The following is a 1,066,901-nucleotide window of genomic DNA, read 5'->3' as shown; positions in this document are numbered from 1 at the left end:
CCCTCTGGCTCCATAGACATCTATTTGCAAGGAGACTGCCTCCTGGAAAATGAAGCCTGGGTCCTGTGGAATCCTGTGCTGTGGGAGCAGGCAAAGATGTTGGAGCAGGGGTGGGGGGGGATCACCCATAAACTGGTGGAAGCCCTCGGACATGAGTCCCAAAGCTGTGCCTTGGAGACCTGAGGAGGTGATTGTGCTGGAGCAGATCTCTTGACCTGACAGCCCTTTACAGGGGTGGAGACCTTCTGGAGTAGAGGCCCACCAACCCAGGTGGCAGGATTGGGAGGGTTTGGGTAGAGTTACAGACATCTAACAGGTTGGTCCCCGGGCATGGGTTCAGCTCGGAGACAGCATCTTGTGGAGTACCATAGCTGGTCGGAAGTCAGAAGAGGTCAGTCTCTGAGTGTCAGTCTGATTCCAGTTTTTAAATGGCCATTTCCTCCTATAGGCAATATGGTGGATGGAATGACTGGAGACGTCATGATCCCATGTTTGCCATGTCATGATGGTGATATGGGATTGGTTGATGGGGATGGTGATATGGGATCAGAAGCTATTTTATTAAAGGAATTTTTAAGTGAGATGTCATTAGCGATGACGTTATACCAGAGTCACTAAAAGGTGGGAACAGGGTCAATGTAATTTATCTGCCTACTGCTGGCCAGTCAGTGTACCTTGATTGGGACATGCCCATAGGGGACTAAGATGGGAGGTAGGGGCAGGTTATCTGAGAAGCTGGGTAGACATTGCCAAGGAGCAGACATTGCCAAGTCTTAGATCCAACATTAAGTAAAGGCAGATTTTTGACCCATGTGTGTTTGCTTTGTTTCCAATAGGTTCACGGACCAGTGGCTGTTTAAAGGTGGCCACTTTTTTTCTTTTAATCACTTTTCTTGAGCAGTCTTTCTCAAGTACTTGAGGGGTTGAGACCTAATAGGAGATTTATAAATTTTGTGTTTTCACTTTGATGATAACTCTTAAAATATATTTTTGGCCAGCGATAAATTTGAAAAAAAAAATCACCTATATATATTTACAACTTTCCCCACTTCCCTACTTTTTATGGAAGATGGTGGTTTTGTGTACTTTACCCTGGGCCTTCTTATGGAGCTAATCAAATCAGAGGTGCTGGGTGAAGGGGAGGATTGGAGGCAGCCCAGAGAGGCTCACTTCGGGGACAGAGAAGGACCAGGCAGCTGCCCTTGGAAGAAGAGGGGAGATCAGAAAGGGTGAGGGGTAGTAGAGGTGGGTGAGGAGATGAAGTTCTTGCGGAGTTGAGGACTCTCAGAAGTAATTGTTGTGACCACATATGCACTTTGTGCTGATTACAGAACTCTGGCTCAGATATAACTCCACTGGATCTTGGTTTTCAGAAGAAAATGAGGTTTAGAGAGGTTTTGTGATTTGCTCGAGGTCACATGGGTAGAGTGGCAGGGCTGGGAACCAAATTTGTGTCTGGCTCTGTCTGACCCCAAAGCCCAAGGTCTTAACCAGCTACTGTCTCCCGAATGAGACAAAGAACTATGGGGGCCTTGGCATGCTAGATCTGATAGATAAGTCCGCAGAAGAAAATCCCAGACAGAAAGTATGTCTCCTAAGTCATCATCAATATGGAAACAGAACTTGAATCCCCATGTGGAATCAAAGCGCAGGGTATATATTCTAAGCAGAAAAATCTATAAACAGTTAAAGATTAATGCACCTTAGTGAGGCTCTGGCCAGATTTAAAAAGAACAAATCTTGCTGGACCAATGTTTTTGTGTTCCTGGGGCAGAATTATACAATGAGGGATGGAAGGGAGGCAGCTGGTCAAACACACATTGATTTCCAGGAAGCATGTGACCGAGCCCTCTGAGGACTGCCCTGAGAGGGAGTACAGAGCAGGTCTGTGCTGACCTATAGCGAGGGGGAGGTGGCCTCAGAGGGGAGGCCAGTTGAGGAGGGGAGAGGGAGGGGGTGTAGGGTGAACCAGGATCCCTGATCAGTTCCCGGCAGGCCTCAAAGCCTTAGCCTGGGTCCTGTCTCCCTAGAAACACTGGAGGGTGAACACGATTTTTAGGCGGCTGGTGGAAGGTTTGTGCTTCCAAAAAGGGAAGAAATAGGCGAGAAGCACATTGATTTAGGGACAGAAAACATATTCCAAATTGCATTATAATAGTCTTTGTGAAGACCCTTCTCATCTGTGAGCTTCCTTCATGCTCCACCACTGCCCACTGGAATGACAGAATCCAGTGGAATAGCACACCTGGATTTTAATCCTAGGCCCACCATTTCCTAGCTGTGTGATCTTGGGCAAGTCCCTTGATGTCTCTGAACTCTCACCTCATAGCTTAGTTTTGAGGATTCTGGAACACATATCCTCAAGAAATCCTAGTTTCCTTCTCTTCCTTGTTATCCGAGGCCCTTGACCATGTGGCCTCAATGTTTTTTCTCTGTCCTGTCTGTACCTCTTTCCCCTGCAGTCCAGTTGTCCCATGTAATACGTCATGTCCCCCTTCCTTCCTCCGTGCACCGCCCCCCCCCACTGGTGGCTTAGTGTCCCAAGCTCTCAGCCCAGCCTTATTCCCCTGGATCCTTTGGCCTAAATATGCTTCCCCTTCCCTTCTCCTGGATCCTAAGAGCCCTAGGCTCTCCTGGTCATGTTGTTTCTTCCACACTGCCTCAGGAGGACCGAGCTCTTTCTCTGTGCATACACGCAGCATGCCTGGGGATGCTCTGTGGCCAGAGACTGCATCTTAAATTCCTTCCATATTCTTTGCAGCACCTTGTCACGAGCTGGACACACAGGAACATGAGCCCAGTGGATACTCACCGGAAGAACGGGGAGGGGACAGGTGTCAAAGCTATGCGTTTATGGGTCCTTTTAGCAAATGCTTACTGAGCACCTTGTGGGTTCCTGGAACTGGGCGAGGTGCTGGGGATGCAGCCCTGAGTGAGACGCTGCCCTAAGGAATGTAGGTCTGGTGGGAGACAGTAGAGTGCAACGCGCAGAGGCTTGTACAGAGTGCTTCCAGGACGTGCAGGCACTTGAGCATGGGGACAAAGTTTAGAAGGATGAGTGGGGACTTGCCTGACAGAGGGGTGGGGAGGACACTCCCAAGAGGGGATGGCACATGCAAAAGCAGGGAGGTGTAGCAGGGCCTGGCATCTTCAGGGAAGGTGGGGTAATCAAGTGTGGTGACTGCATGGCTGCGGCGGAGCCTTGGGGGCGGGAGGCATGGCCTGGTCTGACCCAGGCCAAGAGAATGTGGAGAAACAAGCAGGGCCAGGCCACAGAGAACCTTCTCTGTTGGAACAAGCTATGTGGACTCTGCCCTGTAGGAAATGGAGAGTCACTGAGAGGTGTAAGTACGGGAGTGTCACTGCCAAGGAAAGGAGTAAAGGAGAGACCTGCAGTCCTGGTAACAGGCCCGGGAGGGAGCCTTTGTGCGAGCGGCCAGCCAGTCCACCACCCTCCCCCAGAGGAACACAGCATGCCGGGCGGGTGCAGTGGGCAGGACAGCCACTCGTTCTGCCTGCCAGGAGACTGTAAGAGCTGCAGCATGGCAAACACAGTTGTCCCGTTGTGGTGCCACCATGCTCCTGGGCTCCAGGTAGGAGAGTGGGATGTGAAAGCCATCTGACCACCCATCCATACATCCACCATCCGGCCAAACTACCTGCTTTCTTCCACCCGTCCAACATACCAGGAACGATGTTTGCCTGCAAACTACTACGTCTCTCTATGCTCTGGTGAAGGAGTTCCTGAAATTCATTAGCACAAGTCATCTATAAAGAGATGGATATTATTTTGGTTTGTATAAAAGATAACGAAGGTGACTCCCTGCAAAATAAGAAAATGAGAATTTCAGCAGCTCTGTGAGTCTCCTGTAAAAAAAAATCAATTTATTCAGGGTCACCTGGGTGGCTCAGTTGGTTAAGTGACCGACTTTGGCTCAGGTCATGATCTCAAAGTTTGTGAGTTCTAGCCGTGCGTTGGGCCCTGTGCTGGCAGCTTTGGATTCTGTGTCTCCCTCCCTCCCTGTCCCTCCCCTGCTTGCACTTTCTCTCTCTTTCAAAAATAAACATTAAAAAAATTTTTTTTAATTAAAAAAATCAATTTATTAAAAAAAAATCTAGCATAGGGGTGCCTGGGTGGCTCACTTGGTTAAATATCTGACTCTTGATTTTGGCTCGGGTCCTGATCTCACCTTTTGTGAGTTCGAGCCCTGCATCAGGCTCTGGAGCCAGTTTGGGATTTTCCCTCTCCCTCTTCCCTCACATGCATGTGCTCTCTCTCTCTCAAAATGAACATTAAAAAAAAGAGAAAATCTTGAAAATAAATCTAGTGTCTACAATCATCAATTAGAATAGAAAGTACACATAGCATTTGACCCATCAACACCTGGGACTCTATCCCACAAAAGCACAGGTTTGTAAGGCCTTATGTATAAGGTTATTTATTGCAGCATTGTTTGTAACAGAAAAAACTGGGAAAAAACTTTAGATAAGAACCTCCTAAAGTCCTTTGAGTACTGTGTTCCACATATTACTAAGTCCACACATATGTATAAGACGGATCGTATGTGTAAACAGGCTTCAAAAACACTGGTTCATACAAAGTTAAACAGGTGTGCATGTCATCGGCTTCTCAGAGCTATTAAGATGCTTATTAGGTAACATTTTCTGAAATATTCACTGAGCCAGGAGTTGTGCTAGGGACAAAGAGCAATGATCAAGACAAATTCTTGCTTTCAGAGAACTTCGAATCCGTCACTTCCGGAGTGATGAAATTCTCTTACAAGAGGAAGGTAGGGAGTGGGGGGTACAGGTAGAGTGGACAAGTGAAACTTCCTGGAAGAGGGCAAGGTGAGGCAGAGAACAGAAGACAAAATGGGAAGCAGCCCAAAGAAGGGACGCAGAGAGATAGCATGCATGGCGGGGCGGGTGCGTCGTGGGGACCACACAGGGAAAGCGCTGATGGAAAGAGAGGTGTGGGTGTGGGACACAGAGTAAAGCCAGGCTGCAGCAGTGGGCTGTTGGGCATGTGGGCTTGGGGGGGTGGGGCAGCCACCCCAGGAGGAGTCAGGTCTTCACTCCAAGGGTGACAAAGGAAGCTTAGATGTTTAAGAGACACCTTTACTGAGATATAATTTAAATACCACAACATTTACCCATTTGATATGCATCGTTTGATGAGTTTTAGTAAATTTATAGAGTTGTGCGACCATCACCACAATCTGGTTTTGGAACATTCCAATCTCTCCCTTGTCCCCTCTCCATCCCCACCCCCTGTGCCCACCTGCATTCAGTCTTCGCTCTCCCCTTCGTGCAGCCACCGGTCTGCTTTGTGCCTCTGTCTACAGTTTTGCCTTTTCTAGAAATTTCATATAAATAGAATCATACAATATGTTGTCTTATTGCCTGGCTTCTTTCACTCAGCATGTTTCTGAGAGTTTTCTGTTTATTGCAGGTATCTATCACTGGTTCTTTCTTAGTTGCTGGATAATTGTCTGTTGCATGGATACATTTGTTTATTATCCATTTACCAGTTGAAGAACATCTCAATTCTCCCAGTTTTGGGTCACAATGCTGCTATAAATATTCACATACAAGTGAGTGGACACATGTTTGCATCTCTTTGGACAGATTCTTTGAAAAACATTTTTTTAATGTTTATTTTTGAGAAAGAGAGAGAGAGAGAGAGACAGATCTGAAACAGGCTTCAGGCTCTGAGCTGTCAGCGCAGAGCCTGATGCAGGGCTTGAACCCACAAACTGAGAGATCATGACCTGAGCTGAAGTTAGATGCTTAATAGACTGAGCCACCCAGGCGCCCCCAGACAGATTCGTAAGCATGGGATGTTGCTGACTGATTTCAACCATTCATGGGGTGCAAAGTGCTCACTCACTGTGGGTCTTTCAAGACTAACAGTGCTGAGCATCTTTCGTGTGCTACTTGTCATTCATATATCTTCTTTGGTAAAGTGTTTTGTTTCTGGGATTCCCCATCTGGTGGCTCTCTTGAAGGACTCTCAGGACTCCAGGGCCATATCTTCATGGCAGTGGGTCATTACAGTGAAAGGACACACAGCAGGGTCTAGCCGGGGGAAAAGACACATCAGGTGGAGTCTGGAGGAGTCCATGTGAAAGCTTCCAAAATTCTCCTGCACAGGTGAGGACCACACAGAACACACTTCTTCCACCAGGGAAATGCAGCAACAAACAGTCTGCAGTGTTTCTGCCAAGGGACGTCTGTTTGAGACTCTGAATCCAGGGGTTTTGTTGTGGGCTAGTGATGTAGGCACTTTGCCTACCAGACCAGCCATGATTTCTGAAATTCCAAGCTCATAGGAGAGCAGGTGTTCACTATAAGTCGCATTGTTTGTACCAGTGTGGGCAGGCTGGGACAGCAGGGTTCAGTGCCCCAGGTAGACAAAACAGCCTTATCAGTTAGAATAGTAGGCAGCAATCCAAAAGCCAGTTTCTCAGATACTGGCCGAGGGCCAGCCTCATCAACAGGCTCTTTCTAAATGGCCTTGTTAGGCTTATTATGTTAACTAACCTTCTCCAACACACGTCTAGTCCAATCTTTCAATCATTTTTAATTGGATTTTTAGTCTTCTTTTTTTTTAGGTTTATTTATTTATGTTGAAAGAGAAAGATAGGGAGAGAAATAGAGAGAGAGAGGGAGGGAGGGAGGCGTAGCAGAGAGAGAGAGAGGGCGAGAGAGAATCCCAAGCAGGGTCCATGTTGTCAGTACAGAGCCCAACTTGGAGCTCAATCCCATGAACCATGAGATCATGACCTGAACCGAAATCAAGAGTCAGATGCTTAGGAGGTGCCTGGGTGGCTCAGTCAGAAAAGCATCTGACTTGATTTTGGCTCAGATCATGATCTCATGGTTCGTGAGTTTGAGCCCTTCATCAGGCTCTGTGCTGACAGTATGGAAACTGCTTGGGATTTCTCTCTCTCTCTCTCTCTCCCTCTCTCTCTCTCTCTCTCTCTCCCTCTCTCTCTCTCTCAAAATAAATAAATAAAATACATTAAAAATAAAAGAGGCACTTATCTGACTGAGCCACCGGAGCACCCCAAGTCTTCTTATTTTTGAATTGTTGGAGATGTTTACATATCCTGGACATAATCATTTATTAGATTTACATTTCCGTAAATGCGTTCTCCAAGTCTGTGACTTGTCTTCCATTTTCTTAATGGTGTCTGTGGAAGAGTTTGGGCAGGGAGGCATTATGACCAGATTTGTGTGCCATCACAAAACTGCTCTGGTTCATACTGTGAGGAAGGGATTGCAGGGGCCAAGAATGGGTTGGGGAGACCCATTACAGTAGTTGGGCTAAGAGATGATGGTGGTCTGGGCTGGGGGGGTGCCAGGAGGGATGGAGAGAAGAGGCTGCGTGTGAGGAATGCATGGAAAGTAAGACCAGCAGGGCATGTAGATGCTCAATATGGATTTTACCAGAAGGAAAGCTGGGCTCTCCTAACTGGTCCACAGGACACCATATTATTATTATAATTATTGTTCTTAATAATGAACACCCCACTAATTTGTGGGATTTTAGCATTCTGATAATTTGAGAAAGGTGGGACCAGATGAACACTAGGGTTCCTTCTGGTTTTCACAGTCTATGGTGCCATGAACAAGACATTCCGGGGTTATTTTAGCAATTCTAAACTATTCTGACGTGTGTGCCTATGTGCCTTATTATAGATTGTTTGTTAGTCACACAGGTGTATCTATAATGTGAGCTCTGGTCCAAGAAAATAAGGTCATGACTTAAATTGAACACAGTCGGTGCATGGAGACCCTTGCAAAAAGTGAAGGCAGAAAATACTGTTAGCACAGGGAGTGCAAGGCCAGGGATGAGGAAATTCATGTTCATGTATTAACCCAATTATCAAACGGACCTTGCTAATCTGGAGCACGATTGGTTTAAAACGGGATTTCACATCATTCTGTCCCAAGGGACACAGCCAGTATCATAAATGGAAAGTTCTTTCCTCGGGCTGGGATGCAGAGCTCCTCTCGTTTGGACAGCATCTGCTATCACAGGAGAACCTTTATTTAAGGCTGGAAATTCTATTTACCCAGGAGGCCAACACACTGTGCTTCTGTTCTTGCAAAATAAACAAAACACCTTGGCAAACTAGATACAAAGAAGGCCAGAGGGAATGGAAAGGAATGTGAAATCAGGTATGCGGGTCAGTGTCAATGCAATAAATCAGAGCACAGCAGTGATACATATTTTCTCTTCTGATACTAAAAAAAGGGAGGCTACATGAATCAATGAGACAAAGTAAGAGTCTAGAAATTGAGAGAGATACACATGCGTGTATGTGTGTGTGTGTGTGTGTGTGTGTGTATTTATATCTACTTTATTATAAAGTAGATTTTGTTGTGTTGTTTTTTTTAGAAGGAGACAATGTAAAGGCTCAGAAGTGGTGGGAGCCACATGATACAGCCATGAATCAGAGAGACGAGGGCATCTCGTCCAAGCCTCGTTGGGCCCAGTGCCCTGAGCCTATGGCAAGGTGGGGCAGGGCAGTGGTGGCATGCCAGGATGCCTGCTGTCAGGTGCACGCTGCAATAGTAAACCCCTTCCTTCATGACTTGATGATGAATCTAGCTCATCATGCTGCTCATTTTGACCTCTCCTGCCTCAGGGCCTTTGCATATGTTGTTCATTCTGCCTGAAAGCGCAGCGGCCTCCACCCATCCCCAAGTCCTCTGAATTCATCTTTCAGGTCTCAAATCCATCCTCTCTTCCCTGCTGTCTATACTCTGTCATCAGGAGGAATTGCTGATGTTTTATGGAGTCTAAACTTTGTACAAATTTGAAGGTCACTTTTCAGAAAAAGAATAAAAATCACGAATGTGAAATTAGATCCCCATATGATGAAGGCCCCTCCAGGGTGTTGGAAAGGGCCTAGGCAAATGAGGGACTAGCTTTAGCTTCCTTAACTTTGTGGTGAAGCTGGGCCCTCTGGCTGCAGGGTATGCTGTGTATGGGCCTTCATGACCTGCATTCTAGTTTTAATCCGATGCTGAGTCATGTGAATATAATATAATATAATATATAATATATAATAAATATATAATATATAATATATAATATATAATATATAATATATAATAATGGCTCAAGTTGAGAAATCCTGCCTCAAACCCACAGGATCCCTCTTACCCCTTTTTGCTGGACACTACAGATGTTTGCTTTCTTTCTTTTTTTAAAGTTTATTTATTAGTTTTGAGAGAGAGAGCGAGCAGGGAAGGGGCAGAGAGAGAGGGAGAGAGAGAATCCCACGTAGGCTCTGCACATCATCAGTGCAGAGCCCGATGTGGGGTTCGATCCCATGAACTGCAAGATCACAACTTGAGCCGAAATCCTAAGTCAGACGCTTAACCCACTGAGCTACTCAGGCACCCCAGTTGTTTGCTTTCAATACTCCATACAGAAAACTGGGGAAATGCTGCTCAGAGGATAAGAAGGGAGATATTCACCAGAGTAAACATCATGCAATTTCAATCGGATATTCAGTTTATTAAAAAACAAAACTAATGTGTATTGTAATAGGCTAGTATGTTTATTGGCTTGGGAATCTTATTAAAATGCAGATTCTGAGTTAGTAGGTCTGGGGTGGGGCCTGAGAGTCTGCATTTCTATCCAGCTCCCAGGGGATGCAAACACTGTGTCCTGTGACCGTGTTTGGAGCAGCAAATTTCTTGGCACATAGGATACACCAGTAAACAAAAATAAAGACCCTCTGCCCTTGGAGAGCTCCCAGTGTAGCTAGAAGTGGACCGGACCCAAAGAACGGTGGGCAGGCTGAAGTAGGACACTCAGTGCCTCAGAAAACCAGAGCTAGAGGAGAATTTAAGGACTATTCGAACTGCCCCATTTTAGAGTTTGGGAAACTGAGGCTCACAGTGTGGAAGGGAGCTGGTCAAAGTCACACAGCTGACTGTGGACAAGGCTGTTTGATTCCTATTCCCCTGCATTATCAGCGTTCTTAGAGACCCCGTGGGGTGCAGAGCTCAGTCAGGGTGGGGAATGGCCAACAGCTTTAGAGCTTGCAGGGGGTGGAGGCGTAGGGGAGCCCCCTCCCCCCCAGGAGGGCCCCACTACTCTAGACCCTGGAACCCTGATGGCCTACTTTACTCCTCTTTATCATGACACACACACACGAACACTGGGATATGTTTGGGAAGATGCTAAGATTCTTCCTGACTGGCCCTTTGTTTTTCTGCATGACTAAATCTGTAGCAAGGATGAATGAGGGTGAAAGTATGGAGAAATTTTGAATACATTCAGTCATTTGGTCAGCAAATGTAAAGCACAAACTCAAACAGAATTAGACCAGTTAAAACCTCTTCTTAATCAGGAGTGGGATGAAAATCCTGAACACATGTGAGGTTCCTTTTCTCATCCTTCAGAGCCCACCTGAACAGAGCCATCGACCCGGAGCTTCAGATTACAGCCCCTTTGCAAGGTGTTGAAAAGCAATTGCTTCTCCATTGCTGGTACCTGGGAATATAAACTTTTATGAATTCATATCAGTTCCACTGGAACGGCAGCAAATTTCATCGAGTAGCTAAAAAGAAAGCAACAGCTGGTACATCAGGCATTAATAATATAACAAAGGAAGAAAAAAGAGAAAATTTTCATTAGTATTTTTTGATGTCAATTTATTATTTATCCCTTTGCCAATATTCAAACAGGCAGGTAGTCATAAAACATTCAAAAAGATCCTTTAAAATAGTCAAGGCATCTGTTTTACCTCCATTCCTTTAAAAAAATTTTTTTTAACGTTTATTTATTTTTGAGACAGAGAGAGACAGAGCATGAACGGGGGAGGGTCAGAGAGAGGGAGACACAGAATCCGAAGCAGGCTCCAGGCTCTGAGCCGTCAGCCCAGAGCCCGACGCGGGGCTCGAACTCACAGACCACAAGATCGTGACCTGAGTTGAAGACGGACGCTTAACCTACTGAGCCACCCAGGTGCCCCACCTCCATTCCTTTTTAGAAACTCGGAAATCAGGAGCCCTGGCATTGATTTAAAAAGTCGTGTTAAAAATATCCACTGTATCAAAAATATTGTTTGAGGGTTACTACTTAGAAAGATTTTAGTTTAAATTTTATCTACAGCCTAGGCAGGCAGCCGGTGGCTCTTAAGGGAAGATTCAAAGTGAATCAGCAAAGTGCTGCTTCCAAAAGTTTGACTCCTCAATTAGTATTGTTTTGTTGCAACAAGGCGTCGACAAAGCCCACTGTTTGGTAATTAGCATCCTGTCAAGTCTCTCCAATCAAGACCAGCATGCTGCACCTGGTCCTAGTTAAAAAACGCGTGTGGGCAATTCTGATCCGACCCTCAGGGGCCCGTGCCTCGTGCAGAACTGCCTTCATCCGTGTGCACGGCAGAGTCACCACTTAACCAAATAAGAAGGCCTCCGCAGTGAGAGGTTTTGAGAGCTTTTGTCTAGTTTTCCTGACCTGCCTCACCCTTTTAACTTCTTTGACAAACGTCCGTTCTTGTGTAGACGCCTGTTCCTCTTCCTGGGACAGAAGACTCCTCGGAAAGAAAATCGTTGTCTACATAAAACAAAGGAAAATGGAAAAGCAAAACAACCACCACAACGAAAACAGCCGAGGACCTTGACTGCCCTCTCCTCGGGAGGAGCTTCGTGGAGGCGTGGTTGGCCCTCCCCAGCTTGTCCTTCATTCCTCTGGGTGCTGTCTTTCTAGGAACTGTCCCCGGTGTAGAGGTTGTGCTCCTTGATGTAGGTGATGACAGTGTCTGGGAGCAGGTACTTGACGCTCTGCCCTTGGCTCAAGGCCCGCCTGATGTACGTGGAGCTGAGCTCGTTCTGCACGGGCTCCCTGACCAGGTGAATGTTGTGCTGGTACCTCTGCAGGATGGCTGAACCTGAGATGTATTCCTTTGGGTTGTGACCTGTCCGGCTCACACACACCATGCCAAACTTCTCCACTATTTCCTGGATGTGTGCCTCTTTCCAGAGGTTGGGGGTCTGGAAGGTCTTCAGGATATCTGCCCCGCAGAGGAGTTTCAGCTCAGGCACAGCTGGAAAAACAAGGGGGGAGCCTGACAAGGTTACAGAAAGGTCACGGCCAGTAAAGATAACATACCCCGTTTGAAAAGTTCACAAAATGCTTTTTCTTGGAGTGTATTGGGAAGTCAACGTCTACACTGTGTTCACGCCTGAAAAAGTGTGTAAGGGGATCTGAAGCTACTTCGGGGACGTACAATTGTAATAATACAATCTTTTGTTTAATAGTGGCAAAGTGCCAAGAAATCAGAACAACTTTTTTTTCCCCCCAGTATTCTACCAAAAGTCTGTCGGCGGTTGCTGGACCCCATGGCAGTAGTCCAAAGGCGGCTGTGAACCCCATCTTCTGATAGAAGGTAAGATTGTAAAATCTCTAGTCCTAACAAGCTGTGGGCTTCAGGCAAGTCACTGCCTTTCTCAAAATCTATTTCAGCCCTAACGCCTGATACCTTTGTAAGTAAAATCTCATCATAAAGGTTAATTATAAAGGTTATTTGGATAACCAAAAGCTAGTGACCTTTTCATCTGTTTTCAATACAACAAAGCTCTAGAACAACTAATCAATGTGGATCATCCTCTGGCATTTGTTCTAACGATGGTTTTAATGATAAAAGAAAACCTAACATTGGTGCTCATATGAGCACTATCACTAAGCCCTTGATGTACTTAACCTCATTTGATTCTCTGAACAATTTCATGAGTAGGCATTATTATTGTGCCCATTCTGCGGGAGGGAAACAGGCATAGAGAGGCGACCGACTTGCCTGAGGTCACTCATTTAGGCGGCAGAGTCAGGATTCAAACCCCACAGCAGGCCTCCAGGTGGGGCATTTATAACTGCTGGGCTCTGCCGCCTCCTGCTGGCGAAAATTGTACATGCATCAGAACCAAGAAGCCCTTCCTTGATTTTTCCAGGCACTGTTGAAATTCGTGTCCCTTTCCAAAGGGCTAATTTGGAAAGGGAGAAAAATCAAGTCCACGCTTGAAGCAACCAGTAGGTTCTCTGGTCCTTTCGGAAGCTGATTCTAGCTTCAGTAAATGGCAAAAGATGTGTTCTAGAGTGTTGGCATCTCTCGGTCACCATGAAACGTCAGTTGGGAGGGGTTCAGGGATCCCACCTGCTGGGGAAACACCTGATGTAAATGTTGGTTGAGGCTCCTCTACTGTGGAACTTTGGAAGGAATCTGGATGTAGGATCAGAGAGAGGAGTTTACAAAGGAGCACTAGACCAGCTGTGGAACGGAAAGTGAGAAACTGGAAGTGTCACGGAGAGGTCTGATTTCTAGCTTTAGTTGGGCTGGATGGATCCTTTTTTGGGCCTCACTTTCCCCATCCATGAAATAGTGGGCACTGAACTTATTCACTCCTTTGGAAGTAGTAGATATAATTACAGAAGCAGTTTTCAAACACTTTAGCACCATAATATTGGTATAATGAAATGATATTCAAACATTTATTGATGCATACATTGATAAATTCTCCATGGTTAAGAACTAGGACTCTAAAACCAGGCACCTTAGATTCAAGTCTAGGCTCTGCCATTCAACAGCTGTGTGACCTCAACTTTAAAATGGAGATATTAACAGTACTTTTCTCCTAGGGTTATTTTAGAATTGAATGAGTTTATGAATATAAAGTGCTGTAACCGAGTACGTGTGATGGCTGTTAACTGCCATTCATCCATCCAGCCACCTGCTTATCCGCTAATCCATTGATTGACACATCCATTCAACACTTAGGGAGTATTTTTAAAGTCAATAAAACTGTGTTTAGAAATTACTCAATAACCCACACTTTTGACTAATCTGAGCTGGCCCCATTGCTCACAACGTATGTGGACTTAGACTATTCTGCATCTGGGAGGTTCTACTCCAGTTTATTTATTCAGCCGTTGTAATATAACAAGAGAGCAGCCCTGACCTTTTAAACACCCGGGTGATTTTTGTATGTGCTCTTCCTCCGGGGGAGGTGGAATGATGGGCATTTAGTTGTAGGGTCTCCTGAGGCCTGGAGAACACTTTCCCCCCATTCCACAGGCCAAAGAACAAGAAGACACCCCCTCTCTCCGCAGTGGATTTTTTTTTTTAATGTTTATTCATTTTTGAAAGAGAGAGACACAGCACAACCAGGGGTAGGGCAGAGAGAGAGGGAGACACAGAATCTGAAGCAGACTCCAGGCTATGAGCTGTCAGCACGGAGCCCGATGTGGGGCGAGATCATGACCTGAGCCAAACTGGATTCTCAACCGACTGAGCCACCCTGATGCCCGCCCCCCCCCCCCCCAAACAGTGGATTTTTGTGGCGGTAATTTCTACCTACTGGCTTAGATATTAGATACCGTCTGACTTATGAACAATGACAGGAGTACAATTCACTGTGTGCTCCTGCCGACAGGGGACACATGCCCACACCTCCCTTTCCCCCAAATCAAAGGCATGTCTGTGGGGTGATCGCTTCTTCTGGCAACACGTGCCTTGGACTCCAACTCTGGGCAGTCCTCAAAGAGACCATCACATCTCTTTCAAATCCACTTACATCACTGCTATGAGCTCTTCAGATCTAATGACTGGCTGTCCAAGTCCAAGGTTCGTAAGTCTGAGGTGTTGAAAAAAGGCTGCCGGTTTGATTCGTCTCAAGCACGAATCAGTGACCTAAATCGGATGTCCGTGGGCATTTTGGGGCATTGTGCTCTTTGGAATAGCCACCGGTTTCGAGAAGCAGATAAAGGTTTACATGAAAAGTGAGGGAAGTGCCACCGGGACCATTTTCTTTGAATGTCCAGCTGCCTTAATTCTTAACGTCAAGAACAGCAGCCCTGAGGTCAGTCAGCCCTGGTTTCCGGTTTCAGATCTGCCGGAACCCTGGGAGAATTACAGCAGATGGGCCTGTTTCCTCAGCTGTAAAATGGGGCTGACCTCCTGCGGAGGTTCTGGAAATTGAGGGGTGGAGTGAGTGCAGCCACACTCAGGAGTGTGGGACTTCTGGGGACACAGGACACCAGAGCTGAAGCCAGGTATTAAAGGGCAGCACCCCAATTAACCAGACAAGGCCACCGTGGAACAATCAGTGCAGAATGGAGTCAGATGAGGGGCCTGCCGTGGTTGCGTGGAAAGGGAATCCTCTCTGAAGGTTGCTGAGCTGTGCTCAGCCCCATCAGCCGAGCGCAGGGACCACCTTCACAAGAGACTGACACTGTTGGGCTGTTAGAGGACCGAGGCATCATCTGTCCCAAAGTGTCACAGCCAAGCTGTCCGGAACTCGGCACGGCAGGGTCAGTCCACGGAGGGCTGCAAATCACACGAGCAGGGCTCTGGCAGCCAGAGAATGCTGAGCTCAGCCCACAGTCTGCAGTCCCAGAGGAGAACACACAATAAAATACACAGCACACAGAATGGTCCTTTAGAGCTCTGCCACTAGTAATCTACAAGCCACCTCATCAGAAGCCCAATGTATGCTGAGGAAGAACTCCACCTCCTTCCTTTTTGTAACTGCTCTAGTTCCCTGCCCTGCCCCCACCTCTGATCACAAATGTGAAATCTGTGTCAATTATAAAATGTATGAAAAACACATATTCAAGGTAGAAAACAATTCTGTTTCTCCAAAGCCGTCAATATTTGAGTGTAGTTTTTCAGTTTTTCTATTGATTTAGACATGCAAATAGATGTGTAAGTATATTTACATGTTTTTATATACTTGAGATTATATATACAGTATTGTATCCTGATTTTTTTCCGCTTACCTCATAAGCCTTTCTCCAGAAACATTTTGTGTCAATTATTCATCCTATGGATACAGAATAATTTACTTAAATGTTCCCTTATATTTAAACGGGGAGGTTGCTTTTATTTTCTGCCATTATAAAAATGGCTGTGATAAACATCCTTCTACATAAATCTTTGTCCCAATTTTTAATTATTTCCACAGTCTGATTCCTAGAAGGGGAATATATCAAGTAAAGGACATGAACGTTTTTAAAGCCCCTGATACATTTTGGTAAATTACAAAGCCCACTTCTCATTCAACATAAACTTTCTTTTTAACAGTTACTTTAGAAGAGAGCAAGATGAACGGGAGTTAGGGTTTGAAGAGCAAGAAAGGGGATAAAGAACAAACTCCCATTATTCCAGGGCCAAGCAGAGTAGCCCCTAGAAAAATAAATCTGAAAAGAATGTGGGTGAGCTTTGGTGGAGGGAGGGAGAGAGTGAGCTCATCTCTGTGAAAGCCGCTGGGACTTGTTTCACAGGGAAGACGGGTCCAACCTGGGCCTAACAGGACAGATAGGTTTTTAGAAGGGGGAGCCAAGAAGGGGACTGGGAGGAGGGGCAGTCCAGGCAAAGAGCTGAGACAGGGATTCCGGAAGCCTGTGCAGGGAGATGAAGGGTGAGAGGCTGGAAGCCTCAGTGTGGCATCTCTCCCACATCACTGGAGGCTCCCTGCCTGTCACTGGACTCTCAGGCATTCTCTAAGAGCAAGGGCTGCCCAGCACCCATGCTGTTTCCTTCCTTTGTGCCCTGCTCCGCTGCCTCTCTGCCGGAAATGCCCCAACCCCAGATAACCTGCTGATCCCATGAGTCTTGGTGCAAGTGTCTCCTCCTCCAGGCAGCCTTCCTAATCCACATCTGGACTACCATTCACAGCCTGTCTCTAGCTTAGGTCAAAGGTTGGGGTGGAGGGCTATCTTTGTTCTCCTCCTGAGTCTGGAGCCTGGTCTGGGGAGGTGCTCAGACAGTGTTCTTGAACCCTGGTGAGAGTAGCTGCTGAGCCAGAGATGATTCAGAAAGAAGGCTGAGAATGAACACGCCTGTGCTCATGACTGGGGGACAGGGGGAAGCGAGGCAGACAGACCAGAAGAATACAATGAATATTGCAAAGATGCTGTAACTCCTCCTTAGATTCCTACTGTAGTGGTCCCCAAATAGGCTGTAAAGCAAATTCCAGAGTGCCTGTTAGACATCCAGATTCCCGGGCCCCATTTCCACTCAGGAGGTCTGGGGTGTGGCCTGGGAAGCATGATAAGCTTCACAGGTGATTCTGCTGTGAGTGGTCTTTTGACCAGTGTTTGGGGCCTGCTGCATGATATTTTTAGGGCCCCCTGGCATTTTTGAGTCCTTTTAAAAGAGTGTTTCCTAATCTGTGTTCGGGGGCGGGGGGCACTAGTTCTGAGAAATTATCAGTATGTGTTAGAAAGGGTCCCATGATTAGTGATGATGGCGGCAAGCTAGTTCCCTTTCTGGTAGAGTCACAATGCACAGGGTCATGGTAAAGACTGAAAAATCCTGCAGCAAAGAAACCATTTTAGGTTGGTTGGACTATGACGCTCCCAAGCCCTTCTGATCTGGAACTAGCATCCCACCTCCCACAGCTGGGAGACCCTTGTTAGGAAACCCCTCAGATGGGCCTGCTGGGGTTTCAGCCCAGTGTGACCAGTGTCACATCCTGCCCTTCCATCACTGGGTGCTCCCGTTTATTCGCGTGAGGGGTGAATAAACTTGACCCAGGGTACCAGGACTGCCATTAGAGAGGGAAGGTCCTTTGGAATCACAGCTGACAAGGTTCCATCAAACACCAGGAGTTGACAACACAGTAGAAACCCAGGGTTACAAACTGAAAGGACAATCCACGTGGACTTTTGACAGCACTTGATGCCGGGAGGAGGCACGTGGGAGACCTGCGGGCTGTCTGATGGTACAGTTCTATTCCTGCTCAGTGACGTGGTCTTCTCTTGCCTGTCTTTTGGCTTTATTTTCAAACTACTCTAGATGTTAGATATTACTGCCTTCCTGGTGTCCTGGTCAGTCAGTGTGGCTGGAATCCACAGGGACCCATTAGAGGAAGCTGGAATGTGCTGAGGTTGTGGCAGGTGGTGTTTCCACACCATTGGCCACCAAGCGTGGCTATGAGGCTCCTGGCTGGTGCGGGGGGAGGGCCCTTGCAGGACCGTTCTCGAATATTCTAAGTGCAGGTAGGCCATTCAGGTGAGCTGGTGCCTGAGGAGTGCCCGTTGGTGCAGCTGGCAGTCTGGGGAGACATGTGGTCTCCTGGCCCCTGGCCCCTGAGGCCACCAGCAAGTGGGGTGGGCCCTGGCAGGCTGTCACCGGAGGGGGCCAGCAACACACAGGCAGAGCTTGGGGGCCTGCCTAGCCTTCTCTGGCTCTCAGCATATCCCACCAGAGGGACAGGGTGAGGGTATGTAAGGAGAGACTGACCTCATTCCTTTCTCACTACGCTGATCCGTGAGCCCACATGACACAGGACCACCCTGTTTGTTTTGGTTACGTTGGTTGCGAATCTTCGTCTGGAACTGGCGACAGCTGCATATTTACCGTCCTTACAAGCACGGTTGGCACTATCTCTGCTGTAGGTGTGGGCAGCGGTGTACCTCTGTTGTGGGTACACATGTACACACACGTGTTGCGCAGCAGGTGTGACCGCGGCTGTCCGGCAACACGCGAAAAGTACGATGAAAGTGGGCTCCAAAAAAAAAAATCCCCTTAGAAACAGGTTTCCTCTTTTGAGGAAGCCAGTGAGGAACGTGGCTACAAGCATAAGGGTTATAATAGCACAGTCTGTACTCAGGCTAAGGCTTTTAAAAGAACCCAGCATCACTCACTAGTTTATCCCTGTGTAGCCCTGACTGTAATCCATGTCATGAGCACGAGTCACGAGGGTAAGTAAACTCCTTTGAGGCAGAAAATCTTAAATTAGTGTAACGATTTACAAGGGGTGGTGGCCGATTGTTTAATTTGACCCTTCAATCTGGGGAAGTGTCACCCCCAACCAGGGAAGCCTCAAAATCCTTAGCTGTGCCTAGGAATTGGCTCTCGCACGGATCCCTGACGTCTCTCCCTCCGACGGACAAGGTGCACCCACCTGTCGGGGCCAAGGAGTGAGCCCTGCCATGGTCCGGGCCTTCCGTCTGGGGCAGAGATCTGAGCAGTTCACTGTGATGATGCCTGCATTGCAAACACACGGGCTCAGGATGTATCCATCCCGCAAAGCCACCCAGGGGTCTCAGTTTTTAAGTCTCAACCTGCTTTTGTCCATTTTAGGCAGGTAGCTCGTTCCCCAGGTGTTGGTGGAGGGCCTACCATGTGCCAGGCCTGTGCCAGGTGCTGGGACACAAAGCATGTGTGATTGGGACCTCTTGACCATGGATTGCCTTCTTGTGAGCCCTGGTGAAAGGGGCAGGGTGTGGGGATGAGCATATTTCTACTTTTTTAACATTGTCTTCAATACCTCACTTAGAAAAAAAAAAAAAAAAACAGCTGAGAAGGGATGAAGGATATGGGCTCTTAGAAGCAGACAGACCTGAGTTCAAAATAAAAAATTTCATTAGTATTTCAGAACTCCACGGGGGTGAGGACTAAGAGTCTGGCTTAGAGCCAGACTGCCTGGGCCCCAGCTCAGCTCCCCCAGAGGCCAGCTGGGCGACCCTGGGCATGTGTCTCTACGTCTCTGTGTGGATGGTTCAGCACCTGTGTAATGAGGGATAACCTGTGATAATCATGTGTGCCTCTCCTGGGTGGTCACAAAGATGAAAGGAGTGCAAAGTGCTCTGAACAGTGAGCAGGACAGAGCAACTCTCATTACATGTTAGCATTTCAGATCTGATTAGACGTACACCATTTTGGCATGCCTGGTTCTTTTAGCAAATCAATGTGCAAATCAAGAGATACCTGATCAAACACAGGTTGTCACCACGTCTTGTATCAATGCCATCTTCCACCTTCTACCTACTGTAGTATACATTTAGGAGGGCTGCGTTTGGGAGAGAGCAGTGCCTGGTGGAAAAAACAGGTGCTGTGCAGCCCGGGTGGGTTCGAGTTTCGGTTTTCTCGCCTGTGTGACCTTGAGTGAGTCACTGACACTCTCAGAGCCTCACTGACCTCATCTGTGTATTAGTCATGATGGAAGTTAATGCCGACCTCTTTTCTGCCAAGTACCACAGGACCATGAGAGAGAAAGTGCCTCTACCCTGCCAAATGCTGGGCAGGTGGCTCACTGCTGAGTATCGCTGGGGGAAGGCATAGTATAAAGGTTAAACTTTAGAATTAGACTGCTTGGTTGGAATTCTGCTTCCAACTAGTGGCTGTGAATCTTGGTGGGATCCTTAAGCAATCTGCCTCCGGTTTTGTCATCTGTAGAATGGGGGACGATGACCACACCCACCCCTGTGGGCCATGCTGAGGATTAAGGGAGGAGCAAGCACTGGCCCATCCACAGAAAGTGTCCAATCAACATTAGCTGTTCTTATCATCATTACTGTCAGTGTGTGAATAGTGAGCTCATTTAAGTCACCTTAATATTCTTAGTTCAGTAACTGCTTACCTAAAGTCAGCTGAATTCAGGAACGGATGGAAGGAGTGGACGAATAAATACATTTGATTCTGGCCCAAAGTCCTTCCTGATATCTCAGACACTCAGTCGAGTCTTCTTAGGGCCTAGCTGCACTCTGTGTTTCCATCATTGTCTGCTTTGGTTTTGGTAAGCTTCATGTCTGAGGATTCGCTCCTGAGTAAGTCTGGAATCTTGGAGCAGACTGAAGTAGGTGTGAGTCGCACCTCTACTTTCTAACTGTAGGGCCCTGCCTATGTTACTGACCCTTTCAAAGCCTCCATTTCCTCATCTGTAAAATGGGACCACACCCACCTACTCCTCAGAGTTGCTGAGGGGACTAGATAGGACATACCTGAAAAAGCCTGGAGCGCAGTAAGTGATCAGTAAAGGTGGTGATGGTCATTTTATTTTACTTACCTTGAAGCTCCTAGTTCAAGTTGACCCGACTTTGAATATTAGCTGGGTCTCTGAACTCTGATGCGTCAATCATTATTTTCAGTGTCAAATGTCGCTACCTCACAGACCTCCACTCTGCCTTTGTAGGGCGGTGGCCATCGCTTCCTCTGGTTGTCTGCCTGAGTGGTGTCCCGGTGTGCCCAGCCCTGAGCCTGCGGGCTGACCCTGGGAGCAGGTTCTTTGTGTCCTCCGCGGCCCCACAGGTTTCCAGGGATGTCTGGTCAGAAGGTCATTGGGTCATGGTGGCAGGAACAAAGTTCGCCACACCGTGCCCTGACCTGTAGGTCACTGGTTTGAAGATAACCGTAAGCATGGCTTCAGAGTCAGACTAGGCTCCACTACTCGCTTATTTGTTTTGCAATGTTGATTAACCTAGCCTCTCTGAACCTCAGTTTATCTGTAAAATGAGGACAACATAAGATTACGCTTGCAAAGGGGTACATGAGATGACAGTAGTGATGACTGATGATGGACCACATCAAATGGCATTGTGACTAAGGACCTTTGACATGGGGAGATGGTGAGCGAACTAAGTTATCAAATGCCCTAAAAGCATAAAAACTGGCCTAGATTAAACAAAAAATTAGGGGGCGCCTGGGTGGCGCAGTCGGTTAAGCGTCCGACTTCAGCCAGGTCACGATCTCGCGGTCCGGGAGTTCGAGCCCCGCGTCGGGCTCTGGGCTGATGGCTCAGAGCCTGGAGCCTGTTTCCGATTCTGTGTCTCCCTCTCTCTCTGCCCCTCCCCCATTCATGCTCTGTCTCTCTCTGTCCCAAAAATAAATAAAAAAACATTGAAAAAAAATTAAAAAAAAAACAAAAAATTAGAATGAAAACAAGCAACCTGATAAGGGAGAAAAAGAATCCTCAACGAACTCTACCGTGAATTTACTTCATAGTGACATTTGTCATAGTGACACTGTTTGTCACTATGTTGTAAATTCACTGTTGATTCCATCAGAAAGATACTGAGCAAAGGGTGGGGTGGGTTTCTACCATGCTTTTGAAATCACCTCAGTTTACAAACACCAGATTTTCAATCTTAAAAAAAACGCGTTTGGTAATTTTAGGAAAGCATTAGCAATAACGTCTTCTAATGAAGCTCACTCCAAAAATTGAAAAAAAAAATGTAATCAGCTCTCTGATAAAACTATTGTCTCTTTATATCAACAGATTTTTAATCTTGGCTGCACAAAATAAATCATTTGGGGACCTTTTACAAAATACCCATGCCAAGACCCTATGCACAAGTCATAATCTCTGAGGTGGGGTAGGGGGTGGGGAATGAACATTTTAAAAAGCTTCCCAGGCGATTCCTGCAGCCAGGGTCCACTGGTTTGGATGGATCTTGGTCCTAATCATAAACCTGATTCACGTACTTTGTGACTGAGGGCGGTGGCCTCAATCCTGGCCACACACTAGAATCACCAGGGAGCTCTTAAAATTCTGATGCCCTACCCCAGACCAGTGACATCCCAGTCTCTGGGATAAGACTCAGGCTTCAGTGCTTTTGAAAGCTCCCTCGATGATTCAGTGTGCAGCCAGGGCCGAGAAGCACTGAACTAAAGGATAGAGTAAAAAAAGAAAAAGAATGTGTTCAGTAACATCTCAGCACACGCCTGCATTTTGCAGCAGAAGCAGTGAAAATATTATGTAGTTCTGTGGTCCGTTCCTATTTACCCAGGAATGGCTTATCTGTTTGGATGATAAATTATGAGCCCGTGTTAGGGATGCAGGGAAGGTAGCTAGCATTCTTCAGCACCTACCATAAACCAGGTATTTTGCCCACATCATCCCATTTAATTCACATAGTACCCCAGAGAAGTGGGTGGTATCATCCCCGTTTTATTAGGTGAGGAACTGAGGTTCAGAGAGGCTAACTCACTTACATCAAGTCACTGAGCTAGTAAATTGGGCTCCAAAATCTGGGCCCTAGGCCACACTGCCTCTCCCAGGGTGCAGGAGGAAAGGGTCTTTGTTTCCGACAACATGTTAAAGCTAAATGGCGTGCTGGATTATGAACTGTTTGCATTCTCCTCTGCTATCCTAGATATATGAGGGCTGGCTAGATTGCTTGTTCTGAAGGGATGATTCAGGTGTAAATTTGCTTTTTTTTTTTTTTAATGTTAAAAAAAGAGCAGGTATCCTAACAGTTATTTCACATTTGCTCTTCTTTTAATTTGCCAGCAGGTTCTGAAGTAGCTCTGAATTGCTGAATGCTTCTAGCTGGTTCTTTCCCAAGTGAAAGGCAAACGATCAGAACCGGTATGTGTAACTAAATGAACAAAATGTTTACCTTTGCTAAAAAAGGAAAGGGTAAACAGTTTTCAACCAAGTAACTTTGAAGATGAGTAAGAAATGAAAAGCTGAACAGATTTAGGATGAAAAGACCCACCAGTTATTTGACCTTCTCCCTTGTGCTTCCTATTCCCTGACAAATCCTAGTGTTTGCAAATAGATAAAAGACACAGCCCACACAGTCTGCAATCCCTTCCAGCCAGGCTGGCTGTCATTAGTGACAGGCAGGGCCCCCCTCACCATCCCCTCTGACAGCCAGGCCGGGTGGGTCTTCTGGTTCCTCTACCAAACTCCCAGGAATGCTTCCCAGACACAAGTCAGTGACCCACTGTCCGAACACACAAGACTCTCCGGGCCTTTAAATAGCAAATTACTTAGGCTAAGTGCTAAAAGCAGTTCCAAAAGGAAAAAAAAAAAAAATCCTGAGCAACTCCTTCTAGATTTATAGCTTCTTTTTTTCAATTTTACATAAAAGTCTGGATTTATAGAACCTGGATTTGTACAATTAGAAGAGAGGGCTTATTGCGTAGATGTAATTTTCAACCTAGTCAATGGTGACAATGATAAAGGGTCCCACTTACTGAATATTCTTACGGGGTTCTGTGTCAGAAGTTCTTACATTTAAAACATCCTCTTAGGTTTTTATGGTCCCCATTTTGCAAGCGAGAGATGTGTCTCAGAGAACTTAAGTGCCTCGTCACACATCTATTCGGTGGCGGCCCTGGAGCCCGAGGATACAGCCGTCTGAAACAAGATTGGGCGTTCCCAGAAAGTATGTCCAGAAGGGTGGTGGGTTGTGATTTTCCCACTCGGGACCTCTTTGAGTGTGTCTGTTTGTCTCTCTCCCTCTACAAAGAAGCACTGCTGGGATTTTGGCTGAGAAAGCCTGGCTGAAGCCCCACTTGAGCCTTGGTCCCTGCCTTTCGGCCACTGGGCTCTGCAGATAGGTCCCGTGGCCTCTGGTCATCACACAAAAGCATGCTCACTCTTACCTCAGTACCTTCACCGTCTCCATCCACTGTGCCTGCTCACTCTCCCAGGGGTCCACCCGGATCCAGTCGGACGTCTGCAGGGCCAGCCGGGCCATGGCCACCCGGTGGTGGGCAGCCACGAGGTCTTTCTTTCTGTAGTTGTCGTTGACAGGAGAGATGATGCCCCCGATCACCTTGTACATTCCTAGGCAAGGGAGAACAGTGATGTTGTGTGTGCCAACACTGACTACCCAGTGGCTTGAAATCAGGCGGGTACAAAAGTACCCTGCCCCTGAGTGGGAGCAGACTCTGGCATTCTCCCCTGTGGGGCAGCCCCCTCAGGCAAGGATAAAGGCTGCCTCAGGGGCCATGTGCTTCTCTAGAGTCGTCTACAGCCAGAGTAATATTTCTCCTGAGAGCAAGGCTGTGAGGGTGTGGCCAGACAAGGCTTCCAGATGGCAGTGTGGACAGTTAGGGTCAGAATATGTTGAAGGAACATCACGACTTCCTCCTATGGAGGACTCAACAGAGGTGCTAATATCCTCTAATCATGTATGGGGCAATAGTTATGTGTAGTTGTTTAGCCACCATTGGGAGTCTCGTGAATCAAAGATGATAGGATGGAGTCGGGCACTGACAGGTAGGGGGGAGGTGGGAAGTAGATGGGAAATGGTGGGTCTACTTTGGGAAAGACGTGGGTTGTGGGACTGGAGAAAGGAACACTTTAAGTTTGCAGCCACAGGGAGACTGTGGAGGCTGCAGAGATCCAGCATGGAAAGAGTATGGACAGGACTCAAAGAGCCTGGGGTGGGGGCTCTGGCGTCCATCACTTAGTAGTGCACCCTAGGCAATTACCAGCCTATGGAAAAATAAAATACTTAGTCATTTGAACTTCAGTTTTCCTGGATGTAAAATGGGACCACACCTGTTTGGCAGGGTCTTGTGGTAAGGCTAGACATTAGGTAATGCTTCTGCAGTGGGATGGTATTTTGTCTTAGTATGTGATATATTTTTAAAAACTGTATTATGAAACATAACATGCATATAAAAGAACATGAAACACATATGGCTTGACAGAGAGTTATAAAGTATATCCTGCTTTCATCATCACCTAGGTGAAGATACAGCACTTCTGGCATTCCACATGTTCCCTACTGCAAGTGACAGAATTTAATCACTCTTCCTACTGTTACACTATTAATTTTCTTTCCTTTATAGCTTTACCATGTAGTTATGCAGCCTTAAAAAAACATAGCTTCATTTAGCTTCTGAAACTTTTATAAAGGGAATCACATGAATATATCCTTTGGTTAAGCCTTTTACGCTTTATGTAAATAACATTCCTGTAATCCAACCAGGTTTACTGCCACATAACCTTCCATTACAAGATTATATACTAAATAATTGATCTCTTTTACTTTGATGGACTTGGTGTGAGTCTGGCTTTGGATGATTACAAACCACACTGCCTCAGGACATTCTTCCACAAGGCTCCCTCCGCACACGGGCACACGTTCTTAGGACACACACCTAACAGCAGACCCGCTGAGTCATACGGTGGGTGTAAGCATATCTGCGGTGTTGCTAGATAATGTCGAAAGGTTTTCCAAAGCAGCTGTAGCTACTGACCCTCCACCAGCCGTGCAAGAGTTCCATGCAATACCACATGAGGTCATTGTCAGGATTTTCCCAATCTGATGGCTGTGGTCATATCTCTGTCCTTTCAATGTTCATTTTCCTGCTTACCAATGAGGCCGAGCATTTATTCATATATATTATTAAACATTCAAGCTTAAATTTTTGTGAAGTGTCTGTTCAAATCTTTTGGCCATATTTTGGGTTGTCTTCTGATTTTATCATTGATTTGTGGAGTTCTTTATATATTCCAAATACTAGCCTTTTGGGGTTAGTTATAGGAGTCATAAATACCCTCTTGTTTTATGGCTTGTCTTACTATTCTTTTTTGTGGAATCCTTTCGAAATAGAAAAAAAAAGAAAAAGTTCTTAATTTTAACGTAGTTGGGTTATTAGCTTTCTCCTTTATGGCTAGTGAATTTTGTGTTATGAAGACATTTTCCTGTATTATCTCATAAAAGGTTTACAGTTTTGTTTTTTCACATTTGGGTCTTGGTGCATGATGTGAATCCTATTCAGTTATTTTTCGTTTGGGTAGTCAATTATTCTAGCAATGTTTACCAAGAAGACCCTGTCCACGCTGCTGCTATGTGTCACCACCCACATCGAATGCCAAGTGTCCACCTGTGCAAGGGTGTGCTTCTCTTCTCTGTTCTATTGCTCAATTTCCTGTCTCCGTACAACATCACACTGCTTTGCTGAATATAGCTTTATTATACATCTTGATACCTGGTTCTTCTTCCCACCCGTTCTTCAAGAATGTCTTGGCAATTCATGACTTTCTGTATTTTCCATATTAATTTTATTTTATTTAAAAAATTTTAATGTTTATTTTTAAGAGAGAGAGAGAGAGAGCGAGCGAGCAGGGGAGGGGCAGAGACAGAGGGAGACACAGAATCTGAAGCAGGATGCAGGCTCCGAGCTGTCAGCACAGAGCCTGACGCGGAGATCAAACTCATGAACTGTGAGATCATGACCTGAGCCGAAGTCAGACGCTCAACTGACTGAGCCACCCAGGCGCTCCTATATTTTCCATATAAATTTTAGAATGAGCTTGTCAAGTTCCACAGATGAAACACGTTCTCTTGTCCCTGCCCCACCCCAAAAAACCCTGCTGAAATTTTGATAGGAACTGAACTGAATTTATAATTCAATTTTGGGAGAATTCATGTCTTTACAATTTTTTAGCCTGCTGATCCACAAGCATTATATATCTTTCCTTTTATTTGGATCCCCTTAAATATACCTAAATAAATTTTTACGGTTTTTCTTGTAGAGCACTTAAACATCTTTTATAAGGTTTATTCCTAGACACTTGATTTTTTGGATGCCACTATAAATGGCATTTAGAAAATACTTTTTATTCCATTTGTTGCCAATTTATAGAAATAGAATTGATTTAGGCATCTTGGATGCATATCCAGTAACCTTGCTAAACTTTATTAATTCTAATAATTTTTCTGTATAGTCTTTTGAATCTTCTATGTCCAAAATATACCATCTGAAAATATGAACAAATTTGCTGTATTTCCAATCCCTCCACCTTTTATTTGTTTTTCTCACACCGTTGAAGACTGCTAGCATGATGGATGCCAAATACAGGTGGTATTAGCAGGCCCCCTTGCCTTTTTGCCGTTATCAGAGGCAAACTTTTGACTTTCAGTATTACATATGATGTCTGTTGCAAGTTTTCTATAGATATCCTTTTTAGGTTGTAGCAGAGATAATGCCACGTGTTCATTAAAACTCTTCCCCGCCACCCCCTCCCCCTTTCTGGGCACATAGGAAGCTAATATATCTGTTCTTGAAATTAGGCCGGGTTTATGTGATCTCACTGAGTTATAGTCAGTGGGGTGTGGGTGGAAGTGATGTACGCCCCATCTAGACTTGGCCACAAAAACTCTTGTAGACTCTCCAACTCTCTCATAGTGGATCTGAAAGCCATAACAAAGGAGGCAAAGCCATGGGTGGGGCCTACTGGGACCCCTGAGACACAGCTGGGCAGGGAACCGCTCTGTAGCTCTTCAGGATCTACATGGGATTTATGAGAGGGAAACGTTATCTAATGTGGTAAATTCTTGAAATGACCCTGGCCTATCCTGACAAATAACGTGTATGTTACTTTAACAGACATTCCCAGATATTCCTAGTTTAAGAGTTTTTGTCAGGGGCATCTGGGTGGCTTAGTCGAGCAGGTTAAGTGTCCAACTTCAGCTTAGGTCATGACCTTGTGGTTTGTGAGTTCGAGCCCCGTGTCCGGCTCTATGCTGACAGCTCAGAGCCTGGAGCCTGCTTCGGATTCTGTGTCTCCCTCTCTCTCTGCACCTCCCTGCTCGTACTCTGACTCTCTTTCTCTCTCAAAAATAAACATGAAAAAAAATTAAAACGAGCTTTGGTCATAAATGAATTTTATCAAATGTTTTTTCTGCAACTCTTGAAATGATGGTGTGAATTTTGGATGCTGTTTTTGACTGCTTGCCGGTCAATGCCCTGGACTAATCATTTGTCAGGGGTGTCTCCCAGGCATAAGATAGATTATGCTCTCTTCCAGACAGGCTTCATGTTTGTGTTTCCCAGGTCGCTAGAGTTATTAAAAGTCATGGATGACCTTAAATGAAGTTGTCGACTGAAGCTTCTTTGACTATTTCAGGCAAAGGGCTGCAAATATGATCAAAGATTGATGTGTGGCAATTTCTTCCTAGTGATATTTTATCCTTGCCTTTTTCTTCTTCTGCTTGCCTTAGTATCAGGGTTTCTCTGAAGTCCTCTAGGATTAGGGGAAGAAGGTGGGTTAAGATCTAGTTCACCTTGGCCTTGAAGGTGTAGCTCCTTGGGGGTCCAGCTTAATGTGGAAGAAGTTAGTATAAGGCTCCTCAGCTTGGGAGGAATCCAGCCTTTGAATTCTTTCCTTCTCGGCTTATATACGGCCACTGATTCAAAGCTTAAGTGAGCAGTATTAACAAGTGCCCACAGGGCACGAGTGGCTCTGATGTTCTAATAGCCTGCTTACCTCCCTGGCTACAGGTGTTCTCTCAGCTGCTCTGAGACATCCCTGCTTTTTGGCTTTAACAATGAAGTTTGAAAAATGCTCTACCCACCGTTTATTTTTGTTTTGCTGGGAGAATTGATCCAAAGAGGACAGCCTGACCACCCCCTGGAAGTTGAGAGTTCTTGGATGCAATTTTCCAGCTCTGTTAAACCTGGTTGCCCCGGGCCCCTCCTTCCTGGAGGCTGAGGCATCCGTTGTTTCCCGGGGAATGGCAAACCCAGCTGAGAGTAAGGAGAGGATGTTCATCTTTTGACTTCTGGAACGGGATCCTAAGACTCATTTCAGAGGAACACTTGCGTGAAGGTTAAAGCTTTCATTTTGTAAGAATCGGTCTTTGTTGAGAAAGATTTATATACATTTTAAAAGTTACTCTAAAAAAAAAAAAAACACCAGAGTCTGGGCAGTCAGAGCACACAGTTTTACTAAAATCTGTAGAGTGGTAAGAAGAGAATATGAAAATGGAAAGGAAAAGTCCCTTCCGGGCTGAGGGTGGGGTCGGTGGTGGAATAAGCAGCAGGCATAGGGAAGAACCTGGTAGAAAAGGTGTGTGGTGACCAAGAGTTTAGACCGAAGTCGAGGTCTGCTCCCTGCACCCTCTTACCCCTCAGAGACAGAGCCTTCTGTGTGTTGGGTGGGGGAGGGCAGAGTTAAGAAGCCTAGTTAGTTTGGGAGACTGTAAAGCAGGCGGGCGGGCGTTTTGCTTCCCACTTGGACTTGTAGGGGGAAACCATCGTGCTCTGTGCCAGTATAGTGGCATGGCCTCTGTACAGTGGAACTGCCAGTCTTCAGGAAATATCCCCTCCTCTGCTTTCCACGTCCCCCTCAGCTTCTGCAGGGCATGGCAGAGATCCATAAAAGTTCCCCAGGCTCTTTGAGAGGAGAAGTGAAAGGGGCTGAGAATGAGAAGTCAGCGGGGATACTTCTGGGGGGTGGGTAGGGCATACATGGCGTGCAGCCCAAGGCCAAGGACCATGGCGTTGTTAGTAACAGGGAGGGCCCAGGCACGGGCCCAGACAGCAGTGGTAGTGCCTTAGCCAAGAGAAGCTGAGGAGACTTCATAAGTGGAGGCAGAGAGGATAGAGGTCAAGGGCACCCCTCTAGGCTGGAGGGCATTCAGGGCCAGATGCCCCTTTTCAGATGCCAGGATGATAAAGCTACCTACGATGCTTAATTCACTCTTGGGAAAGTAGGCAGCAAAAGACTAACTTGATTAAAAATTGACCTGTAACAGAATAAATTTAAGATTAGAAGACATTTAACTTGACGTGGCAAATGTTTTCACCCTTCATGGAAGTGGTGACTTAAGGGCAAGGTGAGTGTTCTAGAAAGCAAAGGAACTTCTATTCCTGCATATCTGAGTTCCATGTGCTACACAGAGCATGTTAATTCTTTTTCTTTCCTACTTTAAACAAAGTGGGGGCTGGTTTAAAAAAAGTGGAAGCTAACTTCTGTTGAGTGCCAGCTCACTTGGGAAATTTGCATACATTTAACCTTCACATTAGTCTGTTTTACTGGAGGAAACAGTGTGGGGCACCAGGCGGCCCTCCGAGCAACTCTGCTAGGATCTTGGGTACTCTGGTGTCACCTTTGATGGTTTAGCTCAACTTGATGGGGCAGGTGGTACAGTGGGAAAGCAATGCTGTGTTATAGCACCCAGGAGAGGAGAGTCAATAAAAATAACAATGTAGGCTAAAACTCCTTCTTGCCCTCCAAATGGTTATGAGCTCAGGCCTCTTCCCTTTCCCACAATCCCATAATCCCAGTGTTGCCCCTCACGTGACCCTCTTTCCCCCTAGGGAAGATACAGTCGCTTCTCTGGCAACCCCACTGCTGCCCAGACACACCTCCATTACAGCCTTTGTAGAGTAAGACCTATTTGTCTTTTCCACGAGACTGATCGTTCTCTAAGGATGTGAACCTGACTTTTAATTCTGGGTAACAGGACTAGCACATCTCTTAGTAGGAAGCTATACTGTCCTTTCCTTGGGTTTACCACAGCAAGACATGGCTGTGAACTTAACATGGTGGACAGCATCCTTTATCTCCACTTCTGTTCTAACAAAGTGGCAATGAAGGAATAGAACACGTATGACGTCACGAGGGCCAACAGAGTGGGAAAGGAGACAACAGTGCAAGGGAAAGGTCGACAGAAGTGTAGAAGCTGGAGGGCTGATGTACAATGGTAACAGAGCAAGCAGAGTCTGCAGGAGGCTAAGGAGGTAGGAGGCAAGGTGCCCCGCGTGGCAGAAGCTCGGAGGGGCTCAGGAACTGGAGAAGGGGGTGCCAGAGTGCCTGAACACAGGAGGACCAGTTCAGAGTTTGCCTAAGGAGCCCTTAGATCCAATCACCTGCCTATTCTCCCATCCCGGCAGAAGGCCGAATGTCTGCCTTCTGCTGAGGTTGGGCCAGAGAGACCCTGGCCTCCCAGACACAGGCACAGGAGAGAGGAGGAAGTACCATCCTTAAGACAGGAGGCTATAGTTTGGCTCCCAGAACACCAGACAGGAGATGTCTCTCTGGGGAACAGTCCCACCTAGGAGGGTGTCTGAAGACTCCTACAGGTCCTCACACCTAGGGGTCTTGTACCCAGGGCCTGATCGTACGGCCACGGGGCCTGCCAGCTGCACCCATATCCTCAGAGCTTCCAGCCAGCATTTAGGGCCTGATCTGCAAATATGAGTGGATAGCCTAAGGAGAGACAGGTTTTAGAAAGGTGCTGACCGTGCAAGACGGAGACCAAAACAACCACCGGGAGAAAAGGAACTTGGGGACACAAAGGCAACTGATGCACAGAGCAAAAGGAAATTTCAAAAATCTCCAAATAATACTGTCAGGAGGAGAAGAGATGATGGCCCGTCCACGAAACAAGAGTGGGATGCTTTACAAGGGGCAATCAGAAAACAGGAGGAAACTTTTAGAATTGAACAGTATTCACCAACTGCCCGTTCCATGCTAGGTACTGTGCTAGGTGCCGGGGAAATACAATGGTGACGGAGCAGATCAATTCCTGTCCTCGTGGAACTTACATTCTGGTGGATGACAGCAGCAGTAAAGTCAGTGAGTGGAAGAATCAGAAGATCAGTGTGAGGAAATTATATGCCAACAAGGCAAAATTAGAGGGCTGCCCCAGGAGGCCCAACATCTAAGTGACAGAAATTCCTGAGAGCGGATGGAGGGAGGCTAACACCAAAGAAATAATACAAATATTTTCCCAGACTAGAAGGACATAGTTCTCAGAACTGAAGACCCTCTGAGCCCTCAGCACTCTGAAGGAAAGGAAGTGCACACGCTGACATGCTGACAAGCCATTGTAAAACTTCAGACCATCAGGTTTAAGGAGAAGATTCCAAACGTTTCCAAAGAGAAAACCAGAGGTTGAACACACAGGACTGGGACCCAGGATAGAACTGGATTTCTCAACAGTGATTCTGGGATCCAGAAGACAGGGGAGCAAAGCCTTCATCACAGGAAAGGAAAATTACTTCCAACCTGGAATTCTATATTCAGCCAAAGAACCAAACAATTAGAACAGGGGTCAGCAAACCTTTCCTGTTCAGGGACAGATAGCAAATAGTTTAGATTTGGTCAGCCACACACAATCTTTGTTGCAAAGTCCTTTGTTGTTGTTGTTAAACAACCCTTTAAAAATGTAAGAAAACAACAACAACAACAAAAACAAACCATTCTAGCTGACAGAAAGAAGGAAAACAGACTGGGCCCAGAGTTGGCCCATGGGCTGTTTACTGGCCTGTGAACTGGAGTATAGAATAAAGTCGTGTTCATATATATGCAAGGTCTCAGAAAATTGATCTCCTGTAGATCCTTTCTCAGAAAGATGCTGGAGGATGCACTCCACCCCAACAAGAGTAAACCAAAAGAAACAGAAGGCACAGGATCCAAGAAACAAGGGTTCCAAACCAGGAGACAGGCAAAGGGAATCGCTGGGGAAACAGTGAAGGGAAATGCCGGATGACGGCACAGAGAGCCAGCCGTCCACGCGGGAGCTGAAGGCCTCTAGGAAGGGTATGAGTCTATTTATATACTAAGCTGAGTTTTGAAGATCTTTTGGAAAATTTGGGACTGAATTAGTGATAGGCATAAGGAACGTAAGGAAACACATAAATAATTATTAACTCTAGGAAGAGCCAAGGTTTATACGACAGGCAATGCAATCCTAGTTGTACTGCATGGCTTAGTTGATGACATTTACAGACGTCAATGTTTAACGTCTTTAACCCAGAGTTGTGAGCTCATCAATTTGGGAGCATGTGGTAGAGGTGAAGTGTGAGTGTGAGGGCAGAGGTGTGAAAGAGCTAAATCTTCATGGAAGCCAATAGATAATGTCTAAATCTGAAAAATCAAGAAACACAGTATAAGCTTATTATGTAGATATAGGGAGACAAACAATAGGGAATAGCTAAAAAAGTTAAATGTGACTGCCCCGGGGAACCAGGAATGAGGGGAAGGAAGGGATGGAACAAAGTTACCATAAGCCTTATAGCAACTTAACTTTAAGCCTATATGTTTAAAAATCTAGAAAATAAGTTTAACATGAATGTACTCTGTAGATGTATTTCAGTACATTGAAAAGTGTAAAGAATCAGTAATCAACCAAATGTATCCAAGAGGTTAATATTGTTTATATTTTGGTTGTCTTTTTCTTCTGTTTTTCTTCATATAATATAAATGTTTGTGTCTTCTTTACTTAGATTATATCATAAGCATTTTCCTTGGCCATTAGCACTCTTAAAAACACCACTTTTAATGGCTGTATAATAATAGGATTAATCTATGTATCTATTTGTACCTGAATCAATATATTGTGACCATCTTTGTAGATCTTGGTTGCAACTTTTAGATATATTAGAAAATTTTTTTTTAAATGTTTATTTTTGAGAGAGAGAGACAGAGTGTGAGTGGGGGAGGGGCTAAGAGAGAGGGAGACACAGAATCCGAAGCAGGCTCCAAGCTCTGAGCTGTCAGCACAGAGCCCGATGTGGGGCTCGAACCCATGGACTGAGAGATCATGACCTGAGCTGAAGTCAGACGCTCAACTGACTGAGCCACCCAGGTGCCCCACAGATACATTTTTAAGATAAATTATTAGAAAGGAAAAATAGTGGCTTGAAGACTTTGGGGGCTTTCGCTACCTCTTGCTAAACTGCTTTTCTGAAATCCTGAACAAGAGGAGACAGCCACCAGCATGGTATGAGAGAACCCATCTCACCCCATACTGGCTAGTGCTGGGATCACTCATTTAAAAACATCTTTGCCAATCTGCAGGAACTTTTTGTGGTTTACCATTTGCTTTTAAGATTATTTCTTGCGTGATTTTTATTCCTCATTAGACATGTGTGTCTCTCCTGTTGTGGACCACCTGTTCATACTCATTGCTCCTTTGTCTTTTTGTGTATGAAGTCTTTTTAACAAGTGTATGAAATGTTTCCCTGTTGGGTCCGCCGGCACCTCATAGAGAGGATTCTCCTCCACGTCCTGTACCTCTCGTCCAACTCCAGTGTGGCTGCTGGGAATTTGGTGTGGATCTTCAACCAGCTCCGACCCCCCACCACGTCCACATGAACTAAAGCCTCAACTCAACTCAGGGACGCTTCTGTCCTTCCTCTGGCACTGTGCCTCTGCTCTACTTGCTGGCATTAATTCTTTACTATCTCTTGGAATTTTCACATCCTTATCTTTTTCTTGAGTTCTGGAAGAATTCCTCCGACTGTTCTGGTTCTCTGTTTCATCTCCAGAGATCACCTCCCTGCTGCCTCGTCTACACTGAGCTCTAATTTGGCACCCCAAACGCCATTCACTGTCCTCAGACTGCTCCTTTTCCCTACAGGTTGATTTTCTGCTGTGATCACATTTTTCTCTTGAATCTCCTGGAGAACCAGAGATTCAATGATTTTATCTTCTTAAGTGGAGGGCCCCTTGGCCAGAATCCACAGGCTGGGACCATCTTAAGAAACACAGTTCCTTTTCATAGATCTGTTACTTTTCTCTGACTGGTTTCCTGCCTCCAGAAAGGTCTGTCTGTCCAGCATAGGCTGCTGGGTGGACCTGTCATAGACTGGCTAGGTCCCTGTTTAATTTTTTAATTTACAGCAGAAGGATAAAGGCAGCATTTAGGTTTACTCTGATTTTTATTTGCAGCTCAAAAATCCACTTGCTTGTGTAGTGCAAGGAGGGAGCTGTAGGTCACAGGAAATATCCATCGATGGGGAATTCTCCTCTCCTGAGGTTTATTTTTAGCTTTTTAAGAATGCTAAATATATACGGTAGGAACTCAAATTGACTTTTTTCTTTAAATACTTAAGGGACTGTCCCATGTCCTTTTTTAAATACTCTGTCTCTGCCACCACTCATTTTGTATTTGACTCACAAGACATTATCGATCTTCTTACGTAGACTTTGTGTTCCATAGGGCTGTCCAGAGTCAGTATCCTGATCATTTAATCACTTTTTAGAAATTACATTTTAACGCCTGATAGAGCTTTCTGAGCACTTGGTTAGTCTTCCAGGTGAACCTGGGGATACTTCTCTCAAGTTAAGAAAAATAGCCACGAATGCTTTCCCTGGAAAGCCAATCAATAAATGACCATTCCCTTGAGGACCTGGTCATATTTGCATAAAGTGAAGTCTCTTAGGAGAGAGGCGGGGCTGCTCCCGCCCATGCCCTTCACATTTCTAGTTCAGGTTGGCCCTGGGGACGTGTGTCCTTGGTGGTTTATCCAGTGAATGATTTTTTTTCCTGATATTTCCTATAACATATAGGTTATAGATGTTTTTATATATGTTATATATTACATGTTTTGTATAGTTATAAACATTTCATGACCTAGTATTGCCACTGATAGGTAGGAAACTCTGTATTTTGGTTTGTTTATTTTTAATCTGGACTACCTTACTGAACGTATTAGTTCTGATGGGTTTTCAAATGGTTCTCCTGGATTTTCTAGGGATACAGTAATATCACCTGCAAATAATGAAAACCAAGTCTCCTGTCTATATTTCTTATTTTTGACTGATGCCATTAGAAAATAATGGTGGTGAGGAGGCATTCTTTCCTATTTCCTTGCTTCTGTGGGAATGCTTCTGAAGTGTTATGCCATTACATGTCATGCTAGAAAAGTATCCTTATAGTTCTAATTTACTAAGAGCTTAAAAAAAAATCCCTAAGTAGGTGTTGGATTTTATTGAATGACTTTTAAGTGTGTATTGAGATGATGATTTAGGTTCCATAAAAATATATTGTCTTAGTAATGCGATGTATTAATAGATATCTTTATGGTATATTGTCCTTGAATACCTGGGATAAATGCTACCTAGTCATGTTGAATTATTCTTTTATTAGCAATTTGATAACCTACTACTTTATATGGGTATTTTGCATCCCAGATTATATTGTTAAACACTAGCTGTAATGCCACAATATCCTTATCCAATTTTCTTCATTCTAGAAAATGGGTATGGTAGATTGAATTATTGGTCCTAATTCCTCACTCTGTCATTATAGTATTATACACACCCCGCCATAGCCTCACAAAGGCAGAATGTACTTCCCCACCCCTTGACTTTGGGCTTGGTCATGAGACTCCTTTCGGCTAACAGGATATTAGTAGATGTGAGATGAACAAAAACTCTAAACTTGCTTGCTTGGTGGGACTTGCGATCCCGTGCCTGTGCCATCTCCATGAGAATATGTGACATAATCACAATCCCTTCTATTTTCCTAAATCCAGAGTTATTTAAATAAACGAATGAGAATTTGATAACATGAATAGTTCGTGGCACTTAGCTGGTACTCAGCGATTGTCACTCCCTCCATCCTCTTGTCTGGTGCAGAAGCAGAGGAGGGAATGGTGGCAGGTTGTCTTTTTGGAAGATGATCACAATATTATCTCCCAGTGCACGCGTGCCCTTCTGGAACCCAATCGCTCCTCCATTGAAAGTCTGTGCCCCTCCCCCTTGGACCTGGGTGCACACCTGTGCATGTTTTACCCAGGGGTAGAAGTGATACTATGTGACTTCTGAGGCTAGGTCATAGAAATGCCATGCATGTCTACCTTATGATCTGAGGATACTTCATTTTGGAACCCAACTGCCAGGCTGTGAAGCCCAAACTAGCCTACGCAGAGAGACTCCACGATGAAGTGATAAAGCCACGTGTAAATGTTATGGTCAGCATCCCTGCCAATACCCAGCACTAACTGCCAGATGTGTGAGTGAAGAAGTCTCCAGATGACTCCTGATCCCAGCTCTCTAGTCGGTCCCAGTCTTTGAGGTCTTCCCGGAGGAGTCCCCAAATATCATGGGGCAAAGACAAATCATCCCCATTGTGCTGTGTCCAAATTCCTGACCCACCAAATTTGTGAGTGTAATAAAATGGTCAATTTATATCATTGAGTCTGGGGTGCTTTGGTACCTAGGCATAACAACTGGAATAGGAATGGAGATCCGGAAAAGTCCTATCACTTTGCTATGGTTACACTACCAGGAAATGGCAGGATTGGGATCTGGAGCAGGGCTGCCTGTACTTTTTTCTGTGGCACTGTATGGGTGACTGACAGTGAGGTTCGGGGAGCCCTAAGCCGGCCAGAACTAGGGAGAGTACCACTCGGTAGCTCCACCTCTGTGAATGCGACCCCAAACCAGGTCACTCTGGGGGATGACAGAGATTCACCCCCTCTAGAGCTGACCGTGTCCCCCAGCAGGACCGGGCTTCTATAAAATGTTAATGCTATCTAAAATGCTAGCAGCCTCACAAACCATGAAGTAAGACTTAATGGCATTCCAAAGTGTAAAGACTTCATTATTACCGCAGAGAATGCTTTGCACATTTATCAGCATTTTATTAAGAATTACCATACACATTTAAAACAAAACTACACCTGTCCAAACAACTGGGAGAAGCATTAGGTAATGCTCAGGCTTGGCCGGCTTCTTCTACTGTCTCGTCCCCCCGGCACCCCCCACTGCTGCTCAGGGAAGTACAGTATCCCTGCATACATGGGCACAGTCCAACCCTTCCCCGCTTCATGGACCCTTCTGTCCGTTTTCTTCTTTCTTTGGTTGTGCTGCAAAGAACCTTGGGAAACAAGGCTTTGAAAAGCAAAAATCTTTTAAGAAACATCAGGAGCAAGTGTTGCAAATGCTGTGAGGAATCAAGTAAACAAGGAAAGGAAGCCAGAGGGGTGATAAGCCGGTTGAAAACAAAAAACAAAAAACAGGATCTCAATCAAATGGACCTGCACGCTTTTACAAAGAGCTTATTGTGATTGAACTTGGCCTCCAAGCTCAGTCTGGAAGACATGATTTGGAAAACATGAAGCTGTTGAGGTTTTGAGGCCACCCTGGCACGCTTTTCCTTATTTTCTCCATCAAGTTCTGTCTTTTGGTTTGTTTCCTAAGCCAGATTGCTCTTAGCTCTCCTGGTCCCAGTGAACTTGAGACTGCCTTTTTATTGCTCTGCTCTGTGTGTTGCTGGCCAGAAGCACCCATCAATTTCAAAGGCCACTAAATGCCTGGATCAAGGAAGCCTGGAGCAGGGAGAACAGATCCCGGAATTCTGGTTATCCCGAGTAGAGTGGCAGACTTCAGGGAGCACAGTGGTGGCCGCGTGGTATATGAGGCTCTTCTGTCTGCCCTCCATTTCCCTCCCTTTTTTTCTGTGCAGAGGCTTTCTTTCCACCCACACACTCTTCCTGCACACTACAAAGCCCCCTCTGGTCTCCAGAATCCTTCAATGTCGCGGCTTGTCAGGGTGAGGTTTCTCTTTCTTGCGTTTCCAAACGTCCTTTCTTTGTGTGCAACTTCTTAAAAGCCTAGCAAGGTAAACAACAAAGCAGCGATATTTCATAGGGTTTAAACGTCCCTCCTGGTCCTGGATAGCAAGGCCTTTTTTATTTCCTCTCTCCTGTCCCATCCTCTACAATGGTTTCCCTGAGGCTCAGGTGCTTGGTGCTGCTCAGCTGGCTGTGTCCCCCATTTCTCGGAGTGCCGACAAAGTCTCTGACGGGGTGGCTGGCTCCTTGACACCCTATGTGCGTTCAGGGTATTTTGCACGTCCTTCTTTTGCGTGCCTCTGTTTTCCAACATTTAACTCCCGGCTGCGTTCCCTCTGCCTGCTGAACAGAATGAGTGTCCTTTCAGAGTAGGGAGGTTTTAAAAAGAACTCACCGGAACTTCCAAATGCTAGGGTGTCATGGTTCCTCAGCAACATATTATGTTCTCTTTGGGGGCCTTAGATCTAGCAGGAACTTCACACAGGAAAATAGGCGGTGGGGGGCAAGCTGTAATTGGGCAGTTCTGGCTTGGTGTGGAGTCTGCTGAAGGAGTCATGCGAAGAAGCACCAAATGCTGCTGTGGGCAGCCTCTGTGTGTGGAGTCTCTGCCAAGCAGCCTCGTTTCCCATTGATGAGTAACTAGTCCTGGGCCATACGCCACAAGTGTCCTCTTAAGATGGGCTTTGTGGTGGCAGGAACTTGAGGGCGAGCAGGCAGAGGCATATCTGAGTGATGAGACTCAGCTCTGCTGCTTATGAGCTGTGTGACCTGGGGCAAATTACTTAAGCTCCCTGTTTCCCAGTCTCCTGACCTGAATCCAATGAGCTGAGGTAGGAGACGAAGACCAGTTCAGGGCGGATACATGGTTGGAGAGCACACTAGAGATATCCCTTGAATCTGAATTTCCCCTTCTTATCCCTTGTTTTCATTACAGACACCATTTCTCCTCTTCTTAAGGCAAGAGGGTGGCACATGCCTTTGAGCTGGCAGCCCAGCATGCACTTTAAGTCAGGTAGTGTACCAGCACTGTAAGTTCTGAAATAAATGCTGTGGGAGCCCTGTCCTCATGGGGAGTTCAGTCCTCGGGGATACAGACAGTCACCACAAGGTGGTCAATGGAGGGCAGAGGTACACGAGGAAGAGAGCCCAGAAGAGGCTCTGTACAGGTGGAACACACTTTTTGGAAAGGGGCCCCTACACTGAGTTACGTATAATGCAGGAGGCAGACGGTGACCTACGAAAAAGTAAAGTCTTATTAATCAAATCCGTTCTTTCCATTCAAACTGTATGGAAAAGATACTTTTTTTTTAAGTCTTCAGAACAACTGAAGCTTGATGACTCCTTGATTCTGCACTAATATCCTTGCCCATTTCTTGATACGTTTTCAATTTACCTTCATGGTAATTTACGCTCAAGGAAACTATCCAAGATCTGCTAAGGGATTCAATAAAATAGGTCACGGAGTTAAACGCTGTGGTGAAACATAGGGCTTAATTTTATGGATAAAATTTAAATTGCTTGGCTGCCTTTTCGCATTATTCGTGTTAAGACTAACGATCACTCAGTGAATGGGAAGGGATCACTGTAGAAATGAGAAAGCCATTTTCCTAATTCTTTAAGCATACCTGGTGGGGTTGTGGACTTTGCCCTGGAGGTTAACAGCGGCTGCCTGAGGGAAGAGACCTGAGTGGAGATAGCCCACCTCCACGGCAGGGCCGCTCCCTCAGCCGCTGTAGGAACAAGGAGCCTGAAACTGGAATTTTTCCTAGGGTTGACATTGTGGGGGCACAGGAGGAGGACAGCATGTTTAACACTAGCACTTTTCCTGATATTTCTCAAAGTGAGTCCACACTGAATGATGTCCTTGTTAAAAATGCATATCCCGGGTGTCGCCTGGGCCTACTCTCTGGCAGTGAGGTATAGGAACTTAGACCCTTCTCAAATATCCTGGGTGCCCGTGAGGCACCCCTAAAGATCTGTGGGGGCAGTACTGACCACAGAGGAACCACCCCCTTTCGGTTACACAGGTTCTTTCCTTAACCCAGACCTGGGCTCTAAAGTAAACAAGGACTGCTTTGCTGTAATGACCAGATCACCAATGTTATGCATATGGAATAGAAAGATAGAGTCAATTGTATCTCAATAAAAAGCATTTAGTGACAAAAAGAAGGATATGGGTTTCTTAGGTGGCAAATGTTTTATGGAGTTTAATGCAATTTCATTTTTGAGGTTCGTTTCTTAAAATACCCTTAGTTAACTTGTTTAATGTATTCGTCGGTCAATTCTGATTATGTAAATTGTAGGTGATCTTCTCCATTTGCCATATAAGACATAATTTAGAGTTGCAAAGCTAACCAAAGTTACCATTCTCAACAAGCAGTAAAAAATTAGACCCTCTGGGGGAACGTTTCTCCTGAGAGTTTTATTTATTTAATTAATTCATTCCAATGTTGTTTAGATCAGCGTATCTCTAGCTGTTCTGTGTAATGATTTATTTTATTATATTGTATTTTTAATTTTTTAATGTTTATTTTTGAGGGGGGGAGTGGCGAGAGAAAGGGGGACAAATAATCCGAAGCAGGCTCCAGGCTCTGAGAGCTGTCAGCACAGAGACTGATGTAGGGCTCGAACTCACGAACTGTGAGATCATGACTTGAGCCAGAGTTGGACACTTAACCAACTGAGCCACCCAGGCGCCCCTGTGTAAAGATTTATAGGCACCTACCAGCAATGCCCCCCCCCCCCCCAGCCAAAAGGGTTCAGTGGTCAAATAAACTTTGGAAATACCAGGATAGACAAAGTGAAACAGGTCTTCTTGCCAAATGCAGATCCTTTGCAAGCCCCTAATGTGTGGACGTGCATAGTAACTCTCCAAGAAGGGCACAGAAGGATCAGGGCTTAGTTTCATGGAACATTCTGCTGATAAAGCGTTCAGAGGACCACAGCTCGTAAGATAGGTAGTTAACTCCATTGGCAAATTATGTCGGGGGATGGGGCTGCATTTATTTAGACAAACTGCCTGTAAGACCCAGGCCTAGCAAGTGTTTTACAACTGGCCGTGTATATACAAGATCACTTGCGGGGAGCTTCCTCGAACAAAGACCTCCCACCATGACATCCAGGTTTAGGCGCTGATGTAAATTGTGGAATCATAATCTTGATCGTCACCACCACTCCCACCATCATCAAATCATGATCGGCATTTCTGACTATCGCCACACCCCTACTGCCCCCACGTTGGTAGTGCCACCCACCATCATGCCAGGACCGACAAGATCACTGCCCTCACCAACACCGTCATCCATCCCATCACCACCGTCACCACCACACTGCGGACGATGAACACCACTGCCATTAGCACGCCATGATCTACACTGCCACCACTGCCACCTGTGTGTGCGGCCGTCACCACCACCGCAGCCCCTAGAACTGCTTCGGAGCAACCACGACCACCACACCCAGGGTGGTCACCATCCTTCCTATGTTTAGACTGCAGAGGAGATGAACAACGGTGTTATTACTTCAGGTGGCGCTCAAAGGTTGGAAGCCTCGATAGAATTGCACGTAGTTATCCCGAGTTACTACGGCAGCCCAGTAGCCAAGTGGAACCAGACACGGTGCCACGGCATAATTCTGGGGTCTACAGTCTAGAGTCTAAACGGGATCTCCATCCCAAGGTGGGCATCCCTCAATTCCCTCTGTGACCGGAGTAAAACATGTCACACAGGTCTGCCATGTCAGCTTATCGGATGGGAAGATTCAGCCCCAATGTGATTTTAAAAATGTGGAAGCTGGACTTCAGCTAGTTTAGGAGCAGTCCCTGGTGCTCGCCATGGGGCGGCCACGGAGGGGCTTTAAAACCAGCACAAAATGAGGAAATGAGGCTTGCTACTGCTTGAGGGTCCAGTCTAGGTGGGGGAGTCACGGAAGAAAAAAGCTTAACTATATGTTACAGTTTATGTATTCAAATGAAATACTCTGAAGTTGTATTTTCTGTATGCACCATTGTATATATTGTACATGCATAAATGTATACAATAATCATGATGATGATGGATGGCATGCACTGAGTAATTAAAGTGTTGGGGACTATGCTGAAGACTTTACATAGATCATCTCCTTAATTCTGATGGCTCCTATATGAAAGAAGTACGACTGTCAGTCCCATTTTCCTAATGAACAAACTGTGAAGAAGTTAAATAACCGGTCCAAGGTCATAAAGCAGATTAACTGTAGTACTGTGGTGTGAACCCAGGTAGTCTGGTTCCAGGGACCACGATCGTAACCAAAGCTGTTAAGACAGATTGGGGATGATTGTGAGGCTAGTGCAGAGGGTGCCTGGCAGGGGACTGTCCCTCCTTCCTCCTGACCCTAGTTCATTCCTTAGACATACTGATATTAGAAATGATGGCTCTGCGAATGTACCTGTTGTTAACTCTTAAAAATATATAAATATATGCAAACCTCTGTGTATATTCTATACACATACAGACATGCACAGATTTTTTTTTTCAAAAGGCAGTTGCCATCACTCCCCTGAGGTTGCTTTCCTGGCTTGGCCAACGTTGCTGGAAATGACAGTGCTGGGATGTGAAAGCAGGTTTATTTGTCTGGTTCTGAAGTTTTTGCTTGTTTATGTGCTCTGTGCTTGTTTTAACTATACCAAGTACCTCTTACATCACGATTCTTCATCTCTAAAATATGGAGGGGAGGGGGGCTGAGTGGAAATAATGCTATCCCATGGGCTTGTTTGGAGGCTTAAATAACAGAACGCATGTAGAAACATTTTGTTAAATGTATGGAGCCATTCAAATGTAACATTACTACTATTATTTTGGTTTTCCTGTGATAAAATTAAACATAACAATTTTGTTTAGCCATTTGGATAATGATTTCAATATAACTCACTTCCCTTGTAACTTTACGTATTTTAAGTTTTTATTTTGAAATAATTTTAGACTCCACAAACTGCAAAGTACTTAGCAAAGACAGTCCAAGGAGTTCCCATATCCTTCCCTCAGCTTCTGCTAATGTTAACATCTCTTTTTTTTTAATTTTTTTTTTAACATTTCTTTATTTTTGAGACAGAGAGAGACACAGCATGAATGGGGGAGGGGCAGAGAGAGAGGGAGATACAGAATCGGAAGCAGGCTCCAGGCTCTGAGCCATCAGCCCACAGCCCCACGCGAGGCTCGAACTTGCAGACCATGAGATCATGACCTGAGCTGAAGTCGGACACTCAACCGACTGAGCCACCCAGGCGCCCCTAATGTTAACATCTCATGGCACAACGATCCAAACCAGGAAGTTAGCATTAACGCTACTCACCAATCTAGAGACCTTACTCATATTTTCCCTGTAGCACCTTTTTTCTGGTCAGGAGTCCAATCCAGGATCTCGCACTGCATGTAACTGTCCTGTATCCTTATTGTCCTCTACCTAGGGACAGCCCCTGAGTCTTTTATGACCTGGACATTTTAGAAAAGCACTGGCCAGTGTTTTTGTGGAACACCCCTCACTCAGTTCGGTTTGTCTGATGGTTTTCTCTCCATTAGATTGCGTTTCTGCACCTCAGCAAGAACACCTTAGAAATGATGTTGTGCCCCTTCTCAATGTGTCATTTTCAGGGTGCCAGACATTGATTTCTCTTGATTCCGGTGATACTAACTTTGATACTTGGTTGAGATGGTGTCTGTCAGACTTCTCTACTGTTAAGTTACTATTTTCTCCTGTGTGCCTGTAAATAATAAGCATCTTATGGGAAAGTACTTAGAGATTATGCAAATACCCTGTTTCCTGTCATACTTTTGCCCACTAATTTTAGCGTACATTGATTCTGGTGTGCAACAACCACTGGTGTGATGTTTGCTAAATGGTGATTTAAAAAAATTTTTTTTAATGTTTGTTTACTTTTGAGAGAGAGAGAGAGAGAGAGAGAGGGGAGAGAGAATCCAAAGCAGGCTCCAGGCTGTCAGCACAGAGCCCGATGTGGGGCTCGAACTCATGAACTGCAAAATCATGACCTGAGCCGAAATCAGATGCTTAACCGACTGAGCCACCCTGGTGCCCTGTGGTTTTTCTTTATTTCCAACATTCCTTCTACAGCATTAATTAGAATTCTACTGTAAGGAGGAACTGTCCTTTCTCATGTATGTATGTATGTATGTATTTATTTATTCATCCATCCTATCATTTATGTATATCAATGTGGACTCATGGATATTTATTTTATTCGGTGGGGTGTAATCCATTATCATTATTTATTTTGTTCCTCAAATTATCCCATATTTGCCCGGTAGAAGCACCTTAAAATTGGCTCCAGTATCTTTCTGACATGCTCCTATCACCTATTAAGAACTTCCTTGCTTTCTGGCACCACAAAATACTCAATCTAGGCTCATTTTGTTCTCTTTCTGCCCCACCTCTGGAATCCAACATTTCTCCAGAAAGCCCTGGCTTTTGAAATTGAAGGATGGCATTTAGAAACCAAGGGCGATGGTTGTGCTCACTGCTACCGAGGTTTTGTGGTTTCTAGGCATCTCTTCGAAGACAGAACTAGGAAATTATATGTTAGACATTATAATTATAGATCACATAATTATAGAACACGCACACACATGTACACGCACCTCCCTGTATTTCCTTCTATCACCACCCATGGATACATTAAAAACCCCGAGTTCATACTGAAACCTCCAGTTCTAATCCGACACCACGGGGTTCATTCCAGCTTTGCCTCCTTTCCTTACTGTAACTTCTTTCTTCAACAGTGAGAAACCTGGCTGTACCATCCACAAGAATGTACGCATTTGCTTGCTCCTAGCGTTCGTGTAAAATAGCTTCAAAACTGCTCACCTGTACCCCTGTGGAAAATTAATGTTATAACTGGAGAACAGTAGTTATGAATGCTTCTTTTTGGCGTTAGCCTCCCAGTATCCAGTTATCCTGCTGCTTTCCAAGTTCCTGAGGTTGCTTCTTTGTTTTCTCCCTGCCTCCAGTGTGGTTGTATATTCATTTGTAATCAGGTAAAGCTGTTTGTTACTATTTGTATTTCATCCTGGGTTCCCCTCTCATCCAGGTTGACTTTTGCTATACATTTAGTTTTTTTTGGTATGGGATTCCAAGGTTCTGAGTCAGACTATAAAAAAAGGTATACTCAGAGAAGGGTCTCTCTTCCTTCGTCCTGGCTTCTGCCCTGTTCCCAGCCCCCTTATCTTTCCACGCTGTTCCCATCCACCAGCTGGAAGGAACCGATCTCATTAGTTTACAAAATCTATTCTTAAGTGATTTTGTCTTCCTAAGATTTATTTCCCCTATAATTATCAGTAACTCATAAATCTCCCCAAGGTCTAACTCCTTCTCGACAGCCTTGTCTTCAAAAATATTTATACAGACACATCTTTTCAATTTGTTTTAATTAATGCCCTTTGTACTGTTGGGAGTGTTACTTAACTGTTTTATTGGATTTGGGCCTGGGTTTTCCGAATGCTCTTTGCATGAGTTCTCTTTATGATCTGCTTAGCAAAGAAGGCAAATGCTTGTGTCTGACTCTGAATAATCTTTGCTTCCTGTTTGAAAGACAAAGATGGTTGCCGGTCCTGGCATATGGGGGTGGGGGGCTGTCACCTCAGGGGCTAAAGGTTAGGCCTGACGGTTGGTGTGGCAGCAGCAGTAGGCAGAGACAATAAGGGTCTGCTGAAAAGATGGGGGAGATGGTAAGAGCACTGGTTTTGCATTCTGAGAGACTGGGGCTTTGTCCTTTACTTGCTGGGGAGGTCTCATGCAAAACGTGTTACTTCTCCAGGCCTCAGGTTTCCCTATCTTGTAAATGGGAATATTAATAGTCACAGGAATGTCTTGAGGATGATGTGACTCTATTTGAACCCCTATTCTCCACATGGAAGAAGTCCACTGATGGATAGTGTCCCTTCCTCACTTAGCCCTCCTGTCCTTCTATGACTATTAATACATATCTTGTTTCAATTCTTGTTTTGAGTTTTTAATTAAACTTATCTTGAGATCCTTGTAGATTTACATGCAGTTTAAGAAATGATACAGAGCAATCCTATATGTCTTTCGTCCAGTCTCCCCCCATGGTAACTTCTTGCTGCCTTACAGTAGCCTATCACGAACAGGATGTGGGGATCGCTAGAATCCACCCATCTTTTTCACATCTTACCAGTTGTACGTGCACTCATTTGATTTGTGTGTATTTAGTTCCACGAAATTCCATCACATCCTTAGGCTTCATTTACCCACCACCACCATGGTGGAGCCACATAATAGTTCCCCTAGCACAGACAGCCCTCAGTTGTCCATTTGGAACCACACCCACTTCCCTCCTCTCAAGCCCCATCCCTAAGCCCTGGCAACCACGAATGTATTCTCATTCATAGAAGTTAGCCATCTCAAGAATGCTATATAAATGGAATCACAGAGTATGTAACCTTTTAGGACTGGCTTTCTTCACTCGGCATTACTCCCTGGAGATTCATCAAAGGTGTGGTGTGGACGGTTTCTTTTTATTACTGAATAATAATCTCTGGTACGGATGTGTCACAGTGTAGCTATTCACCCCTTGAAGGACACCTGGAGGTTTTCCCGGTGTTTAGCCATATAAAGGAAGCTGTAATGAACATCTGTGTATGGGTTTTGTGTGAAAAATAAGTTTTCCCTTCCCTGGATACATGCTTACGAGTGCATCTGCTGGGTATATGGTAGTTGCATGTTTACAAAAATGCATGTTACAGTTTTACAAAAATCGCCAACCTGTTTTCTAGAGTGGTGGTGCCATTTTACTTTTCCACCAGCAATTATGAGTGGTCCTGTTTCTTTGCATCCTTTCTAGCATTCAGTGTCATTTTTTTTTTTTTAATTTAAGCCTTTGTAATAGGCATGTGGCAATACCTCGTTGTGGTTTTAAAGTTGCATTCTCCTATGGCTAATGTTTTAAATATTTTTTCATGCGCTTATTATCTGCCATCTGTATATCCTCTTTAGTTAAGTGTCTCTTGGGTGTCTTTTGCCCATTTCCTAACTGGACTGTTTGGGTTTTTGTTGTTAAATTTTGAGAATTCTTTATGTAGTCTAGATAGTAGTCCTCTATCGGATATGTGACCTGTAACCTCAACTCTTTGAGGAATGAGACAGAGTAAACACTAAATAAGCAAACAATGAAGCAAAAACCATTACTTCGTTTTCATTTTGTATTTGGTTGTGGGGAAAGGAGATGGGGATGGAAAAACGGGGGAAGAAGCATCTTCTAGAAGTGTCTTCTAGTTTACAAAGGCACGGGTAATGGTTCCCATTTTTCACAGCATTCTGTGTATGCGCAGTAGTAAGGTGGAATGGGAAGGAGAAAAATGCCTGTGGGCCTTGATATAAAGCACATTCACTGCTATTCACCCCTAACTTGGCATGGCCGAGTCTGGTGCGAGGGTATCTGCCAGGGAAACTGCCCCCTCAGAGACCCTCGCGGGATTGGTTTCTTTTAAGCCACGTCTCCGGGTAGACACATAAAGATAAAGAAATGCTGATTTGTTACTAAATCAGAAAAGTAACCTCCTTTTGAAAGAGTTTGGAATGTAACACTTGTGTGGCCCTCAAGCCCTTGAGGCCTCAGATGAGAAAGAAAAAAATTATCTTGGTTCAAAACAATTGCTGGAATAATTCAACATTCTTAAATCTATCTCCTCTAGAAAAATCTTGTAAATTAGAAATGTGAAAATAAACAGTTTTTCAGGCCAGGCTGGAGAACTGCCCATGAATATATATTAAAATCACTCTATTTGATTAATAAACGTCTGTGTGAGCCCAAGATTAAAGCAACATGCTGAGCTTATATAATATTTACTCCTGCTCTCACAGTATCTCCTAAAGCCCAGAAGACCCCAGACTGGGGCTGTCACTGCCTTAAATAAAATTATTAGAGCTTAATTCCCCCCTTACCTCAGACTGTAGTGTGCCACCTTATCATCGTGATGCATTTAATTCTCTCTATATTCACTGTGTAATAGAGAATCAAAACCACAGTGACAAGGGTAGTGAAAGTGATGGGCATCACACTGGATGCCGATCAGATATTTTTATTTAACACAGAAAACTGCTGGTGTAAATGATATTGCAGTAAATAGGCTCCAATTTAAAATGCAAGTCGCTGGGAGGAAAACCTGGGAGCCATAAAAAATACTCTTCCCCTCCTCAAGGTTGTCCAAAGGGAAAAAAAGGACAAGGCTTTCAACTGGGTTGTTATCTTTACGATGCAATTTAATCTGGGATGCCACAAACATGTGGGGCAGGATCGTTAGGAAATAACATCATAAAGTATCAAGGAAGGGCTAAAGAAAACAGGAGCAACTGTTTTGTGGTTTTCTCACCCCTATGCATAGATATGAGAATATTATGTTAACCTGTCTGGTCGTGGCCACGGGAACAGGAACTGCTTGAAGCCAGAGCTGGGTTGAGGCCTGCTCAGGATGCAGGTGGGGAGACCAGACGTGTAATGGACCGGTCGCGTGCACCAGGCTCCCAACGTACACCATCTCACTTAAGCCTTATGACAAATAACCTTGCAAAGTTAGGAGATGTTATTCCCCTGTTGCAGCGGAGGACACACAGGTTGGAGGGGTGAAATAAATTGCTCAAGGTCATGCACTAGTGAGTGGGTGTGCTACCAAGGCCGACTTCAAAGCCAGTGCTCTTTCTGTGACCCCATGGTCACAGGGAAGGGAGCAATGTCCCCTCTACGGCTCACTACTCTGCAGTGCTTGCTCTTGTGGGTTGTGGCATCCAAGGGAAAGCAGCAATAGGGATGAGAATCCCGGAACCCGGAAACAAGTCGGGGCTGAGTGTGGCTGGGTAGCAGGCAGGGCGGGGAGGAGTCTGTGTCCTGCCTGGCAGCCTGCCAGGCACAGGCAGGCCTCCTGGATCCCACCTAGGCTGGGGCAGAGATTTGGCTGAGAGCAGGTCTGCGCCCACTTCTGCCCCCTGTGTCTAGAAAACTAGTGTTCTTCCTTCTGGAGGCATCTGTTTAGTCAGTCATAGGAGAAGCACAGAGGATGAACTCTGGACTGTAGTTGGGAACCGTGAATCCAAATCTGAGCAGAATCGGGTAACAGAGCCTACCATTTGCAGTTTCTGAGCGCTCAGAAAAACAGACGAGTGCTCAGGGCTAGCAAGAGTTCACTCAGAAGAAGTCATTTCCCTATATGGTAGTTTCCAGATGAGCAGGCAAGTAACAGCCAGGAGGGAGGAATCTTATCCAGGCACGTGACAAGGTCTCACAAAGAGGTGGGAAACGCATCCTGGGCCACCTTGCTGCCAGGAGTTGTGCAGGGCCGTGCACTTGCCCCCAAGGTCGTGCTGGCCTTGGTGAAGAGGGCCCGAAGTCTCAGTCAGCAGTCCTGGTGCGGGATAACAGTCTGAGCTACCCAGGTGCAGGCAGCCGAGAGTATTCTAGCAGCTGCTTTACCTGGGAAGCCCTGTGCCAAGCTTCCTTCCATGGCCGAGGCTTCACCTACTAGACATCTGCTGGCCACCTGGTTAAGACTTTGAATGAGTCCCCTTCGCCTTAAAGTCCACATTCCAGACTCCAAGGTCAAGCCTGGACCCCTTCCCACTTCCAGCTAGGCCAGCCACACTTTCTGCTCTCACCAGATCTGGGTTTGAGACCTGCTATTGCTGAGGCCTCGCAAAAGCCTGCCGCTACATGTCTGTAGTACGGGGAGGGGAGAACACCCGCCCTGGGGGCTGAGGCCTGGGTGCAGGCTCCAGCTCCTCACGTATTAGCTGTGGCATCGACAACCTCACCAAGCCTCAGTTTCCCTGTCTGTAGAGGGAAGGATGACACTACCCTCTGACCCCTGACCAATGTCTGTGTTCCAGCCCTTGCATGTACACCGTCACCATGGCATGCGACACCCTCTGTTACTCTTGGGCTTAAAGCACCCCTTCTCACCTCCCCCTCTCCCGGCCCCATCTCAGCCACAGGCTCTCAGGAGTAGGACAGGAAGTAACTTCATCTTCATAAAATCCTTCTGTGCTCAGAGGTCTGCACATTATAAGGCTCTTCTCTTCTACCTCGTGGTCATTTTCACAAGGTTCTTTATTTTCACGCCCTGACTCAGCTGCTCACTCTGCCCGGACTCTTCCATTCTGCCCTCTGTAATGGCACGTTCCCTGGCATCTCCTTCTTCACTGAGGGTTCATGGTCCCCCTGCCCCTTTAGCTTCTATCTACCAATCTGTAAAACCATGGTCATACTTCGGCCTTTGCACTTGGCACAATGTGATCCTCTCCATCTACAATCTGGCCACTACTGCGGTGCAATTTCCAAGTCCACACGGACAACCTCACACACTGGCTCTCTGCCCCCTCATTAGCAAAGTGTTCTCCTCTGTACCCTGAAGCCACTCTGGGTTCCTTTATGCACTGGGCCCTGTAACCCCCCAAGATGGCTACAGTCACTAATCTGTTCCTTCTGCTCTCCTTGGCAGCCGTGGATTCTACCATATCTGATAAGACTGCACATCCACCTTGCTGGCATCTCCAGTCGCTCTTGACCCTGCCCTGCCCCCTCCTCTCTCCCCTCTCTTTCTGCATTTCAGTTCTGATCACTCGCGATCCCAGGTCAGTCCTTTCAAGGATGCTCATGGCAACACCTGAAGCCCCACGCCTCTGCATTCCACCATCACATCCAGGTAGCCAACTCCTTCCCCGGCTGAACCCAGCTACCTTCTTTCTCTGTGGTTGCCACAGAGCAACCAAAAGCGGCTGGGAAAAGCCACCCCTGGGGCCTCTTGCATTGCTGACTAGCCACACGCCTGGCACGAAGGTGAGGTTCTGGCCCAGGTGGTCTCCTACCGCACACCCACCATCTTCCCTCCTCAAGCCTCTGAGTTCCTGGCAACCCTCACTCTCAGCTGGGGACCATACCCCTTATCTTGGAAGATGAGGGAAGCCACAAGGGGCATCTCTACCTTTGCCCTGTCTGTCCACCCCCGTTACAACAGAGCAGCAGCCTAGGGCCAGTCTGTCCACCTGGGCCTGGACTTGTAGTCCCTATCCCACAGAACACCACCAAACGGGCTGAAAATCAGTCAACTGCAGCCTGAATCTGCAGCCCATGGCAGGCATGTCTTGCTTGGTCCACACAGTGTAATTATTATTTTTTTTTAATGAGTCAATATTTAATATTTTAGAGTTTTTTTTAAAAAAGACCTTTTAATTCTGATGTAATTTCAGGCTTAAGGAAAAATACCAAGAATATTACAAACAATTTTGATATATACTTCACCCAGATTCCCCGATAGTCATATTTATCACATTTGCTTTACCTCTCACCCTCTCTCTCCCTTCCTCCCTCCCTCTCTCCCTCCCTCCCTTCCTCCTTTCCTCCCTCCCTCTCTCCATATACACACGTATATTTTTTCTGAACCAGATGAGTAAATTGCAGACATGGTGTCCCTGTGTCCCTAAAGACTTAGCTATTTCCTTTAATTTTTTTAAATGTTTATTTATTTTTAAGAGAAAGCGCAAGTGCGAGCAGGGGAGGGGCAGAGAGAGAGGGAGACACAGAATCCGAAGCAGGCTCCAGGCTCTGAGCGGTCAGCAAAGAGCCCAATGTGGGGCTCAAACCCACAGACAGCAAGATCATGACCTGAGCCAAAGTCGGACGCTCAGGCACCCCAGCATGTTTCCTTGAAACAAAAGCATCCTTTCACATAACTACAATAAAATCATACAAATCGAGAAGTTAACATCAACACAATACTGTTAGCTAACTTACAGATCCAATTCATGTGTCACGAAATTTCCACTGGTGTCTATTGTAGCAATAATCAGTCAACCCATGATCTGTAGACTGCATTCAGTTATCCTGTCTCTTTAGCTCCTCCTCCATCTAGAATAGCTCTTCAGTCTGCCCGTGGTGACACCGACATTTTATACAGGCTGGTTATTTTGTAGCCTGCTTCTTGCTTTTAGCTTTGTGCCACGTTTCCTCTAGAGGAGACTAAGGCTGCGCACTTGTGGCGGGAACAACACAGCAATGGCGACGGTTTGCCCTCAGTACATCAGGTCAGGAAACACCCCGTCATTACATCCTGTCCTGCTGATGTCAGCTCTGATCATTGGGTGAAGATGGTGTCTGCTGGATTTCTCTGCTGTAAAGTTATGATTTTTTTCCTTTCTGATTAACGAGTCTATTGTTATGAGTTACTCTGTGGGTATGTAAATATCTTATTTCAACCCACTAGTTTTAGAACCCATTAACGATTCTTGCTTCCATCGCTTATTATGTGGTTGCCAAATGGTGATTTTCTGGCTCTATCATTCCTTCTCTGTTTATTAGTTGGCATTCAACTGTAAGAAAAAGCTTTCTTGTCTCTCCCTTTATCTGTTTGTTCATTTAACTAACTTAGTAAGTTGATTTATACCAGTTTAGATTAATGGACTGTATTCAATGAGTTATAATCCTTTACTTCCTTATTTATTTTTATGCTCAAATTGTCCTAGATTTTATCAGTGGGAACTCCTTCAAGCTGGCTCCTGTGTGCTTTTGCTATGTCCCCATTATTTGAGCACGTTCTTATTTTTTGGTTCTGCAAGATATTCCAGGTTCATCTTCGACTTTCCCTGCACCAGCCCCAGAACCAACCATTTTTCCAAAGAGCCCTTTTGATACAGAATGGTATTTAGAAACCAAGATTAGTGGGGCGCCTGGGTGGCTCAGTTGGTTGAGAGTCTGACTTTGGCTCAGGTCATGAGCTCATGGTTGATGAGTTCGAGCCCCGTGTCAGGCTCTGTGCTCACAGCTCAGAGCCTGGAGTCGGCTTCAGATTCTGCTTCTCTCTCTCTCTCTGCCCCTCCCCCGTTCATGCTCTGTCTCTGTCTCAAAAATAAACATAAAAAAAAATGGGGCGCCTGGGTGGCGCAGTCGGTTAAGCGTCCGACTTCAGCCAGGTCATGATCTCGCGGTCCGTGAGTTCGAGCCCCGCGTCGGGCTCTGGGCTGATGGCTCAGAGCCTGGAGCCTGTTTCCGATTCTGTGTCTCCCTCTCTCTCTGCCCCTCCCCCGTTCATGCTCTGTCTCTCTCTGTCCCAAAAATAAATAAACGTTGAAAAAAAAATTAAAAAAAAAATAAACATAAAAAAAAAAAGAAACTGAGATTAGAATGCTAGGTTGTACTATTGCTACTGGGGTATAATTGTCTGTAGACCCTCTCAGCAGATAGGAATAAGATATAGATGTATGTGTGTCTGCATACATAGTGACAGACATGTCTGTCTTTCTACCTATCTTATTGGTAGAAAGTCACAGTAATACCTTCCATTCCAATGTCACATCACTAGGGTATTTCTATGTTCCTTCTGTCTATATTTGTAACTCCGTTGTGTTTGTTACAGAAACCTGGTTTCGATTATCCACAAGATATTTATTTAACACTAATTCTAGGATACAAAGAAAGTAGTTTTGGAATTGCTACTCTGAGACTTTGGGGAAAAGGAACCTATTTATTAGAGTTGAATATCTGTTTACACTTGAATGTTTAGTTTCCCATATGTTGCAATCACAAGCATTGCAACAATCAATAATCTTTGACACATGAATATTCATATTTGCAGCTTCCCTCACGAAATCAGAAGGTATGGCAACCCCACCTTGGACAGGCCACACATGCTCCCTTCAGGGTGGCTAGTCCGCTTACTCTCTCAGACTTTAACTACAAATAATCCTTCCTTGCTCCTGCACAAACCCCACTTCACCCGGACCTGGCCATTCCTGCAAGGGTCCCCGGTTCTCCTCTCTCATTCTCTCCAACCTGGTTGTCAATGGTACCATGTCAGTAAAAGCGTCCTCACAGACAATTATTTGCATGCTGCTAAAGCCCACAGATGTGGGTTTTTGGTCTTCATCTAACTTGACTTCCTAGTAGTATTAGGTGCTGAGCATTCTCTTTGTTTTGTGACCAAAACTGCTCTGGTTCCTTCCTGCTCCTCAGCCTTCTGGGCTCCCTTGCAAGCTCATCCTCCTTTGTGGGGCTGCAAAACGCTACAGCCCCTCGGGGCTTACCTCCCTCTGTAATCCTCCTGCTCTTTGATCTCATTCACCCCTGTGGACATCTGCCTGTTTTAGCTACAAGGGACTTGCCAATGTCCGCATCCAGGCCGGTCTTCTCTGGCTCTAATCACCACCTTCCCACAGACGTTCACAGGTCTCTCCACCCAGCATGTCTGAAGCTGAACTTGCCTTGCCCGTCTGGTCCATATCTAGGACTCTTTCTTTCTTGGTGAGTGGCACACTCTCCCCATCAGATCCAATCCAGTATCAGGCCAACTTTACCTTCTGGTAACCTTCCACATCTGTCACCTTCTCTTCAGGGTCTCTTATCAAAAGTACTATTTCAGGGGCACCTGGATGGCTCAGTTGGTTGAGCATCCGACTTCGGTTCAGGTCGTGATCTTGCAGTTCATGAGTGAAATCATGACCTGAGCCGAAATCAAGACTCAGATGCTCAACCGACTGAGCCACCCAGGTGCCCTGCACATCCACCTTCTATGCCAAGAATACCCTACATCCTCTGACCCCAGCCAACCTCACTTTTAACTTAAAAAGTGCCTCATTATTCTTCTTTAACTCAGTCCTTACATACCCACACACTTTCCTTGATTTCTTACTACGTTGAACTGCCTCACTATTCATACTGAGAACATCAGAGCTTCCTGTCAGTCATCTGAGTAATTTTCTGACTGTGGGATTTGATTAATGTCTGCCTCCCTGTTATGGACTGAATGCTTGTGACACCCCCTCCCAGTTCTTAGTTGAGACTGTACTCCTGATGTGATGGCATTAGGAGGTGGGGGGGCCTCTGGGAGGTAACTGGGGTTAGATGAGGTCATGGGTCTAAAGCTCCCATGAATGGAATTAGCACTCTGATAAGAGTCACAAGAGAGCTTGCTTCCTCTCTCTGCCATCCACCCTGTGCAAGTACAATGAGAAGTCAGCTGTCTGCAATCTGGAAGGGCTCTCACCAGAACCGGACCCTGCAGGCACCCTGAGAGCAGACTTCTGGCCTTTAGAACTATAGAAATAAATGTATTTGGGGCACCTAGGCGGCTTGTCGGTTAAGCGGCCAACTCTTGGTTTGGGATCAGATCATGATCTCAGGGTACGTTTTGTGGGATTGGGCCCTGCATCAGGCTCTTTGCTCACAGTGCAGAGCCTGCTTGGGATTCTCTCTCTGTCCCTCCCCTACGTGAACACGTGCACTGTCTCTAAAAATAAGCTAAAAATAATGTATTTGGTTTGCTTGCAAACCACCCCATCTATGATATTTTTGTTTCTAGCAGCCTGAATGACTAAGGCACTCCCCCAGGAGCACAGGGACCACTTCTGTGCCCATGTTGTCTCTTCATCTAGCAAGTTCCCAGCATAGGCAGGTACTCAAGAAACACGTGGAATGACTGAGGCAACATGATGTGGTTATGGGCACACACTGTGGGGCAGACTGGTTGTTTTGCTTCCTGGCTGTGTGACCCTGGGCAGGTGACTCAATCTCTCTGAGCATCAACTTGCTCATCTGTAAAACAGGGAGAGTAACGGTACCCACCTTGGCGGGCAGTAATGAAGGTTAAATGAGTCCATGTAATGCACTAACTCCCTGGCAAATAGTAAGGGAGATGTACATCTGTTAAAACAAACAGGTGAACAGTCGCTAAATGAGTAAGTTTAATTAAACTGAAAGAAACTTTGATTTGAAAGAAGACATACAAGTGGCTGTTACTGAAGTATAGGAAATGTAGGCCAACGGCCAAATCCTATTGCCTAGAAATAAACCCTCTAAGTAACAGAAAACAGAATTTAAATTTAATTCAACCTCCATTAGTAAGTTTGTGACTACATGTTGGGAAAACAACAACTTACATCTGGGAATACATCCAACATCTCAAAAGAAATGCAGGCTCGGGTTCTTAATATATTCAATGAATGCTGTAGGTGTGTCTGATGGCGTTGACTAGTCATATGTCGGGCTGCATAATTTCTGTCAAAAATCAGCAAACTAAGAATAAAAATCCCAAATGAACTTTTTAAAACCAGTCACCCCCACTACTCAAATTCATCCATCAAGCCTCCGAGAATCTTCTCTGCGAGAGCCCCACACGACATGCGGTACAAAAGCAGGAAGTGCCTAAGGTTAAAGGACCGCACTATAAATAACATCCACTGGCCTCACACATTCATACTAGCCTATCTCTTGTTCCCAAACATTCTCTCAAGTAAAGGACTGTGAAATAAGAGCTGGTTCAACATTTTCTCCTCTGGGCTCATATGACTGTCAGTGTATTAACAATGAAAATCCACAGAGCTGAGTTTCATCTAATGGATACTTTTTTCATTGTGAAGAAGGGGTTATCCTGTGTTATCACAGGACTAGAGATAGAAGTTTTGCTGTATTGCCTCTGTTGGTTTGTAAGGTTTTGTTGTTTGGGGAGAAGCAGGATGAAGGAAACAAAGGAAGGACAAATGCAGCTTGGAGAAGGGACGCTTATGAAAGGGGAAAGAGCTCCAAGCAGAAAGCCGTTAGAGACGCTGTTCATTTCTCCTTAAAGGTACTAAACAAATGCTTTAGCTAGTTTAATCCAATTTATATGCATGCAATATCAAATTACAGTTGTGAGCTGTCTTAGTGAAAATATACCAACAGAAGGGACATTCACTTTTCTTTGTGAAAAAAGAAAGTCAGCTGTAGGGCCAGATTTTCATCCAGCTTTAATCGTGAGCTGATTCTGATTGAGGGGAAAGGCACTGTTTGAATATATGTCCCTGGAGAGATGACGCGGGTCGGGTTATGGCTTGGCACATAGATCTGCTGGCTTTTGGCGCCTGCTGCCAGTGACTGAGGGTGTGGGTAGGAGATGAGGCCTGACTGAGCACAGAAAGGAAATCCACACCACACACCCCTCAAGGTGGCAGGAAAGTTCCTTTCTCCAAGACCTGGGTCCTCCCTGCTTTGTCAGCCTCCTCTCGCTCCCATATGCTGGAATGTGATTCTCTTCTACTGCTGTGTTTACCCATACTCCTTTCTCTGTCCATAATGCCCCCTAAACTGTCTCTTACATTCCCCAAGCCTTGGGTGTCATCTCCCCCAAGAGGCCTCCCCCACATGCCAGGTGGGAAAGGCCCCTCCTTTTTACCAAGTGCCACAGTCGCCTGCTACCATGCATCTCACTGTCTAAGGGAAGCAGACAGTCCTATCCCACAGAGGTAAAATTCCTCAGGTGACCTAGGCTACTCATGCATTCCTGTTGGGCAGGGCATGCAATTTAATCAACTCTATCTCCAGCAACAGTGCCCGGTCTGGAGAAGACGCTGTAAATATCTGTGGGATGTTGAAAGGTGTCAACCGAATGTATAACATTCAATGACACAAGCAGGGGACTCCATTCTGGACTTTCAAAAGTGACCAAGTTCTTTACATAGAAGAATGACTGAGAATAAAGAAAAGAAAGTGCTTGAGGTCATTCATAACCAAGGCCCCTCCACCCACAAATACCCCGATTGATAGAAATCACATATAATACACATAATATATCCATGATAGATTATCCATGCATTCTGTGGTTACCATGATCTTGGGAGATCAGGAACACTCTCTGACACCTCGCTGGGCCATGCCAGAGCCTTCCTTCCCATGCAGCAAAAAGAGAGTCTGCAACTACATCAAGGGATGCTTATGTCCCCCAAATAGTACAGATGAAGATACCTGTCTGTGAAGTGACACATTCTACAATGCAGACCGCATACTCTACCCTGATGAGCCTCACAGCAAAGACAACACCCATGAAGCCAGGGGGCATTTCTGATGAGTCAAGGTTGGCAGGAAAAGGCACTTAGTGGCTAAGAGTCAAACAGATGTTTATATCAAGTCAAGCAGAGGGTATATATCCCGAAAAGAACATTACTCCACGCACTGTTTAGAGATTTATAGGGAAATAAATTTCTTCTTACTTCCAAATAGAAATGTTCTTTTTCCCCCCACACACTTGCTTTAGGATAAATTTTGTGAAGTGGAATTGCTAGACCAAGAGTATATACTTTCTTTCTGAGAGATAAGGACACTTTTCATTTTAACACAAAAACAATTATTGACCTTACAAATTAATTCTTTAATACATCGGGGTGCCTGGGTGGCTCAGTCGGTTGAGTGTCCGACTTCGGCTCAGGTCATGATCTCACAGTTAGTGGGTTCGAGCCCCACATCGGGCTCTGTGCTGAATGCTTGCTCAGAGCCTGGAGCCTGCTTCAGATTCTGTGTCTCCTTCTCTCTCTCTCTGCCCTTCCTCCGCTCGTGCTCTGTCTCATTGTGTCTCTCAAAAATAAATAAATGTAAATTAAAAAAAATTCTTTAATACATCTACCAACCAGTTGGTCGGTCTTCAGATTTTCCCAACTCTTGCATGAATATCATTTTATAGTTGACGTGAATCAGGATTCAAATAAGGTCCATACATGATATTGTTTCATATGTGTCTTAAATGTCTTGAATTATACAGTTTCCAATTCTTCCTTCTTACTACTTATTTGTTAAAGAAATCGGGTCATATGTCCTACAGAATTTATCACATTTTACATATAACTAAAGCAGCCTTGTGGAATCTTTTTTTTTTTTTAAGTTTGGTATTTTTTATTGAGGTATAATTGACATACAATAAACCAAATATATTTAAAAGGTATAATTTAGTACATTTTAGAATGTATATACCCAAGAAAACAAAACCACAATCAAGATAATGAACACAGTATCACTTCCCAATGTTTTCCTTGTGCCATTTTGTAATCCTTCCCTCCTGCCCCATGCTACACCCTGACCCCCAACTACTAATCTGTTTGCTGTCACTGTAGATTAGTTTGTAACTTCTAGAATTTTTTTACATATGGAATACATAAAATATGTACTCTTTTTTTGCTCTGGCTTCTTTCAGCATAATTATTTTGAGATTCATCTATGTTTTGGGTTCATTCTTTTTTGTTGCTGAGTACTATTCCACTGTGTGGATAAGCCACCACCTGTTTATTCACGTGTTGATGGAAGCTTGGATTATTTCCAGTTTGGGGCCGTTGTAATTAAGCTGCTCTGAACATTTGTGCATGAGTCTTCACGTGAGTGGAAGCTTTAATTTCTCTTGGGTAAATACCTAGAAATGGAACAGCTGAATCATATGGCAGGTAACATTTAGCTTGAAAGAAACTGTCAAGCTGTTTTCCATAGCCATTGCATATTCATGTTCCTACCAGCGGTGACTGAAACTTGCCATTGTTCCATGTCTTTGACCATAGTTCTAGGTTAGCCTTTTCAATTTTAGCCATTCTGGTATGGGAGCAGTGGTATCTCTTATTTGTGGTCTTATCCTACATTTCCCTTATTTAATTGAACATCTCTCCATGTGCTTATTTGCCATACCTCTATCTTTTTTTGGTGAAGACTCTGTTCCAATATTTTCCCCATTTTTTAATTGCTTTTTTTTTAAAATTACTGAATTAAGAGGTCCTTATATATTGTAGGTGCAATCTTTTATCAGGTATAGGCTTTGCAAATCTTTTCTCCCAGTCTATGGCTTGTCTTCATTCTCATACTCATTTTTGAAGAACGGAAGCTTTTAATTTTAATAAGGTCTAATTTATACTTTTTTTTTCCTATTTGGAGTATGCTTTTTGTGGGGTCTCATCTGAGAAGTCTTAACCTAAGGTCACAAAGATTTTCTCCTATGTTTTCTTCTAGAAATTTTATAGTTTTAGGCTTCATAGTAGCACTTTCAACAATAGCCAAATTATGGAAAGAGCCTAAATGTCCATCAACTGACAAATGGATAAAGAAATTGTGGTTTATATATACAATGGAATACTACTTGGCAATGAGAAAGAATGAAATCTGGGCATTTGCAGCAATGTGGATAGAACTGGGGGGCATTATGCTAAGTGAAATAAGTCAGGCAGAGAAAGGCAGATACCATAGGTTTTCACTCATATGTGGATCCTGAGAAACTTAACAGAAGACCGGGGGGGAGGGGAAGGGGAGGAAATAGTTACAGAGAGGGAGGGAGGAGGCAAACGATAAGAGATTCTTAAATACTGAGAACAAACTGAAGGTTGATGGAGGGTGGGGGAGAGGGGAAAGTGGGTGATGGGCACTGAGGAGGGCACCTGTTGGGATGAGCACTGGGCGTTGTATGGAAACCAATTTGACAATAAATTATATATATATATAAATAAAGTTTATGATACATTTTGAGTTAGTTTTTGCACATGGTGTGAGCTATGAATTGAAGTGCCTTTTTTTCTTTTTTGCATATTATGTATATCCAATTGTTTCAGCACCATTTTTTAAAAAGACTATCCTTTCTCTTCTGCGTTGTCTTTAGGTTTTATTTCTTTTTCCTGCCTTACTGTTTTGGCCAGTACCTCCAGTACAATGTTGAATAGAAGGGGCAAGCATGGAGATCCTTATCCTGTTCCTGTTCTTAAGGGTAAAACATTTAGCCTTTCACCATTAAGATGTTAACTGTAGGTTTTTCACAGATAGTTTTTTTTTACTGCATTGAAGAAATTCCTTTCCATTCCTAATATGCTATTTTGTATTTTCTTTCTTTCTTTTTTTTAATATTAGGGGTGGATGTTGGCTTTTGACAACTGTCTTTACTGAGATAATCACATATTTCTTTTTCTTTTTAGTTTATTAATGTAATGAATTACATTAACTGATTTTTGGGTGTTAAACTAAGCATTCATTCATCTGTGAGACAATCAAGAGAGGAGATTGGTACTGATCTATTATCCTGTATATATACTGTTAGATTTTTTAGAAATATTTTGTTTAGGATTTTGATCTATGTTCATGAGGGATACTAGCATATAGCTTTCTTTTCTTGTGATGTCTTTGCTTGGTTTTGATATCAGGGTAATGCTGGAGTCACAGATGGAGTTGTGAAGTAGTCTCTCCTCTTTGATTTTCTGGAAGAGACTGTATACAACCAGTATTATTTCTTCCTTAAATGTTTGGCAGAATTCACCAGTGAAATTATTAATTTATGCATGTATGGTGGGGGACAGTTTTTTTTATTGTGGTAAAATATACATAACAAAATTTGCCACCTTAAGCCTTTTTTAACAGTTTAGTGGTATTAAATACATTCGTAATGTTGTACAGTCATCACCACCGTCCATCTCCATAGCTCTTTTCAGGTTGTAAAACTGAAACTCTTACACCCATTAAATAATACTTACCCATTTCCCCCTCCTCCAGCCCCTGGCAACCACCATACTACTTTCTATCTCAATGCATTCTCATATAAATGTTTCTCATATAAATGTTTCTCATATAAATTTACTCTAAGTTTCTCATATAAACGTATTCATACAGTATTTGTCTTTTTCTGATTGGCTTATTTCATTTAGCATATATGTCCTCAGGATTCATTCATGCTACAGCATATTGCAGAATTTCCTTTCTTTTGAGGGTGAATAATAGTCCATTGTATGCATATACCACATTTTGATTATTTATTCATCCATCAATAGACACGTGGGTTGCTTCCACATTTCAGCTCCTGTGAATAATACTGCTATGAACAAGGGTATACAAATGTCTCTTTGAGACCCTGCTTTCAATTATTTTTGGTACATACCAGAAGTGGAATTGCTGGATCATATGGAAATTCTATTTCAACTTTTTTGAGGAACTGCCATACTGTTTTCCACAATGGCTATACCATTTTACATTCCTATCAACAGTGCACAAGGGTTCCAATTTCTCCACATCCTCGCCAACAATTGTGTTCTTTTTTTTTTTTTTTTTTTTTTTTTTTGATAGCAGCCATCCTACTTGGGTGTGAGGTAGAATCTTATTGTGGTTTTAATTTGTAATTCCCTAGTGATTAGTGATGTTGAGCATCTTATCATGTGTTTCTTTGCCATTTGTATATTTTCTTTAGAGAAATGTCTATTCAATTCCTTTGTCCATTTTTTAATTGGTTCATTTGTTTTAAGTTTTACGAGTTCTCTATTTTTCTGGGTATTAATTTCTTATTAGATACATAATTTGCAAATATTTTCTCCCATTCTCTGGGTTGTCTTTTTACTCTTGTTAGTGTCTTTTGATACACAAAATTTTAAGATTTTCACAAAGTCCAACTGGTCTATTTTTCCTTTGGTTACCTATGCCTTTGGTGTCATATCCAAGAGATCACTGCCAAATCATTGTTAAAATTTTATCTTATGTTTTCTTTTAAGAGCTTTATTCTTTTTCTTATATTTAGGTCCTAGATCCATTTTGACTTAATTTTTGTATATGGTGTTAGGTAAGGGTCCAACTTCATTCTCTGGCATGTGGATGTCCAGTTTTCCCAGTACCATTTGGTGAAATGACTAACCTTTCACAATTGAATGATCTTGGCACCCTTATCAAAAATCATTTGACCCTAAATGCGATGGTTCGTTTCTGGGCTCTTTATTCTATTCCCTTGGTCTGTATACTATCTTTATGCCAGGACCACATTGTTTTGATTATTGCAGCACTGCAGTTAAGTTTGAAATCAGGAAGTGTGAGTTCTCCAGTTTTGTTCTTAAAGGCTGTTGTGCTATTTGGGGTTTCTCGAGATTTCCTAAGAATTTTAGGATGGGTTTTTCTATTTCTGCAAAACATGTCATTAGGATTTTGGTAGAGAATGCATGGAACTGTAGATTTCTTTGGATAGTACTGAATTTTTAATAGGAGGTTAAAAATTTTAACCTAAGTTATTTTTAACAATAACTTTTCTCAACCCATGAGCATGGGGTGTTTCCATTTATTTATAACTTCTTTCAGCAACTGTGTTGAGTTTTCATTGTACAAGTCTTTGTCTCCTTGGTTAAGATAATTCCAAAGTATCTTAATCTTTTTGATGCTATTATAAATGGAATGGTTTTCATAATTTACTTTTCACATTGTTCATTGTTAGTGTATAGATATAACTGAATTTTGCATGTTGACTTTGCATCCTGCTATGTTGCTGAATTCATTTATTCTAAAGATTGTGTGTGTGTGTGTGTGTGTGTGTGTCAATTTTAGGGGTTTCTACATATAAGATCATATCATTTGCAAACATAGATAATTTTACTTTTTCCTTTTCAATTTGGATGTGTTTTGTTTCTTTTTCTTGCCTAATTGCTCTGGCTATAACTTCTAGTACTTTGCTGTAGGAGACATATGTAGAAAAATGTTACTACACCCAGTGTCAGGGAAATTACTACCTCTGCTCTCTTCAAGGGGTTTTATGGTTTTAGTCTCTCACACTTAGGTCTTTAGTCCATTTTGATTTTATTTTTGTTTATGGTGTAATAAAGTGGTCTGGTTTCATTCTTTTGTATGTAGCTCTCCAGTTTTCCCAACACCATTTGTTGAAGAGACTGTCTTTTTCTCCTTGTAAATGCCTGCCTCCTCTGTTGAAGATTAATTAACCATTTAATTTTTGGTTTATTTCTGGGCTCTCTATTCTGTTCCATTGACCTATGTGTCTATTGTTTGTGCCAGTAACATACTATTTTGATAACTAGAGCTTTGTTCTATGTCTTGAAATCTGGAATTGTGATACCTCCAGTTTTTTTTTTTTTTTTTAAGATTGCTATGGCAGTTTGCGGTCTTTTGTGGTTTCATACAAATTTTAGGATTGTTTGTTCTAGTTCTGTGAAAAACTTGATAGGGATTGCATTAAATGTTCAGACTGCTTTGGTAATACAGACATTTTAACAATATTTGTTCTCCCCACCCATGAGCATGGAATATCTTTCCATTTATTTATGTTTTCTTCAGTTTCTTTTATCAATGTTTTATAGCTCTCAGAGTACATGTCTTCACCTCCTTGGTTAAGTTTATTCCTAGGCATTTCATTATTTTGGGTGCAATTATAAATAGCATTGTTTTCCTAATATCTCTTTCTTCTGCTTCATTATTGGCATATAGAAATGTAACAGATTTCTGTATATTGATTTAGTATTCTGCAAACTTACTGAATTCACTTATCAGTTGTAGGTTTTCTTGGCATCTTTAGGATTTTCTAGATATAATATTATGTTATCTGCAAATAGTGAAAATTTTACTTATTCCTTACCAATTTGGATGCCTTTTATTTTTTTTGTTGTTGTCTGATTGCTGTGGCTAGGACTTAGAGTACTATGCTGAATAAAAGTGGTGACAGTGGACATTCTTGTCTTTTTCTTGATCTTAGGGAAAAAGTTCTTAGTTTTTCACCATTGAGTATGATGTCAGCTGTGGGTGTTTCACATAGGGCCATTATTATATAGAGGTATGTTCCCTCAAAACCCCCTTTATTGGGGTTTTTATTATCATGAATGGATATTGTACTTTGTCAGGTGGTTTTTCTCCTTCCACTGAAATGATAGGGTTTTTATCCTTTCTCTTGATGATGTGATGTATCACATTGATTGATTTGTGAATATTGACGCAGCATTGCATCCCAGGAATAAATTCCATTTGACTGTTGTCAATGTGTGTTTTTTAAGAATTTTTTTTAACATTTATTTATTATTGAGGGACAGACACTGAGCATGAGCAGGAAACGGGCAGAGAGAGGAGGAGACACAGAATCCGAAGCCGGGTCCAGGCTCTGAGCTGTCAGCACAGAGCCGGATGCAGGGCTCGAACTCACAAACTGTGAGATCATGATGACCTGAGCTGAAGTCAGACACTTAACCGACTGAGCCACCCAGGAGCCCCTGAATGTTTTTTTAATGTATTGTTGAATTCAGTTTGCCAATATTTTGTGGAGGACTTTTGCATCTATGCTCATCAGAGATATTGGCCTGTAATTTTCTCTTTTGGTGGTATCTTTATCTGGTTTTTGTATCAGGGTAATGCTGGCCTCACAGAATGAATTTGGAAGATTTCCTCCTTCTTTTATTTTTTGGAATAGTTTGAGATGAATAGTTATTAACTCTTATTCAAATGTTTGGTGGAATTCTCCTGTGAAGCTGTCTGGTCCTGAACCTTTGTTGGAGTTTTTTTGTTTTTAAATAAGTTCAAATTTTAAATCTGTTCAAATTCTCTACTTCTCGGGGCGCCTGGGTGGCGCAGTCGGTTAAGCGTCCGACTTCAGCCAGGTCACGATCTCGCGGTCCGTGAGTTCGAGCCCCGCGTCGGGCTCTGGGCTGATGGCTCAGAGCCTGGAGCCTGTTTCCGATTCTGTGTCTCCCTCTCTCTCTGCCCCTCCCCCGTTCATGCTCTGTCTCTCTCTGTCCCAAAAATAAATAAACATTGAAAAAAAAAATTCTCTACTTCTTCCTGGTTCAGTTTTGGGAGGTTATGTTTCTAGGAATTTATCCATTTCTTCTAGGTTGTTGAATTTGTTGGCATACAATTTTTCATAATAATCCCTTATAAGAGACAAATAACTTTGTATTTCTGTGGTGTTATTTCTCCTTCCTTCCTCCTGCCCTCCCTCCCTTCTTTCCTGTTTTTTTTTTGAGTCTCCTAGAGGTTTATCAATTTTGTTGATTTGTTGAAAGAACCAGCTCCCAGTTTCCTTGATCTGTTCTACTGTTTTATTTTTTTTAGTTTCTATCTTACCCATTTCTCTGTAATCTATATTATTTCCTTCCTTCTACTGATTGTGGCCTTTTTTTTGTTCCCTTTCTAGCTGCTTTAGGTCTAAGGTTAGGTTGTTTATTTAGTATTTTTCTTGTTTCTTGAGGTAGACCTGTGTTGCTATAATCTTCTCTGTTAGCTTTTGTTGCACCCTAAGATTTTGGACTATAATGTTTTCATTTTCATTTGTCCATGTATTTTTTTATTGCTTCTTTGATTTCTTGGCTGACCCATTCATTGTTTAGTAGCAGGTTATTCAACCTCCATGCCTTTGTTTTCTTTCCAGACTTTTTCTTGTGGTTGATTTCTAGTTTCACAGTGTTGTGGTCAGAACAGATGCATGGTGTGCCTTCATTGTTTTTGAATTTGTTGAAACTTGTTTTGTGGCCTAATGAGTGATCTACTCTGGAGAATGTTACATGTGCACTGGAAAAGAATGTGTATTCCACGGTTTTAGGATGGAATATTCTAAATATATCTGTTAGATCCATCTGGTCTAATATGTCATTCACAGCCACTGTTTCATTGCTGATTTTCTGTTGGATGACTTATCCATTGATATAAGTGGGATGTTAAAGTCCCTTACTATTATTGTATAATTACCAATTTCTTCCTTTATGTTTGTTAATAGCTGCTTTATGTATTTGGGTGCATAAATATTTATAATTGTTTTTTCTTGTTGGATTGTCCTCTTTATAATTCTACAGTGTCCTTCTTTGTCTCTTGTAACTCTTTTTGTTTTAAAGTCTATATTGTCTGAAAATAGTACAAGCACTCCTGCTATATTTGATTATTTTCATGAAGTATCTTCTTCCAACCTTTCATTTTCAATCTATTTTTGTCTTTGGATATAAAGTATCTCTTGTATATAGTATATAGTTGGATCATGGATTTTTTTCCTTCTGCCAATCTCTGTCTTTTGATTGGAGAGTTTAAAAGATTTACAGTTAAAGTAATTCCTGATAAGGACGAACTTCTGTCATAGTGCTATTTGTTTCCTAAACGCTTTATGGTTTTTTCCCCCTTTTTCCTTCATTACTGTCTTCTTTTGTGTTTAGTTGATTTTTTTGTAGTGGAATGTTTAAATTGCTTCTCATTTCCTTTTGGGTATATTCTATAACTATTTTCTTTGTCGTTACCATGGGGATTACACTTGACATCCAAAAGTTACAACACTTTAATTTACATTTATACCAGTATAACTTCAATGGCATACAAAATCTCTGCTCCTTTAAACCTCCGTCCCCACCCTTTTTGGTTGTTGATGTCACCAGTTAACATCTTCATACAGTGTGTGCCCCAAAACATAAACTTATAATTCTTTTAAATGCATTTGTCTCTTAAATTATATAGAAAACATGATTTGGAATTACAAGCCAAAGTTACAGTAATACTAGCTTTTAGAAAAATGAATTTTTTTCTTCAAATGTATCAATCTCTTAAATTCTGTAGGAAACAAAATGTGCAATTACAAACCACTGTTGCAATAACACTAGATTTTATAATTTACCATGTGTTTACCTTTATTGAGATCTATTTCTCCATTCAGATTTGAGTTACTGTCTAGTTTCCTTTCACTTCACCTTACAGAACTCCCTATTTCTTGCAGGGTAGATCTAATGGTAACAAACTCCCTCAGCTTTTGTTAATCTAGGTATGTCTTAATTTATCCCTCACTTTTCCCCCCTGGACTATGATGAAAATTTAATGATTTATAAAGCATTTGGCAAAGAGCAAAGTGCTCCGCTAGTGTGCTGACAATGTTTATCACAATGTATCAAAAAAATAAAAAAATCATGTTGAGGTTACTAAGTAGAGAAAATTTTCAGTATTTTACTAACCATTCATCTCAACATTCACATTCTATGTATCTTCTCATGGTCAAGAAACTTATTCAAATGATTTAGGTTTATTCCACTATTTAAAGTGGAAATTCTCGACAATAATTTGAAACCATGGAGTTCTCTTCATTTCACCACTGGCTACCTTGTCCAAAAGTTCTTTTAACTATTCCTTTGACACATAATAATAGCTCTTAATCTCCCTGGGATCTGGATTCAAAGTTACGTTCTTGCTCACAAAATGTAATCAATTTCATGTCCCTTCCCCCCCTGCCAGATACCATCTGATTGGAACTTGTAGTGAATTCCTGTTAGATAATTAACTTCGTCTGGGGGAACCTCTTTCATGGGAATTCCTAGTTCAGCCTTTAAATATTTCTGTGTTGCTCATTTTACTCCAACTGCATCATTTTCTTCTAGCTCTCCTGGATTACTTACTGGATGACTATAACAAGTATTGGTAAAACAACCTGGAAAGGTAATTTCTGCATTTGATCTCTGTTGTAGCAGGAGCTTATTTTCAGTGTTGAATAAGAAAACCCTACAAGCTCAATGCAGTAATCCTTTCTCTATGTTTTCATTCAGGTGACAATCCTTTTTGGTCTTGGCCCCAATTTTATTGTCATTTTCATCAGTAAGGATACACATGTCTGCCAGGAGTTGAACCTGCTTACAGAGGTTGTCAGTATCTATCTCAGGCAGTGTTAGGACACATCAGATCTGTCCCACAAAACACGGGTCCCAACCCTCTCTCCCACTTTTGAAGGACAGTTTTGCCAGATACAGGGTTCTTGGTTGACACCTATTTTCTTTTAGCACTCGGAATGTATCAGCCCACTGTGTCTGGTCTCCACAGTGTCTGATGAGAAATCTGCGGAAAATCGTATTGAGGATCCTTGTATGTGATGATTTGCTCATTGCCCTCAAGATTCTCTGTGTCTCCCTTTTGCAAATTTGGTTATAATGTCTCTCATTTGATTATAATGTGTCTCAGTGTGCATCTCTTTGCTTTCTCCTTACTTGGTGCTCATTGAGCTTCTTGGATATTTTTATTTATGTCTTTCATCAAATTTGAAAATTTTTCAGTCATTATTTCTTCAAATATTCTCTCTCCTCCTTTATTCCTCTTCTCCTTCTTAGATTCCCACCATGCCTATGTTGGTCTACTTGATGGTGGTCCAATGGTCTCTTATACTCCATTTGGTTTTTAATCTTTTTTTCCTTTCCTCAGACTTGATGGTTTCCATGTCCTATCTTTCAGTTTGCTGATTCTTTGTTCTGCCTGCTCAAATCTGTCTTTGAATCTTTCTAGTGAATTTTTAATTTCAGTAACTGTAATTTTCAGCTCCAGATTATCTTTTTAGCTCCTTGTAGGTTTTCTGTCTCTTTGCTGATACTTCCATTTTGTTCATTCATGGTTTCTTGACTATCTCCACATCTTCCTTCAGTTCTTTGAGCATCTTTAAGACAGTTGCTTTAAAGTCATTGTCTAGTATATCCACCCTCAGGTCTTTTACAAGGACAGTTTCTGTTGATTAATCTTTTTCCTTTGAGTGGGCCATACTTTCCTGCTTCTTTGTAGGTCTTGTGACGTTTTTGTAGAAAACTGGACATTTGAATCTAATGATGTGGTAACTCTGGAAATCAGATTCTCTTCCTTCCCCAGGGTTTGTTTTTGTTATTATTATTTTGCTTTTTAGTCGTTTTAAGCTGTCTCTATCCTGAGGATCAGTCTGAGGTGTAAACTTAAGGTCTTTTCTCAGTCTTTCTCTGGGCACGTGTGATCAGTTTTTAATTTCTGCCACCCCCCCCCCCTTACATGCAGTTATTTTTAATGTCTGGATTCCACAACAGAAAAAGAAAAATAAGGGGGGAGGGAAAAGGCACTGGCCCTTTAAATCCCCTGGAAATCCCTTCAACCAGAGGGGGAGAGGCTTGCAACAAATACTGGGACTTGGGGGAGGTGCAAAAGGGGATCAGAACACAGATCCCTGATATCTGGGGGACAGTGTCCTTTTTGCCATCCTTGGCTATCACAGGCTGTGTGCAGGCTGCTCCAGGAACGTGTATGCAGCTGCCTGCCACGTGGGGGCAACTGTTAGTGTGCTAAGCACTGAAACTGATTGCAGTTAGCTGCAATTTACCTGCCCCAGTCTTCCCCTAGAAGTTGCAAGCCTTCAACAGACTTGAGTTCCAAAATAGTTACATCAGACCGATTCTGCCAGTGCAACTGCTGTTTAGGTGCAGAGACAGATTGCTGGTGCTCCCTAGTCTGCCGTTTTCCCCAAATCCTCTGTAGGATGGTTTTTAAACCACACATGAAATTTCATTGATACAGAGCTATTCAGGTTACCTAGTCTTTAAAAAAAAAAAATCTATTCTTGAATGAGCTTTGATAGTGTGTCTTTCAAGGAATTTGTCTATTCCAATTAAGTTGTCAAATTTATAAGCATAAAGTTTTTTATAATATTCCTTTATCTTTTTCATATCAGTAGAATCTGTAGTTATGTCAACTTATTCCTGATAATGGTAATTTGTGTCTTTCCTCTTTTTTCCCCCTTGATAGTCTATCTAGAGGTTTATCAATTTATTGATATTCTCAAAGAAACAGTTATTGGTTTATTAATTTCCTGTAATATGTTTCTGTTTTCTATTTCATTAATGTCTGCTCTGATCTTGTTTATTTTCTTATGCTTGCTTTGTGTTTACTCCTCTATTCCTAATTTCTTAAAGTAGGAGACAAAATCATTGATTTGAGACCTTTCTTTTATTTTCCTAATATGGTGTTTAGCACTATAAAATTTCCCCCAAGTACTGCTTTAGTGACATCCCCCAATTTTTGATATATTGTTTTCATCTCTAGTTCAAAATATTTTCTAATTTCCATCTGGATTTCTTTTGTGACCACTGGGTTTTTAGAAGTGTGTTATTTCATTTTCATGTTTGGGGATATTCCAGAGATCTGTTAGTGATTTCTCAGTGACTTCTATTGTGGTTGCAGAATGAACTTTGTGTGATTTCATTCCTTTTACGTTTATTGAGACTTCTTTTATGGCCCCAAATATGTCTATCTTGGTAAATTTTCTCTGTGTCTTAGAAAGGAACATGTATTCTGCTGAGTGTTCTATAAATGTCAACTAGGTTGAATTCATTAATAATGTTCAAGTCTCCTATATCCTTATTTTTTGTGTACTTTATCAATTAGTGAGAATAGAAATATCTGACTGTAATTGCAAATTTATCCATTTTTTCTTGCAGTTCTATGTTATTGAGTAAAAAAAAAAAAATAGGATAATTATTTCCCCTTAAAGAACCGGTCTCTATAATTATGGGATCATTTTCTTTATGCCTGGTAATATTCTTTCCTCTGAAATCTTTTTTCTCTGATATTACTATAGCCGTTTCGGCTTTCTTTTAATTAGTGTTAGCATGGAGTAGTTTTCCACTCTTTTACTTTGAACCTATCTGTGTCCTTATATTTACTGTGTTTCACGTAGGCATGATATAGCTGTAGTTGGGTGTTGCTTATTTTATCCAATCTGACAGCACCTGCTCTTTAGTAGGAGTTGTTAGACTACACTGGATGCTTAGGGGTGCCAGTTGAAAATCCACATACAACTTTTGACTCTCCCACACCCCAGACTTAACTACTAATAACCTACTGTTGACCAGAAGCCTTACTGATAACAGAAACATGTATGTGTTGAATACCATATTTTTACAACAAAGTGAGCTAGAGGAAAGAAAATCTTAAAATCATAAGGAAGAGAAAATACATTTTCGGAACTGTAGTGTATTCATTGAAAAACATCTGCATATAAGTTGACCTGCATAATTCAAATCTGTGTTGTTCAAGGGTCAACTTATATTTTATGTGACTATTGGTACAGTTAGATTTAAGTCTGTCATTTTGTTATATGCTCTCTTTTTCTCCCCTCTATTCTTTGAACCCTTTCCTCTTTACCTTTCTTCTTTTAAATTAACTGAGTATATTCTGATTCTGTTTTATCTCCTTTGTATGCTTATTAGCTAAACCTTTGTCTTTTTTAGTGCTTGTATTAGTGTTTATAATAACTACCTAGCTATCTTTAACTTGTCATAATGTACTTTTAGGTAATATTATACCACTTCATGTACATGAACCTTACAATAGTCTTCTTCCATTTTTCCCCTCCCCCTCTTTATGATATTGTCATATATTTTATGTAACATATATTTGTCACATATTTTACTTCTACATATGTTATAAACCCCACAATATGTTCCTATTATTTTTGTTTAAACAGTAAATTATCTTTTAAAGAAATTTAAATAATAATAGAAAAACTTACATAATTGCCCATGTGGTTATCAGTGCCATGTATTCCTTTGTGTAGACCCACATTTCAATTTGGCACCATTTTCCTTCTGCCTAAAGGATTTGAGCATTTATTGTAGTGAAAGTTTGACTTTGTAGTGAAAGTCAGACTGAAATCTTTCAGCTTTTGTATATCTGAAAATGTCTTTATTTTGCCTTTGTTTCTGAAAGATATGTTGTTGCTGGATATAGCATCCTAGGTTGACAGTTTTTTTCTTTCGGTACTTTAAAGATGTTATTCCACTAAAATCCCTTTTGCTGAATTCACTAGTGGGAAATCTGCTGTCCTCTTTATTTTTGTTCTTCTGTGACTGCCTGTAAGATTTTTTGTTTATTAATGGTTTTGAGAAATTTTACTGTCATACACCTTGGTGTTGTTTTCTTCATGTTTCTTGTGTTTGGAATTTGTTGAGCTACCTCTAAAATCTGTTCTCATCAAATTTGGAAAATTTTCAGTTGTTTATTCAAATAATCTTTCCTGTTCTTCCTCTTTTTTTCCTTCTGGGATTACAAGTATTTCAAAATTCCTTTAAGTTACCCCACATCTCACTTATATTCTTTTCTTTCTTTTTAGAATTCCTTTTTTCCCCCTCTGTGTTTCATTTGAGATCATTTCTACTGTTCTGTCATTAAGTTCACTAACATTTTCTTCTGCAATATCTAGTCTATTCATCCTTTCCAGTGTATTTTTCACCTCACATACTGTTTTCATCTCTTAATGTTTGAGTTGAGCCCTTTTTATATTTTCCAGGTCTCTACTTCTGAACATATGGCACATAATTATAGTAACTGTTTTAATGTTATCTGCTAATTCTAACATCTGTGTGAGTTCTGTTTCAGTTTCAATTGATTGATTTTTGTCCTCATCATGGGTATGAGTATAGACTTTAAATTTTTTTGTCACAGAACAGGAAATTGCCCTCCATGAATGTTTTATCATTAATCCTATCACTACCAATAGATGAGAGTGTCTGTTTCCCTTCCTGTCCCGCCAGCACTGAATTCTGTAAGTCTTTAATCTTTGCCAATCTCACAGGCTAAAGCTATTTATTGAGCACCAACTCTAAGCCTAGTGATGGATGGAGGCAACTCTGTGGTGCTCAAGCAGCCACAGTAGCTGCCCTCATGGTGCTTATACCCCAGTGGGGTTTGTTTACCATGTTTTTCTTTGTATTTTCACTGATAATTAGCAACGTTGAGCATCTTTTCCTAAGTTTATGTCACTTATATTTCTTCTTTGGTATACTGCTAACATACACTGGATTGTTTGGATTTTTTTTATTCCTTTGTAAGAGCTCTAATATTTACTAAGGGTAGATACCCACTTTCAGCTTTTGAATTAAAAATATTTGTTTTATAAACAAAGACATTTCCTTTAAAACAAGTGAACAGTACATAACTTCTTTGAAGAAATTATTTGCATGTTACTCAAATACTTTTTCTTCTACATTAAAAATAAGTAGGCATTGATTCTGGTTTAAAGACACTGCCCTTAAAGGAAAATAGTTTTGAACAAAAAAATATACATATATGAATATATAAAGTATACATAAATGTATAAATGCTTTCATATACATCTGACATCAACATATAAATGACTTACATTCTTTAGAAATAATTATGCAGATTCTGAATGCCATTTTACTCTCTTAATAATGGAATGGAAAGTCAAAGAGATGAAACATTTCTAGATTAAATATTCCCAGCTGATTAAATATTTCTGGCAGAGCCTTGCCATCTATATTGGAAATGCCCTACATGCAAGACTGTTAATTTGTAATTGTCTAAGATCTATTCAGAGGAGAAAATGTCAAAATTCCCATTATAGTGTGTTTACTTACCCGCTCAAGAGTAGCAAAAGCTCTCATGCACAAGAGCAGTAAGGCACATGCTACCTGTTCATCTGGCTGTGCAGGTAAATGCTTCCTGGCACCGCCAGGGAGAATGCCTGGGACACAGTTTCTGTAAAGTGCCCAGTGTCTTCTTAGCCTTCATGGGCAACATGAGGTGGCAGGGGGTGGTGGGCCCTGAGAAGCATTCAAGTTTATGGTCAGGGATATAATGGTACACGTGTCACAGGGCTGAGGGGTGTTAGCTCGCCGAATATGATGGAGGAAATGTATGCCACCAGTTATGCTGTGAATTCACAAATTGAGCAGTTTTACTAATGGTGATGATGACAACCACCAGCAAAGCCCCATGAGGCCCAATCCACCGGCTCTTCCATTGGCCTTGCCCCCCCCCCCCCCCCCCCCGACTGACCTGTTTGGTGTAGGTGGTCTCTGGCCACCTCAAACAAGCGCAGGTGCATGTTGGTGATGGGATTGAAGGAGCCACAGGCCAGGAGCACCACTGGGATTCGACTCTTCATCTTGTCAGGCACCTCCACACCCACGGCAGTGGCCACCCTGCCTTCATGGGGATAATAACTCATGTTAGAGAGCTGGCACCAGACAGCTGTCTAGATCAGTGTCCCTAAAGTATACATAAGTCATTACATCTCATTTATAAAGGTGACTGGAGGGCAGTAATAACAATAACAACATTTGTGGAGGATTTACTGTGGGCCGGGACCTGGGCTAAACACATGTCAAGGTATCTCCCTTGTCTCACCAAAGCCTTGAGTGAGTGGTCACCTCTCCAGCTCCGGGACCTTAGCAGCTGCAGGACTGGAACCCAGGCAGCCTGACTGCAGAGACCTTGTTCTTCCTGTAACCTCTATACCCTCCTGGGCTCTGATGAGTCACCTTGGAATCTACAGGAGGTATGTAAGACACTCATAATGTCATCCCTGGTAGTCCAAGTGAAACTTACGTCCCAGAGTAGACTGGTAGTTTAAAAAAAACTTTTTAAAAAATACTTTCAGATAATGCAAGCAGAATTGTAACACTTGAACAAGGACTTCCTGTATATCCTTTACCTAGTTTCCTTAAATGTTAATATCTTACCACATTTGCTTTATCACTCATTCTCTCTTTCTACACACACACACACATGTGCGTGCACGCACGTATACTTATATTTTTTTCTAGAATGTTTAGGGGTAAGTTGTAGACACAATACCTCTTTACCTCTAAATACTTCAGTATGTGTTTTCAAAGAACAAAGGCATTTTCTTATGTAATTGCAGAGTAATGATTAAAATCAGGAAATTAATATTGTTACAGGACTATTTAATCTGCAGATCTTTTCTGACTTTACCTCTTGTCCTTTATCTAGGGCCAAAGCAGTATGAGGGTCCTGCCCACCCTTGTCTCTACACTCTTGGGCTTTCAGGGCCAGGGTGAGGTTAAAGGAAAGCAGACAACAGAAGCCGAACTTCAGTGGCTTAAACAAACAGAGGTTATTTGTTTCTCACATGACAAGAAGTAAAAGAGGGCAGCTACCATTAGGCCCCGGGCTCAACAATGACCAGCAATTCTCTCAGATCTTCCCTCATGTTAGAAGACTGCTGCTGTAGCTACAGCCATCATGAATAGGATCAAGGCAAGAAGGAGCAAAGAGATACAGTAGCCTGAGTGTTCCTCTTAGTCAAAAACAAAAGAGCTTTCTCAGAACCACCCTGTAGATTTTTGCTTCTCATTGGCCAGAACTAGATCACATGGCCTTTCTAGCTACCAGAGAGGCTGGAAAAGTATTTAGCTTCACAGCCTCTCTAGTGGGAAGCAGAAAGGAAAAGGGAATTAGAAATGGGATTAGCTAGTTCACAGCACAGAGGGATACAACTGCCTTGGAGCTGACTGTGTAGAAGGCTGCCATGTTGGCTTTTCTGACAGCTACCTTGGGTCAGCAGATCCATGGCCTACCTTCAGTAGATCATATACCACATTCTATAGGGAAAACCTGCTCTTGTGTTTTTCCTCCCCGCCAGACAATAGGCCCATTTAAGAGGACAAGTGGTGTTTTCTTCATCTCTGGATCCCAGCCTCAAGCCCAGTACCTGGCCCAGAGTAGGGCTCAGTGAAGACGGGAAACGGCTGGCTGCAGGGTGGTCCTGCGTCCTGGTGGGAGGAAGGCCTAATGCACAGAAGTTGTTCTGGAAGTATTCTGAGTTATAGCAAGCAGATAAAAAAAAAAAAAAAAAAAAAAAACAAACCCAACCAACTCGCAACTTAGGCAGGCTATGGTTTCTTGAAGCTTCCTTTAAGGCAGCAGGAACACCCCCTACTGCGGGAAAAGAAAGCGGTCTGCAAGCTACTGCTGCTTGCTTCCTCCCAGGGAGGTTGGATGGTTTAATGAGATATTATTTGCAGAATGTGCCGAGCTATTCACAAGAGCGGCCCCGTGATGAGTGTATCTGGGAGTCTGGCTGTTGTTCACAACTATTATGAAGCCTTTCAAAGTTCTATTTCATTTTGACAAAATCTAACTTTTTAGAGCTGTTAAAACATGTAACTGCAACATCTCAGGTAACCTGGGGTTTTGATCCATTTTTTCAAAAGTTCCTAGAAACGATAAATTAGATCATTTGTTTGAATGGTGGCATCAACAGCAATGAAGTGTGATGTTGGGGAAGAAAAATCAATGACATTTAATGTCTTTCTTTCCTTGCCAGCAGCCCACTGAGCCACACTACTCCAAAGCGACTTAGTGTATCCAAGCCGCCACTGAGATGGGAGAGGCAGGGAGTGCACGTTCCCAGGCTCAGGAGTGAGGTCAGTGCTCCTGCGTCACTTGTATACTCTAACTTGCCTCGACTACACACCCTGCCAAGCCCGAACCCAGAGAAATACAATGATAGCGTTGACATGGCCTCACTCCAGGGGCCACCAGGAGAATAAACCAGGCTCCAATTTGAGTGCAGGTCTCATCGGACGTGAGGCCATATGCGTGCCATGACAGTGACTCATCTGCCCTGTCATTTGGTAACATCTAGTGAGACAAAGCAAGTGTGGGAGACGTTTGCTATCCGGAAAGGCTTCTCATTAATATGCATTTAATGGGGGGGCCACAGAGTGAGCAGTAATTGCTGCTGAACGATTTAACAAGTTGAGAAGGAGGCATACACGGCCTTCTTGGAGTTTATCATTACATTGGAGAGACAAGGCAACCAGATTCCACCTCTGGCCCCCGTCCCCTCTCCAGATTACCATCTGGAGTCACCCAGATAGCATCTCACCCTGCTCTTCAAATGCAGCACACTGCCTCCCTTCTCCTCAATTCTGCAAATGCTGTTCCAACCACCTGAAACACCCCTGCCTTCAAGGTTTTCTCCTGGGAGTGTTTATCCAGTTGTCCCTCCTGGCCCCCACACCGTGCTATATGTACCCCCCATTATACATTTTATCACTTTCTTCTTCCAGCCACCACAGAACTGCCATTGCTTCGTTTCCACGTTGCTCTCCCCCAAGCAGGTGAACTCCTACAGGGTGGTTTCTTACTTGTCTTGGTCCCCCCTCAACTCCTGCACTGTGCTTGGTGCACAGGCACTCAGAAAGTGTGTAGAATGAATGAGAGAATGAGTGTCTCCAACCAAGGGTCATCCTTTTCAGACAGCTACCTCATCTCTTTGGTTCTGTCCAAAGTGGTCAATGGGCTGGGGCTTTCACAGATAGAAACTGACTTTTCTGGCTTTCAAGAGGCACTTTAGACCCCTTGTCAAGGCCCCAGTCCACTTCAGCCCGAAATCAAACAAGACATGCCTGCCTGCTGGACCATGTTCAATGTCAGGATTCCATCAACAGGGGTACACCGACTTCCTGCACGCTGACACCAAGGTCATCCCCCTGCTCTGGAGAAGCAGAGGTCACCAGCTGCTGCTTGGATAGGCAAAGGACTTTGCAGATGTGATTAAGTTAATGGTCATGAAATGGGGAAGGTAGCCTGGATTATCCAGGTGGGCCCAATTTTATCATGAGGGTCCTAATAAGGAGGAGGAGGGGGGTCAGGTACACAAAGATGGAAGGGCCAAAGTGACAATCAGGAGGGAAGAGGCTATTCTGGTTTGAAAGAGGAAGGGGCCGGGAACCAAGCAGCGTAAGGGGCCTCTAGAAGCTGAAATTGGCAAGAAAACAGATTCTCCCCAAGAGCCTTCAGAAGGAATTCAGTCCTACTGACACCGTGCTTTCAGACTTCTGACTTCCAGAACCATAAGAAAATAACATGTGTCGCTTTAAACTAGTAATCCATGGCAATTTGTTACAGCAGCCATCGATATGAACAAACTCACCTATGTGGGGGCAGATTCTCTACAGTGACCTTCCAGCTGGGGCAAGAAAGGTAAAGGAATTGAGCCAGTGACAAGGATATTGAAGGGCGTGTTGGGCAGAGGGACCAGCATTGCCAAGCCCCGAAATCACCATCTGGGGGGGTGGTGAACTGAAAGCACATCCAGGCGGCTCTGTGTGGGTGACTCAAGACTGAGGCCACAGTTGGTGTAGGGATCCTGCAGGCCCCTAGGGGGTCTTGGAGACTTGATTTTATTCCATGGGCAATGAGGAGCTTCTGAAGGATTTTCAGCAGGGGTGCGACTTACTCGTACATTTCTAGTTCAGAGAGAGCCCAGGTGCTCTCAGGATAGTGCGACAGTAAGCCCCAGGGTGGCAACTTCCAGGCCCTCTCCACCTAGGGAAGGGCAGGCATTTCTCCAGCTTCCCCAGGATGGCCTTTCCTGCTGCCTGCATTTCACTTCAATCACCCGGTAATGGGATGCTGGCCGATGCCCCGCATGCACCAAATTCTAAGTGTGTACCCTTCGGCCCATTTGTCACAGGCCGTCGCAGAGACACAGAAAGGAAAGGCGAGCCAGGAAGGTTAAGTGCCGTCACTGCAGATGTAATGTGCTAATGCTCATCGCTTGGGAGGCAGTCAATTTACCTTTCCCTGCGGTGAGCGCCTCTAACAGGACCTGGCCCAGGAAAGTGGCTGAAAACATCCCTGTTTATTATAGACATAAAGCAGATGGCTTCGGGCAGAATGGAAATGGATTCTACAAACATCTTTCATTACACAGACCTCTTGACCAGACTCCTCATCTTAAAGAAAACAAGAGACGCGGTTTGTATTTCTGGGGGTGACGAGCACATTTTTTTTCGGACCGAGGGAAATCATTTCCATCTGCACGAGGATGTCAACTTCTCCAGGGCAATCAACCTTCACGCGAACTCCGGGCACTTTTTCTTTTCAACTTTGTTGGATTCACCCGCTGTTGCTATGGGCACACGGTGCTGCTGGGAACAAAAGCAAAGCGAGCCTTCCTTGCCAGTGTGAGGATCCTCCAGTAGCCACCTCTTGGCGCAAACACACACGCCAATTAAGCACTTGTCCTAATTATGAGACTCCCAGGAAAGCAGGCAGCCTGGCTCTTAAGTTTGGAGAACTTTCAAAAGATGTGAAGGAGCATGAGGAATGGAACGAGGTCTCTTGCAACCCCACACTCAGGAGTTGGGAAGAATTTCGATTGCTGCAGGAAGGTGGCATGGAGTCACAGCTCCTGGGTTTCCTGAGTGAAAGCCTAGGCATTGTTCTAGAACCTTCCACACACCAGTGCTGATTCTTTCAGCATGCTTGGAAGGAGAGGGTTTGTGCTTGCATCCTGCTCAACTTCTCCAAGCCTCAGTGGGCCCCATGGCAGATGGAGATAAATCACATAACCCCTACGGCCATCATGGGGGTTACCGGGTTAACTCACCTAGCACAGGACCTGGCCCGCAGGGGGTTCTCCAGAAACATTAGCTCCTCTTTCCTTTCTTTACGTTCAGAGCAGAATGTACCACCCCCACATCTGCTTCAACCTACTTGTTCACCATTTTTGCAGTCACCAGTGACCAAAACCTGGCGGTCCTTAGGACCACTTTAGCACCCGCCGCCCTGTTAGACATCTCTTGCAGACCACCCAGGCCTGGGAGATGTTCCCACAGAAGAGCGCTCCCAAGGAAGGCCGTCCCCACACACCACTGCCAGAATCTTCCACCTAGCTCCAACTGCAACAGCTCAGCTCTGAGCATCACTTGTCCCTGGAGTTAAGACTTGCTAGTGAGAAACAGTTTAATGTCCTGCTGATGGAAAGAACATCTGGTGATGAAGAAAAAATGTGCCCCGGATCACAGCTGACTTGCCGCCCTGGAACAGAGAAGCAGACAAGGGGGTAGAGCTTGAGAAGTGCCTGGCGTCTCCCATGAGGAGTGCGAAGTAGCAGATCATGAAAATCACAACCGACCAGCGACCATGCTAGTGCCTTAGAGGTACAGGGATAAACAAAACCTGGCCCCTGTCCTCAAGGTTACAGTTTGGCAGGAAGAACAAACCACTAGGGCCCCAGGTAGGACAGAGTCTTCCGATAACCTCCCAATATCCATTTCTGCCTTCCTCTTTAGTAACAGAATCTCTAGTAACCTGCCAGCTAAATACACATTCCCCAGTCTCTGCAGCAGGGTACGGCCATGTGCCTAAGGTCTGGCCAAAGATCTATGAACAGAAGTGTTGCATGATACTTCCGGAACCCTCCTGAAATGGGGATAGCCTGCCCTTCTCCTCTTCTATACTCCTGCTGTCTAGAATTTGATGGCTAGAGTATGGTAACTACACTGGACCAACGCCCAGTTTGACGGAGAATAAGCCAAGAGAAAGCCAGGACCTTAATGACCCTGAAGCTGCCATACCAGCCCCAGGCTGCCTGCCTTCAGGTTTCTTTTACCAGGGGGAGAAATAATCTTCTGAGTCACCATTATTTTCTCTTTTTCTATTATACATAGTGAAACCTGTGTTCTAATTCTAACTGATATATTCTAATCAATTTGCAGATGCAAATTCTAATCAATTCTAACTGATATACTGATACCTAATGAATGTTTCTTAAACTAGTGTCTAAAGAAATGAAAACTGTGTAAACTTTTAGAAGTTTCTACCAACCCAGTTAAGCCTATTTTACCTGCGGAAACTCAAACGGATATTGTTTGAAAGGGAAAATACACCTAAGGAAAAAAAATCTACCATAACTTAATTTTTTATATGAATTTTTCATAGGAGGAAAAATCCTTACTCAGGGCTCTAGAAGGCTGAAATGTGCAGCAGTGAATCTGCTTTTCTGTAGATCACAAAAACCAGACTGTGTCCTATCTCCTTTCCCCCAAACCAGATTCATTATGGCGTGTTGTTACACTCTGCTTTGAGTGGGCATTTGCCATATGGCTTGGCAGTTTAATGGCTTTCTGATACTTGACAAAAATGAAGCACAATCATTTTGCAAGGAGCTTGCGTTCCTAGATGGGTCTTTTCCAAATAACAGCTGTGCCTCAAAATGGAGTTACTCAAATTGCAATTTGTGGACACAATACTCAAACATTTACAAGTGAGCAAAACCTCAAATCACTTGGGCTATTTCCAGGCTTCAGAGTTTATGAAGTTTTTAGCAATGTTATGAGAGTGCAGCTGTCAACAAACTCACGCCAAAGTCTCTGAACCAACAGAACCCGGCAGGCAGCAGAGATGTCCTACTTAGCAGCAGGACATGTGCAGCCGACCACAAACCCTCGAGAGAACAAATACGAGGGAAGTAGGCTTTACCCTAAAGCCCACAGACCAAATCTCTGTGCCTTTCTCTCTACTCCCTACCACACGGTACAGATGACACCAGGTCTACAGCTCTAGCCCTGACCTTGCTGATGGGCCCCTACTGGTCCACGGATGTCCACCTGGCACTGGCTTATCAACAAGACAGACAAGCACGGATGCAAAGCTGACTAGCAAGCACTTCCTAAGTGACCTTGAGCATATGAGTCAGGGGAGTCCAGATGAGGTATGTAAACAATTCCCAAATCTCAGGAGCTTAAACCAATAAAGGTCTGTTTCACGTTCCTATTAACATGTGCATTCTATGCTGGTTGGGCTCTGTTCTGGATCCTCTTTTCCTCTCAATCCAGGACTCAAGCCAATGGAGCAGTCAGACTGAATATGGTCAGTCTGTAGCAGAGGAAAATAAAGGACTCCAGAAGGTCCCTCACCAGCAATTGTATTGTATGCTTGGCCTCAAACTAGCAATATCCCTTCCAACAACCCCACCCAACTTCAGTGAGTTAGAAAATACAATCTGACTCTAGCTCTCCAACTTCAGGACCCAGATATACTTGGTGAATAGCCTGGTGCCTTCTACAGTGAGTTAATCCACTGCGCTTAGCCTCAGTGACCCATATGGAAAATGGGGATAATTACACACACCTCCACAGATTGTCATAAAGGTTAATCAGAGTTGACTCACGTAGAGCACTTAGAATAGTTCCTGGCCCATAGGAGGTTCTCCAGAAATACCAGCTCCTTTCCTTGCATTCGAAACAGAATTCTCAGTCTCCCACACCTGCTTCCGGCTGCCCACACCCCATGTCTGAAAAAGATTCCACCGTTTTTCTAGTCACTTTCATTAAAAACCTGCCCGTTATCTATGATCTCTGTTCATCCTTCATCATGTTCCCCCAGTACAATGACCTCCAAGTTTGGCCAATATGCCCCATGTGAGGTCTTCACTTTCCATCACTACTGAGACCCATCCTACTATAGGATTTTATTATCTTCTTGTATCAGGATTTTAAAAAATTGCTAACAACAAAAACAAGCTCTGGTCATCCTAGTTCCCCTCTCCACAAAAGGCAAAGCAGTAAAGGAGCACGGGATTATCCGAAGGCCACCAGACGGTCACACAGAATAATGGAAGGGCTGAACATGAGGTCTCAGGATAGACGAGGAACAGGGCAGTGCCATGGTCTCAATCTGGACTGAGCCCCATGGTATAGACAGGGTCAGTGAGGCTCACACCAGCGCACGCTGTTCTCAGAGGCCATTGATGCGGACCAGACAGACCCCACCCCCAGCAATAGCTTCCATACTTGGTGTCAGAAACTATGCAATCAGCTCCCCCCACCCCAATGTGGCCCCAGTCCAATCTTTTCTCAATATGCCAACCAGATCAACTAGTCCTAAAGTTTGGGTTAAGTCACTTAAACTACTGTGATGAACAATCAGGTGTCTACCATGCACTAAACACTGTATAAAACCTGGACCTTTGTGCCAAGCTAGCGATAAAACCTTCAGAAATTTGTTCTCCGTTGGCATTTAGTTGTTCAGCCGTGTCCTTCAGCTGGCATTAGAACTTTGGGGATTTTAGCCCCACTCCACCTCTCCAGATGGTATCCTGACCACCCTCTCTATTCCCTACATGGGCTCCATGTCCTTCCCACGCTGAGACCAACTGCTGTTCTCTGATGTGTCTTCTGAGTGTTCCTGCTGCTTGGGCTTCTGTTGATGCCACTTTCTAGAGCTAGGTGGTCTCTTTCATGCCAGCTCTCCCACAGAGCTTCCCCTGAGAGCCCACCTAGAAGTCACTGTTCCATCCTCTGACCTCTTAAAGGTGACACTGTCTGTATTACTGAGTCCCACTCTCTAATTGCCAAAAGACTGTAAAACCCCGAGGGCAGGGATCCCACAGGGTCTAACATAGAGTGGAATGCAAATAAGGAATATTCACCTTACTCACTGGAGGACAAGGTAAAAGTGAAAAATAGATCAGAATGAGAGCCAGAGAGCCCCGGTCACCTCCTGGCATGACCTAGGCTGAAGTGCTTCCATTCTCGTTTCCAATACTCAGCATTTCCTGGCTTGCTTTACTCCATGGAACTTTCTGTCTCACTATCAGAGGCGTCACCTCCCTTGTGGACTTGAATTTTGGTCTTACCCCATAAATTGTGTCTGCCACCTTGGCTGGGCTCCACCCGGGTCCTGATTTGTACCTCAGAGGCACCATTTGACTCCTCTGTCCATTCCCTGCCTCTGCCCCTGCTGAATCCTGGGTATATGTCCAGGGCTCTGCTCCATTCCAGCAGTGGGCAATGAGCCACAGTTAGTACTGAGAGAAGCAGTCGCACACCCTCTACAGCCCTGGGAGAGTCCCTGTTTGGCAGGAAATGCAGAGCTGTCCATAATGATGGCAGAAGATGGCACCACGGTCCTTCTCGTGCTCAAAGCACAAAATTGGCAGCCATCTGGCTCTTCTCTCTCCCTTGCTTTGACAGCCTGTCAGTTCCACCTTTGCAATATCTTTATTATCCATCAGTCTCTCAAACTCCACAGTTCTTTCCTTCGATTGGGGCTCATTATTTCTCACTTGAACCTGAGTGAACTCTTAACCTGTCCCAGTGTCCCCTCTTCTGCCCATCTCTGCTCAACTGCCCAAGGGATCTTTTAGAATGCTTCCCCTGCCACCCAATCGCATCGTAGATAATGAAACTCCTTAGCAGCCACCCATGGCCCTTTACAATCTGGTCATGACCTATTTCGTCAGCCTCATCACTTACCTTCCAACACCCTCCCCATGTCTGCTCCATCTAACTGCTTTCCATTCCATCCTAAGTCCCCTTGGGTGGAATTTTCGGACCAGCCCTAAAATCAAACCCAAAAATTCCAAAAATGAAGGCAACTCCATTTAGCTTGCTTGTTCGTTCACTAAAAATGAAAACAAGCTGCCACTGCCATCAAGTTCCTCAGGGCAACAGGAGGTGACAGGAAGATCCCAAAATGCCTGGAAAGGTGGAGAGCTGGCCAGCCTCTCCATGAGGGCAGAACAGACCAGCTGAGGCCTAGTGAGCCACAGCAGGGGAGATAATAGGCAAGAATCCTGCTGCTCAAGGACAGGCGTTCATTTGGGAATGTCACTGGGCACAACACAACCTAGTCCACAGCAATCCTTTCCCGTTTCATGTAATAGAATTTCCTCCAAAAATTATAAGCCAAGAAGCTCATCTTTCCTTCTTTATTGAGCTATAAGCAGACTGCCATAGTCATGAGCAGATAACTGCAAATCTGGGCAGTGATCTATGAAATCAGAACAGACCTGAGTTTGGAGATGTGATTAATTAAAATTTTTAACCAAGTTCATCCCACATATATTTAATGTTATGCATAAGTGCTTTTGTGCTGGCTGGAAATTAGGCCCAAAGAGTGGGCAGTTCACAGAAACGCTGCAGACCCTGTGATTCTTAAACAGACAAACCTGATTGTGTTTCTTCCCTCAGTTACTGCTTCAGAATCCACTAGGATGACTGGCAGATCATTCCCTGCCCATGTCTGCACCAAAGCCCATGCATTTCTTGTGCACACAGAATTATGTGCACTCTAACAGTGAAGGGCATCAGGTGCTTCTTCTGGCCTTGAACTGAGGTTGCCTATGCTTGTACTTGGGGGACCTCTGGAATGGAAAAGGCTTGGTTGGCATTTACAAGCACTGAAACCTTGAACAAGCCCTTCAGTCTTCTAAAAAATGAGGATAGCCCAAGCTCATCCATGGAGGCTGTGAAGATGAACTAAAGAGACACATTAGGACTATACCGCCTACACTGCTTTCAGAGGAGGAGGAAACTTTTCCATCACAGAACAGGGAACAGGATTCATATGTGCCAACCTTGTGTAAAGACACCACATTGTGTAGAATCCCTGACAGATTCTACCTGTTCCTGCAAGAACAGTCCAAATGAAGCCACTATTGGTCTGTGTTCATCCACCCCTGTATAGTACAGAATCAGGGATTTCTGGCCAACTCAGCCAGGGCTGGGGCAGTTGAAGAAGCCCACCAGGTCATATACAACACTCCAGCTGATCTGCACCAGGCTCCCTCCCACAGAGTCAGGACTTGTTGACTTACTTTACTAAGTATGAATTAAAACACCAACAAAGAGGTTAATTTGCTTTTATGACTTCTGAAAAAGTAATATATTTATCTGGTACATGCTTTGGCTCAGATCGCTTTCTATAGGCCCTTGTAATACGTGGTGATCCTTGAGTGTGCATGCCACAAGCATGGGGCTGGAGCACAGAGGCTGCCCAGAGGCTCAAACAAGGAGGGTCCTGGCCCCAGGGGCACAGGCAGATTCCTAGGGTCTCAAGGCCAATGGGCAGAGCTAGAATCCAGTCAGGGCAGAAGAAGTAAAGAGCACTTCATGCCCAGAAGTGGGGAGTAAAGCCAGATGCAGACATCTGGAGGTATCCACTCTAAAATTGAGACAGCAAAACTTCATCTCCCAGGCTTCTAGCTTATGTGAATTCTCTTACATGTGCTGGCCTCACTAAATCAATAAAATAATAATTTAAGTGTAAAATAAAGTATAGCCAAAGTGAAATGATTTAAGCTCACTGTCTTCTGGGAGCAGATGTTCCAGAGGGAGTGCGATGTGGCAGAGAATTTGCCGGTGCTTCCCGCAGCACAGCGACTCCCTTTTCTCCTTACCAAGAAACTTGATTTTGTTCACCTTCGGGGACAAGGGGCAGAGATCCAGGTAGGAACCGCAGCACCACACCCACCATGGCAGGCCACTCCCTTTGCCCATGACTGGTCCAGTCACGAACATGTGACCCAGCCCTGGCCAATGAGATATAAAAGGAAGTGCCTGGAGGCCTATGGGAAAAATTTTCAAAGTCCAAATACAAGCAGGTCGTTTTTTCACCGCTTCCTGCCCTGGATGCTGTGGTGTCGGGATGTGACGCTTGGGGCTGCCACAGCCCTCCGGTGACCATGAAGGCCTAGACAGCTGCAGAGGTGAAGGGCAACCCAGAGACTTGGTCTCATTAAGTTGCTGCAATAACCTAGTATAGCCTCTGTCTAGACTTTATTATGTGAGCTGCTAAAATATCTTTCCTGCCACAGCTACTGCTGGTCATGTATTCAATTGCTTGTGTCCTCAAGCATCCAAAGAGATCCATCTCAGGAGGCTTCAGTTCTTGCCTTCTCCTCACAGTGTGTGCACTTCCGTGGACCAAGTGCGATTCCAGTGTGTAAAGACAGGTACTTGCTACATAACATGGTGTCTAAAGTCAAGGCAGCTGCTTCACCTGGGTTGCAGCTGGAGAGAGACTGAATCTGAGTTGGAAGACCTCCCACTCTGTGGGTCCTGGGAAGGATGGTATGTTGAACTCCAGTGTGGGGCTCTCCTGGGAATCTTCCAGGAACTGTTCTGAACAAACATGATTTTTGGTTGACACTGTGACCTCAGAACCTAACCTCAGGGGCAGCTGCCTCATGAGCCTCTTAACAGACGTCCCCTCAGCTGCATTCGCTGTCCCCACAGGCACCGACTGCAGGGACCTTTGTGAGGGTAGCTTTGTATCTCAGGGGACTTTCACACCCTCAGTGGCTCCTTGCTCCTCTCCATAGATGGGGACTGCTGTGCCTTGCCTGCTTCAGTGCTGGCTGCTTGCCTACCTGTGCCTGTGGTCCAGCACAGCCTGGTGACGTGAAGAAGCCTGAACACACCCATGCTGCCATCTCTAAGTTTTGTTCCTGCTGGTCTCTACCTAGAGTGCCCCCTCTACCCATTCCTACCTATTAAACTTTGTTTCCCCAGCACTCAGCACACATTAGGCCAACCAAAGAAGGTCTCCTTAACTCAGTAATGACGAAAACAAGTAACTCCATTAAAAAACAGGCAAAGGACTTGAATAGACATTTGTCCAAAGAAGATATACAAACGACCAATAAGCACATGAAAAGATGCTCAACATCACTAATCACTAGGGAAATGCAAATTAAAACTACCATGAGATACTACCTCACATACATTATGATGACCATTATCCAAAAAAAAAAAAAAAATGGTAAGTGTTGGCAAGGATGTGGAGAATTTGGAACCTTTGTGCACTCTTGGTGGGAATGTAAAATGGTAAAGCCACTGTGAAAAACAGTATGGAGGTTCCTCCAAAGATTAAAAATAGAACTACCATATGATCTAGCAATTCTACTTCTGAGTATATACCCAAAAGAACTGAAAGCCACAGGAACAGTTACTTGTACATCAATGATCATAGCAACATTTTTCACAGTAGCCAAAAGGTGTAAGCAACCCAAGTGTCCACAGATGACAGATGAATGGATAAACAAAATGGTTATATGTGTGTGTGTGTGTGTGTGTGTGTATACATAATATGTGACATTTATTTTTTATGTATATATATATATGCATGTAGATATATATGCAAATATATACAATACACATACAATGGGATATTATTCAGTCTTCAAAAAGAAAAAATCTGACATATGTTACAAGACGAGGATATTATGCTCAGTGAGGTAAGTCAATCACAAAAAGATAACTACTGTATGAGTCCATATATATTTGACTACCACCTAGAGTAGTCAAATTCATAGAGACAGAAAGTATAATGGTGGTTTCCAGGGGCTGGAGGGAGGAGGGAATAAGGAGTTGTTGGTAGTGGGTATAGTTTCAGTTTTGCAACATGAAAGAGTTTTGGAGATGGTTGCATAAGGGTATGAATATACTTTACTGAAGTATATACTTAAAAATTGTTTCGATGGTATATTTTATATGTAATTTACCACAATTACAATTTTAAAATAAAAGGTATTCTTTGCTAAGCCTTCTCCGATACCAGACTCTGCGCCGCATTGCTCATCAATCTGCCTTGACTCCTTGTTTTCTGTTCTTTCAGGATTGTTTTTAGACATACCCAGTTGCCTAGAGCAAAATAATTACAGAGAAATAGAGCCAGAGTCCTGACTGAACTGCTTCTAAAGTATAAACTTTCTAGGGCATTTCAATTACATGAACCAGTAAATCTCCTTTTTAACATTAAGCTAGTTTGAGTTGGTGTCCTGTTACTTGCAACCATACTCAACCTAATTGAGTCTATACTTGACTTGAAATATCAGAACACTAAGAAGAAAAGACACTAAAGATTTCTAGGGAACGAACAAAAGAAAGTTCATAGACAAAAGGCTGAAAATAATATGGCATCTAACCCCTCATTTGCAACATTAGATGCAAAAATGAGCAATGTGTACATACTTCTGAGAAAAGAGGACTTTGAATCTGGAATTCTCTATCTGGCTAGATAATTAAGTATGGAAATAGAAGAAATACATTTTTATATATGAATGGAATTCATATATTAAAGTTTACCTCTTGGGTACTCTTTAAGTAGCTCTTTGGGGGAGTGTTCCAGCAAAACAAGGAAGGAAAACCAATAAAAGTAGGAGACAAGGATCCCACCTAGGGGGATGGTTAAGCTAGGACAGATGAGAGTTGTATGGCTGGAGAGAACTGGACAGGATAGAAAAGTGTGGGCCTTTTAATGAAAAAAGAGAGGAGAGGCCAGAGACGCTGGGTCAAATGGGGTTATGGTGAGAGCATTTCTCTCTCAACTACGACCACCCTCCCCCACTCAAAATCCAAAAACACAGAGATATATGATGTGGTCCAAAAATCATGTAAATAAATGTGACACAATTTTAAACTCTTTATGGAATATGAGAAAAGAAAATACATTTGACCCTGGTAGTAGGAATTTCCCTATGAGTGGTCCAGGGCTACTTGACCCTGGAGTGAATATTTATGTGGTCATAATGATTTCAGTCCTATTTAATGGTGCTCAGCTTTTAGAGTCAATCTAGTGAAAAGGCACAGAAAGCTTAACTTTGATTACAGAATAGAAAGGTAATGTTAACCTCTTGGCAATGTAAGAATACAGCTACCAAAGGGAAGTGGTTGAGGAAAGAATGATGAAAAGAAACGGGAGAAGCACCAGGGTTTTCCTCTTACCTTATGGAGAGTGTAGGCACTGATTAGTTTACCAAAAACAACAATAAAAAAACAGATTTGGTTGTATCAGATATGGGGAAAATGATACTTTAAACAAGCCAGGGCATAAACTTCTCTCCTATAAAATCTTGGGAAGGTAGGCAGGTCAGGGATAGTACAGTCGCTCTGATGTCATCAACATCCCAGAATCATTTTAGATTTCTCTGTCATTCTTAGAACATGCCTTCCATCTACCCTCAAGATTGTCTCATGATCACATGATGGCTGCTGCAGCTCCAGTCATCATATCTGTTTTCCAAATAAGAAGAAAGAAGAAGAGAGAAGGGCAAAAGAGGCCTACCTGCTGAGTCAGCCCCCTTATAAAGAACTTTCCAGAAGCACGACCCAACAACTTCTGCTTATATTTTACTGTCCAGAACCCAGTGACATGGCCACTCCTATCCAAAGAATAAAACTGACTAAATTCCAAACTGAAAAGTATAGTTTTTTTGGATGGCACATTGCTGCTCTCAACAAAACTGGGCTTGTTTGTAAAAAAGAAGGGAGGAATGGATATTAGGTAAGTAAGTCACCATCTGTGACTCAAGAAATATAAGTATATTTTTTAAAGTAAAAAGATAACCAACAAAAGAATAAAAAAATAACAGAGCCATCAAAAATGAGAGGAAGGAGGAAGGGTGAAGAGTATACATGAGTTAAATCAATCTTTCATAATGGGACTCAATGGCTATCTTTTCTGGATACAATTTAGAGTTGTGCATTTAACCCACAAAAGAATTTAAAGAGACCAAAGAGGCTTTGGGAGGTAGGCAGGGAGGTGGGGATGAAGCTATAACTTTATATTAAAAGCGTGTCTGAATTAATTGAATTTTTAAAAAGCCATGTGCATGTATTATTTTGATGGCAAAAGTAACAGTGTTTAGTCTAATCTTTTGGGAAACAGAGCTTCACTGTATTTCCTTTCCCCTTGGCAGCCTGGGTCAGTGGTGGGCACTTTGGTATGTTTTTAACCCTCCTCACTGACTTAGAAAGTGACAAAAATCAGGGCTCTCTCGATCTCACTTCTTTCAGTGGATTTGTTATTTTTTAAACTCTAGCCATTAACATCCAAGATTCTTTACGAGAAGATGGACTGGACTGGCACACACATCACTTCTTCCGTTTCTGGTGGGGAAGGTCCTCCTACGCACCACCCTCTGTTTGAACCCAGGCAGCCAACACCTCCCCACGCTCATTCTCCCGGGCCACTCCTGTGCGCTCGCAGACCTCTGCGCAGGGAACTGCGTGCTCTACCTGCCTGGTCTACACTCTCAAATCGCTGTCCTAATGTCTCTATAATATATTAACAGGCAGTGGCCAAAGGGAGTTCTGCTGAAATAGGCAGTAGTTTGGGCCATTTTGGACAAAATCCTAGAATGCACACGATAATGCTGAGCGATGCAGTTTAATTTATGAGCATGCAGGTCTGCTGTGAAATTGGGAAATGGAAGTATAAGACATTAGCATTCACATGGCAAGGGTAGGGCCAAGTCCAAAACCGTAATATGCCTTTCACAGGGAGGACTGGAGAGTCTGAAAGAGCAGCCATGCTCTGTCAGTTAAATGTGTGCTCACGAACCTCATCCTTGTATTTTAATGCCACCAACCACCTGTGCTTCTCCAGGCCTTATGCCCTTCATATTGCCCCACACCCTCCATTGTTTTTAACAACAGTAGAACACTCATCCGCACCTCTTCTGGACAGCTTTAAAAGATGAATTTCATGGTTTGGATATGCTTTGATCTGCAGGCAGGAAGGTAGAACAGACGCTTCCCAACTTCATTGTAGCCAGGGCATACAAACTATTATACAGTGAAATATTTCCAAATTAAAAAGGGACGACAGGCACGTTTGTAACTTAACTCACAGCAGTTGTACATGTGGCTCAAGCCATGTATTCTCCAGTGAAAGGAGCTCATGAGTTAGAGATTTTGTCTGACCCTGACTTTCTCGCCCATTTCTCAGTGTACAGAACAAAATAACATCTATTCCTTCCTTCTTAGGAATGAAAATGCACCCTTCTAAAGAGTCCACAGGAAACATCAAGCGTGCTCCAGCAGTTAAAGTATGTTGGAAAACAGGTTGGACATCCCATTGCAACAGGCTGAATAATGTCCTTCAAAGAAATCAGTTCCTCATCCCTGGAATCCGCAGATGTTGCCGTATTTGGGAAAGGGTCTTTGCAGACGTGATTAAGGATCTTGGGGAGATTATCCTGGATCATCTAGAGGGCCCTGAGTGCAATCACATGGAACGTTCTGAGGGAGGGAAAGGGAGGTCTGAACACACACAGACAAGGCCCTGCGAAGAAGGAGCAGAGAGAAACCTGGAGATGCTGGCCTTGAAGACTGGACTGATGTAGCCACAGGCCAAGGAAAGACGGCAGCCACCAGAAGAGGCAAAGAACAGATCCCCCCGGAAATGGATTCTCTCTGAAGGGAATGTGGCCTTGCTGACGCCTGGATTTGGGGCTGGGAAACTTCTGATTTTGGCCTCTGGACCTGTGAGAGAATACATTTCTGCTGTTTTAAACCACCAAGTCTGTGGATTTGGCACAGCAGCCCTAGAAAATTAACACAACCACAGAGGGGCCAGAGGGGAGGCTTTCAGTGTTTACAAAAACAAAACAAAACAAAACAAAAAAACCCCCAAAAAATCCATCCCAAATACTCTATGGTTCTTTTAATGGTATTTAGCAGAATTCAACTTCCTGCCTCCAGCTAGCGGGGCATGAGAGTGTTGGAACTGAGGGCAGTCAGGTCCATGAAGCACAGGCTAAGAAAAGCCTAGGTCCCTGGGGACAGCTCCAGGCAATGTCCCTTCCTGAAGCAGGGTGCTAAGTACATGAAGAAAACATGTCTAGTTCTTAGAGCAAAAATGTGAATAGGTAAGTGTGAAGAGGGTACCGAGGATTTAAGAGATTTCCGATAAATTAACCTCATAGCTCAGACAGGGCTGCGTGGATATGTGTACGTGTCAGGGGAGTGCATCTTTAAACAAATGCAATGTAATTATTAATAAACATGGCCAGATGCCTGCAAGCATATGTTACAAGGCTACTCTCTGAGGGTTTCTGTAATAGTGAAAAATTAGAGACCCAAATGTCTACCAACGGGGAAATGGTTAAGTCTCATACGATACTATGCCACTATTAAAAAGCAACATAATTCTACATACACTGACATTAGCGGTTATGAATGAGTAAATGTTGGGTAAAAAAAGGCAAGTTGAAGATAGTATTTCGGTATTATCTCATTTTGGTTAAACAAAGCTATCTATGTTATTGTAATATAGAGAAATACTATAGAATAGAAACACTTCTGTATCCACCTGATGGGTACACTGCAAACAAGTCATCACCTCTGAGGAAAGGGGAGGGTTGTTGGGGAGACAAAGTGGAATGGGCATCTTCATACGAATGAGCTTCTTCCTTCAGCGTGTTCTCCTTTCGTGGTCTTAAGAAAGAAATGATGGACATGTAGTAGCGATACCCTATGAGAACCTTGTCTAGTATAGTGTCAGGTAAACAGTGGGGGCCCTCGGGAACTGAGTGTCTGAAGAGGACTGTGCAGCAGGTGGTCTTTGGAGAATAGCTGGGGCTTCTGGAAGCTGCTGGTAAGCCAGCTAATGTTGCAGGGCTCGAGGCAAAATCCTTGGCTTTTCTACGAAGCTCCCTAGTGGTGCTGCCATGTTTTTATTTAAAGGAAGAAAGAAAGGCACAGGCAGTAGACCAAAGTCCCAGGTAAGTGTGTCTTTTGTCTCTTCCACAGGAGTGGGGCCAAGCCACTGCTCACCAACTCAGGGGTTTACATCAAAGCCAAGGGAAATGTGTTTTTTGAACACTTTCTTGGAGAAAATCTGCACAAGGCTGTTTCTAAAGGTTTTCTTACCCCCTGGAAGGGTAGTTTTCTCACCAGGTGTGCATGCAGTCCCTGTGCTTGCTATGGAGCACGGCCCTCAATAGGGTGTGCTGGTGAGCTGTCCGTCAAGATAGGAAGCCCTGTGCCTTGGAAAAGGACCCTTGTAGCCTCCCTCCTCAGAAGACACCCCAAAGAACACCCCAGTCACCCTTCATCACATATGAAGGCAGAGCTCTTAGATCCAGAGTCTCCCAGTTAGTCGTCTGTTGGAAATGCTGCTTTGGATTAATGTACAGTCAGGCTGACCAATTATGCACCAAAAAGGTGTTAATACAGCTAGGGGAAATATGCACTGATCTCACACTATTCAAGTCGGGGTACTGAAGACATGAACGGGAGTGCGTCTCAGGACCCCAGAGCAAAGAGGAACATTCCAGACAAGAAATGACAAGCACAATTCTCTTTTGGATAAAAGCAGGGGTGTGCCACCTCTATCTCAAACACATGCTACAGGAGCACAGTGCTTTGAAGGTGACAGTCCCTACAAATACTTTTTAAGTGATGGCTCTTAGTGAAATTACTGCTTTTGGTGGAATGAAAGGACCCAATCCTCCTTCTCCTCCACATAGCATGAAGTAGTTATTTTTCAAGGTATGTTTCTCCAAGATTTGCCACAATATCTTTAAAAGTCATGACATTTTTATGATTCCTTATTACAAATTTCAAGAAAGACTTTCGTCTCCTGTATTTTAAAGAAATTGTCACCAAAACAAAGATTGGAAGCTGGATTTTTTCCTTAAGCAGAGGGAATGCTGTATCTAGACGGCCTGTGCTTCATCAAAATATTGAACCCTGTTTGTTTTGTGCTTCCATTTGCAGAATGTTGACATCTGGCCAACCCCCCATTTTTATAACTGAGGAAAGTGAGGACTGGAGAGGTGAATTTGCTTATTCAATGTCACACGGGAAGGTAGTAACAGAGCTAGAATCAGAGCTTGGGCTGAGACTTATATCACCATGTGACAGTGCCTTATAAATCAAGCTGTTTGGTTATGGATATTTTTAAGTTTTATCCAAGGAATGGATCATGACACACAAGTTCCATCGCTAGGCCTAATGAGACAGGCACCACGGGACAAGCGCGGGGGAAGAAGAAGATAATAAGTTCAGAGAAATAAAGCTGGAAAGGACCTGGAGCGATTCTTTTACTCCCATTTCCCTTCCTTGAGGCAGAAGTCGCTGACATCATTCCAGGGGAGAAGTATCTTATTTCTAAAAGCCTTCAGGGAAGATTTCATAAGTTCAGCTAACAAAAAGGAATATCTGATTTCCTCTCAACAGCAGGATCCAAGAAGTAATCATAGAAAACCAAGGCACAATCTTTTACATAAAAAACAAACAAACAAAAAAAAAACAAACATAAAATGCTGGGGGCACCTGCGTGGCTCAGTCAGATGAGCATCTGACTTGATTTTGGCTCAGGTCATGATCCCAGGGTTATGAGATCAAGACCCACGTCGAGCTCTGTTCTGAGCGTGAAGCCTGCTTGGGATTCTCTCTCTCTATCCCTCTGCCCCTCTCCTCCATATGCACCCATTTTCCCTCTAAAAACAAATTAAAAATAAAAAAACAAAACAAACAAAAACACAAAACGCTCCTCACCCCAATACCCCAGAAGTGATTATTTAAAATCACCTTCCAATTTAGTCCTACTTGAACATTTCTATTGTGAAAGCAAAAAATTTTGGAAAATACGAGCATGGAGATGTCGTGAAACCTTGACAATCATTTTTGTAGGAATTTGTAAGAACGTAGGAGACTCACTCGGGCCTGGTTGTATGAAGAACTTTGACAGAAATGATAATATATAGAGGCCTGCAGAACACAGAACATTTATCACATAAAGCTTCTGAGTTAGAGACCATATAATGGCTCCTACTGTATGACTGTCACCTCTAAGGTTTGTAAAAATTCCATTTTTTGCAAAGCAGTTCTTATAGCAAGTCTTAGATCAAGAAAGTACGTTTCTAAGTAACGGGAAGGGGGGAAAAATAAAAACAAAATAGATTAAAAACTCCACCAATGATTCCACATATATTCCTGCCAAATGATCCAAAAGCTGGAGGTTATCCTGAGAGGAGGAAGTCTGCCTAACATCTGTGACATTAAGAGAGGGAAAGCTAATAACGTGTGGCACCTTACCTGAAGACGATACTGCTGACCTACTGACAACAGCTTTGAACTGCTTTCTGATCAGTGATTATAGGATTCCGGACTCTTAAGAATCAAGGCATGCACCTCAAAGGCAGCTGCTGGAGATAAGGTGGCCCATGTGTGCGGGCTGTCTGTGTGGGGAGCTGGCAGGTCTGAGGGCAGCGACCACCAAAATCCTGGGCTCAGGGGCTCAGGCTCTGGGCAAGGATGCAAAACGGCCGTCCTTAATTTCGCTCCCGACCCAACCATCCCCCGAATGGCCTGTCAAGCTTCTCCCAGCCATGCCTCAGTGCTCCTGTTCCAGGCCTTTCTCCTCTGCTGTTCCAAAGCAAGTGTGTCTCTGAATGCCCCCAGCCCATCCCTCCCCGGGTGTTCAGGAATCACCCATCGGCCTGGGGGCCCATATCCTCCATTCTTCACAGGAGAATGTATCTGGGGCCCACTCCTGCATCTATGTCCAGCCCTCGCCTTCCACCCAGCGCCAGGCCAGAGAGGGAAAGGTCTAGACGGTCCTCATCTAGAGCTCTGAAAGCCGGGGCTGGAGGAAATGCTAGGAGGAACCGTGAAGACTGGCACCATGGGCTCTACCCCAGCCAGCCAGTGCCCAGACCAGGCGTGGGGCCACAGAGAGATCCAGCACAGAGAAATCCACAGAGAGATTCAGCCCACGGCTGCTGGAAGAGCCACATGAGTCAACAGCCGTAACGCCCACAGAATGCAGGGGGACCCAGAAGTGAGGCTAAAAGGCTCTGAGTGCAGGAGCCAAGGAAAGCACCTGAGCGGGACAATTATCATTACTAACCATTTATGGGAGCACAGTTTCACGTTGCTTTACACATGTTATTTCAATTAGATGCTGCTATTCCCCCGTTACAGATGAGGAGACTGGGGCTGGAAAAGTGAACTAATGTGTTCAAGGTTACCCAGCAAGGAGGAGCAAGCTGCAGTTTGTCCCCATGCCACAGGCTCTCAAGCTGTCTCACCTGGGTGTGCACAAGGTGTCAACAGCACTTCTCGTTTCTGCAAGGGACTGTGAGCACAAGCTTGGGGGGTGGCACAGCTGGGATTCCCAGGTCCCCAACAGCATAATGTTAAAGTGGGACTGCAAAACTCTGAAAACCAAATTAAATTCACTCTAATTTTGAAAGCAAAAGCGAACCAATGCCCAGGAGCCTCTTTTCCTAGGAAAGGGGATCGAGGTCCAATAAATCTCTAGCCCTTCCCACCCTAGAGAGAGGCAGGGAATCACTGTGGAACAAAATGCAGCTTTGCTTCTCCAAGAGCAAACAGCCTTGGCTGTAACTCTGGAAGTCCACAACCAAGCGCAATGAAAGAAAAACCTGAGCTTGAGGTGCCTAACCAGTGGCATGCAAATTCACTCAAGAGAGGATTAAAAAGAATTCAAAGTACAAAATGAGTTTCATGATAAGCAGTTTTCCCCTGTTTTACTGAAACAATAGAGGTGTTAAAGGAACAGATGTTTCCAGGGGGGAAGAAATGCCAGACCTGCCAGTTTAAGGAATCACTGCTTCATACATGTCACCATATTGGTGTTATTCTGTCTGTTCCATTTTATAAAAATACCTATGCTTGGATTAAAAAGTTCCTAAGAGATGGTCCCATAAAGAAAATGAGACTTAGGGATAAGTTTAAAAACTGTCGTTGCAAAAAATCTCACACTTTCCAATGAGTCCTGGAATAATGCGAAAAGTAAGTGATAGTGTTAAAAATCTCATAATAATACTAAAGAAACCTGTTTAATTCAAAAATAATAGAAAACCATAAAATGCTCAGAAACTATAAGACGCTCATTGCAATTGAAGCCATTATTTTCGGAGCAATCAAACAGATCATTTACCAGTGGTTCCTTGGTTACCATTTTCCTGTATCAGAATCCTGTGTGCATTTAAGGAAAGGTTGCATTTCAGAGCCAGAAACCCTTTCTCCTTCTGTGTCCACTCCCATGCCAGAGTGACCTTTTCAGCCTGCCCTCTCCCTCTGCTCCCTTCCTCGCCTCCGCTCCCTGAGGTGAGTTTCTGGCCTCTGTCTGGGGCCTGGCACACGGGTACCCCCGTTTACCACCTCCTTATGGTTTCTCCACAAGAGTGGCTCCTCACCCCCTATCATCAACTGTGTCGATGGCACCATGGGGTGGAACCTCCAGGGCCTGGCTGCCGTCCCAGCACCCAAGCACCTCCCTGGTTGGCTTTTCCTCCTCGATGCCTGAGACCAACACGCTTGTTCTAAGCATGTACACAGAAGGCGCTTAATAAAGGGTTGCTGAATAAATGATGCAGGCATCTGGCCAGGAGCCACTTGCTTCCTTCCCTTCCTTGGAGCTCTTCTCTCCACCTGAAATGCCCCCATCCCCCTCAGTTTATCCATATCACCTTCTCCCATTTTCCATAAATGAACAGCACCATCATCCAGTCAGTTGTGTGATAGTGATTCTGGCCCCCTTTAAAGAAAGGGAGCCCTAAAATTCATGTATCACTGAATCCTATACACTCTACTTGCTCCTTCTCTCACCTCTCTTCTCCTCCATTCCCTCTGTAATGCCTCACTCTGGCCTTCCTCCCATCGAAACTCCTCACAGAGGTGTCCTGATCCCCACTCCCTGGTTTAGTCTCTCCTGAATGCACACCTGAGCTCATCCCTCCTCTGCTCCCCTCTGTCCTCAGGCTAGAGCCCAAGCTGTTGACAAGGCAGAGATGTGGCCCCAGAAGGCTCAGCTCTCAGCCATCAGTCCCTAACCCCTCTTCACCCCCCCCCCCCAGCAGCCACCTGGCACCCAGTTGCCACAGAAGACCTCTTACCCACCCCTGGCTGGCTGGTGGAGCAGAAAGCAAAGATCAAAGCAGGGAGTCCATCAAAAAATGTCTAAGTGAGCTTTAGCTTTAAATTAAACCTATACAAGTAAGTGATTTGATGCAGGGCTGGGGCTTTGTTTTGGGGACCGGGATTGGAGCTTTCAAAAACCCCATCCATCGGTGACAATTTCCCATTCCAGGTTCTTTTAGATGGCGAGGGCACCTGAAGACACACAGGAAGAACATGGGGATGGAATTGGTCTTGACTTTCAGATTCCCCTGCCCTCGAGACCACCACTCCTATAGTCCAGTTCTTTCTCCAACACCCCAAGGGGGTGGGGGTGGGGGAGGAGCCACTTTTACCTTTTTAAATCTCTTCAAAGCATTCATTCCTCAAAAACAAAAAAACCCAAAAGATCCTATTCTTTCCTTTTATATGCACAATCCATCAGTTTATGTAATATTCAATGATTACTAAAGTTATGTATACTTCTTAAGTACAACAGGCACAAACACATTTGGGAGGAAACACAGCTGACCAGTCCGTGCAGCACGTGCACCTGGTCTGTGTGGTCAGGTGCGGATGTGGCCAGGTGAGCGCATGCCCGAGCATGCCCGCCGCCCCCACTGGATTACCAACTCCAGGCCTGGAGAGCCCGGCTCAGCTCGATTCGTCTATGACCTCTGTGCCTGGCACAGGACTGGAGAATAATCTGGCCTTGGGAAACGCTGAATGGAGAAATGAGCCTCCTCACCAACCAGCCTTTCCCCAGCTCCAGAAACTCCTCTAGCAAATCCAGGCTCCCAGATACCTCCCCTCCTTCCTTGGACTCACTGCCTGCCCATCACACAGTCGCCAACATGTCCTAACTCAGATCCAGACGCAGAGGACCAGGGGCACTCTCCAGTCCAGTCCAGCCTCACGGTTCTCAGGTCAGGGAGATGGAGACAAGCTAAGAGATCTGGTCAAGGGCAGGTGTGACCAGCACTTTTCCAACCTCCCAGTTCGGACTCCTGTCCTCTTTTGTCCCTGAGTCCCAGGAGCTGGCAGAGTACATGGCACACACAGAGTCCTGTGATGGTACAGCCAGAGGCCAAGGATGGCTCTGGAACATCCCCACTCTAAGTGCGTGTCTTAAGGTGAGACGCTTAGGCTAGGAATCATACCTACTCCCTACCTCCCCAGGTCTTGGGGCATGAGAGGTACCTGATTAGCTTAAAAGCAAGCCTTCGGCAAGTTAACCTGCAGATAAAAATAAAGTCTTCCTCCAATCAGGGGGCTAATTTAAATGTAAACCTTTCACTCCTACTGACCCATGTGTCTGGAACGGACTCAGAATAAGCGTGGTGATGAGAAACCCAGCGGCTGGCAGATGCGCCCGCTCACGAGGCCGAGAGAGCTGGACTCCGGGTTACAGAGTGAGGGCGTAAATGGAAATAAACTTGCTTCCTGGGCTCACAGACATTTCATTAAAAAGACTGACCTCCTTTTCGTGCTGAAAGCATTTGTGTGGCCTTCGGTACTTCCAATTTCATCACAGAAATAAGATGCAAAGCAGTGAACACACTGCTGTCCTGACTGCGGCACAGAGGCACGCGGGATGTAAGGCAGAAGCAAAACCACGACGTCTCTCGGGCCAGTTTTACTGTTGACTTGAAAACTGAACGGGCCTACCTCATGATCCACCCCTTCATTCATCACAAAAATAAACATGCACAGAGAGGATCCAAATATTCCAGGTGTCTGGAGAATGTATTATAGGATTTATTTTATCAACGACTATGTGATAACTGTGCCTTTTTTAAAAAATTTTTTAACGCTTATTCATTTTTGAGAGACAGAGAGACAGAGTGCAAGTGGAGGAGGGGCAGAGAGAGAGGGAGACACAGAATCCGAAGCAGGATCCAGGCTCTGAGCTGTCAGCACAGAGCCCAATGTGGGGCTCGAACCCACGAACCGCAAGACCATGACCTGAGCTGAAGTCGAATGCTTAACCAACTGAGCCATCCAGGTGCCCCAACTGTGCTTTTTAAAGACAAACTATGAAACTGTTCCAAAGTCCACTGCCATTAATAATCCCTTCATGCAGCAAACATCAGTCAGCACCTACTATGTGTCAGATACTATGCCAGGAACCAGGGAAACAGCAGGATAAGCTACCTTCTACTTAGAGGGTTCACCTGTCTTTGTCGGGGACTGACAGGCTCACCAGTGTTCACAACCCAGCGTGGTAAGAACTGGCATAGATAAAAACAGAGGGAGCCTGTGTGCACAGAGGAGCCCTCCAGCCCAGCCAGGTTGAGGGAAGCAGGCAATAGGAGTATAGAAAGTTTTCAGGAGGAAGTAACAGGTGTTTAGGGTTTTAAAGGATGAATAGGGGCTAGGCAAGTAAATGAGTTGGGGAGAGTTAACAGCATCCGCAAAGCCTGAGAATATGGGAGGCCATGGGGCATGGTGGGGCTGCAAGAGGGTCAACAGAGTAGCCAAGGTTGGGGGGCGTGACAAGGTTCTCCACCATCAGGTTGCCAAGGGGCTTGTATTCTGTGCTGACAAGATCAAACTTGATCCTGATGGTGGTGGCCCCTACGTGATTTTACAAAGTGATCAAATCCACAAGTGGTTACCTGAGGGTCCCCTCAACAGCACTCAGGGACGTCTTCCTTTCTGTGCTGCTCTTGAGGCAACAGAGCTTAAAAGCCTCATTAGCAGGCAGGTCTCCAACGAACAACTAAGCCTCTTCCTCTTCCATAATGCCCTCTTTGAGGCCACAGCTCCTTTCAACTGCGTTCTAATTTCAAAGAAGTGATAAACATATGCTCATGTTTCCATTTACAAGTTTTTGATTATCAGCCTGCCATTGTAGCTGCAAATTACCCATTTTCTATTATAATTATTTTTACTTCTCTAGATGAAGAAGGAAACGAAGCACTTTTCAATTACTAAAGTGCCTGAGCCACAGAGGGAGGGAAGACTTAAGCACAACGCTGCATCTTTTGCCAACGGCAATACAACAGCAAGAGTCTGAAAAATGAAACGCAAGCCCGCGGGCTGTGTCAGACCAAGCCTTCCAGATAGGTACATTTGCTCACCATGGTCAGTTTACCTAAAGCTGTGGCAAACCAGCGAAGAGCTCAGCGGAACAGCTGCCGCCAGGGTTCTCTGGCACAACTCCTTGAGGACAGGATGCTTTAGGGGACAGACATGTCCCCCGCACTCTTGGGTGCTAACACTTGCTTTTTCTGCTTCAAGGAGGAAGTTTTCGAAGATGGGCTGTCCCTAGTCAGATGCACCCAAGTAACTATGGTCATACTATGGTTGGAATTCTACAGGGATCCAGCCACACTCACTGGCCTCGCAGACCCCTCTCCTAAACCAGATAGAGCGCAGGGCCATGTCTGGCTGTCTTTCTGTCCTGCCCAGGGCTGGCTAGGGGGTGAGGAAGAGTCTTGGGAATGTACTGGAGGCAGTGAATTCAGGTCACTAACTGACACGAAGAGGATGCTAGCATGCAGAGTTGCATGCCTACTGGCAGCTTAATGTCCCATTTAATTGGCATGTAACATTCACTGACAGAGTAGCATGTAAATGAGAATGCCACTGTGGCTTTGTAGCTTTGAAGGTGCTGTTGGTGACTTTTAAAAGCACAGCTTGCATGAGCTAAAGAGCTTTAATATTGGGGTGATTTGCTCACCAAGAAACCGTGCCAGGGGTGCCTGGGTGGCTCAGTCGGTTGGGCATCCGACTTCGGCTCAGGTCATGATCTCATGGTTCGTGAGTTCAAGCCCTGCGTTGGGCTCTGTGCTGACAGCTCAGAGCCTGGAGCCTGCTTTGGATTCCGTGCCTCCCTCTCTCCCTGCCCCCTGCTCCCCCAAGCTCATGCTCTGTCTCTCTCTGTCTCTCAAACATTAAAAAAAGAAAGAAACTAGGCCAATCATCCAAATTCCTAACATCTTCCACGTGCAACTGAGCTCAGTCCTGGGGACAAGCTTATGGAGGACACAGTCCCTGTTCTCAAGGCACTCCCTCTAGGTTGGGAGGGGGGAGGGGCGGTCAGGCATGGAAAAAAAAAAAACCAAGCAGCTACTTAAATGTTCAAAATGCCATTTGTGGTCAAAGCAAAAACTCTTATTGCAGCTGGGGAAGTTCTCAATATTGCTCTCTGTTCACATTTTAAACCCTCATGGATGACAATAATAAATCACTATCACAGTAAATCAATAGTAACAGTGAAAATAGCTAAAAGTTACTGTATCAGGCACTTTTTAAATTTTTAAAAAATGTTTTTATTTATTTTTGCGACAGAGAGAGACACAGCATAAGCAGGGGAGGGGCAGAGAGAGAGGGAGATACAGAATCTGAAGCAGGCTCCGGGCTCTGAGCTGTCAGCACAGAGCCCGACGTGGGGCTCAAACTCACAAACTGTGAGATCATGACCTGAGCTGAAGTCAGAGGCTTAACCGACTGAGCCACCCAGGCGCCCCTATCAGGCACTTTTTATGCACTAGGCACTTTTTAGGTCTACTAACTTCTATTTTGTCAGCACATATACTGTGCCTGTTACTACAATGTCTTTTGTGTTATCTTTAATCTTTGCCAACACTGCGCAGAGAAGTATTATCCTTTTGTTTCTGATGGGGACAGTGTAGCCTGGGGCTCTGAAGCTCAGCGCTTGGCCAACAATGATGCGATCATGCGGTACTAGGAAAAAAGGAACCAGAACAAGCTCCTGTCTGATCACAAAGGCCGGGTCATTTCACATCCCACTACCTTTAAGGCGCAGAAACCCAGAGGGGCTTCCAGGCTAGCCCCAGACTCTTTGGTATTCAAGATGAGCTCATTCACTTTTGCAGGAAACAACAGATGTAATCAGCATATTAACCATCCTTTACACATCAATCATAAATTCTTCCCTCAAGAGTAAATTGCTCTCCTCCTCTCCGTGTACCTTAAGATCCTTGCATGAGTAAGGACAGATAAGGGCAGATTAAAGTGCAGGTACCTGTCCCTCAATAGCAAAGGCAAGGGGACTTCCACTCAAAGTTGAGCAGGCGTGCATCACGGGGGTGTGTGTGTGCGCAGTGGGGAGTGTGCCGTGGCTGTTGCGGGTGTTGCCTGGGTGTCACACAGGAGCATGTGCTATAGATGGTGTTTTGGGGGCTTGTGGCGGGGAGGCTGCCGTGGGGGTAGGTCTGCGGCATGTCTCAGGGGGAGGTGTGCTGTGGATGTGGCGGGGGGAGTCAAGTGTAGGTGACAGAGGGGCTGTGCTGCATAGTGTGTGGTGGGAATCCTGTCGTGGGGGATGTTTCCAGGGCATTATGCAGCGGGGGTATATTATAGGATGGGCCATGAGGGTATACTGTGGGGGTTTGCTGTGAGGGTGCGACCTGGGGGTGGTGTTAGAGTTGTGCTGTGGGATATACGGTGGCTGGGGGAAGTTGTGGAACTGTGTCATGGGTGTGTTGGGGGTGGGGAGGATCCAGCAGGTCCCTGGTCAGTGCTGTGGGGCACCCTACAGAGCCCGCTGCCGGGCCTGAGAAGGCTGCCCTCGCCACTGCACCTGCCTGATCCCCCTGATGGCGAGCTCATGCCCCAGCACTCCACCTTTCCCCCCTCCCCGCCACAACTGGGTCAGGATATCCAGTGAGATATTGGAGCAACGTGTTCTGGAGCTCTGCTGGTTGCAGAAGGCACTCTTCCTCACTCACTCATACCGCCCTTTCTGTGGCAGGGACCACATCTAACACGGCCTCTGCACAGCCCCTCCCAGGGCTCACTGCCAAGACAATGCTCCTAGGGACCCTCCAAGCCACAGCATGGGTGAAGGAAGGAAAGGCCCTTGGCTTTCTCCTCTTGCAGCAGGCCCAGCACAGGGGAGCCACAGTCCTCTACCAGCGCAGCAGCCTCTCTGAAGAACCCCGTCCTTCCCTCCTGGTTCGCCCCTCTGATCCTCCAGCCCATCTGTCTTTGGCAGGAGCCTCCTTGGCAAGACTCACCAGAGTGGCAAATGCTGGAGAGCTCTGGCATGTGGGTGGAACACCTGTTTGTTGTTCTGAATGTATATGCCAATTCCCCCCCCCCATCTTTAAAACTTTGTTTTTTTTAATGTTTATTTATTTTTGAGACAGAAAGAGACAGAGCATGAGCAGGGGAGGGGCAGAGAGAGAGGGAGACACAGAATCTGAAATAGGCTCCAGGCTCCAAGCTGTCAGCACAGAGCCCGACGCGGGGCTCAACCTCACGGACCGTGAGATCATGATCCGAGCCGAAGTTGGACGCTTAAATGACTGAGCCACCCAGGCGCGCCCCCATCTTTAATACAAAAGATTTTGAAACATACTGCAAAGGTCAGAGAATTTTAAATGAACACAGATACCGTCCACCTCGATTCTACCATTAATACTTTATTATGCTTGCTTTGTTATGTATCTACCCCTCTATCCATTCATCAATCCGCCTTATTTTTTTGATGCCTTTCAAAGAGGCGGACAGCAGTGCACTTCTTCCTAAACACTTCGGCATGTGTATCATTCACTGGAGTTCATTATTTGTTTGGTGTTCTCTTTCCTTTTTGGACAAACAATAAAATACACACATCTTGAGGTGGACCATTCAGTGCATTTTGACAAACGCATGCACCCGTGTAACAGCAAGCCTTACGAAGATACAGAACATCCTATCACTCTAGAAAGCCCTCCTCTCCTGTCCCTTCCCACTCAGTCTCCTGGCCCCACATCCCCCAAGCAACCACAATTCTGAATTTTTCCACCATAGATCAGTTCTGCTTATTTTAGAACTCTACGTACAAATGGCATCATACAGTGTCTAGTCTCATCCACGTTGAGCTTTTGCTCAACATAATGTCTGAGAGATTCACACAGGTGGTCGTGTGCAATAGTAGCTTGTTCCTTTTCATTGCTGAATAGTATTCCATTCTTGGGCTATGCCATAGTTTATCTATTCTCCTATGGGGTGATTCTTTTCTTAGAGGTAAAGATGATCACCTAATGGAGATTACTCGGCTATGAAGTCACTCACACTTCCATTCTGACTTGGTTCTCTTACGGGCAGAGAAGCAGATTGCTCAGAGGTAGCACAACCCTGCCCGGCCCGTGAGAGAGGATGAAGGACAGAAATAATATAGTCCATCACCTTTGTGAAAAACGTAAAAGGTACAGTTCTAGAATAGAGACTCCCAAAATGTGATGGGATGTAAGAGGAGTGAAATGTTCTTACAGATGTGTCCTGTATCTGGCCTGTGAGACTAGTTTTCCTATACGAAGGGGATATATATGGTTTGATTTTTAAATGAATTTTTTTCATGAAAAAAACTTCATTTAAAGACATTAAATACACAAGGAGGAAAGAGATGGAAAAAATCATGAGACTTGTAGATGACGGAGGTAACAGTCCCTAGAGCTGTGTAGTCAGTCCTGGAAGCATATTAAAATCACCTGGGAGTTTTGAAACCACCCATGCCTGGGTTCCACCGCCAGAGTCTCTGATATGATTGGCCAAGGTGTATCCAGGCATTGGTAGGTTTAAAAAGCTCCCCAGACAATGCTATTGCACAGCTGGGATGAAAAGAACGGTCTGGAAATCAGCAGTTCTCCCAGTGCGGTCCCTGGGCTGGCAGTATCAATGTCACTTGGGCGCTTATTAGATATGCAAATTCTTAGGCAACACTTCAGAACTACTGGATCAGAAACTGGGCCTGGGGCCCAACAATCTGGATCTTCACGAGCCCTCCAGGTAGAAGTGATGCAGCTCAAGTTCGTAAACCACAGTTCAAGGGGCAGGTGTGACAGGCCCTAGAAACAGCCCTCAACTAGCTCCCAAGACTGACATCTGTGTCGTAATGGTACCAATGCAGCCAGGGATAGTCAGCTCTGCCTGATCTAGCCCCCAGGAAGCCCTTTTCCTCCCTGAGACATGGTGGTGGAGGGGGTGGGGGGGGTGGGGGGGTGGTGTGGTGGTAGTGATGGCCAGGTGGTAAGCAGCTGTTGACCAATTACCAAGGTGATGACATCCTGGGGTCCGCTGTGTCTTAACCTCAATTAATCCATAAGCCAGTTAATCAGCCCCCAGAAAATCCAGTGTTGACTGTAATTTTATTTTCATGATTTTTGATTATCACTGACCTCCTTCCACTCCATTACCCTTGTTAATTGAGAATTGACTATGCAGTTAAAATGAATGTTTCCTCCACTAACAGAGCTGTACCAGATTCATCTTAAAGTCCCTTGCAGCTCAAAAAATGTGATGAGTCTACGGATATATTGATCTGATACAATTCATTTCACCAAGAATTTATGAAATTACCACGCAGAGGTCACCTGTTATGCATTCATACGTCTAAAGGTTTACAGGAAAGAAACCAAGTTTTAGTTGAAGAATAACACTGTATATGGAGAGCCTAACCAGTACTTGGCCGAGACCGGCTTAATGGTTAGCAGTGATGTCTGTATTAAAAGATGCTCAACACGGTGCTACGGATTTGGCAAAGTCCTTGGAAATGCTGAGAAGATAAGGTAAGAGCAAGCACTCTGGGGGCTGTTCGTCTTCACTGGCTGGCTATTTTGATAAGGAAAAATGCAAAGGAAGCAGAGGCTAACAGGAGATCAGGGAACCTGATTATCTATTCCAATGCTGAGTTTGAAAAATGAACCTTCGTGTAAAACCCAAAAGATTACAGAATTTGCCAAAGGAAATGTGCTGGGGAATCTGCAGCAACAATGGAATTCCTAATAAGTAGTATGTACCACGAGGAGATGTTTGACAAAACACCACGGTCCTTTTCTTGTATAATAACACAGCAAAGGAGTAATGCCACCATGAAGGAAAAGTCAGCCTGCCTGTGCAAGGACAGTCACCCACTGCAGGGAGCCCTTCAGTGACCAGGCATTAAAGAAGACTCGGCCAGCTGTCTCTTACTTTACTCAGGACTGCGTAGAAACACCTCGACAAAAGCAACCGCACAACTAGGAGGGCCAGAACCAGGTCCCATGATATGACTTCCTCTCCAGGCCGGCTCCTCCTCTGAGGACTGTCCCCACCGGGCCCTGTCATGCCCCTCTACCTCAGCTCCCAAGTTCGTCCCTGCCACTGTGGTCATTTATCTGTGGGCCTCCAGAGTGTAGAGCTGTGTCTCATTTAGCTTAAGACCGAGTACATCCTAAAGGGTTCTGTGAATGATTTTTATTAAAAAAAGAAAAAAGCCACTTTTTTTTTTTTATACAAAATTACCACATACAGAGATGTAGGGGAAATAGCATAATGAACTGCCACATAGAGGTCTCCAAACGGTCATTAACACATTTCCACATTTATTTCATCTTTTCTTCCCCCTGGAAGTCTGTTAAAGTCCATTACAAAAACCATGACATTTCACCTCTAAATATTTCAAAAATAAAGGACACTTTCTAAGAATACGAGAGTTTCTTATTTATCCACATCATGCTCAGTCCTGATAAAATTAACAATTAACAAAAATTGCTCAATATCCTGTAACACCAGTCCGAATGTCAGCATATGCCTTCCGAGGAAAGAAAAGATGGATGTAGTTGCGGTGACCCTGAGAGAGCAGATGTGAGGGCCCTCACAGGGCCCAGAAAGCCAATGTGCGTCACTCTTGTCCCACCTGGGGGCCCCACCATTCCCAGGGCTGCAGGAGGGCATGGAAGGCATTCCCTGGAGTGGGGCCTCCTTCTTGAGACTGGGGGGACCTTGCCCCCACAGGCCACCGCATCCAAACACTCCCATGCTCTGTCCAGTCAGCCTGTAAGCGGGCCATCTCTCTTCTCCCACTCAGTGACCAATTTTGCCCAGGACCTGGTGGGGTCAAACGAACCTAGCCTGTAGTCCCAGCACTGTCACTGACAAGCTATTTGACCTTGAGCAAGTGGCCTAACTTCCTGGAGCCTCTGTTTGCTCTTCTGTAATATGGGAAATAAGGCCTGCCTCTGAGGGCCGTCATAAATGAGACCACAGCACAGGCTCTGTCAGAGAGCGCCTAGCAAACTGCCTGGGCCACAGCAAGCTCACTCAAGTTCAGCTGCCGACACTGTGGCGGTACTAACCTTGGAGGCCACGGGGCAGCCAGAGGCATTAGGGTGTGAGGGGCAGGCCGAGGGAGGCCCTATCCTACCAGATCTCTGAGGCAGGGCTTCCCCTGATGGAAGAGGTCACAGGGTCAGTCCTTTCCTAGCTCCCGCTCCCTCAATGCAGGATGGCGTTGCCAGATGAAGGGCTGCAGAACTGGAGGAGGGAGGCCTGTGGACGATCAGAGTAGAAGTTCCTGTGAGGGGGCCTTTGACCACCTACCTGGGTCATCTGGTATCTCCTACTGATCTAATAGCCCTGAACCTTATCTCAGAGGCACCAACCTTGGTTCCTCAAAGACACCTGCCATCAACTATTCCCCCTTCATTCTGAAATAATGGTCACCACTGCCCAGCACTACCACTGCCTGCCATCAACATTACTATTCATCAAGCACCTACTACATTCCAGGAGATTTGCTGGGTAATTTTCAAACTTTATCTCTCCAACTCCATGCTGCAGTTTTTTGAGACAGGTATGACTATCCCCCTTTGGAGATGTAGTAGTTTCCTGTTGCTGCTGTAACAAATTACCCAAAACTTAGTGGCTAAACACAACATGCATTTTATTATTTTACAGTTCTGGAGCTCAAAAGTCCAAAGGGGTCTCACCAGCTAAAATTAAGGTGTCAGCAGGGCTGAACTCCTTTCGGGAGCTCGAGGGAAGAATCCACTTCTTACCTTTTCCAGCTTTCAGATTCTTCTTACCTTTTTCAGCTGTCACATTCCTTAGTTCATGCCCCCCTTCCATCTTCAAAGCTATTCATGGCTGGCCTAGTCCTTTTCACAGTGCATCAGTCTAACTCTCCTGCCCTCCGCTTTCACTTACAAGAACATTTATGACTACACCAATCCCATCTGGATAATCCAAGATAAGGTCAGCTCATTAGCAACCTTAATTCCCCCATGCCATGTAATCGAACTTATTCATGGGTTCCAGAGATTAGGACATGGACTTTTTGGAAGGCCATTATTCTGTCCATCATCACAAGTAAGGAGACTGAAGCACAGGGAGGTAATGGGGTTTACTCAAGGTCACACAGCTATTAAATGGCACTAGACTGAGGAGTGAGATTATGGGAACTCCAACTAAGCTCTGCTCTTGCTGCTTTGCTGTGTGACCTTGGGCAAGCCACTTAACTTCTCTGTCCTGTTTCCTCACCTATGAAAAGAAAAGGCTATCTACACACGAAGATGTCTTCTAGCAGCCAGTCTATGACCACCTGAGGATCTGGGCCTTCCCCTAACAATGAACATGGATCACAAGGTTAAGGACCTCATGAACCTTCACCTGGTCTGTCCACACTGACCAAGACTCAAGTACTGACCATGAAAGGGAGAGATGCTGACTTGGTCATGGCATGGACATCCCTCTCTCTTCTGGATGGAATTTTCTAAGGCTTTTGTCCTAGGAACCATGGACACATGGATGTAAGGGCACTTTACTGACTTACACCAAACCCCCCTCCCAGCACACCACACAATAGTTGGCCTACTATTGTGTTTCCCCTCCAATTCCCAGCTTAGAGGGAAATAAAGATTAAAGTTTCTTTGTACAATAAAAAGAAAAACAGGGTGTCAGAAAATCAGATAATAAACATATATGGATGTATAGTATTGTTTGTTGGGAATTCCTAAACCAGGGTAGAAAAAAAGTTTTTTTTTTTTTTAAATAAATGTTTATTTATTTCAAGAGGGGGGGGGTGCGTGTGTGTGTGAGCAGAGGGAGGGGCAGAGAGAAGGGAGAGAGAGAATCCCAAGCAGGCTCCATGCTGTCAGTGAGGAGCCTGATGCAGGGTTCGATCTCACAAATCCTGAGATCATGACCTGAGCCGAAATCAAGAATCAGACACTTAACCAACTGAACCACTTAGGTGCCCCTCTCCTCTTGTTTTTTAATGCAATTTTTATACAGAAATTTTCAAACATATACAAAAGTAGAGAGATTAGGACAATGAACCTTTTCTTGACTCCTAGACCTATGACCTCCAATTCAGATATTCTTCTTTTCTTTTTTTTTAATGCTTATTTATTTTTTTGAGACAGGAGAGACAAGGCATGAGTAGGGGAGGGGAAGAGAGAGAGGAAAACACAGAATCCAAAGCAGGCTCCAGGCTCCGAGCTGTCAGCACAGAGCTCGACGTGGGGCTTGAACCTACAAGCTGTGAGATCATGACCTGAGCCAGAGTCAGACGCTCAACCGACTGAGCCACCCAGGCGCCCCCAATTCAGGTATTCTTTACAAGCTCAAATTCTAATTCTGAATTACCATCTGCAGTGGGCAGCTCCATGCGTTGGTCCTGCATCCCTTTGTTTTGAAACCTGCTCTCCCACAGCTCCTTAGGATTCTGGAAAGTCTATCAAGATGCTAAGGAAACTAACTTCCTAGAAAAGCAACTATTACAGGAGACAAATGGACAAATCAGAGCCCCTTTGCTTTGGACGTTGGAGAAAAGAGTGTCTTCTTCTGAAATCAGGAGTTATAAACTCCACATAAACCTGGAGTTGTCATCATCCCTACCTTAGAGAGTGAAGCCAATACAGTGGTAGAAAGAGCTGGAAGAGAGACAGGGTGAGATTCCTAGTGCCATCCTCTGAGCACCTGGATCCAGCTGTGCCTGATACCCTGAAACTTGTCTATTATCACCATATTCCTAGCTTTAACATCATTTGAAAGAAGTTTCTATTCCTTACAAAAAATTCTAAACATACACCATCCCAGAGAGCTTTCTTTTAAGCCACAGCACAACTGTCAATCTTCCTTGTGGAGGGTCAAGTTTGGCCTTCTTAATTTAACAAAAACAGTGTGTATTCCTTAAGGCATGCATTTCCTAACAGAAACAGAAAAAGTATGTGATTTAAGCATATTTCCTCAACAAGGGAAGAATTCTGTTTTGCTGGATTTCTATAGGACAGTAACTCATCAATGATATATCTTAGTACTATATGATGACCACCACGCACACTTTCCCCCAATGACCCCTGCTGGTGCTACTTTTGGATAAGACAAGCTGTCAGAGAGTGGTTCTGGGCTGGCCTGGTTTGGGCCTGAACCCACAAGACCAAGCAAAACAGAATGGGACCTGATTTCAGTTTCAGGGACAGGCTAGAGTGATAACAGGAACTAGGAGATGTGGCCACAAGTGAAATTAGAGGAGGGGAACACAGGGTACCCCTATACTTAGTCACCTACCCTTGCTCTTCCTTCTTCCCCGCTCTTCAGTACAGGCCACCTCTGTATGGTGTAGACACAGAGCGCCCTGCACTAGGTAGAGTAGAAATGAGCGACAGGGGCCACAGTCCAGGAGAGGAGGCAGGGGAAATGCCATGATGGGATGAGAGGAGAGGTGGATAGGAGGAGGATGCACAAAATTGCCCACAGCTCTCAAGGAAGGTTTCCAGTACATTCTCTCACCTGAAGGATGGCATATTTGACTGCGGTAATGCCTGCACTTGCCTGGTGCCCACCAATACAGAACTAATTAAGTAAACTAAGGTAAAGGCACAGAGTACAATACTCTGCATCTGTGTGTGTGTGTGTGTGTGTGTGTGTGTGTGTGAGAGAGAGAGAGAGAGAGAGAAAGAGAGAGAGCGAAGGGAAGGAGGGAGAACAAGACAGCTCTCTGTGTACTGATAAGGAAATCTCTCCCAGATATATTGTTAAGGAGACACAAAAAAGCAAAGCACAGAACAGAAATATAAAAATACCTATAAATGCTGAAAGAATATAAAGCAACAGAGCAGTGTGGCTGTCTATGGGGAGGCAGGCATTCGGGATGAGAAGGAATATTTTCACAGTATACATTTACACTTATTTTTTCTGAACTTTCCAACCATGTGAACATGTCACCTACTCAAGAAAATGTTTAAACAAAACAGAAAACTGCGACATTGCAGGTAGTTCTCAAAGGAACAGTCATGCCTGTGTGGGGACCGTGGCACAACGTATTTTCCAGCATAGCCATCATGTGACAGGCCTTCCATCAAGAGGTGGGTCTATGTTCCATCCCCTTGAAGCTGGGAGCGATGGTAAATAGGGCAAAAGTGACATTATGAGACTTGTGAAGGTGGCCCCCTGGGATACCCGGTCTTAGAACCCAGCTGCCATGCTGTGAGGAACCCAGGCCATATGACAACATGTTCCAGCCAACAGCCTGGCTCAGGTCCCGGCCACCAGGCCTTGAGACGGCTCCAGCCCCTGCTACCATCTAACTGCCACTGAACGAGAGACCCAGAGTGAGACCTGCCTAGCTGAGTCCAGGGAACACCTGGAACTGTGAGAGATGCTAATTAAACGACTGTTTGCTTTCAGGCCCCTGAGTGTTGAGGAGGAGCTCTTGGTTTGCGCCCCCGTCTGACGCTTCATTTTCCAAGATGGAAGTTTTCGGACAAACTTACAACACTTGACCTGAGGAGGTAGCAGAAACAACCTGAGAGGGGCAAGTGTTTGGCTGGCCCTGTGAAAATAGGAATCATCTAGAACAAGTGCAAGATGCTGACTCTGGATGCCAATGGGAATCACAAGAGGCCCCATTCAGCAGGCTGAAGGTCTGGGCAGAGAGGGGGGTGCACGAAGATGAGGACGCAAGAGGCATCTATGTAAAGGTGATAGTTAAAAACCAGGGGCATGGATGAAATCATTCAGGTGGAGTGCACGGACAAGAGGAGGCCAAGGGGAGAACCCTCGGGCTGTCCCCCTGAAAATGCCAGCAGAGGAAAGGCAGCGGGTAGAGAGATCAAAGAAGAGGCAATCAGGCAGGAAGGAGGAAAATCCAAGAAAGAAGGGTTCAAGAGCTGAGCCTGGTCAGAGGCCTCAATGTTGCATAGAAGACATGTACAAGGAAAGCGCAGAAGACCTGGCAACGTGGCAGTCACCAGTAACCTACAGCAGAGCAGTCTTTCCCAAGTGGTAGGGAAAAAAAAAATTAAAATCTCAATGCATTCCCATTAATACAAATTACTTCAACCGAATAGCAAATAATATGGACCTCCCTGCTTTATCTTCTGAGAAACACGAAAGGGAAAAAAAGGAAGAAAGGAAGCACATCAAATGCACGTGGTAGAAGGGAAAAGGCAAAGGCGACTACCATGGAGGAGCTGAGTAACCACCATCCGCATGACAGAGACATGAATAAAAAGGCACAAGGTAATCAAACCAACTGCCTCTTGCATTTTTTTTTCTTTCTCTTTTGTAGCGGGACTATGAAAGATTTCCTTGGCCGACCATCCAAAGCAATGACAAGGATGACTAAAAAGGTGTGCAAGAGCGCTGGGAGTCCACAGGCTTCCCCCAGTGAGCCGGTTCTGATGAGCTGCAGGGAGCACTTTGCGGAGGAGCGTGCAGGAGGATGCAGGAGCGATGTCTGCCATGCACGCAGGACGCGGGAACAGGGCATAAACACCGGGATCCGCCATCTCATTCTTTGCAGAATGCATGTTGAACCATAGCTTCAAGGGAAATGGCCTCATTCCTCTAGAACACTGGAATCCCGAATCTTTTCCACACAAATTCTAACATGCCCATAACTCAAAGCAAAGGGTTTAGCTCCGAAGCCCTACTGAGCTTGCTACAGGAACAATTTTAAATCACCTCTTGGAGTAAGGCCTTCGTTTGTAGTGATAAATATTCCAGTGGAGTTAGTAATGATAAGTACATGGAAACGGTTTCTAGAATCTGCATTATGCCCCCAAATTTCTGCCACTATTCCTCTTCCGTGCATAGAAAAAAAAAACAAGCATATTAAATGGATTGAGACCCACAAAACTACAGAGTGCATTAAGTTGAAATGTCAGCACAACCATTTTGTACGCCTCAATTGTGAATAGATGTTTTGATGAAGAGCTTACTAAATCTTTAATTGGAGATAGAATGTTTCTACATAAAGGCAATGACTACAAAACATTTATCACAGTGCCGAACGCCATCACTACAGAAATTCTCTCCCATCCTTTGGTATTACTGTCAGTATGGCGAATCCAGTATTAATATTAAAACACAGCACTGGAGATATAATCGTGGGTTGACAAATGAGCTTAAATGTTGTCTCCCAATGAATTTTTCTTTTAAGATCATCTTAATGCACTTGAGAAATAACAGAAAACAGTCAAGGCACAACAAAGGTGGAAACACTGCCACAATAAAGATCAATCTTATTACACATTCAAGCCCTCTTTTCAAATGTTGGGGCTCAAACTGTACAGCTGTGAACACTAGCATTCTGCCACTTAAATCAAATATTAATAGGCTATCCCAGCTCACAGGGAAAGATATGGTGATACTTTTCTTGTTTAAAGACTTCTTTCCACAATTTTTCATAGACTTTTGGGGTTTTGCTTGCTCCTTAATGCACTCTTCCATTTAGTATAAAAGGGTCTCTGATTCAGCACGGAATTATGCATTTGGTTCTTTTCAATTTAGTACACTGATAATGTTCAAGGTGATCAGGGAAGAGGGTCACAGCAGACACTGTCAGTGCTCTGAGCATTCAGGCCTCAACTGTTTTAGGGCGCACCAGCTTGATTTCCACGTGCTACCGTCTGCATCCCTTTGCCCTGGAGTCTCAGCTGGGGACAGGAAGCTGCCAGAAGTCCTAGAGAATTAACCCCACGTAAGGAGCAACGCTCAACCAATGACGGACAGCAGTGGTGGTATATTCTCAGTCCCAAGCCCCACAAGAAACTAACTCTGGGATGCGGGCTTCACATTGGCTGTGAGAGATTCCCAGCAGATGTAAACTCCAGCGGTCCACACTGGTGACCTGCTCAGTGATGTCCTTCTTTGGCTCATTTCCCTATTTCCTGCTACTGCTTCATCGGATGTCCTCCCAAATCAATCACCACGCTCAAATTCTTGTCTCAAATAAAGATGCGTATTATGATGTCCCAACGTACGGCCAACTAAATGAGTTCGAGAACTGCTGCTAGGCCCTTGCCAGCACTAGGCAGAGAGGATACATGGGTTTGGGGCCAACACAGGGAGAGCAGATATTAAGAATATAAAACCTAGCCCTGGGAGCACCTGGGTGGCTCAGTCGGTTAAGCTTCTGACTCTTGGTTTTGACTCAGGTCATAATCTCACGATTTGTGAGTTTGAGCTCTGCATGGCTCTGTGCTGACAATACAGAGCCTGCTTGGGATTCCCTCTCTCCCTCTCTCTGTCTGCACCTCCCCTGCTTGCTCGCGGTCTTTCACAATAAATAAATAAAAACTAAAAAATAACCCAAAAAACCGAAAACAAAACACACACACACAACAAACTAGTCCCAAAGACACTGGAGTACCAAGGCCTGAGTGGGGACAAGAAGCCAGAGTGACATCCGGGCTGCTCCAGACAAGTGCTGACCTACGAAGTGTGTGTGTGTGTGTGTGTGTGTGTGTGTGTGTGTGTGTGTGTTGTGAGTAGAGATGCCTAAAACTTTTCCAGCAAGGTCCTCAAAGGTTGCAGACCCAAATCCCCTACCCCCACCCCACCAGTGAAGACCGGGAGGCCAGCAGAAGGATATGAAGTTACAAGGTGGGGAGGGGCAGTAGCTTCTTCAGCTTAAAAACCCTGAGAATCTGAATCTACACGCCAGAGCGAGCGCATCTGCAGGCCATTTAGATAGTGGAACCAGAGTATGTCCTTTGACCAGAGACATGGAGGCAGGGAGCCAACCCTGGCTTTAGGAACTATTGATTGAAAGATTTAATCAGGATAAGGCCATAAATGTAGTGCCCTTAAAACTGCAAACAACATGAAGATCATTATTTAACTTGGCTTGTTTCAGGATTTTTTTTTTAAAGGAGAGTAAAAGTACAATATACAAAGTTTGAAAATGTGAAAAAAAATTATTCCTACTTCCACTGCTGCAATGCAATTCTTTTTCCCTTCGAGGCATCCCTTGCAGACTGTTTCCCTGAATGTGCACTTAATGTAATAGCATTCTGTTCGCTGAGCACAGAATGACTTCCCAAGTTACTAATCTTCTTAGTTCTAAATACTGCATAATATTCCATCAACCTAATTTTTGGTAATTTGAATATACCCTCCTATACTATATATTCAGGTCACTTCTAAAAAATTATTTTAATGTTTATTTATTTATTTTTTTTTTAAATTTCTTTTTCAACCTTTATTTATTTTTGGTACAGAGAGAGACAGAGCATGAACGGGGGAGGGGCAGAGAGAGAGGGAGACACAGAATCAGAAACAGGCTCCAGGCTCTGAGCCATCAGCCCAGAGCCTGACGCGGGGCTCGAACTCACAGACTGCGAGATCGTGACCTGGCTGAAGTCGGACGCTTAACCGACTGCGCCACCCAGGCGCCCCAATGTTTATTTATTTTTGAGAGAGAGCACACACGAGTGGGGGAGGGGCGGAGAGAGAGGGAGACATCGAATCCGAAGCAGGCTCCTGGCTCCGAGCTGTCAGCACAGAGCCTGACCATGGGGCTTGAACTCAGGAACCCTGAGATCATGACCTGAGCCGTAAAGTGGGACATTTAACCTACTGAGCCACCCAGGCGCCCCTTGGGTCACATCTAAGTTTTCCCCACTATAAATAATGATGCATCTTTATACAGCGGCTTTTTTTCACTTTTCAAATTATTTGAAAAGTGAATCCCAGAGGAAGCCAAAGTATTGGTAGCACTTCAGCGACCCCTGCAACAGGCAGCCCCCCTACCTTTATCATCTGCAGTCCTTTGATTACTCCCAAAATAGAAAGTGGGTGAAACACTGGCATCCTTGTTCTCATACATACAAAAATTAAGACAAGCTTGACCAACAGCATTTCAAAACTTACACAGAAGAAGACCAGACAGAGAACCAAAATGCAAAGCAGCCTTTGATACTATGCTTAGGACCCATGCAGTAAACACCTACTTCTGATCTCTAAAACGAACATTTGAAAGTGGATAGCAATTTCAGTTTAGACTCCCACACACTAATTCATGCAACAGGCATTCTGCCCTAATGAGCACCTGCTCCCAGAGAGACTTCTAGCCTTTGAAAGCCCGCTCTTTGCCTGGCGTGGTGTGGTCCCCTTCATGACACTGCCATTCACTCTCTCCCACAAGCAACTTACTCGGCCAGAATTCGGGTGAGTTCCACGCTTGTTCTCATCATTCTTTTCCCTCCTCAATTGCAAAAGCTTTTCAGCGAACAGACTGGCTGATAGCAGAGCCGCTGATGGCTGTGGTTAGGATGTAATTAGGGTGAACTGTGTCGGTCGGCCTTGCTCCCCACTCTTCTCTGTTAAACACTGGGAGGAGGTGGCAAGGACCAGAATCGAGGCACTAAACCCTTACATGTCTGTCTTTAATAATGTTAACTCTGCTTCTGCAAGTCAGTTCCAACACTCCTCCCTGGGCTGTGTCCTGCCTTAACGGTTCACTTTTATAGGAGGAAGCAAGGGAGGAGGAAAGACCGAAGGGGAAAGGCGGGAAGATTAGCTCTAATTTCAAACCATCTTAGGAGCTCTGAAAAGTTCCGCATTGACTGATGGACACATTTACTCCCCAGAGCCTTTTTTCATAAATACTTACCACTTAACGTGCACTTCCAAGGGGAATAAACACTGTCACTGAGTGCCATCCTTATGGGAGGGAGATTTCCAGAGCCACTTCTTTTCTCCATGGCTCAGGGCCACAGGATTACGATCCTATTAAAGCTGTGCCCTGCGAATACGGCAGTCACACCCACCCCACCAAGACTGACCTTCTCAGTTTCTGCACAGCAACGCTAGTTGCCTTCCTTTGCTTCGGGGAAGATGGTAGCTCATCTCCTGTAATAAGGTCCACGTCTGAGACTGGTGGGGATCGAAGATGTATTTTGTCCTCAGCTCTGGCCAAATAAATACAATAACTCTCTAATAATATTCAGTCCTGAAGACAGAATGTTTCCTGGGGCTGTTTGGATCATGTCTTATTTGAAACCGGGCTGTTAGTGTTATTTTCTCCTTGCTCTCATTGGAACTGAACGGGACTGAAGGCAGGCACAGTGTCCCTCTGGAGGAGGTTCCTCTCGAGTGACTGTGCTGGGACAGCATTAGCTCCAACTGGATAAAATCTATGCTGGAACCTTAGCCTGTGTGCCCAGGGGTATCAAGGAAGGGAAAAACAGGCTTTCAGATAGACCCTGTCACTCAGAAGGGAGAGGGCTCCAGGGCCCATCTCCCAGATTTACCCTCGGGTGAGCCAGATGGCCTGACTGCTGTCACCACCCAGTAGATGTGTGAGGCTAACTGGTGCACCCAATGAGACAACATCCAAGGAGGGGCTCTGCAAACTCCAAAGGGTTAAGTAAATTGAACATGAGCATTCGTCTCCCATTTCAAAACTAAAGCACAATTACTTTGGTTTTAAGTTTATTTATTTTTGAGAAGCAGGGGGCAGGGGCAGAAAGAGAGAACCCCAAGCAGGCTCTGCTGTCAGTGTAGAGCCTGATGCCGGGCTCGAACTCACAAACCGTAAGATCATGACCTAAGCTGAACCAAGACTTGGACGCTCAACCAACTGCGCCACCCCAGGCGTCCTGAAATTCCTTTAAAAAAAAAAAATTTTTTTTAATGTTTATTATTGAGAGACAGAGCATGGGCATGCAAGGGGCAGAGAGAGGGGAGACACAGAATCCAAAGCAGGCTCCAGGCTCCAAGCTGTCAGCACAGAGCCTGACGCAGGGCTCGAACCCACAAACCGTGAGATCATGACCTGAGCTGAAGTCAGACGCTTAACCAACTGAGCCACCCAGGTGCCCCCTGCAATTCCTTTTTAGAGTACACATTCTTACAAGATTACCTTGGCAGCATAAAACACTGTTTACCAGAATTCATAGAAAAATACCACCCAATGGTCTTCAAAGGTCTATAAATGAGCATGAAGCCTCCAACCAACATTTATGGCTATACGTTATATCGATAGAAACTTTATTTCTGTATCCGTTCTACCTTTCCACATTCTCGTGGCAGGCCAGACTTCTCCTTGACAATAGTCAATCCAGTTTATAACATGACATTGTGTGTGTTCATGTGCTTAATTCTGTCTGTCCTTATAACCTGTCTCATGATGTCTATGGGCCACTTGAGGGTTGAGACTGTGTCATTTTGGCTCGGCATTCTAATCCCCAGGACATTGCCTGAAGGATTTATGGAAGGAAGGAAGGAAGGAAGGAAGGAAGGAAGGAAGGAAGGAAGAAAGGAAAGGAGGGAGGGAGGACAACGAGCCAGGCACAGTGGTGGGCCCCAAGAACACCTGGTCCAATAGCGGCAGAAGTGCTCACAGCCCAGTCCAGGTCAGCTGGAGAAGGGTGTGGCTGGCACAGGTGCCCATCAGGACTGTGGGAAGAAGAGCGGATTCAGAACGGCTTCCCTGCAATGGGCAGGGCTTCTGCAGCTGCTCCAGAGATTCTAGCTTTAGGGGCGGCTCTGGGCAGAGGCAGGGACAGGGGGGAGGCACGGAGATGCAGATCAGAACTACACTGCACAGGAGGCCAGGCCCAGAGATGATGCTCCTAGGTGAAAGCTCTCACTTCCAGAAGACACTGTCACCCTCATCCAAGGCCCCTGCATGCAAAAACCCATCCCTGAGAACCTTAGATTTCCCCAGATTCATACCAGCAACAGAATGAATGCCTTTCTATTCCTATTTCCCAGATTGCTGCTATGGGTCCATGTGCACGTGAGAGAGACAACGATGAGGGAACCTTAAGTCCATCGTGGTTTGTTAAACACCACCACGCAGAACTGCATGGCTGAAACAGTGGGGTAGGAGCCATCCCGAGGCCTGTCCTGCAAAATGGGATACATCTGTCTTCACCAGGGAACTATGATAAACGAGCAAAGACAGACACTGGTCAGGACAAGCCACTTTATTTAAGAGCTTCGACAGCCCAAAGTGGTTTAACATAGAGGCATGGAAGATTTATCTGGATGATAAAACACTTGAACTTGAAAGGCACATAAATTATAATTTTGTAGGGTTTTTTCCTTTTAAGATTTCATATAGTCAAAGGCTTTAAGTAATGAGTGAAATGCACATAAAGTTGACTTAATTTCATACACGTTGTCTGGTTAGAGTCTGCAGAGAGTCTTTGCTTCTAGATGGGACTGAGTTCAGAGTTAATGCCACACACCCGTGTCTGTGGCCTTCTGTTTCCACATCACGGTGGACATCATTTGGAGGATTGATAAAGAGAAAAATAATAACGGCAACGTTAGTGATTGAGCACTCACTATACCACAGTCTGTGCAGTGAAGACTGTACTTTATATACTTATATACGAGCATTACTTACTACTCCTAACAGCCCTGTGAGTAACATACTATAGAAAGAGGACTTCAATTACTTTCCCTTTGACCTCAAGCTTTCTAATTAAGTTCTTCTTTCCAGCTTATCTCTTAAGGAGGCAAGGGACCCTGCAGGAAAGCATCCCCTGATGGGGACCAACACTACCCCACCCCCTCAAACAATAAGGAATGCCCTGAGCCAGCAAGACCCCCTGTGACTGACCCCAGGACAATGGACTTGACCTTAACTGCCCACCTGCATACACCCACCCACCTTCATCCCACATTTTCCTTATATAAACCTGGAACTATTTTTGGCACTTGGGCAACAATCTTCAAGACCCTAGTCTGCTGTCTTCCTGGTGTTGGCGTCACTGAAATAAATTCCTTTCTTGTGTTACCACCACTCCTTTCTGCCTTTGGATTCTGCCAACAGTAAGTGGCCCAGCCTGGTCTGTTTGGGGACCTTGGAGCCAGATGCTCTTGCATCCCTGCACCCTGGCTACACCATGGCTCCCATGTTCCGGATGCAAAAACTGAGCTTTAGAGTGCTTCTGTGACGCACAGGAGGTCACACAAGCAATTTAATCGGACTCCAAAGCTGCAGCATTCACCACCACACTGCAGTGTACATGAAAATAACCACTTGCCTTTAGCAAGGACTTGAAAACACTAGCTATTTTGCCTTATCTGTATACTCCTTTTTTTGTTTGTTTTGTTTTAAACAACACACTTTAACACAGAGAATTTTGCCTTGTGAGTTTATGTTCAGTCATTCATCCATTCACCGTTCATTCTGGGCCCAGTACTCTGCTGGATGCAAGATTTACAGGATTGGATTCCCCAGCTTCTAAACCAGTCTCAGGCAATTACTGTACCCAGGTGAAGGGCAGGGCAGGCTGGGGCAGGGGCAGCCCCTCACAGGGGACCCATAATGAGCTGTGGGTTAGAGACGCACCTGAAGGAGACAATTTTAGATCTTCTACACTCTGGTCCCCACTCCCTTAACCCATAACTTTCTGGGCCTTTCCTTGGCCAGAGTCTTCAAAGACCTCAAACTCCCCAGGCCTCTGGACAGAGTGGCTCCCCAAGAGGCCTTTTATCATGCAGAACACACCCTTCTCCGGTCCCAGCTGAAGTTTTGCGGTAAAACCAGTGCCCCAGATAACACAGCTCCTCAGCTAATCACCCTGCACAGACCCTCAGAGCCACCCCCTCGCCCCCACCTCCACTCTCCCCCTGCCTTGTTTCACCAATTTTTGTCCCAAATAAGAGATAATAACAGCAGCAGCAGTAGTAACTGCCTACATGTCAGGCACTGCTCGATGTACTTTGGGTACACTATCTCATTAAATCCCATAATAATCCTCTGCCCTGCACACTGTTACTCTTCCTATTTAGTTCATTTAGGGGAAGAGGAAGGGAGCTAATATTTCTTCAGGGTCAACTGTATGCCGACCACTGTTAAGCTTGCACAATCAGATAAGTGACCTGCCTAGGGTTGGTCACAGAGCTGGGAAATAAGGAGTAAGAATCTGAACCCAGGTCTGTGACCGCCTGGCCTAGTTAGTGTTTCCCTTCCCTTCTCTATGGCTGGCACTGCTGAGGTTTGCAAAGACAGCCCTCTCTCCCTCTTCCTCCAGCACCCTTCTGTTAACATCGGTCCTGTTTTTATTACCACCACCCACAAACAGTGACAGACTCCTCTCTCAACTGTGTCCCCTGACTCTCTGGGCCTCCCAGCCAGTTTTCATGGAGCAGATCCTAAAGTCTACACCAACAGTGTAAACAGAGGCAAAGAAGAAACTGGGATCATTCAAGCCAATAAAACACACCAAGAGGCTAACAGGTGTTTCCTGAAGTGCCCACCCCACCCCACCCCCATCTTAAATGCCTGGGGTTTCAAGATCTGAGGGGTCCTCAGCTAGGGATCACAGGCATAAGTCCTCTGGGGGAGTTTTTTGGCCAGTTGTCAGGGGTGACACCACCAATGAGAGTGAGCATGTAACTATATGCTCTGTCAGAGTGTGAGACTTAAGTTCTGGGGGCTCATGGAACTGGCAGTAACAGGTGAGGCTTTCTGAGAAATGGTTACCTCTCCAAAAGCAGAGGGTCGCTCCCCAGCAAGGCCAGAGCGTCAGAAGCCCTTCTCTGATGACTCCCAGAGCACTGAGCCCACCAGGCTGAAACTCATTTACTTCACCTGGCCCACCCTACAGGCGTTCTAGGAGGGCAGGCCGGAGGCAGATTTCTCACTGAACTCTCAGAAGCAATAAAAAGGGAGTACTAGTTAAATGTTTCCAGAATAAATCACCGAAGACAGCATCATTTTAGAGAAAAGGCTGTTTGAGAGATTCTACTCAGACTAAGGAACAGGACTCCAGGAGAGGGGAAGTGGATTTGCTCAGAGGCTGGCACACTCTTTAGTCCAGATCAGCATCCTGCTCCATTCAGAAACGTTTCCAAATGTACTTCACTTACACCTGGGAACACCGCTCAGTCATGTAAATTCAACGCCCCAGTCTTCAATGCGTAGACCCCCCCCCCCCCAATTTTATAGAGCATAAAGTTCAGGAATTGGCTTTCCCCGCCCAGCTCTCTAAAGGCAAGCCCCACATACAAGCCACGTTCTCTCCTAACACAATGTGTCTGTTGTGTTGTTCTCCATCCTGGAATTGACTCATGCTGAAGTTTGTGCTCCAGCACCCTTCACATTTGGGACCGCCGGTTAAATCCTCCCCTGCAACCTGCACTTTCTATCTTCACAGCTCTTACAGGGGTCTTACCCACTACACCGTGAGCTCCACCGCAGCGGGCACCACGTTCGTTCGCCCACTTCTGTACGCCCAGCACTTGGCCCAGTGGCCGGCACTCGGTGGCACACGGTAAGTTTCCGCAGGCTGCCAGAGTGGGGAAGGTGGGATCCGAACTCGTGTCTGCCGGGTTCGGGTCAGAGCCAAATGGTTCTAGGGGTTAGACCACGCTGCGGCGAGAATGCGCGGTGCGCGGGTGTACTGGGGAGGCGTTCTACAGTCTCTCCCACCAAGGACTGCTGCCGGGCTCCGCACCCCGCCGCCACCTGTAGCCACAGCGCCCAGGTGTGGGCCGGCGCCCTCCAGGGCAAAAACGGGCTGGTGGCGCTTACCTGCGTGCGGCGAGGCTCCGCAGAAGCACTCTGTGAGCCTCGGGGGACTGCCAAGGACTGGGGTATCCGGCTTGGCCCGCCCGCGGCCCTGCACCCGAAGACCGCGCGGGACGACGCCTGGTCTCGCTGCGCAAGGCCCTCTGCGGCCTGGGAGCTACACGGAGAGCGGAGCCCGGCCCGCCGCCCGGGCGGGGGTAGGGCGGGTCTAAAGCTAACTTGACCCCGCGCTCCCCGGGCGCCCTGCCGTGGGCGGAGTCAGAGGTAAACTTAGCACTGCGCCCCGCCCCTTCGGTGGGGGCGGTCCCTAAGGGGGAACAGGGCACTGCGTCCCGCCCCTTCGTTCTAGGCCCCGCCCTCCCGCCCCACCCCAATCCCCATCCTGCTCTCACCAGCTAGCCCTTTTTGTGTTCCGTGCCCCTTTGCTTTTTATTTTCTTGTTTTGTGTTCCGTTTTCTTATTTTTATTTCTGTATTTTTAAAAGATCGAATTAAAAAACGTATCAAAGTAATGCATGAATACTCTTTACAAAATAAAGTTACCTAATGTTCTTATAATGAAAGCAACAAGCCCTTCTCCCTTGCTACCCACACGTGGCCCTTTATATGAGTTCCTCCATTTAGTTCTTCTGGTGGTCACCCCCTTGTCACTAAAAAAAAAAAGCTTACATAGCGATTTCTTGATTTATCTATTGACTTTCTGCCATGTTAGATGAGGATTTACTCTCTTACTGTGCCCCTGCTTCCCTTTTCCTGACAAATTTACACCTCTATTCTTAAGTCCTGCCCTGGTGAGCTCTGAGACCTCAAGACAGGAGTAGAGGAAGGCTTTCTGGGACCTGCAGCTAATACAATTATGGGGGAAGGGAGAAAGGAGGGCTATTTTAGACAGCTCTATAGCATTAAGGCTTGCAAATGACCATTTGTTTGGACCGAGCAAAATCCTGAGACCTTGGAAATTCAGGTCTCTATCCCCCGAGACCTTCTTAGATAATTTACTTGGTGAATTTGCTTCCCCAGTGTGGCCTGTCTTTCTCTGCCCACACAGAAACCTCCATAAATCCAGACTTCTCAAGGGTCACGGGGTGAAGGTCAAGATTCATCAATTTCTGCCAATAGGATTTCTTAATGGAGTGAACTGGTGTGTGCAAAAAAGAGACGTCAAGGATGATGTCAAGGTTTTGTGATTGCTACACAGCTTATCCTAGCATCAGTGACAAGTTCTTAACCTTAGAATGGAGAGTGTTTTATAAAGCTGGCTCTGGGCCCCTGCCCTGTCACCAGATCCTCTCAGTTCTCCCATGAGGTTGGCTGGACCTGCCCAATGTCCCCGCTTTAGGAGGGCTCATAACTTATCCCTCTTGTATCAATGCAGGAGGCACACAGCTAGCTCCCAGTAAGTGGCAAGGTAAAGGGGCTGGTACCCCTTCCTCACTCAGATGGAAAAAAGTGTCCACACCCTCCTGACACCCCTTCTCTCCTCAGAGAGTTCAACCCTTGCCCTTCCTCTGCTCTGCCTTCCTTCTCTTATGCTCACTCTGCTCTCTTTCCCTTGTCCAGCTCCTGAGGGCAAAGGACTTGGGAGTAACTCTGACTGAGGGTGTGAAATGTGACTTTACAAGGTGACCTTGGAAAAATCCCTTTTCCAATTCAAGCTTGTTTCCTTCTTTGAAATTGGAGGTAACAGTCTCTACCGCGTTGAGCTTTAGAGGAGGATTAAGTGGCTTAATATCCATGTATACACGGATTTTTTTAACTGATTTTTTAACTCACATTTTTTTATTATTAAATGTATTGAATATTAAAATTAATCATTCTTTTCTTTTTATTGCTTCTGGATCTTGTGTCATACTTAGACCATTCATTCATTCCCAGTCTAAGATTAAAAAAAAAAAAAAATTGGGGTGCCTGGGTGGTGCAGTCAGTTAAGCGTCAGACTTCAGCCAGGTCACGATCTCGCGGTCCGTGAGTTCGAGCCCCGCGTTAGGCTCTGGGCTGATGGCTCAGAGCCTGGAGCCTGTTTCCGATTCTGTGTCTCCCTCTCTCTCTGCCCCTCCCCCGTTCATGCTCTGTCTCTCTCTGTCCCAAAAATAAATAAACGTAGAAAAAAAAAATTGAAGTATAATGACCTTTGTAATTCTCTTGTGTTCTCTTATTCAAAACTCAGTTTGTCTCCTAGCAGAGTGGGAAGCTCATGAGAAAGTTTAGGGACTTCTAAGAATCTGTGTGTGGCATGTTGTTACCATAGGTTGAATTAAAATAAAGGGCTAAATCGGGTTGCCTGGCTGGCTCAGTCAGTGGGACATGTGACTCTTGATCTCAGGATCTCGAGTGTGAGCCTCACATTGGATGCAGACATTATTTAAAAAGAAAAAAAAATTAAAATCAAGGGCTGAGTCATGCTGAGTCAGGGTCCTGACTCTGGACACAAACAGCAAGAGGGACACGGGATATGAGGCAGTGACTTCTCCATGCAAGGGACTTTTCTTCCCTAAGAAGACTTAGTCTTCTCTAGGAGGAAGTCTGCCTTCTGGGCACAAAATGGTGTCTCCTAGTGGTAGGAAGTAAGAACCCCACACAATAGCCACACTTACCCTAACCTAAGTAAGGGAGAGGCAGGGGTTGAGAAATCCATCTGGAGAGACAACTAGCTCCTAATATTTTAGAAGGGGGAATACATATCAAGATGAGAGTCATGTCCTTTGCTTGAGGGCATGAAGTGCTACTGGATTATGGGTTTAATGGGGATAAAATTTTTGGTAAGTTTCATCTCTCCTGAATCCTATCACCATGATGGCTCAGGCAGGAGGAAGATTTCACATAAAGCGTGTCTCAGTTTGAGTCCTTTGGAAGCAGATCCTGAGATAAGGATTCAAGTGCAAGCAGCCTATTTGGGAGATACAGGGAACACCAGCAGAAGAATGGAATATGAAGAACGGAGGGAAGGAAAGGCAGGATGCATTGTTAAGCCAGCTACCAGAACAGGTAATTCGAGCTTAATCCTGTGGGAAAACTCTAGAAGTTATTAAAGAACATGCCTCAGAATTATCCCACCCAAGCAAAGGCTGTAAGTGGGAGGTCTCTAAAGGGAAGAAAACTGCAACGGACAGATTAGCTCATTTTTGAACATTTTTCAAACTATTTCCAGGCATAAAAATGTGGCTACCCAGTGAGATCAAGCTGTAACACTGTCTGCACTTTCCTTCTATTACCTAACGGTGTTCTGACAAAGTTTCAGTAGGAGCATTTTGGGCAGTAACCAATGTGCAGATGGCTGAGAGTCAGTGTCTCAGGTCTAGAAGTGTGCCCTGAAGGACATTCTGGAAAATCTGCTCTTGGACAGATTATGATAGGACTTTACCTGGGTCAGCCTCTGTGTTTAGATGCGCCCATAACCTTGACTTCTGAGCTCTCATGAGAAAGGGCACACTTTGAGGAAAAGTAACATGAAAAAAAAAAAGAGCCTGGTGGACTTTTAAAATGACCGAAGAGGGCAAACTTTTCAATCACTGTAAGCACCTCAGAAGATGGGTGTTTTCTCAGAAGCAGTGAACAGATAATGCCAATGCTGACTCTCTCTTATGTGGCCTCTTGAGCAGGATTCCATGAGAAAACTGTCATTTTGTCAACCTGGCTCCATCAGCCATACTTACTATTGAACTAAAGTAAACATTTAAAACATGACACAGTTCCCAGTATGCCTCTAGCTCAGAAGCCCTCAGTGGCTTCCACCACAATTAGGGTCAAATCCCAAGTCCTTCCCAATGGCCCAAGACCCTCACAAGATCTGCCCCAACAAACTCTTCCTAACATTGTCTCCTGACAATAACCACTGGGCATTCCTCACCTCCGGTCTCCTTGGCTTTGCTGTTGCTACTGGAACACACTGGGTCTGTTTGTACCCCAGAGTTACTGCACTGCTGTTCTCACTGATAGAAATGCTACACTCTCCTGACTCTTAAGGTCACTTGCCCAATTCATCGGCTTTCTAATGGATCACTACCTAACAACAAACACTGCACACTGCCCCATACATACCACTTGTTAGCTGTCTATGGAATATATTTTTATTTTTTATTTGCATAATAAATAAGTATGAGGTCCAAAAAGAGCTGAGTCTTTATATATATATATGTTGTTCCCTCATATATCCCCACACTTAGAACAAACAGTGCCTGCTGCCTGGTAGGTATTTAATAAATATTTGTTGGATGAATCAACCAATTGAATTGAGTGAATGAAAAATATAACCAAAATCAGTAAATACATAGTTCAAAAATATTCTAGAATGTGGACTTTCAACTAATCTAGACTGGATTCCTTTCAGAGAATTGTTGGAGTGGAGAGAGAAAAAATCAAATGAAGTGGTTGAGAAGCATTACATAATTGGACTCACAATTACAGATGAGTATTGGATTGAGGACCTTTGCTGTTTTGTCTTTGACCTGATGTCTGTGTTAAATATTTAAGAAAAGGCTAGCTTGAAAGGCTACATACTCATTTAAAAGTAGTAAGAAGGAAAAGGTTCCCCTAGTTATTTTAATAATTCAGAATGGTGTTCTGTGGCTCCTGTTGGCATGTGAGGGCCCATGATGGTAACTGCTTACCTGAAAATAGAGGTCTTGATCAAATATTTAAGATCTCACTTATTTTCATTTTCTGCATATTTTTTATGCCTGCGTCTCACTTCTTTTTACCCATTCTGCAGCTGCACATTCACACACTAAAGCTAATAGAAATGTTTCATGGATTATTAAATGCAGCTAAGCAATGAGCTTTTGCTAGGACGTAAGGCCAAACTGGGGCCACTTTCCTGCTCTAACAAACTAATTTTTCCGTGAAGGTGCAACCTATAAATTTACAGAGGCCTCTCCCCTGTATTCTGAAAATTTTTAAGGCAGTTGCACATCTGCTGCAAAGAGATTTTGAAGTGGAAAACAAAGACAGGTTTTACAGTAGCGTGGTTAAGCTGTCTTAGAATCAAGAACAGCTGAAGTCATAGAATTAATAAGTGGACCCTTGAAATTATGGAAAGATGACACTAACTGGTATCTGTTTGCTAATGGAAACATTGTACTCTGGTGTCACCAGCAGTGGCCTGGGTTTGGGTTAGTGTCTACCTAGGCTTAATTGCCTAAAGAATGTTCCAGTACCAGCACCCCAGTGCTGTAAATTATCTTTTCTAATGGAGCTTTTCTATTCTACCCCTGTAGCTAAAACTCTAATTCAGGCTTTGATGTCTGTCTGGGCCCACTTGGTACAAAGAAGTCCTTTGAAGGAGGTCAAAGTCATAATACATTGTTCACCATGGAAAAGTACTTTGGGAATACTCCTCATTTTTCGATGAGAAGAGAGTGCCCAAAGAGGTTAGGTGATTTACTCAAGGCCACACGCAGCTGGTCAGAGATGGGGCTGGATGGTATCAGTATTTTTTGTTGTTGTTATAAGCAACAGAAACAGTCTCTGCTAACTGAGCAAAAGAAGCTTATTGGGAGTACTGGCCCTTCAGAATGTACAGGAAGATTGGGGACCCAGGCTTAGAAAGGGATGGGAAGAAAGCAGTTCTGAGAAGCTTGAAAGTGAAAACCCTATGTATTATCTCTAAGCAGAAATGGTCTAGTCAGAATGCCACTGCAGGCATAGGTGATTAAATTCCGACCACTTCATGCGTGATTCAAAGTCCTGGGAGAGCCCGTCTGATTGGCCAAGTTGAGGCTGTGCTCCCCTGGCTGTCCTAGGGAGGGCGTATGCAAATCCTTTTGACTTTGGATATTGAGAGGAAGTACCTGACTTTACTCTCACTAAGACTCTCCTAGTGGAGAATGGCAAATCCCCTAAAAGAGCCCCAAAGATGCTGTTAGGAGTAATTCAAGGATGTGTAGAGCCAGGATACAATGAAACCCCTATTTAGTTTAGGGTGGTAGACCCCTGTGCAGCTAGAGGTGGCCATGGGAACCAACAGAGATTTGCTTGGGATTAACAGGAAGGAAGGTTTTGCTTTCTGAACACAGGAGTTCCTCGTCCCTTTCCTCTTTCCTTCTCCTGTCTTTGAATGTGGATATAAGCCTGGAGGGCCAAGCAGCCATCTTGAGTCTATGAGGTGACAAGCATGAACTCCAAAGTTACTTGCTAAGTATGGCTGAGTGGATAGATACCTGATATGCTAAATACACCACGGAACTGCTGTCCAGTTCTGAACTGACTACCTGCAGACTTCTTATTTTGTAAGAAGATTAAAAACCAGGCCACTGTACTTGGGTATCAATAATGTGCAAACGTGCATCGTCTGATAATACAAATTGGTCCTTGAACTCTTGATCCCCTATGTAGTGCCATCACTGTTCTGCTTACAAGGACAGGATTCCTACCTTTGAGGAGCTTATGGATGAACTGAGGCTAACATAACCCTCTTTAGCAAGGAAAGAGCAAGAACCTGTGAGGTATAATACATTCCGAGAAGTAATAAAGTTCTAAGGCCAGCCCTTCTGCCCAGTCCACTTCATCCTTCTGTCCCGGGGCTCTGACTGGACTAATATTCTCTTCTGTATCTTCACCTTCACCTCTTCTTTGCTCCTTCCTCTTTGCTTGTAAGGAGACTGAAGCTTGTAAGGAGACTCCCATCACCAACGGCCTCTCTCACAGTCTCTTGCCTTCTCTTCTATCCAAACTTCTCAGAGGAGCGATCTGTCCACACCTTTTCCTCTCCCATTTAATCCTCAACCCAGAGCATCTAGTTACTGTCCCTGCCTCCACCATGAAATTGCTCTACTGATTGCTAATTCCTGTTGGTAAACCTTTGTCCTCATTTGACTGGCCCTTGTGTGCTGCCTTTGATAATACTGGCCGCTGCCTTCATAGATCTCCTCATTCGGCTCTGTGACCTCCTTCACCTTCTCCTGGTTCTCTTCTTTCCTCTTAGAATGTGCATATTGTCTTCCAGGACCTCCCAATAAAGGCATCAGACCATACCCTAGCTAATGGGAGGACACTGGACCTCTCCCTAGAAACTGAATCACAAGCAGAGAAACTCACACACTAAAAATGGTGGCATTCTCCCATGTTCATGGTGGTGCCCTTGTGGAGTTGTTGAAGAGCTCATGCCACCCACAGTGCCAGAGTGGCCAGGTTTCTGTCTGCCCCCTGCTTGGTTCTTCAGCTTCTCTGTGGCCTACCCACAAATCTTTTCTCTTATATAATCCAGAGTTAGTTTCTGTTGCTGGTGCCCAAGGAGGCCTGAGTGATGGTCTATGCTCAGATCTCTAAACACACATGTGCAGAGCAGGCCATGGGCCTGGTTTGTACATGTGTCCTTGGGGAGCTCGCTCTTCAAGGCTCAAATCAAATCCCTCCTCCTCCATGCAGCCCTTCCTGATCCATGTCCTTGCAGTCAAACCATATGTTGTTGCTCCCTCTACTTTACTGCCTGGTAAGCTCTTGACTTTCAGTGGTCCCTTGGGCCTGCGGCACTCAATAGCACTTTCATACTCAACTCCAATGCTCACTGTCAGAGTAGCCTGTCCAGGGCCAGTCTGCCCAGCTGGTATATGTCCTAGCCCTCCTCACTAAGCTAGTGTCTCATAAATGGTGCTGACTCCTCTCAGGTAAGAGCTTTATGGATGATAGGACTCCTTATGGCATACTCAGCCCTTAACTTGGATCTGTCATCTTAGAAGGACCTGGCAAGAAACACTCAGACTACAGAGCTCCTAGCATGAGAGGAGCCTGTTCATTCTCTCCTCCCTCCCGCATTCCACCTGCCCTTCCATGCCTGTTTGGTTTTCCATGCAGGAGACACTGAGAGGGAGTTAAAGGTGCAAAAGGTTTACAGGGGAGTGACACCCATGAGCAAGAAAGGCCAGAAGCAGGATTGGACGGGGCAGCCGGCAGAACATGATGCCGACCCAATAGTCTTGGCAGGCTTGAGCAGCTCTGGAGCTCAGGGTACCCGCTAGCATTCTGTGTTGGGTAGAAATGGCCAGATATTGGCTGGGGTCTGCCCTGAGAAGAGCTGCACCTTGGCTTGAAGACTGGAGCAGACCCCGAAGAAGCTAACAGCTAGAGGCTGTCAGGAAGCCATGCCCCTCCCACTAGGGGAGCAATTCTTCTGAGCATCGGGTCTGCCGCACCTTCCACCCTGACCAGTATTTGTCTACAGGAGCTCGTGGAATGGCCTACGTCCCCACATGGCTCATGGCTCTGTGCCAAAATTTTTGGCAAAGTGAGGCAGGGGTTAGGGCTCTATCTGTAGCAAGGGAAAGGTTTGTCCATATCTCAGACCCTGAAATAATAGCTAGAACTGAAACCTCACCATGGAGTTCTTGTTCCCTAGTATAAAAAGCTCAGCTGTGGATCTTGAGTCTGTGTCCTTCCCTCCCCTGCTGGGTCCTACCCTGTCCCCTTGCCTGTTCCTCCTCTGGATGCTGTGCAGGCTGTTAATATCTGAATGGTGTTTTGCTCAGAGGCCTCACTGACTGAATGAGTGAAGGAATGAATGAATTACAGAATGAGTGACGGCCCCAATGAAAGGATCCAAGAATGATGAAATAGCCTGAGAAATTCAGAGCAAATTGAGTAAAGATACTTCAGCAAGAGAACTACCACTTGAGTCACTTAGGGATGAGAGGATCATGTCCAGCCCGCAGGGATTCTTTGAAAGAATCGCTTGACTATTTCATCTGGTGGTGGAGGCAGTGTCTCTGCTCTGTCCTGCCTATTCCCTGGTGACGACAGCTATTCTCTTTACTCTGAGTCCTCAGCTTTTTGGTTAAGTCACCATTCTTTCCTTGAAGGCAGCTTTGCTAAATGCATGGAGTGCGCAGATTGTCTGTGAAGGCTGTGTGGCTCCCTGGATCTCAGACCAAAGGTGGTAATTGACTGCACTACCCCCGAGCCTTCCTTCCATCCGTCTTTATTGCTTCATGCTTTGCCCAGATGGCACCTGTGCCTCGAGCCTCCAGTTGGTCAGAGCTCAGTGGCCCTCAAGGGGAGAAGAGCAGTCTGACTGCTCCCTTCCACATGGTCCTGTAATGACTTAGAGCCATGCACTAATTGGCCTGCCTCTCCTTGGGCAGTTCCAGAGACTATAATTGGGACTGATTCCGACAGCCTGCCCCATTAGGAGGGCGTGCTTCAGGAATACACCCTAGAGGAGGAGATCATTTTCCTAAGATCGTTTTCAGAAAGGGCAAGTGGGACTTCACACTTTGCTTTGCAAGACTCCTGTTGTTTCTGTCTAAGAGGAAGAAGTAGGAAACACATTAGCAGCTGCCTATGCAGTTTTCACGTACTGAGTCCATCAGCTTAGGCTAAACTATGCTGTGGTAACAACCCCACATCTCAGTGATTTACAAAAGCAAAGGTCTCTTTCTTGCTTAAGCTACATGTCCACTACGGGTCAACCACAGCTCTGTTCCACTTCCCGTTTACACACAGACCTTCTTGGGGACACCGCCTGTGACAGAGGGGAGAGAGATGCAGAAAACCATTAGCTGGCTTTCACCGCTTTTCCGCAGGAGTAACATGGCCTTTCCATCGATGTTTTGTTAACCCAGGCAAGTCATGTGCCATTTCCAAGTTCAACAGGTTCCGGACATATAGTTCTCCTGCAGGTTACAGACCCGATGTAAGAGAGTAGAATCCTCCCCAAGGGAAGGCTAATACTGTGAATCATAGGGTACAGAACCACTTGCATTTACAGTGAGAAGTCAGGCGAGGCAGCCCAGATGATCTAGTGAGCTTTCAGGTGTGCCAAAGGCTCTGCACCGGCAGGTGAGATAGATGACGGACCTCTACAAGCGGCATGATTCAGTGACTGAGGGCCTAAGTCTAGTTTGACTTCTACCTCTGCTTGTGTGACCTTGAGCAAATCACCTAGCCCTTCTGAACCTCTAAATGGGCTATTAATATCCACCTCTTAAGGCTGTTGTGAGGCTTAAATAAGGTATTTGGCAGGTGCATAATACATCGGAGATTTTATTGAGATAAAATAGTTCATGCTTGCCTGGGACAATTTGGGAAACTCGGAAAAAAAAGGAAGAAACAAAGAACACTAAAGCATTTCTTGCCACCCCAGAAACAGCCAGTGATAAAATTTTGGCAAGTTTCCTTCAAAAGATGAAAGCATGCCATTTTTAAAGCTGCAGCTGTTTCTGCATTTGGGCGCAAGGACAAGGAAGATATTTGTTTGCGAAGACACCTTAATGGGCTTATTAAGCTCCCCTCCCTCGATTTCTCTGGTGAATCTGGATGGGAAACATTGCAAGAAAAGTTTTCTGAATTCTCTGCATACTAAGGAAATCGAGTTTTTTTAGTTTTCTGTTGAAAGCAGAGGGGAAGGGAGGTTCCATTTTTGAGGCTCTGGAAATTGGAAAAGGAAGGATGTGAATACAGTGGGATGCCTAAGGTTATGTGAGACAGACAGAGGAAGAAAGTGAGGGATACCCAGAGAGAGATAAGGACAAAGGGGGACGGAATGGAGACCCAGAAGGATACAAATGGGAGCCAGAAAGAAATGGGAACACTTACACAGGCAGAGGGTAACACCCGGTGACACCAGCATCAGCCTGCCTCTTCAGGGACAAGAAGTCGGGCCGATTTTGCTTGTTGGGGCTGGCATGTCCCAGTAGAACTTCAGAGCCAGAGGCCCAATTTTTAGCTTCCAGCATTTACCCCCCTGCGGCAGCCGACCCTTCCTGTCCTCAAACCTTTAGGGCAAACCGTCTGTTTCACAAAACAGCCTGATGTCGCTGGAGCCCTTGGGGAATGCAGGAGAGGGGTCCTTCTCTTGAGAGATAAAGTGACTTAGGGAGAGGAGCAGGGAAACGTGGAAATGGGCGGAGATCTCTCAAGTGGATTGATAACTGACCCAAGAGGAGGGTTTGGAATAAGAAGGGACAACCTCTACAAAAGGAAATCCCCTTTTCTCAGAGAGTCCTCAAAATCTCAGTGAGGAGGATTTGGATCCCTGTGTTTCTGTAAGATTGAGGTTTGAGTTAAATTTAGGTATTTTAAACATTTGTTCATTGATACATATTAAATCTCAAATATAGTAAAATATCATCATGGCTTTATATCGATACATATTTAACATAGTTGAAATCATACTGTCCACATATTGTATATCCTGTTTTTTCTCCTAAGCACTGTACTTAAAACATTTTCTCACATCGTTAAAACCTCTCCATAAACATCAGTTTAGGGCACTTACTTTCCAACAGCCATTATGTTGCCCTCCCTCTGCTTACCCTCCCTGGACCTCCTCCCAGTTCCCCTGACCCACCCACCTGCTTTGTTTTATGAATTCTTCTCAGCTGAGCTAGAGGAGGGGCCTCTGACAAGGTCCTTGTTGGGCTCAATTATGGAAAACATGGCCTGCGTCACAAGATAAATGATTGTCGTGTCCCTCCCGCCTGTTACAGGAGCCATCATGAAGATGCTTCCGGAGTGGGGGCCCAATTCTGTTATTTGCCATTGTGGTTAATGAAAAGACAAAATTGGAGCCTATGAGCATGACATGTAGGCAGCACCATAATTAGCCCTTTGGAAGGTGAAAGATCCACTTTAAAATAAAAGAAAATAGCTTTACTCCCACAATGAAATGGCTGCAATTTTCCAGCTAATGCAGACCCTGCAGTATTTCTGTAATTCTTTTCCCTAGGTCTTCTATTCATTATAATCTCTCCCTTTCTTTTACTCTCTTTTTCCTCTCTCCTTCTTTTTTTTTTACTCCTAAGTAAATTCTATTTGGTACAAAGAAGGCTAAATAATATTATTTGCAAACAGGAGGAAAAAACTCTTATTCACATGATAAATGCATTTTATTTTGAAAGGGAAGAAATAAAAGGCCAAATAATTAAATCCTTACCCTAGCAGAGCTTTACTTTTCTAAAATTCAGCCAGACTGACACGGGTGACACAGCGTTGTTTCTTCACGGAAAGACAGGCGCCCTGAGGAAGAAACGTAGTTTTGTGGGAGGTGACTGACAGTGGTGGCAGATCACAGGCAGGATGGAGCCACAAGGGTGGTGGGGCCAGACAGCCTGGGCTCTGCCCCAGACCTCAAATCTCTCACCTTGCCTCTCCCTGCCTCAGTTTCCTCACCCGTGAAATGCCTAAAGCCCCCTGCCTTGCAGTCCATCGTCAGAATGGGAAAGTACCCAGCACAGTGCCTGAGTCATGGTCAGGGCTCAACAGCACTCCTTACTCCTTTTACCCTGTGGCCATTGGCTGACTGAACACGTAACTCAGACACAGAGAGCCTGAGCCGAGCGTGACTTACTGGCTTCAGAAGGGTTAGGGCTCCAGGAGTCTAGACGGTGGCCAAAGCAAAAAAGCTTTTGATTTTCCCAAAGCAACACCGTGAGGAGCTTTGCAGCAGTCTAGTAAGACAGGTGCTGTTTCTCCGTGTTACTCTTTAGGAGACAGGGACTCAGCAACTTGCCCAAGGCCACGTATCTTGTAAGCGGCAGAGGCAAGACTCACATCCCATTCTAGCTGCTACCAGAGCCTATGCACATTTCTCTGCATCTTTGCTCAGATCCTGCCCTGCTTCTACTGTGCACTAATTTTTTACCTGCAAAATGGGTGTGTTGCTCGTTAGCGTGGTCAGGTGCCTGGTCTTTGTTATCCAGCAGGCCGGAATTCAAGCTCCAGACCTCCCATCGCCCAGCTGTTCGACTTTGGGCAAGCAACCTAACATCCCTGGGCTCCAACTGTGATGTAAAAACCTGAATAGAACTTATCTCAAAGATGCTGTGAACATAAATGAGATAGTGCTTGTAAAGCAAGTGTGTGCCGTGCCTGGCATCTTGTAAGCATCCAGGGAAATAATAGCTTTAGTGCTATCTCCCCCTTTGTTGTTGTAAAGATTCATTGAGGTCGCAGACATAAAAGACTTTCTGACTTGGGAAGTCTAGATCCACATTGGCCCTTATGGCAAACGTCATTTCACCAACCATGCCCCTCCTGGTAATCATGGCCCTTATAACTTAGTACGAGAAAACCACCCCCACACCTCTTATGCTCTGAACTACCCTCAGACCTGAAGGGACAGTTACCATATGAAAATGTTTGCATGAGGCTCAGCAGCCAGTGCAGAGGCTTAAGCAACAATCCCTTTCCTGATTAGTTTCACTGCAGAGCCTAGTCAAACAGAGTCCCACTCCCTCAGCACAGACAGCACTGAGACCTGTCAGGGGCAGGGGGAGGGGCAGCGGCTGATCTGTGATTAAAAATTCACCACGGATCATCAGCCAACAAATCGTGCCCTTCGGGAAGACTAAAAATTGACTGCAGTGTCAATTTACTGCCCCAGCCTGGGAATCTGTGCCCTGATCTGGGGATAGAGAAATCGGTGTCATTGCCAGCTCTGAGAGTCAGGTGGTAGTGGAGGTCAGACCAGGTAGGGCTAGAGAGGTGGTATGCAGACTTATGGGGCCAGGATTCCTTCCTTCCTTCCTTCCTTCCTTCCTTCCTTCCTTCCTTCCCACAAATAACTTTTTAAAGTCTTTATTTAAATTTCAGTTAGTAAACATACAGTGTATTACTAGTTTCAGGTCTCCCGGGGCTCATCACAAGTGCACTCCTTAATCCCCATCACCTATTTCACCCATCCCTCCAACCACCTCCCCTCTGGGAACCATCAGTTCCACAAATAATTCTTGAGTCCCAACTGGACCAGGTTGTGGTCTAGGCTCTGAGCTAGGGAATGAATCTGCGCAGTCTGGCCCCAAGGGATACAGAGAGGTAAAGGACAATGACATTCATTGGTCAGCCACGATAAAAATAGGCACAGGTGCCGTGGGAGCCCAGAGGGGAGCTCCGCCTTGGTGGTGGTGTGGGAGATGTCTAGGAAAACCTTCCAGAACACATGACATCTGAGCTGAGCTTTGAGGGGTGTTAGACAGACAGGGGTAGAATTTAGAAAAGCCGAGGCAATGACCTGGTGACACTTGGGGCCTACAGATAATTCAGCATGAGTGGAAGGAGAAGTGGCAGAATAGGGACAGCAAGACTGGAAAAGGTAAAGCCAAAGAGTCTGGCTAGGGCTGGCCATGAAGCATCCACTAAGCCAGGCTGTGAGAGGAATGAGTCAGGCCCGTGGCACGTCTGAAAACCTTGAGTCCTAATTCTGCTACCCCGCTGTGTAGCTGTGGGTCAGTTTCTCATGCACAAGGCTTAGTTTCTCATCTGTATGAATGGGAATGCTAACATCTACCTCCTAGGGGCAAATCTCCAAGCCAGACACTGGCCCATTTGGACACTCAGCAAATGGTACCTCTTTCTTTTCCCCAAGTGTGAGGACTGGGGACATTGTGGGACAGGAAAACAGCAGACCAGTGCCTGCCCAGGAACCCTTTCCTCCCCGGTAGAATCATCTATTGCCAAGCCCTTTGAAACTCACACTGTAGCCGGAGCCATAGAACCTGTAGTCCCTCAGTGGGCTCTGGGTCTAGCCCCTCTGGGGGGGTGGTGAGGTTGCAGGGGGGGCACCTTCTGTGTTTGTGCAGCCTAGAGGCAGTACCAGTCACCAGCCAAACTGGTGTGTGTGCCACATGGCTGAGGTCCTTGCCTTAGGAAGAATGGATGTTTACAGGCTGAGGGAACGTATATGGGTTTTATTTATATCTTCTCACTAGAACAAAGGATCTTTGAAGGGCCAAACAGGGTGTACTGTAGCACCCAGCAGGCCCTGGAAATAGGTGTTGGGGGTCCCCTCAGCAATGCCTACCCCACTGAGTACTGTGGGAAGCCCAGATCACGGGTCCAGGAGGTCATTCTGGGAAGCAGGTTTTCCTATTACCCTCCCAGTATTCTTCTCCCAACTGCCCCCCAGAGAAGATGGGAGGCTTGGCTAAGCATGTGGGGGTTTGATCCCTCTTCTTGGAAGGGCTTTTTTCCACATTCCGGGTAGCACTGTGCCATCTTGTCATAGCACTGAGGCCTGGTGCAGACAGGTTGTGGGATAGGGGCTTCCTAGAGCCACCAGAGGCCACATCATCCTGCTCTGGTTCCTAATGTGCTGAAGGTCAGTTTTACTCTCTCTTGCTTCCAACTGCTTCCGCTCCTCTTTAGGAAGCCCACCCGAACTCTCTTCTGGCCTCCGTCCCATTTTTAGTAGCAAGGTTTCCAGCTGCACCTGTGCCGAGATTTTGTGTACTCTAGAAGCAATACCTCCAGACTGAAGCTGCATCAGAACTTGCTTCCTGTCCCAAGCCTGGGTCCACCGTTGCCCCTTCACAGCACCTTCAGAGGTGACCGCTCACCTGGGTGAGCACAGCCCTCTGCAAGGGGATGGGATGCCTTGAGACGGTGCTTATCAGCTCACACCCCTACCAAGAGGCACAGATTGCAATCCCTGGCCTCTGAGCCCGCTCTGCGCCATTGGGCAGTACTCGCCTTTCCATTCAGTTTCGATTGTAGGAGGGAAAGACCATGTTCTGTATCTATATTTTATTATTCCCTTAAGGTTAATCACAATGCTGTGCACATCCTAGGGACTAAATGAAGGAATTCATGGCAAAAGAGATCAAAAGTCTTTGGTCATTAAGGACACAATCATATGTTGCATTCCTACTCCCTGGTTAAATGTGTAGACTGTGGCACCAGACAGCCTGTGTTCCAAGTCCAGTTCCACCACCGGCTGTGTGACCTTCAGCAAGTTGTTAACCTCTCTGTGTCTCAGTTTCCATAGCTGTAATTTTGAGATAATGACTTTACATGATTGTTGTATTAAATAATAGATACAAACACAACAGAGCCTGCATTGTAGTAAGTGCTGCGTAAGTTTGTTATTATAGCTAAAAAAATATTGGGTGTTCATTTTCCAGCTTGACTATTTTGGAAAAGAATAATAAAGGGAAAACACTAGTTGGATCCTGTTTATTCTAGAGGTTTTGAGGTCTAGGCAAATGGTTTTGAGGGTATTTTAACAACTTTGCTGATTAGTGAAAAAAGGAATTGATCGGCGGGCCAAACCTTCCCAATCTTGGCCAAGGTGCAAATTTCATTGTAACTGTGGCTTAAATCCAAAGCTCTGGCAGCCCCAAGAAGCACAGGTGATCCCCAGCCCCTGACCCTGGGCCCACGCTAATTTGCCTGCCTGCATTCAAGTCAGCAAAATGCAACAAGTCAAAGCAATGAGGATGATAGAGAAAGTCAGAAGCATTTTCCCTCCCCTGCATCTAACAGAAGAGTAGAGTCCCTTAATAGAATAAATACATTTCGTTGTCCATTACTTTAGGACAATCACTAAAATTAAAAAAAAAAAATTGATCTCACATTCCCCAAGCAAGGGAAATTCTGTTGACAAATTCAAGTTACAATAAGAAGGCAGCCTTGACATCTGATGCTGTGGCTGGAAATTTTAAATAAATGGACACGTTTATGAAACAATTTGCCAGCTATCAAATCATATGCTCAGTTTCTATAAACAACTGGAAGAGATATTTCCCTTGTATCCGCATTTCCCCCATTTCATGGGGGAATACTATTCATGGCTGGGCAGAAGGAATTGGGCCTTTCTCTGCTGGAGGGTAATTCCACTCCAGCCAGTCATCTGCTTCTGGTGCAAAAATAGCCAAGATCATTGCAATGGGTAAGAACAGTTTTGGAATAAGTTCTCCCCTACCCGCTTTTAAATCCATAGCATTCATGCCATGTCAAACTCGCTCAGTGCGTGAGCCCCAGGATAGAGACGGTCCTTCCCAGGAGAGCACCCTGCAGGACTGTGTACCCAGTTCATTACAAAATTATGCACCATTTGTGCCATTTGTGGTGCTGCCCAAATTCATAAATCCAAACCAATAAAGGCAAGGTGGAAATTCTTTAGGAGGGAGCAGGGATTTTCCTTCTAGTACAGAGAAGTTAAGACATATGCATTTGCTAATAGCTGCTTCCCCAGCCAACACATCTCAGCCCAGTTTCCAACTGGGTAGCTCCATGGCCTTAATAAGCTGTAAGGGCGTTCATTTTTGTTAATTTTGCAGCCGACAATTTCTTCACTGGTTTAAGCGGCCTGCAGACTGTGATTTGTTAGTTCTCATTAGAAGGGAAAAGGTGTAGTCCCGCACTCGGCGGCTTTCATAAATCACATTTTCAGGTGGCTTTAGCATGCTAGAACATTTCTGAGCACAGGGCCTGACGTGAATAATCCCAAGGATGTGGCTCTATGCTGGGCAGCAGCACTTGAAGCCCGTCCACGATCCCATCTGTGATTCACCGAACATTCGTGCTGAGGCACAGACAAAGGTGAATTAGTTCCAGACAAAAATGCATCGATGCTCTATTGAATAGTCAATTATTAAGCACATAATGGAATCTGTGGTTAGCAAGGCATGCTGAAGATGTGCCATGTTTGCACAATTTCTAACAGAAAAGGAAGGCTGGCTTGTAGCTTTTGAAAAATGAAACAATTCAGTGGCATTTAAGGCCAACTTGGAAACACACCACTTTCCTTACAGGTGAGTGTGAGCTTTCTGTTCATTATTCACACTTTATTCCATTTCTCCCCTTAAGTAGACCTCATGGCAGTCAACTCTTAAAACTCAACAGTCAGCGAATAAGCGTGGGTTGTCCAAAGCGGTACACCACCCAAAAATCTTTATGTTCTGGGTCTGTTTTGGCCTTTATTCAGCTTATGGGTAAATATGGATGTGTGAGTTCTGAAATTCACAGGGCTTCAAGCAAAAGAGTGACTGTGACACTTGCCTATCCTTGGTCCCAAATCCTCCAATGGATGCAAAGAATCCCTTAGGAGGCATTCTCTTCAATCTAGGCTGGCTTCCACACTCTGCCTCAGGCCATCCTGGAAGGTGAGAGGGGCCATTCAGCAGTTTGGATTCAGAACGCTGTCCTTGTAGCCTGAGCTGGAGGATTAAAGACAAGGTCAGGTAGAGGTGCTTCCTTGAACGCTGGCAGGAGTCAGCGGATGCCAGTTCTAGGTTCTGCTACGACCTACGTGTCTTTGAAAAAAACACTTCCCCATTCTGGTTTTACCCATCTGGAAAATGGGTGGGGATGATTAAAAAAAAAACTTTCGTTGTTCATACATACATTGAAAGTCAGATGCCAAGATTTGGGTGCGTGAATGTCTTAATATATGGGGTAGTCTTAATATATGGGGTTTATCGAATAGTCTTAACATATGGGGTAGAAACATGAGATTTCATATTTCTCTAATCACTGCCCCCAACTGTGATATGCTGACTCTGCTCTGTCCTTAGAAACATCTTGGGCAGATTCTACCACTTTCCTGTCACATTGAATAATTGGAAATTGAGTCCATTTAAAAAAAAATGTTTATTTATTTTTGAGAGAGAGACAGAGAGCTCATGAGCGGGGTTGGGGCAGAGAGAGAGGGAGACACAGGATCCAAAGCAGGCTCCAGGTTCTAAGCCATTAGTGCAGAGCCCTACACGGGGCTTGAACTCAAGAGTTGTGAAATCATGACCTAAGCCATGATTGGTTGGACGCTTAACTGACTGAGCCACCCAGGTGCCCTGGAAATTGAGTCCATTTTAGACATTCAATCTGAAAGTCCATTTAGATCTCTCCTCTCCTCCCTTGTGTATACTTAATGCATGTGGTATATTCTGAATGTTGTGTCCCTCTAGAAGTCATACGTTGAAATCCTAACCCCCAAAGGTTATGGTATTAGTAGGTGGGGCCTTTGGGAGGTGCTGAAGTCATGAGGGTTCCAACCTCACAAATGAAATTAGTCCCTTACAACACGCCCTAAGGAGCTCCCTCACCCTTTTCATCACATGAAGATACAATGGGCAGTCTACAACCTGGAAGAGGGTCCTCACCTGACCTTTGTGACATCATGAACTCAGATTGCCAGCCTCCAGAACTGAGAGAAATTAATGTCTGTTGTGTCTAAGCTACCTGGTCTGTGGTGTTTTCTTAGCAGCCTGATGGACTAAGACACCATGACTCTGGGGACCTATAGAGGGGAAGAGGTTATGGTTTGCTCTCTGGACTGGTGCCTGATCTGAGGGTGTGGAGTTTGCCTTTCAGATACCCGCTCCCCTCCACCTGTTAGGTTCAGGGCTGAAGACAAGGAGAAGAAAAGGAGGGAGCAGAAGTCTTCCTCATCCCTGATAACTGGTCAATGGAGGTTGCTGTGTGCTGCTGGCCTTACTGAGATTTGGTCCAGGACTGACTCTGGATGGAGACTGATATGGTGGTCCCCACATCAATGGTGGACACAGGCTCTGGAGGCAGAGTTGAGCTTATCCAGAAAGGGGGAAAAATAGCATTTCCTTTATTTTATCCATAGTCCATGTTTATTCCTTTCCCAGTGGGACATGCATGGATCATGGCCTCACCTGGGTCATTGGTCACCAGAATGACCCCTAGCTTCTTCATGCTACCACACTATGGTAACAAATAAATGCTCAAATCTCAGTGGCTGAGTGCGGCAAGAGTTTACTTTTCACTTAGATAAAGTCTGATATGGGTCAGCAAGGGCTAGCCTCCACCTGGTAACTCAGGGCCCCAGACTCCCTCTGTATGGGATGTCGCCACCCTAACACACATTCTCCGAGATCTTCATGGCAGAGGAAGAGTGGAATGGAGCAGGTCTCTTTCTGAGTCAACCTTGGATGCCCTGGGCTTTAATTTCCTTAATGAATGCTACATTTCTTCTTCACAGGCACTCCAGACATTTGTCATGTGTAAGGGATATTTCTATCTCCACAATAGATTATTGTAATGTACTTGCCCAATAATGTTACAATGAGTTAGGACCAGACTTGTCTGAGCCACATTCGATCTGGTAATGACACTGTGCATTTATATAGCCCTTTTATTTTCCAGGAACTTTCAGATTTATCATCTCATTTCACTCCTTCAACATCTTTCTGAGGAGTGAAGACCTGCTTCCTCCCTGTACTGTCCAGTTGAAGAATCCAGGTTCAGCAAGACTCTGGGCCTCACCTGTGCCCCAAAGGTGTGGCCGACTCAGCCAATGGTCCAGTGGCACCATGAAATTGGGGTGACAACAGGTGGATGGGACCCTCATGTCCCTCTTGGATCTTCCTCTCCTTTCTGTCTCCCACTTCCTGTTCAGGCTGGTCTTCACCACCTGACTGGCACCTGTCTCTTTGTGTTCACTGCCACCAGCCTGGGTCTTTCAGGGACATCAGTGTCCAATTTAATAATGTAGTAATAATTCCCATTGAATGCTTGATGATTACATCCAAAGTGGAACAGACACAGTTTGAGGTGGAGTGAATGTATCCTTTCTTGAAATTCCCAGAAGAGAAATTTTTTAGGCTCTTGTAAAATGTGTTAGAACTGTAAAATGTAAGAAATTTGGCATTTTAAATTGTGAAATACAAATCACAGCTCTGTTTGGTATGAAACAATATAAAATTGCAATTTTTGAAACAAAAGAAATAAAAATAGGGACTTTGAGTTAAACAGGGTAGTTTGCACACATTTGCATTCATCCCTACTGCCTCCTGAAATACCAATAAAAATGGCAGAAAAGGGAATATAAATGGAATAAATTTGCCAAGACAAAGAGTTTAGGAGTAAAGAGGACAGTGGACAAGAGAGATTAAGGAATTTGGGAAGATGGGCTGCCAGTGGTGAGATAGCTGAATGCATGTGTCTGTAGCCTGGATGCCTACGAGAACATCAGTAACACCCAGAACCAGAAGGTTCAAGGATGGGAAGGCCCAGGTATTTCTGAACACAAGAGGAAGACTCAAGACAGGTAGACAGAATACAAGTCTGTGTAAGGAGCAGGCAGACCCCAGACCTCCTCTTTGGTTTGCTATGGGAAATGGCTCTGAAGAAACTCTACCAGGGAGTTCCTAAGTTCAGGACATCTGATACAGAGCAGAGGGGACTCTGGGGATGGCACTGAAAACAGAAGAATCAAGTCAAGACAAAGTCTATAATTGATTGGCGACAGCCAAGCCCCCTTCCTTTGCTCAGCCCCTACAAGCATGTTGACTGCCTAGCTTATAACACCCATACAGAAGGCAAGGAAAGTATTCCAGAAAGGAGAACAAAAAAAGTAGAAATATGATGAAAAAAAGAAAGGAAGGAAGGATGGAAGGGAGGAAGGAAGAAAGGAAGGAAAGGAAGGGAGAAAGGAAAGAAAGAAACAAACAACATAAGGGAAGAAAGAAAGGAAGGGAGGAAGGAAAAGAAAATTGTGGGCTCACTCAATCTACAAGGTCTAAATCTAACTAATAGGAGTTCCAGAAAGGGAGAACAGAAAAGATTGGTGGGGAGACATTATTGGTGGGGAGTACATTTCCCAGACTGAAGCACTTGAGTTTCAGATAGAAAGGGCTTGTCACATGCCCAGCACAGTGGATGAAAAATGACCCATGCCAAGGCCAGAGCACTAGAGATGAAGCAAAGATCCTAAAATCTTTTAGGGTGGGAGGAGGGAGGGAGACAGAACGCATTACACAAAATAAGTGTGAACCAAAATGGGATCAGATTTCTTAGCAGCAACCCAGGATGCTGGCACATAAGGAGCAATCCTCCAAAATCCTTAGGGAAATGTTCTCCAGTCTAGAATTCTCTGCATGACCAAACTGTCAAGGATAGAACAATGACCCCTCATGCACCCATTTTCAGAAGGGTGTGCTCAAGAAAAATGAAGGAATCAATAAACAAGCCAAAGCAATAACCATGGGATCTAGGAGACAGAGGAGCCAACAGAGAGGTGAAGGGAAGTTGCAAGGTGCAGACAAAGGATGCCCTTGGTGACAGATGTGCAGCAGCTCCAGACAAGTGCAGGAGGATGGAGGGATCCAGGAAAGATGTTATCAGAAAAAGAAGTGGAGTGTAGAGATTACCTCATACATTTACCTGAGAATTGTACAACCAGGTCAGTGTTTAGCATGAATTAGTGATTGATGCCCAGAAAACAAGCAAACAAAAAGGCAAGGCAATTCTAACTTCAGGAAAAATGAAAATGTGTGCAAGAAAAGATACATGTAATTATAATATGCTATTTGTCTCGGTTGTGAACAATGTCTATGTGGTTCTAGAAATAGACACACTACAGTAATTCATCCAAAAATCGTGATGTGATTCAATCAGGAGGATGGGAAGGAAAGGTTGTGGGATGGCAGGGGGAGAGGGAAGGAGAGAGGGCTCATTTCTCACCTTTTATAATAGGAGTTGATGGATTTTCCCTGAAACAGATCAAGGACTGGCCTTATGAGTGTCTTACTTAGCGAGAGAAAGACACATGCCAGAGAAGATGTGCAGAAGAGTGGGAATTATTTTTCCTCTGAGGAGCAGGGCTAGGGGATGAAGGACTGGGGGTGAGGAGGTCAGAGGGGGGCAGATCTAGGTTTTACAGCACCTGAAACTCACGCTTTGGGGGCCGTCTAAGAAAAAGAACTACAAACACAAAATTAGGAGCAAAGATTAAGGAGGGGTTTGTCAAAATGGGAGTCTATGAAGATGAAGCATCAATCATGGTGTCAAGATGCAGACACCTCTTCAGAGGTCAGGGGATGCTATTTATCACTAAATGTTAGGTCATTACTTTTGCTTATTATCATATATGTGTATTCTTTCATGTATATTTTTTATTTTATTTTAAAGTTTATTTACTGAAAGAAAGAGAGAGGGAGAGAGGGAGAGAGAGCAGGGAAGGGGCAGAGAGAGAGGGAGAGAGAGAGAATTCCAAGGAGGCTCCACACTGTCAGCACAGAGCCCGATGTGGGACTCGAACTCTCCAACTGTGAGACCATGACCTGAGCCAAAACCAAGAATCAGATGCTCAACCTACTAAGCCACCCAGGCGCCCCTCTTTTATATCCATTCTTATAAAAAGAAAAATGGTGAACACATTGCTAAAACCCAACTGATGATGTCACTTGAGTGAAACCATTTCTATGTGGTTCTACCTAGTGCTGTCGGGACCAAACCAATCTGTGCCCGTTCACACTTGCTCAGGTCCTGGCACTGCGTGGTGCGCAAAGTCTTTCCCCTTCCATTTGAAAAGTTTTAAAGTGGTTTTTCTTATAAAGTTTTGTGCCTGTTTAGCCAAGCGCCCTAGCCCTACTATGTTAAAACAAAATCTGTCCCTCTTCTCTCATGTGCTCTGTACCCAAGGTTCAGGCGTGCAAGGCTCCTTTTGACACAGGGACAACTCCCTTTCGTCCTAACAGCCATCACACCTGTCGGGCTAGTTCCCCTGAGGAGTGGAAATCCTTTTTTCAGAGGAAAGGTCAATTGGCACCATAGAGGTTTTGTTTCAGTCGAAGAACTCAGACCAGAACTCAGGGAAGTAGGCAGGAAGGGGGCATCAGATGGCTAAACATGTGGGTGGGACAGAGATTTCTCCCAAGCACTCCTGTCAGCCCCCTTCCAATAGGCTGCCTACAGTCATCCAAAAAGAAGGCCGTCATTCTGTGAAAATGGTTCAGCTGTATTTGATTATTCAAAATGTTTTAGCCTCATTCAATAGCCATGCATTGAATGTCAACTGTATACAGGGCATCATGCAAGGCCCTGTGCTGGAGGTACCCCAAAACAAGAATTGGAGGGGCCCCCACATGAGCAACAAGCTGGCTTTGCCCTTGGAGAGTCTGTGATCCAAGACCCAGGCTTGCCTAGCTCAGTTCAGCTTTGAAGCTGCCCTCCACCTTCCAATATGAATTGGGCCCTTCTGTGTGCCAGACTCTGTCTTCAGAGCTGGAGATTCACACGCAGACAGAAGAGATGAAGTTTCTGACCTCTGGGAGGTCACTGTCTTGTCCTCACTAAGTTGTCCCTGCTTCCGAGAAAGCAACAGTCCAAAGGTGAACATAAAGCATACTCGTATAACTCTGTAGCTGGGAGAAACAGAATTCAGAGAAGGTGAACGAAGTGCCTGTAATGAGGGAATTTCTTGTAGACAAGGGTTTTGTCCTTTTTCTTTGACCCAGATTTATAAAGTTTACAAAGAAACGAAGGAAAAAAAAAAAACCACTAAGTGCAGAGGTATTATGAGCATTATTGATCAAATAAACTTGAACTTGTAGCCACTGCAGTTTCCCCCACTCCTGGGATGTGTATTGATTGTGTCCTGAGCCAGGGATGCCTGAATGACTTCTGTTAAATCATTAAGAGCCAGCTTGGGTCCTTCTTCCAGGAAGGCTTCCAGGACATCCAGGTTGAGCCAGCCCTCCCACTGTGCCCCCAAACCTCTTGTGAGACCCTCTATAAAAGCACAGATCGCATGGGACAGAAACCACCTGTTTCCCTCCAGACTGTGATCGATGAAGTTCAAGGAATGGTTGCACGACTGTGGTGCCCAGTCCAGAACTTGGCACATGGTAGATGCTCAGAGGATGCTTCTTACATGGAACAGGGCACAGTCTGATCCCCTGCTCTTGTACATTTAACTGACCTCCCTCGGGCTGGCTGGTGACTGAGGGTGAGGGAATAGGCAGGTGGGTGGAGAACAGGGTGGGGCATAAAAGCTCCCCCCAGGTGTGAGTCATTTGCAATTCTGTTGCCTCTAGAGCAAGTTGGGCCTCTGTCCCACAGGCAGGCACCACTTCTCTTTACTCTCAGGCTGGTTCCCATTTTGCTTGCAAGGCTGTAAGAAACATGGCCAGCACTGATCTCCTTCACATGTCTGGTGAAAAATGGGCATTCAAAAACTCTGGCTTGCAGGACTGAAGCTTAAACTGGTTTTCCTACCAGTTCATATCTGTCCCTCTGGCTGTGTGATGATCTGTTATTTTCCATCTACACTTTGGGCTAATGTGAAAAATGTGGTGCCATAAGGGGCATGGGAGTCAAAAACATTTTAAAATGAGTATTTCTAGAATTGATGGGTTAAAATATTTACTAATCCTAACGGAATTGGAAGTCAATCTATTTAACGGGTTAAAATTCAAGCAGGCAAATGACCTAATTTAAAAATGGGCAAAGAATCTGGAAAGTTTCCCAAGGAAAATATACAAATGGCCAATTAACACATGAAAAGATGTTCAACATAATTAGCCATTAGGAAAATGCAAATCAAAACCTCGTTGAGATATCACTTCCCACCCACTAGGAGAGCTGTAATCACAAAGGCAGAGAAATGTTGGCAAGGATGTGGAGAAACTGGAACTCTCATACACTTCTGGTAAAAATATAAACTGGTAGGGCCTTTTGGAAACAGTCTGGCTATTTATTCCTCAAAATGTTCAACACAGAGCTACCGTATGACCAGCAATTCCACTCCTAGGTATACACCCAATATGAATGAAAATATGCCCATACAAATACTTGCATCCAAAGGTTCACAGCAGCATTATTCATAACAGCCAAAAAGTGGAAACAGCCCACATGTTCATCAACTGATGAACGGATACACAACATGTGGTATTTTCATACAATGGTGCATTAGCTGGCCATAACAAGGAGTAAAATACTGATAGATGCTGTAACGCGGAACATTATGCTAAGTGAAAGAAGACAAGGATCAAAGCTCACACACATTGTATGATTTCCTGTGCATGAAACATCCAAAGTAGACAAATTTATAGTGACAGAAAGTAGATCAGAGGTTGCCTAGGGCTGGGGAAGGGAGAGTAGCGAGTACCTGCTAATGGGTACAGGGTTTCTTTCTGGGGTGACGAAAATGTTGGAAAACTAATTGTGATGATGTTTCCGCATAACTGCAAATATGCTAAACAATACTGAATTGTGCACTGTAAGCGGGTGAATTGTGTGGCATATAAATTATATCTCAATAAAGCTGTCATACAAAGGTCTGAGTGGGCATCTCTCTGCAGCCTGCCGTGATTGCACAGGCTCCCTTGCCACTGAATCCACGCAGGGGCTTCTCCCCAGCAAGGGCTCATCTGGTGCCGGGACTCATGTCAGGCACTAGGCCAGTTTCTCCCACTGGATTGTGAGCTCTTTGTGGGGTAAATGTGGTACCTTCTGCTTTGATTCTCCCTTTGAAAGTAAACACAGTGCTGAGCGCCAGGAAAATCACTCGTTGATTGATTGGTAAATATTGATAAGTTGATATATGTCTCTTAAAACGCAGAGAGGGAAAAGAGAAACAATCCTCTACATCTGCCATTATCAACAGGTTGTGTCTGTCAGGGGAGGGGAGGGACATGGCTAGAGCAAGAAAAGGAATGTTTGGATGTTTGAGTGGGAGTTGTTCTCACCTCTGCAATCCTTGTAAAGCTGATGGGCTGGTGGGGGTGGGGGAGAAGAGGACAAACTGAGGAATAGAGGGGCCTGTGTTTTCAGTCCAGCTCAGCTGATAGCTGGCCTGCAGCTTGGGTTCTGGGACTCAACTGTCTACCCATGAAAGAAGAGCCTGGAGGCTAAATCTCAAGGATGCTTTATAGCCTGCACACTATGTGATTGAGTTTAGGGGATAGATCCTGATTGGGGTCTGGAATGTTAGCTCTGCCACAAGCTTTCAAGGGTTGAAATCCCTTTCCCTGTCTGAGCTATCATTTTCCTATAGGTACTGATCCCGGCTGGGCTTTGGGGACTCTGTCTTCTTCCATCAGTGCCCTTCCAGATGGGAGCACAACCAGATTGAGACCTTGGGCACTCATCTGCTGGTCGCCACATTGACGTGAGTCAAGGATGTTCCCTTCTGTTACCCAATCCCAACTTGATTTCTCACTTCTCCTCTTGCAAAAAAAAAAAAAAAAAAAAAAAAAAAAAAAAAAAAGCAAGATAAAGAGGTGTGATTAGAGTAAACCAAGACGGAGCAGGAGGTGGTGAAGGAGGGGGAGGAGGAAGAAGAAGAGGGAGATGAGGAGAAGGGGAGGAGAAAGAAGAAAAAGCCCCAGTGGCCAGAGCTGCAGGGGGGTGGAGTGGAGCGTCTGGTATTGGCAGCAACGTCTGGCGAGGAATTCGGGGAGGGATGGGGGCTATACTAGGCAGAAGGTGGTGGGCAGCGGTCAGCTATTCTTCGAGCCACTTTGGGTGGATGGATGCACGGCAGCATCCACTTTGGGATGTGGGCTGGTAGCACATGCCTGTCTTTCCCCCCAGATCAAGCATCTGTCCACCTGCCCGGGGTGGTCTTTTGTGCCCTGACTTAACCTGCCTCCACAGGGTCTTCTCTCCCAGGGATATCATAACAAGAGCAGTCACACCCACAGCGTCAGTACCAAGCGCTGCAATTCCTTGCCATATCCCCATGAGGCAATTATCATCATCCCTACCTCACGGATGGGGAACCAGAGTGCACCGAGATTAAGGCCTTGTGTGGAAGTGCCACAGAATCCAGGTGTACCTGCTTTTGCAGATCCAGCCACCCCCACCCGTGATGCTGGCCCTCAATGGCCGGGCTGGGCTCTTCCCTCTCCGCACAGGCCCTCCTCCCTGCCAAGCCCACCACCTGTGGACAAAGGCTTTCAGCCAAAATTCGCTGACATTTTAAGGTTTGACCTGGACTTGATCCTGAAGAGACAAGGCTCTAAAAAAGAACTGCCCTGGGGTATGTCCTGGAGGGGTCTCATTCATAGTTCCCAACAGAGTGGTGGGCGCTGCAGGAGGAATGACCTCTCATGTAGCCGATCCCGCCTCGAACTCCAGGGAGTATCAGCTGCAGGACAGAGACCTGTAGGGCTTTAGTGTCAAACCAACACCATATTCCCAAAGGGTGCTCCTGAGCCAGTGTCCCTGCTGCCACCAGGGAGGGGGTCGCAGTCACCGGCTACTTGGTTGGAGCAGGGTCAGATTTCACATGCTGACTCTCCAGGGCTACATTCTCCGGTATCCATAATGGAATCTGTCAAAATGCTTGTGAAGACTATTTTTAAAAAGTCCCATTTAGCATGGAAGTGATGCCAGAAATGCAGCTTATAAAGAAAGACGACAAATGATCACTTCCTCTTCCAATTCTGTCCCAGGCCTGAAGCTGGAACACTTACTGCAGAGTCTATTCTTAGATGTTTGAGACAGAAGTTTCTTTTTTTATTATATATTTTTAAAATGCCGATCAGCATGTAATGTTATTAGCACACTTTGAGAGTCAATAGATAGTATGTGAGCCAATGAGGTAGATTATGATCAACAGAAGAACTGTCATTATGGAGATAAAAGCAGAGTGTTATGGTGACATATATATATTGATATGGGTGAAAGCCAGTCTCTAGCTGAATGCCACCTTCCAGTGGTGTCTACGGGGCCTCTGTGGCATGCGAGAGAAGACCCACAAGCGATGTATCCTGAAGGCCCTAGATGATGGTGGCAAACACTTTTGCCATATTTATATCTTTTAATCCTTATAATCACAACAGTAGGTCAGTACTATTATCTTCATTTTACAGACAAGGAAACAGAGGCTCAGAGAGGTTAAGCAACTTGCCCAAGGTCGCACAGTTGGTATGTGATAGAGCTTGGATTCAAGACCCAGGTTTCATAGTGTGAGCTCTTAACCTGTACACTGGCCATCTCTCAGATGCTCAGATGTATTGTGAAGGTCAGGCCAGCAGGGTCAGCGGAGGGTCCCTGGAGGTGGCGGATGGAGCACAGTAGGAGTACTGTGGCTGTGCGCTGGAAAGGGGGTATCCTGGGCCTGGGCCTTGGGCTCTCTTTTACTATTTTGCTGACCCCACTGTGTTTCTAGCCCTTGTGGCTGGTCTCTCCCCCCCATCTCTCCTTCTTGCTGGCTCCGTCATAGCAGAAGCTCCGTGTTTGTCTGTCTTCTCTATGCCCCTGGCCCCCCACCCACGTTCTGGCCCAGGGATGGAGATCCGTGAACTTGGCTGAATGGAGCTGTTGACAAGAGGCGGAAAGGAGTACAGTAGGCGGCTCAGGGTGCATATGTGAACACAACTATGGCAGTGGGAATGAATGGGGGGGTTCGGCAGAGGGTCTGGTGGGAGTAGAGGGTTCATCGGGAGTCTAGGTCAGAGAGGAAAATTGTGGAGGGAGGGACTTGAATACGAGGGAGGAATCAAATCCAACAAGGGTAGAGCCACTCTTGAGCACAGGGACTTCAGGCACGTGAACAGTCTGGAAATGTAAACTGATCTTGAGGCCGTGGGGGAACATTGGAGGTGTCTAACCATGGACCATCAAGTGTAGACAAGAGCCCTGTCTAATATCTGTGAGAGGGAGGCTCAGAGGAGAAATCGGAGAAATTGGCAAACTCAGAACAAACTCTAAGTCAGTTAAAAGAAAAAACGGATGGGAACTTGCCCAACTGAGAAACAGGTGATGCCTTCAGTGGAATTTGGGAAGCACTGGCCAAAGTGGCTCGCAGCCGGCCTTCCTCCCTCCCCGCTGCCGCCCTGGGGAGGAGGCCGGGGATTCTGGTCAAAGTCACCACTTGACCAGATCCTGCTGGAGCCCATCAGCCCCACACGGTGTTGCTCTTCGAGGTCACCCTTGCTATCACACCGGCTGTGCCAACAACCCTTCATCTTTTCCCCAGGGCTGCAGCTTCAGACATATTTTCCTCTGGAGAAAGGGACGCAGCTCTTTTATCCCACTCCATCATGCTGGAGTAGGAAAAAATGCTCATCCTCAGCAAAAATGATGCAAATGCCAACTCTGATTTGAAAACAGTCCCGTCATTGGGAAGCTGGGTTTCTCTCCTATGAGATCCTCTCGAGTTCCCAAGGGAAGTAGAATAATCATTTATAAGAATAATAAAATCATTTTCCTGATCTGACAGTGTCTGCTTTCCAGCATGCTCAGCTGTGAAGGAGGTGCTGATCCCCAGGGCTCTGTTGGGCTAACAGACCCTTTCTTTTAAGCGCTGGAGTCTTTCCACACTGGAAGCCCATTGCACAAGCCAGCTAGTGACTTAGAGGCGGAATTGAGGGCCCCTTGTAGACTATACACATGCTATTCCCTCATCTTTCCAGCTTTGCTAGGATGTCCTCACTGAATGCAGACTGGCCCATCCTCCCCTCTCCCTAGGGCTGTCAACGGCTGGCACTAGTAATAGTAGCTGTAACTATTATTTACAAAGCACCAGCCATGTGCAACTTTGTGGGAAAAGTATTTTTATCTGTGTTTAGGGATACAGACAAGAAGACACAGAAAGGTTATGAGCACAGTGAGTGCAGATCCAGGACGCAGAACAAGGTAGGTGTGTGAGCCATGCCCTTCTGTGCTCTCTTGCCCAGCTCTCTGCAGCATTGCCAAGGTCCTGTCTGATACAAAAGAGGTAGCAGTGGAGGCCATTGTGGTTTCTGGGGAGAAGGTGGTTGTAACAACGTCCAAGGTGGAATGCATATCCTGTTGGTGGAATGAAATGATCTGTGCAATGGCTGATTGAAGACCCCACATGTGTGTTCATTGTCACATCACTTTAGGACTTTAGAGTACATGACGATACTACTGAATGCAGAACTGACATAGAGACAATTATGGCTAATGTTCACCGAGCCCCGGCTACATATTGGGTGCTGTGCATACATGCCATGTAACTGTTCAAGTGATCCTTTGATGTAGGTTTTGCTAGCATTTCCATTTTACAGTGAAAAGGCTGAGGCCAAGTCCAGTGAAGTAACTTGCTCATGGTCAAGTCTATTAAGTGGCAGAGCCAGGATTAGAAACCAGGCAGTTTACTCCAGGGCCACCATTAGCAAGCTGATTCTTGTGCCCCTGTGCTTTCCCTCTAGTGGGCTTCCCCCTCTCTCCACAGTTAGGACCTTGGCTCCCAAGGTGGAGCTCTTTATGCCCTTGAGTTTGTACTTCACCATCATCATCCCTCCACACAGGGCCTCCCTCCAGGTCTGTTTGCCTACTACTTAGCTGTTTATTTCCTCTCCCATCCATCTCTAGTCTCCACACACCCCCCGCCCCAACTCCCAAGAAGTTCTTACTGTGACGAGTTTTATGCAAAAACTTGAATATACAGGGTTGCCTGGGTGGCGCAGTCAGTTAAGCATCCAACTCTTGGTTTCAGCTCAGGTCGTCATCACGTCGTCATCACAATTTTGTGGATTTGAGCCCTGTATCAGGCTCTGTCCTGGAAGCACAGAGCCTGCTTGGGATTCTCTCTCCCTTCCTCTCTTCCCTTTCCCCACTTGCACTGTCTCTGTCTCTCTCAAACAAATAAATAAAAACTTAAAAAATAAAAACTAAATAAATAAAAAACTTGAATATGCATGTCTCCTTGTAAAATATCTGGAGTTATTTTATGCATACTTGGCTTTTAATTTATTTAAAGAGTACCGTGGTATAAAACCCATTCTGGTTCTGACTCCACCCATTCAAATGCATGCTTTTAAGATCTATCTATGTTGATTTATGTGCATCTAGTCTGCAGCTTCTCACTGCTGTTTGGTATTTTATTCTCCAGCACATTTTGCTTAATTATCCCTCCAGTGATGGAGCCCCAAGTTTAAGTTCCTACCACTAGAAATAATAACACTGTTGACAAACATCCTGATACTGGTTCCCTTATTAGATTTGTGGAAAATCTCTGGGTTGTATAAATGGGAGTGGAATTGCCAGATCATGGGACATAAATACCCATAATTTTACTAAATTCTGTCAAATTGCTTTCCAAAACAGCTGTACCAACTTAGAATTCCCAGCAAGCAGTGCACAAGCATTCCTGTTCCTCAAGTCCTCACCTGAACTATGGATTACCCAGTTTTCTAATTTCTGCTACTGTGAGGGCTGCAAAGCACGATCTCATTCATCATTTAATTTGTATATCTGAGATTACTAGAGAATAATAATATTCACCTCATATTCATTTTGTGTGAATTGCCTATTCATATCCTTCCTCCTTTAAAAATAGTGGGTTTCCTGTCTTTTTTCTTGATGACTTGGAGTTCTTGGCAGAGTCTAGGGTAGCTTTTAACCCATTATTACTATTAGATAGTGGAATACCTTCTTCCGGTCTATCATTGATCTGTTAACCCTGGCTGTGGTGCCAACAACAAGCTCTTGTTAAACCCCATGACGACCAAGTTGTGATGGCTACCTATTTTTGTCTTTTTAGCCCTTACGCTTTGTGCTTTGGGGTATTTGATTATAGATATTCAACTACATTTTCTTCTATGGGGTTTATAGTTTTACTTTCCATGGTTAGGTGTTTGTTGTATCTGGAATCTTTTGGCATACGATGACTGTGTAGCATTCTCTGCCTCCTTACGATAAGCCAGTTTCCTAACACCACTGACTACACAATCTTTTCTTTCTCTCAGTATATGTGGTTTTACCTAGATCACCTGTAAACTTCCCATACGTATGTGGGAGCTGCTCCTTGACACAGAGTGCTCCTTCTGATGTAGACAGGCATTTCTTTGTCCTGTGCAGGCAGATCAGGAGAGATCTGCACACTCATGGGTGCCATGATTAGGAAGGACAGCTCTCAGATGGGGCTGCTGACCTCTACACTATTGTAATACACAACAGGATGTTAATAAGGACCTGGGATGGCCTCAGCCTCTAGCTCAAACCTGGCTGCAAAGGAGCAGAGTGTGTTTTATACACATGAGTATGTGCAGAGACAGACTTGGATCACAACGACCTGAGTTTGAAGCCCAGCTAGCTGTACCACCTATAACGTGGGTGAACTTGGGCAAAACACTTAATTTCTCTGAATCTTAGTTTTATCGCCTCTAAATGAGGGGCTAAGAACACCTATCTCACAGGGATATCAAGAAGATCAAATGAAATACTTTGCACATTTCCTGGCACATGGCAAGTGCTTCACAAATGATAGGGTGTCAAAAAAAAAATCTTCACAGAAAAGGTGGTTGTTGAAAGATGAATAGATGTTTGCTAGGCAGCTGTGTAGGCAGAGCTTCTGGGCAGGAGGGAGCAGTAGAACAAAGGCCCTGAGGCACGAAATAGCCTGACATTTCAGGAAACTATAAGTGGTTTGATTTGGCCGGAGCATAACGTAGAGGAGAGAAGGGACATGCCTTGTCCCATAGACACATAGGCAGACACATAGACACATAGACAGTTAATTACAGATTTTCTTAGGTGTTGTCTAATTGCTTTGCATGTGAGTCTGTCATCTGGTGAAGACGGCTCTTTCCACGGTTTGGAGGCTCTTGTCTGGTACCCTGCTTGGACGCAGGATCAGTCTGGACATTCCTGACAAGGCTGCCTCTTCAGATTCTGGGCTCAGCCATCAGCAAAGTGAGTGGTGGCTGGGCTGGCAGGGAGGCTTCAGAAGCCTTGGTCTGGGGTAATCTCCCAAATGCTTGACTCTGAGGGACTCCAGCTCACCCCTGACCAGAGCCTCCAGCTGCCTCTCCACAGTCTGGAGGCAGGTTGCAGTTTGGGGCACCCTTTGACCACATACTTCTTCAGCTACTGCCTGCCATTAGGTTCCAAAGCCAATGCCACTTATTTTTGTTTTCTTCTGTAGCAGCATCACTTCTCCTGCCAATTTCTGTATTAGGACTTAGGAAGTGTCCATGTCCCCACATAAGGGGTTTACTGTAAGAATTAGATTTTTCATAGTTGTGGGTGGAACTGGGAAGTGAAGTTCTGTGTTATGAGCTGAATTGTGTTCCCCAAATTCACACGTTAAATACGAACCCTCAGGACCTCAGAATGTGACTTTAGTTGGAAATAGAGTTTTAAAGAGATGATTAAAGTTAAAATAAAGTCACTAGAGTAGGCTCTAACCCAATCTGATCAGTATCGTTACAAGAAGGGACTAGGACACAGACTCACACAGGGGGAAGAGCAAATGAAGACAAAGAGGGAAGATGACCATCTACAAGTCAAGGAAAGAGGCTTTAGAAGTGAGCAGTCCTGTCAGCACGTTGATCTGAGACTTTCAGTCTTCAGAACTGTGAGAAAATAAATTTCCAAGTCACCCAGCCTGTGAGTTCTTTGATACAGTAACCTGAGCAAACTAATACAGTCTGGAAGGGGAGGTTGGACGATCATAAAAAGTCATTATCAGGGCTCCTGGGTGGCTCAGTCGGTTGAGCGTCCAACTTTGGCTCAGGTTGTGATCTCATGGTTCGTGAGTTCGAGCCCCGCGTCGGGCTCTGTACTGACAGCTCAGAGCCTGGAGCCTGCTTTGGATTCTGTGTCTCCCTCTCTTTCTGCCCCTGCCCTGCTCACACTCTGTCTCTGTCTCTCAAAAAAGTGAATAAACATTAAAAAATTTTTTTTAAAAAAAGAGTCACTATCCATCCTCCGGAAGCACTGATATGGATTGGAAAGTTGGACCTTGAAAGGAAAACTCTGAGAATCCAGCCAGGTCCCACTGCTGAAGTGGAAATGTGAGGGGGAGGGCATCATGGACAGGTCTGTGGGCCACTGTTGCATCTCTAGCTGCCACCTCTGTGGTTATGAAGAATCTAGTGTTGAGCCTGGGGTCACTGTTGGTGATTTGAGCTAGAAATGGGGAAGAAGAGCTAGCTGGGCACAGAGTCATGGGGAACAACGAGTTGGAGCCCATCAAGCATCTCTGTGTTGTCTGTCACCTTCTCTGACCTCAGAAACCTCTAAGAGAGAAATGGCTATGGCTGCACGTCTACTTCCCAAATCTTGTGCAAGTTCCACTTTTAGCCAGCTTGAACTTGGAACCCTAGAGAGGAGATTCTGGGAAACATAGCTTCCAACCCGATCTAGTCAACAAAAGAGTAGTGCATTTGATTGCACTATTGAGATGCTCTGGAAAACAAAGAAAAGGAATCTGAGATCTAACAGGCTGTGTCAAGTACCACAAACTATAATCCTCATCATAGGAACATTAAACACTCTCAAAAGTCTTGTTGAAAAGAGGCCCATTTAATCTTGATCAAGTATTCTTTGTCCACTAACACTTCTGTCTCCTGGGCATAGTGACTATGGACAGCCTGAGAGCACTGGATGAATGAACGTTGGGCAATTACCCACCCTTCTGCTCAATCCCCTTCTTGGCCATGCTCACCTCCCAGATAGCATTTCCTTCCTCAGATGGCCCTTCTGTCCAAGGGTCCTCCCCTGCCTCACCTTGCCAGTTCCTGTCCTGCCCCTGGGGTCACACAGCATTCACCTGAGTGTCAAACCCACCATGCTCTCCTCCAGCCACAGTAAGCATGATGAATGAGGCAAGGCTGAGCAGTACTAACCTTGAGTCCACGGACAGGTCAGGGGGAATCATATGCGTGGAGGGTCTTTGGAGGAACTTGGCCACTGAGTTACTGGCTGCCCAGTACTCAACACAGTCCGTCCCTAAAAATTGTAGTTGTGACAGATTCACTTTTTGAACAGATTAGAGCAGATTTCTTGCTATTCCCATAACAGCATCATGCTCACTCCCTTGCATGGCAAGATGCTTCCTTGAGTGGGAGAGGATGGCAATGGCCACAGTGGAGTCACGAAGGAACATTCACGTGGCCTAGGGAAGTCCCCGGGAATGTAGTCCACACATGGCTCTTACTCACCATGTGGGTCTAAGTGCAAACAATATGAAGCCCAGCTGTTTTAGACAAATGATAGGGATTGTCATTTGGATAACACTTTAAACAATCAACCAGATGTTTCCAAACATATTGCCTCGGGGCCCAGGTTATTGTGATGTTTATACTTTGTCCTACCAGGTCCTGTGGATCTGAACAAATACATTCTCCAATATCAGAGGTGCCACAAATGCCTGCTGTCAGCCAGTCAGAAATGGGAGCACAGGCTGGCTTTGCGCTCTGTACTGATGCCTCTACTTTCGTTGTCCATTCAAGCACTCATTGAGGACTTTAAAACTAAGTTTTCCCTAAACCCGATCACACCCAGGGATTGGAAAAATGAAAATAAAAAGACAGACATATCTCTGACAAGACTGTAGCAATTGGTTAGCTTGACAGGGCTTTAAATAGCTGTTATTGGGATAGAGCTGAAGAGTCTAAAAAGAGCGCATTCCGGCTCTCCCTCCTGCACCCACTCCCCCAGGGTCAGGGCGGGGGAGCTATAATTACACCTCCAGTGTTTTTAATACAAGGAGGGAATTCTGAAGCCCTAGGTTAGAACAAAAGCAGAGGCCTCTGTTCAGTTGGGCATAGTTCACAAATCTCCTAGCTTTCTCCAGATAAAAACAGTCCCGAGAATTCTTGAGGGACAAGGTTCCCTGGAGGGGGCCAAGAGATGGAAATAGATGCATTTATTTTAAGTAGCTTGTAACTCTGGACTCAAAGGCCATCTCTTCTCCACCCTTAAAATCTGTGTAAATTAGGGCTTGGAAGACAGTGTGTTTGCAGTGATTTTCCGTACTCTTAGGGAAAAGTACTCTTGGGTAAAATTCCCAGTCTCTTCCTGAGGAACCAATCATCGCAAAGACCCCATGTGTCTGGGTGGCCGACTAGGTGTGTTCAGTACAGGGCGGGAGGGAGAGATGCCAAGCGGTCAGCTTGGCTCACGGCTTTCCCTCGGCCTCCTGGCTGTCCTTCCCAGACCCTGATCAGGAAATCTGTGACGGCCACCCCAGGGACTCCAGAGAAGAGATGGAAAAGAAGAAGGACCTTGTGGAAGCTAGCTTTCTAGCATAAAATACCTTCCCTGAGGCCAGTTCAGTCTGGAGCATAGACACCTGCCAAGCGGACGCGTTTTCCAAAGAACCAGCAGAGGGAGCTTCGAGTGGAAGCCAACAGCCTCCAAGGGCTTCAGAAGGGAGCATTAGCAATTCTGATTTCCATCTGTTTCTCTCCGGTTTCCACAACTCCCAAATAACAAAGGACCCCTCCTCGAAGTTGGAGGTGGGTTTGCAGTATGCAGCTGACGGGAGGCGCTGGTCCCGCTGGGCGGCGGGCTTCTCGCGGAGGACGGCAGCCTTGACCATGCAGTGTCAGGTATGCTGCCAAGCCAAGCTCCGCCCCACCGCCTGATGCTGGGCGTGGGGGGCGGGGCATAAGTAGCCAGGTGGTGGGTGGGGGGTTGGGGGAGCTGTCCCCACGGTGGAGAGATGGAGAGAAGGGCGTGCTGCCAAGACTGGATCCCTGAGGGACAGGGTGGCCTCTCAAGAAGGAGGCCATTCTGGTAGGCACGTTTTCCAGAACCAATATGAACAGAGCAGGGTGAGCAGGGTGGGAAAGACTCAGCCCCTCGAGGGAGGGATGACACCTTGGATGTCTGGAAGCACCTTCGGCTCAGCTGGGGTGGGTGGGTGCAAGGAGAAGCTTGGGAAAACTTTGATGCAGCTTCATTCTATTATTACTTTTTTCCTTTTTATTTGAGATATAAATATCATAAATGCATAGAACCCACCAATCTTGAGTGCATAGCTTGATGAGTTTTTACCTTTGTGGATGCCCAAGTGACACTATCCAGATCAAGATATTCAACATTTCTGGCACCCAAAAACTTTCCTTTGTAGAATTTCCCATTAGTACCTACCCTCCAAAGATAATGACTATACTGACTTCATCACTGTTGATAAATTCTGCTAGCTGTTGCATGCATACAGTGTGTTTGCTTTTGTGTCTAGATTTTTTTTTTTTTAGCCCAATATGACATCAGTGTGATTTGCCCATGTTGTGTTGGGCACCAGTAATTCACTCTTTCCAATGCCAGGTAGCATTCCATTGCAATTTGTTTATCCATTCTTCCAATGATGGGCACTCTGGTTGTTATCAGTTGTGACTACTATGAATAAAGCTGCTATGAACACACATTCTTGTACAAGTCATTGTGTGGACATATACAATCATTTCTGTTGGGTATATGTTGAAAAATGGAATTGCTAGTTATAGGGTAGGTTTATGCTTAGTTTTAGTCAATATTGCCTAACAGTTTTGTAAAGTGTTGAACCAATTTACACTCCCGCCAGCAGTGAGGGGAATTATACTGGAGAGCATTTAAACCAAGATTGTCATGGCCATACCTCTAATCTGACTCTCCACTGTTTTTCTGGCTCTCCTGCAGCCTCCACTTAGGTCAAGACCTTACTCCAGTCATGACTAGGATCATGGATAGGGAGCTATCCGAATGAACTTCGGAGCACAGTGAGCTCCAGGTGGGGGTCAGTCCTGGTCAGTGCTAGGGATCAGTCTGTGGCCAAGGAGAGAGCAAGTCCGTCTTCTGATCCAGGCACTGAACCAGTCTTTTTGCTGATACTTGGTGCTCTTCATTCACTGTGATGTTGGTGTCTGGGATGCTGGTGGCTATGGGTACCGCTAACTGAGCCCCTAGCATTGGGCCACTATCTCCTCCAGTCCTCACGATAATTTGATGTGGGGGATAACATTGTTCTTGCTTAAAAACTGAGGAAGCCAAAGCTCAGCAAGGTTAGACAGCCCAACTCAGGTAGTCAGTAGGTAGAAGGGCTGAAATTCATACCCTCATACAAAACTCTTGCTTTTCTTTCCTTTTGTCACGTCACTTATTCTTTGAAAATATGCATTTGGCACAGATTGGAAAGGATACAAATAGAAAACAAAAAGAAAGAGTAAGCTATCCTTCTACCTCCTGTTCCCATCCCATTCTTCTCTCCTAGAGCAAACCAGCATTAACTGATCCTTGGGTGTCCTTCCAGAGATCGTGCATTTATAAACATAGGCAGATATTCAGAACGTTGTTTTTCCCCACGTTGTCCTGCATCTTGTTTTCTTAATTTAACAAAACACACTGGATAGCTTTTCATTTAGGTAGACACAATGACATCTTTTTCACAGCTGTACTATAATTTAATCTTCCTCTTTTGATGGACATTTAGGTTGTTTCCAATTATTTACTATTATAAACAATGCTGCCTCAAATATCCCTGCATCTGTACCACCTTGCACATGTGCAAGTGTATCTGTATGAAAAATATCTGAAAGTCGGATTTCTGGGTCAAGGATGTACACGTCTGATGTTCTAAATATTTCCAACCTGCCCTCCGTTAAGCAAAACCCATGACTCAACCCCAGATACTCTAGGAGACATTGGATCTCAGAGAATTGAAATCCGCACCATCAATCAATCTGCAGGGTTGGCACATGGTGTTTGTTGAATGTGTGAGCGAAAGAACCACTCCCCTTGGCCAGGCATCAGGGGGGGTTGCTGTAGCTGCTACCAGCTCCCCCAGCACCATGGCTATTACTTCACTTCTCTCTGATGCTTTGCCCTTGTGGGGTTGTCTCCCAGGTTAGGTAGGAAAAAGACCACTAGAAAAGACAACTTTATCAGGCTCTTGGAAGAATGCAGAAGTTCCTGGTGACTTTTCTACTCTCCACTCAACCTTCTTAAATTCTCCCAAATTAGGAACAGGATTAGTCTCAAAGATAGGAGTGAGCCCTGAGAGATAAGCCACCTGTGGGTAGGAATGAATTGAGCCAGTAGTGGTGGGATCTCAGGCACTGTATCAGACAAGTGGCAGAGATACATGGGGTGTGGGGGCTTCTCAGTGCCCCTCAGACCTCATTTACAGATGGCTGTCCATACAAAGGCCCAGCAGGTCTCACCCTCCATCCTGAGCACCTCCCTAAATTGTAGGCTGCAGGAGAAGGAGATACCTCTTCTTCTAGGACAAAAGGTGCCTGCCTATCACAGTCTTCATTTACATTTTGTTGACTTATTAAAGTGAGGTCCAAATGTCTCATTGCTCTCAATTACACTTATTAATGGAAGCTAAAAGCTTCTGAGGGTGAAGCTTATTGGAACATATGGTCAACCTTCCATTCTAAGAGCCTGGGGCTGAGGAGCACAGGGAGGCGAGAGGCTGGGATTTTAATAATTTGGCTTTTCCTGATCCTCTTTTCCCCAAATAATTAAATAAAAAGAGGTCTCCTTAACTTATGAGGGAGGATTGGACAATTTAAATCATAAAAATCAAGAATAAGCTAGGAGATCTACTCAAATAATGTTACTAATACTTGAGGATATAGATTTCAGAGTTATTTCTCAGACTTTGCCTTATTCCTCAATTGTTTTAATACTTAACTGGAAAAAGGTTGTGAATTTTGGGCTCCATAAAAGACTTGATCAGTGCCTCATTCACAGATGAGCAAACTGAGTCTCCAAAAGTGACCATGTCCAGAGGAAGAGCTCGAACTGTAAGAAGGAAAGAGAGAGTGGCTGATGGGTTGGGGTCATCAGGGAAGCTTTTTGGGAGGAGACGGGCTTGGGTTTTGATTTGAAGAATGGATAGAATTTGGTCACATGAAGGGCAAGGAGAAGATACCGAGGTGGGGGACACTGATAGAGCAATTGTGCAGAAACAAGGCCGGGTAAGATGTGTGTGTAGACGATGAACATGACAGTTTGGCTTTAAAAAAAGGTTCATGTGGGCTGATAGGAAATGAAGTTATAAGTGGAGGTTAAGACTTTGGGGGAGATGGTTCTATGTTTGCATTTTACCTGTGAGTGATCTTTTAGGGGCTAGCACGTGGTGGGGTATGGAAACAGATAATCGGGTCATTCATCTTGGATCTGTTCCAGGAAACATTCACACAGCATGCTCCATGTGCCAGGCATTGAGGATAGTACTGAAGACACATACAGGAAAATGCCAACGCCTGGCCATGAGGAGCTTACAATGTCACGAGGGAGTTTTGGTGCAAAGTGGGAGCCAAGGAAGATTAATTAGGAAGAAAGTTGCAGGTGTGAAAAGATGTGGGCTTTTGTAGGTGGTGATGGAAAGGAGGACAGATGAGGGAAGACTTTTGAACAAGGGGCTAGAGGTTAGGGGGGTGATAGGACTTTGATGATTAGGTGGGGGGCTAATGTTATTAGTTATTGAATTAGTTATTGAATGCTTCCTGATAACCCTGTGAGCAGGGTTTCTCATTCTCGGCACTGCTGACAGTTAGGGCTGGATAATTCTTTGTTGTGGAAGCTGTCCTGTACCGTGTAGAATATTTAGCAGCATCCCTAGCCTCTACCTACTAGATGCCAATAGTATTCCCCACAATTGTGACAATCCAAAGTGTCTCCAGACACTGTTAAATGTCTCCTGAGGGTAAACATCACTCCCAGTTGAGACCTTTGCCCTTTGAGGTAGGTGTGTTATAATCCCCACTTTGCAAGTGAGTAAGTTGAGTCTCAGGGAAGTCAAGTGACTTCCCCAGGATCCCTTAGCTAGGAAGCATGGCAAACAGATTTTTTTTAATATGAAATTTATTGTCAAGTTGGTTTCCATATAACACCCAGTGCTCATCCCAACAGGTGCCCTCCTCAATGCCCATCACCCACTTTCCCCTCCCTCCCACCCCCAATCAACCCTCAGTTTATTCTCAGTTTTTTTTTTGAGAAAATGTCTTACTACCATTTATTTATTTATTTATTTTAATATGAAATTTATTGTAAAATTGGTTTCCATACAACACCCAGTGCTCATCCCAACATGTTCCCTCCTCAATACCCATCACCCACCCTCCCCTCCTTCCCACCCCCCATCAACCCTCAGTTTGTTCTCAGTTTTTAAGAGTCTCATGTTTTGGCTCCCTCCCTCTCTAACCTTTTTTTTCCCCCTTCGCCTCCCCCATGGTCTTCTATTAAGTTTCTCAGGATCCACATAGGAGTGAAAACATACGATATCTGTCTTTCTCTGTATGACTTATTTCACTTAGCATAACACTCCCCAGTCCCATCCACGTTGCTACAAAAGGCCACATTTCATTCTTTCTCATTGCCAAGTAGTATTCCATTTTATATATAAAGCAGATTTTGAACCTTAGCAGTCTAGCTATGAAGCCTGTGTCTTTAACATATTGAGGTTGTATAAATGGGGGAAATAGAAATGATTTCAGCTAGCATGTCGGAAGTGACTCCTGAGCCTGCTGCCTTCCAAAAGCCATTCCCCATCAGTGCACTTGAAATGGGGCTAAGTAGCAGGACAATACAGCCAAGCACGTAAGGAAGAGACAGCTGATCAACTAGAATTCTCCCAAGTTAGTAACTCTGAGCATTAAGGAATCAAAGAGAGAAACATTTATTTTTTCATAAAGCTAGGCTCTCAGGCTTCAGGATATTTGTTACCAATAAGTTGCAATATTTCAGAAGTGATTACCTAGCTTGCTTTGGATTAAAATGCATTTTGTGGTTAAAAAGTTGATAGGCCAAAAGAAAAATATTCTAAATCAGGAGATCATGTTTGCTTCTTCCCAAATCTAATTCAGGCCTCACACTGCCTCCATAAAATCTATTGATCTGTCAGTTCATCTCACATTGAAATAATGTAAAGTAAATTTATAAACTCAAACACCTGGTAAATCAGTTAAAAAGCACATTGCTTCCCAGAGTACCCTCCCTGCCTCTTCCAGCCCATTTCAAGCTGTTTCTTTCTTTTTAAAAAAATTTTTTTAATGTTTATTTATTTTTGAGAGAGAGAGACAGAGCATGAACAGGGGAGGGACAGAGACAGAGGGAGACACAGAATCTGAAGCAGGCTCCAGGCTCTGAGCTGTCAGCACAGAGCCCGACACTGGGCTCGAACTCATGTACTGCGAGATCATGACCTGAGTCAAAGTTGGATGCTCAACCAACTGAGCCACCCAGGCGCCCCCATTTCATGCTGTTTCTTAGCATTCATTTATTTATTTGACAAATGTGATATTGTGAATTTAATAGCATTTAAGTTTGGAGTTAGAGATATGTAGACAAGATACAGTTTCTCCCCTCAGGGAAGTCACAGTCTATTGATCAGTCTGGAGCAAGCACGTGCATGACAGAAGGGGTGTAAGACAGCCCAGATAGTGGGCACAGCATGTGCAAAAGCCTGAGGCATGACAGACCTGGAGTTTTAGAGGAATTGCATATCTGTTAGGCTGACTGCAAGGCAGAGTATAGGTAAGAACACAGCATGCATTCCAGGCAAGGTGCACCTCACAGGGTCCTCATTCCTTTCCATTCTGGTCTTTGTTTCTGTTTTCTGCCCCACCCCCTCTACCTTCCAATACTTTGCCCCCTTTCAAATATCAAGTCTCCTGTCCACCAAGTCTTCTAAGTACTACCATGTTCCTAGCCCCTTCTCAGGCTCCTCATAGCTCCTAGCGTCCACACCCTCCTTTTGGTAATAATCTAATTTTTATCAATAGACTGAGATGTTTTAAGGGCAGGAGTTATGTCTTGTAATTCTTTGGTTTCCCAGCAGACATTTAGGAAAGGGCAGTACTCAGCAAACACTCTATTATTTATGTCTTTCGGAATTTCACAACATCAACTTGAAGAGTTGGTGCTGTCGTTCTGGGCGAATTTGACTGATCCCCTATTTCTGTGCATTCTGGCTCTATCGGGTACAACCTGATATCACACTCCTGGGTTTCCTCCCATTTCTTTGGTTTATCCTTCTTGGTCTCCCATGACACCTTTCCTGCTTCCGTATGGCCTGGCATCCCCAAGGATTTTGGCTTTGGATCTGTGGTCTCTTCACTGTCTATCTGCTACCTGGTCAAGTTCCTAGCCCATGGCTTCAGCTACCACTCACTTGCTGAAAACTCTCAGTCCAGCTGAGGACTCTGCCTGCACCCAGATCTATCTTCACCAGGACTGCTCCTGCTCCCAGGACCTCCAAACTTACCATATGCAAAATAGAATTCATCATTCTCACTACTTCATCTACCCAAGCCTTCTCCTCCTTCTGTATTCTGCAGCCTGACCACTGGCACCATGTAAATTCAAGATGCCAATCCAGGAATGTAGGTAACATAGAATTCTTTTTCCTTTCCCAATTCGACCAGACACAAACCCAACAGAGTCTCCCATCAAACTACTTGTGGAACCGGCACCTATCTCTCCATCTCTCTTTACTATTAGTTTAGAATTCCTTCTCTCCTGCTGACATACTTGCCCTTGACTGCTCTTCCTGTCTCAATGGGAGTCCCACTGTCTTCCTGAAAACCAAGGCTGATCTTTCCATTCTTCCATTTAAACATTTCAGGCAAATTTTAGGGATGATATTTAAAGTCCTCAGGTGAAAGCTCATAATCTCACTTTTGTCGCCCTTCCCATCACATTACTGGATGGCAGAGACCATGGAACACAGGGACTCCATAGTGTTTGTTGAATGAATAAACATATTTCGATTCTATTGGCTGTGATGTGAGTGTGTTTTTAGCTTGGGGATGAATAACATAACCTCCCACCTAGCATCATCTCAGGGTCTTGTTCAGATTAACAGGGTCTGACCTGAGACCTTTCTGCATGTTCTGATACCTCACTATCTGTTCTAGAGAAGGTAAATTTCCTGTCCTGTCATTAGGTCATTGTCCAATGTCCTGCCTTATCATTCAGGGTATGTCAGGGATGAGTGTTCTTCAAAAGGGAACTGGCCTCTTTTTTATTAACAGGTTTGGTTGATTCCATGAAAAGAGGACTTAGAGCCTTACTCTATTGTATTTGTGAGAAAATCAGAACCCTAAGAGATTTTTATTTGGTAGGAATAAATCTGTCTAACCTGGCAATGCTTACTGCAGTATTTATTACTTTACTAGCAATAATATCTTATGTGTTAATGCTTTCATGATACAAAAGTGCTTTCTCATGCAGTATCTCATTTTTATTGTTGATCTTTGTGCGGTTGGCATGGCAGGTATTACTATCTGAGGAGCAGAACTGGGATTTGGACTTGAGTTCAGTGGACTCCCAGTCCAGTGCTCATTAGACTGGGGCCACAGTGTTGTCTTTGAAAAACAACTCACCTTTGTAACACTGCAGTGTGTGTTTTTCTAGTTTATTTTATTTGAGGAAAAATTTTCACTTTCTGCTTTATTTCTTGATTTCGATCTCATTTTCAGCACTGGTAAGATAGTTGAATAAAATAGTGGCTGAGGTTCTCTTTCTGTTTTAGCATTTTCTGGTGACTAACCAGAGAAACTACTGCCCTGATATCAGTATTTTAGGGACTGTATGGGACTCGAGTCCCTGCCTGCAAATTCTTACCCAAATTTCAGTCATGGGAGATGAAAAAGTTCTAGAGGTCTGTTGCACAACCATGTGCCTGTAGTTAACACAATTGTACTGCACACTTAAACGTTGATTAAGAAAATAGATCTCATGTGCTTTTTTTTTTTGTTTTGTTTTTTAGCACAATAAAGAAATTCTTACCTGAGCATTTATAGGTATCCTTGCCATATTTGGGCACCAAAAAGCCATTGCAACCCAGAGAACCTAGACAGGAGACTATGCTAGCTGTAGAAGACAGCCTTGCACTTCCCGATGATGAGAGCAAGTTCTCTTGAAGAGAAGAACTGCAGGGCCAGGCTGCACTGGTGGTATGCCTATCTGGTCCCATGGGGCCTGAGTCCCCAGGGCTTTGAACTACGGGCATCACCATGCAAGGCTAAGGGAAGCCATGCTTGGTAGGCAGGGCCAAGGAGGACACGGGAGGAACTGCTTAGCAATCCATGTTCACTTTCTCTGTCCTCCAGCTCTGCTGACCAAACTCTAACTCTTCAAAACTCAGCTCGATTATCATCTCTTCTGGGAAATTGTCTCCCATCCTTCAACTCAGAGTGAGTTGTTCCTGCCTGGGTGATCCCATAACACTTTTGGGTTCATCTTTCAGAAAAAGGCAGTGTAGGGTAGGGTCAAAAACTTGGATTCTGCGACTGCGCTTCTGGGTTTGAATCCCAACTCTACCGCACACTAGCCTTGAGACTCTGGGTGAGTTATTTCACGTCTTGACTTTATTTATGAAATGGAGATGATGATGATGATGACGGTGATGATGATACCACCTATCATACAGAGGTATTGCAGTGAACAACACATACTAGCACCCTGTGACCACCACTCTTATGATTGGCACAGTTTGGCCACTAATAGAACTACTTATGTGAGTCCACTGCACTGAGCACATAATTGATTTAAGAAGGTATTTGTTGAGTTTCACTTTACATAATAGATGCTCAAGAGGCATTTGTTGAATTGTTTATTGAATTTAAATTAATCAAGACTTATACAGGAAAATAGTATTGAATCAGCCAACCAGTCAATGAAAGTTTTGTTAAGTGCTGACCAAGGAATTAGACTGTGAAGACTTGTAGGCCTTAGTATAGTATAAAATGTAGTACTCTCTGTCATATAATTCTGGTGTTTACTATAATTATAAGTAGTAAATTTTTTTAAGGACCAAATTCAGAACAGAAGGGGATACTTCATAGACATTTAAACAAATGTCTAGTGAATTAAATTTTTCTTTGAGTTAAACTAAAAGGATCCACTTATTGAAAAAAAAAACCATCTGAGTCACCCAAACTCTTTCAGGGAATAGTCCCATGTGGCAAATGGTGATAGCTCCATCATATTATGTGCCATTCACTGAGCAGCATAGAAATTCCTGGTGTCTCTCTTTGATTTTTTTGAATCCTTTTGTTTTAAAATAATGACCAATTCACAGAAAGTTGCAAAGACAGTGCAGAGATGTCCCATGTCCCCTCACTCAGTTTCCCCCAGTGGTTACATATTTTACGTCATTCTAGTACAATATGAAAATGAAGCAAATTATGTTGGTACAATGTATTAAGTGTAGTTCTCTTTCGGAACTGTGGCCTTGTTTTAACCAAGAAAGCAGGAGGGAAAGCTTCAGTGGAAACAGCACACAGGCCTCCGAGTAGGCAGTGGCCTACGAGGCACTGGAGTGGGGGTGTCTGGGCACCCCACATCCTCTAGAGGCCCTGCAGGAGACCTATTAAGGAGCTTGAAGACTGTCCAGGCTCTCCACCATCAGAAAGGCAGAAATGTGGGTATGGAGGAAGAAGGACTTATCAGACCTTGAGATTTGTGTGCTCGTTTGTCCAAACCTTGTCTCAGTTTGCTTTTCCCTCAGCTCAGAGATTAACCGTGTCCCAGGATATAATTCTTCAATGGACCCCTGATCCTAGGCTGGGCTTGGTGCCTTCTGCTAGGCTCATAAACACACTGTTCCAAGAGCCCGAGCCACATTTATGAGAAGGAACCAAGGAAGAGCCAAGTGTGGCTGAGATACCCACAACTCGCCTTGTTTATGAAGCTGCAAATAACCCGCTTACTGAGGTGTCGGCGATGGTATTTTATAGGGGTTTAGAACACCTCATAAAGGACTTTTATTTAGCATGCTTAATTTTAAATAGATCCTTAAATTGTAGGGCATCTAAATGCCAGTGTTCTTTGAATATTTATATACCTTCTCTAAGGAGAAAAACAGCAGAAATGGCCAAGCCAAGGGGAAAGCCCAGGATGCCATCCCTAGCTGCTTCAAAGGGAAAGCTTTGGGAATGACAGGAGGGAGCTTTCTCTCTTATTAGTGAGGTTGGGGGAGAGATGTGGCTTTTAAGAGCTCTCTGGCATCTGTGTGCTGAGATTGTGGCAGAGAAACATCATCCTGCAAGTAACATGCCTCGCCTCCCTGAATATGTCTTAACTCATCACCTAGGCAGAGCTCAGTGCCAGGCACATAGAATATATTTGAACAGTGTTAACTCCCATCATTATGGTATTATTATCTTTTATTAAAAACACTTGTTGCGGTGCCAGGGTGGCTCAGACACTTCAGTGGCCAACTCTTGATTTCAGCTTAGGTCGTGTTCTTGTGGTTCATGTGTTCGAGCCCTGCACAGGACTCTGCACTGACAGTGTGGAGCCTGCTTGGGATTCTCTCTCTCTCTCTCTCTCTCTCGCTCTCTCTCTCTCTCTCTCTCTCTGCCCCTCCCTGCTGTGTGTAAGTGTGCACACATACTTTCTCTCTCTCTCAAAATAAATAAACTTATTGAGTATTTATTATGTGCTGGGGACTCTTCCAAGCACTTTACAAGTCTTAAATCATTTGGTCATTAGAACAAACCTATGAAATGGGATCTTTACCATGTTACAGATAGAGGCGAAGGTACAGAGTAGTTAACAGAGTGGCTCAAGATCACACAACTAGGCAAGTGGCAGAGCTGGAGCTCAGACCCAAGCAGTTGGGGTCCAGAGCCTCTGCTCTGAACCACTGCTCTGTGCTGCCTCTGTGTTAGGTTTGCTGCTTCTGGGATCACTGAGTATCAGTGATCTATAAGAACTGCTGGGTCTAGACTTGAACATGCACCAGTATTACCTGGGGGGCTTGTAATACAGATTGCTGCCCCACCCTAGAGTTTCTGATCCAGTGGGTTTGGGGTGAGACCTGAGAATGTCCATTTCTAAGAAGTTCCCAGGTAATGCTGATGCTGCTCGTCTGGGGTTCTTACCTTGAGAACTATGGGTATAGAGCGAATGCCAGGCTTGTTCTCTCTTGTATCCACCTCTGGGTAGGCTATCATAGACTTTCTCCTCCTCTTGCCTGTTCATGGCTTCCTAGATTTCATCTCCTCCTTGTGTTTACTCTTATAACCTGTTTTACCTGCTCTTCTTTTCTTGACCCTGCAGAGATCCTATGGTTAGTGAACCTCTATCCAGCCCAGGGCCAGCCTTGTGGGTGTAGTCACATAGGGTCCTCCGTTTAGAAAGCCCCACACTAGGGGTTTAATGCTCTATGACTGCTGTATTGAAATTTGTAATAATCTATGTTTGAATTGGTGTTTTGTAAGTGAAGTCCTATGGGACAATGGACTTTGGCTTGTTTTCTCATTCATATATTCATTTACTCATTCAACAAACTTTCACTGACCAGGGATGAGATTTAAGAACAGGGGATATGGAGATGATAGAAAACCCCTCCTCCAGAAGCTCATACTACAGTGGGGAGGGGTGGGGACACAGACAACTAGTCTATAAGACAGTGACACTCTAATAGAGAGGTGCAAGGAAGCATGAAGTGATTAGTCAGCCCCTCGTCTGCCATCCTCCTCTCCTTCCTTCTGCTGGAATGACAGATTTTATGGGGGAGGGAGGGTTTCTCTGTATGTGAATTATCTTCAGAGAAGTGGGAAAGCACTTCCTTGGACCAGGTGCACTCAATCAGGCCTTCATGGCCCTGGTGGTCTAACCACTTCACAGTTTCTCTTGCTTTTGCTGGTGATCCGATGAAGGATGAGAAAGAACACCATCAGGAAGTTACTTTCCTGGGATGTGTTAGAAGAGTAACAAGCAAAGTTAAGGATAATGGATGGCCCCAGTAGAAGAAAGTCCAGGGAGCTTGGCTTCTGGGTGAGGGCACTGTGTGAGGCCCAGACAGAGAAGGGTTGTAGACCTCGTGTCAGGTGGGAGTAGAAGGCATTCAGGTGGGCACCGATGAGAGAGGCAGAAATCTGCCCCAGACTCTGTTCTAGGAAAGTCACTCCGTGAGAGTAGTTATTTATTTATATTAAAAATTTTTTCATGTTTATTTATTTTTGAGAGAGAGAGACAGAGCGTGAGTTGGGGGAAGGCAGAGAGAGAGGGAGAAGCAGAATCTTGAGCAGGATCCAGGCTCTGACCTGTCAGCACAGAGCCCGATGCGGGGTTCAAACTCTTGGGCCATGAGATCATGACCTGAGCAGAAGTCAGATGCTTAACCAACTGAGCCACCCAGGTGCCCCAAGAGTTAGTATTTAAATATGGTGTTTGTTGCCTGGAAAGGGGCCCATGACAGCCACACGCTGCTCAGTCACATGGCCACACCTAACTGCAGGAGGGGGAGACACGCACTGTCTAGTGTGTGCTCAGAGCAACCATCAGCCAGCCTCTGCCAGGGGTAGCACATGTCACATGAGGTTACCACCACTATAGCACAGGTCATCCACCCAAGGGAGAGCTGGGAGCCTTTTTATAGAAAGCTGGGAACCTCAAAAAGCACATCAGGTATTATGGTGATGAGAGAGGGATGTGTCACTCTTGGAAGGATCTGTTTTAGTTTCTGCCACCCTTTGCCTACGCTAAGGCTTTGGCTATCTTTGTCACCCATTAATTAGCTCATTTAAAAAACAATGTAGTGGCCACCAACAGGTGTGACAGTGACCCTCAGATGTGTGGGGATGCTGCTGAGCTGTGAGCTCTTCCCTGCCTGTGGAGCTCAGTCTGGTGGAGATAGAGATAGACATAGAGACAGAGATGGGGAACGGGAATAGAGAAGGGGTGATGCATGCCGTTTGGGACACTCTGTTCCAAGTCTGCCTGGGGGGCTGTGGCGAGGGAGAGGAGAAGCTACTGGCAGGGTCAACAGGAGTCAGGAGAAATCTTGGAAAAGAGGGGAAGCAAGAACTGAGTCTGGAGTGAGGAGAGCCTAGCCTTGAAACATTCAAATTTTAAGAGCAGAGAGTTCGTGGTGAAAGAGATCTCAGGCCAGGTTCCTAGCTCTGCCACTTAGCTGTGTGGCCCCAGACAGGTTACTCAACATCTGTAAAGGTCAAGCTCCTCTTCTGTAGAATGGATACAATAAACCACACTTTGCAGTCATAGAGTAATAGTTCTCCTTACATGGTAGCTCACATGATGACTCAGATGTGGAGGGAGCAGAAAAGGCACCGCAGCTGTGGGAACAGCCAGAGCACGGGTGAGCATAGGGCAGAGGCCAGCGGCAGCTGGAGGGCTGGGTGTAGAGATGAGGGTAGAGTAGGGGCAGAAGGTAATGAAGCTGGATGGAGAGTGTTTCTGAAGGGCTCTGTGGGATGGCGGGTGGGGGTGGGGGTCTTTGAGGGTTTCTTTTTCTCTTTTTATTGACGTATCAATAACAGTGTCCTATTGGTTCTACGTGGACACTATAATGATTCAACAATTCTGTACATTGCTCAGCGCTCATCATGGTAAGAGTACTCTTAACCCTTCATCTACCTCACCCGTCCCCACCCACTTCCCCTCTGGTAGCCACCAGTTCTCTGTATTTAAGAATCTGGTTTTTTGTTTGTCTCTTTTTTTCCCTTTGTTCATGTTTTATTTCTTAAATTCCACATATGACCGAAGTCATATGGTATTTGTCTTTCTCTGACTTCTTTCACTTAGAATTACACTGTAGGTTCATTCTCGTTGTTGCAATAGAAACGGCAAGATTCTATTCTTTTTATGACTGAGTGTGTGTGTATATATATATACATATATATATATACACACACATATATATATACACACACATATATATACACACATGTATATACATGTGTGTATATACATATATATACTCAGTCATTAAAAAATATATACATATATATGTACATATACGGCATCTTCTTTATCCTTCATCTGTTAATGGACACTTGTGTTGCTTCCATATCTTGGCTATTGTAAATAATGCTACAAAGACATGAAAGTACATATGTCCTTTTTTTTTTTTTTCTTTTTTACACTGGGTGTGAAGCCTAACACGGGGCTGATCTCATAATCCTGAGAGCAAAAATTGGATGCCTAATTGACTGAGCCACCCAGGTGCCCTCAGGTGCATATATCTTCTTGAGGTAGTGTTTTTATATTCTTTGGGTAAATACTTAGTAGGGGAATTACTAGATCATACGGTAATTCTATTTTTGATTTTTGAAGGAATCTTCATACCATTTTACACAGTGCCTGCACCCATATACATTCCCACCAACAGTGCATGAGGGTTCCTTTTTCTCACATCCTTGCCAACACTTGTTATTTCTTGTGTTTTTTACTTTAGCCATTCTAACAGAGGACCTGAATGGGTATTTCTCCAAAGAAGAGACACAGGCGGTCAACTGGCACACAAAAAGATGCTCCACATCACCAATAATCAGGGAAATGCAAATCAAAACCACAGTGAGATGTCATCTGGCACCTGCCAGAATGGTTCTTTGAGGGTTTTTAAGCAAAGGAACGGCACGTCGCATGAAGCAGCGCTAGCTATGGATGCTGAATGGCCCCGAAAAGTGCTCTGTCTGGGGTCCTGTTTTCTGGCGGCTGCAGTTGTAGAGAGAGGCTGAAATGAAGGCAAGCACGGCGTCCATCCTCCCCACCATTGTTGACTTGCCATGCCCATGTTGTGGGTGTATGAGGCAGTTGGTCGGCACGTCCCCGGAAGGGCAGATGGTGTCACAGCATTGCTATATACACCAGGAAAAGCCTCTAGTGGAGCCATTTAGAAGGGAGCCAAGAGCTGGCACACAGAGAGAAGTCAGGCCCAGTTCACTAAATATACCAACTTCAAAACAAACAGAAGATATGGGCTCTGCAAACGGCGTGGGGAAATATCAACATGCATAAACAGGAAGGCATAGGAGCCATATGTTGGCCGCTCTCCACCCACATAACTTCCCCAGAAGCTGGCCGTTCATCCAGTGCCATCTGAGGATGACCGGCAGGGAAGCATACATACGGATCAGAAATGAGCAGACATATCAACTCTACAGCGGCTGCTGTCACCGTGACCCTGTCTCTGCTGTCTATGCCACCGTGGGCAATAGTGCACATGGCAGCCTCTTGCCCAGGTGGGTAGGATGACCCATCTTGGGGGAATTTGTGGGCCCTTCACTTTGGTCAAGCGAGCCCATTACCCGCAATCAGAAATTCTGAGTTTAGGAGTTAGTTCTGCCCCTCATTGGAAGGGTAACCTCAGACAGTTCGATGGACCTTTCTGACTGGATTTCCCTTAACTGTAAATGGAGATAATAATCCACCCCCCCCCCCCACACACACACACAAGTGAGTCACTCATTCTCTCAGCAAATATTTCCTAAGCACTTACTCTGGTTCAGACCATATACTGGGCCCAAGAAATGGGGGATAAATAAGATAGGCCCACAAGAAACTCCCAGTCTAGAAGGAAAGGCAGCCCCCCAAATAGGTGTTCATGCTCAGGGCTTCATGGCAGCCCACAGCGGGCGTGTAACCCAGCTTAAGAGGCCACAAAAGAAGCTTCCTGGAGGGTGTCCATTTCTGTGTGAAGCAGGATATAAGAGCTGAGGGCAAGAGGTGTGAGGGGTGGTAGGATCTTAAGGAATATGAGAAGGGTGTGAAATGGTTGATGAGGAGAATATGAGAAGCACTCAAACAGGGATGGCCAAATGGTGGCCAAGAGAATCATTGGGACAATTGAAGGAAGCTGCATGGATGAAAGCAAGGGATAAACAGGCAAGGGCAACAGTGCCTTTTTTTTTGCTAAGTGTTTTTGCTAAGTGTTATGTTGGAACTTTCTGATATTTCTCTATATGGAACCTTCACTTGGCATACTCTTTCGCTACAGTGACCTCACTGCTCTATGTTCCCTGATGCATCCATGTGTATTTCTGTCCTGTCCTTTTGTTCACATGCCCTGCTCCCTGTCTCCATTCAGATAAACCCAGCCTATTCTCCAAGCCTCTGCTCTGGGCCTACTTCCTCCAGGAAGCCCCCTGGAAGCCACTGTTGCTCTATCTGCTGTGTGAGTACCTTCTCTCCTGACTGGGGGGTGCAATAGCCCTGGCTGTTAAGGCCTCTCACTTGGCTAAGTTCATATTTCCCTGGGTCTCTCTTAGATGGCTTTCTGACTCCAGTGGTGCACCCAGAGACCATGTCTGAGAAGAACTGGCGGGAGGGTCTACCCTCAGAGAGCTGAGTGATGAGGTGGGAGACAGATCATCTCAAGGGCTGTACATCTGTGCGATACAGATTTCTCAGGTCTTGCAGGAACATGGACCACTTCTTGTCCATCTCTCGCTTCCAGATCCCAGCACACACGAGGAACTCTGCTTCCTCCTTCCCTCTTTTCCTTTTGATTCCCTAAGACTTTGCTGAACCCAGACACTATGCAAGGATCAAAGGTTACAGAATTGAAAAAATTGTCCCCCAAACTGTACAGTCTTCGCTCCTCTGGTTCCTGGCGTATTCATAGCCACTCCCTAAATATTTGTTAAGTTGGATTGAAGTTTCTGCTGAGGAGAAACTTCTGACTCTCTCAGGATGAATCCCTGATGCCTCTTCATTTCTACCATCACTCAGCTCACAGAAAACACTGGGCTTCTACTCCATGCTCTGGGGTCTTCTGGCTTCGGGGATGAGTGGCCAGTGGGGAGATGGAGCAAGGGCACCAGAACCTCAGAGAGTTGAGCTGTGGGGAATTTTCCCAATGCACAGAGGCTTCTAGAATACCTGAGTATGCCATCAGGGCTACATTTTTTATTCTTCATGCTCTTATCTGCAGGGTATGAGATTCTTGATGGGCTGGGGCACTGGAGGGGGGTGGTTTGCTGAATGTCTTCGTGCTATTTGAGGAAGCAGGAAGCAGGAAGGTTTAAAACAGGATGTCTGACAGAGAGCAGCAGAGACTCAGCCCCCTCGCGGAAGCGTGCACGGGTAAGGACGTGTTTTCCTAAGAGAATGATATACCCAAACACCCCAAGGGCAAAGGGAGTCAGGAGGGAGGGGTATCTCAGTCACTATAATGCAGTACCCAGGGCTTCTAGGGCACCAGTAACATGCTGGGATTATCTTGCTATCTTTCCAGGGAGGTGTCTATATATTGTGGAAAGGAAGCTCAACTTGGAGAAGCGACAGGACCCGTGAGTGGTGGAGCTGGGATGCAGTCTGGTTCTGCCTCAGTCTCTTGAAGACCAGCAGCAAGTCAGAGGGGACTTTAGGCATTAATAGACGCCATGGGACTTGGTTAGGTTAGCAAATCCAGTAAAGAATCAGATTCTGTTTATTATACTTTTGCCACCTAATGGCTCCATTTATTATACTAATGCCTCCCTCGATGAATGTAATGGGAGGGGCAGGTGGGGTGGGAACCAGGTCAGAAGGAGAAGGCGGTCCAGCCCAGCCATCTGGACCAGCTGCCACAAGCCCAGTCACATGAGGGAGGGCCGGCGGGCCATGCTGAGGCATGCAGACTATCCTGAGGGCAGTGGGCCTGTTGAGGGGCGCCTGGGTGGCTCAGTCGATTAAGTGTCCAACTCTTCGTTTCAGCTCAGGTCATGATCTAGTGGTTTGAGAGTTTGAGCCCTGTATCAGGCTCTGTGCTACCAGTGTGGAGCCTGCTTGGGATTCTCTCTCTCTCCCTCTCTCTTAAAATCAATAAATAAATTTCCATAAAAAAAAAAAAAAGAAGAAGAAGACCTGTTGAAGGGTTTTCAGGAGGGGCAGGCAGTGAACGTGATAGTTTTAGGAGGCCCATGGGATGGGAGAGCTGGCAGGGCGAGAGGCTGCGAGATCCATCACGGTACTGTTCTGTGGAGGGTCTACGCCAGGTACTGTGGGGAAACAGGCTTGGAATATCTTGGTCTTGCCCTCACAGCCTGGGGAGCAGACCTGTGCAAATCCCTAACAGATGTTCTCATATTGCAGGTGAGATAGGCCAGGGGAGAGGGTGGAAAACACCTTTAGGATCAGAGGAGAGTGAGCAGAGAGGCTTCCCAAAGGAGGGACATTCACACTGAGCACTGGAGCACGGAGGAGGCCCTGACAGGTCAACACGGGTAAGACGAAGCTGGCCAGGATAACACAGGAAAGGGGGGAGGCCTGGGGTGTCAGATATGGCTGAAATTGGCAAGGTTTTCTTTTTGGCTAGAGGAGAGCAGAAGGTGACAAAGCTGGTGAGGGGTCTGGGGCCTGCTGAGGAGTCATCATCGTGTGGAAACTGAGAGGCTCAGAAGGGTTCTGAACACTCGAGGGTGTTGTGGGAGGGTGGGTTGGCAGAGGGCAGCAGTGGGGCACTGGGTCGGACAGTCTGGAGGGGAAAGAAAGGCCACACCACACAGGTGGGTGGAGCAAACTGAATGTGCTAACGGCTTTAGAAGTCGTGGCAGCTGCAAATACTGGTAAGGTGGGATGCAGGACAAAGGGGAGGAGCCTGTCAGCCCACGTTCGAAGCTGCTTCCTGGGTGCTGGAGCCACAAGGTTATGCAGTTGTGGCTGGAGATACCAGCTGAAACAGAGAGAGTGCGGGAGATACACACCCTGGCTTCTCTCTTCCTCCTGTTTTCCCCACTGGCTGAGCCAGTCAGAAGACAGCTGAGCCAGAAACTTGGGAAATGCAGCCCAATGTTCTGTCTTACAGAGCAGAGTGGGGGAAGAGCCAGCATGGGCCCCACCCCCAGTCCAAGGCTATCCATATGGCAGAACCCTCCACAGACACCCTGATGGATATCCTGACTCTTGTGCTCTGGTCTTTGTATGCCATCCTTGGGGGCTGTGGAGTCCTGGGGTGCAGGCTCAGCAGCCTGGTGGTAAGAGAAGACATGGGGGGTGACCCCCCCCAGGACATAATGATCAATGAGACCTGCCTGTGGGCTCCAGGCCTCACCTTCCCACCACCTCTGGGCTCCTTACTGCCTACACCTCTCACTCCCTTTTTGCCCAGTCGGCATTTCTCTGCCTCTTCATAGTAATCACCATTGACAGCTATCGACTGGTGGTGACTGCCTGAAAACTAAAGGTGCAGGAGTGGGCAATTTCCTTGTGTTCTGGTTGTGCTGCCCCAGATGCAACAAAGTGAGGTGCTTATCTCTCGTCCACATCTTGTCCAAGCCTTGTGCTCAATCCCCATTTCTTTTCCTAAAGAGGTCCTCTTTGGTGTCCAGGTAAGGACACCATCACCTCCTCCAGAAAGGCTTCTTTGACTGCTCTAGCCCACAGTGGCATCTTCTCCTCGCTGAAGTCTGACAGTAGGTGTGATCAGCATCAACCCTTTAATGCCAGGACTAGGCTATCTTAAGGCAGAGTTTCCCAAACTCAGTGTGCATCACATCACTGGGAGGCTTTGTTGAACCACAGGCTTCTGGGTCCCACCCTAGGGTCTCTGATTCAGTAGGTCCAAAATGGGGCTGGAGAACTTGCATTTCTAACAAATTTCCCCAGTGCTGTTGCTGCTGATGGTCTAAAGTGATAATTACTGCTCAGTGGGCTCTTGCCATTTCCTTAATGACCCTGTAAGAGCCCGTGGGCCCAGGGGAACCTAACTATCAAGAAGGCACTTATCTAGAGCTCTTCTGGTAAAAACAGGTGCTTAATAAGTCATTGTTCATATAGTACCCAGGAAAGGTTTCTTTTTTTTCCCTGTGAGTGGCAGGGGCAGGGAAGAGAGAAGACTTTAAGGTTATTGGGCTGAATTTTATGGTTCTGTAAAATCTTGAAACTTACCATGTATAATGTCTCTTTCTTCTTCTACTAAATGAGTTAATATGTGAAGTGTTTAGAATAATGTCTGCAACATGTTAAGCACCACAGAAAGTCTTATTATTATCATTATTGGTGTGTGTGGGATTATGCTGAACTCCTTGGCTTGAGGCATAATCTCTGTGCCAGGACACATGGTGACAACAAAGGCCGCCTCGGCTTTGGACTAGTTAAGATTTTCTCTTTTCCTGGGCTGAAACATGCCCAAATGTCAGCAGTACCTACCTTCTGAGGGGTGGATTATGGATGATATTTATTTTCTTCTTTATACTTCTCTGCACTTCCCTAATTTTCTACTGCAAACATGTATTATCACCATTAGAAGCAGAAAAATGCTATTTACAAAACCCTGGGCATCTCCCAACACAACAGTACACTAGACTCAAGTTCAATCACTTCACCACCAGCATGAACACTATACTGTTCTATCTGGGGGTAGGGTGCTTCTGATCATTCTTTCTTTCTTTCGTGTATTCATTTATTCACTTAAAATATTGATTGGGTGTTCAGCATGTGTTACCCCTGTTCTAGGATTCAAAGATACAAAGGCAGTGAAGCAAGCAGTTAAGGATATGACTTTGCATCAGCAAGACCTCTAATCCGAGCTCTGCCCCCCTCTAGCTGGGTAACTGAAAAAATTACTTGCCTTCTACCTGTCTCAATGTCCTCAACTGTAAATGGAGACCATAATGCTAGCTGCATTACAGGTCTCTGTGAGGATGAGCTGTGGGAAAACCCATGCCCAGCATGTAGCCAGCACTTGGCTAAGAGTCCTTGCCCTGAGAGCTGATTTCTGTTGAGATGTTGTAGTAACACCAGGGATCCAAGAACACCCACAAAGGTGACTTTCTCCACTCTCAGAATGCTTGGTTTGGTGGGGATTATTGCCCTCATCTTTGAGGTGGGGACTATGAAGTCTAGGGGATGAAGGGAGTGACTCAGTGCCACACAAGCCCCCAAATGCCTGGCCTGATGGGAATCCTGTGTCACATCATTGGGCATGTAGGGTGACACAGAGTGGCAAACTTTCTCAGCTGATGGCTTTTTGTTTTGCTTTGCATCAAGGAAGTAAGTCAGTTTGGCTGCCTTTTGTGCAAATTCTGCAGCTGCAACATCCACTGAACTAAGGGAGACCTTCCTAAGAAGTGAAGGCCGGAAGAATGATTCTAACTTAGTCCACATTGGGGACATCCCACACCTGCCACTGCAGAAATGAGGCCTCATGGCACTACACTGTGTTAAGCTGCAACAAAACCCCTTGGGAGCTGAAAGCTGCCACCTGCAACTAAGTATTCTTATCTCACGAGCACAATGAAGCTTAAAACACTAATGAAAACATCCTTCAACATTAATAATAAGATTAGAATAAATTGGGCAGCAATGGCATGCCAATGAAAAAGTAGGTGCCTGGGAATGTTAGAGCCAATGGATTGTGTGCAGAAAGCTTGCTTGCTTCATGTGGGGAGTGCTATTTTAGAGAGGGTGGTGTCATTTCTCCAAGGGAGAGTCCACGTGTGTCCATCAAAGGCCATCCATTGGTGCCTTTCCCAAAGAGGAGCCAACATGGGTACGTGGAAAACCAACTTCCCCGCAAGGGAGGTGAGAGACCCAGGCTGTGGTCCCAGCTCCAGCACCAACCAGCTATGTGGCTTTAGGTAAGTAAGTCACTTATCTCTGAGACTCAACATTCTTATCTGTAAAATAAGAGTAACAATGGCATCATCACAGAGATGTCAGGAGCATGAAATTAGAGAGCGTGTATAGAATTTGCCCGAGACCTAGAGGACACCATATAAATGCCATTTTTTTGTAATAAAAATTTGGTGACGCTTCATTTTTGGTGGTGTTAGGGGCCAAAGTCTCCCAGAAATGAAAATCTTCAGTTAGATGGCACTTATGTGGGTTTTGTGGTTTATTCTTTTATTGAGAAAGCTCTTTTCACAATCTCTTGTGGAAGAGATTTTAAGGGAACCTCTTCCATGCCTCTGCCTTCTTAGGCACTGTCTATTGCTCATTGCTCTTCTGGTCTTTTGCTTCTCTTCACTATGAGGCTGTCAGCTGTGATTTTTTTTCTTTTATTTTTCATTATGGAAAATGTCAAACATATACAAAAGTAGAGAACATGGCATAATGAACTCCCATTTGTCCCTAATTCAGCTTCGATACTGATCAATTCATAGCTAGTCTTTTTTCCTCTATACTCTCTACCCACTTCTTTCCCTCCCCTCCAGGGTATTTGAGAGTGAATTCCAGCTATTGTATCATTTCAACACTAAATATTTCAGGTTATACCCCTGTTAAGATAAAGACTTAAAACATCATAGCCACAATACCATTATCACATTATAAAAATTAGCAATAATTCCTTAATTTCATCAAATAACAAACCTGTGGCCAATTTCTCTGAATGGTTCATTCATTTTTAAATAGTTTGAATTGTAATATAAATAAGGTCCAACCATTGTGATGGGTTGATAGAACTCTTTTGTTTTTAATGTTTTTATTTTTTATTTTTTGAGGGAGTACAAGCAGGGGAGGTGCAGAGAGAGGGGGACAGAGGATCTGAAGCAGGCTCCACACTGATAGCAGAGAGCCCAATGTGGGGCTCGAACTCATGAACCATGAGATCATGACTTGAGTCGAAGTCAGACACTCAATTGACTGAACCACTCAGGCACACCATGGGTTGATAGAACCTTTAAGTTTCTTTTTGTCTACATGTTCTCCTGTATTTTTGTCGCTTACAGTTTACTTATTGGAGACACTGGTCTGGGTTATCTTCCCTGGAAAGATCAACCTTTGAACTTTGTGGATTGTGTTCATATGCATAGTTTAATAAGTTCCTTTGTTGCCTGTATTTCTTGTAAAGTGGTAGTTAGATCTAGAGGCTTGATTATATTCAGGTTCAGTTTATATGACCTGTCATAGGTGGTGCTGTATACTTCCATCAGGAGTCACAGTGTCTGGCTGTCTCTGTCATGGTAGCAGACAGTGATGTTCGTTGCCTAGATCTGTTAATTCATTGGCAATGGCAAAATGTTGCTACACCAATTCTGTCATGCCGTCTTTGTTCATTAGCTGGAAACATCTATAAATAGATCCTTCTCTTCATCAACTCTGCTGTTACCCTGAGGGATAGTTCATTTAGGAAAAGCAAGATAAATGCTTGATTGTTTCCTCTTCTCTTCACCAATTTTTAAGATAATTAGTTGGCTCATTTGTGCCTTCCAATGATGACTAAATCGCTTATTTTTGATTTTTAGGAACACATGCATTGAAACCTATTTTATATCTATTAATCTATTCCAATTTTTATCATTATTGAAATTCATATTGCCTCCTTACTGGCCAATGGGCCCTGTTTCAGGTTTGCTCCAGAGTCCTTCCTACATGACCCTAGAAGACTTTGAGAGTTTCCTTGCTTAAGTATGACCTACTCTATGCAATTCCTGCCTGAACTTTTAATCAAACATTTCTACAAGAATTCTTGGCTTCTTTTAGTGGGAAATGGGCATGAGGACTGCTCCATGTCGCTGATTTAGTCTTTGTTTCCAGGGTTTTTTAGTGGACAATAAGAGTGTGTGTGTGTGTGTGTGTGTGTATGTGTGTATACATACATACACACATATGTGTGTATATATACATACACACACATATGTATATATGATGAAATATACTGCGAGTTAATGAGTTAATTCAGATATAGAATGATGAAATTATACTTAAGCTCATTGGTCTTATGTCTATATGCTTTTTCCTATTGTGAAAAAACCATTTCTTAATGTCACTTCTGTGCTTTATTGTACAACATACGGACAACAACCAAAGAATAACAATAAAACACCACCACGAACGTTAGGATTTAAACATGGGTTTAAGCATTTTTTGAGGTTCTTTTTGTCACTAGGGGTGGATGTGGAGTCAAATTGCCCTCTTAAAATTTCACAGATTAATCCCTCTCTGTGTAGTTACGCTACCAAATAAGTATAGAGCTAGGTTCACTTATTTCATTTTGCTTTCGATTTTAAGGGAATTACTTTTCTAAAATTTAATTTTGTTTTCTACTTATGTAAACTATTCACATGGTTCCAAAATTAAATCTATAAAGCAAGGTATGTTTAAAGAAATCTAGTCCTGATTTGCTTTTAATATAAGCAAATATGTTTTACATATATATATCTTCCTCTTGTAGATAACTGGAAGAATAGCGTACATTTTCTTTGCCTTGCATTTTATACTTAATGTATCCCAGAGATTTCTCCCTAGTAGTGTATGGATTTATTTTTCCTTCCTTTTTATATATGATCCCATTTCTTATCAGTACCCCTATGCCTGTCTCTAGCAATCTATCTTCTGCATTAAAGTGTTGAGTCTTTGTCCCTTGGAGTGTAGATCTCCTAGCTTATGAGGATTGTGTGTTAAATAAGAGTTAACAGATTCTGAGTAAGGACTCATGGAACTCTATAGTAAGGAATTGGTCTCATCTTTCTGCTAGGTATTGGAAATGTACCTCTGGTACGTTTATTTCTCAGTAAAAATTAGTTGAATCAAATTGCTTCAAAATGTTTCAGACCATTTTGCAATGATCAGAACAGTCACTGTGACAATAAAAGCCACTACATTCATGTTAGATTTATCCATCGCATTTGGTCCCTTTGGCTGACAGAGACATTGGTGTCTGAAAAATCATTATTTTTCTATTAGAATTTCTTTTGGAAAACCTGTCATATCTGGGGATCATGCAGGCTTAAGGATAAAAAACAGCATTTGGCAGGATTCATCCTAATGAGGTTGTTCTGTAAACCAGGAAGAGGCCCATTGTTTTTCTTCCTTAGCATTATTTGACTGATCAATTCATCCATTCACATGTTCACAATTTATAAAATAGTTGTGTGTGTGTGTGTGCATGCGTGTGTGCAGATACTACATCGAGATGCCATGTTGGAAATTGGAAGTTTCCTTTCCTCCTGTGAGTACATGAGCATCTGTCCTCATTTTCCTGGAATGTTCCTATATGACCTGTCCATTCTTGGTCCCAGATGCTGATTTCTCCTTCCTTAAGCACATGTTGAAACCCAGGCAGGGGGTGAAGACTGGCTCATGTCTGCAAACACTTGTTCAGATGTAAAGGAGAATATTGGATGCCTTTAGTCATGTGCCTTCAGTTCATCCTGCTGAAAGCATCTGTTTATTTCTCATAGTTAAATCTAGAATGAACTTAGGTCAAATAGATTCAGGTCTTCATAAAGTACTTAGCCTTTTTTTAAAATGAAACTTTTATTGCTTAAGCATTAATAATGTAGTTGTTTGTGGCATGAAATAATTGGCCCTTTTCTAAATATAAACTCTTCTCTGCTTTCTCACAGCTGGCAGGGTCTTCAGTCCTGAGCCACAGTTGCCTCGTCCTCTGCAGAACCAACTTTTTTTCCAATAGAATATAAATGGGTTAGGCATAGTACTGAGATAAGAAAACTGAAGGACTCCATAAAAATCTACTTTTTCCTCCTTTTCTAAATTCTATTTTTGCTAGGACCTGTATCCCATTTTACATGTGCCTCATAATGCAAGTATTTGTATGTCTTCCTTGTAAGGGACAAGAAGTTCATGATTTCTTTAGAATAGATAACATCCAAGGAAGCACCAGGTAAGAATTACTGGACAGAGCCATCATATATGTGTTCCAGACCACTGGCGCTAGACAACTCAACACTCTGGCTCCAAGGGATAACACCTGAGCCCTCATCTTTGTCCTATTTAGCAACAGACTCTCCATCTCTATGGTAAACCCAAAGGACTGGCTTTGGCAGCAAACTCCAGCCCCAGAAGCAATGTCTGGGAATCAAGGGGGCATACTCTCTGCTCCCCACCTGGGGAAAGTGAGATAGAAAGGGGGCCTGGGACTTGCCCAAAGTCATCCAGGGAGGTCACAGGTGGCTGAGCACAGTCCAGAAGCTGTCTCCCCCCAAAGCTTGGCCAGTCAAGCTTTGAGCTGATATGACTTGCTTGACACTCCCAGGAAAAGATGCTTGTTTCTGGTTTCTAAACATTTTATGCCATTAATGAATCCTTTAATCAAACTCATTAGTTGTATTTTTCATTATCTAAAATGACCCCTGGAATAAGGCCCCCTACACTGTTCAGAGGAAGTAGCTGTATATTTTGCATCTCATTTATCAAACTTTTATGAAGTAGCAATTATGTGCATGCTTCACGAGCCAGGCACGCTCTGAAATTGCTGGGAATGTAATTTTTCTGAGCACTATTTCATCGCTGCCTCTCCAAGTGACAGAAAACAAAGCTGATGGTACAAGGGAGACTCTGCCTTCAGAGAGGAAATTAAAGAACCGCTTGCTTAGTGCATGTCCTTTGCCTGGAACACCAGATCTACACTGAGGTTTTGCTCTAGATGAAAGGGATTTAAAAGCCAGTCCCCACACCCTGGCAGGGGCCCCCGCCCTGTGTCAAGTCACACCACATAGAGCCATGGCCACACAGACCGGTCCTGCACCAGCCATCCCTCACCCAGTGGCTCTTTTCAGCCTTCCCGTCAAGGACTTTAAAGGATCTGGAGACAGGAGGTTTTATTAAGAATTATTTTGCATTTATCTGAGTACCCCATGGGTCTCCTGTGTCAGGCCCCTGCCGGCTACTGTGCTGTGAACCCATTTCCCTTCCTTTCTTCTGAGTAGTAGTTCTCAGCGTGTAGTGCCTCTGCCAGCATCAGGCTTACCTGGGAACTCTTCAAAATGCAAATACTCAGGGCCCCAGCCCAGACACACTGAATCAGAACCTCTGGGGACTGGGGCCCACGGCGATCTGTGTTTAACAAGTCCTCCAGGGGCTTCTGATATTTGCTTAGGTTTGAAAACCAATGCTCCAGAAAAGAGGGGGAAAGAGACATATATGTCAGCCCAATGAGCATTTTCAGAGCTGGACTCAGCTGAGTGATGGAGAAAAAGTTCCATGAGCAGCCATGACCTATTTAGGCGGGGTGGGGGGTAAGATTTGACACACTGATCCATGCTGTGTCACCAGGTGGGGTGCAGTGACAGAGTGGGGCAGTAGAGGGTCCCTTGGCCTCTTCACTGTAAGAGGGCCTGCGAAGAGCCATGCCTAACCCAGGGGCTCTCAAGCTTTGCCACATGTGGGAGTCACCTGGGGACCTTTAAAACTACTGATGCCTGACTCCCACCTCCAGACATTCTGATTTAATTGATATGGGGCGTGTCCTGAGCAATGGGAGTTTTAAAACTCCCCAAGTGATTCTAATGTGCAACCAAGCTTGGGAGCCAGTGGTTTAATGTGTTAGGCATCCTAGTGGTGGCATTTCAGATGGTGGGAAAGGAGGCTGTGGAAGGCATTTAGCTGCCTTTCTGCTGCCTCTCCGATTACAATGTTTAGGAGGTCAACTGTGCTGCCTGTGTAAAAAGCTGGCGTTGGTGGTCAGTTACCTCAAATGAATGCACAATGTGTTTAGATAGGAGGTTCCAGACAAATCATGACTTTTCTGAGACGGAAAACACGTAGCTGCTCACCTTGTTCACGAGGCTGTGGCCGTGCTAAGTCCAGGCTGGCTAGAGGCCCTCGGCAGCACTTTGATGACAAGACTGCTACAGTGTCCTCAGGTGTCCCCAGGTACTTGTTCCTTGTCAGCCATCCCCTGTGGTGGGTGGTATCTTGAAAATGATAAGGGCTCCGGGGCCCCACTGGCATAGGCCCCCACCCTGCTTCTTTACTCCCCCGAGCTCTGGACCTCTCACTTCAGACCTGAGGAGACTAAAGCCCCCTCACGTGTCTGTTGTAGGGGGAAGGATGAGGTTCGGCTACATCAGTGGTACACCTGGCCCCTTGCAGGTTCCTCCATACCTGTGTGCTGTCCTCCTGTTCTCAGACTGGGCTTACCCTCACCAAGGTGTGGGTGCAGATGTGTTCACATGACTGCGTGGTGGAACACCTAAGGAGTTAAAATGCTCATGCCTGATTCCTGTCCCGCAGGTTCTGATGTAACTGGCCTGCTGTGGCCTGTCCTGGATTTTTAAAATCTCCCTAGGTGTTTTTACTGTGCAGTCAACGTGAAGCATCACTGGTCTGCCAGAATAAAGAATGACCTCCCTTGATGTGCTCCATGATGTCTGAATTAGGACCCAGGGAGTCTCAGCTCAGAGGAGCATGTGAGGGTGGTTTTGGGCTCTGAGGCAAGCCAGAGAGATGGGTATTTGGTAAGAGGGGGCCCTCTGCACCCCCACCTCAACCTCAAAGGCAGTGGCCTCCTCTGCCTTCTCAGAAGGTCAGGCTTGGTTTAGGCATGTGAGGCCGGGCTGATGCCTGACCCCCTAACTACGCTCATATTTTCCAGCTGCCACAGATTGCTGCCTCAGCAGCAGCCTTGCATGCCTTCTGATCCAGAGGGCGGGAGATCCTCACACACCTACATCTGCTGGCATTCTGTGGCCTAGCCAAGTCTCCTCTTCCCTCCTCTGCCCATCCTCACTGTGTGCTGGGGAGACAGGCACTGCTCCCTTTGTTTCTCCTTTGCAGACTTAGCCACGATGCTTCATTTCTGGTTGGTTTTAGAAGAGTGGAGTTACTTTAGGCCAGGCGATCCAAAGCCAGAGTGACATGCAGGAGGACAGTGTTTTAGATATCCCCCAATAGGAAGACGACTTGGATTAGGCCAGCATTGTGGGAAGTCACAAGTACCTTGTGGGTGGAGTTGGTCTAGGAAGGCTTAAAATGAGAACTGATCATTGTTAACCAAGAAGCTTGGGGAAAAACTTCAGCACTGGCAGTTGGATATGCCACAGGAGTCAAGCCCTCATCTGAATCTGGCACAGAGAGAGCATTTCACCAAGTTATTCTGTGATAAATTTGCTGGTTCTCTCTCACTCACCATTGTCCCAGCATCACCACCAATCTGCCCAAACCTCCCTCTGTTATGACAGTGGTATAGAGGGAGGAAGGTCATGGGGAGCTGGATACATTACCTTGCCTTAGACTGAAAGTTTCTGCTCATTTCTCAGTGAGGCTTAAACGTTGGACGTGTTCCCACCTTTGACCTTCCGAAGAGGTCACATCTAAAGGCCTTGGTGTGCACAAACCAAACATCCACACATGAGCTAGAAAGTGGGCACCGGATGTCTGACTCATCCAGGTGTGCCCAGAACTCAGGCTAGGGCCTGGAACATGGTAGATACTAATTGAACATTTGTGAAGGATGGTGGTGGGTGCTCCAGCCATGTATCGACAATAGCATAATGGCGAGGCCATTTGGTCAAACAATTGTACTTGGTGCCTAACTTGTGCCAGGCACTGGGCTAAAGCAGTGAACAAAAACATATCACATCCACACCTTCAGGCAGCTTACAGCTTGGAGGGGAAGGAGGGCAGTGGGCAGATCATCACACAAGTGCAGTTTTCAGGGTGGGTGTCTGGTCTGGTTTGGGGATGGGGATTAAGAAAAACCCCTGAGGACATGACCTTGGAAGTGAAATACGAAATGAGGATTAACTGGGTTGAGAGTGGGGTGACAGTTCTCCCTGTGGAGGGAACAGCTTCTGTGAGTACCCTAAGGTAGGAAGAAGCATGGCTCCCTTCATTTCCTTGTGGCTGGAGCACAGGCAGTGGAGGAGAGAGTGGGGTGAGATGTAGTTGGAAGGTGGGGACTATAATCTTCAGTGATCTTGAAGGCCATAGACTAGGAGTTTGGTCTTTATCACAGAAACCACTCTCAGCCAGTTCTGTTACTGCAGGTGTTCTGTGTAGGGCTAGACTGTTTGCTGTCACTACAATCCCTTACTCTCCTTCATGCAGGAGGCCTGAGAGTCAATTTGTAATAAGCCCCCTGTCCCCAGGTGATTCTCATGTATTCCCCAGTTTTGGAACCATTTACTTAATAAATAAATTGCTAACTGAGCCTAGTTAATTCTACTTAGGCTCTACCAAGGGACTACCAAAGAATCGTGGGACACTGTCTTCTGGTAGATGGGGGCTCATAAGCTCTGGGGCAGAGCCTAGGGCAATTCTGGAGAGAATGGGGCAGCAGGAGCCATTAGCAACCCACACTCACTGCAGCGGGGGATGGGCTCATCCTCCCACCTCCTGGAGCTAATTCAACCCCATTTTTAAAAATAAATATTAATTTATTTATTTTGAGAGAGAGAGAGAGAGAGAGAGCTTAAGTGGGAGAGAGAGAGAGAGGAGAGACAGAGAGAGAGAGAGAGAGAGAGAGAGAGAGAATCCCAAGCAGGCTCCATGCTGCCAGCACAGAGCCTGACGCACAGAGCTCGATCTCTCCAACCCAGGAGATCATGACCTGCGCCGAAACCAAGAGCCAGATGCTCAACCAACTGAGCCACACCAGCATCTCAACTCAATTTGACAGATCCAGATAAGGTTGTTGTACCTTTCCTACACCATACCCCTATCTCCTCAGAAAAAGTTCACACCCTCCCCCTCCAACCCCTACCTCCCTTCCCCGTGAAACCACACCCATCACTCAGGGTAGTACTAGGATGGAGCTGTCACCCCTCAGCGAGACTCCTTCTTGGTTTCTGAGAACTTCCCTGGGACTTGCCAGGATCTGGGTTTCATCTGGGGAAGAACTCCACCTGCCACCAGAAAAGAGATTCTTCCAGGCGGATCTGGGGTTCCACACATGTGATACACACTGGGGAGGCCCCGGTGCTTTCACCCAAGGCCAGGGAAAGACCAGGATTGGGAGGCAGGGCCTTGGGGTTCAGTCTTGGTCTTTTGTTGTGCCCCTGGGTGAGACGTTGGTGGCCAGATGTGCTGTGCCTATTTCCTCTTTTATTGATGGCCAGTGAATGGCAGTTTTCATTTTGAGTGACATTTTGGGTTGATTGGCTGTGCTCTCTTTGGAGCAGCACATTTCTGGGCTTAGCTGAAAAGAGTCCCATGGTTGATTAGAGGTGCTGCCATGGCTAAAGGAGAGGCTCCTTTCTAATAATTATTTTCTTAGTTAGGTGGTTCTTCCAGCTCAGGCCAACGAAGAACTTCTATGAAACTTTCCTTGACTTGGCCAAAACACATTCTTTGTCTCTTTCCTTGAGCTCATGAAGTTTGTTTGCTTGTTTTTCTTATTCAGTCCCATTGGCAAGTACAAAGTACTGCCTAGTGATAGTTCTAGTTCTATTTGGATATATGATTGGACACGTCCATGATTGTGTAATTTTCTTATTTAACCATTGGACTCCTTCAGTACATTATAGCTCCCTGGGGGGTAAGTTCTCTGGTTGCCCTACATCCCCTAGATGGCTTCCTACGCAGATGTCTTTAATACAGGTCTGCTGACAAGGATGTGGAAAGGCCTTTCGGATTTGACTCAGTTTTATCTGACTGTGGTTAATTGTGAAGCACTTGGCACCCAATTGTTTGCAAATTTAATTTATAATTTTTACAATGATGATGGGTGCTGTGGTGCCCTGCTGAGATCCCCTTCACCAGGTGTATGCACCCCAAGTGCTGTGTGTATTGAATTCTCATGGTTCACAGCTGCTGTTTCCCAAAGAATTGCCCTCAGCTGAAAGGGAACCACTTTGTTCAGTAGGCTATATCAGAAACTGTCTACCAAAGACTGACTCTGATTTGGGGGATGCATATACAAATGGGTGGGCCCCTTGACTCAAGGAGGAACTGACTTTCTGGTTCAGTCTGCACTTCAAAGGTCCCCATGGGATGAGGCTGAGACCACAGTGTGCTCAGATCTTCCCCTGTTCCTTGTGCTTCCCTCACTCCTCTTTCCCTGAGGGCACAACCCCAGTGAAGACGCCATCTCCAGCTGTTTTTCTAGGGAGCATGCTCTAAGACAATGTTTTCATTTTAGATTCATTTGACTCTTAATTTCATCCATCAGAGAGAGAGAGGAAAAAAAAAGGATCTATTCAGCCTCCTGTGTTGCTAGTTCTGGGCTAGGATCTGTGGAAAATTTAATGAGAAAGGAGGCCTCGTCAACCTACATATGCGCCTTTCTAGCAAATTCTCATTTGAGACATTTTATACCAGAGTCTCCCTTAATTCTGGAGATGACAAGGAAGTTCAATATTTCTGCTTGTTCCAGCCTGACCCTTCCAGGCAGCCTCCTCCATTTAGAATTAGCAACCAAAGTCCTTGTCAACCTTAGGTTACCATAGTTATTTCCCTAAATATGGTCACTGTGTGCATTTTCTGAGTTACAAATTGGGACTCGTGGTAAAAATAGAGCAGAACATGTCCCCAGTTTAAAGCTGCAGTACCAGAAAAATTGTGGGGGTGTGGAATCCCTCTGCCCAGGAGACTATGCAGGTGGTTGCTGACCTGTCCAAGCTTTACAGCCCTAGAGATTCCCTGGCTGCCTGAGGCCTACTGATGGGGTGTATACTGCACATGCGTGGGCTGAGGAGGTCAGGGAAGCCAGGGACCTAGACTGGACAACGTTGGAAGAACCCAGACCTCAACAGCAGGGTATTGGAAGCCCATGGCATCTGCCTAGTTTCAAGCCTTAAACTACACATTCCCCATGAAGGCAGAGGCTTCTTGCCAGGGCTGGTTGGGAAGGCTGGTTGGGGTATTCTCCGTTAAGAGAAACCCAGGAATCCCGATGGTTGGAGAAGCTGAGGACCCCTTCAGGCAGCCAGTCCAAATATGGACTGATGGTCACCACTTTTAAGCTGTATCCTCAGAAAGATTTTTGGGGCTGGGCTCCCTCAGCCCAGAAGGCTATACAGGTGGTCGGGGATGGACTGAGTTTCACAGGCCTTTAGGGCCCAGGCTGCCAGATGACATGTGCATACTACACGTTGGCAGGCAGCACAGGTCATGTTAGCCAGGGACAGTTACAGGTAGTGGTGGGAAAAGCATGGTCATGGGCATGGTTGTTAGGAGTTGGAGGCATCTAGCTTATTCCAAGCTCTAACCTGCACAAATGTGCCTATTCCTCCTGAAGATGGGAGGAGCTGGAGGAAACTGGACCACCTTGCCAGGATGGTGTCAGGCAGACTGACCGACTGACTCAGGGTGTCCTCCAACAAGACACACGTGACAGTCTTAATTACTATAAAAGCCCAGGTCCCCATCAGGAAGCCAGTCCAAAGGTAGACTGATTGTTGACCAGTTTAAAGGTACCACAAAAGGAAGATTATCAGAGGTGGAATCCCTCCACCTAGGAGGATATGTGGGAGGTTGGGGACAAGTTTGAGATCCAAAGGCCTGGAGACCCTTGCTACCCACAGCCATCTGATATGGTGCCTACTATGCACGGGTAGGCTCTGCAGGTCAGGGCAACCAGGGACCTGGAACAGGGCAAGTATCAGGAGAGGCTACATCTTGGGAGAGGGCTTTCAAAGTTTTGTCACCCACTTCTTATCATGCTGTGATGTGAGGTCTATACATGGAAACCTCAGGATCTGGGAAAACCTCACATCCTAATAATTAGACTACCTGCACCAGTCTTTCCAAGGCCTGGGATGGCTTAGAAGTTACAAGCAGGAGTGGACAACTGTGGAGAGCCTGTAACTCAACTCAGGACAATGGGTCTGGAAACCATGCCAGAGGGTGGAGAGGGCTAGCGAAAGAGAGAAGATTGGCAGCTTGGGGCATGCGGGAAACCAATGGGGTCACACAGATCTGGGCCCAAATCCCAGCTCTGTCCCTTACTAGCTACATCAACTTTGACAACTCAAATAAATTTTCAGTTTTTTTCTATCATGAGATAGGGTAATATCTACTCTGCAGACCAGAATCCAATCTGTTGTATATAAGATGCCTGAGGTATCCTAAGTTCTTGACAGATACAACTGGGGCTCTATTTATGGGTCAACCTTTCTAGGCTGGTTTTGTCTGCAGCCATGTCCCTCCCAGTCTGGCCCCTCACACTGCTGACAAAGTGCTTGAGCAAGGCTACAAGGTTTTCTCCATTATGGGCTGGAGGATGAGGCCCCAATTTACAGAGAAAGGTGCTTGTTTTGATTCTCTGAAGTTGGTTTAGCCCGTGTGGCCCAATGCTGTGGGGTTTGCATTGCTGATAGTCTTGAGATTCCCTGGGTATTTCCCTGGAGTCGGCCCAGGAGAAGAACACCATGGCAGAATGTGGGCAGAATTTAGCCTCACTCTCCTGCCCTAAGGCCTGCAGCAGCTGCTCTCCAATTAAGCATTTGGTTTGGACAAGGCCGCTGACCCTCAGTTCACCCAAGTAAATCCACTTCCTCAGGAATGCTGGGGCCTTCACACAGATCTCACATGGCTTTCCTTGGGGTTTTGAGGTTTAGAGACTTTCTATGATCATAGGCTGGCAGCACTAGTTATCGGGGGTGGCTCTGTCCTCAGAGCCCCAAAGATGGAAGGGCACACATTTCCCCATCAGCTGAACTATGGCAGTCTGTGGGTGAAGCTTCCTCATCTGAGAGTGGGTCACCCTCTGGAAGATTGTCATGACTTTGCCCGCTCCAGCCTAGTTCACCCTTAGTTCTTGGAGGCCCTTCTCCATGGTCTGAGATGCCCCTCACTAAGGGTCGAAAACTTAGCTCATGGGCCAAATATGGCCCACCACCTATTTTTGTAAATAAAGTTTTATTAGAGTATTGCCATACCCATTTGTTTACATCTTGTCTGTAGCTGCTTTTATGCTATGACAGCAGAGCAGAGTAGTTGCAACAGATACCATATGGCTGCAAAACCTAAAATATTTACAATCCAGCTCTTTACAGAAAAAGTTTGCCTACCTCTTCACTATATCATTTAGGCAGGCTTAGTACCAAATCATACCCTGGGATAAAGAGGGGATGAGATTGGGTCACAGCTTCCTTTATGACAAGAAGCCTCCTCTCCTGGGAAGCATAATAAACATCTGGCAGAGGAATATCTTAGGCTGCATAATGCAGGCTGTCCAAGGCAAGTTCTGTAGCCCCCTAGTCCTATAAGGTGCCTCCAGATAGAGGGTTTCAAAATCAAAGATGTTCAAGAAACACATTGTTTAACTTCCTCTTGAAGGGTCACAACATATGTTAGTATACTAAAGGCTCTGAGAAGTCCTGTGGGTAACAAACCTATTTACTATGTGTAACAATGTTTTTTTTAATGGACAGCTGATCACAAAATGTTTTTTTTTAATTTTTTTAAAATGTTTATTTATTTTTGAGACAGAGAGAGACAGAGCATGAACGGGGGAGGGTCAGAGAGAGAGGGAGACACAGAATCTGAAGCAGGCTCTAGGCTCCGGGCTGTCAGCACAGAGCCCGACGTGGGGCTTGAACTCACGGACCGCGAGATCATGACCTGATCTGAAGTCGGATGCTTAACCGACTGAGCCACCCAGGCGCCCCACAAAATGTTTTTTTAAACAAGTATACTCCAACCATAGCCCACAAAATTTAGAAACAGATTTGGGAACAACTGTTTAAGAGAAAAAGTTGATTTTGGGGGTTTTAGATATTATTTGTTAACCCTCTGGTACTCTCACCTAGTTCTGGAAGAGGGTGGAAAGACCACTAGTACAGTCTTTCCCTACACAAAACCACTTTTGTGGATATTGCAGAGTCTGGGATGCCAAGAGTTCTGTCTTTCTCTTGATGACTTCAGGGAATTAGGGAGGGGCCTCAACACCAGCATTGTGGATGGTGAGGTAGGATGGCAGAGAGAGGTCTTTGCATCTGAGGTCACTTTGGGTCTTCCTGCTCCTCCACTCTCCATGGAGAAGCATGGTGTCTTGAAGGCAGGCAGCCCCACTGGAGAGAGTGCTAGAGGGTGGCATGGGCTGTGCATGTGCCCAGCCCTTCTTGCCAATCTCCCCCATCTCAGATGTTGGCAGGAGCGACTAGGAACTGGAGGAAGGAGACACACCTCTAAAGGGTAGTTCTGGCTGGAGTTTGGGGCTGGACATTCCTATTTGGGACCAAGGATACAGAGAGTACTTCAAGGAATGGACTGTCTGGGTGGGAAGACTGGTAACGCGATACAACACTGTTCTGGCTGCCAGACCCTGATGCGTGATGCTGTCCCAGAAGTCTTTTAGGATCGTGAGTCAGCAAAGGAGAAACCAGACAGAGCCACAAGATAGACAGTCAAGGCAGGAAAGTGACGATATTTTGCAACCTTTAAACAAGGGCCAGAGAAGGAATTTTGGTTCAGTTCACCACTGTAGGTTCAAGCCCTGTGTCTCTGGAGATTAGATATAAGATACAGGTTATGCAATGGAAAACAAGCAAATCTGCAAAGTGGAATTAAACTCACTGAGAAAATGAGCAGGACAAGTAATTTTAAAAAGCTGAATAAAAGCAGCAATGAGAATCCATTTTATCTGGATCAGAATAGCAAGACTTTTAGAAAGAAAATAAATGTTAGAAAGGCTGCAGAAGCTTGGCCCTGTCCCACACTGCTGATGGGAAGGAACACTGTTGCCACATTTCTCTGCACAGCAAGAGCCTTCAAAATGTTGCTACCTTTTGACCAGATGGTTTCATTTCTAGAAATCTGTCTGAGGCTATGATCAGAAAAGGAGAAGAAAAAGCTTTATGAACAAAGATGTACATGTAATACAATTTATAATATGGAAATATTGGAAGTCTTCTAAATGTCCAATAGTAGGGGAAGGTTTAAGTAGGTTGACCCTCGCATGCTATGGAATATTTTACAGGCTGTAAAATGATGGCTACAAAGATGTTTTTAAGGACCTGAATTTGCACTGATATAGCATTAAATGAAACGTGCAAAACTGTAGAGAACTATCTTAACCAACTTATATAGGTATAACATGGAAGCTAATAAAACATTAAAAATATGTATTTATGAATGGCAGGACCATGAGTAATTTTCAACTTCTTAATGCATTTCCTAGGTTTTCTTCCTTTTTAAAAAATGTTTATTTATTTTTGAGAGAGAAAGACAGAACCACTGGGGGAGGGGCAGAGAGAGAGGGAGACACAGAATCTGAAGCAGCTCCAGGCTCTGAGCTGTCAGCACAGAGCCCGATGTGGGGCTCGAACTCACAAACTGTGAGATCATGACCTGAGCCAAAGTTGGACGCTTAATCGACTGAGCCACCCAGGCGCCCCATATTTCCTAGGTTTTCTACAATGATTATATATTATGTTTATAACCAGAATATTTGAACAAATCCTTTAGCAGTTCAGAGATGGGAGAGAATGCTGGCCCAGAGTTATTGGCAGATGCTCCTGAAAGAGCTCAGAGTTGAAAAAGGCTCCATGTAAAATGACTGGTGCTCCCCATGAGGTAGGCCAGGTGGGTCTTAGCGTTCCCACTTGACAGCTATGGAGCCCGAGTCCCATGGGTAATGCTTGCTCAAGGTCACTCACCAGCATTAGTAGTCAAGATGCTACCCCACCTCCCCATTCCAGGCACGTGAGTTTTTCATTAGGCCCAGCTGCCTGGTGACAGGAGGAGCCCACGGGCAGCTGCTGTCATCTCTCAGCCCTCAGCCTCTGATTGTTTATCTGGAGTGACTCGGCAGAAGCCAGCCTGGGACGCCTGCCCCTGGCCAGGCTGCGTTGCTCACGTGCAGCTCCCTGTATGTCTCAGTACCAGCCGCTTGGCATCCCGGGGGCCCCTGGTGGAGCTGGCAGCCTTCAGGAACGCATGACTCCCAGGTTCGCTGAGACTAAATCACCCCCAATGCGTGAGCACAGAACAGGCAAGGTGTGTTTCCATCAGCAGTGTCTTATGCCGGGCGTGACTCGGTAGGCCCTGGGGTGCCTTCCAAAAGCAGCTATTTGTTTGAGCAACACTTGATCAGAATGTGCATTCTGGATTTTTTTTTTTCCTTTTTCAAGGTTTTCTGGGGAAAGCAGAGGGAGAGGCGGTTGCCAGGAAGCTGAATGTGTTGTAAAACAGCCCACAGAAAAAGAGTGGGTGACTTGGTGTGAAGAATAGGAACTTTGGTGGTAGACAGACTTGGGTCTGAGCTCTGCCACAGCCGCCTCCCAGCTGAGGCTCCTTGATCAAGTCACCGAGTCTTTCTGAGCCTCAATTTTCCTTATTTGTCAAATGGGCATGATGATTCCAACCTCACAGAGAGAATTAAGCAATACGGTAAGGATGCTCCATGAATGTTGTACCGCGACTAATGACATTGATGACTTTATTAAAACAAAACAAAACAACTTTGGTACTTACTCTGAAATATAATTGGGTAATATTTGGTTTAATTCTAAACATGTAAGCGAATGGTGCAATGTGGAACACGGAGGCACAGTTTAGATCAGTTGGAGCCATCTCTCCAGGAGACTGTGGGGAGGACGAGCACATTGCAGTGGCTTTGGGGAGGACAGCATTGCTAAGTTGGGGGGAACAGTGTAAACCCAAAGGCAGACTGCAGCAGGCCCCAAAGCTCTGCCAAGATCGAAGGACCTATGAAAGGGTCTGAGTTTGCCTTGCGTTGGGTCCTTGCTGCAGGAGGGAAGCAGACGCTATGTCCCTCATTCTGTTCATGGGCCACCTTCCCATCATGTGTCTCTGCTCACATTATGCTCAGCCTAGAGTGGCTTCTTGGCCTCTCTGAGTCCCTTCATCCTTCCAGACCTGCTTTTGCTGCTCCTACCCCTGCCTCTCCAGCCAGGGGTCACCGAGTGGGTCCACATGGTTTCCTCCTGTCTCTGCCACTCAAACTATACTTCTGCGTGAGAGGTGGTGCATGGTAGTGGGACAAGAAGGGGTACCAAACAGACCCAGACCATCTGCCACATATCCGTTCTGTGGCCAAGGGCAGGTTATGGAACTGCTCTGAGCATCAGTTTTATTATACAAAAATGTGAATCATAATTATAGTTATCAACTCTTGAGCCCTTATTATGTGCCAGGCATGGTGCAAAGTGCTGTAAAGTCATTATTTCCCTAAGTCTCTGTGCATACGAAGTAGGCAGTGGTGTGCTGGTAGGTGTTTAACAACTGACTCTCTAAAGAGCAAGCCTTGATGCATAGTTTGCCAATGTCTGGAGTGTAAATATTTTCACCATGGTTAATTTCGACCTGCCGACTTGACGTCACTGATTCCAGAGCTGGGAAAGGGGTACATGACTGACCCCACAAACCATGAGAGCCGGTATCCAGCATACCTCTGGAAGGAGGGAGGGACATGCTGTCATCCCTGTTCTGTGGGTGAGAGACTGAGTCTCAGAGGCTTCTGTGACCTGCCTGAACTCCCCCAACCAGTGACTGTGACCAAGGCTGTCAGTGTGCATTCCTTCTGCTTCACTCTTCTATGACACTGTTACAGGGATCACATATAATGTGGCACATTGCCCTGCACACGGTAGGTGCTCAAAACCAGTGGCTACTGAAATGATTGTCAATAATAACATCACCAGCCGGTTTTCCAGGCCTCCTTGGCGGATGGGTGTGAGCATCTCTGGAAGAACTGGGGAGGAAGTCTCCCAGGCTGCCCTCCGCCACCCCGCCTCCCCCCCCAACTCTGCCTCCCTTCTGCAAGCAGGTCCTACCTTTACCTATTTCCCTGGCGAGAACACTGAGAAATGCTTTCTCAGTGGAATAATGACTACTGCAGCTGCCTGAGGGCAGTTTGTCATTTTACACCATTTAGCCCAAAGTTTCATAAACACACATTCAAGAGGATCCATTCTCCAAAGAAAAGAAATGGTCAATAGTCCTGCTGGTCACTGTGGAGTAGGAGAGGAAGACGGAACACAGTCAGTCCTTGGTGGTCATTGTTGGTGACAGAAGCTTCCCAGGGATCTGTGTGATCACCCCCCTTAGTGATTAAGAGATCTCTTTGTACCCAAGTGTATGCATGCATGTACTCACACACACATGCACGTGCACACACACACACACACACAAACTTCCAAACATAACAGGGTTGGCACTCCTGGTCTCACTATTGAGAAAAGGGTTACGAATATAGACTGAGGGTTCCTTTGAGTATCACCAAGGAAAGTACTGAGGAAACCATATGTGTCCTCATAGTGAAATGTAGATGGGACATGGCTTCCTTTGGCATCTGGGCTGGAAGTGGGATTTTCTCCACGAGAGCAGCTTCCTCCCAGAGATCAGTCTTAGGGCACATGACTCTGAGTTGGGGGAGCCCAGGTAATAGTAAGACCAATGAAAATAAACACACCAGATACCCTGTGAATCACCTGTTTTAATCCTCACCACAGCACAGTGACATAGGGGCTACATTTACCCTTACTTCATGGCTGAGCACACTAAGGTTCATGGATGGAAACAACTTTGCACCAGGTCAGACACACAGGTAAGGACTTTACAAGGACAACATCTCATTGGACTTACCCAGCCCACCATGCAGTTCGTGCTACTGGTTTTCCGTTTGATAAAAATGGGGGTTCAGAAAGGTTACAGTCAACCGCTGAGTCACAGGGCTAATAGTGATGGAGTGAATAGTACCCGGGGACCTTTGATTCTGGGGTCTGTACACATAATAACCAGCTGGAAACTCCCCTGGAAAACCTGAGATTGTTGACCTCTCCCATGTCCTGGCCTCCAGGCTGCCTTCAGCTATAATGCTGCAGCCCACATTCAGCCTGTGCATGGCCTGGGGGAGAAATGTGTTCTGATTGTTGGATGTTAAACCCCCAAATGCCTTCTCATTGTCTACAGGTGCCACACAGGTTCCAACTCTCTGTCTCCCATAGCATGCCAAGGGGATAAGACCCATTCCTTCCTCGTCGGAAGTATCATTCCAGCCTGGCTAGAGGAAAGCAGTGTATTTCTTCTGTCTCTGGACCCCTTCACTCAGTCAACCTTGTTTTGTGGTAGACCTACAACAATCGTCTACAACCCCAGACCCTGAGCTTAGCCAGTGCCCAGGACTTTGGGAGGCTGGAAAAATGGGTGGTGCTTTCCCAGTGAGAAGGGTCCTTCTCTCCTCATTGGCTCATTCAGTGAGCCCTCATTCAGGCTCCATTATCTCTCACCCAGGACTGGCTGTGTAATTTTCAAGACCCAGTGCAAAGTGAAAATGCAGCTCTTCTTGTTCAACAATTAGTAGGAATTTCTAGACAATGACAGTAGAGCATTAAACCAAGGGTGGTCCTTTCTAAGCTTGGGGCCTGTGCAGTCACACAAGCTCCACACTGATGAAGTCAGCCCTGCCCTGGACAATGACAACTGTCTGCTGACTGATCTTCCTGCCTCCCTTCTCTTGCCCTGTCTTCAAACCATTCTCCACACTGTAGCCACAGTGACAGTCCCTGACTGTACTTTCATGGAAGTCGGTGCACTGATTCATACCTCTAAGGAGTGAAGGCCTGGGTGAACATGGCAGGTACTCCAGAACCGTTCCCTCTAGACCCTGTTTCTTTGCCTCAGCAATATTGACGTGTTGTGCCAGATAATTCTTTGTCATGGCAGGTTGTCCTATGCACTGTAAGATATTTAGCAGCCTCTAAATATCTAGATATTTTGCCTCTACCTTCTAAAGGACACTAGCATTCCCCATTCTCTCCCTTGCATATCATGATAATCAAAAATGTCTCCAGACATTGCTGAATGTCTTGGCATGGGGTGGGGGTGCACATGATCCCCAACAGGCCCAGAGGCATGGAGTGGAGCAGAGCTCCTGGGAGGCATGGGTGGCAGGTGAGGAGGGGGTCACGTAGCACTTTGCCCTAGACATCACCATTCAGGCAGGGTTTGGTTCTGTGGGGGCTTTTTTGGGGGTATAGTTGTGCTTCCTGACATCTCTACCTCCTCACTTATAACTAAACACATCCAGGTAAAACATCAGGTCTGAGTCCCTAAAACCTTTTTAAAAAATATGTTACAACTTTTGGCTTCTATTATTCTATGGATATTTTAAAGGATTTTAGAGATTTCTTAGATGAGGCCAATCACCTGTGTTATAGATGAGGAAACAGAGTCCCAGGGAGGAGGCACAGTGGGTCTTCAACATGGTAGACATCCAACACTTTGCTGGCCTTCCCATTCCCCTTATATAAGGTAGCATTGCTGTTATTTTCCTTGAGGAGCTACTTTCTTGGGGGAACCAAATTCCCATGTCAGGTGGTAGGCTTGAGCTAACCCTATCTTCCTGCTTTGGGGGTTATCACATGGCCCCAAGCTGACCAGTCGGAGTTCATGCTGGAATTTGTGCTGACAATCTTGGGAGTGAGGCCCCTCTTTTCTTCCAGAGTCCTTGCTGAACTGGTAGGATGGAAGCCTGGAGTTGTTGGGGGAGCACACGTGCAGGGAGGCCAAGTGAAAGTGGGCACACGGAGGAAGGCAGAGCTGAGAGACAGCCCGTGTCCTGTAGGCCTCAGGCGACTCCTGAGACTGGTCAGGCTTGCAAGCAGATGTACCACTGCACTTTACAGTTTTGTGAACCCGTAAAATCCTTTTTGTACTGCAGCCAGCTGAGTTGGGTTCCTAACACTTGTATCCAAATGGATCATGACATACCTCGGGTTGCAAGCTCAGGGCTTATTTACAGCAAGATGCTGCTCATAAAGGCTTGCGAAAAAGCTTTGAAGGGGTCGACTTTGTTGGTGATGGCCCCAGGAATCCGCTCCCGCCCCTGGCAAGGGTCACAACGAGACAGCGCTCTGGTGGCACATACTTACCACGCTGCTGTGAGGTTTCTTTACCACTCGTTAATGCATTCGTAGGGAACATCTACCCAGAGACACAGCAAGGCGCGGGGCTCATAAATCTTTTAAACTGACATGAAAGAAAGGCTTTGATTTTTCCAAATCCAGGGTAGAAAGGGTAGCTTCTCTGTTTCAAAAATATTTATCTTTTAAGCATCTTCAGGTCCAGAGTTCATCAAGTGAATCTTCCTTTTAGCCATTAAAGCGAGCTGTTAAAAGTAGCTTGAATGGAGACCTATTTCTCTTTCATTTTGCTACCCCATGGCTCCAGCTCTTACAATGGGTCCCTTCTCGGCAAGCCCAGACTGTTCTGGCCAGTGCTCTGGGGTTTGCATGATCTTTTCTGGTCCCAGGGCAGCTCCCATCCAGTGGGGGAGACACAGAGTAAATAGGAAATTGAAATACAGGGGGCTGAGTGTGCCTTAGAGGGAAGCATGGCAGCTGTTTGAGCTCAGTGGCTGGATGCCCTGTCCAGCTTGGGCATCAAGAAAGACTTCCTGGCAGAGGTGACAGCTTACTTGAGACTTAGAGGATGACAGCAATTAGGTAGCTGGAAAAGAGGAGGGCACATTCCAGCCAAATTAATGAGTATGTGAGTCTGTCTGATTGGGGGCAGCCAAGGAGAGCTGTGTTTATTCAGCCCCTTACTGAAAACTCCCTGTGTCCAGCATTTTTGGAGCCCAGTGAAATCTATATCTTTGAAACGAAGCAGGCAGGAGTCATAGCCTTGGTCCCGAAATAGTAGGGCACAGTCTTAAAACAAATCTGGTGGGGGTGGATGTGTAGGCAAAATGGACAGGTGACAGCTGGAGGTGCAGGCAGGTGGCAGGTGATTCATTTGTTACCACTGCCAGTCCACATTTGTCACTGTTTACTATAAGCAAGGCCCTGGCTGGGCTCTGGGGACACAGAGACCCTGCCTTCGAGGAATTCACAGACCAAGTGAGTGAACAGATGTCAACACTGTGTGAGGACTCTGGAGGTGTGGGCACCATGTGATGACATGTCTGGCTGTGGCAGGGACAGCATAAGGAGCTTGGGACCCCCAAGGAGGGCAGTCCAATCTGCCTGTAGAAGTCTGAGAAGGCTTCCTGGATGAGGTAGCATCAAGTAGAGGCCTGAAAGAGAAATAGGAGTTATCCAGACGAAGAAGAGTGTGCAGAGGGAAACTTACCAGGTATAGGAGTTATGGAGGGCAATGTCCTAGAGAGGAGAGACAAATTTTCCTTCAAGACATTGAAAATGGCTCCATGTAGCAGGAAGGCAGGTTTTTGGGGGGAGGAGCCATGCCTTAGGCCACTTAGGAGTAGACTGGGGTAGATGGTGAAGGACAGCGTGGGGCAGAGATGGGGAGAAGGATTGAGAAATGTTACACAGGTAGAATCAGCAGGACTAGGTATGGGAGTGAGAGCTGAGCTGGAGTCCAGTGCTTGTTAATAAGGAGGGAATGTAGGAGGAGGAGGTTTGGAAGATAGCGGACAAATTCCATTTCACCATGTTGGGCTGAGATGTTGTAGGATATCCCACACTGGTGGCTGGAACTATGGACCAGAAGCTCTGTGGAGGCGGGGCGTGGAGAGACAAGTGCGTGAGTCATTGTCAGGCAGTGGACGTTGAAGCCAGGAGTCAGCTATGTTCATGGGGTAGAGGATGGGGGATGGACGGCACCACTGGAATGGAAGCAGATATGGGCACTAGCAAGAACCAAGCTCTGGAAAAAGATGAGCCAGAGAGGGGATGGGGAAGGAATCAGGAGTGGGGGCCAAAGGCCAAAGAGTGAGTGGCCTCTGGTGTCCATGAACACAGAGAAAGCAGGTATGGGGCCTGGCTTAGGTAGCATTATTCTGCTCAGCAGACAGGCTAGCACTTGGGGTCTGGAAAGTCTGTGTCAGGTCTAGAGGGCACCTGGGGCTTTGTCACATGGTGGGAGCCAGTTTCTAGAACATGCACAAAAAATAGGTGGTTAGCTGCTGATTTGAAGCTGAGTTGCTGAATGACCTAGATGCGGGTGGTGGTTATGGAGTGTCTTCTGGGGGGCGGTCCATTGCTTTTTGACTTCTTCTATTGTTCTTCTCTCCCACATCATGGCATCCTGGCTCTCTCTCTACTTCATTCATTCATTGGCTAATGCTTAGAGCTTAGAACAGTACTTGGCACATAGTAAGAGCTCAGTAAGTGTTAGCTTTTGAAAAAATTATTTGGGGGCACGGGGGTGACTCAGTAAGTTAAGCGTCCGACTCTTGGTTTCAGCTCAGGTTATGACCTCATGGTTTGGGAGTTCAAGCCCCATATCGGGTTCTGCATTGACAGTGCGAAGCCTGCTTGGGATTCTGTCTTTCTCTCTCTCTCTCGGCCCCTCCCTCACTTGCACTGCCTCTGTCTCCCTCAAAATAAATAAACTTAAAAAAATAAATAAAAAATAAAACACTACTTGTCATTTTGAGTTGCTGATTGTGGCAGACTACTGTAAGGTGATCCCTAGTGAGTCGTTCCCTTGTATAATCCCCTCCTCTTGGGTGCGGGTGGAATTTGTGCCTTGTTTCCACCCAGCAGAATATGGCAAAGGTGATAACATATCTTTTCTTTGATTAGGTTACATTATCTCAGCAAACGTGATGGGATTAACTCCTGTGGTCATATCAATGTTATGTGAGACTCCTTAGCAGATGAGAGGTGGGGGGGGGGGGGTTCTCCTGCTGGCCATGAAATAAGAGCAGCTATGACCTTAGTATCTAACATGGCAGGGACACTTAAGCCAGCTGTCCCTAGGATCTGAGGCCCTCAGTCCTACAACCACAGGAATTCTGCACAACCATGTGAGCTTACTAGAGGACCCCAGCTCTAGGCAGGAACACAGTGTGCCTGACGCCTTGATTGCAGTTTTGTAAGACCCTGAGCAGGGCATCCTTTGAAGCTGTGCCCAGACTCCTGACCACAGAAACCACGAGGTAATAAATGTACGTTGTTTCAAGTTACTCAAGTAGTAATTTGTTAATGTGGCAACAACAACCTAACACATTGATACTCACTCAGTGAACAAAGGGTTATGAAGTGAACATCAACTAGCACAGTGTTGGTTGCATTGCCAGAAGTAGACACATAAGACATAGTGCCTATCGTCAGGGGCTCCTAGTGAGCTCCTGAAATAGTTTGCAGAGCAAGAGTTTGCCTGTCTGCAGGACATGAGAGCATTAGGAAAGACTTCTAGGCAAAAGGAAGAGCTTGTAGTAAGGTCCACAGGCCTGAAGAGGCTTGAGGATTCTGTCTGGTGAACACTTTAATGGGGGAAAACTTGGTACTTGGAATACAGCTAAGTGGTCTTCGTGTCTCCTATGGCCTTCACAGCCACACAGAAGCTGCAAGAGTTCTGGGTGGGGGAATGACTGGGGGGAGTGGATGGTGGGTTGAAGGCAGGCAGCTTGGTCTTTGCTGTTGGTGCAAGGCCAGCATGGTGCTGGTCTGCTTTTCCGGAGACATCAGCTATCAGCTCCGTGGAGCCCACCAGGCGGGACAAGACCGCAGACAGCTGGAGACTGCACTGTTACCTGTCAGGGTTCTTGGAGCACCCCATGGATGGTCCCTCTTCCCAGAGCTGTGGCTACAGCCAAGGCATTCTGGGTCTTCAGACCTTTCTGGATTGCTGGAGAAAGTGTTTCTACTCTGTACCACATACAGGAGGGAAGAGATGCATCAAGGAAATCTAGAGGAGGTGATGCTGGCTCCTCACTCTAGCAGCAGGGATACCGGGAGACCTCTCCCTGTCTCTTCCATCAGCTCTCCAGAAATCCAGAAGCAGGTCATGGGTTTCCATGCAGGCATATGGTTTAATGTCTTAACTAAGCCTTTCTTCTCTACCCAGAGCCTCTCTGCTAAGAAGAAACACTGATGCTGAGTCTGCAATGCACAATGCTCTGGTTTCTCTCGCAAAGAAGTATTTGCTTCTTGCCAGGACAGGGATGGAGCTGGGGCAGTGTTTCATGGGCATTTACGGGAAGGAGGTGAGCATGGGCTCCGCGCCCGGATCAGATGCCTTCCTCCCACCTCCCCTCACAGGCAGCTGTGCCTGACGGTGCCTGCTGGATCAGGGTGGCCTGGAATGCAAGCAGGAGGGCCTGGGCCAATGGCCACTGTCTTGCCAGCCCGAGACCGACCGGCAGTTGTTATTTTTGTTTGGAGGTCTCGGTGCTGTCAGACTGGCGTCGCCTCCCGTCTCAGCATGAGCCTTGGGAATCGCACACTCAGTGGCAGCTGTGTTTCTGTAGATGTGACAGTAAATATCCAGAAAATTGAGTGCTTTCTGGTCCTCAATTTAAGAAGTCATTTGCTGGATAGTGCTAACTAAGAACAGTCATTAAACTTGAGAAAGCACCCTTCTGCCTCACTCCTTAATTAAATGGAAGAGAGAAACAAAAACCCGGCTTCGGGAAGCCCCAGGCTCTGAGCAGAAATGCCTGCAAGGGAGGAGGAGACTCAGATGTGGTGTGGCCGCTGCTTCTCTCACAGGTGTGGCTGGCACGGGGGTGAGCAGGCAGGTGGATTCAGACACCGGGGTCCTGCGCGATTGCATGGGTGCAATCACGAGGCGGGGGCAAGATGGTGGTGGGGTGGGCAGGAACGGCCTGAAGACGCAACTGCTGTGTGCTGGATTGTGTCCTCTCACCATTCATGCCGAGGTCCTAACCCATGGCGTGACCGTATTTGGAGATTGGGCCTTTAAGCAGGTAATTAAGGTTACACGAGCTCACAAGGGTGGGGCCCTAATTTCCTAGGACTGGTGTCATTTTAAGAAGAGGAGGAGAAGTCAGGGTGGGTGTAGGACACAGAGAAGTCTGCCATCTGCCAGCCAACGAGAGAGGCCTCAGGAGACACCAAACCTGCTGACACCCTGATCTTGGACTTGCCAGCTTCCAGAACCGTGAGAAAATAAATTTCGGCTGTTGAAGCTCCCCCCCCCCGCCCCCCACTGCCGTCTGTGGTTATTTTGTTATGGTGACAGGAGCTGAAAGATACAGGAACCATCCCGAGATCAGAGCAGGAAGCAGAGGAGAGCGCAAGGCTTAGAGGGTCGGACAGGCCTCAGAGGCCAAGTCCAGTGAGACCCCCTCACTCTATCCACAGGTGGGTGGTAAAGGCTTAGGTCTTAGGGGTGGGGATTTTGCTGGGATGCGCATAGGCTTTGAGGCTCTCTGGTTTGCGTGAGGTGTAGCTCCTTCTCTTAGGCTTTCCCTCACCTGCAGTACGTCCTCTTTTGGGAACTGTCTTTGTTGGGCATTCTTCTCTGGTTTGGCTAGCAGAAGAGCCCAGGGTCTGCTCGGCTCAGGAGGACATACCTCTCCTTGCTTGCCTGTGAGAGGCCAGGGAGGAACCCACTCAGGTGTCACTCATGCAGGGAGGCCTGGGGTGCCTGGCTTAGGCCAGTGGTCTTGGGCCGATGGAGGAGTAGGAAGGCCCTGGAGGGCAATACTGGGCCATGGGCCTAGCAAATGGGTTCTGGAGCTGCTGTGGCTTTTATATATTAGTGTGGCTTAATCCCGTCTGTGATCTGAGCAGAAGGAATCTTTCTGCTCTGTGGGGCTGCATGCAAAGGGCTGGGGCTTTCAGTGATAGTGTTATGGGGTTGAGGTAGCCCCTCTGCCCCCTTCCTCAGGAACCTTTGGGAGCGGTGGACACCTGGGGTGGGACACAGGTCATGGGTCCTAGCCATGGCTATTTATTACTAACACAGAGATTGTTAGAGGGGGTGTTTCACATATTTCCTTGGGCTACCAGGAGGCTTGTCATATCCAGTGGTATTTGCCTGGTGGCTGCAACACTAGTCAGGGAGACCCTGCCCATCCCCCCCAGGCAGAAGCTTCCTAAAATGAGCAGTCCTGAGGCAGTAGGATGTTTGTGGCCTGAGTACCTGACCTGGACTCCCCACCACCCAGGGTCCTCAGCAACTCCTTCCTTGACCTTGGGTTTAGCCACTGTGGGCCTGCCTGAGACTGGCTGTCTGACCTCTCTCTACACCCACAGCCAAGTCTCCTCCTCTGCTGTGGGGGCTGGGGGTGGGGGTGAACACGAGATTCAACACCCCGGCTTTCACCTGTAGTGCGGCACGGTGCAATCTCCTGGTTGATGTGGTGATGCGAGCCAACACAACATGGTTTGAGAATAGTTTCTATCAGATAGCATCCTGACAAATCCTGTGAATTTGGGCTCTTTCTTACCTTTGTCTTGTCCTCAAAGTGAGGCTAATACAATGTACCTCAGGAGATGTAGTGGGGATTAAGCAAGTTGCCGTGTGTGCAGTCTGTAGTTGGTCCCTGGACCGACATAGTGATCACTCAAGGAGCTATACGCTTCCAGCCATGATCATTAGTGATGCCACGGCACTCTCAGTGCCACTGTCCGTCCAGCCCTTCCCTGTTTTCTCCTCTCTCCGGTCTTTGTGACCCGCCGGCACCAGTTCTTCCCAAATTGACTTACTACACTCTTGTCATCATCATGTCACCAACGCAGAGGGCACCAGCAGGTGGCTGAGGGTCTGACCCACTCCCTGCTCCTGTGTCTACTGTTCTGACTGCACTCCCACTACACCCAGAGTCCCCGCCTCCTCACCCCTTGGAGGGGCTCACATGATTCTTCCTGACACCCATGTCATCCCTGAGAGACATGATAGTTTTCATATTTGGATATATTCTTTCTACAGAGAGTGTACTATTCCAGTGTGTCTGAAAAGATCAGCGTTCTAAGTTGTCTCATGTGAAAAACTGTGAGGTGATAACCTGTGGACTAATGAACACAACACATCAGGCATGAAGTCTTTATCAGTGAACTTTGTGCTTCCTGAAAATATGCTTTTGGTAATAAAATATAACTATTCAAAAATGAAAACAATAGGTATATATTTGTTGGTGAAGTGTCCTGTTGTCTGAATCTTCTTTAAAATAGCTTGGCCAAACTGGGGGTGCCTGGGTGGTTCAGTCGGTTAAGCGTCAACTTCGGCTCAGGTCATGATCTCACAGTTTGTGAGTTCAAGCCTGATGTTGGGCTCTGTGCTGACAGCTCAGAGCCTGGAGCCTGCTTCGGATTCTGTGTCTCCCTCTCTCTTTGCCCCCTCCCCCGTTCATGCTCTGTCTCTGTCTCAAAAATAAAATTAAAAAAACATTTAAAAAAATAGCTTGGCCAAACTATTTGAGAGAGTGAGTAAGCATGAAGAAATTATGTGGCCAAAATGTACCTTGATTATAGATGAGGGTATATGAGTCTTGCTAACACTGTTGGCTTTATTTTCCCTGGGATTCACATTTTCTAAGTTAAATGGGAGAAAAAAGAAGGGGTGGGTGCCATCAGAGGCAGTGCAGAGTAAAAGTGGGTAATGTTAATTGTCGATAAACATCCAAATCAGGTATACATATATTTTGAAAGTGACACATTTTGTATTAGGCATTTCAGGTATTTTTGTGGAGCCATCTGGCATCTTGAGTCATGTTCTCAGCACTCACAGCTTTACTTCGGAACATTTTGCCCTGACCTATTTCTCCCACCTGCTGTGTTCTGCCTCCCCGTACCCTTGGCTGTGACCTGGCAGCTCATTCTTGTTTTTCTGTCCTTTCCTTCCCTGGCTTTGAAGGTGGGTCTTTGGGAGAGTGGACCTAGCTCTTAGAGCTGACCACATGGTCTCTAACGGCCTTAGATAAAGACCCCAGTCCTGGTGTTGAGAACCTCCTGGTCCTCAGGGGCCTCCAGCTGCACAGACAGAAATGGAACTGCAATTTATATAAATGAAACCAAGTTTTCCAGTGCTTATCTGTTATTGCGTAACAGAAATGGTAGGTTTGGTTTTCAGCACGCTTAGGGAGTATGTTTGGGATGGGCTGCCTTAAAGTACAGGCCACGTGTCCTCTGTAAAAAGGGGGTGACAGGGGGCACCTCAGAGCAGTATACAAACTGCTTCATAGCAGCTGAAAGAAAGAATAAAGAGACGCCTGGGAATGGCTGGCTGAGGACACACAGCATGTATTGATGCACTGTGGGTCCAGAAAACAAACATAGTTTCCCCCACATACACCCCTAAACCAAACATGGCAAGTGCCGGTCTTCCCAGGTACAAAAATTGACTTGTGAGTGAGCCCCGTCACCCCTGCCACCAGGTAGCTTCACACAGCGTGCTCCCGGCTGGGTAGCAGCAAGGACTTCATTCTTAATTCTGTAATTGTAGACAGTTACAAACAACACAAGGCAAAAGCTGGCGAGAAAGATGGTGAGCCTGGATGTCCCGTAGCACCTCCTCTCAAATGGTGCAGTGTCCAGGTCCAGCTTAGGTCCTCCTCTCCCCAGGAATCCTTCCCTGCCTTCTTGGCTGATGGGGAGTGGTCCCCTGGGCTTCTTGCGCTGTCACTCCCTGTGGCCCATCCCCATGCTGTGGGTCTTGTCCAGAGTGATCATTTGTGGTTTTCTATCAGTTTGCTGAGATGCCCCAGCTGTCCCTGATGAGTTGGCTTGTCTGCGACAGGACCTTCACCTTGCACAACTTCAGGGGCTTCCATTCACATAGAATACAGTGTTGGGAGAAGAAAAAAATTGAGAAAAGCCACGTGCACTGTGGCTTATGCAGTGAGGTAGCCCTGGCCCTTGAGGTAGAGCACCTGACCTCTTGAATGTTATAAACAATTTTTAAATTTAATTTTTTTAATGTTTATTTATTTTTGAGAGAGAGAGTGTGTGTGTGTGTGTGTGTGTGTGTGTGTGTGTGTGTGTGTGTGAGCAGGGGAGGAGCAGAGAGAGAGGGAGACAGAATCTGAAGCAGGCTCCAGGCTCTGAGCTGTTAGCACAGAGCCTGACGTGGGACTTGAACCCATAAACCATGAGGTCATGACCTGAGCTGAAGTCAGACACTCAACCCACTGAGCCACTCAGGTGCCCATCATCTCCTGACTGTTATGCACAATATTGAAATCTACTACAGTGGTGGAGCTCTTGCCTTGGCTGGCTGCAACCCTTTAGTATCTATCCATCAACAAAATATAAATGAAACTAGAAAGCACAATCTTCAAGTGGACCCCAGGGTGAGGACGGCGTCCATTCAGAGGTCACAAAGCCTGGGGCTGCAGAGCTCTGCTTTGCTCCTGGCCCTGGATGGCTGTGGCTGGCTGAGACCCTGGTGATCATGGAAGCTGCCCACCCAGAGACAGGAAGACTTGGATTAGGACAACATGTAGGAGAGGCATCTAGTGTGCTGAAGAGTGTCCATTCACACAAACAAGGACTCATTTCCTCTGCCAGAGCTTCTAGGATTGGAAAACAGTCTTTGGGGAGAGGGTATAAATGGCATTCAGGACTGGGATTGTTCTCTTGACAGCCATGTTTTTGAGGAAACCATGCACCCCTGCTTAGAACATAAGATCTGGGAGAGGATTCTTCTCCTCTGTCCACCCAAATCCTGCACATTGATCCACCAGCATTGGCCTTAAAATCTGTGTCTGCCCTCAGGAATGCCTCGTGGGTCCACCCCCAGGGAAAGAGGACTGAGAAGAGGCCCTTGTCCCTGTCCCCATCTTGTTCCCAGAAAAGCCACCTGCGACATTGCCCTTCTTAGGTGCTATATTTGATTCCTAAAACTGCTGTAATAAATTGCCACAAACTGGTGGCTTAAGACAACCAGAATTTATCCTCTCACAGTGCTGGGGGCCAAATGTCTGAAATCAAGCTGCAGGGCCATGCTTTCTTCAAAGGCCTGAGAATCCTTTGCCTCTCCTGGGCTTTGGTGTCTCCAGATATTCCTCATCTTATGGCCATATACTTCAATCTCTGCCTCCTCCTCTGTGTCTCTTTTGTAAGAATGCGTATGGTTGAATTTGGGATCTACCCAGATAATCCAGGATAATCCTGTCTCTTAAGATCCTTAACTTAATTACACCTTTTGCCAAATAAGGTAATATTAACGGGTTTTGGGGATTACAACACACGCATATCGTTTGGGGTCCACCATTCAACCCACTACACGTTATTATCTACTGGAGTGGTCTGCATTTTATCATGCTCTCCGTGAGTGAGCACAAGGCCTGGCATTCAGGGAGTATCATGTGACACTTGTAGAAAGGACGGATGAGTTGCACATCCAGAGGAGCCATGAATCTTAGGAGGCATCAGCGGCTAGAAGGAAGATGGTGTTAGTTCTGTTTCTGTTCCCATCTTTGACAGAGCATCCTCCTTTCCTGGTAATAGGTTATGAGACAAAACATGGCTGAGTCTCTCAGAACCATGTTTGAAGCTGTCTTACATTCCACAAGTCATAAATATTTGTGGGGTGGGGGGAGAAAAATCAATTCCTGTAGCAGTTGTGGAGGGCTGGTAAGAGGGATGTTAGATTTTTATTCTGGCCCAATCAAGAGGACATGTGCTGGAATGCAAGATCTTTGCTTGTCTTCCCAGCAGGGCGATGGCTGTACTTTGATCACCTGGGGTAGACTGAAGACTCCCAGGAGGTGGGGCTTGATCTCTGGCCATCCGGCTCCTGGGATGGAGATACCAGCTGTTGGCCCTGGGACCTCTGCCAGCAATGGCTGTCAGGGAAGAATGAGATAAGTAGATGAGATCATCAGGAAAGCCAGGACGGCCATGGGTTTCCGTTTGGTACTCTGGAGTGGGTTGAGCCTGAGGAAAAATGAGTAGAACCAGAAGTGAGATGGGTGTGGCTTGAAAGGCAAGGCCAGTTGGGAGAAGTTGGTGGGCACAACAGTCCCTGCATACCCCAGAAATAGAGTTTGACTCCCTCAGCTGCACTGGGTCTCTTCACTGCACACAGCAGCTGACATGGTTGGGAATGGTAATTCAGCCTCTCTCCTTCTTGGCTGTATGGAGCTGCTACTTGGAATCTATTGTGGTCTCCCCAAATTTTCTGTGTGACCTCTTGAGCCCTAAGCAGGAAGTAGGATGCAAGCCCCCCTGCCTTAGTTTCCCCTTGGCCTCTGTACAATTCTGCCCCATCTGGAAGTGGGGCCCCAAGTAGACCTTCCCATCTGTTTCTATTTGTTCCTCTTTCTGTTTCTCTATTCACTAAAGATGGGATTCCTCCTGCTGGTTCCTATGTATGTATTTATTTAATTTTTAATGTTTATTTTTGAGAGAGACAGACTGTGAGTGGGGGAGGGGAAGAGGGGGGTAGGGAGAGACACAGAATCTGAAGCAGGCTCCAGGCTCTGAGCTTGTCAGCACAGAGCTGTACACAGGGCTCAAACTCAAGAACCGTGAGATCATAACCTGAGCCGAAGTTGGACACTTAACCGACTGAGCCACCCAGGTGCCCCTGCTGGTTCCTATATAAAGGGCTTTTCCCTTATACCATTTCTTCTCCTCCTTTTCTTCCACCATAATGGTTGGCTGGATGCTGTGGAACACCATTAATGCAGAGGATGGTAAAAAGCACATCAATGTAACATTTTCTAAACATTAACCCTGTTTTTTAAATTTTATCTATGAGGATGTATGGTTGTGTGCTTTACATAGAGTTGTGTCAATGATACTTTCTTTCCTTGAGGGACTCACATTTAGGAAGAAAGGAAGAAAGAACTTTAACTTAAAAAATTAAAAAAAAGATAGCAAACATGTAAGGAAAACCAACAGCATAGAGCTAACCATTCTAATCAGGGAGGAGAGCAGAGCTCTTGCTTCTCTGTGGCATAGAATCTCCAGCATGGAATGGAGCTTGGGGTTAAGAGTCAAAAAAGATGGTGGCTTCCATCTCCATGTTTGCAATGTGGAGGTACAATAACCAAAACCATTTATGGGGGTTTCCTTGACATCCCATTGTCAAGGGGACTCATTTGCCTCTATATTAGAGGAATATTGCCAATGTATATGTGATAATGCACTTGTCTTTCCTTGCAAAGATTCTAGTTAAACTGCATGTTCCTGTGGCTAAATGTCTGACCTTCCTAAGGGAAGTATAAACAAAATCTTGACTTCCAAGTATTATGAGCATTCCTGCTGGAGACATACATTGGCTCCTCATACCAACCTTGACTATTAGATCCTTATGGAACACCAGATTAGCTGGTTTGCAGTTAATTCAGCCAGTTACAAATTCTTCATAGTCAAGGGCTTAACTATGAATCTGATGCCATATCTATTTCATGCAGTTTTAAGATGGTCCAATGATTTCGCTTAAAGGTTGCACACTATTCAATTGATAATTCACAGCTCAAATGTTTCCAAAAGGGGGAAAAAAAAAGCCATTTCACAAATCAATTTCCCCAACTGTTCAATTTTTTTGTCATGAGTTCTCAATTTAACCACTGGAACTGGATCATTAAAAAAAATCTATTCTCAAATCATAACATCTGAGAGGCCAGGCGTACTCCTTAAAAACAAATGTCAAAATAGTCTTTTAATGTTTCTAATTATTTGCATTTATTTTAAAAAGTTTTTGTGGTCAAGAAAAAAGCATGCACATTGTGGAAAAAAGTTAACTATAAAAAAGCACGAACTGATTATCCTTTTGAAATCACTAATAACATATCCACAATTAGCATTTTGGAGGACACCCATCAGGCTTTTTTTTTCCCGTTAGGTTGAACTACATGAAATTGCCAATATTCAATCATGTTTGGTCTACAGAATGGCAGTTTTATACAATTCCACCTAATACAGATACATGCATACAAAGCTCTATATTTATCTCAAAACTTGATTATTTTTGCCTAATATGTCTAAAAAAATTCTCTATGTTTAAAGATACATTTGATAAAAGTTTTTCCTGGATTTTGTTAAATGAATATCATAATTTAATTAGTTTCCTTTTAGTGGACATTTGCTACTCCCTCTCTCCACTTGTAAAATGTCCTATTGTAAATAAGACTGCAATAAACATTCTGGTTCCCGTCTGACTGTTTTCTAAGAATAACTTTTTGGAGGTAGATTTTCTGGGCCAACAGGTTTGAATGTTTTAAATAATATTGATAGGTGCAGACCAGAACAAGGTGGGTGTCAGGTCTCGGAAAGAGCATTAGACAGGGCTTTGCACACGCCTGGGTTTGAAAGCTGCCTCAGCCAATTGCCTGATTTTATCCTTTGGTAAATGGTGTTATATTGATTTTAAAGAGTTGATAGAAAGGTTAAATATCTTGTATCAAGTGTCTACTGCACTCCTGATCTCTAGAACAAGTTCTGAAGAGGTCTCTCCGTTCATACTAAGGCTCACTGGCAAAGACCATCGCAGTGTTTTGTCCAGAGGAAGGTAGCCTTTGATGATGGGACTTCAGATATGATGGAGGCCAGTAGCAGGCCTAATACCTTTTCCTCTTTCTTCTTATTTTTAACATCTCTTCCTTTGCTCCCAGTTCCCAAATTCCAGAGACCAGTTTTTGTCTCTCTCTCCTCGAATTCTTGGGAGGCTAAGCCTTTCTAGAAATCACCCCACCTCCAACATGAGAAGAAGGAGGCAAAAGCAGTTCAGTGTAGGTTTCACAGCACAGGGATGCCTGGAGCCAAATCCCAACTCACCTGCCCTGAAGCCCTATGATTTTGAGCAGGTGACTTGACTGTTTTATGCTCAATTTCCCTCCTTGTGAAGTAGAAATAAAAATAAGGCCCCTAGATGACTAGAAGAAGTTAGCACAGGTAAAGCACTTAGAACAATGCCTGGCACATAGTTAGTATCCAATAAATGTCAGTCATTTCCACTCCTCCCTCACCAGAAAACAAATTCTGGAAGAGCAGAGATTTTGACTGTCCTGCTCACTGCCAATTCCCCAGTTCCTACAACAGTGCCCTGCACGCTGCAGGCCTTCAGCCAGTATTTGATGACTAAATGAGCAGTTCTCTGAACACTTTCATTACAAGAACATGGCTGTAGATGCTGTTGGTGCCACATTGTTGTTTTTCACTCATGACAGAGCTATTCTAGAGATATCTCCTAACTTCTTTCTCTGTGGGAGAAAACATATAGTTTCTCGGGCATACATATTTAATGTGTCTTTAGCTGCAGGAGCACATTCCTTTAGTGCATTTGAGTCCCTCCTGTGTCTGCAGTCTAACAGGCACTTGCTGTATGCAACAAGTATTTATTGATCTGATCCCAGTGCAGTGGCCCAGGCATTTCACCCATAACATCCTATGGGAGGGCCATCTCCAGTTATCAGACACCTGGCTTTGAGCAGAGCAGACACACACACATGTGCCAACATCTCCTGCCCTCAGTCAGGGCCCAGTCTAATGGGAAGCATTTCTTCTGCTGAGCCACAAATGGCACAAAGGATGATGAGAACAGGAAGAGAATGGCAGAGGGAATTCATGGTGGTGAGCAACATCTCAGACCACTTTAGCTCAACCAACTCTTCACTGAGTGATGCCATGTGCCAGGCAGGGGCTGAAAATCTGGAAAAGATATGAACAAGACACAGGGATAATTAGGAGGCCAGGGGCACCTGGGTGGCTCAGTTGGTTGGGCTGCCAACTTTAGCTCTGGTCATGATTTCATGGTTCGGGAGTTCAAGCCCCGCATCGGGCTCTGTGCTGATGGCTTGCTCAGAGCCTAGACCCTGCTTTAGCTTCTGTGTCTCCCTCTCTCTCTGCCCCTCCCCTGCTTGCGTTCTTTCTGTCTCTCTCTAAAATACGTAAAAACTATTTTTTTTTAATTTAAAAAAGTAAGGAGGCCATAAGCTTGCCAAGAGAAGGTACTCTATCTTATTCATCTCTGTATCCCAGGGTCTCAGGGTCCCACACAGAGCAGTCTGGAAATGTTGAATAAATATACCAATGCAAAATGAGTGCTCAGCTGTGGCTGGATTGTATGTGTCCCCCAGGTGTGTGAGTGGAAGTGGCATCTGTTTCTGCAGGGATTGGGATGACGCATACCCAAGAAGTTGCCTACGATGCAAGACTCTAAAAGAAAAGTGACCCTGGATTACAAAGAGTCATTTTTTTTCCGCCCCCAAAATTGGGATGCATGTCTTTTGAAGAAAGAAGATTTTGAATTAGGGCTGTGTGGTAGTCGGAAAAATGTCAAACTGCCCATGTCTTAATCCCTGGAATCTGTGAATGTTTTCATTTTAGCCAAAGGAACTTCAGAGATGTGATTAAGTTGAGGAAAGTGACATGAGGAAATAATCTTAAATTATCTGGTGTGGGGGGGGGGTGGTTGGTTAATGTAATCACAATGGTGCTAAGAGGGAGGCATGACAGTCATAGTCAGAAAAAGTGATGTGTTGCCAGTGGCAGAGGGAAAGAGACTGGGGATGCTTTGTTGCTGACTTTGAAGACAGAGGAAGGGGCCACCAGCCAAAGAATGTATGAGGCTTCTAGAAGATAGTAAAAGCCAGGAAACAGATTCTCCCCCAGATTCTCCAGAAGGAATGTAGCCACTTTGATTTCAGGACTTCTGACTTCCAGAAGTGTAAGGGAAAAAAATGGAATTGTTTGATCCACTAAGTTTGTAGTAATTTGTTATAACTGTAAGAGGAAACACATACAGGTTTTCCTGGAAAATCTGGGTATAACACTGATTGTTACAACATATGCATATAACATATGTGTCATGCAAACTGTTTCACATACAGAGAGGTCTGTTTAGGAACTTCGTCTCTTGGGAGGATAGAGTGTCTAAGCACAGCCACAAAGAATGGACTGGATTTTAAAGGACAAAGATTGGGATCAAGGGGTGAGGATTTTCAAAAGGGCTGGCCAGTAGGGAAAGAAAGATGCCATCAACATAGAGAGAAGTACATATCTTTTTCATTGAGGATGTGCAGGGGTCTTGGGCTTTAGGGTAGTGGCAGTGAGAGATGGACCTGGAAAGATGGGCTGGGATGATTACTGTGGTCCCTAAGTGCCAGGTCAGTATTTTACAGTTAGTTATAATTTCTCTCATTCTTTCCAGAACTCTCCGCACTCAGTCTGTCTTTCCCACAATTCCACCAGACTGCTCTTATCCAGGCTACCAATGACTTCCATGTTGCCGGGTCTACTGGATAATTCTCATCTAACATGACCCATCAGCCCATCAGCCGCATTTCACACAGTGTATGGCTCCTTCCTGGAACTCTTTATCCACTCAGACAACACACTCTCCTGGATTTGTTCCTCCTCCCAGATTCTTCCTTCTCACTCCTCTGCTGATTTCTCTTCATCACCTTAATGATCCCCAAGGCCCAGCTCCTGATCCTCTTTTCTTATCTATCTACACTCACATCCTAATAGATCTCATCCAGTCCCATGATGTAACTACATACTGATCACCTTCAAGTATTTATCTCCAACCAAGACCTCTACCCTGAAGTTTTGGCTCATCTATCCAACTGCCCAATGGATGTCTCTACTTGGATATTTAAAAAGCATCTCAAAATTAACATGCCTCCAATTAAACTCTTTTTACCCTAAAAATGTTCTTCCTACTGTCTTCTTGATCTCAGTAAAGTCCAACTCTATTCTTCCAGTTTCTCAGGTCAAAAATCTAAGAGCCAACCTTGGCCTCTCCTACCTACACACTATATCTAATTCATTAGCAAATATTTTCAGCTCTACCTTTAAAATATAGCCCAGAGGTCTATAAGCTTTAATGACCTTTACTTCTGTGGTTGAAGTCCAAGCACTAGCGAGTTTTTTGCCTGAACTATCATTATGGATTCCTGGTTGTTCTTCTGCTTCTTGCCCTATCCTCCATGGAGCAGTCAATACAACTTTTCTAGAACAAGAGTCAGATATGTTTGTGTTTGGCTCATAATTCTCCAATATACGTGACTCTTACTTAGAATAAATCTCCTTACATTGGCTTACAACATCCTACGTGAAATTGTCTCCGCTACCTCTCTGCTCTCATCAGTCAGTTCATCCTTTGCTTACTCTGTTCCAACCACATAGGTCTCTGTTCTTCCTCAGGCACACCAAGAATTCATGTTTAATGCACTTTTCCCTCTGCCTGGAATGTTTCTCCTTCCACTATCCACCTTACTTCCTCCTTCCTTCATTCAGATGTCTGCTCAAATGTCACCACCCCCCTTTACCCTGAATAAAATAGCACTCCTTTGTTACTATTTCCTCACATTGCTTAATTTTTCTTCATTGATTGTTATCACCTAATGTTTATTTGTGTCATTACTCTTGTTTCTTTCTATTGGTCTCCAAGCTCTGTGAGAGCAAGGACTTTGGTTCATTGCTTATATCCAGGGTCTAGGTACTTAATAGATCTTTGAGTAACTGAATGAATGAATGAATGAATGATAAGAATAGTAAAAAGTGACCTTTCATTAACTATTTTCAGTGTGCCAGGCACAGTGTTAGATACTTTGGCATACTTTCATTTTATGATGTCATCATCATCATGGAGCTTCTATCAAACAAACCTGAAAAATAGGTAATAATAATCCTATTTTGTACCTGAGGATGTGCTTCATAGGTCATGGGGATCCACCAAAGCATTTTGCACAGAGCAATGATAAGCTCACTTTATTTAGGAAAAGACAACCCAGGGCGGGCAGAGGGAGCAGGTCTGGGGGCAGGAGCACCATGGCCAAGACAACACCATTCTCTAGACAGGAAGGGTGAGGTCCTAAACTAGAGTGTGTGAATGGAGGAAACAGATGGACACAAGAGATTTTCCAAAGTGAGAATAATATGAGTTGTAAACACAGAATTCAGAAGACATGTTTCTTTGAGGCGAGAGGTAGTCTGATTGAAGCAGAAATAGGAACCCAGGAGAAAATCTTATTTGAGCTTGGTTAGAGGTAGGTTGAGTTTTCGGGGTTTGAAAGACATCCAGGTAGACATGGGAAGAACACAGAGGAACATCAGAAGCTGGAGGAAGTTGGGGACACTGCAGATATAGGTTGGGGAGTTAAGAGGGTATAGGGCAGATGTAAGTGCTAAGGGTACTTAGGACTGGGGAACAGGAGAGGTAAAGGGAAGAGATCAGTCCACCTAGACTACAGTGGTTCTGTTTTCATGATCAGGAACACTCTCAGTTCTGGGCCAATGAGAGTTAGAAACAACACCTCTCTGGATGCTATGTGTGTAGTGGAGAGATGACAGCAATTGTCAAGACCAGAAAGGGAACCCAGGCTGTGGGCACACAGAGAGAGAACCACCAGAGGGAGTGTGATAAGATGCACTTTCCTTTCAGATCCCTTCTCCAGTTATATGAACACCCATGTTGAGTAACTTCCCTCTGAGCATTGTGTGGGCTACACCATGTGGGCATGTGGACTTCATGTTGCTGGATCTTGCAGTCTTACAGGAATATCTAGAAATCTGGATATTAAGGTAATAAATTATTTTAAAAATTTATTAACACTATAGGCAAAAGAAAACATGTCTGTAGACCTAACTGAGCCCTTGGACCACCTATTTTGTAATCTCCATAAAGACCCCCTTTGGTCTTTTGTGCCATTTTGTGCCAAGCAGTTCAATAACCTTCAATAAAATTAGATTTCCCCCAAATTAGCTTTGCTGACTCAGGGGAGTTTTGGGGTGGCTGGGAAACTCAGGGGTTGCCTCTGATGCTGTGTCTGATTTCAGAGGCCATATTCAATTTACTTATTCAACCAATATTTACTGAGCTGAGCTCAGCATTAAAGATACAACGGTAAATAAGACAAATATGACAAACATGCTTTTAGGAGCACAGAGTGTACCAGGAGGCATGTACAACAGGCAACTAATCACATTAATAAATATAATTAAGTGGCACATGCTAGGAATGAAAAGCAGAAGGCGTGAGAGAAGAATGTAATGAGGATTAAATTTAACCTGGGGAAAATGGCCAGAGAAAGCCTGAGGAAAGCCAGGTGATGAACAAGGGGAACCTTCTGGGCTGGATGGGAATCAGCCTGTCCAGGGCTCTGTGGGTCTGTGGAATTTGATGAAGAACTAGTGATATCTCAGATGCTGGGGAGCATGGGGAAAGAGAAAAAGAGAAAATGGCTGAACTGGCTCTCCTGTGCCTTGTGGGATGAGGCAGAATTTCAGCAGGGAGAGACCTGATCTACACGCCTCAACAGGCACCGTGATGCTGAGTGTGGAGGAAACAAGAGTGAACGAAGGGGAGATAATGACAGTGGCCCACATGAGAGAGGACAGAGGACAGGACTAGGGTGGGGACATGGAGAGGAATAGAAGTAGTCAGAATATATATTTGGAGTTACAGCAAATTGAACACAGTGATTACTCTACTTCCATTAAATATTACTGCTTGAGATAAGCTAAGAATTGCTTGCTGCTGCTGGCAGCAAAATCCCTGGTTAGACTGGATCCGGGTGGAGGATGATAATTTGCTCTTTATTTCTCAAGTGCTGTAGATGACTCCTCTTTCCTGAGAGGAGCACTTTTGCCCCATGTACCCACAAACCTCAGTACATGCTGGTTCAGTGTCTACAGGTTAACATTTATCTTCTGAATTTGGTGTTAACCAAGTGGTTGCCAAACACTTTACACAGGTATGGGGACACACACCAGAGATTCTCTACTTGTCCAGGAGAGTAGTGATAGCTGTTAGTTCATTAAATGCTTGGCATTGTTCTAAATGCCTAACATATAGTTGACTGATTTAATCAGGCTGTTATCCCCATTTTGCAATGAGAAGACTGAAGTACAGAGAAGCTAATAACTTGCTCTGGCTGGTATGTATAGAAGTTGTCAGCACTGGTAACTGAACCCAAGCAGCCTAGTTCAAAGTCCATGCATTTAAGCCCTACTCTACATCTGTGAGTGATACAGCGTTCTTCAGATAATGGGATATCATGAGTACATTTCACTTTGTATTGCTGTGAAGTGACTTTGCCATCATCACCTCCATCAGACCACCAGTAATGCAGCCAGAAGGGATTTATCCTGGATATGCCTATCTTGATGTTTGCTTCTGCAGCCAGTCTTTCTCCAGCCCAGCCCGGGGTGCTCTGCCCTACTCCCTGCTGAAAGAAGCAATATGGCGTTGAGCCTCCTGCAGGGGATGCTGCTGATTAGAACAGGGATCAGCACTTGATCCAGGAGGGATCTGTTAATGGGGTGTCAAGAGCCAAGAAGTGGCCAGCAATGAAGGGATGGCCCATCAAGGGGTATGATCCTGAGCTAAGATCATAGCCATTTCCCTGTAGGGCTTTGGCTGGCCCATAACCGGCATTTGCATAACAAATGCAACTGGCCCATAACTAGCAAGAGGCCAACAGGGTAGACACACAGAGTATAGTGAGGAAGATGAGCAAGACAGCAGGCCATACTTCCAGGCTGGAGTTTCCCTTTCCATACATTCCATGTGAACAGCAATGCATTTGTCTGATAATGAGGTTTCTCAAAAGGCTGAAAATGCCTCAGGAGGCGCTATTCTGATAGGATGCTGTAAGGCAAAGGGGCTGCCCATGCAGCCAATAGAGACTGGCCAGCCACTCCAACTTTCATTTCCAGGAAGCGAGTACAGGTGAAACTCCAGACTTCCCAGCTGATGAAATCTAGTTTTCTGATTACACACCCCTGTGACAGAAGGGCCTGTGTCTTATTATTCCACTAGTGTGGAGTTGATTGGGATGGATGGCCCAACTCCTCAAGCTCCTTGAGTATCATCATTCCTGGGGCAGCGTGCCTTTGACAGAGACAGTATTTTTGTCATTGTTTTGCATCCTCTTTCAGATCCTTAAGTTTATGAGATGCAACCTTTTGTAAGCTGGTCTAGGACTGTTTTCTAATGTGTTCGATGAAACTCTAGACTTAGGATGTTCCCCCTTTCCATTATCAACCTCCGCCTACCCTTAAGTGTTCCAAGTGTAAACAAGTTTGGGAGGCACTGTCTGCTACTTTGCCCTTAGAGACTCACAGAGTACATTAGTGTGTTACATAGCTCTGAATTCCATAACAAGGAAACTTCTTTAACATTCCTCTCCTAAGGTTCCCCAAATGTAACTGACCACAAAAAAACTTTTTTCATACAATTAGCTATTAATAGCCCATGGAACCAAGATTCTGTGGAATAGACTTTGGAAAATTATACTCTAAGAGATAGCAGGCATAATCATTAAGCATGCAACAGACTACTGTAGCTAGTTCTATCTCAGGCCTTATGCCACTCACGGGGGCCACAAAAACTTCAGGCTCAAACCCTGTTCCTAGGGAGGTCAGCTGGGTGAGGGAGACAAGAGGGAAGAACACAGAGAAGGGGTTTCAAGGCCATCCCGAGGTAGTGAAGGCTTCCTGGAAGAGGGGACACTTGAGATAAGTCTCCAAAGAAAAGAGTATTGCACTAAACAAGGGCCCAAGGTTTACAGGGGCTGTATTCAGCACAGAGGGTATAATTAATACAAATCATTCCAGAATGGACTGAGCACAATACTTGTAGTAAATGCTTAACCATCACTTTCCAGTTAATGGGGAAAAACTATAGATTTTGGTTCTCAGCAAAAGCACCTTTAATGATTAAGCTATAGACATTTTTCAGGCTCATTTCCTTTGTAATTGAGAAATCGGCGATTTGGAAGAGCCATCTTGGACCTCTACACAAAACTTACTGACCTGTTTCTGACTTCACTGGAGCATGTGGAGCTGACGTTGCCAAGGGCCAGTTTAGATAAGACTGGTTTAGATAAGACCTGGCACAAACATGTCTGTCTACCTTTGCAGAAAGTGAGCAGATGGAGGGAGAGGTTTATGCTTTCTGGACAGTCATTAATAAGCCATTTAGAAACCATATCAATTCACTCTGCAGAGAACCAATTTGTTCTAAGTGGTTTAGGACAGAATGTAGTATTTCTAATACCTACTATGTACCTAGCACTCTGCTAGATGTTTTCAGACAACTTATCTCATTTAATTCTCTTAATGATCCTATGGCAGTAGGAAGATAATGTGTTCATTTTATTTGTGAAAAAATTATGGTTTAGAAAATGAAAGTGATTGGCCAAAGGTGTGGCTGGAACTCTGAGGAATGTTTGAGGGCAGATCCAAGTCCCTATCACACTGTCTTATGGTGTCTTTTTGTAAGATAGGGAAGTGGAGGTAGTCAAAGAAAACCCTCTGATTCACACTTTCCTCGAGATGTAGATCAGGTGCATGTGAACAACCATTCCGTATCTTGGAAAGCCAGGGCCTAGACTCCAATTTGTCACCCCCTCCTATCTCCTTATGACAGAGGATATTTTGGCCTTTACCCTCCTATACTTTGTGCATATGTGGGTGAACTCTCCCTTGATGTATGAGGTGATTCCTTCTATAAATCTCCCACTTCACCATCAAAAAAATCATCAACACCAACTGTGGTTTATTGGATGCTTTATTGGCATTTAGTGGAGAATTCAGAAAATATTATAGCCCTTCCTTCAGCTCTCTTTTCATTTGTCATGTCTTGGAGGTGAGTGGTATACCTTTATATTTAGCATGCTATTAAGGCTAATTATACCTCCGAATCAAAGGAGATCGTTCAAACTAAATGGGAAATGATTAAGTGCAGCAGAGTCTGATTTTCTAGTAAGATGAGGCTCCAGAGAAACCTAAATGTAGAGCTGAGATTTCCATCAACTGGGGGAGATGAAGGCATAGCACTCACATGGGCGGAGGGGTGGAGGAAGTGAAGCTGCATTCTCCTGCTGGGTCTCTCTTTGGGATGAGCAGCCCAGAGTTAAGTGCTGTCCTTGGTGCTGAAACACTTTTTCCACAATAATGAGGGAGGGCACAGAAAACCAGGTCAAGAGCTAGGACCTTGGAAAAGTTGGGTTTTCACTTCTCTTATAAAGTCATAGGCTCTCTCTGGAAACAGAAATTAACTCAATGTTCCTGATCTGTTTGCATTATTCCAACACTATCGACACATGAATGTCTGAAACCAGGAGGCTTTTGTTGAGTCTGGGGCTCCATGGTACATCTCCCCTCCATAAATACTTCCAATACTTCCATACTTCCAATAGGGAGTCACAAGCTCCAGGAAGTATAACCCAGGTTAGAAGGCACAGACTCTGGGATATGGATGCTGGTTTAATGTTTTCCAATTTGTTTTTAGATGCAGAATAGTTTATTGAAAATCTTAAATAGATTCTCAAGATGTAAAATAAATTATAATTCCCTGCTTTTTTTGAAGTAGGGGAAGTGTCTGAAGCTGCAGCTACATAGTCATACCCCCCAGGAAGCTCCTCAAGAGTTTATGTGGATACCCAATTGATTGATGGTGCAAGCCTGAAAACAAGTAATTTCAGTTCAATCTTTTCCTTGATTTTGACTGCTTGTTTAATTTTTTTCATTTGAAACTAAGCTCAGAGTACCTCCTGTAGGAAGCTTTCCCTGATTTTTACTGCGAGTTAGAGGCTGTGCTCTCCCAGCCCTATACTCCCTATTATCATTACACTGATCACTCTCCTGGGTAACTGTGTGTCTCTTTTACTGGACCTAGAGGTTTTTGAGAGCCAAGATTATGTGCCTGGAACATGGTAGGTATAAAAAGAATACTAATAGGCTGATGTTTAATGAGCCTCCCACTCAAGGCAAAGCGGGAATTCATCTACAGCATTTTCAAGAAATAATTTCACAGCCTCTGAATCCACATCTCCAGAGATAGGGAAATTGCACCAAACTGAGGTATCCTTTTCCATATTAAAATTATTGTGATAGTAAATGTCTTCCTCTTCATATTTAGCCCAAACTCATCTCTCTGCAGCTTCTACTTTCTAGGGTTATATAGAAACTGGTGTCACTCCTATTCCACAACTGGACCTTCAAGTAACTGAGGAGAGGCATCACATTCCTCATGTATGGGCTAAACCCCATCTCTTCCTCATGGGACATTATTTTGAGTCCCTTCACCTATTTGCTATTAGCTCCTGCACACAAAAAGTTTGTCTATTTCCTTCCTAAAACCTGGAGTTGGATTTTGAAAGTTGTGTATGTATAAGCATCTCACACTTATTGCTCTTAGCTTGTTGAAGTATTTTTTAGTTTCATCCCATTGCTCCAGTTTAGCATTGCCTCTAGGTTTGCCCCTCTATGCTTTTAGGATCCTTCTCTGTCTCATACTGGAAAACTTTTAAATTCAAAGGTAAGGAGATATCCCATGGCCCTTTGCTTCTTTTAGCAGAGTGACTGTTGGTGTGAAGCCAGTATTTCTTTTATATAGGTTACTTTGAGTTGGAATTAAAAGGCAGGATTGGGACACCTGCGTGGCTCAGTTGGTTAAGCATCTGACTCTTGATTTCGGTCAAGTCATGATCTCATGGTTCACAGGATGGAGCCCCACATCAGGCTCTGCACTTACAACTCAGGAGCCTGCTTGGGATTCTCTCTCCTTATCTCTCCTGCTCCCCGCCCCCCTGTCACTTTCTCTCTCCAAGTAAATAAATAAATATTTTTTAAAAACAGGATCTTTAGGAGCAGGGAGATTTGTCTGCTTTGTTCACTCATATTTCCCCAGTACATTGAAGACTATTGGGCGTTTCCTAGGTGTTCAAGAAATATTTGTTAAATAATTGAAATATGAAACACTAATGCTTCCACTTCCTGGACCCAGACACAATGGAGATGATGCCAGAACTCACGTCAGGAGAATTAATTGACTATCACCCAAGGATCTTCATGCTTCAATATGCAGTGTAAGATCCTCTCCCACCCCTTGCTCATGTCTGCAAGGTGGGGAGGTGCTTAGGACAGGGTTAATTTATTTCCAGCAAATGGTGCTTAACAACATAGGAAAGCCAAATGGAACCTGATGATATGAAATTAGTAGAAGTATTGATAAAAAATACTAAGGCTAGTATATATTTTGGGGTTTTATTATGTATTTAACACTTCACATGCATTTTCTCACTTGAATGCTCTCAGTATCCCTATTATTTTAGAGGGACAACATAATTCATGAGTCCACCATGTATTCATAGCACAGATCCCCTCAAGTCCTGACAAGCTATGAGTTTCCTGAGGGCAAGACCTGACTCTAGACTTGGCTGAGTCACTACTATGTCTATGCACAAAGCTGACCTTAGGGAAGATCCATTTGCCTGAGACAAAGAAGATAGATGAGATCAGGGGCAACTGGGGAAAATGATACCTATTGAGAAGGTGTTCATATTCCTGGCATTGGGAATGAGAACATGAGAAGAAAGGGAAAAATGTGTTCGTGTGTGTATATGTTGTGTACACACACACACACATTTAATAATATATGCAAACATGTTTTCTTAAAGCTAGTTTTAGGTAATTGAAATTTAATGCTTTGAAAGACAGTATTGTCTTTTTTTTTTCTAAAGCAAGCATGATCATGGTATAATTTAATACAGAAAATCCACCTCTTTTAAATGTATAGCTCAGTGAATTTCAACAAATGTATGCAGTCATAACTACCTCTACAATCAATATATAGAAAACTCCATCACCTCCAAAAGGTCCTGTGTGTCTCTTTACATCCGATCTTCTCCTACCTCCATCTTCTGCAAACCATTGATCTTATATTTTTCTCTATCATTTTGCCTTTCTCAGAATGCCACATAAATTGAATCACACAGTATGGAGACTTTTATGTCTGACTTCCTTCACTTAGCATAATGCTTTTTAGATTCATCCATGTTGTTGCATGTATCCGTAGTTTGTTCCTTTTTACTGCTGCCTCTTCTATTTTCCAGACGAGATTATGCAATTGGTATCATTTCTTCCTAAAATGTTTGGTAGAATTCTCCTGTGAAGCCATCTGAGCCAGAAAGGTATATTTTGAGGATCGGGAATTCATTGGCTATTTTAGACACTTGGACATTGGGTGCAGGGATCATCATGCCCTTTCTTCCTTCTCCAGGGAGGCTGGAGTGTCCATATATCCCCCGAGGGCCTCCTACTTGCTGCTGGGTGGGTTGCAGATCATAATGTGCAGGGTGGGGACAGGAGAGAAGGGAAGAAACTGGTGGCAAGAGTGAAATGTCAGAGAAATGGCAGCCACGGGTTTCAGAGCAGAACGCAGGAGACAGCAAAACAACAGGCTTCACACCTCCTCATGGCCTGTTTATTTAGGAGAGAATCACATCATCAAGGTCACATTGTTGTTTGTTTGCTATTTCCATCTTCCCTAGAAAGAGAAAAAAGCAAGCTTCAGAAAGAGGCTCCTTCTCAGGAGATTTCCAGCCTCGTGTCCAGATGAAAGTGGTTCGGATGAGCTTTAGATAAATATCTGATTGCTTTTATGGGCTTGGTGAAGCAGAACTTCCAGATGCTTTGAAGTATTCCTGATGCTACTAAAAATTCTCAGTATTTAACACCCTGGGGTCTTCCCAATGGGGACAGTATTGATTTGAACATCCCTGGGCTCGTGTCTTAAGGACAAATCTCTGTGGCTTCTCTCAGGTAAGTTTGCTGATATTCAGGCCCTGGAAAGTACTTCACCAGCTAAAGCTTGACAGGACATGGATTGTGAAGGGATGCCCTACTTGAGTGCTCACGGCAACACATACTGCTGGTGTAAGGTGTGGCCATCTCTGATGTTCTGATTACAGTTTACTGCTCCATAAGTCAGGGGCTTTTAAAAAATCAACAAGTGTGCTAGACATAGACAACACTAGCCCATTAAGGAAAGGGGTACAGAGGGCATTTGGGCACCAGGACCAAGTATCCTTAGGAAGTTCTCCAGGGATCTTGGTCTCACCTCCTGTCTTACTCTCATCCCTCGCATTAGCTCCCCACATTCCACCTCCTGCCATTAGTCTCCCATCCACTCTGCCTTCCCAGCTCTTCAATAAAGTTTTCTGGATTTTAGAGGGGAGGGGTTTACTTTCAATAAGCTATTGCCCAAACATTTATTGAGCAATCCTTCTATTTGTTTGAACCATGCTCCATTAGAAGTCCCATCTTTGTGCTCTCAGAGCATCAAGTCATAGCTAAGGAGTAACCCACCTCTCCTGGGTACACTTGCCTGGCTGATAGGTAGGCTATTAATAATTAACCCATTAGGATGGCTATTATAAAGTGAAACAAAGTAGAATGAAATATCCATTGGTGGACATTGGAGAAATTAGGACCCTTTCTGCATTTCTGGTGTAGCTGCTGTGAACCATGGTATGACAGGTCCTCAGAAAATTAAGCATACAGTTAGCATATGATCCAGGAATTCCCTTCTGGGGATACACCCAAAAGAATTGAATGCAGGGACTTGAAGAGGTATTTGTGTACCCATGTTCACAGCGGTCTTTTCACAATAGCCAAAAGGTGGAAGCTACCCATAATCAACTGATGAATGAAAAAATGTGGCAGACAATGAAATATTATTCAGTTTTTTAAAGGAAGGAAATTCTGACATGTGCTACAACACGGATGAAACTTTTTAAAGATGTTATCCTAAGTAGAAGTAGTCAGTTACAAAATGATGAATACTGGATGATTCCACTTATGTGAGGCACTTAGAGCAGTCAAATTCATAGAGACAGGAAGTAGAATGGTTGCTGGGCACTGGGGGGCAGGGCTAATGGGGAGTTGGTGTTTAGTGGGAAGAGTTTCAATTGGGGAAGATGAAAACATCCTGAAGACGGATGGTGGTAAGGCTGTACAATATGAATGTACTTAATGCCACTTCAAAATAGTCAAATTGTCAATTTCATGTTATGTATATTTTACCACAATAAGAAAAAGCAATACATTCAATTGTCTTTCCTCCTCAGTAGAAGAGAGAATAAAGGCAGAGTTGCCAAGCTGCTTCTAAATGCTTACTGGGAAAATACATGAGATGAGCTCTCTATCAGTTCTTGAAGTATCAAGTACCATCTAAATAGAAGGAAATAATATATACTAACATATAATACGATTTAATATAATACCCTGGATGGCAGGGGGTATGGATTAGCTAGGATGTTTTGTGTTGCAGTTAATAGAAAATTCAACATAAACTGGCTTAGAAAATAATGGGGATTTCCTGGATTCCTTAAGTAGAAATGTCCAGTGGTAGGTGTAGTTCATCAGGACCCTGACTTGGTATTTCTTTATATTCTTCTATCCTGCCATTCGCTGAGGGATGGCTTCACTATCTTCCAGGTTACCATCAAGTAGCAAACTAACAGTTACCTGAGAAACAGTGTCTCCCATGTGCTGAGGGAAGCAGAGAAAAGAAATGGAGAAACAGTCCTCTTGGACTGTTGCTAGTTTTCCATTCCTGGTTACAGACCTTGTGGTTTCCAGCTGCATTCTTATCCTTAAGTGCTGAGAGCCAACTCACACCCTTAAAATAAATTATTTTTTCTTAAGATGTTATTTTATTTTTATTAAATGTTTATTTTTGAGAGAGAGAGAGAGAGCAAGAGAGAGCGAGAGAGAGAGAGAGAGAGAGCAAGCTCAAGTGGAGGAAGGGCAGAGAGAGGGAAAGAGAGAATCTCAAATAGGTTCCACACCATCAGCGCTGAGCCTGACTAGGGCTCAATCTCACCAACTATGAGATCATGAGCTGGGCTGAAACCAAGAGTCAGATGCTCAACTAACTGAGCCATCCAGACACTTCTAAGATTTTATTTTTTTTTAAGTAATATCTACACCCAACACGGTGGTCAAATTTACAAACCAGAGATTGTCACACATCCTACTGACAGAGCCAGCCAGGTGTCCCACAAATCTTCTTTTTCTGTTTAATGTAGCCTCAGCCAGTTTTGTTACTTGTAATCAGAGTCCTAACAAACATGGTGAAACTCCTCCTTTAGTTTATATCTTGTTTTCTTTTCTTTTCTTTCTTTCCATTTTTTTCTTAATCCTTTTTGTCTAGGCTTCTGAGTGAGTTATTTCTGCTAAGAGAAGCAGGCTCTGGAGCCAGTCTATGTTCAGAATTATTCACCACACCCCATGCTCTCCCCAGCATTAAACTGGCTCATTGTCCTACAATCAAACCTGTGTGGTTTGACTTATTTTCTAGGAGGCTTCCAAGCCTCTCATGTTTAAATGCCCCTACAAAACACAGCCAACTGTCCTCTTGACAATTTTAAAAGGGGCATATTTTAGGATCAGGGTGTGGCCCTTACTAACCACGTCTCCTCAAATTTATGGTAAATCCAGGTGTTGAGTCACCCACTTCCTGCCTCCTCCTAGGGCCCAGCATGGAGTCAATGCCTACAGCTGAATCTAGAGAGAACCAACTGATTGATTGATGATGTAGAGGCAGAGTTACATTTCTGATTTCTCACTAGCAACTGCCTTCCTTTACAAAATAGATCCCTTGGCATGATCGGAAGTTATATTAGTTTAAAGTAATTGCTTACACTATTCAAATTGCTCTGCTTAATTGCTTCTAAAAGTGAATAGAACTCAAGAAGAGAAGAGCTGTAAAGGCTGAGTCTGTTCTCCAGCTGGATCCTCTTACAAGCAAACATGAGTGATTTCTAGTTTGTAAGAAGCTGGGTGAATTAACTAGAGTCACGTCTAGTTTCCATTAGGTCCCAAGGGTAATGAAAAAGGGAGGTATCTGTTCTGAACAAAACAATGTTTGGTTGTTTAGTCTCTTGTTATTAAATCAAACTGTGGACCTTCCTCCCTCAGAAAACAAAACAAAACAAAACAAAATTTTGTTTGTGATTTGCCCACTCTGACATTGTTCTGTTGTTTCTTTATATTCCTATGTAGCTGGAATCTGGGGGAAACTGGTTCTCATGAATGTGTTTGCCCTATCATCTGTCTGTCTATCTATCTATCTATCTATCTATCTATCATCTATGTATCTATCTCCATCATCTGTCTATCTTTTTAATGTTTAATAAACTGAAGTGAATTAAATATGTAGTTCCATTAAGCAGGTAAGGTAAACTCTTTAGAAGGGGATAGGCAGGCAAATTAGGAAAAGAGTCTGATGAAGTTTTGTGTGCTCAGTCCAGGACTTTTGATCTCAAGATGTGATAAAGTGGAAGGATAGGTCTAGGAATGTAGGAGAAAATAGTAATTGCCTTCTTTGAATTGGAAAGAGAGAGCTGAGAAAGACAGAAGACCTCCCAGAAGTCAGCCTTCATGAGTTTTCAATGTAATTATCTTGGAAGGATATTAAGAAAATAGGTGGTGGTAATGGGGGTAGGGGGGTAGGGAGAGTTATGGGGAAGATGTTTTTGAAAAACATTAGGAGAGAGAAGAGCAATTTTAGGCTTTTCTATAGAGTCTAAAGCACAGCTCGTATTTTCTGTGCAAAATGATCAAAGACAAGATTCAGGAGGGAAAAGCCTCAACCAGCCTAATCTTCAGCAAGAGTTCTGGCTGATGATAAAACTTTCCATGGTTGGAAATGACTGAGGTGTCAGCCCAAGTCTTCTTCATCAAAGCTATTACACAGATGTTCATTAGAAGAGGATAGATAACCATCTGCTGGTCATGGTCACACACTCTCCTACTTAGAGAGGACCTGGACAAGGGTGGGGGGGTGGTCACTGGCCAGACCAGTCTACTTCAGCTGATGAGGTGCCCAGAGAGTGCCTGTAGCCATACACAGAGATTCCAACGGGTTGTAATTTAGTCTGAGCCTAAACACGTGGGAGCTTGGAAGGGCATGCCCCCACAGAGCCTCCTGGAGAATGAAAGACAGTGTTATGGGGTCCAGGGTTTTGTTGTTTGAGCAGGCAAGGTATGGAGCTTAGATCTCTCCTCTTTCAGAATCAGCCACTCCCAGATAAGAACTATTTCCTGAGAAAACAGGATTTCAATTTTGAATGTAGGTCTCAGTTTCTGTCATCTGTCATATCAAGGTCATCATGTGCCTATATTATGAAGTTGATGTGATGTGAAAAATAAATGAAAACACCTAAAGACTTAGCACATGCTTGGCACATATACGTGTTCAATAAATTTTAGATACTGTTGGTATTACTGTTACTCTAAGTATTTAATATTTTCCCCAGGACACTGCCTATCACTCAGAAGAACAGAAAACATTCTAGATCTTTCAAATAGAGGAATTAAATAGGGAATTGCTCATGCAAATCATGGAAGAGCAGAGAAGCCAAACCATGGAATGGTAAGGAACCCCAGAGTTTAGCAACGACAGGAAGTTGCTATCAGTTTCAGTGATGGAGGGGAAAAACGAGGAGAGCCCAGAAGCCAAGGCCATTAGGCTGGATTGAGAAACATGGTGGGGCCTGGCCAGTGGGAGGTGAACAATAAAGGGATAGATTTAACAAGAAATGCACAAGGCCTGCTTGAATAAAGCCATAAAACCTTCCTGTTAGATTTATCCCTCTGTCTCTCCAGAGTTAGTGTCATAGGAGAAAAGTAGCCCTTGTTGCTCTTCCTTGCTGAGACACCACAAGGGTTAATGCAATACAAGAAGGAATACTATGATTTCTTCTTTCTTTCCACCTTCCAGTCTTCTGTTAGTGTTCATATCACCTGAACCTACCTGGGAGTAAGTAGGCAAGGGAGCCTGTGGAGTGCAGCTCAGTATCATACAGAGAAGAACAGAAAAAGAGAAGGGAAAGAATATGGGAGCAAACAAGCCAATGACCTGCATTACTTACAAAGCCTGGAATGGTGACCCACTGTAATCTTTGGAAGGTGGTAGAGATGGTCTTTAGTCTCCCCAGCCTTTCTGCCTTTTGGCTTGTCCTCTACTGTTATTTCATGTTTGTCTTGCTCATTTAAGCCTACTTTCAGGGCATTTCTTCTTTTTTAGGAGTCAATGGCTGGCAGTGGTTTACAGAGCTGCCTATAGGGGATTTCCACTATAGCATGAGCATGCTATAGACCATGAGGCAAGGGAAGATGGTCTAATTGTGACATTTCAGGCTTTAAGTGCATGAGAGCATTGTTTGGGTTCTTTCTTTTTACGTTTATTTATTTATTTTGAGAGAGAGAGAGGCAGAGAGAGAGGGAGAGAGAGAACCCCAAGCAGGCTCCATTCTGTCAGTGCAGAGCCCAATGTGGGGCTCACTCCCATGAACCGTGAGATCATGACCTGAGCCAAAATCAAGAGTCAGATACTCAACTGACTGAGCCACCCAGGCTCTCCCAGTTTGGTTTGGTTTTTAATCCTAGAATCCTGAGAATTACAACATCTTTACACTATCTCTCCCCATTCCTATGTTCCTCCAAGCTCTGTTTGTATATACAGATTACTTCATTTGTCATTACAATCCTGTGAGGTAGATAGACAGGGATTGATTTCCCTTTTTTCAAAGAAAGCTCGATGGGGTGAAGAAAAGTGTTCAGTGTCATATAGCTTTAACTGGTAGAGCTGGGATTCATATCCAGGTTTCTCCATTCCCAAGCTGGGAGTGTCCCCATTTCAAATGATGCTTTTCTCAAGGGAAGAAGATTGGGTTCAAAGACAATGACATTTATTGGAGTAGTTCATTCTTCCTGCTAGTGAAGTGCCTCCTTTATCATGTATTAAATTCATATATATAGTCTCTTTCTGGAATATTTTATTCTCCCCAATTTAATCTATTTATTTAATCCTGCATGAATATCATGCTGTTTTAATTACTTTCATTTTAGAGTATAATATATGGCAGAGAATGTCCCCTCTCCCTTCTCCTTTCCCTTCCTCTTTTTCTTAACATTTTTCTTCATTCTTCTTGCATATTTTCTTCTCCAGGATAAACTTGGAATCTGCTCATCAAATTCCAAAATGAAATCTATTGGAATTTTGATTGGAGTATATTGAATAGCAAATTAATTTGAGGAGAATTGTCATCCTTGCAATAGTGAATCTTTCTATGTAACAATATGGGCTATCTCTCCATTTATTCAATTCTTTCTTATATCCCTTGGTGAGGTTTTATGGCTTTATTCAAGCAAGTCTTGCACATTTCTTGTTAGATTTATTCCTGGACTTATTACAGTTTTGGTTGGGGACATGAATAAGGTATTTCTTCCCATGACATTTTGTAATTGGCCATGGCTGATGTAGAGAAAGCTCCTGTTTATTGTATACTTTTGTATCCAATCACCTCCCCAAACTCACTTGGTTTTAATGGCTCTTTAGTGCACTATCCTGGGTTTTCTAGGTAAGGAATCAGATAGTTTCTCCTACCACATTTAAGCTGTTCTTCCTTTTATGCCTTAATTCCCCCACATGTGCTCTATAATTTATCTTATTGCCTTTATATCCTGTCTTGAATTGTAGTAATGTCTGTGTATTTTATTGCCTATAGTAGATCGTCTGAGAGTAGAAATTGTCTTATTTATCTTTATACTATCTCTCCTCATTCCCCCAAGACCCTAGCATATTACTTGGCATAAAGTGTATAGTATATGATCAATAAATGTTTCTATAATAGTTAGGCATGCCTTGTAGTGTAGTGAATTATGTATATTAAAATCAGATTAGATTGTGTGTTAAAATAACATTTTGTTTAAACCAACCTTACCCTGACTTGATTTCCTTGTATCCTGAAGCTTTTCCCCCAGTTCAGGCACTAAATTGGAATCACATTGCCCTGGAGTGGGAGGGCCTCAGAGTACAACAGAGAAAAAAGATGTCAAATTCTTAGCTTTGAAATAAAAAATTCAGGCCCAGAGAAAAAGGCAAGCTTTGTGGTTCAATGGAATTTCATTTCCCTTCCTACTCAGTCCAACACACACACACACACACACACACACACACACACACTCCTTAAGACTAGAACAACATTCTAAGAAGAGGGAAGGGAGGGACAGTGAGGCTGCACAGAAGTCAGCAGAAAGAGCCTGGTGCCTGTAGCTCTGTCAGAGCAGTGCCATTGGTGGACCCCAGGGAAGATGTTATTCTTTCTGTGCATGAGCAGAGGACACTGCCCCAGCTGAGGAGCTGTGTTTGTTGCCCTTTAAGATGCAGCCAGGGCATCTGGCTGGCTCAGTCAGTTGAGTGTCTGATTCTTGATTTCGGCTCAAGTCATGATCTCACGGTTTGTGAGTTCAAGCCCTGCATCAGGCTCTGGAGTGACAGCAAAGAGCCTACTTGGGATTCTCTCTCTCCCTCTTTCTCTGCCTTTTCCCTTCTAATTTTCTCAAAATAAATAGATACACATTTAAAAAAAGATACAGCCAAAGAAGATCACCCCTTGGTGTTAGTCAGTAGGTCAATGTTAATGAGTTAACAGGAATGATGTCCTCCTGGGCCCTGAGGCTTTGCTACATCTACACCCTCCCCTCCCCATGCCAACACTTTGATTTTCATGGGCTAGGGCACTCCTAAGCTCCCAGAGAGGACAGAAGACCAGTGGCGATGACCTAGAAAGAAAAGCCGTTATGATCTGCAGCAACCCAACCCTTGGCAAGGGGGCCTAGAAGAAATCTGCTCCATGCCTCCCACTTGGTGAAGGCAGAGAGAAAACAATCATCTGTTTACAAGTAATCTTTTGAGGGTAGAGATTGACTGAATCAATGGTGATTCCTCCTCTGTATGTGTCCACCACCCCCACAGCCTGGCAAAGGGTCTGGTGCATGAAGGATATTCAGTAGCTATCTGCTAGGTGAAGGTGTGAAACTCAGCCCAGGGCTGCTCCAGAGATGCAGGTGGAGGTCTAGCTGAGAACAGCAGGACCAGACACAGCCCCTTCCTCCCCTCCTCAGACCAGCCACTCACCCTACCACTCTGTCCTATAAGGTGTTATCAGGGGATGAAGCTGCTGGCTGTCTGCTGTAAGGGCCTTCCTGGGAGCTGCACTAATGGGTCCAGAACCTCAGTCTATCTAGCTCTTCAGCCCCAGGGAGGAATTAGCTACAGGGAAGTGGGCCTGGGGGTGGGGGTGGGGTGCAGTGGTACATAGTCTGGGCAATTGAAATGGGTGCCATTAGGGTGTTTCAAAATGACCCACACCCCTAAATAAAAACTTGAGAAAACCAGAGAATGTCTAAACTGGGAGGGCTTCAGAGGTGCTAAGTCCAGCTTAATTCTTGTATTCCTGGGGCCCCATGAGGGGCAGTGGCAGGCCTGTGGTCCCATAGACAGCCACTGTTACCTCCACACACCACCCTCTAGGCATGAAGCCCTTTCCACCCCTCTGATCACAAAGCAGCCCTAACTGCCTGTCTTTGTCCAAACTATTGCAACTTTGTGTTTCCATCTGCATCACCACAGTACCATGAGAGCAGGGGCATCTTGCCTTCTCTCCTGGAACACCCAGCATGCAGACTAGTGAACAGCCAGAAGTCCATGGGTGTTTGTTGAGTGACTACATGAACATCACTCCCTCAACTGCTCAGTCAAAATAGGGGGCTGAAAGATGAAACAGAGCGACTCTACCTCTCCCCACCCCTCCCCCGACAATTGTGTGCCCTCAAGTAAGCCAAGTAGCCTCGCAAGGCTTCTTCTGCAAAATGGGAGGAATCGTGGATGCTGCAAGGGCCCAGCGGGAGCAGGCAGCACAGAGTTCCAGGAGTGTCATCTTCCCTGGTATCGGTGCGCTCTTCCTTTTACAAACGTGCATGGCTCTCATCGTAGTGTCCTGGGGCTGCCATTACAAGTACCACAGATAAGGTGGCTTAAGCAACAGACATTTATTCTCTCACGATTCAGGAGGCTGGAAGTCTGAAGGCTAGGGGTCAGGGGAACTGCTTCCTTCCAGAGACTTTGAGGGATAGTCCGTCCTTGCCTCTCCTGGTCTCTGCTGGTTGCTGGCAAGCTCTGGCATTCCTTGGCTTCTAGATGCATCACTACAACCTCTGCCTGTCTTTACATCAACTTCTTTTCTGCCTCTCTGTTGTCATTTTCTGTCTCTTATGAAGGCGCTCTTATTGGATTTAGGGCTGCCCTAATCCAGTATGCTCTTATCTTCTCAATCCTTCCTCTAATTATACCCGCAAAGTTCTTATTTTTTTTTTTTCAACGTTTATTTATTTTTGGGACAGAGAGAGACAGAGCATGAACGGGGGAGGGGCACAGAGAGAGGGAGACACAGAATCGGAAACAGGCTCCAGGCTCCGAGCCATCAGCCCAGAGCCCGACGCGGGGCTCGAACTCACGGACCACGAGATCGTGACCTGGCTGAAGTCGGACGCTTAACCGACTGCGCCACCCAGGCGCCCCAGTTCTTATTTTCAAGTAAGGTCACATTCTACAGTTCCAGGTGGATGTGGATTTTCGGGGACACCATTCAATCCACTGTGAAGTTATAATTCTATTACCCAGATTTGGTTCTCTGTTCCTGTTCATCCAGGCGTGTACTTCTAGTGAGAGTCAGGTTTGTGAGTGATAGCCCCCCATGCTTGCAAAGGAACAGGAGGGGAAGGAGACTGGTGATTGCTTCTTAGGGGTCTACATGTGTCCAGGGCCCCACCAGGCTCTGTACAGCCCTTACTTTATTTAATATTCCTAGCAGCCTCCACAGGATATTTCCCTCATCTTCCTCAAGGGAAAAGTACAGGCTTGGAGGAGTGAAAAGGCATCTGAGATTGTACAGGACACACTAAGGTTCAAGCCCAGGTCTGTCTGACCTAAAGTCCATTTATTTCTATTACACCCATTATACAGGAGTGACTTCTGGCTCTAGGGATACGACAAAGGAAAAGGCTCCATAACATGGACCTTACATTCTGTGGCGGGGACAAGCAATGAATACACAGGACGGTACTAGGAGGGTATAAGTGCTCTGACAACAACATGCCAGGGTCATGTGACAGGGACCTAGGAAGAGTGGCTCTCAGCAAAGACTTCTCTGAGGAGAGACACCTAAACGGTGTCAAGAAGGAGCCAGCCATGGGCACAGTCCAGGCAAGGAAAGTGGGATGTGCAAAGGCCCTGAAGTAGAAATAAACTTCACAAGTTAGAAGAGAGAAAAAAAAAAAAAAACAAAACAGTGGTATTGGGATAAAGTGGGTTGAGAGTGGATTGAAGGAGCCAAAGTTCAGATCAAGCAAGGCCTTATGAGTGGAATAAAGATCTTGCATTTTCTTTGAGGCCTTGAGAAGGACAGCATTGGAGGTGGGGTGTAATGTGCTCTAATAGGTGTTTTAAAAAATTATTCACAGTCTCCTATAGAGAACTGATTACACCAGGCCAAGTGGGGAGCCAGAGGATGGTTAGGAGGCTATAGTGAGTGTCCAGGTGAGAGAAAGCAAGGCCCTGGAGCAGGATGGATGCCGTGCAGATGCCCAGAAGAGGTGGACAGAGAGAGTTTGGGGGCAGAGCCGGGTTGGGTGATGGTTAGATACACACTGATTTGAAGGAGGAAACAGGGGTGGCATGTCTGATGAGGGTGAGAATTTGGCCGTGTGTGGGAGGGGGCAAGAGTGGGGATGCAGAGCCATCCCACCTCCCCCATCCTATTTCTTCCCACCCCCGGCAACACTGGAAGACATCAGCCACCATCCACTTCCTAGTGTACATCGGGCCATCACACAGTTTTCCCTTCTGTCAGCTCCCTGAAAGTGGAGTGTGGAAAACCCAAGATGGTGTTGGATGGAAGGTGAAGGGAGGGAGAATTCTGAACCTGGTACAGCTCCGGGAAGCAGCGTGTGGGATGGGGGTGGGGTTGCAGGGACACTTCTGGGGAAAGTTGAGGGCAGGCACTGGGGCCTTTCGGGAACAGGAGAGCTGCAGGGATGGAAAAGAGGGGCCCAGAACCAGGAAAGTGGGAAGGGGAAGAGCAAATGGCACCAACTGGCTGGTGGCAGCAGGGTCATAAACTGAGAGGGTGGGGAGCAGGCTGGAGGTGGCGGGAGCCACAGTGGCACCAAGAGCTGAGAACTAACACCGGGACCGTTGGTGAGGCAAGGTACACTCTTGGCGTGGTGCTAGCTGAGGGCAGGGTGCAGCCACTCGAGTGGCCCCATCCCCCGCCCCCGTAGACCATGCCTGCTGGGGAAGGGATCTGCTGAGCAGAGGTACACCAAGGTGGCCACGTCTGAAACCAGCTTGCGTGTGACACTTCCTCCTTCCCACCTTCTACATTTCCTGAGGGATTTCAAGTTTAACCGGTAACGAAAATGGAAAGCTAGAAGATCAAACTCTAACTGTGGTATATCAGGTGTCAGCCAGCAGCGGGGAAAGTATTATCCCCCACACATGGCGCTCGTCCACACCCCTCAGATCACACCATGCGAGCTGCCAGCCTCCGTCTCCACGTGTGGGTAGGCCTGCTCATCTCTTTCCCCGTGGGAACAGTCTATTAATCGGAACATTTCACTTCCCAAACACACGTTTTCTGTATCAGGAGGGCTGTGTAGACGTTAGGTTGAAACGTAAATATTTAAAAATTGTTATTTATTTGTACCTATTCCCAAAAGGGATCTGAGGCAGCTTATGCATGAATTAGGGCAGTTAAGACAAAGATCTTTAAAAGCGCTTGCCGAAAGTACATAAAAAAAAAAAAAAAAAAAAAGGAAAGAGGAAACTGCATCAGGAAATCAGAATAAGAAGTAGTGATCTCTAAATTTAGCTTAAAGCTCATGGCATCCCTAGGAGAAAGGGAGGCCCGCTTGTTTATTTAGTTCGCTGTGCCAGAACAAGGTGAGGCAACACACAAATAAACATCTGGGGGAAGCAATGTGCCCTACTGGCGGGGAAAGTGCTTTTGAGACACACAGAGGTCTAAGATGCAGGTGTGACATTGGAGGAGGCAGTAACTTCTTTGAGCAGGAGGTTCCTTATCTGTAAAAAACAAAAAAAAAAAAAAGGCAATTATTGTAAACAGGGTGCCTGGTAGGCACTCTTCCTGTTCCTGGCTCATCATTCTAGGAGGAAACGTGTCATGGAGACCTTATATAAGAGCCAGCGGGTAACACAAGAGACAGTGCCATCTGGTCACATCCACCTCCATTCTGGCCTGATGGCCCAGCCAGCTCTCAGAAGAGCAGCCCTCCCAGAGGAAAGAAAAATACCCCTGGGCCTGGGAAGTGGGGGCAGAGAAAAGCTCTGTGCCTGGGGCTGCTGTTTCAGGGCCCCCGGGGCTGCCGAATTGGGGGCGGGGCGCTCGTTTGGGAGCAAAAAGTTAGCAGCACTGGTGGCTGCCACCGGCCCGCTACTCCTTAGGAAGCCCAGACATAACCGCACTCCTCTGAGGCTGGCCAAGCTTCTCTGTCTGGATCATCCTCCATGTTCTGTGGAGAGAGAGTGCCTGCTCTCTCTGGCACTTCTGCTGTGGCTGACCATTGTCCTGATGGGACCTCTCTCCCATCCCTTGTTTCATAACAGGCTCCCAGCACAGAAACCCAGTCGCAAAATTGTTTCTGCCTGCTCTCCTCTCATTAAAACTGGCCTGCCCTTCTGCCCCTGTTGAGGTCCTGCTCTCTGCTAGGGACATCGAGAAAAAGTATGGAGAAACAAGTTCTCCACAAGGGAATAAGTAACAATAATAATGACAGCCGCCAGCATTTATTGAATGTTCACAGTGTGCTAAACACTTCACAAAGATTTTCTCGTCGATTCTACCTCCATTTTACATGAAGGGAACTTGAGGCTCAGAGAAGTTCAGCAGTTTGCCCCAGGTCACACAGCTGATGCATGGTGGGGAAGGGAGTGAGTTCATGAGTCTAAAGTATTAACCACTTCTCTTATCCATGTAGTTACTGGTTACTCCAGGTGGTTCCTACTGGGGACATTCCATTGCAAAAGAGCTCTTCGCTTTTGTCCAAAGAGATGCACTAATGGTAGAATTAGCTATTCGTGGAAGAGGTATCTTGAGTTCATGAACTACCTTCCCAAGCCCCTTAAATAATATCATGGGTATTTAGCCTGTCTGTACCTAGTTTCCTCCTTGATAAAATAGGAACAGTAATATGTACAGATTTCAGGCGTTGTGGTGAAGTTTACAGGAGTTACTATGTGTGAAACGTTTATAACAGAGCTGGGATAGGGTAGGTGCTGTGGGAATATGATCATTATCACAGTCACTATGGTCAGGGCAGTGGCTTCCATCTCTTGCCACATCGGAGGGCCATCCTCCTACAGGGGAGCAGGCAGGGAGGACAGTGGTAGCTCCCGTCCACACTCCCCTGCCCTGCCTCCTCTAGGCAAGCTGATCTTGTCGGCCAGAGGGAGCAACCCAGGAGCTCTGGCCAAACAGGGAGAGAAGGCTCCTCCCCACCAGGCCACTTCCGGTGTTCCTCATCCGGGGACTCAGGCCCCTTGGGGCACACATGCTGGGTCATGCTGTATGTTATTTCCTATAGCAAGAAGGGAAGAGGTCTCTTTGGTATTCCTTACATCTGAGGGGGGAAAGATCAGGTCATTCACAGAGCTGACTGTCAGGTGTCACCTCTTCTGTGTTTGAGTCCTGTCTCCTCTCACCCTTGCATTCTTGGTTGTATGGTTTGGTACCTGTGGACAGGGCATGCGATGAAGAAATGTGGGGAAAGGAGAATCTGCTCTCGGTATAGTATCATGGTCTCCCATCCCCCTCACTGTTGGGGTCCACAGCTCAGCGGGTATGGCTCCCTGCTGCTTGAACTGGGTTCCCACATAAGTCTGGCCCTTCTGGAATACTCTCTTGGCAGCCCTGCATTCATGCACATCTACAACCCAATTGCCAGCTTCTGGGGGTAGCCGTTGAGCATCTGACTCCCACTGTGCACATAGCCCTGAACATCACAGGGCACAGATGACCCTAGGGAGGCTGGGGATGCAGTGGGCATCAGCACCCCTCCTCTGGGGAGGTGGAGCTATTCTCACAGACCCATACCATATCAGGAAACTAAAAATGCAGGGTCATTCAAACCTGTCACAATTTCCAGATGCTCCTAAATAACCTAATTAGTAAGATCCAGCGGGTCAACCCACCACAGTGCCAGCTCTTTACCTGGATTATTATTCAATTCAAGAAACGCTTCCTGAGTACCCACCACATGCCAAGCTCTGCTAGGGCCTGGGATACAGAGCGGAATCAGAGAGGCAAAGATCCCATCCCCTGAGACCTAGAGGAGTGAGGCCCAGTGGGGAGACCTCTGTGGAGGTCTCTGTGGAGACAGAGAAGTGACAGGTGGGAAGGACAGCGCCACGTGCAAGGCTTAGCACGGTGACCAGTGTGTGAACCTTGGGCTGTTGCCAACTGAGAGTCCAGTCCAAGCTCTCCCTCTGTAGTTGTGCAGTCTTGGCAAATGAGGTGGCCTCTCTGAGCTCCAGGCCACACCTGTAGATAAGAACTAATGACACCCCTGCTGTAGCACCGTCGTGAGCAGTATGGGAGCAGGTGTAATGTGTATTAGCTGACTCAAACATCCCAATGGACTCACAGCCTGAGGATTTTTACACATTTTATTGTATGCTGTGAGTGCATGACACATTTAGTTGCTGCTGCTGTGGCTGTTGTTATTATTATTAATTATTATTACTACTATTGAAGTAAATTCAGATTAAGGAGGACAAATTCTCTTGGTAGATGGTCAGAAAAGATTGCACAGAAGAGGTGAGGTCTTTGCAGAGATTTGCAGGGTGAAAAGACGTTCACCAGGCCGTCGTCAGGGAGAAGGGCGTTGGTGTGTTCCAGGAGCCAGGCAGCAGCACTGTGGCCTGGCCAACCACCCCATGGACATTTCAGTCCTTCCCCTCGGGCTTATGGAACTGAAGCGTGGAAACAGCTTCCTGCCCCACTTCTGATAGGAGATTCAGACACCCATCCAGTCCCATGCTGCCTCCCGCACAGGTGGGTTGATGGGTCACTCTGCTGGTGACTTTCCTCTTCTATCAGCTGCTCTATGCGGCTAGCCTGGAGCCCCCGCACAGCCGGCATGGGGACAGCTAATTGGCACTGAGGCATTGCAGGAGGCCCAGCGTCCTGGCCCCTGGCTGTCCCCAACGCAGTGGCAGATGGCCTGCCTTCTCCAGCCCCTCAGAGACGCCCCCTCACAATTACCACTCCACAGCTGCCATGCGCGAAGGTTAGCTTGGTGCTTCAAATGTGTGCCTGGAAGATTATGTAACCCGCTGGCAGGAGAAAGCCGCCACACTTGGTGAGTTTAGCAAGATTAAATGTGTCAACAGTCAGCTTTGAATATGAAATAATGCAAATATCTTCTTAGTCTCATTTGAATTAAAAAACGTCAAGATCAGTTCATGTTCTGTCTAAAATGCTATGGTTTGAGGATGTGTTTTAACTCATCCATTCATTCCACAAATGTACGTTAAGGGCTTATTTTGTTCCAGACAATGTAATACATCAAGAATCAAACATAATTAAAGATTCTTGCCTTCAAGGAGCTTACATTCTAGTAGGGTGAGATAGACAATAAATAATAAATACAATAATTGCATGCAATACCTAGTAGAAAGAAGCAGAAAAATGTCATGGAAGAAATTAAAAAATAAAGCAGGGGGGAAGAAATCAGGGGTTCAGGGTAAGGGGAAGATATTGCACAATAAGTAAGGCAGTCAGGTTTCCAATGAGAAAGTGGATTTGACATAGATTGTGGTTACGGTACTTTTCACTGTCCTGGTTGACAGATGTTTAGTAGGTAAGTCTGGGTGGTCTTGAGACATCTTCCCCAGTGTCATGGCAAGCTTGCTGGGGAGGGTTGGAGAAGTACATCCTCCCCACATAGGGTGACCACCGGTCTTGGGTTGTTTGGGATGGAGGGGTTCCCAGGACATGGGAGATTCAGAGCTAAAACCTAGAAAGTCCCAGGCAATGGGGGCAAATGGTCATCCTATCCCCACACTAGTGCCTCAGCAGAATCTTCTAATCCAGCCCTGTTGAACCATCAGCCTAGCCACACAAAGTAGACTGGCTGTCTAAGATTCCAGCCTTGTCTTATTCATCTTTAAAATTCCCTAGTGCATTGTTACAAATATCTCTTGTCTTAAGCCCAATCATTTCTTTTGATGGATAAGCTGGTTCAAGATTTCATCAAGATCAAACAGCAGAAGAGCTTTCTCCTCTCCCCCTGTGATTTTTTAGCTTACCTTGGGGCCCACAGAAAGAGGAAAGAGGCACCCATTTCCAGTGCGCTTTTGCAAGTCTCCAGGGAAATTTTACTTGCAGACATCGTGGAACTGAAAACATTTGCCTCCAGTGAAGTTTGAATGTTCCCCAAAGATTCCCATTGTCAAGGCTCCTATGGAGTCACATACATTCAGGGGTGGATTGACTTCAGAGCTCCTCCAAGAGAGGGATTGCCATGTTCAGCTGAGGGCTTCTGGTGCTGAGCAGAGGGTCTGGCCTCTGGCAGGATGTTAGTCCATACCTTATTGGTCCTATTCTTTCCATCACCCGGGCACTTCAAACTCAGCTTGTTACAAAACCAAACTCAGCAATCCCCATCTCCCTGACCCCTAAACGAGCTCCTTCTCCAAAGCTCCCACTCCAGTGAATGGTCACCATCCTCTAATGAGCCAAACCGGACGCCTGGCCGGTCTTCTTCCACTCACGCCCACAGCCTATGCATCACTCAGCCTTACCTCTCTACTCTGCTTCCTAAATCAGCCTTGCTCTCATCCACATGACCACTGCTTGAGTCTAATCCATCATCATCTGGCCCTTGGATGACAGCAAGGGCCTCCTTATGTCCTCCATGAACCGTCTTCAACACCAACAAAGGGATCTTTTAAACACACTCACTTGATTCTGTCACTTCCTTCAAAGACCTCCAATGGTTTTCCATTATTGATTGGATTAAGTCCAGACTCAGAATGGCATACTGTGCCCTCCAGAATCTTGTCTGATTATCCATCTGGCCTCAATCCAGCCCCATTTCCTCCTGCTCAGTGCTCTGATTAGACTCAGTAACTTGACATTCCTTGGGAGGTTTTGCCAAGCTCTTTTTACTCACACCACTCACTCTGAAGAACCCTCATTTTATCTCTTGTTTCAAGACTCAGCTGATGTCACCCTGGAGGAGACTTGTCCTGATCCTTTTAGTTAGAACTGTGTGCTATGTTACCAACTGTCTGCTGATATTCAATCCCCTCCCTGGTTTTCTAAGCTTATCCTTCTATCACAGAGGCTGAAAGTCTGGAAACTACATTACCCAGATTCCCTTGCCAGGAGAGTTCCGGTTTAAATTCTTCAAATGACAGGCTTGTGCGTGAGATGTGGAAGTCAAAAGAAAAGGATAAATCATCATTTACTTCCAGGAATGGCAGAGAGTTGCATGGGCAGATGGCAGATTTTTGTAGTGCTTTCACTGCCTTATTTTCCTGAAAGGCAGCATTGGTTTTCCATTGTCATTACTTCCCCAGATCTCCCATCAGTTTGACAAGCATTGAATCTTTTGCAATAAATCCCTGCCTCTTGAAATATGGAGAATGGTTTCCATTTCCCTGATATGTGTGTTCCCTACTTTTTTCAAGTGAAATTGGTCTTCACATATCCAGCACCTAGTCCAGTACCTGGCACTTAAATATTAAATATTGTTGTCACTAAGTTAAATTGAGTCATAAGAAGAAATGAAAACACCATGGGTCATTTTAGTCTTCAAGGCTGCTCCATGAGGTGTGCCTTTTTGCTCATCTCATTGCATCTGTTTCTTCCCACACTCCCTCTCTGTATTTGCAATGTCATATTGTGTATTGAATGAGAGACAATGAAAAGGGAAAAATTTTTGGAGTATGAGAGGGGGTCAAATCCCTCATCTATCACTCATTATATGTGTGATCTTGAATAAGTTGTTAGCTTCTCTGAGCCTTAGTTTTCCAATCTGCAGAGTGAGAATAATTATGATTTCCAGAGTACTTGTGAGAACAGATGCTCATTGACGTGAATTCCTCTTCTCTTCCCAGGTAGAAGAGACATGGACTTACGATGAAAGTGGCCTTAAAGATTATGTTACCTCATCCCTTGTTTTACAGATGAGGAAACAGAAGTCCATAGAGGAAAATTGACTGGTACAAAATTATAGTTTTTTTTTTTTTAATTTTAGAGAGAGACCACAAGTGGGGAGAGAGGCAGAGAGAGAGGGAGAAAGAGTGAGAGAGAGAAAGAGAGAGAGAATCTCATGCAAGCTCCATGCTCAGTGCAGAGCCTGACATAGGGCTCGATCCCACAACCGTGGGATCATGACCTGAGCCAAAATCAAGAGTCAGATGCTTAAACAGACTGAGCCACCCAGGTGCCCCCCCCCCAATTACACAGTTATTAAGTGGGGGAGCCAGTGCCAAGATAAACTCTTCTGGCTCCACCTACATTTTCCTACTATAGGCATAGATAATAATGATGAAAACAAAAATAATAATTTTATGATTGCCAGAAGTACTGAGATAGACTTTCCCTCAGTCGAGGTCCCCAGACAAAGGAAATATACAGCAACATATACTTTGTTCCCAGATGTCCTGTGACATACATAAATAAGCACTTACTGTTTGGCTACTGAGATTTTGAGGTTGTTACTACAACATAACCTAGGCTACCCTGAGCAATGCAGGATGTAAGTTGTGTGGGAATCCTTGGCATTTGAGAGATGTGGGATACAGCAACACAGACTGAAGCCACCGTGGGCATTGCAATCTGAAGTCCTAATGAGATGCCTGGGACTCTGACTTACCAGAAACGTCCATGTTCCCTATGGGAAGTGAGAACTAGAGAGTGAGGTAGGCCTTAGGATTTTCCAATTGTCAGGGCCAGGCATTAATGGAAGAGGAAGGCTTTCTTGTCTCACGTAGTGTTATTTGGAGTCTTGTGTTAAACTGCATCCAGGACCAAGAAAGATACTTGTGAGTCGATCTCACATCCATGTGTGTGATTCACAGGTTCCTGGAGCCACCTCCTCTCTGATGCTCTCAAGCTGGCTTTTGATTATTCTTTGCATGAGGTCTGGATATCCTGGTGGATTCAGGGACCTGAAATGTGGAGTTTTCCTCAGAGAAGTAGAGGATTTTAATCCAGGCATGGACAAAGACGCATGAGGATTCTGGTTATACAAGGCATATGCCATTTTCCTGGATTAAGGTGCCAAACATTAATAAATGGAATTATTATGAACTCTATGCCTAAGAAAAGAAGTAAAACTTTAGCTAGATAGATTTTGTGCTAAAAGTTATTGGGGAAGCCCTGCTTGAAGACTGGGGTAGGCTAAAGAATGTTTGCATAGATTGGAAAGGGGAAGAGGAGAACAGCCCTGGGAGATTGAGTGGAGCATAGTCAAGCAAACTTCAAGGCAGGATACCACCAACAGGAAAGGGAGCCTGGCACAAGTTTTGAAGAGATGTTTCAGAAAACACTTGGAATTAGGATTGGCAGGGAAGCCAGGGGGTCCAGGTAGCAGAGTCACGGCTGAGCCAAGTCTAGGTTAGAGATCAGATTGGTACCCTCCTGAGCGTGAAGCCCAGGAGGGCAGGGACTTGATGCTGTTGGCTGCTGTCTCCCTGCATCCGGGACGCTTTCTAGAGCATAGTGAGTCCTCCATAGATATTCGCTGGATGAATCACTGTTGAGAAGGTGCGTCCTGGCCTCTTTTGCTTCTCAAAGAGGAAGTGACAAAAATAGGCAGGCTATGTTTGCATAATGGATACTTTTGCCTCTAACTTGACCTTCTCTCTTACTATGTGGGGCCACACATAACGACTCAAGGGAAGGCTAGGACCATAAATGTCTGGGGCTGAAAACAAAGAAACAGGAAAACAAAAGAAAGCACTAGGACCTAGCAAACAGCGCTAGCCCTACACAGGGGAGAGAAGGAAAGAGGCGAACTGAAGAGGCAAGTAGACATTTTCAAACTTAGCCTGAAAGGAGTCAGGGAATGCCAGAGAAGATGGAACACCAGAGGGCTATCCCACTGTTGCAGGAGAGGGGGCGGTGGGAAGGAACCAGATGAGGAGAGGTGAGGTTTGGGAAGGAGCCCATGGCACGAAAAGATGGTCTTCTCCAGAAGCTTCAGCAGCAGCTTTGGTTTCTGGTGTTCTTGCAGCTGAGTCAAAAACTAGGGAAAAGGAAAATGCCCTGATATACAGGGCCTTCAAGGCCTGCGCAGGAGTCAGAAACAGCAGTGAATGTGGAGCAAAGGGAGAAAATAATCAGGATACAGGGACAGTGGTAGAGAAGGGGGGGGAGGTGAGAAGCAGAGCCACACGCATTTGGCTTGGGCCGGTTCCTGCTCTCAGGGAGGAAGGGACAGGCAAGACCCATCACACAAAGCTGCCCCAAAGGTACCAGGAACATAAGGCTCTAAGGGATCAGTGGGAATTAGGAGGTTTTATAAATACTGTATGGGTTGGATGCGGCTGAGATGGAAACTCCAGTAAGACATGGAGGTAAGGGGTTGCACCTTGGCCAATGGCAGTCTTACTGGAAATTCTAGTGAGTCTGAAAGCCAGAATACTTTCTTTCTCTGTCTCACATTTGTTTTCTCCATCTCCTTTCCCCCAGATGTCACCAAGCATCTGCTACATCCCAATGGCTGGCAGCAGAAACATGGGTTCTGAGAACATCACGTTACTGTCTAAATTTGGTGGGTGTGGGGCTGGGGCTGAGATATTCTTGGGTGCCCTATTGACTTTCAAACTTTTTGAAAAGCGGGACACATGAGTGATTTGAGATTGGATAAATCTGACCTCCCTGTCCTTCTGGGAGCCACACCCATTCCGGGTAGACCAGGCAGAGAGCAGCTGCTCCTGGAGGAGACACTCAGACTCTAGCTGGGGGAGTTTCACTGGCTGATACCCGGGAAGATTCAAATCCAGATGGGGGAGGGGCTTTTATTTCTTGGGATTTTAATGTGCAAAAGAAAGGGAATGGCAGTCTTGAATTTTGATTTCTCTCTTGGAATTTAATAATGGAGCGGGCTCCACAGAGCTCAAGTTTAGGGTATTTTTAAGTTGCTGGTATGGTGCTCCTTGGGGTATTTTTACGCTATCATGTGGTGTTTGTGGTATGGCTTCCTCTGCTGAGCTATATTGGACAGTGTGGCTTGAAATTTGAGATGGGAAATATAATCGGGGTGAATTTTTGGCCTAGAGTGCAGTGAGGACTTGAAATGATTTTACTTAATACCCTGTTGTGACCATTTCAGGGGCTTCTGGGGGTAACAGCTGAGCCGCCCATCCCAAGACCCTGGGTAGTGATGAGCAGTGTGGCCGGAAGTTGTGAGGGCACAGCTCTTCTGCTGGCCTTCTCCTCCCTGAGAGGACAGGTGTTCCTGGGCTGACCACAGGCTTGGCTGTTCAGCCCATTTGGAGCAGTGGGCAGACTCTGGGGGGAGTTAGGGCAGAACACTATCCTGCCTATCTCTTATTTCCACAGAGAAGAAGCTTCTTCCCTGCCATCTGCTAACTCAGTTGTCTCAAGGACGACAGAGCTGCTAATATTCAGAAGGCCATGTGTTGACCAGGAATAGGAATGTTGAAGATACTGCTCATAGACAACAAGGTGCCTCTGTGTGCATTCAAAAATGATGCCCCATCTGGGTGGGCAAGGTTTGACAGGAACAGGGGTTGGTGTGTAGATGACGTATTTGTGCAAGGACAAATGTGCCCTTTTGCTTCCATAGGATGCTTGGTGAATGGAGCTGGGGCTAGACTGCACTCCCACTTGCCCCCTCAGGAAATGCATTTGTGCAGTGCACAACCTGCACAGCCATACACAGCTGCCCTAAGTACCCTTTCCTGTCCTTGCACTGGCCAACCCCCAGTCACCAGGGGCATTTACATTTGAAAGTCTCCATTCTGCAGGGATCATTGCCTTTGGAGGCCCAGCTCAGTGCACTCCTCTCTGTTCAGATTCTCAGAGGCTGTGGTCTTCCAGTCACAGGAGGACAGTGAAGAATGGAATCGTCTTTGGCCCAGCTCATCCAGGGGCTCTTGTGCCTGACACATGAGTAAAATATCTGCATGTCCCTTCCTAGCTCCATCTCTTGCAATGTTCTCCATCTGCCAGACTCCAAAAGGGCAGGAGGGATGAGAAGAAGAAGAGACCATACTTTGCTCTAATCCCCAGCAACAATAACTAACAATATTTGTCCCTTGTATAGTATCAACGACGGGGTCTTGTCATGTTCAGCCTGTTTTTTTTTTTTTTTTTTTTAAAGGTAGTTTTATATGTGGCTTCTGTCAGGAATGAATGATGTACAAACCTACACTTGGGTCCACTAGGAGAATCACTTTTGCCTCTCCCTGAGCCCTATCACTGCCTGGGCTGCAAAATCCTATTTGTATCATAGGGAACACACTGAGCCTCATTAAGACAGAACTTTATAAAGGAGATGCAGAAGTGGGGGAAGACCAGGGGTAATTAAAGTAGCATTTTAACCAGAATGTTACTCCAAGAGTCAGGCCACGTCCGCTCACGTATGACAGGATCCGGGAGGGTTCTTTAATTAAGGACTTGGTGAGGTGGACACAAAACTGTATTGAACGTGACTGAGCCCGGCCCACACAGAGAGAAGAAATAAATACTCTTGTCAGAGTTCTATACATAAACTACAAGCTTCGTCGTGAGTGCTGAGTCCCATTTCCACGTCCCGCGGGAACTCGGGCGAACCTGGGTGCTGGCAGGAACTCCTCCTCCTCCTCCAGCCTCTCCTGTTCACGACTTTGGGGAACCTCCAGAGCTGCCTGCGCTGGGAATTCCACCTTTTCCCTCCAGGCATTCAGTGCCAAGTCCGTGGTCTTTGTTTCTGCAAGTCTTCAACGCTCCTTAGAAGCACAGCCTCTGAGGAGGCTCCGCGGTCCTCCCGTGAGCTTCGCATGATCTGCTGTAGGTTTAATCCGGGAAAGGCCGCTGAGGCTGCGGCTTGCGCTTGTGTCTAACCCGAGTGGCTGGCGGCTGGGGCTGCCAGGGACAGAGAGGCTTCCGGGATAGTTCTTCCGGTCAAGTTCCGGGCAGACCGGCGCGTGGTGGTCACCCTACCGATTACCCGGATTCTCCTTTCATTCTAGCATCTGGGTCCTCTGCACACTGATGAGAATTCCCTGTTTGCTAACACCCACCCCCCATCCCCATCTCGCCTTCCCCAAGCGGCTAGCAGCTGAAGCCTGAGCACACTGCATAGCACGCCTGCCTAGGAATAGTGAATGTGAGTTTGAGTTATCATGGATGAGTAACCTGAGCGGCTTCCTTTTTGTGTTTCCAGCGTCTTACGGAGACAAAATGCCTCCCAGACACAGGTGTTGCTATATAGTCTTCAGGGTCCCGCTGCAAGGCTGATAGAGCCTTGCCTAGGGTTTTACTTTGGCATGCAGCCCCCTTAGGAACCCGATCAGAAGGTTTTGCTGTGTTTCCCTGGGTTAAAATAGCGTCTCTGCTGCTGCTTTGCAAAACTGGCATTTCTCCCTGTTTCAGATTTATTCCAGGCCAAACATTCTGAGGTTGGCCTGGAGTCCTAACACTTTCCTCAGTTTCTCCTGTTTCCATGGTACTCATATGGCCAACTAGGAAATCCCTAGGCTGTTTGGTTCTTTTCCAGGGGTAAAGGGAGTCTGATCTGTTGCCACGGGCCTAAGGCATAGAGAACCTTCCCGTGGTGAGTAACCACGTGGCTTGACTAGGTGGCTCAATGCAATTTATAGGCTCTGCCAGGAGTCACGTGGCAAACCCATGCACGTGAGTTTGGGGTGAGTATTGTGCTGATAGCATCAACTTTGGGGCAGGGGTAATCTGTTTGCAATTCTAAACTCATTATTTCTTTATTTGCATTCGGTATCGAAAAGCCAGTCATGAGAAACACATTTTTAAAGCATCATTACTATAAAATTTGTTAAACCAAGTGTAAACATTTTATCGGCAATATGTTCTGGAGGTTTTTTTTTTTTTTTTCCTCCCCTTTTACTTTTTTGTTTTTTAACTGAAACATTATTTCACAGCTGCCTGGTTCCTAGGCTGGGTCACAAGTTAATAATGCCTGTACCTTGGAATGAACTTGGGCTGTTGCTGGCTGTCTTGCAAATTAAGCCATGAGTTTTTCATTCCTACAGCTTCGGCAGGAAGCAGTGCATCATTAGGAAGCTTTCTTTTTTGCTTTATCTTGTACCATCAAGTGTAATCAGAGGATTAGGAGGGCCTGTGCTCCTTGGAAGAAGATTGCAGGCACACAAACATTTGGTTTACTGGTCTCGGTGGGGCCTTGGGGCTCCTCATACTGGGAGTTTGCGTGGCACAAATGTTATGCAGGCAGCAGAGATGTTCTTGAAAAGAGAGACCTTTCAAAGAGCAGAAGTAGATTCCTGTTTGGCAACGTCTTCCTAGAGCTGAAATGGCTTTGGCGGTTGCCCTATTCCAATGTTACAGCTTAGGTTTATGAGCTTAGAATTCAAGGTTGTGTTAGTCTCTTCCCAGGCACCTTGTTTGCAGATGAAGTGCAGAGCATCATCAGAGGAACAGAGGAATGGATGCTCTGAACAATTTATTTCTTTTGTTTTTTATTTTTTTTAAATGTTTTATTTATTTTTGAGAGTAACAGAGCATGAGCAGGAGGGGGCAGAGAGAGAGAGAGGGAGACAGAGAATTGGAAGCAGGCTCCAGGCTCTGAGCTGTCAGCACAGAGCCTGATACGGGGCTCAAACTCATGAACCATGAGATCATGACCTGAGCTGAAGTCCGACGCTTAACCGACTGAGCCACCCAGGTACCCCTAAAAAATGTATTTCTGTGTAAGGGGGAGATAATCGCCAGATTCACCTGAGTTTGAGTTCTGGCAGCATCCAGCTGTGTGACAAGTTACTCAGCCTCTCAGTTTCATTTTCCTCCCCTCCAAAGTAGAGATAATAATGTTCAGCTTAGAGGCTCGCTGGCACATACACATTTCAGCAGCGGTTATTTGCTACTGTTGTTACTCTATCAGCTGCCACCTCTGAGGAGACTCCCAGCGTGCTGCAGGGATCAGCGTGTGCAGGGGCTGTGAGAGCAGGGGGCACGGAGACCATCAAAGATTCGTTACTGAGAACAGCCTCATCTGTTCCAGTCTGTGCAACAACCACAAAAGAGTATTAGCTGTTCCTTATGTTTGTACGATCATTCCGAATGAACTTTCTACACGCACATTCCTCACTCCAGTCCTGTGGGTAGGACAGAACTGATTACCCACATAGGCTTTAAGGGAAGAGATCGCTTTGGGGAGAAGCGCACACTTTTATAGATCATTTGGAAAGCACTTGCAGCCAGATAACAGCTAGCTTTACCCTTTGCCTGCAGTTTGAAGAAGGGCCTTGGGGAGTGTGTTCCTTATACTCACGACCTGCACAGGGTTTGGAAACGGAACCCTGGGGTTTTATGCTGGTCTTGAGTTGGTGCAAAGGGGTGTGGGGCTCCAGAGGCTCTGGGGTTGAGTGCAATTATCAGCACTCCATGGAGACTGGCCTCTCCCTGGGGACCCATGTGGTTGCAGGCAAACAACTATAGTCCCAGAGTCCTTGCTTGAGTTCTGGGATGACTGCATCTTTAAAAAAAAATGCTGAGCTTCTGTTCTCAGGATGCTGCTTGCAACGCCATGTCCCAGCCACCAATCCTCAAATGTACCTGTAATGTGTTAGCTGTTGTGCAAAGTGCCAGGGGAATGTGGTCCCTGCCATCAAAGAATTTCTAAGTTGGTGTGGGAGGTATACATGTAAATATATAATCACCACACAGCGTGATAATGCTCGATAAGGGGCATATTATGTTAGGAGAGGGATCTAAAGAGGTCCTGAGAGATCCAGAGAGAACCTATTGAAAGACAAGTTTTCTGAAGACTGGGTGAGAATACGCTAAGTGCAAGAGAGTAAAGGTGTCATAAAAGGGAAACAGCATATGCACATTTCAGGAGGTGGTGAAAACATGGTGCATTTGAATAATTAAAATTAACTTACTGTAGTTGAAGGACAAGTGCTCCCTGGGGTTTGGAGTGGTGAAGTAGCAAGTGTAGAGGAAAGCAAAGGTCAGGTGATGATGGAATTTATAACAGAGAAAGTTCATTCCATGGTGTGGAGTATGGATGCAGGCTAGAGGTGATGTTGGCTCTAACTAGGGAAATGACAGTGAGTAATGGATAGTGAAGCATAAGTGTATTGATAGGCTGAGGAAGATATAGTAATCAAAAATCAGACCTAGGTTTCTAAACTGAGTTACTGAGAGTTCAGTGGTACAAGATTCCTATTTTGGTTTTGTTTTGTTTTTATTTTGTTTAGATTATAATTCTCTGGTAAAATGATCTGTATATTTATATATATTTTTCCTTGATCATAATAATTTATTTTAATGTACCTGTCTGATAACTCCAATATCTGGATCACTTATGGGCCAATATATTGACTCTTTTATTTTGGGTTTCATAATTGGTCTTATTTCCTGGTATGCCTGGTAAACTAGGTATTGAATTCTGGACATTGTGTTTAAACAGTTTTTGAGACTTGGGATGGTGTTTTCTCTCTTCAGAGAGAAATGTCTTTTTTTCTTCTTCTTTTGTTTTGTTCTGAAACTTTAATGAGAAAAATATACATATCTATGTCAAGTTCAAGAAAATGTGTGTTTGCTGTGTCATTGGGTCACAGGTCAAGTCTGCATATGATAGAGCCAGCAAAACAGGAAGTATATAAGCAAAGATACACATGTCACAGAATGAAAAGCTTGTGCTTGGCATGGTTAAGTGTCAGTCTCCCCATTGCTCAGCGGCATGTTAGAGATCCCACTGGTGATGGAAACAGACTCTGGACATTGCAGAATTCCCTCTGACGTATCTACCTCCTACAGTGTGTGGTGTATCTTCCGCAGAAATTTTTCATCATGCTCATACCTATAGACTGACTATTTGGGCCCCTCTCAAAGTGCCTCCCACTCCACCTTGGGTATCACACATGCTTTAAAGTTGGAGTTGAACACCACGGGGTTGATGCAGACCTCAGTGGCCTGGAGGTGCAGGGGGAAACCATAGCTCCACCTCCCACACATGGGAGCTCAGCAGATTGTGGCAATTTGCTCTCTCCAGGCTGGAACTGGAAAGGGAATAAGTCTTCTTGCAAGCAGATGAGCTATGGCAAAATCACCTCGATTTGGTAGAGACTCTTCTATTTCTGATTTGCCCTTACTCCTAAGAAATAGCTTTCCTGGGGTCTCATGTGAACCCCTGGGTGTTTACCACGGCCTTCCTCATGGTAGGCACCAAACTCCAATTCCTGGCTTTCTAGCACTGGGAGGCTACAACATGCCATGCTTAGATTTTTATTGTCTTGGCAGCTTCTTCCACTTGGCTTCTCAGTCTTATCCAACATGAAGCTTGGAACTCATAAAATGACTCCAGTGAATTCAGACCTAATGTCAGCTTCACCTGTCTGTGATTCCTTTTTCTTTAGGATCTTGGACCTCACGTCTTGGTTTCTTTGTAACTTGAACTTGAACTCCGTTTTTGCCTATCAGGCCCAGTGAGACTGCTGTCAGCTCCAGACCACTGCTTCCCTCCCCACCCCCACCCCGCCCCCCCCAGTCTATATTCTTTGCCAGGAATTGATAATTGACTCAAGGGAAAAAAGACTATGATGAATGCAGTGCTTACCACAAAGCATTTCCTCTTTTCAGAGATCCTTTTACATTGTAATTCTCTCGCAAAGTGGTGTATATTTTTATATATTGCTTTTTTCAGAGATTTTGGCCCCTCAAGTCTTGGATACTTTGGTTATTCTCTGATGTTTTTGGATTATGGTCCATCTCTTCTAGTCTTTTCTTAGCCATAGAGTTAGTTTGATACATTCTACTCCATCTTATCTGGGAGTGTAAGTCTGGACTTAAATTTAATATATTTCTTAAATGTGTATAATCATAAACTAGATCAAGGTTATTATATTGATAGGCTTATAGAAACAAAAACCAAAACAAATAAATTTAAGCCAATTTAACAAGTTTAATTAACAAATTTAATCAATTTAAAAATCATTAGTTAAAATTATTGTTGATTTAATATGACAAATGATGGATTATGATGTGTGACTGTGTCCTAATATATCAGATTTTTAATTGTGCTTTGTGATACTTCAATTCTCTTATCTTTTTGCTCTATTCCAGCAACTAAATAACTTAAACTCCAATTTATACCATGTGCTGTGACATTATTTGGCCTTAACTTTGCATAAACATTACATTTATGCATAGATTCAAATATGTTACTTTCTGGCTCTGAGCACTTACAATAGTGTTTTTTTGGCACCAACAATTATGGAAATGAACACAAACGTAGGCTCTGAAATGGCAAGGCAGTCCTTGCATATTGGTGGTCATCTTGATATTTCAAGATGTCCTCATGTTAGTGTTCTTAGATGATCAGTGAAATGAACACAAATTTAAAAAATTATCCTTATTGAGGCATTGAAGACTCTGTGAATACGATAGTGGACTCCAATTATCGAAACCGCTCAACCATGGGCCCCAAATCTCCTACCCTGATCTCAGCCTTTCAAACCCACAGATAAGGAATGCACCAGGCCCAAGAACCCCTTCTTGAGATCCCAGGATCCCTTGAACCAATCTGTACTCAAGGAAACCCTCCCCATACCCAGTCCTTGGCCAGTACCATTTGCTCTTCCTCATTAATAAGGAGCAGGTGGCCGAGGCACTGAGTTTCTCTTCCTGAGAGCCTGGGAGACAGGAATCCCCAGTGAGACCGGTGTAGCTTCTGTCTCAAGCTATTATTTGTCTTCTTTTAATAGGTGTGTGTTTGTGTTAAGCACTGTTAGGTGTGTATTGCATGTAAGAGAAGGAGAGAAAGAGTGTGATGGGCTGAATTCTGTTCTTCACAATTCTATGTTGAAGCCCTAAGCCCTCAGTAGCTCAGGCTATGTATGACTATATTTGGAGATAGGGCCTTTAAAGAGGTAATTAAGTTAAACTGAGGTCATTAGAGTGGGTCCTAACCCAGTATGCCTAGTTTAAGAGTTTATAAGCATCTATGACCTTATAAGAAGAGATTGGGACATAGACATACACGGAGGAAAGACTGTGTAAAGGCACAAGGAGGGTATAGCCATCTACAAGCCAAAGAGAGAGGCCTCCAAAGAGACAACCTTGCTAACATCTTGACCTTGGGCTTCTGGCCTCCAGAACTGTGAGAAAATTAATTTCTGTTGTTTAAGCCAGGCAGTCGGTGATATTTTGTGATGGCAGCCGCAGCAATGAAGAGAAAGATGAGAAAGGGGAGAGAGAGAGGGAAGTAAAATGAAAAAGGACATGGTCGTGGTGGCTGATGGGTGCAACAGACAGAGTTCAAGGCTGAGGGTGCATCCCAGTCTGGCTGCTCCCCATCAGTAAGGGTCTGTGCTTTCAGAGAGGACAAGACACTGCTTGCATATTCAGGCTGTTATTCTGGGATCTGTTACACAGCAGCAGCAAGAAGTTACAGGCAACCTTGCTGTACCTTGGCCCCTGTCTCCCTTCTGGGCCTGCCTGACCATGGGATTGAATAGACAGGAGGGAAAAGGCACAAACTTATGACCAAGAGCAGGAAGGAGCAGGGAGAGGCCAAGAAACTAGAGGAAATGGACTTGACCCAGATCTAGGTGCCATTTTTAAAATCATATATATATATATTTCACCCATCCTGCTTACCCCCCCTCCCAGGCAACCACCACCTTGTTCTCTGTATGTAAGAGTCTGTTTGTTTTGTTTTTTAGATTCCACATATAAGTGAGATCATGTTATTTGTCTCTTTACAACTTCACAGCATAATACCTTCTATGTCTATCCGTATTGTTGCAAATGGCAAGATCTCATCCTTGTTTAATGGCTGAGTAATCTGCTTCCATATCACCTCAGTTTATCCATGCATCTATCAGTGGGCACTTGGGCTGCTTCCATAATCTGGCTATTGTGAATAGTGCTACAGTAAACAAAGGGGTGTATGTATCTTTTCAAAATGGTGTTTTTTTTCCCCTTTGGGTAAATAGTATTGGAATTACTGGGTCACATGCTATTTCTTTTTTACTTTTTTTGAGGGATCTTTATGCTGTTTTCCACAGTGACTGAACCAATTTACATTCCCAGCAACAGTGCACATGGGTTTCCTTTTTCTCCACATCCTCACCAACTCTTGTTATTTCACATTTTTTAAATAACCCATTCTGACAGGTGTGATGTGATAACTCACATTTTAAAAATAAGCACATTTTAAAAATCATAGCACACACACACATGTAAGCAAATCTCCCATAATGTGGCCATCAGTGGGGGGTAGTGGGAAAAACATTGGTCTTAGAGTCAAGGAGACTTGAATTTAAATTCCAGCGCCGAGACTGACTCGTGTAAACCTTGGGTGAGTGCTTAACCTCTCTGAACATGTGTTTCTGAATTGGTAAACTGGAGGTACTGATGCCTGTTTCACATATTCTGGAGGATTAAATGAGAAAAAATGGGTGGAAAAGGGCTTAGCCCAGCATCTGGCACATAGTAGGAACTTAGCCGATAAGGACTTTTCTTCTTAGAGCAGAAACAAAGCCTTTCCTTCCACTAGCAAAATGCAGTCCTTACTTTGCAGCAGCTGCTGTGGGGCCCTGGGCTGGCACCCACAGTGTGACACAGTGGCATACTGATTATTTTGAATCGAAGCTATTTGGGAAACAGCCAGTTCAAGGACACTCAGACCCTCCTGTGTCCCCCTGGAAGCAGAAAACCCATCTCCCATGTGAAAAATGCCCTCCCTGTGCTAAGAAGGGAAAAGACGAACTTTAAAGCTGAGAAAACTACAGAAACAAACCTTGTCACTGTTCTACTAATCTACCACCTTAGCCTAAATTCCACTCAGAATTCCTTACTAAGGCTCCCAACTATTTTTCTTATCCTGTAAATTCCTCACAAATTTATCATCTCGTTTTCTAAAAGGTATAAAAACGGCCTGCTGTGGTCATTTCTTTGGGTCTCAATTTCCTTATTGGGCCTCTGTGCACGTGTCATAAAACTTTGGTGTTTTTCCTCTTGTTAACCTGTCTCATGTGAATTTAATTTTACGTCCAGGTGGAGGGCCCTGAAGGGGAGAGGAAGAATTCTCCCTCTCCTGCACCACGTTAAAGTGCAAATGAAAGATCCCCGAGCAAAGCTGTGGCGCATCAGGACAGAATACCAGAGTGAGTGCAAGTGGAGGCCGCTGGGCACAGCAGGCAGGTGAGCACTGAGGAGGGAAGAGAAGTCCTGGGGCACCAGGGAGGTGGACTTCACCATCACAACAGCCCAGAACGGTCATGCAAGGAGCCCCTCTTATACTCCTGCTGAAATACCACAGGGTAGGTATCCCTGGAAGTGAGTGGAGTGAGCTGAGGTGAGCCAGGTGTCAGCACCTTGGGCAGCTGACGGAGAAAGGCCTGGTTGAAGAGTTGAATTGGGCTCAAGCTGGAAAGGGTCCGTCAGGAGAGGGGCACGATCTGGGAGAGCAGGCAGTGGTCTTCGTGTGGTTTCTGACACCTGTCTTCCAAGCGAAATGCTCCATCCAAGGGAGATAGACGCTCCCTAAGGAAGCCTGGGCAGAGTCTCTGTCTTAATCACTATTTCTCAGCAGAGAAGGGCGAACATAAACATTAACCTACAGGTAAAACCTATGCTGGTAAAACCACACAAGGGTTGACTGTCACACTGTTTTCAGTGTAAGAGAAAGCTACTAGTATGAGAGACTCTAAGGTACATTTGTTATCTTAAGTGTCTTCTTTAAGGGATAAAGTCACCTTGAATAAGGCCCCAGGTTGTCAGGTCTCCAGTGAGACAATCCCCGGTTGTGAATGTAAGGCCCCGACGATGCGCCTCCATGGGCTGGTGGGGATTCTGGTGACAGTGTGTCAGTGTGGTGTTCCTGTCCTGCTGTCCAAACGGGAAGGAGACCTAGAGCTGTGATTAGCCAGCACCACTTCTAGTATGTGCTTGTAGGGGTGGTGAGCGAAGGGAAAAATGGGGAGAATGCTTTTCATGTTACTACTCGTGTGTCTGCCCTAGTATCTAGCCTAAGGCCAGGCCCTTGCTAGGTGGTCAGTACTTGCTTATTGAAGAATGAAGGTGGATGGGCTGTGCAGGGGCAGGAATAAGGAGCTATCATTAAAATGACTGACACTGACAGAGTGCTTATTATGTGCCACTAGGAGATTTCCAGATATTGACTCTAATCTACCTCTCCCATCATCTTTGTGAGGTAGGATGGTGATTATCATCCCGATTTTATTTTATTTTTTAAAAAATGTTTAATGTTTGTATTTATTTTTGAGAGAGACAGAGACAGAGCACGAGTCGGGGAGGGGCAGGGAGCCAGGGAGACACAGAATCCCAAGCAGGCTCCAGGCTCTGAGCTGTCAGCACAGAACCACGAGATCTTGAACCACGAGATCATGACCTGAGCTGATGTCGGATGCTTAGCCGACTGAGCCACCCAGGCGCCCCTGTCATCCCCATTTTAAAAATGAGAAAACAAGTACAGGAAGGTTGAGCAATTTGTCTAAACTCTGGGATTGCCAGTAAAATATAGGATGTCCAATTAAGGTGGAATTTCACACCAACAGTGAGCAATTTTTTTTTTTTTAGTAAGTTATGTCTTAAATATTGCATGGGAATATTTATACTAAAAAATATTTGTCTATCTAAACTTCCAATTTCACTGGGTGTACTGTATTTTTATTTACTAAATCTGGCCACCATACTCAAGTGCAGCAATCAGTGAGTGGCAGAGCAAGGATTAAAATCAAATCTTTAGTCTCAGCTATCACACTCGGAATTTAAAATGTGCCAACTGGTTTTTTTTGGGGGGGGGGCATCTTTGACAGCTTAACTTTTTCCCTGTTTTTGTGGTCTGTTTAGGTTTTCTACTTTTTGAGTCAATTTTGGTAATGTATGTTTTCTTAGAAAATCCACCATTACATTTAGATTCTTAAGATAGTTATCATAGTGCATTGCCTTAATTCTAAGCTCTTTGTAGTGTTTCTAATTTTTTCTCTTGTTCTCAAGGCATTTACTGTCTTTTTTTTTTTAATTTTTTTTTTCAACGTTTATTTATTTTTGGGACAGAGAGAGACAGAGCATGAACGGGGGAGGGGCAGAGAGAGAGGGAGACACAGAATCGGAAACAGGCTCCAGGCTCTGAGCCATCAGCCCAGAGCCCGACGCGGGGCTCGAACTCATGGACCGCGAGATCGTGACCTGGCTGAAGTTGGACGCTTAACCAACTGCGCCACCCAGGCGCCCCTGCATTTACTGTCTTTACTCTTGTGAAAGGCATAGCCTTTCCATTGTCTTAAATAATGAGGTTTGTTCTGGAGAAAAAATTTATGACCATGATTTTGTTTTTGTTCTGTATTTCAATAATTTTTCTTTTTTTTTTTAATTCTGTCTCTTTTCACTTTGCCCTGTACTCCCTCCATTTTCTTGGATTAGAGGTTTAGTTCATTATTTAAAATTTTTCTTATTTCTTAACACATAATGTGAAGGTTATACATTTTCTACTAGATTTCACTATTTGGCTGATTCCCATAAGGTGTTAATATGCAATCATCTTAATATTTTCTAAATAGAATTCTGGTTTTGATTTTTTAAATTCACAGGTGATTTAGAAAAGAGGTTTCAAAATTTCCTAATGGATTTTTTTTTAGTTTACTTTTTACAGATTAAATTTTTCTTGTTATTTTCTAGTTTTTTTGTATGATATCTATTTATTTATTTGAAAAAAATAGCTGATTTTTTACTTGTGCCCAAATATATAATCAGAGTTCTAAGGATGTTTGAAAAGAATGAACATTTTCTATTTGAGTATGAAATGTTGTGTGTGTGTATTGTTTATTATTATTCAAGCCATCTATAATTTTATTTCATATTTATCTACTAAATTTTATAAGTTCTGAGATAAGTGTTTTAAGGTGTATGAGTTTCTTAATAGGATTGTGGATTTGCCTGTTTGTATTTTTGGAAGTTATTGCTTTATATATTTTAAAGTTATGTTACTGGTTCATTAAAACTTTTTTTCCCCCCCTCATTTCCTAATTTTCCTCATTTCCTGTCAGAATATCATTATGGATTTTACCTTTTATCTATCATTACAGGATATATACATATATGCATATATATACATACATATATATGCATATGTGTGTGTGTGTGTGTATATATATATATATATATATATATATATATATAGTTTTAAAATCCACTTTATATGACATAATACTGCCATCCCAGCTTTCCGTTCGTTTGCTCTTACCACCCCTTTTCAACCTCTCTCCACCATTTTTAGGTATTTGTACAGATTGTACAGAGCATAAAATTGGAGTGTGCTTTTTCACCCAATCTTAGTCTTTGCTGTTTTTAAAAACAGCTTTATTGAAGAATAACCGATGTACAATAAACTGTACATATTTAAAGTGCACAATTGTAGACCCATGAAGTAATCACAACGATGATTTTTTTAGTGACCTCCTAATGATTTTTATCATTTTTAATAGGGACAATTAAATACAGTGGCCATAATTGAAATAAAGGACACGTTTGGCCTTATTTTATCCTGTTTTGTATTTTTAGCACTACTACGTATTATTTGTTCCTTTCTTTTTTCCTTAAACCAATTTTTACTGCATTGATAGAGTTTTTATTTTTAGTTACTATTTTGGCCTCTGGTGATTTGGAAGCTTTTCTAGATGTTTGTATTTTTAGGGGGGTATGTATGTTTTGAAGAGTATATTCACGTCTGCATTTCTCTATCAATATATTAAACGTCTCAATTTCTCAAGAGGAGATTTTTAGTATAGTTTTTATTCAATTCAGTTCCAGCCACATACCCCACATGAGAATGAAGCTGTTAGGTTACTTTTCCACTCCCTCTGTCCTTCTTCTCCCTCTAACTCCTGAGTGTTGTAGGACTCCTCTTTTACTCTTTATTTTTGTATCCTTATATTGCAGCTGGCAATCCCCTTACACTCATCTATTCTGATTTAGTTTTCACTGTTACTTGCTTAGTCCTCCCAGTTGCTGTCTTCATGCCTTTATCCTGTTCCCTTGCTTATTGATGCTTTAGGCACTGGACTTGCCATTCCATCTTCCCCATTGTGGTCTTCATCACCTGTGCTGGTGACCCAGCCAACACTCTCTGAGTTCATGCCCTCTTCTCCTCCAGTGGAGTTTTCTAGATGTCCCTTCAGTTACTGACTCAGGTGCCCATGCCTAGACTGTCATCATCCATAGGTAAGCTCCGTCAGCCATTGTGATGTCATCTCTCCCTTCAGCCCCTTGCTCTGGTTCTCCTGCTCAACCACTCTCCAGTCGGATCTCACTACTCTTTCTTCTCCATGACCTTCTCATGTCTTCTTCTCCCTACTCTTCCAGCTTGGATTCCATGATCCAGCCCTATATCTTCCTTGCAAATCCTTTTCACTTACTTGCTCCCCCATACCCCTAATCCCTGCTCCTTGTAGTGAGTTGAAGAGTGACCCCTCCCCAAAGGTATGCCCACATGGAGTCTGTAAATTTGAACTAATTTGGAAAAACAAATCTGCGGATGTGATTAAGTTGAGGATCTTGAGATGAGATCATTCTGGATTAGGATGGGCCCTAAATCCAATGACAAGTGCTTAGAAGAGAAGACAAGGGGAAAAAGACACAGAAACCCAAAGAAGAGAAGATGGAGGCAGAGATTGGAGCGATGTGTTTATAAACCAAGGATTGCCAAAGGTTGCTGATGGCCACCTGCAACTAGGAGAGGGGCATAGTGTGAATTCTCCTCTAGAGTGTCCAAGAAAGACCCAACTCTGCTGACATGTTGATTTCAGACTTCTGACCACTGGAACTGTAAGAGAACAAATCTGGTTTTTAAAAAATATTTTTTTATGTTTATTTATTTTTGAGAGAGAGAGTGTGTGAGCACGGGAGGGGCAGAGAGAGAGGGAGACACAGAATCCGAAGCAGGCTTCAGGCTCCCAGCTGTCAGCACAGAGCCCGACGCAGGGCTTGAACTCATGAATCGTGAGATCATGACCTGAACCGAAGTCAGATGCTCAACCAACTGAGCCACCCAGGTGCCCCCAAATCTCTGTTGTTTTAAGCCACCAATGTGTTACAGCAGCCCTGGGAAAATAATACATACCTGCTTAAGCACCTGCCTGGAAAAGCCTTGAACTATTTAAACCAACTACTTGCTTTCTCCTCACTTACACCCCAAAAACCAAACATTACTGGAAAAATCCCACTAAGCTCCTGGGAGCCTGCACTAGCCAGGCTTTTATGCTACCTCATTGGTACTCCTTCATCTCCTTTGGATGCCTAAGAAATATCTCAGATTTAACAGGAACAAACAAATCTTAATTTCCCTATTGCAGTTGTCTGCACTTTAGTAAATTACCTCAAATTCATGAGTCATCCTTTCTTCCCCTTTCTTACATCTGATGTTTCTAAAACATCTCTACTTCCAGAATTCCCCCAATGCAATTACTTTATAGCTTCCTATTCTCTAGAGTTCTGCTCTGAGCCACAGTGATGTTTTCTAAGACTATGGCAGTGGCCCCCTGACTGATGAGGAGCCCTGCCTCTAGATTCTAGAATGTAAATCTGATTATGTCATTTCCTTCCTGAACTTCCCCCCCCCCAACCTCCCCCACACATTCCCATTATACCCTAGCCCTTTCTATTACACTGGTAGAGAAGTTTAAACTCTATACTGTGGTCCCTCATGATCCTGCCTACCTGTGGTTGTCAGGGTTTGCTACCTGCTGTAATAGATTTGTCTACCTAATACTCAACAATGGCTCAAACAGTGCATTTTTTTGGTTTCTTGCTCACATAGCAGCACTGAGGCAGGTGACCAGGTTGGTGAAGTTTCTCTACACACAACCATTCAGAGATATAGGTTGTCCTCATCTTCAACATGTGGCGCTATTTCAAAGTTACTCTTGGGGCCATTTCCATTCTAACTAGCTGGATGGGGAAAACAAAGAAGAGTGCATATCAGTGGTTTTTAAGGGGGTAGAATTGAATGTCACTTCTGTTCACAGTGCTCCGGCTGGAACTCTCATGGCCACACCCCATTTCTAGGCAGGCTAGGAAGGTGGTCTAACCACACGTCCGGGAATAAGAGGAAGAACCAGATTTTAGTGAGCTGATGGCAGTCTCTGCCACAGTGCCTCCTCCCACCCAAGTTCCCCACACATAGCCACAGTGGTTTTCTTTCTGCAAGAAGGGACACACCATACTTCTTTCCTTCTCAGAGACTATGTATCTTCTGCTCAGAGAGCTCTTCTCTAAGTAGGCAAAGTTGCTTCCTTCTTATAGTCCGTTCTCAAATCTAACATTGTCTCCAACTCTGCCAAAACAGCATCAGTGTACCTGTCCCTCTCTTGATTGGTACCACACTAAATCTTCTTCACAATACTGAGTTTCTGAATAGGAGCTTCTGGAGGCCTTGGTCTTGTCACCACTCTACCCTAGAACAAACTGTGGACTTAATAAAAAAAATTTTTGACTGACTCCTCCTTTTTGAATATTTCATCCTACCTTGAGATTTTTTTATTCTGATTTTTTTTAATTAGAATTCTCCCTAAAGTAATTTACTTAGATATACGCTTGTGTGGCATACCTTTGAGTCTCAATGGATTAAAAAAACCTTTCTCTGCCCATATGAATGTTTTATTGGATTATATAAGATTCTTGGATCACATGCTTTTTTGTTTGTTTGTTTGGAAAACTGTATATTATGCCTCTATCTTCTGGTGTCCAAAGTTGCAGATGAGAAATCTGTTGCTTCTCTGATTCTTCTGCCTCTGAAATGCACCTTCTCACTGTGTTTGGAAACCTGTAAGCAAATCTCTTTATCCTGAGTTCAGGAATTTTATCACCTGTGTATCTGATTTTTCATTATTTCTGCCTGACACTATATGTGCCTTTTCAGTATAAAAATGTATATCTTTTTCCACTCAAAAGAATCCTCCCCTCCTTTTTTTACATTCATGTTTCTCCCAGGTCTGTTGATTACCACTTCCTGCAACTCTGCATTTTGCGTCTTCATTCTCCTGGATCTACTCTTCATGTCTTCTGTTCCTTTTACCTATTTATTTATTTATTTATTTATTTATTTATTTATTTATATGTATTTTTTTTTGCTCTTCCATAGTAAGATATTTCTTTGACTTGATTATGAATTCCATGTCCAATTGAATTCTATTTTTTAGTTCTGCGACTGCATTTTTCTTTTTTTTATGTTTATTTTTGAGAGCAAGAAACAGAGCATGAGTGGGGGAGAGGCAGAGAGAGAGGGAGACACAGAATCTGAAACAGGCTCCAGGCTCTGAGCTGTCAGCACAGAGCTGGATGTGGGGCTCGAACTCACGAACTGTGAGTTCATGACCTGAGCCAGAGTTGTATACTTAACCAACTGAGCCACCCAGGAGCTCCTGCAACTGCATTTTTCAGTGTGTATTTTCAAAAAATTTACTGAAGCTTTGAAATAGGCAGAAGACATGAATAGACATTTTTCCAAAGAAGACATCCAGATGGCCAACAGACACATGAAAAGATGCTCAACATCACTCCTCATCAGGGAAATACAAATCAAAACCACACTAAGATACCACCTCATATTGGTCAGAGTGGCTAAAATTAACAACTCAGGAAACTACAGATGCTGGCGAGGATGTGGAGAAGTGGGAACCCTCCTGCACTGTTGGTGGGAATGCAAATTGATGCAGCCACTCTGGAAAACAGTGTAGAGGTTCCTCAAAAAATTAAAAATAGAACTATCCTACAACCCAGCAATAGCACCACTAAGAATTTTCCAAAGGATACAGGAGTGCTGATTCAGAGGGGCACATGTACCCCAATGTTTATAGCAGTACTTTCAACAATAGCCAAATTACGGAAAGAGCCAAAATGTCCATCAACTGACGAATGGATAAAGAAGATGTAGTTTATATATACAATGGAATACTACTTGGCAATGAGAAAGAATGAAATCCTTTCATTTGCATTAATGTGGATGGGACTGGAAGGTAGTATACTAAGTGAAATGCGTCCGAGAAAGATATCCTATGTTTTCACTTATATGTGGATCTTGAGAAACTTAACAGAAGACCATGGGGGAAGGGAAGGGAAAGGAATAGTTACAAAGAGGGAGGGAGGCAAACCATAGAGACTTTTAAATACAGAGAACAAACTGAGGGTTGATGGAGAGGGGGGAGAGGGGAAAATGGGTGATGGGCATTGAGGAGGGCACTTGTTGGGATGAACACTGGGTGTTTTATGTGAGCGATGAACCACAGGAATCTACCCCCAAAACCAAGAGCACACTGCAAACACTGTATGTTTTTATATTAAACAAACAAAAAACCCTCACAAATATCAAAACTGCATACACATGTATATTATATTATAGACTTAGTACATGCATTTATGTGCATAATTATCTTGTATATTAAAGAATATAAATATATAAATACTTTAAAAAATAAAATTCTCTAATTACATAGTTTTATGCAGTTCTATGATTTTTATTTAATTTTTTTTTCTGTTTCTTTTAGTAAAGCTTCCTCATTAGGAAGTGGTCTGGCTCTTTGCTTGGTCTCTCTTCCCATTCCATCTCTTGACTTGAAATATTCATTCCATGCCCATGCCAGTGGGTATGGCTTCCTCTAACACCTGTTCAGATCAGGCTGAGGGTCTCAGACAGCAGAGGGTTGGAGGACTGGAGGGCAAGAAGCAGGAAGAAATGAAGGGCTGTGTTTTTCTCTTGGTGCTGCCAGCAGTGAGTGGGTGGCAGCTCAGTTCTTTGTGTGCCTTGGGGAGCTCGCAGCTCAGTGTCTTGTGCCTGCTCGTGCTGCTGGGCGGTCAGATGTCTTCACCTCAGACTTTTCCAGAAAGGATCCCTCCTGTCTGATCACTGGGGCCCACATCCTGCAGGTGATAGAAGCACATCCCACTGCCCACACCTTTCCAGTCCCCTTGGAACCTGACACCTCAGACAAGTATCACAGCTCTTTGGGATTCAGCAATAGGGCTACCCCATCTTCATGGTCAGTTTTGCTCACTTGTTGTGTTACTGCTGCAGGGAATTTGGTGATAGAGGGCAAATATGGGATAGAAATGTGGGGTCAGGCTGCTATCTTCTCAGATTTCCCTCTTGGTCCTTGTCCAGCGTGTACTTGTAATCATGTTCCTAACCCCATTCCCTTCAGGTCTGGGCCAAGAACTTGTCAAGAACAAGGACTCTAATGAACCATCACCTTGTTCCACAGGGATGTGAGTGGGATTAAGGGTTAGGGCCATAAATGGAAGGAGGAAAGATGGGCAACATCTGTGGTCTTCCTCTCAGGGGTGCTGTGGTCAGACGGGTGTGAGACCTGCTCAATGGGCATTATCCCAGCAGCAACCAGAGAGGCAAACTGGGGCAAGAACAGGACAGTTTCTTGGGGCCTCTGGTACAGGACTCAAATCAGAGGGACAGGAGGGGTCCTAGATGTTTCTCACTTTCTAGCCCACTCCCCAAGTAGGGGAGTAGTTGGGAAGCAGTATTTTTCTGAAGTGAATTTTCCTAGAGTTGTCATTCTATTCTGCTTGTAGGATTTAGCAGAAACATGTGGGAAGTAGATTGGCCAGAGATTTGGGATGCAAATATTGGCCATCTATCTTAAGAAATGCAACAAAGCTTTCTGACTGCTGAATACGATTGAGAAATGTAATATATTTGGAAAGCAGGTTAAAGTTCATCTGGGAAGAATAAATTGATTCTTCTTTAGTGTTTATATATCTTTAAGGCTTAGACAATCTATACAGTTTATCAGAGAAGAAGAAGGCTAATGCTTCTTTCCAAACTACACTGATAAAAATCAAAAGTCAAGGAACCACATTTGTAATAGAAGCTGAAGTAAACACAGATGATCCCCAAGAACTACCAACTCAGGCTCTGCTGGTATCAGTATTCTAACTACATCGGCTGTTTAGCTGTCTGTCTCCTGTGTGCCTGGATGTGTGCTACATGCTGAGGATACTGAGATGTGTAAGATGAGATTCCTGTATCCAGAATTTCCCGTATTGGGACAGGGTATGGATTGGGGAAAAGCAAGAAAATAAAAAAAAAAGTGGGATAATAAAGGGAAGCATGGGATCTTAGAGGGTAGGAGACCCAACTCAGTGGGGATCAGGAAGATTTCCACAGATATACTTAGAGTCACTGGGAAAGCCAACTGTGCACCTTTGGGCTGAAGAAACCTGTGATATTATGCACAGGTAAGAAAATAATCCAGCTCAAGAGAATCTGAACTACCTCCCCACAGTTTTACTCTCAGCCCCTATGCAGAGGCACCAGGTAGGTCTGGTCAGTGTTTGGATCCTAGAAGCCTGTGGCTGGGGCCATGCACCTACACAGGTGACCAGGAATGGTGAGCCAAAGGACAAAGAATAGAGCATTAAAGGCTGAGTGCACCCAGAAGCTTAGAGGGCGGAAGCAGGCCAAGAATTGCAGGCAGAGACACGATTTCAGGGCCAAGGACTTGAAGGGGAGCAGGTTGGAGAAGTGGAAGGAGTGTTTGCAATGGCAACTGTCATGATAGTGTTAAGCCACATTGTTGTGTATGCATTAAGGTCATAGGAAAATGACTGGGACCACAAAGAGAAGCTTGAGTTGAATGGTAGTTCCATCCAAGACTCCAAAGGATGGAATGAGTCCTATGTAATACACACTTCTCAAGGGTCAATTTTTAAAAACGCCTTAAGCTTATAAAAACTGCCTGAAAGACCCTAAATATTCTTGAGTTTCCAATAACAATTTTCAAATTTGAGAAAATATTCTCCCCTTTTGGAATTTTTGCTAGTGTCCTGGAGGCACTTGTTAACCTAGGTCTTCTCCTCTTCCTCTTCTTCCTCCTCTTCCTAATGGCTTTACTGAAATATAATTTGCATACTATAAACTGCATATATTTAAGGTGTGAAATTTGATGAGTCTCACCACGTGCACACACTCATTTAAGCAGCACCACCATCAACCTCAAAAATTTCATCATGCTCTTTTGCAATCTTTCCCTCTCTCCCACCAATCTCCAGGCAAACACTGTCAATTTTCTCTCTTAATGTGTTAGTTTACTTTTACTAAAGTTTTATATAAGTGCACTCACACAGTATGTGCTCTTTTTTGGTCTGGTTTCTTTCACTCAGCAAAACCATTTTGAGATTCTTCCATGTTGTATGTATCAATAGTAATTCTGTTTTATTGCTGAGTAATACTCCGTTGTATGGATATACCACATTTTGTTATCCATTCACCTGTGAAGGGGCATTTGGCTCATTTCTAGTTTGGGGATATTACAAGTAAAGGTACAATGAACATTCAAGTACAAGTCTTTGTATAAACACATGTTTTCTTCTCTCGAGTAAATACCTAGGAGTCCAACTGGATCACATGATAAGTGTTACGTTTGTCTTTTAAGAAACGGCCAAACTGTTTTCTAGGTGGTTCTCCTATTTTACATTACTATCAGTGGTGTGTGAAAATTCTATATCTTTGCCAACTCTTGCCATAGTGAATATTTTTCATTTTCGTTATGTTAATGGGTGTGCAGCAGTATTTCATTGTGTTTTTAAAACTATTTTTTAATGCTTATTTTTGAGAGAGATAGGGAGACAGAGTGTGAGCAGGGGAGGGACAGAGAGGGAGACACAGAACCTGAAGCAGGCTCCAGGCTCTAAGCTGTCAGCACAGAGCCCAACTCGGAGCTGGAACTCACAAACCAGGAGATCATTACCTGAGTAGAAGTCAGACACTCAACCAACTAAGCCACCCAGGTGCCCCATTGTGTTTCTAATGTGTATCTCTTCAATAACAAATGATCGTGAGTTCCTGTTTATGTGTTTTGTAGCCATTTATATATCTTCTTTGGTGAAGTGCCTGCTAAAATCTTTTGTCCACTGTTAAAATTGTGTTTTTATTTTCTTACTGAATTTTGAAAATTCTTTACATATTATAGATACATGTTTTTTTAAAAATCAAATATATAGTTAGCAAATATTTTCTCCTAATCTTTGGCTTGTCTTTTCATTCTCTTAACTCTGTCATCTGAAGATTTTAATCTTGATGAACCCCAAACTGTTAACTTTTTTCTTGAATGGTCTATGGTTTAGATGTCATTTCTAAGAAATATTTGCCTAACCCAAGGCACAAGAATTATTTTAAGGAGTTCTGGTGTACAAGCCTGTCCAAAATTAGAACTCAAGTACATTATTCAGGAAAAATCCCAAGTCTCTGATTTATTCCTATTTTCTTTGAAATAGTTGCATTCTCTTGAGACTTGCTTCATAGTCTGGATCAGCCTTTGGAGCTGTCACCCAGAATTATTGCCTCCCAGAGGCTCTGTTATATTCCAGGTTATCAAGAGAAAATGTTCTCTCATGAGGACTAGAATGGGAGCCTTCATGGGCACTTATCCTTGCCTTCCTCTGCTACCCACTCGTTCTCATGCCCATACCCCCAATCAGTAGGGAAATAGATCTTATAGAAGGGGGTATGTTAAAGTCTGATGTGCTGTGCCCAGGATTTCCTGGCATGTGCTTTCTTGAGATTTAAGGGACAGGAGGAGGGGAAAAGTGTGCTCCCAGCACTGCACAGGTCCCTATGCAAAAGTGACCATGTCCATCGAAAGGGAAAAGGGAACCACCGTCACTGAAGATCTACTCTGTGAGTCAGCTAATAGAATCCTTGCCATGACCTGTGAAGATAAACATTACTGTCCCTACTACACAGCCAGTATATAGCCTCAGAGATGTGGTATAATGTGGGGAAATAGGTTCAACTTTTAAAAATGGGTTAGAAAAAAGCTCAGGGCAAAAAGCCGCCACCATGGGGTGCAAGCACCCAAGGTTAGCTAGTGAGATAGTGTAATGGGATCCCGAGAAACTTGTTATATCACCTGCAGGAAATTACTTTCCATCTGGCGCCAATGTACCTTGATCACAACCTCCACTTGCCCCCCAGACCCTTTGCTTCTTACACGAGTTAATGATTACTGTCTCATTGTTTTCTCCATGTTCACCTGTGTAAGATCTTGTTTTCTTCTCATTCATCACATGGGTAATATCTTGTGAACTCAGTAAATACGGAGATGAAACCCGTTTGGGTCTCTTGTCTCCTCCTGGATATTAGCCTCTCGTATTCAATTCTATATCCGCTCTCTTGCTGGACAAGAGAGAACTTCAGACTCATAGTCTGCGACAATATAATATCTCCAACTTACCCTGAAAATAAGTGGCAGATTTGGGCTAGAACTTGTGTTGCTGTAAAGTCACTCTAACTAGAAAGCTCTTCCTGGGCACATCAAGCTGTTCCAGGGAGTGGTAACCAGTTTGCACTTGATACATTCAAACAGAGGGATATTTAATTACAACTATCTTCAGCATAGTCCTCTGTTTCCTGTGGCTGTGGACGTTGTCTCTGATTGGGGCCATAGGGCCCATGTAAAGATCACCTGCTGCTACCATTGTTCAGAGCAGTGCAGCGCTCTGGGAAGAGCCTGGGTTTTGGAGTCCCAGAAGTAAGTTCAAACCCCAGTCTCACAATTTATCAGCTGTGTGATCTTGAGTTAGCTTCTTAATGTCTCTGAACCTTGGTCTTCTCAGTTAGAAATAGAAATTTGAGGGGCATCTGGGTAGCTCAGTCAGTTGAGCTTCCAACTTCAATTCAGGTCATGATCTAGCCGTCAGTGAGTTCGAGCCCCATGTCAGGCTCTGTGCTGACAGCTCAGAGCCTGGAGCCTGCTTCAGATTCTCTGCCCCCCCCCCCTCAAAAATAAATAACATTAAAATTTTTTTAAAAGAAATAAGGAAATTTGATACATAAGGTCCTGCTGCTTGGAGCAGTGGCTGATGTGAAGCTCCTTTGCATTGGAAGACAGGTGCATGGATGCAGGCACAGGGAGTGCTTCTTGACGGTTTGGAAATATCCAAACATCACTACAGACAGGAACTGTGAGCAACCAGTATGTGTTCTTGTTCCAGATAGAAGTTGAGTTCAGAGACAGAGGTTACAAAAGTAAACCTTCCTACTCAAGCTGAACCTATAAATAAAAATTCCAAAATCCAAGAGAAAAATCTAATGCTAAGAAATATTGACAATTGTGAGTGAAATCCATGACAGATGAAACAAAGATGACAGTGTGAAAATTACTTTAAAAAAAGTATATTTAGGATCCTCAAAGAGATAAAGAAATGGCATCTATTAATAAAATAGAAGTTTATGAAATTAAATAGGCAAAATGAAACAGGGCCAGTGGATATGCAAAAAAAAACATTTGAAATCCTGTTAATTCAAACAAATAGAACATTAGAACTATTAATGGAATCAATTTCAGATTGAAAGTTGAAGAAACTGGAAGGTAGTAGACTTGAATTCACTTGAAACACAGCATAAAAGGAATAAAATAAAAAGTCAGTTGAGACATGGAGAGGCTTTGAAATGTGTTAGAATTTTTAAGAAAAAAGAGAAAAAAGGAAATATTGGCGCAATTAAGTATGCATCTTAAAAAAAAAACAGAAGAAGAAAACATAGGTGTAAATCTTCCTGACCTTGGATTAGGCAATAATTTCTTATATGGCACCAAAAGCACAAAGCAACAAAAGAAAAAGTAGATAAATTGAAAATAATTAAACTTAAAAAAACTTTGCGTTGCAAAGGACGTGTCAAGAAGGTGAAAAATTTAACAAGTGGGGAAAATTTTTGCCAATTATAGATCAGGTAAGTGACTTTATCTAGAATATATGAAGAATTTCTATAACTCAGTAATAAAAAGTTCTAAAAACATTTAAATGGGCAAAGGATATGAATAGACTTGTGTTCAAAGAGGATACATAAGTGGCCAAAAGCACCTAAAAAGATGCTTAACAACATGAGCCATCAGGGAGGTATGAATCAAAACCACATGAGACAGCACTTCATACCCCGTAGGCTGGCTAGAAGCAAAAATCCAGATAGCAAATGTGAGGATGTGGAGAAATTGGCACTCTCCCACCCTGTTAGCTGGAATGTAAAATGGTGCAGCCATTTGGAAAACAGTCCAGCAGTTCCTCAACAAGTTAAATATCTAAATTCTGTTCCTAAGAATACCCAAGAGAAAGGTATATGTTCCCACAATAACTTGTAACTGGATGTTTATAAAAGCATTACTCTTAATGACCCCAAAGTGGAAACAATCTCAGTGTTCATCAACTGATCACTGGATAAATAAAATGTCGTATATCCACACGATGGAATATTATTTAGCAACAAAAAGGAATGAAGTATTAGTACATGCTATAGCATCAATGCAACTTGAAAACATTATGCTTAGCAAAAGAAGAAGCCAGTTGCAAAAGACCACATAACGTGCGATTCCATTTATAAGAAACGTCAAGTTTAGGCAAATCCATAGAGATAGGCAGTAGATTAGGGTTGCCAGGGCTGAGAGGTAGGGGTCCAGGGAGAATGGTGAGTGACTGCTACTGGGCATGTGGTTTGTTTTTGTGGTGATGAAATGTTCTAAAATCGATTGGGGTGATGGCTGCACAATTCTGTGAATATATTATAAATCATTGAATTGTACACCCTGAATGGGTAAATTATGTAAGAATTATATCTCAATAAATATTTTTATTATAAGAATTTAAAGGTAAATGTAAATAGAGTAAAGAAGATTAGTCCATAACTTATAAATCACATAAGGGGAAACAGGAAAGAATAAACAAAGCCCGAGTAATTTAACAGAAGACAAGAAAGTCAAGAAAGGAAATTAAAAGAAGCAAAGAAGCAAGCAAATAAAAAATTACCTGGTAATAAATAAGTCTAAATATATCAGCATTTAAAAGTTTAAAATCACCTACCAAAAGTAGAAATAATTGATGTAGTACAAATAATAAAAATCAAGTTTTGTTGTTCATTAAAGACATTCATAACACAAAGTCAGAGGGAATATTTGCAAATAATGAAATGGGCCAGATAAACCCACCAGTATAAATCAAAAGAAAGAAATCTATATGGCATTTTCAATATAAGAAAACAGAATTTAATGGCAGGAATATTATTAGGAATAAAAAGTCCTACATATTGATCACATATTCCAGTAATAAAACAAAGCACTCATGAACATATAAGTCATGATGTATTCATATAATGGAATACATCATAGCAATGAAAATGTATCAACATTGATAAATCTAAAAAATGCATTGAGTGAAAAAGCAAGATATATCTAAAAATATAAAGAATGACACTTTTATATCAGTTCTAGAACATGGAACAATGTATATTGTATATAAATAAACATATGGTCCATGACTTTATAATTTTATGACATATTTGAATAAAGGCTTGCATCAAGTCACTGCTCCTTTAATACAGGAATTTCAGGGATTGAAGAAAATGGTCCCCTGCCAACCACCGAATCTACAATCTACAGTCTACAATTTTCACCAATAACTTAATTAAATTTCTACTCTGATTCAAATTCCAGAATGCCTACAACTTCCCTGGTCTGCTGTTCTGTGCTGGGCATAGGGAAGGTGAATGAGATCCAGCCGCTGCCCTGAGGGGCTCCCAATCATCGGGGCTGAAGGAAAGGTAGGCAAGACGATATGACAGAGAGGAGAATGGGAGAAGTCCAAGAAAGCACATCTGTTTGTCTCTGTGAGCTCAGGGAGGCTTTCTTGAGATGCCTCCTGCACAGTCTTAAAGGATGAGTATAGCTCTCTATGTGAAGGTAGTGAGGGAGGCTGGCATGAAAGCATGCCCCAGAGCAGCATGGGGTATGTAGGTACATGTACCTACATGGTTTGGTCCCTCTGGTTAGGGTATAAAGTACAAGGTGTAGATAGCAGGGATTGGGGGATCTAGCCAGAGAGATGGGCAGGGGCAGATCGCCAAAGATCACATAGGCATGCCAAAGAACTGGACCTTGAACCTAGGGGTAAAAGGGGCTTCTGCAGGGTTATTAAGCAGGGCAGGGGCACTGCCAGACTTGCGGTTTAGATACCTCGTTCAGGCAGCCAGATGGAGGGCTTGGACCAGAAACCGGAGATGACTTTGAGAGTTGTGGAAGATCTGAAACAGAACCTGGGGCTGGTTGGAGAAGTAGGTAAACTTGATAGGATTTAGTGTGATTGGCATGGGGAGAGGAGGAATCTGGAAATACAACCAGGTTGGGGCTTGGCTGATTGCTATGGGGTCATCAGTACTTGGGTGGATGGGGAGAGAAAATCATGAATTCATTTTCTGTTGCTTTACAGTCCTGAAGGTTATGAGGAGCGCCCTCATTTTCATGACTGCCAGTTGTGCAATTTATGCAGGTCAGTGACAAAAAGTGGAGCGGGGGGGGGGGGTGGGAAGTGATTTGTAAATTATTTCAGCTTGTGGCTTTTTGATATTTCCTTGTAATAATTATCTTCAATTCATATTATCTATGACAAGGAACAGTGACACAAGGATTGCAGTGCGAACTTAAGCATCACTGAATTGTATTGGAATCAGAGGATTGCTAACGTGTGTTCCTGACATTTTAGCAGTATCAGATCTGATTTTGTCACATTTACAAGGTACTGTGAGCCGGGATCCAGAGGCGGTGTGTTATCATCGCCTAACATAGTGTTCCTTAATTATCAGCACTCTCACGCTTCCTGCATAGCAGATTGGAATCGCTAGAAATAGCACAAACTTGAAAATTAGAGTTTTTCTCTTAAATAATCAGGATGCTATATTTATAGTGTTCATGGGATGGGTGTCTTAACAAAGGTAAATGAATCTCACACTCAAAGGTGAAGTTTTTTCTCTCTCACAGTGTGATCCCCCCTCCCCTTGTCTAGGGTCTTTTTTTTTTTTTCAGTTTCTCAAAATTTCCATAGCATGAATAAGTCTCTCCATTGTCCCCTCCCCAATGGGGTGTTTCTGCGCTTGGCTTGCCCTTGTGATAACTCACTATGTGGGCAAGGAGCCCATGATAGAATGGAAGATTTTGCTTTTCTTTACAGTTATTCACCAGCCTGTGACATTAGCAGTGCTCGATCACATGAATTGCAACAATTTTTAAACTTCAACAGAAGTTCAAGTGCCTTGTCTAGGTCAGTGAGCTCTAAATCACACATAAACTATTGCCCATCACCTGGCAGTTAAGTGAGAGAACAAAAGAAGAAAATTAAACAGGGAATAATGGATGGGCAGAATTCCGAGTGGCCCCTGGTCCAGAAATGAAGTATATGGAATCAGCATTTGGAGGTTCTGTCCCCCTCTGGGTCTTCATCCTTCTTCTGTACCCATGTTATCTTGCATCACAGGCACAGGATACCCTTTAGGGATTCCCCATGCAGGCCCACTTCTCTAACACGAATATCTACTAGAGAAGCCATCCTCCACCACATCAAAGCTGCCGCCTTGCCTTTTGGTTGATACCATTCATCTTCAGAAGGAAGCAACCTTTCGGAACTTACCTATGTCACATGCCTGGCATCGAGCGCCCTAGTGGTTGTCACGTTATAGGAATTTTTCACAGTGGGAAGAAGTGAAGTGAGGAGTTTCAAGCCCTGGGAAGAGTAAGATATTCTCGGGGCTTGGAGGCCTTCTTAATGTTATGGAAGCCTTCAGCTAAGCTGTCTGTGCACAAGGCCAGCCTGGGGAGAAGGCACAGCCTGCATTGTCAGCATCACTCACTTTGCACTTACATGTTACACTTGTGCTGTAAGCTTCACCATGAACGATAGGCTCTTTCTGGCAAAGATACTGTGAACTTGAGGGAAGGGATTATAGTTAATACATCTTTGTTTTTGCAGCGTGTAGCTGGGCACAGTGCCTGACTGTTGTGGGTGTTCAATAAATAGATGCTGATAATAGAAAGAGAGCAAGACAGAGGCAGAGAATGACAGAAACAGAACAGGGAAGTTTTTCAGATGAGAAGGTAAAGGAATGTTAAAATAGAACATTGCTGAGAAGAAGGGACAAGAGACTAAAAGGAAACATAAGAAAAAGTAAAATATAGGAGTGCCTGGGTGGCTCTGTTGGTTAAGCCTTGGACTCCTGATTTCAGCTCAGGTCATGCTCTCGTGAGTTTGAGCCTCTCATTGGGCTCTGTGTTGACAGCGTGGAGCCTGCTTGGGATTTTCTCTCTCCCTGTCCTTCCCCTGCTCATACTCTGTCTCCCTCTCCCTCTCTCAAATAAATAAAGAAAACAAAACAAAAAAGAAAAAGTAAAATGTAAAACAAAAGAGAAAACTCAAATGATAAGTTCTTAGGCTTACAGCTGGAAGAGACCTGGGGGGCGAGGGGCTGAAATCTTTTCCCTTCCAAATCGGGTTTCTGTACCTGAATCTTGGGAGTTTTTGCCTAGTGTCATTAAGAATTCAGCAGGGCCGCATACTCAGGCGGGGTCCCTCTGAAGCTGATAGACATTGTAGGTGTTGGTCACTGGCCCGTGATGTAAGGGCTTCACATGCGGAATCACAACTCTAAAGGAAGGCTGTGGTGAATATTTACTGTTTTTGCTACGTAGCATTATGTTCTAGCACCATGAATTGGGGTACAGTTCACTTCTGGAGGCCCAGCCATCCCTGAACTCAGGCTTGTGTGTTCCATGGCCACTGTGAGTGATTCAGGGATAGGCACACCACCCAATCCCAGTCCTAGACAAAAAACCACAACCTGGTGCTTCTGGAGCTATTGAGGAAGAAGCCCAGCTCCAACCCGTCATAAACATAAAAAGTGACGTCAAAATATTGCCTAGCAATTTCCAGCATGGAGGAGCAAAGAGATCTGTAAATCCGTTCTTCAAAACACAACTAAGGAATGGGAAAAAACTGTCAAAACAACCATTTCAGAAGTCTGGAAATTGACCAGAGGCAAACAACATATTGAGAAGTGCTTATTCATGCGAACATCCCTGAGGTAAGCACTGTGGGAGTCTGTAGCACTGTTGCCTGGGACTATTCTTGTTCCTCATTTCCCTCATTTTAAGATTGGGTGTCCAGGTGGTTCAACCAGGGTGGGGTATAGCCTGAACATCAGGAGCTTAATCATGCCTGGGAGGAAATATTTGTAAATTATATATATGTAAAAGTTTCATATTCAAAATACATAAAGAAGTTTTACAAATCAATAATAAAATATCAACTCAATTTAAAAACAGGTAAAAGATCTGAGTAGACATTTCACCAAGGAGATATGGTAGATAGCACATGAAAAGGTTGTAGATATCATTAATTATTAATGAAATGTAATTTCAAACCAAAATGGGATATCATTAACCCCACTAGGATGGCTCTAGTCAAAATGACAAAGTCCGGTACTGACAATGATACAGAGAAACAAACCCTGTACGTTGCTGGTGGAAAATAGACTGGTATAACCACTTTGGAAAAGTTTGACACTTAAAAAGTTGAACATAAATACCTTATGACTTCGCAATTCCACTCCTAGATATCTACCCAAAATAAATAAAAATACATGCCCACACAAAGACACGTACACAAATTTTCATAGTAGCATTATTTATAACAGCCGAAGGTAGAAACCATCTAAATGTACATCAACCGGTGAATGGATAAACAAAATGTGGTATATCCATAAATGGAATAGTATTTGGCAATGAAAAGGATCAAACTACTGGTAGACCCTGCAACATGGATAGGGATGAACACTGATGGCAGTCTAAGTGAAAGCAGCCAGACACAAAAGACTGCGTATTACATGATTCCATTTATATAAAATGTCCTAAAAGGAAAACCTGAAGCACAAAGCATATTAGTGGTTGCCTGGAGGTGGGGCAGGAATTGATTACAAACAAGCATGGTGAAACTTTTTGGGGTGAGGAAAAAGTTCTAGAATTCGATTATGGTGATGGTTGCACAACAATATAAATTTACTAAAAATTTATTCAACTGTACAGTTGCAATGGATCAATTTTATAGTATGTGTGTTATACCTCAAATCTGTAATAAAAAGATGTCTAGCTTCACCAGTGGACAGAGACTTACAAATTGGAGGATCAAAGAAATAACATTTGTCCCCTATCAGATGGCAAAAAAAAAGAGTTAAATATTATTGGTAAACAGGCAAGGAGAAAGAATAATTGTTTTAGCTTTTTAAAAAATAAATATGGAAATCATGATTATAATGAAAAACATCTATATTCTCTGGCTCTGTAATCCTATACCTAGAACTCAAAATTCATAGGTATAAAAAAAGATACAGCATCTAAGTCTATATTTTAAAGGGTTTTGTTGCAGCACTATATTTAGCAGCAAAATTAAAAAACGAAACCTAGAAACAAAATGATTGCCTACCAATGTGGAATGAATAAACTGTAATGCTACATTCTGTGGCTGCAGAGTTCAGTTCCAGTTGATTGGAGGAGAAAGGGAGTTGATATGGAGGACTGGGCAGGTGCCCAGTCCTTGGGAGGGCTGGAGGAGTGGGGTCTAGGTTGAGTCTCCAGGAGTGACTCTTAGGACATCAGTCTATAACTTGCCCACAATTGTTGCTCTCTGTGCATGAACATAGCAACAGTGGTGGATTGCATTATTCTCAATTATTTGCTCCCCTTCTTTGTTAGAGGATTCTACTTCTCCACTCCATTAGCATTAAGCTTGGCCACATGACTTGCTTTGACCAATGAAATGTCAGTGGGAGGGATGTGTGCCAGTTCCAAATAAAAGCTCTAAGTGCCTTCGTATGGTTCCACCATCTCTCTTTTTAATCTGTCACAATGGCATGTCCTAGATAGGTGCTCCTTGGTCAGCCTGGACCCTAGAATAATGAAGACACAGGGGTAGAGTCAAATCAAACCCACAGCCAGTGCATGATATCAGGGAGAAATCACCCTTTGTCTTAAACTACTAAGAATTTTTTTTAAAACATCATAACCTAGTAAAAGCTAATAAAGCTAGACGTTCAGGAAGCTCCAGCTCCAGTTGCTAGATTCAATATACACTCCAGCAGTTGTATAACACAGCAAAATAACTGCCCTGTGCCCTGACCCTTGCAATCCGTGAAGCTAGGCACCAGTCACTGGGATTTCTAGGACAGCTCCCATATCTCAGCCTCCACGACTGTGCTAAGAGAAGAGGCCAGAGCGAAGTTTTTCCATGCTTTTGGCTTCCAAATCTCTCTCACAGGCCTGTTTGGTAGAAACTCAGTCAAATGAGGAATTTAGTATAGTTAACAGGGAGAAGATGTAGTTGTTGGCATGTGTCATGTAAGACACACTGAGAGGATTAGAATACAGTTGAGTGGACTCACCTGCAATTTCTGATGTTCATAGCATGAACTATCGTTCAGGCTTTAAAAGAGTGAGCTAACCCTGATCACTTCGGTTGTGTTCTTCAAATGGCATTTCATACTAAGTGGCAGCTATCAAGCATTAATGGTGCATGTCAAGAGAATGCAGGAGCCAATCATAGGGACTCCCATTGGCTAACGTTGGGAAAGCTTGAGTAATTTTTAAAAATTGCAAAAGGTAAAAATGCATCAAATATATGCAAATGAGTTTTAATGATGCTAAAAGAATGTTAATGAAGTGATAGATTTAGGCAGTGGACTCCCCATATCACAGGGTGAAAGGCTTTTGGGAAACTTTATGAAGGATAAGTAGGCTGACAACACATGAACCACCAATCCATTTCATTGTCACTCAAAGAAAAACAATCACGTGTAATGCCAACAGGAAGCCAAGAGAATTGAATATAAATCTCATCAAGCCTCTAGATCTAACTTCCATTTTATAGGAAATATTCAAGATAGAACAACATGTTAATTGCTACCTTGAGGCTGTGGTCACCTTAGTTCAGAATGTGGCAAATTCTGAGCAAATGACTAGGTTTTTCCACCAAAAAAAAAAAAAAAGCCTGTTTAGAAGGAGATAAGAGAAAACTTATGAATTAAAAGTGACTTAAGAGAAGTATCAATAAAATTTAACTTGAAGACTTTCTTTAGAACCTGATTAAAAGTCAGAGAAAGACAGGTATCATATGTTTTCACTCATATGAGAAACTTAACAGAAGACCATGAGATCTTGAGAAACTTAACAGAAGACCATGGGGGAGGGGGAGGGGAAGGGGAAAAAGTAGTTACAAACAGAGAGGGAGGGAGGCAAACCATAAGAGACTCTTAAACACAGAGAACAGACTGAGGGTTGATGAGGGAGAGGGGAAAGTGGTTGATGGGCATTGAGGAGGGCACTTGTTGGGGTGAGCACTGGGTGTTTTATGTAAATCAATTTGACAACAAATTATATTTAAAAAAAGAACCTGATTAAGTAAAACAAGTATCAAGAGAGGCTTTTTTTTTTTTTTTTTAGACACCAAGGAGAATCTGAACACAGACTATTAGATGATGTTAAACAATTATTCATTTTGTAAAGTATAACAGGTATTGTGATTGTTTTAAAAATCCTCATGTTAAAAATCTATGGTAAGTGAAATATTTATAGGTAAAATACAATGATATCTGAAATTTGGTGTAAAATACTGCAGCCCCCACCAGAAAGTAAGGAAAGAGAGAAAGAAGGAAAGGAGAGGGAGAAAGAAAGAAAAAGAGAGAAAGAAAATGAAAGAAGAAAAAGGGAAAGAAAGAAAAGGAAGGAAGGAAAGGAAGAAAGGAGAAAAATAAAAGAAAGGAAAGGGAGGTATATTCATTTTTTTAATTGGGTATATTAGTTTTTCACTGTTGTTGTAATAAATTAACATAAAGTTAGTAGCCTAAAAACTCCATTCACTTACTACCTTGCAGTCCTGTAGGTTAGTAGGGTGACCTGGTTCTCCAGGGGCTAACCTCACAGTGCTGTCAGCGCTGTGCTCCCTTCCGGAGGCTCTAGGGAAGAATCCATTTCCTTCTTGTTTCCAGCTCCTAGAGGCCCTGGTTCACTGCCATTTTTATCTTCAATGCCATCAAGGTTGCGTTTCTCTGGTCATTCTTCCACGGTTACATCTTCTCTAACTACAGTCAAGAAAGATTCTCCAGTTTTAAGGATTCACATGATGAGGTGGGCCCCCCTAGATGATCCAAGATAATCTCCTCATCTCAGTGTACTTAACATAATCACATCTGCAACATCTTTTTTTGCCATGTAAAGTAACATATTCTTAGAGGATACAATGTGAACACCTTTTGGGGGCTATTATGATGCCTAGCACGGGAAGGATTAATGAAACAAGATTGGCAAAATGTAAATATTGATAACTGTTGAAGCTGGGTGATGGATACGTGAGAGTTCATTACACTTCTCTCACTTCTTTTGTGTGTGTATGAACATTTTCTTAATAAAAAACATACAAAGAATACGTTAGGTATATTACAGCTGACTACAGAGGATTTACGTAATAAATTATAAAGTGGCGAAAGCAAACTTCAGAGGAGTATAACATAATCCTAGTTTTATAAAATAACGACTAAAATTATGTAGATTTGTCTTCTCTGTCTCTCTCTCTCTCACCTATCTACAATTAAGTGAACCTGGAAAAAGCTAAGATAGGATGTTAAGGTAAGCTGTTAATATATAGGTTATATAAGATGTGTGCATTGGAGTAGGGGAGAAGCAGGCAAAACTCAAGTAAGTTCAATAGGAGCAGTCATTGGATTTAAAAAGCAAATGTGTAAGTCCACTTATGAAAATTTTATGTATGAAAATATAAAGATATATGCATATATCTTTATATCTGCATATAGAGATACATGAATGGATGGTCACCTAAATCTAGTTATCTCAGGGTAGAAAGTATTTTGGGTGACTTTCACTTCTCTTACACTTTTATGTATTGTTTGAAAATGGTTTACACTACACATGTATTGTGAAAAATCCTGACAGATACAGTAAAGGGATTTTAATTGTGGTAAAGAAAACAAATATGGGGCGCCTGGGTGGCTCAGTTGGATGAGTGTCCAACTTCAGCTCAGGTCATGATCTCCCGCTCTGTGAGTTCAAGCCCCGCATAGGGCTCTGTGCTGACAGCTCAGAGCCTGGAGCCTGCTTCAGATTCTGTGTCTCCCTCTCTCTCTCTGGCCCTCCCCCGTTCATGCTCTGTCTCTCTCTGTCTCAAAAATAAATAAACATTAAAAAAAAAAAGAGAAAAAAGAAAAAGGAAAACAAATGTAAGCGAGTGTTCTTGATATTCCTAGTGTCAGAGGCTTGCCCTCCATCCTGTTCCTTTCCTGTCTCCCACCTCCTCAACAGAGTAGATCACCAGTATCAACACTGAAGATGATCCCATGTGGTTTAGAAGGAAGAAAGTATGGCATACCCAAACATTGGACTTTGTTAGAAAATATACCCAATGAAAGATAGGTACTATTAAAATTTTTTGAGCAAACACTTAAGTAATAGAAACAGATATTACAACCATCAAACAAAGGACAAAAAAGGGAGGGGGTGAAGAGAAGTCAAATGTAATCAAATCAGTGGATAAAGAGAAGCTCAGAAGAGAGACATTATTGACAGGAAAGACAAGTTAAGCAATAAAAAATATATATTACTAATCTAGGTGTAAAGTTTTTCAACTAACCCGTTAAATACAGGGACTATCATGTTGACTAAAAATCAAAGTCATAAAATCCATTTGTTTGCTGCTCATAAGAGACACAAATATAGTAAAGTTAAAAATAAAGCATGGAGGGGCACATGGGTAGTTCCATAGGTTAAGCATCCGACTTCAGCTCAGGTCATGATCTCACGACTCATGAGTTTGAGTCCCACATCGGGCTCTGTGCTGACAGCTCAGAGCCTGGAGCCTGCTTGGGATTCTGTGTCTCCCTCTCTCTCTGTTCCTCCCCCACTCATGCTCGCTCTCTCTCTCTCTCTCTCTCTCTCTCTCTCCAAAATAAATAAACATTAAAAAATTATAAAAAAATAAAGAGTGGAAACAGTCTATCAGGCAGATGCTAGCCCAAAGAAAGCTGCTCTTTGAGACAAAATAGATTTTAAGGTGAAAAGCATTAGATGCTGCATGATTAATGGTGTCATTCATCAAGATATAATTATGACCTTACACTCCTAATAACATGACCTAAAAACAGGATTAGAAGGAGAAATGGACAATCCCCAGTCTTAGTAGGAAGTGTTAATAAGAAGCTATTACACACTGCTGGATAAAGCAGACAAAAATCAGTCTGGGGCTCTCAGGCTCATGGGTCCTGTGCACAGAGGCACACTGCCATAGACTGAAGGTTTGTGTCCCCTTCCAATTTGTGTGTTGAAACCTAGTCCCTGGTGTGGCGATCTTTGGGGGTGGGGCCTTTGGGAGGTGATTAGGTCATGAGGGTAAAGCTCTCCTGAGTAGAATTAGTGCCTTTACAGGAGACCAGAGAGCTCTCCCACTTGAGGACACAATCTGCTCCACTTCTCAGTCTTGGGAAATGTGAGAAATAAATGTGTGGTGTTTGAGCTGCCCTGTCCATGGTATTTTTGTCATCGCAGCCTGAACGGACTAAGACATAAATGGGAGTGGGTAGGGAAGAGAGAGATTTGGGGTCCATGAAGCCTATTTCCAGTCGCCCCCGGGACACCTCAGTGAAGGTCATATGAGCATCACATTTTATCTTTGCTCTGTGCTCATTCTAGTTGGATTTCTGGAAGAATCTGTCACCCGGTCATCTAGGAAGGTCAGCCAAGTCTTTAAGGCCAAATCCCAGCCAATCCAGATATTGGAAAACAAATTGAAAAACATTATTTGCCAACCCGATACATTCTTTCAAGTATATATAAGTTTTGGATCAGGGACAGATGAAGGAATGTTTCACTCTGCAAATGAAGGATTGAAAAAAATAGTATTAACATGAATGATGTTTACAATGTGCTGTTAACATTCCTTGTGAGTGAAACTCAAACGCTAGAGTGATTACTCACTCTACAAACAGCTTGCTCGCTTTGCCTTTGCGAATGGTTTGCCACAGGGCACCTTTGAGTAATGAGCTCCTTAGTGCTTTCTGCACAGGGCTCCTGTTCCCAAGGTGCAGCCAGCAGCAGCTCTGGGACCCAGAATCCTCCAGAGGAAGGCACCTTTAATTGTGTACACTTAGATTTTTGCAGAAAGAAGCTGAGTTAGTTTCCTGCCATTGGGAATAGAAACCACAGCCCTAGGGCAGGCATTGTCATCAGGCTGCATACTCTAGGTGGTGCTAGGGAGGCAGGGGCCACTGGTGTTCCAAAGTTCCCATCCCTGAATTAATTGGTTATAGGTTATAAGCCCACACAGTAATGAAACTGGAGAGGGTTATGGTTATGATGCCAGCCTTAGCAAAAAGTACCAGGCCAAGGGGATGGGGGGTTTAGAGTCCACTGTGCGTGAAACATTCCTAAAAAAGATGTGTTAGACTGTAATCAGATTGGAAAATCAGGCCCATTTTAATAAGGTTTAAAATTAAATGGATAATAGAGGTCCACTGTGGAAAAATATGAAAATATGGACAAGCAAAAGGAATAAAATATCTTATAATTTTCCACCCGGAGATAGATAATTGCAATTAACATTTTGGTATTTTCATTTAAACTTTTTCTTTTCAATGAATATATATCTCTATAAATTATGTGTGGTTTCTCAAGAAAAGTAGTCTCACACAACATGTTATATTCACCTAACTGTAGAGTAAATATTTCTTGCGTATATGTATAATACCGTGTATATATATATATATATATATATATATATATACATATATATATATATATATATACACACATATATATAATACGATATTCCATTGTGTGGAAATATTATATTTTGTTTCACTCATCTCCTGATGCTGGACATTTAACTTGTCTCCATTTTTTTTTTTTTTTTTTAATTTTTTTCTTTAACGTTTTTATTTATTTTTGGGACAGAGCGAGACAGAGCATGAACGGGGGAGGGGCAGAGAGAGAGGGAGACACAGAATCGGAAACAGGCTCCAGGCTCTGAGCCATCAGCCCAGAGCCTGACGCGGGGCTCGAACTCCCGGACCGCGAGATCGTGACCTGGCTGAAGTCGGACGCTTAACCGACTGCGCCACCCAGGCGCCCCACTTGTCTCCATTTTTAACTGTTGTGTTAGGTGTACTTAGTCACCTATCTCTGAACACTTCTCGGTTTGCTAAGGGTAAATCCCCAGAAGTATTATGTCCAGGCCAAAGGGAGTGCACATTTGTCAAAATCACCATATGAGGAGATTTACCGGTTGGTTCTCTCTCCACCAAATGTGAGAACATCCAACATCATTTCACCAACCCTGTACCTCAGCATTTATCTTTCCAGTGACCTGCATTTGTTTAAGTTTGCATTTATTCCACAGCTGCTGAGATTGTGTCGTTTCTGAGCGTAGGTGTCTTTGTTGCTCTCTTGCACCTCTGCCATCATTATGAGCACATATCCAGGAGTGTGACAGACACATGGAAGAGAGTCAGATCATTCCAGTTGTCTAGCAGAGGCCAGCCTGGAGGAGCAAACAGCCAGGTGGCCCCCAGAAGTGTAAAGAAGCCCAGAAAGAGAAACACATACCTGATCCCAGGTATGTGAGCAATGAATGCTTATTTCTGTGAGTATTAAGGTTTTGTGACTGTTTGTTATGCAGCGTGTTAAAAACTGTTTCTGAAGGTGGCTGTTGCAAGTGAATTGGGATGTGTGTATGTGGGGGCGGGGGACACCAGAAGAAGGATGGCTGAACACATGTAGCAAAAGCGATAAATGCCCATTATGCTGATACATTAAGGCCTTGCGGCTCATCTTCAGCTATTGACATTTTGGATGCAGAACCTGAAGGAGGGAAACACTTAACTCCAAGGGATGAATCCATGAAGATGGCATTTCACATGGTGCTGGAGGGAGAGTAGCCCGGTCTCCTTTTGCAGGCCAAATTGGGTTTTGTGGCCAGGCCAGCGTTCTTCCAGGGATCCTAAGAACATCATTTAGTGGGGGGTAAAAATGAATAGTGGATGTGCTTTTAGCAGAAGAGCAATAAATTGAGAAGAGATTTTTCTCTCTTCCCACCAAGGAGTCTCTCCTCTTAATGGTTGTGTCGATGGTGTCTCTTAGGAGAGACCTACAGTAAGTGGTATTTTTAGGGAAGCTGATTGCAAAGTTCAGCCCTACGAGCTAGATTCTGAGAGCTAGCTGGGATTAACAAGAGACATAATTACAATCCAGGGGGGAAATCTCTTATTTGAGTTGTGTACATGATGTTAGATTTCTATGGCACTTTACCCCCTTATTTATTTCTCAATTACATAGTACATTTCTTGGAGGAAATGGGATAAAATTGCAGCGAGAGACATTTATGCTACTAATAAGAATTGATTTCATATTGTTATGATCATCAGACTTGGGAAGGGGATTTTGTAGGGCAGTTGTGAAATTTCTCCCCCATGAGGCTCATAAGAACAGGGTCAGCCTTTGGCTGCTCTGGGGGTGGAGGAACTGGTTGGTCAGCTTGGTTGTCATCTTTTCCGGAAGCAGAAACAGAAAGATTGGAGAAACTGGCACCCTAAAATCTCCGTGCCTGCTGTTTCCTCTTCCCGTCCCCGCTTTGTTCAGCTCCATTAGGTTCTGGGATTCCTTCTCTCTGACCTGCACACCTGCTTCCTAGTAAAGGGCCACTTTTGACCTTTGCTGTTGCTTCCATTTGCACCACAATCTGTTCCCCAAGTTGAGTTTGGGAGCCATGAATGGTGCCACTGTGGACAGAATGGGTTCTGGGCTCAGACCTCCAGTCACCCACATACATTGCATGAGGGCTTGCCATGGGCCAGGGATTGTACACAGCACATGATTCAGAGCAGTATCTTGCCCTCATTCTAATATGGAAGACAAAAATAAGCCAACGAGCGAAAATAGAGGTAATCTGCTGCCAGGTAAGGATAAGTGGTAGAAACGAAGCAGAGGGAAGCATCAAAAATGATAAGTAGAAAATGGTGCATTACAGATAAGATGGTCAGGAAGGCTTTCTTTGGCAGGTCACATGAGCGGAGACCTGAGTGAAGTGATGCATAGGCCTAGTGGAAATGTGAGGAAGCTAGTGCCAGGTCCTGCGGTTAGAATGTCCTGGGAGTGTTGAGGAAACAGCAAGGAAGTCGATGTGGCTGAGCTGGACGAGCAGACCGGAGAGCTCGGACGGGGGCTGGGCCATCTGGGGGCACGTAAGAATTTTGGATTTTGTTCCGAATGATGTGGGACTGAGACCGCTTTGAAGGGTTTTGAGCTGGGAAGTGACGTGATCTGACTCACATTTCCACAGAGCGGCTCTGGCTGTTCTGCGTGTGTGTATGTGGAGGGGGATGGGGAGGCCAGCGAGAAGGTGGTGGCTGCAGTGCGGATGAGCCATGTGTGCTTGGGCCAGGGCAACAGCGGGCGAATGATGACTCACTTTGATACTGAGTCTGAATTCTGGCACTGCTTCTTACAAACTGTGACCTTGGGCAAGTTCTTTAGCTTCTCTGAACTTAAATTTCTTCTAAGAAAATCAAGGATGAAGTCGCTTCCTTGTTTACAGTCACTTGGTGCACTGCAGACCCTCAGGGACCTAGTGACTTGACAGCCCCCCATCCCCCTCCTGGATATTGTCCTTCTCCCCCTGAGAAGGAACCCTTGTAACAGTGTTAAGCCTCGGGTGCAGAGGGTTGAGTTCATACTGGTCACCAGCGTGCGTGGCCCATAACCATCATGGTGCGTGCAAGGTCCTCCCCACCCCTTGTTTTATTTACTTCTTCTCCATTCCTTTCTCCCACTCTCCTTTTACCCCAGCCAATCATCCGAGTGTTCAATGTGTGTCCTCTTGCAAAGGCCTAGAGGTGTTCTGTGTACATGTGTTTTAAATGAACCTACATAGTGTCGTATCATATATTTCACGTTCTCTCTTGTTTTGCCGAACTCTGTGTTTTCCGGATCCATCATTGCTGCCATGTACCTATTTGGTTCATTGCTCCTCACTGCTGACTGGTACCTATGCCATGATGTGCACGTCCACCACAACTTACCTAGCCACGCTTCCACCCCCTTGCACCCTAGAATAATTCAGCAGCCTCATACTTGGGTCTCTTGGACTCTGTGAGAATTTCTTGGGATATAGACCCAAGGAACAGGGTGGCTGGGTCACAGGTATTTGCATATCTAATTCGACTAAGTACTCACCGAACCTTTCCAGAATGGCTACGCCACTCCCAGCAGCTATACATGGAAATTTGCATACCCCACAACCCCTCCAGCACTTGGCATTATCCAGTTTTCCAATTTTGCCAGTCTAATAAGTATAAAGAGATGACACTTTGTTAATTAGAATTTCCCTGATTACTAATGAGTTTGAACATCTCTTTACATGCTTATTAGCCTTTTGAATTTTTCTTTCTGTAAATTGCTAAATCATATCCTTTGAACATTTTTAATTTGGGGTTGCTCTCTATATTCCCTTAAATTTACAGGAGTTTCTTGCATATTCTAAATAATGAATTCTCTGTTGATATTAAATGCCACAAGTATGTCCTTTCATTCTGCCATCTATTAACGCCACAATCTCTTTCACTGAGTTGGAAAATACATAATTTTGATCTGATCAAATCCATCTGACTTTTGCCATGTGGTTTGTGCTTTTGAGGTATTGTTTAGGAATTGCTTTCTTCCTTCTATGTCAAAACAATAGTCTACATCTTATTCATTTTAGATGTTAGTCTTACACATTTAGATCTTTTAACTATTTGGAATAAAGTGATATTAGGTAGGAATCCAACTTTGCTTTTCTTGTGTCCCAATTTCTCAACACTGTTACTAACCAGTATTTTCTTTGATTTATGGTGTTATTTTACCATGTAAGAGGTGTGATAATAGGACTTCCTTGGCTCTCTATTCTGTTCTATTGGCTGTTATCTGCTTGTAGAACAATACCAGACTGTTTTTATTACCAGGGCTTCATAGTATACTATATTATCGGAGAAAGCAAGTTTCTCTTCTTTTTTTAAGGTTGTCCTAATTAACTATAGTTTTTTTTTATCCTTCCATAGAAATTATTGAGGCATAAATCAAAAGTTACATGTAATTTTCAAAATTTATTTAGCTGAATACTTATGATCTTTCCATGTTTGTTATGTGTAAAATTATATCTCACAAATATACACAAAGAATAAAAGTCCAGAATTAAGCTGAGGCACCCTTAAGATATAGAATAGTTTACCACACCAGAAATTTTTCTTGTGCCCTGTGCCAATTCCATCCCCTGCCGTGATTGTTTTAGAACCTCACATAAATGGAGTTAGCCCATATTCTTTTACATATAGATTCTTTAAAAAATAATTTTATTGCAGATGTGGTATGAAAAAGAGCAAGAGAGTCTGGGGTAAATCTGTCTATCTCCCAGGGCAGGCATGGACCTTCTGCCAGGCCACTAGTGGGTGGGAAATGCTGAACAAATCTCACCTCTAATCGAACTGAGTCCAGGGTTTCCTTGTACCTGTAATTTGATTCAGTTACCACTGGTTTCAAAGGGTTGGATCAGGACTTCCCCTTTAGGAGGAATGGGGACCTAGGGACCTAGGGCCCTGAATATCCCTGTACTTTACAGCTCAATTGCCAGTTTTGTGTCCCGAGGGAACTCTCTGCTATGGGGAGTTAGCATTGGTCTCCATCCTCTCCCTGTCTTTGTGTCAGAGGAGACCTTTTTCTGTCCTCCTGCCCTGCTCCAGTTTTCAGAGGGCTGCCATGGTGCACCTGCTGAGGCCCAGGGTACTTCAACAGGTTTTAGCTTTTCCACCCTGTCCTCAGCACATGGCACACACTGCTTGTGAATGCCCAGAGCTCCTCAGAGTAAATTCTTTCAAGTTTTTTATTTCCATGGAAAGTATAAAGTTTTTTTTTTAAACCCTACCTGGAAAATTGATTGTAATTGTCTTGAATTTATAGGCTGAGGGGAAAAATTGATATTCTTGTAATATTAAGTTGTCCCATTCATGACCTTGGAATTTATTCATTTACTCAAGTCATATATGCATGTATTTGTATTTATTAGAATTTAAAATTTTACTTCCTCTAGGTTTTAGTTATTCTTACATATTCTACAGGTTTTGTTTCTCCTGTGAATTATATCTTTTTAAAAATTATATCTGCTAATTGGTTATTACTGGTGTAAAGAAATGATAGTGATTTTCCGAGGTTGCCCTTAAATCGAGCAATTTTGGCAAGCTCTCTTATACTGTTTGATTCTGCTGGTGTTTCTAGTTAGATGTTTATAATATTTCCTACTAGTGAGCATCTGTTTTTCAAAGTCTCTTATCTTCTTTTCTTTGCCACTGGCCAGGACCTTAGTGCTCTGTTGATGAGTAGCGTACAATCATTTTTATGGCACCTGACATTTCCCTGCCCCTGCTTCATGCCTTCCTGGCCACAGCTGAATTGAACTAGAAATTAGTGCCTGACCCAAGCTGGGCCAATCAGATCCTCTCCCCCAGGAATTTGAAATTGGAATTTTGAATTGGTGGTCGGTCTCTGCTAGGCAGGTGAGTTGGAAGGTGTGGTCAAAGTCGGATAGGAGCAGCCGCATTTCATCATTTGCAGGGAGAGAAAGAAACAAGCATGTTAAAGGAAACAGTGCAAGAGACAGTGCAGCCAGAGAAAGAGACAGACAGACAGATGGACAGAGACAGATAAAAGCACAGACACTCCTAATGCATGAAGAGAGAAAAAGCAGAGAAATGATCATGGAGTGCGAGACACAGGGAGAGGCACACGCCCACACACGTAGCCACACGTTCAGAATGAGAAAGAGACACAAAAACCCAAATACTAATAGACATGGAGAAAAATGCAGAGACAGACACAGCAGACGCGGAGAAAGAGAGACGGACACATTGGAGTCGCAGACTCAGTGGGGGCTGTAGGACTTCGTCCCGTGTACAAAGATGGGAAGGCTGCTTTGGCTCCCGGAGTGCACAAGGCTTGCCAGGCTTACCTGTGCCCTCAGGTTTGGTGACATTCCTCTGAGTCCTTATAACAAACCCCACTTTACTTAAGCTCACCCGAGGGGCTTCTCCCTAACATTCAATGCACAGTTCAGCCCGCAGGTCCCCTCCACACTGCAGTTTTGCACAAACATGACTGTACTAGAAGGTTCAAAGACATGAAACACCCAACCCTTCCAGATCAGAACTCTTGATTGTTCCCTCCAGAACCAGACACCTAGGAGCCACCTTTGATTCTCCCCTTTCCCTCAGCCCCTGCTGCCAACCAGCACTTTGTCCCATTAGTTGTGTCTGATCCACCCTCATTTGTCCATCTCCTGGAGGTGAGGATCTAGCCATCATCGTCTCTTACCTCGATTACCATAGGAGCCTCTAAACTGGGCTTCCTCCTTTCATTTTTGCCTCCCATTCTTCACACAGCTGCCAGGAGTTGCCTTTTAACATTTAAATTTTCTGATAATATGCCCCTGCTTACAACCCTTCAATAGCTTCCCATCTCACTTTGCACAAAACCCAGCTCCTACCGTGGCTTGCTAGGCCAACATGACCTGCTCCTGCCCCTCTCTGTTCTTACCTCAGGTGGCCCTCCCTCAGTCACTGGGCTCCACCTCAACACATAAATTCACATTAACCTCAGGGCCTTTGCACATGCTGAACTCTGCCTGGAATGGTACTTCCTATGGCTAACTTTTTATCATTTAGTTCTCCTTTAAGTGTCACCTCCTCAGGGAGAATGGAGAGACAACTTAGTGCAAGGCCATCTGAAGTACCTTTCTTTTATAGCTGAAATTTCAATGGCTTCCTTTGCAGCCCTTATCTATATTTACCTTTACTGGTCTTTTTACTTTGTATGTGTGCATGCAAGTGCATGTCTGTGTGTGTGTGTGTGTGTGTGTGTGTGTGTGTGTGTCTGTGTTTACTACTTACAATGTCCTCCCATGTGTCTGGAAGTCCTTGATCCTTGATGGCTGCAAGGTTCCACACACTCCTCAGCTGTTAGGGATCTTACCTCCTCTTAACCCCTAAACCACTTACCTTCTAAGTTCTTGGAATCACACTGGCAAGGGGGTATGTTTTGTCTCCTACGTATGTATGTGTCTGTCTACGTCACAACTTCCTCCTATTTGGACAGAGTGATGCCCCATTGCCACAGGGGTGGGGTCGGGAGCTGGTTATACCATGTGACCCATCTCTACATATCTGCCCCACCGCTGATTGGACCAGACTGGACAGCTGACCCAAGATGGGACTCCTACTTAGGGCCTGAAAGTCATTGATTTCGGACAGTGTTCTGGGTGTAGCTGGAGCTAAGCATGTGGGACAGCCACATGTGGCCTGTGCTGCAGGGAGTGTTCACCCAGAGGGAAAAATGAGGTGGAAGGAAAGGCAAGGGGGAGCTGCTTCTGGTCTCTTGAGCCAGCCCTCAGGGAGGCCCAGCTGCTCGGCCTTTTCCTGGGCCCCCATCACATCCGAATCCTGACCACAAACACTGTCATGGCTTACATCTGTAACCACTTCTAAACTAATTTGAACAGGCTTCTGCTACTGATGACCACACACCTCTGACTCACTTGGGTTTTCACATAGTGTTTTATAGTTACCTCATCTTTCCTCTGCGTGTTAAGGTCCCAGAGGGCAGGAACCTGATTCCATACATCCTTGTATCCTCAGGGTGCCTAGTCCAGTGTGATACAGGTAGTAGGGATTCAGTTACAAATTTGCCAAATAAATGGACTTTTCATAGTAGAAAATATATACAGGCAACCTTATTTTGTCTCTTACAGAGAAGCACATACATAAATAACATTTTTCAAGAAACAGTGGTTAGTATTAAAAATGTTTAGTATTGGGGTGCCCGGCTCAGTCAGGTAAGCGTCTGACTCTTACTTTCAGCTCAGATTATGATCTCAGTTTGTGAGGTTGAGCCCTGCATCAGGCTCTGTGATGACAGTGCAGAACCTGCTTGGGATTCTCTCTCTCTCTCTCTCTCTCTCTCTCTCTCTCTCTCCCTCCCTCCCTCCCTCCCTCACTCCCTCCCTCCCCCACTCACACACGTGTGTGCATTCTCTGTCTCTCAAAATAAATAGACATGAAAAAAATTATTAAAACATGCTTAGTATTGACACAATGGATACTTAAGAAAATTATCGTTTTAATGCAAACTTGGGAAACCATGCCTTATAAGTAACAATTTTGTCAGAATCCCATGATCCAGAAACTTCAGTGGCTTCTAGTGACTACTAAACTACATTCAAAGTCCTGGAGCTGAATTCAAGACACCCCCCCACCCCCAGCATATGGTCTTGGGTTCCTTTCCATTCTCTCTCTTGCCTCATCCTCCAGGTACCATGGCTCTCACCGTAGCCCTCCTCTTGCCATCTTGCTCAGTCTTGTTTTACTACTTACAATGACCCCTCATCTTTATCTCCCATCTCTTCATGATGCGTTTTTTGATTGCTAACAATTCAACCAGCTCCCTCTTCCTCTAGAACTTCTCAAAGCAGCGGGCAGAGGACCACAGTAGGGAGGAGAATACACACCCAGGGCAGTGAGGTCAAAGCACTGAAGGGCAAGCAGTGATCCAGACTACGAATATCACATTCCATCAATGAAATAATCCCCATGAACTCTTCTGGAGTCCTTACCATATGCAGACACTGTGTCGATTTACTAAGGTTTTCCTTAATCTTCCAGGGGCCCCTTCCCAACGATTGTTGATGTGGACAATTGATATTTCCACAATCCTTCGTAAAAGGATAGAAAACTACAGCTTCCAGGGGCCTTTACACACCAGATTGAAGCCCATTAACCCATTCCTGTACAGGAATTCTGGAGTCTTCAATAAAAAAGAACTTTAAGAGTTTAAGCACTTGAAACTGTGGGAACACAGAGATGAGACACTACACCTAAGGATACCAGGGAGGACTTCCTGGAAGAAGCCAACTGAATTAAGTTAGAAAATTATGGGCAAGTTTGTTTCCTGGCAACTCATTTTAAAAGCTGCCTTTGTGGTCTTCTGACCCCACTGTCTCTCTCCTACCAGGCCTGGAGAGGTGACTGAAGTTTAGGTGGTTCTCCTGCAGACCCCTTAGGTAGACCAAAATTGCCCAGTGACATGTACACGCACACTTAAACTTTCTGGACTTTATTTGCCAAAGTCCAGCATTTTGCTGCTAAAATGCAGCATAAAGAGCAGCATTGTCTTCTCATTTATTTCTGGTGCTAATTCAGACTTTCAGAAATTGAGTTTGCTGAAGGTGAGGGGCCGCCGGACACAGGGTGACAGTTGGTCAGGATCAGAATCTGCTGTTTTCTATATTCAGCATCTTAATGCGGCTGGCAAAAATCCATGCCATGCAGTTGCTGCCTGCAGCACAAGTCTCTTTGGGTCATAGAAAACTCTATAATACTCATTTTTTGGAAATCGAAGGTTTCCCTTCAGGTAACACATCAAGATTTACAGTACCTTGGACAAAATTAGGCATTAGATTAGGAATTCAATGCATGACAATCTATCTTCCTTCCAGAGAGATATTGTTGCACAAATCAGAAAATCATAGCCTGGCTGTATAATCAACAACATTTCATTCCAGAAAGCATATTATAGCTGGAGTGATAAGGCCTATTGAAACTGCGGATGGCATTTCCTGAGGTTTCTGAACAGCTATGCTTTCTGGGAACCCTAGTGGCTTTTCCAAATACATTTGAGGATTTTCAAGTCAGCTCTGTTTCCTTATAACCAGAGCTGATACAACCAAGGTCGCAGGTTCATTTCAACAGGGGACAGTTTTCTTCACTTTCTACAGCTATATTTTCCATCTCTGAACATGCTCCAGTGAATCTATTCCATGTTAAAAAAAAAAAAAAAAACAAAACGAAACATAATTCCATTAACCCCACATCCCATGCTTGCTCCAGTCTTATATTTCAAATCCTTTATGGCCAAGCAGCAGCAATAATATGTGTCCTGTTTACCACAGCTACCCTTTATTCCACACCTACTATTTGTCAAACATATTGCTTTACCTAATTTCACTTAATCACAACAACCCCGTAAGATTGGTGTTAATACCCTTATTTCTAGGTTTTAAAAAAATGGAGGTTCAAAGAGGTCAAGAAGTTTGGTCAAGGTGCTGCAGCTAGGACGTTGCACTGTGCGGGGAGGAGTTTCTCCACCTCTTCCCACTCACACTTCACCACATGGCAGCCCAGCTTCTTCCATGGGGCCACTACGGTGACTCTCCCTGTGGGCACCAGTGAATATTGCTAAATCCAATGGAAAGTGTTCCTTACCTTGGAGGACCTCTCTGCAGCATTTGCCAAGGGCATCTTCCCTCAGCCTCCATGGCCCCAAGACTGTTGGTTTTCTCCATCTTTTCCTGTCTCCTGAGTGACTTTTCTAATTTCTGCTGCCTCTTAATGTTGGTGTTGCTGGGAATTCTGTGGTAGGTCTTCTGCTCATCCCACAGTGTCCCCGTCCTTGGGTGGTCTCACACATTCCATCTACAAGCTTCCAGCTCCCAAGTCTGTGTCCCCAGAGTGGTCTCTCTTTTCTGTCTCAGACCTGAAGCTCCCACCACCCACTGGACATCAGTGTCTCAGCTGCCCTGTGGTCACCTGAGGGACAACCCAAAGAGAAATTGTGACACAGCAGTCCTAAGGGGTGATCAGGATTTACCTCATCAGACCCTCCATCACTGTGTACCTCAGTCACTGGATCTCTTTCTTCATCTCTGTGAGCTCTGTGCGGCCGAGGCTCCCCACTGACTTCCCTCCTTTAGATCTCCCTTGTGCTCCCTCAAAAGCAGAGACCTCTTCTCTGAATGATCCCTCCACCTTCTTGCTCTTGTTGACACCCGATTTTCCTCCAAAGACACGGATTCCTAAGCAGCCTTCTCAAGTGAAGGCCGTTTTTTGCCCTTCAGAACCAAGACTCAAGCCTGATGTCCTCTTTGTCCTTATTCCATTTCCTGATGATCAGTTTTTCCTTCTTCCTGGACAGGCCACCACCCTGTTTGACTTGCATATCCTCAGATTATATGCCATCTATCTTGTTTGTTGCAATTATATACTATCCTCTTAGTTGTTTTCAGGTTTCAGTCATCGAAGATTTTTGTCCCTGGCTCACTGTATTTATCTCCTCCACCATTACTACCATCATTTTTGGTGGCTTGGACATTCATGGAAGGAGGCACCCAGCTTTTCGACCTCTTAGTTGCTTAACTGCCTCACCTCCAGTGCTATTTTCATCCATTCCACCTCAGTCACCCTTCCCACGGGCACACCAAAGACTTTCTCATTAGTAATCACTGTGCACTCAAAGTCGTAACTCAGAGCATAGCAAACTGACCACTGCCAGCTTTCCAATCAGTTTCCTGTGCTGCCTTCAGTCCACCAATTCTTGGAGTCCCTGGGATTCTAACATTGCGTCCTGCCACATTTTCCCTACTCATCAGCCCTACTTTGCTTATTTTCAAACATATGTTTTATTACTATTTACTCTTGAACACACCCTTGCTTTTCTTTCCTTTCATTGTACTTCCCTGGAGGAAACCCAAATCCTGTTGGTCGAAGCCAGCTTTCCATCCATTCTACACACGCAACTAAACAGACAGACATGGCTAGAGAGACACATCAGGTCTCACTTCAAATTTATCACTGAAGATCCCGAGTGGGTCCCCAGATTTAGACAATATTTGCCATGTTCCCTCTTTTCTCAAGCTTCCAGCATCTCCTTACTCCCAGTTTGTAATCATGCACTTGTTTTCACCAAGAAAAGAGAAGAAGAGAACTGCTTTGCTCTTCTACCAGAATGCCCATTAACCTTACGTGTCCAAGGGCTCTGCCTTTCTCTCTGTGAAAATGACCTCACTCCTCCTGCTTCTGTTGGAAGCCAACCGTTCTGCCTACAGGCAGAATTTTCTCCTAGGGGTTTCCTTCCTTTCTTTTTTGTAATATGAAAATGCCCTCCTCTACTGACTCATTCCCATGGGTATACAAGCCTGCTGCAGTCTTAACAGCAAAGCCTTCCCTGACCCCGTATTCCTCTCTACTGCCCTAGTCCTCTGCTCCCTGTTGTAAAGCAAAGCTCCACTGTACTGTATACACTCACAGTCTCCACACCTCACCTCCCACTTTTCTGAGCCCACTCCAAATAGCTGTTGTCCTCACCACTTTACTGACTCCACTCGTGTCAACCTCAATCACCTACATGTTACTGAATCCAATAATATAGTCTCAGTCTTTGGGTTCCTCTGTCAGCAACATCTGCATTGTCAATCACTCCTTTCTTGAAATCCTCTCTTCACTTGACCTCCAAGACACCAGGTGGACTTTTTGTCCTGAAATCTAGATTCTGGCTACCTCTTCAATAGCTCCATTCTTGTGTCTAATTAGCATTCCACGCTTAGCAATATTGTTAATTTCTAGCCAATCTTATGTCTGAATCTTGGCTCAGCCACTCAGGAGTTAAGACGTAGTGGGAAAAAGTGCTTAATGTCTCTGTGCCTCAGTATCTTATTTGTAAATTAGGCATAATAATATTACCTAACATAACATTGTAGTGAGGATTAAATGATGTAATAACATGAAAAGCATTGATCTTAATGCTGGCATATAGTAATAAATAAGTAACAATAAGTAATAAGCAAGACAGTTTTTCTTATGTTCCCTGCTCCACACTGGTGCCTTCTCTTGAGTGTTCTTCATTCAGTGACAGCCATCACTCAGTCACCTGAGTCAGAACTTGCTATCACCCTTGATTCTTTACTTCTCCCTAACCTCCCACATCAATTGATAATCAAGAACTCTCAAGTATACCTTTACAATTTTTCTCCCCCCTCCCCTGTTTTCCATTCTTATTGCCCATTCTGCATTTTGCATCTTGTCTGGCTGTGGCTCCCTATTGGTTATCCAGACCTTCCCTCATCCAACAACCAGAGTGAAGTGATCACTTTAAAATGCATATCTTGGGGCACCTGGGTTTCTCAGTCAGGTAAGCATCCAGCTCTTGGTTTCAGCTCAGGTCATGATCTCATGGTTCATGAGTTTGAGCCCTGCATCGGGCTTCACTGCTGACAGCACAGAGTCTGCTTGGGATCCTCTCTCTGTCTCTCTCTCTCTGCTCCTCCCCCACTCAGTCTCTCTGTCTTTCTCAAAATAAATCAATAAACTTTAAAATTCATATTTTCCCATGTCACTCCTCTTCAATGTCTCCCCTTTGACCTCAGGAGAAGATCTAAATTGCTCAGCCTTACTATGCATTACTGTTACAACACAAGGCTTGTCAGAATTTGGCCTTGGCCTCCTTGTCCAGCTTCCCCTCCCATTGTTCCCCATTTGATCTCCAAATTCAGGGTTCAGTTTTTCAGAACCCCTTGCCATCCCCCAAATTTGCCCTGAGTTCTCACCTCAAGGCTTTTATACATATAGTTTCTTTTGTCTACACCATACTTCCACCCCTCACTTTACCTGGCTAACTCATGTCTGAGACCTCAGTCCAGATATTTCCATTTATAAGAGGCTGGCCTTGCTTTCCCTGCTCTGGGTTAACTGCCCCCTCCCACCAGTGCTTACACAGATTCCAGTACTTTGCTTATGATTTCCCATTTAGTTATCTGTTTATTACCATTTAAATTATCTGTTTCCTCACCAGAACTTGAACTCCTAGAGGGAGAGACCTCATGCTCAAAACTCCTGAAAGGATGCACATTTTTAGTCCTTTGACCTTATTAGAAGATTTTCCAGTTTTGTGATATTTTATTTTATTTATTTATTTTAATATGAAATTTATTGTCAAATTGGTTTCCATACAACACCCAGTGCACATCCCAACAGGTGTCCTCCTCAATCCCCATACCCACTTTCCCCTCCTGCTCACCCCCCACAACCCTCAGTTTATTCTCAGTTTTTAAGTCTCTTATGGTTTACCTCCTTCCCTCTCTGTAACTTTTTTCCCCCCTTCCCCTCCCCCATGGTCTTAAGTTTCTCAGGATCCACATAGGAGTGAAAACATATGGTATCTGCCTTTCTCTGTATGACTTACTTCACTTAGCATAACACTCTCCGGTTCCATCCATGTTGCTACAAAAGGCCATATTTCATTCTTTCTCATTGCCAGGTAGTATTCCATTGTGTATATAAATGACAATTTTCTTATCCATTCATCAGTTGATAGACATTTAAGCTTTTTCCATAATTTGGCTATTGTTGAAATTGCTGCTATAAACATTGGGGTACAAGTGCTCTTATGCATCAGCACTCCTGTATCCCTTGGGTAAATTCCTAGCAGTGCTATTGCTGGGTCATAGGGTAGGTCTAGTTTTAATTTTTTGAGGAACCTCCACACTGTTTTCCAGAGTGGCTGCACCAGTTTGCATTCCCACCAACAGTGCAAGAGGGTTCCCATTTCTCCACTTCCTCGCCAGCATCTATGGTCTCCTGATTTGTTCATTTTAGCCACTCTGACTGGCGTGAGGTGATATCTCAGTGTGGTTTTGATTTGTATTTCCCTGATGAGAAATGATGTTGAGCATCTTTTCATGTGTCTGTTGGCCATCTGGATGTCTTCTTTAGAGAAGTGTCTATTCATGTTTTCTGCCCATTTCTTCCCTGGATTATTTGTTTTTCGGGTATGGAGTTTGGTGAGTTAATTGAGTGTACTACACAAAGACTGATACGTGTGCCTGGGAATTCATTCTTTCGATATTTGTAATGAGGCTGTGTGATTATATGGTCTCTGGGGTTCTTTTCTAGTCCTAAAATGCCAGTAAGGACTCCATGGTGAGTTGGGCCTGGTGATGGGGCCAGGGTGTCACCCACCAGAATAAAAGGGCTGAGGATGCTGGGGAATTCTGAGACCATCCCTACCTGGTCTAAAATGGATGAGCGATGGACTTACTTTCTACTTTTCCATCCAGTTGTTTAGAAACCATGTGGACATTGTTGAAAAATAAAGTTATTAAACTATTTACTTTGGGGAATGACATACTGTTTCATATTCATTTTCTACCTCAGCTTCATAGAATAATGGAGAAGGCCAGATAGAACAATTAAATGGTGCCGCTCCCCAAAGGCCACTTGCTCCAGTTTATAATTGTGTTCCTGCCACACGATAGCAAATGATCTTTCCTACAGTGGCTTCCCCCTTGGTGTGTTAACGAGTTTTCATGCTTAGAAACTGATGCTACCACAGGCCTCGCTGACTCTTTGGAGGAGGCTAGGGTTGAGCAGTTGTCTGGCATCTAGATGAAGCTCATGATGGAGAAACAAACTTAGTCATGGGCTCTCAGAGAAATTAACTTATCTATTCTGGATGCCTACTCCATGCTGGGTCTCTGTGTAATTAGTCTGGCAAAAATAAAAGAGAGGGGGTGATAAAAGGGCATTAAAGATAGAGGAAAAGAGGCAAAGCATGTATAGAAGAAGTCTGATATAAGAAAAGATAGCATCAGAGACCTGCATTAATATGCATTTCTCTGAGGAAAGGCGGTAGGTATGGAAAGGGAGGAGGGTTGAGAAGTGACATTAGGGAGCCAAACATGAAGACCTTGTAGGAAATAGGGAATTCTCTGGTGTTAAGAGTCCTCCAGTTTCTAAAATTCTAGGACAAGCTAGTACTTGGCAGTATTTGGGGCCAAGGTACTGCCTGATAGAATGGTAGGCTGAAGATACTGTAAGATTATGAGACCATATCTACCTGTTCTAAAGTATCCAGGTAGTTGGTTACACTTTTTCCTTTTCCTATTTAGTTGTTTGAAAACCATGTAGATACTATATGAACAGAAAGTTATCAAGCCGCCACAATGAAGAGATTTGCTTGAATTGTGAAGGCAGTGGAGAACGCTGGAAGATGAAAGAAGGAAGTAGTGTCGTGTATGTGGTCCTGTCCTGTCACCTTGGTCACAGTGCTTCTTCCTGTCTGCCCCACCGCTGGTTCTTTGAACCAGCCCAGTCTACCTTGCCTCAGACCCAAGCTCCTTACCCTCTTGTCCCAATCTGCCCTTCTCCCGCTTGCTCTGTTTTGGACACTGGCATGGCCATCACTCAGCTTCCCAAGTTAGAAGCCTGGCCTGGATTTCTCCCTCCATGGTTTACATCCAACCAACCTCTGAGTTCTGCCAATTTTACTTCCTGAACATTTCTAGACTCCGCTGCCCTCAGTCTAGCTCCCGTTATCCCTGGCCTGGATTACTGCCAAGGATTCCTAGTTATTTGGCCTTCCTAGGCTCGCTCTCTCTTTTGGGAGCTAGTCAGTAATACCAGAGGGACTCTTCTCCTGACTCTCCACTTCCTCCTCAGGAGACCATCCAAGCTGTTCAGCGTCTCCTGTAAAGCTCCAGCTCCTGCCCAGCTATTATACCCCCTGCTCTGTGCAGAATGTTCCTGTAGCTCTGGGCGAATTGTCTTTTGTTTCTAAACACTGCCTTGCTTGCTTACAATCTTCCTACTTTTGCTCATGCTGGGTCCCCTTTCTGAGATGCCCTTCTGATTCTCCATATCTCTCTATACCAAGTTGTTGCTGTTCCCCTTTTAAGGCAGATCAGGAATCAAACTCTCTGAGAAGCCTTGCCTATCCCCAGGCTGGGTCAGGGGACCTTCCTTCATGATCCAACAGCCTCCTGGCTCCCTTTCTCATAGCATCTGCCACCTGTGCTATAACTGCTTTCTCTTCACTCATTGCTTTGTACGTCCCTGCAGGATGGTAATTCTGTTGGGTTTATTCCTGTGAGGCCCAGAGCACAGGCTCGACACAGTTTTACTAAGCACTTAATATATATTCGTTGGAGAAATGAATGAAATGACAGGCAATGTGTACTGAAAGCTTCTTGTCTGCCTGTCCTTGTGCTGAGATGATCTCATCAGCCCCATGTCATCCCTGTCAGGGAGGTATTATTACTATTACCCCCTTTATAGGTGAGGAAATGGAGGTTTAGAAGTTTAAGTGTCAGAGCCAGAATTTAAAAATGTTTTTAATTACGTTTATTTTTGAGAGGCAGAGAGAGACCAAGCACAAGTGGGGGAGGGGCAAGAGAGAGGGAGACACAGAATCCGAATCAGGCTCCAGGCTCTGAGCTGGCAGCATACAGCCCAAAACAGGGCTCGAACTCAAGAACTGTGAGATCATGACCTGAGCTGAAGTCAGACACTTAACTGACAGAGCCACCCAGGCACCCCTCAGGGCCAGAATGTAGCCCAACCATATCTGCTCTGGAGCTTGCATTCTTTGTCAGAAATGAAGTCCTTCCCTACCACAATGAGGAAGGCTGGGATTCCAAGGCCATTATCACTGCAGAGAAACTGCCCTCTGGAAATAAAACATGGGTGAGAGGACAGGCTCAGGGGCTCGCCTGCCTGGCCTTCAATATCACATAACTGATGGCATTTGTGGCTCCCCACCCCCCTTCCTTCTGGGCCACCAGCCTTACTCCTCAGTTCATGTCCAGTCATGACTCACCTCTTCTCCTCCCTCTGCCTCTGGATGGGGTTTTTGAATTGCCCTCTCCCTCCATGTTGTCTCCTTTGAAGGGCTTCTGATGTAACTAGACACAGGCAGACTCTGGGTGAATAGGCTGGAAACGCACTCTAAAGGCTGACATGTTCCCAAATCCCAACCCAGCTGAGGCCAGGGTTGGGATCTACCCGCAGCCTAGTTCATCTTCCTCTCTGGCTAGAGCTATCAGTCCATCCCATTTCTATCTTTTATCCTGTGTACTGCTTAGTCTAGCTCAGGCTTTGGGCACAGCAAGGAGCTCGATAAATACTTGCTGAATTCAATTGAAAACTATCCTGCAAGCAGAGACCTGTGATTTGCTGCCTGGCCTGCTGAGGGATGTTCCAGCCATTCCCAGAAGGGGGTTTTGTGTAAGATGTCCACTGGCTCAGCCTCCCAGCATCTAGGTAGGGGTAAACTCCCCATGAGACCCAGAAGATTAACCTCCAAGGAAAATCATCATAATACCTTTATTGTTCCTACTGAAGTCATTTTCACATGTGGGACTCTGTTAAGAAGCAGGATTGAGTCATGTTTATTTCCACATCAGCGAATCAAATCTCAGGTTTTTTTTTTTATAAGGTTTGCATATCCTGGGGGAAAAAAGTTTGTGTGTGTGCATGTGTGCATGGTGAGTATTTTAAGGCTAAAGGGATTAGTTTTTTTGAGAGCTCAAAATTGGGGGGTTTTGTGTATATACGTCTGAGGCTCTCCAATATTTGAGATATAATTATTTATTTGATATCCAATCCATGGTCATCTTACTACTTTCTGTAACACATTTGTAATGCAGAATCATTCATTTTAAATTTCTTTTGAAAAGCAACAACCTTCCAACAAGAGGAAAGATTTACATATCATCTTTAGCTTCATTTGGAGTGACCTGCGTTTGCCATAACCTCTTTGTTAGGAAGAGGAAGAGGCCAGCTGCCCACACTGCCGACGTGTATACTTCCACTTGTTTCTAAGCTGCCAAATGGCACAGAGAAAGCTCTAGTCATGAGGCCAGGCTGGGCTCCACAGTTGGGAGGGCGGAGAACCTGGAGCTCTGTGAAGACTATTCTGTCAGACCAGGCTAGGAGGCATCAATGGCCTGCAAAGCACATCACAGTCTGAGGACAGAGGCACAGAGTGGATTCCAGACTGCCTACCACCAAGGGCTTGTGTGGAAATGGCCAAATCAGACACTTCCTCACGCATGGCCAACATCTAACCAGTTTAATTTGGACATCTCTGTCCAATCCACAAGAGCACAGCTTGTCCATAACTGCCTTATCTTTTTTTGTTACCAGTGTTTCAGGATATGTGCTCTCTTCTTTGAGAGCTGTCCGACCACATTCCATGGGTCAGAACTACCAAATTCATCCCTTTTCAGAAGTCCGTGTTCATCTCCCTCAATGGTGGTCCAATTTTATTTTTATTAAATAGGAAAATTCTGCAACTCTTTCTAGTGCATTTCTCATCCTCGGAGGCTTATTTTCCTCTCTAGTCTTTGGATAGGCATGAGATTTGGAGGTTTCTCTGCAGCTGGGGCCATGTCCACTCTACCAAGAGTAGAGGTGATCTGGAAGGAAGGGTCTTGGCATCAATTAAATCAAGTTGCCTCCTGGACTTTCTCAACATACACCCCATTCTACTCCACTCGCATCTGCTCAACACAGCCAGGAGAGGCTTCCACCTTCCCCTGACTGACTTGATCTTGCCTGTGCAAATGTCCCATGCAGAGATTTAAGCAGAACTGCCATGACACGTCTCAAAACAATGTGCCACTTTGGATATTACCAGACTCATGAGACCATATATTTTCCTAAAACCCCACTTTGTAATTGGATGGGATGTAGTTGGTGATGCAGTGCTTGTAGGAATAATTTGGAGCTGGAATCTTAGTGCCTTACTGTTATTTCTTCGACGGGAAACCTGACTGGAGATCTAGGATCTATAGACGGGGAGCGACATCTGATATGCCTTTGTTTCTGCTGTGATGGCAGCAATCTACCTTCAAATGGCATGTGGCTGCTCTCCTTGGTATTTTAAGAACCTGTCTTGGGCTCTAGTTACTCATTAGTTCCCCATGATGTAATTAAAACCAGCAGGCAACGATGATCTCCTTTTTTCATAGCCTTGATTACACATGGAGCCTGATTCCAGGACAGTTAGCCTCTGGAGTCTGGAATCTTGGAGTCTGGAAGTGAAGTTGTTCTTTTGAGTCAGCCTCTGCTATGAAAGACCCTGGCCCCAGGTTTCAAATCTGAGCTATTTGATTGTTGTTGTCTGTAAAACCTCGTTCGGGGACTCTGCTCCCTCTCTGTTCTTCTGGGAGTCCTGTCTATGCTGGAAGTATCTCTCCCTTGAGCTGGTAACAGCAACCAGCGCACAGCTGTGAAAACAGAGCGGCAGATCTGCTGGATGTGGGATAAGTCTCCTTCAGAAAGTGACAAGGCAGAGACTAAATCTGGAACATTGACCATGCTTGCTCCCCTACCGACCTAAGAGTGACAAATTAGGCCGCAGAGAAATGTTGGCTTTTTAGGCCGTTCTCACCCCGTGTCTCCACCAGGCACCCTGTGTCCTGTGGAGGCACTGACAGTTGTCTCCAAAACCCTCTGAGATATATTTGGAAAAGAGATTTTACAAGCCCCATCTGTCCCGCTTTGTGGTTATCCACTGTGCAACTTACTCCAACGTCCCCCAGCTTCCTTGGGAAATGCAGTCTCCTAGTGAGAAACATAGTCCCTCTGCCACCCTGGTCGCTTCTGCCACTCCCGCTACCCTGAAGTCAGTTGCCCGGGCAGAGCAGGACCTGATGATTCCATTAATGGAGCTGAAGGGGCCTGTCATGTGGGCAGTGTATGTTGGGGGGGGGGGGTTTGTCACATGGGCAGTGGGCAGAGATGCTCAGGAAGGGAGGTGAGGAGAGGAGATGAGACTGGGCTCAGCAGCCCTGATTCCCATCTTCCCATGTTCAGCTTTTCCTTGGAGACTCCTGGCAAGTCAAGGCTGCATCACCACGGCGGCCTCAGGCAGTGTCACTGCCCTTCTGAATCCAGTGACTCGCGGCTCTTTGCTTATTTCCCTGTGGGCGGCAGCTGGCAACAGGCAGGAATAATTTAAGTGAGACTCCACTATAAGTGCCTGGATAACACTAGGGAAATAAACACACAGTAACTGGCAGCTCAGTCCATCCGCGGCCTCTGGGAGGCCTCCTGGACCACCTCCTTCACCAGAGGCCATCTCTGCCTACCACTCTGGCCAGCACTTCCAAATCTCTCGACTCCAGGCTCCTCCAGCCTCCTTCCAAGATACAACCTCTTGTCAGATGACCATCTGCTTCCATGAGCGATGCGCCTCACTGCCTTTCTCAGGTTTCCTGGCCCCCACTCTCATTATTAAAATCCAGCACAAGTTTCCCAGCCTCTCTTGTGTCCACTGAGGAGCAGTGGTGGGAGCAGGGATGAGGGGCAGGTGAGCTCAGAGTGTTTCCTTCTAGAAGAAGTAACTGGCAACCAGTAGGGGTAAGTAGAAGTGGTAAGGTTTGGGTTACCTTCAATTTCTCCTCCCTTCCCTCCTCACTGACCAGACTTTTTCACCCAGACCTTCTTTGGTGTGTGCTGGTAGAAGACTGAAGGTCCTGTTAAAAGCAACTCATTTTTGTAAGAGATGTAACATCGTTCATCATTAGCAATGCTTTAATGCCCTATCCTCTTGTGTCATTGTCTCTTTTCCTGCCTCCCCTTCATGATATGAGACCTTTGTGGGGAAGTTCTGGGGTTCTGTGCTGTTCTTTTCCCTCCCTCCCTCCCTCCCTCCCTCCCTCCCTCCCTCCCTCCCTTCCTCTTCTCTTCTCTTCTCTTCTCTTCTCTTCTCTTCTCTTCTCCCCTCTTTCCTTCCTTCCTCCCTTCTTTCCCTCCTTCCTTCCTCCCTCCCCCCTCCTCCCCCCTCCTCCTCTCCCCTCCTTTTCCTTCCCTTCCCTTCCCTTCCCTTCCCTTCCCTTCCCTTCCCTTCCTTCCCTTCCCTTCCCTTCCCTTCCCTTCCCTTCCCTTCCCTTCCCTTCCCTTCCCTTTCTTTCATCCATTGCCTAAAATACAAATGTTGCCTGTAAGAGCTCTCTGCAGACACTACATGAAAAGTCATGGCTAGTAGACGATGTTTTGTGATTGTCCTACTGGAACCTGTGGCCTGGAATGGAGATGAGGTTAGGCCACAAAGTGTCTAACAATTAAATTTTAATAATTTATATTGTAGATACTATAACATCTAATTAATAAAAACTTCTTGTGTGTCTAGTCTGTGCTAGATGCTGCAGATAAAAAGGAAGATACTTGGTTCCTACCCTCCAGGGGCTTGCAGCTCTGCAGGATTTTGTCATAATCATTTCTGTGCTTTGCTTTACACTTTTACCATATATGAATCTATCCAGAAGAAATACAATTTCCTTTTGCCAAGGTTTGAGATTTTATGCGAATGGCATAATACCCTAACTCACCAGTCTGTTGTGTTGGGCTTCTGTTGCTCAACATTGTGTTTTGGGGATTTATCCACGGTTTTGCTTTTGAGTGTGTAGCCGTACTTTGTTCATTTTCATGGCTTTATTTTATTCCATTGAGTGAAGATGTTACAATTTGCTTATCCCTGTTGATGTGGATTGACATTTGGGCTGTTTGCAGTTGGCAACTGTCACAAATGGTGTGTGGCAATAAGTGCTCTTGTACATGTCTCCTGGTCCACGTGTGCAAGAGTTTCTCCAAGGCAAATATCTATAGAGTAGTGCTTTTGGGTCACTGGGTATGTATCTTCAATTTTACTCTGTAACGGTTTGTCAAAGAATTGCAGCACCTTCCACCCCCATCAGTAGGATAAGGTAGTATCATTACTTCAGGTTGTCGTTAATGTTTGATAAGAGCAAACTTTTCTTTTGGACAATCTGCTGGTTATAATTCTCATTATAAATTAGGAAGAGTCTACATATATTTGGGATACTAGACCTTAGTTCGGTTAGATGTACCACAAACATCTTCTCCAGTTGTGGCTCCTATTTTCACCCTTTTTATGATACTAGATGAAAACATATGTTTAAGCTAATGTAATCATATTTACTAATTTTTATTTTATGATTAGCATTTCACATACATATGTATTTTTAAAACTCCTCTACCCTTAAGTCATGAAGATATTCTCCTGTATTATCTTCTAAAAACTTTATAGTTTTGCCTTTCATGTAGGTTTTTTATGCACTTGGAATTGGTGTAAGGTAGGGATAGAATTCCATTGGTCTTTCCTTATGCATATCTCATTGTCTCAGCACAATTTATTGAAAAGGTATCAAGTCCTCATTGGCATATCTCTTTATCCATATATCTCTTTATCCATATATGCATGGGTATGTTTCCTTATATTCTATTCTAGTACACTGGGCTGTTTGTCTCTGAGCATTTAGCACTCTATCTTAATTACTATAGCATTATAATAATTCTCAAAAAATTTTTAATGTTTGTTATATATTTTTGAGAGAGAGAGAGAGAGAGAGAGAGAGAGAGAGAGAGAGAGAGTTTGAGTGGGGGAGGTTCAGAGAGAGAAGGAGACACAGGATCTGAAGCAGGGTCCAGGCTGAGTTGTTAGCACAGAGCCCGACACTGTTTGTGGGAGCTCAAACCCACAAACTGTGAGATCATGACCTGAGCTTAACTGGGACACTTAACTGACTGAACGATCCAGGAGCCTGGCATTGTAATAATTCTTGAAACAAGGATTTAACATCTAATTCTTGAAACAAGCATTTAATATCTACCACCTTGTTGTGCAAGAGTGTCTTGGTTTTTATTGGCCCTTTATACTTAATAAATATATTTTAGATAAGGTTATAAAGTCCCACTACATAAACAAATAAATAACCTTTTCAGATTTTTACTGGGATTGCATTGAATTGATATGACAGTTTTTAGAGAGAAATGACATCTTTAATATAGAAAAATACTTTAAATCTCATAACTTGGTATCCCTAAGCATTTATTTCAGTCTATTTAATGTCTCTTGATGTTTTATAACATTCTCTATAGAGGTCTCTTATTATAATTACTGCTAGTTATTTTTTGATGTTTTTTAAAGAAATATTTTTAATTATTGTGGCTTATATACAGAAAGACAAATGATTTTTGCATTTGTTTTGTATCCAATAATCTTGCTAAAGGCTCTTATTGACTCTAATGATTTTTCTATGGATTTTTTTACTTCCACATTCAGTCATATGATCTGCAAACAATAATTGTTTGTTTCCTTTTTTACCTCCAATCTTTATACCTTCTTCTTCTTTCTTTATTTTTTAAAATCATGTTAAGTCCTCCAACGCAAAACTGAACAAAAGAAGTGAGGACAGCATCTTTGCCTTATTGTTGGTCACAGAAGGGAAAGCTTGCAGCTTCATAATTAAATATAATGTTTAACATAAGATTAATGCATGTATTAAAATATCATGTTTGATATATATTACATATATAGATATGTATACAGATTACATATGTTCATTTGATGAGGATGTGGAAGTTTCCACCATAGTTTTTATACTCACAGTTTTCTGAGACTTTGTAAAAATCATGAATATATATTGAATTTTAAAAATACCTTCTGCATCTTTTAAATTAGCATTCCACTTATTTCTTTAAATATGTTAATGTAGTAAATTACATTACTCTACTTTCTAAAAATAAATGAACCTTGCATTTCTGAAATAAGCACCAATTTTTAATACTCTGTTAGGTCAGCTTGATTATTTTTTTTCTGGAGAAGGGGAATATTTGCATCTAAGTTTACAAGTGAGTTTGTCTTGCAATTTTCGTTGTTCTGTACTGTCCTTATTGGATTTGGTCATCAAGATTATGTATACTAACAAAATGAATTTGGAATCATTTACTTGCTTTTTTATAATTTAGAAAATTTTATGTAAGATTGGAATGATCAATTCCTTAAAAGTTTATTAAAACATTAGCCGAGCTTTTTGTTGAGAGAAGATTTAAATTACTGGATGACTTCCTATATTGTTTGAGTTAATATTGTTAATTGTGTTTTTATTATAATTCTATTGTATGTAATGGTTACATTGTTCATTTACATTTAAATTATTTTGAAAATTTTCAAACTATCTAGAAGTTTCAAGAATATCTCAATGAACATTCATGTACCCTTCACCTAGATCCACTGATTGTTAGCATTTTGCCACATTTGTGTTCTGTTTTCATGAACTCCCTCCTCCTCCCCCTCTTCCTCTATCACTGGCAGATACACAGAAACATGCATGACTATATATACATATACATTTTGTATGTGTGTCACTTAAGAGTTAGCTGTAGGTATACTATATCACCCGTGAATCCTTCACCATGTAGTGTTTTCCTATTAGGTCACAGATAATTTGGTATTGATATTACTCTATTCTCTAATATTCAGTAGTATTCACATTTCCCCTAATGTTACCGTAATAGCATTTATAGGTTTAAAAAAAGTTTTAATGTTTATTTATTTTTGAGAGTGGGGGGGAGGGGCAGAGGGAGAGGGAGACACAGAATCCTAAGCAGGCTCCTGGCTCTGAGCTGTCAGCACAGAGTCCGATGCGGGGCTCAAACTCACCGACTGGACCGCGAGATCATGACCTGAGCCAAAGTTGTATGTTTAACTGACTAAGCCACCCAGGCACCCCTTAAAATTTTTTAAATTGATCTAGTCTCCAAGAAAATAATCACATGTTGCAGTTTTTATTTTTCTTTAGTTTCCTTCTCACTAGAATGATTCCCAAGCCTGTTAAAAATATCTGTCATAATATTGACACTTTGAGGATGATTTTCAGCTTTTTAGGAATTTATTTCATCAGTTTTAAAATTTATCAGCATAAATTGTTTGTAATATCCTCTTATCCTTTTAATGTCTGTAGCACATGTAATTTTGTCTTCCTTTTCATTCTTAATATTGCTTATGTTTAATATTGCTTATGTATTCTCTCTTTTTTTCTGGATTAATTATTTCAGAGTTTTGCCTTGTTCAATAATAGTTTTCAAAGCATGATTCTGGCTTCATTGTTCCTCTTTTTGTTGTGTGCTCTCTATTTAATTGTTTTCTCATTTTATCTTTATTGTTCCTTCTATTTTGCTCGATTTGGAAGCTATTTTAATGTTCTTTGCTTGGCTCATTAAATGTGAATAATTTTATTTTCAAATATAACCACTAAGGATATAACTTTCCTCTCAGTGCTGCTTTGGCTGTGCCCAAATGTTTGCCATTTAATATTTTTGTTCGGTCTTATAATTTTGGTATGTTTTCTTCTTCGATTTATGAGTGTTTTTGTTGTGACTTCCAGCTTCCAAACATAAAAATTTAAAGCTATTTGTCTTCTTGTATTTTTGCTTTTGTTTTATAACTTAATTGTGTTAAATACAGGGAAAACAGTCATATGTCAGTCTTTTCATTGACTGGAGACTGGCAGTCCTGACTAATGCACAAGGTTCCTGTGTGTTTGAAAGGAATGCATATTCTTTGATTGTTGGGTGTGATGTGCTATAACATCCTTTTTATTCACCTTAGTAATTTGTGATTTATATCTTCTATACATTTACTCATTTTTTACCTACTTAATGCCTACAAGAAGTTACTAAAAGAAGTCTGGTTAAGTTCCCTACTGTGAATGGTAAATATTTCTTGTTTTCTCTTAGCTCCTTCAACATTTTACCTCGGGGTACTTTGAGGCTCTGTTACTAAGAAACTAGAAGTTTAGGGGCACTTGGGTCGCTCAGTCAGTTAAGCATCTGACTTCGGCTCATGTCATGATCTCACAGTTGGTGAGTTCGAGCCCCGCGTCGGGCTCTGTGCTGACCAGTCAGAGCCTGGAGCCTGCTTCAGATTCTGTGTCTCCCTCTCTCTCTGTCCCTCCCCGACCCTCGCTCTGTCTCTCTCTGTCTCTCTAAAATAAATAAACATTAAAAAAAAAAAGAAACTAGAAGTTTAGAACTGTTTTCTCTTCTTTGTGAATTGAATGTTTGATATTGATGTAGTGAACCTTTTTATCTGAAATCCTACTTTGGCAGATGTTAATAGAACTACTTGTGTTTTTTTGGTTAACATTTGCTTCAGCTATCTTTGAATTTCATCTTACCGAGTCCTTATGTTTTAGACAATATGTTTGATTACATCTCCTGAAATCAATATATAGTAGGATTTATTTTCTAATCAGGCAATCCTTGTCTTTTCACTGAAGAATTAGTAACTGAAGAGCTTATGTTTTTAAAAAGTTGAGTTTATGTCTAAGCTCTAAGTATGTGCTTTCTATTTGTCCCACTGTTTCTGTTTCTATTCTCCCTTACTCTTTTCTTGATTTCTTTAGATTGACTGAGTTGCTGTTGCTAATATTATTTATTCTTCTAATTTTATTTTCATCAGTGTAGCTGTTTGGCAGTTATGTCTTCTGCGTTTACTGTTTTGGTGGTTACACTGGTATTTCAGCATGTGTGCTTAGCAAATTATAAGAGTTTCTAGTGACTCTTCTACCTGCCCTTTGTCCCACACAGCTGTCCTAGAACCACTGACCGAAGCTGCCTACAGAAGTGTCTAGACTCCCACCGACAGTGGCCTTTCCACTTCCTGTTTTGCAGGAAGCAGCAGCAACTTCCTCTAGCACCTCCCAAATTCTGAGGCTTATGCCCACCTGACTGCAGCCTTTAGTGGCACCCCAGAGGGCAGATGCTAGCAGGTCCTATCAGCACTGCACCTCAGTGAATTCTCTGCTGTCCAGTGAGCCAGGCTTTGCCTTTTCCAGTGGTGTCTGGATCTCACTTCTGGGGGAAACATGGAGGACTGTTCCTTGGCAATCTAGCCCACCCAAGAGACAGAGGTTGTTTCTTATATCTGCCATTCCTGTATTATTTATAACTCTTTTTCACTCTCACTAGTTAATTCCATATTACTCCAGTAGCCATTAATAATTCTTTATGCCAAATTTTCTGTGTTCAAATCACTGTGATGTTTCTAATCTCCTGTCAGGACTCTGACTAATATATTCTCTACAGTATGTATGCTATTATTGTCCAATATTTAAATTCAATCCCATTTCCTTCAAAATTGACAATGCTCTTATTATTTTACACTGGGAACATTTGTTTACACATATTTATCCATACCTTTGCTCCTTATTTGTATTAGTTTCCTATTGCTGCTGTAACAATTTGCTGCAAACTCAGTGGCTTTAACAACACAAAGTTATTGTCTTGCAGTTCTATGGTTCAGTTGTATGTGTCTCACTGGGACCCCCATCAAGGTGTCAGCAGAGCTGCATTCTTTCTGGAAGCTCTAGGGAGAATCCATTTCTTTGCCCTTGCCAGCTTCTAGAAGGTGCCCACATTCCTTGGCTCCTGACTGTCTTCCTCTGTCTTCACAGTCAGCATGTTGGGCCAAATCTTTCTCTTGCTTCCGTCTCTCCAGTCTCCTCTTCTGTTCCACATTTACAGACCGCTGTAATTACACTGGGTCCACTCCAATAATCTGGGACGTTCTCCTTATTTTAAGGTCAGCTGAATGGCAACCTGAATTCCATCTGCTACCGTAATTCTCCTTTGCCATGTTAGGTAATATATTCACAGATCCCAGGATCAGGATGTGGGCATCTTTAGGGGCATTATTCTACCCACCACACCATTTCTTCTTGTAACGAGTTTCCATCTGGGATTATTTCCCTATTCCTTTATAATTTCTGTTAATGAGAGTATTTTTGGTGGTAAGCTTTTTCTTTTTCTTCTTTTTTGGGTCTGAAAATGGTTTTATTTCATTCTCATTCTTGAAAGACAACTTTGCTGGACATAGAACTATAGCTTGGCATTTCTTTTCTTTCAGCATTTGGCTCCCACTGTTGCTATAGAAAAGTCATCAAACCGTTCCTTGTCTGCTTGCTTTTGAGTCCTCTTTTTCTACAGTGTTCTCACATTTCACTTTGATGTATTTTGACGTGGGCTTCTAAAAATATTTACCTATTTTCAAATTTATTAGAATTTCTATGCTGGAGACTTGGCAACTCTCAACAATTCTGGAGTATTATCAGAAATTATCTATGTTTACATTATTTCTTCCTTTTTTTTCCTCTTTTGTCTTCTTCTGGAATTCTAACTATATTGGATTTGCCCTATATCTTTCCTTTATTTTCACTTTTCTTTTATATTTTTTAATTTCATCATCTCTCTGGCCTGAATTTTTAGTAATTACTGGGATCCAATTTGCAGTTTGAAATTTCTCTCTTCAGCTACATGTATTTGTTGATTAATTTTTCCATTAATATGTCCACTTTTGTCTTCTATATCTACAGGTGTATTCTATATTTTCTATTCTGTTGATATTGCCAAGCTTCTTTTTATTTCTTTAGGCATATTACACATACTTATTCAGATTTTTGTGTCTCTAAATTCCAATGTCTGATGTTTGCGTGTGTCTGTTAACCTGCTATCTGCCATCTGTCATTTGTTTCTGTTAGTTTGTAATCATACTTAGGTGAAAGTCGAGTTTGTGCTGTTTGTCTCTCTCCAGAATTTACCTGTGGGGGTCCCTGGGGGACTCAGTCGGCTGAGCATCCGACTCTTGATTTGGGCTCAGGTCATGATCTTGTGGTTTCATGTGTTCAAGCCCCATGTCCTTCTCTGCATGCTGACAGCATGGAGCCTGCTTGGGATGCTCTGTATCCCTCTCTCTCTGCCCCTCCACTGCTCATGCTCTCTCTGTCTCTCTCAAATTAAAGAAACTTAAAAACACAAAACAAAACTTCACCTGTGGTGATTCTTTGAGGCCTATGTTAAGTGTGACACCTCAGTGTATAAATTTGTTTCTGCCACCTACAGATGCTCCCACCATAGGACTTTCATTTCAATTTTTTGCTTGATTTTTTTTTTTTTGGAATGCACAGTTAACATATTTCATGTATGCAGGGATAGATTTAGATACCAAAAGTCCTTGCTGTTCCTTTCTGCATGGTCACTTTTATTCCCCATTCTCTCTCATAGTAAAGGTGTGACCTCCTAGACTGGCACAGATGTTAGGTTCTGAGCAGCACGTGCTAGACAGACATGAAGTAAATCATTTAGGGCCAAGCCAACTCTGTTGCTCACACCTTTTCCAGGGGGTCTGGTTTTACTTCATTTTGGATTTTATAGAATCCTTATTTTTGCATCAGTCCTACAATGTATTGAAAACTCTTCTGTTTTGTCCATTACTGAAATACGTAATCTGTTATACTGTTGAAGATGGAAACTTTCGATTTTTATTTTATGATTATCATCATGGATTTTGGTTTTCCCATTTGATATGAATCTTTTTTATTTTTTCCTTCTTTTATTTATTTTGAGAGGGAGAGAAAGAGAGCATGAGCAGGGGAGGCACAGAGAGAGAGGGAGAGAGAATCCCAAGCAGTCTCCATGCTGTCAGCGCGGAACCCAATGCAGGGCTCAGTCTCATAAACTGTGAGATCATGATCTGAGCCGAAACCAAGAGTCAGAGGCTTAACTGACTGAGCCACCCAGGGATCCCTGTGAGTTTTACTTAATTTTATTTAACTGCTATGTAATATCCCATTGCATGAATATATCATAACTGATGAACTCATTTTCTGTTGAAGATATTCATATTTTCCTATTTTCAAAATTATGAAAGATGCTGCAGTGAACATTTACATGCATGTTTTCATGTGTATATTTTAGAATATGTAACTAACAGATACCTTCCTAAGAAGTCTCCCTAACTCCCCGTACTCAGAATGTGACCTTATTAAGAAATAGAGTGCTTGTAGGAATGATTAGTTATGGTGAGGTCATCCTGGAGTAGACTGGGCTCGTAATCCAAGAGCACATGAAGATGGCCATGAGAAGACACAGAAACACAGGGAGAAGTCCATGTGAAGACAGTGGCAACATTAGAGTTTGCTGCCACAAGCCAAGGAGCACTTAGGGCTACCAGAAACCCAGAGGGGCAAAAGAGGATCTTCCCCTAGAGGCTTCAGAGAGAGAGAGAGCATGGCCAGATTAACATCTCGATTTCTGACGTCTAGCTTCCAGAATTGTGAGAGAATGAATTTCTGTTGTTTGAAGGTAGCCAGTCTGTGGCACTTTGTTATGGCAGCCCCCAGAAACTACACTAGATTGTAGAAAATATGCATATATTCAGTTTTCATAGCTTCTACCTAATGCTTTCTAAAGTCATTGTACCAATTATATTCCCACTTTCAGTAGGAACATTCCCATTGCTCTCCATTCTCATCAGTGTATGGTATTGTGTACTTTTTAAACTTTTTAGATTTTGATATGTGTGAAATGGTACCTGTTTGGGCCCTTTCAGGCTGCTATAATAAAAGACCACAAACGGGGCAGTTTACAAACAACAGAAATTTATTTCCCACAGTTCTGGAGGCTGACAGTCTGAGATCAGGGCTCCAGTGCCCTCAGGTGAGGGTCTCCTGGGCTGCTGTCTAATCCTTGCATTTTCACCTGGTGGAAGGGGCTTGGGAGCTCCATGGGGGGAGGAGGCTCTTTAATAAGGGTGCTAATCCCAGCCCTTAGGACTCAGTCTCTTCCCCAAATCCCCACCTCCAAATACCATCACCTCAGGGGTTATGTTTCAACATACAAACATTGAAGAGACACAAATATTTAGACCAGAGCAGTATTTTCTTATCATTTTAAATTTCTGTTTCCCTGATGACCTGTGATATTGAGCATCTTTTTGTGTTTATTTGCCTTTCAGATTTAGTTTTCTATGAATTGCCAGTTTACAGATTTCCCCTAGTTTCTTAATTGCTTAGTTTATTCTTATTGATTTGTAGGAATTCTTCATATATTCTGGTACCAGTCCTTTGTTAGTCATAGAGTTGAGATTATAAATTTTCCTGTCATGGTTTCACATTTCACTTTATTTATGGTGTCTTTTAATGAACCAAACTTCTTAGTTTTAATGTACTAAATGTATCAATACTTTTCTTTATGATTTGTGCTTTTTGTTTTGCATTTAAGAGATTTTCCCTTACTTTTAAGTTGTAAAATTATTCTAAAATTTCTTCTAAAATTTGTAATCTTGCATTTTTCAGATGAAGCCCTAGTTCTATCAGGAATTCTTTTATTACCATTGACAAAGTAATCCGTCCTTTCCTTCATTGACTTCTAAGCACATGTTCTGTTTTTATACATGTATCGATCTATTTCCGGGCTCTCTATTCTATCCTATTTCTTTGTTTATCTGTTGCTTCAGCAATATCACACAATCCTAAGCAGTATCATTGTCCATTTTCTAACTTTTTGTGTTTCATGCTCCACTGAAAACTCTTCAGAATTTTTTCTCTTCCCAAATCACTATTAAATACTATTATTTAAAAATGCCATGTTAGCTACATTCTATAAATACTATTATGTAGTATTTTCACTATTGTTTAGTTCTAAATGCTTTTTAATTTAGGTTTTTATTTTCTCTCGGAGCTATTAACCATTTAGAAGTTTTCTGCTCAATTTCCAAGTATGTGAGCATTTTAAAACATTTTTGTTATTAATTTATTTTAGCATAATGGTGATAAAAATGTCTATATGATGTAGATACCTTAATATTTGTTGCCACTTGCTTTGTGAATATACAATTGTGTTTGGATATTAAATTATATAATTTAATTGTTCATTGCTAGGTTTAAATTGGCCCATTAAGCAGAATTGCTTGTTGTTCAAAAATTCTCTATTCTTACTGAATTTTACAAGTTTGACCTACAAATTATAAAATGAAGACTCTTTTCTTTCAAAATTTTATTTAAATTCTAGTTAGTTAATATATAGTGCAATATTGGTTTCAACAGAATTCGGTGATTCATCACTTACATACAACACCCAGTGCTCATCCTAGCAAGTGCCTTCCTTAATGCCCATCCCCCATCGAGCCCATCCCCCACCCCAGCCCTCCATCAACCCTCAGTTTGTTCTCTATCTTTAAGAGTCTCCTATGGTTTGTTTCCCTCTTTTTTCCCCTTCCATATGTTCACCTGTTTTGTTTCTTAAATTCTGAATAGTGAAATCATATGGTATTTGTGACTTTCTGTGACTTATTTTGCTTAGCATAATAAACTCTAGTTCCGTTCACATCATTGCAAATGACAAGACTTCACTCTTTTTGATGGTTGAGTAATATTCAATTGTATATATGTACCACAGTTTTATCCATTCATCAGTCAATGGACATTTGGACTCTCTCCATAGTTTTCCTATTGTTGATAATGCTGCTATAAACACTAGGATGCATGTACCCTTTTGAATCTGTATTTTTGTATCCTTTGGGTAAATACCCAGTAGTGCAATTGCTGGGTAGTAGGGTAGTGCTATTTTTAACTTAAAAAAATTTTTTTTAAATGTTTATTTTTGAGAGAGAGAGAGAGAGAGAGCATGTGCACAAGCGGGAGAGGGGCAGAGAGAGAGAGAGGGAGACACAGAATCCAAAGTAGGCTCCAGGCTCTGAGCTGTCAGCACAGAGACCAATGTAGGGCTTGAACTCACAGACCATGGGATCATGACCTGAGCCAAAGTCGGTCCTCCAACTGACTGAGCCACCCAGGCACCCCTATTTTTAACATTTTGAGGAACCTCCATACTGTTTTCCAGAGTGGCTGTACCATTTGCATTCCCACCAACAGTGCAAAAGGGTTCCCCTTTCTCCACATCCTCACCAACATTTGTTGTTTCTTGTGTCATTGATTTTAGCCATTCTGACAAGTATGATGTGGTGTCTCATCGTGGTTTTGATTTGTATTAAAATTAAACACCTTTTATTATGATTGTGAATTCATGAAACTTCCTGTAATTCTGTAAATTTTTGCTTTATATATTTTGGGATTATGTTATTAAGTATGCAGAAGATTAGAAATGTTATATCTTCCTGGCAAATTTAACATTTTATCTTAATGCAATGACCCTCATTGTTTTTAGTAATGCTTTTTTAGACTGATATGTGAATGTAAAAACACACAGTGTAATTTTCAAGTTTTCTGTGTACTTATATTTTAGGTGTTTCACTTGTAAACAACTTATGGCAGCATCTAAAAATATCTAATTTTGAATCTCTATTGTTAGTAGGTAAGTTTATACCTTTCATATTTAGTAGTGATATACTTGGGTTTATTATACAATTTATTTTGTTCTAATAAATATGTATTTTCTATGCATATTTTTTGTTCCTTTACTGGCATTTATTGAATTGATCAAATTTTCTGCTATCCCCCTTTTCTCTAATAATTTTAAAGCTATTCTGTATTTAATCTTTAATTGCTTACCCTTAAAGTTTGAACAAAAACATTTGGTTAGCAGTCTAAATGTAATTCCTATCTCTATTCTACCTTGGAATACATGGAGCCTGAAATATTTTAATTCTGATCTTTCCACTCTAGTTTTCATGTTATTTTTTCCCAGGATTTTCTTGCAATTTTGTTTGTATGCCACTCAAATTACTCATTTTTTTTAGTTTATTTATTTATTTTGAGTGAGAGTCGGGGGGGTGTGCAGAGAGAGAGAATCCTGAGCAGGCTCCACGCTGTCAGCACAGATCCCAGTGTGGGACTCAAACTCATGAACTGTGAGATCACGATTTGAGCTGAAACCAAGAGTCAACAGTTTAACTGCCTGAGCCACCCAAGTGCCCCAAATTACTCATTAACTACTGTTTTTTATTTCCTTTGAATGAAAGTCCCCTCTCTCTCTCTTCTAAGTAGATGCAGTATTAAATCAATCTTTAGACCAATTTTAGGCCAATTTCTTTAGACCAATTTCTCTCTCTCTTCTAAGTAGATGCAGTATTAAATCAATCTTTAGACCAATTTTAGGGAAATGTATTTAGTTTGGATTTTAGTAGTCTGATTTAAGAGTATTCATCCTCAAACTCTAAATCCAAAAAATAGCTTAATATTTTTTACAATAAAGTCAGTTTCCAGTATTCAGTTGCTCATGGACTAAAGCAGGAACAGAGCCACAATTTGCTATTTCGGCAAGGCTCGGGTTTTTAATGTCCTTCAATTCCTCCACTGGCGAATACATACCGTTTATCATGTGCCATCCACTCAAAACCGGTTTCTGACATTCCCAGGTGTTGTAGAACATTGTATGAAGGTGATATAATATATCTTGTCCCCTTTAGACACATGATTCACTACACATAACCATGCCAACTTGGAAAAAATTTCTTAAATATTGAGAAATTGAAAGGCATAAAACTTTAAAATACTTAGGTGGACCGATTTCCTTGGAGCAGTCTAGGAAGTCAGCTGTTACCCTTAGTCTAGAAGGCTCTGAAAGTGGAGCAGTGGGTAGCCTTTTTCTCTGAATTGTGAGAGCAGCAAAATGCTATCCTGTCACTTTCACAGGGACTTCTCCATTGAGATGTTTTGTGTGGAAGGCATTTCCTGACTCCTAGTTCAGTCTGCTCCAGGCATTTTAAGCACTGGCGTTTGTATACTTATTAACCCTCCTTATGTAAGTGGGCATGGTGTAGAGAAAGAGCTCTGAACCAGAACTCCAGACAATGAGAACCTAGTCCAGGGTGTGTGACCCTAAGCCAGGGCGTAACCTGTCTTCACTTCCATTTCTTTGTATATAAAATGAAAACAGTATCTGCACTACAAACCCCTCAAGATATCCTCTTACTCTACCACCACCCACCATCATGGATACTTTGAATTTTCCAGCAAAATGCTCAAGCCTCATGAAAATATCAGTTCTATGTTTTTTATAAGAAGAGTGTACTTTTAAGTGGTTTTGCAACACAGTGTTTGGTGAAATAGAGCGATGCAGAAAAAAAATACTCTGTTTAAGGAAGGTAAACCATTTATTCATTCAGTAACTATCTAGCACTCAGGTACCAGGCACATGAGTCTCTCCTCTTCTAAAATCTGTATTATATTGAGAAGAGACAAGAAAACATGAGCAAGTAAATTCATAAGGAAATAATCTGGAGAGATGACATTTAAGATGAGATCTGAATGCCATGTGATGGTCAGAGGGAAGTACAGTCCCAGGAAGATGTTCAACGTTAAGGCAGAGAAGAGCTTGTCACGTTCCTAAGACCAAAGACCAGTGGACAGGAGTGAGGAATCTGAGAAGCAAGCAGGAGCAGATCAAGTAGGGCTTTGTGAGTTAGCCTAAAATGTTTTTGTTTGACTTCAGCTTTGATGGAGAGCTTCTAGAAGACTTTAAGATAAACACGTGCTGGAGAGTTAGGAGAGACATGTGTTGAAGGTAGGAGTGAGTGGGCTAATGTGGAGAGGAAGAGGGAGAGACTGCAATAGGTGTATTCATTTCCTGGGACTGCCACAACAATGTGCCATTGAGTGGATGGCTTAAACAACCTATTTCTTACAATTCTGGAGGCCAGGATCTGAGATCAAGATGTTGGCAATATCGGTTTCTTCTGAGGCCTCTCTTCTTGGCTTATAGGTGGCTGTCTTCTCCCTGTGTCTTTACACGGTCTTCACTCTGTTAAGTATGTGTGTCGAAATTCCCTTTTCTTATAAGGGCACTGGTTATACTGGATTAAGGCCTATCCTACTGACCTCATTTTGCCTTAATTACCTCTTTAAAGACCCTCTCGGGGCGCCTGGGTGGTGCAGTCGGTTAAGCGTCCGACTTCAGCCAGGTCACGATCTCGCGGTCCGTGAGTTCGAGCCCCGCGTCAGGCTCTGGGCTGATGGCTCAGAGCCTGGAGCCTGTTTCCGATTCTGTGTCTCCCTCTCTCTCTGCCCCTCTCCCGTTCATGCTCTGTCTCTCTCTGTCCCAAAAATAAATAAACGTTGAAAAAAAAATTTTAAAGACCCTCTCTACAAATACAGTCACATTCTGAGGTGGTGGGAGTTAGGATTTCCACATATGAATTTGACGGGTGGGATTCAATTCAACCCACAGTAGTAGAGGATATAGTGTGAGCTAATATGTAGAGGCAGGATTGGCATGGAGCTTTTTGACCGACAGTTTAGACAGCATCCAGAAGCATACTTTACACATAATGGAAGTCAGGTTATCAATAGAAGTGAAAGCCAGGCTGGTAAGACTCTTGAATGTAGGTAAGAAACTTTGATCTTCTATTACAGGTCATGCGGAGCCTTGGGGGATACCTGAGCAGTGGCAGAGGGTTGAGTATCCATAGTTAAGTTGATTGTGTGAACACTGGGTAGTAGGCAGATAGGGATAGGGGAAAATTTGGGGCGTTGGACTCAAGTCAGACCCTTAAAAACAGAAAGGAAAGAAAGTAGGAAGGAACATTCCAGGGAAGACCTGCCAGTGGTGATTTAGGCAGCAAGGAGATAGGCCTTTATCGTGGGAAACTGTGAAAGTTTACTGAAAGGCAAAGTCTGCTGTGTAAAACTTGCATGGGTGTTATGGTCAGGATTGACTCAGCAGGACAGCTCACCTGGTCTCTATCCAAACCCAGCACCTAAAGTCATAATGGAAGCTGGACACATTGTCTTATTTGGCTGGAAAAAAATATAACTTCAGAGGCAACCAGACCTCAGTTCAAATCCCAGCTCCTTCATTTGTAGCAGTATGTGATGGTTAATTTTAAGTGTCAACTTGACTGGGCCATGGGGTATTCTGGGTGTTCCTGTGAGGGTGTTTCTGGATGAGATTGACATTCAAATCGGTGGACTGAGTAAGGCAGATGGCCTTCCCTAATGTGGGTGGCCCTGGTCCAGTCAATTTAAAGCCTGAATAAAACAAAAGGCTGACCCTCCCAGAGTAAGAGAGGATTCCTCTTGCCTGATTACCTTTCAACTGGGGCATTGGTTTTTTCCTGCTTTTGAACTTGAACTAAAATACCGGCTCTTCCTGGGTCTCAAGGCTGTCAGCCTTTGGACTGAAACTATACCATTGACTCTCCTGAGTGTCCAGGACCTAGATCTTTGGACTTATCAGCCTCCACAATTACATGAGCCAATTCCTTATTATAAATCAATCTCTTCTCTCTCTCCATATTTATTATCTATTTATCTATCATCTGTATCAGATATAGATATATAGATATGTATATCCATCTCTCTTTCTCTCTCTCTCTCTCCCCCCACCCACCCTCTCCCACTGATACCATTTCTCTGGTGAACCCTGACTAACACACAGTATAACTTAATGTATTTGAGCCTTAGTTTCCCTGGGTGTTTGATAGGAGTAATAAATCACCTTTCTGAGCTGTAGGATGACAGAGGTAATGTATACATTGTCTGACTTATAGTAGATGCTCAATAAGTGGTAGGCTCCTTCTTATCCCCTTTAGTGGAACAAAGCCCAGAAATGACAGAACAGATACATGTACTGAACTGCTCTGGCAGTGCATGTGGATTGATGCTTTCCTTAGAGTGTTGGCAAAGGTGCCAGTAGGGCTTGAGGTGGTGTGGTGCCACGTGTGGAACCACATTTTGCCTGCATAGGAAACACCAAACCCTGGAGTAAAGATCAGGAAAAAGGCCACCAGCAACCTGTGTGGCCCTGGAGGAGTTCCCACTGTCACTATTGATGGCTCTATTTACTGTATCTCTACCATCTGGCAGGGAAAAGATTCAGCTCTTTATACAATTCATTTAATCTTAAAAACAACCTTATTGGGACGCCTGGGTGGCTCAGTCAGTTAAGTGTGTGACTTTGGCTCAGGTCATGATCTCTTGGTTCATGGGTATGAGTCCCATGGGCTCTGTGCTGACAGCTCAGAGCCTGGAGCTTGCTTTGGATTCTGTGTCTCACACTCTCTGCCCCAGGCCTGCTTGCGCTTTGTCTCTCTCTCTCAAAAATAAATAAACACTAAAAAAATTAAAAACAACAAAACAATAAAAAAAAAAAAAACAACCCCATAAACTTATTAGGTTAGTTCCAGTTTGTAGATGAGGAAACTAAGGTCTAAACAGAATAAGTAGCTTTCTGGAGTCATACATGGTTAGAAAATGGTAGAGCTGGGTTTGGAATCTAGGTTTGTCTGATTCTGGAAGTCATTCTCTTTCTACTAAGCTGTTAGTACCTCTTTTTTGCCTCTCCAAGTCCTCATATTTGAGCTACAAAATGGAACTAATCACACATGACTTACCTCAGCATACTTTTCTTTCCCTGGTCTTCGTTGCAGGGAACAAATGAAAATATGTTCCGGTTACTCATGATGCATTATAAACCACCCCAAAACTTAGTGGCATACACAACCATTTTATTGCACTCATGGATTTTGTGGGTCACAAATTTAGGCAGGGCATAGTGGAAATGGCTTCATCCTGTTCCATGATGTCTGAGGCCTCAGCTGAGGAGATCCAAACAGCTGGAAGTGAGTCCGCAGCTAAGAAATGGAATTATCTGGAGGCTCTGGGATGACTCAAATGTTGGAATTAGCCGGGGTTGTCAGCCCACCTGTATGCGGTCTTCTTACATGGCCTGAGATCCTCGTAATATGGCAGCTTCAGGATAGTCGGACCTTGTACCTGGCAGCCCCAGGCTCCAAAAGTGAGCATCCTAGTGAGAAAGGCAGATGCTGCATTGCCTTTATGATCTAGTCTGGGAAGTCACGTAGCCTCACTCCTGCTGAATTCTGTGGGAAGAGGCAGTCACAAGTCGGCTCAGATTCAAGGACAGGAGCAATAGATTCCATCCCTCAATGGGAGAAGTGTCACTGGATTTTATGGCTCTGTTTTTTGTGTTTTGTTTCTTAAACCACCACCACAGGGTACACAGGTCCAAGGGAAGTACAAGAGAGCATACTGGAATAATTCCTTGCTATAATCAATGACATATTTGTTTTTAGTCGGGGCACTCTGCCTTGCCAAGCATAAAACACTCATGTCTAAACAGTGTTGAACATGAACCGGATTTGGTCACGAACAAGCTTGTCTTGCTTTTTCCTGAAGAGAAATGCTTGAACTTTAAAAATCTTCTTTGGCAGTGTCTGCACTAGCATCAAAACATCTGAGAGATGTTGAAAATTCTGTAACCTCTCCAATTGCTTGTGGGTCATAAAGACCTGGCTTTACCTGCCAAGATGGGGGGAGGGGAACAGTAAACAGCTCCAGCTCTTTAAGGATTGGATTTTCAACCTTTCTTTTAAGGTTAAATATTTTTAATGGAATTAAGTCTGGGTCCTGTAGAAAGCCTCTGCTTAATTTTCTTTTTAAAAATAAGTTTCCAAAAGCCGCTATAATTTATTTATTTTCTTCACTTATGCAGCTTAAATTATTCAGGGGCTGTGTTTTGGTGCTTAATTGGGCAAAGCATTAATGACCCTGGTGAAAATGAGAGGGTTTGGCTGGGCTGGTGTCAGGCCTGTTCCTGTTAGATTCTATTTTCTGAAACAGGAGAGTTATTTATTTATTAAAAACTATTGACCCAAATAAATTGTCTGAGATTCATTACTGCACCACCAGGTGGGACCCTGGGCTTGGGGCATAAAGTGACCAAGGCCTTACATCATCCCACTCACAGGTTTTTGAGCCTGGTCTTAAAGGAACATGTGCCAATAACAAGTCAAAAATAAAGGGTACAGCCTGAACAAATTTGGAGATTTGTATTACTACTTTGGTGACAATCGGTTATTTATTACTCAGAGGTGATGGTGAATAAAGCTTTTAAAAAAATCAGATCACCAAAGCTGCCTTTTCTCATATGAAACTATTTTTCATTGCTTACTTTTCCTACAAAACAATGGTGTGTGGGAAAAAGATGGGATTTGGAATTAGGCAGACACTAATTCATATTCTGCATAATTATGTGAATGTAGATAAGTTACTCAAACTTTCTAAGCCAGTAATCTGGTTATAATAAAACTGGAAAAAAAATACATGCTGTTGCAAGGATTAAATGAAATGTGGAATGTAAAAGCCCCATTGCAAAGCCTGGCACCGAGTGACACATTAGCTAGTGGGTTGCTTTACCTGCTTTCTGCATCTGCAATGGCCCAGAAGAAGCAGAGGGCACAGCAGTGCTCCACACAGATGACGTGGACTTGAAACTCTTGTGGTCTGAGTATGTCCAAGGCTGAACTTACTCATCTTCATCCCCTCAGCGAGGTTGGTAGCTTTCTCCCAAAGGAAACAGTTATGAGTGGCATTTCAGAGACTTGGGAAATAGGTTTAAGAGGGAGACATTTTTATATTTATTGGATGTTGACTATGTGGCAGGCAACGTACTGAATATCTCACATACATTTTCTCATTTACTTTTTGGAATGACCTTGTGAAGCAGGTGTAATGCTTTTTAATCAACCCCTCCCCAAAACATAGTGGCTTAATACAACCACCATTTATTATTTCTCATGAGTCAGCTGGGTGTGGGCCAGGCTTGGCTGATCTTGCTGGGCTCGTTCATGCATCTTGTGGTCAGCAGGTGGGTCAATTGCTGTTGACCAGCCTTGGCTGGCCTTGGGTGCCTGAACAGCTCAGCTCTGCTCCTTGCAGTCTCTCAACCTCCTGCGGGGAATGCTGGGCTTGTTCTTATGGCAGTGGCAGGGGTCCAGGAAAGAAAAAGGAAGAAACATGCATGTTACGGTCCTATTGGCCAAAGCAAGTCATATGGCCAAACCCTAAGTTGGGGTGGGAGAGTATATCCAAAGGGAATGGACTGAGGGAGACATGAACAAATGAGTGCCATTAGTGCACTTCATCTCCTGCAAAAAGCATCATTATACACCTATTTGTAGGGGAGGAGATGGAGGCTAGCAGTACTGGGTCGCTTGGTCACTGGACTGCTCCCTGGTACCTCTCTGTTGTGTTCTTTCTTGGTGGTCTACTGTATAGGGTGGGGATGTTTTCCAATCAGCTGTATTTCCTCTTCTTTATCATTATTTAGTCTGTGTTTGAAATTTCATGTAAAATTTTCAGGACTAACCAATTGGTCCTAATGAAACTCTGTAGAATGATATCAAGGGACAGTGCAGGTAAGTTACTAAGGTAAGTCTAATGATTAGAGAAAATGAAAGAGAGGCAGATATGTAGTTGGATGGAGTGCAAATGGAAGAAAATGAGACAAATTTATATTTCTCGTGTATATGCCGGTTTCCTTGACTTTGCCTGGGTCAGCTTCCCTTTCTCCGTGCCATCCTTTCTCAATTGGATCCCAAATCTAAAAAAGGCAAGATTCTGGTGTTGGCCTAGGCATTTATTAGCCCTTTGATCTTGGGCAAGGAAGTTACCTAACTTACCTTCTTTCCTTATGTGTGAAATGATAATAATAGCACAGATGTTGGTTGTGTAGGTTAGAGGAAACCTGCAGGTGAATGCCGTGCCTGGCCTGCGCCCTACTGCAGCCACCACAGTTCACTGCTGCCCCCTCCCCCAACCACTCCTAAGCACATCTTTGTGCCTGGAAATGCAGAAGAGTTGGCCTTCACCACTGCATCGGCTCTGGGTGAGCTGCCAGGGTGGTGCAAAAAGGCTGAGCAGCGTGAGGGCTGTTAATGCATTTTATGGCTTTGTTGAGCACCCTAAACAACAGTTATTAATTATAGGATGCTGTTTAGACACTGTTGCAATATATACATTTTGTTAATTGATTTGTATAGGCTCATATCTAGCAACATAAAGAATGTGCAGGACCATAACATTTACAAAGCATTGTAATTGCCTTTTACTGTGCTCTCTTGCTTCTCAGATAGGAAACAAAGGCTGTAAGAAGAGGACAGACAACTCTTTTTGGCCATTGGACCCCCAGTATCTAATGAAGTGCTCAGTGGCAGGGTAATACACCGTGTCTAGGTGCTCAGTAAATGTGTTGAATCAATGAATAAGTAACTTTTGTTTCTCTATTTCTCTATCTTATTTCTTTATTCTTTTTTATTTTTTTTTAAATTTTTATTTAAATTTTATTTTTGGGACAGAGAGAGACAGAGCATGGCAGGGAGAGAGGGAGACACAGAATCGGAAACAGGCTCCAGGCTCCGAGCCCTCAGCCCAGAGCCTGACATGGGGCTCGAACTCACGGACCGCGAGATCGTGACCTGGCTGAAGTCGGATGCTTAACTGACTGCGCCATCCAGGCGCCCCTTCTTTATTCTTTTTTAAATGTTTATTTATTTTTGAGGGAGAGTGACAGAAAGTGAGTGGGGGAGGGGCAGAGGGGGAGAGGGACAGAGGATCCCAAGCTGATTCTGGGCTGATGGCAGAGTCCCATGTTGGGGTTCCAATGCACAAACCACCAGATCATGACCTGAGTCAAAGTCAGATGCTTAACCCACAGAGGAGCCATCCACGTGCACTTCTTATCTATCCCGTATGAACCTGCAATTGTGTGTGAAGTTTGCACTACATATATGCAAATATGGCCAAGATTTATTCTGAGCCATTAGTTAATGTTAATCGAGTACTTTTATGAACCTTGAGTGGCCTTGGGGTGGTGGGGGATCATCAAGACATGCACAGCCCCTGCTCTCAGGGAACTGATAATTACTCAATGGCATGAAATGTTGCAAGACATGACGTCAGGTGGCATGGTCTCAGATATATGGGAGTGACAACAGAAAGGTGGTAACTTCTTGCTTAGGTACCATACTGCAGGGAAGTTTATGTCCCCACTGCTGCCTCTGCAGGCCCAGAACCCCAAGTTTGCTTTTCGGATCTGGTCCATCAGCCTCGGAGAGCCACAGCTGCACCTGCGTCTCCAAGATGGTGCGGAGTCTGGCCATTGCCTTCCAGGTCCACTGAGATTTACCCTGCCTGGCAGGTCCAGAGCAGCGCTCACGCTCTCCAGCTCTCGCGTGTGCCTGGCGCCCTCCCCAGACCAGGCAGCACGAAGCGTCCAGATGCCTGGCCAAGGGCAGGACCTGCAGCACACGCGCCAGCCCCTCTCCACACGGATGTCAATTCCAAGGGCGTGGCAGGGCAGAATCCCCTGCGCCCCAACAGACGACTCGCAGCCTCCAGTGACCACTTTCTGAGGGGGCCTGCCATCCCCCGAGACAGTTATTTGGGGAGACGGAACGGGGGCGCGGGCGGCCCGGCTCCGCGCACCCGCCCGCCGCGGTCCTCCGGGAGCCGAGTCCTGCCTGGAGCACCAGCGCCCAGGAGGGTGAGGACGCTGGAGGAAAGTTGGGGGTCGGAGCCGCGGAGCCGGGAGCGCGGAAGCCGGGCCGGTGTCCGCGTCTCATGAATATGCAGGAGCCACCTCCCTCCCTCCGTGACGTCACGGGCCGTCCCGGGGTGAGCGCCGGAGCCGCTCCGGGTCCGCGCCAGTGAGCGCGGCTGCTGGCGGTGAGCGAGCGAGCGGCGCGGCGGCGGGCAGCTGAGGCCGAGTGCGGCGGCGTCCGAAGCGCACCCAGCAGGCAAAGCGAGGCGGCCGCGGCCCGGCGGGCGCCGGAAGGCGAGAGCCGGTGCGGGCAGCAGGCGGCAGCGGCAGCTCGGCGGCGGCGGCGAGGATGTTGACCGGGAGGCTGTGCTGGGTGCCGCTCCTGCTAGCTCTGGGCGTGGGGAGCGGCAGCGGCGGCGGAGGGGGCAGCCGGCGGCGCCGCCTCCTCGCGGCTAAAGGTGGGTGCTGGGGAAGTTTCCTCCTCTCGGAGGAGGGAGGCAGGGCGGTCTGACGGGTGCAAGCGCGGGGACCCGGGCTTATGCTAGATTTGCACGCCCTCCCTTGCTGCAGCTAACCCCGGCTTCTTGCGCCCGGGATCCCCGAAGTGAGCTCCCTGCACCCCGAGAGGCTCCACCTGCAGACGCCGGCCCAGCCCTGGGCGGGGTCCAGGGACCGAGGAGAAGGGGAGGTCTGCGAGGTCGGGACAACTTTGGGGACTGTCTGGCGGGGTGGACGCGTAGTGCGGGCTTCGCGGGCCCCAGCCCACGGACAGCTTGAGCAGGGCGCGGGCGCCGGGAGAAGAGGCAGTTGCCTGCTCTCGCCCTGAGGGAGGGCATCGGCGGGGGTGCCTTCAAAGGAGGGAGCAGAGTGTGTCTCCAGCTCGGAGGTGGGTGGTAACTTGTAGGCTCCAGGGAAGGTCCCCCGGCTCGCCCCAGTTTCCCCCAGGGCCGCTGTGACTCTCCTGGGAACGCGCGCCCTCCGGGTGGGCCGTGGAGTCCGGAAGAAGTGCAGGATGTGACGCCCCCCACAGCCTCTCCGACTCGACTCCGCTCCGGCTGGAGCCGGCCGAAGTGCCCACCCGGTGCAGTGGGAGATCCTGACCTCCCCGCTGCTCCCTCCCAGACGGAAGCAGGGTCCGTGTAAACGCCCGGCGCTGTTAGAAGACTGTAGGCTGGCGAGCAGGGCGTACTTTGACAGCTGTCTTGGTGCGTGGAGACAGCGCTGGGTTGGGGGCGACCAGAGGGCGGATCTGAAAGAGAAGGTCACATGCGGGCAGGACCGTGAGGGGAGGGGCGAGGGGAGAGCGGAGAGAGAGCTGGGTGGCGGTGGGCTCTGGGGAGGTGGTGAGAGAGCTGGACTGGAGCGCCCAGCTTAATGATAACTTGTTGATTCTTAGCGCTGTTGACGAGGAGGGTGTGCGCTTGGCTTGGGGGCTGTGGCCAAATTTGTCAGGTAACGAGGAGGGGGGCAACGTGGTCCCTGGAATCTTGTCTGACCATCATCAGGGGGCGGAAGGGTTTGCACCTGTAGATAAACAGGCTATTAGAGGCAACCTGATGTGCAAGCTGGCTTTGAGCTAGAGCTTACCAGTGGCTCAGGGAGGGAGTGTATACCAGGTTTAATTACTCTTGGAGGGTGAAGAGAGTGAGAGGTAGACGGTTTGCCGCCTCTTGACCTCGGGGATGCTTCTCCCACAACTTGTGAGCGATATATTTGAGAATAGAGTTTCTGCTTATTCTCTAACCTTACATTTTTGGTGACATGGTTTTGAAACTATAATCAGACATGCTGGGTTTTTTGTTTGTTTTGTTTGTTTGTTTTCAGCCCCCTCGTGTATCCTTGAGAAGCAGTTTCTTTTTGGGGAAGACAAGGAAAAACTCATTATGAAAATTTCTCAAAGTGTGGTAAAGGAGTCGCTGATAGGAATCATTCTGACAGACTGTTGTTTTGGTAAAACCAAGGAGCTTCCAAACCTTTTGCCCTCCTTCCCCCATGTAGGCACTTTGTTTTAAACAGGCAAATGACATGTTTTTGAAGATTTTTCATCATTTTGTAGCAGAGCAAATGGTATATTTATAAGCAGATGTCTGCAAACGGGGGAGCTCGCAGCAAGTAAGGAAAAGGGAAAAGCTTGTTTTGGTAGAGGACGCGGTGTGCTCATGCATTGTGGAGTTCTCAGGTCAGAATAGAAAGCTTTGCAGAGATAAGAGAGAAAGATGAAAAGGAAAAAAAAATCCAGACTCCCAGTGATTCACGTGTATGTGTATAATTATGTGCATTTGAACCAATACTTTTCATCTTCCTCACTTAGAACATATTCATTTGGTGGTGAAAACAAGCCATTTGTCTTTCTGGTGTAAAAAGTTGATTGGCCCTGGAGGGGTCAGGGTTGCTGTGCGAATCCCCCTTCTTCCTTCTTTCCTGTTCCAGCCACTGGGGGGCTGCAAAGAGCGCTGTTAGCTGCCTCTTTTTTTTTTTTTTTAAAGACAAATGTGTAATAGTTGATCAAAACAGAGACATTTATTATGACACGTTAGTTGTTATTTACAGGACTGACTTTCCTTATTACAATGCACTTGTATTTTATGTTTCCAAATCTCACAGATTCTCTGAAGAACATGTGAGACAATAAAGGTATGCTTCCTACTGCCAGTGACGTTGCTGTTTTTAAGGTTCTTATCATTATTACTCCCATCATTGAAAAAGAGAAAAGTCAGGAAGACGTGAAGAAGATGGAACAAAAAATAGCTTTCTTCCTGAATACAATTCTGTATTCATGTGTAGAAGAAAATTGGGAGCATGGCGTCACGCTGCCTGGCAGAGTTGAACGCACCCTTTGGACAACTGTCTGGAAGCACGCCTTCCCAGCTTCGGGCTCCTGTAAGATGTTGTGTCTGTGTGCACAGCTCATTTTGCCTTTGCATTCCTTGCTTCTTGCTGCAGAGAATTGAGGAGCTAATTCTCCACAACTATTTGGGTTTTTCCCCAAATCACTCAACTTTCAGTGCAAACGTATTCCTGATTTCTGAATTAATCCAGTGGCCAGGAAGTTATTATAACTGGTTCCCTTTACCTTTCTATATCTTGGCTATTCAAAAAAGAAGAACACTTCTTAGATTCTTTGAAAAGACCAGATTCCATTCATCCTGAATTGGCTATGGTTACTGGACTGGGATATGCTCATGGATCCTCTGGATTATGTCTTCCGACTAGAAGATCACTTTCCTCAGCCTAATTCCTTCAGTTACTTATCACACAGTCAGGCTTAGACATGGCCTCCTCTAGGAACCTTTCCCAACTGGTCTCCCAGGCTGGTCACCCCCAGAAAACTGTGGCTGTCCCTCTAGCAGGCCTGGGCTCCTTGTCTGGCCACAGCTCTGCTCTGTGAGCCCTGAGGGCTGGAATCTCCTCCTGACTCTCCCTGTATCTCTAGGGCCATGCTGCTGCCTGGTCTCCAGGTATAAGTGAGCTGTCAGTAGGGATGGGTTAGTGACTATACCTGTTTGCGATTAAAGTGCTATCGTTTCTTGATTGAGATGTTTTAGATGTTTTCTCCTCTCCTATATAAAGTGAAAGTTGGGCTTAGAGAAACCTGGGTTCCAATCCTGGTCCTACTGCTTCCTAGCTAGATAATTTAGGGTAAATTTTCCTTATCTATAAAATAGGGATACAAAAATCTACCTTGCACAGTGGTTGTCAGGAGAGGGCTTGGAAATCATTCATGGCGCGTAAACGGCAGTAAATACACAGTGACTAATTATTTGTCACTTAAACACTAGGTTCTGACATTTGAGGTTTGGTGAAATCCCCTTTTTGACCTCTTGGCAATTCATTAGCTTTGTTCATATCTTCTCTCAGCTCAACTCTGTTCTGTGTGTGTGTGTGTGTGTGTGTGAATTCTGTGTGTGGAAATACTGTATATAAATATAAGTGCACATTCATTCACATTTGGCTTCAATTGTGAGAACATTTACCACTTTCACTAGTCTCTGGATGCCTTCGAGGCCAGGGACCCCTTCTCATTCATCTCAAAAGCCCTGACACTTAATGCAGGGCCAGCCCAGAGTAAGGACTCAGCAATGTGTGCTCCATAAATAAATAAACATGTCTCCATGGGCCGGTTCTGAAGGTGTGGGGGTTCTGGTCTGTGGAGGAAGAACTTCTGTGGTTGATTTGGACTGTTAGGAGAGTTCCCTGCCCTGTCAGCACTTTCTTCCCAGGTGTGCTGTTCCAGGAAGCAGAGAACCATTCTTGTTTTGCCTAAGGCAACCTCTCTGATGATGCATATTTACATGGAAGGAGGTAACCAAAGGTATGATAACCAAATGGCAGCTTGAAAGAGATTATTTGTATTATTTGTTGTCTGGCCCACCACTAACTGGACCCTGTCGAAATATTTCTGTTGGCGTGATAAATTTGAGATGGACCAAGAGAGGACTGGATCAGGAGAAGGCTGCTGAGCTCCAAGACACATACTAAGTAGGAGAACAGAGGGTCACCATCTTAACCAGTTGGGGCTGCCGTAACAAAAATCCTGTAGACTGGGTGGTTTATAAGCAACAGCAATTTATCTCTCAAGGTCTGGAGCCTGGAAGTTGCTCTCAGGGTGCCCTCAGGGTCAGGTTCTGGTGAGAGCCCTTCCAGGTTGCAGATGGTGGACTTCTCATTGTACTCCACAGGGTAGATGGCAGAGAGAGGAAGCAAGCTTTCTCCTGACTTTTACAAGAGCACTATTCCTATTCTTTCGAGCTCCGCCCGCATGACCTCATCTAACCCCTTTCATCTCCCAAAGGCCCCACTTCCTAATGCCAATACGTTTGGGGTTGCGTTTCAACATATGAATCTTGGCGGGGGTGGGGGCAAACATGCATCTGTAACAGTTGTGCTATGAGCTTTGCGGGAGCATCAGGCAGAAGGCAGGGGGGACACTGGTCTGAGAAGGATGCCTTGGGTGAGAGGCCACTGTAAATATGCATGGGCCCTGTTCTTTAGCCTTACCAGCCAGTAGCTACTCCTCAGTCTTCTGTTATTCTCTGTGAGGGGAACAAAAAGATAAAGCAAGTTCCAGATATCAAAGAGTTCACACTCTGTTTAGGGCAAACATCACACATGACATGAACTATTGGAGAACTTCATAGCTGACAGGAAAAGGGTAGATTGTGCACTACAGACATCAGAAAAATCTTGGAGGAAAGGAAGAAATTGGCAAGGATGGGAGAAGTCAGGAAAGATTTATGGAGCAAATGAAAGGAGTTTTGATGGGTGAGTAGGCACTGGGTAAGCAGATAGGAAGGGGCAGGACAGTGAATGCAGGGTGGTAAGAATGCACATGATTGGTACACAGGCAGGAGTGAAGAGGGAGCTCAGCCATGGCCAAATACATTTCTGCATAAGGTTACAGAGCTAATAAAAGAGCGAATGTTTATTGAATGCACACTATGTGCCAGGCACTATTTTTAGCATTTCACATGTCCGTTGGTTTGTTCTTAACCCTAATCCTATGATGCAGGTAGAATTACTGTCCCATCTTACCAGAGGAGAAAATTGAGGCCCAGAGAAGCGAAGTAAATTGCCCAAGGTCTCACAGCTTGGAGACTGTGGAACTGAGATTTGAACCCAGAACAGTGTCGTTGACATGGATTTCCCATATCACCAGGCTTACCTACCAGCATGATATGATGTCTACTCTGGGGAAGGGTCTGAGTGAGGTCAGAGAGGCTCTTGATTCCCTGAAAAGGCATCTCCTCAGTGTCTGAGAACATTTGGGTATCACTACAAATTGCTGAAAGAGTCAGTTTCTCTGGAAGCCTCATTCTCTGATTCACTTTTCCATGAGGAGTAAGCATAGCTTCTCTCTTCTGGTCCAGACAGCTTGAAGCCTTCCTCACTTCCTGTCATGCTTGACCTCAAGCAGAGAAGATAGCTGTCTGCATTGCATGGTCTGAGATGTGCTTGTCGGGGTCTCCTGCATTAGGAAGAGCTCCCTGGCTGGTCTTTCGTTTGGGTTAAGCATGGCCCTCTTCTGAATCCTTTTGTAAGCATGCAGGGTGAATAAAGGATACCACAAGCACTTTCAAGTATATAGATATACTTGAAGGCTGGACACTGGGGAGAAGGAGGGAGGATGCTGAAGAGTGGGTGTGGCAAGGGTGGGAGGAGATGGTATAGATGGAGTAGCAGGTACCTGACTACTCATAAGGCCTCCATTTCTTCTAATGTCATGGGATGATTATACGTGTCAATTGTTCTTTTCACAAATACCCATTTTATAGGTTAATAAAGGAACCCCATGGGGCATGCAGCAACAGAGCCACCAGAAAGCAGACCAAGGGGACTTCCAGCTTGTGATTGGTTATGATCCAGCACCAGAGAGCCAGGTGATGTCACTCAGAGCCCACTTCTGCCTCTTCCTAGTGGTTTTCTAATCCTTGGAACAGGCACTTGTTCTTAGGCATTCTTAGGACCTTGCTTGTCTCCAGCTCAGTGCCTTCTGCTTACATTAGTCCTCCAGGAGTATCTCTGGCCCTGACCAATTTTCCTTGTAGCTCATCTTGAGCCCCACTCTGAGACTCACTCATTGTCTGCCCCTGCTCTAGGATGTTCTGGGGTACCACCAGCCCCATGTATGCCCAAACTTTCTCTCCAGGAATCTGCTGCTTACTCAGTGGCCTCCATTTGGGTAAAGGGTACCTCTGTGCACTCACCCAAGTCAGAGGCCCAGGAATCCTCCAGCATGCTTTGCTCTCCTCCTCCACCACACCCCATCCTTCATCGTGTCCAGTTGATTCTTCTCATAAAGATCTAGAACCTTCCCACATCTCCCCATGCCCATTGCTACTGCCTTATTCAGCAAGTTTTGCATATGAAAGTGCTAAATTTTAATTTGGCCCCCTCCTCACCCCTTCCCTCACACTGCTGTCAGGATGGGTGATACCAACTCCAGTCCCACCAAGCCTGCAAGAAATTCCATCCCAGTCATCATGAATCCATCCTTCACTATCCTTGCTAGGGGCTAGTAGGGTCCCTGGTAGGTTTTGAGAATAGCTTCACACTCTTGGAATTGCTTCAAGTTTTTGTCTCTTGCAGGCTACCACTTGTGATGTCCACTGTCTGGACAGCATGGCCCCTTGATGTCTCCAGCTCTTGACTTCCACAGGTAGCAGACTCTTTGCTACCACTGGGGCTCCAGCGCTGGAAATCCAATTCCTGTAACACGATTTGTAGCCATTGAACTGGGGTGGGAGAGGGTGCGGTAGGGATAGGAGAGGGAGTAGGAGACCAGTTCCTATTCTGGAGGAAACCAGTCCTTTTCCCAGGTCTGCCTCTTCCATCTCTACCATAACCCCTTCTAGCAGCTCAGATATTCTTAGAACAAAAGCTAGGACAGGACGTGTCTGTGGAAAACTTATGGCTACACTCTTGCAACCCAAGCCGCCTCTCAAGTGAAGATTCATGAGGGCCCAGTTGCCTTCTGAGAACAGGGAGGCTCACCCCTGATGATGGTTGCTCTCAAGATAGTTCTAAGCTCTCCAGTCTTGCATCAAAGTTGATGGTTTTTCCCCTCACTTCTCATCTGGCCTCCTCTCAGGAACTTTCCAGAAACTTCCAGCCATCAAATACAAACATCTAACAAGAGCTTACTGTGTTTCAGGCAGAGATCTGGGTGCTTTATAGGTATTAATACTCCTTCAGCCCTCTAGCCACTCAATCAGATGTGTGCTTTTATTATCCGCACTTTAAAGGTGAGAAAACCAAGGCCAGGAAGGTTAAGCTACTTACCCAGTTCACCCAACTAGTAAAACAGTAGAACTGGGAATTGAATCCACCACGTCTAGTTTCAGAGTCTACCCTCTCCTCTCTTGTGTCAGTGATTCTCAGCACCCAGTGTTGAGTGGGTTGAGAACCACTTAGGACAATTGTTAAATAACACCGATGCCTGGAACCCACCCCCAGAGATTAGGCTAGGATCTGGGATTTCCTTTAAAGTTCTCAGGTATTTCTGATGCTCAGCCAAAGCTGAGAAACACTCCCATTGGCTGCTAACAGTTTCCCCAAGGAACCCTTTGTTTCTTTACATGGGTTGTAAGGCTGCTTCCAGGTGGAGACCTTGTTCCTCCATATTTTACCACTTTTAGTTTCCCTCATCAAAGTGCCTGTTGGCTTCCTACATCCCTAGGCAGACTGTGAGCCCCTCAAGGGGCAAGCATCCTGGCCATGTCTTTGTGCCCAGTGGCCAGCACTGTCCAAGGTCCATAGTGAATGCTGAGTGTGGAGGGGGCCGGGAGTGTGTGCCAGGGTGATGCCACCCATGCTGGCTGTGAGGCCCTGAGGGCTCTGCCCTTGCAAATTTCTCCTGCTGAGCGCCCCTTCCTGCTCTAGGTCACTGGTAGGAACTGCTCATCAGGCCTCTCCCCTTTAGTTATCTATCTTTCCAAACCAATTAACAACACTCACTTTGTAAAAGTTGAAAACACTCAGCTCTATAGATGAGTCGGGAGAACATTAACCCAAACGTATGAGGGTGTCAAGTCCTGCAGATGCCGTTGGAATTCTCACTGAGAAAGGCTATAAACGCCATTCTCATTGCTTCTAAAAATGCCTAATTGGCTGAAATTTGACTTAAATTTTGCTGATTAAAAAAACAAAACACACATCATTTTTGTGACTTCTGCTTTGCTTTCCCATGATGTCTCTTGTAGTATATAGTTAAATCTGCAGTCTTCAAACAAGTCTGACAGGGGTCACTGTAGAGAACGAAGGAAAGCCTTGTGACCTGGACCCACTGATGAGTGCGAGGTTGGGGGGCAAATCACTCACCCCTTTGGGGTCTGCTTGAGTAGGCCCTCCTCTGCCCAAGAAAGTTCTGAGTATCCACATGGAAGTGGATCACAAAAGAAGGTGATTGGATCTAAGAAATTTGTTTTGAGACTTGGGGACTCTCCCAAACAAAACCCTGCGTCTTTCTCTTTTTACACTGCCTTACCTCTTTAGTTAAGTATATTTTCAGGAGAAGTTTGAATTTAGTGTTAAGTCCCTTCCCAGCTCTTTGATGTACAGCCTGCATATGTCACACAGCTGGTGGTCACCATGGTTACCCAGGAATGCAGCAGCTGCAGGTGCATAAATTTTCAGGGAAGAACCAGTCAAAACTGTTAATATTATGTCAAGCTGATGTGTCATTTTCCAATTTGCATGGATAACTGCATTGCAGCAAATTAATTAAAACAGATAAATGTTAATCTAATGCATGTCTCCTTGTAATTAATGAAATATAGCCATTACAGGGGTGTTTGATTTATGATTTTAATTTATAAAATGCTGAATTCTCCTATAAAGTTAGATATAGTAATAGGAGAAGCTGACCCATATATAGCATTAGGAAAAATAATCACATTTCTATAAATTAATCACTCTCTAAAAGGATATAGTTCATTAACACCATGAACTGAAAGTGTTAGATGTAAATTAGATTAACCTTTTTAGTGACACTTCCATTTATATTGCGTATTCTCTTCAAACCCAAAGCACTTTACATATATTAATTCAATTAACCCTCCCCAGACCCTTGTTAAGTAAGTACATATATCAAAGTTGGAAGGGAGGAGAAATGAAACCCTTCAAAGATATTGAAATCCTGGTCTTAGGATGCATTATTTATGATTTCCTCTGCAGAAGTACAGTTTATCCTGGACTTATGGAGCTTGAGAACATGGGTGGGTATACAGGCTCACTCTCTGGGCTGCCACAAAACACTTAGCATGTCGCTCTGTCCCTGAAGCCAGAGACACTTCTCCCTGATGCTCAGGCCACATGCTCAAAGGAAACTTCTATGTATTTCATCAAAGGTACCCCAGCGATCCTGGGTTTGGCTGTGAACAGGGCATCTCCAAGTAGGTGTGGGTGATGAGAACTTAGTTCTTCACTGAGGCATCCATTGGGTCATCTTCCTCTGGGCTGGGCTGTCCCACAACCCCACCCTTGACCTAGACACTAAGGATGGGGCAGAGAACAAGATCTTGGGATGTGAATGGGAGAAGAAACAATGAGTGACATGGAAATTGAGTTTACCCTTTCATCTGGGGTCTCTCTTCAGGACTGCCTGGGTGGGTGGTAGAGACAGATGTCCTCTCACTTGCTGGGAGAGAGCTCGAGGCCCTGAGAGAGGAAAGATTTGTTCACTGTCTAGCTGAAAGATGAAAGTTTCCTGAGTGAGGATCTGGGTCTTCTGCTGCAGTTTGTCACCAGGAATGTCCCATCAACATGGGGGCCATGCCTATGTGCAAGACTTACTGTCTTTGCTCCAGTCCTGAAGGCAGGCACACAGGGGAGAGGACAGGGAAGGGGGCTTGCATTAGGCAAGCTTACGGAGCATGAGGGATGGAGACTCTAAGCATTTGCTTAGCTTGATTGAATGGTTGTTTGAGGTTCTGAACGTTTATTTTTCCAGCTCTTTCTGCTTCAAGTTCTCAAATCACAGGTGCTCTCTTAGGGGCAGATTCTCCCTATATTCCACACACCAGACCCTTTTGAAATGCAGCTCATGTCAGGTAACAGCCTGCCCTGTAGCTAGTGGTTCCAAACCTACCATGGGCAATGTTAACCTGAAGGGATGAATCACTAATGGTTAGACGTGAAATAGAGTGGAGAACAAGTTTGGAGTGTGGGAGATTCTTTTTCTTGCCGCTGGAGTTGGAAAATCACTTACTCTAGTCCTTCAGGCTCACATGCAAGGGCAAATTAAGCCCACACAGTCCTAGAATCTCAGCTCATTGTTCTCTGCCAGAACTTCTTGGCACGTAGCTCTTTACTGCAAAGTGCCCCAGCTTCTTCCCTCCAGACCCTGTCTGGGAGGGGTGAAGAATCAGGACTAAGAGCCAAGAGCCAAAAGACAAGCCCCCACTCAGAAATACACAGAAACTCTGGGCAATGAAAGAAGTATTGACTTTGTATTTTAAGAGACTTCCCTCTCTCCTTCCCTCCTTCCCTCCTTCTTCCCTTCCCTCCTGCCTTCACTCCTTCCCTCCTTGCTTCCCTTCCCTCCCCTCCCTTCCCCTTAGTTCCTTCCTTCTTTCCTTCACTACCTGTTTCCCTCCCTCCCTCCTTTCTTTCACTTTTTGGTGTTGTTTTTATTTTGCTTGTTTTTGTTTATGGGAGATGGATGGTCATTTGGAGTAGGAGAGGAGGCTGAAATTATTCATAATAGGAGTAGAATTTCAAATCCAAGACCTAGATTTTACCTTTCTGGCTTTTTTGTTGGTAGTTTTTCTAAAGGGAAATCAATGATCTCTGCTTTATTGCACCATCATCAGAGATATCAAGATGGTTATATCTTGATTGATTATTAATTTTGAGACTTTTTAGTGATTTTGTTTTTTTTTTTTTTAATTTTTTTTTCAACGTTTATTTATTTTTGGGACAGAGAGAGACAGAGCGTGAACGGGCGAGGGGCAGAGGGAGAGGGAGACACAGAATCGGAAACAGGCTCCAGACTCTGAGCCATCAGCCCAGAGCCCGACGCGGGGCTCGAACTCACGGACCGCGAGATCGTGACCTGGCTGAAGTCGGACGCTTAACCGACTGCGCCACCCAGGCGCCCCTGTGATTTTGTTCTTCTAATTGGATATCATGAATACAGCATTTTTATTTTATTTTATTTTTTCCTCTTTGAACAACCCCCTGCCTCCTTCCCACCCTAATTTTCCAGTAGTTAAATCCCAGCCCTCCTACCTAGAGGAACTCAGGTCAGAGACCAGCCAAGGATCTTTGCTTGAAACTTTCACTTTTTCTGGAGTTTTGCTTCCAGACGTGTCCTACCACCTCTTTGTTCTGGAGCCCAGGGGCGGGGGGAAAGGGAAGAGATGACAAAATTGTCCAGTCAGCCTTCAGTACCTCTGTCATTCCACCTTTTCCCCATCCTGTGATTGCTCTTTCTGCTTAACCCCACCCCTCTGGGGTGTCTCTTATCAAGACCTTAGTGGCACTAAGTTCTGCTTTTGGAGGTAGAGTTTGGCAACTCTCGGGAGCCACTCTTTAAAGTACTATGAATAATAGTAGAATCATCATCATTTTCATCTTACTGTTTGTTTTCTTGATCCAGTGGAAAATGTGAGAAATTATCTTTGGAAAACTTTGCTGCTTCTGTTGCCTGGAACTACCCACTCTTACTAAAGACTGAAGACTTGCTATGTAGCCACATCTTCAAAACAAGTAACCTGGTTCACACTTCCAACTAAATGGGCTCCTATATAGGAGTTTGGGGCCACCATGACTCCTGCCCCAAATCTACAAGACACTGGTGCCTAGAGCTACTTACATTATCTTATCAGAGAGGAAGCACATGTGACTTGCCGGGAAAGTAAGGTAATGAGACATGATGCCTGGTCTCGTTTGGTGATGTTTGCATTTATAGAAAGAGACAGTGCAACTCCACCCATAGTGTTAGACAGTCACAATTGGTGGCATTTAAGACAGCCTGGAGGGTGTAGAGAATGTGTGAAGCAGGTCTCTGTCATGGTGTGATATCGGTTCCTGTGCCCAAATTGTGTAGACCCTCCAGGGATGAATCTATGAGACATACCTTCTGGCATCTAAAAGTTGATAGTGGCTGGCCACAGATCTTTGGAAACTGGGCTCCTCCCCATGCTGACTGCCAGTGGTGGTGGGTCTTGAGTGCCTTCTCAGTCTTGGGTCCTCGTGTGAGACAACCTGATATTTAGTATGGATAGCTTCTGTGGCTATGGGTGACCCCAGTTCCATGCCTTGTGGGCCTTCCTTGTGCCTCTGTGTTGGTTGCTTCACACCATGCCTTATCTGCTGCTCCACTTTTGCCCTGCCTGGCAGTCTGGCAGCACCCCTCAGTGTGGGCACCTTTTCTGGGAATCCATCCGTTTCCCCCTGGCCAAGAGAGGTATTCTTCTTGCCCCATTACGTAGCTGCTGTACAGACTTCCGCAGTGGCACTTATCAGATTGTATTGTTATTTGCTTGCCCGCCCCTCACTAAACTGTGCAGAACTCAAAGTCAGGGTCTATGATATCCCCATTCCTGTGTTCCCAGATGTTTAGGGTGTAGGGAGGGTGGATGAGTGTTGGCTAGAGCTCCCTGGAAGCCACCTCTTTGCCTTATGTGGGATGCAGGCTTGGGATGGAATTTTCCTTGTTAAATCCTTCTCCTTCATCCTCCTGGGTCCCCAGTGCCCTTCTTCCCAGTGCAGACACACCCAGTGCAGAGTAGGGCTGGTGGGGCAGGATGATTTGCTTAGGAAAGGCCAGCATCACATGCTGGCTACTGGCTACCCCTGGCATGTGCTGGTGCATTCCAGGATGGGGGGTGGAGCCAGGCTGGAGATGGGTGACCTTCTGGGTGTGAGGCAGGTAAGGGGGAAGCCAGATGGTTCAGGGCCTTGTACCTCTGAAGCTGATGATGCTGGGGTCCATTGCCAGAGTGTATCTTCTTCTGGGATAAGTAATGTAAATTAACTTTCCCATCAATGAAATGACTTAGTCATAAGTTCCATCTTTGTAGCATTGAACATTTGGGAGAACATTTTTTCTGTCACTGCACTGATGAGGAATTTAGTTGTGGCTATAGACTGCTGTGGGTCTAACACTCTCCCCACCACACTCTTCTGTGTCATCCTGGGGATCCTGCGTGTTCCCATCTACATTCTATTAAACTCTAGATTGTAGAAATCCTACATAATGTAAAGCATGCTTTCTTTTCCAAACAGGTCATTAAAGGCACTTTGCAGTTTATGATGTCAGATGCATGGGTATGTAGAGGCAAGGATGAAGTTTTAAGTAGAAAAGCTTTGTCATCAGTTAAAATGGGACTACCACATGGGATGAGGCCCATGGAGTTTTCCCACCACAGCTAGGGAAGCAGGCAAGCAGGAAGAGGTATTGACTTCCAGCTATGCTGAGATTTCTAGGCCGTGTGTGTAGTCCACAAAAAAATGAGCAATTGGGAATCTCTCCAAAGTCAAAACATTTACTTCTGGATCTAAGGATCTACTGGTTCAGTACTGAGCATTAAAGCTTTGACACTGTGCACAGGGAAACCCCACCTTCCCCAGCCAGACCAGAACCTAGAACTTCTGAGGCTAGCATTGGGAAGGAGAGCTCCTGCTCCCCCCCGCCCCCCAGGGATGTGGGGTGTGGGGCTGGTGGCTAACAGCTCTGACTCTGATCCTGATGTCTCCCTTTAAGGGGTAGGGGTTTTTCTGTGGATAATGCTGCCACTCACTGTATGTTCTGGGGACCCAGACCAGATGGAGATACCCTCATCCTGGAGCTCTGGCTCAAGTGAGAACATTTCCCTGTATTCCCACACCAAGAATAGAGCTTGGACCCAACAGAGTTTTACTAAAGTCTCAGGGTCCATAACAGGGAAGTAAAGCGAAAGGATTATGAATCCAGACACTGCTTTTCATCCCTGTCAGAACCAACGGCCTTTTTACAACAAATATTTTGTAGTGCACCCATTGTTATCCTGCAATGAAATTTACTGATACTATTACCTGCTTGTATACATAATTTAACAAATCAATGTAATGCCTTAACTGAAATATAAAGGAACTCAAAGGAAAACGTATATTAAAATAGTATGTAATGCCCTGGGCCCAACTCTACTGGAGAGAGTAATGAATTAGATGCTTGCTGTGAATCCCACAGCTATAAATGCACATGAATCCATGTGTGTTGTATTGGCAGTTCAAATGTCATGGGCAGTATTGGAGTGATGTGTTGTTTAGATATAGTGAGATATTTCTGGTGAAGTCCTGAACAAGAAAAGTATGCTCTAGCTTCAATTTATAGGGTGGCTGTATTCCTGGAAAACTCAGGGTTTATTAAAGCTCTACAAACAATATTTAGCTGACTCATTCCAGGGCTACTGGCATAAGGAAGAGACTAGGGAGCTCTAGATGATGTGTTGGGGGATATTCAGCCCAAGAGATACCTGGACACCTGCAGTTCACGCACTCACTCACTCACTCACTCACTTACTCACAAATTCCCAGATCTAGGAGACACCAAAGATGGATCCCATATGTACTTACAGGTTGACATTGTCTTAAAGGGTAGACAATTTCTGGAACTATAGTCTTTCTGGGTACCTTTTGGGGGAAAAAGGGAAAATGCCACCTGGACAACTGAAAGAAGTTGTCACATTTCACAAGAAGACCTTCACAAGAATAAGGCTTCCCAGCGAGGCATGTTGGAATACCGCATTAAGCCCATCAACCATGTACTGGAACATTATTTAGACCAGTGGAAGAGAGGGCTGCTGCTTTGCCTTGAGTTAAGTATAGAGATATCTGCTGGTCCTTCCCCTCTTCTGCTACTCTACTCCATAATCACAAGAGCAGGTGGGAGGGGAGGGGAGGGAGGGGAGGGGAGGGGAGGGGAGGGAGGGGGCAGGCCACACTGGGCCCCTCCATCAGAGACTTGGTAATGCCTTGCCTTTGTAGGGAGGCGGGGAGAATAGATTTTTGGATCAGATAGGAGATTGATGTTAAAAATGACCTGGATTGAGCCTTGGGAACTGAAAGAGAGTGAAAAGCTGTGGAATGGGCTGAATATCCTTGAGGCAGTTCCTACCCAGTGGGAAAGAGGAGGTTGGACATAGCATAGTTGGGGGTGAGGGGCCAAAAATACCATCATTTTGTGTTTATAACCCAATGGGTTAAACTCCAACAAAGAGGATAGAGTACTTATTATGGTCAGTATGGATATTTCAGAGTTAAAACCCCGTGTTCTTGGATGGAAAATTCTTCCTTAGTGTTCTCATTGATAATGTAGAGGATGAGCGTTCTTTATTGTGTTGTTTTTAATCCCTAAGTGTCTTATTTTTCACCCTCCCTTCACATAAGCTTGAGGTGTTACTAAGAGAGAGGCTGAATTGCCAAAGAGAGTTTCTGTAACTTTGAGATGAAAATGCATTTTAATAGTTAGATTTCATAGGAAGTGGTATATTCCCTTAATAAGTAGTTCAGTGACATTTGGTAGTTCTGTAATATTTGACTTGGAGTGGAGTTTATAAAAATTTCAGCCCAACAGTAACTTCAGGGCACTAAGGGATGTATGTATTTCTGAAATGAGAAGACCTGGTTGACATTCTGATTCTAAAATCAACATCATCTCTTATGCGTCACCATATTTTCAATTATAATGGACTATAAGCTGTGAATTTAAAAGCAGCTTCCCAGCAAGTTCCCGCACAGACCCAGCTTGTGTGGAATAAAGAGCCTGGGTGGGAGGGAGAGTTCTCACGCCCACTCTTCTAACTTAACTTACTAAAATGCTTCCTTCTCTGAGGCGGCTTTGGTTCTACCCCACCCCCACCACACATTGGTTCCTTGGGGATTTTCTTGAAAGTGGCATCTTTTCTAACTTCATGGGGGAATTTGCATCCTGATTTGCCTGAAATGGTTGAACTTGGGAAAGGTAAAATCATGGCAGTAAAAGCCTGAGGTTGTATAAAATACCTCTGACAGCTAGACAAAAGTATTTCTAACAGGAAACTTGGGGATTAAAACAAGTGTCTAGGGCATGGTGTTCTGTTATCTCTTTGGCATTTCAGGATGAGTTCAGACTTTCTCTGCTTACTTGTTTCCCATTTCAGCATCATCTCACTCTCCAAGTTAAAAAAGTGCCCTAAAAGGATTATATCAGGTTCCAGGAGTTGTAGTCTTTGGCAGCAGTTAAGGTCAGGGGTTACCCTTAGGCAGTCCTAGGATGCAGGGGTTTTGTGGAGTACTGTAATTTTTTTTTCTTTGCCAGAAGGCTCAGAAGCAGACCTCTATGCACCGGCGGGTGGTTCCAAAACCATGCCTGTGATGACCAGCCCAGGATGAAGAAGGGCCAGCTCTTTTCCCTATCTACCCCATTCAGCAGGACTAGAGGAATAGAACAGCTATTGAGTTAGGTGAACCTACAACCATTGGCTTGGAATTAGGCGCTCCCTCCCCTGAGGGGATGGCACTCCAGGCTGGAGGTTATGGCAGGCCTTGACCCCCCTCTTTAGCATGTGTTGTCATCAGACTCAATAAGATGCAGGTTGGATAGAGAGACTGAACAGTAGCCGGGGATGTGTGGGGGAAGGGGATTTATGTGGCCGTGGAGGATTGTGATAGACACCATCAGTGCCCTGCCCACATTCCCTCTGCTCCTGCCATTTTCATGCTTTCAGTCCCTACTTCCAGCACCAGTGGACCTTTGCCTATGGCTTTTTCTGGCTACGAGACCCTTCTCTTTCTGTATGTGTGCCAGGTCCGAAGACCAGGAATTAACACCCACAGGAATGGTCCTCCACCAATGACTGATGGGAGTTGGTGGACCAGTACCCTGGCACCCTCACCCCACTGGTGAGAGAACATCTGCAGCCTTTCACACAGTTCCCTCAGGTCCCTGAAGCCTGGGCTCCACTTGCCCATGGTGGTGACTTTCTTCCATCCTTTGTTCCTGAGTCACTGCTCCTCTCCCCTACTGGTCTTTCCTGACATCACCTCCCAGATAAACCACCTGCACCCAAAATCCTGGACTCAGGCAGGGCCTGCTTCTGAGGGACCTCAAACTGAAAGCAGGAGTGAACAAGAGAAGGTATTTTGTAGGGGATGTGTGCTGTGCTCTTTCTGGACTCTTCCTCTACACCATCCCCGGGGGTAAGTCTTAGATTTCAGGATCTGAATGCCTGAGGGGGGGGGGTGGTCCTTGGCACATCCAGGCAGACTTGCTTGGCAGGTCTGTGTTCTCGAGGGACATTTGGAGGATGCTGCTCACTCCCACCTTGTGTCTCCCTTCAGTGAACGGTCTTCCTGCAACAAATGCCCCGTGCAGTGCTCTACAGCTGGGGCAGGCACTGGGCCCGGCAGTGGTGGCAGCTTTTATTCTGGGCCCAGGACTCTCAAGGCTCCTTGAGGGCAGGGTGGCCCCCAGCTCCTTCCCCAAGATCTGGGCAAAGGTACATCCCTGCCCTCTTGAGGTGACAGGAGTTGAATTAGGCTGAGTGCCTGCAGCACACAATCATTCACGTGTCTGGGGGAACATCTGGTCTCTGCTCGCAGCCAGATTTCTCGAGTGTCTATTTTCAGCATTCTCCCAGAGCACCTATAAGTGAATTTGCAAAGCAGGTACCTCTGTCTGTGGCACTTCCTTCACTGATGTGGAACAGCTGGCAGAAGTGAAAAACCTCCCCCCCTACACTCACCTCGCTTGCCCACTGGTCTGAATTCCTGCTGTCATTCTGTTACTTCAGGTGAGGCCCTGCAAAACCTGACTGATACAAATTCTGCCCTTTCTCTGAGAGAGTTAATGTGCTAAGCCATTGTCAGCTGAGCGGTTTGATGTGAATTAGTCCCTCAGCTTAGCTTCGGTCACATGGCCTGGCTCAAGTGCATGGGATTTAGCATTTTTTAATTTTTTTGACAATAGAATGACTTTATTTCAGTGGTGAGTGTTATCAGCATATAAAATGTATGTAAATAGGCCATTTCAGGTGCTGAACACAACATCTGATTTATTTAAAAAGTTCTCTTAATTCTGAGTGGCTGACTGATGTGTGGTGTATAAATAGCATATGGATCCTGGTGTATGGATTGGTGTATTGGTCCTGATTACGCCACTTAGAATCTATGTGATCTTGAAAGAGTTGCTTAACTTCTCTGAGAATCAGATTTCTCATCTCTAAAATGGGTATATTAAGTCCTATCTCAAGATGCTGTTATAAAGTGCGCCCAAGGACATAAAACATTTGGTATACAAGAGTCTGGTGTTCTGGTTATCTTCTGCTGCCCAGCAAACTACCTCACAGCTTACTGATACAAGGCAATCATTTTATTATGCTCATAGATCCCCTGGCTCAGAAATTTAGATAAAGGGGAGGGAGGGAGGATAGCCTGCCCCTGTTCCCTGATGTCGGTGGTCTTGAATGACTGGGAATTGGTTGGGATCACCTGGAGGTTTCTTTATTCGTGTGCCTGGGCAGGTAAGGCTCAAGGTCTGAGCTCAGCTGGGGCTACTGACCAGAGCCTGAACACAGCCTCCACTGTGGTTCGGCTTCCTGCCTGCGTGAAGACCTTGGGATGGTCATACTTCTCACCTGGTAGCTCAGGGCTCCAGTGCACAGAGTAGAAGCTGCATGGCTCTCATGGACCCAGCTGGACCCCTCTCCTGAGTCATCTAGGAACAGGTCCTTCTCACCTCAAGGGTGACTCTCACTAGATGATTCTTCCCTGGTTCTGTTTGTCTCTGACTTTGGCCTTCGCCAGAGCGGTCATGGCTTTCCCATGGCCCAAACAGGAAAGGATGGGGGATGCCTGTTTCCTAGGCACCCTGTGTGGGGGTGAGGGCAGGTGCAGCATGCCTGGCAGCATGTCCTCTGGAGGACAGATAGGTCCCTGTAGGAGGTTGGACCTGAAGGCCAAAGGGGGGTGTGGTAACAGTGGTAAGACTTGGGGGTTAGTTGTCCTTGTCCTAGAGACTTTATACACATCAGCTCACATCACCCTCACAGGAGCCCTGTGATGTGCCTCTCATAACTTCCCCATTTTGTAGGAAGAAGCTGAGTCTCTAAGCTTTAGTAAGTCTGTCAGCACTGGCCTTGGGACTTGAAGCCAGATCTGTCTGACTTCAGAGCCCGTGCCCTTAACATCGCTGTGGTATGCAGCATCCCACTGGATGACATATTTTCCTATTTTATTCTCTACTGTGCATTAATCATTTTCCCTGACTCCTCTTCTGTACTCACTGAGGGCAAGAGTATGTCTTTTCCTCTTCTATTCCCCTCCTGTGCACATGGGAGGCCCTCAGAAAATAACACTGGGGCTTGGCAAAGAAGCCACCATCTCTTTTCAGGGGCCCAGCGAAATGATGGTCTTGTTAGCCACACAAGCTGGGCTCGGGTGGGTTGAGAGCAGAGAAGGCATTGTTGCTTATATCCTAGTCTCCAAAGGAAATTTTGTTCTAGTTTATTGTTGAAGTATGGGTTTTGAAATTGAAACACAGAAGGTCTACTAAAGGGATGTCCTATTTGGAATGGGCTCTCTTTTTTCCCCTGTTTTCAGGTTAAAAGCAATAACCAGGAAGCAAACAGAATGAAACCCTCTAAAGAATATCCTGAATGGCTCTGACAGGTTAAAGCTGCTGGATAAATGTGGAATTTGCATGACAAAAACCTGAGCACAATGCTGATTGTCATTCACCAGTAATAGCATTCCCTGAAAAACTAAAAATCTTAATTAAAAAAAAAAGACCACATAATTTATATTTGCTGATAAGTGTCCCTTTGCCTGAGGAACTTCTCAGACTAGACTCTTGCTCTCCCCAAATTGAACTTCACCAAGGCTGGATCCTTCCTCTTTGACTCCTCACCCCCACTTCCTCTTCCTGGGTTTGGCAGGCTGCCTAGAGCACAGGAGGCTACCGGAATGATTGGAAAGACAACTCTCTGCCCTCAAGAAGACGTATATTTTAGTGAGGAAACTAATGAGCTGACAGATTAAAATATTAAATGGTGATTCTGGACAGGGGGGCAACACAAGCATTAAGTGAGGCTGGAGTGTCAGTGCTGGTAGAGTTGAGGAAAGGTGAGGAGGGAGAGGATGCCTGCTCTGAGCGGGAGTAGGGGGATGACTGCCAGCCACAGCTGACTCTTAGAGCTGGGGCAGACAGTTGTTTTGCCCTCAAGGTCAGCCCCACCTCCTCTGGCTGTAGGACTGGGTGTCCTCCTCTGCTCCCTACCCACAACCTCCATCCCAGATCTGCACTGGTGGAGAGAGATCAAGTCTCCTCTTCTGCTCATCTGGGATTTTTCTGTGAAGCTTTACCTTTCTCCTCCCACAATTGTGCCTGCCCTCACTCTAACCTGTATGTACCTCAAAAAGACTTCAGGCAATCCTTTTTTTTTTTTTTTTTTTAATTTGAAAAACTGAGTTTGCCTACCAGATAGTGGTGAGGTCTGTAAAGAGGCAGAGCTCATGTCTGAATTCATCGATGTTTCCCAGCCTGGTAACCAGTTGTCAACTGGGTGAGGGCACAAAGGGTTGAATGGATGTTGATTCAAACAGATGTCTTGGAGTATGTGGGACTCTGAGGGTTCTGGAGAAAGGAAATGGTGTCAGTGAAAGTCCCAAAGTCAGGAGAGAGCATGTGCTGTGTAGGGTACATGCTAATACCGGCCTGTTTGCCACAGGCTTCCATATGAGGCCTGGGAAGAACAGCACCCCCTTTCTAATGTTGGGCTCTAGGGTCCTGAGCTAGCGGGGCTGGGCTAGCATAGGAAACGTTCTCAGGCACAAATGGTCTCAGGAATACCACAGAAGCTCATGTGTCAGACTCATCAAAGGCAAGCACTTTCCCTTGTTTTTCTGGTTCTTTTTTCCTGCTGAGTTACTGCCTGTGAGTTACTTCCCATCAGTGGGGGACCCTGTGTGTTTGATGTTGATCCACTCTGCAGATGAGGCCAGGGCCATACAGAGACAGGGCCTAGTGAGGGTACCAAGGCTGCTTGGTCTCCTTCCCAAAGGGAACCTGGGACCAACTCTAACTCAGAAAGTTGGCCAGAGCACATACTGTTCCTGGCTGATTGTATACATTGTTGTCCTGGGACAGATTATGGCCACCAGAACCCTTACCCCATGGTAATGTCTTCTAGGATATTGGGGGTGTGATACTGTCAATGAGGCCAAGAATACAGCTGACCCACTTTGGGGAGGGCTTGCTGGTCACATGGTGTAGGTGCCCCACCTCCAGCACTTGTCCAAGAGGTATGGGAGTGAGTGATGCATGCTCTTTTTTTTCTGAGCTTTATCTTTCTGCTGTTCATATTTCTCTTTCCTCTGCCTCAGTAGTAACTTTTGTCATTTGGCACAGCATGCATTTCTGTACAAAAGACAGAAATGCATTGTAGCATGTGTTGGGGGAAAATGAATAAAATAATAAATTTGATTTTTGCCCAGGGAGGCATGATGAACCTGGAAGATGCTGCTGGCCAAGATGTACTTGGTGGGCTGAGGCAATAAGCCCTGGGGGAGGAAGATGCATTAGGAACCTCTGCACAAATACACCTGGCAGTCCATGCCCCTTCCAAGGGATTGATGTGTATCTCTGTAGAGTCGAGATTGGACAACAGTCTCGTGCAAAGAAAACCCAGCATGTCTGGGAAAGGAGGTACTCTGTGAAGCATTGTGTGTCATGTCTCCATAGGTATACCATATTCATCAATTCTAAGACAATTTTTCTTTCAAATGTTAATGTCTCTAGAATCAGGATGAGTCTTATAATAATGTCATAAATGTCATGAAATGTGATAAATGGCAGGTAGCATCATTCATCTGCCTGTTTGTTGTCAGATCTGTTCCTGCTTTTCTGTTGCTTCACTTTGTATGGCAGGGAACTGTGTTCGCCAGCTGCCTTGCCAATGGCTTCTGGTTAGGTACAACCAGTGGGGGGTACTGGTGGAAGACTGGGGAGAGTGGAAAAGGGAGAAGCCAAGGTATTCCCCCCTCTCTTCCTCTGCCTGGGGTGATCTCATTGCTGCCATATATCTGCCCTTGCTAATTCCCCTCCCGCAGGGGAGGCCTGGCAGGCTTTCAGGTTGGGCTCTGTTGAGCCTTCCTTCCCCACTTGTCCCTCCAGCCCTGGATGGTAGTGGCTTCCTGCCTTGCCATTTGCTGTTTAACTTCCCTATACTCCATTACTTGGGTAACCAATTCTTTGCATTAAACTTCCTTTCTTTGAAACACCTACAGCAGTTACTGTTTTCCTTGTTAGATCCTGACTAATACATTGACATATCATCACAAGATTAAACACTGAAGAACCATTACTTCTCTTCCCCAGATCCTTATATTCTACTGAATCTGGTTATGTTGAGGTTACCAACGGTCCCTTTGATGCCAATCTCAGAAGATTCTTTGAGGTCTGTGGCACTTGACAGTGTAGCTATCCCCTTTTGTTGAATTTCCCTTTTACCTGTTTCCTGGGGTGTCTCCCCTTCTTCCCCTTTGCTTCTTAAATTTCCTTAATCTCCTTTGCCCAGACACCTCTTATGCAACTCCCTTAAATGTTGGGTTTTACAGATTCCCAGGATTCCTCTGCCCTTTTTTTCACTCCACCTGCCCACACCCACAGCTTTAAATCCAACCTTTCTGCAACATGGAACTCTATTCCAAGCTTCAGACACAGAATTCCACTATCCTTGGATTGTCTTACAGATCTCCAAAATTCAAAATGTTCTTGGATGAACTCTCTTTCTCCATTCCTGAGTGTATACCAGCTCATTCTCCTGCATTCAGTATCTCAAGGAATGGAACCTCATCCATCCTGAGATCCAGACTAGAAACATCAGAGATCCTGTAAGACTCTTCTCTCTACCTCCCCAATCCAGCTGGTTTCCAAACTGTATACCCAATGCTGTGTATAAATATTTAACAATCAGTTCTCTCTGATTCATGGCACTTACCAGTTTTTTTAGTGGCAGATACTCCCATCATGGCTGTGATTTTGAGATACCAGTGTGACATCACTGAACATGCACTTGGGAAGGGATGTGCCCAGTCAGTTCTTATGAGCTGGTAAACACCTGCTCCACATACCACTGTACTATTGCCATCCTTACATCCCATCTTCTGTCTCAGCCTTGTCCAGGCCCCTTTTGAGATGCCTCCTTGCTGCCTTTTCAGTCTCTCCCTTCCAAGCATTCTTCACCAGAACTGAGCATATCAGCCCCTAACCAAGAAACTTTAGGAGTTCCCCATTACTTAGGAGAATCCCAGAGGTAGAGTCTTCTTGGACTTGATCCTGGAGGATGTGGCCATGCCTATTCTCCCAGACCTAACCCTGGGCTTGAGTCACTAAGGAGCTGATTCTCTTGTTGTTTTGCTTTTCTTTTCCTTTTGTGTCTGTCATCACTTTAGCTGTTTTGAGTGTGCAATCATATATTTGCTTATGGGCTATGCATTCATGACCATGTAAGAAGTCTGGGGATGATTCAGCTTTGCACCTTGGGGCTGGCAATGCAGCCAGGGGATTCTTATGGTAAGGGGGTGGATCTTTTGAATATGTCAATCATTTTGGGCGGCTGCAAAGACTCATGAAACAAATTATAGTTTAGAGGGAAATTATTAATCTTTGGGAAATTATGCAATAGGTCATGAAAAACTGAAGATTCTCTTCGATATGTGTTACAGTTCGAGAAAACAGATTCAGATGCATAGCCATACCTTCACCTAATTGCTAACCTGTTCTTCTAGAAATAACAAGAATTTGCCAAATGCCTGCTTGGGTTGGGCAGTGGAGATACAGAGATGAGCAGGACATAGCTGAAGCTCACAGGCTAGTGAGTGACCATGACTCCATGGTCCCAGTACTTCTGTCTCTTGTTCATATAGGAAAGTCAGGGAAAGACTTCTGAAATCAGTTTCAGCCAATTAGCACTTTTGCCTCATTTTCCCCTTTATGCATGCAGCAAAAGTCCCATCAACCCTACCGCCCACCTCCCAGGGTTCTTGTTTTGTTATGGTTTTGATTAAAATAGGAGATGACTCTGAAAAGCTGACTGTGTATAAGAATACAGAATTATTCATTTGTGTCATCATTGTGTGAGCGAGCATGTGTGCGTGTTCTTACCTCTTTCCTAGATATTATGGCATTGTGGGGTGGGGGTGATGGGAGGTGTAAATGCAGGAAAAGATCCCACCTCTGCCTTTCAAGGGGCTTACACTCAAAATATGGATAGAAATGGAGTTTCAACAAATTGTAGAGTAAAATTAGGTGACAACATATGGTGTGCACCAGTTGGTTCTCTAGGTGGTCTAAAAGTAGAGAAAGGGAAATGGATTCAAGTTACAGAGTGGTAACTTGCAGTGAAGACATTTCTACATTTTCACAGATGCAAGGATTAGAGAAATGCAATCTGGTTCTTATCCCTACAGCAGGGTTTGCTTTTATACGGAACAAGAAAGACTAGAGGGTTTCTTCGAATATTGTTTATTATATTTATTTTGTAATTTAAAAAATACATTCTCCTTGTAGAAACTTAAGGAAATATATGAAAACATAGTAACAATGGTTAAAAATTTGCATGAAAAGATTAAAAATTACCCATATCCCCCATCACTCAGAGATAATCCTAAAAATATTTCAGAGATTTTTCTATGCATATTTTTACATAATTTAGTTCCTACCATATATACAATTTATATCTTGCTTTTTTTCACTTAACATTATCACATAAGTATTTTTCCAAGTTATAGTCCTTATATGCATTGCCTTTAATGGCTACAAAATATTTCAACATGTGAGTATACACTAATTTATTTGAGCAATCATTTTGTCAGATATATTAGTGGTTTCCATTTTATTTTGTTATAAATAATCTTGCAGTGAAAACTTTGTGCTTTTTATGTCTTGGGATACAGGATACAGTTCTAGAAGAGGTTTCAAAGGATAAGGACTTTTAAGGTTCCAAATATGTTTTGCCAAACTGCTCTCCAAAAAGGATCTGTTGGTTTATATTCCTATGTATCTCTCTATTTCTCTATCTTCTCTTATCATTTTTTAACAGGTATAATTGATATATAATAAGCTTCACATATTTCTAGTATACAATTTGATAAATCACGATACATATATATATACCATGAAGCCAGTGTCACCACAAAGATAATGAGCAAATCTGTCACCTCCCAACTTTTCCTTGTGCCTCTTTGTACTCCCTCCCTGTAGAAAACCAGTGTTCTGCTTTCTGTCACTGCAGGTTCATTGATATTTTCTAGAATATATATAAATAGCATTATACTATATGTATTCTTCTTTTTGTCTGGCTGCTTTACTCAGCATAACTCAGATTCATCTGTCATAGCATATATTAATCATTCATTCCTTTTTATTACTGAGTAGTATTCCTTTGTGTGGATGAGCCACAATTAGTTTATCCATTCAGCTGATGGACATCTGGGTTGTTTGCAAATAAAGCTGCTATGAACATTCATTTACAAGCCTTTAGTGAACATACGCTTTAATTTCTCTTGGGAAAATACCTAGGAATGGAATGGATGAGTCATATAGTACTTGTATGTTTAACGAACTAGCATCTTTTGTTAGTAGTAATTACCTCTTAGGATAAAACATAAATGCATTATAATGATAATAATTATTATTTTTAAATGATTTTAGCTAGCTTATTGGACAGTGCACTGGTTCCCTGATCAAAGATGAGGTGAGGGAGGAGTGAAAGTGAGGAGGGGCACAGAGACCCCTTTCCTGCCCCACTTTTAGGTGTTCAGCAGACAGTGACCAAGGGCAATGGTCTGTGCACACTTTCTACAACCTAGTGCTCCCCACAGTGGGTCTGTAGCCCTGGCCCTGCTCATGATACCTCTAGACCCCTCCCCATTTTCCTCAGAAGAACAGACTCAAGTCCTCTGGTCTCTGATTGAGGTATTCTACTTGGGTTCAACTTTCTTTCTCTTTACAGTACTTTGTGATGAAGTGACCTAGACCTTCCCTCATAAGGGAAAAACTAAGCATCATCAGCCATCAGAGGAGGGAGTGATCAAACCTACCTCCCTTGGGCACTTGGAGAAGGGCTCCTGAAGCAATACAAGCTACAACACAGAACCTTAGATTGTGTGGTTCAGGGAACAGTAGCAGAGGAAGGGAACTGCATTTCTTCTTCAGGAAACTTTCTGTACACCATAACATTGCATGGTCATAATAAACACGTGGACTAGATTATCATCTCCATTTTTCTGATGAGGTAATGAGACTCAGAGGGCTTGGGAAATCTGCCCAATGTCCCAGCTAATAGGGAGTGAGCTGACAGAGTACACACCCTCTTTGAAGGACCGGGGTAGGCCTTGAAATGGCAAGAAAAAGGGTGAGATCATTTTTGTCCTCTAAGTGGTGTGAGAACATTGGTCTTTTTCCATTGGTCCTGGGAACATGAACCCCTGTGCTTTGCAGAGGAACGTGCCATGGCTGAAAGGGCCTTTACCTCCTTTTTTTGCTCTTCCTCCTGGGAGCACATTCTGTGGTAGGATGTGAGCTGGGACCGCTCCATCTGGCCACTGAAGTAGCCAGAAAGTATCCGGCTCCCACATGGCCTATACTGGGGCCCTGCATCCCAGCATCTCTGGGGTTATTTAGGAGCCAGGAAGACAGAGAATGGTATTGTTCCTGTGCCAGTCTTTCTTTATTCTTTTTTGTGTCTTCTCGGAGTCACTCAACACACTGATCCTAGAGACGAGTCTCTGATGTATCTGATAAGCTCTTTTTTGTGAGTTCTGTGAACTGTTTTATGTTTGTTTCTTTGTTTGGGAACTGCAACCCTAACCAGAAGGCCTTTGCTTCCTGGCTTCATGTTCTGGCCTGTGGGAAGGACAGTGGCCGTGGTCTTTGTATCTCTTAGCTTGACGAAGAAATGTTCCTAGGCAGTGTCTTACACAGTACTGGGAAGGGTGCTGGAGCAGGGCCTCACCCCTGAGAAGCCCATCTGCATGGCCCAGTGCTGAGCACAGGGTCTGGCACTCAGCAGACACAGGAGTGAATAGCCTTGAAGGCTGGTGTGCATACCAACACCAGTATAGGCCTGGGAGCTGTCTCCTGTACTCTCTACACTAACCTCAGGGCACAGATTCCCCCACTTTCTCAGCTCACTGCATCCTTTGGGTCTTGGTAAATTTTTTACAGTATCCCTAGGCAAAAAAAAAAAAATACCCAATGGTTGTGTTTATTAAATAGATCAGTCCTCAACATTTGATATGTATTTATGTTCTAACAACTTGTACGTATAGGACACTGAACAGCGTCCCAGACAATGGGTCACAGTGGACATTGCCATACTCATGTCTTGTTCCACACTGGTTTTCACAGAGTACTTGCCTTTTATCATAGCAACCCTGAAATCCAAGGGTCACCAAGATGTGGCATCATGGAAAGAATGCGGCAATCTAATGTTGAAACTGAACTACCTGGAACCAGTCGTTTGCATGGTGTCTGACAGATGTTACCATATTTCCCTTGAAAATCTAAAATTTCCAGTGGCAACTCTGTGAATTTGCTGGGGCTCCCCATGCTGCATCAGCTTGCAGTTTGGGAATGATGGCCCTCATGTCGCTGTTCTCCCTCAGCTCACATGAGTGATTGTCTGGTGCTGACAGTGTCCTCTGTGTCAGGGCTAGAACCCTGCAGAAAGTGCTTGCAAGGGTCTCCTAGTCTAGGGGGATAACAATTATAATATAATCCAGACTTGGCCATGCTGGAGATCAGGGCAGGTGTTATGCAAGACATGTAAAGAGCTCATTGCATCTAAGGGAGTGTGTGGTGGGATAAGGTAGGTGTGGGATATGTGGCCAGCACATGTTCTAATCCAACCTGAGAACCAGACAATGCTTCTAGTGGGGGTAACACTGGAGTTTGTTGTCACGATGTGAACTAGAGGAGGAGCGGAGAGAGTGTTCAGGGCTGAATGTGCTTCTATACCAGCCAGTATGCGGTCAGGCCATCCAGGAGGAGCCAGTGGAGGCTTGGAGTTGGATGGAATCTGCAGTTGGGGTCTGAGCTGCCTTCTGAATAGGGAGTGAGTCAGGCTCATGCCCTGAAGGGCTGAGTCCAGTGTCTTCCCAGAACCTGCCAGCAATATAGCCCCAAACCTTTCCTGTGATGACTCTTTCTTCATTTTTAGTCTGAGAAAAGTGAAATGTATTTTGCCAGTGCTGTAAACTGCCTTCCAGGAGGTGTATTTGCATCTCCCAACCACGTGTCTTTGGCCCATTGCAGGTGCCTCTTTCTCTCCAATTGGGGAACAACCTGCTTTGTCCTTCAGAACAACAAATTGACAAATACCATCTGATGTCGCTCCCAGGCACTCCCATCCATCTTGATGACAGGCTTGAGACACCACCACCACATTGAGATCTTATACTTTGGGAGTTTTCTTCAGTGATTTCATTTCATGTGTTCATGATTTTTAGTGCCACCTTCTCTTGGTCCCCAGAAAGTTTACGTGATATCTCTTGGTGAAGAAAACACTTTTCTGCAATTCCATTCAAAGGCTATTTAAAGAATTAATGAAAGGCTGTATCATTTGCCCAAGCCTGGTTGTGGGCAATGGTTCTACAGGTGAGGGATTGGCATTGATTTATCCTTTGACAACAGAACTGTCTGAACCGACTTCTCCACTTTTGTGCATTGGATGCTGTCTCTCACAAATTTTGCAGTGGCCTGGAAGGGAGGCAGAGAAATAGGAAGGGGGCATTTGGACTTCTGAGCAAGCCATTTGCAGCTCTGGGGCAGAGCCAGTCTTCTCTGTCTCTACTCTTAAGCCCTCCCTGGTGTGGAGTGGGAAAGACCTCCTCCATGCCTGAAACTTGGGCTTCTGGGTTGTGGTGTTGAAGCCTCTGCTCTGGTGAGCACTAAGGGAGAAGGTGGGCAGGTAAATGGCCATGGTCCACCTAGATGCGAGGCAGGGGGACCCCCTCTGTTAAATGGTATCAAGAGACAGAGAAGCAAACCCATTTCTTTCTCAGAGTACCAACCTCAGGTCTGGCACAGCCCTTTTGAGAAGGCACCAGAGCCCAGCTTCCTTCCATTTGGGGGCCCGTCCCTTTCTCTTGCAGGAGCCCAGAGCCCTCACATATTCTCCTGTGTTCTCCAACAGTCTCTTGCATCCTTTTACATTCTCATGAAGCTCCAGTATGTCCCAGCCATATTCTGAGGCATGCTCATTCACACACTACCTATAAATCCCATGCCCTTCTCTCTCATGCCTCTCTCTCAAGATCATCTGCCCTGACAACCTGTTGGGCAATGTTTTGATGACTGTCCCATTGAGGTAGCATTGTCTGTTTACCCCTGGAATTTGTGGGAACTTCATCGACACTGATCTGTGGAGGACAGGAAGGTGCTGGAGTAATGGGGGCCAAGAAAATGGACCAGATAGTTGAAGAGGTGCCCTGGGCTCTGACTTACTGATAAATGACAGAGGAATACGTGGGCTCTGCAAGACCAGTGTTGCCATCCAAGTAGGTCTTAGCTGAGGGTGGAGGTGACACTGAATTCTAGTCTCAGTACCCCACCTGGAGTGAGGCATCAGCCCAATACCCAGTTCATAGCTTCTGCGGTCTTCCACAGTCTACATGCCATCATCCGCTTTGCAGCCATAGACATCATCCTCTATCCCAGATCTCACTGAGCCACTCTTTTGCTTAAATCCTTTCAGTCACTCCACTTGTATTAAGGATAAAGTCAAATCTCTTTAACCTGTGTCTATGCTCCTTTATGATCAAGCCCCAGTTAACAGTAGGTCCCGTGGTGGTTGGTTGTTCCCATGCATACACCATGATGGCTATTTTTCCTGCTCTTGCTTATTCTGTTTCCTCTGCCTGAGATGGCCATTCTTTTCCTCCCTGTCTCCCATCCAAATTGCCTGCTAATTCCTATTCATCTTTTCAGACTCATCAGGCCAGGCTTCCCCCTCTCCAGGAAGCCCTCCCAGGGTGCTGCTAGTTGGGGTTGGAGCCACCTCTCTGAGCTTGCATAGCACTGTGCTATTCCTTGGAGCATGCACCACCCTGAAATCTCATGTTTTATATATTAATTTGTCTCCCTCACTAGAGCATGGGATAGTTGAAGTCAGGCATTGCAATCCTCATAGGTACATATGTGTTTGTTGATAGACTGAGCGAAAGAAGGGAAGATGCTCAGAAGCAGGGCTGTGGCTGAATCATTTTTGGGTCTGTTTGTGTGAAGTGGCTGGCCCTAAGCCAGAGGCTGGGGGATTGAGAAGCAGGGTCCCTAATAAGAGTGAGGCAGGGGTCAGCACCTCATCCTGCAGCTGGGATCCTAGGCTGTCACCACTGGGAAACCAGAGTGTAAATCAAGAGAGGAAGCTGTGTAGGGGCATAGACGTGTGTCAGAGTGTTGAGGGTGGAGGAAACCTGCCTCTTATTAAGGCTCTGCATGAAAAATTGCCACCATCCCTGGTAAAAGACCTTGGTGGGGCTGGCCTCCACACCAGTGCTGCTGAGCACCTGCCCTTGATGATGGAAGAAGCCAGGGACTGACTTGGAAGCCACAGGGATGATGGATGAATGGGGTGCAGTTCAGAAGCAGTGGGATAAGGGCTACTTTTGAGAGATCTTGTGAGTAAAAGGCCTCCTGCCATTTCTCTGCCTTCTTCCACCATCAGCCCAACATCAACTTGCAAGGTAACCTTGTCTTTTAAATTGTGCTCATTAGGATGTGATTAATTCAGTTGTTGATGCCTCCACCTGACCTGGGCATTGAGGTCAGATAAGAAGTTGCTAGCAGTGGGTGCTGGCATCTGCACCTCAAAAACACTAGGCTTCCGAGGAGGACTGCCAGAGAATGGTCATGGCCGTCGTCCATGTTTGCCCTTCAGGAACAAGACAAGGGGATTTGGCATGTGGGGCTCAAGGTGACTATAGAAAAAACTCCCATATATTCCCTGGGAGCCTAACTGTACTTTCTCTGTATGATTTTGTTTCCAAGACTATGAATGCCTTTCTGTCTTCCCCTTTGCTTTAGGAAGGGCTGTTTTGTTATCAAAACTGGAGTGCCAGTTTATTATTTTTTTCCATGAAAAATAACTCTCAGTTTCCTGAGAATAAAATATTCCAATTGTTTTAGAGGTTTTGAAATTATGGGCAAATTGTTATTTAAAAATGATGACATAACTCCAACTCCATGTTTTTACACATCTCACTTATGGAGATTTACTCATGATAACATGCATGCAGTAACAGACAATGATTCTGGTTTGTTATGAAGATAAAATACGGATGTGTGTATATACATAAAATACATATATATACACATTTACATATATACATATGTGTGTGCATGTGTGTGTGTGTAGCAGCAAACAATTAAAATATTTGGCGTAATAAAAATACTTAATAATTGGTTATTTGGTTAAGAATAGTTTGAGAACCCCAAAATGGCCTCTCTACTTGAATGGCAGGTATGCCTTCTTGAACTTGTGAAGCCCTTAGAGAATTTAGCACATGGGAGCCACAGGGACTGGGTCCCTTGGAACTCTGGAATGCTCGTTAATGGAATCCCAGGGATAATTGAGAATTACTCTTCAAATCTGTTCTCTTTTGAAGACTCATTGTGTGTTTTAAGTTTCAAGAACTACAATAGATAGAAGACTCTCTGTATAAATATTATGACCCTTATGGCCACCATCTTCTAAGAACTCCCATAACTGATTTCTTTCCTCTTAAGATGAAGAGAGAGGGTAACTTTTTTTTTTTTTTTTTTTTTTTTTTTTTTTTACAACTTTGTGTGCTGGTGAGTTTGGATCTTGAAGTATTCCAGAAACTCAGTACGTAGAATATATTGCCACATAAAATAAGGGGAAAATGTAAAAAGAAATTAAATATATTTTAAGAAACTCAAATGAAAAATTATTGACATTTTAATTCAAATTCATGTTGGTAAGTCTGTTCTCCAGCAGCAGCAAAAGACATAAACTCTTTTAATTTGTTCATAACTTTGAGCCATAAAGACATCATTGTTAACATTTTTTTTCTCATATGGTAGCATAGCCTTCAAGTTTAAGAGCTTGGGAAAGTAGAGAGAACATGCAGAGTATTAATAACATGAAATTGTGTGGGGCTTTGTATATAATGCTTTTTTACCCCTCTGGACATTTTCACACGCATTTTCTCATTTGAGGCCCCAGCCTGCCTGTGAGATGGGCAGGGAGGGTTTTGTTATTCCCATTCATCAGAGCTGATAATAAGGCATGGAGAGTTAAGTGACTTGCTCAAGGTCACTTAATTAGTAAATGACAAGGCTGCTGACAAAAGCAAGGCCAGACACTGCCAAGTCTCGTCCATTCTGCTATCTGATGGCTCTTACTCCTTCCAGTCTTACTACCTTACCCTGGGTCAGTTATTAATTCTTGGGATGGTTCCATCCTCCTCCCAGGTGAACTTCCAACCCAATCCACCTCATCTCAAATATTTTCTTGTTCTACAGTAGTCCTTGAGTGCCTCCCCTGTGCCACAGCCACATGACTCTTCCTAGAGCATATCCATACTTACATCATTGCCACTCGGAGGATCTTCAGGGGCTTCCCTGTGCTAAATACATAAATTGTCACTTCCTCCCCACACCCACCTGTCTTCCTACACTGCCTCTTCCTAGTCTCTGGGCATCCTCAAAACCCCAGCCCAAGTGAGCGACTTTCTCCACTTGGTCCTGCCAGCTCTCGGGCCTACCTGCTTTGTGCATGTCGTAAGCTTCACCTGTAAAAGCCACCCTCCACCACCATACCATGGATCTGTGCCTCTGGGCCCCTTTCAAATGAGACTTTCCCAAAGTCCAGAATCTCTCCTCCCTTGAACTCTATAGCCCTTTGGACCCACTTCATGGCATTGATCGACTCTGCCCTGTGACACTGTAGATTGGCTTTGTTCCTCTTATTAGAGTTTGTGGACACTTGAAGCCAGGAACCTCTGGGTAGAGTGGCATAGAGGTTGGGATGCCAGTTCTGGAGCCAGAGCCATCTGGGGTCAAGTCACCCTGTTCCCCTACTACCAGTCATGGGATCTTCAGCCAGTCATTAGCCCATTACTGTGATCACCTCTGGGCCTTAAAAATATGATATGCATCTCCCTCTCAGAGATTTGGCTGTAGTTTGGTCTGGGGTGTGGTCTGGACATTAGAATATTAAAAGCTTCTTGATTGATTCTGATTGATTCAGTTTGAGAGGCACAGATTTAACCTGCTTGAGTAAGTAGGCCAAAGTTTCCTCTCAGATAAAATGGCTCTCTCCCAGAATTCCTGGCACCATGTGAGATGGAATGCGAAAAGTACCTGGTAGGCTGTGCTCTCCATATGCTGCTTGTAAATGGGAGTTGTTATTAGTATGAGCCAATGCTGTAGCCTCCACAGCACCTACATAAGGTCCCAAACAGAGCAGGTGCTGAAAGCCTAGTTCTCAGATAGGAAACAAGAAAAAGATGTGCTTTTGTGACAGAGGTGTGACCTGTCAGTAACTCTGGGGGCCATTCTGATGACAACGGCTACCGCAAGTGGTCTCTAAACCACTTTGTGTTGTGCATTCTGAACGTGGCTGCAGTTGGCCATGGTCGGCCTGGGCCGGGCCACCTGTGGGTGCATGCGGCCAGGCCACCTGAGGCCTCCTTCTGCAGCCCCACATGGGAGATGCTGACTAGGTGCTGACACTGCTGTTTTCAAGGGGAGCAGTGGCCTCTTTCTTTTCCAAGTCGTGATGGGCCAGTGGCCACAAGAGGACACACATTTTAAAAATAGCTCTTAAACATAATGGTAGGATTTAGCTTCCGGAAAAGCTAAAGGAACAATGAGGAGACCCATTATCCGCCTGCCCTTTGCCCGTGTCAGATGTTCTGCACCACGTGATGGAGGGCCGATGGTCTTTGTAAACACTTGGGTAGGCGATGTTGCCTTTAATGATGGATTTTTGCCTTGAGGAAATCAATCAAAGGGAAGATGATGGCTTAGAGTTATCAGGCTTTCTTCTTGGTATTCATTTGTTTTTCTCAGGGCTGAATAGCTGTTAGTAGTCCTTCCTGATGCCAGAGAAAAGAAATGACCACTGAAGATTTGGGATCTTAGTGCTGTTAAATGAAATGCTTATGGAATAAATAGCACCTCTGATTATGAAGTGTATTGAAGAGCTTCAGTGCTCTGCAGGGCTGGAGAGAAATGGGAGGAGAGGCCTCATAAAAGAGTAGTCAATTATTTTAAAGATGAGTTGGCATCTTTTAATTCTTCTCTGTATAATGAAATATCTATTTGGGCCTGAGGCTGTTGTACAATTTCTGGTATATTCAACAAAATTTATTCAACAATCATTTATTGAGTATGTCTACGTGCCAGATCCTGGGCTGGGGCTGATGGTCCACAGAGGAATGAGCCGCAGATATTGTCCATGGAGAGGTCTGTGTCTGCTGGAGAGAGGTTGGGGGTGGTGGTGCAGAGCAGTGTAGACTTCCTGGAGGAGGTGTGGCTAGCTCAGACTTGAAGAAGTAGAGGGGTTACCCAGGAGGGAAGAGTTGTGAAGTAGGGTAAGGGGTTTAAGTCCCTGTGACCTGGGCTTACCCAGGGATGCACCACTACATTCTCAGCCCATGCATGGCTGTGGAGTGCAGACCAGGCCCACACCATGCTTATAGGGCTGGGCACAATGCAGCCTCCTTGGTGAGCTTGCAAGGGAGCAAGGAGCATAGAAGACACAGAAGCTAGCCCCAGCTTTGCTTCATGGCTGTGTATGACATCATCCACTGAGATCCACTGGACTCCAGTGTCACCATCTGCCCAGTGCAGCCTCTGACAGGCTCTGAATCCCTGACCATAGGTGCCAAAGAGGGTCAAGGAGGCTATATCTGTAGAAGCTTCCTGGAGGAAAGGGCTTGATGGGGCCCTGGGGCATGTAGCTCACAGTCTGGGCTTTATTTTCCTTCAGGCCTCCTGACAGCATTTCACTTCTCCACCTTTCCCCCAGGCTTTAGGCAGGGGCTGCATTGCTGAAGGGAGTAATGGTGTTATTGTGAGCATCTCTCGGAGGATCTGCACTCTTTGTAAGTTCTGAGTCTTGAGGAACGGACACAGCATGGGCTATGGATCCCCACAGCAGGTCGCACGGGAAGGTCTGCTGCTGCTGCTGATGCCACCCAGCTCCTCCTCAGAATCTTGCTTTTTCCTCAGTAACATGAGGGTGATCACCATTAAGCAAAGGCTTGTGAGGATTCCATGAGATCATCTATGAAAGCCCTTCACAGAGGCCACAGTCCATTGCCAGCGCTCAGCATATTGTGGTCAGTAACATCCACGATGCCATGGCAGTTCTTACGGTGAGGGGGGTGCGTGATGAAGAACATGGGCAGCAGCGCTTGTGGTGCCTTGCACAGTCTCAGTCCAGGATGAAGAGTGTCGGTCTCAGTCCAGGATGAAGAGTGTGAGCGTTGGAGAACCATTGCTTTCTCCTGCCTTGGCCCACAGTTAGCCATTAGCAGTGCTTGTTGAATGAATGACTGGATGGATGGATGAATGAATTAATTAGGAAAAAAAAAAAAACAGAACTTCCCCTCTGGTATTTTTAGCTAGGATTTTTGTCTGCGCATCTGTCTTGATTGTTAGAAATTAATTGCTCCTTTAGTCTACCTTAAAAGTAAAAAGGATTCCTGCAGAGTTTTATATAGGAGTGAGATGCTGGAGAGTGTGATTCTTGGTACGGCTGGTGGGAAAGGGAACCTGCACTTGTTTGGTACTCACTGCGAGCTGGGCACTGGGGGCCTTCTTCATTCGAGGCCTTGAAGCCAGGGACCCTTGCTTGATCCAGAGGTTTGCAGGCCTGAGGTAGGCTCTGGGCATGGTCTGCCAGGAGCCATCCCCTCACCTCTGCTAAGTTTCCTCCATCACTGAGAGGCCACATCTCTGTGACTGGTGTGGAGGAAAGCCTGTGGCTGAGAAGCAAGGCAGGTATCTGAGGCCCCAAGCATTGAGTTCCAGCCATAGCCTCATTAGTAGCTGGCTCAAGTTTGTGGCCTAGACTTAGAAACTCAGCTGAAGACTGGTGGACTCATATCAGATGATGGCTTCAAGAGTGTGTGTGAGTGTGTGTGTGTGTGTGTGTGTGTGTGTGTGTGTGTGTGCACGCACACGTGGGGTGTCTAACCTAAAGGCATGGTGTTAGGAGAATGGGGTCAGAGGGGGAAGGATTTATCCTCAGGCACAAGGGACTGTCAGTGGATCTGGAACACCTGAGATTAGGCTGTGGGGCAGAGGGAGGCTGGGAACTTGGGGTCTGAACCTGCCTGGCATTTTCAAGAGGAGCATTTTCAGGAGGCTGACATGACCTACTCAGGCAGGTTTCTGGGAAAGGATGGGGCCCGTGGTTGTGCCTGGCATTTTTGAAGTCTGATGCTGAGATTGCGGTGGAAGCTGCTGAATTATTCATGACAACCCTGCCTTTGTTGTTCCTGTCCCAAGTGGCTGGTTCTGTGGACCTTCCAAGCCCAGGGTGCTGTGACCTGGGAGAAAGCAACTTGACGTAAGCGTTCTGAAGAAACCTTGCTATGAGAGGGTGAAGTTGCAGGTGTGGGGCCTTGGGGTAACTCCACTTGCCCTGTGAGAACCAGTTTGGGAATAGGAGCCAGGGGCAAGGACTAAAATCCCTGGTCCTGTGGACCCAACCTGCTGTGAGACTCTCCCCCTGCAGTTCTGCCCATGTCTAGATCTGGCTCCAGTTACTTTGTCAGCCGTTTTGCTCTGGGGAGAGTGACACCTCAGGCCTCATTTGGGCCTTGCCCCTCCCCTGCATTCCCAGAGGTCGCTATGTGATCTCCCAAGAGCCCTGTGAAAGGAAGATGGGGTGTCCACAGAAAAACAACAAAGTCCCTTAGGGAGCTGCATTGGCTGAATTTACATTCATGCTAAATGTGTTACAGTGTATGTTGCACTGAGTAAATTGAAACTGGGCAGGAAGGTTTTTAACCAATTTATCAGTCCAAGTAAACCCCTGTTAAGAGGCAGAAGTGAGCTCTTATGGGGATAATAGCCACAGGAAAACAAAATGCAATAATATTCTCCTCTTTCCAAATTATGTATAAAATCAATTGCTGGGCCCCTGCTCACGAGCCTAATGTCTTGCGCTGTAGTTTATTCCAGGAAACCAGGCCTGAGTGGTGTTTGCACCCTGGCAACCCTCTGGGCCATACAGAGGTCTCGGGTGTTTGTCTTAAAGAGATGAGCTGAGGAGGGGGTATGCTGATTGTGTGAGTTCCGCTGGTTGGTAATGGTGTGGCCTCACAGTGGGGCCCCAAGGAGAGATGGAGGTGCTACCTGGCCTTGAGCACTGGCAGGGCACAGCTCATGCTTGATCTCATCCAAATGCTGGAACACTGTCAGTCTTCAGAGTTGGAAGCTGAAGTTCAGATCGAGGAAGTATCTCCCAAAATGCCTCTCAGCTGATGAGGGAGAGCTGAGAGTGGTATCCTCACCCCTGGGCCTAGCTTTGAGAGCTGTAGCTTCCTGGATTCCTAATTGGGGGTGGGATGGGGGGACACGGCTTCAAGAACTGGAGCAGGAGGTACAGGAGGAGCAGGAAGGCTGAAGGACTCTCTGCAAGGCAGACCCTTGGGCAAAAGATCCCTCAGGCGCTGGGATGGGGCTATGGGAAGGCTGCTGGGTTTATGCTTGACCGAGCCCTCCTTCAGGGAAGACACCATCTGTTGTGGACCCACTGGCTCCCAAGAGCACGGAGTACATGCTTTTTAAGTGTGAATGAATGAATGAATGAATGAATGAATGATACTGTTGTCTCTAGCGTTGATTGTAAATATGAAATAGGAGCATAGGTACAGATCACTCAACTAGAATCAGGACTAAGGGACTGATGAGGTTTGGGAGATCTTGTTTCTAAGAAAGGACCTGTGGTGTCTGACTCTTAGAGTGCTGAGGAGGGAAAGCTACAGGCTTCTGGAAACAGTTTCATGAAGACCAGGAACTAGGTACTGTTCATACGAGTGTGCTAGCGTCCAGCCTAGGCTGACACACAGTGGGGCTTGGTGTGTGTGTGTGTGTGCCATGAGCAGGTGAATGAATGGGCCATTTCCCTATCACCTTTCTACATGGAATGCTTCCTCATGGATCAGAATGGCCCCACTGCCATGTGCACAGACCCTTCTCCCTGGTCTCTGGGGATCTAGCTGAATCATGGACACAGTCATTACAACAGCAGCCGCAGCCCAGGAGTTGCCACATTGAGCTCTTACAGTGTACCAGGTGCTTGCCGAGGGTTTCCACGACAGTCAGGAGGCAGGTACTGAGACTGAGGTTTGGGGTAGCCCTGAGCTGACTTTTCCACGGTGGGGCGGGGGGGGGGGAGGGGAGGGGAGTTCCAATCAAAAGTCTGCAGAATACAACTAATCAAATTTTTATGACCCCTGTGCATAAATCATTGATACTTCAGAAGCTATCCAAGACCCTGTCACCAAATATTTCTGCAGAACAGTCATGGCCAGCCGACCAGCCCAGAAACTTTGGGAAGAGCCTGTTCTGCTACCCTGAGGTCAGGAATCTCCAGTGTGACTGTGCGCTTGGTTTCTGGGCCCTGATCCCCTTGTCTGGGGCCACCCAAGGGTTATAGTTCAGCCTGGATGGACAGAGCCATCTAAATTTGCCACGAATCTAAATGTTAAGGCAAAAAGTACTAGCATCTGCCACTTAAGGGAGCAGCTGCTGTGCTTAAGGACCTGTGCCAGGTGCTGCACATGTGGAGTCTCAAAGAATCCTTAAAACAATGCAGGGAGTAGGTACTGCTCTCTTCAGTGTGCAGATGAGGGAACCTGAGGCACAGGGGACTTAAACAACTTGTCCAAGGCCACTCAGCCAATGTTAGAGCCAGGTTTCAAATTTCAAATGGAGTCTGCCTGAGCCCAAAGTCCTGCCTTTTCCACCCACCCTCACCGTAGCGTGCCATGCACAGTCATGTGATGGATGCACCCCAGGCAGATGACTGGGGCAGAAGATAGAACAATGGTCCTGGCTTCTGGCTCAGCACGTAGCCTGCCTTCCACAAGTCATCTCACTTCTGAAAGCTTCTTCTTCCACATCTGTAATGGAAGGGTGCTAAATATGCTGAGGGTTGATGCACCTGGTGGGGGGGGATTGTGCACTGCTATGTGTGTATTGATGTGAGTGCATGTACATGTGTGGGCGTGTGCATGCGCACATGTGCACTGGCAGGTTACAGACCTCCAACCCTTCTTGGCAATCATACTTCCTAGAAGGAAAATACACAGTCTGCTCCTTTGGAGACCTTTAGTAACGAAGTGCCCGCCCCCTCCATCTGTCTCCTCTTCCTGCCGCAGCCAGTTGCCACCTGGGCCCCAGCCCTGGGATGGACCACCAGCCACTTGCAAACATGAATCAGTGGGTAGGAAAAGACAAAACTGCCAACCTTCCTGAGTCTGCTCAGCACGCAGTGAAAACATTTGATTTGTAGGTTAGAATAGGAGTCAGTGTTATTCCTGCTATTTTCTCAGATCTTCCTGGGTCCTTTTCTGATCTATCATCCCCACCGCATCTGTTCATGAAAGGCTTGGGCACTGCCTCTGAACCCCGTGGGCAAGCCAGCTGGAGGTTTGTACAGGGCAAGAGACAGATGGAGTAGGAAGGGCCACTGAGAATACCAGCTCACAGTGGGGGGACCCCTACAGGTGGGGCTGGTCTTGGTAAACACCCATGGGCCCTGCCTCCCAAGACTTCCTGAGTCTCACTAGCCTGCCCTCTCTTCTCTTGTTCCTTCCACAATCCCAGATTTGTCTTGAGTGAAATGACAGCATTGGCCATGAACAGTGTCAACTAGTGTGGATTTTGATACTTTCTTCCCTCACTGCTGAGTCTCTGAGGAGCCTGATAGATTAAGTATTCTGGTGTCAGTATTACCAGGTTTCTTCTGTATCATTCCGATTCACACAGTGCAGAATTTGAGGGACCCTCTTTCTTTGTATTGACATTTTAATGGGTCTGTTTGGCATGCAGGGTGGAGGCAGTGCCTAGACCAGGCAGCCTGGGCACTGAAGAAAAACCACTGCCTGGCATGGAACAGACCTGCCTTTGCTTCTATGTATTGGCCAGGGCAGAGGTCAATCACATTATTTTTTATTCTTCACCTGCTGAGAAAATATAGCTTTGGGATTGAGGTTATTTACCCATGCTTTCTGCTCAGTGTGTTCTTAATATTTCTCTTGCTGGCTTGTTTCTGTGACACTTGATGATATGGGAGGGCATTTAGGTATTTCTCATTTTGGCAGTGAAAGGGGCTGGTTCTGAGGAAGGTCCCCCCAAACAGTGGCTTCAGCCTCTGGGGAACCCTTTGTGGAGTTCAAACACCAGAGAAAAGGCTTGTGCGAGGTTGAGAGATGACCAGAAGGGACATTTTGTCTTAGCAGAACTAGGAAGCAGAGAATAGCAAAAGATCCTTTGAGCTCATCTGTTCAGTAGTTCAAAACACTTGAGTTCAACAAAACAAGTACCTGCTGTTGTCAGGCATGATGCTAGGCCTTTCTCAACCCTACTGGTTATATAACTATTTTTTTCATGGTATGGTTATAAATTTGTTTTTGAAATATTGCTCTGGGGATAATATCTCCGTTCTGCCTAAAAACTCTCTGATATGTGAGTGCACAGGGCAGAGGGAGTTAGAATGATTGTATAAACTTAAAGTTTACAGGTTTAGGTTCTGTTTAGTTACATGTTTCTGCACAGAAAGCACACAGAGAACAAGAAAGACAGAAATCAAGATAGATCTTACGTTTTGAAAACACATAGTGTTGTACAGAAAAGAGGAAAGTGACTAATGCTTTCATGTGACTTAGCTGTGAATGACATTTACATAATCATAACCATGTCCACACAAAATATTAGGCTAATCAGAAAGTAACACAGCTAACTATTGGGAGGATTGAAGATGGTGTGTGTGTGTGTGTGTGTGTGTGTGTATGCATGCCTGTGAGAAGGTGTATGTTTATGTGTGTATATGCATGTACGTGTGTGTCTGCATAGGTGTGTGCATGTGTACGTGTGTTTAGATGTATGGAGGAGAGAGAAAACAAGAGGTAAATCCTCATCTTCCAAAGTGGAAAGTCAATAGATGATGCTGGTGAAAAATGAGGTAGCAACATAAACCTGTGTATTTAGAGATACAGAGGTAAATAATGAAAGAACCACCTAACACAGTTAAAAGTGGTTGCCTCTGGGAAGTGGGAAATAGGGCATGGAAGGTTCAGGATAACTGCCATTTTTTTTTTTTTTAATAACAAGCCCTGTAGAATGATTTGACTCTTTCAACTGTGTGTATGCAGAACTTTGATAAAAAGTAATCACAAATTAAAAAAAAAAAAAAAGGATAAACATGAAAGAGTGGATATATTGTACCCAGTGGATCCCCTGCTCCTGCCCCAGGATGTACACGCTGACTTTGGAGGCCCACCCTAGAGCACTGTGAGCCCTTGACATCTGACTCTGAGGCCCCGATGGCAGTGGCCTCTGGTCCACAACAACTGACTGGGGCTCCAGGCCGGTCTGCACTGACTTCCAGGCTCCTGCATCCTGTGAGGGCTTCATTAGCAGTGACTCCTGCCTAACATAGCAGAGCCCCTGAGATTTGTCACCTGTTCACTGAGGGTGTCCAGGGTGGATGTGGGACAAATCTGCTGTCATTTGCCATTTACATTTTCTTGCTCACGAAACTCAAAATAACTTCAGTCCATTTCTTTTGCATCATGCAAGTAGCTGATGACCAGGTTCTTATAGAGTACTCCAGAGGGAGCTTCTTGCTTGCCTCTGTGAGGAAGACTTTTTATTTTTTGAAAATGGAGAAGAGCTGTTTGCGTGCTTTCTACTGCATCACCATCATTGCCTTCATCATCGTCGTCATTGCCATCATCATTGTCGTCATCTTCTCATCATTTCCCACGCTGAGCTCTTGGCTTCTCCTCTCAAGCTTATCTATCCCACCCCCTCAGTGACCCCTATTTCAGTCAGGGGACTCCCCTTCCCCCACTTGTTCAGGCCACCTTCTAGTCATCTTTGACTCTTGTCTGTTTCTCTCACTCCACATCTCATCCATCAGGATATCCTATGCGTTCTGCTTTGAAAATGCATCCATAATCTGTCCATTTCTCTCCCCAGACAGTCCCTACCCTCTCCAGGCCACTGTCGTCTCTTACCTGGATGACCATAGTAGTCTCCTGGCAGTTTCCCTGCTCCCACCTTGGCTCTGCAGTCTGAAAAAAGCAAATCTTAAACTCTAATACCTTCCAGGGGACACCTGGATTAGAATCTAAAGTCTTTACAGTGATTCGCAAGGTTCTACATGATCTGCCCACCTGTGTGGCCTCATTTCCCATCATTCTGTCCCCAGCTTCTTTGCTGTGGCCACATTGCCCTTCTTGAAGTTCCTTGACCACTTCTTCTGCCTCAGGGCCTTTTACTTGCTGTTCTCTGCTGGACTCTTCTCCCAGATATCCACATGCCTTGCTCCTTCATTTCATTTAGGTCTCCTCTTAAATGTGAGGTCATCAGAAAAGCCTTCCATGACTATCTTAGGTAAAGTGGTTACCTCTCTTCCCCTGCATATTACTGTCATACCTTTCTGCTTTATATTTCTTCATGGCACTTGACATTTCTATACTACATTATACATATGTTTATTTATCTTCCCCTTTAGACTATAATCTTCATGAGTCCTTTTGTCCTTTGATCCCCTGATATATCCACAGACCCAGAACAGTGCCAACACACTGTAGGCACTTGGTGGACATTGTTGAACGTCCTAGTGAATGAATTCTGCTTCCAGGCACTACACAGAAGCATTGGACTGGTCTCTGAATCCGATTTGTCACACCCATGGAGAGTTATGTGACCATGGGGAGTGGCCCATACTGACTTCCAGCAGGAATTGTGAAGGTAGTGTACTGCCTCCTTAGTTCCCTCTTATAACTCTTGCCTGAAGGCTGGAATGAATGGTGTGTGGTATGGGGGTTGGGGCAGAAAATGGAGCAGAGAATTCCCTGCTGTTAGGAAGCCTTTATGAGTGTGTTTGATTGGGCAAATCAAAGTGACCTCTGTCTATGGGTCACCTGCACATATTTGAGTTTACTAATGTATCTCAGTGGTATCATCTCTTTCTCTCAGCCTCTTGGAAAATGTCATTCTTTGAACTGACTTTTTGAGAAAATTTGGCAGAGTGCATGGGGAGTGATACAGCCTCCACTCCCAGATTGCCCTCTGTGAACATGTAGTGATATTTAACAAATATTTTTGAGCATCTGCTGTATTCTTAGCTCTGTTCTAGGCAATAGAGATACAAATGGAACATTAGCCCTGGAGCTCAGGCCTCTTCTCAGGAGCAAGAGTGACCCACAGAAAAGAGCATACGTCTTTGTGGGTATTGGTGCCCTTTGAAAGTATAGGCCTCCCGTGTAACTTTTATCATTGCCTATGCTTCAATATGGCTCTGCCAGGCTTCCATTACTTGGACTTTCTTCTTCAACAAATGGAATACCAGACATTAATTAAATGTCAATGACTATTCCTGCCAGCTCAATTTTCTGGCTCTGTCTAATTAGAATTAAATGGTGAGAGAGGTTAGGCAGACTGAATCAAAAGAACAAAAAGAGTTCAGGCTTCCAAACTGTGTCCCTACATTGCTAAATCAATTTCAATTAGTTGTACAAAGCTGTCTGGCTGCCTTGTGAAGCAAGATGGTTGCCTTTTCTGAGAGAATCTCCGTTCTTCCCACTAACTACATTGACATTGGGCCATCCAGTGGCTTCCTTTGGGCTCGTGATGTAAGATAGGCGGGTAAAAAGGCAGGTTTCTAGACCAGGACACTTAAGTGGGGGAGGCAATTCTGTCTTTTTCCAAGGCTGCCCGCCCTGGCTCTTCCCTGTCTTGCTGGTCAATGTCTACCCTCAGTACTCAAACATGGCTGGTAGGAGAGTCATCATGATTTGTGCATTCCCTTCCCTCTATTGGCAGATCAAGGAAGAGTAGGCCCAAGAGATGAGGAGCGTGATAATTCACCCAATAATAATTTATCTGCTGTTTCGGAGAAGCCAAATGCCCTGTGGGCAGCTTTTCACAACCAAATTCAGCGTTCATCGGCAAATTAAAACGTGCTACTAATTTCTTGTCTGTGTGTTTGTTTCTGGCTGAATTTTTGTGTTTTCAGGTATTACTGGTATTACTATTATTCATTTATTTTTAGATTACAGCTGAGCAAATGAATGTATCACATGCTTCAGTTATACTTTAAAAAGTTAGTGTTAATTTTTAATATGTTTATACTTGTGAACGATAGTATGTCATATTGAAATGTCTTAAATTTTTTTGAGAGAGAGAACACGAATGGGGAAGAGAGGCAGAGGGAGGGGAGAGAGAGAATCTTGAGCGTCTCTGTGATCAGTATGAAACCCGATGCAGAGCTCAGTCTTAGAACCGTGAGATCATGACTGGAGCTGAAATCAAGGGTCAGATACTCAACCGACTGATCCACCAAGGTGCCCCTTAAATGTTTTTTTTTAATTTTTAAAAAATGTTTATTTATTTTTGAGAGCGATAAAGACAGAGCACAAGTGGGGGAGGGGCAGAGAGAAAAGGAAACACAGAATCTGAAGTAGGTTCCAGGCTCTGAGGTGTCAGCACAGAACCCGACGCGGGGCTCGAACCCACAAAAAGTGAGATCATGACCTGAGCCAAAGTCGGACTCTCAATCAACTGAGAGGCACCACCCCAAATGTTTTTGTAATTACACAATTCTCATGGGTTCCTAAGTGAATGTTATACCCTTGGCATTAAAATGCTTCTCTGCAGACTTAATTTCTGCTGATGATTGTTGATGGTTAGAAATACTGGGTCTTTAACAGTGCTTAGAGGTGCTTTTTTATTTGACATCTGCAACTTAGAAACTTCCATAGATCTGAGAAAGCTTGCACCAGGGTGAAGGCTTGCTAACTCTGCCCCACCACTAGGTGGCAGGATTCAGAACCTAACCTGTTGGTGAACAGAGGTCCATCCATAGTTTCCTAGTACTGCTACTAAAAATCCTTTTGGGATGTTACTTACATCATGGGTAAAGTCTAAAACTAGTTTTTGTTGCCTTCTTGGAAGAAGAAATGTATATACAAGAGCATAAGAGAAAAAAATCATTAAGGACTATAAAAATTAATAAGAACTAGATATCACTAAATAATATTAAGGTAAGTTGACTAATGTTGATGTTGAGCAGATTCCAGATACTGACTCAAAGAAAAATAAGTATCTTGATGTCTGTGCACCCGGGTTCCATAATGAACAAAACTCCAAAGCAGCTTTTGATAGTTTAGAAACAAAAACAACAAATAAAAACCTCAGAGATTAACTCTTTCCTATGTAACGTCTGCCTCTCATCAAGTATTTTTTTTCCCCCTAAAGTTTCTGGCGGGATTTGGGCTTGGTGTTGGCGCATTCTGTCTGCGTGCTTTCGTAGGCGAAACCTGATTGTGTGTGTTTTACTCACCTTTCATAAGCAGCCACTCATGTGGAAATCTGTTTACAAAAAGAGTGGTGGACTGGAAAGAAAGAAAAAAAAAAGATGGGAAGGATGGTTTTTATCTGATTTAATATAATCTAACTGCATTAAAATCTTAATTAGAAAAGAAATCTTAAGCTGTGGGTCTCATCTGGAGAAATATGCCTGAAAGCACTCCTAAGAGAGAAATGAGCTCTTTTCCTAATTCACTATCATAACTTGGTGCACATATTCCCTCCAAGGCCTTGAAATAATCCCTGATTTTAACCTTACGGCCATGAGACTCAACTGTATTATGAACTTCAGTGATAGGAGACATTATTGCATATTACTAAGAGTGTTATCCATTGGATTTCTAAAAACAGAATTTATGTGTAGAGCCTATTTTTATTAAATCTTTAAACACTCATGTGATTTAAATTCTTTGGAGAATCAAGAGGTCACATTTTTTCCACTGCATTATAGTATTAAACTGTATCATTATTTAATACATAAAATTTAATATATTTTACAGGTCAACTCCCAGCTTATTTAGAAGATACTATGCACTTTGTATTGTGTAAAGCACTTCACATTTTAGATGGGAGCTTCCTGATCAATGGCATGTTAGTAACTTTGTATATTTGTAGTAACGTGAAATTAAAATCCAGCAGTCCGATGCTTCTAAAATAATGAATATATAAAGCAGTATTATTCCTTAATCATTTGTAATTTGATTCAAGCTCCTCAAATCTTCTCCTTTCATTATACTTCTTTTTTTCCTCTTGGTTGTCCCTGAGAACCCGACGTAAAATTTTGTGAAGTCCGTCCATGAATTAATCCATGTCTTTAATGAACTGAGCAATGGGCTATTTATAACAATGACATGGTCAAAACACCCCTCATGGAAGTTGAGCTGGGGAGAGGGGGAACTTGTGAGGAAACATGTTTGAAGAATCACTGGGGACCAGAGGTTACAGATACCCATTGTTTGGCAACTGAGGAGATTCACAACTTCTACTCTTAGCCAAGAACCTGGGTTCTTCCAGGAACTATTCTCCAGGATGATCCATGGTCATGGAGGCCACAGGTGGTCAGTGTCCCTCATGAACAAGGGTAGTGTCATCCAAGATGTTGTTCCAAGAGAGTAAAGTATCATCCACCAGCAAGAGATGCATCTAGGTGCTCGATCTGTTCTCTTTCTCCCTCCACCCCATTCCAGTTTGGTGTCTGTACTCACGCACCACTGACTATGTTCTCTGCTCACTGCCTATTCCAGTGGACCCTTCTCCATTCTTCTATTCCTGGGTTTCTCAGCAGTATTTAACATAGATGGCCACCTATTCCTTCCTGACACCACTTTCTCTTCACTCCTGGGGCACCAGACTTTCTACTCCTCTTCTCTCCCAAATCACTCTGTCCTGGTCACCTTTCCTCTTTCTACCTCCTCTGACCATTTCGTGTGGTTTCTTTGGGCTCTGTTTAAGGTGCTTTTCTCAGCTTTCCCTATATCACTCCCTAGGGGATCCCATCCAGCCCTGGGATGAGATGTCTTAAATACCATAGCAACATGAAAGTTTCCAAAAGCTACATGTCTCACCCCAGCTTCCTATCTCCAAGTCTCTGCTTGATATTTCTACTTGGGTCCCAGCTGCGGATCACAAAGTTCAAAGAAGAACTCTTATTCCCCTGCTCTTCATTCAGAATGTACTGTAAGTTCCAGAATGTATTGTAAATTTTAAAGTAAGTTATTACATGTGCATAAAGGTTTTTGTTGTGAATCATTACTGTAATTATTAATGATAACAGTTACCTTTTATTACACATCTTCATTGCATGCTTCCGTGGTCCTGGGTATTGTGCTCTATTATCCATTACTTCTCCCCCTGCCCTTTGAGGATATATGATCTGGTCCCAGAGAGGCTCAGTATCTTGTTCACTGTAAGTGGTACTGTTGGGCGTCTATTCTTCCGTTGTCTGCACTCTTGCCGGCAGTCCCTAGTCCCAGCTGTCTGTTACTTGATGCAGGGTCCAGTATACTGTGGGGTGGGGGTGTGGTCAGTCCACCTCTGCTGGCCCTCTCAGAGGACCACATTCAGCTTTCTGTCATGTCTAGTGGCAGAGACTTTCTCTGGTTTCCCCTGCCCTTCAGCCCAGAATGTTCAGAGCCTAACTTGAGTTTTCTCTGTTGCTCTGGGTGGGTCTCCACCAACCCTACTTTTCTTCATGGATTGTGCATTCCTTTATTGCTTAATCATGCCATCTCTGCTGTTAGTGGCTGGTCAGTGTTGATGGGCTCCTTCCGGGCTATCGGGAGAGGTATGTCTCTCGGGATCAGCACAGTCCGGCACCAGAACATGGCGCTCCAGACAGGTGTGTTAGTACCACCCATTGTATACTCTGAGGTTGGTTGTGGCCTGGTGTTACTGGGCCATATTTGAAAGTTGGCAGACATGCCTGAGACACAGGTTTGGTATGAGGGCTTGGTGTCCACAGGGAAAGATACATCTAATCCTCAGTGACGGTTCTTATGCACCTTCTTTGTATCATACACATCTGTTGTTTAGCTCAATGCTGTTTGAAAGATTTCTCCTTGGCATAGCAGTCCTAAAGAGAGAAGGCACCCTTACTGATTTTAGTGCCTGTCTTTTAGAGAGTCAGGTATTCTTAATAGTCCAATTAAAGCACACTGAAAGTATAACTGCATCTTCCTTATATGATGTGAAAAGATGCTAAACAATGACCATGCCCAGTGCTGAGCCCTTACAAACTGCTGGTGACAGGGTGCTTTGGCAGGACGTTTCAACTGGTCTTAAAATGTTGATGGCCCCAGGGGCGCCTGGGTGGCTCAGTCGGTTGATCATCTGACTTTGGCTCAGGTCATAATCTCTCAGCTCTTGGGTTCAAGCCCTGCATCAGGCTCTGTGCTGACAGCTCAGAGATTGGAGCCTGCTTCAGAATCTTTCTCTCCCTCTTTCTGTCCCTCCTCCACTCATGCACTATCTCTCTTTCTCTCTCTCTCTCTCAAATATAAAATAAACATTAATTTTTTTTAAATTGTTGATACCCCTGAATTCAGTAAAGTCATACAAATTTACTCTAAGGAAAGAATATGAGAAAGGGAAAAAACTTATATTTTAATAATAATCATGGCATTTTCTACAATAGGAAACACTAGATGGAGATTGGAACCACTAAAAACAGATAACACAGTAGCTGGTTTGGTTCACCCATCCTAGGTTTCAGCCTGCATTTCAAACATTCCCACCTTTCCTGCCACTCAGGATCTTTTGCCAAAGGTTACCTGGCATTATGTCATTTGTTTAGAGCTTATATTTTATGGGTAAGAGAGAAATTAAATAGAAAAGGAAAAGCAAAAAAAAAAAAAGAAGAAAATGAAAAGCGCTTCCTTAAAACTATTTTTCTGCAGCCCAAGAAACAGCACAGGGATACTGTTGCTGGCAGTGGGATTTATCCACCTTGGGTGGTAGAAGGTTTCCAGGCCTCCAGCCTCCAGCGCCCTTGATCCTCCTGGTGGTCCTATCGAGGTGTCAGGAACACGAAAAATCAAATTGTGCACCTGGAGGGCAGCAGGTGAGTCACCAAGCCCCTGGTGAGTTCAGCCTCTGAACTGCAGGAAGTGGAATAAATTAAATAGGTTGCTTTCAATTTTGTCCTTGGAAACCTGCACGGCCTGTATAGCAGCTGCAGGTGTTCCTCTGAAGTCCAGAACAGTGAGGAAGAGGGAAGTGACCCTCCCAAGAATGAGGATGGTCCCTTGGAATTCTCAAAACCATGGAATGGGCCAGATTCCAATGTGGTGCTGAAAGGCCAGTGCTAGATACACCCAGCCTTTCTAGTTGTATTGGCGTTGTGCAAATGGCATCTTTTTCTAAAGACATCTTACTGGAAATGCTACTTTGGGGACTTTAAGGACATTTGCAGAGTGGGGATGGAACTGATGTAGCTCCTAACTTCCCTCCATTTTCCCTTTCAGGGAAACACTGACTTAGAGCCACTAGCAGGGGTGGCAAACATTTCCTTCACCTTCTTGGGCCCAATTAGACTGTCCCTTTAAATTTCATGCATTGAAAATAAATTACAAAGAAACAAGAAAAAAAAAAAGGATAAATCATGCTACCTTCACGAAGATAGGCAACCTGCAGCTAGGTGGAATTTTGAAGCATTATATTGAGAGCAAAGCACTAGCATAATGAAGAGAGCCCCCAAATACGGGGACTCCTTGGTCCCTACCCCCCGTGTTTGTTGAGAATCGTCACATCATTAATTTCCACTTATCACATGTTTATGAAGCATCTATTGTGTACTGCCTGCTCTGTAGATAGTGAGATACGAGAGTGAATCAGAGGTAGTTCTTGCCCCCAAGGATTTCATGGTCTTCATGGGGAGGCTAAGAAGTAAACGGACATATCTGGAGGATATGGGAGCACTGGGGAGGGCACCTGACTTGGCCTGCGTGGTTAGGCAGGCTTCCTGGAAAGGCAGGGAGATAGTCCTTTAGGGAGTAAGGGGTGGGGAGGATTTTAAGCAAAGAAAGTTGCAAGTGGCTATCAGAGAGCATAGTGGGGCTTGAGTATTGGTGGGCTAAGTACTATCCCTGTGCAAATAAAAGTCGATAGCTGCTTGGTGGGGGCCTGCCTGGATTTGAAAATGTTTATATAGGTAAATTCTATCAGCGGTCTGGGGCTTGCAACACAGACGGATTTGCTTTGTAATTACTGAGTCACCCCTGGTAAGCTTAAGGACAGAATGTGATAGACAGATGTCATCTTGTGTGTATAATGTGCAGAGGAGTCCAGCTACAATCCTGCCTCAGCAGGTACAGGGAAAGCTCTCCTCTCATTTGCCTTACAATTTGGGGAGCACTGGACTTCTAGTGTAATTCAGTCCACCTCTCACAGCACCTCTCCTCACCTTTGAGGGCAGAGACAATAATAGCCCAGGTCACTTGGGCGAGAATGAGCAGGTTGGGTCCAGGACCTTTTTGGGGTTTCAGGTGTGGTTTGTAACCCCTATCAATACGCTGCTCCTGTGGCCATCTTGCCCTTAGGCCTGGCGTGGGTCTGGCAGGCTCCTTCACAGCTACTGGGACCCCTCCTTGCCACGGCAGGGCCAGGATGTCGCTAGTCTGCATCTCATCATAGACGACACTTCCTCTTCTACTCCCTGTTCTCCCTTGCTCTGGGCCTGCAGTTCCTCTCCCTTTGTCTTTTAGAGGCTCTTCACTCCCGTGTGGGTTTTTGCTCTCCACCTGCAGGGAAAAGCTGCCCTCTGCATGCAGCTTGTGCCCCTTACATCCACATGACCTGTCACAGAGCTCCCCCACTGTCCGTCCCTCTGAGCCTGTCTTTGCTCTGTCTGCCCTCATTTCCCTGTGCCTAAAGTAGGGGCTGCCTTCTCCTGGGGCCTGGGCTCTCAGAAACTGCATTGGGGAGAAAGTCTGGAACCTACCTGAGCGCTCCGATTTTTTACCTCTATAAAGGAGATGTGAGAATCAATTGGAATAATATATTTGGCAGTTCTGCCCTGAGCCTTACTGCATCTGAGGTGTCTCCCCTGGCAAGCTCTTTCTCTCCACTTTGCAATTAGTGAGCCCCCTACAAAGTACTACCACAAGGCTTCTCCCATCCACCCTGCAGGTCCATGGTCCTCCCCAGTGTCCTCCCTTCTGAAAGATCCCTGCCAGCAGCAATGCAATCCATATGCAGTTGAATTAGCAGATTTGAAAAATGTGATATAAAAGTTTTAACAATGTCCCTTTATGTACAAATTTGGAAATGATTTGGTCCTCCCATTTCTTTTTTCTTACAAATTGCCTGATTTCAAAGCCAGATGGCTGAACTATAAACTGCACTCACCCTTGAGCTGGTAAATAGAAATACCCCATTCTTTGTTCACATCTTGGGAATCCTTTTGTTGCTGGCATGCACTGACAGGCTGTGAGTCATTTTGGTAACCATCGAGCTGTTATTTTAACATGCACTGTTATTATCATTGAAATACATTTTTTATACCCTATAGAGGTATAAATATCATTCAAGTGCTCATTAAGAAGCATTGTTAGTCCCGAAAATTATACCTGAATGTCAGTAAGTTTGGTCCAGAAGGCAGACCTGATAAAATACCATGAAGGAGGCCAGACCACCACCGCCATGATATGCTGCCTGGTAATACAGGTACGGGCACTCATGGACCATCAGGGCCAAGCCTGAGAAAATAAATAGCAGCTTTAAAATAAAATATGTGAGGGGCGCCTGGGTGGCGCAGTCGGTTAAGCGTCCGACTTCAGCCAGGTCACGATCTCGGGGTCCGGGAGTTCGAGCCCCGCGTCAGGCTCTGGGCTGATGGCTCAGAGCCTGGAGCCAGTTTCCGATTCTGTGTCTCCCTCTCTCTGCCCCTCCCCCGTTCATGCTCTGTCTCTCTCTGTCCCAAAAATAAATAAACGTTGAAAAAAAATTAAAAAAAAAATATGTGAGAGAGTTTGCAGATTTATGGGCTTCTAGGGTTCATTCCCTTTACTTTGTACTTACCCCTAGGTCTGGAAAGGTACTAGTTTTAAGTTGTATCCTTTGCTTAAAACACAATTGTCCGGCATAATCAAAGAGGTCATCTACCATGTAAAGGTTGTTTCTAACTTTTTACTGCCACGTTCAGACTCTATCAATAGTAACTCAGTGCTTAATAAAGAGGAGAAATTTCACTATAGGGAGGTCCAAGGTGGAGGCCCCATCTGGTTTGTTAAACAGGTAGAGGACATGTGACACAGGTAGGCTCCGAAAGGTGCCAGACAGGACACCCTTGGAATTCTACTGGGATGGTTTAACTCACAAGTTTCCCCTAAATGTGCCGTTGCTACCACTGTTGGTATGTAAGAGACTTTAAATCAGTAGAGATAAACATTTTTTATGTTAATAGCTATATCTTTATTTTAATATTGTCTTAAAGCATAGCTAGCGTATCAAACTCATGATATAAAGTTTTCTTTTTAAAATAAAATTATTTAAATGAACAAAATGGGCCTATTTAAAGAAACATTGTAAGTAAATAACAGTATAGCAGAAATCATGGGTGTATTATGCAAATAATGAAACGCTGGAAAATGTTGGTTTTATTTAGGTAAATATGGGTGTCAGGTTGACAGAAATCCTGGCAAACACGTATTGTTCTTTTGGGGCAATATATCGCATAATTGGATGTAGTGTTATTTTATATGTGGCTAATTTCAGAAGCTAAAACAACCATATCTATTAAATGCTATTTTATTTGATTAATAAAAATGCTAGATTGTTTTAGGATTGAATAAATATAAAATGCTAATTGGATATAAAATCCTTATTTATGTGATCATGGGCATCACCATAAAACTATAAGACAGTTATTACTGTTTAATATTGCTTTAATTAGAAGTGCTCTTCTAAAAGTTGGAAGACAATAAGCCTCTCCCCACAGCAGCTCCCAAGGAACCAAAGTGATGTCACAATGAGATTGGAAGTCAAAGTAGAACAGAGAGATTTTCTTTTTCCCAAGAAGGCACAGGTTGATGTTATGGTTGTACTTTTCCGGGCCAGTGTTTAAATAGGCTGCCTCAGAATTGTTGAATTTAATTTGGTATTTACTTAATGTCTACTATGTACCATGCTCTATTAGGTCCCTGAGGAGGTGGTGATGTTTGTATGAACCAGGATCATTTGAACCAGCAAGTGACAGAAAACCTGACTCCAACTGGCTCAGACAAACCAAGAATTTATAGGTTCACACAATGAAACATCTAGGCGTGGACTTCAGGCATGGGTGAATCCACGTGCTCAGTCAGTATTATCAGAACTTATAGTCTCCTCCATCTCTCAGCTTGGCTTTCTTCTTTACTCGCTGAGGTTCTGTTCATGTGGTAGCCCCTAACAATTTGAGGCCAGCATCCACTGGTTTCAGGTATAACAGAAAGCTCTACTCTGTAGTAACTTTGACATGATTCTCAGAACTGAGACTTCTTGGCCAGGGTGCTTGCCTGTTCTGTTTCTGGGGTGAGGATTAGATCACTTGTGTGGACTGAGGATGGAAGTAGGGTTCTTCTGGTGCTGGCAACCAGAAGAATGAGATGGAAAACAAATTGTTCTGTCTTCAGGGAACTCTTTGACAACTAGGTGGAAGGTGCACTTGAGTCAGTCTTTTAACAAAAGTGCAAGTGTGGAGAGGGGATTTTAGGAAGAGGGTCAGAAAGCACAAAAGCATGGAGGTATGGATGGGGATGAGGCATCTGGAAAACTAAAAATCAGGGATTTCTAACACTGACTCTCAAGGATGGAAAAGGGTGCCATGTAGTCATAACAGAATCCCCTGGGCATTAAAAGAGTATCCTGCTATTGGACAGCTCCCTACTCTTACCCTGTGAAAGAGTGTGAGAATAGTGGGCACAGAGCCTCAACTGGAGGCTTGGAGTCTGTCTGTACAAAGCTGAAAGGAGAGGGCTCTCCAGAGCCGAAGCTCTCCTGCAGCGGTGCCAGTCTCTTATACTCTTGTTTCTGTAGGCAAAATAGAGAGTCTCAGCCAACAAGTACTTATTGAGCACCTACTATGTTCCAGGCTCACTAATCAAATCAGAGCTTTGCTGCCCCTTTTCTGCTGCACCACCAAGTATGCACCGAGCACCTCTGGGTGCCCGGGAGCCCATGAGATGCCATGGGAGAATCAACCAAGAGAAACAAGGGTAAGGAGATTCATGGGGGGCTGCCAGGAGCTCTGGAGAGGAGGAGGAGGCTCTTGGGAGACAGATAACTCAGGAGTATGAGAGTTGGAGAGTTGAAGGCTGCTCTCCTCCATACTGCTTTATCTCTTCTCTGCTTCCCTCCTCTCCGTTCCCGTGGAGGAGCCCAGACTACCCTTAAGAGAGGAAGTTCAGAGCCACACTAGCATTCATCAGGGCTCAAGACCACATGGGGTCTAGAAAAGTCCTTGTGTTCCTCCTCTCACTCTTCGCTGTTGCTCTCTCTCAGCCTGCTCCTGTACCCTCTGAGGTGCTCTCTCTTGCATCCTGTCGGGAGGACAGGGAGTTAATCATTTCAGGTTCTCTTCTTGCTGTTCTGCCTCTCATCCCAAGCCCATTTTCAATTCCCCTGCAAGGGAGGAGGAATGAGGGGTCAGCGCCTGAGATCTTCACTGGGCCACACAGTTCTTGGCGTGTGTGTGTGGAGGGCACTGGGTGACAGGCTGGGGCACAAACCTTCTTTCTGTCTTGTGCCCCCAAGGGAGATCTAGTCTGGTCCCTCCTTCTCTTCTAAGCATGCCATTTGTGGGTGATTTAGGTTCAACCCTCCTTCTGGGCCCAATGGTCTCTCTTTCTCTTTCTGCATGCAGAAGTTCTGGAACACACGGTCCCAAGATTCAAATCCATGTGGCGCTAGCTCCATGGGGCCTGTGCCTCATGTCCCAGCTCAGCCTGCACCACAGCCTCTGTACTGAGGGACACCCAGTGCTCTTTGTATTCCATTACCACTGCTTCTTCACCTGGAGCCTGTAAGGAAGAGGAGGGAGGGAGCAGGGCCAGCCTGGCTAGTCCTGGGTCTGTGGACAGTGAGCAAGTAGGCATCAAAGCCTCACCTTCCGCCCCCTCGCCCTCTCCTGAGGGCCTTTTGCCTAAACGGTATGTTCCCACTTCTTCCATGCCTCAAAAAGAAATTCATAAACTGTGCCTGCATCCTCTTGCATATTAATTCATTAATTAACACTCAATAGTTTATTAATACAAATACCCAAAACCATGGATAAAAGTGTAGGCTTAGTGGGCACACACGTGTTTGGTTTAAATCCTGATTTTGCCACAAACCAGTATGTGATTCGGGGCCAACTTAAGGCTCAGTTTGCTCATCTGTCAAATAGGGATAAAAGATGGACCTGGTAGGGTTAGGAGGAATCAAAAGTATATGATGAGCAAATGGTAAAGGCAGGCTGCTGCATTAGTGAGTCCTGTGACTGGTACAATGAACCTGTAAGAAGCAGGGCCAGTCCCTGCGAGCTGCTTGCTGGGGGCTGCCTGGGGTGGCCCCATTGCTTACTGTTGCACAACCCACGGGACTTCTGTGGTGGGATCGTCACAGGGATCCAGGGAAGGTCTCCCAGTGAAGTGCTGATGTAGCCTAGCTCAGTCCCCAGGGATGATGGCTCATCTGCCCTTTGTACCTAACAGTGTTGGAAGGGAAGAGAGCAAAGCTGCTCACAGAGATGCTCAGGCAGACCCTGTACTTTTCTGCCGTGCCTGAACCAGCCCAGGTCTTGGGTTTGGGCATTGAGTCTCCCTGGACTGAAATGTGTTCATCTTTAAGAACTTTCAGCTTGTCTATTCCCAATCCCATCTTTGGGTTGGCTTAGAAACTGCCAGTGGCCTTTCCTCCTGTTTCTGTAATGTTCTGTTCCTTTCCTTATACCTTCATGTCCATATCACTTGGTCCATACACAACCTTGGTAGGCATTGTACCATTTGAGAGATGAGCAAACTGAGACATAATGTCTTATTTTTAGATTTCCTGATTTCTCATCTCATGCTTACTCCATTTCTCTGAGCCATATCTGGCATTTGGTCTTAACTCCCACATGGAAATGATTTTTTTGTGACCTCTTACTGCTTTTATTATTCTGTCCTAGTTGAGATCCTAGGGCAAGCAGCCCTTCCAGAATGTTGAGAGGACTATCCCCTTAGTGCCCTGCCTTCCCCTTGCTCACCACTCCCTCCCCCGGTCTCTGCTCCTATTCAGTGTTTATATGATGCTAACTGTGCATGTGATACTAATTCTGTGCATATTTCCTGTGCCTCTTGGATTGTAGAAATTAATTAGGCAATCAGCAGCAGTTAGTGAGAATATTTTCTGTTCCATACACTGCTGGGCCGTGAAGGTGATGTAAGAATTGAGAGATGTTTCCCTTGGCACTGTGGGTTTACAAGGAAGAGATGGTTCTTTTGTTAGGGTTTCCTCTCCCCCTTCTCTTCCTTAAAATGTTGATGCTCTTCCTAAAAGACTCAGTTCTCAAGCTCAAAAGAGTTTGGTTTTGAACCAAACTGATGTCTTGGCCTTCATCTGTCTGACATTTGCTGGCTGCTTGTTCTGAGCTGCGGCTCTGACTCTGAGGAGTTTGGGGAGCATTTGAAGAGTTGAGGACCAGTCATATCAGCCATCCCTTGGGTCTTCTGTGGCATCCACCTTTCCAGGCTAAGCTCTTGCTTGTGGTGAGGGCCTAGGGATGCATTAGAGGAATCACATTTCCTTCCTGAGCTGCGAACATCCAATTTTCCCTCAGGGACCCAAAATGATCCAGTCACCCATGAACAGAGATATTTCTCTGGGAAATTGGTTTCCATTTCCAGCCTCCACACCTCACAGCATAGCATATTTGCCACATGTCAAGCTAAATATGCTGTTGTCTATCCTGATTTTCCCTTCCTCTCAGGAACCAAGCAGGCAAGGGCCTGTGCTCAGGGCTTTGTCAACCAGGGAGCCACGTGGCAGTTTTATGGACTCTGCATCCTACTCTATCAGCTGACTTTTCTCCTCTCTTGCCTGTGGTCCCTTGAATTCTCCTTCTCTGCATTGCCTAAAGTTCTGGACATGCTGAATGGGCTCCTGGGTACAGAATTTACCCACTTTTGTACATACTTCCTCTCAAGTGACTGTGGGGAGAGCTGTGTGGGAAGGTGGGAGTCATAGCAGGTTCAGTGCTGATACCTGTCACAGTCGTGACTAGGAAACGTTGTAGGGTTAACATGGCTGCATATCCATCTGCTACTGATGTTCAGGTGTAACAGGGGCATGGAGAACCTTTGGCTCAAGTTTCCAGTCTGCAGCAGTATAGACAGTAGGTCGGTGCTAGTCATAGATGACAGTGTTCTGACAATCACCAATATTCCATTGTGCATGTATTCCAGATTTATAAAAACTGGACCTCAAGTGTACAGAATTGGATTAATAATAGTTGTTTTTATGACCCATATTATCATTGGTTCTCTTTTACTTTTTAAACAATATAATAAACACTTGTAAACCCACAACTCAAATAAAAAATTATGTATTTTCAGTAACTTAGGTCTACCCATGTGCTCCTTCCCCCATCCCACTATCTGCCTTCCTTACCCCACAGGGGTGATCATGATTCTGAAGGTTGTGATTATTATTCCCTTGTTTATTTTTTAAAAAGTTTTTTTTTTTATCACACATAACACCTAAACCTTAATTATTTAGTTTTACTTGTATTGAGCTTAACAAAAGCTCTTACTGATTACCTTCTAAGATAAAAAGGGCCTCTGTTTTTCCAGTCAACTTTAAGATTTACTGTGTGTATATGTGTAACATTGCAGTGTGTGAAATATCCACACTTTATTTGTCCATTATGCTATTGATAGGGTTTTGTTTGGTGACTGTCCAAATTTACAAGACGATGATGCCAAATTGCTTTTCAAAATACTTGTGTATCATTTTACACTCTTATTGGCAGTGTATAAGATATCCACATTAAGTGGCATTCTTTTGGACATTGATTATTATCAGACTTGTATTTTTCTAATTGAATGAATGTACAGTGAAATCTCATGATCTTGATTTTCCTATTTCCTCACTGCTATTAAGGCATAACATTTCTTCATATGTTACCGGCTGTTAAGTATTTCCTCTTCTGTGAAAATGTCTGGTAGTGTCTGTTGCTTATTTCTAGTGGGTTTTGTATTTTTCTCAGTTTTTGTAGGTACTTTTTATAGATTCTTGATGTTGGTCATTTATTTCACAGATACCTGCTGTGTGTTGCAGTGTGATCTTCCTTTGAGTGCTTCTTTGATGAATAAAAGTTTTTAATTTTAATGAAATCAAATGTATAAATTTTTTCTTTTGTTGCTAGAACTTTCTGAATCTTGTTTAAAAAATCTTTTCGTATCCCAAGATCAGAAAGATACACACACACACACACACACACACACACACACCACACACACACACCACACACACAAAGTTGATTTTTGTGAATGATGAGTTAGAGATCCAATTTCAATTTTTACACATGGAGAACCACATTTTCCAGTTCTGTGGATTGAATTATCTCCACTTTCCCCTGTGGTGATCATGCTGTGTCTTTCATATATTAAATTTCCAGATAGGTAAGGATCTCTTCCTGGGCTCTCTATTCTGCTTTGCTGGTCATTTTTTTTCTAGTCCTATACCAATACCATTCTATTTTAATTATTATACTTCTATATTTAGTCTTTCATCTGGTAAAATAAGTTCCTTTATTTTTCTTCACAAGTAGTGTGGGTATGCTTTGTCTGTTTCTCTTCAATATACATTTATAATCAATTTGCCAACCTGATTGAAAAAGCTTGTTTTGAATGGAGTTGCATCAAATTTATAGGTCCATTTGGAGAACAGTGACATTTCTCTAAGTATTAAAATTTCCTTTCCATGAATGTGGTATGTCTCTCATCTCTCCATGAAGAGGCTTGGAATTTATAGTTTTCTTAAGATCCTGGAATTACAAAGCACGTGTTTAGAAGAGAGTGTCACCTTCTTCCTTCTTGCCATTTGAAAGTTTGTACAGTCTTACAGTAGGAAAAAAAAAAAACCATTAACAGACATCTGGGCTGTTCAAAAAGGTTTCTTCCTTGTACTCAGGTAGATTGTGAGAATTCAGATGAAATCATGTCCATAGAGGGCCTAGAGAAGTGTCTGGTCCAGGGGGATATCTCAGTAATCAGAACAGAACATGATGCAGGGAAATAAGCCTTCCTGAGCTTAGAAATCAGACAGACCTGGCCTTATTATATCCTTGCACCTACCAACCAAGAGGCCTGGAGTTGGGACTGCACATCCCCAAACCCCAGGTTCCTTTATTTAAACTGGGGACAAGAGTATGTTCAACACAGGGCTTCTGGGAAGGTTCTGTCGAGTATGCAGTTCAATGTTTGGTGCTTGGTACAAGATGGGAGCTCAGTAAAGAGTGGTTCTGTCATTGAGTGTCCAACTTCGGCTCAGGTCATGATCTCACGGTCTGTGGGTTAGAGCCCCATGTCAGGCTTTGCTCTGACAGGGCTAAGCCTGCTTTGGATTCTTGGTGTCCCTCTCTCTCTGCCCCTCCCCTGCTCACATTCTCTCTTAAAAATAAATAAACATTTAAAAAAACTTAAAAAAAAAAAGAGTGGTTACCTTCCCTGAATTGAGACCAGGCCAGGCCAGGACATGAACCATCTCCCGTCAGCTTCGGGAGCTGCACAGGTTCTTCCCTTCAGGTCCTGCTACCTGCCCTGGCCTGGCCCAGAGTGGTCTCAGAAGCTGACAACCCTCTTTCCTCAGCTGACTTTCTGACTTATATTCTAGTCACACACAAAGGCTACACAAAAAGGTTTCTGGAAACCTTGAGGCCAAGTTTAAAATGAGATTACCTCTGATGGGAAGCGCCGGAGCTTCAGATTCAGCTTTCCTCTTTTGCCTGGACCTTGTGATTTTTTTTTTTTCTTTTTAATTCTGAATCCCCCTATGACCCCATTATGTTTACCTGTCCCCATGGCTTGCCTGGGGCAGATACACTACTGTGCTAGCCCTTTGGAGAGGGGCTGTCTCCAGGCATCAGGCACTTGGGGCAGTCTCTGTGGTGATGGCCTCGGGTGACCTGACGTGTTCTGATCCAGACTTCAGGGGACCCTGGGGCTGGGGAATAAATCCTGCATCTCATGCCTACTTGCCTCAGGCCCCAGGGCAGGCCTTCTTCCACCTGTGCAACTCTCTAAGGAAGAATCTGAGCCTTGATTGGGGCCCCTGTGGTTAGCTGCTTGGTCAGGGCAAGATAGCTGTTCTGGGCACCTCAAATCGATCTTAGATATGCCTGCCAAGAATGGGACCCTAACACTAAGATATATCCAAGTAATCTCTGATGTTCTAGCTTACAACCCTAAACCAAATCAGAGACAGACACATTTGTCATTTACTTAACTTATATTCAATACATGAAAAGGCACAAGAGGAGTAGATGCTCCTTAGTTTCGTTTTCTGTGTAAATTATATATAATGAATTTATGTATATAAATATATGTAAATATATATGTGTTATATATATTATATATTATATATAAATATATATCATATATTATATATAAATATATATTACATATATATTTATACATAATATACAATATATATGTGTTATTTATATTATATATTTATATATGTACTATATATGATATTTATTATATATTATATATGTATTATATAATATGTATTTATATATATTAAATATAATATATATTATATATTACATATATATATATTTTTTTTTCTGAGATCTCCATTGCCACACAAAAGCAGGCAAGAGACAGCATGTTTAATGAGTGTTGACAATGTGTTGATTACTGTGGTGGTCATTTTATATAATTATCTCTTTTAAACTTCACAGCAGCACTGTGGGGATAGCGATGGTTAACAACATGACCATGTTGTAGAGGAGAAACTGAGCACCAGACATTACTGTTTAGTTTCAATTAGACCAAGTATAGAAGTTCTTAACATATAGTGGCATTTAACAGATAATACCCATTTCTTGTTGATGAAGAACGTTGTTAACTGGGTGAACTTGAGGAAGATATTTAATTAGTACGTATTTTAGAAGTTTGTTGTGATAGATGAGTTAATATACATGTGAGATGTTAAGATCTAGCACATAGTATGCTCTCATGAAGTATTAGCTATGCATGAAATAATATACAGTAGGTCATAATCAGTACTTAGTATGATCATGAATAATAATACTGAATATTCGAATTACTGCCTTGTCTTATCCATGTGTTGATCCATAAAACACGGACTGCCCAAATGGAGAGGGTCAGATAGGAGGCTTAAGAGTGTCAGGGCCCATGTGATCTCCAGGTACTGGCAAAGGACACTCCTTGCTCTGATAGAGCAGCCCAGGATTTATGTCTTATGCTTCCCAGGCCTACATTATCTCTCTTTTCTCTAGTTTCCCATCCTATTCCATCTCTTGTTTTGCGTGGGAGATAGGAAAACCCACTCCATGAGTCTGCATCCCTAGTTTTCCATCTTTTACACTACCCAAGTTCTTATGAGCCTGGAAGTCCAGTATTAGGGGCTTTTATTCCAGGGTTCTTCAGTTGTTGGCATGTGTCTTGATCCTGGGGCAGAGATCATTTGGAGAAACACACACACACACACAGATAATTTTTCAAAATATCTTGTCCCACATAAAAAAGGCTCCAATATTGGCTTATTTGCTGCCATTTTACATCCAGAAACTGAAGGTCAGAGGAGAAAGGCCACCTACCAGGCATACCATTTACTCATCCAGCAAGTGGTCCCAGAGAAGGTAAGATTGAACCCAGGTCTGTCTGAAGTTAAAACACAGTGCAAGTTTCATGACGTGTATTAGACTATTTGGCTATTTCCCACATATCTCTGATGCTATTATCTCTTTCTCCCCCATTCTTTCTTCATTCTGTACAGTAGTGTGGCTGTTTTTACCTGTCTTGTCATCTACTTTGCCTAGTTTGCTGTCCTGATGAATCCTTAACTTGATACGTTGCATGTTTCAATTGTAAAATGACCTTTTAAAACCTTTCTTACACTTTGCAGTTTCTGTTGCAATTCTGCCTCTTTTCATCCATTTTCCTCATTTTGCCTTCTGTTTTCAACATGTTAAGCATAATTACTTTATTTTCTTTTAATTTAAATTTTAGTTATGTATGGTACACTATTGGTTTCAAGAGTAGAATTCAATGAGTCATCAACTTACATACAACATCCAGTGCTCATCACAAAAAGCACCCACTTAGTCATAATTATTTTAAAGTCTTTGTCTACTAATTCAAATATCTGGATAATCCATGGGTCTGTTTCTACGATCTTTCTTCCCTTGATGATTGGTCTTTTTTTTTATTTTTTTTTTTTTGGTTCTTCTAATGTCTAGTAATTATTTATTGTGTGCTGGTTGTTACATACAAAACACTGTAGAGGCTTTGATATTATTTCCTATCAGATGGGGCTCCCCCTTTTTTCTTTTAGGTACACAGGGTGAGAAAACAGTCACCTCAACCCAATGAAGCATACATGCACACACATTACATACCAACTGGCGTCCAGTGCCTCTTTGAGATTTCTGTGGTCATGCAGTCTTCCTCCTTGCAAGGAGGAAGTTATAGTTTCTTTTACACCAGTTAATTAAACAAGTAGCTTCATTAACATGCAATTCTCTTGTTTAGTCACAGAATTAAAGCAAAAGAGAGAGAGTCAAGGTGGCTTTCTTAATGTAAGCAGATGACTAATCTGACCTTGGTTTCCATTTATGACAGGTGCCATCTGGAGAGCCTCTGGGTGGCAGGAGGGGGCGGGGAGGTACAGACATTGATGAGGTGGGATGTGGGAAAACAGTAAATCTACCTCTGGCCATCTGGACCCAAACAGGGAAACTCCATACAGCAGTCACCACAAAGAGCCCCACACCGGGGCATTTGGAAGGGTGGAGCTTTAGAAATATTTAGGAGGTTTTTCTTTAGAGACCTTCTCTGATGCTGGGGCTCTCCCAGGGACCTAGTCTTCTATCTTCACGGCCTTCCAGTAATTCACTAGCATAATGACACTCTTCATCTGGGAGTGAATCCTTGGGGAAGATGTTCAAATTGGAAAAACAAACAAATTTATAGTCAGGAAGATCTGGTTTCTAACCCCTTAAACCGATACCAGTAAAACTGTGAAGAGCTTCTTGTACTAATTTGGTTGTAACCTTTGTCCAGTTCGTAAAGGACACACTAGATTTATTTGTAGGGGGCTCCATGGATTTTATTGGGTGCTGAGCAAGTTACAGGAATCTAAAACTCTTCATCTTAGAGCAGGCACTGTTGTTCAGTGGTCCATTGGAATCAAAGTTTATGATTCATAAACAAGTACCATTGCATTACATAGTCTCCATCTCCTGTGGCCATTGGAGAAGGCTAGAAAAGAGAATGGTAACCAGTAGCTAGCCCTGGATATCACCACAACTGGGAAAGGTAGGGCTTAAGCTGGGTCTCAGGAACCAGGACAAAGGAGCTAAGCACTACACACATTGCCCTGGAGATGCAGGGATTTCTTGGCAGGGTGTTTCTGAGGAGGACAGTGTCCCATGATTTCTTGGCCATCAGGGTGACCTTCAGTGCCCTCATGTCAAGCATGGTCTTGGTCCTAAACCACATGCATGGGTTGATTTGCACCCCCCTCCTTGACTCCAGATTTTCCCAGCTTGTGTTGTGATTATTGCTTACCCTGTTTATAGCCCTTCCTGTCTGTGCTTGCTCTGTGAGGACTTGGCCTCCTTCCCTATCACTGGTGTTAATCTAGCCTCTGGCTACATTTCCCCAGGTTTTCTGAAATAGTCCTACCAGGCTTCTTGATTTTTCTCACCCTCTGCCCACCAGGATTCCCACACAGAGCCCACTACCTTTCTTTGTGTCTCCTTTTGGCCCTAGAAAACCTAAGTGATAGCCTAATGTGTGCTCATCCCTGAGCTGAGTGCAGTGAGAATAAGTGAAACAAAATTCCTGCTGTTGAGCAGCTACATTCTACCTGTGGAGACAAAGTTTTCTCAGTTCTTAAGATGGGGCTATATTGGGTTATGTGCTAAACCATGTAGTGCAGATAAGCGCTAGAGAAAATCTGATGAGAGAAAGTTCATGTATATTTAAGTGGGAAGAAAAGTAGATCTTGACCTGGTGTGTATGCTCTGACACACTTCTGAACTTTGGCCAGTGTCATTACCAACTGGCCAGGTGTCTGGCAAACAGCAATGACAAAAGAAATGAAATGATAAACAGAATTTTAGAGGTGCCCATCCACACATAGCAGAATGGTGATAACTCATAGTCTCTACTGTGGACAGCTTACTTTGAACAATAGTGTGATATAGTCCAGAATTAACGGTATCTAAATTCTCTTAGATATCTAATATCTAACGCCGCTGCTAGTATTAGCAAAATTATGGTTTGGGAGCCAGAGTTGATATACTGAATTTCAATATAACATACACATTCTTGAAAAAAGGGCTCTACTTAAATCCACATTGAGCTTTCATGGTTTCTCAGTGAGGTTTCCATGGATCCCTAGATGTTAACGAGACTATGGTATTCTTGAGCAGATAAAGAATGCTGACCAATGGCTTGACATCACATTAGGTATTTTTCCTATATTTTGTTTTATTCTTTCTGAAAACTTTAAATTGCCAGAAAAATACTTTTGGTCACATATTTCATAATAATCTTCTTCCCACAAATCTAAAATAATCTCATGAAAAATTCAAAGCCTGGTTTTTAAAATCCCTACCCGGCTTTCTTCAGTACGTGAATCCTCTAGCAAGGGAAGCCTTTCCTTAGTCCTTCCACAGATATCCACAGAAGTGGTTTGTCTTCACAGCCCCCTACAAATCTCTCTGAACCTCTGTAGGAACCATGGGTCCACTCTTAATCTCTGTGGCTGGCTGTGCTTTGCCACGCTTCCCTGTGTCATCTCTGTCCTAAATAGGATGCACACTTGGTCGGTGTTTTCTAATCAAGAGTGGTCCAGTTCACTCCGTGCTGAATTTGTGTCCCCACCACCTCTTACCAGCTGTGGGACACTCCCTATGCTGTTTTCTTTCCATGCCTGCTTCGTTTCCCCAGTTATCAAATAGGCACATTCCTAACTACTGATGAGACTGTTGTGAGACTTATATATAATTTTTATAAGTACAGTGTCTGGTGTATTACTTATACTCAACAAACAGTAGCTCTATCACTAGGGACTAGAGGCACAACCCACCCCTACTCCCCCCCTGCAGAACTAAAGTAAAATTTTAATGCAGTATTTTAGAAAATCTAAATTTATGTAAAAATCCGTGATGTTAGGGCACCTGGGTGGCTCAGTTGTTTGAGTGTTCAACTTTTGATTTTGGCTCAGGTCATGATCTTGTGGTTTTGTGAATCTGGGCCTCGCATTAGGCTCTGTGCTGACAGTGCGGAGCTTTCTTGATTCTCTCTGTCTGTCTGTCTGTCTGTCTGTCTCTGCCCCTCCCCTGCTCACGCTGTCTCTGTCTCAAAATAAATAAATAAACTTAAAAAAAATAAAAAACTCCATGATGACAAATGTTGAAATTTTAAAGAAATATAAGATCAGTGTTCCTGGTTTTTCCTTTGGCTCCAAAATGACTTGGCATGGCAGCGGTAGTGATGTGTGACTACATGTGGGTACCCATTCTTGCCCCTTTGTTCCTGACCCACCAGGAAGTCCTGTTTCCTTTTCACCCAGTAGGGATCTGAACATTGGGTGGAGTGGGTTGGGGGATTGTCCATCTTGCAGGAGTGTTTTCACCAAGCTGTTGGCTTGCTGAAGAAATAGCTTTCAGAAGACCGTGGGTGTGTCCTGGAGCATGTGGGCCTGAGTAGAGACTGAAGAATGAAAAGTGTAAGCCCAGGCGGGTGTAGAAACAGGACACAAGGTAGCAGGAGAGGAGGGTGTGCTGGCAGCTGGTGTGGTGCACGAGTGGTGACAAGGGGGCTGCTGGCCAGGGCTGTGTTCTAAAGGGGAGGCCTTTTCCCTTCCCCCATCCCATCCCATCCCATCCCATCCCAGTTGCTTTTTGAGTTTATGGTAATCCATTTCAGGGAGTGCAGTTGAGTTGCATCATTCATGAATTTAATTCCTTCATTTATTTGTATTACCAACAATTTGAGAAGGAGAGAAAGAGAAACAGTTGTAATAGTGCTGAGAATTCTCTCCACCATTCCACTCTGAACAGGTAGGCCCCAGAGTAAGCATGTGTGGAGGCAGTGGGAGGCCTGGCCTGGCCTGAGTTCCTAGGTACCCACTGCGGTGTGAGAACCTTGTGATGCCCAGTGCATCCTTATGTTTGTGTACTTGTGTGTGCATGTGTGAGACTGTGCACCTGCTAACTCTGTGTGAGCTGGATAGCCAGTTCCTCTGGCTTTCAACAGAAATGCCAATGACCTTGTCCAGTAGTGGAAGAAAGATGCTGGGTGGTTCCATATGTACCTTCTGGACAATTTAAGGAATTTCTTAGAGGTAACTTAGCCAATCTGTGATTTTCACAGGATGTGGATTTAGAACTCAGCCTTTGGGTGAGATACAGTTTTGTTATTTCATACATTCATCAACTTATTTAACTGCCAATTGGTACTGATTAAGGACTCTTGGTCTAATACTGTGCCAGCTGCAGGGATGCCAAGCCTAGTAGGATATGGTCCCAGCTTCAGGAGCTCATGTTCCAGTAGAGAATGACTATAGTTAAACAGCTGATTCCAGCATAGGTGTTGGGGACATGGTTCTGTGGGGATGATGGCCTCTCTTCTTTCTTAAGTCTTTGAGTTTATCCCATAAATAAATGTTTCATGTTTCTTTAAGGTAGCAGCTCTGAGTGTCCAGCTGTCCCCAGGAACTATATAGTCTAGATCCCTGCAGTGTCTGGTATGACCATGCCTCTGGCATCCTTTTCCCTTTGGCCAGTAACCTAAGTCTCAGCTCACCTCCTCTTCCTGCATTGTGCCTCTCCTCATTTCTTTAGCCTCCTATGAACTCTTTCCATGCTGTACTGATTGAGGAGGTGCAGCTTGGTGGGTGGGGCAACCCCAAGAAGGTGGGGGCTGCAATGCTCATGTGGGGCCTGGGAGGCTACGTAAGATACAGGCAGCTGTTCTTGCAATTGATGGGGGTCTCCAGGGCCCAGAGCCCACCATTTGGCCAGCTTTCCATAGCACCTGCTGTCTGCCTTCTTCAAATCTGCCAGGAGCAGAGCCAATGCTTTGCCTCCATCCAGAGTTTCAAAGTTAACAGAATTGTCCTAATGATATGAACAATCAGAGGATTACAATTTGGCTGCAGAAGGACATCGGAGAGTTGGTAGTGTTTATTTGCCCAGCACTTGTTTTTAGTGATGGTGACAGTGTAGCTGCTGCAATTGTGCCCAGCCACTGCCTTGGTTGTTGAAGGCCACATTCTTTATTATGCTGAAACATCTGGGAGAAATGTGGACCACGCAATCAGTCACCCCAGAAATTGATCCAAATGGCATTTGTCTTGCAGATTTTTCCAAATATTTAGATGTTTGGCATAAATAGACTTTTTTTAATGTGAATTTTTTGGCATCAGACAAACATAAGCCTTGTTGACTTTATTTTTGCATCAATGTGGTTTTCTCTACTAATATTTAACTAATGTGCTGTGTTACAGATAGCTGAATAAATATGAAATATGGAGTGGACTTGTGCTAAATAGTTTTTGGCTGTGACATTGAAGGAAGGTTTGTCTCTCTCTGGTTTTTCGGAGAGGAATATTTTCTTATCCATTATACTTTTCTAGCCATGCTATTTTCTGTTCTTTGTTAAGGTCCTATTTCCTCATTATAAGTCTTGAGATTTAAAACTGACCTTGGTGAGGCATTGTTTGCTTTGGAAGGATTTCTTATTTATTCCTTTTTATTGTGCAAGTAATTCATGTGTATTGTACAAAAAATTAGATAGTTTAGATAAGCAGATATAGAAAACAATTTAAAATCACCAATAATCCCATCACCCAGAAATAATGACTCCGAACATTTTGTTTGGTGTTTATCTGTTCAGATATATTTACTTGCCATTCATTCAGCAAATATTTATTGAATTCCTATTTTGTGCTCAATACATGGAATTATCCTATATATATTCTTCGAGACCAGTTTATTTCTTCTAGATGTGTACATATTTCCAAGTCAATAAATGTGTGTTTACATTTTCTTTTTAAATGTTTTTTTAGTTGCAAGGGCATATTAACATATTTTGTTGTTATTTTTCAGTTTCAATTATTATAGGTTTCTGTTATTATAAACCTTGGTTTATAAGGTCCTTATAAATATTTATTTGCATGCTTATCTGACTAGTTTGGAAGGTTTTTCACATGTATTTATAACCAAATTATAAAATAAGGTTAGAATCCAATACAATTATAGCCCCTACCCCCCAAAATACAGCAATATTCATGAGTCACTGGTAACGAATTTGCTGTCTCATCAATGGGTTTTCACCTATGCTGTTGCCCAGACTCTGCTTCATGAGGTTTGCTTTTGATCATCCTTCAGTTTAAATTAAACATGAGAGAGTCTTTCCTGAGTCTCCATTAAACTGGATTTGTATTATTATTGCTGCCATCCCCAGCCTCAGTAGTGTCTGTACCTCTCCTGTCCTATTAAGATCACTGCAGATGGGGATCTTGTGTATTGGGCTCACTACTGTCTATGCAGCCAGTTAATGTGCCGCTTGGCTTATAACTAGTTGTCAAATGAGTGAAAAAGTAACTGTCTGTGGTTGTCTTATGCTTTTCTTTGATTTTCACTTTTATCTTTGGCAGATTTCTCTGCTCAATTAGGCAGCCTTGGTTTTTACTCTTTGGGTTGGTGTTGGTGTAGAGACTCTTTCTATTGTTACTAAGATGAGAGAATATTGACTCACAAACATGAAAATTCTGGAAGTGGGACTGGCTTCAGGCATGGCTGGATCTGTGTGCTCAGTTACATTCCCAGAAATTCATCTTTTCATTCCTGGGCTTGGCTTTGCTGCAAGCCGATCTCATTCTCTGGCAGGCATTCCTCTGGTGAGGGACAACCTTGGTTGTTTTGGGTTTGCGTCTTGGCTTTTCCTGAGAATTCCATCAAACATCCCAGGGAGGATTCTGAGAGGCCTGACCAGGATCACAGGCCCTTCCCTGAACCTTCTATTGTGCGTTTTAGGGAGTCTTCTGAGAACTCCTCCTGGGAACCAGAAACCAGTAGGAAAGAGAAGAAGACAAAATTGATTGTTACTACCATCCAAGCACTTTAAAATTGTTGTGAGATCTTTAGCCTGCCTCTCTGAGCCTGGCTTTGTTGTTGCTGATGGTGTTCATGTAGAAAATTAGAAAAGTAATGCTGGCTTTATCATTGTGGAGACCCAATGAGATAATGAATATGAAGGCACTGTGGCAATTATAACACAATTTGCAAAAAGAAGGTCTCTTCATATTCTAGATTTAGGAATCCTTTTTGTCTTTATTCCCCAGGTACAGCTGAGTGGCCTGTGTGTTCCAGAGATTAATGGGTGTCAGCTAGAGGGCTGGAGTCTGAACTCTTGGGCAAAGCCAGGTCTTCTCCACCACCTGGCGACATCTCCCTGCATGCAGTTAGAGCATGAGCAGAACCTGTTGGATAGAGCCAGGGACCCTACCCCAGTAGCTCTGGGCTTGAACTGTAGCATGCTAAACTAGTAGCTTGTTTCTAGAAATCTGTGATCTCTGATTGGTGACGTGGCTGTGGGTCTCTTGCCATTCCTCCTCTGGTGTTTTGGTGGGTACCTGGCTTTAGGAAGGGGTCTTAGCATAGCTAAGGAGCTAGCAGCAGGGTACAGGGGGAGATGGCTATCCCCTGCTCCAAGACATGCCTGCTAGTAACCTTAACCTGCAGACCACCGGCTCCTGAAATCCATTTCTCTTTACCTCCGACCACCGATCTGCTCCCTGTTTGCACTCCTGAATCTCTCTGAACCTTGGAATCCATTCTCTGTGAAACTATCCCAATTGTGCACTTTAAAAGGAGATGATACATGGATACCACCTGGCCCAGGGCTTAGTGTGTACTGTTGAGCTTACCCAGTGCTCATTATCTCCCTGGCTAGTCCTTCTGATGACTCCCCACAGGGCTGTTTGATGTGCCAGAATATAATGCTGGTCCTTTCTCAACCTCTGGACTGCGGGGGCCCCTTCCCCTTGCTTCTGCCACCCTCATGGCAGAGTTTCACTAAGTCACGCAGGAGGGGTAGGTGTCTAGGGAGCAGGATCTAAGGGCTGAGCTTGGGGTTGGGTGAGCAGGGCAGCGGGTGTGGCCTGAGAGCAGGGGCTGTGAGGGAGAGGACCCCAGCTCTGGAATGGGGAACTGCCCTGGTCAGGAGACTGAGGCCAGAGCAGCCTCTGGGAAACCTGAGGGCCATTGCGGTAGCTCAAGGGAGAGCACTTGAGGTTCTGACTTTGCTCGAGGTGTGCAAGAAACCCTGCGAGAAGGCAAAGAGAACAGGTAGGAGACTTGAGGCTCTGCACTGATGAATACACAAGGTGAAACCTAGCCTGGGCGCTCCCGCAGTGAGTGTGTGGCTGGCTCCTGCATTCTCTCTGGCCTGCAGTAAAGAGCCTGTGCAGAGCGGGTGCTCAAGAAGCAAGCACCTGCTAAAGCAAGGGTGAGAGGAGGGAGGGAGGAAGAGAGAGAACAGGAGAACAATTGAGTAAGAAGGTCTGTAAGCAATGGGAGGGGGCGGAAAGAGGAGAAATAAGAATGAATTCAGTATATCAGTAAGGATGCTCTCACTGCCAGCACAGAAAATACAATACCTCTTTATCTCTCAGGATAAACTGGCTGGAGGCAGGCTTGTCCAGAGCTTGAGTGGCAATAATAATGCCACCCAAGTGCCCGGCAGTTTCTTCCTCCTTCACTCTTACAGGGTAGGGTCTTAGTGTGGAAGCAGCTGCCCATACACATCAGTCTTGGGAGAAGAAGGGGGAGAGGCAGTTGAGAGCAGGAGGGATGACCAGCTGCACGGGGGCCACACTTTCAGGAAGGCAAACCTTTCTCAGGCACCTCAGCAAATGTTGGACAGAACCGTGTCTCCTGCCCAAACTACCAGCTGCAAAAAAGAAGGGTCATTAGCTTTTGTAGCCTGTGCAGGGAGGCAGGTGAGTCAGAACGGTTGGAGAAGGCTGGAGAAAGCTGTGTGAGGGACAGGTTCTGTTGATCCCATGGGGTTAAGCCTGGGTGACTGAGGGGCTGCAGCTGAATTCACCCCGTGAAGGAGATTAGGAAGCAGGACGGATTTTACAGGGAAATGGATGAGCCTGAAATTCCCAGGTGCATCTAAATAGAATCAAAGCTGGCACTGGAAATGCAGTGGGCAGGGTGGGGGCGAGGGGATAGATGTGGAGGTGGCCCAGGCGACCGCAGGGTGGGCGTGGCCTTGGAAGAAAGAGTGCTGCCTTTGTCCAGGCAGCTGGAGGGAGAGGGGCCCCAGGCTGTCATGGCAGGACAGGGTGGTGGAGGCTGAGGCAGGAGAGCCTCTCCTGTGTCTGGGTGGGGCCAGCAGCCCAGGAGTGCACCACTGGGGAGAGTGGGGTGCCGGTGGGAAAACCATATCAGTTCGGGCAGAATGTTTTAGAGAGCGCCTAGCTAGAGCGCCTAGCTGGGAATTGAGGCATCACATTCAAGGTGGAGGAAAGCCTTAGAAGGGGTGCAGCTCTGTGGGGGGTTGGGGGCAGGGCCGAGGGCAGAATCTGCAGGATGTGCTGTCCAGGGCCCAGCCTGAGGGAGGTGATGAGGTGAGGAAAGGGCTTTGAAGAAGGGCCCTCCTTGTTACCTCTCCCAGTTCTTTGTTTTGGCTCACAAGGATCTGGAGGGCATCGCTGGGAGTGTGGGAATAGAAAGAAGTGCATGGAAACGTGTGGGTGATATGGAAACAAGATGGTTTGGGTGCCAAATATTGAAATATCTTTTCTTTCTGAGGCTTTTGCAACCCAAATATATAAACTGCATATATGAACACACCATGGTACGTTGTAGACAATCTGAAGCTTAGGTCTAAAGTTTTAATTTAAGAAAATTTAATTGCAAAACACTAAAAATAATCGGAAACATAAATAGCAGAGCAAGCCTGTCATGATTGCCAAACTCAAAACCGTAACTGGAAAGAGTATAAGATGCTGTAGAGAATGTACCAGTTGAAAACAATAAGCAGACTTTCAGATGTCGCCAGCTTGTGCTAGAGGTGGGGGGCAGGGTCCTTGTGCCCCTGCAGTTGCCTAAATCACTATGGTCTGAGCCTCCTTCCAGCTGCCTGGCCAGAACTCAGTGCTGTGCCACATCTCCCTCAGCAAGTATTTCTGCAGCAGCCCGGGGAATGCTGACATTTATACCGTCCAGTGCTAGTCACCTCTTGCTCCCCCTACCAGCCTTGAGGACCGGGCCAGTGCTCTGCCCTTTTGCTGAATAAAAAGCTCCATCCTCTCTCTGCTATTGTGTTCCCTGATGCCATTTCCCCATTGCACAGCTAAGAGAGCCTCAAGTGCACTCCTGAATAATGTCATTGTGAAGACTGGGGCTGGGACCAGGGCAGTTTGCCTGGGGTGAGGGTAGTGGTGACACCTGGTGAACTGATTCAGGAAGGCCATTCTTGAGGAGGGACCTACCCAGTGGGGATCTGGAGGCTCTTTGGGGACCCAGGGGTAAGGAGGTAGTGTTGAGGACATATGGTGGCAGGGAGGATGCAGTTTTAAATAGGAAGCTCAGTTTGGTCTCAGAAGGTGGTGTTGAACAAAGACGTGATGGAGGTGAGGGAGTGAGCCACGCAGATGTGAGGAGAAGAGTACCCAGCTAATGGAACAGCAAGTACAAAGGTCCTCAGTAGGGCATGTGCCTAGCGTGCCTGTGTCTGAGGGACCGTGAGGAGGCCATCATGACTGGAGGAGGGTGAAGGATGGGGGAGGAGAGGAGGTGTGGTCAGAGGCATAATGGTGGGTGGGGATGGGCTCATGCATGGCCTTGCAGCCATTGTGGGGACTTCGTAGTTCACTGATTGAGATGAGTGTCCTTGCAGGAGTTTGAGTAAAGGACCTGACTTAGATATTAAATTAGGACTCCAAATGCTCAGTGTCAAGAACTGTAAGGGTCTGCTTCCGAGGTAACAGTCTCATCTGCCACAGTTGCACAGATGCTGGCAGATGTGAGACTCCTGGTCAGAGATAAACGGTTTTATTACTCACGGCAGGCAGTGCAGCTTGAGCTTCTTGTTCACGTCGACCCCCCTGCTCCCCAAGTCCCACGTGGGTGATTAGGAGCAGCCCAGGTGGATGCCTTGCACACGGTGGGCCTGCATCACAGTGGAAGAGCCCCTAGTCTTAAAAGGAGCTATTGGCAAACCTGCCCCAACTTGCCCTGGAATCAGATAATATCTTTTTTTTTTCTTTAATGTTTGTTTTTGAGAGAGAGACAGAATGTGGCAGAAAGAGAGGGAGACATAGTATCCAAAGCAGACTCTGAGCTGTCAGCACAGAGCCTGACATGGGGCTTGAACCCATGAACCATGAGATCATGACCTGAGCCAAAGTTGGATGCTTAACCAACTGAGCCACCCAGGTGCCCCTCAGGCAGTATCTTTTTGATCCTGTTCAGGAATCAATCTGCTCTCTCTCCAAGAAGGAGATACTCTTCCTTCTGGGGCATTTGTATATAAACATCCTTGAAATGGCAGTCTAGGACAAACTTGTTACAAAACATACCGAAATGCCAAGAAGAATTACCCTCTAGCACCAGGATGACTACAAACTGGGACGAGGCAGGAAAGCAGGAGGTCCTATCAGGAGACTGTTGCAGTGACCTGAGAAAGAGATGATGGGGCTCAGACCAGGGTCTGAAATAAAAGCCAAATTCTGGTTGCACATTGCAGGTGACGTCAACAGGAGTTCGTGACAGATTACGTGAGAGTGTCAGAAAAGAAAGGGGTGAGGACTCCAAGGGTTTGGCCTGAGCAATGGAAGGATGGAACTGCTGTCAGCTGAGCTGGGGAACGTGGTGGGAGGAACATGTCTGGTGGGAGAGAGCCAAAGTTCTGGACATGATCAGTTTTTTCCTATTAGTAAATGGCTCAGAAAGCAAGGCTTTGGAAACTGCGGCCAAGGCCCACTGATCAGACCTCTCTGCCCAAAGCAGCGGCTGTCATGATTGTAGCAACACTTGTTCTGGTCAGGAGGGAAGGATGCCAGGCAGGCAGAAGATGCTCTCAGCCACCGCTCCACCTTTCCAGCCACGTGTCCTCTCAGGCCGCTGGGTTGACTTTCCCTTTCAGTTCCCCATCCGATACCTGTAGGGCTGTGCCCAGAGGTACAGAGCAGGACACCATGCCAACCTAGGAGGTCACGGTGTCTGGTGAAGGTGTGCTGATGAGGTGTGGGGTCTTGGAGGCCTTGAGCTCTTATCTAGGTGCAGCAGCGGGGAGGGCTCCCTAGACAGGTAGTGGCGGGTGTGGTTTGGAGGGGAGCTTGTTCTTTTAAGAGCTACAGGGTCTAGAGACTTGCCCCACAGCTCCCAGGCACATGCATAGGGTGGAGCACACAGTGGAGGCCCATACTGCCTTGAGGCACCAAGCGGGGGCAAGAGTGGGAAACGGTGACCCATTAGTCCCTGGACTTTAGTGTGAAGGGACTCCTTCCCAGGATGAGGGATAGGAGTTGGTGTTCCCGAAGCAGCAAAATGGAGAGGAGACCTGGAATGTGATTTTTTTCCTTGTTTGAGCCTCCTGCTATGAGCCAAGGCCACCACAGGTCTGACTCTGGCCTTTCCTTCCACCTGCAAGTGATGTGGGCAAGGGTCCCACTATGGGTGTCTGCGCCAGGGCCCGGAGCTGCTTTATTGCCTCATTCTGGAATATTTATGAGCACGGGGTCTACGCCAGAGATTGTGTTCCTAAAGGACTCTGGCTGTGGAGGGAGATGCTCTGCAGACCATGCAGAGTACAGTCTGCTTTTGTTTTTGTTTTTCTTCTTTTAAGGAAGGACGGAATAGAGTGGTTTGCCTTTTTGAGGCTGAGTGACGGGTCTACACTTATGAATAAAGTTTCGGGACACCGCTTTTCTCCACATTTTTAAAGAAAAAAAGTCTGTCTTTCTTTCCTTCTGTTCCATTGTATCTGCTGAACGGCTGGCTATAGTTGTTGCAAGTGTACATCTGGAAGATGCTGTTAATCATGCTTCCCTTCATGTCTACCTGATTGCCAGGTGAAAATCCACTAGCATCTGTGACATGATACTTCTCTGAATGCATCCTCTGGTCTGAGTGGGATGCTTTAGCCTTAACTTGGGGAACACCGTGTTTATAGCTGTCTTTGCTCAAAGAACCTCTCCTGCGAGGGGATTGGGGTCTGGCTGTAATAAGAAACTTGTACAGAAGCTGGGGAGGTATCTGATCTGGGTTTTTGAAGGAGTGCCTTTTTTAGGGCTGCTCTGTGGGGCGGTGTGGAGCCCTGGGTCTTCAGGAGGAGCTGTGGGTCCCAGAGAATCAGTGTGCTTTGCCGGCTTTCCCGGGAAGAATGTGGGGGTGGGTAGAAGAAAGAAGGTAGCCTGTGGGTTGGCTCAGGTGAAGGCTGAGCTCCTTGCTCACTGCCTGCGTGGCCTTGGGCATGGCCTTTCTATCTGTGCCTGGTGTTCTTCCTCTGTCTGTGGAGTAAGTCCCACTTAGTGTGTAAAAAGTGCCATTTCTAAGTTAGGGAGGGGTCTTCAGGGCGGGTTCCTTTCATCATTCTCATTTTTCCATCCTATGTACTCCAGATAAGGCCACCTAAGAGGGAAGTGCTGGCCGTGGAGACACAGCTTCAGGACAGGTCTCGCCAGCCCCAGCCATCCTCTTCTTGCTGGATTGCTGCTCTTGAAGGAACTCCTGCCCCCACCATGCACACAGGGCCTGGCCCTCAGTAGGTATTGGGCCCTGCTTACATCATATGGGGACCCTTAGCTTTTCTGTTCTTTCATATTACTCATTAAAAAAAAAATTTTTTACATTTATTTATTTTTGAGAGACAGAGCACAAGTGGGGGAGGGGCAGAGAGAAAAGGAGACACAGAATCCGAAGCAGGCTCCAGGCTCCGAGCTGCCAGCACAGAGCCCGACGCGGGGCTCGAACTCACAAACCATGAGATCATAACCTGAGCCGAAGTCTGACACTCAACCGACTGAACCACGCAGGCACCTCTCATATTACTCATTTTTAAATGCTTACTGAATTGATTTACAGTGTGCCTCACATTCTCAATTAATGGATTGTTACATGTCTGTGCCTTGATCCTATCTGGGCCTCTCTCTCCTCATTGTTGCATGAGAGGCTCTGATCAGATGATCCTGGGGGTCTCTCCATCTCTGAAGGTCTGGCTTCCTCTGCATAGAGATACTCAGGGGACCCTGCATGGTCATGCAGGAGGGAGGTAAGCACTGCTTGCTTCCTAAAGCCTCAACTCTGTCATTGTGGAAAAGAGATAGTGTGATGGTTAGTTGTATGTCAACTTGTTGGGGCCACAGTACCCAGTTATTTGGTCAAACATTATTCTGGATGTTTCTCTGAGGATGTTTTTAGATAAGATTAACATTTAAATCTGTGGACTTTGAATAAAGCAGATTGCTCTCCATAATGCAGGTGGGCCTCATGTAATCAGCTGACAGCCTGACTAGAACAAAGACTGATCTCCCTTGAGCAGGGAATAGTCTGCCAGCAGTCAGCCTTTGTACTGTAACTGTAACATCAGTTCTTCTCTGCTCTTTAGCCTCCAGATTTTGGACTTGCCAAACTCCATGATTGTATGATTCAGTTCCTTAACATTTCTGTCCCCCTATTGATTCCTCTGGTTCTGTTTCAGAGGAACCAATTGTTTTTGTTTCTCTGGGAAGCCCTGACTAATATGGACAACATGATTGGGTCTTTTTAAGAAATGTTTGTTAGACTTGTTCCCAGGCCAAGCGGTGTAGCCTCAGCCTGATTTTGGTGGGAGGCATTGAAGAGTTTAAAGCAGAAAAAGGACATGATTGGGCTTATATTTTAGAAGGATGCCGGGGAGGGTCAGGCAGTGGGTGGGGAGCATGGTGGGAGGGGGCACCAGTGTACTTACCCAGGTGGGAAATGATGGATTCGATGGCAGAAATGGGGATGGAGAGGGAGGCCGAAGTGGGCAGATGTTGAGGCAGTGGAACCTAATAGGAATCAGGACCCGTCGCATGAGGGATAAAGGAGAGAGTCAGGGTGAGCCTGGTTCCTGGCTCAGGTACCCTGGGGCTGCTGATGCCGAGGGCACAGGGGGGAATTGAGTTGGGGAAGTAGGTGAGGAGGGTGCTGAGTGTTCTGAGGTGCACATCAAATTGGATTAGCCTCTGGGACGTCCTGAGGGAGGTGCCAGGGCAGGGGCACAGATTTCAGAGATGCCCAACTTGGGGGGTCCGGGTGGGGTATGTAGAGCTTGTCTTTTTCCACCAGAGCATCGTTTCCTATGGGATGGCCGTCCGTGTGCCTTGCCTGGCATGCCCAGGCCTTCACCCAGGGGCCCAAGACAAAGAACAGGCTGATAATGCCAAGAGGGAACATTCAGTACCTGTCACTGGGACTCAGCAAAGGTGGTAAACACCATCTGGTGCCAGCCAAGAAAAAAAAAAAAGACTCTGAGAAGATCCTATGTGGAAGGGAAGAGGTGCACTGCTTGTGCTAGAGGGAGTGGGAGGCGTGTTGACTGTGTGTGTGCCCACACTCGTGCCTACTCAGGTGGAGCCCTCATGCGTGTACGCATGTGCACTTATGAATAATTGAATCTCTGTAAACCTACCACCCAGTATCTCATTTCAGCTTCCCAGACCTCTTCCCCTGTCCCCTGTGACAGCTGTATTGTGCATTGACAGAGGAAGAGAATGAGGGCCACCTGCCTGCAGAGAGTCTCAGAGTGCTCCAAGGGACAGAGGCAGCGGTTCTGGGCCTAAATCCCACGGGGTGCACCGTGGGCCCATCTCAGGATGGCCTACTCAAGGCCAGACAGGCTCTGGGCTCTCTGGTGTGACCGGGAATGGCATCCCTCCTCCCCCCGGCTGACTGGCCTCCAAGGCAGGACTCTGACACCAGGGTTATAAATGCATCTGTCTGGGTGCATTATCTAAATTGTTATGTATCACCCTGGGTAATGGCAAAAGTAAAAACCGCTGTTAGCTCAGTGAATAAATCCTTGGTGTTGATCAATCATCGCATGGCGTAGACTCTTTTAATAGGCACAATTTACACGGAGGCTTGGCAGACTGCTCCGGCTTCTAATTGCAGATGGAAAACGGATGCCGATCTCTGCTGTGCCGTAAAAATGTAAACTATAAATGACTTAAATGCTCATGTGCTCCCTTCTCCACCCAGCACTCATTTTCACCTCGTATTCAGATACAAATCGGAGAAAAAACTACTCTCCTGCGAGATAATAACTTTTATGATGTGGGGCTCCACGCTCCTCCCATCCGATGCCCCACAGGCTTCCTGGAGCCATGGTCTCCCCAGGTCTCGGTCCTTGGGGGGAAGCATCATCGTTAGCTCTGCAGACAATCCCCAGGCCCTTAAGTGCCATGATGTTATTACAAACTCTTAAGTACTCTGAGTTACTGCCCCTGTGCTCATGAATACTCCTGTGGGCTGAAGGGATGGGAAGCTTTCTGAAGAGTTTAATTCCAGCCTGGAGCCCTGGGAGACAGTGGAGTCTAATGGCAGCTGTGTGCCACTGATGGGCTGAAAACAGGTTAGCACAGTTGACTCAGTGATGTGGTTTACCTGCGGCCTTGCCAGGAGCCAGGCTGTCTTTATTCTGTGTGTAGCTCTCAGACACCAGCAAGCCCCATTCTATTAGAAAATTCCCCTTCCAGGGTTAGAGCCATGGGGTGTGCCTGATACTCTAACATGGCCTGGGTGGGCTGTGTGTACATGAGTGTGTCCCTGTGTGTTGGGCTGCCTTTGAATTCCTGTTCCAGGAGTGCTAAGGAAGTATGTGTGACCACTCTGGGGTGATTTGGGGTACTATGAAGTCTCCTCTCCTCAGGGCTCCCAAATTTTGACTTACCCACATGCCATTATACTTGATATTCCACCTGGAAGAAATGCATTTCTTTGGGGTTTACGTCTAAAAGACCCCCGCATTGAAATCCGGATAAGAAAGCTACACTTGAGCCCTTCTCCTTGGTTAGTACATTAGTTCAGATTAGAATGTGGAGCCCGGAATGTTAAACACGAAGCTGTGCTGTCCAACATGCTCACTTCTGGGGCAAGAGGCACAAAGACCAGAGAAGGAGTACTCCTCACCCAGCCGTGCGGTGGGCAGAGTGGGGGCCCAGGCACAGCTCTTCTGACATGAGGTCACTGAAGGGCTGTGGGGCCTGCACCAGGCTGTGTTGGTGGGTGAGAGTGAAGGGTCTGTTGGGAACTCTGCGTCCCTTCCAGGGTGGAGGGGACCGGGACACGGAGTAGCCTGCGGCTGAGTAAACAGCCTGGATGCTTGAGGAAGCTCTGAAAAAGACAGGAGCCCCATGGGCTCTGCTTGTGGGCCCTCCCTCTCCCAGATGCCTCTAGAAGGAGCCCGGCAGTTTCTGGGGATGATGGGGAGGGGTGACGGCAGGAGCACAGGCCACACAGAGCCCCAGCCATCCCTGTGTGCAGAGGAGAGGAGCAGAGAGGACTACTACTCCTCCTGCATTAACTACGTAGGCTCTGGTCAGCCTCCGACTGTCCCCATGGCTCGCTGAGCGCCTAGCCTCCCTTTCAGGAGCCCCCACTCCTGCTGCACGTGGCCCCAGCAAGGAGGGGGCAGACCTCGGTGGGCCCATCAGCCCTTGTGGGCCGTTGGGTTGTTTCCCTGGACTGATGCAACGGTCTGTGTGTGATCTACCAGCAAAAAGGGCTCAAGGACGTTTTTAAGTAAGAATTTTTTAATAAATCAAGTGATTAAACATGGACACATAAAGGGGCCTCATTAAAGAAATGCAACAGATGTTCTTGTGCTCCTTGTATATTTTATAAGCACCCACACATTTATGAAGGTCAGTTTGTCCCTAGGCCTGGCCCCTCTGGTAGTTTCAGAGCTGCACTGGGCTCCAGCTCTACCTCTTGAGAACTGACAGCGGGAGGGACAGAGAGACAGGCAAAGAGTCATCACAGTGTCATGGTGAGTGGCAGGACCAGTCTATGCGTGGTGCACGGGGAAGCTCTGCAGACCCTAGAGACGGAGGCGAGCTAGCCGGGAGAGGTGCCAGCTGAGTAGGGAAACGGGAGGGAGGGTACCCAGCAGAGAGAACTGCATGTGGAGAGGCCTGGACAATATGGCAGTGTGGGCAAGCCAGAGGTCCTAAGGCTGAAGCAGACACTGAGAGACCTGGGGTGTCAGGAGGGGAGGCTGACGGTGAATTAGACAAGGGCTATTTGGTGAGGGTTGCACTTGACATTCAGCGTGGAGGTCACGGGGAAGGCTGAGGGGTCTTCAGCAGGAGTGACAGCTCCGCAGAAGGGTGCTTGGCCTCGCTGTGTGCAGAACGGGTTGGAAAGTGCGCCAGGCCCCTGTAAAATAAGACAAATGCCGGTGTGACTGGTACAATATTAGATGACTTTGTTATCATTGTGTTGGCTGGCTGGCCCTGTGACAGCTGGATCATTGACCTCCGCAGCCGGCCCCAGAAGTGGACCTTCTGAAAAGACATGAGAAGTGCTCCCTTCTCCCTGCTTGGGTCCCTCTGAGGGCTGGTGTCCTCCCGACCCCACCAGGACTCCTGCAGTTTAGGGAAGTGCTGAGTGTGGGAGGCAAGTGATGCAGAATTGGGAGGGGAAGGAGTTAGCCTTCCACGGTGACCTCTGCCTGTCGGTGGGAGACGTGTGTCTGGGGGAGCCCCCTCCTGCCCTGCTAGATGCTGGATACCACTACTCACCCAAGAAAAGTGGGTCAGGGAGCATACACAGAGTTTCACAGATCTCACCCCCAGGGAAAGGGACCCAGGCCACAGGCAGCAAGAGGAGAGACTGTCCTGCAGGTCGGAGCTACATTCTGGGAAGCTTTTCAGCGAGGCAAGTGATGTTGATGGCATGAGTGGGGGAGGGCAGCCCTGGAAATCCACTCCCAGGAATAACTCCAGGCTGTGCCAGGCGTCACTGGAAGAAATGCACAATCTCAGAAGGGGTCTTCACTGAAGACCCACTGGTTTGTGAGATGCATTTCTGGTATGGTTGTGAAAATGTAGTCGCTTTTATTAAAACAAAAACAAAAAGATGATTGGATGCCCACCATGTGCGAGGCTCTGCTAGGTATTGGGGATACACCAGTGACTATGACCGACCCCCTACCCACCCTTGCCTTTTTGGGGTAACTGAGTAGTGGGAGAGATGAGGAAACGAACCCCACAAAAGCGATTTGATTACCCCCATGGCACACGTCATGATGGTGAAGCCCAGGATCTCATTATTTGTGAGTCTTCTATCTCTTCCTCAAATATGACCAAAGAATGGAGTCAGAAGGTGGTGAGGACACTGGGGAGAACCCCAACACTTCTGAGTGAGGCCCCAGAGCAAGGCTCAGAAGAGGCCATTGGCTTCCCACTTGAGAGCTGGACTGGCTCCTGTCCCCACTTTCTTGGCTCTGGACTCCTTTCTGAAATGCAAATGCACTGAAGAGAGTGGGGGGAAGTTCTTCATATGGAAGTGATCTGGTGGTGTTTTCCTTGAATCTTTTTTTTTTTTTCTTTAAGAGAGAGAGGTTACAAGTGAGTAAGGGGCAGAGACAGACAGACAAACAGAGCGAAGTAGGGCTCACCCGGGGCTCATGTTTATAAAAGCAGGGCTTATGCTCACCCAGTGTGTGACTCGAACTCACCAACTGTGAGATCATGACCAGAGGCTAAGTCAGATGCTTAATGACTGAGCCACCCAGACGCCCATGTTGTCCTTGAATCTTAAGGAAGAATTGCCATTTGGTCCTAGAGTGGCCCTTGCTTTTCTGAGCCTGTGCCCCATTTGTAACAGGAGTGCAGACTAGATGATCCTCCAGGGGTGGAGCTGCTCTGTGTCCCTGACACTCTGGGCACTTGCCTCCCATTTTGTGGGGTCACCTAATGCCCCCATTCCCTCAGGAGGGCTCTGGTCTGGCCCCCAGCACCTCTGTACAATCAGCCTGCAGGGGACAACTTCCCTGTGCTCAGGGTCCTGGTCCTATCTTCATGGGGCAGGCACAGAGCCTGCTTGTATAGCTTTCAGTATCATGGGCTGATTTTGCAGCCCCAGGAGGTGCTCAGACTGGGCACCAGTGCGCCTTTGTGGCATCCAGGGGCCACAGGGGAACTCTGAGCAGGCTCCTTGTTTACAGGTGGCTTTTCCAGGACACATGGTGTCCCTGCCACCTCCCCTGCTCCATTGGTTTCAGGCATTGTTGCTTCTTGGCAGGAGTCTTGTCCCAGGGAAAATGAGCTCCGGCTGGAAGCTCTTGGTCTCTGCCTGGCATGGAACCTGAGGTTCTGGGCCCTGCCTGCTCCAAGCCTCAGTGAAGCTCTCCTCCTGGATATTAAGCACTCATCCCCTCAAACCAGATTGCCTGGGTTTGAACTCCAGCTCTGCTAAATGTATAGTGCAGCCAATCTGGGTCTCAGTTTATTCATCTGCAAAATAGGGATAATGATACCTAGTTTGTAGAAGGTGGGGATTTAATGAGGGAGTGTATGTGAAGCCCTTACCACACTTCCTCATGCAGCATTTGTACTCATTAAATGACGGCTGCCTTGTGGTCATTACTAATAAGACCTTGTAAAGTCTGAGAATGGAGGAAGGAGTGCTCCCCAGTGTGGGTGTCCCATGGCACAGGATGCTTCCTGCCTGCGGTGCCCACCCGTGACTGTCCCTCACACTGTGGGCAGCCTGGGGACAGTGCTGCCCTCCCCCAGGGAGACCCGGACTAAGCCTCAGGCAGGGCCCACCTCAGCTGGGTGTCCTGTGTCCTGTGAGATGAGGGTTTCTTTTCTCTGGATATCACTGATGGTGTCATATGAGTTTTAAGCCTGCTGGGCACCCTTGGCCTGACTCCAGCAGAGGGCCAGTCACTAGCCAACACCCTGTGGCTGGACCTGAGTCTGGGTGACAAACAGCTGGCTGTGTATAACAGCTTCTTGTCAGTGCAGAGCAATCCATTTGGAATCTGATGGTGTCCTGTAAGTGAGGGAGATACACACTGTGGACATAGAGATGTGAAGACCCAATTCTCAGCTCTGTAGCCTGAAGAGAGTCACATGAGTTTTCTGAGTCTCGGTTTTGTCTTCCATAAAATGGGATTGGTAACCCTCATCTTACAGGGTTGTTTTAAGATTTAAGACACTGCATGTAAAGCACCTGGCATGCATTTGCTTTCCAATAAATAGTAGTTGCTGCTCTTTTTGTTAAATAAGTATAGCCAATGCCAGGGATTTTACCTCTTTAGAGTAAACCTTAGTGATCACTCACAAAATCGTTTGAATTAGACTAAGAATTGTAGAGCTGGAAGCAGACATTTGGCAGAGGAGAAATTAAGGCTCAGAGAGGGCTGGTACTTTGTCCAGGGTCTCTCTGGCCAGGAACATTGCTGTTCTCCGATCCTTTCCCTTAAGCTCCCTAGCGTGTGTTTGTCAGCACGGCTTTGAAAGTGACGGCAGTTTTGTTTTTCAAGTGGTTTTGTTTCCACTTACTGTCTTGGGTTCATTAGAAATTTGCTTGGCCAAATCCGCTCGTGGGTATGCTGACCCAAACCAGAGATGTGTGCATCTAGCCGTGGGCCTTCAAACACACCCACAGAAATGAGGGGCACGCAGAAAGGTGCGCTTTCCTCCAGGTGTTCACTTTGCAAGAGTGGAGGTTGGGAGGCTCTGTGTGAGGCTCCTGACTTCCTACTTGGGCAGTTTGTTCAGCAAGTGACTCATCCTGTCTGAGCCTCAGCTCCCGCCTGAGATGAAACCAAACAAACAAAGAGCTCAACCATTTAGAGTTTCCGTTATTGCTATTATGGCTGTTTCTAATCTCTCACTGCCTCCTGATGGATGTTCTTGTTGGTGGGGTTGATACATGACAAGGAGGGCACTAATTTGTTCTTTGTGAGAAAAGCAAGAGGAGGAGAAGAGAGAGATGAGACAGCCGGTGGCCAGAGATGTCCAAGGAAGTTTTGAAAGATGTTTCCAGTGTGATGTATGATGTAGTCCCTCTGAAATCTTTCGTAATATCTGTCTTGCTGAGTGGACTACACGAAGTTGGGTTCACTCTATCGGGATAAGACTGGGCGCAGGAGCAGCTCCAGGGGGCCAGGAGCAGAAGTGATGTGTGGCCGGGCTGGGTGCTCGCTCCGGGGAACAGAGGAGGTACGGGGCACAGAGTCAGGGAGGTGAGATTGAGGACTGTGGCTGCCACTCACTGCCAGTAATAAAGGCGATGCTTCCCTCCTTGCAGGTGCCCAGTCCTGCTGCTCCTGTAGGTGGGAGTGACTATAGATGCACCTCTTCTCCAGTCTCTGTTCCCCCTGCAACCCCTTGTGGGGTGGGAGGAGATTAAGTTCCTAACCCCACTGGCAGGGTATTGATGAGTTCTCGTGGATGAATTCAAGCCTCAGCACTTCAGTATTCTTGACATGAGGATATATCGCCATGGAAAATATTGGAGTTGGGAACTATTAAAGTGTTTTCTGAAGCCAGGCTGTGGACCGCAGATTTATAGGGAAGGGTTTTGTTAGGGGGGAAAGTGCCGAGAGCATAAAAGCCGACCATACCCAATATCTTTCCCAGACAGAAATGATATTTCAGTAGGTAAAATAAATAGTATATGGAAAGGCTTGCAAATACATCACCGCGCCCTTTATGTACTGTGTGGGGTGTGTATGTGCTGAATGTGTCCCAAGGCTCAGAAAGCAGAAAAAACTAAACGGACAAAAAAATTTGCCTTTCCATAAAGGGCCATCTTTTCTCAGCTTCCTCTTTCTGTCACAGAATGCTGTGGAATTTGAGGAATGGAACTGCCACTTGTTTCTTGTTGGATTGGTCATAGGGACAGGAGGGTGGTGGCTGGAGTCCATGCCTCGGAAGCTCTGGGTCCTCAGGTCCCTCAACTCCTCACTGCAAGGTGACGCTCCAGGGCTGGATAGGCCGAGTGTAGGACCTTCTCCGTTCCCGAGGCCCTCTCCTCTCCATTAGCTCACTGTTCCCAGTCAGGAATGTCTGAGATCCAAGAGCTGACTCCTTGTTTTACAGATAGGTACAGGGACTCGTAGGCAGCTGGTGAGACTCCCCATCTCAGAGGGCTCCCCACTTGACACTCCCCATCCCGAGACACCACCTGCTCTTGATTGAGAGTCCAGATGCCTGAGCCAGAGGCGCGAGAGTGACCATAGTAACTTCATCCCCCATCCACCATGGGGTGATAGCCTTTCCCACATTGAATGGAGCACCAGGGATTACTGCTGATGGCATCAATGGGGCTGGTGCTGAAGCTTGCCTTCAGCTGTGTATGTCAGTAGAACTTTGAAAGTGAATGTTGGTTCTTGTGAGGTCAGCCGAGGGACTGCATCACAGCCACACTGACCAGCAGGCTGGGTGGAGGGCGGGACAGTCAGCTTTGCCTTAGACTTAGTAGCGGGTCATCTAGTGTCCCTTTCAATTCATGTCCACCTATACCTTGGAAGGTGGGCTTATTTGGAAATAGGGTCTTTGTAGATGTCATTGACTAAGGTGAGGTCACACTGAATTAAAGTGGGATCAAAATCTAGCTACTGGTATGTTTATAAGAAGAGGAGAGGGCACCTAGAGATACAGGGGAGGTGACCAGGTAGAGATAGAGGCAGGTCCGAGCCAACGAATGCTGGGAGCCCCTAGAGGTGAGAGGAGGCATAGACGGACCCTTGCCTAGTGCCTTCAGAGGGAACATGGTGCTGACACCTGGGCTTTGGACTTGTGGCCTCCCAAACTGTGAAGGAATATGTTTCTCTTATTTTAAGCCTCCCACTGTGTGGTGGTTCGTCATTGCAGCTCCAGACTCTAAACAGGTAGAGAGGGGCAGTTTCCGGGTCTCCCTCCTTGAGGAAGGCAGATGGAGTGTGGGGGCTCAGCCAAGGGGATAAAGTTTGAGGAAACAAGAATGTTCCAAACTGGGTTTTCTGTCTTGGAAGTTGTGTTAGGCTTCTTCACGGAAACAGAACCAATGGGATTATATAAATGAAAGGATTCGTTATGAGGAGTTGGCTCATGTAATTACAGAGGATGAATGAGAAGTCCTACGATCTACTGTTTGCAAGCTGGAGCCCCAGCAGAGCCAGTGGTGTTACTGAGTCTGAGTCTGAAGGCATGAGGACCAGGAGCTCTGAGAGCAAGAGAAGATCCTTGTCTCAGCTCAAGAAGTCAGACAGAAAACAATGAATTCCTCTTTCCTCTGAATTTTGCTCTTTGCACCCTCAGCAGACTGGATGGTACCCACTTGCATTAGGGAGGAAAACTGCTTTACTCAGTTCACCGATTCAGTGCCAGTTTCATCTGGAAATTTCTTCACAGACACATTTCAGAGTGATGTTTTGCCAGCTATCTTGGCACCCTATGACCCAGTCAAGTTGACATATAGATGAACCATCACGGAAGCTATGGTTAATAAGGGCTTCTCCTGTAGAGTGAATGGTGGAGCTTCTATGATACATTTAAAAAATACAGCTGACTAGTGTGGGATAGGTCATGCAGAACACCTAGGCCTTCTTTCTGGAGTTGTATGATGCATCTTGTGGGTTGCTTCCACATTCATGCTGTGTTTTGTTTAAAAATTGTTTCCATTTCCTCGTTTATGCGGGTTCTTCCCCAAAATCTCATAGGATACAGAACATTCTCATTCTGAGAATCCAGTAATTCTCTCAGGCATTCTAGAAGGTTCTTTCAGTCTGTTTGGAGGGAAAATAGGAGTGGTCTGGAATAAATGGAAGAATGAAGCATTGGTTTTTTTTTAAGGGAAATGAATTCTCTCCTTTGTTGGTTTTTTTCCTTATATTTTTACATTTTAAGGATGCCAAAAATAATGTTTTTTTTTACTAAAAGTCTGGTATACATATGGTATGTATTCACAGTTGGATTTCGATCTGTAGAAGATGCTGGGAAAACAGAAGAACTGATGAGAATATCTGGCTCGTGTGTGCAAGGCCTGTGCCCCACATGTTGGTTTTTAACTTTATTGTTTGAAATTTGAAGTCGTTGTCATAAAAACACTGTGAAGCATCAGAACAGTCTTCCTAAAACTATTTAACTCAATGCATTAAGAAGTTGATAGAGAATCTAGGCTTGGGGACTATCTATATGTGAGAAATACACAATACAAAACGGATAAGAAATGCTATAGTACAGATATCGAGATAGTATCAATTGTAAAATTAAATTTCTTCCAAAGCTCTGGAATTTGGAGTATTTTCATTTCTTGTGTCGGAATCATTACTCTTCAATCCTTCTAGGATTCTTCCTTGTTTCTGCTTCCCATCTGATCCCTTTGTATCACCTGATTAGTTAAAATGCAGATCTTTGAAGACCCAAGTTAGAAACAGAGTGACTTTCAGCAGATACCCTGTGGCGTCCCTGAAGGCTGAGTTCACACAAGCCAAAGCTATTTCTGAGAGGTCACAGCTTCAGTGGGTTCTCTTAGCATTTCACCTTGGCCCCACCTTTTCTGTTTTCTGTTCAATGATAAGACACATTTCCACCACTGCATTCGGCAGCACCAGTAATCATCAGGAGTTGTGTGCCGGCAAAAACAGAGCTGGGAACAGCAGTAGGACCACGGAGAAGAAGTCACCAGTCCCTGTCTGGAGTCCTTCTCAAGTGTTGGCACTGTACCAGCTGCCTCACCTCATGTCATGTACCTCTCTCATGAGACAGATGATATGATACCCATCAGAGAGATGGAAATGAAGAGTTAGGTAACTGCCCCAATGTTCTACCTCTGGTGTCCTCAGAACCCCTGCTCTTTCTTCTTTCCCTGACACTGCCTCTCTAAAACTGCATATGTGCTGAGCTCTATCATCAGGAAGCAAGGAAGGAGACAGAAGGTGGGAGTTGTGGTTCACTCTTGCAGGCTCCATTTCTTTCTAAGGAGCCCAGAAGGCTGAATCCCACCACATAGGTGAGAGACTCAGAGCACATTGGGCCAAAGGGACTGTGGAGAACCTGTCCCCCACATGATCCCATGGAGGAAACAGCCTTAGCATGGGAAGTACACAGGGCTAGTCAGGTACCTGGCACACAGTGTTTTTCCACCCCCCTCTTCAAGTCTTTTAACAGGAAAAAGGAAGGGCACCAGGGTGGCTCAGTCAGTTAGGCATCCAACTCTTGGTTTTGGCTCACGTCTTGATCCATGGTTTGTGGGTTTGAGCCCCACGTCAGGCTCCATGCTGACAGACTGCTTGGTATTCTCTCTCTCCTTCTCTCTATGCCCCTCCCCTGCTTACGTGAGCACACACTCTCTCTCAAAATAAATAAACTTAAAAAAAGAAAAGAAAAAGGATCCTGTCATCTTACAGGAGATAATTTAACTGAAATCAAAACTCCTTAATACACTTTTGGAATTGTTAATTAAAAAATACATGCCCAACAACATTTTCACTAAGTACCCCAAATGGCAGATAAATTGTATCTTCTGCTTTGAATTCCCTTCAGTGGGACACATTATTAAAGTCAGAGAAACAGCATAACGGCCCTGCAGCATAAATTAGGCTGAGGGAGAGAGGAGACCCAGACAAATGGATGGGTTTTCTTCCTTTTTTTCATGTCAGGTCTTCTGCTGGGGAGGTGGGGGGACGTCAGCTTTGACACTGCCTCTTCATACTTTTATTCATCTTGGAAAATCTCAACATGCCATGTCAAAAGGCTAGGACACCCTTCTGCCAAAGATCTCAACAGGCATGCGAATGTTTTTTAAGGGCCTCAAATAAATCCAGTTGAAAGGCTGGCATTTCCAGGAAGCCAATGTGAGTCATGTTTTGCTTCTGTTTGGTTATGCTGTAAATGAAACTAGATTTTACATGTAGTAAAATAGGGGAAGACATTCTGGACCATGAAGATATGAAGAGCCTTGTTTAGTTATTCCTGGTTCTTTATTAATGAGGAGTAACATACAGTTCTCAAGTGGTAGAGGAAAGTAGCCTCCGTATCCCTGAAGTGGCTAAAGTATTGCCTCCCTAAGTCATGGTGGCCACTTGGAAGGGTCCCTGGGAGCATCTCTCATTATCTGAACTTTAGTTATCCAAATTTTGGTTGATAATTTAGATAGGGATGCCTGGGTGGCTCAGTTGGTTAAGTGTCCAACTTCAGCTCAGGTCATGATCTCACAGTTGATTAGCTCAAGCCCCGCGTCTGGCTCTGTGCTGACAGCTCAGAGCCTGCAGCCTGCTTCAGATTCTGTGTCTCTCTCTTGCTCTGCTCCTCCCCCACTCATGCTCTGTCCCTGTCTCTCTGTATCAAAAATAAAGGTTAAAAAAATTAAAAAAAAATTTAGATAAACATTTTGTGGTAGGGGAGGTATCCTTTGCTATCCAAACTCTTACTGCTTTGCTCTCCAACTTTAGGAACTAAATAGATTCAGATAGTTAAATGACTTTCTATATTTGGGAGAAGCACCCAAGTTCTTGCTATCCAATTGTATAGGTTTGAATATCAAGGGATATTTGTAATTTCCCTCTTCCTGGCATTTCTTGACAATGAGGACAATTTACATGAGTTGGAATTTGGTGTAATGGAGCAAAGACAGACTCAGAAGATCTTTGTTAGAGTTGGGTCCCCACTGCGACAGCTAAATGAGATGGTGCCTCCAAAGCTGGTCCTGGGAAGAAAGCAGGTGGCTTGCAGCTTGCACGATTTGAGATGTGCCAGAGAAGATTCCTATGTCTTCGAGTAACTCTGTGCTAAGCCTGAATGAATTTGTCCAAAGTTGCATGGTTAGTAAGAGGCAAAGCTGGGATTCAAACCAGGCAGTCTGGCTCTATGCCCTCAGCCACTGCACAGCTGACTGATGATCTTGGGCAAGTCGCCCCTCTTTCTGGACGTCCAGGCCCCTCTGTAAAATGGGGAGGTTAGACTCAAGGATTTATTCCCTCTCATAGTCCTAGTATTCTGTGGCTCTGGGAACACTGCAACATGCTGCTGTGTACCCAGAGCAAGCCCAAGGAGAGGTAAGGGGGACCCTTTGACCTCCTTCTCCAGCACCCCAGATAAAAGGAGAACGAAAGGAAGGTGCAGCCCCTTAACATATTGCATAGGGCTTGTCGTGAAAATTATGTCTGAGCAAAATGAAAAGGCTTGCTGGGGAGAAGAGGCCCATAAATTTACTCACAGGGAAAAATTAATTTGTTAAAAAATATATTTCACATGTAGCCTTTTTATGAGTCTTCCTAAAATTTATTCTTCTTCTGCTTTGTCTTTGCTCCTATCAAGCCTAGTTTCTAGGGCCAGTAAGTATAACTGCCTCCCCCCAGCGGGGCATTGGGCATGCTGCAGGATGTACAGTGGCCCAGGGATCAGGAAACCAGCTTCCAGGCCCACATCCACCATTTCCCATCTGTGTGACCTTGGGCAGGTCACTTGGTCTCACTGCCCCTCAAGTTCCCCATTTATGAAATGGAAGTTGAAATAACAAAATATTCCTCTGGATATTAGTGCTGTAGGGATGGGAGAGGCATCCTGGCCCTTGGATTAGAGCAAGAACATTGGAGTCAGGTGGCAGCTGAAGCTGCCTGTACCAGTTATTAGCCGGTAAGCCAGCACGAATCTCTTCACCTCTCTCAGCTTTGGTTTTTTTATTTGTAAAATCGGATTAATGATGCCTACTTTAGAGAGTTGTTTCAGTATTAAAAAGATGTAGGCCTGGCACATAGTAGTAGTATATAAAAACTGAGACATGTTCTGAGACACACCTTGAGAGAATGCTGGTGTTGCACAGACCTCCTATGTAGACCAAAGGGACAGAGCCTGGTGGCGGGGTCAACATAGGCGCAGCAGGGACCGGGCAGGAATCCGTTGCTGTGTCCGCAAAGACAACAGCTCCACAGTGATTGCCAAAACCTATTTATTGAACACCTACTGTGTGCCAGGGGCTGGGCCGTGGAGAAGAGCCTGCCTTTTCTGCTGTACTTTCTCTGGGATGCCAGGCGTGATGTCTCTCTCTCTCTCTCTCTTTTCTCCCATTCTAATGGTGCATTTATCAAAATGTCCCCTCTAGAGGCCATTAGCTGATTTTTAAAGTGTGTGCAGAACACCTGATAATTTAGTTGGTGAACAGGAAAATAAATACAAACACTGCTCATTCCGCAAGCCTCCTTCATTCAGTACAGATGCCACTAATGAAACAAGCCGCCATCAGTTTAATAAACAAATTAGTGGACTAAAAAAAAAAAAAAAAAAGAGGCAGAATATTCTTTAGGGCTCCTAGGCTGTCAGGTGAGCCAGGAAATATGTGAAATTGTCTTGTATGTCTGTGCAAAATTATCTTTTCTGTGTGCAAATGTGCATACCTGAGTAAAATGATGGATTTTACTGGGGAGAAGGTCCATAGTGCTCTTCATGTTCGTAAAGGGCTGAAGATCAAAGATTACATTAATCTACTGAGTCATTATTATTTTTAGACAGGAGGAGATTGAAATAAATCGCTGCATCATAATATATGGAAGAAAACATCTCTCATTAGCCCCTTAACAGCTTTAGGGGGTGCAAACTTTCAAGACTTCACCGATGAACGTTTTCAATTAATGTTGAGTAAATTTGCATTTTGTAAATGTGTTAAAATGTGTATGACTCTGTATTAGAAACGTTTCCCAGCTCTGACAGAAAGCACAACGCCAGAGCAGGGGGGTTAACACTGGCAATCCCGAGTCAACTCTCTGTTTGTTTTAGAGATAGCTCTGCGGTGCATAGAAATTAATAAGCAATTTTCTTAGTGACAGCCTGAGGCAACTGAATGAATCCTTAAATCCAAGTGTATGCAGTGTGAAAAGGAGCAAATGATTTTTATAGAGAGTGTCTATTGCAGTGGGGGAGAGGGTGGTGCTATGGGGAAGCATCTCATGGGAATTCTCATATTTCAGTCATTAACCTATAACAGGGATGTCATCATTCTGTCAGAGAAAGTGGGAATGAAAATCCCAGAGGCCATAGGAGTCTCAAATGCCAAATCAGAATCAAAGGGTGAAATGGGGCTTGTCCTTGCCATAGAGGTACCCTGTGCTGTTCCTGGGAAATGATCCTCATCCTTCCATAATGCACTGCACATGTAGCATGCCTAAAACTGCTGGGTCTGACCCCAGAGGGCTTGCAGGCTTAGGGGAGGTTGCCCTACTGTCCCCTCCTTCATTGGCATCTTCTTCAGCTGGAAATCTAGCATGTGGTGTTCCAAGAGAGTGAGGAGCATGGAGGAAGGACCGCGGGCTCGGGGGGCAGTGTTGGAGTTTGACATCCATTGATAGCAATCAGCTTTCCCCCTCTAACCTCTTCACTCAATAATTCATTCATTCTAGAGGTGAAGACTCTAAGTCAAATAAAACCTAGATCCAAACACACTTTTTCATCCTTGAAGTGGGGATTGTGATGCCTACCTCTCAGGGTGTCTGTTAGGCATATTACTGATGCAAAGCCCAGGGTGTAGAATAGAAGTTAGAACTGAAAGACTGTTTCCCTGTTCTGGGGAAGATGCAATCTATCTGCACCCAAGGCTCCTTCCCTGGGCGTTGCCATCCCATTCTTGACCTTCTGCCCCTAGGGGTCTTCATAGGAATTCTCAGGAGCCTACCTTTAACCCAGTTGAGAGATGACTGACACACAAAGGACATTGTTTCTGCGTAATCATACATATTGAAACTCTTCTGAAATAAACATTTTCCTTGTGTGGCTTTGAATTCTGGCCAGAGTGCCAGCCCCATGACTATGTCAGCTAATGAACTTTTACTGAATCTCTGCATCCTTAGGAATTCTGATCAGTCTCAAGACTGGAAGAGAGCTTGGAGATCCTAGTGGCACCTTATCAAGGGAATGACTAAGTATGGCTTAGTGGCTCAAAAGTTGGAATGTTTTTCTCCATGGTGCTGTAAGCTTTTCGTAAAGTGCATAGGGCAATAGGAAATGGGTGATGTAATAGTCTCCTAGATGATCTTTTCCACCCTGCCCTGGCTGTCCATTGCCAACACTGGTCAGTTGAACATGGAGAAGTGACAGAGCAGCATGGCAAGAGGGCGGGCTTTGGAGTCAGGGTTTGAGTCCATGCTCTACATCTAACTAGTCGTAGGAAATGATGTCTTATTGACACTGGAGTCTTACTGATCTCCTTCTGCCCTGATCACTCCACCTCAGTTTGATAATAGTGCCTGTCTCATAGGGCTGTTACTCAGATTAAGTGAGAGAATCCTTATAATTCTCAGGAGGGTACTGATTCATCGAAGTGCTAGGTGATGTCGGCAATTATTACTATGTTGTCAGTCATCTTTCTACAATGCTTCATTGGCCTAAGACTGAACTTTTTAAAAATTATTTTTATTTTTCTTATTTTAATTCTAGTGTAGTTAATATACAATGTTATATTAGTTTCAGGTGTACAATATAGTGATTCAGCAATTCTATACCTTACTCAGTGCTCATCATGATAATTGTACTCTTAATTCCCTTCACCTATTTGACCCATTCCTCCATCAACTCCTCTCTGGTAACCATCAGTTCTCTGTAGTTAAGGGTTTGTTTTTTGGCTTACCTTTTTTTCTTTGTTTTTCAAATTCCACATATAAGTGAAATCATATGCCATTTGTCTTTCTCTGGCTGACTTATTTTGCTTAGCACTATACTGTCTAGATCTACCCATGTTCTTGCAAATGGCAAGATTCACATTGATTTTTATGAATATGAACATGAAATTGAATATTCTAATATATTCTAATGTGGTTGAGTATTCTAATACATATGCATAAATTTGTATATGTATGTATGTGTGTATGTATGTGTGTGTGTGTGTATATATATATGTATATATATATATGTATAAATCTCACTTGTTTTTCCATTTGTCTATCGGTGAACACTTGGGCTGCTTCCATAATTTGGCTATTATAAATAATGCTGCAGTAAACATGGGGGTGCATGTATCCCTTTGAACTACTGTTTTTGTATTTTTTGGAAGACTGACCTTTGTAATATGGCCTTTAGGTCCCAGTAAGATCTTCCCTCTGCCTCCCTCTAGCCTCATCCTAAGCTCCTCACATGGGGTCCAGTCACATTTGTTGTCTTTTTGTGCCTGGAAATTACTACCCTAGAACAGCTCTTTTCTTCCTGGTGCATTTTCTTCCAACTCACCTTCCTAGCTGCACGGATGGCATGTGATACTTTTATGACTTTCACATCTCAGCTGGAAGAGGTCTTTCCTGAGCATCCGCATGGGGCCAGGCCCCCTGTCATGCTTACACCTTGTTCTTTCTCTTCATGGCTTTTATCACTACTTGTAATTATATATTTGTTTCTTTATTTGATTAAAACCTGTTTCTCCCAGGAAATTGTGAGCTCTGCGAGGGCAGGGGCAGGGTTAATTTGCCTATCATTGTTGCCCAGTGCCTGGCCTGACTAGATGCCAAGTAGTATATGGGGAATGAGTGGTTGAACACTTACCTTCTGAAGCACTAGAAATCATGTACATTATACTTATGTTCTGTTGCACTTTTTACAACTGTTTCCATTCTGTTATCTAAAATGTTTACAACACACCCAAAATCCATAGAGTGATTTATGCTGCTTTTAATGAGAACCAGATCTGAGATAGCTTGCTTAAACCTAGAGGAAGCCCATGACCTCACCAAGTGTTTGTCCTGGAGAATCAGATGGCACTGTACATCTATACTTTTTCTTGTTGATACTTCTGTTTGAAGTAAGTGGGAAATAACGATATCCTGAGGCACTGTCTCATAATACAGATGTGTAGGTAAAAAGCCTGAAATCTGGGTACAACTCAAGACATTTGGAAATGTTCGGATTTGCATTTTAAGATTCTGCTTTTCTTCCTGATGGTGCGTGAAGTGAACACGGTGTCAATGTCCACATCACAGCATCACATCATCAAATGCTCTGCTCACCCTCATTACTCTTATCACATCAGTGAGGATGCTAATTTATTTTTTTTCAACGTTTATTTATTTTTGGGACAGAGAGAGACAGAGCATGAACAGGGGAGGGGCAGAGAGAGAGGGAGACACAGAATCGGAAACAGGCTCCAGGCTCTGAGCCATCAGCCCAGAGCCTGACGCGGGGCTCGAACTCCCGGACCGCGAGATCGTGACCTGGCTGAAGTCGGACGCTTAACCGACTGCGCCACCCAGGCGCCCCTCTAATTTATTTTTATAGGAGGTGGCACACCAGATGAAATGGAAAACATTCTGTCACTCATCAGAATGTTTCCAATGTTTAGCATATTATCATGAATTTTGACCTACATTTTAGATTATATTGATCTAAAAAAAATGTAATGCTTATTTATTTTTGAGATAGTGAAAGCCACAGAGCGTGAGCAGAGGAGGGGCAGAGAGAGAGAGGGAGACACAGAACCCAAAGCAGGCTTCAGGCTCTGAATTGTCAGCACAGAGCCTGATGTGAGGCTTGACCCCAGGAACCATGAGATCATGACCTGAGCTGAAATCAGATGCTTAACCAACTGAGCCACCCAGGTGCCCCTTATATTATACTGATTTAAGGACAGGGGCATATTTAGTCTAATTCTTGAACACTGTAACGCTGCTAGATAAAGCGAGCAATATTTTGTTTATTAAAACATATATAATTATATAAAGTACAAAATACAGAAATGTATAGAGAAAATAAAAAAGTTACATAATCCCTACACCTTGAGATAATTACAGCCTGCATTTTGAAGTATATAATTTGAGTCTTTTCTCTTGTGTTACATACACAACTATATTTATATACTAATCTGAAGTCATGCAGTAAATGCAATTTTATAGGATCTTTTTTTCCTGAAAATGAGTACATTAAGGGCACAATTTAACATTCTTAATTATTATTTTCAAACTTTAGAAAAACCTTTGAACCTAGAGAATTTCAAACATCAATAAGAAAAAAAAGAACACTGTTATAAACCTCTCTGTACCTGTTACCCGGGTCCAGCATTATTGGTTATCTGCGGCTCTCTTGCCTACCATGGAGGTATTTTGAAATACCCGTCAACCATCATATCATTTCCTCCATAAAAATGTGAGCCTGGATCTCTAGAAGATAAGGAGTTAGTTTATTAAATACATACACACCATGCCATTATCTCTCCTAAAACACTAATAGTAATAATTCCTTATGATCACAAAGCATGTAGTCGCTGTTTATAAGCCCTGTTGGCTGATAAAAGATTTTTATAGTTTGTTCGAATCAGGTTCCAAATGAAGTCCATAAATTGCAATTGGCTGATAGGTCTCTAAGCATCTTTTAATTTAAAAGTACCCTTTTGAGACACACAAACTCACTCTACCTCTCTCTCTCTCTCTCTCTCTCTCTCTCTCTCTCTTTTCCTTTCTTGTAGTTTATGTTAATCTATTCTGTAGCGTTTCTCACAATCTGAAATTGTGTCTTGGTGGTATCCTCATAACATATTCCTCTCTGCTCAGTATTTCCTGTAAATCGATAGCTAGCTCTGGCAGTTTGCCAGGGTCTGGTACAAAGTTTTGGTAAGATGACCTCATGTGTGGTATAGCATATTTACATGATGGTATGTAATGTCTGATTGTCTTTACTTTTGCTATGTCGGTAGTCAGTGATGCTTATTGCCTAATAAATTATTTTATCGGTGCCTGTGGAATAGTGATATTCCAATTTTATCATTCCTTCTGCACTTAGTAGCTGCAATACCTCTGTTAAGATAAACTTCCCTTCATTAATTATTTGGTGAGCAGTTTTCAAAATAGAGAATTAGTTCCTTAATCTTTTCTCCTCAAAAGAAACTAACACATGTTTTGTGTTCTTCAAATTCATGGATTTAATATATTTGATGTGCTTCAATCCATTTCAGTTAATATTATTGATGCTCAAATTGTCCCATCTTTGGTTCGTGGAAGCTTCTTAGGATGACACCTGTGTTCTCTGAGACACAGTTCCATAGTCTTTGATGACATCCTTGGTTTCTGTTATGACAGTATATTCTAGGCTTATCTTGTTCATCTTCTGTCCCAGACCTACAATTAGCTATTTTACTAAGGAGTCTTTTTTTTTTTTTTGGAAAATGTTTTTTTTTTAATTTTTTAAATGTTTATTTATTTTTGAGAGAGAGAGACAGAGAGAGAGAGCGAGCGAGCGCGCATGAGCAGGGGAGGGGCAGAGAGAAAGGGAGACAGAATCCAAAGCAGGCTCCAGGCTCTGAGCTGTCAGCACAGAGCTCAACACAGGGCTCAAACTCATGAACCATGAGATCATGACCTGAGCTGAAGTTGGATGCTTAACTGACTGAGCCACCCAGCAGCCCCTGGAAAATATTTTTTTAGATAGTAGGGGTGCTCATGGCTACTGGGTTTTCATTGTTTCTAGTCTTTTCATTAAAGATAGGGAAGATGTATTTGGTTACACTATATGAAATTGTGTTATTGGTTAAAGTGATCCAATATTGACAATTTCACATGGTTTAACCAGTTGTTAAGAGAAAGCACATTCTGTGCCAAACTGATCTATCCCAATGAGATTTCTCTTACTTAATTTCATTAAGCCTGACCATCTGAGCCACTTATTCTTAGTTATCTGGCAGGCTAGTTCCTACTCCTTGCTTTTCTTTGACAGGTTTTTGTTCATTCATTCATTCATTCATTCATTGGTTGTGTCATGGGTGTGAGTCCATCACTTGCCTACACCATAATTTATTTAACCCATTTACTTTTCCTGGATATTTTGATTCTAGTTTTTCTTTACTGTAAATGTGGCTGTGGTAAACATACTTGAATATGAATCTTAGTTGTGAATTTCTGACTATATTCTTAAGATAAATTACTAAAGTATGGAGTTTCTGGGTCAAGGGGTAGAGAGAACTTTTAAGGCTTTTGGTACATTTTGCCAAATTACTTTCTTCTGCTGCTTCCATTCATGTTCATGCTTAGGTTTTTGGGTCTAATTCTCTATTCCTTGTCACATGGATATCTCTAGTTTGTACTTCCATCTTTTGTATATTAATATCTTTGTTATTATTACTAGCAATATTAAAAAACATGCTGACCTATTTGTAAATAAATTAGTTTTTCATTTATTTTAAACCCATGCACCACATTTTCATGGCTAATTCAGATTTAGGGCCTGCCTTAAAAACACTGTTGATTTCCTTCTTCATGACAATGCCCTGATGTCTCTCCACTGCCAACAGGTAGTTTGTGGGGCTAAAGACAATTGGAAGGCTGGATTTTAAGCTCGAGGAGGAAGTTCTGTCTGATGTGTATAGATGTATATTTTATGTGTGTGTATGTGTGTGTGCATACACATATATAAAGTAAATGCATATGCATTGTAAAGTATGTAACTCACTAAACAAGTATAAACAGATGAATTAAACCATTTCAACTCAATTGGAAGACAATAGCAACAACAACTTACTAAGGATCACAAATGTTGAACTATGCCTAGATTATTTCGAGTTAGATAAACTGGAACTTTCTTTCCCTTATTTTAAGCTGCTTTAAGAAATCAAAGCTACAGTGGCGCCTGGGTGGCTTAGTTGGTTAAGTGTCCGACTCTTGGCTCAGGTCACAATCTCATGGCTTTGTGGGTTTGAGCTCCATGGGCTCTGTGCTGGCAGTGCGGAGCCTGTTGGGATTCTGTCTCTCTCTCTGCCCCTTCCCACTCACGCTCTCTTTCTCTCTCAAAATAAATAAATAAAAACATGAAAAAATATATAAAGAAATCAAAAGCTGCAATATTAAGTATTATTTTGTACAGTAAAATTCCCTGTTCATCTCCTGTAATCCAGACATTGTACTAGATGAACTTACATAACTGACAGTATTGCTTACTAAGCTCCCGATGGTAGAGTGTTTGAATTCATCTAGTCTGAGCCTCCTCTGTCTTGCACATCAGCCATTGTCTGTAGCAGGGCCTTCCTTCCCATATCTGGGGAGTAATGTCTTCCTTAAGCAATGCCCTGTGCACACAGCTGGGACAGTCTTCCCCCAAAACAGACTCTACTACTCAATCCAAGTTCTCTTTGGCTCCTTTGTCATTTCTCATAGAAACACATCACAAAAGTTTCCATCAACACTCTTGAGGGACTAATGTGCAAACAAAGGAAACTTTTGAAGGAGCCAGAAGGCTCATTTGCATAGGTGAGATGTGGTCAAATTATTTAATGGAACTGTTACAAGGTATGATATATTCAGAAGTGGATTTCCACCCCTAGTATGATTCTTGTGTGCTCTTTCTGTGCCTGGGAGGTAGAACAAGAAGACTGGAGACTAATGTCCCCACATGTGCACGTTAGTATTCCTTCACCAAGCAACCTGATCCTCTCGTATCCAGATTTTGCCGGTGGTATGAATGTTTTTATTCAGTGCTGGTGGCTTTTCCCACTGGTGGAAAGAAAGTTTGAGTAGTCAAGCAATTTGAAGAGATTAAAGAAAATGGAACACTTCTTTAGAAATGTGCCTTTACTCCTATTCAGTTTGAACCCAGTGGCAAGAGAAAAAGAATAAAGTCTTGGCTTGGAGGCTGTTGATAATGCAGTGCGAGTGGCAGTCCCAATGAAAGGGAGAGAGTATTTTTCACAATTACAAGGTAGAGTGTGCTGAATCTGGCTGTTGGGCAGACCCAGCTGTGAATTCTTCATGTCTCGCATGATGGGGGGGGGGGGATGAGGAAGAAAATGGGGCTTTGATATCCAACTTCTGTCATGGGTGGCAGTGATAAATGCAGGAAATAAGCATCCTCCAAATCAGGCAGCCCGAGTGGAGAAGTCTCATAATAGAGCTTGGAGATGCCTTCCACTGGAGCTTCTGTGAGCTCTCCATTCAGTATATTACCCCTGCCATTTATCACATTAAATCCAGAGATCTGGGGAGATGTAACTGTTCATTTTTATCATCTTGAGATGTGCAAGCTGTGACTTTAATTGACTGACTTGAACCACGTTGATTTAAAGCCACTTCCCAACTGTCTGTGAGAGTCACTTGGCCACGTACAGCCAGCTTACGGTTGAGATGGCCACCTCTTCTGTACAACTATTCGGTTCACATCAGCAGGAGAGGTTTCTAGGCAGGCTCTGCTCTTTCCGTGTTCCGAAGGTTGGGAGCCAACAAGAGAACTCACTTCCACCTTAGAAAGATCTTTGGTGAAGACAGTCCCAGAAGAAATGCAATCTTCCCTTTATGGGGAGAAGTGGGGAGGAGAGATGGGCATCTGGGCCTTGGCAGACGTACCGTCATCAGGGGACCATGGCCCTTCATGCTTCTGTCTGTCTCTCTGGATCCCTTCCCTTTGGCACTTATATTCTGTACAAACTCCTGGCAAAGCCTTGGTCTCCTGCCCCTGTTGTTCCTTCTACCTAAAGTCATTTCCCCACTTTCTGGACCTGACCATCTCCTGTGAAGTTTTAAAGGCACATCTATATCATTTATACCATTAGTGTTATTGCTTCTCTGGGTTCACCAGGAAGCAACCTGCACCAAGGCAGAGGCCTTGTCTGTCTGGATTTCCACTGTGTCCACAGTATCCCTAGCCGCAGCATATGCACAAGGGGGTGAGAGAAATCTCTGCTCGGCTGGGGTGAGGAGGCTAAGCTGACCTCAGTCATGGTCCCTCTTTCCGGCTCTATCCAACCCCCCAGCCCTGAGTCTTTTTTTTTTTTTTTCATATGACAGCTTTATTGAAATAGAATTCATATGCCATAGAATTAACCCATTTTAAAGAGCATGATTCAGTGATTTTTAATATATTCACAGAGTTCTGCCACTATTAGTACAATCAATTTTAGAACAGTTTAGAATTTCTTGGAACATTTAGAACATCACTAAAACCCATACGCATTAGCAGTCAATTCACAGTTAAGTTCATTTGATTCATTATGTATTTGAAACCAGAAAGAAACCCTATACCCATTAGTAATCACCGCCCCCCTTTCCCCATCCCCCCTCCCTCCAAGCCCCTGGCAGTCACTAATCTACTTTCCATCTCTATGGATTTGCTTATTCTGGTCATTTCATAAAAATGGAATCACCTTTTGTGACTGGCTTCTTTTAGCATAATGTTACGGTTCACCTATGTTGTAGCATGTATCAGTACCCTATTCCTTTTTTTTTTTTTTTTTTTTTTTTTACCAAGTAATATGCCATTGCATGGATATATCATATGTTATCTATCCCTTCATCAGTTGACGGATGCCAACCCTGATTCTTTTTTTTTTTTTAATTTTTTTTTTCAACGTTTATTTATTTTTGGGACAGAGAGAGACAGAGCATGAACGGGGGAGGGGCAGAGAGAGAGGGAGACACAGAATCGGAAACAGGCTCCAGGCTCTGAGCCATCAGCCCAGAGCCCGACGCGGGGCTCGAACTCACGGACCGTGAGATTGTGACCTGGCTGAAGTCGGACGCTCAACCGACTGCCCACCCAGGCGCCCCGCCAACCCTGATTCTTAATGAGGTCTGGTATCACCTCCTCCAAGAGGGCTTTCCTGGCTTACTTTCTCTGTTTCTCACTCAGACATCACACTGTGTGGGCAGGGACACACATATCATTTCTACATCCCTGCAACTTGGTAGCTGGTCTAGCGTGGTGTTGCCTCCCATCCCCCCACCTTAGCTGTCCCTTCTTGTGAGTTTTGCACATTTACATACCATCTATGTTATTATTTATGGTGAAAGATTTAGAAAATAAAGGAACAGGCAAGATGTTAAGTAAACATCCATGTTGCTTCCAATCCAGATTGCTAACACAGTGTCAGATTTCCTTCAAGTCTCTGCCTCTCTCTTTAAAAAAAAAAAAAAGAAATTTAAAAATTTAAATAATTTATGTTTTCTTTGAATATCAGTCATCGTCACAAGCCTTTCTCTTTCCTCTTTATTGTTCATGACAAACACTGTTCTTCTAGTCCATTTTGTATACCTTTACAAATGCATATATGTAGTCATGAAAAGTATTAGTAGTAGTATTTTGGGTATATTTTAAGTTTTCCATAAATGATGCCACTAAATATATATTTCTCTGCAGTGTTCTTTTCATTCAGCTATATGTCTTAACTATATATCCATATTGATACATAGGCCTAGTTCACTCATTCTAACGGCTGCATAAATTCTACCTGTGCTATTTACATAATATTTCTTTAATCTACCTTCTTATATAAATTAATTTAAGGAAACTTTGCCAGCCTGACAAATGAGAAATAATTATTACTTGCCTTAAATAATGATACAGAGAAATAAAGAAATGCATGGTTATTAAAGTTAAAGTACAAAGTATAAAAAATTGACCAGAAGGATATTGTTCCCATGGCGACCGAGAGGCGAAAGGAGGAGGAAGGAATATGGCTAAGGAATGTGATCTAAAGGGGGACTTAAACTTATCTGAGATATTGTCATGATTTACTTAAATGGAAAGCTGATCTTTCTTGCCTTAAATATTGATATAAGGAAATTTTAAAAATACATGCCTGTTAAAATAGTGTAACTCGTACTGTCGACTTGTGTAGCACAGCTGTACCTGGAACATACTTTGGAAGATACAGCCCAGTCCATAGTTAAATGAACGAATGCAAGATTGAATGCTCTGCTGCAGAATTTCGGGCCTTGCGCCAGCATCCCCATGGTGAGCTATGGTGAGACTGAAGGCTTTCCTCAAGTCCTGCTTGTGCACAGGGTGGCCTCAGAGTTGGCCAGCATTCTGTGAGCAGTAATGGCAGCTGACCCAGTGTAGCACTTACCAGGGGCCAGCCCTGTTCACGTGCTTTGCGTATATTAATTTAGTTACCACAATAGCCCTGTTAGACAGTGCTCTTTTTATCATCCCCATTTTACATGTCAAGAAACTGAGGCAGAGAGGTTACATAGATTTCCTAGGGTCACACCACTAGTGAGTAGAGCTGGCTGTGAGCTTGGGCATAGTGACTTCAGGCTCCCGGATCTTTTCCTCCACCCCATTGGGGCCTCTCTCCATCAGTGGGTGGAGCTATGCAGAGCCCCTCCTCTGGTGGTGGTCCCTGGGTTAAAGTCCTCAGAACAGACTAGAGGGGAGCCTGCAGACTCCCTGTCCACTCCTACCCAGGCCAAAGCCCTCCTGCTGCCTCAGTTGGTCCCTGGGGCCCTGCCACACTCAGTGGGAAAGATCAGACTCAGATCCTGCTCATGATTCTGGCTCACCTAGACTTATTTCCTGGTCTCTGGCCTGTTTTGTCATCTCCATTCCCTCTTAGTTTGACCAGTGGTGCTTAGCTGGATGGTACTAGTAAGCCCCCCCCCCCACTCCCACCCCACCCCGTGTTGGTCTTTGTACACTGGCCCCATCTCTTGTGTGGGGGGGTGGGGGGCACCTGCAGTTGGGAACTGGAGTTTGAGCCAGAGCAATAATCAAAGGGATCTGGCAGTGTGGGGAATGGGGAGTTCATTCTGACCCATGTGCAGAAAGTGTCTCTAGGGAGGACACAATGACCAGCAGGCCCTGCAGAAGGCCAGTTCTGCGGGGGAATAAAAAGGAATAAATTGTCTTCAACTCACTCCCTCTGAGAGGCCTTTGACTGACTTCTTTGTCTTCTTGAAGCCCGTTGTCAAGGATATCCTGGAATTTAACAGTGAAATCAAGAAAACCATCTTTTAAGGCAAATTTTCTAACCCAAGGTGCGTAAAATCAATATATGATAAACAGTTTTAGCCTCCCTTCTTAAACCAGTAATTATAATCTCCAGATTAGAAATATTATTTCCAGAATGAGGGAACAGAACCAGCCATTTATTAAATGCATATTAGGGGCTACACATTTTATTTTGCCATCTTCTTTCATCTTAGCTCCTCTGAGGGGGCTGTTACCACCCTTCAGGGGTGGGCCCTGAGTGCAGGGGGCCAGGTAAGGGGTCTAGGGTATAGAGCTAGGAGGTACAGGTGCCAGGTATTTTGTCTACTGCATCACTTTAAGAGAAGTGCAGTGGGGTCCCCGGGATGGACAGGAACTTAGAGTCATGGGAAGGAGATGCTTGAGACAATGGTGGCTTTGGTGACCCCTTGAAAAGTGACATCCCCTCCCCTAGCTGCTTCCCCTCCCTCCAGTAAAGCCTGGAATTATCCAGGCTTACTGACCCCCACCGGTGTGGCCCCATCACCTGTTAAAGCTTTTTTGTGTACCTCATCTTATACTAAATCTGTCAGTGTCAGTGACTGACACAGTGTCAGGGTGAGATAGTTCAGTGGGAAGGAACACGGGCAGAAGAGGCAAGCAGATGTGGGGGATACAATCAGTCTTTGATTAAGGGTCTGCAGTCAGGCAACCTGCCCAGTGCTGGGCCCTTACGGTATCTTTTTTAATCTTCAACAAAAGTATGTGAGTTTGTTATTCCCCTCTTGTCCCTCCAGTCTCATTTCGGCCATGTCTGTGGTCTGCTCTGCGTCCCGGGAGGCTACCTGTGTAGGCTCCTTGCCTTTTTGCTTCTGGCTGAGTCTGACCAAAGGGGAGTCCCTGGGTTAGGCACCAAGGGAAGGTTATTCTTAACTTTCCCAGTTCCTGAAGTCCCCCTTGGTAAAGTGGGTACAGTGGGTAGTCATTTATCTCCGTTTTGATGACTAAATGAGATCCTCTGTATGAACTCTTAGTGCAGTGCCTGGCACACAGGAAGCACTCAGCCTGTCATTATTTTCTCAACCTTACGCTAGATGACCTTGGACACGTCTGTGCAGCTTTGAGTCTGTTTCTTGCCTGTGAATGGATGCTAACAACATCTCACCAGGCCTGCCATGTGGCTTGTACAGGGCACAGAGGCCCACTTGGAGGGATTAACTAAAGAGAGTTTAAGGAAGGGACGATTTACTAGGCTGAACCATATAAAATTGCTAGTTATTTGGCTGGTTTTGACCTACAAACAGTAGTTTCACGTCGTTCAAAAGTATGGGCAATGTAAGAACACCAGTGAAGGGATAGCCAAACAGCCAGGCTGGCAGTGTAGGAGTCACTAGCACCACGAGGCTGAGGGGAAGGGGTGAGCACAGTTAGCAGGGGCAGTCACTGGGGCTACAGGAGAGGAACTGGGCTGCAGGAGCTGTGACCCTGTGTGGAAGTACAGGGGACCACCCTGGGACCCACAGAGAGGGGGACAGATCAAGGATCACCCCAGCCTGTCACTCCTCCTGCCCCTCACTTTCCTTCAGGTGCCTCCCTTTGGTCCAACCCAGCCAGAGAAGAGGGCAAGGGAGCTTGGATGAAGCAGCCCCTAGATGTCAGCCTCCTGCCCTCAAAAGAGAGAGGTGGGGAATGGGTCTGCAAGGACAAGAAGAAAATCACCAGCTGCCCTGGGCCTAGTACCGGTGGCTGCTTCCTTGTCATCCTCATTGTTCTTATTGTTAGGGGTGGAAGGCCAAGTCGAGGTGAACATGGATGCGAAGGCTCGGTGACATCAAAGAAAGAAACAGCAAGACAAAAGGAGATTTTGGAGGTTGTCCTGGATGTCACACAAGCCTTCAGAGTTCCCAGGCTGGGGCCTGACATGAGCACCCACTCCTTGGCACCCGCCCTCCCCCTGGGCCTCCTTCAATTCCAAGGAAACAGGAAACTTGGCTTCCAATGCCCATTCAAAGCCCAGACTAGGCTGGTAGTGTGAACAGCTTCAAGGTCTTTGGTAGAACTGGGGTTTCAATGGCAAATTGCCCTAGGGAGAGGCTGTCAGGAGAAGCCATCAATCTTGTGGCCTGTGCAGTTGGCACAAGTTTGCAGACCTTCAGGACTTTTTCTGATGGATGAGAAACAATCAGACCTGGATGAAATATCACAGACCTTTTTGAAGCCCCATTAAAATCAAACTTGGAAGCCCTTTTCCTGCCTTTGGTCAGTTCTGGATCCACCCTTGGCACAGCCGCTGTGCATCTTCCTGAGCAGCTCTCCTGTCATTCACCCACGGCCACCTGCATACTTGCTGGGCCCTACCCCACACACGGGGGGAGAAGCAGGAGTAATAGGGCTGGCCGCTGGCCACAAGGACCCATGAGGAGGACGTGTTCACACCTGGGTTTGTCCATCTGTGGTCTTAGTCCAGGCACTTCACTCCCTGCAAGGACCATGGGATCATCTTTGGAGTACAGTGCTTCTCATCGTGGCCGTACCTGGAAAGCTTCAAAAAAGCACCGAGGCCTTCATCTCACCTCATTTACATCAGAGATGGGGAGGCCCTCAATCTGGAGCGTGGTCTGGGTTTCAGGATTATTATAGAGCCTCCCCGGGTGACTCTAGCGTGCACACATTCCTGAGGGCCATTGCCTCAGAGTCCCCTGGTGGGCTTGGAAACACAGATGACTGAGCCGCACCCCCAGATTTGCTGGTGGTTCTGGGGTGGAGCCTGAGAATTTGCATTTCTCTCAAGTTCCCAGGCAGTGCTAATGCTGCTTGTTTGGGGGCCACACTCAAGAACCATTGGCTTAGTGGGAACTGAGGGTCAGGGAGTTTAAATTACTTGCTTGAGGTCAAATGCCCCTCAATGGATGAAGAAATGAAGTCTTTCTCTCTTTCCAGGCCTGGCTGGTTGAGCCTATATAGAGGACCAATATTTTCTTCAAATGTTTCTGGTATCAAATTATCACAGGGCCCAGATCTGCTTCTCACTCCATTCTTGGTTTATTCTTATAGACCTGTGTTTGCCAGATCATACGTTTTCCTGGGAGGATGGGGAAAGGAAGCCCTTGCTTAAAATATGTCTTTCTAGCTAGCTGTATCTCCCACTACCACAAAGTGGGTTTGGAAGCACCCCACAAGGCATGCATTTGCCTCTCTGAGCTTCCCCTTAGAAGTGTAGCCCTTCCTGCCTCCCTCTTGGAAAATCTTTGGCATGGGCTCTGTAGCCCAACAAGCCTGGATTCTTTCTAAGCACAGGTTCTCAATTAATAAGCTGTGTGGCTGTGGGCATGTTACCTAACCTCTCTGAGCCCAATTTCCTTCCCTGACAGCCCCACTCTTTACAATGAGGATTTCAGGAAGATTAAAATAGCATGCCTTGGGTGTGGGCACAACATGTAATTTCTCCCTCCCCTGTGCAGGGCAGAAGCAGGCTATGTGGTAGGGACAGACACAGCTGCCATCAAGAAAGCACAGCCAACCATGGACATACAGGGGTGAGCACAGACCCCTCCTGTGGGTGGGATTGGAAGTCAGGACTTTGATTATATCCCCTGGGGCTCCCTGTCACTCCTGGGTGCAGGGAGGACACAGGAGCCTGAACACAAACAGTTCCCCACCCAAGAGACCAACCCCTCACAGTCTGCAGCCCCGCTGTGCTCCCACAGTGCCTCTGCTGTCCTCTGAACTCTGGGCAGGAGGTAATTTCATGCCCCTGGCTCTCTGCACTCCGGTGATGAATGTGTGTAAGTGACCTTGGCCCCTCCAGCCACCATCGGCACACATGATGATGTAATTGAATTTGTATACACTGTAAATTTTATTAGAAGAAAGCAATCTAGTTCCAATTCTGATTCTCGGGAGTTACTGGATTGTATTTGAGGATAAACTCGCTGGTCAGCTGGGTGGGGACAGAGATCAGGGCCACAGCAACTCTCTCACTAGGTTTCCCTGGGCATGATAAACAAAAGTGTGCAGCAAGTCCCAAGAGTGCCAGTGCCTCCAGCATGATGGTGAGCCTTAAGGGGAGGGATGTAGGCAGAGGCCAGTTCAGGGGCTGTTCAAAGCAGGAGCTCAGCAGAGAGAAGAGTCTAGATTTGTCTTTCATGTTTGACTCTCGGAGTTCTGTCTTCGCCACTCACCACCTCCCTCCTCTCTGTCTTCCCTTCCTCCCACTATGGTCTGCTTCCAGTTCTGTCCCTCTGAGCTGTGAGGCTCTGGAAAACAACTAGCTCACCTGCCTGAGCCTCAGTTTCTTCATCTGTGAAAGGGACTCAATAATACCTATCTCAGAGAGCTGTCATAGGGAGGGAATGAGATGATTACTGTAAAGTGCTTGGCACGTAGTAGGGACGCAGTACCTGCAAAGAACCTTTCCTTCCCTTAGCCCCACTCCCCTTCACCTCATTCCCCGCTGCCTCCGGTGATTGAATGCCTTGTCTGTAAGATTCATAGCTACTAATTGCCTGTGACTGAGGCTTGGGCCCTGTGCTCCTGGGTTACTATGGCCAATTCTTGGGCAGCTACAGTCTGCTAGGAAATCCCAACCCCCATGGATGCTTCTCTCTCACAGGACAAGGGTCTGAGTGGTCACAGACAGAGGCTGGTGGTGACCAACCATACCACAGAATGCACGGAAGGGAGATATCCTTGGGGATCCATAGTCAGGGAAGGCTACCTGAAGGAGGTGAAGGTGAGCCGGCCCTTCAAGTTGGGCCAGATGTGGGGAGGGTGAGCACAGCATGGAGGCCAGGCATGTATCCAGAGCCTTCCCTATTCCAAGAACTTTACACTGTCATTTTATTTAGTCCTTACCCTCAACCAAGAAGTAGGCAGGCTTTTCCTTCCTTGACAGGCACTGAGACATTGGTGATAATGAGAGGGTGGGTGATTACACCCCAAGGGGCTGGGCGAGGAACTTACGATATGGAAATCCCAGGGCACGTCTTACTTTCTAACCTGGGAAATGTGGGAGTAACTCTCTGACCTGGATCTGTCTGACCCCACAGACTTTGCTGGAACCACCTCTCATACCATTTATACCCCCACCTGCCCCCTGTCTCTGCCAGAGGTCCTTACCTGGTAACCAGCCGAGGAGACAAAAGCCCCACATACTGACTGACGAGTGTAGGCAGATCTGTCTGTAGGAGAGCCAAGGCACAAGAGTCCGCATTGTGCGTGTGCTTGTGTGCGTGCACGGATATGTGTATGGATGTGCATACATGTGTGTGCATGCACATTGTATGTATACGTGTGCATGTGTGTGTGTTTTCTTCGTAGACAAATTTATTAGAGAGGTTGACTCCCTGAGGGCGCCCCTGTGCACTTGAGCGTTTGTTGGCTACTGTTAACTCCCTGTGAAGGACGGCCCTGGTATGGGTGGGCAGGAGGAGTGCACTTAGGAAGAAAACACCGCTCCTGTTCCATCCCAGTGACAAAGGCAGCTTCCTCATGTGGGTCGTAGGGACTAGTTTTCCCAAGTTCGATTTCCACCCAAGTTCTTAGAAACACAGCTATTTCTGGAACATTCCGGGGGAAATGCCTGTAGGTTTATGTACTGTTGTTTCTGAACTTGACAGAAAAAGTGGCTTTGATTTTGTTGAAGGTTTTCTGTTTTATTAATGTTGGGTTTTCCCTCCAGATAGGAAGGCAGCTCAGTGATGTGTAAAACCTCCATTTTCATTTTCTTTCCCCCCTCAGAATTTCATTTCACTTCATCACCTGCTGCTTCCTATCTAAGGTTTCTCCGAGATGGATGGCAATGTCCAGAAACCATTTTCTTATTCCTCTTATCTTACTTGCTTAAACCCTGGCTCAGAGGGGCCTACCTCTCCCTTGAGGAGGCCCTGGATTTTCACCTGATTTCGAGCCACCATCGCACGGCAAACAGGTTTTGTTTATCTTTCCAGATTGCAGCTTTTAAGCAGGTCTTTGGAGGTAGCAAAGGGCATGCGTTCTTGAGAAAAACTGTGGTGGAGGAAGAAGAGCTTAATTTTCTGAATCACATAGCTGTGTTTAAATCCCAGCTTTGCCACTTAACTAGTGGTGAGACCCCCCAACAGGTTAACCAACCTCCTTGAGCCTTGATTTCTGCACATACAGCCAAGGAAATAAAAATGCTTCCCTCAGGGTTGTGGTAGAGGTTAAAAGAGGGATAAAACTAAGGCATCCAGCACAACACCTAGCATGTAATAGATGCTCAGTAAATGATTCCTTTTTTCTTCCATCCCCTCGAACAAGAAAATAAAACATGCTCTGGTTTCATGCTACTCTTAGAACAGTGGTAACAAGTAGGAAGAAGCATTCATTTCTGGCACCTAGTTAACCATTCTCCCAGGCTTCTCGGTGTCTGGTGTTGTCCTTGGCACAATAAGGTATAAAAGAGAGAGGAAAGTGGGATTGGCTCAAGGGAGTCGAATAGGGATACAAATGAGGAGGTGAGTGAGTGGCCCCAGCAGGAGCAGATGTGCACAGTGGGGTCTGGGGAGAGGCTGAACTTGAGTGTGCCAATGGCTTTGAGTTGAACTCAGATGGGGAGAGAGAGCCTAGAATGGAGGGGGTGTTTTGGGAAGAAAGGCCACATTGGGGAAGTTATGTCAGGGAGGCAGAATGGACAAGGGTGTGAGTGACTGGAGTGAGCCACAGGGACTCTCAAATTTGGAGGAGTTATGGGAAAATTTAGGAGTATAGCCTCAGTAACTAGCACAGTGCCTGGTACACATAGGAGGATTCGATAAATGATTGCTGACTGATGGCTGGATGAATGGCTGGTTGGATGACCAAGACTCAGCTTAAGTGTCACCTCCTCCAAGAAGCCTTCTCTGACTCTCTTGCCAACCTGTCTGCTGTGCCTGCAGGGTCCCGGGTACACCTGTGTGTCAAAGGCTATGTCCCACAGAGTTAGCCTTATCTGTCTCTGGTCCGTCATCCCCACTGGACTCCTGTCTTCCCTGGGACAGGACTGTGCTCTGTATCCTTGGCCTGGCTCAAAAAACCCAAAGGTTGGATCAATGCCCACAGACGTGGGTTAGAATAGGGAGCGGTTCCTGGATGGGAACCAAGAAAGAGGGGCGGGAGAATGTTTGCAAAGCTCAGAGACCCTCAAGGACTACAGACTGGACTGTTTAATGGCAGTGCAATTATGGGCACCTATATAGCTGTGTACCCAGTAAGTCAAGAACAGATCACATTTGGAGAAGTTGAGGCTGTTTAGTTACAAACTGTTTGGGGAAAAAATGTGAACTCTTTTGTAGCCTTGAACAGTGCTGGGTTCCTAAAACTATGCCTTGGAAATTGTTTAGTGAATGCTGTCACTTTATGGACTTTGAAAGCATGGCACCAGTGCCCAAGATCACTTGGCTTGAGCTCAGAGAGTGCAGTGGGGCCCAGGTTCCTGACTCCTGACTCCTTCTTGCTAGAACCCCTGCTTTGTGGCAGAGTCTCCTCCTGCAATAAGAGATGCCTCACGCCCTCCCTACTCTGCAGCTGCAACAGCAATTTCTTCAGGACTCTCTGGCCTGGTATTCTCCATACCAGGCAACCTCTGTGCACATTAGCACATGTGATTCTCATAGTCCATGAGGCGGGAAACGTTATCCCCATTTCACAGACACATCAAGCAATGGCATCTACCATCCCAGGCCACTCAGCAGTGACTCATGGAGTTGAGATTTGAACCCAGAACTCCTGATTTCTGAGTTAATGCTGTTCTATGAGTGCCACATTGAAAAAAATTACTCAAAACAGCACATGTACAGTAGCCACTCCTGGGAGCATTTATAATGGCAGATGTATCCTAGCTAGGCAGATCACGCTGGAAAGAAATGGATGCTTTTCATGGTCGTCTCTGCTCTCCTTGGCTTTCCCTGCCAGTAGCAATGTCTTTTCTTCTTAGATCCCTTTGGTCACTGATGCCACCAAACTGAATTTCTTAGCATGGAAATGTTACATTCAGGAATTGAGTTTCCTGCATAATATTTCTAGAAAAGTTAATCGCCTCATTAGTCATGTTTACATTCTGTTTTTAATTGCATCCTCGAGAGCGAATGTATTCATTTTTCTCCTATGTGATGGTTCTTACTTTAACAACCTCTTAACAAAGCAGAGAGACCATCAGAGCACATGAAGAGTACCTGGTTTTCTTAAAATATGCCAGCCACCTCCCCAAAATGTAGGGCCCAATTATCACTGCAGCTATAAGCTAATTATTAGGTACAAAATATGGATCACAGCTAATTATCAGGATCTGACCTTATTTCAAAGTCATAGATTCCTGTAAACTAGGTTACCATTACTAACAAAATGGAGATTCAAGTAGGAATTCCAGAACTGCAGTAATGAGTGGGTATGAAATGTTTATATTTCTAACAAATGGCACAGGCAAGAGACAATTTTTCCTAGGTTTATGTCTGGTGAAATTTTCCAGAAGTCCAGCCTCTGCAAGGCCTTATTAGTGGGGCCCAGATGATGAAAAAGTCCATTTCATTACCATCCAGGATCTTCTGGGTTTTTTTCCAAATCCTGAACATTTTGTGCCCACTGTTTACAGAGCTCTGTGCTAGATGAAGTGAAAGATTGCAAGCCAGCCAAGGCCACAAGGGGTCTAGTCAGGTAGGTGGAAATGAGATGTGGTCTCAAATTCCCAGCAGGGGAGCACTGGAGTCCCATGTGGGGAGCTGTGGATGAAAGCATTGAGGGAAAACCCTCCTCTAGCTTAGTAACGTTGGAACTGGGGTTTTGATGCATCACTAGGATTTATTAGATGGGAATGAGAGTGGAGGAAGCATCATGGACAGACAACATGGCATGAGCGGATGTTGGGGGGGGATGGAAAGACACATGGCATGTTCACAGAATTAAAAAGGAGAATAAGATTTGTGTGTCTATGGCAGAGGTTTTCACAGTGACAGTGTGAGCTGGGACGGTCCAGAAAGCATGTGCTAACTTTGGGAAGAGCTCGTACATGCTACTTTCCTGGGAAGGGCTAACTTTTGTTGACATCTCAAAAAAGCCATTGATTCCACTAAAATTTTAGACCCCCTGGCCTGGAGGATAGCTTTTGTGAACTGAGCATTGGTGAACAGAAGGAGAAATGTAGAAATACATTAGGACAGACTGCAGGGGGCCTTAAACACCAGGGTTACATAACTAGATATTATTTGGGGCTCAGCTCCGGTGGGGTGCAGGATGGAGTAGAGGTTTAAGAGGCAAGGTGGGAGGAACTGGGCATGGGGCTAGAAGAGGCAGGAGGGCCCGAGGGAGGCTACTGTGCTTCCAGAAGGACAGGACGAGGGCCTGAACCAGGCAGAAGGAAGATAGAGCATGAGTAGGCCAGCAAAGCTGTGGAGGAAAAGATCAAAGGGTTTGATGTCAGAGAAAAAAACAGAGACAGCAGAGTGTGATGGGGGGTGAACTCTGGAGCCAGGTGACTGGTTCAAACCCAGCTCCACTGCTTCCTGCCTGTTCACCCTGGGTAATTTATATAGCCTTCCAGTGCCTCAGTTTCCTTGGCTGTAATACTTGCTCCTCCATCAGAGTTGGGGGGGGCAGTGAGTGAGGGAAGTTTTAAGTATCTGAAACAGCCCATGATGAGTGCCCAGGAGCATCAGGTCTTATTTCCAGAAGACCGGCAGCTTTAGGAAGGCGGGGCTTTGGCGCTGTGTGTAAAGCTTGCTCTGCAGGGCCGGAAACTGTGCTTAGAATACAACAGGTGTGTGTTCAGTGCTGAATGGAGGATACAGTGTGATGTGGCAGGGGACTGGGACTCAGGCATGCTCTTGGGGGAGGTAAGTGTGCTCATGAGCAGGGCACCAGTGAGAGCTACTTGGGGACCCATGGAGGTCCCAGAGGAGCGCAAGGCCCCGACCAGGCTGCCTCCGCAGGCCTGTGTGGTGGGCCCTGGCACACCCGCCATCTTGTCTAATCCTCATGGTGGCATCCTTTGAGCATGGCAAGATGGATATGGTTATCCTAGTTTCACATGAGAGACTGAGCTCTGGGCAGTGAAGAAGCTGACCTGTTGATGCTACTCTCGCTAAGATGGGTCTGGTCTTTGGCCTTGTGTCTTCCTCTTCCCATACTACTTCCATGGATCCTCAGTCTATGATCTCCCAAACTGCAATGGAAGCAATTAGTTCATTAGAAAGCAAATGTCCAAAGACAACATTTTAAACAAAAATTAGGGACTCTTAGTAATGTATAAAGAACTCACATAGAAAGAATGGCTTTGCTTCATAACAAGGTTAAGAATAACATCATCTCAGACAGATTCAGGAGGAACTGACATTGTAGCCTTGCCACTGACCAGCTCTGTGGTCTTTGACAAACTGCTTAATTTCTCTAAGTCTCAGTTGCCTCATCTGCAAAACGAGGATAATGAGACCCCTTTGTGAGCAGCTGGGAGGACTAAGTAGCACATTTATAAATAACTCAGAAAGAGTCTTGGCATAAAGAAAGAGTTCAATAAAAGGTTGTTATCATTCAATTTTGTATTATTATACCTTGTTTGTGCTGATAGCCTGGCCCCAAAGGGATAATGTGATGGCTGTAAGGCTAGTCCTCCAGATACAGGAGAGTAAATTTGGCATGAGGTCAGGTGGAATATCCCTGGGGGTATGTGCGAGGATGTGAGAGCAGGAGTCAGAGGAAGGAGGCCTCCCATGACTATTACCAAGGCTGCCCCACTGCCAGCTTGCAAAATTGACAAGGAGCTGCCTCAATACACTCCCCAAAGTCCTCTTATGAATGGTCTCTGCGAGGGCAAGGGCCGCCTCAGCTTTCCCAGAACTGTGGGAGTCCTGGGCCTCAGGGGGTCCCAGCTCTGCCCCTCCCTGGCTGGCTGAGAGACCTGAACCTCACATTGGCAGGGCGAGATGGGATGACTGATCTAATAGGGCCTAATGGATGTCTAGCTCAGTGGAGATGCTGTGGTCTGGCTGTTAGAGCAAGCCCATCAGTATCTGGGTGCATCTCCAGGGGGCTTCTGAATGTGAGATTCAGAGTAACAAAGCCTGTGGCTGCGCTGGGTAACTGGAGTTAACCTGTGGTGGGCAACACAGGGAACCATTTGGGCTTCATAGACATAACTACTGAGCTCTAGATCTGAGTTTCATGGCTATGCCATTTGACATTTTCTGAGCATCTCTTGGGACCAGTTCTGTGCCAAGCCAAAGGGACCTGGAAAAAGAGGAATCTTGATCCCTGCCCTCAGTGGGTTTCTAGCCTGAAGAAAGAGGCAGAGGAGTGGACAGACTGTGAATGGACACTAGAATCAGTGCTCTGGCAGAGGGAACCCCTGAGCAGAGGGGGAGAGGAGGAGACACCCCTTACTCAGCCTGGGGACCAAGAAGCAAGATACCCCCATGGTTCTCCACAAAGACTAACCTTCTCAATTCACACGGAAATAGTTAACGATCATTTTCTCAAAGTGAGCTTTCCTGGATCAAATTCTGTTTTGCATCCCATGTGGTAGATAAACCTTCAAGGAGAGGAATTAGAGGCAGGTGGATACATGCATGTGAATGGACAGTTTCCTTTATCTGGAGCAGTAGTCAGTTGCTAACACAGGTTCACAAATCCATCCAAGCCCCCATGCTCTACAATGATGTGAAAGAAAAGAAAAGCTCATAGGGCCCAGCACGGCAGAAACTCAATTTGTCCATCCCCTATCTGATGTTCCTGACTTTCCAGATGGGGCATCTCTGGATTGCCCTCAAGGGTCCACAGTTGTGGATTGTGAAAAGAAGGCTGGCTTACACTTCCTGCCACCAGCCTAGCTTCTCTTCAGGTCTGGAACAAGTATTCTCCTAAGGCTAGAGGTCCAAGTCCCCTGCACCACTTTCCTGGACTGGAACCTTCTCCAAGAACACTCTCCCTACTTTTCCTTTCCTGTCAGAACTACTGTCAGGCTCTAAGACCAGAAGAAAGTCTTCCTCTCCAAGAAATCCCATCCATACTGTTGCAGCCTGCTGGGACATGAACACAGTTGCATTCTGCACTGGGAGGATGGAAAGTACTGCTAACGCCTGAGTGGGCCACGCTATTTCTTGCCGTGGTACCTTTTTGCATGTGTTTTTCTCTCAGCCTGTTCTCCTTTGGCTTCTGTACTTCCTCAGGACTTGGCAAAGTCCCCAGAAGCCTGTGCTTGCTTGCCCCTCCTAACATGGATCACACAGTGTTTAAAATGGTTGTTGATGTAACAGCCTCCCTTATAGACTGAGAGTTCCTGCCTGCTAGAAGTTCCAAGCTATAGGAAATGTTACATCATGATGAGGATGATAATAGTAATAGTTTTATTAATTAGTATTTATTAATAGTTTATTATTAATTAGTGGTGGTGGTGAAGAAGTATAGAGAAAGAATTCCAAGTGAGGGCTCGGCATGAGTGAAATGAGTCTGACATTCAGGGAAGGCCAGGAGAATGATGGGTATGTGCTGGAAGTCCCAGGAGCCCAGTTTACAAAATGCTGGGTGCAATGATGTCTGTCCTCCCTAAAGAAGTGAATATCCTCCTCTGAAAAACACATTCTGTGTTTGCAAGTTATTGATCTCTGCAATTCTCAGCAAAGAAAAGGACCAAGTTGGGGGCTTCCTATCCTATGGGCAAGCATGAACCCTTGTGAGGTATTAGACTGAGGCACTATATGATCTCCCTAAACGGCTCAAATACAATTACAAAGAACACAAGTACGTGATGTGAGTTTTAACTATAAAGACAAATCAAGCCCCACCACCCTCTCCTGTGGCCACTGAAGGATCATTTAATCTATTACTTGGTTCCACGTGAGCAGACTTCGGGAAAACAAATAATAAATATTTGTAATTGCTGCTCAGAGGGCCTTCCTGGCTGAGCAGGCAGGGCTGCAGACTGTGCAGGCTGGCTTTACATTTCCCTAGTTCCCCCTGCCCTTGGCTGAGCCACGCTCCCTTTCCCAGAGCTGTCACAAGTCTAAGCTGTGACATAAGAGTGAGCTCCGTGCTTACTGCCTGCATCCACATGTCCCCCACTTTCTGTAAGATCATCGCATGCTAGTAGGGTTGCAAGATTTGGGTTCTGGTCTTAACTCTTTTGTGTGATCTTGTGTGGATCACTTCTCCCTTCTGGCCCTATTTCCTCATCCTTGACTGGGGTTCTTCAACATGTTTTTGTACCATGGACCTCTGTAGCAGTCTGGTGAAGCATTTGAACCCCTTCTCAGAATAAAAACTAAAATACATTAGACTATAAAGGAAACTAAGTATATCAAAATAGTTGTCAAAATATTTACATATGATGTTGGAATACATACATTTATTTATTAACACATTAAGTGACACAATCTGTTTGTAGGTAGAAGGAGTGATGCATATAAATTATGAAGTAGTGATGCTTATAATTGATATTTTGAGATGTCTGTGATAACTGTGATGTGCCACACAAACACCTCTGATTTCTATTGGTCACAAAGTCCCAGGTCCTAAGTCCACGGCTTACTGTGGTCTGTTTCCTGCATGCATAAGGGAGGAAGTTCTAAATTGCTGTGAGATTAGTGAGGATAAAGGTACAAGTGTTTCCTGTCTGAGTTCTACCCATGGATGCCAGTAGTGAACTGCTGGACTAGATTGTGTCTCTGGGCTCTTTCAGCCCAGGCACTTGACTGTATCTGACTCTGCAGGAGTAGGCCAGCACCTCCCAGCTTGAGCCCCAAGGTAAAGGGAGAAAGGAGTAAGGGAACTTTCCCAACCCCATGTATATGGAGCCCCTGCCATATGCTGGGCAACCACCTTAAATTTTTCATATGCCCTATAGTCCCCAGGGCTGGGCAAAGTCACCTCTCATCTTAGAAAAAGAGTGTTGGAAATAAGTCATGTAAAGATTTTATTTTCAAGTGATCTCTGCGCCCAACATGGGGCTTGGATACACAACCTCCAGACCAAGAGTCGCATGCCCCACTGACTGAGGCAGCCAGGTGCCCCGGAAATCAGTCATTTAAAAGTTAAATATGGAAACAGAGATTCAAACCCCTGGCATAACTCTACATGCCCATCTTTTACAGTTCCTGCAGAAGTCTGCTCTGAAATAGGCATTTCTAAATCACCGCCAGACCCTTCTGCAGTATCTTGCCACTCTTTTGTAGGTATCATCCTACTCCATCAATCCTGACCTGGAGTAAATTCTTAATCTCTCTGAGCCTTGGTTTCTTTATCTGTAAAGGGGGCTGGTTACTATTTCATAGGGTGAAACTATACAGTCATGGAGTAGTTCATCCAAAGTGGTATGGACACCTGCCCCATCTGGACAATCTATCTGCGACCTCTGGATGCTCTTCTTTCACCTGGACAGCTTGTGTTACAAAGACCCTCCAAAGCCTTTTCTCCTGCTGCTCTGGACCTGCTCTGAAAGATGGGGCACTGACCATCTGCCACCTTACATCTTGTGGGGGGAAGGGGCGTGAGCAAGGAGCAGGGTGCTCTGATGGGTGCATTCACAGCATGACTTGGTGGGGTACCTTTGTGCCTTATTATAGGCCCTACCCCTAGCTGCTAAAATCCTTACACTTGCCTCCCTAGCCCCAGACAAGGCCACCAGTGATTTTGCATTCTGTTTTGCTGAATAAACATCTTGGAGAATATCTACTTATGCAGAAGGTTTTGAATCTCATTTTTCCTTTTCTGATTTCAGTGGTAATGCCCTCTGAAGCTTTAGGCTGGTTGCTTAACTTTGCTATGCTTCAGGTTCTTCCTCTCTGAAAAGTGGGGTAAGAATGTCTTCCCTGCCTGTGGAGAATTGTGTTGTAGCACTTACAATGAAAATCAAAGCAAAATAAAACCTAATCACATGGAGAGAAGAAATGAAGCTTTCTTAAATGGCTGTTGGGTACAAATGAAAATCAAAACTACAATTACAAGCTATTAATAGAGCAACGTTATATACCAAAACTTATGGAATGTGACCAAAGCTGTACTTAGAAGCAAATCCATAGCCTTAAATGCTTCATGATCAATGAGAAAGAATGAAAATAAATAAAAATTCAACACAAGAAACTAAAAAAAAGAGAAATCTGAGGAAATTAGGAAGCAATAAACCACAAATATGGTAAAAATTAATGTATTAGAAAATAGAAAAACATTAGAATTTATAAGTGAATCTAAAAGCTGATTCTTTGAAGAAACCAATAAAATGGACATGTTCTTCTTAGGTATAATCAAGAAAATAAGAGAGAAAGCACAATACTAAAGATGAGAAAAGGAGTATAACTGTGGATATGGAATAGATTAAATCAAATTGCAAAAGAATAATACACAGTGCTAAGCTACTGAAGCTAAGATATTAGAAAATTTCCAAAATGTCCTATGTTCAGAGAAACTGTATGTTATTGGATTTGAATGAAAAAGTTAACTTGGCTAACAGCCATGGAATCAATTTAAAATAATGTTCAATGAATTATAAAAAAAAATGAGTTTGAGAGAAGGCTCCAAACAGTCTTAGGCAGGATTTTACTGGAGCAGATGAATGGATGAGACAAGACAGTGAGCAAGCAGTCAAGGTGGAAGGCACTGGGGAATCAGGTGGTCAGGGCCGAGGGCAGGTGTATGGGAGGTGAGGGCAGCTGTGAGCAGGGCCTGGGACATATTGTACCTGGAGATCAATCCCCAGTGTACTTTTGAGACTTAGCTGTGGCCATCTGAGTCCTGTTTCTGTCTCTGTCTCTGTCTCTGTCTCTCTCTCTCTCTCTCTCTCTCTCTCTGTTCATGTTCATCCGGGGTGATAGCCCCTCATTACCTACTCACCCCTGAGTTTCAGTGGGAAAGGGTTTGGAAAACTTAAGTACTTGTACAAATGCAATTTTAACAGTAATTTAAGGGAAAGAACTAGCCTCATTGTAGTTAGATTGATTCCTACGAAGCTATTGTATTGGTAACTCTAAGACTTCAAGCACTTCCTGTATGTTTGAATGTGTTCACCTCAGAGGGGATGCCAAGACGGCTGGGACAGAGGGAGATGCCCTGGGAAGAAAATTCACTTTTCTTTCTGGATCTTCTCCAGCCTTAACTGGCCTCTCAGACCTCCGTAGAGTCTCCCTGGAACCAGGAGATCAAAAAATGTTGGGATTTTAAAGGCCCAATTCCCAGGGACCACTAAATGCATCACCATTCATTTAAAAGATGCTGTTAGCAGGGCACCTGCATGGCTCAGTCAGTTGAGCGTCTGACTCAGTTTCAGCTCAGGTCATGATCTCACTGTTCACCAGTTGGAGGCCCAATGCACTGACAGCACCGAGCCTGCTTGGGATTCTCTTTCTTTCCCTCTCTCTCTGTCCCTACCCATTCATGCTGTCTCTCTTACAAAATAAATAAGCTGTAGACTTAAAAAAAAAAAAAAAGCTTTAATAAAAAAAGATGCTATTAGCAAACACAGCCTCAGGAGTGACGGGCACCAGACCTAATGAGCAATAGAAGGCTGCATGGGAGGGCGCCAGCGTGGCTCAGTTGGTTAAGTGGCTGACTCAGGTCATGACCTCATGGCTTGTGAGTTTGAGCCCTGAGTCAGGCTCTGTGCTGACAGCTCAGAGCCTGCAGCCTGTCTTGGGTTCTGTGTCTCCCTCTCTTTCTGCCTCTCCCCTGCTTGTGCTGTCTGTCTCTTTCAAAATAAATATTAAAAAAAAATTAAAAAGCCTGTATGGGAATATTCTATCTTAGTTGGCTATTTTTAATTGTGTGGTGAACTCTGATAAGTAAGAGTTAAACTCTGGTCCTATGGAAGGATTAATCTTGTATGATCTGTTCAGCTGTGGAATAGAGAGAAAGGAATAGTTACCAAGTTCTCATGAGATTTGCCACCCATTTGACATTCACTATCCCATATAATGTTCACCTTTGCCAGTGGATATGCAGTCATTATTCTACCTATTCAATAGAATGGGTAACGAAAGAAATTAACTTACCAATGGTCTTTCAGCTGGAAAGTGGCAAGAATGTGGTTTACAGCTCAAGTCTAAAGTCCTTGATTTAAAAAAAAAATTTTTTTTAATGTTTATTTTTTTTTTGAGAGAGCGAGAGTGAGAGCGAGTGGAATAGGGACAGGGAGAGAGGGAGACAGAATCCGAAGCAGGCCCCAGGCTCTGAGCTGTCAGCTCAGAGCCTGACACAGTGCTTGAACTCACTCACAAGCCATGACCTGAGCCAAAGTTGGACGCTTAACTAACTGAGCCACCTAGGTGCCCCAAAGCCCTTGATTTTTGCACTCCACCATCCTAAAATTTTCCAGATAGGCACAAACCCAGAAAGCATATTTTCTGAAATGTTCCATCCTGTCCTCCATGGCGCCTGTCCGGGAGCCCAGAAGCAGCCTGTCTGTTCTCAGGAACAGATGTGAGCTGGAGAAGAAGTCTCTCATTTTCTACTTCTACAGGGAGGCTACACGGCCTCTCTCCTGGTGTTTTTCCAAGAGTCTTTCTCCCATCTTTCTCTGATGCCTGAAATTCTGTTTTCAGGCATCAAACTTGTTCCATAATGTGAGAAAAGGCTAAGGGAGGGAAAGGCCCTGTGAAAGAAGACAAATGGCTGTATATTAACATAAAAGCATGACTGATTTCTGGGAGATGCTCTCCGGGAAGAAATTCTAGACAGGAAGGTGATTAGGGCTGAAGGCACCAAACCTCTTATGAAGGAATATTTCCATCAGAATGGAGTAGGAACAAACAGAAGAGGCTGCTGATTGTCAAAACAGACTTCCCATTGTACAACTCTGCCACCTTGGGAGAAAAACCCCTCTACTTGGGCTCCTGGTATTTAGTTAAGCCAAAGGTGTAATGTGTTGTTGGCTTCCATTCATCTGTGATCGCTGTGACCTCCAGATCACCTTCTACTGTACCGCCTTCATTGCCCTTCACCTACAGACACTCACAGATGCTTAGCAGTCAGAAAATGATGGAGAGGAAGTAGGCTGTGCAGCACTGTTCTTTCCCCTTCTGTGACGATCATCCTGGACCAGTTGTCAGTGGCCCTCCTATCACTCACATTTCCATGTCAAGGAGTTTGGTAATTTATCATCAGTGTATTTTAATCAGAGCAAGAGATGCCTGGAGTGCATTTCATCAATCTTGAGGGAGGAGAGGTTTGACCCCCAACACTTCCTGCACCCCCCAGTCTATGTGACTCCATGATGGATTACACAAGGTAATGTAGGGTAATGGAAAGGCATCTTACTGTCTCACAGAGGGATGTGGTAATGTCACATAGGCTCTCTGAGCCATGGCCTCTTCCTCTGTACACCAGGGACACCATGTCTTCTGAGAGGGCCATTCATGTACTGGTACATGGTTGGGGCAGAACAGCTTTGAGTTCCTTACCCCTTTTAATTTTTGTTTTTAGAACACTTTCTATTGTTTTTCTCTGGAGCTAGCACATTCTTGTCCAGTTATCCTGCTCTATTGATAGGGCATTGCACACAGCCTTCATCTGCTTCCCAGTTCTGGACAAATAACTCCCAGCTGGTCTCTGCTGTCCTCTGTCAACAATGCCTCTTCAGCCCCAAGAGGGAACAGCCGTACTGAGAACCTACTGTGAACCAAGCATGTTGCATATATGCTCTTATTTAAACCTCCAGGTAGTCCAGGAAAGTGGACATTACACCTGTTTTATAAGGAAAAGATGGAGTCTCAGAAAGGTTAACTGATTTCCCAGTGATCACATATTGTCAAGAGGGATGTAAATTTGAACATATATTTGAGTGTGCCTGATGATTGGATGCCTGGAATTCAGGCACTGGCACCCCCTCCGATCACAAGGGCTCCCCTGTTGGTGACCCTTTAAAGGAAGGGCACTTGTCTGGGAGAAATGAGCCCGCTTCTGTAGTTGGTATCTTTGCCTCACTGGCTTCAGGTAGTGGAAATACTTGAACACTTGAAATAACCAGTCTCCTCATTTTATCCGGCTACCTTCCTAAAAACAATAAAAAACAACACGCATTAGGATAACTCTTTGTTGTTGACATGAAGGCTCTTCCCTTTAGGCAGAGGTTGTGCCTGTACAGTCTTGACACTATTTGTATAAAACTTATTCTTCTATTACAGGTTTGGGGCTGACATTATGGACATAGCTCTGTTATTCTAGGACTCCCACACCCATGGCAGGGGCAGACACATATTCAGATACTCCTCGGGAGATGGTTTCAAGGGAGGCGAAGAGGAGGGCCTTACTGCAGTTATGCAAGAGGCAGGGTCTGTCCTGGGAATATGCCACTCTTTCTGTGGGCACCCGTTGCAGCCAGGTAAAATGTAGGCTAAAGTTTGGTGGTAAGGGCTTGGAGCCACCTGCCTTTGAATACCATACCTACTTATAAGCTGATGAGCTCCAGGAATCAAGACAATTCACTTAGCTGCTCTTGACCTTAGAATCTTCATTTATAAATAGACCCAAGGGACACTTTCAGAGTGAAGGTCCAGATAAACTGATACCTGGAGGTTCTTAGCAAATTGTCTGGCACCTGGTAGATTACTCTGAGGCTCTATATGGACTGTTTACCTCTAGTTTATGCCTTTACCTTCTTTTTCCCATCCAGATGGACTTGAAGTTTCTCTGAGTACTTGCATTTTATATGCATTTGATAGTCATGTGCATTGTTTCTCTTCCCACTGAAGAACTATATACATATTTGTTGAATCAAAGTCTACGTCGTGATAATTTGCTTTCTGAGCAGGCATTAGCTGGGGCATGACCTTTTTGAATCATCCTGATGAGATGACCAGTTTCCATTAGGTTGTCTGGTTCCTGATGGAATGACCAGTATCGGAAGATATGTCCAGTTCTTAATGTGATGTCGAGTTGTTAAGAGGCCAATTCCTGGTGGGAGGGCCAATTTCTGCCTCAAGAAAGGGCAACTATCATTTATTAAATATCTACCATGGACTTCACCCGGTACAGGCAATGTGTGGATTACATGGGATTTAAAGCATTCCATGAGACCATCATATAGATGGATGCAGTTAATAGCCTGGCTTCTAATGTCATATTACCTGGTTACAATTTCATTGTTGCCACTTCATACATGTGACTTAACCACTGTGTGTCTCTGTGATGATAATAGAATCTCTATCATAGGATTTTGGGGAGGATTGTTTCCCGCCACATAGTCCAATAGCATTTAGCAGCCCTTGTTTTTATCGGTATCTTGTAGACAGGGAAACCAAGGCTTGGGAAGTGACAGTGGGGGAGTCTTTCTCTTCCAAGAGGAAAATTCAAATTTAAATCTTGCCTGAGATCCAATCTGAATGTCAGAATTGTCCCATATTCATTTTCAGTTCAGGCCAGGTCTTTGCAATGTGAGGACATAACCTCCCACTCAGTGGGAGTGATTCCTATGGGGGGCATCCTGGGTACAGCATGACACTGAGAGCAGGCTAATGGGAGGGCCATGGCAAACCTAAGTATAGACTGGTGATACCCCCACAGAAAACAGACCCTGTTGGTGGGAAAGGGTAGAGTTCAGAGTCTTCATAGGTTTAATGGGTAGAGGCTAAGCTTGACTGGTGCCATTTGGCTGTATGAGAAGTGAGTTACAACCATTCATTGCTAAATAAAAAACTTCTTGTCATAAGAATGACTTTAAGCTTTTGTACATTATTTCTTTTGATCCCTTTAGTCATACTAGGGAGGTATAAGAAATTTACCATAAGAAAGCTGAGGCCAGAGAAGTTCACATTTTGCCTTATGGCACATGTTGGCAAAGGCAAGATTTGAACTTGGGTTTATTGGATCCTTTCGCCTAGGCTCTCCCCTCCCCCCCCCCAATTACTGCCTTTTTCCATGAAGATAGTACTTCAGGAGTAGTAAAAAGGGTTCTAGCAGGAGATGAAAGAGCTGTTTGCAGCAGACGGTCCATGATCCTGATAAGCAATTAGGTAGATCAAGGCTCCATAGGAAGGAGGTGACATTGGGCGTGGTATAGAGAGTCTATGATAAGAGGATACCTCAGTCTGAAAGTACAGGAAAGTTATATGAGGGCAAGATTGATGACCTTCTGGGATGCCTGGGCCCTCAGCAGCACTGCCCACATGGACAATGGCAGGAACAAGTGCTCCATAAACCTGGCTCTCATTCCTACTCTCAGCCAGGGCAGGTTGGTGGCTTTCCCTCTCTCTGGCCCCACAGTCAGTATGTTCCCGGTCACCTATATCTGGATTGTTTCAATGCCAATGTCCTGGCCTTCACCTACCTTCAGTCAGGAGATCTACTTGCAGCAGGGGAGTGAGCTGGTGGTGATCTCGAGATTCTGCTGAAACCTACACACTCTTCCTAGGAAAATATACTTCCTCACAAATGCTGCCTACAGTTTCAGAGGATATCTAGGTCCCATGAGATTTCGCCATCAATCCCAGGAAAGCCTATAGATTGGGTTATAAGCTTTGCATTAAATTGGTAGGTTGAACTGGTGGGTTGAACAGGAGTCAATGGGAGCATTTTCATGTGCAGTGTTAATAAATGCAAAAATAAAATACTTCACACAAGAGGAGAAATGTGCACTAGTTATGAAGAAAACTTCAGAATCTTACTGAGAAGCAACAGTGAAACTTTGAATAAGTGGAAAGAAAGAATAGGTTCTTGGATGGTAGGAGTCAACATTTAAAAACGTGAATTCTCCCTTTATTAATCATTTATTTCCAAGCAATCCTAACCCATAGTTCAACGAAAGATTTGGTCATTTAGATGGGGGTCATTTCGTCATGCTAGGGTTCATTCAGAACAGAGGCTGGCAAACTATGGCTCACCCAAATCCAGCCCACTGCTCGTTTTGTAAATAAAGTTTTATTGGAACACAATCATACTCAATTGTTTACATATGATCTGTGGCTGCTTTCCAGCTACAAAGGCAGATTTGGTAGTTACTATGGAGGCTGTATGGCCCACAAAAGCCTAAAATAATTACTGTCTTGTTACGTAAAATTTTGTAGACTTCCGATCTAGAAAATTAAACACATGAAATATCTATGAAAACATAAGAAAAGATTGATATGGGCAGACTGGCCTTACCAAATTTCAAAGTTTCATAAGTACATACCATTTCAGTTAGTTTGGTATTGGCATATGAATAGAAAACTGTTCAGTGCAACAGAAGGTGCAGAAATAAGTCCAAATAATGAGGGAACTTACATCTAGTATATGATCGGATGACATTTCAAATCAGGAAAAGATGGACTTTTCAATGATCTATGTTGATATCTAGAAAAAGGAAAAAAATCTCAATACTATCTTCATGGCTTAAATGAAGGAAATTCTAGATGAATGCAATATTAAATGATAATGGAATCCTAAAAATGTTACAAGGAAGCAAAAGTTACAAAGGAAAGAACGTTGATTTGTTTTACTGAAAAACTTTTTTTAAAGCCTACCCAGTAAATTTACTATAGTGAAGCCGAAAGACACGTGAGAAACAAGACAGAGTAACCTTGTCTTGGGAGACAGCACTTGAATACAAAGAGAGCCAACCAATCAATGAGAAAATAATAAAACAACCTAATAGAAAATCAGCAAAGAGCATCAACAGGCAGTTCAGACATACACAATAAAGAAATGAAAAATAGCAAATAAACATATGGAAAAATGCTCATTCTTCTGTTGATTAAAGAAGGGCAAATTAAAACAACTCTGATATATCTTAATTTACCTGTCAGATTAGCAGATTGGCCAAGATGTGAGAAGTGTCAAGGGTGTGTGGAAATAGACATTTGCATACATAGTTTGGAAAGAGTAATTGCAATCTTGTCAGAGGGTAATTTGACTGCACTTAGGAACACTGTAAATTCACCTACACTTTGGCCTGGCATTGCCATATTTAGAAGGTTATCTTACAGGTATGCTCACATGCACAAAAATGCTTGGAAGAGGAGATTAATTGCACATTGCTTGTAAAATAACAGGAAACAACCTAGATATCCATCATTAGGGTTTCCTTGAGAAACACTCAGTGTTTCTCAAACCTGAGTACTGTATTGATTCCAGTTAAGGGAAAAAGAAATTCTCAGAAATTCTTTCTGTTGAATTTAATTATTTTTTATGCTATTTCTCCAAAATGTGGAACCATTACTAAGTACAAGCCTCATAGGTTTATAGTTCTTATAATTCTGTATATCAAAATCGAATGTGTAAATTATATGTGAACAAATAAGAAACCAATAAAATTCAAGATAACAATATTGTTTATAAGATGCATGGTATATTCTGCTGAAATAAAGTGTAGTTGTCAGGGCACCTGGGTGGCTCAGTCAGTTAAGGCTCTAGCTTTGGCTCAGGCCATGATCTCACGGTTCTTGGGTTCAAGCCCCACATCGGGCTCTGTGCTGACATCTCAGAGCCTGGAGCCTGCTTCAGATTCTGTGTCTCCCTCTTTCTCTGCCCCTCCCCGGCTCATGGCCTGTCTCTGTCTCTCAAAAACGAATAAACGTTAAAAAAATGTTTAAAAAAATAAAGTGTAGATATCAACAGTGGAGTTGTGTACACACGGATTCAATTTTATGTATAAAATCTGTTCTTTCAGTCCAATCCCTAATGAAAGGAAGGATTCTTACATAAATGGGCTTTAAAAACTATATTAATACATGTAAACTTTGCTTGTTTGTTCAGGCTACTCAGATCCATGATTAATAAAAACCCTCAAATGCCAGTTTTAATGAGCTGTCATTGATAATCCCATGAAGGTACTCGGTTTATTTGAAGATAAAGTTAGCATCATGGCCTATTGAAATGTGTGTTAAATAGTATTGAATCTAATTATCACTGGAACTGAGTGCAGAAACACTCTTTCTGGGGTATTTATTACCATGCTTGTTGCTAATGAGTTGAGGCACGCTGTCTGGGCATAGGCGCAGGCTGCTGTGAAGGCTGTCATTCAGGCTCTGTTTTTTCCTGTTCTACCAGAAGATCTCAGTTTCCCTCCTTTACTTTTCCCCTTTCAAATGACTCTGAAATCTTTCTTTCGCAGGCTGCCATGATGTGGCGAGGTTTTTACTTGCAGTGGCTCTCCTGGTTAACACAGATGGCTGTGCAGCAACTTTGGGCAGGGGGTGGTGCTTTCTAAAATCATCCTCTGGATGATCCACAACATGGCTTTTTACTCCCTTACTCTGGAGATAACATCAAAATGAAAACTCAGAATCAGTGAAGTCTGAGCTGACTTCCAGGCTCACTGTAATATAGTGAAATCTGAAAGAGAGAAGGCGGGGTGCGGAGTGGAGGGAGAAAGCATTCCCGACTCCAAAGTCCCAGTCACAGGATAGGTTTTCTGGGTAGGCTTGTAGTGTGCCTGTTGACAATGTGCCTGAGCTTTGGAACCAGGACAACATGGGTTCGGGGCTGGGCTCAGCCACCTACTCACCAGCTGACTGATTTGGGGCTTGCAGAATGGTGAGTGCCAGAGCTGGCTATGTGGGCACCTCAGAGCCACCCACCTCCTTCTGCCAGGCCTAACTGACTCCAGCTCCTCATTCATGATGACACCCAGCACCCTGCCACTCAGGGTCCCTTAGGGCAGTGGAGGGGTGAGGGAGAAGTGCACCAGGGCTCTCCTTAAAGATTGGGATGACACAGCTCTGGGGGCTTAAGTAGATGTTGGCAGAGAGCATTTAAGCATTTAAAATCCTTACATCAGATGTTTTCATGCACTTCCCTGCCGAGAAGTGCAAAGGGTGCTTGGTTTAACTGTGGTTATTTACAGCCCAAAGAAAGTGGCTGGCACTTCGAGGGAAGCCAAGGGTTTTATTTCTCACTCCTGTTTTCCATTTCTGTGATTTATGGTCCTTGGGCCTGGCAGAACGCTCCTGAAAAGCTCTGAACTCAGTCCACTCCTGCCCTAGCCCTGTGGAAAGCAGCCCCCCTCTAGAGGCTCAGGAAGGCATTGGGGCTGTGCCTTTGCCAGAGAAAGCCCGGATGCTGGTCCTGCTGCCGGGGGGTGGTTGGTCAGTCAGGCTGTCCTCCTCCATTTCTGACCCTGGAAATACCAGCCCCAGAACTCTTGGTGTGAAAACTGAGGTCAAAGCTGCCACTCGCCATTGGTTTTCTTCCATCTGTCATTTGATCTCTGATATTCCTTAGGTAAAATGTTTACTTTCAAAAAACTGCCACTTTTGCTCAGGGCTATTATTATCCATTTTTGTCTTGATTCTTTGACACTCGAGTATCTGAGAGGTATTTTCTTACTTTGCCTACCCCTTGGTCATGATGGTATTAGACAGGAGGCCCAGTCTGTCGACCTGGGCATTGACCAAAGATGCCTGTCCCTTCTAGGCAGCTCCTAGACAACCTGGGTGGGACTGGTGCTGTTCTTGGCACATAGGAGGCATTTCATAAAGGACTGCTGAGGGAATGGAGGGGTGAAGGATTACCCGGCTTTCTGGGCCTATTCACAGAAATGCTGTTCTGCCTCCCTGCCCACATTGATACATTAAACTATGTTCATAGAGGTGTAAAAATAATAATCATATTCATAGTAATAGTGAAGGCAACTGAGCATGCACCAATCTCTTCTAATGTGCATTACTACCTTGTAAGGGAGGTACTATTATTACTTTCATATTACAGATAAGGAAATAGAGGCTCAGAGAGGTTAAGCAATTTGTACACGGTCACAAAGCTAGCTAGTTGCAGAGATGGGATGCAAACTCCATTCTGTTTGACTCCTACCCTGAACTTATGGCCACTATGAGATACAGTCTTCCTTCAGATCATCTGAGTCCCTATGGATAGTAAAAGCACTCATTGTAGGAGCTAGCAGGATTTTACTTTTTTTTTCTTTTTTTCTTCTTTTCTTTCCTTTCTCCTTTTTTCTTTCCTTTCCCTTTCCCTTTTCTTTTTCCTTTCTTTCAGAGAGAGAGCATGCAAGTGGGGGTGAGGGGCAGAGGGAGAGAGAGAGAAAATCCAAAGCAGGCTTCACACTGAGCTCAGAGCCCAATGCGGGACTCGATCCCATGACCCTGGGATCATGACCTGAGCCCAAACCAAGAGTCAGTAGCTCAACTGACTGAGCCACCCGGGCGCCCCAGGGTTTTATGTCTGATACCACTTGAGTAGCTTCCATGGCTTACTAGTTGGGGGCTCTTTCTCCTCTGCACCTCCTGCCTGAAGTACTCACTTGCCCCAAATCTCTCTCTGATACTTTTCATGGACATGTGTCTCTCCCCTGCATCCCTGCATTTTCATCCCTGGAGCAGAGGCCATGGCTTCAACTGTGGGAACACCAGTCATGCTCAGCCACACAAGAAGTTTATCACTTTTATTAGCCTTTTCAAAGAACCTACTATTGGCTTTCTAGTCCTGCCCTAAATTGTGCTTATTATTTTATTAGTGGCTACTTTAATCGTTATTCCTTTTTTTCCCCTTTGAGTTAATTTTACTCTTCTTTTTCCAGTTTAGAGAGATGGATGTTTTAGCTCATTAATGTTTGTCCTTTCTTCATGTGAGGCTCTACATTTTCCTTTAAATTCTGCTTCAGCTGCATCCCATGTGTTTTGATGCATATATTTTTTATATCATTGAATTCAGAATATTTCCTGCTTATGTTATGATTTCTGACTCATGGATTATTCAGAAGCATGTTTCTTGATTTGTAGACAAATGGGGGATTTTTTTGGGTTTATGTTTTGGTGACTGATTTCTCCTGAAGTTTCTGATGCACTTACATCCAGCAAAAGCAGGCTCCCGGTGACCACGCCTGACCTGTGGCTCCCTACACCCTCCCTCCTCAGGCAGTGTCTCTTTCTCCAAAGGAACTGACGTTAAAGTCTTTGCCCGATGTCCCTTAGCTTGTGTGCCGGAGTCGTGGGTGTGGAGAGAGGAAGGGGGTCCAGTCAAACACAGTTCCTCTGGTTTTGAAGCTCAGCTCTGCCCTCTCCTTCTCTCCATTTCACAGTCACTGGGGATGTGAACAAGTGAGAGTTTTAGTGTCCGCGGAGAAATAGGGTCTGCACCATCATCGCATGGTGGGCACCAACTCCTGCTGCCCTGCAGTCAGTCACCCCTTCACTTTGTGGCTTGTGCTCGCTTTCACTAATGAAAGTTCCCTCTCCAGACTCACGGGGGATTTTTTTTTTTCAACGTTTATTTATTTTTGGGACAGAGAGAGACAGAGCCTGAACGGGGGAGGGGCAGAGAGAGAGGGAGACACAGAATCGGAAACAGGCTCCAGGCTCTGAGCCATCAGCCCAGAGCCCGACGCGGGGCTCGAACTCACGGACCGCGAGATCGTGACCTGGCTGAAGTCGGACGCTTAACCGACTGCGCCACCCAGGCGCCCCTAGCCTCACGGGGGATATTTTGAAAACAAACTCAGGTTCTGGTCACTGGCTTTCTTCGTTTCTGCCACCCACCGCAAGGAGCAATGTCCTACAGTCAGAGCAGCAAAAGCGACTTATAAAAATGCAAAAATAGCTTGAAGGAAGGGCCTGCCTTGGGATGTGACATGTCATTTGAGCAGCCGAAGGATGTCAGAGCCAGCCTCCCACACTCCACTTGATGGGCAGACCTGTCGGCAAGTGGCTCCTTTATGATTTCCATCATAAAACAAGTGCATCTGGGTGGTTCATCCTTAGCAAATATTAAGGAGAAAAATGAGGACTCTGGTCATTATTTGGCACACAGGTTTTCATTATTGTGTTGTCCCCCAGCATGTTTTTCTCTGCCCGCTTGGAGGTAATCTCTTTGCTGTCAAATTACTCAAGTCAGCTGGAGAGAGAATTTGCTCCTGTACATGTCCTTTCCAGAGATCATCAATAAATAATAAATAAACTTGAGAGTTTCTAGAGCCTTCTGTTTTATAATGAGGTCATTTGAGCTTGAAGTAGTGAGAGGATAGTTTCTTTAAGGAGAAATGGAGAGAAGAGATGCTCCAGAGATCCTGAGTGTTAGGGATCTAATCTGCCAGGTGTCCATTCTTCAAAAGGCTTTAAATTGGTGGAGTTTGCTGATTCCACAACGGGCCAAGGGCTGGGGCAGGCTTGGGGCAGGTGATCCCAGCTGCAGGGCTGTTCCCAGGGAAGATCATTCTGAATGCCATGGAACCTTCACTTGCTTTATGTGAGCTAGGCAGGCAGTTTAGTTTGTGGTATTTGTTCAGAATGTGTATGGGGGTGGGAGGGACTGTTCATTTTTTATTAAAATAATATATATTTTTCTTATACAAAGGGAATGCATATTTTTTGTTTATTTATTTTGAGAGAGAGAAAGAGAAAGCATGAGCTGGGGAGGTGGAGACACACACACACACACACACACACACACACACACAATCCAAAGCAGGCTCCAGGCTCTGAGCTGTCAGCACAGAGCCCAATGTGGGGCTCAAACTCACGAACCGCCAGATCATGACCTGAGCTGAAGTTGGACACTCAACTGACTGAGCCATCTAGGTGCCCCTCAAAGTTAATGCATATTAATTCTGGATAACCCTCCTACAGTTTCAGCATTTGCAGATAATCACTTTTGTAGGTAAATTTTTTAGACCTTTCTCAAGGAAAAATATACTTGTACAAAATGGATCTTACTGTGTACATTTTCTTTTGAATCTTACATTTTCAAGTCACTATATAGTAGAGACATATTTCTTTGTCAATATATTCTGGTATAATATGTTAGTGGCCGCATTGTATTTCATTGTATGAATATACTGTAATTTATTTAGCCAGTATTTTATTGTTGGGCTTCCTCTCTTTTTTTTTTCTTTCTTCTGTAAACAGTGCTGCAAGAAAGAACCTTAGAGCTAATTAGATATATACATCTTCACTCTTTGTAACCTTAGGATAAATCCCTAGAATAACTGTTGGATCAGGTGGTCAGCCTTCTTTTTAATGTTTTTGATCTGCAACACTTAAGAGGATTCCATTAGAATGTGAAGAGTCTCTATGTTCTCTGTCCTCAATATCTGACACGATAGACAAACTGGATGAATATTCCCAGGGCTGGTGGGTATGCATGTCCTGAGCAAAGCTTCACGATAGCACCTAACACTAAATTGAGCTCATATGCTTACTCCTCTGTCTCTCAGCTGGACTAGAAGCTACTTGAGATGAAGGATTCTTATTTATCTTTATAATTTTAGTGCCTGGTACATTGTAGGAGCTCAGTAAATATTATTTTGTTCACTCGTGTCATAAATATTTACTGAGGGCTGACTATATGCTGGGCATTCTTCTAGGCACGAGAGATACCCCCATGAGTGTCCCTGCTCTCGTGGAGCTTGAGTGGAAGTGCCCTGCGTGGTCAGTGACTGCCCTACCCACAGTAGTGGTTTCTCCACCCTTCAAGGCCCAGCTTCTCTCTGACAATGCCCCTGACCCCCACAGGCCACACTGCGCTGCCTGGGAACTCAACAGCAGTGAATGCCTGCATGATTTATTTGGCACTTAGCCTATGCAGTGTGAACTGTTTTCTATATTTTTATAGCTCTCTCTGGCCTCCCCAGCTTGACCAAGGACACCTCGAAGGGTGAGAACACCATGGAAATGGAAACCACAGTGTTTGCATCTGTGGGCTCAGGGCTCCAAACGCCGCCTTACCCGGAGCTGGCTTACCAGGTGATGCTGCGCACGCCCGGCCACACCCAGCCACACGTGGTGCTTTGGGACTACATGTGACCCATCTTCTCTGCTCTGGCTCCTTGGCCTTTGATGCTTGAGTGGCATGTTGTCCCTCGAGCTCCCAAGGACAGCTAGCGCTAATTCCCTCAATGAAAAGGAAACCACAAGAAACTTAGGAGAACCAAACTTAAGCACCAAATGCATCTAACCCACCACCCCTGGTGATCGTGAGCCCAGAGTTCTCTCGGACAGCCATGGGTGGAGTAGGAGAAGGGCCTGCCCTGCATGATTGGTGAGGCTTTCCTGTAAAAGCCCATCGTGCTACAGAGGAAAGGGTTTTGTCAGCCTCCCCTTCACTGAGAGAAGAGGAAAGAAGCCCACTCTGTCCTGATGGTTTGAAAGCACTCAGCACTGAGGTACTCTTCCATCCGCTGCCACAAAGCTCTTTCTTCATGTGTCCTTTAATTTCATATCAAATGCCCACCTAGCTGTAGCTGCCAGCATTTGGAGAGGCTGACTTGCTCCTCTGCTGGGACAAAAGTGTTTGATGATTTACATGTGGACCCTTCTGGAATCCAATCCAGGTCTGATTGTGATTATTCAAGCTTGCAGCTGCATCTCAGGGCAAGTGATTGGAGCTGGAGGGCAATGAACCGACCCTGAGAAGTTGCTAGGATTGGTGGAGACATTCGCCTGCAAAGGATCAACTGAGAACTTTAATTTTTGGGTAACAGGGGTGGAGAGGAGGGAGGGACGATGGAAGAGAGAGTAGGGATTATTGTGTATGCTAGTGCATTTGGGGACTCCTTTGAGCTCTGTCTTCTGGACTCGCAGAACACCCTCCCCCCATCCTCCTGTAGATCAAGGTCAAGAGGGGCTTGCAGCAGCCCCCCTGTGATCAGCTCTCACCCTTAACCCTGCCCCCTGTGTTTGGCTCTTCTCTTCACTAAGGCAGTAAGCACAGAGAAACTGAATTAGTTTCTGCTGGTTGATTGCAGAATTAGCAACTCAGATCTGAATCTATCCAGTGCATGGTGTCTGTCACTGGTTTGGGGGAGACGGTTGGAGCAGAAATGACCCATATTTTTGCCAACATGGACCCAAAGTGTGATACAATATACTGCTGTTAGCACGAGAAAATTAAAGGTGACTTTTCAATCAGGATTGCAAGCTGACAGCAGCCTGTCTCAGGAGCTCCGTGTAATGAGTATATTGTCTCCAATAGGGGGCCTTGATGACTGATAGGTGGGAAGCTCCACCCCAGCCTGGAATTATTATGCTCACTCACAGAAGAGGGCGAGTGACAGCGCAGTGATCTATTAGTGCTGTCTGTGGGGTTAATGGCAAGCTTTCCTACTGCTAGTGGTCTATAAAGAGAGCAAAGAAGAGGGAAATGGTGCGGGGGGGAAAATCAATAGTATTAGCAGAGTCATGGTAATAAATGCAATCATTTATTTCTGGGATGGTTTTTATCGAACTGGTTATGAACTTTATACTTCTTTTTAGTTTATAGGTTGGAGAGAATGGGAATTTGGGGGGAAAAAAACTAACTTTCTCGTAGACACAGCAGCCACGTTGCGTCGATTAAAGCTAATTTTCATAGCCTTTAAAAAGGTGAACGGAAAAATGAATGTATACGCAGATGGAGGAATTCAAGGAATCCTGCGGACGGAATGTGTGATATTTGCTGTCAGAAGGACCTGCTTTTTGAGGCCTGGTTCTCCTTCTTATTAGCTGTATAAACATTGGCCAGTTTCTTCATCTCTGTAACAGGATAAGTTTATCTCTCTAGCCAGGCTTGTTGTGAGGCTGAAATAGCATCATGCATTTTTGCGAAGGCATCCAACCCTGCACCTACTAGGCAATGGGTACGCGTCAAACCATGGATATGGTTTGCCAGTGCCATCACCATGCTGGTTTAATGACTTCTGGGCCACGAGTTTAATGACTTCTGGGCCACCAATTTAATGACCTCTGGGCCACAGACCAAGAAAGACTTGGGTGGTATAGGTGACCTTTCGACTCTGTTATTAACAACGCTCACATTCATATCTAAAGTTTAAGAAGTCAGCTGCAATCTCTAAGTGATGTAAAAAGTCCCTCTAAAATGTAACAGTAAGCCCTGGAAATACCTCAGCAGAGGCAGAATATTCATATATCATGAGTGCTGTAGAAAAAGATTATGAGGGTGGATGGAAAGCAGGAGTAAGAGTTTGCATACAGATTATTTTTTAAATGAGGTTAGAATAGTTTAAAAAAAAATTTTTTAATGTTTGTTTATTTCTGAGACAGAGACAGAGACAGAGCATGAGTAGGGGAGGGGCAGAAAGAGAGACACAGAATCCGAATCTGAGCTGTCAGCACAGAGCCAAAGCGGGGCTCGAACTCACAGACTGTGAGATCATGACCTGGGCTGACGTTGGACACTTAACTGACTGAGCCACCCAGGCGCCCCTAGAATAGTTTTTAAAAGCTGGAAAAAATCTGAGGCAAAATGATATGGATTTTCATGTTTAGCTTTTTTTTTTAAGTTTATTTATTTTGAGAGAGAGGGAATGGGGGAGGGGCAGGAAGAGAGGGAGAGAGAGAAAATCTCAAATAGGCTTCACGCTTAGCATGGAGCCTGACACAGGGCTCTATCTCACAACCTTGACATCATGACCTGAGTGGATATTAGAAATCAGACGTTTGGGGCCCCTGGGTGGCTCAGTCAGTTGGATGCCTGACTTCCACCCAGATCATGATCTGTGGTTTGTGAGTTTGAACCCCACATTGGGCTTTCTGCTGTCAGCACAGAACCCGCTTTGAATCCTCTGTCTCCCTCTCTCTGTCCCTCCCCTGCTCGTGCTCTCTCTCAAAAATAAATAAACATTGAAAGAAAAATAATCAGATGCTTAACCAACTGAGCCACCCAGATGCCCCCATATGTAGCTTTTTAAATGGTCCAGTGCATAGAAGTTTGAGTATTCTTGATTATGTGGCAGAGAAGAATTAACATACCCTTATGGTGGCAGATGTGTTTATGTACATTATTTTTACAGTTCAGTGATATGAGGCATGTTATCCACATCTTACAGATGAGATTAAGAATGAAATATTTAATGTAGACTCAAGTTGCACAGCTGGAGTGAGGCTGAGGTTCATACTCCAGTCTCTTGGTCTTCTTGCTGCCGTAAGGAAGAGGGGATATTGATACCTTGTCCAGCACCCTTGCTAAGCTCTGACATTGTTTGGGTCTTCTGCCGTCACCCCACTTAACTCACTATATTGTTCTTGTCTGTTCACTAGTCTTAATCTCTAGAGTGAACTCTACAATTGCAAAGATTATGTGCTTATCATCTCTGGACCTCCAGGACCTTCTTGGGGTGGCTGGCAGGTATTAGGTGCCTGGGCAACATTGAGTGAATGTTGGAAGACGGCACCCAGTGTCCAGCTCCCAGCCCTTTCCTTTGAGCCACGGTGGCTCTCCACTTCATCTGTGCAGGGTCCTGTCTGGGCTCATGTTCGTCCCAACTCAACCTTCCTTCCCTGGTCCATGGGTCTCTTTTCATCGAGACTAATGCTCTCCCAGCCCAAGGCTCCTTGGGCCTCCTACGATCCTCAACTTATGACCCAACCCCATCTTTCTTTTGGATGTCTCCACTCTGTCCAAGATGCCACCTCCTTCACAGCCTTCCACAACCCTACCTGCCACTTGAGCTTCTTGGCTGGGTCTGCCCATTCCCCACCATGAAGGCTCCAGGAAGCCACCACTCCAGACACCCTAAAATCGATGCTCTTCCACACAGGCTAGGTGACATCCTTGTTCTGCCATAGGAACAAGATGAGTGCAGGTTTGCCACAGGATAAGTGCAGTCATGTGATGGGGAAGATTTCAACCCACTTCACCACTTCTCATCTGTGGGACACCTAACTCCCTAGCCCCTTTATCCTCATCTGAGAAAGAGGGCCAAAGATCTCTATCGGGCAGTAAGTTTACAAAGCTCGCTTTGATTCCAACACTGTGAGAATACTGGCAGTTCTGTGTGTACAAGTGAGTCCCAAGGGTGGCTGGTGGCTGGCTGACCTCCCACATCCTCAACTCCACAGCATGCACAGTGATCTAAGGGTGGCACAGCATGCAGTTTCTTTATGGAAAATGGGCCTCCAAAAGAAAAGAAGAAGCTCCTGTTGATGACAGAATGGGACAAGCGGTGGAGATGTGTGAGAAAGTGATGGCTCTCTGCAAGAAAAGAGACATTCAGTGGGGGACATTTTGTACTAAAGTGGCATTTGTCAGTTTGGCTTTTCTCCCCCTTAGGGCAAATCCCTCACGGCTGTCAAGACACTACTAAAAATGAACAAGGAAGAAAATATAGAGAATATGAAAGTGTTGAAAGCATTGGGAAGTTTCATTTGTTTCTTTGTTTGGAAAGATTCTGTTCTGAATGCCAAGGTTGATGTTTCTCCTTCTGCCCGTTTGTCGTTAGTATTCTGCGTGAAAAGTTAAACACTTGAAACGGGTAAAGATTACCTGCCAATGCTTTCCTCATGAATCAGATTGAAAATGCAAACTGTGACATGAGGCAGAGGCATTTATTTTATTTAGTAGGGAATCGGGAGAGGAAATTGCTGGGTCCTTGAACTGCAGCCCCAGGCGCTGGTAGGTCACTCCAGCAAATTCCTTACCCCCCTTCCCTGCCTCCACCCCCACTCATGGCCTCCCCTTCCCTCTTCCCAGCTGTATCCCAGTACTATGCCACCACTACCTCCTTAAGAAGCACTTTTGAAATCTTTAGAGGGGGAGACTACAAGAATCTGTCTGGGGGAGGGAGTTGGGTTTTGTTCATTTCGATATGCTGGATGTAGCCATCTTTCTGCTCTGGAGGTCAGAGAGAGTTAAGTTATTAAGCTCTATCACTTAATAGTTGTTTGGCCTTCAGCAGGTTGCCAAACCCCTCTGTATTTAGCTTACTTGTTTATTATTATTTTTATATGGAATACAGATACAACCACCTATTGTCTGATTCATTTAACTCACTGTACCCCTCTCTCTTGCTCACCACCCTCCACCTGTCTATAGTTAGCGTCTTGGCAAGGTGTTTCTCCCCAAGCATTTGGAGACCACAAGCCTGTTAGGAATGCTTCAGTAATAAAACACCTTAACTGGAGCAGCAGGTGGAGGCCAAGTACGCTCCAGAATCCCAGCAGGTGGGTGCTCAGTGAGCACCTTTTTGTGCCCCAGGACAGGAAAGTAGTGCAAGAATGTAATCCTGTCTGTTCTTCTGTAAGAGGCATCTGTGCAGCACACGGCCGTGGGTAATAACAAGAATGGGAATATTGGTATCCATGTGTCCTGAGCTCAGCAATCGTTTTTGAGGAATTTTTCCCTTCTCTCTTCAAAAAAAATTTTTTTAAGTGGTAAACTTTGATCTCCTGCCTCCATTCAGTGAGCATCAAAGATGGAGTCTTGATACTTAAATTTTTGATGTGACACATAAATCAGATATTGGTGGGAGATATTCTTCGTTGCCTTTAGAAGGCTCTGACCAAAGAGAAGTAATAAGTTTTCTTGACCTGGGATGTAGACTTTTCATGTTGTGTACATCCCCAGAGGAAGAGGAGGTCAAATCCCAGTGAGTCAGCATATGTGGTATGTTCTCTGCCTTTCTTGTGGCAAATCGGGTACATGTGCATCTTCCTTCTGCCCTCCTGAGAGGCACCAACACATGCTTGCAGCCTCTCTGTCCTGTCCTGGTGACTAAAAGACAGAGAGGTATGTATCTGGGGCCAAAGGTGAGGATATGATCATAGTAAATAAATAAATACAGCCTCCTTTCTTACTCCCTGAGGAAGTGAGTGGAGTAGTGGGCAGGGGATGGGAGGGTGGGTTTCCTATTCAGTGAAGCCCTTAACCAGCTGTGTGAGCCTTGGCAAGATCTTTAATGTCTGTGGGCTGTCACTAATGTGAGAAGTAGGGGTGTATGTGGATAAATACACATTCATACGTATTCCAGCTGCCTGACAAAAGCTAATTTCCTACAGTAGCTGAGAGTCTGCCAACATCTGTCAGAAAGCAAGCTCATGGACAGCTGCAGTAGAATGTGTTGCTGTTTTATGGTTATTTTACTCAATTCACAGGTTCAAGGAGATGATATTTGAGAGTTGTCTGGTATACTACATGGTACAAGGCACAGTGATGTGGGATACAACCTATTGCTAAACTTGAGAAAATCCAGAAGCAAAAATTCTAGGGCATTTGAGGGAAGCCTGAAGGGAGTCCTTCCATCAGATACCAGAATCCCCTCTCTGGTGTCTGCAACAAGCATTTTCTTTTTTTTTTTTTTTAATGTTTATTTATTATTGAGAGACAGAGAGACACAGATCATGAGCAGGGGAGGGGCATGGAGAGGGAGACACAAAAGCCGAAGCGGGCTCCAGGCTCAGGGCTGTCAGCACAGAGACCGATGCGGGGCTCGAACCCACAAACCGCAAGATCATGACCTGAGCCGAAGTCAGACGCCCAACCGACTGAGCCACCCAGGTGCCCCTGCAACAAGCATTTTCTATGCCTCCTTCCCCACCTTCAGTGACAGGGAATATAGTACCCTTCTGATGAAGGCCAGTCACTTTTTGAATTGGGAGTTATGTAAACTGTGTGTGTATGTAAGTATAAGTATGTGTATTTGTATGTAGATGTGAATATGTGAGTGTGTAATCCACGCATTTGCTTCCAGTGCATATGGCTGAATCTCCTACCATTTACCTTTCTAACATTTCCAAAGAGAAATAGGGTTTTTCTAGGATTGTCAGGTATTTTGGATTCTTGCAGCCTCCTTCTACTGGTACAGTTAATTGAGGGTTGATTTTGTTTGCAAATGTTATGCATTATTCATCCAGGGTCTCTGTGGACACCTCATTTCCTGCCTTAGAAAAGAAATCAACAAACAGATGGGTGTCATTGCTGTTGCATTGTTTGACTGAAAGAAAAATGGTGGATTGGAGTATTTTGTCCCTCTGTTGCACAAGGAGCCTTTTCCTGCCAGCAACTCAAAAGGCTCACTGTCTCCCAGGGAGTTTTTTTGACCAGCATTGGATCTACTTACTTTCCTCATTATGTATATGTATGGAGGGCCGTTGTCTAAGATGATATTTGATATCTGGAGACATTGTTCACAATCCTACTCTCCTGGGACTATCTTCATCCTGAACTGAGGGTGGGGGGCAGTTGGGCTATGGACACCTTTTGTGAGAATCTGAGTCCTCTGAGTACAACTTACTCCATCCAGGGAGCTGACACAATTAATGGTCTGTGTCTGGGTGCTGGGATCTGTCTGGTGACCCTCAGGTGTTACTTTGATGTAACTGGCTCTCAACATCCTGGCCAGGGCTCTGCTTCCACTTGTGCCCCTTGCTCCATTGCTGCCTCCACGGTCTCACAGAAGCCTGGCTAGTTACAGGCTCAATAAAACTATGTTTAGAGACTAAAAACTTGGCCCCTGAAGACTCCCTAGGACTTACAGCCTCACAGGAAGTTTTGAACTATGTTCTTCTGTGTTACTCAGTTGTGTATTTGCCAGATCCTGTGATTCAGGCCTTTGTGCAGGTCCTTGACCAATCATGCTATACAGAGCCAGCTAAAGTACAAATCATTTGCAATGACTCCTAGAGATCTCCTTAGATGGGCATTGACCCATTCCTGAGATGTATGATGTTTTTACATGTGTTCAACCAGCTACAAATATAGGGCTGTTACCTACCTAATTTATAAGAATACCATCACAGATTTTGCTTACTGCCCTATGGTCATTTGAATATGTTATGCCAATGGCAGGAATGGCAAAAGTATTTCCTCTGGTGTAGTGATGCCCATAATTTAGGTTGGGTGCCTCTGAAGTGCTATCTTGAGAAGAATATGGAGGCTGTGTCTCTGGTCAGTGGCAATGAAGGCTGGGATTGATTAGCAGTGTCTGCTGTGGTCGTGTACTAGCAGAGTGGTAGTGTGTGTGCTAGATTTAGTGTCATTCATGGGACACAGGCTCTGGAGCTGCATTTCTTCAATTAGAATCCTCGCTCTGATACTTCTATAGTTATGTGTGATCTTATGCAAATTACTTAAGTCCTCTGTACCTTAGTATTTTCATCTATAAATTGAAGATATTGATAGTACCCACCTCATAGGGCTACCCCCTGGCTTGAATCGCCTAATAGGTGTAAAGTGCTTAGAATGATTCCTGGCACATACTAAGTATAACATAAGTATTTGCTGTTATTATAATTATTAATGCATATGCTTGACATTCAATACAATGAAGGAATTAAGGTTAACCTGGTGTGTTTGACATAAATAAGTCCGTTTTGGGTCTTCAGGATTACCACTTTTTTTTTCTAAAGTTTTATAAACTGTCTCTTTAAGATATTTCCTACATTTTTCCTTGGCACCATTGTGTATCTTACAACATGTATTTTTGGATCCATGCTTTCTTATTTCTTGAAAATTAAGACTTGTGCCATTGCCTAATCTCTAGGCATTGCTCTCATTCTGTTAGTACACAGGTGTCTTTGCAGATCCTAGTGACATATCAAGTGCCATTGTGTATCACACACAGTTTTAAGAGCTTCTTATTCATTGTCTCATTTACTCCTCAAAATAGTCTTTTCAGGTCGGCACTGTGATCATCTTCATTTTATCATTGAGAACACTTAAACACTCCAATATCTCTAAGATTTGGAGAACTTAAATGTCTTGTCTGAGATTGCTTATCTGGGAAATGGCAGACTGTGAATTTGAACCCAGTCATTGCTCACATGAAAAGTAGTTTGAAGACCTTTTGTCTTGTAGAGGAGACCTTAAGAGGATCACAGTTGATATCTGAGACAGGATTTTGGAGCTGGGGTAAAGTTCTGGATCAGGAGCCAGTGTCACTTAAGACCAAGCAGATAAGAATTGTGATGTGCCCATATTGCCTTTGTTGAGTTTAAGGGAAGGAGGGAGAAAGAAGATTGTGAAATTAGACTCAGTTTTCCCAGTATCTCAAGGAACAGGTCATTGAGATTAGGACAGAGTCCAGGTAGGGGTATGGTCAAGGATTAGGCACAGGAGCCAATGAAAGTTTAAAGGGGCATGTGGGTGGCTCAGTTGGTTAAGCATTAAACTCTTGATTTTGGCTCAGGTCATGATCTTTTGGTCATGATATCAAGCCCTACATTAGGTTGTGTGCTGAACACGAAGCTTGGGATTCTTTCTTTCTCCCTCTGCCCTTCCCCTGCTCACATGCTCTCTCAAAATAAATAAACTTTAAAAAAAGTTTAAAAATATGAATTTCAGCCATGCTTCTTATTGAATTTATATTTTTTAAGGTCATAGGTAAATTTATAATAGCCACTGCCTATAGAGCTGTCATCCTGCATTGGAAGAGTCCATTTTTCTACCTCCCAGAATTAATTCTCTGTGTATATGTTCATCCTTCTACCCACCCAAGTCTTCATCCATTCAGTCACCCCTAAGCTGGGCTGTCATGTTGTGGACACAGAAGTAAATAAGATATATCCCTGTTTTTTTGGAATGTACTTTTAAAGGTAATCAGAGAAAACAAAAAAATTAAACTCACTCACATGGTAAGTTGAGGCTTATCTAGAAATCATTGTTAGGTTCTGTGGAGTCCCCAGAGGGAACACCTAACCCATCCAGAGATGGGAGAGGAATGTTACTGAAAGTTTCTCACAAGAGGAAAGGTTTGAGTTAACATGGTATGCTAAGTCATTTGTAGCATGGGAAGGAATTCAAGAAAGCAGCATGTGGCAAGTCAGGGAGATACGGTAATGTTTGGAACATTTGCAAACTGCAAAACGTTGGCATGGTTAGAGTATATATTGCAAGGGCTAGACTCAAGCCATATCCCTATGAGTCTCATGGTCCAGCTTAAAAAGTCTGGATTTTAAGGAGTTTGGAGCCTCTGATCTCTGTGAGCTGGATGAAAGGCTGAAGGCAGGAGAGTTTGGTATCTCACCAGCCAATCATTATGCTGTGACACTTCTGACACATTTGATTCTTTTGTGGCCCATTATTTTTCCCCCTAAGAAAACCAGATGCAAACACAATCACTTGTTTAAAATAAGATTTAGAACATTTTTATCACAGAAGAGATGGTGCTATCATAAAAGTCTCTGTCCCACAGGCAACATTTTCTATTAACAGTGGAAGATTTAACAGATGTCCATTATCTGAGAATAGGATTTGTTCTGATAATGGCCAGACAATGAGTTCCAGACACAGTTTATAATTCAGAGTCTCCTTTATTCTTGCACAGAACACGTATATCAAGATTGACTTTTATGTGACACCTGGACATGCCATAACTTGTTGGGGGAGATATTTTTTTCTGAAAGTCTTATATTTTTAATCTAGAATACAGCTGAGCCACAATCCTCCACCCCACCCCATTTCACATTTATGTCCACCAAGTCTATGCTGACATTCAAGGTCATTTGATCTGACCTTCATAGAATTATAACTACAGAAAAACAAAGGAAGCCAGCTCTCCATGGCAGCTGTCACTTGGCCCCCTTCTATCACCTACCGTCATCCCAAATATTTCTACCCCAATGTTTCTGAATGCCTGAGAGACTTTCAATACCAGGATAGCTTGACCTGTCACAATGGATGTGTTGATGTCATGAATCATCCCTGAGTCTCTTCCTGGGCTCTCTGGGAGAGAACTTCACAGCTTGCAGTAGAATATTTGAGACAAAACTTACAAATGAGATTTCACTGATGCTTTCTCTGTTCTCCTATTCACTCAATCTCTTTAGGTTTTCCTGGAGACCTGTCAGCTTAAAGGCTACACATGTACAACATAGCCCAAGCTCATAAGCATTTGAGCCCTGCACTGTGCCCACCCTCTCACCTCCATTTCATTTGTCCAGACCTCTTGGCATTCTTACTCGGGGCTTGTTTTCCCATGTGTGGCTTTGTGCCACCCTTCAGAAATCAAGCTTTGTCCTGTTATTTTTGGGTTGACCTCTGTCTTTCCTTCTTGGCCGAGGTTGAAATTTGACCTTGGATTATGTGATCTCTGAGTTCCCTCGTTTAAATACTTAGGTGACTCCCTTCAGTACAGGTCTTTAAGTCTATACCCCAACCTTTGCTTCTCCAGGAGGGGACTGGTCCCAGGGGAGCCCTTTGTATGTGCCCAATGGAGAAATGAATAGTAGTTCAGCAGGATGTCTGTACCTAGGACATTCAAAGAGAATTGGAGCCCTACATTTTCAAGTCTACTCCATTTGGGTCTTCCTTTTCAGCTTCTTAAATTGACCATTCTCCTCCACCTAGGATCAATGGGGAAAACTAAGAAAAAAGCAGGGCATTTTTAATGGATGGACAAATGCAAGTCAAGTGCTTACTGGTGTCTGGCATAGTGTCAGGTGATATGAGGTGGGGGGAGATAGTGAGATGAAGTTATGACACCTTTGCCCTGGGAACTTAAGTCTAATTAGAGACTAGTCTAGGTAGAGACACAGCACTAACACACAGAATGTAATTAGGGCATAGTGAATTCTCATGGGAGGAAATGGCTAGATCAGCCAGGTGAAGGTGAAGGAGGTATAGCTGAATGTGATCCTTGAAGGATAGGACAAGCTTAGCCTTGGGAGAGGGGTAAAGTTTCTAAAGGAGAAAATTAAGGTTCGGAGGCAGGCTGGACATAATATGAAAGATAGGAAAGGAGATGGGAGGTGGGGAGGATGCTGTTTAGGAGACTGAAACAGAGCTTTGTGGTAGAAAGTGGGAAGCCCCCAAATGCCATGTTGTAAAATGTGAATCTGACCATGACAACGGTGAGAAGCTTTGAAGGCATGCAGGTCAGGTAACCTGATGGAGGAATCTTGAGCAACACTGGGCTTCTGGTGTGGTGGAGTGGGTGGAGTAGGGCTCTGTCACCAGCTGTGTTACCTTGGGCAAGTTTTTACCTAGAGCCACTCCCTGTCTTTTGATTTTAAAGTTGGGCTGATGACAGTGACCTCCTGAAGGTGTTGTGGGGATCGCTATGAACAAACACCGAACACAGCATGTACCCCAAAAGATTGTCACTGCTTAATACAAGCTTGGTCCCAATGGCATGGGGTAGACTGTGTGCAGGGAAGCTCAGGGGAGGACAAGATAGACAGGATACTGCAAGGCCAGGTTGCAAAACACGCCTTGGTGACGTGACTTGAACAGAAGCTCTTTAGCTTTAAACAAAGGGTGCAGGATCCCGAGACAGAAAGAAATCTACTCCAGCCATTCTCCTCAGCTGGTTGGCTTCCAAGGAGCTATGCCTTTGAACAGGTTTCACATGTTTCATCCACTGGGTAGTGTCAGCCCCCAGATATTTGTGGGAGAAGGAATTTCTAGTAAACATCTGAGCCTGAGTGACATGTGACAGTCAGAGAACCTGAGAACATTTCATTACCAAAATCTGTTTACAGTTTGAAGGCATTTTGAAAACGTTTATGGTAACTTGCTGCACTTCTCTATGAAATCACTTTCCTGAATCACTCAGTGAATGAAACATTTCTTTACTTTTTGTTGTTGAAATGTACCAAGCATGGGCCAACCATGACTCCAGGCCTTGTGTGGCTCCTCTGAGCCAAGCACAAAGCCTCAGAAACGAACACGAAAGGAAAAATATCCTATTAGAGTTTCTGTTGATGATGTGCATGAAAGCTATATTGTGTTTTAAAGCTTGATTAGGAATGGGAACAATAGCCCCTGCATTCACCTTTACTGCCCCATCCCATTATAATGCAAAATCCATTCACATTATCTGATTGCTTCACTTCTTGGTATTCCTAGTCCCAAGAAAATGCCCAGTCCGTAATAGGTGCTCAGCAAATGTTTATTAAATAAACAAGGATGAAATTAGTCAAGTCTGCCTGTGCCTCAAAATCACCAGGGGGCTTTTAAAGAGAGCATATCCTGGGCTTCCTTCCTGCCCTCTGGGTCAGCTGCTCCCTCAAAGTCTGTCCATGGAGGTTGCTGTGGGAATGATTCAGGATATCCATCATCAATGAGACTTTGAGTCTCCTGGGAATGCAGTGTGTGCCCCTCAAGCCTCCTGTCCCTACCTGGAAATGTCTAGACCTGGGATGTGGTCTTGCTGTTCAATTCGCTAAGGAATCTTTCCAGAATTGTCACCTGGGAACATGCTTTTGGATAAGCCAGATAATCCTACTGGGAAAAAGTACACCTTGGTAAGAGGACAAGGATAACAGTGAGGCTGTGTTCTGTGTCCCGCACACGTGGACTAGTGATCAGTTCACTTAGCATGTGCTTAGTGTTTACAAATGTTGTTCCTTTCCTCCTGGCAGGAGCCTTAGAGGCAAGTGTTATTGTTTTATCCCGGGGAATCAAGAGGATGAGGGTCTTGCCCAAGGTTGCAGAGCTGGGAGGTAGAGCAGGTGCCCCACTGAGGATATCTGACTCTGGGGCTATGCTCACAGGCACTGCAGTGTGCTCCAGGCTGGTGGAGTGGAGAGACTGAGATGAAATCACTTTGCAGAGAGCAGTGGGCTGGGAATCAAGACGACCTCTGTCTGATTCCTGCCTCTGTAGCCTTAAACAAGTTAATTACAACATGCGGGGGATGTGCTAACAATGGAGATTCTGCTTGCTGTGAGCTCACTCAGTGCTTACTGTCCTTGGACGTGGGAGAAGGGACAGAGCAATAGAAAAGATAATCCTGAGAGAGCTTCCACCCCAGCGTTCCCTCCACAGTGTGTCTCTGACCATCACAGGGAAGGGTGGGCTGGGTGCTGCCTGGGATGGATGTTCCTCCTAGCCATGTGTCCTCCTGTCTTAGCAAGCTGGCCAGGGGGCCAAGGAACAGGGATGAGGGGTGGGTGGGCATCGCTCTGCTCTTCTGGGGGCCAGCAGATCCATCCATCCTTCTCCACGATGTGTGTACAACATCTGGGCTCCTGGAAGGATTTAAGCCCTTCATTACCCTAGGTGGGGGCTATAGAGCTGTACAGAGATTGAAAGGAAAGAGAAAGTCACAGGCTTTAAACCCATTTTGCTACCTAACTGTCAATCCCAGCACAGCCCAGGCTTCCCCAGGTGAGTGGGGGCAGGAGCACTGCCCCCTGTGGTTGTTCTCTGAAGCATTATTTCACAGATATTATTATTACTTAAGGCTAAGTAAAAACCAGAGTCTACTTAAAGTCAAGTAAGTGAAAGTCAAGGTAGTAAATAATGGCACCAGGCCATCCAACTAGGAGGTGGCCTTATCGCATGCCCCACCCACCTTGGCCTGAAGGTGTGCTTGCTGTCTCCCCGCATCCCTCTTATCAGTTTCTTCTTTTAATCTGTGTTCCAATGCCCTCCCCATCCTTTCCCCTCTCTACTCTCATCCTTAAAAAATGGAGTCCACTTGCCCTCACGTCCCCTCTGGATTGTGCACAAATTTCATATTCTTGGGTGTTGAGTTTCAGCATCCCCCAAGACCAGTGACTGAGGGTTGGCACAGTGAGGGGTGGGTTCTGCCCCAGCCTCTGCAGGGTGTGAGGGGTGGCATAGATGTGGCCATTTGAGAGATGAGGTGGGAAGAAACTATGGTTCTCTTTACTCTAACTCTCCCCTCGAGAAGTATTTCTGAATGAGCAGTGTGCCAAGTGATTTTGAATGGCACAGGGTGGACATGGGTGATTTATAGTTCTGTATTTAATTATATATTAAAATACATACAAGTAGCATGTCAACCCTATTCTCAGATATAAGTGATAATATCTGAAGGCAAGGGCAACCCAGTAAAGTGGGTTTATTCAAGTCAAGTAAATAATAAAAACAAAGAATAAATAAAAGTACGCATAGTGTCCAATATGGCAAAAATCTAAGAAGGGAATGTCAGAGTCATCCAAGTGTTGAAAACACTGCCCCAGAGGATCCACGGTAAAGGATCTCATGCCCAGAGGGTGCAGTTGTTTCTGAAGCCAGCCCATTTTTTCCGTGGGAGAAATTCAAACCCTTTTCATTAGCAGAGCTTCTAAATCCAGTAGGGAGTGGGGCACAGGACCTTGTCCAGGGTCACAGACTCAGGGTCCAATGGGGAAGGGGGTGGAGGACTTTCTCCAGGGTCACACCTTCAGGACCCAGTGGGGAGGGGAGCGGAGGACCTTGTCCAGGGTCACAGACTCAGGATCCAATGGGGAAGGGGGTGGAGGACTTTCTCCAGGGTCACACCTTCAGGACCCAGTGGGGAGGGGAGCGGAGGACCTTGTCCAGGGTCACAGACTCAGAAAGCAGGAGAGCCAAGTGTCAAACCTGCATCTGTCTGACTTCAGAACCCATGTCCTTTGTCTTACTTTCCTAGAGGAGCTGTAAAGTCTCTTCAAACTCTATGAAACCTATGACTTGAATTACGGGTATTTTAATTTCTCTCCATGCCCTTTGAAAAATAAAATTGACCTTATATTTTCCCGGGGCTGGCTGATGCCTTAACTCTCACAGGCATTTTAATTAGCATCAATTCCATGTATTCAGGGAAATGAATTTTTATTTCAAATGGTGCAGGAGCCTCTGTAGGGAAGAAAGGAAAAACATATTAGCAAATGAAATGTTCAATGCTCAAAACTCTTTCTAATTTAAAAATGCAACATCATAAGTACCTAAATTAAGCCGCCAGTGTGCTGTGCAATATTAATGCTATATCCTTCATTCTGCATCAGGATTGACAGATACACGTTGGAAAAAAGCAGAAAACATGCCCCCCCCCATATCTGGGCCCCCAGGTTAAACTGTCAGGCTTGAAGCTCCCTTTAGGCATGGAAGTTGGCAGTATTCTGAGGTCTGGTGAAGACACTGTCTTCTTGTGGCAGGTTTCATTTGTAGCAAACTAACTTCTTACGAATGATGTTCTCTAACACGTCAGTGATTCTCCTGCAGCCAGGACTTTGTAGCCACTGCTGAAACCAGTGGGATTATCAACGCCTTTCTGAGGTCTTGGAATAACTTCAATTAAGACCAAGACTGGTTACAGAAATTTAAGATGTTATTGACTGCATGATGTCCCTATATTATGGGAGGCAGGTGGTATCCTCAACCCTACGAGAGACTTTCACGAAGATTTTATGGGCTAAATTTCTTTATCCCTTTCTGATCGGTTCTGTCCCCCTCCCAACACCACACCATAACTGCTCATATATTAAGGATATCTGGGGTTAAGAGCAATAATGGTGGAGAGAGTATTCATGGAGTAATAGAATAAATTAACCTGTAATATCACCTTTTGCTCTGAAAGTTCTCCATGAATTATCACCATGTGTAGAGCATGGTCTTTGAAACTGTCTTGTCAAGTGGCCATGCCCCTTATTTTCATACTCCAGGTTGCTTGACCGTATTCCTTGATGTTCCCAAGCCAAACGTCAAAGTGAAAGATCACTTAGGTCTTACATGTCCTGCTAATGGGGACAACGTATGTGGGTATTAAACACAGGAAGGCCAGTGCCACTAGAAAACTGGTGGATCCAGTGGTCTGTTTAAAACTTTTCCATTCCAGATAATGTCAGCTAATGGAGAGCAAGCGACATGCATTTTCTGCCTCACACAATAATTAGCATCAGGCTTTGGCATGGTTATTAATATTATTCCACTTCAACTGAAAACACTCCCACTTTTCATAATGTGTACAGAGACTTTGTCTGATGTCCTGATTATGAGTATTGGTCATACTGCATGAAAATTTTTGCACAAAATAGGGAAGGAAGTGTGTGTGGCTGGAGGAGAATACGTGGGGGCTTGGGACAATGTCAGTGACCAGTGACAAACATCTGTCTCTCTTCAGTGCTATGTGTTTTCCAAGGACAGTGACAGTCACTCCAAACCCTGTAATATTAGCTTTAGGATTGGAAGTAATTGAGCTACGAGCTGGCACCCACACTGTTGGTGAGTAGGCTGCTGTTTATATGTCTACGACGGGCTCTTGTTACTGATGGTTGTGCAGTTGTGTTGAGCTGCTCTCCTAGGAGACAAAGCACAATGGATGGAGGAGGAAATTTAAGGACCCTGGATGACAATTTAGTCAGCTTCTTGGAAAAACAAAAGCGTCTTTCCCAGAGAACATATTCTAAGGGAAAGTAATTTGATTTTACTAAATGACTTCAAAGTCCAGTTTCAGAGTTCTCTGACAGCATCATATTTACTCCTGCCTTCTCGCTCCTAAAATCTCATTTTCCCTAGGTGTCCAGGGTTTTCATGATGGCTCCAGTCCCCCAGTTCAGGGCATAACTAATTCTGCTTCCAACCCCTGCCTTTTTCCCTCTCAAGCCAGTGCTGTCTAATGGAAATCATGTTCTTAGAAGTTTCTATGTTTTCCCAGTGGAAGGTTTCAGATAGTCCAATTGACACTAATGAGTCATAGCGCTATAAGAACATGTCTCGAGAGCATTTGTGATGCTCCAGAGGATAAATGTCATAGCTGGAAGGATTGAAGCTCTGATGGCAGGCTGTGGCACTGGAGGTAGGGTGCTGGAGAGAGTCCTGGCAGGAGTACTTTCTTGGTATTCTACACTTTTGTTGAATAGCAGGACCCCATTCCCATGGCTCCTTCTTGTGAGATGAGTGGGAGGAAATCTTCTAGATCTTGGCCCAAGACCATATCTGCTAGGATCTTTAGCTGGCCGTGTATTCAGTGCAGGTGGAGATCCACCAAAGCCTCCTTTGTACCCAGAGGTACACATGGCCTATGTTGGAAGCTGGACAGTGGACCTGGGCTCTTGATTCAGAGGGTCTTGTTTCATCTAACAAGGAATCTGTGGTATCTTAGCGTGGAAGTAGTCAGCTATACTGTGGGGCAAACCAGAGAAGAAGGGACAGGTCTCATTGTATGGACTTGGTGTTCTGTTTGGAGACATGAAGTGATAGTGGCAGTAGGCAGGGGTAAACAGAGCCCTCATCTGGGTGCAGGAGCCTGGAACTCTAGCCCTTGCTCTGCCATTAACCTTGAGTAGACTAGTTCCTGGCTAAATTTGGGTAGTCCAACTTCATTCTCTGAGTCTTAGTTTCTTGATCTGTAGGATGGGAGATTGGATCAGCTGAGCTCTCTAACTCCTTCCAGCCTCAACAATATTATGGGATTATTACCTCAAATAGGTGGATACTTTGAGTACCTATAATGTGCCAGGACTTTACATGTATTTTTCTAATATAATAACAACTATGTTATTACCTTGGCTTTATACATGAAGATGCCCAGCATCAGAGGGTTTGGATGACTTAGGCAAGATTACAAAGTGGAAGTCTTCGGGCTGTGGCTCGGGTTTGCCTGTCTCCAGGCCCAGTGTTCCTTTCTTCTCTCCACCCCATCCTTAAACTGGAGGGCTATACCACCCATCTGGTTTGCACCTTCTGCTTCTCTGCTTAAGGATTTCTTTTCCTGGCCTTATCTAGGGGCCACATTTCTCTTTTGATAACCATCGTCATCATAATAATCAAAGCAGCTAATCTTCTTTGGTCCTTACTATGTGCCTTTGAGCAGCTTACAGTCAAGTTGAGGAGATAAAGCATGCTAATATGAAATGTTTAGGTAAAACCATACAAATTGTCCAAAAAGATACATAGTTGCACATGTGCTTTCAAATTGTAGAAAAGAAATAGAAAGGGTGGGCCAGAGAGCCCACACGTACCCACTCCTAACTATCTTCAGTTCCAGTGCAGTTACAGGGCTGGAAGGCACTAGTATTAAAGTCTACAGATGAGATCCTTTGAATAATTTGTGTACTTGTACATTTTCATTGTCACAGGTGTTGGGAGTTTCCAGGAAGTGATTTAAGATCAGGAGATAAAGAATGTAATTATTTTCCCAAAATGCAAATGGGCAGCTTTGATTACATTGGATGTGAGTCCTTGTATTTTTGTTCTCCATCTAAGATACGATGAAACTTTATTTCCTGCTATTCCTCTCACAGAAATGAATTGCCTAAACACTTAGCACAATGCAATGATATAAGACATTGGGCAGAATATTCCTGAAAACAGCATTGGGAAGATAATATAAGTGGAATAAATTTGCCTATTCAGCTTACAGGCCAATAACGGTGAGAGTGCAGATAAAGGAGACACCAATGAGAATCTTTATTCTGTGCAAGTGTGAGAGCCAATCTGAGGTTTCTAGAACCCCACAAAGCAAGCCACATTAAGTCTTGCAGCTTGGTGGATACCTACTTCTGCAAACTACCATTGTTTTTACAATTGCACTGGGCCTTTCACAATCCAAGTTGGTATTTTCTACCAACTTTGCAAAGATGGTACAATCTGCAAAGTTAGAATAAGGCTTTTCCACACCATTAAATTTTAACATTTCACATTTCCAAGTATTTGGCTACTAACACAGCATTACTTTTAATGAGAAATCTCAAAGCTGATTTCTCGCCAGCTGTCATTGTTAAATTGCTTGACGTTAAATCCTTCAGCAAGACTGAGGGAGAGAGAGAAACAGCTATAAAGTGACATTAATGACTTAATCAAAATATGTTTGTTTGGAAATGTATAGACACTGCATATTTACTATTTTGAAGGCAGTAAATTTTTGTTTTTGCTGGAGATTTTATTCATTACCCTGGCTTTGGAGGCAATTACCAAATACTCGAAATATGCAATCCTCCCTGAATGAACTTCATTGTTTTACGATAGACGTGAAGTTCCCCTGTTCTCCTTCCATCTGGCTTCCAAACATCTTATTCCATGGCTCTGCATTACTGAGGTATAGACCCTGTGTTCCTAAAACTATTATTATTATTATTATTATTATTATTATTATTATTACTTTCTATTCTGCAAAAGCATTAGGAGTTGGCCCACCTAGGAGCAGGGGAAGAGGTAGAATTCACTGGACTGCCATGGCAAAACAAACAAAAAGCAAACCAAACTTTCCAGGCCAGATCATAAATCCAGAACTAAAGCACAGGTTCGAGCCGTACTGAGAAGTAAGATCATATGTGGACATCTGAGGTGACAAGACTCCCACGTCGGGACAGTTAGCTGAGTGAGGGGTGTGTCAAATGCCACACAATCCAAAGGACCAAGAATCTGCTGGTCCCCATGTGGCCCCGCCAATCTTATCCAATAGAAGCTTTTTCTCCTGGGGCAGGTTTTAATGAACAAAAAGGGTGAGAGAGTGGCTGCCAGCTTTTAAGGAACTCTCTGGAGGTCCCTCTTTATTCATTTCCTTAGGGCTGCTGTAACCAATTATTGTGAGCTGGGTAGCTTAGAACAACAGAATTTGTTCTCCCACAGCTTGGAGGCTGGAAGTCTGAAATCAAAGTGTTGGTAGGGCTGGGATCCCTCTGAAGGCTCTAAGCAATTCTAGCCTCCCTCTTGCAGTGTGTGGGGGCTCCAGGCACTCCCTGGCTTGTGGCTGTCACTCTAATCTCTGCCTTCGTCTTCACCTGGACTTCTTCTCTTCTCCTCTTCTGCCCTTGGTGTATCTTCAATAACAACACTTGTTATTGGATTTGGGGCCCACCTGGAAAATCCAGGATCATCTCATCTCCAGAGCTTTAATTCAATTACATCTTCAAAGAGCCTTTTTCCAAATAAGGTCACACTCACAGGGTCCTCGATGGGGACATATCTTTGAGGGCCACTCTACTCAACCCATTACACTGACCAAACTGCTTCCTCCATCTCATTGGCAAGAACTGAGCCCCGCGGCATTCCTGGCACATCCCTGTCTACAAAGGAGAAAGAGAGATGCACGTTTTTAGCTGGATGCATTTCTCCTGTGGAATTCCTCTTAATGTAATGCTGCAGGTTCATTTAGAGCTGGTGAAGCAGATGAAATCTATTTTCCAAACCTAAAGAAAATGCCTGTTGCAGGTTAAGGGGCAAGATGAACACAGGAGCCAAAGGCGGATTTAGAAGACTGGGTCAGTCTGGTCTATTGTCAGCCAGGCTTTGGGTCACACTGTAAAGAGATGCTCCTGGGCAGTAGCACGCTGCTCTTGCTACCTAATTTCTTTGAGAATTGGTAATCAGATCTTGCAGAGATCTGTCTAAAGCCTGGCAGTGTTAGACTTTCTCCATCCCTTTTTTCTCCTCCTGGAAGGTTCCACAAAGTCTTCCTTCCTGTCTCCCACAGAAACACATGTTCCCATACACATGCTCAATACCTCTCTCCAGACTCCCACATCACCAGCCTCTATAAATTACATTTATTTTTTTTAACTGTGAAACTTTTGTGAATTCTATTTTGGGAAGTCCCAGCTCTTCCTACTTGTCCAGAGGTCTCCTCTCATCCTTTCATTTCCCTTCTTGACTCGACATGGAGCTTTTTTCTGTTATTTCTCTCCTCCCTTCACATGATGTGGAAGTGGTTCCTGCCCAAGCCCCTTAGCTTTCTGTGGACTGTAACAAGGTATTAAAATTACCATCTGTGATCCCAAGGCAATGCACCTTATTCTGTACTTACTCACTTTGGGCAGTGATCAAAGTGGACACATTTTTCTTAAGCAAAAGAAAATGATTTAAAATGTTGCTTTCAATATTCACTTTTAAACTCTAAAGATAGGAGGGAAAAACTGGAAACTATTTCTCTTAAATTCTCTTTAAAGCATGACCTTGTGATAGGAAAATACAAATTTGCAGTCACTGAAGGTTTTCACTTTCTTCTCTTTCTTAAATGCACTTCTTATTACCCAGCCTCCTACACAACCCAGTGTGCCACTAAGGGTCCAGACTGAATGTGAGGACTCACACACAGTCCTCTCTGTGGGCAGGTAATAATTGCATGTGTGTGAACAGCAGAGGTGGGTTATGAGGCTCACATTCTATCTAACAAAATGTGAGCAGCATCATTAGCCACCAGGTTGCTGTGGAGTTGGGAGTAGTCTCACAGCTGCCATACACCCCAAAGTGATGCTTCCTGATGGCACCCGTGCCCCTATGTGATTCTGATTTCCCTTCTGCTCTCATCTTGTGTCCCTGATGCTCCTAGAGAGGATGCCAAGACAGTATTTACTGTAGGTTTTCTGATGCCTCTTGTGGTAAGGATGTATCACTGCAGGCCTTTGTAGATGGCAAAGGGAAAGGCAAGGTTATAGGAACCTGTTAGGAAAAGAAAGCACATGTGCTGGGGTGAAACCTGGGTTTCACTCCTGATGTTGGGCACTATCAGTTGTATGTCCTTTAACCATTCTGTCAGTTTTCATTTGTAAAATGGGTTTTTACAAATAGCTACTATCTACTTCTTTATTAAGAATTTTATAAGGATGGTGCACCTGGGTGCCTCAGTCACTTAAGTGTCTGACTTCAGTTCAGGCCATGATCTCACGGTTGGTGATCTCACGTCAGGCTCTGTGCTGACAGCTCAGAGCCTGGAGCCTACTTCGGATTCTGTGTCTCCCTCTCTCTCTGCCTCTCGCCTACTCATGCTCTCTCTCTCTCTCTCTCAAAAATAAACATCAAAAAAATTTTTTAATGAAAAAAATAAATACACACATAAAAAAGAATTTTATAAGGATCAAATGAGGCAGTGTTCCTGGTACACAGTAAATACTCATTAGTTAGGCATAAATTTCTGTCTCCTGCCTTCCCCAGTGGACTGCATTGCTTCATGCTGGCCACAGACTGACCTTGGTTGCCATTTTATCAGTCACCAACTAGTAGTCATATTAATGTTAATATGGGGTCATCGCTACATCGCCTAAGCTACTGCAATGTGCTAATGTATGTGTACTCTCTCCTAGGAGATAGTTCAGGGATTCAGGGTTGTTCCATCTTACAGCTGTGCTATCTGGAAGATGTGGCCAAGGAATGTGACAGAATGATAGACAAGGTGCATTTTAACTGCATTGCCCCAGAAATGACACTACTCAGTTCTGCTCATAGTCCACTGGCCAGAACTACTTTAGTGCAGTTCCAACCCAGTTGTGAGGGAGCCTGAGACATGTAGGAGAGCACGTGGATACTTGGTAAACATGGATGATCTCTGCCACACTGCTTCATACCCAGTGTCCCCAACTCCCTGTTATTTTCCCTGAGGCCTTCTTAGTTCAAATTCTTATTTAAGTTTCTTTATTTTCAGAGAGAGAAAAAATGAGCAGGGGAGAGTTAGAGAGGCGGGGGGAGAGAGAATTCCAAGCAGGCTCCACTCTGTCAGCATGGAGACTGACACAGGGCTCAAACCCACAAACCGTGAGATCATGACCTGAGCTGAAACCCAGAATTGACACTTAACCAACCGAGCCACCCAGGTGCCCCTCTTAGTTCAAATTCTTAATGAGAGAGGCTACTTTTCCAATTCTTCATTTCAAGCCAGACCACGCATGTCATACAGAGGTTGCTGGCTAGTCAGTGGGCTTCCTATAAACAGCTGTCCACCCTTGGGACAATCCTTTGTGACTAGGAGGGTGACAGTCACATGGTCTGCTGCCTCCTTGGCAGATGCTGTGTTAGGAGCATGTTCTCTCAGAAGGAGATACAGGTGGAGCTGGCATTCCCAAAGAGAAGTTGTACCAAGGAGTTTAGTTTGTTCTTCCTAGGGACCATGTAGGACCAATTGTCCAGGATTTGGGAGCAAGAAACCTATTATGTACAGGCATCATTTCAGGCAACCCAAACCTTCCATGGTCATTGCTTTTCTGCAGGCCCTCACTTTAAGCCAGACTGATCTCTGTAGTGACTGAGCAGCCTCCTTTCTTCAGGCCCTGGAAAGCAGAGCAGTGGGCAGATAGACATATTGATTTTGCCTCTGAGTCTAAGTAAAAACTTAAAAAATCTTACTGTGGGTTGCCTAGCAAGATTTCTTGTAAGCAAGAGGTAATTCCCTTGTATAGACAACAAAAACTCAACTGAAAGCTACTGTCTTCCCATGACCCAAATAACTCCTTTGTTATTTCATGCTCTTAATGATACTGATACCAAAAGCTGGGAAACAGTGACCTTAGCGCCACCTGGGTGTGATGGAATTGCCTTGGGAAGAGAATTCTGTGGTATTCAGAATGGCATATGCAATAAACCAGGAATTAATATGTAGAATAGCTACATAATGTCCAATAGTTGAAAGAGCATTGGAGTCAAGTTGGGGTCCAATACTTAGATCCAAAACATACTGTGTGGTAAACAATCCCTCTGGCCCTTGGTTTCCTTACCTGTCACATAGGGACATTAACAACTATTTTTGTTGTGAACATTTCAAACATTTCATTCTCATTGTCTGGAAGAGAATAGCTTCTCAGTTAAAGTTTGCAGCTGGCATTACTATTTCATAGTCTTTTGAAGGCAGACCTCTCTGGGCCTGACCATGCTCATGGTTGCCAGACATCTGTTACAGCTTAGGCTGTGGGGTTACAACAGCTAGATGGGACACCTGGAGATACCTCCTTTGGGAAAGATCCTTGTCTGTACCTTTAGCCAAACCAGGGATTGCTAACTTCTGCAGTGCCTTCGCACTGTCTTCCACACCCTTCACTGCAGAACTGAATGATGGGTGCACAGCTGGCCTACTGTGAGTGAAGAAGAGGCAGTTGCACCCTCCACAGTGAGCTTTCAGAGGGGATAGGAAGCCTCCGCCTACAATTTTTTCTCAACCTCCGTGCCAGCCATAGTGCCTACAATCCCATGTCACAGGCTGTGTGTGGCATCGTTTAGAGATTGTGGATTTGTCTTTTCATCAGCAGCATGGATAAGTGAGTTATGCCTTCATCTTTTTCAGGGCCCTATGATCTCAGAACTCTAGTCACAATGTAACAAATTAAGTGTAAGCCAGGTAGTATGCTTAACCATGTCCAGATTCTCAAAAATAAAATACAAAGTGATTTTCCAGCAGAGATACATTCTTTTCCATTGTTTTCCATGGCCTAGCTGGAGTTCTAGAGGATCATACCCAATATGGCAGGCGCCTACTGTGTACTCAGCCCCAGTCGAGCTCTCCAGGAGGTTTTGGACTAGTTGGAGAGAGAAGATAAACACATGAGGAAAGGATTCACACTGTCACTTTGGGATTCTGATTTCCAGAGAACTGGGGTGTGATTGATGGAGAAGGTAGAGGGAGCTCTGAAAGTTGCTTAGAACTGTATCTTCTCCTTGTTCTTATCAGGGAACAAGGATGTACCTGTTCACATTAAAGGCTGGTAAATTTAGCTGAATGGAAGGAATTGTACAGCTTTAATCAGAATATTGCCAACTCATACAATTCACTATCATGTGGTCAGTAAGGATACCTTTCCCCCCTGCTGACTCCTACAGTGATAAGGGTCAAACGGGACACTTCAAAGGATGATCTGGATTCTTTCAAAGACAGTCCCTCCCACCTGTCCTCTTCTTCACAGAGCAGTGGGCTAGGGGCACCGGAGAAAGAGAACTGTACCCCCCATACTTGAAGATCATTGTTTTTCTCCAAGTGAGAGCTGCCAGCAGAAGAACTTTCTTTCTGTTCCCAGCCCAAATATCAGAGAATACCTAGGATTCTTTTTCTTTGTTGCCAAGTCAGTAACACCTAGCTGAGAGGAGCTGTGATAGAGTTCTTCTAGCTGACTTAACATTTGACAGCTGTGCAAAATATTATACTTCTAGCTCACCCCAAATGCCCAGTGATTTACCCCAGAAAGAGTAGCTGTTCATATTGACAAAAACCCCAAATCCAGGTAGGATAAAAGAGAAACTTGCTGTGACAGAAAACAAAAGGCGAAGGAATCTTTTTCCAGGACAATGACTTGGGGTGGCTTAGAAAGACGTGTTCTATTAGAGTCTTGAGGTATTTCCAGGTTTAGATTAAGCAGTGACTAATAGTTAAGAATTGGTGAGATAAGTACTAAGTTTATCCAGAGGCTTATTTCTTTAAATTTCTCCTCTTAAGATGTATTCTCTTTCAATAATCCACGGGTTTTTTGAGGTACAGTTGACACTTAATGTTACATTAGTTTCAGGTGCGCAACTTAGTGATTCAAAAACTGTATGCATTATGCCATATTTACCACAAGCGAAGCTACCATCTGCCATCATACGACATTATTACAATACCCTTGACTATGTTTCCTGTACCTTTAATCCCATGACTTACTCATTCTTTAACCGGAAGCCAGTACCTTCTATTCTCCTTCACCCGTTTTGCCCATCCCCTCACCTCCCTCCCTTCTGGCAACCATCAGTTTGTTCTCTTATTTATGGGTCTGTTTATGCTTTTTGTTTATTTATTTTTTTTCCTTATTTTGTTTTTTGGATCCCACATATAAATGAAATTATATGGTGTTTGTCTTTCCCTGTTTGACTCACTTCACTTAGCATAATACCCTCTAGGTCCATTCACGTTGTTGCAAATGGCAAGATCTCATTCTTTTTCATGACCGAGTAGTATTCTAGTGTGAGTGCGTGTGTGTGTGTGTATGTGTGTGTGTGTATGTGTATGTATGTGTCTCACATCTTCTTTATCCATTCACTATCACTGAACACTTAGGTTGCTTCCATATTTTGGCTGTTGTAAATAATGCTGCAATAAACATAGGGGTACAGATATCTTTGTGAATTAGTGTTTCTGTTTTCTCTAGGTAAATATCCAGTAAAGGAATTATTGGATCATATGGTAATTTTATTTTTAATATTTTGAGAAACTTCAATATTTCCATAATACTGTACCAATTTATATTTCCACCAACAGTGCATGAGGGTTTTTTTTCCTCCACACCCTCACCAACACTTGTCATTTCTTGTGTTTTTGGTGCTAGCCATTCTGACAGGTGTAAGGTAATACCTCACTGTGGTTTTGATTTACATTTCCCTGATGTTGAGTGATGTTGAGTATCTTTTCATGTGTCTGTTGGCCATCTGTATGTCTTGTTTAGAAAAATGTCTATTCAGGTCTTCTGCCCATTTTTAGTCAGATTATTTGGGTTGTTTTGGTGTTGAGTTATATAAATTCTTTATATATTTTGGGTATTAACCCCTGTCGGATACATCATTTGCAAATATCTTCTTATTCACTAGGTTGCCTTTTAATTTTGTTGATTGTTTCCCTTTTTTTTTTTTTTTTGCAAAAACTTTTTATTTTGGTATAGTCCCAATAGTTTATTTTTGCTTTTGTTTCTCTTGCCTGAGGAGACATATCTAGAAGAATGTTGCTAAGGCTGATGCCGAAGACATTACTGCCTATGTTTTCTTCTAGGAGTTTTACAGTTTCATGTTTCATGTTTGGGTCTTCAATCTATTTAGAGTTTATTTAAATACTCTATTCTCTTTGACTTTAATCTTTTTTACTGAAGTTATTAACAAAATGCCTTCGTGTGCCTGTTAATAACTATGCCATGACAGACCTTGGCAGAACGGCAGGCTTTCATCATGGCTCATTCCCCAACAAAACACATAGTTCCCAGAATGAAGGCATCATATTCTAAGCTCCAAATGCTCAACCCAAACATTTAAAGGGCCAGCACATAACACTCATTTTGGTAGTTTTAGTAATAACTAGTAATTACACAGTAACCTCTGTTCCTCCTCTCCTAGGCATGTGGTCCCCCATGGAAAGGTAACACATGCATTTCTCCTAAGCTACTTGGTTTTTGTATCTTCTTTCACCTTCAGCACAGTGGAAGGTTTGATGACCAACTCCTGGCATCTACATCAGGCTGATTTCTTAGTCTTCTTGGACAAATCTTTACTGAGCGCCTAATCTGTGTCAGGCTCCTTCTGCAATGCAGGTATATCACCCAGGAACATGAGGCAGTGAGGGATGCTGTTTCCTCAGACCCTCAGGCACCCTGGACTTGAGCCTGCTGAAGACTGTGAGATGTAGCAAGCCTTATAGACAGACCCCTGGTAGTGCACATTTTGTGTCCCAGGACAAGCACTTGCTTTCCCTTTGTTCCCTGGCATGTGTACCACTCTTGGAGAGGGCTGCTGTGGGTCAGTTTGCTGCCTTGCAGCACATAGGGCTTCCTTTGAGCAGAAGTCATGTTCAGTAATGTAAGAATTGACAATTATTGGGTCTAGTCTCCTTCAGTGCAAAATCACCCCCTGCTCAGTCTTTGAGGACCCCAGTGGTGGGCCTGGTCTTACCTGTAGAGCACCTGTACAACACAGCAACTTGTGGGCATCTTTTCCTTTTCAAATAGCCACGTGTATAGCAGGCATTTGAGGTTGCCTCATAGTATCAGATTTGGTTTTTAAAGACCGTATTTGTTCTATCTCTTTTATATACAGTCCAACTCTGAGAAACACACCTTCCAGATAGACAGATTCTCTGAGTGATAAGTGACCAGGCCCATTTCTGCTCTGGACAGAGGATTCCCCAGATGCCTAGCACTGTCTTTAACATGTGCTTCTTCCTAAGAGCCAGTCCCAGGAACTTTCCCCAGAGCTTGCCAGAATACTCCAAGGAAGGGGCAGATTTGATCAAAAAGGGGGGTGCCTGGGTGGCTTAGTTGGTTAAGCATCCAACTCTTGATTTGAGCTTGGATCATGATCTCATGGTTTGGAAGTTCAAGCCCTACATCAGGCACTGCATCAGGCACTGACAATGTGGAGCCTGCTTGGGATTCTCTCTGTCTCCTCTCTCTACCCCTCCCTCTCTCTCTCTCTCTCTCTCTCTCAAAATAAATAAATAAACTTTTAAAAAAGGCACCAAATATAAAAAAGAGCTTTCTTCCCACTAGCAAAGTAAGCCCAGAATTGTGTCCAAGTCCTCAGCCTGGACTCTGTAGATCAGAAGACCACTTGCTGTCATCACAGAGGACAGCCTCTCTGACACATGGGCCAGAGCTGGCCATCCCACCCTCAGTTCTCCCAGTGTCTCATGTCCCTCTCTGTCCCCCCACAGTGGCACTACTCACAGCACCAGTTTCTGCCTGGAATTCTAGACATTGGTTCCTTCCGGAAGATAAGGGCCCTCACAGGATGGCCCACAAAGAGGTGGGAGGGTCAGCTAAGTCTCCCCAAACCACCACACCACAGAGGACAGTGTGCAAGGCCCTTGTTCTTTACACATAATTCATATGGAAGAAAGGCTCCTTCTGAAATGAAGCTTCATAAAAAGCAAGATAGGAAAATCTCATGGTAGATTTTTAAAGCACTGTTATGAAAAATGGAATTAGGAATTATGAAAGCATGTTAATTTTATCTTCTATTTAACAAAAATGGTATTATAATTGCACCTATGTGCTACTCATGCTAAGTCGAGTGTTGAGTATTTTCCCCCAACACTATTGTTAAGCAGCAGGGGGGACATCTGAGTGGGAACTCACCTTCTAAATGATCATTCAATTAATGATGTGACAACTTTTCTTTTTTTACACAACCTCACAGTCCAGGCATTGATGATAAAGATTGTCTTTAAGAGGGCTAGGAATCCTTGTGAATTCTTTCGCTGAGTGCTGAGCCTGCTGGAAAAAGGGCAGACAAGAACAGACTAGAGGTCTCCCTACATCAGCATTTCTGCAGTGCCCACAGGGAATTTCCGCATTGATATGGTCCTTGGTGATAGCAGCTATTGGGGAGCCCCCATGTCCTATCCTGCCCTGGCTCCCCAAGGGTAGCCTGTCTTTGTGGTTCTTTACATTTTTCTCCTACTTCTCAGGTTCTTTCTCACTGTTTTCTCCTAACACAAGGAGGTGTTTCTTTTGCTCCATTCACCTCTTCCCCAGCTCTTCCCAAATTGTCCTTATTCCTATGGGAGCAGCTCTCAATGTCCCTGTTCCTTATTTGCATACAAAATCAGCTTCAGGATGGAGTCTTACACGGGGCAGGTTTTCAGGGGAGAGGTTTCCTGCCTTCCCACCCTTCACACCCAGTGGGAGTGTGAGATGGGACTGTTGGATCAGACATCTACATATGCATCTCGCCAGGGTGACAGTATGATTCTGAGAAAACCTGTATCTCATCCTGCCAGCACAAGGAAACTTCACTGCGTATCTCGCTAGCCAGTGGCTCCCCCTTCAGGTGGCATTGCTAAAGTCCATGGGCAGTTGCAAGGTTTGGTTCCTTACCCCTCAGCCTTGGAAATGAACCCAAGGAAAGGTTCAGGAGCCTGGGTACGATCTCATGCTGCTCGCCTTGTTACCCCAAGAGGAGTGGATTCACCATTCTCTTTGGATTCATGACATGATTTTGTTCTCCTCAGTCTTCTAATTTTCTTAAGCCTACAGAGACATGGGTGTTCATCTCCCAATTTGGTAACTGAGAAAATGAAGACTAAAAAAGTTAAGGGAATTCCCTGAGGCAACACAGCCAGACAGTGGCAATACAGGACCTCTAACTGAGCCAAGTGCATAGTTCTTACTGTGCCACCGTGTGCCAGAGCAGGGAAGAGTTAATGAGGGACCCCTCTCACAAAAGAGTGGTCTGGGTGTTCTAGGCAGTCAGTGTCCCTCTCTAGTAAGCAAAAAGTACAGAAATTAATTTTTCAGACAGGATCCTCTTCTGAAATCTTAATGTTGACTCTCCTAGTAATTATGCAAATGCAGGTAGAACCACCATATCAACAAGTCTGGGAGCTGACACTAGCCCTTTCAAACCGTCATAACTTGCATGGGAAAATTGGAGTGGGTTCAGGATAAAATTTGGTTGCTTTTTAAAGTATTAAACCATAGTGCTTAGTATTGTCTGATGTGCAACTGCTTAGAAATAGAAATCTCTGTTATAGTTGCCCAAGCCATAAGGAGAGCTCTTCGGAGATTCCTGCAGCCAGTGGAAGCTGGGAAACCTGCCACAGTGCGAGTGGGGCTGAATCCACCCCTCCCTGTCTCTCTCCCGACTTTTTTCCAGGCACTTCTCTCTCCTGTCAACCCAATGCAGTTCCCATAGCTAGGAGTCCCATCTCTTCTTTCAAGAAACATGCATCTAAATACATTCACTATGTTCCCTCTTTGGACATACTCCCTTTAGAAGGTGATCCCAGAGAGGGAAGCTCTTCCCTAAAGGGAAAGGAAGAGATCAGCATTTGTTGCAATGCTGCTAGGTGCCAGGCACTGGGAGGACTTCATTTCTATCTTCTCGTCCTGGGGATGAGCTGAGTGTCATTAACTCATTTTAAAGGTGAGGTAAGCATTCCTCAGAAAGGTTAGCTAACTTGCTTCAGCCAAGCAGCTGTGAAGTCATAAAGCTCAGATTTGAACAGAAGACACTGGGTTCTGTAGCTTGTAACTAAGGAAGTTTGTTCTGGGCATGTGGGTCTCTCATGGGTTTCAGCATGCCATGTATAGAAATGCCTCCTTTCTCTTCCTTGTTCAAATATAACAGGAGAAGGCCACTTACACCATTGCTCTTTCCCCAGTCTGAGGCTTCTGGCTCAGGATGACTCTCCCTGATTTCCCATAAATCCATGTCTTGCTGTGGAGGATCCCTCCCCCTGGCAGTGTGTGTCTCTGATTGCTCCCAGGGAAGTCTGAGGCTTGTGCTTGGGAGAAGCCTTAGCTCAGCCTGTGCCCTCAGGAGCCTTGATTGCCTCTAGCTGGAAGCAGTGCTAGTGCTGCCTGACTGAGGGTTGGATAATTGGATCAGGCTTAGATAGAAGTGGTTGGGGAGTGTCTTCCTGTTGGCTCTGGAGGCCAGCGATGGATGTGGCGGGGGCATGAATCTTTTGTGAAATTATTACTCCTTGGTCTTTTCGGGGCTATTGAGTTTAGGGAAGTCCTAAACTCATGGTGTCAGTGCTCTATTAAAGTCCTGGGTTCTGCACAGTTCTTCAGAAGCACTTGGAGAATTCTGTGGGCACTAGAGAGTCCCCAGGGTTGGTGGAGAGGTTTCTAGCAGAAGAATTTCATAGTGGCACAGAGACAGGAAGGGTCTTCCTAGAGCAAAAGTGATGGTGAGAGCTTCAATTTCATGTGATCTAGTCAGTGGGCCATGTTCTACTTCTGGTTTGGCAGTCAACAGCCAAGTGACCTTGGGAAATTATGCTCTTCTCTGGGGCTCATCTTCTTCAGCAATAATCAAAAGGAACTTGTTAAAGCTTCTCCACATTTCCTCCCAGTTCAGCCATTTGATCACGTACCTCCCTCCAACTCTCTTGTCATGCGAACCCTCAGCATCCTTCCCAGAGTCATGGTCCTCACTGTGTATGCCAATTTTATATCAGATTTTGCTAAAATATTTATTTTAAAGGGTTGGCAATTTCAAGCCACTATCACCACTCATCTTAAAGTCTGCAAATACTGGAATAATTCCACCTTAATATTCAGGTTTTATCTTGAATCTCTTAATCCTTTTATTTTGAGGAGCTTGCTACTTAGATGGCTCTGTGCTTATTTGAATTCCAAATGGTCGTTAAGATGACCAACATCATCCTTAAAGAGCTGCCCACTCCCAAACTGTTAATGCAGGAAATTCAAAAGATCGAGGAATGGACCACACTGCAAGTCAAACATCAGAGTGTATTTGCATGGTAATATTTTGGCAGTAAGCAAAGAGAGAAATGCAAACATGAAGTACCATGGGCATCGTGTTATTGAGTTAAGAAATTAATTTCTACATTTCTGTGGAGAAGATAGAACTTTAATTCTAAGGTCAGGACTTTTTTCTGTTCCTTCTAATTTTATTTGTTCTTTATTATTAGAGAAAAATTTTATTTGTTCTTTATTATTAGATAAAGATAAGAAAGCTAATTATAGATGTTCTAAAATAATTCCCTTGGAGGGTAGATATGTTGCCTCAAATGTTGGGATTGCTATTATCATTATTGTAGATATAGAAAAGCCGAGGTTGCTCAAGGTTCACTGACCTCAGTCACTCAGAGAGTAAGGGCTTGGCTTTCTGGTTCTTAGTCCTGAGTTGTCCCCATTGGTCCTCTGCCTCCGAGATGACTCCAAGCTGTCTACCTGGGAGCCCTGCCTCCCAGCCACCCACAGTAAGCCTCTCAATGGCTTCTCCTCCTGCTCCCCTTGCAGCCCCTAGATGGGGATGAGACTTGCAGTTGGATCCCAGAAAAAAAGCAGGCTAGTTGGACAGGGCCATTGTCTAGTTTCTGATTGTGCTCCAGAAGGATCCTGGGTTCCTCAATGCTTTCTCCTATTATTCTCAGGGGAGAGAGCTACATATTCAAGGTTCAACGTGTATCCCTCCATGCTTCCCACCTCATGTGCTTGCATTCTTCAGTCACTATTCCAAGGAATAACAGTGACTCTGTTGGATAGTCTGAAGTAGTCCTGTGCTCAGGGATGACATCTCTCTTTATGCTTTATATGTACCCCTGTCCCCCCAGACATGGCCCCTGCCCTGTTGTGTGTCTATTATTCTTGCCTTGCCCTCTCTGAGTTTCATTGTTTCTCTTCTCTGGCCAGATCCCTCAGTCCATGGTCAAGAGCTCATAGTTGTGGGTTTGGAAAGACCCCATCTTTGTTAGCCAAGTCAGAGAGGTGATCTGTCCAGTGGAAATGTGAGTCACCAGGGCAGGCCACCTGAGGAGATTTCTTACTTTGAGACCACCTCTGAAGCCACGTGTTTGAGGAGCAGAGTCCCTGCTTAGGTCTGATCCAGGATGTCTCCATCTCACACAGGAGACTCCCACTTCCCCCCAAGAGGGCCTCCTTTTTATCTGGGGCCTAGCTGTCTTTCTTCTTGTTCCCACCTGCCGATTCATCAGCACATCAGTTTATAACCCCTTACTTAGCACCTATACTCTGTGTGTTCCTGGGACCTCCAAGGGGAGAAAAATGGCTCAATCCATCAAGCAGTCAAAGCATAATTGAAAGACAGGGTGCATACATTGGATCATCTAGAGAACTGTAGCAGACTATGAGTCTGCAGTTCTCTCTTGTCCAGTAAGAGAGCGGACACAGGATTGAATACGAGAGAGGCTAATGTCTGGGAGGAGGCAAGAGCCCCAAACAGGGGTTTTGTCTCCTTGTTTATTGAGCACTTAAGATCTTACACACATGGTGATCATAGAGAAAACAATATGATTGTAATCGTTAACTTGTGTGTGTAAGAATCAAAGGGTCTGGGGGACAAGTGAAGTTTGAAGTTGTGATCAAAGTGTATTGGTGCCAGATGGGAAGTAGTTTCCTGCAGGTGGTATAACAAGTTACTCATGATCCCGTCATAATATCTCGTTAACTAACCTTGGGAGCTTTTGCCCTGTGGTGGCGGCTTTCTGCCTTAAGCTTTTTTAACCCATTTATGTAAATATAAGGAATTCTTGAGCCTATTTCACCACAGAGAACATCATCATCGCCCATTATGGAGTGCCTACTGCACCAGCAGCCACTGTACTAAGGGTTTTGCATGCACATCCCCTTTGGCCCTTGAAACATCCCTGGAAAGTAAACTGGCTCTGCAGATGAGAAAACTGAGGGGGAGGGAGTACAAGGGACTTGGCCAAGGCCACACACCTCCTGGGCTGCAAAACTGGGCTTCAACCCAAACTCTGCCCCCAAGGCCTGTGCTCTGAATCTCCACTCCACTCCTCTCTCCACACAAAAGTGTATGCAGGGTGTGGAGGTGAAGATGCCAGGTGTCACTGGCATAGCTCAGCTCCAAATCCCCAAAAGAGACATGAAGGGGCTTCTTTATTTTGTTGAATCCAAAGTATTCCTTCAAATAGAATCTTCTTTCATTTCCTGCTTAAGAGGAAGAGAAAGAGTCATCTTGATGGAATTCTCCCTTCTGTGAGGAGTGGCAAAGAGAAGAGAAAGCATCCTTTAGCAAGTTGCCTTCTAAGCGGTTCCAGGAACACCCTTATTTTTGAAGTTTAGCTTGCTTTCGATCCCAGAAGTGAGGTAGAAGGACGAGGAACAAATGTTAGAAATGTGTTTTTCACTGCACTCCAAATAATTACTTTTCCCCTAAATTTCCTGGCAAAACATATACATTTTTAAAACCTTCAATAAGGAGGGAGCTTATAATTCACAGGAGCACATCATGGGGAAAACTCAGAGAGTGAGTGGTGGGGAGGCAGGCAGCCACACACTGTATATCACACACAAGGTCATCAGTTCCTTCGTAAACTCGGTACATGCGAAAGAGTTATTCCACTACGGATGGATATAAGTCTGCAGTCACTCTCACCTCCGGCTTCTCGTGGATGCGTTCAAGCCAGGGGAGGTGTTGGGTTTTAACCAAAGGCAGATGAAGTTGTCTAGGACCACATGTCTGTCTCGGTGGGCACTGGAGAGAAAGAGTGCACGTTCTGCTCTTTAGAGCTCTAGGCACATCTTGCTTATGGACACCATGGAAAGGCACATTTGAAAATCTCTCTGCTTTGTAAACATGCCTTTGGAGACAGAACAAGAGAAGAGCACATCATAAAAATCCCTCTACGGCTCATTTCCATTTAACCAAACTGAAGTATGAATGCTTATTACTGAAAATGGCTCATAATCTGCTTGTGGTAATTTTCTGGAGAGGCCTGGAGATGCCAAATGCATCCTTCTGATGGCTGCCTGAGTGTTCCGCTGGAGCCAGCTCTGCCAGCTTGCGGGAACTGATTGTTAAAAATTCTGGAATTTTTGGAGCCAACTTTTAAGCCGTTGATGGCTTAAAATTGGCCATGTTTGGGGTTTTTACACCATGGAAATGGGCAAACACTATGATTGAGGTTTTTGCTGGCCTTCTGGAGGGCCTGTTTACTAGCGGTCTGTGGTAACCCTCTGAACCCTGGGGCTACAGCCACAGAGTACCCGCAGACCAGGAGAAGACCCCAACTTTCTTTCTCAGCACTTCTGGCTCTTGGGTGATTGCTACAGCTGCAGGATGGAGCTGCCCCCAAATCTGTATAGCCAGGAGTTCCCACACTGCATGCACCTGAGTTCCCATATCTGCATGACCCCCAGTGCCTGAGAGATGCCTCTCCTTCTCCTGTGCTCCTCTCGGCCCAGCCGTATTCCTCTCTGCCCCTTTTCCTGCCCTGTTTCTGTACCTTCATAGGTGGGAGACAGAGCTGTATGTGGGGTTTAGAGTCTCAGTCACATGTTTCCATTAGCCTCAGGTTACATTTTTCAAAGGTTCCTGGGAAGCATCTCATTTACCATCAGAATCACCCTCCAAGTTAAGTTGGTCATGATCATTCCTATTTTATAGGTAAACACGATAAGATGGGGAGCAGTTTGGATGGGGAGGTTGTGCAAAATTGTGAAACTGATGGTAGCGGAGGACTCTTCAATTGAGCAAGAAGATTCATTTTAAACAATAAAGTGAACGAAACAGATGCACATGTGTGCACCACATAGGAGACAGCGGCATGAGATGTGGGGAGTCACTTGCAGCTGTGGGGAAGGTGCCGGGTGCATGGCATAACTGAGGTGGGTCATGCCAGTGAACCTGGGATGCACTGGGGGTCTATGGCAGTCTGCAGTAGCCTACAGCTGCCTCTGAGCAGACATGGATGGTTATGGTCCATCTAAGTCTCCTTGCTGGCCTTTAGGGTAAGGCCCAGATTCCTTGCTTCTATCTACCAGGCCTCCAAACACCCCTCCCTGGCAGAGCTCTTGTCACTCTCGGGTGCCTTAAGATTCCCATCCCAGTGCGGTGCTCCCTTCTCCTCCTGCACCTGCTCCAGCTTTCCTGAACTGCTCACCTTTACAGCTTCACATCTGTTGTTTCTTTGGTCAGGAAGCTCCCCATTACATCTGTCCTCAGCTGCGGGCTGGATTAGGTCTGCGCTGTGGTGCTCCCACTGCCGCTGGTGGTCACGACCCTCACACACAGCCTCCTGTCTTTTGTCTGTCTCCCGCTCATGCCCATCCCTAGCCTGTAAGTTCTTGGGGGAACAGGTTTGCGTGAGGCTAGTCCCTAACGCTTCACCCCCCCAGCTCACGCTTCTCAGTATGTTTGTTTTGGGAGAATGCAGGGATGGTCTTAGACACAAGGATAATAACTCTCACGATAAAATCCATCTGATTTCCCCAGAAGGCTTGTATATTTCAAGTGAGTGCTTTCCTTCAAAGAGCCACTATACCTACTCCAGGTATGTGGGCCACTGGATTCTAAGGATCTTGGAAGCAGAATGTAATACTTCCATCATTTCTATCCCTGGTGCCGGGCACACAGGAGGTGCGTCACTCAGATATATATTGGATGAACCAAAATAATGAATAACAAATGAATTGGTATTGTTTTCACCATCCCCGCTAGACAACGGCCTTAACCCTTTGTTAACCTGGCTAACATCCTCCAATGTCTGCTTTTCCAGGAGCCATCCCTGGAACCCTCTTGGTCATAGTAGCTGTGGTCTCCCCTCTCCTGCCTGATGTGACTTCCATGTTACCTTTTCCAGACCCACTCCTGGGCCCAGATATTATCTGTTTTCCTTCTTTGTAACAAGGCCTTTGGTTTGGCCAACAATTTACCACTTCCAGTATGCTTTCTGATGATTATATATCGGTTGTTCTCTGAAGGGAGGAAACATCAGCCCATTTTACCATTGAGGAAACTGAGGCTCCAAAAGTTGCAAGACTTACTCCATTATCATATGCTGTGTGCAAGTGAGAGGTGGGTCTGGAAACCATACCTCACTCCTCAGCCTCTAAACCTATTTATGCTCATTCTGCAATTCTGTCTTGGCCTTCCCAATTTCAGGACACTGTAGTCAAGTGCATGACATTTCCTTAAAACATGCATAGCTTTTTTCTGTCTGCATTTACAGTGTTCAAAGGGATAAAATCACAAAATGCTAGGCAGCCTCATTCCTACTTTCAGGGGGAGTCACGTATTTCCTGGACCCTCACCCATTCTTCTGCTTACCAGGGCTAGAAAAAGACCTCATTCTTCATTCTTACCGGCACAGGGCTGAGCAGGCAAATGTGAACAAAAGGTCATTTGCAAAGGGCAGACAGAAAAAAAAAAAATCTCTACTTCTGATTAGATTTTCTTCCCAAACCAGCTTGTCCCCTTCTGATCTCTGCACCTCACTGGGCAGGGCAGCCTGGGCCAGAAGCTTTTGTGTTTGAGATCCTTTTCAAGTGAAAGCACCAGGGCCATATCCTCATTGGTCACCAAGGTGTCATGTCCCAAGAAACGGGTTGAAACAGTAAGGATGTCTTTACCAAGAAACTGTCCCCATTCTATTGTTCTCACTGAACAGCCACTTGTCAGAGGCTCTCATGCTTCAGGAAATAAAAAGTGGCTTCCTAGGTTTGATCAGAAATCCTCTGTGCAGAGGAGCTTGCCAAAGTGACTGCAAAGATGAGAAACTCTGGGAGCAGCGAGCTTCTGAGATTGTTTCTATGAGAAATGTAAACCCAGTGTCTTTGCCTGAAACAGAAGTCCTGCATTCTGCTGTCCTGGGGCAAGAGTGGCTTCTGGTGTGGTGGCCAGTGTCTGGTGCATTGGGCTTACTGCCAGGGACATGTACTTCCTTGCCCCTCCCGGACTAACCTGTTCCATTGAAGAAACAGCTGTGCTGGGGAAACCTAGCATTTCCCAGCGGCTTTCACCCTCCTGCCTGTATGTTTCCTCATCGGCATATCCTCTGCTCTATTTTTGACTTAATATTTTTCTCCAGTTAAATATATTTTAAGAGGAAACTGCGTATGTCGACCTTGAGTGGAAAACTAATATCGCTTGCTATAAACCTGTGAAAAAAAAATGGTGCAATGAGAGCAATTATTAAATTCTAGCCAGACATTGTTGCCTGTAGGGGGCTGTGAGCTTGAGACCTGCTCACAACCATAGAGAGTGTGGCCGGGTTGGGAAATATACTAGGCTTATTCCTGCAGAAATCAGGGGGATTTGATCATGAATTGAAAGAGGCTGGCTTTCTCCCTGTGAGCAAGGCCAAGAGTAGAGTGAGGTCAAGGTGCTAAATTAAGGAGGCACTCACCCTCCGGCCCATGATTCCCTGGCATCGGTGCTATAAGGGCACACCTCCCTAATTAGCTCCCTGGGCTCCTCACCTGCCTTACTCTGGTTCCAGCCCTCTCTGAATGGGTGTTATTCCACACCAGGTCCCCTGCCCACCTAAATCTGTCACTGGAGTGCCAGCCACAGCCTTGGGAAACCCTGACCTCCTCCAGCGTCCTGCCCAATCAGGAGCGAGTTTGAATTCACATGTTTGTGCCCAGGTATCTCCTGACTGTGGCTGAACTCTGTTCTAGGTACTCCCTCACCACCTATTTAGTACCCAATAGCAAAGCGCACGGAGTGTTTTTATCAGGTTGTCCAACTCCAGCATCCAGAATCTACCATTTTGCCCCCTTTGAAACCGGGGTACTGTTTGCTTTTGGCCAATCTTCTGGCATCGCTTCTGTATTCCTGATTCCTTCTCTTACGCCTGCTTCAGCTCCCCTCACAGGCAGAGGGAACAGTTTGTTAGGATGGCTCTGAGCACACCATGCTGTTTTGTGCCTGAAATGTACAGCCTGAAATTTCTCAGCCTGCTTCCTTCTCAGCCCTCAGAGCCCTGCTCAGGTGTCCCCAGTCCCTCGTGAGCATTCCTCTGCCCAGTGCTTAATGAAGATGACCCCTGCTCAGTCTGCTTCTTCTGTCTTCCATTGTGCATTGCATTTGGTGGCTTCTGCAGCCTGTGACCCCTTCAGAGGTGGGCTTGTGCCTCACACAACTCAGCGCCCCCAGGACACCAGGGCTAGGTCCAGTGCAGGGCCAAGGGCACAGGCTCTAGAATCAGAAGCTGGGGTTGTGCATGATTGCTGCATATCCCAACCTCCTGAGGCCTGCTTTCCCCACCTGTGAGCCACAGCTGGCAGTACTACTACCTGGGTAATGGCAAGGATGTCCCCAGGCAGAGTGGACAGATCCCTTAACCCAGAATCTGCCCATGACAGCCCCCAGAACTGCTGGCTCCCCCGGAAGGGAGCTAATAGAAGAGGTGGGTCTCTGGTCAGCATAGGGAGGGGCAGGAAGGTTCCATTTTCTGTAAACACTTATCACTGCTTCTCCTTTCAATGGAAATTTTATAACCCACCGTGTGGGTGCAATGCTTTTAGCTTCTCAAAGAACCTTCACAACCGTAGATTTATAGGATTAGCAGAGCAGCTCTGGGACAGGCCAAAAGGGTATAGTGGTGCCTGTTTTACAAATAGGAAAATCAGGGAAGTGAGGTGAGGGCTCAGAGCAGACTCAGGCCTGGAATTCATGTCTCCTAACTGGGTTCCATATACCTTGTATTTGGTCCCTTTCCCTCTGGGGAACCTCATTATTGGGATGCCCTGCTCTAAATGCCTCCTTCTTAGGCATATTATGGGCTGAATCATGCCCCCTCAAATTCATATGTTGAAGTTCTAACCCCCTGCACCTCAGAATTTCACTGTATTTAGAAATAGGATCTTTAAATTGTAAATAAGGTAAAATGAGGTCATACAGGTAAACCCTAATCCAATATAACTTGTGTCCTTATCACAAGAGGAGATTAGGACACAGGCAGGACAACTAAGTGAGGATGCAACAAAAAGGTGGCCATCTGCAAGCTAAGGAGACAAGCCTCAGAAGAAACTAGATCTGCCAACACTTTTATCCTGGACTTTTAGCCTCCAGAATTGTGAAAAAATAAATTTTTGTTGTTTAAGCCATCTCCTCTGTGTTATGGAAGTTTCGTTATGGAAGTTTCATTATGGAAGCACAAACTGACTAATAATATACTAAAAGACAAAAAAAAAAAAAAAAAGGAGGGGTTATGTGGGCCAGGGGCACGAGAGTAAAACTTCTCAGTTCCAGAACAGAGGCTCTCTGATGTATTTCAAAACACTCTGGAGGACCTGGGTGATGCTGAGGCTTGGGAAGGAAACCATTAAGTTTTCTCTCATAATCAACATGAGGTTAGAAGAGGCAAAAATGAATGTGATTCCACATAGCACAGTCTGAGCCCTCTCTTGGGAGTCAGGGTCAGGTAAAGGACAGGTGGTGAGCCTCAGAATGAGTTCTGCTGGGAAGTTTGCACTGGGGTACATATGCTTCCATTTCAGATACTCCTGGGTTTTGAATTACAGACATGGGGAGAGTTACTTAACCTCTTCAATGCTCAGTTTCTTCATCTTTGGAATACGGGCAATGTGTTCTCTCCTAAAGCAGGAATATGTGTCGTGTCCGGACTAGACCAGAGCCTCTGCAAGTGGTGGCCACCATTGCCATGACCACATTTGTTAACAATTCCTTGGGTCTTGTCCTTGCATTCCCAGGACAGAGAGAGCACAGGGGTGGAGGGGCTGAAGGCAGAGAAGCAGCCTCAGTGGCCAAAACCCAGCAGAGCAGGCAGGTAGGAGCCAAGGGGGGCAGAAGGGAGAGGTAGAGACAGGACCTAGTTCTGCATAGTCATGGGGCCCAGAAGGGTTGAAATGCTTTCTCAGGAAGTGGGGGTGGGGGTATCATGCTCATGTTTCTTCCTCTGCCCACTGCCTACCTCTCCAAACTGCTTTCTTCTGGTTTAAGAACAGAAAGGACAGGATAGGAGTCCATGGTCCCTGACTCGGCAGAATCCCAGAGTCAAATCAACCCAAGGTCAATCAGAAATTGGTAATGATACCCTTTGTGTGTGCTTAGCTTAGCACTAAACACTGAGAAGCGGAAGCGGGGAGAGGCCTGGGTCCCCCCCGTGACCCGGACGTGGCTGGTGAGATGTCCAGACAAGACACGATTAAGTGAAATAATGGGTGTAAGCCACCTAGCGCATGGTAAATGTTCAGTTCATGGAAGCTGTGAGTTAGAGCACAGTTAATTGCTGGAATGCGTGGGCAGCAGGGCATCCTGTGTCTCAGAGGGAGCGCTGACTTTCAAGTCCTCAGCTGCCACATAGGTGCTGGGTGGACGTTCCTTGAGCCTCCATTTCCTCACCCATGAAATGGGTGCATTCAGGACTTTCTCCCTGGGTTTTGAAGTGTGCCCAGTGGAGAGCTCTTTACCTCTTGGGTTGGAGGACCTCTGTATGGAGGACTGTCCTGTGCACTGCAGGTCACTGGAAATCTCTGTGCCCTGGCCACTGAACATGCTAGCAGCCAAATATACCTACATTGTCAATGTCCCTGAGGTGTTGCAGATTACGCACCAGTTGAAAATCGTGATAGAGCACTGTACCAATCTGGGATCCCATGGCAAACAGATAACACACTCAAGTGATGTAGTTTGAGGAGAATTTAATAAAAGGATGATTTTGAAATGTGTGGGCAGCACTAGGAAAGCCCCAGGAAATAGTGCAGTACCCGAGGGCTAGTAACAGCAAGGCATTCCCCCTGGGCTAGAAGTGACTAGGGGTGACAGGGAGCTTACGGGGCAGAGGGCTCTCAAGGGGGGTTATGTATGGCCTTCAGTGGATGGGTGTAGCCAGTGCAGAGTGCCCCGCAGGGAGAGACAGGGCAGTCATACCCCAGCGTGCCTGATGGCTGAACCTAACCAGAAGCCAGAGGCAAGGGAGCCTGCTGATACAGGCTGCACAGGCTGGCCTCCCAAGGCCCTGAGCAGGAGAAGAAGGGCAGAGGGCCAGGTGCAGACCAGCACAAACACCCAACACACCATATGGACTCAACAAATACAAAGTCCTCCCCTCTGGACAGAAGACCTTGCAGGGATTCAAAGAAAAGAGAGGCCATAAGAGCAGGCTCCGTTTAAGAATAAGCTGGGCTGGGGCACCTGGGTGGCTCAGTCGGTTGTGTCTGACTTCGGCTCAGGTTATGATCTCGCGGTTCAGGAGTTCAAGAGCTCTGTCAGCGCAGACTCCTCTTCAGATCCTTTGAGCCCCCCTCGGTCTGCCCCCCCCTTCAAAAATAAACATTTAAAAAAAAAGAGGAAGAGGCTGGTTGGGTCTAAGTCTCAGATCGAGATCTATGAGGTGCTGGGACCACCCCTCCAAATCCTCAGTACCCTTCTCATCTCTGCTTGAGTGCAAATAGAAGGCTGACGCGGGGACATGCTATGGTCACGAGAAAAGGCATGTGGCTCAGCTCAGACACTCTTCAGCGAGCAGTTAGCACAAGGCTTGTCACCTGGACCGTCTCCCCTGTAGCGGAGGGCCCAGCTCTGCAGATCACTCTGGAAGATTGGGGCCTGGGCGTTCAGGGCGGAGCCTCCAAGGGTGGGCAAGCATGGGAAGGCTGTGGCCTGCTCTTACCTTCCCTCCTGAGAAAACCAATTCTCACCAAGTCTGAACTGGCGGTAAAATACGGAAGCCTGCTGGTTGGAGTTGACAGCAGTAATAGCTGTAGCAAGTGTGAGACAGCAACTGTCGTGGGCGGGGCGGGGGTCGTTAATTACATTTCTGATCCAACCAGGAGCACAGCAAAGCCAAGGGTGGTGCATCCCCTCCAGGTTCTCTGCCCTGTGGTTGTGCCATGCTGCCCTCGGAAAATCACAGAGGTTTGACTACCATTCCCACTCCCTCGGGTGCACACCAGCTTGCAGCACGTGCTTTGCAGTCGGAGGACGTCTCTCCCGGCTGCATGAGCTTGTCAGTGCGTCTTTAACAGTATGAATCTATTAGTTGTGCAGGGTTGGCATTTAGGAGGAGGCAATCCTGGATGGCCCCTCTTAACTTCAAAGCCAGCAAAATGCAGCGGATGGATGCGAGGGGAAGAGCATTTGGTATACAACAGAAACTAAACGGCAAGGAGTGGCGGTAACTGCTAATGGAATCACGTTAGCTGAATCATGGACTCCTGGTTCACAATATAACTATTTTATTAGGTCATAAAGAATGTCTTCACTCCCAAGAAATGGATTCTTTGGAAATTCCCATGAAGAAACCTCTTGAGCACTCTGCTATGTACCACATTAGCTCCCCTAATGGGCTGGAGACGTGGAAGTAATGGCTCAGGGCGAGTGTGTGCCACGATGGGTTACGCGGGAACAGCGTCTGCGTAAGGCATGGCAGAGCAGTGGGCACAACATGCTCCCCTGAGGGCCGCTGAGGCACGGGCATGCCCGCCTCTCACCTTGGTCTTTTTCTGTAAGCTTTTTCTGTAAAGGGTCAGATAATTTTAGGCTTTGCAGACCATACAGTTTGTCACATACTCCTGTTGATTGTTCCTCCTCCTTCGCTTCCTCCTCCTCCTCTCCCTCCTCTTCTTCTTCCTTATCTTCTTTTACAACCCTTTAAAAATGCAAAAACCACGGGTGACTGGGTGGCTCAATCAGTTGAGTCTGACTCTTGATTTCGGGTCAGGTCATGATCTCATGGTGTGTGAGTTCAAGCCCCGCGTGGGGCTCTGTGCTGACAGCGCAGAGCCTGCTTGGGATTGTCTCTCTCTCTCTTTCTCACTGCCCCTCCCATCCCAAAATAAATAAACTAATTTTTTTTTTAAAGTAAAAATGCAGAAACCATTTTTAGCTTATGGGCTGTACAAAACCAGGCCACTGACTGGGTGTGGCCATCGGGCTGTTTGCCCAGACTTTTGTCATGGCGGATGGTGAGCCAGTCAGTCTGTGAGCCTCCCAGGTGGGGGACAGGGCCCTGAAGGAGACCCGTTGGGAAATCAGTCACTCAGGCAGTATGTCTCCACTGAGTGCCTGGTGCATACCCACCACTGTTCTAGGACATGTGGGGTAGGCCAGTGGGCAAAGTAAACAGAGGTCTCTGCCCTTCTGAATCTCACATTCTAGTGGGGAGGGGGAAACAATTAAAAAGCATACTAAGTGAGCATGTAGGAGGGTGGTAAGTGCTAAGAAGGGTGTAAATGGAACAGTAGGAACTGCTGGACAAAGGTGGATGGGGAAGGGAGGGGTCTGGTCTACCTTGTTTAAAGTCTAGCTTGACCGGTATTTGGCTGTGTGATCTTGGATGATTTTGTTAACCTCTCCGAGTCTCAGTTGCCTTTTCCATGAAAGGAGGTAATCTTCAAGGGCAGTTGTGGAAGTAGATGAGCATGTGAAGTACAGGGCCCCAGTAGGTGACTTTCAACAAATAGTACCAGGTATCATCATTGTCACGTTAGCGGTAGTATTTGTAGCCATAATGGTAGAGTTACCAGTAATACAACACCAGAGTTAAGCTCCCAGATCGTCCACCCATTCATGTCAAGGCTGCCACACCATCACGTGTGGTTGGAGGGCTGATGAAGTCATCATGTTCCAAGCCCTCACTTCACCATCAAAGAAACTGAACCTCTACAGAGGTGGCCTTGCTTAAGGTCACACAGTGAGTCTCAGGGCACCTTCTGCTCCTGGCCCCAGCACATGATACCCCTTTACTCCTATGCTAATAACTTCTCTTTAGCTTCACCCACCACCAAGTGGGCCTATAGAAGGCATCTCCTCCAGTGCCTTCACCTGAGCGCTAGTCCTCGCCTTGGCATGTGCCAGCTGTCGGACCTTGGGCGAGTGACTTAGTTTCTCTGTGCTTCAGTTTCTTTACCCGTAAAATGGGGATGATAATAATAAATCTAATCTCATGGGATTAGGATGAGGTTGACATATGTTAATATTTGTAACACACTGAAAGCAATTCTTAGAGCATGGTAAGTGCATCATAAGTCAAACAAAATAGTGCTGTAGAGAAAATAAATAAATGAGGAGGGGAGCCACCAGAAGTGGGTGGCTGCTTTTAGCTATGATGGTCAGGAAAAGCCTCTCTAAGGAGATGGCACTTGGGCTGAAATGTGAATGCTGAATGCTAAGATGTGACCTCTAAAAGATAGAGGAATAGCATCCCAGGCAGAGGGAACAGCACATCGCAAAGACCTGGATGGAAACTCATCCGGTGTATCATAAAACAGAAGCCTAAATGTCTGCTCAGCATTTGGGGATGGACAGGCAATGAGCTGAAGAAGAAAGCCAGAGCTAAATCAGGGAGGGAGGGCTTCATAACAGCTGATTTTTATTTCACGTCACCGTGCAAAGGCACCGGTGGTGGTAGCAGACTGCTGTGGGAGGGCCAAGCTGTGGCGGGCAGTGGTGAAGGCAGAGAAAGCAGGTGCCCTCCACTGCAGTAGCCCAGGCACGTGGTGGTAGTGACGTGCACTGGGGTAAAAGCCATAGGAGGTGGTGAGACGTAGATGGATTTGTGGAAGAATTTCAAGGTCGAACCACAGGCCTTGCTGATGAATGAGATGTGCAGACAGCATGGAAAGAGGAGGTGAGGATGACTCCCCAGTGTTTGGTCTGATTGGCTGAGTGCATAGTGGTGCCAATGACTAGGATGAGGCAGACTGGGCTGGAAGCAGTTTTGGGGAAGCAATCGGGAGTCTAGTATTGAGCATGTTGAGGTCCTCATGAGATACCCAAGCAGAGATGTTGGTAGAGATGGCCATTGGTATGGCGTTGGTAGAGATGGTCAAGCCCAGAGATAAAATAGTGCCATCATCAGCATATAGGAGGCACTTAAAGCTCATTGCAGCGTGAGAATGTGTAGGAAGTGAGCGTGTGTAGAGAAGAGGGCCAGGGGGACTGAACCCTTGGCCAACACTGAAGTTAGGAGAGGGTAATCAGGTAGCTATAGAGACAGGGGCCATGGGGTAGGAGGAAGCCCAAGGAAGTGTGGAGACATAGAGGCTTAGAGAGACAGTGTTTCAAGAAAGCCAATGTGATCCTGTCAGAGGTGAGCTCTGAGAACTGGCCCTTGGGTTGAGCAGGACGGAGGTGACTGATGACCATGAAGGATGCACCATCAGTGGAGGAGTGAGAATGGAGCCCAGCTGGAGTGGGCTGAGGAAGGATTGTGGGGAGGAAGTGAGAACCATGGTGTTGCCAACTCGTTTGAGAAAGGGTGCAGTGAACAGGATCGTGGAAATGGGGCAGTGGAGTTGTAGGGTGAGCTATGTTTCAGAGTCAGTGTTAGGGCATGTTTATGTGTGACTATGGAGTTGACGCCTTCAGAGACAGAGAGCAGTTGCAGGAACAGAGGCCGTAGGTGGGCAAGCAGGATGTATCTAGGGCCCAGCGACAGGGTTGGCCTTAGGAGCAGAGAGGTTCTACTATGATTAAAGGGAAGGTAGGGTACGTAAGAACAAATGCTAGTTAAGTCAGAGAATTTCAGGATGGGGATATGAGGTCGTTCCTGATTTCATCTCTTTGCTTTATGAAATAACAGGCAAAGTTACCAGCTAGAGTGAGGAGGGGGAGGGAGTGCTGGAGATTTTCAGTAGAGAGAGGAGGGTGTGAAATGCTCAGATGTGGAGTGAGACATTGCATTTGCTGGAGGAATGGCAGCCTGCAGTGCTGAGCACATCTGTCAGAGAGCTGGGTCCCATATACAGACCAAGTCTGGTCAGCACCATCTACCTGGTGATCTCCAGACACATGTACATGGGCGCAGACCAGAGAAAAGGGGGCCCTTGGGTTAAATTGGGGGTGGAGTAAAGCCAGGAGAAAAGGAAGGAAAGAGAGACATGGCTGGTAAGCAGGTTTACAAGGGAAGGTGGTCTAGACAATGGATTCTAAGCAGAATGAGGATGGATATGGGGACACAGAGTAATGGTTGAGGGCCAGTGGTGTCAGAGATTGTTAGTGCATGTACATTGGAGTGAGGAGCAGAAGGGTGAGAAGTGATGGTCAGGAATGGGTGATTGGAATAGAAAGTTCATTATTGGTTCAGTGATTGTACCAGATGATATATGGCCTTAGGAGTAGGTGCTCAAGGTGAGAAGAGAAAAAAAATTAGGTTGAGGAGGTCAAGGGACTGAGAAGCCATGGTTATAGAAGAAGCATTTCCATGGATGTTGGAATCTTCCCATAAGAAGACAGGGAAGCAGTGTAGGGCATCGGTGAATGGCAGGGACCGTGAAGTTGGAAGATGACAGCAGATGATGTGTTTCAGAAAATCTGGGGGGTTTTAATGAGGAAGGCAGGGACAGGGTTTGAAGTGGCAATGGGGACCTGCAGGGTACCTGCTCACCTCCAAACCCTGGGCTGTGAGAAATTTGCCTCTGCTACTAGAAAGGTCTGTATTAAGTGTCCAGAGGGACTTCTAGGGTTCCGTTAGAATAAGAAAGTGGAGGAACTATCCAGTGCTGAGCCCCACCTATGGGATTGAAATGAGTTTGCTTTTGACTTTCTCTAAGTTCCACAGGGCCAGGAGATGGGTTTGAAGATCACAGAAGGATAAGGGGAGGCACAGGCTAGGGTGGTCTCTCCATCACTTGCTTCTCCTTCCAAACCTTTTGCCAGTTTTTCTTTTCTGGTTACCTGGGCCTTTGAAACTTACGGGTCATTCTTTTAAACTTCATTTGTATATTCTTGCATACATTCATTTGAATGTTCCAGGGCGGGGCGCCTGGGTGGCGCAGTTGGTTAAGCGTCCGACTTCAGCCAGGTCACGATCTCGCGGTCCGTGAGTTCGAGCCCCGCGTCGGGCTCTGGGCTGATGGCTCAGAGCCTGGAGCCTGTTTCCGATTCTGTGTCTCCCTCTCTCTCTGCCCCTCCCTCGTTCATGCTCTGTCTCTCTCTGTCCCAAAAGTAAATAAACGTTGAAAAAAAAAATTTTTTTTTTTTAAATAAAAAAAAAATAAAAAATAAATGTTCCAGGGCGCCTGGGTGGCTTGGTCGGTTAAGCGTCCGACTTCGACTCAGGTCATGATCTCACGGTCCGTGAGTTCGAGCCCCGCGTCGGGCTCTGTGCTGACAGCTCAGAGCCTGGAGCCTATTTCAGCTTCTGTGTCTCTCTTTCTCTCTGCCCCTCCCCTGTTCATGCTCTGTCTCTCTGTGTCTCAAAAATAAATAAACGTTAAAAAAAAAAATTAAATGTTCGCTAAGGGCCTAGGCTGTGCTGCAGACACAGAGATAGTCATCCCTAGACCTTGCCCAACATTGTGGGCCCCTGATACCGTGTGCAGATGCACAAGTGGGCTGGTGTCCCTCAGGAGGTGCAAGGACTGTGTTCCCATCGAAGGCTGAAACAATGCAATTAGCAAATTATTGACTTCAAATATTTTAGAGGCTAATTCAAGGTTATCGTTATAATGTCAGTCTTCCTCGCTTCCTCCCTTTCATACCAGGATGCATTCTCGAGTGGGGGAGAAAGGGGTGATTCTAGGGCCAGTGGGCTGGGGGATGTGGGAGTGTCCTACAGCATTATCTTAACCCTGGAAGGCTGTAGTAACCTGGGGGCAACCTGTTAGGGTTTAGCTCCCAGATCCACTTCTTAGCCATTTGACCCAGGGTAAATTGCTTAACCTCTGTATCCTCATCATAAAATGGGAATAGTAACAATCTATTTTTTTAAATTTTTTAATGTTTTTATTTATTTTTGAGAGAGAGAGAGAGAGAGAGAGAGAGAGAGAGAGAGAGAGAGAGAGCATAAGTGGAGAAGGGGCAGAGAGAGAGAGGGAGACACAGAATCCGAAGCAGGCTTCAGGCTCTGAGCTGTCAGCACAGAGCCCGACGCAGGGCTTGAAATCGTGAACTGCGAGATCATGACCTGCGCTGAATTCGGATGCTCAACCGACAGAGCCACCCAGATGCCCCGAGAACAGTAACTCTCTTAATGATAGAATTGTCAGGAAGATTAACATAAGTATAATGCTTCTGAAATACTTAGGACAGGGCTAGTCCAGTACATAGGAAGTTGTCAATACATTCTGGGTTTAATTATTGTTATTAGCATGCTACAGTCTCTATTCTGGGCCAAGTGTGTCATAGTGGGAAAGATGAACACCACTGGTCTGCCAGCATGCACAATATGCACAAATAGGTGGCTATAAGGCAGACAGCCAAGTGGAGGCATGGTCCTCAAAGCCAAGTGCTATGGAAGTAGGGATGAACAGACTGACAGAAATCATAGCTCTCTGACCCTTCCTGAATCCAATTTCCTAGTAAGGAAGTGACTTCCCTGGTCCTCTTGGCCAGAAAGAGCCAGAGTAATCTCAAAAGCTTGAGGAGACTAGGGTACAATAAGAACAGGACTGACATTGTGGCGTGTTTGTGAGCACTGAATGAGTTAATGTTTGTAAAGCAGTTAGGCCAGTGCTGGGCACCGAGTAGGGGCCATATACGAGTTCCTGTTGTTTTTCTCTTCTGTCCTTTATTTTATTTTATTTTTAAAAAATGTTAATGTTTATTTATTTTTGAGAGAGAGAGAGTACAAGCAGGGGAGGGGCAGAGAGAGAGAGGCAGACACAGAATCCGAAGCAGGCTCCAGCTCTGAGCTGTCAGCCCTGAGCCCAACATGGAGCTCGAACTCACAAACCACAGGATCATGACCTGAGCCAAAGTTGGACCCTTAACCGGATTAAGCCACCCAGGCGCCCCTCTCTTCTGTCCTTTATAAGCTACTAGAATCTGGGTTATGAGATTGTTCTGTGAGCTTGAGCCCTGTGTCAGGCTCTGTGCTGACAGCTCAGAGCTGGAGGCTGCTTCAGATTCTGTGTCTCCCTCTCTCTCCCCCTCCCTGCTCATGCTCTGTCTCTCTCTCTCTCAAAAATAAATAAACAGAATCTTTGTGTTTCATCCCAGATCCTCGCCATACCGCCTGGACTTGTAAATCCAAGTGACATTCCCATTTAAATCGTCATTCTCATAATAATAAAGCATTTAGAATTGACTGTGTCTTGAAATTAGGAAGCATGTGCTCACATTACAATAGGATTCTCTGCTTTAATAAATAATGGATTCATTGCAGGGGTTCTTAACCTGTGGTTTATGAACCAACCACCCCGAAAATTTATGCAAATATTTATGAAAACATGCATTTGTATATTTTTCTAGGGTGAAGGTCTATAGCTTTCATCAAATTTCCTGAGAGATCTTTGTCCCCAAAATAGATTAGGAAACGTTGAGCTTTCCCAGTTAACATAGAATTCCATTTGTAAAACCAAAACAAAACAATTTAAATACATTTGCCATAAGTGCAACTCTTGGGCAAGTGAAAAGATATTCAGCAGGGTAGCTCCCACCCACTGTGGGCCTGGCCTCACTCTGTGGTCGATACCAGAGGTAATGAAACAATACATGAAATATGGCTTCTGCTCTCAGAGATGGTATCAGACAGCATCCTGGAAGGAAACAGATTGCACCTTCAAATTAGGTAGTTGGAAGAAAGGTTAATAAAGGCATTATTTACAGAAGTGTGGGTAGGATGTTGTGAAGGACGAGAGAGAGGGTGTGGTGCCCTAGTCTAGACGTGGTGGGCATGGCGGCCACCCCCAGACCTGAAGAGGGGGACTCGATAGGGAGCCTGAAGACAAAGCTGGGCAGGGAAGGTCTCCTGACAGGAGCCATGGCCTTCCTTTTAGTGGAGGGAGGCAGCCATGTTGTAGCAACCTTGGGAGGGGAGGCCGGGGGCAGTAAAATACCCCAGCTTCGCCTTTCCCCTCCTTCCTTCAGTCCCCACTGCTGAAACCAAACACAAGAGGGCAGGCAAGGGGACTAATTTATGGGGACCATGTGGCCTTGGGGCACAGAGCTAAGCAGAAAAGGGAAGGTTCAGCTGGAGGGGTCCATGGAAGATGTCTAACTCTGAGACCTGAAGAAGGGGGTTGTGTGAGATTAACACACGAGGTCGTCAGAAGTACAGACATGATGCAGAATTAAATTCTCAGCAGGAAGAGTCGATGGTGAGTGTTTCCACAGCAAGGAGGTTTGAGAGCATGAAGTCCTCACATTTTAGGGGATGTGAACTCCTATCTGAAAACTTGTAATCGTAGAATCTGAGTAGCCATCTCGGTTTCTCTTAACAGTGGCAAAGAAAGAGCTGACCCCAATTTGGGTGTTTAGTATTAAATTAAATTGATTCCTCCCACTTTTTTAAAACTTTTATTTTGAACTAAGTAGAGGCTCATAAGAAGTTGTAAAAAGAGCACAGCCTCCGGGCGCCTGGGTGGCGCAGTCGGTTAAGCGTCCGACTTCAGCCAGGTCACGATCTCGCGGTCCGTGAGTTCGAGCCCCGCGTCAGGCTCTGGGCTGATGGCTCGGAGCCTGGAGCCTGTTTCCGATTCTGTGTCTCCCTCTCTCTGTGCCCCTCCCCCGTTCATGCTCTGTCTCTCTCTGTCCCCAAAATAAAATAAAAAACGTTGAAAAAAAAATTAAAAAAAAAAAAAAAGAGCACAGCCTCTCCTGTGGTGACATCTTATTTGAGTACAGCACATTATCAAAATTAGATTACTGCCAGCTTTTAGAGTATAACTTGTGCCATTGTGTGAGGGTCACATTTGGGGACGGTTTATTCAGAGACACCCACTTTGTAGACCAGAGGCCTGTAAACACCTCTCCTTGCCACTCCCATGGCAGCCCAGTGGGGCTCTTGGGAGACTTGGTGATGCAGCATACCATAGTTTTCATCCCTTTAGTAAGATGTGTGTCCTTGGTTAAATGTCTTAACCTCTCTGGTCCCTGGTTTCCTCATTTGAAAAACTGGGAAAGTGATATGAGGTTGTCATGAGAATAAAGATGGACAAAGCATGTAGAACATCTGATACATTCTAAGGGACTACTTGTACATAGCTACTATTGTCTGCACGTCTGCAAAGAACTACTGGCAAACTACAGGTTTTTGTTCTGTTCTGTTTTGTTTTCTAATTAGCCATGAGGTCGTGGCTTGGTTAATTCATCTTTCTTGGTCTTAGTTTTCCCACTGTTTACGTGAAAATTATACCTTACCCCACAGGGAAGTGGTGAAGCATCAAGGAGACGAAGTACGTACAGTATCTGATACACAGTAAGTGTTCAATAATTAATGCTTTCATTATTGGGTGAAAGGTAGGGACTATAGCTTTCCTCTCTATCTGTGGTATCTAGCGAGCACCGGCTTGGACAGGTGCTCAGTCAGTTGTTAACAAGCGAGGGAATGCATGAGGGACTGGATCTTGAGTGGGTCGGTGTTCTTGAACCCCTAATCAGCCGCCACATCTGCTGGGCCTGGCGTGTTGAAAGTCGGTGCCATTCCAAGCCCTTTCTCTTGGAGCCCCATTCATCAATCCTGACTTCTGCGTGCCGGCAGAGCGAGTGATGCATCGCCCAACCCCTTATCACGCGTAGGAAGCCCGCTCTCCAGACCCCCTCTCATGTAAATGCAACCAGAACCCCATTCATCAAGGGGACACCGAGTCTTCCTGGTAAACTGAACTGCCTAATGCACAGAGAACACGAGTTCCCTCCGCAGCATACAGAGCAACCTAAGCAAGGCGCCCAGTGGGGCGGATGTTGGGTTTGGCTGCTGACATTCAGGAGATAAAACTCCTGCATGTCACAGTGTGATTGTCTCTGACACAGGTTTCCAGACGAGGGCAAGGATGAGAAAATGGAGGAGAGCAGGAGCTTTGCAGTTAGAGAGGTGCAGCCAGCTCCCATCCACTCCTTCCAGTGTGCTCTTGGAAATGCCACACACCCTCTGTGAGCCTCAGATTCCATCTCTGCCTCACGGGAGCGGCAGTACCAGACTCTCAGTGTGGCGGTGAAAACCCCTTTTGGGGGGCCTCTGCAGTCACCCTGTAATATGGCTGCTATGCAGTGTGCCCAGGGAATGAGCACTCCACCAGGGTTTTTTAGGGAGACATTGAGGGTAGCTTTGGTCATGCTCAGAGTACATATTAAAGGCACATTCCAGGAGACCCTCAGCGAAGCCCTGCCTGGAATCACAGATCATGCCCTCAGGGAAGGTTGCCTGGGGTATAATGCACTAACGGGCATACTTTTCTTCATTCATTCTTTCAGTGAACTTATCGAGTTACAAACTATAGGCCACCCTGGGGGGAAAGACATGAATACAATAGCCCCTGCTCTTAGGGCTGGAGTTCTTGTAAAATGTGTCAGCTGGATGAGTGCGGTGATAGAGAGAAGTACAGGGACTGGGTGGGGTGGGGGCCTGGCCCAGCCTACGGTGTCCTCTATCCCAGGAAGCAGGAGTGGGTGGGTGAGTGACGTTTTTCTATATGGAGATGCAGATTTTATACTTGGTCTCTTTGTTTTCAAGAAGTTTTGACCTTTGCAGTTTTGCAGCCTAATTCAAAGCCATGTTTGCATCCTTGGTTTAATTGAGTTCAGCACTGACGGTCTTTTAAGCCACACTTCTCCATTCTCCACTCTTAGTTTTGCTTCTCTTTGATATGATGGCCCGAGTTCACCCCCATGGATGTACTTCGATACCATCACCCCCCAGAAGAGCACATCAGGGACAAGCTTTCTGGGCCCTTATAGACTGAAGGTAACCTTTTCCCTGTCTTGAAGGATGGACGTCATGGCTGCTGTTCCTGCTTTGAGTCACAACCACTGTATCCCTCACAACTTGATAGATCTGTGACTGGCAGATAGTGTCCCAGAGGAAAAGTCCGAGGGCACTCTGACTCTATTTGTCTGGCAGCAAAGCCGTTTTGTCATTTTTGCTTGGGTACTTATTAGACCATGTTTTGTCCTTTCATATCCAAATTTTTGCAGGTTACTAAGAGTGAGTTTCTCCAGGGTTTTTTGTTTTTTAATGCAGTGATCCTCTTAGGTCATTTTTTTCCCCCACTCAGCAAATTTCTTCTTTTATATCTTTATTTGTGGCTTCTACAGAGTATGCTCTGTACTGGTATTTTCTTCTGGAATGTAAGTTATGTGTATGTTTGATGATTGCAGTCATTTGTATTTATCATTTTCTGTATCGTGACTTTTACCTTTTTTGTCCTTTTCTTCTGTATCCCTAAGAGAGGTTGTCAAGTTTGTGCTTCACATCTAGAACGGCCACAGCCCCTTAGAGGCAATAAGCAGACAGTTTTAGCCTGACATTAACAACTTCCAGTGTGATCCTGCTTCTGTCTGTAGATAGTGGAAGGATGGGATGAGGTAAGATGGGCAAGTAATGGCTGGATGGTGAGAGGTCTTATGCCTCGTTGGTGATGGGGAGCCAGTCAAGGCTTTTGTGCAGGGCATGGCTCAGGCAGTTCTATGTTTTAGGAAGCTCACTGTGGCATTTGTGTCTAGGAGGGGAGACTGGAAGGAAAGAGACAGGGGTAGGAGAACACAAGCACAGAGAAGGCCCTAAAAATTGCCCTACAGTTGACCAGTGTCTTGTCTGAACTGGATGGCAATGGGGAATTAATGTAGACACAGGCAGCGATGTTAAAAACATTGAGGACTAAATAGATCATTGCAGCTATACTTGTGTGTGATTTAAAAGCAGGTGATACAACACCCCCAAAGTAATAAGCTTCTCTGAGAGATGAATTAGGATTCAGTCTGGCAATTACATTAAGGTTTCTGATAGATAGCTCACATGGAGTGCTGCAATTATGATACATATCGCTATTCTGCATGGCGGGCTCACATAACTCATCATGTTGGCTGAAGTTTAACAGGAAGAAAGAATGTAAAAGACTCCTTACTTTGAGGGGAAATGCGTTCCTCTGATTTCTATGATTTTTACCGACAGCACTTAAATAATTGATTCTTTTTTCTATGTTTGAAGGTGAATAATAAATAGATCCATATTTTCTTCTTATTTTTTCAAGCTAATACAGGTAACCTCACTTAGAATGCATAAATCTTCTAAAAATACTTTGTAAACCAACTTTGTCTCCCCATAGAGGAAGAGAAAATAATTCTCCTGTGCCTTTGAAATGTAGAGGAGAGAAAGTATGGGATGGGAGCAAATGCTGAGACTGTGGGCTTTGTGGGACCCAATTTCCGGTCCTGTTCTAGCACTTGCTAGGTGTGGAAAGTTATTTAGGGTGCCTGAAATTCAGTTTCCTGGCTGAAGTTGAGCACAGTAGGACATCATGAGGATTATACCAAATGACACGTGACAGTGTTATGCAAAGTAGGTGATTCAGAGAAGTGAGTTTTTTTAATATTTTAATATGTCTTAAAGTTGAAAAACATTGTTGATAGCAAAAGCCATCTAAAAAACTCTTATAAGAGCAACACAACTAATATCCACAGTTAGAGAATAGTCACTCCCTTGGAATTGTGTCTGTGTTGTTGTGGGTGGCAAAGCCGTCCCCTTTAGTCCACCCCAGGGATGTCCCAGAGGGAAGATACTCCATTGAAAGGTGTGTTCTTTGGAAAGTGATATATTTTTGTCATTTTACAGGATTTCTAAATGTCAAGATGGGGTACATTTTTAAAATGTTTGCTTGGTGGGGCAGGCATCTATCTGCTGACTTTGAAATCACACAGAGGCCTGATTCTGCAGTGGAATCACAAAGTCCTGACCCATGCCTAGGTTATTTGCATCTATAGCCAAGGTGTCTCCAGAGAGACCTGGAGGCAGCTAACACTTGGTCAACCAATACCCAAGGACTGGGGTAGAAGCATGCCTGAGAAAGGCCCAGGTCACTCCCACACCATCTGAAGGCTTGACACCTGGAGAGTGGCAAGGGTGTGGCAGCCATGAGCCTGCCTTCATCACCAGGTTTGATGCTGTCACTAGGAGGCTAACCACGTTATACAGTACTGAGCAAGCTTGGGACGTGGGAATACAGGTGCCCATGTAGGGCATTCAGCACAGCAACAAAAATCTTGGGCATTTCTTGGCAGATGAGAGCATAGTGTCTGTCGTTACAAAAATATTCACAGCCCACCATGGAGGCAGCAGTATACATCTGACTACAATTTGGACCTTGAGAAGTCAAAGCTTTGATGGGATATTTCTGTTCCCCCCCCCAACCCATGACCTTTGGGTAACTGGTTGCGGTTAGAGTGACATGAGAAACTGACTTGGAATCAAAGATCTCACCTGGCCTGGAGCCCCATCTCCGAGGGGCTTGTCGATGGTGTCTCCAGGAGATAATGTCGCTGCCTCTGAGTCATTGTTTCCTTCATTTATCAAATATTGGTAAGCACTGAAGATGCTTTTATTTTTCCTTCTTGCTTATATGCTTATACTCTGAACTGGGTATTCCCCATCTGGACATGGAAGAAGTCGTTCCGCTGGAATTGTACAGTGCTTTGCAGCCTGAGTCTGTCTCCTGCTCAGATGGCTGTCTGCTGTCTTGATGATATCAGACAGGGCAGCTCTTCTCCATGAGACAGGACTGTCTTAGCCCCCACACCAGTCAACTGGCTTCTTGGGAAGAGCAGCCATGCAGAGGGCTCATGAGGCCATCCAAATGGTCTGGACACTCTCCTTGAAATAATGTTTCCATAGAAACATGGCCTGTGCTAACCCTGGAAAGCGTGGGGTTTTAATCAGGCCTCTTCGGGCAGAGGGAATTATTATCACTTGGGCTTCAGCTTAGGAGAAGATAGTTTGACCCTTGATGAGTATTGCCTTTACATATTTCTTCCAGTACAGCACAGGGGCCACCAGACAACAGCTTGTGCAATGCAGATCATCAGTGCGGAGCTGGGCTGGGTGGGGCATAGGGAGCAACTGTCATTTAGTACCTGAGATTCATGTGCTGCCATTCCAGTAATCCATCAGGGAACATCACATTCATCAAACGCTCCAAAATACATGCAGCAAACCCCTCGGTGATGGCTTGTGAAGAATTCCCCAAGCTGAGTTGTAAAAAGAAGGTTGAGAAGTGCATATAAGAATATTTCAGAATGGAGAACACATGAAGTTTCTTGCCCCAGGATGTGTTTGTTTTGCAAAGAAAAATGGGTTCAAGAAAGGTTTAGACAGCTTTTCCAAGAGGTTGTTCCACATAATATCTATAGTCCAAGGTTATACCTTTTAAAGGATTAGATATATTGGGATATACTGGGTATCATGGTCACTTCTGAGATTTATACAGTGCCTATTTACACATAAAAGACTGAGACCTTTGGTAAAGATGCCTGTTTAATTTTGTTTCATTAGTATTTCCCAAACTTATTAATTCTAGAGCTGTTTGATGTTCCTAATTGCATCCCATCCTTCTTTGTTGGCACATACTTGGGAAACTCTGGACAGTTTCCATCACACTTTTCCTCCATGTGATCCTTGTGGCCAGCCTCAAAGGTAGGATCTGGGCTGAGTGGAGAGTGAGGTTGACCCAATGTGTCCTTTCTGAAGTGTTTTTATTCTCATGCTCTTTAAACATGAACTAGTTTGGCTGGGAGAAACTCATGAACACCCAAGCTTCTAGAAATATTGAATAAAAGCATCTGAAGGGGGCACATGGGAGCAAATATCATGGGACCATACGGCCAGCCTATGTCATTGCCTTATCATACACTGAGAGCAGAACCATAGCAGAACACATGTGATCACTCATGGCGCAAACACATATGTTAATCTGGTGGTGCTGCCTATGACACTGAAGTTGGAGTCTATGTCTCAACCTGTTTTTGATAGCTAAAGCCAGCTTATAAAAGAATGACCTGTGTTGTAAGGCTGTCTTCCTGTCCAGGACCGCCTCCATTTTAGGAATGTGACTTAAACCCAAATCTCTAAAATCTTATAGCCCCAAACTAAATTATATTCTGCTGTTCACCTTGAGAGCACTGGTGAACACAGCCCTATGCTTAGGAGATTTAGGTTTCTATCTTGGAGCATTAATATGAGTAAGTCATTATTTATCTTGGACTTAAGAAGATTTGAAGGTTTTAGATTCAGGAAGGCAGAGTGAGGGTCACTGTCATTTTTAATGAGCAGTTTCTTTAGAGCTTATGGAGTACAGTGAGGCTCACTATGCCTGTCAGCCACAGCTTCCTAGAAATGATTTGGATGTATAACAGTGCTCTAGTAATTAAAAATCTATATCCCTTTGAGTCCTCAAGCCCCCGTAGGATCTTGGTTTCCTCTTGAAAACAGGCACATCTCCCCACCCAGCCCCCTTCGATTCTTGCTGCATTTGTAGTTGGCACTGAAGTGGTGTGGCAGTAAGGGAACAGGCTTTGGAATCAGTCAGACTTAACTCCACAACTTAGTAGCTGGGCCTTAGAGAAATTACTCAACCTTTCCAAGCCTCAGGATCACATGTGTAAAAACGGGGCAATGGTATTTATCTTCTGGGAATTGCTTCTGGGATTAAGTAAGATGACAGTACCTTGTCTTGTCAGTGGGATGCATGATACACAATATACAGTAGTTTTGTTGCTACTGTTATTATTATTTGGTCTGTGGCCTCCCCCCCCCCCCCCCCCCCCCCCCCGCTTGACTTCAGCCCAGGTGGAGGCTTGACCACATGTGCCAGGATTTAGACTAGCTACAGGGATGCGTTGGTTTATTCTGAAGAGGAAACCATTGAGGAGGGCTAGCTCTGTAATCAGGGGCAAGAAGAAATCCATCTTCCTCCTGTCCCTGCCTGAGCAGAGGCTCAGGAGCCCAGTACTATGACATCGCTTGGGCAAGGAGCTGAAGACCTTTGCAGATACGAACCTGGGTGGAGCTTCAAGCAGTACATTTGTTCTTTGCTCTGTTTCATTGTACATACTGTTTCTCTGCTTGCTTAGAAAGTTCCCACCATCCCCAGCCTCCCAGCCTGCACCATTCTTATACATCCTCCTAAGAAAAGCTCAAGGGTACCTCTTCCCTTCGTGAAGCCTTCTCGGACCACAGTCTAGGTTAGTTGTCCCTTCTCCGGAACCCACATTCCCTTCCTGCACTTCCTTCCCTCTAGTTTAGCACCCACTACTCAGTGTCCTCTGACTGGACACATCTTCCTCCTAGACCCAAAGCTCTTGATGTGGAGATTCTATCTAGTCCAGGGACTGCAATGTGTTAGGGACAATACCAATGTGATTTGAATGTGTGTGGCTTAGCCTACTTGCAGATCACAAAGAGATGTAATAATGGTAGCTGTTATCATGACTGTGCTAACATTTACATAAAGCTTTGCAGTTTACAGAGCACTCCTTCAGTCTTTCCTCACCGAATTCTCACCCTGCCCCAGGAGGCAGACAACATCTGTAGAGCAGGCTCTGTTTCCCTGTCCCCTGTCCTGCAGATGGGGAATCACTAGAGGACTAATTGTGTGGGCTGTGCTGTGTCCGAGTTGGCATTCAAATCCAGGTCCGTGTGGTTCCAAATCCTTTTGTTTTCTCTATTACCATCATTTGTTTGTTAATTTCCTTACTTCACAGAAGTCCTAAGGAAAGGACACATGCGCAAACATACAACACATGTGCACACACAAAGACCAGTGGCCGGCACAGCAAGCAAGGGGCTCTTCAGTAAGGAATCCCCTAGTCTGGAGCCCTCCTTCCCCTGAATTACTTACCTTGGCTAATTTCCTGAGACCTGGCATTTCTCCATGGGGACAAAAGTCTGAGATCATACAATAGAGCTTGGGTAACAAATATTGCATCTACCCAAAATGGCAATAGCAAATTTCTCCTGAGACCCATGTTGCTTGAAGGGAGGACACAGTAACTTGTACAGGAACAGGGACAGGGAGGAGGAAATAAGCTTTGCTGCCCATACAGTGCTGCTTGTCATGGGGCCTTTGCTGTGTTAGACCACCTGTCTGGGCCTTTCCAGGGAAGTGGAGACCCCATGCAGCCACCAGGCTTGTGCTCAGGGAGGAGAATCCTTCTTGGGTCAGAGTCACCTGAGGTATACCTTCCAAATGCCCTGAGACAGCATGGCTGGGGGATACACTGTGATCAAGGCTGAATGAAGCCAAGCAGACATAGGAACCTCAGTTTGAACCTCAAATCTCGAGGACAAATTAATCAAGTGAGGCATTGGGAGACATATCAACACCTATCCTGAACCTGGTGGACCCTGGAAACTCACGGACCCTTGTACTGAGTGGTTTTCTCTCTGAGCCAATTATATCTGTGGGTGATCCTCTGTTCTTACCAAGGTCAATGTGGCTGTCTGCGGTCCTTCTAGGTCAGTGTGGACGTCTGCGGTCCTTCTCTGCTCCCGGTTCAGCCAGGCTTTGAAGAAAAAGTAGAGGAATATGAAAAATTAGAAGTAATAGATGTACCTCTTTCTGGTGCTGAGTTACTTTGTTATGATAGCTCCAAATCAAAGAGCTCCATTTGGAGAGGCCATGTTAGCATTTTCTCATGTCCTCTCTCCCAGAAGGGCAGAATGGGATAGTGGAAAGGGAGCTATATTTAGAACAAAAAAGATGTAGATCCAATTCCAGCTCCATCATTTACTATTAGTTTGATATTGGGCAAGTCAATTACGTTTCTGCCCTTGGGTTTTCTCTTTGTAGAATGTGAAGACTCATACTTATCTGGCAGTGTGGATGCTGAGGATTAGGGATGATGTCATGGGCCTGCAACATAGTAGGTACTTAGTATTGGGCAAAAGGACAGAGAAGCACTCACAACATGCATACTCTTGTAGAAACCCACGGCCAGGGGACATGTCTCATCTCAGTTCTGACCCCCCTAAAACTCAGGCAAGCTACTGAACACATCTCAGAATCTCCCAGGGGCAGTTTGGAGTTTTTCTTCCCACAAAGTAGAAGAATAACATTTGCCCTTCCTTTCTCCAAACGTTTTTGTAAAGCCTAAGTGAATTTCAACTCATGAGCTGGCTTTCTGCCTCTTTACTGAGAATGACTGAATCTGTGACCTGGTGAGGGGACCAAAAGGATGAGGGTAGGGATGAAGAAGACACGGGCATGCTTCTGCTTCCTGCCTGACCATGGACTGTCCACCTGGGTCAGGGGACAGCCGCACATTGGAATCACCTGGGGAGCTTTGACAAGTGCTTGTGTTGGGGTCTCACCCCCTCCCAGAGGTGCTGATGTGATCTATTGGTCTGGCATGCAGTGTGGGTATCTGGAGTTTTCAAAATTCCCCAGGTGATCGTCACATGCGGCCACGGCTGAAAACCCACTGCTCCTGGCGGTAGCCCATATTTAACTGGCTCTGACTCTATCAGCACATATTGAGTGCCTGCTTTTAAGGCGAGTTCATTACTCTCTGTAATAGCAACCACTCACATCCTTACTGGATTAGATTGAAGTGGACGTTTTCTTGGCTCATGTTTAAGTCAGTGGAACCACACTCTCCTCCTGCACCCAGTGACTTGTCCCTCATGATCATGGTTCTATCATGACTGGTCTGGCCACTGGCCACTTCCTTCAGCTCTGGATCTGAAACCTGGGTAGAGATGAAGGCCATTCCTTCATCTCTGGCTGGGGACAGACTGACATTTATTGAGTGTCTACAAAGATTCTTAAACCTTTTGGTGCATTAGAATCACCCAGAGGCCTTGTTAAAACACAGACCACTAGGCAGGATCCTCGGGTTTTTGATTCAGTGGGTTGGAGGTTGGGTGGAGAATTTGCATTTTTAACAAGTTCCCAGGTGATGCTGATGCTGCTGGTCCAGGGACCACAGTTTGAGAACCCCTAGTGTAGGCAGCCTAGGTCCTTTTATTATTTATCTCTGATTTCCCAAAACTACTTGAGTAGGCACGACAGCCTTCATCTCCAAGAACTAAGTAACTTGTTAAGGGGCACAGCTTTTGAGAGGCAGAGTCAGTACCTGAACTCAGGACCATGTCCCAAATCTGTCCCTCTCCACATACCACTGTGCCTCTTCACAGGTCAGCATTGGTTCCTGCAAGGATCTCAGGCATGTCCCAGGCACCAGAGAAATGACAAAATACCCCTCTCCAACTCACTTAATGCCTTTTGTGGTCTCCACCAAGGAAGGAAACTCAGCCACCCCAGGCATATACCAAAGCAATAGCAATAGGAGACTGCCAGTGACCCAGTGACCCAGGGCCCAGGGGCTCCTGTCCACCCAGCACCTCCTGTGGAGTGGAGTCAGCTGGGGCAGAGAGGGCTGTGGGCGGCAGAGGTGAGGGGAGGCTCTCGGAGGAGGAGGGGGTAGAGAGAGACTTGAAGGACATGGCATTCTAGGTTCTACCTCTGCTCCGATTGTGGTCACGGGGCTAGAGTCGTGCCCAGTCCCAGAAGTGGAGCCAGGTGGTCCCTAGCCTGTCATCCTGCTCAGATGGACCAGGGCACCTCCAGAGCACACCTCCGCATGCAGTTGATGGGGCCTGTGTGTATGGCCCTTGCCTCAGCCTCGCCACCGCCTGAGTCAGAGCCAGTGTCTATGCTTCACCCAACTCCACTGCCACAAAGGACCTTTCCTTGACTCCTGGCAAGGGGTTCCATTGCTTCAGAGCTGTGCTGACCCCAGGAAGAGGTCTTGTCCTGAGTAGTTTCCAGGCTTGTTTCCCTGCTCACTGGAGAAAGCAAAAGCTAGAAAGGTAAAAGGAGGTGGGGGCCCCGATTCTAAAGCCCACCTCAGAGCTCTGACATTTTGGACATCTCATTCCTTCTCCTCACATTTACTTGCCTCACTTGCCTGATGAATACAGTCATTTGTGATCTGTACAAGGGGGTAAATAGGTGAAGGGGAGCACATCCTTTAGGAAACCTCAGCATCCAGATGTGTGTTTGCAAAGTCTCACCTTGCCTCATGTTACCTCCTTTGTGTGGAGACTGAAAGCTGGGCTCGTGGTTTTGCCGTGAATATCATCAGGACTCATGGAGATAGTTGCTGGGGACAAGGGATGGCCAAGAGAGGGGGTGCCTGAGAGCACAGAGACTGCTCACAGCGGACCCCCAACCTGAGGTGAAGCATGAAGGACCATGGGGCTGTTCAAGCTACCCAAGCTGTGGAGGGCCTCTCTGTGAGAAAGCTGCACCCCAGGGTGGGAGGAAGCAGGATGTGGTTGGCAAATGCAGGGGAATTGTGCCGAACCAGGCCCACCTAGCCAAATTCGCACCAGCTGCCAGAGACCCCCTCAGGTTCCATCTCCATAAGTTACAGGAAGTGTTGTCCACAACCAAGATAGATACACCTGGATTTCTGGGATCATTTTTCTTATTTTCAAATTCACTTACGTTTACTGAGAAATAGTATCTGTCTTTGTCTTCGGGCATTTCTGCTCAAGTCATGACTAGTCTAATGCTATTGAGCCCTTGTGTGACCTGAGAGAAGTCCCAAGGGGCAGGAACAGAAGCCTCTTGATCCTGGCTTAGCGCATTGCCATCTAGGGTAATAAGCACCTTATCGCTTCGGGCCTCAGTTTCCCAGCTGTAAAATGGCAATAATACTTGTCCCAAGTTAGAGGTGTGATGATCCATTTGAGAGGCCATTGGGATGTTGCAGGCAACTTCAAACTCTACAACGTGAGGAGTAGCAGATCAACCTGTACTTGAAAGCACCTTAATTTTGTGCTAATATTGTGACCAATGAGCTCTCGAAGCCCCATTTTCTTATCTGTTTGATGGGGATAACAATACCCTCATTACAACACTGGGCCCTCATTGGGCTGCTATGAATTAAGATTATGTGTGTAAAGCATATAATACGGTGCTTGGCATATAGAATACAAATCTAAAACAGCGGCTGCTGTTTGAATGCAGTCACCAGACTGACTATAATGATCACATACATGAATATAGATATTTCCGCCAGGTAAACCCAATTCTTGTGTGGAGTTCCCTTCCCATCTCTTCCACTGCAGTGGTTCTCAGTGCCTCATTTTAAACCTAGAACCCCCCTTGCTAAGCCTTCCCAGGGCCTTGTTGAAGAGCATTGCCTAGAGCCCATGGTTTACTCTCTGCATCTCACCCCCTTCTGGCGGTTTGGGAAGGACGGGCCTGTGTGCCAGGTGAACCCATTCCCTCTAATGCAGGCTGGGCTCCAGGTGGGAAGCCTGCCTAATCACTAGTGTAGGAACTTAGGATCCTCTGACAGCAAACTTCCAAATGCTTCTTTGCCTGGAATCTTTGGAGGAAGCGTGCAGAACAACATGTTAGGAGTTCAGCTTTGCTAACCGGTGAAGGCACACGGAGGGTGCTGTGCTAATTAGCATGCTGTCTCCCTCCCCAAGTGCCTTTGTGCTGTCTGTCAGCTTCTGCTTGGTAGATACTAAACACTGTTAAGGCAAATGATATGATGACTGACAACTTAATAGATGTCTTCTTGAGCTGAACGTGCTCCCCAGCGCTCCAGCCAGATAAAATTAACAGAAGCCTTTAAGACCATCCTTTTTCAGGCTGAGGCTTGGGAGAATGAGGTACTTGCAAGAGCCCCCCTACTCGAATGAAAGGCACGGAACTTGGTCCGATTGAAGATTAGGGGATTGGATGTTTGTCAACAGGCTACCAGCTGACTTGTTGGGGAATAGATATTTTCACAGTTATTTCTGATGACAGATAAAAATTATAAGTGGTAGAGACAAATACGATTCTTGTTAATGTTGAGTAGGGCTCCAAATGAGGGCTGACATTAAAAGCAATCCCCTTAGGCAACTGCTCTCTAATTCTGATTACATTGAAAGTACGTACATTTTTTTTTTTTTACTTCTTTTTTAAAAACAGTTGTTTTCAGAGCCCATGAAACCAAAGATACCAAGGCAGTACAGCTTAAGTTGGCCAGAGTAGGCTCAACGTGCATTTTTTCTGGAAGTTAGGTGATGCTGGACACCCCCCGCCCCCTCTCTCTCTCTCACTCTCTTTTTCTTTATTGAGATATAATTTAATATAAACACACACACATACATAAACACACACACACATATACCCATGATACCATCACCATAACCAAGGTGCTAAGTATATTCATTACTTCCAAAATTTTCCTTGTGTTCTTTTGTGGCTTTTTTTTTGTAAGAACATTTAACATGAGATCTATCCTCAACATATTTTAAAGTGCACTGTATTGTTAACTCTAGATACCATGATGTACAGGAGATCTCTAGAACTTAATCATCTCGCATATCAGAAACTTTATACCCATTGAAAAACAATTCCCATTTTCCTCACCACACAGCCCCTGGAAACCAACATTCTGTTCTTTTCTATGAGTTTGACTTATTTTGACACCTCATATAAATGGGATCCTGCAACATTTATCCTTCTGTAACTGGCTTATTTCACTTGGCATAATGTCCTCTGAGCTCATCCATGGTGTCGTAATGGCAGAATTTCCCTTATGAAAGTTGAGTAATAATGGATAAAGAAGGTGTGATGTATATATGCGCTGGGCTCCACTTTACATCCCAGCTCCATGCTACATTGTGCCTGAAATTCAGGTCATACTAAACCATCTCTTATTATTATTATTCTCAAATTAGTTAACATACAGTGTAGTCTTGGCTTCAGGAGTAGAACCCAGTCATTCATCACTTACACCTAACGCTCAGTGCTCATCCCAACAAGTGCCCTCCTTAATGCCCATCACCCATTTAGCCCATCCCCCAACCACCTCCCCTCCAGCAACCCTCAGTTTGTTCTCTGTCTTTGAGAGTCTCTTATGGTTTGCCTCTCTCTTTGTTTTTATCTTATTTTTTTCACCCAACAGGCTGCACATTCTCCTGCCTCTGAGCCTTTGCACACAGCTTTTCTTTTGCTGGAAACTACATCCCTTTCTTTCAGCGCTTGATAGCTCCTTGTCATCTTTGAAGAATCATTTCAACTTACATCTTCTGTGAATAAGGTCCCCACCTCCAGTTGTCCCCCAGGAAGACCATTTGCTGCCCCAGTATGCCTGATGTTCCTTGTCCATTCCTTGGCGATTTTGTCATCCTAAGAGTTGAATTATGGGATATTTCCTTACACTGTGATTTCTTTTAGATGAGAGGATATATTTTTACTAAACCCTCTGTAACCTGCTTCTAGCAGAGCATCTGGCACATGGTGTCACCTCAGTAAATGTTTATTCAGTGACTTTAGACAGCTATAAATAGGAAGCATGAGTAGATGGACAGCGCTTGGGCTATGACAGGACAGAGCCTTGATTTCAGATTCCTTCCCTGGCCCACAGGAGTTGAGGAGCCATGGGGAGACCTCACCATCTCTGTGCCTCCTGATGCACATGTGGGAGACAGTGATTCCTAAACACATAGGGTTTCTAAGAGAAATAAATGGCATGAATCAGTTGCTCTGCGCAGCACATATGGGCTGTGTAAAGCATTTGCTGGAAAGATCATAGCTTCTCAAGGCAGTTCTCAGAGAGAAGCTCTCCAAATGGTTCCAGAAAGGCTGAATCATTGGAATAAGTGCCTAGGCTCCCAAGGGGTTACTTAGAAGCAATCTCTCCCAACTGTTTGAGAGGACGTTGGTATGTGTTGGGAAATGCAGCTTTGCTTCCTACTACCTAGGCTTATGCTCAAACAGCACCTTGCCCAGGGCTGCCCCAGCCCCAGCCCCAGCCCCAGGGTCCTGGTGGCAAATTCTAACATATTTCCAGCTTTGTCTGCATGTTCTGATCAACCCTTTGCAGTTTAACAAGCTCCAGGCAAGTTTCCAACGCCTCTTCTAAGCACAGGAAGGTTTCTTGGGTTCAAAGACTATCATTCCTGGAGCTGGCAGAAAGATCTTTCTGACACATTCCACCCATGTGGGGCAGATGGTGTTACAGAACCTTCTGCCTGATGAAAATCATTGCCTGTGATTGAGATTGCCCACCTCCCGTGATGGCCTGCCATTTCAAAAATTCTTTTCCATAAGAAGCCTTCCATAAGAAGGGAGTTGGTTTGAGGCACTTGGACATGTAGCACCAAAATGTTTGGATACATAGTGCAGACCTGGGAAGACCTTTTCCCAGGATCCCCTGAGCCCACCTGTCACTGCCTGGTGAGGTATATTCCCCATGCTCCCTACTGGTTTAGAAAGTCTGTTGATAAATATATACAAAGGGGCACAGAATCCATTACAGAAATGAGAATAAACAAAACTGGAGACAAGTGGAATTTAATAAGTTCAGCTAAGCATATAATAAGTTACAATAGCTGGGATGCCCTGAAGTTGCTGAATACACAGTAAGGGAGGAGGAATTTAACTGTAGTTAAAATGCAGTGTGCAAAGCAGGTTGTTTTTATTAGAAAAAGGATATTATACAAATAGAAAAAGTTCAGCAAAGCTTTCTTAGGGTGTCTATGAAAAGCAGGAGGGCTAGTTCAGATGAGGCCAGAGAATGAGCAGTGCCCGGGGAAGGGAACTGAAGGGGTTTCACGGAGGAAGCAGTGCTGTGCAGACCAACAGGGAATACCTCACCTCCTCCAAGGCTCCTTGAGGTTTTGCTAAATAAAGCAGGTAGGTAATTCAGAGGAAGTTCAATGGGAGGAAAAGATAACTAGAAAGAAATTGTGTTGCACCTACAAAGTAGCACAAGTAATATAGTAAACATATTACTAGCAACACACAGAAGGAAAGATCTTAATCCAAAAGAGTAACAGCCCTGGGAATAGAGTTTTCATGTGCTAGAATGGAACAACGAGGGAGACTTTGCTGGGCCTTTGGAATATTTAAGTCGGTGTAGAACCTGAGACCAACCACAATGACGTCATCCTCTCCTTCCTCCTGCACCACCTCCTTCCAGCCCTCCAGCAGTAGTGCCTCCTGAGAATGCAGCCCTGTTTGCAGAACACATCCTCAGTCATCTGTGCATTTATTCGTCAACGTTATTTAGTACTCTGGGTGACAGGCTCTATTGCAGGTGCTGGATATACAGAGACAAAGTACGCACCTGACACTGTGAAAGGAACTTGTTAACTCTCAATCTGTTGAGTGAATTAATTGAATGAGCGAATGAAAGGTTGACTGAATGGGTGAACCTATTTGGTTATTACCCTTCCCTCATAGAGGCTGCAGTCTAATAGATAGAAACAACAAGTACAACCAGACTGCTTCCATGTATTCATATAGGAGTCTGTACAGAACCCAGTAGTCCCCTGGGGAGTGGGCCACTCACCATAAAAAGCCAAGGAGAACATCCCAGAGAGGGAGGGAGGCATCCTGAGGCCAAGCCTTCCAAGATGACCTTCCTATCTTGTGGCCACCTTGGTCCTTGCCTGTAGTCCCAAACATAGGCACATCCTTGAGGGAATCCTTGATACCTGGAATGGTTCAGCTTTTCTGCTGGACCCTTGGCCCAACTGCTTGCACACTCTGTCCTTTTCCCACTGATTCTGGCCATTCCAGGGTGACATCTGATCCAGCCTGTGGCCAAAGATCCAGCCCTGGTGCCAGCTCCAAAGTCTACCCATGTGATTGACCCACACTCCCCATAGCTGTGACAAGGTCCCTGCAACATGGCAAGCAGGTAGCTCAGTCACTTTAAAATCATCCTGTGCTGGGGAAGCAAATGAAGGTCATTCCAGAGTCATTTGGTACTTATTAAGAGGATCATGGTAAAAGCAAACAGTTGTGTGGGAAAGGACAGGATCAGGCAGGGGTACAGGGTCTACCACACTGTTTGTGAGCTGCTTCTTGCCACCCACTGTGGCCCCTGGGCTACCTCTGAGGGACCTGCGGCTTCCTAGAACCTTGTGAGGACCGCAGAAAGTCCTCCTCTTCCAGCTGGTCACAGGGTGAGGAAGGTAAAGATAGGATTGTTGTCACAGAGCCCTAAGGAGGGCTCAGGGAGTTCACTTAGCTGGTAAGATGGAGGTGGCCTTCTGCTTTTTTCCTAAAGCCTTTAGTTGCTAATGACTTTGAGTGGGATTTGTTCAAGTGATTCTTTGTGTTCAACCTTTTTTTGTTCACAGTCATTACTCACTATGTTTAGTTTGGATATTTGAGACAGCCCAGCCTGGCATATTTCCCATCATGGTACTTTATAAATGTTCATGCTGATTAGAACTTTTATTTTTCATAATGACCCACGAATGTAATGATAATGCAAGTAATAGTCCATATCTAATGGCTTCTTGTCCAAGGGCTAAGGGAATTTATTTAATGTATTTAGTGCCAAACTCCTAAAAGAAAACTATTTAAGCTGTTGCATTCACTTATGCTTTTTTATGAATCTCTACATAATAAAAAGGAATGGCTTATCTCGAAAACTGGGAGAAAAGGAAGTTCGGGTCACTTGTGGTGACATTTTTGGATTATCTGCATACTTTCTCGTCATCACAGAGCAGCTAAGAAGCTGAAGGGACTAGGCCAATGACAGGACTAGGACACTCCAAGTGTGAAGCTGGAGGTTTGCAACACCTGGGTCTTTCCCAGATGTGGGGGAACTACACCACTCAGTAGCCCATATGCAGGTCATGGGTATAGCTGGTTGCTGGTAGGCGGGAGCTTATTGGAGGCATGGGGGGGGGGGGAAGCACCTGGAGTGTTACCCTCCAAGCCAGAGAGAGGAGCCTGTTGAGCAATCCCAAAATACTGGAACCTTCTCCTCCCAGAGCATGACTGAAATAAATGGAGAAGCTCTTGAGGCTGCCCCACACACCATGAGCCTTTTCTTCTCATCCTGAGCCCTTCACCCCCTTAGTGTCCACTTCTGGCCATCCCTCATCTCCATCTCTGCTCTCTTGTGCACATTCCCCAAAACCTGCTCTCAGTAATGTCCTGAGGGTGAATAAGTGTAGCTCATGGGTCCACTCTTGCTGGGGTGCTGGCACAATAAACATGAGCTTTAATGGTGCAGTGAGAAACTTTGGGTGCAGGAAAATGGATTTCAGACTGAGAAAGAGTGGCCCGAGGAAATTTTGTGTCACTGAAGTCATCCTGAGGATAGGGATTCCACTTCACCCTGAGTAGGGTTGCCAGATACAATACCGGGCACAGGGCTAATTTGAATGTCAGCTAAATAGTAAAGGACTTTTTAGTAGGAGCACGTCCCAAATGTTGTATGGGCATACTTAATATTAGAACAATCATTGATTGTCTATTTGAGCATCCAGTTTAACTGGGTATCCTGTATTTTTATTTGTTAAGTTAGAAAACCTCATCCACGAGACCTAGCCTTGGTGCCATCTCCTGGATGTGGCCGAGGATGAGGCACTGTGCCAGTAACAAAGTGGGTACAGGTGAGTGGGTACACATGGTGGCATCCTCCTTCACCCCCAGACTGACCTGAGCATACTGCTTCCACCTTTTGATCTCCCGGTTATTTTCGTGAAGAGCAGGTACTCATGGTCTACTGTGTGTTCAGGCTATGGTAGGTGAGGGCACACGGTTAAACCCTTACCCACTTACTTGGAAGGAATGAACATTAACAGTAACACAAGCAGAAGGTGTGAAACCAGAACTGAGTTCAAATCCAGCTGTGCAGCTTTGGGCACATGATACTCTCTCCCTGACTCATTTTCTTGTCTGGAAAATGGAGATGATATCTACATCTTGGGTCCTTGTAAGTTTTCAAAGGGAAACTTTGAAAGCGGCTGTGTGTCAATCCTGCAATGTGCCACCTAAACGCCCCTTCAATAAAGTACCAGTTGCCCCAGCTGCTGGGAGAATTCTTGGCAGAAACAGCTTTCAGCTGTCAGCTCCTTCAGCCTTGCTGCAGCTGCAGGGGGGCATGTTGCCCAAAGTTAACCCCCTTCCTGAGGGCACCCCATCCAGGGACTGATGAATTCAAGGGTGTAAAGGCTCATCCATCTGAGACCAACCCAGGACAACTTGGAAAGAGCCTTTCAAACTCTAGAGCGTCACAGCTTCCCTTCCTCCACTGCCCTTCCTGCATCCTCTTCTCTTCTACGGCTGTTGATAGCAAGGGCACTCCTAAAGAAACATCGTACAGGGGCGCCTGGGTGGTGCAGTCGGTTAAGCGTCCGACTTCAGCCAGGTCACGATCTCGCGGTCCGTGAGTTCGAGCCGCGTGTCAGGCTCTGGGCTGATGGCTCAGAGCCTGGAGCCTGTTTCCGGTTCTGTGTCTCCCTCTCTCTCTGTCCCACCCCCGTTCATGCTCTGTCTCTCTCTGTCCCCAAAATAAAAAATAAACGTTGAAAAAAAAAAAAAAGAAACATCCTACATACTACACCGTCTTAGAGTCTGCTTCCTAGGAAATCCAACTTGTGAGAGCATGGTACGATTCAGCCCTAGCATAGAGTATAGGGGCTGAACCCATAGACAACTTTAATGACGACAACAAAAGAATGGCAACGGTAGGGTCAAGCGTACAATACCGATCTAGTTTTATTTACACAGCATCTCCTGCGCCTTCTTAAAAAGGACCTCCTTCCTGGTGGTGATGTCGCTGACATAAGATTGTGATGAATGCAAGGCCTGTGTCTGCCCCTGTGCCTCTCTTGGTGGTAGACACGGGCCTGGAGACACACCACATGCTCAATAAGTGCTTGGGCGACATTTACCAGCTTGGCCTCAGAAGATCAGATGGAGATCAAATTCAGGAGAATTTGCCTATCAGCATGTGCAGAAGAGACTGTGAGTGTCTGCAGCTGACAATAAGGGGCTTGGGGATACTCTTGGCCCATAAAATAAGGTCATATAGGAAGAGCCCCTAGAAAATGGTGGGTGAGAAGTGTAAGTCAGGGCTGGAGAGAGAACAAGGCAAACCCAGGAAACGTAAGGTGTCAGAGGAGACGAGGCAATAAGTGGGGGCCAAAGGCAAGTGGAATTATGAAGTGAAAAGCCTGTGTGCCAGGCTGAGTGTGATCTTTATATCCAGGGTGATGGGGGCTGCTGGAAGGAGGGGAACAGGTGTGGTCCAAATTGTGTTTTAGAGGCTACTCTGCCTGCAGCAGCGAGGATGCCTTGGAGGGTGCAATATGAGAGATGATTGGAGGCAATTGCCACAAACATTTCCACGGTCAGTGACGGGGGGCGGGGCTTGGCCTGGGCAGTGGGCATGGAAAGCAGAAACCCAAGAGACATTTATAGGAGGGACGATATGTAGACAAGGTAAAGGACAGATTAACAGATGGGAGAAGGAGGAGTCGAGGTGGATATCTAGGTTTGGATCTTCCCTCATCTCTTTGCCTACCTAGCTCATCATGCAAGACCTGGCTGAGGTCCAGCCCCACCTCCTGAATGCCTGAAAAAGTAGGTTCATTACTGATTTCCTCTTCCTCTGAAGTTGCTGCAAAACTGTATCTGAGCTCCCCAGTTACACAGTTAGAATTCTGAATCCTCTTCTCAATTTCTTACGTTGTTGGGAGCTTCTCCGAGCATGAAGCCATCCCCTGTCTCCCCATCACACACACTAATTCTATTCTTCTTTGTCCAGTAGACCACACTCGGGTCTCTCTCAGAGTCTCTTCCCATGCTGTTCTCTCTTCTGGAATGTCCTTCCATCCCTCTCAGCTTTCGGTCTCAGTTTACCTATGTCACTTTAAAAAAAATTTTTTTTAATGTTTATTTATTATTAAGAGAGAGACAGAGCATGAGTGGGGGAGGGACAGAGAGAGAGAGAAATACACAGAATCTGAAACAGGCTCCAGGCTCTGAGCTGTCAGCACAGAGCCTGATGCAGGGCTCCAACTCACAGACCATGAGGTCATGACCTGAGCTGAAGTCGGACGCTTAACCGACTGAGCCACCCAGACACCCCACCTATGTCACTTTTGAATGGTGGTCCCTCCCAGCACCCCCACATAGGTCACTTCCCTCTGACATATATCCTCATAACATCTTATACTTTTTTTTTTTTAGCACTTACCCAAATTACTAGTGTAGTTACGTAGTGCTGTATCTCCAACACCTAGCCTAGCCCCTCCCCACTTATCATAGTTACTCATTAAGTAAATATTTCTTAAGTGAAATTGTTTCTTGTGCACTACACTGTGTACATGGGCAGTGGGCATTCACATTCCATTAGCCTGGTCTTATTTGTGGGTGGAAGCCATTTTGCAAGTTACTTTCTGTGAGATGAAGCTACTGCCTCCCTCTCCCTCAACACCCTTGAGTAAGCAGCCCCCATTTCACACAGGTTTGCTTTACAGCTAGTTCCCTTCCCTTATGCTTTAGTAAATCCCATTTTCTCCCATTCCTTACTCAGTCAAGTTGGACATAATCCACATCTCCAAGACATAAATGCTTCATGAATCCGAGAGATACCTCCGGAGAGCCTGTTTTGCACAAGCCCTGGGGACAGGCCCTGAAGCCAAGATTTGTCCCCACATGCACTAACTTCAGCTCAAATGTTCCCAAAGGAGGCCTGAACTACCTGTGACTGGAGCCACATTGGCTGTGGAGCTTGGGTGCCTGCCTGGTTTATGTAGTGTCTCAGAGAGCTTGCTTTGTGAGGATTTTAGAATCGCATGCCAGAACGCGGTGTGGGGCTTGTTAAACTCCTGTAGAAGAGGAGATGAGGTTCCAGCTTACACTGTTGAGAGAAAAGGTCCTGGCACCTTGTCCCCTGTATGCTCCTCTCAGCTTCATTTCTGGTCCCTGTTGCTCAGACTGTGTAGGCAGAGGCTGTTTCATGAAGACATGGGGGTAGAGGAGCAGGTGCACTCATTGGCACGGTGAATACAGGGTGCTGCCAGGCAGTTAAAAAAACAAATCACCCTACATAAAAGCATGGGGATGCGCTGCCTTTGACTGTGTCACTCCTTAGGGCTAGAGTCACCTACCTGTGGTAGGAATTTGGCAAGAGCTCTGGCTTGGAGCTTCAGCATTCTGCCCAGCAGTGGTAAACAGAGAGCTCCCCTCTACAGTGCTGAGGTAGGCTCTGCTAACTGGTCTCCACCAGCTCAGACCATGGATGCTATGGAAAGAACTATGGGGCCTGAGTGTACCTGTGTGTGTTTGTGGGGCCAGGGGCCAGGGCGGGGCAGGGGTGAGATTAACAAATCAAGGCACAGGTAAATCAAATAGACCAATTTCAAAATCATTACCTCACCCCTGAATTCCTTCTTGGAGAGCCTCATCCTTTGGAGGCTAAAAGACCTTGAAAGTTCTCAGATTCTCTTTTCAGGAAATGGGAGCCTTGAAATGGAGAGTGTCTGAGCATGATCCATCACTGGTACCTTGGGGACAATAGGGAGGGAGGAACAGAGGAGAGTGATGGCAGCATGGGAGATGAGAGAAACATCATGGTGGACATGGGGCTTCCCAGAGGGAGCTGAGCTGAGCTAAAGAAGGGATTTACAAGAAGAAAGGGGCTGGTGTCAGAAAGACATTTTTCTGATCCCACTGATAGTTAGGATGGGTGCTAGTTCATTTACTGACCCAGCACGTATTTACTGGTGCCTTCCATGGGCCAAACACTGTCTCAGCTGTGGAGAAACAGTGATGGACAAAACAGATAAAGCCTCTACTCTCAGGGTTTCTATTCCAAAGGGGGCTGATAGACCATGAAAAAGTCAAGAGTTACAAAGGGTAATTTCAGGTGTGATCATTGTAATGCAAAGAATCAAGGTGTGATAGGATGAGTTGGGCGGTGAGAAGATACTTCAGTGAGAAGATATTTTGAGGTCTTCTGGGAGGGTTTATTTGAGGTCTAAGCTGAGGGCTGAATGATGAGAAGGGACTAGTCATCTCATAGTGGGAAAAGCATTCAGGCAGAGGGAACAGCTAGTACAGATACCTCAAGCTAGGGCTGAGCTTGGTAAATCTGAGGAGCAAAAGGGAAACCACTATGGCTGGGGCAGAGTGGGTGAGGAAAAGAGGTGGGAGATGAATCAGGAATGGATCTTCTAGACTATAGGAAGAAGTTCAAATTTTGTCTTAAGTGTGGTGGGTAGCCTTGAGAGGCTCTAAGCAGAGATGCCCATGGCCTGCTTTATTATCAGATTTGCATTTTGAAATCATCACTCTAGAAACTCTGTGGAAAAAGGATTGTAGGGGACAAGGGTGAAAGCATGGAGGCAAGTTGGAGGGTTCTTTGTGAATTTAATCAAGAGATGGTATTGACTGGGGATGGGAGATTGGCAGGTGGGAGAAGAGAAGTCCCACATTCTCTTATGTTGGTGCAGAAATGGCAGAACCTGCTGATTGGTTAGTGTGGACAAAGAAGGACTGTTGGTTGGTGAAAGGCAGGAATCAAAGTGCCTCCTGGGGTTTTTGCTTGAATAGCAATAATGGTACCATTTTCTGAGGGGAGGAACAGGCCTGGGTGGGAAATCAGAAGTTGCCTCCTGTTCCCAAGTGGCAGCCAGAGGTGAGGGTTTCCTGAACATTTGAATGGGAATGATAAATTATACCTGTTCAGGGACTCATCTTTAAGAAAAGAGCATGCAACTCAGACTCAAAAGCTTAATTCCTTGATTTCTTCCAAAGCCAGAGGCTGGGTCTAGGGCACCCTGAGTATGCCTAGGAATTCTGTTTGCATTGTGCATTGGAAAACCCTAGAGGATAACAGCTAAATGACCACCATGCAAACATACCTTCAATCTAATTCATTATGCATTTGCTGAGTGCCCATTATCAATGATTCTCACAGTCATGGAATAACTAGTAAGTCAAGGGATTCCAAAATTCTGGGACAGAGGCATGAAGGCTCACTGTACTATGATTATGATCTGTCTCAAAAACAATTTCCAAAATTGTTAGGCCTGAGATATAAGAGTAAGAAGCTGATTTTATATCCTTATCCATGCTTTTTCTCTCTCTTTTCTTAAAACAGATTTAATACCAACCCTCCTGGAGAAAATCTTATTTACCTTTGTCTTGTCCTACCTTCTCAGCATAGATACATAGGCTGGATATATAATGTTCTTTGCATTCTGTAGCTCCCCCATTCGTTATCCATTACTTCTCCTAGCAGAGAGTTGGCAAATGAGTTTCATCTTATTGATTAGATTTGCTTTTATTGATTTATAGAGTTTGCTAGAAACATTGTGTTGGGAAAGAGTCTGAGGTCATGCCCAGACTCATTGGGATTGATTACCCATGCCCCTCATGGACATGAGAAGAGAGGTTCTGTCCACTTGTTCCAAGATGTCCTAATTACATTTTACCTATGTCAACAAACCCCAGATATTTCTAGGAATATACTTCTCCTCAGTTTCATTGTTCATGCCTAGAATAGAGCTCTGTACATCATAGCTTCTAAGTAAGTATATATTGAATGAATAAATAAAGTTATTGAATGACTAAGTGAATAAATAAATGAGAGAATTTTTTTTTAAAGTTCACTCTGTGGGGGCTGAGAGCACGATCAGGCACCCTGTGTGCCTGGCAATCTTGAGAAAGTGTCTCCTAAACTTCCAGCCACAGGGCAATCAATGAGGGCCCCAGCTGCTAGGTGTTGAGACATCTTGGCTCTGAGGCCATGCCTTCCATAGGCTGTTTCCAGCCAATGACTGAGTGTGGGGATACTGGAGGATCATGGGACAAACTTACTCCTGGGAGACATGGGATCTGTTTGACTGCTGGCTCTGAGTTGAAGATGGCCTAGGGCCTCAGCTTTATCAAGTTCCACTTAGATTTCATGACAGAATAGGACTCCTTCACCCAGTCTGCTCTTTTCTCCTGCATGGGACTTAAGCTTGCATTAAGGTCTGAAATCATGTCCAGCCTCCTCTGGCCCTTTTCCACTTTTCCCTCATTCAAGTATTTTCCCTTGTAAAATCCTTGCATGTTTAATCCCATCTTGGTATTTTGTTTTCATTTTTTTGAGGGCCTGGACTGACATGTCCTGCTGACATCAGAAGAGACCAGGACTCTGGGCAGCAAGGGAGGGCTTGCTCATGTCCTTTGTGAAGTAGAGTGAGTTCCTGGAAAAATGTCCAATGGGAGGAGGCATCACTGTTGAGAAATCCAATCAATCCTTATTAAAAAAATGAGAAAATGATGTTGAGAATTAACATGTAACTTTTTATAAATGTCTCAATTTTTGCTAATATACAGGACACCAAATAATCCACTATCAGTGGCATGATACCCATCTTAAATTCAATATAATGAGCTCTGCATAATTAATTCCATTTATCATCTGTGTTCCTAAGAATCTTTTAGCCTCTCCCAACCCTAAATCAGTTCATTGGTAGTGCATTTGTATTTTGTTGCAGATAATATGCATGTCTTCTTTCCCATCCAAATGTCCTGTGACAATGTGATTCCATAAGATAGGAGTTACTTTTCCTCCTGTGACCTACTCAATTCCATGTAATTCTTCTTATAACATGCTGCACTGCTCCAGGCCATTGTTTATCTTCTGCCAATTTCCTTTATAGACCTTGTCCATCTTTTCTCTTTGTTTTTCTTTTCCTTGTTTCTTCCTTGTTCAGTTATCCCCAGAAGTAGTGTTGGTATATGTGGAAACCAGCATTCTCTTGATCGATCAAACGTTATTCAGAAGTAAATATGTCCAAACCAGAAACGTTGCTTAAGAGAATTTATATTTGGGGAAGCAACATTGTGCATGGGGTCTTCATACAGATAATTGACACAAGCAGAAAGAGCGTATTCATTCATTGAGCTTTTAACACACATGTGTTGACTACCCACCATGTGCCATGCTCCCCCGCTTCCACAGCACCCAGGAGACCAGGGATCTCACCCATCTCTTTTGGGAAGGATGCCTTAAGTAAGCATTGGGAGACTCTTCTAGTTGGCAAATACCTGTTCTATTTACCGCTAGGAGAAATTGACACCTTTAACAGTGGAGTTACCCTTTAAAATCGCTAAGATCATGATTTCTCTTTTGAGACACACTGGTTGCCTCTCAAACACTCTGAAAATTCAGAGTACAGATTTATTTCAGAAATTCATCACGATGCTTTTAACCTTTGATGCCTTTTGCAGGAATGATTTATGAAGTTTGTTTCTTTTTATGGCGGCTTCTCCAACCAGGTTGCAAGAGATATAAGGACTGTGATTTCAGACAATTATTCTCTTGACAGCATGCGCTCAAGTTCATACAGCAAGAGAAGATGCTTCTCTTGCTTTTTCCAAAAGAATCGGAAGCTCTGTTCTCTGCCCGGTATAGCAACAATTGTTGTGCAAGCAGTTCAGTCAACCAGTTGCTTTTCTTTCACATCCAGAACCAGAGAAAGGACTGATCTTGTCACTATATTGATCAACTTTCCTCCAACTGAGTTGAATCTAAGAATTGATTATGTGAATCTCGCCTTGACAACTTTAGATATCTTTTCTTTCTCTCCCTCTCCTCTATATCCTTGTTCTCTCTCTCCTCTGTCTTCTCCATTCACGTCTGTTCTTTTTCTTCCTACGTAAAGAGTATTATGCTGTGAGTCCTTTGCCAGGTCATAGAGCAAATTTGTTTGGTCTCAAAACACTTTAACACTCATATCATTGAAAATCCCAAAGAGTTCATGTTTTTGTGGATTACGCCTATAGCTGTTTATTACATTATTAATTACAGCTGATACAATTTAAAATATGCTTTTATTGATTCAGTTGAAATAATAATAAACCCATATGATATTGACAAAAATACTTTCCCTTAAAAACAACTATGTTATCCAAAGTAAAAAAATAGTGAAGAGAGTGCTATTGTTTTATAGTTTTGCAACTGTCTGACTTAATAGAAGAGAGCTGAATTCTCTTATCTGCTTCTGCATTTAATCTGTTGTGGTATCATGTTATATAACCTCTGGAAAATTCCATAGGGAATGAGAGCAAAGGAATCAAATAATATCTCAGTACTTTTATGAATATAGTTTTGACTTTGTGAACCCTCAAGGGTCTTAGGGACACCCAAGAGTTCCTGGGCTGTACTTTGAGAACTGCTGTACTAGGGTTAGAGATACAGACACGGAAAACCCAGCATCTTTCCCCACCATCGGCTAGAGGAAAGACACAAAGGATATTTACAGCCCGGTATAGTGCTTACTGTGCTAAGGATAGGGATGGGGCTATGGGAGCACAAAAAGACATAATTCAGTCTTGCGTGTGTCCTCATGGGTGGAGGGAAAGGGGAGGCTCAGTGAATACTTCCCTGAGTCACTGGTGCCTGAGCTGAGCTGAGCAGGTGATACTGTAGACATTTAATTGCAAATGGAACAACCTTGTCTGAAACCCTGCCACTCAGGGCTGATCATGAGGGTGACCTAGGGTATTTAGCTTGCAGCTTTATTAGGATCATGTATTTGGTAGTGGTGGAGGGGAGGCTTTTTTTTCTTTTTCCCTGTCCTCTGCTATCGATATCCCACAACTTCCCAGAAAGGAGCCAGTTAGTCCACATAAATAAGAAGTGAGATTGGCCTGCCAGTGCTTTCTTTTGGAAGCAGTGAGAAGCAGATGGGCATTTTGCAGTGAATATACTCTAAACCAGATAATTGCCATTCATTGTTCTGAACATCTTGGGATCTAAGGCATGAAATGGAATTTGCAATAAAAATGTATCACACATTTCCTATCCTCTGGAACAAAGTTGATATCATAAGCCACAAAGGTTTTATTTATTAGTTTGACAGTAGAGAAACAAAAATATAGTGTTTCTATCTGAGGTTAAAAGGAATTTACACTGTCACACCAAATCCTTTCCCTCATTTTTGAATATAACATTTTAAAAAATTATTCAGTGAGTGTGATGGTTAGTTTTCTGTGTCTATTTGGCTAGGTTATAGTATCTAGTTATTCAATGAAACACTAATCTGGGTGTTGCTATGAAGGTTTTTTGGAAATGTGGCTAACATCTACAATCAACTGGTTTTAAGTAAAGGAGATTACCCTCAATAATGTGGGTGCACCTCATACAATCAGTCAAAAGGCTTGAAGAGCGAAAACTGAGTTTTCCCAGAGAAGAAGAAATTCTTTGTCAAGACTGTAGCCTCAACTCCTGCCTGAGCTTTCAGCCTGCAGACCTGCCCCATAGATTTCAGATTTGCCAGCCCCCATAATCATGCAAGCTAGTCCTTTTATACATGCATATATATACACATACAGAAATGTATACACACATACACGTGTTATGTATATGTACATGTATTTACCTATCTCTTTCTAGCCCCTATTGGTTCTGTTTCTCTGGAGAACCCTGATTGTTGTCCCATCGATTTCATTCTTGGCTATTTTGTCCCCTTGTGCTTCCACAGGGCACTTGATCCAAGGCTGGACCCACAGGAGATGGAAACAAATGTGCTGTTGCATTGACCTCTGGACAGGGGGAAGAATAACCCGTTGGGGTGGGACTCTCAGTTCCTCCATTAGGGACCATTTAAGCACTTGACTTGACTGATTTAAGCACTCAGAACCTCCATAACCTCACCCATGAAATGGAGTCTGTGCTTTCCTCTCACAGGGATGGTTGTAAGGATTTAATGAGATTACAGCAATAGAGCCGGTCACATAGTAGCAATTCCTGATTATGTTGAGCAATGGTAATTACAGGAAGAGTTTTAGACAATTAACATTTAGTAGCATAAACTGCAAAGTAAGTGAAGGCTGGTTTTGGGGGTTAAAGATGTTTAAAAAGTAGTGAAGTATGAGATACTGAAGGAATAACACTGTTGGGAAATTAAAGCTCTAGCAATCATTTTGTTCGGAAGGTAAGACATTTTGTGTGGAAAAATGAGTTGGCTCTAGCAGCTGAATGGGAACATTACACTCTCACAATCCCTGCCTCCCCCTGCCCTTCTTCCTGTTCCAAAGGATCCCTTTGAGTGGCTCTCAGTCTTCTTCACAGACTTAATCCAATTTCCCCATACCCTGGGAATTCTCTTAGGTCTTTAGGCCACCAATAGGTTTATTGGGTAACTTGAACACTGTCGAGCTGGGGTACACTGGGTCCCATGTGGGTCCTAACCCCAGCCCGTAGGTGTTGAGCTTCAGGATTAAAGGGACTTTACTGTGGACATACAACATGCTGGTCACTGAGTCAGCTCTGACCCTGGGTCTCGTTTTGTGTTCCTCCCAGTAACCCTGCAGAATTGGTGTTGCCTACATTTTATAAAGGAGAGGGAGCAGAGGTCTGGGAAGATTGAAAGACTTGCCTAAGACATCCTGTTGGTTACATGGTGTCAGAACTATGACATGAAGCCCAGTACCCCTTGCGCCCAATCTTGAACTTTGTCTTAGGGCAAACTTTGGGCAGTTGGCTTTGTCCAGATGGCTTATTCAGAGACAGCTAAAACTCACTTTTGTAAGATTACACAATCGTCCAGTGCACATTTCTCCCTAGCTTTGCTCCTGGATCACATGCTACTACCCAATGGGATAATGGAATGTGGTTCGTACCCAGGCTGGAGTAAGGACTTTAAGAGAACCCACACTCCAAACAAATGAGTATTCATGAGTGGAAAATGACAGATAGAAGGAAGAAAAAATAGGAATGGTATGTAAGTGGATTGATAGATGGATATAAGGAAAGGAGATAGGAAGGGAAGGAAAGCAACATGCTACCCCCAGTGAAAGCACCTATCAAGCAGTTACAGATTAACAACTCAGTCATCTTCTTTTCAAATGCTTTTTAAACCCAATTAAAGCAGTGAAATTTAACTCTCATCTTCTGTGAATATTTGCATGTATGAGTCACACACATGGGATTTGTATTTAAAACTCTCTAATTGGTACCTCTAGCAAGAAAGATTCATTGCCTCTAATTAAGTGATGGCAAATGTCACCTTATGATTTGGGAGGCACACCCTCTTTCTATTTGGGTGATGTAGAAATACCTGCTCATTGGAAGCACAGTGCTGCTAATTGCTTCAGGCATTGGAGGTGCCAGCAAGGCAGAGGTGTGCTCACCTCATTTACCAATGTGCTGGGCACTGTGCTAGGGCCCGTGGATATCATCATGACTCTTCCCTGAAGAGGGCAAGTAAAGAGGGGTAGGGAAACAGCTAATGGTAATACAGTGGACTTGTAGCATGAGATCAGGTGGTACAGGGTGACGTGGGTGCAGAGGACAATTGGAGGAGGTGGGGCTGGAGGTGAATCTGGAAGGATGCACAAGCAGGAGTCAGGAGAAAGAAAGAGGCGAGGAGTAGATGGCACAATGAGGGTAAAGATGTGGGTAATCAGGGAGCTGGTACCTTTGGGGAGCTTCCTCTGATCTGCTAGTTGAAGGCAGGATTACTACTGATGGATCATAAGCAAGCAAGTGCAGCGTCTGATTTGCCTGTAGGCAGGCTGACCTCTCACCTGGACAGGGGCCCTGTCCTATCTATACTTTGGAATTAGGAATAAAAACGCTTTTTAAAATGCTATTACAATTATTATAATTAAGAATCATTTTATTATAACAATAGATACCCAGCTCAAACTATTACAAATACAAAAAAAAAAAAAAATTGGTGCCTTGGCAGAAAAATTGAAAGGTTTCATTTGACAACTTCAGACCCCCCACAGCAAGCCAATGAGTCCAGTTGGCAACCTCAACCACTCCACAGCAGGCTGAACAGGACATCTACTGGAAAACCAGAGTGGGCGGCCAAACTCTGTACTTCCTACAGCTGCTTGGGGTGCTTCTCTTCTCTCTGCTTCTTGGCTCCCAAATCCTGTCTCCTGGTAGCTTTCTCTCATTTTAATGGCTTCTCAGCTCCCCCTAAACTTTGAGTGATCATTACATGAATACAAGCCCCAACTCCACATGAACTTTTATCTCAAGTGTCTAACACCAAATAAATTATAGGTTCTGGGCCTGCCTCCTAAATAAAAGTTGAAAGGTCCAACCAGTTGGCCCAGCCTACCCCACTCATTGATTTCCCATTGGGATGGATATCCACTCTTTCTAAACACCTCTACCAGGGCGCCTAGTCAGAAAGGGGAAGTTGCACATCACAGGCAAAAGACCAGCCTGACTACAAGAATGACCTGGGATATAAGTTAACTTCTCTAGAGGACTTTGTAATCAGTATAGTGTTTTTATTTTACTAACAGAGGGAAGCATTGGAGTTCTGAGGGTCAACTTTAGGATGAGAATAGAAAGATTCAAAGGATAAATCAACAGCTGCTTGGTCCCGCTGCTTGGATTGAGTGTTAATGCACTTTTTCAGAGGTGGAAGCAAGGAGAGGGAGGCAAGGAGTGCTCCTGAGAATGCATCTGCACTCTAGTTAAAGACGCATTGGGTGGCAAGACCTAATTTCTCTGTAAATGGAGCAGAAATATCACACTGGTGTTTCCTCTGTATGAGTGCAAAGACACAGGCATTTTTCCAGATGCTGAAACAGCATGGGAAAGAGGCAAGACAGAGGCAAGAAGCAGTCCTAAGGGGGCATGATATGACAGAGTTCAGCCTCAGAAAGAGTTGTGTTGCAAACAGGGATGTTATCTTATGAAGAACTGATAAAAAGTCAGTTCCTCTGAAGTTACATCCAAAGGGAGTAAAGTGTGAGCTGACTGGCCTCAGTCTATTGGAACAAAAAAGCAGAACTGTTGTCAGGGGAGGGAACAGATTGCGTAAAGAACAACAGCCAAGGCACAAGCATAAATAGCTGTTGCTTCTTTCTGGAAAGAAGATGGTTCTCTGGTATCCCATGAACACAGCATTTGGAAGTGGCTTCTGGAAGAATCTGTACATGCCAATAAACCCCGAGTGATGTAGATACTATCTATCAGTCCAGACTCTTGGCTGGACTTGCCCCTCAGACTTTGTTCTCAGCTAAACCTAACTATTTACAGTTCCCCTATGGTGCACCAGGTGCTTTTACCATTGGTCTTTGCCCAGGCAGGTTTCTCTGCCTGCGACTCGCACATCCTTTATCCCTGCTTAATTCCTACTACTTATGACTTTGATTCTACTGTCTTTAGGAAGTAATTCTGGATTACCATGGCTGGATTAGTGCTTCTCCTCTCTTTTTCTATAGCACTCTGCTTTTCCTTTGCTTCTCTATCTCTTACCATACTGGTTATCATAGGTCTCTCTCCAGTCTGAGGGTCCCTTGATGGTAAGAAGTTTGTTCTTACCACATATTTAACACCACATTATAAATTACACGTATAATATACATATAATAAAATCTAACCTTTTAAAATGTGCAGATTGCTAAATTTTGCCAAAGGCATGCTGAAATATAACCACCACAACAATCAAGATACAGAACAGTACCATCATTTAGAACTTCCCTTGTGTCCCCTGTACAAGCAAACCCTACCCCATCCCCAGACCCTGGCAACTGCTGACCCATAATCTGTCCTTATATTTTGGCATTTTCTAGAATGTCATATGAATGGCATCAAATAGCATGTAGTCTTTTGTGTCTGGCTTCTTTCGCTTCATTTCACCAGAGAAGTGCTTTGGATATTCAGTCATTTTCTTGTATGGATCAGTAGTTGATTTCTTTTTACTGCTGAGTCCATTATATAGATACACTGCAATTTGTTTATCCATTCACTAGTTGATGGCCATTTTATTTTCCAGTTTGGCACTATTCTGAATACAGTTTCTCTGAACATTTGCATATAAGTCTTTTTGGATAATTTATGTTTTCATTTCTCTTGGGTAGATCCTAGGAATGGAATTGCTGAGTCATTTTATAAGAAATTGCTAAACTATTTTCCCAAGTAACTGTATTATTTTACGTTCATACCAGCAGTGTATGAGAGTTTCAACTGTTTCACATCTTCATTAGAACTTGGTATTGTCACTCTTATTTTAAACATTCAGGTGGTGGTATGGGGACATCCAATTGTGGCTTTAACTTACACATCCTTGATAACTACTAATGTTGAGCTTCCTTTCATGTTCTTATCTCCTCAGGTGACATGTGTGTTCAAATTTTTGCCTTTTTTTTTTACAGATTATTTTTCGCATTATTGAGTTATAAGAGTTCTTTATGTGTTTGTGGATACAAGTCCTTTGTGAGATATGTCTCTCAAATATTACCTCACAGTCTATGGCTTCAAAAAAATATTTTCTGAAGAGTAAAGAATATAAATGTATAATTTTTGTAAAGTTTGATGTATCAGTTTTATTTTTATTCAGTGCTCTTTTTGTCCCTTGTAATAAATCTTTGCCTAACCCAAGGACACTGAGCTTTTCTTTTATGCTCTCTTTTAAAGTTTCATAATTTTAAGTCCTACATTTAGGACCATGATCCATTTAGAGATAATTTCTGTGTATCATGTATAGTAGAATTGAAGTTCTTCTTTTTTTAAAATATGGATATCCATTTTTTCCAGAAGCATAAACGAAAGACCATTCTTCATTGAATTTTCTTGGAAAGAAAATTTGTCAGAAATTAATTGACCACATGTATGTCTATTTCTGCACTCTTAATTTTTTTTTATGTTGATCTGTAGGTCTACCTTATGTTAATATCATACTACTTGATTAGAGAAACTTTATAATAAATTTTAAAATCGAGTAGTGTGAGTCCTCCAACTTTGCCCTTCTTTTTCAAAATTGTTTTGGCTACATCAGTTATTTAAATTTTTATATAAATTTTAGAATTAGCTTATCCCTTAAAAATCCTATTATTTTGATTTGGGGTGCATTGATCAATTAGGGTAAAATTTATGTTTAATTATATTGAGTCTACTGAACCATGAACACTGTCTGTCTCCATTAAGACTGCTCCAGGTGTTCTTTAAATTTTTTTTTAACATTTATTCATTTTTTGATAGACACAGAGTGCAAACTGGAGAGGGGCAGAGAGAGAGGGAGACACAGAATGCAAAGCAAACTCCAGGCTCTGAACTGTCAGCACAGAGCCTGATGAGGGGCTCAAACTCAGGGACCATGAGATCATGACCTGAGCCAAAGTCGGACGCTCAACCGACTGAGCCACCCAGGCACCCCTGGGTGTTCTTTAAATTCTTTAAGCAATATCTTGGAGTCTTGTGTGTGCAGATCCTACATGTATTTTTTGAAAGTTATTCCTAAGTATCTGTTGGTTGTTGATGTTATCATATTAGTACTTTTTATTTAAATTTTCCTTATTTTATTTTATTTTATTTTATTTTATATGAAATTTATTGTCAAATTGGTTTCCATATTACACCCAGTGCTCATTCCAACAAGTGCCCTCCTCAATGACCATCACTCACCCTCCCCTCCCTCCCACCCCCCATCAACCCTCACTTTATTCTCAGTTTTTAAGAGTCTCTTACGGTTTGGCTCTCTCCCTCTCTAACTTTTTTTTTCCTTCCCCTCCCCCATGGTCTTCAGTTAAGTTTCTCAGGATCCACATAAGAGTGAAAACATACGGTATCTGTCTTTCTCTGTATGACTTATTTCACACAGCATAACACTCTCCAGTTCCATCCACGTTGCTCCAAAGAGCATATTTCATTCTTTCTCATTGCCAAGTAGTAGTCCATTGTGTATATAAACCACAATTTCTTTATCCATTCATCAGTTGATGGGCATTTAGGCTTTTTCCATAATTTGGCTATTGTTGAAAGTGCTGCTATAAACATCAAGGAAGTACAAATCAAAACCACACTGAGATACCACCTCACGCCAGTCTGAGTGGCTAAAATGAACAAATCAGGACACTATAGATGCTGGAGAGGATGTGGAGAAATGGGAACTCTTTTATTTAAATTTTCAATAGTTTACTGCTAGTACATAAAAATATAATTGCTTTTTTATGTATTTACTTATTATACAGTGATTTTCCTAAACTCACTTATTAGTTCTAGTAACATTTTCATAGATTCCATAGAATTTGCTTCATTGAGGATCATGTTCTCTGCAAGTAAAGACAATTTTACTTTTTAATTTCCAATCTTATTTTTTTCCTTGTCTTATTGAATGGGTTAGAACCTCCAGTACAATGTGCATAGTACAGTACAAGGTAAGAGTGGACATCCTTGTGTATTCTTTCTGCTCTTGGGAGGGGAGCATTTACTCTTTAACCATAAAGCACGATGTTAGCTTTGGTTCTCTACAAAAGTTCTTTATCAGATTGAGGAAGTTCCCTTCTATTCCCTATTTACTGATTGTTCTGATTATAAATGGATGCTGAATTTTGTCAAGTGTTTCATTCAGGGACTCTTCCCCAATTTACCTCCCCCACCCCGTGCTTAAGGTGTTCTTGCATATTTTTAGGTGACCCATAAATATTTGTTGAATGAATGGAGTTGGGCTAAATATCTCTGTGAGTGCAAAGCTACACTTTAGCCCCTTAGAAGTGTGAGATGGGCTTAGGGGAACTTAATATTTGAACGCCTATTCATGTCAGAGATACTAGATTTGCCTAAATGATCTCATACAATTTTTACAACATTCTTACGAAGTAAGTATCTCCATTTTGCAAATGAGGGATGATGAGTAATAGATAGAATGATTAAAAAGCTGTAATATGGTTGGGATGTGGGGAAAAGGTCCTGTGTTTCATAATTCAATAGAATGAAAAAAGATAATCTTTATGTTCATAAAACAAAGAATATACAAAGGAGGATGGTTTAAAATATGATGCAAGTTAAAATAGAGTATGATTTGGTTATCTGATGGCATGAAACTATCAAGAGTCCAGTCGGTCTGGGTACAAGGAACATCATCCGTGGAATGACAGTTAAACCATTAAGAAGGGAAAGCAATCCTTGCATAACACTCAGCTCAGCCATGCACAAAAGCCTCATAGTCAAAATCATGCAAATTTAAGTTATTGGTGTGCAGCCCTGAGGATGTGATCTATAGACAAAGCAAAGAAGATTTAATTTAGCTTACCCATGAAAATGCAAATGTTTGTCAACCTTGACAACGAGAAAGTCAAGAAAGATTTGAAGGAAGTTAGAAGGTGGAAGAAAAATGTGGAAATTGTAGGGAGGTTAACACTCTTATTTTTCAAAAAGGGAACATTTAAGCCCCTCTGAGCTTCAGTTCCTCACCTGCAAAATGAGCTATAAAGTCTTGTATTATGGGGTTGTGATGAGGATTAATGAATGTATGTAAAATGCCTAATATGTGATAGGTACACAACTAGTGATGAGAGGAGAAAAGGACGGCAGGCCTATGGATAAAAGGAAATAAACCCATCCCCACTCTTGATGGGAAACCCAACTGTAAGGTCTATAAATCTCCTCCCTGCTGACACTGTCACTGCTCAGAGAGTAGTGGTCAGTCTGACTAATGAAAGGTCAGGGGCTCTGTGAGATGAGGGTGGTAAGTCTGAGTAATCAAAGGTCAGAGGCTGTGTGTCCAGCCCAGGGCATCTGAACAACATGACAACCCTGTGAGTGGAGTCGTTTTCCCCATTTTACAGTTCAGGGAATTGACACTCTGAGTGGCCAACTGACTCACATAGAAGTGGCCCGAGGTGGCTAAGCCAGGCCTGAAACCCAGCAATCTAGCAACTGGCTCTAGATTCCATTGTCTGCCATCGAGTCAAGTGGCACAGTGAATCTGAAACACTGGATGAGCTTATGGCATATCCTCTATCCACATTTCTAATGAATAGCCCCTAGGTTTAATTAAAGGGGAAAAAAGATTAATTGTTTCTCCCAACAGCTGCAAATTATTTACATTGCGTTTGTGTTGATGGCTAATAAAAGAGCAAAGGCGCGCGGGGACAACCCAGGGTGGCTGTAATTCTTCCAGGGTCCATAATGAAGAACTGGTTCGAATGCCAGCATGTAAGCACGGAGGAGCCTGCTGTCCCATTCAGACCCACAGTGGGCAGAGCCGCTCTCTGACCTGGGCATGATCCAATCCGCAGAAATAGCTCTCAGGAGCCAAGACCTGAGAAGAACAGGCATATGTCCCTGCTCCACTAAACTGCCTCTTGGTTTGTTCGTGTATGCTGTGAAATGGGTGAGAAGGAGCAAAATGGTGGCCAGGTTGAGTCTACCAGCTATCCTAGAGCAACTCTTAGCTGACCTTTTGAAGCATGATGGGGTGGAAAGGGGACAGGAGCCACTGCAACAGAGCTGTTTTCAATTTTATAAGCTCTTGCTTTGCGGTAACTACTGAAAATTATTCACTATGATATGTATATATATTTTAATGTGTGTTATATATTATAATGTGCCTGACTTTGTATTATAATATGAATGTTTATCTACACATGTATGTGTTTTTGGATCTCACCACATATGAGAGAATTGTTGGTCTTCCCAATTGTTAGTTTTCAAGCCTGTGGCCATCCTGGGAAAGTCACACCTTGTGAAAGAAGTTCTTCATCATTTTCATAATCACACCTACCTCTTAGGTCCCTGTGGGGAGCATTACGCATGTGACAGCATCATTCAAACTGTGAAGCAGGGTGCGAGGATTGGCATCAGGACAACTTTGATTATTCTAGGGTTCCCTCTAACCTGTTATTTTGCTTCTTAAGCACCTACCCTGCCCTCAGACTTGTGTGAGTGTATGTAGGGGAATAAAGGACAAACCAAGAAGATCACAGTTGAGGAATCAGATTAATGTTTCAGGATATTATTCTTAATGCCAGTGTAGAGGATGAATTGGAGTGGGATAGGACTTCTTACTGGAAGACCAGTCAGAAGGCCACTACAGGCATGCAGAGAGGTGATGGCAGGGCCAGAACCAAAAAAGGAGATGGAATTGACAGAGTTGGGGTATTCACACAGGAATATTACACCAACCCTAGCTCAAGTCTTATTTAAATTCTCGGCCCTTTATGTGTGGCTGTTGACCATAAGTATCTTGTATTCCTTTGCTAGGCCTGCCTTAAGAAAGTGCTACTAACTTTATGGCTTAGAACAACAGAAATTTACTGTCTCACAGTTCTGGAGGCCAGAAGTCTGAAATCAAGTTGTTGACAGGACCAGGCTTGCTCTGAAAGTACAAGGGATAGATCTGTCCCAAGTGTCTCTTCTGGCTTCTGGTAGTTTCTTGGCTGGTGGCAACAGAACACATTGCACTCACATGTATGCGTGTCTGTCTCTGTGTCCAAATTTCCCCTTTTTATAAGGCACCCTTCATTTTGGATTAAGTCCTGCCCAAATGACCTCACTTTAACTTGATTACCCCTATAAAGACCCTCTCTCCACATAAGGTCACTTTCCAAGGTACTGGAGGTTAGGACTCTAACCTCTTTTTTTTCAGGGCCATAATTCAACCAGTAGCATGTAATTGATGTGTGTTAATTTTCCATTAAATAATGTGTTATTCACCTGGTAAAATTACTAAAGAGCAACTTAAACTTCTTAGGCAATTTAGACCATTAAGATAGACACAGTTTTTAAGTGATAAGAAAGCATTCAAATGTCTATTGTATCTTTACACATATGTTGGTACATATACAGATATGTATGTATATAAAATGCAGTAACAATTTGTAATGATAGATTAGGTCGAGGTCAGAAATTCCAGCACACAGCCATGACCTGCTAGTTCATTGATTGATAATGAATATTAACCCTGAAACATCTATTAATAGATGGTAGCATTTGAGAATTAAAGCTTTCAGTCAGTTTTTAAACAGTAGCTATCTACACTGGGCATCCAGGAATAGAAATAGTTGGTTTTGGGTCAAGTGAAAGATCCCTGGTCTTGGAGCCCAAAAATCTGCTGCCCAACTTTCTGTGTGCCTCATTGAACTTCTCTCTGAACCTCGCGTCTCTGAAGGTTCCTTAGGTGTAAAATGGGACCATCGTGCTCTTTGTCTCTCATGCGGTTGTTGGATGAGAGCATATGATTGGACAAATGTGCACTATTAATAATATCATTATGGATGAGCTATTCAAGTGGTGATCTTAAAAGTCAATCTTTGTTTCCATTGTGTTCCAGTCAACAAGCACAAGCCATGGATCGAGACCTCATATCACGGAGTCATAACTGAGAACAACGACACAGTGATTTTGGACCCACCACTTGTAGCCCTGGATAAAGATGCACCAGTTCCTTTTGCAGGTGAGATGATGGCTTATTATGGTTGCACTTAGCCCTCTTTTAAACATGTCAGGAAGCCTCCATGGAGCTGAGACTCAGGCTGTCTATAGCTCTTGTCACCCTCTGTGCATCTCTTCATGATCAGTCTGTGATTTCAAAGCTCTGTGCCTCTTCTGACTTCTGGTGTGGTTCTGATTTCTGATTTATGGTTTTTTCCTTTGGTATTGCCTCCAGTGCAAGACCCTTATTTCTTCTTCTGAGTGATGGTATATTGCTGAAGTGGCCTCTGGAGTTGGAAAAGCCGGGCTAGTAAGGTCCATAGGGGAATTTTCCCTCTTGAAAGATGACCTATCGACAGATTAAGTGTGTGACCCATTGTCCCCACTACCCATATATCATGGACAGGTGAAGAATTGCAGTTTGGTAGCTTGGCAAGAGAAGAGGGAAAGAAAAAAAGGACCAAGAAATATTTGCTCACGATAGGAGAGGGCTGTGCCCTTGAGATTCACAGTGGGTGTGGCTTTTGGCGGAGGAATCAAAAGACAGTGCCATTTTGCCCTCTGCAGCTTGTGGCTAGAGAGTCTTCTCATTATCATCAAGATAATGACTACTTCCTTCTCTAACCTCCTGTAAGGACCAGCTCTCTGGACCAGTGTGTGAAAAATATGGCTATGTCTCACATTTCCACAGACTCTGGCAAAGAGAAGGGGATGGCTGATGGTAGGGGCAGGAGGGAATGGGCAAAAAATTTCTGAAGATGCCTGCATCATGAGTAATATTGTTAACATTTTATCACTGTCAGGAGAAAGACAGGAAATTTAACGAAGGTTTTCAAGATTTCTAGAAGATTGCTTTATGATAGATGGGTGCCATGCTGAGGTTTTCACCATGATGAAGTCTATTTTTTTCTGACAGTTTGTCTGCTACATTATGAGCTACTTGGGCAGAAAAAAATGGCTCTTTCACACTTCTAAGAGATAAGCTCTATGAAGGCCCCTTTTTCATTCCAGAACATTGTAAAGTGAGGAGTGAGGGGGTGGGTTCAATGGGGGAAATTCAGCGTTATGTGAAGATAAACCCATAAGTATTCTTACGGAGCATCGGGGAGATACTCTTGACTCTCAGAAGAAGCTTTATCTTTATTTCATGTTAGACTGATTACCACCAAGGGCACCTAACTGTGACTTGCATGGTGTTTTAGAGTGGGGATATTTCCTTACATCTTCCAGCCATCCTCAAAGTTTCCAGCTCAACCAAATTCCACTCGGAAGTGTGAATCCCATGCTGTCTTTTCCACAAAAGAGGAGTTATCTTTCCCAGACCTTCTTTGCCAGCCTGAGACTATTCCAAAGCATCCCCTTCTTGGATATAATTAGATGATATTGGGGTGAATCGGCAATTCTTAACCTCCTAGAAATGAGATTTTAAAACAAGCACTAGCAAAAAATGTTTGGGTTATGGAAATGTTTGGTTTGGAATGCACTGTGTGCTTAACAAAATGGAGACAATATTTAAAAATTGGGAGATTTAATGTAAGAAGGCAGGATTCTGGTTTATCTTGATGAACCAGATAGGAAATGCAAAGCTGAGTCATGGCTTCCCTGTCTAGGCTGAGCAAGTGCTCCTGGCTTCCCTCAGCCCCTTCTCTGCAGCCTGTGTGCATAGGTCTTTCCACCAAGCAGGTCCTCTCATTCGCCTTTCCTTTCAAGTGTGTGACTCTTCTTTGAAACATGACAGAAAAAACCAGTGATACATGAAGCAGGAAGTAAAAGTGAGTTACTTTAGTGTAGTGCGTCTAACATTTTAAAAGATGAGGGATGTGTCTGATTCTTTATTATGTCTACCCTCAATGAAGCCCTGTTCTCCTCTAATAGTGAACTAGGAAACTGAAGTTGTTGAATAAACTGTTCTACCATAAAGTTATAAGCTCTTTAAGGTACAGACCAAAATGGGGGAGGGGGGGCACAGTTTAAGCAAATCTGATATTTGGAAGTTTGGATTTACAAAAGATTACTTCTCTTGCTTGGTTTATGGGACTGCAGGACAATTAATAACTTCACCTGAAGATTCACCAAAGTGTTTCATAAACCATAAATCCGTCAAACTTGAATTTGTATTCTGACCATCTGATATGCCCACTGGTTTTCAGGCACATCTTGAAACTAAGATTTGCTTCTAAGCCAAGCCCTGAGTAGTTATTCCCATTTGAAGAAAATTTCTCTGCTCCTTGATATTTGCAGCTGCATAAAAAAATCTAGCTTAATGCATCAAAATATAATCTTCCAAGCTCTTCAGAGTACAAAATAAAGGTGCTTTTTGGAATGGTCAAAGCTATTTTTCTCAGTGTTATTTATGATCAGCTCTAAGACAGGACACAGGCACTCACCATCCATCCATGCTGCAGACGTTTATTTTAAAACATTTATCTTAAAAAGAAAATACTGAAGATTTATTTCAGATCCCTATCATTCTCATAAAATTGAAAAATTCATATCTGCCAGCTCCATCAGTTCTTGAAGTCAACTGTAGCTTTTAGTCCCCCCTTATCAACTGTTTGTGCATTGTCAGTTTTCCACCCCTTTCCCACTGGTCTTTATTTCCAATTTAGCCTGTGAGGTGAGCCATAAGCTTGCTGGGAGATGGTTCCATCCATAACATTTTTGCTCTGTCTCATTTCTTTTGTGATTTCCCTCTTTGAAAAAAAAATTTAGAAAAATCTACATAAAATATCACTCACTTAAATAGAAGTCATCATTGCATTTTGCATATAAATGCAAATTCAGGGACATAGAATAGCTTTTCCTGCATATTTCCTGATTATTACAATAACTGTTGATTGTGGAAAATGTGAAAAATATAGTAAAACACAAAAAGGTGTGAAAAATATGTTTTCTTACCCCCAGAGAGAGCCTCTGTTAACATTTTAGTGTATTTCCTTCCAGTCATTTTTCTACTCTTTTTTTCCTCCAAAAATTGTGATCTCTCCTCGTATTACAATTACTAACAACTTATTTTTCCCACTAAACTAATGAAAATATACCATTTCATTAAATATTAATTCTGCAACTGATTAAATGGCTGTGTGATGTCCTTCTCAATGAATATTCTGTAGCTTACCATTCTTTTTTTTCTAGCTTCATTGAATTACAGTTGACATACAACATTGTCTAAGTTTAAGGTGTACAATGTATTGATTTGATAAACATCTATATTGGAAAAATGATTATTGCCATAGTGTTATCTAACATCTCCATCACCTCAAATAATTACAATTTCCTTTTTGTGGTGAGAACATGTAAGATCTATTCTCTTAGCAATTTTCAAGGATATAAAACAATGTTGTTAACTATAATCATCATGCTGTACATTAGATCCCCAAAACTTATTTGTCTTGTAACTGAAATTTTCTACCCTTTGGCAACACCTCCCTAGTCCCCCCCCCCCCCCAGTGCCTGGTAACTACCATTTACTCCCTGTTTCTGAGTTTGACTTTTTAAAGCTGATTCCACATATAAGGGAATCTACATATAAGTGATATCATATATGTGATATAAGTGATTCCACATACAGATTCTATATATAAGTGAGATCATGCAGTATTTGTCTTCTATGTCTGGCTAATCTCACTGACCATAATGTCCTCAGGGTCCATCTATGTTGTCACAAATGCAGGAATTTCTTCTCTCATGGCTGAATAATACTAATAATAGAGTATTATTTATACACTTTTTTTTATTTATACAATTTTCTTCTTTATACATTTATCAGTTTATCCGTTGACAGACACTTAGGTTGTTTTCCATATCTTGGCCATTGTGAATTATACTGCAATGAACATAGTGATGCAGATATCTCTTTGAAATCCTGATTTTATTTCCTTTGGATGTATATACAGAAGTAGGATTGCTGGATCATATGGTATTTATGTTTGTAATTTTTTGAGGATCCTCCATACTGTTTTCCATAGTGGCTGTACCAGTTTACATTCCCACCAACAGTACACAAAGGTTTCCTTTCTCTGCATCCTCGCCAACATTTTATCTCTCATCTTTTTGAAGATAAACATTCTGACAGGTATGAGGTGATAGGCAAATAATCTGTTATAATTCTTTTTTATTATAATTGTCTGCATTTCTGATTCTATCATTTGGATGGATTTCCAGAATTGGAATTAATAGGTCAAACATTTTAAAGTTCTGGAAACATGTTAAATTCCTTTCCAGAATAGTCGTATGAGTCTGCAGTCCTATTCTTACCACTCTAGTCTCATTCCCTGGCCCCTTTATGGCTTATTCTAATGGTGTGATTTAGATGATGTGGTGCAATCACCAGTAACAGTAGCCTCACCATCTTCATCTGTAAAATAATATAAGCTTTCCAAGGTTGTTGTTTTGATTAAATTTAAAGAATGTCTATGATGAATGTTACAGTGATTCGAGGTATAATAGAAGCTTAATAAATTTGAGGGTTTTTTTTTCCATATCCTCTTCTGTGCCCATTTCATAGCAAGATAACCCAACTCAAAGAGATCCCAAGCATCTCAGGGCAGGCCAGCCATGGGGCTGGGACTGGAGCCCAGGACTTCTCACCACTTTCTCCGAGTTCTTTTTCCCAGTGATGTTGCCTTTCGATCCCTGCCCCCACTGAGTACTAGAGGTGTCATCAACTCTCAGTCAGTGAATCATCCTCTCTCAGACGTCAGTCAAATCCATTAAACCTAACTCAGTTCTCAACCCAGTGTCTGGGCCCGGTGGACATGACCTTCTTAGAGAATCAGATCCAGAAAAATCCTTGAGTAATAATGAAAATCCTGTCCATTGCATGGCAAAAAAATGATAATGAAAGCAAGCTAGGCACGCTGTGAACTTATTAATTTCTACATGAGCCCCACTGAGGCCTGTTAGGAAACTGTGGAGACTTTTAAATTTGAAGGGAATTAGATTGCCTTTCAGAGATAATAGAACTGTTCATTTGTCTACATTGGGCCAGTCTGGACTTGTCTTTAGTAAGGACAGAGCAGCAGAGAGTGATCAGGCATAATTGGCTGGCTTCTCAGGCTGGGTGACTCTCTGAAGGCTGCCTGGAAAATTGCCCAGGATGCGATTTGGCCTGTTTGGATCAGCTGGTTGGAGCGGAAGATTCTCCCCTCTCTGTGGTTAGCTCCATTTGCCCCTCCTTGTGCTGCTCAGCATTTGCCCACCTATTTGTCCCCTTATCTTTGGACCTGCCCACGGCCCTTTCTGTGCTTTGGGCCCCCTAGGTCCCTGATGGCAGGGATCCTCCCTGAGGGCTTGTGCAGCCCCTGCCTCTTATGGTGGTAGGGGAACGCGGAATGTGAACAGCCACAGGCTTTGACAGATACACATTGCTGAATATTTACATTCTGCCATTTCCTAGCTGTGTGGTCTCATATAAGTTACTGAACTCCTCTGAGGGGCAGTTCTCTCATAATTAAAATGAGGGTAAACACAGTATCTACATCTGGGTTAATGTGGATTAAATAAAATACTAATGTCCTGTGCCTAGCGCACTCCCTGGCAGCCAGTAGAGGTCCAGTATGCCACAGTTCTGATAATCCTAGCAATGATAATAATGAGAGTAATCAAAGTAGGTATAATTCTTAGTGTCACCAATAAGCCACAACGTTTTATTTATTTTAGGCTGATTACGATGATGGAATTATAATCGATGATAATGATATTAAAGGGAGGAGAAAAGTGAGTTTGGAGTTTGTTTTAAAGGCTTAATACAGTCACCCATCCAGCTAGGTTTCCTGGACTGGTTATGTGGCAGTGTCGGGACAATCAGTTAAATAATGTAGTGAAAGTAGTTTGTGAATTGTGCAGAACTCTGTAAATCGTTGGTGGGAATGTATTTCCTCGCATTGCACCTGCATTCTATCCCTGTGGAGTAATCCATTAGTTGCAAGATACACGTTTGGATTATTGCAGACCATATGCTCTTTTATTAGAGACGTACACACACACACACACACACAAACACACACACACACAAATACACACACACACACACACATGTGCCAGCCACAGCACACACAAAATTATATCCAAGCCTCACACCAACTCTGTGGAACAAGAAGGTCAGCTGTCGTGATTCTGTCTTGCCAATGAGGACATTGAAACTTGAAAAAACATTAAGTAACTATTCAGGGCTACCTTGCTGAGGATGGCTCGGCCCTATCACTCAATCCCAGATGCTCAGACTCCAAGTCCTGCCTTCTTTCCCCTCTGCCCATTGTCCAGTGGTGGATACATGTCTCATTGGCAGTCGAAGATTGACATGGTACCCGGACATAGCGTTAAGGAATGCGGCCTACCGTTGCGGGTTGTTCCCTTTGAAGTTCTTTTTCAATCTCTCTGATGATGTCAAGGAGAAAGGCAGTTGGCGAGGCTCAGCACCTCTCCAGCATTTGCTAATCCCTCTCTCTGACAAAGAAGGCACAAGCTCTTTCTCAGAGCATTCCATAGGCCACACTGTTGAGGTAGAATGTTAATAGCATTCTGTCGTGTTTTATTTAAGTTCCTTTTTCTTTTTTTCTTTTTCTTACTTTTTTTTTTTTTTTGAGACAAGTATTGCTGGCTTTTCAGTTTTGGGGGCTTATTTTTAAAAATAGAGTCATTTGGGTGTTTTTAAACCCCAATTTAAAGAAAAATGTAAATAAATAAGTAGGTAGTTCATGGCAATGGCAAAAACAACCAAAAAACAAAAAACCATGAAAGAGGTCCAGGACTGAGTGCCACATGGGATGCCATGGAATGACCACCTCTGAGCTTCATTCCTCACCCAGCCACTTCAGGGCTACCCACCATCTTCAGTGCCCTTCCCTGCCACAGGGTCTCTGAGGGCTGACCCTGGCAGCCAAGGAGCCACCTACATCAGCCTCACAGTAGATGGTGATTGTGTTCTAGGTGGTTTGTGCGGGGGGGGGGGGGGGGGGGGGGGTCATTCTTGTGGGCCAGAGGCAGGGTGCCCCCTGGTGTCCCACCCTGGTCTCTGAGCATTTACTTGGCCTCAGCCAGAAGCCAGTCTGGCAGTCCTTGCAGAGAACTGTGGATTCTCTGGAATCCACAATCTGGGTAACTGCCCCGGATCTAACAGAGTTGGAATCAAGAATAAATAGTACCAGGGGCGCCTGGGTGGCTCAGTCAGTTAAACGTCTGACTTTGTCTCAGGTCATGATCTCATAGTTCGTGAGTTCAAGCCCCCTGTTGGCCTCTGTGCTGACAGCTCAGAGCCTGAAGCCTGCTTCGGATTCTGTGTGTGTCTCTCTCTCTGCCCCTTCCCTGCTCACACTCTGACACTCTCTCTCTCTCAAAAATAAATAAACATTTAAAAAAAAGAATAGACAGGACCAGAAAGACATGGATCAACGTCTGTTAATTCGAGTACATGTGACAATTACTAAAAAGAATAAAGAATAAAACAAAATTAACCTACACTCCTAAGACCCTGCCAGACCTTTTCCTGTTCATATATTAATACACAGTTCTGATTAATTTGGATCATAGTTTACTTGGTTCAGAGTCTTTGTGTTTTCATCTTTCATAGACCTTTTCCAAGCTGACTAAAATATATTTTAAAATATTACTGAAGAGTAGAGTACAAAATTATACTTCATAGATCCCTCTCGTGGTTTATTTAACCGTTCTCTTATTTTTGTACATTTAGGTTGTTTACAGTGTTTTTCCAATTAAAAATAACATTGCCATGGGCAACTTTGTAGAAATACCTTTCTTATATAAACATAGGAGTCAGGATTTCATGTTTATGGTTTAGTTCATAGACGGTAAAAAAACAGATGTGTTCTATTTTCAGTGACAGATTGAGATTGTGTTGTCAGATGTTTTTGCCGATATGATCGGTGATCGCCCAATTTTCGAGCATATGGTGTGTTTCCGGATAAACAGGGGAGTAGAAACTGGACTGGCTCCCACACCTGTCCACAGCCTGTGGCGGAGCCTCTATCCTTGTAATGAACCCTCTCCCTCACCATAGTGACTGTCATCTAAGGGTTTCCAGTTTTAGGCAAGGTGTGATTTGAGAACTCATCAGGACAGTACAGAAGTTGCTTTAAAGCTGGGAAAAACTTGCAGGGTGAGGGCACATCAACCAGCAAATAAGCCAGAAGACCGGGTCAAGTGGATGCTCTGGGGAGGACCACCATGACAGCATCCATTTGTAGTCCCCAGGAGCAGCAAGGCCTGTTGGACCACACCCGTGGGCCCGGTCCTGTTGGTGGCAGAGGGGTCTACCAGGCACACTGGGAGAGAAGAAGACCTGGCATATCATTCACCCTGGAACTAAAGTATTGAGTTAGCTCTGTTCTTGGTGCTCTCTTTTCAGCCAGTTTCTCAGCTTCCAGCCTTGACAGTGATGGGGGCATATTTGGGTCTTTTTCTTGGTTACCCCTCCATGAGCAGTGCATTCACTCTGGTGTTTCCCTTTCACACTTTTTACCCCTCCCTCCTATCTGCTGATGGCCAGGAAGCTCTGGAGGCAGATCTCATCACTGGACAGGGCCTTCCATATATAACCCTCGGGTTCCCAGGGCCTGGGACACAAAGCTCTGGCCTTGCTGAGTAGAGAAGTGAACATCTTTCCTGCCACAGAGGAGGTCGGTAGTCCCTTTCTATGGTGGAACTGTTCTGCTGGAGGGAGAAAAAGGAGCTTCCCAGATTCTCTGCTGCCCATGCGTTTGGGGTCTTTGCCCTGAATTTTCTTTCTTGTTAATTATCCTCTTTGCCCGCCCCAGACTTTATCTCAGTGTCCCTAAAGCTCTCTGTCTGTATATCGCCAGTCACTGGGCCTTTTGTTGTTGTTGTTTTCACTTCTCTCATGCTGAAGGCTGTGTATATTTTTGCTTCATGGCAACTCATTCTAGGATGGCCCATCTCATCTGGAAAATTGTACTGTTCACCTCTTCTCCATTATGATCCATGCTTAATCCTGGAGTCCCAGGCGTCTCCATAGGAGCCTAGTTGCTCAGGGTTCTTCTGCACCTGAGTCCCTGATGAGCGCAGTCACATAACCTCTTCTCATGCTTAGTGGTCAGAGGCAGGTGCTGAGGGGACACTGTGTCAGGATGGCTGGAGGAGGGACTAGGAGCCAAAGTACAGAGGAAGGAAGGCATGAGCAAGGGCTGGCCAGGCAAGGAAAAAGAAGAGTGTGGGAGTCCCAGATAAATGCTTACTGCAGGGGTCCCACTCCAGTTCAAACTAATGTTTAAGGGAGAATTAGTGATTACTTGTGGGTCATTTTCCATAATTTAGGCTGAAAAGTGAGGGACATTTAGGGATTCAAACCATATTCCTAGGACATGGGACTTTCATTGCTATAACCAAGAAGTTCTGGGTAAACTGGAGTGAGTTGGTCACCCCAACAGGAAGGATGTGGAGTTCTAGGATAGAAAGCTTGAGTACTGGCACTAGGTTGCTTGAGAAAAGCCCTTGAAGGTAAGAATCTCAAGTCTTCTGGGATTTGGAGCTAATGGCAGTATTATACTAAAACAGGATGAAAAGTGGACAATGAAATCAATAAGAATAGCAGGACTGGTGCCAGCCCATATGGTAACTGTGAAAATTAGAAACAGGTGCTCTTTATTACATATGGACACTGTCCCACACTAGAGCACATGACTTGGCAAACGGAGAAAGAGGCAGATTTCAGCCCCTACTTGTCCCCTCAGTCGTACATCCTTGTACAAAAAGCAACTTGCAGGCAACAGCACTGGAAATTAACTGACATTTATCAAGCACTGACTACATGCCAGGCACTGTACTAGGTAGTTTATCATATGTACTAGATACACACATACTGTATCATTTAACTTTTACAACAGTCCTCTGAAGGAAGCACTATCATTGTTTCTTTTTTACAGAAGGAGAGACTAAAGCTAAACCAGATTCTGTAATTTGCTCAGAACACAGTAGTGATGATAAAATTGTAATTTTAACCAGGTGTCTTCAGCTAAGGTATTGCTGTGCAACAACCACCCCAAAATGTAGGAGCATTAAAAATCAGCCATTAATTCTTTCTCAAGAAAGATGATCCCAAGTTTTGGGGTAGTTGTTGGACAGCTCTGCTAACGTGAGCCAGGCTCAGCTGGTCCCAGCTGGGCTTGTCCAGGTACTTGTGGGCTGGTGGGTAGGCTGTAGGCTGGCTTGTCTAGAGTGGCCTTGACTGGATGACACTGTTCTTCCCCATGTATTCTTCTGGAATGCTGGCCCAAGCATGATGGCAGACCAGCCTGAGTATATAGAGCATAAAGAGCACATAGTTGTGCAAGATTTGGCAACTACCTGGCAAGCTACTTGGGACAGGTTTGTTACTGTCCCGCTGGCTAAGCAAATCATATGGCCAAGCCCAGAGTCAGCGTCATAGCAGACTGCCAATGGCAAAGAGGGGTGACAAGTAGGGTCATCAGTGTGGTCCTTCCATCACAGCCTGCCCTTAGGCCACAACTATTCACACCCCTTTCTCATAGAAAATATGCTCACTTTATTTTAGGATCCTCAAAAGTGCATCCTATCATGGCATCTGGCTTTGAGGCCAAGATTTTGTGATCTTCCTCAGGTCTGGATGCAGGTCTCTTGGTCCAGAAATCTGTTAGCTAAAAGGATAAGTTATCTCCCCACCCCCACCCCAATTTTCAGGGAAGGGAAACCTCAACAACCTCCCATTCAAAGAGAAGAAGAATGGGAAGCACACAGCAATCACTGGGCTGATCTCTAGCAATCCTGTATCCTTCTGGAAAAATGTTGCCAGGTCCCTCCATTTTGAGGGTGATTCTGTTCCCTAGGAGTGGCTCCCAGGCTACCCTTCTCTACAGTTCCCTGTTAACCATTGTTCCCTATCATCATCATTTGGTTCTGCTCCATCCCAAGCTAGTGGACTCAGCAGGAGTGGGCACAGGGTCCTGGCCTCAGTCCTTGGGGACACTTCTAGCTTCATTCATCTCCTCATTAGTGTCCCTGATTCTGTCCAACATTAGCAAAAGACAGTGGGTCAAACTTAACTCCAAAGCCAGGGCTCCGCATACAATAAATCAGGGGAAAAAAATGAAACAAAAAACATACCTTTATTTCTATTGGAGAAACAATTCATAAGACATAGTCATCAAAGCTCCAAGCCCAAACACATCCTGGGGAATCAGTGACTCTCAATCTATAGCCTTATTGGCAGATGTGATGCAAACATGTTTATGGTGCTTTCTCACTCACTGCCCCTCATGGCCAAATTCTAGGCCACTTGACCCAGACCCTCTCCCCGACTGGGATTGGACCTGAAGTGGGCACATAGCTCAGGCCAGCCAATGAATAAACTAGTTACAGCCTGTGATTGCTACCTGGATAGAAGAGGTCACACAGGCCAATTGGCTTCCTCTTTGAGTGCTAAGGGACCATGTGGGAGAGCAAGGATTATGAATGAAGCTTCTGTGATATGTGCAAATCATGATTTGGTCAGTAGACTGAGGCAAGCCCTTGGTCAGCCAACTGAGGCGAAGCAGCTGGTCCTAGGGAGAAACAGATGTGCCTGGAGGGAAGGGTCTAAGTGGTTGCTCTTGGAACCATGGCTTCCATTCTTAAGTGGTTCTGGTGTCCAGGTGATCTTGGATTTCCATGAGATTATTTTCATTGCTGCACTTGTATCTCCACTTTCTGCTGAGATGACTCTGCCTCTTTGTCCCTGGAAAGCAAAGAGGCCAAATGAAAACCACCTGTTAATATGGTTTTCTGTATTGAGGGAAGGGGCATTGTATGAGCTAGGGGAGAAAAATGAACCCAAGAATGCTCAGGTAAGTGGGCAGCATAGAGAAGAACGAGCAGGGAATTTGAAAACATTGAAGAAATCCTCATAAAAAGCAGTAGCTGGTGATCATCACAGGGAAATCAATGATGATTGAAAACCAGCTCCAACTGTCAGTAATTGGACTGTTTAATAGCCAAGCTTAGACAAGTTAATACTGATTCAAATCCCTTCTCCAGAAGCCATTTCCACAGCTTACAACAGTGGCCATATTGAATAGGCCTGGAATCAGAGCCCATCACAAATATTAATTATGAACATGAATTCGTAAGGTCAATGGTTTTACTTTAATAGGAATTTGGGGCCTATGAATGCAAGTCCTAAATGTCTTAGACTTGTTAGAGATTCCAAAGCAAAGAATAGGAGTAGAGCAGGCATTTACAGTTCGTTCTGCTTGGCATCGTGTCCAGCGTGAGATCACTGAATACCTTGGCGTGAATTCAGAGCTCGATTTTATTATCTTGTAGCTGCCTGTAATCACAGATGAGGCATCAAAGGCCAGCTGTCCCCCATGAACCTTGACAGTCTATATAAACTAATTACTTTTTTATGAGCCATCCTTTCAGAGGTTTGGAGAGAGGGCCTATTAAGCCAAGTTCAATATGATCTACAAACTTTAAAAATTATTATTATTTATCTAAGTTCCAGCTGAGTGCCATGGTAAATGACATCGTCTGTAATGGTTGGCTTGGGTGGCCATGGACTTCATTAAAACACAATATTCTGTGTTATCCGTCATTTCTTCCTTCCTTCCTTCCTTCCTTCCTTCCTTCCTTCCTTCCTTCCTTCCTTCCTTCCTTCCTTCCTTCCTCTTTTTCTTTAGTGCAAAGGTAAATCCCAGTGAGGCAGGAGGTATTTCTGCACATTAACGATACTAATAGCAAAATTTGAAGGGCAAGGAAGAAACCCCACAGATTTCAGAAGTGTGGGAACATTAGCAAAGCCCTTCTCCTGGCTCTATCAGGCTGTGGATTGCAAGGGTAAAGCTTTATGCTCTTTGTCCCTAAGTCCACTGCACAAAGAGCACCCCTTGACCCTTTCTCTTTTTGTGTACCTCTCTCTCAGAGTCCCTAAAGAGGTGGGATAACAGATGTAACACTCACTGAGGCCTGCCCTTAGACCACCCACCTTGGTGCTGTTCCCAGTTGTCTGTCACGTTAGCACTTAGGCCATCTGTGCCGCTCTGCCTCACAGGTGGTGGGCTGGCCATACCATTTGGGGTGCTTTCTATCTCAGCCTCTGCCACTGGGCACTCCATCACTGCCCACCTCCAGATGCTTGCTGCTGTGATGTTTTCCTTCCATGTCCACCATGATAATGAGAGGCCCCGGGTCAGCCCATGTGGCACTCCCCTTCATCACCTCCCTCCCAGCCCAGGAGAAAATGGCCTTTTTCCTCTTCAGGCCAACTCTTGTTCAGGGCTTCCCAGAAATGTTGTTTGGACTCCCAATGCTACAATTCTTTCTGTTTTACCGTAAACTCTTCCCTTTCCAGAGATGGATGGGTACTCCCAGGATATCTAAGGGATGGGTTCACATACCAGACTGAGTTATGCTATAAGTGATATTCCACTTAGGTAACCCCTGCTGACTCTGCCCTTGTCTCAGTTCCTTCTTTTGTAGCACTTTATTTCCTCTCACAAGGAAAGACACTGCTGCCAGCTACATGGTTTCACAGGCCCTCTCCATTCACCTCTCCTGTCATCCCCACACACAGTCCATCAGGCATCACTCTAAATGAGTGTGAACCTCATTTACAGAGAGGGGCCTGAGCCAATTGCAAGCCAGAGTGAATAGCCAGATAGCAGGGGAGTGGCTAGAGGGGCTTTATAATTCCACATGCCCCTTATCAGGATCACGTCCACCCCACCAGGACTCCTCCACTGACAGCATGTAAAGGAGACTCTTCTAAGTGGCATCCTCATGGTTCCCATGATGAGTTCTCCCTCGGCCACGGGACTTGCCACACTGGGCTTCAACTGACAAGCAGAGTCTGAATCCATTTTGTGTCCCTTAGCACCTAGCACTGAGTAGGTGTTCAATTAAAATTGGTGCAATGAATGAAAGACAGATTGATATCATATTATGTGCTTAAGCTAACCTATCACCTTCTCTTACTGCTTTTGACATATTTGCTCCTGGCCTCAGCTGAGTTCTGCAGTACTTTTAATCAATCTATTGAATTATCTGTTCCTCCTACCAGAGCGAGTTTGTTTATACTTATGTCTTGGCATACAACCTAGCTTAGAGGCTCTTAGTAAATATTTGCTAATTTGAGTTGAAAGGATTGAGTGGGCTTCCAACCTACTGCTCACAGCATGGGGGTAGGGAAGGAAGACGCTGGTGTTCAGGGAAGTCTCATCATGGTGCCCACATTGCACACTGCGGGGGCTAAAACTGACTCCTGGTGGCCCTCTGATGTAATTGGGAGCAAAGCCACCCCAGCTAGTATGTTTCCCAGATCACTACTCCCACACTCAATGTAGCCAGTGAAGGAAGATGACTGGTGTACAGAGATCTGGACCCGAGGGGACTGTGGCAATCCAGAGAGATTCTTTGTGGTAGTGGAAAAGTTTCCTTACCTAAGGAAAGAGGCAGCTGCTAGTCAGTGCTGGCTAATTTATTTTAAGAAGGTTGATTTTTTTGGGGGGGGCGACTGGGTGGCTCAGTTGGTTTGCATCTGGCTTTGGCTCAGGTCATGATCTCACAGTTTGTGGCTTCGAGCTCCACGTCAGGCTCTGTGCCGACAGCGCAGAACCTGGAGCCTGCTTCAGATTCTGTGTCTCCCTCTCTATCTGCTCCTCCCCCAGTCATGCTCTGTCTCTGTTTGTCTCTCAAAAACAAAACAAAACAAAACAAAACAAAACAAAAAACATTAAAAAATAATTTTTAAAAAGTTGTTTAAAAATCACATTATTTTCGGGGCGCCTGGGTGGCACAGTCGGTTAAGCGTCCGACTTCAGCCAGGTCACGATCTCGCGGTCCGTGAGTTCGAGCCCCGTGTCGGGCTCTGGGCTGATGGCTCAGAGCCTGGAGGCTGTTTCCGATTCTGTGTCCCCCGCTCTCTCTGCCCCTCCCCCGTTCATGCTCTGTCTCTCTCTGTCCCAAAAATAAATAAAAAACGTTGAAAAAAAAAATTTTAAAAATCACATTATTTTCAATTTATTGTGTTTTACATACATTATAAGAAATAACATGGAAAGACCCTGTGTACTCTTTACCCAGTCTCCTCCAGTCATAACACCATGAAAAGCCATTGTACATCGCAACCATGACATTGACATTGATAGTTAAGATACAGAACATTTCCATCACCACAAGGATCCTTTTTGTTACCCTTTTATAGTCTTACCTACTTTCCTCCCACCCACTCCCTCCTTAACTTCCTGGCAACCATTAATCTGTTCCCCCTTTGAATAATTTGGTCATTTCCAGTATGTCATATAAATGGAATCATCCAGTAAGCAACCTTCTAGAATTAGCACTTTTGTCACTCAGCACTGTTCTCTGGAAATGCATCCAGGTTGTTACCTGTCTATCCTTTTTATTGCTGAGCAGTGTTCCACAGTATAAATGTACCACCGTTTGTTTAACCATTCATCCACTGAAGGACGTCTGGGTTGTTTCCAGTTTTTAGTTATTATGAACAAAGCTGCTGTAACTATTTGTATACAGGCTTTTTTATATTAAATATAATTTATTGTCAAATTGGTTTCCATACTACACCTAGTGCTCATCCCAACAGGCGCCTTCCTCACTGCCCATTACCCAGTTTCCCCTCTCCCCCACCCCCCATCAACCCTCAGTTCGTTCTCAGTATTTAAGAGTCTTATGGTCTGCCTCCCTCCCTCTCTGTAACTTTTTCCCCCTTCCCCTCCCCCCTGGTCTTCTGTTAAGTTTCTCAGGATCCACATATGAGTGAAAACATACAGTATCTGCCTTTCTCTGCCTGACTTATTTCACTTAGCATAATACCCTCGAGTTCCATCCATGTTGCTACAAATGGTGAGATTTCATTCTTTCTCATTGCCAAGTAGTATTCCATTGTATATATAAACCATATCTTTATCCATTCATCAGTTGATGGACATTTAGGCTCTTTCCATAGTTTGGCTATTGTTGAAAGTGCTGCTATAAACATTGGGGTACAAGTGCCTCTATGCATCAGCATTCCTGTATCCCTTAGGTAAATTCCTAGCAGTGCTATTGCTGGGTCATAGGGTAGATCTATTTTTAATTTTTTGAGGAACCTCCACACTGTTTCCCAGAGCAGCTGTACCAGTTTGCATTCCCACCAACAGTGCGAGAGAGTTCCCGTTTCTACACATCTTCACCAGCATCTATAGTCTCCTGATTTGTTCATTTTAGCCACTCTGACCAGCGTGAGGTGGTATCTCAGTGTGGTTTTGATTTGTATTTCCCTGATGAGGAGTGATGTTGAGCATCTTTTCATGTGTCTGTTGGCCACCTGGATGTCTTTGGAAAAGTGTCTATTCATGTCTTCTTCCCATTTCTTCACTGGATTATTTGTTTTTTGGGTGGTGAGTTTGGTGAGTTCTTTATAGATTTCGGATACTAGCCCTTTATCTGATATGTCATTTGCAAATATCTTTTCCCATTCCTTCAGTTTCCTTTTAGTTTTGTTGATTGTTTCCTTTACAGTGCAGACACTTTTTATCGTGATGAGGTCCCAATAGTTCCTTTTTGCTTTTAATTCCCTTGCCTTTGGAGATGTGTCGAGTAAGAAATTGCTGCAGCTGAGGTCAAAGAGGTCTTTTCCTGCTTTCTCCTCTAGGGTTTTGATGGTTTTCTGTCTCACATTCAGGTCCTTCATCCATTTTGAGTTTATTTTTGTGAATGGTGTAAAAAAGTGGTCTAGTTCCATTCTTCTGCATGTTGCTGTCCAGTTCTCCCAGCACTATTTGTTTAAAAGACTGTGTTTTTTCCATTGGATATTCCTTCCTGCTTTGTCAAAGATTGGTTGGCCATACATTTGTGAGTCCAATTCTAGATTCTCTATTCTCTTCCATTGGTCTATGTGTCTGTTTTTGTGCCAATACCATGATGTCTTGCTGATTACAGCTTTGTAGTAGAGGCTAAAGTCTGCGATGGTGATGCCTCCCGCTTTGGTTTTCTTCTTCAATATTACTTTGGCTATTCTGGGCCTTTTGCGATTCCATACAAATTTTAGGATTGCTTATTCTAGCTTCGAGAAGAATGCTGGTGCAATTTTGATTGGGATTGCATTGAATGTGTAGATTGCTTTGAGTAGTATTGACACTTTAACAATATGTAGTCTATCAGTCCATGAGCATGGAATGTTTTTCCATTTCTTTTTAGGTGAATGTAAGTATTCACTTCCCTGGAAAAAAATGTCAAGGAGTAAAATTGTAGGGTAGGATGATGGTTGCAGTGTTTTGTTTTTTAAGAAACTGCTAAGTTGTTTTCCAGAGTGGCTGTACCATTTTACTTTCCCATCAGCAATGTATGAGTGATTAAGTTTCTCTGCATTCCTACCAGCATTTGATGCTATCCCTATATTTTATTATAGTCACTCAATTAACTATGTAGCATTATCTCATTGTGGTTCTAATTTGCATTTCTCTAGTAGCTAATGATGTTAGATATCTTTTTATGTGTCCATTTGTCATGTGTATATCATATCCCATGAATTGTTTCCTTATGTCTTTTGCCCACTTTATAATTGGATTGTTTGTGTTTTTACTATTGAGTTTTGGGAGCTCTTTACATATTCTAAATACTCGTTCCTTGTCAGATCCCTGGTTTGTAAATATTTTCTCCCATTGTATAACTTGTTTTTCATCCTTTTAGCATGGTATTTCTCAAGGCGAAAGTTTAAAATTTTGGTGAAGTCTAGTTTATCTTTCTATGGATTGAATTTTTGGTGTACAGTTTCAGGACTTTTTGCCTTGCCTTAGATTTTAAAGTGTCTCTAATGTGTTTCTCTAAAAGTTTTGTAGTTTTACATTTTATATTTAAGTAAATAATCCATTTTGAGTTAATTTTTGTATAAGATTATATTAGGTTGAGATTTCTTTCTTTTTCCTCCTCCTCCTCCTTCCTTTTTTTTTTTTTTTTTTGTTTTGCCGATTGATATTCAGTTGCATACCATTTGTTGTTTAAAAGTGTATCTTTCCTCCATTGTAATGTACTTTCCTCTCAAGATTGCCTTTGCTGCATCCCAAAGGGTTTGGGCTGCTGTGTTTTTATTTTTATTTGCTTCCATGTGTTTTTTAAATTTCTTATTTAATTTCCTGGTTAACCCATTCATTCTTTATTAGGATGTTCTTTAATCTCCATGTATTTGAAGGCTTTCCAAATTTTTTCTTATGGTTGATTTCAAGTTTCATTGTGATCTGAAAATATGCATGGGGTGATCTCCATCTCTTTGTACCTGTTTAGATGACATGCAAATTCATGAAGTGTATCTTTCCTCTATTGAATTGCTCCTGCACCTTTGCCAAGAAAAGTCAGTTGGGCATATTTGTATGTGTCTATTCCTGGGTTCTCTTCACTGTTCCATTAATCTATATGTCTACTGCATCAGAACTACACGGTCTGGATTATTGCAAGTATTTAAGTCTTAACAGGTAAATAAATGAATGACTCCCAGTTTACTTTTCTTTTTTCAAAATTGTATAAACCATTCTAGTTTCTTTTATGTTTCCTATAAATTTTAGAATAATCTTGTCTACATCTACAAAAAAATCCTCCTGAGATTTCAACAGGAATTGAATTAAACTTATTTATCAATCTGGGGAGAATTGACATTTTTACCATGTTGAGTCTCCCAATCTGTGAACATGCTGTGTCTCTTCATTTGTTTCAGTTTTATTTCCTGCATCAATGTTGTTTAGTCTTAGCATAAAAATCCTGCACATGCTTTGTTAGATTTAGACCCAAACATTTCATTTTTGGTGACTGTAAGTGGTATTGTGTGTTTAATTTTGTTGTTCATGTGTTCATTTCGGCTATAGAGACATATAGTTGTCCTTTTATGTTTATGTTTTTATGTGTATATCCTCCAACCTTGCTGGACTCCTACAGATAATCGTGCAGTCTGCAATTAGAAACCATTTTATTTCCTTTTATTGTCTTACTGCACTGAATAGAAAGGAGAGAAGATTTTTTTGCCTTATTCCTGATTTAGGAAAAAGGATTCAGCATTTCACCAATAAGCATAATGAATGTAACCTGTAGAGTTTTAGCTAGTTGAAGTAGTTTTCTGTTTCAAGGTTTCTGAGAGTTTTTTTTTTTTTAATCAAGAATTGTTGTTAAAAAAAAAAAAGAATAGGTATTGATTTTCTTAAATTCTTTTGTTCCAGTATCAATTTATACGAATATATCTTTTTTCTTCTTTTTTTATATGGTGATGGATTGATTGATTTTCATATATTGAACCAACCTTGCTTCCTTAAATCCTGTTTAGTCATAGTGTATAATTTTATTTATAGGTTCCTGCATTTGACTTGCTAATAATTTACTCAGGCTTTTTTCATTCACATTCATGAGCAATATTAGTCTGTCATTTTCTTTGTATTGTCATTATCTGTTTTTTTTTTTTTAATCAGGGTGATACTAGCTTTATAAAATGAATTGGGAAATGTTCCCTCCTTTTCTGTTTTCTCAAAGAGACTTTGTAGTATTGTCATTATTTTTTTTATAAACATTTGGTAGAATCATCCAGTGAAAACTTTTTGGTGTGAGTTTTAAAATGATAAGTGAAATTTCCTTAATAGCTATAAGACAATTCAAATTATCAGTTTCATCTAGGGTTAAGTAGAGGTAGGTTGTGTGGTTGTATTTCTCAAGGAATTGGTCCATTTCATATTAGTTGCAGATGTATGTGTGTAGAGTTGTTTTTAGTATTCTGTTACCATCCTTTCAATGTCTATAAGGGTCTGTGATGATACACAGTTCAATCACAATACTGGTAATTTATGTCTCCTCTCTTTTTGCTTTTGGCATACTTGGTAAAGGTTTGTTAAATTTATTGATCTTTTTGAAGAACCAACTCATTTAATTGATTTCTTTCACTATTGTTTTTATATTTCTTATTTCATTGATTTTTGTTTCTATTTTTTTTTTAATTTTTTTTCAACGTTTATTTATTTTTGGGACAGAGAGAGACAGAGCATGAACGAGGGGAGGGCAGAGAGAGAGGGAGACACAGAATCGGAAACAGGCTCCAGACTCTGAGCCATCAGCCCAGAGCCGACGCGGGGCTCGAACTCACGGACCGCAAGATCGTGACCTGGCTGAAGTCGGACGCTTAACTGACTGCGCCACCCAGGCGCCCCATTTTTGTTTCTATTTTTATTACTTATTTCATTCCACTTGTTTGGCTTTGTTATTTAGTCTTTTGAGGTGGGGACTTAAATTATTGATTTGAGATGTTTTCTCTTTTCTAATGTAGGCATTTAATGCTATAAATCTCCTTCTCAGCACTGCCTTAACTGTGTCCTACAAATTTTAATGTGGTGTATTTTTATGTAGTTCAATGTATTAGTTTTATTTTCATTGAGACTTCCTCTTGGAGCCATAGTTATTTAGAACTGTGTTGCTAAGTTTCCAAATGTTCGGAGACTTGTCTGTTTTCTTTCTGCTGTTGATTTCTATTTTGGTTCCTTTGTGGTCAGAGAGCATACTTTGTATGGTTTCAGTTTTTTTAACTTTTTTTTTTTTTTTCTGAGGCTTGTTTTATGGTCCAGGATCTATCTCAGTCAGTATATATTCTGTGGGCACTTGAAAATAATTTCCATTTTGCTATTGTTGGGTTAAATGTTCTAAAGATGTCAATTAGTTTCTGCTGGTGGATAGTGTTGTTAATTTTTTTCATATCCTAACTGCTTTTCTGTCCAGTTCTATCAATTATTGAAGGAGGCTGTTGAAGTATTCAACTATAATTATTAACTTGTCTTTTTTTCTCTTAGTTTTCGTTCCACATATCTTGCAGCTGCATACACATTTAGGATTGCTATGTCTTCTTGGTGGGTTGACTTTTTAATTATTATATATTGTCAGTCTCTGTCTCCAGGAATTTTTTTTATTGCTCTTAGGTTTACTTTATCTGATATTAAGATAGCTACTCTGCTTTCCTTTGATTAATTCTTACATGATATATCTTTTTCCATCTTTTACTTTCACTCTACCTCTATGATTTTATTTGAAATTAGTTTCTTATAGACGGTATATTGGATTTAAACTTTTACCAGTCTCTGTCTTTCAATTGATATACTTAGATCATTTACATTTAATGTAGTTATTGATATGTTAGGGTTTAAGTCTGCCATTTATTTTTTTTATTTTTGTATGTTTTCTCTGCTTTTTTTAAAAAAAAAATCTCTGTTGCTATTGTGGTCTCTCCTTTTAAACTATCTTTCTTTTTCTCCCCTGCCTTTGGTCAGAATTCATTTTGATTGATCTATAGTGTTTTAAAGTGTATCTTTTTGTATAGCTTTTTTAAGGGTTGTTCTCGCTAGTGTATGTACATAACTTATCAGAATCCACTACTGTCACTATTTTGTTAGTTCAAATGATATAGAGAAACCTTACCTCTTTTTATTCCCTTTAGCCTCCCTGTGTGTGATTGTATTAAATATTTCTTTTATATACATTTAGAGCCATATCAGACTGTGTTATAACTTTTGCTTCAACTGTCAAATGTAATTTAGAAAACTCAAAAGGGGAAGGAAGGACTATTGTATCTATCCATATTTTTGCTTATCATATTCTTTTTTCCCGCTGTTCCAAAGTTTCCTCTTTTACAGTTTCTTTTTTATTTCAAAAACTTCCTTTAACCATTACTGGAGAATAGGTTTTCTGGTGACAAATTCTCTTAGTTTTCTTTCATCTGAGAATGTCTTGCCTTCCCCTTCACTCCTGAAGCATATTTTTTTCTGGATATACAATTCTGGGTTGACAGTTCTTTTCTTAAAAAGAATTCCTTTTAACTTCCTTGGTTTCTGATTAGAAATCTACTGTCACTCTAACTGCTTTTCCCTTATAGGTGATGTGTTGTTCTAGCTGCTTTCATTGTTTTTTTTTCTATGTCTTTTATTTTCAGAAGTTTAATTATGTCACCTTGCCTTGGACTTCTTTAACTGTATCCTGTTTGATATTCACTAGACTTCTTGAATCTATCGGTTTGTGTCTCTTGTCAAAAAGGGGAGTTTTCAGCCATTGTTTCTTCGAGTACTTTTTTTTTTTTTTTCAGCACTGCTCTTTTTTTTTCTTCTCCTTCTCGGACTCTAATGACATAAATATTAATCTTTCAATCTTTTGTTACAGTCCTGCAGGTCCCAGAAGCTTCTTTCTCTCTTTCTTTCTTCCTTCCTTCCTTCCTTCCTTCCTTCCTTCCTTCCTTCCTTCCCTCCTTCCTTCCTTCCCTCCTTCCTTCCTTCCCTCCTGTCTTCCTTTCTTCCTTCCTTTCCTTTTCCTTCTTTCCTTCCTCTCTTCCTTCCTTCTTTCCTTCCTTCCTTTCTTCTAGTCTATTTTCTCTTTCTTGCTCAGCTTGGGTATTTCTATTTCTCTCTTTTCTAATGCACTGATCCTTTCCTCCATTTTGCTGATGAGCCCATCCTCTGAGCTTTTTATTTAATTTATTGTGTTTTTCCATTCTGAAGTTTCCATTTGGTTCTTCTTTATATCTTCTCTTTCTTTGCTGAGTGTTTTAATTCCTTGCTAGGCTTTATATTTTATTTTGAATCAAGCATGTTCACAATTGAACATTCAAGCATTTTTATCATGACTACTTTAAAATCTTTGTCACATAATTTTCATATGTCTGTTATCCCATCAATGTCATTTATTGATTGTCTGTTTGTTCAGTTTAAAATCTTCCTGGATTTTGGTATAATGAGTGATTTTCTACTGAAACTTGCAAAATTTTATATTATTCTCTGAGACTCTGGATCTTATTTAAACCTTCTGTTTTAATTGACTTTTCTGACACTGTTCCAATAGGGGATGGGGCAGTACTACCCCTTTACTGCCAACCAGAGGTGGAAGTCCAAGTTCTGTACATGGCTTTTAATGACATCTGAGTGGGGGGCCTCCTCATTACTGATGGTTGGGGCGTGGGAATTTCAGCTTCCCACGTGGTCTCCAGTGACACTGCAGTGGAGATGGCCTCATTACAGCTGGACAGTGATGAAAGTCCTGACTCTCGCCTAGGCCTCTTTTGACACCACCCTCATGGGGAGGGTAAAGGGTTCCCCATTACTGTCAGGTGAGGGTGGACAGCCAGGCTCCCTACATGGTATTCACTGACACTTTAGGAGGATCCTTGTAGTGGGCTACTGGGATGAAAGTCCCAGCTGCCTGCTTGATCTTCTCTGATACCACTTTGGCCAAGATATTGGGGTATACCTCATTACAGCCTCATGAGGGTGGAGGTCTAGGATCCCAACTCAACCTTTTGTGGCATAGGTAGAGGTGAGGCCACATTTTTTTTTTTTTTAATGTAGTGCTTGTCTGAATAGAGTGGCAGTTATCTGAAATTTATCTGTCTTGGTAGGCTACTCCTGTGCTGGTCCTTTGGCTAGAGAGAGCAAACCTTTTGCTTGGAGTCTTGTTGGTTTTTTGCTGTACCTGTCAGCATTTCTAAGTTGCAGGATTCTTCAGGTCCCAGTTTGGGATTTATGAGGCAAAAAGAAACCCAAGATTCACCACCATGTCATTTCTCAGATCCTGAGCTCCCAAACCAGTCTACCTTGTCTCCAACTTAGAGTCTTCCTGTGTTTGTGTATCTTGTCCAGGGCTTTTACTTGTACTTGGGGGGAAGAATAGGTAAAAGTCTAATTTTTTTCATCTATAAACATAGGCCCAGGCTATCAGGTCTTGTCATTTTCTAAAAGAAGTCAGAAATCAAGAGCATTTTTGTGTGAAACTCCCCAATTTTTTTCATAAATAATTCAGTTTTATCTATAAAGCAGTGCACAGACAGGCATTCTACAGGTTAAGTAACCCTGATGGCTAACTTTGTTCTCAGACCACTTGCTGGGACTTTTGGTTCAAGCTACCCAGATAATGAAGGATGCGGGGCTATGGGTTTGGTCCACTTGGAGGTTTTCACACTGCCAAAGAAGGGTGGTAACCCTACCCCACATTTACTCATTCATTCATTCATTCATTCATAAGAAATTATCACATATCTACTGTGTGTGAACTAAGTGGTGAATGAGACAAATACTTCTCACCATGGAGCTTACATGAACAAACAAAGCACACTAGACTAGGCATTGTGATGGAGAAGTTTTTGGAAATAGATGTGACTTTATAGGCAGCTACTGAGGTGGGATATCTTTCTCCTGGTTACTCATGGTGAATTTCTTCAGGAATCCAAAGTCATCTTTCTCATTATTTAAAAAGATGGCCTGGGGAAAGCCACATTGGCTCCAGTGACAGCTGGAAGAGAGAGAACAAGTGCCCTTATATACATCCTTTCCTGGAAGCTGGCTGTGGCCAGACGCACAGAGCTTTCCCAAACCTCACAGTGGAGGAAAGGCAGGGGAGAAAATCCAGAGTTACTCTAATGAAAGTCAAGGAAACAGGAGGGCTGACATCTGGATATAGGGTTGGAACACGCTTTATCATTGTGTGGACAGGTCCTGGAGGTGTAGGTGAAGGTCAGAGGTTTCACGCAGCCTGTTTCTTGCCTGGTCAAACTAGAAGCTGGCACGTAATAGGCACTGTTTGCCATTTCCAGCAGAGAGAGAGAGGACAGGGATGGACCCAAGAAGTCACCAGTACAAATTCCTTTGAACTTCTTCGTCATCAGGGTATGAGATAATCAGTCCTGGTTATGAAGATGCATATGTGTCTTTAAGTGCCCTGGAATCCCAACCAGCATAAACACCCATAGTGGGGTAGAAACAGAACGAGGCCACCTGGACAGCAAAAGCTGTCTCATTCTCATGTGTGGCACAGTCTTAGGCTTCTGCACACACATGTTTTACAGTGAAGCCAAAGTTTGAAAACCCCAGAACTGAACTTTCTGTTTAGATTCCTATCTGATCATTTCTATGATCACAGCAGCAGCAGCATGGTTACTTTGTTATGAAAAAACATTAGTTCTCTCCTGTTACACTTGGGCCTTTTCCATCTCAAAACCTTGAAATCTTCAGAGGTCTTTGGCAATTCCACATTTTTTATGAGTTTCAGCAATAAAAGAAGTTGACTGACTCAGCCAGGAAAAGGATGATAAATACTAATTGAATTTTATTTTGCAGAATCCTGCAGCTGAAGATAAGGAAGCTTAAAGACATGACAAAAACAAACAAATAGCACGTAGTTTGTTTTCCTGTACAGCAAATACAACCCTGCCTGACTTGCAAACGCTCCCCCTTTCCTCCAAATGTGAGAAGGTCACAGTCTCAGCTCACTGCTGCCAAGGTAGCTGTCCCCACTACAAAATGATTGTTCAGTGGCATTTACAGCAAATTGCAGAAAGGAGAAAGAGCTTGCTGGAAATAGACTGGTGTCAGACTATCGCATCTCATAAAAATAATAAAAATAATAGCCACTGCCAGTCTGCTATGTGCCTGGCACTGAACATAACTTCATTTACACTCACCAATCACAGGAGCTTGTACACTTAGCACTAATTTTACTTGAAAGATAAGGAGACTCGGGTTCAGGAAGTAAGTGACTTGCTGAGATCACATAACCTAGTAAATGTTAGAGCTAGAATTCACATAGACACCATTGTTCACTCAGATCCCTGGCTCTTAACTGGGGTGATTTTGCCCCCAGAGGATGCTCAGCAATGTTAAAAAAAAATTTTTTTTTTCTAATGGGATAGGGGTTGCTATGGCATCTAGTGGGCAAAGAGCAGGGATGCTGGTAAACATATGACGATACACGACAGCCCCCGAAAGAGTCATCTGACTCCAAATGTCAGTAATGTTGAGACTGAAAACCCTGCTCTGGAAGACAGGAGGCCACAGTTTTCGTTCCTATTCTGCATCTAACTCTGAGCATAACTTTGGAAAACTTACTTCCTCTTTTTGAGCCTCAGTTTTCTTGTGCCTAAACCAGGGGTTAGACTGTTAGATTGGATTATCTCTAAGGTATTTCCAGCTCTAATACCCTGTGGATCCTGAGAAACTTTAGCATTTCATTCGTGGCTCTTGAAGTGGCCTTGAAAGTACCCATGAATCATACTGAGGCTTGAAGCAGAAGTCAGGAGAGTTTTTGGAAGGCATAAATAAATCCTGTTGAGAGGATACACATGGACACATCATGCATTCAGCAATAGAAAAAAAAGTCTGCATACTGTATTCGGGTCTTAGTTGATGGTCCTGTTAAAATTTGACTTCCTACATATTTGGCAACAGGTTAAATCTTTCAACCACTTTATGTGGGTTTGCTTTATGAGGATTTAACTTCATCCATTGTTTTATAATTGTGGAGAACAGACCTTTGGTATATTGAGGATACAGAGCTAGTGCTCTTGGGAAGATCAGGGGAGAAAAAAAAGGTAAGAATTTACTTGAATTTTAGACAGGAGGGTATTTGAGTACTGGTAAATTAAACTAGTGAGTTGGACTCTCAGCTCTCTGAATCATGGGGTAGATGGGGCGCCTGGGTGGCTCAGTCTGTTGAGCATCCAACTTGGGTTCGGGTCATGATCACACAGTTCGTAGGTTTGAGCCCCACGTTGGGCTTTTTGTGCTGACAGCTCAGAGCCTGGAGCCTACTTCAGATTCTGTTTCCCTCTCTCTTTGCCCTTCCCCTGCTTGCTCTCTGTCTCTCTGTGTGTGTCTCTCTCTCAAAAATAAATAAACAAAAAAAAAAGTTTTTAAAAATGAATCATGGGGTAGCATGTAGATGTGGGCACGATTCGGTTCCTGCCTTGAGGGGCCTGGCAGTCTCTTGGTGGGAAGGCACAGCAGAGCTGGGTTGGAGGCCAGTAACACTGCTGTAGCCTTAGATGCCGTGAGGCTGGGCCAGAGTCCTGAGGCTGGTGAGCTTTTTGCAGGCCGCGCTGTTCCTCGATCATCAAGGTTGAGCACAGTGTTAGGCACACAAAGGCCTCAGTGAACACTGCTCAGTACGACAGACCGGCACAGTTGTCTGTCACAGCTCTACTTCTGCTACATGGAAGGTGTCACTCCACCCTGCTCTGCCTGGACTAGGAACTCTGTGAAGGCAGAAGCCCTGACTTGTTCACCTCCGTGTTGCCTACACCTGGCCCTGAGAATTCCCGAGGAATGGATGAATTCCTGCACAAGTGAGTGATACTCCCAAGGGCGCTGTGTTCCAAGGACTGCATACTCCCTGAGGGCTGGGGACGGTTGGGTGAGGCTCTGTGGATGTCAGGGAAACTGAAAGATGAGGCAGAGAAAAGTAGGTGGAGACTTCCAAGGGTTAAGAGTGTCTTTTCCTGGTGCGAATCGGCAGCTCTTTGGTGTCTGAAGGCTTGCATGAATCTTCACTTGCCGTGTAACAAAGTACCACAGATCCGGTGGCTTAAAACAACACCTATTTATAATCTCACACGGAGGCAGCAGACCCAGCACAGTGTGGCTGGGTCCTCTGCTCAGGGTCTGAAATGAAGGCATTGGCAGGGCTACATACCCATCAGGAGCTGAGTCCTCTTCCACGATCCCTGGTGGTTGGCAGAATTCAGTTTCTGTGCCTGTAGGACTCAAGTCCCTCCTTTCTTGATGGCTGCCAGCTAGGAGACATTTTCAGGTCCTAAAAGCTCTTATAAAGATACGGCATGTAGTATATGCCAGGCACTTCACACAACTTATTTCATTTAGCCCTCTAAACCAGGGGTCAGCAAACTTTTTCTTAAAGCGTCCAATAGTAAATATTTTAAGCTTTGCAGGTCAAGAGGGTACTTCAAGGTTATTAGGCAGGTACTTAATATAACCACGTCAAATGTAATCATTTACAGATGTAATAACCATCTTTAGCCTCCAGGCTGTGAAAATCCACTGGCTGAATTAGCCTGTGTGATGGGTAGCTTGTTCTCTTCCTGCTCTGGGCACTCTTATTAGGCTAAAATACTGTCATATTTAGAGAGGCGTAAATGGAGACACAGACCCTTTAGGTTACTTGCCAGACTCTCTCAGCACCCAGATGGGTCTGATTCTGGTTCCCAGATCTGGTTCTGCAAGGCTTGATCGGAACCCACATGTGTAGGGATTCTCCGTTTGCTGATCTTCCTTCTAGATGCTAACTTCCTTTCTCTCAAGTCCCCACAGGGGTGACAGGACCAGAAAAGTAGAAAATCACTCAACCACGTGCCAATTGCGAGGTCTTGGTCTGTAGCCTGTTTCCTGTTCTCTGAAGTAGGTGGGGGCACTGTCTTAGCCTTGCTCTGGCCCCTTGGCCCCTAGTGGCTGGTGGCTGGAGGAGGAGGTTAGGGTTCTCCTTGGGAGAAAATGAGTGAAAGTCTTTGTAGATGTCCAGGTTTATCCATCAGATAACCCTTCATCTATTCATCTGCACCCTCACCTGAACATCAGAATCCCCTGGGGAGCTTTCTAAAACTCTAAAAATCTAAAAATCTAAAATCAAATTCATGGACTTTGTCCCTAAAACTTCAATCCAGTAGGTCTGGGGTGAACCCGAGAATCAGAGTCGTTTTGAAACTTTCTAGGCAATTCTGATGCAGCACCAGATTTGAAGCCACTAAATATATCAGCGCTTCTAATCAGCTGGATGATAGAGACCCACCAGACGTGCTTTCTCCCAGTCTTCTTCCAGCCTGGAGTCCTCACACGTGCTTACAGCTCGTCTTCTCAGAGATTGGGCTGGTGGGTGAGTTTTGGATAGAGAGATGACTAACAAGCACCACAGGTGAATCTCATGTTCTCCGAAGTCCACCATGCACTGCGATGCACAATCTAAGTCAGCACACCTGGCCATCAGGTGGACTCAGTAGAGTGTGCCTCTAGCAATCACTTAATTAGACCTTAATGACATTTAATCCAAATCAGACACTGGGTGTTAGGCATTGCAAAAGTCTTCCGAGTCTAGTGACACTGAACCCAAACACTGTGACAAATATAGTTCAGGATCTGGCTGGGGGGAATTATTTATGCTAGGATTGGAGCAGCTGGTGGCAGTTTCCAGGTACCTCCTAGGAGACCTTCAGTGCAGGCACAGAGGAGGTTCGGGTCAGAGGAGTCTGTGCTCTACGTGTAGCCTCGTGTATCTTTCCCTGGGAGCTTCACTGTAAGCAGGAGCTGTATCTACTAGTATATACTTGTTGCAAGTTTTTCTTTTGTCAAGGTCATCATAAAAGCCAAGATTTGTTTTGTTCTTTCTAATTGGCTTTGGTTGTGATATGGTGCAGTGGTTTGCACATATCTTAAAATCACAGTCCCTGTGATATCTAATGAAAGACACAGAACTTCAGTGCCCTGAAGAATACCTGGAGAATTTCACATAAATTTCAAGGGATTCCTGGAGCCTCTAGACCACTCCATCCTTAGACTCCATCCTCACCGGGTGGTGACCCCCAAATGTAGCAGAAAGTCTCAGGAGGGGAAGAGAGAGGGGCTGTGTTTTTTTTTAATATGAAATTTATTGTCAAATTGGTTTCCATGCAACACCCAGTACTCATCCAAACAGGTGCCCTCCTCAATGCCCATCACCCACTTCCCCGTCTCCCTCACCCTCCATCAGCCCTCAGTTTATTCTCAGTTTTTAAGAGTCTCTTATGGTTTGGCTCCCTCCCTCTCTAATTTTTTTTTTCCCCTTCCCCTCCCCCATCGTCTTTTGTTAAGAAGATGAAGAAGAGCCTAGAATATTTTTCCGTTTTTTTGTATCTTCTTCAATTTCCATCATAAGGTTTCTATAGTTTTCAGCATACAGATCTTTTACATCTTTGGTTAGGTTTATTCCTAGGTATTTTATGATTCTTGGTGCAATCGTGAATGGGATCAGTTTCTTTGTCTTTCTGTTGCTTCATTATTAGTGTATAAGAATACATCTGACTTCTGTACATGAATTTTGTATCCTGCGACTTTGTTGAATTCATGTATCAGTTCTAGCAGACTTTTGGTGGAGCCTATCAGATTTTCCATGTCATCTGCGTGGAATATCATGTCATCTGCAAAAAGTGAAAGCTTGACTTCATCTTTGCCAATTTTGATGGCTTTTATTCCATTTTGTTGTCTGATTGCTGATGCTAGAACTTCCAACACTATGTCAAACAACAGCGGTGAGAGTGGACATCCCTGTCATGGTCCTGATCTCAGGGGGAAAGCTCTCAGTTTTTCCCCATTGAGGATGATATTAGCTGTGGGCTTTTCATAAATGGTTTTTATGATGTTTAAGTATGTTCCTTCTATCCTGACTTTCTCGAGGGTTTTTATTAAGAAAGGATTCTGAATTTTGTCAAATGCTTTTTCTGCATTGATTGACAGGAGGGGCTGTGTTTAAAATAGAGCTAGCTCACCCATCGGTGGTCAACAAGCCACACAGAATTTCCAAGTTTATTTCTAAATCTGTGAAATGGGAGTGCTAATAGCATGGTCTTTGTATCCACATGATACTTGCAAAAAGCAGAATGTATCATGGATGTGAAAGCATCTAAAAGCATTAAAAAGTCTGTTTCAACATGCAGGACCCTGTTACTAGCTTATTTAAAAAGTGTATTTTATTATAAGGCATCAATTTTTCTTTAATCTCATTACAGCATCATGTAGAACCAGACATTTGAAAGTGCATCACAGACAGAACATTTCTCAATGACTGAATTGGATGCAACAAATACTATTGAGTCCCAGGTTGGCCTCTGTTCTAGGATCTCTCTGCTCCCCCCACCTGCCTCTTCTTTTCACTCCTTCTTTAGGCTCTGGCTCAGGTGCCTCCTCCTGTGCTAAGCCTTCCCAGCCCCTCCCCCACCCAAGTGACACATCACTCAGTACCCACTTCTGCAGGACCTTGATCACGACCTGGGAACCCCTTGTTCATCCAGCAGTCTTCTCTCCCATCAGTGACCACCCTGAAGTCGGGGAAGGTGACCCACTTACCCCTAGGTCCCTCATCCTGGCACAGAGCAAACATGTCTGCTAGATGAGACCTGGATAAAGGAGTAGAAAGCCCCATTCTGTTGCTTGAATATAACAAAGGCCCTGCCTCCAAAATATTTATTCAGTGGGGGAAGCAGACGAGAGACAGGCTGGAGACCACGGTGACGTTCAGACACTGGGGAGGTCTCAGTTCATTTGGGAACATCAGGGGAGCTTCAGTGTGGCTGAGGATTGTTGAAGTGGCCATTGGAAGATGAGTGGGCCCTGGGAGCTGCACTCAAAAGGAGAAAGGAAGCCAGGAACAGAGACAGAGGGAATGAAAAATGTGGCCAAGTTAAGGCTGTGGCTGTCAGTCCCTTTGCCTGGCACACAGGCCATATGCGTGGAAGAAGTGGGAGCCACAGTGAGGGGAAAGAGCAAAGCGACAAAACGTGTGGCATGTTCACTGCCAGGCTGGGAGTTTGCACTTGGTGGGGACTCAGGAAGGTTTTGAGCGACGGGACTGACATGGAGGCATAGGAAATTGAAGTGGCATTTTGTGGCCACCGTGAGAATAACTATGAACACTCTGTAAATTTTGGAGGTGCAAAATACTAATTATTTGCTCAAAAAGTATTTATTGAGCACTCAGTATGTGCTCTTTTCTGGAAACTCAGGATACAAATCAGTGAACCCAAGAGAGTCCTGGGCCCTCGTAAAGCTTACGTCCTAGCCAAGGTGAGAGTGAGACACAGATAATCAACAATAGACGTAGCAAATCAGCAAATTATATAGGGGGCCAGATAAAAAACGAAAAGGGAGAAAATCCTGAAAAGGTAGAGCAGGGAGTGGGTGGTTGGGAGTGTCAGGCGTCACTGTGAAGATGCTATTGATGGAAGGGTGGGGTTGTGTGGTGCGTCATCTGGATGGGTGGCTCGCAGGGTATCTCGGGCAGAGAGAACTGTCAGTACAAAGGCCTGGAGCTGGGTTCAGGGAAAGGCTATGGTCATGGCAGGGGGCGGGGGGTACGGGTAGATCAAGCACAGCTTGTGAACCATGGTGACAGCTTTAACTTTTCCTTTGAGTGCTGTGGGAGCCATGGCAGGGCTTGGGGCAGAGGGGTGACATGAATTGGCTTACATTCGGATAGGACCTCTCTGACTACTGCACGCAGAATAGATTGTAGGAGGGCAAGGGCAGTACCAGGAAGGCCAGGTAGGAAGCTACTGCTGTAATCCAGTTAGGAGTGCTGGTGGCCTGTCTAAGGACGTGGGAAATAGTGGGAGTTTTGGGTAAGTATGTTTTGAGGGTAAAGCTAATAGGATTTCCTGATATTTGAGGTGTGAGAGATACAAAGGGGTCTCTGGTGGCTGCAGGGTCCAAACAACTCGAATGATGGAGGTGCCATTGCCTGAGTGGGGGCGGTGGGTTTGGGAAGGAGTACTTGGCCTTCACTTTAGAATGTTCAGTTTGCTGTGTCTTCTAGCATCCACATGGAGATGTGAAGTACGCAGTTGGACACCCACGTTTAGAGTTTGGGAGAAGGGTCCGACTGGAGAAATAAATTGAGAATTGTTAGTTTACGGCTCGTCTTTGAGGGCATGGACTATTAAGATGTTCAGGAGGAGAGGTAGGACAGGCAAATGACACTGACAAGAACTGGCCAGTGAGTTAAGAAGGAAACCAATAGAGTAAAGTATCTGGAACTAAAGGGGGTGGGGTGGGACATGGGAGATACCAGGGGGGTACTCCCCAAACTAGTTCCTCTTTTTCCCAGGCACATAACTAGACTACATTTCCCACCTTCCCTTGAAATTAGATGCATCCACACAACTGAGTTCTGGATACTAACATGTGGTTGGAAGTGATGTATGCTATCTTCAGTAAAATTTCCTGCTCCCTTGGCCCCAGGCGATGGTGGAACCTCTGGATGGGAGGATCTGGTCCCCTAATGACTGTGTGGAGTAGCAATCACCTTGCCACACACACACACACACACACTTTGGAGTGTGTCACAGGTGAGAAATAAACCTTTACTATTTTCAGGCGCTGAGATTTGGGGATTGGTTGTTACAGCAGTTAGTGAACTCTAACAAACACAGGGGGCAATCGAGGACTTCAGACAGGTGAAGGAAAATGAGGACCGAGGAAGGATCATTGTGTGTAGCAACCTGGAGGTCACTAGTGACCTTGAAGTGGGAGTTTTAGGGGAAGACGGCTGAAACTCTGGGCAGTAAAAAACGGGAAAAAAGAAGTTGGTGACAGTGAGTCCAGATCCACCCCCCCTTTGAAAAGCGAGACTGTGAAGGGGAACATATGGGGCGCTAGCTGATGGGGAAGGGGGGGTCAAGAAAAGGGTTGTTTTGTTTGTTTTAAGATGGGAGAAATAAGCACACCCTGTGCCATTTGTTGGTGGAAAATGTCAGCTCCTTTCCTGAGACCATGGTGCAATTTGGCACATGGCCCGTGCCTCTGCCGCTCACCTGGGACAGTTATTTGTTTCTGCCTGAATAGCAAATGATATCGTTTTGAAAGGCCTCCTGGTGCCTGATTGATTTGTTAGGGAACCTGACAGCCTTAATGGACTTTTCTGACAAGACAATGGCTTCTCTTGGCAGTGCTTGTCTTGGCGAGATTCCAGGGATGGTCATGAACAGCATTATGCTGGAAACAGAGGAGGAAGAGGAGGAGGAGGAAGGGGTAAATGTTGCAGAGAGTTTACTTAAAGTGGAACCCGAAGCATGGGAAGGAAACAAGCCTCAAAGTCTGGTTTAATTGTCAGATGCCAGGGGAGGGAGCAAAAATATGAAAGAAATGTGTCTCATTACGGTTTTGGTTAGTAGGAAAAAACTAGGATCACCCAAGAAGGATATTTCCTTTTGCAGTTAATCTCCATGGATCATCCCTTTCCTTCTTCCCGTTTTCCAAAGGAAAGGTGTCCTTTGGGATGCAGTGTCACATCTTAGAAAGACTCAGCTTTAAGTTCTTGCTTCGTCACTTCCTGCCTATGTGATCCATTTCCCCTTCTGGAATATAGAAATGATCATATCTGAAGTAGTTTCTGGCCTGTGGCAGGTGTCCACGAGTGGTGGCTGCTGTTGTTTGGGACCGAAGAAGACGTGATGGCCTAGATAGAGAAGCCGGCCATCTTGGGTTATCATATGGTGCTTTTCCCCAGCCTTCTGCAACTTACCTTGTCTGTGCCTCCTCATCCGTAAAGTGAATGAAGGTAATCACTACACTAACCTCACAGATCTGAGGAAAGTATTAATAAATGAAAGCATGTAAGATACTTAGTGTCTGGCACATAATGACTTCTTGGTGAATTAGCTGTTACAATTATTTGCACACGTGTGTGTGTGTGTGGTTTTGTGTTGATTTAGAGAAAGGCACATCTCCTGGTTGGTTGCTTGTACTTAACATGGAACCTGGGCAGAATGTGGAGATGGAGTGATGGATCTGGAACTAAGGATAACAGTGTGATGGTCAGCCTATCTCTCATTCCAGCTATGCCCAAATGTCCCTTCTTGGAGGAGCTGGATCTGCTGAGGGAGACCTCCATCTTAGGGGTAACATAAGCCACCTTATGAGAGAGAGAGAGAGAGAGAGAGAGAGAGAGAGAGAGAGAGAGAGAGAACGCACATGAGCAGGGGAGGGGAGGAGAGAGGGAGAGAATCTCAAGCAGTCTCTGAGCCGTCAGCATGGAGTCCAATGTGGGTCTTAAACTCACAAACCATGAGATCACGACCTGAGCTGAAATGAAGAGTTGGATGCTTAACTGACTGAGTCACCCAGCTGCCCTGTGTCTGACTCTTGATTTCGGCTCAGGTCATGATCTCATGGTTCGTGAGTTCAAGCCCCACGTTGGGCTCCTTGCTGACAGTGTGGAGTCTGCTTAGGAATTTTTTCTCTCTCCCTCTCTCTTCCCCTCTTCTGCACTCTCACTCTCTCTCTCTCTCTCTCTCTCTCTCTCTCTCTGTCTCTCAAAATAAATAATTAAACTAAAAAAAATCTTAAAATTTCTTTGACATTATGCCTATGTGTGGCTCAACTCAATTCAAATGTTTATGGAGCTCACACTGAGGCCCCAGTGCTGGTCGGGAGGCAGAAGACATTACACCCACCTGTGAGGAGTGGTCAGCATAGACAAGAAGGCAGAACACGCTCATGGAGTGCCTGACCATGTGATAAATGTTCAGTGATCAGGTTGACCAAATAATAAAACGGGTTCAGAGAAAAGCGATTCTAAGTACTTCCTGGGTCCCACAAGGCAGGAATATCAGAGACATTAAACTGAGGTTGGTGAGCAGATAAGGTTGAGAAAACCACAGAGGAGGGGTGAGGAGGCAGGATTGGATGCAGTTGCTGCTTGGACCTGACCCCACACAGCCACATTCTCTGCATGTTCCCAAGGCAGGTCTTGGTTAGTCAGTGAGATCACTCAAAACGCCATCTTCCGCCACTCCATGAGGACTAAGCACCTACTGTATGTAGGCGCTGTGTCTGAGACTTGAGCTCAGAGGACCATAAGGCAAGGTTACTGCCCTAAATGGCTGGTACTCCCTGATCAGTACAAACATCCATGCCTCACAAAGCTCCCAACCTGCACTCCCACCAGTCAGCCCTGGGCTGGGTGCGGCTCATGTGGACAGCACCTTGCCATGGGCATACACTGTGCCCCCGGGGCCTGGGAGCTTCATCTTCTGTCCCTGAAGAAAATGCACCAGAATGCACACGAGGAAGGGATTTTGTTATAGATGTAACCTTGAATCCATTCTATTAAAAAAAAATGAAAAGGAAATCATTCACAAACTTCAGAACATTCGCTTTTATTAGTAACAAATTACCGCCTGTGGAAATACTGCTACTGAGATCTATAGCTATAAACAACTCTAAATTAGTCTGTTCATGGGGCCGGGAGGGCACTTGATCTGGTTGGTAGTGGAGCCAGGGTGTTGAGAGAGGCAAGGAAGGAACCCACAGAGACACCTTCTCCTGACACCTTGCAGAGCCCCTCAGGGCATCCTCCCCAGCTTGGGGACAGAGGCCAAGGCAGAGGGCAAGGATGAGCAGCAGGGCAGGGATTTGGCAAAGTGGCCCCACGGGAGCAGATTGAGGAACCATGGCCCCAGCCAGCCAGAAATGAGCATGAAGTGCTCCAGGCGGGTTCTGGCTTTGTGAATACCCGTCTGCTCTTATCAAGGATGAGGACACCTGACACGTGAAAGCCAAACATGACTCTTATCTTCCAGCCCTGAATTAGCTCCCCAAACCAACTCTTCAGGGCTTCTTCTTTTAAATAATGAAGTATCTGATAAATGTGCTGCCAAGTGCAGCTGAGAAAAGCGGCTGAGACCAGGTTTAAAATCTCCCAGGGAAGCACCCTCTGGACCCTCGAGGGAGACATTTGTACCTGCCCTGCTAGAATCTCCGCTTGGGGAGGGTCTGATGGATTGTTCCCTTCGGACGCTGGCTGAGCGCATCCAGGGTCAAGAATGCTCAGAGGCCAACCAGCACGTGGTAGACCTGAAATGGCAGATGTGGGGCCCATGACACAGCTGCCCGAGCCAGGAATTCGGAGCCCCAGAAGGGAAGCTGAGCCTGCCCTGCCTGAGCAGTAGATTAGACAGCTGGTATTGGTTCCCTCCTTCTCCTCTATTCCTACTTCTTCATGCATCCCACAACCACTGCGTGACCAGAGCCCCCCAGGGTGAGGAGCGGACTTTGGGATATTCTCAGACCTTTCTTCAGACTTTCCTCAACCTCCTGTTTGTCCATCACAACCGACTCATCTCGTGTCCTGTTTCCAGTGTCTAAGGTGCCAGTGTTTTAGCACATAAGCTCATGAAAACAGCAAAGGAAGAGCTTTGAGAACAGATCCTTCTTTCCGGGAATGTCTGTGCCTTAACAGTGAGTTAGTCCAGGAGAAAGTGTCTCAGAATCACCATGTGCACCTCCGTGAGAAACTTCCTCTCTCTGAATCCCAATTATCTACTTTATAAGAAGAAGGAGTTGTTCCAGGTAACCTACCCTTCTCATTCTATTTATGCTTTAATGGCATGATTTCAGACATCAGAGAGAACTTTCTGTGACCTTTAACTCAGACTACCCTACCTTTTTTGTCTTCCAGGGTCTTTAAGTGGGGATAATGATGATAATGCCTTCCTTAGGAACTTGTTTCCAAAATTAGGTAAAATGACACATGCTCTACAAATTCAGAAGGTCAAAACCTGTGGGGACTGACGTTGATGGTGGTTTTTTAAATAACCAAGCACCGGGTAGATAGAGCATTCTCTGCCTGGTGAAAATCCTCCTACATACATCTTGATGCAATTATTGGATTGTTGCGCTGGGTGAAGTCCTAGCAGATGAATTGGCAGGTCAAATGTATACTCTTTTAGTATTCTTGGTATCCAGAGCAGAACTGTCTTCCCAGAAAGAAACTGATTTACCAGTAGTTAAGAAAGGAAATGCTTTCTCCCCTGTTTTGCCAATTTAATGAGCAAAATTGTGACCACATTTTAGTTTGCATCTTGTTGATTACTGAGGAGTGTGAGCATTTCCAAAATCGTTATGAGGTATATGTGTTTTTTGTTTTGTACATTTTATATTCATATATGCTTATAATTGAAGAGATTATTGCTTCCCTATTAAAATGCAAAAATGTCTATCTCTCGCTTCCTCTTTTTAATAATAACCCATTCACATATCTTTGTTTTGCGGGAAATGTTATTCTTTTGTGCTTTTAAATTTTGATTAGATGGTTTTGGATATAAATTTTAAATGGCATTAGTCATATCCATTAATGTTTTCTTTTATGATTTTTTTTCCCATTACTTTTTGCTCTAAGCAAAAGGAAAAAGGTTCCTCATCCAAAAATCCATACAATACTAAGACTTTTTCCCAAGGTTGTATATGGCTCGTTTTTAAACTAACTCTTTAAACTCTGTGAAATTTGTTTTGATACAGGATTGGAGGTGAGGCTCTAGCTTAATTTCTTATGAGTAAAAATATTTCACTAATCCCCTTGAAAATAACGTCATTAATCTTAATTTAGTAAATCTAGTTGGCTTTATCCAGGAAGGCTTCTTTTCATGGATTTTCTTTCTTTTTATGAAATGCAAGGAGATCTTTTAATCTTACAATTAGGATTAATATTTTTTGTCTGTTTTATTTTAGTCAAGGGAAATTTAGAATACCTTTGTTTATTGATTCCGTTCCCCACAATTACTGACAATGCTTACAATCTCTGTTCTCCATGTATGATGTGTTCTGACACTGTTGTGTGTTTCTTTGGCATTTTCCTGCCTTCTTAGATAGTTTATTTTATTTTTTGCATCAGTTTTACAGTGTTCACTTTGTTTTTTGAGTACTACCGATGCAAATTTTCTTTCCGATGCCATGGTTTTAGGTTCTGTTGCAATCCTTTTTATTTCACTTATCTTTTTTTTAGTTAATTCTGTTGGGTTTTCATATTATTTGTTATCTTTTAACCCAGTTTTACATATAAAGACCCTGTGACTTTGAGCAAGCTGTGTACCTTCTCTGTACTTCCCAGCGGTAATTGGAGAATAAAATGAGTCAATACTAACAAAGCGCTTCTAGCTATGGCTAGCGCAGAGAAAGGGCACAATTAATCTCATTATTATTAACCCCCACCACATTTACTTTGCACTTTGAAAAGACACAGTGGATAGAAAATGACAGTTCCCAGTTTGAAGTGCCCCCAGATTCCTTCATAGCTTTGCCACTGTCACAGCACCTTCCTGTGAGAACCATTTATTTAGGAAAAATATGTTATTACCATTCTATCTATTCCACTCATTTCTCACTCTCAGAATTTTGAAACGTAGAGATTCAGTTATCTGTAGAATAAAGTCCGGTGTGTGTACTGTGGTGGTTGTCAGCAGGGTGGGGATGCAGAGTTGGGGTAATGCTTGGGGGACAGTATTCTGACTGATCAAACGAGGATCCATTCAGTAGAAAAGAGAGGGCTCAGTGTTTGGGTAGGTATTGACTTTGCATTTCTAGATCAGGGGTCCATGGAGAATGAATGGATTATAGTCCCTCATGCTTTCAGGTCAACAGGTTCACTCCCTTTCAAACACATAGCTTTGGTGCCCGTTAGTGGATTTTTTTTCATTTCCATTTCATTGATAGAAGATAGACTTTTCCTCTAAGTTTTGTTAATAGGTTAACTTCCAGGGCCAGATTTCAGTGCATTGTGAGTGGTGGTCCCTGTGGTGGCTTGGTATGTACTTCCATGGGGTCCTTACTGAGGGAGACTGAGTCCCCTGCTGCTATCCAGGGAGCCTTCCAGAATATATATCCCTGCTGAAGTTCCAGTGGTATCTGCATTGCCGTCTGAACCTGCCGTTGTCCAGGCTGCGAGTTAGAGCACTGTGGGATTTAGTAACTGAGAAAGTAGCAGTAACAATGCACACTACTCTCTCCTGTGGACTGGCACCGGCGAAGACAAATGGCATAAAGAGGCCCGCATAATGAAAGGGAGTCAACTCTTCGTTCACGTGGTGATGGAAGAGGGTTTTACTGTGGTTCAGCTTTGAAAAGGTGCTAAATTTTTATGTGTAAGTCAGAGGCTTAATTAAATTCTCACTACAAGCATAGATTTCAAGGACTTTTCTAAGCACCTACGTGGCTGCAAATCAGAGGCCATTCGGATTCTCATTCATTCACTTCCTTATTTATATTTATTGAGCTCCTGCCATGTACTAAGTGCTGGCGATACAGTGGTGAACAAGACAGAGCCCTCCCTGTCTCCTCTGAGAAAATCTACTCTTCACTGCACACCTATCCTATCGTATTCATTTATTAGGAGCTTTATATGCATCGCTGCACATGTAATGACTCTGGGAGGTTGCCACCATTGTCCTTATTTTACAAGTGAGGGATTGGGACACAAAGAGCTTTGTGTCATTGGAGGGCCAGGACTCAACCCTCTGTTTGCCTGACACTGAAGCCCTTGGCTCATGATTCCCAAATCCACCAATTCCCACATGCCATGCATGATCAGAATATGTTTGTGAGGATGTGATTCTGCAACCAGAGATGCAGTGTTCAACTTGATAGAAGCAGCTGTAGTTGGAGCATGCTGTACATCTGGATGCTGAGAAACATCTGGAAGCATTACACACTTTTAGGCAGGTGTTTGGCAACAAAGAGCCAGTCAACCCACATGATAACGCACCCAGCGGGAATGAGGCATTCCCACCTGGAGTACAGACTCTTAAAGTCTGAGAGCAATTTTCAGTTTTGCTCTTGTAATCCTATGGGAAATCATGCAGTAGCCTGAGCTAAAGTCATGAAGGCTCAAGGAAACCTCAAGCTGCTGCTTTTTTTTGGTTGGATAACTCATCATTTTGAAGCCACACTGTGTCCTAACCATTCTTTGTACCATTCCTGAGGGAGGGTGCCACTTGTCTAGGTGTTTCATCTTGCGTAGATCTTGGGGTAGGCCCTGTCCATCCAGTGGGTTTGAAGGAGGAAGATTGTTACAGAAACCCACAGAATAGGCCTACTTACAACTATTGAGGTAGAATCTGGGGACAGGGAGGGAGTTGTAACAAATACTTAGACAGCCATGAAGCCAAGGACAGCTCAGCATTCCCTCCACTTCCTAGGGAGTTTCCAGTCTCCAAATTCATAGCTTTTCCCCTCGCCATCCCAACTATTCTGTGAACAGTAACACCACGTTATTATGAGCATGAGTTTTAAGAGAGGTTCTGCAGACTTAGGGGTGGAGCGGTGTCTCATTCCCTGGACAGGCAGAGTCAGGCTCCTGTAGATGGTCAGCTTGATGGAATGAAAGGAGCTCTGGACTTGCTGTTGGGAGTGCTGGGGCCTCATCCCAGCTCCGCCCTGCACTGGCAGTGTGGCTTTGGTAGATCATTCCCTTCCTGGCCTCAGTTTCCTCCTCCATAAATTGAGCTATTTAGGTCGGTTTGGATTATTTTAAGGAAACTTCCAGCTCTGTTACTTAAGATTCATTCTAGACTGGTTGGTTTGCAGGGATAAGCAATCTGTTCTCAATTATCCATGACCAATAAACAGAAAAGGAGAGGCCCCAAACCACATAATATATGCTGGGTAATTCATATATATCCAATTAACCCCCACAATAAAAAACTTTAGGTAGTTGTAATAGTTACAGTGGTACAATGGAGTTGAATCATCATGCACATTTGATTTACTTGAATGAAACCAGATGTGGATATTGAGAGAGAAATCTTCATTTATCTCCTCTTTACATCCCTGCCCCCACCCTGTTTACCATCTCTCCCTCAGCCTTTCAAACTAGACCTTAACCTCTAGTGAATCCAAAAAAAAAAAAGTAAGAAAAGAAAAAGAATAATAATCAGTGGAAGCTTTGGGGCTTTAAAGTGCCTGGCATTCACAATTTAGAGAGGATTTAAAGTTTTGTTGTTTTATTTTTCAAGCACAACATGTGCTTGGTTTTCAATTCCCAGCACACCTGCTGGCTTTTGACCCTAAACCTGAATAGATTTCCCCTGCCTCATCCATAGTAGCTGTGAAATGAAAGCGACAGGTGTCAGGGATTAAGTAACCTGCCATCACAGGTGTGGTGAGGAGCCAGGGTTCAAATGTTGCACCAAATGACCAACTCCGTTCTCAGTCCCTTGCTTCATGTATAGCCGTGCCCAGCAACTGCATGGACATTTGGTTCCTCAGGAATGTTCTGGGTGCTTGCTGTGGGTATTCCCCTGAATGAACAGTCATTTACACTTGGCTTTCTCATGCGTTATGTTAATCATTTTTAGCAGAGATTTCCCTTCTGGATTTGGTTTGGCTCAGTCCAGTGTTAAAAATGAGTTTGAGGCCTAGGGGAGCCTGGTGACTAATGACAGAAAGGCAGCCATCAGTGTCCTATACAAGAATGGAAAATCATTTTTGGGTAACGTTTCTCATTTGCCACAGAAAATCCACAAAGCAATTAATCTGCATATAGATAATTATTCATTTGTACCTCTTCAAAAGCAAAACTGCGGCTTATGTAAGTAGAAAGCTTATACGCTATGTTCTGAGGACCACCCAGAGCCACCCTTCCCAGAAAACTCCCTTAGCTAGCCTGAAAGACTACCATTAACCTCTCAACCACTTGACATTCTTCAATGGTTCCCCACTGTTTTTAGGGTAAAGTCTCATCTCTTTGATGTGACCCATAGGGCCTCTATTATCTACATTCTGCTTATATCTTTAGATTTGTTCCCCACTGTTCCTCCTACCTCCCAGCAGCTATAACAAACATTTCATTTTCTCAAGTAGGCCATGCTTCTGTTCACTCCAGACCTTGCTACATATTGTCCGTCACACCTGGAACCCTCATCCCCCACGCTGAGACCCACGAGACCTCAGCCCTCAGGCCCTGGGAAGCCCACACTGTTGCCCCTCACAGCCTTGCTTATACTCGGTTGCAATCGCTGGTTCCTATGCCAGAAGCTTCTTGAGGGGAAGAGCTCTGTCTTCCACCATGCCTTGTATCCTTACCATGTCAGTGCATAGGGGGTGTTCAATGGCTATTGATGAATGAATGACCTGATCATTAATTAAGATTAAACTCGCCATTTTCTATCTGGGAAAAATAGCCTCATAGCCATCAGCATTTTTCCTTTCATTTTCAATACCATAAGTAATACATGAAAATATTCTTCTTGTTAAAAAACATATAAGAAGAAGGAAAGAAAAGAAACATGGCAAATGAAGCTAAACTCTTCTTAACTACCATTTCCAGCCCCCAAATCCTCCCTTATATATTTTTTATTTTTCCTAGCCTCTGTGTGTATGTGTGTGTGCACATTTTCACATTTGTATTTCTGTACCCACATATCCTACAAAGAAAATGTATAGTATTATATAGAAATACCTATTTGCAACTTGCTTTGCCAAATTTACAACTTGTTATGGATTTGATCCTGTGTTAGCATCCTTAGCTTTAATTCATTCTTTTTAGAGGCTGTCAAGATTTCAGAGTGTGGATGGAACAATGTATGTAGTCACTCCCCTATTGTCCGTCAGAATTTACGTACAGAGTAATCCTGGAGTCTTTGATAGAGGGGAGGACTTTAGGGATCATATGATCTGATCTTCTCTAGAGACTGGAGTCCCTCCAGGAGGATCCCTGTGCAGATGTCTTCCATTCTTGCTTGGATACTTAAAGGAACAGAATATTCCATACCAGAGAAGGCAACCCTAACTACAACATTTATTCCCACATTAAACTAAAATCTTCCCTCTTTTAATTGCCACCCTCCACTGTTGATTCTTTCATCTGGAACCTCAACCACGAAGTGCACTTCCTCCTCCTCTCCCCTTGCCCTCCAGACGTGTGATGGGAACGGTCTCCCACAAATCATTCTTCTTAGTCCTTTGCCAATTTCTTTAGGATTTTATTCCTAGAACCCATAAACATCAGGCAGCCTTCTGAACGCACCCAGTTTGGAAAAATACTCTCTTAAAGTGTCACTCTTAGGAGAAAAGGCAGCATACTAGATACAGCCTAACCAGCCCTGGGCTCTTTGGGATTATAATCTCCCTCAAATTAACCACTATGCTTCCATTAATGTCACCCATTATCCTCATAGCTTCCGTCCCCAAGGAAAGAGGGAGCAGGACAAGTAGATTTGGGTCAGACTGGGATGACATTGGGTGAGGAATCTTCTAGAATGTAGGTCTGGGCAGGGGTATGGAGATAATAAGAGGATTCTGAATTCCCCCGGAAAATGCCAGTGAACACAGGGAACAGAATGACCATTTTACTTGGCATGTTCTTGAAGGAAACCAGTCCTCAGAAAGCTGGGGACCCAGCCCTGCCTGCTGATTCTTACTAGAGTAGAGGAGGAGCACCTGGTCCCCCAGGCCTGTGCAGGCAGGCCCAGAGCTGCTCCGGGCTGAAGAGTAGGAGCACTGGGGAGTAGCCCTTGGTGCCCAGTGTCCGTCCTTCTCTGTTCAGTCCTTCAGGAAGCCTAGTCTACCCTCATTCACTTATTCTAAAGTCTGACCCTGTGATGGGAATATAGGTCCCCATGGTGGGATTAGTAGGAGGGGTGAGTTTCACCTTCCTTTACAGAGGATCTGTGTCTTCAGGCAGAATAGGACTCAAATCCAGCCCCACCCTCCATCAGTCAGCACACTTTGGTTGTCAGTAACAGGAACAGACCCTGGTGGCTGAAGCAGAAGAGGAATTACTAGAGGGTAATGTGAGCGGAGGGAACTCAAAGACCCCACAGAAGCTTGAAGGCCCAGGTTTAATTCCCATCCTTGAGCCAATCCATTCAAGATTCAGTGATCTGGAAAGGTCATTTGGCCTGGCAACCTGGTTTATGGTTCTAATCTAAAGAGCAACGAGTATAAGGCATCCCCAATGCAACCATTCTAACTCTGTCTTAGATAAGATTATCCCCGCTTCAGTTTCCTTATCTATTAAAAAAAAAAAAAAAGGATGAATGTGCCCATCCAATTTGGAAGGTTTTTTGTAGAAGTGCCTACAAGGAGCACACCTAGCATGGAGCAGGTGATCAACATTCTTTAACTCCAGCATGCCCCAGGGGACTAGAGTCAGCACTTGTATCCTCTGCCCATAGACTCAGCACTACATTTACAAGCTCCTGACCTCTTTGTAACACGTCCTCACTGCTTGCAGGCCTTCAGTAAAGAATCTCTTAGGTATTTAAATCGTTTCTTCAAGGATCGCTTCCAGAGATTGAGGGAAAATCCCACCCCAAGTGATTGCTCATGTGGCAGACAGCTTTGAGAACAGGGAGAGACTATCATAGGGGAAGAAATTCAATAACAGCATAATTTAATGAAAGCAATCTTTCTTTGACTGTCTGAAGCTTTATCTGTTTTCTTACACTTTGGGAAAGCACAGACACCACATAATTTTTGAATTCTTTATACAACATAATAAAATTAGACTATTTATTATATGTGTGTTAATCAGAATGTATCAAATTTTTATCAAGCAGCCAAAATAGCTAACACTTATGGATTTTGCATTATGATGTAGATCTGAGGCAGAGGGATGAATATTTGAGTAACAACACTTAGTCCTTGCTACGACAAAGATCTGGATCCCCTGGTAGAAATAGGAGGTGGGAAAAGTCCCTTTTCTGCCTTGCTCTTATATGTGGCTGGTGGTTTGATCAGAAAAAGCTCTCATTCTGCCTTCCTTCTTCTTCCTCTCCTCCTCCCCTGCCTTGTCCTTTTTCCTTATTCTTCTCTTTGCCCCTCCTGCACCATCCACCTTCTCCTCTTTTCCTCATTCCCTCTCTCCTTTTTTTAATTTCCCCCTACTTCTGCCATGTGTGACCATAACAAATTATCCCTGGGTCACAAGACCCACCATTCATTCTTTGGAATAAAACAGTTTCCTTGGTAAAATGTAAGAAGTGCATAGAACGGGACAACTTGTTCTTAGACAGACACCCTTTAACTGTAACTGTTTATACATCCTTACATCTGTGGTAGTTCTCTCCATGCAAGAGGCATCAGAGGTTTGGGAAAAGAAACACTGGGTGGAGAGTTAGGAAGGGATGGGAATCCCTGCTTGGCTTTTAACTACCTGTTACTTTGGGAAACCGTAACTCATCCTTTGTTGAAATACTCAGTACAATGCCAGGCACATGGTGAACATTCAGTAACTTAACAGAGTCTGTAGAGCCTAGTGATAACCATGCAAAAGGAACTTTTCCTCTCTGTGCCCCAGTTACCATATCTGAAAAATCAGGATAATTGTGCTGCTTTTCAAACTGCATCATTATAAGGATTAAATAAGTTAACTCATATAAAATGCTTAACACAGTGCTTGGCATAAAGTATGTACTCATTGTGTGTTTTCTAATATAAAGTAGGTCTGGGTTTGGTCAGGAAAATGGCAAACACTCTAGATATTTCCAGCACAAAGGGATTTCATAGAGGAGATTTGAGGGCGCAGATCTTTAGAGGAACTAAGGGGATGAAAAATCAGCCACCACTAGTGTTCAGGAAGTCAGGAATTGCAGAACCAAGGGGGGTAACTTGCAAGAGGACGTCCAAATGCTCCTGGCATCACTCCGTCCTGTCTGCCTTCTGCTGGAGAGCCTGCATGGCTGCCCACCACTGCTTACGAGAGTAGGGACTCCGCACCTCGTCACCTTGCCTCTCTGCTGTTATTCTTACAAAGACAGAAAACCTGTCAACCGCTGGTTAGAATTCCAGGAAATCTAGTTCCCAGGGCTCTAGAACTGTGAAACAGGAGAAAGCACAGAGGAGAGAAAATGGCACTAAGTTGCCCAAAACCCATTGGGCAGAGTAGGGAGCATACCCAGGGCTGATGTGAAGATTATGTGAGATTTAGAGTGTAAAAGCATTTTGTAAACTTCAAAGTTCCAGGCGGGTATTAGATTTTGATGATAACGGGAGGGAAGCAGGAGCAATATGCCCCAACAATGAATCCAAGACCACATAAGAAAACCTAGGAAACCAAGTGACAGTGTACTGAAGTCACATGCCATGGATAATTTGACACATTTAAGAATTGACCATATGCCAAGTTCTATCATAAAAGCTTTACATGCACTTAGTCATTTAATCCTTACCAAAACCCATGCAAGAGGTACCATCATACACATTTTACAGGTGAGAAATCCTGGTCTGGAGAAGTTAAGTAACTTGCCCAAGGTCACACTGCTTGAAAATGGTCAAGCCAGGATTTGAATCTCAACAGTTTGATTCCGGGACATGGTTTCTTACCTGGTGTGTTGTAGCAGGGAGGAATGCACAGGCTGAGGTTGGCTGATTTCACATTTCCTGGGCGCTAGCTCTGATTGTAGCCAAGTGTCTGTTACATCCTCCACAATGATTATTTTTTTAAATTTTTTTCACGTCTATTTATTTTTGAGAGACTGAGAGAGAGACAGAGCACAAGCATGGGAGGGGCAGAGAGATTGGGAGACACAGAATGGGAAGCAGGCTCCAGGCTCTGAGCTGTCAGCACAGAGCCCGATGTGGGGCTCAAACCCACAGACTGCAAGATCATGATCTGAGCCGAAGTCAGACGCTTAACTGACTGAGTCACCCAGGCGCCCCTCTGCTATGATTTTTACATCCTCAGAGTAGAGGTTACTTTTTAAAAGCCCAGGTCTTTATTTCTTGCTTCTAGAAGCAGTCTTTTGCCAAGGCTGGGGATGTGCTCTCCTATGAAGAGGAATTTGACAAAATGATTAAGCAACTTTGTCCCATCATGGCTGTTCATGGAGCAGAGTTATAACCTGCCCCAAGAACTGCCCCAAGATCCTCATTCAACACAAAGTGGCACAACCTCTGTGGTTTTCTGAGATCCAGGAGAAACTGATTATCATTCAATGGTCAACATAAAAAATTTATTTTTTAATTTTTTAATTATTTTTTAAATGTTTATGTATTTATTTTGAGAGGGAGAGAGAGCACGTGCACATGAGCCGGGAAGGGGCAGAGGGACAGGGAGGGAAAGAGAATCCCAAGCAGGCTGTGTACTGTCGGCACAGAGCCCAATGCAGGGCTCAATCTCATGGACCGTGAGATCATGACCTGAGGTGAAATCAAGAGCCAAAGGCTTAACCAACTGAGCCACCCAACCACCCCCCCAAAAGTTAATTTTTTTTAAATTTCAAGTTCATTAATTACTTTGTACGTGACATATATAGGAAATAAGAACGTGCAAATAAAGTCCTTTCTCTTCAGTATAATTGATATTTTCTGCACCTTTTCAAGATATAGGAGAAATAGAAATGGTTGGTGTCCTGAGAGACAGTTGTGGCTCCAGGATTTGTAGAATGTGACCCATTTCTTCTAATAGCCTTCCTTCACCTTCGGTTTTCTCCATCAGCTGCTTCTAGAACAGAAATGGCCTTATTTACCTTAGAAAGCCAGAGCATTGTTTTTGGACTAGAAAATGACACTATTTAAGAAAAGTCAAGTACAGAGAAAGCTTAGAAATTACGGTTTGAGATTTTTAAAGTTCTCTACAGCAGAAAGGAAGGAAGAAACGAAACTATGTTCTGCTTCCTCTCAGAAGCACATTAGCTGTGGAATGAACGAGACCCTCCCTGAAACCTTCATCAGTGACTCGGCATACATAAACTGATCTGTTTTCTAGCTGCCCCAACAGGAGGATGACCAGGAATAGGAACGTGCACCTCATCCAAAAAGTCATCAAGGGGCTGGAACTCAGGAGGTAAAAGCAAAACTAGAATTTTGCTAAGAAAATGTAATAGTTATCCCTTTTTTTTCATGTTTATTTTTGAGGGAGAGACCGTGTGAGCAGGGGAGGGACAGAGAGAGAGAGGGACACACCGAATCTGAAGCAGGCTCCAGGCTCTGAGCTGTCAGTACAGAACCTGACTCAGGGCTCAAACTCATGAACCCCAAGATCATGACCTGAGCCAAAGTCAGATGCTTAACTGACTGAGCCACCCAGATGCCCCAACAGTTATCATTTTTAAAGACGCACAAAATTTCCCTAGCTGTTGTCAGAAAAAGATGGCTACCCCTATTAACTGAGAGATTCCAACATTTGGGAATAAGACTGTCTGGAGTCCCTGCATATGCTCTTGTTTTGCCTGTATTAACCTCCATGCCATTTAAGCAAAGATGCAACTTCACACAACCCCTTAGTGGCAAAGTTGTGAGGGATTTGGGGTGGTGCTTTCACAGCAACCCGGTACTCAAGTCTTTGCTCCCTTACTTTATGCTTACTTCTTGGTTTGGAAAGACCTACCCCAGGGCCAAGCAGAAAGTAAAAGTGAGTGTGGAAGACACAGGGGAACTGGGATTGTGCTGAGCTGCAGGGGGGGCTGCTCTCACTGAAAGCAGGACCCAGCCAATTGCTGCCTTGTTTGATTGTCGGCGCATGTTGCTAGGTATTCCGAGTTTTGAGAAGAAACTGAATTGGAAAGGAAAAAAAAAAAAAACTCCTGAATTCTAAAGATCAACAACTAGCTGTTTTTGAAACACTGAGTAGGTCAACCTCGCTAGTTTTGGGACCAAATTCAGCCCAGAGGAACCTTCTCCCCAGAGACCTTTCAAGGCAGGTGGCTGCTTTATAAAATAACTAAAGCCCCATGGAATGTGGAGCAAAGCTAATGTTTGGGGTGGGATCTGTTGAGGGAAATGATAATTTGAGTTGGCTTCTAATAACGGATTATGTGGAGTCCCTGCGGGGACAAGGACATCCAAAGAGCCTTCACAAACATGGCCATGCGCAGCAGGATTGAATGGTGCAACCATTCAAACCATCACAGTGAACCACATGAGCAGTGGTGGTAAAGTAGGAATTTATTTTACCACCACCAGTATGTCAACTCCAACCATGTTCTGCCCCATGTGTAAATTGCAGGGATTATGGACATTCCAGAGCCTGGATACATTCATGTCTGAAGAGTAGGGTGTCCAGCCTTTCCTAAAAAATAGGAACAGGAATAGGAGAAGAGGGGGCTTACATGCAGGGCTGAGGACTTCAGAGTTTCTCATCTCATCAGAGACCTTTTCTGGCCTGTGCTCCCAGAGAGCATGCAGGGGACATCTGGGCTCACACATTAGTTGCGTGTGAGTGAGTTTTAATTAAAGCCCAGGGCTTTAAAAACTCCGTATTTCCCTCAGGTAACCTTTAAAACCACAATTCCTTAATTCAGAGAATTCAAATCTCCTTAAGAAAACAAGGTAGCTTTTTATCTAGGAGTAATGTTGCTTCCAGACTCCTTTTCTTGATGTGTTTTTTAATGCTTTATGGATGCTGCTCCCTCCTTGTTCAGAGCAACCCTATCTTGGTATCCTAGAGGCTGGTAAATGCAGTTGGAGGGACACCTGTGGTCCCAGGATGGAGAGGTGGTATCCAGCCCTTAAAGACTGTCCAGCAGATTCAGCTCTGGTGTCAGAGGCAGCTGGATCTCCTGCACAAACACTTGGTAAAGAGAAACTTCTAGAAGGCACCTCTTGGAAGCCTGGCTTCCTCCAAGCTTCCTGGCTGACCATGGCACCTCCCTGGGAATGTGCTATGTCAGGTCGTGGGTTACAGAAGTGTCTCCAAAAGGCGCTGTCGTCATTATCATATCTATACCCACCTAGGGCTTTCTCTTTGCTCCACACTTTGGCCATAGTTGGTCACTCCACCTTCAGGGCCATTGGGCACTATTTTTGTCCTCATTCTATAGATTGGGGAATAGAGGGTGAGAGGGCTTATGTTATGTTCTCAGCATCTGTAAATGGCTTCAGGCCCAGCCAGTTGGCTCTGGATGCTGTTCTCTGACCTACTGTGCTGTTCTGCCTCTCACGGTTCCCTGCAGCCAGGAAAACAACATCCAGGTGAGAACAATCAATGCATCAGTTCAACTTTAAGGTGCAGACTGGGCTGTGTCACCTGACGCTGAACTCCTCAAAGGCCTACAGACGAGTCTGCCCACAGCACCCCCCAGCAGAGGTTGCCCCTTCCAGGTGCCATCCCATATGTTCATGATACTATACACATCAGTGTTATGATGTGTTTAGTCACTAGCCTGCAACACTGGCTGGGGAGAGAGTGCAAGTACCCTGGGAGAATAGAATTGTGGACCATTATGTGGAATTTGGTTCCTGTCTTCCCACCAGAGTCCCATGGTTAGTTTATGGACAGTTTCCATTTTTAGCCTGAAATTGGCCTAGATGTCTTTAACTTTGGAACCAGGCCTCCTTGCCTGGGCAGCATAGCAAGCACTCCATCCATGTCCATTACTATTAACTCTCTAAGTCATGGAGAAGATTCGGGGTATATTCAGAGGCAGATTTGCCAAGAGCCGTTTCCATTCACTCTAACAGCAATGTCTTCAGTGCCCAGTACTGAGCATGCCTGAGCAGAACTGGAGCCTTCTTCCATAATGCTTTCTAATGGAAAATCCAAAAGCAAGGCCCAAGAACTCAGAGAAAGAACACAATACCCAATACCATTTGTGCTGATTGATGATAGAGACAAGGCAGTTTCCATCCAGAGAAGGAAGAAAAATGAAATTGACAGATGCCTCTGCGTGTCCAGGACTGCGTGCTCAGGACTGTCACCTACGCTGTGGCCTTAGATCCTCACAACTAGCTGGTGAGCTTAATAGTATTATCTGGGGCCAGAAAGGACAGAAAGTGATCTGAGGCACTGGCTGTGTGGGACCATGGGTTTGTGACTACGAGGAGACAAGGTTGAGAGCAGGGGCGGGGGGAGTGGAGAGCAGAAGACAGGTGAGGAGTTAGCCAGGCTCTAGACACACATTACCTTACTGGGTCTGAGTTCAAAATGAACAACCACCCAGTCAAAGCAGAAATCATGGACCAAGCCTTGTTCTTCTCTGTACCTCTATAATGGCTGAAAAAAATGTTTTATATTATTGAAAGAATGAATTAATAGTATCATTTGAGGGCTCTTACGGAGCAGAAACATGATGGATACTCAGAAGAATAATAAATTTAAACCCATGATTGCTGTCCTCAAGTCTTTCCCTCTGACTTTAATTCTCAATTATCTCTCCACATGTCTGCAGCTAAGGACTGAACATCTCATTAGAATATGGGGCAAATGCTGAAGACACAGAATTCTAGGAGGCAGGAAAACAGGCTAGATCGGGAGCCCCTGAGGGTCTCATTCTAACTCCAGCAAACCCTGGGGCTTCCAGGGACATCTACACCCTTCAGGTGGTTGGGGATGAACGGCGCAGAAGGTCGTTTGGTGCCTGCTGTGAGACCCAGGTATTTAGGGTCTACAAGGCTCACAGGGCAGCCATGACTGGGAAGCCATAACTGGCATGTGGCCCCCAAAACTAGAATTTATTTGTGCCCCAGAGTTGATCAACACCAAGTGGCTGTCCCACACAGTACCTAAGTACACTGAGGCTGGTGTTAAATCCAGAAGGCCAGCAAGACATAAAAGCAAGAATATAACCAGACCACCGCATGTCCAAGACCAGAGTTAGGAGGAAACGTCAGACAACTCACATTTTAATGTTTTTATTTACTTCGAAATTGCATCGTGTCCATATTCATTCCAAGAGCAGGCCATCCACAGGCCCTGGGCAGGATGTATTGGAGGGGCACAGTCTCTCCCCTGGTTGTTTCTCGAGTGGGCAGGGCTCTGTCTTCAGGTTGGCTCTTTGTTTTCATAAGAAAAGACTTCAGCCAAATAAGCGTGTCTAGCTCAGGAAGCACTTTATTAGTAAAGTATCTCTTGTGCCTCTAGGCTCTCACCGGTATGTATTGCCTTCAGTAGCGTGGGGCCCAGAGTGGAAGGGCACCTTTTTGTATCTCATGTTGAAAGCTTGGATTTTCAGTAGATCTGAACCATCGCCTAGGCCACCACATTAATTGCTTTAACTTCTTCTATTTTCCTGATGTATAACATGGAAAAATAGCATCAAGTCGAGAAGTTTGGAGTAAATGGCATGGCATATGAAAGTGACTGGTGCAGGGCTGAGCTCCAAAATGGGGCCATTCATGGGTTCATTTTAATCACAAGGACAGCCTTCAGTGTCCCCTTGGGCTTCCCCTCCTTCTACTTCCTTCTCAGCAGTTAGAATTCAGACAATGTCTGCAAAGACAGGATTGTGCTCAGAAGGGGTTGACAAATCTTTGAGTGGGCACCAAGCACCAATATTCACAGAAAGGCCCAGTACAGAGGCCCAAATTCCTGCCTCTATTTACCACAAATTCTGACCTACGCAAGCCAAGGGGAATAATAAGTGGTCCTGAACAGGGCAGACCTTGGTCCATCCAGTCTCCTACTGCAAAAATTCCCACATCTTGGTGGCATCTTCATGCAGTTTGGGGGAAGCAGATGTTGACAGATAAGTTGATATTTCCATTCTTGCTAACTTTAGAGCTGGGACCTAGCTTAATGCTTTTATAGACTGAGGATAAATGCTCTTTTGTAGAGCATGAAGAATCTCATGGGGAGAATTTAAGAGCTAGAACTCTAAGGCTTGGATGAGAGGTTCAGACTCCAGTGGCCCCAGGCCTGAGGGAAGGAGGAATCCAGTCTGCCGATCTGGTAAAGTACAGAGCACAGTGCTTGGCCCACATTCCAAATACTCCTCATTGTTAGCTTTATATCATTGTGACTCTGAGGACTTCTGGCCATGCAGGGCCTGGTAAGGGTCCTGGAACAAAGTAGGACCACAGTAAATGTTTACTGTGAGTGAGTGAGTGAGTGAGTGAGTGGACAGATTTGAATCCCACCCAGCCCTCACTCAGCTGCCCGTAAGTCTGTGATTTCAGAGCATCAAGAGAGAAGGTGCTTCTTGGCCCACCTTTTACTATGCTTCCCAAGTTGGCCCATGACTATATCAGGCTGCCCACCTCACTTAAAGGAAGAGCTCTGTCCAGGAGACCAGCTGTAAAGCAGGAGCCATCACTAGTCCAGGCTAGGTGCAGGACCGGCCACTGTGCACACAGTATCAGGGACCAGCAAGAAAACCAAGCCAGGCACTGGGCATCAGGCACCTAGCACCTGGCACCAGGCAGGTACTCACAGCTGGAGGCCCTGACCCCTGTAGACCACTGACCATTCCTCTAGGCTGACCCTAGGCTCAGCCTAGAGGCTCCCTGAAGTTTCCTGCACAAGGTCTAGGCAGGAGCCAAGAATCTCCTGCTGAAACAGACGTCCACAGTGAGTCAGGAAAAAGACTGAGGGCTCTGAGTATGGATGGCACCCGTTCCAGTGTAGACACAGCAACCTATTGCAGGAGTACCTGTCAGACAGGTCAAAACTCCGTTATCCAAAATTTTAAAAAGCTCTGAATCCTGAAAGCCTTTTCATAAATTTGATGTCAAAACTCACTGGGTGAGAACATTTGACTGAAGTAACAGAAAAGTATTTATAGTATTTATTTATCTCACTTAATGTGAATGTTTCTATATTTAACTACATAAATATCAGCGTGTTTGATTGTGAGACATTGCCCTCAATCCTGCAGGGAGTGGAACATAATATAAATTGTGTGAGCCACATTAGCTTCCTAAATGACAAAGTGCACCCCCCACCCCCCCCCACACACACAAACACCAAAACAAAACAAAACAAAACAAAACAAAACCCCTGAATTCTGCAACCCAATTGGCCTCAAATAGTTTGATTAAGAAAATATACACCTGGAATAGTAAGATTGGCAGCTAGCACTCATACTGGGTCTTATGTCTAAATGCCTCACTCTATTCTCTCTTTTAATCCTTGCCAAAATCTTAAAAGGTGGATGCTATCATTTTTATCCCTGTTATAGAGAAGGGAAAACTGAGGCTCAAAGAAATAAAATAACTTGCTCAAAGCAGACACAGTAAGCGATAGAGTTAAGAATCAAACCCAGGCAATCTGCTTGAATGTCAGCCTTCTTAACCGCTGTTCTATGCTGAATTGGAGTAATGTTAACTAAGAAATGTCTTACTCACCCAGCGACCTTGTCTGCCTGGGCCAGAGACGATGTTTTACCCGGAGCTGGCAACAAGCCTCCATCTTTGTGAAACATAAGATGCATGGAAAAATCAACAGGACAATGCATTAATTAGCAATTAGAGTGTACTTACAACACAATCCCTAATCTTAATGATAATTTATTTCATTTATGCTGCTGAGGCAGCTGAACAATTCCTTATCCATTAAAAAAAAAGGGCAGAAGAAGAAGAAGAAAGAAAATTTTTAAAAGTGGAGACTGCTTTTCCCTAAGACAGGGCCATGCCTAAGTCATCTTTGAGAGGCACTCCGCAAAGCCCCCAGCCCCCAGTACCTGGACCAGCCCCTAATGGGACCTGGATCCTGTGGCTGGCCTTTGGGCAAAGCTGTAAGAGACCCTTGAATACTAGGGTGATAAACCGGCCCTTTCTGAGGGATGCACTTCCTGTTTGCAAAGAGGGATCTTAAAAACGCCTTTTTTGCACCTGGCTTTCCGCCATATCAGCATCCACTTTCCTAGGCGGGTTTATTTCCTATCTGCCACAGTGCTGGGTAGAAATGTCTAGTAGACACATTACCAACATCAAGAGGTCGAGATGCTCTCTCTTGGGCCTCGGTCTGCTGTGCTGAAATTAATGCTCCTAACTTCCCATTGGGAAGCCTTAGTGATTACTCGATCCCTGGCAAGAACTTCAGCCCCTGCCCCAAACCCTGTTCCTGTGGCTGTTTTATTCTACATGCTTCGGTGTTCAGTGTTGACTCTTGTTTCAAGGAGACCTGCACACAACTTAATGAAGACCAGATCAAGTTTTGCAGGTAAATCTGGTTCTTGGTAATACTACAGTTCCCACAGGCATGTGTGCCATGCTCTGCAGCCAGGAAGGTTTTGGGAATGTGTGCTGTCCCCTGCACCCTGGAAGGCCACCTCTGAGGATGAGTTCACTTGGAGGAATGGGGTATTTTGGTGGGACCACTCAGGGCTAGTTCCCTTCCAATGAGTGATGCCTGGATGGGTTTTGGATTCATTTATCTACTTACCTGGTCCTTCCTAGAAGCAATGCAGAGAAACAATTACTCGTGTGGTTTGTAGAGTTATATAATCTGGATTCAAGCCGCAGCCTGACCCCCTCTTATCTCTGTGACCATGGGCAAATTATGGAACCGTCTGAACCCTCAGTTTTCTCACCTGTAGAAGGGAATAACAATGAGAACTGGTTCTCAGTATTGTTTTGAGAGTTAAATGGGATAATGGCTGAAAAAAGCTCAGCACAATTCCTAGAACTCAAGAAATAATAGCTATTATTTTTAGTCATGTAACCAGCATTCATTGGGCACTTACTGTGAGCCAGGCACTGTCCTAGACAGTAGAGATATAGCAGGGAACACAACGGGAAGTTCTCTAGCACAGAACTTACCTTTCTGTGTTCATTGCGGTCCTATTCATGCAAGCCTCACAGACAGGAACCCAGCGCAGCAGCCTTCCTCCAAGTGTGACCCAGAACACTTTTGTCTGGGTCCCTGGCCAGATAACTTTTTTTAAAAAAAATCTGATTATAATCTTACAATCAGTAATTGTAACTCTCCAGTCTTATAATAATCTGTAGATGCCCCATGCACAGCCTCAGATCAATAGGTCTGGGCCATCCTACAGTAAAGAGGCCTGCTTAACTTTGATTAAACCTGCGTTCCTCGAACTTACATGACCACAAGAAATCGTTGCTAATTCCTGTTAGACTGACGGCCACGGGTCTACGCTCAGAGGAGCACATGAAGGCAGTGCTCAGCTAGAGATGACTTAACAGGCAAGTACAAGATAGAGTGAGGAGTACCTGGGTCTGTACTTCACCGAGCTGCGAAACAAAGCCTTCCCTGCTCTCAGGGGCAGGAGGCTCTCTCCAGTAGCCAGTGCTGGCCTGATGTCAGGGTCTGTCCCAGGTGCATCTGCCTGTGTGTGAATTCAGTATCAACAACTAGAGGAGCATCAGCCTGACCATCCTGGTCCACAGACGCCCAACGCTGGGGCACAGGCTCACGTCTCCCACTGCAGACCTCTCTCCTGCAGCCCCTGCACAGGGCTCCTTCCCTTGTGGGCCACTACATTCCTTCCCCACTGGGAGTTACTTGTGGAGAGGCGGGAAGGGCAGGGCTTGAGCCCTAAGTGCTAAACTTTCCCTCCTCAGCAGAGAGGTCCATAAATCTGTAACCAACGTTTGCCCCCTTTGGAATAAACTCCTAATTGATTTCTAAAGATTGCTGTTTGCAAATTAAATTACACTTCCCTTATCCATTATATAAAGAAGCATAAAGCAGTCACCTCTCCTGGGCACACACCCCCTCCTCAGACTCCTGGGGTGTGATTACATTACTTCAATTGCAGGGCTTCCATTCAACTCAAGCTACATGAATTGTTTCTCTTGCTTGTTTAATTGCCCATGTCTTATTACAGAGACAATTTATTGTTTTAGTGCAGCATAAAGTTCAAATATTTTATGCAAGATGAATACGGCCACTGACATTTTTATTCTCTTCTCAAGTTCACACATACAAAATCCACATTGGAAACTTTTCAAAATGTTTGTGGCCAATACTGCAAAATGTCAAAACCTCCATAAGTTGTTTTGTTTTGTTGTTGTTGTTTTTTTCAAAGAAAAGACTCTAAAGAGTATATTTCCTTTTCTAACATTGCTGGGGATTTTATGGGGTGATACTTACTGGCACAAGCTCATGAAGAACGTCCCCTAGGTGTGAAAATGCCTTTGAAAACACATTGGGAATGAACTGTTGATATACACAACAACTGGAATCACTAGAAAATGGTACTGAATGAAAAAAGCCAATCCCCAAAGGCTACAACCCGCAAAACTCCATTCAGATAACATTTTTTGAAAGACAAAATTATTGAAATGGAGAATAGCTTAGTGGTTGCCACAGGTTTTGGAGGGGGAGGAAAGTGAGGATAGTAGGTGTGGCTATAAAAGGGTAAAGGGAGGGATCCTTGTGGTGATGGAATCTGTATCTTGGCTGCATCCACGTTGATATCGTGGTTGTGATATTGTGCTATAGCTTTGCAAGATGTTGCTACTGGGAAAAAACGAGTAAAGGGTACACAGGATGATTTCTTATAAGTGCGTGAGGATCTATAATTATCTCAAAATAAAAGTGTAATCTAAAAAGCACATTGAAAAACACAGAAAAGTGACTAGATACATGTATAGCTATGCAACAAAACTTGATCCATTGTGCAATTGGGCATTGTACAAATTAGTATGGATATTCATTGTACAATTCTTTCCACTCTTCTCCATCTTCCACAATTTTCACAGTAAGCTATTGGAAAAAATATACTGGAAATGTGAGCAATAGCCCTGACAGGACACTTGTTATATTCTGGTTTTCTTCTTGTGTTTGTTTGTTTTTTTGATAGCGGCTATCCAAACGTGTAAAGCATAGCTCATGGTGGTTTTCATGTCCCTGATGATTAGTGATGTTGAGAAAATTTTCATACACTTGTTAGTCATTTGTCTTCTTTGAAGAAATGTCTATTCAAATCTTTTTGCCTATTGTCAAGTCAGGTGTTTAGTTTTTTGTTATTGACTTGTAAGAGTTCCTTGTGGTTTTTGGATATTTACCCCTTACCTGCTATAAGTTTGCAAATAATTTCTCCATTCTATACATTACCTTTTCACTCTGCTGATTGCTTCCTTTGCTACACAGAAGCTTTTTAGTTTAAGATAGTCACACGTGTCTAAGTTTGCTTTTATTTCCTCAGCCTTTGGCGTCATACTCAAGAAAGTATTGCCAAAACCAAACTTATGAAACAATTGCCCTACATTTTCTTCTAGGGTTTTGTAGTTTCTTACATTTCTGTTCTTACATTTAAGTATTTAATCCGTTTTTAGTTTCTTTTTGTTTATGGTATAAGTGTCCAATTTTATTCTTTGCAGATGGATATCCAGTTTTCCCCAGCACCACTTATTGAAGAGACTGTCTTTTCCCTATTCTGTTCTATCTAGGTATCTACCTATCTGTTCTTTTTCCTATCTCTGTTCTCTCTAGGTATCTAATCTGATTTATGCCAGTACAATCCGGTGTTGATTACTGTAGCTTTATAATATGCTTTGAAATCAGGAAGCTTTGTTCTTTCTCAGGATTATTTTGGCTATTCAGGATCTTTTATGGTTCCACATGAATTTTGGGATTGTTTTTCTATTTCTGCAAAAAGTAACGTTAAAATTCTAAGGAGGCTGCATTGAATGTACAGAATGATTTGGATAGTGTGGACGTTTTAATATTAAGTCTTCCAGTCCATGAAAATAGGATGTCCATTTGTTTTTGTCTCCAATTTCTCTCATCCGTGTCTTGTAGTTTTCAGTGTACAAGTCTTTCACCTAATCAGCTGATCCCTAAGGATTTTATTCTTTTTGGTGTTACCGTAAATGGTATCACTCATTAATATCCTTTTAACATAGTTCAGTGTTAGTGTATAGAAATGCAACTGATTTTTGCATATTGAATTTGTGTTCTCCGACTTTACCAAATTCATTTGTTAATTCTAACTTTTCAGGGAGAATCTTTAGGGTTTTCTACATATAAGACCATGTTATCTGTAAATGGGGACAATTATACTTCTTCCTTTCTGATTTGAATGCCTTTTATTTCTTTTTCTTGCCTAACTGTCCTGGCTAGGACTTCCAGTACTATGTTAAATAGAAGTGAGAGTGAGCTTCCTTGCCTTGTTCCAGATCGTAGATGAGAAGCTTTCAGTTTTTCACCTTTGATAATGATGTTTGTTGTGGACTTATATGGCTTATATTATATTGAGGTAATTTCCTTCTATTCCTAGATAGTTGAGCATTTCTTCATGAAAAGGTGTTGAATTTTTTCAAATGCTTTTCCTGCTTCTACGGAGAGGATCGTGTGATTTTTATCCTTCATTCTTTCAAAGTGGTGTATCACATTGGTTGATTTGCATATGTTGAAACATCCTTGTACCTCAGAGATAAATCCTACTTGGTCATGGTATATGATCCTTTCAAACTGTTGTTGAATTCAATTTGCTAACATATTGTTGAAAATTATTGCATTGATATTTGTCAGACATATTGGCCTGTAGCTTTTTCTATTTTATTTATTTATTTATTTATTTATTTATTTATTTATTTAGTAGTGTCATTGTTTGCTTTAGTATCAGGGTAATGCTGGCCTCATAAAATGAGTTTGGAAGTATTCCCTCCTTTTCAGTTTTTTTGAAAGTTTGAGAAGGATTGCTGTAAATTCTACTTTAAATGTTTGGTAGAATTCTCCAGTGAAGCCATCTGGTCCTGGGCTTTTCTTTGTTGAGAAGTTTTTCATTACTGGTTCAATCTCCTTACTAGTCATAGATCTGTTCATATTTTCTATTTCTTCATGATTCAGTCTTGGTAGGTTGTATGTTTCTAATAATTTATCCATTTCCTCTAGGTTAACCAATTTGTTTGGCATATAATTGTTCACAGAAGACTCATCATTCCTTATTTCTTTTCTAAAGAAAATATTTATTTATTTTGAGAGAGAGATTGAGAGAGAGAAAAAAAAAGCATGAGCAGGGGATAGAGAGAGAGAGAGAGAGAGAGAGAGAGGGAGAGAGAGGGAGAATCCCAAGAGACTACACACTCAGTGCAGAGCCCAATGCACGCCTCAATCTCACGACCGTGAGATCATGACCAGAGCCAAAATCAAGAGTCGGATGCTTAACCAACTGCACCACCCAGGTACCCCCTTTTTTTTTTATTTCTGTGGCATCAATTGAAATGCCTCTTCTTTCATTTCTGATTTTGTTTGAATTTTTCTCCTTTTTTCTTAGGTAGTCTAGCTAAAGGTTTGTCAATTTTGCTGATCTGTTCAAAAAACCAACTCTTAATTTCATTGATTTTTTTCTATTCCTTTTCTATTCTCTATTTCATTTATTTCTACTCTAATTTCTATTATTTATTTCCTTCTCCTAATTTTAGGCTTAGTTTATTATTCTTTTTGTAGTTCATCGAGGCTTAAATTTATGTTGTTTGAGATTTTTTTTTTAATGTAGATGTTTACCACTACAAACTTCACTGTTAGTATTGCTTTTACTGCATCCTATAATTTTTCATGTGTTATGTTTTTATTTTCATTTGTATCAGGACATTTTCTAATTTCCCTTTTGATTTCTCCATTGACTCATTGGTTGTTCAAGAGTATGTTATTTAATTTCCATATACTTGTGTAGTTTGCAATCTTCTGCCATTGATTTCTAGTTTATTTTATTGTGGTCAGAAAAGAAACTTGGTATGATTTCAATTTTCTTAAAGTTAAGACTTTTTTTGTGATCTAACACATAATCTGTCCTGAGAATGTTCTGTGTGCACTTGAAGAATATGTATTCTGCTGCTGTTAGGTGGTCTGTCTGTTGGGTCTGTTTAGTCTATAATGTTATTCAAGTCCACTGTCTCTTTATTGATCTTCTATCTGGATGTTCTATCCATTATTGAAAGTGGGGTATTGAAATCTCCCACTATTATTTTTTCCTACTGTTATTATGTTGCTATTTCTTCCTTCAATTCGGTCAATGTTTGCATAATATATTTGTATAGTGTGATATTAGGTTCATATATACTTACCATTATACCTTCCTGATGAATTTCCCCTTTTATTGTTACATAATGTCTTCTTTATCTTTTGTGACAGTTTTGACTTAAAGTCTATTTTGCCTGACATAAGTATGGCCATCTCTGCTGTCTTTTGGTTGACATTTACATGGAATATATTTTTCCATCCTTTCATTTTAAGCTTGTATTAGTTCTTACATATAAAGTGAAACTCTAAGATAGCATATAGTTAGATCTTGTTTTCTTTATTTTTTATTTTAGAGGGAGAGATGGGGGGGGCAGAGGGAGAGGGAGAATTTCAAGCAAGCTCCACTCTCAGTGTGGAGCCCAACACAAGGCTTGATCCAATGACCCTGGGATCATGACCTGAGCCAAAACAAAGAGTCAGACACTCAACTGATTGAGCCACCTAGGTACCTGCCCCCTTTAAAAATCTGTTCAGTCATTCCATGTATTTTGATTAGGGAGTTTATTATTTATTTTGAGTAGGCTTTATGCCTAGTGCAGAACCCAATGTGGTACTTGAACTCACAACCCTGAAATCAAGACCTGAGCTGAAATCAAGAGTTGAATGCTTTATTGACTGAGTCACCCTGATATGCCATCTTTTGATTAGGGAGTTTAAATTTTTTACATTTAAAGTAATTACTGTTAGAGGGCCACCTGGGTGCCTCAGTCAGTTAAGCGTCCGACTTTGGCTCAGGTCATGATCTTGTAGTCTGTGAGTTTGAGCCCCACATCGGGCTCTGTGCTAACAGCTCAGAGCCTGGAGCCTGCCCCAGATTCTTTGTCTCCTTCTCTCTCTGCCCCTTCCCCACTCACACTCTGTCTCTCTCTCTCTCTCTTCCTCAAAAATAAATAAACATTAAAAAAATTTTTAAAGTAATTACTGATAGAAAAGGACTTACTATTGACATTTTGTTCATTGTTTTCTGCCTGTCTTATAGAAGGTTTGTTCCTCTTTTTCTCTTTTGCTATCTTTTTGTGTTTTTTTAATTTTTTTTGTAGGGGCATGGTTTGATTGCTGTCTCCTTTTTTTGTATTGTCTATAGGCATTTTCTTTGTGGTTACCATGGGGCATACATAAAACATCTTATAATTATAACAGCTGGGTTTGCATTCACTTTGGATGCAGTGTCCTTTTAACTGGTTTCTGGTGTTCTCACAAAGGAATTGGTTTGCACGTTGTTGTTGGATCAGTATCTTTATGAGAGAAGGAGGGTCTGGGGATTTCCAGTCCACCAACTTGCTCCCTAGCATCCTGAGTTATCTGTCTTTGACAAAGCAAAAACTGTGTTTATGCTCCTCAGGTGGTTATTCAGAAGAGCCAGAAATTATTCAGAGAGGTAACAAAGTAGGTATCTAAGTAAGTGAAGGAGGAAGTGGGGAAGCCACCATGCTTACTCTGGTAGCCTTCCAATACTATTCCCATCCTCTTCTTCACAAATTCCCCCAGGGCTTCTGGGGATTCAGCTCTCCAGGCTTCTCCTTATAAAGATGTTCTCTTACAAAGGCAAATCAAGATCTTGCTCTGTGCAATGTAAATTTCTAATAATAAATTCCTTTCTACGCTGTGGGGACATAGACAGTCTTCAGCTGGCTAGTTCTCTCACAGTGCTCTCGTGATTGTCACGCTGAACAGGATGTGAGGTGGGAGCTCAAACTGGTTTTTTTTTTTGAGATACAATTATTATAGAATCTATCACACTATATTAAAATTACTGCTTTCTGATCTGTCTTCTCTAATAGTCTGTGAGCATTTTGAAGGATGTGCCTGATTCATCTCCTTGCCCGTAGGGTAGGGCTTGGTAAAGTAAATGCTTAGCCAGTGTTTCCTGCATGTCTAGAATGGATGGATGGATGGATGGATGGATGGATGGATGGAGCGAGCACTGATGGAATATCAGGCCACAGTGAGCAGGGGCAGGAGGTAGTTTGGGCATTGATTTTTGATGTATGTAACAGTATATCCTAACAGCAGTGACATGAGACGAATATATTTGTTGGAAAGGTTCCACATGGCAATATAGTGTGGTCAAACAGGCAGCTAGCCTAAGTGCAAAGGGATATGTCAAAACCATGGGTATTTTAGACCTACCTGTAATATCCTCAATGAGTAGACATAGTCCAGTCCCTGAAACATGCCTCAAATAGTAAATACAGCCATTTTAGAAACCACCTTTGAATGTCCTGTAAACCCTACATATGATACCAAACTGATATTTGTAGAGGGAATCCTTCCCAAATCACCCTCAGAATATTATAGTCTCCCTAGAGACAAAGAACCTTATGTAGGATCTCAGGAGACTTTATTAGCAGGTCAGCTTGGCAATTCCTGAAGGCAACAAGATAGCTCAAACTTGGGTTTTAAACAGGGAAATAATTCTCTCATTTATTTTATAAGTCAAGTATTTCTCCATAGTTAAATATTTAATGTAGATTCTCCCCTAATTCAGGCCTTTCTCATCCCCATGACAATCAAAGCCCATGGTGAGCATTGGGAAAGGAGATATTATCAAGAGATAAAGGGGACCAGTAGGATCTTGACTTTTTTTAAGGGAGCTCCCACTATGTCAGGATGTCACCCAAGAGTCCTTCATACCTGAAGTAGATATACTTCCTGGCTCCAGAGTTATTAATATCCTTCCCATCATCCAGCACTGGATGAACTCCACAATTTCATAAATAGTAACCCTCTAAGTTTTAAATATCTAAGTGTATCCCCATCACACACAAAAAAAGAGATTGAAATAAGGTTTTATGATTTAAAAAAAAAAATGCAGACTGTCTCAGGAGCAGGGAATTAATCATCACAAAAATACCTTCCACAGTAAAACACAAGGGGAGGAGACAAATTCAGGTCAGGCAAGTCTGAAATACCCAGCACTATGCCCTTAAACTAGTTTTCCCATTATAGCTCATTTCAGGTCTAGAGCAGTACTCCACACAGAGGTGTTCAATAAGAACCTGAGTTTCTCTTACCTGGTCCCCAATTCAAGTGTCCTGCACATTCCATCCCTCAACTCTTGTCCCTTGGTTGTCTTTTCTAGATAATATTGAAGAGGTACTGAACTGTAAGATCCATTTAGGTAGGGACTGTAATGTTTCAGTGCATTTTTGAATTGCAACATGGAGTATAATGCCAGGTACGTGATAGTCACCTTATTAGCCTCTGCTGAATTAAAGGCTTAAAGGTTTCAGATTTGAGTTGTATGATGAGGTGGTGAGGAGCACAGGCTTCCTATATTTAAAACCCAGCTCTGTCATTTTCAAGCCATGTAATCTAGGGTGATTTTTTTTTTAAACAGAGGATAATAATGGTACTGGAGTATTGGTACTGGGTATCACCGAGTTGTCGTGAGAGTTAAATAAGTAAATATTTTCAAAATGTTTATAACGGTGTGTAAAGTACAGTACCTACTAAATAAATGTTATTCATTTTCTTATTGAAATCTCTGATGTGGCTGATGGAATAGAAGTGCATAGGCTTCAAAAACAAAACAAAACAAGACAAAACACCTCACGGATGTATGTTTCAATGCCGCCTCCAAAATCTACTGGCACTGCAAACCTAGTCAAGTTGCTTTTCCCACTGATTCCCAGCTCTCTCTCTCTTTTTTTCCCCTTTCTTTTCCATTTTTTTTGTTTTTTTTTGTTTTGTTTTCTTGTTTGCTTATTTGTTTGTTTTAGTATAATTTATTGTCAAGTTAGCTAACATGCAGTGTATACAGTGTCCCCTTGGTTTCAGGAGTAGATTCCCATGATTTGTCACTTACACATAACACCCAGTGCTCATCCCAACAAGTGCCCTCCTCGATGCCCATCACCCATTTTCCCCTCTCCCCCCCCCATCAACCCTCAGTTTGTTCTCTGTATTTAAGAGTCTCTTATGGTTTGCTTCCTTCTCTTATTTGTAAAATAAGAATAATCAGATCCAGACATACAGCTGTTGGAAGCATTATAGGAGATAGTCTATGTGCCATCCCTGACAATGACTGTTATGTCACTCTTTCTTGGTCCTCCTCCTCTCCTCCTGGGTGTCCTTTCCTTTCCTCATGGTTTCCCTACTCTGTCCATCTCTCCCCAGGAATTCCTCCTAGGCCTTCTGTTCTTCTTACTGTATGCACTCTTTCTGTGTGATCTCATCGCTACCATGGCTTCTATCACAGTCCCAGTGTTCTAAAGTCCTGCCTCTTGCCCTGATCTCTCCCCTAAGTCCCAGTTCCAGTATCTTCACTAGTCTGGCTTACAGCCACAGAAAGTTAACAAGTCCAAAGCTGAAGTCATCACCCCTCTTCCAAACCCAATCCTCCTCTGTATTGAATATTGCACTAAATGACATCAGCACCCACCCAGTTAGTCTGAAACTTGGGTGTCTTCTTAAACACTCTCTCACACCAAGCTTTATCAGATCTAGCTTTTAATTCTTTCTGATACTATTCCCTTCTCTCTGACCCCTGTTAGTAGCTTAGTCAGGGCACCAGCTCTTTCCTAGGTGACTTCCAGAGTGTCTTGAACACTGGCCTCTCCTCTATATTGTCACCCCCTTAGTCCCTTCATTTCTATACCAAAGTCTTAGTAAAATGTCTTTAGATTTAAAAACAATTCAGACATTGTTTCTCCTTGGTTTAAAAGGCTTCATTGTACTCCCATTGTCCTAAGAATTGGACCCCCTTTCTTCAGACTGAAAAGGTCTTTGACAGTCTGGCCCCAGATTGTCCGTCACCCCATTTCCCTGCATTTCCTACTTAGACTCAGTTTTCTGGTTCTGCAGTCACATTGCTTTAAGTTCACATGCTCCTTCCACCTATAGCCTTTGCACATTTTTCACTCTGCCCCTCCTTCACTTGGTTGACTTTGCATCCTCCAAGACTTGAGATATCAGTAGAGGCTTACCTGCTCCCTGATAGCTGCTTCTAATTCCCTTCTCCTGGTCTGTATACGGTGCCCTCCTCCAAGCTCATGTAGTATGTCTTAGCTTTCACCTTTCTAGCACACACAACATTGGCTTGGGCTGTGTATTTATACCTTCTTCCCCCTTTGGGTTATGAACTTTCTGAAAACAGGGGAATTACATAATTTATCCTGTATTTATTTATAATATCTGGCATATAGTAGTCACTCAGTAAGGATGAATGAATAAAACAGAATTGATGGAAATTAGTTGACATGCCCTTCTCTTCTGCAGAGCCCGTCTGACAAGAGTTTGACATGAAGGAGCAAAAAAGTTTTCCCTGCCATAAATAGCCTATTACTGTTCGTCAGTCTGTCAGTACATCTTGTATTCATTCTAGATACTCAGAATCCAAACCTTTCTTGGACTGGTTGGAATGTCCTGCCTCCAGGTGACTACTAGAATGTCCATTCAAAGAAAAGCATATTTTCTTACCTTTCCCTCCTTTCTACAGCCCCTCTTTGAGAGGGAATATCTGGTGTTCTAGCATTGGGATGGCAAACCATAGCCTGGGAGCCAAATTCAGCTTACCTCCTGTTTTTATAAATAAAGTTTTATTGGAACACAGCCACGCTGTTCATTTATGTATTGTTTGTGGCTGCTTTCATGCTACAGTGGAAGAGTTGAGTAATCATGACAGAGACCATATGGCCTGCAAAGCCTAAAATATTTCCTCCCTAGTCTTTTATATAAAAGGTTTGACGACACCTGCTCTAGGGCTTTGCTCAAGAGCATCTGGACCCATTCAGCTCTGTGCTGAGATTCAAATATGCAAGACATAAACCAAGAAAGGGTCACAGTCTTAAATCCAATTTCCATGGCTGAAAAGCATTTCTAATACCTTCCCTTTGATAATGCTTTATGTTTTTCTAAGAGCTTTCATATCCATTAAGGAAAAGATCTTCAAATACAAATACTCCTGCTCCCAGGTGAGTCCCACACTGCTGCTCTGCAGATCATACTTCGAGTTACAAGGCCGTAGAGCAAAGGCTCTGGAGTCTCATGTCTAAAACAGGCTTGCTCCTTACCAATGGTGTATACTTGAGCAAGTAAGGTGCTTGACCCTCTGGGTCTCAGTTTCCTCCTCTGTAAAATGTGCTCAGTGAAAGTAACATACTGCCAAAGTTATAGTGGAGAATAGGTGGGGCATGGAAAGATTTTATCAAAGTGTTTGGTTTATTCAAAATGTTTAATAAGTGCCAGCTGTTATGGTCTTATTCAGCTGTGTGCTCAGCACCATGGTAACAGATTCCAAGAAGCTCTCCTGGATTTGTTTGTTCCTTCCCAAAAAAGAATAGCTTAGCTATCTAGGAATAGCCAGATACCTAAAACTTCTTTTCTTTATACTACTCCTCCACATGAAATCGTCTGTCTATCTCAGTGCCCACATGAGAAGATCGTAAAAGGATTGCATCCGTTTCATCCACTCTGATCTCATTCCGCCTCTATCACTATCAGTGGGTCTTGTCCCTGCCCTGGTCACTCTTGTTCTTTTGCTTTATTAATGTTGTATCCCTAAGCTTGCCTTCTTTCATCCCTCCTCTCTGCCTGTCTCAAAGCCCAGCAGGCACACCACTTCCTGCAGGAAGCCACCTGTGACTTGTGGCCACCACCCACAGTGCTCTCCTCCTGCCTGAGCTCATACAGCGCCAGGAGAGACAACTGCCCTGTGTGTGAAACTTGTCTCCTCAGCTTTTATTTCACTCTATGACTCACTTAGCCTCTCTAAGCATCAACTTCCTCAACTACAAAGTAGGAATAATAATATTTATACCTCCATGTTGTTGCAAGGATTAACTATAGTAATTGTTTCTTGCATGTAGTAAGTTCAAGATATATTCATTTTGTCCTCCATGTTTTTAACACATGACTCTGTATATAGCTGGGCACATGGATTGATTAATGTGCATTGCTGCTCCCTGTTATTGGCCTCTTAGGGCCAGATGGGGGGGGGCCCTGACAGTTGCACATCAGCATTTTTAACCCTCTTCTTTCCCTGAAGTCTTTGCAGGTCTACCGTGTAACCTCCCAAGAAGAAAGGTGGTGGTAAAGGGGAGCTTAAGTGTGCTGGGTGCAGAAGTGGTGTGTTTGGGGAGAAACTTAAATGCACGCTTGGTGATAACAATTTTAAGTGATAAATCAGGGCTTAAGGTGTGTCCAGTGCTATGCATCTCTGGAGACCCACCTGTTAGTCTGAGTGGCTTTAATTAATCTTCTAGTTTGTTGTGACTAACAGAGGGTCTGGTCTTACCTTTTCAAATATGCTCTGGTGAGGAGCCCTTGCTGTCTGTTTTTTCTGTGCCAGCAGGCTCCAAAGCTGTTTTTCCAGTGGAACTGGGGGAGGTAGGGGCTCAGAGGGGTAGCCCCAGAATCTCCCCAGGGGTCCTAAACACCCTCCTAGTGACTAGACCATTGCCTTCACAAGCTGGCAGTGAGTAGGGGGACTTATCTTCATCCAAGATTTAAACTCTGCTTTGAACTAGATGACTATAGATGAGACCACTTTATTTGCTAGAAGGAGGAAAATGAAGAAGAATAAATTGCTTGAGCAAAGCAAATTCTTAGGAGAGTAATTTCTAGGGAAAAGCCACAAATACAAAAAGAAGGTTGCAGTGAAGAGTGATACTTGGGAATGAGGCTGGAGAAAATCAAATGGTTGACCGTGGATAGTGACTATGGCAAATGGTGTCATCAAGAAGACCCATGAGTTATTGGGGTCCCAAAGCTCCCTCTGCCTATACCTCATTTTTGTCCTTGACCAAGGGTGATGCCAATTCTGAGCCTCAGGGATCAATCCTGTAAAATCATTGATTTGGATTTGATGATTTCTAAGGGCCTCTTTGCACACCTAAAATTCTGGGATCTTTTGGGAAAGGAAGCCTACAATTGTTTTTGTTTTTGTTTGTTTGTTTAATTTACTAAATACTTAAAATAGCACCCACTTTGTGCTAGCCTAAGAATTATAAAATAAAAATATTACCTCTTTTAAACCTTAACACACCCTTACGAGTTAACTCCTATTATATTAAAAAAACAAACAAACTATAATGATGTTACTCTACTGTCTCTGACTAGTAGACAGACTTTTCTGATGCAAAGTCTTACCTTTGTTTGTGTGTGTAATAGGCATTTTTTTTTCTCTGGGTGAATTTAAAGATTTTACTCTTTAATATACTGTGCCTTATGTGTTTTCTTATTTCTTCTCCTTGAGGCTTATTGAGCTTTTTATGAGTTTAGAGTTTTCATCAAATTTGTTAAATTTGCAATAATTGTTTCTTCAAACATTTTTTCCATCTCCACTCCTATTTTCTGGGATTCCAATTACAAGTATATTAGGCTGTTTGATATTGTCCCATAACTCACTGACGCACTGATGCCGTACTAATTTTATTTTTCATTCTTTTCCCCTCTTTATTTCATTTTGGATAATTTCATTGCTATGCCTTCAAGTTCACTGCTCTGCTGCAGTATTTAATCTGCTGTTATCTCCCATCCAGTGTATTTTAAACCTCATGTATTTTTTTTCATTTATAGAAGTTCTATGATAAATAGATAGGTATAAAATCATCCTCATGTGTCTACATCTGTTATTTATCTACCTATCTGTTCATCTATTTTATTTTCCATCTTTCCTATATCTGCCCATGCTTTTTGAACATATGAAATATATTTATAGTAGTTGTTTTAAATCCTTTGTCTACTAATTCTATCATCTGTGTCATTTCTGAGTCTGTTTTTATCAATTGGTTGTTCTTCTCCTATGTTTTCCTGTTTCTTTGCATGCCTGGTAGATTTTTACTGGTTTCTGGACATTGTGAATGTTATGTTGAGTTGCAGCATTTTTTATTATATCTTTAAATATTTGAGGACTTCATTTTGTAACCCAGTTAAGTGATTTGGAATCAGTTCAAGGTGTTCAAGACTTACTTTTAAGTATGGTTAGTTTGGACCAGATCAGCCGTAAGTGTACGGATAATTTGTCCCCACACCTAAGCAATACTCTGTGCCTCATGTATTACAAGGTTTTCCTCACTGGATGGTGGGAATGCAAACTACTCCTCGTACCAGCTGAGCTCCAGGGATTATACTTCCTGTTCCTTTAGTAGTTCTTTCCCCAGCCTTGGTGGTTTTCTTACTCGTGTGTTCTGATTGGGACTCCATCAAAGACCCAAGGGAAGTTCTTTGCTATCTCCAGAGCGTGTTCTCCTTCCCTCTGTCTTTGTCTCTGTGTCTCTTTGTCTTTGTTTCTCTCTGCATCTCCTTCCTTTCTGATACTCTTGCCCACAGATTCTAGCTGCCTTGATCCTCTCAAACTTCTGAATCTGACTTCTTAGCTCAGGGGGGATTGCTGAGCTCTCTCTCTGGACACTCTCTCCCTATGACAAATCCCAGAAACTCTTGCCAAACAGTAAGCTGGGGCATAAGTTTCACCTCATTTCTTTCTCTTCTCACAGAGATCTCTATGCAGTGCTGCCTGTTGTGTAGTTTGTGTAGTTAACAACTGAAGTAGCCACGGATTTGAAATGATGTTTCTAAACTCCAGGCTCTACTGTCTCAAAAGTATTTATATAAAACAAATCAAAGCCTTTATGAATGATTATTTGGTATTTCCCAATTACAGAAGAAAGAAATCAACATGCATTCACATAAATCCACCCAGCATTCAGAGGGACAGACCCATTCCACGTATCTGTGTGCTCAGAGCTAAACATGGATGCTTTTCCAAGTGTCAGCCTCAATGCTATATTTGCATCCTGTCTCAGATCTGAGGACAGACAACATTTCTCCTGACCCTTTGGGGCCATAGGATAGATTGCTAGGGCCTCTAGTTGTGGCAGATACTTGTATTGAAGAGAAATACAATCTGACTTTTCACTGCTATCTGGAAAATTCCTGTTTTCAGAGCACCAACCATTTACCCAAACAGTGTAAAGAGATTATGGTTCACTCTCTATGCTGAATTATGCATGGCTTTCAGCTAGGTAAAGTTCTCTGTGTTCTATTTTAAGAACATTTCCTTCACAGAGTGGAAAAAAAAAATCTATACTGTCCAGAAGAAACTACTTTTAATATATTTCACTTCTACTAGGAACCTCACCCATTTTCTTTGCATCCTGTTTTGTAATTAGTAACCAGAGATTTCTATTCACTTTTAGAAGTGGAACTTTCCTTTCATGTTCCAAGACATTAAGGGAAAAATAGAAGCAAATTTCATCCAAATTTTAAAACATCTGTTGTGGTGTACTCATTATGACATCTTTTTAGAAATTAGGTTGACTAATCCTGCTTAATACATGAGAAGTGTTTGCTATTAAGCCCTGTACCTTCTCAGAACACCATGTCAAAACCATTATAATTTGAGTTAGGGGTGAGTTTTAAATGTCAGCTTTAAAAGAACTATTTCAAGAATGCCTCAGAGCCTTGGGTTTGGCTACAAAGAAATTTGTGATGCATTGAAAGAACAGAATGATTAAGGCAAGAAGGGATTTGAATTCCAGAGTTTTAGTTCAGCATTCATGGTGTAAAGTACAATGGATGTAGATCTAAAACGGAAGTTAGATTGCCCAGCTAAATTTAACACATTCCTTTGGGGGAAAATAAAAGCGACACATGGAAAAAAATATTTCTGTGTACTTTTCATATGTGCTGTACATCTCATCACCTGTCCCAGTAATCTTTTTCTGCATTTGGGTTGCACAAAGTCCTTAATAGACACAATTTTTGCTGCCAGTCTCCCCAGAGGTTGGCTGTGAGGATGGGGCAGGTTGGCCGGTCGCATGAAAAGCAAAATGATAACACCACAATTCTGGTTCAGTCCAGACCTGTAACTCAGTTTTTCTTTAGGGTTGTAGAATAGACACACATACACATGTGAATTAACACACAATATGTATGTGAGCTCTACTTATTGGTGCAAAGGTGCCATCAATTTTAAGATGCACCATATTTTTATGTGCCACTAAAAATGGAAACATGTTGCCAGCTAACCTATGACACATGCTTTCTTGCTACTTTGGATAAAAGTTTATTTTATATGTATTAAGAGTTTTAAAATCAGAATACTATTATCACTCCTATGTATACTATAAAATACTAGAAAATATAGCTAAAATTCAGTGCTTGAGCTGTCCACAAGTTATCCTCACATTCAGAGGTGAAAATTCTAATCAAGTATCATCTATCACTTAGTGCTATCTAAGTCCAACTTTTTCTGTATAGTATCATCCTCGGAACCACTGGAGCATAGCTAGGGCAGCATGTCTTAAAAGTTTCCCATTATTGTATCCAGGATTTTGTTCAAGTGCTAAAAGCCATTTTGTAAATTTTGATGTGTATACACTGTCCATGACAACTGCACTATGACTACAGCCTGGCCTGACATTGAGAGATGCCACTGATTCATTGTTTGTAAGATACATCCTGATTTCAATGATGATGAAATATGAAAAAAATGCATCTTAAAAGAGATCAAATTATGTATGTATATACATATGTGTGTGTATGTGTATATATTTGTGTGTATATACACATATATAATAGACATTTTGAAAAGAAAACAACATCCTGTATTGTAGAATTTCACTCCAGAAAAATAGAATATGCTTCTGTTTTTCCCAGGTACAGACATTACATCTGTGCATTTCCCTCTGGCCTTGACATTTCTCTAAGCCCCAGCCCCAGCCATAGAGCTCTACCTTAACTGCAGCTGGATGTTCTGTTTTCTTTTTTTTTTTTTTTTAATTTTTTTTTTCAACGTTTATTTATTTTTGGGACAGAGAGAGACAGAGCATGAACGGGGGAGGGGCAGAGAGAGAGGGAGACACAGAATCGGAAACAGGCTCCAGGCTCTGAGCCATCAGCCCAGAGCCCGACACGGGGCTCGAACTCACAGACCGTGAGATCGTGACCTGGCTGAAGTCGGACGCTCAACTGACTGCGCCACCCAGGCGCCCCATGTTCTGTTTTCTTTTTACAGTAGTGCTTACTGAGCAAGTTATCACGATCAAAGAAAACAAGCATGAGACACTGCATAGCATTGTGGAAAAAGAATGAGATTTGGAAATAAAGGGACAACATTTGAGCCCCACTGAACTGTAATATTCACTGGCTATGAAACCTTAGTCAAGTTACATACCTTCACAGATATTCATTTCTTCATTTGAAAGTAATGATACAGTTTGTTGGGAGGGCAGATGAGACAACATTTAAACAGATATAAAATGATAACACACATGAATCTCACTTATACTGCCAGTGTGCTGACACAAGTCCTACAGGCCAGGAGGTGAGGCCTTTGCTAATGGTGGATGATCCCTGGGCTTACTCCTAGCAAAGAAGAAGAATAAAGAACTAGGGAGGATGTATGCCAGCTCTGAAAGATTGAAGCAATGAAGACACACCAGGGGATATGGAGTATTCTAAAGATGGTTAAAAGAGGTGGGCAAAGTTTTACAGGGCACTCCGAGGGTCCCTCCCTCTATACTTGCCGTCTCCATCAGAGAATCTTCCTCTTCCGATGACATGATGACCATCCTTTAGGAGACTCAGAGTGGGAGAAATGGTATAGGTCCCCGATAATTAGTTGTAATGTATTGACATCCCAGGAGATGAAAAATTGTAACTGTTGACAATGTGACACAACATGAAAAATGATAATGCGTGAAATCAGCTGTAGATATTATAATTTGTAAGTTATTCTATGTGTTGCTTTCCAGTATTTTTAGCAAGATAATTAAAAAAAAAAGAGGAATATTAAGAGTGCCATTTCATGGCATGACTTACACCTATTATGTCAAATTGTGCCTGCCCATTCCTGTCACTTATGGTCAGGATGATAAATAGGTTTCTTATCTCCTGTCATTTCATCAGGTGTCAGTGACTACTGGAAGTGCTATGTTGGAAAATATTCTCAGGACATGTTTATGTTCAGCAAGTAAGTGTTCTGTAAGGACTTAAGTATTACTATCTGGCATGGATGAGGGAAAAGAGAATAGACTCAACGTTCCATGAATGCACCTACAGTGGCCTGTGGTCCAGACCACTCATCCAGATCTCTTTGTTTGAATAAACATTTAAGAGCTGGCAGAGGAGGGAGTTGGTCCTTCACTTAGTTCCAACCTTGATATTAATGTCCTGTAACTCTTCCCTGGCATCCTGCTCCAATGCTAGTGTCCCAGACCCTTCTAGCCCAAATGATTAGACTATGAATTCACTCAATCAGTCATTAATTCACTAGAGAAAATTTTTTATATAATTGGTTTTCAGATTGGTTTCCATACAACATCCAGTGCTCATCCCAACAAGTGCCTTCCCCAATGCCCATCACCCACTTTCCCCTCTCCCCCAACCCCCATCCACCCTCAGTTTGTGCTCAGTATCCAACAGTCACTTATGGTTTGCCTCTCTCCCTTTCTGTAACTTTATTTTCTCCTTCTCTTCCCCCATGGTCTTCTGTTAAGTTTCTCAGGATCCACATATGAGTGAAAACATACAGTATCTGTCTTTCTCTGCCTGACTTATTTCACTTAGCATAATACTTTCCTGTTCCAACTACAAATGGCCAGATTTCATTCTTTCTCATTGCTAAGTAGTATTCCATTGTATATATACACCACATCTTCTTTATCCATTCATCAGTTGATGGACATTTAGGCTCTTTCCATAATTTGGCTATTGTTGAAAGTGCTGCTATAAATATTGGGGTACATGTGCCCCTATGCATCAGCACTCCTATATCCCTTGAGTAAATTCCTAGCATTGCAATTGCTGGGTCTTAGGGTAGATCTATTTTTAATTTTTTGAGGAACCTCCACACTGTTTTCCAGAATGGCTGCACCAGTTTGCATTCCCACCAACAATGCAAGAGGGTTCCCATTTCTCCACATCCTCACCAGCATCTATAGTCTCCTCATTTGTTCATTTTAGCCACTCTGACTGACATGAGGTGGTATCTCAGTGTGGTTTTGATTTATATTTCCCTGATGAGGAGTGATGTTGAGCATCTTTTCATGTGTCTCTTGGCCACCTGGATGTCTTTGGAAAAGTGTCTATTCATGTCTTCTTCCCATTTCTTCACTGGATTCTTTGTTTTTTGGGTGCTGAGTTTGGTGAGTTCTTTATAGATTTCGGATACTAGCCCTTTATCTGATATGTCATTTACAAATAACTTTTCCCATTCCATCAGTTGCCTTTTAGTTTTGTTGATTGTTTCCTTTGCAGTGCAGACAATTTTTATCTTGATGAGGTCCCAATAGTTCATTTTTGCTTTTAATTCCCTTGCCTTTGGAGATGGGTCAAGTAAGAAATTGCTGCGACTTAGGTCAAAGAGGTTGTTGCCTGTTTTCTTCTCCAGGGTTTTGATGGTTTCCTGTCTCACATTCAGGTCCTTTATCTATTTTGAGTTTATTTTGGTGTATGGTGTAAGAAAGTTGTCTAGTTTCATTCTTCTGCATGTTGCAGAAGTCCTGTTCTCCCAGCACCATTTGTTAAAGAGACTTTTTTTTCCATTGGATATTCTTTCTTGTTTTGTCAAAGATTACTTGACCATACATTTGTGGGTCCAATTCTGGGTTCTCTGTTCTATTCCATTGGTCTATGTGTCTGTTTTTGTGCCAAAACCATACTGCCTTGCTGGTTACAGCTTTGTAGTAGAGGTTAAAATCTGGGATTGTGATGCCTCCCGCTTTGGTTTTCTTCTTCACTGTTACTTTGGCTATTCTGGGTCTTGTGTGGTTCCATACAAATTTCAGAATTGTTTGTTCTAGCTTTGAGAAGAATGCTCATGCAATTTTTATTGGGATTGCATTGACTGTGTAGATTACTTTGGGTAGTATTGATGCTTTAACAATATTTATTCTTCCAGTCCATGAGCATGGAATGTTTTTCCATTTCTTTGTGTCTTCTGCAATTTCATTCATAAGCTTTCTAGAGTTTTCAGCAAACAGATCTTTTACATCTTTGGTTAGGTTTATCCCTAGGTATTTTATGGTTCTTGGTGCAATTATAAATGGGAGCAGTTTCTTTATTTCTCTTTCTGTTGCTTCATTATTGGCGTATAAAAATGCAACCAATTTCTGTATATTGATTTTGTACCCTGCAACTTTGCTTAATTCATGTATCAGTTCTAGCAGACTTTTGGCAGAGTCTGTCAGGTTTTCCACGTAGAGTATCATGTCTTCTGTGAAAAGTGAAAGTTTGACTTTCTCTTTGCCAATTTGGATACCTTTTATTTCATTTTGTTGTCTGATTGCTGATGTTAGGACTTCCAACACTATGTTAAACAACAGCGGTGAGAGTGGACATCCCTGTTGTTTTCCTGATCTCAAGGGGAAAGGCTCTCAGTTTTTCCCCACTGAGGATGATTTTAGGTGTGGGCTTTTCATAAATGGCTTTTATGATGTTTAAGTATTCCTTCTATCCTTACTTTCTTGAGGGTTTTTATTAAGAAAGGATGCTATATTTTGTCAAATGCTTTTTCTGCATCTATTGACAGGATCTCCTGGTTCTTACCTTTTCTTTTATTAATGTGATGTATCACACTGATTGATTTGCAAATATTGAACCAGCCATGCATCCCAGGAATGAATCCCACTTGATCATGGTGAATAATTATTTTTATATGCTGTTGAATTCGATTTGCTAGTACCTTGTTGAGAATTTTTGCATCCACTTTCATCAGGGATATTGGCCTGTAGTTATCTTTTTTTGCTGGGTCTCTGGTTTGGGAATCAAAGTAATGCTGGTGTGCTAGGAATTCATAGGATTTCAAGGAAATCCAGAAGTTTTCCTTCCATTTCTATTTTTTAGAACAACTTGAGAAGGAGAGGTATTAACTCTGCTTTAAATGTCTGGTAGAATTCCCCAGGGAAGCCATCTGGTCCAGGACTCCTATTTATTGGGAGATTTTTGATAACTGATTCCATTTCTTCACTAGTTATGGGTCTGTTCAGAATTTTCTGTTTCTTCCCATTTGAGTTTTGGTAGTGTATGGGTGTGTAGGAATTTGTCAATTTCTTCCAGGTTGTCCAGTTTGTTGGCATATAATTTTTCATAGCATTCCCTGATTATTGCTTGTTTTTCTGAGGAATTGGTTGTAATAAATCCATTTTCATTCATGATTTTATCTCTTTGGGTCCTCTCTCTTTTCTTTTTGAGAAGCCTGGCTAGAGGTTTATCAATTTTGTTTATTTTTTCAAAAATCCAACTCTTGGTTTCATTGATCTGTTCTATTTTTTTTATTCTATATTGTTTATTTCTGCTCTGATCTTTATTATTTCTCTTCTTCTGCTAGGTTTGGGGTGTCTTTGCTATTCCACTTCTAGTTCCTTTAGATGGGCTGTTAGATTTTGTACTGGGATTTTTCTTGTTTCTTGAGATAGGCCTAGATTGCAATGTATTTTCCTCTTGGGAGTGCCTTTGCTGCATCCCAAAGGGTTTGGATTGTTGTATTTTAATCTTTATTTGTTTCCATATATTTTTTGATTTCTTCTCTAATTGTCTGCTTGACCCGTTCATTCTTTAGTAGGATGTTCTTTAACCTCCATGCTTTTGGAAGTTTTCCAGACTTTTCCTGTGGTTAATTTCAAGTTTCATAGCATTGTGATCTGAAAGTGTGCATTGTATGATCTCAATTATTTTATACTTATCGAGAGATGTTTTGTGATCCAGTATGTGATCTATCTTGGAGAATGTTCCATGTGCACTCAAGAAGAAAGTATATTCTGCTGCTTTGGGATGTAGAGTTCTAAATATATCTGTCAAGTCCATCTGGTCCAATGTACCATTCAGGGCCATTGTTTCTTTACTGATTCTCTGTCTAGATGATCTTTCCATTGTTGTAAGTAGACTATTAAAGTCCCCTGCAATTACCACATTCTTATCAATAAGGTTGCTATGTTTGTGATTAATTGTTCTATATATTTGGGTGATTCTGAATTCGTTGCATAGACATTTATAATTGTTAGCTCTTCCTGATGGATAGACCCTGTAATTATTATGTAATGCCCTTCTTCATCTCTTGTTACAGCCTTTAACTTAAAGTCTAGTTTGTCTGGGGCGCCTGGGTGGCGCAGTCGGTTAAGCGTCCGACTTCAGCCAGGTCACGATCTCGCGGTCCGTGAGTTCGAGCCCCGCGTCAGGCTCTGGGCTGATGGCTCAGAGCCTGGAGCTTGTTTCCGATTCTGTGTCTCCCTCTCTCTCTGCCCCTCCCCGTTCATGCTCTGTCTCTCTCTGTCCCAAAAATAAATAAACATTGAAAAAAAAATTAAAAAAAAAAGTCTAGTTTGTCTGATATAAGTATGGCTACTCCAGCTTTCTTTTGACTTCCAGTAGCATGATAGATAGTTCTCCATCCCCTCACTTTCAATCTGAAGGTGTTCTCAGGTCTCAAATGAGTCTCTTATAGACAGCAAATAGATGGGTCTTATTTTTTTTATCCATTCTGATACCCTGTGTCTTTTGGTTGGGCCATTTAGTCCATTTACATTCAGTGTTATTATTGAAAGATATGGGTTGAGTCATTGTGATGTCTGTAGGTTTCATGCTTGTAGTGATGTCTCTGGTACTTTGAGGTCCTTGCAACACTTCACTCACAGAGTCCCCATTAGGATCTCTTGTAGGGCTGGTTTAGTGGTGGTGAATTCCTTCAGTTTTTGTTTGTTTGGGAAAGCCTTTATCTCTCCTGTTTTGAATGACAGACTTGCTGGGAAAGGATTCTTGGCTGCATATGTTTTCCTGTTCATCACATTGAAGATTTCCTGCCATTCCTTTCTAGCCTGCCAAGTTTCAGTAGATAGGTCTGCTACTACCCTTATGTGTCTACCTTTGTATGTTAAGGCCCATTTATCCCTAGCTGCCTTCAGAATTCTCTCTTTATCCTTGTATTTTGCCAGTTTCACTATGATATGTCGTGCAGAAGATCAATTCAATTTACATCTGAAGGGAATTCTCTGTGCCTCTTGGATTTCAATGCCTGTTTTCTTCTCCAGATTGGGGAAGTTCTCAGCTATGATTTGTTCAAGTACACCTTCAGCCCCTTTCTCTTCTTCTTCTGGAATTCCCATGATATGGATACTGTTGCATTTGATTGAATCACTTAGTTCTCTAATTCTCCCCTCATGGTCTGGGATTTTTTTTTTAATCTCTTTTTCTCAGCTTCCTCTTTTTCCATAATTTTCTCTTCTAACTCACCTATTCTCTCCTCTGCCTCTTCAATCTGCACTGCGGCCACCTCCATTTTATTTTGCCCCTCATTTATAGCATTTTTTAATTCATTGTGACTATTTTTTAGTCCCTTGATCTCTGCAGCAATAGATTCTGTGCTGTCTTCTATACTTTTTTCAAGCCCAACGATTAATTTTATGACTATTATTCTAAACTCTTGCTCAGTTACGTTGTTTATATCTGTTTTGATCAATTCTTTAGCTGTCACTTCTTCCTGAAATTTCTTTTAAGGAGAATTCTTCTGTTTTGTCATTTTGGCTAGCTTTCTGTCCCTTAAGAGTTTTAAAAGCTTGTTATGTGATCTGCACCTACAAGCACTGCTACCTTAAAGAGGGGGAGGGGGTTCATATACTGTCCAGGGCCTAGCCCTTCAGGAGGTGTTTTTTGGAGAGTGTTACTTGTTCTCTTTTGTTGTGACTTTGGTTATTTATTACCCTACTCATAGTGATGTTTTGGACCCTCCACCAGGTGTGCTTTGATTTGTTCCTTGAAGTAGCCCTATAGCCCATCAAGGATGTCCCCGTGTCTTCCTTTTAGACTCGGTCTCTTTTCCCCCCAGACTCTTGGGGTTCAAAGTCCTTTGGCTTCAGTCCTTCTTTGTTTGAGAGACGTGGGAAGTACGGTTTCCCCTACTTCTCTGCCATGTTGGCCCCAGACTCCACTTGGCAAATTTTGATTGGGTTCTTATTATGTATCAGGAATTGTACTTGAATCTGGGAAATAAACAAGACAGATGAAGGCCCTGGAGTTCTGTCTGGAAGGAAGATGGGCCTTCAATAAGCACACAAACTAATATAGTTGCCTTACATGCTGCAGAGGAGAGGACCTATACAGTATATTGTAAATATGTAAAAGTGGGGGAAATTGACCTATTCCAGGAATCAGTGAAGGTTTCATTGAGAAAGACTCATAGAAACCACATCATGGTTTTAAAATGCATCTTCACTATTTTCAGGAAAATCTGCCTATGAGATATATGAGCAGAAATATGAAGAAAGCATATCTTAAATATAATATTGAAAAGTGTGGCCATGTGTCTTCCATGCGCCGACATCTGAGAGTATTTTTTACTTAAGTTTACTTTGCATTTTGAAAAGCTCGTGTGCTCAATGCTGAACATCATTCTCTGTGCTCTGGCTTCCCAGAGACCAGGGAAGCTAACTTCTGCCTATACAAGACAGAGATGCAGTTGTCCACCACAGTGACTTCCCACTTGGTTGGTAACTACAGGGTTTTTATGGACCTGGAGGGTTTTGACACTCAGCCATCACCTTCCCACGGGGAAGCTTACAAGCAGCAAGAGCTCACGGGACTCTGAACTTTATGAGAGGACATGACTCCCATTCCCCAGGCTGCCATGTCTGGCATTCACAGAGGCAATGGGGCCTGACGGAGTCCTCACTGCCCAACAGCCTGTGGAGGAAAAGTGGCATATTCCCGAAGTGATTCTCTTGGGGATGAACATTGCCGTGTTGCAGGCCCCTCCCCAGATGAAGGGCCTGAGTTTACCCATATCATCCCTCACTCTCCATTCACATAGAGAAGTACATATACGTGCTGCCATGGTTATCTGTACTTTTTATATACTGCTTTTCATCAACACCACTTCTTTTTCTTCCACCTCACTCATTATGAAGCTCTGATTGTTCTAGAACCCTTGCCAGGCCACTATAGCCCACGGTTCTTTTTTCCTTCCCTGATTTTCGGAAGCACATGTTTCCTATCTATATCAGTCCATTTTCTCAACCACGCTCTAGGAACAAAGAGCTTCTCAGATCTCATGGGTCAGTCTTTCCCCATCATTTTGGAGTGTAGCACAAAGCCATTGGGAGGTATATGCATTAAAGCCCCCTACCAATGGACAGGGACAGCAGTGTGCTCTTGGTGTCCCCTTTCCAAGTTAGGATGTGAATGCTCACTGTCAAAAGGCTAATTCAGGGCTCAAAATTTTAATCCAGACTTTAGAAAGAAAGCCATTGCCAGGTAAATGGTCAGCTAGTGCTGTGCTTCCCAGAATTGTGTTATGCGAGGGTGTTGATGTTTTGGGACATCCTGGGTGCTGTTGCTGTCATCTCTCTGTGACATCTCTCAGGGTGATCACAAGATGGCGAATAGGGAGGATGTGTGGCCTGTGTATGTATGTGTGCATGACTGTACAGGAGTGCATGATGTGTGGATACCTGTTGTTCCCCCATGTGACTGCGAGTACATAGTGGCGAGTACAAAGCACCCCATTTGGGCTGTATGCAGCTGACGCAATAGGTAATGATCATAACTATATACAATGCAGGGCCTCCATAAGTTCCATGGTTTCAGCCTTCCCAGGGAGTGCTAAGAAGTGGGACTGCAGGCTCTGGGAGAGGGAAAAGAGGGTTGTCATGCCTCCTAAAGTGTGGTCCATGGGCCAGCAGTTTCAGCATCACCTGGGAGCTTGTTACATATGCAAAATCTCAGGTCTCCAGATCTACTGAGTCAATCTACATCCTAATGGAGCCTCCAGGTGATTCACAAGCACATGGATGTTTGAGCAGTGCTTGCCTAGAGTCCACTACCTGCATGGCACAGGTGATAAGCAGGCCTAGAGTTAACTAACTCCAAAGGCCTAGACTAAAGCCAAAGTTAGTCCATGTCAGAGCTGGAACCACAACCAGGCCTGGTAATGCTGAGAGCACACTTTGGTCCTCCTTGGTGTAGCCCAGGTCTGTGCCCATGTTTCTTCTGCCCAGTGTGCAGCTCCTCTCCTATAAGGAGTTCAGTCTGTCCATCAGAAATGCCGGGGGAGTGGAGAGGAAGGCTGTCTGCATTCAGTGCCAGGGAGGAGCATTAACATCTGACCTCAGTCACGGCTAAGAGGATTAAAGCCTTGAGGCCAGGGCTATGCAGAAATATGCCACAGGGCTTCCTGGTGCTGCCTGTACCTGGGCGGCACTCTGGGTGGCAGGCCGACCAGTGTGGCAGGGAATGGAATGGTTGCAGAGTGGGGCTGCCTGACATGGGGTGGGTTTTGTGGTGTGGTTATTATCAAGAGAATGACGTTAGCATGAAGTTAAATTCACATCACAGCCATTCGGGACTTTATGTCATATGAGACCCTGCCTCACACCTGAGGAAATGTCATCTCTCCTTTCCTTCACTCTACATCTATCTAGGAGCCTAGGCTCTTTGTAGGAGGAGTCTCTGTCTTAGGCATCACGTGCCCACATGTGCACACACACACACTCACACATTCATTCGCACACACTTGTACATCTACACTCACATGCTCGCAAATCTAGGCACAGCTTTATACTTGATCTGGTATCTGGTTCATCTCATGCCTGCCACATAATAGCTGCTCAAGACAAGTTTATTGGAGCAAACCCAAGTGCAATAGCAGAACAAAGGAGGACTTTCTCCAAGACAAGGCCTCGCTTACCTTCCTTTATTATTATTTGAGACAGACAGCACACACAAAGGAGGGAAAGGAGCAGCAAGAGAGAATCTTGCAGAAAGAGAGCATTTTAAGCAGGTTCCACACTCAGCACAGAGCCTGACGCGAGGCTCTATCCCACGACCTTGGGATCATGACCTGAATTGAAATCAAGAGTCAGACACTCAATCAATGGAGCCACACATTTTTTTTAAGGCCTCACTTACCTAACGGAGAGGTCAGACCTTTTGAACTTCTTCCTAAACAGATTTTCATTTGTGCTTGTATTTTATTAGGTTTATAGTTCTAGTTTGAGGTTTATTGTAATTTGTTTTCTGTAGCACTTGCTCCTACAGAATGTTAATTTTATTTATATTTTAAAAAGTTCCCGTTGCCCAATAAATTTTGAAATATTAGGGTTTTAAAAGGCCACGGTGTGTGTGGCTGCAAGGCTTCTCAGACCTGAGCTGCACGAGCATGCAGGCTTGACTCCCCAGGAAGCAGAACTGTGCAAGGCTCCCCACACTTGCCTCACCACAGATCCTCTTTCTCACAGAGAGTCTTGCTTTCTCAGGAGACACTTTGGGAAATACAAATCAAGTTGTTTTGGTATGCATGTCACTTGTCTCCTAACTTGGCGACCACGTGTTACGAGGCTGTCGATGTGTTTTGTACTTGGCTTTTAGTGTTCAAGGCTGAGGGCATAGTAGGTATTCAAGGAGTGCCTGTTTGAATGATTAATGAGATAAAAGTAAGCTTTTGAGAAAGTCAAACAGACATAAATTTCAGGGTAAAACATATTCAGTTTAGTTTTAAGCCAGTGCAGTGAAATGTGCAGGTAACTGCTTCCGTGCCTTGCACGGTGGTAGGCGTGGTGAATACAGAAATGAAGGAAACTCACCTGCACCTCCAGGAGGCTCAAAAGCTTGAAGGAGATACTGCCATTTAAGTGAAGAAATTGCCCAACTGTGGATAAATGGAACAAGTGGTGGATATATGAGGCTTAGAGGCTGCAAAGGAAAAGGAGTGTTTAATCCTTTACCTACACGATGACTAAAGTAGGTTTTGGAAAGGTAAGTGAGTTTACCAGGGTGACAAGCATAGGGGAGAACAATCCAGAGAGAGAGTCCTGGATGGTCAGGGGTTTCTAAACGTTGGTGGAAACACATTGCCATGTCCCCAAGACTAGCGCTTTCCAAAAAGGAAAACGTAAAGACTGACAGATGTTGGAGTTGAGAGTGTCCTTGGTCACAGTGTGTACTTCTTTACTTTCCCAGAGGCAGTGCAGCTCTGTGGGGACAATGTCTTACTCTGATCCAGGAAGGCACCACACTTCCTGACTTCAGGGATCCGTGGTGGCTTTGGACAGTGGCCTCACCCCTGTGAGCTCACATTGAATTGCTGGTCCAGGACCTGAGGGACGCTGCCATGGTGCATGGCCCCTGCTTTAGCCAGCAGGGCATCTACTGAGGTCATGCGTGCCAGTGAATCTCTCATTTTCTTAAAGTCTTCTTGTTATGCAGCACGATATGCATAATTTTTTTTTAACTTGCAATCAATAAACTGTGAATCTCAGTGACTGTAAATAAGACAACTTGTAAAAATGCGTTTACGTTGATACTTCCAACTTAAAATTTATTTTGCTTTTACTTTAGTTTATTTATGAGCCGGGGATGACACTGATGGAGAATCTGTTTCCATACTAATAACACTAAAATAGATTTAGATGCACATCAGATGGAAGCTGAGTATCATTTTTAATTATGATTAAGGTGACGTTTTATTATTTTCCCCGGGAGAGTCATGAATTTTGACTCTGCATGAAATGTTAATTGAATGCACCTCCTGCCCCTTCAATCAGAGGATATTCCTACTAAATAATTGTGGTTCTGAGTGGGCAGTTGCTATCGGGGGAGCTTCCACTGCCATGAGTCCCAAGAATCCCCGGGGATGCCTTTCCCCTTCTGAGCCAGGAGAAGGGCTCAGACACATGTGAATTTGAAAAACAGCCTTCCCATGGGATAGCTGCACGTGCTTTGATGAGTTACCTCATCTTTCTGAGCCTGAGTTCCCTCAGCTGTGCAGGGGGCATGGTGCCCACCTCATATTGCTGTTGTTGTTGTTGTTGTTGTTGTTGTTGTTTTATTGAAGTCTCAGTACAAATGAGAAATCTCAAACTAATAAACCAGTCTCAGGAAGGGCTTGGCAGAGAGGATCGGGGGCACATCTTGGCAGGTAGGAAGGCACATCTGGAGGAATTTCAGAAGCGGGTGTTAGGCATCCTCACTCCTGAGAGGCAGCATGATGTAGTAGAAAGGGCATGGGCTGTGAATTTAGATACACTTGGAGTCTAATTCTAGAGTTATTAATATGGGTATAATAATGCTATTTTAGTTATTGTTGAGGATTATGAATAATGGATAAAATTGTCATCTAAATTCCTGGTGCCAGGTACCTGGGATCTGTGGTTATGAACTGATACCAGAAAACATAAAATGGGGGACACAACCACCATAATGGCGTATGAAGATTCCTCTTCAAATTGGAGATGAATTCCATTGAGATTGTGGCTGGTTTTCAGAAAAGTGAGCTGAAGATCATGAAAGGGCGTTGACATAGATCTTGGGATCTTGACTTGGCTATCAATGATATCTGTCCCAAGAGGGTCCAGTTCTTAACTCTGTGTTTCCTTCATGGCCATGTCAAGAATCCAGCAATTGGGGCCTAATTCTTGGTAGGGTGACCAACTTGCTAAGTTTTCTTGGGACTTTCCCAGTTTTAGCAGTAAGAGCCCTGTGTCCTAGGAAATAACCTCTTCCAGGCAAATTAGATGGTTCATGCCCCTAATTGTTACCCTGCAGATGAGAGGTGACCCTTGTAAAGCCCTGGCATCCTTATGGTGCCCAGAATTACATTTGTGTTAAGTCCCTTTTTTCCTAAGCCTAAAAAAAGGTCAACTTCAAACTAGCATATTAGACTTCTTTCCTTTAAAAAACAACCACAAGAACACAGAACACCTGGGTCTCTAAAACAAAATGATGTGACTTATTTGCCACTGTTCTTCCTTCCTAATGGTTGTTGGTGTGCTCGTTTGTTTGTTTGTTTTTGAATGTGTATCACTGAGTTGGAAATGCAGGCATTTTCATGTTTGAAGGGGTGCAGAGCACATGGACAATGAGAAACCCCACCCCTCAAACCTTCCCAAAACCTTCCCAAAACCTTCCCCAAACCTTCCTTGTCTCCTCGTATAGCGAGACGCAAAGACATGGAGTGTCTGGGGCACCCTGCAGTCTCCCCCACACCCCTGCCCAGGTAGTACCCCAGAGGCACCATTCTTCCTGCATGCCAGAGCTTTTCAAACATACTGATTCCCAGGGCACACCCTCTGAGACTCTGATTTAATTGATCCCAGATTGGACCAAGCATTACGATTCCTTAAAAACTCCCTGAGGTGATTCCAACGTGCTGCCAGAACCGAGATCACTTTTGTAATCAAACAGGATGTATGAACAGTAGGTGGTTCCAAATGCCAGCACATTTCAGACCTGCTACTTCCCAGGCATCTGAGGGCACAAATTAATAGGCATGTGAGAAGGGAACTTCAAAGACCCGTCTGTGGGTATCTGAGGGGAGATGAGAGGCGATGATGTCATTCCCTGAGTCGAACAAAGCATTAGATTTGACATCGCACAGAACAATGGGGGTACAGGTTAAGCCGAAGGGGCCATTTTGAAGTGGAAACACAAGCCGTACTGCTTAGGGGCCCTGCTGGGGAGGGAGTGCCACACATCAGGAACAAGGCTCCCTGTCCTGGACCCTGCAGGCAGTGATAGCTGGGTCTGCAGAATGACAGCAGCCCCAAGCACAAAGGAGGAGGTAGTGGTGGTAGAACAGGCTAAGGATCCTTCCCAAATGCTGTGGGCAGCAGACCTTGGCTGAGCCATCATGCGTTAAGTAGAGTTGCTCTCAAATGGGTATGAGACTCACCCAGAGAATGTCCAGCTGTAAGAACTGGCAAGACCTGCATTGGTGGTCAGAAGAGGGGTGGCTGACAAGCTGTGGCTAGGAAGGTGGGACTGAAAGACTAGAGACTAGCTCATTACAGATCTCCAGGGGTTGGGGCCCGGCAACAACAATTTTACCAGTTTTCTGTTGATACAGGATCAGCATATGAACAAAACGTCCTTACAGCGTTCTTCCAATGGAGGTCCTTCATAATGTTTGAAGATTAATTTATTATAAAATTTTTGTCTGCACACGAGCTAGAAGAAACTGCAGTCTACCGATCTCGAGCTCAGGTTTCAACCTCAGTTCTCCCACTAAGTAATTAAATGACCCTGGGCAAGGTACGTTCCCTCCTTGGGCTTCCATTTGCCCAAGTTGGAAATGCGAAATGTGGCTTAGGTGATATCTAGGAGACCCCTTAGCACTGACACTTTAGGAATTCATGGACTTTTTTTTTTAGCTCAGTTTCTGTATTAGAGTTCTTCGGAGAAGGAGGGCCAACAGGCATGGATCTATATCTATACATCTATAGATAAATAAATGTGTTTTGTTTTATTTTATTTTATTTTATTTCATTTTATTTTATTTTCAATATATGAAATTTATTGTCAAATTGGTTTCCCTACAACACCCAGTGCTCATCAAATAAATGTTTATTATGAATAATTGGTTCGTGTGATTGTGGGGGCTGAGAAGTCTCACAGTCTATAGTTTGCAAGCAGAGAAGTGTCAGAGAAGATGAGGTGAGTTGCCCCAGCGCAATCAGTGAGGCATGAAAAAAGGGATGAATTCCTCCTTCCTCTGCCTTTTGGTCTCTTCAGGCCCTGAAGACTTGAATGATGCCCATCTACACTGGAGAGGGCAATCTACTACATTGAGTCTGTCAATTCAAAGGGCAAAATCTCGGGGCGCCTGGGTGGCGCAGTCGGTTAAGCGTCCGACTTCAGCCAGGTCACGATCTCGCGGTCCGTGAGTTCGAGCCCCGCCTCAGGCTCTGGGCTAATGGCTTGGAGCCTGGAGCCTGTTTCCGATTCTGTGTCTCCCTCTCTCTCTGCCCCTCCCCCGTTCATGCTCTCTCTCTGTCCCAAAAATAAATAAACGTTGAAAAAAAAAAAATTTAAAGGGCAAAATCTCATCTGAAAACACCCTCACAGACATACCCAGAAATAATGTTTCATCCGGGCACCCTGGAGCCAGTCAAGATGACACACAAGTTTACCACAGTATATGGGGTGCCTGAGTGGCTCAGTTGGTTAAGCATCCGACTTCGGCTCAGGTCATAGTCTCACGGTGATTGAGTTCAAGCCCCGAGCCAGGCTCTGTGTTGACAGCTCAGAGCCTGGAGTCTGTCTCCCTCTCTCTCTGCTTCTCCCCCATTCACACTCTGTCTCTCTCAAAAATAAATAAGCATTAAAGAAATAAATAAAAATAAAATAAATTTACCACAGTATCTTTGTAAAGAGAAAGAGGGTTTTCAGGAAGTGTTTGCCCATGGATCTTTGATTCCTTGCTCTCATTTGTAGTCCCCTACTCCATCCCTGCTTCTCCTAAGCACATCCCTGCAACTTCTGGAGCCTCAGAGGGCCTGCGATGCCAGCCAGCTTGGCTCACGTCAAGCCCCGCTACCCCTGTGAAGATGTCATTCCAACAAACAGGGCCCCAAGAGAAACTGTCCTGCCCCTAAAGTTATTTCCCTGCTCAAACAACTCCAGCTGCAAATCTCAGCCTAGATGAAGATAAATTGACACCGACAGCTGTTCTAGCCAGAGCAATTTCCCTACAGCTCACACAAGAACATTTAGTCAACGTGGCCAGCCTGTAGTCTGAGAAGTCTGACAAGGCCAGGGGTTGAGGGAACACTCGGCAGAGGGCGAATCTGGCACTACACTGCTCTGAGGCCTGAAATGATCAGGGGGAGTCAAGGGGGATGGATTCTGGTTTAACAGGTTGATAGGACCTGAGTGAGCTAGGGGATAACAGCAATGGCTTCCATACTGGGCACCTACTATGTTTCACATACAGTGTAAGCACTTTGCACACTTTATCTCACTTAATTGTCTTCCAGACCCTAGGGCATTATGATCTGTTTCATAGGTGAGAAAATTAAGGCTTGGAGGTTCATAAGGGGAGAGTTGATTCGTGCCCCAGTCAGTGTGGCATGAAAGTCTATCTCCTTTCCTCCATTAAGTAGTAAATTCTGGCTATCCTTATTTCACCCACCATTCTTGGAAAACTATAATCCATGGGTGCCAGTCAAGGGAACTTGGGAGTGCAGGAGGTTAGAGACGTCAGTGAGGGGTTTGGAAAGGTGTCAGATTAGGATAGTCACGAAAGAGCCCTGCCCAAGGGCAATGGGCTGCAGCAACAGAAGCACTGACACAGCCATGCATCCTGGCTGTAGCCTGTGGCTGGCTGGGAGAGCCCGAAAGACAGCAGTGTGACCTCAGGTGCCAGCCAGGAATCACGTCAATTTAACAAATAGTGAATAACCCCTCTTCACGAGGTACCTGCTTAATTTCTTTAAACTTGTTCTGCATTCATTTTATGCTGAATTCATTCCTGGGCCATAAGTTTTTTGTTCTTCAGTTTCTTCTGAGACGTATTTTTCTTCTGTGCAATCTCCTCTGGTGGTTTAGGAACAATCTGTTCTTCTTCAGGAAAGATCATCTCAATGTGACAGGTGGAGCTCATGTATGGATGATTCTACCTATGAGCTCTCTAAGCACAGAGGCCCATCTGGGGGCTATGTTCATCTGGATGTGCTTTACGATCAAAGGTTCTACATCTAAATTCTTATGTTCAGCATTACTCTGTGCATTTTTAAACACGTACAGGAAAAGCTCAGAACTCGTTTTGGGCCACCGACCCTATGTCCAGCCCTACTGTTTGGCCTGGGCCTACCCACCAGCTCCACCATGTAAGGAGAGAATGGCACATGCTACATCTGTAAAATGATGTCTTTCAGATACTTGGTAGCTTTTCACATAGGCGTACCCTGATGGCCTGGGCAGTTTCATGAGTGTTCTGAAATTGGACATGAAGAGTTGAACCTCTTGATTTGCGTGATTTTGTGGGATTTTCTGGGTCAAGTGAATAGAGATCCATTTTCAGAGATCACCTCAGGCCACTTATGAGAAGACCTCGTTTAACTTTTTATTAGAAGCTTGGGAATAATTTGTACTATGGAGAGATCTATGGTAACAAGTCAAACAGACAACATACTAGGAAGACAAGCATCGTTGGGCAACAAGACAGAGCCAGCAGCAAGCATGGGTGAGGGACCGTGCGTGCACTCAGCACGGCTTCACTGGTGCCCACCCTGTGCCCAGTGCCATACCAGGATGTGGGAACCCTGAGTGAGCCAGGGCCGGCCCTGCCTTCCCAGAGCCATACTCCTCCAGGACCTTCCAAAGAATACGCCATGCTCTAATGGTGGAATGGAGGTGGATCCCTTGAGAAGAAGCTGGGGGATATTTCCATGTCAGTCAGTTACAGCTGAGAGTCACAGCTATTTGGCTGGCCTCTTTGGGGGCTTAGGGCTGATGCTTCATGGAGTTTTCATAGGGAAGAAATGAGAAAATCTATTTCAATTACTTTTTAGAAGTCAAATTTACATAATCATTTGATGTAATACTGTTCGTTATGGGCTTCCCTAGAGTGGCATTAGAACCACTGTCCCTGCAAGTGTGTCAGCCCCTGGAGTTGCAGCCAGACGTTTCTCCACACAAGGAGAGCCAAGCTGCACTCAGCTGCAAGTGGGTGCGCCCCCGGCCAGGGATAATTAGGCCAAATGGGTGAGAAAACCCACCTGGGGGGAGAAAAGAAAGGAAAGTATTCTCTTTAATTAATCACTGTTTTTCCAAAGTTAAGAGTAAAACACTAAAATTAAAATACATTTTAATAATATAGTCTTCATTAAAGTGAAATGTGGTTTTAGGCAGACCTTAATTCAAAGCCCGGTTTCTTAGAAGAAAAGAATATTGCTTCTTGTGTGACCTTTATTAAATCCAAAAATGACAATATGGAATTATAAAGGATTTCTTAAGCAGACGAGTTTTGAGAAGAGCCTTTTCCCCTTTGATTGGTTCTCCATGTGGCAGATGTGTCCATGCTGTGACATTTGTGTCCAGCATATGTTGACTGTGACTCCTGCAGGCTTCCTGTGTGTGGGGAAGCATAAGTATGTGTACCTCTCTGTGAGTGCCAGAACTACATCTTCTCTGGCTTTCTCTGTGTCCAGCCTGGTAGGCATTCAGGTACTACAGGAAGGAAGGAACAGAGGAAGGGAGGGAGGGAGGGAGGAAGGAACAAAGGAAGGAAGGGAGGAAGGAAGGGAGGGAGGCAGGGAGGGAGGAAGGAAGGATGGAAGGAAGGAGGGAACAGAGGAAGGAAGGGAGGGAGGAAGGAAGGATGGAAGGAAGGAAGTGAGGGAGGAAGGAAGGGAGGGAGGAAGGAAGGATCTAAGGAAGGAAGGGAGGGAGGAAGGAAGGATGGAAGGAATGGAGGAAAGAACAGAGGGAGGAAGGGAGGAAGGACATTACCAGAAGGTAATTCCATTGTTCTCAATACTAAAATTTGGCATCTCCTCTGGGGCAAGGCTATTGAGTTTGTTTTTTGTAAGAAATTTTCAAAAAGAATAATCCTAAGTGTCTTCTTCCATTAACATTTTCTCCAGCCTGTATGATTTATTCGGCATCTGTTTCTATACTTTGGTAGTTTGCCTAGTTATTAAATGAATATTTTGTGACTAAGAGTCTGAAGAGCTCGTTTATTTTCTTTGAAAGTCTGACAGGAAAAGTTAAAAAAAAATGTTTCATCTAGTTTGGAGATAACGTCTTTACTCAGGCCTGGTGATTGACACCTGGTTCCTTGGCTGGGGTGGCAAGGGAAAGGCCAATCACCAAGGGCTGGTGCTGGGTCCCTCCTTTTCTTCCCTCCCTCCCTCCCTCCCTCAGAGAGTTAGCACTTCTCGGAGCCAAGCCCCATGCCCTATGCTGTCAGTCCACTGTGGATGTGATGGAAGGGACATGCAGCTCCCACCCTCATGGAGCTCTGTCAAGTGAGGGAAACAGAGAAGGAAACAGACAACACAAAGGAATGGACCTAGTACCCCAAGGCAATGGAATCTGTGCAGACTGGAAGACTTTCTCTGGTGGAGAAGGGGATAGGCTGGAAGGAGGAGGTTTCAGAGACCACAGCACCATGCTCAAAGCCTGGAGGCAGACAGCCGTGACACGCTGAGATTGCAGGGTGCTAAATTTGCACCAGCTCAGGATAAGAAGACAGCAGTGGGGGGACATGAGGCTGTGGTGGAGAGACAGGGCCTATGCTACAATGAGCCACAGGTGCCATATTAAGAAGTTGGTTTACTAAGCACAGTGGAGAGGTACTGAAGAATTTTAAGCAAGGGAGTGACCCAATGAGACATGGGTTTGATTTATAAGGAAAACTTTGGAAACAGAACTGGAAGAAGTGGTGATGGATGAGAGTAGACCAGAGACAAGGAAGCTGATTAGGAGGAAGGTTAAATGGACAGTGGGGGAAAAGAAGGTGCAGATCCTAGAGTATGACCCAAGGCTTATAATTATACCATGTGTAAAGATTTGAGCACCCCACCCTTGTTGGAGGTCCCAAACTAGCCCACAGAGACACTACTCAAATCACAGCCCACAGGCCAGCCACACGGCCTCCATCTGGGGTTTGTTGGAAACACGGAACCCACCCAGCCCTACTGAATCAGAATCTACATTTTAACAAGCTCTTTGGGTCATGCATGTCTGTGTGAAACTTTGAGAACACGTCTTTAGTGGATCATGGGAAGGAGGAACACAGCTCTGTAAGGTGCAAGCAAATCAGGACAGTATGGTGCACAGGTACATCTTGTTGGATTGATTATGTTGTTTAAGGAAGTAGAAGCTATGGCTCAGAGACTTGAAGGGATATATGGACCAGTGAGAGATTCTGAGAGCTTTTCTTCAGCCTTGACCTGGCCCATTTTATGAAAGCCCTTGACAGCTGGATCTGCTGGCCAGTGTCTGCATGGAAGCCAGGGAGCCCACACCTGCATGCTAAGTTAACACCAATCCCTGGATCTCCCCCACCCCCAGCCTATACTGTGTCACTGTAGCCAAATGTGCTTTTCCGCCAAGACTATCTGTTTATCCATGTGTGAGTTTGATCACTAGGATCTGTCTGACCACCTGGATAGTCCAGGTACACCCGGCAAGGGACAGTGGGAGCTCTACCCAAGGTCAGAAGCAGAGAGTTAGAAGGTAGAAGACAGATGGAGATTACAAAGTTACTGTTGCAAAGACAGAATCAGCAAATCTTGGTCGTGGGCAGGGTGCAGGAGTAAGATGGGGACTAGTTGAGTTCAGCATTTGAGCTCTTCTGTCATCACTGCCAGGTTCTTCAGTGTTGGGGAGGGCGGATCATGGGAGCTACCTCCTCAGGGTACTTGCAGGAGCTGTTTGCATAGCCAGAAACCTGTTGTGAGCCTCTCTGAGCTCAAAGGCGCTGTGCATGTGACACCTGAGTAGTTGATCTCCCTAATTAGTGTTGGCAGCATCTACATTTGCTTATGACGTTATGTAATCAGATTTGTATAATTGCTCTTTTATAACTCACTTAAAAAATTCAAAAGAGCACAGTTCCGGCAGGGAGACTGTGAGCAGGGTCCCTCTGACAGGTTGGTGTTCCGGGCTGTTCCTCACAAGGGAAGGGTATGTGTGCTGGGAGAGAACACAGCCAGAAACGTGTAGGAGAAGAGCCATTTCCAAATCTGCCGGAATCATGGATGACTCCCTTCTTTGGGACAGACCTTAGTTGGATTCTTTTCAATGCGAGGAGATACAGAGTTCAAGAACTCAGGACACAGGGATCTACTCAGAGTTTCAGTCTTTGTTTTTTTCTCCCAGGTAATGCACCATCCAGACGTGACTGTTGCCTTTTTGTTTCTCTGACAGATATGGGATTCTTTGATTGAGTGGCACTCCTGGAATTGGAGCGCCCATGCTTGGTGATGGGGGTGGTGATGGGGGTGTCAGTGTTCTGCTCAAGGCCACAGGCAGCCCTTTGTTAGGGGCAGTTGGATAACTTTCCATAGTGGTCAGGGAGCCATGTTCTGTTTCCTTTGGAACTTTCCTTGAGGCAGAAATTCTAGGTTCCTTACTTAATTTGAGCCTTACTTAATTTCTCCCCATCCTTTTCTAGAAATCATAAAATAGGTAAGGAGGGACTCGTTACAAGATATTTGCAGACTTCCCGTGTTCTCACCTCTTCTTGCAAATATGTGACAAATCTGAGAAAAGGTGCAGATCCTTACAAACCTTATTTAAGTGATAGAAATAGTCAAATTACTAGTCTTGGCTTTCTGCGGGAAGGAAAAATCATCACATATAGGGGTGAGAAGGTCTTGGGCTCTGTAGAGGGGACTTCTAGGAGAGTTTCTCATCACTAATTTACAAGAGACTCATTATGGCTTTAGGGATTCCATGAACTATCTGAAATAATTTTGTTTACAATTTTTGTATACATGCATTTGAACGTTTTTATGGGAAGCAGAATTATACCACTCATAGAATTGCAAAGACTATATTTTAAACTTTTTTTTTTTTTAAATTTTTGGGACAGAGAGAGACAGAGCATGAACGGGGGAGGGGCAGAGAGAGAGGGAGACACAGAATCGGAAACAGGCTCCAGGCTCTGAGCCATCAGCCCAGAGCCCGACGCGGGGCTCGAACTCACGGACCGCGAGATCGTGACCTGGCTGAAGTCGGACACTTAATCGACTGCGCCACCCAGGCGCCCCGCAAAGACTATATTTTAAAATAGCTTAAGAACTTGGAGAATTTTTAATGATTTGGGGTTTAGGAAGGGCCTTTAGATATATACTGTGTAGTCCTCCTGTTCTCCTTAGGAATGGTGCAGAGCAGAGACAACCATTCCTAGTTTATAATGTGAAAACTGAGGCCAAGAAGTGTTCACTGCTCACCAACCACACGCCTGTTGATTCTGAGAAACTGGACACATAACCAGGGTTCCGATTCCTGATCTTTCAATTCTAGCACAGCTTTAAGAACAGAAATTACTGACTCCTTCTACATAATCCAGAACATTTGGACATTTGGAAACATTTAAAATCCTTAAACCCTGAATTTGGAGAACTGATTTCTATGTATGCAAGTCATATTTCTGCCAACCCAAATATTCCCTTCCCCACATTTTGCAGATATGAGGGTCATGGATAGTGTGAGATGAAAAGCTATTCCTAGGTCAAAGTTAGTCCTAGGTATGATGGCTGAAGACAAGAGAGACCTTTCCTCAAAAATACCCATAAGAGCTCCCTCACCCATCCTTTATTCCAGTCCTCTCCTGGACACTGGGACCTCTCCTTTCAAAATGCAGCTGTCTACCCCCTTTTGATGAAGGTAGACCTTAAACTTAATTTTGAGCCATGCTGCTCCAAAAGTGACCATAAGAAATGCCATGTTGTTAATTTTCATGATCAAACTAATTCCTAGAGGAAAATACATATTTGATTAGTTGCAACCTGTTTCAACATATGAATCGAAGTCTGCTAAGTCACCTCTCTGAGCTCTTGAAAAAGGGTATCATCATATCAACCTTACTGAGTGACTTGTGCAGATTGAATGAGATGAAATTAGAAAGTGTCATCACTATCCCTGGACCAGAGAAGGGGCACAAAAGTGGTCATTTGCCTTGATATCTCTCAGAGTGAGTTTCAGGTTGATATTTCCCTTCTCTGTCATCCCTGCTTTATATCCTAGAAGAATATTGCTGGATCTGACATTGTAGGGAAGAAATGGTTCTCTAGGCTTTACAGTACCCCCCTTTTGAGCTTGGTTGTCCCCACGTTAAAAATTCTGATCGTTTGAGACTTCTCTTTGCTTGTGTTCAACAGAAAGACAACCAGATAGATATCATTAACTAAAATATCATCAGAACAATTGCATGACATTTGTAAAGCACTAGCCATGAGCTCCATACAGGGCCCAACCCAGTGCTTAATCCCATGACTCTGGGATCATGACCTGAGCCGAAATCAAGAGCTGGACCCTTGGGGCACCTGGGTGGCTCAATCAGTTAAGCATCTGACTTCAGTTCAGGTCATGATCTCACAGTTTGTGAGTTTGAGCCCCACATCGGGCTTTGCGCTGACAGCTCAGAGCCTGGAGCCTGCTTTGGATTCTATGTGTGTGCGTCTGTCTCTGCCCCTCCCCTACTTGTGCTCTCTCGCTCTCGAAAATAAATGAATGAACGTTAAAAGAAGAAGGAGGAGGAGGAGAGGCTGGACTCTCAACCGACTCAAGCCACCCAGGTGCCCTCGGTTTCAAACTTTTAAAGCAAATATGCTTCAAACTAATACAGTAATGAAGTGTATGCTCCATAAATAGTCTTTGGTTCACACTATAAGTGGAACAGTCTCTGAGGATCACTTAGGACATTAAAATGATTTAATAAGGGGAAGCATTTAGGTGAGAAGGAGAAAACCATGATCCAGTGGGCAAGTAATAATCAACAGTAACACAGTCTGCCTGGGTAATGAGGAAGGTCTCACAGTACTTGGAGAAATGATGGAAAAAACTTACTATAGATCATATGTGTCACGATAGTATCTTCTTGTATTCAAAATTCATCATTGCTCAGTTGTTTATTAAGAAGAAATTTAAAATCACTGGTAGCCTCACTGGCACAGAGTGACAAACATTGTCAGTATCCCACCATCCCACCCTCTTTCTTTCCAGGGTTCAGTGTATATAAGGGTGCACATGCATGGGTGTGCACACACATGTGTGTATCTGTTATGAGGTCACATTCTGTGTACAAAATTATTTTTCTAGGGATGCCTGGGTGGCTCAGTCAGTTGGGCATCTGACTTGGGCTCAGGTCATGATCTCGTGGTCTGTGAGTTCGAGCCCCACATCGGGCTCTGTGCTGACAGCTCAGAGCCTGGAGCCTGCTTCGGATTCTGTGTCTCCCTCTCTTTCTGCCCCTTCCCACTCACACTCTGTATGTCTCTCTCTCTCTCTCTCAAAAATAAACATTAACAAAATTCAAAATTGCTTTTCTATATAACATTAACTATTCCCATGTCACTGAAAACATCTTGAAAATGCGTTTTTTATGTTTATTTATTTTGAGAGAGAGAGAGAGAGAGATGTGGGGGTTGGGGGGGAAGGGGCAGAGAGAAAGGAGAGAAAATTCCAAGCAAGCTCTATGCCCCGTGTAGAACCCAGCGTGGGGCTTAATCCCACAAACCGTGAGATCATGACCCAAGCCAAAATCAAGTGTCGGATGCTCAACCAACTGAGCCACCCAAGAGCCCCTTGAAAATGCATTTTTAAATGGCTGCAAACTGCTGATATATAGATGTGTCATAATTTAATTAACAGTTCTGCTGCTGGCATGTAGGTTGTTTCCAAACCTCTGCAGATAAAAACAGAAATGTTTTTTAAAGTATTATAGTGATCACTTTTGTGTCAAAATATTAGTCTCCTTTTAAGATTCTTTTCTTAAGATGAGGTTCTTGCTGAGTCAAAGGATATAAATATCTTTAAGACCCCTCACATATATTCTTTTCAGATTTGTCATTTTACTTTCCCACCAACAGTGTTCAGATGCTCTCCCCTTGACAAATTCTGTCAGTATTGAATATTATATATTTTTTCTACGTTGGTAGAAAGAATTATCTTTGTTTTAATTTGTTATTCTTAATTATTAATTAAGCACTTTCTCCAATGCTTAATGGCATTTTTAATTTCCTCGTGTATACATTTTTATTCATAGGTTTTCAGCCTCCTTTATTGTGTTAGCTCCCTTTTGTAAAATTATTTAAACTATACCTTGAGATTAAGGAAAGAAGGCCCTGTGTGGAAACTTCTCTCTACTAATTTGCTAATTCCACATGGGCAGTGACTTCCTCATAGATGTATGTAGCTGAAATTACTTTAATGCTTTGTGCTTAGGTCAGGTACTTATCCATAGGTGTTTTATTTGACAGCTAATCCATGGCCCAGCTTTGGGAAGGCATTATTTCCTTCATGTGGACATAGATAATGGATGAGGTCATCTCCAATTCATTTGTCTTTTCCTTTTTCCTTCTTCTGGCTCTCTTTAGTCGAATTCTTGGAAAAGCTGTAAATGCACCACCACAGGAATGAAAGTCGTATTTCTGATGCAAGATTTGTCGTTCCGCATTTGCTGCTCTGATATGTATTCTTTACAAACCTGAAGCGAGGCCGAATTTTCTACTTCAAGTTAAATTTCATTACTTCCTCCTTATTCATCTTCCCCACCCCGCTCTTCCTTTACTGTCTTTTTTTTTGAAACTTCCATCTTAATATCTTTGAACTGTTTTCTATGGGGTACAAGACCTCTTTGAATTTCAACGATACATTGGAAATTTCCATTATTCTGACATTTGCCAGATGATTACTAGAAGCTGTCCGATGACAAAGCGTACTGAAGAAGAGTCTTCTGTGTAATTATCTTTATTTTCAAAACCTATTCACCATATCAGCTTTCTCACTGATGAAAATCATGATATGCATATAACATCATGACTGTTTATATAGAGGAGGCACTAAGTAACACATAGACATGTCCTTGCAGTAATATATGGATAAGTCTGCAAATTTGGTGCTTGTGAACCATACTTTTGACTCACATTTGGGTCAGTCCCTTTGGCAATTTTTCTTAGCTTCCATGTATCTTTCATGGCTTATCTTAGCTATCAGAATGTCCTTAGAGCTTGCTCTGCTACTTGTGTTTCTGTTCCTTATTAGAACAATAAAACATTCATATTAACTACTCATTGAAAATTCCATGAGAGGGGAACAATCCCGGAAAGGAAATTTAAGGTGAACTCTGAGTCTGAGAACATTTGCAGATACAATTCTACAGGCATTCATTACAAATGCCATGCTAAATATGTTGCTTTCTTATCTCAAGATCATATACACTCAACCCTCACTATTCACCAATTCTGTATTTGCAAATCTACCTACTTCCTAGAAATTATTTGCAATTCCAATATCATTACTCATGGTGCCTTCACAGTCATTTCTGAGTACATTCAAAGTGGCAAAATTTAAGTTGCCCAATGTCTACATTTTTAGCTAAGGCTGAACAAGGTGATATTCTGCCTTCTTGTTTTAGCTTTTTGTACCGTAAACAAATGTCCTTGTCATAGTCTATTTAGTGCCTGTTTTTTTTTTCATTTTAGTGTTTTTCTGTTGGTGATTTTGCTGTTTAAAATTGCTTTCAAGCATAGTGTTAAATGCTGTCTAGTGTATCTAAGCACAAGAGGCTTTGATGTACCTTATGGAAAAAATATTTGTGTTCGATAAGCTTTGTTCAGGCATGAAATATAGTGCTATTGGTCATGAGTTCAGTGTTAATGAATCAACAGTATGTATTAAAGAAGGTGTCTTTAAACAGAAACACACATAAAACCAGGTTATATATACATCAGTTGATGAAAATGTGATCAGAGGCTTTCAGGAATCTGACTCTGTATTTCCCTTAGGGGCAATGATTCAGAATTCACTAATCCAGTGTTTGTAATGATTTTATAGAGCATAACTACTGCACATAACACAAATTGACTATGGTTGATGATGATTCCCTTTGAGGAAGATTTCCTTGCATTGCCTTATGTTGACCTGTAGCAAGAGATCATCTCTAGCCTGTTAGGCAAGTGACCCAGGAGAATGGGACAGAAAGAGACGAAAGGACTGGTCAGTGGTTTTTAGGGCAACTGAGAAGCTGGTGTGGTGGTTCTCGTTGAATGATGGCTATTCATCGAGAACCAGGCCAGTGGGAGAGAATCTAAGAGTACAGGCCTGCTTCCACACACATTTGTCGACAGTTTTCTCTGTGTTAGACTAGATGTGGAGATTACAGAAGTGATTCGGACGGGGCCGTGCCACCAAGGAGCTCACCATCTTTGATTCCTTACCTCCCCACTCCCAACATTCACAAAGTGTTGGGTATGTGCTGGTCATCGTTTTAGTGCATTCCACATCACAGTCCACGTAATCTCCCCAGTGACTCCACGAGGAAGTTCTACTACTGTTATCACTTTTTAGAGGAGGTAACTGAGGCTAGATCACTTGCCTGAGCTGACTCACAACACGGCAGAGCCAGGAACGGGGTCCAAACAGTGGAGCTACAGACAGCCAGCCCTTCAACCATGGGTCTGCCCTGCCCTTCCTGGGTGGGGGACAAGAGTACAAACAAACACAGTCTCGAGCTATAGTTGCTCTCCGCAGGCAGTGCTCACAGGGGCTGAGGGAGCTAGGAGCAGCAGCCCTCGGCCAATCTCACCTAGGAGTCTTGGACTCCGGTAGGGATGGGAAGGTGTGAACTAACAACTTGTCAACATAGCAGAGAGGGCTCAGAGACTGGGGGCTAGGCAGACTCCATGGGGTCAGAGATCTGCTGTGCATGGGCCTTCCAAGGCCCTTGTGGCCTGTCTTCAAGAAAACAAATTCTGGCGAAAAAACACAATCATTCCAGCTAGCCTGTCCCCGCTGAGTGTGAATAAGTGCAGTTGGAATGCACTTTCCATCAGCATTGACTTTTAAAAGTGATTCTCCTGCTGCAGATATGAAATAAAAGCCGGCTTTATCTGGAAGAAAAATAAAACCATCAGTGCTTTGAGGTTTCTGAGGTAAGGGCAAGATTCTCCCTGTTCTTCCCACTCCCACACAGAGCTCCTGAAAAGACAAGTTTGTAAGTCAGCAAGAATGTTACACATCAAAAGGATATTCAGGGTGAGAGGCCCAGGGAAACTAGGCAGGTGGAGGTATCCCTGCCAGTCTAAGTCTCCCAGTTGTGATCTATAGCGATGCATTCAGTAGGCATTACCATACTGGGAACATTAGGCTGTGGGGGTCTTGGGCCCCTCACTAGGTGAACACAGCTGGTGCAGACATCAACACTGCCTTGCCTTGATTCACGCAGCTGTGATTCGTGGGTGCTCCTAACAAACCTTCTAGTGCTGCTCCTGAGTACTGCTCCTGAGTCAGTAGCCTAACGCCAGGAAGCCAGAAACCAGGGGCCTGGATTATTGAGGGTGACTTAACCCATTCTTAGTGTTGGCTTGCTCTTCTTCTCCCCATTAACCTTTGTTTTCCCTCATCTCCAGGGAAAATGCAGGGAAGGGGTGGTTCCCTGAGCAGATGCTCCTAAATTCTTAATCTTATAGGTGAATGAAATCAAAGTATAAATAGGCAGGAAGAGGGTTGAGGGAGAAGGAAGAAGGGAGAGGGAGGAGTGAAAGAAAAAAGGAAGGAAGGGAGGGAGGAAGGAAGGAAGGAAGGGAAGAAAGAAAACATTGGAAATCCCACAACAGTGAGATCCAAAAAGACAACGGCAAACTTGAAAAAGTATTGAGCTCATATTATGAGTGTAGTTTTGGTGTTCTTGTGAAACAAAGAGAGCATCTTCCAAGTTTCCTTTAAGTGTAAGAGATAAATGCCTGGCTGCACCCACATGTATGCATCCCTGAAGAACAATTCCTGTCCTCGGCTACTAGAGAGCAATCGGAAGATGTATCTGTTGCTATCCTCTTTACATTTTGGTTGCTAAAACTTATCATTTGTTTTAAGTAGGTTGTTCTGCCTTGAATAGAGGCGGAATAAGTGAAAATGTGTCTGGATTTCCACTCTTGTGTTTTGGTTTCATCCATCTAGTGTATGCCAGGTTTCAAAGCTTGGACAGTTTAGTGTTGAGCTAATGGTCACCACGCAGGATGTTGATGAGTCTAAGAAGTGATCATCCTTCACTGTAAGTTTAAATAGACCCAGTTTATAAGCACCACTGGTTGTTCCACCTGGCCGTGGATGTTAACCAGTGACTTGTCCTTAGCTCTGTGGAAAGAGCACTGTTGGCATTTCATGTGCCAACTCTGATTGTTAGTTATCGTCTGGAACATTGTGTTGGAAAGAATTCCAAGGCTGAAATTGCCTCAGTAGGAAACAGTGTCATGATCAATTAGCAGTGTCTACCGTGAGTTTAGGTAAAAAGAATCAGGACAAGTGAGACCTGTGTTTTTCATTCATGGATCAGAGCTATAACATTTGGAAGCCAGTGATACCTGGAAATCTGAGGTGGATGGAGAATGGACCATATTCCTCCCAAGCCATCAAGTTGAGTGCGTAGCTGGGGAAGATTGTATATCTTCCTGTCTGTTACAACACTTAGTTCCTCATGTCAGTCCACCAAGACTTGTATGAGCACCTGCCAATATCTAGAAGCTTCAGATCCTTCCTTAAGAAGGAGGTAGAGGAGAATGTAGCCTAATGAGCAAATGTAGATAAATGAGATTTTGGAGCAAACCCAGCTCCGTGTTGCTCTTCTAAGTTTTTGTTTGGTTGTGGAAAGCCTCTGCTCTGGCCTAGCCACCTCCCATCCCTGCGTCTGCTGCACATTTCTGGGTTGCAGAGCAAGACGAAAGCCTATGTGCATTGAGGTAACAATGAAGGTCGGGGAATAGAGCTGAACTTCACCAAAACGGAGAGAGTGAAACGATAGCAGTTACCAAAGGAGGCTGAAGGCAGGTGGACACCTGTGCCAGATGGGGACATACCTACATCCTCGAGGGGCAGTGTGCTTCGAACCACTCTGCTTCCTCCTTCAGGCAGAAGCCACATGGTTTGCCACGCCTCAGGTCAACAGACAGGCAAACCTTTGAGTGTGCGAGGGAAAACCCCAGTGATTTTTATTTTGGTTGGCCTGAGGAAGGGCTGTGCCATCCTTTTCATACCTCAACGTGTCATTTGCCCTGAGCTTTGGAGGCATGGGAATTCTGGTACTGCTCAGAAGCCCCAGCATAGGGATAGAACAGTGGGTAAAGGCCTCGGGAGAACACCCCAGAAGACTGCATTCCTAGAAGGTGTAGCAGTTCTTGGACTCTGATTGATTTCTGTGAAATGAAATTATACCCATATCGACATTCATTAGCTCCTGTCACAGAAGCATATTATTTGTGCTTAAGAAACAGACCCCATAAAAGTGGGAAATGAATTGGGGGCACCTGCGTGGCCCAGTTGGTTGAGCGACCGACTTCGGCTCAGGTCATGATCTCGCGGTTTGTGAGTTCGAGCCCCGCGTTGGGCTCTCTACTGGCAGCTCAGAGCCTGAAGCCTGCTTCGGATTCTGTGTCTCCCCCTCTCTCTGCCCCTCCCCTGCTCACGCTCGGTGTCTCTCTGTCTCAAAAATAATAAATAAATGTTAAAAGAAAAATTTTTTTAAAAAGTGGGAAATGAATTGAAGGCAGTGGAAAGGGGAGGGAAGTAACATTTAATGCCAGGCTTGGAGCACGGTGGCAAGAAGGCTCCTTGGCCTGAGTCTGTGGCTGCCCTCGCACAGTTGACTTTCTAGTAAGAGCAGGAAGTACACAATGGCCTGAGACCCAGAAGGGAGCGACCGAGGGCCCTGAGTCTTCAGAGGAGGGAAGGATCATCCAGCAGAGGTCTGGGCCAGGAACCTGTAGTGAAAGGAGCACACCGGGCATGGCGTTCATGCATTCACTCACCCAGCCCTTTGACCAACCTTTTATCCCGTGTTTACGAACCCCGTGTTGGGCTCTGGGGACACACTGATGTGCACCCTGGGAACATCCTCAGGGGAAGGATCACGCTTTACCCATCAGTAGTGTCACGGGTGCTGAGATCGATCTGACGTGTGAGGAGGTGAGCATGCAGCACTGGCTGCTGCAAGCCACCACGTGGCACTTTGGGACACCTTAGAGAATGACACCTTTTCCGGACAGACACTACCCACAGACATCACTGTGGCTTGGCAAGCAGAGGCATCGCTGTGCAGATAGAGAAAAGGGTCCCAGTCTTCTGTCTGTCTCAGTATGCGGCCATGGTGTTGACCTAGCCAGTGAACCATGGGAGCCCCTAGGCACCCTTCTGCAAGGTGCAGCCTGCACACCTGTACACGGCACCCCGGTGGCAGCCGGCTGGAAGCATATACGGCCCACGTCTTGACTCTGATGCTGTGTAACCTTACGTGACCCACTTGACCTCCCAAAGTCTCATTTTCTCTATGTGCAGGATGGAAACCATAATATGCACCTACCTTACTTGTCATGAGAAACAAATGACCTAATGTATATAGCGGTGCTTTGGGCCCTGGAAGGCTCAACACAGATGAAATATTATTATTCAGTAGAGATTTGTCTATTGATAAATTAATCAGGGAAATCTTTAATAAATCTGCTAGCAGGTAAACCTTGCATTCCCCAACCTCTTCTATTTTTGCTTCCCTCTCCCTCCTCTCTCTCCCTTTCTCTCCCCCTTCCCCTCTGTCTGTCTCTCTCACACTCACACCTACCTTCTGCCATCAGCCCTGCCAATTCACAGGCTTACTCTCTCTCTGCTGAGAGCCCCTCACCTTTGTTTTCAGGATTTTAGTCAAGAGGTAGGTTTTCCATGGAGTTAGAACTGGACACAACTCAGAACTTAGCGGTGTCCTTTAGGCCATACCTTGCTCAGTTTCTTGCAGAAAGGATTTTTCTTAAAGAGGACACAGAAAATAAACAGTCAAGAAGTGTTTGTCCCCAATAGCTTTATTGGAAAGCATTATTGGGCCAAATGAACCGAGCCGAACATTTGCATTAATTAAATTGACCATAAACCCAGCATAATGTTTCATTTCACCTTTCTCCTGGCATGATGGTGCCTGAGTGTTTTGGAACTCAGATACATACCCGCTGGCAGGGATGGCTGAAAGATCAGCAACAATCAATGTTTGTAATCAAAGAAGATTAAACTTGGTATTAATTAACAGAAATCTAATGATCAACACTCATATGGGGCAGAGTGGCCCAAGCCCGCAGCGCATGCACAGAAATGGAGGTAATTAAACACTGGACCCTTCTGGAAGGAAAAACTTTTGCTACTGTTGAGTTAAACTCTGTGTGCATAGCTCCAATGTTTAACCAATGGAGAATCAAAGCGAGTGTTGTCAGAAATCGGGACAGCATGAAATGCAGCCCCTGACCTGCATTTTCTGGGTACTTCTGGCCCCATGGGAATCTGGGCGAATATTAAGAAAGGGGCCTTACTCCCGGGTTCAAAGCCTAGCCCATCACTAGCTGTGTGATCCTGAGAAAGTTACCAAGCCTCTCTGAGTCTCAGTTTACTCATTTGGTGATAATAATAGTTGTACATATCTCAGAGGGGTTTTGTGAAGATTTGGTAAAGTCTGAAGCGGTGAAGACAGACAAGCAGAAAACAAGGGAGAGGAAATGCAGGATGGTTTCTTGAGCCAATGCTTCTTACCGGGCCCCCATCTTTACAGACAGGAACACATTTAAGCCTCAGAACCAACATATGAAAGACCTGATATTAAGCCCACCTTCACAGATGAACATGCCAAGGAAATTAGAGTAATACTGGAACTGCATAAATGTCCTAGTGAGGACTCAATGGCTCTCATTCACTGAGAGGACTATGTGGCCTCTACTATGTGCTACTCGTTCGTTGCCTCCTTCATTCACCTGCCATCTTTGGAACCTCTCGCACACGTGAGGAGAGGGAAACTCAGGTCAAGAGTCCATGCTGGAGCTGGGCTCTCACCCGGATGCTCCACAACCCAGGCTCTGCCCCGGTTGGCTTGGTGGTGTCCACGGGAGGCAGGAGCCTAAGCAGCAGATGGCAGTCATCTACTTGCTCTGTCAACCACCTTTGTGACAAAATGAGACAAGGTCCTTGTTTGGGATGTGCCTATTGTCTGGTTGCGGGAATGGAAGAACACGTGCTACCCGCTGTCAACTCAGTGCAATCCCAGTGTGCCCCACCCAAAGGATTCATGTGTTGGGCCAGGAAAGAGCATGATCCTCTACATCGAGGCCAGGTTGTGTGTGTACAGGACAGTGATGCAGGGATCTTCCCTGTCCACCTTCTGGGTCTATGGATCTACAATTGGAAACCCTGGTCCAGGAAATGGCCAGTGCCACAGAAACACTCAGCCATTTCCAAATGATTTCATTGCAGTCCACAGAGTGGTTGAAATGCACATTCATTATCATCTGGCTTCCGATAGCAGATTCTGAAACCTGTGGTCCAGAGTAGTCTCAAGGGAGGGCTTGGCTTGCAGCTCCCTTCCCATCATCACTCCCCTCCAACAGACCCAGGAAGATGTCTGCATCTGACCTTTCATCCTAGCCTGGAGACAAGCTAGCACCACTGGATAGTCTTGCAACAAAGTAATAATTTACAAGGAATTACTCCCTAACATTCTCATGCCAGATAATTCTTTACCAGCGTCTCTGGGTGATTTCCTTCCCAGGGAGCAGCGTAATCACTTTGTACTGGCTCACCAAACAGCTGATGGCTCGGTGCATCATTGCCCCCAATTGAATGGATGTAGAGCACCATTGCATTCTGAGATCATTTATCCGCGAATCTCTCAGAGGTCACCTCTGCTCATCAGGGCCCCAGGTACACAAGAGGGCACAAGTCCCAATGCCAGCTAGTGCCCAGGCAGGAAAGGGCAAGCTGCAGGTTATCCAGAGTGCTTTTGTCCGCTGGCCTCTCCCCACTCCAGGCTAATTGCTTTATTTCATTGGAAGTTCTCTGTATTTAGTAGCACATGAAGCTGCTTACCAGGCTTGATTAGTTTCAAAAGAAGGAAAGCCTTTGAAATTCACTAAGTGTGGCTTGTGAATTGCAGATACACAAATGCGTGTGGGTTCCCAGCTGAGGCAAAATGTGTTTACTTAAACCAACGAACACTTAGCTTCTAGAATAAAAGTATAAACAGAAACCAACTCTGCATTCTCCCACCTCCTTCCTTAATATTTCTTGCTTGTCAACATAATAGTGCTGTGTTTAAAGCAGCTGCCAGAGCTGTTTTTCAAAGTGAAGCCATTAACTCTCTGCCCTTCTAGAATAGAGGTAGGGGGCAAAGGAGAAGCCGGATAAAGGACCACCTTCTCTGTTTGTGTTTTGCCCACATATAAATTCACAAAAGCCTATGGAGTAATGTGGGAAAAGAAAATTCAAGAGCTTTTGAACAAATACCATCTAGGCTCACATTCCCAAATTTTCCAAGACTAGCTGAGTGACGTTGGTAAAGTTACTTAGTGTTGCTGGCCTCAGTTTCTTCCCCTCTGATATGAGACACAGAATTACAATTTAATCATTATGCGTAGGACATGAATAAGGTCAGCAACAAAATAGCTCATGAGGTAAGTGTGAAAAGAATGTCCTGTATAGAAAGGGGCATACAGTAGCCAATCAATGAGATTATAATAGTTAAAAAGATTTAGATTATTTAAAATCTGATATTCTGTATTTTACGTCTCATTGTATTGATTACTTGGTGGGAAAATTATATAGTGTTTAAGGAAGGTTAACAATATCCTTTTCAGTCTGGTTCACTTTTGAATCTCAGAGGAAATATCTCTTCTATACACTGACCCGGTTCTTTGGGGGTTCAGGCCCCCCACCCCTATGTTCTCCTTGGTTCTCTCACTCCGTTGTCATTTGTTATATATTCAGATATAGACAAAGAGCACCCAGGATGGGGGGATTATCTCACACTAATTTAAGGGCAAACTTCCTCAAGAATGATGTTGCCCTTGGAATCACACCATCTTTGAATTATTGCTGGTTGGAAAATATACTTATTTCCCTCTCTTTCTTAAAAATATCATTCACCCGGGACACCTAGGTGGCTCAGTTGGTTAAGCGTCTGACTTTGGCTCTGGTCATGATCTCATGGTTCTCATGGTGAGTTCTAGCCCCTCATCAGGCTCTGTGCTGACAGCTCAGAGCCTGGAGTCTGCTTTGGATTCCATGTCTCCCTCTCTCTGTCCCTCCCCAGCTCACACTCGGTCTCTCTCTGTCTCAAAAATAAAACATTAAAAATTTTTTTGTTAAATATATCAATCATCCAAGATGCTGTAAGATACTTTACTTGGGTTAATTTAGTTAATCCTCCCCACAATGTTATGGATGAGGAAACTAAACCCTCATGGGTATATGTGACCTGGGCATTAGCATGACTCCAAAATTCGTAGTTTTTTCCTATATCACATATGCATAAGGATAGTAATATTAAGGTGCAGAGGAGACATATATACAAGCTGTTATGAGGAGTCTGTGAGCTGCTTTCAGAGCCCTGGGGCCTGTCATCACATTCGTCCCTAATGGATGCTTTTGCTTTTGGATCCTCTCCTCACCCTCCAGGGGCCTCCTCAGAAAGCCCAGCAAACCAGTCCCTCAAAGTCCCTCTCTGTTGACTCATAGTGTGGGTGATGGAGCACTGGAGAGGCTTCCAGAAGTTTACTCCTGATATTTAATTGTAGGAAAGTGCTTTGTAGTTGATCATTTCCTATCACCAGGAAGGGTTTCCTCACCCACTGTCTCCCTGTCCACATGTACGACTCTTTGAGGGTCTGAGACAGGACTGAAGCAGCTCACAAACCCTCAGAGGATGTTTGGTGGTTAATTTACAGTGCCACAGCAATGAGGTCATTGGCATCCTCAAGTGAGCGAAGGTTACCTTGTAACCCCTGCCCATTGCCAGGGTAAGAGCCAGGAGGAACCCACCTCGAAGACATCTTTCTTGGAAGCACGTGCATGTTGACATTGAGCTTGACACACACGCCCATCGTGGAGGGTCAGAACATGCAGCATGCATGCACCAAGCAGAGGCCATGCAGGTCAACACAAAGCTGTGATGCCTAGATAAGGGACGTCAGGGGCACAGAAGACTTGGGCACTGCTTCTCCAGAGCACCTGAGAAGAGCTCCGACTGAGGACAACTAAGGGGCAGCTCTTGCTGCTTGTGAGGAAGGCTCCCCAAAGTCTGACTGATGCTACCCCAACTCTGTCCATTCAACCAGTTTTGATAGTGGTCATTTATATAAATTGGCTCTATTAGGACTTACCTTATAAAACAGCCAACGGTGAGCTGGCATCTTTACACAGTAACAGCAGGACATTAAGGCAGCAACAGTCATATCCACAGGTTCTGAAAATCCTGATGTCCAGGGTGTTGGGAGAGTTGAGACAGGGCAGACCTGTCATGAGCCAGGATAATTCCCAGAGTGCAGGGTGCGTTATTCCCAGAGCTACCAGAAGTAGCACAGTCAGAGAGAGGGTGTGCTTATCTTCAAAGAGGCAAGTCAGAGGTCTGGGTGCATGGGACAGTGGTGTCATCAGACCTAAGAAGTGAAGAAAAGCTATCACGGGTCAGAGGGCAAAGGGTGGGCACAGATCGTAAGATGAGCTAGGCCAAGTGGGCCAGAATTTAGCTGGGAACTGAGGAAGTGTCAGATACTTGCTTTTACATAGCAGTGACTTTTGTAGCATACGAGGCTTTGCTGTGCCCACGTAGCCAGAGGGGACAGCAGGGGCCCCCTTGTCTGTGGCTCAATGGCCAGCACCTGAGTCTCTTCTTTGGCCGACTGTCTTTGGGCTACTGGAAGCACTTCATGTGCAGAAGTGCCTGGGGACCCATGCTCCCGGCCCCAACACCCTGAAACCAAAGACTGTCTAACAAAATTTGTAAGTCCAGCTCCCTTGCCTCAAGTCAGGACAACTCTAAGCTGTGTGTCATTCTCCAGGTCTTACCTGCGGGATCCGAGTAAAGCCACTCTCTGTGGGGCTTTGCCCGACTTCCACCTTTCCCAGTCTGGCCATTCCCAGCTCCTACAATCTCCCCTGGGAGGATTTCTTAATGAATCACTTACACAAGAACCTGCATCTCAGGGTCTGCTCCTCAGGAGCACCATCTGAGGGGCCTCTGACTCATGTCCATGATGGCCCATCACCTCACAAGCAGGTTCTGAGCCCCGCTGTGTGACCCATGTGGTTCACACAACTATGCTCAGATTCCATCCCTTTGACACTCACCTCTGGCTGGGGAAGCAGCAGAACTGTGAGCTGCCGTGACTTAATACAAAGTGGGACACAAGCCATGGAAAGATTGAGGTTGGTGTGTGCTGTGACCATTCAAGGAGAGCTTCCTGGGTGATATGAGCTCATACTTGGTTGGGTAGGATTTGGAGAGGCTGAGGAGGTTGTAAGCAGAGGAGCCCAAGAACAAAGATACAGAGGCACCAGGGGCCTAGAGACCAGAAACAAGGGAGGTCTGGTGGCCCGGGCTCTCATGTGGGTTGGCTAGAGAACCTGGATACGGACTGGAGACCTGCCTTCCCATATTCCTCCCAGGAGCAAAGAATGCACCTTTCTTCTCCCACCCAAAGTAGCTCCACATGCATGGGAACAGTGGAGAATGCACGAAGTGTAAGCAGAAAGAGTCAGGGGGTCCCAGAAAAAAAAGATGAGACATAGCTTTCGGACACAAGAGAAGTCATTTGAAGCCCCAGCTATCTTCTGCAATCTGTGCCCTATGGGTTCTACTGGCCCAAGCACAACTCTCGCAGAATTGCCTAGGAGGTGTCAGAATTACAAAGAAACACAAAAACCTTAGGAGTAAAGGATTTAAAAGGGACAAAGAGAATGCAAAATCTAAGTCTCTACCGGGCCTGGAATTAGCCATACCATAACAGAGACAATAAATCAGTGATAAAAATTCCCACTGCTGTTTCCAAAGTGAGGGAAGTTCTGTATTCCTTACTGGAAACCCCATCCAGTTTATACCGGCTCTAGGAGCATGCCCACAGCCCCTTCCCCTTGCCCTGCAGTTACCTCTGCTTTGTTAGAATATTAACACAGGGGGGCCTGGGTGGCTCAGTCGGTTAAGCGTCCGACTTCAGCTCAGGTCATGATCTCACGGTCTGTGAGTTCGAGCCCTGCCTCAGGCTCTATGCTGTCAGTTCAGAGCCTGGAGCCTGCTTCAGATTCTGTGTCTCCCTCGCTCTCCATCCCTCCCCCACTCACACTCTGTCTCTATCAAAAAATGAATAAATGTTAAAAAAAATTCTAAGAATATTAACACAGACACTCAAGGAGGAGGACAAACCTTATTTACATAACACACAGTGTTTTATAGGCATGCTTCCTTAAGGCACATGCATGACCTTATGTCCCCCTGTACCTAGGGTGACAAAGCTCCCCTTTGAATCCAAAGCAGGCTCTGGGCTGTCAGCACAAAGCCTGATGGGGGGCTCAAACTCAACAAACAAACGGTGATATCACACCTGGGTTGGACTTTTAACCAGCTGAGCCACCCAGGCACCCCCACCGAATATGAATCCTAACACTAAATAAAAGAAACCCACTCACCCCTACCAGGGGAGTCATGGCTTTGGAAGTTATTCCCTGTGATCTCTTTATTTGCTGCAAACGAAGTATCCTTTGTGTGACTTGTAACTCACCAAGGTGCGAACTCATGTAAGTTCAGTCACACAAGGTAGAAACGAGCTCTGGTGTCTGGAGAATGAACCAGCTGACACTGCCCAGAACTGAGGCCGCGGGGTATGCACGTTTCCTTCAACTTGCCCACTGTGGAGTCCCCGAGAGTCTCCTGACTTCCAGCAGGCAGTCTGTCCCATGTGGTTTTATTACCATGCCCCTGCCCACCTCAGCCCACACTCTTGGCCATTGTGAGAAAGGGTCTGGAGTGGAGGCAAAAGCTAGGGCAGAGGGAAGGAACCACCATGTAGCCAGTGCTCTCTCAGGCTGGGTTTCCCCGGACACAAGGACTTGGATGTAGGAGTGGCCCTAGGAAGCTCAAGTGCAAGAGTGGAGACCTTGAGTCAGGGAAGAGAGAAAACCCAACAAACAGTAAAGGAATGCACAGGTTACTGCTGTGAGCATCTGGGCCCCATCCCACTGGGAATCTCCTGAGATGTCATTAGGGTGGCCAACCATCCCAGTCAGTCTAGACTGACCCGGCGTTAGCCTCCCAAGAATCCAGTCAGCCCCTTGTAGCCTCGGATGGTTGATCACTGATATCATGTTGAATGTGCCAAAGGATGGGGGAGTTGGAGTTATTTGTTGACACAAGTCCCTCTTTGGTTGAGTGCTGCCTCTGGGGAGTCAGCACTTCTGGGCTGTTCTCCTAGGCAGCTGAGCAAAAGACAGTGGCAGAAAGTTCTTGGCCAGAGAAGCAGGGAGGTACAGGCTCCTGAGGTAAAAAGCTGTCACCTTACACAGAGCAGTGCGTGGAGCTGCAGGTAAATTCAGACCTGGGCCAGGGGGGGATATGGGTAGAAGCACTGGTAAGATCCGCTATGAGTACCTGGGGTCTCAGATCTCTGTGTATATTAAACCATTTCATTGTTCCTGGAACTCGGGTAGGCAGGGAGGATGAGGTAAGTTGCAAGTTTGAGGAGTTCCATTGCTTCCTCCAAGGTCACTGGCTTTGTTTCCTCCATGTCCTGCATCAAAGCTCTGTGCTCCTTGCCTTTCACCTCTGTAGCCTCCAGTTATCTATTTTTCCTCCAGCCATCTCCAATTGCATCGAGCCCAAGACAGATTCCTTATGAATAGTTCTGCAGACACTGCTGCAAAGAGAAACTATTGAAAACTTCATGCTAGAATTTAGTTCATAATAGCTCACCTTGAAAAATAACAAGGTTAAGGGGAAAGAATGTTCTATTCAATTCTGTTGTAATTAAGAGAACTTTCCTGCTTTGCATGCTGCATAATTGAATTATACCACGATTAATTTTTTAAATAATTATTTGTATATTTGTTTCCCCTACTGGTGTACTTTTTTTTTTAATAATATACTTTGCCACTTAATAAAGCAGATAAATGCTGGGGGAGAGACATTGGAGAAGATATTGTTTGTGCTCGGTGGTTCCATCATTACTATTGATTGCCTGGTCTTATTATTCACCTCAAAGACACTGCAATTAATAGAAATGGAAATGAAGGAATATCTGTGTTCTGTGAGGCTTTAATGAAGAAGGAAATAAACAATACATGTAGACAAGCAATAATTCTTTGTTGGCCATGACAGTGGTGCTTTCAGAGGAAGGATTAACCTGGATCTTAAACGAGCAACTTAGATTCTCTCTGCTGATGCTAGATGACATTCCCCATGCAGGCCAGATAGCAGGTCTGAGGCGTACCTTGCTGCAGACCCGGCCCCACTGACCTGTCTGCGGTCTGCTGAATAAGGTGGCAGGCGTGATCAGGGTGCTCTGAGAAGGCCCTTCCCAGACCTCCTTCATCTACTTGGTACTCAAGACTGAGGACTCTACACTGGATTATGTTAAGTCATTCTCTAGATTCCTGGATAGTTGGGGCCTAAATAATGAGGTGAGATAGTAGGAGCAGACCCAAGTGCTCACAGGTGTTCTCGGGCAACGTGGTCCTCACAGCCCGTTCTGGCCCCTGCCTTCCTTCCCAGCCTTGCTTTTGGTCATGCCCTGGTGCAGCAGACTACTCAAGATTCCCCTCCACTCTCCCTTCTCGTAGACCACCTCCTTGTCTGCAGAGCGCTGCCTCTCTTCCTCCTCAGGCCAGTGGCTGCTCACCCTTCAGGACACGGCCAGCTGTCTCCTGTCCTCTGGCTGCCTCCCATCCTGGTTCAGGGAACATGGCCATCCTTGGCCAGACCTTGAACTCTGCAGGAATGAGCCCTGTGCTTCTTCATTTCCAACCCAGGCCCAGCACAGAGCATGGGAAAGAATAGCACCCTGAACTCTCTGGTACTTGAGTGAACTTACCTTTGCACACTCACAATGACCTTTTTGCCAATGTCCCAAAGGTTTTGGTTTTTTTTTTTAATAATTGAGGTATAATTTATATATAGTGAAGTTCAATAATTTTACAGGCATAGAAGGATTGTTGTTCACATATACAGTGAAACCTTGGATTGCAAATAACTTGTTCTGCGAATGTTCCACAAGTTAGGCAGACATTTCTAATAAATCTTAAGTTGATAAATGACTGATGTCTTGCAATACAAGTAGTACGTGATGCCAAATGTCACATGATCACAAGTGAGCCGATGGCTCTTCTCTTCCTCTCTCTCGCACGTGTGTGCTCGCTGTGGGATTGTGGGTGATTGTCAACGCAATGTCACATTTCCATGAAATCCTCAAAAGGAGGCAAAAGCAAGTGTCATTGGATAGGTTCCTTGTTAAAGCGGCATGAAAAGAAAGATTCCACTGAGCCAATAGATAGCGGTGGTTCTGTTAACGATAGTGAAAGTCGTCCTACACGATAACCCTCCTCTCTCTTGTCTCTGTCACACCAGCCACAAAGGTTTTCAAAGGTAAGGGCAGGTTGATTTGTTTTCTTTATATTTTGTATTTTCTTTATTATCTTGTAGTAGATTACCGTAGTCATCGTTATAGGAATATTTTGGAGTGTGGAACGAATCATCTGAGTTTCCATTATTTCTTATGGGGAAATTTGCTTTGATATACAAGTGCTTTGGATTACAAGCATGTTTTTGGAAAGAATTATGCTCGCAAACCTAGGTTTTACTATATGTACAAGTATGTAGCTCCTGTACAGATAAAGTCTGGCAACACTGTCATCACCCCAGAAAGCCCCCTCTTGCTCCTTCCAGACCTCCTACCTCCCAACCCAGGGTAACCACTCTTCTGATTTCTGTCACCATCGATCAACCTTGTCTGTTGCAGGCCTTCATAAAACATTGAATCATATAGCAGAGACACTTGTGTCTTACTTCTTTCCCTCGACATTATGTCTCTGGGGCTTATCCCAGTGGTGTTTTATGTGCCGCGAGCTCATCCACTGTGAGGCTTCCCTATTCAGATGCCTCCAGGGAAGCCCTGACTGGGGGAGGACAGGGACAAGCCCAAGGCTGCAGAGCTCCCACCAACTGCTGCAGGCTCAGCACCAGAGTTTGGGACACTTGGATGGTGTTCAGGTCACTTCTGGGTGACCAGGCTTGAGCCAATAAGCTGGAGCTGCCAGAGGCCTGGGTTCATTGAAAAGAGGCAGCCAAGGGGCGCCTGGGTGGCTCAGTCAGTTAAGCATCCGATTTTGGCTCAGGTCATGATCTCGTGGTCTGTGAATTCGAACGCCGCATCAGACTCTGTGCTGACAGCTCAAAGCCTGGAGCCTGCTTCTGGTTCTGTGTCTCCCACTGTCTCTGCCCCTCCCCCACTCACACTCTGTCTCTCTCACTCTCAAAAATGAATAAATGTTTAATAAAAATTTAAAAAAAGAAAAGCAAAGAGGCAGCCCAGAGTGTACTCCTAGGAGTTGAGCAAGGAATACATGGAGAAGGAAGAAACGGTCAGTGATGGGTATGGGCAGATGGCTGTCCTCTCAGGAAACCCCTGATTTGCTCTGCCAAGTCACCATCTCTGAAGTGACCTCTCTTCTTGATCCCTGTAACAATGTAGCCATCTCTACTCAGGCCCTAACTAGGTGAATTCAAGAAATCAGGTGACATCTGGTGAACTCTAGTGAACACGAGCCTCTCAAGGCCAGTGGTCTGCCTTATTTGTCCCCATGTCTCCAGTACCCATCAGATGCCTGGTGCATAGTATATGCTCAGTAAAATAGCTGCCAAATGAACAAAGAAGGGGGAAAAATGAGCAACTAGTCCCCCCTTTTGCTCGTTCAAATACCTTTAAGATGATGATCAGGCCTCCTTCCTCATTCTGCCCTGGGGAACCTACACCCATCAGTGCCCTCTTGATCTGCCCCACAGGTGAGCAGGACCTTGCAGGAGCATAGTGGGCCATCACCTGACAGGTGGCCCAGCCCCCACTCTCTTGTCCATCCCCATGCAGTGTGTTCATGCCCAGAGTCAGGGCCCTGCCTTGTTCCCCTCTGTGCCTATAGCCCTAGCACAGGGCCTAGGCCAGAAAAGGGAGCTTGGGGAATTGTGCAGGCATCAAACTGAAATTTCCATGTCCTCTCCTCAATAAAGGAAAATTTTAGCAAGAAAGAAGAAATCTCCCAAGTAGGCTACACCCTGAGATTCCTGAATCTTACATAATAATATATGTGTAAAAAGAAGTCAATACTACCATTTCAGTATCCACGTTCTCTCCCCTCCCCTGCCCCATAAGTGGAATGCCGGCTCTGTCACATCAGATCCTGTGTCCTTTTGGTACAGAATCACGGCCATGGGTGAGCAGGGCAATCGAGAGGAAGAACGTCAGGCTGGATTTATTTGCATTGAAAAAGACATAGGATTACTGGTGGAAGAGAGTAGACTGGAGCTATGTGGAAGGTATAAGGAGGGAGGACGGCATGAGGCAAGGCGGGCTGGCGCGAGGAGAATGTCCGAGCTAGCAGAGTGAGGAAAGTAACTGAGAAGCAGCTGCCATGCCTGTGAGGAGCTGAGAAAGAAAATGTGCAGGATGTTTTGCTGTGCATAGTGGACGAACGCTCCTTGCACAGACTCTGAGACAGCTCAGTAGACACTGCATTTCTGCTCAGTTGTTTTAGATGTTGAACTGGAGCACCTTCCAGTGTGCCGTAACACACACAGGGCTTGGGGGGGGGGGGTGGCGGCCAGCTTCCTGCACACTTCATATGCAGGGACACCGGGTCTTGTAGGGGAGGGGCACTGGCACAGACAGGCCAGTCTTGCTGCAGGGAAACTCTTGAGAATTGGAGCGAATGGCCCGGCACGTCTGAGGACAGCCCTGCCTTTGTATAGTAAGAACTTTGGTATACTCAACTTGATCTGGGATGGCAAATAACTTACATCCATCCCAAGGCCAATTCTGATTGGTTGGTAGTCTTCCTGGGACTGAGAAGGATTCTGAGGTAGGATCGAGGTTCAGTAAAAAGAGTGACATTATTGACGTGATTGGCCAACAATGTCTGTCCCACACACCACGGAGAGCACGTGGCTGTGGTTTAGAGCTTCCCTAAAGCTCCTTTCAAGGCTTAAGGTCGACCTGTGACTGTGAGACCATGTGTGTCCACGTGTATGGCAGACAGCCTCACGAGGAGTGAGTGGCATCATTAAATATGTAAAGTCTCATTCAAAGAGCACTTCGTGTAGAGTAGGAACTCTGTAAAATGCTTCTGAGTGAGCTCGTAAATAAATGCACATGGGTTCCTTGAATGCCGGAATCTGATATGAACGAGTTGTTTACATTTTAACAAATATCTAGTGCCAATAATGTCGAAGGTATGGTGGCACCTACCAGGAGGGAGAGGGTTCCTGCCCTCAGTGAGCTCATGGAGTTTGAGAAACTTTCAGAAATTAAAAAATAAAGAAAGAAAACAAACAAACCAAAAACAAAATTCTATCAAGCTCATGCTCATCACATCGGCCTCAGGGCTCCTGGTGCCTGGGAAGAGGTGTGCAGGTGGCTTCTCACTTCAGGTGAGGCAGGGTGCAGGATTGTGTAATCCCCATTATTTTGCCCATTATCTCTTCATCCAGAAGCATGGGGGGTGGGGAAACACTTCTACCTACTTGATTAATTTACTCTGAGAGATACTCCCAGGCCCCCATTCACAGGCCACCCATTGAGATTTTATGGATAAAAGCTCTTCCATTTAAAAATCTTGGTAGCCTGATTCCTCACCCCACAGCTGATTAGAAGTGGCAAATTTTGAGAGGAGGGGTGGGGGTGAATCCTAGAGGGAGCCCTCTGATAGGGATTAGAAAAGAAACTATCAGACACGGAGACTAGCCTAGAAACCACAAGAAATAGGAAAGCGAACAGAAACCCAATGACAGCCCAGCCCACCCCTCTCAACCACCAACCGTCCATGCATAAGCTGCTGCATCACCTTAGCTAATTAGTCCAAAAAGGACAGGCATGCAGACAGGGATGCTTCCTGGAGGAGGCAGGCAATTGGCTGTGTCAATCCCAGAGAAATAAAGCTCAGCAGTGGGATTCCTTCAGGCACTAAGCACACCAGCCAGAGACTACATATCCTGATTGCCAAAGGATGGTGAGGATATGCCGTTGAACTAGGTCTTTCACTCATATTTCCTCAAAGATTACAAACAGCAGCCTCACCCTCTAGGGCTCTGGGTGTGGATGGTGACACAGGGGTTGCAGTGGGCCTGGAGGGGCTGGGATTGGCCAGAGAGCATGTGGTGCCTATAGAACTACCACCTACTACAGCATATGCGAATGAAGGCCAGTGAGGCTAGACTTGGGATTCTGCAACCAGCTGGAAACTGGGGCTTCCCATGAAATCTGAGTGTAAAAATATTGACCAAAAAAAAAAAAACCCAGCTTTTTAGAACACTTTATAGACCAAAGTAACTTGTCTGTTACTATTTTCTTTTTTTTTTTTTTTTGGCCCAAAGATTTCTTCCTCTCTCTCTTCTTCCTTTGCCCCATGAGTGATCTCTGTCTGCTTGGAGGGGGATTAGTATCCTGTATACACCAAGGATGCCACCTTATGGAGTGGTGTGGTCATTTGTCAAAGTTCCTAGAGCTGGTGGTCAGAGGAACTGAGTTTTGCAGCTAGGTCTGAGTTCACAAGAGACACACATTTCTCTAGTCCACACTGTCTTATAGTGTGTGTATTGCTTTAGAATTTCGGGCACACCAACTTTTACCCATCCTGCCAAAGCTGAACAAGGGAATGTTCCATCACAAAAGAGTCTCTGAGCTTCGGTTTCCAGAGCGGAAGTGATCATTACTTCTCAAAATGGCTTTCTCTCCTAAAACTGAGCTGTCATCTCCCCCCAAAATGATATACAGGGATGCACAGGAGAGCTGGGGATGAGGTCCCATCTGGAGATTGTCATGGTCTTCAGACCTCATATTTTCCTACTGCAACCAGAGGTTTACCCTTTGTTTTACCCTTTGTTATTTAGGTAAGAAGGGAGGGAGGGAGGGAGGGAGGGAGGTAAGTCGGTCTGTCGGTCGGTCAGTTGGTCGGTAGGTAGGTGGGTTGGTTGGTTGGTTGGTAGGTAGGGTGGGTAGGTGGATGAATGCATAGAAAGGTGGATGGATGGATGGATGGATTTCATAATACAGAAGTTTCTAAAGACTAATACAACAAAACAGAGTTTTCCTACTACTCAGCTTAAGACAGAAAGCATCACCAGTGCAGATGAAGCCCTGTGTGACCTTCTCTGACCAAATCTTCCAGCTTTCATCAGCTGGAAGTTGGTGTTGACCATTTCCATGCACTCCCTCATCTTTCTGAGAGCCTAAGCCTATGTACTTTAGTAGGTTGCACACATGCACACACAGACACTGGTACACTCACACAATGACATCATGCAGCAGAGCGCATACCCACGTACACAGGCATTCAGGCCCACACGCAGAGTTTTCACTCCTCCTCACGGATGATCACTGCTTCACTTTCAGCTCCAGATCTTGTCCGGCCTCTCCAGTGAGCAGGTGGGGTCTGTGGGGCTGATTGCATTACCTTTATTTTTTTAAGGAGGAATAAGGACTTAAGGAGGGTTTAAGAGATGGTCACAAGTCCCCCAGATGGTGGCAGAGCCAGACTTGTACCCTAGGCCTCCTCCGCCTGGTTCTAGGGTGCATCCCCTTCCTGGAACTGCACTGTCTCCTCTTAAATTTTTTTTTAATGTTTATTTATCTTTGAGAGAGAGAAACAGAGCGTGAGTAGAGGAGGGGCAGAGAGAGACACACACACACAGAATCCCAAGCAGGGTCCAGGCTCTGGGCTGTCAGCACAGAGCCCGACGTGGGGCTCAAACCACGAACTGTGAGATCATAACCTGAGCCGAAGTCAGACGCTTAACCAACTGAGCCACCCAGGTGCCTCTGCACTGTCTCATCTTAGCGCTGGGCCACTGAGAGGCAAAGACAGATGAGTCCAAACAGAGAAATCATTCCTTCTCAGACTGAAAATAACAAGCCTCAGTTGCAGTTTGTTTTTCCAGTTTATTTATGCATTCTTTTTTCCTTTTAACTTCTCTCATTAATTGATAATGTTCCTTCCCAATCAGTTTCTTTGATTGTGTCTCCCTTTAAAGCTTAGGGCTGAGAGCTGGGTGGGTGGCATTTAAGTTATGACTTGTTTAGAAAATTGATATTGGCATTTTCTGCATGGCTTGCCTTTCTTTAGTGAGTTACTTTGCTCTGATTCCTTGGTAGAAGCTCCAACTGTAAAGGAGATACAGGCTAATTAAAAATTGGAAGCTGGTAAATTTCACCTTGGGCAGCTAGTATGTGCTTTTGGCAGGAATTGATGCAATTATTGATCAAATAAAATTGTCATCCAAAAGAACATCTCCTTTTTTTTTTTAAAGAGAAAGCAGTGAAATACTGATTATTGAAATCAAGCCGTTACTCCAAAGACGCAGTAACAACATATGAAAATCTGGTAGGTTTTTGTCAAAATGAGGAATTATATATATTTATATATATAAATGCTATTAGATTATTTTTAATGAAAGAACAAATTGGGCTTCAAATTATTGCTGAGGTAGAAAGCACCATACTAGGCCCACCATAATTACTCAATAAATGCTTGCCAAATTGAACTGAATTGAAAAGATGTCAAGACACCATCACCCTTAATCAGTCTTTAAGGTAAAACAGCCAATTGTAGGACCGTTCCACACATATAATATTGAGGGAGTTGTAAAGAAAAGAAAACATAAGAGTGATTTTTTTTAAAGAAAATAGCATTATTCACAAACTACAAGGGATTGTGGGAATCAGGGTCTCAAATCAAGGCTATGTGCGGCCACTGTGGATTTCCTAGCTCAAGAGCCACTCTGTCCAGACATGCCCTGCCATGGGGACCTATTTCCTGCAGAAAGAAAAGCTCGAGTAGCACCAGTTTTTTTCTCAAAGTCAATGCAAAACTCTGTCCAAAAGGGCTCATTCTGAAGCCTTTCTTCTCCGTCATCTTCAGGTTACAGTTCTCAGTGTAAAGACTCCATCATCAGCCTGTGTTTGCTGGGCCTGCGGTAGAGCGTATCCATGCTTGGCCTGCTCAGCCTGACACCAGGGACAAAGGGATGGTGGGAGCTGGGACCAGCGACGGGGCTGGAGTCGGGACAGGCTCTGCCTTGGGAGCTCCCCGTGCTGTGCCCGCACCCCCATCTCCCACCCCTGCCCCAGGAAAGCTGAGCCCGAGACAAAAGCTTGCATGATTTCAAGGGATGAGATTGAAGGGCTGGGTGGGGCACAAGAGGGAGTGAAGAAAAGCCGATGCAATGCAACGTTCTCCAGTTGGTCACCAGTGTGCCGGGCTCTGGAATAAGAACTGTCTAGCAGAGCTCTCTATGATGCTGAGAATGCGCTCTGTGCTTTCCAGTACAGCATCCACCAGCCACGCGTGGATGACTGAATGCAGCTCATGAGACTGAGCCACTGAGTTTTTCCTTTATTTCATCGTAATTAATTTTCATTGTGGATTAGGTATAGACTGGTGGTCAAGTTGCTGGCCGAAGGGGTGGCAAAAGGATTGCTTTCCCACTAGCTCTGTCTCCTGTCGCCTCAAGGGATGTTACTCCCTATGTGGGTGCAGGCAGTTCCTACAGGCACCACCCCAACTTCTCCGGGCAGCACTGCATCAGATTAGCTACAGGTGCAAAGTAGGAGCTCTTGGGGGTGTAACAGAGGCAGAAGAAGCTGGTGAGACACTCCTGCGTGAGGCTGTTTGCAACAGACATGGCTAGAGCAGTGGTTCACAAAGCTGAGTGGGCAGCAGGAGGCGCTCCTGAACAGCTTGGTAAAACACAGGTTGCTGATGGCCACCCCTAGGGTTTGTGATGCCCATGCCGCTGGTCGGGTGATCGCATTTCCAGGGTCCTTGGGCTAAAGCAAAATGTGGGCCAGAGGATGTGAGTTGAAGCTGCGGTGACCAACCATTCCCATTTGCTTGGGACTGCGGGGGAGGGGATGTCCTGAAACATGACAGTTTCAAGCGTTAAAACCAGAACAGTCCTGAGAACATGGGGACAAGTCAATCCGATCACCCTTGCTGGAGGTGTCTTAGCACACCACCCCCTGTGCCTCAGCGACTTCACCTGCCAAATGGGAAGTGTGGGCACAGTCCTTCTTGCCTCGGGTGTTTGTGGAGAGTCAGGGTGGTGGTGCAGTGCCTGAGAGATTTTAGTGTCAGGCTTTAAGATGAGCTGCTTCTTTGACAGCAAAGTGTTCGAGAGGCCTCTGGAGCCAGAGGCTTGATCTTATCCCTAACCTCTGAGCAGCATCCAACTGCAGCCCTGCTAAAGAAACCAGCCTCTCTGTCCAGGTCCCAATTCGAACAGAGGTGACACTGGCAGCCTGCGGATTCATACCTGGCTGTGGGTTTCTTTCATTGTTAGGTGTGATGTCTTCATGGAGAGCTGGGGAGACTCTTTGGCCTGTTTTTTCCTTCACGAATCAATTAAATATTTATGGATTATCTTCTCCATTTAGCCCTATATAGATAGGGGCAGACAGGAGGTGTATAAAGCTTGCTCCTTGCTCCAGTGATGTCCCTGACAAATTGAAAAGAATGGTTGGATGACCCCCATCCCCATTTCCCCATTGCAGACAGACAGACAGACATGCACACAGCCTCTTTCTCTCCCTCTATCTTCCGTCTACCCACAGGCAGGATGAAGCCCTTGGCTGTCTCCCTGCCCAGCCCTGGACCATGAGCATCCCAAAGGGGCTGACCATGTCTTGCCTCTCTCCCTATTCCCGCGCTCAGCTCACAGCCTGATGTGGAGCTGCCAGTTGGAGGTTGTTGGCTGAAGGGAGGAGGGGCCTGCTTGGTTACGCATGCTGAGTTGTGAGACCTATAGGTTGGGTAGAGGGGCCCAAGGACAGCTGGAGAAGCAGCAGGGCCTGGAGGGGGTAAGGCCGCCACAGAGTGAGTAGAATTTTTAGAGGTGAGGAGGTGAGAGACTGTGTTCCTGGCCATGGCCCAGCAATGGCCAAGTCAAGGCATAGACGCTAAAGAGATCCTGGTAAGTGTGGGTGACCGGGAGGCCCAGCCTGGGCTAGAATGAGGAATCAGGCTGGTCAGCAGAGGGGAAAGATACTGGTTCAGTCCAAGGAGCAGACTCATGAAGGGCCTCAATAGTCTAGCTGAGGAACAGACATCATGCATCAAAGGAGACTATAATAGTGAGCAAAAGTTTCTGAGGATGAGAGACAACAAGATCTTTCTGGCTTCCAGATCTCCAGGATGTTGTATATGTTAAGGCGTGCCTTAACGGCTTGAAAAGTACAGTTAAGAAAATATTACTCAGCAATACAAAGTACTAAATTATTGTTCTTCCCAACACCATAGATGAATCTCAAAATCGTTATGCCGAGTGAAAGAAGCTAGGCCAAGCAGACAAACAAAAGGACACCCGGTGTGACTCCCTTTATATTTAGTTTGAGAAAATGGAAACTAATCTCTGAATACAGAATGCAGATCGGTGGTTGCCCAGGGAAGGGAGCAGAGGGAGAAGTGGATTGTAAAGGGGGCATGAGGACGTTTTCGGGCTGATTGAAAATGCTTGGGATCTCAACTGTAGTGATGGTTTCATAGCATACGCACATATCAACACTGGTCAAAATGTACTTTCACTGTGTGCAGTTTCTTAGAGAAACTGGAAAACAGTTTACTTTCTCAAGAAAAAGGCAATGCTTTACATACCAATCTGTGTAATTCTCTCATCACCCAAGGATGTAGATATAAAATTCCCATTCTGGGGTGCCTGGGTGGCTCAGTCGATTAAGCATGCGACTCTTAATATCGGCTCAGGTTGTGATCTTGCAGTCGTGAGATTGAGCCCCGCATCAGGCCCTGTGCTGAGAATGAAGTCTGCTTGGGATTCTCTCTCCCTCTCTCTCTCTGCCCCTCCACCTTCCTCTCTCTCTGACTCCTTCTCTCTCTCTCTCTCTCTCTCTGTCTCTGAAAAATAAATAAATAACCTTTAAAAAAAATTCCCATTTTACATTACAGACTCTGAATTGAAGCTCAGAGACGTCCAGTGATTTACAGAGGATCATACAGCTTATGAGTGAGGGTAAAGCCAAAATTCAAACACAGGTCTGTCTAATCTCCAAGTCAGTGTGCTGTTTACTGTATCTGTGCCTCTCAAACTTGAATCTCCTTCTGAGAGCATGTCCCAGTGCTCTGGAGGAGAGAGGGATAAATTGATGAGCCACATAGCACTTCAAAAACTTCATAGGACTCCCTCTCTCATCTTCTAGAATGCGTTTGGATCAGGCAAGAGTTCTTCCTTATGATTACCCAGGTGTTTTTGCTCGAATTTGTAGCTCAACCACGTGTTCTTCTCAACAGAAAAAAACCCATAACCTTAGTTAGAAAACCAATCGGCAGAACAGGAAACAAGGGGGTTAGAGATGGATGTGGGCAACTTATGTTTCAGATATATACCTACTGTAATCTTTGAATGTTTGATCATTAACACATATCAGATAAAAATAGAAGTAAAAATATGAGGAAAGTAAGAAAGGAGGGTGGGGGAAAAAAGTGGAAGGAAACAAGGAAGGAGGGAGAGAGAAAGGAAGGGAGAGATGATGGGAAAAGATCTCTACTTTGGGGCATATGACAGGTGTACAGACAAGTTGATCTCCTGGCCCCTCTGCTCTCCACTCAAGACTCTCAACGGTAAGAGTGATGATCCCACAGACCCTCTAGGACCTTCCCAGATACCCAGCTCTTTTGAGGAAGAGTCTATTGCAGTCACTGAACACCATTTCCTGGAAGTTTTAGAAAGATTCCTTCAGTGCTAGCTGAAAAAAAAAAAAAAATCACAACTGATTGGTCCGCTTTGATTTCCTGAATTTTTTGGTGGAATTTAGCCTCTTAAGTGCAGGACATAATTTCTGAAGTTTGTATATTGGATTGAGAGATGCTAATCGATTGTTTTGATTTTCCTTCTTCTCACCATGCTCCAGTTAGCATCTCCTACTTCCCACCAGTACCACTGATACTAATTATTATTTTTAACGCTTCCATTGATGCTGTGGAAGGTCCCATTAACACCTTTCAAGGGATTCATATAAAACAACTGTGAACCAGGCTTAGCCACTAATGAAATAATCCATAAGTTGGGAAAATTCAGCTGCTTCTGAGCTGCATTCTCCACAGCCCCTTGAATGAGCTGGATTCTTTCTATCCATCCTTTCTACCTACCTCCACTGACCCCAGAAGCCTCCCCAGACACCTCTGCTCCCCGATCCTGGTTCCCTGTTCTTCCTCACCAGGGTCATGCTGCTGCTATTGCATAACTGCCCTATTAACACTGTGCTGAAATCCTCTGGGATCTTTACTGGCTATTCCTTGTTGTGGCTATTCCTTGTTGTGTCCACAGGACCCAACACCAAGTACCCCAATAGCCAATATGAGTTATTACCATGTGCCAGAAATTATTCCAAGGGCTTTACCTTGTTAAATCCTTTATTCTGCAGAACTGTATGAGATGAACTGTGGTATTGTGCCCATTTTATAGATGGGAAAACTGAGGCCCAAAGCAGTTCAGTTACTTGTCCAAGGTCACACAGCTAAGAAGCCAAAGTGCTGGGATTTAAACCCGGACAGCTTGGGGCATGTGGGTGTCTTCCAGTTAAGCATCCGACTCTCGATTTTGGCTCAGGTCATGATCTCAGGGATGTGAAATCAAGCCCCAGTCGGGCTCCGCGCTGAGCACGGAATCTGCTTAGGATTCTGTCTCCTCTCTCTGTGCCTCCCCTGCTCATGCACATGCACTCTAAAATAAACAGATGATAGATAGATAGATAGATAGATAGATAGATAGATAGATAGATAGATTTAAACCCAGACAGCCTGTTTTAGAGTCCAATTTCAAAGTTTGCTGACATCCAATGAGTTGTATTTTTACAAACTGAGGTTTTTCTTCAGGTACCTAGTTAATCTCTGTTTGCAATGGGCCAACAATTTAAGCTGAAGGAATAGCCCATACCAGGGGTGATAGCCTAATTCCATAGCACTGTCCCATCTGTGGCACAATGCCAACCAGACCTCTGTCCTATTTCTGACCCTTGCATGGGTCCTCATTGATTTCAGTATCAAGGCCAAACACTTGGGCCCACCCTTACTCCCTTCCTTCTTTAACAGATAATACTGGCACATCATAGATGATATAATTAACATTTGTTGAATGAACGAATGCACTAAAATTACATCTGTATGAGGACAACGTTTCACAATTGTTTCCTTTCTAAAATCACATCCTGCTAATTTGATCATGAATTAAAAATATAACCCTGTCAATAGTCTCATATATAAGTTTCTTACACATCAGACAAGATTTTAAAAAGCCCAACACATAGGTTTTATCAGGATCCTCATTTATGCTAATGATGACACATTTTCATATTGAGTCAGGCAAAATTGTGTTTTCAGGTTAGAAACAGGGCTTGCGAGGCATGTAAAATAGTCTCTGAAGCCTCTTTGACCGGTCTGCTAGATGCTGAACAGGCATTTTTAAGGCTTTTAAAACAAGACTTTATGTAAAAGGTGGAGAAATAAAGATCAAAAGTCCCTTTAGTGCTCTAATTTTGCTAACAGGCATCAGAAAAGAGTTTCATTATCTTTTTGCATTTTTAAGTTAATGATGGACTCCAGAATTGTCTTGGAACTCCCATTTTATGATTTTTTTTTAATTTTTTTTTTCAACGTTTATTTATTTTTGGGACAGAGAGAGACAGAGCAAGAACGGGGGAGGGGCAGAGAGAGAGGGAGACACAGAATCGGAAACAGGCTTCAGGCTCTGAGCCATCAGCCCAGAGCCCGACGCGGGGCTTGAACTCCCGGACCGCGAGATCGTGACCTGGCTGAAGTTGCACGCTTAACCGACTGCGCCACCCAGGCGCCCCTGATTTTTTTTTTTAAGCGTGGTTTGCAAAGTACTTGAGTGCATCTTGCATTCACATATTGAGTACCTTTCGTGAGTTAAGCACTGCAGTCAGCCCCAGATTGGGGTTTGGGGGGCTGGTAATACAGAGAGATTCAGAGGTGACTAAGAGGACAGAGTCCTGCCTTCAAGGAACTTCCCATTAGTAGCAACACCAGTACGGCTGGAGGGGCCTGCCACGTGATGCAGAACATCCATCAGGAAGGAATGGGTTGATTGGGATGGCCCAATCAATTCAGGACTCTTGGAGGGGAGGCCTTTGAGGTGGGGTTGAGGGATAGGGGGAAAGATTGCTACCAATGAAGAGAAGGAGGAGGTGAGGAAGAAAAAATCCCCATGCCTTCTTCTGAGCTCACAGGACCACAGGGGGGGAACAGACCCAAACACGCCTGGTTATGTCAATGGGTAACACAGGAAGGGCTCTTCCCTGGCTGAGATCTTCTCAGGGTCCTGGCTCACCCTCCAGTTAGAAGCGTGGCGTGGATAACTCAATGTGCAGGCACAAGTATCGTGGTTCACACTTCATCCCCTGTCCTCAGGCACCTCTCCTTCTCAAGCTGATGACCCCTCCCTTTCTGAGACACCTCTCCCTTGGATCCTGTGATTCCATTGTCTCACTGGACATTCCTTATCAGTCGCTTTGCTGCCTCCTTCCTCTTCTTCCACCAGATAGCCAGGTCTCTGGGAGTCTTTTATTTCCTCTTTTTTTTACCTTTCCACCCTCTCCAGACAGGCCCTCTTTTGACCTCCAGGCTGGCATATTGGCCTGTCTACTGGGCATCTCTGCTCCACTGTCTCACAAACACCTTAAACCCGATGTCCAAAGCAGAGCTCTGTCCACTCCACTCACCTCAAATGGCAGTCCCTCAGTCCTCTCCATCTAAAAATGAGCCACAATCATCCTGGGCTCCTCTGTGCTATCTGAACAAGACCAGTCTTACCAGAGCAGCTGCAACTTTAAGACCTATCCCAGATCAGTGCACCTGGAGGGCCTTCTAAGCCTCCGGTCTTGTCTCCCTGCTCCCGTGCTTGCCCCCTGCTCCATGCATTCTTCATTCAATGCCACAGGGTTTTTGTTTTTTATGTTTTATTTATTTATTTTGAGACAGAGTTCGACCAGGGCAGGGGGAGGGGCAGAGGAGGGAGGGAGACAGAGAATCCCAAGCAGGCTCTGCACTGCCAGCATGGAGCCCGATGCAGGGCTCAAACCCACAAACTGTGAGATCATGACCTGAGCCGAAATCAAGAGTCAGTGAGCCACCCAGGTGCCCCACAGGGTCTTTTTAAAGCAAATTCCAAATCATATTTCTCCCTTGTTTAATTCAATTCAAAGAATTCCCAACATCCCAAAGATAAAAACACTCCTCCTGCCCCTACAAAGCCCCCTGGCCTGCCTGAGGCCTGCCTCCCACACTCTACTCTCACTGCTCTTCCCCTTGCTCCAGGGCACTCACACTGTGTGGCTTCTGTCTGTTTCTCCCACAGGCTGGGCCTTTGCACATGCTGCTCCCTCCCTGGGATGCTGTTGCTCTGTTCTTCCCATGGCTGGTATGAATGGTACATTATGAGTATCTTAGCCCAAATAGCTCCTCCTCAGGCCTCATCTGATTCACCCAGTTAGCTGTGTCATTAATATTTGTTTCTTTTCTAACTGCCCCACGGAAAATCGAGTCCCCCTACACACAAGGTCATTATCTGCCTTGAACACAGCTGTGTCCCAAGCTGGCCATACACTAACTCCTTAGCACGTTTTTGTTGAAGATTGAACCAATTGGTATCCCTACTCACAGGCTGCAACAACCATTTCTCTCTATCCCAGCATTTCTGGGTGCCTATTAGAACAGCCATTACACAGAGAGTAGAATCGTGCAGGATGCAGACTCAAAAGACATGGATGTAAACCCATATTCCACTCTATATTAGTCAAGTGACATTCATAAAGCAGCTTAACTTCTCTGAGGCTCAGTTCCATCATTTGCCAAATAAGGGCAGGAAAAACAATATATCCATCACAGGGTTGCTGGGAGAACTGCACAAGATAATGTCTGTGACTGTGCTTTATAGATTATAGCATGGTTTTTAATGCCCTATATTTCAAATAGCAATAGTGCTTACAGGTAGCTAGTCATGTTCATTTTTAGCCAATGGGAAAGCAGGGACTCCATGAGGCTGGGGACCAATTTTTGTCCCCACCTAGGACATGTGAGTGCATTAACCCCCGCCATCAGGGAGCATTCATTCTCTCTCTCCATCCCTCTCTCCATTCTAAAATGTTATAGCCATATTTAGTTTTATATATATATATATATATATATATATATATATATATATATATATATATATAGTTCAGCCAATTTTCTAGGAAAAAATGATTCCCTGTTTTTCTTTCTATTCATTTTATTATAAGCAAGGATGATCATATGATCATCCTTTCATATGCTGATTGACTATATTTCTTCTGTAAATTGCCTGTTTCCATTGGGGAAGGGGTGATCATTGAACTTGAACTCTTCAGTTTTGGTCTTAGGAATTTTAGAATTTTATCACCACATAAGTTAAACTATTTCCCCTAGGTTTTGAATTTATCTTTCAACCTTGTTTATCATAGTTTTTCCTTTGTAGAAAGGCTTATTAAAAATTATAAAGGGATTTACCCACCTTTTTGTCGAACATTAATGCGCTTGCATTATTTACATATAAATCCTTGGTCTGTCTGAAACGTATTTTGGTTGAAAAAGCCATGTAAAGATCTAGCTTTCTTTCCCTGAATAGTTAAACAGCTGGCCCAATTTTTCTCTGTTAACTAGTCATCCCAGCCCCCACCACTCTGATTCCATTCCAGCCCTAACACCTGAATTTACTTATGAATTCTCCATGATAATGCCCTGATTCGTTTGTCTTTTCCCATGCCTTCATCTCACAGCTTTCTCCCTTTATCTATCTTAGGATCCAGAAAGATCTTCTGTTCTGAAGCCCCTGGCAGTTCTTATGTATTTATTCTTGAAGATGATCTTTAGGATTTTTAGACTCACTGTGTGAGTTCCCTGAAAACCATCTGGTTGGAAAGTTGATAGAGTTGGGGTATACAGATTTAAGATGTTGACCCATAGTGGCAAGTTGCCCTCTGAGAAGTTTGAACTAATTTACATTCTCACCATCTCCTCATACCTCTGTCCACACCAGGCTCTTCCCCCCTTCCCCCCATTGCTGTAGTGGACTGTGACATTCCCATTATCTTCTCCCTTTGCATTCCTTTGATTACTGTTAAGAGTGAGCATCCTTTCAGATATTTAGAACTCACTTGTAACATTTTTTATGGATTGACACCCTTTCATACTTTAATTGGGATACTCTTTTTCTTACCAACTCTTTGTCATATATAACACAAACGTTTTTAAAATTTGTTGAACATTTATGTAACTTTGTTTTCCCTGTAGACATTTTTGAATTTTGATATCGTGCTGACACACAATAGGAGTTTCACAGACATTAGTTGAATGTTGAATTAATAAAGTTAAATCTACCAGTATTTCTTTTATGGTTTCTGGCTCTATCTCCCCTACGAGGGCTGTGCTCTGTTATTTCTAATCATAGCAAAGGCTAGACTGTCACATCCATTTTTCCATTAGTTCCTCATAACCACCCTGTTCGGTAGAAAGAAAAGTTGTAATGGCAGTTAATTCTCAAATTCAGAACATGAGGTTCAGGAGAGAAATGGAGCATGCTGGGACAGAGCCAGCAGGAGTGGCCAAGAGAGCACTGCAGGCAGCCTCTGCCCCCTCTGCTGGATGGACAGATGGGCAGACAAAGGCTGAACCCCTCTCTTGGGTATGCCCAATTTCCTTCAGGTGAAATACAGACCTTCCTGCCACTCCTGTGTGAGGAGCTCTCTAGGCATTACTTAAAGTAATTAACTGCTTCTTAACATTTTGACTAATTAGGAAACATTTGGACTCGATTTGATCTTTTTGTTTGCCAAGTATTTTGGCCAGTTTGGCATTTAGTCAGCCAGCCTGTGGTCCTTGAAGTGATCTCTGCATCGCCTATGAGAATTCATCTTGCACAGAAGTCACACAGCCTCTGAGAGGGCTGGAGGACGTAGGACCCACCGTTTTTAAATATGTGCAGAGGACTCTGGGAACCACGGCCACCTCTGGCATCAACTCATAATGAATATTAATAGTTATTATTCATACGAATGCCTTTGTTACTACGTCTTCTTTTTCAGAAGATTTCCCCAAACAGCCTTCACTGGATTCCCACAGTAAACTTGCATAGTAATTGCTACAGAGTGTGGGCTCAGCAAACGTTTTTCAGTAAAGAACCAGATGGTATACATTTTACTTTGGCTTTTCAGGCCAATGGGCAAAGTCAAACAATCGTTTTCTTGGAAGGTTGGATATTTTTTCTTTTTTTTACCTCTGACATTTAAAAATATGGAAACCATTCTTAGCTTGTAGGCTACTCAGAAAGGGGCATGGGGCTGGGTTTGGCCTGGGCACCATAGTTTGCTAATCCCCAACATACACTATTTTGTTCAGTGAATAGATAATGAAACTGCGGCTCAGAGCAGCTCTGTGACTCTCCACGAGTCATTGCTCTCGGAGCATGTGGGATGATATGTAGGGCTTTTGAGTGCTGTAATGATGGCTCGGCCTAATAGTTATTCATTCATTCATTCATTACCGACAATTTACTAAGCATCTACTACGTGCTAGGCTTCATACTAAGAGGCTGTGTGACTTTTATGCAAGATCAATTCTCATAGGTGATGCAGAGACCACTTCAAGAACCAAAGGCTGGCTGACAAAATGCCAAACTGGCCAAAATACTTGACAAAGAAACAGGTCAAATGTGCTAGGCCTCATGGTAAGAGGTTGGATGATGTAAAGAATTTACATGCCACATGACCTTGAGGAAATCATTTAATATCTGAGCCTCAGTTTTCTCATCTGTAAAATGGGCACAACACAGTTCACCTATAAAATATATGTAATAGCCCACTGGACTATTGTAAATATATAAGGAAATAATCTGTGTGAAGTCTTTAAAACAGTGCCTGGAGGGGCGCCTGGGTGGCTCAGTCGGTTGAGCGTCCGACTTCGACTCAGGTCATGATCTCATGGTCTGTGAGTTCAAGCCCCGCGTCGGGCTCTGTGCTGACAGCTCAGAGCCTGGAGCCTGCTTCGGATTCTGTGTCTCCCTCTCTCTCTGACCCTCCCCCGTTCATTCTCTGTCTCTCTCTGTCTCAAAAATAAACATTAAAAAAAATTTTTTTTAATAAATAAATAAATAAAAATAAAACAGTGCCTGGAATATAGTGTCCACTAAATGGAAGCTAATATCAATAGTAATGACAACAACTATAGTTGACATTGGCCTGTGAACCCTCAAGGAGCTCACTGTCTCGAGAAAGAGACAAGCATGGAAGCACATAGCTGCAGTACTGTGATATGAAACGCTAAGGACACACAGGGCTGCAGGGAGGTCAGCGGGAAGAAGCTGCTTACGGTGTGTCTGGCAGGGTGAGGAGGGTTTGTGCCAGGAACAGACTGCAGAAAGTGCAGGAAGCTCTGAGCAATTAAGCTCTGGCTGGGGGCCCACGTACCTCCCACCGGGGAGGCCACGGTCCATGGCCGGCTTCCATACAGGGAAAGACAAAGCCCAGGATCACACAAGGAGGCTCATTCGGCAGTTCACTCGTTCAGCCATAAAGCCCTTACCGGACAGGCAAAGAGCAGCGTAAGGTTTCAAAAAGTTCGTTGTCCGCTGTGGGTGGGAGTGCTGAACGCACAAGGAGCCAGAATATAAAGGGAAGGGGAAACCAGAGAAATGCGAAGGAGCTGCAGCTGGGGTCAAGAGGCAGGAGAGCAGAAACCCACCTGGGCAGCATGGGGACAGCAGGGCACTGGGGCTGAGGGAGGAGGATGAGAGGATTGGAGGGGGCAAGGAAGGCGCTTCATGCCCGAGCAAAGGCTGAGATGGGGGACCTAGGTCTGGACGTGGGCTGAGTAGAAATGTCTACAGCTACTGTTTAATCAAGAGACTCTGAATAGTGCGTCACTAGGTGGTGAACACACAGTGAGCACCTAATACAAGACTGGCCCTCAACCTTACCCCTTCTCCTTGGCCTCAACCCCTCCCTACCACCTGGACTCTCCATAGGTTGGGGTGCCCCCTTTCTCCCCTCCACTCAGCCTGATCCCACTGTTCCCAACAGCCCAGTGCAGAGTGCTCCCTCCTGCAAGAAGTCCTCCCACATTTCTCCAAGATACAGTTTTCAGTAATTATAGTACATGGCCTAGCTGAGTGGGAACAGGCCCTGTCCTGGCAGCTGAGTTCTGGGAAGGGGCTGTGCCCCTGAACAGCCACTTGCTGGCCAGATCCCAACTTGCATGATTACACAGGCACCTCTGCTTCCCGTTCCTTATGGGAGTCTTTAATAAAAAAAAAAAAAAAAAAAAAAAAATTGTTTGAAAGGTTAGTTTAAAATGGACTGTTTTATAATAAATTCCATTCAGTTTACTAAACTACTACTTCAGTCATAACATGTAATCATTGTATGTATGTATCTGTACACAGATTCACAGAGTTCATTCCCGAAATCCTTGCTCATCAGGGAAGTAAGGAAAAACCCTTAGGCAGGTATAGGGCAGTGTAGGTCAGTCTCCACCCTGTCCAGATCCTCTTCTTTGTCTTCTCTGACTGTGTCAGCCACTGATCTTCCGTGTCGCAGGCTGTCCTCCGACCCGCTTTGCTGTGTCATGAAGAGTCCTGCTTGTTCAAGGTTGGGCAAGTGGTTTGCAGAGACATCCGGCCCTGCCGGCCTTTGCCGATCTCGCTTACACTAGCCATCTCCCCCTAATTTGGTTTGCACGGACACAGGCGCGGTTCTAGAACTGGGTGTGAGTTACGCAAACTTGCATGCCGGAGGTCTCAGTGAACGGCTTCTTTCTCCTCTCCTGCAATAATAGTGTTTCTCTTCGTGGCCGGGGGAATGCTACCTGGGATGATGGTTTATATGTACGGCCTCGGCTTCTGAGGGAACGGAGCAACTTCCAAAATGAGAACAGCCTGAAAGGGTTTCCTCTTGTTGCTCCGAAAACTGCAGCCTGACCTCCTGACTTGGAGCTATTGCCCAGAAAGTAGTCTCCCGCCACCTCTGCAGGTGTTTACTGTTTAATTATCCCCCAGGGTAGGGTTCCCAAAGCTACAATTTAGCAAATACCTCAAGGTAGCTTCATGCATAATGTATCAGGAATCCACGCACAGGGCTGGGCCAAAATTAGGCCCTCTGTGAATAATTGTGATGAAGAGTTTATAAGCCTTGCTGTGGTCTGAGATGCTGATCAACGTCCTTCAGACCCAAATCCCTACACGACCCTGCTCTCTCACTCACCTCCTTTCCTTGTCGCCTTTCTTCCTTCCTTCAGCGCATACAAAACCTTACAGCTTACAGTTCTCACAGTAAATTCTTCCTGGGTACTAAGCCCTCTCTTTGGCATCGAGAATGCGGGACTGAAAATGCCCAGCTTTGCTGTAGAGAGTCAACGTCGGGAAGTACAGACGAGTAAATCTGTGAATGCAATACTAGGTAGTCAGTGCAATGACAGAGACACCCAGGATGCACTTGGGGCCTGGGGCTCTGAGATCCGCTTTCCAGAGGTGTGTTGGAGATGGGTCTGAAGGATGAGTAGAAGCCAGAAAGGCCCATGAAAAGCTGAGGGGCATCCTCAGACATAGTACTCATGCCCTTTGCTCTTGGGACCTCTTTAAATTTCTGAGAATTATTGAGGACCACAAAGAACGTATTCATGTAGGTTGGGTCTATCAATACTTACTAAATTTAAAACCAACATGTCTCAGAAATACTTATTAATCCAATAATAACCGACCTCTTACATGTCAACATAACATTTTTTTCTGAAAAACAAAGCGAATCCAAGAAGAGCAGCCTCGCTTTACATGACAGCGTATCTCATTAGTATCTAACTTAATAGAAGACAGCAGATTCTCACTTCTAATTTTTCACTTGATCTGTTGCAATATTATACCCCGTGTAGCTTTGTGTAGTTTGGGAACCTTGCTCTAATTCAAGTGACAAAGACAAAAACGTTCTTCATGAAATTATGAAAACAGTTTTGAGCTCATGGGCTCTCCCTCCGAAAGGGTCACCGAGAATGCCAGGGGTCCCTGGACTGTACTTCGAGAACTTCTGTTTTAGAGACAGGAAGCTCAATGATTTAGAATTGGTTAACTTGCTCGACTTTGGGCTTCTGCTGTGCGGGCAGGGGGCTGCCGAGGGCTTTTCCTGGAAACTATGAGTCTGTCAGGCAGCACCTCCCCACTCCTACCCCTTGCCCAATGGGGCAAATGGGAAATATCCAACAGTAAACCTGGCACAGAAATGGAACTCCCTCACACCCTTACAGTGATTGTTTTGGAGAAGAATCTTTGCTATTTGGGTGCTCAGATTTCTGCGAGAGCTTCAGGCCTTTTTTTTTTTTTAATGTTTATTTATTTTTGAGAGAGAGACCGAGAGTCAGTGGGGGAGGGGAAGAGAGAGAAGGAGGCACAGAATCCAACGCAGGCTCCAGTCTCTGAGCTGTCAGCACAGAGCCCGACGCGGGGCTCAAACCCACGAACTGTGAGATCATGACCTGAGCTGAAGTCGGACGCTCAACCGACTGAGCAACCCGGGCACCCCTCAGGCCTGTTTTTAAAGCAAATGTGTTTTTAAGAAGGCAGATATAAAAATATTCTGTGTGTGGATTAGCTTTTGTTTTCCATCAGTGACATACTTTGTATGCTGTTAGAGAACAGCATTAACATTTTTTTTTATTAAAAAGTCACTAGGCCCAACATCTTAATATTTGGAATGTTGAGATCATTTGAGGCATGGATGAGTCTTGCCAGTTTTTGTTGTTTTTTTCTGGGAAAAAAAAAAAATCCCAGAACCAGAGCCGTGACTCTGTTATTGCAAGGCTGGGTGAGCTGTCAGAAGGCCTGTGACATTGGAGACCACTTGTTAGCTGTGCTGACATACAGGGGCCATATTTATGAGCTACATAATTGAATAAAGATGGGTTTATAGACGAAAAAAAGAACGCGAGAGAAAATGGTGAATAACTGTGTTCATTTGCCCCCCTTGGGATTGGGCCTGTTTTCTGCTTCCTTGCTATTAATGAAAAGAAATCCAATTTGTTCTACATGGTGAGATTTGTAATTTAGATGCTTATTAATTCTGGGTTCGCGTAGGAGCTCTTTGAAAAATATGGTCTTCAAAGCATTTACTTTCAAAGGCCAACAAACCTTGGCTGAAAACAAGCCAAACACGTGTGGCTAAAATATTTTCTATGTTTAGCAGAAGCTTATTGCCTACCTTCCATGTGAAAAACCTCACTCTACCTGTGGGGGTGGTTGGGGTTGTAGAAAAAGTACCTTCACTTTAGTCCACCACCCGGTTGGAGGAGCGAGACGGGTGTGCGGGGCAGACAGAGGCCACGTAGGTAGGCCAGGTGGTGAGGCGGAGATGGGATCGGTGGCTTCTAGTTGGAATGTGGACCCAGGTGAGCTCAGGGTTCCAAATGAGGACACAGGCATCCCATTGTGGGCCAATGGTGTGCTAGCCTTGGAGAGGCTCTCGGTCTCAGAGAAGGTGAAGGACTGTGATTCCCCAGCCCCTGCCGAGTCCCCAGCCTCCGTCCATCTCTACAGTGCACACAGCATGGGAGGCAAGAGCGTGGTCAGGGTCTCTACCCTTGAAGCGTGTGCCGTCCCGTTGAGGGTGCTGATGAATGGAGGGGAAATAATGACAGGACACCTGGGGCATTCTTGGATGGAGTCACCCCTCAGGCAGGCAGTTTAGGTTCCGAATATTCACAAGAGGACACAAGCATGTGAGCTTCGTGGAGTTCAGCCATTTGATTCATTTAGCAGACATTTCTTAAGAGCTTATTTTGCACCAAGCACATCACTTACGCCTGGGGAACCAGCGAAGACCAAGCAAGATGTGGTTTCTCTCATTCGGGAACTTGCATCCTCTCCTTTTCCTGTGTGCCTAGCAAGATGTTGAGTACATAAGAGGTGCTCAGTTAGTATTTCACTGACCTGAATCCAAAAAGAAAGTTCAGGCTCTTGTCTCAGCCTAACCTTGCCATCTTTCATAAGTTATTTAACTTCTTTAGGTAGCATTTTACTTATAAGAGAGTAAATAATAGAAATAATCCTTCCAGAACTTTCTCCAATTGTGATTATAATAACGTCCTCCAAGCATAGAGCTCTCAACAGTTTACAAAACACTTTTACTCCCAAAATTTAAAATGGATCCACCTAAAAATCAATTGGGGCGAAGGAGGTAGTTCTCTTAGGGATGTCTTCAAAAAGTGTGAAAACAGATTTGAGCCTGAAGGGATGATTTAGTAGCCAGCCTGACCCTCACCCATTGTGACCTGGCTCCAGAAGCCAGAAGCCCAAAAGGAGGCGGCGTGACCCCTGCATCCTAGCAGGTGTCAGCCTGCTCTGTCTGGAAATGAGAGGAGACCAGCCATAACCAGGAACCCCACTCTGAGCTCACACAGGGTCACCATTCACAGGCCAGAGCTTATGGCCTTAAGACTTTAAGGATCTGTAATCTTGGGGGAAATGAAGTCTGCAGCAGGAGAATGCCAGTTTTTCTCTATAATTTTAAATAAGTTACTTCTTTCTCTGAGTCTCCTGTTGTTTGTCTTTGAAATGGTGATCAGAAAACCAACTCATTAGGGGAATTGTATGGATTAAATGCACAGTGTGTGTAAAACTCAGAAGAGGATGTGTGTGCGCTGGGTTGTTACCTCAGAAACTGACAGTAGGGAGATTAAATGCCCCCAGACTGTAACTGCATGGAACTTCATGTCTTTGAATTTTCTACTAACTGTGGCCAACCTAAAAGCCCTTCATGTTTCTTTCCTCATCCCTGAAAATCTTCCAAAATGCTGGGTTCAGTTCCAATTGGAATCCTTTGCTGACGGCGGGACTCTGACCTGAACCCCGCTGGAAGTTTGGAGGCTGCTCGTGCTTCTCCAGGGCTGTGGTGGGAAGGAGGTGGGGAGGAGGCCTCCCACCTCATTGAACCAGTGCAGGGGGTGGAGCTGTGGAGTGGAAAGAAAGCCAGATTTGGGTCCAGGCGCATCTGAGTCCCAACCCTAACCCCAACCCCATGACTGAGTAGATGTGTCATTTTGAGCAAAATGCTCAACCTCTCTCTCTCCTCAGGTAAGAAAATCGGACAGTTGTCCTTTCTCTACCTACTGTTAGGAACCCAAAGAAAAATAATCTATATCAAGTGTCTCATGCCCTGCATATCAAGCTATGCACAATAGTTTGCTTCTCCCTGGAGGACAGATCACATGAGCTGTCAAACACACACACACACACACACACACACACACACACACACACACACACTATGTAATACCCCCTCCCTCCCCACCTTCGGTACTAATCACCAGGAAGGGAAGCCTCTGTTCTATGCTGAGGATCCTATAAATGGATTCACACTGTCACCATACAAGACAGGGTCAGAAGGGGCTGCATTTATATATTAATAGCCTGATACGCTGATTTCTAACAAGTTGAATTAGAAATTACATCTCTTAATACTTCCAGAAACCTGACACAGATTCCTTTAAACTCCATTATCTCTAGATAACATCCCCTAAAATCCTTTAATTTCTGCATTTATAAGTGAGGGAATTGGTGGGGGGGGGGGCCCAGGCATTTCGGGTCCCTTGTCTCCAAAGGAAAAGCAGACTCATCTTTTTGTTCCCTTTAGATCACCCCTGGCAAGTCCAGACACTATTGGAGGAAAGAAGGGGGAGCACGGTCAGGCAGCAATGGGAAGGAGACCTGGCTTGTGGAAGTGCCCCGAGAGGAGCCCAGGCAGGCAGTGGTGAACTCCCCTCTCCAGCCCAGAGAGCCGTGTCCTCATCAGCTGGTGCAGGTCAACATGCTCGCAGGGCCCAAGAATAACTTGGGAGGCCCTAAACAGAGCACCGTGCAGCTATGGAAACCCAGATTCTTGCAACTATTTTAGCATAACAAAATACTTCCAATATGTGTTGCATTGTAAAAAAAAAATTAGGCCTTGGGATTGTATATACGGTTTTGTAGCAAATTAGTTTTGGTGGGGTTGTTTGTTTGTTTTTTATTTTTTGTTTTTTTTTTAAGTGCACGGAACAAAGCCTGGCAGGGTAGACAGCAAAAACTGAGAGATGACTTTTTAGTTTTTTTCTTTATACTTCTGTCTTTCCAAGGATTTTTTTGCAGTAAACATATGTCACTTTTACAATCAGGGAGGAAATGCTGTTTTGCTGTGTCCATCTCTCTACTTTGACTACCCGTGATAGGTGGTCATCACCACCCTCAATCAGGTACTCGTGCTGAGCCCCTCTCCCCCACAGAAAGTTCTCCTCCTTTCTACATAAATCCAGATTCTGTTCATCTTCCAAGGCCCAGTCTCCTCCAGATTGCCCTTGCCAAGTATACTCACAGCATGCATTTTGTGCAGCACCTAGATTCCCACAAGGGCTCCCACCATGTTCACACTGGACACAAAGTGCCTAGGACAGTTCTGTGCACATAGATGGCACTCATCAATCCTTTCTCAAGGATGAAGCAGGTGCCATGGAGAATCCTTCCTGCTCTTAATGTTTCCCTTTGTTACAGTCACTCACCATGACCTCTTCCAGCAGAAGACATCCTCTTCCCTACAACATTGAACTTTTTTTTTAATGTTCATTTATTTTTGAGAGACAGAGAGAGACAGAGCATGAGTGGGGGAGGAGCAGAGACAGGGGGAGACACAGAATCCGAAGCAGGCTCCAGGCTCTGAGCTGTCAGCACAGAGTCAGACGCGGGGCTCAAACCCACGAACCGTGAGATCGTGACCTGAGCCAAAGTCAGACACTTAACCGACTAAGCCACCCAGGCGCCCCAACTTCTAAGAGGCTGATTGCATGTTTGGAGAAAAGAGCCATAGGCTTTACAGCCAACTGATCCTGGCTCCACTGCTTAGTGGTCTTGGGCAAGTTGCTGAAACCCTGAGTCTCAGTTTCAACCTCTATCCAATGGAAGCAAAACTCAGGGCCTGATCACAGGACTTGAGAATGAGTGTAATGAGTACAACACTTGCCTTGCACATCTTTGACCCAGGTTTCCTCTTTGTGCAAGGTTTGCTCTATGAAGAGCTGGGGTTCCCTGGGTCGCTGCACATCTTCCAGATCTCCAGTCCTGCTACTGCTCTGACCCTTTGGGCTCAGCACCCACTGAATGTGGCTTTTCCTGCAGATTTATGTATTCGTTGTTGAAATGGCTTTCTACCTACCCGGGTAAATTTGCTTCATCCCCATTATATTTCTGGTGTTCTGGGACCCATTTTTGTTTGTATTTTGTAACCTATTTTTTCATTTCTCCTGTTTCTACATGAACAACACTGAGTAACTCAGAATCCCTCAACCTGTGAGACATCTCCCCTCTAATCTCTCACCATCTGATTGCAACCTACCCCCCAGGATCCAGTGTTGCTCCCCATTCCAGGCTCCTTGCTCTTCCTCCTGGGGACTCCTGGCCTGACCCCTTTGTCAGGGCGTAGACTGTGCTGCTAAAAACTCATGTCTGTACTCACTTCCCCATGCTGCACAGACAGAAAAGGCAACGATGATAATCTCTAAATGGTTCCCTCAGGTTGGGCATAAAGTGTGAAGTATATACAATGGGTGTTCCACCATGCTTAGTCACAAGCATAGCACTACGCCAAACCCACGGCATGGAGTGAGTGTCCGTTAAATGTCTGTTTACTGAATGTTTGGTTTTTTATTGGTTTACTGTCTTGCCCTTTCACTCTCCCCAACATCCCCTCTATCTGGTTGAAATCAGCTTCCTTAAAATGCCCAGAACCCAGTTAGTGAATTTTATCTTTTCCTCCATGCTATTCATGAGAGCAGAAGCATGTCAGCTATTTCTCTTTCTGGAGACTTCCAGTATATTAAAAAATAGAGCAATGCCAAACCAATCAGCAACACCGTGGTGCACTTAAGTGTTTACATTGAATAATTAGAGTCATAATGGGCTTCCTTTGAGGTCTGCTAAGGGTATCCCCTTAACAGAGTCTGCAGATACAACCCCTGTAGGCCCAACAGCAAGTCAATATAAGACTCTTCTTAAAGGTGAAGGATGGTTCAGGGCACCTGGGTGGCTCAGTCAGTTAAGCATCTGACTCTTGATTTTGGCTCTTGATCTCATGGTTGGTGAGATTGAGCCCTGCATCGGGCTCTGTGCCAATAGTGTGAAGTCTGCTTGGGATTCTGTCTCTCCCCTCTCTCTGCCCCTCCCCCACTCACACATATGTGTGTGTGCACTCTCTGTCTCTCTCTCTTTCTCTCTCTCCATCAAAATAAATGAATCAACATTTTAAAAAGGGTGAAGGATGGTTCAAAGCACCTCCAACCCCCATTATTTACTGAACTCAGAGCCTGTTAACTCCATCTTGAGACTTTTGGGAAAGTGCACCCAGGGGGTGGCCATTCACCATACGGCATTGGCTCTTGGCATTGATGGAAGGCCACAGATCCCTTAATTCTGGAACACTGACAGTACCAATATCAACCCAGAAACCAGACAAAATGGAACTGGAGAATGAGCACAGGCTTCAGGGCCAGAGGGCTTCTGGTGCTCAGGCCTGCCACACTCACATTAGATGTTGAGACTCAGACAAGTCACTTAACCTCAATGCAGATGTAAGGGTCACCCGTTCAGAGAGTGTTGTTCAACCCTAATGGGGAAAATGTGGGTGAAGGACCTGCATAGTCCCAGCACGTAGTAGGCTCTCCATAAATGATCCGCACTGTTATAAATCCTTTGCGGTCTGTCCTGGAATTCATGCTACATTCTGATAAAGAAGTGTGGTGTTCATGGAGGACTCAGCATTTTCCTTGGGAAAGTTTACCTAGTTAATTCTAGCAAGTGCATTTTGGAAGTGAATGAATGCAATTCTAAAGCATTGTGTGAGGTGTTAAAATCAGATTAGTTGGCATACCCCAAGAGAAGTGGTGAATTTTCCAAAACCACCCTGCTTGTTTCTCAGCCAGCTGGAGTGCTGCATGTTCAATGTTGACAGAAGCCCCTCATCGCGCAGTGGCGAATTATTAAGCACTGTGTTTCAGAACCACCATCTCACGGCAGTTTTATGCTAAGCCATCTAGTATTCTCGGAAAACCCACGGTCGTTGGCATGTTAGATCCCTTTCCTCCCTCCGGTATCCCACTGCTTCCCTAAGGGCCGCCCTAATGCAGATCTAAGGGCAAATCTCCACTAAAACTCCTTTCCTAATGGGACTGGCCTGAAGCCTATGCAGAATGGGTGATTTGTGCCCTGAATCAACATTTTATAGGCTGTGTGATCTTTGAGCCACCGTGGCGTTGGCTAAGCCTTCTCTTTGTTCAACACATATTTATTGAGCACGTGCTATGTGCTTGGTTCTATTTTAAGTGCCAGGAATAGAACGGTGAATAGGACCAGCCTGGCTCCTGCCCTCATGGAGTCAGACACTAAGCATGTGATTAAGCAATAATTATTCGAATTACAATCTTGACAAGTGAGACAAAGCAGAAGTATGGCCTACTGAGAGCACGTAATGGGCGTATCCAAGGGAAGGATTCTGTGAGGAAGCCCCATTTAGGCCCAAACTGAAGACTGAGTAGGAGGTGGAGGCCGGGGTGGGGGGGGCAATGAACAGCCTGTGAAGGGCCTGAGGGGATGAGATGCTCAGGACGTGTTGGTAATAAGAAGATGTGGGGTGTGCTTGCTGCTCCCACAGAAGGGTGGCCCCAGGTCAGGCTGCTGAGAGGTGGTTCCAGGTCATGCAGGCCTGGCAGGCCCTGATCAGGACTGTGGTCCGCCCTGGGGAATTGGTTCTGGGGCTGCCTGAGATGAGAAGGTGAGAAAGACCCTGGACGCTGGGTGTCTGAAGAGGGTAAGGAGGCAGGCGCCCCAGGGAGCTCTGGGGGTAGAGCAGGGTGAGGGGAAACTCGAGGAACTGGTCTTACTGTAGATGTGACAGTATTGTGGAGGTCTGGTCTTGTCCCAAGCTGAGCATGGCTGGTGGCAAGAGAGGCAGCCAGAGGGAGCAGGACCTGGGGATCTCAGCAGACCCGCTGGGCACACTGGAGCCTCTCGGTGATTAGGGCATTCAGGCAAGAGTTTCAGGTCACAGCGGCAAGGGCCAGGCAGCCACAGGAGTCACCCCATGTGCCCTACCAGGAGTTATTCCCCAGTGACTCAGTCTCTCTTTTGCCTCTCTGCTCCCTCCCCACACTGCAGGGCCTCCGTGTCCTGAATGTCCGCCTCCTGCTTTGGCATTTGGCCCTCCCATTTTCTCAGGCCTGGCTTCTGCCTCCTTCCCTGTCTCCACAATGCTCATATGAACACACATTCCCAGTTCTTCCAGGACAGACACCTGGGAGAACACACATTCCCAGTTCTTCCAGGACAGACACCTGGGAGTTTGAGCAGGAGTGATGCTTCCGACTCTTGCTGCCTGGAGCATGGTCATCCTGCCAGGGCCCTCTCCGTCACCTCTTCATATCCCCTCCAGGGAAGGTCTGGTCTTAGGGTTCTTGCCTTCCTTGTTCTCTCTCCCCTTCTCCTCCCCCTCCTGCTCTGTCTCCATTTCCTTCTTTGGCCTCCTTCCCTACTGCTACTGTTGTAGGAACTCAGGTCTGAGCATCGCCCCTGAGCTACTAGAGCAGTCTCCCTCCTTTCCTCCTTGTCTCCTGCACGACCAATGCCATCTAGACTCAGTGCTGTAGCCAGAGATATATTTATGAAACATACCTCTGGCTAGCCACTCCAAAGCCTCTGGGGAATACTCAGGCTGGCCCACAGGCCCTCCCTGGTCTGGCTGCCTCCCAGCTCCCCAGCCCCTTTCCCACCACTCCCTGGCTGGCGACCTCAGCCTGGTTTCATACACTGGTTCATGTCCCAGGCTCTTGTGGGCCTTCATGCTTTCGTAGCTGCCGTTCCTCCTCCTGGAAAGGATCGCCCACTCGCTATAGACAATCTCTAGTTGTCCTTCAGCCCTCACTGCAGGACTCGGTCACCTCTGTGAGACCTTCCTCAGTGTCAACACACAGTGGGGATGCCATTTCTGGGCTGCCGCCATGCCCTCTGCACTCCTCCGTCATGATGTCAACTCACTAACTGTGATGGTCTGTTGCTAGACATTTAGGTGAGGATCTGCCATCTGTCCTGTCCCATTCCAATGCATGACACTCCAGCTCCCCCCCACCCACTGTATTCTATTTCATTCCTTTCAAGGTGGAATGGATGTGCGATAATACAAGAAAAGTGTTTAGAATAGTGCCTGTCCAGAGCAAGCACTAAATAAATGTTGGCTATTATTGTCATGCCTCAGCACTGTCTTATTTATTATTCCTCATCTTTAAGTCACTTATTGATTCATTAGTTCAATGAATGTTAATCGAGCACCCAGTATAAACCAGCTTCTATGTTAGGTGCTGTGGATTCAAGAACAAACAAAAACAGGTACAGATTCTGCCCGCCTGGAGGGAGCATCCCAGGCTGAGGGAATAGGCTGTGAGAAGGCCCTGTGGAGAGAGAGTAGGACAGGTTGGAGAGCCAGGAGCAGAGAGAGGAAGGAAGAGCAGAGAGAGGAAGGAAGAGGTGAGCCAGATGTGGCTGCGATTCAGTAGAGTCATTTTAAAAATGGTGGGAAGTTGTTGAATTGGGGATAATACGGTCAGATTGACCTAGCCCAGAATTGGGAGCACTGAAAATACCTAATAAATGGTGTTTGAATAAGCAGATGGTGGGGGCGCCTGGGTGGCTCAGCCGGTTAAGCATCCAACTTCGGTTCAGGTCATGATCTCACAGTTGATGAGTTCGAGCCCCACAATGGGCTCTGTGCTGACAGCTCAGAGACTGGAGCCTGCTTGGGATTCTGTGTCTCCCTCTCTGTCTTCCCCTCTCCTGCTCATATGTGTGCTCTCTCTCTCTCTCTCAAAAATAAACATTAAAAAAATTTTTAAACAGATGGTGGATGGGTATGTGAATTAATAACGACAACTAAGATTTATGAATACATACTGTGTTCTAGGCACTATAATAAGGGTTGTGTATGTAATAACTCATGTAATCCCCATGAGAACCCTATGAAGTAAGTGCTATTTTAATCATTTTCATCCAGCTGATGAGGGAAGAGAGACACAGAGTTAAGTAACTTGCCAGAATCATACAGCTAGTGAGTGTCGGCCCTGGGTTTCTACCCAGGGACTGGGCCCAGATCCTGGGCTCCGGGTGGATGGAAGGCTGGAAGAACAAGTTTGTACTAACAAACCATCCAGGGAATGAAAAGTCTTATCTGCAGCCACATCTCTAATTATGAAGATTATTCCAGTTACTTCTCTACACATGTGTTGTCAATGTTCCTCAATTCTCATTAGAGTCACTAATTAGAAGTAATCCAATTAAGCTTAGTTTCTGCTTTCTGTGGTTCATTCAGACGCACAGCACTTTCCCTTTCTCCCCTGCAGTCTGTGACTGTCTTCCCCAAATGCTTGGAAGCAATGTAGACATTTATTTTTAATGAGAAGGCCAAGTGTTTCATTAGGACACGAGTCTGAGATCTCCTCCCGGTAGCTGTTTGCTCTGTGCTAGTTTTTCTAACAAGTAATTGGTTTCAGATCGCTAGGTGGGCATTACTTTACAAATCAGGATGCCAGTTACACAAAAGTAAACGATTTCCTCTCTTTCCTTGTGCAAGCCATTTGCACCATTTGAGCGGTGTTACTGTCCCCCACAGGGCTGGCTGGGGAGCTGTCACCTAGTGACTCTGCTCACATGGGGCCCTTGACCTCCTCTGTCATCACTGCCTATGAGGAGTCTTTCCTTCTCTTTATTTTTCTTTCAAGTAGTTTGTCCCCAGGGAAATAAGCAAACTGTTTTGACAGCCGTGGTTATCACCTTCAGTCTACAACTCTTTCCATAGGGCTTACACTAAGAGCTTTTTTGAAGTAATCATTCTGTATTAGGAATGTACACAAAAATTTTAAGGCTTCTTTTAAAATAATGAGAAATACGGAAGATGAACACCTTCTGGATCTCTCCTTCTGTCATGTTGCTAGCGTAGTCAAGTGCCAGGATGAGCCAGCAGGTTGCAATCAGCAGTGAAGTGAACTCTGTAAAACCGCAATGAAATTGTAATTAATTGAGGTCAAGGGAAAAATTAGGGGTTTTCAGAAGAACACAGTTTGGTTTGCCTTGGTTTTAGAGACTGACGACAGGTTTATGGGAGAAACAGAGATGAGAATTTACATTTGTTTTGAAAATTGAGAGCCAAACCTTTTAAGGGTTGACATTTTCAGCAATTGGATTTATTTGTTAGCTTGTCTCCAAAGGTCTGCACCCGAATCCTAGGCAATTTCTGTTTTGTGGTATTGGTATTATTTGTTAATTTCTTTTCGAAAATAAGGAAAACATTTTTTTAAAAGCTACACAAAGACTTAGGGGGAGAAAAAGTTCAGGCAGTTACATTCAGTGAATCCAATAGTGTGCCATCCATAGTGTTGGGTGCTGGGGTTGTAAAGATGGGTGAGTCGGGCACCATCTCCGTCATCTGGAAACCTGTACTCTAGCAGAAGGGACAGGAAAACCAGTGCAAAAAATTATTGTACGACTCTTCTTTGGATCCCTCTGCATGTCAGATGCTGTGCACTTCAGGGTGCTTAATCTTCACAAGAAACCTGCAAATTAGGGACTATTAGTTCTTTTACATAGAAGGAAACTAAGGCTCAGAGAGATTGGCCAGAGATTCACAGCAAGGTGGTGTGGATACAGGGCTTTATTTCTTTTCTTTTTTTTTTTTTTAAATCTTTTTTTATTTATTTTTGAGAAAGAGAGACAGAGAATGAGCAGGGGAGGGGCAGAGAGAGAAGGAGACACAGAATCCAAAGCAGGCTCCAGGCTCTGAGCTGTCAGCACAGAGCCCGATGTGGGGCTTGAATTCACGAACCACGAGATCATGACTTGAGTCGAAGCCAGATGCCTAACCGACTGAGCCACCCAGGTGCCCCTAGGTACAGAGCTTTCTAACTCTGAAGTCCATTGTCCCTTCCACTCCCCAGGGCAGTTCCTGTGTGCAGTGGGAGGCCAAAAGGGGAGGAATCGTTTCTGTCTGGGGAGGGGGTCCCATGAATTCTTCACAGAAGAGATAGCGGTTCAGTGGAGCACAGTGTCATTTTGAATTATATGACAAATTACCACTGAGACAGGCTGAGAGCAGAGGCGAGCTAAGAGCGCCCAGAAGAGGTGGCAGCTGTGGTCAGTGCTTTGGAAGAAGCACAAATGGGTAATAAAGTTGTAGCAGAGGGGCATAATGACTCCGGGAGTGAGACTCCGCAGAGATTGACAGGGAGGCTTTTACAGCTTTCAAGTGCATCTGTACCAGCTACTCAGAAGCTATTTCTATACTCACAAAGTGAAGTGTGTCATTGGTAAAAAGTCTAGACATCGTAATGGCTTTGTGACACAAAGCACGGTGCACTGATCTCCAAATCACAGCAAATGCCCCTGCAACTTTGCCTGCCATTGGTCCTCGAGCCTTTGGGAAGTTGGCACCTACTAGTTTGGAGACACTGAGGACAGCTCAAAGCTAGAAGAACACACACAGGCCGTACTTTCTGGGCTTGCCCCTTTGCCCTTGACCCACCCCAATCCCAATCCTTGGGTGGCCATGGGACCAAGGGACACCTAGTTCAAGGAAAAGTGCATATGCTTTGGACCGCTGGGAATTTTGACAGTAGCAAACACTTCCACTTGTACGACACACATCAGCAGGTGACAGGCCCTGTACATTTCCCACTGTGGCCTCATGGAACCTCCACAACCATCCCACGAGGTAGTTTTGTCTTATCTCCATCTTCTATTTAAGAAATTAAATAGTCATCCTCAAAGCCAAGCTCCTATGAAAGAGTTGGGTAAAGAGGAAATCTCATGAGTTTAATTCGAAGCCAGTCTCTGGTTCACAATACATGAGAACCCCTAGGCCTCCCACTGTGGAGCTCCCCTTAGCTGCAGCCCTGGGGTTGCCCTTGGGTCCATGCCAAGGGTCCTCATGCCAAGACCCCTGGGTTGGAGAAGGCATCTGTATGTCTCTTTGAACCCATAAATTTCATGTGTTCCATTTTATGCATCCTATCTGTTGTCACCTCTTTAATCTTGAGAAGAGCTTTGTTGCCAAGACTTAATCACTGTGGCTCCTCCCCTGGAGACCTGGTAGGACCACTCACATGGAACAGTCGGATGCTCTTCTCCTCACCTCCATTTTGCCCTGAGGGCCCATGTTTCCATGGCCCAGTGTTTTTGTTTTTTTTTGTTTTTTTTTTTAGTAAACCAATCTTTAAAAATGAAACATACAAGAAAAAACAATAAAAATAGGAGTTTTGACATAAGGCTCTGGATCTCTAACCTTTGAGTAAACCCAGACATCTAGGAACTAGGTTCTGTGCCTGGGCTGGCCCATGGGGCATAGGAATGACTGTAGATGCGTGTCTCCCTAAAGGAAACACACCTTTGCTCCTCAGGACAGAGTCTGTGACCTCACTCGTAGCCACTTTCTAGCACAAAGCAAGCACCACATAGCATCCTTGATAGAACCGTGATTGAACTAGGTTTCTACTTATCCCAGTTAGATGACAGATCACTTTTCAGCCTGTGGCCAAGGAAATATTAGATTGGCCTCAAAGCTGTAGATGCTTCCTGGTGAGGGGAGGGTGCACAGGACAGGAATAAAACACTGCTGAGAAGAGAAGGGTGAAGTCTCATGGAGGACCACCTTCCCTGACATTCCCAGATTCTGCCCCAGACCTCAAAACCACCACACACACACCAACCAGGTTTAGAAGCTCAGTGAGCTCCCTGCCCCAGAACTAAGTAAAATGATGGAAACCCTCAGAGTAGGCCCAAACTAAAGTCTAGTTCTGAACAGCACCTGTGATTTCCCAGCCGATCGTGAATCCCGTAAATGGGAACAGTGCATGCCAAGAGGCTTTGCTTGGAAGAAATCATGTCAGGCCTAATTAATGACTCCAGAGCAATCAACCAGGCTCCTCTGATTTAAAGCCCCACAGACCAATCCACGTTAATTGGATTTGATTGTATTTGCTATTTTAATTAGTAGGCAAATTATGAAAATGTTTATTTGTTCCTGTGGATGGTGTTATCCTCTCATACTGTAGCTTTTTTGCCTTCCACACGTGCCACATGTGAGCCCTTTCATTGTCCCTTCGCCTGGGTCCTTTAGCTAAGAAACTTGTTTTCAGTTAGGAAAGGGCGATTAGAAGTTGCAAGTGTCCTGGGGGAGCCTAAATGGAATGGTTGTTTCCTGAATATGGGGTCCCCCCCATAGCAATTTGCCTTCCAGGGGGATCCAGCTAATGCAAAACCCAGCTGTCTCAGCAAAAATCCCAAGTCAGAGGTGATGTCTTTTAGCAAGGTTGCAACCCACCTGTTCTCATTGGTTTTTGGAGCCTGTGCTATGGACTCAGCATGGTATAGGGTCTGGGGTAGAGAGTAGGGGGGATAAAAAGTGGAGAGTGTTTGCTCACTGCCTTCAAGATGATTTCTGTCTCACCGAGGCAGTGGACATGGGAGAAGGGGAGCTCAGCGGAAGGAGACAGCGTCAGGATGGGCTTGCCAAGGGTCATGCACTTACCCCAGCTCTGGGGGAATTGTAAGTCTTTCGAATCACTCCCTCAATCTGTGGGCATTGGCTGGGTGCCAGCTGTGGGTCAGGCTCTGTGTGAGGCGCCCAGGGTATGGTGAGAAATGAAACCCAGCCAGGATCTTCACAATCAGGTCTTCGGACAGACAGATTCACTTATGACTACAGTTCCGTGTGAGCAGTGGTATGGAGGAGAGAAGCCCCTTCTAGAGGCAATACGAGGAATAGCATCTCATCTGGCCCGATTCCTGACCCCAAATCTCAAGTCCTGAAGGAGAACCAAGGACGGGCCTCAGTCTTCTCTGAATTCAGTGGCATATGTCAAGTGCAGAGCCTGGCATAAGTAATACTTGCTAAATGGTACCTATGCTCCTGCAATTACTGAACATCTTTTCCACAAACCTCCTTCAATTCATACTCTTCTCTCAACATCTCGTATGTCTGTGTCCCCCATTTTGCCTCTCAGTTGTGTACCATTTTAACCATTGGCTACTTGTGCTCCCTAAGGCCGGATGAGGTGTCTCAGGTCTCTCAGAGCAGTGTGGTCCACAAGCAAGTGCTGAGAGAATGCCTGTTGGGGAGTGACTGACAGAGGGGCTCACACATTTCTCGGGCGTGGTGGTGATGTGTGATCAGAAGCTGTAATTGCCTGGAGGCAAATGATACTCTAATCTGTCACCACGTTTGTGAAGTTAATATTTCATTTCACATAGTTAGTGGAGTCATTGCTAAATTGTTATACCACTCAACTTTTGAAGAGACACCTCATATTAATCTCATCAAACTACTCCAAGTTTTAAACTCACTGTGAATGCAAATAAAGCCTGCCATAGAATAATGCAGGGTAGGCTGTCAGCATGCTGATGGGAAAATTGTCTCACTTTAGAGACAATTCGAGGAAATCAAGAAAATAAGTTCTTAGAGCAAGGCAGAGTCATAATAAAGTGAATTATTAGAAGCATTTCCATCTGAGAGTTTCCGTGATTTCCCCGATTAGTGGATCCTTTGGGAACAACCCTTCTTTATAATGAAGCCTATCCTTTAAAAAAAACAAACAAACAAACAAAGAAAGCAGTATCCATGAATTGTACCAAGGAAGTGTTGAGTGGACCAGATGGCTCAATTATAAACAGGGTTGTGGCTTTTTTGCATCATCCTATGAAAAGGCAGGTAGTAAAGTGTGGGGAATCTTCTGGGAGGGCACTTCTAATAAGTTGCCTCAGATGGTTGGAAGCCACAGTTTACTGATGCAACCCAAACTAATGGGGTGAGGCTTGAGAGGCCAGAGACCTCCCATCCGGGCCTGCCTCCTCCCCGGAGCGTTCTCACTAGGCCCCAGGCAGTGAGGGCCCCAGCTCTCCTGTCAGACTACCAGTGCCCGGCTGGGTCAGAGGACACCACCTCTCCAGACTCTCCTATTCCTCACGAGCAGAATAGAAAATCTATCTGCCTGGACTTTCTCTCGGGGTCTCTGAGGCTCAGATGAGAAAGTGTACGTGAAACCTGGAAACTTACGAATTTACTCTCCTGACACTAGGCGGGCATGTTACTGTTCTCTGACTCCGTGTTCAATTGTGAGAGAAATGGGAAATATCGAAATTCATATTCAAGATGCAGCTGTGACCTCCCTCACAATTCAGGCCAGGTTCGTTGGTTCCCTAGGATGCCTCACAGTCTGCACCTCTTGTAACCAAGGTTCCTAAAAACTCTATGCCCTCAGTTATATCAAGATCCATGCCAAACATAGCCCTGAGGGGCTCTCACCAGGTCTCTCCCCTTTTGTAGGGACATAGCAGCTGGGGGCCAGCTGGGAGGACGTGGATGGCAGGGAGGAGCCCCGGGAGTCTTGTCACTAAAAGTAATAATACTAACAGTAATAATACTGAATATTAAATATGTATTGTTAATTGATACATACAACCCAGGACTGCTCTGTGAGGCCATGCCTCACATCAATAGCACCCTCTAGAGCTGTGCAGCTTATTACATTGTGATCCTGGGCCAGTGCACCTTAACCCCATGGGGCAGGGACTATTACAGCCCCCATTTAAGATGGGGATGGCCAGGGGCACCTGAGTGGCTCAGTCAGTGGGGCATCTGACTTCAGCTCAGGGCATGATCTCACAGTTGGTGAGTTTGAGCCCCACGTCGGGCTCTGTGCCGACAGCTCAGAGGCGAGGCACAGGAAATGAGTTGGCCTATCCAAAGTCACTCACTTTGTGGGTGATGGGGTCTTGTGGACTAGCTATGTCATCCCTCGGGCAGGCTCCCGGGGAATGATGCTACCCAGGCAAATCCCAGGTGCCTTGGGCACAGACGGACATGTGACCCAGTGACGATGCATCAGGGAGAGGGGCAAGGAGGGAGCTTGGACAGCAATGAATTCCAAGGGTTTTGGGGAGAGCAGAGGGTGGGGTCAGGGTCAGGAGAGACAGAGCAGGTGTGTCAGGAATCAGGTTTTTTAACAGATGTGATATCAGGTGCTGGGTTTTTGCAGACATTGGCTCATGGTACCCGGGGGGAGCCTCGAACAGTTACTGAAGAGCTCCTCTGAGACTCCACTCCCATCCCTAGGAGATTATCAAGGGTCCCTCAGGTCTCAGGCTGTGGCCTAATATATTAGGGATTCATTGTGAAGATTTTGCTACTGGTGAAAGCTTTTTATTTCCTTCTTACTGTTGAATAAACAGGCCTTAGAATAAATGTCTCCACATGCTGAAGACCCAGGAAGTTACTGCACTGCAGGACAGAGGCCCGGCACCTGATGGCCCCTCTCAGAGCCATCATTCCCTGCTGAGGACCTTAGGTGTGTCATTTAATAACACACATTTAGTGCCTGCTCTGTACCTCTCTGAGAAGGAAACTGGAGAAAGAGTAAAGATTTGAATTCTAAAGTAGTTTTTAAAAACAACCTTCCTACAAAACAAACTATGCTCTGAATCCTTGGGAGACAATATTGATTTAGTGTACTTTTCTTCCCTTCAATGAAGGTGAATTATCAAATTTCCACCTATTATTATTATTATTATTATTATTATTATTAGAACCTATCTGTAGCTGTCATTCAGAGTTTGGGCTTTGGAGTCAAATTATCCTTGAATTTTCACTATTTACTAACTATATAACCTTAGGCAAGTTAATTAGTCCCTTAAACTTTAGTTTATTCATCAGTAAAATGAGGAAAATAATAGTCCTAGATCAGTTATGACTTTTCCAAGTACGAGAGTGATTCCACTTTACCCTGAATTAGAAATTAAGGAAATGTCTTGTTTCACACTGCAAGGAAGCCCAGCAGCAGGGTGGACAGATCCCACAGCTCAGTGATGGTATCAGGGACCCGGGTCTCCATGCCCCTCTGCTCATGGCACCTGCCATGTTAAGGGTGGTTCCCTGAGACCAGGGTGGCCACCACTGGTGCTCGGGTCTATGTGCTACTCTGTTCTCACCCAGCAGGAGAGTGAGAGTGAGAAAGAATCAGTTTCCCCAACCATGGCATATGTGTCCTTATGCTCAGACTGTCTGGGCCATAGTCATGAGCTCCTTTCAGTCAAGTGACGGTGGCCAGAGACACAGCGGGCACTTGTTTGCTTCTTAAGTAATCAGGTGACCCCTGTGGGGCTGGAGCTGGGCTGGCTGCCGACACATGAGGATCCACTTAGGAAGGGTGGCAAGAACATGAATGCTGGGAAGGCAGCCAATGACAATGTCCACCACAAGTGCCATGATAGAGGTTTGTCACAAAGAACAAAGAGATGACACATCGAAAGTTCTGAGCATGTGCCTCAGCATGATTGTAGATCGCTTCTATAATAAGCAACAGTGCGAACCCTTCTAGGAATTTCCATCTGTCCCTGTTTCAAATAATAGTCACTGTGCTCTTTTGAAACATGCCCTGGGCACAGCAACTCGGCTGCTTCCCCTCACAGAAAAAAAGGCCACTCTGGGGCGCCTGGGTGGCTCAGTCGGTTGGGCGACCGACTTCAGCTCAGGTCATGATCTTGCGGTCCGTGAGTTCGAGCCCCGCTTCGGCCTCTGTGCTGACAGCTCAGAGCCTGGAGCCTGTTTCAGATTCTGTGTCTCCCTCTCTCTCTTACCTTCCCCCATTCATGCTCTGTCTCTCTCTGTCTCTAAAATGAATAAACGTAAAAAAAATTTTTTTTTAAAGAAAAAGTCCACTCTTGCTGCAGTCTCTTCGCTGCTGCTTTATGCCTTTCCCGTCTTACTGCAAGTGCATTCCCAGTGGTCTCTGAACACTGTGTTCCAGTGTCCTCAACAAACATCCTTGCTGTGCCATGAAACGGGTTTGCGTCTGAACTATCATCCCAGAGCAAGATGTATGTCCAGGGTCTGACCACAGGGAGCCACATGTCACATCCTCCCCTAGCCTAGCTGTTCGGACAGCCCTTAGGATTGGGTTCTCTTAGGAGCCGTGTGTGATGCAAGCCAGCCAGGAGATCGTGAGAGTAGGTAGAAGCACAGGGTTTGTCGGGACAACCTCCCACCTGAAGGCTATCAGAGATCAGGTACTGGGGACCTTATTAGAATTCACCCCTGTGTGTAGTTTCTAGATTAGGGAATGGAGAAACCAGGTAAGAGATAAGACAAAATGGAAATGGAAAGTAACAGCCCTATCACCCTCTCTCAGAAGAGAGCAAGAGGGTGTGATATGGGTGGTAAGAGAAGATGACAAGGTGGTAAAAGACATGGTCCCAATTTGATGCTTTTCAGATGCAGATGTCACAGGCTTCAGGGCACACTGCTGGCACCGAGCGGATACCTCAGGCCTGACCACACGAAGTCAGGCTAGCAATATCCCTGAGAACTAGGTGGCAGTGAGCAGGCCCTATTTCTAGACACATAATGCCTAGGCTTCCTTTTTGTTGGGGGGCGTTGGTGGTGCTCAGTTTATGGGTATGTTTTGGATTATACAAGATTCAGGAGCATCTTCGTTATTGGTTAGAGCCCTGAACCATGTCCAGTAGGACAGAAAGTCCATGTGGGGGGGGATGCAGTTGAGCCTTAAGCAGCTCCGGAAAGGCACGAACAAATAAATGGCAGATGTGAGAGAAAGCCGAAACAGAAGGCAAATGCACTGCCTAAGAATCTGGGTTGCTTATGTTTGCCTGACTGTTGGGTGGGAGGTGAGCAGAGGCAACAGAGAAGAGTACCTGACATCACTTTCACTGGATGCCAGCAAGCGACACTCTACCACGTGGCCCGCATGGACCATAGAACGCCCCCTTATCTCTGGGGGGACGTGTAGCTGAAATCAGTGGGCTTAGTTATGAAGGGAAAAGGGCAAGTGACTGCAATAAAGGATGGTGGAAAAGGGCGCTCTCCCTTGGCCGACTTAGCCAGAGTGCAGCTTGTTTCTGGAATGGGGCCCTGGGGCCTCAAGGACCAGTTTAGGATGGGTCTGCCCCAGGACCCTCCATAGCCTTAAGTCCAGAGTAAGTCCAGACTCATGGTCACTTCACTACCTGGTAGGTGGGGTCAGCCCAGCCAGGTGGTAAGCGTGTACCCCTCAGCCCTAAACCTGTCTCCCCCTCCTTCTCTTGGACCTTCTCAGTTCCCGGCAGTGGCCTGTGTTGTCCAGTGTGTGCACTGCATCCTTCTCTACTTGGTCCCTAAACCCTCAGGCATGGACCCTCCTGAGGCCCACCACCCTCCCTCAGCAGGGCCAGAGACAGACTGCTGGGGACCTTAGAAGCTAATAACTTAGTAGCCCTTCAAGCTTAGAGTCCTTAAAATGCTGCTGCTCATTTATTTAGAAGTGAAGCTGAAGGCAGATTTGGGGAGCAGCTGGGGGGGGGGGTGCACACCCTACTGAGAAACCAGAGCCCTCAGATACCCAGAGCCACCCTCCTAAGAAGGCATCACGTCACTCCCAGAAATGACCAGATTGTTCTCGTTGAGAAGGGTTCTGGGAAATACATTTTTCCCCATGTATGCTACTTTTGTGTCCAATGCAGACTGGCATTCAGGGGGTCATGCTTGCTCCCAGCTTCCAGGGAATCCAGACTCTCAGGGAAGGAGGGCCGTGCAGCCACAGCCTGTCCAGTGCACAACTGGCAACTTGGAGCAGGGTGGTTTGACTAGTATCTCGTTCTAGGGCAGATGCCTAGGTCCTCACTGTCACCCTCTATCCCTCTGTGGTTCCATCTCTCCAGACTATAGTCCCACAGGAGAAGCGCAGCCCTGGGGCAGGGATTGTTCTCAGGGACAGAGCCTTAGTCATAGCTAAGTCCCAGAACAAGGACCTTGTCAGTGAAGAGAAAGGGACAGGATGTCAGTGCTCAGGAGAGGTGGGAGCTTCCCCTGGACTGCCTTATACACTATTGGTCTCCCCGGGGCTAAGATAATCTGGCTACAAACTTCCCCACCTGAACACTGAGATATGAACTAACACTGGGTCATCTTCCTGGGTACTGCTTAGCAGTCATTGAATAAATAATGTATTAAGTACCTATTCCCATGGCAAGCTCCATGCTTAGAGTTGAGAATACAGACCCAATTGTGATAGTTTCTGCTTGAAGGACCTCAGAGTCAGGTGGAGAACATGGACAAGAAAACGGCCACATGGGTTGCACAATGACAGATGCCAAGTGAAGATTATCTGAGGGATTGTGGGAAGTTGGGGGAGGAGCCCCAACCTAAGAGCCCCGACCCTCTTAGGGTAGAGGGTGGTCAGTGACATTTTCTAGAGCAGATGCCAATGAACTGAGTCTTTTAGAATGAACCTTCTCATTATTATTTCTTATCAACCTTAAAAATAAATTAACAAAGAAGATTTGCCCAAATGCAGGTAGCAAAAGACACAGAGTGTGTGAGAGAGATGGTGCACGTATCTCACACTCACATCCATGAGAACACTATCACTCCTGGAATCTCCCAGTCCCACTTGGAAAGCCTCCAAGGGATTTCTGGGTTACAACATTCTGATGGAATCAGTGAATCAAAAAATAAACTCCTTATTTGCAAATCAGCATCCCTGTCATGCAAAATCCTGTTTCCCTAAGTGGAAGTTTCTCACTCCCAGAAAATCACGTACATTCTGTGAATTAAAATCTAAGAGAGAAATAAAAAGCATACCTCATGCTGAGTTGATTTTCTCTAATGATCTGATCCATGGCCCTGTTTTGGGTGGGAAGTTATTACAGCCATAAATATTTGTAAGTCTTTCTCTGATGTATTATATTTGTTAACAGCGCCACAGGGTAGATGCTGTGCTAGAGAAAATAAAAACATTGAATGGTGGGGCCTAACTGGAGAACACAGGGATGAGGAGGGGGTTCTCTCCCTGAGCAGACTTCCTCAGTAGTGGGATCCATTGGAGGAAGGTCTGCATCACTGGTCAGGGAACCTAGACTCCAGTTCAGTCTCTGACACCAGCTAGCATTGTGCCTTGGGACAGAGCACTTAAATTTCTGGGACCTGTCCCCTCTTATACAAGGTATCTGGGGATAGATAAAATAAATGAATAGATGTAAAAAGATTTTATAAAGCAGTGAGCTCCACATATGCACATTTAAACAAATGGTGCAGAAACTAAGGATGCTACCCTCTTCACCCTCAGGGACAGTATGCTTGACACTCTTCACTTATCTAATCTATGCATCAGGGAGGCTCCCGACTCACACGCCTATATGGATCTGGGGCAAGTTGTGTAGCTTCTCTGATATTCAGTCTTTTCATTTGTTCATTGAGGGCAATTGCTGTTCAATTAAAGATAAAATCTGTAACAACTTCATGAGTGGTTGCCATTTTTGTGAAATGTGTTTGTTTTACTTTATCAGTTGGGATGCTTTCAGCTACAATTAGTAACAAGTCCAGCACAACCAGAAGAAACAAGGAGGAATATGGCTTTATCATGTAATAAGAAGGCTGGTGCCAGGACAGCACCAGGATGAGTTGAATGGCAGCTCAAGGACTTCACCAAGGAGGCAGGTGTCAGTGTTGCCTTCCGTCCTAAGACCAGTCCCTTGCTTTTCTCACAAGGTGGTCCAGCCTCACATCCCCACCCAACAATGTTCACAGGCCAGGAACGATGCCTTCCTGATATTCACAGACAAGGAAATCCACCAGTAAGGAAAATGGGCAGATCTCAGAGGGGCAGCCAGATGGACCTATCTACCACACCTCTTCAAATAAGGCTGAAGGAGTTGGGACGTGATCTTGCATTGTCATATCTCTCCCATACCACCTGGAAAGGTATATGCACACATTAGGCATCACTAAAGTGTTACTACTCATTAAAAGCAGTTAAGCACTGAGTTATTTAAAAATTATCATGATTAGCAATATTTATCCTTTGTGTAGAAAGTTATCTGTGGTATAATTTCTAAAAGCAAGAAAGAAAAGGAAACACTTGTCTAACAGTAGAAGCACAGTTGAATAATCAATAATGTACTCCTCTATGCAGTATTAAAAATGAGTTTCAGATGACATATAAAAATCCTATAAAATGTTGAGCGAGTAAAATAAAAATACATATACACCACATTATTTCCACTAAGGAAAGCAAACATATGTACAAAACAAAATTATGTGTAGGGGAAAAAACATGCTAGAAGAAACCATACCAAAATGTTGACAGTGGTTTTTCGAGGGTTGTGCAAGCCCAATTGATTGGTCCTCTTTTTCTTTCCCTACAGTGTTCCAGAATTTCTATGATTCACATGTTTAGTCTTTTAACAGGGAGAAAAACAATTTAAAAAATAATGGTGGCTAGCCTGACCACAGAGAATGCCCTCTTGGCATAGATCTGCATGTATATTTATATCATTCTCTTCTATCCAAATCAATGTGAAAAAGCAACTCAGACTGTGTGGGGAAAGCGTCTGCATCTCATGCATTTTTAACAGGCTTATCGAAACAAATGAGAGATGAGGGACAGAACCTCTTGCCCTGAGAACAGGTTATATAAACTAAGAGTGATACTAGGGTGGTGGTGCCCACAGAAATGTGGGTTAGGGGACACTTCTGGGACTACAGATGTGTCAAGAAAACGCTAAAAACTTGAGAAACCACAGTTAATGTCTGTGACAAATCAAAGAGGATTGGCATGCATCCTTATGAAGAGATTTATTTTGATTACAAAGAGATTAAAGAGCCAAAGCTGCCTCTAAGACAAGAAGTTTGATGAGGTAGATCAGAAAGCAGGCGATGGGGTTACCAGGGCCAGCTTGAGGGGTAAGTGGACGATGAAGTTTGCTTCGCCGTGGGTGGGTTGCTGGTGAAAAACCCCATTCCCCGAGTACCTTGCCCACGACTTGATACTGAATCAAGTTTTAAGAAACCAAATGTGTACTTTTTCTCCTTGCAGTCCTACCCCACAATAAAGAATTACCCCACAAGCAAGAATTACCATTTTAAGTCATTGTGATAAACAGAATTCCACCCCCCACATATCACATCCAAACTCTCCCCCACTACTAGGTGCTATATCTGAAACACTACCATTATGGCTTTACTCCTTTAAGCTTTGAATAGTCCCTAGTTTCTTAAGAGTCCTGAAACAATACCTTCTCCCTGGGGGAAAAAGCTTTCTGCCACTGCCAGGGTGTCTCATGGATTAGTAGTTCGCTGCCAGTAGGGAAGCCTTCTTGGTGTGAAGTCAGGGAAGCAAAGCAAGAAGTAGGCCCCAAAAGGCAAAATCTTCACAATGCTGTACGTGTTGTGCCTGAAGCTTCCAGAGATCATGTTCCTGTTGGGTATTACAGTTATGCAAGGATGTGAGTTACCTGATTCTTCCCTGGGAAGAATGTGTTGAGCATTTCCCGTACATGGTATCATTTTATCATCTTGCTTTTCCTCATTTTCAGAAAATCTACTCTGATTAGTTACGGAAGTTGAAGTTTGCATGTTAATACAGGGCACATGGGAGATTCAAGGCCATGGCTTACTCCTCCAAGCCAGATTCCTCTCGAGGACTCAAGAGCCTAAGAGACAGAAGTCTCCAAAAGCTACCACCCTTTGTGCCCAGATGACCCCTTCATCCAAGCAGGATTCGCCATGGTGCTGCCCGTGGAACTAAACACTGTGACATTGTACCAATTATGAGGGACCAAAGGATTGAAAGAGTGGGGCCTCATTAGAATCTTCCTCTGTACCTTCAGACAAAACTCTCTCATTGACCTGTGCAATTTGGTGTGACATTTTCCCAAAGTGCTTTCCATGACCGTATTTGCTTTAGACATCAATTTTAAGAGTGAAAGGTCGACTTTCTGGATGTGAAATATTTTATACATGACCTTTTATCTGTCATTGCTAAGATTAATACAAAGTATTTGCCCTGAGGAATAACTAAAAATGCAATCAAATAAGATTATCTATTGCATAGAAAAAAAAAATAACACCTCATTAAAGTGATTGTGTGTGTAGCTCTTGGCAAACAGGTCAGAAAGCACACAGAAGACAGAGGATGAGTCTATATTATCTCAACCCCGAATGAACCAGGGTTCATTTTATGGAGAAAACCAAATCATTAGAATTGAAGCCAGGCTTACTAGCAGCCATTCAAAGTTTGACGCTCTACCATGCGCTATGGTAACAAATGCCCCTATTGCCTTTCACAACATAGCCATCATCCTGTCCTCCCGAGGGAGAGCGACAGGGGGAATAACCCTAAACACTCAAAACCTGCCCCTGTTGTCCCAGCAACAGGTTAAGTTTTTTGAAGTGCCTTCATGCACAAGAAGGACCCAGAGCCTCCTTGTACTCACGTAAGGTCCGTGTGCTGCTAGTCTCAAGTTTGGGGTTTAAGGTCTCCTGAGTTCTACTAGCCAGACTTCCCTCATACTTGGCCTCAAACTTTAGGAAACGGAGTTGGGGGAAAACTCTGGACACACTGCCTGCTCTACTCAAGAGAATACAGGCTTTCGGGTCAGACAGCTCTCTTTTCATGTACTGACTCCACTGACAAACAGCCAAGCCATCTTGCGCAAGTCACTTCACCTTGATGAACCTCATCTATGAAGTGGGCATATCTGTAAAACTGATCTCCTAGTGATTTTGTGGGAATTAATTGAGATTAGTACCTTGCACTCAATTAATGTCAGCTTACTGGCCAATCCATAGAATACTGTGGGATCTGAAGAATTTAGTGTAGCATGTTAATTTCATACTATAGCTTTCAGGCATATTTAGTAACAGACCCGTTTGTTTAATGAAATTATATGTAGAAACACAGCATGTAAACTAGTTGAAAGCTAACCTGTGGGGGTAGGATACCAGGAGTCCCAGTACCTCAGGTCAATTGTATTTCAATTCCAGTACTCTGAGGGGGTCCCAGAAGCACTTGGGAATTGCAGGAAGATGGCTTATCTATCAATTGTTCTGGATACTCATTCCCCTCACACTAGCTTTGCTTCTGTTGTAACTTCTTCAGAAAGAAACTCGGAGTCTTCTCTAACCCAGGCTTGAATGTTTCAGGAGCTGGATCCTATTCCCAACCTAGCCAGTGAAGACAGACATTTCCTGGCATCCTGGAAAGTAAATACATGGGATGTGTGTTTTGATCTTCCTCCAAGTTCCCAGGATGGGACCATACACCAGATCATTAGCACATAGACTGTCCCCTTTAGCCAAGCCCTGTTCGTTTGTCAAAACTCAAGGCAGACCCGCTCTCTGCAGAGAAGTTTCACTGAACTTCCCAGTCCACACAGAGCTCTTCCTTTTTATTGGATTATAAATGCCTGGGATTTGGAGGGGTCAGATTTAAGGGGATCATATGTTAGCTATCTTCCCATGGTTCTCCTCTGTTTTTCCCAACTTTTCCCAAGCTAGAAACTCTCCAAAGCTCAGCACATACACGATGTATAGAAGAGAATGGAGACATTTCCTCACTGTGCAATTCTTTAGACTGTTTGTAGTCAGGGAGGCTACAAACATGGGAATATGGAGACTCCTGATGAGAAGCAGTATAGTAGAGTGGTTACAACCATGGACTCTGGATTCATACAGTCTAGATTCAAACCATAGCTCTGTCACTGGGTGACTTTGGGCAAGTTGTATAACTGCTCCCTGCCTCGGTTTCCTCATGTGTAAAATTAAAATAATAGTAGTTCTTTCCTTGCAGCGTTGTTGTGAACGTTCAGTAGGTTAGGATGTGTAACGACCTTAGAACAGTGCCTGGTATGCAGTGTTGCACAAATTTCTCATTGACGCTTTGCCCCATGTTTGGTAATGAAGTGAGTTAATGTGGATTGTCAAAAGAGCACCGGACTGAGAGTCGGGATCTAAATTCTAGTCTTGGTTCCTCCATGCCTCCATCAATTTGGTGTGTGATTTAATCAAGATACTTTTGCTCTTTGGGCCTCAGTTTCCCTCATTTGTGTTATCAGTGGGTTGGGGTAGGTTATCTGTAAGGCCTCCTATCTTCTATATCCTTTTTTTTTTTAATGTGTAACTGTGGCAAAATATTCCTACCATAATATTTACCATCTTTAACCACTTTCAAGTGTAAGTTAAGTGGTATTAAGTATGTTCACACCGCTGTGCAACCATCACACTATCTGTCTCCATAACGTCTCCATCATCCCAAACTGAAACTGTACCCACTAAACAGTAACTCCCCATTCCCCTCCCCCCAGCCCTTGGCGACCACTATTTTACTTTCCACATCTATGAATTTGACTACTCTAGGTACCCCATGTAAGTGTAATCACACAGTTATGGTTTTTTTGTGACCGGCTTATTTCACTTAACATAACGTCCCCAAGGTTTATTCGTGTTATAGCGTGTGTCAGAATCCCCTTCCTTTTTGAGGCGGAATAATATCCCATTGTATGTGTATGCCACATTTTCAAATTATCTCATGTATTGACAAACACTTGGGGTTACTTCTACCTTTTTGGCTATTGTGAATAATGCTGCAGTGAACATGACTATACAAATATCTCTTTGAGTCCCTGCTTCTAATGATTTTTGATGTATACCCAGAAGTGGAATGGCTGGATCACATGCTTATTCTATTTTTAATTTTTTGAGGAGCCTCCATCCTGGCCCATTAGGAGCTCCACTATTTTACGTTCCCACCAGCGGTGTATAAGGGCTCCAATTTCTCCGTATCCTCACGGCACTTATTATTCTCTAAGTTTGGGGGGTTTTGATTGTAGCCATCCTAATGGGTGTGAGGTGTCTTCTGTATCCTCTGACTTGATGACTTGGTGCCTGATATGGCAGGAATGGCTGGTCCTGGGGTCTGCTGTCCAGCCCCCCGGTAGGTGACTCCTTCTACATCCGTCTCCTATGCCAAGTGCACCTGGAATTGAAAAAGAAATTCTTCCCCTTCCCTTTGATTTTATAGGCATAAGCACTTCAGGCCATATTTATGGGGTTAAGATCCAAGCTCTGATCGATGGCCTCTCCTCTGCTTCCTGTATTCACAGCATGGCCTCAGCAAAGTAGGCATGGGAATCTATGGCTGGGTGCCACTGAAATATAAATGGTCCTTCATTTCTAATGGATGCTGAAGAATGCAGCTTATATCACTACGCCTGCCATAAAATATTAAAAGTAAGTAATTCAGTGTTACTCAAGAGCCAGAGCCAAGCCGATGCCTTTTTCTTCCCCTGTTCAGGAAGTAATGGCCCTGAGTACCCAGCCTGGCAGCTGCACACTGTGGGCGCAGTGTTTACACCTCTATTTCTCATGACTGGAGGCTGCCTTTCTTAGGGTCCCTTGAAGCTAACTACCCCAGGGAATGAATGGCAGAGGGCCAAATCTTCATCCAACATTTTGGGCCTCCCCAGGGAGAGAGCCCGAGGGGCTGTTCCTCTTCCCGAAACCCTTCAAGCTAAGAGAGGCTTCCCAATGTGAGATTTTATCTAAGGATAGGCTGCGGCAGATGCTTCCTGTGCCCCACATCCTTCCCCCTCGGCCCACCTGCTTTCAGTGTTGTCACAGTGCACAGTTGAGGGCACGCCATCAGAATCCCACATCCACTGGACCCCACTCGCCTCATACTCACGTGCTGCTCAGAAGTGTGAGATAGGTCATGCTCCCAGCGACACCTCCCAACTAATGGGAGACAGAGGATGGTGGTGGTCAATAAATATCCTGGCTGCTCATCCTATGGAGAGGCAAAGGATGTGCATTTTGATATGCATTCTACATGTTTCCTCAAATGGTCCCCAGATGGATCAAGCTTCAGTTCGTCCACAGCTATAACTAGCCCAATTCTGTACCTTTCCATACTTCCTTGTCTTGTTTTCCTTGCCCCATTACTCTGCCTTCCTGAGACACCTCCAAGTAAATTACCTGGCCCAAGTTCTCATGCTAGGCTCTGCTTTCAGGGGGACTCATGTCAGGACACAGGCTCACAGCATGGGGAGGGTTTCTGGAAGGGGAAGGTGAACTTTGAGGCTTGAGGACTGACAAATAGGCTGAATACCCCTACAAGTCAAATTCTGTGAAAAGAATTTGGCTTCAGTTGTGCTTCTGGTTCCACATACATCTTACCTGGCCTGTCACAGTGAGGCTACGGCATACAGTTGTGCAGGTCAGGCACTGCACAATGGCATCTCATGCAGCAGTTTGAAATTTGGCACTCGTTCTGCTCACCAGGCCACACCCTCAAGTTCTAGGCTGTACCCGCCAAAATAAAAGGCTCTTGTTTCTTAACACAAAGTTACTGATCATTTTCCAGGCCATGTGGCTTCAGTCTGACATGTGCACAAATGGGGTACACCTTCTTCCAGTTCACACAAAGGTGTCTTACAGGCTAACTGTGGTCCTCAGACCCCTCACTGGGGGGGCGGGGGGTGTTCCCTGTGTTTGATTACTTCTATCCACAAATCTAACACTGTAGCCAGACAGTCTCTCTCTCATGCCCCGTATGACATTTTCATTTCTGCATGTGCCCTTGGTTAATGCTGACCCCTTCCTTCCTTCTTCTCCCAGAGGTACACCTGTGTTCTCCAGCATTTGTTCTTTGGATCCCCACTCATTCTAGTAAGCTTGCAAGCTCACTTGTGCCACTATAGTACTTATTTGGATTTGTCCATTTGTTCATTTATTTATACGTTTATTCTTCAAGAATGTGTTCACTGTTTTCCAATAACGTACTTGGCTCTGGGTCTGGAAGACATGAATCAATCCAACCCCTGTCCTGGGGAAGGACAAAAAAGCATATAGAGAGAGAACAGTGATCAGTACAATGGTAGAGGAAAGCTCGTGGCCCTGAGGGCCAAAGCAGACAGGTAACCTGAACTGTCTTAATGCTAGGTAAATGTAGAGGGTGGGAGACATGGAGGGCATTCCAAGAGAGAATGGCAGGTTCAAGGACAAGGAGACAAGAAATGTCCACAGGGGACACTAGATTGTTCAGTGTTGTGGGATTGGAAAAGGGAGAAGTAAGGCTGGACTGGGTTAAAGGTAAGCCAACAGTGGTGAGCCATGGAACCATAGAATTCCATGTTGATTATAAGCACCATCAAGGTACATTTACTGAACCCTACAGAAAGCAAAGAGGCCCGCCTCTTTGCTTTGCTCTTGCTTATGTTCTGTAAACAGTAAGAAATTCAACTGATTTTTTTTCTGCCAAATCTGCTTGCATTTTTGAATAGAAAGCACATAGAGTGAGGGTCCATTGGGCTGGGATGAATATTTGGCTGTAATGAATGGATGAGAAATGTCATCGATACAGACTTGATCTTGTCAACATGAAAGGTGCTGAGTCAATAAAGAAGATCAGAGTCTGTGATTGCTTCTGCCAACATTTCCCTTTCACATGGTGAACACTGGGTTTCCTGGTCTACATATCTCCCAGGAGGATTTTCTTGTCTTTTCTGGCGAGAAAGTGTACATGAAGGATCCCTTTGCCCTTCCTCTAGACCAGACATGAGACAGGAGCAACAAGAGGAGAAGGAGGCAGTGGGCTGGAGGGAGGAGTTCCATCCCTGTTTGTTTGCTCAAGATCTTTGCAGGATCTTATAAAATATAGGGAGGCTTAGTTGAGAAGAAAGAGCTTGGGATCTTTGTGTCTTACTGACCTGTATTCAAAGCCAGGCTCAGGCTCAGACAAGTTATCAAACTTCTCCAAATCACTAATTTCCTTCCCAGGAGGGTTCATTCACTCACTAGGCTGTTAGGATAAGTAAAGGGGACGATATGGAGTGCCTGCCACTGAGTCTGACTCTGAAGGTGACCCCAGATGGAGCTCGCTGGATGTTGGCCCATTCCTCTCTACTGGCTCCTCCTTTAGGGGTCTGTTTCCACATCTCTCTGACTCCCTTTCTGTAAATGCATGAGATCTGGGCCAAGGTATATCAGCATCATCTACCTCATCCATCTCTTTACAGATTAATCCATTTCCATGCCTCCACCAGTGATGACCTTCTGAGTCAGAGCTCTGATTGTGCACTTCCTTTGCCAGTAATTCACCATGTGACTGTTAGGAAGTGACATTCCCTTCCGGGCCTCAGTTTGTCCATCTATCATACAGATGGATGGACCAGATCATTTGTGAAAGTCCTCTCAGCTCTAACATTATATGATTCCATGATTCCATAGTTCCCCACTATCTAGAAAATAAAGCCCAAATGCCTTGGCAGGGTGTGCAAGCTTTGCCCAGAGTCCCTGTCTCCATGGTCTGACTATAATTTTACTCTCATTGTCCCTGTCTCCTCTTTGTCACTATCCAGTCCCTTGCCTCATCATCCCAGTGAAATTCTCTGCCACTTCCCTGGACCCCTGCCACACTATGTATCTCATCCCCACTGCCCAGTTTCATCACAACAAAAAACAGTATTAGGCAGAGAGGAGACATACAACAAAGTTTTTTGCTGAGTCAACTTGAAATTTCATTATGAGTGGGTATTACTGAGGGAAACAGAAAGAAAGCCTGAAATTATAATCAGAGGTATGGTTGGTGAAGTCACCAGACCAGGCCCTCTAGACAGTTGTTAGGGCAGAAATACCAGCCCCAGAAATACTTGCAGCTCCACATACAGCCTGCTGTTGAGATTGTTATAAGCAGACCAGATTAAAAAAATGACACCTGGGTTTTACATCTGGCTATGTCAGTTTGATCAAGGAGGAGCAGGCTGGTGTCGTGGAAAGTACAACACAAAGAGGCAGGGATAGAGCTTTATCTTAGCTCACTACGTGACCTTCAGTCCAGCTGCTTAACTTCTTGGGCCTCAGTTTCCTCATCTGCAAAATGAAGATGCTCTTTTTCCTGGGGGCATATCCCACCCTGATTGAGACATTGCATATAAAGGTGCATTGGGAGAAACATGCAAATGTTGTCCCGAAGGGAGGAAGCATTATCATAAAGTCATTGCTTATCATCCATTACAGAAAGGCTTTCTAGAATGAGCTAAACCAGTCATCCACCCCAGCCACTGAGAAATGACTCACTTTCCTGGATGTGACCTGAATAAACAAAGGAAGTGTGGCAGCTCTAAAACATTAAAATGAAAGAACAGCCTGGTGGTCTCATTGATCACCGCCTGGCTGAAAGTTTCTGCTCTCTGTTACTTGTGCGTTTACTATTCCATGTTCATGCAGTGAGCACACAACAACATTTGCTAAAGACCTGCTCTGTGCCAAGCCCTGCCCTGGGCTGTGGAGACAAAAGTGAAAGGACAGGGCCCCTGCCTTAGGCCACCTCAGAGCCACATGGGGAGGCCCCTGAAAGAAAACAATTGCCGTGTGTCCTAATCAGTTACAGAATGAGGGGATGCTCCATGCGAGGCTAAGAAAAGGATTGCTAAGTCATCTAGAGAAATCCAGAAAGGTTCTCAGAGGAAGTGTCATTTACGACTTTTGCAGGTTGGGTAAGGAGTTTGCAGAAGGGGAAGGGGAGAGGAGCCTCAAGTTTGAGGTGAATGTCAACTGGCAGAAGGTACAGCGATGGACTCCTGCAAGAAAGCTTAAAGCCAGGCCACCAGTCTGAAAAGCTGAGCCTGGAAATTCACCTTTTCTTTGCTCCAGAGCCTCAGGAGTGTGTTGTCCGTGTTACTACTTGTCTCCACCTCTAGGGCAGGCAGGAGCAGGGCCTGAGTCTCCATGGTAGCTGGTTATATCCAGGAGGGTATAAACTCCAACAGAGTGGTCACAGGGGCTTCTTAAAGGAGTAAGTGGCCCCTTACCCCAACCAGACATTTTTTTTTGGCCTAAGGTTGCCTTGTGAGGACTCTAAAGAATCCAAGGCTGAGGATTATTTGCCCTCTAATGAGGAAAAGCTTGTTCTGTCTTCCTCTGTAGAGAGTAAGTTGCATCCTGGTCTTGATTAAAATCCAAGTGTGGGACAGGCAGCCTGTGTCTGATCACCTTTGGACCTGGTGATCCATTTGGTGGCTATGGCAGGAAATGGACCAAGGCACAGGAGCACTCATCTTTTAGGGATCATATGTTATTAGGATGGTAGTAAGGAAATAGACACTTCTCACCTTCTAACTCTTACAAAAAATCAATTATGACAGACAGCAGGTGGGGAGGAAGTTATCAAGGGAACTCAAGCCGTGTGCCCTTGTTCAGAGGATGTGGAAGGAAAAAGAAAGCCCCGTGTGAGACTTGACTTAGCTTTTCTCTGAAAGGAGTCAAAGGACTCCGTGCATCCCCGATACGGAAGACCCTCCCTTCCTCCCTGGGACCACAGTGCTCAAAGAAAGCAGCCTACAGTCTGGCACCCCTGACTGAGACAGCCAGAATCTTGAAGACAGTTAGAGACAGGATAAATCAGATTTCAGTACTTAGAGACTGCATTTCTGACTGATTATCATTATTTTATATTACATTATTGTAACAAAGACAGGAGGACAGGAGGGAGAATACAATTACTTACAGAAGTCTTTTCAGGTGGCTGCTGAGTTCTGTACCACTGGTAGTAATCCAATCACGCACCTATAATTTGGGGGCCATGCGTTTCAGCAAGTCAGTTCTTCCAAGAGGAGGGGAGAAGTGAATTTGCAAGACACTTGACTATGACCGTGTGTGTGCACGTACGTGTATGTGTGCGTGTGTGTGTCTGTGTGTGTAGTGAGTGAAGTGGGGGGATGCTGGGAATGGCCTCCTTCCTCTGACCCTCACTGCTATCAGAACAGGTCCACTGCTCAGAACAGAAGCTGCAGGCAGGCCACATCAGAGTCTAAGTTTTCTAGACACTAGACAAGAAAACCCCTCTTTACCCTCTTACAGTAAAAGTGTTGGACCTGGGAAGCAACTGTGAAGCTAGGTCGAATGAGTCAATTACTGTTTGTCTGTTTGTTTTGCTAATTCTGTCATCATCCAGCAGTTATTTATAGATTGAGTACTATTGGATTTGGTTATTGATGAACGAGATAAAGATGATCGATACAGCTACCAATGAGTGCCGACTGTGTGTCGAGCACTGCAAAGGCCCTTTGAACATTTTATCTCAAGTCTCCCATTTTACAGAGTTGGAAACTGAGGCTCAGTGTCATATCCAAGCTCACAAAGCAGGTACATGGTGGAGACAGGATTTGAACTCAGGAACAACCCATTGTTCAGCATTTCTGGAGCCTAATGTGAGAGAGATGAGATGGAACTGTATTTGGAGAGGAATCATGAAGGGTCTGGAGTGCCATCTGACCGGCTTAGCCTTCCTTCTTTCTGGTTTTTCAGGCTCTGCCTGTATACAGGCCCCTCCTCAGCATCCCCTGCAGTGTGGACAAGTCCCGTAGGATGGCACAGCTCCCCCACTGCTCAGCACCTAACGAAGGCGGGGATGGGAACTGACTGTGTGCCAAGTGCACAGCCTACCAGAGCCAGTGTAGACATGCCGAGATCTTGCTGAAAGCCAACTACTTTTAATGTCCAAAAGCTGAAGTCCCAGGGCAGGGGGCTTTTGTGTTTTCTTTCATGCAACCACTTGCTGCTGCCCTGTGTGAATTGTGCTGTGGAAAACCAGCCGCCAAAGGCTTCCATCATCAGCATTCAGTGGGCAGCAGGCTAATGGGGCTGCTGGATACACCCCAGTCATCAAGAACCAAACTGCATGTCTACACAGGCGAGGAAGAGGGAAGGGGGGTCCTTACGACACTCACCCTCCTCCCCACCCCCAGAAGACGAACACCTGAGGGAATAACTGAGAACCACCTCTTCCCTATCAGTAGACACATTACTGTCTCCAGAAGGGCTTTTGCCCTCGCTGGTGCTTAGCAGGCCAGATCCAGGATCCAAATTCCAGGAATTTGGAGCTTACTTCTTGGGAATGGTCATTCAGCTCTCCTTCTCTAGTTCTACAGGCCAGTTAATGCCCATTCCATGTCGACAGATGTATTAATTTCCTAGGGCTGCTGTCACAAACACATTTAAAACACTTGGTGTAATTGACTTAACAGAACTTCATTGTCACACAGTTCCGGAAGCTCAAAGTCTGAAATCGAGGTGTTGGCAAGGTTGGTTCCTTCTAAGGGCTGTTTTTGCTCTAATCCTCTCCCTGAGCTCCTGGGGACTTCGGGCATTCGCTGGCTTATAGATGGTGTTCTTCCTGTGTCTTTACATCATCTTCTCTTTGTACATGTCTGCCTCTGTGTCCCAATTTCTCCTCTTACCTAGGACACAGTCATGTTGGATTGGGGCCCATCCTAATGACCTCATTGTAACTTGATCATCACATCCCCGGACACCAGGAGTTAGGACTTCAACGTCTTTGGGGAGAAAGCAATTCAACCCATAGCAGCTACAATGCTGCCTTAATTTCCGGGCTCCATGGGAGAACTGGAAAGGTTGGCTGCCACGGGTAATGGCGGTACACCCAGGTTGTGGGACTGGCCTCACCCGAGGTAGAGAATATAATCACCCTCCATCTGAGTTCCTGAGCCCTGGAGCGACCCCATGAAGAAAGCGTCTCTACCAGGGTGAAATGGAGCCTGAGCCTCTACTGGCTGACCTTTAGTTTGCATTTTCCCTTTCAGTAGCACTTGGATACTAATTGAGCTCTTGCTGTTGGCCTTGAACTAGTTTAAAGTATAAATATACATGTTAACTCATTGAACCCTCAGAACATCCACATGAGGTGGACACCAGCACAATACCTGTTTTACACCCAGCAGGAAACTCTCCTAGACTCACTGCAGTGACAGAGTTTATTTCTTTTTTATTATTTTTAATGCTTATTTAATTTTCAGAGCGACACAGAGAGACAGAGTGTGAGCAGGGGAGGGCCAGAGAAAGAGGGAGACACAGAATCTGAAGCAGGCTCCAGGCTCTGAGTTGTCAGCACAGAGCCCGAGGCGGGGCTTGAACCCACGTGCTGTCAGATCATGACCTGAGCCGAAGTCAGGCGCTCAACCGACTGAGCCAGCCAGGTGCCCAAACTGTGACAGTTTGGATGAAAACCCAGCACTCTGACTTCAGAGCTCAAGTTGTTAATCCCAAATTCTCGATAATACAGATTTTTAGGCTTTTCCTCTAGAGTTTCTGATTCAGCAAATCTGAGGCGAGTCCCAGGAATCTGAATTTTAAAAGCACATGCTGTGATTCTGATGCAGAGTCCACGGTCCACACTTTGATAAAATGTCCTCCCGTTTACATGGAAATGATTGTCAATTAGTCTTTTTTTTAAGTTTATTTATTTATTTATTTATTTGGAGAGAGAGAGCAATTTGAGGAGGAGAAGAGAGAGAGGGGCAGAGCCAGAGTCCCAAGCAGGCCCCACACTGTCAGCATGGAGCTCAACGCGGGGCTCAAACCCACACACCTCAAAATCACGACCTGAGCTGAAACCAAGAGTCGACACTTGAACCAATTGAGCCACCCAGGCGCTCTGGTCAAATAGTCTTTAATCCTCTGGCCTCAGGGGTAGCAAGAGTGATCACCGTGGCTCTCCTTCCACTTCTCTGGCTGCTACCTTTGTGTCTCAGGCACTTAGTGATGGGTCTCCACATACAACCACTCCACTCCCTTGCCCACACTTCGGCTGGAGCAGGAATCTATTTGCAGGGCAAACCTGGGGCCACAGATCTGTCTGTGACCCACAGCTCTTAGACTAAACCCTGAATCCCTAACGCTGCCACAGGCCCTCTGGTAGCCATCCCTGCTCCTGCGTGGGTTTAAGTCCCAGCTCTGCCAATGCAGCAAGGATTTTAATGCCTCTGAGCCTCCTCTATGAAGCAGGATTAATAACATCTCCACCAGGGTGGCAGCAAGGATGAAACGTGGCCAAGCACTTAACACGTCGAATTCCACTCTAGGCCCCTAGGGGGTGCTCAGTAAGTGGTGGCTTTTCTATTAAGAGCACCTTCCGAACTCTGAGGCGCTGTGTGACACGAGCTCATCAGAGAGCTCTCATTCGGAGAGCTGGAGGAGGATCCTAAGAACTGCACAAAAAGCCAGCGCCTTTTGCTGCACCCGGCCTGGAACTGGTTCCTGAGGGGCTTTTCCTGCCTGAGACCTGGGGGAACACGCATCTTATAGAACAGACGGGGCAAGTGTGGACCGTTCTCTTCCAGGCCCATAGGTTCTCGGTGCACAGATGCCACATCTTCCCTGTCCTCAGCCTGGCCAGCTGCTCTCTTAATCTCATATGCACTGTGCTTGTCTGCTTTCTCCAAGCAGACAGTGGGGCGGGCTTTATGGGCTCGTAGCTAATGAGGTGGGGGGCAGAGATGAGGGTTCTGGCCACCTGACACAGACCCACATATGCTACTGTATTAGGAGAGAATAGGGGTGTGTCACTCTGTGCAGTGACTCTCTTAGTGGAGTTGCCCTGTGTCAGCGGGCATGACCAGGACCACAGCATCTGCTTCCTGGGCAGTGCTTTCAGTGTGGGTCTGAGGTGGGCAGTCCAGGTTTAAATCTGGCCCTTGAAACTTTAGTACCTTGTCTGTACCATAAGGAATTGGATTTTCTCTCTCTCCCTCCCTCTCTCTCTTCCTCCAAGGAAAAGTTATTAAGAAGACCAGAAGGGAAACCGGGATTAGTGATATCTGTGAAGAGGAATTATGGGGATTTAGTTTGCTAATCAATTCTTCTTAGAATCTTTTTTTTTAATTTTTTTTTTACATTTATTTATGTGTTGAGAGACATAGAGAGACAGAACACAAGTTGGGGAAGGGCAGAGTGAGGAGACACAGAATCCGAAGCAGGCTCCAGGCTCCGAGCTGTCAGCACAGAGCCCGACATGGGGCTCGAACTCATAAACCGTGAGATCATGACCCGAGCTGAAGTCAGACGTTTAACAGACTGAGCCACCCAGACACCCCAGCCTCTTAGAATCTTAAAAGCAGAGGGGACCATCCTTGTCAGTGACTTCTAAATCTGCTGCACTCCAGCATCACCTGGGGAACTTGAAAAACACGCCAATTCCCAGGCCATAAGCTAGTCCCATTAAATGAGATCTCTGTGGCTGGGGCCCTGGAATCTCTCTATCCAACTTGGCCTTGTGCTTCCTCTGAGCCATGGGGGCCTTGAAACCGTAGTTTAGAAGTTTTCATCCTTAGCGGAAATATATGTGCCATGCGGTTGCCCAAAGCACACAAAGAACCACTATACCCCTCGGGTGTTCCAACTGTGTAAAAACAAGTAGTTAGGGGCACGTGTCACATGCTTTGCAGGTGTTATTCTAAGCAGCCGACTGCAGTTGATCATGTGCTCATCTGGCCTTAGTTTCTTCATCTCCAAAGTTAGACCTGGTCCAGGCAACAGCAGTGCCTTATGAAGGAGAAAGAGCCCAAGTTTCAGAGTTGGACTCGGTTCAGACACTGGCTCAGCCGCTCACTGTTTGAATTGTATGACCTTGAGCAAGGTACCCTCACAACCCCAGTTTTCTTTCCAGAAACTGAGGACAAACAGGTAAGCCTTACACGATTTCTGTGGGAATAAAGGAGACTGTGGTCGGTCGCGAGGTGAGCAGCGTGTAATACAATGGCTGGATATGGGTTCTTCTCCCACACCCTCCCTATAGCTGGAGTGTATCCCTTTCTAATCTTGCTGAAACTGGTAACTTGCCTATCAGGTATCTTTCTACAATATGCATCTAATTTGGTGCAGGACAATTCGTGAAGTAGACTTGACTTTGAGAAGTTCTAACGTACTCCGTACATGTATTTCACCTTCTCTCACATGTGGAACATTGTAGTAATATATGCTGACTAAATTTGCAAATGAGAGCCAGAGAGTGAAGAAAAATAGGGTTAAAAAGATACAGAAGAGCCCTATTTTTTGTTTAAAAATATTGAAATAAAACCGTATATAGAATGATTGTGTATGCAAAGAGAAGACTATTAACCATATTATCAACAATAGTTTTATCTGGAGAGTACAGTTACAAAAGATGTATAATTCCTTTTTGTTTTTAATAAACTTTACTTCTTTAGATTTATAGAAAAGTTTACAGAAGTTTTTGATTTACAGAAAACTCTCAAACGATATAGTACAGAAAATTCCCATAAGCCCTACTCTCAGTTTACCTCATTATTAACTGTTTACATCAACGTGGTACGTTTGCTACAATTAATGAACCAATATCAATATATTATTATTAACTCAAGTCCACACTGTATTCACATTTCCTTACTCTTCACTTAATGTCCATTTTTTTCTGTTCTAGGAGTCACCTAGCATTCCACATTATGTAGTCATCATGTCTCCTTAGGTTCCTCTTGGCTGAGAAGGTTCTTTGTTTTTGATCGCCTTGAAGGTTTTGAGGGATATTTGATCCAGTATTGGAAGAATGTCCTTAGATTCGGATTTGTTTCATGTTTTTCTCATGATTAGACTGAGTCTGTGAGTTTGGGGGGAGGAAGACCACAGAGGTAAAAGGCTATTTTCAGCACATGACATCAGGGACACATACTAGCAACCTGACTTACCACCGGTGACGTTGATCTGATCTCCTGGGTGATGTGGTATTTGTCAGGTTCTCCTTTACAAATGTACAGTTACCCCCCACCCCCTTTTCCATACTATATTATTTTACTTCATTTTTTTAAAGCTTATTTATTTATTTTGAGAGAGAGCATGCAAGCAGGGTAGGGGCAGAGAGAGGGAGAGAGAAGAATCCCCAAGCAGGCTCCACACTGTCAGCACAGAGCCCGACACAGGGCTTGGACTCACAAACCGTGAGGTATGACCCGAGCTGAAATCGAAGAGTTGGACGCTTAACCGACTGAGGCACCCAGGTGCCCCTATCGCTTTTTTTATTGTTCCATATTATCTGAAGGTTTTTTTCTTTTTCCTTCAGCAAGCATAATTACTTTGATAATCATTTTGGGGGAAAAAATGGCAAGGTCTCATAAGACTTTATCCTTTCTATATATTTTATTTTGGCTTGATTTTCAGGCTATTGCACACCACTCCTCCAGAAGTTTTTGTTGGGAATTTGTCTGGCCACCCAGGTTCCTGACAAGTGTGACTCTGCCCTGGGGCCAGGCTGCCCGTCATGAGGAGGGTATATTGTGCAGAGTAACTTCCGATGGCGCTGTGCACGTGCAGGGCCCATAAATCAGCCAGGGAGCTTTGCCCTCGCTATAAAAGTGAAGGGGATTTTCAGCCTCACTTTCAACTTGCTGCCGAAGGTAAACACGGCGTAAATCTTGCTAAAGGAGAAGACTCTTATCCAGGCTCTGGAAAGTACCCCAGCCATTTGGAGGACAATCTGCTCCACACCTTTTCATTCAAAACACCCAGCATGCAGCACAGGGCAGGGCACATTGTGCTCAGTTACCAGACGGGTAAGGGAGTGAATTGAGGCAATTTCCTCCCTCCTTTTGCCCATGGCTTTTTGTCAGAGAAGCTAATGAGCGTGAGGCACTGAAATTGGACAGTTTTTTCCCACAATAACAGCTTCCTGGCCACCTGCAGCAGAGACACTGTCCTAAAATTTACTATCCTTAGGGAGTTGTTGGTTTGTTTTTGTTGTTGTTGTTTCCAAAAGAAACAGATCTGAGTGGAGAGCAGGTGGCTAATTGCTATGCTTTAAGGGGAGCAGGGTGCAAAAGGACATCCCTGGGGCTGAGTGCCCTGGGGCAGAGGGCCTGTGGATGGCTTTATGTAACACCTGAAAGGAAAGAGTCTTCAACCACACCTTGTCAGAGCCTTGTTGTCCTGGCCCAGGTAGCCTTCCCCTGTGAAAATGGAAGATTCTTAGCAAATTGTGCGGCTCTGAGTGGTTGTTGTCTTCTAGAGCAGAGATTCTCAACCTCAGCACTACTGACAGTGTGGACAGAAGAATTTTTTGTGGTGAGGAACTGCCCTGTGCATTCGAGAATGTTTGGTAGCATCCCTGGCCCCAACCCACCACGTGATAGTAGCACCACTCCTCCAAGTATGACAATCACAGATGTCTTCAGGGGCGCCTGGGTGGCTCAGTCGGTTGAGCATCTGACTTCGGCCGAGGTCATGACCTCGAGGTTCATGAGTTCAAGTCCTGCATCGGGCTTGCTGCTGTCAGCACAGAGCCCACTTCAGATTCTTTGTCCCCCCCCCCCACCCCTGTGCCCCTCCCCTGCTCGAGATCTCTCTCTCAAAAATAAATGAACATTAAAAAAAATGCCTTCAGACATTGCGAAATGTCCCCCTAGGGGAAAATCCCCCTCAGTTGAGAACCACTATTCTAAAGGGATGGCTATCTCTTTAGGTCCTGTGCAATGGAATACATTTGCTTACGTCCTGCCTGTGGAGGGCTGATGGCTTGCTAACCATTAATTGCAGAGGTTAACAGGAGAAACCGAGGAGGCAGTCCCCATCATGATTCCTGTTCCAGTTATCTATTGCTGTGCCAAAAAGCACCCGAAACTTAGTGCCATAAAGCAGCAACCATTTCTGGATTCTGTGAAGTTTAGAAGGAGCACAGCAGGGATGGCTTATCCCTGTACCTGAGGCTTGGAGCCCTCAGTAGGAAGACTCAAAGGCTGAGAGTAACTTCTTACTGGGAACCTGAAATCATCCAAAGCTGTCCTCACTCACATGTCTGGGAGCTGATGCTTGCTGTCATCTGGAACTAAGCTGGGGCTGTAGCCAGAATATCTACTCATGGCCTCTCCATGTGGTCTGGGCTTCCATTCAACATGGCGGCCTCAGGGCACTCAGATGCCTGTATAGTGTCTCTGGTCTCCAAAGGTGACTATCACAAGAGAACCGGGTGGAAACTGTATTGCCTTTCATGACCAAGTCTTGAAACTCCCATGGTGTGGCTTCTACTGTGGTCAGAAGCATTCCCAGGTGGGAAGAGTGCCCATGTCACCTTGTAGGAAGAGCACATGGACAGAATATGTTGTGGCTATTGCCCCAGTTCTTTCCCTGACCTTGTCTTTCTGTAGTCAGAAAGGCCACCCATCCCATGGACCCTGGCTCCCCACTCTTCTCTCAGGCTCTCTGCTCTCCTGTCATTCACCACAGAGGCTTCCCCAGAATTAAAGAGACTGACATAACATTACCTTCCAGATCTGCTAGAAGAGGATGATTCTGGGGTTTTGTCTGCTTTATTCTCTCTGACTATCCCCAGTGGCTCTGAGAACCTTTTGATTCTCAATTCTAGAGGTCTTAAGAATAGCTAGTTCCATTTCAGCCTGAGAAAGCTCATTTTAAGGCAAAACCACAGCATTGGTTATTATGAGGTTGGCTCAATAAAGAATTGTGGTACTGATACACTTGAAATAAGATTGCACATACATCTTTGCTTTTAAGAGACTCCCTTAGAGTGAACTTGCATTTACCAATGTGCAGTGCACAAACTGAGTTCTTAATAAGTGTTTACTGAATAGATATTTCTGATCTCAGTGACTGGGCATTTTATTATACTCAGCATTGTCTACATTAAAGCTTATGAGATTTTTCTTGAGCCTGGAATTTCTAGGCAAAATATAATTAGAATATGAAGTTTTACTCCTCTTCAGTCCTTATGCAACTTTTGGTTACCCTGAGTGAGTTCATATGATTATTGTGTTAACTGAAAGACTTTTAGGCTATGGCCCCAACTGAAGTTTTGCCTAGAATAGTTTCAAGCCAGTGCTACAAGTATTCTGTCATGCTGATGTATGTGCAGACTATTGTCTGTTCCTGGCTGAGGACTTGTTGCTTTGGTCTTTCACCTGTCTTTACTGAGTAGCTACTGTGTACTCAAAGTTATGTTGTCAGGCATGGGTTACCATCCAAAAGAAGACAGCCTTGGGGCCATTTCTTGCTCCCTTTGTTTCCCTGCTGTGTTTATTTCCAGTTAGTTATAATCGGCATATTGTCCTTTCTTCAGCTTCTTCTCTTCCCATTCTTTGCCTTGCCTCATGTATCAGTCTGTTTTATTTCTGTAATGCTGTGTAATGAGCTGCCCCAATTCTCACTGGTGTACAGTGATCAACATTTATTTACTACTCACTTGTGCACCATCACCTAGAGTTTGGCTGATTTATGTTGAGTTCAGTTGACATAGGGTTCAGGCCCATTCGACACATACCTTGTGGCTGGGCATGAAGCTATCCAAAATCTGTTCTTCTTGCAAAAGGCAGGGAGCACAAGACAGCAAACCTGACCGTACAAGCATTTCTTAAGCCTCTGCTCACATCCCATTTGATGGCATACCAGTAGCCAAAACAAGTCATATCCTCAGCCCAAAGTCACGTTGCATGCCAGTAGACTCCTCCCAGGAGGCAGGGAAGACTGCTTGAGTATATTCTTAACAGTTGTCTAATGTATCACAGCCAGTAGTACTTCTATAAGTGCCATGGGCTTTTTGGCCTCTGGGCTGTTGGTATGCCCTCCCTGCTACCTGAAATACTCTCTCCTTCAGGATAAAACTATCCCGCTCCCTAACTCATTCCTACTCAACTTCCTAGATTCTAGTCTGAGGCCACCTCCTCTGGTGGCCCTGATATTATACAGATTCCTGGACTCCCCTCTGGGTTCCCATAACATTCTTCACATGCAGACCTCCTTATCCTGTACAGTGAATGTATCTTTTTGTCTTGATCACCCCCACCGTTTAAGGAGTGTTGAACCACATCTTATTCACTATTATTTCCCCAATATGCACTCAGGCTCAAAGGTTTTGAAGAGCAAATATGTGCTGGCATTTGTGGCACTGACCTGTCTATACTGACAGCTCTAGAGGAGCACAGAAAGAATTGGGGTTTTGACATTTCCAAGGGGGAGGGCCATTTGGAATGAACCATATGAGCCGTCTGGGCCCAAGTGACTGTGTCCAACAAACACCATCTGCTTTTGAGGCATGTGGAGACTGGGAAATCAGTGTAGACCATGTGGCTTAGGATCTGTTCTGATCAGCACCATATCCTCATTTGCCCTTTCTAAATTTTGTTCCCCCTATCTTAACTTAGTTGAGGAGTAGGTCTGACCAGCTGCCAGTTTGCTCCCCAGACGCTAGTCTTGAAGGATTTGAGGCAGGGAGACATTGGGCAGATGCAGGCTCTGTTATGCAGGATTTGTCATTGGTTTGTCATTGGTGTTCCTGTGTCGATTGTCTGGTAAAGGGTGGGGCTGAGAGCATAGAGCAGAAGGCCATGCATGTGGTTAAAGGCAGTGACATGTGTGGCTGCCACTCATCGCGGTTTGGATTTTTCCAGAGGCAATAGGGAGGGTGGAAGGGCTGCTTTCAACCCACTGCACACTTCAGTTTCTTCAGAACAGGGCTGGAAATGGGAATTTATATATTTGCCGGGTGGTACTTTAAAGTCACAGCTGCTCCTCATTTAAAGGAATCCAAAGCCTTTCAGTGTGAATGATCATTTTGAAGGTAACTCAATTATCTGTTTGCCGGTTCAATATGGTACTCTTAGATATAATGGACTATCATCTCAGCTTACTGAAACCATGCATGGCTTCCAAGGCTGGGTCTTCATCCAAAGGAGCGAGTGGAGACATTCAGAAGCCTCTTCCATTCAGAGCGAGTAAAGTATGAGAGAAGGAGGGGATGGCAGAGCCCCAAGGCCTGCCATCTCTTCTGGTGCCATGTCCAACTCCCCTAAGCGTGCAGAAATTCAGATAAGTCTCACCATCGCAAAGGTGTTTATCCCACGCCAGTTGAATTGACTGTAAAATTCATCAAACAAGATATCACACTGTTTATTCAAATTTAGAATTTCATATTAGCCAAGTCCATGCAGCCATCCTGCATATAACAGCCCAAACAAGTTTTTCTGGGTATTCTCATTTGGAGAAGGGCAACAGGGAGCTATAAGAACTGATGGGATAGGTGCGGTTGTGTCTCTCACCGCCACCTTGTTTTCAGTGATCACCTCTGCTAGCCACTCCCTTTCAACCCGCTCTATGTATCCACATCTCTGTGCTGCGCTTTGCCTGCTCACATTCCCAGTTCTGCCCATTCAGATCTTCTAGGCGGTGTCCCCTGCTGGCACACGTACCTTACACAGAGGAGTTATTCAATAAGCTTGTAGGACTGAATTACGAGAATTAAGTAGGCAGTGTTGGAACAAGGGTCAAATACCCAGAAACTCTGAACTGAGCCATTTTCAGTCCCTACTTATCTAAAATTGGGGCTGAAAACCTTCATTGCATCTCTGCATACAGTCCGCATCCCACTTTCCCCAGTGACCCTCAGCCAATGACTTCACATATCAACCTCTCATGGTACTCATCTACAAAGGTGAGGAAATGATAACCATGAATATGGTTGTGAGGATTATGGGTAATGGACAGAGAGTGAAATGCAGGTGGCCTTTGGCAGATTCTCCAGGATCTAAAATAATGGTTAATATTGGGTCTCTGCACCTATCGATCCACTTAACCTGCCCAATAGTAAACACTGGAAGAATATCTTATATAACCTTTATGTTTTACAATTTTTCTCTCCTGGGACGGATTTCACAACTCTAAAAGTTATGTTTGATTTTCTTTAAAGGGACCCAGATTCTATTTTCTCCTGGAATCATACACACATTTTAAACAGAATTGTTGCTTTGTTGATGGTTTTCTCACAAAATACCATTTACTGAAACAATGAGTAAAATGTATTATTTGGTGTCTCCTAACAGACTATGTATATATATATTGAACTTTTCTTAATAGACTATGTGTGTATATGTATGTATGTGTATATGTATGTATGTATATGTATGTATGTGTGTTTATACATACATACATACATACATACCTTTTCCTGGTTAAACAGGAGACATTAAGTCATTCCAGTGACATAGAATGTAAGCATTGAAGATTCCAAAGAGGTTCTGCAGGACTGCTAAAGCTTGAGTCCACTGTGGTATTGTTTAATGGCTATTTACAAGATGGTGCTCCTGAGTCTGCCATATTGGTGAGTTCTAGTCACTTCCCTGGAGTCCTAAACAAGAGAAGGAACAAAAGTGAATCACCTGGAACCAACTGGAATGGGCTTATTAACTCATCATAGTTCCTCTGGGGTTTTTTTTGGTTTTGGTTTTGGTTTTGGTTTTGGTTAAGCAAACCTCAGATCCATCACTAAAACACACACTACAATATTTTTGTCTTGCTGAACATGACTGGAGCTCTGTGTAGATAAGACCTCAGTGAATCATTTTTGTTCCCAAAGCAACAGAGAGTAAGCAGTCATAGCAAATATACTTTTATGATATCCAGGTAATACTTTCTTCCACCTGCCTCTTAGGAATTGTTAAATGTGTTGACTGTGTGTACTTGTTTGCACGTGAGGTTTTATCAAATGCTCATAGATCAACTGCATATGTGCTACAGTATCCTACCCTGAATTGTATTCTTCAAGGAAGAAACATAGAGATAGAATCTTTGAAGAATTTATATATGGAACCTCTTCATTGCTTTTGACCAAGAAAAGAAAATAGCTTTTGACTCAAGAGCCAAGTTCAGTCGATTAATTCTGGCAACTTGGAAAGCTGGGTTGAGAAGGATTCTGATGCTAGTATTGGCTCGGTACGGAGGATGCCATGATGAATTAGCGCTGACTGTCATTTGGGTAGAAAGGAAGTATGATGATACAGGTATTGGGTATTGGCTCTATCTCCTAGACTTGCAAAGGTAATCAATTATGGTCAAGTTATAGAGCTTCGGCCCTTGGAAAAGTTCTCTTAAATGGTGAAGTTACCGAGGCGCCTGGGTGGCTCAGTCAGTTGAGCTTCCATCTTCAGCTCAGGTCATGATCTCTCGGTTCCTGAGTTTGAGCCCCGTGTCGGGTTCTGTGCTGACAGCTCAGAGCTTGGAGCCTGCTTTGGATTCTGTGTCTACCTCTCTCTTTCTGCCCCTCCCCTGCTCATGCTCTGTCTCTCTCTCTCAAAAAGGAATAAACTTAAAAGAAAAAGAATTTTTAAATGGTGAAGTTACCAAAATGAGGCATAGCTCTAGTTCTTTGGCTTCAAACTCTCAGATAGAAACGAAACTGTTCAGTCTAATCCCCCAGCCGTGATGGATAGGTTGAACTCTGTAGTTTCACTACTGGAGCACAAGAGCCCCAAACCAAGGATTTTTTCCTTTCTCTGATCACTTTTATATTCATGCCTCAATTTAGAGTCAGTCAGCAGACACGATCTTCAATTGCCTTGCGTTCTCCTTTCTGCCCTGGTGTCCGTGTCAGTCTGGGTACTTCTCCTCCCCACCACGTACCTGCTCCAGTCTGCCCTGGATCCAGAAGGGATCTGCTATCTGTCATTTGCACCTCAGCGTGAGTTTCACTATTTTTCTTTCTCTCAGAGATTCACAGTTTGAAATTTCTCTAAGAAATGAAAGACTGCCCCCTGCCCCCACTGACAGAAAGGTAAGCCACAGTAGCAGATAGGGGAAACAATGTCATACGGGAAAGCTTTACATGAGGCATTAAGGCATACCCTATATATAATGGCCTAATCCATCTAATATGTGAGGTCAGCTCTGCTGCTGTGTAACCTGTACTGGAGAGAATTCCTTCCCTAAGGGTCTCGTTGTGTCATCACACGCACGCCTACAGGTAAATTCCCTGAGGTCAAGAACTCCAGCCACTCTCTCTCCCTGCTCTCCCACCCCCCTCCTCTGTGTCCTCTCTTTTTCCTCCCTGCTATGGCACAGATAGGGTCGCAGTGATTTTGCCAAGACTGACTGTAAGTCATTACTTTGGCTGACTGTACTTCCCTCACACTATACCGCAAATGTACACTCTACTTTGTCACTGGGTCAGAATCCAGTTACTTTTAGAATGCACTGAAGGAATTTAGTTTAGGAGAAAAGCCCATGTTCCTCTTTGTAAAATGAAAATCCTTTCCCAATTGGAATGATCCACTCATTTATTCAAGAAACACTGGTTTGTTGCTTTTTATACAATCCTATAGATTCACCCAGAAGATCGTAGATGGCATTACAGTGGGAGTCTAATCTACAGCTGCAGTAATGAGTGACGTATGAGGGCTGGGAATGGCCACACCCAAAATCTGTGAACTGAAAAGTTTGAAACGGTCACTCAGCCTTTTAAGAGTCCAGGTGTTTGAATTTAATTGCAAGACAAACAGGCTCTAGAACTAAAGTAACAAGTCCCCACTTACCGTTTGCTGGCTATTTTCCCACCTTGGTTCCAGGTACAAGTTTCCCTCTATAACAAAACTCTACTAATACATGTGGTTAAGGTAGAGTAAGCATCTGCATGCTTCCCCATCACTCCGTGCCAATGGCTGGCTTGTGAGCAGAGCACCAGCATTTTGCACATTTTGCATCAAGGTATCTCTCTCCAAAGTCTTCTCTGACTCTCCCTGCCTCTCGCCTTGTGGACACCGCCCATAAGATTGAGGGGGTCATTTGGATGACAGTTTTCGAAACTTTGCCTGAAGTCCAAGAAGGAGAGCCAAGAGTCAGTCAGACGCTGTGGACTGGCCAACCTTTTTCTACACACGTGTGCTCTAATCCCCAAGGAAGGTGAATTGACTGCAAGAACAACTGCCGTTCAGCCTCTTGGCTTGGTGGCAGCTTAGCGCGGGGGTGGACAGGAAGAAAGACAATGACTTTGGAAAGCCGAAAGGAACACATCCATCCCAAACCAAGTCTTTCTTTATTAATGCCAAGAACACAGCCCGCCGGAAGTCCACGCTAATCTCAGAAGGTAACAATAGCTGGAGGAGTTTCACTTACGCAAACGAACTTGAAAAGGCAGGGATTACATGGAAGCTAAAAAGCCAGTTACAGGTGTCTTCCTTCAGCGCCAAGCTTTGCCATGGCTGGAGGGTTCCTGGATGTCCTGTGCTGAGGGACTAGATCTAATGGAGAAAACGGGAGGTGGGGTAAGGAGAGGGTGTGACTTGGGAAAGCCCCTCTACATGTTTTATGTTTTCACAAGTAAGACATTGAAGGACACATCAAATAATGAGCGTATCAATGACGTGGTATTATCTCAAAACGGGAACAGTGGCTGCTGCCTGTGATTAGGTTGCATTTACCCACTTACTTCTTCCTTGATAGGAACTTCTTGGGTTCTTTCTTTCCAGATGTCCTAACAACATGCTTCTGAGTTTATGTTAGCCTTTTGCAGATGGAATGCACCTAATGCGGCACTTACTTTGGTATCTTCCTTTGTCCAGGTAGTGCCTGATTTTCTGCCTTTGACTCCAGGTCCCTGAAGCCCAGGGATCCTGGCAGTTCTAAAGGGAGACATGACTCACCCAAGACAGGAAGTCATTGAATCAAGTTGTGGAGAGGCTGATCAGGGGTGAAGCAAACCCCTGGATCCCTCAACACCAATCCTGCCCACACCCGAGCCCGTTCTTCTTCAGGCCCTGCAGTAGGTGTAGTGCTTGTTTGTCGGACAGACCTTGTTCCGCTCCCACGTGGAGAGAACTAGTGCCGGGGAAAGTGTCCTCAGGACGCTTCAGGTGCACAGAGGGGCGGGTAGCCAGGAAAAGGGGACGACCCACATGAGTGCTGAAGTGTGATGGGAAGTGGACGGAAGAGCTCATCAAAATAAATTGCTGAAAATGGAGAAAGAGAGAGAAAGAGAGAATGTGTAAGAGCTTTATTTAACTTTTCAAGGGCGTAACCAGCAAGATGACAAAATCAGTGCCACAGAAATACGAGAAGTAGTATCGTATATACTGTGCAAAAACTAAAAAGGAATACTGAGAAGAGATAGGTAAATGAGATGCAAAGCTAGGTAATTTCTGCAGGGAAATAAAACTATCGCTTTTGAGAATCCTTTCTACCAGCATCCGCCGCCTCCGTCAGTTTTCTGTAAGTTAACCTCTAACTTTTACAGAAGACAAAATATCCGGGCCCTAATTGATAGTAAATAGTGAAGAAAATTCGGTCAAGCCCCCCGACTCCAGCAAGGGTCAGCAAAACATTTATATAAAGACCCAGATAGTAAACATTTTACGCTTTGTGGGCCATAAGGTCCCTATCTGTAACTACTCAGTTCTGCCATTGCAGCAAAAAAGCTGCCCTGGACAACATTTACATAAATGGGTGTGGCTGTGTTTTCATAAAACTTTATAAAAACAAGTGGTTGGCTGGATTTGGCCTGAAATCTACACTTGACCTCTGCTCCAGGATAAACTTAAAGGGTCACAGAATCACCTTTTTAACTTATTTCCAAGTTTTGGTGCTATTTTCCTAGTAGGTTTGCAGTATGGAAAACAGCAAGTGCAAAGACACTGAGGCCTGAGCTCACGTGTTGTATTTGGGGAGGAAGAAGTGAATAAAAATTCCTGGAGCACTAGCATGGGAGTATTGGCTATACAAAGAGGAATAAAGCTGGATAACTCAGGAGGAAATCGACTATCTTTTTACCTGTAGCAACAAGTGTACCTGAATAATATACCTGGGCAAGAAAAGATGACCTGGGTCTGATTCCAATGAGCGACCTGAGAGGGCTGAAGTAGTCTTACTAACACTTGGTTTTCCTGCTTCAGAAATAAAAATAATATTGGACCTGGCCAGAGGGGTGCTGTGACAGTAAAAAGAGACAGTGTATTTCCCAGTACTCAATAAATGATAGCTTTTGATTATAAAATTATTATTGATATCCTCTATTAATCAAAGGCAAAGGGAGGTCCTAGGCCTACTGTTGAGTCCACACTTAGTCACAAAGGGTAGGTGCTGGGATCGTGAAGGTGTAATGGAGAGTCCTGTCACTCACCTCCTTCTCATAAGGTCCTTGGTCCTTGGTCCTTGAGACCTTGTCCTAAAACCAAGGCCATGTTTTCCTTCAATACCCAGCTGGGCTCAGAAGACCAGGGTTTCCTGGAAGTCCTATTAAGAATCTCCTCACCCCCCACCCCCAGTAACAATTTATAAACAACAAGGACTCTGGGGACAATTACCTTGTAAACAAGGACACAGAGAGTGTACTTAGAGCAAAACTCCTGGATTAGCAGCCGTATTTGCATTCAGACAATGGATGCGCTAATTAACAGCGATTCCTACCTATTCATTAAAGCCTTAAGAGATTCTCTAAGAAACATAGCAGCACTTTCTCTTCTGGCCCTGCCAGCAGGATCCGGTGTTTACGCAAAGCCACACTTTAAAATTATACCCATTTTTTTCTCTTTTTCAAGCTTTTATTTAAATTCCACTTCATTGACATACACTGTAATATTGGTTTCAGGTATAGAATGTAGTGATTCATCACTTACATATAACACCCAGTGCTCATCCCAACAAGTGCTCTCCTTGATGCCCATCACCCATTTCAGCCCATCGTCCCCTCCTCCCTCCTCAACCCTCAGTTTGTTCTCTATAGTTGAGTCTGTTTTATGATTTACCTCTCTTTCTCTTCCCCCTCCCACGTTCATCTGTTTTGTTTCTTAAATTCCACATATGAGTGAAATCATATAGTGTTTGTCTTTCTCTGACTTATTTCGCTTAGCATAATGCACTCGAGTTGCATCCACGTTGTTGCAAATGACAAGATTTCATTCTTTTTGATTGCCAAGTGGTATTCTATTGTGTATATATATACCATATCTTCTTTATCCATTCATCAGTTGACGGGCACTGGGGCTCTTTCCAAAATTTAGCTATTATTGATAGCACTACTGTAAACATTGGGGTGCATGTGCCCCCTCGAATCATTATTTTTGTATCCTTTTGGTAAATGTCTAGTAGTGCAATTTCTCGATTGTAGGGTAGTTCTATTTTTCACTGTCTGAGGAACCTCTATACTCTTATTGAAAGGTTTTAGGGGTTTTGTTGGTTGTGTTGTTGTTTTGCTGACTGGGACCAGTTATCTCCTTCAGAGCAGAGGAATTCATCTCTTTCCACCCAACCACCTGGCATCCTCAGCCCGGCTCCATCTTCTCAGGGGGCTACCTCTGCCTCACTCAGGCTGCTTACTAGTACATCTGCCCTCTGCTAGCAGCTCCAAAGCTTACCCAGATGGCCTCCGTAAAATATTAACAAATAATGATCACGACGCATTTACTCCGGGCCACTTGTAGATTTCCTTTTCACTTCTAAACAGCAATACTTTAAGGGTAATGATACTAATGCCATGTGGTGCTGTCGTCCATCTTTGCCTGGGTTCAACCAGACAGACTGCCTGGTGATCCCTAAGTGCTGAGGCTGCATCAGACAGCAGGGACCCTGAACCCCACGAGTGGACCAAAGGTGGGTCTCAAGGCAGAGCTTACTGAAAAACAGTCAGCCTGGGAAAACAGTCCCTCTGCATCCATCACACATTAACCACTCAGGAATGTGCTGGCCTGTTCCTTGTATATGAAGAGTGAGTAGGCACATAACCTTCGTAACTAGGCCCAAGGAGAGGTGGAGGAGGTGAGGCTGGAAATAGTTAGGAAGGACCTCCTGAAAACGGCCAGTGGAGTTTCTGACACCTGACAGTGCCCTGCCTCCAGATGACGGTATCATTCACAGTTGCACCGATCAGGGTCGAACTTTGGGCCACCCAAGGACACTGAATTTCTATCTTGTAACTGAACTAACACTCCAAGGGGTCACTCCTTGGTGAGTCATCTATAAAACTGCACCAGGTAGGTTTGTTACACAAAGGAAACTTTACCTGCAGTCACTAAGATCATGGGGAAATAACTTCCAAAGCCATGACTCCCCAAACAGGGGTAAGTAGGTTCCTTTTACTTAAGGTTAGGATGAATATTCAGAAAGAGGAGTTTGGTCAGCATATGTAGAGGCGGGTAAAAGGTTGCACATGCGTACTCAGGAAATATGCCTCAACACGCATCGTATGTTATGTAAATGAGATTTGCGCTCCTCCTTGGGCAGAGGTTTGAATGCTGTCATGAATGTTACCAGACACTCCATGGTCCATCTGTGCAGGTATGCATCGGTGATCCTGCTCAAACTGGTCTAGGCTGGTTGGAGGTCCTCCTGTTGTTTGCCTCTAAAAGATTAAGTTAATGTTCCTGTGAAGGAGAAGGGGGCTCAGTGCAGGTCTTGCTGGTGACAGTCTGGCAATGGGTTGTATGGCCTTCTGTTGTGTGTCTAGCTTTGTAAGATTATGTACCTTTTGTGGCTACTTTATGCCCTTTAAAATTGTGCAGAAACTTTCCTCCTTTCATCGGCAGCGGATGGTACCTTTCTACCCACCGTGTTGCCACCCCCGTGGCAACCGTGTAAACTTTATTTCTGTGTCACTCCATTTGTGACTGCACCCACCTTACCCACAGCGACGAGTATCCTAGCATTTTGGTGGCACTGTGCCTGCTCCACAATCCTCCAGACTCCCCGCAGCCCCACGGACAGCTCCTGAGACTCTAGGAGAGTCCGCTTCCAAGGAGACACAACCCCAGCCTGCACTGAGCCACGTGCGTGTCCTTGTTTGCACGTGGAAGGGCGTGCCCCGCCGGGTCAGGATGAGTTAGGGGTGGCCCGTGGTGGGTGGGAATCGAGCGCGGAAAGGCACATCTCATAACTCCTTTCTGTGAGGAGTCTCCAAGAGAGAGACTGCTTTCTCGCGCCCGCCCTCTACCAGGCCAGCGGTCACCTGGAGGCACTCGTGGAGAAGGCACCCCCGATGACACATGGGTGTCCTCCTGCTCACCGGCACCCACCCTTCAGGGGCCACTGTTTGCTCCAGCCTGTGCCATAGTCCCCCAGGTGTCTGAAGCAGCCCCAGACTGGGACTCTCCCTGTGGGATCTAGAATGAGCTGGTAGGGGGAGGCCTCACACCCACCCCTCACCATGTTGTCAGAAGACAGATAAGCTAACTGGTAAGTCCCAGGTGTTTTACAGAAAGTGGCATTGCTATTAAACCGTGCACGAGCTTAGGAATTGCCTTTCTTAGATTGGCCTTTCTTATTTAAGAATGGCACTTTTCATTTAATTTTTTAAACTTAAATATGAGTCTTTGCTGAATAAATAATTGGGTGCAGGGAATTTGTCATTTCACACGCCTTTTTGGTCATCTGAGCCTTGCTTTCTTTATCTGTAAAATGGGAATGTTAATGTCAATCTCATAGGATTGTTGTGAGGGAAAAAGGGGAAAATGCCCTTGGCATTTAGCATGGCATCTGCCATACAGAGGGTGCCCAGTAGGTAAAGGGCTTGCCTACGGAGCACGGTAGGTATGGGCCTCAGACCCAATGCTGAGGCAGCCAGGATATGCTGCCAAATCGCCGGGGTGAAGGCCCAGTGTGGTTGGGGGCGGCCTGGCAGAAGTTTGGAGGCGTCTTGGAGAAGGAAGCTTTTGTGCCACACACTCCCCCGTCGTGGGTCAGGCAGGTCGAAAGGAACCCCGGGGCACGTGCCAGGAGGCAGGCCGGGCTATCAGACCTGCTCGGCATCTCCCACCCGTGGCAGCTCCCACTCCCAGGACGTCACAGGGGAGGCGTTTTGTTCCAGTCAAGGGCTGCTCTTGTTTCCTTGCTAAGTGAACACCTGTGCGTTGCCTTCGGAAAATGTGAATTAATGTGGGCTTTTGTCCTTGAATACGAATGAATGAAAAGTTAACCATAATATTGTTTGAGCATCTAGCAAAACCCCCACTAGTGATGACACAGCTCAGACTTCACCATCTCCCTACCTGCAGTATCTCCATCTTCTAGCAGTTACCACCCTGAATCCTGACCGTCTTTTCCTCCCACTGAGTGTGAGCTCCTCCAGGGAAGAGATTGACACAGAGCCTTGGACCCACAGCTCAATGCCTATTGGAAATTTAAGACGAACAGCAGAGGGGGCTGGGAGCAGAAAATGCTCTGGGAGTCAGCAGAGCGAGAGATCAGAGTCAGCAGAGCGAGAGATCAGCCCCAATGGACCGATCAGGACTGGATTCACAAAACAAGCCACCGCTGGGCTTTTCGCTAAAGGTGTCCAGGAGCAACAGCACCTATGATTGGTAAAACTCCCCGCGAGCTAAGACAAGATGGAGGGCTTTTCCCTACAAGGACCTGCGCTGGGTGACACCTAGGAAAACAACTGTCCTCAAAAGGAAAACTGGGTGGCTCAGTCGGTTAAGCATCCGACTCTTGGTTTCAGCCCAGGTCATGATCTCACAGTTTCATGAATTCGAGCACCATGTCGGGCTCTGCACTGGCAGTACAGAACCTGCTTGGGATTCTCTCTCTCTCCCCCCTCCCTCTCTTTTCCTGCCCCACTCGTGCTCTGTCTCTAAATAAGTAAATAAATACTTAAAACAAAAAACTTTAAAACATATTACCCTAACAATTATATTATCATTTCAGACGATGGAAAGGGTAAAGAAAACTGAGAATTATCATAAACTGGGTTAACAATTACTCATAGAACCGGCCACATTACGTGTCCTGTCTCGGTCCTAAGGGTGCACCAGCATGTGGTAGGCACGCCCATTTTGCCGATGAGGAAATGGAGGCTTACGGAGGAACCTGGCCCCATGCCAGTTAGTGAAAGGCACGGCAGGTGCAAGCTTCGAATTCAGCTCAGCCACGTAACACCTGCCAGTTCTTGAGCGGGTCACTTCCCTGAACCTCAGTCTGGAAAACGGAGAGGAAATAAGGTATTTTCTGCTACAGTTCCTAGCAGAGGGTCAGGGACGTAGTATGTGTCTGACAGACCTCGGTTTTTGAAATGGTCTGAAATGTTGCCAATTAAATTCATTTGGTGCAGCGCATCTTCCAAAGTGGCAACAGCGGTGACTCTCCAAGGGATATTCTATCCGGCGGTGAGAGATTGCCGTGGCAGAAGGAGCTAGAAAGACCGACTGACCCCACATCTCCGAATGCTGCCCCTGGACCAGCAGCATCCGAGCCACCTCTGTGGGCATGTGCTCCAGACCACCTTTCCCACGGATGCACACGCACGCAGTCACACCAGTTACTCCTTCATCTCCAGACACACAGGGGTAAGGTTCATGCACAGAGGCCTGCTCGGAGGGGTTTGCCATGACCTGGAGTGTCCTCTCCTCCTGCCTTGCAGAACCTCCCCGGAGGTCCAGCTGTCGATGGCAAGACGACAAACCCTCTTGGGAGCGTGCCGGGCTGCTCTCTTGGTGACGCTGGCTCCAGCCTCCCAGGGAGCCACATGCGGGGCCAGGCGGGGCAGCTCACTGCTTACAATCGGACGGGACCTGGCAGAGGGCGAATGTGGGAGAAAGGGGCTTGCAGCCCTCCTGCACACTCAGACGGATATGCTCGGTGCCCAGCAGGCCCTGGCAGGAAAGCGAAAGGGCCTAGAAGAGAGCAGGATTTGATCGAAGCCCAGAGCCCCAGAGCCTCCTGAGGCCCAGTCTTGGGTGTTGCCCAGAAGACCTTTTGCCCCAAATTACCCTACCTTTCTCAAATATGAGAATCACAGGTATCATTCAGGCCTACCACCTGCCACCCCACCCAAGATGTTGGCTGTGATGGGAGATGACTCTCCCAGCATTCTCTAAAGACAGAATGTAAGTTCATGGGCACCTTGTAGAACGGGGCAAGGCCTCACCAGGAGGCCGCTGATAGCTGTGCAAGCCCTCCCACCCCCACCAAGCATCATGGAGCACCTCCTGTGCATTCGTCCCTGCTGCTCAGCCATCTCCTCCAGGAAGCCTTCCTGGCCTTAACCTGGGCTGGGTGGGTGCCTTGGGTATGTACCCCCTCCCCAGCATTGAGAGTGTTATTATTCTTGTCACTTTGGCACTTGTCTTATTAACCCAAAACTGTCTCCCTATGTGAGGAAGGCAAGCACAGACAGACACTGAGCCTGGACAGAGAAAAGGCCTCAGGACACTCTGCTTGTAGCGGCCAGAGCTGAGCGGAGACTCTATGGTCTACCTCATTTTTTACTCTCTCTGTGTGCCCTTAGAATGACATTCAGGGATGGGGACACTTGGGATCCAGATGTCTCATGAAGAGAGCAGAGGGGTGTGGTTTGGAGGCATCTAGACACTATTATTCGCACCCTGGCCAAGGGTCACAAGGGTGCTCCGGAGGCTCAGACTTCTCCGTCTGAACTGTAAATTCAATGCTGGGCTGACCAGCCTCAGCAACTTAATATCGAGGAAAATATACATTTCTGGATTGCATGGCAGAAATGCAGACTCTCTTATGGATTCTGACAGCCCATTGGCCAATAGCAAGGGGTTAAGTGTGAAGTGCCCTAGCAATAACTTCTCTTCCTGTTAGAGGCTGGCCCTGAGGGAGGCTGTTCCCACCACTTCCTTCATCAGAGCTGAGGGCTGGCGGAGCACCTGCTGGGCAGGCCGGGACTCCCTGTGCTCTGTGTGTCACAAGGTGGCCCAATGATGGGTCTCTCCTTGCTCAGAATCCTGTGAAACCAGGCCCTCCTATCTCTCAGAGTGGTGGGGAGATGTGGCCATCCCCCCTCCACCTCCCCTTGAAAACATTTTTCTAAAGCTTCTTGGCTTTAGGGACCAGTTAGAGCTCCTGGACTCCGCTCTGGGCTGGGGTCCTCAGCTTGTCTGCGTTTTGGTTCCAGTTAGCGACTCAATAGCTGGTAACCTTGAGAGAGATTCTGAACTGTCTATGAAATATCTAAAATACCTGTCTTGCTGCAGTATTAGTATTTAAAGATCATTCCTTTAATGAATAGGAAAGCACTTAGGAAAACATAAGGCAATATCAAAGACAAGGCTGAGGAATGCCTTTCAGCCATGGAAATAGGATTCCAGATTGTGACCCTTTTTTTAAGTTTATTTATTTATTTTGGGAGGGGGGGAATGTGTGTGCATGTGTATACGAGTGGGAAAGGGGCAGGGAGAGAGAGAGGGAGAGAGAGAGAGAAAGAATCCCAAGCAGGCTTCATGCCGTCAGCACAAGGGGCTCGATCTCACCAACTGTTGGTTCACCAACTGACCAAAATCAAGAGTCAGACGCTTAACCAACTGAACACCCAGGTGCCCTTGAACTGTGAGCCTTTCTTGGGTCATACCTTGCATGTTTGAATCTGCACGGACCTGGAGTGGGTCCCAGAGATTATTCTAGATTCGTATTATTCTAGTTCTCAACTCTGGGAGCTTATCACTGTCACCTGCGAGCTTTTTCAGAAATACCAATCTTCTACCACCACCCCCACTCCATCCACTCTAACCCTGCAACACCCATATTTTGATCCTTTTAGTCTGGGGGTGGGACAAGAGCCCTGTTTTTCAGTGAGACAGATGATGTGCACCTGGGGAGGGAGAGGCCGATTTGGGGGCAGAATAAACCCAAGAGCAGAGGTGACAGCCAGGTCACCCTCCCAGGTAGGGCCAGCAACCAAACCTCCTTCTGATATCCAGGCATCTATGCCAAGAGCAAAGATCCTATTGTTCCAAGGTGTCGTCTGTCAGTCTGCAATTACCCATGACCCACCCACAACATCTGCTCCAGATGCTGCCCCGGGGAATTAATGCAGCAACAGAAGGTAGCAGTTTATTTGCTGGTATTTGTATGTCTGTATATTTGGAAATACAGACTTCTATTCTGGCTGTCCCTCTGAACTCTGAACTCTTCAGGGCAGGGGCTGAGTCTCCTCATCTTTGCAACCCCCCCCACCCCCCCCCGCCCCTGCCATCCCTGGTAGAGGAAAAGTCAAACCAGAAAAAAATGTTTGGTGGATGAGTGAGTGAACAAACAAAAGCATGTGAAGTGCCCGGTACCAGGCTTAAATTTAAACCCTGAACGTCACAAAATGAAACCATTTCTGCACTCGCCTAGCTCTTCTGTCTTCAATTTTAATTGTCAGTGTAAAAATCATTTTGATAGTTAGCCAGGGCTGCACTGATGCTAAACATTATGTGTGCTCACATTCAGAAAGGAAAAGGAAAAAAAAATGGGCCTTTTGATTCTCTGCCTAACTCACAATAAACCATCTATGGTGCTAATTGTTTATAATAACTTAATGACATAATTACCCCCATGTAGGTTTCCTAGAACAGTGAAAACACAGCAGGATCTCAAACCCTTTGAAGGAAATGTAAAAGGAGGGCTGACTCCACCTCTGATCAGTTGGGTGAGGTTGGTCATATGACTTCACCTCTGACCCTCGACAGCCTCATCTTTAAAGGGGGACGATAATATCTATCTTGCTGAGTAATGACGGTGGAGGCATAAGAGACTCACTTCCAATCATATTCCATTGGCCAGAACTAGTAATCTGGTCCCAGCCTGACTGCAAGGAAGGCTTGGAAATGTGTGGAAATGCCCCCTACCTCTCTATGGGCAGTAAGCTCAGTACACATTAGTTTGCCCACCTACAGCTCCTCCCACCTCCACCCTGGGGACAGGTTTATAATTTAGTTAGAAAGAACAGTGGACTAGAAAATTACCACTCTGGAGTGGTTTGAGGGCCCCAGGTCTGAGGCCTTATCTCCTCCTATGATCCTTCCTTCCTTGCTTTATTCCTTCACTCATTCACCTGCAGATGTTTTTTGAGTTCCTCCCCGTGCTGTGGAGAGAACTGAGGACAGCCAGTGCTTGCATGGCAGTAACATTCTGGCAGGGAAGCCAGAGGTGGGCCTGGAGTGAGAAATGGATGGTAACTAAGTGAGAAAGTGGCTGAACAAATAGAATAAATTCAGATAGTGATAAGTGCTAAGATAAAATACCACTGACTGACATGATAATAAGTACCTGGAAGGGGGAGAGGCATTTGAGATGACAGTGACCAAGAAAGCTCTCACAGGGGAGTTGTCATTTTAATAAAAACTCAAATGTCTGAAATGGTCACCTACACAAAGTCTCCTTCACCAAGAAATGAGGATGTGGTATAAAGGAGAAGAGAACGGTGTGACTTCTGGAACGGCAGAATAAGGAGCTTGGCAAATACTCTCCTCAAGAAGGAACAATAAAACCGGAAAAAAAAAATTGTCACAAACAACCATTTCAGGACTCTGAAAATTGACCAAAGGCAAACAACAAACTGGGGAAACATTATGAACAATTTTGTGCCAATAGATTACCCAACTTCAACAAAATGGGTAAATCCCCCAAAAGACACAAGAAATTAAAACTGACTCAAAAGAAATAGAACATCTAAACAGACTATGACATCATAAGCATTATCTCTCCTGAGCATCGACGCAAAAATCCTCAAAATACTCAAAAATCAAGTTCAGCAATATATAAAAAAGATTATATATCATGACTAAGTCAGATTTATCCCAGGAATAAAATGCTGGTTTAACATCAAAAGTCAATCAATGTAATATGTCATCTTATTACACGGGCAAAATTAGCCAGGACAAAACTACATGGTCATCTCAACAGAAAAAAAAAAAAAAGCATGTAAAAATATTGAACGCCCACTTGAACTGAAAAATAGAGGAACTTCCTCAGCCTAACACAGGGCATTTATAAAAAACCTATAGCTAATATCACATTGAATGATGAAAGACTGAAAGCCTTTCCCAAAAAATGAAAATGAGGCATGGATACCCACTCCAACCACTCCAATCATTGAACTGATGTTTCTAAGCCTGTTAAATAAGACCAAAAAACAGATATTAAAGACATTCAGACTGGAAAGCAAGAAGTAAAAATTATCTTTATTCACAGACAACACAAAACAGAATGTAGAAAATTTTACAGAATCAACAAAATTCTAGAACTAATGAACAAGTACAGCAAGTTTTCAGATACAAGATCAATGTAAAAAAGTCAATTGTATTTTTATATACTAGCAATGAACAATCCAAAAAAGAAATTAAGAAAACAACTCCATTCGAAATAACGTCAAAAATAATAAAATGCCTAGGAAGAAATTTAGCAAAAGAAGGGCAAGACTTGTACACTGCAAACTGTGAAAACATTGCTAAGAAAAAAATTAAAAATACCTAAATAAATGGAAAGACATTCCAAGTTCATGGATTGGAAGAGTCAGCATTACTACAATGGCTTTTCTTCACAAGTGGATCTACATATTCAATGCAAGCCCTATCAAAATCTCAGCAGGCTTTTTTGCAGAAATTGACAAGGTGATCCTGGGAATGCAAAGGACCCACAATAGCCAAAACAATTCTGCAAAGAACAAAGTTGGAAGACTTAGACTTTGTGATTTCAAAACTTACTATGTCTACAGTAATCAAAACAGTGGGGAACTGTTGGAAGGATAGGAATATGTATCAGTGGAACAAAATTGGAAGTCAAGAAATAAGCCCTTACATTTGTGATCAAGTGATTTTCAGTACAGGTGCCACATTAATTCAATGGGGAAAAGGGTAGTTCTTTCAACAAATGGTGCTAGGATAATTGGATATCCACATACAACAGTGATGAATATGGATCCTTCCCAATAAACACAAAAACTAACTCAAAATGGATCATTAATTAACTTGAATGTAAGAGGTAAAATTATAAACCTTTGGGTGAAAACAGGAGAAAATCTTCATGATCTTGGATTGAGCAAGAAATTTTTAGATATCACACCAAAAGCATGATCTACAAAAAAAATTAATTGACCTTCATCAAAATTAAAAATGGTTTTGCTTCAAAAGACATCATTAAGAATATGCAAAGACAAGCCACAGACTTGAAGAAAACATTTGTAAATCATGTATTGATGAAGGACTCACTTGAATGCAGAATATGTAAGAACCCTTACAATTCAATAATAAGAGGTAGGACAACCTAATTTTTAAAATAGGCGAAAGGTGTGAATAGACATTTCACCAAAGAAGATTTAAGAATGAAAAGTGAAAAGGTATTCAACATCATTAGTCATTAGGGAGATGCAAATTAAAACCACAGTAAGCTACCACTTCAACATCCCAAGAATGTATGTAATAATGATAATAATAAACAATAAACAATAATAAACCAGACTTAATAACAAATGTTGACAAGAATGTGGAGAAACAGTAACCCTTATATATTGCAGGGTCGAAGTGAGGAAATCATGATCATACAATGACTTTAGAAAACAATTTGTCAGTTTCTCAAAAAGTTAAACATAAACTTACCATATGAGCCCAAAACTCCACTGTTGGGTATTCATCTAAGGTATGAAAAATATACATCTATATACAGAATATTAATAGTGGCATTATTCATAATAGCTTAAAAGTGGGAACAACCCAACGTGTCCATCAACTGATGAATAATAAACAAAATATGGTATACCCATACAATAAAACATTATTGATCAATAAGAAGGAATGCTTTACTTATACACAGTATGACATGGATGAGTCTCAAAAGCGTGCTGTGTAAAAGAAGCTAGTCCCAACAGACTATTATATTATTCCATATTATAACAATATTATGATTGCATTTATGTGAAATGTCCAGGAAAGTCAAACTTTTAGAGATAGAAAGCAGATCTGTCTCGGGTGTTGCCCGGGATGAAGGCTGGAAGCCCCCAACATAACTAAAAATGGGCATAAAGGGGATGTCTTGGGGGTGATGGAAATGTTCTCAAACTGGATTGCGATGATAGTTGTGCATCGCTATAAAATTACTAAAAATCATTGCAGTGTACGCTTATGAGGGGTGATTTTTAGATCTGTAATTATACCTCAATTAAGTTGTTGAAGAAAAATGAGATCAAAACCTCTGATTCTCGAACCATGGCTGATAGATGGTGGTCTTGGGTTCAGTGACCACTGATAGAGACGCCTGACCAGTTGGTGGGGCCTAACCCGTAGTTAGGATCCTGTCTATGTATTGTTTCTCCCTGCCCTGAATTCCACCAGAACGGGCTCCTCTGAGCAGACGTGGATGGTGGGTAAAAACAGGAAGGGCAAACAAAATCCTTTGGGACTCTATGCTGAGCACAACGGGCAACAATGCAGACTCTAAATTTAGGGGTAACGAGGATTTTACAAAGATCCCCCTGATTGCTCAGTGAAGGATGAACTGGGGATAGGGAGTATGAAGGGCAGGAGGCCAGTGGCCCAAGTTGGAATGGTAAGATGATTGGGAGGCTGGATTCTGACTGGGAGTCTCAGTGTGACCCTGACCTTCAGTTCCATGTCCCTGACTGACAGCCTCCCCTGGTTTCCTCATCTGCAAACCGAGAGGGGTAAACTATAGGACCCCAGCACCATCCACAGTGCCTGGTACACGGTTGGCACAAGTCCATGTGTGTTTAATGAACGAGTGTCCCTCTAGGGTCCTTCTGTGCTGCATCTTCTTCTAAGTCCCGAATCTAGACCTCAGGGTGCACGTTCTCAAAGAGTTGCCCATCTAGTCCACTTCCTTCCCATAAGTCAATTCCAAGGAGTGAGCTTAATGTTTTTGGTAAAAAAAAAAAAAAAAAAAAAAAAAAAGGCAATCATAGGCATCAGACACATTCACCCAGAGTTCCATGAGGGGGGCCCTGTAGGAGATCCCTGGAGTTCTGAGTGGCATTGGCCCCTTTCGAGAGTGGACACCTGGGGTTTGATGGGTTCTGTCCTAAGGTATCAAAAGGCCCCATCTCCATCTCCTGCTGAGGAAGGGAGTTTGAGGGAAACTAACAGTTACCATGGAAACTGCCCAAGGTCCCCAGAACTTTACTTTCCCCTCCATGTGCCACTTGGTCTCCTAGTCTGACCTGGTTGTAACCAACTTAAAACTTGTATATGTGAGACTGGTGCCTATTTGAAGGTCATTTAAGAGGCAGCAGTGAGGAATACGGGGCACCCCTGTCCAGGGTGCCAGAAACAAGACATAGGGGAGGGGTAGGGCATGAGAAGCTTATGATAGCAATTGGGAAAAGGGGACAAGAGCGGCCAACCCCTGGGGCTTGTGGGGGGGATAATGAGGCAGGGGGAGGGCCAGGATAGAAGCAGAGGCCCACCTGTAGAAGGGCATGTGGAAGGTGCTTGATTCAAATCCCATGCCATCACTTACCTTGGAGGGAAATATGGGCTACAACTCACCAGAAATCCATTCATTCATGTGTTCATTCATTCAGCAAAGACTAACTGAGTGCCACAGTTGTCCAGGCCCCACCTGGACAGTGGGCACACACTGGGGTCACAGTGCTGAATAAGGGGGCTTACAATCCAGTGAGGAAGCCCAAGGAGCTGAGAGCCCCTAGGATGAGCACTTCACCCAAACATGAGCACGACTCGGGATTGCCCAGGAAGGACAGCACGGACCAAAGTCCACACGTGTGGTGAACAGTGGTGCCAGAGAGGGGTCTTCAAAATCGAAGCCCCGGAGCCCGTCTTCCTCCCACCATCCTCTCATGTGTCCACCCAATGCTCACTGCGTGCCTGAGACAAGACAGGCCCTGTTCCCGGCTCGGTGCTCTGGAGACATAGGGAAACAGACAACTGCACGTTCAAAACAGGAACTTTCTCTCTTTTTAAAAAAAATTTTAACCCATTCGCAAAGCTTCCTGAAGCACCTGGGAAATGTCTAGAGAGAAAATGAGGTGCAGCCCCATGCCCTAGCTGGGGGTCTCCCCAGGAGCTTGTGTTCTGTCTCCTGGAGGACCACGCCCCAGGCCACCTCCTCACCCTGATTCTCAGAAGGAAGCCGCACTTGCAGAACCTGTACAGCTGGCCGGAGACCAGCTGACCCAGGAGGGGGAAAACACGGTGCCGGGGACAGCCTGACATGCTAGGCTGCTACGTGTCACAGAGGCACAGGCATCATGCACACGTTGCCTCCTAGAACCCACCTACGGGATGGATGGGACACAGCGTCTCCACCACCCCCTTCTGCCCCTCCCACCCAGAAGCCACCGGTTATGATTCATGCTGGAGAAGCCTTGCCAGGTAAACAGAAACACCGTCTGTGTGAGGAGAATGCAACCCATCGGGTGTGGGCAGCGGCCCCAGTCTGGAGCAATCAGCCTAATTACTTCCTCGCTCTGAAACCAGTTGTGAGCTGCAGGAGGACTGGAGACAGGATTTGTTCTGCCTTAAGAGAACAGTTAAGAAAGCAGCCATCAAATATTTAGAAAGAAAAATATATAAGTCAAAATCAAGGCACTGAATTGTGTGGGCCACGGGCTGAGCCACGCAGGGCTGATTTCAGACAGCCTGCAGAGGACCGCACGGGGTCAGACTCACATGCATTGTCATAAGTGCACCCTTGCCTTCCCTCTCTCCTCTGGCCCTGTGAGTCCTGCCTGCCAGGGGCCTAAACCCTCACATCATTCCTTCTTGAATCCTCTCCACGCTGTGCACCGGCTCAGACACTGTCTCTTCCCAGCACCTGCAGAATCCCTCTGCTGGCAGGCACTGATCACTCTCTTCTCAAAACTCCCACCAGATTATTCCTACTCGAGACTTGTCCTTACACTCAGGACCTTTCTTGTGTCTTTGGATTTTTCCCTTCCAGCTTCTGGGGCCAGCTGGTGACTGGGAAGCGTCAAAGGTGCAAAGACCTGAGTTGGGAATGACCAGGGTGCTCTCACTGGCCAGCCCAGAGTCCAACCAGCACCGGGTGGGGCCTGGGCAACATCTCCAGGAGGGGAGGCAAAGCCAAGCTCCCATGGACTGGCGTGGCCACCTGCAGCCAGGCAGGAAGGTTCTGAGTCCACTCTGCATGCCAAAGGAACACTCGCTGTGCAGCCTGGCAGCGGGCCTGGCGGTAAGAACACGGGTGTTGGGCCCACCACCTGGACTCCACCCCCTCACCTCAGGGCCAGGGGACCCAGCTGGTACCCTGAAGGGGATTCACAATAAGGAGAGACTTTCAGCTTCAGAGAAATGCACCCAGAACTTTATAATTCGAAAACTTAGAATCCTCCATTGTCGGCATTAGTTTTGCATCAGTGTTTTGAGTTACTTCTTTATATTTCGCATTGGGGAGGCTGAGGGCTCCGTAGCATTGTTTAATGCATGAAGGTCCTAACGTATTTATCCCAGTCCTGGATTTACTACTTGAGTTTGTGGCACCGGATATGGTTGGGAACCTCTTGGAAACTCAACTGTAAGCTCTGAGTGCAGGGCCTGGGGTGTAGTGAGTGCTCAGGGCTTCTATTACTTCTGTCTGGGCTCCCGAGGAGGCAATCACGGTACAGGGTGCATCACAGGGGTGAAAGGAAAACTCCAGACCCTGAAATCTAAAGCACAGAGGCCCATGGAAGCTTCCAGGTGAGCATTTTTGGAAAAACCAATCAGGGAAAGCCTAGTTAAGGCAGAAAATTGTAACTATGTAAAGTTTATTATTCCAAATTTGAGGGGAAACAGGTCACCTGTGAAATTTAAAATGATGCATTCATGGGTGTGTCCCACACCCCCACACTGATCACCTAAACTGAGCGAGTCACAGACACAGGGACACCCATGTTGGCCTGAGGATGGGGTGGTCAGGACGCTCTCCCAGACAAAGTGGCCTGGCTGCATTTTAAGAGATGAGTAGTGTGTTGGGCTTGTGTGACTATCTGCCCTTTAGAGCCCCCCTTCCCCGCCTTGCTTTGTCCCCTGCTCTCTAGTTTCCAGCTAGTTCGGACCATGGAGCCAGGCAGGAGCTCAGGGGAGGGAGATCGAGGGACACCAGGTTATTTGCTGCCCCAGCACCCTCCCTGATTGGCCACTGCAGGCTGGATGTGCTCTTGATCAACGGTCAAAGGGTCCATCCTCAGCCTCTGGCCTCAGACCTCTGCAGCTACTTCCTTACTCCCATCCAGGCCTAGGGGTGCCGTCCTGGCTCCCCCAGCCTCTGTAGTTTCTCTGCACCAGAACCACACCCTTTACCCACCTCTCTGGTTTCCTGCTGGGACCGTGACTGGTTATAGGTAAACATGAGACACACAGATGGACGGAAAGAGGAACCCACCACAAGTAAAAAGACTGGAACTGGACCTGGGCTCTACCAGGCCCTCTGCATGGGAGACACCCCGTATCTGGGTGTGGATACGCTGGGGAAGGAAGCAGGGGCCCCCGTGGCAGAGAGTCTTTTGTGCTAAGCTGAAAAGCTTGGAGTTTATTTGAAGGTAAATGATAACCCCAAAAGGATTTCAAATACCGGGGTAGCAAGATCAAGCTTGGCTTTGTAGAAAGAACTTTCTGGCCATTTTATGGAAGATGGGCTTGAGGGGAGCCAGACTGGAGCTGGAACCCCCAGTAGGAGGCCACTCGGGTGCTCCAGGTGAGAGATTATGAGGACAGGCCAAAACACATGGTGAGATAACAAGCGGGGATTCAAGGGATTAAGTACATGTAAAGTACGAGGGACGAACAAAAAGAAACTTCTCATTGTTCTGGATCAAAAGATTTGGTGGATGATAGTTCCATTTGGCAAGATATTAAAAACAAAGAAAGAAAGTTCTGACAGAAGGAGAATGAATCTTTTATTTTGTTTTGTTTTGTTTTGTTTTTAAGGTTTACTCTTTTTTATTTTTTTATTATTATTTTTTAATACGAAATTTATTGTCAGATTGGTTTCCATACAACACCCAGTACTCATCCCAACAGGTGCCCTCCTCAATGCCCATCATTCACCTCTCACCCCCCATCCACCCTTACTTTGTTCTTAGTTTTTAAGAGTCTCTTATGGTTTGGCTCCCTCCCCCTCTAACTTTTTTTTCCTTTCCCCTCCCCCAGGGCCCACGTAAGAGTGAAAACATATGGTATCTGTCTTTCTCTGTATGACTTATTTCACTTAGCATAACACTCTCCAGTTCCATCCATGTTGCTACAAAAGGCCGTATTTCGTTCTTTCTCATTGCCAAGTAATACTCCATTGTGTATATAAACCACACTTTCTTTATCCATTCATCAGTTGATGGACATTTAGGCTCTTTCCATAATTTGGCTATTGAGAGTGCTGCTATAAACATTGGGGTACAAGTGCCCCTATGCATCAGTGCTCCTGGATCCCTTGGGTAAATTCCTAGCAGTGCTATTGCTGGGTCATAGGGTAGGTCTATTTTTAATTTTTTGACGAACCTCCACACTGTTTTCCAGAGCGGCTGCACCAGTTTGCATTCCCACCAACAGTGCAAGAGGGTTCCCGTTTCTCCACATCCTCTCCAGCATCTATAGTCTCCTGATTTGTTCATTTTGGCCAGTCTGACTGGCGTGAGGTGATATCTGAGTGTGGTTTTGATTTGTATTTCCCTGATGAGGAGCGACGTTGAGCATCTTTTCATGTGCCTATTGGCCATCTGGATGTCTTCTTTGGAGAAGTGTCTATTCATGTCTTCTGCCCATTTCTTCACTGTATTATTTGTTTTTAGGGTGTGGAGTTTGGTGAGTTTGTCCAATATGTCATTTGCAAATATCTTTTCCCATTCTGTCGGTTTTAAAATGATTTTAAAACAAATCCTAATTTTCTTGTGCACAATATAGTTCCTGACAGAAATGCTGAAAGATGGCCACATGGAAAAGGAGTTGTCTCCTCCCCTTGGCACTCTGTGCCATGTCCACCCGTACCCCCTTGTCTGACTCTCCTGCTCTTCTCTGACCCGTGGTCTCCCCGATTTCTGTCTCCCAGAACCCATCTCAGTAGCATGGTGATTGTCTGCGAGGCACGGAAGAGGGAGGACACTGTGAGGTCAGATTCTAGAACTGCACTTAGTAGCTGGGTGGACCCGCACCTCATGCTGAACTTCTCTGACCCTCTGTTTCCTCTTCTGTAAAGGAGACCTTCTGTGAGTTGAGCTGAGAATTAAAGAGGCTATTTTATAGATACAGCACGTGGCATATGATAGGCACACAATAAATGCTTGTGTGCAGAAGCCTGCAGAAGGGGTTGGAGTAGCCTGGAAGGGCTTCCTGGAGAAGAAGATTCCATGGCACTAAAACTGGCCTCAGAGATAGATGTCTTGGGCAGGGAGATGTTCAGAGGTGTAGGCAGGACCTCTGCAACGCTGAGAAGAGGCTCAGATGTGGGAATAACCCCATAGAAGGACATAAGCCGTCCTGGCTGGAGGAGACCATTTTTTTTGGGGAAAGGAAGGATGGGGCCCAGAGACATCCAGGCCCTGGAGGACACAATCTTTGGGCTGGGTCAAGCCCCACTACTCAATGGGTCAAAGCCAGATAGTCCCATCTTCCCTAAGTTGCAGTCAATTCACAACCAGTCCTTGTCTCAACCTGTGCTTAAAGCACCCCCAAGATGATCCATGGGAATCCTCAAAAAGCCATGCAAGCACCTGGGGCAGACCCAGGCCTATAAGTTCTGCCCCCACCCTCCCTCTGCCTCTGCCTTGTTTACGTAAGAAAGCAGAGAAGTTGCCCTCTCTCTCTAGAGTGCACGCTGCGTGCTGTTCCATTTGCTATGGAAATTTATTTTTTATAGCATCATCATTCATTGATTTGCTTACGGTGTTCTGTGTGAGCTTGAAATGAAAACAATCTGGAAAGCAGTTAGAAGGGTGGGTGGCCCCATCTTGTTCCATAGTCAAGGCTAGCTTGCCTCCCTTACAGCCAGTGCATAATTGAGGCCTTTTAACTGACAATTCACTCTTCTTCTCTAGGAGCATGTAGACCTTGAAGGTGAGGCCCATCTCAAGTAGAGGGTCAGTAGCAGTTTTTAAGTAAGAGAATGAATTTCTGGCCAGATTGTGGCTGTTCTGTTACCAAGCAACATGTAAGACCAGTCGCTTACGTGAGGAAGAATAATTCACAAATTCATCAGCTGGGTTCTAGGCGCCTCAATTGTTATAGCTTGCTATTTAATGGTCTTGTGTAAAATTCACCAGCAGCCATTAGAAGTCAATACTGGGGGCGCCTGGGTGGCTCAGTCGGTTGGGCGGCTGACTTCGGCTCAGGTCATGATATCATGGTCTGTGAGTTCGAGCCCCACATTAGGCTCTGTGCTGACAGAGCCTGGAGCCTGCTTCAGATTCTGTGTCTTCCTCTCTCTCTGCCCCTTCCCTGCTTGCTCTCTGTCTCTCTCTCTCTCTCTCTCAAAAATAATAAACATTAAAAAAAAATTTTTTAGAAGTCAGTACTGAGCCGGGCAGAGATATTTTCCCATCACAGGTGTCTATGAATGTCATACTTGTCTGTCACAGCAGGCAGTGGAGGGGTACCAGCAATGCTGCTTTCCTGCCTCTAACATTACTAATTAAGCCACGGGGCCAGCAGCTCACAGTGATGATCTATCATGGAAGGTCTGTATGTGCATAGAGCCCTGCTTGGCCAGACCACTTGCTATCCTTTTGGCCTGGAAACCAAATTTGATCGGTTGACATGTCTGACTTGCATTACCCAGTGTGTTTTTGTGGTGTGTTTGCTTGTTTGTTTTTAATATTTTAAAATTTTATTGGCTTTCCACATTTAAAAACCAAGAGATTTCATTTAAAAATCTTCAGAAAAAAACTCGATGCCAACATAGTTCCCGCTTGGCCACCGTTAGTGGAAGCTATAATGGTCCACCCAGTTTGGGCCCAGCATTAGCACTCCTGTGGCCCAAGCTTCCACCACTGTTTGTCCTTAACTCAGCCTGTTTCATTCACTCCTGGTACCTGGCCCTGTGTTGCCTGCAGGAGGTGAAATGCTGAGCTTCAGATCGTGGAAGAACAGGGCTATAGATGGACACACAGGCCTCACCATGGGGAGCACCATGCAAAGCAGATAGTGGTCCCCCTGCAAGTTGTTTCTGGGGGCCATTTGATATTACAGATGGGTAGCTACAAAATGTGAGACTACATGTGTGTTCTGGGAATTGATAAGGGTTACTTTCATAGGGTTGTGGGGTCATGTCTGCAGTCTGAGAGGCCACTGCTTCACAGAGAGTTGGCTTCCATGTTTTACCTAGAAACAACCCCCTATCAGTCTTGGGAACTAAAGCGAGATGGGTTTCAGGGGATAGGACATGTGAACAGATTATCTAAGGCCCTAGGCTGTCCCGGGGCAGGCTTCTCCACCTACACTCTGCGTTAGATTGCACGGTATGCACTCTCCCCAGAGTCGAGTTCAGTTGCTCTCAGGTGAGGCCTGGTGCGAGTATATGTAAAAACTGTGTGGTGATTCTCATGAGCAGTTGACCACTGTCCCAAGGAAGGCTGTCTGCTGAAGGTCAGTAATCATGGAACTGAAGTGCAGTCCTGGGTTGAAAGCTTGGGAGTGCTGCCTGCCCCACCAGACTGAAGACCCAAGATGGCTTTGTGCTCATCCTGTGTCTTTCACCAACCAGGCACACAGTATATGTTCCGTATACACTTGTGGAAGGAAAAAAGAAAGGGATTGAGGAAAGGAATTGTCCTGGAAACCTTATGGCCAGGCTTGGTGCTGATTTTGTAGTTCTAGAATAAGATTATTGTGTCAGGTTTGAAGGAGGAAGGAGGAGACGGCGAGATAATTCCCCTGGCCTGAGAGAACTTTATTTACTCAGCATGCCCTCACCCTGGGTGGTCTGAAGTCCAGCTAAGTGGGAAGTACACACAGCTGAGTAAAGAGCGCCATTCAGGCCTTACAGAAGAGCAAATCACATTTCAAGGATGAAGAACCATCTTCTGGGAGCTCAACAGTTTTTGTCAATACCCAGCTCCCAGCAAGGACCATGTGAGACCCATGAGGACTTACTGTTTCCATTAGAATCCCAGGACCACCCCTCACCCACAGCCAACACACACATCCCATCCACCTCTACTGCCTTGGCCAGGAAAGCATTAGGACTCTAGATATCAAACACCCATCTGAAAGTTTGCGATTTCCACAGGTTTGTGTCTCATAAAAATTTAAACACCTGCTAAGTGAAAACAACACCTTTTGCTGTCTTTCTGGCAAACACCTTCTGCAGAAATTTTCTCACTTCTCAGAGGCAACATATTTCACTGGCAATTCCCCTGGCACTGAAGCTGCTAAAAGATAAAGGGATCCAGGTAAGGCTGCCTTCCAGAAGTCCCAGCAGGTACCTCTGGAGACTGGGATCTGAGAGGGCTTTGGGAAGTGGAAGGGTTCAGGACCTGAGGCAGCATGTAGGTTAATCTTTGAAGATAAGTGACAGCTAGGCCTGGAACACATGGCCTTGGAACGTTGTTGCAAACAGCCTTCAGAGGATTAAGGAGAAAACATGGTCAGCTGGGGCACAGGGCATTAGGGGGTGGGGGACAAGGAACTATCATGTATTGAGGCCAGGCACATGCCAAGCTTCTTTGTGCATAAGCGAGTTTCCCCAAGCCTCACCAATCTTTGATGCAAATGAGACCTCCACACCAGTCACTAGTAACATACTATGAACATACCTATTCATAATATTCTGGCTGCCCATAATACTGGGCTGCAAACCATCAAAAAAGTTCTGCAGTTCCCAGAGGGTCCCATATGAAGTTAATGGGTCATCCCACATTCCTCCCTATTATGGGTTAAATTGTGTCCCCCTGACCAATTCATTCACTCAAGTCCTAACCCTCCAGTACCTCAGAATGTGACCTTATGTGCAAATAGGGCCTTTGTAGATATAATTAGTTAAGATGAAGTCATACTGGAGTAGGGTGGGTCCCTAGTTCAATATGACTGATGTCCTTATAAAAGGGGAAATTGGGGCACAGATGTATGCAGAGAGAATGTCATGTGAAGGTGAGGGCAGAGATAAGGCAATGCCTTCAAACCTCCAGAAGCATGGAGAAAAGGCATGAGTATATCCTCCCTCATATCCCTCAGGATAAAACAACTCTGCCAACACCTTGATCTTAGACTTCTAGCTTCCAGAACTGTGAGACAACTTTCTGTTGTTTATGCCACCCGGTACAGGCTGAGGTAACTGGCTTTCCTTCAGGCCACCAGATAGCTGCCCCTGGACCCTTCTTGCAAATCAGCCCCTGAGGTCCTGCACTCTAGTTGGCCACAATATCTGGGCATGATGGCTTTGGTCTAAGCTCAGACTAAAGCCTCAGTGTCTATCATCTTTCCGCTAAAGAAAGCCTGAGAAGAAAATTCTATTCATACTTTGCTAAGTAACTGCAATTCAGGGAAGTTATAGGACCAGCCTAGGGCTACACACTCATTAATTTCAGCGTTTCCCCATCAAACCAGTTATGGTATAATAGCCAAATAGCACGTGTTCATCAAATCTGTGGTCAGGGAGCTTCTCATTAGGTGGTGTCACCACCAGTAAGTGGGTGTGCCGTCTGCACCTAACCCTAACCTTAGGGACATACCCACAATGCCCATCTCTCCCTTCCTAGGTGGATGTGAAGGTGTTGTAATACATTGATGCTTCATGATGGGCCTTGGGTGGCTGAAGAGACCAAGCCAGTAATTCCCGCATGGCAACAGGGTTTGTAATTGAGGGATCTGGATGGAGAAGGAGTAACTGCAAGGACGTAGGATGAATCTGGAGAAGGAAGTGCAGCAGCTGGAGATGCCCCAAGCCTAAGAAATCCCAGAGTAGGGAGAGAGTAATAGGAACTCAGTTTACTCCTAGTGGATGAGGACATAGTGCTCCCCCCCTTTTTCGGGATGACATCCACACTCCTTGCTCCGTAAGAACATCCCTGATCTGGTCCCCACCTCCCTGATGGCCTCATCTCCTGTCGCTTCTCTAAAGTTATCCTTCTCTTCAGCTGTGGTGGGCTGTATGGTCTTCTCCCAAGCATAGCACTCTGTGTCTCTTCTCCCAGCCCTGCCTATGTCCTTTATTCTGCTCTAGCACCTTTTCTCACTTCCCCAGTTAGGTATCACCTCCTTCTGGAAGCCATCTCCGAATGTATGCTTCTTGGACCACGTGAGGTGTCCCTCATCTGCTCTCAAAGCTCTTGGTCCATCCTTCTTTCATAGCATATCACCCAGAAGAGTAATTATATTTTTAGTTCTCTGTCTCTCTCAGTGGACTTGAGATCTTCTCCAGGGCAGGGTCTACAACTCACTTTCTACTCAGCACAGTCAGCACTGACTGTTTCCGAATGACTAAATGAGAGGATAGAAGAATGCCTGCATGGGTGGGTAACCAGTGAGCAGCCTTAGTGTGAAATATTCTCCCCCTTTTTATGAGAGGACATTTGGATAACTATGTCAGAGGGAACATAAGGGTACTTGGTAGGAAAGAAAAGAAGGGGAAGGCAGGGAATGAGAGAGGCCTTAGACAACACATTTTGCGGACAACAATAACTTTAGGCCACTTCGTATCACCAGTTATGATGCAATAAAATCCCATTGCATCCCTGAGATTCTGTTGGAGAGGCAAATGAGAGAGGTGAGTCTCTCTCACCTCACAGAGACACACAACGCTCAGAGCATGGGTGGCTCATCAACATGGAGGTGAGATGGCCTTTTGACCATTTTCCCTACAGGCACGCTGTAAGCTCTAGTTGCCTGAGATGCTCTACAATAAGGTAGTTCAAGAATGCATCCTCTCTGGATCACTGGTTCTCTTGGAAATGCACAGTATAAATTAGCATATTAAAGGCTCTGAGAAGTATTGCAGTTAAGAAACCTATTGTTAAGTCAGCATTTTCCAAACATGGGTGGCCATAAAGGGAACTGTGTGTATAATGTCCATTAAGAAATGGCAGAGCATACTCTAGCAAAAATGGTCATAACACTATTTCAACAGTGATAATACCAGAGAGAATCTCACTGGAACTTTGAGGACTATTGTTCCTTATTCTTGGGAGAAACTCAGCTCAGCCATCAGGGAAATATGACCTCTTTCCCCTACTGCTTGTGTGACCACCAGGGATTAAAAACGTGCCCAGTGTTAACAACTACATTTCCAAATGGAAAACGATCGACTTTCTGCTTCACTCTGCTCCCACAAAAGGTCCATTCTGAGTGCTGCTTTCTTATGTGCTGTCATGTGGAACAGCAAGAGCCAGAAGAAATCTCTCCCTCTTCACTTGGTTCAGGCTATGGGGCTGCATAGCCAGGGTGTGGAGAGAGTCTTTAGGGGAAAGAGCTCTCTAAGTGCGCAAGGCACTGGCAATCAGTACTGTTGGCTCAAGAGAGAAAGAACTCTATTTTAGGGCAAAGGAACAATCACTCTGACCTACATACACTATCACATGTGAGGCTTCAACAGTGGGAAAGTCAGGAAAGCATAATCGTCTCTTTGAAAAGCAAGGTGGAGTCTGGCTTCCCAATCAGCAGGAGGGAAAGGGGTCAGAGCAAAGAGGCTGGAGGCTCCCTGTCAGTGTTGGAGCATGAAAATGGGCCACTCATCCCTGCCAGAACTTTCTGGACTGGACATGTCACATGCTCTCAGTTCGTTTCCTTTCCTGGTTGCTCAGCCTCTAGACCCTTCTCCGTTTTCTCTGTAGGCTTCCTGCTGCAGGCCCTCATCACTGGGTTCAAATCGCCCCCATTGCCTGGCAGTCTTCATTTTTAGATGCTTTCCCCTCTGCTGCTCTGCAGAGAGGTCCTCCTGCAGGACAGCATCCATCATCTACCAGGCACCTTCAGTAGACGCCACATCCAACTCCAGGATGTGGCATAAAACCCTTCCCCCTGGCTTTCACATCACAGCCCTTTATGATGGAGCCCTTGTTTACTGTTTAATTCTGTGACCTTAAACCCTATGACAAAAACCAAGTTGATCAACCTGTCTGTTCTGCTTCTTGGCTCAGGACTCCACCCACCCAACCACCCACTCCCAGAAAGTGCAAATATTGCCATTGTTTACAACCTAACTGAAATTTCACATTATGCTTAGTGTGTCTTTAGTGGCCTAGAGTGGCCTCTGGTAGGACTTAGTACAAAATATCCTTGTAACATTAGCCTTCCTCTCTTGTTTTGTTAGCTAATTTTTATAGGTATCATTTTTGCCCTAAAGAGTCTTTCTATTGTACGTCTCTATTCTATTTCATTAATTTCTATTCTTTGCATTTGCTAGTTCTTTGAAAATACTAATAAAACTGATAAAGCTCTGTTAAGGATGACCAAGTGAAGAAAAAGGAAGACATAACCTGTAGTAGGAATGACAGAAGAGAACATCATATAATAAGTGTTAATAAAGTGGTATTATAAATGACTATGCAATACATTTGAAAATTTAACTGACATAAACAAATTTCTAAAAATACAACTTCCTAAATTGATTCAAGAAGAAATGGAAAGCCTAAATGATCCAATAACCCATAAATTAATGCAATCAGTACTTTTTCATAATAGCATGCCTGTCTCCTTGGTATACAAGGAGCTCTTTGACAGATTATATGTCAGACATATATGACAGCTTATATGTCAGACATATAAGACAAACTTATATGACAGACAGTATATCTCAATATTGCCTGACTGATGTTGGCCGTTGGACCCTTTTCAGTACCCTGGCGAGGGTTGGAAGGAGAGGTCAGGTGCTCACAAACAACTCTCTTGACCCAGTGATTTCCTCTGGCCATATCAGCCCAACCCAAAACTTCTATGCATTTTGCAGAATTTCAGACAGACAAGGCCTTTAGCCTTCTGCCTCCCTTTCTCCATCTAGCAGGCAGGGTATGGTGCTAGATATTGACACTTGGACTCCCTAATGGACTATATGTATGGGCACTGCTCTTTGCTGTTCACAGAATGTAGTGGAGGGGCTGAGGAAGAGCAGCTGATCTGGCTGCGATCTCACTCTGGTGCATTAAACAAGGGGGCTGGCATGGAAAGGAGGCCCACATTGAAGGAGAGAAGGAAAAAGGGAAGAGGCAAGGATGCATGTCCCGCTCTCCAGCAGCTGGGGTCTGTCTCCAGAGAACATTGCTCGGGGACCCCTTGCCATGAGAAGACAGTGGTGGGAGGCCTGTGCCCCAGCACAAAGGCCCTGACAGTCTTCGCTCTTGGAAACTCCACCCTTTGGCATATGCCCCAGGACCAGATGAGCTCTATCTTCTTATCCATTTTGTTTTATTGCCTGATTATCCCAGTTTTATAGTTTGTAGATTATATTCTTTCAGTATTCACTTTGTTCTTTGTTTCTTGTATTTTAATTGTTCTCAGCTGATGACAATTTAATGGCTTTCTTTGATCTCACTTTTACTTTTATCCGTGGCTCATATTTTATCTACTTCTTTCATCATACTCAACTTTTATTTGGAGCTTTATTGTTATGTTGTTCATTTTTATTTCAGCCTTGTTATTTGCCTTTTCTGCTTTTTTTAATGACTTTTGCCTTGATTCATCTTTTTGTTGGTAGCATACTGTTTGTTGGCTTTTATGCTCTCTCATTACAAAATAGCAAGTTTGAAGCAGAGTTGTGCAGAAGCCGATTGTGAGGGCTGTCCAGTGTCTTAGAAAGGACATCGCGAGTGGCCAGAGGCAGCAAGCCACTCAGGCTAACTCCATGCAGCGAAGACTTATTGGAAGAATACAAGTATCAAAGAAATGAAGTGTAATAAGGATATTCAAGGCTCATTAGAAATGGAAAATTATCACCAGCAACTGCCTTCTCCATCTGTCTCCCAATCTGGTGATGCTGGTTTCTTTCTCTCTGCTCTTCTGGTTCATGCACCCTCTCCAAATAGTGCAGGTCTGCTTTCTCAGGACCCAGCCTAACCACCAAGCTCCAGTCTGCATGCCTTCCAGTCCAGAACCTACTACCATGTAACAGATTAGCTTCTGTTAACCTCTGCCAAATACCAGGAAGAGAGGATCTGATTTTGCAGTTCACCTTGGCTCAGTTTTCCACTTCCAACCCTAACCCCCCCCCCCCATCAGTGTTAGCCATCAGGATGGCAGCAAGTAGTACTCACTCAAGGCTGTGCCTTCTAGACTTTGTCAGGCAGCTTCCCCACCTAAGGGCAGTGATGGGCAGGGATGGGAGGGAGGCTGGATGCTTTTCTCCTTCCAGATAATCCTGGGATAACATCATAACTTTCTCCCATAGATTCCCCTTCCTTATGCATCATCCCTCCATCTCTTCCTTCTTCAACTACATATTCAACTAACGAGTTTAAAAATACTTAGCTGAATTATCTAGTAGATAACTGGCCAAAATTCCAAATCCCCTTCCCAAGAGGCAAATCCTACCTGGATTTTGCTTTCAAATGTTGCAACAAAGTTGGCTTTTCATATCACATTCTTTACAGTCTCTATGAGGAGGTGTCCTGTAAATCCAGACTGTGCAACCCCAGAACACTTGGCAAAATGTGCCAACAAGAGAGCAATGTCTCAGTTTCATTGAAATAAGCCACCAGGTTATTTGTAGCATACTCATGAGACTCCTTGGAAAAAGACATAATGAAAGATCTGTGAACTGGGTTTGGGAATGTTTTATCATCATTTCTTGATGAATTCTTAAAGCCAAAAGGAACAACATTCCTGCCAGTTGGACTTATGGGAAAGAACATCTCTTGCTGCTGTGAGTGCTCCCTAATTCCTTTCTCCTGGTAGCAGACCTATATAGGAAGTACTCTGGATGCCATACAGTAGATGCTTAGTAAATATTTGATGAGTGAACCGCAAAGCCATCTGACCCTAATGGGAAAAGGGAACTAATATCTGCTCATAGGTGTTATGTTCCAGGCACTTTACACACTCAAGCTGTATAAAGCCAGTGCCTACAACCTCCTGACTTAATGGACTCTGTCCAAAGACTAAGAGCTCTCTGCTAGAACTAGGAAAGGTGGGACTGGAAATGCCGTAATTCTGTTTATCTGTCTTTGGGGCTATATAATCTGTCTGCTAGAGACCTGGGACCTAGACTTTGTTCACTGGCATGAGGACCCTGTTGTACATTTGAACCTGGCTGTGGGAGAAGCAGCAGGGAGGCCTTGAGAGTCCACCAGGAGAAGCTTCTTTAGACACTAGTACCTAAAAGGAGCATCAGTGTAGGAAGCAGACAGATTGTGTCTGAAGCCTGAGGGTCGCTTACTGGCTCTGTGGCCTTAGGTGAGTCACGTAACTTCTTCGAACTCCAATTTATTTTTCTCTAAAATTTGGTAAAATAGCTAGCTTTCAGGAGTGTAGACAACATTAAGGATGCTAATATACATGAAATGCCACATTTAGTGTTTGATGTATACTAGATGCTCATTTATAGATGGCTTTCCCCTCCTGGCCTTCCTGCCACAATCACTGTGATTTAAATCACAGCCTGAGCCTGCTACCTGCTGAAATGCACTTGAGGCCTGCAGTCTTCAGTGGTCAATGTTGACTGTCCACATTAGCTTAGCAGCTAGGTTTCCCCTGTGAGCATATTCTGCCCCACTCCATTCTATTCCCACCCTGCTGCCTGGAGAGTGAGGTGCTAATTGAAAATCCCCAAAGGGCTGCCACATTCTGGGGGAAGGAAGAAGCAATGATGGGTCACTTTTCCCCTTTAGTTGCTACTGGGTGTCTGCCAACAGGAGCTGAGATCATCTCATTTAGCAAGCAGGAGCCTGCTGTTTCTTGCTCATAGTCTTGGGCACCAGCCTGGCCCAAAAACAAGCAGACAGTCCCAGGACCATATTGACAAGGATGCACTCCCAGAGTGTCAATGGGGACTGATCCCAGGGAGGTCAAGGTCATGTGGAGGTTGCCAGGAGTGGGAAGGAGGCAACAATGACTCTTCAGAGTAGCTCTTTGGCTGAAACTTGCCGGGGGTCTTTGGATAGTCATTCAGCCAGGGTCCACACCACAATTGGGAAGGCTTCTCCATGTCCTGGGAGGCTGTCATTAGGGCAGAGGAGCATTAATGATAAAATGTGTCCTCCTGGTGAGAAGGGAGAAGCAGGAAGCTGCATCTTAAGTAAAAGAGTAAAACACAACAAGAACTTTAAAATATCTATGCCCTTTGACTTAGTATTTCCACTTCCAAGAATTCATCATAATTTGCCAATATTTAAAACTATATATTACAGGGCTCCAGGGTGGCTCAGTTGGTTAAGCATCCAACTCTTGGTTTCAGCTCAAGGCTTGATCTCAAGCCCTGTGTCAGGCTCTGCACTGGGCTGGAGCCTGCTTAAGATTCTCTCTCTCCCCCTCTCCCTTTGCCCTCCGCCCCAAAACAACCTACATTTCAATCACTTGGATCCAATCATATATGATAGCTATATCCATAGAATGGAATAGTATGTAGCCATTAAAGTAGTGCTTGCAAAGAGTCTTTAATGAGCTAGGAAAACACTCTTATGATATGAAACAGAGATGTAAGACACAGAATTGTACATAAAACATGATCTCTGCTATTTAAAAAAAGTGCACTGGAAGAAAATTGGAAGCAAATATGCCTAAAAGTTACTTTTGATTGCTTCCCAGAGGTAGGATTATCATTCTTTTTTTTTAACTTTTTTATATTTCTAAATTTTATCTACTGCACATAAAGATAAAAATGGAAAATGAAACAAAAGTAACATCAGGAAATGCCAGCATGGATGATCCAAGCCCAGATAGACTCTAGTGGTGGGATTTCAGGCACTGCCAGGCCTATTGCTGTTGGAATCAGAGCCATCTGGGGCCCGTTCAATCACCCCGCCTGACAGCAGTGTGTGTGACTGACCACTGAGCCCACTCTGACAATGCTGGGCTTTGGGGACAGCCAGAAATGTTTGTGAGGGGCAGCTGGGAGTGCATGCCTGTCAGAGAGCCAGGCAAGGCCACCAAAATCAGCCCCTGTGGGGGTTCCCTGCTGGAGAGGGAGCAGGGCCCTCACCACGGCCTGGCCCTGTTTCCTGAGATGGCCAAACGACATATCCATGTGTGTTCCAAGCCTTGTCCAGCCAGTTGTAAATTGGAATGCTTATCAGATTGGCTCCCTCAAGGGACAGCACATAACAATGAAATAACAGATATATTTATAGCCCTTTTATTGAAGTACTTAAGAATTTCTTTTTTTAATTCTGAAATTTCTCCAACTTTTAGAAACACTGACAAGGAGTAGTTTCTTTCCTCCTGAGAAAATCTGGGCAGAGGCAGGAAACCTAGTTAAGCATCTGCAGTAAACTCTCGACCCCAACCCCTCCACAAATACCCCCAGTCTGTGCCTCACGGGCTAGGCCTCTGTGGCCGACTCTGATGCATAATTCCTCATGTACTTAACAAGCACACTCGGAGCTTCCCTGTATGCTAGAACCACATCTGCTCACACAGAAGTAATGGAGCAGAAGGGGACACAGATATGAGAACTTCCATGGCTGGACCAGACATTCCTTCCAAGACCTTCTCTCCTTCTTCAGCCTCCAAGGCTCCCACATAGGACCAAGGTGGACTTCAATGGCAGCAGAGGGAAAATGTGGTCACAGGCTTTGTGGCTCAGAAAGAGTCTATCTGCCTCAGGCTTGGTTTCTATATTAGTGCCCCAGGGTTGCCATAACAAAGTGCCACAAACTGGGTGGCTGAAAACAACAGAAATATGTTGTCTTACTGTCCTGGAGGCTAGAATCTGAAATCATGATGTCAACCAGGCCATTGGCTGGCCATCCTTGGCATTCCTTGGCTTGTGGATGCATCTCCCCAGTCACATGGCCACCTTCTGCTCTGTGTTAGCATCTTTCCTCTGTGCATAGCTATCTCTGTGTCCAAATTAACCCCTTTTTATAAGGACACCATCATATTGGATTAGAGCCCACCCTAATGATGTCATCTTAACTCGCTTACCTTTATAAAGACCCTATTTCCAAATAAACTCACCTTCTGAAGTTAGGACTTCAAGGTGTCTTTGGCGGGGGGGGGGGGGGGTGGAGCGGGTACACAGTTCAGTCTACAATGATTTCTAAGGCTGACTCAGCCACCCACTAAGTGTATAACCTTGGTAATCACAAAACCTCTCCAAACTTCGGCCACCTCTTACTCTGTTAAACAGAAGTTAAAAAGAACACCTAACTCCAAGGTCATCGCAAGGTCTATAGGACGTAATATGTGTAAAGCATGCAACATGACACCTAGCTGATTTTAGATGATTTTTTCTCATCATTGTTATGAAGCTACCGCTTCCAGGCCACATAGGCATTCCATTCAGGGGAGAGTCTGGCCTGAGCCAACCAGGGCTGACCCTGCACCTCTAGCTAGCTCCACACTGTAGAGGGTCCAAGGGTGGCATGTCAGCAGAGGTCTGCCAGAATGACCAGCTAGGTGTCCAAGCAAGGAAGAGTGTAGGACCAGACACAGGGCTAGTGATGTATCAAAGTTTGCAGAATCAGCAGTTGGAGCTTGCCATTTTTAAACAACCTCACAGAGGCCACATTTGCCCTGCGTCCTGCTGGGTATAAGAAAGCAAGGGGTCCTGGGGCATCTGGGTGGCTCTGTCAGTTAAATGACCACCTTTTGATTTCAGCTCAGGTCATGATCTCATGGTCACGAGATCAAGCTCCGCGTAGGGCTCCATGCCTACTTAGGATTCTCTTTCTCCCTCTCCCTGGCTTGTGCTCTTTCTCTCTCGAAAGGAAGGGAGGGAGGAAGGAAGGGGTCCTCAAAGAATAAATTTGGGGTCAGACTAGAGAGCCTTGAATTGGAAAAACATGATATGTCCATTCCTACCTCTCTAACTCTTCTCCTGCCACTGACACCACCATGTTCAGACTCTTTCTGTTCCCCAAGTGGAAGTTTGTACCCTTCTATCTCAGGGCCTTCGCACTATTGTTTCTTCTACCTAAAATACACTACGCAGCTACCCTCCACCCTCCTTACCCATTCCCCAGTTTATCTCATTTCTTTTTCGTTCTTTACTCACTCATCCCCTCCCCCAGTTATTTTCCTGTTTATTCCATTCCTAACAATTAACCCAACTTATAACCATATCTTCAGTCTTGTGTTTAGTCATTTATATTTGCCGTTTTCCATCAGACCAGGTCCCAGACTGCAGGGTCTCTGTCAGTTTTATTCTCCGTGGACTACCTCCCACCCAGCTAAGGTCTTGCACACTGAGAAGGTATTGGGGACTATTTTGTGGTTATCCAATGGATGGAAACAGAAGACACTGCTTCCCCAGACGAGATGTGGCCTCATAAGACTGAGAGAAGCTGATCCTTTGGGGAAAATGAATGACTCATAGCTTCTACTTTCAACCGAGTGATATTTAATCAATGCGATTTGTGAAAGCAGTTGATTCATTTTCGTGGAAGTTGGCAAGCACCCCTGCAGCCACCACTACCTTTGTGTCTGTGGTCTGTGCTCTGCCTCATTCCTTGGGGGCTCAGGTTAATGGCATAACCCTATTAAAAACCTACGTTCTACAAACACATGGTGTTGCACCAAGAGGAAACACCAGAGGCTGCTATCCTTGGCATAAACTCCATGTTTTCAAGCCTACTTCACACATGCTCTGTGAGAACAGTGAAATGATTGTGTTCCCCCAAGGGGAGAAATGAGGGAAACCCAAGCAAAAGGCTTTGGGGGATTATCCCCTACCAGGTGACCAGCGAATAGATTCTTCAGCTCAGGGTTGTCACCACAACCAAATCTCCAGGCATTCCTGAGGTCAGTGCCCTTTAGTTCATGGCAAGTTCTTGGCAAGCTAGAGAGGCTGGGCTTCTGACCCTAGCAGAGAATCACAACCTGGGGAAGGAGAGTAGCCGTGGTGTGGTTTTTAAAATAAATCACAACAGGGCACCCAGGTGGCTCAGTCAGTTGAGTCTGATTCTTGAATTCAGCCCAGGTCATGATCTCAAGGTCATGGGATTGAGCCCTGTCAGGCTTAGCACAGAGCATGGAGCCTGCTTGAGATTCTCTCTCTCTCCTCTCTCTGCCCCTCCCCCACTCATTCATCTCTCTCTCTCTCTCTCTCTCTCTCTCTCTCTGTCTCTCAAATTAAATAAATAAGGGCACTTGAATGGCTCAGTCAGTTAAGTGTCTGACTTTGGCTCAGATCATTATCTCAGTTTGTGAGTTCAAGCTGCATTGGGCTCTGTGCTGATAGCTCAGAGTCTGGACCCTGCTTCAGATACTGTGTCTTCCTCTCTCTCTCTGTGCCCACCCCCCTCCCAGTTTGTGCTCTCTCTCTCTCAAAAATAAATAACCATTTAAATAAATAAACCTTAAATCACAATAATCAAAGCATATGAGAGATGCTGCATGTGAAAACAGGCAACATTTTAGAGTTGTTTCACAAGAGGAATGATCAGAGCATGTCTGCAACAGCCTAAGCAGTTTGAAAAGTGTTGGTGCAAATAGATTTTGATGTCCATGTTGGATAATCAGTAAGGTGCTGTCTCTGCATGTTCCAGAGACAACAGCAGGTAAATTAACAGCAAGACAATTCAGCTGGTTCTAGACACAAGTAAGACCACAATGGAGTATGAAGGGTTTTCTGGTCTTCCTAATGAACTCCTAGTTATCCTTCTAGCCCAGTTTAGGAATCTCCTCCTCCAGGAAGCCTTCCCTTACCCCTACAGTTGATTAATTGCTCCCTCCCCTCTTCTCTCTGTTGTATTTATCCTCCATTTTAATGAAATGGACACATGTCTATTTCCTCACTGTGAGGGTAAAGCCGTCAAACTAGAAATAATGCATAAACAGTGCTTTCTCTCTTTGTGGCTGCTTGTGTTGTTTTCCAAACAATAGCAATAAAGTCTTCTTTAGAAATTATTTGAAGTAGAAACAATCAAATCTGGTTAAAATTATGAACTAAGGGGCGCCTGGGTGGCGCAGTCGGTTAAGCGTCCGACTTCAGCCAGGTCACGATCTCGCGGTCCGTGAGTTCGAGCCCCGCGTCGGGCTCTGGGCTGATGGCTCAGAGCCCGGAGCCTGTTTCCGATTCTGTGTCTCCCTCTCTCTCTGCCCCTCCCCCGTTCATGCTCTGTCTCTCTCTGTCCCCAAAATAAATAAACATTGAAAAAAAAAATTTAAAAAAAAAAAATTATGAAGTAAAAATATCACAAGTCTTCCTCAACTCTAGCCAAAATCACGAAGGTGATCCTTGAAAACCTGAGGTTGAGAAATATTGGCGTAAGAGCTCTGAATCTTTCTTCTCTGGTCTAAAGCCCTCGGGTTCCCTGTACACCCAGCTCCTCTTCCTAAGGAGATAGCAGCTTACAGGACAGTGATGGAGTCCCATTCCTTTTGCCTCCTCTGCAGTGTCCAGTATGGAATAGGTGTGCATTCGTGATTCCTAATATCCCATGCATGAAGTGTGATTGGCCGGGAGAATACAAGTAACAAAAGATAGAAGTAGTTGAACTCCAAGCTTGTCATGGAAGTTCTAAGCCAAATACCATTCGGGAAGCTGAAGCAAGATGAAAAACTGAAAAACCACTGCCGATAAATTTGTGTAGAAACATGCAGTGCAGACTTCCCAATCAGTAGAGACATTAATAATTCCGGGGAGCTGCGAAAATGACTCCTTCTGTCAATTTTCCTCTTCTGGGGTATGCCAAATTCTGGAGCTCACTGGGGATGACATAATTATGTGACCTTCGCTGCTGGGAGCCAGGGAATTAAATTCTTCTAGGTCTTCTACAAATACCCCCTACTGAGAGAGGGAGGAATTCTCTCTCTCTTTGCATTTCTGGGTAGCTTAAAAGTGAACTGCATTCACGTAGGTTTTGCATGGAAAGTAAGCAGCAGCATAAGGGTATTTACCGTACGGTGAAATGGATCACGAAGCTGTGATTTATCCTGCACTGGCCCACGGAGGAAATGAAGCATCCTATTAGCATTGCTGGTCCGTGTGAATCACAATAGGCAAATGAGAGCAAGAGCAAAGCACCGATAATACAAATATCCGTGTGCAGCGAAGGAAAATGTCAAAGCAGAGTTTGGCTCTGCTGCAAATGGGTTACATTGAGAATGCATTAGCTCCTGACACCGGGGCCTGGGTAATCTACAGCTCTTTCAACTTATTTACTGTAAACTTGGAAGCAGCCAACCTTTCACATTTGCATTGGCTTTCTGTTGCCAAGGGGGGAAAAAAGGTACAGGAAAAGAAAATGAGAGAGCGTCCCAAGTTCGTCAGCTGATAGGGTGGCTCGCTGGAGTGCCTGTCCGTGAACTGGGAGCGTCTCGGCCACCCTGGTTCTCAGTCACGGAGGCTGCTCTACCATTGCATTCTTCTTCCAGCCGATTCCTTGGAAAATAATGGTTTTATTTTGCTCCAGAATTAGAAAATAAAGCAGCTGAACCTGGGAGCTACGAGTCTTAATTATCCTCCCTGGCCTTTTCTTCGGGAACCTAAAATTGATTTTCAAATTTCTCTTCTGAATTTGATTTAACATTTTAATCTGTGTGCCTTCTGTGGGGGCTTTGCCAGCAGTATTGATGACAAGGAGATGAAGAATTAGCCGGCCACGGCGGAGGTGCTTGTTATCAGCCCAGCCGTCCCGGTGTTGATGAGAGGTGCCCGGGGGTCGTCTGGGCCATGTGTGAGAAGGCCCTTCATCTCCTACTCACCTTGATCAGAACGAAAGCTGGAATCATGCCTGACAGGCAGCAGCCTCTGAACTTTTGTTTTAAACTCCGAAGCTGTCCCCTGAGATGCTGACTTATTAGCTCCAGGAATTGATAGAACAGTAAAAGAGTCCATATACTTCTGTAATATTGATTGGGCTGCCATTTCTCTTTCTTCTGTGGCTCAAAATATGGATTTTCCTGACACCAGCCTTAATTTGAATTAAACATTTAAAATATGCCTCTGCCTCTTTGGGGTTCCCCACCTGAACATTTGGGAACTTCAGCACAGCATATGGATTATGGGCAAAACTTGTCAGGGAGTGGAAATATGAGGTCTTGTGTACCTGCAGGTTGTTCATCGATTCCAGAGGCTTTGCTATACAAGGAGGTGGCTTGGCATAGAGTTTGAGTACCAGGACTGGGAAAACGTGGGGCCAGATCCCGGTGTGAATAAGGCATTCAGTTGCTCTGTGCCTCCGATGACGCATCTGCCAAATGGGGTGACTACGCCCTGACAGCAGGATCATTGGGGGAGATCATGCAGGCAGCGTGAGAGTGTCCGTGGCGAACTGGGGAAGGACAGAGCAGTGGAATCAGCTCAGAAGAAGTAAGTTACAAAGATAAGTACAGGGAGGCGGGCAGACATGAGAGGATCCCTGGTACTTGGAACAGCTGTCCACCGCAGGGGCTCACCGTTCAGGGCCCCAGAAGCAAGCGGGGGTCTGGGACAGGGGCTAAGCAGACCTGCAAATGAGGCTGCTTGAAGGAGGTGGGGTGTGACCGCTGGCAAAGAGAAACCTGGAAGCAGAGTCTTAGTGATGGCTTTGCTGGGATCTTTCTGACACCACATGGTAACCCTCTCAGAGGCTCTTTCTCTCTTGTGAGGTCACAATCAGGAGAAAATGAGTGTCAGCTTCAGCACGAGGAGCTACCACTGAGTTAGCAATTACTGTGCCCTTTCTCCGTGCCAGCCTGCTGATTTTAAACTTGTTGATTTTAAACTTCATAATAGCCCAAGATAGTAGGTTCTGTTTTTGTTCACATTTAATGGACAACGAGACTGAACTTTAGAGAAGTTAATGCATTTTGGCCAATGATCGCAGCGTTAGGAAAGTCGGAGCTCATACTTGAAGACAAGTCATTTCTGATTCCAAGACTCTGGTATTAACCATCATACCACACTCCTTTGAATTGATTGAGACTTTATTTCTTTGACATCCAGCAAGAATTCCCTGACCACCTCTATTAAGCCAGGCCTTAAACTGGGCAGTAAAGTCAAGGAGATGAGTAAGTACAGATTCTTGCCTCTGGGACCTCTAAAAGGAAAAAATATGTGTGGACACAATTGACAATGCAGGAGGAAATGTGCAGGGAGCCACGGAAGCATGAGGCAGGGGAGAGCTGCTATCTCAGCCTGAGAAGCCTGCACAGGCTCCTCAAAAGAGGTAATGCTTAAACTGGGTTTTGAAGCTTCTATAGGAGTTCTCCCAATACAAAGAAGTGTTCTTCGTTAGTTGGCCAAGAGCAGCTAGGATGGCTATTTCTTTTTGTCTTTCTTTTGAGAGAGAGCATGAGTGAGAGGGGGTGGGGCAGAGAGACAGGGAGAGAGAGAATCCCAAGCAGGATTGGCATGCTTAGCATGGAGCCCTACACAGGGCTCCATCCCATGACCGGGAGACCATGACTTGAGCCAAAATCAAGAGCCAGATGCTTAACCAACTGAGTCACCCGGGCGCCCCTCATTTTTTTGGCAACAAAGACTGCAAATGGCAGTAACAGCTACTTACTAATCTCTCATTTGGGCAGCTTGCAAGCCTTTCTGTTTCCACGGGTTTCTGTTTGCAGGTAAACTGCAAAGAGCCTGTTTTGGCTCTAAAAAAGAGAGTGTTTTTAGTTCCTCCTTAATTTACAGATTATAAACCTTGAGTATTAATCACCAGTTGGCTCCTTGATAAGTTAACCTTCAAGCAACAGTTTCAAAGCAAGGCTTCTCTCTGCCTGAAGCAGGTATGGAATCACCAGATAAACATGATACATTTTCTTGTAAAGTTAATTCTATTCAAAGACGCAAAGGTAAACAATGTTAATGTCATATTGTATTTAGATAGTTTATAGAGTGAATTGCAAAATTAGCATGATTCTTGAGAAATAAAACATTAGCTTTCTTGGAAATGTCACCGTTGACACGGGCCATTTTTGGGCATAGTAACTCCTTCTCGATCATTAGGAGATAATGAAATATCTGAATGGGCCTCGCATTAAGGTTACCTGCTACTGGGCAGTAGAACAGTTGGGGTCAATCTTTCACCTGCTCAAAAGCTGAACCCTCATACTCTCCCTGTAGAAGGAACCTACGTCCATTCCCTAGAGTATGATCCCATAAAGTCTGTTCTTTCATAAAGACGGGTGCCACGATGGGTTCACACTTACCAGTAATGGCTGAAATCTTACAGCGCTTTAATGCCATGCTTGAAATTAAAGTAATGGGAGACACAACCATAAGAAACCCGCTATAAGCCGTGTCAAGTCATAAAACTGTAATGCTGTGAAAGCCTAGCAGCCAGAAATCACTGGTGATGTGAAAGGAGCAAAATAAATATCGGCTGGGTTTTTAATTAACTGCCTCTAAATAATGAAAATGAGCCAATCAGACTCCCTTTTAGTAGCGAAATACCATTATAATTTGAATATTCCTATTGATGGACAGCATGGCGCCTTTGATGGAGGCACATAAATCAGGCAGGGCTGTTTTGCGTCTCCTGGAGACCACACACCAGTGAGCCTGCTGCGTCTGCCAGGCTCCGGCCTGACAAGCACAGGCCATGGTTTTTGCCCCTCGGCCTTTGAGAGGGGAAAGCGTGAAGAAGCCAGACCCAGAAGCTCCTACTCTGCGTCTAGCTCCCTTTAATAATCATCGCCATGCTACTGAGAAAAGAGTTGTGATGAAGAGGCATGCTCTGAAGTCCGGGAGATCAGAAGTTAAATCGTGGCTTACGATTACGTTATGACACTGGGCAAGTCTCCCCTCCCTGTGCGCCAACATGCTCATCTCTGTAATGGGAGGAAATTTGGTCCTTGCACAAAGGGTTTCTTCTCTAAAGCCACCGGCGAAGTATCTAGCACATAATATGCACTCAAGAACTATCAAGTGGTGAGGACAGGCTTCCTGCCTTGTTCCTGACCTTGGGAAGGAAGGATCTAATATTTCACCATTAATATGATGTTAGCTGTAAATTTATCACAGTTGCCCCTTATCAGTTTGAACAACTCCTCTTCTATTTGTAGTTTACTGGGAGATTTTACTGGGTATGCATTTTGAATTTTGGCGAATTTTTTTTTTTTTTACATCTATTGAAGGGACCATATGGTTTTTCTCCTTTCTCCTGTTAGTATGGTAAATTACATTGACCGAAACTTGGGTTTCTGGGTTAAATTCTACTTAGTCATAATCCTTTTTATAGAGATGGATTAAATTTGCTAATACATTGTTGAGGATTTTTGTGTTTATGTTCATGACAGACAGGGGTCTGTAATTTTTTTCACTTGTAGTGTCTCTGCCAGTTTTTGGTATTAGGGTAATGCCAGCCTCTGAAAAGGAGAAAACATTCCCTCCTCCTCTATTTCTTAAAAACAAAATGATATATGATTAGTGTTTTTCTTCTTTGGATGTGTGATAGAAACCAAAGAAACCATCTGGGCCTGTGGGAAGATCTTCTACAAAAAAATTTTAAATGATCTAATATGTGATTTAAATATGGTAATAATCAACAGGGGTTTTTTTTTCCTTAACTCACTTTGGATTTGCTTTACTCTTTTAGGACCTTCTTGATTTTAGCTCTTTCTTCTTTTGTAATAGATACATTTAAAGCTATCGGTGTTTATCTAAGCACCAATTTAACAGCATTTCACAAATTTTAATATGTTTGATTTGTAATATTTTCAGTTTTAATTATTTCTCTTTCAATTTCTTCTTTGTGCATGGATTATTTAAATGTGTATTGTTTAATTTCCAAATATCTGGGCTTTCTTTAGATTGCATATAGTTAAATGTTATTGATTTCCAATTCAGTTCCATTATGGTCAGAGAACATACTCTAGGATTTCAGCTTTTAAATTCATTGGGTCATTTTATGGCCCATACATGGTCTTTGTGAACATGACATGTGAGGTTGAAATGAGTGTGCATTCTACAGCTGGACGTAATGGTCGACAAATATCAGTTAGGACAAAGTGGTTGACAGCATTGTTTACGTTACCTGTGAGTTTATTGATTGTTTTTTTTGTGTTCTTATTCTATCAATTACTAAAATTTTCCTATGATTGCAGAATTGTCTATTTCTTCCTTTAAGTTTGTCCATTTTTGCTTCATGTTTTGAGGCTCTGTAATTAGATGCATGTGCTTTTATAATAGTTATCTCTTCCATTTGTAATTATAAAATGCCCTTCTTTGGCAACATTATTTGTTCGACATCAGTTTCATCTGATATTAATTAATTGCCTCCTGCCTTCCTGTGCTTACCATTGTATCAGGTATCTTTCCTACCTACTCCTTTTAGCCTATTTGTGTTTTTATACCTAGAGTGCATCTCTTGTAGACAGCACCATATAGTTATTGCTTACATTTTTATTCCGGTAATCTCTGCCTTCTTATTGGAATGTTTCATGTAATTCTTGATGTGGTTGGATTCAGATATACTATTTTATTGTTTGTTACCTGTTTAACCTCCCATACTTGTTTCTCTGTTGTTGCTTCTTTCCTGCCTTCTTTGGGATTGTTTGAATATTCTTAGAATTCCACTTTGGTTTATCACTGACTTTTAGCTATACCTCTTTTCCTTTATTTTTAGTGGTTACTTGCTCTCTGTATAGATCTATAAATTTTCACAGGCTTCCTAGAATTGGTATTTTACCACTTTGTACAAACTGCAGAAACACTGCAGCCATATAGATACATTTACCACCTCTCTTTTGCCATCTTTTATGCTATAGTGCTCGTGTGTTATATGTATTATAAGCCACGCACACAATGTTGTAATTTTACTTTAAACAATCATGTATATATTTTAAAGAAATAGGAGGAGAAAAATAGTTTCTTAGACTTGCCTAGATACTTACATTTCTTGATGATCTTCCTTTATCCCTGAAGACTCATGTTTTCCTAATATCATTTCTCTTTTGCTAGTAAAAAAAAAAAAAAATTCCTTTAACATTTCTTACAGACCAGTCTGGTGGAGATGAACTAAAATATCTTCACTCCACCTTCTTTCTTGAAGGCCATTTTTCTTGTTCTAGAATTATGGGCTAATAGATTTTTTTTTTCTTTTAGTCCCTTAAACGCAGGGATCCTATAGCTTCCATGGTTTCTGATCAGTGTGCAGTCATTCACATGTATTTAATGCCAGTTTTTCTGTGGCTGCTTTCTCTTTATCTTCAGATTTATGGTAGATAGGTATAGTTTCATTCATATTTATTTCCCTTGGGATTTATTGGCTTTTTGAACATGTAAATACATGTCTTTCGCCAAAATTGGAAAGGTCTCAGCCATTGTTTGTTTCAATATTATTTTTGCCTCATTCTCCCTCTCTTCTCTTTCTGGGACTCCAATGACTTATTATGTAAGACTTTTTGATATCAACCCATACGTCCCTGAGGTTACATTTTTCTTCAATATTTTTTCTCTTTCTACTTCAGATTTCTTACAGGTCATCAAAGCTCTGTTTCTTTCCTTGCAGTCTTTATTTTCTCTTTTCTTCAAATTGGATACTTTTATATTGATTTATCACACATTCACTTACCTATTCTATCAAGTCCATTCAGTGAGTAATTTATTTCAAATATTACTTTATTTATTTATTTATTTATTTATTTATTTATTTATTTATTTTTGAGAGAGCATGTGTGAGTGGGAGGGGGCAGAGGGGGAGAAAAAGAGAGAATCTCAAGCAGGTTCCACACCCAGAGCAGATCTCTTGGTCATGAGATCATGACCTCAGCCAAAATCAAGGGTCAGATGCTTCGCCAACTGACCCACCCAGGCATCCCAGATATTATCTCTCTTAATTATAGAATTTGTACTAGATTACTTTTTCTATGTTGCATTTGTCTGATGAGATTTATATCTTTTCCTTCATTCTAAGCATATTTTCTTTTATAGCCTTGAGCGTACTTATAAGAATAAATAGTATACTTGTTTGAAAATACAAATGGCTGAGCTATCTTGGGGTTGGGCCCTGTTGTCTTTTCCCTCGGGAAAGGGTCACATTTTCCTGACTCCTCATATGGCAATTAAGTTTAGATTATATCCTGGATATTTTGCACATTGGGCCAAGATGGCACTGGATTGTCGGATTCCTTCAAAACGGTTGACGTTTTGTTTTAACAGGCAATTCAGCTCACTTACTTCAGTTCAAACTATAAATTCTCTCTTGCCTCGTATGGACCGTAGTTCAGATCTCAGTGCAGTTGGCTTTCAGTCTGTCCCCTACATGCACAGTTCTGGGGCCGGCCAGAGACTTGGGTATTTGAAACACAGTTTGGGCTGTCCCTTCCCTGGCTGGCTCCTCTCCAAGAGTCCTCCCTCACCTTCCAGAAGTGCTGTTCATCTGGCCAGAAAGATGGCCCGCTCATCTGATAGAAATCAGAGTTTTAGCCCCTTGTTCCACAAGGACTGTGACTGCCCTCAGGGCAAGGGAACAAACAGAAAACTCTTGAATGCACTTAGTAATACTGAACTATACACCCAAAAGTGGTTAAGATGATAAATTTTATGTCATGTGAATTTTATCACCGTTTTTAAGAATTATTAAAAATCAGAGAACTCACCCATTTTTAGTAGCTTTTTCTGCTCCCCTCCAAAATCTGTCACTCCCCAGGCTTCAGGTCTTCGGGAGGGGGGAGCTATTTTTCCAGGGTTAAGGGTATTGTGAGAGGGTCATGTGTGAGAAGCCTACGCACATCAGAAGCAGAACTCCTTAGGTCGCTTTATTTGTACCTTTCACAACCCAAGTTTGCTGTCCTCCCAGTTTCAGGGAAATAAACACAGTGTATTACGTTTTGTGTGAATTTTAATATTCTAATTAGAAAAGTATAAGAATATTGACATAATATGACCCAACATGCAATATATAATTATTCTTTTATAAGATTATTATTTTACTGTTGATAAAGTGCCAATGTAAGATTATTAAATTTATGTTATGAAAATAAAACTTTATTTTTAAAGGATTATACCTTTTTAATTTTGGTGACTAAGTGAATTATAAACTCAAATCCTATTGCCATTCAACCTTAGATGATAATTCACAAAAGCCATTTGTTAGTGCCTACATCTGAATTTCTACAGGTGACCAAGGTGCGATTATTTAAGTATGCAGTGTCATTAAAACTTCAAAGAATTTTCTGTTTTATAATAAAAGCCATCCAAAGTTTTAAGAGGCCATGCTAGTTAAAAGCCTGACAGTCAGCACTTCAGGAACTTGAGCTAAATTTGGCTTAATCACCTGAAGAAAGCCAAATGGGCAGTTGTTTTAAGAGGGAGCATTACTCTAAATATTAGGAATAATGCTGAGAAATAAAAATCAGCATTGAAGCAGAACAGTTCTACAGTTATTACAGAATGCATCCTCTCTACTTTATGTTTATTTCTATGGGAAAATTAGCCTTCATGATGTATACTATTAATTAGGCAGAGCAACCCTGTCCAACAGAAATGTGATTCCAGCCACATACATAATTATTTCTTTTCTACTGGCCACATTAAATGAATAAAAAGAAACAGATGAAATTGATTTCAATAATGTGGTATGCAACCCAAAATATCTAACATTATCATTTCAATATGTTATCAAATAGAAAATCATTTGCGAGAAATTCTCCATGAAACAAGTTTTTCAAATCTGATGTGTATTTTCCACTTATGAGACATCTCAATTTGGACTCTAAATTTTCATTGGAAATACTTGATCTGTCTGTAGGTTTTGTATAATTTATAGTTGCAAAAAATTGATTCACATACCCAGACGTACTTAAAAGTTTTCCAGTAACTGAATTGAGCGACTATTCTTAAATGAGCAATTCAAAAATGACAAAAATGAAATAAAATTCAAATCCAGTTCCTCTGTCACACTAGCCACATAGCAAGTGTTCAAAAGCCATATGGTGGCTTGTGGCTTCTGCCCTGAAAAGTGCAGAGTAGTCACAAGGCATCCTTCGAAGGGAAACCTACATCCCATGTCTGTCCAAATTCCTAGAGACACTGTAGATGAGAAAAATTAATTAAAGAAAATCAGGTGGAGAAAAAAACTGGGTGGAGGCAAACAAAACCTTCAGGTTTGTATGGACTAGAACTTCTGACTGGTTCAGTGTTGAGACCGTATGTTAAGACCCTGCTTGGACACTGAGAAAAAGGAGACCGGAAGACATTTAAAGGTTTTACCTGTCAGTATGATTTGTACCAATTCTATTTAAACATTAGTCTTCAGGTATTCTCCTGGTTAATCGAGGAGTCTGTAATGTTCCATTGTTTTATCTTGAGAACTCGTTAGCACTCATTAATTATTTGGTCCTCACAATCCCAGATTTCAAGATATGCTACAGATTCGAGCTGTAGTAATCAAAGCAGTATGGTACTGGCACAAAAATAGGCATATAGATTAATAGAACAGGATAGAAAACCCAGAAATAAACAAATACTTATATGGTGAATTAATCAATGACAAAGTATGCTAGAATATACGGTGGGGAAAAGACAGTCTCTTTGATAAATGGTCCTGGGAAAACCAGACAGCTACTTGCAGAAGAATGAAACTGGACCACTTTCTCATACCACACACAAAAATAAACTCAAAATGAATTAAAGACATAAATATGAGACCCGAAACCATAAGACTCCAAGGAGAAAACGTTTCTTTGACATGGACCATAGAAACATTGTTCTAGAAATGTCTGCTTAGGCAAGGGAAACAAAAGCAAAATTAAATTATTGAGACTACACCAAAATGAAAATCTTCTGCACAGTAAAGGAAACCATCAACAAAACAAAAAAGCAACTTACTGAATGGGAGAAGATAATTTCAAATGATATATCTCATAAAGGGTTGGCATCCAAAATAAATAAGAATTTATACAACTCAACACCAATAATAATAATAATAATCTGATTAAAAATGGGCAGGAAACCTAAATAGACATTTTTCTAAAGAAGACATCCAGATGGCCAACAAACACATGAAGAGATGCTCAACATCACTCCTCATCAGAGAAGTGCAAATCAAAACCACAGTGGGATATCACCTTACACCTGTCAGAATGGCTAAAATAAAAAACACAAGAAATAACAAGTATTGGCAAAGATGTGCAGAAAAAGGAACCTTCCTGCACTGTTAGTGGAACTGCAGAATTGGTGCAGCCACTGTGGAGAACAGCTTGGAGGTTCCTCAAAAATTTAAAATCAGAATTACCCCATGATCCAGTAATTCTACTACTGGATATTTACCCAAAGAAAAGAAAAATACTAATTGATAAAAATATATGCACCCCTATGTTTATGGCAGCATTATTTATAATAGCCAAGATACGAAAGCAACCTAAGTGTCCATGAATAGATGAATGGATAAAGAAAATGTGCTATCTGTATCTAGATAGATAGATAGATAGATAGATAGATAGATAATAGAATATATATTGGAATATTACTCAGCCATAAAGAAGAATGAAATCTTGCCATTTGCAACAACATGGGTGGATCTGGAGGGTATAATGCTAAGTGAAGTAAGTCAGTCAGAAAAAGACAAATACCAGATGATTTCATACATATGTGGAATTTAAGAAACAAAAAGCGAAAAAAAAAAAAAAAAGAGACCAAAAAAAAAAAAAAAAAAGCCAGACTCATAAATACAGAAAACAAACTGGTGGTTACCAGAGGGGAAGTGGGTGGGAGAATGTGTGCAATAGATAAAGGGGATCAAATGTACACATCATGGTGAGACCGGAGGAATGTATAGATTTGTTGAATCATTATAGCGTACGTCTGAAACTAATATAACACTGTATGTTAACTATACTTTGATTAAGTAAAAGAAAAGAGGGGTGCCTGGGTGGCTCAGTCGGTTAAGCACCCAACTTCACTCAAGTCATGATCTCACAGTCATGGGTTCCAGCCTCACGTTGGGCTCTGTCCCAACAGCTCGAAGCCTGGAGCCTGCTTTGGATTCTGTGTCTCCCTCTCTCTCTGGGCCTCCCCCACTCGTGCTATCTCTCTGTCTCTCAAAAATAAATATACATTAAAAAATTTAAAAAGGAAAAGAAAAGAATTATTTGGTCCTATGGATAGCTCCTCTTTCTGAAGTTGTAAGCCCTGGCCCTAATTCTGGGGACCTCAGTATCTCCTAAGATTCCCTCCCTGCAGGAGGTAGATGCTTACAAAAACTTTGTTGATGGAGATAATTGCAGAGTGCTAAAGGGGCATGACATTTGCATAGGACATTTTTCACTCTCCAGGCACTTCAACATCCATTACTTCCCCTAAAGGACAAGTAGGGGTTAGTTGAAGTAGATTCCAGATAATGATCATGGAGTGGATCTGACTGAATTGCACCTAACAGCTGTGGGCAAACAAGAGCCCTTCATTTTTAAATAAGATTCTCTACCCTTATTTGACAGTCCCCTATTCCTGTTTGGCGGTGAGAAATGTGTGTGTGCCCATGTGGTAATTGCATTCAGGTCAGTAATTTTTGAGACACAGAGTTTTAACACATTCTTGGCAAACATTAAAAATTCAGCCATTATGGGGTGCCTGGGTGGCTCAGGCAGGTGAGCGTCCAACTTTGGCTCAGGTGGTGGTCTCACGGTTTGTGGGTTCAAGCCCCACATTGGGCTCCGTGCTGACAGCTCAGAGCTTGGAGACTGCTTTGGATTCCCTCTCTCTCTGCCCCTCCCTTCCTGGCACTCTATCTCTTTCTCAAAAATAAATAAACATTATTTTTTTTTTAAATTCAGTCATTATGAACTCAGTCACTATCCTAGTCAGTGTGGTTTCCTGGCTCCCTCCCTCATCCTGCCATGTGGCAACACCTGACCAGAACTGTGGATGCCTTGGGATCAACCAGCGAGGTCAGCAGGAGGGCAAGGGTGTGGCTCCCACCGGCAAGGGCACAGCGAACGACAGGACTAGGAAAGAGCCATCTCATAGGCCAGGCAATGACCTGTACTAGCCTTCTGCTAGGAATGAAGGCACAGAAATGCCATTATCAAGAGGAAGACATGACGGGGTCCACAGGCAGGGTCCTGTCCCACCGGCGATGTTAAGGCTGATATTCTTTCCCCTTGGCAGCCATAACACTCTTCTGTGGTGGCTCCGTGGTGGCTCACAACTGTGTCTGGAAGCATGCAAGGGTGAGATTGACTGGCCATCGTGCTTTGTGTTCTCCCCACACTCAGAACAGACACCTGTTGCAGCCTTTGAGTACTTCATTGTGCTTAATTCTTGAGTCATCTCCCTCCTTCTCCCATCTGTGAACACAGAGCTAGTCTCTGATTCATCCGGATCTCTAGCCCCTGGCCAGGTAGGTCAGCACTTCAAGAAATGCAGGTTGGTTTCACCGTAGGCCAGAGTAAGAGCCTGGTCCATTGTAAATGCTCAATAAATGTGAGCTGCAGTGAATTTTATAAATTATTATTCACTCAGCTGCTTTTAACTATATTATGTATGCCTAGGGAAGGTTGCTGAGTGAATGACGAATACAGCACATTTTTGTACCTGGAGTCCTTCAACACCAGACCACTAGGCACCAGGCGGAGCGAATGACCGTCTGACATCTCTTTAAGTCCTACTTGACCTCATTGTGACGAGCTGAGCCAGGGGGACTTCTTCAAGTCTCTCAGCATATAGATCGGTTGTTATAGCATTTGTTTGTTCAAGAGACATTGCCAAATAAGGAAAAATGCGTTGTCTTCATCGGTTTTTCAGCAATGCAATAACTAGTGTTAAATCTTCCAAAAGGAAAGGGAATTTTGATCTTGGAATGTAGGAAGATGGCTTTTTAAATAAAAGAGTATGTTTTCTTTTGCTCAATACTAAGTAGACAGAAAGCTATAAATGGTGACGCCTCCCCTCCCCCTGACTTTGGTGTCTCAGAGAAATAAGGTACGCTGCCAATATGCATTTAGCCACTTGCAGGCTGGAAGCAGGATTTATTATTATCGCAATAAGAAAAAGCAGGTAGACCTTTATACTTCGCACGGTGCTTTCACATTTAGTGTGTCGTTGCAGCCTCTTGGCACTTTCAGGATTAGGCATGGTTCATCCTCAGTTATATGAAGACGGATTTAGGAACCAGTCAAGGTCACACAGCTGAGAAGAACAGAGCCGGGGACCCCAAACAAGGTCATCTTCCCGCCACCCAGGCGCACGAAGGACCAGCAGAAGTGACGATCCATTGAACCTTCCCCTTTAACTTTCTACTTGGGGATATTTTAAGTTTTCATCTGGAGCAAGAGGGCTTAAAATCAACCCTTTCTTTTTTAAAGTATAGATTTATCTCTGAATTCAGCCCTGATCGGATATTCTGGGTGTGATGGCCTCTTGATGTGATTGGCATTTGTCCTTTCCCATTTTATTATACTTAAAGTCACTGCAGAAGGCTCCAGCTAGAGGTGTGGGGTCCACTTTCAAAAGCACACCCTCCCAGCCCTCTGGCAGCGTGGTCAGGGTTCACTGTCTGCTGAGCGTGCCTGCTGGAGGCCACAGCCTGCCGCGGAAAACAGATGGCATCATCCCCATCTGGAGGCACCTCACCACTCTGGTGGAGAAGCCTTTACAAGGTCTATCATTTTCTGCAGGTCTGGGGCCATGAAACTGAGCTGGCGTTAGCTCCAACAGAAGACTGGCTACATGCTTGGGGTACAGTGTTTCTCAAGGGGGGCACCATAGCCATTTTGGGTACCATGGTTCTCGGAGCTGACTATTTAGCACCTTTGACTCTTGCACAATAAAGGCCATTAACAACCTCCAGCCACCGAGACAAGCAAAATCAGACAGACAAAGCCAACCTACCCCACAAACTCTCCCCGTGAAACAGTACCAGGCCTGGATGAGACTTTGGGGACACAGGATATAGTCGTTGACCAGGGATGTTCAGGAAAGCAGGTGTGTGTAAGCTGTGGCTGACAGGTGCCAGGTATTTCAAGGAGCAGACTGTTCTTGAATGATTCAAAATATTTCTGCTGATGAAATGATCTCCACATTCAGCCCCTTCAGCTCTCAAACATGAACAGGGAATTTGCCAGAAGCGTGTGATTTTTCTTCAGTATAATGGCAGTGATAAGGGTTAACACGTATGTAGTACTTAACTTCATATCAGGCACTATTAAGTGTTTTGTATGTATTAACTCATTTAATCCACCCAACAACCAAAATTGCTGAGGTGACTATTACTAATATCGTCTCATTTTACAGATGAAGAAACAGGCACAGAGAGGTCGGTGACTTGCTCAGGGTCACACAGGTAGTTAACCAGACAGGTAGGGTTCGAGTCCAGCGTCTTTGGCTCCAAGAGCCATCAAGTTCTGCCTAGTTGCACCCACTACAAAACCTTCAATTGCGAGATACAAAGCACGTTGTGTTGCTCTGAGATTCTGAGTTCACTGAGAGGTGGCAGGTTGCGTTTTTAAGCATCAGGAATGGGATATGGAATCATGATCTGGGTGGAAAGCGTAGTTGGTAAATTATAAGAACAGTAATTCTCAAGCTTTCTGGTCTCAGGACCCCTTTACACTCTTAAACAATATTAAGGACCCCCAACAGCTTTTGTCTTGGTGGGTTTGTGTCTATTAATATTTACTGTATAAGAAATTAAAACTGAGAAACTTCCAAGTCCTTATCTATTAATTCACTTAAAAATAACAATAATAAATTCATTACATGTTAACATAAATAACATAGTTTGACTATATTTTCCAAAACAAAATAAGTTAGTGAGAAGAGTGGTATTGTTGTTTACATTTTTTGCAATCTCTTCAATGTGTAGCCTACTGGAAGACAGCGAGATCCTCGTATCTGCACTTGCCGTCAGTCTGCTGAGATACATTTGTTTAGGTGAAGTATGCAAGCAGAAAAAAATATAGCCTTGCCCAGGTATGTAGTTGGAAAAGGGAGGAAATTTTAAAAATCTTTTCGGATAATTGTAGATATTCTTCTCAGATACAACACCAGAACTTCATAAGTAATAGTTTCTTAAAGGTTCGTTATAATAAGGAATCTGAAATCGCATCAAGGAACTTACCATATACTGACTACTACATTAAAATGCACTCGCTCTTTTTAAATTTTTTTTTTAACGTTTATTTATTTTTGAGACAGAGAGAGACAGAGCATGAACGGGGGAGGGGCAGAGAGAGAGGGCAACACAGAATCGGAAGCAGACTCCAGGCTCTGAGCCATCAGCCCAGAGCCCGACGCGGGGCTCGAACTCACAGACCGCTAAATCGTGACCTGAGCTGAAGTCGGACTCTTAACCGACTGAACTACCCAGGCGCCCCACCTGCACTGGCTCTTTGAATGGCTCTTTTACCCATAACATGACTGTGCAATACTACACACTGATCGTTTGGAAGACAGTGATTCACTGGCAAGTAGATCTTTCAAAACCCGATGTATTTCATTCTACAATATCACACAGTCACCCTCATTAATACCACTAACCATCTCATCAGAAAAGTATTAATATATTGGTAAATGGTTAAAACTTAATGTGGCAGACACAAGTTTTCCAAATTAAAAGCTCTCATCTTGTCACTGTCGACAAATCCTTACCGGTTCTTTTCTTTTGAGTGACAGGCTTACTTTTAAAACAATGTCCGCCACACCCTCCAATCTGAATAAACCTAGTTTGTCTAACAATCATTCTTCCAAGTCAAAAAGGCATTCCATGAAAAAGGTCCTAGTTCAACTCCCACTCAACTCACACAAATGCTTTTCTTTTTTTTTTTTTTTTTTTTTTTTTTTTTTTTTTTTTAAATTTTTTTTTTCAACGTTTTTTATTTTATTTTTGGGACAGAGAGAGACAGAGCATGAACGGGGGAGGGGCAGAGAGAGAGGGAGACACAGAATCGGAAACAGGCTCCAGGCTCTGAGCCATCAGCCCAGAGCCCGACACGGGGCTCGAACACACGGACCGCGAGATCGTGACCTGGCTGAAGTCGGACGCTTAACCGACTGCGCCACCCAGGCGCCCCCAAATGCTTTTCTTAGAGCATACTTTGCTGTGCAGGGTCCTTTACGTATACTTTCCATTTTGTTCCACAGAATATGAAAAAGATGTGTACTCAAGAACTGAGATTTAACTAAATCAATAATATTTACTGCATTATTCAACTCATTGTGTTTTTTTCCAAAAAAGTTTATTATTTTGAGAGAGAGAGAGAATCCTATGCAGGCTCCTCTGTGGTGTCAGTGCAGATCCCAATACTGGGTTCCATCTCACGAATTCAGATCATGACCTGAGCCAAAATCAAGAGTCAGATGCTTAACCCAATGCACCCCTCGGGTGCCCCTCAAGTCATTCTTAGGTGAAATTGGCTTTTTTTTTTTTTTTTTTTAACTTTTTTTACTCCAACTCTATGTGGTAAAGAATTCAGCCAGGTCTACTTAAGGCGCAGCACGTTTGTTCACTGTTGCTTTTGTACCATCAGTACAAGTTATCACCACAGTGAAAAAGTCAAATAATGCATTAGTGTCAGTAGAGAGCTAATTTTGACTTTGTGGACCCGGCGGGAGGGGTATCGGGGATCCCAGGGGTCTGGGGATCCCAGGGGTCCACAGATCGCACTTGGAGACCCGGTATTCTAGAATGTCACACTGGCCCAGTGATAGGCAACAAGAAAGAACAAAGAAGGTGCTGGAGTTAGAATCAGAGGGTCTAAATCCGTCCTTGATCTGGTCCTTACTATCACAGTGGCTTTGGGTGAACTAGTTGATCTCTCTGAGACTCAGTTTCCTCAGCTGAAAAATGGAATCAACACAACCTGCTGTTCAAGGGTATTCAAGGTTAGGATCAAAATATATTCTAAAAATCTGTTTCATCCCCCCATTCATGAGTCAATTTCATTCATTTGCCCCAGACTCTTATGGGAGGACTTGAGCAGCAGCTCCAGCAGTGTCTGCCAAGGTGTTGCGAGGGTGCACTATAGGAGGAGAAGGCACCTGTGAGGCAGACAGGGGTGCGGAGGGGCGAGAGCCTCATGCTCCTCTCCCCCAGCCCTGCAGGGGCCCATCTTCCGGCCTAGCCCTTCAAGGGGGCCTTTGGGGAAGTCGAGTTCAGCGTCCTGGGGCCACAGTCAGGGCGGGTCACAGCCGGAAGCCTGGCAGCCTCGTGCTGCCTGCCTCACTTCCCCACAGCGCCCACTAATGGCTGGCGTGCGTGTCCATCACTGCGCTACTCCCCTACCCATGAAAGCAGATTAGAAAACCACTTTTTAGAAGTGACATGTTTACGTGGACACCACCACTTATCGTCACCATTACAAACCCTTTATGCACATTGCCCCCCGCCCCGAACTGCAGTTCTTTATTAGTAATAACACATTCCAGTGGTAGACCTCACAAAACATGGAGGCAGCCCAGTGAGTCACATACCAGCACCCCAGCCCGCAATTTTAAATATCCTTCCGCCTTCACGCTCCATCCCGGGAGCTCCATCCTTCCTTCTACAGGTCCTACAAATTCCTCTCTCAATTTGTGGTCTCTTAATTTGCTACTCGACGCCGTTGTAAGTTAAGACAGATTAGAATGCTAAATTATGGGCATGAATTTTACCATTCATCTATATACTATGCAATGCCAGTTTCAAATGCAAATATAAGAGCAGTTAACTGCTGTGCAGAGTCTCCGAAAATTACAGAACTCACATTTCATAGCTCACGTATGCCTATGTATTCAATTCTTTACCAGAGCATTGTAAATGCCACACAAACACAAACGGCGCTCAACTGTGTTTATTTTGCTTCTTGATGTGCACACATTTTATCCATGCTCTCTACCCTCGGTTTACTGGTAGGAAGGGCAGCCCCAAACAAAAGGAACTGCAGGGTGTCCTAGCTTTCCTCCTCTCTGCCGTCTTCAGCCTAAGTGTTTGACTACTACAGGGAAGTACCATGAGTAAGAAAAGACAAGACAGAGTTCTTTGGTTGGTCATGCTTCTTAAAACATCCCTGCCTTCCTTCCGCATTCAAAGCAATTTTGGTTCGAACTGGAAAGGTACCTCTCGGGATTGTCCGCTGCCTGCTTTCTCAGTCCTGAACACCATGCGCTTACCTTCGCACTGCATCTGCTGAACTCCCACACAGTGTAAGGGCACTGAGTTTCTGTGCTCACTGGGTATCCTGAGCGCTGGAAGTAAATGGGGCAGACAGAACAATGGATCGTTGTCTCCTCTGCTCCCGGACTTGCTGCATTGTCCCATCAGACTTTAGGTACAAAACGCAAGTTCAAAGATAAAATGATTAAGAATTCAAGATGGCAACAACAGAGGTTTAAACCAAGCTCAGGGTTCTCTTAAGCATGGAGTGCCATGTGGCTCTCAGGTCACATGCCCGTGAAGCTGGCCCTACCCCAGTGCCTGTGCTCCTGCCACCCTGGCCCCTGCAGGCCTGGTGGCCTCAAGATGTCCCTTCCCGCTGAAGGGCCCCCAGGGCATCTGCCCCTCTGCCTGAAACTCAGTTTCCTCCCTCCTGGCCTGGGCATGTCCCTCCTTCTCCTCCTGGGATCTCAGCTCAGCTGCATCCTTAGGTAGTGCTCCCCGCCCAGCAGACAGGTCAGAACTGTCTTAGTACTGCGGAGCTCTCCTTCAATCATGCATCATGATCACTGTTCTTTATTTAGGGATGTCACCATCGGATTGCTTATTGTCCCCCCCCCCCACTGAACTGCCAGCAGCATATATGCTAGGACTGGGTTTGGTTTTGCTCATCCATGTTTCACCAGTGCTGAGCACGCAGTCCCTAATCAATACCTACAAGGTGAATGAATGGATAAAAAACTGAATGCTTGTTTTTGCAACAGGAGCACAAGTATCAGATGAAGAGGTGGGATGAGGGCCGCATGAATTCTAGCTTTTGTTCAAAAGAGGCTAAATCCTGTCTCATACTGAGCTGGTGAGACTATGTGAGCATCACATACCCTTGTTTCCTTGCTGTCTCCTCTGGGTAATGAGTGCTCAAGGATTGGCCGTCCTTGTGTTATAAGGGATCCGAGTGCTTTCCTTTGTGTCTCTGGTGCCACAGGCAAGTTCCTGGTGCTTGCTCGGCTCTCCGAAAGTTCTGGTCCATTGAACTGAACTGAGCTGGACTTGGATGAAATGTGTGGCCCCGAAGCTTCCTATGTCTCTCCCTCCCCTGTGTCTCCTTTTCCTCTGTCCTCACCTTCCCTCTTGTTAAGGATTTCTGAGTCTTGAGAACCATTTTAGTTGTGATCAAATGTTTCCAACAGAAAATGACCCTCATTTATTTTCAGTTTAACTCGACTCTTCAAAGAAAAATGGTCTGATTGGTCCTATAATCATGCAGTGGTTGGGCACTCCAGAGACTGCCCCAGAGCCAGGTTGGGCACATTTGCTGGTAATATTCCCACATTGGCCTTGATCTTGGGAATCACAAGGCAGGCACTTCAGAGGTTCATGCATTCAACAGCAGCCAACTCAAAGCAGAAATTAAACTCGAGAACCAGATGAAACCTACCCTTCCGCCCTGAGGGCTGCAGATTTAACCCTGTCCAAGAGGCAGTACAGTGTCACCCCCGACCCTGAACAACAGTGACAGAGTGTGAATCGGCCCTCTTGGTGGGGCCCAGTCTGCAACCTGTCTGTCTTCTCCATGATTCCACACCTACATCTGAGAAATGGCCAGGAGGGGGTGTAGTGAAAATGGAGTGCTCATAATGAAATTGAGGATCGATGAAATAATAAAAAATAAAAGCCTACAGGTAAGATTGGTATTGATTGACCATCTCAGAAAACATTGTTAGTAAGAGATCAGGGCATGCTTCCTATATGTAAAATGGGGGATTTCTCTCCAGAGGGAGACTTGAATGGGAATATAGAATGCTACTGGAAGCAATCCCCAGTGTAGTGCCCTTGAAATTACGGGGCTGCTTATGGATGGTGCGGTGGAGGAGAAAGGGCCCGGCTCAGGGGTCAGCCAGCCATACCTGGGGTTTACACTGTCTTCAGCTCTGTGACCTGGAGCAAGTAATAACCTCTCTGATTCTGATTCTCTTCCTCCTCCTCCTCTTCCTCTTTCTCCTCCTCCTCTAACTCCTCCTCCTCCTTGTTCTTAATTTGACAAATCGGCATAAAGCACCTGCCTCCAGGTTTGCTATGAAGATTGAATAAGGTCACCCAGGTGGAGATCCGGAGTTCAGCACTAGGTACAGAGCAGGTGTGCGGTCATGTTACCCCTTCTCCCCACAGCATCAGGAGACTGTTCCTCTCTGGAACAGCTGGCCAGGGCCTGGACTAGAGGCAAGAAAACACCTGATTGCCTCCAGAATGAGGACCCCCTTAAATTGTGCACACTAGGCACCTCACCCCGGTGCCAACAGTGTTGGGACGCATCAGAGTAGATGCCCTCCTCCAACACCATCTCCCGGGCCATTTTCTAGGTGACACAACTGAGACCCACAGTCATCATAATTCAACTACAGCAGTGAGTCAAAGTGGAAAACCTAGAACGTGACTCAAAGCCTCCAAGTCTGTGGGAGGTTCCAAGTCTGTGTTTTACCCCCAGCAGCCTAGAGATGAATTCTTTGCTGCCCGTGTCGTGTGATGTTTACCACCCCCCTCCCTTGCACCATGAGTGGTCTTTCTGGACATCTACGCACTGTCTCCCTGACAAGTCAGGAAGAGAACGTGTCTCAAGTTTTCAGTATTTCACAAGGCACTTACTACACGGCTTACTTGCAGTCGGGGTTCAAGAAATAAATATCCATCAATTGAGAAAAAGAAGATGTTTTCATGGCCTCATAATTTTAATGCAGAGAAATAGTTATAATACACATTAACCCAGCTGAGGGGGAGAAATGCATTAATTTCACAACATGTTCAGCTCTTTAAGAAGTTAGCTTTTCAGGCTCCACGGGGCTTCTGGAACTCAGACTCACGCCTGCTGTTTTGAGAGAAAATTGCACCTGATTGGTGCCCCTCTCCTGCCAGGGAAGTGGTGGGTGGAGAGACTTAATGGAGGCTGGAGGGGTGGGAAGCTGGCTGCAGCACCATGGGGCGTTTAAGCCAGGAGGAAAGGACAGAGCAGAGTGGCTCACATTTAGTGAGCAGACAAATACCTCACCAGGGAACCTGGTTTAAAAAAAAACAAAACAACAAAAACCTGTAATCTGATTCAGGAGTCCAGGTCAGGCCTGGGAGTCTGTATTTTCAATGAGTTCCCCAGCAATGCTCACGCTGGTGGTTCAAGGGACAAACAATTATGCAAGCTTTGGCCTTTTTCTCCTTCCTCTACAGCCATTTATCTTTAGGCTGTGGGCGAAATCCTTGTTCTCACACCAGGCGAGGGCAAGCGGGAAAGCAGCAAACTAGGACAGTCACCGGCCGCCCCCCGCCCCCGCAACCGTGACTCCCCTCCTTTCTGCTGGATACACTTGATGGGTGACATTTCCATGTGTGAAACGCTTCAATTTTACCATCCATGAAATGAGCCTGTTGATCTGGGTCTCTGGAGGCCTCTTTTTCCAGTGTGACAATTCTTTGTGTGGAGGAAACGGCCTGGAGGTTTTGGGTTTGCAAATCTGGCCCAAGAGAAGCTCTGTCTTCCGTCTGGCAATTCTCAGGATCCCCATTCACTGTCTTCCATCCTTCTGCAGGGGAAATTTGCGCATTCAAGATCCACGGCCAGGAGCTGCCCTTTGAGGCCGTGGTGCTCAACAAGACATCAGGAGAGGGCCGGCTGCGCGCCAAGAGTCCCATCGACTGTGAGCTGCAGAAAGAGTACACGTTCATCATCCAGGCCTACGACTGTGGCGCAGGGCCCCGGGAGACGGCCTGGAAGAAGTCGCACAAGTGAGTGGCCGGAGAGGGATCCCTGCACCCCTACCCCCCACCCCACTTCCCTCCCACCCTTCGGTACCACACCCTGCTCTTCAGGTCTGTATACCCAGTGGTCATACCATGGTTCTTCTGCCAGCTCCCGGGCCCCTGCAGGCATCAGCACAGGCGGAGTCCTCCACCTGCAATACTCTGCCCCTGTGCCTCCCTTGAAAATATTCCCCTTCTGCCATCAGGACTGTGTTCAAGTGTCACGTCTTCCAGGAAGCCTTCCCTGAGCCAGCCCATCCCTGCGGAGCTGGTTGGGACCTTGTTCTGGGTTTTTGCCATGCCACACACATATCTCTGTCCTGGCACTTTTTAGTTTGGGTTGTAGCTCTCTCCCATTTGGAGTTTGATTCTGAACCTAACTCAGAGAGTGGTTAAATTCTTTCTGAAAGGAAGAGTGAATGAACAGAGGAGGAGGAGCAGATAAAGGAAAGGGGAGGCATTCTAGAAGGAATCGTTGCTTAAAGCTGAGTAACTGGGAAGGCCAGAGAAGGGGCGGATTCACCTCCAAAGCAGGGCATTGACAGGTAGAAGCGTCTCCAGTGGGAGGACGGACAGAACACTGAGACAGCAACCATCCTGACTGGCTGTGGTTTCTCTGCTCCTTCGGCCCTGGGACCGACCAGAGTCAGTGCCCACAGGAGGTGTGGGAGGACAGTGTCATTCTCCCTTTACTGCCATCTCTTCCTTCCGGTGTGTGGTCCCAGGGCCGTGGTCCATATCCAGGTGAAGGACGTCAATGAGTTTGCTCCCACCTTCAAAGAGCCAGCCTACAAGGCGGTGGTGACAGAGGGCAAGATCTATGACAGCATCCTACAGGTGGAGGCCGTGGATGAGGACTGCTCCCCTCAGTACAGCCAGATTTGCAACTATGAGATCGTCACAACTGACGTGCCTTTTGCCATTGACAGAAATGGTGAGTGTCCTGAGAGGGCCCCCCTGGGGGGAGGGGCAGGGAAACAAGTCCACCACCCCCTCTCTGAAGGCCAAGTGAAGGCTCTGACTGTCCATGGCAGGTGATGACTCCCTTGCCATCCATGACCTAGGCTCTGTAACCCAGAACTCAGCCCTGCACTAGAGTGGATGTCCTTAGATTATTAGCACAGCCAGGTCGAAGATACCCCCCAGATACCTCAGAAACCTGCTCAGTGAGTACAGCCCCTAGAACTCATAATGCCACACATCTGGATACTTAGGATGGCTTTCTGGTAGAATTTTCCATGCCGTCAACTCAGCCATACCTGAGTCCCTTTCCTGCACCATAAGTTGTGGCACTACCCCCCACCCCAGCCGTCTGCTTCCTGCTCCCAGGAAAAAAGAAAAAAATGCTAAAAGAGAAGATGGAGATTTTTGGAAACACCTTCTGAGCTTAGAATCGTTTAAGAATCTTTTATATTCTTGCCAATGTCCTTTGAGAATTTCTACTATAGTGACAACAATGAAAGAATGAAACCTCCCACCACACCCCAGTCCCAAACTGAACTTACCGAACTGAAAACAATCCTATAAAGCCCTTTGTGCATTTCCCCATCACCATTTGCAAAACACTTGTAGTGTAAACACCTCAGCCAGAGGCCCAGTCAACTCCGCCCACATTAAATGCAATTTTCAATAACTCCATGTTAATCAGATGATAATTATTTGCCAAGTGTATCATTTGATAGCATGAGTGTGTGCTTATAGGTATATTATCCCCACTCTGTTTTGAATAGGATCATAGAGCACTGCACAAAGATGCAAAAGTTACAAAACCTGAAGTTCCTCTACCCTGTGAATTATTTACTGAGTGCCAGGCATAGTGCTGGGAACTGGGAACGGAGTGGGAGTGGAACTCAAAACCGACGCAGGCCTGCCATCCAGTGGAGCTTACCATCCAGTGGAAAGAAAGTCGAAATGAAAACTAGAAAGTCAGGTGGCACCAAGGGTGAGGTTGGTGCATAAAGCATGCCGTGAGCCAGAATTAGGCAGTGGATTAACTGTGAGCTTCCCGATAGCCGACGCCTAGAGGGAAGTACCATCAGTGACCTGCTTGCCAGTATTCAGTGCTTCCCATGCTCCTTGACATTGAGATGGGGTGGTGGGGGGGGGGGGGGGGGAACGTGTCCTGGGACCTGGTCTTCTGCATCCTGAGAACTGCAGCAGGTTCCACAGCAGATGGGAGCCAACAAGACACCCTCATCCCTGATCTCCAGTGGTTTGTGATCTGCCTTGGAAGATGAAATAAAGCATTCTTATAGCAGACAAAGATAAGGCAGTTTCCTCATAAAATGATAAACCACGTGGGAATGTTAGAAACCAGCACATTGCGAGATGCTCACTGTGTGGAACACAAGATCAGTGCCTCAGTGCACAAGAAAGTAAAAGAGAAAATATTGGACTTGAGTTAAAGATTGGTTCAGGACTAAGAAGTAGGTAATTTCAATTAGTAGAGTCTGTCAGAACTATTTCCTGATGGCTTTTCCTACAAGCCCTGTGAGGCGGCTGGCTTGTCCCTACCACACGGATGTATGTCTCACACACATCAAATACACGCACATGCACACACCACCCTATGAAATATACAACAATTGGTTTGTATTTTTCTGTTCCCCTATGATCAGCTGCGTCGTCTCTGTCCACAAAAGCTTTGGAACTTGGGGGGCGATGAGTCCTTGGTGAAGAGCGTGACCAGACAAACAGAGATATCTGTGATGAGTGGTCAGGCTCCACTTGACTTCCTGCCTTAGTTCTGGAAAGCCACAGCCCAATGCAAGTTGAGATGCAAATCCTTTCATCTGAGGGTAAACTGCCCCAGTCATGAAGATAATTACTCACCTTGATGAGCCATTTCGCTAACATATGCCAATTTATTTCCCTAGCTGTCTCATTAAAAGTGAGTAATGGTCTTTTGCCAAGCCTCTGCCTCCAACGTTGGTTTACAACAGAAGATGAAGAGGAGAGTGGGCACTCCCAGGGAGTGTGGGCCCCCGACAGCGAGGTTTACAAAAGCGGTTCTCCAAGTAATGAAGGCAGGACCCAGGGACAGACACAGAAGCGGCAGCTCCCCATTCTAATGAGTTTCCCAATTGGCCCTTATCCATCATTTCTCCCAGCGACCTTCCCGTCTCCTTGAAGAAGTTCTTTGTATGCACATCAGAGAAAGTACTGCTGAGTTCGGGGTCCACTCATTGAAACCGCATGACGGCAGGTAGATGGGTCCTGGCTCCTCCAGCTTGCCAAGCTGTTTGCTTGTTGGTGAAGGAAGGGGAACGGGCAGCAGCGAAGATCGAAGACATTCTATGGATTCAGCCTGGGCTGTCTTAACCCAAAACTCAGCCTCTTTCTACTAGAGGTCTTTGGCCTCCCCACCTTGAATTCCTTCCCCATGAAATCATGGCGGGCACCATCCCTGCCCCCTTGTGGGGTTGTGAGGCCTCAGGGAGGCTGTGCCCTGGGGGTGATGTTCACAGGGTACCTGGCACCTAGGGAATGCTCCATTCATGGTGCCACGATTATTAGATGTTTACCTGGGTGGTTGGGACATAAAGCTTATTCACTACTCACCCCCCCACACACACACACCCCATAGATTTCCAGGCTGAAATTATAAGCAGGTAACTGAGTCACCACTCCCTCTTAGGAAGTTCCGGATCCACTTCCGATGGCTTCTTGTTTCCCATCTCCTGGCACTTGGCTGGTCTCTTTGAGATCAGTAGGGACCAAATCCTTATTTCCGTTGAACAGATGGAAAAACTGAGTCCTAAAGTATTAAGAGCTTGCCTAACAGCACCTGTGACCCCGGTGGCAGAGTTGGGACTGGAGCCCAGATCACCTGAGCATGGGCCTCTCTGCCTTTCCACCAGTCATGTGATCACACTCCTCAGTGATATTTGACAGGAATGCTTGGCTATAGTATTTAAGTTCAAAACTACAAAGTTACATCTTAGTCCTACATCCATTACATGTGTGAGTGTGTGTGTGTGTGTGTGTGTGTGTGTGTGTGTGTGTGTGTATGGGAGAGAGACAGAGAGAGAGAGAGAGAGAGAGAGAGAGAGAGAGAGATCTTTGATAAGTTACTTAACCCTTGCCTCAGATCCTTCCCGGTAAAATGGGAATTAAATCCCGTGCTCAATGCCATGCCCGTGTGAGAGGCTGGGTGCATTGCCAAGAGGGGGCTCGCCAGCGTGTCTGCACAAACCACGCTCTCAGCCACACTTGGGAATGGCCAGAAGGAGAAGCAGGGGTCTCCACGACACAACACCACTTGGCAGACTTTTCTCCTTTTCCAGCAGTTCCGTGGTCGGTCCCCAGGCAGCCTCTCCTGGGCAACAGGGCTGCCCTGGTGAGTCAGGAGACTCCGCCTCCTCTGGGCCAAGTGTGCCCTACAGTTGGCTTATTTGAAAGTAAATGCAAACATTTCTTTTCCATCTGAATAGAAAAGTCACGCTTGCCCCTTGTGCAGGAAATTCGGAAAGCATAGAAAAGTACAAGAAGGAAGTAAATCACCTGTAATCCCACTAAAGATAGCCATTATTGATGTTCTACCAGTACTTTTTCTGTGGGGTTTTTTCTAACAAAAGTAAGGTTACACTCGCCTTGTTTTTCTTTACCCTGCTGTGTTCACTTAACATTCGATAGTATGGATTTTTTCCACCCTTAAAAATGCTTCATAATTACCACGTTCAGTGCTAAAAACATTCTATCTGGTGCACAGACTCTTTTACCTAGCTCTTGCCTTACTATCAGACATCCAGTTTATTATTTTTCACTGTGGGAAATAATGCTTAGATGAACATATTTGCACCTGTATGTGTAATTTTTATCATTTTCCCGGAATCAATTTCTTAGATGTGGAATTGCATGCCCCAAAGGTATGAACAATTGCAAAGTGACTGGCCTGTGTAACTTTCCAAAAGGGTCATTCCAATTTTTTAAATGTTTGCTTATTTTGGGGAAAGAGACAGAGAGAGGATGAGCAGGGGAGGGGCAGAGAGAGAGGGAGGCACAGAATCCAAAGCAGGCTGCAGGCTCTCAGCTGTTCACACAGAGCCTGATGCAGGGCTGGAACCCAAGAACCTTGAGATCATGACCTGAGTGTGAGATGCTTAACTGACTGAGCCACCCAGGGGCCCCAGGGGCTATTGTGATTTAAATTCCACTGAAAGGAGGCTGCAGGCCAGTGTGCTTGGCTCCTGGCACCTCCATCAGCCTCAGTTTGAAAAAAAAAAGAACACCTTCACTAATATGCATGGTACATACTAACTGTTCTTTGAGAATTAGCTTCCCCAGGTTCATTTAGAGCAGGGAAATGGGCCCAGGAACCCCTAGTCACCTGGGCTAGCTAGGAACTCAGGTCTCCTTCTTAGGCACTGCTGGGAGAAATCATTCAAATATGGAAAGAAGAATACAATTGTAACAGAAGCAAAATGGGTGACTTTTTGAGCTTCCAAAAATTTTTAAGTATGTGTCTTATCCACATAGGACCCTCCCCAACACAATTGGTCACCACATTATACACTCATTTTTGACCTAAGCCTTCAAATTCCGGGCTCTGAAACCCATTCTCCCATGTGTGAGGCCGGCGGTAGTGGAGAAAGTACATTTGTTTCTCAGACAGTTTCATTAGGACTCGCTAGGATGTGCGGTTGCCGCAGACTGGGCCAGGGATTGCCGCCTGTGTGTTTATTTGTCTACCACGGTCAATAGCGTTTGGTCTGCTTAATGTCACACGGCTTGTAAACCCTGAGCCTTCCTCTTCCGAGAGGCCTATCTTTTGAGAGCCATTTAACCATAAGGAAAAGGAAAGTTAAAACTTTTTTGTTCAAAATTCAATTTGATGCTGCTGCAACATCGTTCTTGCGGTTATTTTGCAATGCTTCCACCTGCAAGAAATCCTCCCCCGTGAGCACTATAACCACAAGCTAGTTTGCTAACAGAGCCCACAGGGAACATCACCAACCCAACACCTAGCCGCCCCAGTCCTGGGGGGCCCTGAGCTGAGACCGAAGCCAAAAGGTGTGTGGGGGGGGGGGCGGTTAGTGAGAGGGATTCTGAACACCAGGCACGAGGCCAAAAATATATCAAACCCATTTTTATCCAGAGATTTTTGAATGGCTTTGTTAAACTAAATTTTACTTCAAATCAGTGGCTGCGGGTACATTTTTAGAAACGGTCTGGAGCTGACGGTGGAATAAAAGATCCTCATTCTTGCTCCAGTGTCTCAGACGCTGGACTCTCACAGGAGAAGCCCTGCTCAGGGCCTGGTACTGAGGACTGTTTCACTGGTATTAGGTGATGAGTGCACCAGCTCTTCGGATCTTTAAAACATTATGTGACTTTTGTAATTCCCCAGAGGCTGATTCATGTAGTCCCTGTTGCCTCCACTCACATGAGCCATAGACATCAGTTGAAATGGAAGAAAGCTCATTAGGAATTTTTCCCTTAGTTTTAATGAAATTTAAAAATATACCTGAGTCAGCCATTAGCACGTTGGTTTGTTTTTAAGTCTCCATTTTCTTTCTTTTTTTTTTAAAATTTATTCTTGAGACAGAGCATGAGCAGGGGAGGGGCAGAGAGAGAGAGACACAGAATCTGAAGCAGGGTCCAGGCTCTGAGCTGTCAGCACAGAGCCCGACGTGGGGCTCGAACTCACGGACTGTGAGATCATGACCTGAGCTGAAGTCGGATGCTTAACCGACTGAGCCACCCAGGCGCCCCTAAGTTTCCATTTTCTTAATTTCACTTCTGCTAAAGGATAATGATAACACTGGAGTTCTAATTTGCTGTCAGCTCCACTATCAGAAAAAAAAGCAAGAATGAAATTCTTCTTTGCAAAGGAAGACTTCACTCTCTCGGAATCCAAAATTGAGAAGTGTTCAGTGCACACTGGGCTTTTATTCATCCCTTAGAAGCAAAACTGTATTTCAGCAAAAATAATCAATTAGAATTTTGCTCATTAATTATCAAATATTTATTTCTGAATTATAATACCAAACCCACAGGAGCAAAAACACACACATGGCCCAGAAAAACGGTGTGGTCTCTTTCGGAGAAGAGAAATGTCTTTGCCACCAGGGCAAGGAATCTGTTATTCTGTGTAGCTTTCAGAAGAGAGGTCACACGTTTTCTTATTGATTTTACTTCCTATTTGGTAGCAAAATAATGTGAGAAGAGGCAGTGAACATTTCTGGCGACGAGCCCAGATGTTAAAAAATATGTGCCAGGACATTTCTGAATCCCATCTTTTTCCCAGAGATTTCATGGCAGATGAGCCTTGGTGCCCTACATCATCAGGGACACAACCACACGGGCACACTCTAGGAGGGACTTTTCTGACAACCCATGACTAACGAATCCACCAGTTGGGTTCCAGATATGTGCTTGGAATCTCCTAGTAGTCCTTTCCCACAGCTGAGGTGGCTCCAGCCAGTGGTTCCTGGCAATCTGCCACCAAGGCACAAGCAAGGAAAGGGATCATTCCATGCCAGTGAAGGTTAGCGGAGTAGAGAAGGGATTTTAAAGAACGGCAGTGTGGTTAACTTGATCCCAAACCTTTTTGAATATCCCTGCGTCCTCAGGCAACATCAGAAATACCGAGAAGCTGAGCTATGACAAGCAACGTCAGTACGAGATCCTGGTGACGGCCTACGACTGTGGACAGAAGCCCGCCGCTCAGGACACGCTGGTGCAGGTGGACGTGAAGCCAGTTTGCAAGCCTGGCTGGCAAGGTGGGCCATCTCTTGTTGATGCTGTTGAGCGGGGGCAGCTTGGCCTGGTGTAGAGAAGGTGCTAGACCTATCCTGAAAGCCAACACAACCTATAACTAGAGGAATTTCTTACATGCGGTCACTCTGCTGCAAGAAATAAAGCAGCTTGTTTATTCTTACAACTCCTGGGTGATCTATTATCTTCATTTTACAGTTGAGAATGTCCAAGGCAACTTGTCTCATATCGTGTGCCCTGTTTGTCCGGCTCACCCTTTCTAAAATCTCGTGACACTTTTGAATCGATAGTAATTATACCACCGTGTTCGGGAGAAAGTGCCAGCAAACCTATTCACTTTATCTAAGGGAGTGAGTTGAGCCAGTGTGTGTCAAGTTTGAATCATCACTCAGTACCTGGGGAAGGTTGTCATGTTCTTTGGGCTAGCACAGAAGGTAGGTACACAAGCAGAGGTTGGAGTCCCAGAATCTAGCCTCTAGATTAAGGAGTTTCTCAAGTGTTGGCTCCGGGAATGGAGAAACAATGGCCTTAGATGGAGGTGGGTTTTTGCCCCGGTTTAGCTGTTTGGGTATGCAAAGACGGAGCAAAGGTTCAGGTTACCCTTAGATGGCAGAGGTTTATCACTGACCTCAGGCGAAGTGAGGAACGCAAGGCCATGTGCATAGATGGATCTCGCCGAGAATTGGATGGCTTATAGAATAACAATGCCTCTAGTGGTGGCACCAATATCCCAGTGGCCGGGCAGGGATGCTGGACGTATCTCTGGGCCACCATTTTGGTTGGTCACTGGCTTCTGTTTCTGCTTCCTGTGCTGTTGCTGCTACAGGTACCACTCACTCATAACTTTGGGTACTTCTTGGAGTCCTGCTTTGTGGCTTGTGTCTACTGTTTTCTCCACGTGTCTTTAAGCTTCAGAGCCCCTGTTATATTCTACCTGTTTCTCTCCCTCTTTCTCTTCCTGTCCGTATATTTCAGTCTTAAATTCCACTTGAGAGGATGTCATTAGCTATGGTAATCATCTGTATATCTATCGGACAGACTGATGCCACGATACCATAGAGGTCACTGGTCAGACTTTGAACGGGCGCCTATTAGTCAAGCATTCATTCTCATGGTACACTGCAAGGACCCCTGAGGACCCATCTGGGGTCACTCTCCTCAGAAGGCAGCTCTCAAAAGGCTCCTCCCCTGTGCAACTTTATCTCCTTTACTCTTTCAACTAGAAAAAAATGGGAGGTGGTAATTAAACCCACCTCTGGAGAGAGCCAGAGTCGTTTGCCTTTGAACAAAGTAGAGAAGATGAAATGCCAATAGAGGAGTCACGGGTAAGACAGATACGACAGAAAGAACAAAGTAGATCCACCTATTTTGGATCAAGTAAAAGAGAAAAAGGAACAAGCCAGAGTGGGAAACTACGTGTCACCAACCTCAGGGAGCCTGGGCTCTGGTTGGTATAATTCACTAAACCCTAAGGGACCTGAGGGCAGGATTCTGTCTCTCTTGTTCACCACTGAATTTCTCAGACTTAGCACATATCTGACCCCAATGATAGGTGCTCAAGAAACAGCCATCAAATGAATGAATGAATGGAAAGCTATTTGAGTAAAGAAGAACTCAGCTTGTTTTATTTTAACTTATAAGGACTAACCTAGTGAAAGTCTAGCTTTTGAAAAGAAAGCCTGGAAAGAATATAAAAGCTTTCTAAGCAGGGAACATGCTCATAATGGGATTTTCAGTGGGGAGAGTAAAACACAAAGCAGTATGTGGAAAAAGATCCCAATGTTTTGTGTCTTTGACAAATGAGACACCTACAGATTTGGGATTACATTTTTGTACCTATATTTAAATGCCATTTCCTAAAAGCGTTTGTACTTGCTTCAGTGTTAAACGTATGCACAGAAAATCATGTTAATAATGTTGGGCTCCGTGTGTGCAGAATGTGTGGGACGCCTATCCTGCTAGTGCCCAGTGCTATTTGTAGCCAGACTGTGAGCTCCTGGAGGCAGAGGTCACGCCCATTTGCTGTGTCTCGGGTGCTCAGCACAGGGCCAGGCACAAGGCACGTGGTTGGCCAGTGCTGCATGGATGAATGGATGGTACACGGAAATGTACCTTTCTGTGGAAAAAAGGAAACAGGGACACAGCGACTCCCTGCATCCCTTCACTGTGTCCGACAAAGCCATTTAAGCATGTGTAACCTCAGACTCAACTACCTTATGGTGGCTTCTCTGCCCACGTTAGCCAGCCTTTGGTGGCAGAAGCTGACACTGGATTCTGCACCGTGTCCCTCCTCCCTCCAGCTTAGCTCTGGTAGAAGCCACTAGGTCTCTCTCCCCAGCCATCATCCCAGTAGGTTCTCAGATCATAGCAGGTCACCCAGCTTCTCCGACGTGTGTTAGCAGTGCTCAGACTTCTTTCCGGCTACTCCCATCCCAGCCCCCAGACCTGGAGAGCAATCTTCTCTCCTTCCGGAAGGCTGGTCCACTTTATTCCTCCACTTGGGCAGCCCTCACCTCCAGCTGACCCACCTTGGGGCCGATCCTCTCTTCTACCAGGTCAGGGCTGCTGCCTTGTAGCTGGATAGCCCTTTCTCCCGTGAAGAGTATACCTACCACCACTGGCCCCTAGTGGTGGGACCAGTCTACTCCCCTCTCCCAGCTTTGCAGAGCAAACTGGAGTAAGCCAATGTTTACGGGTTTTCTTTTTTTAACCACGGGGTAAGCAGGCTGCCCCTCACTTGAGGGGTTGTCAGGTCCCTGGGGGAAAGGGCTGGCTCTTCTTAAAGTGGGTGTGGGGTGAAGCCGGCCCTGTATAGAATGGGAGAGGAGCACAGGGAGAGGAGGCCTTTCAGGGCACCAGTGAATAGTGTAAGGAAGCCAGTCTGGCTTGCATAGGTGGTTGGGACTGTGGGGAGGTGGGAAGCAAGATTGGAGAGGTCAGGGGTAGGGTATGGCTGGCAGTCAAGATTTTGAATGCCGGGGTCAGGAGCTGCAATGAACCCAAGCCCCTCAGAGCCAGCCGTGAGTGAGAGGTCTGCGGGTATGTGCCAGAGGTGATTGCCCGGGAGAACAGAGACTCTTCCCTGAGCTGATTTCCCACAAACAACAAGAGTCACCAAGCAAACACAGTTTGGCAGTTCAAATTCTTGTACCTGTTTTTAGTCATTTCCCTCCAGGCAGGAGCGGGCTGCAGCACAGTGAAAGCAATCCATCATGCTCAGGAACCTCCTGTCTCCCGGGAGCACTCCCAGTCAGCACCATCAGCTTCTCTCAGAAGCTGTCCTGAAGGAGTAAGGGACCCTGCTCACAGCTGGAGCCTTCCTTTCCTTCCCAGGCCAATGAGGGACTGCTCCCAGACTCCCGCGGTGCCCCAGGACATGGCCCCAGTTTTCCATCACAACAACCCCTTCCAGGAGTGTGGGGCTGCAGCTTTCCCAGCATGCTGCTGGCCCTACCCAGCTGTGCACAAGGATATCACAGACCCTGACTCTTCTGCCACTGCCTTATACACCTCGACCAAGACATTGTCTGCTGGGGCTATGGTTTTCCATTCTCCATCTTTTTTCTATGGCTGTGTCTTGTCTTCCCAGAAACAATATGAGTTCTACCCTCTCTGCTGAGATTCTGAGATTGTCTTCTGAGATTCTGAATAGGTAGTAGGGGTCAGCTCACTCTATGGGGGTAGGTGGAGCTTTACCCAAGGGAATGCCACTCCCATTCTCAGCTGCCCAGAGAAGAAGTTGGTCCTCCAAGGACCAACTAGACCTGTGCGAGTGGAATAGAGAACAAAATCTCCATGTTTTGTCCCGAGCTTGGAGACCTCATGTATCCCTATAGTAGCCCTTACTCATGGAGGTAGAAGATTCTATTAGGAAGCAGGAAAAAAGGTGCCCCTGCAGTAGCCTACAGAAGCCTAAAGGCTGGGTTGTGCCCTGCCTCTCATGCCAGACTTTTGCAGTCTTCTTGGTGTCTGTTCCCCTCTTGCCAAGCCGTTACACGTGCCCAAGCCTGGGCCTATGTGGGCACTGAGGACTTTGGAAAGAATCCACATCTGTTCATGGATCAGAGCGGACAGAGGATATAGTGCCCTCAGAGGCCATCGGGATGATAGTGGCAATGGACCCAGTGAGAGCTGCTCCTGTGGACCCCTCCTTCCAGGGGTCACAGAATGTGTCTTAAAGGATCATTTGTAATTTGGTTGCTGAATTGGGTTTTGTTTGTTTGTTTAGTTGTTACGTTATGTGAAGAAACACATCCCCTCTTTATGCCTTCTTTCGTTCTTTATAATCTCTTAGCCCATCTCTTTCTATGTTGCAAGATGAAAACATTGTCTTCATGACACTTATTTAGTGTATTTTTCCTTTTATTATCGCAAGTCAGATTTTGTGTCTGTTACCTGCTCCGGCCAGTAGAGAAGCAGAGTTCAGTATTTCAAGTCCCTTTATGCAAAACAGTTGCCCTCTGGAGAGAGTCATGGCAGACTTCCCTGGTGGCCCTTCCCCATTTCTTGCCCAGACGTGCAGCCATTCTGGATTGTTCGTGTGCCAGACCACGTTTCCAGACTCCAGCCCCCGCAGGACCCCCTCTCTCCTTGCCCCCGTCATCGCTGAGCACAAGCCCACGGTGGTCAGCCACCCCTCGCCCCGCACCAGTTCAACCAGCACTGTCAGTTCCTAGACCTCCTCTCACGGGCCCAATTCCTGGTCCCTTCACCTTCACAGTAAGCTGCCCTATTTCATATGGAGAGAAAAAAAAGATGCAGCCACATAACAAGCCACTTTTTCTCTGTTCTTTGGGCTTGACTATTTCCCTAGGTACATCAGATGGTCTCAGTGTTTCTGCCATTCCACAAATCAGGCCTTGGTCAGGAAGAAAGGTGGTATCTGATAGAGTAGGGCTTCTGGCATCCGCATGCGCACAGGAGCACCTGGGAGCCAGGGTACATTGCAGATCCTGACTTCTTCAGTCTGGGGCGCTTCTGGATGTAGCTGGTCCACGGCCTTCACATTGAACAAGAAAGAAGGTCGCACAGAAAAGATTTATGAACACACAGAGTGAGTCTAGGGCTTCCATGTTGGAAGGACCGCAGCGCGAAAGCTGCTGGTTGAGGAATTATCCCTTAGTTATTTGCATTGTGAGAGTTGACACACACACTACTCAGGGGGAGACATTGCCGAGTGAATTCACTCACCCTTTACTGAGGCCCGCTGTGTGCTGAAGGCCAGGGATACAGAGACAGACACGACGTACCAGGACCCGTAGTGCAGAAGGAGATGAGGGCAAAGAAGGTACTGAGGACGAAAGGTCTGGTGGAGGTGGCTTTGGGGACACAGAAGAGAGACACTTAACCTTGCAGGGGTCCTGGGGAGATGTGCCTGGGCCAAATCTTGAAGGATAATAGTTTCAGCATAGAGAAGAGTGTTCCACACTAGGGAGCAGAGGTCAGGAAGGTGGGAAGGAGCATGGTGTGGCTGGGGCATGGGGGGAGGAGGTTGGATGGGCCTATGGGGACCAGGTCATGAAGGCAGGGCCTCCTGTGTTACCTCAAAAGCACTGGGGAGCCTAGAGGCTTTCATGACCCTGTGTGGCGAGGGGGATTTGGGGGGAAAGAAGGACTTCTTGGCCAACCACATAGATGCAGAGACTGGTCAGGAACCAGCTGAAAAGGATGATTTGTCCTGAGAACACTTTTAAATGGATCATTTCTGGAAAAGTACCTAAAATCATGTATTTCTTCAAAAGCCAATCCAAAGTACTGGACAGCAAAGGAAGTTAGATTTGCAGTCAAAGCCCATGAGAGCCCACAGGCAAGGGGATGAGGTTGGCAGCCAAGCACGTCTGAGGTTGACTGCTGCTAAGTCTTGTCAAGTATATGTCCCTGTCCCCCTGCAGCCATCCATTTGCCCATCACCCTGCCAAGGAGAAAAAACTCCAGGCCCCAGGGGTCAGCTGGCTTCACCCTGCCCCTTCCAAAATCAGATCAATTATTGGTCAAGTACACAGAAGAGCTGGCTTAGGTTTTACTACATGAAAGGCATTGATTTCAAATCTTAGGGTGATAAGCCCAGACGGCACCCACATTTGCTTAGAGACAGGCAAGGCTCAGAAGGTGAAACTGTGTCCATCTGAAGCTTGCATGATGGCGCTTCCCTTAATGCAGGCTGATATACGAGGGCATTGCCAGAATGGCAGAAGAAAGGTTGGCTCCTTGCCCTCAGTCCTGGCCTTCACGGTACTGCCAGTGTGTCCAGTATGCCACCATTCGGGTACCAATTTTTTTGTTCTAAAGGATAACTCCCAGCTTAAAATGTAAATGCCTCTTGGAAGAATCACTATGAACCCAGTGGTCAGCAAAGTATAGCCCGCAAGCCAAATCTAGTTGACCACCTGTCCTTGTACTACTGTGAGTCAGAAAATGGTTTGTGCACCTTAAATCACTGGAAAAAATCAAAGACGAATCATACTTTGGGCCACATGAAATTCACATTTTAGTGCCTATAAATAAAGCTTTATTGGCATCCTGCCATGCTCGTCCATTTCATATCATCTCATGGCTGCTCTTGCACTCTAACAGCAGAGCTGAGCAGTTTCAACAGAGACCAGATGGTCCTCCAAGCCTAAATGTTTACTTTCTGGCCCTTTACAGAGAATACTTGGTGACACCTGCATGGAGCTATTATCTTCCATTGACACCTTAGTGAGAAGTAATTTATTGGAGCGCCTTGGACAGCCTAGAAAGAATGGAACACCAAATAGACACATTAAGACAGAAGAAAAGGAACACGGAAGTCCAAAAAGTCCTCTGTGTTGCTGCACAGAGGACAGGAACAACCCTGTGAGATATGCAATTCTAGCCCACTTTACAGATAAGGAAAACTTAGGGTTAAGAACGTTTGAGTGACCTTGCTCAATATCTCACAGCTGATGAATGGCATAGATAGAATTCAAAGTTATAACTGCCTATCTCAAAGAATTACTGAAGCGGCAGGAGAAGAAGGCTAGAACAAGGAGGTTGGGAGTTTCCAAAGGGGTGTGTTACTAGCTCTAAAAGGGCATCTCAGGAGATTGTTCAGAAGAGAAGCCACCTGAGTACCCTCAGGCAACACATTTCACCTCTCCATCACCTTATCTACAAAAAGGCGATGAGACTTAGCTTGAAAGAGTAGCTCCAGTTCAACGAAGCACTGTACATGTGGCACCTAAGGGGTCCCTGACATTCATTGTGCCCTCTCCTTGCCCTGCCCAACGCATCCATCTTTCCTGGATTGATGCTGGTCTGGTGCACCATTGCCTTAAATGACAGCTCATGTGAAAATAAACCCACACTTGCAGACTGTCCATCTCTCAGATACTTTTTGCCTGAACCTGAAGTTGCTTCTGGTGACCACATGGGCCAGAGAAACACAATGTGAGCCTGAGACATATGTGAAACTTCAAACCCAAAGATGACGGACTCAAGCACAGCAACTCACCCCAGAGTAGGGAAGGCTACCTTCCCCTGTAAGAGAACCGAACGTGAAAATTACCCACCTTCCACCCTTCCATTCACCAGTACCTGGCTTTATTTGACATTCATCCCCAGGGGCTCTGCTCTTTCATCCCATAGGTGTTCTCCACCTTCAGGCTTCTCCTATCCTCTTGACTTTCCCCTTTGTCATATCATCTCCTCTCCCTGTGTCCCTGTTCTCTACAGTCACCCCCTTCCCCTTATTCCTTAGATATCCATCCTCTGAACCCTCCCCGAGGCTGAGGAAGGTGATGGGGTCTGGGGGTGCCGGACTCAGGAACAAACTAGTGACGACAGAGCTGAGTGAGAGTGAAAAGGGCTCAGGCCAACCCTTAGCCCTGTCGTGATTGGCCATAGCCTTTGCGGAAGCCACTGCCCTTTCTGAGCCTGGGTTTCCTCAGATGTTAATGGAGAATCATAACCCTTGGCCTAATCATCTGGCAGGATTGTAAGGAGGCCCAAAGAGGTCCTATGTTTGGAAGTGCTTTATAAAACTTAGATTGCCATGCAAATAATGTTATGACTAAAATTGGTAAGATAGGTACCATCATATAAATGGATACATGTGCCTGTGTGTGCACACACATACACACACACACACAGAAATTTATAGAATTGAGTAAGACTGTGTGTCTTGAGCTTTGCAGTCTTGATTTTAGAGCTATAGATTGGACCAAAGGGAGACAGTGGGGTGGGGTGTGTGGAAAAAGCACAGTCTGGGGGGCTGGGCACACAGGCCTCAGTCCCTCCTCAGCTCTAACCCACGCTGCATCCTCAGGAAAGTCACTCCTGCCTGGTTCAGCTTGCCTACATAGAAATGGATAATAATGCCTTCTCCTGAGGGCCAGAAGCAAGCCTGCCTGTGGAACACCGTGCTCTTAACCACACACACGGGGGCTCAATGAACAGCAGCTCTTTTAGTTCCCTTTATACTGTTTTTTTTAAGTTACAATGGAGCATTTTCTTCCCAAATAATTGGAAAAGCCATCACTGAAGCCCAATTCCACTGACTCCGGCAGAGTGACCCCGGAGCAGCTGCACCTTGGGTCCGCTCAGATCTGCCAGGAGAGCATCCGAGCTCCTGGCAGAGGGCCTCCAGGGGCACTCCTCCGTGAATAACGACCTGTTTTGACATCACTGACACAGCCGATCATTATGGCGCAACAAATGGCTTCTGTACACGATGCTGATTTACCTACTCGGTGGCGTCTTAATGTGCTTAAAGACCTGCTGGGGAAGCTCGTCTGCTCGAGCCTGTTTCTACCTGACTCCCCTGTGCCTCCATGTGAACATGAGTGGAAATGGGCTTGGGAAGTTTCTGGATCTAATCGTCTCAGCCCTGGCGGGGAGGGGGTGCAGGTGGACCGCATTTGTCCCAAACAGAGCTCAATCAGAGTAACGGTCACCAGTGAGTAAGCATTTAATCTTTGCCAAACCCTGTCTAACAGGGATGCATGTATTGTCCCATTTACTCCTCAGCATATACCCCGAAAGCTGTTTTTTCCCCTTTTGGCAGATGAGAACATTGAGGTTAAGACGCTGGCCTTAACTAGTTATATCCAGGACCTACATCAATCTCAGTCCCATCTGTCTGTAGACACAGATCTCCTGTCTCTTCATCTACAATGCGTTTCCAAGAAAAGGAGAATGCTGACCACGTTTTGAGACCATTGAAGGCTATTTTGAGAAAAATTTTGTAGTTAGAATCCTTCCCTCGTGTTGTGAGAAAAATGTGTGATTGGACATCGGGGCAGCCTTGAGCAAGGTCTGTGGCTTGTGGAATGGTGTGGGGGAGGTATCACTCTTGCCACACGAGCCCACCTCTGGGACCTGCCTGCATCCAGAGTAGTGAGGCCACCTCTCAGCCTTCTTAGATGACTCCTTAGGGACTGGACTACCGAGGATATGCGGCTTACCCAAGGACACACAGATGCTGAGAGGGAGAACAGTGGATGGTATTGGGTTTTCTGACTTAGAACCCATATGCTCTACCCCATCTCTTTGTAGACATGGGTCTGCCCTGGAACCACACGCGATCAGCCTCTTCGACTGATAGTTCTTTTAAGTTTTTGCAGCCTGCTAGAATTGCTCCCTGCAGGGAGTCAGCAGAGGGCGGGGCTTCAGAGGGATGGCTGTGAAGCCAGAAAGAGCAGAGTTCAAATGCAGGTTCTACCATGCCCTCAACTCAGGGCCATTAGGGGAGCCACGTAACCTCTCTGAACCTTCAGATGTGGCGTCTGCAAAATGAGGCTCTTGTACCTGTCTCAGAGGATTGTCACGAGGTAGACCTGTGGCCGGCCACAGGAACGGGTCCACGGTACCAGTGAGGAGGATGAAGGAAGAGAAGAAAGAGAAGCTACTATAGTGGGTTTAGGAGTCGTGCCAACCTCTTGGCATCATTTTCTGACCGTGTGACCTTCGGCAGGTCTTTTGACATCTTAGCCTCAGCTCTCTCATCAGTGAAATGCCCCTCCTATGACTCCCTTCCCCAAAAGGATGCCAGGCGGACTGGGCTTTGTGAGAAGCCCAGCACAAAGACCATTGAATGGTGGTTTTCTTCCAGCTCCCTGCATCCCTGAGTGGGAGGACAGACCTAGCCAGCCCGGGCACCAGTGTCACCACCTGCATGCCAGCCAGACACTTGGGTTCTAGTGATAAATGTGAACTATGGCAAGCTGCCTACCTCTCCTTGCCACACTTGTCCTCACCTCTAAAGTGGGCAGGAACAGTGTCCTCTTCTCCCCTCATCCGCTTCACATGGTACTTGGGAGATAGAGTGACCACATGTAGTTATGAGTCTTCCCTGGTCTGCCAGGGGGGCCCTGGAGTCACATTGTTGAGCGTATCATGTCCCTTCAGATGTCATTACAGGGTTTGGGAGCGTTGACCCTCTATAACCATGCAGAGGGCCAGCCATGGTCCTGGCACAACAGAGAAGCTCTCAAAACTTCCACTCCACTCACGGAACTCCACTCAGGGTCAACTCTGTGCCAGGCGGATGGTGAGCCCCTAGCGACCATGAGCTGGAGCAGAGAGGTGAGGGCAAGCAGGTGGACAGGTCAGGAAGAGATCATTCCCATACAGGGAAGTCAGAGCAGTCGCCAGGGGACCCAGGGGCTAGGAAAGCAGAGAGCAGGGGTGCCCAACCCTTTAGAAAGGCTTCCCAGGGAAGGTGACAAGAGGCTGAGACCTGAGGTGTCAGTGCAGTTCTCCAGGTGCACTGAGGGTGTGGGGAAAGGGGCAGTAGTGGAAGGGGTAGGGAGGAGTATCCCCAGGACAGCCTGGTGCTTACAAGCTGCACTTACTTTAGGCCTTATGCACTGTCGCGCATCATAAAGCCTCACCACCCCCTCCGCAGCTGCATAATATTCCTTCACAGAAGGTCAGATGTGCTTGTCTGTGTCCTTGCAGTTAGATAGGGTGCAGTGTGATTGACTTTAGCTTGGCTCCATTTTCCTTTTTTGTGCACCAGTAAAGCTCTCTGTGCAAAAGTCTTTGCATTTTGAATCGCTTTCTCGGGAGGATGTCACCTGGGCCCAAGTACATGGGCATTTCCTGGCCTGAGATATGTTTTGCCAAGCGCCAGTCCAATCATTTGTGATGGCCTGTGCGGCCCCGCAGTAGCATGAGTGACAGCCCTCCCCACCTTCACGCACACGCACTCCCGGGCTTCCAGTGTGTGTGACCAACTCTGCGGATGTGTACTGTATTTTCTAAAGAGATGATAATTCGGTTCCAATTTTAGAATGCCGTTCGGTGAATTGAAAAGTCCTCCCAGACTGTAATATCACCCAGAGTCACAGTCTTTTTATTTAAAAAATAAAAAAGTTTTGCGACCGTGTACAAGTGATCTGTAGATTAAGGAGATCTATATCGCCGGAGCAGGAAAAGTATACAGAGGACATCTTTACAAAAAGGCTGAAAATGTGTGCGTGAACAAAACTATAATCCTGCACTGCAGAAGCTTTTCAAAGCCATAAAACTAAAGATTCTTGAAGAATAGCTACTCCATCTTGCACCAATAATACACTTGTCCCAAGATAAGAAAATTGCCTGGAAAATGCTCATGTTTATTGGACATAAGAGAGAAGAGTTTCTATAAATCCAAGAGAAAGTACCCTGGTTGGTTGAGTTAATGATTTCCCCCTTGGGAGAATTATCCTTCAGAAAAGCTGCTCTTAAATTGCTTGGTTTCCACACCTTTCTAGCATCAATTCTGCCCGCTGTGTTTCTGTTTGGGAGTTGAGAGGCATGTGAGTTGAGACTCTTTGGAGACGAAGGAGTTGGGGAGAAAGTAGCAGCCAAGCTTTGGGTGGGAGTCCTGGTTGCTGAACACCACAGGGTTCTCTTCAATGGCAGCACCGGCTGCTCCCCAGCACCCCCAGGGAGCTTGGAGCCAGGGCGAAGGGGGACCACACAGCTTTAAAGAGGTGGTTCCCAATACTAGCAAGCTCGGAGGCCTTTTGGGGAACGGAGGCACTGGCACTGGCATCAGAGAGCCACACAGAAGAGAATGGGTCCCCTCACAACATGTGGCTGGCCAGGGGCTAGCTGCACTGGGCACAGTGTCCAGGGGCTTGCGCCAGGCATGGGAGCAGAGGAGAGCCCAAAGGCTGTGTGCAGATCCGGGGGCCCTGGAGAAGCAGCACACACAGAGTGGATCTGAGCCTCTTCAGTTCACAGATGCTGGAGCAAGCAGGAGAATCCACAAGGAATGCATCAAGGAGAAAGTCTGACCAAAGCAGGACGGCCAACGGAATTCCCTGAGCCCCAGAAAGACAGGTGCCTTTCACGAAACATCCTCGCCAGTCCATTTCCCAAATATTCAGTGAGAGGCTGAATTCAGTGAGAGGTCCAGGAAGTGTACCAGGTACTGGAGATTTTAAAACTAAACAGATATAGACCCTGCTCTAGCAGAACTTCTGATGGGGTAGCGGGGGATAGAGAGTTGCAGACAAAAAACAATTACAGAAATAAATGACTAGTTTATTCTCCTGGTCAAAGCCACTTGCATGGCTAAGTCCCAAATCACTGGGAGGAGGGCATGGTCAGGAGTAATCATCCAATGCACACAACCAGAAGTGGCTTTCTCCCCACTGAGAGCCCTGGGTCCCACATTCGTGGTTCTTCTGGGACTAGAACCTGTGCTTTGCCCTGCAGAAGGTAGAGAAAGAAAAGACAGCTTGTTGTCCTACCCTGCTGGGTCAGGTTCCAGGCAGTAGACAGGTCTCCCTTTGGGCGTCCTGTGTGGGGGGCAGAAATCCTTTCTCAGCCCCTTGCTGGCTGTTGGGGCATGAATGCAGTGGGAGGAGGAACAGGAGTTCATTGCCCATATTGTTCGGGCTAGTGGCTTCCAAGTCTGTCTGCGCAACCCAGTCACTTAGGGGGATGGTTAAAATGACAGATTCCAGACCCTTGTCCTCAAAACCTTCCACTGGAATCTCCTAAGGTGGGACCCAGGAATTAGTGTCTTCAGAAGTTGTTTCTGGTGATTCTTCTGAGGCTAGCCCTGATCTTGCGCCTGTCTACAGACGATAATTTGGGGAACACAGTGTGAATCCCACATAGATGATGTGCATTGCCAACTCTGTGAATCGGGGAGGAGAGAATGTGGTCCAGCCTGGGGCAATCATGGAGGACTTCCTGGAAGAGGAACTGGTTGTATTGCAGTCAGGCAGCAGTGACCAGTGTAGATTAGAAAGACAAAGAGAGTGAGATAGGAAATTGTCATAGTGATTGGTCCCGGTGAGAAGACATGATGGCCTTAAACTAGAGTGGAGAGACCTTGATCTTGGTAGCCATCTAAAATTCAGAAGCAGGAAGCCTTAACGGCCCTTTGCATGTGGAGGGTAAAATGTTACAATGCTCTGAAGTACTTCCTTCTAGATATAAAGCCTTTGGAAGTAAGTTTTAGGAACCGTTAAAATAGGGTATAATCTAGAAGCATGCTTCTTAAATCATCTGTGGTGAAGAACCAGGGTTTTTTTTTTCCCCAATCACTTGTGGACCAGAACTTTATAAAAATGGAATAGAAACAAATTTCTGAGGAAATGAAATAAACAGCGAAGACATTCAAACTCTAAACCCAAGTTTTATTTTTATTAGATTCAACAAACATAAACTTCCTCTGCCAAATTGCTAGAAAAGTTTCTAAATGCTTACTGTTGATTTCTCTGCTGACCTCATGACAGACATAACAAGCAGTTCAGGGACCATACCAGTCTGCAAACCACAGTAGCATTGTTCTGGCAACATGGCCTTGCCCTCACCCTCCACAAAATCTAAAATGGTTTGGATCATCTTTCCAATTTAGTCTGCTCAGCAAGCCTCCCTCCATGGTCCTTGCCTAATGGCGTGGTTTCTCCTGGTTGACACTGACAGGCTGGGAAGAGGGTATGATAGAAGCTGCTGGCTGCAGCCAGAAGCTGTTGGGCAGAAAGCTGTCTACAGTTTGCCAGGTGTTCCCAGAGTAAGGCCTGAAAGTGTTTATGGACATGACTCTGAAATCACCCTGGTGGAGATATGAGGGTTTTCTCAGGCCAACGAGTCACAGTGTGAATTTGAGACAAAATTAAAACCCCTCTGCCATCAGGAAACCAGAGAGAACTTCATAGGCAGGACACAATTTGAGGACAAATTTCTATTTCATTTGGCATTTATCGTGATGTCGCAAGGGTGAGGGAGGTATTAAAAGAGTTGAAAATACATGAAGTTTTCCAGAGCTGGAGCCATATGTCAATGCACTTTCATCGTTATATACACTTGCCCTCAGACACTCACATTCAGGCTGGGGTGTGTGCCTGCACACATATGGACACACACATACACACAGCAGCCACGTCTCGAATTTTTCCACTTTAACGCCTGGCATTCTGTCATTTGGGGGCTGGCTGGGGGCTGGGTGGATGACAGACAGGCAAGGTGTGCAGTCTTACATGGTCAGCAACAAGGGTTCCCTGAATCCATATGATTGCCTTCCTCACCTCTGACAGCAAAATCGGAGTGTGTGTGTGCGTGTGTGTGTGTGTGTGTGTGTGTGTGCGCGTGTGTTGGTTTCCATATACCTAATCACTCATTACTGAGCACCTGTTATGGGCCAGGCACTGCAGTGATGTATAGGTTATGCTCCAGAGCAGGAATGGGCCAGAAACAAATAAGTAAATAATTATCCAGAGGGGAGGACAGGCAGGGATTATGTGGAAGTGGGGTGCTGATCATCAAGGTGAGGCAGAGAAGGCCTTACAAAGTCATGAGTGAGTTGAGGCCTGGAGGCAGAGGAGGACCAGCCACAGGAAGGGCAGGAATTGAACACCCAGGCAGAGGCAAAGCCTTGAGGCTTAACCAGGGATATGGGTGGGCACAGCGGTGTTTTTCCCCTCCCGTGTTCTCTTTTATAGTTAATTAAGATATCTCTTTTTAGTAAGAATTAAAAGGTAATAAAATGATCTGACTTTGTGAAAGTAAAATATAGTAAATGGAAAGGGTCAGTAATAAAGGAAGAGAGAGGATTCCTTATATTTGTAATTGAGTTCAGAGAGTTTGTGTTTTTGTTTCTTTGTAAATTGTGCCTGTGTAATTGTTTTTAATTGGAGAAGAGAAAGCCACGTAATTTAATGCCTGTTAAATTGTGTGGGGGCCTGTTCTATGTCGGGCACAGGGCTAAGTGGTTTGCATTTATTTTTAAAAAAAAATTTTTTTCAACGTTTATTTATTTTTGAGACAGAGAGAGAGACAGAGCATGAACAGGGGAGGGGCAGAGAGAGAGGGAGACACAGAATCTGAAACAGGCTCCAGGCTCTGAGCTGTCAGCCCAGAGCCCGACGCGGAGCTCGAACTCACGGACCGCGAGATCGTGACCTGAGCTGAAGTCGGACGCTTAACCGACTGAGCCACCCAAGCGCCCCAGTGGTTTGCATTTATTATCTGACACAAACCCTATCAAGAGCTCTGCATTAGGTGAGCATATAACCAGTGTCTGCCTGCTCAGGCAGAGAGGGAGATGACCAGCCCACCGTATGTGGTATCAAGTGGGAGACCCAGGATTCACACTTAGGTCTGACCCCAAGGCCCGGGTTCCTCCTTTTAGGGTGGATAACAACAATCCCCATTCTGCAGATGAAGAAACTGAGGCTCTGAAAGGTTAAGGAACATGCCCAAGGCTATTTAGCTGAAAGGCAGGACCAGTTACATAATTTGTGGGTCCCAGAGGAAAATAAAAATGGAGGGCCTCTTGTGTGAAAATTATTTAGAATTTCAAGACAGGGACAGCAGAGCATTAAAGCAAGTACAAGGCGGGGTGCCTGGGTAGCTCAGTCAGTTAAGCGTGCAACTCTTGGTTTTGGCTCAGGTCATGATCTCACAGTTCATGAGTTCAAGCCCCACATCGGGCTTCGGGCTGGCAGTGCTGAGCCTGTTTGGGATTCACTCTCCCCCTCTCTCTGTGTCCCTCCCCTGCTCACTCTGTGTTTCTCTTTCTAAACAAATAAATAAACCTAAAAGAATTAAAAAATAAAGCAAGCACAAGGCCCTTCTCAGCACGAAGCTAGTCTTAGAGCCAGGATTGGATGTCCCGCCTCACTGATTCCTCACCTCCTCCTGTCTCCTTCCAGCTGAATGTCCCTCCCCATAGTTACAGACCTATAGCAGCAGTTCAGGAAATGTAACAAGAAAAAGAATTCAGAAAAGCAAGGAATTCTTTCTGGGGTTTGGCTTTGGAGTCAGGTGGGCCTGGCACAAGTCCTGAGTCTCCCACCTGTATTGTCTCACTTAATCTTCACGACATCCCCAGGAGATGTGGTTGTAATCTCCCCTCATTTTACTTGAGGAAATTGAGGCAGAGCATCTGGCCCAGCGTGCAATAGCTGGTTAACAGAGGAGGGTCTCACACTCTGTTGTCTAAGTGTCATCACGGCCCTACCCAAAGCCAGGCGAGAAGAACTCACAGAAGAACTCACCCCCAGGAGCCACGTGGGGAGAGGGCAGAGAAGGTGAGTCTCAGAAGTCAGCTTTTGTTACCATTTTACAAAGGCCTTGGAAGAATCTTTATTTTTTTTTCATTTTTTAACTTTTTTTTCATTTTTTCCCGTTTTTTTTATACATATGATTTATTGTCAAATTGGTTTCCATACAACACCCAGTGCTCATCCCAACAGGTGCCCTCCTCAGTGCCCATCACCCACTTTCCCCTCTCCCCCACCCCCCAACAACCCTCAGTTTGTTCTCAGTATTACCTACTCTACAGAAGATCCCTACCGGCTCAGCATTCAGTGGGCCCCAAAGTTCTGGCCCATGTGACACTACGCCCCCTGGAGGACACCCCATGACTCACACAGGTCTGACACTTTCTGAGTCATGGCTAGGCTGCTGAGCTGTAGATTGGGGTGGTGGGTACCATCTAAATAGCCTCCTTCCGTCTAAATATCCTCCTTTGGCCTTGAGAAGCCCCAGGGCCATGGTGGAGATATCCTGGGATTCTATTCTGCTTTCTGGCATTCCCCCTCCTTCTGCAGTTCTGCATTAACCATGTCTTTATTGTCTATATTCTGATGTTTTGATAACTGGGGTCCTGCTGACCCTGGAGAGACTCCCCATCAGGGCTAGCCAATTCCTAGAGATAGGAAACAACTTACCCTTTTGCTTTTCAAATGCAGACCAACCAATCCAGAACCCATACTCCCCCAATCACCCTCTTTATTGGGCTCTCATACCCTGTGCCACCATATATCACCATCTATCTGCCCTAACCACCCCAGGGCCAGTAGCAGACAACAAGGGACAGCCCCTGTATACCAGAAGCTGCTGAAGTTACACAAATTAGCATTTTGGGCAGTCTTTTTTTTTTAATGTTTTTTTTTATTTTTGAGAGAGAGACAGAGCATGAGTAGGGGAGGAGCAGAGAGAGAGGGAGACACAGAATCCCAAGCAGGCTCCAGGCTCTGAGCTTCAGCACAGAGCCCGATGCAGGGCTCGAACCCACGAACCGTGAGATCATGACCTGAGTGGAAGTCGGACGCTTAACCCACTGAGCCACCTGCTTTATAAGACTGCATTTTTGGCATTCTTAAACCTGGTTACCATGCTTTGCCCATTCCTTCCCTTGGAAACCACAATAAAGGCCCATGCCCACAGTTTTCCCCCTCCTCTGCCTCCCGACTGACCGCATTGCTTCTCCCCATGCCCTCAGTGACTTGGCATAGCCCCACTCCTTGGGATCTGTGAGTGTAACAAACGATCTGTTCAATGGAACAGCATCCTGATCTGTTCGCTTTACCTTACTTAAATAAAACCTATATTAAAACAAATGCCCAGGTCACTTCCTCCAGGGAGGCTCCATTGATCTCTCTACTACTCAGCGTAATTTACTTCTTCTCTGTTCCCTGGGGCCTGCTCTTTGTTCCTCTGTCTGCCTAGAATCTGGCTGCTATCTGTGGCTGCTGCCCTCACTGTGATCCATCCAGTTAGGGGCTATGAGTCCTACTTCTCAGCCTCCCATGTCTAGGGTTCTGCCTGGCACACAGTAGGTGCTCAGTAAAGACCTGGCAACTGAAAAATGGTAAGAATGATACAAGAATGATGGTAGTAGTAATAACAGTAGCTCTCTGTGCCTGCTGCTTTTCATACCTTTCCCCCAATTCCACAAAGCAACTTTCCCGGGGGTTATCTTCATTCTACAGATGCAAAATGAGACTCAGAGAGGTTCAGTGATTTATTCAAGGCTACACAGCCAAGAAGTGGCAGAGCCAGGGTTCAAACCTGAGTCTGTCCAGCTGCAGGGTTAACAATCTTGAGTTTAATTAAATTGAATCTAACTGAATTGAAGTTAATTCCTCATTGTGTGACCCTGTCGGAGGGTGGCCCTCTGCATGGATTAAGAGGTGACAATCAGGAGTGTGCTAATGCTCTGAAAATGAACACCAGACGTAATCCAGCTGCCAAATGACTTTTTCAAAGCAGAATCTGGATACTTTATGTCCTTACTAAACACCCATTTAAGGCTCTTCACTAGCTTTAAGGTGAAACCCAAACCGCTTACCCTCATCATCTCACCTCTACTTACTTTGCCAGCCCCTCTCTACTTCCTAACCCCCCCCCCCAATTCAGATGCACTGGGTGGTCCTGGGGATAAAGGTGCTTGCTGCTGAGCAAAAGTACCTCCCTAGCTTCTCCCAGTAGGAAAGGAAGTCCCTCGGTGCCCAACTCAAAGTTACCCATCTCCTGGAGAAAGTCCTCAAAGACACCAGATGGCCGACGCCTGCAGAGAATGTGAGAATGTCAGCTGCCTGAACAATCCTGTGCAGGGGGCCACCCCTTCCTGCCCTCCCACGCTCCAGCACCCCCACATCCAGCCACTCACCTTGCATGAATCCAGCACTTTTCTAGAACACCTGATGCTTCTTCAGCTGAGGCCACAAAGAGCTGCAGGCCCACGAGCACACAGTTAAGGAGAGAAGCGTGTTTTGACAGATCTGTGTCTTTCCTTTTCATCCTTCGGTGTCACTTCTGAGCCCAGAAGGGGAACAATTCTGAATGTCTTGGATTACAAGAACCCCCAACGCCTGTACTGTCCAGAAGTCTCAGATTTGCTTTTGTCCACCTCTAGGCATCTAATATGAGAGTCCCAAGTGGTTAATATTCTCCTGATAAGAAACATGTGTTCCCCAAATTTAGCAGGAATTATAATAAAATCATTATGTTTCTAAATCCTTAATCCAGGAGGAAGGAGTTTAATTCCTAAAGGCATTCTATTGTTAGCTTTTCCAGGAATACTTATGAGGTAATTGAGCCTGATTTATCAAAACAAGAGGTAGTCTGCTTCCTTTCTCTTCACTTAAGAAAAAAATTGAACCACAGTTCATAAACCAGTATCCAGGTCCTTTACAAACTGGAAAGACTTTATTTCCGAGCAGTACAGCTCAGAGAAGTGTGGGAAGCTTGTAAAGCAGGGTGTGACACTTTCCTATTGTGAGTCTTCAACTCACAATTTAAGTAAGGCTAAGGGCTTCCACTGTGTTGGGCCCTTAGCCTTCAATGCTCATAACAAGCCCATGAGGAGTAACTAACTTGAATCTGCAGGTGAGGCAGTGGAGACTCAGGAGTCTGAGTATATATATATATATATATATATATATATATATATATAAAATATATATAATATATTATATATAATACATACATATTATATATATTATACATACATATATATAATATGTATGTATTATATATTATATTATATGTATATATAATATATAATATGTATGTATTATATATAATATTATATATTATATTATATGTATATATAATATATATAATATGTATAATATTATATATAATATATGTATTATATATAATATATATGTATATATAATATATATAAAATATGTATTATATATAATATATAAAATATATATGTATATATAATATATACAATATACATTATATAGATAGATCTGTCTATATCTGTATATCTATATCTATGTCTATATCTTTATCTATCAGTATAAATCAAACATTCAAAAATGAATCTGTAAAAATTACACTTGCTCTCCCTCCTGGCAAATCCTCAGAATCATGGCTGAGCTGCTGCGAAAGAGCTGCATGGCCTTGGGCAAGTCATACCAGCTGTCAACCATGGCTTTCTCATCTGCACAATTAAGTTAATAATCACTGGGCTATTGGGAGAACCAAACAAAAGAATAGATGTAGAAGTGCTTAGCACCCTGTAGGTGCTTAATAATTGTATGTCCTTTTAGTTCCTGCAATAAGTGCTATTGAATAAATGATAATTTAACAATAATGTATCTATTGAACATAACCCTTGTGTTTGGTGCTAAAACGAGTCTGCATTTAGTCCCTCCCAAATCCTGGGTAGTAGGCACCACTTTCACATAAGAGGAAGCTGAGGCTCAGAGAAGGTAAACATTTTGCGGGAAGGAGTAAGGGTGGGGTTTGAACTCAGGCACACTGAATTTAGAGGTCATAGTCTTAACCATCTTGCTATCCGACCTCCAGGAAATAAGGATGAATAGACATTTCATGTGACAGAGGCTGAATTTGATGATTTGCCTTTTGCTCTCTCATTCCCCATCCCAAATTCCTTCTTGGAAAATGAAAGATGTTTGTGCGAGCTGCCCACTCTCTCAAGGACACTACGCTCAGAAAGCTTCATCGATTTCTTTTATTATATGGTTGCAAATTTGCCTGCTCCTCGTAAACCCTCAAAAGCAAGCCTCATGAGGTCACCAAAGCAGCTGCAGATGTGATGTTCCCAATTGTCTTTCGTACTTGATTTCTTCCCAAAGAGGAAATTTCACCCCTGCCAGGGGATGGGGAGAGGAATGAACCCTCTACTCGGCCTGTGCCTCCACTCACCTTCCCTTCAATATTTATTTGCTTCTTTATTTTCATTCCTTCTAAAAAGGACCTGAGGTAGAATGTCTCATCAAAGATAACCACCAAAATATCTAGATAGCTGCAGCGCCCCCAGAGTAAAGGGAATCAATACCATGGATGGCTTGGGCTTCTCCAATGAAGAGACTTCCAGAAGGAGGCAATGTGGGAGGAGCTTCTACCAGCAGAAGTAGCAGAACCTCAAAAACTGGTCCCTGAGGCTCACACCAAGGCCTGCTACAAAAAACCATTTTCTCCATATTTCTAGCTGCATCTCTAAAGAAAGGGAGGATCCAGGGAAAGAGGGGTGAGGCAGGGAAGGGAAAAAGGCCTCCTCCTCCTTGATGCCATTTCTTGTTATCAGGAGGGAGACTGTTCCATCATCAGTTCTGGCCCAGCTTCCTGCCTGAGAACAAAACGAAAACAAACAAACAAAAAGGAACATGTTATGGGCTGCTGTCAGGCTAGGTGGTTCTGTAGGACTGAGGTCGGGGCCAACCAGGGCAGTACTGGCGACAGGGCAGATAGGCCAAAAGTTCTTTCTGTGGCTCAAGAAAGGCTGCCACGGCAGCAGTCACAGCTAGGTATCTGTGGCTCCCCAGGTCCACCCTGTGCTGTGACCTCGATGTAGCGTCATCAAAAATAAACATAGCAATCCCTGCCTTTAAGGAGCATCCAGGTGCTGGGGGAGGCAAGCACACAACTGAATCCTACAGGATTCATTCACACTTTCTACCAACATCGAGTGAGCATCTACTCTGTGCCAGGCACCGGGCATGGAGCATGAGGGGGACTCGGAGGAACCATGAAGCTTGGAGTCTAATGCTGTGTCGAAGGCTGAGGGTGTTGTGGAGCACAGAGGAGTGTATCTACCCAGACTAGAGAAAGTCAGAAAGGTTGCATGGAGTTAACAAAACAGAAAGGGATAGAAAGGGAGCTCTCTATAGAAAAAACAGCATGATCAACTGCACAGAGGCATGAAACATTGTACCTAAGACTCAAGGCTTGTCAGGTGTGGACTGCTTCTGACAGCTCTATGACCTTCAGATGCATCTGACAGGACTTCCTGTCCTCCAGTGGCTCATCTTAATTGAACTTGGGGCCTCTGGAGCATGGCTCAGAGAAGCTCCATGATCTCATCCTCCAGGAGGTGATGGGCTAGGCCAGACACAGTTCCTGGGGGCTCTGAGGAAAAGCATGCAATCAGGCACATTCCGTTTCGCATGAAGTCCCTATCCAAATATCCTCCCGTAGTAAGTTCCTGGTGACCAGCCTCACAACCCTGTGTCCAGTCTCTGCTCACGGCACACTCTGAGAAAATCAGACCTAAACTCAGATTCCATGGTTATCTGGAATGGAATGCAGGGGACACCTGTCCCCTTGGACTGAACATCTCCTTCCTTCCCTGCATGCCATGCACACTTGAAGCCCTCAGTCCTCACTCCAAGTCCACACTTGAGATCCGTGCAATGATTGTGTCCTATTTTATTGATGAGGTGCCTGAGGCTTGGAGACCTTCATTAACCTGCCCAAGAACTTCCTGACCAGGCAGAGTCAAACCAAGATCACTGGGGCATCTGCTTCCGACCTGCTTGTCTGAGTCTTCCCACATACGTTCATCCTTGACATTCAGACCTCAGCTCAAACCAGAATTCTCTCCATCTAAAGAGTCTCTCTCTGTCACGACTTTCCCTTTTATAACACTCACCCTCTCAGAATAGCACAGCCCTCCCCCTAACCCTCACCCCTCACCCCAGCTCCGCAAGGCAGGGACCTTTCCTGACTCCTTCACTGCTGCATCCCTGATGCTCCAAACAGAGCCTAGGACATGGAAACCCTGAACAAACGCGTGCTCAGTGAACAAAGGCATCTGGCCCCTCCCCTGGAATTGCTAAATATGGCAGCCAGTGGCCCACTGGGCACTTGTGAAGAACACTGACCCATTCAGGCCAGGCTTTCTCAGTTTCTCACAGGTGAGCGCAGGCAATGTCATAGCTTTTTATTTCTGCTTCAGCAAAAGGATACCTTCTAGCAAGGTTCTGTGTGACAAACATTTGCGATTCATAAACTAATAGTATCCATAGGTCACATTCCTTGATTCTACCCACACGTCTGGCTTAGGGTCGAACAGACCTCTCAGACACGTGTCCTCACAGAGCGTGGTACGCCTGCCGTCGTCAGCAAGAACTGTTGCCGGTCTGTGTGAGCGTTGCCTGGAATCTGCTCTGACTTTCAATTGCTGCTTTTGCTGTTCCGGTCAATTCATGTGTACACTCTCTCTTGGTGTTTATTTTCGTTGATTGCTCTATTTCGTGTGGTGCCATTTTGATCGTGGTTTTGTTCCTCTCCAACACTTGATCACCTCCAAATTATTTTTCCTCTAAAAAGAAGTCATAAGACCATCAGCCCTCCTTAAGTGAGCCACGGTCCTGAATGCTTGGGAAAGAATCCTCGCTCCCCACCTCATGACCCCAAGTAATCCTGAACTACTGTGCTCTCATATTTTGTGACAAGACATACGTGTTCCTAAAAAGCACCCCGCTACACAAAATGGGGAACAGGGAGCGAGGGGCATAACACTCAGAAATGTCATCGGTGACAGATAAAAAGGGCACAAAGAAAAAAATATTAGCACAGTTTTACACACGTTAAAGGGTTCAGGAATATCTAAGTACTACAATAAGCACGGCACTTCCCCTTGAAAAGACCTGGTGTTTGTATGTAGAAAGGACGGGGGAGGGTGACAGTTGGGGCAGTACTGTGGCGGGGTGGACGCAGGGCTCTCTGGATGGCATGGAAATTTGCAACTGCAGGTGCAGGTGGATGTGGCTTATAACGCATAGTGGGCTGTGGCACCGAGAGGTGCTGGAGGTGTGTCCACGGGCGTGTTTTGTGCATTCCTACCTGGCTCAGCTCAGCTGGCTGCCGTTTTCTGCATTCGCCTAGTGTTTCTCCAGTAGGAGATTTTGCCTAGGCAAATGTGAAATTCCCATTATCCTCAAGTCATTCCCTAAGATGTCAATTGCATTGGAACAAATTCACATTTTCAAAGACCGTGTTCCATCAGAACTGGCCGTACCTGATTGCCTTTAATGTTTTCCTCGTTTATTCAGACTGGACCAAGAGGATTGAGTATCAGCCTGGCTCGGGGAGCGTGCCGCTTTTCCCCAGCATCCACCTGGAGACATGCGACGGGGCCGTGTCCTCCATCCAGATCACCACAGAGCTACAGACCAATTATATCGGCAAGGGCTGCGACCGGGAGACCTACTCTGAGAGATCCCTTCAGAAATTGTGTGGTGGGTAAAAATGATATACAAAGCATATCTTATATTATGAAAGAATTAGCCCCTGCCCATCGCATTGGCATATATACCTCCTGGATGATTATTAAGTTTACTTACTATGATTAGGGGTTCAGATGGCACAGGTCTGGGCACTGGGCACACCTGACTAGGTCCCACCATTTACCAACTGTGTGGCTGTGGGCAAGGCATGGGACAAAGCCTCCTCTCTTCATCAGCAATTAATGACACAATGCACTTAAGACAACCTACCGTGGAGCCTGAAGAAACACGGGCTCTGTTCCACTGTGTTGATTTTAAAGAGGCACCTGATCAGGGGCCAGGGTGAAGGGTGGTGTCTTATCACTCGGGGAGCGGTCGGTTTCCTCTCCCAAGGGACCCCCTCATAATTTACAGAGCCCAGGCTAAGTGAGAATGTGGGGCTCTTATTCAGAAACTCATAAGAATTTTAAGGCTGCAACAGCAAAGCATTAAACCAAGCCAGGGACCCAGGCCAAGCATGGGACCTATGTGACAGGTTAGGTGGCATGCCAGTAAAGCCATCCTGGCCGCCCATACCAGAGAAGAAGATCTGGCGTGGGGGCGGAGGTGGCCCAGGTGAAGGTGTCCCGGTGTAACAGAAAGGACCCACTGCCTCTGTGAGGTGAAGCCACAGGAAAGGAGCTGCCAAGAGCAAGGAAGCAAGACTGATGAAGGTGCGGCACAAGGAAACCACTTTACCAAGCAGCGACTTTGTGCACCTGCTACGCTCTTCACATGCATCGCTTGATTTAATTCTCTCATCTTCAGTGCGAGGAGGCTGTTATTCATCCAGTTCTAAAGATGGGAAAGTTGAGGCCCAGAGAGGAAAAATAGCTTGCTCATGATCCCAGTTAGAAGGTGACAGAGACAGAATTTGGAGGTAGTTCTACCTGAATGAAGGCTGTTTAGCTCAATATCTGAGGAGACAGGCCAGGCCTTGGGAGCTAGAATGTAAATCTCTTCAGTCAGCCTGTGGAGTGCTCAGTACAGTGGGAATGGTCCCATGTGCTTGGTAAACCAGACCGTTGATGTGTTGATGGGCCTTGGGGTGAGGTGGGTGACATATATTTCGTTTGTCTCGTGTTCTCACCAAGAATATTCAGGAACTCCCATTTGATTCCCTAGCTGTGCTGCGGGGAGCTTAGAAAAGAGCTTGCTCTTAGACTAGACCTATATTTGGGGGTAACTATATCTCCACAAAAGGAAAAGGACCCTCCTGGATACAATGCAGGCTGCCATCCACTCCTGGTGACCCCTCCACTACTATTGCTGGGACAGTTTCCCTCCCTCAACATTGCTGTGCACACACACACACATGCACTCATGTGTGCGTGCACACACACACACACACACACACATACACACACACGTCTTCACCCACCCTGCTCTTGCCCAAAGAACCAGGTGCAAATTTTAGAAGTGAATGTGGAATGGACCCTCTTTAGGCTGTGTCCCATTTATCATGTCACCAGGCTGTCAGGAAGGCCTGCGGGAATGGAGCTTCTCCAGAACAATGCAGTAGGCTGGGGAGAACATCACAACTTCAATATTCCAGACAGCTCCTGCAAAAATGGATGGAAGGGGCCCACAGTATTCAGCAAACTGCCTCCAGCCCACGTGCAGAGAAGCCATCTCAGACATCTTACTCTGAATGAATATGCCCTTTCGCTCCCCATGCACCTGGATTATAAGTCAACTCAACCCGTGCCACGGTGGGTTACAGCCATTTCCTAAACCCCTCCAGGTTAGAAGGAGATGATGGAATCAGGTTGTTAAAGATCAGATGGGCCCAAGGGCACGCACTTGTGATTTGATTTTGAATGTTGCTGGGGAGAGCAAGAAGGATTTTCTCAGGGAAGAAAGTTTAGAGCAAAATTGCATCTGGTTGTTAACACAGCTTATTCCTTCTGGGCTGCCAGCCTCGCCTTGCAGGAGGCACGTTCATTCAATGAGGAGAGCAGGTTTCCCCCAAGATGTGAGCTTGCCTGGTTCCAGGAGCAACCCTTTATTGGGGGAGCGGCGGGGGGGAGTCTGGGTGTCTTTCTGGTGACCTCCCCGGTAGTGCCGCCCACTGCCCTATGGGGACTCTGTCCTAGTAACAGGATGGGTAGGAACACTCTTGCCTCCATGTTAGGAGTCTGAATCTTGAATTCCATGGAGGGAGAGCTCTGGAAAAAAAGGCAGAAGCAAATGAGTGAAACCCAGATGCGCATCTGCTGCTAGAGTCAGCTTTGGAGAAGGCAGCTCATCGGACCCCATGCTCTTTCCCAACTGCAAGGGAAATGCAGGCTGGGTCACATATAAAACAGAGTCTGGGTTATCATTCCTGCTCCTGTGGGCAGCTTAGGTTCTGGGGACAAGCTTCTGTGTGTTTTCAGTGGATGGTAGACAAGTTGTTTGCAGGCTCTCCCAACTAAGGAGCAGCCATGATACTTTCAGCCTCAGCAGTCATGCATTTTTCATCTTCCAAATCTTTATTGGTTTTGGATGGAAACAGGGAGACCAATTAGGATGTTATTGCCATGGTCTAAGCAAGAGATAATGAGTTCCTAACCAGGGGAGTGGCAGTAGGGATGCCTTTAAGACAGCTTTAGGAGGCAAAATCAGCAAGCTAACCAATGATTGATCAGCTGTCAGTGAGAAAGAAGAAATTAAGATGACTCTAGCATAAGCCTCTAAGTGGACAAGGGTGCCACCAGCCAGAACCAGGAATGCAGGCAAGAGTAGATTTAGGGGGACTCTGAGGTCAGGTGCCTGTGGAACATCCAGATGTGGGTGTACAATGCTAGCCTGAGTCTGGACGCTCCTGCGGCCCGGCCTCCACCCAGCAGATCCATCGTCAGAGCCAGTTTCTTCCTGATGTTGCACCTCTTCTTGGCCAGGACACCTCCTCTGACCCCGTCCGTGCCCAGCTGGCCCTCATCCCTAAATCTTAGCTCATTTTTCTTCCCACTAGAATCTCTCCCCTTTTCGTCATCCCAAACCTTTCCCTTCAGTCAATATTCTCCTGACCACTGTACACCAGGGAGGCTGTCCTAGGGGTGCTTCCTGGGTTCCTTTGAGTTCCGGCAGGGGTGTCTCCATGGAGGGGCATCTTGCATGTCTGGTCATTGCTCACCTTCCTCCTCCACTTGTGATACCGGATCCATTAGGAGCTGTGATAGAATCCTGGTCAAGGGGAAATCTGACAGTAGCTAGCTCAAAGCCAATTGTCAGCAAGTATCTGACAGGTGCAGTAAAAACAAAGGCGTCCCCTTCAGCTTGTAGAACATAGCCTAAGATGATCCCCCACTAGCCTTGCTTTACATAAAGCCAGGCTTCTTGACAAAGTTGGGCAAACTGCTTATCACTTGCTCTGAATTCAGAGATCAAGATGAAGGGCTCTGTCATCTCAATACCAGACTTTCCAGAAGTGAAGTGTCACAGGACTGCCTTGAGTATGAGATGCCCCATGAAGCCCTTAGGAAGACCTCTTGACCAAATTAAATTTGACATTAACATCAGCCCCAGGAAAGGCCCACGGCGCTGCCCCTAAGTCAGTACATATTATAGGAAATAGAAAAGCGGTCTGTGATGCACATGCCTTTCCTAGCCCGGAGGCCAAAGGCTAGTCCTCCTCAGGATCACGAGGCTCCTGGCAGCTGGCCCACACCTCCACATATGTCACCTGGGTCAGCTGCTTTGTCTCTCGAGTCAAGAACTTTGAGGAGAGGCTCTGTTGCAGGAAAGGCCACAGGATGAGAGCATCCTATTAAATCAAGTGGTGATCTGTCAGAGCACTTCAGATCACCAGACATTAAGTTGTTCTCAGGGCTTATTCATTTGAGAGCCCAGGAGATTTTCATAGCTGATTCGCTCATTCATTCTTTCATTCCTTCATTCGTGTTTTAATTTAACAAATATTTGTTGAGTGTCCAAATGCTGCAACTCTTGAGGTTATATAGAAGTTAATAAGACCGCTTAACAATTCAGTCTTCTGGGGGAGACATGTTAAAAAAAAAAAAAAAGTTAAGAGGCTCCTGGGTGGCTCAGTCGGTAAAAGTCCGACTTAGGCTCAGGTCATGATCTCACAGCTTGTGAGTTTAAGCCCCACGTCGGGCTCTGTGCTAACAACTCAGAGCCTGGAACCTGCTTCGGATTCTGTGTCTCCCTCTTTCTTGCCCCTCCTCCATTCATACTCTGTCTCTCTTTCCTTCAGAAATAAACATTAAAAAACATTTTCTTGGAAAAGAAAAAGTTAAGATCATCTTCTACTATACCATGAAGCTTAACAGAGCTGCTCTCATTCATAATCATGGTCAGAGGCTTTTGTACCCCAAGAATAGCCCAGCTACAGGAAGCTATTGTCAGTTTCTCCAAGATGCCTTTAAAAGGCTGAGCTTCTAGGGGGTGAGTGTCAGAACCCTAGATGTAGCCAGTACTTCCATTCTCAGAGAGCAGCAGTGGGCCTACTGCTTAAAGGAAAATCAGTACACACCTACTGGAAATCAGATTAAAGGGCAAAGGGCTGACTCATAGAGGATAGTGAGTGGGGAGCTTCTCCATGGATATGCTGATTTCTTTGGCATCATTTAAACAGCTGTCTTATAGTAGCCCTCCCATGTTGGGGGTAAGGATTTTACCTGTAGTGGCCTTGCACAAGCTGGTCAGCAACTGAGTCTCTATGGCCCTGCTTCAGGAGCCTGGCTGACCGCCCCTCTTCCAGGGCCCAGTTTGCTTCACCTGGAGATCCAAGTTCCCAATGGCAAGGCCTTGCAGGAACCCTTCTTGTCTGGGATTCCAAAGGTGGAATGACACTCTGAGTAGGGACAACAGCATGTGAGCTCCTGAAAGGACATCAGAAAGTCCTCCCAACATGTCCGTGTCGAAGGCCTCCGGAAGAAGAACTGGGAATCGTAGGCTCTGATGTCGGTCACTTACGTGGATAATCAGGATCGCAGGTTATGCACCAGCCACCAGTGACTCTAAAATCATATTGGCTATCGTTATTTTATTGGTGTTTATTATTGGCATATTATTATTTTATAACAAAGGTTTATTTATCATCTCTACCACATGTCCTTCTTGGGTTGACTGTGGCTCTCTTCCACACGGCCTCCCACCGGGGTCTAGGCTAACAAGTAGCCTTTATCTAGAGCACTGTTGATCTCATGGTGCATGGAAAAGACTTAGAGAGCCATGAACTGTCTCTTAAGGCTTCTGCCCTGAGAGGACACATCACTTGCACTCACACGTTGTTGGTCAGAACAGGTCACATGGCTCTGTGACATCAGTGGGGCAGAGAAGCATGTTGGGAACAGGGTGCATTCGACCACCACACAGTCCTAGTATAGCATTTGCCAAGAGGGCCTCCCTGTCCTCCCCTGAGACTCTGCCACTGACCTGTTCTACCCACCAATGGTAAAAGATCTTCTACTGGGTCCCAAAAGGTAGGGCCAACTTCTGTTTGGTTCGTTCCTGGCTTCTCGTCACAGTGCCTGGCGTAACCTAGACATTACATGAATATTTATTGAAATAGTATGGAGTTGATATTGCAATTGGAAGAGCATGCCACAGAATGAGGCCTGCGTCTTTAAAAAAAAAAAAGTTGATTTATTTTGAGAGAATGAGTGGGGGAGCGACAGAGAGAGAGAGAGAGAGAGAGAGAGAGAGAGGAGAGAGAGAGAGAGAGAGAGAGAGAGAGAGAGAATCCCAAGCAGGCTCTACACTGCCAGCACAGAGCCTGATGTGGGACTCAAACCCATGAACCATGAGATCATGACCTGAACTGAAATCAAGAGTCTGACACTGAACTGACTGAGCCACCCAGGTGCCCCAGAATGAGGCCTGTGTCTTTGATTACAATGATTCCTCAACCCTGAGACCCTCCACTTATTCCTGCCCTGTGGCAGACCCCGAGGAGGCATGATCTGAGGCTCCATGTCAATTACCATTGCCACAGGCCCAGCTTGAGGTGCTAAGAACACTCTGCCCTCACCAAAGTCATTCAGAGCAGAATGCAAACCCTGCAATTAAGAAGTTCGGGCCCCTGGGCTCCATTTTTGCTTTCACAGCACAGTGTGTCCTGAAATCTATCTCATTCATACATCTTTATCTAATTGCTGGCTCAGAGAGGCTTCCCCATTCTACGCCTCGGGGACCTTGACTCACGCCTCAACTCTGGTTCCAAGTCCGCCACGCTTAACCTGCAACTGCTGTGCACCGAAACAGTGTGGACTCTAAGCAGCCGGGTGGGTCCCAGGGACCTTCACAGAGGATTCCCAAAGAGCTCCTTAAATACACCCTGATTCCAGATGATGCGGCACCATCTTTGCAAGTGACGCGTCCTATTTACCCACAGCTTTCCCTGAGATCCCTTGAGGAGAGGAGAGAGAGAGAGGAACTTTGGGAGAAAGTAAGTCTCTCTTAGTTTGTTTAAGTGCGCCGAGAAATGAAATACAAGCTGTTGAGTTTGGGGAAGTCTGCACCATCTGGTTACTTACAGCTTGATGCTTTTGGGTAGGCAACATCTGTGGGTTAGGCAGGGTGGCCCCGCCGCTCCCCTTGTCATGGAATCAGGGAAGCCTACATCAATGGCCTTACCAGGGCACATGCTGTCTTCACCATGACTGTCTGTGGACAGCCACCTGTGTAGGAGGGTGGGATCCCAGGGGCCTATGCTGTGTGCTTGGCAAGACACCATGCTGCATGGTAGAATGAACATTAGCTGGGCCTGCCTCTAGCTAGCTGTGTGGCTCTGTGACCTTGGTCAAGTCATTTCCCTTCTCTGGGCTTTGATTTCTGTTTATAAAATGTAGCACAGTTTACAAGATCTCCCTCCTGGTTCATTGAGGCGGTGCAGTGGGGAGCCTGGTCTTTGGAGCTGCAAAGCCCTGGTGATGGGCCCACTCAGTAGCTGGTTGTGATCCTGGGCTTACTGAGCCTCAGGTTCTTACCTGTAGACTGGAATCATAATAGTATTCACCATGTAGATGAATGATTAAGCAAAAGCATTGTAGTACTTAATTCAGGTCTGGTGCTCAGTGCCCAAACCAGTCCTTAGGAAAATAAATAATAGTGGTATGGTGCAAAGCTGGCATTGGCAGCTACCAGGCACACATGTTCGCACTGGTTCTGCTAGACTGCACTGGATTCACTGGCCTGAGCTGGAAGTCTAGGAGCCCAGAGCACTCAGCCTGCATCTCTGCCCACCTGGAATTTCGAGAACTGACACAATCTCTGAGAATGCCCCGTCACGGGGCCGTCTCCACACTGGACAAATCCTGGTCTCAGAGCCAACTCACCTGTGGGTCCAAGAAGCAGTTGCCATGTCACATTATTCTGAAGGTTCTAAGAAAATGAAATTGCTCCAAAAGACCGCGTATCTCCCACTCCCCAACCACCCTCAAATCTCTGCCTGCTACCACCCATATAGATTTCTTTCCGATACCTTTGGAGGGTGATAACCCTTAAGGCTTTGTTAGGCATTAAAATATTACTGTGAATCAACCTAGCAGAGAAATAAAATACATACCAGACAAGGCTTCAGGGACATTAGATAAGAAGAAGGAAATATTGGGGCTCCTGGGTGGCTCAGTCGGTTGAGCATCCGACTTCGGCTCAGGTCATGATCTTACAGTTTGTGGGTTCGAGCCCCGCATCAAGCTCTGTGCTGACAGCTTGCTCAGAGCCTGCAGCCTGCTTCAGATTCTGTGTCTCCTTCTCTCTCTCTCTGCCCCTCCCCGGCTCATGCTCTGTCTCTGTCTCTCAAAAATAAATAAATGTTAAAAAAATTTTTTTTTAAAAAAGAACAAGTAAATATTGATGAGAGGTGTGGGGACAGACATAAGGCTGAATGGGCAGGCTTACCTGGGCATTGGATAGATGGCCAGAAGTATCTCATGGAGGCCCTGGGTGGGAAGAAGGGCAGTTATAAACATTAAATGAGTGTCTATTAATGGCACTGTGTATCAGGCATGGTACCAACCCCAAAACCCTAGGAAATACACATGTAAATAATGCAGTCAATACTGCCCACACTTTCTCCTTGATAAGCATAAGCCGCAGGGTGATCATGGATTGGCAGACAGGAATCTCCCACCCTCTCAGACTCTGTGGTTCCTGGAGGCCTCTCCTAGGGTGAGTCTGTCACCCTAAACAAAGCATCTGGCTCTAAGGATACCTATTTTTCACATAGCATAACTTTCAGTTGCAAACCAACAGGTGCTCAACTCTAGACTTGATCATCTGTTCTAAGGCTAGAGGGAATACTGACTGCTTGAACCTTTCCCAAGAAGTATATTGGTTTCCAATATGGCACCTTCCTGAAAGGTTCTCAAAGGTCATTTTAACCATAGGAGATGTTGGTGGTAGCTGACTTTGGAACCCAATCCCTAGGTGAGACGAGATTCTGATATATAGAATTCAGATGTCCAGTGACCTCTGGCAAAGATCCGGTAATGCACGCAACCACTGTCCATTAAGCCCGTCAGCTTTTACGACTGACTGGTTGGAGCCATCCTGGGAGAGCACTGGCTTCCTGCACCATGCACACCTTATTCCCTGACAGTATCAGGAAGCCCCCGATCCTTATCCTTCCCTAAAGAGCTGAGCCCTGCTCCTGTGTGGGACATAAAGATGCAGAGAGCTCTGCTGGCAACTTCTGAACTTCAGTGGGAAGCCGGTGGACACCCAAGGGTTCTCCCAGCGGAGGCATCCAGTCTTCTCTGCCAGGCTGGCCACCCCTGCCCCCCTCAGCTCCGCCCTCCACAAAGCTGTTGGTGTGAATTTCCTAAGACATAAATCTACCTGGGACACTCCCACTGCTTCAGGCTTAGTCTTCGTGCATTACCCTGGAATCATAGCAGTAGCAGAAATAAAAATAGTTACAATAGTAAGGATAAAGTCACAGGTAACATGGAGTGAGCGCTCACCACGTGGCCAGCATGCTGCTTCAGGCTCTAATGCAGGCTCCCATTCAGTCCTCACAACCACTGGGAAGGGAGATGTCACAGCAGGAGCTGGACAGGCAGAAAGGCTAAGGGACGTGCTCACAGGGCCTAGGTCAGCAAGTCATGTTACAAGGCATCAAATTCAAGTTTGCTAACTTCTGAACCTGTGTTCTCGACCACTGTACCGTTTGGCCTAAACATAATGGTTGTAAAAAAAAAAAAAAAAGAAAAGTGTGGTGGGTAAAAAGTGGCTCACACTCCTTATGGCATCGGGACCTAGAACTTTCCCCAATCACAGCCCTGATCACACTGTGTCACAGCTGTGTGTCCACTTGTTGGCTCTGAGCTGCCCCAGGTCAGAGGCTGTGCTGATTCACCTTTACATCACCAGTGCCTAGCAGGGGTCTTGGCACATGGTCGGGGCTCAATAAATGGCTCATGGGTTAATGGATGGATGAATTCATTGGTCCACATCAAACTCTGGCCTTCTCTGGGAACTTCTCTGCTTATGAAAGCCCACCATTCTCATTTCCCTAAATTCCAGCACCGTTTTCCTTATATAATATAGCTCATTGCACCTTATCTTGTCACATATAACATTTTTGTCTGCATGTTACTGATGCTTTCACCTCTGCAGACCATAAGAAACTCGGGGAGGAGGGGGGCAGGTGTGGCCTTTGGCCTTTCTTTTCCTGACTCACCCAGCTCCAGGTTGGCTTAGATCTCTAAGTAGATACACTGAGTAGTTCATCCTGACCCAGGAGCAGAAAATAGAAGGTGAGGACACCCAGCCCGTGAAGAATAACGCTTTGTTCTTTCTGTCCCCCGTGCACTGCAGGAGCCTCCTCTGGCATCATCGACCTCTTGCCATCCCCCAGCGCAGCCACCAACTGGACAGCAGGACTGCTGGTGGACAGCAGTGAGATGATCTTCAAGTTCGATGGCAGGCAAGGGGCCAAGATCCCTGATGGGATTGTGCCCAAGAACCTGACAGACCAGTTCACCATCACCATGTGGATGAAACATGGCCCCAGCCCCGGTGTGAGAGCCGAGAAGGAAACCATTCTCTGTAACTCGGATAAGACTGGTGAGTCTGGAGCCCACCCCTGCCGGTGGCTGCCCCTTATATCCCAGCTGGTTAGGCACGGACGCAGCCACAGAGGATGTGGGAGGAAAGCAAGAGTATGATGGGGGCCTGGGAAAATATTCTTGTGCCTGGTTTTCTGGCTGCTGATTTTCTGGGCTTGGGGTAGAGCAGGACCAGGAAAGGGGGGAAGAGTAGAGGCACAGACACAATGCAAAAGCTGAGACTGGTAGTTTTCAAACTGGGTTCTTCAGAACTCCAGCCTCCCCAGAAGTAACCTAGGGCTGCTACACATGAAGGGGGTGGGGGTAGCTGGTGGGGGACACCGCATCCTTACTTCAAGCAAGGCAGCTTCACCTTCACTATGTTATAGACAGTAAGACTTCCAAAGGTTTATTTTCAGTGAAAATGTCATGCTCATTTTCAAAGTCACCGAATGGTAGCTGACTTTGGCAAGGCGTTTTCCCCACATTAAGCCTGCACAAGGCAGTTCACAGCTTAGTGGTTAAAAGCATTCCACCCCTTATTGGCCATATGACCTTCAGCAAGTTGTTTAACCTCTCTGTGCCTCACTTTCCCTTTCTATAAAATGGGTATTATAGTGTTACCTACCCATAGGATTTTTATCAGGATTAAATGACTTAATGTACATATAGTGCTTTAGAACAGTACCTGGCACATAGGAAATTCAATCTGTGTTAGATGTTACTGTTCAAGATAGTCTCTTACATCTCTACAAACAAGTTTATGAAAGCATTATTGTGTTTCCCATCTTGAGGATAAGGAAACATCCTTGAGAGGTTAATAACTTTCCCAAGTATATAGCCAGTGAGTATCAGAACTGGAATGTAAGCTCAGATCCAGCTGACTCCAGTCCTGTGCACTTGTCACCACACCCCACAGGTACACACATACACACACACATATACACACATACACACACACAAACCCATGCACATGCATGCAGGCACACACACTTTTGGGGTATCTTATGCAAATTTTACAACTTTATCTTTTTTTTAATGTTTTTATTTATTTTAGAGAGAGAAAGACAGAGCATGAGTGGGGGAGGGGCAGAGAGAGAGAGGGAGACCCAGAGTCTGAAGCAGGCTCCAGGCTCTGAGTTGTCAGCCAGAAACTGGCACAGGGCTCAAACTCACAGACCGCGAGGTCAAGACCTGAGCTGAGGTCAGTTGTTCAACCAACTGAGCCACCCAGGCACTCCACCAGCACTCCACCTTTTCTGTTTCAGTCACTCTTTATATTACATGTTAGCGTACTTTCCAGATGCAGAAACTGAAACAGAGTTGTCTGGCTTTTCCTAGTCCTAAAGTAAGTCTGTGTCAGATTGGTTGTGCCGAGGGTCAGTTTTTCTGGGACTTTCATGCCAGAAGGATTCTGTAGACATGCATGAGGTCACACTGAGGTTTGGGACCAGGTTCAGAGCTCAGCCCACAACCCCAGGAATCAGCCTGCGGTGTGGTCCGTGCAGTGCCTGGCAGGGTGCTCCCGTCACAACCCAGGAACCCGTATCAATAAGACAACAGGACAGGGCTGTAGGTACCAGCGCAAAGTGGCCCCGCCCCGGCTGGGGTTAGCGGCCACACACATATAATCCTTTCTGAAATGTATCAAATACCCCCGGGAGGCAGGTCAGACAGATGTCAGTGTTCCTGCTTACAGAGGAAGAAATTGAAATATCAAAGGTTGAGCAACTGGCCCAGGGTAGCACCGCCGGTTACCCAGAGAAATGGGATCAGACTGGGCCCCCCGGGCCCAAGTTCCACACGCAGGCTCTGGGTCCAGTGGTTCTCAACGGCTACACAGGAGAATAACCTAACCCGGATGTTTGTGAAAGTGCACAGATGCCAGGGCCCCACCCGGCACAGTAAGTCAGACTTTCTAGCAGATTCCTGTGTACAGCCATGGCTGAACATACCACCTTAAATAATGACACTTCACTGTCGTCACACCAGTCCACCCCACGGCACATCGACACCCTCAAGTCAGAGAGACCTGGTGCTCCTGTGCTTTGGCCAAGCATATGCAACAACACTTTGCAAGCAGCTCAACCCTGGCACAGAGAAGCTAGGGAAGGTTTTCTCTAAGTTCTTTGACTTAAAAAATAAATAATCTATAAATACCTTCTTGCCCTAAAAAAAAAAAATTTTTTTTCAGGAATAGGCTAAAGTTTTATTAGGCTTTTATATATCAGAAACATTTTTTTCAAGGCATGTTTATATCAGAAAACCTGAAAAAAAAACACATAAAAGTATAAAGAGGAATGCACAAACCCCCTAAAACCCTAATACTTAGAGATATCTTCTGATTATATTTGGCATATGTCATTACCAAATAAAATCTTATTTTTATTTCTGTGTATATGTAAGATGTCCTTACAATTTTCCATCTATTTTTATAATACATGTGATACTGTCATGTTCTCTGTTTTTTTTTTTTATGTAATATTACATCCAGATCATTTCTCTTTGTGATAAAATATTCCTTAAAGATATGAATTACATAACAATCCAAAATTCTGTCATGGGGCTTTAGTATTTCATTTTTTTAATGTTTATTTATTTATTTTTTTTTCAACGTTTATTTATTTTTGGGACAGAGAGAGACAGAGCATGAACGGGGGAGGGGCAGAGAGAGAGGGAGACACAGAATCGGAAACAGGCTCCAGGCTCTGAGCCATCAGCCCAGAGCCTGACGCAGGGCTCGAACTCACGGACCGCGAGATCGTGACCTGGCTGAAGTCGGACGCTTAACCGACTGCGCCACCCAGGCGCCCCTTATTTATTTATTTTGAGAGACAGAGGGAGAGAGAGAATCCCAAGCAAGCCCCACACTGTCAGCATAGAGAATAACACAGGGCTGTGATCTCACAAACTGTGAGGTCATGACCTGAGCTGAAACCAAGAGTCAGATGCTTAACTGACCGAGCCACACAGGCGCCCCTATTACTTCAGTTAACTGGCTTCTTTTTGTTAGACATTTAGCTGCAACAATGACCAGGGGTCATGAAAAGAAATGGAGTCGATTTCTGAGTGTGCCATATCCCTAGCCCACTGAATAAACCAGTGACCTTGGTAGGGATACTGACTCCAGGAACCCAGGCTAACAGAGGGAGAAGGAGGAAGAAATTTCCTAGGCTAGAAAGTGCTCCAGACCTCCATTCATTCTTCTTGTTCCCTTCCTCACCCACAACTTTTCCTGGCTCCAAATAATATTAAATGAGAAAAGTCCTTCTTTCTCTATTTTTCTGACAGTAGACAACAGATAACAGAAATTACTTGGTCACCTGGACCTTGGCCTAGGCCAAACCTACAACACTGGCAACTGCTTTGCACATACTTCCTCATTGTGTCAACTAAGATGCTTTCGGGGTGTCTGCGGGGCTCAGTCAGATATGCTTCCAACTTCGGCTCAGGTCATGATTTCATGGTTCATGAGGTCAAGCCCCGGGTTGGGCTCAGTGCTGATAGCTCAGAGCCTGGAGCCTGCTTCGAATTCTGTGTCTCCCTCTCTCTCTGCCCCTCCCCAGCTCGTGCTCCATCTTTCTCTGTCTCTCAAAAATAAACATTTAAAAAATTTTTAAAGATGGTTTCAGTTATAAGAAATAGGAAATATGGACCAAACTGATATCAAATAAACAAAAAATCAAAGTAATAAAGGGAACATAGAGTTCTTTTAATTGAAAATGTCCAGAGCTATGACACCTTCAGGCAAAGTGTGATCAAGGGCTTGGCCCTTTCTGCTGCAGTTTCTCAGATCTGCCCCATGTGTGTACAATTTCATGTTAGCAAACATGGCTGAAGCAGCTCCATGCCTCCCACTCATGTAGACAACTTTTAGAGAGATAGTATCTCTTCTATTTGCTTTCTGATAAAAGAGAGTTCTTTTTGGGGCACCTAGGTGGCTCAGTTGGTTAAGCATCCAACTCTTAATTTCGGCTCAGTTCATGATCTCAAGCCCTGTGTTGGGATCTGTGCTAAGCATGGAACCTGCTAGGGATTCTCTCTCTCTCTCTCTCTCTCTCTCTCTCTCTCTCTCTCTCTGCTCCTCCCGTGTTCTCTCTCTCTCTCTCTCTCTCTCTTTCTTTCTCTCTGCTTCTCTCTCTCTCTCTTTAAAAATTAAATAAATAAAACTTAAAAGAAAAAGATTTTTAAAAAAGGAGAGTTCTTTTTTAAAACCACTCAGAAAAGCTCCTGAATCACGGGCTTGAACTGAGTCACTTTCCTGACAGAAGCCCTGGGGCCGAGAGAATGGCCTGCGTTGCCTGACTTGGGCCTGGGTCCCGAACCAATGACTGTGGCAAGGGGACCACCCAGAGCCCATATCTAGAGGTGGAATTGGTGTTGAGGTTTGTAGAGGAAGTACAAGAATCGATCTCACTATCCTATTCTCCTGATGCATTAGGATAATCCAGCATCCCTGTCGTCACACAGGTAAGGAAACTGAGGCTCTGAGAAGCTAAAAAGTTCTCCCAGAACCATCTAGAGGATACAAGTCCACCCAAAGTCTATCTGACTCTAGGGCCTGTGTTCTTCCTATGACACCTGGTCACCTGCTCATCCATGCGTCATTTATGGATCATGTGCCTCATAGTAGATTTCTGTGTATGCTAACATGTATATCATGTGAGCTCTTTGAGTATTGGTCAAAGAACAGCTCCTCTCCTCCTAATGGCTGTCATCTTGTGGCTGCAGGACATCATGGCTGGGACCCATGATGTGAGATTTCCTAAGCAGAAAAGGAAGTCTTTTATATCAGTGGAGGAAAATATCCCATCCACTGTGTATGGGGAGAGAGGTATTTATTCATAGCTTTGGAAAGACATGGAACTATGACTAACGCTGAAAAATCAATCTGCCCCCTCCTCGTAGCAACCAGAAATGAAGCCGCTCCCCCTACCTGCACACCATAAGGTAGAGAAGGAGACATGATCTGTGGTCGCCATTGTCAAGCCTGATGAAATGGAATAAAAGTCCAGCACTCTAGGAGACACCAGCTGTGCTAAAGGAGCCCAGGGTAGCTGACGTGACTGCCAGAGAGCCCCCTTAGCCCTCCCAGAAGTACTTGTATAAAAAATAAACGAAACTCGTTAGCCTATATAATTTTTATCCTGTGTCTGATGCAGTATCTCAGTATAAGTCAGGTTGCTAAGGCCAGATGGCTTCTCTGCCTAGGTTTTGCTGTGGACTTTCTTGCACCTTCCTTTTCCATTTCAGTGAGCTCCACTATGTGTGTTCTAGAACATTCATGAGATCTGATTGTGTAAGGGGAAACCGAAACACCCACCCCTTTCCCCTTTGAGGCGCTCTAAGCGATGTAGCGGGAAGACCCCTCTGGCAGAGACTGATGCAGCGATTCTGCAACCACTCCGATCGCTTTCTGCTTTTCAGAAATGAACCGGCATCACTATGCCCTGTATGTGCACAACTGCCGCCTGGTCTTCCTCTTGCGCAAGGACTTCGACCAGGCCGACACCTTCCGCCCCGCAGAGTTCCACTGGAAGCTGGACCAGGTAGGGCGCTCCCCTCACCCCTCACCCCAGCTCACCCATTGGGAGGGGCGGTAGGTGTGCTCCAATGACGAGAGCAGCCACGACGCCCCTCAAAGTTCTGCTCACTTGCTGAGTTTGGGAAAAATCAGCTCAGGGAGACACACAGCATCTTAAAATCACGATAGAAACTGCTGCCTTCAAGACCACCTGGGGGTGGGAGGGCCACACTTCCCAGGCAGGACCGTGCACCTGTCAGCAGACCCGTCGACGTGTGTCTTGTCCATTTGCTCCACGTTGAGCTCCTGGGAAGCTGGTTCTCTTGATCTCCAAGCTCAGTTTGTGATCTCTGCTAACACATCTTTCTATCACAAGTGCCCATGTCTCCTCTCTGATGCTCTGTTATCTCCCTTGGGTGACAGTGCAGCCTTGCTTTTTGGTGACACAGGTTGAGAACAAGGGACCCGAGGACCTTGAAGTAAACAGTGACACAGCACACTGAGCAGTGCACGTCCCTTTCTGAAGTGCAAAACCCTATGACCCACTCCAGAGCTTCCTGACTTGTGATCACAAGGGCTACTGTGTCATACTTGTCAATGACAAATCAAGTGTCTCGTTTGAGTGAAAAGCTTTGAAGTGTCTGTTTCCGAGGACTGTGCAGGGCTGAGATTGCAGAAGGGGCGGTCACTTCTCTGGGTGGCTGTGTCCCTGAGGAAGAGTCTGGCAGAAGGCCTGGAGCCAGCCTTCACTTAGACTTGAACTGGGTTAGGAGGTTGGGGGGAAGGCACGTGCGGATTTTTACAAATGGTTTTAGCAGCGTCTGGGTGGCTCAGTTGGTTAAGCATCCGACTTCGGCTCAGGTTGTGATCTCGTGGTTCGTGGGTTCGAGCCCTGCATCAGGCTCTGTGCTGACACCTCAGAGCCGGGAGCCTGCTTTGGATTCTGTGTCCCCCTCTCTTTCTGCCCCTTCCCCACTCGTGCTCTGTCTGTCTGTCTGTCTCTCTCTCTCTCAAAAATAAACATAAAATAATTGTTTTTAATAATAATAACAAAAATGGTTTTAAACTATCAAGATGGAGAATGCCAGCAGAGCAGGAAGGGGATTGTAGAATGGGTCCTGCTAAAGGAAGCAGATGATATGATGCCCATTCTGCGGTCGTACTGTGTGGAACCCCACCCATATCCTGAGTGCTTCTGGGAACTTCATTCTTCTGCCTTCCCCTAAAACCCACGGTGTGTGCTACCTGCCTCACCTTGTCTAGGGATGAGTGTTCCAGAATCCTCTCCCTACTCACGGGCATCTACCAGACACTCTCCCTGTACTACATAAGCCCCCAGGCCCAGGTAGGTAGGGCTGGTTTCAGAGAGTGTTACTGGGAAGCAGTCCAGAAGGAAGTCATTTATATTGAGAGGAGAATGGTGGCTGCCCCCTTTCATCCACACAGAAGCAGAGACATATGCTCTTTAAAAGATAGATTCATTAACCTCAGGGAATCCTTCAGTGCTGGAACTCCAGGCAATGGGACAAGGTCAAGGCCGCCAAGCTGATGGAAAGATGTTTTAGGAAGCCCAGTGGCAACTGCCTAATCTATTCCCAGTAAATCTCATCCTGCTGGATCCCAGGGTTTTGCAAATATGGCATCTGGATTCGTATATGTTCCTCTGAATTAGGAATTCTGGGTATTGCAGAAATTGTGAAATCCTGACGTTGCTTATTTGATTTCCCGGCAACCTCTCAGCTGCCTTCTAAAGTGCCATATGGCTTATATGGGATATATTTAAATACCTAATACAAATTGAGATGAATTAAAATAAATTCCATATTGTTAGGGGTTTTAATAAGAACATTGCTGTATTGGCCAGGATGATTACAGGTGCCCTGCAGCGTTTTCTCAGATGGGTTTGAGAAGTACTGATACAGGCAAATGAAGTCACAGGGTTTGGAATTAAAAATAGGTGAGGAAGGAATTCTGGTTCTACAGAATAATGACTCCAGGAATTCTGAAATCTGCTCCCAAAGGGGTGAATTTAAGGAGGGACTGAGGTTCATGGAAAACCTTCCAGATTACTCTGATCCCGTTTACTACCATTCATTCGCCAGCATCCGCTCTGCACCAGGCACGCTGCCTCTGAGTTCACTCTCGCCTGCCCGGTGGATGAGATGAGGCAGGGGACCACGGTCTCGTGACCTGCCCAGGGTCATACAGCAAACCACGGCCTGGACCTGCCCTTTGCATTACACTATGCTGTTTCCTTGATGAGCTTGCTAATTTAAAATGTTCTCATTTTCAAATTTTAAATATTTTTGATTTAGAGATCAGAATTATCCCTGAGATGCAAAATATTTATAGTCTTGATGAAACTCTTGAAACCGTCAAAACTTCCCTTTGATTAAGCCTTGTCTTCTTCCTTGTCTTAGTCAAGGCAGTCAAGGGGCTGCCATCGCAAAGTATCACAGACCAGGGCCTTGAACAACAGGTAATTATTTCTCACAGTTCTGGAGACTGGGAAGTACAAGACCAAGGTGCCAGCTGATTCAGCTCCCTAGTGATGGCCCTCTTCCCGGCCTGTAGACAGCCACCTTCTCACTTTGTCCTCACATGGCAGACAGAGAGAGAGAATGCGAGAGAGCTCGCACGCTGGGATACCTTTTCCTCTTCTTATGAGGCCCTGCGAGATTAAGGCCCCGCCCTTATGAACTCCTTTAACCTTGACCACCTGCTAAAGGCCCTGTCTCTAAATACAGTCACACTAGGGGGCAGTGCTTCAGTCTATGAATTTTGGGGGGACACAATTCAGTCCATAGCATTCTTACTTTTTATGGCATTCTTTACTAAAGAAATTAACATTGGGGCGCCTGGGTGACTCAGTTGGTTAAGCGTCCGACTTCGGCTGGGGTCATGATCTCGCGGTCCGTGAGTTCGAGCCCCGCATCGGGCTCTGTGCTGACTGCTCAGAGCCTGGAGCCTGTTTCGGATTCTGTGTCTCCCTCTCTCTCTGCCCCTCCCCCGCTCGTGCTCTCTCTCCCTCTGTCTCAAAAATAAACATTAAAAAAAAGAGAAATTAACATTAAAAATATTTATCAGAAACCCCAGCTCATCGGAACTGTTGCCCTCCCTTTGAAGGGAGCCACAGTGGGTAGGATATAGGAAACCTCAACCACACTCATAGTAGCAATCCAGTGGTACACACGGATGAAGCCCCAGACCCCTCTCTCCCTTATTCAGCTCTCTGTGTAGACAGAACCTTACCAGAAGTTTCTTGGATGTAAATCACTTGGTGTTCAGAATGTGCATACTTGATTACGTCTCCTGTCCCAGGAAGCCACCCTGGGTCCCCCTCCACCCCGAGGGGTTTCCCTCTCCCCGGTGCTCCCCAGATTCCATGCAGCATGCAATCGCAGTGCTTACTGTACCCTGGTAACCCATTTATCCTGCTTTCTGCTCCCTTTGCCCTGAGCTCCTCGAGGGCAGTCCTGTGTGGTACTCTCTCCAGCTCCTCAGTGCATAGGATAACCCTGAGCACACCATTGGTGCCCAGTAAATGTTTGCATAACAACGAAGGGATGTCAAGATCAAAAAAAGGGAGAGATGACATGAGGGAGGGAGAGAGGGGAAGAGAGAAGACAAATCCAGGGATTTTTTTTTTAATCTCCTGATGATTAACTGATCTTTTTATTCACTTTATGGAGCATTTTAAATTCTAAAATTTCGCCATTTGTTACTCTGTGGATTTCAGTGTTGTTCCACTTTTATGTTGATATCTAATTTCAAAGGTTTAACTGGATTTGCCACCAATGGCTCTGTAATTATTGCAGAACTTTATGGTTTGGGCCAGAAAGGGCTCAAGCCAGTCTACCGTGTTATGTGTATTCAGATTCCTGGCCCACCTTGGGGATCCCAGAAGCATAATAAATGTTCTCATGGCTAATGGGGCTTCATTTCTTTCTTTATTCAACAGTTTATTCTGAACACAAACTATGTGCCAGGCTCTGTGCTGGGTACCCGGGATCAGCTGCTAGAACAGAAGACCCTGCTCTCTAGAAGGGTCCACTGTCATGAGCAAACTAGCACAGAAACGTTTTACAATCCTATGCAATACATGCTGGGGCAGAGGGCAGGGGCCAGGTCGGGGGAGTCTGCGGGAAACCGTTTTGGAGACACCTGACGTAGACCTGGGAATAGGGGCCTGGAAGAACCCCTGAGAGGGGACGTTATCTGAATGGAGTGCGGAGGGCTTGGAGGTGTAGAGCCAGGCAGCCAAGATGGCAGGGAGATGAGCAGCACGTCCATCTTCAGGAGACTGTAGGCTTCCGGAGTGGCAGGCCATAGGGATGGGGGGGAGGGGAATAGTTTGGCAGATATTAGGACCCATGTTTAGAGGAGCGGGTGTCAATCAAATCCCAAGAGGCTTTTTATATCCTGTTACTGAGTTGGTACTTTATTCCCCAAAGAATGGGCTACAAGAATTTTATTATTCAAGTAGAATTTAGGGATGGGTAAATGTGAATAATGCTAGTATGACATTCATAAAATGTATCAAATTTAAGTCGATATAGCTCAGGCCAGGTCATTTAATAGGGCCAGCGACGGGGGCTGCATTAGAACCAGGGTCTCCCCCCTCCCGCCTCCATAGCCAGGCCAGGAGGTTAAGCACTTGACCGATGTTGCTCATGGGCATTGAAACCGGGGCCTGGTACGCACACAGCGTTTCAGGAGTGTGCCCAGGGAGGGAGGCAGTTACCACAGGGGAGCTGTGTGTTTCCAGAAGCCCAGCCCCTTTGCCCCACACCTCAGAAAGCCTTCGCCAGGGTGGACAGACTGCCAGGTAAGTCCATTATCAGGTAGCTCCAGGAAATGTCCCTGACAATCCAGTGTGCCTCACTAAAGGGATCCTAACGATGAGGAGAATGTCATTTTAATGGGATTTTTACTTACGATCTGCTAATGCAAATCCCTCAAGCCTGCAGCTAGTCATGTGCAAACCCAGACAAGAGCAGAGAACGCCCAGCTGCCAGCTCACACAGGAAAGGTTTATTCATTTGCAGCCCCTCCCGGCTCTAATATTATTTGGATGTGGTTGACTCATTGTCACAAATTCTAATGATCTTCCCCTTGGACTTCTTGGTGCTTGGAGGGAAACCTGCTGATGTTTTACAGCGTGTTCCATTTATTGGAAGACACAGCTTGAGTGACAGCCTCAATCGACCAGCAAGAGGCCAGGTGCCCCCAGCTCATACAAGGGGAAAAAAAAAAAAAATGCGTCTCTGAAAAATCACCCTGAACACAAGACGCAGAAGTGAGATTCATCCCATTGGCCATTGCTGTCCCTGTGCCAGAACTTGTAACAGGCACCAGAGAGAGAGAGAGGAGGACACAGCCCTGACCTCAGGGAGCTCACGGCCCTGCCCAGTGTACAGGCCCTAGAGAGGATTCTCCCGCAGAGGCCCTGAACTCTCGTAATTGGGGGTGAGGAGAATGACTGAAAATGTTTGGCTGGGTGGAGGTGGGGCCTCATTGAAGATTCAGCCATCACACACACAGCTCCCGGCCATGTAAGAATCTAGGCCTGGTGCTGCCTTTCCGACTGTTCAGAAGTTAGAATCCGATTTTTATGTAAAATCTCCCAATGTTTAGTATTTTCTCACTTAAAACCATTCATCATCAGATCCCACAAATGTTCTGCAGTGTACCTTTTATACCCCGGTCACGGGTTTGAGACTACTGATAAAAAACAACAAAAGAATATTCTCATGCAGGGAAATCACACCATAGCACATCTATTTGAGATGTTTGGGTCTTCCTAAGTGAGGCCCACCTGTTCTTTGTAAGCCCCTCCTGCTCTCCTAGCACCAGCCCCTCCCTCCAAGAAGAGCACGGGGCTTCCAGTGGTGAGGGCGGGGGAGCCTACCCTCCGACACCTAGGGGAAAGGGCAGGGGTGAGTGGGGCAGGTGCCCTAGACCCAGGCCCCTGGTGGTGGCAGTGGTGGTGGTCTCGCTTCCACCTACACAAAGGAGACAGCAAGGCACAGGCCCAGGTCTTTCCAGAAACAGATGCCAGGGCCAGCATTGGAGCCAAATGCTCTCAAATGTCTTGGGCTGAAGCTTCTGCTGGTCAGATCCTTTCTACTCGCATGGAATTCTGAAGCTCCAGCAGGAAGCTACAAGTGAATAAATCCTTCATTCCTACTGAGGATGAATGTCAGAACGAGGCAGTCAGGCTGCCCGCATCGGCTCCTCCAGCCACACCGGGAGTCAAATGGCTTAGTTCGATCATTATTACAGCCAAGTGCCAAGGAGTTAATTGGAGAATGGTTCGTCCAGGCCAGACCAGTCCTCTTAAAGAGCAGAATAATGGGGCTTTGTCAGCACTCTGGTTCCTCCACCTAAGACAGATTCTCGGCTGCATCAGCCATGTTCTCTCTAATGCAGCGCCCACCCTCAAACTGGCCTCCAGTGATACCTACATTCCTTTAGGAACATGTGTCCTAAACAGAGTGGGAAGAATGTCCAGAACCTCTTTTTTTTCTCTCTTGTAGGCAGAATCCCAAATGACTTTTTCTAAGATGCCAACTTTGCAGGGTTGTTCTGAATGAAATAGGATGTGGGGAGGGTCACAACTACTCTCCCTTCTCTTTCTCTCTCTAATACCTAAGGGCCCAGGCAAAGCCCTTCTCTCAGAGGCCCTCTCCCTTCCTCTTCCCATCTAATAGATCTCTGGGGAAAACTGACTTCCATGGCTTCGTGGTCATGGCAGAACAGGGTCCTCAGACCCACGTCGGACACTCAGACCTCTCGGTTCAGGACTGTGCAGAGACTGGCTTGTCTGCTCTCTGGAAAGGTGACTTCTGACAGTTAGTGCATGTGTTCAGTTTTCTTTACAGAGGGTGCGACATGCGGGCAGCCGCCATTCTAGCCCATCGCCTGAGCCTTGTTCCCTCCACCAGAACTCCCTTTCTTGGCAGCCCTTCAGGCTGACCCGGGTCCCTGTTGCACTGCTGGCCCTGACCACCCCATGCCACTACACCTCAGCTGGGCTCCTCGGCTCCCCTGTTGACCACTTGTGATAGACAGAATAATGGCTTCCCAAGATATGCACCCCCTAATCCCTCAAACCTGTGAGTATGTTAACTCCCATGACAAGAGTCTCTACAAATGTGATTAAAGATCCTAAACTAGAAGGATTGTCCAGGTGCATCTAATGCAATCACGGGGAGGCAGGAAGGTTAGAGTCAAAGAAGTGACAAAGGAAACACAGATCAAAGTGATGCGAGGCCTTGAGCCAAGGAATATGGCAGCCTCTCTGAGCTCAAAAAAAAAAAAAAAAAGGAGGGAGAAAGAAACAGATTCGCACTAAGGCCTCCAGAAGAAATATATGCAGCCTGGCCAGTACCTTGATTTTAGCCCACTGAAACTCCTTTCAGATCTCTGACCTCCAAAACTGTAAGATAATAAGTTTATGTTGTTTGAAGTTACCAGGTTGCTGGTAATTTGTTCTAGCAGCAATGGGAAACTGATACATCTCTCGTGAGCCTTGGGGAGGCCCAGAGCTGCCCAGGCTCAAAGGTGCAGCACCCCCCCCACCTCCGCACAGCTTATTGAGGTGACCCTGGGCCAAGCTCTCCAGGCAGACCCAGAGAGCACCCCCTGAGTGTGGCACCTCTATCCTCTCGGAAAGTGTGGCCCTGAGAGGTAGAGAGGAAGAGGTCCTGTCCTGATGTCCCTCATTGACCACCTGCCCCTCACTCCCCACCGGCCCGCTTCCTGCCAGCCTCCTGTGAAGGATCCCCAGGGAGCAGATTTAGCCTTTCCTCCTGCTCTAGACCATATTTTCCCTCTAGCTTAAGGTACCGGCGGCTGCCTCCCCAGCCATTATAAGTGGAAACTACCTTTCTCTGCCTTCAGGGAAGAAACACTGAGTTCTCCAAGCTTTGTTCTGGAAATGCTAAAGCAAACCTGGAAAATCCTCCGTCTCTTGACAGAGGCTCACCCGGAAGCTGAAAGTTGACACAGCTGATACACAAATGAGATTCTCTAGAAAATACCTGTCCTGCCCCTGAGGCACAGTCATTTGCTTCACTGGAAGGTCCCCTTCAAGCTCACACTGCCCCTACCGTGCCTTTCAGTTTTCTGCCTGAGGGCTTGCTCCAAGGCAAGAGGAGCCTCTTGGCTCCTGGGAGCACAGTCCACAAGCAGTCCCAGGGACACCCCTGGCCCCAGGGCACAGGCGCAGCCAGGCCTGAAGGTAGGGAGCGCAGGTGGGCAGCCACCTGCACTCTCATTAGAAGTCCCAGGGGAAGCAGGCCCCCCACAGCCACAGCACCCACCTTGACTTTGCCCCATTGTTCTGGCGTTCCCCCTTCCCTGACTCACTCTCCACGCGTCTTCTTTCTTCCTCCCTGGAGCCACCTCCTAAATGAACTCTCTGCTCTCCACACCCATGCAGCAAAGGTAAAGTGTGTGATCTATAGAGGGAAGTGAGCAAACAGCGCCTGCTATTATCTCTGGGAAGAAAGGCCTGTCTGCAGAGTTTCGGAGGCAGAACTGGGACCAAACAGAGGAAGTTACCAAGAGACCAGAATGAAGTGAAAAAAAGGGAGGAAGGGAGGTTAGTGAAGTGCAGATTAGCGTTGTCAAATGTTAGTGAGCGGATTGTATCCATAACCAACAGTGAGATCTGATGACAAGCAGATCATTCCATTTGTGTCTTATTATAGACGTAGTGTCCACAAACTCGCTGAGGGTTTTCAGAGGCTTATTGATCAATATGTTCTGAGCCATTTGCTGGAAGGGCTGACTTCTCAGGGCTCTCTTGGATTCCCATTATTACCCAAAGGGTTTTCTTTACTTTTCCTCCTGAACATCCTGTGCAAAGGGAGAACCCCAACTCTTGCTGAATCCAGAGCTGCAGGAATGTCATTCTCTCCTCTGCCACAATCTCACTGGCTTCCCCCACTTTCTCACCCGGGCTGGAGGCAGAAGGCTATACAACTGTTAAATTTAAACAAGTCAGAGATGCTAACTATTCTATACATTCCTCCCTTAGATGCCAGACCTGGCTCCTCTCTGATCTCTGTTCCCCCATGAGCACCTGCTCATCAATTCCTTTCATTCCCATGCAATGATTATTTGTGTTCTAGCCTGTACATCTGCCCAGAGGCAATGGATGCATGTTTTTCAGTAGACATCCCATAATACATATTTAAAGTCAGTGTCTCTCATTTTGTTGTTAAAAAAGAAGGAAATTAATGTCAACACAATTGAAAATGCCTAGTAAATCAAATCACCTTTTCAATAATAAATTAAGATGCTTGGGCCTCGGGGTGGTCCCACCGGAAAGCAGCATGAACTCGGTCACTACCCTGGCTGTGCTTTGCTCCTGTCTTTCCAGGCTGCTTCAGGTATTGGTGTCAGTGGGAGGGGAGGGAGACTCCTCCTTGGCATCAAACCCAAATGTCTACATTCATTAGAGGAAAGATATTTTTCTCTGTCGCTCCCACACTATGGAAAGATAAGAAATTGACAAAGCTGAATGCTAATATAAAATGGCAAATTCTAATGCTAAGCCCTCCTTTAAGAGAAGTGAAGTCCCCGGGTAGTGAGAAGAGAATCGGAACCAGCAGTAATTCGGTTCTTACTTGTGCCAGGGGCTTTCTTTTAATTCTAACAAAAATCTTGCAGCTTAGGCATAACACCCAGGTTAAGGATGAAGAATGGGAGACATAGCATCTTATCTAATCTCTTAGATAATAAATCTCTTACCTAATAAATGGAAGGACCTTAAATATGACCTTAAAATACACATACTTCAAGAGAGCAAAAAAACACCATTGTTGACTTGGAAGGGTTTACAACTTTAGTGGCGACACAAGAAGACAAGAATGAACCGATATCCATGCTAAGACTGAAGTGTTCAGAACAGGGTGTGGGTGTCCATCTAGGAGCACATTCCAAGCTCGGCTTAGGAAGAATCATGATTTAGCATCGTTTAAAGTAAAATAAAGATCAGCTTGCTCCTGAGGCCCAGTGGTGAGTGCAGCTCATCCCATAAAGCAAGAGTAGCCAATGGAGCTGACTTCTCATGGGGAGCCCTCTTCCAAGGAAGTCTTGCGCAGCAATAACCCTGGAGGCCCAGCAGTGAGATGAATCAGCTCTACCTTCCCTGCTTTCTCCCAATCCCGAGAGTCATCTGTTTCCATCTTTAATGTCTAAACATGCAAATATTGCTACACTTACTGCTCATTAGTTAGCTAAAGGAAGGGCCCTTTAATTATGCCTTTAAATAATGAACCTCCTCCATCACCTTGACAATCAGTGCCTATTTAGAAGGAAGCAAGGCCTCATTATGAAACAGCTACTGTATCCCTTGGTTACTCAGAAGATGGTAGCTTTCTTGAGGCAATGAAATGGATGTCTAAAGACAAATAAGCCTTGCAATTGCATTAACTCATTCTGGCTTTAGGTTCAACTGTTAGCCAGTGACATATTACATGTGAGGGAAAGAGAGGAAACTAGCGTTTTTTTTAAGAGGCCAATATCTGAGCTCATTGATGTTCACACATGACATCTAAACTGCACAGTCACTTTTGAAATGATTTCTTGTCTCAATTTTATAGATACTGAAATGAGGCTATGAAAGATGAAATAATTTGCTTAAGGTGTTGGACCAAGTCTACCATTCTCCAAAACTCCATGTTCTTTTCCATTATATGTTGATCTAGGTGAGAAGTATTTACATAGCTTGGCAGAACTGGGTTTCCTCTGAGTCTCCACTGGATTTATCCATCTTTCTGCCTCAGCAGAAACTCACAGGAATAGTTTCCTTCAGATAACCCCCAGGCACAGTCAGACTGAACCACACTATGCATGCACCTGTCGGCATGGCTCTGAAAAATAAAACAGAGTATGTCATAGACAAGCAAGTCATTGCCACTATGGACAATTACCTATTTATCTCTCCATACTGGACTCAGGGCTCACATCTTTGATAAAGACTTTCCTGTAACTCCCTCCCCCATAGACAATTGACCTTACTTCCATGGGGGCCCCAGAATTTTGTCACTGCATTTTTCATACCGTATTACACTTATTTGTTTGTTAATTCATTTCCTCCACTACACTGGGATACCATTCTTACTTACACCTTTAATCTTTAACACAGTGTCTCCTACAAATATGTGTTCAATACATGCTTATTAAATTTAAAAAAATGAGTCCTTATCTGTGGTTCCCAAACACTAGTCCATGGACCTATAAGCATCAGTTTGGCTATATATCACCTGAGTGACATTGAAAAAAAGCTGCCAGAAAAAAAAAAAACCCAGTATGTCCTTTAAAAGGTGAATGAATAAATAACCTATTGTATATCTGTACATGGAATTGTATTCAACAATAAAAAGGGACAAACTATTGGTTCATACAATGTGGATGAATTTCAAAAATATTGTGCTGTGTCAAAAACTAGACAACAAGGACTATATATTGCATGACCTCATTTACATAAAATATCAATAAGAGGCAATTCTGTAGATAGACTATCAGTGGTTTTCTAGGGCTTGGGTGAGAGCAGGAATCAACTGCAAATGGGCACAGATATCTTTGAATTATGGAAATGTTCTAAAACCAGATTTTTATGATCATTGCCCAACTCTATAAATTTATTAAAATCATTGAATTATACACTTAAATGAATGAATTTTGTGATATGTAAATCATACCTCAATAAAAATATTAAAAATAGGAATTGAAAAATGGCCCATTCTGAGATAACAGGGTGATATTGACACTGTCTTGTCTCTAAAGAGTTCTAACACAGGCTTAATACCAGAAAGGAGGGACATGTAGGAAGAAATCCCAAAATCAGAATAGAATCTTCCTTCAAATCCCTTAAATCTTTGGATGACCCCTGAGCTGTGTACACACAGGGGAGCCTTCAAGAAACCAGTGAAAAGCAACAGCAAGAAAGACCAAAAAATTGAATAGAGATTTTAGCTACTGCCTATTGCAAAGGAGACTTATTTTAAAATTCCTCCAAGTTTGAAGGGCCAGGAAAACACCTAGAAAACTCTGGGTGAAATACCAGAAGAGACATGAATAAAGATTATATGCCGGGATTAAGGGACTGGCTCAGAATGAAGGGTAAACCCAAACAAACATACTCATATATAGTATAAGACCAACTCTACAGGTACAAGGTGATGATTCAGTAATTTAACAAAAATCAATAACCTCAGAGAAATATAGCAGGATCCAGAGTTTCTGCAATGTATAATGCACAGTTCCCAGGATGAAATATAAATTATTAGACATGTGAGGAAACACAAAAATGTGACCAAAGGTCCAGAGTGAAATTGTTCAAGAGAAACAGACCCTGAAATGATGCAGATGCAGGAATTATCAGAAAATAACCTAAAAGCAACTATTTTCAATGTGTTTAAAAACTTTAAAGATTGTCATAATGAGTGAACAGAATCTCCACAAAGAAACGAAAACTACATAAATGTAAAATCTATGGTGGAAAATACAAAATTTAAAGTGAAAGGGTGGGCTTTGCAGATTGGAGATAGAAGAAAGAGTCAGTGAACTGGAAGGGAGATCAAAAGAAATTGTCCAATATGAAGAAAAATGAAGGGAGAAAGATTTCTTAAAATCTTGAGCCAAAGAGAGAGGGAAGAGAAGAGAGGAGAAGAGAGGAGAGGAAAGTTTAAAAAGAACTCAAGAACAAGAGTGAATGAATGGGGCATAAAAGAATTAATTGAAAAGTGTCTGTTAATTTCTTCTGCCCATTTCTTCACTGGATTACTTGTTTTTTGGGGTGTTGAGTTTGGTAAATTCTTTATAGATTTTGGATACTAACCCTTTACCCTACATGTCATTTGCAAATATCTTTTCCCATTCTGTCGGTTGCCTTTTAGTTTTGTTGTTTCCTTTGCAGTGCAGAAGCTTTTTATCTTGATGAGGTCTCAGTAGTTCATTTTTGCTTTTAATTCCCTTGCCTTTCGAGATATGTCAAGTAAGAAATTGCTGTTGCTAAGGTCAAAGAAGTTGTTGCCTGCGTTCTCCTCTAGGGTTTTGATGATTTCCTGTTTCACATTTAGGTCTTTCATGCATTTTGAGTTTATTTTTGTGAATGGTGTAAGAAAGTGGTCTCGTTTCATTCTTCTGAACGTTGCTGTCCAGTTCTCCCAGCACCATTTGCTAAAGAGAGTGTCTTTTTTCCATTGGATATTCTTTCCTGCTTTGTCAAAGATTAGTTGGCCATACATTGGTGGGTCCAATTCTGGGTTCTCTATTCTAGTCCACTGGTCAATGTGTCTGTTTTTGTGCCAATACCATACTGTCTTGCTGATTACAGCTTTGTAGTAGAGGCTAAAGTCTGGGATTGTGATGCCTCCCACTCTGGTTTTCTTCTTCAATGTTATTTTGGCTATTCAGGGTTTTTTGTGGTTCCATACAAACTCTAGGGTTGTTTGTTCTAGCTTTGGGAAGAATGCTGGTGCAATTTTGATTGGGATTACTTTGAATGTGTAGATTGCTTTGGGTAGTATTGACATTTTAACAATATTTATTCTTCCATTCCATGAGCATGGAATGTTTTTCCATTTCTCTGTGTCTTATTCAATTTCCTTCATAAGTTTTCTATAGTTTTCAGCATAGAGATCTTTTACATCTTTGGTTAGGTTTGTTCCTAGGTATTTTATGGTTCTTGGTGCAATTGTAAACGGGATCAGTTTCTTTATTTCTCTTTCTGTAGCTTCATTATTGTGTATAAAAATGCAACCGACTTCTGTACATTGATTTTGTACCCTGCGACTTTGCTGAATTCATGTATCAGCTCTAGAAGTCTTTTGGTGGAGAAATGGGCAGAAGACATGAATACACCCTTTTCCAAAGAAGACATCCAGATGGCTAACAGACACATGAAAAGATGCTCAACGTCATTCATCATCAGGGAAATACAAATTAAAACCACACTGAGATACCACCTCACACTGGTCAGAGTGGCTAAAACGAACAACTCAGTAAACTACAGATGCTGGCAAGGATGTGGAGAAGCGGGAACCCTCTTGCACTGTTGGTGGGAATGCTAACTGATGCAGCCACTCTGGAAAAGAGTGTGGAGGTTCCTCAAAAAATTAAAAATAGAACTATCCTATGACCCAGCAATAGCACTACTAGGGATTTATACAAAGGATACAGGAGTGCTGATTCATAAGGGTACTTGTACCCCAAATGTTTATAGCAGCACTTTCAACAATAGCCAAATTATGGAAAGAGCCTAAATGTCCATCAACTGACAAATGGATAAAGAAGATGTGGTTTATATATACAGTGGAATACTACTTGTCAATGAAAAAGAATGAAATCATGCCATTTGCAGCAATGTGGATGGAACTGAAAGGTATTATGCTGAGTGAAATAGGTCATTCAGAGAAAGATACTGTATGTTTTCACTCATATGTGGATCTTGAGAAACTTAACAGAAGACCATGGGGGAAGGGAAGGGGGAAAATAGTTACAAACAGAGAGAGAGGGAGGCAAACCACAAGAGACTCTTAAATACAGAGAACAAACTGAGGGTGGATGGGAGTTGGCAGGGGGAAATGGGTGATAGGCATTGAAGAGGGCACTTGTTGGGATGAGCACGGGGTGTTGTATGTAAACAATGAACCACAGAGATCTACCCCCAAAACCAAGAGCACACTTTATGTGCTAACTATATGTTAGCCAATTTGACAACAAATTATATTTTTTAAAAAAAGAATTAATTAGGGGCTCCTGGGTGGCTCATTCAGTTGAGCTCAGGTCATGATCTCGCGGTCTGTGAGTTTGAGCCCTGCGTTGGGGTCTGTGTTGACAGCTCAGAGCCTGAAGCCTGCTTCGCATTCTGTGTCTCCCTCTCTCTCTCTGCCCCTTCCCTGCTCATGTTGTGTCTCTCTCTCTCTCTCTGTCAAAAATAAATAAACATTAAAAAAAATTTTTTAAGAATTCATTGAAGAACTGATGGCAAAAAAATCTTTCCAAATTTTGTATAAAACATCATCTTAGGGGCACCAGGGTGGCTTAGTTGATTAAGTGTCTGTCTTGAACTCAGGTCATGATCTCATGGTTTGTAAGTTCGAGCCTGCATTGGGCTCTCTGCTGTCAGCACAGAACCCACTTCAGATCCTCTTTGCACCACCCCATCTCTCTCTCTGCCCCACCCCAGTCCCTCTCTCTCTCTCTCTCTCTCTCAAATAAATAAACATTAAGAAAAATAAAATAAAACATCATCTTAAAGATTGAATAAGATAAGCAAGTTCCAACTGAACAAGTATAAAGAAAACCACACTTAATCATAGCATTCTCAGCCTGTTCAAAAATGAAAAGAGAACATCTTGAAAGCATCCACAGAAAAAGAGAAAAAACATTATATATGGGAGAACAACAATATGAAAGCAGTTGAAATTTTACTGGAAATGATGGAGACCAAAAGGAAACAGGATGACAAAGGAAGTCTTTTTAAGAGTGAAGGGAAATGGTGTCAGATGGGGAAACAGACCTATAAGAGGAAAAGAAGAGCATTAGAAATGGTAAGTATGCGGTTAAGTATGAAAGACTATTTTTTCTTCCTTCTGGATTTCTTTAAATGGCCATGACTTCTAATTCAATAATTATAACAGTGTATTGAGGGCATATAACAAATGTAGATGTAAAACATATGATAATATATGCAGATGTAAGGGTGGAGTTCTAATGCACCAAGGTTCTCACATTGTACGTGGAGTGTTAACTAAGTATTCTGATAAGCTAAAGATGCATATGATAGGCCTACTTTTAGGCTAGGGAAGTTAAAGGGATACTCAGGAAAAAGTGCAAGCTCAAGATGAACATTTCTTAAAGTAGATGCCCCCTTCAAAAATAATGGGCAAAGGTATCACGATGGCAAAGACCTTTTATTGGCAGATGACGCACAAGGAATAGAGCACTTGAATCTGGAATTTCTAGACAGTGCTCAAGGTGAGTGCTCGAGAGTTGGCATGAATGATGAAGGAGGACCCAATGTGACCTCCCAACTGTGAATTGGAATTGGACATAATATTTCAGAATGTGGAAGTGCTTTTTGCCATGAAACCGGGTTCTAGAGGGCCTAGAGAGAAAAGTCTGAGGTTTAGGTTTCAAAGTAGGCAAGAAAACCAACAGGTATTAAATTTGAGGGATGTGGACAGTGACTTAGGGGTGCAGGGATAGAAAGAAAGGAGGAATTTGCTGCTCTTGGGGCTGCAAGCAAAGGCATCAACTTTGTCTCTGTGTGTATCAAATCTTTTTTTTTTTTCTGTATTTTGATGCTTTGACATCTTGGGGCCTCATGGACCCAGAGAGGGACTTCCCCTTGCAGTATCGTGCCTTTGATATCCAAACCAACCAATCCTGAGTCCATCCGTCCATCTGCCTCCTTTTATTGGACTCCTTCAGACCAGGACACTATCCACCTGCCCTAAATCATCCGAGGGCCAAGTACTGGACATCTAGCGATTCCCACTGAAATTATTCAGACCATCCAGCCCTAAACCTGTTCAGCTTGCTTACAGCTTCACCCATTCCTTCCAAAAAAAACCATAATAAAGCAACCTGCCCACAGTTCTTCTTACTCCCTCTGCCTCTCGACCAACCCCAGTGATTCCCCATGTAGCCCTGCGTGGTGTGGTGCCTCCAGTTTCTAGGGATCGGTGAATATAAAACCCTCATCCTTGGGGTGCCTGGGTGGCTCAGTCAGTTAAGCATCTGACTCTTGATTTCAGCTCAGGTCACAATCTCATGGTTCATGAGTTCAAGCTCTGCATCAGTCTCCTGCTTGGGATTCTCTCTCTTTCTCTGCCCCTTCCCCACTCACTCTCTCTCTCAAAAATAAATCAACATCCCAAAAACAAAAACAAAAACCAAAAACCTTCCTCCTTCATGACAGTCACTTCTGTGTCTGTGTGTCTTGCCATACCTGATTCAAACAAATCTTGGGGACATTTTAAAACAGTGTATACCTAAGGCCCTAGGAAGCTACAGGCCTGTGTGCATCATCTGTATAATCAGCCTCCCTCTGATGAAGTGTCCTTCTTTCCCTTTTTAAACAGAAATATCACTCTTTGTTCAAATTGTTCATGCTTGTCATGGAAGTAAATACAATGATAAGTTCTGCAAAAGTAATGATTTTAGCCATAAGTTAGAGGTTAAGAGGGAAATTACAACTATCCTGTGCATGGGGATAGCCACAAAGATCTCAGAAATTATCTCTCATTTGCACCAACAGTGTCCATATTTATTTGGCATATCCTTGACTCCTCATCTCTCACCTCTAGGCCTTTTGGCCATTTTGCCTTCAAGAGTCAAACCAAACCAGCTTCTCAGAACAGCCCAATGAAGGTTTTCCAGTCAACTTTCCTTATGATCCCCTAGACTACTTACAGGTACAAAACATAGTTTGGTCTCCCCCCGTCTTTATCAGTAGGGATGAGTTGTCATTCTTTCCCACACTGCCTTGGCTCCAGGGTCTGACATGAAGACAGAGGACAGTGGTAGGGTCACCCTTGCATTGACCCCATGGATCCACACGGCTTCTACTCTTTGGCAAGTAGGTGGTAGCTTCCCATGAGAAGAGAGCTCTTTGCTCTCCCAATAGCAAGATCTAGCACCTGCTTCTGGAAAGGACATGAAATATTAGTTACCACAGAGCCATTGTCCTGTTTAGGCTGCCCTGGAAACCAAGAGCTCGGTGTCAGTCTTATAGTGAGGTCTGCTCCTGTTAAAAGGGCTACATATCTTTCCATCGGACACAACTCTGTCAGATGGTTAATTATAGTCACAAATGCAAGGGGACAAAAAACTTTAGTTATGTGGGCTCAAAGCAAAAAGAGAGTCTTCTACCTATTTTTTAGACTCAAATAAAAAGTGAGCCCTCAATCAGGGCACAAATGTGAACTGAGACTTGAGTTACTGGAAGAATTATTATACCCTCTGCCCACTTTTGCATCTGTAAATATATGAATAAAATGAGCCTCATAAGCCAAGAGAAAAAATATACCTTTAGGTTTATTCCAGAATACTGAAAATATCCCTCTGCCATCTAGCAAAAATATGTCAGAATAGGAACCAAAAAAGAAAAAAAAGAAGAAGAAGGAAAGAAGCACTTGATAGTGGAGCAGAGGGCAGAACTGGGCTGTGTCTACATTCTGCCCCATGAAGTCAGGCATTCATTCACTCAGTCATTCGTCAGCAAATCTCGATCAAGATCAAATTAAAAATTTTTTTTTCAACGTTTATTTATTTTTGGGACAGAGAGAGACAGAGCATGAACGGGGGAGGGGCAGAGAGAGAGGGAGACACAGAATCGGAAACAAGCTCCAGGCTCTGAGCCATCAGCCCAGAGCCCGACGCGGGGCTCGAACTCATGGACCGCGAGATCGTGACCTGGCTGAAGTCGGACGCTTAACTGACTGCGCCACCCAGGCACCCCAAGATCAAATTTTAAAGTGAACACATTTACGTTCCAAGAGCACATATTCATTGAGGAGCCATGAAAGACATGCAGGCTTTGGAGTCTCTCGGACCTGAGTTTGCAGCTCAGCTCTGCCCCCTATTATCTATGTGACCTTGAATGCATCACTTTACGTCTCTGAGCCTCAGTTTCCTCATCTGTGAAATGAGGATTGTTATAAACAGTTTGGGGTGGTTGCAGGGATTACCTGATATGGTCAGCTTCAAGCGAGGTTAGTGAGGGAGTAGCAGCAGAACATGTGACCCATGGAAATATGTTTTTGGGGGGCCAGCACTATCATAATGCATAGGCACTATCACACATATGCATGCATGGTGGATGGATGGATGGATGGATGGATGGATAGATGGATAGATACATAGGCAGACAGACTTTTTCCTTCCTTTCTTCATTCCCTTCCTTCCTTCCCTTCCTTCCTTCCTTCCTTTCTTCCTTCCTTCCTTCCCTCCTTCCTTCCTTCCTCTCTCTCCCCCCTTCCTTGTTTGCTTCCTTCCTTCCTCTCTCTCCTTCTTTCTTCCTTCTTTCCTTTCTCTCTCTCCTTCCTTCTTTCCTTTCTCTCCCTTCTTTCTCTTTCTTCCTTTCTTTCTTTCTCTCTCTCTTTCTTTCCTTCCTTCCTTCTTTCTTTCTTTCCTTCCTTCTTTCTTTCTTTCTTCCTTCCTTCCTTCCTTCCTTCCTTCCTTCCTTCTTCCCTCCCTTACACCCTCCCTCCCTCACTCTCTCCCTCCCTCTCTCCCTCCCTCTCTCTCTCTTTCCTTCCTTCCTTCCTTTCTTTCTTTTTTTTCTTTCTTTTCTTTTCTTTTCTTTTCTCTTATTTTCTTTTCTTTTCTTTTCTTTTCTTTTCTTTTCTTTTCTTTTCTTTTCTTTACTTTTCTTTCTTTACTATGCCATACCAGGCACTGGCATGGTGGGAACTGGACATATAGTGGTGAATAGAACTATGACAGGTCTCTGCTCTGATTATCCACACTGTGGTCTTAAAATATCATTTGTACTAAAAGAAACCAGGATTTCTTGAAGAAATAGCTAATTCCAAGTTTAGGGTTGAAAATGAATATTCTGAACCTGGATCCAATTGCCTATTTGCAGGAGCTACTTTTTAAACTGCATGTGAGTATGCAATTAACAAAATCCAGATAGGGTAACTCTGTAGGTCAGATGTCCTGGGCTTTTTGACAATTAGATTGTAAGGAAAAGAAAGCAATCAAGGAGGAATCTGTAAATTTAAAAAAAAGAAACGGAACAAGCTAGTTTTTTTAATGGGAAAAAACTATAATGTGCAGAGGCACAGATCTGAGTGGTCAGACTATAGAGAGGCTGTAAAGGTCAGGAGAGTGGGCCTTGCTTGGGGCAGGAGGGTGGTTGGGACGGGTGGAGCCTGGGGGTGTGGACACAAGCAGGGCATCTGGGTGGCTGGAAAAGTTATTTCTCGGCCTGGGCAGTGGCTGTAAAAGTAGCTCACTCTCTAATAGTTCATTCCGTTCTACACTTGTTTTGCGTGGCCGTCTGCATCTTGATTTACGTTATCATAAGAAGTCATGTAAAAGGAAGCAGCGTGTGTTGAGGGCCACTGTGTGTTGCAGCCTTTGTCAGGTGCCAGGGTGATGAGTGGGGCAGGAGCTGATCCTGACCCTGAAGGAGTTTAGTGTTTCATGGAAGACAGAGGTAATTCAAATACTGTGATCAGGGCTGGCAGGGAAGGGTAGCCTAACCATCCTGGGCAGCAGCAGAAGCCTTGATGTGAACAAGGCGCCCAGGAAGGACACCTACCATACACTGGCCCATCTGAGGATTCAGGGCGTCCCAGGCACTGCCGGGCTGGTTGGGGCAGTAGGTGGGGGAACCGCTCACGGGCCCGGCACTTTGCTGTTTACTTTCCACAGCTTCCACACACACACACACACACACACACACACCCCGTGTCTCAGTTAACTCCTGCCAGGCACCACGGCCCCATTCCTCAGGTGTAAGGCAGCTGTGGCTTTGAGCAGTGGTTAAAAACAACTCACCCTTGGCCAAGTGGCCGGTAAACAGAAGAGTTGAAGATGCAACCAAATCTGTGCTCTTTTTCCAGGGAGGCAGTGTGTCCCTGACAGATAGAGGTAGTTAGTCTGTGGGAGCAGACAACCCAGGCCTGGAGTTAAAGGGGTTAGCAACAGAAAACGCACATGATAAATTTATAAATTACACAGATTTTTAATTCATTTTTACCCAAGTCAAACGGCCAAGTTGCTTTTAATGAGAATACCCAATATGGTGGGGATGCTAACAGCCAAGTGTAAATTGGCTCAGGCTTGCAGGGGTGGGGGCGGCGGGGCATCCTGAGGCCAGCAGTCCCTTTCCTCAGTGACAAACAAGCCTTTATATTCACATGCCCATGGGAGAAGAAGGAAGGCCGTACATGTGGTAATACTTGGGGAAAATAGAAAACTTCATGAGGGCAGAGGAAAGTATGTAGAAGTGAGAGCATGGGCTTTAAGCAGAAAACCTCGAGTTCACATCTCATCATGGCTACCCTCCAGCAGTGGGAACTCAGGGACGTGACTCAACTCCTCCAAGTCCTCCCATCCTCATCTGTAAAGTGGATTAATAAGCATTAGATATATGCGTAGAGCACCTAATTCATGCTAGGTGATAATAAATTGCATTGTTTAATTATTATCCTCATTTTTACCTTTTTGGCCCCCACTAGAGATCAGTCTTGGCTTAGCCAGTTTGAATCTGTCCTAGAGGATTCTAGAATTCAGAACTTTCTGGAAATAAAGAGCCATCCCCTCTGATGTACTTGGCCATGAGTGAGAACCTGGCTTAGTTGTTAAGTGCATAGATTTTGGAACCTGATTTCCTGGGTTTGAATCCCAGACCTACCAAGGTTGTATGGCCTCGGAGAAGGCAACTAAGTTCACTGTGCCTCAGTTCCCCTACCTGTAAAGCCAGGGTAAAATAGCACTTCCCCCACAGGGTTGGGAGGATTAAACATGGCTAACACAGCACATCGCACCTAGCGTAGCTCTGCCTCCAAGCTGTCTGCATTAAGAAGCTGGAGAGAAGCCTTCCCCAAGCATCCAGTAGAGTGGCTCTGAGAGTCTGACTAGAGCCTTCTCTGGGCATCACAGGCTCTCAAGGCTTCAAAGCTCCAGAACCTTTGAGATCCTTGCTCCCATTACAAAGTTTCTCCCTTGGCTTAAGGCTTGACTCAGCGCAGTCTCAAAACACTAAAATTTTAAGTCTCTCTTCAAGACCTTGTTTCCTTCTGCTGCTCAGCCCAGCACGCTGGCAGGAGCGAGCAAGCATGGCAGCCATGGCATCTGCTCTGTGGACTGCATGGGCTCCATACCAGTGACTCTGTGTCTATGCAACCCCCCACCCAGTTCCATGGAGATGCGAGGGGTGGCTACATCTCCATATAAAGGATGGATCCCTTCCTACTGGAGACAGAGCTGAACACAAATGCCCCTCGGTGCCTGGGTGTTAGACACTCATCCCCAGAAGCGGCAGCTAATGGGCAACCCTGAGGAATCATTCAGCACTCAGACTAGGGGCGTCCCACTGATTTCCATTCCAGAACACCGAGGTTGAGCCACAGAGAAGGCTGTCATCCCCGCTGCCATTTGCCCAGGCCCAGTTCTTATTGTGGTACACCCCCTAGGTCAGTGTTCCCAGCAGGCAACCAGCTTTTGAGGGCAGGATTCTGTGACTTCCTACCTTTAGGTCGTGGGCAGCCTGTTCATCAAGCAGTGTTGTGGGCTGAACATTGGCAGCGCCATCAGCTCAGTCACCACACGACAGACCCCGCACCTTGCAAAGCTGCCACCGGCCAGCCTGGCTGGCTGTGACGTCCGGTGCAGGCTCCCACGTGGCCGACCAAAGAAGCCCCGAGCCTTCCTCATTTCGCTCTGTTTCTACACGTCATCTACCAGCAGCTTATCTAGGGAGAGAGGGGCCGGACATGTAAAGCCTGCTCATTTAATAAGATTTTAGCAGTCTTAACCCCCTGCAAGTCATTTGTCCCTCACACACTTAAAGGTTTTTATCTGTGGAGTAAAGCACAATTAGCCTCTTAAAATATTGAAAAAAACCAGACTTTCTATCACAACTGGAGTCAAGTGTTAATTTGTCTTCCCACGTCTCTGTGCGTCTCGCCAATCTGGTACCCCTCCAGCCTCTTGTCCACTCGGTCACCTCACCTCGGCGGTCCTTCTAAAGACGTCACAAAGGCTGCAGCACTGCCACCTGGCCCGGGCACATTGTCCGAATACCCGTTTCCCCCTTGTGCCGGGTCTGCAGGTGCAGCTTGCATACCGCTGGCGTACGGGAGAGCTAGCCACAGCCAGCATATAATGGGCACTTGAATGTTTCACAGGAATCCATTTATTTAATTTGGGATGTACTCGTATATCACCAGTGATATGAAGGGGGAGATCTTTCAAAACACATACATGAATTTTTAAAAAATTAAACGTTGCCCATTTATTTTAACTTGTAACAGAAAAAAGTGGAACTTGCGCATTACAACCATGATTTCAGAGCTATGGAATGGCATACAATTACCTTCCTAAGTCACTTAATTTAAGTAAAAGCGAATTGACTTAAAGAAAACTATTAAGGAAACGATAGTAAAAGTAAGTGGATTTGCACATTTATTTAACAAATCCTTCCTGTGAGTGCCTACTTGTGGCAGGCATTGTTCTGGACGCTGAGGATACACAGTGAGCAAAGCAGACAAAACTCCTGGCCCTCCAAAAGACCCAAAAAAGCACTCCATAGAAATTCTCCAAATGGCCAGTAAGCACATGAAAAGGTGCTCAACTTTATTAGACATCGGGGAAATGCAAGATAGATCCACAACGAGCTCTACTGAACATCCACCCGAATGAAAAAGGAAAGAAAAACGACGATACCCAGATTTGGCAGGAATGTGGAGAGACCGGAACTCTTGTGGACTGCTGGTGGGAATGTAGACTGGTACAGCCATTTTGAGTTTCTCCTAAACTGGACCCAGAAGTTGCACTCGGTGTTGTCTGCCCAGCAGAAACTCAGTCATGTGTTCACTAAAGGACATGTACAATATTTGGGGAATGAGTGGGTCTCAGAAAATGCTGGCTGAACGAATTTAAAACCTATTCTGGAATGTTCTATGCAGAGGCAGATAAAACATGGTTGCTGTCGTTGACTAGCCCCAGAGCAGATTCTCTTGATTGAATACACTTCTCCTGAGCGTGTGCTGTTCCGGGTTTGTGCTAGGCGCCAGGCATACAGGGTTACATCAGAGATGGCGCTTACCCCGTCAGAGGTAAGCAGTCACTCACCTCAGCAACCACGTGACCTTGGCCTTTTGCACCTCGCTCAAGGAAATTTGGTTGAATGAGTACCAATATGGACAACGCTGGCTTACGTTCCATAACTACTTGTGTATGTGATTATGTGAACTCCCTCCATGAGAGCAGGAACCTTGTCGGTCTGTCTTCCTGCTGTGTCCCACACAGCCACAGAGAGCAGCACCAGGCTCCAAGTAGGGGTCTCGGCCAGTCTATGCTGGAGCAAGGATGGATGGAAGAAGTTGAATGGAGGTGGGAAGAGCTCAGGACTCTGTAGGTAAACTCACTACCCCCTTTTCACAGAGAAGAGATCTGAGTCTCAGAGCACTGAAGGGGCTTGTGCTAAGCCACACCGCTCCTGAATGGGTCTCTCCAAAAACTTGTGCCCTTTCCATGACAGCTCACTGCCTCCTGGAGAGACCCAGGGGCTTGTGCCCACACCTGTGACCTCTAACCCACAGCTGTGAATCATGATGCCCATCGCGCCAGTCCGAGGAGGGAGGCAAGTCCCTGGGCTCTCTCCACCAGGGTTCCCTGTCTGTTGTCAGCTCCCACTGCAAGCTTGGGCTTCCCACCCTGTAAAGAATATTCTGCAAAGAGTTTGACAGACCATACTTGCCTCTTCCAAGGACACTTACCAGCAGTTTCAATTATAACAATCAACCATGGACTTTTTTTTTTTCCACTTAAGACAAAGATTAATATTTCAGGAGAACACGGTTCTAATTTACAGCCGAGACCTTTGGTGTAATCAGCAAAAGGGAAAAAAACGAAGTCTGTGAACATCATTGGCTCACTCATGTTTCCTATTGCACTCCTCGCTGGGTTTACCTCTTTGGCCTTTAATTATTCCATTCTCTCACATGGCTTTATCTCTGACACTTCGGGATGAAAATGTGATTTGCCATTCAGAGGTTTCAGCAAAAATCACACTCCAGTCAGCAAATTGAGAGTCTGATAAAGGAACAGAGGGTTGGGCCGTGGCTTTGAGAGGATGTCTTTAAAGTGTTTTTTAATTAAATCTGTGTTATTATTTAGGATGGTGGAGAATCATTTACATGCATTACAGGGTCTGTTTGGAATCTCTGTCGTGCTGTTCTGAGAACTGTAGCATTAGTCATGGAACCTAAGGGCACTGTGACAAGTTTGCTTCCTCCATCACATATTTTGTGAGCAGCACCCGCTGTGGCTACCTGCTTTATACTAGGCATCAAGCTAGGTCTGGTAGGGGTCACACAGAGGCACTTGGCAGAGCTCTTTTCCTACTGTAGCAAGGGCTAGATGACATCACCACGTTGCAATACCACAGAAGGGGGAAGAAGAGGGTCAAAGGAATGAACATTACTGAGCCTCGATGCTAGGATCTTCTCTAGGGGCTTTGCCTGCGTTTGCTTTTCTAATCATACAGTGGTCTGCAAAGAAGAATCGTGACCCCATTTCACAGACAGGAGACCTGAGGCTCAGAGCACTGAAGAGGCTTGTCGTAAGCCACACCGCTCCTGAGTGGGTCTCTCCAAAACCCTGTGCCCTTTCCACGACAGCGCGTTGCCTCCTAGAGAGGCCCAGGGGCTTGTGCCCACACCCATGAAGGGTGGCCTCACCGCAGCTGTGGATCACGATGCCCATCATGGCAGCCGGAGGAGGAGGAGGAGGCATAGCCATAAGCACACTCTCCACCAGGGGTTGCCCACCTGTTGTCAGTCAGCCTTTCCAGACTCCTAGACTCTAGGACCCGCTATTAAAACTGTCACTTCCTGTGCTCCTCCTTCAAAATACTTGTCACAACCTAAAATACACAGTTATTTGTATGATTATTCATTTACCATGTGTCTCCCCTACAAACTTTGAGCTTTATTTATGAGGGTAGAAACCTCTTCTGTGTGGTTACCACTGAATCTCCAGCATTAGCATAGTCACTGGCACAGAGTATTTATAGAATGAAATAGGAAAAGGGAGGGAGGGAAGGAAAAAGGAAGGGAGGAAGGGTGGTTGGGCCAGAAGGAGGAAGAGAAGAGAGATGGAGGGAGGGAGGGGGAAGGGAAGGAAGGAGGGAAGGAAGAAAAGAAGGGGAGAGAAAAGAGAAATTAGGGCCTCTTTTTTAGGAACCCCTGTGATTACCGTGGCCCTTCCCAATATTCTTTTCCCTGTATTTCATTTCTCTATTCTGTACTAGCATTTGTAGCCAGTAAAAGCAAAAAAGCCAAACAGCCTAGAGTACAGGTGTCCTCCAAACTGACTGAAAGATCAAAAGATCAGATCTCTGGCTCTGGAACCCCAAACCATGGAACACTGTGTTACTTTGAGGGGTCTTCTTGGATAATTTGCCCTGCCAAGTACTTTGCACACATAGCCTGCGTGTGCTTTTTGGATTTCAAATGCTATGATCATTAATAAAATAATATATTCATATAAATATAAACAGTAGCTTTAAGTCGTTGTATTATTCTCTCAGACCACGGATGCAACTGTATGCAAAGCCTGAAATGTTTGAAATCAAAGAGAGACCCTCATTGGTGAAAAAAAAAATAGGAGCTACACCTCAAAATACTCTACACATACCTGTGAATTAAGACAGATCATCTGAGAACCATGCTGTACCTGGACTTCCTTCCAGGGACAGTCTCAGAACAGTGTCATCCATAGTAATTTCTACGGGACACTCACTATGTGCTGAGTGTCATATTGAGCACTCTTCATGCATTATTTTATTTATCCTTATCATGACTCATTTAACAGATGAAGGACACAGAGACGTAGGGAGTTTAATTTGCCTGAGGTCACACATGTAGTCAGTGGCAGAACCGGGAGTCATACGGCAAGCCACACCAGTTCAAAACCCTTGATATTAACCAAACACAATCTCTCTGGCTCCAGGCTCTTGCTGGAGTATACCTTGATGATTCATTTTTCAGGCCACGTCGAAGGGTGTTATAAGAGCCAGCCCCCAAAACTCATTGATAGACTAATAAAAGGTGAGGTTGAGGTCTCTGCATCACACAATGCCTCCTTCTGAGAACCCACGAGGAAGATTTCAGTCTGGACTCAGTATAAGAAAGAGCTCTGCTTCTCTTTAACCAAAAGGATCCTTTCCTTTTGTGGGCGTGGGAAGGCAATATGACACATCAGGTTTCCTCTTTGCACTGGCTGCTACACAGCTTGGAATCACTGGCTGCCCCTCTGCTGAAGAACAGACCCTTCCCACATACATTTAGGGGGCGGGCCACACACATTCCCTCCCACACTTCATCTTAACTTCCTGTCTTCACCTGAGTCCCTAGAAAGCAAAGCCTGAGGCAAAAGTATATGGGTCTCTCCTTTATAATGAGGAGCGCAATCCCTGGGAATGTGTGTATGGGAAAGGGGAGTGAGGTAGGGATTGAGGGACGTAAACAAAAAGGGTGTGGTATCAAGCTGTACACTGCTTGTGATCAAGTTCAGCTGATTGTTCTTTCGAAGCAAATATTAGCTAGTAGTAACTAGCTGTTAAGTCTTATGGGAGGAGAGAAAAGGAGAAGAATTTGTCCACTGGCACCTGTCTCCCAATAGCTCAATATTTGCCCAAGGAATGTCCATGTCCCTGTATGTTTAAATGGCATTTGTCCTGCTGTGCCTTATGCCTCAGAGACAACTGGGAGCCCCACAGCAGGGTAAGGGGCCATCGGGTTGGGGCTTTGGATGGACCACGCAGAGTTATTTGCCACAATGTCAGCTGTAGCCAACCCGTGGCCATGCCCTCTGCCCCACTCCTCCCACAGAGAGATGGTGCCCAGATGTGAGGTGGCCCAGAGAGGTGTCTAAGAGACTCTCCTACCCACATTTTCTCTTCCATGGCTTCTTATTTCCTGACTTAAAAAAAAAATTATCTACTGACTTTATCCTCACAGGCCATGTTCGATATGTTTTGGATGGGCCAGGGCATATACGAAATTCAACAATTATTTTCTGTGTGCTAATCCAGTCTCTCAGTAAGAGTTGTATCTTCAGGGGCGCCTGGGTGGCGCAGTCGGTTAAGCGTCCGACTTCAGCCAGGTCACGATCTCGCAGTCCGTGAGTTCGAGCCCCGCATCAGGCTCTGGGCTGATGGCTCAGAGGCTGGAGCCTGTTTCCGATTCTGTGTCTCCCTCTCTCTCTGCCCCTCCCCCGTTCATGCTCTGTCTCTCTCTGTCCCAAAAATAAATAAACGTTGAAAAAAAAATTAAAAAAAAAAAAAGAGTTGTATCTTCAAAGCACCTCATGTCTTTTATTCCCTGAAGTGCCCCTGAGAGTGGCTGGAGTGGGTGCTTGAGGGTGAACCCATAGCTGTTGTCACCACCTCTCTTTACGCAACAAGGTGGCTTTGAGCTGTCATGTCTCCTACCAAGTATAAGGCTTTTGTTTCCTGAAGTGTTTCCTCTAAACCTGGGTTACATTTGTCATTGGAAACCCCAAGGATCCGCAAGGACAGCATGTCCCTGGAATCCCCAACACTGAGCACTCTGTCTGGCATTGTGGGCACTGATGAATGTTTTTCCCTTAAACCAAACAGCAAACAATTACTATATTATAATTATACTGTATTGTATTATATATTTTATTATATTTTATTATATTATATTATATCATATCATATCGTATCATATTATATTATATTATATTATATTATATTATATTATATTAATAACTATCTATTGAGCACTTCCTGTATACCCAACACTGCATTAGCTGGTCTACCTTATTTCATCTTCACATAACTCAGCTCTTAGCAGCTATGGCTCAGTCATATAATCTGATGAGGAAACCAGATTTTCTATCATGATGGATTTTGCCAGAAGAAAAAATTCAAATAGCTTTCTGACTCTGAAAACGTCAACCCATATTGAGCCCTTAGAGAATCTGCTGTCTCCAGATCCCTCTCACTCTTGGTCTCAAGCTTTACCTCTTCACTGCATGACTCACATGGCCCATCTACTGACTGCGACAGAAACAATCTGCGTTTCTGGAACCTGGCAGCAAGGTGGCCTTTAATTACCTAATGTCTTTGAGGTCCTTAAAGTGTAATTAGTTTGATTGGACCTTGTAATTAAATGGCTAGCCAACCACATGGGAGGACACCTTCGGCTTGGGCGTTCTTTTCTTTCTTTTTCTGGGCTGTGGGCCTGAGAACTGCAACCCGAGAAACAAAGAGCCACCTGAGTGCTGAGCCACTCCTATGACCCAGGATGCAGGGACACCATTTAGAGGAAGAGAGGCTGATCTTTGTGCAGGGTAGCTCTGCTCACTGGTGGAGTTGTCCCTGGTGTCACGGGCACTCTAATCCCACCACCATCTCTGAATATTTGTCACCGACCGTCTCTGATGGCATGCCTAGGCTCCTGAAGTTCCCCCCTCACTCTGCATGGGGTGCAGACATCTAAGACCCCTGTAAAAACAAAGGTTCCTATTGATGGGAGAGCAAGGTGTGAAAATCAGGGCACTTCATGGGGAGTCAGAGAGCCTCCGGTTTAGGGGCCCCCAGGGAGGGGTTCAGGAATTCAGTGTCAGCTTCTGATCCCCAGAGATTCCAGACATAACCATCCCCTCATTCACCCACTCATTCGAAAGGCATTTCTCCTAATTGAAGATTAGAGGCTGGTCTCCAAACCAGCCTCGCTGGTAATTGTTTAAAGACCCAGAAAATATCTGGGAATTGAGAAAAACAACCAAGCAACATATACACATATATATGTGTCCACAGAAGAAAGACAGACTTGAAAATGAGGAAAACACTCAGAATGTGTGAAGGAGAGAAAAACTTTCGAACAGATGTAGGCAGTCCCACCATGGAACCAGAGTAAACCATTCAAGCAGGATTCTCAGTCGTGAATCTGAAACGTGGATTGTGCTGGGACGCCTGGGTGGCTCAGTCAGTTGGGCTGCTGACTTCAGCTCAGGTCATGATCTCGCAATCCATGAGTTCGAACCCCGCGTCGGGCTCTGTGCTGACAGCTCAGAGCCTGGAGCCTGCTTCGGATTCTGTGTCCCCCCTCTCTCTCTGCCCCTCTCCCACTCGTGCTCTGTCTCATTCTGTCTCTCAAAAATATATGTTTTTAAAAAAAGCTATAAAACATGGATTGTGCTTAACACAATGCTCTTAAAGTATGACACTGGGGTAAATGTTCCTGAATCCGAGGGTGGCATCTTCTCCTCTTTGCCCACATTTGATCAGTGCTGTTGATGCAGGCAGGCCAGGTCCAAGGGCCCGGGGGGTGGGGGGAGGACCCACAGGACTAGCCAAGAGGGTCCTTGGCTTTGTGCAGGATAGAAGTCAAACATGAGCCAGCAGGAAGTGAGAACAGAGTTTTTGAAGGTATAGAGAGAGTGCAGGTGCAGACAGAGCGTCTGAAAGACTCCGAAAGGAAAAGAGAGTCTCTTCTTTGCTCAGGGTGTGGGGTTTTCACTGACAATTGTGGTCTGGTGTATGCATCCTCTCAGGCATCCAGGAACCAGTCAGAACAAGGACAAGCCTCCGGGTGTCCTCCATAAGTCACTTATTGCTTAGAGCCAGGGGTCTTGGCATCGAGGTGTCTAGGTCTGGTGATCTGAAATGCGCATGGATGGCTTCCTCTGCTCATCCTCGCCTGGCCCTTCCTTAGATGTTACCTGTTTTGCTGGAAGACTCCAAAGAAATCATGAACTGCTTGTCCCTTACAATGAAGACATACACTATTTCTGAGACGTGTGTAAAGTGGGGATGTGGGTCCCAGCAAGAACACAAGCAGGAAAAGGAGCGAAAGAGCAGATTTTTATGGAGTCATTCGGTTTCCCTATCTCCTTGTGTCATTACTGCTGGCTTGGTTTTCACGTTTATTTGGTTAGTTGGAGGGAATGCCAAGGAAGCGATGGCGTCTAGAATTCAGGAGAACTGGGCTGCGGCCCGGTCCCCTACTCCAGAAGCTGCCTCCGATGAAGTCACACTTCCGCAGGCCTTACTTTTATCTCTGTAGAATGCGTACAATACTCACCCATTTGTCCTCCCAGGGACTCTGTGGAGTACTTTGAAAATAATAAGTATTATTTCGTTAATGGAAAGTGATCAGTGCTGTTACCATTAATGATGGTTATTAAGTATCTATTATCAATACAAATTCTAAATCCGATGAGGAATGAAGGAGGAATAAAATAAACAAACAAATAAATAAATAAGATCTAAATGGATGAGTTCCAAGGCAGTAAGGATAGTGATTAAGTACCAATCTCACTCCTCTCACTTCTAAGTGAGTGTTGGGGGGGGGACGGGGAGGGCTCCCTGACCCTCTTTGGAGGGAGCCTGGTTGTAGAGAGCACTTGCCCTTCACTTACCTCCTCTGGTGCACAAGGCGCCTCCTCCCCAAGTCAACCCATCCCCTCCCCCACTTTGCTTTTGTTCTCTCTCTCTCTCTCTCTCTCCCTCCCTCCCCACCTGCCTCCCACCTTCACACTAGCTAGCTTGCCTGAATTCCCACTCCTTCCTCCTAAGGCTGAGATGTTTGCAAGAGTGGTCCCGATAGCTCTAATGCCCTTTGCAGGCCATCGGCTCCCATGGCCACCACACAAGGACAAACACCTGTGTCAGTCCTTCAGCAAACCAGTGGGAGCAGCCCCCTCTGTCTGGTCTGAGAGCTAGGGGCAGAGAGGAGGGAGCAGCTAGATGCTTAGGGATTAAATGAAATGCTTCCAGAGGCCACATCTGCCTCTCCCAAGGCCTTCCAGCCTATTTTCACTTGACCTGCAGGAATCCTTCCCAGACACGCTATTCAAGCTCTCATCCAATACGTGCTTATTTTTTTCTTTCTTGGGTGGTCATACCACATAATGGTTTAGAGCTTCTCAAACCTTAATGCACACTGAACACCTAGAGATCTCATTAGACTGCAAATGCCAATTCAGAAGGTCAGAGTGACATCTGCAACTAGTTTCTGACCGGCTCCCGGGTGATGGCTGTGCTGCTAGGACACGCTGCTGCTGACTGATGGCTCACAGCGATCAGCGAGGCTTTGCAGTGAGGCTCTAGACACAAACTCGCTGTGTGACCTTGGGCAAGTTACTTAACCTCTCTGAGCCTCTGCAAGGTGAAGAATAGTGTTACTTCCAAGAGTTGCCCCAGCAAATACATAAGAATACATAAGACGGTGCATGGAAAGTTCTCAGCCCAGGGAGCAGCCAAAGCAGAGGAGAAAGTGCTGTACACACAGAGGTGGTAATGATCGCAAGATGCTAAGATGGGAGCCTTCTCCTAAGTGGGCCTTTCCCTAGGGAGGCATTTCAAAGAATTCAAAGAGCACAGGGGCGCCTGCGTGGCTCCGCTGGTTAAGCGGCCAATTTTGGCTCAGGTCACAATCTCACACTTTGTGGGTTCAAGCCCTGTGACAGGCTCTGTGCTGGCAGCTCTGAGCCTGGAGCCTGCTTCGGATTCTGTGTGTGTGTGTGTGTGTGTGTGTGTGTGTGTGTGCCTCTCCTGTTCACGCTCTGTCTCTCTCTCAAAAATAAATAAACATTAAAAATTTTTAAAAAAAAAGAATTCAAAGAGCACATCTTTCAGGCTTAGGAATTGCCTGGGGCCCAAGGAAACCGCACATGACTAATTGGAAAGACTTGTCGCAAATGAAACACCTTGGACAGGCTGAGCAGCAGCAGGTGCAGAGGCCTATGTTTGCATAACGGGTGGACAGAGGCCAGCTGCCGAGCTCCCCATGCCGCAGCACGCGGTTCCATGCAGAGGTCTGCATCATTTCAGAAAAGGAGCCTTATGAAGCAGCAGTTAGTTCCTGGGGAACTCTAGCTTTGGGGAGATGCATTAGGTAGCCAGTTTTGCTCTGCATGGCCAGACCAGCCCTTCTCAGTATCTAAGTAGGTGTGACTTTTGCTTATTTGTTCATCTACAAGTGGGCATGGGATATGATAATGAGAAACACCCTTCAAAATACGGAGGGGACTCAGGGCCACCTGGGTGGCTCAGTTGGTTAAATGTCTGACTCTCGATCTCAGCTCAGGTCGTGATCTCATGGTTCATGGGATTGAGTCCTGCGTAGGGCTCTGCACTGACAGTGCAGAGCCTCCTTGGGATTCTCTCTCTCTCTCCCTCTCTCCCTTCCCCTCTCCCACTCATTCTCATTCTCTCTCTCAAAATAAATAAATCAACTTAAAAAAAATACTGAGGAGATTGAGAGGTCAGCGTGCTCTGTGCCTGATTTGGGGGGCGGGCGGCCTCGGAGAAGCTGGAGAGGGCACGAAACAGAGGCATGTGTAAGTATGGCACGTAGAACCAAAAGATGATGGTGAAGACATCTTGTGTTTGGAGAAGCAAGGAGCGTGGACTCAGATGCGTGCATCTGTTTTCTATTGTCACCGCACAAGTTACTGCACACTTAGTAGATTCAAACAACACAAATTTATTATCTTACAGTTTGGAGATCAGAAGTCTGAAATGGGTCTCACGGGACTAAAACCAAGGTGTAGGAGGGCAGTGTTCCTTCGGAAGGCTCTGGGGAGAATCAGTTTCCTTGTCCTTTCCCGCTACAGAGGCCTCCCACTGTCCTGGGCTCCATCCTTAAAGTCAGTACTCACACCCCCCCAGCCTCTGCCTCTACCACCTCCAGACTTCTCTGACCCACCTGCCTCCCTCCCTCACTTGTAAACACACTTGTGATTACACTGAGCCCATCTGGATACTCCAGGAAAACTCCCCATCTCAAAATCCTTTACTTCATCACTTCTGGGAAGTCCCTCCGCCACGTGAGGTAACACATGTCACGCAGGTTGCAGGGGTTGGGATGTAGACATCCTTGGGGTGATTATTCTGCCCACATGGTGAGAGCGACTTCAGGGTGGCTGTTTCCCAAGATTTCGTGGGAAATGCAACTCATCAAGGAAGGTTCCTACTAAAGAAAACAAAATGTTTATCCAAGAGTTTGGGAGAGAGGAGAAAAGAACTGTCTGAGACTCAGCTCTATTAGCAGGTCGGTAGGGAGAGCTTCCGCTCACACAGGGACTGAGGACCCATGGTGTGCATGGCATCATGGTAGGTCTCCTTCATCCAGGCCCCGGGAAGAGCCACAGGAGAGGCAGGGCAGCTATGAGGGTCTGGAGAACATGCGGTCCTCGGCCTTCCCTCCTTCTACACAACGCACCTGCCTTACCAGATAAATCCAAACACTGCCTTAGAACCTCAGTGTGTGCAAAGAAAACCCCCTGTGTGCGTCTCCTTTACTCTCTCCCTACGCCACGCTCGCAATTCTTCTGACACCAGATGTGCGGGATTTTTCCCACATCAAGCGATGCTTTGAGACACCAGCTGGGTGTCCCACGGTCCAGTTCTACGCTGGTACTGAACTGGAGGTCACGCAGACCCTGCGGCTTAAAAGCTTGGTACCACGAGATCACCCCTACTTCAGATGCCAGTAAGCAAGTAGGAGGTGCCCAGATTACCCACAACTTCTGTCCAACTTGGCTACAAATCGGAGGTTCCAAAGACACCCCAGTCTTTGGATTCAGGCATTTGCTAGCACAGCTCCCAGAACTCGGGCAAACGCTAACTTACATTTATCAGCTTATTAAATAATAAAGCGTATGAGAAAGGGTACAGATGAGCAACCGGATAAAGAACAGTGAGGTCTGGGCGGATCCCAAGTGTAGGGGCTTCTTCTGTTCCTGTGGAGTTGGGCTGCACCACCCTCCTGTATTTGGATGTGTTCACCAACCTAGAAGCTCCCTGAAGCCCATACTGTTGGGACTTTTATGGTGATTTCATCAGATAGGCATGGCGGGTTACTATTTCCAGCCCCTCTTCCTTGTCCAGAGGATGGCAGGGGGGCACAGGGGAGGCTGAAAGTTCCAAGCTTCCAATCATGACTTGGGCTTTCTGATGACTGACCCCCATCCAGGAGCCCACCCAGAGTCGACTCACTGGGACAAAAGATGCTTCTATTGCCCAGGAAATTCCAAAGGATTTAGGGGCTTACTGTCAGATGCTCCTATCATGCAGAGAATTGCAAAGGTCTTAAGAGTACCGTGTCAGGAACTGTTGCTGAGACTAAATGTTAGAACAAGAGTCTCCCAATGCCCCAATTTACAATGGTTTTTAGGTCAGGAATCGAAGGTAAAGATAGATAGAGATTTCTTAGTACTCACACTAAGGCGTTCGAATAACTGCTTTGGAAGTGGTCTCAAGTCTGAGCATCTCCCCACTTCTGCCAGCTCACTAGAGAAGGAGCCTTAGAGGCCCAGCCCGGCAGAAACAAGTCTCCAAGTTTCCTGCATGGGACCTCTGCTTCCACGTGGAGCAGATGTCTGGTGCACAACAGACTCTGTGCATGCTGATTGAATGAATAAATGAATGAGTAAGTGAATGAATGAATGAATGAATGAATGAATGAATATGGTCTACAGAACCTTTAATGGGAGGCTTTTATTATTGTATTACTTAACCAGGGATTCTCCTTTTAAAAGTAGCACTTCCTGGGGCACTTGTGTGGCTCAGTCAGTTAAGCATCCGACTCTTGATTACGGCTCAGGTCATTATCCCAGAGTCATGGGATCAAGCCCCACATCTCTCGCTCAATGAAATGAAATGAAATGAATGAAATAGCACTTCCTGAACACATATAACAGCTTACTCTTATTATCATACAGGATTCAAAGAGTGTTCTTTCCTCACACCAGAGAATGGTGGTAACTCTAGGTTGCCCCTTTGCAGTTTCTGACGTGGTGAGTGATAGGATGGAATACTGCACACATCCTTTGAGCACTTTCTATGCCCCTACCCCCGCACGGTGAGAACATGGGGGGACCAAGAGAAGGCTTTTACGGACTGAATTGCATCCCTCCAAAAAAGATGTTAAAGTCCTAATGTCCAATAATAGAATGTGACGTTATTTGCAAATAGGTCTGTTGCAAATTAAATTACTTAAGATGAGGTCATATGGGGGTAGGGTGGGCCCTTACTGCAATATGACTGGTGTCCTTATAAGAAGATGGCCGTGTGAAGACACAAACACACAGGGAGAACACCATGTGAAGACAGGAGGGAAGACTGCACCCACAAGCCAAGAATGCCTGTGGCCACCAGAAGCCAGGAAATAGGCCCAGAACAGATTTTCCCTCAGAACCCACAGAAAGGCCAACCCGCCAACACCTTGCTCTCAGACCTCTGGCCTGCAGAACTGTAAAACCGACAAGTTCCTGCTGTATGAAGCCAAGGGGGTTGTGCTTTATTGCAGCAGCCCGAGCAAACTAATACAAAGGCCAACACAGAGTCGTGGATGTAGGCCTTCCCAGTCTTCTTCAAAGATGTGGCAAAACCTGGTCCCTGAACGCTGTGGCTCTGACAGAAGCCAGGATGAATGAGACATACTTGCCTCAGTTAACGTAGAGGGCCGTATATATTTTCTGACATCTGCCATCAGGCTGAAGCTTGGAACCAACACATGCGTGGCACCTAACCAGCTCTCAGAAGTCCACACTGAGTCTGGGCATGGAGCTGGTCAGACTACCCCACCGTCTCTCCAAAGCAAGGGAAGGTCGGTGCTGGGCAGATTTTTGTGTTTGTTTGGGTTGCTTTATTTTAGGGGGGAAGGAGGAGGGTGGCTCTTGCTGGATTTTAAACTGTTCCCAAAGCTTTATTATGAGACCAAAAGCCAGGGGTGAAAATTCCACTTGGCAAATATCCTTGACAGACTGGCCTTAAGATCTTGGATGTCCTAATGAATTTCAGCCTGTGACTGTTCCCGAAAGGTTCTACAAGTTCTCCCAGACTTCACGGACTGACTTATAGTTCCAAGAATGTACCTGGTTTCTTCGCCGGGAATTCCAAGCAGAGATAACCTATTCACGTGCCTTCCCTGGAGGCTCCCGTGAACTGCAAAGAGGCCTTTCTACAGAAACTGCTCTGCGAGGGAGACAGGTGATCCACACGTGGCTGGGACAGATCTCTTCCGGAGCAGTGATGTCATACGATGACCTGGGCCCACTAACATTAGCCTTCAATCACACCCAGGCACTCCAAATGCTACCAGAACAAGATCAGCATGAGAAGCCCATGTGTGTGTGTGTGTGGTGGGGGGGGGGGGGGGGGGGTCAACACTGGAAGTTCAGCCTCTCCTTGTGGGATGCACACTCGTCTCGGTTACCAGAGAGCTAACAGACAGTCGAGGTAGGCACGTGGCCGAAGGCGAGGAGGGACAGAGGCCCCACGGCTGGTGGCTGGAGCCAGTACCGGAGGAGGGCCCAGGGAGATCCGAGACGTGCTTGCTGGCTGCCACATGCTGTGTCTTTGGAGATGGAAGTGCTTAACCAATTCCATTCAGGATCGGCTCAGTTTTCCAAAGGGGCAGAATTTATTATTTGAATTATTCAGGGGAGGTTTATTCGCCAGCACCGAGATATGAGATCTGTCAACTAAATTATAATTATGTTTCTCTAAAGATATCCACTGGGAGAGTCCTTTTTTTTTTTTTTTTTTTTTTATTTAAACTTGCAAGGTGGAGTCAGACTGTATATTTATGAACAGCCGAGCTCAATATTCTGAGTGGCGGAATGAAAAATTAATTTTCTGCAAATACATTAGTGAATAGTTAACTGCATCTCAGTAACCTATTTGTTTAATATACCGGGGTCCTCTTCAAAGAGCTTATGATTTACTCTCATCTTCGCCAGGAGATAACTTTCAGAAGCACAGGCCTGAGGACGAGAAACAGGAATTCTGGGCTCCAGCCCCACCGCCAACAAGCTGGGGCTCCTTAAGCGAGCCCCCACTGCTCTCTGGGCCCTGTAGGCACCAGGGGACCCTGTCCTTCTGCAGCTGCCCACAAATGTCACCCTCCCTGAGTGTGAAAAGGGTGATGTGTGACTGCGCACTGCTGCTTATCTAATAAGGAATAAGAAGAGAAATTAAGCACAGAAAGGAACATTTTTGTACCAAAGTGTCCCCCCACCTTGTCTTCCTTCTGCCAACTCTTGCCTCTCCTGCCAAGGTCCTAGGAAATTGAGAGAGCCCTTCTGGGAGAAGCCCCGTTGCCTTCCGTCCATTCCCCTTTCCCTCTGCCTACAGGCAGAAGGCCCAGGGCTCCCAGGATGGGGCCTGTTCCCACAAATCTTCACCACCCCACCGTTCTTTCTTCACATGGTCCTCCTAATGGTGCCTTCTGGGCCTCTAGGTCCGTAAGTGCACCTCTCACCTTCTCTTCGGAAAGGTCATTTGGCACTGGGTACCCAGGATTTGATCCCCATCATGGCTGAAAGGCTGTGTGCCCAGTAACAGAAGCCAAATGAGAGCAGACGGGGGCTTTGCAGAGCATGACTGCTGTTCTCCCGTGCATCCATGCTTTTACGTGTGCAATCTACATTTATCGAGAACCTACCACATACCTGGAGTCCAGACAAGGCCCTGCCCCATGGATCTCAGAGCCAAAGGCTGGCCAGACCAGCAGGATAGCCACTAGCCATGCGTGACTGTTGAGCAGTTGAAATCCGGCCAGTTTGAAGCAAGGTGTGCTGACAATGTAACGAACACAGTGCCCTGCAAAGACTTAGTAAGAAAACCAGAATGTAAAATATGATATATTTTAAGATTGATTACACGTTGCATGATGAATGGATATATTGAATTAGAGTATATTATTGTTTTAAGGTTATTATTTTGAGAGAGAGAGAGAGAGAGAGAGAGAGAGAGGGAGAATGAGTGGGCAAGGGGCAGAGAGGCAGAGAGATTCTCAGGCAGACTCCGCCCTGAGCCCAGACATGGGGCTACATCCCACGATTGTGACATCATGTCCTGAGCCAAAATCAGGAGTCAGACGCTTAACCGGCTGAACCACCCAGGTGCCCCTGGATTAGAGTGTATTATTAAAGCTAGTATCACCTGTTCCTTTTTAGTTTTTTAACGTGGCTACTTAAAAAATGTAAAATTACGTATGTGCCATGAATGTTGTGAGGGACTTGGGTAAACCCCAGGAGGTAGTTACTATTGTTATTTCCATTGCCTAGATGAAGGAACTGAGGCACAAAGAGGGAATGTGACTGGCCTGGGATCACACAGCCAGGAAGGGGTCAAATTAGAGCATGAACCCTGGAGGCCTGGCTCTGGAGCCCCAGCGTTGATCTGTCCTAGGCCCCTCTCCAGGCTCAGGCTGAGCGGTGAAGCTGAGTCTGTGGAAGGTGGGCACCCCGCGGGTCTGGAGCCGTGCGGAGACCAGTCTGCAGACACAGGAAGAGTAATCTGGGGGCAGGGAGTTTGGGATAGACCCAAAGGGGTGCTGGCGGCAGCGGGGCTGAAGGAAGGGCAGAGACTGACGCTCCCATGACACCAGCCCTGCCAAGTCCTCAGCACCACGTCACAAGCTCTCCCGTCCCCTCGGGGCTCCTACCACAGGGCCACTGTCCGTGCCCTTCCCTCCTCCTGGAACCTTCTTACCCCCACCGGCCCATTCACCTGCCTCCTTTTCCTTCACCCTCACTTCTTCACTGCCACAACTAGCTTCGATCTCCCAACTTTGAGCTCATATGGCACCTTGTACCTCCCCTGCATAGTATTTCTTTCAGTTAGAACATTACATTTATTTATGCGAGTATTTTCTGTCTACTCCCTTAGGGAAGGAACTGCGTCTGTTTTTGCTCACTTTATACACTCAACACTTAGAACAATACCTGATCTATATAGTTGCTACCAATAAATATCCACGGAATAAACAAACCTTCCTGCAACACAGGTGTTCTACCCATTTTACAGATGAAGAAACCGACCACCAAGTTTAAGAAAGTTTGAGAAAATTGCCCCAGGTCCCAGCCCAGCTGAAATTTCCTCTGACCTGACTCTTCAAAGCCACTGCCTCTTGGTGGGAACCCACAGAGATGCAGCTACCCCCAGGATGGGCCTTGAAGCCAGAGGCCGTGAGGAGGCCTTCGCGACATGCCTGGGCCCTTCCCTCGTCAGGGTCTTCTCCGGACTCCCCTGTGTCTGATGACCTTCACCCTCCTTCCTTTGCCTCGTCTTCTATCCAGAACTTTCCATGTTTGCTGGACCTTCTCAACCCTGTCTCTTGGACTGCCATCCTGGTGAGCTTGTCAGAATTCTAAGTATTTGACACAGACATAGCTTTACCCCCAGAACGGTGCTCCAGCTCTCTGAGCTGGGCCCCCACGTCCCCCTTTTCTAAAGGATCCATTTCCAGTGTCGCTGGCTTTGGCTGGTTTTACTGTAATCATTCATTCCTTCAGTCAGTCGGTCCGTCTACAAGCGCTCACTGTTGAGTGGCCATCACGCCTCTTAAGCTGTACCGACCGCGACAGGCTCACAGTCTGGGAGCAGCACCCACCTCGGCCCCAAGCCAAAGCATCTCGCTTTCCACACCCTTCCTGTGTCAGGGAGAGCGATCGGCTTGGTCTTTGTGCAGCTGACTGTGATCAGGGAAAGCACACCTGGGGAGAAATCGTCCCTTTCCTAATTGTCAAATTTAAGACATGTGCTTCCTGGCCTGCCTCCGCAGCTCCAGTGCGCGCCCCGGGGCCCTGACAGGTGTCAGCTGTTCAGTAAATTCATGAGGAAAATATCCCCCGAGGAATTCGATGGCACGTCCTGGAAGCAACAACTGAGGCGGGAGAAAGCTTGGCAAGCTTAAGAGAGGCCTTTTGCTTTGGGGGCAAGGGAATCCTACTGCTCAAAAGGAAGAGCTACAGCCAAGGTGTGTGAGCAGAGGCAGGGAAGTCAGTCGGGACCGGAGGGACGGGACGGTGGGGGAGGGGAGAGACTAGGGCAAACGCTGGAAAGTGGGAAGGGACTGGTAGAAATCTTCCTGTTTTGTTCACTGTCACATCCCCAGTGCCCGGAAGTTGCCTGGGACACAGTGGGTACTCTGTTAATATGTGTTCGGCGAACTTAATGAATTTCACAGCATGCGTCTTCTGAGATTTTTTTGTTTGTTTCAGGTGATATTCATAGGCGCCTAACAGGCAAACAGGATAAACGCGGTGAACAAATTTGCTAAACTGACTAGTCTATCGACCACATTAGCGTATTAAATTCTCTGAGGCAAAGGGTCTCAAACTTGACTTATCTGAACATCCGGAGGTCCTGTTACACAGACTGCTGGGCCCCACCTGCAGGGTTTCTTTTCATTGGATCTGGGGTAGAGCCGGAGAATCTGCATTTCTAACAAGTTCCTTGGTGACTTCGCTCAGGCTGCCAGAACAAAATACCACAGATTGGGTGGTTTTAACAATAGACGTTTATTCGTCACAGTTCTGGAGGCTGGGAAGTCCAAGTTCAAGGTGCCTGAAGATTCAGTTCTTGGTGGAAACCCACTTCATGGCTTGCAGGAGGTCACCTTCTTCCTGTGTCCTCACAAGCAGAGAAAAAGAGGGGCTCCGGTCTTCCTCTTCTTATAAGGACACAAGCACCACCAGGGGAGACCCACCTTTATGACATCACCTAAACCTAATTACTTCACAAAGACCTCGCCTCCAGATAGCATCACGCTGGGCATTAGGGTTTCACCATATGAGTTTGGAGAGGATACAAACATCCAGTCCCTAACACTAGCTGGTGCCGATGCTGCTGGTCCCGGGACCACACTTTGAGAACCACTGGTCCGTGGAGTCTTGCTAGAAGAAACCTGATTAACTGTGTAACATGAAGCTTTTCTAATTTTGACCCTGACCCCATTGTTCATGATATATCTTGCAGGACCGTATTTTACAAAATACCCACTTGGGAAAGAAGCCTGAAAGGGTCACACCTTCCCGAGTGATGGCCAAAGAGGGGCCTCATCTCCGCTGGTTGGCCCCATTCTTCTTGCTTACTCGTGTAGGAGACCCAGCACCCAGAATGTACAATGCCCACTTCATGTGCAGGTTTGCTGCCCCCACACATCTGGCTCCCCCATGAAGCTGCCAACCCTACCTCCATGGGGCTTTGTAGAGTTTGCAGATCAGACCCAGGCTGGGGAGAGAGGCTTTGGTTTGGACGAGAGACTAACTGAAGTACCATTTTAACACATAAAAATGAGGCCATCCATCAGTAAGATCTGGAAGTTAAGGGATCTTCCCAGGGTTGTCCTCCAGGGATGGGGACGGGAGATCTGACTGGCATTGCTGAAAGGCTGTGGTGGGGAAGAACGAACCGCTGATCCAAGAAGCTGATTATGTTGCGGAATTCTCTACCTCAATACGGGGGGTTCGTTGTTTCGCTGCTTCGAAGAATGAAGAGGTGGACACAGAATGAGCAGCAGGCGAAAGCTTATTAGAGTATAAGATCAGAAAGGAAGAATGGTGTGAAAGCTGTCTACAGACAGGGGGCATTCGAAAGGGAATGCCCGTGACTATAGGCAAGGGTCCTTGTTTTATAAGGTTCTGGTCGTCTCTCCCTTCCCTTCCCCATCATTCCTTCTCAGGTTCCACCCTTACTGGCTGGATGGCTCTAGGTGCAGGGCTGTCCCTTCCTGATTGCCTCGATTCCATTGCATGAGCTGTGGTCTGTAGCCACATCATTCCTTGTGGGTCATACGCTTTGTGGTCTACTACTTATTTTTAGTTAGGTCTTTTGTCAAATTCCTGAGGGGAACCTCAGGGGGGTAGATGGTGTCTGATACATTCTTAGGAGGAACTTCACACCCCAGGGGGTTGCTGTGGTCAGAGACGCCCAGCATTGTTCCAAACTACGTGTTTTTCTGCACCCAGGGACCTCAGGTCCTAATCCTCTCTGCCTATTTTCTCCTATCTTTTCCTATCGTAATTACATACGCAAAAACCATAGCATGGTGCCAGGCATATCATCAGCGCATAATAAAGGTGTATTTTCTCTCCCCCTGGACGAGTTTAAATCGTGGGTGCGGGCAAGTCTTGATTTACGTGCTCCAGGCACAAACTGCAAGGACAGATTTTCAGGATTGTTTTGGGGATTGGCCCAAATGTTGCTCAACCAAATTGCAAATGGAGGTGGTCTCTTTGACACAAGCTACCTTTCATGTTTCCCAGTCCCCTGGGCTCCACCGCCCTGAGTCAGCAATTGCTTTTTGACAGAAGGCCCAGCGGGTGCTTTCTGAGCTGTCATAATCACCTTCCCCGAAAACACACTGTGCTTCTCCCTGCCAGTCTGGAGGTGCAGGCGACCTCCTGGGAAGATCTTAAAGAGATTTGCAAATAAGAGTGGCATCTTTGCTTTGGCATGAGGTTGGTCTTGGCAGTGACCAAAACCTCATCTTTCTAAATGTTCCCAAACAGCGGCCTGAGGCCAAAGGGCCTTGCAAGTCCACAGTGAGAACTCGATTTGCATGGTTTCAACACTCCCGGTTCAGTCACTCTCCGTTTCAGGAAGGGAAGTTTGGTTTTGACTTGCCCTTCAAACATGTCCTGTGGGGCGGGGGCTAGGGGGCTCTGTGTGTCCACTGTCCTCTAAGTTGTCACAGGAGGGGGCTGTGGAAGTAAAGAATGGCTTTCTAGAATGCAAGGCGCTACAATAGAGTAGTACATGCATCGGCAGGATGCAAGAGGTCCTCAGGAGCCCAGCCCCCCTGCCGTCCCCTGGGGGGGGGGCCCTCCCCACACACATCTGTCAGGCTGTCTGTTGGAATATGTCCTTTGATCAGCCATAGAATCCATACACCTCTTTGTTGCTTTATCAAATTCTCGTTCTCTAATCTCATCTATCAGCCTGTTCTCTAATGCCATTGTCCGTTTTCTTGATTTATTTTTATTTCAATAACTATGTCTTTTGTTTCTGGAATTTTTCTTTGATTCTTTTTCAGACCTGTTTTCCTCTATTTCCTTTCTAATTGCTCCATTTTCTGTGGTTCCCTGAATGTGGGTTTGATCATTTGTTTTGTCTGCCTTTTCTCTCACACACAAAGGATTGCTTCCTCTTTGTTTTGTAAATTTTAACCCTGAGCTCAAGGCCAGCAGGAATTGTCCTGCCTAAGCCCTGGGTGGTGAGCATATGTAGAATAGATTCCGACTATGTCTTTGTGGAGGGCCTAGAGACTTTGTGGATGCGTTGTTAAGTTTGCGTCTGAGTTCCAGGTTTCTGCATCAGGCAGGCTGTGTGCATTTGGACCCGATGCACACGCACAGAATAGGCTTGCGGGTCTAACGTTGCAGAGGTGACCTGTTCCAGAGCCGTTGTCCAACTTCCTCCCTGCCTCCCTCGGTCCATCCATGGCTGCCATTGTCCCAGGACACAGGCTTCAGATGGCCCCTCTGCAGCTGCAGGCTTTATGCAGACGTGTCAGGTCGAGTTTTCCCAGGTGAAGGACCTGAGTCTACATTCCTCTCTCCCACTGGCTTTGAAACCACGGCTGAGAGGGTGGGCTGCATGGGGCACCTGGGTGTCTCAGTCAGTTGAGCACCCGACTTTGGCTCAGGTCATTATCTCAGGGTTCATGGTTCAAGCCCCGCGTTGGGCTCTGTGCTGACAGCTCCGAGCCTGGAGCCTGCTTTCGATTCTATGTCTCCCTCTCTCTGGCCCTCCCCCGTTCACGCTCTGTCTCACGCTCTCTCTCAAAAATAAATAAACATTAAAAAAATTAAAAAAAAAAAAAAAAAAAAGGGGCGCCTGGGTGGCGCAGTCGGTTAAGCGTCCGACTTCAGCCAGGTCACGATCTCGCGGTCCGGGAGTTCGAGCCCCGCATCAGGCTCTGGGCTGATGGCTCGGAGCCTGGAGCCTGTTTCCGATTCTGTGTCTCCCTCTCTCTCTGCCCCTCCCCCGTTCATGCTCTGTCTCTCTCTGTCCCAAAAATAAATAAACGTTGAAAAAAAATTTAAAAATAAATAAATAAATAAATAAATAAATAAACATTAAAAAAATAATAAAAGAAAAAAAAGAAGAAAGGGTGGGCCATAGCCCCTCCGCAGTCATTTGCTTCCAACAACAGTCAGGTGCAGCTTTGGGGGTTTTGTTTGCTTTTTATACCTAAGGACTTCTAACTCTCTTATTCTGTTTTGTCATTATCACTGTTCTGTTTTATGCAGCATCTCAATGTATTTGGAAAAGGAAAGGGGTCTGCATATCTGCTCAGGTTACAAACACGTGCTTGGCAGTGTATATGCTTTATTTTAGCTCCCTTCACAAAATAACCATCTGATTGGGTACTCTTTATTATCCTCACTTTACAGGTGAAGGAGTCAGGATTTAAACTTTTCAATTATTTTCCCAAAGCCCACAACATGCTTCCCCAGAAGTTGTTAAAGCGGGTGTGACCCCTGGCCCATTCTCCCCAGGCTTGGCCTGCAGGACTCCCTCCCGCATCCTCTTGGCTGTCTCTCTCTGGCTCCCCCAGCGCAGCGCCGCCTGCTGGCCACCAGCAGTCTGCAGGCTCTGCCCACCCACACTCACACCAGACCTTTCCGGCCATCCCCCTGCTGCAGATGGGCCTCTCCCCTGGCCCAGGTGCTTTCCCTCTTGCAGTAGCCTGTCAGAGACGCACTCCTTCAACCTCCCCCCCTCCAGTGCATGTTGTAAATTCTGAGCGGGAGTGAAGGTAGACAGAGGAGAGTGGATGAGAGGGGCGTCATCAGAACTTGGCAACACGCGGGCAGGAGGGAGGGAAAGAGTGAGGCAGTCTAAAGCAATGCCCAGGGTTCTGGCTTGGACGATACATAGGATGAGGAGCGCTTGCTGAGGCAGGGACACAGGAGGGGGCGAAGGGGGGACTGGAGCATGAGGGGTGTTGGGCTCAATTTTGGACACCCCGTGCGTCCAAAGTGCCTGTAGCACGTCAGGTGGGCCACTCGGGGACAATCTGACACACAAGCCCATCACTCAGGAGGTAAGTGTCTGCACCAGACCCTGATTCGGCGGTGAGTATGCGAAGCTGAGCCACTGGTTGTGTGTGAAACAGAGACACGAGAGGCTGAGTGTGGAAGCCCGAGTGGGGTGCCTGTTACACCTAACTCCCGACATCCGCTCCTCGACATCAGAAACCATATCCTTTCTCTCCCTTTATGTTGTAAAGGTGCCTGTGTCAAACTGGCACTCGGGTTGCAGCGAGGATTCACTAGCGTAAGGAGTATGAAAAGCTTCTTTAAAAGGAAGAAGCATGTTCCAGGATTGACTGTTGTTATGACTACCATCCTCCTCCCCCCTGCCCCAACCCCCCCACACCTCCTGCTGCCTGAAGAATAAAAGCACCTCAGATCCTTGGGCCTCACTTCCCAATCTATCCCTGTGGCCTCCTCTCCCACCCTGGCCCTTCCCAGACCAGCCTGACCCCTCCATACTGGGTGCCTGTGCTTCTTCCCCCGCCACCCACCTCCCAGTGCAGATATCCTTTAAAGGGCCACAGTGCCAGCTCCGGATTGGTTTTTCCAGGAAATCAGGAATGTTTGAGTGCAGCAATTCAACGTGAGATACTTTTGCCTCCCACCTATTATGTGCCAGGGGCTGCACGCTTTAGAGGATATTTGGACCGACCAGTCAGCAGCCTGATTTTCTCCTCCTCTCTAGTGGGAGGCTTCCATGGCCCGACTCACCCTGGAGTACCCTCCCACTCCCAACACAACCTCCTATGGCATCGTCTTTGCTACCTACCGTTCCTCAACACGTGTCCCCGGGTCTCTGGTCTCTGGTCTCTGCTTCACTTGCCAGCTAAACAGCATCCCAGCCGCCCATCCTGGGAACACACCTGCAAGTTTTCACAGAGAAAGGGTCTCTGGCCCCACCGAGGTCCTGGGCACCGCCTCAGGGGATGACACGGGACATGCTTGGTGCCAACTGCATTCACCAGTGATTCATGAACAGTCAGGAATTAAAGTTCTTCTCTCCCCCCAGGAAAGGTCACTTTGCCTAATCTCCTTCTCTCACGGTTGAGCCATTGCACTGACACATTTATTTTTGCTGCCTCCTGGCTTGATCATTTTTTTATTACAGTTTGTCCCTCCAACTCTTAACAGAGGGCTAATGCAGGTCTCCTCCTGATCACAGATCCACGTTAGTGAAACCCTAACTAGGCATCTCCTTGGTCAGCCTTCGCAGATTACTTGGTGCCAGAAGTCTGCAAGCATTCGCCTAGTCTGAGCTCGAAGATGCCCAATCAGGAGCTAAGTAGGAAGCTCCCCAGCATTCCTGCCTGCGAGTCTTAGCTCAGGGAGCTCCCCACTCCCAGAAGGCCCTCCCTTTTGACCTTGGAGAATATAAATCTTGCCATCTTTTGTGAACCATCTTAAAATGAGATAAAATGTATCCCCTTTCAAATTGCCAGGATTGTATATTTTATTAACACTCAATGTGGTAAGGGTACAATGCACGAACACTCTTAGAGTCTGTGGGCAGGAGAACAAAAAGGCACAAACTTCTGCCGGAAAAAAAAAATGACAGTGTGTGTCATGAGCCTTCAAACTACCTCCAACCTTTGACTCAGTAATTGCACTTCCATGAATCTTTCCCAAGGATATAATCAGGAATGCAGGCAAATAATTATTCATAAATAAATATAGTATTAGGTTACAGCATGTTTTATAACTGCTGGTACATAATTAATACGTGATACTAAGGACATATTTAAATATGGTTTAGTATATGCATACTATACAGCCATCTAAACTGAAGTTGGTAAAGGCATTTTAATGCTGACATTAAGTGAAGCCAGCAAACTCAAATCATATACACAGTATGATCCAAATTGACCTTCTCCCACTGTTGTTTTACAGGACGCTTACAGGAATGCTATAAATAGAAAAATTCATTTTCCAACAAGGTTGGAAAGTTATTATAGGCATATACTTCATACTTTGAGGCTGCTGGGAGCCTTGGATATGCAAATGAAATGGGAAATCCAAAAAAAAAAAAAAAAAACAAGACCCAGTATACATGGTCGCTGTTTTTCTTCAGGGCATCACAGGGGCTGCTGTTCATGAATCATGCTTCGGAAAACTTGGGGGGGGTAATACCTAGGAAAAGATTCCTATGTTGAAAGAGGTCACCGCTGCTGTTAGTTATGGAATTATTTTGTTTCTTCCTTGGAATGTTTTTTTTCCTACAAAAATGCTGTAAGTATCGTGAAAGGACGTGAGCCAGAGGATCCTTCTCCTCCCAGTGTCAGCAGTGTGGAGTGATGTAGAGCCAGTCAGCACACAGGTCCTACACAGCAGTCATGCCTGAGAGGATGGCTGCCAAGAGGGTGGTATGGCGGCCAGGACAGGGGGGCCCCCTGGGCTGCCTGGTTGACTCTCATGCTCTGCCCACATTTCAAAGGGCACGAGATACGGTCAGGGTCACAGCACTGCCACCTGCTTCCACCCCACCCTGGGACTGGCTAGAGATTTCTCCATGCTTCAGAGAACATGAGGCTCTGAAATATGCCACCTGCCTACTCTTGATTGCAGACTTCAAGTCCAAGGTGCACAGGATGAGCGTGCTTGGATTAGATGCCTCCTCCTTAGCTCCCCACTCTTCCACGACCCCTAGGCTCTGTTTCCAGGTCTTCCTTTGTACCACTCCCACACCACACCACTGGGTCAGCCCTACCCCAGTCACAGGCCCAGCCTAAGAGTCTGCCCCAACCCAGGATGTGGCCTCAGACATGGAGCAGGACGGATGTAAACTTGGTTAGAACCTCATTGTAGGTACTGAGCTGTACTTGCAGTGGGGTGTAATAGGATTTTGGAAATACTTGCTCGGACACCTCCTGATTACTTTCCAAGGGCCCCTAAAATATTCATCAGCCTTTATCAGGCTAATGGGCTTCAAAAGGAGCAATTTTCTGAGACATGAGACAGGACAATATAAAAAGAACATTAAGGAAAAAATTCCTATTCCAAAATGAAAGGGAAAAGATCATTTAGCATCCCTGTTGGTGTTATCTATTCATGAGAAACAGCACATTTAATCCAGAATGGGCTGTAGGGAGGGCTTTGATGCCCTCACCTTGAGGTCACCTTCATGCAGAACTCATCTGTCTCCGCTGCCACAGATGGTGGGGGCAATGGAGACAAGAAGATACAGATGAGAGGCATTTCAGAGGTGGACTCCACAGGGTGCAGAGTGATTTGAGGGAGAAGAGGGGTGGAGGAGAGGTTTGAATGTGACCCCAAGACACTGGTTTAGGGGATCAGAGAGAAGGGGCACCATTCTCCAGCCTGGCCATCTTACCTCCCTTCCCAAGGCCCACCAGTCTTGGTTTCTATTTTGGATCATGCTGTGAGAGTTCAGCATCTTAAGGTCAGGAATTACGGCTCCATCTAGCCCTCAGCGTCTCTACCCGTCCATTAAAGTTTGGGTTACCACCATAAGATCAGAAATCTCAGGCACAAAAGTTGGGAGAGGCGTTAAGTGTAAGAGTGCCCTGCACTTATCCAGGCCAGGAGGACCATCTGTGGCCCTTCTGTGCCTCCCCAGGAACACTCCAAGGTAGGATTCAGGTGAGTCCCTTGGAAAGACTATGTTTCTCAGAATGTATTTTGCTCGATTTGAAAGGCTCTGAGGTTACAAGAAGAGCTCCTTGGGCAAGGCTTAAAGTAGAGACAAAAGAATTGGGCGTTTCTACTCTTCTGCATTCCAACCTTCTTCCTCACCCGATGTTCTTCACCTCTTCTCTTGCTCCTTTTGAGCCCCTAATTCTCTGCCATTTTCTTCTTTTTCTTTCCCTTCTTCCTCCCCTTCTCTATCTCCACCCTCACTTCTACTTTCAATCTTAGTATCTTTCTTTTTAGAGCTTCATCTGTCCCCAAGCTTAGGAAAATAATTTCAATTTAACTTTTTTCTCTATTAAAGAACTAAGAAAATTTTTATACAAAGCAAATTTAAGCTGTCAGCCCCACCTGTCCCCCAAGAATTTGCCAGCCTTGACAACTGTTAATTATGTGACCAAGATGCTCTGCCCATGCTCAAATACTTGCCTGATGATTGGAATCTCTGGTGTTCCTCTACTCCATGGTTTGCCCCATGGTGTTGGACATGAGCCTCTCTAACCTCAGTTATAGCAACCATTATATTCATGTGGTTCTTTGCAATAAAAACTGTTCACGCAAAATGTCTTCTCTTCCTTTCATAATTAAAATAAAGGCCTGTTTGATGTTTCATTGCATATTCAATTTTAAGTGTTGCTTTTCTTTCCTTTCATTAGATATGTGACAAAGAATGGCATTACTATGTCATCAACGTGGAGTTTCCTGTGGTTACTTTGTACATGGATGGAGCAACGTACGAACCCTATCTGGTGACCAACGACTGGCCCATTCATCCATCTCACATAGCAATGCAACTTACGGTCGGCGCTTGTTGGCAAGGTAACTATACGTCAAGCCCTTCTCCCTGGCCCATCTGTATACAGTCCGTGAAGGGTACTGATAGAAAAAAGGGGAAAACAAGTGATGTGAGAATTAGCTTTGAAAATTTACTACCCCTTACTAATATGACAGGACTTATAAAAATAAGGATTAATCCAGACACTAAACTTGTGTCATAATAAAGCACTTGGCTGGAGACCAGATTCTGATTTTAGGTTAACACGAGCAGTTTCATGGTTGCCTCTGAATAGGCTAATGCCTTTTATTGTTCTGGAACCTTACATAGTTTCAAATTGGGACTGTATAGAGAAAAGGCTGAATGTAGAATCCCATATCAAAATTGCCTTTTGGCTCTGTTGAGTGCTAATCAGGAACCAAGGATCTCCTTTTATCCCCACACAAGTTGTCCAAGCCTCCAACCCTCTGCTCTGGGAGCTCACACATATGTAGGGCTATGAGGGGTGGATTGTCTATAGGCGTGAGACAATGGACGGCCACTCTCAAGTTCAGCTCATTGCCTAGCCCCTGCCCTGCTCTTTAAGGACAGAGGTTCCTTATTGCCTTCCCACTCAAAGGTCTCTGCTGCCCCCTCAGTGCTGCTGCTGCCTCTCCTGCATTCCCCAAATTGGAAGACTAATCTCCTCTTTGGAAGCAGGAAAACCTGCTATTTGAGCATACATTTAACCCTCTGTCCTTCACTCAGATCTGTTGGAATCTTTGCTTTTGCTCCCTTAAAAGCTAGGGTGCTATAAAGTACCAATGAAAGAACAGAGGGGAAGAAAAACATTCCCCAAATAAGCAGATTAGTACTTTGAGATGACCCAACCTCAGGTTGATGGATTCCTCCAAAGCTAAGATTTGTGACTTTGACCATTCGCCATGGGGGCTCAGGGTAGATAGAGATGGGCTGTGGTAGAAGAATATGTCTTCAGAGAACCAGTTAACCAAGGAGCGATCTAGAGGAGATATAGGCCCCTTTGGGTTGAGACAGAGTTCTAGGCCACACCATAAGAGATACGACAGAAAGGTGCACACATAGCTCAGCCCTGGGAACACTAGGGATACACAACCTAGTAAGGAAATAAAGCACAAATGAGGCAAGGGAAGAGAAGATGGATGGATGAATAGATAGATAGATAGATAGATAGACAGATAGATAATTATGACATGAGCCAAAATCAGACGCTCAACCAACTGAGCCATCTAGGCACCCTGGGAAGAGAAAATAAATAAATAAATAAATAAATAAATACATACATACATACATACACACACACACACACACACACACACGCATACATATATATTTAATTTTTTAAACATTTATTCGTTTTTGAGAGACAGAGCATGAGTGGGGGCAGGGAAGAGAGGGAGGGAAACACAGAATCTGCAGCAGGCTCCAGGCTCCTCCAAGGTGCAGCACAGAGCCTGATGCGGGGCTCGAACCCACAGACTGGGAGATCATGACCTGAGCTGAAGTCAGACACTTAACCAACTGAGCCACCCAGGAGCCCCGAGAATATATTTTTAAGTTGAGGTCACCAATTTAACATCTGATATATGTCATATGATACTAAAAAGTTCATTGAACATCTCAATAGAACTTGGTAAGAGCTTCATCATTGTTGCAGAATTTCCCAGGAATTCAGAAAAGGGAAACTGGGTCAACTGGCAAGAGTCCATGAAACTAATGAGTACAAGCCCCTGATTCAGAGATTACACAGGAATGACTAGTCACTGAACACAGCTATGCCCGAGTGATGGCCCTCATATGGTTCAGTGTCCCAGTTGGACACCACAGCCAGCCTGTGGATATTTTGGGACATAGCCTGGATGCTACCCACAAGTTAAGGGGGCCCCAGTAATGTCCTCACTATGAACCTCACCATGACTCTTCCTCTAGAGGACTTCAGAGAACATATCAGGCTCCCTGTCACACCAGCCTGCAAGGGAAACCTGCCCCCACCTCTGAAGGGCAATTGTAACCACTGCTGTCCAGCTGCATGCCCACTGGGTGGGGAAATAGTCCCACCAAAATAAAATGCGATTTTATAAAGAACTAGGATGACCTCTTTGAATCAGTTACAATAGGCTAAGTTGTGCTGCAGTGACAATCAAGTCCCAATTCTCAGGTGCTTAAAATAATTCTCACTTTACACTTGCTGCAGATCAGTGGGGGGCTTTTCTCTGATTTCTCCTCAGTCTGAGACCCAAGCAGAGAGAGCAGCTGCATTGCTTCGTACTGAGAAACAGGAAAAAGAAAGCATGACGAATGGTGCATGAGCCCTTACAGCTTTCACCTATGAGTGACACCAATAATTTCTAATCACATTTTATTGGCCAAAGCAATTCCTATGTCCACACCTAACCCCAACAAGGCAGGGAAGTAAAATCTATAATGTGTCTGGAAGAAAAACTGAAAATATTTTATGAACAACACTGATGAACACCATGGTCTGTCCACTTACTACTCTACAGCTATTTGTCCTTCCCACATAAAACATAAAACTACCCTTCCCTAATGAGGCAACCCAAAAGTTTGACCTGTTACTGGCTCCAAGCTCAACATCCAGATTCTCTGAGTGATTCCTGGTGATCTGTCCCTTCATCAGGCTGAGTTGCATAGGAGGCTCTATCTCAGGACCAGATGTAGCTCTGCTTGATCTGGAGACTTCTACACTAATAGGGAGAAGTATGTGCTGCCACCACAACCATCACCCCTACACACACTCACACTCATACACACACACACACACACACACACACACAATGCAACAGTGGAATCAGTCAGAGTAACCAAAAAAAAAAAAAAAAAAACCATTTCCACTAAATAAGAGGAAGAATTAGAGAAACACAGAAGTCTGGTTGCTAGCAATTCTGAAATCCCTCTGGGCAGATGCTTTAAGGGCCCTACCCTAGAATGGAGAGTGTTCTTTGTGGTCCCTGACTCCACTTTCTGGGAGATGTTTCCTTCTCAGTATCCACCTAGGCCACGTCCAAAGACGGCATTGTCATTGCATAAGTAATAGCACTAATACTTTACCTGATTTCAGCTGATTTAAAAACTGTTTCTCAAAAATGCTTTTCAAACATTAAACCAAAGTATATGTTTATTTTAAAGGAATGTGGGAGAAAGTGCCAACTAGGGTGTTCACCACCGAGTATTTCTGCCCTCTTCCCAGACAGGGATGCTAGGACTATCTTTGTTGGAGTAAGGTGTGGTCATGTGACTTGCCTTGGCCAATTAAATGTGAGTGGAAGTGCCTGATGTCATTTCCTGGATGAAACTTTAAGAGCCAGTATTGCAAGGAGGTCCTTCACAAACCTGGTATTTACAGTCTCATGATAAAAGCGCTATTAGATAAAGCAACTTATAGATAAAGAAACTGAGGCTCTGAGAGGTGAAGTAGCTGACCCTAGGTTACCCAGCCAAACCTGCCTGACCCCAGGTCTTCAAAGCCTGGTTTCTTCTTACTGTGGCTTGCTCCCCCATTGCTAGTTGATCCTTTTGTTGATGTGGTTATGTATCTGGGAAAATGCGGGAGCTGATGTGTATTGATACAAACTCTGTCAACCTTTTACCTTCGGACACATCTGACAACTCTGCAATCAAAAAGCCACAGCAACCCTGCTTTGCAATTGCTAATCCCTTGCTGTATACTCCCTTAAGTGACCCTGCACAGAACCAGGGGAAAGGATTTAGCCTTGGGAGTCAGAAAAGTTTGAGTGTGAGTCAAATCCCAACCCTGCCACTTACTAGCTGTGCGGACCCAGCAGAAACTTCGACTTCCCTGAGCAACTCTTCTCTCTTCTATAAAACTAGGCTAACGCCTCCCTTGTCATTCTAAGGGTTAGATGATAGGAACATGGAGCGTGCTTGGCATGTTTCGGTTGAATAAATGTATACATTTGAAAACATCTGGTCTCCTCCTCCATCCCTTCTTGTTCCTTGCACCTAAGCCCAATATGGCAGACGGTCTACAAGACCTTTTGGTATGCTCTGGCTTCTGTGATTCCAGCCTCCCCGTGACTCCTTGCATGCACCGACTCTATTCCCCTCCCCCAGGTTGAACCCTCACACACAGACCCTGCTCCCCCAGGTCCATCTACAGGTCAGAAGGGTCAATGAGGCTGGACACTAGCCAGTCAGAAGACAAGTATTAGAACATGGCCCTTGTGGCACAGGCAGGAACCCGATCGTGTGGTCTTTCAGGCCATGGACATTTGGGTATCTTCCCTGAGAGGAAAGACAATCCATTGGTAAATTTTTAGCATAGGAGAAAATCCTTAAAAGTCTTTAAACTTGGGCTTTATAGGATCGGTAAGAGTTCACTAGCAAGACAGGGAAGGCAAAAGCATATGCCATAGCAGGGAAGCTTCACATAGACATGCTGAGGATGCCCTGTCACTGGAAGGTACACGGACCAGAAAGAGTACAGAAGAGGCTGGGAAGAGGAGTTGAGATGCCATACTGCCTTGATAAGGAGCCTGGATTCTCCTGAATACGTACATCCTCCTTGGAGCCAGGCTTTGTCTTAGAAGAACACGTCAAAAGACCTTTCAATAGGACATGGTGCTGTGAAATTGACAGCCTATGATGCAGCCCTTATTTTGACATGTTTCTATACTTTCTGAAGTCCACTTACATACATATTATAAGCCTGCTGGATGAGCCTCTAATTGCCTCTGGGCCTGCTATTGTGGGGAGACTTTTTAGGTGCCTCTGAGGTTGGCAAGGAAACTAGTTCCCATTTGTGAAATTTCCAATTGGGGTTTAACAATGGGAATAGAAAATAATTTGATAGCAGCTGCTTGTTGGATGCTCCTGGGAACTGGCTCCAGCACTGTTGCTGGGTAGTGCTTGGCAGCCCCCATTAGCCTACTGTGTCCTGTTAGTGAATTTGGAAGCCAAAGGAATCAGTGGAACTTCATTTACATTGGTATTTTTTCCAGCAATTAAAAAAAAGAGAGAGAGACTTCATGTACACTTAAGAAATATAGCCAGTGCAGCCTCGAGCGCAAAGTATATCTTAATTGTAGAGAAAAGCTTTTGCAGTGAGGACAGACCTCGCATCACAAGAATCCTCTTCCCCTGTGTGGCTGATGCACACCACCTTGACTTCACCTCTGTGCTAAGAGTCACAGTGTTCTCAGGATGCAATCAGACCCTCCTGGGGTTGACTTCAGTCTATGCCAACTCAGAAACTGCTGCCTTTAGGCAAATTCCAGGTTCCTTGTGTCTCTCTGGGTCACACCTTGGGAGAAGATCATTTAAAAGACTAATTAATTTGCCCTCTTCCTTAGATTTCCTACTCATCCATTTCTAACAGCAAAAATTCTGGTTCTACTGGTGTATAATAAAAATTGTATACTCACACCTGCTTTGGCCCTGGACCTCTAAACTGGGGCCACCCACACAGGGACTGGAACCCAGCTGTCCCTGGGAGCGAGTCAGGAAGGCTGCTGATTGTATCAGTCCAGGGTCTTAGGGAGCCCCCAGGGTTTCAGGGAGATGCCTCAGCAGGTGAAAGTCCGGGTCACCCCTCCCCCAATACTACAACCAAAGCAGCTCTGTGTCACCTATTTTCTAGTTCCCATTTGTGAAATGGGCAAGGATTCTTTCAACAAAGGAGCTAACCACGTTTCAGAAGCATAATTCTAGGCACATCCTCAAGAAGCCACCAACCTGCTCCCTCACTGGTCCTCATCTACTCTTGGTGGATCTCATCACAGACTTCCCTACTTGTTGCTCGTCCCCAGAAACCACCTCATCCCTACCTCTGCTGGGGACTCTCCTCCAGTGCTCTGGATCTTGGCCTTCCTAGAGTGTTCAGCTTTGCCTGCCCCTGACTGTGACTTTATCCTGGTCTCAAATGAGGAGAGCTCTTGCTGAGTCCTACCCCCTACTTAACAAATAAAGCCACAGGAGATACAGAAAGGTATGGTGCTAAAAATTAGAACCTCTTGTTAAAGGACAGATACAGAACTCCCATTGTGGCTTTTGGGAGGAGTCAAGGCAAAGAACAGGAATGGTCAAAAGTGAGATAAAAAGGCAGAAATAACTCTGAGAGTGGCAATAATTAATAGTATGTGATCTTCAGAGGCGAGTTGGGGCCACATGTGGTCCTGAGATCTGGTACACGTTTCCGGGTCAACTTGTCGCCAGACACTAAAATTAGTGCAGGGACTTGAAGTACATGCCTTCACTTAATAAGATTGGTCTAATTTAGTACAAATTCTCTTAATAAAGTCTGTGTTGAAATTATTCTGCATCCCCAGGGTCTCTGCTGCTGGAAGCAAGAGGCACGTGCTAACATAGTCTGCCTTACATTCAGGTGGGCATTTCCCAAGGAGGGCTTCATGAAGCTCCAGTTCCATAGGCTGCCCCTTCCACAAGGAGGCCATGGTCAGGTTTGGGAAACTGCATAAATTATCTCCATAGGACCACATTGGAGAGTCACAATGCTTGTTAGCATATTAAAAGCTCTCAAAAGCCCACCAATGAAGGATTCTGTTTGATATTACTTAACCCATGTTTCTCAATCTCATTTCACTATGGAACTCACTCTTTGTGAAATAGCGTTCTTGGAGCACTCTTTGGGAAATATCTCATTGGAGATGCAGGTCTCCATCCCTACCAGGCCATGAGTTTACAGAAGGCAAGGACTGTCTGCTCTCACAGATTCTCCTCTCCTCACCTTTCCCCCTCCACTAGTAGGTCAATAGCTAATGTTTGTTGAATTACATCTCATTTGTTTTTTTTAAATTTATTTATTTTGAGAGAGAGAGAGAGAGAGAGTGTGTGTGTGTGTGTGTGTGTGTGTGTATGTGTGTGTGTGAGTGGGAGAGGGGCAGAGAGAAAGGGAGAGACAGAGAATCCTAAGCAGGCTCTGCACTGTCAGCACAGAGCCCAACATGGGGCTTGAACTCACAAGCTGTGAGATCATGACCTGAGCTGACATCAACAGTCGGATGCTTACCCAACTGGGTCACCCAGGCACCCCACATCCCAGTTTTGAAGCTGTTTTGACAAAGCTATGTGGTTCGTGGTCTGACACACAGGGATGACTAACAAGGTGTTCCTTAGTATTATCTGTATCAACAAATCAAGAGAAGATTGTTCTAGGCAATGGAGTTAATTTGATGCAAGGGCATCTTAGTTTAATAGATGAAATCAGCTTTAAAATTCATGTCAGTATAACTGGGTTGTAATTCTAACTTTGTATCTTATTCCAAAGATTATATATTTTTTAAGTTTATTTTTGAGAGGGACAGAGACAGAGAGAGGGACAGAGAGACAGAGAGACAGAGCCCAAGTGGAGGAGAGGCAGAGAGAGAGGGAGACACAGAATCCGAAGCAGGCTCCAGGCTCTGAGCTGTCAGCACAGAGCCCGATTTGGGGCTTGCATTCATGAACCATGAGATTATGACTAAGCTGAAGTCAGACATTTAACCAACTGAGCCACCCAGGCTCCCCTTTCCAAAGAATATATTAATAACAAAATTTGAAAACCCAAAAGATTCCACCAGAAAACTGCTAGAATTGATTCATGAATTCAGCAAAGTTGCAGGATATAAAATCAATACACAGAAATCAGTTGCATTCCTAGACACCAACAATGAAGCAACGGAAAGAGAAATCAAAGAACTGATCCCATTTGCAGTTGTACAAAAAAACCATAAAATACCTAGGAATAAATCTAACCAAAAAGGTGAAAAATCTATACACTGAAAACTATAGAAATCTTATGAAAGAAATTGAAGAAGACACAAAAAAATGGAAAAAGATTCCATGCTCCTGGATAGGAAGAACAAATATTGTTAAACTGTCGATACTACCCAAGCAATCTACATATTCAATGCAATCCCTATCAAAGTAACACCAGCATTCTTCACAGAGCTAGACAAAAATAATCCTAAAATCTGTATGGAACCAGAAAAGACCCCAAATAGCCAAAGAAATCTTGAAAAAGAAAACCAAAGCAGGAGGCATCACAATCCCAGACTTCAAGCTATACTACAAAGCTGTAATCATCAAGACAGTATGGTACTGGTACAAGAACAGACACTCAGATCAATGGAACAGAATAGAGAACCCAGAAATGGACCCACAAACATATGGCCAACTAATCTTTGACAAAGCAGGAAACAATACCCAATGGAATAAAGACAGTCTCTTCAGCAAGTGGTGCTGGGAAAACCGGGCAGCGACATGCAGAAGAATGAACCTGGACCACTTTCTTACACCATACACAAAAATAAACTCAAAATGGATGAAAGACCTCAATGTAAGACAGGAAGCCATCAAAATCCTCGAGGAGAAAGCAGGCAAAAACCTCTTTGATCTTGGCTGCAGCAACTTCTTACTCAATACGTCTCTGGAGGCAAGGGAAACAAAAGCAAAAATGAACTACTGGGACCTCATCAAAATAAAAAGTTTCTGCACAGCAAAGGAAACAATCACCAAAACTAAAAGGCAACCAATAGAATGGGAGAAGATATTTGCAAATGACATATCAGATAAAGGGTTAGTATCTAAAATCTATAAAGAACTTATCAAACTCTACACCCAAAAAACAAACAATCCAGTGAAGAAATGGGTGAAAGACATGAATAGACACTTATCCAAGGAAGACATCCAGATGTCCAACCGACACATGAAAAAATGCTCAACATCACTCATCATCAGAGAAATACAAATCGAAACCATACTGAGATACCACTTTACACCTGTCAGAATGGCTAACATTAACAAGTCAGGCAACAACAGATGTTGGCGAGGATGCAGAGAAAGAGGATCTCTTTTGCATTGTTGGTGGGAATGCAAGCTGGTGAAGCCACTCTGGAAAACAGTATGGAGGTTCCTCAAAAAACTAAAAATAGAACTACCCTATGACCCAGCAATTGCATTACTAGGCATTTATCCACAGGATACAGATGTGCTGTTTCGAAAGGACACATGCACCCCCATGTTTATAGCAGCACTATCAACAACAGCCAAAGTATGGAAAGAGCCCAAATGTCCATCAATGGATGAATGGATTAAGAAAATGTGGTATATATACACAATGGAGTGTTACTCGGCAATCAAAAAGAATGAAGTGTTGCCATTCGCAACTATGTGGATGGACCTGGAGGGTATTAAGCTAAGTGAAATTAGTCAGAGAAAGACAAAAATCATATGACTTCAATCATATGACAAAACAGATGAACATAAGGGAAGGGAAACAAAAATAATATAAAAACAGGGAGGAGGACAAAACAGAAGAGACTCATAAATATGGAGGACAAACTGAGGGGTTTACCAGAGGGGTGGCGGGAGGGGGGATGGGCTAAATGGGTAAGTGGCACTAAGGAATCTACTCCTGAAGTCATTGCTGCACTATATGCTAACTAATTTGGATGCAAATTTTTTTTTTTTTAATTTTTTTTTCAACGTTTATTTATTTTTGGGACAGAGAGAGACAGAGCATGAACGGGGGAGGGACAGAGAGAGAGGGAGACACAGAATCGGAAACAGGCTCCAGGCTCTGAGCCATCAGCCCAGAGCCCGATGCGGGGCTCGAACTCACGGACCGCGAGATCGTGACCTGGCTGAAGTCGGACGCTCAACCGACTGCGCCAACCAGGCGCCCCGGATGCAAATTTTAAAAAATAAAAAATTAAATAAAATTTGACAAGGGCTTGGAGCAAAAACAGTATTGTCTTAGTTTTTCTAAGAGATACACCAGAAGGAAGGAAAGAGGCCACTGAAGAAAAAGTGAAAACTCACGTGATGTAATCTGATCTTGGAGTTCCTTGGTTCATGCTGTCCCTCTACCACTAGCTGCCATTTTTGAGTACCTGCCCTGTGCCGAGCTAAATGCATGTCTTCCCCTTTTGCAACCCTATTGCCTGGGTGAGAATGGGACCCCCATTTTGCAGATGAAGAAACAGACAGAAGAGAAGTACCTCACTAGGGGTCACACAGAGCCTGGATTTGCACCTGGGCCTCTGCCACCAGAACTCTTATCCTTAATTGCACTGCTACACCACCTCTGCTTCTAGGGACATGTAAAAAGCCAGATGGAGCTTCATACCCAAGTACAGAAGACCAGACAATTCTGAAACCTGGAGCCAAATCACTTGTACAAACCCCCAGGGCATTTTCCCCACACATTGGACAATGTCCAAGCTGAGGCCTAAAAGGAACTACAGGCCCCTCAAGGCATTGTGGTTCACTGTAGGGAGGGTTGAGTTTGGAGCCATAGGAAGAAAATTCCAGACCCTCACTGCTGTTCTGGGTCTTTGAAAAGTGTCTTGCCTCTATATTCCTTAGTTCTTCATCTGGAGAAGGAAGGGGATATCCTGGATGATATAGGATAATAATAATCCACTCCATGAATTCAGGTCCCCAACCCGACAGAGCTGACTTTGGACTCATCTATAGTCATATGTTTTGCTCTCTTAGAACATGCCACATATTAAATGTCTGCTGGGACAGCTGGAGGGGGATACATAGAAACAAAAAAGAGTGAGAAACCTGCTGAGAATGGCCGTGGCCGGCCACGACCACAGGTCATCCATCTCCACAAGTCCCCTGCAGCCCCTGGGTTGTGTGGACAGTTGTGAAGCTACAGCTTGTGGGGGTCTATTACACACTTCACTTAGTCTTTGCGTTCCATGGGTGTCTCCATCACTGACAGGAGGAAATGAGGGAAAGCGAGATTTCAGACGGTCTCGCCATTTGCATTGCTCAAAATTGATACCCAACCATCCGTGAAATTGTGTTCATTGAGGGGCGTCCCCATCAACAAGCCACACATAGAGCAGCATTCGAGTCAAGCAAGAGGGAATGTCGCACCCACTCCACCGTGTGTTTCTCAGACTAAACAGCTGTGGGGATGACGGCGGGAAAGGAAGCACCAGCAGCGTCCTGCACACACCTCACAAAGGGAGGAGACAGCACATTCTCACAACACGGATCTTCTACTTGGAGGGAAGTGGATGTTACTGATTGAAAAGCTATTGAGGTGGGTGGGCCCCACCTCTCAACTGAAAGAAAGCTGAGGGGGAGTTCATCCCCAACGCAAACTCTGGCTCAGAATACAAGCTACATTAAATCACATTTGCCAAATACTACTATTTCTCAAGACAACGGCATTTCCCAGAAAACCTGACACAAATCATTGGGAGTTGTTGCTGAACCCAGTGTCCACAGAACCCAATTATTCGGACAGTCTCTCCCGGCATTGTGTCGGTCCCAGCCTGTCCCCATCTTCATGAAGCAGCCCAATTACTACATCCTCCAAGGAGTCCTCTTTGAGCCCTCCCAGCCACATCTATTGTATGGCATGCAGGTCAAAGCCTTGGAAGCAAGCAAGACCTGAGTTTGAATCTAGGCTTCACTAATTCCTGGCTGTGTGGTTTGCGCAAGTTATCTAAATGTGCAACATCATCTGTAAAAAGAGTTATACGTTTAGCAGGTAAGAATCGGAATTCACAAAGAAAAATTATTTTTTCTACATCCATCTTAGTTTCATTTCAAACCCCTATTCCATCTGAGTGGGGGAGATTTAACCTTGGAAAATTAGAAATGTTTCCATTTCCTTGGGGCTGATCGATTTGGGGAGTACTGATGTGGGGTTAGGGCGTTGAGGGGGCCCCCAGCCCTCTCCCCAAGCAGGTGTCCGCTGAAATGGTGCTCGCCTCTTTGGTCCTGTCACTGACGGGCCTTCTGGCCTGGCAGCTCTCTCAGCATTTCCTTGCCTTATTTGAGGGCACAAAAATATCTTCGCTGCTCCTCATGCTCTCTCTGTAAGACCATCTGTGGTCCATCTGCCTGTCTGTCCAGATGCGACAGGCGGGCATTCCCTCCAGCATCATGCTCCCCAGCCCCAGCTCAGCCCAGGTGGCGGGCTTTAGGTGCCTCACTCAGCACCCCTGTGCCTTATCCCCCTCTGCTGCCTCCCTGCCAGCCTCCCTCCCCAGTCGAGGGCAACATTTTCTCCTCTGGGGGAAGCCAGATTTTCTTCCTCTATTTTCCCCCAAATGTTGATCCATACCCAGATCTTCTCCATCCTCCTAAGGACTTAGGCTGCTGGAAACAAAACCGAGGAAGAAGCTCAGCTTTAAGCCCGATCTGCTCTTCTCCTTGTCACAACCCTCCCTGTGGCAATGAGCAGAAGCCAGATATGTGTCTAAATGGAGGGTAAGGTGGGAGAAATACTCAGGAAAAAATCAAAAGAATAGACAGATTAATATCTCAAACGTACTATCCTGCCACTTAAGTATTAAATAAAATAGAACATGAAAGCACTTGCCATATTTTAAGGGCCTCATAAACAATGGCTATTATTCTTTCCCCTGTGATCTGTTGGACACATCATCTCTGTCATTTGTTTGGAAATTAATCATGCACTGCCTTAGAACATCTATTCTACTAGCAATTTACTCTTAGATTTTTATCTTCCCATTGTCTACACTTTATTCTCCCAACTAATGTAAGTTCCTAGAGAGCATGGTCTATATCTTATAATTAACTGAATATAACAGAGGGCTAGACATTCAGCAAACACTTTAAAAATGTGTGCAGATCTAGCCTTAAGAATCCAAAATCACATTCGCAAACATTTAGAGAAAGTTCTTTGTGTAAGAAATCAGGTTACATTTTTTTTTCCTTCAAATAATTCATGAGCATGTTTGTGTCTAAATGTTAACAGAGGAGCCATGTGGTTTACGAAGACACCCCAGATATTAAAAAGAGATTTTCAATGTATCTATTATTTTTTAAATCCTGAATCACAACCACCCCTGAGTGCAAATATATTTCAAATTTTATGCTGGCCTCCTATTGCAAAGTGCTAATTGAATTGATTTCCTGGAGCTGCATCACTAATAAATACAGTGCACCACAGATGTGGGATTCTTGAATGAAAAATACAGAATATGAATGTTTTGCTGAGAGAAAATGGTGCATTGGAAAATGTCTAAGAATCCAAAAGAGTCACAAAGTTTGGTCTTTAAACATGGAGCTGCAGGGGCGCCTGGGTGGCTCAGTCGGTTAGGCGTCCGACTTCGGCTCAGGTCATGATCTCACAGCTCATGAGTTCAAGCCCCGCGTCGGGTTCTGTGCTGACAGCTCAGAGCCTCAAACCTGCTTCTCATTCTGTGTCTCCCTCTCTCTCTGCTCCTCCCCGCCCCCCGCTTGTGCTCTGTCTTTCTCTGTCTCTCAAAAATGAATAAATGTAAAAAAAATATTTTTTTAAATAAATAAACTTGGTGCTGCAGAGTGAGCACTTCAGGGGACTAGATGACAGAGGGCTCTCTCTCAACCTCACTCTGGATGGGGCCTCTGGTACAACAGGATGCCCCAGCTGGCCCCGTGCAGGAGTGAATGTGCTCACACTGGAGGACTGGAGGGGCACATACTTCACTACTGGTGTGGCCTCGGGCCACTAACTTCTCTCTCAATCTGAGTTTGCTCCACTGTAACGATAGAATAAGTACCTCGTATCCAAGTGTTTAGTGAAGATTCAGTAAGATGATGTATCTTGAGGACTTGGCACAGTGTTGGAAACGTAGTTCATATCCAGTAAATGATAATTGCTGTATCTGCTGCTCTAAGGGGACAGTGGGGTGGACAAAGCAGGGAAGAGATGACCCTCTGAATGCCCCAGAGAGTGGCAACTCTGCGACTTGTACCCAAGACACACCCTTCTTCCTGCAGGTCCACAGAAGTGCCCCTTTTGCTAGAATAGGAATACACTAATGGCATGGAGGACCCTACCCATGGGTGCTTTGATAACTAAGATCAGAAGGCTTCAGGAGGGTTCCCCCTACTCCCAAGTCATTGCCATGTCAGGGCATTCCTCAAAGCCAAATCTCTTTAGAGTTTCCCGTGGACTGAGTACTTCAATAGAACCTTCTAGTTTCATTTCCAAAGTGAAGACACTTTTGGCGGCAGGTAACAACAGCGTGAGTCAAAGGGCTTAAGCCATAAAGACGGATGATGGCCTCCCACAGCTGAAGATGCCCTGTGGTAGAGCAGTGAGGAGGTCCACTCAGCACTCTGCTAGGATCCTCCTGGCCCTTCTCTCCTTCATGCGTCACCTTGGTCATCCCTTGTCGGCCTACAAGATGGCTGGAGCAGCTCTTAGCCTTCCATCCTCACGTAATCATCTCCAGGGAAGAGAGCAAGAGCAGGTTCCAGAAACTTTCTGGAGAGAAAATGAAAGCTCTTTTCCCAAAGGCTACTGGTTAATTTCTCCTCTCAACTCATTGGCCTAATTTGGTCTCGTGATTATTCCTGGACCAGCCTCTGTGATTTAGTGGACACAGGCACCGATTGGCTTCGTCGTGGTACTGGGTCCCAAGTCGACACCTGAGTCAGTCACTAGAGCAAGGGAAACAGGAAAACCTGATTCGCCGTGACTAAATAGAATCCATCCCTGGAATTCAAGTCCACTCGGCCAAACCTCTGGGCGCTGCGACAAGAAAGCAGAGGAGAGATGGATGTTGGGGAGACACCACAATGCCCGGTACTCTGCTGGCATTAACTCACCGTCTCTTTTAGTTCAGGAAACAGTTTTGAAATGTCTGCTGGGTGCCAGGCAGGGTGCAGGATGCTGGGATGACACAGAGGCCCTGTGTTGTTGAGAGGAATAAATGAGTCAACTTATGCAAAGTGCCTGGTGCAGCCCTCGGCCCCTAATACCTGCTCAGTATCATCTTCATTAAAATGAATAATGCATGAGTGCCCCCTGCCATCCAGGAGAGAGACTTAAACAAACACATTCTAGCACCGTGCAAAGGGCTGCGAGGGTAAGCTGGCGGGTGGCAGAAAGGAGAGAGATCACACAGGGGCGTGCAGGAGGCCCAACCTACGAAGCTTCTAGCCAGTGATTCCTAACCTTGACTTCACGTTTAACACACCTGAGGACCTTCTGAAACTCCCCACGCCAATTAAGTCACAATCTCTCGGGGCAGGACCCAGCACCAGAATCAGGTTGACTTTTTAAAGATCCCCAGATGATTAAAATGCGCAGCCAAGGTTGAGAAGCACAGTAATAGGCTATTGAGGACATAAAACGCACACGTGTAAACCATTAGCAACACTGGGTTGCGAGGGGATGTGAAAATGAAGTCAGCGCTCCAAGGCGCAGGGCAAGGAGAGGACACAGTGAGCAGGGGGCTCAGGACACAGAGCGTGGTAGGCAGGGTGGCTCATGAAAGGTTTTGTGTGCAGCAGGGGACAGGAGATGGGATTTGCCTAATGTAAGCAGTTTGGAGGTGGTGCCTTAGGGGGAAGAGGAACAAGCGGGAGCAAAGTATGTGTGCAAATGTAGAGGGTGTTGAGTGTGGACTCAATCGGGAAAGAAAAACTACACCGTAGTTTTCAACAGGTAAATATAAAGAATTATTAACTAACGGAGAATTGGAATAATGAAGGATTAGCCCCTGAGAAGTAGAACTCTGAAGAACAAAGGAGGGCAGGTATTAGAAGTCTCTACTACCCCAGGGCTGAGGTGGGGTGACCAGGGGAGAGCCCTCCCCCCACTCTCCAGCTAAGGTCCAGGCTCTGCTGGCTCAGAGTAGCTTGTTGAGGGCAGAGAAGTCACTGTAGCTTTCTAGTCTAGTAGAACTTGTCAGAAATTCGCCCTCGGTGGTGGTGTCTCACTGGAGCACACTTCCCTGGGGACACACTGCAGGAGACTTCTGAGAGAGGGCGGGAGAGCCAGGAGGCAAAACCCAGAATTGTCCCCTACAAGCAAGCAGAGGCTGAGAATTTGCAAAACCTTCCCTGGGAATTAGCAAGGCTGGAGTTTGACCCACATCCGCATTTCTTATACATCCTGCCACCCCGCTGAACAAACAGGAGAGCAAGATCAAGGCTGGGCTGTCCGTGTGGGCTGCTCAGAGATGGAACAGGCCTGGGCCCTGGGAAGGCTGTGGGGGAGGCCTCCTGGAGGAGGAAGGCTGTGGGGGAGGAGGATTCCAATAGACCTCAGGGAAGCTTTTAGAGACCTGGAGAAAATGAGAGGAGAGGACTTGAGACCAGCAGCATTAAACAGTCTCATGTGCTGAAGAGCAGGCCTGACCTCAGGACTTGGCCCAGCCGATAGAACAGTGGAGAACGAGATGTAGGCAATGAGAAGAAAGTCAGAGGTAGAACAGAATCAAGGAAGTCCTTCCATGCCAAAGAGCTTGAATTTAAGTGGGTACAAAACCAATTTATTGCAAGAGAGCCAGAGGCCGTGGATGTAGGGCTCTAGGATTCCCTGACTGCCTGCCAGCCTCTTTGTAGAATATAGGGAAGCAAAGGCCAGCTTTGGGGCCAGACAGACTGGGACTAGGGTACCAGCTCCAGCGTTCAGCTGTGTGTCTTGGGGCAAGTCCCTCAACCTTGCTGAGTCTCGGGTTTCTTCAGGTGTCAGTGGGACACGAGGGTTCCTTCTTTGCAGGCTTGTTCAGATGAAGTCCCTAGCAGACAGCCCGACACACAGCAGGCCTGGCATCAGTGGCCGCTTCCTGCTCCCTCCTACCTTTACTCTCTAGGCCCTTTCTGTCTTCTAAAGCAGTTCATGGCCCTGAAGGCAGCTGCTTAAAATTCAGGAATTCCAGGATTTCTAAATCAGGTGCAGCTGGGGGAGTGCCAAGGTATTGGCGGCAGATGATATCCTCTCGACGGCAGTGCGGCCGCTGAGCTCACGGCTCCGAAGGAAAAGCTCAGGTTGAGGGGACACAGTCACTGTGTCTTTGGTCCCCTGGCCAGATGGTGGTGGCCTTGAAGTGGTGTTTCATCTCCACAGGGCAAATGACCGTGCTTCTTTCACTTCTAGGAGGAGAAGTCACCAAACCGCGGTTTGCTCAATTCTTCCACGGCAGCCTGGCCAGTCTCACCATCCGCCCTGGCAAAATGGAGAGTCAGAAGGTCATTTCCTGCCTGCAGGCCTGCAAGGAAGGGCTGGATATTAATTCCCTGGAAAGTCTCGGCCAAGGAATAAAGGTAAGGAAGGAGCGGGCATCCCCACCAATAAGACATTGATTTATGGGGCAGTGGCTGCCCAGTGCCAGTGGACTCTGGGAAATGGAGTCCTCAGTGTGGAGTTGCACAGAGATGGTCTGGGAGCAAAGGTGCTGACACGGTGGGGAGATTAGCGACGGTGACTTCCATGATGGGCTTCTGCCGTGTCCTGAAATTCCTAGACGAAGGCCTCCTGTATAATCAGTTCACTACGCAAAAGCAGGCACATGTCCAATGCCTACCAGAAGGGAATTGTTGTATTTCAGCTGTTCCTGGGTTGGTTGATTGGTTTTTGTTTTATTTGCCAAAGGCTCAGAAGCAGCATGCAGGAATGTATTTCAAAAATATTTAAAAATAGAATAAAAAGTTTGGCCATGTTAAATATAAATTAGGAAGGAAGGTCAGCCTGGGGTGGGCTGGAATTAGAAAGCAGATACAGAGGTCGCCGGGTCTCATGTTGTGAAATTGAAGCACAGATTGGGCTTCGAGCAATCTCTGGCAAAGGGAGTGTGAGCAGATTATGCAAAATAAAAACATTCCGTGTGATCCAAAAGAATCAAAGCTGCATTCTGAGAACAGCGCTTCCTGAGAGGCAAGACATGGCTGACTGTCCTCAGTGAGCGCCCCTCTCTGTCCCCACCCCGGACAGGCAGGGGTAGTTCTGGCCTCACCTGGACCTTAGGAGCTCCGGCCAGCAGGGAGCCTCTGGGAACCTGAGCAAAGAGCTGGGTGAACATCATCATAGCCCCTGTTCGATCCTAACACACCCCTGTTAGGGGTCTGCGGTGAGAACAGGCAGCCCACCCTCTACCTCCTGGAGCATAGGACAGCCCCACAAGCCATCACCCCTGCCAAACCATGGAGGCTTCCTTTACGGGCCATTTCCCAAGGATGGTGTGCCCCCCACCCCCATCTTCCACCTGGTACAGCCCTAGGATCCTCACCTGCCTCCTGCCCTGGGCCTACCTATCCTGGACCGGGAGTCACCCCTCCAGCAGACAGTGCCTTTATGTCCACTGCCAGTGGGGCCTGTGGGGCTCGGATGTGGGAAGCCCTGGAGGGTCTGGTGATCTGAGCACACCATGCTTTTCTGTAGGCTGCAGTCACTTCAGCAAACATGCCACAGACACCCACGTATGGGTTCAGGGCTGGGTAAGGAGATGCGAAACTGAACACTGCCAGCCTTTTGTCTTTTGGGAAGTCAGTGGCCTAAGAGGACGTTTATAATCCAGTGTGGTAACCGCCGTGATGATTATGTGCACTGAGGCTCCCCAAGTGCCAGGCATGGTTCTCAATGCTTTACAGGTGTTAACTCATTGAAGCCCAGAACAACCCTATGGCAAAGTTCGTGTGGATATTCCTATTTTGCACATGAGGAATTGAGGACTGCAAGAGAAAGGAAACTTGTCTAGGATCCTAGAATTAGTAATGAGCAGAGCCAGAATAGAAGCCCAGGTAGCCTGCTCCAGAATTCCAGATCCTGGGGAGCAGCAGTTAGGGAAGGCTTCCTGGAGGAGGTGAGGTCTGAGCAGAATGTTTGAGGATGGGTAGGCATAGAACAGGAGAAAACCAGGGGAGGGGAGCTGGGCAGTAACTCTAGGCAGATCTGAGAGCACGAGTGATGGCAGAGGGCTGGGGAGCCCTGCATTGTGCACTGGAACTCCAAGAAGGCCAGTGGAACAGTGCCCAAATTGCAGAAGGAGAGGTAGAAAGTGTGGTCGGAGAGCTGCGCACAGACCACGTCATGGGGCCCCGTAAACTATATTCACATGTACACATGTTTTCTTCTGTCAGCAACAAGGGAGCCACTGAAGGGCTGTAGGCAAAGGAACATGATCTGGGCAAGATGCTCACCTTGGAAACTGGGTCAGAGGGGGAAGGTGGGAGCAGTGCTCAGACAGGGAGGGCAAGAATGGCTTTCCAGAACATTAGATACACACACACAGGTGCACTCAGTAGTTAATCACCTGCCATTGAAGGACACGTTCGTGACTGCCTCCTATTGGAAAGGCCAACTTTCCCACTGTCTGTTTCGCGGCACATGTCTTATAGGCACCCTCACATGTAGAACCTAGGGTTTGAGACTTGACCAACTGTTTGTGTTGTTTCCTTAGTGTTTTGTCAGCCCAGTGATGCAGAAATCTGTCTTCCAACCATCCCCCTCTCTGTCTGATTCTGGGTTTGCTCCCTGCCTCTGAGCTGCATCTGCTCTGCTGTGGAGTATCCCGTGAGACCATAGTTTCAGGATTCTGGCACTACAGAACACATAAGCCAAAGATACTGGACTGAAAAGCCACACATTCTTAGGATCATAAATGGAAAGGCATGGCAGTCTCTCCAGAGCAGCCAGAGGCTGTGAAAAGAGGGGGTGTAAACTAAATGGCACACACCACCCTGGAGGGTGGGGAAGCTCTTTCAACTTTCTAGGAGGCCACCTGTTGATAAGCAGTCACTGCAGAGGATCCTTTTCCATCCTTAGAGCACAGCTGGCAAGAAGCAGAGCACTGCGGGGAAGTTAATGATAAGACACACAATTTATGGTGTACCCACTGGGGGCTATTCGAAGTTCATTAGCCCTACTCCTCACAACAGATTAAATGTTATGGCCCCATTTCAGAAATAAGGAGACTGGGACTCAGAGACTTGCCCAAAATAAGTCTGCTCTTTCCTCCACACCAGCAACTCAGAGTAGAAGGCATTCTTGAAAATCACTCAGACTTCCTTCCTCCTTGTCCTTCCTCCATTGATCCCTCATTTCATTCCTGAATACTGTTGTTCTCTCTTACCTGTGCCTCGCCTCTTCCCTCCTCCCTAGCTAGTCAAAGGAAGTGAGGTCCGTCTCTAATTAACAAAACTTTCCGTCTGCTCACAGAACTGGCCCGGTTCCTCTTTCCACTTGTTTTCCCCCAGCTCATGCCAATTTCTGAATATTTGTCCAGCCTGGCTGGAGTCATTAGATGGCTGGGGTGGTTACCGTCTTGTACCCATACATGACACTGTGGAATAGCCACATTCCTGAAGAACACCCTGTTCTGATTTTCATAACATACTCCCTGCCAATTTGTCATTTCTACCATGTGGAAGAGTGGGAAAGAGCAAAAACTTTGGGACAAGTTACTCCCAGGTTCAAATCGTAGTACGAATATTTACTAGCTGGGTGACCTTGGGCAAAGGAATGTAATCCTTTAAACTCCAATTCCCTCATGTATAAAGTGTAGTTTGTTGTGATGTTGTGGGAACTGAATTCTATGTATGTTATATATAGATACACACACACACACACACACACACACATATAGGGAGAGAGAAAAAGAAAGATACATATGTGTAGATAAGATGATAAATACAGATACAGACATAAAGATCTTCCTTAGCAAATCTAATAAATAAAATCACAGGTCTCTTTGCCAACTGGGCTGGTCTTGCACTTGCCCTTGACGCTGCCCCAGCTTCTTTTGAAAGGTAAACCAGGTGACACTTGTAGCAGAGGAGCCTCAAATGTGGCAAATCTTCATCTGGCCCAACCCAGAGGGGCTGGCAGGCGTCCAAGTGAATGGCTAGGTGCCTGGAGTGCCGTGGCCAGCCTTCCCTGGAGGAACAGACCTAGGCTTTGGCCAGGAATTTCACTGATCTCCCAGCCTGCTAGGTGCCTGGTGATATTGGCTGGCCCTCTAAGAGAACTGACTATTCCCAAGGGCCATAGCTTTGGGGATGTCTAGTAGTTTCTTAGCTCAAAGAAAGAAATCACCATGGCCACAGCACAGCTTCCTAAAGGAAAGTGGGTGCTATCACGCCTTGCTGGGTTCCCAGGAAGCCATCTCCTGTCCCTGTGTAATGCTAATGCCACTGTGTGTCTTACACAGAGACCTAACCTCAGTCATGCCACAGGGTTGGTAACACTGCAATTTAAATTTTTATGTTTTATATTTGAGAGAGAGAGATAGAGCAGGGGAGGGGCAAAGAGACAGAGACAGAACCTGATTTTTTTTTAATTCTTTATGTTTAGTAACACTGCAATTTAAAGCAAACAAAACAGGGGCGCCTGGGTGGCTCAGTCGGTTAAGCGTCCAACTTCGGCTCAGGTCACGATCTCACAGTTGGGGAGTTTGAGCCCTGCTTCAGGCTCTGTGCTGACAGCTCAGAGCCTGCAGCCTGCTTCGGATTCTGTGTCTCCCTCTCTCTCTGCCCCTCCCATGCTCATGCTCTCTCTTTCTCTCAAAAATAAACAAACATTAAGAAAGTTAAAAGACCTAGTTTGGTAGAAGGTTTTGTTGATCCTGCAAGAAATTTATTGCTAGTCCAGTGCCCACCTTCATGACCTGTGGCAGCTCTGGGGATGCTCAGGCAGCCAAACTAGGGTATTGGAGATCCAACACATGGCCTAACCCATCCCCTCCTTAGGTGGCTGCTGTGGGAATGTGCCCCCTGCTGATTGCCACAGTATGCTGCTGATACGAGCCTCTGGAAGAGGTTCCTCAAGGAACTGTTTGAGGTTCCTGTTCAGCCCTTGTGTGAAGCTTAGAGATCAGCCACCTCCGCAGGGCTTATCATTCCATCTCCTGTGTCTCGTGTGCTAGACCCTGTGGTGACCGTGAGGAAAAGTCTACAGACCCTGCCCTGGAGGTGCTCACAGTTGGCTGGGGGAGACAGACAACAACAGCTCCGTGACTCTGCTATAGCAGGGATGGTGCAGGGCAGGGTTGCGGGGAGGTAGGGGGGCATAAAGACAAGTGGGAACAGAAGTGGTATTTCAGAAGAATGAAGTTGAATCTCCTAATGACTTCCAAAACACTCAGAACAGGGCAGCTCTATGGCTGAGCACACTAAGCTAGTGAGTCATCCACAGCAAGGGAGACGCTAACTGAAAAGATGACTGTGGCATCATCACCTGCACGTATATCCGGGGCTCCAACACCCAACAGAGGGGTTGGTGCTCTGATCTCCCAGATCAGAGAGACCCTGCTCAGGGCATTGAGGGCAGAAGGGAACTGGATCATAGGATAAGAGGAGCAGTGAAGGCTGCGGTATACCTGTGTGGGCCAAGACTCAGGGCAGAAATAATTACAATGTTAAGAATTATAATAAAAGCTATCTAGGACTAAACACCCTTTACACACTAGATTCATTAGATACATTATCTCATTTAAGCCCCAGACAGGCAGGTATTAATATCCCCATTACTTTAAATGAGGAGATAAAGTCTGGAAAGGGCAAGTAGTCCAAAGTTGTTGTGTCCTGTAGTCTGTACTGTAACTGGGGTTACAGCCCATGATCTTTCAAAGATGCCACATAGACTTAGGTAAGTGAGAATCCTGCCTGGGAGGAGCTCAATTTTTCCAAATGGGTTTTAAACGATTGCAGTAGCAAAAAACTCCAAAATCCCTATGGTTTTAATGCTTAAAAGTTTATTTTTCTCTGACATCAAGCCAGGGAGGCAGTGTGGGGTTTCCACCTACAACACCAAAGCCACCAAAGGGGAGGAAGAAAAAGGCTAGAGCATTCCAGGGGGCTTTGACTGCCCCAGCCGGGAAGCCCCGCCTCACTTCCTCTCACACCTCATTGGCCAGACGTGGTCACGTGGCCCTCCCACACACAGCAGGAGGCCTTTGCAAGTGTAGCCTCCAGGATGCCAACGATGCAGAGGTGAACAGGGTTTAGCAAGCACTGATGACTCCCACAGAGCCATGACTATGGAAACAGTGACTGAAAAAAAGTCCTTTTGGAGAGTAACCTGGAGATGATAGGAGTAGAATGTGGGCCAAGGGGGAACATTCACTCATTCATCTGATGGGATTATAGGGCACTAGGGCTAGGTTCTGGAATTCAGGGATAGGAGTTGGGAGTCCTTGTCTTCTGTGAGCTCGTGGTCACTGTACTAGAGTAATTATACTGCCATTTGATAAGCACTAGAGGAGCCCAGTGGGGACGTAAATGAGTGAAGTTGGGGTGGCCTCAAGGAGGAGGTAACAAAATACTCAAATGATAGTTGAAGGAGGCAAAGTGGAAGCTATTGATTGGCTAGGGGCCAAGCTGCAAGACTGTATGCGGGTCAGTATCATCAATAGTGCTCATGGGACATCTACTTCGTTTTACCCTCCAGACACAGAACAGGGAACTCTTAAAAAGGCATCCAAGTTAGGGAAAAGTTCATACAGATGGATTTTTCCTTAATCCTCTGAAAACGTATTCCGTCTCCTTCATGGTAAGATTAAACCTACACTAAATGGTAAATTAAAACTACATGAAGGTAGCATTTATCACCTATCAGGCTGGCAAAAACCTCAAATGACAGCATATTCTGTTGTTGAGGTTTTGAGAAAAGAGGCATTCCCATATGCTGGGAGAGGGAGCGTGTGTTGATATATATAATCCCTAGCAAGGGGGAATTAGGCAACATTTGTCAAAACTTAAAAGTGCATATATGTTGGACCTAATAACTTCAATGGAGGGATTTATCCAATACATAGATATTTGCATACATATGAAATGTGTACAAGATTATTCATTGTGGAACTATTAGTAAAAGAATGGAAATAATCCAAATGTAACAAACTGGTTGAAAAAAATTATACAGTAGAATATTATACAACTATAAAAAAAAGTTTATGATGTACTGATACAGAAAGGTCTCCAAGATTTGAGCTAAGTGAAGAAACAAAGTACAATAAAGTATGTAAAAAGCTACTTTTGGTTGAAGAAAGGAGAAAAAAGGAAATCTATATTCCTAAGAATGCTTACATATAACTTTCAGGGTAGGCTAAGTCATGCTGCTCTAACAAGTGACTTAAACATTTCAGTGGCTTATCCAACTTTTTGTTGTCATTGTTCACACCTAATGTCCATTACATAGATTGGCTTCAGCTCTGGTCCATATCACCAGCACTGTGAGACCAGGCTGCTGGACCAGACCCTAGGGAACTTGACAGGTTTCATGGCAGAGGGAAAGGGACATGGCAAACTATGAACTAGCTGTGAAATCGTCTACATGAGTGTGAACCAAATAATACTTCTGCCCACACTTCATTGGCCAAGTAAGTCACATGACCACTACTGACTACAAAAGGGAAAGATGTGTGTCTTGCAGGGAATGGTTCCATAGGTCACATAATCAAGTCTACTGACAATAGGTCAGGCATGTATAAGCCTCCCACTGGGAGGGGAAGCAGGTAATCATGAACAATAATGCAATTTGCCACTAAGAAAGTAATAGAACACTGATTACTTGTGGGACGGGATATTGGAAACTGGGTAAGAGATATGAATAAGATGGACACTTTCACTTAGAACATATATATATTTGAATTATGTGAATATATTATCCAAAAAAATGTTGGCATAAAAATATATCCAGATCAGGGGTGCCTGGGTGGCTCAGTCAGAAGAGCATGTGACTCTGATCTCAGGGTTGTGAGTTCAAGCCCCATGTTGGGTGTAGAGATGATAGATAGATGGATAGATAGATAGATAACCAGATCTCCTTTTCCTCTGATAGGAACTTTGGATACATAATCTGAATCCACTGATAAGTTCCTGACATCTTACTGACAACAGTTCCTAATAATTCCTGCTCAGAAGCATGTGAAGATCAGTAAGTCAGACCAGCACCAAAGCAGTTCTCTGTGCTCCATTTGGAGAAGAGTAACTGCTAGGGCTTTGCAGAGAGAAGCAGAAGTCTGTATCTGGTTTATCTGTCTTGAGGACTCAAGTGACTTGGTGGAGAGCATTGTAGCCCCGGGGCCTTCACCAAGTATGGGATACCAGGGACTCTGAGTGAAATGAATAGATAACAGACCTGGGACAGCTGGCAAGAGTGTAAACAGCAAGTGAGCAAAACTCTTGGGAAGGCAGAGTGGAGCACCAGGGAAAAAAAAAAGACCAGGAATCAGATATAAGGAGAGCTGTTAACTAAAAAATGAGCTTTAAGGTCAGAAGCTAAGAAGATGGCCATGAATCAGGAAGGGGAGCACAGGGTGAACTGAGGAGGAGTTCAAGGCCAAAGACAAGACCAGTGAAAGGAGCAAAACCCCAAGTTTCCAGGCACTCAGCTGAGGGGGCAGGCTGTCTAAGGGCTGAAAGGCTGGTCAGGACCCCACAGCAGCACAGAGCATGGGCCACCCTGCAAGGGCTAGATCACAAGAGACCTGTGATGGGGATCCAGAATCTTATGCTATGGCTTTGGAGTTTATAACCCCTAAAGGTCTTAAATGGGAGGCCCGGAAGCCCCGCCAGGGGGGCAGGGCAGAGCAGGAATTGTTTGAGGGGTTAAAACACTCATCTGTGCTCATGGCTGCTGCCCTTGCAGACGCTCTGGAGACACCAGGCCTTCGTGGCCTGTCCATGGAGGTGGAGGGCTCCGTCGCTGATCATTCTCCCCCATCATGCCCCTTTCCTCCTCTAGTACCACTTCAACCCCTCGCAGTCCGTCCTGGTGATGGAAGGTGACGATATTGGGAACATCAATCGTGCCCTCCAGAAGGTCTCCTACATCAACTCCAGGCAGTTCCCGACGGCAGGTGTGCGGCGCCTGAGAGTCTCTTCCAAAGTCCAGTGAGTAGACAGGTGCTGGTCTACTAGGGGCCCAGCTGAGGCGGCAGGGATGGGGCATGCTCCCTGGCAAAACAGAATTCACCTTTCTTCAGCTAATTCTCAATTTCTCTGCTGTCCCTGTGAGGGTGCCCCAGTGAATCAGTGTTCTCCCCTTGTTAAAGAAAATGTTCTATTGCTTTGTCAACACCAATCCAGCATTCTCCATTTAATTCAGAATCTGATGTAGTACTGCTTTCTGTAAATTCTCAGAAAGCTTGGTTTTAAGTGGTCTGATCTCGGAGTACCGTAGCTGGTGGGTACACAGGTGCTTAACAAATGTTTATTAAATTAGCTTCAAATCACCCAGCTTTGTAGAGATCTCCTAAGTACCATGAGTCTGAAAAGAGGGTGTGGTTCTTGTCCCCAGGGAATCAGAGTTCAATTAAGGAGATGCGACCGTTTATTAGTGAAATCTGTGGATACCTCCCTTCTTGGTCTGTCAAGTCATCTCTCAGCCACAGCAACTGCCTGGGAGGGGAGCAAAGGGGGGACCCCCAGAAAAACTCCTGAGAGGTGGGAGTGGAGTCACCCAGCCCCTGGAGCCAGGAGAAGAATCCAGAAGGCCAGGAACAAGGCAGGGAAGAATGAGGCTGCTGACTGCCACATTACTGGGCCCTGGGATAGGTGCCATTAGATTAGACAGCAATTAGATTGAATAGTTGTAGTGACAGAGAAGGTGCATCCACCTTCACACTAAGGGCCACCCTTGGAGGCCTGCACCAGGGAGCAAGCACCTCCAGGTCAGCTGCAGTCAAGTAGAGGGACTAGGCTGGCCAGTCTCTACCTCTGGGACCAGGTTTCCATAAACTGACGAGGGACAGGGTACCTTCTGGGGTTGGTGCAGAAAAGGCCACAGTCGGGAACAGGAGACAACCACCACTCCCACATCTGGCCCACCCCAAAGAAGATGTGGCTCAGCATGATGTCCACCCAGACTGCACTTCTCTCAGGAACTTTCCCAAGAGATTCAAGCTGATGGACGCCACAGCTGGAGTCAACTCAGCGTTCTCAGAGCAACCATCTGGGCCGCCATTATAGCCTCTGTCTTTGGCCTAGATGAGTGATAGAGTTCTGGTGATAGAGTGTGATTAAGGGTGTTGGATCTGCCAACATGATGCATGAGCTCCATGATGCAGGTTCTGGGGTCAGCCTCTTTTCTGTACGTCATCACCTTGAATCCTTCCTACTAAAAGGTAATTAATTATTGTCATCACCATTGTATAGATGGAGAAACTGAGGTTCACAGGAGTCATACCTTGCCCACAGTCACCCAGCCCAGTGGTGGCAGAGCCAGGCCATGGACCCTTATCTAACTTCCCAGGCCTTGCTTGTGTTGTCACACCATTCTGCCTTCTGGATATTTCTGTGGCCGTGCATCAGGAGAAAGGAATGTGGTCAGCAGCACCACAGCTGCAACAGGGACACTGTGAGATGGCCTCAGAGAGAGAAAACACACAAAAGCACAGGAGAGTTTAGCCCCGGGGTCTCAGCAAGGTGCCGCTCCTCAACCAGTTAGACAACAATTTGCTTACCAAATCCTAAAGCACATCTGAAGCAGTTGCTATCTAATTCATTTTGCCACTGATTACTTTGTTAAAGGATAATTAAAGGTTTAACAGTTACTTGTTGCTGGTATCGAAGATTCCCATTTCTCCCAGAAGCTGATCTTCCTAAGCCCCTAGATTGCTATTGGCTTTGACTTTAATGTGGCTTTAAATCTGAATGTCTGTTGACACAGTCAGAGACTCTGAGGCAGTCAGGATACCTTGTTGAGAACGAGAGATGGCTGTGTGGATCCTTGTCCACAGCCGCGCGATGGATGGTTTTATCACTCGCTCGTCAGTGCCGTGACTGCGGCTGTTTTCCCAGGTGCTTTGGAGAAGATGTGTGCATCAGCGTCCCCGACGTGGATGCCTATGTGATGGTGCTGCAGGCCATCGAGCCCCAGATCAGCCTCCGTGGCACGGACCGCCTCTGGAGACCCGCCGCCCAGTTTGAAAGTGCCAGAGGGGTGACCCTCTTCCCCGACATCAAGATCGTGAGCACCTTCGCCAAAGCTGAGACCCCGGGTGAGCCGAAGGCCACAGGTACGGATGCACACTGGGTTGTGGGGCGGGGACCTTCAGTCCTCACAGTCGCATCAGGTCACACTTGAGAACGACAGCGCTCTTCACCACAGCAGGGAATTTCTAATAGCAAAGCAAACAACCTGGAAACAAGGCAGATAAGTAACAGGTGGGAAATGAACCACTTGGCAAATTGGGGTCTGCCCGTATACCCATGTGTTACGATGTTGGAGGGAGGGCACTTGCCAAATGGTGGACGAAAGAAGGCAAGATGCAAATTACAGAGTACCGACACATACTCAGAAAAATGCCAGGAAGAAAAGGCTAATGCTAACCGTGCTGTTCTCCAAGAAGCGTAAGAGCCCATTTCTCTCTGTTCCCATTCAGTTTGCGGCAAGTGAAAAAGGTTCTATAGTGAGTGTGTATTGTTGTGCTAATCAGGAGAAAAGCTAAAGAGGCACAAAGAAAAAATCTAGCTGCACCTTAATACACACATGGTAAAAGGACTTATTCAGCAGCATTGGTCTAAGCTCTTCAGAAACTTCCCGATTGTGCTTTCCAACATGTCCATCATTGGGAGATCCATCTGGCGGAGGTGGAGTAAGTTGAATTATCTGCCAGGGAGAAACACTCAGTTGCACGGAAAAGCTACAGTGCATTCAGCTGGCAGAGAGTGGTGGGTGACAGGAAGGATAAAGAAAGAAGGAAGGGAAACCCAGGGCCCAGATCTACAGGGGAAATACTTGTTTAACTGTCCTTTGTGGCCTCCTCCAGGAACATACTTCCAGCTCTCCCTCTCCCCCTCCAAAAGCACTGCTGATGATGTGCTGGTGCCTGTGGGCCAGAGTGCCTGAGAGACTGCTCCTGTAATCCCAAATCCTCATTGCCTTAAACCACCCTGGTCCCTAGTGAATGGGGTCCCTCAAAAGGCAGCCCTTCTTAGCTCACAAAAATAGATGGTGTCTTACCACTTGTCCTGGCAGGGCCATTTCCTAGTTATACTCCAAGGTGCATTCAGTCCTATGGTCTTCCGCCTTCCCCTCATTTGTAGCTACCATCAGACAGAAAAAGGAAGGGCTTGTGACCACCACGGTTGCAGGCTGTAACTGAGAGTGGCTGAATACACTAGGCCTGACACTGGCTGACGGGCAGTGGCTGGAAAAGCAATCACCTGGGTGTCTGTCTTATAAACTTGCTGTTTATGAGAGGTGTGGGCAGAGCATAGAGCCACGTGCCCAAGAGTTCTTATTGGTACTTTGTTTACCTTACTCTTATTGTGCCTAGAATAATTATTATGGGTGCCTTCAATAAGCAGGCTAATGGCATTTGCCACCAGGCCTCAGTGACCCACCCCGGCATCATCATCTGCCCCTACCGACTCCCTCCTCTTTGTGCTGTTTTGGTACCAAAGACAGGCAAGTTCCCCATGCCCACCCCTCTCCCTCACACCTCTGTGTTCTCACCTTTACTCATGCTCTAGCCTCTGCCTGGAAGGTCCCTCTCCCTTCCCATGTGTGTTACTCTCCCCCCCTCCCCCTCTGCTCCCTAGTCTGGGCTGGCTCTCCTGCTCTGTAAGCCTCCAATAACATGCTTCCCTGTAATGTACATGTGGCTAGCCCTCAATGGCAGTTATCTGTTAATTAACCCAGACCAGGGGCTCCATGAGGGCTCCACCATGGCTGATTTGCCTAAATGCCTGAGTCCCTTCAGCACAGTGGGAATCCAGAGAAGTATAGATGCAAGATAGAACCTATAATGCAGTCATGAAAGAACAATGAGAAAATAGCCACACCATGCCCCCTACCTAGTGTGAGCAACCAGCCAGCCACATGGGGCAGTAGGAGTAAGGATGACCTTAAGTGACCTGACAAGAAACTCACAAAAATCTCCAGAAACCTCGCAAAGGCCACTTGAAATACAGATACACATACACTATCATTAATGATGGGTCCTAAATGTATATTCATAGACTTTCAGATTTTGCCAGTGATCCATGAAACCATTGGGATTAACAAGCAACAAGCATTTAAAAATTAATCATATGAAATTATTTATAATAATGTATATCCAGTGAGAGCAAAAAGTATTTTTGGTATCACTAAAAAATTAAAATAGAAAATAATTATTTAAAATAATTCTCCCCTCTTTAGTAAATGCTTTTTAATTTCTATTTTCATAAATGTTTTATAATCCACAAAATATATTAGTCCACTTTATAAATAAATAACCATATTTAAATGATCTTGGTTCAGAAATTTAAAAAAAAAAAGGCTGTGAAATCAAAAACACTTAGACTACTAGCCCAAAGATTATGAATTTATAAACCGTGGAATCAGAAAGTCATGGTTTCTGTACCAGCTTTTCCCCTACTATCTGTGTAAGCCTGGGCAGTCCACCCCACCCCTGAACCTTCCATCTCACCATTGGTGAAATAAGGATAATAATGGCACCCCCACTTAATATCTGTTAAGATTGTTTGCACAGTGCCTGATCCATAGCAAGCACTCCATAAATCCCACTTTTTTTTTTAAGCCAGTATAGTTAACATACAGTGTTCTGTTAATTTCAGGTATACAATACATTTTCAGCAATTCTATACACTACTCAGTGCTCATCATGATAAGTGCACTCTAATCTCCTTCACCTATTTCACCCATCCCCCCTCAGATAACCATCAGTTTGTTCTCTACAGTTAAGGGTCTGGTATTTTGGTTTGTCTCTTTTCTTCTTTGTTCGTTTGTTTCTTAAATTCCACGAGTGAAATCACACAGTATTTGTCTCTGACTTGCTGCACTTCAGGATCCATCCATGTTGTCATAAATGGCAAGATTTAATTCTTAGGTTGAATAATATTCCATAGTGTGTGAGTGTGTGTGTGTGTGTGTATGTGTGTGTGTATATGTATATATATATATATGTATATATATGTGTGTATATATATATATATATATATATATATACACACACACACACACACCACCTCTTCTTTATCCTTCCATGTAACAGTGGACACTTGGGTTGCTTCTGTAATTTGGCTATTGTAAATAATGCTTCAATAAAAGTAGGGGAGCATATGTCTTTTCAAATTAGTATTTATGTGTTCTTTGTGTAAATACCCAATAGAATTACTAGATCGTATGGTAATTCTATTTTTAATATTTTGAGGAACCTCTATACTGTTTTCCAGAGCAGCTGCACCAGTTTGCACTCCCACCAACAGTGTGCAAGGGTTCCTCTTCCTCCACATCCTTGCCAACAGTTGTTTTTTCTTGTGTTTACTTTAGCCATTCTGAGAGATGTGAGGTGATGTATCATTGCAGTTTTTATTTGCATTTCCCTGATAATTAGTGGTGATGTGCCTTTTTTCATGTGTCTAATGGGCCATCTGAATGTCTTCTTTGGAAGAAATGTTTGCTCATGTCTTCTGTCCATTTTTTTAATTGGATTATTTATTTTGGGGTATTGAGTTGTGTAAATTCTTTATATATTTTGGATACTAACCCTTTATCATTTGCAAATAACTTCTTCCATTCAGTACGTTGTCTTTTAGTTTTGATGATTGCTTCTTTTGCTATGCAGAAGCTTATTTCCATGTAGTCCCAATAGTTCATTTTTGCTTTTGGTTTCCCTTGTTTCAGGAGACATACCTAGAAAAATGGTCCTATAGCCATTGTCAGAGAGATAACTGCCTGTGCTCTCTTCTAGGATTTTTATGGTTTCCAAGTTTTATAGTTAGGTCCTTAGTCCATTTTGATTTCATTTTTGTCTATGGTGTTGGAAAGTGGTCCACTGTCATCCTTTTGCATATAGCCATCCAGTTTTCCAAATACCATTTGTTGAAGAGACCATCATTTTCCCAAAGTATAGTCTTGTCTCCTTTGTCACAGATTAATTGACTTATATGCATGGGTTCATTTCTGGGCTTTCTATTCTGTTCCATTGATCTATGCATCTATTCTGTGCCACTACCATACTGTTTTGATTACTACAGCTCTGTAGTATATCTCAAAATCTGGGATTGTGACACCTCCAGTTCTGTTCTTTTTTTTCAAGACTGCTTTGGCTATTTGGGGTCTTCTGTGATTTCATAAAAATATTATGATTGTTCTGGTTCTAGTTCTGTTCTAATGCTGTTGGTATTTTGATAGAGATTGCATTAAATCTGTAGATTGCATTAAAATATAGTCATTTTAACATTTCTTCTTCCACTCCATGAGAATGGGATGTCTTTCCCTTTGTGTCATCTTCATTTCTTTCATCAGTGTTTTATAGTTTACAGAGTACAGGTCTTTCATCTCCTTGGTTAAGTTTATTGCTAGGTAGCTTATTATTTTTGGTGCAACTTTAAATGGGATTATTTTCTTAATTTCTTTTTCTGCTGCTTAATTGTGAGTGTATAGAAATTTCTGTTTGTTGATTTTGTATCCTGAGACCTTACTCAATTCCTTTATCAATTCTAGTAGTCTTTTGGTGGAGTCTATAGGGTTTTTTAGATACAGTATCATGTCATCTGCATATAGTGAAAGTTTTACTTCTTCTTTACCAATATGTAGTCCTTTTATATCTTTTTGTTGTATGATTTCTGTGGCTAGGACTTCTCGTACTATGTTGGATAAAAGTGGTGAGAGTGGATATTCTTGTCTTCTTCCTGATCTTGGGGAAAAATCTCAGTTTTTCACCAATGAGTATGATGTTAGCTGTGGGTTTTTCATCTGTGGTCTTTATTATGTTGAGATATGTTCCCTCTAAACATACTTTGTGGAGGATTTTTATGATGAATGGAATTTTTACCTTGTCAAATGCTTTTTCTTCATCTATTGAAATGATCATATGTTTTTCATTTTTTCTCTTGTTGATGTGATGTTTGGTGTTGATTGTTTTGCAAATATTGAACTATCCTTGCATCCTGGGAATAAAACCAATTTGATCATGGTAAGTGATTTCTTTAATGTATTGTTGGATTCAGTTTGGTAATATTTTGTTAAGGATTTTTGCAACTATGTTCATCAGGGATATTGGCCTGTAGTTTTCCTTTTTGGTAGTGTCTTTATCTGGTTTGGGTATCAGGGTAATGCTGTTCTCAGAATGAATTTGGATGCTTTCCTTCTTTAATTTTTTGGAAGTTTGAGAAGAATATGTATTAACTCTTTAAATGTTTGGTAGAATTCACTTGTGAAGCCAGCTGGTACTGGACTCTTGTTTTATGGGAAGTATTTGATTACTGACTCAATTGCACTGCTAGTGATCAGTCTGTTCAAATTTTCTATTTCTTTCTGATTCCATTTGGGGAGATTATATGTTTACCCATTTCTTCTAGGTTGTCTAACTTGTTGGCATAGGATTTGTCATAATATTCTCTTATAAACCTTTGTATTTCTGTGGTGTTGGTTATTTCTCCTCTTTCATTTCTGATTGTTAGTCCTCTTTTTTTCTTTTAATGAGTCCAGCTAAAGGTTTATCAATTTTGTTCATCTTTTCAAAGAACCAGCTCCTGGTTTCACTGAGCTATCCTATTGCTTTTGCAGTTTCTATTTCATTTATTTCTGCTCTAATCTTTATTATTTCTTTGCTTCTACTGGTTTGGGGTTTTGTTTGTTGTTCTTTTTCTAGCTCCTTTAGGTGTAAGGTTGTTTGAGATTTTTCTTCCTGCTTGAGGCGAGCTTATGTTGCCATAAACTTCCCTTTTAGAACAGCTTTTGCTGCATCCCAACGATTTTGGCCCATTATATTTTCATTTGTCTCTATGTATTTTTTTAAATTTACTCTTGGATTTCTTGGTTGACCCTTTCATTGTTTACTAGAACATTCTAATAGCCTGCGTGTATTCGTGTTCTTTCCAGGTTTTTTCTTGTGGTTGCTTTCCAGATTCATAGCACTGTGTTTGGAAAAGATGCATGGTATGATTTTGATCTTTATGAATTTATTGAGACTTTATGACTTAATATATACTCTGGAAAATGTTCCAGGTGTAATAGAAAATGTTTATTCTGTTTTAGAATGCACTGTTCTGAATAGATCTATTAGATTCATCTGGCCCAATGTGTCATTCAAAGCCACTGTTTCCTTGTTGATTTTCTGTTTGGATGATCTGTCATTTATGTAAGTGGGGTGTTAAAGTCCCCTACTATTATTTTATTATTCTCAACTAATTGTGCTCACTTCGGCAGCACATATACTAATATTATTCTCCACTAATTCCTTTATGTTTGTTATTGGCTGCTTTATGTATTTGGGTGCTCTCATGTTGGATGCATATTTACAATTGTTATATCTTCTTGTTGGATTGTCCCCTTTATGATTATATAGTGTCCTTTGTCTCTTGTTAGTCTTTGTTTTAAAGTCTATTTTGTCTGAGAGAAGTATTGCTACCCCAGCTTGCTTTCCACTTCTATTTACATGATAAATGCTTTTCCATCCCTTCATTTGCAGGCGGCATGTTTCTCTAGGTCTGAAATGAGTCTTTTGTAGGCAGCATACAGATGGGTCTTGTTTTTATTTGCTTATCCATTCCATCACCCTGTGTCTTTTTTAGGAGCATTTAGTCCATTTACATTTAATGTAATTATTGGTAAATATGTACTCTCTGCCATTTTGTTACTTGTTTTATAGTTGTTTTTGTAGTTCTTCTCTGTTCTGTTCTTGCTCTCTTCTCTCACGGTTGGTTGGCTTTAGTGATATGCTTGGATGCCATTCTTTTTATTTTTTACATATCTGTTCTGGTTTTTTTTGATTTGTGGTTACCAGTAGGTTTGTATATAACATCTTCTGCATTTAGCAATCTGTATTAAGTTAATGGTCCCTTATGTTTGAACCCATTCTTGACTCCTCTCCACCCCACCCCCCCATTTTAGGTACATGGTGTCATACTTTATACTCTTTTGTGAGTCCCTTGACTGATTTTTATAGACGTTTTTTACTGCTCTTGTGCTTCCTAAATTTCTTACTGCTACTTATGGTCTTTCCTTTTCACTCAGTGAATCCCCTTTCCCATTTCTTATAGTGCTGATTTAGTCACCATAAATTCATTTATGTTTTGTTTCCCTGGGAAACTCTTTCTCTCCTTCTATTCTTAATGATAGCCTTGCTAGATAGGGTATTCTTGGTTGCAAGGTTTTTTTCCCCTTTAGGCACTTTGAATATATCATGCCACTCCCTTCTGGCTTGCAAACTCTCTGCTGGAAAATCAGCTGATAGCTTATGGGGCTTCCTTTGTATCTGTTTTCTTTTTCTTGTTTTAAAAATTGTCACTACTTCTTGCCATTTTAATGATTGTATCTTGGTGTGGGCCTCCTTGGGTTGATTTTATTGGGGGCTCTCTGTACCTTCTGGATCTGTTTTTCCCCCCACATTTAGGAAGTTTTCAGGTATTATTTCTTTAAGCAAATTTTCTACCCCTTTTCTCTCTTCCCCTGGCATCCCTATAGTGTGACTGTTGTTATGCTTGATGGTGTCACAGAATTCTCCAAGTCTCCTTTCTGTCTCTCCCTCTCTCTCTCTCCCCTGTTCAGGTTTATTGCCTTCCATCACTCTGTCCTCCAGGTTGCTGAGCTCTTCTTCTTCTTCTAGTCTACTATTTATTTCATCTAGTGTATTTTTATTTTCAGCTATTGAGTTCTTCATCTCTGGTGATTTAGGTTTCCTCTTTGTTGAGGAACTCACTGAGGTCCTTTATGCTTCACCAGTCCAGTGAGTATCTCTATGACTATAACTTTAAATTCTGTATCACAGATATTAATCTTCTCATTTTTGTTTAGGTCTCTCGCTGTGATTTAGTCCTATTCTTTCATTTGGGACATATTCCTCTGTCTCATTTTGTCTAACCTTCTGTGTGTAAGCAATGTCAGCTATATGTACTGCTCTTGAAAGTAGTGGCCTTATGAAAAAGAGGTCCTATGGTGCCCTGCAGTGTCCCCTGTTGACTACAACCTGGCACTTCAGGAATGTCTCCTATGTGTGTTGTGTGTGCTCTACTGTTGTGGATAAGCTTTTGCCTTCATCACAGTAGTATCGCACTGCAGGGTTCTTTCCCTGTATTGGCCTCTAAGTAGCTTTTGTTAGTGGATGGGGCCTGCAGTTAGATCAGAGATCTTCCCCCAGCCTACTACTAGGGCTGTAGTCTGGCTGGTATGTGTGTTTATCATCCCATTTTCCAAGGCCAGGAATCACTTTGGAGCAGTGCTAGTCCTTTTGGGGTTGCTTACACACTGCCAGGCTTGTGGCACTACTTTGGATGGGCTCCAGCCAAGGGCATTTTGGAGGGGGCCAGTCAGCAGAATTTGGGGCATGGCACTTGGTTTTAGCAAGGTTTATGTACATCTGCTATGTGAGGGGACATTTCTGTAGGTGAACCTGGGTGCAGTTGCACTGCTAGCAAGTTAGGTAGCATTTGTTGGTGCTGTGCTGGTTCCTGTAGGTGTCTGTGTATCTAGGCTGGGGAGCAGGGGAGGTAAATGGTGCCCACCAGCTCCTTTGTTCCTAAAGCAGTCTCCCAATGACCTCTGCCCCTCTGCACACACTTTGAGAATAAAAACAAATCTCCCTTCACTATACCCTGGGCATTTTTCAAACTGTTGCTTCTATATCTCCATGGGCTGTTGTGCTGGTTCTGGAAGGAGAGGGACAGAGTTTCCTCTCACCCTTTGGCTCCCCCAGAGCCAAACCCACTAATTTTTAATGTTCTAGGGGTTAAGCCAATTTTCAGAACTCATGAAATTATACCCAACTGGTTTTCAAAGCCAAATGGTATGGGGATTAATCTTCTCTGTGTAGGTTCCCCATCCCTGGGGTGCCTGGCATGAGCGTCTGTGTTTTTCCCCTATCTGTACCCATGGCATCCCTCCCTCCCATGGACTCGTTTAGCTCCTGAGTACATACATCTCTTCCCTTCCTATCCTCTTCCATGTGGCCTCTTCTCTACATTTAGTTTTGGAGTTTGTTGTGCCAGTCTTCAGATTATTTTCTGGGTTATTTACACTAATGTGGTGTTATCAAGGTATATCCCTGGGATAAAGTGAGCTTAGGGTCCTCCTACTCTGCCATCTTCCCCAGAAGTCCCAATCATTTTTAAGTTAGGACTTCCAACCTGTCCAGCATTCAAATATTCAGACATCCCTCTGGGAAATTTGTGGTCATAAAATCAGGCAACGATGGTTAAACTGACCAAAAGCTTGACAACTAACCAGTTTACTTAACCATTTGATTATATTAACAATGCTTCTCTCTTTGAACAATGTGTAGTGATATGCTCCATATGAGCCCCTGGGTTAGATACTGAGGAGTCATTCCTAAAAAACTAGTGCCTCTACCCTTGAAAAACCCAAGGTTTGTTGGGGGTCACAGACACATATACCATGCCGCCATGGGGAAAGCTAGGGAAGCATGGTAGAAAGGCACTTACCTTTTGCTTATGAAGCACCTAACTAGATGCCAGACACGATCTTCAATCCTCTCAAGACCCTCACTCTCCCTACAGATGAGGAAAGAGAGAGGTAGGTAGTTTCTCTAACATTATAAGCATCTCTGTAGCAGAGCTGGTATTCACGTATCTTTTGACTATGATTTTCGTGTTTCTCACACAAATCCATGCCCTCCAACCTCAGGGCCTACCTGGGCGTTCATCTGAGCAGTGAAGACAGTGGTTGGGATGGCACAGCCTCTTCTCCTGACCCAGCCTGACCCTGGGGTGTAGTCGCAAAGGAGGAAGATGACATACAAGGCCTGCTGTCTGAGTTGTCCTCATGCCTGTGTTTCCCATGTGTCTGTCTTCCCTCAGCCCCCAAATCAGCAGTCTTAGAAGAAATGCTCCATAACCTAGATTTCTGTGACATTTTGGTACTTGGAGGGGACCTGGACCCAAGACAGGAATGCTTAGAGCTCAACCACAGTGAGCTCCATCAGCGACACCTGGATGCCACTAACTCCACCGCAGGTTACTCCATCTATGGTAAGGCCACACTTGGCCCCTTCACCTGGTGGTGTCCTTTCAGAGCGCCTTCATGCGAGAGTCATGAGTGTGATGGCACTCTGGCACCTGTGGAATAGGGGTCATGTGGAGACTCTTGACCTCAGAGCATGGACTTAAAGTCCCTCCTTCCATGAATTACTCCAGTATCTTGAGGACCTGGCCCACATCTCATTCCTGGGAACATCTACACAAAGTAGGTGCATGCTTTATCTTATAATGTTTGATCTCAGCAAATATTATAGCAGCATTTGACAGACTGAGGCCAAACATTCTGGTCAGAGACCAATGTATTTGGAAATCCTGTGGGTCAGTTTAATTGGCTCCTTAGAACTTCTGTGCCTACTCATTGCCCTTAAGCATCTCAAAATTCAGGAGATTCACAAGTCTCAGCAGCCACAGCCTGTATCCCCCATCTTCTGCCTTCTTATGACAGGTGTGGTCTCTTGGCACAGGTGTGGGCTCCATGAGCCGCTATGAGCAGGTGCTGCATCACATCCGCTACCGCAACTGGCATCCAGCTTCCCTGGAGTCCCGACGGTTTAGAATCAAGTGCTCAGAACTCAATGGACGTTATACTAGCAATGAGTTCAACCTCGAGGTGAGTGAGCCCTGCTATCATTAGGGAATCTCACACCCACTTGTTCCTCATTTGTCTGGGCCCACCTGCCACTCTTGGTCAGCAGCACCTCTCCCTGCTCTTCCCAGGTCAGCATCCTCCATGAGGTCAGAATGTCAGACAAGGAGCACGTCAGCCACCTTATTGTGCAGCCTCCCTTCCTACAGTCTGTCCACCACCCCGAGTCCCGGAGTAGCATCCAGCGCAGTTCAGGTAGGTGGCCTTGGAGGAAGGACCTCAGGATACCAGGTGGTCACTGTGATTGAAGACCACCCACTAACAGGTATGTTGCAGGAGCTACAGGTACCCAGAAATGGGAAAGCTGGGAGCCCTACCTCTCAGATACTCACAGTCTCAGTAAGTGGCCAGTCAGGGAAAGAAGTTACACACAACATATCATAACAGAGTTTAGTACAGAGTACTAGGGTGAAATCTTCCAAGTCTTTTAGGCCTCAGAGCCACATCCTGTGTGAAGCTTTCCATGAACCCCTTCATATGCTCACACACATGCATATGTACACCATATTGGGGTCTCCCACCCTTATTTCTGTTCTAGTCTTGCCATTTATATTACTGTCTGGTGGGCCCTCCATCCTTATGAAATTCCACAGTCACCTGCCTGTCAGTGGACGCTGCCCTAGAGTTTGAGGGGGAAAGCCAGAGATAGAATTTACATCAGTTAGTTATTTCATTTACTTCCCACAATTACCCATTGTATAGATGAAGAAAATAAAGCCCAGACAGGGTAAGGAGCTGGTCCAGAGTTCTACAGCTGAGAAATGGTAGAGCAGATTTTAACCTACACATGGATGTTTCATTCACACACCATCCCAAGACTGAGCTAGTCCTTCCGTTCACCATGTCACGTGGATTCCTTCCTTGTTCCAGTGGTCCCAAGCATCGCCACAGTGGTCATCATCATCTCCGTGTGCATGCTGGTGTTTGTCGTGGCCATGGGCGTGTACCGGGTCCGGATCGCCCACCAGCACTTCACCCAGGAGACTGAGGCTGCCAAGGAGGCGGAGATGGATTGGGACGACTCTGCGCTCACTATCACAGTCAACCCCATGGAGGTGATCCCCGTGCAGGGGCTGGGATCTTGGGGCAGGATGCTTCCCCTCCACCAGCTCCACCTTTCCTGTGCTGGAAGCCCTGCCCCAACTAGCCCAGCCCCACTGACCCTTCCCTTTTCTGAGCACCTCCAGCCCACGCAACCTGCATGGACCATACTTTCCTACCAGCTGCATTCACTGATTAAAAACGTGTGAATCGCTCTCACCCTACAAACAGAACCAGACATTTCTTAAGACAAGCAGCCATGTGGTGTCTATCCCTTGCCTCCCCCATAGTATTTAACTCAGAGCTGACTAACACTTAAAAACTGAGTATTGAATTTTTGATTAACAGTGTAAATTAGATGGCTTTGCTCCATCCTGCCTGCAGAGCTCATGTAAAGGTTCAGAACAGGTTAAAACAAAAATATAACATCAATACTTGCCATTCAGTGAGGCCCCATTATACCAGACACTGCATAAGGAGCTCTGTATATACCACCTCATTTAATCTTCACAGCCCTCTGTGAAGTAGGAGTCCTCATCCTCACCAAGGTGGGAACCAACTCTGAGAGGAAAGTAAAAGTGCTCAAACTTATACAGCTGGTAATGGCATTGCCAATATTCAACTCAAGGTTACCAGATCCTAACATTCATAACTTTCAGTTAGCCAGCAACCTCCAGCATCCACCCATGAGGGTCTAAGACCCCAGCTCTGGACATACAAATATCAAAGTACCTTTTGGTCTGCCCATGGGCCCTGGGTGCTAGAGGCAGGGGAAGATCAGGAAAAGTCACTGAGAAATGAAGATTCTCCCAGTTTGTTCCTCAGCGTCCCCCTAAGTTGGCCTCATGCTCCAATTTCATAGCCAGAGTGCCAGTGCAGCTCAGCTTCTTCTAGCACAGGGTGTAGGTATAATGCTGAGTGCACCACTCACAGGAACACAAGCATCTCCCTCTCAGAGAGCTGAGCCTCAGGTGTGGCAAATAAACCACTCTGCCTAGAACAATCTGAGTACCAGGCAAGAGTGTTCTTACCGAGGGCTAACCTGCTGATTCCAATGGTCAGTGAAGCATGAGTAGGGAGATCCACTGAGGCTCAAGTATTCAGGAAAGATTTCCTGGAGGAGGTTAGCTTGAGAGAGGCCTTGAAGAATGGGGGCAGGGGGCAAAGTAGAAGGGAAGCCACTCCAGGGAGGGGACACAATCACACAACAGCAAACAGCAACTCAAAACATAAATCCAAAACTAAGATTTTGCTAGAATCACCAAAAAGCTGGCCAGGAGGGTAGGGGGAATGGAACTGGAAAAGAGTGGGGTTGAGTTTGAGGACACAAGTCTCAGAAGGTGAGGGAAGGCATGGAAAATGAGGACCATGGTCCTTCCCAAAGGAGTATTTCGGAGGGGCAGTACACCTGAGTCTTGGCTGAAAAGACGACCTGCTCCCAGAGAATATAATCTCACCTGGGAACAGGCCGTAAGCTTAAATGCCATTATCTCCTGGAAAAGCAAACACTTAAGGCTTGGAAAGTTCCATATAGACAGGCTTCAGAAATGCCAGAAAGCAAACCTTGGCATAAAAGGCTCATTAAATGATGGAAGGGATGGGCTTCAATGTCTTGTGTTTAAAACACACAATTTACCTTGAGTGCAGATCTTAGAATTTGCTATTTCTTCGCTGTCCTTAGCCCTCCCATTTCCCTTTCACCAGAGGACTGCCCATCCAGGAGGCAGATCTCCAGGCCCAAGGATTTAGCGTGAAGGGAAAGGAATTCAAGGGGCCCAAAATATTCCCTTAGTGGAGGAAGAAACGTTTAGGTTCCAAAGCAGCTTTTGCTCAGCCCCTGATGAGCATATACCTTCTCTCCCTGACATCCAGAAACATGAAGAACCAGGGCATGGAGAAGAAGAGACTGAGGAGGAAGAGGAGGAAGAAGTAGAGGAAGACGTGAGCTCCAGCAGCAGTGACTCAGAGGACAGCGAAGAGGAAGAGGAGGAGGAAGGGATGGGCAGGGGCAGACATGGGCAGAGTGGAGCCAGGCAAGCCCAGCTGGAGTGGGACGACTCCGCCCTTCCCTACTAGTGCCCAGCTGTCTGCGCCCACCCACGTGTCCCTTTTGTAAGCCTCACCCCAGTGTACACCTAAGTCTATCACATGTCGCCTCTGATTTCTAGGACAGGTCTGGGCAGGCCCTCCCCAGTGTCCTGGAAGCCACCCGTTATGCCTTGGGCACTCCCTATGTCCCAGCCCCAGGGTAGTTCCAAGAAGCCCAGGGTCATTAGTGGAGACTTCAAGGTGGACTTTGTCCTGTAGCCCTCACTTTTCCTGCCCTGGGCTCACCCAGCATCCTGCCGGCCAATCTGCAGAGTTCTGCCATTGCTTTTCTCTGCAGGGAAGAAAGTAAGCCTTTATGTCACTCACCTCCCCCGGGTTCCCCATGGCCAGGGACCTTGGGTTCCAGCTCACTGTGCGTGTACCTGACCCAGTCTCCTCTTCCACACAGACCAGCAGGTTCTCTTTACCTGACTCTTCAGGTGGCTTCACACAGGCAAGGTGGTCAGACTTCACACACAAGAGGTCTCAGTCCTTAACACTTTAAAGGAAAATCCTTGTTGAGGCAAAATTAAATGTATAGGGAAAGGTTCACACATAGGCGCGTGCACACCCACATGCAAACATACACCCTCCCCAGTTTGGAGAACCTTTCCCCTTTATCCTTTTGGAGGCCACATAAAGCTTAGATGAAAAGTCCAAAACCAAGAATAGGTCCTTGACCACAGCAGGGCCTGAACCCCAGCCAAAGCTATCTGCAAACCTACCTGCCTTGGTGCCCTGCTGGGGGCTGCCACCACAGGACATTGCAGAAACCAGGAAGCACGCCACAGAGGCACTGCCCCAGGCAACAGCATGACAAGCCTGCAGCCAGGGACCAAAAGGAAAGGCTGATGAGATGAGCAGCTAGGCGTCATGGTGGGCACAGATCTGGGGGACAGGGGTGAACGGTGTCTCCTGAGCCAGAGGTTAAGAAGGGTCTCAGCATCTAGTCTTAGGGTCCCTCATCACCTGTCTCACACTGTTTTTCCTCTTAAAAAAATACATTCCTCTTGGATGTATTAGGACAAGCATGAACTGTGCTGGATCTAAAATGAAAAGTTTGGGGATCTGAATGCTAGGAATTAGAAGCATATCTGTGATAGTAACAGCCGCTGCTTTATTCTCATAAAAGGAGCAACACTTCGGGTGGAGGGCAAATAGATCTGAAAACCTAATTTCTTTCTTTCTTCTTATTTTAATAAGAAAATCTTTTCCACCTCCATCCTAATGTGGACACCTCATGACGAGAACTGTTGCTATAGTAACTCATCTGTGCTCTTTTGTGACCAAGAGAATAGCAGGCAAGAAACAGGACCATCCTAGGACTTCCACGAGGCTCTGAGACCATCTTTGTTTTGAATGTCTCTGGCTTTGTCCTCAGTATGTACAATCTGTCCCCATCCTCCTGCAGTCCCTACCCCATCCCATATTGGCATAGGCACAGAGCTGGCCCCTAGTCACAATGGCATTCAGGTTCAAAAGAAGAGAATCTGTTCATTTTATTCACCATGTCACCAAAACAAAGCATAAGGGGGACCATCATCAGTGTCTTCCACCCAGTGAGGATCCGTGATAGGCCTTTGCAAAATTCTGATTCAAGAAAACTACCTTAAGTGGCTTTTTCCACCACTGAAAGTGGTTTTTGCAGATCTGTTCCCTCCTTTGAGCCTCACAATAATTATATCAGGGAGTTGGGATATCTATTGTCAGGAACATTTCCCTTACGAGTAAACTGAGGTTCAGAGATTGAACATCTTGTTCAGAGTCATTCAGAGGCATAGACAAGACTAGACTCCCCACCTTCCACTCTTGGTCCAGTGCCCACCACCCTGCTTCTACTTATATTCATATTTATGCCGCTAACAGGCATTGCTGAGGACCTACTGTGTGCTAAGCACTCAGCCAGCAATGATGGGACATGATAAAGCTGAGTGAGATGAGCTCCTCCCCCTCAGAGACATAAAAGTTGCAAAGGAGAAACAAATACGCATAGAAATTATACAAGAGACCGACATAGAGTGGGGAGAGAAGTCACAGGAAGAAGAGGAACACAATCACAAGTGCTCTTGTCTTTTCCCTCTTAGGGAAAAATGAAGGGAGAAGTTTGGAATTTTATATTCATTGAATGGAAATAGACACATCTGTGAATTCTCCCAACCAAAAAAAAAAAAAAAAAACCCTTTTCTATCAGGCTGTCTGCACGTCTACAATGAGAAAATAGGTAACGCTGCTTAGCCCTCCCAATTCCCTTAAAAAATGCTCCAGTTGGGCATTTAGGAGCTAACAGAATTCTCCCAAAATTATGGCAGTAAAAGCCAAATTTATGGTTTAAAACTAAACTTTTGTTATTCATAAGATAATTTGTTTTTACTGTTTCAAGTTTTTATATAAATTCTAGGTAGTTAACATTTAGTGTAATATTAGCTTCAGGAGAATTTAGTGATTCATCACTTACATACCACACCCAGTGCTCATCACAATGAATTCTTTTTAATTGGATTTCCATTTAAAACATTAAGTCTGGTTTTCGTAAGAGCACCTTGCTCAGTATGTTCGGATTGGTTGGGGTGGGAAGGTGTTCCTCATGCCCTGTGGCTGTCTCCAATTTCTGCATCACTTACTCAAGGTTGAGTGAGCTATTTGGGGCATACATCAGGGAGGGTATGGGAGAAGCAGGTCAAAGTGGCATTTGGCTAGGGTAGCAGAGTTCAATCATCTGTGACTAGATTGACAGAGGGAAACAAGGGGAACAACACATCAGGACCCTCTCCATCAACTCCTATTGTAGGAGGTCACACTGCATGTCAGCTCCACAAGTGAAACACTTGATGCTGCTAGATCAACGGATGTTTATCACATCCCATGCCCTACTCATCACCATGGATGAGAACAAGAGGAATGGTTATATAAAAGGAGCAAAAGCATCAGGTGGTATTCAGGTGAGTGGCAAGTAATGTCACTTGCCCTCTACCAGATATTCTAATTACGAGTGAAAAATGTCACTAATCGGCCCAGCATTTTCCAGACTCCATATGCTGGTATCAGGGAACCAGAACTCCCAGATGGCCCAGACGCCATGCAGCCTGGCATCTAGACAGCAGCAGCAGCAGATGCAGGCTCAGACCCCAGAGGAACAGCTGACCAATCTGGCCACAGGCCAGACCATTGTTTATCTTGCCAAGAGGATGACCAGATTCTGTTCTCTGGAGCTGGAAAATAGGCTAAAACCTCTCAAGTGATTCAGGTGACAGGGAGGAAGAGGAGGTTGAAATGGAAAAAGCCAGTATAGACTGAGTTGCCTCAATGGAGTAAAGGAATCAACCAGTTGGTCACCTGTCTTAAAGAATACTGAAAGTATATTCTAGTAAGTTAATCAAATCCTTTAAGTCTGACCAAGGCCCAAATTTATGTAGATAACAAAAATGTGATTTTAGTGGGATCTTAGTTCATTACCACTTTCTTGAATGTTCTCCATCATCCTATCAAGCAAAGTTTAGACCACACATCTCTGCAGGTAACAAGAGCTGTACCTTGTGGACATGGACCCTCCAGGGAGAGGGCTCCTGGTGGGAAGCAATGTCCTCCGTGCCTGTACATACAGCAGATGTCGGCAAACTCTATCTGTAAAGAGCCAGATAGTAAATATTTTGTACTTTGCAAGGCCATATTGTCTCTGTTGCAAGTATTCAACTCTTCCACCATAACATGAAACAAGCCACAGACAATACATAAACCAATGGATATGGTATGTTCCAAAGAAAATTATTTATGAATACTAAAAAAGCCGACCATTTGAATTCATATTTTTACATATCATGAAATTTTATTACTTTTTTTTTTTTACTTTCAACCTTTTAAAAATTGAAAAACTCTGCTGAGCCCATGGGCCATACAAAACCCAGCAGCCAGCCAGATGTGGTCTGCGGGCTTTAACTTACACACCTCTATCATACGTTCATGAAAAGCAGTCCTCCATTTGCCAAGGAAAAGAAAATTGCTGTCTTAGACTCTTCTTTCAACTACCCAGGGGCCTTTGCCTCCAAAATGAACAGCAACTCCATAGCCCTTAATTAAGCTGTTTTAAATGTCCATGTCCCAGCGAGGAAATGACAACAACCAAAAAACAAAACAAAACAAAAACAAAAAACACCTGTTACTGGTGGAATTGACTCAAACACAGGCAATCATTCATCATTCATCGAGAACTCCAAGCTCTGGGTCCAGGAACTGACTGACCACTGAGCACTAACCCCCTAGAGCTCAGGGTCAATTCCCAGGAGCAGCACCTTCCCTACACGACTCAGCCCATAATGATTTCTAAGCAGGAGTGTTCATTATCTCAGACTGATTTCCATTTTAGCCCTGCTCATGCCATTGCTCTAAAAATGATCCTAAAGACTGTTGACTGAATCAATAGCAACATAATCAGTAGAAAGCCCTACCCAGCACATTTCAAAATTAGCAGTCTACTTGGCTCTATGATTCAATATTAGCAAGAGGAAGAAAAGAGGACTTTTTAACCATACTCTCATTGAAATTAACCAAATCAGTTTTACAAAAAAATCGAGGGAGTGAGTTTAATTCTTTGAAATAATTTACGAGTGAAAAGTAGATGATTTTTAGGTACAGTCATTCTCGGGCCTTTGGGGGATCTCCAAAGCCCCTGCAAAATACTTTGGAGGGCTATGGATGGTATAGGTTCCTCTATCTGCATCAGACTTTTATCGAGGCTGACAAGCCAAAGCCCTTGGCACAATTTAATTTTCATGTAATCACTTTCTGCTGCCCTACTCTAGGCAAAGGAAATGAGCAGTCAAAGTTTTGAAGTCTACTCCAGACCTTCATTTCCCTGCCTTTATTTACTTTATAAATTTATTCTGTACCTACTTTATAGATCTTGCTCTAGTTTTCCATTTGGCACCAACTACAAAGGAGTGTTGGCTTTATAAGGGCTATGGGCTAGATGTCGAACTTGACTCTCTCCCAGGAAGACACAAAGAGACACAAGAAGTTACCTCCACCAGCACCCCAGAAAGCAATCAAACATTCCCTGGATGCCATTAGCGAACAGATGGGATTCTGTGTTTGCAGCTATGTTCAGTGTAGTTCAGCAAATCCTTGTTGAGCACCCATGGTGTGCCAGGCCCTGTGCCAGAAACAGGGAATGGTGAATGAATGAGGCACGGCCCTGCCCAGGAGGGTCTCCCGGTCTCATGAGCTGTTGGCATGCTTCCCTTCCAGCAGCAGACAGGAGCTGCTGGAGGCTGTCTGAGAGCAGTTGGGAAGTTGAGATGCAGACAGAAGTTTGCAGTTGGGGGATGTGGGTAACTTGCTTTTGCAGTTCTCCATCCTAAGTTAGATGGTAGGTGTGATTCTGAGAGCCCTGACACACATCGCCAAGGCAAGAGAGGAGGAGATATCTAGGGAAGCAGGCAATGCCCCAACCTGACCCAGGTCACGTATGGATGAAAGCCAGTCACCCTGCCCATCAGGTAGATATCACGTGGCGTTGATCTGAGGTTCGAAACTAGGCCAAAGGAAGTTCTTAAGTATGAACAACAGGATGAATTCTTAAGCATGAATACCTGGAAAGTAACCCAGCTATAGAGACTGGTATGTGCCAAGTTCCAAAGGCATGAAAAGCCTGATGTGAGGGAGTATCCCTGAGGCCTGAAGTCAGAGCTGAGCAGGGAAGAAGGCCCTAACCTTTCAGGACCAGATAAGGGGCCACAGGACACTATAGAGCAGAGGTCCTCAAGGTGCATCCCTGGACTAGAGCATCACCTGAGGATGAATGAGAAATGCAAAATCTTGGGATCCACCTGAGAGCTACTACACCACAAACCAGGGATAGAGCCCAGCTGTTTATGTTTTAAGGCTCTCTGTTCCTGATGCACACTAAGGTTTGAAAACTGATATAGAGCATAAGAGTGACTTCCACGGCACTGGGAAAGGAGGACTAACAGGATGAGAGACTCAATCACAAGTGTAGAAGCCAGAGGGCTAAGGAGACTTCCCCCATGAAGCCTCCAGGGCCCTCTAGACTCTAGTCCATAGTCCCTTGAATCAGTGATTTCAAGGAACCTTAAGCCTAGTACCAACTCCACTCCTCCCATGGGGCAGGAGCCTCCTCCTGCTGGTCTGACCCCTTTCATCCTGAGAGAGACACAGTCCAGGAGAGGCTACAGTGAGGTCACCTATCCCTAGGGAGGCTGCCTTCCAGAGTCCCATAGATAAGCAGCCCCCTGAAGGGCCATATTTTAGGGGAAATGACTAAACCGTAGCAGTGTCCTTACATCGCCAGGAGAACTGGCCCCCACACAGCCTCTATGCTGTGGAGCCACCAGGGCTATATAGTGGAGTTGGGTCATCTAAGGACACTGCCAGATTACTGCAGTGCTGCTCCATATGTAATGGGACCAGGGCATGCAGCATCACAATCCAAACATAAAATTGGACAGAGAATGAATGGCTTTTCTTGGAAGGGCAGTAACTCATTGTGGAGGATACTAAATGTAGGAAGCAAAACCCAAAAACAAACCTGCAGCATTCTCTACAGACATAATCTGTGTTGGCCTTGGCATCTCCAAGGCCTGCAAATGTGCCAGTCTCCACCAATTCCCTTTTCCCCCACCTCTCAGAAGCCTGAGGTCTGCTGATTATTGATTTAGGTTTTTGATTCATGGCTTAAACTCTGTAAAGGTCTACAACTTTTTTGGGAGAAATTAGTTGGCACTCTATCGGTCATTTACACCTACATGTGGTGCAGAATCTCCTCATAGAAGGATTACTGACACTAAAAGTCAGAGGACCTGGGCACTGGGTCTTGGGGTAGAAGTTCAGAGGAGGAATGGGCTGGAAGGGAACCCAGACATGCAGTCATGGATAACATGCCCCTGCTGCTTAGTTCCTAAGAACCCACTTCCCTCTTGACCAGAGGCACATTCCTGGTACCATCAGCCATGTCCTTACTGAATCTTCCCAAATGCCCTAAAGGATATCTCTATCCCAGTTTGTGGAAACATCTTCTGATTAAATGCCCAACCAATCCCCTGAGACTACAGTGATCATATCAAGAGCAACCATTGCTAACACCTTATATTACACTAAAAAGAACCAGTGGAGTTTTCCAGTTGTTTGTGAGAGGCATGGCAGGGAGCAATCGCAAGACGTATCCAAGTCACTTAGGTCTAGAAGAACTTTCTGTACAGCCTGGCCTCTCTTCGTGAATTCTCTGATTTGACATCTCTCTCCCAAGACCTTAAGACAATTTTGTTTCCCTGAAGTGAAGTCACTTATTATGAAGTCCCCTGTGGGACAAAAGGACAAAGAATGGGATGGTAGGACATGGTGGAAAGGCTTCAAGTAGTTCTGTTTTCACTGGCAAGCTTAGATCTGTGTACAGTCAGACAGAAGGATCCAGAGCTCTGATCCAGCCAGAACACCAGGCGGGGAGAGTAAGTATGAGAGGAGCTCACTGGGAAGGCTGGGTGTGTCGTTGTGTGGGCCATGCCAGCCATTTGCATTTGTCAGAAACAGTGGAGAGAACTAGGTTCCAACTCCAGCGAGTTTTGAGCAGCAGACAGGGGCTGCTACCTCTGAACCACTGAGGAGATATTTGTCCAGAGTTCTCCTTGATAATGGTCGACTGAATAAGATGGAACCACAGTGCTCAGGCCCCGATAGGGACACTGACCAAGTCCCAGAAAACATGGTTTTGTGAGGCTGTATGCCCCCTCAGCTCTTGCCTCCTCTGCTATCACAGACTCCTCTCATGACAAGAAAGGTCACTTACTTGTCACAGCTCCATGGGTGCCTAGCACAGCACCTAGCCCACAGCATGAACTTGATAAATGGTGAATTAAATGCGGTATCAGAGATCACCTGACCTCAGCAAAGGATGTGAAAAATTAAGACGCTTCAATGGAAATAGACTCCTCCATCTTCTTAGTATATAGGTTGGGGTCTTTCATAAAATCAGACCAAGGAGGAGTGGAAGTGCATAGAGGGGTAGAAAAAAGAACAGGAGTGGGGTTGTTTGGATGGCTATAACCTGTCTATAACCAGTAAAAGGTGCTCCTAAACAGAGAGTAGGGTTAGAGGAGCCTTGATGGGCCCACTAGGTCCACCCGCTAGGTCCTAGGCAGCATCCCGACTGAGGAAAGGAAGCCCTCATCTATTAATGACCCTAGTCCTGCACTGCTTTGCAGTCCCTTTTACCAGGTTCACTGCAGAGGAGATCCGTCAAGATGAAGCTGAATCCCCAACAGACTAATGAAAAGAGGGCAACAGACATGAGGAGAGCCAAAACACAGACAGTGTATATTAATCACAGGCAATAGAAACATGCCGGCTTTAACATCTGTTTGCTTTTATCTGGAAATTAAAATGCATCTCTGTTGCCCAGACCCTTTTTCCTGAGCATTTCAAAACAGAAATGGGACACATACACACACACACGTGGTAAGGATACTTTTCCCCAGCAGAAAGAGCTATCGGAGAAAGGAGCCCATAGATTGTGTCTATTTGCAGGAGCAGAGAATGAACCATGGGTCTCAGCTAGAGTCCATGCCCTGTGAAAAAGGGAGGGGAAGGATTCATTAGGGCCTCAGTGACAAGGGGCTCCACTTGGGCCTGTGGGTCACAGATAGGAATATAATGTGCACAACCTTGCAGAACACCAGACCATCCATCCTGGGCAATGTGGAACCCACCCATGAGCTCCTCCCTTGGCTGCAAAGGAACTGCTGATGTGCAGGATTCAGAAGAGGCTATGCACATCTTCACTTGTAAACTTCAAGTGGTGGAAATAAGGCAAAAGTTTTTTGGAAATTAGGAAGTTAGACCTGATAACCCAGGGCTGATCACTCAAAAGGCAAGGAAAGAGAGACTGAGGAGAAAGCTGACTCAGAGTTAGGGACAGGGAAAGTTGGAGAACAGTGACAGAACAGGAACACCCTCATCTGGGAAGCCAGAGCATTTCTCTGGACTGAAAGGCTCTATCCAAGTTTCAGCAACCTAGGGGGAAGGCTGGCTGTGTGACCACAGAGGCAGTCAAACCAATGCCTCTGAAGTCAGACCTGTTCGAGGATTTCATTCTTAATTGAACTAGTCACAATGGAGCAATCCACCTGAGTGCTTCCAGCCTGACCTTGGTGGCTTCCAAAAAGTTGTTGATGCCCTGAGCTGGACAGCTTGGAAGGAAATTGAATAAAACCAGCTTGGAAGGAAATTGAATAAAACCAGCCAGTAGATTTAGAAAAGAAACTGCATGTAGAATTTGGTTGTTTTCAAAGAAATCTGTAGGTATTAGAGTTGGTTGTGTTATGTTGTTGGCATGAACACTGTCAGTAAGGCAAGACTGAGAATGACTTGGTGGGGCATTCTTTGGAAAATTAGTTAATGTGTTAAATATGAGTTATCGGAGATAAGTAGACTAAGGACAGCCAATTATGTGTGGCATATGTGTACACACACACACACACACACAATGCACAAATAAGTAAGAGAATAAAGATATCAATGGTCCTAAGACATTTTCAATTCCTTAGAAGCACAGGTTTGGATGTTATACTTTTTCTTATTATCCTCATTTACTTTAAGCTCTCAAAGCACTGGGAACAGTGCCTGGCACATAGTAGGAGTTTGGTAAGCACTGGGAAATGGAAAGTCCAGCTTGTCACTACTTGCTAAACACTCGGTACTCACTATACCCCAAATTAAATGAGCCATAGAGAATCAGGCTGGCTACATCCCCCTCTAGACCATCACAATCTAGCTAAGAAGAAGCCTTTAAGAATTCAGAGATTCAGAGCAATGTCCAGCCAGCTGCAGGCATTGGGTCTGGCTTTTGCCAGGATGCTGTACATAGTGGGATTATATCACTTAGGATGATGCACATAGTGGGTCTATTTCACTTAGGATGCTGCACACAGTGGGTCTGTATCACTTAGACCTCATCTGCATAACACCTAACAAGCTATTTCTAGAGGGAACAGGGCTGGGGGCTCCCCTCGTATTGCTTCTGCCATTTCCTAAACACTTGGTGCAATGCTGTTGGGTTTTGCCAACTTCGGGCACAATTCTGGAACTCAATGGAACCATTCTGGGCTTTGTCAGTCTAAAAGGTCTAGTGATTTCTTCTCTCAGCCTTTCCCATCACCCATATCTGGAGATGCCACCTCCGGGGTGGGCCAGTGTGTATCTGGCGCATGTCAGACTTCTGAGCTCATCTAGCTGCCTCAAAAAATGAATTCTTTTAGTCTAGAAAATGTACTTATTTGCTAAATATACTACTGTGTATGATGTGATACAATGCAAACTTTGGACTATCTTGTTAGGAGGACTTAAGCGTTTATAGAATGTTGAATTTAATTTCAGGAGAGTACATTGTCATCTTGCTCAATGAATCAGGTTGCCCAATCGCAGATGATCAGAGAAAATGCCCCTTCCCCTCCCCACACCTCTCATCCCTGCCCTAATTGAGCTGTCCTGTCCACTCCAGGCTGATGCAGAGTGAAGGGCGCTGAGGATCTCTATGTATATAAAGATATAGGAAGAAAGTAAGAGCCACCACAGGAATCTGTTGGGCTTCTTCCCATGACTGTGATTTTACCCATGTTTGAGTCACAAACTTTGAATTTCTAACAGTTAAGATTCTTGCAGTTTCCAAGTAATTTGTTAAATGCCTATTCGACACAGACAGATATTTATTTTCAGCCTTGACTTGTAAATGCCTACAAACTGATTCATGCTGGTGGTCGTTACGACACTTTCTGTGAATTGGTCAATAAATATGATTTTAGAATTTCACAGTAAAGGTGACCTCTGAGAGTTTTTATCCTTCAGACTATTTGATGAGACACTGAGAATGGCGCAGCCAGGTCAACATTCTCTGGGGCTCTGTCTGAAATCCTTGCATGGGGAAGAGAGGGGTGTGGGACATGAGGGGTGGTGACATGAGCTGGCCCCATTCAGGCCTCCGTCAGGGCAAACTGTTACACCAGAACACAACTCAGCAGCATTGCTACTGCAGACCAACACAAAGACAATCCTCATGTACTTACTGAGTGCCTACAAAGTGCTGGAGCCCAGTGTGTGTGGTCTTCATTAATCCTTGAAGCAGGCAGTTCTCACTAGTAACATGAAGAAGGGCAGATTCAGAGGAGCTACAGGCATTGCCAGAGGGCAGGTGGGACTCAACACAGATCTGTTTCCTAGCCCATTCCTTCTTGCTCCTCCATGCTGACCTTGCCTCATACCCAGGTGCCGCCTTGGCCCATAAGCCCACTGAGGACGGGCTCCTCTCCCCACCCAGAGCTGCTGGAGAGCCAGAGAACTTCTCCAGGTTCTTTGAGTTATAGTTACAGCTGCCCTTCCCTCCTGTTTCATATTGACCTGACCCAGGGGTTAAGCCTACCCTTTGGTCTCAGAGAGGAGGAAAAATTCAAGAAAAGTTTTCTTATAAGTGTTGGGGTTGTGAGGATGAGCCACGCTGCACATGACACAGTTACCTTCACATATCACAATAGGCAGTGGCTACCCTCCTCCAGCCCTGTGCCACCTGCCTACCTGCCCACCCCACCCTTCCCTTTCCTCCTCGTCTCCTCCCCATTCATCCTTCTTGGAATTAAGAGAGGATTTCCACATCTTTTCCTCTTTGAAAAGCAGCTTCCTGCCAAAATCCATGCCCATCCTTCTGCCCCAAACAGTTCACAACCACCTTCTCCCAAATACAGATCATTCACATCCTAAGAGGAGTTCTTCTGCCTGATGTTAAGACAGCATGTTTACTGCACTCAGTGGTATTTTTGTATTACATCTCAGCCTAAAAAGGCTTTGCCTGTCTGTCCTTTGTCTGTCTGTCCACACACCCCACCCCTGATGCCCCATCCTTGGGCTTCCCTGGAGCCTAATATAGCAGCTCACTACCAGAGCCCTTACTTCCCCCACTTCCTTATTCCCAAAGCAATATGGCCCATGTTCTTGCATCTGAGACATTCTTCATCTGCCTTCTGTGTCTACTCCCTCTCGTCTCTTTCAAAAGCATCTCCTCATCCCTCAGCACCACAGCCACCTGCTTCCTGGCTTCCCTCCTCAGACCCTGTGCCTGCTGAAGCTCCACTGGCAGGTGTCCTCCCAAACCAACAGGCTACAGACTTCTGGGAACCTACCCTTTCTACACCAGCTCCTGGAGATTTAGGGCTCCCTGTCCTCAGAGCAAATGAGCTCCATTCTGTAAATTGAAAAAGTCTGGGTTTATCAGGCCTGAGTACAGGGCTTCATAGTGCATTAACCTGATAGAGGGCCCATGGCAAAAACTTACACACACGTACAAAAACCAGCTTCTAAACTATCATACTATGGACAAAAGTCTCAGGTAAAGATTTCATCTCACTCATGCCTGTGTTCATATTCTAGTGCAGAGCCAGGGATAGAAAAGGCTCAGAGAGAATTAAGTAAAACAAATTGAATTAAACTCAAGTCCAAGGTCCTCAGTGATTGGTTTTCATCCTCACATCCCCCAGTCGGCCAACATGAGTCCCATGTCTCGGTGTTTCCAAACACACGGTGAGCATTCCCATCTCCATGCTGTTGCTCCTGCAGCTCCTGTTCCCTGGAGCTCCATCCCTCCTCCCATATCTGAGACCATGGAAATCTAGAGGAAGCTCCCACTCCCAAGGTCCAGAGTTATCTGTCAGTGATGCCATCCTTGACTTCCCCAGTGGACTGTGATCCTACCATCCTCTGCACCCCCAGAGCACATTCTTGCCGTATTATGAAGTGCCCTGAGTGGAGGGTGAGGGGAACATGTCACAGGACATGTCGTTCAAAGCCAAATTCAAATGCCTGCAGACGTAAGGCAGGTAGAATGTGCATAACTACCTAGATGGGGCCTGCAGTGAAAAAGAAAAACGCATGCCAAGTCCAGAGGGAAAACTGCCCCTCTGCTCCAACCAACCATGTCAATGCAAGAATGGCTGCCCATTATTGCCAGATTTTCTGATTTTCTCTTTCAAGAGAGTTCTTAACAAGTCCTAATATATATCATATATAAACATGCAAGCACATATAGTATACAGTAAAATAGCATATATTCTGTAATTATAACTATATATTGTATAATTATGTATATATATATGCATAACTAAATCACAAAATTATAATCGTCTATTATATACCATTAATTATATGTTATATATTATTAATACACTGATACCTATATCAGTACTACATATAGTTCTCAAACCGATTTGACTATGGAACATTTTCCCTTATAAGGTTTCTTCACCTGAGATAAGGACCTGAGACTGAGGCACAGAGTTCTTCCTTTTGTTAGTGTCTCATTGGGGAAACCATTCTGAACCAAGCAATTAATTTCATCCTAGACACGACCTCTCTGCAGAGACTTCCATACGTGCATAGGGACTTCACCAAGACACTCTATGCACACGAAGCCTCACAGCACTGGCTCCCAGTATCACTACCTTCAGACCTCACCCAGGGCCCTCAGCCCAGTTCTTTTCCCTATACAATGAAAAGGTTGTATAACCTTCTGTAAACTGACCTTGACTTCCATTTCTCAAGGCCACAATGTCAAACCACTTTACCTGTTCTACCCTTCACCGTATCTATCTTTACCCTTCTAATTACCAGAAACATTTAAAGTCATTTATTAATTGCTCAATCATGTCATGAGTGCCTACTGTTTTCTTGGGACTCAGATAAATACCACACACACATGCACACATATGCATATACATACCTTCGCCCTCCTGTTTTCAAGAAACTTAGTAAAACCACCTACTAGTCATGGCATTGCTGCTATGTGGCAATCTCACTGAGCTTTCCTTCCCTTCTTTATAAAATGGTGATAATGGTACCTCTCTTAAAGAAGGTTATGACGATTAAGTCAGATAATGTCTGTGAAGTATCTACCACAAAGTCTATCCCTTTAGGCATTCACTAAATAATTACTGTCTCAGCTATGACCTTTACTTTTCAGATTTCCCCTAGCAACAGATAGTGTGGGTCACACCCTCATTCATTCAGTCCTTCCTCAGGCACTCACTCGTTAATTCATCCAATGGTTATGGGGTCTAGCCTGGACAACATTCTTCATGGGTGACCTCCTCTTTATCTCTTCAGTGTAGGCACTTGCAGAAAGAGGGGGAAGGGAAAGAACAAAGAGAGGTACAAAGATTTGGCGAGCGTTTACTTCGGACCACACACTTCCCGGTATTTTCTAATGCAATTCTTCCAGTGATCTTATGTGGCAAGCACCTTCATCCACATTTTATAAATGAAGGAGCTGAGTTCCAGAGAGATTAGGTCTCCTGTCAAGGTTACCCTCAGGTAAGTGGCAGAGCACAGCTTTCTCCACAGATGTGGTATTCTGAATACCATGCTAGTGCTGCTGAACCTAGGTTCTGCCCACATCTATGGAATACCCAGCCTTGAAGAGTGAAATGTTGCCTCTGAAAAGGCAGAGTGTGCAGGTGCCAGAGCCCAGTGACAAATGTGGTTTTCCTTTTTAGCACCTTGGGCTACAACCTGTCCCAAAGCACACACCAGATAGGAAGTGAGAAGTCCTGGTTAGACAACTACAGTTCCAAAAATAAAATGAGTGTTAAAAAAAAAAAAAAAAACATAAGCCAGAGAGAGTCTAAAAACCAGCAGAAGAATAAACTATTTAGAAATACACACTTAGAGACATGGACAAATGGGTCTCTTCTCCCAGAGCAGTAACACCAAAAAGCCATCCCCATGGTCTTGGTTGACTTCTATGTCCTGGAATCTATGACAATCCTAGAGACAAGGAGAAACTGGGGAGTCTTCATTTATTCACGTATTCGTTGTCTAAAGATGTTCCAAAATGCCTTATTCAGTGCTTCCTGTGTTCCATACACTGTGCTAAGTACTGGGGACACCAGCAGTGCCAGCTTCCCACCCTCACTGAATGTACAGTCTAGTGAAGGACAGGAGTGGTTATTAAGTAACCCCATAAATAAGTGTACAATTGCACTTATTATGAGCACTGCAAAGGAAGCCCCTCTGGAGCTATGAACATCTCTCATAGGCTGAACTGCCATTATCAGGAAGGTCAAAGTTCCCTAAAGAAGAAATAATTAAGCTGAGAGAAGAGAAAGGGGAAGCATACCAGTCAAGCTTCATAGCTGCAGAGGATAAAGTCACCTTTAGCTAGTTGAAAGCAGCAAGTATTTAGAAACAGACTCATTGGGAAGACTAGAGAATTTAAGTTTCCAGAAATACCTCCCGGCAGTGCCTCCTCCAACAGAAATGAACCGTGACAAGAGTAGAGACACAGGCTACAGATCTGGAAGGATCCCCACCTTGCTTTGCTTTCTTCATTTCATCCCCTACAACTTTCACTCCAAAACCCTTCCTGCAATTCCACTTCCTGAAACACGGCATCTCAGCCAGGATCTCACCTGATGGAGAATCAGTGAGTGGGTACAGTAGGCACAGGGATATTTCCAAGTGAGCTCAGATTTTGTCAGTCAAATTTGTGCTATTCCCCTGCTCACAATCCACCAAAAGAGCACCATGACCTCAAGGTAAAGTGATACCTATGGCATGGCTCATGATACTGGTGATGAACTGGCCACAGCCTACATATACTATTTCCTGTGTGGAATTCTGCCTTCCAGAGCTTGTCCACATGGTCATCCTATTTCACTAGGCATAGGTAAGGCTGCAGAAAGTAAGAAGCAATCCCAAAGAGCAAGCTGCTTTCTGAAAAATGTAGCTACTTATCTGCAATGCTGGTGATGGACAGCCACAAGTCTTCTTGGACACATTCAAAAAATTGAAAAATGACATTGTGTATTTTCCTTGTTAATAAATGATAAAATCACTTCTCACTTTATAAAAATAAGTCAACTCTGTCACTTGGCAAGAGAACACTTTGATTAAAAAGGCCCTCTGGTGCAATCTGTCTCTCAACAATAGCTGGAAGGTTACCATAAAAGCCTGGTTCTAACAGATTTTGACCAAAACACAACTCGAAGCATGCTTCTTCCACCATAAGGTGTCTCTGACTTAGACTATGTTTGACAGAGGGGCGGTGGCAGGACAGCCTGCTCACTGCCAGGAAACTCAGACAATGCTTTTCATAGATTGGCAACTGTGTGTATGTCCAGCACACCTGCACCAGCTTCCTTACCACATTTTCAACTTGTTCATATAAGGAGAGATAAAATATGATGTCTAGGCTCAAGGATAAAAGGTGGTATCAATGAGTTGTTGTCAATGAGTTGTATTGGAGAATCTCCACTTCTGAAAATTAATTTAAGTAACAGTTTCAAAACTGTGTGCTGGGAGCTTGGAAAGATGGCACAGTAGGAGGACCCTGAGCTTACCCTATCCCACATTTACAATTAGATATCACTCACATCCATATAAATAAATCAGACAGCAACCCGAAGACTGGCAGAACTCCACAACTCAATGTAGAGAAAAGCTTCATCTGAGAGGTTAGGAAGGGCGTAAATGTGATCAAGAGATGCCCACAGGAGGGAGGGATTTGTGGGCACAACGAGGGGAAAGCACCAAAGAGCTCACATGAAGACACATTCCCATAACATCTGGCTTTGAAAACCAGAAGGGCTGAATCCCCTGACTTTGTGTAACAGTGAACTTGGAGCCTGGACCTTTAAAAGTCAGCTGATTCAGCACTGGGCAAGATAGCTGGTCTCCACCCTTGAAGAAGAGACAACATAGAAGAGACAGTTCATACAACACCTAGGGCAAATGGGAAGAAGATCTGTTTATTCTGATTTCAGAGCAGGATGAGGGAACAAAGGAGCTGGCAGGCACCATTTTCCTCCCCCACCCCCAGCATAAACACAGGGCCACCTTTGGGAGGCAGCACTGCACAGACACTTGCTACCTAACTTGCTAGCAGTGCACCCCACCTATGTATTCTCCTGAGGTCTCACCCACTCCAAGCCTGTTGGCCTCGGCAGTGAGCTCACTGCAAATTTTGCTAATAAAGAGTGTGTGCCCTGCCCAGGCACCGCACAGAGCACCCTCCCCACCCCCCCACCCCTGGAGCCACGTCCCCTGCAGCTGCCACTGCCCACTGCATCCCCAGCCACTGCTACCCCTGCTTCTCCCTGGCAACCACTGTGCTTTGAGGATCTGGCCTTGTGCTAGAGTCTTAGTGCATATTCTGCTAACAGCACCATCCCACTCCCAAGCTCTACTGCAATCATGCCCCTTCAGAGCCAGCCTGCATGGATCTCATTAACACCACAGAGAGCAAGCATAGCCCACAACAGTCAGAGTCAGTGCAGACATCTAGACTGAAAGGAAAAGTGACTCAGACACAAAAATAGGATGCAAACAACACACACAGGAGACCCCCCTGAAGTTCCAGGTTCCAGCAAACAGGAGATACTGCACTGGAAGGCACAGGACCTCTTCTTTGTAAAGCAACTACCTTCAAGAGCAGAATACATACCTGCTTTCCTAATACACAGAAACAGACACAAAGAAACAGATGAGATGAGGTGGTAGAGGAGTATGTCCCAAATGAAAGAACAGAACAAAACCACAGCAGGAGATCTAAGCAAAACAGAAATAAGTAATAAGCCTGATGGAGAATTTAAAGTAATGATCATAAAGATACTCACTGGACTCCAGAAAAGGGTGGAGGACATCAGTGAGACCCATGACAAAGAGATAAAAACATAACATCAAAGATGAAGAACTCCATAAATGAAAAGTAGAAATACAGCAGATGGAATAAATATAGGCTACATGAAGCAGAAAAATGTACCAGTAACCTGGAAAACAGAGTAATGGAAAGTAATCAAGCTGACAGGTAAGAGACAAATACTGCATAATGAGAACAGACTTAGAGAACTCAGCGACAACATCAAACATAGTAACAGTCACGTTATAGGGATCCCAGAAGGAGAGGAGAGAGAAAAGGGGGCCTAAAATGTATCTGAAGAAATAATAGCTGAAAACTTCCCAAATCTGGGGAGGGAAAAAGAGATCCAGATTCAGGAGGCACAGAGATCCCCCCCAGCAAATTCAACCCAAGGAGGTGCACACCAAGACACATAGTAAATAAAACAGCAAAAATAGTGATAAAGGAAATTATAAAGCTTATAAGAGAAGAGATACATAAAAAGGAAGCCCCATAAAATTACCAGCTGATATTTTAGCAGAAACTTAGAAGACCAAAAGGGGGACTCTGTGAGTGGAAAACAGAAAACATAAGTAAGACTAAGAAAAATAAGAGCAAAAAAAGCAAAAAAAAATAAGTATACCTGTAAAACGCTGTCAAGAGAAGCACAAAATGAAAGGACATAAAATACGATCCCAAAGTGGAAACACTGAAGGGAGAAAAGATGAGTTTAGAATTAAGCAACCATCAGCCTAACATATACTTCCATATGCAGGTGTTAAACACACACCTAATGGTAACCACAAATCAAAAAACAGTAATAGCTATACAAAAAATGAAGAGAAAGAAATCCATGTATATCACTAAACAAACTCAGCAAACCATGAAAAAGAGCAAAAGAAGGACCAGAGAACAACTACAAAAACTACCACCAAACAAGTAACAAAATGGGAATACATACCTATTAGTAAGTAGTTGGAACATAAATGGATGAAATGCTCCAACTGGGAGACATAGGGTGACAGAGTGAATCACACACAACACACACACACACACACACACACACACACACACACACCCATGCATATGCTGCCTATAAGAGATTTATTACAGACCTAAAGACACCTGCAGATTGAAAATGAGGGGATGAAAAACATTTATCATGCAACTGGAGATCAAAAGAAAGCTGGAGTGAGGAAGATGGCGGCATAGGAGGCTGGGCTCACCGCCTCCTGCTGACCACTTAGATTCTACCCACATCTGCCTAAATAACCCAGAAAACTGCCAGAAGTCTAGCAGAGCGGACTCTCCAGAGCCAAGCGTAGATGAGAGGCCCACAGAAGAGGGTAGGAAGGGCGGAGAAGCGGTGCGTGCTCCATGGACTGGTGGGAGGGAGCTGGGGCAGTGGAGGGGCAGCCCACCTGGCAAGGCAGGGCCCCCGAGTCTGGCTTGCAAAAGCAGAGGGGCCAGGCGGAGTGTATTCTGACAGCCAGCGGGACTTAACATCTGGAATGTTATAAGTCAACAGCTCTGCTCCGAGAGCAGGAGGGCTGGAGGAAAATGGGAGGGAGAGTTGTTGAGCCCCGGAGGACAGGGCTCAGCTTGGAGGGGAACAAAGGCACTCGCCAGTGCTATCTCCCTCACCCACCCCCAGCCACAATCCCAAAGGGAACCAGTTCCCATCATGGAACTTGCTTGCACCACACAAACACCCAACGCTGTGCTTCTGTGGATCCATCCCTCCGACGGGTCTGCCTCCCTCCTGGCACCACAGGGCCCCTCCCAAAGTGGACCACTGAAGGCAAAACTAGCTGAGTCTGCCCCTCCTGCCCCTGTGCACCTTGTGGATCCACCCTGGCTAATATGTCAGATCCCATCAAAGCAGTACCACAAGCTTGGCAGTGTGCAAGTAGCCCACACCACTCCACAGTGAGTCCTGCCTCCGGGAGAGGGGAAGATAAGGTACACACCAGTCTGACTGTGGCCCCAGCGGTGGGCTGGGGGCAGACATCAGGTCTGACTGTGGCCCTGCCCACCAATGCAAGTTACTCCAGACAGCACAGGGGAAGAGCCCTGCAGTTCCACGCCACTCCAGGGACTATCCAAAATGACGAAATGGAAGAATTCTCCTCAAAAGAAACTCCAGAAAGTAGCGACAGCTAACGAAGTGATCAAAAACTATTTAAGCAATGTAACAGAAAATGAATTTAAAATAACAGTCATAAAATTAATCACTGGGCTTGAAAAAAGTAGAGAGGACAGCAGAGAATCTATTACTACAGAGATCAAGGGACTAAGAAACAGTGACACAATTAAATGCAATAATATACGCATAATTGGTATTCCAGAAGAGGAAGAGAGAGGGAAAGGTGCTGAAGGTGTACTTGAAGAAATCATAGCTGAGAACTTCCCTGATCTGGGGAAGGAAAAAGGCATTGAAATCCAAGAGGCACAGAGAACTCCCTTCTGACGTAACTTGAATCAATCTTCTGCATGACATATCATAGTCAAACTGGCAAAATACAAGGATAAAGAGAAAATTCTGAAAGCAGCTAGGGATAAACATACTCTAACATATAAAGGGAGACCGATAAGACTAGTGATGGATCTATCTACTGAAACTTGGCAGGCCAGAAAGGAATGGCAGGAAATCTTCAATGTGATAAACAGAAAAAATATGCAGCTGAGAATCCTTTATCCAGCAAGTCTTTCAGATAGAACAGAAGGAGAGATAAAGGTCTTCCCAAACAAACAAAAACTGAAGGAATTCGTCACCACTAAATGAGCCCTACAAGAGATCCTAAGGGGGATCCTGTGAGACAAAGTACCAGAGACATCACTATAAGCATGAAGCCTACAGACATCACAATGACTCTAAACCCATATCTTTCTATAATAACACTGAATGTAAATGGACTAAATGCTCCAACCAAAAGACATAGGGTATCCGAATGGATAAAAATACAAGACCCATCTATTTGCTGTCTGCAAGAGACTCATTTTAGACCTGAGGACACCTTCAGATTGAAAGTGAGGGGATGGAGAACTATCTATCATGCCACTGGAACTCAAAAGAAAGCTGGGGTAGCCATACTTATATCAGACAAACTAGACTTTGAATTAAAGGCTGTAACAAGAGATGAAGAAGGGCATTATATAATCATTACAGGGTCTATCCATCAGGAAGAGCTAACAATTATAAACATCTATGCAACGAATTCGGAGTCCCCAAATATATAAAACAATTAATCACAAACATAAGCAACCTTATTAATAAGAATGTGGTAATTGCAGGGGACTTTAATACTCCACTTACACCATTGGATAGATCATCTAGACATGGATCAATAAAGAATCGAGGGCCCTGAATGATATACTGGATCAGATGGACTTGACAGATATATTTAGATCTCTGCATCCCAAACCAACAGAATATACTTTCTTCTTGAGTGCACATGAAACCTTATCCAAGATAGATCACATACTGGGTCACAAAACAGCCCTTCATAAGTATACAAGAATTGAGATCATAGCATGCATACTTTCAGACCACAATGCTATGAAGCTTGAAATCAACCACAGGAAAAAGTCTGGAAAACCTCCAAAAGCATGGAAGTTAAAGAACACCCTACTAAAGAATGAATGGGTCAACCAGGCAATTAGAGAAGAAATTAAGAAATATATGGAAACAAATGAAAATGAAAATACAACAATCCAAATGCTTTGGGACGCAGCGAAGGCAGTCTTGAGAGGAAAATACATTGTAATCCAGGCCTAGCTCAAGAAACAAGAAAAATCCCAAATACAAAATCTAACAGCACACCTAAAGGAAATAGCAGCAGAACAGCAAGGACACCCCAAAACCAGTAGAAGAAGAGAAATAATAAAGATCAGAGCAGAAATAAACAATATAGAATCTAAAAAAACTGTAGAGCAGATCAATGAAACCAAGAGTTGGTTTTTTGAAAAAATAAACAAAACTGATAAACCTCTAGCCAGGCTTCTCAAAAAGAAAAGGGAGATGACCCAAATAGATAAAATCATGAATGAAAATGGAATTATTACAACCAATCCCTCAGAGATACAAGCAATTATCAGGGAATATTATGAAAAATTATATGCCAACAAACTGGACAACCTGGAAGAAATTGACAAATTCCTAAACACCCACACGCTTCCAAAACTCAACCAGGAGGAAACAGAAAGTTTGAACAGACCCATAACCAGCAAAGAAATTGAATCAGTGATCAAAAATCTCCCAACAAATAAGAGTCCAGGACCAGATGGCTTCCCAGGGCAGTTCTACCAGACATTTAAAGCAGAGATAATACCTTTCCTTCTCAAGCTATTCCAAAAAATAGAAAGGGAAGGAAAACTTCAGATTCATTCTATGAAGCCAGTATTACTTTCATTCCTAAACCAGACAGAGACCCAGTAAAAAAAAGAGAGCTACAGGCCAAGATCCCTGATGAATACAGATGCACAAATTCTCAATAAGATACTAGCAAATCAAATTCAACAGCATATAAGAAGAATTATTCACCATGATCAAGTGGCATTCATTCCTGGGCTGCAGGGCTGGTTCAACATTCACAAATCAATCAACGTGATACATCACATTAATAAAAGAAAAGATAAGAACCATATGATCCTGTCAATCAATGCAGAAAAAGCATTTGACAAAATTCAGTATCCTTTCTTAATAAAAACCCTCGAGAAAGTTGGGATAGAAGGAACATACTTAAACATCATAAAAGCCATTTTTGAAAAGCCCACAGCTAATATCATTCTCAATGAGGAAAAACTGAGAGCTTTCTCCCTGAGATCAGGAACACAACAGGGATGTCCACTCTCACCGCTGTTGTTTAACATAGTGTTGGAAGTTCTAGCATCAGCAATCAGACAACAAAAGGAAATCAAAGGCATCAAAATTGGCAAAGATGAAGTTAAGATTTCACTTTTTGCAGATGACATGATACTATACATGGAAAATCTGAGAGACTCCACCAAAAGTCTGCTAGAGCTGATACATGAATTAAGCAAAGTCACAGGATACAAAATCAATGTACACAAATCAGTTGCATTCTTATATACTAATAATGAAGCAACAGAAAGACAAATAAAGAAACTGATCCCAGGGGCGCCTGGGTGGCGCAGTCGGTTAAGCGTCCGACTTCAGCCAGGTCACGATCTCACGGTCCACGAGTTCGAGCCCCGCGTCAGGCTCTGGGCGGATGGCTCAGAGCCTGGAGCCTGTTTCCGATTCTGTGTCTCCCTCTCTCTCTGCCCCTCCCCCGCTCATTCTCTGTCTCTCTCTGTCCCAAAAATAAATAAACGTTGAAAAAAAAAATTTAAAAAAAAAAAAAAAGAAAAAAAGAAACTGATCCCATTCACAATTGCACCAAGAACCATAAAATACCTAGGAATAAACCTAACCAAAGATGTAAAAGACCTGTATGCTGAAAACTATAGAAAGCTTATGAAGGAAATTGAAGAAGATATAAAGAAATGGAAAAACATTCTGTGCTCATGGATTGGAAGAAGAAATATTGTTAAAATGTCAATACTACCCAAAGCTATCTACACATTCAATGCAATCCCAATCAAAATGGCACCAGCATTCTTCTCGAAGCTAGAACAAGCAATCTTAAAATATGTATGGAACCTCAAAAGGCCCTGAATAGCCAAAGCAATTTTGAAGAAGAAGACCAAAGCAGGAGGCATCACAATCCCAGACTTTAGCTTCTACTACAAAGCTGTAATCATCAAGACAGCATGGTATTGGCACAAAAACAGACACATAGACCAATGGAATAGAATAGAAACCCCAGAACTAGACCCACAAAAGTATAGCCAACTAATCTTTGACAAAGCAGGAAAGAATATCCAAAGGAAAAAAGACAGTCTCTTTAACAAATGGTGCTGGGAGAACTGGACAGCATCATGCAGAAGGATGAAACTAGACCACTTTATTACACCATTCACAAAAACAAACTCAAAATGGATAAAGGACCTGAATGTGAGACAGGAAACCATCAAAACCCTAGAGGAGAAAGCAGGAAAAAACCTCTCTGACCTCAGCCGCAGCAATTTCTTACTTGACACATCCCAAAGGCAAGGGAAGTAAAAGCAAAAATGAACTATTGGGACCTCATGAAGATAAAAAGCTTCTGCACTGCAAAGGAAACAATCAATAAAACTAAAAGGCAACCAACGGAATGGGAAAAGATAGTTGCAAATGACATATCAGACAAAGGGCTAGTATCCAAAATCTATAAAGAACTCACCAAAATCCATACGTGAAAAACAAATAATCCAGTGAAGAAATGGGCAGAAAACGTGAATAGACACTTCTCTAAAGAAGACATCTAGGGGCGCCTGGGTGGCGCAGTCGGTTAAGCGTCCGACTTCAGCCAGGTACGATCTCGCGGTCCGTGAGTTCGAGCCCCGCGTCGGGCTCTGGGCTGATGGCTCGGAGCCTGGAGCCTGTTTCCGATTCTGTGTCTCCCTCTCTCTCTGCCCCTCCCCCGTTCATGCTCTGTCTCTCTCTGTCCCTAAAATAAATAAACGTTGAAAAAAAAATTAAAAAAAAAAAAAAAGAAGACATCTAGATGGCCAACAGGCACATGAAAAGATGCTCAACGTCGTTCCTCATCAGGGAAGTACAAATCAAAACCACACTCAGATATCACCTCATGCCCGTCAGAGTGGCTAAAATGAACAAATCAGGAGACTATAGATGCTGGAGAGGATGTGGAGAAATATGAACCCTCTTGCACTGTTGGTGGGAATGCAAACTGGTGCAGCTGCTCTGGAAAACAGTGTGGAGTTTCCTCAAAAAATTAAAAATAGACCTACCTTATAACCCAGCAATAGCACTGCTAGGAATTTACCCAAGGGATACAGGAGTACTGATGCATAGGGGCACTTGTGCCCCAATGTTTATAGCAGCACTCTCAACAATAGCCAAATTATGGAAAGAGCCTAAATGTCCATCAACTGATGAATGGATAAAGAAATTGTGGTTTATATACACAATTGAATACTACATGGCAATGAGAAAGAAGGACATATGGCCTTTTATAGCAACGTGGATGGAAGTGGAGAGTGTTACACTAAGTGAAATAAGTCATACAGAGAAAGACAGATACCATATGTTTTCACTCTTATGTGGATCCCGAAAAACTTAACAGAAGTCCATGGGGGAGGGGAAGAAAAAAAAAGACGTTAGAGAGGGAGAGAGCCAAAGCATAAGAGACTCTTAAAAACTGAGAACAAACTGAGGGTTGATGGGGGTGGGAGGAAGGGGAGGGTGGATGATGGTATTGAGGAGGGCACCTTTTGGGATAAGCACTGGGTGTTATATGGAAACAAATTTGACAATAAATTTCATATTTAAAAAAAAAACAACAAAAGAAAGCTGGAGTACCAACACTCATACAGAACAAAACAGACTGTAAAACAAAGACTGTAACAAAAGACAATGAAGGCCACTATAAAATAAAGGAGACAATCCAACATAAATTCAACAATTGTAAATATTTATGCACCCAACATCGAAGAACCCAAATAAGTTCCTAAGAAACATAAAGGAACTAATTGAGAGTAATACAATAATAGGAGGGACTTTAGCACTCCACTTACATAAATGGATACATCATCCAAACAGAAAATCAATAAGGAAACAGTGGTTTTGAATGACACATTGGACCAGATGGATCTAAAAGATATATTCAGAACAGTCCATCTTAAAACAGCAGAATATGGGGCGCCTGGGTGGCACAGTCGGTTAAGCGTCCGACTTCAGTCAGGTACGATCTCGCGGTCCGTGAGTTCGAGTCCCGCGTCAGGCTCTGGGCTGATGGCTCAGAGCCTGGAGCCTGTTTCTGATTCTGTGTCTCCCTCTCTCTCTGCCCCTCCCCCGTTCATGCTCTGTCTCTCTCTGTCCCAAAAAAAATAAATAAATGTTGAAAAAAAAATTAAAAAAAAAAACAGCAGAATACACATTCTTTTCAAGTGCACATGGACCATTCTTCAGGATAGATCACATATTAGGTCACAAGACAAGCCTCGACAAATTCAAAAAGAACGAAGTGAAACCATCCATCTTTTCTGACCATACACTATGAAACTAGCAATCAACCACAAGAAAGACCACAAATACATGGAGGTTAAATACCATGCTACTCAACAATTAATGGGTCAACCACAAAATAAAATAGTAAAAAAAAAATGCATGGAAACAAATAAAAACAAAAACACAGTGATTTAAAATCTTTGGGACACAGCAAAAGCAATTCTAAGAGAGAAGTTTATAGCAATACAGGACCTCAAGAAGCAAGAAAAATCTCAAATATACAACTAATATTATACCTAAAGAAGCTAGCAAAAGTACAACAAACAAAACCCAAAAACTGCAGAAGAAAGTAAATAATAATAATTAGAGTAAGAATAAATGATATAGAATAAAAAAATAGATAAAAAAAATTCAATGAAACCAGGAAGTTCTTTTAAAAGATCAACAAAATTGATAAACCTCTATCCAGAATCATTAGGAGCAAGAAGAGGGCGAAAAACTCAAACAAAATTACAAATGAAACAGGAGAAATAACTACCAACACCACAGAAATACAAACAATTGTAAGAGAATATTATGAAAAAACTATATGCCAACAAATTAGACAACCTAGAAGAAATGGGTAAATTCCTAGAAACATAGAAGCAGGAAGAAATTCAAAACTGAAGCAGGAAGAAATTGAAAATTTGAACATGCCAATTACCAGCAATGAAATTGAATCAGTAATCAAAAACCTCCCAATAAACAAAAGTCCAGGATCAGGTAGCTTCACAGGGAAATTCTACCAAACATTTAAAGAAGTGTAAATACCTATTCTTCTCTAACTATTCTGAAAAATAAAAGAGGAAGGAAAACTTCCAAATTCATTCTATGAGGACAGCATTACCCTATTACCAAAGCCAGATAAAGACACTACAAAAAAAAAAACAAAAAAAACCTATAGGCCAATATCTCTGATGAACACATATGCAAAAATCCTTAACAAACAAACTGAATCCAACAATGCATTAAGGAAATCATTCACCATGATCAAATGGGATTTATTCTCAGGATGTGATACATCACATCGATAAGAGAAAGGATAAAAATCATGTGATCATTTCAACAGATGCAGAAAAAGCATCTGACGAAGTACAACATCCATTCATGATAAAAACTCTCAACAAAGTAGGCTCATGGGGAACATATCTCAACATAATAAAAACCATAGAGAAAAAATATCTAGCATACTCACTGGTGAAAAACGGAGAGCTTTTTCCTTAAGACTGAGAACAAGACAAGAATATCCATTCTCACCACTTTTATTCAACATAGTACTAGAAGTCCTAGCGACAGAAATCAGGAACCAAATAAATAAAAGGCATCCAAATTGGTAAGGAAGAAGTAAAACTTTCACTAATTGCAGATGACATGATACTGTATCTAGAAAATCCTATGGACTTCACCAAAAAAACTACTAGAACTGATAAATGAATTCACTGAAGTCACAGGATACAAAATCAATGAACAGAAATCCATTGCATTTCTACAGACTAATAACGAAGCATCAGAAACAGAAATTAAGAAAATAATCCCATTTGTAATTGCACCCAAATAATGAGATATCTAGAAATAAACCTTACCACAGGGGTATAAGGCCTCTACTATGTAAACTTTAAAACACTGATGAAAGAAATGAAGATGACACAAACAAAGGGAAAGACATTCTGTGCTCATGGATTAGAAGAATATTGTTAAAACGTCCATACTACCCAAAGCAATCTACAGATTTAATGCAATCCCTATCAGAATACCGTCAGCGGTTTTCATAGAACTAGAACAAACAATCCCAAAACTTATGTGGAACCACAATAGACTCTGAGCAGCCAAAGCAATTTTGAAAAAGAAAAGCATGGCTGGAGGTATCACAAGTTATAACTCAAGTTATATTACAAAGTTACAGCAATCAAAACAGTCTGGTACTAGCACAAATACAGACATAAAAGAGCCCAGTAATAAACCAACAATTGGATGGTCAATTAATCCTCAACAAAGAAGGCTAGAATATGCAATGGGGAAAAGACAGTCTCTTCAACAAATGGTGCTGGGAAACTGGTCAGCAACATGCAAAATAATGAAACTGGACTACTTTCTTACACCATACACAAAAATAAACTCACCATGGAATGTGAGACCCGAAACTGTAAAAAATCCTAGAAGAGAACACAGGCAAATATGTCTTTGGCATTGGCCACAGAAACATTTTTCTAGTTATGTTTCCTGAGGTGAGGGAAACAAAAGCAAAAATGAACTTTGGTAATACATCAAAAAAATTTGTTGCACAGGGAAGGCAATAATAAATAAAACTAAAGGCAACTTATGGAATAGGAGAAGATATTTGCAAATGACATATCCAAGAAAGGGTTATTATCAAAATGTATAAAGAACCTACACAACTCAACACTCTCAACAACAAATAATCCAACTAAAAATGGGCAGAAGACATGAACAGACATTTCTCCAAATAATACATCCAGATGGCCAACAGACTCATGAAAAGATACTCAACAGTCACTCATCATTGGGGAAATACAAATCAAAGCTTCACTATTGCCTCACACCTGTCAGAATGGCTAAAATCAAAAACATAAGAAACAACAAGTGTCAGCAAGCATGTGGAGAAAAAGAAACCCTCTTACACTGCTGGGGGGAATGCAAACTGGTGGGGTCACTCTGGGAAAGAGTATGGAGTTTCCTCAAAAAATTAAAAATAAAAATATCCTATGATCCAATAATCACACTACTGGGTATTTACCAGAAAATTACAAAAACACCAAATCAAAGGGATACATGCACTCCTAGGTTTATAGCAGCATTATTTACAATAGCAAAATTATGGAAGCAACCCAAGTATCCATCCACAGAGGAATGGATAAAGAAGATATGGTATGTATGTATGTGTATATACACACACATATACACACATACAATGGATTATTCAGCCATAAAAAAGAATAAAATCTTGCCATTTGCAATAATATGGATGGAGCTAGAGATTATAATGCTAAGAGAAATAAGTCAGAGAAAGACAAATACCGTATGATTTCACTCATATGGGAGCATTTAAGAAACAAAACAAAGGAACAAAGAGTAAAAAAAAAAAAGAGGGAGAGACAAACTAAGAAACAGATTCTTAACTATAGAGAACAAAGTAATGGTTAGCAGAGGGGAAGTAGGTGGAGGCATGGGTCAAATAGGTGATGGGGATTAGGGAATGGACTTGTTGTAATGTACGCAACTGACAAATCACTACATTGTATACCTGAAACTAATATAACACTGTAAGTTAAATACACTGGAATTTAATTTTTTTTTTTTAAAGAGCTGTGTGCTAACTGGGTGGAACGCCTGAATTTTCCTGGAATAGGGGCACATGCTCACCCTGCACTGTGAGTCCCTCTTAAAGGCCACCTGGGCTCTGCAACAGGACCCCAGGAGGATTTGATCTGTACACAGGGAAAATTTTAACCCAAGACAGATGGGTTTGAATATATTCTTCCCCTGAAATAATCTTCCTGGGCAGAATGCTAAAGCAGACTGCCCTGAGGGTGCTTCTCCCATGGTGGAGGGGAAGTGTGAAGAAAGAGCCTAAGAATGTGCCCGCCCAGGATGATGGCACAGTTTATATGCACATCGTATGGTATCCAGGCTGTACATTTCCTGGGATGAAAAAAACACTTCCCCCAAACAGGGCCTTCACTTTTAAACAAAATCATGTGCCTTAAAACATCCCCCAAATCACAGAACTCAGGGCTTCCAGACTCTCATTTTAACTAATATAGTAAAGAGAGAAGGAAAGAGGGAGATAAGAGGGGAGGGAGGTAAAGGTAAGAAAACCAGCCCTCTACCTTCTTTGGCTTTTTTACAGATTTGGCTGACTAGAAGATGGTAGTTCTCATCCAGAAATGGTAGATAACACTATACATTTTTCTAGATTTAGATGTAAAAAATATTAGTAATCACAAAGAAATAAGTGAAAGATGGGAAGACAAAAGCAAAAGCAGGTACTCCAAAGAAACTCTCAGTTAAAAACTAACTGGATAGGGGCATCTGGGTGACTCAGAAGTGTCCAACTGAAGTGTCCAACTTCAGCTCCTATCATGATCCCATGGTTCATGGGTTCAAGCCCCACATCAGGCTCTGTGCTGAGAGCTCAGAGCCTGGAGCCTGCTTTCCATTCTGTGTGTGTGTGTGTGTGTGTGTGTGTGTGTGTGTGTGTGTGTGTCTGCCCCTCCTCCACTCATGCACTCACTCACTCTCAAAAATAAACATTTTTAAAAAGTTAAGAAAAAAAACTGGATGGGATGTTATATAATCTAAGTGATCATTTCTCCAAAAATACTTCATTATAAAAAGCAGTGTGTGTGTGTGTGTGAGAAAGAGAGAGAGAGAAGAGAAGAGAAGAAAGTTAGTTAACACTTGAAATATTCTGAACAGGAATCCCCACTCCAGAGAAAGTTGCTTAAACTCTTTAGATATCTTTATTAAAATCTATACGGGAAGTTGTTTACCAGCTAAAAAGAGACCAGAAATATTTTTTTCAGAACCCAATAGAAAAATGGACAAAGAATATGAACAGACAAGTCACAGAAAAGGAAACCCGAGAGGCTAAAAGGCATATAAAGATACTCTCAAACCCATTAGCAATGATAAAAATGCAAATTTAAACCAAAATCAGACTCACAGACCCATCACTGGCAAAAATTAAAGAGCTGAATCCTGCCGATAGTTGCTGGAGTCCAGAAATAATTGTGCATCACTGGTGGGAAACACAGCAGGGGCAGCGCTCTGGAGAGCAAGTTAGCACCATTGCCTGGGCCCCAGGAATTCCCTGCCCATGATCCCAGACACTCGCTCAGATCTACACAGGAAATGGGGGCGCTGGGTACAACATCCTTCCCTACCAGGGAGCTGAGGCTGTCTGCAGACACAGATGAGGAAGTGAGGTGAGATGTGAAGCAGGGTGGGAAATGTCACACTGGACTTAGAGACCAACTGACAGATAGCATGTGTGCTCTCCAGCCTCTGTCTCCCTTCTCTTTCAGGATAGAGGCAGGCACTCATTCCTCCAGCTCCTGGAGGTGCTGACCACTGATGCTCTTATCTGAGTCCCTCTTAGAAAACTGTTCTCAACCAAAGCAGCCCCTCACTCCTGTCCACCACCTCAGCACTTCCAAGGCACCTCTGCCTCAAATAAGATGCTGATGGCTTGCAGTCTGGCCCCTTGTCTTAGGTCAGGAAAACTTTGCTGAATCACCCCAACTCCAGAGCCCCCCACTAGATCACTGAGATTTGCACCACAAATCAGGGGCTCCCTCTGCCCAGTCCTGCCTCCCTCCCCTCCTGGGGCAGAAAACATTCATAATAAACTTCCTTCATGTTAATCTCTATCTCAGAGTCTGTGCCCCGGGAAACCCAACCTAAGACACATAGCAACATAGGTGGATCATGTAAAAATAGCAAAAAGGGAGGGAAAAAAATAAGTAACAGAATGAGATCCTAAGCCACTAGAATAAATGTAAATTAATAGTAGCTGCACACAAAAATATATGTGCTTTCAAGAACATGTACAGATAAGAGAACACACATTTACACATTAGACGACTTGCCTATGTGAGGAAGGAGGGATCCAGAGTGGGAATGAAGCCTTGAGCTGAGACCAGTGAAGACAGCAGGACATGAGCTGTCAGGCTCACTAAGTCAACATGTTCACACCTGCAGTTCACATTACTACTATTACTAATAACAGTAAACTAATTTGAAGTGATGAAATGAGGAATGGTTCTTGATATGTGACTGCCTACAGAGATGGTTTGGGTCTCCATGGCCCCTGTGTTAACAGGTAAGCAAGCAAACGTAACAGCCTGCTTTCTTCAGAACAGCACTGAGGTCTAGAGTCCCATTGTCTCTGTGAACCCCCACTTTCCAGAGCACTCCATCCAGTTGCTCAACTCTATGGCTGGCTGGTTCTGCCACTGAGTATCTTGAGTACCTCTGGGCCTCCCCTGAGGTGAACATGCCACTGAAGACACTCATAGAAATCGCTAAGGATAAGGAGGGGGCACTTCCTTATGTATAAGCATAGCTCATGTGACTGTTGTCTAACTTCTTATACATTCACTGGAATTGAGTTTAGAAAATTCTTGTTGTGATAGTTCTGCAACAAAATTGTGGGGGAGAGAAATATAGCCCCACTAAACTCTAATTACCAGACACAACCAGTGTTTGTCAAAAGGACCTGGTAAATATTGAATAGCCTAATCAGCTGTGTGGCAAAGACAGGCCATTTCCCAAATCCCTTCTTCTTCCTGGAAAGCAGTTCCCAGCACCCCCTCCTCACTACAGGGCCCCAGTTAGTGTGGTCCTGTGATGAAGTTCTAGCCAATGGCATGTGCACAGAAGTGATGCCAGCCACTCCAAGTCTGGCCCTTATAAACCTGCTGTGAATAGTTTCCTGAGTTCTTCCCCTCCTGCCACCAAATGCAGATTAACATGCATCCTTGGAAGCAGAAGTGGACAACAGCAGAACTAGAAGATGGGGCACTGGACGGAGAGCTGCCCACTGATCAAGAACACGTGCTTTGCCAAATGTCCATTGACTGATGAATGGATAAAGAAGATGTGCTATGTGTGTATGTGTGTGTGTGTGTGTGTGTGTATTCATACACAATAGAATATTACTTCATTATTAAAAAGAATGAAATCTTGCCATTTGCAACAACATGGATGGAACTAGAGGGTATTATGATAAGCAAAGTCAGTCATCAGAGAAAGACAAATATATGACTTTACTCACATGTGGAATTTAAGATACCAAACAGATGAACATAAAGGAAGAGAAGCAAAAAATAATACAAACACAGGGAGGGATACAAACCATAAGAGACTCTTACACACAGAGAACAAACTGAGGGTTGCTGGAGGGGTTGGGAGTGGGGGGATGGGCTAAATGGGCAAGGGGCATTAAAGAGGGCACTTGTTGGGATGAGCACTGGATGTTATATGTAAGTCAAGAATCACTAAATTCTATTCCTGAAATCATTATTACACTACATGTTAACTAACTTGGATGTAAATTAAAATAATAATAATAATAATAATAATAATAATAATATGAGAACACCTGCTTTGGCTCTTACATGAGCAAATTCAAAAGGAATTAAAACATAGAACAAAGCTAGGAAAGTTAACATTTCATTGTCTATTAATCATTCTATATGCTTCGGCTTGTGTGTTAAGGCTTCTAGCATTTCCTTAATTAGGTCTGTTCACCTCGTCCTTCTCACCCCACAAATTAACCAAAAGAGTCCTCATTTTATTTTAAAATAACCAAAGCTCCTTTTACTTAAAAAGAGAAAAAGGATAAATACTCAGGTGTCAAAGAGAGAAAGCTGTAAGAACAGAGCTGAGAAGTGCTCTAAGATAGCTGTCTTTTTGGGAGGAAAATCCTAACAGTGGCCAATAATAAATAAAATGAAGAAGGTTACTCACGCACTGGTCAAATAAATATGTGCATGTGAAGTTTTAAATTACAGAAGTAACTTTAATTCAGGTAAGTTCAGCAGCCCTTGCTAACTGCCTCTTCTGTCTCCAGTCCCACATTCTCACTAACAGAACAATTCAAACCATCCAGTCTCCCAGCCCGGACTGCTAAACATGACCACTTCACTCAGTTCTGGCCAATAAGATGGAGGTGGGGAAGACTCTGGGGAAGATATTCTTGCCTGAATCTCAAAACAAGGCTTTAGGGGCCCATGGGTAGCTCATTTGGTTAAGTGTCTGACTCTTGATTTTGGCTCAGGTCATGATCTCACTACTGTGAGATCGAGCCCCACACTGAAGCCTGCTTGGGATTCTCTCTATCTCTGCCCTTCTTCCATTTGCTCATGCATGCACATGCTCTCTCAAAATAAACAAACATTTTTTAAAAACTTAAAATTTTTTTAAAAAAACACAAAAAAATAAGGCTTTGTAAGTAGGTAGCCTTTGCCTTTCCTGTTCTTCCTGACTGATGCCAGAACATGAGTGAGAAGCTCTGAAGGACAGCAGCCACCGTGTAACCACACAACACCCAGCTCACGGCAGAGGCGGGCATGCCGAGGGTGACAGTATGGAGCCATGCAAAGAAGCCTGAGCTCCTGGCAGCTGTGCTGAGCCACAGCTACAGCCTGGATCCTTACTGCCTCCCTTTAGAACCCCAGCTTTTTGTGATCTGTTCAGCCAACTCAGTTGAGTTTCTCTTATTTGCTGACAAACGGGTTCCTGATACCATATATTAGTCTTTCTGCTCCTTTTCAAATACAAAGAATACTGTTTTTAGAACATAGCTGTGAACTTAATGCTCTATAATTCACATAAATGTTCTATAATTTATAGTTTTAAAATGATATTAAGAGATTATAAGTCTCAAAGACAGAGCAAGACATTGTCTGATAAGTAAGGGCTTCTCCTAAATATGCAATATAAAATATAGGTAATTGAAGGTCTAAAACCTCATTTGTAAAAATATATTTTAAGAGCTTCTTTCAGAAGAGATTGCTGGGAAGATGGCAGAGTAGGACAACCCTAAGCTTACCCTGTCCTATGGACATGACTAGATAACACTCATATCAGTGTCAACAACCCAGAAAATCACCTGAAGACTGGAAAACAAACCCCACACACTAAATGTCAAGAAGATGTCACACTGAACAGAGTAGGAAGGGTGGGGATGCACTGAGAGCTAAAGGGACCCCGGGGACTGTTCCCAGGAGGGAGGAACCCATGGGCAGGGACAGTGGAGAGAAATAGACTGTCACACTGGAAAGCCCACAGAGGGAAGACAAAACCCGTAACATTTGGCCATGAAAACCAGAGGAGCTGAACTTAATGAGCTCTTAAAGCCGGCAGGACTTAAAACCTGGAATTTTACAAAAATCACCCTTGCTCAGCTCTGGGAGAGCCGGGAGGGCAAGAAGAAATGGAGTCGCTGCTCTTAAAGAGGTAACAAAACAAATATCCCCACAGAAATGCAGCACAGAAGTAGCAGTTTGAAAAACGTGTGGGGCATAGAGAAGGGAGATTTGTTTATTAATCTCAAAGCTAGTCCTAGAGGGATACAGATCATTAGGAGACTCCTCCGGGAACAAAGGATAAGGCCAGTTTGATTTCCCTCCCCTGCCCCACAGTATAAACACAGCCAAGTGCAGGAACCACCACAGTAGCAACACTTGCTACCTAACTTTGAGTCCTGCCGCACCCCACCCTACTTTGGTCCTCCTCCAATCTGGCTTGCCTCAGCCCTGGTGCTGCCGGTTCCTTTCCTCAGAACACCAGTGCAAATCTTTCTAACACCACACTTCCCTCCCCCACACACTTTGCAGAATGATGCCCTCCAATATATTCTTGGCTGGAGCCCATCCAAAGTGGTTGCATACCCTGGCAGTGTGCAAGCAGCCCCAAAAGTGACTAGACCACTTCAAAGTGACTCCTACCCTGGGGAGAGGGCAAGAACCACACATACCAGTCCTACTCCTGCCCCAGCAGTGGACTGCCCCAGCAAAAAGCTGGTCTGACTACAGGCCCTGCCCACCAAACAAACCTTCTCAGACAACAATGCAGGGCAAATGCCCTGCAGTTTGGTTCTACTGCACCTCTGGAAAATGCCTGGTATGACTCAACTCAAGGCCAAGGAGGCCCTAGACTGGTCTACTAATACCACAGAGACCAAGACTGCACACAAAGGCAAAGAGAGCCACTTCAGACAACTGGACTGAAGGAAAAAAAAAAAACAGTTCAGTCACAATAGCAGGGCACAAGCAACACATAGAAGTGACACCCCCAAAGCACCAGGTCCTGGTGAACAGGGGACACTTCACTGTAGAGCACTACAGGACCTCTTTTTCATAAGGCCAATACTTTCAAGAGGAAGAGACATAGCTGACTTTCCTAACACAGAGAAACAGACATAGAGATTTAGACAAAATGAAGATACAGAGGAGTATGTCCCAAATGGAAGAACAGGACAAAAACACAGCATGAGACCTAAGTGAAACAGAGAAAGAAGTACTATGACTGATAGAGTCATTAAAGTAATGATCACCAAGATACTCAATGGACATGAAAAGATAGTGGAGAACATCAGTGAGACTCTCAAAGAGATTTAAAAAAAAGAACCAATCAGAGACAAAGAATACCAGAAATGAAACTAAAGATACACTGGATGAAAAAAATAGACCAGAAGAAGCAGAATAACGGGTCAGCAACCTATAGGACCAAGAAATAAAAAGTAATCAAGCTAAACAGATGAGAGGAAAAAAAACTGCAAAATGAGAGTAGACTCAGGAAATTTTGCAACACCATCAACATAATAACATTTGCATTATAGGGATCCCAGAAAGAGAAGAGAGAGAAAAGGGAGAAAATTTACTTGAAGAAATAATAAATGAAGTTTTCCCAAACCTGGATCTCCTCCAGATCCAGGAGATAGAAACCCAAACAAAATCAATCCAAGGAGGTATACTACAAGTCACAGTAATTAAAATGGCAAAAAGTAGTGATAAAGAGAAAAATTTTAAAACAGCAAGAATAAGAAAACAGTTACATACAACAGAAAACCCAAAAGGCTATCAGCTGATTTTTCAGCAAAAAGTGTGCGGGCCAGAAGGGAGTGACATGATATATTCAAGGTGCTAAAAGGAAAAAAAAAACCTGCAACCAAGAACACTCTATCCAGCAAGGCTATCATTCAGAAGAGGAGAGAAAGAGTTTCCCAGGCAAACAAAAGTTGAAGGAATTTATGATGACTAAACCAGCACTACAAGAAATGTGAAAGTGGATTCACTGAGTAGAAAGTAAAGACCATAAGTAGAAGTAATAAATGTAGGAAGCACAAAAGTAATAAAAGTAAGTATATCTAATAAGATCAGTCAAGGGGCTCACAAAATACAAGAGTGTGAAGTATGATACCATGTACCTAAAATGGGGGGGGGGGGCAGGGAGGAGTAAAGAATGGGTTCTGACATAAGGAACCATTAACTTAATATAGATTACTGTATGCAGAAGGCATTATATATAAACCTAATGGTAAACACAAATCAAAAAACCAGAACATATACGCAAAAAATAAGGAAAAAGTAATCCAAGTATATCACTAAAGAAAGCCAACAAACCATGAGAGAAGAGAGCAAGAGAAGAAAGGAACAGAAAATAACTACACAAACAACCATAAAACAAGTAACAAAATGGCAAAGAGTATTATCTATCAATGATTGATATCAATAATATCTATTGTAATTATTATCTATAATTATCTATCAATAATTACTTTAAAGGTAAGCGGATTAAATGCTTCAGTAAAAAGACACAGGGTGATGGAATGGATTTAAAAAAAAAAAAAAACCAAGACCCATCCATATGCTGCTTACAAAAGACTTGTTTCAGACTGAAAGACACACACAGATTGCAAGTGAAGGATGGAAAATCATTTATCATGCAAATGGAAGTAAAAAGCAAGCTGGGATAGTAACACTTAGACAAAATAGACTTTATTTTTTTTTAGTCTTAATTATTTATTTTGAGAGAGAAGGAGAGAGTACAATCTGGGGAGAGGTAGAGAAAGGAAGAGACAAAATCCTAAGCAGGCACCCTGTCATCAGCACAGAGCCTGATTCAGGGCTTGAACACACAAACCATGAGATCATGACCTGAGCTGAGCTCCGGAGTCAGACACTTAACTGACTGCGCCACCCAGGCACCCCTTGAACAAAACAAACTTTGAAACAAAGACTGTAGGGGCACCTGGGTGGTGCAGTCAGTTGAGCATCTGACTTTGGCTCAGGTCATGATGTCATGGTTCTTGAGTTAGAGCTCCGCATCGGGTTCTGGGCTGACAGCTCAGAGCCTGGAGCTTGCTTCATATTCTGTGTGTCTCTCTCTCTCTGACCCTCCCTCATTCTCGTTCTCATTCTCTCTCTCTCTCTCTCTCTCTCTCTCTCTCTCTCTCTCAAAACTAAATAAACGTTAAAAAAATTATAAAACAAAGACTATAACAAAGGACAAAGAAGGACATTATATAATCATAAAGGAGATAATCCAACAAGAAGATAGAACAATTGTAAATATTTATGCACCCAACATAGAATCACCCAATACATAAAGTAGCTAATAACAAACATAAAGGAAATAATGTAGAGTAACAGAAAAATAGCAAGGGACTTTAACACTCCTTTTACCATCAATGGACACATCATCCAAATAGAAAATCAACAAGGAAACAGTGGCTTTGAATGACACATTGGACCAGATGGATCTAACATATATTCAGAACATTCCATCCTAAAACAGCAGAATACACATTCTTTTTAAGTGTACATGAAACATTCTCCAGAATAAATCATATACTAAGTCACAAAGAAAACTTTATCAAACTCAAAAAGATCCAAGGGACACCATGCATCTTTTCTGAGCACAATGTTGTGAAACTAGTAACCAACCACAAGAAAAATTCTGGAAAGACCACAAATTCATGTAGGTTAAATGCCATACTACTAGGAGTGTCTGGGTGGCTCAAATGGTTGAGCATCCAACTCTTGATTTCGGCTCAGATAATGATCATAGGGTTGGTGAGATCGAGCCCCACGTTGGGCTCTGTGCTGACAGTGCAGAGCCTACTTGGGATTCTCTCTCTCCCTCTCTGTCAAAATAAATAAACAAACATTTAAAAAATACCATACCCAAACAATAAATGGGTCAATCAGGAAATAAAAGAATAAAACTATACACAGAAACAAATGAAACATAATGCTCCAAAATCTTTGGGATGCAGCAAATGCTACTCTAAGAGGGAAGTTTATAGCAATACAGGCCTACCTCAAGAAGCAGTAAAAATCTCAAATAAACAACCCAACATTACACCTAAAGGAGATAGAAAAACAACAAACAACCCCAAACCAGCAAAAGGAAGGATAAAATAAAGATGAGAGAAGAAATAAATGAAATAGAAAATAAAAAAATAGAACGGATCAATGACACCAGGAACTGGTTTTTTGAAGAGATCAACAATATTGAAAACTTTTAGCCAAACTCATCAAAAGGGGGGGGGGGATTCAAATAAAATCAGAAATGAAAGAGGGGAAATATCAAAATAAAAATACAAAGGATTGTAAGAAAATATTATAAAAAATTATATGCCAACAAATTGGACAACCTAGAAGAAACTTATAAATTCTGAGAAATATAGATCCTCCCAAAATTGAATCAGGAAAATATAATTTTAACATGCCAATTATCAGCAAAGATATTGACTGAATCAATAATCAAAAAATTACCAAAATTAAAGTCCAGGACTACACAGCTTCACAAGTGAATTCTACCAAACTTTTCTACCAAAGAATAGAAGACAAATTCATCCCATGAGCACAGCATTACCCTGATACCAAAACCAGTTAAAGATGCTACAAAAAAGAGAACTACAGGCCAATATCTCTGATAAACAGAGACATAAAAATCCTCAACAATATATTAGCAAACCAAATCTGCTACTACAGATTAAAAAAAAAATCATTCCCCACAATGAGGTGGGATTTATTCGTGGGATGCAAGGGTGATTCAATATTCACAAATCAATTAATGTGAGATGATATATCACATCAACAAGCGAAAGGACAAAAACTATATTATCATTTCAATAGAAGCAGAGAAAGCATTTGACAAAGTACAACATCCATTCACAGTGAAAAACCCTCAATAAAGTAAGTGTAGATGGAAGATATCTCAACTTAATAAAGGTCATACAGGAAAAACCCACATCTAACATCATACTCAATGGGGAAAACATGAGACTTTTCCCCTAAGATCAGAACTGAGAAAAGGATGTCCATTCCCACGACTTTTACTCAACAGAGTACTGGAAGTCTTAGCCACAGCTATCGGATAGGAAAAATGAATAAAACTCATCCAAATTCGTAAGGAAGAAGCAAAACTTACACTATTTGCAATGGCATGATACTATACAGGAACCCTACAGATTCCTCCCAAAAACTACTAGACTGATAAATGAATTCACTAAAGTCACAGAATACAAAATCAATGAATACACAGAATACAAACTGCACAGGAATCCAATGCATTTCTATACACTAAAAATGAAGTGGCAGAAAAAGAAATTAAGAAAACAATCCCACTAACTGCACCAAAAAAACTGGAGATACCTAGGAATAAACCAAGTAGGTGACAGACCTGTCTGAAAACTATAAAACACTGAAGAAAGAAATTGAAGAGGACACAAAGAAATGGAAAGACATTCCATTCTCATGGATTGGAAGAATAAATATTATTAAAATGTCCATACCACCCAAAGCAATCTACAGATTTAACACAATCCCTATCAAAACATCTACAACATTTTTCACAAAACTATAACAATTCCAAAATTTATATGTAACCACAAAGGACTCTGAACAGCTAAAGCAAGTATGAAAAAGTATAGCTGGAGATATCACAATCCCAGACTTCAAGTTATGTTATATTACAAAGCTACAATAATCAAAACAGTCTGGTAGTGGCACAAAAACAGACACATAGATCAACAGAACAAAGAGGCCAGTAATAAACCCACAATTAGAGGGTCAATTAATCGTCAACAAAGGAGGCAAGAATACACAATGGGGAAAAGGCAGTCTCTTCGACAAATGGTGCTGGGGAAACTGGTCAACTACAGGCAAAAAAATGAAACTGGACTACTTTCTTATACAATACACAAAAATAAACTCAATATGAATTAACAACCTAAATGTGAGACCTGAAACCATAAAAATCTAGAAAAAAACATAAATAGTAATTTCTCTGACACTGGCTATAACAACATCATCATAGATAGGTCTCCTGAGGCAATGGAAACAAAAGCAAAAAACAACTATTGGGACTACATCAAAGGTTTCTGCACAGCAAACAACCAAGAAAACTAAAATATGACATACTGAATGGGAGAAGATATTTGCAAATGATATCAATAAAAGGTTAGCATTAAAAATATATAATTAAGATATACCTCTCAATACCCAAAAAACTAATAATCCAATTAAAAATGAGCAGAAAACATGAACAGACATTTCTCCATATTCTTCTTTTAGAAGATATAAAGATGGCCAACAGACACATGAAAAGATGCTCGACATCACTCATCATCATGAAAATGTGAATCAAAACCACAATGAGATACCACCTCATACCTATCAGAATGACTACAAAAAACTCCACAAGAAACAACAAGTATTGGCAAGGTTATGGGGAAAAAGGAACCCTCTTGCACTGTTGGTGGGAATGCAAACTGGTGCAGCCACTGTGGAAGATAGTATAGAGGTTCCTCAAAAAAATAAAAAAGAGAACCACCATATGAGCCAGTAATTGCATTACTGGCTACTTACCCAAAGAATAGGAAAACACTAATTTGAAAAGATATATACAACCTTATGTTTATTGCAGCGTTATTTCCAATAGCTAAATTATGGAAGCAGCCCAAGTATCCATCAATAGATAAATGGATAAAGATGTTGTATAGATAGAATGGAATATTATTCATCTATAATAAGGAATGAAATCTTGCCATTTGCAACAACATGGGTGGAGCCATAGAGTGTTCTGCTAAGCAAAATAAGTCAGAGAAAGACAAATACCAATGATTTCATTCATATTTGGAATTTAAGAAATAAAACAAATGAATAAAGGGAAAAAAGACAAACCAAAAAATAAATTATTAACTGCACAGAACTGATGGTTACCAGCGGTGAAGTGGGTGGGGGAATTGGTGAAATAAGTGAAGGGAATTAAGAGTACACTTATCTTGATAAACAATGAATAACATACAGAATTGTTTTATCGTGACATTGTACACCTGAAACTAATAACACTGCACGTTAACAATACTGGAATTAAAATAAAGATTTAAAAAAAAAACTTCATTTAGAGAGTTTCCTTAGATGGGGCACCTGGGTGGCTGTTAGTTGAGCTTCTGATTCTTCATCTCAGCTCAGGTCATAATCTCACATTTCATGAGTTCGAGTCCCATGTTGGGTTCTGCACGAATAGTGTGGAGTCTGCATGGGATCTACTCTCTTCCTCTTCCTCTATGCCCCTCCCCTGCTCACACACAAGTGCTCTCTCCCTCTCTCAGAAATTCTCTCTCTCTCTCTCCCTCCCTCCTTCCTTCTCTCTCTCTCTCCCTCCCTCCTTCCTTCTCTCTCTCTCTCCCTCCCTCCTTCCTTCTCTCTCTCTCTGAAATAAATAAACTTAAAACAAGTTTCCTTGAAAATAAATATATTCTGACAGGAAAAAAAGAAATACATGCAAGTATTTGTAAAGAGCTGCAAGTTCCTGACACAGGGTTCCTATACCCTTGTATTTTCTTAATAAGAACACTAAGAGCATGTTTTGTTCTTTTTTCTTTTTAATTTATATCCCAGTTAATTAGCATATAGTGCAATGATTTCAGGAGTAAAATCTAGTGATTCATCCCCTACATATAACACTCAGTGCTCATCCTAACAAATGCCTCCTTAATGCCCTTTGCCCGCTTAGCCCATCTCCCCACCCAAAACCCCTCCAGCAACCTTCAGTTTGTTCTTCTGTTTTGTCTCCCTCCCTGTTTTTATATTATTTTTGCTTCCCTACCCTTATGTTCATCTATTCTGTATCTTAAATTCCATGAGTGAAGTCATATGATATTTGTCTCTCTCTGACTTACTTCATTTAGCATAATATACTCTAGTTCCATTCCCAATGTTGCAAATGGCAAGATTTCATTCTTTGTGATTTCCAAGTAATATTCCATTGTATATATATATATACCACATCTTCTTTATCCATTCATCAGTCAATGGATATTTGGGCTCTTTCCATATTTTGGCTGTTGTCGATAGTGCTGCTATAAACATTGGGGCGCATGTGCCCCTTCGAAACAGCACATCTGTATCCTTTGGATAAGTACTATCCAAATCCTTTGGACAAATTGCTGAGTCATAGGTAGCTCTATTTTTAATTTTTTGAGGAACCTCCACACTGTTTTCCAGAGTATCTGCACCAATTTGCATTCCCACCAGCAGTGCAAAAGTGTTCCCCTATCTCTGCATCCTTGCCAATGTCTGTTGTTGCCTGAGTTGTTAATGCTGGCCATTCTGACAGGTGTGAGGTGGTATCTCATTGTGGTTTTGATTTGTATTTCCCTGATGAGTGATGTTGAGCATTTTTTCATGTGTCCATTAGCCATCTGGATGTCTTCTTTGGAGAAGTGTCTATTCATGTCTTTTGCCCATTTCTTCACTGGATTATTTGGTTTATTGGGTGTTGAGTTTGATAAGTTCTTTATAGATTTGGATACCAACACTTTATCTGATATGTCATTCTCCCATTCCACTGGTTGCTTTTTAGTTTTGCTGATTGTTTCCTTCAACGTGCAGAAGCTTTTTATCTTGATGAGGTCACAAAAGCTCATTTTTGTTTGTTGCTTATCTCTGGAGACTTGTTGAGTAAGAAGTTCCTGTGCCCAAGGTAAATGAGATTTTTGCCCACGTTCTCCTCTAGGATTTTGATGGCTTCCTGTCTTACGTTTAGATCTTTCACCCATTTTGAGCTTATTTTTATGTATGGTGTAAGAAAGTGGTCCATGTTATTATTTTGCATGTTGCTGTCCAGTTTTCCCAGCACCATTTGCTGAAGAGACGGTCTTTATTCCATTGGATATCCTTTCCTGCTTTGTCAAAGATTTGCTGGCCATATGTCTGTGGGTCCATTTCTGGATTCTCTGTCTTGTTCCATTGATCTGTGTGTCTGTTTTTGTGCCCGTACAATACTTTCTTGATGATTACAGCTTTGTAATACAGCTTCAAGTCCGGAATTGCCATGCCTCCAGCTTGGTTTTCTTCTTCAAGATTGCTTTGGCTATTTGGGGTCTTTTCTGATTCCATACAAATTTTAGGATTGTTTGTTCCAACTCTGTGAAGAATGCTGGTGTTATTTTGATAGGGATTGCTTTGAATATGTAGATTGTTTTGGTTAGTATCAATATTTTAATAATATTCTTCCAACCCACGACCATGCAGTATTTTTCCATTTTTTTCTGTCTTCTTCAATTTCTTTCATAAGCTTTCTATAGTTTTCAGTGTATAGATTTTTCACCTCTCTGGTTAGGTTTATTCCTAGATATTTTATCAGTTTTGGTGCAACTGTAAACTAGATCAATTCGTTGATTTCTCTTTCTGATGCTTCATTATTGGTGTATAGAAATGCAACTGATTTCTGTACATTGATTTTATAACCTGATGTTTTGCTGAATTCATGAATCAGTTCTAGCAGTTTTTTTGGTGGAATCTTTTGGGTTTCCCACATACAGTATTTGTTGTCTGTGAATAGTGAAATTTTGACTTCCTCCTTGACAATTTGGATGCCTTTTATTTCTTTGTGTTGTCTGATTGCTGAGGCTAGGACTTCCAACACTATGTTGAATAACTGTGGCGAGAATGGACATACCTGTCATGTTCCTGACCTTAGGGGGAAAGCTCTCAGTATATCTCCATTGAGGATGATATTAGTTGTGGGTCTTTCATATATAGTTTTAATGATCTTGAGGTATGATCCTTCTATCCCTACTTTCTTGAGGGTTTTTATTGATTCTTGTCCTTTTATTGATGTTATGAATCACAATGATTGTTTTGTGGATATTGAACCAGCCCTGCATCCCAGGTATAAATCCCACTTGGTAACGATGAATAATTCTTTTAACGTATTGTTGGATCTGTTTGGATAGTATCTTGTTGAGAATTTTTGCACACATGTTCGTCAGGGAAATCGGTATGTAGTTCTCCTTTTCAGTGGAGTCTTTGTCTGGTTTTGGAAGCAAAGTAATGCTGGCCTCATAGAATGAGTTTAGAAGTTTTCCTTCCATTTCTATTTTTTGGAACATCTTCAAAAGAATAGATGTTAACTCTTCTCTAAATGTTTGATAGAATTCTCCTGGAAAGACATCCGGCCCTGGACTCTTGTTTTTTGGGATATTTTTTTTATTAGTAATTCAATTTCATTCCTGGTTACAGGTCTGTTCAAATTTTCTACATCTTCCTGTTTCAGTTTTGGTAGTTTATATGTTTCTAGGAATTTGTCTATTTCCTCCAAATTGCCTGATTTATTGGCATATAATTGCTCATAATATTCTCTCATTATTGTATTTCTGCAGTGTAAGTTGTGATCTCTCCTCTTTCATTTGTGATCTCATTTATTTGGGTCCTTTCCTTTTTCTTTTTGATCAATCTGGCTAGGAGTTTATCAATTTTGTTAATTCTTTCAAAGAACCAGCTCCTGGTTTCATGGATCTGTTTTTGTTTTCTTTTTTCTTTTTTTGTTTGTTATCATTGATTTCTGCTCTAATCTTTAGATTTCCCATCTTCTGCTGTTTGGGGGCTTTATTTGCTGTCCTTTTTCCACCTATTTAAGGTGTAATGTTAGGTTGTGTGTCTGAGACCTTTCTTCCTTCTTTAGGAAGGCGTGGATTGCTTACAACCACCTTTGCTGCATCCCAGAGGTTTTGGGCTATCATGTTATCATTTTCATTGGCTTCCATGTACTTTTCAATTTCCTCTGTAATTTCTTGGTTAACCCATTCATTCTTCAGGAGAATGTTCTTTAATCTCTAAGTATTCATGGTCTTTCCAAATTTTTTCTTGTGGTTGATTTCAAATTTCAAAGCGCTGTGTTCTGAAAATATGCATGTATGATCTCAGGTTTTTTTGTTGTGTTTGTTTGGGTTTTTTTTTTTTGTATTAGTTGAGGGTTGATTTGTGTCCTGTATGTAATCTATTCTGGAGAATGTTCCATATGTGTATTCTGCTACTTTAGGATAAAATGTTCTGAATATATCTGTTAAGTCCATCTGGTCCAGTGCATCATTCAAAGCCATTGTTTCCTTGTTAATTTTCTGCTTAGATGATTTGTCCATTGTTGTAAGTGGGGTGTTGAAGTCCCCTACTATTATGGTATTATTATCAATGAGTTTATGTTGACTAATTTATGCATTTGGGTGCTTTCACTTTGGGGCACAAATGTTTACAACGTTAGATCTTCTCAGTGGACAGATCCTTTAATTATGATATAATGCCCTTCTTCACCTCTTGTTACAGTCTTTATTTTAAAATCTAGTTTGTCTGATGTAAGTACAGCTACTCCAGCTTTCTTAGCATGATAGATGGTTCTCCATCCCCTTTCAATCTGAAATTGTCTTTAGGTCTAAAATGGGTCTCTTGTAAGCAGCATACAGATGGGTCTTGTTTTCTTATCCATCCATTTCTGATACCCTAAGTCTTTTGATTGGAGCATTTAGTCAAGTGATATTTAGAGTACTGAAAGACACAAATTTATTGTCATTGTGTTGCCTGTCGAGTTGGAGTTTCTGGTGGTGGTCTCTGGTCCTTTATAGTCTTCCTTGCTTTTGGTCTTTTTTGTTTCATCCTTTCTCCGCTCAGAGAGTCCCCCTTAAAATTTCTTGCAGGGCTGGTTTAGTGGTCACAAACTCCTTTAATTTTTGTCTGGGAAACTCTGTCTCTCCTTCGATTTTGAATAAGAGCCTTACTGTGTAAAGAATTCATGGTTGCATATTTTTCCAATTCAGCACATTGAATATATCCTGCCACTCCTTTCTGGCCTGAAGTTTCTGTGGATGGGTCTGCTGTGATCCTGATCAGTCTTCCCTTATGGGTTAAGGACTTTTTTTTCCCCTTGCTGCTTTCATGATTCTTTCCTTGCTTGAGTATTTTGTGATTTGACTATAGTATGCCTTGTTGATGGTCGATTTTTGTTGAATCTAATGGGAGTTCTCTGTGCTTCTTGGATTTTGAGATCTGTGTCTTTCCCCAGATTAGGAAAGTTTTCCACTGTAACTGACTCACATGAACCTTCTACCCCTTTTTCTCTCTCTTCATCTTCTGGAACTCCTAGGATTCAGATGTTATTCTTTTTTAATAAGTCACTGAGTTCTCTAATTCTTTCATTGTGCTCTTCCACCTTAGTTTCCCTCTTTTTTCTGCTTCATTATTCTCCATAATTTTGTCTTCTATATCACTGATTTTCTGCTCTGCTCCATCCACCCTTGCCACCACTGCATCCATTTGAGACTGCATCTCAGTTATAGCATATTTAATTTCATCCTGACTAGATTTCACTTCTTTTATCTTTGCAGAAAGTGATTCTATGCTTTTCAACCCCAACTACTATTATTATCATGATTCTAAATTCTAGTTCAGACATCTTACTTATATCTGTGGATTAAGCCCCTGGTGGTCATTTATTCCTGTTCTTTGTTTTGGGATGAATTCCTTCATTTTGTCATTTTGGAGGAAGAAAAAGAATGAAATAATATAAAAATTAAAGTTTAAAAATTAAAAATACATAAAATCAAATAAAGGAAGGTAGATCCTAGGTCTGTTTTGTTCTGGTTGTTGAAAGAAGCTTTATAGAATAGAGAAAACAGAGAAAGAAAAGAAAAATAAAAAAAGTAGAAAATAAAATAAGATGAAATGAAGTAAAATAGAATGTTAAAAGTTACCAAAAAATTAAAAGTATAGTAAAAAGAATCCAAAAAAATTTTAATGGAAAATAAAAATGTTTCTTTCTGTATCCAAGAAAAAAAAAAAACAATTTAAAAGCAAAAACAAAAACGTATAGATGAACTAGCAAACAGAATAAAACCTGAATGAAGTTACATCTAGTTTCCCCCAGAACTCAAGCTATGAAGCACTCTATAGTCTATACACTACACAGAGAGACTTGTGTTGCTCCTCTAGGGCATGTGTTTGGAGAGCACAATTGGGTGGGGCTTGCTGTAACAGTTCTATTCTCCACTAGGTGGTGCTGATTAGCTTACTGGGGTGTATCAGTAATCAGCATTTGCACTTGTATGTGCATGCCCAGGAGAGGTGAAAATGCTTACACCCAGCTTCCTAGTTTCTGGCCCAGGAACTCCATGCTCTCACTGACCAGCAATCAAGCACCCCACCCGTCTCAGGCTTCTGTTCACTCCACACTTCCACACTCTCCGTGTCCAAGCCATCGATCACCCTGCCATGTAGCACCTCCCTCCTGAATCTTACCTCATATGGGGCTCTCACTTCTGGGAACCCTGCAGCTTGGACCTGCTCTGACCCTCAGGGGGAGTGCCTCTCTGAGCAATGGCCAGTTACCAGCTTGCCCCAGAGAATGCTCGTGCAATCTGCCTGTGGCAGAGGTTCAGAGACTGTGGTTGGGTGCTGTGGCTTGCCTCACAAAACTTTCATGCCATCAGCAGCGGCAAAGGTTCAAAGATTATGGAAAATCACAACACAGCCAGCACCAGGTTTCACCACACCGAGCATCTTTGTAGAAATACCAGCAAATGTGGCTGTCCTCTAGGGTCTGCTGGGACCTCTGCCTGTGGGGAGGCTGAATGCCCTCCAAGCAGGGAAACCACTTCTCCCTGTGTGGCCCATGAACCCCTCAAACCTCACTGCCTGCTCCTGGGGATTTGCCCCTCCTCCCCACCAGAGCACTGCCAGGTATTGGGCTCTGGAATTTCTGACTCTGCTCTTGTCTATTTATAGAGTCCTTACAGTATTGAACCCCCCTGATTTCTCCTCATCAATGGTTTTAGGGAACAGATTTCTTATTCAGTCCCTGTGAGTGTTTCCATTATTTCTTTCCAGTTACTTTTGGGGGGAGTTCTTTTCCTGTACTCTTCCAGTGTGACAGAGTCTCCCCCCCTTCTCTGTCCTCCCTTTGCAAAAACAGGTCTCAAACCTCAGTGGCTTCTCCCCCCGCCCCAGCTCACCTTTCTGTACTACATACCTGCCAAGTTCTATGGCTCAAGTTATGCAGATTTTTGTGTTAATCCTCAGATCAATTTCCCAGGTGTGCAAAATGGTTTGGTGCTGATCTAACTGCGTTTCAGGGATGAGAGAAGCCAAGAACTTCTAAAGCATGTTTTGTTCTAATATTCGGTCTTGGACCCTGGTTCCTGACACAGGACTCCTAAATCCCTCGGAATTTCCTGGGTGAGAGGATAGTCTTTTGTTCTACTTAGGTAACTTGGTGGGCTCCTGGATGGGAGCTGCTCACCAGAAAGACTGAATAATGATTAGCAGCTTGGAATTTTCACCCCAGTCCCCATCCTCTGGGAAGGGGAGAGGGGCTTGAGATTTGAGTTAATGGTCAATCAAGCTTATGTGATCCTCCATAAAATTCTCAATACTGGGTTCAAAGAGCTTCTGGGTTGGTAAACACACCTGCATGGCAGGAGAGTGGCACACTCCAATCCCAAAGGGCTAAGAGCTCCTGTGCTCAGAACCCTTCCAGGCCTCACCCTCTCTCTTCATCTGGCTGTTCATTTATATGCTTTTCATATTCTAATAAACCTGTAAACCTAACAGTTTCCCAGAGTCTATCAGCCATTCCAGCAAATTATCAAGCCCAAGGAGAGGACTATAGGAACCCTGATTTATAACCAATCAGAAGTACAGGTGACAACCTGGGACTTGTGATTGGCACCTGAAGTTGGGCAGTCTTATGGGACTGAGCCCTCAGCATGTGGGATCTGATTCTGACTCCAAGTAGATGGTGTCTGAATTGAAATGAACTAGGGGCACCTGGGTGGCTCAGTCGGTTAAGCATCCGACTTTGGCTCCGGTCATGATCTCACGGTCATGGGTTCAAGCCCTGCGTCAGGCTCTGTGCTGACACCTCAGATCCTGGAGTCTGCTTCAAGTTCTGTGTCTCCCTCTCTCTCTGCCCCTCCCCCACTCACGTTGTCTCTCTCTCAAAAATAAATGGATATTAAAAAAAACATTCGAATTGAAATGAATTACAGGACACCCAGCCAAAGTCACAGAGAATTGTTTGATGTAGAGAAACCCCACACATGTGATCAGAAGTCTCCTGAGTGTGAGTAAAGGAGACCCAAAGGTTGGGGGGGGGGGGGTTCTCTTTACATAAGGCCAAAAATCTTTTTTAAAAATGATCAAAGTGTCACTTTCAATATTGGAAATGGTAGATTCTGGGCCCAGAAAAGTAAATGAAACTATCACCTAAAACTTTTCTTAAAAAAAAAAAATCTTACCTATGAGCTTTGTTTTCTCTAAATGATTAGGAATTCCAGACATAGAACTTGGTACTGAATGCTTTTCCTTCCAAATAAAAATGTATTGTATAATAAAACTGGGAAATTTAACATTCCACAGCCTAGTAATTTCCTTATAAATTAGAATGAGAAAAAAATCTGTTGGTGAATTAAGTTTTTGTTGAAACTCAATTTCTTATAAGTGACTGTGTTTTATCTCTGTAGTATTTGTGCACTTATTACAGAAAGCAAAGATAGAAACATATCATGACATATTTAAATTATGCTACGATTGGGTTTTACCACAAAAGCAAAATAGCTAAAACTTTTTTACTGTAATTTTCTCAATTTCGTATACTTACTTTCATATAAAAATGACAATAAAAAATCCTCTAGTTACTCTTAATTAAATTAATATTGGAAAATATATAAGTGGAATGTCAATGTGGTATTACAATTAATATTACAAATATGATGTCAAAATCTAAATTACTAGGGTTTTAAAAAAATAAATTGCTTCCAATGAAACCAGACATTGTAAAATGATACAGATGCATTTCCATTTGTATTTGTTTAGATAATTTGCAACGAAAGTATTTCATGAATACTTGTTCATATTAATTGAAAGGTATTTTCTTATTGTTTTGTTTCTACTTTCCGACCTACATTGGTTTGGGGGACTTTGGATTTATACAATATTGGGTGTGGCAGAGATACACTGCCCACCATATATGGATGTACTCCTCCACATCCCAACTCCTAGGCAGTTAGATGGGGTTGTGTGACTTGTCTGGGCCAAAGAGCTGGTCATCAAAGCAATACATGACCTTCTGGGACAAAGCACTATAGAGCCAGGGCATGATACAACAGCTCTCTTTTTGTCTGTCCGGTGCTTGAGGAAGCCAAGTGTTCCAAATGGTGGAGCTTCAAGATGATGTACCTTCTGTCAGCCTGGATCCCTGAATAGCCTTAGAGTGCCAAACTCCAACGGACCCTATCCCAGATAGGAATTATGACTGGGAAATAAACTTCTGCTGTGTTAAACTACATAGCATTATTCTAATTAACTGAGATAACGAGTATCTATACTCCTCTACACAGAATACAACACAAAACTACTATTCTAAGAGTTAAATATTGTCATTAGTAAATTCAAATGCATGTGCAAAGTAAATTCACATTTTAGGCCACAGAGATACCTACAGGATCATTGTAGGCAAAACCTCAACATTTTGTATTTATCCACATTCTCTGCTAGTTTCAGGAAATGTCTGCCTTAGGTACTGAGAACACTGTAGTTGTATAGTCCCTCTGAGACAAAAATAAAAAGAGAATGCAAGTAGTGGAAGTAGTTGGCCCCTCCAATCACCAGATGCTGCCAATGTGGAAAATCATGTGGAACTGTAAAAAGGAAAACATGCTTGCTGTTATGTGGCCTTCCCCAAGCTCTGCCTCATCCTCTCCTTTTCCAGGTCATGCCCAAATTCAGGAAAACTTCCCTGGAGACTGATCTTTCTCCTACACTTTACCATTTTCTTCCCAGTGTCCTACACACGCTTCTCTTCTCTGCCTTCAGTATTAGTGTTTTCAGGGTTTGGTGCTATGCCCTTGATTCTTTCACCTCCCACTGACTCCTTCGAGGAGCTCATGCCTGCTTCTGGCTTCACTGACTTGCAAAAGTCATCACTAGGGCAGGTTCCTCACCTGTGAGGTGGGTGTATTTGAAGACCCTTCATGGGGCATTTTTTTTTTATTTTTTTTTCAACGTTTATTTATTTTTTGGGACAGAGAGAGACAGAGCATGAACGGGGGAGGGGCAGAGAGAGAGGGAGACACAGAATCGGAAACAGGCTCCAGGCTCTGAGCCATCAGCCCAGAGCCTGACGCGGGGCTCGAACTCACGGACCGCGAGATCGTGACCTGGTTGAAGTCGGACGCTTAACCAACTGCGCCACCCAGGCGCCCCTGTTCACGGGGCATCTTTACTCTAAGAACCTCAAGCAGCTCATCATCTTATCTGCTTCTCTTCCTCTGTCCCCTCATTTGACATCACCATCAACCCAAACACCTGGGTTGTTACCCTTGGAAATCCCCACTCATCCAAAGGTTTTTTCCCCCTCATTCCTTATTTTTTTTTCCCTAAAAATACAAAAAACAAAAAACTACTACTCTACTCATATGCAGCCACTCTCCCACAGGCTATGCACCAACCTAGTCTCTCCCCACTCCTTTCCAATTCCACCCTGCTTCAAGTGAGCCTTCTAAATGCAAATCACACTTGCATCTTCCAGTACCTCCCAGGGCCCATCCTCCCTTTACCATGGTCTCTACGTCCTTTGCCATCCCCCCTCTGCTTTTCTTTTGAACCTCTTTCTTCTCCTCTCCTGGCACTCTGAATTCCAGCCATACCAAACTGCTTGTGCATTCTGTACTCTGCAAACACCCATACCTCTGGGCCCTTGCTCTCAATGTGCCCTCTCCCTGAAATGCCTCTCTCGTCTTTTTATCCAGCTAAGCACTGGCCACCATTTGGGTTTCAGCTTGGACACCATATCCTCAAGGATGCCTTCCCTGCCCTCTCTGCTGAGCTAGGTCCTGCCTCTCTGACTCTCCACTGTCCTTGCTTCCCTCTGACACAGATCCATCTTATCACCCTGCGTGGCCTGTCTCCTAGCCTGGCTCCCTTGCTCCCTCCCTCCTGTATGAGCTCCTATGGGCACCTAAGGTAGATTCCCCAACAAAGCTGAGGGTGCTTTCCTCAGTGCTCCTCACTTGCCTAGCCCCTTCCCAACACCCTGATGGCAGCCTCAACAATGTGTTCTCATGGTCACATGATTTGTCCAAAATAAGATATGTGAACGTAATCAGTTAATAATGCTGTCATTCACCAGCTGACTTCCTCTCTGGGTCATTTCCCTTCCTGTAGGTGGCATTGGAGCAGCTGTGCAATCAGTTTAGTGGATATTTTACAAAAGGGCTGGGTGGTCACTTACTGCCCACTGTGCTGATCCCTCCACCATCTTGTACAAAGGCACAAGTCCAGAGATGACATGTATAAACACGATCCACAGCACCTGGGGGTGGAAGAGAAACCAAGTTCAAAATTCATAGAGTCAGAGCTGGTCTCTTAAACACTCTTACAATCACAGGAAGATTACAATTATAAGTAAAGGCTTCATTGCCTATCCACCCTCTCCTAGACAGTGCTATGCTAGATAAAAATGTCTCTCTTCTCAGAATACACCTAATAATGTTGTATATACAATGATAAAGTTGGCATACATTTTAAAATTATTTGTTATGGGAATGTAACAAAATAAATTTTATAATTCTTGTGCTATAGGGCACAAACCTGCAGCAATAATACAAACAGAAAACACGTCTATGTAGAAAACAGCTTTATTTAAATGTCCCCGTGAATCAGGGCATATCTTAGTATATCTGACACAATTTCTCCTCTAAAAAATCTGGAAGTTTCAGATAAAACTGCATACAAATTTACCACGGATGCAGGAAAATGGCCTGAAGAAATTTGCCTGGCTAAACTCCTACACAGTCAATGTAGATCGTATAAAAATAAGTTGATTTCACAATTATGCAAATACAAAGTACTAGCATTTAAAAATATATTTGGATTTCTTTGTGTTCCTTAATTACAGATTTTGTGTATTTTTTGAGAAGTAACGATCATTCCAAAACTCAAATACAACAGAAAGGAAGTATCCTAACAGAAGCCAAAAATATCAACTGAAAGACTAGCAGAGGCCTCAAAACGTCTAAACTTTTTTTTTTTTCCGGCTGGAGAGAGAAAGAGCACACGTGTGCGCACATGCACGCGCAAGTAGGGAAGGGCACAGAGAGAGAATCCCAAGCAGGTTCCCCACCGTCCACACGGAGCCTAATGCAGGGCTCAAACCTATGAGCCATGAGATCATAACCTGAGCTGACGTCAGATGTTTATCTGAGCCACCCAGGAGCCCCAAAATGTCTAAAGCTCTTACATCACACTAGATTGAAATGCTGACATTCCAAATGCAGATAAGGAAGGCATCATGGTATCCAAAAAGTGCAGATCATGGACTAACAGAAGAGATTAAAAATATATATATATGAGGAGGATCAGAACACTACCAAACAAGAAATAAGCAGAAGGAAATACATTCCATATACTGGACATAGAGAAGTTTTCCAAATTTACAACAATCCTCACATTTCCATGACATACTCTAATGATTCATGAGGATGAAAAATGTTTTCCTAAACTACCAATAACATACAGCAAAGTCTGATAAACTATGCAAGAGGGGAGACTGAATCACCTTTCTGTCCTCACAGAAAAAAACATTACAAAATTGTCCCCATCTGAATTGACAATCAAAGAATACGCAATCAAAATAGGTTAGTAAAAAAATTTCCAGAGCTGCATCTGGCTGTTAATTCAAGCACATTATTATTTGCCTGTTTTTGTCAGCTTTTAAAATCTGCAATGTCTTTCTTCCTCTAAATAAACATGTACTTTTTACCTACTTTTGTGTTCATCATCTTGTATTATTTTCACCAAAGCTGGGTCCACTGCCAGGTGCATGGGGACTCTGTTTCCACTTTTCTCTCCACTGCTTCACCCTGTGCCTCGCTCAGGAAAGCAAACGGCCGGCTTTGTGAGCCAGCTGTACTGTTACTGCCCTACCTCGAGTCTCCTTAGGTCACTCCTCAGTTTCCCACTCTGCCAACGTCCAGTCCTTTCTTGCCCCAAGGGCTGTGATACCTGGACCTGGGGGAAACGCCAGGTCAGAGTGCACACACAGCTGTACATCAGAGAGGAGCAAATACCCTGGGAGCTCTGGTTTTCATGTCCAGAGCCCAACAAAGAGCCCCACCTCTGGGACTGAATCACTGCAGTCAACCCAGCATCACAGAATTGAATAATCACCGGTAGAACCCCCCTGCTCTGTGCTCCCACTCTGGACAGTCTACAAGCTCGTCTGCTTTTTCATGAAACAGGGCTCCTCACCATTTGCTAAAGAGGGAAAAACTCTCTCCCCCTCTCCCACCACCACTTCCTTGGAAATGTACGCTCAGTGAGGATGCTCAGGCCTGCATCTGGCCAGGTCCTCACTACCGCTCTTCCTGCTGGCTGCCTGAGTCCAAGACAAGAGCTGTCCTCCCCCTTGAAGGGCTTTTGGATATTGTTGAAAGCATTTTCTCCTGGGTGCGTTTAAAAGGACCCAGGGCATTGCTTAATGGCTTGCCTCAAATAGTATCTTCCAAAGGGAGGATACTGCTGAGCAGAAGCCATTCGTGGAGCCAGGCCTCCACTACACAGACCAGTTCCACAGGCCAGCACAGAAAAGGCCTTTCACACGGAGTATGCAGCCGTCAGAAGGAGCTACAGCCTGTGCAGGGACTATGCCTCGCCTTTCCTGCTCTGCTAGTAATAACCAGGGGGCACTTCTAGTAAGAATAGCTCTAGGGCAGAAGCACAGACTAAGTGCCTTATTTTTATGCTTATTCTTCTCAACAACCTTTGAGGTTGTACTATTATTAACCCCATTTTGCAGATGTGGAAATTGAAGTCCAGACAGACTAAGCGATTTGCCCAAGGACAAGCAGCTGGGGATGACATTAAAACAGACATTTAGACCCTGTGTTTAACATTTTCTTAATTATAAAATAACAGTGATCACAGCAACCTCATGACCACACGTGTACGTGGTGCCAGCCCCTGGGCAAGGCGATGGCAAGTCACAGTGAGAAAGATACTTTCTTTGCCCAATGCCTGTAAGGAGCCCATGGGGTGGCAGGTGGGGACGGACACAGACATTTGAGGAGGGGATTATACAACAGGGAAAATGCAAATACAACGTGTGTTAATGGAAGGAGGCTTGGACAAGTAAGGAAATACTCCTAATGCAGGTCTAAAAGAGAGCTATTGGGGCACCTGGGTGGCTCAGTTAAGCATCCAAAACTTTTTTAATGTTTATTTATTTTTGAGAAACAGAGAGCATGCACAAATGGGAGAGAGGAAGAGAGAGGGAGACAGAGAATCCTAAGCAAGCTCCAGGCTCCAAGGTGTCAGCACAGAGCCTGATGTGGGGCTCACACTCCCGAACCGTAAGATCATTACCTGAGCCTAAGTCAGATGCTTAACCTACTGAGCCACCCAGGCGCGCCGAGCATCCAAAACTCTTGACTGCAGCTCAGATCGAGATCTCACAGTTTATGACACGCAGCCCCTCCTCCGGCTCCAAGGCTGTCAGCACAGAGCCTGGTGGGATTCTCTCTACCCCTCCCCCACCCCTTCCCTGCCTGTGTGCTATTTCTCTCTCTCAAAATAAATAAACTTCTAAAAGAAAATAAAAGGGAGGCGCCTGGGTGGCTCAGTCGGTTAAGCGTCCAACTTCGGCTCAGGTTATGATCTTGCCTTTGAGCCCCGCGTCGGGCTCTGTGCTGACAGCTGAGAGCCTGGAGTCTGCTTCAGATTCTGTGTCTCCTCCTCTACCCCTCCTGTGGTCACACTCTGTCTCTGTCTCTCAAAAATAAATAAACGTTTAGAAAATATATATTTTTAAAGAAAATAAAAGGGAGCTATTTTGTTTCCCATAGTAATTCTCTACAGAAGTCCTTCTGAATTACATCTACAAATGAGCTGATTTTATAGAAGGATGCGACAACAGAGAGGTACAAAACCAGCATCAAATCTTCATTTCTGTGTGTCTTTCCTCATTATTCTTCATAGCAACTCCCATTTCTTTTATTACACCCATTCAATTACCACCATTTCCCAGGCTAAAAAAAAATACTGAAGCTCAAAGAGATAAGGGGACCAGGGTCAAGTCACACAGCACAACCGACATCTGAATGCCCATCTATAAAACTGCCAGGTCCACCCGTTCTCCAGCACCGGCACTGTCTTTTTTTTCCAGAATACAGCCGTTACACCACCAAGGGACCAATGCAGGGCCTGGGACACGACAAACTCCAGGCTGAATCCGGAGATTTTGAGTCCTGCCCTCCTCCTGCTCAACCACAGCTGTTTCACCTCACCAGGCCCAAGATTCATTGCCACCGGCATTCGGGCCTGAGCTCAGCTCTCTGGGGACCATGCCGGAGGAGCTCAGTGACTCAGGGCCTCCACTCTAAATTCCTATTAAGTACTCTAGATTTAATAGCTGCTATTAATACAAATTATGCTTCATTAAGCGTGAAGCTAAGGAGAACTCAGCTCAGAGGCTCCAGTTCAATACAGGGCTGAAGGACAAACAGAGCAGCTATTTTTAATACTGGCAATGTCAGTGGGGAGAGAGCAGCCTGACATTGCATGTGCCTGTCGCTACTGCTGAAATTGAGGTTTTCACATTTTCACATAAATATCTCTTGTTTTCAGCTCAAGGTGTATAACAGAGGTAAACCTTTCCAATTCTTGAGGGATGGTAATACCCAGAACATTCTTCCTTTCAGAAAACATTTTTCTAAGAAACCTGAGAAGGAGGGGGGAGGGAGGAGCTCTCAGTAGGCCTTCTGGCAGACCCTGCCCCACAGCTCCCAGCAGGCTCCACCTGCCACAGACTGGGGGATTAGCAAGGTCTGTCCTGCTGCCCTTGCAGTCACCTTGCTGGTTGTGTAGGGGTCTCCAGAGGCAACTCAAGAGTAGGCAAAAATCATACCTGTGGCATCCTTCTAGATTAGGGTCAACAAAGATTTTCTGTCAAAGGCCACAGACGGGGTGCCTGGGAAACTCAGTTGGTTAAACTTCTGACCTCAGCTCAGGTCGTGATCTCACAGTTTGTGAGTTTGAGCTCCACGTCCGGCTCTGTGCTGACAGCCCAGAACCCACTTCGAATCCTCTGTCGCCCTCGCTCTCTGTCGCTCCCCCTTTCTCATGCTCTCTCTCAAAATAAACCAAAAAAGCCAGAAACAAACTATTTTAGACTTCATGGGCCCTGCGATCTCTGTTCCAACTATTCAACCCTGTCATTGTAGCACAAAAGCAGCCACAGACTACCATAAAGGAATGAATGCCCATGACTATGCTCCAATAAAACTTTATTTACAAAAATTGGGGGGTGGGCCAGATTTGGCTCCCAGGCTATAGAGTCTCCTACCTCTGTTTCAAATTTTCTGTTCCATCGTAATGTTTTTGCAATGGGTCTAAACTTAGTCTTATATAAAGTTCTATCACTTCACCTAGATCTGTTTACTCCCTACAAAGTTGCAACCACTGGAATTCATTAATAAAAAAGTCTCTACAGGGTACTAGTACAAGATTATGGCATAATCATGTTTGGATTCGTTGAATTTACTCATTATCTCCATTATGCTCAATGAAGTCTGAGATACACATTCACGGGGGTGCAATTTGCTTTTGCTGAGAAGTCAATGTGCATGCTTTTATATTTTGTATAGCACATGATCATTTTTATTTGTTCTAAGAACCTGCAATGGGTTCTGCTCATGAAATTCTCCAGTTCATTCACTGTATAGTAGGTGTATTAGTCACGGTTCTCCGGAGAAACAGAGCCAATATATATAATGTTGGTTCATGCAATTAAGGAGGCTGAGAAGTTCCATAATCTGCCACCTACAAGCTAGAGAAGCCAGGAAGATCAGTAATGTAGTTCAAAGGCCTGTGAGCCACAGAGCTGATAGGGCAGATTTCAGCTGAGTCTGAAGGCAGAGGACAGAAGATTGATGTTTAGTTCAGCCATCAGGCAGAGAAAGAATTCTCCCACCCTCTGCCTTTTTGTTCTATTCAACTCCTCAGTGGATTAGAGGGTGCCCACCTATGCTGAGGAGGGCCATCAGCTTTACTCTACTCATTCAATTTCTTCTAGAAATGCCCTCACAGACATGTTTACCCATCTGTCTAGGCATCGAATGGCCCAGTTAAGTTGATGCATAAAATTAACCATTTAATAGGTTAGATACTTGTTCAGGTAATATTTATTTCCACATCCTTTGGAGAAGTTCATTGCCCTGGAGTTTGATTTGATTTGCCTTGGCCAATGGGAGGTCAGAGTACATTAAAGGACAAGAGGCTTAAAATCACAGAGTTATGCCTGCCTTTCACTAGAAGGATGTGCCAGTAAGGTGGTAGAGCATGTGAGGAACAGGTCTACGTAATCCTCAAAAGGTATTTTTTTAATGTTTGTGTATTTTTGAGAAGGAAAGAGTGAGCAGGGGAGGGGCAGAGAGAGAGGGATAAACATAATCTGAAGCAGGCTTTAGGTTCTGAGCTGTTAACACAGAGCCCAGTACGGGGCTCGAACCCACAAAATGGGACATTACGACCTGAGCCGAAGTCAGATGCTCAACCGACTGAGCCTCCCAGGTAGCCCCTCAATAAAAGGTATTTTAAAAAAGAATGCTTCAGTAAGATTTCCAGGAAAAAACAAAAACAAAAGAAATTCTTTAAAAAGGATTGCTAGGCCAGATGCAAAACTAGTTACTGTTCTACAGAGCAATAAAACCATAATCTGTGGGGGGTTTGTTTTCTATCAAGCAGAACTCAAGTTAGCAAGTAACTTTACAATGTCTGAGCTTTAATAAATGGTAAAACACAAGGTCAAACATAGGAACATCTCATAAACAATAATTCTTGGTTGAGCCTATTAATTTAAAATGTCCCATATTTTTGCCTTATTTTCAAGCTTCAAGAAAACTTTCTTTACCCTTGTTTGAGGGGTACACCACAATCAAGGAGAACAGCCTTGGGTTATAAAGGAAACACGGTATCCTGAACAAGGAAGCCCAGGAACGCCTTAGGTAGAGCAGACCTGGCCATGCTCCTGCTGATACATCACACTATGCAGATAAACTACACGTTGTGGGTTCCTTGTTGCCTTGGCTATTCCACCAGGAGCAGGGGATGGATGGGAAGAAACCCTAAGGAGAAGGAAGGCCAGACTCGTTCTCCTATCCTCATGGCTTTTGAGGATTGCCCTGGACTGACCACTGTGGTAGCCTGCAGCTCTGCTGGGTTCCTTGACCTTGGGGCCACCTAGAAGGATGTGCTGATACAAATGTGTTAGGATGAGTGGTCAGCGGCTTTTACTGGCTTTAACTAGATGTCACCAAAGCAAATAATGTAACAACCCAAAACCTTCACAAAGATGCAAATAATCACAAATATTTTGTTTCTAATATGACACTGTCTTTAGTTCTTTCCCTTTCTAGTGACATAACATCTCAGAGGGAATTAATGGGGCACACGTCAACGCTGAACCTCACTCAGCCTGTCAGACCCAGGCAAAGTTAAGTGCACTTAGATTTATCTTGGTAAATGGATAAGCATCATGAAGACCTCACACACCCAGAACAGGTATAAGGGGTGCAGGAAAGTTTCCTGAATCTCTCAGGGCTCTACCAAAATTCATATGTTTCTTCTCAGTAAACTGAAGACCAAACTTTTACTGCAAAGGGTCAGACGGCAAATATTTTGGGCTTTGAGGGCCATACCATCTCCAGTACAACTACCCAATTTTGGCGATACAAAATGTAAACCAACAAATAACTGTAATTGAAGTCCAGTAATTCACAACAGGTGGCAGGCTAATCTGGGGCCATAGTTTGCCAACCCCTATTCCAGACTATAGCAGCCTCCCTAAACCAACAGGACAAAGCCGCCTCCTGTGGTTGCACAGCCCTGATACGCCCACTTCCTACACCTCCGTACCTGTGTCCCTAAAGCTTAAAGCAAAATCAATTCATGGTTGCTTTTCCCACCATCTGTGGGAGCTCATCATGTACAAGCAATTAGCACAGAGGTGAGGGGCTGCACACAACATTACCTCCTTAAAAGTGGCCAAGGGAAAGGAGAAGGCTCAGAAACTGCTGCAGCCTGAGTGACTGGGAGCTACAGCCCCACTCACCAGAGGGCGACTGGACCCAGTTATGGCCCCCAAGGCCAGGCTCAGCGGCAGGTGCATGGGTGGAGCCCCGAGGGGCTGTAGGGCGGAGGCAGTCCTCAGCCAGCCCCACACAATGGGCCAGCGACAACACTGACGGGGACGTGAAGGTAGAAGCAGTCAGAGGCTGGGATCAGGCTTGAGCAGAAGCCCAAAGCTGACCGTCCTGGAAGGACCCCTGGACTGTGAGGAGGGGGTAATGCTCCCGCGGCAGCAGCCAGAGCCCCTCTTCACTTAAACAGCAGCAGACCCGAAGTTGGAAAAAACTGGCAAAGGAGACGTCACAGCCCTATCACTACCTACCTTCAAATACCCTTAAGGGTGCCTGGCTCAGTCAGTTGAGTCTGAGACTTCCCCTCACGTCATGATCTCATGGTTGATGGGTTCCAGCCCTGCGTTGGGCTCTGTGCTGACAGCTCAGAGCCTGGAGTCTGCTTTGGATTCTGTGTCTTCTTCTCTCTGCCCCTCCTCCATTTGTGTGTGCTCTCTCTCTCTCTCTCTCTCTCAAAAGTAAATAAGCATTAAAAAAAAACTCTAGTAAATTGCACAAAACTAACTTGTCTTGGGGGAAGTGGGGTGGAAAGAAAAAAATTCTGGAAACAAGGCCTTTGAAATGCTGAACTCCAATTCCCTTGGAAAAACTGCTAGTAAACAACCTGTATAGAACTTTCTTTTAACTTTGAAGGAAAAGGGAGAAATGAATTCTGAAAACAAAGCCTTTGAAAGAAAGTCTTGGAAACAGCCTCACCTCTGTTCCTAAAACTCAGCCCGCCAGTCTACAAAAGCCAGGGATCAACAAATACCAGCAGGTTAAACTAAGTAAGTGCCTTGTTGTTCTGATCTGTAACATAGGCCTTCCCACGGGAAAGAGACAAAGCTCTGATTCCCCTCACTCTCCAGCCCCCTCCTCACCCCATGCCCATGAAGTTCCTAATGGGCAAGCAAGGCGGGTTCATGGGTCAGTGTATTCGTATCCTACCTCTGTCATTTCCAAGTAGGAAATCACGCTCCATTTAAATTAACCAAGACTAAATATTGACCCTCACAACTGCCATGATGAAGCCAGTTCAAGTTCTAAGTGACGAAAATTCATGGTTTTAGGGGTGATTTTGGAATTCTAATCTTATGGAAGGTCCATTTGCGCTACAGTCTCGGCCCTCAAATGTTAATAACCTGAATGTACAAGTGTGGCCTTGTAAGTTGAACATTATCTTGTTGAGAGTGTTTGTGTCTTGTTGATTGGAGCTTCACCTGTTTTAAACCTAAGTCCAATGTTTATCTTGTTGAGGGTGTTTGTGTCCTGGTGATTGGAGCTTCAGCTAGTTTAGGCCCGAAGTGAACGTGCATCTTGTTGAGGGTGTTTGTGTCCTGTTGATTGGAGCTTTGGCTGGTTTAAGCCCGAAGTGAACGTGCATCTTGTTGAGGGTGTTTTTGTCCTATTGATTGGAGCTTTGGCTGGTTTAAGCCCGAAGTGAATGTGTATCCTGTTGAGAGTGTTTGTGTCCTGGTGATTGGAGCTTTGGCTGGTTAAAGCCCAAAGTGAACGTGTATCCTGTTGAGGATGTTTGTGTCCTGCTGATTCAAGCTACACCTGGTTTAAGCCTAAATTGAACGTGCATCTTGTTGAGGGTGTTTGTGTCCTGGTGATTGGAGCTTTGGCTGGTTTAAGCCCAAAGTGAATGTGTATCCTGTCGAGGGTGTTTTTTGTCCCGGTGATTGGAGTTTCAGCTAGTTTAGGACCGAAGTGAACATGTATCTTGTTGAGGGTGTTTGTGTCCTATTGATTGGAGCTTTGGCTGGTTTAAGCCCGAAGTGAACGTGCATCCTGTTGAGGGTGTTTGTGTCCTGGTGATTGGAGCTTTCGCTGGTTTAAGCCCGAAGTGAACGTGCATCCTGTTGAGGGTGTTTGTGTCCTGGTGATTGGAGCTTCGGCTGGTTTAAGCCGAAGTGAACGTGCATCCTGTTGAGGGTGTTTGTGTCCTGGTGATTGGAGCTTTCGCTGGTTTAAGCCCGAAGTGAACGTGCATCCTGTTGAGGGTATTTGTGTCCTGGTGATTGGAGCTTTGGCTAGTTTAGGCCCTAAGTGAACATGTATCCTGCTGAGGGTGTTTGTGTCCTGGTGATTGGAGCTTTGGCTGGTTTAAGCCCAAAGTGAATGTGTATCCCTTCGAGGGTGTTTTTTGTCCTGGTGATTGGAGCTTCAGCTAGTTTAGGACTGAAGTGAATGTGCATCTTGTTGAGGGTGTTTGTGTCCTGGTGATTGGAGCTTCAGCTGGTTTAAGCCCAAAGTGAATGTGCATCTTGTTGAGGGTGTTTGTGTCCTGGTGATTGGAGCTTCAGCTGGTTTAAGCCCAAAGTGAACGTGTATCTTGTTGAGGGTGTTTGTGTCCTGTTGATTGGAGCTTCGGCTGGTTTAAGCCCAAAGTGAACGTGTATCCTGTTGAGGGTGTTTGTGTCATGGTGATTCAAGCTACACCTGGTTTAAGCCTTACATCCATATAGGTTATAAATGGTGACTCTCTTCTTTATCCTTCTGGCCCACATCCGTGAGTTAATTTGTGTTAGTTTGATCATTTGCCCAAGACACAACTCACATCCCATAATTCCAAATAGACAGAGGACTGGGACTTGGATCCAGACAGCATTATAGGGGTTCCTGGGTGGCTCTGTCAGTTGAGACTCCGACTTCAGTTCAAGTTACGATCTCACAGTTCATGAGTTTAAGTCCCATATCAGGCTCTCTGCTGTCAGCACAGAGCCTGCTTCAGATCCTCTGTCCCCCTCTCTCTGCCCTTCCCCTGCTTGTGCTCTCCCAAAAATAAATAAATATTTTTTTTAAAAAGATAGCATTGTACAAATTGGTGCGGCCACTCTGGAAAACAGTGTGGAGGTTCCTCAAAACATTCAAAATAGACCTACCTTATAACCCAGCAATAGCACTGCTAGGAATTTACCCAAGGGATACAGGAGCACTGATGCATAGGGGCACTTGTACCCCAATGTTTATAGCAGCACTCTCAGCAATAACCAAATTATGGAAAGAGCCTAAATGTCCATCAACTGATGAATGGATAAAAAAATTGTGGATTATATACACAATGGAATACTACATGGCAATGAGAAAGAATGAAATATGGCCCTTTGTAGCAACACAGATGGAACTGGAGAGTGTTAGGCTAAGTGAAATAAGCCATAGAGAGAAAGACAGATACCATATGTTTTCACTCTTATGTGGATCCTGAGAAACTTAACAGAAACCCATGGGGGACGGGAAGACAAAAAAAAAAAAAAAAAAAAAGAGGTTAGAGTGGGAGAGAGCCAAAGCATAAGAGACTCTTAAAAACTGAGAACAAACTGAGGGTTGATGGGGGGGTGGGAGGAAGGGGAGGGTGGGTGATGGGTATTGAGGAGGGCACCTTTTGGGATGAGCACTGGGTGTTGTATGGAAACCAATTTGACAATAAACTTCATATATTGAAAAAAAATTTTTTTTAATAAAAAAGAAAAAGATAGCATTGTAAGTACATCGTTTGAAGCCACTTTCCTTACCTCCAATCTGAGCACATGTTAATGACAGGTGAAATATAAAAATAAATATAAAAAAAGTATAGCCAAAATCAAGATGACTGTGTCTATGGATGTGAATTGGAGGAGAAATCCAAAGTGGTGACTAAAAGCTGGAACTGCTGTCTTGCTAAGCTCTCAATGAGTCTGGGATGTCTGAGAGTTTTGTTCTTGCACAGCAGGCAGGCAATATATGCGTTGAACACCAGGTGAAGGACCCAAATCAGGCTCACTGCTCAGGGCTTCTGGGAAAGGTTTTCTTCCAAATAAAGCATTTGTGGGGGAAAAAACTGCTGTCTTCTGCTTATATCTCCCATGTTACCTGGGATGTTATTATGCAATGACATGATGCCAAAAGCTGAGACAGCCTCTTGCAACTGCTGAAGAAAAGGAAAGATACTGACCTGGAATCCTGATGTTGTTGGACCACTTACTGAACCTGGGACCACCCATCCTCTGTACTCCTAAAGTCAGTAATACATTTCATATGGTTTAACCAGTGTTGGTTGGATTTCCTCCTACATGAAGTCAAATGCATCCTCATTGAAATACCTTCCAAGGATAGGGAGGTGGGGAAAGACCTCCCTCTTAAGATGAGCCTGCAAACAAAAATTCCAGTACAAATGAGGAAATCAAATTCGATAAAAGACTCAAACAAAACAAAATACACTAATAAATTACCAAACATGAATCTACTCCAAACAAAAGTAAAATTATAATCTAAAAATGGCTTTAAATAATATGTCTAGGATCCTCCGTGAGAAGAAATGATCAATAAAGAGACAGAAATTATGAGACAAAATCAGGCAGAAATTAAAATAACAATAAACTATTGAAAAAATAATTTGAAACCCTGAAAATGAAATCTATACTCATTGAAATATACTTAATAGGCAAAGTGTACAAGAGACTGGACACAGTGTGAAAATGGACTCAGAGGAAGTGAACTGTAGGAAAACCATAACAAGGATAATTATCAGAAAAATCTGTTAAGAGACATGGATGAGAGTGAAGAAGCAATACTTGAGAGAGAAAATTAGAACATTTCTAAGATTTAAGAGAGACATAAATTCTCAAAAGTTTGCTCTGAGCACAAAGCAGGATTGACACAAATTAATCCAAAAGTTGATATGAAAAAGATAAAGAGAAAAATCTTTAAAATACCCAGACAAAAAAAGATCGCTAACTAAATAAGGCATGGTGATTAGACTGCCCTGGGGTGTGGCTGCAAACTCTCCTTCCTCATCCTGAGCTGTCCTCACTGATCTGATTTCAGTACATTATCTTTGCTAACACCCTCTCAAATCTTGATCCTGTCCTTAATTTCTTATCCCTCCCCCCACCCTGTTCCCCACATTTCTTCAATATTCAAAGCCCACTTCCCTCCCATTTCAGCTTTTTTGTTCATATCCCCTCTTGCTCAACTCCACATCAGCCATGCTCCCTCAAAACATCATCTTTTTTTTTTCATTTACATCTCTATTATTTTTCCAAATAAGATTTGGGGTGCTTTGAAATCTGTATACAATAGACAAAAACAGAGTAATTGATTAGCAACCATCAGAATAAGGCACTGAAGCCACAATTCCTAAAAATGGACATTACATGGTCCTTCACTCTTACTAAGGTCATGCAATTCGATGGGAGCTTCCAAGTGTCCAAAGCAAAAAGAGAAATACATTCAGCACAATATTTTTAGTTTCCATAAAATACAAGTGTACTAGTTGGTAAGGAGAAGTATTTCCATACCAAAGTCAGGCATATGGGACCATGTTACAAGCCGTCTCTTGCTCTCACCCTCAATACCATTTCTGTGGCACCAAGCAGGGTGGGCAGGTGTTAAGTCACAGAAATGCAATTCAATTCCTATTGAAGCCTCTGAAGGACTCCGGCTGGAACAAGAGCATGATTTGGCGATCATGTCTTCTCCCACGAAGCAAGCTGCAGCTGACCAGAGCGTGCAATTCCTCTGAATGTGCATCTTTGGCAAATAGATATTTATCACACGTGCGATTCTTCATATTCAGTGTATCTGTGTAGCTCCTTTAAAGCCTTTTAAATTTTTCATTTTTTTTCTCATTCACTTATTTTTAAGCATTTTAAATATACTTTGGTCAATTCCTCTCAGGGCATATCAGTTGGATTGGGTAAAAATCTTTGACATATTAAAGAAGACAGGAGATAAAATGATGTCTCAAAGAATGTAGACGTTATATACAGGACCAGTTGTAATACTAATTACATACACTGTCCAATTTTGTGATGTTAAGCACGAATAAATTTAAGCACATATGTCATTAGACAACACAACAATCCTAAAAATTTACGTGACATTCCAAAAATAAATTATTAAGCCAAAAAAACATATCTAAAATTATCAATAATAAAAAGGAAATTTGAATCAGCCATGCTAGAGGAAAGACTGAATTACCATTTAATTCTGTCTGTAAACAGTGATACTACAAAATTATTGACATGTGAAAAGTCAATCAAAGAGTATATAGCCAAAAAAGCAGCAAGAAAACTCCCTTCTAACTTACAAAAGTTTTGCTGAAAAATCAGCTCATAGTCTTATAGGTTTACCCTGGTAGGTAAACTTTCTGTTTCTCTCTTGCAGCTTTTAGGATTCTATCTTTAACCTTTGACATTTTAATGATTATGTACCATGGTGTGGACATGCTTGGGTTCGTTTTTATTTGCCATTCTCTCTGTGCTGCTTGGGTTTGGACATCTATTTCCCTCCTTAGGCTAGGAACTTTTCAGTTATTATTTCTTGAAATAACTTTTCTATACCATTCTTGCTCTTCTTCTGGGACCCTTATAATGTTTGTTCACTTGATGTTGTCCAAGAGATCTCTTAATCTATCCTCATCTTTTTTTTTTTTTTTTTGCATCTTTTTTTCTTTTTGCTGTTCAGCTTGCGTGCTTTCCATTACCCTGTCTTCCACATCACTGGCATATTCTTCTGCATCCTATAATCTGCTGTTGATTCCTTCTGGTGTGATTTTTATTTGTTATTGTATTCTTTGACTCTGATTGGTTCTCTTTAACATTTTCTATCTCTTTATTGACAGTGTCATTGAGTTCTTCCATTCTCTTCTCCAGCCCAATGAGTATCTTTATAATCATTACTTTGAATTCTTTATCAGGCATATTGCTTATCTCTCGCATTTAATTCTTTTACTGAGGATTTTTCTTATTCTTTCTTTTGGAGCACATTCCTCTGTCTCCCCAATTTGCTTGGCTTTCTGTTTGTTTCTATGAATTAGGAAAAATGACTATTTCTCCTAAAGTTGAAAGAATGGTCTTGTATATGGTGACCCCTACAAAGACTGGGTATACTTGATGACTTTTGGTCGCTGGCTGGAGCTATGACTATATATATATGCTAGTTATTACTCTTTTAAACCATGACTTTTTACACAAAGAATAAAGAAATAATAATAATGTAGAAAAAATAAAATAATAGAAAAAAAAGAAAAAAGAACAAGAAAGAATAAAGCCAAAATGAAAAAAAATAAGAACAAAGCAAGATAAATTCTAAAAAAGTCAAAAAAATACAATAAAACAGTAAAAACAAAGCAAAACACAAAATCACAGCTTCTTTGTGCCCCAGCACCACAGGGTGGCTAGTGTGGACTTGTGGACCCCAGACTCACTGAGGTCACAAGCTTGCCAGGAGCTGGACCCTGCTAAGGTAGAGGAAAAGAGAACATTCATGCAGTTCCTCAGCCCTTTTAATCTACAGCATTTATTTATTTATTTATCTATCTATCTATCTATCTATCTATTTTATTTATTTTGTGTTTCAGTGTGACTAAGGCTGGTGTGAGCCTACAGACCCTGGGCTTGCTAAGGTCCCAAGCCCTCTGTGATGATCTGACCTGCCAGTTATGGCATCGGGACCCTCAGATTATGGCCTCTGAACCTGCCCTTTATGGCAGCCAGACCCTGCTCCGGTCTGAACTCTTGATGGAGGGGGAGACCACAGTTCCCCAGTTCCCCAGCACCTCTAAACCACAGCTTTTCCTCTGTCCAGTGCATCTAGGACTGGTGTGGGCCTGTGGACCCTGGGCTCACTAAAGGTACAATTCACAGACACGCCTGGACCCGCCCGCCAGAGTGTCCGGACCCTGCTCCAATCCAAGCTTCGTCAGTGAGGCGGGAATAGAAACCGTGTCATTCTCCGGTCCCTCTGACCTGCAGAGATTTCCTGGGGCTCCTCCGCCGCTTGGCAGAGTCCTAGTGTTATCTCTGTTATATGCTAGTTGCTCTTTTAAACTGCAGCTTTTTTCTGTGCCCAAGGACAGAAGAATCTCTTCTGCTCCTGTTCCCTCAGTGTTGTTCCTCCCCACTGCTGCTCGCAGCACTGGGGGTGAGGGGGTTCCCTTTGTTACCATGTGTCCACCTATCTTGCTGTTCTTTTGCTGTTCTTTCTGTCTTTGGTCCTTCAACAGCAGTTCAGTCTGCCCTCAGTTCTTCATGTTATTATTTGGCGTGTTCCATGGAGGAGGTGAGTTCATAGTCTTCCTATGACACAATCTTGAACTGGAATTCCCACCTTGAAACCTGCATTCACAAATGAGGGATATGCATGCAGACTAAGGTATTCTGTCCATTCACCAAACACTACCAAAGACTTGTAGCCAGGTGACATTTCTACTCACTGACTCAAAAGTTTTAGCCGTCAAGGTCATTGGCCTTTTGGCTTTTAACCCAGAGGCCTTTACTGATTGGTGAAGTTGTCCAAGCAGCAGCAAATGGCCCAGCTTCAGCCTTTCCCTTGAAAGTTATTGTGTTAAGGCTACAGAGTCTGAAACACAGGCTGCTCCCCTCCATTTCTCAGTTTGCTAGGTGTTTGGCGGGGTTGTGTTCTAAAGACAACTCATATGGAATATAGTCCCCAAATGTAAGACAGCTAATCATAGCTCAGACAATCAGTGCTCCAGACCCCAAAGGAAGTCACTTCTCCATTATAGGCCTTCAGACCCCAACCATAATCTACACCATTGGATCTCTGGTTCACAGACCTTCAAAGTACACCACTGGCCTTCCTGAGTACTCCAGTTTGCAGAGGATCATGGGACTTTTCAGCCTCCCAATCTCATAAGCCAATACCCTCTAATAAATCTTTATTCAGTTATTCATTCTTATTATATATATAAAATACATATATATTCTTATTATGTATATGATAGATAGATAGATAGATAGATAGATAGATAGATAGATGATAGATCGATCTTCTACTGATTCTGTTTCTCTGGAGAACCCCGACTAATACACCCACCACAGTGCATAAACTGGGGCATCTCACTAGTAGAACTCATTGTGGTGCACTCACTGCAAGATTCCTAGAATAAATAAAAATGATCATATACTACATAAAAAAACTAAATTCCACCCCTAGGAATACGTACCACAGACTAGGTTGAGCATAGTGGAAATAATAAGGAAATTACCAACTGCGATAGTTAATTTTATGTGTCAGCTTGGCTGGGCTACAGTGCCCAGATATTTGGTCAAACATTACTCTGGATGTTTCTATGACAGTGCTTTTGAATGAGGGTAACATTTAAATCAGTAGACTTTGAGTAAAGCACAATGTCCTCCTTCGTGTGGGTGGGCCTCGTCCAATCAGTTGAAGGTCTCCTCTGTGAAAGACGGCATTGTGCAGCAGACAGCCTTCAGACTTGAACCGCAACACTGGCTCTCTCCTGGGTCTCTATAGCCTCATCAACCAATTCCTTAAATAAATATCCATCTCTTTCTCCTACACACACACATACCCTATTGATTCTATTTATCTGGAAAACCCTAATACACCAATGAAGATGGTTTAAAGTAGCATATGATCCAAAACTCCAATACAATATGTCACATCTTTGAACATAGCCTATGGCAAATTCCTTTTTGTTGCTGTTGTTGTTGTTCTTAATATCACATTACAATAAAATTATGTAGACCAGATGTTGCAAATTTTGGGCCTAATCTAACCCACAATGTGCTTCGTTAGACTCCCAATGCAAAGTTTTCGTTAATTTTGAAAGTATTTAACAATTAAAACTCAGGATATTTCACTGCTGCGTTCACTTTTAGATTCAGATTTCTGCTTCTCTTGGAAAACCAAGGGAGCTAGCCACATGGAGCTGGCACTCGTGTTTGGCAAAACTTGGCTGGAGCTGAGGAGCTGCTGATTTAGATGGGGTACATCCCCCACAGCTCAGCCCCCACAGCCCCACCCTCCTGTCTGACCCTCTCTATCTCCCTCTTCTACAACACCTACCTGGCTCCTGAAGGCATTTAGGTGTGTGATCCCTGATAACAAGAGGATAAGGAAGCCAGGGTAAGACTAAGAGGAAAAAGAAGACAGGGGGTCCTGCCTTTCTTTCTATCCATCTTCCATCAGAATCAGTGCTCACTGGCTGGGTGACTTTTGACAAGTCTATAACTTTTAGGAGACTTGCTTTTCTCCTGGGTAAAATAGGGCTAATGGTATAGATCCTGCACGATGTTTATGAGGATGAAATTGTATAATGTTTGCACAACACCTGGTAGCTATTATTATGATTTAGTTTATTCAGACGCAAGCCATATACTCCATCCAGGAAATATGGGGCTAAGCCAGCCAGAGCCTCGCAAAGATCAGAAACATGCTGTGAATGCTGCTTCCTTATGCAACTTGAGCAATGTGGAGTTTGAAAATGCAGTGTTCGATATTCTGTTAGTGCCTCACAATGATCTTGGGAGGTTGCTATTGCTGTCACCCACATTTAATAGGTGAAAGTGCTGAGGTTCAACAGTCCTGGCCCCTGTTCTCTCCTGCCTACATCTTTGTATCACAGCCCTCACCAAATGCATTATGACAATTACTTATGCCCATGTCTGCTTTTCCGCCTGGGCAGTGAGAACCTTGAAATGAGTCGCACCATAGCCCTGGCGAGTCACAGAGCGCCAGGCTCAGAAAAATAGTTGGCCAAATCAGTCAGTCCATAAACAGAGGAAGGGGCCCAGGTCAGACAATCAGCACAAGTCCCCGAGGCAGATGCTGCCCTGGCCTGGCTCTGAGACCACTGTTCTCTCTCCTTGACAAAAACAGCAATGTTTTCCCTTCCACCTCTTTCATCTGCTCTGGGGCTCACTACTCCTTAACCAGCTAGCCATTGGGGGTTTCACCTGGGCAGTCAAATGTGGATCCCAGGTAGTGATGGGGACTCCAGCAGAAAGAAATGTGACATCACACTCCCATGATGTGCTGGAGAAGTGGGAACCTTCCAGAGAGTTGCTGGCACCTGGGCAACCCAGGCTGCAGACCTGACCTCCAACCTCACCATACCCCACCGCCTCCCTAACCCAGGTCCTACAGCACTCCTCCACCCGATTCCCTGCACAACAACACGAAAACCTTGTATCAACACAATAGATGCTTCAACAATTTTAAAAATCAGATTTATTGCAGTGTAACTTACAAAGTCACTCATTTTAAGTGCACAGTGTGGTGAGTTTTGACAAAAGTGTGCAATCTTGTAACTACCACCACAGTCAAGATATATAGTTGACCCTTGAACAATATCGGGGGTTAGGACTGCCAACTCCCGCCCACAGTTGAAAATCCCAGTATAACTTTTGACTCCCCCAAAACTGAACTAATAGCCTACGGTTGATCAGAAGCCTTATCAATAACATACACAGTCAATACCACATATTCTGTATGTTATACATATTATATACTGTATTCTTCCAATAACATAAGCTACCGAAAGGAAAATGTCATTAAGAAAATTGCAAGGAAAATGGGGCGCCTGGGTGGCTCAGCTGGTTAAGCCTCCGACTTCAGCTCAGGTCATGATCTCACAGCTTGTGGGCTCGAGCCCTGCATCAGGCTCTGTGCTGACAGCTCAGAACCTGGAACCTCCTTCAGATTCTGTGTCTCCCTCTCTCTCTGTTCCTCCCCTGCTCTCACTCTGTGTCTCTCTCTCTCTCTCTCAAAAACAAAGATTAAAAAAAAATTTTTTTAAAGAAAATTTCAAGGAACAAAACATACATTTACAATATTGTACTTTATTTATTAAAAAAATACCCGTGTATAGGTGGACCCCACAGTGCAAAATTCCTTGCTTCAGGCTACTGATGTGCATCCTGTCGCTACACTTTGGCTCTTTCTAAAATGTCATAAAATGGAAGGTTAAAGTGTATAGTTTTTGGAGTCCTCCTTCTTTTGCTTACCATAGTGCTTTTAAAATTCAATTCCAGGGGCGCCTGGGTGGCTCAGTTGGTTAAGCGGCCGACTTCGGCTCAGGTCATGATCTCACGGTCCGTGAGTTCGAGCCCCGCATCGGGCTCTGTGCTGACAGCTCAGAGCCTGGAGCCTGTTTCGGATTCTGTGTCTCCCTCTCTCTCTGACCCTCCCCCGTTCATGCTCTGTCTCTCTCTGTCTCAAAAATAAAAAAACGTTAAAAAATTTTTAAAAATATATGAAAAAATAAATAAATAAAATAAAATTCAATTCCATTCTTGCATCTACCATTAGCTTGTTCCTCTTTATTGCTGAGTAGTACTCCATTGGGTGAATATATAACAGTTCATTTCTCCATCACCTGACAGACATTTGTGCTGTTTCCAGGCTTTGTCTATTTTGAATAAAGCTGTTATGAACTTTATGTAAAAACATTTATTCAGGATATGTTTTTATTTCTCAAGGATGAATATCTAACACTGCAATGGCTGGGTCATATGGTAGATGTATGTTTCACATTATAAGGAAATAGCAAACTATTTTCCAAAGTGGCAATGACATTTTGCTCTCCCCCTAGCAATTGACAAGCAGGCCGGTTGTTCCACGTCCTCTGTGGCACTTGGCACAGACAGTCTTTTAAAAAAAAAATTTTTTTTTTAAGTTTATTTATTATCGAGAGACAGAGCATGACCATGGGAGGGGCCAAGAGACAAGGAGACACAGAATGGGAAGCAAGCTCCAGGCTCTGAGTTGTCAGCACAGAGCCTGATGCGGGGCTTGAACTCACAGACCATGAGATGATGACCTGAGTCAAAGTCAGATGCTTAACTGACTGAGCCACCCAGGAGCCCCTCTCAACCAGTTTTAATTTGAATTTCCTTTAGGAAATGTCCTTTAGGACAACTGATGTTAATCATCCTTTCATATGTTTATTTGCTATACCTATATCTTCTTTGGTAAAAAGGGTCTTACTAAATCTTTGTCCATTTTTTTTTAACTGGGTTGTTTGGATTCCCAATACTAAGTTTTAACAGATCTTTAAATATTCTGAATCCAAGTCCTTTACCCAATATATGGTTGACAAATATTTTCTCCCAGTCTGAGGCTTGTGTTGCCATTTTCTTAACAGGGTTTTTCAAAGGGCAAAAAGTTTCATTTTCATAAAGTCCAATTTATCAATCTTTTTCTTTTATAGTTTCTACTTTTTTGTGCTTTATCTAAGAAATCTTTACCTAAGCCAGGGTCGCAAACATTTTCTGTTTACTTCTAGAAATTTCATATAGTTATAGCTTTTATATGACAGTATGACCCATTTTGGGTTCCTATTTATATATTATATGAGGTCAAGATGAAGGTTCATTTTTTTTCCATATAACTATCCAATTGCTTCCACTCCATTTGTTGAAAAGACTAGATTTTCTCCAGTGAATTTTCACAGCACCTTGTTGAAAATCAATTGAACATGTATATGTGTGTCCATTTCTGAATTTTTCCTTCCATTTCATTGAGTTATATGTCTATCTTTATGACAAATCCACACTACCTTCATTACTGTAGTTTTGTGTAGTGAGTTTGGAAATCAGGTACTGTGCATTCTCCCCTGTTATTCTTCTCTACAAAAATGGCTTTGGTTATTCTAGGTTTTTTGAATTTCTATAAAAATTATAGAATGAGCTTGTGAAAGAAGCTGTAAGGAGCCTACTATGATTTTGATTAGAATTGTTTTGGATCTACAGATCAATTTCAGGAGAATGGACATTGTAACAATACTAAGTCTTCAAATTCATAAACCTACTCATATTACTCTATTTCTTAAATCTTTTTTAAGCATACATAAGCATATATATACATATAAGATACATACATAGGCATGTATAATCAAATACAATAGAAATCACTTTTTAATATTTTATTTTTTTCTGAGAGACAGAGACAGATGGAGCACAAGTGGGGGAGGGGCAGAGAGAGAGAGGGAGACCCAGAATCCAATACAGACTCCAGGCTCTGAGCTGTCAGCACAGAGCCCAACACGGGGCTTGAACCCACGAACCGTGACATCATGACCTGAGCTGAAGTCAGATGCTTCACCAGCTAAGCCACCCAGGTGCCCCTATGACACAAGTCATTTTAAATGAACTGTTACCTATTAGATCAATTAAAAATAAGAAAAATAAGTTTTTATTTTACCTTCATGTATTCCTTCTTCAGTATTTTTCTTCCTCAGTATTCTTGTTTAGATCCAAGTTACTGATCTATGTACTATTTTTCCTCTCTCTAAAAAACTTCTTTTAACATTTCTTGCAAGGTAGGTATACTGGAAACACATTCTCTCAATTTCTGTTTGTCTGAGAAAGTCTTAATTTCTCCTTCACTTTTGAAGGATAATTTCACAGGGTACAGAATTCTAGGTCAATTTTTTTCCTCAAGATTTTAAATATTTCACTACACTCTCCTTGCTCTCATGGTTTCTGAGATGTCAGATGTAATCTTGTTCTTTTATAGATAAGATTTCTTCCCCTCCGGCTTCTTTCAGAATTTTTCATTATCTTTGATTTTCTGTAGTTTGAAAATAATATGCCTATGTGTAGCTTTTTGGCATTTATCCTGCTTGGTGTTTTCTAAGCTTTCTGGATCTGTAGTTTGATGCCTGACATTAATTTGGGAAATTTTCTGTCACTATTGCTTAAAATATTTTTTCTGTTCCTTTCAATCTCCCTTCCCTCCTGGTACTACCATTATTTGTATTTTATACCTTTTGTAGTTGTCCTATAGTCCTTGGATATCCTGTTCCGTTTTTTCCAGTCTTTATTCTCGTTGCTTTTCAGTCTTGAAGGACTCCACTGAAATTGCCTCTAGCTACAGATTCTTTCCTCAGCTGTATCCAATCTACTAATAAGCCCATCAAAGCAATCTAAATTTCTCTTACCTGTTCTTCATCTCTAGCATTTCTTTTTGGTTCTTTCTTATGACTTCGATGTCTCTGCTTACATATACCATCTGTTCTTGCATAAAGTCTATTTTATCCATTAGCTTCCCATAACATAACATAACATAACATAACATAACATAAAAAAATAAAATTAAAATAAAATAAAATAAAATAAAATAAAATAAAATAAAATAAAATAAAATAAAATAAAATATCATAATCATTTTAAACCCTTGGTGTGGTAATTCCAACATTCCTGACATGTCTGGTTCTGATGCTTGCTCTTTCTCTCAAAGTGTGTTTTTTGCCTCTTGGTATGCCTTGTGATTTTTTCTTAATAGCTGGATATGATGTACTAGGTAGAAGGAACTGCTGTAAATAGGCCTTTAGTAATGTGGTCATGAGGTGTGATGGGAAGGAAAGCTTTCTACAGTCCTGTGATTAGGTCTTAGTCTTTTAGTGAGCCTGGGCCTCTTGACTTTGAACTTCACATGCGTTTCTTGGTTTTTTCTTCCCCACCTGAGGTGGGACAAGACTGCTACAGCCAGCTAGAACTCGTGCTCTCCCTTTCCCCCAGTCAGTCTGAAAAATACCCCAGCAAGTTAAGCTCTGGTTAACTAGTTTCCCCTGAGTGCAGACCTTGTTAAGAACAGAGTACCCAGGCATATTTCAAAATGATTCCTTTTCCCTTCTGCCTGCCAGAATCACAAGGGGACTTTTCCTGGATATTTACTGTGGGAAAGTAGTCTAACTCCTAGACATAAATCTCATAGAATTATGAGATCCTCCCCTATGACTGGGGTCCTCCTGGAGTTTTTAACTCTCATACTTGTCCACACTGAGCCTCCAGCAGTTTGTCAATTATAGTTCAGGGTTTCCTACCCCGGCACTGGTTCCTGTGCTGGTTTCTAGTCATGACTCCCTGCATTTGCATGTCTGCCTCACAAGTCTTGGATGTAGTAACTGGCCCTGTGTCCTGTGTCCTCCCCTCTCCTATGGATCTAAGAAGAGTTGTTGATTTTTTGCTCATTTAGCTCTTTACCTGTTGTTAGGACAGAGTGGAGACTTCCAATATCTTTACTACAGAACCATAAACTGGAAGTCTCTTAAGTCTTTAAAAATTTTTCTCAGCAAATATTTTTCAGTACACTAAAAATATATTCAATAAGTACAGATTTTGTGTGTAAATGTTTTCCATAAATATTTTATATTTTCTCTAAATGATTTTATATTTTTGATGTTATTTTAAAAGGCATTATTAATTTCAAGTCTGATACTTTTGTTGCTAATATAGGGAAATACAATTTATTTTTGTACATTTTGTACATTTTGACCTTATGTCCTATAAGCCCATAAAATTACTTAGATGTTCTAATAGCTTTTTAATAGATTTATTAAGATTTTCTATGGAGACAATTATGTCATCTGGGAATAGTTTATTTCTTTCCCAATATATGTTATCTCTTACTTCTTTTTCCTGTCTTATTGCACTGGCTATGACTTCCAGTACAATGTCAAATAGATGTGGTGAAAGTGGTCATGCTTTCCCTTATTTCCCAACCTAGAGGGAAATTATTCAATCTTTCACCAGTAAATATGATGTTAACTGCAGGTCTTTCATAAATGCTCTGTCAGGTTGAGGAAATTCCATTTATCCCTGGTTTCCTGAGAGTTTTCATCCCATGTTGTTGTATTTTCTCAAATGTTTTTTTCTGCATCTACTGGGATGAATAAATTTTATTTCTTTGTTAGTCTTTTGCAATGGTGAATTATAGTGATACATTTTAAATAATAAACTGACATACTGCTTTATTTCAAACTGAAATGGCCCATATATCAATAGGACAATGGTTTAAAAAATGTGACTTACATACATACACTTCTCCTTTATTCTCTATTGTATCAGCAACAAGAAGGCAAGAAATTTAAAAAATACAAACAATATACATGGGGAAATCACAGGAAAGGAAACCCCAGGTTATTGATGAGTTTATGATTTTTTTTTTTTTACCTCACTGGTAACCAGAGATTGTACAGTGAAAAAAAAATGCCATGTTTTATCCAGTGATCTCAATAGTCATGAGCTTCTGGTTACTTCCCCCTCAGGAGGACACAATATTTGATGCCATGATAAAACACCCATTTATTGACAAAAAATTAAACAATTACTACCTAATGCCTGGCTGAGAAATGAGTAACTGGTGTTGCTGTGTTTGAGGGGGCACACAGCAGACATGACTGACAAGCAGCGGCCCCACACCTTCGTACTTACCTGGAAGAAACTCTTACACAATCCAAGGACAAGGATAACCATGCAAGAATGTTTATCACTGTGTTGTTTGTGATAGTTATGGTACTGAGACCCTGCATCTACTGAATAGAAGTTTTTCATGGGAGCTTGTGGATTGAATTGCTTCTACTTACTTGTATCCATTCCTCCATTGCCCTGCTTTCTGGTCTACGCAGCATGGCTCCCTCTTCCCAACACTCTCAGATCACTCACTGTCCTAGAACAAATTCGCCATTCTATGTTCACTCTAAAATATGTGAAATAATAATAATTAATATTTCATGATTAATAGTTTGCTTTCCTTCTTGGAAATTTGATGAGCTTTTGAGGAATCACTTGGTTAGCCTGAGTCTGTTAATAAAAGATGCCCAAAGAAATTTATGCTGAAATTTATTTTTCACCCTGTAAAGTTTTGCACTGCAAGAAGAAGCAGTCCAACATCTTTGAAGCTATGGGTATTTCCCTTAGAATTTCAATGACGAAGGTGGCGTCTCTCCCACTGAAACCATTAGTAAAAGGCTTGCTCAGCATTTCATGCCTTTATCCTCTCTTACCTCCTTCCTCAGGTCAGGTGCTCAGATTCAGATGGAAAGTAAGCTAATGGGAAACAATAATGTATTTTCCAAAGGTTTCTCTTCCTTTTTCTGTCAATGGGCTGACTTGGCATTTTGTTGGCAGCCTTCAAAGCACTTCACACTTCCCTGGAAAGTGTTGAAAGCTTATAAGTTCTCAGCACATATAATAAATAGGTTTTCAAAACAATCTCTTTTAAAATTGCCAACAATATATAGACTGGGTGAGACACTGTTTCTTCTCTGCTGGTTTTCCCTGGGAGATATTACCAAATAATTATAAAGACCATAGGGATTGAGGTAGCAGTTCAGCCACGATAAATCACTGAAGTTCTGTGACAGGCTTGTCATTGCACAAAGAAAAATATGTTCCAGAAATGACAATACACTGACATGAAATTACTTCTCTCAAGCTGGTTTTAGGTCTAGAAGTTCAAAATTTTTGGTCAGATCAGGTGTGGTGAATACCTACAGCTTTTGCCCCACCCTTACCCCCACCACCCATTTGCCACTCTGCTCCTAACTAACCCCTGCCTCCCTCTGGAGAACTAGCCCCTCCCACACTCAGACCCCATCCTCTGAGTCCGAGCCAACCCCAGCTCCAGGGTTGAACATAAAACTTGAGTCTAAGCCAATCAGCACACTGCATTTCCATGGCCCTAGCTATTTGCTTAGGAATGGTCACATGACCCAACAAGAGCCAATAAAAATGTAGTTAAGTTTTGGGGAAACAGGTATTTTCATTTCTGGATTTAAAGTGTGGGGAGGAAAGCATTGGAGATTTGTTCCCACCATCATGTTATACCACATGAAACCTGAGGCTCTAGTCAAGACAGAAAGAGGCAGAGCAGAGATGTGGAAAGAAACTGAGTCCTTAAATTCGACAATGTCTGAAACTATAACTGTACGGTCCTGTTAAATGAAACAATTTTTTTCTTTTTTCTACTTAAGCAGGTTTTTTTAAAGCTTATTTATTTATTTTGAGAAAGAACCAGAAAGGATGGGCAGACAGGGGGGCTGACCGAGGATCTGAAGTAGGCTCTGTGCTGACAGCACAGAGCCAGACGTGAGGCTCGAACTCACAAACCCTGAGATCACGACTTGAGCCAATGCTTAATGGACTAAGCCACCCAGATGCCCCATAGCAGGTTTTGATATGATATTCTTTTACTTCAAAATCAAACCAAACAAAAACCCTCAGTGTTCCACCATATACCCTGATTTTAGGTTTGAAAAATATATTCAGTGTAGGTAAAAGTACAAATTAAGTGATGTGATAAAGAGCCTGTATTTCTACATTTCCCAAAGCAGCAAGCACATCCTGGCCACACTCTAGCTTTCCAAGATGGTGTGTGTGTGTGTGTGTGTGTGTGTGTGTGTGTGTGTGTGTGTGTGTTGGACTGACTGAGTGGGCCCAGAAAGAATAATTCTGTCGGGAACAATTCATGTCAACTGTTAGGGAATCCCTGGGTTTCAAAGCAACAATCACTGGAATTTGGAAGTTCTCTAGTAAATATGCAACTGCCTGTCAATGCTCAATGAGTAGAACTCACTAAAAGCTGAGCCACAGAATAAAATGTCTGTGAGCAAGAAGGCTCTCACTGACCATCTCCTGGCAAGGCCACCTATCTCCCTGAAACAGGAACTCTGACAAACCTGAGAGAAGGTCCCTCCCATCCCCACCTCCACATTGCAGATGCACCCCCGGAGCAGTGAAAAATCAGAGTCAGGGCCTCAGAATGCCTTCCACATCAAAGGGATGTGAGGGTGAGAGCTGACATGGGCAGCACGAGTTTACGCAAGAAACTCATGCAGAGCCTGAGGTCCATGGCAGGAAGAAGCTGGCTTTCTCCTGACAGTGCAAGTTCAGCATTCTCAGCAATTCAAAACTCTTTTTGGACAGGGAAGGCACAGGACTCCAGAAAGAGGAGTCCTCACAAGACCTAGAATTGAAGGAAGAACCGAGACTTGAACAGGAATGGCTTCAGAAAACTATAAACTGAGCAAAGTTCTGTTCTCACTACTGAAGCCTGTGTCCCTTATCAGCACCTCCTTCCCAGAGGTCCAGGGCTCTTCCATGGCTTCAGTCACTGAAGAGATGAGTCAGAGACTTCTTTGTACAAAGGAGTTAGAAATCAGTGTGAGCAAAGGGACACGAAGGAAGGAAGGAAGGAAGGAAGGAAGGAGGGAAGGAAGGAAGGAAGGAAGGAAGGAAGGAAGGAAGGAAGGAAGGAGGGAAGGAAGGAAGGAAGGAAGGAAGGAAGGAAGAAATAGAGTGGGGAGAGAGGAAGGAGGGAAGGGAGGAAGGAGGGAAAGAGGGATGCAGAGGGTATAGTGAGTCTTCGGATGAACTCAAGTGGTGAAACTTCTCAGGCACTGACAACATTCTCAGGCACTTCCCCAACTTCCTTCTCTATATAAGGAATGAAATTCCACTGCTGGAGTTGTATTCCTTTAGCTTTTGGCTTTAATCTCATTAAGATACAGATGTCTTGGGGCGCCTGGGTGGCGCAGTCGGTTAAGCGTCCGACTTCAGCCAGGTCACGATCTCGCGGTCCGTGGGTTCGAGCCCCGCGTCAGGCTCTGGGCTGATGGCTCAGAGCCTGGAGCCTGTTTCCGATTCTGTGTCTCCCTCTCTCTCTGCCCCTCCCCCGTTCATGCTCTGTCTCTCTCTGTCCCAAAAATAAATAAACGTTGAAAAAAAAAAAATTTAAAAAAAAAATAAGATACAGATGTCTTTGGAAAGAAAGTGGTTCAGACATTAAACTGTTGCTCCTCTGTGTGAAAGCTTTTTTATTACAGAAGAAAGTGTGATGTCTAGGAACAAAAATACAAGAGGAAGACAAAGAAATGGGATGCCAAAGAGGGGAAATGGTATTTGGGCAAGTGGTACCCTGGGATGGGCAAAGCACAGACTTTGGAGTCAGAAAGACATGAATTCAAATCTTGATTCTCTTACCTACTAACCTTTACATTTGGCTAGTTACTTCACTTCTTTGAAATGCTACTACCTTCTTTGTGAAATAGATATATATATATATATATATATATATATATATATATATGCCATCTCTGTGCCTTAGATCATTGCATCCTCTCTGTCTCGAATGCCCACATAGTCCTCGCCATTTGCCTGCTGACTCCTATCCAGGCAATATTTGATCCGTGTCTTCCTCAGGAAGACTGGACTATAGCATCCACTTACATAGAACAGAGGCAACATCAGTTGTAACCATTGCTATTCCACACTGTGACCTCTCCCTTTGACTGTCTCCACTACAGTGAGATGGCTTTGAGACCCAGGGTCTGTGTGTTACTCACTGGTGCATCCCCAGTGCTTAGGAAATCTGAAAACATCAGGGAAAGGGATCTGGAGAGCTCTCTCCTAGGAGAAATGGAGACACTGGTCTTGAGTGAGCCAGGGCAGAAGCAGGGACCCCTGTGGAAGGCTGTTCCTCCACCACATGGGGAAACAAAAAACAATGTCGACAGAGCTGAGAGAGGGATAGGCAGCCATACCACTTTTCCTTTCCCCAAACCAGCTTCTTAACCTGGAGCAGAAGCCTGAACAGAGACAAGGCAGGAATTGTGACCAGTGTTATTAGACAAAGTTGAATTCAAGGTCAAAAGCACTGTGTGCGGCCACTTCACAATGATGAAGGATGCAATCCACAGTGGAGATAATACTGTCATGATCCATTAGGAATCAAATAACAAAACATCAACATCAGTAAAGTAAAACCATAGGAAATACAAAGAGAAATTGACAAAAATATGAAAGTAATAGAAGGTTTTAATACACGCTTTAGAGCTCTGACAGATCAAGTATATGAAAATAAGTAAAGATATAAAATATGTTAAGGATATAATTAAAATTATGTCTTTCTAGGTTGCTATGGTGCATTTACAAAAGTTATCATCTTTTGGGCATAAATTCCAAGGTGTTATAATGTGAAGAACTACATTCTAAGATTGCAATACAATAAAACAATAAATAAGTAGCAAACAGAAACATAGAAAAGTCAAATACTTGCAGATTTGGGGGAAAACATCTCTCCTAATTAACTATTAGGTCACAGGTAATAGATAAATTACAACTATCAAATATTTAAAAAATAAAATAATAGCATTACCAATTAGAACTGGGAAACGTTCAGGGTGCCTGGGTGGCTAAACGTCTGACTCTTGGTTTCAGATCAGGTCATGATCTCATGGTTCATGAGTTGAGCCCCATGTGGAACCCCTGGGGGAGCCCTGCTTTGGGCTCTGCTCCAACACTGCAGAGCCAGCTTAGGAATCTCTCTCTGCCCCTCCCCCACTCGTGCACACTCTATCCCTCTCTCTTTCTCAAAATAAATGAACAAATTTAAAAAAATAAAAAGAACCAGGATACATTCAAAATTGTACTTACAGGGAAATTCACAACTTCAAACACTTATACCATTAAACAAACAAGAATAAAAATAAATAAGCATTCAACATAAAAAAGTTCAAAGATAAAGAAAAAAAGAAGTTGAAGAAAAATATAAACTCAAAAGACCATGAATCTGTGATCAACAAATAGTAGGATTAAATTAAGAGCAGTTTCTTTGGGGGAAAAAAAATCAATACAACGAATACATCATTGGGCAGCCTAATCAGGAATGAAAGAGAGAAAGCACAAAATTATAACCTTAAGAATCAATAAAGGAGAAAACACAAATGCAGAGAAAAATCCAAAGATACCTAGGAGAGCATTTTGCCCAACACTGTATTAGCAACTTTGAAAATATGAATAGAACATATCTTTCCTTATCCCAAAATGTCATATTAGTTTTCTTTACCACAGGCTTGCTGCTTCTGGATGACAGTCTCACATCATGATGGTGACTCCTCACAGACCAGACATCGTGGGAAATTCCGCAGCATCTCACTGATATGTAAAAATGGCCCATGAGGTAGGCATTCCTATCATCATCCTCCTGATTTCACAGATGAACAAACAGTAACTTTGAGAAATTAAATGGTTCATCCAAAACTACATAGCTAATTAGGAACCATACTGAAACTTGACCCCAAGCAGCCTGACTCAAAAGCCACACCAGCGTGCCTCTAGCTGGATGCACTGGTGCTGCTGGTCCAGAGCCCACACTTGCAGCGCAATGCAAGGCTCCATCCTGCCTCCCAGCAGACTGTCCACCGACTGGCACCTGCCACAAGACCGACAGGGCACAAGACATTCTACAGATTGTACTTACTTCATTGCCATGACCATCCTAACACTCATAGGTATTATTATAATTCCCATTTTACGGGGGGGGGGGGGGGGGGGAGTGAGGCCTAGAGAGTTAAGTGCTTATCTAAAGTAAGACAAATCTAAGAGGCAGAGGCAGGATTCACACCCAGATCTGGGAAACCCCCAAACTGGTTTTTTTTTTTTTTACACTTCACCGGGCACTCTGATCTACTTGTCTCCACGGGAACTGCCAGGTTTATTCACAGTGTGGTAGTTCATGGGATCAAGAAATGAAACACTGCCCAAGAAAATTAGGAGGCCACGGCCAATAGTAACTACATAAGAAATACTGTCACAAACTGTGGTGCTTTTGATAATTCTCTCAAGAGAAGATGCATTATGTTAGTTTATCATTTTAAATAAATTCTCAACAAGCTCTTTACCTGTAAGTCTGTATCTGTGGAGACGGTTTTTGTAACATCAGATAAATGAGCAATTAGAGACTTTAAAAGGCTCTTAAATGTGGTGGAGCTTATAAACCTAAACTCCCAGGGACAGTAAATGTCACATCAAATGGCTTCAGTACACATTTCCTATCTACCCTTTGTTTCAACAGCTGTAATACGGCACTCCATATCCCAGTCTGAACACATCTGCCTTTGAGCGGGATGTAATGGGAAAACTGGGGACCTGGGACATAGGTCACCTGGACTCTAGACCCACCTGTCCTTGGATGACCTTGACCAAGTCAACATTTCTCTCAGTTATTTGCTAATAAAATGAGAGGGTTGCAACTAGAATATTATGAACAACTCTCCAAGCTCCAATGGTCTATAGCTTCACAAACCTATGACTTTGACTATGCACACCATCATTCTTTATACTTTTCTATGCAGAATCCTACACAAAGGCAAGTTTAGCCCTTGATAAGTATTAGTTATCATTGTCATCATCATTATGACCTGATGAAGTCACAAAGTCTATCCATAGCAAAAGAAGCAGAACGAGGATCTAAAATTCTACCATTACAGACTCATTCCTTTGGTGTTAAAAGGTTCTAAAATATCTCATATAGGAAAAATGCTCTAAAAATTTATTGCTTTTAAGAAGCAGTAATCTTTTTTTTAAGTAAAACTCTTTAATGAGCCCCGATATACAATGGATACTGAGTTTTTCTGGATGAAGTGGGGAATGGAGCAGGGACAGGGCGGGAATGGGCACGGATACCTGGAAGTTTCTCCACTTATTTCTTTCATTCACATGGACACCAAGGCACTGCCTCAAAAACCTGTGATTCCTCAGAAGACCATTTACAATTCATTTCTTTAAGCCAATACCACTTTCCCTCTTTACAGATTAAGGAGCCAATAAAGATTAAGCTGAGTGATTGAAAATGGAGAACAGCGGGGCAGTTGCAGAGGAGGCCAGACTCTAGGACGGAGGGGAGAGGAAAGAAGCTAACCTTTACTGAGGGTCTTCTGTCCGTTGTGTATTTTGCTAGATCCTTTAAATAAGCAATAAGGGGAAAACATTTAAATTATACATATTTACCAAGGCCCAGTTCCCACGTCAATCCCTTTTCTTGTGTACCAGATCCCATCCTCGCTTCTCTACTCAGGACACTGCTCTCTTCTAAATCAGTATCTCCCACCTGAGTCACAGCTGTGGCTTCCTGCCTCCCACCAATCCACACTGTGCTGTCAGCGTGGCACTCTGACCAGAACCTGCAATCCCTGTGCTCAGAGTAAAAGCCAAAATCCTCCACTGGCCTCCAGGGGATGCGCGGTCTGGGCCTGATGCTATCTGGCCTCATCTCCTGGTTCACCCCCTCACACTCTGCTGCAGGCACGCTGGCTCCCTGCTCCTCTGGGAAGATCCCAGGCACGCTTCTGCCACAGTACCTTTGCACCAGCTGTCCCCTCTACCCGGGACACCCTTCTACAGACATCCACGTGGCCCTCTCTCTACCTCCTGCAAGCCTTCTCTCCAACCCCCCCCCCCAACAAGTTTCCCTATTTAACACGACTGACCACTACCCGCTTGGGCACTTCAACCTCCCCTCCTGTTAAGCCAATTCATACACTGAAGTCTGAACCCCCAGTAGCTCTGAATGTGACCTTATTGGAAATAGGGTCATTGTCAATGTAATTAGTTAGGATGAAGTCATGCTGGAGTCACGTGGGCCCCTGATTCAACATAACTGGTGTCCTTATAAAAAGAGGAAATTGGGACGCAGAGATGGACATGCCCACAGGGAGAAAGCCATGTGAAGACTAAGGTTTTGCTACCACCAGCCAAGGAACAACCAAAAGCCAGGAGAGCCACCTGGCACAGATCCTTCCCACACCCCTGCACCTCAGACCTCTGGCCTCCAGAGGTGAGGGCAAAGAATTTCTGTTGCTTGTACTACTCAGTCTATGATACTTTGTTACCACAGCCCTGGAAACTAACTCACTCCTTCTGTTCTGCTTTTCCTATTTCCCATGGGACTTTCTAATGTGTCACACAGTATCATTTCTTGCTGTTTTTTAAATATATTGTCAAGTAAGCTAATATGCAGTATATACAGTGTGCTCTTGGCTTCGGGGGTAGATTCCCATGATTTGTCACTTACACCCAGTGCTCTTCCCAGCAAGTGCCCTCCTCAGTGCCCATCACCCATTTTCCCCCTCCCCCTTCAACCCTTAGTTTGTTCTCTGCATTTAAGAGCCTCTATGGTTTGCCTCCCTCTCGGTTTGAAACTATTTTTTCCTTTTCCCTTTCCCTTTCCCTCTCCCCATGGGTTTCTGTTAAAGTTTCTCAAATTCCACATATAAGTGAAAACATGTCTCTTTCTCTGACTGACTTATTTCACGTAGCATAATACCCTCCAGTTCCATCCACGTTGTTGCAAATGGCAAAATTTTATTCTTTCTCATTGCCAAGTAGTATTCTATTGCAAATATAAATCACGTTTTCTATCCATTTTTCCTAAAACTTGTGTGAAACCACAAAACACCCTGAATAGCCAAAGTAATACTTAAGAGGAAAACCAAAGCAGGAGGCATCACAATCCTAGACTTTAGCCTCTACTACAAAGCTATAACTATAATCATCAAGACAGTATGGTATTGGCACAAAAACAGACACATAGACCAATGGAATAGAATAGAGAATCCAGAAATGAACCCACAAATGTATGGCCAACTAATCTTTGACAAAGCAGGAAAGAGTATCCAATGGAAAAAAAAAAAAGGCAGTCTCTTCAGCAAATCGTGCTGGGAGAACTAGACAGCAACATGCAAAAGAATGAAACTGGACCACTTTCTTACACCATTCAGAAAAATAAACTCAAAATGGATGAAAGACCTAAATGTGAAACAGGAAACCATCAAAACCCTAGAGGAGAAAACAGGTAAAAACCTCTTTGACCTGAGCCACAGCAACTTCTTACTCAACAGGTCTGCAAAGGCAAGGGAATTAAAAGCAAAAAGGAACTATTGGGGCTTCATCAAGATAAAAAGCTTCTGCACTGCAAAGAAACAATCAACAAAACTAAAAGGCAACCAACAGAATGGGAGAAGATATTTGCAAATGATGTATCGGATAAAAAGGGTTAGTATCCAAAATCTATAAAGAACTTACCAAACTCCACACCCGAACAACAAATAATCATTTCTTTCTTTTAATGTCTATTGTCTTATCTCCTCCTTCTGGATTCTAACATAACCTCTAAAGGGGCACAGATCTTGGTCTACTTTACTCACTGATGTCTAATGTAAGTGGATTAAGCAAATGCTTCCAAATGAATGATTGAACAAATACATTTACCTCCTTTCTTCTATTTCCTCCAGAAACTAGCATTAAATTTGGCCTTACTCTTGTGTGCCTTAGTTCTCAGACTTATCTTCCTGACCGACAGCCCTCCCCCACCTTACCCACTCTCACTACCCATCTTCCCACCTGGAGGGACAATAAGAACATGTTGAGAGGGATGCAGCCCATGAGGGTGCAATTACACTGATGTTGCACATATTTAATCCTCATGTGAGCCCTGTGAAGCAGACATTGTAATCCCATTATATGGATAAGGAAACTGAGGTTCATAAAAGTCAAGTAATATGCCCCTAGCATCCTGTGTGGAAAACACTTACACATGTTGACCTACTCTCTTCCTTCTTTAGCATGGCAGCTTCCGAGGGGCAGGAACAGCAATGGTCATCTCTGTGTCGCAAGCACGCAGGCCAGACCGGCACACAATAGGTGCTTCGTGAACACTGCTGGACTCTCCACTGTGACACCACTGGCAAGCGGCAAAGCTGGACTGCAGCGCAGGCTGGCCCCACGGCCCATGCTCCTGCCATATAGCCCCCCCGGCCGGCGGAACATGGGCACATCACAGCTGCCTTTTATTTTTCCAAAGTTTTTCAGCGGCCCCATCTCCCCACCATCCACCCAAAGCACTTTCCCACTCCCCCCCGGCCCCAAGTAACCATGTTAACACCTGCTGAACACCCTCCCATATACACAAATGCAAATGTGCCTACGTAGAATTTTTGCCGGTTTTCTTTTTTTTTTTTAATGAGGTCTTCTCCATTCATGTGTGCATCTTGCTTTTCTCATTCAGCAACAACATTCCTGAAAACTCATCTAAGGTGAACTGGTTTGCCTCCAAATATTTCCTTGTAATGACTGCATGGTGTCACAATTTATTCAACCATATGTCACTGTTGGGGATTCAGCTTATTTGCAGAATCTTTTTTCTCTTGTGTTAGTTTTGCTACATTAAACATTCATACATGGATAACACCTATGGATAGATTCCCAGGAGTGAGATTATTATATTAAAAATTAAATGTATCAGGGCCCCTATGTGGCTACGTTGGTTGAGAATTCAACTCTTGATTTCATCTCAGGTCATGATCCAGGGATGTGAGATTGAGTCCCATGTCAAGCTCCACGCTGAGTGGGGAGCCTGCTTGAGAATCTCTGTTTGCCCCCACTCGCTCTCCCTCTCTCTCTAAAATTAATAAATTAATTAATTTAAAATGTCTCTCTCAAAAAAAAATTAAGTGTATACATGCTTCTATTACTTATAATGGAAATTCTCAAACATATAAAAGTAAAGGAAACCAAATAATGAGCCCCCCTAAACCTAATGCTCACAGCTTCAGTGGTTATGAAATCATGGCCAATCTGGTTTCATCAAATCCATTACCCACAGTCTAGAATGTTTTGAAGGAAAACTGATATTCTATCACATAATCTGTAAATATTTCTGCCTGTATCTCTAAACGTTGAGGACTTTTTAAAATAATACTACCAGAATATTATTATCAAGCCTAAAAAATTAACAATTATTTCTTCCTATCATCCAGTCTTCAGGCAGTGTTAAAATTCCCTCGACTGACCATAAACAATATTTTCACAGTTTGCTCAAACCAGAATCTTATTAAGTTTCAAGAATTACAATTGGTTAATATGTTTCTTGTCTCTTAAGTCCCTTTAATTTATAAATGTTCCCCTTCATATCTGTGTGTGTGTGTGTGTGTGTGTGTGTGTCCCTTGCAATGTCTTTGTTGAAAAAACAATGGTCATGGGATGCCTGGGTGATTCAGTCAGTTAAGCCTCTGGCTGTTGATCTCACAGTTCATGAAATCAAGCCCCATATTGGCTCTGTGCTGACAGCAGAGACTGCTTGGGATTCTCTCTCTCTCTCTCTCTCTCTCTCTCTCTCTCTCTCTCTCCCTGCCCTCCCCCTGCTTGTGCCCTCTCTCTCTCTCTCTCTCTCCCCCTCTCTCTCACTCATACAAAATATAAATAAATAAACTTTTAAAAAATGTTTAAAAAAGTCACATGCTTAAATGCAGGCCTAGGCCACTCTCCCCTATTATGATTTTACCCTGCATGCTCGCTCTCTCTCTCTCTCTCTCTCTCTCTCTCTCTCTCTCAAAATAAATAAACATTAAAAAGAAACAAAGAGGGGCGCCTGGGTGGCGCAGTCGGTTAAGCGTCCGACTTCAGCCAGGTCACGATCTCGCGGTCCGGGAGTTCGAGCCCCGCGTCGGGCTCTGGGCTGATGGCTCAGAGCCTGGAGCCTGTTTCTGATTCTGTGTCTCCCTCTCTCTCTGCCCCTCCCCCGTTCGTGCTCTGTCTCTCTCTGTCCCAAAAATAAATAAACGTTGAAAAAAAAAAATTTAAAAAAAAAAAAAAAAAAAAAAAGAAACAAAGAAAGAAAAAAGAAAAAACAGTCATTTGTCCTAAACAGTTTTCCACAGTCTTCATTTTACAAATTGCCTCACCCCAACATCATCTTGTCCCCAACAACTGGTATTTAGATCTAGAAGCTTGATCAGATTCAGGCTGGAACTCTTTGCAAGAACACTTCATCGGTGGTGCTGTATACTTGCATCCGGAGCACACAATGTCTGGTTGTCCCTCTTGTGCTATTAGCAGTCACCGATAATATTGCCTAGATTCATCTTTTCTGTAGGAGATAAATGTAAATGGATGGAATCTTAAGTTCATCATTCTTCATTTCTCAGCTGGCATACTTCTATAAAGAGAAAACTCCCCTTACCAACTCATTTATTATCCTAAGGCACAATCCATATAACCAAGTCTGGATAAATTATTCTTTCCCTTTATTTGCCAGGTTTCAAAATAACAAGGTATTTTTGTAGTATCACCTAAATGAGGGTTGTTGGGATTTTTGTTCTGTTTCAAGCTTATCTTTACAAACTTGCGGGTTTTCAAATGCAAATATAGGGTTAACAAATTCATTCTCCTTTTCTATGGAAAACTGACCTTGGGTTAACTTTCTAGCTCTGTTCCCCTGGAAACCTAATAAAGGTGGAATGCCATCTATGTTACCAGGCAACATTGCTCATGGTAAAAATGACCTCTAATTAGTAAACTATACCTGGCCTGGGAGGACTGTGAATTAACTATAAATACCCAGTGAGAATCCATAGTTTGAACTCCTCTGAATGCAGTGCATTCTTGCAACTGGGTATGTCCCTTGCTAGGCCTCCTGAAAGCTATTCCCGTGGGAGGAAATAAAACATATTGGCTCATATGGGGAATGGAGCTTATAAACCAGAATAGCACCTATACTCATTCACGTGGGCCAGATTCCACCAAGAAACAGACTATGAAATGGAGATTTGTGCACAGGAGGTTTATTGGAGAGGGCTCTCGGGGAGTGAGGGAAATCAGATTTTGCAGAGGAAAAAGCTAAACTACAGTATAGTTTCAACTGTAAACCTCAGCCAATCCAATCGGACTTCCTCAGTAAGTGGGATGGCCATTTAAAGTCCTAATTTAGGAAGGTGTGCTCCCTGAATAGGGGCGTACTCTTGGGCAAGGCAGCTTTTCTCCACAGAACACAATCCCCAGAGATTGGTTCAAGTGTGAACTGTGAGCAGCCAGCACTCATACAACTGGGGGAACGATTATCTGGGTCTTAACAAGGATCCCCAGGCTCAAGTACCACAGCATCACTACACCTGCTCATTTGGTCTCATTCCTTCACACCTGAGCCATCACACCTGCCTCTGCCCTGCTGAAAAGCTGTCCTTCCTGTCCTACCTCCACCAGCACAGCTAACAAACGGATGCCAGAGGGGACCTGTTCAGTTTTGGGAAACGTAGATCTAAACCCACATTTACCTTGTACATTTCCTGCCCCACATCTGGTATCATCCATTTCTCCAAAGAGCCTGGCTTCTTTTCAGTAATATTCAGGACCACAATCCAGGAGACGGAGGGCTCATTACTACTGGTTAAGTCATGGTTTCTGGGACTTTTCAGTGGCTGGAGTTAAGAAATATGTTGCTGTTTGGGTTTTTTTCCCCCAGATAAGATACGTCATGAGTTTCATATTCAGGACTACATAATTTTCTTAGCTTCGTCAGTTGTCCATCTGTATGCCCCTTCCCCGTTGTCCAAAATGGTGATTCTCACTGACATCAACCTAATTCCTTGTTTGCTTTACTGTACAAACAAAGCCTTACCCGCATAAGATTTCCAGAATAAGAATACCAACACTACATTACTGAAAGAATTTAACTTCTCTTTGCTTTGTTTTATTTGTTTGTTTTGTTTCCCCTTAGGGATTAATGCCCCCTCCCAGGGATATATCACCAAATTAACTGTGTTTTAAACTAACTTAAAATAATTCCTCTTCATATGTGCCACAAATTCACTTCACAGATTTCGTTTGTTTCATTTTGCTTTAATTTTACGATTGGGCTTTTTAGTTTAATTTTGTTCTATAATTATGTAAAATATTTAAGTAGTTTCAAAATCAATTCTATAAATTAGGTCGTATAGGCCCCTCAATCTTTTTTCTGCCCTCCCTCATAAATCTAATCTTGTGGTTTATTTTTCAATATCATAGGAAAAGATTAACCAGTGACTTAAGACCTTTCTTGAAATGAATAGTAGCATATTACATGCACATTTCTACACCTGGCTTTTTGTACTCAACAATATATTTGAGAAATCATTTTGAAACAGTCAACAGAGGTCTTTTTCATTGGTTTATATAACTGCATTAGACAGTGGATGTACCTGTGTGGATATGTTTCGGTTTGTGTAGATATATGTTAGTTTATTTGATCAGTTCCCTATTGATGGGTATTTGGATTGTTTCTCATTTTATGCTCTCAAAATAGTGCTATTATAAGTAACACAATGAGTGAAACTCTCTTCTTTTTTTTTTTTTTTTTTTTTTTTTTGCTAGTATATCTTTGGGAGAGATTCTTATCACTGGAATTGCTAGGTAAAGAGATGTAATTTTGAGATTCCACTTTCATGCCCACTATGATGGCTATAATAATAATAATTTTAAGAGAACAATAACAAATTTTTGCGAGGGTGTAGAGAAATTATAACTCATATATTGCTGACAGGAACGGAAAGATGTAAAATCCATCTGTTTTGGATGCACAGTTTGGCATTTCCTCAAAAAGTTAAACACAGAGTTACCATATGACCCAGCAATTCCACTTCTAGGTGTATACTCAAAAGAACTGAAAACATGTTCATACAAAAACCTGAACACAGGGGCGCCTGGGTGGCGCAGTCGGTTAAGCGTCCGACTTCAGCCAGGTCACGATCTCGCGGCCCGTGAGTTCGAGCCCCGCGTCGGGCTCTGGGCTGATGGCTCAGAGCCTGGAGCCTGTTTCCGATTCTGTGTCTCCCTCTCTCTCTGCCCCTCCCCCGTTCATGCTCTGTCTCTCTCTGTCCCAAAAATAAATAAAAACGTTGAAAAAAAAAAATTTAAAAAAAAAAAAAAAACCTGAACACAAATGTTCACAGCAACATTACTCGTAATAGTCAAGAAGTAGGAAAAACACCTATGGCCATCAATGGATAAGCAAAATGTTGTATATACCTACAATGTTATTCAGCCATAAAAAAATAAACACCAATACATGGTAAAACATGGATGACCCTTGAACACATTATGCAAGAAGCCAGATACAAAAAGCCATATGCTATATGATTCCATTTATATGAAATGTCCAAAATAGACAAATCCGTAGAGACACAAAGTAGATATATGGTTGCCCAGAGATGTGGGAAGGGGGCATAGAAAGTGATGGGTAATGGGCACAGGGTATCTTTTTGGGGTGATGAAAATATTCTGGATTTAGCAAGTGGTGATGGTTGCACAGTCTTGTGAATATACTAAAAACCATCAAATTGTTCACTTTAAAATGGTGATTTTCATGGTAATTAAACTATATCTCAATAAAAAACTTTAAGTTAAAAAAAAAAAACTAAAACAACAAGGAGCCTTACACAGACCAGTGATGAAAACGTACTATAAATCCAGGAGTAAAACTCAAACCTCTGTGCCTGGAGGATAGAGAAGAATATTTGAGAAAATTGGGAAAATGGGGGCGGGGGGGAAGCATCTCCCATGCATTGTTGGTGTCAGTAGAAACTGACACATTCATTTAAATAAGTAATTTAATAGTAATCTATCAAAAATAATAATAAAACACACACCCTATGATCCAGAATTTCCATTTGTAGGAACTTAAAATCAATGTGTGGCTGGCACAGTTAGCACTCAGTGAATGTTCTTTCCTAATATAAAGGTGATAATCACAGGGAGAGATAATAAATTACACAATAAACTCCTACAGCCAAATTCAGCTCTCACTTCTGCTCCCTTTTGGAAAAATACTGAGACAGTGTTTATACCATAGGGTAGTATGATCATGAAACCTTTCTCTTTTAATCTTTGCAAGCTGCATAAAGTAAAGGAAAGCGAAATTCTCCCCTAAAATATGAGGCCATTTCTAGAAATACTGAGCATATACTAAAAGCAAAGTTAAAGAAGATCATGTAGAGTTCCAGCCTCTTGATAAAAGGGAGATCACGGGGAGGAAAACAGCTTGAGCCTCAGCCAAACACCATGAAGCTACAAAAAAGCCAAGAAGTATTTAGAGTGACATATGCATGAAGCCTCCTGAAACTCAGCAATGACTATGCAGCAATTGACAAACTCAATGACTACTGAAAGGCATGCCTAAGTGAACTTCTATCTTTTTTTCCCTTTAATTCTTTCTCCAAATGTTGATTTCCCTTAAATGTGGCATTGCCATGATTTGTAAATACAGTGCTTTGTTCATTGCATTAAGAGTTTAATCAACGCAGAAAAGCCCAGGGAGAGGAACATCATGTCAGTCCACTCCCAATTAACCATTCCAGACCTTTCAGTCCATGAAGACATACCCTGAAGTCAACTAGCCCAAGTGGCAGGGAAAACCTCAAGCAAAGAGATATAGCTTCTTGAATCCACCCCATAACCCAAAAGGTGACAAACCTCCAGGATGCTGTTTGCATCAACCCTACTCTGGACCTGATCCTGCGGAAGCATGGAGTGTCCTTCAGCAGCCCCTGCCACTAGCCCCAACATCTCACCCACCCAGCATAGTGAGACATGGTGGGGAGACAGGGATTGTGACATAAGCAAATGGCCTCAGGCTGATATAGGTAAATGCCAACCCAGGAGCTTCCTAGTAGGGACGCCGCCTGTAAAAGTCTCACGACAGCCAACCTCTTGCAATCTCCAAGTTGAGGACCTCATCAGAGGGAGGAGGGACTCCTGCCTGGGAGCCCACAGGATTCTGGTAGAGAAGGCGTCAAGAGCTCTGGGCAGCCGGTAGCCATCATGTAGGCGCCATGGAGACTGCCATGTGTGTTTGCTCTCCATGTTGTACATGGCAGAGATGTTGTCCTCAACTATGCTCCTGTCTGTGCTGCAAGTTCCTCTTCACCTCAGAGCGGAACTGCACCTGCTTCCCCTGCCCTTACAAAGATGAGCGCAATTGCCAGTGCTGCCACTGCACCTGCTCTGAGAACCCCAACTGCCACTGGTGCTGCTGCTCCTGGGCCAATGACCCCAACTGCAAGTGCTGCTGCACGACCAGCAGCAACCTCCAGTGCTACTACTACGAGAGCCGCTGCTGCCGCAATGCCACCATCACGTTCCACAAGGGCCGCCTCAGGAGCATCCGTACCTCGTAAGTGCCGGGCGCCCGACGGGGCCCTTGCCAGCTGTGGGCTCCATACGTACCCCCGCCCCAAGTCCCTTTCTCCCTCGGAAAAAAGGAGGCCAAGAACTTTGTAGCAATTAAGCCTGTCCTAAACAGCCAGTGACCACATCTAGTCCTGAGTCCCACATCCACGCCCCACCAGCTGTGTGAATAGGCACTGGGCTCTCTCACCTGCACTAAATAGTAGTGGCTAATACTCAGCGTGTAAGCCACTTGCCAGGCACTGTGTGCCCCCCAGCAACCCTCACAGCACGCCCACCACACCAACGAGGAAACGGAGCCTTTGGAAGGTGAAGTTGCCCAGGATCACACAGCTAGTAAGACGCAGCCAGATTTTGAACCCGGAATCTGTGTCTTAACTTAAAAATGTTGCACTGCAAAATGGAGAGTATAGGATCTGTTGTGATTCGGTGGGTTTGGGGATTAACGTATGCACCTTGTAATCTGTTACAGGATTTAAAAATATAAGTTGCCCTTTCTCTTCCTCCTCTGAACTTTTGATACCTTCAACACTTATTGGAAAAGTAGTAACTTCCACAGGCCACTTTCGACCCCTATGTTCTTTATAAGTACCCCGGACCAACTCCTGCCAGCCTTCTCATTCTTCCCACCTGGAAGTCATGCATCTCAGGGTCTCAGTTACTCACGTGGGGCATGAATGCTCTGTGACAAGCAATTGCATATTCTCTTCCTGCTCTGACCAAGGCAGTCCTTTTATGTCACATGTGAGGGGAGTTTGGAGTAGCAAGGGCAGACTTCTTAGAGAAGGAAAGATCACAGCTCAGAACCATAAGAGGAGAGCTTTTGGAGAGGCAGAAAAATGAGACGCAGGTTTGAAGCCTTTCAGGCTGGAAAAACAATTCTGTGAGTAAAGTTTCAGTGAATTCAGGAGAAGGATATGATCCATCTTGCAGTTTAGCACTTAGGAGATGCTTAACAGACACTACTCTCCATTCAGGGAGCTCTTGTGGTGTTTGCATGAGTAGAGGATCCAGGGGTTCTGGATGCAAGTCCAGAGGTTCTCAGGTGCAGAAAGTAGCATCCACATTCCTCTCTCCTGACTCAATACCCCATTTCCTGCATATCAGCCATGGAGAGTCACTGGCCACAGTTCAACGGAGGAGGGATGACATTGGTGTTGTGGGAAGATACCTTAGGTCAGTTAACTCCCAAACTTTGCTTTACAGGAATCACCTGGGAGTCTTTACAAAGGTCCTCACTGCCAGACATTCTGATTTCATTGGTCTGGGGGATCACCTGGACATCAGAATTGTAAAAGCCACCCCAAGTGATACTAAAATGCAGATGGCCTGGAGGGATCAGAGGGAAGCCAGGAGACCTTCCGGGTGACACAGTGAGAACCCAGGTGCTGGGGAACAGGCCTGAATTGAAGGGAGGGTGTGTGCAGAGGAGGAGAGGCCAGATATCTCAGCAAGAAGGCAAGGCTGCTGGGTCTGGTGGCTGTTTGGGCATGGAGCCACAGCCACTGAATGCCCGGGTCCAAGCCTGAGGCTTTCAGAGGATAGTCAGAGATGCTATTGCAAGTGTCAGGAGGTGGGCAGTGGGAACACTGAGGCTTGTCTTCCATCTGGCCTCTCTCCTGGTTTCTGAATCCCTGCCTCCCCCTGCTCCTCATCACCACTTCCTGCTCAACACCTTGCTCATCCAGCCCACTCTGGTCTCAAGCATCTCTTTCTGACTTTCTCATTTCTTTCCCACTTCCTTTTTGACCTCCACCCAAACTCCCTGGGCTGCCTTTCAGCCCTGCTGTTTCTTCTACCAATGTCACCTTCCCTCCCGCTTTATATTACACCATGCCATCTCCCTTTTTATATTACACCATGATTCTCAGAGTCCTACCTTCTCGAACTAAAGAGGTTCATCCAGCTATCACGTGTACAACTCACTGTCGCTCCAGTGACCCCTTGAAGGCCCAGGCAGGAGACTGAGAAAGCAGAGAGGGAATGGGCTGAGAACATCGAGGCCAGCAGGCCTAGGACCCAGCATCCAAATCCTTAAGGGATGAACTTTTCAGGAGCCTGAGTGCCACAAAAGGCATTCTCTGCCACCACAGGGCCATTCCCATTCAGTATGCTTTGGCAACACCTTTGACTGTCTGGGCTCTGAGACATAGGTCCATGGGGAAGGAGATAGGAGCATACAGGAACCTCAACAAGTCAGAAGCAGAAGAAAATACAGCCACAATGTCAAGATCAACACCCAAATATCACTAATGTGAACAGAAGATAAGAGACAGGATCAATCACAAATTGTATATCTGTTTACCTCCATCCCCACAGCTAATTCATTTATTTTCATAAACTGCTTTTGCCCTGATTGTAGCTTCTTAAAATATGCATTTGAATTTTACAAGTATGCTTTTACCTCATCCATGGTTCCTACAATTAAATACATGAAATCCACCTCAGACAAATAATCAACACACACACACACACACACACACACACACACACACACACAAATAACAGAACCATATACTTCTCATGGACGTGACCACTCTTTTCCTCTACTGTGGACATTAACTGGCCAGTACCAGAGGGGACTAATTGCCGAGGCCACATTTATTGAGTCCTTACTATGTATCAGCAGTTAGTCACTTTATCATGGATTACCTCATGTAGACTTTGTAAAATTCTCATGAAGGAAATAGTATCGTTAGCTTTGACCATTGGATTACAGATGAGAAAAGTGAGAATGGGAGGGATTAAGAAATTCGTCTCAAAGGTGCAGCTCTAAAGGGGTACATTCCACCATGAACAATCTGTCCCTAGAGCCTAGACCCTTAACTCTTACCTGTCGGTCTGCTGGCTCTAGGCTTAGTTCAAGGGACTGACCTCCTGGTGTCCTGAGGACACTTTACCCATCCTCTTCTGTGTTCTACCCTATATACTGTAATACTGATGATGCCAATGCCTGCCAAGCAAGAACATGCTTGTAGGTGGACAAGATTGGATTTACTGAGTCACTGCACCAAGTGAGAACATACACCATGGTTAAGAGTAAGGTGTCTCGGTAAGAAGGCATCTGCAAGTTATTATGAAATTTAGGCTCATTTCAGGTGAGGAAGTGGGGGTAAATCTCCTATCAGGTATCTTAATAAAAATCTGGTTTACAAGATGGGAAGGTCACAGGGCACCGAATGCTGCAATCGGTGAAAAAGCAGCAGTCGCTCCCATGAACCAGGATAGGCGAGATCTGGTCGTTTTGTGGTTTGGACGATGTTCTTGTCTTGCCTGCGTTCAAACAGGAGGAAGTGGTCTTATTTCTGTTTTGCTCCATCACAGTCCCAGAATGGCTTTGTCGGGTGTTGGTATTCTGATGGGCAACAGAGCACTGAGGCCCCACTGATGGTGCCAGACCAGTCTGTCCTGCTTTCTCGTCTTCAAAATTCACAATGTGCAGTCGTTCAGCATTTACTGTGTTCCCGGGACTGCTCTCAGTCAAGCTTTGTAGGTATTAAATGTAGTTTTAGTCCCCTCAAGAAACTATAATGTGACTACCAATTTTATAACGAGGCAAAAGGCAGAGAGAGGTCAATTAACTGCCCTGAGGTCACCCAGCTAAAGGATGTTGGAGGCAGGCTTAGAACCCCAGTGCCCTGGCACAGAGCCTGTGCTCCCCACCATCACACTGGCCTGCCTGGCAGTGACCCCCAGTTCTTCCAGAGGCCAGAAATGGGGTGAGCTCTGGAGCCGGCCTCCTGAAGTCCTCCCGTGTCCGCTCCTCCTTCCAGCTCCAAGACCGCGCTGCGCATCGGCAGCAGCGACACCCAGGTCGATGAGGTGAAGACGATGCCCGCCAACAGCAACCTGGTGCACCATCTCTCGTGCCCCCTGTGTAACCGGCTGCACCTGCACTCGTTCATGCTGCCCTGCAACCACAGCCTGTGCGAGAAGTGCCTGCGGCAGCTGCAGAAGCACGCCGAGGTCACCGAGAACTTCTTCATCCTCGTCTGCCCCGTGTGCAGCCGCTCGCACTGCATGCCCTACAGCCACAAGATGCAGCTGCCGGAGAACTACCTGCGCGGGCGCCTCACCAAGCGCTACATGCAGCAGCACGGCTACCTCAAGTGGCGCTTCGACCGCTCCACCGGGCCCACCCTTTGCCAGGTGTGCCGCAGTCGGCGCATCGCCTACAAGCGCTGCATCACGTGCCGCCTCAACCTCTGCAATGACTGCCTCAAGGCCTTCCACTCGGACGTGGCCATGCAGGACCACGTCTTCGTGGACACCAGCTCCGAGGACCAGGACGAGAAGATCTGCATCCACCACCCGTCCAGCCGCATCGTCGAGTACTGCAGCCAGGACAACCAGCTGCTCTGCACCTTCTGCAAGACGGCATTCCACAACGGCCACGACACCGTCAACCTCATCGACGCCTGCTCCGAGAGGGCGGCCGCCCTCTTCAGCGCCATCGCCAAGTTCAAAGCAGGTCCTGGTCCCCTCCCCTCCCCTGCACAGTCACCCCTAGTTCAGGTACTGATGGGGAGAACGGCTCCAGGCAGTCTGCTTGGTGAGAGCCTCCCCCACCTGGTGGGCCAGTCCAAGCACTGGGAAACACTGAGCCAGGCTGCCAGGCACTGGCCTGGTGTGCACGCCGGGCAACCATCACCAGCCTCCTAACCTCCCTGGGCCTTGGCTTTCTCACCTATAAAATGGGCATAGCGGTAGTAACTCCGCTGGGTGATTGTGAGGATTAAATGGGTTATTCTATGTGAAGCAGGCAAAAAAGTATCTGGCACATAATCCGTGCAGAAAGATTCTATAATCTTGGTTATAATCTTCATGACCTTGGGCCTCATTTCCTCCTTTGGAAAATGATGAGTTTCATCTTCCAGTATCCTGAAGTTCTGTGAGCCTTTCTGAAGGGTTTTGTCACAAAAGTTGAGTATCTTCGGTGTTTTCCCAATTTCCAGAGGGAAAAAATTAAATCGATGTTGAGAATTATTTCAATTTAAAATTTTCCCCGACAGCGTTTTCCCCAAAACTTGCAAACACCAAAGTAAACAAACTGGTAACAAACACATAATAACAGAAAAACTCAGAAATAGCCAATAACATTCTGGTCAACGGCTGGTTTTTCCTCTGCATGCCTGCTCAAGGTTATTTTATATTGGTTACCTATAAAATAGTACATTTTGGTTAAGGGAAACTGAGCCTAGTTTCCATGCTGGAACCCAGTACAACAATATCTTGCAGGGTTCAGTCAAGAGCCTCATAATTTCTGGGTGTGGATCCACTTGATTAGACATGAGGATCTCCGGCATCCTTTTAGGGCTCTTAGCCCCTGGGAATAGCTTCCTTGAATAGAGGCCTACTTTGCCCAGGCCCTTTAGAAGAAGTATGCCTGGTCTCCTCACTCCTCCTGCAGTACAGGAACTGAAATTCCCTCCATGAATAAGACAATGGGGATTCCACGAATTCACTGGCACAAGGCAACTTGTAAATGGCAGACCCAATCTATCTGACTCCAACATCCATGTTAAATCCATAACATTCCTTTGACAACCTTCTCTGTGCTAAACAGCAACCAGAATCTAAAGACTGGAGGACTGGAACACAACAGAAACCACCACCACCACTACCACCCTCACAATCTGTGGTCTATCTCATTTCCTTAAGGACTGGCCTGCATCAAGTGACCAAAGTGCCCCGGATCACCCCAGCCCTTTCCCTTTGTGTCCATGTGTAAATATGCCTGAACATATGAGTGGGAGAGTTTTTCTCTGAGCTGCACATAAAGGTCCTATTGGATGTAGAGATGGGTCAGAGATGGACTTTGCTAACTCTGTCACCTAGGACCTCTCACCAGCATGGGTGTTTCAGGAATACCTTCATTTCTCAATTACTTATACTAGGAAACATTGTTTGTCGATTGATATTTATTCTGTTTTGGAACCACCATCAGGGAAGTCTCTATATTAAAGAAACTCTATAGGAGCCACATTACCAAGCAAATGGGTAGTCCCACTGGTTCCCAGAGGGTTTCTTAAGGTGGACTCACTGCCTGGGCTCAGCTGCATTCTCTGGGGCCTCAGCATGGGAAGGGGTTGCTGCCTATAGTCTGCTGTGCCCCCCATGCAACTATAAGAGGCCTGAGCCTTTAACACAGGAGAAACCTAGGATAGTTTTCTCAGAGTCCAGAGCACCTAGAAGCCAGACAATGAAATTCAATTCAATATGAGGGGACATCAGTTCAAATTCCAAAGAGCCCAGCAATTGGAAGGACACAGGGGTCACCTTCATGGCATATCCATTTATTTATTTATTTATTTATTTATTTATTTATTTATTTATTTATTTAAATTTACATCCAAATTAGTTAGCATATAGTGTAACAATGATTTCAGGAGTAGATTCCTTTTTTTTTTTTTTAATTTTTTTTTTCAACGTTTATTTATTTTTGGGACAGAGAGAGACAGAGCATGAACGGGGGAGGGGCAGAGAGAGAGGGAGACACAGAATCAGAAACAGGTTCCAGGCTCTGAGCCATCAGCCCAGAGCCCGACATGGGGCTCGAACTCCCGGACCGCGAGATCGTGACCTGGCTGAAGTCGGACGCTCAACCGACTGCGCCACCCAGGCGCCCCAGGAGTAGATTCCTTAATGCCCTTACCCATTTAGCCCATCCCCCCCCAACACCTCCAGTAACCCTCTGTTTGTTCTCCATATTTAAGAGTCTCTTCTGTTTTGTCCCCCTCCCTGTTTTTATATTATTTTTGCTTCATTTCCCTTATGTTCATCTGTTCTGTGTCTTAAAGTCCTCATATGAGTGAAGTTATATGATGTTTGTCTTTCTCTGACTAATTTCGCTTAGCATAATACCCTCTAGTTCCATCCACATAGTTGCAAATGGCAAGATTTCATTCTTTTTGATTGCCAAGTAACACTCCATTGTGTACATATATACCACATCTTCTTTATCCATTCATCCATCAGTGGGCATGTGGGCTCTCTCCATACTTTGGCTATTGTAGATAGTGCTGCTATAAACATGGGGGTGCATGTGTCCCTTCGAAACAGCATACCTGTATCCCTTGGATAAATACCTAGTAGTGCAATTACTGCGTCCTTAGGTAGTTCTATTTTTTATTTTTTGAAGAACCTCCATACTGTTTTCCAGAGTGGCAGCACCAGCTTTCATTGCCACCAGCAGCGCAAAAGAGATCCTCTTTATCTGCATCCTTGCCAACATCTATTGTTGCCTGAGTTGTTAATGTTAGCCATTCTGACAGGTGTGAGGTGGTATCTCATTGTGGTTTTGATTTGTATTTCCCTGATGATGAGTGAAGTGAAGCATTTTTTCATGTGTCTGTTGGCCATCTGGATGTCTTCTTTGGAGAACTGTCTGTTCATGTCTTTTGCCCATTTCTTCGCTGGATTATTTGTTCTTTGGGTGTTGAGTTGGTAAGTTCTTTATAGATTTTGGATACTAACCCTTTATCTGATATGTAATTTGCAAATTCTGTCAGTTGCCTTTAGTTTTGCTGATTATTTCCTTTGCTGTGCAGAACATTTTTATTTTGATGAGGTCCCAATAGTTCATTTTTGCTTTTGTTTCCCTCGTATGGAATATCCATTTATATGTAGGTAGAGAATTTACCCTGTCTATCCTTTCTGAGGGAACCCCCTCCCCCACCCCTCAAATTTTTTTAATTTAAAAAAAATTTTTTTAATGTTTATTTATTTTTGAGATAGAGAGGGAGAGAAACAGAGCATGAGCGGGGGCCGGGGGGTGGGGGAGGGAGGGCAGAGAAAGAGGGATGCACAGATTCCAAAGCAGGATCCAGGCTCTGAGCTGTCAGCACAGAGTCCAATGCAGGACTCGAACTCACACATCATGAGATCATGACCTGAGCTGAAGTCAGACTCTGAACTGACTGAAAGGTGCCTCCACCCCTCAAATTTTTTTAACCAGAGTTCAAACTTGCTTTTAAGGACTCAACTTATTTTGGGGGAAGGTGCCATAAATCTACATTTTAAATAAATCTTCAAGTACTTCAAAATCAGGTGATCTGACAATACACTGAGAAACTCTGGGTCCTGGAGGAAAGACCTAGTTTGGGTCGATTGAAGCTGTGGTGTCGACCCCCAGGTGCACACTGGAACCCCCTGGAGAGCTTTACTAACTAGGGCCAGCAGCAATGACACCATCCAGGAGCCCGGTAGGCATGCAGAACCTCAGGCCTCACCCATACCGATTTTGTGGGAATCTGCACTTTTAACAAGATCCCCAGAAGATTCCCGGCAGCTGCTAACTGCCTCACCTGGATTCCTGAGCCCCAACTCAGGCCAATTCATAATCTCAGCAAGTGAGGCCAAGAGGAGAGTTTTCTTTAAAGTTCTCCCAGAAGATTCTGGTGCTCACAGACGACTGAGAACCATGACTGGAACAATTAAGAACATAGGCTTTGGACTCAGATAAATAGAATTAGAGACAGGCCTTGGTTTCTCCCATATACTTGCTGTGTGACACTGGACAGTAACTTAATCTCCCTGAGCCTTAGTTTCCTTATCTATCAATAGGAACAATATCTTCCTCATAGGAAGATATATGTAATATATTGTAATAGAGAGATATGATCCATAATATGTGAATTATATAGATCTGGCCCATAATATTTAATAAATAATAGCTACTTTTAGTGTATTTCCTGAGAGAGATATGGACTTAACTTTGCTCTAGGACCAGCTCTTGCAAAGCTGCCATATTTCTAAGATGGGAGGAGGGGTGCTTCTGGCTTCCTCTTTCTTTTCTCGTGGTGCTGCCTCTTTCCCCCTCACCTAAGGAATTTTTATGCTACCTCTCGGGACTTTACATAAACTTAATTAATCTCTAATGAAGCAAGGAATTTCCTATGCAAGATTCTTTGGCAGTGAATAACTATTGAATAGTCAAAGAAATTAATGAACAAAGTGGAATTTCAGCTGCCATAAGCCACAGTAGCGCTTGCACTGGGGAGGGCAGGAAGCATTTCTCAGCTCCTCTGCAATCACCCTGATAGTTTCCTGTTCAGCCCCTGTCCGCATTGCTTCCTCATCCCTTCTGTGCCAGCCTGAGGGAGGAGGTCGGCAGAGGAAATAGCGGCTTCACAAAATAGGCCGGAGAGTAACACTTACCCCAATGATGTCAGAAAACAGGACAGAATGGCTTTCACTCAATAAATACCTTTCAAGCCCTTCTACACACCCTAGTCATAGTGATAACTAAGAGAGCCATGCTCCCTGTTCTCATGGTCTGACAGGACTCCTGGGTTTCTCTTACTCAAATGCACATCATTGTTAAAATGGCCACAACCCACAAAGGTCCAGCTGACTGTGCACCTGGGAATATGTTAAGAACAAAGTACCAAAAAATCTTGGGCACGCCTACTCCTGAGTAAAATCTGATGAGGATTATAGCCCATCAATTCACTACAAAGTTGGCCTATCAAGGGAGGACCTTACCTTTAGACTAGGCCACAGAAGGTTGACATGTCTTCACATCACTGTCACTGCCTGATGCCTAAATCACTGTAAAGCCAACAAAGGTACTCATTTCAGAGAGATGTACCACGTACTCTCAATCATAGCATCCTCTACACTATAGTATCCTTGGGTTTATGAGTGTCTTGAGCATCGGTGCCCTCTCATATTCATATCTGTATCCCTAGTACCTTGGAAGGCATGTGACATAGGTATCCAGTAAATGTTTGTTGAATGACTGAGTGAACTTAAAATCCAAAAACCATGTAAGAGGATCCAGAACAAACTGGGTTCTCTTTGAAGTGCAATAGCAGACTCTTTTTTAGAAAGAAATGAGGAAAAGGCAAGAGAGGAAGCCCAGCTGATTTCCTACTGTTGTCTAGGGCTGGGTTTTGGTGAATGAGGCAAGGCAGCATTTAGAAGAAGTCATCAGAAATTTAGTTCTTTCTCTTGCCCCTGCAGAAGCTTAGCTTTCACACAGGGAAAACCAGTCACTTTGAGACATCACCTCTTCTCAAGTCCAACATGCTGACACGTGATGTCTGAAACTCATATCAAGGGTGGCCTTGAACTTTCAATTCCAACCCAGAGCCGCAGGGATTACTATAGCTATAACTATGCCAAGGAAAGAAAGGCTGGGATTCCTGAGGGAAGTATTAGACAAGGAGGCAGTGGTGGGGGGAGGGATCCTGAGGGAGGCCAGATGCATCTCATAAACCTGTTCAGGCCTATTGCAGTTCAACTACAACTGCCCTCCCTCCCTCTCCACCCACTTTCATGGAATCTGAGGGAATTCCCTGCAGTCAGCTTTGACACCTGGGGAGATGAAAATTTTAACGAAAGTAACTAACCTGGTTGTTTTGCAGTCCGCTATGAGATTGATAACGACCTAATGGAGTTCAACATTTTAAAAAATAGCTTTAAAGCGGACAAGGAGATGAAGCGAAAAGAGATTAGAAATGGATTTCTCAAGCTGCGCAACATTCTACAGGAGAAGGAGAAGTACATCATGGAGCAGATAGAGAATCTAGAGGTGTCCAGGCAGAAGGAGATTGAAAAATACGTGTACGTCACAACCATGAAAGTGAACGAAATGGATGGTCTGATCGCCTATTCCAAGGAAGCACTGAAGGAGACAGGCCAGGTGGCATTCCTGCAGTCGGCCAAAATTCTGGTGGACCAGATCGAGGATGGCATCCAGAGCACTTTTAGGCCTGACCCACAACTCCGGCTACACTCCTTGCACTGCATGCCCTTGGACTTCGCTGAGCTCTCCAATGCCATCCACCAGCTCTTCCCCACAGGGCCCAAGAAGGTATGCTCCTCAGGGGAGTCCCTGCCCTCCCCTTATCCCATGCACTCAGAAATGATGATCTCCAGGAAGGTCACTTTCAGCACTCACAGCTTTGGCAACCAGCAGATATACCAGCGAAGTTCCTCCTTGCTGTCCTTCAACACCACCAGTGGTGAGAAGGCCAAAATGGGTCTGGAAGCCTATGGGCGAGCCCAGTCAGCCACACCTGCCAAACCCACAGATGGCCTCTGTATGTACTGGAGCGCAGGGGCAGAAAACCAGCCTGTGCAGAACAGCAACAGCTTCCACAACTGGTACTCATTCAATGATGATTCTGTGAAGACCCCAGGCCCAATTGTCATCTACCAGACTCTGGTGTATCCTAGAGCTGCCAAGGTAAGGAAGGCTCTGGGCCCATGAGGAAGGCAGGAGGATGGGTGGTATGGAATGGAGGTGGGTAGTCAGAAAAGGTTGCACTTACCTCTTTGACCTCTGGGGTTCAGTCACTCAAATCTGCTCCTAAATTCCTAAAATCTTAAGTAGCACAATATTGGCTTAAACCAAATAATGTATTTAACTCATAGTCAAAAATCTATCTGAAGGCCCCAACCCCATTTCAAATGCAACCCAATTTGGGAACCAAAGTAATGTGAAGAGACTGCTTGGAGGGTGTAATGTTTCCCAGGGGCAAAGCCTGTAATTGTAGAGAGAACACAGAAAATCCAATTAGAAATATAGGCTCCATTATCTATCAGCAGTGATTCCTCTAAATTGCTACCTTTCCTAAAGAAAGTATTCATACTCTCTATGATTTGGAAAGAATAGAAGGATAATCCCCAATGGAATTACAATTCTAATCTCATAAGATTCAGTTTTAGAGGGAGGGAGTGTTGATCTCTCACAGACCTCTACAACTGCCATCATCTGACTTCAGGAGACATGACTCCTCCTTGACCCTCTTGACCTAACACAGACAAATAACCTTTCCCTTAACATTCCATTCAAATCCAGCTGAACCTAAATCAAACTGTTTATAGAATGTGTTATTAAAGTTCAAGGAAGGAAAAAGATTAACTTGCAATTAGAGATCCTGTTAGAGAATAACTTGCCTCTCTTGGGGTTCCCTACAGGGACATCTCCCAGGCCAGCCCATGGCCTGCTTTCATGTGGCAGAGCCCATCTTTTGCCCTCATAATCTGAAAACATTCCCAAAGACTTTTAGCATCCTTGAAGTCTAAACCATTGGTTCTCAAACATTAATGTGCACCTGGAGGTCTTGTTAAAATGCAGATTCTGTTTTAGTGGGTCTCAGGGGGCCCTGAAATTCTGTTCCTAACAACCTTCCAGGTGCTGCCATTGCTGCCAGTCTGCACACCACACTTTAGTATCAAGGGTCTAAAAACAAGAAAATGAAAGCCAGACACTGACCAAGCTTTACTTTGCTGTTCTCCTGAGACATCATAATCTATGTTTTAGAGTCTATAATCAACAGCAAAAATGACCTTACTCTGAAAAGTAGAATATACCTTCCCATGGGCTATCAGACACAGCAAAGTATCTCTACCCTTCATATAAGAGACACCTACAACTGAGTAACCGAACCTTCATTTCCAAATGATACCAGATCAGCAAAGCCTCCAGTGTATGTGACATTAGCTCAGTGATGGCATTAGGTCTCTCCATGCAACTTAGACCTGGGAGATTGGCAGTTTCTCGCTCTGCTGATGTCTGCCCCATAATTGGGCTTGGAAAACAGTCACCCCATGCCACTGGTTAGTGGTCCCTGCAAGAGCCCAAGAAAAGGGCCTAGGAAAGTCAAGTCATTGCCTGTCAAGAGAGGACACCTAAATCTACTGCCAAATAGTGGTATTTGATGTGAAGATATCAGTGATCCCTATTAGGATCATGGAATGGAAATCATACAGGAATCCTAGTGTTTAGTGATGCCGAAGATGAAATCTGTGCTGACTTCTCTCTCAAATGATGGTTGACTAATAGCCCACTTTAGGCTTTTGGCATAGAAAACATTCTCAAAGTTAGTCTTATAACTTGTCAAATACGTATCTTAAAAATCCTAAGGATTTTTTCCTAAAAACTCAATTTTATTTCTAGAAAACTTTCCCAGAGAAATGATTAAAAATTCAGGTGAAGATTCATGCCCCCAAAGTCCTCATTGCATCATTATTAATTGGAGTGTAAAATTAGAAACAACCTAAATGTTCGACTACTGAAAGATTAAATCACTTATGGGACAGCTATTAAAATGGTGCTTTACTAAGTTTTTAATAATATAGGGAAATGTATAAAATATAAAAAATGAAAGGAAGAAGGAATCAAAGCAATATAATCCAAACTGTATGCATTTCTGTATTTGTGAATGTTCTAAAATTGGAAGGAAATGAATTTTGAACTGAATTTTGGGATTATAAGTGATGTTTATTTTTGTCCCTTGTATTTTTTCTGCATTTTCCAAGTCTTTTATAATGAGTATGTTTGTTTTGATACTCAGAAAAAAAATAAGTTAATTTTTACTGACAAGTTATACAAATTTATAAAAAGTTTTAAAAGTATAAATATATAAAAATAACTATAAATTAATTATAAATTCACAAAACTTTATGCACTTAGGAGTAATTTTAAGTTAACTTTATAAACATAATAACATTTAAATTTGTTAAAGCTTAAAGAATACAGTATCTGTTTAGAAATATAATCATTTCAAAATATTTATGTGCCAGACACAATCTGCTAATTGATATTTGTTAATATATCTCTTTCTGAAAGCTGATATATTATGTTTTGAGTGTGAATATATATTCTTCATGCCTTGGGTAAGCCATTGCACCTCTCTGGTACTCTACTTCCTTATGTGTAAAATACAGGCTTGGAACAGATACACTTTTCATTGTCTAGTAGTCTGTGATTCTATTGGAATTTGCTAAATGTAACCTTTCTGAGCCTCAACTGTAAGATGGGATAATAAAATCTCCCTTCCAGGGAGTTGTGATGACTAGGTGAGTTAGGCAATGTCTGACACAGAATCTGACGCATAGAAGGTATTCAATAAATGGCAGCTACCTTGGTTAATGGTGTCAAGAGAACAATGGTCACTGCCATGTTGACTGATGGTAACAGAACCCAGAGGAGCATTCTTCTGTTCTTGAAATGCATTATGAGCATCATGTCAGGTCTTATCAGGTAGCCTTTCAAGACTGCTGCACATAGTCCACATTGAAGTCCTCAGCAACTAGAGGGGATGGGGTCAGCTTAAATCCGCCCCACTGATAGTTAATGACACAAATCTTTACGGGAAAGAAAACTGAATGGTGTATATTAGTACCACACCCATATGTTCATTGCTTCACAGGTTTATTGGACATGCCCAACAGAAGACGTGGACTCTTTTGAGATGGAATTTTATGAACTCGTTACTACCCCTCCTAACAATGTACAGACAGAGCTCTGTGGGCAAATTCGGGATATAATGCAGCAGAATCTGGAGCTGCACAACCTGACCCCCAACACTGAGTATCTGTTTAAAGTTAGAGCCATCAACAATAATGGTCCTGGACAATGGAGTGACATCTGCAAGGTACTGTGCACATTTTTTTTCTCAGACTTTCTTTGTAAGCTCTGGATGCAGCTCTGTCAGGATGATCACAAGATCACAGAACCCACAGTGTGACTGCCCCCTCTAATCCCAGAAAACTTGTTAACTCAGAGTCAAAGAGAGGGCTGCTGGCCTCAACCAACTTGGCAAATGAGGCCTAAGAATTGTTAGTTCAGTTTGATTCAAAAAGCATTTGGGCCAGGCATTCTGTTAGGATGTAGAGATTCTGAGGAAAATAAGGCATAATCCTTACCTTCAAGGAGCTCAGGGTCTATTAAACAAATAATTGTGGTATGAGAAGGACAAAAAAAGAGTTCATTGTTAATCCCAGTGGTGATTCAAAGCAAGCGTAGGGTGCCAGATTTAACAGACATAAATAGAAGACACATACAACAAATAATTTTTAATGTAAGTATGTCCCATGCAATATTTTATTTGTTGCTTATCTGAAAGTCAAGGAGTAACCACTGAGCATGTCAGAATGGTATCCCCCAGAAAAAGGGACATGATTATTCCTATCTTTCTTTGTGATTCGAAGCTGACTCTTCTTTATATCTCTGGGGGATATACGTTCATGAGTATAATTTTATTGATACTCAAAGGAGAAAAGGAAGAAAAATACCAAGGGCTATCGTACTGTAGAACCATAATGATGTTCTTTGGGATACCAGTAGATTATGGCTTAATCAGGAATTTTTTAGAGGAAAGACAGTAAGTTCATTCATTTCAGCTTTTGAAAAGGGAAACGTATGGTACAGAGAAAGAGGAGCCTCATGAGACCACTTCCAGCCAGGACAAACATCTAATCCTCAAGGGAACTAGAAAGCCATCAGTTTCTTTCCCTTCCTCTGTCCATCTCTCTGTCGCTGTCTCTGTCTCTCTGTCCTCCCTCTGCCCACACTTCCACGTCTGCTTCTGTCTGAATCTGCACCACTTTCAGCTAGTTTGTAGTATTTCCTCCCCTAAATTCAGCTTGCTTGTGGCTTTGGATTGTCCTGGCCCAACTTCTGTGTGACCAACACAGTCTAACTAGCAACCCTCCCTTTGTCTCAGGACAAATGTTTGCAGAGGAGAATCTGATTGGTTGCTACTTCTAGTGATGAGGGAAGCACAAGGTAGGGTGGGGGCAGGATTATGCTGTAGGTCATTGTACCAGTAGCAAATCAGCTGAAGACAGAGGCTCTCTAGTCCATCTGGACTGCTTCTGGAGCCAGCACCCACATGAACCCCTTCCCACTCTCATGGAGGCCAGATACTCACCTGGGCAGGAGGCAGAAGGAGAAAGTCGGCCTGCCTGCTCCTCTCACTCTACCCCAGCCAGCTACCCTGTCAATTGCCCAATTCTTGTTGCCACCCTTCTTTCCCAAGCATGGAACACCCACAGCTGCTACCATATTTTGCAGCATGTCCTTTCGACTATGGATTTTTCCTTCATCTAATTCCATCTGCCTTCTCATTTTTTAGAAATTCCTCAGACATGCCTTGCCCATGAAAGGCACTCAGTGCTGTTACTAATATTTTTAAATGTATCTCCTGTCGTTTTTACATGCTAGGCACAAGGACAGGGAGTGGAGAGACTGAAGTGTGTCGGCCCGTCTTAAGTAGATATTTTGTCCTCCCTCTTAAGCTCTGAACTCCCTGAGAACAAACTTCACATCTAATTCATCTCTCTTTCTCCCACAATGCTTACCACAGCAATGTGCATATCACAGGTTCTTAATGGTTATTGAATGAATACATGACTGAAAATGTGATCAAACAAATGAATATATGAATGAATGTCTAAATTAAAGAGTGAAGAAATAAATGGATGAATAAAATTAATAATTACAAAGTACCATAAGATGCCCAAAAGCTAAGTGTTTTATGCAATCAGTCAAGAAGTAACATTCCCCCTAAAATCGTGTTTATGCGATTAATTTGTACTCCCTATATGGGAAGGAAACTCATTCCAGTTTCTTTGCTTTTTAACACAATTTCTAAATGAGCAGAGCACTAATTAATGAGGTTTTCTGGAAGCTTCATTTTTATCTGACTTGCAGAGCTGCAATATAGATTTTTCCTTCAGAAGTAATTCTTCCTCCCTCTTTGTGATTATATTAGCATTCTAGGGGAAACACTGGTTTCCTTAACATTTGTCATGATTTGCATAAGTAAAGGCTTCAATAGCAAATGAAAATAAGATGGTGTGTTTGAATGACATTTATAAAGCTTCATAAAAGTAATGACTTCAGTTCTTTCCCATAAAATCGAAATACTTTTCCTTTGGCATCGGTCCTATGCAGGTATTCCTGAAAGGTTTCATTTAAAATGCTGTAATGAGGTAGCAGAATCATTTCTTATCCAAAATACAATATTTCCATCATACATACTTTTGAAAAGGAAGCGAAATAACACCTTTCATATTTGATTTTCATAGTCTGTGACTTGCTGATTTTTTAAGGGATTTTATTTGAAGTATAATATACAAAGCATGAAAATTAACGTGAATGCATTTTAAGGGTCCCATTTATTGAAGGCCGACTCCCTGTCAGATACCGTGTATTCGTTACCACTGATCATGCCAACCACTGGAGGTGGGGAATTATTGCCTCTATTTTACAGATGAGGAAACTTAGGCTCAAGAGGGAAAGTGCTCTCATGTAACTGAAGAAAGAGTTGAGTGGGAACTCAGTTCTCATCCAAGGCTGGAGCTCTTTGTTCTCCTGCACCACAGTCAGATTCAGCTAAATCTGGGCCAGTGGGCCCCACCCTGGGGACCTGGCACCTCATTCTGGGAGAATACTGTCAAAGCCAACAGCTGTGAGAGCAGGAGTTTTTTTCTGAGAGGCAAGATTGAGCACTGGACTTGACCTGGTGTGCCATGGCCCAAGGCCCAACTCCACTAGGCTGTAAGCCCAAGGTGGACAGGTGCCTTGCTGGCCTTCCTCACTCCTCTCGGCCCACAACCTTCAGCCAAGAGCCTCTTACATCCAAGAGCCTGATAGTTTTGAAGGAATGAAGAAATGTGTTTTTAGGCAAGTCATATATCCTTTATCCTCAGTTTCTCTTCCTGTTCTTCCTCTAATCCGCAGGGTACCTCCTGACCACCATCTACATTTCTGAAAAGAGCCTCCTTACTTTGTCTCCCTCTGACTTCAAATCTCTGCTAACTTCCAGGAAGTCTTCCCATGACAAACCTAACTTTCTATCTGTGCACTGGTTTCCCATTGCCACCATAACAAATCAGCAGCTTAAGCAATACAAACTTACTTATTATCTTACAATTCTAGAGATCAGAACTTCAAAATGGGTGTCACCCAGTAAAATCAAGGTGTGAGCAGGGCTGTGTTCCTTCTGAAGACTCGGAAAAGTTTATTTTCTTGCCTTCTCCAGCTGCTATCAGCAGCCCACATTCCTGGGCTCATGGCCCCTTCCTGCATTTTCCAAGGTAGCAACATCAGGTTGAGTCCTTCTTACACCTTCATCTCTCTGGCTCTCTTCTGGCTCCCTCTTTCTTTGAAGGACTCTTGTGATAACATTGGACCAACCTGATGATTCAGCATAATCTCTGTCTTAAAGCCAGCTGACTAGGAACTTTAATTCCCCTTTACTGTGACACATAACACATCCACATGTTCCCAAGATCACAACGTGGATATCTTTGGGGGCCAAAATTCTGCCTACCGCAGTCTATAAACCAGATATCCCCAGCTACATCACATTTGGAGGTAAAAATTCAGGCCTAACAATAGTCACAAACTGCTACTTTTCTGGGCTTTTCCTGATTACCTCTTCAGGAAATGCACCCATTCCCGCCCCCACTCATCCCCGCAAATTCCTCCCCAGTCTGTATTGGGGGTCACCTCTGGTGTCTCCCATGTGCTCAGGAAACAGCCCTGCCAACTACTCTCAGTCTCTGCAGTGCTGACCCCTTCCTGCCCAGGCTGGAACTCTAGGCACAGAGCCAGGCTGCCTGACCTTCCTGGGCATCTTACCTGGGTTTCATGAAATCCCCCTACTGGTTTTACCTCTGTCTCTACTTCAGACCTCCTGTCCAGGCTGAGATATGCATCTTCAGGAGGTGGGGTTGCAGGGCAATCTGAGAGACCAACACTGTCCCACACTATCATACACTCAGAATAACTGCCTCAAACCTACCTCACCCACCCACATACTCACAGCCACCCCCTGCCCTGAAATGAGAGAAAAATGGTTTGCACTCCCTATCTCCTTAAGATTTATTCTTTTCCAAATTGCTGCTTGATCCTTCATGCAAATAGAGAATCCTATCACCTGCTCTCTACTTGCTCTGCAGAAAGACATGAACCCTGGAGTGAGGATAATTTAGATCAAGCTGGACCTATTACTTTTAACTTCATACACAGAGGGTTGAATTAATCATACACTTCAGTTCATGGTCCATTTTCAACAATGGCCTATGCAAGGCCCTTTTCTTGTCTATGTATGTATTCCCTTCTGCAGCCATTCCTTCCCAGACATCCATTCTAATACGTTTCATGTATATCTTATTGCTTTTATGAGTTCTTACATGGTATGTATTGTTTTGAATGTGCTGGTAATTTGCACAAATAGTGTTGTGCTACTTAACCCTACTTTGTTTCTCACCTTTTCTCCCAGAACACTGTGTTTTTTATGCTGTAGCAATGTAGTTATACACATTTAGTCCCTTACTCCTAATGCGGCCTCATCTTTCACAATGTGCATTTGGGCACCATATTTCACCTGTTCACTTAGCCAAGACAGACACCCAGATGATCTCCAGTAATGATGCGGTGAACAGCCTCATTCGTGGCACTTTGTGGGCAGGATAGGGGTATGAGAATTTCTCTGGAACATTGTATTTGTTTGCTAGGACTGCCATACTAAAATGCTACAGGTTGGCTGGCTTACACAACAGAAATTTATTTTCTCACAGTTCTGGAAACCAGAAGTCCAAAATCATGATGTTGGCAGGTCTGGTTTCTTCTGAGGCCTCTCTCCTTGGCTGGAGACACTTGCCTTTTCCCTGAGTCCCTCACATGGCCTTTTCTCTATGCCAGTGCACCTTTGGCAGGTCTCTGTGTGTCCACATTTCCTCCTTTTATAAGGACACCAGTCAGATTGGATTAGGGCCCTCCCTAATGACCCCATTTTAACTTAATCACTTCTTTAAAGGGCCTCTCTCCAAATACAGTTGACCCTTGAACAACATAGGTTTGAACTGTGTGGGTTTACTTATACACTGACTTTTTACAGTACAGTACTATATTTTCTCTTCCTTATGATTTTCTTTTTTTTTTTTTTAACGTTTTTATTTATTTTGGGGACAGAGAGAGACAGAGCATGAACGGGGGAGGGGCAGAGAGAGAGGGAGACACAGAATCGGAAACAGGCTCCAGGCTCTGAGCCATCAGCCCAGAGCCTGAGGCGGGGCTCGAACTCACGGACCGCGAGATCGTGACCTGGCTGAAGTCGGACGCTTAACCGACTGCGCCACCCAGGCGCCCCCTTATGATTTTCTTAATAACATTTTATTTTACTATCTTACTTTATAGTAAGAATACAGTATATAATAAATACATAAAATATGTTAATTGACCATGTTAATGGACCAATTGACCAAGTCATCAGTATGGCTTCTGGTCAGCAGTAGGCTAATAATAGTTAAGTTCTGGGGGAGTCAAAAGTTATACATGGATCTTTGACCGCATGGGGGTCAGTGCCCCTAAGCCCTGCATTGTTCAATGGTCAACTATACAGGCACATTCTGAAGTAGTTGGTGTAGGACTTCAACATATGAATTTTGGGAGGACATAATTCAGCCCTTATTAGAATATACCATGAGTGAAATTGCTGGATCACAGAGTATGTGCATACTTGATTTAAATGTGTGCATGAATGTGTCCATAAGGAATGAATGAGGGACCCTATAGCCTAAGCCCCACCTGTATGTGGCATGGTCCAGCTTTCTACTATTTTGTTAATCCAATGGGTACAAAGTGTGATAATCTCCTTACTGTTTGAAATTTCATTTCACATGCTTGTTAGTTTTCAGGATTTCCTCTTCTGTAAATAGCCTGCTAAATATCTTTCACCCATTTTTCTATTGCATTTGTTCTTTTTCTAGATGATCTGCAGTATGTTCTTAAATATTCCAGATAATGCTTTTAGACATTGCTAATATCTTCTCTGTTCTGACATTTGCCTATTAACTTTGTTCATAGTGTATTTCATGAAACAACAGAAAACTTCCATTTTGATATGACTGAAGTCATCAATTGTTTTTTTCTTCTGGTTTGACCTTTTGAAGTTTTATTTAAGAAAGTCCTTCCATAGGCTTAGTTCACAAAGATAATCTTCCTCATATTCTTTTATTATTCTTTTATTAACTTTCACTTTACCTGTCAAACTTAGGACTTTAATCCATCCAGAGCCCACCTTTGTGTGTAGTGGCAGGTAATGATGCACATTTTTGACCGTCTAGTGAGGCAGTTTTTCCCATAGCATCTACCAAGCAATGTCTTTTCCATTAGTATATGGTAAATGTGCCACTGCGATCTTATATTAAAGTGCCATATATTCAAAAGTTGTCTCTGAGCTCTCTATAGTCTCCTGTTGGTCTATTTATCTGTTTTTACGTCAATACCACACTGGTTTTATTGTTTAACCTTAGCTTTCTGCTTTGTCTTGATGAACTGCTAAGGTAATCTACCCATTACCCTTCTTTCTATTTTAAGGTTTATTTATCTAATCATAGGAATTTGTTCCTTCATATAAATTTTGGAGTGAGTAAATTGAATTCCTAAAAAAAAAAAAAAAATCCAGATAGAATTTGATTAGGATAGCATTGAGTCTCTAAGTTAATGTGGAGACATTTGATATTTTTGTAATAGGTCTGACATTTATTAAATCATCTTCAATGTGCTTTACTAGGGCTTTTAAATTCTTCTCATAGAGGTACTATATGTTCCTGGTTAACCACATAGTTGACAGACTTTGTAGGTATTATGAATGTTATCTTATATTTGATTATATTTTCTAATGTATTGCTGGTTTAGAAAAAAAGCCATTGGTGTTTGGAGGTTAATCTTGATTCTAGAAATCCTGATAAACTCTCTTATTATTCTGAGAGTCTATCTGTTGATTTTGCTTGCTTTTCCAGACTATGGTCCTATCATTTATGAATAATGATAGTTATATCTCTTTCTTACAATCCTTGAACCTCTATTTCTTTTCTTTCCCTATACCTTTGGCCAGGGCCATGAGTCCTACAGAAAATAGAGGCTGAAATACTTGATATCCTTGTCTTATTCCTAATCTTAATGTTTCTCCATTGAGTTATGATGATTTTTAATTTAGTTTTTGTGGTGTATAATTCTCATTGAGTTAAGGAAATTTCCTTCCACTTCTGAATTGCTGAGAGCTTGTACAACCTTATGCAATTTTTTTGTATTATTTGAGACAATCATATGATTCTTCTCCTTTAGGCATTAATGAAATGAATTACATTGATTTTCTGATGTTAATCTTGACTTGCATTCATGGAATTAACCCCATGTGATCATGCTGTGATTATTTAATATACTTGGTTTTACTCAGCTCATATTTTATTTTGGATTATTGTATCTATGATCATAAGTGAACTAGCCCTATAATGTCTTGCCTATATTGTTTTTATCTGGCTCCAGAATCAATATCTTATTAGCTTAATAAAATGAGGTAGGAAGCTTTTGCTCTTTTCCTGCTTTCTAGAACAAACTTTTCTTAAAAGTTTCTTAGAATTCATTTGGAAAACCATCTGAGCATTTTGGGTAAGGAAGGGGATGTCAATTATTTCAATTGCTTCAGTATCTCATAGACTGTTCTCTGTTTCTTTTGTCCTTTTTCATATGATCCCCTTGTTCATAGGCACGCCCCAATCCTTACTGCTCCATCCACACATCACACATGATCTTTGTCTCTGGAGACCCTGACTATGACAAAATTCAACTCCCCTATGTTGTATGAGTCAATTCCCAACTCTGCCACAACACTGTTATTCCTTCATTATCACCCACCCCCATTTCTCAGTGTGTTTCTTTAACACTATTTTTATTACCCTTACCAGGGCTGTCTCTTTGTGTTATCTCAATTTTTATCCAGCAATGGGTAACATAAAGACTTACTAGCTTTGTATATAGGGACACTGTACAAACATCGCTCTTTGCCACCCAAACCACACCTCCACCCCATCTGCCCTGTGAGTCCTGATTCATCTAGACAGAGCCTACTGATCCAGTGGGCTCTCATTCCTGGATCTCAGCCTCACTCCCTAACCGCCTCTTCAGTCAATGTGTACAGGGAAGGAACGGGAATGCTGCCAGACCAGAGGCATGGAGAAACCTAGCACCTTCAAAGAAAAGCAGGGAGATCCACGTGTAAAGCTGAGTCGGTTAGACTTGTAAGAAACTTGCTCAGTGCAGTCTCCCCTTTCCAGGTAGTTCTGACCACTCACTGCGATCACAGACAGTGTGAACCATCAGAGGGAGGCAACTGGCAGATATACATATTGTGGTTCTATTCACCTTTCATCCACTTCTCTAAGAAGCTTCTCTTTACCATAGCCAATGTTGGGATTACAGAGATGAAAGATGGTCACTTCCCCCACACCCCAGTCAGAATGCTCAGTCTGTTAAGAGTCAAACACATTTGATGGAATTTACAAATGATAAGAGCTACGACAGAAGCAATCTCCAGGGGCTGGGGGTCACCTGGAGAGCTATTCTATGGTGAAGCCCACCTGGAGTCACAGCATGCAGTTAAATGAGGTGCCTTTTAAGGAAATGGAACCTGGTCTGTGAAATCCCAGTCTCACCACATATTAGGTATGTGACTTTAGAAAATTGAGAAGTTATCCAGTCCTTCTGAGCCTCAGTTTCCTCTCACTCATACAGTGGGGTCAGTGGCACCTGCTTCATGAAGACTTAATGAGATGTTGTGTGTAGGGCCTGGTGCACAGCAGTGGCCAAGCTCCTGGAAGCTGCTGTTTCCCTTGTGACTGGTGCCATGGTTCTCTGCTTCTGATTGCAGGTGGTAACCCCAGATGGGCGTGGGAAGAACCGAGCTAAGTGGGGCCTGCTGAAGAACATCCAGACTGCCCTCCAGAAGCGCTTCTGAGCTCCTCGCAGAGCAGGAAGCAACCTCAGCAATGTACCACAGATAGACATATATACACACATACATACGTATTTTTCTCAACACATGCTTCAGTGAGGCTATCACTGTAGGCAATGTTCCCAGGACCTCTGAGTCTTCTAAGAGCTAATAAAAGGAAATGCCTGATGTCATGGCTTGCTGTTTGCTGATTACTTTGAAACTAAGATGCAAAACAGTCTGCAAGTCTCTAGGCCTCCAGTAGCTCTGAGCCTAACCCTTGGCTCAGAATTCCGTGGTGTTGTGTACATGGTCTCGGGGTGGTAAAAGGGGTGGTCTTTTTGCAGTCAGTTCCTGTGGGTATACATTCTGACCCTAGTCTAACTAGATTTTAGTGTTTGAGCAAGTCAATGATTGATGAAAAGCTCATTACCTCACCCTGTTGTCTATTTGAACAATAAGCAGCCAACATTGTTAGAATGCTCTTCCTAACTATGGAGTCTGGACTTGCCTTCCCATAACTTTCCCCATGCTCTGAAGCTTGCCCCTGACCCATAAAGAATGAGAGCACTCCCTCCCCCCCATACTTCTGCTGGTCCCCAGAGCAAAGAACAGTAGAATGCTTGGTTGGAGGCTCCTCTATGGTCCTTGAAAGCAAGGTAAGAAAGAATGGCAGAGTCACAAGTCAGCTCCAGCCTGTCAGAACTTGCCCTGGCCCTTCAGACAATAAGAGGCCCCCAGGGTCTCTTGACTGACAAGGCCCTATCTGCCTAGAATGGCCTTCTCCTGAACCCCACCTCATTTCTGCTGGTAAAACACCACCAGTCTTTAAAGACCCAGTTCAACCATTTCTGGGAAGCCTTTGATGATTTTCTAGGTAGGGATGACACCTCCTTCCTCCCCTGGATCCTCACTAAACAAATTCTCCTCCGCCACTCTCATCCCCCCACAGAGATATCTATTCCAGCCCTTGAAACTCAGGCACTTGCATTTGTCCCCAGTCTGTAGGGCAGAGATGGGACCTCCTTAATTCTGTTCTCAGTGCCTGGCTTGGTGAGGCTCACATTGCACATCAGTACTGGGGAGGGAAAGAGTATGGCTAGAAGGCAGGCACATAGAATAACCCTCCTCTGAACCTCCCCACATCAATCTGCATGACGAGGGTCTACACACAGAAGTGGGAGTGGGTGTGGCAAGGCACATGCAGTCACTGGTCTCCACCTTCTCTAATCCCATTCTTTTCATGAGCTGTTCCATAAAACAGGTGTGGCCATCCCATCTAGCTTCACCCATAGGACCACTGCTTTGCAATCCTTTATTTTGCCCTGAGACTCAGCATCAAAGGCAGAAAAGGCCCTTTCCCACAAGAGGTGCCCTGTGAGGATCTTCTAATAATGTAGGATAAAGTCGAGCAGATTCCTGCCCCGCTCCATAACAGTATTACAAGAAGAAATTCCCCAGGGAGCTTCGTTATGATCCTATTACTGTAAATGATGGCTTGAATCCACCATCAGATTTGGTATTACCATATAATCATTTCTGTAAAAGGCTTCAGAATCATCATTAGCACAGGGAGCAAATTAAATGACATGCCAGCAGGGATTTTACTACTGATAAACTAAAATGAAATTAAACTTAAAAAAACAGAGTGGTATGAATATTGCATTACAATGATCACACCTACACACAGAAAAGCAAATACAGCCAGAATTGGATAAGCCACGGCACCCAGACCTTCTTTCTCTAGAGGACACATAGCCTTGCCTTCAGTGACCACAAGAGTTGGCTGGATTCTCTGAGAGGTCCACTTAACCAGTAGCCAAGCCATTCTACCAAATGCAAGGTAGGATTTCTAAATAGCATCGAACCCCTTACACGTCATGCAGAGGCCCCCTTCCCAGGACCCTTCCTGAGGTACAAAAATGGAAGCAAGGATCTGGTTTTAACACCAGCTCTTCCTGAACTTGAGGAACTTGAGGAAGTCTCGCTCTCACACTGGGTGTCAGCTTCTTTGTCTGTACAATGATGTGGTTTGATGTGAGATTTTACAAGTGATCTTTAATAAAATGAGAATAATGCTCCTTTCCCTGACTCCTAGGATTGTTGTTGGATTCAAGTGAGCAGTATAGCTGACAGCATATTACAAAGTGGAAAATGCTGGTAAGAGAAAGAGGTTTTATAAGATGAAACGATGTATATGCACCGAAGTATATATACATAAACATGTATGCCACTTATAAGCAAGAAATTCACAGGTATATGCCACTGTGTTGAGCCATAATCTCTCTGTATATCTACCTATTTCAACATCCCTATTAGTCTTTCCTCAGAGAAGAGTTTAGGGCTACACGAACAGATAATTAGTGGTCACATCTATTCTAAAACAGCTTGTAGCTGTACAGTTGCTAGCTAAGTAAGCCGTGATTTATTTACACCTCTTTTTCCTTTTTTTCTTTTCTCTTCTTTTTTTCCTTTGATATCCACTCTACATTTATTCATTCATTAGGCACATCTGTACTGAGACCTGGGTGCAAGGCGTGGGAATACAGTGGTAAATTAAGCAGACACAGTCCCTGCCCCATGTATTTTACACTATAATGAGGGAGGACAGATAAAGATATAGATATGTTGATGACTGGAAATAATGACAATTACTACGAAGGAAAGCAGTATGGAGCCTGGGAAGTACCAACTCTAAAGAGGGTCCAGTGGACTAAGTATTTGTGCCCCCCTCCAAATTCGTATGTTGAAACCCTAATCCCAAGGTAATCGTATTTCAAGGTGGGGCCTCGATTAGGTTGTGAGGGTAGAGCCTTCATGAACAGGATTAGTGCCCTTTACAAGAGAGCTAGCTCACTGTCTTTCTACCATGTAAGGATATAAGAAGCCAGCAGTCTGCAAGCCAGAAGAGGGCCTTGCCTGGATCCTGACCATGCTGGCACCCTGACCTTGGATTTCTAGCCTCTAGAGGCTAGAAATACATTTCTATTGTTTATAAGACACCCAGTCTATGACACTTTGTTATGGCAGCCCTCGCTGTTAAAACAAAGGATGTCTGGCACAAAAACAGACACATAGACCAATGGAATAGAATAGAAACCCCAGAACTAGACCCACAAACGTATGGCCAACTCATCTTTGACAAAGCAGGAAAGAACATCCAATGGAAAAAAGACAGCCTCTTTAACAAATGGTGCTGGGAGAACTGGACAGCAACATGCAGAAGGTTGAAACTAGACCACTTTCTCACACCATTCACAAAAATAAACTCAAAATGGATAAAGGACCTAAATGTGAGACAGGAAACCATCAAAACCTTAGAGGAGAAAGCAGGAAAAGACCTCTCTGACCTCAGCCGTAGCAATCTCTTACTCGACACATCCCCAAAGGCAAGGGAATTAAAAGCAAAAGTGAATTACTGGGACCTTATGAAGATAAAAAGCTTCTGCACAGCAAAGGAAACAACCAACAAAACTAAAAGGCAACCAACGGAATGGGAAAAGATATTCACAAATGACATATCGGACAAAGGGCTAGTATCCAAAATCTATAAAGAGCTCACCAAACTCCACACCCGAAAAACAAATAACCCAGTGAAGAAATGGGCAGAAAACATGAATAGACACTTCTCTAAAGAAGACATCCGGATGGCCAACAGGCACATGAAAAGATGTTCAGCGTCGCTCCTTATCAGGGAAATACAAATCAAAACCACACTCAGGTATCACCTCACGCCAGTCAGAGTGGCCAAAATGAACAAATCAGGAGACTATAGATGCTGGCGAGAATGTGGAGAAACGGGAACCCTCTTGCACTGTTGGTGGGAATGCAAACTGGTGCAGCCGCTCTGGAAAGCAGTGTGGAGGTTCCTCAGAAAATTAAAAATAGACCTACCCTATGACCCAGCAATAGCACTGCTAGGAATTTATCCAAGGGATACAGGAGTACTGATGCATAGGGCCACTTGTACCCCAATGTTCATAGCAGCACTCTCAACAATAGCCAAATTATGGAAAGAGCCTAAATGTCCATCAACTGATGAATGGATAAAGAAATTGTGGTTTATATACGCAATGGAATATTACGTGGCAATGAGAAAAAATGAAATATGGCCTTTTGTAGCAACGTGGATGGAACTGGAGAGTGTGATGCTAAGTGAAATAAGCCATACAGAGAAAGACAGATACCATATGGTTTCACTCTTATGTGGATCCTGAGAAACTTAACAGGAACCCATGGGGGAGGGGAAGGAAAAAAAAAAAGAGGTTAGAATGGGAGAGAGCCAAAGCATAAAAGACTGTTAAAAACTGAGAACAAACTGAGGGTTGATGGGGGGTGGGAGGGAGGAGAGGGTGGGTGATGGGTATTAAGGAGGGCACCTTTTGGGATGAGCACTGGGTGTTGTATGGAAACCAATTTGTCAATAAATTTCATTAAAAAAATAAAAAAAAATAAAAGACAAAAAAAAAAAAAAAACAAACAAACAAAGGATGTCAGTGAATGGTTCCCCAGGAGGTAAATTTAAAGTTATTTCCTTAAGAATGGGGAAGAGCCAGCCATATGACAAACAGAGGAGAAAAGCATTCCAGATAGAAGGCAATAGATGCCAAGGTCCTAAGGCAGAAAAGAGCTTGGCATGTTCAAGAAACAGGAACACAGCTGGGGAAGCTGGTGTGTAGGAAAGGAGGAAAGAAAGACAGGAAAGTGGTCTTGGCAGGATCTATGGGTCATCACAGAAGGTATGTGCCTCAGGAGGCTGTTGAAAGATATTAAGCTACACAATATAACATCCTATTTATATTTCAAAAGTAGTAGTACTTTTGATTCTGGGTAGGAAATGAGTTGTGAGGGGCCAAGAGAAAAGGCAAGAGGACTGTTAGTACAAGTATGGATACCTGGGCTGGGGGAGATTCAAGGTGGAATCATAGCCCCTTCTAACCAATGGAAGGGCGGGGATGGGGTGGGTGCAGGTGAGCAGGAGAGAGGAATGAAGGATGGTGCCCAAGATTCTGGATTAAGCACTGAACGGATGGCAGATCCAGGCAGCGGAAATTGGACAAGCTCTGGAGAGTACCACAGTTCTGACTTGAATGGGTGAAGATCTTGAAGGACTGGTGAATCAAAGAGCAGCAGCTATGTGTTGTTATCAGTTGGGTTCAGCTTGGAAAACAAACACCACACCAGTCCTTTTAACAGAGAAAACTGAACATAGTGGCTAGTTGAACAGACTGGAGGACTGATGATAGGAAAGGGACACTGAAAAGACACAGGCCAAAGAAAAGGCTACCATGAGGATGGCCTGCAGAAGAGCAAGAAGGAACGGCCCCTAATAGGTACAGAGAAAGCGCTCACTGGTTTGGGTTGTTAGACTCTGAATTTGCCATGTATGTATTTCCCTCTTTTTGTTTTGAGAAATAATAAGAAACAGGGTATGTGGGGAAATGTTGATATAATTTAAATTGCTGATATCATTTCAACAGCTGCTCTACCCCAAAGTAAATACGGAGGTATATGCAGAAAACAAAGACAGATAATACGACTACCAACGTGCTGGGAGAACACCTACATACAAGTGTCCCTAATTCTGCCTACTGCCATGACTTCCTAGTACAAGCTATCACCAGTACCCAGCCCCACATACTCAGCTATGTCACATACACACACACTCAGACACACAAGCACATATGTACATATATATCAACATACACATGCACACACACACACATACACACATATGCTTGTATCCATATATCTGTGTGGACACACATATGCTCATGCACACACACACTAGTACGCACACATACACTTGTATGGACACATATACACAGGTGTGCGTGTGTGTGCATACACACAGGCACATTCCACATTCATTGCCTCTGAGCCACATCATCCAATCTGAGGTCAGTGAAAACTTCCTGAACTAATAGGGACTTGCCTTGAGGCCTGAAGGACTAGAAGATCAAATAGACATGGTTCTGAGAGAACACTTCAATATCTGCTACGGGAAGTAGGACAGGGAGGAAGGGTAGGTGACAAGAAGGAAGGGGGTAACGTGAGACATTTCCGCGGTCACCCTGCTCTCCAAATGATCTGTGAGGACATTCTGGTTTGACATCAAAGGGTTTCTTTGCCAGCAAATGACCAGAAGAATCCAGTTTTGTAGAGGTTCTCAGAAAAACTAATACAGTCCAAGGCAAATAATTGACTGAAACCAGGAAAAAATGCAATTTGGGGAAAAGCCCAAGGGACACGTGTTACTGCAAAGCTGAAGTGGGCCCAGAAGCTTGAATTTTTTATACCAAGTTGTAGAAGTGAGCAAAACAGGGTCCAAAACAGAGTTCTTCAGATGCTGTGAATCTATGCATGACTTCATTTCCATTCCCTTAATTCCACCAGGAGCCACAATTTCTAAATTTTCCTTCAGGAAAAAAATCATTTAGCTCAGAAATAATGCTTTCTATATAAAACTGTAGCAGTTTCAGGGTTTATTTCTTTGATTTTGTTTCCTTCCAAGAAAATAAGAATAAAAGGAGTATTTCATCTTAATAAAGAGAGACGTGGGATGTTTCTCTCTGAGCACCGACGCAGACAACAAATTCACTCAGGAAAACATGACCAAGTGCTGCGCCCATCTGGCCGTGGGCACATGGAGTAGACAGGTGTGTGCTCCATGGGTTTCCACACATGAAAGCACGGGAGAAAATCAAGTCCTACCCCTATGTGGACTTTGGTGTCCAGGCCAGGTTTCACAGGAGTGGGGCCCTTCATGATGTCCCTGGGGTGATGAAGATTAAAGGGAATTGAAGTAGCAGAGAATGAAAAGTAGGCATAGTAGGTAGAGGAACAGTGTGAATAAAGGTGCAGAGGCTGGACTAGCATGTCAGATATATGAACGCGAGATAGTAAGAAATATATATCGGTCTCTGCCCTGGGTTCTTGACACAGGGCTCCTAAACCCCTATAGTTTCCTAAGCAATAAGAGCACTAGGAACACCTTTTGTTCTAATATTTGGTCTTGGACCCTGGTTCCTGACACAGGGCTCCTAAATCTCTTGGAATATGCTGGGTGAATAGGAGTGTCTTTTGTTCTAATGAGAGAGTTCAGTGGGCTCCTGGTTGGGGGCTGATCACCAGAAAGACCAAGCTACGATTCAGAGTTTGGAATTCAGTCCCACCCCTCATTCTCCAGAGTTAATAACTGGTCATGCCTATATGGTGAATCCCCCATAAAAATCCCAGTAGTATGAGGCTCAAGGAGCTTCTGAGTTGGTAGACACATCTGCATGCTGGAAGGGTGGCACACGCCAACTCCATAGAACCAGAAGTTCCTATGCTTAGGACCTTCCCAGACCTTGCCCTGTATACCTCTTCACCTGGCTATTCTTCTGTTTCTTTTATCATATCCTTTATTATATCATAAACTGGTAAATATAAGTATTTTCCTGAGTCCTGTGAGCTATTCTAGCAAATGACTGAACCCAAGGAGGAGTTGTAGGAACCCTGATTTATAGCTGGTAGGTCAGAGTACATGTGACCTAGGATGTGTGAGTGGTGTCTGAAGTGGGGCGGTCTTGTGGGACTGAGCCCTTAAGGCTGCGGGATCTGACGCTGATTCCAAGCTGATCACGTCAGAATTGAAGCAAGTGACAGGACACCAGCTGATGTCACAGAGAATCACTTGGTGTGAGAACTGCCCCACACATGTGGCATCAGAAGTGAAGCGTGGCAGCAGTGTGAGAGAGAAGGAGAAATACACAAGAACATGTTTTTCCTCTTCAAAAGTGGTAAGCCTAGATAGGATTTGAGGCACATTATAAGAGTCAATGAAAAATAGATTTTGAGTTTATCCTATCACTAATGAGAAGCATACATAGGTTGTTGGGTTGGAAATGAATAGTAATTATAGTAGTAATGGCTAACATTTATGACAACATTACAGGCACTGTACAAAGCATGTCACATGTACTGGCTATGTAGTTCACACAAAAGCCCTCTGAGGTAGGCACTATTAGGATCGCCACTTCACTGATGAAAATGAGGCCCAGAGGGGTCAAGTAATTTGCCTGGGGTCACACAACTTAGTGGCACAGAGAGGTTGAGGTAGAATGCAGCCCCTGTCCTGGAGGCTGTGATGGGTGATGGTCCCACCGTACCTTCCCTCTGTGCCCTGTCTCACAGAGAGCTTGTCTGAGGATGAGGCTGAAACACGAGAGAAGCTGAGGTGAGAGGTGGCGGGGGTGGGGGTTGGCGGTCCGGGGTCTGGATCAGGATCAGGATGCACCCCTGCCTTCTTGAATCCTCTCTTGTGTCTTAAGCTAATTGGAGTAGGGGTTCTGCCACTTACAATATGCCTTCCCTTCACCTTTTATAAGTACCAGATTGGGGTTTGTCTGTACCTTCTTCAGCAGCACCCTACTAAGTACTTGCTAAGTGCTGGGGACACTAAGATAAGGGAGACAGTGCCCCACCCTCAGGATGGAAACCATGTGGAAAGGGGAACAGCATTCAGGGCAGGGTGGGTCACAGAGGGACCAGGAGGGCCCAAGATGCTCCAGCGAGTCAAGGAAGTCTCCTAGGGGAAGCAACATGTGGCAGCACAGAGGGTGCATGGAGTTTGTCAGGTGGCACAGGGTAAAGACACTGAAGAGAGACCCAAGTGCTCGCCTAGGCTGAGGGACACCCAGCAAGATCCTGTGACAAGGTCCAGACAGCCCCTTCCCTTGCATGGTTGCCTCATGTCAGTAGAGGCTTTTGGGGCCCATCTCCCCACAAAGAATAGTAACAGAAAGGCCACTGATATCCAAGTGCCAGACACTCAGTGTCCCTAACTAAATTGTGTCCCAGTTAAAAAAAAAAAAAAAAAAAAAAAAAAAAGCTGCAGGTCTTATGCAGTTAAAAGTGAATGGCTGTAGTTTAGAGAACTACATAAGCTTCTCTCTGCACCAGCCCAGAACCTCTGTAGGTTTAAAGGCAAGACTCTACCTGTCAGGTTGGAGGGACCTCACCTCAGGCCTCACCTGTGAATACTGGGTTTTCTCAGTGGATCAGCTCTAACTATGAAAACAAGGTCTTCCCCCTGGCCCCAGCTCTCCAGAACAGCCAGGAAGGGAAAGTGAAGTCCCTGATGCATTTGCAGCATCGCCAGGAGGACACCTCCTTTGAGCAACTGTCACCTTCTCAAGGTGATACCCCAAGAGAGCACCAGCATCAAGGAAACCAGACCTGGGCCCATGTCCCTTCTCTACCACTCTGTTCCTATATGACTCTGTCCAGGTATTTACACTCTCTGGGCCCCAGGACTTCACTCTGTAAAAGGGGATATGAACTCCCACTGGGAAGGATAGTCATGAAGACTACAGGGGTATAAAATTAGAATATATCCCTACAGTCTCAAGCATAGTGCCTGGCCTGTGACAGATGCTCAGCAATTGAGATTTGTTGCTACAATTGCAGTGATAATCCACACGATTGCCATTATTCCGTTCAACTGTGTCTTGATGCAGCCTGCCTCTTTTAAAGCAGAGCAGTTCTAACTTTTTCCAAATTACTGGGCTCCTTTTGAGAATCTGCAGAAATGACAGACCCTAACGAAAGCACAAACACACGAGATTTTGCACAGGATTTCAGTGAAGTCAAGAAGCCCCAAATTCTAAATATTTAAAAAAGAAAAAAAAATTAACAAGCCCCAAATTCCACATCCACGCCTCACCCTGCAGGAGTCCAGGGCCACAAGTTCTGAGGCCTCACATCTGGAGACCTAGCCTATCTCTGATCTGATTTATTTTGCACCGAGATAAAAGTGAGATGGACTCTGCACTTTCCCAGAGCAGTGCTGGGCGATCGGTCGTTCATCTGCCATGAACGGCTCACAGAGATCTCCTGGCCCAGAGAGGCCCAGCATTGGGCCACCAAGCAAACAAGGAGCTCCAAGAATCGGCATGTACACCAAGCACTGTTTGCAGCCTGTGAAAAATAGCAGCGCCTATCCCATGCATGAACTTGCTTGCGTTTTTCAAATGTGGGAAGCTGCTGCAGCAATGAACAAAGAGTTACTACAAGCACAAGCACCAACCTGTGGAGGTACCAGAAATATTTTGCCATTTATGAAGACCCTCAAACTTGACAAGGTCAGAAATCCCTGCTGTGGTCCAACTGCCCTTCCCCAGCCCCCAGTCCATGTCAGCATCCATGACAGAAGGTTGCCTAGGCAATGCCTGCACGGTTGGCCTGCTGTGCCAACTAATATGATTAAAGTAGAAATCTTTTCCAGCACAGTTTAAACAGAAGTGAATCATGCTACAACCAAGGGCCCCTTTATTTAGCTTCTGCAAATAAACCCCATTTCCAGGGTCCCTGGGTCACGGTGTCTGCTCAGAGCCACTTGGCCAGTTCTCCACATCTAGCCTCTCACACACAAAGAGAAGGTTTAGGTTGAGTTGTTTGTCTTTGTTTTTTCTTCTATATTGCTCTCTTAAAGTCA

At 44.6% G+C, this 1,066,901-nt stretch overlaps 3 protein-coding genes and 2 long non-coding RNA genes across 8 annotated transcripts; 2 read left to right on the top strand and 3 right to left on the bottom strand.

The window, feature by feature from the left end:
• Window positions 1–10,663: 10,663 nt before the first annotated feature.
• NMNAT3 (nicotinamide nucleotide adenylyltransferase 3) lies at window positions 10,664–124,601 on the bottom strand. 2 transcript variants are annotated; one of them, XM_043595273.1, is made up of 5 exons: window positions 124,387–124,598; window positions 74,686–74,835; window positions 24,141–24,324; window positions 18,931–19,013; window positions 10,664–12,074 (listed from the first exon to the last, which is right to left on the bottom strand). In XM_043595273.1, exons 2-5 carry the CDS (start codon window positions 74,792–74,794, stop codon window positions 11,734–11,736), a joined length of 717 nt encoding a protein of 238 aa, XP_043451208.1. In that variant the 5' UTR covers window positions 74,795–74,835; window positions 124,387–124,598; the 3' UTR covers window positions 10,664–11,733. The 2 variants fall into 2 exon arrangements, with proteins under 2 accessions (XP_043451208.1, XP_043451209.1); XM_043595274.1 differs by lacking the exon at window positions 10,664–12,074 and adding an exon at window positions 14,326–15,405 and having other exon boundaries at window positions 124,387–124,601.
• Window positions 124,602–332,904: 208,303 nt separating this feature from the next.
• On the top strand, window positions 332,905–941,438 carry CLSTN2 (calsyntenin 2). 3 transcript variants are annotated; one of them, XM_043595270.1, is made up of 17 exons: window positions 332,905–333,177; window positions 557,482–557,604; window positions 798,674–798,869; window positions 799,610–799,818; window positions 806,459–806,608; window positions 830,609–830,794; window positions 840,590–840,838; window positions 846,247–846,368; window positions 896,227–896,389; window positions 913,210–913,376; window positions 921,793–921,941; window positions 923,850–924,067; window positions 933,819–933,989; window positions 934,463–934,608; window positions 934,716–934,839; window positions 935,515–935,699; window positions 937,558–941,438. In XM_043595270.1, exons 1-17 carry the CDS (start codon window positions 333,069–333,071, stop codon window positions 937,759–937,761), a joined length of 2,871 nt encoding a protein of 956 aa, XP_043451205.1. In that variant the 5' UTR covers window positions 332,905–333,068; the 3' UTR covers window positions 937,762–941,438. The 3 variants fall into 3 exon arrangements, with proteins under 3 accessions (XP_043451205.1, XP_043451206.1, XP_043451207.1); XM_043595271.1 differs by lacking the exon at window positions 332,905–333,177 and adding an exon at window positions 538,301–538,417; XM_043595272.1 differs by lacking the exons at window positions 332,905–333,177; window positions 557,482–557,604 and adding an exon at window positions 778,752–779,094.
• LOC122491929 lies at window positions 879,554–885,961 on the bottom strand. The gene is made up of 2 exons (XR_006299487.1): window positions 884,546–885,961; window positions 879,554–880,062 (listed from the first exon to the last, which is right to left on the bottom strand). It is a non-coding gene; the product is annotated as an uncharacterized LOC122491929 (long non-coding RNA).
• An 86,168-nt stretch (window positions 941,439–1,027,606) lies between the features above and the next one.
• On the bottom strand, window positions 1,027,607–1,032,283 carry LOC122491927. Its single transcript, XR_006299486.1, has 3 exons — window positions 1,032,186–1,032,283; window positions 1,029,014–1,029,157; window positions 1,027,607–1,027,830 (listed from the first exon to the last, which is right to left on the bottom strand). It is a non-coding gene; the product is annotated as an uncharacterized LOC122491927 (long non-coding RNA).
• A 76-nt stretch (window positions 1,032,284–1,032,359) lies between these two features.
• Window positions 1,032,360–1,056,610, top strand: TRIM42 (tripartite motif containing 42). Its single transcript, XM_043595269.1, has 5 exons — window positions 1,032,360–1,032,885; window positions 1,036,673–1,037,370; window positions 1,043,270–1,044,093; window positions 1,047,065–1,047,289; window positions 1,056,359–1,056,610. Exons 1-5 carry the CDS (start codon window positions 1,032,545–1,032,547, stop codon window positions 1,056,443–1,056,445), a joined length of 2,175 nt encoding a protein of 724 aa, XP_043451204.1. The 5' UTR covers window positions 1,032,360–1,032,544; the 3' UTR covers window positions 1,056,446–1,056,610.
• The last annotated feature ends 10,291 nt before the right edge of the window (window positions 1,056,611–1,066,901 follow it).

The sequence above is a fragment of the Prionailurus bengalensis genome, chromosome C2 (genome assembly GCF_016509475.1).
Source record: "Prionailurus bengalensis isolate Pbe53 chromosome C2, Fcat_Pben_1.1_paternal_pri, whole genome shotgun sequence".
Lineage (NCBI taxonomy): Eukaryota > Metazoa > Chordata > Mammalia > Carnivora > Felidae > Prionailurus > Prionailurus bengalensis.
Note: the sequence above shows the minus strand (reverse complement) of the source record. Positions and strands in the feature narration are given on the sequence as shown.

Coding starts and splice junctions, on each gene's coding strand:
- CLSTN2 (XM_043595270.1), top strand. CDS start 333,069: ATGTTGACCGGGAGGCTGTGCTGGGTGCCGCTCCTGCTAGCTCTGGGC. Junction 333,178..557,481: donor CCGCCTCCTCGCGGCTAAAG/GTGGGTGCTGGG, acceptor ATTGTGTTCCAG/TCAACAAGCACAAGCCATGG. Junction 830,795..840,589: donor ATCCCTTCAGAAATTGTGTG/GTGGGTAAAAAT, acceptor CGTGCACTGCAG/GAGCCTCCTCTGGCATCATC.
- NMNAT3 (XM_043595273.1), bottom strand. CDS start 74,794: ATGAAGAGTCGAATCCCAGTGGTGCTCCTGGCCTGTGGCTCCTTCAAT. Junction 19,014..24,140: donor GAGACGGTGAAGGTACTGAG/GTAAGAGTGAGC, acceptor TTTGCAATGCAG/GCATCATCACAGTGAACTGC. Junction 12,075..18,930: donor TCACTCCTTGGCCCCGACAG/GTGGGTGCACCT, acceptor TTGTTTTTCCAG/CTGTGCCTGAGCTGAAACTC.
- TRIM42 (XM_043595269.1), top strand. CDS start 1,032,545: ATGGAGACTGCCATGTGTGTTTGCTCTCCATGTTGTACATGGCAGAGA. Junction 1,044,094..1,047,064: donor TGTATCCTAGAGCTGCCAAG/GTAAGGAAGGCT, acceptor ATTGCTTCACAG/GTTTATTGGACATGCCCAAC. Junction 1,047,290..1,056,358: donor AATGGAGTGACATCTGCAAG/GTACTGTGCACA, acceptor TTCTGATTGCAG/GTGGTAACCCCAGATGGGCG.